Source organism: Agelaius phoeniceus, assembly GCF_051311805.1.
Source record: "Agelaius phoeniceus isolate bAgePho1 chromosome W unlocalized genomic scaffold, bAgePho1.hap1 SUPER_W_unloc_2, whole genome shotgun sequence".
NCBI classification, from domain to species: Eukaryota; Metazoa; Chordata; class Aves; order Passeriformes; family Icteridae; genus Agelaius; species Agelaius phoeniceus.
Window position 1 is genome coordinate 5137386 of NW_027509867.1, and position 1139360 is coordinate 6276745.

A 1139360-nucleotide genomic window follows, 5' to 3' on the forward strand; every position below is an offset into this window, starting at 1 on the left:
CAAAGCCAGCCACAGCTATTAAAATCTCACCATCAAGTCCCCTCCCCCCAACACAACTAAAACCAAAACCCCTACAATCTACAACCCACACAAAATAACCCTACAACTAAAACACAAAAAACCCTAAAACCAACCATAAAACCAATCCTAACACAACCCAACCACAACTTCCACCACACGTTGCCAGCAGGTCAGGTGTTTACTCTTTCAATACTTCAATCCTCCCATGAGTAAAAGAAAAAAAACAAAATACAAGCCTGTAAAAAACTAATATAAAACCATCAAAGTAAGTAAAGAAGAGATTAAATCCTAAAAAAATGAATAAAAAATACTTTACTCTTAAAACTAAAATCCTCTTGTAAACTATAAAGAAAAAACTCTTTTTCTTTATAACACAAAATAATATTTTTTAAAATTCAAATGATTATCAAAGAAAAACCTCCATACTAAAATAAACAAATGTTAAAAATACTTTAATTTCATAAAATGCTTAAATAGGGAAAAAAAAGTAATCCAGGATCTCCAAGACAAGATGTCTATTCCCAGAAAAAAAAATAATTTTAAAAGTAAATAATAAAAACTTATACCTTTAAATAAGTCATCTTTAAAACAATACCTCATAAGTCAACATGGCCCAACAGCAAGCTGTGAAAAAGCTTGTAGCAAAAAAAACAACTTCACAAAAACAAAGTTCCCAGACAGGTGTTATCCATGGCAAAATTAAGAGCCACAAAAAAGTATATTTTTTCCTTTTGTAAAATATCTCCAACACCTTAACAAGAAAAACTTCTCTCCCTAAGTAAACTAAAGAAAAACAATTCTATAAATAGTAAACTAACTAGAAATTTCAAGTTTACATTCTTTACATTGTCAGTAAAAAGAAAAAGTTGTAAAGAAAAAAAAGTGTTCTAAATAAATTATTTAATTCTTACTACATTTTTTCTTTATAAATTTATTTTAAATAAATTTTTCTATATACCCTTTTAAAATCTTAGGCCTACTTTACTATTCTCATATTACAATCTCAGAATAAAATAAATAGATAAATAATTACTGACACTAAAACCCCCCATACTCATCAATCCATTAATTAAGAAATCTCAATAATAGAAAAATCTTAAATTGACAAACCAAAACCACTACAATGTCATAATAAATCTTTTGCCAAAGTTTCTCTGATTTTCTGAACTTCCCAGGGAAGGCTGTTCGGTTGTTTTGAGCTCCTAGAATCTCTTGTACTGGTATTTACTCAGTGCACCTAACTCAGAGGACACAAACAATTGTAATTCCTTTTAAATGTCTCCTTGAGAGAATTATTTTAGGGATGTGAGTCAGGGCTTGTGTGTGCTGCTTGGCCCAGCCCAGGCAGGGCTTTCCCAGCCACATTCCACACTCCATTGCCCAGCTGGAGCCGCTGGTGCCTCTGAGTTGTGCTGCCCCAGCCCCAGGGACGCTCTCCTTGTCTGCCCATTCCCCCACGGTCTCTGGGCAGGGATGGCCTCACTGGGGGCTGCTGACATCCTCAGCAACTTGGAGGCTGCTGCTGAATTTCCCTGCTCCAGAGGCTTGTTCAGCCTTCAGCTCTTCAGTGCAGGAATTCAGTGTCCCAGGGCCCATGAACATTCAGAGCACCTGAACAAGCCAAGCCTCTGGGAATCATTTGATTTAATTTTCAAATCCTTTGTGGTTAAATAGATTTCAGTAGTGCATTGAAACTGAATACATGATATTTAAAAAGACAGCGAGACAAGATTTTTTAGTTCCTGTTTAGATTTGTTTTCTTGTTAATTCAATCATATGTGCAATCTCCAATTGACACTGAATCCAAGCACCTCCTCATGCAGTTTGAATGGATATAAAAATCAAGACCCCTCATGGCTGACAATCAATCAGACTCTGTCCCTACCCCCACCCCACCATCTCCCCCATCCAAGCCCTGGCACTCACAGCAGCCTTGTGCAAATCTGAGCTCCCTCCAGCCCAGGCTGCACCTGCAGCTTTCAGCTCCTTGGCTCCAACTCCCACCTGCTTTCCTTGCAGAAGGAGCTGCCCGAGACACAGAGGGATGTTCATTTCTTGTCAGCCAGCAAAGCCAAGGGAAGGCACAGCTCCATCAAATGCAAAAGTCATTCTTCTCCCTGGATCTGCCCCTGATCCCCCCCAGCCTGTCCTGTTTCCTTCATCCCTGCATTGCCAGGGACTCTCTGGGACAAGGCAGCTCGGCTCTGGGGATGGAGGGAGGTGCAAGTGCCACCACTGGAGTGGGAACCACAACTCATCAGGTTTGTGTCCTTTGGGGGTCAGGAACTGGTGAGACTCAGAGGCACAGAAAGTTTCTCTTCATGGCCAAAACACCATGGTTGAACAGGATACAATTTAATAAAAATCACACTCTTCCCTGAGCCATGTGCAATGTCCCAGCAGTGTTTGATGAGTCCACCATCCACAAGGGATTTCCATCCTAAAAGTAATTTCAAACAAAGGTGGGTCTGTGATTGATATAAACACAATTAAGTTCTTGTATCAGGATGCTCGTCCTGGAGTGTGAGCAAAACAGCTCCAACAATTCCTGATTTGCAAAGCTGTCAGTGGTGGATGGAGAAGGGAGGTCAGGCTGCTCTTGGTGCTGAGGAAATGCTGAAACCAGCCTGACTCATTTCATCTCCTCCTGTCCTGGCTGATCTCCCCTCTTTCCCCTTCCACCCATTGGCTTTTGTCTCCCACCAGGCCCCCGGTGAAGAGCCTGGCTCTGTGTTCTCCATCCCCTCCTCTCTGGCACTGCCAGGCTGGGATGAGGAGCCCCTCAGCCTTCCCTGCTCTGGGCTGGACAAGCCCAGCTCCCTCAGCCTCTGCTCACAGCCCAGGGGCTCCAGCCCCACCTTGGAGGCCCTTCCCAGACCCTGCTCCAGCTGCCAGACATCTTTCCTGCCCTGGGCAACCCAACCCAGGCCACCGTGACCTGGATAATCCCTGTCCTTGATTTCCTGGTCACACAGCCCTGGCCCTTTGTCCCCATGTCAGGCTCTGGGGTGGATCCTGTGGAACATCCTTTGGTGGAGGCTGTGGCTCCAGGTGGGCCGGGGGGATCCCGGGGGACAGGGACCCCGCTGGGCATGGACAGCATTGGACTTGTTGGGAGAAACTGTGAGGGGGAGCTGGGGCCGAGTGACCAACCCAGTGACCTGACACAGCCCTGCTGGGATGTCACACAGCCCCTCTGGGATGTCACACAGCCCCTCTGGGATGTCACAGCCTGCTCTGTGAGCTCACAGCCCCTTCTCTAATGTCACACAGCTGGTGTCTGATGTCACAGCCAACTCTGTGACGTCGTAGTCTTCACTGTGATGTCAGATGTCTGCCCTGTGATGTCACAGCCTACTCTGTGACCTCATGTTACCAGATGATCAATTGCCTACACCAGGTGAGCTGACACCTGGAGCTTGTTCTCCACAACCCCAGGCCTATGGAAACCACACAAGGCCCATTGTGTCAGAAGGGGAACTGGAAGTTCAGCAGCCTCAGGGTCCTGCCAGCTCAGCCAGCCCCACTGGAACATTGGGGTCCACGACCACCAGGGACCACCAGAGAGACCCCCAGGAAAGAAGAACGCATGGGTAAAGGGGAGAGGAAATATGTTAATGATTTTGGGGAAATAATTATCATATGTGTGTTTAGTCCAGGACAATCAATGAATATGTGTGCAAAATATAGAAAATAAACAGAAACTTTCCTGTGCTCAGCCTGCACAGCTTTGGGAGGAGCTCTCCCCCGTGCATCCAGCTGAATAAACAATGCTGCTTCTTAATGCTACACTGGGGTTTAAAGGAGTTTTCTGTTTCACTGAATGTTTGGTAACACTGCCGCTGCCAAGGAAAGCTCTGTCTGCTGCTGTTCACAGACAGAGAAGGGCTGGGGGCAGATGTGGGGCTCGGAGGCTGCCTGGGGCACAGTGACCATGAAATAATCAACTTTTCAATGTTCTGTGAAAGAAGGAGGGGCAGCAACAAAACTTCTGCACTGGAATTAGGAAGGGCAGACTTTGGCCTGTTTAGGACGCTGATTTGGGGAGTACTGAGTAAGATACTGATTATTTTAAGGGAAACAGCCTTTAAAAACAAATGGGGTCCAGGAAGGATGAACAAATTTCAAGAAAGTAATCTTAAGGGGGAAGGAGCTGCCTGTCCTAGTGTGGCAAAAGATGAGCCAGTGAGGAAAATGACTGGCCTGGCTGCCCATGGAGCTTTGGTGGGAAGTCAAGGGGAAAATGGACTGACAACTCAGGAAATGTTTAAGGATGTCATTAGGTTATGCAGAAAGAAAAGTTGATACTTGAAAACTCAATCAGAACTTAACCTCTCAGCTTCTTAAAAAAAAAAAGTTTTTATAAAAAAATTTACAGCAAAAGGAGGGATAAGGAGAACCTCTACTCTTCATTGGATGCCATGAATAATACAGTAACTAAAGATAAAGAAAAGGCTGAGCTACTTAACACCTTTTTTGTCTCCATTTTCAATATTAGGACAGGTTGTCCTCAGGACAAGTGTTCTCCTGAGCTGGTAGATGGGCACAGGGAGCAGAACAGCCCCCTGGAATCCAGGAGGAAGCAGCTGCTGACCTGCTGAGCCACTCAGATGCTCACAGGTGTCTCTGGGATCAGATGGGATCCATCCTAGGGGGATGAGGGAGCTGTGGATGAGCTCCCCAAGCTGCTCTCCATCATTTACCATCAGTCCTGGCTCAGCAGGGAGGGCCCAGAGCACTGGAGGTGCCAGTGTGAGCCCATCCCCAGGAAGGGCTGGAAGGAGGAGCTGGGGAACTCCAGGCCTGTCAGCCTGACCTGGGTGCCTGGCAAGGTTATGGAACAGATCACCTTGAGTGCCATCCCAGGGCATCCACAGGATGGCCCAGGGATCAGAGCCAGCCAGCGTGGATTTAGGGGTGGCAGGTCCTGCCTGACCAACCTGGTCTCCTTTTATGCCCAGGGGACCCACCTGTGGATGTGGGAAAGGCTGTGGATGTTGTGTGCCTGGACTCCAGCAGAGCCTTTGACTCTGTCTCTGACAGCATTCCCTGGAAAAGCTGCAGCCCACGGCTTGGGCAGGTTCCCTCCTGGCTGGGAGATTTAAGAGCTGCCTGGAGGCTGGGCCCAGAGAGTGGTGGGGATGGTGCTGCACCCAGCTGCTGTCCAGGCACTGGGGCTGTCCCCAGGGATCTGTGCTGGGCCCAGTCCTGTTTAATATCTTCACTGATGATCTGGGTGAGGGGATCGAGTGCAGCATTCACAAATTGCAGATGGCACCAAGCTGGGTGTGAGTGTGGATCTGCTGGAGGGCAGGACAAGAAGACCCAGCCTTAAGCTGCACCAGGGGAGGCTCAGGCTGGACAATAGGAAGGAGTTCTTCACAGAAAGGGTGAGGGGGAACTGGAATGGGCTGGCCAGGGGGCAGGTGGCAGAGTCACTGTCCCTCTGCAGTGGCACTCAGTGGCATGGTCTGGGTGACAAGGCAGTATTAGGGCATTGGTTGGACTTGATGATCCCAAAGGTCTTTTCCAGCCTATTTGATTCTGTCATTCTGTGATGATTGGGACACTCTGGGACCTTTGTGACACTGCAGGGCCTCCTGGAACTAAGAGGACCATGGTGACACCGTGCAGCCCCACAGATCCAGGGGTCCATGGTGGTGCTGTGGGGCCAAATGGACCCAGGGAGTGCCCCGTGACACTCTGGGCCCTCGTGGAACCACAGAGGCCATTGTGACACTGCAGGGCCTCGTGTAACCAAGGGGTTTCACCATTTTGACACTGCAAAACAGAGGAGACCATTGGGAGACTGCAGGGCCCAGTGGAACCAAGGGGCCGTTCTGACACTGCGGGGCCTCATGGCACCAAGGGGACATTGTGACACTGCAGGATCCTGTGTAACCAAGGGGCCACTGTGACACGATGGGGCCTCAAGGGATCTGGAATAATGCTGTGACACTGTGTGGCCTTGTGGAAACAAGGAGTCCATTGTGACACTGAGGGGACTTGTGGAACCAAGGGGACCATTGTCACATTTTGGGGCCCCATGGAAGCAAGGAGTCCATTCTTGATCTGCATGGTCTCATGAAACCAAGGAGACCAGTGTGACAGTGCAGGGCCTGGTGTAACCAAGAGGCCGTTGTGACACTGAGGGGCCCCTTGGAACCAAGGACTTCTATGCAGATGTCACCAAGCTGGATGTGAGTTTTGATCTGAGAGAACATACGAGTGGTCTGCACAGGGACCTTGATAGGCTGGACCCAGAGGATGAATCCAACAAGGTGAGGTTTAACAAATCCAAGTGCCAAGCCCTGCTATTTGGCCCCAGTGCTACAGTCTGGGGACAGAGTGGCTGGAGAGCAGCCAGGCAGAAAGGGACCTGCAGGCACTGATGGACAGCAGGCTGGACATGAGGCAGCAGTGTGCCCAGGTGGCCAAGAAGGCCAATGGCTCCTGGCCTGGATCAGGAATGGTGTGGCCAGCAGGAGCAGGGCTGCTGTGCCAGCACTGATCTGCCCCAGCTCTGCACACAGACATTGCTGCTGCAGCTCCAGAGAACGGAACACAAGGGCATCTCTGCAGAAAACTCTGCTAGGAGATCCTTTAGTTACTTTAAAGCCACCAAGAGTGCAGCCCCTCATTGACACAGTCTGTGGCCACAGGGAAGATGGAGAGAAACAAAATGAGAAATGGCACAAACAATGACATTTATTTGTAGATAATATGAAAAAAGTAAAAAAAAGAAAAAGAAATTCCAAAATGAAACCAACAAGAAGTATGAAAGATGAATTTTATTACAAGTGATATGCAGAAATTGGCTAGCAGTTTAATGTTTCCGAAACCATTCAGACATCAGTCTCCACACTGCAGCCTTGAGCTCCTGGTTCCTCAGGCTGTAGATGAGGGGGTTCAGGGCTGGAGGCACCACCGAGTACAGAACTGACAGGGCCAGATCCAGGGATGGAGAGGAGATGGAAGGGGGCTTCAGGTGAGCAAATATTGCAGTGCTGATGAACAGGGAGACCACAGCCAGGTGAGGGAGGCAGGTGGAAAAGGCTTTGTGCCGTCCCTGCTCAGAGGGGATCCTCAGCACAACCCTGAAGATCTGCACATAGGAGAAAACAATGAACACAAAACAGCCAAGTGCTAAATAGACACTAACAGAAAGAAGCCCCAGTTCCCTGAGGTAGGATTTGGAGCATGAGAGCTTGAGGATCTGTGGGATTTCACAGAAGAACTGGCCCAGGGCATTGCCATGGCAAAGGGGCAGGGAAAATGTATTGGCCGTGTGCATGAGAGCAGTGAGAAAGGCACTGGCCCAGGCAGCTGCTGCCATGTGGGCACAAGCTCTGCTGCCCAGGAGGGTCCCGTAGTGCAGGGGTTTGCAGATGGACACGTAGCGGTCGTAGCACATGATGGTCAGGAGGTAATACTCTGATCCAAGGAAGAACAGAAAGAAAAAGAGCTGAGCAGCACATCCAGTGTAGGAGATGTTGCTGGTGTCCCAGAGGGAATTGTGCATGGCTTTGGGGACAGTGGTGCAGATGGAGCCCAGGTCAGCGAGGGCCAGGTTGAGCAGGAAGAAGAACATGGGCGTGTGCAGGTGGTGGCCGCAGGCTACGGCGCTGATGATGAGGCCGTTGCCCAGGAGGGCAGCCAGGGAGATGCCCAGCAAGAGGCAGAAGTGCAGGAGCTGCAGCTGCCGCGTGTCTGCCAATGCCAGCAGGAGGAAGTGCCTGATGGAGCTGCTGTTGGACATTTGCTGCGGCTGCACATGGGCACCTGTTCATGGAGAAAGGACAGTGAAGAGTTAGAGGAGATTCCTGTAACCAAAATCAAAGCCTTTTCCCATACACCCTCCCCTGGAACACACAGACAGCCTTTGGTGTTTAAGAGTTCTAGGGTTTTCTTTTTAAGCTCCCCCTATGTCTTTCCTTCTATTCTTAGATATCAGGAGCTCTCAGGCTGAGGGCAGAGGCTTGGCTGGGGCACAGGAGGGAGGGGGCTTGTTCAGAGGGAGGGGCTGCACTGCAGGGGCTCCTGTGGGCATCTCTAAACTCTCCCTGCCACAGCATTGCTGGGCTTTGTTTTCTCTCATTGCCTGATCTTCTCTCTGCTTCCTGCAGATTTCCCTCCTGCAGGTGTTTCCCTGTGCCTGATCTCTCCCTGCCAGCACTCACAGACCCCAAATCTCTGTGCACTCTCCTTGGCCCTACAGAACCCTGCCTGTTTGCAGGGCACTGGCTGGGGGCAGGTTCTGTTTGCAGCTTGGAGAAAGGACAGCTCAGACTGATCCTGATGGCTCCAGCAAAGGTGATGCTGCTGCTGTCCATGGGCAGAGGGGCTGAAAGCACATTAGGGATCTCCTGTGAACCATTGATCACTAAAAGCAACAGTTCAGATGTGTCAAGCTCTTGTCAGCATACACAATAATAATTCCTAATCAACCTTTAATATTTATCCCCTCCTTGCTGCCATGGTCCAATAGTAGGAAAATGAATACAAAGTCTTAAGAATATCCTCTTTTCTTTTAAAATCCTTGTCTTGGAAATAGTCTATGACTGATCAGAACCCCTAAGCATGTCAGAACTTCATGAGTATTTCAGCTCCCCTGCACCAGAAATACCCAGAGTTGTACTCACAGAGTCTGTAGGTATTGGAATGTTCCAGCTTGAGGAGATGGCTCCAGGAGCTGCAGCTGCATTGTCCTGCAGCCAGAGGTTCCTGTGCCAAGGGCTGGCAGTGATTGTGCCCCAGGCACTTCTCAGCCCCTTCCCAGCCCTGACTGATTGAAGCTCTCTGTGCCTCTGGGCTGTGCCCGCGCTGGCTGCAGGCAGTGCCCCAGCCCTGCTGGGCTGGCACAAGAGCTGCTCATCCAGAGAAATGTGCTTTTGAAGCTCTTCTTGGTGAGCAGGAGCTGCCTCTGTGCCAGGAGCCCAGCCCAGCTCAGCAGCACAGACACAGCACAAGGATTTTAATCAGCCTCTGGGGCTTTGTGCTCAGGCCCTGAACATCAGTCCCTGAGAGGGAGATGAAGAAACCTCTGCAGAACTCCAAGGCAGAATCCAACTCCAAAGTTTCTTGGACTTTTAATGGGTCCCAGAGAGGGACCCGACTGAGCAAGTGTCCCCAGGCCCCAGGCAGAGCAGAGAACTGCAGGAAGTGATGACAGGTGGGGACAAAGAGAAGCCAAGTCTTGGTGCCCTGGGCCACAGCAGGGTCTGTGCCAGCAAGGGCTGGGAGGAGACACCTTGTCCTGAGGCCCTGGGGCCTCCTGGCACAGCCCCAGCCAGGCTGGGCACTGTCAGCCCCTTGTGCTGCCCTCAGCATCCCCCCCTAGCCCACATCCCAGTGGCCTCAAGGATCTGCTGCAAGGAGTCCCTGGGGAGCCTTGCTCAGCAATGGCCCTGGGGGCTCCTTCATGCTCCCTGCAGGGACTGCAGGTTTTTCAAAGGACTTTGGCTTTGGCTTTTGCCTTGGAGTCTCTGAGAGCTTTGTGCAATCCTGGCCTCCAATTATCTGCTGTAATTAGTCCCTGGAGAGGCTTTGTCAGTAACAACACTCAGTGGGGCTCATTAATACTTCAGGGTACTTCAGTTATTTTAAGGTACTTGGTGTTTCCCTTTTGATACAGACTCTGTGAGAGGTTTGTGCAATCATGGCCCCAATTATCTGCTTTAATGAGTCCCTTGAGAGCTTTGTACTGACACTCAGTGGGGCTTATTAATGCCTTGAGATACTCAAGGTTTTTCAGCTACTTTATGGATTTAAGAATACTTTTAGGTACTTTCAAGGATTTTCCTTCCCACACTGAGTCTCTGAGAGGTTTTTGTGCCATCCTGGCCTCCAATTCTCTCCTCCAAGGAGTCCATGAGGAGCCTGTGTTGGGTATCTTCCCCCTTTCTGTTTTACAACAAAGATGGAACTGAAAGAATTTTGTAAGACTTTCTAAAAGCATCCAAACAAACATGGGTCAATTAACAATACAACAACAACCACTAAGAGAATTAATAGTCCTCTTTTAGCTAGACATAATCCAGCCCTTTTAGTCCCTTGGATTGGAAGAGTTTATGGACCCAGTCTTTGTTTTCCACTTGAAGCTTCTTGAACCCTTCCTTCAGTACCTGAATGCTCTTGTGGATTGACTCGCTGTGGCTGGAGAGGTTCATGCAGCACATGCCCTCAGAGTCTACACAGCCATGCCCATGTGCCCAGAGTAAAAACTCTATCGCTGTTCTGCAAGGTGGCGTGTCTGATGGTCTCTGTGTCTGAGAGCAGCCACTCAATGTGAGGGAGGCAGCATTGGTTTGCTTACTTAACAGGCACCCAGGATGGTCTGATTGTCCTAAAGCTTTAGCTGCAGCCACCCAAGGTAGTCCAAATTGGGGGTGCTACCATCTGATACCTGGATTAAAGCTTTCAAAGCCATCTCTTTGATATCATCCAATACTTCTCTGGGGATACCTGCTGCTTCATCATCTGGTAGGCTGTGCTGTCCTTCTCCAGCTAGATGGTTGATTGTCAATTCTGCCCTTGCCTCATTATTAGCATAGTCTGCTATTAATGGATTTAGTAAACACTTCCATCCCCCTTCCCACAGGGTGTATTCTGTAGGTGACAACAACATGGTCATGATATATTTTAAATCATAGGGGGTTAAAGCAAGTGCTGTAAACATGGCCCTCATTAGGCCATTAAAACAAGCTAAGTCCTTCCTATGGTCTTTAGCTGCCCTACACAGATCCTTGATTTCCCCGCAAATCAGTGGCTGATGTCTGGGATTCTGCATCTTCTTTCATAACAAATGGGAGCAATGAGGAGTTTCGAGAAAATTTGCCAGTCTCCTTCCTTAACATCTTCTTTCCGAATCCTTTCCGAGGGATCTTCTGGGGTTGAGGGGCAAGGTGGCTCTGGGCAGTCCAAACTGTTTTCTGGGGAGGAAGAATAACTTGGGGGAGAAATATTTGGATTAGAAATAGTGTGACAGTTGGGCTTAGTATCTTTGACCATGGGGTTATATTGTTGCTGGAGGGTGAGGCAAAGGGCGCTGCCATTTTGTCAGGTGTTCCGGGCCTTCATTTAGGATGGCGGACTTCCAGGGTGGAGTTCTGGAGGCATGGCCCAGGGTGGAGAGGATGATTGACAGTGGGGGCGTGACCTGCAGTCGTGGGGGTGGAGTCTGGAGGTTCGTTCAGGGCGGAAGAGAAGGCTGTGGTAGCAGGAAGTGGAGGAGCCAAGATGGAGGGAGGATGCTCGGGCTCCTGAGTCACATTCAGGCTCCTTTCGTCCTGAGTCTCCAGGGCATGAAGCTCCTCGACAGCATGGACATCGCCATCTTGGACCATCATGGAAGGTCTGAGAAAGGCAGGTTTGAGGGGAGGTCCCGAGTTAGGAGTGACCAACGGATTGAGTTTTTGACATGCGGCTTGCTGGTGAATGGTGGTGTGGAAGATGGGGAGCATGTGGGATGCAATGGGATCCATTTTGATCAAAATGTTGTGCAATTTAACTCTCACCGAGTCCCAAAATTCAGTGGTATGGATTTCATCAGAAGAGGTGTCTGGAAAAGTTTCATGATCCACCTCATGACTGATTTTAATTCGTACTTTGAAAATATTTTGTCATGATCAGTGAGAATTAAAGCATCCATATACACTCCGTTCTACTTTGGACATCTGGCTGCCCATTTTTCTCTTACTCTGTCTTATAGGGAAGAGCCACCGGAACACCCCAAATCAATTATGAGACGTGGGTTCATATTGTAAAAACACAGTGGCAAAATGGGCAATAAATGTCTTGCATTTCCCCAAACCCACCTGCAATCCTATGCAGGTGAAACCATCTCTGTCCCTGCTGATCCTGGGCAAGGTCCCTTGAAGCAACGATGAATCTGCCAGGCCCAGCACAATCCAAAATCCCGGGGAGCACTGGCCTATCCATCAGCTAACCCCAGCTGACGTGACTGACACAGGGAGCCCTGAGTGTCATGGTCCCTTTTCAGGTGCCAAATGTCACAATGAGGGTGGCTGTGACAAACCTCTCTGGTTCCCTGACTTCAGGGCAAGGGTGGCAAAAATGAAAAGGAGCAGGATCAATGGAGTTGCTTAAAAGGAACTTTAATAACAGGGTGAAAAATAATAAACATGTAGAAGTCGAGATCAGTATGAGGGGCAGGATCCAAAGACCCGAGACAAAGGGGAGCAACAACATGTACACCTGGGGGTAGCACACTCTAGAACAATAACCCTATAGGGGAAACAAGTAACCATTAGGGGAGGAGAACTTGGACAAGTTAGCATAACAACACTAAAGGCTTTTTGGAGAACTTTCAAGCTCACCTTAATTTAAACAAATGATTCCCAGGGCTTGAAACTCATGCCCAGTACTTCTGGGGTAAAATCTGTCTGACTCTGAGTTACAGCTGGGCTAACTCCCACACCGCTGCTTTGCTCTGGCCCCTTGGGACCATGCGGCCCAGCAGAGCCACAATGATGTCCTTGGTTCCACGAGGCTCCACAGTGTCACAATGGTGCCTTGGATCCACGGTGCTCTGCAGTGTCACAATGGCCCCTTCATTTCACAAGGCTCCCAATGTCACATTGGTCTCCATAGGAAGGAAACCACGGAGCCCCCATGTTTTAGGACCTGATGAATGGCAGCCACCAGAGGTTTGCCCAGGACTATGAGACAGGTAAGAATTTACCGAAGTGTGAAATAGATTAGAGGGTAGTATAGCATTTCACTAGGGTGAGAAATTTAGGTTTTAGGATTTTTAGTATGGTGTAGATAGGAAGCAAGATGCAGGAATTGGGGTGTAGTCCCTGTCTTCTTCATCTACTCTATTTTCTGCAGTGTTGGTGGCACAGGGTCATTGGTCAAGGAAAGCACAGTGCAGAGGTTATGTGGACAGTCAAGGGATGAGTTATTGGTCGATAAGTAGAAATAACATATGTTTTAAGAGTTGATTGGATAAGACAACTTTAAAAGACCTTAAAACCATACATTTTGGGGCCATTTTGCAGTGCTTTTCCAGCGTGCTGAGCCTGGTGTGCACAGCAATGCAAAACTTTAGATCAGATAACAATAAACAAGAAGCTGAAGACTGAAAAAGTCACTTGCATCTCCTTTTACTTGGCACAGAACTGCTACTGGAGGGTTTCTCCCCCCCCAGAAAGGCCCAACAGAAAACAAACATCAATAACTGGTGCCCCAACAATGTTTGAAATAAGTTGGCTTTTTTCCATAAAGTTGTTTACTGAAGGGGGTTGTCTTAATTGGCCAGTCATGTGAAATGTGTTGATTAAATGACCAATGAGGTCCACCTGTAGCAAACCAAGATAAAAAGAAAGGGATTGAAAAAATGGGTGACTTTTAGCCCTTAGCCTTCTGATCTGAGTCTGTGTCATCTCTGATTCAACGGTGAAATTTGGGGATCTGTGGGGGCTGCTGGGAATCCTTTCTGAACCGCGTGACCCAACAGGAGCTGCTCTAATAAACTCTGCCTGAAGCTCCCACTGTGCCCATGAGAGGAACCCCTGTGAGTGTCTGGGACATCCCGGCTCTTTGGCAGCCTGGGGACTCCTGGGGTGTCACCGTGGAGCCCCCGTGAGTGCCTGTGACAGATGGGTGCCTTTGCAGCCCAAGGTGCCCTGGGATGTCACCATGGAATGGCTGTGACTGCCTCTGACCACAGGGCTCTTTACCATCCCCAGAAAGCCCTGGGAGGTCTCCCTGGAGCCCCTGGCTCTGCCTGTGACATTCCAGCTCTGGAACAGCCTGGAGACTCTTGGAACGTCCCCATGGAGCCCCTCTGAGGGCCTGTGACAAATCTGATCCTTAGCAGGCAACCATCACCAGCCCCCTGTTGCTATGGTCAGTTTCCATGGCAACCATCACTGGGACCCTGTTGCTATGGTCAGTTTCCATGGACAATAACCAGGATCATGTTGCTATGGTCAGTTTCCATGGCAACCATCAACAGCCCCCTGTTGCTATGCTCAGTCCCTTGGCAGCTCCATGGGGACCCCATGCCAGGGCTGGTTGCCATGGACACCAGCTCAGGCCTGCAGCCAGAGCCCGTTGCCATGGCAACCATTGGTAGCCCCATCCCCAGGCTGATGGGATCCCAGAAGCACAGAATTGGCTGAGCTGGGAGGGACCCATCAGGATCCTCCAGTCCAACTGCTGGCCCTGCACAGGACACCCCAACAATGCCAGCCTGGGCCTGGCAGCGCTGGCCAAACGCTGCTGCAGCTCAGAGAGCCCTGGAGCTGGGACCCTTCCCTGGGGAGCCTGGCCAGGGCCCCAGCAGCCTCTGGCCAAAAACCTTTTCCTGACATCCAACCTGAGCCTGCCCCGACTCAGCTGCAGCCGCTCCCTCCACTCCTGTCCCTGGGCACCAGAGGGAAGAGGTTCCCACAGCCCCAGCCAGGGACCCGCTCCCAAGGCTGCTGCCATGGCCACCAGGGCTGGCACCAGCTGGGATGCTCGGTTTCCACGGGCCGGGCTTCAGGAATGGGATTCCCCAATTTCCTGCTGCTGCTAAAACCGCGCTGCCCTCGCTGCCCTCCCGCCTCCCATGGAAAGCACAAAAGGCAAAGATCCCGATAAGAACAATTTATTGGGAACAGGAATGAGATAAAGAACAAACAGGAACAGAAACAATATTGATAACAGAAGGGAAAAATAAAACTGTTTACAGGGAAAACTACAAGACAACTCACAGGGTCTGCCTGGCTACAATATTTCTTGCCTGGAAAGGACACCCTCTCCTCTGGGGGAGAGAGAGAGTCCCTTTCCTGTCCCTGGCAATGATCTGAGGTGGGACTGAATGTAATGACAGGGCCATGGCCAGACCCTCATGTTTTTCAATGCCACATCAGGTCATTGGCAAAGGGCAGGAAAAGGTACAGGTGTCTTCCCAGCATGGATCACAGGGAAAATGGATCACCAGGGCTCTTTCCAATCTGGCTTCTCCCATGGGGGATGAAGCTGGAGTGGTGCATGAAGCTGTTCCTGCAATCGAGGCACTTGCAGGGCTTCATTTACTGGTGGCTCCGTTGGTGTCTTGTCAAATGAGAGCTTCTGGTGAAGCTCTTCCCACACTGGGGACACTCGTAGGGCCTCTGCCTCTCCCCAGTGTGGATGCGCTGGTGCCTGATGAGGGTGGAATTGTGCTTGAAGCTCTTCCCACAGTCAGGGCAGTAGAAGGGCCTCTCATCCGCGTGAATCCGCTCATGCAGGAGGAGATTTGAGCTGGTCCGAAACCTCTTCCCACACGTGCGGCACTCGTAGGGTCTCTCCCCAGTGTGGATGAGCTGGTGCCTGATGAGGTGGGACTTGCGCTTGAAGCCCTTCCCGCAATCAGGGCAGTGGAAGGGCCTTTCTTCTGTGTGAATCTGCCGGTGCCTGGCGAGATCAGGGCTGGTGTGAAACCTCTTCTGGCACTCAGGACACTCGTAGGGCCTCTCCCCAGTGTGGATGCACTGGTGGGTCAAAAGGGTAGAGCTGCAGCTGAAGCCCTTCCCACACTCCCCACACTCATAGGGCCATTCCCCGGTGTGGATCATCTGGTGGCTGATCAGGGTGCTGCTCTGCCTGAAGCTCTTCCCACACTCCAAGCACTTCTGGGGCTTTTTCCCATCATGAAACTGCTCATGGGCCACCAGCTCCGAGCTCTGGCTGAAGCTCTGTCCACCTTCCTGGCTCAGGGTGGGTCTTTCCTCCTCAGAGCACCCTGGGCTGGGTTTGGAGCCCCTTCTCCTGTGGGATCTCTGGGACTTGTCCTCCACGTTGGAATTCTGCACTGTGGAGCCACTGGAATTGGCCTCTTCCATGAGGTTCTGCCACAGGGATTTGCCCTCCCTGGTCTCCATCCTCAGCTTCTTCCCTGGGGGAGGAAGGACAAGGAGAGGATGGGATTTGCCTCCGTGCCAGAGGGAAGGGGAAGGAGATCCCCCCAGTGCATCCCCGGCAGGACGGGGTTGGCAGCAGGGTTGTCCTGCAGCCAGGGGCTGTGCTGGGCTGGGAGATGGAGCAGGAGAGAGGGGGAAAGGGGCACTGACTTCCTCCTCACCTGCCTGGGGCTCCTGGGGCACCGTCTTCTTCCTCGCAGCCTCCTCCTCCATCTGGCCAAGTTTCAGGGATGGAAAATCCTGTTTTGAGAAGAAAACAAGGGATAAGTACATTGAATTTTGTACTTGTTTGAAGGCAAACCTGGGGAGGGTCTAAACCAGGATTACAATTTAATAAGAAAATGAAGATCGAGGTAATGATGCAGAAACACTGCCTTAAACTGACAGAGTCTGGATATAACCTGACACCCTGCTGGTCAGGCTGGTGGCAGCAGTCCCATTAAATGGTGGCTGCAGTCCTGTGGGAGTGATGAACGTGATTCTGTCCAAGCAGTGATCCTGTAGAAGGGTCTGGTCTTCCTCTGAAGGTCCAGTGGTGGTTCTGGAGCTCTTGTCCTCTGGGAATCCAGTAGGCAAGCTGCTCCTGCTGTTGCAAGGCTCACCTTATATCCAGGTAGGAATGCTTGGATCCTCCCCCTGGGCGGAGCATCCCACAATGGGATGATGGAATTTGATCAGTCCTGCAGTGACACTCAATGGCCCATTCCCAGAAGATATCTCCCCTGGAGGGCGTTATCAGTGCTGAGTCATGGAAGAGATCAAGAACACGGCCCCACCTGTTTATAGCAGTTGATGAAGATGGGGATTGAAAACATGCATTTGGTTCCATCTTACATTGCAGCCTGAAACAGTGGGGGAATCCCTGCTCAGGGGGTGAACACCACCCCCCTTACCCAAACTGGCTCAGGTGTAAAACCCCCACCCTGGGAAGGCCACACACACAGGGGACAATGTCACACTTGCCCTGCCCCAGGGGAGGTCTCTGTCCCTGTCACTCTGTGACTGTCCCCCCCTTTTCTCTTTCACAGGCCGGGGGCTTTTCGAAATCTAAGAATAAGTTTTCTCTTTGTCCCTGTCACCTTTGTGACCTCTACACAGAGCTTTCCCTTCCTTTTAATAATCTTTTCATAAAAGATGTATCGCAATGTATTGGGCCGAATTTCCACTTTTCTTTTATTGGAACCTGCCAGCAGCTGAGCTGGAGCTGTGCAGGACCAATGGATTTTGGAATTGCCACAAATTGCTTCTATTGTCAGTTTATTAAATTTTGGGATTTGTTTGTGTGTTCACCACAACTGACTTGTGGGAAGAGCAAATTCAAGGCATTTTATGTAGGGTTAAGTTTGATTTTTGTCAAGAAACAACTTTACTTTGTCCAGTGCCCAGGGAGTGCTCAAGGGGTCTCTCTCCACTCGCCCTGGGGGATGCTTGGGAGGGGTTTGGGGGGTTTGTCCCTGTCCCTGTCACCCCAGGCCATTCCCCAGGGGTGTCCCTGTCCCTGTCACCCCAGGCCATTCCCCAGGGGTCTCCATCATTCTCACCCCAGGGAATGCCTGGGGGGTCTCCTTCCCTCTCTCCCCTGTGCCAGGGGGTGCTCGGGGCAGTCTCTGTCCCTCTCAGCCCAGGGGATGCTCGGGGCTCTCTGTCCCCTGGCCCTGGGGGATGCTCGGGGGGTCTCCATCCCTCTGGCCTCAGGCAATGCCTGTGCAGGGCTGGGCACCAGGGGCTCTGTGTCCCTCTCACCGCTGAGGCTGCTCGGGGCTGGGGGGGCTCTGCCACCTTCTCAGCCCTGGGGAGGCCGGGGGGGTCTCTGTCCCTCTCAGCCCTGCTGGGACCCCACCCAAACATCATCGGGGTCACAGGGACAGAGACACCCCCAAAGCCCCAGAAGGGCTGAGCCTGGGATTTGTTTGGGGCTGAGGATTTAGGAAGGGGCTGGAATTGGGGCTGGGCTTGGAGTTGGGGCTGAGATTTGGATTAGAGCTGGGATTGGGGTTAAGGCTAGACATGGGATTGGCTTTAGGGCTGGGGTTGGGATTGGGTCTGGGGTTAGATGAGTCTGGGACTGGAATGTAATTTAATACAGAACTGTGAGTGTGTCTGAACATGGAGTGAGATTGAGACCAGGATCAGGGTCAGGTTTGGGACTGAGCTCACCCAGAGCAGGACAGGAGGGGATGTCACTGTAAAAGGTTTGGGGAAAATCCTTTTTTTGGGGAGAAACAAGGTGTGAATGCCTTCGGTTGGGGATTCCTCTTGCCCAAGTCCATCTCTAGAAGTCACCTGATGTCCATAAAAACCTTCAAAAATCAAGAGTGTATAAAAAAAGCACCACCAGGAGTTTCCCATTTCCAGTCTCATCCCTCTGGGGTTCTGGTGGTCCCCTGTCTCTGGGCTCTTGGGGATCCCATGGGTCCTGGGGATCCCCCCTCTCCAGGGTCCTGGTAAGGGATGCAGGTGGATTTTGGGGTCCCAAGGTCCCTCTCTCCAGCCTCCCCTCAATCCAGCCACTTGGGCTTCCCCCCTCTTCCCACCACCCTGTCCTGCTTTAGGCCAAATTTGGTTGAAAACCTCCAAAAGGAATTTCCTCTGGAATGCAGATTCAGCAGCCCCACCCTCAGCCAGTTCGGGAAATGATTTCCTTGGAGAAAAGTGGAAAAAACCACTTTATTTAACAGGCAAGGCATTCACCAGCACAAAAATTGAACAATATTAAGAAATAAAACCTCCTGCTGCTGGAAAATAGGTGACAAAGTCCCTCCTTGGGCTGGGGCTTGGCTCACTCAGTGTCTTATCAGTCTCTTATCAGTCTCTTATCTGTCTCTTATCAGTCCCTCCTGTATTGGAAATGCCTCCACCCAGGCTCAGCCAGGTGGGCCACAGGTGGGAGCTGCCGGTGGTGTTCTGGGTGTTCAGTGCAGAGCAGGTTTAAACAGCTCCAAAGAAAAAGAAAAACCACAGTCCAGGGAACTTCTCTACCTCAGAGAGCTAAAAACTAACTAAAAGCAAAGGAGAGCTCTGTCCCGCCCTCTGTCCATCCAGGAGCCGGAATGTGGAGGAGTGAGTGCAGTGTCTGAAAACAAACTGCAGCTTCTTCCTCCTCCCCTTGGCTCTCAGAACCGGCCTTAAAGGTGCAGAACTAATTTCTGGGCTAAACGGACCGATGGGGCATGAGCATCATGAAGTCGCCCCAGGACGCGCCCCTGTCAGAGCCAGGGGGTCCCGTCCCCGCCTCATCTCCGGGCTGCCGGGGGTGCCCCAGCTCCGGTATCGCCCCTTCCCCTCTCCCCGCCCCGGGGGTCCCCCGTTTCCACAGCCCCGGCTCTCACGGGGATCCCCAAAACCAATGTCCCGCCCCGTCGGTACCGGGCCATCCCCACGTGGAGCCCCCGGGACCCTCCCGAGGGGCGATCGCGGCTCCTCTGCCCCCGAAAAAGCTCCTCTTAGGGAGCGCGGAGATACCCGGGGCTCGAGTCCGGGATCTGCCGGCTCCGAACACGCTCCAAAAAAATCCTCCCGGACACCCCTGGCTGGAGCCGGGGCGAGCTCGGCCTCGCCCTCACCTGCGGCTCGGGCTGGGGGCGATGCTCCCGGGGCAGGGGCTGCTGCAGGCTCAGCGTGCGGGCGCTGCGAGCGCCGGGATTCTCCCGCTCCCGCTCCTGCTCCTCCTCTCCCTCCTCTTCCTCCCGCATTTCCTCCGCTGCCAGCCCGGACCCCCCTTTCCCACCCCTCTGCCCCGCGGCCCCGCAGCCCCGGCTGCTGGGTGGGGGAGCCCCCGATCGGCCCCAGGGCTGGGCAGGGGGCTCGGGGACCCCCCCGGGGCGGATCCGTGCCCCCGGCCCGAGCCCCAAACTCCGCTCCGGGGCCGCTGGGCTCTGCGGGTCTGCCTGGCAACCGGTGAGTCACCGGCGAGAAAAGCTCTGGTTGGCTGGAAATTGTTCAGCGCGTTCTCTGATTGGCTGGAATTGTGAAAGGCGCTGCGCCCTGAGGGTGTCCCCGGGAGCTGCGGAGTCCGGGCCGGAGCCTTTTCCTATTTCTTTCTCCCCCTCTGAGAACTCTTTCCTATTTCTTTCTTTCTCTGAGATCTCTTCCAGATTTCTTTCTCTCCCTCTCTCTTCCCCATTTCTTGTTCAGTTCAATCCAAGTTCGAGCAGATCCACAGGTTGCGTTCCCATGGTCTCATTCGCACCTTCCCTGGGGCAGAGGCGTCTCTCCCTCGCGAAATCGTAACCCATGGCCAGGGTCCCTTCCCACCACAACCATTCTGGGATTCTATCAGTGACTCACTTCCCTTCTTCCCTCTGCTTCCAGCGGGGAAGGTGCTGGGAAATGTCCATCAAAGCCACCTTTGCTGTGTGCTCTGGGAGCCCACAGAGCTGCTGGACCTTGTCCCCTGGCCCTGCACAGCTCCTTGGGAGGCACGGCAGGAGCAGCACCCTGGGAACCTCGGGAATGCCCCTCTGGGATCCATGGCACACACTGCCAGGGGCTGGAATTCCAGTTCCCAGCCAGGAAAAGATGTTCCTGCCCTGGAAGGCAAAGCTCTTAAGAAGGAGCCAAAAGCCAAGTGGAGCAAGATCTTACAGTGACATTTCACTGCTGGCCTTCATAACTTCACCCATGGTTGTTGTAGCTCCTGGATTGGGAATTAAATCAGGGCAGGGTCTTTGGTGGGAGCTGCCCTGGGTCAAGGGAGACACTGAGAGAGAAACAGAGCAGGCAAAGAGAGGCAGGAGAGAAAGGGGGACACAAACACAATCAGCTGAGAAGGTGGCACTCTGAAAACACAACGGAACTGACTGAAAAGGAATATGAGAGAAAGAAATTATTTTGCACCTTTTATTTCCTATCAAAATACAATTTCTTCCCCTTCTCACAAACCTCCTCCCAGTGTCATTCAGTCAGAAAGTTTTTCATTCTGGGTGGATGTTCCAGGCTGCAGCCACAAGCAAACAGGGAATGGGGATTTTCCTGCTCCTGGGGAGTTTGACATCCTCAGCTGAGGAGAGGAGGAGGCACCAGAAGAAAAAGGGAAGCCGGGCTTCATCCTCCCACAGGAAAGAGAGGGGGGAAGTCTCTCATCCTGTCTGCAGCTGCTCCCACAGGGATGTGAGGGCTGATCCCAGAGCCCCAAGGGTCACAGTCAGGGCTGCCCTCAGGGAATGCTCATCTGGTATTGAGGAGCAGCGTGGGAGCACCTGGATCATGGGGCACCCAGCTGCCCCCCATGTTTGGAGGTGCCTGAGGAGGGCTGGGACAATGCCAGGGACATCCTGCAGTGACATCCCCCCTGTCCTGCTCTGGGTGAGCTCAGTCCCAAACCTGACCCTGATCCTGGTCTCAATCTCACTCCATGTTTAGACACACTCACAGTTCTGTATTAAATCTCATCCCAGTCCCAGACTTGTCTAGCCCCAGACCCAATCCCAAGCCCAGCCCTAAGGCCAATCCCATGTCTAGCCTTAACCCCAATCCCAGCTCTAATCCAAATCTCAGCCCCAACTCCAAGCCCAACCCCAATTCCAGGCCCTTCCTAAATCCTCAGCCCCAAACCAAATCCCAGGCTCAGCCCTTCTGGGGCTTTGGGGGTGTCTCTGTCCCTGTGCCCCCGATGATGTTTGGGTGGGGTCCCAGCAGGGCTGAGAGGGACAGAGACCCCCCCGGCCTCCCCAGGGGTGAGAAGGTGGCAGAGCCCCCCCAGCCCCGAGCAGCCTCAGCGGTGAGAGGGACACAGAGCCCCTGGTGCCCAGCCCTGCACAGGCATTGCCTGAGGCCAGAGGGATGGAGACCCCCCGAGCATCCCCCAGAGCCAGGGGACAGAGAGCCCCGAGCATCCCCTGGGCTGAGAGGGACAGAGACTGCCCCGAGCACCCCCTGGCACAGGGGAGAGAGGGAGGGAGACCCCCCAGGCATTCCCTGGGGTGAGAATGATGGAGACCCCTGGGGAATGGCCTGGGGTGACAGGGACACCCCTGGGGAATGGCCTGGGGTGAGAGGGACAGGGACACCCCTGGGGAATGGCCTGGGGTGAGAGGGACAGGGACACCCCTGGGGAATGGCCTGGGGTGACAAGGACAGGGACAAACTCTCCTAAGCCCCTCCCAAGCATCCCCAAGGGCAAGTGGCACAGAGACCCCTTGAGCATCCCCTGGGCAATGGACAAAGTAAAGTTGTTTCTTGACAAAAATCAATCTTGACCCTACAGAAAATGCCTTGAATTTGCTCTTCCCACAAGTCACTTGTGGTGAAAACGCAAACAAATCCCAAAACTTATTAAACTGACACTAGAAGCGATTCTGTGGCAATTCCAAAATCCATTGGTCCTGCACAGCTCCAGCTCAGCTGCTGGCACATTCTGATAAAAGAAAAGTGGAAATTCGGCCCAACACATTGTGATACCTCTGTTATGAAAAGATTATGAAAAGGAATGAAAAGCTCTGTGTAGATGTCACAAAGGTGACAGGGACAAAGAAAAAACTTATTCTTAGATTTGGCAAATCCGACGGCCTATGAAAGAGAAAAGGGGGGACAGCCATGGAGTGACAGGGACAGAGACCTCCCCTGGGGCAGCGCAAGTGTGACATTGTCCCCTGTGTGTGTGGCCTTCCCGGGGTGGGGGTTTCACACCTAAACCAGTTTGGGTAAGGGGGGTGGTGTTCACCCCCTGAGCAGGGATTCCCCCACTGTTTCAGGCTGCAATGTAAGATGGAACCAAATGCATGTTTTCAATGCCCATCTTCATCAACTGCTAGAAACAGGTGGGGCAGTGTTCTTGATCTCTTCCATGACTCAGCCCTGATAACGCCCTCCAGGGGAGATATCTTCTGGGAATGGGCCATTGAGTGTCACTGCAGGACCGATCAAATTCCATCCTCCCATTGTGGGATGCTCCGCCCAGGGGGAGGATCCAAGCATTCCTACCTGGATATAAGCTGAGCCTTGCAACACCAGGAGCAGCTTGCCTACAGGATTCCCAGAGGACAAGAGCTCCAGAACCACCACTGGACCTGCAGAGGAAGACCAGACCCTTCTACAGGATCACTGCTTGGACAGAATCACGTTCATCACTCCCACAGGACTGCAGCCACCATTTAATGGAACTGCTGCCACCACCCTGAGCAACAGGGTGTCAGGTTATATCCTGACTCTGTCAGTTTAGGGCAGTGTTTTTGTATCATTGCCTTGATCTTCATTTTCTTCTTAAATTGTAATCCTGGTTTAGACCCTCCCCAGGTTTGCCTTCAAACAAGTACAAAATTCAATGTACTCATCCCTTGTTTTCTTCCCAAAACAGGATTTTCCATCCTGTAAACTTGGCCAGATGGAGGAGGAGGCTGTGAGGAAGAAGAAGGTGCCCCAGGAGCCCCAGGCAGGTGAGGAGGAAGTCAGTGCCCCTTTCCCCCTCTCTCCTGCTCCATCTCCCAGCCCAGCACAGCCCCTGGCTGCAGGACAACCCTGCTGCCAACCCTGTCCTGCTGGGGATGCACTGGGGGGATCTCCTTCCCCTTCCCTCTGGCACGGAGGCAAATCCCATCCTCTCCTTGGCCTTCCTCCCCCACAAAAGGAGCTGAGGATGGAGACCAGGGAGGGCAAATCCCTGTGGCAGAACTTCATGGAAGAGGCCATTTTTAGTGGCTCCACGGTGCAGAATTCCAACGTGGAGGACAAGTCCCAGAGATCCCACAGGAGGAGGGGCTCCAAACCCAGCCCAGTGTGCTCTGAGGAGGAAAGACCCACCCTGGGCCAGGAAGGTGGACAGAGCTTCAGCCAGAGCTCGGAGCTGGTGGCCCAGGAGCAGCTTCATGATGGGGAGAAGCCCCACAAGTGCTTGGAGTGTGGGAAGAGCTTCAGGCAGAGCAGCACCCTGATCAGCCACCAGATGATCCACACTGGGAAATGGCCCTACGAGTGTGGGGAGTGTGGGAAGGGCTTCAGCTGCAGCTCTGCCCTCATCATCCACCAATGCATCCACACTGGGGAGAGGCCCTACGAGTGTCCTACTGTGGGAAGAGCTTCACCCAGGGCTCTGACCTGACCAAACACCAACGGAGGCACCAGTAAGGGAAGCCCTGCAAATGCCCCAAGTGCAGCAGGAGCTTCGCACACTGTTCCAAATTCATCCCCCATTGGAGACCCCACGTTGGCCAGAGCCCTGGTGATCCATCTTCCCTGTGATCCATGCTGGGAAGACACCTGTACATTTTGTTGCCCCTACCAATGACATGATGTGGGATGGGAGAACATGAGGGTCTGGCCATGGCCCTGTCATTACATTCACTCCCACCTCAGGTCATTGCCAGGGGCAGGAAAGGGACTCTCTCTTTCCCTCCCTGAGGACAAGTGTGTCCTTTCCAGACAGGAGGAAATACATTACCAGGAAGAGCCAGTTTTTGATGTTGATGTTTTCTCTGTAAATAGTTTTACTTATCCCTTCTGTTATCAATATTGTTTCTGTTCCTGTTTGTTCCTTATCTCGTTGCTGTTCCCAATAAATTGTTCTTCTCCCAGTCCGGGATCTTTGCCTTTTGTGCTTTCCATGGGAGGCGGGAGGGCAGCGAGGGCAGCGTGGTTTTAGCAGGAGCAGGAAATTGGGGAATCCCATTGCTGAAGCCCGGCCCGTGGAAACCAAGCATCCCAGCTGGTGCCAGCCCTGGTGGCCATGGCAGCAGCCTTGGGAGCGGGTCCCTGGCTGGGGCTCTGGGAACCTCTTCCCTCTGGTGCCCAGGGACAGGAGTGGAGGGAGCGGCTGCAGCTGAGTCGGGGCAGGCTCAGCTTGGATGTCAGGAAAAGGTTTTTGGCCAGAGGCTGCTGGGGCCCTGGCCAGGCTCCCCAGGGAAGGGTCCCAGCTCCAGGGCTCTCTGAGCTGCAGCAGCGTTTGGCCAGCGCTGCCAGGCCCAGGCTGGCATTGTTGGGGTGTCCTGTGCAGGGCCAGCAGTTGGACTGGAGGATCCTGATGGGTCCCTCCCAGCTCAGCCAATTCTGTGCTTCTGGGATCCCATCAGCCTGGGGATGGGGCTGCCAATGGTTGCCATGGCAACGGGCTCTGGCTGCAGGCCTGAGCTGGTGTCCATGGCAACCACCCCTGGCATGGGGTCTACATGGAGCTGCCAAGGGACTGAGCATAGCAACAGGGGGCTGGGGATGGTTGCCATGGAAACTGACCCTAGCAACAAGGGCCTGGGGATGGTTGCCATGGAAACTGACTGACCATAGCAACAGGGGGCTGGTGATGGTTGCCATGGAAACTGACCATAGCAACAAGGGCCTGGGGATGGTTGCCATGGAAACTGACCATAGCAACAGGGGGCTGGGGATGGTGTCCTGCTCAGGATCAGATTTGTCACAGGCCCTCAGAGGGGTTCCATGGGATCTTTCCAAGAGTCTCCAGGCTGTTCCAGAGCTGGAATGTCACAGGCAGAGACAGGGGCTCCATGGAGACCTCCCAGGGCTTTCTGGGAATGGTAAAGAGCCCTGTGGTCAGAGGCAGTCACAGCCATTCCATGGTGATATCCCAGGGCACCTTGGGCTGCAAAGGCACCAATCTGTCACAGGCACTCACGGGGGCTCCACGGTGACATCCCAGAAGTCCCCAGGCTGCCAAAGAGCCGGGATGTCCCAGACACTCACAGGGGTTCCTGTCATGACCACAGTGGGAGCTTCAGGCAGCGTTTATTAGAGAAGCTCCTGTTGGGTCACAAGGTGCAGAAAGGATCCCCAATAGCCCCCACAGATCCCCAAATGTCACCTTTGAGTCAGAGATGACACAGACTCAGATCAGAAGGCTAAGGGCTAAAAGTCACCTGTTGTTTCAATCCTCTTCTTTTATATCTTGGTTTGCTACAGGTGGACCTCACTGGTCATTTCATCAACACATTTCCCATGATTGGCCAATTAAGACAACACCTTTCAGTAAACAACTTTTGGAAAAAAGCCAACTTATAACAAACATTGTCAGAGCACCAGTTATTGATGTTTGTTTCATGATGGGCCTTTGTGGGGGCTCCCTGGATGGAGGAAACCCTCCTGTAGCAGTTCTGTGCCACGTAAAAGGAGCTGCACGGGACTTCTTCAGTCTTCAGCTTCTTGTTTATTCTTATTATATCTAAAGGTTTGCATTGCTGTCCACACCAGGCTCAGTGCACTGAAAAAGCACCACAAAATTGCTCTGAAATGTACAGTTTCAAGGTCCTTAAAGTTGTCTCATCCATTTAACTCTTAAAACATACATTATTTCTACTTATCTACCAGTAGCTCATCCCTTAACTGTCCAGATAACCTCTGCACTGTGCTTTCCTTGACAAATCACCCTCTGCCACCAACACTGCAGAAAATGGAGTAGAGGAAGAAGAAGACAGGGACTACACCCCAATTCCTCCATCTTGCTTCCTATCTACACCATACTAAAAATCCCAAAACCGAAATTTCTCACCCAAGTGACATGCTATACTAGCCTCCGATCTATTTTACACTTGGGTAAATTCTAATCTGTCTCAAAGTCCTGGAAGTCCTCTCCATGGGTGATGGTTAAAGGCAATGTTTCTCTGGGGGTCAGGACTCCTCAGAGAAGACAGAGAAATATTCCCAGTGCCCTGGATTCCCACACATTTAACGTAAAATCCTTTAACCCTTAACATGTGAAGTTACGCAAAAATGTTCCAGGGAAGTAGGATTCAAAGGAGAAGAAATAGAGAACAACAGAAAGACAGAAGATCCATAGAAAGACACACACATGGGTACCAACTGCTGGGGTTCCAGCATCACCAACAGAGGAACCCCAGCAGAAGGCAGGATCCAGACCCTGGGCTGGCCTCGTGCTCCAGCTTTTAATCCCCTGGGCCTTCATGGCCCTGCCCCTAGGGTGGGACTGCCAGTTGCTTGTCCAATCAGCGCCAGGGTAGCACCAGCTGCTGCTGTGTGATTGATTGATTGATTTATTGATTGACAGCTGGGCCAATCAGAGCTGGGTTAGCACCGCCCCTGCTGTCTGATTGGCAGCTCTGCCAGGCCAGGGCTGGGGGCGGGGCTCTGTCCCACCACAAACCAAGGCCTGACCCGGCCCTGGCCCCACACGGGCATTCCGAGCATCCCAAGGTGTCTCATGGGGACATGGATCTCATCCAGCCTCTGACAGCGACCACGGTGACACTACGGAACCTCATGGAACCATGGGTCAGTTGTGACAATGGAGATCCAAGGAAACAATGGTGAGACTGTGGAATCCAGGAATCATGGAATCAAGGAGACCATTGTGCAAATCATGGGCCCTGTGGAAGCAAGGATCAATGATCAAACTGTGGTTTGATTGGGATTGATTTAAAATAGAAACAAGGAGCCATTGTTTCACAGCGGGGCTGCGTGGGGCTGCATGGAGCCAAGTGACTCTGTTGGGGCTCATGAAACCAAGAAGCCATTGTGACATTGCCAGAGCTCATGGAATCAAGGAGACCATTGTGACAGTGTGGGCACCCATGAAGTCCATGGAACATGGAACAGGTCTCCCTGTTTTGGCCTCCTGGGGGCTGTCTGACAGGTCCCACTGAATTTGGCATGTCAAGGGCCACTTCCCATCTGACTGTGAAGCACTGGGGCTCTGTGCTTTTATTCCTATGGAAAAGAACTGTCTTCCTTGTCTAGGCGCCCATGGCTGAAATTAGGATTCCACCTCAAAAATTCCATATATTCAACGGTTACTCTCCAAAAAAATCGACCAATACAGTCATGTCTGGCCAGCCTTGGCCTCAGGTGGCTGCCTCTCATCTGCCCCTGCACCACTGGGGCTCACTTGTTTCCTTCCTATGGAGGCCATTGTGACACTGCAGGGCATTGTGGAGGCAAAGGGCATTGTTACACTGTGGGAACTTGTGGAACCAAGGGGATGGATCATTGTGACACTGTGGGTACCATGGATCCATGGGGCCATTGTGACACGGTGGAGTCTTGAGGAACCCTGAAGACCATTGGGACACTTTGGGGTCTTCTGAAATGCAGAGGACATTGTGACCCTGCAGGGTACCATGGATCCAAGGCACCATTGTGACACTGTGGAGCCTCATGGAACCAAGGACATCATTGTGGCTCTGCTGGGCCACATGATCCCAAAGGACCAGAGCAAAGCTGCGGTGTGGGAGTTAGCCCAGCTGTAACTCAGACAGATTTTACCCCAGAAGTACTGGGCGTGAGTTTCAAGCCCTGGGAATCATTTGTTTAAATTAAGGTGAGCTTGAAAATTCTCCAAAAAGCCTTTAGTGTTGTTATGCTAACTTGTCCAAGTTCTATTCCCCTATTGGTTACTTGTTTCCCCTATAGGGTTATTGTTCCAGAGTGTTCTACCCCCATGTGTACATGTTGTTGCTCCCTTTTTTCTTGGGTCTTTGGAACCTGCCCCTCATACTGTGCTCGACTTCTCCATGTTTATTGTTTCCCACCCTGTTATTAAAGTTCCTTTTAAACAACTCCATTGATCCTGCTCCTTTTCATTTTTGCAAACCTCGCCCTGAGGTCAGGGAACCAGAGAGGTTTGTCACAGCCACCCTCATTGTGACATTTGACACCCGAACAGGGACCATGACACTCAGGGCTCCCTGTGTCAGTCACGTCAGCTGGGGTTAGCTGATGGATAGGCCAGGGCTCCCGGAGATTTTGGATTGTGCCGGGCCCGGCGGATTCATCGTTGCTTCAAGGGACCTTGCCCAGGATCAGCAGGGACAAAAATGGTTTCACCCGCATAGGATTGCAGGTGGGTTTGGGGAAATGCAAAACATTTGTTGCCCTTTTTGCCACTGTGTTTTTACACTATGCACCCATGTCCCATAATTGATTTGGGGTGTTCTCGTGGCTCTTCCCCATAAGGTGGAGAAAGAGAAAAATGGGCAGCCAGATGTCCAAATTAGAAAGCAGCATATATGGATGCTTTAAGTTAATTCTCACTGATCATGACAAAATATTTTCAAAGAAGAAATTAAAATCAATCATGAGGTGGATCATTAAAAATATTCCAGACGCCTCTGCTCATGAAATCCATACCACTGAATTTTGGGACTCAGTGGGAGTTAAACTGTACAACGTTTCAATCAAAAGGGACCCCATTGCACCCCGCATGCTCCTCATCTTCCACACCATCCTTGAGACCCTTCACCAGCAAGCAGTGTCTCGAAAACTCGATCCGTTGGTCACTCCTAACTCAGAACCTTCCCTCAAACATGCCTTTCTCAGACCTTCCATGATGGTCCAAGATGGCAATGGCCACGCTGTCTTGGAGCATCATGCCCTGGAGACTCAAGACAGAAGGAGCCTGAATGTGGCTCGGGAGCCCAACCATCCTCCCTCCATCTTGGCTCCTCCACTTCCTGCTACCACAACTTTCTCTTCTGCCCTGAATGAACCTCCAGACTCCACCCCCACAACTGCAGGTCACGCCCCCACTGTCAATCATCCTCTCCACCCTGGGCCATGCCTCCAGTTAAGGAAGGAGACTGGCAAATAACCTTAAAAGTCCTCATTGCCCCTGTATGTTATGAAAGAAGGGGGCAGAATCCCAAGTGTCAGCCATTGGTTTACGGGGAAATCAAGGATCTGTGTAGGGCAGCTAAAGACCATAGGAAGGACTTAACTTGTTTTAATGGCCTAATGAGGGCCATGTTTACAGCAAATGTCTTAACCACCTATGATTTAAAATATATTATGACCAGGTTGTTGTCACCTACAGAGTACACCCTGTGGGAAGGGGGATGGAAGGAACTAAATCCATTAATAGCAGACTATGCTAATAATGAGGCAAGGGCAGAATTGACAATCAACCATCTCGTTGGAGAAGGACAACACAGCCTACCAGATGGTCAAGCAGCAGGTATCCCCAGAGAAGTATTGGATGATATCAAAGAGATGGCTTTGAAAGCTTTAATCTAGGTACTGGATGGTAGCACCCCCAATTCGGACTATGTAAACATAAGACAAGAACATGGAGAGCCCTACATGAAATTTTTTTATCACCTTAAACAGGCACTAGAGAAACAAGTCCAGGATAAAAAGCTCAAAATGAATTACCAAAATCATTGGGAGTTGCCAATGCCAACCTAGAATGTACGAAAGTGCTGTGTGCCCTTCCATTACAGCCAGAACCCACACTCCTGCAGATGACTGAGGCCTTTAATTGCCTCAGAACAACAGAACACAGAGCAGCTGTACAAGCCCAGGCATTGGGCAAGGAGTTGTAGAAGCCCTAGGGGCCATGTATTTCCCCTTTAAGGGGGCCCAGCAACATCTACAGGGCCCAAAAATATGTTTCCAGTGTGGTCAACAAGGACATTTTAGAAAAGATTGTCTCCAGAGGGGAAGGGACTATCCAGTCCCTAACAGAAATCAACATCAAATTAAGTGGAATTTCTCAAAAGGTAACTACATCAAGCAGCTGTCAAAAAAACTACCACTGGAGTGCAAGGCAGCCTCACACTCTGACACAAATGTTCAAACCAACGATGCCTACAACTGACGAAGGTCAAGTAGCACAAACACCTATTACAAACCATGGAGCACTGAACTCCAGCACCTCGTCTCCCAGTTGCCAAACACCACCAGGGGCAAAATTTGTCCCGGGTCTTGGTGAGTGTGAAGTCTGTTGTTTTAACAGACTATTTTGCCCATGCAATATTGACAGGACAGCTGGGGCCTGAAGATTGGCCCTGTGAACTATTAACCTTAGGAAACTGCCCATCGAGGACTGAAGGATTTTTTGTATTGCCATCCGTACTATCAGTGGCCTCACAAAAAGAAATTACAGTGCTGGCCCTGTCTCCCGACCCACCTTGTTTTATACCCTAAGAACTAACAATTGCACAAGCCATAATACTCCCCAAACAGGATGCCAATGACACTTCACTAGGGATGTGGACCCAGGTGATAAATCGCGATCAACCAAAAATCACCTGCACTCTGGAACTTAACAATGAAAAGATTGTTTTGACAGGGCTTGTGGACATGGGAGCAGACGTGACAGGTATCTCACAATCCAAGTGGGCTCCTAACTGGGTGTTCACAGCTACTGCAGGAATATTGTCCGAGATTGGAGGTGACAGTGACAGTCTCCAAAGTGCAGAACTTATTAACATCAAAGGACCTGAAGACTGAATTGCCACAACAAGACCATTTGTGGTAAAGGACCTCGGTGGATACCAGCTAAGAACATAAAGCCCTACCTGCAGCTGCTGACCAAGGATTCATCAAAGGAGCCCTCAAGTCTACCCCAAGTCAAAACCCACAGGACAGCGATCCTAACACCTGACAGACTAGACAATTTTCAGACCAGGCAATTCTTTCAAAGATGACACATGAAAAGTTTCTACTCACATTCCTCAGCCTGTTTGCAACAATGCTCTTCCTGAGTGGATAGGTAGTCCCACAGCCAAAGCACAGTGTATGGATAACTCTAGCAAAAACCATGAAACAAGACCCCCTGTGCCTGTCTGTTGCTAGCCCTGACGACCCCTTCTCCACCTGCCTAGTGGGGTTGCCTACAGATGTCTGGCCAATAACTGAGGGTGCCATTTGCAGTATGCCAGGTGACAATCCTGACGGCAAATAGAAGTGCAACCCTGTCAGTGCTTGGGACTACTGGACCCACAAGCTCCTGCATGCACCACTCGAACTCAGGGGGTAGAAATTCTCAGCTCTGTAAAAATGGACTTTTGTGTAAGGTTTTATTACTGTCTGAGATGGGGAGAGGGTGAAAGACACAAAATTACAAGAAAAAAAGAAACTATCAGGAGAGACATCTCCCCATACCATCCCACTTACAAAACCAAAGCCAATGGTGTAATTACACCTCTCCCATGATTTCTTAGTCCAGTAGCTACGCACTGCAGTTGCCAAAGGTTGTGCTTCTTATTTGCAGGGATAGAGCATGGCCTGCTGTCCCTTCACACATCGAAGGCGGACCTTGTAGCTTGGGGAGGCTTACCTTGCTGGCACCCAACACAAAAATGATTAATGGCCAGAGAAACAGAGCAAAAAGATGTACAAACAACATTGAATCTGATTGCAAAAATAACGTCATGTATTGGAGTAAAAACAAGAGAATAGCAGCCTCCATGTTACTACCTTGGGTGGCTGCAGCTAAAGCTTTAGGACAATCAGACCATCCTGGGTGTCTGTTGAGTAAGCAAACCAATGCTGCCTCCCTCACATTGAGTGGCTGCTCTCAGACACAGAGACCATCAGACACGCCACCTTGCAGAACAGCGATAGAGTTTTTACTCTGGGCCCATGGGCATGGCTGTGTAGACTCTGAGGGCATGTGCTGCATGAACCTCTCCAGCCACAGCCAGTCAATCCACAAGAGCATTCAGGTACTGAAGGAAGGGTTCAAGAAGCTTCAAGTGGAAAACAAAGACTGGGTCAAAAAACTCTTCTAATCCAAGGGACTAAAGGGTTTGATGATATCTAGCTAAAACAGGACTATGCATTCTCTTAGTGGTTGTTGTTTTGTAGTTAATGGTCCCACGTTTGTTTGAATGATTTTAGAAGGTCTTACAAAATTCTTTCAGTTCCATCTTTCTTGTAAAACAGAATGGGGTAAGATACCCAACACAAGCTCCTCAGGGACTACTTGGAGGAGAGAACTGGAGGCCAGGATGGCACAAAAACCTCTCAGAGACTCAGTGTGGGAAGAAAAATCCTTAAAAGTACCTAAAGTATTCTTAAATCCATAAAGTAACTTAAAAACCTTGAGTATCTCAAGGCATTAATGAGCCCTACTGAGTGTCAGTACAAAGCTCTCAAGGGACTCATTAAAGCAGATAATTGGGGCCATGATTGCACAAACCTCTCACAGAGTCTGTATCAAAAGGGAAACACCAAGTACCTTAAAATAACTGAAGTACCCTGAAGTATTAATGAGCCCCACTGAGTGTTGTTACTGACAAAGCCTCTCCAGGGACTAATTACAGCAGATAATTGGAGGCCATGATTGCACAAACCTCTCAGAGACTCCAAGGCAAAAGCCAAAGCCAAAGTCCTTTGAAAAACCTGCAGCCCCTGCAGGGAGCATGAAGGAGCCCCCAGGGCCATTGCTGAGCAAGGCTCCCCAGGGACTCCTTGCAGCAGATCCTTGAGGCCACTGGGATATGGGCTAGGGGGGGATGCTGAGGGCAGCACAAGGGGCTGACAGTGCCGAGCCTGGCTGGGGCTGTGCCAGGAGGCCCCAGGGCCTCAGGACAAGGTGTCTCCTCCCAGCCCTTGCTGGCACAGACCCTGCTGTGCCCCAGGGCACCAAGACTTGGCTTCTCTTTGTCCCCACCTGTCATCACTGCCTGCAGTTCTCTGCTCTGCCTGGGGCCTGGGGACACTTGCTCAGTCGTGTCCCTCACTGGGACCCATTAAAAGTCCAAGAAACTTTGGAGTTGGATTCTGCCTTGGAGTTCTGCAGAGGTTTCTTCATCTCCCTCTCAGGGACTGATGTTCAGGGCCTGAGCACAAAGCCCCAGAGGCTGATTAAAGTCCTTGTGCTGTGTCTGTGCTGCTGAGCTGGGCTGGGCTCCTGGCACAGAGGCAGCTCCTGCTCACCAAGAAGAGTTTCAAAAGCACATTTCTCTTGATGAGCAGCTCTTGTGCCAGCCCAGCAGGGCTGGGGCACTGCCTGCAGCCAGCCCAGGCACAGCACAGAGGCACAGAGAGCTTCAATCAGTCAGGGCTGGGAAGGGGCTGAGAAGTGCCTGGGGCACAATCACTGCCACCCCTTGGCACAGGAACCTCTGGCTGCAGGACAGTGCAGCTGCAGCTCCTGGAGCCATCTCCTCAAGCTGGAACATGCCAATGCCTGCAGAGCCTGTGAGTACATTCTCTGCTTGTCTCTTGTGCAGAGCAGCCAGGGGTGCCCAGGGCTGTCCTGCAGAGCAGGGTCCTGCAGCCCAGGGTGCTGTGCTGGGGCAGGGACTCTGCTGCCTGCCAGGGACAGCTCTCAGCCAGCCCTGGCAGCTGCTGCCAGCGCTGGGGGACAAGATCTGGGTGGCAGGAGACAGCTGGTGAGGCTTGGGAGTGTTCTCCTTGTGTGGGGAGGATGCTGCATTGTTCAGGACTGCTCCCAGCATGACATTTAACTGCAGAACATTTCCAAATAGATTATACAGTGAGTATAGCAAGGCAGAGGCTGCATAAAAGTGGATATCCTGCTTTTTAAATCTACTGCGCTGAGTTGGAAATTGCACATTGATATTCATCTCTCAGTTCAGGTTGAGAAAAAAAAAAATTCTCTGATCAGAATAAACCAGGAAGCAACAGCAATCACCACAGGACCCCTTGGAGCTTGCATCAGTGTCACTTTTCCAGCCTCCTCGGTGTTGCTCTGACGTTGCCATCAGAGCCTACAGAGCCAGAGCTGCCCCTGGGCAGTGCCTGAGCTGGGAGGGCTCTGCAGGGCAGAGCTGAGCCCCCAGGGCTGGGCTGGGCTCTGGCAGCACTGGCAGGGCCCAGCCCTGGCCACAGGGAAGCAGCTGCTGGCAGGGACAGCTCCAGGCAGCAGAGCCCTGGGCAGGCAGTGGGGGGAAAGTGCCCCCAGCCTGTGCTGGGATATTTCAAGTCCTCTCCAAACCCAACTATTCCATGATTACTTTTCTTACAGATCCCCATGCCAAGGCATCACAGCAAATGTCCAACAGCAGTTCCATCAGGCACTTCCTGCTGCTGGCATTGGCAGACACGCAGCAGCTGCAGCTCCTGCACTTCTGCCTCTTGCTGGGCATCTCCCTGGCTGCCCTCCTGGGCAACAGCCTCATCATCAGCGCCGTAGCCTGCGGCCACCACCTGCACACGCCCATGTTCTTCTTCCTGCTCAACCTGGCCCTCAGCGACCTGGGCTCCATCTGCACCACTGTCCCCAAAGCCATGCACAATTCCCTCTGGGACACCAGCAACATCTCCTACACTGGATGTGCTGCTCAGCTCTTTTTCTTTGTGTTCTTTACTGGAGCAGAACTTTGCCTCCTGACCATCATGTGCTACGACCGCTACGTGTCCATCTGCAAACCCCTGCACTACGGGACCCTCCTGGGCAGCAGAGCTTGTGCCCACATGGCAGCAGCTGCCTGGGCCAGTGCCTTTCTCAATGTATTTATGCTCACAGCCAGTACATTTTCCCTGTCCCTGTGCCATGGCAATGCCCTGGGCCAGTTCTTTTGTGAAATCCCTCAGATCCTCAAGCTCTCCTGCTCCAAATCCCACCTCAGGGAATTGGGGCTTCTTACTGTTAGTGCCTGTTTCGGTTTTGGCTGTTTTGTGTTCATTGTTTTCTCCTATGTGCAGATCTTCAGGGTCGTGCTGAGGATCCCCTCTGAGCAGGGACGGCACAAAGCCTTTTCCACCTGCCTCCCTCACCTGGCCGTGGTCTCCCTGTTCATCAGCACTGCAGTATTTGCTCACCTGAAGCCCCCGTCCCTGTCCTCCCCATCCCTGGATCTGGCCCTGTCAGTTCTGTACTCGGTGGTGCCTCCAGCCCTGAACCCCCTCATCTACAGCCTCAGGAACCAGGAGCTCAAGGCTGCAGTGAGGAGACTGATGACTGGATGGTTTCGGAAACATTAAACTGCTGGGAAAATTCTCCCAATCAGTTTTAATAAAAGTTATCTTTAAAACTTCTTGTTGATTTGGTTGTGGGGCTTTTTTTCCCTTTGTTTTAATTTTTTCATACTGTCTACAAAGAAATGTCATTCTTTGTGCCATTTCTCATTGTGTGTCTCTCCACCTTCCCTGTGTCAATGAGGGGCTGCTCTCTTGGTGACTTTAAAGGAACTATAGGATCTCCCAGCAGAGTTTTCTGCAGAGATGCCCTTTTGTTGCCTTCTCTGGAGCTGCAGCAGCAATGTCTGTGTGCAGAGCTGGGGCAGATCAGTGCTGGCCCAGCAGCTGTGCCCAGCAGCAGCAGCAGCAGCACTTGGTGTTGCCAGTGCTGCTGCCGTGGCCCTGCCCCGCTGCCCTGGTGGCCCTGGTGTTGCTGCAGGGCCTGAGTGCTCTCGGGGCCGGGCACAGCCCTGGGGGTGGCAGTGCCGGGGCTGCAGCAGGGACAGGCCATGGGCACTGCTGGGGCAGCGCTGGCGCCTCAGGCCAGGCCCTGGGGGCTCCAGGCTCCTTGCCCAGGCTCTCTCAAGAACACGGCCAGGCCAATGCTCAGCACAGAAACCCCCGTCAGCAGCCCTAGGCTGGCCGTGGGCAGGCTGGGGGCAAACAGCATGGCTGGGGCTCTGCAAGGGCCCTGGGGCAGACGGGAAGGAGCAGCAGAGCAGGGGCTGATCCATGCCCAGTGCGCTGCACAACCCAGGGCAGCGTCCCAGAGCGTCCTCATGCACCTGCCAACAACATCCCCCCTCTGCAGCCCTGGCCTCTCCCCCAGCTCACACAGGTGCCCCATCCTTGCAGGCACACACACGGCAGCACTGCCTCAGCAGCCCCTGTTTGCATTGCACACAGCAGGGCCAGCACCCCCATGCTGTTGCTGTGGGGACATGAACCTGAGGGAGCACAAATGCCATCAGCCCCTGGGGCCAGCAAGGCCTGCGGGACACCAGGGAAACCACTCAGCTTTGTCCTGGCCTCTGCACTCAGCCAGAAAGTTTGTTCCCATCAACTGGGAGTTTCCTGTGCCACTGCAGACGCTGTTACTCAGAGCCAGGGCTGCCTGGCAGCCACCCCCAAACTGCCCTGAGCATTTCCTTGGCTTCACCTTTGCTTTCTTTACTCTTCCTGGTACAAATTTCTTCCTCTTTCCCACCCCTGCTCCCTTCACTGCAAACAGCCCATCTCTTCCCTTCTTCTGCTGACCACACCATTCCTGAGCCAGGCCAGGAGCCATTGGCCTTCTTGCCCACCTGGGCACACTGCTGCCTCATGTCCAGCCTGCTGTCCATCAGTCCCTGCAGGTCCCTTTCTGCCTGGCTGCTCTCCAGCCACTCTGTCCCAGCCTGTAGTGCTGCAGGGGTTGTTGTGGCCAAAGTGCAGGACCTGGCACTGGGACTTGTTAAACCTCACCTTGTTGGATTTGGGCCCTGGATCCAGCCTGTCCAGGGCCCTGTGCAGAGCCCTCCTATGCTCCAGCAGATCCACACTCCCAGACAGCTTGGTGTCACCATGGTTCCATGAGGCCCCGGAGTGTCCCTATGGTCTCCATGATTCCATGAGGCCTCCCAGTGTCACAATGTCCCTTTGATTCCATGGGATCCCTTGGTGTCAGAAAGTCTCTTGGATCCTTGGGCCCTGCAGTGTCACAATGGATCCTTGGTTCCATGAGGTCTGGCAGGGCAGCAATGTTCTCCTTGGTTCCACAGGGTCACAATGGCCTCTTGGTCCCAAGGGCCACCACGGTGTCAAACATGTTTCCTTCATTCCAGGTGTCCCTGAGGAGCAGCCCTGGCCCCTTGGTTCCATGGGGCCCTGCAGTGTCACAATGGCCCCATCATGGCACCAGGTCCTGCTCTGTCACAATGCTCTGCATGGTTCCACAAGGCCCTGCAGGGTCACAGTGGCTTCTTGGTTCCAGGAGGCCTCAGAGTGCCACAATGAATCCTTGGTGGTGCTGCAGTGTCACAATGGAGCCCTGGTGACACAAGATCCTGCAGTGTCACCAGGGACCCTTGGTTCCATGGGGCACCACAGTGTCACAATTGTTCCCTCAGTTCCCAGAGTCCTTGCAATGGAGCAATGGCCCCTTGATTCCATTGTCCCCAGGCTCTCCCAAGGGTCTCCTTGGTTCCACAGTGGCACAATGGCCCCTTGGTTCCACAAGGCCCTGCAGTGTCACAGTGGCCTCTGTGGTGCCACCAGGACCCAGACTGTCATCATGGACTCCTTGCTTCCATTCAGCCCCACAGTGTCACCATGGCCCCTTGGCTCTGTGCTGCCATGTTGTACACAGTGTCACCATCGTCCTCTCAGTGCCACCAGGCCCCGCCGTGTCACAATGGCCCCTTGCTTCCCCGGGGCCCTGCAGTGTCACAATCATCAGAGAATCAACCAGGCTGGAAATGACCTTGGAGAGCATCAAGTCCAACCTGGCACCCAACACCACCTTGTCACCCAGACCATGGCACTGAGTGCCACATTCAGTCTTTCCTTAAACACCTCCAGGGATGGTGACTCACCCACCTCCCTGGGCAGCCCATTCCAATGCCCAATCACCCTCTGTGTGAAGAATATTTCCAATGTCCAGCCTAAATGTCCCCTGGTGCAGCTGAAGGCTGTGTCTTCTTGTCCTGTCACTGTTCCCTGGGAAAAGAGCCCAAACCCCACCTGGCTGCACCCTCCTGTCAGGGAGTTGTAGAGAGTGATGAGGTCTCGCCTGAGCCTCCTCTTCTCCAGGATAAACAACCCCAGCTCCCTCAGCCACTCCTCACAGGACTTGTGCTCCAGACCCCTCCCCAGCCTTGTTGCCCTTCTCTGGACACGCTCCAGCCCCTCCATGTCCTTCCTAAATTGGGAGGCCCAGAACAGGACACAGCATTTGAGGTGCTGCAGAACCAATGCCAAGCACAGTGGAAGTATCCCTGCCCTGCCCCTGCTGGCCACACCATTCCTGATCCATTGGAATTCCAGGGGTTGGATGAGGGAAATGGTGGGGAAGGAGTGGGGACAAAGCGTTATTGATTGTCAGCCATAAAGGGTTTTGATTTTTTTTGATATCTGTTCAGACTGGATTACGAGGTGCTAGAAGTCAAAATCAAATGAACATTCCTGATACCAATCTACAAATAGGAAAAGAAAACTTAACATGACAAAACACTTCTCTCTGCATTGTTTTCAATACAGTGTATTCACTTAGAATACATGTCTGAAATCTGTCTAATTATTCTCAGAATAAATAAAAACATAGAATATTCCCTGTGGCTTTTGTTGTTCTTGATTTTTTGCACAAATATTTATGAGCTTTCCTCACTGAATTCCTCAACTGAAGAGCTCAAGAAAGAAGAGGCCTCTGGAGTAGTAAAACTCATCAGCAACCTCCATGGATCCATGCCGATGAGAGCAGCAATGAGCAGAAATGGGTACAGCTTTGTGGCTGCCCCAGCTTTGGCATGGGCCCTGGGCCTGGAGCAGGAGCAGCTCTTGAGGGCCCCAAGGCCGGGGCTCTTGTGCTGCCCTGGGCAGATGGGATGGCAGCAGGGGCTGCAGAGCTCTCAGCACCTCAGGCCGAGGGGAGCAGGGCAGCCAGGGAGCCTCCTTTGGCCTTGGCCAAGCACCTTCCCCCATGGCTGGGGCTGAGTCCTGTGGCAGCTGCAGCTGCTGCTGTGCCCTTGGCAGGGGCTGAGGCCGTGGGGCCAGTGCCCAGAGCAGCCTGGCCTGAGCAGAGCTGTGGGGCCAGAGCCGGCTGGGCTGGGGTGGGCTCAGAGAGGCCCTTGGTGCTGCCCAGAGCTCAGGGCAGCTGGCAGAGCTTGCAGGGAGCTGGGCTGGGCTCCAAGAGCCTGGCCCAGAAACCATCAGTGTCCATCTCAGCCTGGCTGAGCGTGCAGGGGCAGGACTCAGGCCAGGCCTTGTGGGGCAGGGCCAGCGCCTGTGCAAGGCATTGCAAACAGGCAAGTGGCCCAGAGAGGAGGCTGCTCTGTGCCCTTGGTGGCATGGACAGAGCAGGGAGGGGGCCCAGGACATTTGTCAGCGCCAGCCTCTGTGCCCAGCCCTTGGCAGCCCTGGCTGCTGAGCCCAGCTTTGGCCTGGGCTGAGTTTGGCTGTGGCCCAGCTCCATCCTCCTGCAGGGCTCAGGGCCTGTTCCCAGCCATGGCCAGCCCTGGCTGCCTCTCTGCTGGCCCAGAGGCCGGCAGAGCCCGGGGCAGGGCTGTCTGTGCAGCCCCACAGGTGCCACGGGCTCTGCAGGAGCTGGCAGAGGCTGCCCAGCAGGGAGGCCATGGGGCACAGAGCCCCAAGGCTGCTGTGGGCACCACGGCACAGGGGCCGTTCCCAGCCGCAATGCTCCTGGCCTGGGCTGGGCCTGCACAGGGGCTGGGCCACCATGGCTGGGCCAGCACAGGGCCACAAAGGGGCCACGCAGCCGCTCACGGGGCTGACAGCAAGGCCAGGCACACACAAGCAATTGCTGAGCATGGCCTGTGCTGGCCAGGCCTGACTGTGCCAAAAGCAGAGCTCAGCTGCCCTTGGGGCTGCAGCAACACTCCAGAGCCCAAAGAGCCTCCATGGCTGGGCTGGAGACCAAGGCTGCAGCAGGGAAGTGCAGGGCTGCTGCGGGATGGGGAGGCCATTGAATTCCAGCACACACCTCAGCTCTCTGATGATCCCAGCACCATGCTGGGCCCTGTTTCAGACTGGAGCAGAGCAGATGTTGATGGGACATGAGCCCTGTGGGGCTGTCAGGGACCTGCAGCTTGCAAGGTGCTCTGCTCTCCCTCAGGTGCTCTGGGAGAGATCCAATCCCAGCTGGGCACCTCAGGGCACAAGTGTCACTGCCTGTTCATGGGCACACAGCTGATGTCTGCCTGGAAAGGGACACAGGTTTTATTACCTGTTAGTTTCATAATACTCAGGCAAATCTTTATTATCTGGGTCACTTGATTCCTTTTAAGAAATGGCAAAGTTTTCCCACCAGGAATGGGAATTTCCTGGAAGTTTGCTGATGGCAGGAGAAGAAATATTGATCTTCCCCTCTATTCCTGTCACCAATGATCAGTCTAATATTTCCTCTCCCTCTTCCATCAGGTTTTTCCATCTCTCCTGTTGAAATGGCCATGTCTGACTACATCTCTTCACTAGACCAGCTGGATCCATGTACTTCCTCCTTCTCTACCATTTCCCCCTCCAGATGCTCTGTGGTCATTCAAGTGCCTCTCAACTGACTGGTTTCATGCTTTGACCTTCAGGGAGTGGCCAAGTCTTTCAAGTTCAAATAAATATAAATTAAATATCTCACTATAGTTATATCTATCACTAAATTACCTTTTCTTTTATCTCTGTCTAAAACTGTTCAGAAATCCCTTGGGGATGGACGACATGTCAGATGCTGCTGGGACATCACAGAGAGCTGAGAGAAGAGCTGTGATGGTTATTAAACTGTTCAAATGTTCAGCCTGTGTTTGTTGGCAAGAAACCTTTCTGTGCCTCTGAGTGTCACCAGGCCCTGAGCCCAAAGGACACAAACCTGATGAGTTGTGGTTCCCACTGCAGGGGCTGCACTTGGACCTTGGCTCTGCACAGGAGAGCTCTTCATCCCCTTTCTCTCTTTTGCTCCCTCTGGGCATGGAGGGAGCTCCTGACTTCAGCCTGTGACTCGTGTGTGCAAAGAGCAAATCTGGGCAGAATCGGGGCAGGGAGGGTTTGGGGGGACCTTGGGATCTGTGCTGGGCACAGAAGGTGTTTTCCATTGCTCTGAGATTGTCTGCTGTGCAAAGTGGATTGAATATCCGGCAGAGGAATGACTTTGGCATTTGATAAAGCTGTGCCTTCCCTTGGCTTTGCTGCCTGAAAACAAATGAACATTCCTCTGTGTTTCGGGCAGCTCCTTCTGCAAGGAAAGCAGGTGCGAGTTGGAGCCAAGGAGCTGAAAGCTGCAGGTGCAGCCTGGGCTGGAGGGAGCTCAGATTTGCACAAGGCTGCTCTGAGTGCCAGGGCTTGGATGGGGGAAATGGTGGGCTGGGGGTAGGGACAGAGTCTGATTGATTGTCAGCCATGAAGGGTCCTGATTTGCATATCTATTCACACTGCTTGAGGAAGTACTTGGATTCAGTGTCAATTGGAGATTGTGCATATCAATGAATTAACAGGAAAAAAAAACTAAACAGGACCTAAAAAATCTTTTCTCGCTGTCTTTTTAAATATCATGTATTCAGTTTCAATGCACTACTGAGATCTACTTAACCACAAAGGATTTGAAAATTAAAATCAAATGATTCCCAGAGGCTTGGCTTGTTCAGGTGTTCTGAATGTTCATGAGCCCTGGGACACTGAATTCCTGCACTGAAGAGCTGAAGGCTGAACAAGCCTCTGGAGCAGGGAAATTCAGCAGCAGCCTCCAAGTTGCTGAGGATGTCAGCAGCCCCCAGTGAGGCCATCCCTGCCCAGAGACCGTGGGGGAATGGGCAGACAAGGAGAGCGTCCCTGGGGCTGGGGCAGCACAACTCAGAGGCACCAGCGGCTCCAGCTGGGCAATGGAGTGTGGAATGTGGCTGGGAAAGCCCTGCCTGGGCTGGGCCAAGCAGCACAGACAAACCCTGACTCCTATCCTGGAAACAACTCTCTCCATGAGACACTTAAAAGGAATTTACAGTTGTTTGTGTCCTCTGAGTTGGATGGGCTGGAGAAACACCAACAAGGGATTGTCAGGAGCTCCAAGCAACAAAACAGACTTTACCGGCAAATTTAGAAAATCAGAGAAACTTTGGCAAAAGGTTTAATACAACATTCAATCAACACAAAACACTTCTCAAAGCATTGACTTGGCCCATTCAACTCCACAAACTCATAGCTTGTTCAATTTTAAGTTAATCAAAATTTGCAAGGGGACAAAAATAGAAGACACGGGAAGAGAGAAAAATGTGATACAGAGAAGCACACACACAGCTACCAACTCCTGGATTCCAGCAATGTTCAGATGGAAATTCCAAGAGGAGGTAGGGGCAAGATGTGTGCTTGCCTTGTGGTCAGCCTTCAATACCCCTTGGTCTCCCTGGGCCCTTCCCCCAGGTGGGGCTTGGGCTCATTTGGTCCCTCAGGAGCTGGGCTGGGGCTGCAGAGGTGGCTGTGGAGCATTGCCTGTGCTGTGCCAGGGACTGGCAGCCACTGCTGGGCTGGGATAGAGGCTCTGGGGGGATTGGGGTTCCAGGGCAGGGCAGGGCTGGGGTTCCAGGGCAGGGCAGGGCTGGACCTGCCCCCACCTCTCCCCCACACATGAAGTATTTCCAGCCAACAATCTCCTCCAGGCTGTCACAACAGGGAATGCTGGCTGGGGAACGCCATTCCTGGCCATGGACACTTGGATGAGAAGGACAGTTCTTTTCCATAGGAAGGAAAGCACAGAGCTCCAGTGTTTGGAAGGCAGGTGAGAGCCTCACAAAGCCAAGGCCATCCAGACTTGTCAGGAATGGAAGATTTTGTCTGGGAGCTGTCTTTGGATATCGCGAATTTGGAGGTGGAAACCCAATCTCGGCCATGGGAACCTGGAGAAGCAGGACAGTTCTTTCCTACAGAGAGGAAAACACAGAGCCTTCCCCAGTGTTTTGGGGACAGATGGGAGCTGACCCTTATGAAACCACTTCCAGCCAGTCTTGTCCTGGCAATATTCCTATGGGAACAATCCTTGGATATAAGGAAATTTGGAGGTGAAACTCCAGTTGTGGCCGTGCATGCCTGGAGGAGAAGGACAATTCTTTTCCATATGAAGGAAAGCACAGAGCCTCAGTGTTTCAGTAGCAGATGAGAAGAGACCCTCAACATGCCAAGCTCAGCTGGACCAGTCAGGTGGCCCCTGGGAAGCCAAACCAGCCAGACCTGTTCTGTGTTCCCTTGCTTTTATGGGACCCAATATTTTCACAATGGCCCCAGCAATTTCATGGCACCCCTCAATGTTATCATGGTCCCAACAATTCCACTAGGCCTTGCAGTGTCACAATGGTCTCCGTTGTTCCCCAGGCCCCACAGTGTCACAGGACTCCTCTGTTCCATGAGCCTGCCATGTCACAATGGACCTTTGGACCCTGGCGGTTTGTGGTGATCCAATGGTCTCCTTTGGCTCCACAGTGTCACAATGGACCACTGATGACACAAGGCCCTGAAGTGTCACCCTGGACCTTTGGTTCCATGCAGCCCTGCAGTGTCACAAAGGCCTCTTGGTTTCATGAAGCCCCACAGTATCACAATGGTCCTCTTGGATCTATGGGCACCCTCAGGGTCACAATGGTCTCACTGGTTGCATGAGGCCTCACAGCGTCACAATGCTTTGCTTATTCCATGGATCCTCATAGTGTCACAATGGTGTCCATGATTCCATGAGTCCCTTCAGTGTCACAATGGTCTCCTTGGTTCCATGGTGCCCCACAGTGTCACAATGGCCCCTTGGTTCCATGAGGCTGCCAACTCTTAATGGTGCCTCCATTGTTACATGAGCCCCTGCAATATCAAAATGGAGCTTTGGCTCCACTGAGTCTCACAGTGTCACAATGGTCCCTTGGTTCCATGGCACCTCAAAGCGTCACAATGGTCTCCACAGTTCCATGAGGCCCTGCAGTGTCACAATGGACCCTTGGTTTGATGGGGCCTCTCAGTGACACTACAGTCCCTACATTTTCATGAAGTCACACAGTGTCAGTACGGTCCCCTTGGTTCCATGAGGCCCAGCAATGTCACAGTGCTCTCCATGATTCCATGAGGCCCCACAGTGTCACAGTGGTCCCTCAGTGTCACAGGGCCCCACAGTGTCACAATGCTCCCTTGCTTCCATGGGCCCTGTGCTGCTGCATTCCCCCCTCCCCTTCTCAGGCCGCCCTGCCAGCTGAGAAATGCTCCTTGGGGCTCGGCCTTGGCCAACAGCCCCTGGGCTCAGCTCCTCTGCAGCTCATCACAAACACTGTCTGCCCCAGGCACTGCTGCTGCCCAACCAGCTCCTGCTTTCTGGAGGAGCAGCCCTGGGAACTGGTTTTGTTCCCTCAGTGGCACAACATCCCTGTTCTCACACTGCCAAAGAAAGCTGTTGATGCCAAGTGTGGCCAGGATGACTTAACCTTACTTACATTGCCTGTAGGTAAGGGTAAGTCACAAGGTCTAAGTGAAGTTAAACACTGCTAAGAGTTATTGTTTTCCTAAGTTGTTATGTTTAATATAAGTTATAAGCTGAGTTAAATACAGTTAAGTGTTTCTCCGCTGTTAAATTGCAAAGTCATAGGTTACAAGTTAGATTAAATCCTGCTAAAAGCTCTTTTTTGCTAAAATGTGAAACTGAAGGTATCAGTTAAGGTTAAGGTATAAGTTAAATCCTGTTAAGATTGAGCTCTGATAAGCTTTTGGGCCATATTCCTTTAATCCTTGCTGTCACTGTCCTTGTGTCACACACACACAGGGACCGTTCTTGGTTTATTTCTGGTTTGATTGTCTGGATTTTGTTTGGTTGTTGTTGTTGCTTTGTTTCCTTGGTGTGCCTGAAGTGTCCAGTCAGGAGCAGAGTGACTCTTGCCAAGGAACTTTGTGCTGCTGTCCCTTAATATTCAATCTGGTTTTTGCTGCTCCCTTGCTGGGGATTTTTTCAGCGCTCTCAAGGCCTCATTCATACCAGGGTGAAGGAGTCCTGGCCCAGGCTCTGGCCCTGGGGGACACGGGGACGCTGCTGGGGGGTCCCTGTCCCCCTTTGCCACCCCCAGGGCCCCAGCCCCCGTCCCTGTGTCAGGCTCTGGGGTTGATCTCGTGGAACATCCTCTGGGGGAGGCTGCGGCGCCGGGGGCGGGGGGACCCGGGGGGACAGGGGACCCCGCTGTGTGCGAGCAGGGTTGGACTGCTCTGGGGGGAACTGTGAGGGGGGCCGGGGCAGAGTGACCTCCCCAGTGACCTCACACAGCCCCTGTGATGTCACAGAGCCCCAGTGATGTCACACAGCCCCCTGTGATGTCACACAGCCACATGTGATGTCACACAGTCCCTGGGATGTCACACAACCTAGTGTTATGTCACTGCCCACTCTGGGACATCATACAACACCCTTCTGATGTCACAGAGTTAATTCTGTGATGTCATCCTGTGGTGTCATACAGCTGCACTGTGATGTCCCAGAAGACTTTCTGATGTCAGAAAGCCACCATGTGATGTCAGAATCTTTTCTGTGATGTCACAGCCTGCTCTATGATGTTGCACATCCACCAGTGATGTCACAACCAACTCTCTGATGTCACAGAGCCACCCTCTATGATGGCAGGATCTGATCTATGGCCTCACACCCTACTCTATGATTACACAGACAGCTCTGTGATGTCACAACACCCTCAATGATGTCACAAAACCCTCTCTGTGATATCATGGTGCCACTCTGTAATGGCACAGCACACACTTTGACCTTACAGCCAGCTCTATGATGTCATACAGCCATGCCATGATCTCACAGCCTGCTCTGTGATGTCACACAGTTCCCTCTGTGATGTTATAGCTGCTCGATGACCTCACACAAAGAACTCTGTGATGTCATAGCCCAATCTGTGACCTCACACAGCCCACTCTGTGCTGTCACACAGCCCCTTGCTGACATCACAGCTGCTCTGTGCCTCCATGACACAGCCCCAGAGGAGCTGCTGTGACACAGCCGCCTCTGGGACATGCCACAGCCCCTGCCAGTGCTGAGCCCCTGGGAGCTCTGTCTGTGCCCTGCTGGTGTCCCTGAGGGGCCCTGGCAGTGCCCCAGCCCTGCTGGGCTGTGCACAGGAGCTGCTCCTGGCCAGAGCTGTCTCTCTGCAGCTCTGCTGCCCTTGCCAGGAGCTGCCTCTGGGCCAGGAGCCCGGCCCAGCTCAGCAGCACAGACACAGCACAAGGGCTTTAATGACCCTCTGGGGCTTTGGTGCTCTTTGTACATAAGACTCAGTCCCTCAGAGTGTGCTCAAAGAACTTCTCAGGGACTCAAAAAGAGGGTAAAACACTCAAGTTTCTCATACTTTAAATAGATCCTTCTGAGGGACAGGAATGAGAAAGTGTCCCCAGCTTCCAGGTAGAGCAGAACACTGGTGGCAGTGATGACAGGTGGGGACAAGCAAGGCAAAGGTGTCTCTGGTGCTGAGCAAACCTGCGCCTCTGTCCCTGCAGGCTGTGGGCATCCCCCGGCTGCCCCACCTGGCTGGCCCCTTCCTTTGCTGACAGCTCTGCCTCCTGCCTGTCCACACAAAGCCTTGGGCTGCTCCAGGCTCCTGCTGGGGGACGTGCTGCACCACAGCCCTGCCCTGGCAGGGAAATTCCTTTCTCCTTGTGTCCACTCTGGGAGTCCTCAGCTGCCCTTGTAATTAATTCTTAATTTCTCTGGCTGTTCTCTACTATGTCAAAAGCATCCACCATCTCTGAAACCACCCTTCAATCCCTCCCAGGGCTCTCCTCTGCTTTCCTGAGTCTCCACCCCACTGAGCACAGAGCTCCTGTGTCCCTATAGAGTGGTCAAGTGCTTGAGGCCATGAGCACCTGGACAAGAGGGACAGTTCTTTTCTATAGGAAGGAAACCACAGAACCCCAGGGTTTGAAGGCAGAGGAGAAGCAGTCACCAGAGGCCAAGGCAAGCCAGACTTGTCTGTTCTTGTTGCTTTTGACTGAAAGCAGCGTTTGGATTTGTATATGGGGAGTTTTGGGGGTGGAATTCCATTTCAGCCACGGGTTCCTGGATTGGAATGACAGTTCTCCATAGGAAGGAAAGGATGGAGTCCCAGTGTTTCAAAGGCTGATTAGAGGCTGCTCCAAGGAGGCCAAGGCCAGCCAGACTTTTTGTCAGGGAAGAATCCTTGGACAGACGGAATTAGGGAGGCCAAACCCCACTTTTGTCTATGGGGATCTGGATGAGAAGGAGAGTTCCTTTCCATAGGAAGGAAAGTGTGGAACCCCAGAGTTTCAAAGGTAGATGAGAGCTGGGCCTCTGGAAACCAAGGGAACCTAAACAGTCCTGGAAACTTTTGTCTGGGAGCTATCCTTGGATTTAAGGAATTTTGGAGGTGGATTCCCAGTTTTGGCCATGGATGCCTGGACATAAAAGATGGTTTTTTCCATGGAAAGAAAAGCACAGGCCCCCAGTGTTTTGAAGGCAGAAAAGAGGTGGCCCCCAAGAAGCCAAGGCCAGCCAGAGCTGTCTGTCCTGGCAGGTTTCATATGGGAATAATCGTTGGATATAATCAAATTTGGAGGAAGAATCCCAATTTCAGCCATGAACCCCTGGAGGAGAAGGACAGTTCTTTCTCACAGGAAGGAAAGCACACAACTCCAGGGTTTCAGGGGCAGATGAGAAGTGGCCCTCAACATGCCAAGGTCATCTGGACCAGTCAGGCAGCTCCCAGGAGGCCCAGCCAGCCAGACCTGTTCCATGTTCTTGGATCCTTGGGGCCCTGCAGCATCACAATGGCCCCTTGGTTCCATGAGGCCCTGTAGGATCACAACAGATCTTTGTTTCCATGAGGCCCAGTGATATAACAATGGTCTCCTTGGCTCCACAGTGGCACAATGGCTCCTTGCTTCCATGAGGCCTTGCAGTGTCACAGTGGTTTCTTTGTTTCCATGGGTCTGCGCAATGCCACAATGGCCCTTTGGTTCCATGAGGTCACAGAGTCTCAAAATGGCCCCTTGGTTCTATTGGGGTCCCCAGGATCACAATGGCCCCTTGGTTCCAGCAGACCTGGATGTGTTACACTGGTCCCTTGCTTCCATGGGGACCCACAGTGACACAATGGCCCCTTGCTTCCATGAGACCTTGCAGTGTCACAGTGGCTGCCTTGTTTCTATGAGGCCCTGTGGTGTCACAATGGCCCCTTGGTTCCATGGGGACTCAAAGTGTCAGAATGGTCTCATTGGTTCCATGAAGCCACTCAGTGTCACAATGGTCTCTTTTGGTTCCATAGTATCACAATGGCACCTTGGTTCCATGAAGCCCTGAAGTACGGAATGGATGCTTGGTTCCATTGGGCTCCTCACTGTCACAGGAATTCTCAGTTCCACAGAGCCCTGCAGTGTCACAGTGCTCTCCTTGGTTCCATGGTGCCACTCAGGGTCCCAAGGGCCCCTCAGCTCTACAAGGCCCCATAGCGTCACAGTGTCCCCTTGCTCCCATGAGGCCGTGCCATGTCACAATGGTCTCATTGGTTCCACAAGGCCCTGCAGCTCCACAATGGCCCTTGAAGTGTCACAATTGTCTCAGCAGGTTCCCCCGCTTATTCACAATGGCCTCCTTGGTTCCATGATGCCCCATAGTGTAACAATGGTATCCTTGGTTCCACAGTTAAAACAGCCCTATGGTCTCATAGAGCCCCACCGCCCCTTATAGAGCCCCACGGCCCCTTGTGGAGCCCCATAGGGTCACTGTGATCCTCTTGATTCCATGAGGCCCTGCCATGCTACAATGGCTCCTTGGTTCTGTGAGGCCCTGTGGTGTCACAATGGCCCCTTGGTTCCAGTGGGTCCCTAAGTGTCATATCAGTCTCATTGGTTCTATGAGGCCCCACAATGTCACAATGGACTTTTTGTTCCATGAGCTTTTGTACTGCCAAAACCAGACAACAACAGTGTCCTTGGTTCCATGGTGTCACACTAGACCTTGGTTCCATGGGTACTCACAGTGTCAGAAGGGGCTCCTTGGTTCCATGAGGCCCTGCAGAGCCCCTTGATTCAACGAGGCCTCAAAGTGTCATCATGGCCTCCAGGATTCCATGAGGCCCCGCAGTGTCACAATGGACCTTTGGTTCCATGTGTTCCAGCACTGTTCCATTAATCCTTAGCTCCATGGGGCCCTGTAGTGTCACAATGGACTCCTTGGTGCAACACAGTGTGACAACTGCCCCTTGGCCTGCCAACGCTCCATGGTACCACAATGATTCCTTGCTTCCAAGAGGCCTTGTAGTGCCACATGGGCCCCGTGTTTCAATGAGGCCTTTGGTGTCACCATGGTCTCCATGATTCCATAAGGCCTTGCAGTGTCACAACAGACCATTGCTTTCACTGAGCCCTGCAGTGTCACTGTGGTCCCCTTGGCTCCACAAGGCCCTGCTGTGTCACAATGGACCTTTGGTTCCATGATGCCCCAGAGTGTCACAATGGTATCCTTGGTTCCTTGGACCCTTTATACCATGGAGACCCACAGGGTTCACTGTAGTCCCCTTGATTCCATGAGGCCCTGCCATGCTATAATGGCCCCTTATTTCAGTGGGTTCCAGTGGGTCCCAAAGTGTCAGAATAGTCTCCATTGTTCCATGAGGCCCCACAAAGTCACTGCGGTCCCCTTGGTTCCACCGGCCCCACAGTGTAAAAATGAACTCTCGGTTCCATGAGGTTCCTCAGTCCCAATGGTCTCCTTGGATCTGCAGTGTCACAGTGGCCCCGTGGCTCCATGTGGCCACACTGTGTCACAATGGCTCATGATTCCATGAGGCCACAGAGTTTAACAAGGGACCCTTGGTTCCATAAGGCCTTGCTGTGTCACAATGGATTTCTGGTTCCATGAGCTTTCACACAGCCAACAGCATCTCCTTGGTTCTGCAGTGTCACAATGGACCCATGATTCCACAAGGCCTTGATGAGTCAGAATGGCCCCTTGGTTCCAAGAGGTTTCTCAGGGTCACAATGGTGTCCTTGGATCTGCAGTATCACAATGTGATGTATCACAATTGGTTCAATGTAGCCCCAATGTGCCAAAATGGATTTTGATTCCATGGGGTTCTGCAGAGTCACAATGGACCCTTTGTTCCATTGGTTTGCACAGTCCCACAGCTGACTCTTGTTCTGTGAGGCCTTGCTGTCACCAAGTCTCTGAAATATCAGAATAAGGCTCCGTAACCCTAATTTCCTATTTAAGAGCGTATCATTTATTCAGGCCTGAGGTCTAGTGAGGGATAGCCCCAATCTTATGTGGACATGTAATTCTATCAGCGTCGCTAAATGTGTATTACAATTTACTCATTACCATAAAACCCACTCCAAGTTCCCAGTTTCAGTCCTTTTTTCTGCCACTACACTCTTGAGCCAGATGTCTTCCTGTCTTCCAGACATCCTTGCTGGGAAAGCAGCCCCTGCATGCCTTGTTCCTGTGCTAAAAGTTCACAGGCACAGTAAAAATTGAATTAACCCTTTTGGTATCAAGCCCAAGGCTTTGTGTGGGCAGGCAGGGGCAGGCAGGAGGCAGAGCTGTCATCAAAGGAAGGGCCCAGCCAGGCGGGGCAGCCGGGGGATGCCCACAGCCTGCAGGGACAGAGGCGCAGGGCAGGAACACTGTAGGACAGCCTGGGCTGCACAGGGCACAGGGATGGGCAGCAGCTGCAAGACAGCCCTGCCAGAGCCAACTTGGGCAGCACTTTGGCCGTGGCAGACACAAAGAGCACCAAAGCCCCAGTGGGTCATTACAGTCCTTGTGCTGTGTCTGTGCTGCTGAGCTGGGCTGGGCTCCTGGCCCAGAGGCAGCTCCTGGCAAGGGCAGCAGAGCTGCAGAGAGACAGCTCTGGCCAGGAGCAGCTCCTGTGCACAGCCCAGCAGGGCTGGGGCACTGCCAGGGCCCCTCAGGGACACCAGCAGGGCACAGACAGAGCTCCCAGGGGCTCAGCACTGGCAGGGGCTGTGGCATGTCCCAGAGGCGGCTGTGTCACAGCAGCTCCTCTGGGGCTGTGTCATGGAGGCACAGAGCAGCTGTGATGTCAGCAAGGGGCTGTGTGACAGCACAGAGTGGGCTGTGTGAGGTCACAGATTGGGCTATGACATCACGGTGTTTGTTGTGTGAGGTCACTGAGCAGCTACAGCATCATAGAGAGGATTCTGTGACATCACAGAACAGGCTGTGACCTCATGGCATGGCTGTATGACATCATAGAGGGGGCTGTGAGGTCAAAGTTTGTGCTGTGACATTACAGAGTGGCAGTATGACATCACAGAGAGGGTTTTCTGACATCACTGAGGGGGTTGTGACATCACACATCTGTCTGTGACATCATAGAGAGGGGTGTGAGGCCATAGAGCAGATCCTGCATTCATAGAGGGTGGCTCTGTGACATCAGAGAGAGGGTTGTGACATCACTGGCTGGTTGTGTAACATCATAGAGCAGGCTATGACATCACAGTACAGATTGCGGAATCAGAGGGTGACTTTCTGACATCACAGAGTCTTCTGTGACATCACAGTGCAGCTGCATGACATTCCAGGGTGACATCCCAGAGTTGGCTGTGTGACATCACAGGTTGCTGAGTGACATCACAGTGGCTGTGTGACATCACAGGTGGATGTGTGACATCACAGGGGCTGTGTGACATCACAGGGGCTGTGTGAGGTCACTGGGGAGGTCACTCTTCCCCGGCCCCCCTCACAGCTCCCCCCAGAGCAGTCCAACCCTGCTCGTGCACAGCGGGGTCCCCTGTCCCCCCGGGTCCCCCCGCCCCCGACACCGCAGCCTCCCCCAGAGGATGTTCCACGAGATCGACCCCAGAGCCTGACATGGGGACGGGGGGCCGGGGCCCTGGGGGTGGCACAGGGGCACAGGGACCCCCCGGCAGCGTCCCCGTGTCCCCCAGGGCCAGAGCCTGGGCCAGGGCTCCTTCACCCTGCTACCAACGAGGCCTTGAGAGCGCTGAAAAAATCCCCAGCAAGGGAGCAGCAAAAACCAGATTGAATATTAAGGGACAGCAGCACAAAGTTCCTTGGCAAGAGTCACTCTGCTCCTGACTGGACACTTCAGGCACACCAAGGAAACAAAGCAACAACAAAACCCAACCAAATCCAGGCAATTAAACCAGAAATGAGCTGAGAACTGTCCCTGTGGGTGTTTGTGTGTGACACAACTACAGTGAGGGCAAGGATAAAAGGAATATGGTCTAAGAGCATAACAAAGCCCAAACCTAACAGGACTTAACTGCTACCTTCAACTTCACAATTTAACAAAAGAACAGAGCTTTACAGTATTTAACCTAGCTTATAACCTATGACTTTGCAATGTAAAAGAGGAATAACACTTAAAAATATTTAACTCAGCTTATAACTTATATTGAACATAAAACTTAGCAAAAGAAAGACTCATAGCAGCATTTAGCATCACTTAGACCTTATGATTTAACCTTACCTTCAGGCCTGACTGACTCAGCTATCCAAGGCACTCAAAACCCTCAGAGAGCAGCATTTCTGCCACATTTCCCCAGCACGGGCACTCCTGTATGCACACAGACACAAAGAGTCAGTGCAAGGCACCTGTGAGAAATTCCCCTGAGGGCAGGAAATGCTCCCTGTGGATCCTTTGGCATCTCCCCAGTGGGTGAAGGGTTGAGCCTGGAGGAGTGGGGGGATCGGCCCAGGCTCCGTCATTGTTGGGGATCCCCGAGTGCAGCAAACGGGAGAGTTCCCGGCTGGGAGAGGCCCCACTCAGAGGGAGTTGCTGGCCCAGGAGAGCTCCAAGGGCTCCTTTTGGAGCGCTGTTTGCAGGGCCCCAAGAGAGGGGCTTCAGTCCCAGCAATGGTTCATCCTGGCCACACTTGGCATCAACAGCTTTCTTTGGCAGGGTGAGAACAGGGATGTTGTGCCACTGAGGGAACAAAACCAGCTCCCAGGGCTGCTCCTCCAGAAAGCAGGAGCTGGTTGGGCAGCAGCAGTGCCTGGGGCAGACAGTGTTTGTGATGAGCTGCAGAGGAGCTGAGCCCAGGGGCTGTTGGCCAAGGCCGAGCCCCAAGGAGCATTTCTCAGCTGGCAGGGCGGCCTGAGAAGGGGAGGGGGGAATGCAGCAGCACAGGGCCCATGGAACCAAGGGAGCATTGTGACACTGTGGGGCCCTGTGAGACCAAGGGACCATTGTGACACTGTGGGCCTCCTGTGAGACCAAGGGACCATTGTGACACTGTGGGGCCTCATGGAACTGTGGAGATCATTGTGACAGTTTGGGGTGTCATGGAACCAAGGGGCCATTGTGACACTGCGAGACCCCATGGTCTCACAATGGTGCCAAGGGTCCACTGTGACGTTGCAAGGCATCATGGAAACATGGGGAGTCCATTAAGACACTACATAGCCTCATGGCACCAAGGAGACTATTGTGACACTGAGGGGACTCATGGAATAATGGAGACCATTGTGGTGCTATGTCGGCGAATGGAATAGGCAAAGCATTGTGACAGTGTGAGCCTTCATGGAACCAGTGAGACCATTGTGACCCTGGGGGTCCCCACACAACCAAGAGGACCATTGTGATTCTGCGGGGCCTGGTGAAACCAAGAGGCCTTTGTGACACTGCAGGGCTGCATGGAACCAAAGCTCCAGGGTGACATTGCCAGGCCTCCTGTCATCAGTGGTCCACTGTGGCACTGTGGAGCCAAAGGAGGCCATTGTGACACTGCAAACCCCCAGGGTCCAAAGGTCATTGTGACACTGCAGGGCTCATGGAATAGAGGAGTCCCGTGACATTGTGGGGCCTGTGGACCACGGAGACCATTGTGACACTGCAAGGCCTCATGGAATCCTTGGGACCGCTGTGACACTGCAGAGCCTTCTGGAACCAAGGGTCCATTGTTACACTGCTGGACCCCATGGAATCAAAGCACCACTGGGACAGTACGGGGCCCCATGGAACCAAGGGGACCATGGTGATACTGCAGGACCTCATAAAAGCAAGGGAACACGGAACAGGTCTGGCTGGTCTGGCCTCCCGTTGACTGCCTGACTGGTCCAAATGACCCTGGAATGTTGAGGCTCTCTTCTCATCTGCTATTGAAACACTGGGGCTCTGTGCTTTCCTTCCCAATGGAAAAGAACTCTGCTTCTCCACCAGGTACCCAGGGCCAGAATTGGGATTTCACCTCCAAATTTCCTTGTATCCAGAGATTGTTCCCAGAGGAATATTGCCAGGACAAGTCTGTCTTGCATTGGTTTTAAAAGGGTTACCTCCCATCTGTCCCCAAAACACTGGGAAAGGCTCTGAGCTTTGCTTCCCATGGGAAAGAACTGTCCTGCTTCTCCAGGTGCCCATGGCCAAGATTGGACTTCCACCTCCAAAATTACCTACATCCAAAGATAGGACCCAGACAAAATATGTCATTTCTGACAAGTCTGGATGGCCTTGGCCTAGTGAGGCTCTCACCTTCCTTCCAAGCACTGGAGCTCTGTGCTTTCCTTCCTATGAAAAAGAACTGCCCTTCTTGGCCAGGTGCCCATGGCCAGAATTGGGATTTCACCTCCAACACTGCCTGTTGTGACAGAATGGAGGAGATTGTTGGATCAAAGGATTTCATGTGTGGGGGAGGAAGGTCCAGCCCTGCGTTGCCCTGGAACCCCAGCCCTGCCCTGCCCTGGAACCCCAATCCCCCCAGAGCCTCTATCCCAGCCCAGCAGTGGCTGCCAGGCCCTGGCACAGCACAGGCAATGCTCCACAGCCACCTCTGCAGCCCCAGCCCAGCTCCTGAGGGACCAAATGAGCCCAAGTCCCACCTGGGGGAAGGGCCCAGGGAGACCAAGGGGTACTGAAGGCTGACCACAAGGCAAGCACACATCTTGACCCTACCTGCTCTTGGAATTTCCATTGGAACAGTGCTGGAATCCAGGAGTTGGTAGCTGTGTGTGTGATTCCCTGTACCTTTCCTATTCCCACTTGTTGTAAAATTTTGAGCAACTTAAAATTGAACAGGCTTAGAATTTGTGAAGTTGAATGGCACAAATTAATGCTTTGAAAAGAGTTTTCTGTTGATTGAATGTTGTAATAAACCTTTTGCCAAAGTTTCTCTGATTTTCTAAAGTTGCCCGCAAAGGCTGTTTGGTTGTTTTCAACTCCTGAGAATCTCTTGTTGGTATTTCTCCAGTACATACAACTCAGAGTGCACAATTGCAATTATTTTAAATGTCTCCTTGAGAGAATTGTGGGATGGGGGTCAGGGCTTGTGTGTCCTGCTTGGCCAGCCCAGGCAGGGCTTTCCCAGCCACATTCCACACTCCATTTCCCAGCTGGAGCCCCTGGTGCCTCTGAGTTGTGCTGCCCCAGCCCCAGGGACGCTCTCCTTGTCTGCCCATTCCCCCACGGTCTCTGGGCAGGGATGGCCTCACTGGGGGCTGCTGACATCCTCAGCAACTTGGAGGCTGCTGCTGAATTTCCATGCTCCAGAGGCTTGTTCAGCCTTCAGCTCTTCAGTGCAGGAATTCAGTGTCCCAGGGCTCATGAACATTCTGAACACCTGAACAAGCCAAGCCTCTGGGAATCATTTGATTTCAGTTTCCAAATCATTTGTTCAGCCTTCAGCTCCTCAGTTCAGGAATTCAGTGTCCCAGGGCTCATTAACATTCACAATATCTTAACAGGCCAAGCCTCTGGGAATAATTTGATTTTAATTTTCAAATCCTTTGTGGTTAAGTAGATCTCAGTAGTGTATTCAAACTGAATACACTATATTTAAAAAGACAGTGAGAAAGATTGTTTAGGTCCTATTTAGTTTTGTTTTCCTGTTAATTCATTGACATATGCAATCTCTGATTGACACTGAATCCAGGTACTTCCTCATGCAGTTTGAACAGATATGAAAATCAAGACCCTTCATGGCTGACAATCAATCAGACTCTGTCCCTACCCCCACCCCGCCATTTCCCCCATCCAAGCCCTGGCACTCAGAGCAGCCTTGTGCAAATCTGAGCTCCCTCCAGCCCAGGCTGCACCTGCAGCTTTCAGCTCCTTGGCTCCCACTCCCACCTGCTTTCCTTGCAGAAGGAGCTGCCCGAGACACAGAGGGATGTTCATTTCTTGTCAGCCAGCAAAGGCAAGGGAAGGCACAGCTCCATCAAATGCCAAAGTCATTCCTCTGCTGGATATTAAATCCACTTTGCACAGCAGACAGTCTCAGAGCAATGGAAAACACCTTCTGTGCCCAGCACAGATCCCAAGGTCCCCCCAAACCCTCCCTGCCCGATTCTGCCCAGATTTGCTCTTTGCACACACGAGTCACTGGCTGAAGTCAGGAGCTCCCTCCATGCCCAGAGGGATGAAAAGAGAGAAAGGGGATGAAGAGCTCTCCTGTGCAGAGCCAAGGCCCAAGTGCAGCCCCTGCACTTGTGGGAACCACAACTCATCAGGTTTGTGTCCTTTGGGCTCAGGGCCTGGTGACACTCAGAGGCACAGAAAGGTTTCTTGCCAGCAAACAGAACCTGATCATTTGAACAGTTTAATAACCATCACAGCTCTTCCCTCAGCTCTCTGGGATGTCCCAGGAGCTTCTGACATGTCCCCTATCACCCAGGTATTTCTGTACAGGAACAGTTTTAGATAAGGACAAAAGAAAAAGCAATTCAGTGATAAATATAAACACAATTGAGGTGATGATTATTTATATATTTATTTGAACTTCAGAAATATTGGTCAACTTCTTGAACCTTAAAGCATGAAACCAGTCAATTGAGAGGTACTTGACTGACCAGAAAGGACCTAGAGGAGCAAATCTGGGAGCAGCAGGAAGTACAAAGATCCACCAGCTCTAAATGAAGAGATGTTCTTAGACATGGCCATTTAAACAGAAGAGCAGGAAACATCTGAAGGAAGAGTGAGATTAAACATTAGACTAAATATTGGTGACACAAGTAGAAGAGAAGATGAATATTTCTTCTCCTTCTACCATCAGTACGCTTCCAGGAAATCAGCATTCCTGATGGGAAAATTTTGCCATTTCTTAACAGTACTCAAATGACCCAGATAATAAAGATTTGCCTGTGTATTACGAAACTAACAGGTAATAAAACCTGTGCCCCTTTCCAGGCAGAAATCAGCTGTGTGCCCATGAACAGACAGTGCCACTTGTGCCCTGAGGTGCCCAGCTGGGATTGGATCTCTCCCAGAGCACCTGAGGGAGAGCAGAGCACCTTGCAAGCTGCAGGTCCCTGACAGCCCCGCAGGGCTCATGTCCCATCAACATCTGCTCTGCTCCAATCTGAAACAGGGCCCAGCATGGTGCTGGGATCATCAGAGAGCTGAGGTGTGTGCTGGAATTCAATGGCCTCCCTATCCCGCAGCAGCCCTGCATTTCCCTCCTGCAGCCTTGGTCTCCAGCCCAGCCATGGAGGCTCTTTGGGCTCTGGAGTGTTGCTGCAGCCCCCAAGGGCAGCTGAGCTCTGCCTTTGGCACAGTCAGGCCTGGCCAGCGCAGGCCATGCTCAGCAATTGCTTGTGTGTGCCTGGCCTTGCTGTCAGCCCCGTGAGCGGCTGCGTGGCCCCTTTGTGGCCCTGTGCTGGCCCAGCCATGGTGGCCCAGCCCCTGTGCAGGCCCAGCCCAGGCCAGGAGCATTGCGGCTGGGAACGGCCCCTGTGCCGTGGTGCCCACAGCAGCCTTGGGGCTCTGTGCCCCATGGCCTCCCTGCTGGGCAGCCTCTGCCAGCTCCTGCAGAGCCCGTGGCACCTGTGGGGCTGCACAGCAGCCCTGCCCCGGGCTCTGCCGGCCTCTGGGCCAGCAGAGAGGCAGCCAGGGCTGGCCATGGCCGGGAACAGGCCCTGAGCCCCGCAGGAGTATGGAGCTGGGCCACAGCCAAACTCAGCCCAGGCCAAAGCTGGGCTCAGCAGCCAGGGCTGCCAACGCATGGGCACAGAGGCTGGTGCTGACAAATGTCCTGGGCCCCCTCCCTGCTCTGTCCATGCCACCACGGGCACAGAGCAGCCTCCTCTCTGGGCCACTTGCCTGTTTGCAATGCCTTGCACAGGCGCTGGCCCTGCCCCACAAGGCCTGGCCTGAGTCCTGCCCCTGCACGCTCAACCAGGCTGAGATGGACACTGATGGTTTCTGGGCCAGGCTCTCGGAGCCCAGCCCAGCTCCCTGCAAGCTCTGCCAGCTGCCCTGAGCTCTGGGCAGCACCAAGGGCCTCTCTGAGCCCAGCCCCTGCCAGCCGGCTCTGGCCTCACAGCTCTGCTCAGCCCAGGCTGCTCTGGCCACTGGCCCCACGGCCTCAGCCCCTGCCAAGGCCACAGCAGCAGCTGCGGCTGCCACAGGACTCAGCCCCAGCCATGGGGGAAGATGCTGGGCCAAGGCCAAAGGAGGCTCCCTGGCTGCCCTGCTCCCCTCAGCCTGAGGTGCTGAGAGCTCTGCAGCCCCTGCTGCCATCCCATCTGCCCAGGGCAGCACAAGAGCCCCGGCCTTGGGGCCCTCAAGAGCTGCTCCTGCTCCAGGCCCAGGGCCCATGACAAAGCTGGTGCAGCCACAAAGCTGTGCTCATTTCTGTTCATTGCTGCTCTGCATGGGATGGATCCTCAGCATCTTTGAGGTTGCTGATGAATTTTATTACTCCAATGACCTTTTATTTCTTGAGCTCTTCAGTTTAGGAATTCAGTGAGAAAAGCTCATAAACATTTGCTTAGAATAGCCAAACAGGGAAAGCCCCTGGGAATCATTCAAGCTTTTAATTCTTCTGTGGTTAATTAGAGAGATTTCAGAATATATTTAAAGTGAATATACTGTAATGAAAACAATGAAGAGAGAATTGTCCTGTTAAGTTCTTTTCCTGTTTATAGTTTGATGTCAGCAATCCCCAGTTGATATTGATCCCCAGCACCTCCTAATGCAGTCTGAAACGATATGAAAATTAAGACCCTTCATGGCTGACAATCAATCACCATTTGTCCCTTCCCCCTTCTATCATTTCTCTCATCTAGCCCCTGGCACTCAGAGTAGCTGAGGAATGGAGTCACATCCAGGGGTGTCCCCAGGGCTCAGGATTGGGGCTAGGTCAGTTCAATCTCTTTATTGCTGATCAGGGTGAGGCCATCGAGGGCACCCTCAGTCAGTTGCCAGGTGAGCCCAAGCTGGGTGGGAGTGTGGCTGTGCTGGAGGGCAGGAAGCTCTGCAGAGGGATCTGGACAGGCTGGAGCCATGGGCCCAGGACAATGGGATGAGGTTCACCAAGTCCAAGGGCCGGGTCCTGCCCTGGACTCACAACCACCCCAAATCCCTGGCCATGCCCTGCCCCTGATCCCCACAGCCTGTCCTGTTTCCTTCATCCCTGCATTGCCAGGGACTTTCTGGGACAAGGGAATTCGTCTCTGGGTATGGAGGGAGGTCCAAGTGCTACCACTGGAGTGGGTGCCAACACTCATCAGGTTTGTGTCCTTTGGGGGTCAGGAAATGGTGAGACTCAGAGGCACAGAAAGTTTCTATTCATGGCCAACAGAGCACATTTGAACAGGACACAATTTAATAACAATCTCACTCTTCCCTGAGCTATGTGCAATGCAGCATTGTATTTCACAGCTCTGGGGCCAAATGAAACCAGGGAGTGCACTGTGACACCCTAGGCCGTTCTGGAACCACAGAGGCCATTATGACACTGCAAGATCCTGTGTAACCAAGGGGTTTCACCATCTTGACACTGCAAAACCAAGAAGACCATTGGGAGACTGCAGGGCCCAGTGGAACCAAGGGGCCGTTCTGACACTGCGGGGCCTCATGGCACCAAGGGGACATTGTGACATTGCAGGATCCTGTATAACCAAGGGGCCACTGTGACACGATGGGGCCTCAAGGAATCTGGAAGGTCATTGTAACACTGTGTGGCCTCGTGGATAGGGAGTCCATCGTGACACTGAGGGGACTTGTGGAACCCCAGAGACCATGGTGACAGTGAGGGACCTCATGTGGCCATGGGGCCATTCTGACACCCTGGGGCCTCCAGGGAATCAAGGGGACCATTGCCACATTTTGGGGCCCCATGGAACCAAGGAGACCAGTGTGACAGTGCAGGGCCTGGTGTAACCAAGAGGCCATTGTGACACTGAGGGGCCCCATGGAACCAAGGACATCTTTGCAGATGACACCACACCGGGTATGAGTGTTGTTCTGAGGGAGCATAGGAGGGCTCTGCAGAGGGACCTGGACAGGCTGGATCCAGGGAACAAATCCAACAAGGTGAGGTTTAACAAGACCAAGTGCCAGGTCCTTAGCTTTGGCCACAACAACCCCTGCAGCACTACAGGCTGGGGACAGAGTGGCTGGAGAGCAGCCAGGCAGAAAGGGACCTGCAGGGACTGATGGACAGCAGGCTGGACATGAGGCAGCAGTGTGCCCAGGTGGGCAAGAAGGCCAATGGCTCCTGGCCTGGATCAGGAATGGTGTGGCCCACAGCACTAGACCTACTGTACCAGCACAGATCTGCCCCAGCTCTGCACACTGACATTGCTGCTGCAGCTCCACAGAAGGGAACACAAGGGGATCCCTGCAGAAAACTTTGCTGGGAGATCCTTTAGTTCTTTTAAAGCCACCAAGAGCACAGCCCCTCATTGACACAGTCTGTGGCCACAGGAAAGGTGGAGAGAAACAAAATAAGAAATGTCAAAACCAATGGCTTTACTTTGTGGACAATATTAAGAAACTGAAAGACGGGGGGGAAAAGGACAAACTCCCAAGCAAACCCAAAAGGACTAGAAATTATTTTTATTGCAAGTTATTTGCAGAAATTGGCAAGCATTTTAAACTTTCTGAAACCTTCCAGATAGCAGTTTCCACACTGCAGCCTTGAGCTCCTGGTTCCTCAGGCTGTAGATGAGGGGGTTCAGGGCTGGAGGCACCACTGAGTACAGAATTGACAGGGACAGATCCAGGGATGGGGAGGACATGGAGGGGGGCTTCAGGTAGGAAAACATTGCAGTGCTTACAAACAGGGAGAGCACGGCCAGGTGAGGGAGGCAGGTGGAAAAGGCTTTGTCCCGTCCCTGCTCAGAGGGGATCCTCAGCACAGCCCTGAAGATCTGCACATAGGAGAAAACAATGAACACAAAACAGCAACAACCTAAACAGACAGTAACAGCAAGTAACGCCAGTTCCCTGAGGTTTGAGTGTGAGCAGGAGAGCTTGAGGATGTGGGGGAATTCACAGAAGAACTGGCCCAGGGCATTGCCATGGCACACATGCAGGGAAAATGTATTGGCTGTGTGCATGAGAGCATTGAGAAAGGCACTGGCCCAGGCAGCTGCTGCCATGTGGGCACAAGCTCTGCTGCCCAGGAGGGTCCCGTAGTGCAGGGGTTTGCAGATGGACACGTAGCGGTCGTAGCACATGATGGTCAGGAGGAAAAGATCTGTTCCGAGGAAGAAGATAATCAGAAAAACCTGTGCAGCACATGCTGTGTAGGAGATGTTGATGGTGTCCCAGAGGGAATTGTGCATGGCTTTGGGGACAGTGGTGCAGATGGAGCCCAGGTCAGCAAGGGCCAGGTTGAGCAGGAAGAAGAACATGGGCGTGTGCAGGTGGTGGCCGCAGGCTACGGCGCTGATGATGAGGCCGTTGCCCAGGAGGGCAGCCAGGGAGATGCCCAGCAAGAGGCAGAAGTGCAGGAGCTGCAGCTGCCGCGTGTCTGCCAATGCCAGCAGGAGGAAGTGATTGATGGAGCTGCTGTTGGACATCTGCTGTGATGCCTTGGCATGGGAATCTGTAAGAAAAGTAATCATGGAATAGTTGGGTTTGGAGAGGACTTGAAATATCCCAGCACAGCCTGGGGGCACTTTCCCCCCACTGCCTGCCCAGGGCTCTGCTGCCTGGAGCTGTCCCTGCCAGCAGCTGCTTCCCTGTGCCCAGGGCTGGGCCCTGCCAGTGCTGCCAGAGCCCAGCCCAGCCGTGGGGGCTCAGCTCTGCCCTGCAGAGCCCTCCCAGCTCAGGCACTGCCCAGGGGCAGCTCTGGCTCTGCAGGCTCTGATTGCAATGTCAGAGCAACCCTGAGGAGGCTGGAAAAGCGACACTGATGCTGGCTGTGAGGGGCCCTGTGGTGATTTCTATAACTCTGTTGTTTTGTAAGATCTGAGAAATAAAATTTTTATTTTTATTAACCTGAACTGCGAGAAGAATATCTATGTGCAGTTTCCCATCCCAGCAACCCAGAGCAGTAGATTAAAAAAGCAGGATTTTCCGTTTTATGCAGCCTCTGCCTTGCTGTGGTCCCTGTATAATCTACTTGGAAATGTTCTGCAGTTCAATGCCATGCTGGGAGCAGCCCTGAACAATGCAGCATCCTCCCCACACAAGGAGAACACTTCCAAGCCTCACCAGCTGTCTCCTGCCACCCAGATCTTGTCCCCCAGGGCTGGGAGCAGCTGCCAGGGCTGATTGAGAGCTGTCCCTGGGCAGGCAGCAGAGTCCCTGCCCCAGCACAGCGCCCTGGGCTGCAGGACCCTGCTCTGCAGGACAGCCCTGGGCACCCCTGGCTGCTCTGCACAAGAGACAATCAGAGAATGTACTCACAGGCTCTGCAGGCATTGGGATGTTCCAGCTGCAGGAGATGGCTCCAGGAGCTGCAGCTGCACTGTCCTGCAGCCAGAGGTTCCTGTGCCAAGGGCTGGCAGTGATTGTGCCCCAGGCTCTTCTCAGCCCCTTGCCAGCCCTGACTGATTGAAGCTCTCTGTGCCTCTGGGCTGTGCCCGGGCTGGCTGCAGGCAGTGCCCCAGCCCTGCTGGGCTGGCACAAGAGCTGCTCATCTAGAGAAATGTGCTTTTGAAGCTCTTCCTGGTCACCAGGAGCTGCCTCTGTGCCAGGAGCCCAGCCCAGCTCAGCAGCACAGACACAGCACAAGGATTTTAATCAGCCTCTGGGGCTTTGTGCTCAGGCCCTGGACATCAGTCCCTGAGAGGGAGCTGAAGAAACCTCTCCAGAACTCCAAGGCAGAATCCAACTCCAAACTTTCTTGGACTTTTAATGGGTCCCACTGAGGGACACGACTGAGCAAGTGTCCCCAGGCCCCAGGCAGAGCAGAGAACTGCAGGCAGTGCTGACAGGTGGGGACAAAGAGAAGCCAAGTCTTGGTGCCCTGGGGCACAGCAGGGTCTGTGCCAGCAAGGGCTGGGAGGAGACACCTTGTGCTGAGGCCCTGGGGCCTCCTGGCACAGCCCCAGCCAGGCTGGGCACTGTCAGCCCCTTGTGCTGCCCTCAGCATCCCCCCCTAGCCCACATCCCAGTGGCCTCAGGGATCTGCTGCAAGGAGTCCCTGGGGAGCCTTGCTCAGCAATGGCCCTGGGGGCTCCTTCATGCTCCCTGCAGGGACTGCAGCTTTTTCAAAGGACTTGGGCTTTTGCCTTGGAGTCTCTGAGATGTTTGTGCAATCATGGCCTCCAATTATCTGCTGTAATTAGTCCCTGGAGAGGCTTTGTCAGTAACAACACTCAGTGGGACTCATTAATGCTTCAGGGTACTTCAGTTATTTAAAGGCAATTGGTGTTTCCCTTTTGATACAGACTCTGTGAGAGGTTTGTGCAATCATGGCCCCAATTATCTGCTTTAATGAGTCCCTAGAGAGCTTTGTACTGACACTCAGTGGGGCTCATTAATGCCTTTAGGTACTCAAGGTTTTTAAGGTACTTCATGGTTTTAAGAATACTTTTACGTACTTTCAAGGATTTTCCTTCCCACACTGAGTCTCTGAGAGGTTTTTGTTCCATCCAATTCTCTCCTCCAAGGAGTCCATGAGGAGCCTCTGTTGGGTATCTTCCCCCTTTCTGTTTTACAACAAAGATGGAACAGAATGAATTTTGTAAGACTTTCTAGAAGCATGCAAACAAACATGGGACAATTAACAATACATCAACAACCACTAAGAGACTAAATAGTCCTCTTTTAGCTAGACATCACCCAACCCTTTAGTCCCTTCGATTGGAAGAGTTTATGGACCCAGTCTTTGTTTTCCACTTGAAGCCTCTTGAACCCTTCCTTCAGTACCTGAATGCTCTTGTGGATTGACTGGCAGTGGCTGGAGAGCTTCATGCAGCACATGCCCTCAGAGTCTACACAGCCATGCCCATGTGCCCAGAGTCAAAACTCTATCACTGTTCTGCAAGGTGGCGTGTCTGATGGTCTCTGTGTCTGAGAGCAGCCACTCAGTGTGAGGGAGGCAGCATTGTTTTGCTTACTTAACAGGCACCCAGGATGGTCTGATTGCCCTAAAGCTTTAGCTGCAGCCACCCAAGGCAGTCCAAATTGGGGGTGCTACCATCCGATACCTGGATTAAAGCTTTCAAAGCCATCTCGTTGATATCATCCAATACTTCTCTGGGGATACCTGCTGCTTGATCATCTGGTAGGCTGTGTTGACCTTCTCCAGCTAGATGGCTGGTTGTCAATTCCGCCCTTGCCTCATTATTAGCATAGTCTGCTATTAATTGATTTAGTAAATACTTCTATCCCCCTTCCCACAGGGTGTATTCTGTAGGTGACAACAACATGGTCATAATATATTTTAAATCATAGGGGGTTAAGACATGTGCTGTAAACATGGCCCTCATTAGGCCATTAAAACAAGGTAAGTCCTTCCTATGGTCTTTAGCTGCCCTACACAGATCCTTGATTTCCCTGTATGTGGGATCTCAGCACATCGTTCCCGATGTCCAGAGATGCCAGGAGAACCCCTGGGGGTCTCGAAAATCCTGGAATGTTGCCAAGAGTGTTTGGTGGCTTTATTTTGATCCATCCACAGAAGTAACAAGAGTCTGAGGTCAAGAGAATCACTTTAGAGTAAAAGGTGTAAAAGAGACACATTTAGAGGGTGAGATATAAACTTTAAGGTTTTTGGTACAGGGGGGTTATGGAGACAAGATGGAGGGATCAGGGCGTGTCTCGTCCTTCTTCTTTCTTCTTCTTGTCCTCCATCTCCTGTGATGATGTTGGCACTTGGGGATTGGTTTATGGTGAAGGTGCACTTGCTAACATGGGTGAAAAGCATTGGGAAATAAAGGTAAATATTGTGTACGTAGATTTTAGTATAAAAAGACATGACCGCCCCGTGGGTGGTCAGAGAGTGCCTGTGACTGCTTGCAGATCAGACCTCTGTTGGGCAGACAGACAAATTTTGTAGATAAGAAATAATAAACAACCTGAAGATCGAAAAGCTGAAGAGTCCAGACTCGTCCTTTGAATCGCGTGCCACCCAAGAACCACGCTACCCGTGTCGGGGCAGAGACAGACAGCCGAACCCGACACCTGTAAACCAGTGGCTGATACCTGGGATTCTGCCCCTTTCTTTCATAACATACACGGGCAACGAGGAGTTTCAAGACTGTTTGCCAGTCTCCTTACTTAACTGCTTCTTTCCGAATCCTTTCCTAGGGATCTTCTGGGGTTCAGGGGCGAGGTGGCTCTGGGGAATCCAAACTGTCTTCTGGGGCGGAAGAATAACTTGGAGTAGAAACATTCAGATTAGAAATAGTGTGACAGTTGGGGTTAGTATCTTTGATCATGAGGTTATATTGTTGCCAGAGGGTGAGGCAAAGGGCGCTGCCATTTTGTCAGGTGTTGGGGAGGAAGGGCCTTGATTTAGGATGGCGGACTTCGGGGCTGGAGTTCTGGAGGCATGGCCCAGAGTGAAGGTGGAATGATTGACAGTGGGGGCGTGACCCACAGTTGTGGGGGTGGAGTCTGGAGGTTCATTCAGGGTGGAAGAGAAGGCTGTGGTAGCAGGAAGTGGAGGAGCCAAGATGGAGGGAGGATGGTCGGGCTCCTGAGCCACATTCAGGCTCCTTCCATCTTGAGTCTCCAGGGCATGATGCTCCAAGACAGCGTGGCCATTGCCATCTTGGACCATCATGGAAAGTCTGAGAAAGGCAGGTTTGAGGGGAGGTCCTGAGTTAGGAGTGACCAACGGATTGAGTTTTCAGCACACTGCTTGCTGGTGAAGGGTCTCATGGATGGTGTGGAAGATGAGGAGCATGTGGGATGCAATGGGGTCCTTTTTGATCAAAAGGTTGTTTATTTTAACTCTCACTGAGTCCCAAAATTCAATGGCATGGATTTTGTCCGCAGAGGCATCTGGAAAATTTTTAATAATCCACCTCATGATTGATTTTAATTCGTTCTTTGAAAATGTTATGTCATGATCAGTGAGAATTAAAGCATACATATACATTCCTTTCTACTTTGGACATCTGGCAGCCCATTTTTCTCTTTCTCCGCCTTATGGGGAAGAGCCACCGGAACACCCCAAATCAGTTATGGAATGTGGGTGCATATTGTAAAAACACAGTGGCAAAATGGGCAATAAATGTCTTGCATTTCCCCAAACCCACCTGCAATCCTATGCAGGTGAAACCGTTGTTGTCCCTGCTGATCCTGGGCAAGGTCCCTTGAAGCAACGATGAATCCGCCGGGCCCGGCACAATCCAAAATCCCGGGGAGCACTGGCCTATCCATCAGCCAACCCCAGCCGACGTGACTGACACAGGGAGCCCTGAGTGTCCTGGTCCCTGTTTGGGCGCCAAAGGTCACAGTGAGGGTGGCTGTGACAAACCTCTCTGGTTCCCTGACTTCAGGGTGAGGGTGGCGAAAATGAAAAGGAGCAGGATCAATGGAGTTGTTTAAAAGGAACTTTAATAACAGGGTGAAAAACAATAAACATGGAGAAGTCAAGAACAGTATGAGGGGCAGGATCCAAAGACCCGAGACAAAGGGGAAGCAAGAACATAGACACTTGGGGCTAGAACACTCTAGAACAATACCCATATAGGGGAAAAAAGTAACCAATAGAGGAGTAGAACTTGAACAACTTAGCATAGCAACACTAAAGGCTTATGGGGGAAGTCTCAAACTCACCCTAAGTTAAACAAATGATTCCCAGGGCTGGAAACTCGCGCCCAGTTCTTCCAGGGTAAAATCTGGCTGACACTGAGTTGCAGCCAGGTTAACTCCCACACTGCTGCTTTGCTCTGGTCCCTTGGGACCCTGCAGCCTAACAGAGCCACAATGATGTCCTTGGTTCCACGAGGCCCCACAGTGTCACAATGGTCCCTTGGATCCATGGTGCACTGCAGTGTCACAATGGCCCCTACATTTCACAAGGCTCCCAAGTGTCACATTGGTCTCCATAGGAAGGAAAGCACGGAGCCCCCATGTTACAGGAGCTGATGAACAGCAACCACCAGAGGCCAAGGCAAGCCTGACCTGTCTGTCCTGGCAGGTTTGCTTGGAGCAACCCATGGATATTTGAAATTATGAATGTGGAGTCCTAATTTTAACATTTGTGCCTGAAGAAGAGGGATGGTTTTCTTTTCATAAAAAGAAAAGCACAGAGCCCTTTCCAGTGTTTGGAAAATATGTGAGGACTGCCCCTCAGGAGTCAAAGACCAGCCAGACTTGTCTGTCCTGGCAACTTTTGTCTGGGAGCAATCCTTGGATACACAAATATTTGGAAGTGGAATCCTGATTTTTACCATGGATGCCTGGAAAAAATGGTCAGTTCTTTTCCATAAAAAGAAAAGCCCAGAGCTCCAGTGTTTCAGGGGCAGATGGGAGTGGCCTTCCACATTCCAAGGTCAGCCAGACCTGTCAGGTGACCCCTGCGAGGCCAAGGCAGCCACAGCTGTTTCATGTTCCCTTGGGTCCACAGGACCCTGCAGTGTCACAATGGCTCCTTGCTTCCATGATGCCCTCTGGTGTCATAATGGCCCCTTGGTTACACAAGTCCTTAAGGATCTTCATAGTCTCCATGGTTCCACAAGGCCTCACAGTGTCACAATGGTCTATTGGTTCCATGAAACCTCGCTGTGTCCAATGGCCATTTGATTCGATTGGGGCCAGTAGTGCAACAATGATTCCTTTGATTCCACAAGTTCCCATAGTGTCACAATGGCCCCTTCCTTCCATCCATGAGGCCCCACAGTGTCACAATGGTCCCCATGATTCCATGGGGCCTTGCAATGCCACAATGCTCTCCATGGATCCACAGTGCCCTGCAGAATCACAACGGCCCTTTGGCTCCACGAGGCCCTGAAATGCAGCAATGGCCTCTGGGTTCCACAAAGCCCTGCTGCTTCACACTGGCCCCTTGGGACCATGCGGCCCAGCAGAGCCACAAAGATGTCCTTGGTTCCACGAGGCCCCACAGTGTCACAGGGGCCCCTTGGATCCATGGTACCCTGCAGGGTCACAATGTTCCCCTTGGTTCCACAAGTTCCTACAGTGTCACAATGATCCCCTTGGTTCCACAAGTTCCTACAGTGTCACAGGTTCCACAAGGGCCTGCAGTGTCACCATGGCCCATTGGTTCCACAACGCTCTCCAGTGTCACAATGGTCTCCATAGGAAAGAAACAAGTGAGCCCCAGTGGGGCAGGGGCAGATGAGAGGCAGTCACCAGAGGCCAAGGCTGGCCAGACTTGACTGTATGGGCAGATTCTTTCTGGGAATAACCCTTGGATATAGGGAATTTTAGATGCAGAATCCCAATTTTGGCCATGGGTGCCTAGACAGGAAAGACAGTTCTTTCCCATAGGAATAAAAGCACAGAGCCCCAGTGCTTCATGGTCAGATGGGAAGTGGCCCTTGACATGCCAAATTCAGTGGGACCTGTCAGACAGCCCCCAGGAGGCCAAAACAGGGAGACCTGTTCCATGTTCCATGGACTTCATGGGTGCCCACACTGTCACAATGGTCTCCTTGATTCCATGAGCTCTGGCAATGTCACAATGGCTTCTTGGTTTCATGAGCCCCAACAGAGTCACTTGGCTCCATGCAGCCCCACGCAGCCCCGCTGTGAAACAATGGCTCCTTGTTTCTATTTTAAATCAATCACAACATAACCACAGTTTGATCATTGATCCTTGCTTCCATAGGGCCCATGATTTGCACAATGGTCTCCTTGATTCCATGATCCTGGATTCCACAGTCTCACCATCGTTTCCTTGGATCTCCATTGTTACAACTGGCCCATGGTTCCATGAGGTTCCGTAGTGTCACCGTGGTCGCTGTCAGAGGCTGGATGAGATCCATGTCCCCATGAGACACCTTGGGATGCTCGGAATGCCCGTGTGGGGCCAGGGCCGGGTCAGGCCTTGGTTTGTGGTGGGACAGAGCCCCACCCCCAGCCCTGGCCTGGCAGAGCTGCCAATCACACAGCAGGGGCGGTGCTAACCCAGCTCTGATTGGCCCAGCTGTCAATCAATCAATCAATCAATCACACACCAGCAGCTGGTGCTACCCTGTCTCTGATTGGACAAGCAAGTGGCAGTCCCACCCCAGGGGCGGGTCAATGAAGGCCCAGGGGGTTAAAAGCCGGAGCGCGAGGCCAGCCCAGGGTCCGGATCCTGCTTTCTCCTGGGGTTCCTGTGTTGGTGATGCTGGAACCCCAGCAGTTGGTACCCATGTGTGTGTCTTTCTATGGATCTTCTGTCTTTCTGTTGTTCTCTATTTCTTCTCCTTCTAATCCTAGTTACCTGGAACATTTTTGGGTAACTTCACATGTTAAGGGTTAAAGGATTTTACATTAAATGTGTGGGAATCCAGGGCACAGGAATATTTCTCTGTCTGCTCTCAGGCATCCTGACCCCCAGAGAAACACTGCCTTTAACCTTCACCCATGGAGAGGACTTTCAGGACTTTGAGACAGATAAGAATTTACCAAAGTGTAAAATAGGTAATACAGAGTACTATACTATGTCCCTTGGGTGAGAAACTTAGGTTTTAGGATTTTTAGTATGGTCTAGATAGGAAGCAAGATGGAGGAATTTGGGTGTAGTCCCTGTCTTCTTCACCTACTCCATTTTTTGCAGTGTTGGTGGCACAGGGTGATTGGTCAAGGAAAGCACAGTGCAGAGGTTATGTGGACAGTCAAGGGATGAGTTATTGGTCGATAAGTAGAAATAATGTAGGTTTTAAGAATTAATTGGATGAGAAAACTTTAAAAGATCTTGAAACTGTACATTTCAGAGCCATTTTGAGGTGTTTCCCCAGCGTGCTGAGCCTGGTGTGCACAGCAATGCAAAACTTTAGATAAGATAACCATAAACAAGAAGCTGAAGTCTGAAAAAGTCCTGTGCGTGTCCTTTTACCTGGCACAGAACTGCTACAGGAGGGTTTCCCTCATCCAGGGAGCCCCCAGAAAGGCCCAACATAAAACAAACCTCATGACTGGTGCCCCAACAATGTTTGTAATAAGTTGGCTTTTTTCCAGAAAGTTGTTTACTGAAGGGTGTTGTCTTACTTGGCCAATCATTTGAAATGTGTTGATTAAATGACCAATGATGTCCACCTGTAGAAAACCAAGATATAAAAGAAGAGGAATAAAAAAAATGGGTGACTTTTAGCCCTTAGCCTTCTGATCTGGGTCTGTGTCATCTCTGACTCAAAGGTGACATTTGGGGATCTGTGGGGGCTATTGGGGATCCTTTCTGCACCTCCTGACCCAACAGGGGCTTCTCTAATAAACTTTGCCGGAGCTCCCTCTGTGCCCATGACAGGAACCCCTGTGAGTGTCTGGGCCATCCCGGCTCTTTGGCAGCCTGGGCACTCCTGGGATGTCATCGTGGAGCCCCCATGAGTGCCTGTGACAGATGGGTGCCTTTGCAGCCCAAGGTGCCCTGGGATGTCACCATGGAATGGCTGTCACTGCCTCTGACCACAGGGCTCTTTACCATCCCCAGAAACCCCTGGGAGGTCTCCATGGAGCCCCCGTCTCTGCCTGTGACATTCCAGCTCTGGAACAGCCTGAAGACTCTTGGAAAGATCCCATGGAACCCCTCTGAGGGCCTGTGACAAATCTGATCCTTAGCAGGCAACCATCACCAGCCCCCTGTTGCTATGGTCAGTTTTCATGGTAAACATCACCTGGACCCTGTTGCTATGGTCAGTTTCCATGGCAACCATCACCAGACCCTGTTGCTATGGTCAGTTTCCATGGCAACCATCACCAGCCCCCTGTTGCTATGCTCAGTCCCTTGGCAGCTCCATGGAGACCCCATGCCAGGGCTGGTTGCCATGGACACCAGCTCAGGCCTGCAGCCAGAGCCCGTTGCCATGGCAACGATTGGCCGCCCCCATCCCCAGGCTGATGGGATCCCAGAAGCACAGAATTGGCTGAGCTGGGAGGGACCCATCAGGATCCTCCAGTCCAACTGCTGGCCCTGCACAGGACACCCCAACAATGCCAGCCTGGGCCTGGCAGCGCTGGCCAAACGCTGCTGCAGCTCAGAGAGCCCTGGAGCTGGGACCCTTCCCTGGGGAGCCTGGCCAGGGCCCCAGCAGCCTCTGGCCAAAAACCTTTTCCTGACATCCAACCTGAGCCTGCCCCGACTCAGCTGCAGCCGCTCCCTCCTCTCCTGTCCCTGGGCACCAGAGGGAAAAGGTTCCCACAGCCCCAGTCAGGGACCCGCTCCCAAGGCTGCTGCCATGGCCACCAGGGCTGGCACCAGCTGGGATGCTCGGTTACCACGGGCCGGGCTTCAGCAATGGGATTCCCCAATTTCCTGCTCCCGCTAAAACCATGCTGCCCTCGCTGCCCTCCCGCCTCACATGGAAAACACAAAAGGCAAAGATCCCAGGCTGGGATAAGAACAATTTATTGGGAACAACAACGAGATAAAGAACAAACTGGAACAGAAACAATATTGATAACAGAAGAGATAAATAAAACTATTTACAGGGAAAACTACAATACAACTCACTGGCTCTTCCCAGCAACATATTTCCTCTACCTGGAAAGGAAACCCTTCTCCTTGTGGAGAGAGAGAGAGAGAGAGAGAGAGAGAGAGTCCCTTTCTTGCCCCTGGCAATGACCTGGGAGTGAATGTAATGACAGGACCATGGCCAGACCCTCATGTTCTTCAGTTCCACACGATGTCATTGACAGGGGAAGGAAGAGGTACAGGTGTCTTCCCAGCATGGATCACAGGGAACATGGATCACCAGGGCTCTTCCCAATGTGGGGTCTCCCATGGGGGATGAAGCTGGAGTGGTGCATGAAGCTGACACTGAAATCGAGGAATTTGAAGGGCTTCCCTTACTGGCAGCTCCGTGGGTGTCTGGTCAAGTGAGAGCTGCTGGTGAAGCTCTTCCCACACTGGGGACACTCGTAGGGCCTCTCCCCAGTGTGCATGCACCGGTGGGTGATGAGGGTGGAGCTGTGCTTGAAGCCCTTCCCGCAGTCAGGGCAGAGGAAGGGCCTCTCCTCTGAGTGAATCCGCTGGTGTTGGAGGAGATGGAAGCTGGTGTGAAACTTCTTCTGACAATTGGGACACTCGTAGGGCCTCTCCCCTGTGTGGATGTGTTGGTGCCTGATGAGGTGGGATTTCTGCTTGAAGCCCTTCCCACAGTCAGGGCAGCGGAAGGGCCTCTCCTCTGAGTGAATTCGCTCATGCAGGTGGAGACTGGAGCTGGTCTGAAACCTCTTCTGACACTGAGGACACTCGTAGGGCCTCTCCCCAGTGTGGATGCGTTGGTGGATGATGAGGGCAGAGCTGCAGCTGAAGCCCTTCCCACACTCCCCACACTCGTAGGGCCATTCCCCAGTGTGGATCATCTGGTGGCTGATCAGGGTGCTGCTCTGCCTGAAGCTCTTCCCACACTCCAAGCACTTGTGGGGCTTCTCCCCATTGTGAAGCTGCCCATGGACCACCAGCTCTGAGCTCTGGCTGAAGCTCTGTCTACCTTCCTGGCTCAGGGTGGGTCTTTCCTCCTCAGAGCACACTGGGCTGGGTTTGCAGCCCCTCCTCCTGTGTAATCTCTGGGGCTTTTCCTCCACGTTGGAATTCTGCACCGTGGAGCCACTCAAAATGGCCTCTTCCAAGATGTTCTGCTGTGGGGATTTGTCCTCCCTGGTCCCCATCCTCAGCTTCTTCCCTGGGGGAGGAAGGACAAGGAGAGGATGGGATTTGCCTCCATGCCAGAGGGAAGGGGAAGGAGATCCCCCCAGTGAATCCCCAGCAGGACGGGGTTGGCAGCAGGGTTGTCCTGCAGCCGGGGGCTGTGCTGGGCTGGGAGATCGAGCAGGAGAGAGGGGGAAAGGGGCACTGACTTCCTCCTCACCTGCCTGGGTGTCCCAGGGCATTGTGTCAGTTTGAAAAGACAGGTGTCTGCTAAGGAAGGCCGGAGACTCCCTTGAAATGGAAAATGTTAATCCCTTCACTTGGAATTATAATTTTCAAAACAAGAGGCTGTCAAGCAAAGTCAATGGGAATAGGAATAACAGTTCTTCAGAAGGAAAATTAAAAATACAAATGCAGTTGTACTAAAAACTACTTACAGAGTAAGAATATGACCTGACACCCTGTGGGTCAGAGTGTTGGTAGCACTCCTGTTAAATGGTGGCTGCAGTGCTCCTGCAGGGACAGGTGTGGTTCTGTTGGAGCAGTGATCCTGTAGAAGGGTGGAGTTTTCCTCTGAAGGTCCAGTTGTGGCGTCGATCGGCCTGGTCTTCCTCTGGGATCCAGTGGAGCTGAAAGCTGCTCTTCTGGGAATCCTGTGGGAGAAGGCTGACTCTGTTGTTCACATTCTCAGATTATATCCAGGTAGGAATGCTTGGCTCCTCCCTCTGGGCAGAGCTTCTCACAATGGGATGATGGAATTTTTATCAGTGACACTCAATGGCCCATTAACAGAAGATATCTCCCTGGAGGGAGGATTCCTTGTGGAAGAGATAAAGTAAACTGCTCAATTAACAGATGATAATTGCCCCATCTTTAACAGAGGGTAATTGAATACACACCCAGCTAAACCTGAGACACTGTTCCAGCCTTGGAAAGCAGGATTTGGTACCAGGATTCTTTAGGGAATGCAACCCTGATTGAAGGCAGAGATAGAATCTCCAGAGCCTGCAGCCAGAAATGGACAGTTGTGTGATACTCATTTCAACATCTTCTCTTTTGGAATTATTGACTAATGATTATTTGCTTTTCCTATCTAATACTTTGGTAATTTTTTGCAAATTTGCATTATCTAAATTGCACTGTTCCTTAAGTTAAGTTGGTGTCTGTGTCTTTGGTGCGGGCCCTGCCCACTGGCGAAACAGGGCCCAATCCTGCCTAAGTGTTACCTGGGGAGACAAAACCCTCACTGCAACTGTGCCCCCTTCCTCCTTGTTCCCCACACTTCATGCACTGATCATGATGTCCTATGGTCTGGGGTATCCCTGGGGTCAGCTGGGATCTCCTGTCCTGGCTGTGTCCCCTCCCAAGCTCCCCCACACCCTCAGCCCCTCCCCAGCGTGGCCGAATGAGGGGCAGGACAGGCCTTGGCTCAGTGCGAGCTCAGCAAGAACAAAACCATCTCTGCGTGCTCAGCCCTGTGCTTAGCCCACAGGCCTGGCATTTCCTCCACTGTCACCCCGGAGCCCCCTTTCCCACCCCTCTGCCCCACGGCCACCGCAGCACCGGCTGACAATAGAAGCAATTCTGTGGCAATTCCAAGTTTCCTTGGTTCCTGCACAGCTCCAGCTCAGCTGCTGGCAGGCTTCAATTAAAGAAAAGTGCAAATTCGGCCCAATACAGATATTATTAAAAGGAAGTGGAAGCTCTGTGTAGCTGTCACAAAGGTGACAGGGATGAAGAGAAAAATGATTCTCACATTTGGAAAAAACCCAAGCCTGGGAATTCAGTAGTTATTTGGGAATTTAGCTACTTGAGCTGGGCTTCTTGTGGGACTTTTAGCAGCCTTGTGTTCCTAACCATGTGGTGAATGAACCTTGTCAGTCTTGATGCTATCATTTGCTCCATTTCCTCCAGTGATTTTAACAAACTTTTCAAGGAGGGACAACAAAGTATTTTCTTTACACTCCAGTCCCACAACAGCCATTTTCCTCATCAGTTCTCCCATAGGTCACTCAGATGAAGCTGCATCCAAGTTTCCAAGAGTTCCTCCAGAGAGACCCACAACCTCCTCAGAGGAAGGAACCATGCTGTTGTCAAAGGCAACTGGGGTCAAAGAACAGTGCCCTGAACTCACTGTGCCAAAATAATTTTGCAATCTGGTTAAGAAAATATTAGAGAGATGCCATTTGCCCTGGAGCAGGGCAAGTGTGACATTGTCCCCTGTGTGTGTGTGGCCTTCCCGGGGTGGGGGTTTTACACCTGAGCCAGTTTGGGTAAGGGGGGTGGTGTTCACCCCCTGACCAGGGATTCCCCCACTGTTTCAGGCTGCAATGTAAGATGGAACCAAATGCATGTTTTCAATGCCCATCTTCATCAACTGCTATAAACAGGTGGGGCAGTGTTCTTGATCTCCTCCATGACTCAGCCCTGATAACGCCCTCCAGGGGAGATATCTTCTGGGAATGGGCCATTGAATGTCACTGCAGGACTGATAAAATTCCATCATCCCATTGTGGGATGCTCCGCCCAGGGGGAGGATCCAAGCATTCCTACCTGGATATAAGCTGAGCCTTGCAGCACCAGGAGCAGCTTGCCTACTGGATTCCCAGAGGACAAGAGCTCCAGAACCACCACTGGACCTTCAGAGGAAGACCAGACCCTTCTACAGGATCACTGCTTGGACAGAATCACGTTCATCCCTCCAACAGGACTGCAGACACCATTTAATGGGACTGCTGCCACCACCCTGACCAGCAGGGTGTCAGGTTATATCCTGACTCTGTCAGTTTAAGGCAGTGTTTCTGTATCATTGCCTTGATCTTCATTTTCTTATTAAATTGTAATTCTGGCTTAGACTCTCCCCCAGGTTTGCCTTGTAACCAGAAAAAAAGACAATGTGTGCACCCTTTGTTTGGTTCCCAGAACAGGATTTCCCATTCCCAAACCTTGACTGGATGGAGGAGGAGGCTGCGAGAAACAGAAGGGAGCCATGGGATACCCAGGCAGGTGAGGAGGATGTCAGTGCCCCTTTCCCCCTCTCTCCTGCTCCATCTCCCAGCCCAGCAAAGCCCCCGGCTCCAGGACAACCCTGCTGCCAACCCCATCCTGCCGGGGATGCACTGGGGGGATCTCCTTCCCCTTCCCTGTGGCATGGAGACAAATCCCATCCTCTCCTTGTCCTTCCTCCCCCAGGGAAGGAGCTGAGGATGGAGACCATGGAGGAAAAATCTCCATGGCAGACCCTTGTGGAAGTGGCAGTTTTGAGTGACTCCACAGTGCAGAATTCCAATGGGGAGGAAAATCCCCACAAATCCCCCATGAGAATGGGCTCCGAACTCAGCCCAGTTTGCTCTGAGGAGGAAAGACCCACCCTGAGCCAGGAAGGTGGACAGAGCTTCAGCCAGAGCTCAGAGCTGATGGTCCTGGAGCAGCTTCATGATGGGGGAAGCCCCACAAGTGCTTGGAGTGTGGCAAGAGCTTCAGGCAGAGCAGCACCCTGATCCGCCACCAGATGATCCACACCGGGGAATGGCCCTACGAGTGTGGGGAGTGTGGGAAGGGCTTCAGCTGCAGCTCTGCCCTCATCACCCACCAACGCATCCACACTGGAGAGAGGCCCTACGAGTGTCCCCAGTGTCAGAAGAGGTTTAGGACCAGCTCCAATCTCTACAAGCACAAGCGAATTCACTCAGAGGAGAGGCCCTTCCTCTGCCCTGACTGTGGGAAGGGCTTCAAGCGCAACTCCCTCCTCATCAGGCACCAGCGCATCCACACTGGGGAGAGGCCCTACGCGTGCCCCACATGTGGGAAGAGATTCCAGACCAGCTCCAATCTCTACCTGCATGAGCGCATTCACATGGATGAGAGGCCCTTCCGCTGCTCTGATTGTGGGAAGGACTTCAAGAAAAAATTCACCCTCATCAGGCACCAGCGCATCCATATTGGGGAGAGGCCCGATGAGTTCTCCACATCATGGGAAGAGCTCGTGCATGAGCTTTCACTTGATCAGACACCAATGGAGTCGCCAGTAAGGGAAGTTCTGCGAGTGCCCCAGCTGCAGGAAGAGCTTCATGCACCACTCCAGCTTCTTTCCCCATTGGGGGTCCCATGTTGGGAAGAGCCCTGGGGATCCATTTTCCCTGTGATCCACGGTAGGAAGACACCAGTCCCTTTTCCTGCCCCTGCCAATGACCTGATGTGGGATGGAAGAACATGCGGGTCTGGCTATGGCTGTGACATTACATTCACTCCCACCTCAGGTCATTGCCAGGGGCAGGAAAGGGACTCTCTGTCTCTCTCCCTCCTGACAAAACGGGTGCCCTTTCCAGGCAGGGGAAAATTGTAGCCGGGAAGAGACAGTCAGTTGTGTTGTAGTTTTCCCTTTTTCTTATCACTTGTGTTATCAGTATTGTTTCTGCTCCTTTTTGTTCCGTATCCCGTTGCTGTTCCCAATAAATTGTTCTTATCCCAGCCCAGGATCTTTGCCTTTTGTGCTTTCCATGGGAGGCGGGAGGGCAGCGAGGGCAGTGCAGTTTTAGCGGGAGCAGGAAATTGGGGAATCCCATTGCTGAAGCCCGGCCCATGGAAACCGAGCATCCCAGCCGGTGCCAGCCCTGGTGGCCATGGCAGCAGCCTTGGGAGCGGGTCCCTGGCTGGGGCTGTGGGAACCTCTTCCCTCTGGTGCCCAGGGACAGGAGTGGAGGGAGCGGCTGCAGCTGAGTCGGGGCAGGCTCCGGTTGGATGTCAGGAAAAGGTTTTTGCCCAGAGGCTGCTGGGGCCCTGGCCAGGCTCCCCAGGGAAGGGTCCCAGCTCCAGGGCTCTCTGAGCTGCAGCAGCGTTTGGCCAGCGCTGCCAGGCCCAGGCTGGCATTGTTGGGGTGTCCTGTGCAGGGCCAGCAGTTGGACTGGAGTATCCTGATGGGTCCCTCCCAGCTCAGCCAATTCTGTGCTTCTGGGATCCCATGGGCCTGGGGATGGGGCTGCCAATGGTTGCCATGGCAACGGGCTCTGGCTGCAGGCCTGAGCTGGTGTCCATGGTAACCACCCCTGGCATGGGGTCTCCATGGAGCTGCCAAGGGACTGAGCATAGCAAGAGGGGGCTGGGGATGGTTGCCATGGAAACTGACCATAGCAACAGGGTGGCTGGTGATGGTTGCCTGCTAAGGATCAGATTTGTCACAGGCCCTCACAGGGGTTCCATGGGGATATTTCCAAGAGTCTCCAGGCTGTTCCAGAGCTGGAATGTCACAGGCAGAGACTGGGGCTCCATGGAGACCTCCCAGGGCTTTGTGGGGATGGTAAAGAGCCCTGTGGTTAGAGGCAGTCACAGCCATTCCATGGTGACATCCCAGGGCACCTTGGGCTGCAAAGGCACCCATCTGTCACAGGCACTCACGGGGGCTCCACGGTGACATCCCAGGAGTGCCCAGGCTGCCAAAGAGCCGGGATGGCCCAGACACTCACAGGGGTTCCTGTCATGGGCACAGTGGGAGCTTCAGGCGAAAGTTTTATTTCTTTATTGGAGAAACTCCTTCTGAGGCATGATGTGGAGAATGACACTCAACAGGCACCATGGATCCTCAGACCCTTGCAGGACCCTTAGACTTCTATAATTCCTTCTAAGAGAGGAGACTGGGAGCAGCTGGATTACATTCCTGCCCCAGACTTTGTCAATGGTGTAAAGGATTGGACAGGTGGAATTGAACTTTAATGTAGCTTGTCCCACAGGATTAATGATGGGATACCACATAGATTTATGTAAATATGACTCTGATTTTGACCATGATTAGAAGAAAGAACTTACCCACAATAATTTAGTCCAGAGTTCAGGAGCTATAACAATTAATTGAACAAAGTGCTCTAGGCAGCAATTTTGAAGTCAACAGGGCCTTGCTGGAGTTGTTGGAGCCCATTGCAGGCAGAGCCTCCTGCTCCAGCAGGAACTGCCTTTCCTGTGCCATCAGCAGGGCAGGTCCCGCTGCAGGAAAAGCCCCAGGCCAGCCCCAGCACAGGGAAGGCCTCGGGCACAAGGGCAGAGTGCCGTGCTGGGAGCTGTGCCAGGGAGAGCCTGAGGCACCAAAGGCACCTTGGCAGCAGCAGCTGCTTGCAGCCCATGGCCAGAAGCCTCCCTTGGCAGCCCGGCCTGGTGGCCACCACTGCAGAGCTGCTGCCTCAGGGCTCATTCCTGGCTGGCCTCTGAAAAGCCACTTCTGCTCCAGGAGCCTGACTGGGAAGCCATTGGCCCCAGCACCCTGGGGACAAGATATCAATGACAAAACTCTTCATGCCAGCAGAGGCAAGGCAGGGGCAGAGGAAAGGGCAGAGCCAGGCCCAGGGGACAGGGCTGCCATGGTGATGGCTGTGAGGGCACTGCCCCTGCAGCAGCCTGGCTGCCCTCAGCAGACATTCTGGCCAGAAGCGTTGTGAGGGCACCCAGAACATCAGAGAACCCACACTGCAGGAATTCTGTCACTGGGGAGGGCAGGGGGTTTCACTGTGTCAGGTTGCAGAAAGTTCCTGCTCTTGGACAATTCCTGTGATGGGGCATCCAATTCTCTGGAATAACTCTTGCAGTTTCATGTCACTTTGATAAGTGTAAAATATTTCCTCTTTTAACAAATGTAAATTTGCCCTCATTCAGTTTAGAGATATTGACCCTTGTTTTGTCACTGCAAGATTTGGGAGAAAATAACTTTGATCACTATTTTTCCATTTTCACAGACCTTGGAGAGGACCCAAAAATCTCCCAAGATTGGGTTTGGAGGCTTCATCACAAAACCATCAGGGACAGTCTGCAGGCTCTGGAGTCAGTGGTGTGGAGTCTGAGGACAGACAGGAATAGCCTGGGAGGGATGGAAGGGTGGTTTCAGAGAGGCTGGAGCTTTTCTTCATAGTGGGAATGAGCCTGAAGAAGACATAATAGCACCAAGGGCAGCTGGGGAGGCCCAGAGTGGACACCAGGAGAAAGGAATTTCCCTGCCAGGGCAGGGCTGTGGTGCAGCACGTCCCCCAGCAGGAGCCTGGAGCAGCCCAAGGCTTTGTGTGGGCAGGCAGAGGCAGGCAGGAGGCAGAGCTGTCAGCAAAGAAAGGGCCCAGCCAGGTGGGGCAGCCGGGGGATGCCCACAGCCTGCAGGGACAGAGGCGCAGGTTTGCTCAGCACCAGAGACACCTTTGCCTTGCTTGTCCCCACCTGTCATCACTGCCACCAGTGTTCTGCTCTTCCTGGAACCTGGGGACACTTTCTCAGCTGTGTCTCTCAGAAAGACCTCTTTAAAGTATGAGAAACTTCCCTGTTTCAATCTCACTTTGAGTCCTTGAGAAGTTCTTCGAGCACGCTCTGAGGGACTGAGTCTGATGCACAAAGAGCACCAAAGCCCCAGAGGGTCATTACAGTCCTTGCGCTGTGTCTGTGCTGCTGAGCTGGGCCGGGCTCCTGGCCCAGAGGCAGCTCCTGGCAAGGGCAGCAGAGCTGCAGAGAGACAGCTCTGGCCAGGAGCAGCTCCTGTGCACAGCCCAGCAGGCCTGGGGCACTGCCAGGGCCCCTCAGGGACACCAGCAGGGCATAGACAGAGCTCCCAGGGGCTCAGCACTGGCAGGGGCTGTGGCATGTCCCAGAGGGGGCTGTGTCACAGCAGCTCCTCTGTGGCTGTGTCATGGAGGCACAGAGCAGCTGTGATGTCAGCAAGGGGCTGTGTGACAGCACAGAGTGGGCTGTGTGAGGTCACAGATTGGGCTGTGACATCACAGAATTCATTGTGTGAGGTCATCGAGCAGCGGCAGCATCATAGAGGGGAATGTGTGACATCACAGAGAAGGCTGTGACATCATGGCATGGCTGTATGACACAATGGAGCGGGCGGTGAGGTCAAAGTGTGTGCTGTGACATTACAGAGTGTCAGTATGACATCACAGAGAGGGTTTTGTGACATCACTGAGGGGGTTGTGACATCACACAGCTGTCTGTGACATCACAGAGTAGGGTGTGAGGCCATAGAGTCGATCCTGCCATCATAGAGAGTGGCTCTGTGATATCAGAGAGTGCGTTGTGACATCACTGGCTGGCTGTGTAACATCATAGAGCTGGCTGTGACATCACAGAACAAACTGTGAAAATATAGGGTGACATTTTGACATCACAGAGGCTTCTGTGACATCACACAGCAGCTGAATCACATTATAGGGTGACATCTCAGAGTTGGCTTTGTGACATCACAGGAGGCTGTGTGACATCCCAGGGGCTGTGTGAGGTCACTGGGGAGGTCACTCTGCCCCGGCCCCCCTCACAGTTCCCCCCAGAGCAGTCCAACCCTGCTCGTGCACAGCGGGGTCCCCTGTCCCCCCGGGTCCCCCCGCCCCCGGCGCCGCAGCCTCCCCCAGAGGATGTTCCACGAGATCGACCCCAGAGCCTGACACGGGGACGGGGGGCCGGGGCCCTGGGGGTGGCACAGGGGGACAGGGACCCCCTGGCAGCGTCCCCGTGTCCCCCAGGGCCAGAGCCTGGGCCAGGGCTCCTTCACCCTGCTACCAACGAGGCCTTGAGAGCGCTGAAAAAATCCCCAGCGAGGGATCAGCAAAAACCAGATTGAATATTAAGGAACAGCAGCACAAAGTTCCTTGGCAAGAGTCACTCTGCTCCTGACTGGACACTTCAGGCACACCAAGGAAACAAAGCAAGAACAAAACCAAACCAAATCCAGGCAATCACACCAGAAATGAATCGAGTACTTTCCCTGTGTGTGTGTGACACAAGGAGAGTGAGGGCAAGGATAAAAGGAATATGGCCCAAAATCTTACTGAGCTCAACCTTACAGGACGTAACTTATAACTTAACCTCAACTGACACCTTCATCTTCAAAATTTAGCAGAAGAACAACACTAAACAGTATTTAACCTAACTTAAAACCTATGATGTAGCAATTTAACAGAGGAATAATATTTAACAATATTCAACTTAGCTTATAACTTAGATTAAACATAACAACTTAGCAAAAGAACAACTCTTAGCTGCAGTTAGCTTAGACCTTTTGATTTAATTTAAGGCCTGACTGACTCAGCTATCCAAGCCTCTCAAACCCCTCAGAGAGCAGCATATCTGCCACATTTCCCCAGCACAGGCACTCCTGTGTGCACACAGACCCAGAGTCAGTGCAAGGCACCTGGGAGAAATTCCCCTGAGGGCAGGAAATGCTCCCTGTGGATCCTTTGGCATCTCCCCAGCGGGTGAAGGGTTGAGCCTGGAGGAGTGGGGGGATCGGCCCAGGCTCCATCGTTGTTGGGGCTCCCCGAGTGCAGCAAACGGGAGAGTTCCCGGCTGGGAGAGGCCCCACTCAGAGGGAGTCGCTGGCCCAGGAGAGCTCCAAGGGCTCCTTTTGGAGCGCTGTTTGCAGGGCCCCAAGAGAGGGGCTTCAGTCCCAGCAATGGTTCATCCTGGCCGCACTTGGCACCAACAGCTTTCTTTGGCAGTGTGAGAACAGGGATGTTGTGCCACTGAGGGAACAAAACCAGTTCCCAGGGCTGCTCCTGCAGAAAGCAGGAGCTGGTTGGGCAGCAGTGCCTGGAGCAGACAGTGTTTGTGATGAGCTGCAGAGGAGCTGAGCCCAGGGGCTGTTGGCCAAGGCCGAGCCCCAAGGAGCATTTCTCAGCTGGCAGGGCAGCCTGAGAAGGGGAGGGGGGAATGCAGCAGCACAGGGCCCATGGAACCAAGGGACCATAGTGACACTGTGGGGCCCTGTGAGACCAAGGGACCATTGTGACACTGTGCGGCCCCATGGAATCATGGAGAGCACTGTGACATTGCTGGGCCTCATGGAACCCAGGGGACTGTACTGATGCTGTGTGACTCCATGAAATGTAGGGATCATTGTGACACTGTGAAGCCCCATCAAACCAAGGGTCCATTGTAACACCGCAGGGCCTAATGGAACCGTGGAGACCATTAAGACACTTCACAGCCTCATGGAACCAAGAGGCCTTTTTGTACTCTGGGGCACCATGGAATCATGGAGACCGTTGTGATACTGAGGGGACCCATTGGATCATGGAGACCATTGTGATGCTATGAGGGCCCATGGAATAAGCAAAGCATTGTGACACTGTGAGGCTTCATGGAACCAGTGAGACCATTGTGACCCTGGGGGTCCCCAAAGAACCAAGGGGACCATTGTGATGCTGCGGGGCCTCATGAAACCAAGAGGCCTTTGTGACACTGCAGGGCTGCATGGAACCAAAGCTCCAGGGTGACACAGAGGGGCCTCCTGTCATCAATGGTTCACTGTGACACTGTGGAGCCAAAGGAGACCATTGAGACACTGCAAACCCCCAGGGTCCGAAGGTCCATTGTGACACTGCAAGGGTTCATGGAGTCATTGGGACCACAGTGACACTTCAGGGCCTTGTGGAATTGTGGGGACCATTGTGATACTTTGGGGCCTTCTGAAACCTAGGGGCCACTGTGACGTTGTGGGACCCTTTCAAACCTAGGGACCAGTGTCACACTGCAGGTATTCTTGTAATCAACAGGCCATTGTGACATTGTGGGGCCCCACAAAACCAAGGGGACAGAGAGCATATCTGACAGGTTTGGTCTCCCATGGACTGCCTGACTGGTCCAGCTGACCATTGCATGTTGAGGGTCTCTTCTCATCTGCTGCTGAAACACTGGAGCTCCGTGCTTTCCTTCCCAATGGAAAAGAACTCTCCTTCTCCACCAGGCACCCATGGCCAGAATTGGGATTTCACCTCCAAATTTTCCTTATATCCAAGGATAGTTGCAATAGGAATATTGCCAGGACAAGTCTGCCTGGAAATGGTTTCACAAGGGTCAGGTCTCACCCGTCCCTAAAACCCTGGGGAAGGCTCCATGCTCACCTTCCGATGGAAAAGAACTGTCCTGCTTCTGCAGGTGCCCATGGCTGAGATTGGGGTTCCACCTCCGAAATTCCTCAAATCCAAAGACTGCTCCCAGACAAAATCTGCCATTCCTGACAAGTCTGGCTGGCCTTGGACTAGAGAGGCTCTCACCTGCCTTCCAAACACTGGGGCTCTCTGCATTCCTTCCTATGGAAAAAAGCTGCCCTTCTTGTCCTGGTGCCCATGGCCAGAATTGACATTTCATCTCCAACATTCCCTGTTGTGAGAGACTGGAGGAAATTCTTGGCTCAAAACATTTCATGTGTGGAGGAGGAAGGAGCAGGTCCAACCTTGCCCTGCCCTGGAAGCCCAGCCCTGCCCTGCCCTGGAACCCCAATCCCCCCAGAGCCTCTATCCCAGCCCAGCAGTGGCTGCCAGTCCCTGGCACAGCACAGGCAATGCTCCACAGCCACCTCTGCAGCCCCAGCCCAGCTCCTGAGGGACCAAATGAGCCCAAGTCCCACCTGGGGGAAGGGCCCAGGGAGACCAAGGGGTATTGAAGGCTGACCACAAGGCAAGCACACATCTTGACCCTGCATCCTCTTGGAATTTCCATCAGAACACTGCTGGAATCCAGGAGTAGGTAGCTGTGTGTGTGCCTCTCTGTCTCTTTTTTGTCTTTTATCTCTTTCTGTGTCTTCTTCTGTTTCTGTGCTCCTGCAAATTTTGATTAACATTCCATTGAACAGGCTTAGAGTTTGTGAAGTTGAATGGACCTAGTCAATGCTTTGAGAAGTGTTTTTTGTTGACTGAGTATCTGTCGTAGTTTGACATGAGAAGAATTTTAAAAAGTAATACAAAACTTTTTGTGTCACTGACAATCTGTTAAACCACTAAGATTCTGAACACGCCTCTGTGAAACACAAATGTTAAAGATGAAAAAACCCAGGAACATCCTCTTTCTTTCCAGTCAACAAAGAAGCAGCGTCCCTGGCCCCGGCCCCCATCTCAACCAAACCAAACCAAACCAAACCAAACCAAACCAAACCAAACCAAACCAAACCAAACCAAACCCCAACAACTCCCAACAGGAAAACAAAAGAGGCTACAAAACCCCAACCAGAACAAAGCCAGCCACAGCTATTAATATCTCACCATCAAGTCCCCTCCCCCCAACACAACTAAAACCAAAACCCCTACAATCTACAACCCACACAAAATAACCCTACAACTAAAACACAAAAAACCCTAAAACCAACCATAAAACCAATCCTAACACAACCCAACCACAACTTCCACCACACGTTGCCAGCAGGTCAGGTGTTTACTCTTTCAATACTTCAATCCTCCCATGAGTAAAAGAAAAAAAACAAAATACAAGCCTGTAAAAAACTAATATAAAACCATCAAAGTAAGTAAAGAAGAGATTAAATCCTAAAAAAATGAATAAAAAATACTTTACTCTTAAAACTAAAATCCTCTTGTAAACTATAAAGAAAAAAACTCTTTTTCTTTATAACACAAAATAATATTTTTAAAAATTCAAATGATTATCAAAGAAAAACCTCCATACTAAAATAAACAAATGTTAAAAATACTTTTATTTCATAAAATGCTTAAATAGGGGAAAAAAAGTAATCCAGGATCTCCAAGACAAGATCTCTATTCCCAGAAATAAAAATAATTTTAAAAGTAAATAATAAAAACTTATACCTTTAAATAAGTCATCTTTAAAACAATACCTCATAAGTCAACATGGCCCATCAGCAAGCTGTGAAAAAGCTTGTAGCAAAAAAAACAACTTCACAAAAACAAAGTTCCCAGACAGGTGTTATCCATGGCAAAATTAAGAGCCACAAAAAAGTATATTTTTTCCTTTTGTAAAATATCTCCAACACCTTAACAAGAAAAACTTCTCTCCCTAAGTAAACTAAAGAAAAACAATTCTATAAATAGTAAACTAACTAGAAATTTCAAGTTTACATTCTTTACATTGTCAGTAAAAAGAAAAAGTTGTAAAGAAAAAAAAGTGTTCTAAATAAATTATTTAATTCTTACTACATTTTTTCTTTATAAATTTATTTTAAATAAATTTTTCTATATACCCTTTTAAAATCTTAGGCCTACTTTACTATTCTCATATTACAATCTCAGAATAAAATAAATAGATAAATAATTACTGACACTAAAACCCCCCATACTCATCAATCCATTAATTAAGAAATCTCAATAATAGAAAAATCTTAAATTGACAAACCAAAACCACTACAATGTCATAATAAATCTTTTGCCAAAGTTTCTCTGATTTTCTGAACTTCCCAGGGAAGGCTGTTTGGTTGTTTTGAGCTCCTAGAATCTCTTGTACTGGTATTTACTCAGTGCACCTAACTCAGAGGACACAAACAATTGTAATTCCTTTTAAATGTCTCCTTGAGAGAATTATTTTAGGGATGTGAGTCAGGGCTTGTGTGTGCTGCTTGGCCCAGCCCAGGCAGGGCTTTCCCAGCCACATTCCACACTCCATTGCCCAGCTGGAGCCGCTGGTGCCTCTGAGTTGTGCTGCCCCAGCCCCAGGGACGCTCTCCTTGTCTGCCCATTCCCCCACGGTCTCTGGGCAGGGATGGCCTCACTGGGGGCTGCTGACATCCTCAGCAACTTGGAGGCTGCTGCTGAATTTCCCTGCTCCAGAGGCTTGTTCAGCTTTCAGCTCTTCAGTGCAGGAATTCAGTGTCCCAGGGCCCATGAACATTCAGAGCACCTGAACAAGCCAAGCCTCTGGGAATCATTTGATTTAATTTTCAAATCCTTTGTGGTTAATTAGATTTCAGTAGTGCATTGAAACTGAATACATGATATTTAAAAAGACAGCGAGACAAGATTTTTTAGTTCCTGTTTAGATTTGTTTTCTTGTTAATTCAATCATATGTGCAATCTCCAATTGACACTGAATCCAAGCACCTCCTCATGCAGTTTGAATGGATATGAAAATCAAGACCCTTCATGGCTGACAATCAATCAGACTCTGTCCCTACCCCCACCCCACCATTTCCCCCATCCAAGCCCTGGCACTCAGAGCAGCCTTGTGCAAATCTGAGCTCCCTCCAGCCCAGGCTGCACCTGCAGCTTTCAGCTCCTTGGCTCCAACTCCCACCTGCTTTCCTTGGAGAAGGAGCTACCCGAGACACAGAGGGATGTTCATTTCTTGTCAGCCAACAAAGCCAAGGGAAGGCACAGCTCCAGCAAATGCAAAAGTCATTCTTCTCCCTGGATCTGCCCCTGATCCCCCCAGCCTGTTCTGTTTCCTTCATCCCTGCATTGCCAGGGACTCTCTGGGACAAGGGAGCTCTGCTCTGGGGATGGAGGGAGGTGCAAGTGCCACCACTGGAGTGGGAAGCACAACTCATCAGGTTTGTGTCCTTTGGGGGTCAGGAACTGGTGAGACTCAGAGGCACAGAAAGTTTCTCCTCATGGCCTAGAGATCACAGTTGAACAGGACACAATTTAATAACAATCACGCCCTTCCCTGAGCTATGTGCAATGTCCCAGCAGCATCTGATGAGTCCTCCATCCACAAGGGATTTCCATACTAGAATTAATTTTAGACAAAACGTGGTTCTGTGAGAGATATAAACACAATTAAGTTTTTGTATCAGGATGCTCATCCTGGAGTGGGTACAAAACAGCTCCAACAATTCCTGATTTGCAAAGCTGTCAGTGGTGGATGGAGAAGGGAGGTCAGGCTGCTCTTGGTGCTGAGGAAATGCTGAAAGCAGCCTGACTCATTTCATCTCCTCCTCTCCTGGCTGATCTCCCCTCTTTCCCCTTCCACCCATTGGCTTTTGTCTCCCACCAGGCCCCCGGTGAAGAGCCTGGCTCTGTGTTCTCCATCCCCTCCTCGCTGGCACTGCCAGGCTGGGATGAGGAGCCCCTCAGCCTTCCCTGCTCTGGGCTGGACAAGCCCAGCTCCCTCAGCCTCTGCTCACAGCCCAGGGGCTCCAGTCCCACCTTGGAGGCCCTTCCCAGGCCCTGCTCCAGCTGCCAGACATCTTTCCTGCCCTGGGCAACCCAACCCAGGCCACACTGACCTGGAGAATCCCCGTCCTTGATGTCCTGGTCACACAGCCCTGGCCCCTTGTCCCCATGTCAGGCTCTGGGGTGGATCCTGTGGAACATCCTTTGGTGGAGGCTGTGGCTCCAGGTGGGCTGGGGGGATCCTGTGGGACAGGGACCCCGCTGGGCATGGACAGCATTGGACTTGTTGGGAGAAACTGTGAGGGGGAGCTGGGGCAGAGTGACCAACCCAGTGACCTGACACAGCCCTGCTGGGATGGCACACAGCCCCTCTGGGATGTCACACAGCCCCTCTGGGATGTCACAGCCTGCTCTGTGATGTCATAGTCTGTTCTAGGATGTCAAACATCTGCCTTGTGATGTCACAGCTGGCTCTGTGATGTCACAGAGGCAGTCTGTGATGTCATAGCTTCTCAATGACCTCACATCCCCCACTCTGTGATGTCATAGCCCACTCTGTGACCTCATGTTCCCAGATGATCAATTGCCTACACCAGGTGAGCTCACACCTGGAGCTTGTTCTCCACATCCCCAGGCCTATGGAAACCACGCAAGGCCCATTGTATGAGAAGGGAAACTGGAAGATCAGCAGCCTCAGGGTCCTGCCAGCTCAGCCAGGCCAACTGGAACATTGGGGTTCTCAAGTTTTCAATATTCTGGGTAAGAAAGAGAGGCAGTAACAAAACTTGTACACAGGAATTAGGAAGGGCAGACTTTGGCCTGTTCAGGATGCATATTTGGGGAGTATTGAATTAGGTACTGATTTTTTAAGGGAAACAGCCCTCAAAAACGAATGGGGTCCAGGATGGATGGACACATTTCAAGAAAGTAATCTTAAGGGGGAAGGAGCAGCCTGTCCCAGTGTGGCAAAAGATGAGCTGGTGATGAAAATGACTGGTCTAGCTGCCCATGGAGATTTTGTGGGAACTCAGGAAAGAAAAGGATACATGAACTTTTGAAAGAAGGTCAGGCAACTTAGGAAGTGTTTAAGGATGGTGTTAGGTTATGCAGAAAGAAAAGTTGAGATGCGAAAGCTCAATTAGAACTTAACCTGGCCACTTCTGTGTAAAACAATAGAAAATGTGTCTATAAATAAATTAATATCAAATGATAAGATAAGGAGAACCTCTACTCTTTTTTGAGTGCAGTGGGGAATACAGTAACTAAAGATAAGGAAAGGCTGAGCTACTTTACACTTGTTTCCCTCAATTTTCAATATTAGGGCAGGCTGTCCTCAGGACAAGTGTTCTCCTGAGCTGGTAGATGGGCACAAGGAGCAGAACAGCCCCCTGGAATCCAGGAGGAAGCAGCTGCTGACCTGCTGAGGCACTCAGATGCTCATAGGTGTATGGGATCAGATGGGATCCATCCCAGGAGGATGAGGGAGCTGTGGATGAGCTCCCCAAGCTGCTCTCCATCATTTACCATCAGTCCTGGCTCAGCAGGGAGGGCCCAGAGCACTGGAGGTGCCAGTGTGAGCCCATCCCCAGGAAGGGCTGGAAGGAGGAGCTGGGGAACTCCAGGCCTGTCAGCCTGACCTGGGTGCCTGGCAAGGTTATGGAACAGATCACCTTGAGTGCCATCACAGGGCACCCACAGGATGGCCCAGGGATCAGAGCCAGCCAGCTCAGTGGATTTAGGGCTGGCAGGTCCTGCCTGACCAACCTGGGCTCCTTTTATGCCCAGGTGACCCACCTGTGGATGTGGGAAAGGCTGTGGATGTTGTGTGCCTGGACTCCAGCAGAGCCTTTGACTCTGTCTCTGACAGCATTCCCTGGAAAAGCTGCAGCCCACGGCTTGGGCAGGTTCCCTCCTGGCTGGGAGATTTAAGAGCTGGCTGGAGGCTGGGCCCAGAGAGTGGTGGGGATGGTGCTGCACCCAGCTGGTGTCCAGGCACTGGTGCTGTCCCCAGGGATCTGTGTTGGGCCCAGTCCTGTTTAATATCTTCACTGATGGTCTGGGTGAGGGGATCGAGTCCAGCATTCACAAATTGCAGATGGCACCAAGCTGGGTGTGAGTGTGGATCTGCTGCAGGGCAGGACAAGAAGACCCAGCCTTAAGCTGCACCAGGGGAGGCTCAGGCTGGACAATAGGAAGGAGTTCTTCACAGAAAGGGTGAGGGGGAACTGGAATGGGCTGGCCAGGGGGGAGGTGGCAGAGTCACTGTCCCTCTGCAGTGGCACTCAGGGCATGGTCTGGGTGACAAGGCAGTATTAGGGCATTGCTTGGACTTGATGATCCCAAAGGTCATTTCCAGCCTATTTGATTCTGTCATTCTCTGATGATTGGGACACTCTGGGGCCATTGTGACACTGCAGGGCCTCGTGGAACTAAGAGGACCATGCTGACACCGTGCAGCCCCACAGAACCAGGGGTCCAATGGGGTGCTGTGGGGCCAAATGGAACCAGGGTGTGCACCATGACACTCTGGGTCCTCGTGGAACCACAGAGGCCATTGTGACACTGCAGGGCCTCGTGTAACCAAGGGGTTTCACCATTTTGACACTGCAAAAACAAGGAGACCATTGGGAGACTGCAGGGCCCAGTGGAACCAAGGGGCCGTTCTGACACTGCTGGGCCTCATGGCACCAAGGGGACATTGTGACACTGCAGGATCCTGTGTAACCAAGGGGCCACTGTGACATGACGGGGCCTCAAGGGATCTGGAATAATGCTGTGACACTGTGTGGCCTTGTGGAAACAAGGAGTCCATTGTGACACTGAGGGGACTTGTGGAAGCACAGAGACCATGGTGACAGGGTGGGACCTCCTGTGACCATGGAGCCATTGTGACACCCTGGTGCCCCATGGAACCAAGGGGACCATTGTCACATTTTGAGGCCCCATGGAACCAAGGAGACCAGTGTGACAGTGCAGGACCTGGTGTAACCAAGAAGGCATTGTGACACTGAAGGGCCCCATGGAACCAAGGACATCGTCGCAAATGTCACCAAGCTGGATGTGAGTGTTGATCTGCTGGAGGGTCGGAAGGCTCTGCACAGTGACTTGGACAGGCTGGATCCAGGGGATGAATCCAATAAGGTGAAGTTTGACAAATCCAAGGGCCAGGCCCTGATATTTGGCCCCAGTGCTACAGGCTGGGGACAGAGTGGCTGGAGAGCAGCCAGGCAGAAAGGGACCTGCAGGGACGGATGGACAGCAGGCTGGACATGAGGCAGCAGTGTGCCCAGGTGGCCAAGAAGGCCAATGGCTCCTGGCCTGGATCAGGAATGGTGTGGCCAGCAGGAGCAGAGCTGCTGTGCCAGCACTGATCTGCCCCAGCTCTGCACACAGACATTGCTGCTGCAGCTCCAGAGAAGGCAACACAAGGGGATCTCTGGAAAAAAAACTTTGCTGGGAGATCCTTTAGTTTCTTTAAAGCCACACGGACTGCAGCCCCTCACCAACACAATCTGTAGCCTCAGGGAAGATGGAGAGAAACAAAATGAGAAATGGCAAAACCAATGGCTTTTCTTTGTGGACAATATTAAAAAACTGAAAGCTGGGGAAAAAAAGAAAAAACCCATAACCAAACCCAAAAATTATCAAAGGTGATTTATATTACATGGCCTGTCCCTGCTGCAGCCCCGGCACTGCCACCCCCAGGGCTGTGCCCGGCCCCGAGAGCACTCAGGCCCTGCAGCAACACCAGGGCCACCAGGGCAGCGGGGCAGGGCCAAGGCAGCAGCACTGGCAACACCAAGTGCTGCTGCTGCTGCTGCTGGGCACAGCTGCTGGGCCAGCACTGATCTGCCCCAGCTCTGCACACAGACATTGCTGCTGCAGCTCCAGAGAAGGCAACAATGGGCATCTCTTCAGAAAACTCTGCTGGGAGGTCCTTTAGTTCCTTTAAAGCCACCGAGAGCGCAGCCCCTCATTGACACAGTCTGTGGCCACAGGGGAGGTGGAGAGAAACAAAATAAGAAATAGCACAAAAAGTGACATTTCTCTGTGGACAATATGAAAATACTAAAACAAAGAAAATGAACCTCCAAAATTAAATCAACAAGAAGGATCAAAGATAACTTATATTACGAGTGATTTGCAGAAATTGGCCAACAGTTTAATGTTTCTGAAACCATCCAGGTATCAGTCTCCACACTGCAGCCTTGAGCTCCTGGTTCCTCAGGCTGTAGATGAGGGGGTTCAGGGCTGGAGTCACCACTGAGTACAGAACTGACAGGGCCAGATCCAGGGAGGGGGAGGACAGGGAAGGGGGCTTCAGGTAGCTAAAAAATGAGGTACTGAGGAACAGGGTGACCACAACCAGGTGAGGGAGGCAGGTGGAAAAGGCTTTGTGCCGTCCCTGCTCAGAGGGGATCCTCAGCACGACCCTGAAGATCTGCACATAGGAGAAAACAATGAATACAAAACAGCCAAATGCTAAACACACACTAACAGCAATGAGCCCAAGTTCCCTGAGATAGGATTTGGAGCAGGAGAGCTTGAGGATCTGTGGGATTTCACAGAAGAACTGGCCCAGGGCATTGCCATGGCACAGGGGCAGGGAAAATGTATTGGCCGTGTGCATGAGAGCATTGAGAAAGGCACTGGCCCAGGCAGCTGCTGCCATGTGAGCACAAGCTCTGCTGCCCAGGAGGGTCCCGTAGTGCAGGGGTTTGCAGATGGACACGTAGCGGTCATAGCACATGATGGTCAGCAGATACAACTCTGTTCCAAGGAAGAAGAAAACCAGAAAGACCTGTGCAGCACATGCAGTGTAGGAGATGTTGCTGGTGTCCCAGAGGGAATTGTGCATGGCTTTGGGGACAGTGGTGCAGATGGAGCCCAGGTCGCTGAGGGCCAGGTTGAGCAGGAAGAAGAACATGGGCGTGTGCAGGTGGTGGCCGCAGGCTACGGCGCTGATGATGAGGCCGTTGCCCAGGAGGGCAGCCAGGGAGATGCCCAGCAAGAGGCAGAAGTGCAGGAGCTGCAGCTGCCGCGTGTCTGCCAATGCCAGCAGCAGGAAGTGCCTGATGGAGCTGCTGTTCGACATTTGCTGGGGCTGCACATGGGGATCTGTGAAAAAAGTAATCATGGAATAGTTGGGTTTGGAGAGGACTTGGAATATCCCAGCACAGCCTGGGGGCACTTTCCCCCCACTGCCTGCCCAGGGCTCTGCTGCCTGGAGCTGTCCCTGCCAGCAGCTGCTTCCCTGTGCCCAGGGCTGGGCCCTGCCAGTGCTGCCAGAGCCCAGCCCAGCCCTGGGGGCTCAGCTCTGCCCTGCAGAGCCCTCCCAGCTCAGGCACTGCCCAGGGGCAGCTCTGGCTCTGCAGGCTCTGATGGCAACGTCAGAGCAACCCTGAGGAGGCTGGAAAAGCGACACTGATGCTGCATGTGAGGGGCCCTGTGCTGATTTCTGTCACTGCCTTGTTTATTCAGATCTGAGAGAAAATTTTTCATTTTTCTCAACCTGAACTGAGAGATTAATATTTATGTGCCATTTCCGATCCAGGCAACCCAGAGCAGTACATTAAAAAAGCAGATTTTCCCTTTTATGCAGCCCCTGCGTTGCTGTGCTCCCTGTATAATCTACTTGGAAATGTTTTGCAGTTAAATGCCATGCTGGGAGGAGTCCTGAACAATGCAGCATCCTCCCCACACAAGGAGAACACTTCCAAGCCTCACCAGCTGTCTCCTGCCACCCAGATCTTGTCCCCCAGGGCTGGGAGCAGCTGCCAGGGCTGGCTGAGAGCTGTCCCTGGCAGGCAGCAGAGTCCCTGCCCCAGCACAGCGCCCTGGGCTGCAGGACCCTGCTCTGCAGGACAGCCCTGGGCACCCCTGGCTGCTCTGCACAAGAGACAAGCAGAGAATGTACTCACAGGCTCTGCAGGCATTGGCATGTTCCAGCTTGAGGAGATGGCTCCAGGAGCTGCAGCTGCATTGTCCTGCAGCCAGAGGTTCCTGTGCCAAGGGCTGGCAGTGATTGTGCCCCAGGCACTTCTCAGCCCCTTCCCAGCCCTGACTGATTGAAGCTTTCTGTGCCTCTGGGCTGTGCCCGGGCTGGCTGCAGGCAGTGCCCCAGCCCTGCTGGGCTGGCAGAAGAGCGTCTCATCCAGAGAAATGTGCTTTTGAAGCTCTTCTTGGTGAGCAGGAGCTGCCTCTGTGCCAGGAGCCCAGCCCAGCTCAGCAGCACAGACACAGCACAAGGACTTTAATCAGCCTCTGGGGCTTTGTGCTCAGGCCCTGGACATCAGTCCCTGAGAGGGAGATGAAGAAACCTCTGCAGAACTCCAAGGCCGAATCCAACTCCAAACTTTCTTGGACTTTTAATGGGTCCCAGAGAGGGACACAACTGAGCAAGTGTCCCCAGGCCCCAGGCAGAGCAGAGAACTGCAGGCAGTGCTGACAGGTGGGGACAAAGAGAAGCCAAGTCTTGGTGCCCTGGGGCACAGCAGGGTCTGTGCCAGCAAGGGCTGGGAGGAGACACCTTGTCCTGAGGCCCTGGGGCCTCCTGGCACAGCCCCAGCCAGGCTGGGCACTGTCAGCCCCTTGTGCTGCCCTCAGCATCCCCCCCTAGCCCACATCCCAGTGGCCTCCAGGATCTGCTGCAAGGAGTCCCTGGGGAGCCTTGCTCAGCAATGGCCCTGGGGGCTCCTTCATGCTCCCTGCTGGGACTGCAGCTTTTTCAAAGGACTTTGGCTTTGGCTTTTGCCTTGGAGTCTCTGAGAGGTTTGTGCAATCATGGCCTCCAATTATCTGCTGTAATTAGTCCCTGGAGAGGCTTTGTCAGTAACAACACTCAGTGGGGATCATTAATGCTTCAGGGTACTTCAGTTATTTGAAGGTACTTGGTGTTTCCCTTTTGATACAGACTCTGTGAGAGGTTTGTGCAATCATGGCCCCAATTATCTGCTTTAACGAGTCCCTGGAGAGCTTTGTACTGACACTCAGTGGGGCTCATTAATGCCTTCAGATACTCAAGGTTTTTAAGGTACTTTATGGATTTAAGAATACTTTTAGATACTTTTAAAGACTTTCCTTCCTACACTGAGTCTCTGAGAGCTTTTTGTGCCATCCTGGCCTCCAATTCTCTCCTCCAAGAGTCCATGAGGAGCCTGTGTTGGGTATCTTCCCCCTTTCTGTTTTACAACAAAGATGGAACTGAAAGAATTTTGTAAGACTTTCTTAAAGCATCCAAATAAACATGGGACAATTAACAATACAACAACAACCACTAAGAGAATTCATAGTCCTCTTTTAGCTCGACATCATCCAACCCTTTAGTCCCTTGGATTGGAAGAGTTTATTGAACCAGTCTTTGCTTTCCACTTGAAGCTTCTTGAACCCTTCCTTCAGTACCTGAATGCTCTTGTGGATTGACTTGCTGTGGCTGGAGAGGTTCATGCAGCACATGCCCTCAGAGTCTACACAGCCATGCCCATGTGCCCAGAGTAAAAACTCTATCGCTGTTCTGCAAGGTGGCGTGTCTGATGGTCTCTGTGTCTGAGAGCAGCCACTCAATGTGAGGGAGGCAGCATTGGTTTGCTTACTTAACAGGCACCCAGGGTGGTCTGATTGCCCTAAAGCTTTAGCTGCAGCCACCCAAGGTAGTCCAAATTGGGGATGCTACCATCCAATACCTGGATTAAAGCTTTCAAAGCCATCTCTTTGATATCATCCAATACTTCTCTGGGGATACCTGCTGCTTGATCACCTGGTAGGCTGTGTTGTCCTTCTCCAGCTCGATGGTTGATTGTCAATTCTGCCCTTGCCTCATTATAGCATAGTCTGCTATTAATTGATTTAGTAAACACTTCCATCCCCCTTCCCACAGGGTGTATTCTGTAGGTGACAACAACATGGTCATAATATACTTTAAATCATAGGGGGTTAAGACATATGCTGTAAACATGGCCCTCATTAGGCCATTAGAACAAGGTAAGTCCTTCCTATGGTCTTAAGCTGCCCTGCACAGATCCTTGATTTCCCCATAAACCATTGGCTGACACCTGGGATTCTGCCATCTTCTTTCATAACATACGGGGACAATGAGGATTTTTGAGGTTATTTGCCAGTCTCCTTCCTTACCTGGAGGCATGGCCCAGGGTGGAGAGGATGATTGACAGTGGGGGCGTGACCCACAGTTGTGGGGGTGGAGTCTGGAGGTTCGTTCAGGGCGGAAGAGAAGGCTGTGGTAGCAGGAAGTGGAGAGGCCAAGATGGAGGGAGGATGGTTGGGCTCCCAAGCCACATCCGGGCTCCTTCTGTCTTGAGTCTCCAGGGCATGATGCTCCAAGACAGCGTGGCCATTGCCATCTTGGACCATCATGGAAGGTCTGAGAAAGGCAGGTTTGAGGGGAGGTCCCGACTTAGGAGTGACCAACGGATCGAGTTTTCAACACACTCCTGCTGGTAAATGGTGGTGTGGAAGATGGGGAGCATGTGGGGTGCAATGGGGTCCCTTTTGATCGAAAGGTTGTACAATTTAACTCTCACTAAGTCCCAAAATTCTGTGGTATGGATTTCGTCAGCAGAGGCATCTGGAAAATTTTTAATGATCCACTTCATGATTGATTTTATTTGTTCTTTGAAAATATTATGTCATGATCTGTGAGAATTGAAGCATCCATATATGCTCCTTTCTACTTTGGACATCTGGCTGCCCATTTTTCTCTTTCTCTGCCTTATGGGGAACAGCCACCAGAACACCCCAAATCAAATATGGGACATGGGTGCATATTGTAAAAACACAGTGGCAAAATGGGCAATAAATGTCTTGCATTTCCCCAAACCCACCTGCAATCCTATGCAGGTGAAACCGTCCTTGTCCCTGCCGATCCTGGGCAAGGTCCCTCGAAGCAACGATGAATCCACTGGGCCCAGCACAATCCAAAATCCCAGGGAGCCCTGGCCTATCCATCGGCTAACCCCAGCTGACGTGACTGACACAGGGAGCCCTGAATGTCATGGTCCCTGTTTGGGTGCTCGAGGTCACAATGAGGGTGGCTGTGACAAACCTCTCTGGTTCCCTGACTTCAGGGCGAGGGTGGCGAAAATGAAAAGGAGAAGGATCAATGGAGCTGTTGAAAAGGAACTCTTTTGTGGTAGGCCAGGGACAGGCGCTCGGAAGATTTCGGGCTGTAACGGAAAGTTACAGGAATCCTTCTACCCCCCTCCCCATAGATAAGGATCACCCTTGGAATGTAGCCAGACGTGTAGCCCCCCTAACCTATGCATGCCAGTAACTTTCCACTCCATACTAACCCTAGAAAGTATAGCCAAACCCCTGTCTGACGTAGAGAGACCCCTTAGTCCATAAATACCCTTAAGACCCCTCAATAAATGCCTTTAACCGTCCACCACATTGGTGTCAGCGTCTGTTATTGGCCACAAGGGATCCCACAAAGGAGATCGAAGTGCTGGACCCTGAAACCAGGTCGCCGTGGCCTTCACAAGAAGGCAACACTTTATTAACAGGGTGAAAAACAATAAACATGGAGAAGTTGAGAACAGTATGAGGGGCAGGATCCAAAGATCTGAGACAAAGGAGAAGCAACAACATGTACACCTGGGGGTAGAACACTCTAGAACAATAACCATATAGGGGAAACAAGTAATAAATAGGGGAGGAGAACTTGGACAACTTAGCATAACAACACTAAAGGCTTATGGGGGAACTCTCAAACTCACCCTAAGTTAAACAAATGATTCCCAGGACTTGAAACTCATGCCCAATTCTTTCGGAGTAAAATCTGGCTGACTCTGAGTTACAGGTGGGCTAACTCCCACACTGCTGCTTTGCTCTGGCCCCTTGGGACCATGTGGCCCAACAGAGCCACAATGATGTCCTGGGTTCCACGAGGCTCCACAGTGTCACAATGGCCCCTTCATTTCACAAGGCTCCTAATGTCACATTGGTCTCCATAGGAAGGAAACCATGGAGCCCCCATGTTTCAGGAGCTGATGAACAGAAACCACCAGAGGCCAAGGCAAGCCTGACCTGTCTGTCCTGGCAGGTTTGCTTGGAGCAACCCATGGATATTTGAAATTATGAATGTGGAGTCCTAATTGCAGACATTTGTGCCTGGAGAAGGATGATTTTTTCCATACAAGAAAAGCAGAGAGCCCTTTCCAATGTTTGGAAAACAGGTGAGTTCTGGCACTCAGGAGTTAAAGACCAGCCAGACCTGTCTGTTCTGGCAGCTTTTGTCTGGGAGTAATCCTTGGATACACAGAAATTTGGAGGTGGAATCCAAATTTTGGCCATGGACGCCTTGAAAAGATGGACAGTTCTTTTCCATACAAAGGAAAGCCCAGAGCCCCAGTGTTTCAGGGACAGATGGGAGTGGCCTTCCACATTCCAAGGTCAGCCAGACCTGTCAGGTGACCCCTGGGAGGCCAAGGCAGCCACACCTGTTTCATGTTCCCTTGGTTCTACAGGACCCTGCAGTGTCACAATGGCTCCTTGATTCCATGAGGCCTTGCAGTGCCACAATGGTTCTCTGGCTTCCATGATGCCCTCTGGTGTCATAATGGCCCCTTGATTACACAAGTCCTTAAGGATCTTAATGGTCTCCATGGTTCCACAAGGCCCCACAGTCTTATAATGGTCAATTGGTTCCATGAAGCCTGGCTGTGTCCAATGGCGCCTTGGTTCCATTGGGGCCCAGCAGTGCAACAATGATTCCCTTGGTTCCACAAGTTCCCATAGTGTCACAATGGCCCCTTCCTTCCATGAGGCCCCACAGTGTCACAATGGTCTCCATGATTCCATGGTGGCCTGCATGATCACAACGGCCCTTTGGCTCCATGAGGCCCTGAAATGCAGCAATGGCCTCATGGTTCCACAAAGCCCTGCTGCTTCACACTGGCCCCTTGGGACCATGCAGCCCAACAGAGCCACAAAGATGTCCTTGGTTCCACGAGGCCCCACAGTGTCACAGTGGCCCCTTGGATCCATGGTACCCTGCAGGGTCACAATGATCCCCTTGGTTCCACAAGTTCCTACAGTGTCACAGGTTCCACAAGGGCCTGCAGTGTCACCATGGCCCTTCGGTTCCACAATGCTCCTCAGTGTCACAATGGTCTCCATATGAAGGAAACAAGTGAGCCCCAGTGGTGCAGGGGCAGATGAGAGGCAGTCACCAGAGGCCAAGGCTGGCCAGACTTCACTGTATGGGCAGATTTTGTCTGGGAGAAACCCTTGGATATAGGGAATTTTAGATGCAGAATCCCAATTTTGGCCATGGGTGCCTAAAGAAGAAAGAGAGTTCTTTTCCATAGGAATAAAAGCACAGAGCCCCAGTGCTTCATGGTCAGATGGGAAGTGGCCCTTGACATGTCAAATTCAGTGGGACCTGTCAGACAGCCCCCAGGAGGCCAAACCAGGCAGACCTGTTCCATGTTCCATTGACTTCATGGGTCCCCACACTGTCACAATGGTCTCCTTGATTCCATGAGGTCTGGCAATGTCACAATGGCTTCTTGGTTTCAGGAGCCCCAACAGAGTCACAAGGGTCCATTGGCCCCACACAGCCCCGCTGTGAAACAATGGCTCCTTGTTTCTATTTTAAATCAATCCCAATCAAACCACAGTTTATCATTGATCCTTGCTTCCATAGGGCCCATGATTTGCACAATGGTCTCCTTGATTCCATGATTCCTGGATTCCACAGTCTCACCATCGTTTCCTTGGATCTCCATTGTCACAACTGACCCATGGCTCCATGAGGTTCCGTAGTGTCACCATGGTCGCTGTCAGAGGCTGGATGAGATCCATGTCCCGAGACTCCTTGGGATGCTCGGAATGCCCGTGTGGGGCCAGGGCCGGGTCAGGCCTTGGTTTGTGGTGGGACAGAGCCTCGCCCCCAGCCCTGGCCTGGCAGAGCTGCCAATCACACAGCAGGGGCGGTGCTAACCCAGCTCTGATTGGCCCAGCTGTCAATCAATCAATCAATCAATCACACAGCAGCAGCTGGTGCTACCCTGGCTCTGATTGGACAAGCAACTGGCAGTCCCACCCCAGGGGCGGGGCCATGAAGGCCCAGGGGGTTAAAAGCTGGAGCACGAGGCCAGCCCAGGGTGTGGATCCTGCCTTCTGCTGGGGTTCCTCTGTTGGTGATGCTGGAACCCCAGCAGTTGGTAGCTATGCGTGTGTCTTTCTATGGATCCTCTGTCTTTCTGTTGTTCTCTATTTCTTCTCCTTCTAATCCTACTTACCTGGAATATTTTTGGGTTACTTTCCATGTTAAGGGTTAAAAGATTTTAGGTTAAATGCGTGGGAATCCAGGGCACAGGGAATATTTCTCTGTCTTCTCTGAGGGGTCCTGACCCCCAGAGAAATACTGTCTTTAACATTTGCCCATGGAGAGGACTTCCAGCCTTTGCGAGCGATTAGAATTTACCAATGTGTGACATAGGTAATAGAGAATACTATACTATGTCCCTTGGGTGAGAAAAATTAGGGTTTCGGGATTTTTAGTTTGGTGTAGATAGGAAGCAAGATGGAGGAATTGGGGTGTAGTCCCTGTCTTCTTCTTCTTCATCTACTGCATTTTCTGCAGTGCTGGTGGCACAGGGTGATTGGTCAGGGAAAGCACAGTGCAAAGGTCATGTGGACTGTCAAGGGATGAGTTATTTTTCAATAAGTAGAAATAATGTAGGTTTTAAGAATTAATTGGATGAGAAAACTTTTAAAGACCTTGTAACTGTACATTTTAGAGCCATTTTGAGGTGTTTTCCCAGCATGCTGAGCCTGGTGTGCACAGCATGCAAAAATTGAGATAACCACAAACAAGAAGCTGAAGACTGAAGAAGTCCTGTGTGTCTCCTTTTGCCTGTCACAGAACTGCTACTGGAGGGTTTCCTCCATCCAGGGAGCCCCCAGAAAGGCCCAACTTAAAACAAACCTCAATGACTGGTGCATTGACAATGTTTGAAATAAGTTGGCTTTTTTCCAGAAAGTTGTTTACTGAAGGGTGTTGGCTTAATTGGCCAATCATGTGAAATGTGTTGATTAAATGACCAGTGGGGTCTACCTGTAGCAAACCAAGATATAAAAGAAGAGGAATAAAAAAACAGGTGGCTTTTAGCCCTTAGCCTTCTGATCTGAGTCTGTGTCATCTCTGATTCAGTGGTGACATTTGGGGATCTGTGGGGGCTATTGGGGATCCTTTCTGCACCTCGTGACCCAACAGGAGCTTCTCTAATCAACTTTGCCTGAAGCTCCCACTGTGCCCATGAGAGGAACCCCTGTGAGTGTCTGGGACATCCCGGCTCTTTGGCAGCCTGGGCACTCCTGGGATGTCACCGTGGAGCCCCCATGAGTGCCTGTGACAGATGGGTGCCTTTGCAGCCCAAGGTGCTCTGGGATGTCACCATGGAATGGCTGTGACTGCCTCTGACCACAGGGCTCTTTACCATCCCAGAAAGCCCTGGGAGGTCTCCATGGAGCTCCTGTCTCTGTGTGTGACATTCCAGCTCTGGAACAGCCTGGAGACTCTTGGAAAGTCCCCATGGAACCCCTCTGAGGGCCTGTGACAAATCTGATCCTGAGCAGGCAACCATCACCAGCAACCCTGTTGCTATGTTTAGTTTCCATGGCAACCATCACCAGCCCCCTGTTGCTATGGTCAGTTTCCACAGCAACCATCCCCCGCCCCCTGTTGCTATGCTCAGTCCCTTGGCAGCTCCATGGAGACCCCATGCCAGGGGTGGTTGCCATGGACACCAGCTCAGGCCTGCAGCCAGAGCCCGTTGCCATGGCAACCATTGGCAGCCCCATCCCCAGGCTGATGGGATCCCAGAAGCACAGAATTGGCTGAGCTGGGAGGGACCCATCAGGATCCTCCAGTCCAACTGCTGGCCCTGCACAGGACACCCCAACAATGCCAGCCTGGGCCTGGCAGCGCTGGCCAAACGCTGCTGCAGCTCAGAGAGCCCTGGAGCTGGGACCCTGCCCTGGGGAGCCTGGCCAGGGCCCCAGCAGCCTCTGGGCAAAAACCTTTTCCTGACATCCAACCTGAGCTTGCCCCGACTCAGCTGCAGCCGCTCCCTCCACTCCTGTCCCTGGGCACCAGAGGGAAGAGGTTCCCACAGCCCCAGCCAGGGACCCGCTCCCAAGGCTGCTGCCATGGCCACCAGGGCTGGCACCAGCTGGGATGCTCGGTTTCCACGGGCCGGGCTTCAGCAATGGGATCCCCCAATTTCCTGCTGCCGCTAAAACCGCGCTGCCCTCGCTGCCCTCCTGCCTCCCATGGAAAGCACAAAAGGCAAAGATCCCAGGCTGGGATAAGAACAATTTATTGGGAACAGAAACAAGATAAGGAACAAACAGGAATAGAAACAATATTGATAACAGAAGGAAGAAGAAAATTATATACAGGGAAAAGTACAACACAACTGACTGGCTCTTTCCAGCATTTTATTTCCTCCTGCCTGGAAAGGACGCCCTTCTTCTCCGGGACAGAAAGAGAGAGTCCATTTCCTGCCCCTGGCAATGACCTGAGGTGGGACTGAATGTAATGACAGGGCCATGGCCAGACCCTCATGTGCGTCATTCCCACCTCATGCCATTGGTAGGAGCAGGAAAAGGGACAGGTGTCTTCCCAGCATGGATCAGAGGGAAAATGGATCACCAGGGCTCTTCCCAATATGGATCCTCCAATGGGGGATGAAGCTGGAACTAGGCATAAAGCTCCTCCTGAACTTGGAGCATTCGCAGGACTTCCCTTACTGGGGTCTCCATTGGTGTCTGGTCAAGTCATTGCTCTGGATGAAGTTCTTCCCACAGGTGGGACACCCATAGGGCCTCTCCCCAGTATGGATGCGCTGGTGGCAGATCAAGAGGGACTTCTGCCTGAAGCTCTTTCCACATTCCCCACATTCATAGGGCCGTTCACTGGTGTGGGTCCTCTGGTGGCAGATCAGGTTTGAGCTCTGGCTAAAACTCATCCCACATTCCCCACACTTGTAAGGCCACACCAGTCTCCCTGGTGTGGATGTGCTGGAGCCTGATGAGGTGGGAGTTGTGCTTGAAGCCCTTCCCACAGTCAGGGCAGGGGACAGGCCTCTCATCCATGGGAATCAGCTGGTGGGGGAGGAGATGGGAGCTGGTGTGAAACCTCTTCTGACACTGAGGACACTCGTAGGGCCTCTCCCCGGTGTAGATCATCTGGTGGTTGCTCAGGGTGCTGCTCTGCCTGAAGCTCTTCCCACACTCCAAGCACTTGTGGGGCTTCTCCCCATCGTGAAGCTGCTCAGGGACCACCACCTCTGAGCTCTGGCTGAAGCTCTGTCCACCTTCCTGGATCAGGGTGGGTCTTTCCTCCTTGGAGCACACTGGGCTGGGGGGAGTGTGGGAAGGGCTTCAGCTGCAGCTCCACCCTTTTGATCCTCCAATGCATCCACACTGGAGAGAGGCCCTACGAGTGTCCTGAGTGCCAGAAGAGGTTTCAGACCAGCCCTGATCTCGCCAGGCACCAGCAGATTCACACAGAGGAGAGGCCCTTCCGCTGCCCTGACTGCAGGAAGGGCTTCAAGCGCAAGTCCCACCTCATCAGGCACCAGCTCATCCACACTGGGGACAGGCCCTATGAGTGACCCACGTGTGGGAAGAGGTTTCAGACCAGCTCAAATCTCCTCCTGCATGCGCAGATTCACACGGATGAGAGGCCCTTCCGCTGCCCTGACTGCGGGAAGGGCTTCAAGCAAAACTCCCACCTTGTCACCCACCAGCGCATCCACACTGGGGAGAGGCCCTACGAGTGTCCCCAGTGTGGGAAGAGCTTCACCCAGAGCTCTAGCTTGACCAGACACCAACGGAGTCACCGGTAAGGAAAGGCCTGCAAATGCCCCAATTGCAGGAACAGCTTCATGCACCACTCCAATTTAAACCCCCATGGGAGAACCCACATTGGAAAGAGCCCTGGTGATCCATGTTCCCTGTGATCCATGCTGGGAAGACACCTGTACCTTGTCCTGACCTTGCCAATGACCTGATGTGGCATTGAAAAACATGAGGGACTGGCCATGGCCCTGTCATTACATTCACTCCCACCTCAGGTCATTGCCAGGGACAGGAAAGGGACTCTCTCTCTCTCTCTCTCTCCCTGAGGAGAAGGCTGTCCTTTCCAGGCAGGAAAAATTGTAGCCAGGCAGACCCTGTGAGTTGTGTTGTAGTTTTCCCTGTAAACAGTTTTATTTATCCCTTCTGTTATCAATATTGTTTCTGCTCCTGTTTGTTCCTTATCTCGTTGCTGTTCCCATTAAATTGTTCTTATCCCAGCCCGGGATCTTTGCCTTTTGTGCTTTCCATGGGAGGCGGGAGGGCAGCGAGGGCAGCGCGGTTTTAGCGGCAGCAGGAAATTGGGGAATCCCATTCCTGAAGCCCGGCCCGTGGAAACCGAGCATCCCAGCTGGTGCCAGCCCTGGTGGCCATGGCAGCAGCCTTGGGAGCGGGTCCCTGGCTGGGGCTGTGGGAACCTCTTCCCTCTGGTGCCCAGGGACAGGAGTGGAGGGAGCGGCTGCAGCTGAGTCAGGGCAGGCTCAGGTTGGATGTCAGGAAAAGGTTTTTGCCCAGAGGCTGCTGGGGCCCTGGCCAGGCTCCCCAGGGCAGGGTCCCAGCTCCAGGGCTCTCTGAGCTGCAGCAGCGTTTGGCCAGCGCTGCCAGGCCCAGGCTGGCATTGTTGGGGTGTCCTGTGCAGGGCCAGCAGTTGGACTGGAGGATCCTGATGGGTCCCTCCCAGCTCAGCCAATTCTGTGCTTCTGGGATCCCATCAGCCTGGGGATGGGGGCTGCCAATGGTTGCCATGGCAATGGGCTCTGGCTGCAGGTCTGACCTGGTGTCCATGGCAACCACCCCTGGCATGGGGTCTCCATGGAGCTGCCAAGGGACTGAGCATAGCAACAGGGGTCTGGTGATGGTTGCCATGGAAACTGACCATAGCAACAGGGGGCTGGTGATGGTTGCCATGGAAACTAAACATAGCAACAGGGTTGCTGGTGATGGTTGCCTGCTCAGGATCAGATTTGTCACAGGCCCTCAGAGGGGTTCCATGGGGACTTTCCAAGAGTCTCCAGGCTGTTCCAGAGCTGGAATGTCACACACAGAGACAGGAGCTCCATGGAGACCTCCCAGGGCTTTCTGGGATGGTAAAGAGCCCTGTGGTCAGAGGCAGTCACAGCCATTCCATGGTGACATCCCAGAGCACCTTGGGCTGCAAAGGCACCCATCTGTCACAGGCACTCATGGGGGCTCCACGGTGACATCCCAGGAGTGCCCAGGCTGCCAAAGAGCCAGGATGTCCCAGACACTCACAGGGGTTCCTCTCATGGGCACAGTGGGAGCTTCAGGCAAAGTTGATTAGAGAAGCTCCTGTTGGGTCACGAGGTGCAGAAAGGATCCCCAATAGCCCCCACAGATCCCCAAATGTCACCACTGAATCAGAGATGACACAGACTCAGATCAGAAGGCTAAGGGTTAAAACCACCTGTTTTTTTATTCCTCTTCTTTTATATCTTGGTTTGCTACAGGTGAACCTCACTGGTCATTTATCCAGCACATTTCACATGATTGGCCAATTAAGACAACACCCTTCAGTAAACAACTTTATGGAAAAGAGCCAACTTATTACAGACATTTTTGGGGCAGCAGTTATTCATGCTTGTTTAATGTTGGGCCTTTCTGGGGGCACCCTGGATGGGGTAACCCTCCTATAGCAGTTCTGTGCCAGGTGAATGGAGATGCATGGGACTTTTTCAGTCTTTAGCTTCTTGTTTATTGTTATGTTTTCTAAAGCTTTGCATGCTGTGCACACCAGGCTCAGCAAGCGGGGAAAACACCACAAAATGGCCCCACAATGTACAGTTTCAAGGTCTTTGAAAGTTGTCTCATCCAATTAAGTCTTAAAACGTACATTATTTCTACTTATTTACCAATAACTTGTCCCTTGACTGTCCACATAACCTTTGCACTGTGCTTTCCTTGACCAACCACGCTGTGCCACCAACAGTACAGGAAATGGAGCAGATAAAGAAGAAGACAGGGACTACACCCCAATTCCTCCATCTTGCTTCCTATCTACACCATACTAAAAATTCCAAAACCTAAATTTCTCACCCTAGTGAAATACAATACTACCCTCTGATCTATTTCACACTTTGGTAAATTCTAATCTGTCTCAAAGTCCTGGAAGTCCACTCCATGGGTGAAGGTTAAATGTAGTGTTTCTCTGGGGCTCAGGATCCCTCAGAGCAGACAGAGAAATATTCCCTGTGCCTTGGATTCCCACACATGTGGGAGTTCCCAGAAACATGTGAAGTTACCTAAAAATGTTCCAGGTAAGTAGAATTAGAAGGAGAAGAAATAGAGAACAACAGAAAGACAGAAGATCCATAGAAAGTCACTCACATGGGTACCAACTGCTCAGGTTCCAGCATCACCAACAGAGGAACCCCAGCAGAAGGCAGGATCCACACCCTGGGCTGCCCTCGTGCTCCGGCTTTTAACCCCCTGGGCCTTCATGGCCCCACCCCTGGGGTGGGACTGCCAGTTGCTCATCCAATCAGAGCCAGGGTAGCACAAGCTGCTGGTGTGTGATTGATTGATTGACAGCTCAGCCAATCAGAGCTGGGTTAACATCACCCCCTGCTGTGTGATTGACAGCTCTGCCAGGCCAGGGCTGGGGGCGGGGCTCTGTCCCACCACAAACCAAGGCCTGACCCGGCCCTGGCCCCACACGGGCATTCCGAGCATCCCAAGGTGTCTCGGGACATGGATCTCATCCAGCCTCTGACAGCGACCACGGTGACACTACGGAACCTCATGGAGCCTTGGGTCAGTTGTGACAATGGAGATCCAAGGAAACGATGGTGAGACTGTGGAATCCAGGAATCATGGAATCAAGGAGACCATTGTGCAAATCATGGCCCCTATGGAAGCAAGGATCAATGATAAACTGTGGTTTGATTGTGATTGATTTAAAATAGAAACAAGGAGCCATTGTGACACAGCGGGGCTGTGTGGGGCCAATGGACCCTTGTGACTCTGTTGGGGCTCATGAAACCACGAAGCCATTGTGACATTTCCAGAGCTCATCGAATCAAGGAGACCATTGTGACAGTGTGGGGACCCATGAAGTCAATGGAACATGGAACAGGTCTGCCTGGTTTCGCCTCCTGGGGGCTGTCTGACAGGTCCCACTGAATTTGGCATGTCAAGGGCCACTTCCCATCTGGCCATGAAGCACTGGGGCTCTGTGCTTTTATTCCTATGGAAAAGAACTCTCTTTCTTCTTTAGGCACCCATGGCCAAAATTGGGATTCTGCATCTAAAATTCCCTATATCCAAGGGTTACTCCCAGACAAAATCTGCCCATACAGTGAAGTCTGGCCAGCCTTGGCCTCTGGTGACTGCCTCTCATCTGCCCCTGCACCACTGGGGCTCACTTGTTTCCTTCCTATGGGGACCACTTTGACACTGCAGGGCGTTGTGGAGCCAAAGGGCATTGTTACACTGTAGGAACTTTTGGAACCAAGGGGATCCTTGTGACACTGTGGGTACCATGGATCAAAGGGGCCATTGTGGCACTCTTGGGCCTTGAGGAACCATGGAGACAATTGTGACACTTTGGGGCCAGTGAAATGCAGGGCATCATAGTGACCCTGCAGGGTACCATGGATCCAAGGGGCCATTGTGATGCTGTGGGGCCTCGTGGAACCAAGGACATCACTGTGGCTCTGTTGGGCCGCATGGTCCCAAGGGGCCAGTGTGAAGCAGCAGGGCTTTGTGGAACCAAGAGGCCATTGCTGCATTTCAGGGCCTCCTGGAGCCAAAGGGCCAGTGTGATCCTGCAGGGCACCGTGGATCCATGGAGAGCATTGTGGCATTGCAAGGCCCCATGGAATCATGGAGACCCTTGTGACACTGTGGGGCCTCATGGAAGGAAGGGGCCATTGTGACACTGTGGGAACTTGTGGAACCAAGGGAATCATGGTTGTACTACTGGGCCCCAATGGAACCAAGACGCCATTGGACACAGCCAGGATTCATGGAACCAATAGACCATTATGACACTGTGGGGCCTTGTGGAACTATGGAGACCAATAAGGTCCTTAAAGACTTGTGTAACCAAGGGGCCATTATGACACCTGAGGGCCTCATGGAAGCCAGAGAACCATTGTGGCACTGCCAGGCTTCATGGGAGCAAGGAGCCATTGTGACACTGCAGGGCACTGTGGAACCAAGGGAACATGAAACAGGTGTGGCTGCCTTGGCCTCCCAGGGGTCACCTGACAGGTCTGGCTGACCTTGGAATGTGGAAGGCCACTCCCATCTGTCCCTGAAACACTGGGGCTCTGGGCTTTCCTTTGTATGGAAAAGAACTGTCCATCTTTTCAAGGCGTCCATGGCCAAAATTAGGATTCCACCTCCAAATTTCTGTGCATCCAAGGATTGCTCCCAGACAAAAGCTGCCAGGACAGACAGGTCTGGCTGGTCTTTAACCAGAACTCACCTGTTTTCTAAACACTGGAAAGGGCTCCCTGCTTTTCTTCGTAAGGAAATAATTATCCTTTTCCAGGCCCAAATGTCTGAAATTAGGACTCCACATTCATAATTTCAAATATCCATGGGTTGCTCCAGGCAAACCTGCCAGGACAGACAGATCAGGCTTGCCTTGGCCTCTGGTGGTTGCTGTTCATCAGCTCCTGAAACATGGGGGCTCCGTGGTTTCCTTCCTATGGAGACCAAGGTGACACTTGGGAGCCTTGTGAACTGAAGGGGCCATTGTGACACTGTGGGGCCTCGTGGAACCAAGGACACCATTGTGGCTCTGTTGGGCCACATGGTCCCAAGGGTCCAGTGCAAAGCAGCGGTGTGGGAGTTAGCCCACCTGTAACTCAGAGTCAGCCAGATTTTACCCCAAAAGATTTGGGCATGAGTTTCAAGCCCTGGGTATCATTTGTTTAAATTAAAGTGAGCTTGAAAGTTCTCCAAAAAGCCTTCAGAGTTGTTATGATAAGTTGTCCAAGTTCTCCTCCCCTATTGGTTACTTGTTTCCCCTATAGGGTTATTGTTCTAGAGTGTTCCACCCCCAGGTGTACATGTTGTTGCTCCCCTTTGTCTTGGGTCTCTGGATCCTGCCCCTCATACTGTTCTCGACTTCTCCATGTTTATTATTTTTCACCCTGTTATTAAAGTTCCTTTTAAACAACTCCATTGATCCTTCTCCTTTTCATTTTTGCCACCCTCGCCCTGAAGTCAGGGAACCAGAGAGGTTTGTCACAGCCACCCTCATTGTGACCTTTGGCGCCCGAACAGGGACCATGACACTCAGGGCTCCCTGTGTCAGTCACGTCAGCTGGGGTTAGCTGATGGATAGGCCAGTGCTCCCCGGGATTTTGGATTGTGCCGGGCCCGGCGGATTCATTGTTGCTTACAGGGACCTTGCCCAGGATCGGCAGGGACAAGGACGGTTTCACCTGCATAGGATTGCAGGTGGGTTTGGGGAAATGCAAGACATTTATTGCCCATTTTGCCACTGTGTTTTTACAATATGCACCCAGGTCCCATAATTGATTTGGGGTGTTCTGGTGGCTCTTCCCCATAAGGCAGAGAAAGAGAAAAATGGGCAGCCAGATGTCCAAAGTAGAAAGGAGCATACATGGATGCTTTAATTCTCACTGATAATGACACAATATCTTCAAAGAACGAATTAAAATCAATCATGAGGTGGATCATTAAAAATTTTCCAGACACCTCTGCTCATGAAATCCATACCACTGAATTTTGGGACTCAGTGGGAGTTAAACTGTACAACCTTTTGATCAAAATGGACCCCATTGCATCCCACATGCTCCCCTTCTTCCACACCACCATTTACCAGCAAGCAGTGTGTTGAAAACTCAATCCGTTGGTCACTCCTAAGTCGGGACCTCCCCTCAAACCTGCCTTTCTCAGACCTTCCATGATGGTCCAAGATGGCAATGGCCACGCAGTCTTGGAGCATCATGCCCTGGAGACTCAAGATGGAAGGAGCCTGAATGTGGCTCAGGAGCCTGACCATCCTCTCTCCATCCTGGCTCCTCCACTTCCTGCTACCACAGCCTTCTCTTCCGCCCTGAATGAACCTCCAGACTCCACCCCCACAACTGTGGGTCACGCCCCCACTATCAATCATCCTCTCCACCCTGGGCCATGCCTCCAGGTAAGGAAGGAGACTGGCAAACAACCTCGAAACTCCTCAATGCCCTGGTATGGTATGGAAGAAGGAGGAAGAATCCCAGGTATCAGCCATTGGTTTATGGGGAAATCAAGGATCTGTGTAGGGCAGCTAAAGACCATAGGAAGGACTTACCTTGTTCTAATGGCCGAATGAGGGCCATGTTTACAGCATATGTCTTAACCCCCTATGATTTAAAATATATTATGACCATGTTGTTGTCACCTACAGAATACACCCTGTGGGAAGGGGGATGGAAGTGTTTACTAAATCAATGAATAGCAGACTATGCTAATAATGAGGCAAGGGCAGAATTGACAATCAACCATCTAGCTGGAGAAGGACAACACAGCCTACCAGGTGATCAAGCAGCAGGTATCCCCAGAGAAGTATTGGATGATATCAAAGAGATGGCTTTGAAAGCTTTAATCCAGGTATTGGATGGTAGCACCCCCAATTTGGACTACCTTGGGTGGCTGCAGCTAAAGCTTTAGGGCAATCAGACCATCCTGGGTGCCTGTTAAGTAAGCAAACCAATGCTGCCTCCCTCACATTGAGTGGCTGCTCTCAGACACAGAGACCATCAGACACGCCACCTTGCAGAACAGCGATAGAGTTTTTCCTCTGGGCACATGGGCATGGCTGTGTAGACTCTGAGGGCATGTGCTGCATGAACCTCTCCAGCCACAGCGAGTCAATCCACAAGAGCATTCAGGTACTGAAGGAAGGGTTCAAGAAGCTTCAAGTGGAAAGCAAAGACTGGGTCAATAAACTCTTCCAATCCAAGGGACTAAAGGGTTGGATGATATCTACTAAAACAGGGCTATTAATTCCCTTAGTTGTTGTATTGTATTGTTAATTGTCCTGTGTTTGTTTGGATGCTTTAAGAAAGACTTACAAAATTCTTTCAGTTCCATCTTTGTTGTAAAACAGAAAGGGGGAAGATACCAAAAACAGGCACCTCATGGGCTCCTTGGAGGAGAGAATTGGAGGCCAGGACAGCACAAAAACCTCCCAGAGACTCAGTGTGGGAAGGAAAATCCTTAAAAATAGCTAAAAGTATTCTTAGATCCAAAGTACCTTAAAAACCTTGAGTATCTGAAAGTATTAATGAGCCCCACTGAGTGTCAGTACAAAGCTCTCCAGGGACTCGTTAAAGCAGATAATTGGGGCCATGATTGCACAAACCTCCCACAGAGTCTGTATCAAAAGGGAAACACCAAGTACCTTAAAACAACTGAAGTACCCTGAAGCATTAATGAGCCCCAGTGAGTGTTGTTCCTGACAAAGCCTCTCCAGGGACTAATTACAGCAGATAATTGGAGACCATGATTGCACAAACCTCTCAGAGACTGCAAGGCAAAAGCCAAAGCCAAAGTCCTTTGAAAAACCTGCAGTCCCTGCAGGGAGCATGAAGGAGCCCCCAGGGCCATTGCTGAGCAAGGCTCCCCAGGGACTCCTTGCAGCAGATCCTTGAGGCCACTGGGATGTGGGCTAGGGGGGGATGCTGAGGGTAGCACAAGGGGCTGACAGTGCCCAGCCTGGCTGGGGCTGTGCCAGGAGGCCCCAGGGCCTCAGGACAAGGTGTCTCCTCCCAGCCCTTGCTGGCACAGACCCGGCTGAGCCCCAGGGCACCAAGACTTGGCTTCTCTTTGTCCCCACCTGTCAGCACTGCCTGCAGTTCTCTGCTCTGCCTGGGGCCTGGGGACACTTGCTCAGTCGTGTCCCTTTCTGGGACCCATTAAAAGTCCAAGAAACTTTGGGGTTGGATTCTGCCTTGGAGTTCCGGAGAGGTTTCTTCATCTCCCTCTCAGGGACTGATGTTCAGGGCCTGAGCACAAAGCCCCAGAGGCTGATTAAAGTCCTTGTGCTGTGTCTGTGCTGCTGAGCTGGGCTGGGCTCCTGGCACAGAGGCAGCTCCTGGTCACCAAGAAGAGCTTCAAAAGCACATTTCTCTGGATGAGCAGCTCTTGTGCCAGCCCAGCAGGGCTGGGGCACTGCCTGCAGCCAGCCCGGGCACAGCCCAGAGGCACAGAGAGCTTCAATCAGTCAGGGCTGGGAAGGGGCTGAGAAGTGCCTGGGGCACAATCACTGCCAGCCCTTGGCACAGGAACCTCTGGCTGCAGGACAATGCAGCTGCAGCTCCTGGAGCCATCTCCTCAAGCTGGAACATGCCAATGCCTGCAGAGCCTGTGAGTACATTCTCTGCTTGTCTCTTGTGCAGAGCAGCCAGGGGTGCCCAGGGCTGTCCTGCAGAGCAGGGTCCTGCAGCCCAGGGCGCTGTGCTGGGGCAGGGACTCTGCTGCCTGCCAGGGACAGCTCTCAGCCAGCCCTGGCAGCTGCTGCCAGCACTGGGGGACAAGATCTGGCTGGGAGGAGACAGCTGGTGAGGCTTGGAAGTGTTCTCCTTGTGTGGGAAGGATGCTGCATTGTTCAGGACTGCTCCCAGCATGGCATTAAACTCCAGAACATTTCCAGGCAGATTATACAGGGAGTAGAGCAAGGGAGGACCTGAATAAAAGGGAAGCTCCTGATTTATTAATCTACTTCTCTAGGTTGCAAGGATGGGAAATTGCACACAGGTATTCATCCCTCAGTTCAGGTAGAGAATTTTTTTTTCTGAGATCTTAGAAAACCAGGCAGTCACCAAAATCAGCCCTTAGGGGCAGCATCAGTGTAACTTTTCCAACAGCTCCTTAAGGTTTTTACCATGTTTCCATCAGAGCCTGCAGAGCCAGAGCTGCCCCTGGGCAGTGCCTGAGCTGGGAGGGCTCTGCAGGGCAGAGCTGAGCCCCCAGGGCTGGGCTGGGCTCTGGCAGCACTGGCAGGGCCCAGCCCTGGGCACAGGGAAGCAGCTGCTGGCAGGGACAGCTCCAGGCAGCAGAGCCCTGGGCAGGCAGTGGGGGGAAAGTGCCCCCAGGCTCTGCTGGGATATTTCAAGTCCTCTCCAAACCCAACTAATCCATGATTACTTTTCTTACAGATCCCCATGCCAAGGCACAGCAAATGTCCAACAGCCGCTCCATCAGGCACTTCCTCCTGCTGGCATTGGCAGACACGCGGCAGCTGCAGCTCCTGCACTTCTGCCTCTTGCTGGGCATCTCCCTGGCTGCCCTCCTGGGCAACGGCCTCATCATCAGCGCCGTAGCCTGCGGCCACCACCTGCACACGCCCATGTTCTTCTTCCTGCTCAACCTGGCCCTCGCTGACCTGGGCTCCATCTGCACCACTGTCCCCAAAGCCATGCACAATTCCCTCTGGGACACCAGCAACATCTCCTACACTGCATGTGATGCTCAGCTCTTTTTCTTTGTGTTCTTCATCTCAGCAGAATTTTCCCTCCTGACCGTGATGTGCTATGACCGCTACGTGTCCATCTGCAAACCCCTGCACTACGGGACCCTCCTGGGCAGCAGAGCTTGTGCCCACATGGCAGCAGCTGCCTGGGCCAGTGCCTTTCTCTATTCACTGCTGCACACGGCCAATACATTTTCCCTGCCCCTGTGCCATGGCAATGCCCTGGGCCAGTTCTTCTGTGAAATTCCCCCAGTCCTCAAGCTCTCCTGCTCCAAATCCTACCTCAGGGAAATCGGGCTTATGGCTGTTAGTGTGTGTTTAGCATTTGGTTGTTTTGTGTTCATTGTTTTCTCCTATGTGCAGATCTTCAGGGTTGTGCTGAGGATCCCCTCTGAGCAGGGACGGCACAAAGCCTTTTCCACCTGCCTCCCTCACCTGGCCGTAGTCTCTCTGTTCTTCTTTCCCGCCTCATTTGCCTACCTGAAGCCCCCCTCCATGTCCTCCCCATCCCTGGATCTGGCCCTGTCAGTTCTGTACTCGGTGGTGCCTCCAGCCCTGAACCCCCTCATCTACAGCCTGAGGAACCAGGAGCTCAAGGCTGCAGTGTGGAGACTGATGACTGGATGCTTTCAGAAACATTAAACTGCTGGAGAATTTCTGTAAATCACTTGTAATAATACTCATTTTTGATACTTCTTGTTGGTTTCATTTTGGAGATTTCTTTCCTTTGTTTTATTTTTTTCATATGGTCCACAACGAAAAGCCATTCCTTATGCCATTTCTCATTTTTTTTTCTCTCTATCTTCCCTGTGGCCACAGACGGTGCCAATGAGGGGCTGTGCTTTTGGTGGTTTTAAAGGAAGTAAAGGATCTCCCAGCAGAGTTTTCTGCAGAGATGCCCTTTTGTTGCCTTCTCTGGAGCTGCAGCAGCAATGTCTGTGTGCAGAGCTGGGGCAGATCAGTGCTGGCCCAGCAGCTGTGCCCAGCAGCAGCAGCAGCAGCAGCAGCACTTGGTGTTGCCAGTGCTGCTGCCGTGGCCCTGCCCCGCTGCCCTGGTGGCCCTGGTGTTGCTGCAGGGCCTGAGTGCTCTCGGGGCCGGGCACAGCCCTGGGGGTGGCAGTGCCGGGGCTGCAGCAGGGCCAGGCCATGGGCACTGCTGGGGCAGCGCTGACGCCTCAGGCCCGGCCCTGGGGGCTCCAGGCTCCTTGCCCAGGCTCTCTCAAGAACACGGCCAGGCCAATGCTCAGCACAGAAACCCCCGTCAGCAGCCCCAGGCTGGCCGTGGGCAGGCTGGGGGCAAACAGCATGGCTGGGGCTCTGCAAGGGCCCTGGGGCAGACGGGAAGGAGCAGCAGAGCAGGGGCTGATCCATGCCCAGTGCGCTGCACAGCCCAGGGCAGCGTCCCAGAGCGTCCTCATGCAGCTGCCAACAACATCCCCCCTCTGCAGCCCTGGCCTCTCCCCCAGCTCACACAGGTGCCCCATCCTTGCAGGCACAGACACGGCAGCACTGCCTCAGCAGCCCCTGTTTGCATTGCACACAGCAGGGCCAGCACCCCCATGCTGTTGCTGTGGGGACATGAACCTGAGGGAGCACAAATGCCATCAGCCCCTGGGGCCAGCAAGGCCTGCGGGACACCAGGGAAACCACTCAGCTTTGTCCTGGCCTCTGCACTCAGCCAGAAAGTTTGTTCCCATCAGCTGGGAGTTTCCTGTGCCACTGCAGACGCTGTTGCTCAGAGCCAGGGCTGCCTGGCAGCCACCCCCAAACTGCCCTCAGCATTTCCTTGGATGAACCTTTGCTTCCTTTCCTCTTTCCTAATCCAGATTTCTTCCTCTTGTCCAGCCCTGTTCTCTCCCCTGCAAACAGCCCATCCCTGTTTGCCCTTTCCTCTCTGGCCCCACTCCCCATTGCAGTTCCTGACTTGGCCCCATGGGAACGTCCCTTGGGCAGCAGGATCATCCTACAAGTGCTGCAGGAATTGTCTGCAGGCTCCTGCAGTGCCTGCTGCTGCTCCCTTGCCAGAGGCACCCCAGGCCAGGGGGGCACATCTGGGCTGCTGTGTCTGCCTCTGGGGCTCCCTGTTCTGGGCAATGAGGAGGAGCTGCAGAGGCTCTGCAGGACTGACAGGATGGGCTTTGGGGCTGGCAGGAGAAGCTGAGGGACCTGGGCTGCTGGAGCTCCTGAAGAGGAGGCCCAGGGCTCATCCTGCAACTGCTCCAGGGGTGGTTTCAGAGAATCCCAGAATCAGCAAGGTTGGAAAAGACCTTGGAGATCACCAAGTCCAACCTGTGCCCTGACACTGCCTTGTCTCCCCTGAGCCTCCTCTTCTCCAGGATAAACAACCCCAGCAGCTCTCTCAGCCGCTCCTCACAGGACTTTTGCTCCAGACCACTCCCCAGCCTTGTTGCCCTTCTCTGGACACACTCCAGCCCCTCCATGTCCTTCCTAAATTTGGGGGCCCAGAACTGGACACAGCACTCGAGGTGCTGCCCAAGCAGTGCTGAGCACAAGGGAAGAATCCCTGCCCTGCTCCTGCTGGCCACACGATTCCTGAGCCAGGCCAGGAGCCATTGGCCTTCTTGCCCACCTGGGCTCACTGCTGCCTCATGTCCAGCCTGCTGTCCATCAGTCCCTGCAGGTCCCTCTCTGCCTGGCTGCTCTCCAGCCACTCTGTCCCCAGCCTGTAGTGCTGCAGGGGTTGTTGTGGCCAAAGTGCAGGACCCGGCACTGGGACTTGTTAAACCTCACCTTGTTGGATTTGGGCCCTGGATCCAGCCTGTCCAGGGCCCTGTGCAGAGCCCTCCTACCCTCCAGCAGATCCACACTCACACCCAGCTTGGTGTCACCTGCAAATTTGCTGATGCTGAACTCAGTCCCCTCATCCAGACCATCAATGCAGATATTGAAATCCACACTGGCTGGCTCTGATCCCTGGGCCATCCTGTGGGTGCCCTGTGATGGCACTCAAGGTGATCTGTTCCATAACCTTGCCGGGCACCCAGGTCAGACTGACAGGCCTGGAGTTCCCCAGCTCCTCCTTCCAGCCCTTCCTGGGGATGGGCTCACACTGGCACCTCCAGTGCTCTGGGCCCTCCCTGCTGAGTCAGGACTGATGGTAAATGATGGAGAGCAGCTTGGGGAGCTCATCCACAGCTCCCTCATCCCCCTGGGAAGGATCGCATCTGCTCCCATAGACCTGTGAGCATCTGAGTGGCTCAGCAGGTCCCCAGCTGCTTCCTCCTGCATTCCAGGGGGCTGTTCTGCTCCCTGTGCCCATCCACCAGCTCAGGAGAACACTTGTCCTGAGGGACACCTGTCCTAATACTGAAAATTGACAACAAGATATTAAGCTTTGTCTTTTACTGATCTTCAGTTATTCTATTCTCAACTGCAATCAATAAAAAAGAGTAGAGGTTCTCCTTCTCCCTCTTTTTGCTATAAACACTTTTATAAAAACATGTTTTATTCTTTTTACGGAAACCACCAGGTTAAGTTCTAATTGCGCTTTCACCTCTCAACTTTTCATTCTGCATAACCTAACAACATCCTTAAACACTTCCTGAGTTGCTGGTCCTTTTTCCCCTGAGTTCCCACTAAAGCTCCATGGGCAGCCAGGCCAGTCATTTTCCTCACCAGGTCATCTTTTGCCACACTGGGACAGGCTGCCCCTTCCCCCTCTAGATTACTTTCTTGAAATGTGTCCATCCTTCCTGGACCCCATTTGTCTTTAAGGGCTGTTTCCCTTAAAAAATCAGTACCTGATTTGGTACTCCCCAAATCAGCATCCTGAACAGGCCAAAGTCTGCCCTTCCTAATTCTTGTGTAGAAATTTTGTTACTGCCTCTCTTTCTTACCCAGAATATTGAAAACTTGAAAACCCCAATGTTCCAGTGGGGCTGGCTGAGCTGGCAGGGCACTGAGGCTGCTGAACTTCCAGTTCCCCTTCTGACACAATGGGCCTTGTGTGGTTTCCATAGGCCTGGGGATGTGGAGAACAAGCTCCAGGTGTGAGCTCACCTGGTGTAGGCAATTGATCATCTGGTAACATGAGGTCACAGAGTGGGCTATGACATCACAGAGTGGGTTATGTGAGGTCATTGAGAAGTTATGACATCATAGACTGCCTTTGTGACATCACAGAGCCAGATGTGACATCACAGGGCAGATGTTTGACATCATAGAGCAGACTATGACATCACAGAGCAGGCTGTCACATCCCAGCAGGGCTGTGTCAGGTCACTGGGTTGGTCACTCGGCCCCAGCTCCCCCTCACAGTTTCTCCCAACAAGTCCAATGCTGTCCATGCCCAGCAGGGTCCCTGTCCCCCGGGATCCCCCTGGCCCACCTGGAGCCACAGCCTCCACCAAAGGATGTTCCACAGGATCCACCCCAGAGCCTGACATGGGCACAAGGGGCCAGGGCTGTGTGACCAGGACATCAAGGACGGGGATTATCCAGGTCACTGTGGCCTGGGTTGGGTTGCCCAGGGCAGGAAAGATGTCTGGCAGCTGGAGCAGGGTCTGGGAAGGGCCTCCAAGGTGGGGCTGGAGCCCTTGGGCTGTGAGCAGAGGCTGAGGGAGCTGGGCTTGTCCAGCCCAGAGCAGGGAAGGCTGAGGGGCTCCTCATCCCAGCCTGGCAGTGCCAGCGAGGAGGGGATGGAGAACACAGAGCCAGGCTCTTCACCGGGGGCCTGGTGGGAGACAAAAGCCAATGGGTGGAAGGGGAAAGAGGGCAGATCAGCCGGGACAGGAGGAAATGAAATGAGTCAGGCTGGTTTCAGCATTTCCTCAGCACCAAAAGCAGCCTGACCTCCCTTCTCCACCCACCACTGACAGCTTTGCAAATCAGGAATTGTTCTGAGCTGTTTTGCACCCACTCCAGGATGAGCATCCTGATACAAGAACTTAATTGTGTTTTTATCTGTCACAGAACCACATTTGTGTGAAATTAATGTTTGAATGGAAATGTGGATGGAGGACACATCAGACACCGTTCGGACTTTGCATGTAGCTCAGGGAAGAGTGAGATTGTTATTAAATTGTGTCCTGTTCAACCATGGTCTGTTGGCCATGAGGAGAAGCTTTCTATGCCTCTGAGTCTCACCAGTTCCTGACCCCCAAAGGACACAAACCTGATGAGTTGTGGTTCCTGCTCCAGTGGTGGCACTTGGACCTCCCTCCATCCCCAGAGCAGAGCTCCCTTGTCCCAGAGAGTCCCTGGCAATGCAGGGATGAAGGAAACAGGACAGGCTGTGGGGATCAGGGCCAGGGCATGGCCAGGGATTTGGGGTGGTTGTGAGCCCAGGGCAGGACCCAGCCCTTGGCCTTGGTGAACCTCATCCTATTGTCCTGGGCCCTTGGCTCCAGCCTGTCCAGATCCCTCTGCAGAGCTTCCTACCCTCCAGCACAGCCACACTCCCACCCAGCTTGGGCTCACCTGGGAACTGACTGAGGGTGCCCTCGATGGCCTTGTCCAGATCAGCAATTAAGAGATTGAACTGACCTAGCCCAAATCCTGAGGCCTGGGGACACCCCTGGATGCGACTCCATTCCTCAGCTTCTCTGAGTGCCAGGGGTTGATTGAGGGAAGTCCTGGGGTGTGGGTAGGGACAAAGTGTGATTGTCTGCCATGAGGGGTCTTGATTTTCAAATCTGTTGAAACTGCATTAGGAGGTGCTGGCGGTCACTATCAAGTGGACAATGCTGATATCTATCTATAAACAGGAAAAGAACACTTAAACGAGCAAAACAATTCTCTCTGCATTGTTTTCAATATAGTATATTCACTTTGAATACAATTCTGAAATATGTCTAATTAACTAGAGAAGAATTGAAAACTTCAATTATTCCCATGGGCTTTTCTTGTTTGGGGGTTTCGAACAAATGTTTATGAGTGTTTGTCACTGAATTCCTCAACTGAAGAGCTCAAGACAGAGTCCACTGGAGAAATAAAATTCATTAGCAAACTCCAAATGGCTGAGGATCCATGCCATTCAGAGCAGCAGTGAACATAAATGGGCACAGCTTTGTGGCTGCCCCAGCTTTGGCATGGGCCCTGGGCCTGGAGCAGGAGCAGCTCTTGAGGGCCCCAAGGCCGGGGCTCTTGTGCTGCCCTGGGCAGATGGGATGGCAGCAGGGGCTGCAGAGCTCTCAGCACCTCAGGCCGAGGGGAGCAGGGCAGCCAGGGAGCCTCCTTTGGCCTCCTTGGCCAAGCACCTTCCCCCATGGCTGGGGCTGAGTCCTGTGGCAGCTGCAGCTGCTGCTGTGCCCTTGGCAGGGGCTGAGGCCGTGGGGCCAGTGGCCAGAGCAGCCTGGCCTGAGCAGAGCTGTGGGGCCAGAGCCGGCTGGGCTGGGCTGGGCTCAGAGAGGCCCTTGGTGCTGCCCAGAGCTCAGGGCAGCTGGCAGAGCTTGCAGGGAGCTGGGCTGGGCTCCGAGAGCCTGGCCCAGAAACCATCAGTGTCCATCTCAGCCTGGCTGAGCGTGCAGGGGCAGGACTCAGGCCAGGCCTTGTGGGGCAGGGCCAGCGCCTGTGCAAGGCATTGCAAACAGGCAAGTGGCCCAGAGAGGAGGCTGCTCTGTGCCCTCTGTGGCATGGACAGAGCAGGGAGGGGGCCCAGGACATTTGTTAGCGCCAGCCTCTGTGCCCATGTGTTGGCAGCCCTGGCTGCTGAGCCCAGCTTTGGCCTGGGCTGAGTTTGGCTGTGGCCCAGCTCCATCCTCCTGCGGGGCTCAGGGCCTGTTCCCGGCCATGGCCAGCCCTGGCTGCCTCTCTGCTGGCCCAGAGGCCGGCAGAGCCCGGGGCAGGGCTGTCTGTGCAGCCCCACAGGTGCCAGGGGCTCTGCAGGAGCTGGCAGAGGCTGCCCAGCAGGGAGGCCATGGGGCACAGAGCCCCAAGGCTGCTGTGGGCACCACGGCACAGGGGCCGTTCCCAGCCGCAATGCTCCTGGCCTGGGCTGGGCCTGCACAGGGGCTGGGCCACCATGGCTGGGCCAGCACAGGGCCACAAAGGGGCCACACAGCCGCTGCCGGGGCTGACAGCAAGGCCAGGCACACACAAGCAATTGCTGAGCATGGCCTGCGCTGGCCAGGCCTGACTGTGCCAAAGGCAGAGCTCAGCTGCCCTTGCGGGCTGCAGCAACACTCCAGAGCCCAAAGAGCCTCCATGGCTGGGCTGGAGACCAAGGCTGCAGCAGGGAAATGCAGGGCTGCTGCGGGATGGGGAGAGCATTGAATTCCAGCACACACCTCAGCTCTCTGATGATCCCGGCACCATGCTGGGCCCTGTTTCAGACTGGAGCAGAGCAGATGTTGATGGGACAGGAGCCCTGTGGGGCTCTCATGGACCTGCAGCTTGCAAGGTGCTCTGCTCTCCCTCAGGTGCTCTGGGAGAGATCCAATCCCAGCTGGGCACCTCAGGGCACAAGTGGCACTGCCTGTTCATGGGCACACAGCTGATGTCAGCCTGGAAAGGGACACAAGTGTTAATACCAGTTAGTTTCATAATATACCAGCAAATCTTTATTTTTTGGGTACTTTAAAGAAATGGCAAAATTTTCCGACCAGGAAAACGAAGTTCCTGGAAGTGTATTGATGGCAGAAGGAGAAGAAATGCTGGTCTTCATGTGGACTTGTGTCACCAATATCCACTGTATTACTTCCTCTCCCTCTTCCTTCAGGTGTTTCCAGCTCTCCTGTTTAAATGCCCATGTCTAAGGACACCCCTTCACTAGACCAGCTGGATCTATGTCCACCTTGCTGCTTTCAAATTTCCTCCTCCAGATGCTCTCTGGGCATTCAAGTGCCTGTCAAATGACTGGTTTCATGCTTTGAGCTGCAGGGATTGCCCAATATTTATGAAGTTCAAACAAATACCACACTAGTCAACATCTTAATAGTGTCTCTATTTATCACTGAATTTTTCTTATGTCTTTGCCTAAAACTGTTCTGTACAGAAAGCCGTGGGGGATGGTGGACATGTCAGATGCGGCTGGGGCATCCCAGACAGCTGAGGGAAGAGCTGGGATGGTTATTAAACTCTTCAAATGTTCAACTTGTGTTTGTTGGCAAGAAACATTTCTGTGCCTCTGAGTGTCACCAGGCCCTGAGCCCAAAGGACACAAACCTGATGAGTTGTGGTTCCCACTGCAGGGGCTGCACTTGGACCTTGGCTCTGCACAGGAGAGCTCTTCATCCCCTTTCTCTCTTTTCCTCCCTCTGGGCATGGAGGGAGCTCCTGACTTCAGCCTGTGACTTGTGTGTGCAAAGAGCAAATCTGGGCGGAATCGGGGCAGGGAGGGTTTGGGGGGATCTTGGGATCTGTGCTGGGCACAGAAGGTGTTTTCCATTGCTCTGAGACTGTCTGCTGTGCAAAGTGGATTTAATATCCAGCAGAGGAATGACTTTTGCATTTGATGGAGCTGTGCCTTCCCTTGGCTTTGTTGGCTGACAAGAAATGAACATCCCTCTGTGTCTCAGGCAGCTCCTTCTCCAAGGAAAGCAGGTGGGAGTTGGAGCCAAGGAGCTGAAAGCTGCAGGTGCAGCCTGGGCTGGAGGGAGCTCAGATTTGCACAAGGCTGCTCTGAGTGCCAGGGCTTGGATGGGGGAAATGGTGGGCTGGGGGTAGGGACAGAGTCTGATTGATTGTCAGCCATGAAGGGTCTTGATTTTCATATCTATTCAAACTGCATGAGGAGGTACTTGGATTCAATGTCAGTTGGAGATTGCAGGTCTCAATGAATTCACAGGAAAAAAAAAACTAAACAGAACCTAAAAAATGTTTTCTCACTGTCTTTTTAAATATCATGTATTCACTTTGAATACACTACTGAGATTACTTAACCACAAAGGATTTGAAAATTAAAATCAAATGATTCCCAGAGGCTTGGCTTGTTCAGGTGTTCTGAATGTTCATGAGCCCCTGGGACACTGAATTCCTGCACTGAAGAGCTGAAGGCTGAACAAGCCTCTGGAGCAGTGAAATTCAGCAGAAGCCTCCAAGTTGCTGAGGATGTCAGCAGCCCCCACTGAGGCCATCCCTGCCCAGAGACCGTGGGGGAATGGGCAGACAAGGAGAGCGTCCCTGGGGCTGGGGCAGCACAACTCAGAGGCACCAGCGGCTCCAGCTGGGCAATGGAGTGTGGAATGTGGCTGGGAAAGCCCTGCCTGGGCTGGGCCAAGCAGCACACACAAGCCCTGACCCCCATCCCCCAAACAACTCTCTCAATGAGACATTTAAAAGGAATTTACAATTGTTTGTGTCCTCTGAGTTGGATGTGCTGGAGAAACACCAACAAGGGATTGTCAGGAGCTCAAAGCAACAAAATAGACTTTACTGGCAAATTTAGAAAATCAGAGAAACTTTGGCAAAATGTTAAATACAATATCGAATCAACAAAAAACACTTCTCAAACCATTAACTTGGCCCTTCAACTTCACAAAGTTTTCGCCTGTTCAATTTAAAGTTAATCAAAATTTGCAAGAAGTCAGAAGCAAAAGAAGAAGACACAGAGAGAAAGACAAAAAAAAAATAGAGAAGCACACACACACAATTACCAACTCCTGGATTCCAATGGGGTTCAAATGGAAATTCCAAGAGGAGGCAGGGTCAAGATGTGTGCTTGCCTTGTGGTCAGCCTTCAATACCCCTTGGTCTCCCTGGGCCCTTCCCCCAGGTGGGGCTTGGGCTCATTTGGTCCCTCAGGAGCTGGGCTGGGGCTGCAGAGGTGGCTGTGGAGCATTGCCTGTGCTGTGCCAGGGACTGGCAGCCACTGCTGGGCTGGGATAGAGGCTCTGGGGGGATTGGGGTTCCAGGGTAGGGCAGGGCTGGGCTTCCACGGCAGGGCAAGGCTGGACCTGCCCTTTCATACCCCATACATGAAATGTTTTGCGCCAAGAATCTCCTCAAGTCTGTCACAACAGGGAATGTTGGAGGTGGAACCCAAATTTGGCCATAGGCATCTGGCTGAAAAGGACACTTTTTTTCCATAGGAAGGAAAGCATTGAGCCCCATTGTTTCAGCAGCAGACGAGAAGAGACCCTCACTATGTCATGGATAGCTGGATCCATAAGGGAGCCCAGGAGGCCAAAGCAGCCAGACCTGTTCCATGTTCCCTTAATTTTATGGTTCCCTATAGTGTCAAAATGACACCTTGGTTTAATGAGACCTTGCAGTGTCACAATGGTCTCTGTGGTTCCACAGGCCCCACAATGTCACAGGACTCTTCTGTTCCATGAGCCCTGCAAGGTCACAATGGACCTTTGGACCCTGGGGGTTTGCTGTGTCACAATGGTCTCCTTTGGCTCCACAGTGTCACAATAGACCACTGATGACAAGGCCCTGCAATATAACCCTGGACCTTTGGTTCCATGCAGCCCTGCAGTGTCACAAAGGCCTCTTGGTTTCACCAGGCCCCACAGTATCACAATGGTCCTCTTGGTTCTGTGGGGACTCCCAGGGTCACTGTGGTCTCACTGGTTCCATGAAGCCTCAGAGTGTCACAATGCTTTCCCTATTCCATTAGCCCACATAGCATCACAATGGTCTCCTTGATTCCATGAGTCCCCTCAGTGTCACAATGGTCCCTTGGCTTCATGAGGCCATGAAGTGTCTTAATGGTGTCTCCATGGTTCCATGAGGCCTTGCAATGTCACAATGAACCTTTGGCTCCATGGGGTCTCGCAGTGTCACAATGGCCCCTTGGTCCCATGACACCCCAAAGTGTCAAAATGGTCTCCACGGTACCATGAGGCCCCGTGCTGTCACAATGGACCCTTGGTCTCATGGGTCCTCTCAGTGTCACAATGATCCCAACATTCCATGAAGCCACACAGCATCAGAACTGTCCCCTTGTTTCCATGAGGCCCAGCAATGTCACAGTGTTCTCCATGATTCCATGAGGCCCCACAGTGTCACAATGGTCCCTTGGTCTCACAGGGCCCCACAGTGTCACAATGGTCCCTTGGTTCCATGGGTCCTGTGCTGCTGCATTCCCCCCTGCCCTTCTCAGGCCACCCTGCCAGCTGAGAAATGCTCCTTGGGGCTTGGCCTTGGCCAACAGCCCCTGGGCTCAGCTCCTCTGCAGCTCATCACAAACACTGTCTGCTCCAGGCACTGCTGCTGCCCAACCAGCTCCTGCTTTCTGTAGCAGCAGCCCTGGGAACTGGTTTTGTTCCCTCAGTGGCACAACATCCCTGTTCTCACCCTGCCAAAGAAAGCTGTTGGTGCCAAGTGTGGCCAGGATGAACCATTGCTGGGACTGAAGCCCCTCTCTTGGGGCCCTGCAAACAGCGCTCCAAAAGGAGCCCTTGGAGCTCTCCTGGGCCAGCGACTCCCTCTGAGTGGGGCCTCTCCCAGCCGGGAACTCTCCCGTTTGCTGCACTCGGGGATCCCCAACAACGACGGAGCCTGGGCCGATTCCCCCACTCCTCCAGGCTCAACCCTTCACCCACTGGGGAGATGCCAAAGGATCCACAGGGAGCATTTCCTGCCCTCAGGGGAATTTCTCCCAGGTGCCTTGCACTGACTCTTTGTGTCTGTGTGCACACAGGAATGCCCATGCTGGGGCATTGTGGCAGAAATCTGCTCTCTGAGGGGCTTGAGAGCCTTGGATAGCTGTGTCAGTCAGATATCCAAACATCAGTAAGTAAGGTTAAATCAAAAGGTCTAAACTAAGTTAAATGCTCCTAAGAGTTGTTCTTTTTCTAAGTTGTTAAGTTTAATTTAAATTATTATTTAAGTTTAATTATTAGATTTGTTAAATTGCAATGTCATAGGTTATAAGTTAGGTTAAATACTCTTAAGTGCTGTTCTTTTGCTAAATTGTGAAATTGATGGTATCAGTTAAAGTTAAGGTGTAAGTTAAGTCCTGTTTAGTTTGAGCTCTTTGAACCTTTAGGCCATATTCCTTTTATCGTTGCTCTCACTGTCCTTGTGTCACGCACACACACAGGGACAGTTCTCAGTTCATTTCTGTTTTCCTTGCCTGGATTTTGTTTGGTTTTGTTGTTGCTTTGTTTCCCTGCTGTGCCTGAAGTCTCCAGTCAGGAGCAGAGTGACTCTTGCCAAGGAACTTTGTGCTGCTGTTGCTTAAAATTAAATCTGGTTTTTGCTGATCCCTTGCTGGGGATTTTTTCAGCGCTCTCAAGGCCTCGTTGGTACCAGGGTGAAGGAGCCCTGGCCCAGGCTCTGGCCCTGGGGGACACGGGGACGCTGCCAGGGGGTCCCTGTCCCCCTGTGCCACCCCCAGGGCCCCGGCCCCCCGTCCCCGTGTCAGGCTCTGGGGTCGATCTCGTGGAACATCCTCTGGGGGAGGCTGCGGGGCCGGGGGCGGGGGGACCCGGGGGGACAGGGGACCCCGCTGTGTACGAGCAGGGTTGGACTGCTCTGGGGGGAACTGTGAGGGGGCCGGGGCAGAGTGACCTCCCCAGTGACCTCACACAGCCCCTGTGATGTCACACAGCCCCTGTGATGTCACACAGCCATCTGTGATGCTGCACAGCCCCCTGTGATGTCACATTGCCTCCTATGATGTCACACAGCCCCTGTGATGTCACACAGCATCCTGTGATGTCATACAGTCCCCTGTGATGTTACACAGCTGTTCTGTGTTGTCACAGATGATTCTGATGCCAGAGTCACACTGTGATGTCACAGTTTTTTCTGTGATGTCACAGCCTGCTCTATGATGTTACACAGCCACCTGGTGATGTCACAACCCACTCCTTCATGTCACAGAGCCACCCTCTATGATGGCAAGATCTGCTCTATGGCCTCACACTATGATGTCACAGAAAGCTGTGTGATGTCACAACCCCCTCAGTGATATCTCAAAACCCTCTCTGTGATGTCATATTGCCACTTTGTATGGTCACAGTACACACTTTTGTTGCAGTGTGATTCCCCCAAGGTGTGCCAGCCTTTCCCCTCTCCCTTTTGCCCTCCTGCTAAGAGCTGCCCATCAATCTTAACATTCCAGCAAGGGCATCCTGTGGTTGGCAGAAGTTCAAAAGATGCCCCTTAGGTCCGGGTTCATTGGCCTGTCCAAGCATCTACATCCCTTGATCCTTCCCCTCCTCACACCTGGTTGGCCCTCACCTGTCCCTTCCCCTCCCCCTGTCCCCGGGGCTTAAAAGGACACGAGACCATGCGGCCGGTGTCTCTCTGGGAGCTGTTACCACATTCAGAGGTCTACCACCCTAAAATAAAACTCTGGATTAAGACTCTACAATAGAATCCATTCTTTTCTCTTCACTGTTGCCTGAACCTTTTCCACCAGAGGTAAACTGAGTTCCTACTTTGCCTGGATTTGTTCTGACTGCCCAGCTGCAGCATCCAGCTGGCCAAAGGTATCTCTGATGTGAAAACGCCACAGCTGCAGCCTTTGGTCCAGCAGCAAGGGCCAGACGAAGCCAGGCAGGACACACCCGGAAACATCGGGATTAATATTCTATAGCTCTCAAGGCTTTGGGCAGAGTTTGAGCTTCCCCCCCACATGCCCAGGTGCCCAAGGGCAGATGGTCAGAGCAGCACAGGTGAGTGCTCAGCCTGACAGAAGGAATTCCTGTGGCAAAGGGAAAGGGACAGAACACATGCTCAGGGCTTCATCTGTACATTGGTTTCACTTGGCTCTGCTGGCACAGCCAGGCAAGGCACAACTGAAGCATCCCACAGTGTTCCCTACTGCACCAGGACAGCCCCAGCAGCAGGAGCAGGCACAAAGGGCTGGGGAGGGGCTCTGCAGCTCCACAGCACTGCTGGACAACAGGGGCAGGGAGAGCAGGGACACCAGGGCACTGCCAGCCTGAACACAGCCCCAGGGGCTACTCACAGTATCAGGCTTCAGTCCTTCCCTGGACAAAAGACGAGGTGTTGGTGTCTTCTTTGGCAATCCTGATGCCATTTCCTAGGGAGGATGTCGCAGATGAGCGACAATGCCTCAACAAAACTGGAAGGAGCAACAATGGAACTCTGAAAATCCAGCACCCAATTCATGGCAGATTCTAGGGATATACTGGTGCTAAAAATGTTATATTATTTGAAAGTAGCTAAGAGCTTGTTTGGTCTAAGTAGCTAGTATAGTTAGGCCTCTAGTAGGACTTTATTTGAACTATATGGCTGCCTTGTGCAATTCAAAGATGGATCGTACTGAAACCTGGAGCTAAAAATCTGAACATTAATAATAGTTGGAACAGACAAAGCTGTAGCTTAAATATTACTTAAAGATAGCTAGAGTGGGCCTCCTCTTCTTTAGGCTAAAGCACCCCTGCTCTCTCAGCTGTTCCTCACAGCTGAGACACTCGTGAGAGACTGGAATGTTATGGCTAATGGCTTAAATATCATCATAAAGGACTTTCTGCCCATTGTGACAAAACTGTATAAAGAAGCTGCGACCACCGAAGTCCAACCCTCCCTGAAAATGTCTCCTGACTGGAACTTGGGACTGTGAGTTAAGCTGCCTAAGGGAACTTGAGACAAGATCAAGGTGACACTATTGTCCCATTAGCTCAGGTCTGGGGAGAAGTAAATAAGGCTGCAGAGAAAAACCTATCCACAACAAAGCCAAACCCAGCAGCTGTGCTGAAAATCAGCTCTGTCTGGCTTCAAGGTGGGCAAGTCATAGCCACAGACTCGTCTGCTGAGGCCAGGTTTGCACACAAACCTCCCATCAAAGACCTCCACAGTGCCCCCAGACCCATTCCTGAGGCCTTGCACCAGACGACTGCAGGGCACGCAAAGTAACACAACAGATCTAGAAATCCAGAAGCCAATTCATGGTAGACTCAAAGGACAGACAGATGCTAAAGATTTTATATTATTTGAAAGTAGCAATAGACAGAGTCCAACTTGCCCCACCCCAGGGAGGCACCTGGGAGGTCCCACCCTGCCCAAATCTGCATGAATCCATTGGAGTCTTACGTTTTGCCAGACCTCACCACAGAGAAGACCAGAAGAGGATTTAATGGTATGCCAATGGGATCCATGGAATGGTGATGTTTTTCACTTAATCTGTCTCTGTCACTCTCTTTCTTGCCTTCTTCCCAACCCCCCATTCCACCCCCCCCCCCCCCCCCCCCGCTTCTTTTTCTTTTCCTTTCTCTCTCTCTTCCTCCTATTTACTGTTACATAAAATCCAGACTATTGATTTTGGCATATGGTCTCATTTGCACCATAATTCACAGGCCTCTCCCTAATAATTTTAATGACCAGATGATAACAACCCACTGAAACTTGAACAGACTTCATTCACCTTTAAGCAGTTTAAGCAACCACTATACAGGAAAAAAAGTATAGACCAGTACATTTAGAAAATGTTTCATTCCTTCAGTGCAAAAAAAAAAAAAAGCACAATCAGTAGAGCATATATTGTTCATCCACTCAGCTGTGCATTGTGGTGGTGTTCACAGGGGTCTTAGGATGAGGGAAGAGATGAGGATCTGACTCTTGATTTATTATTTTATGATATATATTCTATTAAAATTATACTAAAAGAATAGAAGAAAGGATTTCATCAGAAGGCTAGCTAAGAATAGAAAAAGAAAGAATGAATAAGAAAAGCTTGTGTCTCAGACAGAGAGTCCAAGCCAGCTGACTGTGAGTGGCCATTAATTAGAAACAACTCTAGGAGACCAATCCCAGATGCACCTGTTGCATTCCACAGCAGCAGATAACCATTGTTTACATTTTGTTCCTGAGGCCTCTCAGCTTCTCAAAAAAAGAAAACCCAAAGGATTTTTCATAAAACATGTCTGTGACAGTGCAGGCCACTGAACTGCTGCACCAGAAGACGGGCATTATCCCATCCTGTATTTCCCTTTGGCATTCTCTCTCAGAGTGCAGATGAGACAAAACCAAAAAGTTCAACTTGAGTCAATCTTTACCTTCAAAGGAAATTCAGGAACTTTCTGCAGAGGCCAGTGCTCTGCACGTTGATGACCTCCTTGCAGAGGCCAGTGCTCTGCACGCTCAGGAACTTTGCACAGGCCAATGCTCCGCGAACAATTCCCCTGGCAAATGGCCCAGTGAAGCCGCCTGCAGGAGCCCAGGCTGCGCACAACCAGCCAGGGCCGCGTTCTCAGGCAACTGAGGCCGCGCCGCTGTCACAGACGCTGCCGCCGCCTTCGTGGTTTCCAGGCACTCGCGGAACCCGGCAGCCGCCGCCCTTTCCCGGATCCTGCCCCTCCCGGCCCCGCACGCCCCCCAAGATGCTGCCGGGGCTCGGGGGCTTCGTCTGCCTGGGCTGGGGCTCGGCCTCCCCTGCGGGACAAGGTGAGGGGGGGTCCCCGGGGGTCATGTCCCCCCGGGAGCGTGTGTGAGTCCCCCATGTCCCCCCAAGCCGGGGTCACCCCCTTTTCTCTGCCCAGAGCTCCTGAGCCAGCTCCTGCTGCCCCCTGGGAGGGGCTTTGGGGAGCCCCCCGGGGACCCCCTTGAATGCCCATTCCTGGGCACTGGGACGCTTCGCATCTCCTTCCCCAGCTGCAGGACCCCCTGCACCCCCTTATCCTGCCCCGTCACCCCCTGCACCCCCTTTCCCGGGTATCCTCCTCTCCCAGCCCCTGGATCCCCCGTTTCCATGAGCCCGGGGACCCCCAGACCCCATTCCCGGCCAGCCCGGGGCACCTCAGCCCCAGGCCTTCCTTTGACCGGCAACTGGTGACGTCACGTCAGACTCGGACCGCCATTGGCGAACATCAAAGAGCGGCGCCAATGGCGGGGCCGGAGGCGGCTCAGGGGCCGTGAAGAGCCTTGAGCTGTGAGGGGCCATGAAGGGCCGTGAGGTGTCACTCTTGCGCCGAGAATGACATAGGAACAGGCAGGAGGCAGTATTGCAGAAGGACTAAAAGAAGGTTTTATTCAAGAGAACCGTGCAGTTTTTACAGAGTGATATGATATATTCTGTTTGATTGGCTAGTTAACAAAAACCATTCTTTATACACTGTCCTCGAGAAGAAGAGAAAGACGAAGTAGAAGAACACCACCTGCAGATTGTTTATACTTAAGTTCTCACATTCTTACAACTTGCTAATAATTCTCACAAGCTGCTCTGAGAAACACTTGCTGTTTCTCTCTCTCTGTCCCATGGCATCCACAGTGAGGGACCGTGAGGGGTCTTGGGCAACTGTGAGGGGCCATGGGGAGCCTGTGAGGGACCATGGGTAACTGTGAGGGAGCCGTGAGGGGCCATGAGCTGTGAGAGGCTGTGAGGGGCCATGAAGGGCAATGGGGAACTGTGAGGGAGCCATGAGGGGCTGTGAGGGGCCATGAAGGGCCATAAGAGTCTGTGAGGGGCTGTGGGAGGCCAGGCACCCCATGGAACCAAGGGGCCATTGTCACACTGTGGAACCAAGGAGATCATTGTTGACAGTACAGAACCTCATGGAACCAAGGGGCCATTGTGGCCCAGCAGGGCCTTGTGGAACCAAAGGGACCATGGTGACACTATGGAATCTCATGGTACCACAGGTCCATTGTTACACGGCAGCCACAGCAGGGCTGCAGAACCAAGGAGATCATTGTGACACTACACAACCTCATGGAATCAGGGCGTCCATGTTACACCAATGAACCTCATGGAGCAAAGGGTCCGTTGTGACACTGTGGAACCAAGGAGACAGTTGTTGGCAGCCTTACAAATTTATTGGTATTAGTTAGGGTGAGTTTAGGGTTATCTAGTGCTAATTCGGAAATGGAGAATACTACAGCAAATAGCAGTGTTGACCTCCTTATCAAATGTACATGGCAAAGCATTAAGGGACACCTATTATCGTAGAAATTTGTACTAAGTAAAATAATTTACTTGTTTCTAGAAAAGGGAGGAATGAAACAGGGGATTGGAAATTTAACTCAGGGTAGAAACCAATTTTTTACTTTTTTGTTTAGTCTTTTAACTTGCATGCTCGCCAAAAGGCCTGCAGAGAGAGAACAAAGGAGACTCAAGGCAACTCAGAAAATATTGTATTTGATTTGCGGGGTGCCCAGATGAAGAAAAGAATGATGAATCTGCCTCCATGTCCTCAGAAGGCTAATTTATTATTTTAAGATACTATATTATATTCAAGAATAGTATAGGAAACTATACTAAAGAATACAGAAAGGATACTTATAGAAGGCTAAAAAGATAATAATGAAAACTCATGACTCTTTCCAGAGCTCCAACACAGCTTGACCCTGATTGGTCAATAAGTCAAAACAAATCACATGAAAGCAATGAAACAGTCACCTGTTGGATAAACAATCTCCAAACACATTCCAAAGCAGCAAAACACAGGAGAAGCAAATCAGATAATTATTGTTTTCCTTTTCCTCTGAGGCTTCTCAGCTTCCCCGGAGGAAAATCCTGGGCCAAGGGATTTTTCAGAAAATGTGAATGTGGCAAGAAAGTAATGCTGGAGATAAGAAGAGGCTCCCTGCTGATCTTGAGACTGAAGCAAACAGAAAAACTGAATCTGGGTTATAAACACCACATTACAACTACATGACTGAAGAACTGCACAGGCTCATAAAATTGATAAGTTGAATACATAGGCATATTTTTAATGCAAATGCACAGATTAGGGGATAAAGTAGACTCGGGAATTTTCAGGGGTGCTCATGTCCTTGGGGAGCATGTCCAGCAATGAAATAAATCATACCAGCTTTACATCTTTTACAAGTTGAGGAGTTTTTTCCCACAAATCACCCACCACTCCCCACTGGGTTGCTTTGAGCCAATCATCTGCTCCTCTGGTCAGCTACACCACTTAGACCAATTCAGGCAGTGAGAGAATTCAACCAGTTTAACTAGATAAACCAATTAAACTCGTTCAATTAGATGAACCAGTTAAACCGGTTGAACCAGTTATAAACTTATTGTGGAACCATTTACATAATTTAAAACATTTAAACCAGCTGAGTTAGATCTGGTAAAATAGATTAGATTAAATTACTTAAATTAGAGAAATCAATTAAACAAGTTACATTAGACAATTCAGCCAGTTAAACCAGTTACACCAGCTGAAGGTGCCAGGCCCTGGAGGACTTTGCCCCAGACTCACCACCAGGAAGTTGGTTCCATTTTATCACCAGGAAGTTGTAATTTAGGATTTTTCCAGCCAGGGGAGGGATTTCCCTGCCCCAGGACATTCCCAACACCAGCGGAGACCCAGAAGGTGCTCAGAGGGGGAGACCACAGGGAAGGTCAGGGGCTGGGGTGGAGATTCTGGATCCAGGATCTCCCTGAATCCAAGGAGTGCTGAGGAGAGCCCGGGACTGAGGAAACCCCGGAGCTGAGGAGAAGATTTCAGTGCTGAGGAGACCCTGGATCCAAAGAGACACTGAATCTGAGGAGATTCCAGATCTGAAGAGATTCCAGATTCAAGAATTTCCCAGAGACAGGAACAAGATTCCAGAGCTGAGAAGATTCTGAATCCAAGGAGACCCCAGAGCTGCGGAAAAGATCCTGGATTCAGGAAGAAGATTCTGGAACAGAGAGAATCTGGAGCTGAGGAGGAGACCTTGGAGTGAGAAGATTACGGATTCAAGGAGACCCCAGAACTGATAAAATTCTGTCTCCAAGGTCACGATCCCAGATCTGAGGAAACCCCAGACTGGAGGAGTAGATTCTGTCCCCCTGGAGCAGCCAATCGCGTGCCGAGATGTGGAATTTCCTGGAGAGGGCTGTGGAGATCCAGATATCCAACAGCACCCGGAATGTCACCCTGGAGAACCCCAGGTGAGGGGAAGGCATGGGAGGACCCCTGGGTATGTGGTGGTTTTAGTTTGAAATTGGGTGGAAAAGCTAATTGTGTGTTGTGGTTTAGGTTTGCTAATTAAGGATTTTTTTAATTGGAAGTTTTTTTGGCTGATGTACTAAAGAATGTGGTAGGTTTGGTGTTGGCCAATTACTGATACATTTAGTTTTTGTTGTGAGATAGGATTAGGAGAAAGATAAAGTAGGTTTAAAACTTTAAGAGGGTATAAAGCAAATTTTATTAGAAGTAATTAGAAGCAAAAAAGTAGTAAGAATTAAAACAAACCTTTTAGAGCACTTTGCTTCTCACAACTTTTCTTCCTCACTGATAATGTAAAGAAATTACACTTAAGATTTTTAGTTAGTTTACGACTTTTAAAATAGTTTTTCTTTAGTTTACTGAGGGAGAGAAGTCTTTTCTTTTAAGGTTATGGAGACTTTTTTATAAGAGGAAAGGAAACAGGGTTTTTTGTGGTTCTTAATTGGTTACGAACAACAGTTCTTTGTGGAATTTTGCTATGATGAAATTTTTCTTATTGTTATAAGCACTTTCATAGTTTATTGATGGGTTATATTGATTTATGATGATTGTTTTAAAGATGAGTTGTTTAAAAGCAAAAATTCTCTTTATTGTCTATTTTTAAAATTACCTTTATTTTTGAGAATAGAGATTTTTCTTTTTTTTTGGAAGCATATGACTACTCTTTTTTTCTGTTTAAACTTTTTATGGAATTACAGCTATTTTAACATTTGTTTATTTTAGTATGGAGGCTTTTGTTTGATATTAATTTGAACACATCTCTTTATAGTTTTATGGGCTATAAGGAAAAAGAGTCTTTTCTCTATAGCTTATAAGAGGATTTTAGCTCCATAAACATTTGTTTATTTTAGTATGGAGGCTTTTGCTTGATATCAATTTGATACACTTTTATCTCTTTATAGTTTTATGTGCTACAAGGAAAAAGAGCATTTTCTCTATTGCTTATTAGAGGATTTTAGCTCTAAAAAACAAGGCATTTCTTTTTCTTTCTTATTTGGGATTTCTTCTACACTGACTTTGATGACTTTATGCTGTTCTTTTACATGTTTGTATTTTGGGGTTTTTTCTCATTTGAGGGAGGATTGAGGCACTGAAAGGGTTAACATTACATTTGAATTTGACTCCATGTCCTCAGAAGGCTGATTTATTATTTTATGATATTATATTATCTCAGAATCTCTGCTGGTCACAGTGACCCTGAGATGTGTTAGAAAGTCTCTTTTCCCAGCCCTGTAGTTGAAGAAGGAGTCAGAACTCTTCTATTCTTGTTCTTAAGGTTGTTTATTGGTGTTTTTATCTATAAAATTCTTTTTTTGCCTTGCTGAGCTCTGTCTGGCAGGTTGGGCTGAGGCACCCTGCCCATCCTTGGGGTGGTGTTATCTTTTTATACTAAAAACTACGTGTACACTATTTACAATAACTTCTCAATACTTATCACCTATGTTAGACAGTGGGTTTTTACTCTAAACGAATCTAAAAATGCCAACATCACTTTAAAGATGGAGGAAGAAGGAAAGAAGGAATGAAGAAGGAAAAGGGACAAGGCACACTTAAATTCTTCTATTTTTGGACTTCAAGCCCCCATTCTAAAAATCTCAAAAATCTATTTTTCACCCCATGACAAACGAACTATTATTCTACTTAAACTTTCTTGACTTGTAATTCTTCCTATAAAGGTTGGAAATTGTTTTTTCCAAGGGCTAAATCAAAGGCACAGGTATCTTGGGCTCTGTGCCAAGGTCTCTGAGCCCCCCGGGCAGGGGCTGGAGCCCTCCAGGGCAGCCAGAGGAATTTCCTGTGTTCCCTCAATATTATATTAAAAGAAATGATATACTAAAACTACACTAAAGAAAGAGAAAGGATACATCAGAAGGCTGGAAAAGAATGAACAATAAGAACCTGTGACTGACCAGAGTCCTGACACAGTTGGACTGGGATGGGTGATTAAATTAAAACAATTCCCATGCTGGGTAAGCAATCCTCCAAATCACATTCCAAAGCAGCAAAACAGAGAGAAGCTGAAGCTTCCCAGCTTCCCAGGAGAAGAAATCCTGGTGAAGGGATTTTCCATAAAATATCACGGTGACACTGTTTGGCTTGGTTTGGTTGAGATGGGGGTTGAGGTTGGGGTTTGCTGCATTTTGTTGATTGGAAAGAGAGAGATTTTGGGGTTTTTGGTTTTTAATGTGTGTGTTTCACAGAGTTGTGCCCAGCTTCTCAGTGGTTCAGCAGCCCGTCAGTTACACAAAAAGCTTTGCATCACTTCCCTGAATTTTCCTCCCATTCCAAACCAGGACAGGGTGGTGTCGCAGACATATTTAATGAAAAATCTTTTCCTTAAGATTTTTTCTCTTGAGAAGTTGAGAGACTTCAAAAACAAAATGTAAACAATGATTATTTGCTGCTGTAGAATGCAACAAGTGCATCTTTGATTGGTCTCATGTAATTGTTTTTAATTAATAATTAATCACAGTCCAGCTGTCTCAGACTCTCTGGTCAGTCACCAGATTTTATTATCATTCTATTCTTTTCTATTCTTTGCTAGCTTTCTGATGAAATCTTTTCTTCTCTTCTTTTGGTAAGTTTTAATATATCATTTTCTTTAAATGTAATCTATATCATAAAATAATAAATCAGCCTTCTGAAACATAACATTCCCATTTTTTCCCTCATCCTGAGACGCCTGTGAACACCACCACAGGGTGGGGTCATCATCCCATGGTGGGAGCATCTCCTAGGGCTTGGTCAATCTCCTACTTGTCTCCCAGTGCTCCCAGCACCTCCCAGCAGTGCCCCCAGCACCTCCCAGTGCTCCCAGCACCTCCCAGTGGTGCTGAGACTGTCTCCTGCTGGTTCCACCACCTACCACTTGCTCCACCAGCATCTCCTGGTGTGTGACTGTGTTTAGAGGGGTCTTAGCATGAGGGAAGAGACGAGGATCTGACTCCATGGTTCAGAAGGCTTGATTTATTATTTTATGATATATATTATATTAAAACTATACTAAAAGAATAGAAGAAAAGATTTCATCAGAAGGCTAGCTACGAATAGAAAAATAAAGAATGAATAACAAAAGCTTGTGTCTCAGACAGAGAGTCTGAGCCAGCTGATTGTGATTGGCCATGAATAAGAAATAACACTATGAAACCAATCACAGATGCACCTGGTGCATACCACAGCAGCAGATAACCATTGTTTACATTTTGTTCCTGAGGCCTCTCAGCTTCTCAGGAGGAAAAATCCCAAGAAAAGGATTTTTCATAAAAGATGTCTGTGACACTGGTGGTCTCACCATCCTCCCCTGATGGCACACCCCCATTTCTCCTCCCCAGGACCTACTTCTACAGCGGGCACAGCTCCGTCCCCCCCAGCCCCTGCGTGCCCCCAGGCTCCTCTGACACCTGCCAGTTCTCCAGCCCCCTGTTCCGTGGCTGTTGTGGAGTCCTGGTCTATGAGGCCCCCACCTTCACTGTGGCCATCTTCTTCTCCAACCCCCTGGACTACAACCGCTTTGCCATGGAGCTGGGCCTGGAGCTGTCCCTGCTCAGAGCTCACCTGGGCAGGTTGGAGGACACCTACCACCGCATGTCCCAGATGAGGACGTCCTTCACCACCAACAGGACCACTGCGTGCTGCCACGTCACCCTGGACACCTGCCAGGAGCCCGTCCAGGTGAGTGTTGGCCACGTCAAGGTGACAGCCACCATGTCCAACACACGCAGATCCATTATCAGGGTGGTTCTGCAGGAGCAGGAGGGCTCAGGGAAGGAAGCTGGAGAGAGGCTTCCATGCTATGTGACAGCAACGGAATTAATTTAGTTTTTACTGGGCCTGTGAACTTCCAGCAGAGAAACAAGGCACACAAAAACTGCTTTTCCCAGCAAGAACAGGTGGAAGAGAAGAAGAAGACATCCGGCTCAAGAATGTAGGAATAGACAAAACAAGGACTGAATCTGGGCTTGATGGTAATGGGTAAATTGTAATATGTAAATTGCTTACTTGTAAAATCATGTGTGCACGAATGGTTAGGAGTATCCTTTGTGTGACCTCAGGCTTGAATAAATTATGCCTCTTTAAACCAAATTAGTGTTAAGGAGTCTTGTTCCAGTATTTTGGAGATTTTGTGGCAGTAAATTGGAGAGCCAGCCAGAAGATCAGCCTAGAGCTTCAATGAATCCACAGATCTCCAGCCAGCACTGAGGAATTTTCAGGGAGAGCCTCAACTTTAGACCTTCAGGGACTTGAGGCAAGATCCCTGGCCTAAGTGAAGGCATCATTTAAATTGTTTTCCTTTGGGTTATTGACAAGGGATGCAAATCCCCACACAGAGTTACTGGTAAGTGTCAGAACCCAGGAAATTCCTCTGGCTGCCCTGGAGGGCTCTAGCCCCTGCCCAGGGGGCTCAGAGACCCTGGCACAGAGCCCATGACCCCTGTAACTTGGATTTTGACCCATGGAAAAAAAAATTACCAACCTTTATATGAAGATCTGCAAGCCACGAAATTCTAAGTAGAATAATAGTTAGTCATGGGGTGAAAAATAGATTTTTGGGAGTTTTTAGAATGGGGGTTCAGGAGGCAAGATGGAGAAATCTGGGTGTTGTCCAGTCTTTCTCCTTCTCCTTCTTGGTCTCTGTCCTGGTTTAGGGCAAATTTGGAGGAGAATTTCCAAATTAGGGCTCCTCCAGTAAGCAAACCCACACAGCCCCTCCCCCCAACCGGTTCGGGAAGGATTCCTCGGAGAGGAGTGGAAAGAACCTGTTTATTTAACAGGCACAGCACCCCCCAGCACACAAAATGAACAATACCGGATGACACTGCTCTGAAAAAAAATGACAAATTCAGAAAGTCTCTCTTGGGGGGTGGTCACTCTGTTCTCAGTCCCTCCGGCGCTGGGGCTGCTGCTGCAGGCCACAAGGTGCAGGATCTTGGTTTTTCTCAGGTCCCAGTCTGGAGCAGGTTCAAAATGGTCAGAAAAAGGAAAGGAGAAACAGTCCAGGAAGAAATTGGACAGTTTGGCTAAACTAGCTAATGAGCAAAGCAAGCAGAAGCGAAGCAAGCAAGAGCGAGAGAGAGAACAAAGCGAAAAGCAAAAGCAGCAAAAGCAAAAGCTGCAGTCTCTGTGTCCCGCCAGGCTGATAAGAAAACCAAAACAAAACTTTCCCTCTTCAGAGCCAGTCTTAAAGGTACAGAACATAATATCCAGCATAAACAGAACACATGAATGGGGATACAAGCATCATAACGTCACCCTAGGACATTCCACCCCTTATCCCCATATCATCAACATACTACCACACATCATGCAGTTATTCACGCAAAATTTCCATCTGTTCCCCCAAAAATTACAAGCAATACCCATCATGCCCTCATCCCATTCCCACACTGGACCACTGAATCCATGCCCTATACTACAGAGCTGCAGGATTCCCCCCTTTCACTTTACTCACTCAAAGCTCCATCTATCACTTGCTCAGACCTTCGACACTTGCACATTTCCTTCTCCATCTTCCACTTGCCCAGACCTTCAACACTTACACATTTCCTTCTGTCTCATGTCTGTATGGTTTAATGTACAGACAATGGCAGTAACATCCAACAAACAGTGATATTTGCATATCATTCTCACCCCACAATCAGATCTCCATGAGGTACACATCGTGTTGTTCCATCTCTTTGCATTATCCACCATGTGCAACCTGGTCCCTGAGCAAAGACAACCCCACAAATGTGTTTGTCTGTACTTGAGGCAGAATTGACCCACACAGTCTTCCCTAACAAACCTCTGACATGCACCACTGGGACTTTATCTCCATCTATTACATTCAGGGACTCAGACTGGGCAAGACCTGCTTGGCTGGTGGAACCTCGGGTGTTAACTAACCAGGTGGCCTTTGCTAAATGCTGCTCCCAATTTTTGAAAGATCCCCCACCCAAAGCTTTCAGATGGGTTTTTAGTAGTCCATTGTACCTCTCCACTTTGCCTGCAGCTGGTGCATGGTAGGGGATATGGTACACCCACTCAATGCCATGTTCCTTAGCCTGGGGGTTGAGGAGGCTGTTCTTGAAATGAGTCCCATTGTCTGACTCAATCCTCTCAGGGGTGCCATGTCTCCACAGGACCTGCTTTTCAAGGCCCAGGATGGTGTTCTGGGCAATAGCATGAGACACAGGGTAGGTTTCCAACCATCCAGTGGTGGCTTCCACCATGGTCAGCACGTAGCGCTTGCCCTGGCGTGTCTGGGGCAGTGGGATGGAGTCAATCTGCCAGGCCTCCCCATACTTGTACTTGGACCCCTGCCCACCATACCATAGGGGCTTCACTCGCTTGGCCTGCTTGATGGCAGCACACGTCTCACAGTCATGGATAACCTGAGAAATACTGTCCATGGTTAGATCCACCCCTCGGTCTCGTGCCCACTTATAGGTGGCATCTCTGCCCTGATGGCCTGAGGCATCATGGGCCCATCAAGCTAGGAACAACTCCCCCTTCTGTTGGCAATCTATCTTCGACACCTCTATCTTTGCTACCTGATCTACCTGTTTGTTGTTTTGGTGTTCCTCATTAGCCGAGAGCCCCGGGAGTTGTGCCAAGGTTACATTTAAAGGGAGGTGGAAACCCAAAGTAGATAACATTTTACTAACCAAGAAGTGACCCTAAGGGATGGGTACTGGGGGATGGACATTTAGGACAGCATATGGGGCAGGGCTTGGGGGGCTGACCCCTGGCCTCTGGCTGATCACTCGACATCCTGGACTGAAGCTTCTGGATGGAGGGGATGGGATGCTGAGTGATTGGCAGAGAGCCAGGGTGGGGGTTTGGGGATGATCTCAGCAAGGGAAAGGGATTACAGAGGTAAAGGGAGGGGGGTACCATCTGGGACGAACCATTTGGGAAAAATACGGGGATTCAAAAACAAAACTACTACCAATTATTTCAAAGTATAAAAACACACTACAACACACCACCCAGATCTGGTGTTTGCTGCGCAAGTGCCCAGATCCGGAAATTTCCCAGGGCTGGCACAGCCCAAGTCCAGCAATTTGCTGGCACAGAAAGCCAAAATCCAGCAATTTCCTGATGCCAATACAGGTGCCCAGACCTGGTGTTTGCTGCCACTGCCAGTGCCCAGATCTGGATATTTCCCTGTTCTGGCAGAGCCAAGTCCAGCAATTTTCTGGCAAAGAAAGCCAAAATCTGGCAATTCCCTGCTACCGTCATTGGCAATGCCAAGATCCGGTGTTTGCTGGCACCACCAGTGCCCAGATGCGGGAATTTCCTGGTGCTGGCACAGCCCGAGTCGAGTAATTTTCTGGCAAAGAAAGTCAAAACCTTGCAAATACCTGGTGCTGGCCTCACCCAGATCTGGTGTTTGCTGGCACTGCCAGCGCTCAGATCCAGCAGTTTCCCAGTGGCAGCACAGCCAAAGTCCAGCAGTTTGCTGGACAAAACCCAGAATTTTGACAGAAAGACAAAACCCAGAAATTTTCTGGTGATAGCACCGGCACCACCCAGATCTGCAGTTAGCTGGCACTGCCAGTGCCCAGATCTGGCAATTTCCCTGTGCCACCACAACCCAAATGCAGCAATTGTCTGGCAAAGAAAGCCAAAACCCAGCACAGCCCAGATCTGGTGTGTTGGGATTGGTTTAAAAGAAGAGGCAGACCTCGGCTTAAGGCCCTGGGAAAACCCTCTTTAGTCAGGGTCAGCAGGAGCTCCCACCCATAATCCTCTTGTTCAGTTATGCAGATTGTTACTAGAAAGTTCTGAGTTCTCTTTGCTACCATTGGTTACTTTATACTGCAAAAATTGTAATATTCTTAATCCTTCCTTCCTCTTGCATCCTTCTCACAGATCCCACCTTAACCCCTCCCCATAAATAAATGGATAAATATCCCTGCTAGACCCTGGACCCAGGCTTTTTTCTGCTCCACTTTCTGTACTGTGCACGCCATCCTGTTTGTTGTGTTTGCCTTCATTAAAGTTCTGTTTCCAGAGCACCAGATGAAAGCAGTCTCTGTCTGTAAAGTGGCCAGAGCTGGTTCTCAGGGAAACCACTGGTCAATGGTCTGGACGAGGACCAGAAGGTTTCACTGGTGTTTGCTGGCACCGCCAGTGCCCACATCTGGAAATTTCCCTATTCTGACACAGCCCAAGGGCAGCAGCAATTTACTGGCACAGAAATCCAAAACCCGGCAACTTTCTGCTACTGGCCCTGGCACTGCCCACATCTTGTGTTTGCTGTGTCAGTGCCCAGATTTGGAAATTTCCCGGTGCCAGCGGAGCCCAAATCCGGCAGATTTCTGTCGCTGCCAACGACACCACCCAGATCTGGTGTTTGCTGGCTGTGCCAGTGCCCAGATCTGAAAACTTCCTGGTGCTGGCACAGCCCAAGTCCAGTGATTTGCTGGCACAGAAAGCCAAAATTTGGACATTTACCAGGTTCTGGCTCCAGCACCATCCAGATCTGGTGTTTGCTGGGACCACCAGTGCCCAAGTTTGGAAATTTCCTGATGCCTTCACAGCCCAGGTCCAGCAATTTGGTTTTAGCTAGCTTAGGCAGAGAAGTTCCTTGGACTGTGACTTTCCTTTTTCTTGGAACTGTTTAAACCTGCTCTGGACTGAAAACCCAGAAAAACACCGGCAGCTCACACCTGTGGCCCACCAAGCTCTGGGATGCTGCATTCCAGCGCCAGAGGGACTTAGAATAGACCGAGTGAGCCAACTACAACCCACAAAAAGGACTTTCTGAATTTGCCATCTCTTCAGCACTGTCAGAGGTTTTATTTAATATTATTCATTTTTCATGCTTCTGAATACTTAACTTGTTAAATAAACTGGGGTTTTTTCACTTTTCTCGAGGGAAGTCTTTTCCTGAACTAGTAGGGGGAGGGGCTGCTTGAACGTGCTTTCTAGAAGGATCACTTTTGGAGGTTTCCTCCCCAAATTTGCCCTAAGCCAGCACAAACAGTCATCATGAAAATTTCACCAGTGGCATAATTTCCTGCTGGCAAATCTTGTGACAGAAGCTTGACCTTGTTCTCCATGAGACATTCTTGGGAAGAGCAGACAGGAGAAGATTCCTGGAAAACTGAAACAGCTTTCCAGAAGGGAAATGAAAATGAAACAATCCAAGATCTTTTCCTCTATTTATTTCTATGCTCCCCTTTTCCATGTTGCACTACATCTCCATCCCAGGAATTCCAGATGCACCGTACCTCTAAGATCAGTGACTTAGTATTTTTAGACACTCAAAAGTACCATGAGCCTCACAGAGTTTTCCTTCCCCTGGTTTTACTGGAAGGCAACACTGGAGATGTAAGTGCAGTGCGGGGCTCAGGTAGGAATCCTACAGCAAGGGAAGGTGGCCCGCCAGTGTTTGACCCTCAGCCAGGCCAATGCAGAGCAGCAAGCGAGGGGATTGCTGTGCCAGTGTGCAGGAGTCAGGGCTCTGCATCTGGGCTCACCGCTGCAAAGTTCCCGTGTTTGGACAGACTCAGGGGCTGTGCCCGGGGCGCGCGGGGCTCGAACGTGGGGCTCGTGGGGCGAGCGGGGAACGGACACGGGGACGAACGGCCCCGGTGCTTCAGTTGCAGCGGCGGCAGCAGCAACAGCAGCAGCAGCGACAGCAGAAAAACAGATATTTTAGAGCATTCTTTCTTTCTTTCTCTTTCTCTTTTTCTTTCTCTTTCTGTTTTTCCTTCTGTTTTTCTTTCTCTCCCGTTCCCGCCGTCGGGCACCTTTCTCTCGGGGTCCCTTGCCCGGCGTCCCTCTCCTCTCCCCGCCTCCCTCTCCCCTGCCGGGCCGGGCCATGCCCCCGGCCCGCCCCCGGCCCCGGGCGGGGCTGCCCCGTGCCCGGCCCCGGCCGTCCCGCCGCGCTCTCGCCTCCGCCCGGCTCTGGCCGTACTGGCGGTGGCGCTGCTGGGCGGGCGTCAGTGCCTGGTGCGGGGGCGGCATCGCCGCCCTTCGGCTCCGCCTGGCCCGAGCCCGGCCCCGGCCCCGACGCAGGGTCCAGTCCCGGCCCCGACCCCGGCCCCGGCCCCGGCCCCGGCCCCGGCCCCGGCTCCCCCCGGGGCCTGCGGAGGACACAGGCGGCGCGGCCGCTCCCGCCGCCTCCGCTGCGGCTTCCCCGGCCCGAGCTCCGCCGCTCGGCAGCGCGGCCGCCGGCCCCGAGCCTCCCGTGCCGCGTTCCAAAGAGCGAACGCCTGGGCATGGCCGGCCCGGGGCGGCTGAGGGGCGCTCGGGGGCCGTTGCTGGCCCCGGGCCGAGCGCTGACAGCCGCGTCTCGCCCGCAGGGAAGGCACACGAGGCCCTGCAGGAGCGGTACCGCCTGGGTTCGCTGCTGGGGCGCGGAGGATTCGGCAGCGTCTTCGCGGCCACGCGGCTCTCGGACGGCGCCCCGGTGAGCGGCGGGGCCGGCGGCGGGCGCAGGAGGAGGGGGCGGAGGAGGAGGAGGAGGATGGGGCTGGGCAGGGCGGGCGGCGAGCTGAGCCCGCTGCTGTCCTTGGCTTGCAGGTGGCCATCAAAAGGGTGCCACGGAACCGCGTCCGGCACTGGGGCGAGCTGGTGAGTGAGCGGGGCCAGCGGCAGCAGCCGGGGCTGCCGGGCGGGGATGAGCCGAGGCCCGGCACGGTGGAAGCCGCCAGGACGCCTCGAGGGAGAGCGGGTGTGGGTCCAGCGCAGGGCGCAGAGCATCCCGGGCTGGCTGAGGGCTCCCCGAGCCCCGGCACGGCATCAGCCCCACTGAGGGCATCGTGCTCCTCCCGCAGCCCGACGGCAGCAGGGCCCCGCTGGAGGTGGTGCTGCAGGCCAAGGTGTCCACTGGCTTCCCTGGTGTGGTGCAGCTGCTGGAGTGGCTTGAGCTGCCCAACCACATCGTGATGGTGCTGGAGCGGCCAGAGCGGTGTCAGGACCTGCAGCGTTTCATTGGGGCACGGCGGTTCCTGCCCAAGGAGGAGGCGCGGGCGCTGTTCCGCCAGGTGCTGGAGGCCGTGCGGCACTGCACCAGCTGCGGGGTCCTGCACCGCGACATCAAGCCCGAGAACATCCTGCTCGACCTGCACACCGGGAAGGCCAAACTGATCGACTTTGGCTGTGGCACCTACCTGCAAGAGACAGCCTACACTCACTTTGCAGGTGAGCCCACGTAAGGGTGTACTCCTGGTCCCGGGATCTCATGGCCCAACATCTCCCAGCCCAAGCTGGCTGTGGCAGCGGGGATTCTCCCTTTTGCTGCCAGTCAGGGGACTGAGTCTTCAGCTGAGTTGCTTTAGAGTGGGGCTGGGTGGGGAGCCATCTTCCAGCCCTGCTGGCAGCCTTTGCCAGCCACTCTGCCCAGGACTGGGGCTGGGCTGGGGCAGCCAGCCCGACCAAAACCCCCGTGGGTGGGGGTAGCAGAGATGGGGGCGGAACCTGTGCCCCAGCCAGTTTGATGTGCAGGCAAGAGGAAGGGCTTGGACTGATCCACTCGCCCTGTTTGCCTTGGCTTCCTAATATTTTTGGGGCAATGCAGGCAGGGAGGATAAGGGCATGTTTTCCCCAGCACAGAGAGGGTTTCTCCTTTGTAGGTCATGGTCAGGCTTAGCCAGGACTTCCTCTGCCCTCTTCTGACACCAGTGGCTTCTTTTCCAAGCCTAAGTTTGTGCACAAGTCCCAGGTGCTGGCGAGAGGGCAGTGGTCACCCTGTGTGCCACTGATGCAGCCCCCGCAGGCCCAGGGATGCTGGGGCCAGGCTGTGGGAGCAGCAGCATCCCCCTGCTGAACTCCATCTGTATTCCATAGGAACACTGTCCTACAGCCCCCCAGAATGGAACGACTTTGGCTGGTACCACGGCGAGGCAGCAACGATCTGGTCCCTGGGCATCCTGCTGCACCAGATGGTCTGCGGGGAGCACCCGTTCAGGAGGGGCCGGAACCTCAGCTGGGGCCAGCTCCCGCTGCCACAAGGGCTCTCTCAAGGTGGATCCTCTTCTCTGGGCACGGGGGGAATCCCAGTGCTGGGAGCCAGCAGCGGGCTCGTGAGCATCCCGCTCTGGCAGCTGCTGAGGAGGTGGCACATGTCCTGCTCTCCTCCAAAACAGGGAATTGATGGGAAAGTTTAGGCCCAACCCTGAGCGCATCCAGAATGGCCTGGCCATGGGAATAGTGGGGCAAAGCAGACAGGAGCCTTCTCTGGCTGACCGGCAGTTTCTGCTTTCTCTTGCCAGAGTGCAAAGATCTGATCAGGTGGTGTTTATCCGTGAACTCCTTGGAGAGACCCACATTAGAAGACCTGGTCTGTGATCCTTGGGTGCAGGATATTCCTCTGCCATAGAAGAAGGGAGAGAGCCACAGGCACACTTTGATCCAGGGCCCTGGTAAGTTGCAGCTCCACACATGCCGTGGCAATCAGAAGCAAAGGAACCCAGACCTTTTTGTGCTGCCTGTGTCACTGCACCAGGGCCATGGGATGGGCACACGCAGCCCTTGTGCTGGAGCTGAGCTGCTCTGCCCAGCACTGGTGGCCGCCATCCAAGCTGGTTTTGCTTGTGCTGGTTCCCTGACAGCTGGGACCCTGGGCAGAGCCCTGAGAGCCTGGTCTCCCCCCAGGGAAGGAGCAGGAGCCCCTGGAGAAGCTGTACCGGGTGGGGATGCTGCTGCTGCTGCTGCTGCTGCTGCTGCTGCTGCTGGAGACAGCCAGGATGACATCAAGGATGAGAAGCTCTTCCTCAGCCTGGCCACTGGAGGCTGAAGGTGATGGACTTTGATTCTGGCACCTTCTTCAAAGCCAGACTCCACAGGGAATTTGCAGATGAGTCCCCAGCTGGGGAAATTCTGCCAGATTTGGGCATGGCCCAGCCTGGCTGGGAACCAAAGGCTCCCCCTTTGCTGGGGCAGATGCAACTCATCCTTCAGTCGCTGCCCAGCTGCTTTTTGGCAGGGCTGGGGGGATGGGCTGGGCTGGGTACGAAATGGGAGTGGGCTCCTGGCCCTGCCAACAGCCCCCAGCACCCACCGTGCCCCGGGCTGGGGCTGGGGCTGGGGCTGGGGCAGCCAGCCCGACACAAACAAAGCCCCATGGTGGGAGCAGAGGTGGGACTCCAGAACCTGTGCAGGGGCTGCTTTGCTCTGCAGGCAAGGAAGGGCTTGGGCTGCTCCACTGCCCTCGTGTGCTTTGGGATCACGGTGATTTTCGGGGGCAGTGCAGGGGGGAAGAGAGAAAGTGTGGGCTTCCCTCAGCCATGGCTGGGTTTTTCCCTACCATGTAGGAGTTGGGCCTCCCTCAAGGCCCTGACAGAGATAAGAGTTTTTACCGTTTTTCTTGTTTTCCCTTTTTGTATCTAATCTCTTTTCAATAATGTGTTGTTTGTTTTTCCAGAGGAAGCATTCTAGGTGGTCCAGTGTGGATGGGGAAGTGCTTGGGAGCAGCTGTGGCGTGGATGGGCGGTGCCCTTGGAGAAGGCTGAGGCCATGGTTGGGGAGCAGCTTTTCTTGCAGCCGTGGCTGGCGTGAGGTGGGTCCCTGTGTGCTTGACAGGGTGGGATCAGAGCTTTTGGGAGATGGCAGTGAGCACAGGAGCATCCTGCTCTGGGCAGCTGCTGAGGGCTGGATGTGCCGTGGCTGGCTGCAGGCTGGGCACATGTCCTGCCCTCCTGCTCTGCTGCCAAAGGCAGCAGGGATGGGCAGCTCTGGGCACAGCTCTGGGCACAGCCAGCACGGCCTGGGCCCCGCAGGCCTTGGCACAAGGGCACAGGAGCCCTCAGCTGACGGGCGGTTTCTGCTTTCTCTCCTTGCAGCCGGGCTCTGCGGCTGCTGAGGCTGCTCTGGGCTCTGCCAGGGCTCTGCTGGGCTCAGCCCTGGGCCCAGCTGGGCTGGCTCTGCCCTCACATTGCTCTGACAGCTCTGCATCAGACGAGCCCGTTGCGAGCACAGCGCCTGAGCTTTCTGCTTTGGCAGCTGAGTGAGACTCTGCTGCAGGCCCAGAGATTGCAGCTGGGGACACACATCCAATTGGCAAGGACCCAAACTCTCCACAGTCCCAGCTGAACGCCTGGATCTGCACAGGGTGTTTGTCTGTCCCACTCTTCCTTCTTGATTGGCTGGAATTGTGCAGTTGCACTTTCTTCCTCCTCTAGCAGTGCCACGAGTGGGCCAAAGCTGGCGAGTGGGCCGTGCTCCTGAGGCAGTGCAGTCTGGAGCTGGTGGATGGAGAATTGCCCTTCTGCCCTGCCAAACCAGAGCAAAAAGCTGCAAGTGGGACTTTTTGTCTTTAAGAAACCCCTGACATTTTCAACGGGAATGTGCAGCTCATTCACAGGCTGAGAAGGAAGGGCATCTTCTAAAGGATTTGGGGTTTGACAGAGTTTCCATTCCCAGTCCTGCTTGGAGCTGGCAGGGCACAAAGCAATTTCCCATTGCTTCACCCACAATTTAACAATATTGGAAACAACCTCAAAAACTTATAAAAAGGGGTGCTGAAGTCAGCAAGATGGATCCATGCCATCAGCACATTTACAATGTAAATAACTGAGTTCTCTTTTTCAAAAGATCATTTACCTCCTAATGCAAAGAATGTAACTTTGCATTTATGTTTTGTTTTTTTCACTAACATTATGTTCAGTTTTTTCTCTAACACTTGGATTTTATTCTTATCTTTTACAATTTACCTATTTTTTTCCCTTTTTCTTTTTTTTTCCTTTAAATAGAAAACATGTCCTATCGAAAGAATGTCCTCTGCTCCTGGTTCCCGTGTGGAGCAGCTCCCTTCCTGCTGGCTGAGCTGCTCAGGCAGAACCTGGCAGCTCCTGGCCCTGCAGGGCTGAGGCTTTTCCCCGTTGCTGGGCACAGACTGATGGAGCAGCACTGCTGAACACGGGCACACAGAGGGACCAGGAGCAGCTGCCTTTGCCCACCTGAGGCTCCAAGGCCCAAACTCTGAGCAGCCAGGGCTGGAAGAGACTGGCAGGATCTGATCCCTGACTCTGGGCCAGGGCTGCACAAATGACCCCACAGCAGCAGCAGCAGCAGATGGAGCTGACTTTCAGCACAGCCCTGCCCCTGTTCCCTCCCGTGTGCAGCGGTGTCACAGCAGCCTGAGGCACCTGGGAGCCCCCAGTGCCAGCAGGGACTTGAGATGGCAGCCCTGGGCTCCTGGAGGCTGTGCAAGGAACGGAGCTGGGCACTCCCTGTCCATGGGGAGCTTGCAGATGGAAAAGGCTGCTGTGCCCAGGCAGCTGCAAGGGCACAGAAAGGAGGCTCTGGAGCACTGGATCTGTGCCAGTGCCACAGTCCTGGGCAGCAGCCAGCCAGCCCTGGGGGAACAGAGGGCACAGCACGAGGGACAGAAGCAGGCAAGGGCAGAGACTGGAGAGAGCCAGAGCCAGGAGCAGGAGCAGCTGCTCCATTGCACTCTTGGAGAAAGCTCTTGGCTGGTTCCAAGCGCTGAAAGGCGTGAAGGGCAGAGAGGAGGCCACAGCAAACAATGCTCCTGTTTGCACAGCCTCCCCTCTCCGTGTCCCAGAAGGAATTGCATGGACTGTGCTCTTCTCTCCGAGTCGTCTCGTTCAGCATGAGCAGCTCAGCACCAGCAGTTGAAGGAGCTGAAGCCTCAGGCCACAGGAGCTGGGCAAGAGGAGACTTTCTGAGCAAATGAATGCTGCTAACATGGACCCAGCTGAACGCAGTGGATAGAATCATGGAATCACAGAATCCTTTCTGTTGGAAAAGCCCTCTGAGCTCACCCAGTGCAGCCGCTCACCCAGCAGTGCCAAGCCCAGCACTAAACCACATCTCTGAAGTGCCAAGGCCTGGACAGCAGCCCTGAGTGAGGCCTGAACAGCAGGCCCTGAGCCCAAGGTGGCCTCTGGATGAACCTTCCAACCAAAGGTTATCTTTGTATCTGCTCCCTGATGAGATATGCATGGTCATTAGCACTGTGATAGATGTAGCCACTCATTAGTGAAACATGTATTGACCTTTCTGTATTTAGAAGCCAGACCAGGCCATGAAATCTGACATCTGGCCTTGTTTGGGGCTGAAGGATCAAAGTCACCTCCCTTGGTTCCTCCTGGGGCCCTGGCCAGGCTTTGGGAGGGAGCCAAGAGGAGGATGAAACCAGATGTTGCCACACTAGCAGTGCTGTCAGTTTGTCCATTCAGCACTGTCAGAGCTGGGCCCTCTCCCAGCGGGGTTGGAGCCTCAGCTGTGGCTGGAGGCACCTGCAGGAATTGCCAGTGCCCAGGAGTGGCTCTGCAGCCCTTGGCTGTGACAGCTTCCCCAGCTGCTGTGTGGGTCTGGGCGATGGTAAAGGCTGAGGGTAAGTGGGGCTGGATCTTTCTCAATCACTGCAGGCAATCTTTGGTGGGGATGGTTGGGTGCATTGCTGAGCTGCTGCTGTTGTGATTCTTTGCTGCTTTGAGCTGCAGGAAATGACACTGATTCCTTCAGTTGGTGTCTGTGTCTTTGGTGCTGACCCTGCCCACTGGTAAAACAAAACTGGCACAGTCTGGCCAGATCCCAACAAAATGTCACTTGTTCAGTGTAAATGTGAGGAATCAGTGCCATCAGAAATTCCCAGATGGGAAGCCCTTCCCTGGAGTTCCCTGGCTCTGGAGTGGGCTGAGGTCGGAGCCCCATGGGAGCAGTGGGGCAGTCGGGTAAAAGAGGCTGCACCCCTGGATGGCTTCAAATGCATCCAAAAATTGCACATGGAAAAGGAAAAGAACTTGTGGGTTTGGGAAGACGGGGGTGAACTTTGTTAATGACACTTTGGAAACAGCAGCAACAGAAGGAAAAGCTGTTGTGGGAACACTCCCACATGGGGTGACAGAAGAAGGTTTTAATCTTGAGCTCAGGTTCATCTATACAAGTGAAGAAATAATAATAATAATAATAATTATAATTATAATTATAATTATAATTATAATATGTAATATTTTAATTAATATAACACAATAATTTATATTTTTATCTATGTAATTAAAAATTGATAATGTGAAATAATGCTGACAATACTAATATGTCAGCTTTGGCTGCTCACTGTGACACTAAATACCCTACAGAAAAGGACTGGCCAAGACCCAAATGTCTGTAGTAAACTTTGTGAATTGTATACAAGGAATAAAGGGAGGAAGGGAGGAAATTGGCTGTTTTTACAGGATTTGCTGATACTGTGATGTGGAATGCTTTCTCTGTTACTGTGAAAAATGCAGTGATTGAGCCTGCAGGGTTTTTCATATCCCAGACAATCCACAAGCTGCAGGATTGGTTGAATGGGTGAAGGGGTTGTTAAAAGAGCAGTTGAAAAAATGAGGAGATGGGAACCTGTCCCCATGGAGAACTCATCTCCCAGATGTGCTCCATGCCCTTAACAATGGCCCATGGGGAAATGGAAACTCCTGGCTGTGCATGGCTGCACCCAATTCACATTAATGAACTAAATCAATTATTAGAAGAAGTAAGAAGTGATGCTGTTAAAATATCCAACAGCACATCCTGCGAGCTCCAACAAACACAAATGGGGCTCTGCAGAACTGCACGGCCTTGGATTATCTGCTTGCTGGCCAGGGAGGATCCTGGGCTATACCAGGACAGGAATGTTGCAGGAATGTCTATCAGTGCTGGGTTTGAGGTCCAACAATCAGGAATCACCTCAATAGAAAGATCAGTAGAAGAGAGGCAGAAAGAAGAAAATTCCTCATGGTGGGATTGGCTCCCAAATTGGAGGCTGCTGTGAAGTGCATTCGTGGCAGTCACTGCAATCATTGCATTGTGAGCGCTTGGTGTGTTATGATTCCATGTTGGAGTTGTTGTGACACCTTGTGCTGGAAATGGAGTACTGAGACTTGTCTGAAAAGAGACACAGTCTCAAGGAAAAAAGGGGCATTTGATAAAAAACAGAGAATAGCAACTAATTAGGCATGTTTTAAAAGGAATTAAAATTATAGCTCTGAGTAATGAACTTGAGCAGCACTTAATTGAAGAACAAGAGGTGATGCCTTTGTGCCTAATACCTAAATTTAAACTGTGTTATTGCAATTGTTCTGAAGGTTGCAGTTCATCTGTAGGTCAAAGCACTGAGTGAAGCACTGAGGCCTCACCAGGCCCTGAGTGAGGCCTGAACAACAGGCCCTGAGGCAAAGCTGAGCTCCAGATGAACTTTCCAACCAAAGGTTATATTTGTATCCACTCATCAATGACTCATTATTAGCAATATGATCTCTGTATGTGTTCATTGGTGAAATATGGATTTACATTCCTGTATTTAGAAAGCAGGCCAGATCCCATCTGGCTTTGTTTGAGGCTGTGGGATCAAAGTCACCTCCCTTGGTTCCACCTTGAGCCCTGGCCAGGCTTTGGGAGAAGCCAATCAGGAGAATGAAACCAGATGTTCCCCCACCAGCAGCGGTGTCAGCTTGTTTGTTTAACAGTGTAAAAGCTGGGCCCTCTCACAGTGAGGTTGGAGCCTCATTGTCTGCAAAGGTGGGTGCACCTGCAGGAATTCCCAGTGTCCAGGAGTGGCTCTCCAGTCCTTGGCTGTGAAAGGGTTAAAAGCACTGTGCCCAGGCATACTTGGGCAAGAATAAGAGACACTGCACCCAATATGGAAGCTTGCAAATATTTAGCCACAAGCTCAAGACACAGGATGAAAGTTGGCAAGAAACAGGGAACAAAACTGGCAGAAATGAAGGGCAGAGCTTGCTAAAACCAGTGAGGAAATCACTGAAACAGCCAACAAGAGACTGTGCATGCCTAGAGGAGAAAGGTCAAAGGGCACGGCGATGAAGACGTCCAGCCTTCATCAGGAGACCCCCGAGGAAGACGCGGAGCCTTCCTCAGTGCCAGCACCAGTGCGCGCTGCGCCTGCGCCTGGCGCATGCTAATGATGGTAAGGAGTGCTGAGAGATCGTTTGCATAACCACACCTTTTCTAAGGAAAACCATGAATGTGCATAGAGTATAACCATCCATTGTAATCTCTGTGTGCTGTGTGCTGTCAGGAGGAGATATCCCCGCACACCCGGTGCTGAATAAAGCAAATCCCCCTCCCTGGGCTTTGTCTGGGAAGTGTCTCTGGGCCCCGTTTGGGGCCATCCACGTCCATGGGGTTCTGTCAAGTCCCAGAGGAACCTTGGTGCCACGTTGTTCCCCAGCCTCACAGTGCTCTCCTGCTGCCATGAGGTCCCTCCCTGTGTGACACCCTGCAGCCCTGGCTCCGTCAGGGTCTCTGGGGTTCCTTGGTGCACGCCTTTCTCCCATCTGAGCCTTGCTTCCATGGGTTCCATGGACTGACAGTGGCCCTCTGCATTCCATGGGCCCAGCTAGATCACAGCAGAGCCTGGCTTTCATCAGGTTCTGATACCTGTTCTGCCAGCTGACAGGGCTGATTTAAAGAACACAGAAACCAATGGGAAGAATGGTCTTATTTTACTGTGAGTGTTAAGGCAACACAGAAGTAAAATTATACATTCAATACAATGCATGCTTGGCTTTAGCAACAAGCAAAAAGAAGCAAGGTAATGCACCTAATCATTATTATAGGAGAGAAAGGATAGGGACTGAGAAAGACACATCCCCAATTGCCTAAACACTTTACCATCATCCAGAGTCTGCAGTCGCTGGGGAGCCCCATTTCACAGCGAGGACCTGGAGAACTCTTGCAAGCACTTGGGAAAATCCCACGTGGTGCATCCACCCATAGGTGAGGTCTCCAAATTTGCTCCAAAAGTGGGTCCAGGTTTTTAGGCCCAAATCAGCAAGTCAAAAGAACTGGATTATATTTTTAGCCCATGAACTCCTGGGTCTCCTGGCACTTTTGCTGACCAGGAAGACCCAGGGCTTGGCCAGAGCCCAGTCCCTGGCTTGGAGGGTTTCCCCTAAAATATCCTACAAGCCTCTATTCATGTCAGTTGGGAAAATTTCTCAGAGTGATACATTTCTTGCAGGTAACTACACAAGATTATGTGAAAGTCTCCAAAGCAGCTCGCTTGGTGTTAAACAGCTGCAGAAGCACCTTGGTCATCTATTTTTAGTTAACTAAAACTGATGGTGTTAGTCACATAATGCCCAGGGTTTGTCCTGTAAGCCAGCTCTGGCTGAGGGCTGCCACTCAGGCCTGAGCACATCAGCAGCTGAAGTGACCACGACTGGGAATGGCAAAAACACCCCCTGGGACTGGCCCAGAGGCCCTGGGACTCCCTGGCATGGATCACCTCAGGAGACAGGATTTCAGGGAGCCCAAAGGACTTTGGGGAGAGCTGCTGTGGACACAGAGGGAATGGCACAGCTGGATCCCTTGCCTGGGCTCCCAGAGGACCCTTCTGCTGTGGGGCTGCTGAGGGTGGAGGAGCAGCAGGTACCCATGGCCACCCCAAAGTGGGGCCCCGTTGGCAACACGGCCCCGACCGGGGCTGCGGGACCCCATCCCTGGGATGAGTCAGGAGCTGCAGAGCTGGGAGTGCTCAGCCAGAGCCACTGAGCCTTCAGCAGCCCCACACGGCCAGAGCGTGAGCCCAGTGGGGAGTGGGCACTGACAGGGACTGTGGGGCCTGAACCAAGGCCCAGCCCCACTGAGAGCGGCTGTGCCGGACACGCTGCAGCTCCAGGAGCAGCTGGAGCCCCAGGCAGCCAAGGGGTGCCACCATGGATGTTCCTTTCTTCCCCTCAGAAAGGACACTGGGAAGCTGGGGAAGTGTCAGTGAAAGGAGCAGGGATGGTGGGAGCTGTGGAACAGCACTGACACGAGAAACCCAAACTCTCCTGAGAAAGGAGGGCAGAAATCCCTGGTGTCCAGCATCCTGCCAGAGAAACCCATTCCCAGAATTACCAACATAAAGCCATCCTCCAATTCTCTGGATTGTGCTGCTCCTGACCCACCAACACCTTCCCCCCAGAGTGAAGCTCTGAAGTGGGATTGATGGAGGGAAGCTGAGCCCTGAGCCAGGCCAGGGTCAGTGCCAGGAGCATCCCCTGGCGCTGTTTGACAGCGGCTCTGCAGGAGCTGGGGATGCAAACAGGACAAACCTGAGCATCTCCCAGCATCAGATACCTCAGAGCTCACACAGCAACACGGCCGTGGCTCTCCCAAACTGGATTTAGGAATGGCACACCTACTGCAGCCATTGGATCCAGATCAGCCCAGATCCCTTTGGGACTGTTATAAATGAGAAACTTGACTGGGCCAATATTCAAGCACAAACCGGTGCCAGCAGTGAGCGGGGCCCGTTGTTTCAGGGCTGGTTCCTATGGGAAACATCCCGCTTCCCATGGCAGACATCCCGCTCCAGTCAGGCCAGCACCCCTGGGTTAGAATTTGAAGGGTCTCAGTCTCAGTCCTTGGGGAGGGCTTCAAGCTCGATCCTTGACAGCACTTGTGAGGCATGTTATGAATAAGAAGCTTGACTAGGCCAATATTCAAGCAGCAATCAATTTATTAATTAATATGGTAAAGTATGAGCAATACAGCGCTGGGTACAGTGGGGGAAGTTTTCCCTCCAACTGCACCCCGATAATTGAGGGTTACAGGTATTTATAGGGGTACTCATCAGCTTTTTTCAACAGTTACTATTTCCAATTTTTACACATCAGCAATTTTTATTTCAAATTATTACATCACAATTCTATACACTATTGTGATTTTAATTTCTCAGGATGTATTTTCAAAGGAGTATCCCCAGATGGTGATGGTCCGGTTTCCAAAAGAAGAAAGACGAATCCCATCTGGTGGAGTCCAGCTCCCCAGATGTGTCCACCTTTTAATTGCAGAGACTATAAATCTCATAACAGTGATGTCCAGCTTCCCTTTGGTCGAAACCATAAATCCTTGAGGTGATGTTCATCTTCCTTTCTCAAACTGTTTTTCTCTCTGCTTCAATAAGGCGTGAGATAAGCATATTTCCTATATATATGTTCCAAAGCTATAATTTCAAGGATACAAGTAATATTCCAAAATTATACTTCAAAAGGTTATTATTGCAGAGCTTTTTTATGGATTAAATAGAAGCAAAAAGCAACATCCTTAACACCTTAATTCCAATGCTCTTAAATCAACCAGGGTTAATTTCAAACAAAAGATAGGTTCAAAGGCCTTTTTCCATGCTTTGTTTTCCTCAGTTATTATTAGAATTTGCAACTATCCCATTGTCGATGTCCACACATTTCGCATTCGCAAGTACACACTTGGCCTGTTTGTACCTGACACGAAACACAGCTTTGCATCTCACAGGCACATGAGGGATCTTTGGACCGTCTCTTACAGACTGACATCCCAAAACATAAAAGTAATCATGCATTTCCTCTTAAAAATAAAATTTACTGAATTATTATAATTAAAATTATTTTTCTTATTTATAAAATTATGCCATATTTGTATTACCAAATTTGAATATTTATATTAAAAATTCCATACCTTTTTAGCAAGCAAACAATTTATTGGTCATTGGTTCTAAGGAACACAATTCCCTTCATTAATTCATTGACCAGTGTGGCTGTTGATTTCTCCTTCTTTATGCTAATTAGTCCCATTTTAAACCTTTTTGTCATCTTTTTTATCATTTTCACAGACAGGGTAAAAAGGGGCCACATTGTGGTCCAGGGAGAACTTTCTAGGGATATTTGGGGCAGTTCTGGGTCTGCAGAGGGAATTCAGAGAGAACTTGAGCGACTGGAGGACACTTGGGGGAGCTGGGTGGGCACTTGGAGGGGCACTCAGGGTTCCGAGGGACAGTTGGGGGTCCGGGGCAGCACTTGGGGGGCTCTGATGGGGCTCTCTGGGGCGCGGGGGGTGATGGGAGTTGTAGGCGCGGGTCTAATACAGTTTAACCGGGCCGGGGAGCATCACGGGAGATCGAGGCGCAGCTGCAGGGGCTCTCGGTGGAAGCGCGGGGCATGACGGGAGATGAAGTCCCGGCTGGAAAAACTCTGGACGTGCGCCGCGGAGCATGATGGGAGCCGTAGTCCCGGAAGTAGTTCGAACGCTTTGTTTAGGGGTCTGGGAAGGCACTTGGGGGACACTTTTGCGTCCGAGCCGCGACTTGAGATCCTCGTGGTAACGTAAACAGTTCAGGAGAACTTGCGGGGATCTCAGGGAGCTCTAACCGGGCTCTTTAGGGCGTGGGGCACAGCAGGAGTTTTCGGCGCTGGACTGTGTTATGACGGGTCTGGGGCCGCAGAGGATGAGAGGAGATGAATTCCCAGAAGTGGCTGTACCGGACATCTGTGGGCTTGGGAGCACTGAGGGGTCCGGGGACGCTTCTGGGGGGTGCCGAATGGGCGCTGAGGGGGGACTGAGGGATCCTGGGGCGTCTGGGGGACACTTAAGGGACAAAGACGGGGCGGATCCCGGGGTTCTGTGGGGCGCGGGGCATGACGGGCGTTGTAGTCCCGGCTCCAATGGGGCTCAATTGGCCCGCGGGGCATGACGGGAGTGTAGGCAAAAAAGAAAGATGGCGCCCAGCCGAGGACCGCCTTCGAGGCCCCTTTCCAGGCGCTGATTGGCTGTGGGTGCTGATGGGCGGAAGCCACGGCAAATGGGATGCGGTGGAGGCGGGAACAGCCCATTCAACCTCTCCAGTCCCTCCCAGTACAGCGCAGTTCATCCCCAGTACTACCCCAGTACAACCCCAGTGCCCCTCCAATCCCTCCCAGGACAGCCCAGTAAAACCCCAGTTCCTCCCCAGTCCCTCCCAGTACACCTGAGTGTACATTGCCTGTCCCTTCCAGTTCCCACCCAATGTCATCCACAGGATGCCCCAGTGTCTCCCAGTGTTCCCCCTAATGTTCCCAGTGTTCCCCAGTATGTCCCAGTCCTCCCCAGTGTCACTCCCAGTATATCCCAGTGTCTCCCACAGCGCTCCCAGTGTTCCCCAGTATGTCCCAGTCCCCCCCAGTGTTTCCAAGGACAGTTTAATTTCTCTCGGTGCCCGTGGCAGCCAAACCCAGCAGTGGGGTCAGTGCAGTGCCCATGGCCACAGCCCCTTGCAGTGGCCCAGTGCAGCTTGGGCTGATGATCCACCCTCACAGCCGGCCCAGGGCAGCTCTGCAGTGGCTTTGGTGGCACCTGGGGCTGGCACACACCTGAGCAGTGTGTCTGTTTGCAGTGGGGAAACTCAGGAGTTTGAGATTGCTGCAAAAAGCACAAAAAGGGAAAACCCCTCTTAGGCTGGGTGCAGCCAGCTCTCCAAGCACAGCAGCTCCCAGGGCAGTGAGGACAGACAGGATGGGGCTGGGCAATGTGGAGCAAGGTTGTCCACGCTGGGTCAGAGCTCCAGGCACAGCTTCTGTGAGCAGGCCAGGGCTGCTGAGGAGAGACCCTGGGTCAATATCAATCACAGAATGCTGCAATCACCTCTGCTCTAAAGAGAAATAAAAGACACCCTTTAAAATAGGAATGTGTATTTCTTACAAGTTCTTTGAAATCTTTTTCCATAACTGGACTAGGAAAACTTTAATGACCCTCTTGGGGCTTTGGTGTTGTTTACATCAGACTCAGTCCTTGAGAGTGTCTTGAAAAAACTTCTCAAGAACTCAAATTTAAATTTAGACTCCAAATTTTCTTGAAGTTTTAATGGGTCCCACAGAGGGACTCGACTGGGAAAGTGTCCCCAGGTTCCACTCTGAGCAGAACACGGGAAGCAGTGATGGCAGCTGGGCACAAGCAAGGCAAAGGTGTCTCTGGTGCTGAGCAAACCTGGATGTGTTTCAGGAATGCAAAGGGCCAAGGCCTGAGCCCCAGCCCCTGGCCAGGCAGATCCTGTCCCTCCCTCAGTGCTCAGGGTCGACAGCCTGCAGGGACAGAGGCGCAGGGCAGGGACACCGTGGGACAGCCTGGGCTGCACAGGGCACTGGGATGGGCAGCAGCTGCAAGACAGCCCTGACAGAGCCAACTTGGGCAGCACTTTGGCCATGGCTGCTGGCCCTGGGCCTGAGCCCACGAGGGGACAAGTGACCCTTGCAGGCCTGGGGCCTCATTGCCTCCTTGTCCCTGCTCAGCAGCCTGGCAGGGGCCGCCCCAGGCTCCTGCCCTTGGCATTGCCCATCCCCACATGCCAGTGCCCATCCCGGGAAGAGCCCTGAGCAAGGAGGGAGGGACAGGATCTGCCTGGCCAGGGGCTGGGGCTCAGGCCTTGGCCCTTTGCATTCCTGAAAAACATCCAGGCTTGCTCAGCAGCAGATGTTAGCATTCACAAACACATAATCACATCAGCAATTATATGCGGTGCTTTTTATTTAAGAGCTCTGGGAATCGGGGTAGTTTCCACCCAAATCTGATTCCGAGCATACATTCAGGGTGAACGTGTTTTATACTCTATCATTACATAACTTTCATGTTAATTATTAAACTTATATTGTTCTATTGTATACACAGATTTCAGCTAAACATAGCCCCCTTTAAATTTCCAACATAGTTTCTCACAATTCGTCTTATGGTTATATAATAATTATATTTAATTACTAAACAATCACCACATCTAACAATTATATCTTTTATCATACTGCCTACACAGGTGCAGTGATCTGAGAAAACACAAAGCCCAATATTTTCAAAGACTATTTTTAACATTTTCCAGGACTCCACTATCAGAGACACCTTTGCCTTGCTTGTCCTCAGCGGTCATCACTGCCTCCCGTGTTCTGCTCTACCTGGAACCTGGGGACATTTTCCCAGTTGTGTCCCTCAGTGGGATCCATTAAAACTTCAAGAAAAATGGAGTTTGAAACTGACTTGGAGTTTTTGAGAAGTTTTTTCAAGACACTCTCAGGCACTGAGTCTGATGTAAACAACACCAAAGCCCTGAGAGGGTCAATAAAGTTTTCCTAGTCCAGTTATGGAAAAAGATTTCAAAGAACTTGTAAGAAATACACATTCCTATTTTAAAGGGTGTCTTTTATTTCTCTTTAGAGCAGAGGTGATTGCAGCATTCTGTGATTGATATTGACCCAGGGTCTCTCCTCAGCAGCCCTGGCCTGCTCACAGAAGCTGTGCCTGGAGCTCTGACCCAGCATGGACAACCTTGCTCCACATTGCCCAGCCCCATCCTGTCTGTCCTCACTGCCCTGGGAGCTGCTGTGCTTGGAGAGCTGGCTGCACCCAGCCGAAGAGGGGTTTTCCCTTTTTGTGCTTTTTGCAGCAATCTCAAACTCCTGAGTTTCCCCACTGCAAACAGACACACTGCTCAGGTGTGTGCCAGCCCCAGGTGCCACCAGAGCCACTGCAGAGCTGCCCTGGGCCGGCTGTGAGGGTGGATCATCAGCCCAAGCTGCACTGGGCCACTGCAAGGGGCTGTGGCCATGGGCACTGCACTTACCCCACTGCTGGGTTTGGCTGCCACGGGCACCGAGAGAAATTAAACTGTCCTTGGAAACACTGGGGGGGACTGGGACATACTGGGGAACACTGGGAGCGCTGTGGGAGACACTGGAACATCCTGGGAGTGACACTGGGGAGGACTGGGACATACTGGGGAACACTGGGAACATTAGGGGGAACACTGGGAGACACTGGGGCATCCTGTGGATGACATTGGGTGGGAACTGGAAGGGACAGGCAATGTACACTCAGGTGTACTGGGAGGGACTGGGGAGGAACTGGGGTTTTACTGGGCTGTCCTGGGAGGGATTGGAGGGGCACTGGGGTTGTACTGGGGTAGTACTGGGGATGAACTGCGCTGTACTGGGAGGGACTGGAGAGGTTGAATGGGCTGTTCCCGCCTCCACCGCATCCCATTTGCCGTGGCTTCCGCCCATCACCACCCGCAGCCAATCAGCGCCTGGAAAGGGGCCTCGAAGGCGGTCCTCGGCTGGGCGCCATCTTTCTTTTTTGCCTACACTCCCGTCATGCCCCGCGGGCCAATTGAGCCCCATTGGAGCCGGGACTACAACGCCCGTCATGCCCCGCGCCCCACAGAACCCCGGGATCCGCCCCGTCTTTGTCCCTTAAGTGTCCCCCAGACCCTCCAGGATCCCTCAGTGCCCCCTCAGCGCCCATTCAGGACCCCCCAGAAGCGTCCCCGGACCCCCTGAGTGCTCCCAACCCCACAGATGTCCGGTACAGCCACTTCTGGGAATTCATCTCCTCTCCTCCCCCGCGGCCCCAGAGCCCCTCAGAATAGTCCCGCGCCTAAAACTCCTGATGTCCCCCGCGCCCTAAAGAGCCCGGTTAGAACTCCCCGAACTCCCCGAAATTTCTCTCGAACCGTTTACGTTACCACGAAGATCTGTAGTTGCAGCTCGGACGCAGAAGTGTCCCCGAAGAGCCTTCCCAGACCCCTAAACAATGCGTTGGAGCCACTTCCGGGACTACAGCTCCCATCAACCTCCGCGGCGCAGTTCCAGCGCTCTTCAAGCCGGGACTTCATCTCCCGTCATGCCCCGCGCTTCCACCGAGAGCCCCTGCAGCTGCGCCTCGATCTCCCGTGATGCTCCCCGGCCTTGTTAAACTGTATCAGACCCGCGCCTACAACTCCCATCACCCCCCGCGCCCCAGAGAGCCCCATCAGAGCCCCCCAAGTGCTGCCCCGGATCCCGAACTGTCCCTCGGAATCCCTGAGTGCCCCTCCAAGTGCCCACCCAGCTCCCCCAAGTGTCCTCCAGACCCTCAAGCTTTCTCTGAATTCCCTCTGCAGACCCAGAACTGCCCCAAATGTGCTTCAGAAATGTCTCCCTTGACCCCAAAGTGGCCCCTTTTATCCTGTCTGTGGAAATGATAAAAAAGATGACAAAAGGATTTAAAATGGGACTAATTAGCATAAAGAAGGAGAAATCAATAGCCACACTGGTCAATGAATCAATGAAGGGAATTGTGTTCCTTAGAACCAATGACCAATAAATTTTTTGCTTGCTAAAAAGGTATGGATTTTTAATGTAAACATTCAAATTTGTAATACAAATATAGAATAATTCTTTTATAAATAAGAAAAATAATTATAATAATTCAGTAAATTTTACTTTTAAAGGGAAATGCATAATTATGTTTTGGGACGTCAGTCTGTAAGAGATGGTCCAAAGATCCTTCATCTGCTTCACAACTGCTGTCAAGGACAGAGCTTGAAGCCCTCCCCGAGGACTGAGACTGAGACCCTTCAAATTCTAACCCAGGGGTGCTGGCCTGACTGGAGCGGGATGTCTGCCATGGGAAGCTGATGTTTCCCATAGGAACCAGTCCTGAAACAACGGGCCCAGCTCACTGCTGGCACCGGTTTGTGCTGTTCAGAACTGGGCTGTCTGTACCTGTTCTCAATGGGTTTATTCTCCACTCTTCCCTCCATGTGCCGTCCTGCTCCCCTCCCAGCGGTAGATTATAAAACACCCCTGAGTTAACCAAAGACTTTGAGACTCTCCCCAATGTGACAAGATCTATTGGCCGGACCACGAGGATTTCATCTCTCTCTTGGCAGCTATTCCCCCCCTCCTTTTCTCTGTCTCTCTATCCTTTATCTGCTTTCCAATCCTTGTGTTGCATCTGCTGTGGGCACTCAATGAAAGGTGCATTTGTTTTGGTTAATACTGAAGGTCCCCTGCTGTGTGTCTTTGCACTCTGAGATCAGTAAAATGAACCATCGTGACCCCCCTTGTGCCAGGGGATGGTGACACGGCCTGATGGGGCTGTGCCCACAGCATGTGAGCGTGATCTCCTTGGTGGTGACAACACTGGCTCATCTGCTCTTGCTTTCTGGTCTGCCTATCCCAGAATTACCTATGCCACCTGCTTTTCTTATATTGTGCTTCTCTGTGGTTCCTTCAATAGTCAGCCCTTCTTAGGTTCACTCTTGGAATAGGGGATCATCACCTCCCATCATATCGAGTGCATTGGAATGCACTTGAATGCATTTTGCCTGCATTGAAAATACGGTGCCTGTTTTTGATTTACTGTGGAATCTCTGTTTGTATTTTCTACCTCTGTTGAGGCTGGGACTGAAGATACTTGAGATGATATTTTGCATTCAGATTCAGGTGGTTTTTGTTTCTTATCAGTGACACAGCTTCACAACCATGAGTTCTGCAGCCTTTCATCTAAGGCACAAAATGGCTCAGTATCTCTTGTTACAAGGCCTGGATGGTACCAAGGAGACCATGGTGATACTGGGGATCCAAGGAGACCATGGTGACACCATGGAAACTCATGGAACCATGGCCATTGTGACACAGCAGGGCTTCATGGAACCAAGGAGTCAATTGGGACTCTACCAAACCTCATGGAACCAAGGGCCCATTGTGACACTGAGAACTTCAGGGACCCAAGAGTCTCTTGTGACACAGGGGGTACTCATGAAACCATGGAGATCATTGTGAACCTTCAAGGCCTGATGGAACCAAAGGGTCATTCTGGCACTTCTGAGCCCTGGAACCAAAGGGACCACAGTGACACAGTGGGGCCCTGTGGAACCAAGGGGCCGTGGTGACATTGTGGAGTGTCATTGAACCAACTGCCCATGGTGACACTGCAGGGCCTGATGGAATCATGGGCACCATTGTGACACTGCAGGGCGTCATGGAAGCAAGGGGCCATTGTCACACGATGGGGCCTCTTGGGATCCAAGGGCAGTTGTGATTCCATGGAAATTATGGCAGCTGCGGCACCATGAAACCAAAGAGACCATTGTGACCCTACAGGATCCATGGAACTAAGGATTCATGGAACAGTGCAGGACACATGGAACCGAGGGGCCATAGTGAAGCTGTGGAACCAAAAGAGCCCATTGTGACACTGTGGGCCCCCATGGATCCAAAGGTCCATTTTGACATTGCAGGGCCTCGTGGAATCCTGGAGACCACTGTGAAACGCTGAGGCCTTGTTGAATTAAGTGGCCCTGCAGGGCCTCATGGAACCAATGAGACCCCATAGAACCCAGGGTCCTTTGTGACCCTGTGGTACCAAGGTGTCGTGGGTTGACCCAGGCCAAATACCAGGCATCCATGAGGGCTGCTCACTCACTCCCCTCTGCAGCTGGACAAAGAAAATTTAATAAAGGGTTCATGGGTTGAGATAAGGACTGGGCCAGATCACTCATCAAATATGTCCTGGGAAAAACAGGCTTAGCTTAGAGATGTGAAATTAATTCATTTATTACTAACAAAGTCAGAGCAGGAAAAGGGGAAATAAAATAAGCCCCTCACCTCCCTCCTTCCAGCCCTACCTCCTACCCCAGCAGTGCAGGGAGACAGGGAATGGGGGTTATGGTCAGTTCATCACCCATGGCTTCTGCCCCTGCTCAGGGAGAGGAGTGGTTCCCCTGCTGCACCGTGGGTCCCTCCCAAGGGAGGCAGTTCAGCAGGAGCTTCTCCCATGTGAGTCCATTTCAGGGGCAACAGCCCTCTGCAAACTGCTGCTGTGTGAGTCCACGCCAGGGACAACAGTCCTTCCCAAACTGCTGCAGCATGGGTCACCCTTCCAGGGGTGCATTCCTCCAGGGACAGGCTGCTCCAGCCTGGGAGCAGGGCCCCTCTCTCCATGGCTCTCCTACAGGGTGCCTGGGTCTCCAGTGCCTGGAGCCTCTCCTGCCCCTCCTTCTGCACTGACCTTGATGTCTGCAGAGTTGTTCTTCTCACATGTTCTGCCTCTGATCGCCTCTGACTGGAGTTAAAACTGCCCCACAATCTCTATTTTGGTTTCTTTTTCAATCTGTTATCACAGAGGCATTACCACCATTTGTAACTGGCCCAGCCTTTGCCAGCAGCAGGTCCATCTTTGAAGCCACCAGGAATTGGCTGTGCCAGACACGGTGGAAGCTTCCAGCAGCTTCTCACAGGAGCCATCCCTGTGCCCCCCTGTGAAATACAAAGCTGTGTTTGTGTCAGGTACATACAGGCAACGCGTGTATTTGTGATTGTAATATGTGTGGAAACTGACCACGGGACAGTTATAAAGATGGATTCTAATAATTACTGAGGAAAGTAAAGCATGGAACAAGCCTTTGAACCTATCCTTTGTTCATAATTAACCTTTATAAGTCTTAAGTGGATTTAGGAGCATTTGAATTAAAGCTTTAAGGATGTTGCTTTTTGACAGGAACTTTCTGCTTGTAGCTAAGCCTTAAAAAGTTTTGCAATAATAACCTTTTGAAGTATAATTTTAGAATATTGCTTGTAGTAAGGATCTTTGAAACTATAGCTTTAGAATATATAAAGGAAACATGCTTATCTCACGCCTTAACAAAACAGTGAAAAGCAGCTTGAGAAAGGAAGATGAACATCACCTCAAGGATTTATGGTTTCGACCAAAGGGAAGCTGGACATCACTGTTATGAGATTTATAGTCCTTGAAATCAAAAGATGGACCCACATCTGGAGAGCTGGACCTCACCAGCTGGGAGACTTCTTCCTTCTTTCGGAAACCAAACCACCACTATCTGGGGATACTACTTTCTGGGATACATCCTGAGAAAAACTAAAAACTAAAACTAAATCACAATAGTGTATAGAATTGTGACATAAAAATTGGGAATAGAAACTGCTGATGAGTAAAAATTGGGAATAGAAACTGTTGAGAAAGCTGATGAGTACCCCTATAAATACCTGAAGGCTTCAACTATTGGTGTGCAGTTGGAGGGAAAACTTCCCCCACTGTACCCAGCGCTGTATTGCTCATGCTTTACCATATTAATTAATAAATTGATTGCTGCTTGAATATTGGCCTAGTCAAGTTTCTCATTTATAACAGTCCCAAAGGGATCTGGGCTGATCTGGATCCAATGGCTGCAGTAGGTGTGCCATTCCTAAATCCAGTTTGGGAGAGCCACGGCCGTGTTGCTGTGTGAGCTCTGAGGTATCTGATGGTGGGAGATGCTCAGGTTTGTCCTGTTTGCATCCCCAGCTCCTGCAGAGCCGCTGTCAAACAGCGCCAGGGGATGCTCCAGGCACTGACCCTGGCCTGGCTCAGAGCTCAGCTTCCCTCCATCAATCCCACTTCAGAGCTTCACTCTGGGGGGAAGGTGTTGGTGGGTCAGGAGCAGCACAATCCAGAGAATTGGAGGATGGCTTTATGTTGGTAATTCTGGGAATGGGTTTCTCTGGCAGGATGCTGGACACCAGGGATTTCTGCCCTCCTTTCTCAGGAGAGTTTGGGTTTCTCGTGTCAGTGCTGTTCCACAGCTCCCACCATCCCTGCTCCTTTCACTGACACTTCCCCAGCTTCCCAGTGTCCTTTCTGAGGGGAAGAAAGGAACATCCATGGTGGCACCCCTTGGCTGCCTGGGGCTCCAGCTGCTCCTGGAGCTGCAGCGTGTCCGGCACAGCCGCTCTCAGTGGGGCTGGGCCTTGGTTCAGGCCCCACAGTCCCTGTCAGTGCCCACTCCCCACTGGGCTCACGCTCTGGCCGTGTGGGGCTGCTGAAGGCTCAGCGGCTCTGGCTGAGCACTCCCAGCTCTGCAGCTCCTGACTCATCCCAGGGATGGGGTCCCGCAGCCCCGGTCGGGGCCGTGTTGCCAACGGGGCCCTGCTTTGGGGTGGCCATGGGTACCTGCTGCTCCTCCACCCTCAGCAGCCCCACAGCAGAAGGGTCCTCTGGGAGCCCAGGCAAGGGATCCAGCTGTGCCATTCCCTCTGTGTCCACAGCAGCTCTCCCCAAAGTCCTTTGGGCTCCCTGAAATCCTGTCTCCTGAGGTGATCCATGCCAGGGAGTCCCAGGGCCTCTGGGCCAGTCCCAGGGGGTGTTTTTGCCATTCCCAGTCGTGGTCACTTCAGCTGCTGATGTGCTCAGGCCTGAGTGGCAGCCCTCAGCCAGAGCTGGCTTACAGGACAAACCCTGGGCATTATGTGACTAACACCATCAGTTTTAGTTAGCTAAAAATAGATGACCAAGGTGCTTCTGCAGCTGTGTAACACCAAGCCAGCTGCTTTGGAGACTTTCACATAATCTTGTGTAGTTACCTGCAAGAAATGTATCACTCCAAGAAATTTTCCCAACTGACATGAATAGAGGCTTGTAGGATATTTTAGGGGAAACCCTCCAAGCCAAGGGACTGGGCTCTGGCCAAGCCCTGGGCCCTCCTGCTCAGCAAAAGTGCCAGGAGACCCAGGAGTTCATGGGCTAAAAATACAATCCAGTTCCTTTGACTTGCTCATTTGGGCCTATGAAAGCTGAACCCACTTTTGGAGCAAATTTGGAGACCTCACCTACGGGTGGGTGCACCACGTGGGATTTTCCCAAGTGCTTGCAAGAGTTCTCCAGGTCCTCGCTGTGAAATGGGGCTCCCCAGTGACTGCTGACTCTGGGTGATGGTAAAGTGTTTAGGCAATTGGGGATGTGTCTTTCTCAGTCCCTATCCTTTCTCTCCTGTAATAATGATTAGGTGCATTACCTTGCTTGTTTTCGCTTGTTGCTAAAGCCAAGCATGTAGTTGTATTGAATGTATAATTTTAATTTTGTGTTGCCTTAACACTCACAGTAAAATAAGACCATTCTTCCCATTGGTTTCTGTGTTCTTTAAATCAGCCCTGTCAGCTGGCAGAACAGGTATCTGAACCTGATGAAAGCCAGGCTCTGCTGTGATCTAGCTGGGCCCATGGAATGCAGAGGGCCACTGTCAGTCCATGGAACCCATGGGAGCAAGGCTCAGATGGGAGAAAGGCGTGCACCAAGGAACCCCAGAGACCCTGATGGAGCCAGGGCTGCAGGGTGTCACACAGGGAGGGACCTCATGGCAGCAGGAGAGCACTGTGAGGCTGTGGAACAACGTGGCACCAAGGTTCCACTGGGACTTGACAGAACCCCATGGACGTGGATGGCCCCAAACGGGGCCCAGAGACACTTCCCAGACAAAGCCCAGGGAGGGGGATTTGCTTTATTCAGCGCCGGGTGTGCGGGGATATCTCCTCCTGACAGCACACAGCACACAGAGATTACAATGGATGGTTATACTCTATGCACATTCATGGTTTTCCTTAGAAAAGGTGTGGTTATGCAAACGATCTCTCAGCACTCATTACCATCATTAGCATGCGCCAGGCGCAGGCGCAGCGCGCACTGGTGCTGGCACTGAGGAAGGCTCCGCGTCTTCCTCGGGGGTCTCCTGATGAAGGCTGGACGTCTTCATCGCCGTGCCCTTTGCACCTTTCTCCTCTAGGCATGCACAGTCTCTTGCTGGCAGTTTCAGCAATTTCCTCACTGGTTTTAGCAGGCTCTGCCCTTCATTTCTGCCAGTTTTGTTCCCTGTTTCTTGCCAAGTTTCATCCTGTGTCTTGAGCTTGTGGCTAAATATTTGCAATCTTCCATATTGGGTGCAGTGTCTCTTATTCTTGCCCAGGTATGCCTGGGCACAGTGCTTTTAACCCTTTCACAGCCAAGGACTGGAGAGCCACTCGTGGACACTGGGAATTCCTGCAGGTGCACCCACCTTTGCAGACAATGAGGCTCCAATCTCACTGTGAGAGGGCCCAGCTTTTACACTGTTAAACAAACAAGCTGACACCACTGCTGGTGTGGGAACATCTGGTTTCATTCTCCTGATTGGCTTCTCCCAAAGCCTGGCCAGGGCTCAAGGAGGAACCAAGGGCGGTGACTTTGATCCTACAGCCTCAAACAAAGCCAGATGGGATCTGGCCTGCTTTCTAAATACAGGAATGTAAATCCATATTTCACCAATGAACACATACAGAGATCATATTGCTAATAATGATTCATTGATGAGTGGATACAAATATTACCTTTGGTTGGAAGGTTCATCTGGAGCTCAGCTTTGCCTCAGGGCCTGTTGTTCAGGCCTCACTCAGGGCCTGGTGAGGCCTCAGTGCTTCACTCAGTGCTTTGACCTACAGATGAACTGCAACCTTCAGAACAATTGCAATAACACAGTTTAAATTTAGGTATTAGGCACAAAGGCATCACCTCTTGTTCTTCAATTAAGTGCTGCTCAAGTTCATTACTCAGAGCTATAATTTTAATTCCTTTTAAAACATGCCTAATTAGTTGCTATTCTCTGTTCTTTATCAAATTCCCCTTTTTTCCTTGAGACTGTGTCTCTTTTCAGACAAGTCTCAGTACTCCATTTCCAGCACAAGGTGTCACATGGAATCATAACACACCAAGTGCTCACACTGCAATGATTGCAGTGACTGCCACGAATGCATTTCACAGCAGCCTCCAATTTGGGAGCCAATCCCACCATGAGGAATTTTCTTCTTTCTGCCTCTCTTCTACTCATCTTTCTATTGAGGTGATTCCTGATTGTTGGACCTCAAACCCAGCACTGATAGACATTCCTGCAACATTCCTGTCCTGGAATAGCCCAGGATCCTCCCTGGCCAGCAAGCAGATAATCCAAGGCCGTGCAGTTCTGCAGAGCCCCATTTGTGTTTGTTGGAGCTCGGAGGATGTGCTGTTGGATATTTTAACAGCATCACTTCTTACTTCTTCTAATAATTGATTTAGTTCATTAATGTAAATTGGGTGCAGCCATGCACAGCCAGGGGTTTCCATTTCCCCATTGGGCCATTGTTAAGGGCATGGAGCACATCTGGGAGATGGGTTCTCCATGGGCAAAGGTTCCCATCTCCTCATTTTTTCAGCTGCTCTTTTAACAACCCCTTCACCCATTCAACCAATCCTGCAGCTTGTGGATTGTCTGGGATATGAAAAACCCAGCAGTCTTAATCACTGCATTTCTCACAGTAATAGAAAAAGCACTCTGCATCACAGTATCAGCAAATCCTATAGAAATAGCCAATTTCATCCCTTCCTCCTTTATGCCTTGTATAGAGTTCTCAAAGTTTACCACTGACATTTGCGTCTTGGCCAGTCCATTTCTGTAGAGTATTTAGTGTCACAGTGAGCAGCTAAAGCTGACATATTAGTACTGTCAGCCTTATTTAATGGTATCAATTTTTAATTACACAGATACAAATATAAATTATTGTGTTATATTATATATAACTATTACGATTAATTTATTATTCTTATTATTACTACTATCATTATAATTATATCACTAGCACAAATGAACCTGAGCTCAAGATTGAAACCTTCTGTCACTCCGTGTGGGAGTTCCAACAATAATTGTTCCTTCTGTTGCTGCTGTTTCCAAAGTGTCATTAACAAAGTTCACCCCCATCTTCCCAAGCCCACAAGTTCTTTTCCTTTTCCATGTGCAATTTTTGGATGCATTTGAAGCCACCCAGGGGTTCAGCGTCTTTTACCCGACTGCCCCACTGCTCCCACGGGGCTCCGACCTCAGCCCACTCCAGAGCCAGGGAACTCCAGGGAAGGGCTTCCCATCTGGGAATTTCTGATGGCACTGATTCCTCACATTTACACTGAACAAGTGACATTTTGTTGGGATCTGGCCAGACTGGGCCAGTTTTGTTTTACCAGTGGCCAAAGTCAGCACCAAAGACACAGACTCCAACTGAAGGAATCAGTGTCATTTCCTGCAGCTCAAAGCAGCAAAGAATCACAACAGGAGCAGCTCAGCAATGCACCCAACCATTCCCACCAAAGATTGCCTGCAGTGATTGAGAAAGATCCAACCCCAGTTACCCTCAGCCTTTACCATCCCCCAGACCCACACAGCAGCTGGGGAAGCTGTCACAGCCAAGGGCTGCAGAGCCACTCCTGGGCACTGGCAATTCCTGCAGGTGCCTCCAGCCACAGGTGAGGCTCCAACCCCGCTGGGAGAGGGCCCAGCTCTGACAGTGCTGAATGGACAAACTGACAGCACTGCTAGTGTGCCAACATCTGGTTTCATCCTCCTCTTGGCTCCCTCCCAAAGCCTGGCCAGGGCCCCAGGAGGATCCAAGGGAGGTGACTTTGACCATTCAGCCCCAAACAAGGCCAGATGTCAGATTTCATGGCCTTGTCTGGCTTCTAAATACACAAAAGGTCAATACATGTTTCACTGATGAGTGGCTACATCTATCACAGTGCTAATGACCATGCATATTTCATCAGGGAGCAGATACAAAGATAACCTTTGGTTGGAAGGTTCATCCAGAGGCCACCTTGGGCTCAGGGCCTGCTGTTCAGGCCTCACTCAGGGCTGCTGTCCAGGCCTTGGCACTTCAGGGACGTGCTTTAGTGCTGGGCTTGGCACTGCTGGGTGAGCGGCTGCACTGGGTGAGCTCAGAGGGCTTTTCCAACAGAAAGGATTCTGTGATTCCATGATTCTATGCACTGCATTCAGCTGGGTCCATGTTAGCAGCATTCATTTGCTCAGAAAGTCTCCTCTTGCCCAGCTCCTGTGGCCTGAGGCTTCAGCTCCTTCAGCTGCTGGTGCTGAGCTGCTCATGCTGAACGAGACGACTCGGAGAGAAGAGCACAGTCCATGCAATTCCTTCTGGGACACGGAGAGGGGAGGCTGTGCAAACAGGAGCATTGTTTGCTGTGGCCTCCTCTCTGCCCTTCACACCTTTCAGCGCTTGGAACCAGCCAAGAGCTTTCTCCAAGAGTGCAATGGAGCAGCTGCTCCTGCTCCTGGCTCTGGCTCTCTCCAGTCTCTGCCCTTGCCTGCTTCTGTCCCTCGTGCTGTGCCCTCTGTTCCCCCAGGGCTGGCTGGCTGCTGCCCAGGACTGTGGCACTGGCACAGATCCAGTGCTCCAGAGCCTCCTTTCTGTGCCCTTGCAGCTGCCTGGGCACAGCAGCCTTTTCCATCTGCAAGCTCCCCATGGACAGGGAGTGCCCAGCTCCGTTCCTTGCACAGCCTCCAGGAGCCCAGGGCTGCCATCTCAAGTCCCTGCTGGCACTGGGGGCTCCCAGGTGCCTCAGGCTGCTCTGACACCGCTGCACACAGGAGGGAACAGGGGCAGGGGCTGTGCTGAAAGTCAGCTCCATCTGCTGCTGCTGCTGCTGCTGCTGCTGCTGCTGCTGCTGCTGCTCTAGGATCATTTGTGCAGCCCTGGCCCAGAGTCAGGGATCAGATCCTGCCAGTCTCTTCCAGCCCTGGCTGCTCAGAGTTGGGCCTTGGAGCCTCAGGTGGGCAAAGGCAGCTGCTGCTGGTCCCTCTGTGTGCCCGTGTTCAGCAGTGCTGCTCCATCAGTCTGTGCCCAGCAACGGGGAAAAGCCTCAGCCCTGCAGGGCCAGGAGCTGCCGGGCTCTGCCTGAGCAGCTCAGCCAGCAGGAAGGGAGCTGCTCCACACAGGAACCAGGAGCAGAGGACATTCCTTTTATAGGACATGTTTTCTATTTAAAGGAAGAAAAAGGAAAAAGGGAAAAAATAGCTAAATTGTAAAAGATAAGAATAAAATCCAAGTGTTAGTGAGAAAACATAACATAATGTTAGTGAAAAAAACAAAACATAAATGCAAAGTTACATTCTTTGCATTAAGAGGTAAATGATCTTTTGAAAAAGAGAACTCAGTTATTTACACTGTAAATGTACTGATGGCATGGATCCATCTTACTGACCTCAGCAGCCTTTTAAAAGATTTTGGGGTTTGTTTCCATTATTGGTATTTGAAATTGTGGTCGAAGCAAGAAGAAATTGCTTTGTGCCCTTCCAGCTCCAAGCAGGACTGGGAATGGAAACTCTGTCAAACCCCAAATCCTTTAGAAGATGCCCTTCCTTCTCAGCCTGGAAATGAGCTGCACATTCCCGTTGAAACTGTCAGGGATTTCTTAAAGACACAAAGTCCCACTGACAGCTTTTTGCTCTGGTTTGGCAGTGCAGAAGGGCAATTCTCCATCCACCAGCTCCAGACTGCACTGCCTCAGGAGCACGGCCCACTCGCCAGCTTTGGCCCACTCGTGGCACTGCTAGAGGAGGAACAAAGTGCAACTGCACAATTCCAGCCAATCAAGAAGGAAGAATGGGACAGACAAAACACCCTGTGCAGATCCAGGTGTTCAGCTGGGCCTGTGGAGAGTTTGGGTCCTTGCCAATTGGATGTGTGTCCCCAGCTGCAATCTCTGGGCCTGCAGCAGAGTCTCACTCAGCTGCCAAAGCAGAAAGCTCAGGCGCTGTGCTCACAACGGGCTCGTCTGATGCAGAGCTGTCAGAGCAATGTGAGGGCAGAGCCAGCCCAGCTGGGCCCAGGGCTGAGCCCAGCAGAGCCCTGGCAGAGCCCAGAGCAGCCTCAGCAGCCGCAGAGCCCGGCTGCAAGGAGAGAAAGCAGAAACCGCCCGTCAGCTGAGGGCTCCTGGGCCCTTGTGCCAAGGCCTGCGGGGCCCAGGCCATGCTGGCTGTGCCCAGAGCTGTGCCCAGAGCTGCCCATCCCTGCTGCCTTTGGCAGCAGAGCAGGAGGGCAGGACATGTGCCCAGCCTGCAGCCAGCCACGGCACATCCAGCCCTCAGCAGCTGCCCAGAGCCAAAAAGCAGCTGGGCAGCGACTGAAGAATTCATTGCATCTGCCCCAGCAAAGGGGGAACCTTTGGTGCCCGGCCAGGCCCTGCCAGGCCCAGATCTGGGAGCATCCCCCTGCCTGTGGACTCACCTGCAAATTGAGCCTGGAGCCTGGCTTTGAAGAAGGTGCCAGAATCCAAGTCCATCATCTTCAGCTGGCCAGGCCGAGGAAGAGATTGTCACCCTTGAGCTTGTCCTTGGTGTCTCCAGCAGCAGCCCCACCTGGTACAGCTTCTGCAGGGGCTCCTTCTCCTTCCCTGGGGCCAGACCAGGCTGTCAGGGCTCTGCCCAGGGCCCCAGCCATCCATGAACCAGACAAACCAAACCAGGGGGGATGGTGGCCACCAGTGCTTGCCACACCAGGTCTCCAGCTCAGCTCCAGCCCAAGAGCTGCGTGTTCCCTTCTGCTGAGCCCTGCTCAGAGCTACAGGCAGCACAAAACCAGCCTGGTTTGCTTTGCCACTGAGTGCCAAGAGATGTGTGGAGCTGGTACCTGCCAGGCCCCTGGATCCAGCTCTGCACGTGGATCTCTCCCATCTTCTAGGGCAGAGGAACACCCTGCACCCAAGGATGGCAGAAAAGCTCTTCTAAGGACGGCCTGTCTGAGGGTTGCATGGACAAACACCTCTTAATGATATCCTGGCACTCTGAGGAGAGAAACCAGAAATCACCAGTCAGCTGGAGAAGTTGCCCACCTGTTCCCGTGCCCAGGCCATGCTGGGTGTGCCCAGAGCTGGGCCTAAACCTCCCCATGGATGCTCTGTTTGGAGGAGAGCAGGAGAGCAGGACCTGTGCCACCTCCTCAGCAGCTGCCAGAGCGGGATGCCCACGAGCCCGCTGCTGTCTCCCAGCACTGGGATTCCCCTCGTGCCCAGAGATGAGGATCCACCTTGAGAGAGCCATCGTGGGAACAAGATCCACCCCCGGATGATCTCCTGGCCCCTCCTGAACGGGTGCTTGCCCATGACCAGGTGGCACAGCAGGAGGCCCAGGGACCAGATCGTCGCTGCCTCGCCGTGGTAGCGTTGGTGCTGGATCCACTCTGGTGGGCTGTAGGACAGGGTTCCTGTGGAACACAGACACAGCTCAGCAGGGGGATGCTGCTGCTCCCAGAGCCCGGCCCCAGCATCCCTGGCCGTGTGGGGGCTGCCCCAGAGGCACACGGGGTGAGCGCTGCCCTCTCGCCAGCACCTGGGACTTGTGTACAAACTCGGGGCTGGAAAAGAAGCCACAGGTGCTGGAAGAGGGCAGCAGAAACCCTGGGAAGGCCCAACCATGACACACAAAGGAAAAACCCACCCATTGGTGGAGAAAACCCACTCTCCTCCCCACCTGCATGGCCCCCAAAAATGTTAATAAGCCAAGGCAAACAAGGGGAGTGGAGCAGTCCAAGCCCTTCCTCGCCTGCACACCAAACCATCCAGGGCACAGGGTCAGACCCCGCTCTCTGCTACCCCCATGGGGGTTTGTGTCGGGCTGGCTGCCCCCAGCTCCAGCCCCAGCCCAGGCCACAGTGGGTGCTGAAGGCTGTCGGCAGGGCTGGCAGCTGGCCCCCCTCACACCCCACCCAAATCAACTCGGCTCCAGCATCAATCTCATCCCGGCTGCAATAGGGGGAAGCCCCGGTGCTGCACCCAGGCTGGGCCATGAGATGCCCAGGAGCATCCCCTGCGAGGGCTCACCTGCAAACTGGGTGTAGGCTGTGTCTTGGAGGAAGGCGCCACAGCCAAAGTCGATCAGTTTCAGCTGCCCGCTGGCCAGGTCGAGCAGGATGTTCTCGGGCTTGATGTCCCTGTGCAGGACCCCGCAGGCGGTGCAGTGCCGCACGGCCTCCAGCACCTGGCGGAACAGCGCCCGCGCCTCCTCCTCCGGCAGGAACCCCCGCTCCGCCAGGAAACCCGAGAGCTCCTGGCACCGCTCCGGACGCTCCAGCACCAGCAGGAAGCTGTCGGGGAGCTCGAGCCACTCCAGGAGCTGAATGACAGCGGCACAGCCACGGGACACCTTGGCCAGCAGCACGATCTCCAGCGGCGCGCTGCTGCCGTCGGGCTGCGGGAGGAGCGCGGTGCCGTCAGTGGGGCTGAGGCCGTGCCGGGGCTGTGGGAGCCCTCAGCCAGCCCGGGATGCTCTGCACGCCCCGCTCAGCCCACGCCCGCTCTCCCCGCAGGGCTCCCGGCGGCTCCCACCCTGCCGGGCCCCGGCTCCTCGCCGCCCGGCCCGGCCCGGCTGCTGCCGCTGGCCCCGCTCACTCACCAGCTCGCCCCAGTGCCGGATGCGATCCCGCGGCACGCGTTTGATGGCCACCTGCGAGCGAGCGAGGGAGAGTAGCGGGGTGAGCTCGCCGCCCGCCCCGCCCAGCCCCGACCTTCTCCTCCTCCTCCTCCTCCTCCTCCTCCCCCTCCCCCTCCCCCTCCCCCTCCCCCTCCGCCCGCCGCCGGCCCCGCCGCTCACCGGGGCGCCGTCCGAGAGCCGCGTCCCCGAGCAGACGCTGCCGAAGCCGCCGCGCCCCAGCAGCGAACCCACTCGGTACCGCTCCTGCAGGGCCTCGTGCGCCTTCCCTGCGGGCGAGACGCGGCTGTCAGCGCTCGGGCCGGGGCCAGCAACGGCCCCCGAGCGCCCCCCGAGCGGCCCGGGCCGGGCATCCCCACCCGCCCCGGGCTCCGGCGGCTCGGGGCCGGCGGCCGCGCTGCCGAGCGGCGGAGCTCGGGCCGGGGAAGCCCCAGCGGAGGCGGCGGCAGCGGCCGCGCCGCCTGTGTCCTCCGCGGGCCCCGGCAGGAGCCGGGGCCGAGGCCGGGATCGGGACTGGACCCCACGTCGGGTCCGTGGCCGGGCTCGGGCCAGGCGGAGCCGAAGGGCGGCGATGCCGCCCCCGCACCAGGCACTGACGCCCGCCCAGCAGCGCCACCGCCAGTACGGCCAGAGCCGGGCGGAGGCGAGAGCGCGGCGGGACGGCCGGGGCCGTGCACGGGGCAGCCCCGCCCGGGGCCGGGGGCGGGCCGGGGGCATGGCCCGGCCCGGCAGGGGAGAGGGAGGCGGGGAGAGGAGAAGGACGCCGGGCAAGGGACCCCGAGAGAAGGGTGCCCGACCGCGGGAAAGGGAGAGAAAGAGAAAGAAAAAGAGAGTGTTGAAGCGTGTCTGCTTTTGCTGCTGCTGCTGCTGCCGCCGCTGCCGCCGCTGCAACTGAAGCACCGGGGCCGTTCGTCCCCGTGTCCGTTCCCCGCTCGCCCCACGAGCCCCACGTTCGAGCCCCGCGCGCCCCGGGCACAGCCCCTGAGTCTGTCCAAACACGGGAACTTTGCAGCGGTGAGCCCAGATGCAGAGCCCTGACTCCTGCACACTGGCACAGCAATCCCCTCGCTTGCTGCTCTGCATTGGCCTGGCTGAGGGTCAAACACTGTCGGGCCACCTTCCCTTGCTGTAGGATTCCTACCTGACCCCAGCACTGCACTTACATGTCCAGTGTTGCCTTCCAGTAAAACCAGGGGAAGGAAAACTCTGTGTGGCTCATGGTATTTTTGAGTGTCTAAAAATCACTAAGTCACCGATCTTAGAGAGGTGCGGTGCATCTGGAATTCCTGGGATGGAGAAGTAGTGCAACATGGAAAAGGGGAGCATAGAAATAAATAGAGGAAAACTTCTTGGATTGTTTCTTTCATTTCCTAAAAACTGTTTCAGTTCTTCCAGAATCTTGTCCACAGTCCTGTTTGCTCTTTCTATGAACCTTTCCTGGAGAACGAGGTGCAGCTTCTGTCACAAGATGTGCCACCAACTGCAGCTTCTCTTGGCTTTCCACACTGTGCATGCAGCACAACTCTTGCAGCAAAGCAGGACAAATGTTTGGAGAACTTTACAGCTTGTTCTTTCTTTTCCTTGTGAGCTGGGCACTGTGCCATTGGTGAGGTTTTCATTGTTACTGGTTTACACTAAGAAAACATTATGGGCTCCCAGGAATTGTTAGGGAATGCAAGCCTGACTGAATGCAGAGAAAGACTCTCCAGAGCCTGCAGCCAGAAATGGAGAGCTGTGTGATAATCATTCCAACACCCCCATGGACATCTTGAAAGTGATGTAGAAGATGAAAATGGGCTGACAGAGGGAGTTTGTTTCAGTGTTCAGTTCAGATACTTCTACATCTCTTGCACTGATATAAATCAAGAGCACAGTCAGTTCATGAAAGGCACCAGAACAAGCTGGACCCCTCAGTAGATGACGGAAAGAATCTGAAAAGGAGAAATGCAGGGAATGACTTGGTCAGCTTTACCTGTACAAAGGATAATTTTTCCTAATACTTTCCAATCCATTCCCTCCACTTTTGTCCTTCCTGACAAAGCCATTTTCATCCCAGATTCCCCATGAAATGGGAAGCCTGAGCTTGTGGAGTGCCTGAACGATGCCCTGTTCCTCTGCAGGGACACTCAGGCTGGAACAGGAGCAGGAGCCCTCTCTGGGGCAGCCTCCTCCAAGCTGGAATTTGTGCCGTGCTGGGAGAGGAGGAGGAGGGGGAGAAGGCAGGTGCTGTGTGGCAGGAGCAGGAGGGTTGGGCCACAGGACATTCTGTCTGCGCCGCTGCCCCACATTGGGCGGCCGTGCCTGGGGCTCTGGGCCTGGCCCTGCGTGCGCTGAGCTCCCTGGGCTGGGCTCAGGTTCCTGCTGGGACTGGGCAGAGCCTGGGCTCAAACTGGGGGCAGCAGCAGTGCAAAACACCTCTGGGCATCTGTGTTTGCTGCTGCTGGGAAGGAGCAATGAAGCGAGTAGAGAAGTTCTGGTTTCTGTTTCTCCTGGTGGATTTTTAGATTTAATTCCACACTATGGAGGCAATTTCTGTGCTGGCCTCTGTCAGTTTATTCTCTTTCAACACAACAAGGCTGTGTTTGAGCACTGCAAATGTGGCCTGTGTGGCTTTAATTCCTCTCGCCTTAGTGCTCAGGGGCTGGTGGGCATTCCAGTATCTGCTGATCTTTATGCCTGCAACAAAAGCACTGACTTCACTTTCATGAAAGAACCGTGGGCAGCACCAACTGAAAGAGGCACTTGCAGTTTTATGGGTAAAATTCAGGTGGCAAGCAGAAGAGGGCCAAGAGCAGCCGTGATCTCCAATTCCCATGGCAAAGGCACCAGCAGCCTCCTGCTGTCAGCTCAGGGTGAGTCAAACAGAGCTGAAAACAGCGCTGGAACCCGATCCTTTCTTCCTCTGAGGGCTGGCTCAGGGCAGCACAGGCGGGCCCTGAGCAGTCAGGGCTGTGTGTGGGTGCTGGCTGCTCTGCTCCAGAATTGAGCTGGAAAAAGCCCTTGGGAGCCGAGGCAGGAGCAGGCGGGAAGGGGCCGGCGCTGCTGCTGCTCCTGGCCGGGAGCCCCGGCTGGGCCGGGCCGGCGCCCCCTGCGCTGCGGCTGCTGCTGCTGCTGCCAGAGCCGGGCGGGACTCGGGGACAGGGAACGGACACGGGGGGGGGGACAGCAAAGGCCTGGTGGCTGCAGGGATGGTGACACTCGGGCCAGCGCCTGCACAGAGCTTCAGCCCGCAATTAACCCTGAGGGAAACGCTGGGGAAAGGCTCCATTTCAGCCTTTCTGCACTCGTGGCTGGGAAGAGACTGAAATGAAAGCAGAACAAGCAGGGCCCGATCCCTCCTCTTTTGGGAGGAGCCCTGGGCCTGGGCCTGTGAGGGGCCTGTGAGGGGCTGTGAGGGGTGGTGAGGGGCCATGAGGGGTGGTGAGGGGCCATGAGGGGCCATGAGGAGCTGTGAGGGGCTGTGAGGGGCCATGAAGGGCTGTGAGGGGCTGTGAGGGGCAGTGAGGAGCTGTGAGGGGCAGTGAGGGCATGTGAGGGGCTGTGAGGGCATGTGAGGGGCTGTGAGGGACCGTGAGGGGCTGTGAGGGGCTGAGGGAGCCCAGGCAACTCATGGAACCAAGGTTCCATTGTGACACTGCAGAATCAAGGAGATCATTGTTGACAGGATGGAAGCTCTTGGAACCAAGGGGCCATTGTGGCCCAGCAGGGCCTTGTGGAAGCAAAGGGACCATGGTGACACTATGGAACCTCATGGTACCACAGGTCCATTGTTACACAGCAGCCACAGCAGGGCTGCAGAACCAAGGAGATCATTGTGACACTACACAATCTCATGGAACCAAGGCATCCAAGTTACTGAACCTCACGGAACCAAGGGTCCATTGAGACACTGTAGATCCAAGGAGACTGTTGTTGACAGTACTAAAGCTCATGGAACCAAAAGTCCATTCTGACATTGTGAGGCCTCATGGAACCATGAAGACCATTATGACACTTCAGGTCCCACTGGAATCAAGGGACCATTGTGACACCACAGGGCCTCACAGAACCAAGGAGCCATTGTAGCACAGCAGGGCCTCATGGAATCAAGAGGATCATAGTGACCCTGTGGGGCTCCACAAGGGGCCATGGGGCTCTATAAGGGGCTGTGGGGCTCCATGAGACCATGGAGCCATTCTAACTGTGGAACCAAGGATACCACTGTTACACTATGGGGCATCATGGAACCAAGGAGAGCACTGTGACACTGCAGGGCTCCATTGAACTGAGAACTTGTGTGGCAGGGAGGAGCCCAATGGAACCAAGGTGCCATTGTGATACTGTGGAACCAAAAGAGACCATTGTGACACTGAGGGGCTTCATGGAACCAATGAGACCATTCTGACACTCTGAGTCCCCATGGAACCAAGGGGCCATTGTGACACCACAGGGCCTCACAGAACCAAGGCAGCCACTGTGACACTGCAAGGTTTCATGAAAGCAAGGGGCCATTGTGTCACTGTGGGTCCCCATGGAAGCAAGGGGACATTGTGACACATCCAGGCCTGGTGGAACCAACAGGGCCATTGTGACCCTGAGGAACCCAATAGAATCAAGGGGCCAGTTTGAGACTCTGCCACGTGATGGAACCAATGGGCCATTGTGGCATTGCACCATCCCATGGAAACAAGGAAACCATTTTGACATGGCAAAGTCCTCATGGAAGCAGGGGGCCATTATGCCACTGTGGAGCCAAGGAGACCATTGTTATATCACTGGGCCTCACGGAAACAAAGATCTGTTGTGATCCTACAGAGCCTCATGGAACCAAGGGGCCATTGTGATGCTGCAGGGCCCCAAGGATCCAAGAACATGGAACAGGTCTGGCTGGCTGGGCCTCCTGGGGGCTGCCTGACTGGTCCAGCTGACCTGGGCATGTTGAGGACCACTTCTCATCTCCATAACCTTAAAAACAAAAAGTACTCTCCCTAAATAAACTAAAAAAAAGGCTATTCTAGAAATAGTAAACGAACTAGGAATTTTTAGTTTACTTTCTTTCCATTGTCAGTAAAAAAAAAAGTTGTAAAGGAAATAAGTGTTCTAAAGAGTTTATTTTAATTCTTACTTCTTTTTTTCTTTTTTTAACTTTTAATTAAATTTTCTTTATATCCTTTTAAAATTTTAAGTCAACATTACCTTACTCCTAATCCTCTTACAACAAAATAAATACATAAATAATTAACCAACACTTAAACCCACCACACTCATCAATACATGAATTAAGAAATCTCAAAATTAGAAAAATCTTAAATTAACAAACCAAAACCACTACGAGGACATAATAAAACTTTTGCCAATGTTTCTCTGATTTTCTAAAGTTGCCAGTATAGGCTGTTTTGTTCTTTTGAGCTCCTGAGAAGCTCTTGTTGGTATTTCTCCAGGGAGTCCAATTCAGAGGACACCAACAATTGTAATTCCTTTTAAATGTCTCCTTGAGAGAGTTGTTTGGGGGATGGGGCTTGTCTGTGCTGCTTGGCCCAGCCCAGGCAGGGCTTTCCCAGCCACATTCCACACTCCATTGCCCAGCTGGAGCCGCTGGTGCCTCTGAGTTGTGCTGCCCCAGCCCCAGGGACGCTCTCCTTGTCTGCCCATTCCCCCACAGTCTCTGGGCAGGGATGGCCTCACTGGGGGCTGCTGACATCCTCAGCAACTTGGAGGCTGCTGCTGAATTTTCCTGCTCCAGAGGCTTGTTCAGCCTTCAGCTCTTCAGTGCAGGAATTCAGTGTCCCAGGGCTCATGAACATTCAGAACACCTGAACAAGCCAGGCCTCTGGGAATCATTTGATTTTAATTTTCAAATCACATGTGGTTAATTAGACAGATTTCAGTAGTGTATTCAAACTGAATAGATTCTTTTTAAACAGACAGTGAGAAAACATTTTTAGGTCCTATTTAGGTTTTTTTTTTTCCTGTTAATTCATTGATATGTGCAATCTCCAATTGACACTGAATCCAAGTACCTCCTCATGCAGTTTGAATGGATATTAAAATCAAGACCCTTCCTGGCTGACAATCAATCAGACTCTGTCCCTACCCCCACCCCACCATTTCCCCCATCCAAGCCCTGGCACTCAGAGCAGCCTTGTGCAAATCTGAGCTGACTATGATGTTGACTAGTGTGGTATTTATTTGAACTTCAGAAAAACTGGACAACTCCCTGATGCTCAAGCATGAAACCAATCAGTTGAGAGGCACTTGAATGACCAGAGAGCATCTGGTGGAGAAAATCTGGAAGGAATGGGAAGAATAAAGTTCCAGAGAGCCTAGAGAAGAGATGCCCTTAGACATGGCCATTTAAACAAGAGAGCTGCAAACACATGAAGGAAGAGCGGGAGGAAATATTAGACTGAATATTGGTGAATATCTACACAAGTAGAGGGGGGGATCAGTATTTCTTCTTTTGCCATTATTAGAAGAATCCAGGAGATCCAGGAAATTCCTGTTCCTGATGGGAAAACATTGCCATTTCTTAAAAGGACTCGAATGAGCCAGATAATAAAGATTTGCTTGTATATTATGAAACTAACAGGAATTAAAACTTGTGTCCCTTTCCAGGCAGACATCAGTTGTGTGTCTATGAACAGGCACTTGTGCCACTTGTGCCCTGAGGTGCCCAGCTGGGATTGGATCTCTCCCAGAGCACCTGAGGGACAGCAGAGCACCTTGCAAGCTGCAGGGCCCTGACAGCCCCACAGGGCTCCTGTGCCATCAACATCTGCTCTGCTCCAGTCTGAAACAGGGCCCAGCATGGTGCTGGGATCATCAGAGAGCTGAGGTGTGTGCTGAATTCAATGGCCTCCCAATCCCGCAGCAGCCCTGCATTTCCCTGCTGCAGCCTTGGTCTCCAGCCCAGCCATGGAGGCTCTTTGGGCTCTGGAGTGTTGCTGCAGCCCCCAAGGGCAGCTGAGCTCTGCCTTTGGCACAGTCAGGCCTGGCCAGCACAGGCCATGCTCAGCAATTGCTTGTGTGTGCCTGGCCTTGCTGTCAGCCCCGGCAGCGGCTGCGTGGCCCCTTTGTGGCCCTGTGCTGGCCCAGCCATGGTGGCCCAGCCCCTGTGCAGGCCCAGCCCAGGCCAGGAGCATTGCGGCTGGGAACGGCCCCTGTGCCGTGGTGCCCACAGCAGCCTTGGGGCTCTGTGCCCCATGGCCTCCCTGCTGGGCAGCCTCTGCCAGCTCCTGCAGAGCCCATGGCACCTGTGGGGCTGCACAGACAGCCCTGCCCCGGGCTCTGCCGGCCTCTGGGCCAGCAGAGAGGCAGCCAGGGCTGGCCATGGCCGGGAACAGGCCCTGAGCCCCGCAGGAGGATGGAGCTGGGCCACAGCCAAACTCAGCCCAGGCCAAAGCTGGGCTCAGCAGCCAGGGCTGCCAACGCATGGGCACAGAGGTTGGCGCTGACAAATGTCCTGGGCCCCCTCCCTGCTCTGTCCATGCCACCAAGGGCACAGAGCAGCCTCCTCTCTGGGCCACTTGCCTGTTTGCAATGCCTTGCACAGGCGCTGGCCCTGCCCCACAAGGCCTGGCCTGAGTCCTGCCCCTGCACGCTCAGCCAGGCTGAGATGGACACTGATGGTTTCTGGGCCAGGCTCTCGGAGCCCAGCCCAGCTCCCTGCAAGCTCTGCCAGCTGCCCTGAGCTCTGGGCAGCACCAAGGGCCTCTCTGAGCCCAGCCCAGCCCAGCCGGCTCTGGCCCCACAGCTCTGCTCAGGCCAGGCTGCTCTGGGCACTGGCCCCACGGCCTCAGCCCCTGCCAAGGGCACAGCAGCAGCTGCAGCTGCCACAGGACTCAGCCCCAGCCATGGGGGAAGGTGCTTGGCCAAGGCCAAAGGAGGCTCCCTGGCTGCCCTGCTCCCCTCGGCCTGAGGTGCTGAGAGCTCTGCAGCCCCTGCTGCCATCCCATCTGCCCAGGGCAGCACCAGAGCCCCGGCCTTGGGGCCCTCAAGAGCTGCTCCTGCTCCAGCCCAGGGCCCATCCCAAAGCTGGGGCAGCAGCCACAAAGCTCTGCCCATTTCTGTTCATAGCTGCTCTGAGGGGGGTGGATCCTCAGCCACTTGGAGGTTGCTGATGAATTTTACTGCTCCAGAGGCCTCTTCTATCTGGAGCTCTTCACTTCAGGAATTTGGTGACAAAGGCTCCCAAACATTTGTTCAAAATACTTGAGCAAGAAAAACCTCTGGGAATAATCTATGTTTTCATTTCTTCTGTGATTAATCAGACAGATTTCAGACGAGTATTTTAAGTGAATCTGCTATATTGAAAAAATGCCGGGAGAATTGTTATGTACTCTTTGGTTTTCTTTTCTTGTTAATAGATTGATATCAGCAATGTCCAACTGATATTGACCCTCAGCACCTTCTAATGTAGTCTGAATAGATATGAAAATCAAGACCCTTCATGGCTTACAATCAGTAGCACATTTTCCCCAACACCCCCCACCATGTCCCTCATCCAACCCCTGGAACTCCTATGGATCAGGAATGGTGTGGCCAGCAGGAGCAGGGCAGGGATTCTTCCCCTGTGCTCAGCACTGGTTGGGCAGCACCTCGAGTGCTGTGTCCAGTTCTGGGCCCCCAATTTAGGAATGACATGGAGGGGCTGGAGGGTGTCCAGAGAAGGGCAACAAGGCTGGGAAGGGGTCTGGAGCACAAGTCCTGTGAGGAGTGGCTGAGAGAGCTGGGGTTGTTTATCCTGGAGAAGAGGAGGCTCAGGGCAGACAAGGCAGTGTCAGGGCACAGGTTGGACTTGGTGATCTCCAAGGTCTTTTCCAACCTTGATGATTCTGGGATTCTCTGGAATCACCTTTGGAGCAGTTGCAGGATGAGCCCTGGGCCTCCTCTTCAGAAGCTCCAGCAGCCCAGGTCCCTCAGCTTCTCCTGGCAGCCCCAAAGCCCATCCTGTCAGTCCTGCAGAGCCTCTGCAGCTCCTCCTCATTGCCCAGAACAGGGAGCCCCAGAGGCAGAAACAGCAGCCCAGATGTGCCCCCCCTGGCCTGGGGTGCCTCTGGCAAGGGAGCAGCAGCAGGCACTGCAGGAGCCTGCAGACAATTCCTGCAGTACTTGTAGGATGATCCTGCTGCCCAAGGGACGTTCCCATGGGGCCAGGTCGGGAACTACAATGGGGAGTGGGGCCAGAGGGGAAAGGGCAAACAGGGATGGGCTGTTTGCAGGGCAGGAAACGGGAGTGGGCAGTTGGAAGAAATCTGAAGCAGGAAGAGTGGAGAAAGCAAAGGAGAAGGCAAGGAATTGCTCAGGGCAGTTTGGGGGTGGCTGCCAGGCAGCCCTGGCTCTGAGCAACAGCGTCTGCAATGACACAGGAAACTCCCAGCTGATGGGAACAAACTTTCTGGCTGAGTGCAGAGGCCAGGACAAAGCTGAGTGGTTTCCCTGGTGTCCCCCAGCCCTTGCTGGTCCCTGGGTGCTCCCCCTGCTGTGTGCAATGCAAACAGGGGCTGCTGAGGCAGTGCTGCCGTGTCTGTGCCTGCAAGGATGGGGCACCTGTGTGAGCTGGGGGAGAGGCCAGGGCTGCAGAGGGGGGATGTTGTTGGCAGCTGCATGAGGATGCTCTGGGACGCTGCCCTGGGCTGTGCAGCGCACTGGGCATGGATCAGCCCCTGCTCTGCTGCTCCTTCCCATCTGCCCCAGGGCCCTTGCAGAGCCCCAGCCATGCTGTTTGCCCCCAGCCTGCCCACGGCCAGCCTGGGGCTGCTGACGGGGGTTTCTGTGCTGAGCATTGGCCTGGCCGTGTTCTTGAGAGAGCCTGGGCAAGGAGCCTGCAGCCCCCAGGGCCTGGCCTGAGGCGTCAGCGCTGCCCCAGCAGTGCCCATGGCCTGTCCCTGCTGCAGCCCCGGCACTGCCACCCCCAGGGCTGTGCCCGGCCCCGAGAGCACTCAGGCCCTGCAGCAACACCAGGGCCACCAGGGCAGCGGGGCAGGGCCACGGCAGCAGCACTGGCAACACCAAGTGCTGCTGCTGCTGCTGCTGCTGCTGGGCACAGCTGCTGGGCCAGCACTGATCTGCCCCAGCTCTGCACACAGACATTGCTGCTGCAGCTCCAGAGATGGCAACAAAAGGGCATCTCTGTAGAAAACTCTGCTGGGAGATCCTTTAGTTCCTTTAAAGGCACCGAGAGCACAGCCCCTCCTCGACACAGTCTGTGGCCACAGGGAAGGTGGAGAGAAACAAAATGAGAAATGGCACACACAATGACATTTCTTTGTGGAAAATATGAAAAAAAGTAAAATAAAGAAAAAGAACCACCAAAATGAAGCCAAGAAGAAGTATCAAAGACTACTTTTATTACAAGTGATTTGCAGAAATTGGCCAGCAGTTTAATGTTCCTGAAAGCATCCAGTCATCAGTCTCCACACTGCAGCCTTGAGCTCCTGGTTCCTCAGGCTGTAGATGAGGGGGTTCAGGGCTGGAGGCACCACCGAGTACAGAACTGACAGGGCCAGATCCAGGGATGGGGAGGACATGGAGGGAGGCTTCAGGTAGGTTAATGTGCCAGTGCTGAGGAACAGGGAGAGCACAGCCAGGTGAGGGAGGCAGGTGGAAAAGGCTTTGTGCCGTCCCTGCTCAGCGGGGATCCTCAGCACAGCCCTGAAGATCTGCACATAGGAGAAAACAATGAACACAAAACAACCAAATGCCAAACATACACTAACAGCAATGAGCCCAAATTCCCTGAGGTAGGATTTAGAGCAGGAGAGCTTGAGGATCTGTGGGATTTCACAGAAGAACTGTCCCAGGGCATTGCCATGGCACAGGGACAGGGAAAATGTATTGGCCGTGTGCATGAGAGCATTGAGAAAGGCACTGGCCCAGGCAGCTGCTGCCATGTGGGCACAAGCTCTGCTGCCCAGGAGGGTCCCGTAGTGCAGGGGTTTGCAGATGGACACGTAGCGGTCGTAGCACATGATGGTCAGGAGGGAAAGCTCTGCTGAGATGAAGAAGAGAAAGAAAAAGAGCTGAGCAGCACATCCAGTGTAGGAGATGTTGATGGTGTCCCAGAGGGAATTGTGCATGGCTTTGGGGACAGTGGTGCAGATGGAGCCCAGGTCAGTGAGGGCCAGGTTGAGCAGGAAGAAGAACATGGGCGTGTGCAGGTGGTGGCCGCAGGCTACGGTGCTGATGATGAGGCCGTTGCCCAGGAGGGCAGCCAGGGAGATGCCCAGCAAGAGGCAGAAGTGCAGGAGCTGCAGCTGCCGCGTGTCTGCCAATGCCAGCAGCAGGAAGTGCCTGATGGAGCTGCTGTTGGACATTGGCTGGGGCTGCACATGGGGATCTGTAAGAAAAGTAATCATGGAATAGTTGGGATTGGGGAGGACTTGAAATATCCCAGCACAGCCTGGGGGCAATTTCCCCCCACTGCCTGCCCAGGGCTCTGCTGCCTGGAGCTGTCCCTGCCAGCAGCTGCTTCCCTGTGCCCAGGGCTGGGCCCTGCCAGTGCTGCCAGAGCCCAGCCCAGCCCTGGGGGCTCAGCTCTGCCCTGCAGAGCCCTCCCAGCTCAGGCACTGCCCAGGGGCAGCTCTGGCTCTGCAGGCTCTGATGGCAACGTCAGAGCAACCCTGAGGAGGCTGGAAAAGCAACACTGATGTTGCCTCTAAGGGGCCCTGTGCTGATTTCTGTCACTGCCCTGTTTAGTAAGATCTGAGAGAAATTTTTTTATTTTTCTCAACCTGAACTAAATGATGAATATCTATGGGCAATTTCCCATCCAGGCAACACAGAGGAGTAGAATAAAAAAACAGGATTTTCCCTTTTGTGCAGCCCCTGCCTTGCTGTGCTCCCTGTATAATCTACTTGAAAAGGTTCTGCAGTTAAATGCCATGCTGGGAGAAATCCTGAACAATGCAGCATCCTCCCCACACAAGGAGAACACTTCCAAGCCTCACCAGCTGTCTCCTGCCACCCAGATCTTGTCCCCCAGTGCTGGGAGCAGCTGCCAGGGCTGGCTGAGAGCTGTCCCTGGCAGGCAGCAGAGTCCCTGCCCCAGCACAGCGCCCTGGGCTGCAGGACCCTGCTCTGCAGGACAGCCCTGGGCACCCCTGGCTGCTCTGCACAAGAGACAAGCAGAGAATGTACTCACAGGCTCTGCAGGCATTGGCATGTTCCAGCTTGAGGAGATGGCTCCAGGAGCTGCAGCTGCATTGTCCTGCAGCCAGAGGTTCCTGTGCCAAGGGCTGGCAGTGATTGTGCCCCAGGCACTTCTCAGCCCCTTCCCAGCCCTGACTGATTGAAGCTCTCTGTGCCTCTGGGCTGTGCCCGCGCTGGCTGCAGGCAGTGCCCCAGCCCTGCTGGGCTGGCAGAAGAGCTGCTCATCCAGAGAAATGTGCTTTTGAAGCTCTTCTTGGTGACCAGGAGCTGCCTCTGTGCCAGGAGCCCAGCCCAGCTCAGCAGCACAGACACAGCACAAGGACTTTAATCAGCCTCTGGGGCTTTGTGCTCAGGCCCTGAGCATCAGTCCCTGAGAGGGAGCTGAAGAAACCTCTCCAGAACTCCAAGGCAGAATCCAACTCCAAACTTTCTTGGACTTGTAATGGGTCCCAGAGAGGGACACGACTGAGCAAGTGTCCCCAGGCCCCAGGCAGAGCAGAGAACTGCAGGCAGTGCTGACAGGTGGGGACAAAGAGAAGCCAAGTCTTGGTGCCCTGGGGCACAGCAGGGTCTGTGCCAGCAAGGGCTGGGAGGAGACACCTTGTCCTGAGGCCCTGGGGCCTCCTGGCACAGCCCCAGCCAGGCTGGGCACTGTCAGCCCCTTGTGCTGCCCTCAGCATCCCCCCCTAGCCCACATCCCAGTGGCCTCAAGGATCTGCTGCAAGGAGTCCCTGGGGAGCCTTGCTCAGCAATGGCCCTGGGGGCTCCTTCATGCTCCCTGCAGGGACTGCAGCTTTTTCAAAGGACTTTGGCTTTGGCTTTTGCCTTGGAGTCTCTGAGAGGTTTGTGCAATCATGGCCTCCAATTATCTGCTTTAACGAGTCCCTTGAGAGCTTTGCACTGACACTCAGTGTGGCTCAGTAATGCTTTGAGATACTCAAGGTTTTTTAAGGTACTTTGGATTCTCCTTTCCACACTGAGTCTCTGAGAAGTTTTTGTGCCATCCTGGCCACCAATTGTCTCCTCCAAGGAGTCCATGAGCAGCCTGTGTTGGGATGGACCTCAGTTGGACCCATTCATGCTTTGAGACACTTTGGAGTTTTCTTCTGACTTTGACTCCTGGAAAGGTTTGTACAATCTCCTCTCAGGCCCTGAGGTTCAAGGGCTGAGCTCCAAATGCACCACAGGGCTCATTAGGATGCAGCAAGTCCTGACGAACCATGGCTCTGCCTTGATTTCCATCGAGTCTTTTTCAGTTCAGCAGGAAGTTTTCCTTTTACAGTTATGGATTGTATAAATAAGAAACTTGACTAGCCCAATATTTAAGCAGCAATCAATTTATTAATTAATATGGTAAAGTATGAGCAATACAGCACTGGGTACAGTGGGGGAAGTTTTCCCTCCAACTGCACACATATAGTTGAGGCTTACAGGTGTGCAGGGGTACTCATCAGCTTTCTCAGCAGTTTCTATTCCAATTCTTACTCATCAGCAGTTTCTCTTCCCAATTTTTACATCACAATTCTACACACTATTGTGATTTAGCTTTTCTCAGGATGTATCCCAAAAGGAGTATCCCCAGATGGTGGTGGTCTGGTTAGCAAAAGAAGAAAGACAAATCCCATCTGGTGAGGTCCAGCTCTCCAGATGTGGGTCCTCCTTTTAATTGCAAAGAGTATAAATCTAACAACAGTGATGTCCAGCTTCCCTTGGTTGAAACTATAAATCCTTGAGGTGGTGTTCATCTTCCTTTCTCAAGCTGTTTTTCTCTGCTTTATTAAAGCATGAGATAAGCATGTTTCCATTATATATATTCCAAAGCTATAGTTTCAAGGATACAAGCAATGTTCTAAAATTCTACTTCAAAAGGTTATTATTGCAGAACTCTTAAGAATTAACTACAAGCAAGAAGCAACATTCTTAATGCTTTAATGCCAATGCTCCTAAATCAACCAAGGTTAATTGCAAACAAAAGATGGGTTCAAAGGACTTCTTCCATGCTTTACTTTCCTCAGTTATTATTAGAATTCACAGCTGTCCCATTGTCGGTCTCCACACATGTCGCAATCACAAATACACACGTTGCCTGTGTGTACCTGACACGACACACAGCTTTGTATTTCACATCCCCCCGTGTCCCCCTGTGTTCCCCCGGGCAGGGAGCTGCTCTGGCCCGGGATGGCCGGGCCCAGCCGCGGGGCCTCGCCGGCAGCGGGCAGGAGCCGGCCCGGGCTGCGGGACACGGCGGGGGTGCCCGGCTGCAAAGCAGCTCTGGCTCCCGCCAGGGAGCTGTGGGCAAGGGGCTGCAGCCGTGCGGGAGGAAAGCCGCTGGGCCAGCCCCTAACGCTGCCCCGCAGGAAGGAAGGGCAGGAGGAAGCTGACAAATGAGCTCGGAATGTGGCAGTGCAGAGATGAAGGGACAAGAGCCCTTGGGGGCCGGGGGTCGGGGCCAGCCCTCGGGCACGGCTCCGAGCGGCTCCTGAGCCGGCCTAAGGGCTGCCTGTAAGGATTGCAGGCGGCAGCCGAGAGCAGCAGCGCCGGCAGTGCCAGCCGGGCCCCACCTGCCCGTGCCTTCGCAGCCCGTGAGGGCCGCGGGCTCTGCAGCGCCGCTCCTGCTCCCACAGCCGGCCCGGAGCCTCAGGGCTGCCCCGCAGGCGCCGCGGCAGCAGCAGCGGCCTCAGGGCCCGGCCCGGGGCTCGATCTGCTCAGCCCGGGGGCAGAGCCACAGCAGGGGAGAAGGAGCTGAAGGAGCACCAGGGAGCCCGGGGAGAGACAGGCTGTGAGACAAGGCTCTGCCTATAATTTTAACAGTTTTTATTAGCCTAAAACTATATACAACTAACTTTATAACTATATACAAGTAAAAAGTCAAGTTTCTTATGACAATTGTCACAGGCGTTTCTCGCTTTGGACAAGATGTCCCAGGTCGAGCATTGGGCACTGAGTCCTTTCCAGCTGGCAGGGGGCTGTTGATGTCTGGCGGGGCTGCAGAGGCTGCTCGAGCCCTGGGGCCCATGAGACCTGTCGAGGAGCTGTGCCTGGCCATGCTCTCCTGAGGCGGCAGGGCCTGGGCGTGAAGGGCAAGGGTGAGCCGCCACAGGTGCTGGCCCCAGCGCACCAGGACTCAAGCTCTTGTCCCACACTGGGCATGGCCATTCTCCCATCTTACTCCAGCTCCAAGCTCAGTTGCCCCATGTGCCAGTCCTCCTGCTCCATTCTGCCCCTTCCTTCTCACCCCAGACACAAAATACCCACGCCACATTACCCAGCTCTGTACACAGAGCCCTACTCATCCCCCAGCTGGCACCCTGCAGATAATCAGCCCCTGTCGTCACTGACCCCCTTGCCCTGACAGGCCATACCTGACGCATCCTGTGTCCTGATCGCCGTACGATGCTGGTCATTACAGCCCCTCGAGATGTGTCCATCACCATGCAGCAGGGTCACACTGGGCTGAGGAGGAGAGGGCAGCTGGCTGCAATGCAGGGCCCAATCCAGCACACCCCAATAATCCAACTCAGGTCTCCCTGGAGACTGAAGGCACAGATTCCCCCTGGATAGTCAGCAATGCCATCAAGCCTCAGTCACCATTCTGTGTCCCCACCTTCATCACACCTACCTTGTTGTGTACCAGGAGACGCTGCAGCTGTGCACTTGTATGTGGGGAAGCCTTGATGTTCTGCATCGTGGAGCTGCTGCTCTGATGGTCCCCAGAGCTCTGCGGCACACGGGGACACTGGCACGGACCAGCGGCCTCCTGTGGGATGGGGCACAGGACACTCAGTGCCCAGGCCTGTGGCATGCAGGGCATCACCCTGCTGTGCCAGGGAGGGCACTGGCAGTGCTGCCTGCAGGGGCATGTCCCTGCCAGCTCCTGTCCACCTGCTGCAGGAGCCCCAAGCCCATCCCACCAGGCTGCATCTGCTGGCTCTGTCCCCACGGCCACGTGTGCTGGCCATGGCACCAGGCAGGTCCCTGTGCACAGGACACCAACTGGCAGGAGCTGGGCTGTCCCAGCTGCAGGGATTGGTTTTGGGAACTCCTTTCACAGGAGGCACCCAATCCCCGTCTGTAGGATTGACGGGGGTAGCACAGTCGGGACGAACGGAGACGAGAGATCTCTGAAGCCAGGTCGTGGACGGTTTATTGCAAAGGGCATGGGTGCAGGGCCCTGCTTGGAGCTGCCAGCTGCAGCTCAGAACAGGCCTGAGAGAAGAGAGGGGTAGAGAGGATGAGAGGGTAAGAGAGTAAAAATATAAGAGAGTAAAAGGGGTATGAGGATAAAAGGCAAGAGCTAAGAGACAAGAGGTAAGAGTAAGAGCTAAGAGCTAAGAGCATAGAAAAGTAAGAGCTAAGTTCACGTTACAATACAATAAATCATCTTCTGTGTTGAATATTCTGTTTCTCACTTAACCAATCTAGTACAAGATACAAATCCTATAGCATTTCCATACAGCCTATAACAATCACTATATTACCATACTGTGCTACATTTTAAACCCTAAAAGCTCCTCTTTGGACTCCTTCTGCCAAGCTGGCAGGGTGTGCTCAGACCCTTGGACCTGCCTGCAAGCAGAGGGCCTTGTTTCATCAAAAGGGGATTACCTTCAGCCGGCCACACCATTGTTTTCCCGTTGTTCAGTAACTAAGGGATCTCGAAGCTTGCTTTCATTTCAATCTCGCTTATAGTTTCCATATTCTCAAAATCTTTTGCCAGACAATCATAAGGTTTTCCTGTTTCATCTTCCCCAACAGCCCTCCAAGCCTGAGCTCAGACTGCAAACAGACGCAGCTCATCAGATGTGCTTTCAGCAGCCTTGGGACAGAGAGATGGGCCAGACAGGGCAGTGCAAGGCAAGGAATGCAGAAGCCCCCAGCCCTGGGGCAAGCACTGGCCCTCCACAGCTGCCCTCTGCTCCCCTGCCCTGCCCCGTCCCCCCAGGCTGCTCTGCCCCAGCCCAGGTGCAGAGCCCTCCTTGCTGTGTCAGGGCTGCTCTGCACCCCAGGTGCTGGGGATGTGTCCTCAGGGCCCTCACCTTTGGCTGGGCGGTGGCTCCTTGCTGGGGGGCATCGGCTGCAAATACGGGAGTGTCTCGGGGTACCTGGGGAGGGCAGGAGTCACAGGTGTGTGACAGGGGACAAAGAACCTGTTCCTGTTGGAGGCAGCCCCCCCAAAGCCATGGGATTGTAGCCCATGGCATCCCGCTGCCTGTAGCCCTTGGGATGAGCCCCCACAGCCCCTGCTGATGGGCAGGGCTGCAGAGGGGGCTCCCCACATCAGCCCCTCCCAAGCAGACACTGTCCCCCTGTGCCAGCACAGCGGGTCACTGCTGGCACCCATCTCCCCCCATGCCAGCCCCGCTGCCCCCGAGGCACTGGTGCTACTCACTGGCCAGGAACCTGCACGCTGAGCATGCGGTCACAGGACAGGCACGAGAAAGGGACTGGCAGCTGCCTAAGGAGGGGGAGGGAAGAGGGCTGGCTGAGCTCCTGGGGCCACAGCCCTGCAGCACACAGGCAGCAGCTCCCTGCAGCAGCCAGCTGCTGGGCAGCTCACTGCACAGGGTCATGGCCATTGCAGGGTGAACCGTGGGCTCTTGAGCCTGTTTCTCCCCATCCCCAAGGTGCTGGCTGATGCCAGGTGAAGGGCACAGGCACCCGTGCCACCATCCCAAGCAGCCCCTGCAGTGCTTTCAGCCCCTCTCTGGCACCAAAGCTCCCCCGTGTGCACGGCCAGGAGGGCAGGGCACAACCCAGCTCAGGGCATGGTGTGTGACAGCCCTGCCTGGCAGGAGCAGTTGCCATCGCTGTCCCCAAAGCCATCAGAATCTCCATTGCACTCACTTCTTAATCCCAGCAGCATTTTCACGCAACAGCCTATCCTCAAGTTCCTCCATGTTCCTGTTCCAGGAGTCCTCCCGGTGTTTACGGAAAGTCTTCAGGTCCAGGCGATCCAGCTGTGAACAGGTGCACAGCCTCAGCCAGCTGCTCCAGGATGTGATGTGGAGCTCTCCAGGGAAAAGCCTGGAGGGGGATCCTCAGAGGGATGCTGCCTCAGGCTGTCAAGTCCCAAAGGTGCCAGTTCCTCGTGGTGGGGACGAGGTACCCCTCACCTTGTCTTCAATTGCATCGCTGAACTGCTGCTGGGTACTGTTCCAGTGCTGCTCCTGGCCTGAAATCTGGCTCTGCAACTCCTGCATCCTCTCATCCAGCTCCTCCATGTTCTCTTCATACTGGCTGCAATCGACTTTGCTGTCCAAGGCAGCTTTGTTCGCCTTCTAGCAGAGGGGAAGGGCAGGAGAGCGGTGGGGAAAGGGATGAGGAATGCCAGGCAGGGCCAGCGTGTGAGGGGCAGAGGGAGGAGTGCTTCTGAGACAGAGGAGAAATTTTCCAGAGTAGAAATCCATTTTGATTTAGGTGAAATGTACATCTTTGAGTCTGTGGTTAGAAAACATAGCTATGTAGCCTGACTGCAAAGCCTAGGCTCAGGGAAACTGATTCAGTGAAGGACAGAGATAAGGGGGGGAGAGGACAGAGGGTGATAAAGAGAGACAGAGAGACTGCTGTGAAAGCAGGTCAACCTGACCTAAGAATTCTTTCTGATAAAGAAGAACTAGTGGCAAATGTCACGCAAAATTTGTAAAAAGGAATATGTATGAACCTATTGTGAAATTGTATGGATATGTACTTGAGAGGAGGATAAAAAGGGACCTGAAGTTCCCAGAGGTACGCATGTCTTTTAAGGAGAGTAATCTCTGCATGCATCCAGCGCTGTAATAATAAACATGCCAGGTTTACAACTTACACAAAGTTGTGGAGTTTTTTGCTATCTCTGCAAAACAGAGCCCTTTTGGAGGTTTCCTCCCAAAATTTGCCCTAAGCCAGCACAAACAGTAATCATGAAAATTTCACCAGTGGCATAATTTCCTGCTGGCAAATCTTGTGACAGAAGCTTGACCTTGTTCTCCAGGAGACATTCTTGGGAAGAGAGACAGGAGAAGATTCCTGGAAAACTGAAACAGCTTTCCAGAAGGGAAATGAAAATGAAAGAAACAATCCAAGATCTTTTCCTCTATTTATTTCTATGCTTCCCTTTTCCATGTTGCACTACTTCTCCATCCCAGGAATTCCAGATGCACTGCACCTCTAAGATTGGTGACTTAGTGATTTTTAGACACTCAAAAATACCATGAGCCACACAGAGTTTTCCTTCCCCTGGTTTTACTGGAAGGCAACACTGGACATGTAAGTGCAGTGCTGGGCTCAGGTAGGAATCCTACAGCAAGGAAAGGTGGCCCGACAGTGTTTGACCCTCAGGCAGGCCAATGCAGAGCAGCAAGCGAGGGGATTGCTGTGCCGGTGTGCAGGAGTCAGGGCTCTGCATCTGGGCTCACCGCTGCAAAGTTCCCGTGTTTGGACAGACTCAGGGGCTGTGCCCGGGGCGCGCGGGGCTCGAACGTGGGGCTCGTGGGGCGAGCGGGGAACGGACACGGGGACGAACGGCCCCGGTGCTTCAGTTGCAGCGGCGGCAGCGGCGGCAGCAGCAGCAGCAGCAGCAGCAGCGACAGCAGCAAAACAGATATTTTAGAGCACTCTTTCTTTTTTTCTCTTTATCTTTCTCTTTCTCTCCCTTTCCCTCGGTCGGGCACCCTTCTCTCGGGGTCCCTTGCCCGGCGTCCCTCTCCTCTCCCCGCCTCCCTCTCCCCTGCCGGGCCGGGCCATGCCCCCGGCCCGCCCCCGGCCTCGGGCGGGGCTGCCCCGTGCCCGGCCCCGGCCGTCCCGCCGCGCTCTCGCCTCCGCCCGGCTCTGGCTGTACTGGCGGTGGCGCTGCTGGGCGGGTGTCAGTGCCTCGTACGGGGGCGGCATCGCCGCCCTTCGGCTCCGCCTGGCCCGAGCCCGGCCCCGGACCCGATGCAGAGTCCAGTCCCGGCCCCGGCCCCGGCTCCTCCCGGGGCCCGCGGAGGACACAGGCGGCGCGGCCGCTCCCGCCGCCTCCGCTGGGGCTTCCCCGGCCCGAGCTCCGCCGCTCGACAGCGCGGCCGCCGGCCCCGAGCCTCCCGTGCCGCGTTCCAAAGAGCGAACGCCTGGGCATGGCCGGCCCGGGGCGGCTGAGGGGCGCTCGGGGGCCGTTGCTGGCCCCGGGCCGAGCTCTGACAGCCGCGTCCCGCCCACAGGGACGGCGCAGGAGGCCCTGCAGGAGCGGCACCGGCGGGGTTCGCTGCTGGGTCGCTCTCCAGACACAGACATGGAGCAGAGAGCCCCGAGAGTGCGCAAGGTGGTCTGGCTGGAGGAGGAGGAGGAGGAAGAAGGCCCTGGAGCCGGCCCAGCACAGGAGACCAATGCGGCGGTGCCGTTCCATCCACCGCAGGAGGGTGAGTGGCAGAGCTGGGCTGCAGGGCTGGAGCCTGCAGCCAACTTGGCCCCATCCCATCCCATCCCATCCCATCCCATCCCATCCCATCCCATCCCATCCCATCCCATCCCATCCCATCCCATCCCATCCCATCCCATCCCATCCCATCCCATCCCATCCCCTGGGGAAATGCCCAGGGACAGGACGGAAGAGGGGCCGGGCAGACACTCGGCAGTGGCCGTGCTCCATCTCCCTGGAGCATCCCGGGGCTTTCCCTGCCTGGGCAGCGCAGGGCTGGGCTGTGTTCTCCAGCCTCTCCCGCAGCCCCTCAGCTCTGGCTGCGCTCGCTCTTTGCCAGATGCAGCCGTGGAGCGCACACAAGGGCAGGAATCCAGCCGTGGCCGCTTCCGCAGCACAGCACAGGTACCTGCAGCCACCCCCACCTGGGCTGGGCCTGCTGTCCCTGCTCAGCCCAGCACCGTTTGTGCAGCACTCCATGCAACATCCCCGGCTTCCTGCCCTTCTCCTACAGCTCGTTTGCGACTTCATCCGGAGCATCCGGCGGGAAGAGACCAGCACCATGGGCACTGGGCTCAGAGCTCACTCCGAGCTCCTCAATCATGAGACCAGTGCCGCCCTGCTGGATTTGCTCCTGGAGAAGGGTGCTGCCAGGCCAGAACAAGTGAGCAGCCTGGGGCCAAGCTTCAATTCCCCCATGAGTCCCGTGGCTTCCCCAGCCAGGCCTGCTGGTCCCTGGGAGCCTTTGAGGCCATGGCAGTGCGCTGGCAAGGGAAGCATTCTCTGGGGACCCTGGGGACATTGCTCCCTCTGGCAGCTTTCCAAGTCTCCCCGTGCCTTCTCCAGGTGCCCGCCATGGTCAGGTACATTCACCGATGGCTCCTGGCCAATGATTCTGCCGAGCACAGGCTGGATGAGGCCCTGCTGACTCTCACCAAAGCACGCCCGGGTGATGCAGTCGTGATGCTGCTGCGTGTGGCCCCGTCCTGTGACAGGTATGGGGCCCACCTGCCCAGAGGGCTCAGGCCTCCCCAGCCCATCACCCTGTACCGCCTGGCCCAGGTGTCTGACCAACAGAGAGTTCCAGGGCCCTCTGGCTGCTGCCTTTTCCAGCCCTGGCACGTCAGCCCCCAAGCCTGCTGCCATGCTCCCTTGCTGCCCCTCAGGGCTCTGTCCCCACAGGGCTGGGCTGCCTGGCTGCTGCTGGCGAGGGCCAGTGGGCAGAGGCAGAGCCGGCCATCAGCCCGGGCCCCTAGGGATGCCCAGGCCATGGTGCCGTGTCTGAGACCCCCCTGAGACAGAGCTCTAACCCCACAGAGCTGCCATCACCATGTGGAAGACCATCATGTGCTCGCTCAGGACTGCGGAGCCAGTGCAGCTGATACTCCTGGATGTGCTGGAGAGCTGGCCCAAGCATAGCACTTGCACCTCTGATGGGGACAAAACGGGTGTCTTTGGCCTGGCTGTGAGTTTCTGCAAGTGGCCTTTGCTGGCCCCAAGGCTGCCTCTCCAGCAGCTCTCCATCCTCCTTCCCCCACTGCATCTCCCTGCCTCAGGCACTGGCCTGAAACCCGGCCCAGGGGCAGCTTCAGGCCCAGCAGGCCCCGTGCTCCCCCTGCCAAGGTCTCTCCAGGCCTCTCCCTGCCAAGCTCAGGCCCTGCCACATGGACACCTCGGCACTGAGTGCTGTCTCGGGGGGCTTTGTCCCTTGCAGGCAACCATGGTGATGTGGAAGATCCTCCAAGAGCCCCCTGTCCCACGTGTAGTGGCTCCGTATTTCCCCCGCCTATTTTTGCATCTGCTCTTCCAAGTGTTCTTCAGCACAGAAGAGATGCCAGAGGAGGTCGATGCCTTCTGGAAGGGATGCCAGGAAGAGCACGGCCTTGCCACCAGCCCCAACAGGTGCTCCATGCCAGTCCTCCTGTCCCTGCCACATGGCCTGCCAAGGAGCCAGTGCTGCCAGTGTGACCTTGCCTTTGCTGTGCACACAGGTTTGCAGTGCAGACCCTGAAGTCCCTGCTCTGCCTTGTCCAGTGTGAGCACGTGGTGGTGTCAATGGAAGGCAAGCGTGGCTGGGACACGCTGCTCTGCGTTGATACCACCACTATGCCGTGGCTCTGCTGGCCAGGTGAGACCCCCCTTGTCCCCATTGCTCCTGGCATTTCTGCCCTGTGCCCAGGCTGTCCCACATGTTCCCCATGGCTGTGGGCCAAAGGGACGAGGGACAGCCAAGCAGACTGGGAAAGGCTGGGAAAGGAGGGTGCCCAGGAGCAGCCACATCTCAAAGGGCCCAGGTCCCCTGGCAGGGCGGTGGCGAAAGACAAGAACCGTGTGAGTCAGTGCTGGGAGAGGCTTCCCTCCCTCCCCCGGCTCAGGGTCTTAGTGCCATTTTCCACCTTCCAGGGAGATTTGCCATGCATCCAGGCCCTTGTGTAAAAGGATCTTATGCTGCCTCCTTGAGATGCTCAGCAAAGAGATGCCATACTGGGATTTCCCTGCCCTGGCATTCCTTGTGGAGGTGAGCCCAAAGGCCAGCATGACCTGGCTGAGCTGCCTCCCAGCTCTCTGCCCTCTCGTCGCCGCAGCCGCCTGGGACGGTGCCCGTGCCCTGCGCTGCTGCCTGGGCCCAGCCCTGTGCGGCTCCAGGCTCCTGCCGGCCGGCTCCCCCGTCACTGGCCTGTGCCTTTCAGCTCCTCGAGTGCCTGGACTTGAGGGAATGCAGGGACAGCATCATGGATCTTGTCTTGTCATGGCACCTGCAGAGGGAGCGCGCAGACATTGGCAGCCAGCTTCTCAGGGCCCTCCTCCCGCTCAGGGACCATTCCCCGCTGGTGAGAAGGGGGCAGTGGCTGAAGCCCTGCAGGCAGCGTGGGGCTGGGCAACGCAGTCGCTTGGCCTTGCCTGGCCTTTGGGCGCTGGGGCAGCTGCTCCCAGCTCTCCTGCCTCCCGCTTCAGCTGCCCGAGTGCTTCAGGACAGGCCTTTGGCCTCTGGGCCCCGCGGCAGCAGGGTGGCCTTTCACAAACTTGCCTTCCGCACAGGCCGAAAGAATGTGGAGCCTGACGGAAAGGCTCGTGGAGCTCCTGCGGGTCAGGATGACCACCATGCTACTGGGCTATCTGTTCCTGGATAATGGTGCCCGCATACCCAGCCCCATCGCCCTGCATTTGGCTAACGTGTTCCTGCCACTCTTTGACTACGTAAGGCTCTGTGTCCCCAGCCACGGCCACTGGCTGCTGCCCGGACACTTGGTGCCCTGTGGAGATGCAGGCCTGCACCAGTGTGGGCCAGAATCAGCTGATGCTGAGCTCTTGCTGCCTTCCTGTTCTACAGGGTGATAGCCAGGTGCAGCAGCTCTCCATGATTGTCTTTCACACCTTGATGTCTGCTGTAGAAGAAGAAGGAAAGAAGCCCCTGATGACACAAGTGTGGCAGAGCCTGCTCCCACTGCTCTTCCACTGCCACGATGAGAATCTGCGGGTGGCACAGGTGAGGACTCGTGGGCTGCTGCTGTCCCCCTGGCAGGGGGCTCGGCTGCCTCCTGCCCTGCGCCTGCTGGACCGCAGCCTCCTCCAGGCTGCGGCTCCTGTGCCCTGGGCTCTGGGGCCATCTCCGCGTCTCTGTTGCTCTCCAGACTTCTCGGGAAACGCTGCTTTGTGCGGTCAAGTTCCTGAAAAAGAAAGATCTTGAGAAAAGTGTGCAGAAAGAGAAACTCTGGAAGTTCGCTGAGCTCCTGGTAAGGAGGGCCTGCAAGCCCCAGCCTCAGGCTGGAGAAGGCCCCTGAGGGCGGTGCTCAGTGTGCGGGGCTGGCAGCTGTGCCCCTGCCCGCTGCTGCAGCCAGAGGCCGCGCGGGCTCTTCTCCAGGCTCCTGTGGGCCTGAGCCGGGTGCCCATGGAGCCCCGGCCTGGCGGGGCTGTGGGCCGGCACCGCGGCTCCCCGGGCAGCAGCCGGCCCTCTGCCCCCTGCCCTCGGGGGCCCTTGGCCAGCGGCTGCTGGCCGCGCCTCAGGGCTGTGCGGGCAGGGGAGGCCAGGGCTGGGCGCAGGCAGCGCCCGGCCCCGGGGCTGAGCCCGCGCCAACCCTTCCCTCCTGCCGCTCTCTGCAGCTGGCAGAGGACAGGAGCCGAGCGGCCGAGCACCTGCGCTGGGCCCTGCGCTACCTGCAGAGCCCACAGGAGCCCCTGCGAGAGGCGGCCATCAGGTTCACGGGTGAGCCACGAGCCCGGGCTCCCTCCCCGGCCCGCCGCAGCTCGGCCCCGGCCCCGCCTGCTGCCCCGGCAGCGCCAGTCGGGCCCGGCGCCGTGGAGCCCCGCCTGGGCTGGGCATTGCTGCTGCCGCCCTCTGGCAGCCGTGCCCTGGGGCGGCAGCGTGCGCCAAGGGCCGGGCTGAGCCCTGCCGGGCCAGCAGCCCGTGTGGCCACAGCGCCGGCAGCGCCGCTGGCAGGGAGCTGTGCCGCTGGCGCCGTGACAGGCTCTGTGTTCACAGGCATGGCCGGGCGGCGCCTGAGGGGGCAGCAGCAAGAGCTGCAGCTGATCTGCACTGGTGAGTGAGGGCAGCGGGCTGGCAGCGGGGGCTGCCAGGGGGAGAGCTGCAAGCCCTGCCCCGGCTGCGGAGGGCTCTGCTCCCGTGGCCAGAGCACACGGAGCTTTCAGGGCCCCGTGGGCCATTGGTGGCCAGCAGCTTCGGGCTGATCCCCTTGCTCGCTGCTCCCTCCTGGCCATGGCAAGAGCCGGCTGGGATGGCCCTTGCCGGGGGCTCTCCTCGGCTCCCCACAGATCCAGCTCTGACCGTGGCTCTGTTCCTCTGTCTTGCAGCTCTGGAACGCCTGACGGAGGACGTGAGCAGTGCCGTGTCACAGCTGGCACTTGAAACACTGCATGTCCTCCGGGCAATAGAGTGTGGGCGATATTCCACCATCCAGAGGCTGCAAGATCAGCTGCGCAGGGCATGGAGGACTCGGCCTCGCCTGTCGGGGTTCGGCTGCCTGCACTGCCGGATGACTTAGGAGGAGAGCTGATCTGGGAGGCTGTCTTTGCTGGGGCAACCTGAGCCAGAGGTAATTTTCTTTAAGATTTTTCTTCTTTTCTTTTTTTTATCTATATTGTAAATAAATAAATTATAGAGTATATACAATTATATATATTATTATAGATTACTGTAAATAATTCTAGAATGTGTTATGATACACAGACTGCCAGGAGCTTTTCTTTGCTGCCCAGGGTCTGTGGGGCAAGAGGCAGGAAAGGGTGAAAAGGGAGCTTGTGCTCAGCGGCACAGCGGGCAAGGGGAAATGGCCAGAAGCCCCTTGGCCTGTGGTGGTTCTGCTGAAGCCTTTGTGCTGCCCACAGAGCGGCTGGGCAGGGGCCGGAGCTGCGGGGATCCCTGCCAGAGCGGTGCCTGGAGATGGCCACAAGCCCTGGGCCAGGCAGGAAGCGCCATCCGTGCCCTCCTGCCCGTGTGCTGCTGCCTGCCTTGCTGAGGGCTCCCAGGTGCCTCTGGCTGGGGCTCCTCTGGAGCTGCTGTGGGGCTGCGGCGCTGCTGCCGGGCAGCTTGGCCGGGCTGGGGCAGGGCCTGAGGGGCTGGGGCGCTGGCAAGCCCTGAGCAATGGGGCTGTCAGAGGCCACAAGCAGCCCCCGGCAGCCGCCTTGTTCCTGCCAGAGTTGACTTGCAAGAGGGATCCTGGGCACTGTGGAACGAACAGCATCAGTGTTGTTGGAAACCCAAATGCAGGGAAATCTCAGACCTTTGGTCTTGTCAGCAAAGCTTAGAATTGAACCCAGGATTTGATCTGAGACCTTGGAAAGGGCTTCCGAACTCAGGTGCTGGAAGCCAGAATGCAGATTTCTAGTTTCTAGCAGAGACACGGGGAGGAAAGTTGAAGTGGAGGAATGTTTAGAGTTTTATAGTTCAAGATGCAGAAAAAGTAAAAGTAGTTACAATGGTAAACAAGAAGTTTAGGATGCAGTGCTGTAGGTTTGTGTGTCATAAGATGATTGGCTAAGGAAGCTTGCACTGTAGCATGAGTCCATAAGATGAAAGATTGAAGGATTGGCTCCAAAACACAAATATCCTTGTTGGCAGTGTCTTCTTGGCCAAGAAATCCTTCAAAGCTCTTGTAACTACAAGTCTTGCGGCCCTGTGAGCCATGTGGTGGAGATGGGAGCCAAACTCACCCTTCCTGTCTATGTAGAAGAGAAGAAAAAGCAATGGCATCATCTAAAAAACTCTGAGGTCCGCTCTCTAGCTCATTCCAAACTCCTTCAACTCCCCCAAAGTGGGATTTAGCTCCAAACACATGACAAGGACTCTTAGTGCTGCCTCTTTGACTCCTTAGCTTTAGGATCTTTCCCATAACCCTGTGTAGTTATGTGCCAGAAATGTATCATTTGAAGAAACTTTCCCAACTGACTTGCATGGAGGTTTGTTTGAAGGGTGTTTGAGGAGAAAGGCTCCCAGCAGAGGTCAGGGCTTTGGCCGAGCTGTGTCCCCTGCTGATTGTGAAGTGTGCCATCAGCAGCAGGGCTTTCTGGGCTAAAAATATCATCAAGTCACTTGGACTTGCTCTTTTTGGCCTCTAAATGCTGGACCCAATTTTGGGGCAAATTTGGAGACCTCATCTATGGGTAGATGGAGCACCTAGGATTTTCCCAATTACCTGGAATGGTTCTCCAGGTCCCTGGAGTATCCAGGGCCCTGGTAAGTTCCAGCTCCACACATGCTGTGGCAATCAGAAGCAGAGGAAGCCAGACCTTTTTGTGCTGCCTGTGTCACTGCACCAGGGTCATGGGATGGGCACACGCAGCCCTTGTGCTGGAGCTGAGCTGCTCTGCCCAACACTGGTGGCCGCCATCCAAGCTGGTTTTGCTTGTCCTGGTTCCCTGACAGCTGGGGCCCTGGTCAGAGCCCTGAGAGCCTGGTCTCCCCCCAGGGAAGGAGCAGGAGCCCCTGGAGAAGCTGTACCGGGTGGGGCTGCTGCTGCTGCTGCTGCTGCTGCTGCTGCTGCTGCTGGAGACAGCCAGGATGACATCAAGGATGAGAAGCTCTTCCTCAGCCTGGCCACTGGAGGCTGAAGGTGATGGACTTTGATTCTGGCACCTTCTTCAAAGCCAAACTCCACAGGGAATTTGCAGATGAGTCCCCAGCCGGGGAAATTCTGCCAGATTTGGGCATGGCCCAGCCTGGCTGAGAAGCAAAGGTTCCCCCTTTGCTGGGGCAGATGCAACTCATCCTTCAGTCGCTGCCCAGCTGCTTTTTGGCAGGGCTGGGAGGATGGGCTGGGCTGGGTACGAAATGGGAGTGGGTGTGGAAGGGGCTAACAGCGGGCCTGTTAGCTAAAGGAGCGAGAAGAAGCTGAGAAGTAAGAAGAAACTGATAAGGAGCTCTCTCCAAGGCTGTAACCAAGGAGACCGAGAGAGGAGGGACAGAAGAACTTTGCAGCTGGATGAAACATTTTTAGAAAGTTAATTAAGTCACCATAACTTTTTCACCAATAGTATTATGTTGATCTATTGTGGCCAATAGTAAAGATAGAAGAAGGATAAACAACTGGAAAGTGTATAAAAATCAGCCATATTCAATAATAAAGTGTTGCCAACTGAGACTGCTTGTGGTCTCTGCTTTATGTCGTGACCGCCTCGACAGCGACATTTGGTGATCCCCGACGTGATAAGAAGTCGGTGGGGGCCCATACGAGGTCCTAGCAACTGGCAACCGTGACCCACTGGGACGTAGTGGGGGAGGCGGCGTTGGTGCAGCTGAGAGTGGCAGGTGGAAGCCACAGGGAGGTCCGGACCTGATTTTCTCCAATCAAGACACCTGGAAGAAGGTGAGCCACCAACTAGTAATAATGGGACATAACTTAACTAAAGAGGAAGAAAATGTTCTGGCTACATGGAAAGTTTTGTTAAGAAATAAGGGAATTAATACGTCAGACTATGCCCTTCGAAATATACTGCTGTGGGCTAAATCACAGAATTTTGGCACTGATCCCCACACAGCTTTTAGTGTTAAGGCATGGAAAAAAGTCGGGGACAGACTGTGGGAAGTCATCCGAAAGGGAAATAAAACGGTTGTCGATCTAGCAGTTACTTGGGAATTGCTCTTTGAGGCATTAAAGGAATGGAAAACAGAGCGAGAACAAGCAGAGCGGGATGCGGACGAAGAGTTGGGGCTGATAACAGAACCTGACGGGGGGGATGAGGCAGAGGGGGCCTCTGATGGGGAACTTGAAGAAAGTCCGGGTGCCATGCAAGTTACCTGGCAAGCTGCCAGAGTTTCCGGGAAGGCTGCCAAAGCTTCCGGGAAGGCTGCCAGAGCTTCTGGGCAAGCTGCCAAGGCTTCTGGGAAAGCTGCCAAAACTTCTGGGCAACCTGCCGTAGCATCCTCTTATCAGACCCCTAAACCTCCTTATCACACACCTGCACAGCAGCTCGCAATGGTGCCTGTATATACTACACCGCTACGCCAGTTAGCTGAAATGTCTTTAGCAGAGAGACAAACCCAGCCATCTGCCCCCCCGCTTCCCTCCGCTCTAGTCCAGCCGTCCGCCCCCCCGCTCCCGTCTGAGCGGCTTGAACAACCTGCAAGGCCGTATCCTCCGTTACCTGACAGTGACAGCAGCAGCGAAGCAAGTGATGAGTCGCCTGCAGTAACACCTGAGTTGGGGCAAGGAGCTCTGGTCTCTTTACCTCCAAAGAGCTCTAGCCTTGCTGCCCCATGGACTTTGCCTCCATGTCAAGTAACTGTGCTTCCTCGACACCCTAAGGAGTTTTGGGAATTTGTTAGGAAGAAAGCAGTTGAAGAAAAGAATTGGGACACCATAGAAAGGTTAGGTGCTCCAAGAGTACCTCAGGAGAACAGTGCCAATGCAAATGTTGCTTGTGATAACCCTATGGCTTTTCCAGTCTTTAAAGCAGCTCCTGGAACAGGGCAGGATGACAGTCATCACGTCTTTGCCTGGAGGGTTGTGCAAGACCTCCAATCGAAAGTGGCTCAGTACGGTATTAATTCCTCAGAGGTAATGCAATTAATACGTGTGATTAATGCAGATTTGCTTTCACCTTATGACATCGCGCATCTTGCTACAATTTTATTCCAGCCAGTACAATACGGTGTATTTCAAGAAACTTGGAGGCGAGCGGCTGAACGCACTGCTTTAACAAACATGCAGTTGCCTCAACACGACCCTCGTCATGCTGTGGGTGTTGATGCCCTACTGGGCACTGGGCCTTTTGCTAATCCAGATTTACAGGCAAGGTGGGATCCTTCGATTTTGGCACAAGCTCAACAAATTGGCATGAGTGCCTTAACTAAAACAATGGAAATGGCAGCTCCAAAACAGAAATATTTCACTATACAGCAAGGGACGAGAGAACCATTTTTGCAATTTGCAGAAAAACTTGCTGCAGCTATTGAGAAACAGGTAGAAGATGAAACCTTGCGAGACAAATTGTGTGTACAATTGGCTAAAGAAAATGCAAACCCAGATTGCAGAAAGATTATTGATACTTTACCTGGGGAACCCACCTTGTCTGAAATGGTTACTGCTTGCTCAAAAGTTGGTTCAGTCGAGCATAAAATGGCAGCTCTTGCTGCAGTGCTAAGACCTTCAGCAAAATGTTATAATTGTGGACAACAAGGGCATGTAAGATCACAGTGTACCACAGTGTCAAATGTTGTCCGGAAAACAACATTTAAGCCAAGTGCAAGCAGTGATGTTGTGTGTAATCGCTGTGCTAAACTTGGGCACTATGCTAAACAGTGCAGGAGTAAATATCACGCAAATGGTCAGCTATTGCAGGGAAACCCAAAGAGGAGCGCGAAGGGGCGCGTGGGGAAACAAATACCCCAACAACAACAACTACCACAACAGCAAATGCGGGCCTTCCCAGCACTGCAAAGCTACCCATTTGCGAGCAATACTCAGGGGCAACAAGCGGGTCCGCAGGGATTGATATACCCACCGCTGACACAGTAACCATTTTGACAAAAGAAATATGTAAAGTGCCCCTTGATGCCTATGGTCCAATAGGACGGGGATTGAGTGCATTTTTAATAGGGAGGTCAAGTACTACACTTAGAGGTATTCATGTGCATCTAGGGCTTATTGATGCCGATTATTTAGGACAGATTCATGCCATGGTATCCATCGATGACCCTCCTGTCACTATTCAGAAAGGAACCTGCATTGCTCAAATTGTACCTTTTGTAAGTTCTGTTCCAAATACAGTGGACCGAAGTCGCGGCGCAGGAAGTTTTGGATCAACAGGAGTACCTCAAGTGTTCTGGACTGAGAAAGTAACGGAGAGCCGTCCAGAAAAGACATGCACTCTCACTGCCAGTGGATGTCATCCAGGAACTATATCAGTAACAGGTTTGATTGACACTGGAGCAGATGTCACAATACTCTCGCGACTTTGCTGGCCTCAATCGTGGCCTCTCACTCATGCAAGTTTTGGACTCCTGGGGTTGGGTGGTGCTACAACAGGTGGCCTGTCAGCCATTGTAATTAATGTGAAACATCCTGATGGCCAACAAGCTAACATCAGACCCTATGTTGCCGATGCTCCTCAGAGTTTGTGGGGACGAGATTGCTTATCTCAATGGGGTGTCAAAATTACTACGGATTTTTAATGGGGGCCACTGTGATGCAGGGCAATGAACGTCCAGTTGTAGCCCTGACATGGTTGACAGATAAGCCTGTCTGGGTTCGCCAGTGGCCCCTTACTACTGAAAAGCTTACTGCCCTGCAAGAATAAGTCACAGAACAATTGCAAGCAGGACATATCGAGGAATCATTCAGTCCCTGGAATACCCCTGTTTTTGTAATAAAAAAGAAATCGGGAAAATGGAGACTTTTACATGATTTACGGCAGATAAATGCTGTAATGGCAACAATGGGAGCTTTACAACCAGGCCTTCCTACACCCACAATGATTCCACAGGAATGGCAAATAGTTGTCATTGATCTGAAAGATTGTTTCTTCACTATTCCATTGGCTGAGCAGGACAAAGAAAAATTCGCTTTCACTCATGTCACTCAGTATTATGGTACCAACCCTAGGGGCCTTTCGGCGTTAGAAGAATGGCAAACTGATGTTACTAAAATACCAGAATTTGGTCGCTTTAAGTATGTTCATGTTACAGTTGATACTTTTTCTCATGCAATGGTTGCTTCAGCATTCACAGGAGAAAAAACTCGTGATGCTATTCGTCATTTTTATCATGCCTTTTCTATTCTAGGTGTTCCGTGTCACATAAAAACAGATAACGGCCCAGCATATGCTTCGCAGAAAATGCAAGCATTCTTTCGTGCTTGGGGCATTGAGCATTCTACAGGCATTCCACATGTCCCCACGGGCCAAGCAATTATTGAAAGAGCTCACGGACTTCTTAAACGTCAGGTTCAAAAACAAAAAGGGGGAATGCAACAGGAGTCACCTCAAGTGAGATTAGATAAAGCTGTTTATGTGTTAAACTTTTTGCGTCCCCTACCTGATTCACAGTTATCTCCAATCTTTTACCATTTTTCTTCTTTGAATTCTAAGCAACCAGATTTCCGTAGAAATGTTAAGGTATGGGTTAAGGATTTGATTACTGGTATGTGGTCTGGCCCAGTGGAACTGATAACCTGGGGGAGGGGTTATGCTTGTGTTTTGACAGATAATGGTCCTCGATGGGTTCCTGCTCGCTGTGTTAAACCTTACCTAGAACGTGCAGGAAAGGACAGGATGGATGGTTCCGCAGTTGAAGCAGAACGTGCGGATGACACCAGCTAAGACCATATATCAGTACTCAAAGATGGATGAAGGACAGGAATGATTGTATTAAGAGTGGGAATTTTGTTGATGGTTGTGATTGTGGGTTTTGTATGTCCCCTCTCTGCTGGGATTTTTGCAAAGGGCCCTGCAAAAATCCATAGCAGCTGTATTTACAGTCCAAAAACAAAAAGGGGGAATTGTGGAAGGGGCTAACAGCGGGCCTGTTAGCTAAAGGAGCGAGAAGAAGCTGAGAAGTAAGAAGAAACTGATAAGGAGCTCTCTCCAAGGCTGTAACCAAGGAGACCGAGAGAGGAGGGACAGAAGAACTTTGCAGCTGGATGAAACATTTTTAGAAAGTTAATTAAGTCACCATAACTTTTTCACCAATAGTATTATGTTGATCTATTGTGGCCAATAGTAAAGATAGAAGAAGGATAAACAACTGGAAAGTGTATAAAAATCAGCCATATTCAATAATAAAGTGTTGCCAACTGAGACTGCTTGTGGTCTCTGCTTTATGTCGTGACCGCCTCGACAGCGACAAGTGGGCTCCTGGCCCTGCCAACAGCCCCCAGCACCCACCGTGCCCCGGGCTGGAGCTGGGGCTGGGGCTGGGGCAGCCAGCCCGACACAAACAAAGCCCCATGGTGGGAGCAGAGGTGGGACTCCAGAACCTGTGCAGGGGCTGCTTTGCTCTGCAGGCAAGGAAGGGCTTGGGCTGCCCCACTGCCCTTGTTTGCTTTGGGATCACCGTGATTTTGGGGGGCAGTGCAGGGGGGAAGAGAGAAAGTGTGGGCTTCCCTCAGCCATGTCTGGGTTTTTCCCTACCATGGAGGAGTTGGGCCTCCCTCAAGGCCCTGACAGAGATAAGAGTTTTTCCCGTTTTTCTTGTTTTCCCTTTCTGCATCTAATCTCTTTTCAAGAATGTGTTGTTTGTTTTTCCAGAGGAAGCATTGTAGGTGGTCCAGTGTGGATGGGGAAGTGCTTGGGAGCAGCTGTGGCGTGGATGGGCGGTGCCCTTGGAGAAGGCTGAGGCCATGGTTTGGGAGCAGCTTTTCTTGCAGCCGTGGCTGGCATGAGGTGGGTCCCTGTGTGCTTGGCAGGGTGGGATCAGAGCTTTTGGGAGATGGCAGCGAGCACAGGAGCATCCTGCTCTGGGCAGCTGCTGAGGGCTGGATGTGCCGTGGCTGGCTGCAGGCTGGGCACATGTCCTGCCCTCCTGCTCTGCTGCCAAAGGCAGCAGGGATGGGCAGCTCTGGGCACAGCTCTGGGCACAGCCAGCATGGCCTGGGCCCCGCAGGCCTTGGCACAAGGGCACAGGAGCCCTCAGCTGACGGGCGGTTTCTGCTTTCTCTCCTTGCAGCCGGGCTCTGCGGCTGCTGAGGCTGCTCTGGGCTCTGCCAGGGCTCTGCTGGGCTCAGCCCTGGGCCCAGCTGGGCTGGCTCTGCCCTCACATTGTTCTGACAGCTCTGCATCAGACGAGCCCATTGCGAGCACAGCGCCTGAGCTTTCTGCTTTGGCAGCTGAGTGAGACTCTGCTGCAGGCCCAGAGATTGCAGCTGGGGACACACATCCAATTGGCAAGGACCCAAACTCTCCACAGTCCCAGCTGAACGCCTGCATCTGTACAGGGTGTTTGTCTGTCCCATTCTTCCTTCTTGATTGGCTGGAATTGTGCAGTTGCACTTTGTTCCTCCTCTAGCAGTGCCACGAGTGGGCCAAAGCTGGCGAGTGGGCCGTGCTCCTGAGGCAGTGCAGTCTGGAGCTGGTGGATGGAGAATTGCCCTTCTGCACTGCCAAACCAGAGCAAAAAGTCCTAAGTGGGACTTTGTGTCTTTAAGAAATCCCTGACAGTTTCAAAGGGAATGTGCAGCTCATTCACAGGGTGAGAAGGAAGGGCATCCTCTAAAGGATTTGGGCTTTGACAGAGTTTCCATTCCCAGTCCTGCTTGGAGCTGGAAGAGCACAAAGCAATTTCCTCTTGCTTCAACCACAATTTCAAATAGCAATGTTGGAAACAAAGCCCAAAATCTTTTAAAAGGCTGCTGAGGTCAGTAAGATGGATCCATGCCATCAGCACATTTACAATGTAAATAACTGAGTTCTCTTTTTAAAATAATTTACTTCTTAATGCAAAAAATGTAACTTTGCATTTATGTTTTGTTTTTTTCACTAACATTATGTTATGTTTTTTCACTAACACATGGATTTTATTCTTATATTTTACAATTTACCTAATTTTTTCCCTTTTTCTTTTTTTTTCTTTTAAATAGAAAACATGTCCTATCAAAGGAATGTCCTCTGCTCCTGGTTCCCGTGTGGAGCAGCTCCCTTCCTGCTGGCTGAGCTGCTCAGGCAGAGCCCGGCAGCTCCTGGCCCTGCAGGGCTGAGGCTTTTCCCCGTTGCTGGGCACAGACTGATGGAGCAGCACTGCTGAACACGGGCACACAGAGGGACCAGGAGCAGCTGCCTTTGCCCACCTGAGGCTCCGGGGCCCAAACTCTGAGCAGCCAGGGCTGGAATAGACTGGCAGGATCTGATCCCTGACTCTGGGCCAGGGCTGCACAAATGACCCCACAGCAGCAGCAGCAGCAGCAGCAGCAGCAGCAGCAGCAGCAGATGGAGCTGACTTTCAGCACAGCCCCTGCCCCTGTTCTCTCCCGTGTGCAGCGGTGTCACAGCAGCCTGAGGCACCTGGGAGCCCCCAGTGCCAGCAGGGACTTGAGATGGCAGCCCTGGGCTCCTGGAGGCTGTGCAAGGAACGGAGCTGGGCACTCCCTGTCCATGGGGAGCTTGCAGATGGAAAAGGCTGCTGTGCCCAGGCAGCTCCAAGGGCACAGAAAGGAGGCTCTGGAGCACTGGATCTGTGCCAGTGCCACAGTCCTGGGCAGCAGCCAGCCAGCCCTGGGGGAACAGAGGGCACAGCACGAGGGACAGAAGCAGGCAAGGGCAGAGACTGGAGAGAGCCAGAGCCAGGAGCAGGAACAGCTGCTCCATTGCACTCTTGGAGAAAGCTCTTGGCTGGTTCCAAGCGCTGAAAGGCGTGAAGGGCAGAGAGGAGGCCACAGCAAACAATGCTCCTGTTTGCACAGCCTCCCCTCTCCGAGTCCCAGAAGGAATTGCATGGACTGTGCTCTTCTCTCCGAGTCATCTCGTTCAGCATGAGCAGCTCAGCGCCAGGAGCTGAAGGAGCTGAAGCCTCAGGCCACAGGAGCTGGGCAAGAGGAGACTTTCTGAGCAAATGAATGCTGCTAACATGGACCCAGCTGAATGCAGTGGATAGAATCATGGAATCACAGAATCCTTTCTGTTGGAAAAGCCCTCTGAGCTCACCCAGTGCAGCCGCTCAGCCAGCAGTGCCAAGCCCAGCACTAAACCACGTCCCTGAAGTGCCAAGGGCTGGACAGCAGCCCTGAGTGAGGCCTGAACAGCAGGCCCTGAGCCCAAGGTGGCCTCTGGATGAACCTTCCAACCAAAGGTTATCTTTGTATCTGCTCCCTGATGAAATATGCATGGTCATTAGCACTGTGATAGATGTAGCCACTCATTAGTGAAACATGTATTGACCTTTGTGTATTTAGAAGCCAGACAAGGCCATGAAATCTGACATCTGGCCTTGTTTGGGGCTGAATGGTCAAAGTCACCTCCCTTGGTTCCTCCTGGGGCCCTGGCCAGGCTTTGGGAGGGAGCCAAGAGGAGGATGAAACCAGATGTTGGCACACTAGCAGTGCTGTCAGTTTGTCCATTCAGCACTGTCAGAGCTGGGCCCTCTCCCAGCAGGGTTGGAGCCTCACCTGTGGCTGGAGGCACCTGCAGGAATTGCCAGTGCCCAGGAGTGGCTCTGCAGCCCTTGGCTGTGACAGCTTCCCCAGCTGCTGTGTGGGTCTGGGGGATGGTAAAGCCTGAGGGTAACTGGGGCTGGATCTTTCTCAATCACTGCAGGCAATCTTTGGTGGGGATGGTTGGCTGCATTGCTGAGCTGCTCCTGTTGTGATTCTTTGCTGCTTTGAGCTGCAGGAAATGACACTGATTCCTTCAGTTGGAGTCTGTGTCTTTGGTGCTGACCCTGCCCACTGGCAAAACAAAACTGGCCCAGTGTGGCCAGATCCCAACAAAATGTCATTTGTTCAGTGTAAATGTGAGGAATCAGTGCCATCAGAAATTCCCAGATGGGAAGCCCTTCCCTGGAGTTCCCTGGCTCTGGAGTGGGCTGAGGTCGGAGCCCCGTGGGAGCAGTGGGGCAGTCGGGTAAAAGAGGCTGAACCCCTGGATGGCTTCAAATGCATCCAAAAATTGCACATGGAAAAGGAAAAGAACTTGTGGGTTTGGGAAGACGAGGGTGAATTTTGTTAACAACACATTGAAAACAGCACCAACAGAAGGAAAAACTCTTGTTGGAACACTCCCACATGGAGTGACAGAAGGTTTTAATCTTGAGCTCAGGTTCATTTGTAAAAGTGAAATAATAATAATAATAATAATAATAATAATAATAATAATAATAATAATAGTAATAATAATAATAAATGTAATACTTATATGTAATATAACACAATAATTTATATTTTTATCTATGTAATTAAAAATTGATAATGTGAAATAATGCTGACAATACTAATTTGTCAGCTTTGGCTGCTCACTGTGACACTAAATACCCTACAGAAAAGGACTGGCCAAGACCCAATATGTCAGTGGTCAACTTTGTGAATTGTATACAAGGAATAAATGAGGAAGGGAGGAAATTGGCTGTTTTTACAGGATTTGCTGATACTGTGATGCAGAGTGCTTTGTCTGTTCCTGAAAAATTCAGTGATTTTGCCTGCAGGGTTTTTCATGTACCAGACTATGCACAAGCTGCAGGATTTGTTGAAAGGGTGAAGGGGTTGTTTAAAAAGCAGTTGAAAAAATGAGGAGATGGGAACCTTTGCCCATGGAGAACCCATCTCCCAGATGTGCTCTATGCCCTTAACAATGGCCCACAGGGGAAATGGAAACCCCCTGGCTGTGCACGGCTGCACCCAATTTGCAAATCCAACCATGGGCAGTGAGACTTGGGCTGCCTGGGAAATTGTTCTGGCTGTGATGGCCCCTGGCAGGGCCAGCCCAGAGGCTGCAGGGCTGGCCCTTCATGCACTGGAATTAGTTTGGATAAATTCAAAGCAAATGAGAGCTATCAATACTGAAACAGGGATTCAGATTCCTCCAGGACACTTTGCTTTGGTAATTGTTCCCTTGGAACTTGGTCTTACAAAGTGGTCATGTCATGAGAGGAGGAATTATTGTTGCAGATATCAAGGAGAAATTAAAGGAATTGTGTTAAACAATAGTGACCAGGATTGGATTAGTCAACCCCATGACAGGGTAGCACAATTATCAATATTGCAATGTTAAGAAGGATTGTGAAAAAAGGAGATCCAGCTCCAATCACCACCGTTTGTGGAGATAAAGGGTTTGGATCCAGCAGCCCTAATAATGGAGCCCGAGTGTGGGTCTGGAGGCCAAATGGCCCTCCCGAGGCAGCTGAAGGAGCAGCTCCTGGGAAAGACAACTCTGAGTCCTGAAACCTGGGCAGGAACAATGGGAATGTGTCCCTGCAGCCAAGTGTTCTGTGTGGGAACAAGTAGATCTGACAGGATATTGTTTTACACATCCTGCCAGACCAAATCTCCCTGTTTGCCCCAAGGGCCCCTTTGGGAAATGCTCTGATCCACGGGGCTCCATGTGAAGGCTGCTGTGACACTGAGGGACTTGCACAGGAATTGCATCCAGGAGCCCGGGTGCCCCTCAGGGACTGGGACCCGGCCCCTTCCAGCCAGAGGGGAAAGGGCCCCCCCAGGCCTTGTTAGCCACAGGCAGCATGGTAAAGCTGCACAGCAAAGGGCCTGGGGGCATTATTCTGGAATTAACATGGTGCCAGCTCCATGGACAACGGAATTCTTGTTCCTATCTCAAATGAGATTGAGAAAAATGGATGAAGAACGGTGTCACTAAAGTACTACTGGTGTCTGTAAGTTGTACCTTGATAGTCAGCCAGAATCTTTGTCTGCCACAAACACCTCTAGTGTTTGACCAAGGGGTTAGTCATCAAAATGTAATGATGAGTTCTGATGGATTGCTGAGCTTCTTTTGTAATTCTTTGCTAATGATGATGTGCTTTGCTGAGCTTATCCTTTTGTAATTCTTTGCAGCTGTGCATGATACAAATGACACAATTCCTTCAGTTGGTGTCTGTGTCTTTGGTAGTGACCCTGCCTACTGGTGAAACAGGGCCCCCTCTTGCCTGAGTGTTACCTGGGAAGGCAGAAACCCTCCCTCCAAAATTCCCCCCTTCCTCCTTGTTCCCCCCCTTCATACCCTGAGCATGATGTGCTCTGGTCTGGGCTGTGCCCGGGGTCAGTTGGGGTCACCTGTCCTGGCTGTGTCCCCTGCCCAGCTCCCCCGCAGCCCCAGCCCCTCCCCAGCGTGGCTGGACGAGGGGCAGGACAGGCCTTGGCTGTGCTGCAGCTCAGCAAGAACAAAACCATCTCTGCGTGCTCAGCGCTGTGCTCAGCACCCGGCCCAGCAGTGTCTCAGTGCCAGGGGCTGTGCCCTCAGTGCCTGCCAGGGGTTTCCATGGCAACTGCCAGGCCAGGTGACCCAGGTGTCCCCCCCAGTGCCGGTTGCCATGGAAACAGTGCCCAGCGCTGCCCCTTTCTGTCTGGCTGACCTGGCCTTTGGCCCTGGCAGTGCCCTTGGCTGCTGGTTCCCGGTGCCCGAGCGGCCAGCGCGGCACAGGGCAGGTGGCCATGGCACAGCCCCCAGCAAGGGATCCCCTCTGGCCCTGGGCACTGACACCAGCCCTGAGCAAGGGGCCCAGGGCAGCTTTCCATGGCCACCAACCACCACAACGGGTCTGGGCATTGGTTGCCATGGCACCAAACCAAGGAACGGGTCCCTGTGTCCGTTGCCATGGCACCTGGTGGCACCAACGAGTGTCACTGCAATTGTACCTGGAACAGCCCTGGCACCGCTTTGTCCTCAGGGTTGCCATGGCAGCCCAGGGCAGCAACAGCTCTGCAGGCAAGGGGCCATGGAACCTGGCTGCAGAAATGGCTCCTTGGGCTGGTTTCCAAGGAAACCTGAACTGATGGGGGTTGCCATGGCACCCAAAGCCAGCAGTGGGGTCCCTGCAGTGTCCATGGCAACAGTCCCTTGCAATGGCCCAGTGCAGGTTGGGATGATGATCCACCCTCACAGCTGGCCCAGGCAGGTCTGGAGTGCTCTTGGCAGCTTGGGCTTGGCACACACTTGAGGAGGATGTCTGTTTGCAATGGGGAAACTCAGGAGTTTTAGATTGCTTCAAAAAATTAAAAAGTCAAAATCCCTCTTCAGCTGAGTGAAGTCAGTTCACCAAGCAAAGCAGGTCCTAGGTGAGTGAGGAGAGACAGGATGGGGTTGGGGAATGTGGAGCAAGGTCATCCAAACTGATCAGACCTCAAGGCACAGCTTCTCTGACCAAGCCAGATTTCCTCAAGAGTGTCCCTGGGTCAGTATCAGTCACTGAATGCTGCAATCCCCTCTTGTATACTAAGAAAAGTAATAAAGGACACTATAAAATATGATATATATTTCCTAGAAGCTCTTTGAAATATTTTTCCATACCAGCAGCAGGAAAGTTCCTAACGAACTGGCCCAGATCAGAGGGAAATCAAGGCAGAGCCATGGTTTGTCAGGAATATCTTGGTCCTAATGAGCCCTGTGGTGCATTTGAAGCTGAGCCCTGGAACCTCGGGGCCTGAGAGGAGATTGCACAAAGTTTCCTTGAGTCAAAGTCAGAGGAGAAACCCCCAAGTGTCTCAAAGCATGAATGGGTCCCATTGAGGTCAACACAGGCTCCTCATGGACTCCTTGGAGGAGAGAATTGGAGGCCAGGATGGCACAAAAACCTCTCAAAGACTCAGAGTGAAAAGGAACATCCAGAGTACCTTAAAAACCTTGAGTAGCTCAAAGTATTAATGAGCCCCACTGAGTGTCAGTACAAAGCTCTCCAGGGACTCATTAAAGCAGATAATTGGGGCCATGATTGCACAAACCTCTCCCAGAGTCTGGATCAAAAGGGAAACACCAAGTACCTTAAAATATCTGAAGTACCCTGAAGCATTAATGAGCCCCACTGAGTGTCAGTACAAAGCTCTCCAGGGACTCATTAAAGCAGATAATTGGGGCCATGATTGCACAAACCTCTCCCAGAGTCTGGATCAAAAGGGAAACACCAAGTACCTTAAAATATCTGAAGTACCCTGAAGCATTAATGAGCCCCACTGAGTGTCAGTACAAAGCTCTCCAGGGACTCATTAAAGCAGATAATTGGGGCCATGATTGCACAAACCTCTCCCAGAGTCTGGATCAAAAGGGAAACACCAAGTACCTTAAAATATCTGAAGTACCCTGAAGTATTAATGAGCCCCACTGAGTGTTGTTACTGACAAAGCCTCTCCAGGGACTAATTACAGCAGATAATTGGAGGCCATGATTGCACAAACCTCTCAGAGACTCCAAGGCAAAAGCCAAACCCCAAGTCCTTTGAAAAAGCTGCAGTCCCTGCAGGGAGCATGAAGGAGCCCCCAGGGCCATTGCTGAGCAAGGCTCCCCAGGGACTCCTTGCAGCAGATCCTTGAGGCCACTGGGATGTGGGCTAGGGGGGGATGCTGAGGGCAGCACAAGGGGCTGACAGTGCCCAGCCTGGCTGGGGCTGTGCCAGGAGGCCCCAGGGCCTCAGCACAAGGTGTCTCCTCCCAGCCCTTGCTGGCACAGACCCTGCTGTGCCCCAGGGCACCAAGACTTGGCTTCTCTTTGTCCCCACCTGTCATCACTGCCTGCAGTTCTCTGCCCTGCCTGGGGCCTGGGGACACTTGCTCAGTCGTGTCCCTCTCTGGGACCCATTACAAGTCCAAGAAAGTTTGGGGTTGGATTCTGCCTTGGAGTTCTGCAGAGGTTTCTTCAGCTCCCTCTCAGGGACTGATGTTCAGGGCCTGAGCACAAAGGCCCAGAGGCTGATTAAAGTCCTTGTGCTGTGTCTGTGCTGCTGAGCTGGGCTGGGCTCCTGGCACAGAGGCAGCTCCTGGTCACCAAGAAGAGCTTCAAAAGCACATTTCTCTGGATGAGCAGCTCTTCTGCCAGCCCAGCAGGGCTGGGGCACTGCCTGCAGCCAGCCCGGGCACAGCCCAGAGGCACAGAGAGCTTCAATCAGTCAGGGCTGGGAAGGGGCTGAGAAGTGCCTGGGGCACAATCACTGCCAGCCCTTGGCACAGGAACCTCTGGCTGCAGGACAATGCAGCTGCAGCTCCTGGAGCCATCTCCTCAAGCTGGATCATGCCAATGCCTGCAGAGCCTGTGAGTACAACTCTGGGTATTTCTGGTGCAGAGGAGGTGAAATGCTCATGGAGCTCTGACATGCTGAGGGGTTCTGATCAGTCATAGAATATTTCCAAGACTAGGATTTTGATAAAATGTAAGAAACTTCTTAAGACTTTGTATTCAGTTTCCTACTACTGAAGAATGGTAGGGAGGTGGTGATAAATATTAAAGGATGATTATAAATTTTGACAATTGCCTGTAATATCTGACCTGGTAAATTTTGCTTATGAATTATTAATTATGAAATTTTAAAACTTCCCAAGACACCCAAACTGTTACTTTTAGCGATCAATAGGCTCACAGGAGATCCCTAATGTGCTTTCAGCCACTCTGGCCATGGACAGCAGCAGCATCACCTTTGCTGGAGCCATCAGGCTCAGTCTGAGCTGTCCTTTCTCCAAGCTGCAAACAGAACCTGACCCCAGCCAGTGCCCTGCAAACAGGCAGGGTTCTGTCAGGCTGTCAGGCCAAGAAGAGGGCACAGAGATTTGGGGTCTGTGGGTGCTGGCAGGGAGAGATCAGGCACAGGGAAACACCTGCAGGAGGAAAATCTCCAGGAGGCAGAGAGAAGATCAGGCAATGAGAGAAAACAAGGCCCAGCAATGCTGTGGCAGGGAGAGTTTAGAGATGCCCACAGGAGCCCCTGCAGTGCAGCCCCTCGCTCTGAACAAGCCCCCTCCCTCCTGTGCCCCAGCCAAGCCTCTGCCCTCAGGGCCGGGGCTCCAAGGCGTGCAGCCCCTCCTGTGCAGGCAGAGCTGCAGCAGAGCCGTGGGGCAGCTCTGCAGCCCCGGGCCCAGTTCCCTCTGCAGAGCACAGGGCTGGGAGCAGCTGCCCGGCCCTGGGGGCTCTGGCAGGGGGCACAGCTGGCTCAGGGTGACGCTGTCCCCAGGGCCCGGCTCTGGGCAATGCTGTCAGTGCAGCCAGGGAAGGAGCTGCATCTCCCACAATCCAATGCCATCAGAAGGACACTTGGGAGTATCCCTGAGATTTCAGTCCAAGCTGGGAGCTTCAATCCAGGGTGCAAACCTGTCCTAGAGCATCTCTGAGTTATAAGATTGATGGGAAAAAGCATTGGTGTTGTGACCCTGAAAATGCTGCTGGGTTGGTGAAATGAGCAATGTGAGTCCTTGGCTACAAATGTGGAGCTGGGCTGTGGTGGATCCATCTGCTCACAGCAGTGCTTGGGGGTTTTTAGGAGAAACATGTGAGTGTGCACATTCTCCATTTCAGAAAAGTGAAAGCCCACAGAAACTCCAAAGAGAATAAAGGGACAGACCATCTCCCCTCATTCTCCACTCATCATCTTATATCAGGGAACCCACTCCGTTCTACCAGAGGGAAGCAGAATTGCTGCGGGTTTCTACTATCCAAGAATAGCAGGAGAGTCATGGCGGGAGATTAAAAAGAAAACCTCAGAACTCTTAAACACAAAAGCATGTCCATGTATGTTATAGAGGATGGTATATGGGAAATGGCTTTGATTTTGGCTGCAGCTATCTCCTCTAACACTTCACTTTCCTTTTCTCCATGAACAGGTGCCCATGTGCAGCCCCAGCAAATGTCCAACAGCAGCTCCATCAGGCGCTTCCTCCTGCTGGCATTGGCAGACACGCGGCAGCTGCAGCTCCTGCACTTCTGCCTCTTGCTGGGCATCTCCCTGGCTGCCCTCCTGGGCAACGGCCTCATCATCAGCGCCGTAGCCTGCGGCCACCACCTGCACACGCCCATGTTCTTCTTCCTGCTCAACCTGGCCCTCGCTGACCTGGGCTCCATCTGCACCACTGTCCCCAAAGCCATGCACAATTCCCTCTGGGACACCAGCAACATCTCCTACACTGCATGTGCTGCACAGCTCTTTTCTTTTGTTTTCTGCGCAACTACAGAGTTTTGCCTCCTGACCATCATGTGTTACGACCGCTACGTGTCCATCTGCAAACCCCTGCACTACGGGACCCTCCTGGGCAGCAGAGCTTGTGCCCACATGGCAGCAGCTGCCTGGGCCAGTGCCTTTCTCAATGCTCTGCTGCAAACCGCCAATACATTTTCACTGCCCTTGTGCCATGGCAATGCACTTGGACAGTTCTTCTGTGAAATCCCACAGATCCTCAAGCTCTCCTGTTCAAAATTCTACCTCAGGGAATTTGGGCTCATTGCTGTAAGTGTGTGTTCAGCATTGTGTTATTTTGTGTTCATTGTTTTCTCCTATGTGCAGATCTTCAGGGCTGTGCTGAGGATCCCCTCTGAGCAGGGACGGCACAAAGCCTTTTCCACCTGCCTCCCTCACCTGGCTGTGGTCCCTCTGTTCATCAGCACCGGTACATTTTACTACCTGAAGCCTCCCTCCATGTCCTCCCCATCCCTGGATCTGGCCCTGTCAGTTCTGTACTCGGTGGTGCCTCCAGCCCTGAACCCTCTCATCTACAGCCTGAGGAACCAGGAGCTCAAGGCTGCAGTGTGGAGACTGATGACTGGATGCTTTCAGGGACATTAAACTGCTAGCCAAATTCTGCAAATCACTTGTAATAAAAGTTTTCTTTGATGTTTCTTGTTGGTTTGGTTATAGGGTATTTTTTCCTTTGTTTTAGTTATTCATATTGTCCAGAAAAAAAAGCAACTGTTTGTACCATTTTTCATTTGATTTCTCTCCACCTTCACTGTGGCCACAGACTGTGTCAATGCGGGGCTGCGCTCTTGGTGGCTTTAAAGGAACTGAAGGATCTCCCAGCAGAGTTTTCTGCAGAGATGCCCTTTTGTTGCCTTCTGTGGAGCTGCAGCAGCAATGTCTGTGTGCAGAGCTGGGGCAGATCAGTGCTGCCCCAGCAGCTGTGCCCAGCAGCAGCAGCAGCACTTGGTGTTGCCAGTGCTGCTGCCGTGGCCCTGCCCCGCTGCCCTGGTGGCCCTGGTGTTGCTGCAGGGCCTGAGTGCTCTCGGGGCCGGGCACAGCCCTGGGGGTGGCAGTGCCGGGGCTGCAGCAGGGACAGGCCATGGGCACTGCTGGGGCAGCGCTGACGCCTCAGGCCAGGCCCTGGGGGCTCCAGGCTCCTTGCCCAGGCTCTCTCAAGAACACGGCCAGGCCAATGCTCAGCACAGAAACCCCCGTCAGCAGCCCCAGGCTGGCCGTGGGCAGGCTGGGGGCAAACAGCATGGCTGGGGCTCTGCAAGGGCCCTGGGCCAGACGGGAAGGAGCAGCAGAGCAGGGGCTGATCCATGCCCAGTGCGCTGCACAGCCCAGGGCAGCGTCCCAGAGCGTCCTCATGCAGCTGCCAACAACATCCCCCCTCTGCAGCCCTGGCCTCTCCCCCAGCTCACACAGGTGCCCCATCCTTGCAGGCACAGACACGGCAGCACTGCCTCAGCAGCCCCTGTTTGCATTGCACACAGCAGGGCCAGCACCCCCATGCTGTTGCTGTGGGGACATGAACCTGAGGGAGCACAAATGCCTTCAGCCCCTGGGGCCAGCAAGGCCTGCGGGACACCAGGGAAACCACTCAGCTTTGTCCTGGCCTCTGTACTCAGCCAGAAAGTTTGTTCCCATCAGCTGGGAATTTCCTGTGCCACTGCAGACGCTGTTGCTCAGAGCCAGGGCTGCCTGGCAGCCACCCCCAAACTGCCCTCAGCATTTCCTTGGATGAACCTTTGCTTTCTTTACTCTTTCCTGATACAAATTTCTTCCTATAGCCCACCCCTGTTCCCTCCCCTGCAAAGAACCCATCTACCCCCTGCGCCTGCTGGCCACACCATTCCTGATCCAGGCCAGGAGCCATTGGCCTTCTTGCCCACCTGGGCACACTGCTGCCTCATGTCCAGCCTGCTGTCCATCAGTCCCTGCAGGTCCCTTTCTGCCTGGCTGCTCTCCAGCCACTCTGTCCCCAGCCTGTAGTGCTTCAGGGGTTGTTGTGGCCAAAGTGCAGGACCAGGCACTGGGACTTGTTAAACCTCACCTTGTTGGATTTGGGCCCTGGATCCAGCCTGTCCAGGGCACTGTGCAGAGCCCTCCTACTCTCCAGCAGATCCACACTCCCAGCCAAATTGGTGTCACCATGGTTCCATGAGGCCTCCCAGTGTCACAATGTTCCTTTGGTTCCATGGGACCCCTTGGTGTCACAAAGTCCCTTGGATCCTTGGGCCCCTCAGTGCCACAATGGCACCGTGGTGCCCCAAGGCCCTGCAGTGTCACAATGGATCCTTGTTTCCATGAGGTCTGGCAGTGCAGCAATGCTCTCCTTGGTTCCACAGTGTCACAATGGCCTCTTGGTCCCAAGGGCCACCACGGTGTCAAACATGTTTCCTTCATTCCATGAGTCCCTGAGGAGCAGCCCTGGCCCCTTGGTTCCATGGGGCCCTGCAGTGTCACAATGGCCCCATCGTGACACCAGGTCCTGCTCTGTCACAATGCTCTGCATGGTTCCACAAGGCCCTGCAGGGTCACAGTGGCCTCTGTGATGCCACCAGGACCCAGACTGTCACCATGGACTCCTTGCTTCCATTTAGCCCCACAGTGTCACAATGGCCCCTTGGCTCTGTGCTGCCATGTCGTACACAGTGTCACCACGTCCTCTTAGTGCCACCAGGCCCTGCAGTGTCACAATCATCAGAGAATCAACTGGGCTGGAAAAGACTTTGGAGAGCATCAAGGCCAGCCTGGCACCCAACACCACCTTGTCACCCAGACCATGGCACTGAGTGCCACATCCAGTCTTTCCTTAAACACTGCCAGGGATGGTGACTCACCCACCTCCCTGGGCAGCCCATTCTGATGCCCAATCACGCTTTGTGTGAAGAATATTTCCTCATGTCCAGCCTAAACATCCCCTGGTGCTGCTGAAGTCTGTGTCCTCTTGTCCTGTCACTGTTCCCTGGGAGAAGAGCCCGACCCCCACCTGGCTGCACCCTCCTGTCAGGGAGTTTAGAGAGTGATGAGGTCTCCCCTGAGCCTCCTCTTCTCCAGCATAAACAACCCCAGCTCCCTCAGCTGCTCCTCACAGGACTTGTGTTTCAGACCCCTCCCCAGCCTTGTTGCCCTTCTCTGGAAAGAATCCAGCCCCTCCACGTCCTTCCTAAATTGGGGGCCCAGAACTGGACACAGCACTTGTGGTGCTGCCCAACCAGTTCTGAGAACAGGGAAAGATTCACTGCCCTGCTCCTGCTGGCCACACCATTCCTGATCCATAGGAGTGCCAGGGGTTGGATGAGAGAAATGGTGGAGAGTGGGTGGGGACAAAGTGTTATTGATTGTCAGCCATGAGGGGTCTTGATTTTTATATCTCTTCACACAGCATTAGGAGGTGCTGAGGGTCAATAACAATTGGACATTGAATAGATCAAACTAGAAACAAGAAAAGGATACTGGATAAAACAGTTCTCTTCCTTTTTTTTTTTTCAATACAGCAGATTCACATTGAAAACACTTGTGAAATTTGTCTAATTAACCAGAGAAGAATTGAAAACTTCGATTGTTCCTCGGGGCTGTTCTTCTTCAGGTGTTTTAAACAAATGTTTATGAACCTTTTTCACTGAATTCCTCAACTGAAGAGCTCAAGACAGAGTCCACTGGAGAAATAAAATTCATTAGAAAACTCCAAATGGCTGAGGATCCATGCCCATGAGAGCAGCAATGAACAGAAATGGGCACAGCTTTGTGGCTGCCCCAGCTTTGGCATGGGCCCTGGGCCTGGAGCAGGAGCAGCTCTTGAGGGCCCCAAGGCCGGGGCTCTTGTGCTGCCCTGGGCAGATGGGATGGCAGCAGGGGCTGCAGAGCTCTCAGCACCTCAGCCCCAGGGGAGCAGGGCAGCCAGGGAGCCTCCTTTGGCCTTGGCCAAGCACCTTCCCCCATGGCTGGGGCTGAGTCCTGTGGCAGCTGCAGCTGCTGCTGTGCCCTTGGCAGGGGCTGAGGCCGTGGGGCCAGTGGCCAGAGCAGCCTGGCCTGAGCAGAGCTGTGGGGCCAGAGCCGGCTGGGCTGGGCTGGGCTCAGAGAGGCCCTTGGTGCTGCCCAGAGCTCAGGGCAGCTGGCAGAGCTTGCAGGGAGCTGGGCTGGGCTCCGAGAGCCTGGCCCAGAAACCATCAGTGTCCATCTCAGCCTGGCTGAGCATGCAGGGGCAGGACTCAGGCCAGGCCTTGTGGGGCAGGGCCAGCGCCTGTGCAAGGCATTGCAAACAGGCAAGTGGCCCAGAGAGGAGGCTGCTCTGTGCCCTTGGTGGCAGGGACAGAGCAGGGAGGGGGCCCAGGACATTTGTCAGTGCCAGCCTCTGTGCCCATGCGTCGGCAGCCCTGGCTGCTGAGCCCAGCTTTGGCCTGGGCTGAGTTTGGCTGTGGCCCAGCTCCATCCTCCTGCGGGGCTCAGGGCCTGTTCCCGGCCATGGCCTGCCCTGGCTGCCTCTCTGCTGGCCCAGAGGCCGGCAGAGCCTGGGGCAGGGCTGTCTGTGCAGCCCCACAGGTGCCACGGGCTCTGCAGGAGCTGGCAGAGGCTGCCCAGCAGGGAGGCCATGGGGCACAGAGCCCCAAGGCTGCTGTGGGCACCACGGCACAGGGGCCGTTCCCAGCCGCAATGCTCCTGGCCTGGGCTGGGCCTGCACAGGGGCTGGGCCACCATGGCTGGGCCAGCACAGGGCCACAAAGGGGCCACGCAGCCGCTCACGGGGCTGACAGCAAGGCCAGGCACACACAAGCAATTGCTGAGCATGGCCTGTGCTGGCCAGGCCTGACTGTGCCAAAGGCAGAGCTCAGCTGCCCTTGGGGGCTGCAGCAACACTCCAGAGCCCAAAGAGCCTCCATGGCTGGGCTGGAGACCAAGGCTGCAGCAGGGAAATGCAGGGCTGCTGCGGGATGGGGAGGCCATTGAATTCCAGCACACACCTCAGCTCTCTGATGATCCCAGCACCGTGCTGGGCCCTGTTTCAGACTGGAGCAGAGCAGATGTTGATGGGACAGGAGCCCTGTGGGGCTGTCAGGGCCCTGCAGCTTGCAAGGTGCTCTGCTCTCCCTCAGGTGCTCTGGGAGAGATCCAATCCCATCTGGGCACCTCAGGGCACAAGTGGCACTGCCTGTTCATGGGCACACAGCTGATGTCTTCCTGGAAAGGGGCACAGGTTTTAATACCTGTTAGTTTCATAATAGTCAGGCAAATCTTTATTATCTGGGTCACTTGAGTACTTTTAAGAAACAGCAAACTTTTCCCAGCAGGAACAGGAATTTCCTGGATTTACTGGATTCTCCTACTGATGGCAGGAGAAGAAATACTCGTCTTCCCCTCTACCTTTGCCACTGACATTCACTCTAATATTTAATGACCCCACCTACTTCATGTGTTTCTTGCTCTCCTTTTTAAATGTCCATGTCTAAGAATATCTCTTCATTTAGAGCAACTGGATCTATGTCCTTTCCATCACTCCCAGATTTTCTCATCCAGATGCTCTGTGGTCATTCAAGTTCCTCTGAAATGACTGGTTTCATGCTTTGAGCTTCAGCTAGTGGACAGTCTTTCTGAAGTTCAAATATATACCACATTAGTGGTATATATTTGAACTTCAGATATTACATATACAAGTCCACATTACATATAAACATCCTAATTGTGTTTATATGTATCACAGAATTACCTTTGCTTATGTCTCTGTCTAAAACTGTTCCTGTAAGAAATCCCTTGGGGATGGTGGACATGTCAGAAGCTGCTGGGACATCACAGAGAGCAGCTGAGAGAAGAGCTGTGATGGTTATTAAACTGTTCAAATGTTCATCTTCTATTTGCTGGCAAGAAACCTTTCTGTGCCTCTGAGTGTCACCAGGCCCTGAGCCCAAAGGACACAAACCTGATGAGTTGTGGTTCCCACTGCAGGGGCTGCACTTGGACCTTGGCTCTGCACAGGAGAGCTCTTCATCCCCTTTCTCTCTTTTGCTCCCTCTGGGCATGGAGGGAGCTCCTGACTTCAGCCTGTGACTCGTGTGTGCAAAGAGCAAATCTGGACAGAGTCGGGGCACGGAGGGTTTGGGGGGACCTTGGGATCTGTGCTGGGCACAGAAGGTGTTTTCCATTGCTCCGAGACTGTCTGCTGTGCAAAGTGGATTTAATATCCAGCAGAGGAATGACTTTTGCATTTGATGGAGCTGTGCCTTCCCTTGGCTTTGTTGGATGACAAGAAATGAACATCCCTCTGTGCCTCGGGCAGCTCCTTCTCCAAGGAAAGCAGGTGGGAGTTGCAGCCAAGGAGCTGAAAGCTGCAGGTGCAGCCGGGGCTGGAGGGAGCTCAGATTTGCACAAGGCTGCTCTGAGTGCCAGGGCTTGGATGGGGGAAATGGTGGGGTGGGGGTAGGGACAGAGTCTGATTGATTGTCAGCCATGAAGGGTCTTGATTTTCATATCTATTCCAACTGCATGAGGAGGTACTTGGATTCAGTGTCAATTGGAGATTGCACATATCGATTTATGAATAGGAAAAAATCCTTTACAGGACCTAAAAAATGTTTTCTCACTGTCTTTTTAAATATAATGCATTCACTTTGGAACACGCTACTGAATTCTGTCAAATTAACCACAAAAGATTTGAACACTTAATTTATTCCCAGAGGCTTGGCTTGTTCAGGTGTTCTGAATGTTAATGAGCCCAGGGACACTGAATTCCTGCACTGAAGAGCTGAAGGCTGAACAAGTGACTTGGAAAATTAAATCAAATTATTCCCAGAGGCTTGGCTTGTTCAAGTGTTCTGAATGTTAATGAGCCCTGGGACCCTGAATTCCTGCACTGAAGAGCTGAAGGCTGAACAAGCGTCTGGAGCAGTGAAATTCAGCAGCAGCCTCCAAGTTGCTGAGGATGTCAGCAGCCCCCAGTGAGGCCATCCCTGCCCAGAGACCGTGGGGGAATGGGCAGACAAGGAGAGCGTCCCTGGGGCTGGGGCAGCACAACTCAGAGGCACCAGCGGCTCCAGCTGGGCAATGGAGTGTGGAATGTGGCTGGGAAAGCCCTGCCTGGGCTGGGCCAAGCAGCACACACAAGCCCTGACCCTCAATCCGGAAACAATTCTCTCAAGGAGACATTTAAAAGGAATTACATTTGTTTGTGTCCTCTGAGTGGGACACACTCGAGAAATTCTGACAAGAGATCCTCAGTAGCTCAAAAGATCTAAACAGCCTTTACTAGTAATATGAGAAAATTATGGAAACTTGGCAAATGGTTTGATATGACATTCAATGAAAAACAAAAACCACTTATCAAAGCTTTAAATTGGGCCATTCACCTTCACAGACTCTAAGCCTGTTCCGTTTTAACTTACTCAAGATTTGCAATTTGCAAGAGAACAGAAATAGAAGAAATAGACACAGACAGAGAAAAACAAAAAATATACAGAGAAGCACACACACAGCTACCTACTCCTGGATTCCAGCAGTGTTCAGATGGAAATTCTAAGAGTAGGTAGGGTCAAGATGTGTGCTTGCCTTGTGGTCAGCCTTCAATACCCCTTGGTCTCCCTGGACCCTTCTCCCAGGTGGGGCTTGGGCTCATTTGGTCCCTCAGGAGCTGGGCTGGGGGCTGCAGAGGTGGCTGTGGAGCATTGCCTGTGCTGTGCCAGGGACTGGCAGCCACTGCTGGGCTGGGATAGAGGCTCTGGGGGATTGGGGTTCCAGGGGAGGGCAAGGCTGGGGTTCCAGGGCAGGGCAAGGCTGGACCTGACCCTTCCTCCCCCACACATGAAATGTTTTGACACAACAATCTTCTCCAGTCTTTCACAATAGGGAACGTTGGAGGTGGAATCCCAATTCTGACCATGGGCACCTGGATGAGAAGGACAGTCCTTTTCCATAGGAATGAAAGTATGGAGCTCCAGGGTTTCAGCAGCAGATGAGAAGAGCCCCTCAACATGCCAAGGCCAGCTAGACCAGTCAGGTGGTCCCTGGGAGGCCGAACCAGCCAGATCTGTTCCATGTTCCCTTGGCTTTATGGTGCCCCATAATGTCTTAACAGTGTCTTGATTCCATGGGGTCCAGCAGTGTCACAATGGACCCTTGGTTCAATTGGGTTCCACACCGTTGTAGTGGGTCCAAGGTTCCAGAAGGCCCTGCAGTGTCACAATGGACTTTTTAGCCGTGAGTGTTTGCAGTGTCACAATGGTCTCCTTTGGCTCCCCAGTGTCACAATGGACCATTGATGACAGGAGGCCCCTCTGTGTCACCCTGGAGCTTTGGTTCCACACAGCCCTGCAGTGTCACAGTGGTCTCCTTTGGTTCCCAGTGTCACAATGGACCCCTGATGACACCAGGCCCTGCAGAGTCACAATGGACTTCTGGTTCCATGCAGCCCTGCAGTGTCACAAAGGCCTCTTGGTTTCATGCGGCCCCACAGTATCACAATGGTCCTCTTGGTTTTGTGGGGACCCCCAGGGTCACAATGGTCTCACTGGTTCCATGAGGCCTCAGAGTGTCACAATGCTTTGCTTATTCTATGAGTCCTCATAGTGTCACAATGGTCTCCAGGATTCCATGAGCCCCCTCAGTGTCACAATGGTCTCCTTGGTTCCATGGTGCCCTACAGGGTCAAAATGGCCCCTTGGCTCATGAGGCCATCAAGTGCCTTAATGTTCTCTCCATGATTTCATGAGGCCTTGAAATGTCACAATGAACCTTTGGCTCCATGGGGTCTCGCAGTGTCACAATGGCCCCTTGGTCCCATGACACCTCAAAGTGTCACAATGGTCTCCACGGTTCCATGAGGCCCCACGGTGTCACAATGGACCCTTGGTCTGATGGGGCCTCTCAGTGGTCGCAATGATCCCAACATTCCATGGTGCCAAACAGTGTCAGTACAGTCCCCTTGGTTCCATGAGGCCCAGCAATGTCACAGTGCTCTCCATGATTCCATGAGGCCCCACAGTGTCACAATGCTCCCTTGGTTCCATGGGCCCTGTGCTGCTGCATTCCCCCCTCCCCTTCTCAGGCCGCCCTGCCAGCTGAGAAATGCTCCTTGGGGCTCGGCCTTGGCCAACAGCCCCTGGGCTCAGCTCCTCTGCAGCTCATCACAAACACTGTCTGCTCCAGGCACTGCTGCTGCCCAACCAGCTCCTGATTTCTGGAGGAGCAGCCCTGGGAACTGGTTTTGCTCCCTCAGTGGCACAACATCCCTGTTCTCACACTGCCAAAGAAAGCTGTTGGTGCCAAGTGTGGTCAGGATGACTTAACCTTACCTACATTGCCAGTAGGTAAGGTTAAGTCACAAGGTCTAAGTGAAGTTAAACACTGCTAAGAGTTGTTGTTTTCCTAAGTTATTATGTTTAATATAAGTTATAAGCTGAGTTAAATACTGTTAAATGTTACTCCTCTGTTAAATTTAAAAGTCATCGGTTATAAGTTAGATTAAATCCTGCTAAATGCTGCTTTTTCCTAAATTGTTTAATTGATGCTATCAGTAAAGGTTAAGGTATAAGTCCTGTTAACTTTGAGCTCTGTAAGCTTTTGGGCCATATTACTTTTATCCTTGCCCTCACTGTCCTTGCGTCACACACACACAGAGGGACAGTTCTCAGTTCATTTCTGGTTTGATTGCCTGGATTTGGTTTGGTTTTGTTGTTGCTTTGTTTCCTTGGTGTGCCTGAAGTGTCCAGTCAGGAGCAGAGTGACTCTTGCCAAGGAACTTTGTGCTGCTGTCCCATAATATTAAATCTGCTTTTTGCTGCTCCCTTGCTGGGGATTTTTTCAGCGCTCTCAAGGCCTCGTTGGTACCAGGGTGAAGGAGCCCTGGCCCAGGCTCTGGCCCTGGGGGACACGGGGACGCTGCCAGGGGGTCCCTGTCCCCCTGTGCCACCCCCAGGGTTCCGGCCCCCCGTCCCCGTGTCAGGCTCTGGGGTCGATCTCGTGGAACGTCCTCTGGGGGAGGCTGCGGCGCCGGGGTTGGGGGGACCCGGGGGGACAGGGGACCCCGCTGTGCACGAGCAGGGTTGGACTGCTCTGGGGGGAACTGTGAGGGGGCTGGGGCAGAGTGACCTCCCGAGTGACCTCATGCAGCCCCTGTGATGTCACACAGTCCCCTGTGATTTTGCACAGCTGCTCTGTGATGTCACAGAAGACTGATGTCAAAGAGTCACACTGCGATGTCACAGTTTTTTCTGTGATGCCACAGGCTGCTCTATGATGTTACACAGCCACCCACTGATGTCACAACCCCCTCCCTCATGTCACAGAGCCACCCTCTATGATGGCAATATCTGCTCTATGGCCTCACACTATGATGTCACAGAGAGCTGTGTGATGTCACAACCCCCTCAGTGATGCCACAAAACCCTCTCTGTGATGTCATACTGCCACTCTGTAATGTCACAGCACACACTTTGACCTAACAGCCACACCACTCTGTGATGTGATACATCTGCTTTGTGATGACATAGAAGACACTGTGACATCACAAAGTCATCATGTGATGTCACTGTCTGTTCTGTGATGTCATAGCCAACTCTATGATGGCAGGATCTGCCCAATGGCCTTACCCCTACTCTATGATGTCAAAGATAGCTGTGTGATGTCACAACCCCCTCAGTGATGTCACTAAGCCCTCTCTGTGATATCATGGTGCCACTCTGTAATGTCACAGCACACACTTTGACCTCACAGCCAGCCCTATGATCTAATACAGCCATGCCATGATGTCACAGCCTGCTCTGTGATGTCACACTGTTCCCTCTTTGATGCTGTAGCTGCTCAATGACCTCACACAACAAACTCTGTCATGTCATAGCCCAATGTGTGACCTCACATAGCCCACTCTGTGCTGTCACACAGCCCCTTGCTGACATCACAGCTGCTCTGTGCCTCCATGACACAGCCACAGAGGCGCTGCTGTGACACAGCCCCCTCTGGGACATGCCACAGCCCCTCAGCCAGTGCTGAGCCCCTGGGAGCTCTATCTGTGCCCTGCTGGTGTCCCTGAGGGGCCCTGGCAGTGCCCCAGCCCTGCTGGGCTGTGCACAGGAGCTGCTCCTGGCCAGAGCTGTCTCTCTGCAGCTCTGCTGCCCTTGCCAGGAGCGGCCTCTGGGCCAGGAGCCCGGCCCAGCTCAGCAGCACAGACACAGCACAAGGACTGTAATGACCCTCTGGGGCTTTGGTGCTCTTTGCATCAGACTCAGTCCCTCAGAGTGTGCTCAAAGAACTTCTCAGGGACTCAAAAAGAAGGTAAAACACTGAAGTTTCTCATACTTTAAATAGATCCTTCTGAGGAACAGGACTGAGAAAATGTCCCCAGGTTCCAGCTAGAGCAGAACACTGGTGGCAGTGATGACAGGTGGGGACAAGCAAGGCAAAGGTGTCTCTGGTGCTGAGCAAACCTGCGGCTCTGTCCCTGCAGGCTGTGGGCATCCCCCGGCTGCCCCACCTGGCTGGCCCCTTCCTTTGCTGACAGCTCTGCCTCCTGCCTGCCTCTGCCTGCCCACACAAAGCCTTGGGCAGCTCCAGGCTCCTGCTGGGGGACGTGCTGCACCACAGCCCTGCCCTGGCAGGGAAATTCCTTTCTCCTGGTCTTCACTCTGGGTCTCCCCAGCTGCCCTTGGTGCTATTATGTCTTCTTCAGGCTCATTCCCACTATGAAGAAAAGCTCCAGCCCCTCTGAAACCACCCTTCCATCCCTCCCAGGCTATTCCTGTTCTGTCCTCAGTCTCCACACCATGGAGCCCAGAGCCCTCAGCCTCTCCCTGCTGGTTTTGTGATGAGACATACAAACCTCATCTTGTGTGATTTCTGGGTCCTCTCCAAGGTCTGTAAAAATGGAAAAATAGACATCAAAGTTATTTTCTCCCAAATCTTGCAGTGATAAAAGGGTCAATACCTTTAAACTGAATGAGGGCAAATTAACATTTGTTAGAAGAGGAAATATTTTTCAAGGATGAGAGTGGCACAAAACTGCAACTGTATTTCCAGAGAATTGGATGACCCATCCCAGAAATTGTCCAAGAGCGGGAGCTTTGTGCAACCTGACCTGGTGAAACCCTCTCATTCCCAGTGACAGAATTCCTGCAGTGTGCGTTCTCAGATTTGCTGGGTGCCCTCACAACGCTTCTGGCCAGAATGTCTGCTGAGGGCAGCCAGGCTGCTGCAGGGGCAGTGACCTCACAGCCATCACCATGGCAGCCCTGTCCCCTGGGCCTGGCTCTGCCCTTTCCTCTGCCCCTGCCTTGGCTCTGCTGGCATGAAGAGTTTTGTCATTGATATCTTGTCCCCGAGGTGCTGGGGCCAATGGCTTCCCAGTCAGGCTCCTGGAGCAGAAGTGGCTTTTCAGAGGCCAGCCAGGAATGAGCCCTGAGGCAGCAGCTCTGCAGTGGTGGCCACCAGGCTGCGCTGCCAAGGGAGGCTTCTGGCCATGGGCTGCAAGCAGCTGCTGCTGCCAAGGTGCCTTTGGTGCCTCAGGCTCTCCCTGGCACAGCTCCCAGCACGGCACTCTGCCCTTGTGCCCGAGGCCTTCCCTGTGCTGGGGCTGGCCTGGGGCTTTTCCTGCAGCGGGACCTGCCCTGCTGATGGCACAAGAAAGGCAGTTCCTGCTGGAGCAGGAGGCTCTGCCTGCAATGGGCTCCAACAACTCCAGCAAGGGCCTGTTGACTTCAAAATTGCTTCCTACAGCATTATATTCTGATAATTGTTATAGCAATTGAACTGTGGGTTAAATAACTGTGCTAGTGATCTTTCCATCTGACCATGATCAGAATAAGCCAGAGACATAGTTAAATAAATCTATCTGGCATTCTATCATTAATCCTGCAGGACAAATTGTGTTAAAGTTCAATTCCACCTGTCAAATCTTTTACACCATGGACAAAGTCTGGGGCTGGAGTTGGATCCAGCGCTCCCAGTCTCCTCTCTTAGAAAGAATTTTAGAAGTCTCGGGGTCCTGCAGGGTTTTGAGGATCCATGGTGGCTGTTGGGTATCATTTCTCCACCTCCTGACTCCGCAGGAGTTTCTCCAAAAAAGAAATAAAGCTTTTGCCTGAAGCTCCCACTGTGCCCATGACAGGAACCCCTGCGAGTGTCTGGGCCATCCCGGCTCTTTGGCAGCCTGGGGACTCCTGGGATGTCACCGTGGAGCCCCCAAGAGTGCCTGTGACAGATGGGTGCCTTTGCAGCCCAAGGTGCCCTGGGATGTCACCATGGAATGGCTGTGACTGCCTCTGACCACAGGGCTCTTTACCATCCCAGAAAGCCCTGGGAGGTCCCTATGGAGCCCCTGTCTCAGCCTGTGACATTCCAGCTCTGGAACAGCCTGGAGATTCTTGGAAAGTCCCCATGGAACCCTTCTGAGGGCCTGTGACAAATCTGATCCTTAGCAGGTAACCATCACCAGCCCCCTGTTGCTATGGTCAGTTTCCATGGCAACCATCACCAGCCCCGTGTTGCTATGGTCAGTTTCCATGTCAACCATCACCAGCCCCCTGTTGCTATGCTCAGTCCCTTGGCAGCTCCATGGTGACCCCATGCCAGGGGTGGTTGCCATGGACACCAGCTCAGGCCTGCAGCCAGAGCCCGTTGCCATGGCAACCATTGGCAGCCCCCATCCCCAGGCTGATGGGATCCCAGAAGCACAGAATTGGCTGAGCTGGGAGGCACCCATCAGGATCCCCCAGTCCAACTGCTGGCCCTGCACAGGACACCCCAACAATGCCAGCCTGGGCCTGGCAGCGCTGGCCAAACGCTGCTGCAGCTCAGAGAGCCCTGGAGCTGGGAACCTTCCGTGGGCAGCCTGGCCATGGCCCCAGCAGCCTCTGGCCAAAAACCTTTTCCTGACGTCCAACCTGAGCCTGCTCCAACTCAGCTGCAGCCGCTGCCTCCACTCCTGTCCCTGGGCACCAGAGGGAAGAGGTTCCCACAGCCCCAGCCAGGGACCCACTCCCAAGGCTGCTGCCATGGCCACCAGGGCTGGCACCAGCTGGGATGCTCGGTTTCCACGGGCTGGGCTTCAGGAATGGGATTCCCCAATTTCCTGCTCCCGCTAAAACTGCGCTGCCCTCGCTGCCCTCCCGCCTCCCATGGAAAGCACAAAAGGCAAAGATCCTGGGCTGGGATAAGAACAATTTATTGGGAACACCAACGAGATAAGGAAACAAATGGAACAGAAACAATATTGATAACTGAAGGGATAAATAAAGCTGTTTACAGAGAAAACTAAAACACAACCCACTGGGTCTTCCCAGCCACAATTTCACCTGCCTGGAAAGGACACCCTTCTCCTCAGGGAGAGAGAGAGAGAGAGAGAGAGAGAGAGAGAGAGAGAATCCTTTTCCTGTCCCTGGCAATGACCTGTGGTGGGAGTGAATGTAATGACAGGGCCATGGCCAGACCCTACTGTTTTTCAATGCCACATCATGTCATTGGCAAGGGCAGGAAAAGGGACAGGTGTCTTTCCAGCATGGATCATGGGGAACATGGATCACCAGGGGTCTTCCCAACATGGATCATCCAATTATGGATGAAGCTGGGGCAGTGCACAAAAATCCTCCTGCACTTGGGGCATTGGCAGAGATTCCCTTACCAGTGCCTCTGTTGGTGTCTGGTCAAGATAGAGCTCTGGGTGAAGCTCTTCCCACATGGGGGACACTCTTTGGGCTTCTCTCCGGTATGGATGCGGTAGCGGGTGACGAGGGTAAAGTTGCACTTGAAGCCCTTTCCACAGTCGGGGCAGCAGAAGGGCTTTTCATCTGTGCGAATCTGCTGGTGCTGGAGGCGACTGGAGCTGGTCTGAAACCTCTTCTGACACTGGGGACACTCGTAGGGCCTCTCCCCAGTGTGGATGCGTTGGTGGGTGACGAGGGCAGAGCTGCAGCTGAAGCCCTTCCCACACTCCCCACACTTGTAGGGCCATTCCCCAGTGTGGATCATCTGGTGGCTGATCAGGGTGCTGCTCTGCCTGAAGCTCTTCCCACACTCCAAGCACTTGTGGGGCTTCTCACCATCATGAAGCTGCTCATGGACCACCAGCTCCGAGATCTGGCTGAAGCTCTGTCCACCTTCCTGGCTCAGGGTGGGTCTTTCCTCCTTGGAGTGCCCTGGGCTGGGTTTGCAGCCCCTCCTCCTGTGGCATCTCCAGGGCTTTTCCTCTAGGTTGGATTCCTGTTCCATGAGCTGTTCAAAATTGCCTCTTCCACGAGGTTCTGCTACAGAGATTTGTCCTCCCTGGTCTCCATCCTCAGCTTCTTCCCTGGGGGAGGAAGGACAAGGAGAGGATGGGATTGACAGGGACAAAAGAAAAATTATTCTTAGATTTGGCAAAGCCCCCGGCCTGTGAAAGAGAAAAGGGGGGACAGCCACGGAGTGACAGGGACAGAGACCTCCCCAGGGGCAGGGCAAGTGTGACATTGTCCCCTGTGTGTGTGGCCTTCCCAGGGTGGGGGTTTTACACCTGAGCCAGTTTGGGTAAGGGGGGTGGTGTTCACCCCCTGAGCAGGGATTCCCCCACTGTTTCAGGCTGCAGTGTAAGATGGAACCAAATGCATGTTTTCAATGCCCATCTTCATCAACTGCTATAAACAGGTGGGGCAGTGTTCTTGATCTCTTCCATGACTCAGCCCTGATAACGCCCTCCAGGGGAGATATCTTCTGGCAATGGGCCATTGAGTGTCACTGCGGGACTGATAAAATTCCATCATCCCATTGTGGGATGCTCCGCCCAGGGGGAGGATCCAAGCATTCCTACCTGGATATAAGCTGAGGCTTGCAACACCAGGAGCAGCTTGCCTACTGGATTCCCAGAGGACAAGAGCTCCAGAACCACCCCTGGACCTTCAGAGGAAGACCAGACCCTTCTACAGGATCACTGCTTGGACAGAATCACGTTCATCCCTGCAACAGGACTTCAGCCACCATTTAATGGGACTGCTGCCACCAGCCTGACCAGGAGGGTGTCAGGTTATATCCTGACTCTGTCAGTTTAAGGTAGTGTTTCTGTATCATTGCCTTGATCTTAATTTTCTTATAAAATTGTAATTCTGGCTTAGATTCTCCCCCAGGTTTGCCTTCAAACCAGAAAAGACGACAATGTCCGCACCCTTTGTTTTCTTCCCAGAACAGGATTTCCCATTCCCAAGTCTTGACTGGATGGAGGAGGAGGCTGCAAGGATGAGGAAGTGTAGAGAGCTTTTTGGATAATTGGTTAGCTGAGAAAGGACATTTCGATGTGATACCGATGGATAAGGATAGGGGAAACAAGCTGGGGATTATGTAACCGGTGTCCAATCACTGACAAAGGTCATGGTGACCTTCGCTGAAACGGGAAGACGGGGGAGAAAATCGCTTGCCAGAAAATGTAGATATCTTAGGTAGAGAAGCTAGAAGAATTCAAACATAGAAACAAAATAATCATTAGAGCATAGAAGTAGGTGTGGTTGATCTAAGTGTGCTTTAACCAATAATGAGCTCAGCTTTTGCAATATGTATAAGCTTCATTAACACCAATATAAATATGTGTGAGTTTTCAATAAACTTGGGGATTTGCCATCCACGCATATTGTGTGCTGCAATTCCTTCGCCGTTCATGACAAGGAAGGAGCCCTGGGACACCCAGGCAGGTGAGGAGGAAGTCAGTGCCCCTTTTCCCCTCTCTCCTGCTCCATCTCCCAGCCCAGCATGGCCCCCGGCTGCAGGACAACCCTGCTGCCAACCCCGTCCTGCCGGGGATGCACTGGGGGGATCTCCTTCCCCTTCCCTCTGGCATGGAGGCCAATCCCATCCTCTCCTTGTCCTTCCTCCCCCAGGGAAGAAGCTGAGGATGGAGACCAGGGAGGACAAATGTCTGTAGCAGAACCTCGTGGAAGAGGCAATTTTGAACAGCTCATGGAACAGGAATCCAACCTAGAGGAAAAGCCCTGGAGATGCCACAGGAGGAGGGGCTGCAAACCCAGCCCAGGGCACTCCAAGGAGGAAAGACCCACCCTGAGCCAGGAAGGTGGACAGAGCTTCAGCCAGATCTCGGAGCTGGTGGTCCATGAGCAGCTTCATGATGGTGAGAAGCCCCACAAGTGCTTGGAGTGTGGGAAGAGCTTCAGGCAGAGCAGCACCCTGATCAGCCACCAGATGATCCACACTGGGGAATGGCCCTACAAGTGTGGGGAGTGTGGGAAGGGCTTCAGCTGCAGCTCTGCCCTCGTCACCCACCAACGCATCCACACTGGGGAGAGGCCCTACGAGTGTCCCCAGTGTGGGAAGAGCTTCACCAGCAGCTCTCACTTGAGCAGACACCAACGGAGGCATCAGTAAAAGAAGCCCTGCACATGCCCCAACTGCAGGAACAGCTTCATGCACTGCTCCAGCTTCATCCCCCATTGGAGACCCCATGTTGGTCAGAGCCCTGATGATCCATGTTCCCTGTGATCCATGCTGGGAAGACACCTGTCCCTTTTCCTGCCCCTGCCAATGACATGATGTGGGATTGGAGAACATGAGGGTCTGGCCATGGCCCTGTCATTACATTCACTCCCACCTCAGGTCATTGCCAGGGGCAGGAAAGGGACTCTCTCTCTCTCTCCCTGAGGAGAAGGGTGTCCTTTCCAGACAGGAGGAAATACATTGCCAGGAAGAACTAGTTGTTGATGTTGTAGTTTTCTCTGTAAATAGTTTTACTTATCCCTTCTGTTATCAATATTGTTTCTGTTCCTGTTTGTTCCTTATCTCGTTCCTGTTCCCAATAAATTGTTCTTATCCCAGCCTGGGATCTTTGCCTTTTGTGCTTTCCATGGGAGGCGGGAGGGCAGCGAGGGCAGCATGGTTTTAGCAGGAGCAGGAAATTGGGGAATCCCATTCCTGAAGCCCGGCCCGTGGAAACCGAGCATCCCAGCTGGTGCCAGCCCTGGTGGCCATGGCAACCACCCCGGCATGGGGTCTCCATGGAGCTGCCAAGGGACTGACCATAGCAACAGGGGGCTGGTGATGGTTGACATGGAAACTGACCATAGCAACAGTGGACTGGTGATGGTTGCCTACTAAGGATCAGATTTGTCACAGGCCCTCAGAAGGGTTCCATGGGGACTTTCCAAGAATATCCAGGCTGTTCCAGAGCTGGAATGTCACAGGCAGAGACAGGGGCTCCATGGAGACCTCCGAGGGGTTTCTGGGATGGTAAAGAGCCCTGTGGTCAGAGGCAGTCACAGCCATTCCATGGTGACATCCCAGGAGCCCCCAGGCTGCCAAAGAGCTGGGATGTCTCAGACACTCACATGGGTTCCTGTCATGGGCACAGTGGGAGCTTCAGGCAACATTTATTACAAAAGCTCCTGTTGGGTCACGAGGTGCAGAAACAATCCCCAATGCTCCCCATAAATCCCCAAATGTCACTGTTGTATCAGTGTTCCATGGTTTCTTTCCAATGGAAAACAACCATCCTTATCCTCCAGGTGTCCATGTCTGAAATTGGGATTCCACCTCCAAAATTCTGGATATCCAAGGGTTGCTCCCAGGCACAATCTGCCAGTACCATCAAGCCTGGCTGGCCTTGACCTCTGGTGGCTGCCCCTGCAACCCTGGGGCTGGGTCCTTCCCTTCCCATGGAGATCACTGGGACACTGTGGGGACCCCATGGAACCGAGGGAACATGGAACAGGTCTGGCTGGCTTGGCCTCCCAGGGGCCCCTGACAGGTCTGGCTGATGTGGGGATGTCAAGGGCCGCCTCTCATCAGCTCCTGGAAAACTGGGGCTCCGTGCTTTTCTTGCTATAGAAAAGAACTGTCCCTCTTTTTCAATGTCCATTGCCAAAATTGTTATTCTCTCAAAAAATTTTCCTATATGCAAGGGTTTCTCTCAGAAAAAAACCTGCCACTTCTGCCTGGCCTTGTCCTCTGGTGGTCACCTCTCTTCTGCCTGGCAAACACTGGGGCTCTGTTCCTTCCTTCCTACGGAAAAGAACCAACCTTCATGTCCATGGTCAATGGCCAAAATTAGAATTTGACCTCCCAAATTCCATATATCCAAAGATTGCTCCCAGACAAAAGTAGCAAGGACAGACAGGTAAGGCTGGCCATGTCTTCTGGTGATTTTTCTTACACTCTGAGTTGAATGTTTTCATTTCAAAACACCTTAGAGAGGGCCCAGAGATCTCCCAAGGATGTATTTTGAGGCCTCAGGCACACGACCACTACATATGGACAAAGGAGCTCTGTGCTCTGTGCAGTTGTGGTGGTTTTGCATCACGAAAGTGGTGTTCTAAGAGAAGCTGCTAGCCGTTTCCTCCATGTCTGACAAAAACATCGATCAGTAATTATCTTTGAGAATTGACAATCTGTTAAACCATGAAGGAAACTGTACAGGCCTCTGTGAAGACACATGTTAAAGATGGGAAAGCCTGGGAGGGTCTCTTTCCCTTCTGGCTGGCACAGAGGTAACAAGGCTGACCCGGCCCCGTCTCAGCCAGGCCGGGCCGGGCGGCTCCTGCCGTGGGGCCGGGCCCCTTCCCAGGGACCCCGCCAGGCCCCATCGGCTGCCGGGCAGGGCAGGGGAGGCCGCGGGGCCGAGGCCGGGCCGGGCCATGGCTGCAGTTGGGAACATCTGGGCCCTGCTGAGCCCTGCCCCGCCGCCAGCCCGGGCCCAGCCAGGATCCGCCGGGCCCCAGGAGCAGCCCCGGGCCGGGCCGGCTCGGCCAAGATTCTGCCACCCTTGGGCTTCAGCCGCAAGCCCTGGGCAGGGGCAGGAGAAGCCATCGGCCCCGGCCGTGCTGCTGCTGTGCTCTGGCCTGGCTGCTGAGATCCTGGCCCTGCCCCAGCGCGGCCCATCCTGACACAGCCCCAGCGCAGCCGCTGCAGAAACCTCCATCGTAAAACAGCTCCGGCCGCAAGCACCGAGCCCGGCCGGGGGCACGGAACCATCTGCAGGCCCCGGGTGAGATATGAACTCTTTCAGTGCTTCCATCCTCCCTCCAGTGAGAGAAAAGGACAAAATGCAGGCACACAGAGGAGCAGCATGAAGACACCCAGGTCACTGAAGGGGAAGTTGAGTCCCAGATGGGAGGGATGAGGAGATGCCTTGATCTTGGGGCTGAAATCCTCTTGTAAACCTATGGGGAAAGATGTAATTAATATATCAGACTCTCTTTTTCCCTATAACTAATTGAAAATATGGGGAGATGACTTGTTCAGCAAAGGCCTCCATGGTAAAATAAGCAAATGTTGAAGTAGCAGTGATCCCTTAAGAAGTTTAAACAGAGAAAGAGAGAAGATCGGTGAGATCCTGTGGCCTCAGGGAGAGAAGAAGAGATTTCTGTTGTCAGAGATGAAGATGATTTGATAAATAGATGAAGAGAATCTTTGCTCTTGAACAGCTCATCTTTAAACTCATACCCCATTAGTTGACATGGCCCATAAACACAGCTGTGGGAAAAGCTGTGAAAAATGGAAGGGACTTCACATTTGAAGATTTTCTGGGCACCTACTATTCATGGGAATTGAGAGCCACAAGAGAACTTTTTTCTTATGGAGAAGTCTCCATAGCATGAAAGAGAGACTCCTCTCCCTAAGTGAACTGAAGAAAGGCTGTTCTAGATGGTGTAAACTGACTGAAACTTTCAGGTTTTGTCTCCTTGCATTGTCAGTAAGAAAGAAAAGGTTGTAGGGAGAGGAGAAGTGTTCAGGTTCTTATTACTCTTTCTTCTATTTACTGGTAATAAACTTTTCTATATACCCTTTTAAAATTTTGAGCCTACTTTGCCTTTCTCCTAATCCTATCTCACAGCAGGAAATGAGGAAATATATTCCAGTGAGTGTAATGGTAATTAGCCAACACTGATCCCACTACACTAATAGATGCATTGGCTGAGAAATCTCAAATTAGCAAACCAAACTCACTCCAGATACATTCCTGATAAACTGCATTAGAGCAGAGGGAAATCAAGGCAGAGCCATGGTTTGTCAGGACTTGCTGCATCCTGATGAGCCCTGTGGTGCATTTGGAGCTGAGCCCTTGAACCTCAGGGCCTGAGAGGAGATTGCACAAACCTTTCCAGGAGTCAAAGTTACAAGAAAACCCCAAAGTGTCTCAAAGCATGAATGGGTCTAAGTGAGGTCCATCCCCAACACAGGCTCCACATGGATCCCTTGGAGGAGAGAACTGGAGGCCAGGATTAACCAAAAACCTCTCAGAGTCTCAGTGTGGAAAGAAAATTCCAAACTACCTTAAAAAATGTGAGAAGCTCAAAGCATTACTGAGCACCACTGAGTGTCAGTATAAAGCTCTCCAGGGACTCATTAAAGCAGATAATTGGGGCTATGATTGCACAAAGCTCTCACAGAGTCTGTATCAAAAGGGAAACACCAAGTACCTTAAAAGAACAGAAGTACCCTGAAGTATTAATGAGCCCAACTGAGTGTTGTTACTGACAAAGCCTCTCCAGGGACTAATTACAGCAGATAATTGGAGGCCATGATTGCACAAACCTCTCAGAGACTCCATGGCAAAAGCCAAAGCCAAAGTCCTTTGAAAAGCCTGCAGTCCCTGCAGGGAGCATGAAGGAGCCCCCAGGGCCATTGCTGAGCAAGGCTCCCCAGGGACTCCTTGCAGCAGATCCTTGAGGCCACTGGGATGTGGGCTAGGGGGGGATGCTGAGGGCAGCACAAGGGGCTGACAGTGCCCAGCCTGGCTGGGGCTGTGCCAGGAGGCCCCAGGGCCTCAGCACAAGGTGTCTCCTCCCAGCCCTTGCTGGCACAGACCCTGCTGTGCCCCAGGGCACCAAGACTTGGCTTCTCTTTGTCCCCACCTGTCAGCACTGCCTGCAGTTCTCTGCTCTGCCTGGGGCCTGGGGACACTTTCTCAGTCATGTCCCTCAGTGGGACCCATTAAAAGTCCAAGAAAGTTTGGAGTTGGATTCTGCCTTGGAGTTCTGAGGAGGTTTCCTGAGCTCCCTCTCAGGGACTGATGTTCAGGGCCTGAGCACAAAGCCCCAGAGGCTGATTAAAGTCCTTGTGCTGTGTCTGTGCTGCTGAGCTGGGCTGGGCTCCTGGCCCTGAGGCAGCTCCTGCTCACCAAGAAGAGCTTCAAAAGCACATTTCTCTGGATGAGCAGCTCTTGTGCCAGCCCAGCAGGGCTGGGGCACTGCCTGCAGCCAGCCCAGGCACAGCCCAGAGGCACAGAGAGCTTCAATCAGTCAGGGCTGGGAAGGGGCTGAGAAGTGCCTGGGGCACAATCACTTCCAGCCCTTGGCACAGGAACCTCTGGCTGCAGGACAATGCAGCTGCAGCTCCTGGAGCCATCTCCTCAAGCTGGAACATCCCAATGCCTGCAGAGCCTGTGAGTACATTCTCTGCTTGTCTCTTGTGCAGAGCAGCCAGGGGTGCCCAGGGCTGTCCTGCAGAGCAGGGTCCTGCAGCCCAGGGCGCTGTGCTGGGGCAGGGACTCTGCTGCCTGCCAGGGACAGCTCTCAGCCAGCCCTGGCAGCTGCTCCCAGCACTGGGGGAGAAGATCTGGGTGGCAGGAGACAGCTGGTGAGGCTTGGGAGTGTTCTCCTTGTGTGGGGAGGATGCTGCATTGTTCAGGACTGCTCCCAGCATGGCATTGAACTGCAGAACATTTCCAAGCAGATTATACAGGGAGCACAGCAAGGGAGGGGCTGCATAAAAGGAAAATCCTGCTTTCTAAATCTACTGCTGTGGGTTGCTGGATGAGAATCTTCATGTATATTTTCATCTCTCAGTTCAGGGAGAAAAAAAATAAAGAAATTTTCTCTGACATCTGTAAAAACCAGGCAGCAACAGCAATCACCACAGGACCCCTTAGAGCCAGCATCAGTGTTGCTTTTCCAGCCTCCTCAGGGTTGCTCTGACGTTGCCATCAGAGCCTGCAGAGCCAGAGCTGCCCCTGGGCAGTGCCTGAGCTGGGAGGGCTCTGCAGGGCAGAGCTGAGCCCCCAGGGCTGGGCTGGGCTCTGGCAGCACTGGCAGGGCCCAGCCCTGGGCACAGGGAAGCAGCTGCTGGCAGGGACAGCTCCAGGCAGCAGAGCCCTGGGCAGGCAGTGGGGGGAAAGTGCCCCCAGGCTGTGCTGGGATATTTCAAGTCCTCTCCAAACCCAACTATTCCATGATTACTTTTCTTACAGATCCCCATGCCAAGACAGAACAAATGTCCAACAGCAGCTCCATCAGGCACTTCCTCCTGCTGGCATTGGCAGACACGCGGCAGCTGCAGCTCCTGCACTTCTGCCTCTTGCTGGGCATCTCCCTGGCTGCCCTCCTGGGCAACGGCCTCATCATCAGCGCCGTAGCCTGCGGCCACCACCTGCACACGCCCATGTTCTTCTTCCTGCTCAACCTGGCCCTCGCTGACCTGGGCTCCATCTGCACCACTGTCCCCAAAGCCATGCACAATTCCCTCTGGGACACCAGCAACATCTCCTACACTGGGTCTGCTGCACAGCTCTTTTTTTTTATTTTTTATTGCTGCAACAGAGTTTTATCTCCTGACTGTGATGTGCTATGACCGCTACGTGTCCATCTGCAAACCCCTGCACTACGGGACCCTCCTGGGCAGCAGAGCTTGTGCCCACATGGCAGCAGCTGCCTGGGCCAGTGCCTTTCTCAATGCTCTCATGCACACAGCCAATACATTTTCCCTGCCCCTGTGCCATGGCAATGCCCTGGGCCAGTTCTTCTGTGAAATCCCACAGATCCTCAAGCTCTCTTGCTCCAAATCCTATCTCAGGGAACTGGGGCTCATTGCTGTTACTATCTGTTTAGGACTTGGCTGTTTTGTGTTCATTGTTTTCTCCTATGTGCAGATCTTCAGGGCTGTGCTGAGGATCCCCTCTGAGCAGGGACGGCACAAAGCCTTTTCCACATGCCTCCCTCACCTGGCCGTGCTCTCTCTATTCCTCAGCACTGGTATATTTTCCGACTTTAAACCCCTCTCCATGTCCTCCCCATCCCTGGATCTGTCCCTGTCAGTTCTGTACTCGGTGGTGACTCCAGCCCTGAACCCCCTCATCTACAGCCTGAGGAACCAGGAGCTCAAGGCTGCAGTGTGGAGACTGATGACCAGATGCTTTCAGAAACATTAATCTGCTGGCCAATTTCTGCAAATTACTTTTAATAAAATACATCTTTGATACTTCTTGTTGATTTCATTTTGCAGGCTCTTTTTCTTTGTTTTACTTTTTTCATGTTGTCCAAAAATAAATGTCATTGTTTGTGCCATTTCTCATTTTGTTTCCCTCCACTTACCCTGTGGCCACAGACTGTGTCAATGAGGGGCTGTGCTCTCAGTGGCTTTAAGTGAACTAAAGGAGCTCCCAGAAAAGTTTGCCCTTTCCTCTGTGGCCCCACTCCCCATTGCAGTTCCTGACTTGGCCCCATGGGAACGTCCCTTGGGCAGCAGGATCATCCTACAAGTGCTGCAGGAATTGTCTGCAGGCTCCTGCAGTGCCTGCTGCTGCTCCCTTGCCACAGGCACCCCAGTCCAGGGGGGCACATCTGGGCTGCTGTGTCTGCCTCTGGAGCTCCCTGTTCTGGGCAATGAGGAGGAGCTGCAGAGGCTCTGCAGGACTGACAGGATGGGCTTTGGGGCTGCCAGGAGAAGCTGAGGGACCTGGGCTGCTGGAGCTTCTGAAGAGGAGGCCCAGGGCTCATCTTGCACCTGCTCCAGTGGTGGTTTCAGAGAATCCCAGAATCAGCAAGGTTGGAAAAGGCTTTGGAGATCATCAAGTCCAACCTGTGCCCTGACACTGCCATGTCTCCCCTGAGCCTCCTCTTCTCCAGGATAAACAACCCCAGCTCCCTCAGCCACTCCTCACAGGACTTGTGCTCCAGACCCCTCCCCAGCCTTGTTGCCCTTCTCTGGACACGCTCCAGCCCCTCCATGTCCTTCCTAAATTGGGGGGCCCAGAACTGGACATAGCACTCGAGGTGCTGCCCAAGCAGTGCTGAGTACAGGGGAAGAATCCCTGCCCTGCTCCTGCTGGCCACACCATTCCTGATCCAGGCCAGGAGCCATTGGCCTTCTTGGCCACCTGGGCACACTGCTGCCTCATGTCCAGCCTGCTGTCCATCAGTCCCTGCAGGTCCCTTTCTGCCTGGCTGCTCTCCAGCCACTCTGTCCCCAGCCTGTAGCACTGCAGGGGTTGTTGTGGCCAAAGTGCAGGACCTGGCACTGGGACTTGTTAAACCTCACCTTGTTGGATTTGGGCCCTGGATCCAGCCTGTCCAGGGCCCTGTGCAGAGCCCTCCTACCCTCCAGCAAATCCACACTCACACCCAGCTTGGTGTCATTTGCAAATTTGCTGATGCTGAACTCAAGCCCCTCATCATCATCATCATCATCAATGCAGATATTGAAATCCACGCTGGCTGGCTCTGATCCCTGGGCCATCCTGTGGGTGCCCTGGGATGGCACTCAAGGTGATCTGTTCCATAACCTTGCCGGGCACCCAGGTCAGGCTGACAGGCCTGGACTTCCCCAGCTCCTCCTTCCAGCCCTTCCTGGGGATGGGCTCACACTGGCACCTCCAGTGCTCTGGGCCCTCCCTGCTGAGCCAGGACTGATGGTAAATGATGGAGAGCAGCTTGGGGAGCTCATCCACAGCTCCCTCATCCCCCTGGGATGGATCCCATCTGATCCCATACACCTGTGAGCATCTGAGTGGCTCAGCAGGTCAGCAGCTGCTTCCTCCTGGATTCCAGGGGGCTGTTCTGCTCCCTGTGCCCATCCACCAGCTCAGGAGAACACTCGTCCTGAGGACAACTTGCCCTAATATTGAAAAGTGAGGCAAACAAGTGTAAAGTAGCTTTGCCTTTTCCTTATCTTTAGTTACTGTATTCTCCACTGCACTCAAAAAAGAGTAGAGGTTCTTCTTACCTTATCATTTGATATTAATTTATTTATAGAAATATTTTCTATTGCGTTTCACAGAAGTGGCCAGGTTAAGCTCTAATTGAGCTTTCACATCTCAACTTTTCTTTCTGCATAACCTAACAACATCCTTAAACACTTCCTAAGTTGCCTGACCTTCTGTCAAAGTTCATGCATCCTTTTCTTTCCCGAGTTCCCACAAAAGCTCCATGTGGAGCAAGGCCAGTCCTTTTCTTCACCAGCTCATCGTTTGCCACACTGGGACAGGCTGCTCTTCCCCCTTAAGATTACTTTGTTGAAATGTGTCCATCCTTCCTGGACCCCTTTGTTTTAAAGGGCTCTTTCTCTTTAAAAAAGTCAGTACCTGATTTGGTACTCCCCAAATCTGCATCCTAAACAGGCCAAAGTCTGCCCTTCCTAATTCCAGTGTAGAAGTTTTGTTGCTGCCCCTCCTTCTTTCACAGAACATGGAAAACTTGATTATTTCATGGTCACTGTGCCCCAGGCAGCCTCTGAGCCCCACATCTGCCCCCAGCCCTTCTCTGTCTGTGAACAGCAGCAGACAGAGCTTTCCTTGACAGTGGGAGTGTTACCAAAAATTCAGTGAAAGAGAAAACTCCTTAACCCCAGTGTAGCATTAAGAAGCAGCATTCTTTATGCTGCTGGATGCACAGGGGAGAGCTCCTCCCAAAGCCGTGCATGCTGAGTACAGGAAAGTTTCTGTTTATATTCTGTATTTTGCACACATATACATTGATTGTCCTGGACTTAAAATGCATATGATAATCATTTCCCCAAAATCATTAACATATTTCCCCTCCCCTTAACCCATGTGTTCTTCTGTCCTGGGGGTCTCTCTGGTGATCCCTGGTGGTCGTGGACCCCAATGTTCCAGTGGGCCTGGCTGAGCTGGCAGGACCCTGAGGCTGCTGAACTTCCAGTTCCCCTTCTCACACAATGGGCCTTGTGTGGTTTCCATAGGCCTGGGGATGTGGAGAACAAGCTCCAGGTGTCAGCTCACCTGGTGTAGGCAATTGATAATCTGGTAGCATGAGGTGACAGAGTGGGCTATGACATCAGAGAGTGGGGTATGTGAGGTCATTGATCAGTTATGGCATCACAGAGCCAACTGTGCCATCACAGAGCCAGCTGTGACATCACAGAGCAGACTATGACATCACAGACTTGGCTGTGACATCAGAGACCAGCTGTGTGACATTAGAGAAGGGGCTGTGAGCTCACAGACCAGGCTGTGCCATCCCAGAGGGGCTGTGTGACATCCCAGAGGGGCTGTGTGATATCCCAGAGGGGCTGTGTGACATCCCAGAGGGGCTGTGTCAGGTCACTGGGTTGGTCACTCGGCCCCAGCTCCCCCTCACAGTTTCTCCCAACAAGTCCAATGCTGTCCATGCCCAGCGGGGTCCCTGTCCCCCGGGATCCCCCCGGCCCACCTGGAGCCACAGCCTCCACCCAAGGATGTTCCACAGGATCCACCCCAGAGCCTGACATGGGCACAAGGGGCCAGGGCTGTGTGACCAGGACATCAAGGACGGGGATTCTCCAGGTCACTGTGGCCTGGGTTGGGTTGCCCAGGGCAGGAAAGATGTCTGGCAGCTGGAGCAGGGTCTGGGAAGGGCCTCCAAGGTGGGGCTGGAGCCCTTGGGCTGTGAGCAGAGGCTGAGGGAGCTGGGCTTGTCCAGCCCAGAGCAGGGAAGGCTGAGGGGCTCCTCATCCCAGCCTGGCAGTGCCAGCGAGGAGGGGATGGAGAACACAGAGCCAGGCTCTTCACCAGGGGCCTGGTGGGAGACAAAAGCCAATGGGTGGGAGGGGAAAGAGGGGAGATCAGCCAGGACAGAAGGAGATGAAATGAGTCAGGCTGGTTTCAGCATTTCCTCAGCACTAGAGCAGCCTGACCTCCCTTCTCCATCCACCACTGACAGCTTTGCAAATCAGGAATTGTTGGAGCTGTTTTGCCCCCACTCCAGGATGAGCATCCTGATACAAAAACTTAATTGTGTTTATGTCTATCACAGAACCATGTTTGTCCAGAATTACTTTTAGTATGGAAATCCCTTGTGGATGGTGGACTCATCAGACACTACTGGGACATTGCACTTAGCTCAGGGAAGAGTGTGATTGTTATTAAATGGTGTCCTGTTCAACCACGGTCTGTTGGCCATGAGGAGAAACTTTCTGTGCCTCTGAGTCTCATCAGTTCCTGACCCCCAAAGGACACAAACCTGATGAGTTGTGGTTCCCACTCCAGGGCTGCACTTGGACCTCCCTCCATAGCCAGAGAGTCCCTGGAAATGCAGGGACGAAGGAAACAGGACAGGCTGTGGGGATCAGGGGCAGGGCAGAGCCATGGAGAAGAATGACTTTTGCATTTGATGGAGCTGTGCCTTCCCTTGGCTTTGCTGGCTGACAAGAAATGAACATCCCTCTGTGTCTCGGGCAGCTCCTTCTGCAAGGAAAGCAGGTGGGAGTTGGAGCCAAGGAGCTGAAAGCTGCAGGTGCAGCCTGGGCTGGAGGGAGCTCAGATTTGCACAAGGCTGCTCTGAGTGCCAGGGCTTGGATGGGGGAAATGGTGGGGTGGGGGTAGGGACAGAGTCTGATTGATTGTAAGCCATGAAGGGTCTTGATTTTCATATCTATTCAAACTGCATGAGGAGGTACTGGGATTCAGTGTCAATTGGAGATTGCACATATCAATGAATTAACAGGGAAACAAAAATAAACAGGACCTACAAAATCTTTTCTTGCTCTCTTTTTAAATATCATGTATTCAGTTTGAATACACTACTGAGATCTACTTAACCACAAAGGATTTGAAAATTAAAATCAAATGATTCCCAGAGGCTTGGCTTGTTCAGGTGTTCTGAATGTTCATGAGCCCTGGGACACTGAATTCCTGCACTGAAGAGCTGAAGGCTGAACAAGCCTCTGGAGCAGGGAAATTCAGCAGCAGCCTCCAAGTTGCTGAGGATGTCAGCAGCCCCCAGTGAGGCCATCCCTGCCCAGAGACCGTGGGGGAATGGGCAGACAAGGAGAGCATCCCTGGGGCTGGGGCAGCACAACTCAGAGGCACCAGTGGCTCCAGCTGGGCAATGGAGTGTGGAATGTGGCTGGGAAAGCCCTGCCTGGGCTGGGCCAAGCAGCACACACAACCTCTGACTCCCATCCCCCAAACAATTCTCTCAATGAGACAATTAAAAGGAATTACAAATGTTTCTGTACTCTGAGTGTGACTCCCTGGAGAAATACCAACAAGAGATTCTCAGGAGCTCAAAACAACAAAACTGTCTTTACTGGTAACATTAGAAAATCAGAAAAACATTGGCAAAAGATTTATTATGACATTGTAGTGGTTTTGGTTGGTTAAGATTTTTCTAATTTTGAGATTTCTTAATTAATGTATTGATGAATGTTGTGGGTTTTAGAGTCACTTAATTATGTTTTTTTTATTGTGAGATTAGATTCAAGAAAGCTAAAGTATGCCAAAAATTTTAAAAGAGTATAAAGGAAAAGTTTAATAAAAATAAATTAAAAAGAGAAAGGTGGTAAGAATTAAAAAAAAAATCTTTAGAACATTTTTTTTCTCTACAACTTTTTCTTTTTACTGACAATCTAAATAAAGTAAACTTAAAATTTCTCGTTCATTTATTTCTTCTAGAATAGTCTTTTTTTAGTTTACTTTGGGAGAGAAGTTTTTTTTGTAAGGGTATGGAGATTTTTTTACAAGTGGAAAAAAATAGGAGTTTTGTGGTTCTTAATTCTGTCATGGATAACAGTTGTCTGGGGAACTCTGTTATTGTGAAGTTGTATTTATTGCCAGAAGCTTTTTCACAGCTTGTTGATGGGCCATGTCAACTTATGGGGTTTTGTTTTAAAGATGAGTTATTTAAAGGTATAAGTTTGTATTATTTACTTTCAAAATTATTTTTATTTCTGGGAAAAGAGATCTTCTCTTGGGGATACTGGATTACTTTTTCCCCCCTATTTAAACCTTTTATGAAATTACAGTTATTTTAACATTTATTTATTTTAGTATGCAGGTTTTTGTTTGAAAATAATTTGAATATGTTATAGTTTTATGTGTTATAAAGAAAAAGAGTTTTCTCTTTGTAGTTTATAAGAGGATTTTAGTTTTAAGATTAAGGTAATTTTTCTTCTTTTTTGGGGGGGATTTAATTTCTTCTTTACTGATTTTGATGGTTTTATGTTATTTTTTATATGCTTGTATTTTGGGTTTTTTATATGTTCGTATTTTGTTTTTTTCTTTTACCTGAGGGAGGATTGAAGTATTGAAAGGATTAACAACTGACCTGCTGGTAACTTGTTGTGGTAGGTTGGGTTAGGATTGGTTTTATGGTTTGTTTTTGGCTTTTTTATGTTTAAGTTTTTAGTTGTAGGGTTATTTTGTATGGGTTGTAGGGGGTTTTCGTGTTGGGAGAGGGGACTTGATGGTAAGATTTTAATAGCTGTGGCTGGCTTTGTTCTGGTTGGGGTTTTGTAGCCTCTTTTGTTTTCCTGTTTGGGAGTTGTTGGGGTTTGGTTTGGTCAGAATGGGGCCGATGGGGAGGGGGCGGCCTGGGGAGGGGGGAAGGGGCTCAGCCCATGGCAGGGTTGCTTGGTTTGGTTTGGTTTGGTTTGGTTGGGTTTGATTTGGTTTGGTTTGGTTTGGTTTGGTTTGGTTTGGTTTGGTTGAGATGGGGGCCAAGGCCAGGGCCCGCTTCTTCTTTGTTGACTGGAAAAGAAAGAGGAGGTTCCTGGTTTTTTCATCTTTAACATTTGTGTTTCACAGAGGTGTGTTCAGTATCTCAGTGGTTTAACAGATTGTCAGTACCACAAGAAGTTTTGTATGACTTTTTAAAATTCTTCCCATGTCAAACTACGACAGATACTCAGTCAACAAAAAACACTTTTCAAAACATTGACTTGGCCCATTCAACTTCACAAACTCTAAGCCTGTTCAATGGAATGTTAATCAAAATTTGCAGGAGCACAGACACAGAAGAAGACACAGAAAGAGATAAAAGACAAAAAAGATACAGAGAAGCACACGCACAGCTACCAACTCCTACATTCCAGCACTGTTCTGATGGAAATTCCAAGAGGATGCAGGGTCAAGATGTGTGCTTGCCTTGTGGTCAGCCTTCAATACCCCTTGGTCTCCCTGGGCCCTTCCCCCAGGTGGGGTTGGGCTCATTTGGTCCCTCAGGAGCTGGGCTGGGGCTGCAGAGGTGGCTGTGGAGCATTGCCTGTGCTGTGCCAGGGACTGGCAGCCACTGCTGGGCTGGGATAGAGGCTCTGGGGGGATTGGGGTTCCAGGGCAGGGCAGGGCTGGGCTTCCAGGGCAGGGCAAGGCTTGACCTGCCCCTTCCTCCCCCACACATGAAATGTTTTGAGCCAACAATCTCCTCCAGTCTGTCACAACAGGGAATGTTGGAGGTGAAATCCCAATTCTGGCCATGGGCACCTGGGCGAGAAAGATAATTCTTTTCCATAGCACAGAGCCCCAGTGTTTGGAAGGCAGGTGAGAGCCTCACTTGGCCAAGGCCAGCCAGACTTGTCAGGAATGGCAGATTTTGTCTGGGAGCAGTCCTTGCATTTAAGGAATTTTGGAGTTGGAAACCCAATTGTGGCCATGGGCACACACAGAAGCAGGACAGTTCTTTTCCATAGGAATGAAAGCACAGAGCCATCCCCAGTGTTTCAGGGACCAATGAGAGGTGACCCTTATGAAACCATTGCCAGCCAGACTTGTCCTGGCAATATTCCTATTGGAAAAATCCCCTATTCCTAAGGGAAAAATCTGGAAATAAGGAAATTTGGAGGTGAAATCCTAATTCTGGCCATGGGTGCCTGGAGGAGAAGGAGATTTCTTTTCCATGGCAACAAAAGCATGGAGCCCCAGTGTTCCAGCAGCAGATGAGAAGAAACCCTCAACATGCCAAGGTCAGCTGGACCAATCAAGTAGTCCATGGGAGGCCAAACCAGCCAGACCTTTTCTGTGTTCCCTTTTATGAGGCCCTGCAGTATCACCATGGTCCCCTTGGATCCATTGGGCCCTTCAGTGTCCTAATGGTGCTTTGATTCCATGGGGTCCAGCAGTGTCACAATGGACCCTTGGTTCAATGAGGTCCCAAAATGTCACAATGGTGCCAACGATTCCACAAGGCCCTGCAGTGTCACAATGGTGCCAATGATTCCATGAGGCCCTGCAGTGTCACGATGGTCTCCGTGGTTCCCCAGCCCCCACAATGTCACGGGACTCCTCTGTTCCATGAGCCCTGCAATGTCACAATGGACCTTTGGACCCTGGGGGTTTGCAGTGTCACAATGGTCTCCTTTGGCTCCACAGTGTCACAATGGACCACTGATGACTGGAGGCCCCTCTGTGTCACCCTGGAGCTTTGGTTCCATTCAGCCCTGCAGTGTCACAAAGGCCTCTGGGTTTCACCAGGCCCCACAGCATCACAATGATCCTATTGGTTCTGTGGGGACCCCCAGGGTCACAATGGTCTCACTGGTTCCATGAGGCCCCACAGTGTCACAATGCTTTGCCTGTTCCATGGGGCCTCACAGTGCCACAATGGTCTCCATGATCCCATGAGTCCCCTCAGTGTCACAATGGTCTCCATGGTTCCATGGTGCCCACACAGTGTCACAATGGCCCCTTGGTTGTTCTGTGAGGCTATGAAGTGTCTTAATGGTCTCTCTATGGTTCCATGAGGCCTTACAATGTCACAATGCACCTTTGGCTCCATGAGGCTCCGTTGTGTCACAATGGACCCATGGTTTGATGGGGTCTCTCAGTGTCACAATGATCCCTACATTCCATGGAGCCCCACAGCGTCAGTACTGTCCCCTTGGTTCCAGGAGGCCCAGCAATGTCACAGTGCTCTCCATGATTCCATGAGGCCCCACAGTGTCACAAGGGTCCCTTGGTGTCACAGGGCCCCACAGTGTCACAATGCTCCCTTGGTTCCATGGGCCCTGTGCTGCTGCATTCCCCCCTCCCCTTCTTAGGCCGCCCTGCCAGCTGAGAAATGCTCCTTGGGGCTCGGCCTTGGCCAACAGCCCCTGGGCTCAGCTCCTCTGCAGCTCATCACAAACACTGTCTGCTCCAGGCACTGCTGCTGCCCAACCAGCTCCTGCTTTCTGTAGCATCAGCCCTGGGAACTGGTTCTGTTCCCTCAGTGGCACAACATCCCTGTTCTCACACTGCCAAAGAAAGCTGTTGGTGCCAAGTGTGGCCAGGATGAACCATTGCTGGCACTGAAGCCCCTCTCTTGGGGCCCTGCAAACAGCGCTCCAAAAGGAGCCCTTGGAGCTCTCCTGGGCCAGCGACTCCCTCTGAGTGGGGCCTCTCCCAGCCGGGAACTCTCCCGTTTGCTGCACTCGGGGATCCCCAACAACGACGGAGCCTGGGCTGATCCCCCCACTCCTCCAGGCTCAACCCTTCACCCTCTGGGGAGATGCCAAAGGATCCACAGAGAGCATTTCCTGCCCTCAGGGGAATTTCTCCCAGGTGCCTTGCACTGACTCTGTGTCTGTGTGCACACAGGAATGCCTGTGCTGGGGAAATGTGGCAGAAATGCTGCTCTCTGAGGGGTTTGAGTGCCTTGGACAGCTGAGTCAATCAGGCCTGTAGGTAAGGTTAAATCAGCTGAGTCAATCAGGCCTGTAGGTAAGGTTTAAAGGTCTAAACTAAGTTAAATGCTCCTAAGAGTTGTTCTTTTGCTAAGGTATTAAGTTTAATTTACTTTATTAGCTAAGTTGAATATTAAATGTTATTCCTCTGTTAAATTGCTAAGTCATATGTTCTAAGTTAGGTTAAATAGTGTTAAGTGCTGTTCTTTTGTTAAATTGTGAAATTGAAGGTATCAGTTAAGGTTAAGGTGTAAGTTAAGTCCTGTAAAGTTTAAGCTGCATTAAGCTTTTGGGCCATATTCCTTTTATCCTTGCCTTAACTGTCCTTGTGTCACACACAAACACAGGGACAGTTCTAGGTTTGTTTCTGGTTTGATTGTCTGGATTTTGTTTGGTTTTGTTGTTGCTTTGTTTCCTTGGTGTGCCTGAAGTGTCCAGTCAGGAGCAGAGTGACTCTTGCCAAGGAACTTTGTGCTGCTGTTGCTTAATATTCAATCTGGTTTTTGCTGATCCCTTGCTGGGGATTTTTTCAGCGCTCTCAAGGCCTCGTTGGTACCAGGGTGAAGGAGCCCTGGCCCAGGCTCTGGCCCTGGGGGACACGGGGACGCTGCCGGGGGGTCCCTGTCCCCCTGTGCCACCCCCAGGGCCCCAGCCCCCCGTCCCCGTGTCAGGCTCTGGGGTCGATCTCGTGGAACATCCTCTGGGGGAGGCTGCGGCGCCGGGGGCGGGGGGACCCGGGGGGACAGGGGACCCCGCTGTGCACGAGCAGGGTTGGACTGCTCTGGGGGGAACTGTGAGGGGGGACGGGGCAGAGTGACCTCCCCAGGGACCTCACACAGCTACTGGGATGTCACACAGCCCCTCTGATGTCACATACCCCTGTGATGTCACACATCCACCCGTAAATGTCAGACACCCCCTTTGATGTCACACTGCCCCCTGTGATGTCACAGTGCACTCTGGCATGTCATACAGCACCCCTGTGATGTCACAGTAATGTGATGTCGCTCTGATGTCAGAAAGCCACCCTGTGATGTCACTGTCTGTTCTGTGACATCACAGCCTGCCCTATGATGTTACACAGCCACCCAGTGTTGTCACAACCCACTCTCTGATGTCACAGAGCCACCCTCTATGAACACCAGATCTACTCTATGGCCTCACACTATGATGTCTCAGACAGCTGTGTGATGTCACAACCCCCTCAGTGATGCCACAAAACCCTCTCTGTGATATCATACTGACACTCTGTAATGTCACAGCACACACTTTGACCTCACAGCCCCCTCAATGATGTCACACAGCCATGCCATGATGTCACAGCCTGCTCTGTGATGTCACAGAATCCCTGCTATGATGCTGTAGCTGCTTAATGACCTCTCCCCACAAACTCTGTGATGTCATAGCCCAATATGTGACCTCACACAGCGCACTCTGTGCTGTCACACAGCCCCTTGCTGACATCACAGCTGCTCTGTGCCTCCATGACACAGCCACAGAGGTGCTGCTGTGACACAGCCCCCTCTGGGACATGCCACAGCTCCTGCCAGTGCTGAGCCCCTGGGAGCTCTTTCTGTGCCCTGCTGGTGTCCCTGAGGGGCCCTGGCAGTGCCCCAGCCCTGCTGGGCTGTGCACAGGAGCTGCTCCTGGCCAGAGCTGTCTCTCTGCAGCTCTGCTGCCCTTGCCAGGAGCTGCCTCTGGGCCAGGAGCCCAGCCCAGCTCAGCAGCACAGACACAGCACAAGGACTGTAATGACCCTCTGGGGCTTTGGTGCTCTTTGCATCAGACTCAGTCCCTCAGAGTGTGCTCAAAGAACTTCTCAGGGATACAAAAAGAGGGTGAAACACTGAAGTTTCTCATACTTTAAATAGATCCTTCTGAGGGACAGGACTGAGAAAGCATCCCCAGGTTCCAGGTCGAGCAGAACACTGGAGGCAGTGAAGACAGGTGGGGACAAGCAAGGCAAAGGTGTCTCTGGTGCTGAGCAAACCTGCGCCTCTGTCCCTGCAGGCTGTGGGCATCCCCCGGCTGCCCCACCTGGCTGGCCCCTTCCTTTGCTGACAGCTCTGCCTCCTGCCTGCCTCTGCCTGCCCACACAAAGCCTTGGGCTGCTCCAGGCTCCTGCTGGGGGTTGTGCTGCACCACAGCCCTGCCCTGGCAGGGAAATTCCTTTCTCCTGGTGTCCACTCTGGGCCTCCCCAGCTGCCCTTGGTGCTATTATGTCTTCTTCAGGCTCATTCCCACTAGGAAGAAAAGCTCCAGCCCCTCTGAAACCACCCTTCCATCCCTCCCAGGCTATTCCTGTTCTGTCCTCAGGCTCCACCCCGCTGAGCACAGAGCCCTCAGCCTCTCCCTGCTGGTTTTGTGAGGAGGCCTCCAAACCCCATCTTGGGAGATTTTTGGGTCCTCTCCAAGGTCTGTGAAAATGGAAAAATAGACATCAAAGTTATTTTCTCCCAAATCTTGCAGTGACAAAACAAGCGTCAATATCTCTAAACTGAATGAGGGTGGATTTACATTTGTTAGAAGAGGAAATATTTTGCAATTATGAAAGTGACATGAAACTACAACTGTATTTCCAGAGAAGTGGATTCCCCATCATAGGAATTGTCCAAGAGCAGGAGCTTTCTGCAACCTGACCCAGTGAAACCCCCTGCCCTCCACAAGGACAGAATTCCTGCAGTGTGGGTTCTCTGATGTGCTGGGTGCCCTAACAATGCTTCTGGCCAGAATGTCTGCTGAGGGCAGCCAGGCTGCTGCAGGGGTAGTGCCCTCACAGCCATCACCATGGCAGCACTGTCCCCTGGGCCTGGCTCTTCCCTTTGCTCTGCCCCTGCCTTGGCTCTGCTGGCATGAAGAGTTTTGTCATTGATATCTTGTCCCGGAGGTGCTGGGCCAATGCCAATAGCTTCCCAGTCAGGTTCCTGGAGCAGAAGTGGCTTTTCAGAGCCCAGGCAGGAATGAGCCCTGAGGCAGCAGCTCTGCAGGGGTGGCCACCAGGCCGGGCTGCCAAGGGAGGCTTCTGGCCATGGCCTGCAAGCAGCTGCTGCTGCCAAGGTGCCTTTGGCGCCTCAGGCTCTCCCTGGCACAGCTCCCAGCACAGCACTCTGCCCTTGTGCCCGAGGCCTTCCCTGTGCTGGGGCTGGCCTGGGGCTTTTCCTGCAGCGGGACCTGCCCTGCTGATGGCACAGGAAAGGCAGTTCCTGCTGGAGCAGGAGGCTCTGCCTGCAATGGCCTCCAACAACTCCAGCAAGGGCCTGTTGACTTCAAAATTGCTTCCTACAGCATTATATTCTGATAATTGTTATAGCAATTGAACTGTGGGTTAAATAACTGTGCTAGTGATCTTTCCATCTGACCATGACCAGAATAAGCCAGAGACATAGTTAAATAAATCTATCTGGCATTCTATCATTAATCCTGCAGGACAAATTGTGTTAAAGTTCAATTCCACCTGTCAAATCTTTTAAACCATGGACAAAGTCTGGGGCTGGGATTGGATCCAGCCGCTCAGTCTGCCCTCGTAGAAGGAATTTTAGAAGTCTAGGGGTCCTGCACGGTTTTGAGGATCCATGGTGGCTGTTGGGTGTCATTTCTCCACCTCCTGACTCCGCAGGAGTTTCTCCAAAAAAGAAATAAAGCTTTTTCCTGAAGCTCCCACTGTGCCCATGACAGGAACCCCTATGAGTGTCTGGGACATCCTGGCTCTTTGGCAGCCTGGGGACTCCTGGGATGTCACCGTGGAGCCCGCGTGAGTGCCTGTGACAGATGGGTGCCTTTGCAGCCCAAGGTGCCCTGGGATGTCACCATGGAATGGCTGTGACTGCCTCTGACCACAGGGCTCTTTACCATCCCAGAAAACCCTGGGAGGTCCCTATGGAGCCCCTTCCTCAGCCTGTGACATTCCAGCTCTGGAACAGCCTGGAGACACTTGGAAAGTGCCCATGGGACCCCTCTGAGGGCCTGTGACAAATCTGATCCTTAGCAGGCAAGCATCACCAGCCCCCTGTTGCTATGGTCAGTTTCCATGGCAACCATCATCAGCCCCCTGTTGCTATGGTCAGTTTCCATGGCAACCATCACCAGGCCCCTGCTGCTATGCTCAGTCCCTTGGCAGCTCCATGGAGACCCCATGCCAGGGGTGGTTGCCATGGACACCAGCTCAGGCCTGCAGCCAGAGCCCGTTGCCATGGCAACCATTGGCAGCCCCCATCCCCAGGCTGATGGGATCCCAGAAGCACAGAATTGGCTGAGCTGGGAGGGACCCATCAGGATCCTCCAGTCCAACTGCTGGCCCTGCACAGGACACCCCAACAATGCCAGCCTGGGCCTGGCAGCGCTGGCCAAACGCTGCTGCAGCTCAGAGAGCCCTGGAGCTGGGACCCTTCCCTGGGGAGCCTGGCCAGGGCCCCAGCAGCCTCTGGCCAAAAACCTTTTCCTGACATCCAACCTGAGCCTGCCCCGACTCAGCTGCAGCCGCTCCCTCCACTCCTGTCCCTGGGCACCAGAGGGAAAAGGTTCCCACAGCCCCAGCCAGGGACCCAGTCCCAAGGCTGCTGCCATGGCCACCAGGGCTGGCACCAGCTGGGATGCTCGGTTTCCATGGGCTGGGCTTCAGGAATGGGATTCCCCAATTTCCTGCTCCCGCTAAAACCGTGCTGCCCTCGCTGCCCTCCCGCCTCCCATGGAAAGCACAAAAGGCAAAGATCCCGGGCTGGGAGAAGAACAATTTATTGGGAACAGCAACCAGATAAGGAACAAAATGGAATAAAAGCAATATTGTCAACAGAAGGGATAAGAAAAACTGTTTACAGGGAAAACTACAACATCAAAAACTGCCTGCCTGGCCACGTATTTCATCCTGCCTCGAAAGGACACCCTTCTCCTCAGGGGGAGAGAGAGAGAGAGAGTCCCTTTCCTGCCCCTGGCAATGACCTGAGGTAAGAGTGAATGTAATGACAGGGCCATGGCCAGACCATCATGTTCCTCCATCCCACATCATGTCATTAGCAGGGGCAGGAAAAGGTACAGGTGTCTTCCTAGCATGGATCACAGGGAACATGGATCACCAGGGCTCTGACCAACATGGGTTCTCCCATGGGGGATGAAGCTGGAGTGGTGCATGAAGCTGTTCCTGCAATCGAGGCACTTGCAGGGCTTCCCTTACTGGTGGCTCCGTTGGTGTTTTGTCAAGTGAGAACTGCTGGTGAAGCTCTTCCCACACTGGGAACACTCGTAGGGCCTCTCCCCAGTGTGGATGCGCTGGTGCCTGATGAGGTGGGATTTCTGCTTGAAGCCCTTCCCATAGTCAGGGCAGAAGAAGGGCCTCTCCTCTGAGTGAATTCGCTCATGCAGGTAGAGACTGGAGCTGGTTTGAAACCTCTTCTGACACTCAGGACACTCGTAGGGCCTCTCCCCAGTGTGGATGCGTTGGTGGATGATGAGGGCAGAGCTGCAGCTGAAGCCCTTCCCACACTCCCCACACTCGTAGGGCCATTCCCCAGTGTGGATCATCTGGTGGCTGATCAGGGTGCTGCTCTGCCTGAAGCTCTTCCCACACTCCAAGCACTTGTGGGGCTTCTCCCCATCATGAAGCTGCTCATGGGCCACCAGCTCTGAGCTCTGGATGAAGCTCTGTCCACCTTCTTGGCTCAGGGTGGGTCTTTCCTCCTCAGAGCACCCTGGGCTGGGTTTGGAGCCCCTTCTCCTGTGGGATCTCTGGGACTTGTCCTCCACGTTGGAATTCTGCACTGTGGAGCCACTCAAAATGGCCTCTTCCATGAGGTTCTGCCGTGGGGATTTGCCCTCCCTGGTCTCCATCCTCAGCTCCTTTTCTGGGGGAGGAAGGCCAAGGAGAGGATGGGATTTGCCTCCGTGCCAGAGGGAAGGGGAAGGAGATCCCCCCAGTGCATCTCCGGCAGGACGGGGTTGGCAGCAGGGTTGTCCTGGAGCCGGGGGCTGTGCTGGGCTGGGAGATGGAGCAGGAGAGAGGGGGAAAGGGGCATTGACTTCCTCCTCACCTGCCTGCATGTCCAAGGGCTCTTTCCTAGTTCTCGCAGCCTCCTCCTCCATCCAGACAAGGTTTGGGAATGGGAAATCCTGTTCTGGGAACCAAACAAAGGGTGCACACATTGTCTTTTTACAGGATTTAAGGGAAACCTGGGGGAGAGTCTAAATCAGAATTACAATTTCATAAGAAAATGAAGATCAAGGCAATGATACAGAATCACTGCCCTAAACTGACAGCGTCAGGATATAACCTGACACCCTGTTGCTGGTCAGGCTGGTGGCAGCAGTCCCATTAAATGGTGGCTGCAGTCCTGTTGGAGTGATGAACATGATTCTGTCAGAGCAGTGATCCTGTAGAAGGGTCTGGTCTTCCTTTGAAGGTCCAGGGGTGGTTCTGGAGCTCTTGTCCTCTGGGAATCCAGTAGGCAAGCTGCTCCTGGTGTTGCAAGGCTCAGCTTATATGCAGGTAGGAATGCTTGGATCCTGCCCCTGGGCGGAGCATCCCACAATGGGATGATGGAATTTGATCAGTCCTGCAGTGACACTCAATGGCCCATTCCCAGAAGATATCTCCCCTGGAGGGCGTTATCAGGGCTGAGTCATGGAAGAGATCAAGAACACTGCTCCACCTGTTTATAGCAGTTGATGAGGATGGGGATTGAAAACATGCATTTGGTTCCATCTTACACTGCAACCTGAAACAGTGGGGGAATCCCTGCTCAGGGGGTGAACACCACCCCCCTTACCCAAACTGGCTCAGGTGTAAAACCCCCACCCTGGGAAGGCCACACACACAGGGGACAATGTCACACTTGCCCTGCCCCAGGGGAGGTCTCTGTCCCTCTCAGTGTGTGGCTGTCCCCCCTTTTCTCTTTCACAGGCCGGGGGCTTTGCCAAATCTAAGAATAATTTTCCTTTTGTCCCTGTCACCTTTGTGACATCTACACAGAGCTTTCCCTTCCTTTTCATAATCTTTTCATAAAAGAGGTATCGCAATGTATTGGGCCGAATTTCCACTTTTCTTATATTGGAACCTGCCAGCAGCTGAGCTGGAGCTGTGCAGGACCAATGGATTTTGGAATTGCCACAAAATCGCTTCTACTGTGAGTTTACTGAATTTTGGGATTTGTTTGTGTTTTCATCACATGTGACTTGTGGGAAAATCAAATATTCATGAAAGTGATTTATGCAGAGTTAATTTTGATTTCTGCCAAGTTTATTTTGTCCAATGCTCTGGGGATCCTCGAGGGGTCTCTGTGCCTCTTGCCCTGGGGGATTCTTGGGAGGGGCTTGGGAGGGTTGTCCCTGTCACCCCAGGCCATTCCCCAGGGGTGTTCCTGTCCCTGTCACCCCAGGCCATTCCCCAGGGGTGTCCCTGTCCCTGTCACCCCAGGCCATTCCCCAGGGGTGTCCCTGTCCCTGTCACCCCAGGCCATTCCCCAGGGGTCTCCATCATTCTCACCCAGGGAATGCCTGGGGGGGTCTCCCTCCCTCTCTCCCCTGTGCCAGGGGGTGCTCGGGGCAGTCTCTGTCCCTCTCAGCCCAGGGCATGCTCGGGGCTCTCTGTCCCCTGGCCCTGGGGGATGCTCGGGGGGTCTCCATCCCTCTGGCCTCAGGCAATGCCTGTGCAGGGCTGGGCACCAGGGGCTCTGTGTCCCTCTCACTGCTGAGGCTGCTCGGGGCTGGGGGGGCTCTGCCACCTTCTCACCCCTGGGGAGGCCGGGGGTGTCTGTGTCCCTCTCAGCCCTGCTGGGACCCCACCCAAACATCATCGGGGTCACAGGGACAGAGACACCCCCAAAGCCCCAGAAGGGCTGAACCTGGGATTTGGTTTGGGGCTGAGGATTTAGGAAGGGGCTGGAATTGGGGCTGGGCTTGGAGATGGGGCTGAGATTTGGATTAGAGCTGGGATTGGGGCTAAGGCTAGACATGGGATTGGCTTTAGGGCTGGGGTTGGGATTGGGTCTGGGGCTAGACGAGTGTGGGACTAGGATGTGATTGAATACAGAACTGTGAGTGTGTCTAAACGTGGAGTGAGATTGAGAGCAGGATCAGGGTCAGGTTTGGGACTGAGCTCACCCAGAGCAGGACAGGGGGGATGTCACTGTGGGAAGGTTTGGGGAAAACCCTGGATTGGGGAAAAACAAGGTGTGAATGCCTTCGGTTGGGGATTCCTCCCACCCAAGTCCATTTCTAGAAGTCACCTGATGTCCAAAAATCAAGAGTGAATAAAAGAAGTTCAGCAGGAGTTTCCCATATCCAGTCTCATCCCTCTCGGGTTCTGGGGGTCCCCCATCTCAGGGCTGGAGGGGATCCCATATGTCCTGGGGATCCCCCCTCTCCAGGGTCCTGCTTTTGGATTCTGGGAGGTTTTGGAGTCCCAGGGTCCCCCTCTCCAGCCTCCCCTCAATCCAGCCACTTGGGGTTCCCCCTTCTTTCCACTGCCCTGTCCTGCTTTAGGGCAAATTTGGTTGAAAACCTCCAAAAGGAGTTTCCTCTAGAATGCAGATTCAGCAGCCCCACCCTCAGCCAGTTTGGGAAAATATTTCCTTGGAGAAAAGTGGAAAAAAATGCTTTATTAAACAGGCAAAGCATTCACCAGCACAAAAATTGAACAATATTAAGTAATAAACCTCCAGCTGCTCCAAAATAGATGGGAAACTCTGAAAGTCCTTCCTTGGGCTGTAGCTCGGCTCACTCAGTGTCTTATCAGTCTCTTATCAGTCCCTCCAGCGCTGGAAATGCCACTTCCAGCGGCCCAGGCTCAGCCTGGTGGGCCACAGGTGGGAGCTGCCGGTGGTGTTCTGGGTGTTCAGCGCAGAGCAGGTTTAAACAGCTCCAAAGAAAAAGAAAAACCACAGTCCAGGGAACTTCTCTGCCTCAGAGAGCTAAAAACTGACTAAAAGCAAAGGAAAGCTCTATCCTGCCCTCTGTCCATCCAGGAGCCGGAATGTGGAGGAGTGAGTGCAGTGTCTGAAAACAAACTGCAGCTTCTTCCTCCTCCCCTCGGCTCTCAGAACCAGCCTTAAAGGTGCAGAACTCATTTCTGGGCTAAACGGACCGATGGGGCACGAGCATCATGAAGTCACCCCAGGACGCGCCCCTGTCAGGGTCAGGGGGTCCCGTCCCCGCCTCATCTCCGGGCTGCCGGGGGTGCCCCAGCTCCGGTATCGCCCCTTCCCCTCTCCCCGCCCCGGGGGTCCCCCGTTCCACAGCCCCAGCTCTCACGGGGATCCCCAAAACCAATGTCCCGCCCCGTCGGTACCGGGCCATCCCCACGTGGAACCCCCGGGACCCTCCCGAGGGGCGATCGCGGCTCCTCTGCCCCCGAAAAAGCTCCTCTTAGGAAGCCCAGAGATATCCAAACTCCGCTCCGGGGCCGCTGGGCTCTGCGGGTCCGCCTGGCAACCGGTGAGTCATCGGCGAGAAAAGCTCTGGTGGGCTGGAAATTCCGTAGCGCGTTCTCTGATTGGCTGGAATTGTGAAAGGCGCTGCGCCCTGCGGGTGTCCCCGGGAGCTGCGGAGGCCGGGCCGGAGCCTTTTCCTATTTCTTTCCGTCTCTCTGAGACCATTTCTGATTTCTTTCTCTCCCTCTGAGACCTCTTTCCTATTTGTTTCTCGCCCCCGAGACCTCTTTCCTATTTCTTTCTGTCCCTTTGACACCTCTTTCCTATTTCTTTTTCTCTCGGAGACCTCTTCCCAATTTCTTTCTCTCCCTCTCTCCTCCCCATTTCTTGTTCAGTTCAATCCAAGTTCGAGCAGATCCACAGGTTGCGTTCCCATGGTCTCATTCGCACCTTCCCTGGGGCAGAGGCGTCTCTCCCTCGCGAAATCGTAACCCATGGCAGGGTCCCTTCCCACCACAACCATTCTGGGATTCTATCAGTGACTCACTTCCCTTCTTCCCTCTGCTTCCAGCGGGGAAGGTGCTGGGAAATGTCCATCAAAGCCACTTTTGCTGTGTGCTCTGGGAGCCCACAGAGCTGCTGGACCTTGTCCCCTGGCCCTGCACAGCTCCTTGGGAGGCACGGCAGGAGCAGCACCCTGGCAGCCTCGGGAATGCCCCTCTGGGATCCATGGCACACACTGCCAGGGGCTGGAATTCCAGTTCCCAGCCAGGAAAAGATGTTCCTGCCCTGGAAGGCAAAGCTCTTAAGAAGGAGCCAAAAGCCAAGTGGAGCAAGATCTTACAGTGACATTTCACTGCCAGCCTTCATAACTTCACCCATGGTTGTTGTAGCTCCTGGACTGGGATTTAAATCAGGGCAGGGTCTTTGGTGGGAGCTGCCCTGGGTCAAGGGAGACACTGAGAGAGAAACAGAGCAGGCAAAGAGAGGCAGGAGAGAAAGGGGGACACAAACACAATCAGCTGAGAAGGTGGCACTCTGAAAACACAATGGAACTGACTGAAAGGGAATATGACAGAAAAAAATAATTTTGCCCCTTTTATTTACTATCAAAATGCAATTTCTTCCCCTTCTCACAAACCTCCTCCCAGTGTCATTCAGCAGGGCTGTCAGAAAGTCCTTCATTCTGGGTGGATGTTCCAGGCTGCAGCCACAAGCAAACAGGGAATGGGGATTTTCCTGCTCCTGGGGAGTTTGACATCCTCAGCTGAGGAGATGAGGAGGCACCACAAGAAAAGGGCAGCTGGGCTTCACTGTTCTGCAGGAATTAGGGGCGATGGAAATCTCTCATCCTGTCTGCAGCTGCTCCCACAGGGATGTGAGGGCTGATCCCAGAGCCCCAAAGGTCACATTTAGGGCTGCCCTCAGGGAATGCTCACCTGGTATTGAGGGGCAGTGTGGGAGCACCTGGATCTTGGGGCACCCAGCTGCCCCCGATGTTTGGAGGTGCCTGAGGAGGGCTGGGACAATGCCAGGGACATCCTGCAGTGACATCCCCCCTGTCCTGCTCTGGGTGAGCTCAGTCCCAAACCTGACCCTGATCCTGCTCTCAATCTCACTCCATGTTTAGACACACTCACAGTTCTGAATTTAATCTCATCCTAGTCCCAGACTCGTCTAGCCCCAGACCCAATCCCAACCCCAGCCCTAAAACCAATCCCATGTCTCGCCTTAACCCCAATCCCAGCTCTAATCCAAATCTCAGCCCCAACTCCAAGCCCAGCCCCAATTCCAGGCCCTTCCTAAATCCTCAGCCCCAAACCAAATCCCAGGTTCAGCCCTTCTGGGGCTTTGGGGGTGTCTCTGTCCCTGTGACCCCGATGATGTTTGGGTGGGGTCCCAGCAGGGCTGAGAGGGACAGAGACCCCCCCGGCCTCGCCAGGGGTGAGAAGGTGGCAGAGCCCCCCCAGCCCCGAGCAGCCTCAGCGGTGAGAGGGACACAGAGCCCCTGGTGCCCAGCCCTGCACAGGCATTGCCTGAGGCCAGAGGGATGGAGACCCCCCGAGCATCCCCCAGGGCCAGGGGACAGAGAGCCCCGAGCATCCCCTGGGCTGAGAGGGACAGAGACTGCCCCGAGCACCCCCTGGCACAGGGGAGAGAGGGAGGGAGACCCCCCAGGCATTCCCTGGGGTGAGAATGATGGAGACCCCTGGGGAATGGCCTGGAGTGACAGGGACAGGGACACCCCTGGGGAATGGCCTGGGGTGACAGGGACAGGGAGACCCCTGGGGAATGGCCTGGGGTGACAGGGACAGGGACAAACCCTGGGGAATGGCCTGGGGTGACAGGGACAGGGACACCCCGGGGGAATGGCCTGGGGTGACAGGGACAGGGACAACCCTGGGGAATGGCCTGGGGTGACAGGGACAGGCACAACCCTCCCAAGCCCCTCCCAAGCATCCCCCAGTGTGAGAGGGTCAGTGACCCCATGAGCATCCCCAGGGCACTGGACAAAGTAAAGTTGTTTCTTGACAAAAATCAAACTTAACCCTACAGAAAATGCCTTGAATTTGCTCTTCCCACAAGTCACTTGTGGTGAGAACGCAAACAAATCCCAAAATTCAATAAACTCACAGTAGAAGCAATTTTGTGGCAATTCCAAAATCCATTGGTCCTGCACAGCTCCAGCTCAGCTGCTGGCACATTCTGATAAAAGAAACGTGGAAATTTGGCCCAATACATTGCGATACCTCTTTTATGAAAAGATTATGAAAAGGAAGGGAAAGCTCTGTGTAGATGTCACAAAGGTGACAGGGAAAGAGAAAAAAATTATTCTTAGATTTGGCAAAGCCCCCGGCCCGTGAAAGAGAAAAGGGGGGAAAGCCACGGAGTGACAGGGACAGAGACCTCCCCTGGGGCAGGGCAAGTGTGACATTGTCCCCTGTGTGCGTGGCCTTCCCGGGGTGGGGGTTTTACACCTGAGCCAGTTTGGGTAAGGGGGGTGGTGTTCACCCCCTGAGCAGGGATTCCCCCACTGTTTCAGGCTGCAGTGTAAGATGGAACCAAATGCATGTTTTCAATCCCCATCTTCATCAACTGCTCGAAACAGGTGGGGCAGTGTTCTTGATCTCTTCCATGACTCAGCCCTGATAACGCCCTCCAGGGGAGATATCTTCTGGCAATGGGCCATTGAGTGTCACTGCAGGACTGATAAAATTCCATCATCCCATTGTGGGATGTTCCGCCCAGGGGGAGGATCCAAGCATTCCTACCTGGATATAAGCTGAGCCTTGCAACACCAGGAGCAGCTTGCCTACTGGATTCCCAGAGGACAAGAGCTCCAGAACCACCACTGGACCTTCAGAGGAAGACCAGACCCTTCTACAGGATCACTGCTCTGACAGAATCATGTTCATCACTCCCACAGGACTGCAGCCACCATTTAATGGGACTGCTGCCACCAGCCTGACCAGCAACAGGGTGTCAGGTTATATCCTGACTCTGTCAGTTTAAGGCAGTGTTTCTGTAGCATTGCCTTGATCTTCTTTTCTTATGAAATTGTAATTATGGTTTAGACTCTCCCCCAGGTTTGCCTTGAAACCAGTACAAAATTCAATGCGCTCATCCCTTGCTTTTCTCCCAAAACAGGATTTCCCATTCCCAAACCTTTGCCAGACGGAGGAGGAGGCTGCAAGGAAGAGGAAGGAGCCCCGGGACATGCAGGCAGGTGAGGAGGAAGTCAGTGCCCCTTTCCCCCTCTCTCCTGCTCCATCTCCCAGCCCAGCACAGCCCCCGGCTGCAGGACAACCCTGCTGCCAACCCCGTCCTGCTGGGGATGCACTGGGGGGATCTCCTTCCCCTTCCCTCTGGCACGGAGGCAAATCCCATCCTCTCCTTGTCCTTCCTCCCCCCGGGAAGAAACTGAGGATGGAGACCTGAGAGGAGAAATCCCCATAGCAGAAACTCATGGAAGAGGCCATTTTGAGTGACTCCAGGGCACAGGAATCCAATGGGGAGGAAAATCCCCAGAGATTCTGCAAGAAGAGGGGCTCAAAACCCAGCCCAGGGTGCTCTGAGGAGTAAAGACCCACCTTGTGCCAGGAAGGTGGACAGAGCTTCAGCCAGAGCTCAGAGCTGGTGGTCCATGGGCAGCTTCACAATGGGGAGAAGCCCCACAAGTGCTTGGAGTGTGGGAAGAGCTTCAGGCAGAGCAGCACCCTGATCAGCCACCAGATGATCCACACTGGGGAATGGCCCTACGAGTGTGGGGAGTGTGGGAAAGGCTTCAGCTGCAGCTCTGCCCTCATCATCCACCAATGCATCCACACTGGGGAGAGGCCCTATGAGTGTCCTGAGTGCCAGAAGAGGTTTCAGACCAGCTCCAGTCTCCTCCAGCACCAGCAGATTCACACTGAGGAGAGGCCCTTCCGCTGCCCCAACTGTGGGAAGGGCTTCAAGCGCAACTCCACCCTCATAACCCACCAGCGCATCCACACTGGGGAGAGGGAGAGGCCCTACGAGTGTCCCCAGTGTCAGAAGAGGTTTTACACCAGCTCTGATCTCCTCCTGCATGAGCGGATTCACACGGATGAGAGGCCCTTCTGCTGCCCTGACTGTGGGATGGGCTTCAAGCGCAACTCCCACCTCATCAGGCACCAGTGGATCCACACCGGGGAGAAGCCCTATGAGTGTGGGGAATGTGGGATGAGCTTCAGCCAGAACTCTAACCTGATCTCCCACCAGAAGACCCACACCAGGGAACGACCCTATGAATGTGGGGAATGTGGGAAGAGCTTTAGGCAGAAGTCTCTCTTGATCTGCCACCAGAGGATCCACACTGGGGAAAGGCCATACAACTGCGAGGAATGTGGGATGACCTTTAGTCGGAAGACCAAAATGATCATCCACCAAATGATCCACACAGGGGAGAGGCCCTACCAGTGCCCCGAGTGTGGGAAGAGGTTTCACACCAGCTCTCAGCTCCTCCAGCACCAGCGGATTCACACGGATGAGAGGCCCTTCCTCTGCCCCGACTGCAGGAAGGGCTTCAAGCACAACTCCACCCTCGTCACCCACCGGCGCATCCACACTGGGGAGAGGCCCTACGAGTGTCCCCAGTGTGGGAAGAGCTTCACCAGCAGCTCTCACTTGAGCAGACACCAACGGAGGCACCAGTAAAAGAAGCCCTGCACATGCCCCAACTGCAGGAACAGCTTCATGCACTGCTCCAGCTTTATCCCCCATTGGAGACCCCATGTTGGTCAGAGTCCTGGTGATCCATGTTCCCTGTGATCCATGCTGGGAAGACACCTGTCCCTTTTCCTGCCCCTGGCAATGACATGATGTGGGATTGGAGAACATGAGGGTCTGGCCATGGCCCTGTCATTACATTCACTCCCACCTGAGGTCATTGCCAGGGGCAGGAAAGGGACTCTCTCTCTCTCTCTCCCTGAGGAAAAGGGTCACCTTTCCAGACAGGAGGAAATACATTGCCAGGAAGAACTAGTTTTTGATGTTGTAGTTTTCTCTGTAAATAGTTTTACTTATCCCTTCTGTTATCAATATTGATTCTGTTCCTTTTGCTCCTTATCTTGTTGCTGTTCCCAATAAATTGTTCTTATCCCAGCCCGGGATCTTTGCCTTTTGTGCTTTTCATGGGAGGCGGGAGGGCAGCGAGGGCAGCGCGGTTTTAGCGGGAGCAGGAAATTGGGGAATCCCATTGCTAAAGCCCGGCCCGTGGAAACCGAGCATCCCAGCTGGTGCCAGCCCTGGTGGCCATGGCAACCACCCTTGGCATGGGGTCTCCATGGAGCTGCCAAGGGACTGAGCATAGCAACAGGGGGCTGGTGATGGTTGCCTGCTAAGGATCAGATTTGTCACAGGCCCTCAGAGGGGTTCCATGGGGACTTTCCAAGAGTCTCCAGGCTGTTCCAGAGCTGGAATGTCACACACAGAGACAGGGGCTCCATGGAGACCTCCCAGGGCTTTCTGGGGATGGTAAAGAGCCCTGGGGTCAGAGGCAGTCACAGCCATCCCATGGTGACATCCCAGGAGTCCCCAGGCTGCCAAAGAGCCGGGATGTCCCAGACACTCACAGGGGTTCCTGTCATGGGCACAGTGGGAGCTTCAGGCAACATTTATTGGAAAAGCTCCTGTTGGGTCACGAGGTGCAGAAACAATCCCCAATGCTCCCCATAAATCCCCAAATGTCACTGTTGTATCAGTGTTCCATGGTTTCTTTCCAATGGAAAACAACCATCCTTATCCTCCAGGTGTCCATGTCTGAAATTGGGATTCCACCTCCAAAATTCTGTATATCCAAGGGTTACTTCCAGGCACAATCTGCCAGTACCATCAAGCCTGGCTGGCCTTGGCCTCTGGTGGCTGCCCCTGCAACACTGGGGCTGGGTCCTTCCCTTCCCATGGAGATCACTGGGACACTGTGGGAACCTCATGGAACCAAGGGGATCATTGTGGCACCACTGGAGCCCATGGAACCAAGGAGCCATGGTGATACAGTGGGGCTTCATGGAACCCAGAGACCATTATGGCTCTGTGGGGCCTGATGGAACCATGGAGACCATGGGGACCCTTCAGGGCCTTGTGTCACCAAGGGGGCATTATGGCACCTCAGGGCCTCAGGGAAGCAAGGGACCATTGGGACACTGTGGGGCCCCATGGAACCGAGGGAACATGGAGCAGGCCTGGCTGGTTTGGCCTCCTAGGGGCCACCTGAAAGCTCTGGCTGATGTTGTGATGTCAAGGAATGCCTCTCATCAGCTCCTGGAACACTGGGGCTCCGTGCTTTCCTTGCTATAGAAAAGAACCATCCCTCTTTTTAAATGTCCATTGCCAAAATTGGTATTCTCTCAAAAAAATTTTTCTATATGCAAGGGTTTCTCTCAGAAAAAAACCTGCCACTTCTGGCTGGCCTTGTCCTCTGGTGGTCACCTCTCTTCTGCCTGGCAAACACTGGGGCTCTGTTCCTTCCTTCCTATGGAAAAGAACCAACCTTCATGTCCAGGATCCATGGCCAAAATTAGAATTTGGCCTCCCAAATTCCATATTTCCAAAGATTGCTCCCAGAAAAAAGTAGCAAGGACAGACAGGTCAGGCTGGCCATGGCCTCTGGTGATTTTCTTAGACTCTGAGCTGAATGTTTTCAGTTGAAAAAACCTTGGAAAGGGCCCAGAGATCTCCCAAGAAATGTTTTTGAGGACTTGGGCACATGACCGATATATATGGACAAAGGAGCTCTGTGCTCTGTGCTGTTGTGAGGGTTTGGCATCATGGAAGTGATGTTCTAAGAGAAGCTGCTAGCAGTTTCCTCCGTGTCTGACTAAAAATCCAATCAATATTTAGCTTTGAGAATTGACAATCTGTTAAACCACTAGAGAAACTGTACATGCCTCTGTGAAGACACATGTTAAAGATGGGAAAGCCTGGGAGGGTCTCTTTCCCTTCTGGCTGGCACAGAGTTAACAAGGCTGACCCGGCCCCGTCTCAGCCAGGCCGGGCCGGGCGGCTCCTGCCGTGGGGCCGGGCCCCTTCCCAGGGACCCCGCCAGGCCCCATCGGCTGCCGGGCAGGGCAGGGGAGGCCGCGGGGCCGAGGCCGGGCCGGGCCATGGCTGCAGTTGGGAACATCTGGGCCCTGCTGAGCCCTGCCCCGCCGCCAGCCCGGGCCCAGCCAGGATCCGCCGGGCCCCAGGAGCAGCCCCGGGCCGGGCCGGCTCGGCCAAGATTCTGCCACCCTTGGGCTTCAGCCGCAAGCCCTGGGCAGGGGCAGGAGAAGCCATCGGCCCCGGCCGTGCTGCTGCTGTGCTCTGGCCTGGCTGCTGAGATCCTGGCCCTGCCCCAGCGCGGCCCATCCTGACACAGCCCCAGCGCAGCCGCTGCAGAAACCTCCATCGTAAAACAGCTCCGGCCGCAAGCACCGAGCCCGGCCGGGGGCACGGAACCATCTGCAGGCCCCGGGTGAGATATGAACTCTTTCAGTGCTTCCATCCTCCCTCCAGTGAGAGAAAAGGACAAAGTGCAGGCACAGAGAAGAGCAACATGAAGACACCAAGGTCACTGAAGGGGAAGTTGAGTCCCAGATGGGAGGGATGAGAAGATGCCTTGATCTTGGGGCTGAAATCCTCCTGTAAAGCAATGGAGAAGGATGTAATTAATATATCAGACTCTCTTTTTCCCTATAACTAATTGAAAATATGGGGAGATGACTTGTTCAGCAAAGGCCTCCATGCTAAAGTAAGCAAATGTTGATGTAGCTGTGATCCTATGAGAAGTTTAAACAGAGAAAGAGAGAAGAGTGGTGAGATCCTGTGCCCTCAGGGAGAGAAGAAGAAGATCTCTGTTCTCAGAGATGAAGATGATTTCAGAAATAGATGAAGAGAATCTTTGCTCTTGAACAGCTCATCTTTAAACTCATACCCCATAAGCTGACATGGCCCATAAACACAGCTGTGGGGAAAGCTGTGAAAAATGGGAGGGACTTCACAATTGCAGATTTTCTGGGCAGCTGCTATTCATGGGAATTGAGAGCCACGGGAGAACTTTTTTCTTATGGAGGAGTCTCCATAGCATGAAAGAGAGACTCCTCTCCCTAAGTGAACTGAAGAAAGACTGTTCTAGATGGTGTAAACTGACTGAAACTTTCAGGTTTTGTCTCCTTGCATTGTCAGTAAGAAAGAAAAGGTTGTAGGGAGAGGAGAAGTGTTCAGATTCTTATTACTCTTTCTTCTATTTACTGGTAATAAACTTTTCTATATACACTTCTAAAATTTTGAGCCTACTTTGCCTTTCTCCTAATCCCATCTCACAGCAGGAAATGAGTAAATATATTCCAGGGAGTGCAATGGTAATTAGCCAACACTGATCCCACTGCACTAAGAGATGCATTGGCTGAGAAATCTCATATTAGCAAACCAAAATCACTCCAGATACATTCCTGATAAACTGCATAAGAGCAGAGGGAAATCAAGGCAGAGCCATGGTTTGTCAGGACTTGCTGCATCCTGATGAGCCCTGTGGTGCATTTGGAGCTGAGCCCTTGAACCTCAGGGCCTGAGAGGAGATTGCACAAACCTTTCCAGGAGTCAAAGTCAGAGGAAAACCCCAAAGTGTCTCAAAGCATGAATGGGTCTCAGTGAGGTCCATCCCAACGGAGGCTCCTCATGGACTCCTTAGAGGAGAGTATTGGAGGCCAGGATTGACCAAAAACCTCTCAGAGTCTCAGTGTGGAAAGAAAATTCCAAACTATCTTAAAAAATGTGAGAAGCTCAAAGCATTACTGAGCACCACTGAGTGTCAGTACAAAGCTCTCAAGGGACTCATTAAAGCAGATAATTGGGGCCATGATTGCACAAACCTCTCACAGAGTCGGTATCAAAAGGGAAACACCAAGTACCTTAAAAGAATGGAAGTACCCTGAAGTATTAATGAGCCCCACTGAGTGTTGTTACTGACAAAGCCTCTCCAGGGACTAATTACAGCAGATAATTGGAGGCCATGATTGCACAAAGCTCTCAGAGACTCCAAGGCAAAAGCCAAACCCAAAGCCCTTTGAAAAACCTGCAGTCCTGCAGGGAGCATGAAGGAGCCCCCAGGGCCATTGCTGAGCAAGGCTCCCCAGGGACTCCTTGCAGCAGATCCTTGAGGCCACTGGGATGTGGGCTAGGGGGGGATGCTGAGGGCAGCACAAGGGGCTGACAGTGCCCAGCCTGGCTGGGGCTGTGCCAGGAGGCCCCAGGGCCTCAGGACAAGGTGTCTCCTCCCAGCCCTTGCTGGCACAGACCCTGCTGTGCCCCAGGGCACCAAGACTTGGCTTCTCTTTGTCCCCACCTGTCATCACTGCCTGCAGCTCTCTGCTCTGCCTGGGGCCTGGGGACACTTGCTCAGTCGTGTCCCTCACTGGGACCCATTAAAAGTCCAAGAAACTTTGGAGTTGGATTCTGCCTTGGAGTTCTGTGGAGGTTTCTTCATCTCCCTCTCAGGGACTGATGTTCAGGGCCTGAGCACAAAGCCCCAGAGGCTGATTAAAGTCCTTGTGCTGTGTCTGTGCTGCTGAGCTGGGCTGGGCTCCTGGCACAGAGGCAGCTCCTGCTCACCAAGAAGAGCTTCAAAAGCACATTTCTCTGGATGAGCAGCTCTTGTGCCAGCCCAGCAGGGCTGGGGCACTGCCTGCAGCCAGCCCGGGCACAGCCCAGAGGCACAGAGAGCTTCAATCAGTCAGGGCTGGGAAGGGGCTGAGAAGTGCCTGGGGCACAATCACTGCCAGCCCTTGGCACAGGAACCTCTGGCTGCAGGACAGTGCAGCTGCAGCTCCTGGAGCCATCTCCTCAAGCTGGAACATGCCAATGCCTGCAGAGCCTGTGAGTACAACTCTGGGTATTTCTGGTGCAGGGGAGGTGAAATGCTCATGAAGCTCTGACATGCTGAGGGGTTCTGGTCAGTCATAGACTATTTCCAAGAAAAGGATTTCAACAAAAATTAGAAAATTTTCAAAGACTTTTCCTTTAGTTTCCTGCTATTGGAGAATGGCTGGGAGGGGGGATAAATATTAAAGGATGATTATGAATTATTATTTATGAATTTTGACAAGTGCCTGAGGCAACCGAACTGTGCTTTTAGTGACCAATAGGTTCACAGGAGATCCCTAATGTGCTTTCAGCCACTCTGCCCATGGAAGGCAGCAGCATCACCTTTGCTGGAGCCATCAGGCTCAGTCTGAGCTGTCCTTTCTCCAAGCTGCAAACAGAACCTGCCCCCAGCCAGTGCCCTGCAAACAGGCAGGGTTCTTGAGGGCCAAGGAGAGTGCACAGAGATTTGGGGTCTGTGAGTGCTGGCAGGGAGAGATCAGGCACAGGGAAACACCTGCAGGAGGAAAATCTGCAGGAAGCAGAGAGAAGATCAGGCAATGAGAGAAAACAAAGCCCAGCAATGCTGTGGCAGGGAGAGTTTAGAGATGCCCACAGGAGCCCCTGCAGTGCAGCCCCTCCCTCTGAACAAGCCCCCTCCCTCCTGTGTCCCAGCCAAGCCTCTGCCCTCAGGGCCGGGGCTCCAAGGCGTGCAGCCCCTCCTGTGCAGGCAGAGCTGCAGCAGAGCCGTGGGGCAGCTCTGCAGCCCCGGGCCCAGTTCCCTCTGCAGAGCACAGGGCTGGGAGCAGCTGCCCGGCCCTGGGGGCTCTGGCAGGGGGCACAGCTGGCTCAGGGTGACGCTGTCCCCAGGGCCCGGCTCTGGGCAATGCTGTCAGTGCAGCCAGGGAAGGAGCTGCATCTCCCTTCATCCAATGCCATCAGAAGGACACTTGGAAGTCTCCCTGAAATTTCAGTCCAAGCTGGGAGCCTCAATCCAGGGTGAAAACTTGTCCTAGTGCCTCTCTGGTTTATAAGATTGATGGGGAAAGGCAGAGGTGTTGTGACACTGAAAATGCTGCTGGGTTGGTGAAATGAGCAACGTGAGTCCTTGGCTACAAATGTGGAGCTGGGCTGTGGTGGATCCATCTCCTCTAAGCAGTACCTGGGGAATTTTAAAGGGAAACATGGTGGGGGTGATCATGCAACTTAGAAAGTTTAAACCCAGAGAAATTCTGAACATGTCAGAATGACAGATTATCTTCCCTCACTCTCTGCTCATCACTTTGCCACTCAGAACGTGCTCTGTTTTCTCAGAGGGCAGTGGAAATCCTGAGGGTTTCTGATATCCAAGAATACCAGCAGAGGTATGGGGGAGCTTATAAAGAAAACACCAAAACTCTTGAACACAGAAGTGTGTCTATGTGTCTTCAAGGGGAGGGTGTATGGGAAATGGCTTTGATTTTGGTTACCAGTATCTCTTCCAACTGTTCACTGTCCTTTCTCCATGAACAGGTGCCCATTTGCAGCCCCAGCAAATGTCCAACAGCAGCTCCATCAGGCACTTCCTACTGCTGGCATTGGCAGACACGCGGCAGCTGCAGCTCCTGCACTTCTGCCTCTTGCTGGGCATCTCCCTGGCTGCCCTCCTGGGCAACGGCCTCATCATCAGCGCCGTAGCCTGCGGCCACCACCTGCACACGCCCATGTTCTTCTTCCTGCTCAACCTGGCCCTCGCTGACCTGGGCTCCATCTGCACCACTGTCCCCAAAGCCATGCACAATTCCCTCTGGGACACCAGCAATATCTCCTACACTGGATGTGCTGCCCAAGTATTTTTTTTTGTTTTTTATGCTACAGCAGAGCTTTGCCTCCTGACCATCATGTGCTACGACCGCTACGTGTCCATCTGCAAACCCCTGCACTACGGGACCCTCCTGGGCAGCAGAGCTTGTGCCCACCTGGCAGCAGCTGCCTGGGCCAGTGCCTTTCTCTATTCATTGCTGCACACAGCCAATACATTTTCCCTGCCCCTGTGCCATGGCAATGCCCTGGGCCAGTTCTTCTGTGAAATCCCACAGATCCTCAAGCTCTCCTGCTCCAAATCCTACTTCAGGGAACTTGGGCTTCTTGCTGTAAGTGCCTGTTTGGTACTTGTCTGTTTTGTGTTCATTGTTTTCTCCTATGTGCAGATCTTCAGGGCTGTGCTGAGGATCCCCTCTGAGCAGGGACAACACAAAGCCTTTTCCACCTGCCTCCCTCACCTAGCCGTGGTCACCCTGTTTGTAAGCACTGTAATGTTTGCCTACCTGAAGACCCCCTCCATGTCCTCCCCATCCCTGGATCTGGCCCTGTCAGTTCTGTACTCGGTGGTGCCTCCAGCCCTGAATCCCCTCATCTACAGCCTGAGGAACCAGGAGCTCAAGGCTGCAGTGTGGAGACTGATGACTGGATAGTTACAGAAACATTAAACTGCTGGCCATTTTCTTCTAATTATTTGTAATAAAAGTCACCTTTGATACTTCTTGTTCCTTGATTGTGGGTTCTTTCTTTTCTTTTACTGTTTTCATAATGTCCACAAAAAAAGCCATTTGTTGTGCCATTTCTCATTTTGTTTCTCTCCACCTTTCCTGTGGACACAGAGTGTGTCAATGAGGGATTGTGCTCTTTGTGGCGTTTAAGGAACTAAAGGATGTCCCAGCAGAGTTTTCTGCAGAGATGCCCTTTTGTTGCCTTCTCTGGAGCTGCAGCAGCAATGTCTGTGTGCAGAGCTGGGGCAGATCAGTGCTGGCCCAGCAGCTGTGCCCAGCAGCAGCAGCAGCAGCAGCACTTGGTGTTGCCAGTGCTGCTGCCGTGGCCCTGCCCCGCTGCCCTGGTGGCCCTGGTGTTGCTGCAGGGCCTGAGTGCTCTCGGGGCCGGGCACAGCCCTGGGGCTGGCAGTGCTGGGGCTGCAGCAGGGACAGGCCATGGGCACTGCTGGGGCAGCGCTGACGCCTCAGGCCAGGCCCTGGGGGCTCCAGGCTCCTTGCCCAGGCTCTCTCCAGAACACAGCCAGGCCAATGCTCAGCACAGAAACCCCCGTCAGCAGCCCCAGGCTGGCCGTGGGCAGGCTGGGGGCAAACAGCATGGCTGGGGCTCTGCAAGGGCCCTGGGGCAGACGGGAAGGAGCAGCAGAGCAGGGGCTGATCCATGCCCAGTGCGCTGCACAGCCCAGGGCAGCGTCCCAGAGCGTCCTCATGCAGCTGCCAACAACATCCCCCCTCTGCAGCCCTGGCCTCTCCCCCAGCTCACACAGGTGCCCCATCCTTGCAGGCACAGACACGGCAGCACTGCCTCAGCAGCCCCTGTTTGCATTGCACACAGCAGGGGCAGCACCTCCATGCTGTTGCTGTGGGGACATGAACCTGAGGGAGCACAAATGCCATCAGCCCCTGGGGCCAGCCAGGGCTGGGGGACACCAGGGAAACCACTCAGCTTTGTCCTGGCCTCTGCACTCAGCCAGAAAGTTTGTTCCCATCAGCTGGGAGTTTCCTGTGCCACTGCAGACGCTGTTGCTCAGAGCCAGGGCTGCCTGGCAGCCACCCCCAAACTGCCCTGAGCATTTCCTTGGCTTCTCCTTTGCTTTCTTTGCTCTTCCCTGCTACAAATCTCTTCCTCTTGCCCAGCTCTGTTCCCTCCCGTGCAAACAGCCCATCCCTGTTTACCCTTTCCTCTCTGGCCCCACTCCCCATTGCAGTTCCTGACTTGGCCCCTTGGGAACGTCCCTTGGGCAGCAGGATCATCCTACAAGTGCTGCAGGAATTGTCTGCAGGCTCCTGCAGTGCCTGCTGCTGCTCCCTTGCCAGAGGCACGCCAGGCCAGGGGGGCACATCTGGGCTGCTGTGTCTGCCTCTGGGGCTCCCTGTTCTAGGCAATGAGGAGGAGCTGCAGAGGCTCTGCAGGGCTGACAGGATGGGCTTTGGGGCTGGCAGGAGAAGCTGAGGGACCTGGGCTGCTGGAGCTGCTGCAGAGGAGGCCCAGGGCTCATCCTGCACCTGCTCCAAGGGTGGTTTCAGAGAATCCCAAAATCAGGAAGGCTGGAAAAGACCTTGGAGATCATCAAGTTCCACCTGTGCCCTGACACTGCCTTGTCTCCCCTGAGCCTCCTCTTCTCCAGGATAAACAACCCCAGCTCCCTCAGCCCCTCCTCACAGGACTTGTGTTCCAGACCCCTCCCCAGCCCCACGCTCCAGCCCCTCCATGTCCTTCCTAAATTGGGTGGCCCAGAACTGGACACAGCACTTCTGCCCAACCAGTGCTGAGCACAGGGGAAGAATCCCTGCACTGCTCCTGCTGACCACACCATTCCTTAGCCAGGCGAGGAGCCATTGGCCTTCTTGGCCACCTGGGCACACTGCTGCCTCATGTCCAGCCTGCTGTCCATCAGGCCCTGCAGGTCCCTTTCTGCCTGGCTGCTCTCCAGCCACTCTGTCCCCAGCCTGTAGAGCTGCAGGGGTTGTTGTGGCCAAAGTGCAGGACCCGGCACTGGGACTTGTTAAACCTCACCTTGTTGGATTTGGGCCCTGGATCCAGCCTGTCCTGTGGAGAGCCCTGCTACCCTCCAGCAGATCCACACTCCCAGACAACTTGGTGTCACCACAGTTCCATGAGGCCCCAGAGTGTCCCAATGGTCTCCATGATGCCATGAGGCCTCCAAGTGTCACAATGTCCCTTTGGTGCCATGGGACCCCTGGGTGTCACAAAGTCCCTTGGATCCTTTGGCCCTGCAGTGTCACAATGGATCCTTGGTTCCATGAGGTCTGGCAGTGCAGCAATGCTGTCCTTGGTTCCACAGTGGCATAATGGCCTCTTGGTCCCAAGAGCCACCACGGAGTCAAACATGTTTCCTTCATTCCATGAGTCCCTGAGGAGCAGCCCTGGCCCCTTGGTTCCATGGGGCCCTGCAGGGTCACAATGGCCCCATCGTGACACCAGGTCCTGCTCTGTCACAATGCTCTGCATGGTTCCACAAGGCCCTGCAGGGTCACAGTGGCCTCTGTGGTTCCAGCAGGACCCAGACTGTCACCATGGACTCCTTGCTTCCATTCAGCCCCACAGTGTCACCATGGCCCCTTGGCTCTGTGCTGCCATGCCGTACAAAGTGTCACCATGGTCCTCTTAGTGCCACCAGGCCCCGCAGTGTCACAATGGCCCCTTGCTTCCCCAGGGCCCTGCAGTGTCACAATCATCAGAGAATCAACCAGGCTGGAAAAGACCTTGGAGGGCATCAAGTCCAACCTGGGACCCAACACCACCTTGTCACCCAGACCATGGCACTGAGTGCCACATCCAGTCTTTCCTTAAACACCTCCAGGGATGGTGACTCACCCACCTCCCTGGGCAGCCCTTTCCAATGCCCAATCACCCTTTGTGTGGAGAATATTTCCTAATGTCCAGCCTAAACTTTACCTGGTGCAGCTGAAGGCTGTGTCCTCTTGTTCTGTCACTGTTCCCTGGGAAAAGAGCCTGACCCCACCTGGCTGCACCCTCCTGTCAGGGAGTTGTAGAGAGTGATGAAGTCTCCCCTGAGCCTCCTCTTCTCCAGGATAAACAACCCCAGCTCCCTCAGCCACTGCTCCTCACAAGACTTGTGCTCCAGACCCCTCCCCAGCCTTGTTGCCCTTCTCTGGACATGCTCCAGCCCCTCCATGTCCTTCCTAAATTGGGGAGCCCAGAACTGGACACAACACTCGAGGAGCTGCCCAGCCAGTGCCCAGCACATGGGAAGAATCCCTGCCCTGCTCCTGCTGGCCACACCATTCCTGAGCCATAGGAGTGCCAGGGGTTGGATGAGGGAAATGGTGGGGAGGGGGTGGGGAAAAATTCTGATTGATTGTCAGCCATGAAGGCTCTTGATTATCATATCTGTTCAAACTGCATTTAAAGCTGCTGGGGATCAGTATCAATTGGACATTGCTGAGATCAATCTATAAACAGGAAAATAAAACTTAACAGAACAAAACTGTACTCTCAGCATTGTTTTATATTATTGTATTTTCACTTTGAATATACTTCTGTCATCTGTCTAATTAACCACATTAAGAACTGAAAACTTGAAATATTCCCCAGGGCCTTTTCTTGTTCAGGTATTCTGAACAAATGTTTATGAGATCTTCTCACTGAATTCCTGAACTGAAGAGCTCAAGAAAGAAGAAGTCTCTGGAGCAGTAAAATTCATCAGCAACCTCCAAGTGACTGAGGATCCATCCCCATCAGAGCAGCAATGAACAGAAATGGGCACAGCTTTGTAGCTGCCCCAGCTTTGGCATGGGCCCTGGGCCTGGAGCAGGAGCAGCTCTTGAGGGCATAAGGCCAGGGCTCTGGTGCTGCCCTGGGCAGATGGGATGGCAGCAGGGGCTGCAGAGCTCTCAGCACCTCAGGCCGAGGGGAGCAGGGCAGCCAGGGAGCCTCCTTTGGCCTTGGCCAAGCACCTTCCCCCATGGCTGGGGCTGAGTCCTGTGGCAGCTGCAGCTGCTGCTGTGGCCTTGGCAGGGGCTGAGGCCGTGGGGCCAGTGCCCAGAGCAGCCTGGGCTGAGCAGAGCTGTGGGGCCAGAGCCGGCTGGGCTAGGCTGGGCTCAGAGAGGCCCTTGGTGCTGCCCAGAGCTCAGGGCAGCTGGCAGAGCTTGCAGAGAGCTGGGCTGGGCTGGGCTCTGAGAGCCTGGCCCAGAAACCATCAGTGTCCATCTCAGCCTGGCTGAGCGTGCAGGGGCAGGACTCAGGCCAGGCCTTGTGGGGCAGGGCCAGCGCCTGTGCAAGGCATTGCAAACAGGCAAGTGGCCCAGAGAGGAGGCTGCTCTGTGCCCTTGGTGGCAGGGACAGAGCAGGGAGGGGGCCCAGGACATTTGTCAGCACCAGCCTCTGTGCCCATGCGTTGGCAGCCCTGGCTGCTGAGCCCAGCTTTGGCCTGGGCTGAGTTTGGCTGTGGCCCAGCTCCATCCTCCTGCGGGGCTCAGGGCCTGTTCCCGGCCATGGCCAGCCCTGGCTGCCTCTCTGCTGGCCCAGAGGCCGGCAGAGCCCGGGGCAGGGCTGTCTGTGCAGCCCCGCAGGTGCTACGGGCTCTGCAGGAGCTGGCAGAGGCTGCCCAGCAGGGAGGCCATGGGGCACAGAGCCCCAAGGCTGCTGTGGGCACCACGGCACAGGGGCCGTTCCCAGCCGCAATGCTCCTGGCCTGGGCTGGGCCTGCACAGGGGCTGGGCCACCATGGCTGGGCCAGCACAGGGCCACAAAGGGGCCACGCGGCCGCTGCCAGGGCTGACAGCAAGGCCAGGCACACACAAGCAATTGCTGAGCATGGCCTGCGCTGGCCAGGCCTGACTGTGCCAAAGGCAGAGCTCAGCTGCCTTTGGGGGCTGCAGCAACACTCCAGAGCCCAAAGAGCCTCCATGGCTGGGCTGGAGACCAAGGCTGCAGCAGGGAAATGCAGGGCTGCAGCAGGGAAATGCAGGGCTGCTGCGGGATGGGGAGGCCATTGAATTCCAGCACACACCTCAGCTCTCTGATGATCCTGGCACCATGCTGGGCCCTGTTTCAGACTGGAGCAGAGCAGATGTTGATGGGACAGGAGCCCTGCGGGGCTGTCAGGGACCTGCAGCTTGCAAGGTGCTCTGCTCTCCCTCAGGTGCTCTCAGAGAGATCCAATCCCAGCTGGGCACCTCAGGGCACAAGTTGCACAGCCTGTCCATGGGCACACAACTGATTTCTACCTGGAAAGGGGCAGAGGTTTTAATGCTTGTAAATTTTATAATATGCAAGTACATTTTCATTATCTGGGTCATTTGAGTACTCTTAAGACATGGCAAAATTTTCTCACCAGGAACAGCAATTCCCTCGAAGTGTACTCATGGCAGGAGAAGAAATACTGATCTTCCCCTCTGCTTGAGTCTCCAATAATCTGTGTATTATATCATCTCTCTTTTCCTTTAGGTGTTACCAGCTCTCCTGTTTAAATTGCCGTCTCTGTGTATATCTCTTCACTAGACACACTGGATCTTTGTCCTTCCCATTGGTCCCAGATTTCTTCCTCCAGGTGCTCTCTGGTCATTCAAGTGCCTCTCAACTGATTGGGTTCCTGCTTTAAACTTCAGGGAATATTTTAATATTTCTGATATTCAAAAAAATATCATCTTAGTCAACATCCTAATTGTGTTTCTATCTATCACAGAAATACCTTTTCCTATGTCTTTATCTAAAACTGTTCCTGTACAGAAACCCTTGAGGATGAGAGACCATTCAGATGCTGCTGGAACATCCCAGAGAGCTGAGGGAAGAGCTGGGATGGTTATTAAACTGTTCAAATGTTCAATTTGTGTTTGTCAGCAAGAAACCTTTCTGTGCCTCTAAGTGTCACATGTCCCTGAGCCCAAAGGACACAAACCTGATGAATTGTGGTTCCCACTGCAGGGGCTGCACTTGGACCTTGGCTCTGCACAGGAGAGCTCTTCATGCCCTTTCTCTCTTTTCCTCCCTCTGGACATGGAGGGAGCTCCTGACTTCAGCCTGTGACTCGTGTGTGCAAAGAGCAAATCTGGGCAGAATCGGGGCAGGGAGGGTTTGGGGGAACCTTGGGATCTGTGCTGGGCACAGAAGGTGTTTTCCATTGCTCTGAGACTGTCTGCTCTGGAAAGTGGATTTAATATCCAGCAGAGGAATGACTTTTGCATTTGATGGAGCTGTGCCTTCCCTCGGCTTTGTTGGCTGACAAGAAATGAACATCCCTCTGTGTCTTGAGCAGCTCCTTCTCCAAGGAAAGCAGGTGGGAGTTGGAGCCAAGGAGCTGAAAGCTGCAGGTGCAGCCTGGGCTGGAGGGAGCTGAGATTTGCACAAGGCTGCTCTGAGTGCCAGGGCTTGGATGGGGGAAATGGTGGGCTGGGGGTAGGGACAGAGTCTGATTGATTGTCAGCCAGGAAGGGTCTTGATTTGCATATCTATTCAAAGGGCATGAGGAGGTACTTGGACTCAGTGTCAATTGCAGATTGCACATATCATTTAATTAACAGGGGAAAAAAACTTAACAGGTCCTGAAAAATCTTTTTCTCACTGTCTTTTTAATAGATTACATTCACTGTGGATATACTACTGAGATCTGTCTAATTAACCACAAAAGATTTGAAAATTAAAATCAAATTATTCCCAGAGGCTTGGCTTGTTCAGGTGTTCTGAATGTTCATGAGCCCTGGGACACTGAATTCCTGAACTGGGGAGCTGAAGGCTGAACAAGCCTCTGGAGCAGTGAAATTCAGCAGCAGCCTCCAAGTTGCTGAGGATGTCAGCAGCCCCCAGTGAGGCCATCCCTGCCCAGAGACCGTGGGGGAATGGGCAGACAAGGAGAGCGTCCCTGGGGCTGGGGCAGCACAACTCAGAGGCACCAGCGGCTCCAGCTGGGCAATGGAGTGTGGGATGTGGCTGGGAAAGCCCTGCCTGGGCTGGGCCAAGCAGCACACACAAGCCCTGACTCGATCCCTAAAACAATTATCTCAAGGAGACATTTAAAAGGAATTACTATTGTTTGTGCCCTCTGAGTTAGGTGCACTGGAGAAATACCAGTACAAGAGATTCTCAGGAGCTCAAAACAACCAAACAGCCTTCCCTGGGAAGTTCAGAAAATTGGAGAAACTTTGGCAAAAGGCTTAATATGACATTGTAGTGGTTTTGGTTTGTTAATTTAAGATTTTTCTATTTTTGAGATTTCCTAATTATTGGATTGATGAGTATGGGGGTTTTTAGTGTCATTTAATTATTTATCTATTTATTTTATAGTGAGATTGTATTATGAGAAGAGTAAAGTAGGCCTAAAATTTTAAAAGGGTATATAGAAAATTTTATTTTAAATAAATTTATAAAGAAAAAAGGTAGTAAGAATTAAAATAAATTATTTAGAACTCTTTCTTTTTCTTTACAACTTTTTCTTTTTACTGATAATGTAAAGAAAATAAAATAAATTCTTTAGTTAGTTTACTATTTATAGAATTGTCTTTATTTAGTTTACTTAGGGAGAGAAGTTTTTCTTGTTAAGGTTGTGAAGATTTTTTTACAAGAGGAAAAAATATATTTTTTTTGGCTCATATTTTTGTAATGGATAACACCTGTCTGGGGAACTCTGTTCTTGTGAAGTTGTTTTTATTGCTACAAGCTTTTTCACTGCTTGTTGATGTGCCATGTTGACTTATGAGGTATAGTTTTAAAGATGAGTTATTTAAAGCTATAAGTTTTTATTATTTACTTTTAAAATTATTTTTACTCTGGGAATAGAAATCTTCTCTTGGAGATACTGGATTACTTTTTTTCCCCCTGTTTAAGCATTTTATGAAATTAAAGTTATTTTAACATTTGCCTATTTTAGTATGGAGGTTTTTCTTTGATAATAACTTGAATTTTTGAATTTTTTTGTGTTATAAAGAAAAAGAGTTTTTTCTTTATAGTTTATAAGAGGATTTTAGTTTTAAGAGTAACATATTTTTATTTTTTTTTTATTTAGGATTTAATTTCTTCTTTACTTACTTTGATGGTTTTATATTGGTTTTTTATAGGCTTGTATTTTTTTTTTTCTTTTACTCATGGGAGGATTGAAGTATTGAAAGAGTTAACACCTGACCTGCTGGCATCGTGTGGTGGAAGTTGTGGTTGGGTTGTGTTAGGATTGGTTTTATGGTTGGTTTTAGGGTTTTTTGTGTTTTAGTTGTAGGGTTATTTTGTGTGGGTTGTAGATTGTAGGGGTTTTGGTTTTAGGTGTGTTGGGGGAATGGGAGTTAATGGTAATATTTTAATAGCTGTGGCTGGCTTTGTTCTGGTTGGGGTTTTGTAGCCTCTTTTGTTTTCCTGTTTGGGAGTTGTTGGGGTTTGGTTTGGTCAGAATGGGGCCGATGGGGGGGGCAGCCTGGGGAGGGGGGAAGGGGCTCAGCCCATGGCAGGGTTGCTTGGTTTGGTTTGGTTTGGTTTGGTTGAGATGGGGGCTGGGTCCCGCTGCTTCTTTGTTGACTGGAAAGAAAGAGGAGGCTCCTGGGTTTTTTAATCTTTAACATTTGTGTTTCACAGAGGCGTGTTCAGAATCTTAGTGGTTTAACAGATTGTCAGTTACACAAAAAGTTTTGTATTACTTTTTAAAATTCTTCTCATGTCAAACTACAACAGATACTCAGTGAACAAAAAACACTTCTCAAAGCATTGACTTGGCCCATTCAACTTCACAAACTCTAAGCCTGTTCAATGGAATGTTAATCAAAATTTGCAGGTGCACAGAAACAGAAGAAGACACAGAAAGACATAAAAGACAAAAAAGATAGAGAAGCACAGACACACAGCTACCAACTCCTGGATTCCAGCACTGTTCAGATGGAAATTCCAAGAGGAGGCTGGGTCAAGAACTCTGCTTGCCTTGTGGTCAGCCTTCAATACCCCTTGGTCTCCCTGGGCCCTTCCCCCAGGTGGGGCTTGGGCTCATTTGGTCCCTCAGGAGCTGGGCTGGGGGCTGCAGAGGTGGCTGTGGAGCATTGCCTGTGCTGTGCCAGGGACTGGCAGCCACTGCTGGGCTGGGATAGAGGCTCTGGGGGGATTGGGGTTCCAGGGCAGGGCAGGGCTGGGCTTCCAGGGCAGGGCAAGGCTGCACCTGCCCCTTCCTCCCCCACACATGAAATGTTTTGAGTCAACAATCTCCTCCAGTCTGTCACAACAGGGAATGCTGGAGGTGGAAATCCCAATTCTGGCCATGGGCATCTGGACAAGAAGGGCAGCTTTTTTCCATAGGAAGGAATGCAGAGAGCCACAGTGTTTGGAAGGCGGGTGAGAGCCTCACTAGTCCAAGGCCAGCCAGACTTGTCAGGAATGGCAGATTTTGTCTGGGAGCAGTCTTTGGATTTGAGGAATTTTGGAGGTGGAACCATAATCTCAACCATGGGCACCTGCAGAAGCAGGAAAGTTCTTTTCCATAGGAAGGAAAGCATGGAGCCTTCCCCAGGGTTTTAGGGATGGGTGAGACCTGACCCTTGTGAAACCATTTCCAGCCAGACTTGTCCTGGCAATATTCCTATTGCAACTATCCTTGGATATAAGGAAAATTTGGAGGTGAAATCCCAAATCTGGCCATGGGTGCCTGGCAGAGATGGAGAGTTCTTTTCCATTGGGAAGGAAAGCATGGAGCCCCAGTGTTTCAGCAGCAGATGAGAAGAGACCCTCAACATGCAATGGTCAGCTGGACCAATCAGGCAGTCCATGGGAGACCAAACCTGTCAGATATGCACTCTGTCCCCTTGGTTTTGTGGGGCCCCACAATGTCACAATGGCCTGTTGATTACAAGAATACCTGCAGTGTGACACTGGTCCCTAGGTTTGATAGGGTCCCACAACGTCACAGTGGCCCCTAGGTTTCAGAAGGCCCCAAAGTATCACAATGGTCCCCACAATTCCACAAGGCCCTGAAGTGTCACTATTGTCCCAATGATTCCATGGAGGCCTTGCAGTGTCACAATGGTCTCCTTGGTTCCACCGGCCCCACAATGTCACGGGACTCCTCTGTTCCATGAGCCCTGCAATATCACAATGGACCTTTGGACCCTGGGGGTTTGCAGTGTCACAATGGTCTCCTTTGGCTCCACAGTGTCACAATGGACCACTGATGACAGGAGGCCCCTCTGTGTCACCCTGGACCTTTGGTTCCATGCAGCCCTGCAGTGTTACAAAGGCCTCTTGGTTTCATGAGGCCCCACAGTATCACAATGGTCCTCTTGGTTCTTTGGGGACCCCCAGGGTCACCATGGTCTCACTGGTTCCATGAAGCCTCACAGTCTCACAATGCTTTGCTTATTCCATGGGCCCTCATAGCATCACAATGGTCTCCATGATCCCATGGGTCCCCTCAGTGTCACAACGATCTCCATGATTCCATGGTGCCCCATAGTACAAAAAGGCCTCTTGGTTCCATGAAGCTCTGAAGTGTCTTAATTGTCTCCAAGGTTCCATGAGGCCCTGCGGTGTTACAATGGACCCTTGGTTTGATGGGGCCTCACAGTGAAACAATGATCCATGCATTCCATGGAGCCACACAGTGTCAGTATGGTCCCCTTGGTTCCATGAGGCCCGGCAATGTCACAGTGCTCTCCACAATTCCATGGGGCCCTTCAGAGTCACAGTGGTCCCCGGGTCCCTGGGTCTCACAGGGCCCCACAGTGTCACAATGGTCCCTTGGTCTCACAGGGCCCCACAGTGTCACAATGCTCCCTTGGTTCCATGGGCCCTGTGCTGCTGCATTCCCCCCTCCCTTTCTCAGGCCGCCCTGCCAGCTGAGAAATGCTCCTTGGGGCTCGGCCTTGGTCAACAGCCCCTGGGCTCAGCTCCTCTGCAGCTCATCACAAACACTGTCTGCTCCAGGCACTGCTGCTGCCCAACCAGCTCCTGCTTTCTGGAGGAGCAGCCCTGGGAACTGCTTTTGTTCCCTCAGTGGCACAACATCCCTGTTCTCACACTGCCAAAGAAAGCTGTTGATGCCAAGTGTGGCCAGGATGAACCATTGCTGGGACTGAAGCCCCTCTCTTGGGGCCCTGCAAACAGCGCTCCAAAAGGAGCCCTTGGAGCTCTCCTGGGCCAGCGACTCCCTCTGAGTGGGGCCTCTCCCAGCCGGGAACTCTCCTGTTTGCTGCACTCGGGGATCCCCAACAACGACGGAGCCTGGGCTGATCCCCCCACTCCTCCAGGCTCAACCCTTCACCCACTGGGGAGATGCCAAAGGATCCACAGGGAGCATTTCCTGCCCTCAGGGGAATTTCTCCCAGGTGCCTTGCACTGACTCTTTGTGTCTGTGTGCACACAGGAGTGCCTGTGCTGGGGAAATGTGGCAGAAATGCTGCTCTCTGAGGGGTTTGAGTGCCTTGGATAGCTGAGTCAGTCAGATATCCAGATATCAGTAAGTAAGGTTAAGTCAGGAGATCTAAGCTAAGTTAAATGCTGCTAAGAGTTGTTCTTTTGCTAAGTTGTTAAGGTTTATTCAAGTTATTAGCTAAGTTTTGTTAAGTGTTATTCCTGTGTTAAATTATTGAGTCATTGTTTTTAAGTTAGGCTAAGTACTGTTAAGTGCTGTTCTTTTGCTAAATTGTGAAGTTGACAGGATCAGTTAAGGTTAAGTCCTTTTAAATTTCACCTCTGTTAAACCTTTCGGGCTGTATTCCTTTTATCCTTGCCCTTCTTGTCCTTATGTCACACACACACACGCAGGGACAGTTCTTGGCTTATTTAAGGTTTGATTGCCTGGATTTTATTTGGTTTTGTTGTTGCTTTGTTTCCCTGGTTTGCTTGAAGTGTCCAGTCAGGAGCAGAGTGACTCTTGCCAAGGAACTTTGTGCTGCTGTCCCTTAATATTCAATCTGGTTTTTGCTGATCCCTTGCTGGGGATTTTTTCAGCGCTCTCAAGGCCTTGTTGGTACCAGGGTGAAGGAGCCCTGGCCCAGGCTCTGGCCCTGGGGGACACGGGGACGCTGCCGGGGGGTCCCTGTCCCCCTGTGCCACCCCCAGGGCCCCGGCCCCCGTCCCCGTGTCAGGCTCTGGGGTCAATCTCGTGGAACATCCTCTGGGGGAGGCTGCAGCGCCGGGGGCGGGGGGACCCGGGGGGACAGGGGACCCCGCTGTGCACGAGCAGGGTTGGACTGCTCTGGGGGGAACTGTGAGGGGGGCCGGGGGAGAGTGACCTCCCCAGTGACCTCACACAGCCCCTGTGATGTCACACAGCCCCTGGGATGTCACACTGCCCCCGTGTGATGTCACACATCCAACTCTAAGATGTCACACAGCCTCTTGTGATGTCACAGAGCCAATTCTATGTCACCCTGTTATGTCATACAGCAGTGCTGTGATGTCACAAAGTCACCATGTGATGTCACTGTGTGTTCTGTGATGTCACAGCCTGCTCTATGATGTTACACAGCCACCCAGTGATGTCACAACCCACTCCCTCATGTCACAGAGCACCCCTCTATGATGGCAGGATCTGCTCTATGGCCTCCCACCCTACTCCATGATGTCACAGCCAGATCTTTGATGTCACAACCCACTCTCTGATGTCAAAAAACCCTCTCTGTGATGTCATACTGCCACTCTGTAATGTCACAGCACACACTTTGACCTCACAGACCCCTCCATGATGTCATACAACCATGCCATGATGTCACAGCCTACTACTCTGTGATATCATAGCTGTCTAGGTTTGGAAAGGCAGGTGTCTGATAAGGAAGGCAGGAGCCTCCTCTGAAATGGAAAATGTAAAACCCCCCTATCAATTTGCTCTAAATTTTAAATTCAGGGGCTCTCAGGCAAAAAATATGGGAGCAGGGAATAACAGTTCTTTAATAGGGAAGAAAATATAAGGATAAAATAAACTATGCAGTAAAGTAAATTGACACTGACAGAGTCAGAACACAACCTGACACCCTGTGGGTCAGGGTGTTGGTAGCAGTCTAATTGGAAACGTGGCTGCAGCCCTCCTGGAGCATCAGGTGTGTTTCTGCTGGAGCAGGGATCCGGTAGAAAAGGACGTGGTCTTCCTTTGAAGATCCAATGGAAGAAGAGAGCAGCTGTTCCTCTGGGAAATCCAGTGGAGAAGCCGTGCTGGTGTTCCAGAATTTCCAGATTATATATGGGTAGAATGCTTGGCTCTTCCCTCTGGGCGGAGCATCTCCCAATGGGATGCCGTAGTTCTTATCAATCATGCAGTGACATTCAATAGCCTGTTATCAGCAGATGTCTCCCAGGAGGGAGGAGTGGTTGTGGAAGAGGTAAGGAAAACTGCCCACTTAACAGAAGACAACTGCCATAGAGATGGCAAATAGAATACAATTTGCTTGACAATCCAGGACAGGAGGAAAGACCCACCCTGTGCCAGGAAGGTGGGCAGAGCTTCAGCCAGAACTCAGAGCTGTTCATCCATGAGCAGTTTCATGATGGGGAGAAGCCCCACAAGTGCTTGGAGAGTGGGAAGAGCTTCGGCTGCAGCAGTACCCTGATGTGCTACAGATGATCCACACCGGGAAATGGCCCTATGAGTGTGGGGAGTGCGGGAAGGGCTTCAGCTGCAGATCCACCCTCTTTACCCATCAACGCATCCACACTGGGGAGAGGCCCTACAAGTGTCCTGAGTGTCAGAGGAGGTTTCAGACCAGCTCCGATCTCCTCCAACATGGATGAGAGGCTCTTCCACTGCCCCGACTGCGAGAAGGGCTTCAAGCAAAACTTCAGTCTTGTCAGGCACAAGCACATCCACACTGGGGAGAGGCCCTGCAAGTGTCCCCAGTGTGGGAAGAGCTTCACCCAGAGCTCTCACTTGACCAGACACCAATGGAGGCACCGGTAAGGGAAGCCCTGTGAGTGCCCCAACTGTAGGAAGAGCTTAGTGCACTGCCCCAGCTCCATCCCTATGGGAGGACCCATGTTGGTCAGAGCCCTGGTGATCCATGTTCCCCGTGATCCCTGCTGAGGAGACACCTGGCTGCTTATCCATGTCCTCCTGGATCCCCTGGATGAACACAGCAGCAGGAACATCCATCAGGACTCTGATCTAAACTGGAAATTGATTGGGAAGAAGTGATTTGTTGAATTTACACCCCAAAAAATCTCACCTGCTCTGTTCAATTGTTTCTTCTGGTGGCATCAAGCAGTGCTGCATGATCTTGGAGGTCTTTTCCATCAAAATAATTTCCATTTTCACCCTCTCTAAACAACCAAATCTGGGGTGAAAATAAAGAAAATAAACAAGGAGATCTAAAGCTGCACCATTTACTGGGATTTGGGGGTGAATTTGGGCTTGGTTCAATGGAATATTTGAGAGGATTTGGGTGTTCTGAGGCTGTCAAAACCAGGGGACATAGCCACAACCTCATACATGTGTTGGTAGAATGTGTTCACCTGACTCCATCTGTTCTCCAGGAATTCTGGTTGTCTGTCCCAGTTCCTGGCCTGGGTCCCCCCATTTGGGGTGTTCCCTCAAAGTGCCCAAATCACTGCTGAAGTGCCAAGCTGCTCCTGGCTGGGGATGTTCCTGTCCACCAACCTCTCCTGCTCAGTGCCATGGGAGGTGGGAGGGGTTTTAGGGACTCCTGTGGGGACTGAGAGAGGCTCTTGTGGCTCTTGGGAGAATTTGTCTTGCTGGGAGAGGGTTTGGGGGCCTTCTGGGAGGGTTGTGAGGATTTGTGTGTGTTGGCAGGGCTGTGTGTTATGGAGAGAATTTGGGTGGGACTTAGGGGAGATGGGAAGGGGTTTTGTGGTTTTTGGGGACATTTGCATTGCAGGGAGTGGTTGGGGGTGTCCTGGCCAGGAGCTGTGGGGTGGTGCGAGGGGACTGGGAGTAGCTGTAGGGTTGGGAGGGGGTTTTTGGGTGGTCGTGACCTCCCAGACCCCCAAAGCAGCCACCAGACCCCACCCCACGAGATACTGCCAGGGGTCAGGGGCTCCATGTTGGGGTTCATCCTCCTGGTGCTGCAGGAGAAGGTGAGGGGGGGTCCTCAGGGACTGTGTGTGACCCCCCCTAGAGCATGTGTGACCGTCCCATCCTGGTGTCACCTCCTTGTCCCTCCCCACAGGTCTCCTGCCCCAGCTCCTGCTCCCCCAGAGGGAATTTGGGGAGGGGGCAGAGGGGGTGCACAGCCCCCACTGGGGGATGACCCCAGCCCAGCCCCTTTGTTCAGCATCAAGCTGGGCTCAGGGCTGCAGGAGGAAGAGCCGATGGGAAGCAGATCCTGCAGCTGGGACAGTGCTTGGGGTCAGGGCAAGGTCCTGCCCTGCACACCTGGCTCAGGTGTGACCCTGCCCCGGCAAGGGAGCGGGACATTCCCATGCCCACGGATCAGGGCTGGGAGCAGCACTTGGAGCACGGACATGGAAATACTGGGAGCGACTGGGAGCACACTGAGGGCTACTGGGAGCAACTGGGAATGATGGGTGAGTGCTGGGGGCAACTTGGATATACTGGGAATGAGTGAGATCGGCCTGTGGGCAACTGGAACCATGCTGGGCAACTGGGGTGGCTGGGAATGAGCATGCTGGGGGCAACTGGGATATACTGGGAGTGTCTGTAATGATACTGGAGGGGACAACACTGGGAACAGCTGGGACCATGTTGGGAGCAACTGGGGGCAACTGGGAGTGACTGTGTCTATACTGGGGGCCAGTGAGATCATACTGGCAGTGACTGGGACCGTACTGGGGCAAGTGGGGGCAAGTGGGATCATACTGGGTGGAATTCAGACGACATTGAGTGGGACTGGGATCATACTGGGAGTGACCAGGAGCATGCTGAGGGCAGTTTGGACAATGTTGGAGACAACTGGGATATACTGGGAGAAACTGGAACTGCACTGGAGGGTGATTTGCAGTAGCTGTGAGCAACTGGAATCATGCTGGAAGCAACTGGAAGTGGGAGTGACTGGGAGCATGCTGGGATCAACTGGGATATACTCAGTGAGACTGGGGTCACTGGGATCATACTGGGAGTGACTGGAACCAGGGCAATGGCCTGGGCTGGGTGATGTGGGGCCTCAGGGAGCACAGGGAGCACTGTGACACTGCAGGGCCTGATGGAACCAGGGGGACATTGTGACACTCTGGGCCCGCCCTGGCCATGGGGTGTTTCAGGAGCCCCGGGGTGCCCAGGGCAGCAGAGCAGAGCCCCTGCCTCAGGGGCAGCAGCTCCCTGGGACACCCTGGGCGGGCAGCAGGGGATGCCCAGGGAGAAGAGGAAGCCAAGGCCCAGCGCCCCAAGGGCAGCACTGGCTGAGGGACGGGGCAGGAGGGAGAGGCCAATGCTGGGACAGTGCCAGGGCTGCCCAGCACTGAGCCAAGGTTGTGTGACATCACAGGGGGCTGTGTGACATCATAGTGTTGGCTGTGTGAAATCGCAGGGGTTGTGTGACATGATAGAGTTGGCTGTGTGACAAGCCACAGCTGGCTGTGTGACATCACAGACTGGGCAGAGACATCAACTGGGCTGTGTGACATCATAGAGTTAGTTGTGTGACATCACAGGGAGCCTGTGTGACATCACAGGGGTGTGTGGCTGTTTTGAGAGGCTCCATGGCACAGGAATGCAAGGGAGAAGAAAAGCTACAGAGATCCCACAGGAGGAGGGGCTGCAAACCCAGCCCAGGGTGCTCTGAGGAGGAAAGACCCACCCTGAGGCAGGAAGGTGGACAGAGCTTCAGCCAGAGCTCAGAGCTGGTGGTCCATGAGCAGCTGCACAATGGGGAGAAGCCCCACAAGTGCTTGGAGTGTGGGAAGAGCTTCAAGCAGAGCAGCACCCTGATCAGCCACCAGATGATCCACACTGGGGAATGGCCCTACGAGTGTGGGGAGTGTGGGAAGGGCTTCAGCTGCAGCTCAGAGCTCATCAGGCACCAGCGCATCCACACTGGGGAGAGGCCCTATGAGTGTCCCCAGTGTCAGAAGAACTTCACCAGCAGCTCTCACTTGACAGGACACCAATGGAGGCACCGGTAAGAGAAGCCCTGCAAATGCCCCAAATGCATGGAAGAGCTTCATGCACCGCTCCATCTTCATTCCTCATTGGAGACCCCACGTTGGGAAGAGCCCTGGGGATCCATTTTCCCTGTGATCCTTGCTGGGAAGACACCTGTACCTTTTGTTGCCCCTGCCAATGACAAGATGTGCGAATGGAGAACATGATGGTCTGGCCAGGGCCCTGTCATTACATTCACTCCCACCTCAGGTCATTGCCAGGGGCAGGGAAGGGACTCTCTCTCTCTCTCTCTCACCCCAGGGAGAAGGGTGTCCTTTCCAGACAGGATGAAATACGTTGCCAGGAAGAGCCAGTTGTTGATGTTGTAGTTTTCTCTGTAAATAGTTTTATTTATCCCTCCCATTATCAATATTGTTTCTGTTCCTATTTGTTCCTTATCTGGTTGCTGTTCCCAATAAATTGTTCTTATCCCAGCCCAGGATCTTTGCCTTTTGTGCTTTCCATGGCAGGCGGGAGGGCAGCGAGGGCAGTGCAGTTGTAGCGGGAGCAGGAAATTGGGGAATCCCATTCCTGAAGCCCGGCCCATGGAAAGCGAGCATCCCAGCTGGTGCCAGCCCTGGTGGCCATGGCAGCAGCCTTGGGAGCGGGTCCCTGGCTGGGGCTGTGGGAACCTCTTCCCTCTGGTGCCCAGGGACAGGAGTGGAGGGAGCGGCTGCAGCTGAGTCGGGGCAGGCTCAGGTTGGATGTCAGGAAAAGGTTTTTGGCCAAAGGCTGCTGGGGCCCTGGCCAGGCTCCCCAGGGAAGGGTCCCAGCTCCAGGGCTCTCTGAGCTGCAGCAGCGTTTGGCCAGCGCTGCCAGGCCCAGGCTGGCATTGTTGGGGTGTCCTGTGCAGGGCCAGCAGTTGCACTGGAGGATCCTGATGGGTCCCTCCCAGCTCAGCCAATTCTGTACTTCTGGGATCCCATCAGCCTGGGGATGGGGCTGCCAATGGTTGCCATGGCAACGGGCTCTGGCTGCAGGCCTGAGCTGGTGTCCATGGCAACCACCCCTGGCATGGGGTCTCCATGGAGCTGCCAAGGAACTGAGCATAGCAACAGGGGACTGGTGATGGTTGCCATGGAAACTGACCATAGCAACAGGGGGCTGGTGATGGTTGCCATGGAAACTGACCATAGCAACAGGGGCTGGTGATGGTTGCCTAATAAGGATCAGATCTGTCACAGGCCCTCAGAGGGGCTCCATGGGGACATTCCAAGAGTCTCCAGGCTGTTCCAGAGCTGGAATGTCACAGGCAGAGACAGGGGCTCCATGGAGACCTCCCAGGGCTTTCTGGGATGGTAAAGAGCCCTGTGGTCAGAGGCAGTCACAGCCATCCCATGGTGACATCCCAGGGCACCTTGGGCTGCAAAGGCACCCATCTGTCCCACGCACTCATGGGGACTCCACGATGACATCCCAGGAGTCCCCAGGCTGCCAAAGAGCCGGGATGGCCCAGACACTCACAGGGGTTCCTGTCATGGGCACAGTGGGAGCTTCAGGCAAAGTTGATTAGAGAAGCTCCTGTTGGGTCACAAGGTGCAGAAAGGATCCCCAATAGCCCCCACAGATCCCCAAATGTCACAGTTTAGTCAGAGATGACACAGACTCAGATCAGAAGGCTAAGGGCTAAAAGCCACCTGTTTTCTCAATCCTCTTCTTTTATATCTTGGTTCTCTACAGGTGGACCTCATTGGTCATTTAATCAACACATTTCACATGATTGGCTGATTAAGAAAACACCCTTCAGTAAACAACTTAATGGAAAAAAGCCAACTTATTTCAAACAGCCTTGGGGCACCAGTTATTGACGTTTGTTTTAAGTTGGGCCTTCTTGGGGGCTCGCTGGGTGGGAGAAACCCTCCTGCAGCAGTTCTGTGCCAGGTAAAAGGAGATGCACAGGACTTTTTTGGTCTTCAGCTTCTTGTTTATTGATCTCTTATCTAAAGTTTTGCACGCTGTCCACACCAGGCTCAGCACACTGGAAAAGCACTGCAAAACGGCTCTGAAATGGACAGTTTCAAGGTCTTGTAAAGTTTTTCTCATCCAATTAACTCTTAAAACATACGTTATTTCTATTTATCTACCAATAACTCTGCACTGTGCTTGCCTTGACCAATCACCCTGTGCCACCAACACTGCAGAAAATGGAGTAGATGACGTAGACAGGGACTACACCCAAATTCCTGCAACTTGCTTCCTATCTACACCATACTAAAAGTCCCAAAACCTAGATTTCTCACCCTAGTGACATAGTATACTACCCTCTCATCTATTTCAAAGTTTGGTAAATTCTAATCTGTCTCAAAGTCCTGGAAGTCCTCTCCATGGGTGAAGGTTAAATGCAGTGTTTCTCTGGGGCTCAGGATGCCTCAGAGCAGACAGAGAAATATTCCCTGTGGCCTGGATTCCCACACATTTCACCTCAAATCCTTTAACCTTTAAGATTTTAAATTACCCAGAAATGATCCAGGTAAGTAGAATAAGAAGGAGAAGAAATAGAGAACAACAGGAAGACAGAAGATCCATAGAAACACACACACATGGGTACCAACTGCTGGGGTTCCAACATCACCAACAGAGGAACCCCAGGAGAAAGCAGGATCCACACCCTGGGTTGGCCTCGTGCTCCGGCTTTTAACCCCCTGGGCCTTCATGGCCCCGCCCCTGGGGTGGGACTGCCAGCTGCTTGTCCAATCAGAGACAGGGTAGCACCAGCTGCTGCTGTGTGATTGATTGATTGATTGATTAACAGCTGGGCCAATCAGAGCTGGGTTAACATCACCCCCTGCTGTGTGATTGACAGCTCTGCCAGGCAAGGGCTGGGGGCGGGGCTCTGTCCCTCCACAAACCAAGGCCTGACCCGGCCCTGGCCCCACACGGGCATTCCGAGCATCCCAAGGTGTCTCGGGACATGGATCTCATCCAGCCTCTGACAGCGACCACGGTGACACTACGGAACCTCATGGAGCCATGGGCCAGTTGTGACAATGGAGATCCAAGGAAACAATGGTGAGACTGTGGAATCCAGGAATCATGGAATCAAGGAGACCATTGTGCAAATCATGGGCCCTATGGAAGCAAGGATCAATGATCAAACTGTGGTTTGATTGTGATTGATTTAAAATAGAAACAAGGAGCCATTGTTTGACAGCGGGGCTGTGTGGGGCCAATGGGCCCTTGTGACTCTGTTGGGGCTCCTGAAACCAAGAAGCCATTGTGACATTGCCAGACCTCATGGAATCAAGGAGACCATTGTGACAGTGTGGGGACCCATGAAATCCATGGAACATGGGACAGGTCTGCCTGGCTTGGCCTCCTGGGGGCTGTCTGACAGGTCCCACTGAATTTGACATGTCAAGGGCCACTTCCCATCTGACTATGAAGCACTGGGGCTCTGTACTTTTATTCCTATGGGAAAGAACTGTCTTTCTTGTCTAGGCACCCATGGCCAAAATTGGGATTCTGTGTCTAAAATTCCCTATATCCAAGGGTTACTCCCAGAAAAAATCTGCCCATACAGTCAAGTCTGGCCAGCCTTGGCCTCTGGTGACTGCCTCTCATCTGCCCCTGCACCACTGGGGCTCACTTGTTTCCTTCCTATGGAGACCATTGTGACACTGCGGAGCATTGTGGAACCAATGGGCCATGGTGACACTGCAGGCCCTTGTGGAACCTGTGACACTGTAGGAACTTGTGGAACCAAGGGGATCATTGTGATCCTGCAGGGCACCGTGGATCCATGGAGAGCATTGTGGCACTGCAAGGCCCCATGGAATCATGGAGACCATTGTGACACTGTGGGGCCTCATGGAAGGAAGGGGCCATTGTGACACTGTGGGAACTTGTGGAACCAAGGGAATCATTGTTGCACTACTGGGCCCCAAAGGAACCAAGGGGCCATTGGACACAGCCAGGCTTCATGGAACCAAGAGAGCATTAGGACACTGTGGGGCCTTGTGGAACCATGGAGACCATTAGGATCCTTAAGGAATTGTGTAACCAAGGGGCCATTATGACACCTGAGGGCCTCATGGGAGCAAGGAGCCATTGTGACACTGCAGGGCCCTGTGGAACCAAGGGAACATGAAACAGGTGTGGCTGCCTTGGCCTCCCAGGGGCCACCTGACAGGTCTGGCTGACCTTGGAATGTGGAAGGCCACTCCCATCTGCCCCTGAAACACTGGGGCTCTGGGTTTTCCTTGGTATGGAAAAGAACTGTCCATTCTTTCCAGGTATCCATGGCCAAAATTAGGATTCCACCTCCAAATTTCTGTGTATCCAAGGATTGCTGCCAGACAAAAGCTGCCAGGACAGACAGGTCTGGCTGGTCTTTTACTCCTGAGTGCCAGAACTCACCTGTTTTCCAAACACTGGAACGGGCTCTCTGCTTTTCTTTTTATGGAAAAAATCATCCTTCTCCAGGCACAAATGTCTGAAATTAGGATTCCGCATTCATAATTTTGAATATCCAAGGGTTGCTCCAAGCAAACCTGCCAGGACAGGTCAGGCTTGCCTTGGCCTCTGGTGGCTGCCGTTCATCAGCTCCTGAAACATGGGGGCTCCATGCTTTCCTTCCTATGGAGACCAATGTGACATTGGGAGCCTTGTGAAATGAAGGGGCCATTGTGGCACTGCAGAGCACCACGGATCCAAGGGACCATTGTGACACTGTGGGGCCCCGTGGAACCAAGGACATCCCTGTGGCTCTGTTGGGCCACATGGTCCCAAGGGACCAGAGCAAAGCAGCAGTGTGGGAGTTAGCCCAGCTGTAACTCAGAGTCAGACAGATTTTACTCCAAAAATCTGGGCGTAAGTTTCAAGCCCTGGGAATCATTCGTTTAACTTAGGGTGAGTTTGAGAGTTCCCTTTAAGCCTTTAGTGTTGTTATGCTGAGTTGTCCAAGTTCTACTCCCCTATTGGTTATTTGTTTCCCTTATACAGAAACAAGTACTGTTCCAGAGTGTTCTAGCCCCAAGTGTACATGTTCTTGCTTCCCCTTTGTCTCGGGTCTTAGGATCCTGCCCCTTGTACTGTGCTCAACTTCTCCATGTTTATTGTTTTTCACCCTGTTATTAAAGTTCTTTTTGGGCAACTCCATCGAACCCACTCCTTTTCATTTCCACCACCCTCGCCCTGAAGTCAGGGAACCAGAGAGGTTTGTCACAGCCACCCTCATTGTGACCTTTGGCACCCAAAAAGGGACCATGACACTCAGGGCTCCCTGTGTCAGTCACGTCAGCTGGGGTTAGCTGATGGATAGGCCAGGGCTCCCTGGGATTTTGGATTGTGCCAGGCCCAGCAGATTCATTGTTGCTTTGAGGGACCTTGCCCAGGATCGGCAGGGACAGAGATGGTTTCACCTGCATAGGATTGCAGGTGGGTTTGGGGAAATGCAAGACATTTATTGCCCATTTTGCCACTGTGTTTGTACAATATGCACCCATGTCCCATAACTGATTTGGGGTGTTCTGGTGGCTCTTCCCCGTAAGGCAGAGAAAAAAAAAAAGGCAGTCAGATGTCCAAAGTAGAAAGGAGCATACATGGATGCTTCAATTCTAACTGATCATGACATAATATTTTCAAAGTATGAATCAAAATCAATCATGAGGTGGATCATTAAAAATTTTCCAGACGCCTCTGCTGATGAAATTCATACCACTGAATTTTGGGACTCCATGGGAGTTAAAAGGGACCCCATTGCACCCTGCATGCTCCCCATCTTCCACACCATCCTTGAGACCCTTCACCAGCAAGCAGTGTGCTGAAAACTCAATCCGTTGGTCACTCCTAACTCGGGACTTCCCCTCAAACCTGCCTTTCTCAGACCTTCCACGATGGTCCAAGATGGCAATGACCAGGCTGTCTTGGAGCATCATGCCCTGGAAACTCAAGACAGAAGGAGCCTGAATGTGGCTCAGGAGCCCGACCATCCTCCCTCCATCTTGGCTCCTCCACTTCCTGCTACCACAACCTTCTCTTCTGCCCTGAATGAACTTCCAGACTCCACCCCCACAACTGTGGGTCATGCCCCCACTGTCAATCATTCCACCTTCACCCTGGGCCATGCCTCCAGAACTCCACCCTGGAAGTCCACCATCCTAAATCAAGGCCCTTCCTCCCCAACACCTGATAAAATGGCAGCGCCCTCTGCCTCACCCTCCAGCAACAATATAACCCCATGACCAAAGATAAAAAGCCCAGCTGTCACACTATTTCTAATCTGAATGTTTTTGCTCCAAGTTATTCTTCCTCCCAGGAAGACAGTTTGGACTCCCCAGAGCCACCTCGCCCCTCAACCCCAGAAGATCCCTGGGAAAGGATCTGGAAGGAAGCAGTTAAGGAAGGAGACTGGCAAATAGTCTCAAAACTCATCGTTGCCCCCGTATGTTATGAAAGAAGGGGGCAGAATCCCAGGGATCAGCCATTGGTTTATGGGGAAATCAAGGATCTGTGTAGGGCAGCTAAAGACCATAGGAAGGACTTACCTTGTTTTAATGGCCTAATGAGGGCCATGTTTACAGCACATGTCTTAACCCCCTATGATTTAAAATATATTATGACCATGTTGTTGTCACCTATAGAATACATCCTGTGGGAAGGGGGATGGAAACGTTTGCTAAATTAATTAATAGAAGACTGTGCTAATAATGAGGCAAGGGCAGAATTGACAATCAACCATCTAGCTGGAAAAAGACAACACAGCCTACCAGATGATCAAGCAGCAGGTATCCCCAGAAGAGCACTGGATGATATAAAAAAAAAAAAAGTTTTGAAAGCTTGAATCCAGGTACCGGATGGTACCACCCCCAGTTTGGACTATGTAAACATAAGACAAGAACCTGGAGAGCCCTACATGAAATTTATTGATTACCTTAAACAGGCACTAGAGAAACAAGTCCGGAATGAAAAGACTCAAAATTAATTACTAAAATCGTTGGGGGTAGCCAATGCCAACCTGGAATGTAAGAAAGTGCTGTGTGCCCTTCCACTAGAGCTGGAACCCCCACTCCTGCAGATGACTGAGGCCTGTAACTGCCTCAGAACAACAGAACACAGAGCAGCTGTACAAGCCCAGGCCTTTGGGCAAGGAGTTGTAGAAGCCCTAGGGGCCATGAAATTCCCCTTTAAGGAGTCCCAGCAACATCTACAGGGCCCAAAAATATGTTTCCAGTGTGGTCAACAAGGACATTTTAGAAAAGATTGTCCCCAAGGAGGAGGGGCCTATCCGGTCACTAATGGATAATCAACATCAAATTAGGTGGAATTTCTCAAAAGGTAATTACACCAAGCAGCCAAAAACTGCCATTGGAGTGCAAGGTGGCCTCAGGCTATGGCACAAATGTTCAAGCCAATGATGCCTACAATCGCTGAATTGTACACCCATTACAGGTAATGTAGCCCTAAACTCCAGCACCTCATCTCCCATTTGCCAACCACCTTACCACCAGGGGCAAAATTGAAGTTGGTGAGTCTGGAATCTGTTGTTTTAACTGATTCTTTTGCCCATGAAATATCAACAGGAGAGCTGGGGCCCGAAGATCAGCCCTGTGAACTATTAATTTTAGTAAACTACCAATCAAGCGCTGAAGGATTTTTTGTATTGCCATCCATACGATCAATGTCCTCACAATGAGAAATTACAGTGCTGGCCCTGTCTCCCAACCCACCTTGTTTTATACCCCAAGGACTAACAATTGCCCCAGCAGGATGCTGATGACGCTTCAATAGCGATGTGATAAATCATGATTGACCAAAAATCACCTGCACTCTGGAACTGAACAATGAAAAGATTGTTTTGACAGGGCTTGTGGACATGGGAGCAGACGTGACAGGTATCTCACGTTCCAAGTGGGCTCCTAACTGGGTGTTTACAGCTACTGCAGGAATATTGTCTGAGATGGGAGGTGACCGTGATAGTGTCCGACGTGCAGAACTTATTAACAGAAAAGGACCTGAAGGCCAAATTGCCACAATGAGACCATTTGTGATAAAGGACCTTGGTGTATCCCAGATAAGAACATCAAGCCCTACTTGTAGCCACTGAGTGTGGATTCTGCAAAGGAACCCCCAAGTTCACCCAAAGACAAAACCCACCAGACAGTGACTCTAGCACCTGGACTAGACAATTCTTTTGAAGATGATACATAGGAAGCTTCTACCCACATTCCTCAGCCTGTTTGCAACCATGCTCCTCACAAGTGGATGGGTAGCCCTCAAAAACACAAAGCACAGTGTACGGATAACTCCAGCAAAAGCCATGAAACAAGACACCCTGTGCCTGTCTGTCACTAGCCCTGATGACCCCTTCTCCACCTGCCTACTGGGGTTGCCTACAGATGTCTGGCCAATACCTGAGGGTGCCATTTTCAGTATGCCAGGGGACAATCCTGATGGCAAATAGAAGTGCAACCCTGTTGGTGCTTGGGACTATTGGACCCAGAAACTCCTGCATGCACCACTCGAACTCAGGGGGTAGAAATTCTCAGCTCTGTAAAAATGGACTTTTGTGTAAGGTTTTATTACCATCTGAAATGGGAAGAGGGTGAAAGACACAAAATTACAAGAAAAAAAGAAACTATCAGGAGAGATATCTCCCCATACCATCCCACTTACAAAAACCACAGCTGATGGTGTAATTACACCTCTTCCATAATTTCTTGGTCCAGTAGCTACCCACTCAACTTGCTGCAGGGTGTGTTTCTTATTTGCAAGGATAGAGCATGGCCTGGTGTCACTTCAGACATCAAAGGCAGACCTTGTAGCTTGGGGAGGCTTACCTTGCTGGCACCCAACACAAAAATGATTAATGGCCAGAGAAACAGAGCAAAAAGATCTACACACTACTTTGAATCTGATTGCAAAAATAATGTCATCTATTGGAGTCAAAACAAGAGAATAGCAGCCTCCATGTTACTACCTTGGGTGGCTGCAGCTAAAGCTTTAGGGCAATCAGACCATCCTGGGTGCCTGTTAAGTAAGCAAACCAATGCTGCCTCCCTCACATTGAGTGGCTGCTCTCAGACACAGAGACCATCAGACACGCCACCTTGCAGAACAGCGATAGAGTTTTTACTCTGGGCACATGGGCATGGCTGTGTAGACTCTGAGGGCATGTGCTGCATGAACCTCTCCAGCCACAGCGAGTCAATCCACAAGAGCATTCAGGTACTGAAGGAAGGGTTCAAGAAGCTTCAAGTAGAAAACAAAGACTGGGTCAATAAACTCTTCCAATCCAAGGGACTAAAGGGTTGGATGATGTCTAGCTACAACAGGACTCTTCATTCTCTTAGTGCTTGTTGTTGTATTGTTAATTGTCCCATGTTTGCTTGGATGCTTTTAGAAAGTCTTACCAAATTCTTTCAATTCCATCTTTGTGTTAAAACAGAAAGGGCTAAGATACCCAACACAGGCTCCTCATGGACTCCTTGGAGGAGAGAATTGGAGGCCAGGATGGCACAAAAACCTCTCAGACACTCAGTGTGGGAAGGAAAATCCTTAAAAATAGCTAAAAGTATTCTTAGATCCAAAGTACCTTAAAAACCTTGAGTATCTCAAGGCATTACTGAGCACCACTGAGTGTCAGTACAAAGCTCTCCAGGGACTCATTAAAGCAGATAATTGGGGCCATGATTGCACAAACCTCTCACAGAGTCTGTATCAAAAGGGAAACACCAACTACCTTCAAATAACTGGAGTACCTTGAAGCATTAATGAGCCCCACTGAGTGTTGTTACTGACAAAGCCTCTCCAGGGACTAATTACAGCAGATAATTGGAGGCCATGATTGCACAAACCTCTCAGAGACTCCAAGGCAAAAGCCAAAGCCAAAGTCCTTTGAAAATCCTGCAGTCCCTGCAGGGAGCATGAAGGAGCCCCCAGGGCCATTGCTGAGCAAGGCTCCCCAGGGACTCCTTGCAGCAGATCCTTGAGGCCACTGGGATGTGGGCTAGGGGGGGATGCTGAGGGCAGCACAAGGGGCTGCCAGTGCCCAGCCTGGCTGGGGCTGTGCCAGGAGGCCCCAGGGCCTCAGCACAAGGTGTCTCCTCCCAGCCCTTGCTGGCACAGACCCTGCTGTGGCCCAGGGCACCAAGACTTGGCTTCTCTTTGTCCCCACCTGTCATCCCTGCCTGCAGTTCTCTGCTCTGCCTGGGGCCTGGGGACACTTGCTCAGTCGTGTCCCTCTCTGGGACCCATTAAAAGTCCAAGAAAGTTTGGAGTTGGATTCTGCCTTGGAGTTCTGGAGAGGTTTCTTCAGCTGCCTCTCAGGGACTGATGTTCAGGGCCTGAGCACAAAGGCCCAGAGGCTGATTAAAGTCCTTGTGCTGTGTCTGTGCTGCTGAGCTGGGCTGGGCTCCTGGCACAGAGGCAGCTCCTGCTCACCAAGAAGAGCTTCAAAAGCACATTTCTCTTGATGAGCAGCTCTTGTGCCAGCCCAGCAGGGCTGGGGCACTGCCTGCAGCCAGCCCGGGCACAGCCCAGAGGCACAGAGAGCTTCAATCAGTCAGGGCTGGGAAGGGGCTGAGAAGTGCCTGGGGCACAATCACTGCCAGCCCTTGGCACAGGAACCTCTGGCTGCAGGACAATGCAGCTGCAGCTCCTGGAGCCATCTCCTCAAGCTGGAACATGCCAATGCCTGCAGAGCCTGTGAGTACATTCTCTGCTTGTCTCTTGTGCAGAGCAGCCAGGGGTGCCCAGGGCTGTCCTGCAGAGCAGGGTCCTGCAGCCCAGGGCGCTGTGCTGGGGCAGGGACTCTGCTGCCTGCCAGGGACAGCTCTCAGCCAGCCCTGGCAGCTGCTCCCAGCACTGGGGGACAAGATCTGGGTGGCAGGAGACAGCTGGTGAGGCTTGGGAGTGTTCTCCTTGTGTGGGGAGGATGCTGCATTGTTCAGGACTGCTCCCAGCATGGCATTTAACTGCAGAACATTTCCAAGTAGATCATACAGGAAGCACAGCAAGGCAGGGGCTGCATAAGGGGGAAAATCCTGCTTTTTTAATTGACTGCTCTAGCTTGGAAATTCCACATAGATATTCATCTTTCAGTTCGGGCTGAGAAAAATAAAAACTTCTCTCTGATTTGAGTAAACCAGGCAGCAACAGCAAATCACCACAGGACCCCTTAGAGGCAGCATCAGTGTTGCTTTTCCATCCTCCTCAGGGTTGCTCTGACATTGCCATCAGAGCCTGCAGAGCCAGAGCTGCCCCTGGGCAGTGCCAGAGCTGGGAGGGCTCTGCAGGGCAGAGCTGAGCCCCCAGGGCTGGGCTGGGCTCTGGCAGCACTGGCAGGGCCCAGCCCTGGGCACAGGGAAGCAGCTGCTGGCAGGGACAGCTCCAGGCAGCAGAGCCCTGGGCAGGCAGTGGGGGGAAAGTGCCCCCAGGCTGTGCTGGGATATTTCAAGTCCTCTCCACACCCAACTATTTTATGATTACTTTTTTTACAGATCCCCATGCCAAGGCTCCTTAAATGTCCAACAGCAGCTCCATCAGGCACTTCCTGCTGCTGGCATTGGCAGACACGCGGCAGCTGCAGCTCCTGCACTTCTGCCTCTTGCTGGGCATCTCCCTGGCTGCCCTCCTGGGCAACGGCCTCATCATCAGCGCCGTAGCCTGCGGCCACCACCTGCACACGCCCATGTTCTTCTTCCTGCTCAACCTGGCCCTCACTGACCTGGGCTCCATCTGCACCACTGTCCCCAAAGCCATGCACAATTCCCTCTGGGACACCAGGGACATCTCCTACACAGCATGTGCTGCACAGCTATTTTTTTTTGTGTTCTTCATCTCAGCAGAGTATTTCCTCCTGACCGTGATGTGCTACGACCGCTACGTGTCCATCTGCAAACCCCTGCACTACGGGACCCTCCTGGGCAGCAGAGCTTGTGCCCACATGGCAGCAGCTGCCTGGACCAGTGGCTTTCTCAATGCTCTCGTGCACACGGCCAATACATTTTCCCTGCCCCTGTGCCATGGCAATGTTCTGGGCCAGTTCTTCTGTGAAATCCCACAGATCCTCAAGCTCTCCTGCTCCAAATCCTATCTAATGGAACTTGGACTTCTTGTGGTTACTAGCAGTTTATCATTGTGTTGTTTTGTGTTCATGGTTTTCTCCTATGTGCAGATCTTCAGGGCTGTGCTGAGGATCCCCTCTGAGCAGGGACGGCACAAAGCCTTTTCCACCTGCCTCCCTCACCTGGCTGTGGTCTCCCTGTTCATCAGCACTGCAGCATTTTCCTACCTGAAGCCCCCGTCCATGTCCTCCCCATCCATGGATCTTGCCCTGTCAGTTCTATACTCAGTGGTGCCTCCAACACTTAACCCCCTCATCTACAGCCTGAGGAACCAGGAGCTCAAGGCTGAAATGTGGAGACTGATGACTGGATGCTTTCAGAACCATTAAACAGCTGGCCAGTTTCTGCAAATCACTTGTAAAAAAAGTTATCTTTGATCCTTCTTGTTGATTTAATTATGGAGGTTCTTTTCCTTTGTTTTAGTATTTTCATATTGCCAACAAAGAAATGTCAATATTTCTGCCATTTCTCGTTTTGTTTCTCTCCACCTTCCCTGTAGCCACAGACTGTGTCAATGAGGGGTTGTGCTCTCAATTGCTTTAGAGGAACTAAAGGATCTCCCAGCAGAGTTTTCTGCAGAGATGCCCTTGTGTTGCCTTGTCTGGAGCTGCAGCAGCAATGTCTGTGTGCAGAGCTGGGGCAGATCAGTGCTGGCCCAGCAGCTGTGCCCAGCAGCAGCAGCAGCAGCAGCACTTGGTGTTGCCAGTGCTGCTGCCGTGGCCCTGCCCCGCTGCCCTGGTGGCCCTGGTGTTGCTGCAGGGCCTGAGTGCTCTCGGGGCCGGGCACAGCCCTGGGGGTGGCAGTGCTGGGGCTGCAGCAGGGACAGGCCATGGGCACTGCTGGGGCAGCGCTGACGCCTCAGGCCAGGCCCTGGGGGCTCCAGGCTCCTTGCCCAGGCTCTCTCAAGAACACGGCCAGGCCAATGCTCAGCACAGAAACCCCCGTCAGCAGCCCCAGGCTGGCCGTGGGCAGGCTGGGGGCAAACAGCATGGCTGGGGCTCTGCAAGGGCCCTGGGCCAGACGGGAAGAGCAGCAGAGCAGGGGCTGATCCATGCCCAGTGCGCTGCACAGCCCAGGGCAGCGTCCCAGAGCGTCCTCATGCAGCTGCCAACAACATCCCCCCTCTGCAGCCCTGGCCTCTCCCCCAGCTCACGCAGGTGCCCCATCCTTGCAGGCACAGACACGGCAGCACTGCCTCAGCAGCCCCTGTTTGCATTGCACACAGCAGGGCCAGCACCCCCATGCTGTTGCTGTGGGGACATGAACCTGAGGGAGCACAAATGCCATCAGCCCCTGGGGCCAGCAAGGCCTGCGGGACACCAGGGAAACCACTCAGCTTTGTCCTGGCCTCTGCACTCAGCCAGAAAGTTTGTTCCCATCAGCTGGGAGTTTCCTGTGCCACTGCAGACGCTGTTGCTCAGAGCCAGGGCTGCCTGGCAGCCACCCCCAAACTGCCCTCAGCATTTCCTTGGCTGCACCTTTGCCTTCTTTACTCTTCCCTTGTACAAATTACTTCCCATTGCCCAGCCCTGTTCCCTGCCCTGCAAACAGCCCATCCATGGTTGCCCTTTCCTCTCTGGCCCCACTCCCCATTGCAGTTCCTGCCTTGGCCCCATGGGAACGTCCCTTGGGCAGCAGGATCATCCTACAAGTGCTGCAGGAATTGTCTGCAGGCTCCTGCAGTGCCTGCTGCTGCTCCCTTGCCAGAGGCACCCCAGGCCAGGGGGGCACATCTGGGCTGCTGTGTCTGCCTCTGGGGCTCCCTGTTCTGGGCAATGAGGAGGAGCTGCAGAGGCTCTGCAGGACTGACAGGATGGGCTTTGGGGCTGGCAGGAGAAGCTTAGGGACCTGGGCTGCTGGAGCTGCTGAAGAGGAGGCCCAGGGCTCATCCTGCAGCTGCTCCAAGGGTGGTTTCAGAGAATCCCAGAATCAGCAAGGTTGGAAAAGTCCTTGGGGATCATCAAGTCCAACCTGTGCCCTGACACGGCCTGGTTTCTCCTGAGCCTCCTCTTCTCCAGGATAAACAACCCCAGCTCCCTCAGTCACTCCTCACAGGACTTGTGCTCCAGACCCCTCCCCAGCCTTGTTGCCCTTCTCTGGACACGCTCCAGCCCCTCCATGTCCTTCCTAAATTGAGGGGCCCAGAACTGGACACAGCACTCGAGGTGCTGCCCAACCAGTGCTGAGCACAGGGGCAGAATCTCTGCCCTGCTCTTTCTGGCCACACCATTCCAGATCCAGGCCAGGAGCCATTCTTCTGTCCTGGGGGGTCTCTCTGGTGGTCCCTGGTGGTTGTGGACCCCAATGTTCCAGTGGGTCTGGCTGAGCTGGCAGGACACTGAGGATGCTGAACTTCCAGTTCCCCTTCTCACACAATGGGCATTGTGTGGTTTCCATAGGACTGGGGATGTGGAGAACAAGCTCCAGGTGTCAGCTCACCTGGTGTAAGCAATTGATCATCTGGTAACATGAGGTCATAGAGTGGGCTATGACATCACAGAGTGGGTAATGTGAGGTCATCAAGCAGCTGTGACATCACAGACTGCTTCTGTGACATCACAGGTCAGATGTCTGACATCACAGGGCAGACTATGACATCACAGATTTGGCTGTGACATCAGAGACCAGCTGTGTGACATTAGAGAAGGGGCTGTGAGCTCACAGAGCAGGCTGTGACATCCCAGAGGGGCTGTGTGCCATCCCAGCAGGGCTGTGTCAGGTCACTGGGTTGCTCACTCGGCCCCAGCTCCCCCTCACAGTTTCTTCCAACAAGTCCAATGCTGTCCATGCCCAGTGGGGTCCCTGTCCCCCGGGATCCCCCCGGCCCACCTGGAGCCACAGCCTCCACCAAAGGATGTTCCACAGGATCCAGCCCAGAGCCTGACATGGGCACAAGGGGCCAGGGCTGTGTGACCAGGACATCAAGGACGGGGATTCTCCAGGTCACTGTGGCCTGGCGTGGGTTGCCCAGGGCAGGAAAGATGTCTGGCAGCTGGAGCAGGGTCTGGGAAGGGCCTCCAAGGTGGGGCTGGAGCCCTTGGGCTGTGAGCAGAGGCTGAGGGGGCTGGGCTTGTCCAACCCAGAGCAGGGAAGGCTGAGGGGCTCCTCATCCCAGCCTGGCAGTGCCAGCGAGGAGGGGATGGAGAACACAGAGCCAGGCTCTTCACCGGGGGCCTGGTGGGAGACAAAAGCCAATGGGTGGAAGGGGAAAGAGGGGAGATCAGCCAGGACAGGAGGAGATGAAATGAGTCAGGCTGGTTTCAGCATTTCCTCAACACCAAGAGCAGCCTGACCTCCCTTCTCCGTCCACCACTGACAGCTTTGCAAATCAGGAATTGTTGGAGCTGTTTTGCCCCCACTCCAGGATGAGCATCCTGATACAAGTATGTAATTGTGTTTATATCTATTACAGAACGATGTTTGTTAAAATTAATTTTAGTATGTAAATCACTTGTGGATGGTGGACTCCTCAGTTGCTGCTGGGACATTGTGCATAGCTCAGGGAAGAGTGAGATTTTTATTAAATTCTGTCCTGTTCAACCATGGTCTGTTTGCCATGAGGAGAAACTTTCTGTGCCTCTGAGTCTCACCAGTTCCTGACCCCCAAAGGACACAAACCTGATGAGTTGTGGTTCCCACTCCAGTGGTGGCACTTGCACCTCCCTCCATCCCCAGAGCAGAACTCCCTTGTCCCAGAGAGTCCCTGGCAATGTAGGGATGAAGGAAACAGGACAGGCTGTGGCGATCAGGGGCAGGGCAGAGCCAGGGAGAAGAATGACTTTGGCATTTGATGGAGCTGTGCCTTCCCTTGGCTTTGTTGGCTGACAAGAAATGAACATCCCTCTGTGTCTCGGGCAGCTCCTTCTGCAAGGAAAGCAGGTGGGAGTGGGAGCCAAGGAGCTGAAAGCTGCAGGTGCAGCCTGGGCTGGAGGGAGTTGAAATTTGCACAAGGCTGCTCTGAGTGCCAGGGCTTGGATGCGGGAAATGGTGGGGTGGGGGTAGGGACAGAGTCTGATTGATTGTCAGCCATGAAGGGTCTTGATTTTAATATCCATTCAAACTGCATGAGGAGGTACTTGGATTCAGTGTCAATTGGAGATTGCACATATCATTTAATTAACAGGGGAAAAATCCTAAACAGGATCTGAAAAATCTTTTCTCACTGTCTTTTTAAATATATTGCATTCACTCTGGATATACTATTGAGATCTGTCTAATTAACCACAAAGGATTTGAAAATTAAAATCAAATGATTCCCAGAGGCTTGGCTTGTGCAGGTGTTCTGAATGTTCATGAGCCCTGGGACACTGAATTCCTGCACTGAAGAGTTGAAGGCTGAACAAGCCTCTGGAGCAGTGAAATTCAGCAGCAGCCTCCAAGTTGCTGAGGATGTCAGCAGCCCCCAGTGAGGCCATCCCTGCCCAGAGACCGTGGGGGAATGGGCAGACAAGGAGAGCGTCCCTGGGGCTGGGGCAGCACAACTCAGAGGCACCAGCGGCTCCAGCTGGGCAATGGAGTGTGGAATGTGGCTGGGAAAGCCCTGCCTGGGCTGGGCCAAGCAGGACACACAAGCCCTGACTCCCATCCTGGAAACAACTCTCTCAAGGAGACATTTAAAAGGAATTATAATTGTTTGTGTCCTTTCAGTTGGGCTCCCTGGAGAAATACCAACAAGAGATTCTCAGGAGCTCTAAAGAACTAAACAGCCTTTACTGGTGACTTTAGAAAATCAGAGAAATTTTTGGAAAGGGTTTTTTATGACATTGTAGTTGTTTTGGTTTGTTAATTTAAATTTTTTCTAGTATTGAGATTTCTTAATTAATGTATTGATGAATGTGGTGTGTTTTAGTGTCAGTTAAGTATTTATGTATTTATTTTGTTGTGAGATAGGATTAGCAGAAAGGTAAAGTAGGCTTAAAATTCCAAAAGGGATAAGGAAAATTTTATTAAAAGTAACTAAAAGAAAAAAAAATAGTAAGAAATAAAATAAACTCTTTAGAACACTTTATTTTTCTTTACAATGTTTTCTTTTTATGATAATGTAAAGAAACTAAATCTAAAATTTCTAGTTAGTTTACTATTTCTAGAATAGTCTTTTTTTAGTTGACTTAGGGAGAGAAGTTTTTCTTGTTAAGGTTATGGAGATTTTTTTACAAGAGGAAAAAATAGGAATTTGTGGTTCTTAATTTTGTCATGGATCACAGTAGTCTGGGGAACTTTGTTATTCTGAAGTTGGTTTTTGTGCTACAAGCTGTTTAACAGCTTGTTGATGGGCCATGTTGACTCATGGGGTATTGTTTTAAAGATGAATTCTTTAAAGGTATAAGTTTTTATTATTTACTTTACAAACTGTTTTTATCTCTGGGACTAAAGTTCTTCTCTAGGGGGTAGTGGATTAAGTTTTTTTTTTCTGTTTAAACTTTTTATGAAATTACAGGTTTTTTTAAGTTGTTTATTTTAGTATGCAGGTTTTTGTTTGATATTATTTTGAATACTTTTATTTTTTTATAGTTTTATGTGTTATAAAGTAAAAGAGTTTTTTCATTATAGTTTAAAAGGGGAATTTTAATTTTAAAATTAAGATTTTTTCCTTCTTTTTAATAAGAATTTAGATTCTTATTTACTGACTTTGATGGTTTTATGGGTATTTATATGCTTATATTTTCTTTTTTTCTTTTACTCAATGGAGCAATGAAGTATTGAAAGGATTAACATGTGACCTGCCAGTAACTTGTGGTGGAAGTTGTGGTTGGGTTGTGTTAGGATTGGTTTTATGGTTGGTTTTGGGTTTTTCTTTGTGTTTAATTTTAGTTGTAGCGTTATTTTGTACGGGTGGTAGGTTGTAGGGGCTTTTGGTTTGAGTTGTGTTGGGGAGAGGGGACTTGATGGTGAGATTTTAATAGCTGTGGCTGGCTTTGTTCTGGTTGGGGTTTTGTAGCCTCTTTTGTTTTCCTGTTTGGGAGCTGTTGGGGTTTGGTTTGGTCAGAATGGGGCCAATGGGGAGGGGGCAGCCTGGGGAGGGGGGAAGGGGCTCAGCCCATGGCAGGGTTGCTTGGTTTGGTTTGGTTTGGATTGGTTTGGTTTGGTTGAGATGGGGCCGGGGCCAGGGCCTGCTACTTCTTTGTTGACTGGAAACGAAAGAGGAGGTTCCTGGGTTTTTTCATCTTTAACATTTGTGTTTAACAGAAGCGTGTTCAGTATCTCAGTAGTTTAACTTTTTGTGTAATTGACAGTCTGTTATGTATTACTTTTTAAAATTCTTCTCATGTCAATTTACAACAGATATTCAATCAACAAAAAACACTTCTCAAAGCATTGACTTGGGCCATTCAACTTCACAAACTCTAAGCCTGTTCAATTTAAAGTTAATCAACATTTGCAGGAGCACAGAAACAGAAGAAGAAGACACAGAAAGAGAAAAACACAAAAAAGATTTAGAGAAGCACACACAGCTACCTACTCCTGGATTCCAGCACTGTTCAGATGGAAAATCCAAGAGGATGCAGGGTCAAGATGTGTGCTTGCCTTGTGGTCAGCCTTCAATACCCCTTGGTCTCCCTGGGCCCTTCCCCCAGGTGGGGCTTGGGCTCATTTGGTCCCTCAGGAGCTGGGCTGGGGCTGCAGAGGTGGCTGTGGAGCATTGCCTGTGCTGTGCCAGGGACTGGCAGCCACTGCTGGGCTGGGATAGAGGCTCTGGGGGGATTGGGCTTCCAGGGCAGGGCAGGGCAAGACTGGACCTGCCCCTTCCTCCCCCACACACAAAATGTTTTGAGCCAACAATCTTCTCCAGTTTTTCACAACAGGGAATGTTGCAGGTGAAATCCCAATTCTGGCCGTGGGTGCCTAGAGGAGAAGGACAGTTCTTTTCCATAGGAAAGAAAGCAGAGAACCCAATGTTTGAAAGGCAGGTGAGAGCCTCAGTAGTCCAAGGCCAGCCAGACTTGTCAGGAATGGCAGATTTTGTCTGGGAGCAGTCTTTGGATATAGGGAATTTTGGAGGTGGAAGCCCAATCTTGGCCATAGGCTCCTGGAGAAGCAGCACAGTTCTTTTCCATAGGAAGGAAAGCATGGAGCCTTCCCCAGTGGTTTGGGGACATATGGGAAGTGACCCTTGTAAAATCACTGCAAGACAGACTTGTCCTGGCAATATTCCTATGGGAACAATCACTGGATATAAGGAAATTTGGAGGTGAAATCCCAGTTCTGGCCATGGGTACCTGGAAATGAAAATCTTTCCCATAGGAAGGAAAGTACAAAGCCCCATTGTTTTATTAGCAAAAGAGAAGAGACCCTCAACATGATAAGGTAAGCTGGACCAATCAGGTGGCCCCTGGGAGGCCAAGCCAGACCTATTCTGAGTTTTCTTGCTTTTATGGGGCTCTGCAGTGTCAGAATGGCCCCTAGGTTCAATAAGGCCCCACAGTGTCACAATGGTCCCAAGAATTCCATGTGGCCTTGCAGTGTCACAATGGTCTTGGACGTTCCCCAGGCACCACAATGTCATGTAACTTCTCTGTTCCATGAGCCCTGCAATGTCACAATGGACCTTTGGACCCTCGGGGTTTGCTGTGTCACAATGGTCTCCTTTGGCTCCACAGTGTCACAATGGACCATTGATGACAGGAGGCCCCTCTGTGTCACCCCGGAGCTTTGCTTCCATGCAACCCTGCAGTCTCAAAATGAACCCTTGGTTCTATGGGGTTCCACAATGTCACCATGGCCCCTAGGTTCCATGCAGCCCTGGAGTGTCACAATGGTCTCCTTTGGCTCCACAGTGTCAGAGTGGTCCACTGATGACATGAGACCCCACAATGTCACCTTCGACCTTTGGTTCCATGCAGCCCTGCAGTGTCACAAAGGCTTCTTGTTTTCATGAGGCCCCACAGTATCACAATGGTCCTCTTGGTTGTGTGGGGACCCCAGGGTCACAATGGTCTCACTGGTTCCATGAGGGCTCAGAGTGTTAAAATGCTTTGCTTATTCCATTGGGCCTCACAGTGTCACAATGGTCTCCTTGGTTCATGGTGCCCCACAGTGTCCCTATGGCCCCATGGTTGTTCCGTGAGGCTGTGAAGTATCTTAATGGTCTCTCTATGGTTCCATGAGGCCTTGCAATGTCACAATGGACCTTTGGCTCCATGAGGCCCCGTTGTGTAGCAATTGACTCTTGGTTTGATGCGGCCTCTAAGTATCTCAATGATCCTTGCATTCTATGGAGCCACACAGCGTCAGTAACGTCCCGTTGGTTCCATGAGGTCCAGACATGTCACAGTGCTCTCCATGATTCCATGAGGCCCCACAGCGTCACCATGGTCCCTTGGTCTCACAGGGCCCCACAGTGTCACAATGGCCCCTTGGTTCCATGGCCCTGTGCTGCTGCATTGCCCCCTCCCCTTCTCAGGCCGCCCTGCCAGATGAGAAATGCTCCTTGGGGCTCGGCCTTGGCCAACAGCCCCTGGGCTCAGCTCCTCTGCAGCTCATCACAAACACTGTCTGCTCCAGGCACTGCTGCTGCCCAACCAGCTCCTGCTTTCTGGAGGAGCAGCCCTGGGAACTGGTTTTGTTCCCTCAGTGGCACAACATCCCTGTTCTCACTCTGCCAAAGAAAGCTGTTGATGCCAAGTGTGGCCAGGATGAACCATTGCTGGGACTGAAGCCCCTCTCTTGGGGCCCTGCAAACAGCGCTCCAAAAGGAGCCCTTGGAGCTCTCCTGGGCCAGTGACTCCCTCTGAGTGGGGCCTCTCCCAGCCGGGAACTCTCCCGTTTGCTGCACTCAGGGATCCCCAACAACGACGGAGCCTGGGCCGATCCCCCCACTCCTCCAGGCTCAACCCTTCACCTGCTGGGGAGATGCCAAAGGATCCACGGGGAGCATTTCCTGCCCTCAGGGGAATTTCTCCCAGGTGCCTTGCACTGACTCTTTGTGTCTGTGTGCCCACAGGAGTGCCTGTGCTGGGGAAATGTGGCAGAAATGCTGCTCTCTGAGGGGTTTGAGTGCCTTGGATAGCTGAGTCAGTCAGGCCTGTAGGTCACATTAAATCAAAAGGTCTAAGCTAAGTTAAGTGCTGCTAAGCGTTGTTCTTTTGCTAAGTTGTTATGTTTAATCTAAATTATAAGCTAAGTTGAATATTGTTATATATTATTTCTCTATTAAATTGCTACATCATAGGTTTTAAGTTCGGTTCAATACTGTTTAGTGTTGTTCTTTTGCTAAATTTTGAAGATGAAGGTGTCACTTGAGGTTAAGTTATAAGTTACGTCCTGTTAAGTTTGAGCTCAGTAAGATTTTGGGCCATATTCCTTTTATCCTTGCCCTCACTCTCCTTGTGTCACACACACAGGGAATGTAGTCGGTTCATTTCTGGTTTGATTGCCTGGATTTTGTTTGGTTGTTTTGTCATTGCTTTGTTTCCTTGCTGTGCCTGAAGTGTCCAGTCAGGAGCAGAGTGACTCTTGACAAGGAACTTTGTGCTGCTGTCCCTTAATATTAAATCTGGTTTTTGCTGATCCCATGCTGGGGATTTTTTCAGCGCTCTCAAGGCCTTGTTGGTACCAGGGTGAAGGAGCCCTGGCCCAGGCTCTGGCCCTGGGGGACACGGGGACGCTGCCGGGGGGTCCCTGTCCCCCTGTGCCACCCCCAGGGCCCCAGCCCCCGTCCCCGTGTCAGGCTCTGGGGTCGATCTCGTGGAACATCCTCTGGGGGAGGCTGCGGCGCCGGGGGCGGGGGGACCTGGGGGGACAGGGGACCCCACTGTGCACGAGCAGGGTTGGACTGCTCTGGGGGGAACTGTGAGGGGGGCCAGGGCAGAGTGACCTCCCCAGTGACCTCACACAGCCCCTGTGATGTCACACAGCCCCCGTGATGTCACACATCCACCTGTGATGTCACACAGCCAACTCTGAGATGTAACCCTATGATGTCATTCAGCTGCACTGTGATGTCACAGAAGCCTCTGTGACGTCCAAATGTCACCCTATATTATCACAGTTTGTTCTGTGACGTCACAGCCTGCTCTATGGTGTTACACAGCCAACCAGTGATGTCACAACCCACTCTCTCATGTCACAGAGCCTTTCTCTATGAAGGCAAGATCTGCTCAATGGCCTTACACTATGATGTCACAGACAGCTGTGTGATGTTTCAACCCCCTCAGTGATGCCACAAAACCCTCTCTGTGATGTCATACTGCCACTCTGTGATGTCACAGCACACACTTTGACCTCACAGCCCCCTCTATGATGTCATACAGCCATGCCATGATATCACAGCCTGCTTTGTGATGTCACACAGTCCCCGCTATGATGCTGTAGCTGCTCAACCACCTCACACAAAGAACTCTGTGATGTCATAGCCCAATCTGTGACCTCACACAGCGCACTCTGTGCTGTCAGACAGCCCCTTGCTGACATCACAGCTGCTCTGTGCCTCCATGACACAGCCCCAGAGGAGCTGCTGTGACACAGCCCCCTCTGGGACATGCCACAGCCCCTGCCAGTGCTGAGCCCCTGGGAGCTCTGTCTGTGCCCTGCTGGTGTCCCTGAGGGGCCCTGGCAGTGCCCCAGCCCTGCTGGGCTGTGCACAGGAGCTGCTCCTGGCCAGAGCTGTCTCTCTGCAGCTCTGCTGCCCTTGCCAGGAGCTGCCTCTGGGCCAGGAGCCCGGCCCAGCTCAGCAGCACAGACACAGCACAAGGACTGTAATGACCCTCTGGGCCTTTGGTGCTCTTTGTGTCTGCCACGGCCAAAGTGCTGCCCAAGTTGGCTCTGTCAGGGCTGTCTTGCAGCTGCTGCCCATCCCTGTGCCCTGTGCAGCCCAGGCTGTCCTACGGTGTCCCTGCCCTGCGCCTCTGTCCCTGCAGGCTGTTGGCATCCCCCGGCTGCCCCACCTGGCTGGGCCCTTCCTTTGCTGACAGCTCTGCCTCCTGCCTGCCCCTGCCTGCCCACACAAAGCCTTGGGCTTGATACCAAAAGGGTTAATTCAATTTTTCCTGTGCCTGTGAACTTTTAGCACAGGAACAAGGCATGCAGGGGCTGCTTTCCCAGCAAGGATGTCTGGAAGACAGGAAGACATCTGGCTCAAGAGTGTAGTGGCAGAAAAAAGAAGGACTGAAACTGGGAACTTGGAGTGGGTTTTATGGTAATGAGTAAATTGTAATACACATTTAGCGACGCTGATAGAATTACATGTCCACATAAGATTGGGGCTATCCCTCACTAGACCTCAGGCCCGAATAAATGATACCCTCTTAAATAGGAAATTAGTGTTACGGAGCCTTATTCTGATATTTCAGAGACTTGGTGACAGCAAGGCCTCACAGAACAAGAGTCAGCTGTGGGACTGTGCAAACCAATGGAACAAAGGGTCCATTGTGACTCTGCAGAACCCCATTGAACCAAAATCCATTTTGGCACATTGGGGCTACATTGAACCAATTGTGATACATCACATTGTGATACTGAAGATCCAAGGACACCATTGTGACCCTGAGAAACCTCTTGGAACCAAGGGGCCATTCTGACTCATCAAGGCCTTGTGGAATCATGGGTCCATTGTGACACTGCAGAACCAAGGAGATGCTGTTGGCTGTGTGAAAGCTCATGGAACCAGAAATCCATTGTGACACAGCAAGGCCTTGTGGAACCAAGGGTCCCTTGTTAAACTCTGTGGCCTCATGGAATCATGAGCCATTGTGACACAGTGTGGCCACATGGAGCCACGGGGCCACTGTGACACTGCAGATCCAAGGAGACCATTGGGACTGAGGAACCTCATGGAACCGAGCGTCCATTGTTACACTGTGGGGCCAGTGGAACCAAGGGGAGCACAGTGACTTTGTGGGGCCTCATGGAACAATGGAGACTGTTCTGACACTTTGGGACCCACTGGAACCCACTGAAATAAGGGGCCATTATAGCATGGCAGGGCCTCATGGAATCAAGGGGACTACAGTGAACCCTGTGGGTCTCCATGGTATAAAGGGTCCAAGGAACCAAGGATAACATTGTGACACTCTGGGGCATCATGGAACCAAAGGTCCATTGTGACACAGCAGGGCCTTGTGGAGCCAAGGGGACCACAGTGATACTGTGGGGCTCAGTGAAACCAATGGTCTGTTGTGACACTGCAAGGCCTTATGGAATCATGGAGACCATGGTGACACCAAAGGCCTCATTGAAACACGGGGCCATTGTGACACTACAAGGCCTCTTGGAAGCAAGGAATCATTGTGGTACCATGGAGCATTGGCATGCCAAGGGGCAGTTGTCACACTGTGTTGCACAAAGGAGTCCATTGTGACACTACAGGGCCCCATGGAACTAAGGATTCGTGGAACAGTGCTGGAACACATGGAACCAAAGGTCCATTGTGACACTGCGGGGCCTCATGGAATCCTGGAGGCCATGATGACACTTTGAGGCCTCGTTGAATCACGGGGTTCTGCAGGGCCTCATGGAACCAAGGAGCCCCTTCTGACACTGTGAGTGCCCATGGAACCAAGGTCCAGTGTGACGCCATGGAACCAAGGAGACTGTTGTTGTCTGGTTTTGGCAGTACAAAAGCTCATGGAACAAAAAGTCCATTGTGACATTGTGGGGCCTCATAGAACCAAGGAGACTGATATGACACTTAGGGACCCACTGGAACCAAGGGGCCATTGTGACACCACAGGGCCTCACAGAACCAAGGAGCCATTGTAGCATGGCAGGGCCTCATGGAATCAAGAGGATCACAGTGACCCTGTGGGGCTCCACAAAGGGCTGTGGGGCTCTATAAGGGGCTGTGGGGCTCTATGAGACCATGGGGCTGTTTTAACTGTGGAACCAAGGATACCATTGTTACACTATGGGGCATCATGGAACCAAGGAGGCCATTGTGATCCAGTCGGGGAACCTGCTGAGACTATTGTGACACTTCAAGGGCCATTGTGGAGCTGCAGGGCCTTGTGGAACCAATGAGACCATTGTGACATGGCACGGCCTCATGGGAGCAAGGGGACACTGTGACACTATGGGGCCTTGTAGAACTGAGGGGCCCTTGGGACCCTGAGTGGCACCATGGAACCAAGCAGAGCACTGTGACACTGCAGGGCTCCGTGGAACTGAGAATTCCTGTGACAGTGAGGAGCCCAATGGAACCAAGCGTCCATTCCGTACTTCAGGGCTTCACGGAACCAAGGTGCCATTGTGATTCTGTGGAACCAAAAGAGACCATTGTGACACTGAGGGGCTTCATGGAACCAGTGAGACCATTCTGACACTTTGAGTCCCCATGGAACCAAGGGGCCATTGTGACACCAAAGGGCCTCATAGAACCAAGGCAGCCACTGTGACACTGCAAGGTCTCATGGAAGCAGGGGGCCGTTGTGTCACTGTGGGTCCCCATGGAAGCAAGGGACCAGTGTAACACATCCAGGTCTGCTGGAACCAAGGGGCCATTGTGATCCTGGGGAACCCAATAGAACCAAGGGGCCATTTTGAGACACTGTGACCTCATGGAACCAAAGGCATTGCGCAGACCCATGGAAACAAAGAAACCACTGTGACACTGCAAGGCCTCATGGAAGCAAGGGGCCATTGTGCCACTGTGGAGCCAAGGAGACCATTGTTATATCACTGGGCCTCATGGAAACAAAGATCTGTTGTGATCCTACAGAGCCTCATGGAACCAAGGGGCCATTGTCATGCTGCAGGGCCCCAAGGATCCAAGAACATGGAACAGGTCTGGCTGGCTGGGCCTCCTGGGGGCTGCCTGACTGGTCCAGATGACCTTGGCATGTTGAGGGTCACTTCTCATCTGCCCCTGAAACCCTGGAGTTGTGTGCTTCCATTTCTGTGAGAAAGAACTGTCCTTCTCCTCCAGGGGTTCATGCCTGAAATTGGGATTCTTCCTCCAAATTTGATTATATCCAAGGATTATTCCCATATGAAACCTGCCAGGACAGACAGCTCTGGCTGGCCTTGGCTTCTTGGCGGCCACCTCTTTTCTGCCTTCAAAACACTGGGGGTCTGTGCTTTTCTTTCCATGGAAAAAACCATCTTTTATGTCCAGGCATCCATGGCCAAAACTGGGAATCCACCTCCAAAATTCCTTAAATCCAAGGATAGCTCCCAGACAAAAGTTTCCAGGACTGTTTAGGTTCCCTTGGTTTCCAGAGGCCCAGCTCTCATCTACCTTTGAAACTCTGGGGTTCCACACTTTCCTTCCTATGGAAAGGAACTCTCCTTCTCATCCAGATCCCCACAGACAAAAGTGGGGTTTGGCCTCCCTAATTCCATCTGTCCAAGGATTATTCCCTGACAAAAAGTCTGGCTGGCCTTGGCCTCCTTGGGGCTGCCTCTAATCAGCCTTTGAAACACTGGGGCTCCATCCTTTCCTTCCTATGGAGAACTGTCATTCCAATCCAGGAACCCGTGGCTGAAATGGAATTCCACCCCCAAAACTCCCCATATATCCAAACGCTGCTTTCAGTCAAAAGCAACAAGAACAGACAAGTCTGGCTTGCCTTGGCCTCTGGTGACTGCTTCTCATCTGCCTTCAAACCCTGGGGTTCTGTGGTTTCTTTCCTATAGAAAAGAACTGTCCCTCTTGTCCAGGTGCTCATGGCCTCAAGCACTTGACCACTCTATAGGGACACAGGAGCTCTGTGCTCAGTGGGGTGGAGACTCAGGAAAGCAGAGGAGAGCCCTGGGAGGGATTGAAGGGTGGTTTCAGAGATGGTGGATGCTTTTGACATAGTAGAGAACAGCCAGAGAAATTAAGAATTAATTACAAGGGCAGCTGAGGACTCCCAGAGTGGACACCAGGAGAAAGGAATTTCCCTGCCAGGGCAGGGCTGTGGTGCAGCACGTCCCCCAGCAGGAGCCTGGAGCAGCCCAAGGCTTTGTGTGGACAGGCAGGAGGCAGAGCTGTCAGCAAAGGAAGGGGCCAGCCAGGTGGGGCAGCCAGGGGATGCCCACAGCCTGCAGGGACAGAGGCGCAGGTTTGCTCAGCACCAGAGACACCTTTGCCTTGCTTGTCCCCAGCTGTCATCACTGCCACCAGTGTTCTGCTCTACCTGGAACCTGGGGGCACTTTCTCAGTCCTGTCCCTCAGAAGGATCTATTTAAAATATGAGAAACTTGAGTGTTTTACCCTCTTTTTGAGTCCCTGAGAAGTTCTTTGAGCACACTCTGAGGGACTGAGTCTGATGTACAAAGAGCACCAAAGCCCCAGAGGGTCATTAAAGCCCTTGTGCTGTGTCTGTGCTGCTGAGCTGGGCCGGGCTCCTGGCCCAGAGGCAGCTCCTGGCAAGGGCAGCAGAGCTGCAGAGAGACAGCTCTGGCCAGGAGCAGCTCCTGTGCACAGCCCAGCAGGGCTGGGGCACTGCCAGGGCCCCTCAGGGACACCAGCAGGGCACAGACAGAGCTCCCAGGGGCTCAGCACTGGCAGGGGCTGTGGCATGTCCCAGAGGGGGCTGTGTCACAGCAGCTCCCCTGTGGCTGTGTCATGGAGGCACAGAGCAGCTGTGATGTCAGCAAGGGGCTGTGTGACAGCACAGAGTGGGCTGTGTGAGGTCACAGATTGGGCTATGACATCACAGAGTTCTTTGTGTGAGGTCATCGAGCAGCTATAACATCACAGAGGGAACTGTGTGACATCACAGGGCAGGCTGTGACATCATGGCATGGCTGTATGACATCATAGAGCTGGCTGTGAGGTTAAAGTCTGTGCTGTGACATTACAGAGTGGCACCATGATATCACAGAGAGGGTTTTGTGACATCATTGAGGGGGTTGTGACATCACAGAGCTGTCTGTGTAATCATAGAGTAGGGCGTGAGGCCATAGATCAGATCCTGACATCATAGAGGATGGCTCTGTGACATCAGAGAGTTGGTTGTGACATCACTGGTGGATGTGCAACATGATAGAGCAGGCTGTGACATCACAGAAAAGATTCTGACATCACATGGTGGCTTTCTGACATCAGAAAGTCTTCTGGGACATCACAGAGTAGCTGTATGACACCACAGGATGACATCACAGAATTAACTCTGTGACATCAGAAGGGTGTTGTATGATGTCCCAGAGTGGGCAGTGACATAACACTAGGTTGTGTGACATCACAGGGGCTGTGTGACATCCCAGGGACTGTGTGACATCACATGTGTGTCATGGTTTAACACTGGCACAATGCCAGTGCCCCCCATGAAGGTACCTTCTCCCTGGTTTCTGCTGTGAGATGTGACCAGGAATAAGCAAAGCAGGCTCCTACTTAGGGAAAAAAGAACCAGAACTTTATTAACTACTCTACAACTACAGATAAAGTGAAACACACACACAGGGAAAATTAAAACCTCACAAATGCATTTCCTCCTCCCCCCACCAAATTTCCACACAATACATTTGATCCTCAAATCACCAACTCTCGGTCCAGCACCACCTTTTAGACAATCAATCCTCAGTTCATCAAGAGGAGAGGAGTCCTTCTTGTGCCATGGGCTTCCCCTGGAAACACAATCGAAGCCTCATGTGTTCCTGTGTCACTCATGGCACCGCCCGGAGTACATCTGCCGTCATGACTTCTTCCTTTTCATGCCCAGTGCTCTCACCACTGAACACGGACCAGAACTGCTTCTAGGGTTGTCTTTTAAGGATGCTCTGTCCCGATCCAAAAAAGGCACAGTCTCTCCTTTGGGACACCTGTCCCCACAATCTCTCCTTTGGGACACTGTCCCCCCCATATTTTTTCACCCCCTGGGGCCGAGGGGCATCAACACTGAACCCTCTTGGTTCTGAGGCCATTGCCTCCCCCTAGAATGCAGTCTCTGTGTCACAAGGAACTTGGGTCTGTCCATCTCTCTTTTGGGACACCTGTCCCCACAATCCCTCCTTTGGGACACCTGTCCCCCCCATATTTTTCACCCCCTGGGGCCGAGGGGCATCAACACTGAACCCTCTTGGTTCTGTCCATGGCTATACAAAAAGAGTCCAGCAAAAGCTACTCCATCATCTCTTCCCACTAGGATTCTTCTCTATTCTTCTACTATCTCTCACTTGCCCAGACCTCTCTCACACTGGCCCATTTCCTTTTTCATCTTCCACTCTATCTTCTAGGAAAGGTCAATGTTCTGTGAAGTTCTCATTTTCCAAAAAGGGGTTAAAAGCTCCTACAAGCAGCCGGCTGAACCCCCCCCTCTTCTCCGTCCCAGCCGTGCTGCCGGCACAGGCCCATGTTTATCCAGTTTCAAGGTTACAGTCTCAGGCAGCGGCTCTTTCTCTCTCTCTCTCTGTCTCTCAGGGGGGGCTGCCCGATGGCTCCCGGTGTCTCTCTCTCTCTCTCTCTCTCTCTTCCACCCTTCCACCCCGGGGCTCAGGCCTACCTCTCTTGGCCACATGGCTTTTCCCCTCCCCCTGCCCAGCCAGCAGCTGGGCCGGGGCAGAGACCCGAACTCTTTCCCGCCGGAAACCCAAGAGGCCCTCCCAGGGGAGAGCTCTGCTTTTAACCCCGTGTTCTCAGAGGCGTGTCCATGTCCCAATGGCCAGGTTAAATGCCAATATTAAAGTCTGAATATCCATTGGCCAAAAACACAGCATCCCAAAAAACACATTTCCTGTCAAACCACCACAGGGAGCACAAATGCCATCAGCCCCTGGGGCCAGCCAGGGCTGCGGGACACCAGGGAAACCACTCAGCTTTGTCCTGGCCTCTGCACTCAGCCAGAAAGTTTGTTCCCATCAGCTGGGAGTTTCCTGTGCCACTGCAGACGCTGTTGCTCAGAGCCAGGGCTGCCTGGCAACCACCCTCAAACTGCCCCGAGCATTTCCTTGGCTTCTCCTTTGCTTTCTTTACTCTTCCTGGTACAAATTTCTCCCTAATGCCCACCCTAAGGGGTCTAGAACTGGACACAGCACTTGAGGTGCTGCCCACCCAGTGCCCCCAAGCACAAAGGAAGAATCCCTGCCCTGCTCCTGCTGGCCACACCATTCCTGATCCAGGCCAGGAGCCATTGGCCTTCTTGCCCACCTGGGCACACTGCTGCCTCATGTCCAGCCTGCTGTCCACCAGTCCCTGCAGGTCCCTTTCTGCCTGGCTGCTCTCCAGCCACTCTGTCCCCAGCATCAGTGCTGCAGGGGTTGTTGTGGCCAAAGTGCAGGACCTGGCACTGGGACTTATTAAAACTCACCTTGTTGGATTTGGGCCCTGGATCCAGCCTGTCCAGGTTCCTCTGCAGAACCCTCCTACCCTCCAGCAGATCCACACTCACACCCAGCTTGGTGTCACCAGGGTTCCATGAGGCCCCTGAGTGTCCCAATGGTGTCCATGATTCCATGAGGCCTGCCAGTGTCACAATGTCCCTTTGGTTCCATGGGACCCTTTGGTGTCACAAATTCCCTTGGATCCTTGGGCCCTGCAGTGTCACAATGCATCCTTGGTTCCATGAGGTCTGGCAGTGCAGCAAAGCTCTCCTTGGTTCCACAGTGGCACAATGGCCTCTTGGTCCCAAGGGCCACCACGGTGTCAAACATATTTCCTTCATTCCAGGAGTCCCTGAGGGGCAGCACTGGCCCCTTGGTTCCATGGGGCCCTGCAGTGTCACAATGGCCCCATGATGACACCAGGTCCTGCTCTGTCACAATGCTCTGCATGGTTACACAAGGCCCTGCAGGGTCACAGTGGCTTCTTGGTTCCAGGAGGCCTCAGAGTGCCACAATGAATTCCTTGGTACTGCAGTGTCACAATGGAGCCCTGGTGACACAAGATGCGTCAGTGTCACTGTCATTGTGACACTGTGGTTCATTGGGGCACCACAGTGTCACAATTGTTCCCTCAGTTCCCAGAGTCCTTGCAATGGAGCAATGGCCCCTTGATTCCATTGTCCCCAGGCTCTCCCAAGGCTCTCCTTGGTTCCACAGTGGCACAATGGCCCCTTGGTTCCACAAGGCCCTGCAGGGTCACAGTGGCCTCTGTGGTTCCACCAGGACCCAGACTGTCACCATGGACTCCTTGCTTCCATCCAGCCCCACAGTGTCACCCTGGCCCCTTGGCTCTGTGCTGCCATGTCATACACAGTGTCACCATGGTCCTCTTAGTGCCACCAGGCCCTGCAGTGTCACAATGGCCCCTTGCTTCCCCAGGGCTCTGCAGGGTCACAATCATCAGAGAATCAGCCAGGCTGGAAAAGACCTTGGAGAGCATCCAGCCTAACCTGGGACCCAACACCACCTTGTCACCCAGACCATGGCAATCAGTGCCACATCCAGTCTTTCCTTAAACACAATCACAGCTGGTGATTCACCCACCTTCCTGGGCAGCCCATTCCAATGCCCAATCACTCTTTGTGTGGAGAATATTTCCTAATGTCCAGCATAAACTTTAACTGGTGCAGCTGAAGGCTGTGTCCTCTTGTCCTGTCACTGTTCCCTGGGAAAAGAGCCTGACCCCCACATGGCTGCCCCCTCCTGTCAGGGAGTTGTAGAGAGTGATGAGGTCTCCCCTGAGCCTCCTCTTCTCCAGGATAAACAACCCCAGCTCCCTCAGCTGCTCCTCACAGCACTTGTGTTCCAGAGCCCTCACCAGCCTTGTTGCTTTTCTCTGGACACCCTCCAGCCCCTCCATGTCCTTCCTAAACTGGGGGGTCCAGAACTGGACACAGCACTTGAGGTGCTGCCCAACCAGTGCCCAGGTCAGGGGAAGAATCACTGCCCTGGTCATCTGTGGTGGTGTTTGCAGGGGTCCCTGGATGAGGGAAGAGATGAGAACTTAACTCCATGTTTCATAAGGCTGATTTATTATTTTATGATATATATTATAATAAAAGACAATGATATATTAAAACCATACTAAAAGAATAGAAGAAAGGATTTCATCCAAAGACTAGAAAGTAAAGGAATGGAATGATAATAAAGTCTTGTGCCTGACCAGAGTCCCAAATGGGCTGGATGTGTGATTGGTTATCAAATAGGAACAATTTCACCTGGGGGGTAAACAACTCTCTAAATCGCATTGCAAAGTAGCAAAACATGGAGAAGCTGAAGCTTCCCAGCTTCTCAGGAGAAAAGATCCCAGTGTGACGGTCCTGCTGTCCACACCATTCCTGATCCATAGGAGTGCCAGGGGTTGGATGAGGGAAATGGTGGGGAGAGGGTGGGGACAAAGTCTGATTGATTGTCAGACATGAAGAGTCTTGATCTTCTTATCTATTCAGACTGCATTAGACATTGCTGGTTGTCAATATCAATTTAAAATTGCTGATACCAAACTATAAACAGGGAAAAAAACAGGACAAAACAGTTCTCTCTGCTTTTTTTTTTCAATATAGCAGATTCACTTTGAATACACTTCTGAAATGTGTCTAATTAACCAGAGAAGAATTGAAAACTAAAATTATTCCCAGGAGATTTTCTTGTTCGGGTGTTTTCAACAAATGTTTATCAGCCTTTTTCAGTGAATTCCTGAACTGAAGAGCTCAAAAAGAAGAAGCCTCTGGAGTAGTGAAACTCATCAGCAACTTCCAAGTGGCTGAGGATCCATCTCATACAGAGCAGCAATGAAGAGAAATGGGCACAGCTTTGTGGATGCCCCAGCTTTGGCATGGGCCCTGGGCCTGGAGCAGGAGCAGCTTTTGAGGGCCCCAAGGCCAGGGCTCTTGTGCTGCCCTGGGCAGATGGGATGGCAGCAGGGGCTGCAGAGCTCTCAGCGCCTCAGGCCGAGGGGAGCAGGGCAGCCAGGGAGCCTCCTTTGGCCTTGGCCCAGCACCTTCCCCCATGGCTGGGGCTGAGTCCTGTGGCAGCTGCAGCTGCTGCTGTGCCCTTGGCAGGGGCTGAGGCCGTGGGGCCAGTGCCCAGAGCAGCCTGGCCTGAGCAGAGCTGTGGGGCCAGAGCCGGCTGGGCTGGGCTGGGCTCAGAGAGGCCCTTGGTGCTGCCCAGAGCTCAGGGCAGCTGGCAGAGCTTGCAGGGAGCTGGGCTGGGCTCCGAGAGCCTGGCCCAGAAACCATCAGTGTCCATCTCAGCCTGGCTGAGCGTGCAGGGGCCAAGAAGAGACACCTTTGCCTTGATTGTCCCCAGCTGTCATCACTGCCTCCAGTGTTCTGCTCTACCTGGAACCAGGGGACACTTTGTCACTCTTGTGCCTCACAGGAATCTATTTAAAGTACAAGAAACTTCAGTGTTTCAATCTAAGTTTGAGTTCCCGAGAAATTTTTGAGCCCTCTCTGGGGGACTGAGTCTGATGAAAAGAGCACCAAAGCCTGAGGGGGCACCTCTGTGCCTGTGTCATGGAGGCACAGAGCAGCTGTGATGTCAGCAAGGGGCTGTGTGACAGCACAGAGTGGGCTGTGTGAGGTCACAGATTGGGCTATGACATCACAGAGTTTGTTGTGAGAGGTCACTGAGCAGCTACAGCATCATAGAGGGGATTCTGTGACATCATAGAGCAGGCTCTGACATCATGGCATGGCTGTATGGCATCATAGAGCTGGCTGTGAGGTTAAAGTCTGTGCTGTGACATTACAGAGTGGCAGTATGACATCACAGAGAGGGTTTTTTGACATCACTGAGGGGATTGTGACATCACACAGCTTTCTGTGACAACATAGTGTGAGGCCATAGAGCAGATCTTGCCAGCATAGAGGGTGGCTCTGTGACATGAGGCAGTGGGTTGTGACATCACTGGGTGGCTGTGTAACATCATAGAGCAGGCTGTGACATCACAAAACAAACTGTGACATCGCAGTGTGACTCTTTGATATCAGAGTCTTCTGTGACATCACAGAGCAGCTGTGTAACATCACAGGGGCTGTGTGACATCACAGGATGCTGTGTGACATCACAGGGGCTGTGTGACATCAGAGGGGCTGTGTGACATCCCAGGGGCTGTGTGAGGTCACTGGGGAGGTCACTCTGCCCCGGCCCCCCTCACAGTTCCCCCCAGAGCAGTCCAACCCTGCTCGTGCACAGCGGGGTCCCCTGTCCCCCCGGGTCCCCCCGCCCCCGGCGCCGCAGCCTCCCCCAGAGGATGTTCCACGAGATCGACCCCAGAGCCTGACACGGGGATGGGGGGCCGGGGCCCTGGGCGTGGCACAGGGGGACAGGGACCCCCCGGCAGCAGCGTCCCCGTGTCCCCCAGGGCCAGAGCCTGGGCCAGGGCTCCTTCACCCTGGTACCAACGAGGCCTTGAGAGCGCTGAAAAAATCCCCAGCAAGGGATCAGAAAAACCAGATTTAATATTAAGGGACAGCAGCACAAAGTTCCTTGGCAAGAGTCACTCTGCTCCTGACTGGACACTTCAGGCACAGCAGGGAAACAAAGCAACAACAAAACCAAACCAAATCCAGGCAAACAAACCAGAAATGAACTGAGAACTGTCCCTGTGTGTTTTTGTGACACAAGGAGAGTGAGGGTAAGCATAAAAGGAATATGGCCGAAAGGTTTAACAGAGCTCAAACTTAACAGGACTTAACCATAACTGATAGCATAAATGTCACAATTTAGGAAAAAAGAGCATCTAACAGTATTTAACCTAACTTTTAACCTATGACTTTGCAATTTAACAGAGGAATAACACTTATCAATATTTAACTTAGCTAATAATTTAGATCAAAATAACAACTTAGGAAAAGAACAACTCTCAGGAGCATTTAACTTAGCTCATACCTCATGACTGAACATTTCATACAGGCCTGACTGGCTCAGCTATCCAAGGCTCTCAAACCCCTCAGAGAGCAGCATTTCTGCCACATTTCCCCAGCACAGGCACTCCTGTGTGCACACAGACACAAAGAGTCAGTGCAAGGCACCTGGGAGAAATTCCCCTGAGGGCAGGAAATGCTCCCTGTGGATCCTTTGGCATCTCCCCAGAGGGTGAAGGCCTGAGCTTGGAGGAGTGGGGGGATCGGCCCAGGGTCCGTCGTTGTTGGGGATCCCCGAGTGCAGCAAACGGGAGAGTTCCCGGCTGGGAGAGGCCCCACTCAGAGGGAGTCGCTGGCCCAGGAGAGCTCCAAGGGCTCCTTTTGGAGCGCTGTTTGCAGGGCCCCAAGAGAGGGGCTTCAGTCCCAGCAATGGTTCATCCTGGCCACACTTGGCACCAACAGCTTTCTTTGGCAGGGTGAGAACAGGGATGTTGTGCCACTGAGGGAACAAAAGCAGTTCCCAGGGCTACTCCTCCAGAAAACAGGAGCTGGTTGGGCAGCAGCAGTGCCTGGAGCAGACAGTGTTTGTGATGAGCTGCAGAGGAGCTGAGCCCAGGGGCTGTTGGCCAAGGCCGAGCCCCAAGGAGCATTTCTCAGCTGGCAGGGTGGCCTGAGAAGGGGAGGGGGGAATGCAGCAGCACAGGGCCCACGGAACCAAGGGACCATAGTGACACTGTGGGGCCCTGTGAGACCAAGGGACCATTGTGACACTGTGGGGCCCTGTGAGACCAAGGGACCATTGTGACACTGTGGTGCCTCATGGAATCATGGAGAGCACTGTGACATTGCTGGGCCTCATGGAACCAAGGGGTCTGTACTGACGCTCTGTGGCTCCATTGAATTTAGGGATCATTGTGACACTGAGAGGCCCCATCAAACCAAGGGTCCATTGTAACACCACGGGGTGTCATGGAACTGTGGGGAACATTGTGACACTTTGGGGTGTCATGGGACCAAGGAGCCATTGTGACACTGCGAGACCCCATGGAGCCAAAGGTCCATTGTGACATTGCAAGGCCTCATGGAATCATGGAGACACCATTAAGACACTTCATGGCCTCATGGAGCCACGGGGCCATTGTGACATTGTGGGGCACCATGGAACCAAGGAGACCATTGTGACACTATGAGGCCCCATGAAATAAGCAAAGCATTGTGACACTCTGAGGCCTCATGGAACCAAGAGGCCTTTTTGTACTATGGGGCACCATGGAATCATGGAGACCATTGTGATGCTATAAAGGCCCATGGAATAAGCAAAGCATTGTGACACTGTGAGGCTTCATGGAACCATTGAGACCATGGTGACCCCTGGGGGTCCCCAAGACGATCATTGTGATGCTGTGGGGCCTCATGAAACCAAGAGGCCTTTGTGACACTGCAGGGCTGCATGGAACCAAAGCTCCAGGGTGACACAGAGGGGCCTCCTGTTATCAATTGTGGCACTGTGGAGCCAAAGGAGACCATTGTGACACTGCAAACCCCCAGGGTCCAAAGGTCCATTGTGACATTGAGGGGCTTATGGAACAGAGTCCCGTGACATTGTGGGGTCTGTGGAACCATGGAGATCATTGTGACACTGCAAGGCCTCATGGAATAAGTGGGACCATGGTGACACTGCAGAGCCTTATGGAACGTAGGGGCCACTGTGACATTGTGGGACCCCATCAAACCATGGGTCCATTGTGATACTGCAGGACTTTGCCATTGTGACACTGCTGGACCCCATAGAAACCAGGAAACCAGTAACCATTATGGCACTGTGGGGCCTCACAGATCCAAGTCACCATTGTGACACTGTGGGGCCCCCAAAACCAAGGGAGCACAGAACAGGTGTGGCTGCTTTGGCCTCCCATGGGCTGCCTGACTGGTTCAGCTGACCTTGGCATGTTGAGGGGCACTTCTCTTCTGCTATTAATGCACTGGGGCTCCGTGCTTTCCTTCCTATGGAAAAGAACTGTCCTTCTTCTGCAGGCACTCTGGCCAGATTTGGGATTTCACTTCCAAATTTCCTTATATCCAGGGAATATTCCAATAGGAATATTGTCATGACAGGTCTGGCTGGCAACGGTTTCACAATGGTCACCTCTCATCTGTCCCCAAAACCCTGGGGAAGGCTCCGTGCTTTCCTTCCTATGGGAAAGAATTGTCCTGCTTCTCCTGGTGCCCATGGCTGAGACTGGGTTTCCACCTTCAAAATTCCCTTAATTGAAAGACTGCTCCCAGACAAAATCTGCAATTCTTGAGAAGTCTGTCTGGCCGTGGCCTACTTAGGCTCTCACCTGCCTTCCAAACACTGGGGCTCTGTGCTTTCCTTCCCATGGAAAAGAACTGTCCTTCTTGTGCTGGCGCCCATGGCCAGAATGGAATTCCACCTCCAACATTGCCTTACTGTGAGAGACTGGAGGAGATTGTTAGCTCAAAACATTTCATGTGTGGGGGGAGGAAGGGGCAGGTCTAGCCTTGCCCTGCCCTGGAACCCCAATCCCCCCAGAGCCTCTATCCCAGCCCAGCAGTGGCTGCCAGTCCCTGGCACAGCACAGGCAATGCTCCACAGCCACCTCTGCAGCCCCAGCCCAGCTCCTGAGGGACCAAATGAGCCCAACCCCACCTGGGGGAAGGGCCCAGGGAGACCAAGGGGTATTGAAGGCTGACCACAAGGCAAGCACACATCTTGACCCTGCATCCTCTTGGAATTTCCATCTGAACTCTGCTGGAATCCAGGAGTTGGTAGCTGTGTATGCTTCTCTATATCACATTTTTCTCTTTTCCTGTGTCTTCTTCTATTTTTGTCCCCTTGCAAATTTTGAGTAACTTAAAATTGAACAAGCTATGAATTTTTGAAGTTGAATGGGCCAAGTTAATGCTTTGAGAAGTTTTGTGTTGATTGAATGTTGTATTAAACCATTTGCCAAAGTTTCTCTGATTTTCTAAATTTGCCAGTAAAATCTGTTTTGTTGCTTTGAGCTCCTGACAATCCCTTGTTGGTATTTCTCCAGCACATCCAATTCAGAGGAAACAAACAACTGTAAATTCCTTTTAAATGTCTCCTTGAGAGAGTTGTTTGGGGAATGGGAGTCAGGGCTTGTGTGTGCTGCTTGGCCCAGCCCAGGCAGGGCTTTCCCAGCCACATTCCACACTCCATTGCCCAGCTGGAGCTGCTGGTGCCTCTGAGTTGTGCTGCCCCAGCCCCAGGGACGCTCTCCTTGTCTGCCCATTCCCCCACGGTCTCTGGGCAGGGATGGCCTCACTGGGGGCTGCTGACATCCTCAGCAACTTGGAGGCTGCTGCTGAATTTCACTGCTCCAGAGGCTTGTTCAGCCTTTAGCTCTTCAGTGCAGGAATTCAGTGTCCCAGGGCTCATGAACATTCAGAACAACTTAACAAGCCAAGCCTTGGGGAAAATTAGATTTAAGTGTTCAAATCTTTTGTGGTTAATTTGACAGATTTCAGTAGTCTGTTCAAAGTGAATGCATTATATGTAAAAAGACAGTGAGAAAATATTTTTAGGTCCTGTTTAGGATATTTTCCTGTTCATAAAACAATATGTGCAGTCTCCAATTGACACTGAATCCAAGTACCTCCTCATTCAGTTGGAATAGATATGAAAATCAAGACCCTTCATGGCTGACAATCAATCAGACTCTGTCCCTACCCGCACCCCACCATTTCCCCCATCCAAGCCCTGGCACTCAGAGCAGCCTTGTGCAAATCTGAGCTCCCTCCAGCCCAGGCTGCACCTGCAGCTTTCAGCTCCTTGGCTCCCACTCCCACCTGCTTTCCTTGCAGAAGGAGCTGCCCGAGACACAGAGGGATGTTCATTTCTTGTCAGCCAACAAAGCCAAGGGAAGGTACAGCTCCATCAAATGCAAAAGTCATTCCTCTGCTGGATATTAAATCCACTTTGCACAGCAGACAGTCTCAGAGCAATGGAAAACACCTTCTGTGCCCAGCACAGATCCCAAGGTCCCCCCAAACCCTCCCTGCCCTGATTCTGCCCAGATTTGCTCTTTGCACACACAAGTCACAGGCTGAAGTCAGGAGCTCCCTCCATGCCCAGAGGGAGGAAAAGAGAGAAAGGGGATGAAGAGCTCTCCTGTGCAGAGCCAAGGTCCAAGTGCAGCCCCTGCAGTGGGAACCACAACTCATCAGGTTTGTGTCCTTTGGGCTCAGGGACTGGTGACACTAAGGGGCACAGAAAGGTTTCTTGCCAACAAACACGAGTTGAACATTTGAACAGTTTAATAACCATCACAGCTCTTCCCTCAGCTCTCTGGGATGTCCCAGCAGCATCTGAAATGTCCCCCATCCCCCACGGCTTTCTGAACAGGAATAGTTCTTAAGCAAATACATAAGAAATGGAAATTCTGTGATAGGTATGACCACAGTGAGATACTCAATTCTGATTTTTTTTTAACTTGAAAGGTTTGGCCACTCCCTAAAGTTCAAAGCATGAAACCAGTCAGTTAAGAGGCACTCAAATGACCAGAGAGCATCTGGAGGAGGAAATTGGGAGCAGCAGGAAGGACATAGATCCAGCTGATCCAGTGAAGAGATGTCCTTAGACATGGCCATTTATACACGAGAGCTGGAAACACCTCAAGGAAGCGGACCATTAAATATTAGACTGATTGTCAGTGTCAAAGGTAGAGGGGATGATCTGTATTTCTTCCTTTGCCATCAGTAGAAGGATCCAGTAGATCCAGGAAATTCCTGTTCCTGATGGGAAATGTTTGCTGTTTCTTAAAAGTACTCAAGTGACCCAGATAATAAAGATTTGCTTGTATATTATGAAACTAACAGACATTAAAACCTGTGCCCCTTTCCAGGCAGAGAGCAGCTGTGTGCCCATGAACAGGCAGTGCCACTTGTGCCCTGAGGTGCCCAGCTGGGATTGGATCTCTCCCAGAGCACCTGAGGGAGAGCAGAGCACCTTGCAAGCTGCAGGTCCCTGACAGCCCCGCAGGGCTCCTGTCCCATCAACATCTGCTCTGCTCCAGTCTGAAACAGGGCCCAGCATGGTGCTGGGACCATCAGAGAGCTGAGGTGTGAGCTGGAATTCAATGGCCTCCCCATCCCACAGCAGCCCTGCATTTCCCTGCTGCAGCCTTGGTCTCCAGCCCAGCCATGGAGGCTCTTTGGGCTCTGGAGTGTTGCTGCAGCCCCCAAGGGCAGCTGAGCTCTGCCTTTGGCACAGTCAGGCCTGGCCAGCACAGGCCATGCTCAGCAATTGCTTGTGTGTGCCTGGCCTTGCTGTCAGCCCCGGCAGCGGCTGCGTGGCCCCTTTGTGGCCCTGTGCTGGCCCAGCCATGGTGGCCCAGCCCCTGTGCAGGCCCAGCCCAGGCCAGGAGCATTGCGGCTGGGAACGGCCCCTGTGCCGTGGTGCCCACAGCAGCCTTGGGGCTCTGTGCCCCATGGCCTCCCTGCTGGGCAGCCTCTGCCAGCTCCTGCAGAGCCTGTGGCACCTGTGGGGCTGCACAGACAGCCCTGCCCCGGGCTCTGCCGGCCTCTGGGCCAGCAGAGAGGCAGCCAGGGCTGGCCATGGCCGGGAACAGGCCCTGAGCCCCGCAGGAGGATGGAGCTGGGCCACAGCCAAACTCAGCCCAGGCCACAGCTGGGCTCAGCAGCCAGGGCTGCCAACACATGGGCACAGAGGCTGGCGCTGACAAATGTCCTGGGCCCCTCCCTGCTCTGTCCATGCCACCAAGGGCACAGAGCAGCCTCCTCTCTGGGCCACTTGCCTGTTTGCAATGCCTTGCACAGGCGCTGGCCCTGCCCCACAAGGCCTGGCCTGAGTCCTGCCCCTGCACGCTCAGCCAGGCTGAGATGGACACTGATGGTTTCTGGGCCAGGCTCTCGGAGCCCAGCCCAGCTCCCTGCAAGCTCTGCCAGCTGCCCTGAGCTCTGGGCAGCACCAAGGGCCTCTCTGAGCCCAGCCCAGCCCAGCCGGCTCTGGCCCCACAGCTCTGCTCAGCCCAGGCTGCTCTGGGCACTGGCCCCATGGCCTCAGCCCCTGCCAAGGGCACAGCAGCAGCTGCAGCTGCCACAGGACTCAGCCCCAGCCATGGGGGAAGGTGCTTGGCCAGGGCCAAAGGAGGCTCCCTGGCTGCCCTGCTCCCCTGGGGCTGAGGTGCTGAGAGCTCTGCAGCCCCTGCTGCCATCCCATCTGCCCAGGGCAGCACAAGAGCCCCGGCCTTGGGGCCCTCAAGAGCGGCTCCTGCTCCAGGCCCAGGGCCCATGCCAAAGCTGGGGCAGCCACAAAGCTCTGCCCATTTCTGTTCATTGCTGCTCTGATGGGGATGGATCCTCAGCCACTTGGAGGTTGCTGATGAATTTTAATACTCCAGAGGCCTCTTCTTTCTTGAGCTCTTTAGTTCAGGAATTCAGTGAGAAGAGATCATAAACATTTGTTCAGAATACCTGAACAAGAAAAGGCCCTGGGGAATATTTCAAATTTTCAATTCTTAATGTGTTTAGTTGTACAAATGACAGAAGTCTACTCAAAGTGAATATACAATAGTATAAAACAATGCAGACAGCACAGTTTTGTTCAGTTAAGTTTTATTTTCCTGTTTATAGCTTGATCTTAGCAATTTCCAATTGATATTGATCCCCAGCAGCTTTTAATGCAGTCGGAACAGATATGAAGATCAAGACCCTTCATGGCTGACAATCAATAACACTTTGTCCCCACTCCCTCCCCACCATTTCTCTCATCCAGCCCCTGGCACTCCTATGGATCAGGAATGGTGTGGCCAGCAGGAGGAGGGCAGTGAGTCTTCCCCTGTGCTGGGCACTGGTTGGGCAGCACCTCGAGTGCTGTGTCCCGTTCTGGGCCCCCCAATTTAGGAAGGACATGGAGAGGATGGAGCGTGTCCAGAGAAGGGCAATGAAGCTGATGAGGGGTCTGGAGCACAAGTCATGTGAGGAGAGGCTGAGGCAGCTGGGGCTGTTTATCTTGGAGAAGAGGAGGCTCAGGGGAGACGAGGCACTGCCAGGGCACAGGTTGGACTTGATGATCCCCAAGGACTTTTCCAACCTTGCTGATTCTGGGATTCTCTGAAACCACCCTTGGAGCAGTTGCAGGATGAGCCCTGGGCCTCCTCTTCAGCAGCTCCAGCAGCCCAGGTCCCTCAGCTTCTCCTGCCAGCCCCAAAGCCCATCCTGTCAGTCCTGCAGAGCCTCTGCAGCTCCTCCTCATTGCCCAGAACAGGGAGCCCCAGAGGCAGACACAGCAGCCCAGATGTGCCCCCCTGGCCTGGGGTGCCTCTGGCAAGGGAGCAGCAGCAGGCACTGCAGGAGCCTGCAGACAATTCCTGCAGCACTTGTAGGATGATCCTGCTGCCCAAGGGACGTTCCCATGGGGCCAAGTCAGGAACTACAATGGGGAGTGGGGCCAGAGAGGAAAGGGCAAACAGGGATGGGCTGTTTGCAGGGCAGGGAACAGGGCTGGGCAAGAGGAAGAAATTTGTAGGAGGGAACAGTAAAGAAAGCAAAGGTGCAGCCAAGGAAATGCCCAGGGCAGTTTGGGGGTGGCTGCCAGGCAGCCCTGGCTCTGAGCAACAGCGTCTGCAGTGGCACAGGAAACTCCCAGCTGATGGGAACAAACTTTCTGGCTGAGTGCAGAGGCCAGGACAAAGCTGAGTGGTTTCCCTGGTGTCCCCCAGGCCTTGCTGGCCCCAGGGGCTGATGGCATTTGTGCTCCCTCAGGTTCATGTCCCCACAGCAACAGCATGGGGGTGCTGGCCCTGCTGTGTGCAATGCAAACAGGGGCTGCTGAGGCAGTGCTGCCGTGTCTGTGCCTGCAAGGATGGGGCACCTGTGTGAGCTGGGGGAGAGGCCAGGGCTGCAGAGGGGGGATGTTGTTGGCAGCTGCATGAGGACGCTCTGGGACGCTGCCCTGGGCTGTGCAGTGCACTGGGCATGGATCAGCCCCTGCTCTGCTGCTCCTTCCCGTCTGCCCCAGGGCCCTTGCAGAGCCCCAGCCATGCTGTTTGCCCCCAGCCTGCCCACGGCCAGCCTGGGGCTGCTGACGGGGGTTTCTGTGCTGAGCATTGGCCTGGCCGTGTTCTTGAGAGAGCCTGGGCAAGGAGCCTGGAGCCCCCAGGGCCTGGCCTGAGGCGTCAGCGCTGCCCCAGCAGTGCCCATGGCCTGTCCCTGCTGCAGCCCCGGCACTGCCACCCCCAGGGCTGTGCCCGGCCCCGAGAGCACTCAGGCCCTGCAGCAACACCAGGGCCACCAGGGCAGCGGGGCAGGGCCACGGCAGCAGCACTGGCAACACCAAGTGCTGCTGCTGCTGCTGCTGGGCACAGCTGCTGGGCCAGCACTGATCTGCCCCAGCTCTGCACACAGACATTGCTGCTGCAGCTCCAGAGAAGGCAACAAAAGGGCATCTCTGCAGAAAACTCTGCTGGGACATCCTTTAGTTCATTTAAAGCCACCAAGAGCGCAGCCCCTCATTGACACAGTTTGTGGCTACAGGGAAGGTGGAGAGAAACAAAAAAAGAAATGGCACAAACAATGACATTTATTTGTTGGAAATATTTAAAAAGTAAAACAAAGGGAAAAAAAACCTGAAAAATAAAACCAACAAGAAGTATCAAAGATAACTTTTATTTCTAGTGATTGGCAGAAATTGGTCAGCACTTTAATGTTTCCGAAACCATCCAGTCATCTTTGTCCACACTGCAGCCTTGAGCTCCTGGTTCCTCAGGCTGTAGATGAGGGGGTTCAGGGCTGGGGGCACCACCGAGTACAGAACTGACAGGGCCAGATCCAGAGATGGGGAGGACATGGAGGGGGGCTTCAGGTAGGAAAATGTGCCAGTGCTGACAAACAGGGAGACCACAGCCAGGTGAGGGAGGCAGGTGGAAAAGGCTTTGTGCCGTCCCTGCTCAGAGGGGATCCTCAGCACAGCCCTGAAGATCTGCACATAGGAGAAAACAATGAACACAAAACAGCCAAATGATAAACAGGCACTAACAGCAAGAAGAAGTAGACTCCTGAGGTAGGATTTGGAGCAGGAGAGCTTGAGGATCTGTGGGATTTCACAGAAGAACTGGCCCAGGGCATTGCCATGGCACAGGGGCAGGGAAAATGTATTGGCCGTGTGCATGAGAGCATTGAGAAAGGCACTGGCCCAGGCAGCTGCTGCCATGTGGGCACAAGCTCTGCTGCCCAGGAGGGTCCCGTAGTGCAGGGGTTTGCAGATGGACACGTAGCGGTCGTAGCACATGATCGTCAGGAGGAAATACTCTGCTGAGAGGAAGACCAGAAAGAAAAAGAGCTGAGCAGCACATGCAGTGTAGGAGATGTTGCTGGTGTCCCAGAGGGAATTGTGCATGGCTTTGGGGACAGTGGTGCAGATGGAGCCCAGGTCAGCGAGGGCCAGGTTGAGCAGGAAGAAGAACATGGGCGTGTGCAGGTGGTGGCCGCAGGCTACGGCGCTGATGATGAGGCCGTTGCCCAGGAGGGCAGCCAGGGAGATGCCCAGCAAGAGGCAGAAGTGCAGGAGCTGCAGCTGCCGCGTGTCTGCCAATGCCAGCAGGAGGAAGTGCCTGATGGAGCTGCTATTGGACATTTGCTGGGGCTGCAAAGGGGGATCTGTAAGAAAAGTAATCATGGAACAGTTGGGTTTGGAGAGGACTTGAAATATCCCAGCACAGCCTGGGGGCACTTTCCCCCCACTGCCTGCCCAGGGCTCTGCTGCCTGGAGCTGTCCCTGCCAGCAGCTGCTTCCCTGTGCCCAGGGCAGGGCCGTGCCAGTGCTGCCAGAGCCCAGCCCAGCCCTGGGGGCTCAGCTCTGCCCTGCAGAGCCCTCCCAGCTCAGGCACTGCCCAGGGGCAGCTCTGGCTCTGCAGGCTCTGAGGGCAACGTCAGAGCAACCCTGAGGAGGCTGAAAAAACAACACTGATGCTGGCTCTAAGGGCTGATTTCTGTCACGGCCCAATTTATTCAGATGTAAGAGAATTTTTTAATTTATTTTTCTCAACGTGAACTGAGAGATGAATATCTATGAGCAGTTTCTTATCCAGACGACCCAGAGCAGTAGATTAAAAAAGCAGGATATCTCCCTTTTATGCAGCCCCTGCCTTGCTGTGCTCCCTGTATAATCTACTTGGAAATGTTCTGCAGTTCAATGCCATGCTGGGAGCAATCGTGAACAATGCAGCATCCTCCCCACACAAGGAGAACACTTCCAAGCCTCACCAGCTGTCTCCTGCCACCCAGATCTTTTCCCCCAGGGCTGGGAGCAGCTGCCAGGGCTGGCTGAGAGCTGTCCCTGGCAGGCAGCAGAGTCCCTGCCCCAGCACAGCGCCCTGGGCTGCAGGACCCTGCTCTGCAGGACAGCCCTGGGCACCCCTGGCTGCTCTGCACAAGAGACAAGCAGAGAATGTACTCACAGGCTCTGCAGGCATTGGCATGTTCCAGCTGCAGGAGATGGCTCCAGGAGCTGCAGCTGCACTGTCCTGCAGCCAGAGGTTCCTGTGCCAAGGGCTGGCAGTGATTGTGCCCCAGGCACTTCTCAGCCCCTTCCCAGCCCTGACTGATTGAAGCTCTCTGTGCCTCTGGGCTGTGCCCAGGCTGGCTGCAGGCAGTGCCCCAGCCCTGCTGGGCTGGCACAAGAGCTGCTCATCCAGAGAAATGTGCTTTTGAAGCTCTTCTTGGTGAGCAGGAGCTGCCTCTGGGCCAGGAGCCCAGCCCAGCTCAGCAGCACAGACACAGCACCAGGACTTTAATCAGCCTCTGGGGCTTTGTGCTCAGGCCCTGAACATCAGTCCCTGAGAGGGAGCTGAAGAAACATCTGCAGAACTCCAAGGCAGAATCCAACTCCAAAGTTTCTTGGACTTTTAATGGGTCCCAGAGAGGGACACGACTGAGCAAGTGTCCCCAGGCCCCAGGCAGAGCAGAGAACTGCAGGCAGTGATGACAGGTGGGGACAGAGAGAAGCCAAGTCTTGGTGCCCTGGGGCACAGCAGGGTCTGTGCCAGCAAGGGCTGGGAGGAGACACCTTGTCCTGAGGCCCTGGGGCCTCCTGGCACAGCCCCAGCCAGGCTGGGCACTGGCAGCCCCTTGTGCTGCCCTCAGCATCCCCCCCTAGCCCACATCCCAGTGGCCTCAAGGATCTGCTGCAAGGAGTCCCTGGGGAGCCTTGCTCAGCAATGGCCCTGGGGGCTCCTTCATGCTCCCTGCAGGGACTGCAGGTTTTTCAAAGGACTTTGGCTTTGGCTTTTGCCTTGCAGTCTCTGAGAGGTTTGTGCAATCATGGCCTCCAATTATCTGCTGTAATTAGTCCCTGGAGAGGCTTTGTCAGTAACAACACTCAGTGGGGCTCATTAATGCTTTAAGGTACTCCAGTTATTTGAAGGTACTTGGTGTTTCCCTTTTGATACAGATTCTGTGAGAGGTTTGTGCAATCATGGCTCCAATTATCTGCTTTAATGAGTCCCTGGAGAGCTTTGTACTGACACTCAGTGGTGCTCAGTAATGCTTTGATCTTCACAAATTTTTTAAGGTAGTTTGGAATTGTCTTTTCCACACTGAGACTCTGAGAGGTTTTTGGTCAATCCTGGCCTCCAGTTCTCTCTTCCATGGAGTCCATGAGCAGCCTGTGTTGGGGATGGTCTCACTGAGACCCATTCATGCTTTGAGACACTTTGGGGTTTTCTTCTGACTTTGACTCCTGGAAAGGTTTGTGCAATCTCCTCTCAGGCCCTGAGGTTCCAGGGCTCAGCTCCAAATGCACCACAGTGCTCATCAGGATGCAGCAAGTCCTGACAAACCATGGCTCTGCCTTGATTTCCCTCTGCTCTTATGCAGTTTATCAGGAACCTATCTGGAGTGATTTTGGTTTGCTAATTTGAGATTTCTCAGCCAATGCATCTATTAGTGCAGTGGGATCAATGTTGGCTAATTACCATTGCACTCACTGGAATATATTTACTCATTTCCTGCTGTGAGATAGGATTAGGAGAAAAGAAAAGTAGGCTCAAAATTTTAAAAGGGTATATAGAAAAGTTTATTACCAGTAAATAGGAGAAAGATTAATAAGAATCTGAACACTTCTCCTCTCCCGACAACCTTTTCTTTCTTACTGACAATGCAAGGAGACAAAACCTGAAAGTTTCAGTCACTTTACACCATCTAGAACAGTCTTTCTTCAGTTCACTTAGGGAGAGGAGTCTCTCTTTCATGCTATGGAGACTTCTCCATAAGGAAAAAGTTCTCTCATGGCTCTCAATTCCCACGAAGAGCAGCTGCCCAGAAAATCTGCAATTGTGAGGTCTCTCCCATTTTTCACAGCTTTTCCCACAGCTGTTTTTATGGGCCATGTCAGCTTATGGGGTATGAGTTTAAAGATGAGCTGTTCAGGAGCAAAGATTCTCTTCATCTATTTCTGAAATCATCTTCATCTCTGAGAACAGAGATCTTCTTCTTCTCTCCCTGAGGGCATAGGATCTCACCACTCTTCTCTCTTTCTCTGTTTAAACTTCTCATGGGATCACAGCTACTTCAACATTTGCCTACTTTAGCATGGAGGTTTTTGCTGAACAGGTCATCTACCCATATTTTCAATTAGTTATAGGGAAAAAGAGAGTCTGACATATTAATTACATCCTTCTCCATAGCTTTACAAGAGGATTTCAGGCTGCAAGATCAAGGCATCTCCTCATACCTCCCATCTGGGGCTCAACTTCCCCTTCAGTGACCTCGGTGTCTTCATGTTGTTCCTCTGTGTGCCTGCACTTTGTCCTTTTCTCTCACTGGAGGGAGGATGGAAGCACTGAAAGAGTTCATATCTCACCGGGGCCTGCAGATGGTTCCGTGCCCCCGGCCGGGCTCGGTGCTTGCGGCCGGAGCTGTTTTACGATGGAGGTTTCTGCAGCGGCTGCGCTGGGGCTGTGTCAGGATGGGCCGCGCTGGGGCAGGGCCAGGATCTCAGCAGCCAGGCCAGAGCACAGCAGCAGCACGGCCGGGGGCCGATGGCTTCTCCTGCCCCTGCCCGGGGCTTGCGGCTGAAGCCCAAGGGTGGCAGAAGCTTGGCCGAGCCGGCCCGGCCCGGGGCTGCTCCTGGGGCCCAGCGGATCCTGGCTGGGCCCGGGCTGGCGGCGGGGCAGGGCTCAGCAGGGCCCAGATGTTCCCAACTGCAGCCATGGCCCGGCCCGGCCTCGGCCCCGCGGCCTCCCCTGCCCTGCCCGGCAGCCGATGGGGCCTGGCGGGGTCCCTGGGAAGGGGCCCGGCCCCACGGCAGGAGCCGCCCGGCCCGGCCTGGCTGAGACGGGGCCGGGTCAGCCTTGTTACCTCTGGGCCAGCCAGAAGGGAAAGAGACCCTCCCAGGCTTTCCCATCTTTAACATGTGCCTTCACAGAGGCGTGTACAGTTTCCTTACTGGTTTAACAGATTGTCAGTTCTCAAAGCTAATTACTGATTGGTTTCTTTGTCAGACACAGATGAAACTGCTAGCAGCTTCTCTTAGGACATCACTTACATGATGCAAAACCACCACAACAGCACAGAGCACAGAGCTCATTTGTCCATATATAGTGCTCATGTGCCCAAGTCCTCAAAAACACTTCTTGGGAGATCTCTGGGCCCTTTCCAAGGTTTTTTCAACTGAAAGCATTCAACTCAGAGTCTAAGAAAATCACCAGAAGACATGGCCAGACTGACATGTCTGTCCTTGCTACTGTTGTCTGGAAGCAATCTTTGGATATATGGAATTTGGGAGGCCAAATTCTAATTTTGGCCATTGACCCTGGACATGAAGGTTGGTTCTTTTCCATAGGAAGGAAGGAACAGAGCCCCAGTGTTTGCCAGGCAGAAGAGAGGTGACCACCAGAGGACAAGGCCAGCCAGAGCAAGCAGGTTTTTTTCTGAGAGAAACTCTTGCATATAGGAAAATTTTTAGAGAGAATACCAATTTTGGCAATGGACATTTAAAAAGAGGGACGGTTCTTTTCTATAGCAAGAAAAGCATGGAGCCCCAGTGTTCCAGGAGCTGATGAGAGGCAGCCCTTGGCATCCCCACATCAGCCAGACCTTTCAGGTGGCCCCTGGGAGGCCAAGCCAGCCAGGCCTGTTCCATGTTCCCTCCGTTCCATCAGGCCCCACATTGTCCCAATGGTCCCTTGCTTCCCTGAGGCCCTGAGGTGCCATAATGCCCCCTTGGTGACACCAGGCCCTGAAGGATCCCAATGGTCTCCATGGTTCCATCAGGCCCCACAGAGCCATAATGGTCTCTGGGTTCCATGAAGCCCCGCTGGGTCACCATGGCTCCTTGGTTCCATGGGCTCCAGTGGTGCCACAAGGATCCCCTTGGTTCCATGAGGTTCCCACAGTGTCCCAGTGATCTCCATGGGAAGGGAAGAACCCAGCCCCAGTGTTGCAGGGGCAGCCACCAGAGGCCAAGGCCAGCCAGGCTTGATGGTACTGGCAGATTGTGCCTGGGAGTAACCTTTGGATATCCAGAATTTTGGAGGTGGAATCCCAATTTAAGACATGGACACCTGGAGGATAAGGATGGTTGTTTTCCATTGGAAAGAAACCACGGAACACTGATTCAACAGTGACATTTGGGGATCTATGGGGAGCATTGGGGATCGTTTCTGGACCTTGTGACCCAACAGGAGCTCCTCTAATAAATGTTGCCTGAAGCTCCCACTGTGCCCATCACAGGAACCCATGTGAGTGTCTGGGACATCCCAGCTCTCTGGCAGCCTGGGGACTCCTGGGATGTCACCATGGAGTGGCTGTGACTGCCTCTGACCACAGGGCTCTTTACCATCCCAGAAAACCCTGGGAGGTCTCCATGGAGCCCCTGTCTCTGCCTGTGACATTCCAGCTCTGGAACAGCCTGGAGATTCTTGGAATGTCCCCATGGAACCCCTCTGAGGGCCTGTGACAAATCTGATCCTTAGCAGGCAACCATCACCAGTCCACTGTTGCTATGGGCAGTTTCCATAGCAACCATCACCAGCCCCCTGTTGCTATGCTCAGTCCCTTGGCAGCTCCATGGAGACCCCATGCCAGGGGTGGTTGCCATGGCCACCAGGGCTGCCACCAGCTGGGATGCTCGGTTTCCACGGGCCGGGCTTCAGGAATGGGATTCCCCAATTTCCTGCTCCTGCTAAAACTGCGCTGCCCTCGCTGCCCTCCCGCCTCCCATGGAAAGCACAAAAGGCAAAGATCCCAGGCTGGGATAAGAACAATTTATTGGGAACTGCAATGAGATAAAGAACAAACAGGAACAAAAACAATATTGATAACAGAAGGGATAAGTAAAACTATTTACAGAGAAAACTACAACATCAACAACTAGTTCTTCCTGGCAATGTATTTTCTCCTGTCTGGAAAGGACACCCTTCTCCTCAGGGAGAGAGAGAGAGAGAGAGAGTCCTTGTCCTGCCCCTGGCAATGACCTGAGGTGGGAGTGAATGTAATGACAGGACCATGGCCAGACCCTCATGTTCTCCAATCCCACATCATGTCATTGGCAGGGGCAGGAAAAGGTACAGGTGTCTTCCCAGCATGGATCACAGGGAACATGGATCACCAGGGCTCTTCCCAACGTGGGGTCTCCAATGGGGGATAAAGCTGGAGCAGTGCAGGAAGCTCTTCCTGCAGTTGGGGCATGTGCAGGGCTTCTTTTACTGGTGCCTCCGTTGGTGTCTGCTCAAGTGAGAGCTGCTGGTGAAGCTCTTCCCACACTGGGGACACTCGTAGGGCCTCTCCCCAGTGTGGATGCGCCGGTGGGTGACGAGGGTGGAGTTGTGCTTGAAGCCCTTCCCGCAGTCGGGGCAGAGGAAGGGCCTCTCATCTGTGTGAATGCGCTGGTGCTGGAGGAGCTGAGAGCTGGTGTGAAACCTCTTCCCACACTCGGGGCACTGGTAGGGCCTCTCCCCTGTGTGGATCATTTGGTGGATGATCATTTGGGTCTTCCTACTAAAGGTCATCCCACATTCCCCGCAGTTGTATGGCCTTTCCCCAGTGTGGATCCTCTGGTGGCAGATCAAGAGAGACTTCTGCCTAAAGCTCTTCCCACATTCCCCACATTCATAGGGTCGTTCCCTGGTGTGGGTCTTCTGGTGGGAGATCAGGTTAGAGTTCTGGCTGAAGCTCATCCCACATTCCCCACACTCGTAGGGCTTCTCCCTGGTGTGGATCCGCTGGTGCCTGATGAGGTGGGAGTTGCGCTTGAAGCCCATCCCACAGTCAGGGCAGCAGAAGGGCCTCTCATCCGTGTGAATCCGCTCATGCAGGAGGAGATCAGAGCTGGTGTAAAACCTCTTCTGACACTGGGGACACTCGTAGGGCCTCTCCCTCTCCCCAGCGTGGATGCGCTGGTGGGTGATGAGGGCAGAGCTGCAGCTGAAGCCTTTCCCACACTCCCCACACTCGTAGGGCCATTCCCCAGTGTGGATCATCTGGTGGCTGATCAGGGTGCTGCTCTGCCTGAAGCTCTTCCCACACTCCAAGCACTTGTGGGGCTTCTCCCCATCGTGAAGCTGCTCATGGGCCACCAGCTCTGAGCTCTGGCTGAAGCTCTGTCCACCTTCCTGGCTCAGGGTGGGTCTTTCCTCCTCAGAGCACCCTGGGCTGGGTTTGCAGCCCCTCCTCCTGTGGGATCTCTGGGGATTTTCCTCCCCATTGGATTCCTGTGTCCTGGAGTCACTCAAAATGGCCTCATCCATGAGTTTCTGTTGTGGGGATTTCTCCTCTCTGGTCTCCATGCTCAGCTCCTTCCCGGGGAGAGGAAGGCCAAGGAGAGGATGGGATTTGCCTCCATGCCACAGGGAAGGGGAAGGAGATCCCCCCAGTGCATCCCCAGCAGGACAGGGTTGGCAGCAGGGTTGTCCTGCAGCCGGGGGCTGTGCTGGGCTGGGAGATGGAGCAGGAGAGAGGGGGAAAGGGGCACTGACTTCCTCCTCACCTTCCTGCATGTCCCGGGGCTCCTTCCTCTTCCTTGCAGCCTCCTCCTCCATCTGGCAAAGGTTTGGGGACGTGAAATCCTGTTCTGGGAGGAAAGCAAGGGATGAGAGCATTGAATTTTTTACTGGTTTCAAGGCAAACCTGGGGGAGAGTCTAAACCAGAATTACAATTTCATAAGAAAAGAAGATCAAGGCAATGCTGCAGAAACACTGCCTTAAACTGACAGAGTCAGGATATAACCTGACACCCTGTTGCTCAGGGTGGTGGCTGCAGTCCCATTAAATGGTGGCTGCAGTCCTGTTGGAGTGATGAACGTGATTCTGTCAGAGCAGTGATCCTGTAGAAGGGTCTGGTCTTCCTCTGAAGGTCCAGGGGTGGTTCTGGAGCTCTTGTCCTCTGGGAATCCAGTAGCCAAGCTGCTCCTGGTGTTGCAAGGCTCACCTTATATGCAGGTAGGAATGCTTGGATCCTCCCCCTGGGCGGAGCATCCCACAATGGGAGGATGGAATTTGATCAGTCCTGCAGTGACACTCAATGGCCCATTCCCAGAAGATATCTCCCCTGGAGGGCGTTATCAGGGCTGAGGCATGGAAGAGATCAAGAACACTGCCCCACCTGTTTATAGCAGTTGATGAAGATGGGCATTGAAAACATGCATTTGGTTCCATCTTACACTGCAGCCTGAAACAGTGGGGGAATCCCTGCTCAGGGGGTGAACACCACCCCCCTTACCCAAACTGGCTCAGGTGTAAAACCCCCACCCCGGGAAGGCCACACACACAGGGGACAATGTCACACTTGCCCTGCCCCAGGGGAGGTCTCTGTCCCTGTCACTCTGTGGCTCTCCCCCCTTTTCTCTTTCACAGGCCGGTGGCTTTGCCAAATCTAAGAATAAGTTTTTTCTCTTTCCCTGTCACCTTTGTGACAGCTACACAGAGCTTTCCCTTCATTTTCATAACAGAGGTATTGCAATGTGTTGGGCCGAATTTCCACTTTTCTTTTATCAGAATGTGCCAGCAGCTGAGCTGGAGCTGGGCAGGACCAATGGATTTTGGAATTGCCACAGAATTGCTTCTACTGTCAGTTTATTAAATTTTGGGATTTGTTTGGGTTTTCACCACAAGTGACTTGTGGGAAGAGCAAATTCAAGGCATTTTCTGTAGGGTTAAGTTTGATTTTTGTCAAGAAACAACTTTACTTTGTCCGGTGCCCAGGGGATGCTCAAGGGGTCACTGAGCCTCTCACACTGGGGGATGCTTGGGAGGGCCTTGGGGGGGTTGTCCCTGTCCCTGTCACCCCAGGCCATTCCCCAGGGGTCTCCATCATTCTCACCCAGGGAATGCCTGGGGGTCTCCCTCCCTCTCTCCCCTGTGCCAGGGGGTGCTCGGGGCAGTCTCTGTCCCTCTCAGCCCAGGGCATGCTCGGGGCTCTCTGTCCCCTGGCCCTGGGGGATGCTCGGGGGGTCTCCATCCCTCTGGCCTCAGGCAATGCCTGTGCAGGGCTGGGCACCAGGGGCTCTGTGTCCCTCTCACCGCTGAGGCTGCTCGGGGCTGGGGGGGCTCTGCCACCTTCTCACCCCTGGGGAGGCCGGGGCGGTCTCTGTCCCTCTCAGCCCTGCTGGGACCCCACCCAAACATCATCGGGGTCACAGGGACAGAGACACCCCCAAAGCCCCAGAAGGGCTGAACCTGGGGTTTGGTTTGGGGCTGAGGATTTAGGAAGGGGCTGGAATTGGGGCTGGGCTTGGAGGTTTGGAGTTGGGGCTGAGATTTGGATTAGAGCTGGGATTGGGGTTAAGGCTAGACATGGGATTGGCTTTAGGGCTGGGCTTGGGATTGGGTCTGGGGCTAGACGAGTCTGGCACTGGGATGAGATTAAATACAGAACTGTGAGTGTGTCTGAACATGGAGTGAGATTGAGACCAGGATCAGGGTCAGGTTTGGGACTGAGCTCACCCAGAGCAGGACAGGAGGGATGTCACTGCGGGATGTCCCTGGCATTGTCCCAGCCCTCTTCAGGCACCTCCAAACAGGGGGGGCAGCTGGGTGCCCCAAGATCCAGGTGCTCCCACGCTGCCCCTCAATACTAGATGAGCATTCCCTGAGGGCAGCCCTGACTGTGACCCTTGGGGCTCTGGGATCAGCCCTCACATCCCTGTGGGAGCAGCTGCAAGCAGCATGGGAGATTTTTATCCCCCACCTCTTCCATGTGGGAGGACGAAGCCCAGCTGTCCTTTTCTTCTGGTGCCTCCTCCTCTCCTCAGCTGAGGATGTCAAACTCACCAGGAGCAGGAAAATCCCCATTCCCTGTTTGCTTGTGGATACAGCCTGGAACATCCACCCAGAATGAAAAACTTTCTGACAGCCCTGCTGAATGACACTAAGAAGAGGTTTGTGACAAAGGGATGAAATTGTATTTTAATAGTAAATACAAGTTACAAAATTATTTCTTTCTGTCCCATTAATTTTCAGTCAGTTCCAGTTCTGTTTTTCAGAGTGCCACCTTCTCAGCTGATTGTGTTTGTGTCCCCATTTCTCTCCTGCCTCTCTTTGCCTGCTCTGTTTCTCTCTCAGTGTCTCCCTTGACCCAGGGCAGCTCCCACCAAAGACCCTGCCCTGATTTAATTCCCAATCCAGGAGCTACAACAACCATGGGTGAAGTTATGAAGGCCAGCAGTGAAATGTCACTGTAAGATCTTGCTCCACTTGGCTTTTGGCTCCTTCTTGAGAGCTTTTCCTTCCAGGGCAGGAACATCTTTTCCTGGCTGGGAACTGGAATTCCAGCCCCTGGCAGTGTGTGCCATGGATCCCAGAGGGGCATTCCCGAGGTTCCCAGGGTGCTGCTCCTGCCGTGCCTCCCAAGGAGCTGTGCAGGGCCAGGGGACAAGGTCCAGCAGCTCTGTGGGCTCCCAGAGCACACAGCAAAGGTGGCTTTGATGGACATTTCCCAGCACCTTCCCCGCTGGAAGCAGAGGGAGGGAGGAAATGGAAGCGAGTCCCCGACAAAATCTTGGAAGGATTGGGCTGGGAAAGGACCCTGCCCATGGGTTACGATTTCGCGAGGGAGAGACGCCTCTGCCCCAGGGAAGGTGCGAATGAGAGCGTGGGAACGCAACCTGTGGATCTGCTCGAACTTGGATTGAACTGAACAAGAAATGGGGAGGAGAGAGGGAGAGAAAGAAATCGGGAAGAGATCTCAGAGAGAGAAAGAAATAGGAAAGAGTTCTCAGAGGGGGAGAAAGAAAGAGGAAAAGGCTCCGGCCCGGACTCCGCAGCTGCCGGGGACACCCGCAGGGCGCAGCGCCTTTCACAATTCCAGCCAATCAGAGGAGGCGCTGAACAATTTCCAGCCAACCAGAGCTTTTCTCGCCGATGACTCACCGGTTGCCAGGCGGACCCGCAGAGCCCAGCGGCCCCGGAGCGGAGTTTGGGGCTCGGGCCGGGGGCACGGATCCGCCCCGGGGGGGTCCCCGAGCCCCCTGCCCAGCCCTGGGGCCGATCGGGGGCTCCCCCACCCAGCAGCCGGGGCTGCGGGGCCGCGGGGCAGAGGGGTGGGAAAAGGGGGTCCGGGCTGGCAGCGGAGGAAATGCGGGAGGAAGAGGAGGGAGAGGAGGAGCAGGAGCGGGAGCGGGAGAATCCCGGCGCTCGCAGCGCCCGCACGCTGAGCCTGCAGCAGCCCCTGCCCCGGCAGCATCGCCCCCAGCCCGAGCCGCAGGTGAGGGCGAGGCCGAGCTCGCCCCGGCTCCAGCCAGGGGTGTCCGGGAGGATTTTTTTGGAGCGTGTTCGGAGCCGGCAGATCCCGGACTCGAGCCCCGGGTATCTCCGGGCTCCCTAAGAGGAGCTTTGTCGGGGGCAGAGGAGCCGCGATCGCCCCTCGGGAGGGTCCCGGGGGGTCCACGTGGGGATGGCCTGGTACCGACGGGGCGGGACATTGGTTTTGGGGATCCCCGTGAGAGCCGGGGCTGTGGAACGGGGGACCCCCGGGGCGGGGAGAGGGGAAGGGGCGATACCGGAGCTGGGGCACCCCCGGCAGCCCGGAGATGAGGCGGGGACGGGACCCCCTGACCCTGACAGGGGCGCGTCCTGGGGCGACTTCATGATGCTCGTGCCCCATCGGTCCGTTTAGCCCAGAAATGAGTTCTGCACCTTTAAGGCTGGTTCTGAGAGCCAAGGGGAGGAGGAAGAAGCTGCAGTTTGTTTTCAGGCACTGCACTCACTCCTCCACATTCCAGCTCCTGGATGGACAGAGGGCGGGACAGAGCTCTCCTTTGCTTTTAGTTAGTTTTTAGCTCTCTGAGGCAGAGAAGTTCCCTGGACTGTGGTTTTTCTTTTTCTTTGGAGCTGTTTAAACCTGCTCTGGACTGAACACCCAGAACACCACCGGCAGCTCCCACCTGTGGCCCATCGGGCTGAGCCTGGACCGCGGCATTTCCAATACAGGAGGGACTGATAAGAGACTGATAAGAGACTGACAAGAGACAGATAAGAGACTGATAAGAGACTGATAAGACACTGAGTGAGCCAAGCCCCAGCCCAAGGAGGGACTTTTGGTGTGTGTCACCTATTTTCCAGCAGCAGGAGGTTTTATTGCTTAATATTGTTCAATTTTTGTGCTGGTGAATGCTATGCCTGTTTAATAAAGTGGTTTTTTTCACTTTTCTCCAAGGAAATCATTTCCCGAACTGGCTGAGGGTGAGGCTGCTGAATCTGCATTCTAGAGGAAACCCCTTTCGGGAGTTTTCTCCCAAAATTGCCCTAAAGCAGGACAGGGTGGTGGGAAGAGGGCGGAAGCCCAAGTGGCTGGATTGGGGGGAGGCTGGAGAGGGGGACCCTGGGACTCCAAAACCCCCCAGCATCCCTTAGCAGGACCCTGGAGAGGGGGGATCCCCAGGACCCATGGGATCCCAAACAGCCAAGAGACAGGGGACCACCAGAACCCCAGAGGGATGAGACTGGAAATGGGGCACTCCTGGTGACTTTTTTCTTATACACTCTTGATTTTTGGAGGTTTTTATGGACATCAGGTGACTTCCAGAGATGGACTTGTGTGGGAGGAATCCGCAACCCAAGGCATTCACACCTTGGTTTTCCCCAAATCAGTATTTCCCCCAAACCTTCCCACAGTGACATCCCCCCTGTCCTGCTCTGGGTGAGCTCAGTCCCAAACCTGACCCTGATCCTGGTCTCAATCTCATTCCACGTTTAGACACACTCACAGTTCTGTATTTTATCTCATCCCAGTCCCAGACTCGTCCAGCCCCAGACCCAATCCCAACCCCAGCCCTAAAGCCAATCCCATGTCTCGCCTTAACCCCAATCCCAGCTCTAATCCAAATCTCAGCCCCAACTCCAAACCCAGCCCCAATTCCAGGCCCTTCCTAAATCCTCAGCCCCAAACCAAATCCCAGGCTCAGCCCTTCTGGGGGTTTGGGGGTGTCTCTGTCCCTGTGGCCCGGATGATGTTTGGGTGGGGTCCCAGCAGGGCTGAGAGGGACAGAGACCCCCCTGGCCTCCCCAGGGGTGAGAAGGTGGCAGAGCCCCCCCAGCCCCGAGCAGCCTCAGCGGTGAGAGGGACACAGAGCCCCTGGTGCCCAGCCTTGCACAGGCATTGCCTGAGGCCAGAGGGATGGAGACCCCCCGAGCATCCCCCAGGGCCAGGGGACAGAGAGCCCCGAGCATGCCCTGGGCTGAGAGGGACAGAGACTGCCCCGAGCACCCCCTGGCACAGGGGAGAGAGGGAGGGAGACCCCTCAGGCATTCCCTGGGTGAGAATGATGGAGACCCCTGGGGAATGGCCTGGGGTGACAGGGACAGGGACACCCCTGGGGAATGGCCTGGGGTGACAGGGACAGGGACAACCCTCCCAAGCCCCTCCCAAGCATCCCCCAGTATGAGAGGGTCAGTGACCCCTTGAGCATCCCCAGGGCACTGGAAAAAGTAAAGTTGTTTCCTGACAAAAATCAAACTTAACCCTACAGAAAATGCCTTGAATTTGCTCTTCCCACAAGTCACTTGTGGTGAAAACTCAAACAAATGCCAAAGTTAATTAAATTCACAATAGAAGCAATTTTGTGGCAATTCCAAAATCCATTGGTCCTGCCCAGCTCCAGCTCAGCTGCTGGCAGGTTCCAATATAAGAAAAGTGGAAATTCAGCCCAATACATTGCGATTCGTCTTTTATGAAAAGATTATGAAAAGGAAGGGAAAGCTCTGTGTGGATGTCACAAAGGTGACAGGGACAAAGAAAAAACTTATTCTTAGATTTGGCAAAGCCCCCGGCCTGTGAAAGAGAAAAGGGGGGACAGCCACGGAGTGTCAGAGACAGAGACCTCCCCTGGGGCAGGGCAAGTGTGACATTGTCCCCTGTGTGCGTGGCCTTCCCAGGGTGGGGGTTTTACACCTGAGCCAGTTTGGGTAAGGGGGGTGGTGTTCACCCCCTGAGCAGGGATTCCCCCACTGTTCCAGGCTGCAATGTAAGATGGAACCAAATGCATGTTTTCAATGCCCATCTTCATCAACTGCTATAAACAGGTGGGGCAGTGTTCTTGATCTCTTCCATGACTCAGCCCTGATAACGCCCTCCAGGGGAGATATCTTCTGGGAATGGGCCATTGAGTGTCACTGCAGGACTGATAAAATTCCATCATCCCATTGTGGGATGCTCCGCCCAGGGGGAGGATCCAAGCATTCCTACCTGGATATAAGCTGAGCCTTGTAGCACCAGGAGCAGCTTGCCTACTGGATTCCCAGAGGACAAGAGCTCCAGAACCACCCCTGGACCTTCAGAGGAAGACCAGACCCTTCTACAGGATCACTGCTTGGACAGAATCACGTTCATCTCTCCAACAGGACTGCAGCCACATTTAATGGGACTGCTGCCACCACCCTGACCAGCAACAGGGTGTCAGGTTATATCCTGACTCTGTCAGTTTAAGGCAGTGTTTCTGTAGCATTGCCTTGATCTTCTTTTCTTATGAAATTGTAATTCTGGTTTAGACTCTCCCCCAGGTTTGCCTTGAAACCAGTACAAAATTCAATGCGCTCATCCCTTGCTTTCCTCCCAGAACAGGATTTCACATCCCCAAACCTTTGCCAGATGGAGGAGGAGGCTGCAAGGAAGAGGAAGGAGCCCCGGGACATTCAGGCAGGTGAGGAGGAAGTCAGTGCCCCTTTCCCCCTCTCTCCTGCTCCATCTCCCAGCCCAGCACAGCCCCCGGCTGCAGGACAACCCTGCTGCCAACCCCGTCCTGCTGGGGATGCACTGGGGGGATCTCCTTCCCCTTCCCTCTGGCACGGAGGCAAATCCCATCCTCTCCTTGTCCTTCCTCCCCCAGGGAAGAAACTGAGGATGGAGACCGGGGAGGATAAATCTCTGTGGCAGAACCTCATGCAAGAGGCCATTTTGAGTGGCTCTACAGTGCAGAATTCCAACAGGGAGGACAAGTCCCAGAGATCCACAGGGGAAGGGGCTCAAAACCCAGCCAAGGGTGCTCCGAGGAGGAAAGACCCACGCTGAGCCAGGAAGGTGGACAGAGCTTCAGCCAGAGCTCAGAGCTGGTGGTCCATGAGCAGCTTCATGATGCGGAGAAGCCCCACAAGTGCTTGGAGTGTGGGAAAAGCTTCAGGCAGAGCACAACCCTGATCAGCCACCAGATGATCCACACTGGGGAATGGCCCTATGAGTGTGGGGAGTGTGGGAAGGGCTTCAGCTGCAGCTCTGCCCTCATCATCCACCAACGCATCCACACTGGGGAGCGGCCCTATGAGTGTCCCAATTGTCAGAAGAGGTTTCACACCAACTTCCATCTCCTCCAACACCAGCGGATTCACACCAAGGAGAGGCCCTTCTTTTGCCCTGACTGCGGGAAGAGCTTCAAGCACAATTCCACCCTCATCAGGCACCAGCGCATCCACACTGGGGAGAGGCCCTACGAGTGTACCCAGTGTGGGAAGAGCTTCACCAGTAGCTCTCATTTGGCAAAACACCAATGGAGGCACCAGTAAGGAAAGGCCTGCAAATGCCTCGATTGCAGGAACAGCTTCATGCACCACTCCAGCTTCATTCCCCATGGGAGAACCCACATTGGGAAGAGCCCTGGTGATCCATGTTCCCTGTGATCCATGCTAGGAAGTCACCTGCACCTTTTCCTGCCCCTGCCAATGACATGATGTGGGATGGAGGAACGTGAGTGTCTGGCCATGGCCCTGTCATTACATTCACTCCCACCTCAGGTCATTGCCAGGACTGTTGCTGTTCCAATAAATGTTCTTCTCCCAGCCCAGGATCTTTGCCTTTTGTGCTTTCCATGGCAGGCGGGAGGGCAGCGAGGGCAGCGCGGTTTTAGCGGGAGCAGGAAATTGGGGAATCCCATTCCTGAAGCCTGGCCCGTGGAAACCGAGCATCCCAGCTGGTGCCAGCCCTGGTGGCCATGGCAGCAGCCTTGGGAGCGGGTCCCTGGCTGGGGCTGTGGGAACCTCTTCCCTCTGGTGCCCAGGGACAGGAGTGGAGGGAGCGGCTGCAGCTGAGTCGGGGCAGGCTCAGGTTGGATGTCAGGAAAAGGTTTTTGCCCAGAGGCTGCTGGGGCCCTGGCCAGGCTCCCCAGGGCAGGGTCCCAGCTCCAGGGCTCTCTGAGCTGCAGCAGCGTTTGGCCAGTGCTGCCAGGCCCAGGCTGGCATTGTTGGGGTGTCCTGTGCAGGGCCAGCAGTTGGACTGGAGGATCCTGATGGGTCCCTCCCAGCTCAGCCAATTCTGTGCTTCTGGGATCCCATCAGCCTGGGGATGGGGCTGCCAATGGTTGCCATGGCAACGGGCTCTGGCTGCAGGCCTGAGCTGGTGTCCATGGCAACCACCCCTGGCATGGGGTCTCCATGGAGCTGCCAAGGGACTGAGCATAGCAGCAGGGGGCTGGTGATGGTTGCCATGGAAACTGACCATACCAGCAGTGAGCTTGTGATGGTTTCCTGCTAAGGATCAGATTTGTCACAGGCCTAAGAGGGTACTTTCCCTCATGGGGATTTCCAAGAGTCTCCAGGCTGTTCCTGAGCTGGAATGTCACAGGCAGGGACAGGGGCTCCATGGAGACCTCCCAGGGCTTTCTGGGGATGGTAAAGAGCCCTGTGGTCAGAGGCAGTCACAGCCATGCCATGGTGACATCCCAGGGCACCTTGGGCTGCAAAGGCACCCATCTGTCCCAGGCACTCACGGGGGCTCCACGGTGACATCCCAGGAGTGCCCAGGCTGCCAAAGAGCCGGGATGTCCCAGACACTCACAGGGGTTCCTGTCATGGGCACAGTGGGAGCTTCAGGCAAAAGCTTTGTTTCTTTATTGGAGAAACTCATGCTGAGATGTGAGATGGAGGAATGACACCCAACAGCCACCATGGATCCTCAAACTCCTGCAGGGCCCCTCGATTTCTAAATTCCTCCTAAGAGCAGAGACTGGGAACGGCTATTCCAGTCCCAGCTCCGGAATTTGTCAAAGGTTTATGTGTAAACGATTGGACAGGTGTAATTGAACTTTAACCCAATTTTCCCACAGGACTAATGATCGATAAATTTATATAAATACAGCTCTGATTGATTCTGATCATGATCAGACAGAAAGATCTTAACCAGAGTCATTTACTCCACAGTACAGAAGCTATAACAATTATTAGAATATAGTACTGTAGGCAGCAATATTGAAGTCAACAGGGCCTTGCTGGAGTTGTTGGAGCCCATTGCAGGCAGAGCCTCCTGCTCCAGCAGGAACTGCCTTTCCTGTGCCATCAGCAGGGCAGGTCCCACTGCAGGAAAAGCCCCAGGCCAGCCCCAGCACAGGGAAGGCCTCGGGCACAAGGGCAGAGTGCCGTGCTGGGAGCTGTGGCAGGGAGAGCCTGAGGCACCAAAGGCACCTTGGCAGCAGCAGCTGCTTGCAGGCCATGGCCAGAAGCCTCCCTTGGCAGCGCGGCCTGGTGGCCACCACTGCAGAGCTGCTGCCTCAGGGCTGATTCCTGGCTGGCCTCTGAAAAGCCACTTCTGCTCCAGGAGCCTGACTGGGAAGCCATTGGCCCCAGCACCCTGGGGACAAGATATCAATGACAAAACTCTTCATGCCAGCAGAGCCAAGGCAGGGGCAGAGGAAAGGGCAGGGCCAGGCCCAGGGGACAGGGCTGCCATGGTGATGGCTGTGAGGACACTGCCCCTGCAGCAGCCTGGCTGCCCTCAGCAGACATTCTGGCCAGAAGCGTTGTGAGGGCACCCAGCAGAGCAGAGAACCCACACTGCAGGAATTCTGTCCTTGGGGATGAGAGGGTTTCACTGGGTCAGGCTGCACAAAGCTCCTGATCTTGGACAATTCCTGGGATGGGGAATCCACTTCTCTGATAAAAACAGCTGCAGTTTTGTGCCACTGTCATCATTCTAAAATATTTCCTCCTTCTAACTAATGTAAATCCACCCTCATTCAGTTTAGAGATATTGACTGTTTTTCTGTCATGGCAAGATTTGGGAGAAAATAACTTTGATCACTATTTTTCCATTTTCACAGACCTTGGAGAGGACACAAAAATCTCCCAAGATGGGATTTGGAGGCCTTATCTCAAAAGCAGGAGAGAGAGGCTGAGGGCTCTGGGGTCAGTGGTTTGGAGACTGAGGACAGAAGAGGAATAGCCTGGGAGGGATGGAAGGGTGGTTTCAGAGACGTTGGAGCTTTTCTTCCTAGTGGGAATGAGCCTGAAGAAAACATAATAGCACCAAGGGCAGCTGGGGAGGCCCAGAGTGAACACCAGGAGAAAGGAATTTCCCTGGCAGGGCAGGGCTGTGGTGCAGCACGTCCCCCAGCAGGAGCCTGGAGCAGCCCCAGGCTTTGTGTGGGCAGGCAGAGGCAGGCAGGAGGCAGAGCTGTCAGCAAAGGAAGGGCCCAGCCAGGTGGGGCAGCCGGGGGATGCCCACAGCCTGCAGGGACAGAGGCGCAGGTTTGCTCAGCACCAGAGACACTTTTGCCTTGCTTGTCCCCAGCTGTCATCACTGCCACCAGTGTTCTGCTCTACCTGGAACCTGGGGACACTTTCTCAGTCCTGTCCCTCAGAAGGATCTCTTTTTAAAGTTTGAGAAACTTCATTGTTTCACCCTCTTTTTGAATCCCTGAGAAGTTCTTTGAGCCCACAGTGAGGCTCTGAGTCTGATGCAAAGAGCACCAAAGCCCCAGAGGGTCATTAAAGCACTTGTGCTGTGTCTGTGCTGCTGAGCTGGGCCGGGCTCCTGGCCCAGAAGCAGCTCCTGGCAAGGGCAGCAGAGCTGCAGAGAGACAGCTCTGGCCAGGAGCAGCTCCTGTGCACAGCCCAGCAGGGCTGGGGCACTGCCAGGGCCCCTCAGGGACACCAGCAGGGCACAGACAGAGCTCCCAGGGGCTCAGCACTGGCAGGGGCTGTGGCATGTCCCAGAGGGGGCTGTGTCACAGCAGCTCCTCTGTGCCTGTGTCATGGAGGCACAGAGCAGCTGTGATGTCAGCAAGGGGCTGTGTGACAGCACAGAGTGGGCTGTGTGAGGTCACTGAGCAGCTACAGCATCATAGAGGGGATTCTGTGACATCACAGAGCAGGCTGAAAGATCATGGCATGGCTGTATGACATCATAGAGCCAGGTGTGAGGTCAAAGTGTGTGCTGTGACATTCCAGAGTGGCAGTATGACATTACAGAGGGTTTTGTGACATCACTGAGGGGGTTGTGATATCACCCAGCTGTTTGTGACATCATAGTGTGAGGCCATAGAGCAGATCCTGCCATCATAGAGGGTGTCTCTGTGACATCAGAAAGTGGGTTGTGACATCACCGGGTGGCTGTGTAACACCATTGAGCAGCTGTGAGATCAAAGAACAACGGCTGACATTGCAGTTTTCTGTGACATCACAGAGCAGCTGTGCAACAACACAGGGGACTGTGTGACATCACAGGGGCAGTGTGACATCACAGGGGCAGTGTGACATCACAGGGGCTGTGTGAGGTCACTGGGGAGGTCACTCTGCCCCGACCCCCCTCACAGTTCCCCCCAGAGCAGTCCAACCCTGCTCGTGCACAGCGGGGTCCCCTGTCCCCCCGGGTCCCCCTGCCCCCGGCGCCACAGCCTCCCCCAGAGGATGTTCCACGAGATCGACCCCAGAGCCTGACATGGGGATGGGGGGCCGGGGCCCTGGGGGTGGCACAGGGGGACAGGGACCCCCCGGCAGCGTCCCCGTGTCCCCCAGGGCCAGAGCCTGGGCCAGGGCTCCTTCACCCTGGTACCAACGAGGCCTTGAGAGCGCTGAAAAAATCCCCAGCAAGGGAGCAGCAAAAACCAGATTTAATATTAAGGGACAGCAGCACAAAGTTCCTTAGCAAGAATCACTCTGCTCTTGACTGGACACTTCAGGCACACCAAGGAAACAAAGCAACAACAAAACCAAACAAAATCCAGGCAATCAAACCAGAAATGAACTGAAAACTGTCCCTGTGTGTGTCTGTGACACAAGGACAGTGAGAGCAAGGATGAAAGGAATACGGCCCGAAAGCTTAACAGAGCTCAAACTTAACAGGACTTAACTTATACCTTAACCTAAACTGATACCTTCAATTTCAAATTTGAGCAAAAGAACAGCATTTAGCAGGATTTAATCTAATTTATAACCTATGACTTTGCAAGTTAACAGAGGATTAACATTTAACAGTATTTAACTCAGCTTATAACTTATATTAAACATAACAATTTAGGAAAAAAACAACTCTTTTCAGTGTTTAACTTCACTTAGACCTTGTGACTTAACCTTACCTACAGGCAATGGAGGTAAGGTTAAGTCATCCTGGATGCACTTGGCATCCACAGCTTTCTTTGGCAGGGTGAGAACAGGGATGTTGTGCCACTGAGGGAACAAAAGCAGTTCCCAGGGCTGCTCCTCCAGAAAGCAGGAGCTGGTTGGGCAGCAGCAGTGCCTGGAGCAGACAGTGTTTGTGATGAGCTGCAGAGGAGCTGAGCCCAGGGGCTGTTGGCCAAGGCCGAGCCCCAAGGAGCATTTCTCAGCTGGCAGGGCGGCCTGAGAAGGGGAGGGGGGAATGCAGCAGCACAGGGCCCATGGAACCAAGGGACCATTGTGACACTGTGGGGCCCTGTGAGACCAAGGGACGATTGTGACTCTGTGGGGCCCTGTGACACCAAGGGACCATTGTGACACTGTGGGGCCTCATGGAATCATGGAGAGCACTGTGACATTGCTGGGCCTCATGGAACCAAGGGGACCATACTGACGCTGTGTGACTCCATGGAGTGTAGGGATCATTGTGACACTGAGAGGCCCCATCAAACCAAGGGTCCATTGTGACACCGTGGGGCCTCATGGAACTGTGGAGACCATTGTGACACTTTGGGGTGCATGGAACCAAGGGGCCATTGTGACACTGTGAAAACCCCATGGAGCCAAAGGTTCATTGTGACGTTGCAAGGCCTCATGGAATAATGGAGACACCATTATGACACTTCACAGCCTCATGGAACCAAGGGGCCATTGTGACCCTGAGGGGACTCATGGGATCATGGAGACCATTGTGACACTATGAGCCCCTTGGAATAAGCAAAGCATTGTGACACTGTGAGGTCTCATGGAACCAGTGAGACCGCTGTGACCCTGGGGGTCCCCACAGAACCAAGAGGACCATTGTGATACTGTGGGGCTTCATGAAACCAAGAGAGGCCTTTGTGGCACTGCAGGGCTGCATGGAACCAAAGGTCCAGGGTGACATTTCAGGGCCTGATGTCATCAGTGGTCCATTGTGACACTGTGGAGCCAAAGGAGACCATTGTGACACCGCAGGGCTTCATGGAACCAAGGGGCCATGGTAACATTGTGGAACCCCATTGAACCAAGGGTTCATTGTGACACTGCAGGGCTGCATGGAACCAATGGGTGACACAGAGGGGCCTCCACTCACCAATGGTCCATTGTGATATTGTGGAGGCAAAGGAGACCATTGTGACACTGCAAACCCCCAGGGTCCAAAGGCCCATTGTGACATTGCAGGGCTCATGGAACAGAGGAGTCCTGTGACATTGTAGGTCCTGGGGAACCAGAGAGACCATTGTGATACTTGATGGCCTTCTGGAACCTAGGTGCCATTGTGACACTCTGGGACCCCATTGAACCAAGGGTCAATTGTGACACTGTGGGACCCCATGGAATCAAGGGGACCATGGTGATAATGCAGGGCGTCAAAAAACCAACAGAATATGGAACAGGTCTGGCTGGTTTGGCCTCCCATGGACTGCCTGACTGGTCCAACTCACCTTGGCATGTTGAGGGTCTCTTCTTATCAGCTGCTGAAACACTGGGGCTCTGTGCTTTCATTCCCAATGGAAAAAAACTGTCCTTCTCCTCCAGGCACCCATGGCCAGAATTGGGATTTCGCCTCCAAATTTCCTTATATGCAGGGATTGTTCCCATAGGAGTATTGCCAGGACAAGTCTGGCTGTTAATGGTTTCACAAGGGTCACTTCACATCTGTCTCCAAAACACTGGGAAGACTCCGTACATTCCTTTCTATAGAAAAGAACTGTCCTACTTCTCCAGGCATCCATGGCCACGATTGGGCTTCCACCTCCAAAATTCCCTAAATCCAAAGATAGCTCCCAGACAAAATATGTCATTTCTGACAAGTCTGGATGGCCTTGGCCTAGTGAGGCTCTCATCTGCCTTCCAAACACTGGGGCTCCATGGTTTACTTCCTGTGGAAACGAACTGTCCTGCTCAGCCAGGTGTCCATGGCCAGAATTGGGATTTCCACCTCCAACATTGCCTGTTGTGACAGCCTGGAGGAGATTGTTGGATCAAAACATTTCATGTGTGGAGGAGGAAGGGGCAGGTCCAGCCTTGCCCTGCCCTGGAAGCCCAGCCCTGCCCTGCCCTGGAACCCCAATCCCCCCAGAGCCTCTATCCCAGCCCAGCAGTGGCTGCCAGTCCCTGGCACAGCACAGGCAATGCTCCACAGCCACCTCTGCAGCCCCAGCCCAGCTCCTGAGGGACCAAATGAGCCCAAGCCCCACCTGGGGGAAGGGCCCAGGGAGACCAAGGGGTATTGAAGGCTGACCACAAGGCAAGCACACATCTTGACCCTGCATCCTCTTGGAATTTCCATCTGAACTCTGCTGGAATCCAGGAGTTGCAAGCTCTGTGTGTGCTTCTCTCAATCTTAATTTTTTTTCTCTCGCTCTGAGAAAGAGGAAGAAAAATGCTTCTTCTATTTTTGTCCTCTTGCAAATTTTGATTAACATGAAATTGAACAGGCTTAGAGTTTGTGAAGTTGAATGGGCCAAATTAATGTTTTGAGAAGTGTTTTTTGTTGACTGAATATCCCATTAAAACTTTTGTGAAAATTTCTTTGATTTTCTAAAGTTGCCAGTAAAGGCTGTTTGGTTGTTTTGAGCTCTTGAGGATTTCCTGTCAGTATTTCTCAAGTGTGTCCAACTTAGGGTACAGAAACAATTGTAATTCCTCTTAAATGTCTCCTTGAGAGAGTTGTTTGGGGGATGGGGGTCAGGGCTTGTGTGTGCTGCTTGGCCCAGCCCAGGCAGGGCTTTCCCAGCCACATTCCACACTCCATTGCCCAGCTGGAGCCGCTGGTGCCTCTGAGTTGTGCTGCCCCAGCCCCAGGGACGCTCTCCTTGTCTGCCCATTCCCCCACGGTCTCTGGGCAGGGATGGCCTCACTGGGGGCTGCTGACATCCTCAGCAACTTGGAGGCTGCTGCTGCATTTCCCTGCTCCAGAGGCTTGTTCAGCCTTCAGCTCTTCAGTGCAGGAATTCAGTGTCCCAGGGCTCATGAACATTCAGAACACCTGAACAAGCCAAGCCTCTGGGAATCATTTGATTTAAGTGTTCAAATCTTTTGTGGTTAATTTGATAGACTTCAGTAGTGTCTTCAAAGTGAAGGCATTATATTTAAAAAGACAGTGAGAAAACATTTTTTAGGTCCGGTTTAGGATTTTTTCCTGTTCATAAGTCACTCTGTGCAATCTCCAATTGACATTGAATCCAAGTGCCTCCTCATGCAGTTTGAATAGATATGAAAATCAAGACCCTTCATGGCTGACAATCAATCAGACTCTGTCCCTACCCCTACCCCACCATTTCCCCCATCCAAGCCCTGGCACTCAGAGCAGCCTTGTGCAAATCTGAGCTCCCTCCAGCCCAGGCTGCACCTGCAGCTTTCAGCTCCTTGGCTCCAACTCCACCCTGCTTTACCTGCTTTCCTTGGAGAAGGAGCTGCCCGAGACACAGAGGGATGTTCATTTCTTGTCAGCCAGCAAAGCCAAGGGAAGGCACAGCTCCATCAAATGCCAAAGTCATTCTTCTCCCTGGCTGTGCCCTGCCCCTGATCCCCCCAGCCTGTCCTGTTTCCTTCATCCCTGCATTGCCAGTGACTCCCTGGGACAAGGGAGCTCTGCTCTGGGGATGGAGGGAGGGCCAAGTGCAGCCACTGGAGTGGGAGCCACAAGTCATCAGGCTTGTGTCGTCTGGGAGCAAGGAACTGGTGAGACTCAGAGGCACAGAAAGTTTCTCTTCATGGCCAACAGACCATGGCTGAACAGGACACAATTTAATAACACTCATGCTCTTCCCTGAGCTGAGTGTAATGTCCCAGGAGTGCCTGATGAGTGCACCATTCAGAAGTGATTTCCATACTAAAATTAATTTTAGACAAACGTGATCCTGTATTAGATGTAAAAACAATTAAGTTCTTGTATCAGGATGCTTGTCCTGGAGTGGGAGCAAAACAGCTCCAACAATTCCTGATTTGCAAAGCTGTCAGTGGTGGGTGGAGAAGGGAGGTCAGGCTGCTCTTGGTGCTGAGGAAATGCTGAAACCAGCCTGACTCATTTCATCTCCTCCTGTCCTGCCTGATCTCCCCTCTTTCCCCTTCCACCCATTGGCTTTTGTCTCCCACCAGGCCCCCAGTGAAGAGCCTGGCTCTGTGTTCTCCATCCCCTCCTCACTGGCACTGCCAGGCTGGGATGAGGAGCCCCTCAGCCTTCCCTGCTCTGGGCTGGACAAGCCCAGCTCCCTCAGCCTCTGCTCACAGCCCAAGGGCTCCAGCCCCACCTTGGAGGCCCTTCCCAGACCCAGCAGGGCCCCAGCAGCCTCTGGCCAAAAACCTTTTCCTGACATCCAACCTGAGCCTGCCCCGACTCAGCTGCAGCCGCTCCCTCCACTCCTGTCCCTGGGCACCAGAGGGAAGAGGTTCCCACAGCCCCAGCCAGGGACCCGCTCCCAAGGCTGCTGCCATGGCCACCAGGGCTGGCACCAGCTGGGATGCTCGGTTTCCACGGGCCGGGCTTCAGCAATGGGATTCCCCAATTTCCTGCTCCTGCTAAAACCGCGCTGCCCTCGCTGCCCTCCCGCCTCCCATGGAAAGCACAAAAGGCAAAGATCCCAGGCTGGGATGAGAACAATTTATTGGGAACAGCAATGAGATAAGGAACAAATGGAACAGAAACGATATTGATAACAGAAGGGATAAGTAAAACTATTTACAGAGAAAACTACGACATCAACAACTGGCTCTTCCTGGTAATGTATTTCCTCCTGCCTGGAAAGGACACCCTTCTCCTCAGGGGAGAGAGACAGAGAGAGTCCCTTTCCTGCCCCTGGCAATGACCTGAGGTGGGAGTGAATGTAATGACAGGGCCATGGCCAGACCCTCATATTCTTCAATGCCAGCCAGATCCTCATATTTTTCAATACCACATCATGTCACTGCTAGGGCAGGAAAAGGGACAGGTGTCTTCCCAGCATGGATCACAGGGAACATGGATCACCAGGACTCTTCCCAATGTGGGTTCTCCCATGGGGAATGAAACTGGAGTGGGCATGAAGCTGTTCCTGCAATCAAGGCATTTGCAGGCCTTCCCTTACTGCTGGCTCCGTTGGTGACTGGTCAAGTGAGAACTCTGGGTGAAGCTCTTCCCACACTGGGGACACTCGTAGGGCCTCTCCCCAGTGTGGATGCATTGGTGGGTGATGAGGGCAGAGCTGCAGCTGAAGCCCTTCCCACACTCCCCACACTCATAGGGCCATTCCCCAGTGTGGATCATCTGGTGGCTGATCAGGGTGCTGCTCTGCCTGAAGCTCTTCCCACACTCCAAGCACTTGTGGGGCTTCTCCGCATCATGAAGCTGCTCATGGACCACCAGCTCCAAGCTCTGGCTGAAGCTCTCTCCACCTTCCTGGCTCAGGGTGGGTCTTTCCTCCTCAGAGCACACTGGGCTGGGTTTGCAGCCCCTCCTTCTGTGGGATCTCCATGAATTTTCCTCCCTGTTGGATTCCTGTGCCCAGGAGTCACTCAAAATGGCCTCTTGCATGAGGTTCTGCCACAGAGATTTATCCTCCCCGGTCTCCATCCTCAGTTTCTTCCCTGGGCGAGGAAGGACAAGGAGAGAATGGGATTTGCCTCCATGCCAGAGGGAAGGGGAAGGAGATCCCCCCAGTGCATCCCCAGCAGGACGGGGTTGGCAGCAGGGTTGTCCTGAAGCCGGGGGCTGTGCTGGGCTGGGAGATGGAGCAGGAGAGAGGGGGAAAGGGGCACTGACTTCCTCCTCACCTGCCTGGGTATCCCAGGGCTCCTTCCTCTTCCTCGCAACCTTTTCCTCCATCCAGTCAAGGTTTGGGTATAGGAAATCCTGTTCTGGGAACCAAACAAAGGGCGCAGACATCGTCTTTTTACAGGATTTAAGGGAAACCTGGGGGAGAGTCTAAATCAGAATTAGAGTTTAATAAGATAATGAAGATCAAGGCAATGCTACAGAAACACTGCCTTAAACTGACAGAGTCAGGATATAACCTGACACCCTGTTGCTGCTCAGGCTGGTGGCAGCAGTCCCATTAAATGGTGGCTGCAGTCCTGTTGGAGTGATGAACGTGATTCTGTCCAAGCAGTGATCCTGTAGAAGGGTCTGGTCTTCCTCTGAAGGTCCAGGGGTGGTTCTGGAGCTCTTGTCCTCTGGGAATCCAGTAGGCAAGCTGCTCCTGGTGCTACAAGGCTCAGCTTATATCCAGGTAGGAATGCTTGGATCCTCCCCCTGGGCGGAGCATCCCACAATGGGATGATGGAATTTTATCAGTCCTGCAGTGACACTCAATGGCCCATTCCCAGAAGATATCTCCCCTGGAGGGCGTTATCAGGGCTGAGGCATGGAAGAGATCAAGAACACTGCCCCACCTGTTTATAGCAGTTGATGAAGATGGGCATTGAAAACATGCATTTGGTTCCATCTTACATTGCAGCCTGAAACAGTGGGGAAATCCCTGCTCAGGGGGTGAACACCACCCCCCTTACCCAAACTGGCTCAGGTGTGAAACCCCCACCCTGGGAAGGCCACACACACAGGGGACAATGTCACACTTGCCCTGCCCCAGGGGTGGTCTGTGTCCCTCTCAGTCCGTGGCTGTCCCCCCTTTTCTTTTTCACAGGCCGGGGGCTTTGCCAAATCTAAGAATAAGTTTTTTCTTTGTCCCTGTCACCTTTGTGACATCTACACAGAGCTTTCCCTTCCTTTTAATAATCTTTTCATAAAAGAGGTATCCCAATGTATTGGGCTGAATTTCCACTTTTCTTATATTGGAACCTGCCAGCAGCTGAGCTGGAGCTGGGCAGGACCAATGGCTGTTGGAATTGCCACAAAATCGCTTCTATTGTCAGTTTATTAAATTTTGGGATTTGTTTGCGTGTTCACCACAAGTGACTTGTGGGAAGAGCAAATTCAAGGCATTTTCTGTAGGGTTAAGTTTGATTTCTGTCAAGAAACAACTTTACTTTGTCCAGTGCCCAGGGGATGCTCAAGGGGTCACTGACCCTCTTACACTGGGGGATGCTTGGGAGGGGCTTGGGGGGGTTTTCCCTGTCCCTATCACCCCAGGCCATTCCCCAGGGTGTCCCTGTCCCTGTCACCCCAGGCCATTCCCCAGGGGTCTCCATCATTCTCACCCAGGGAATGCCTGAGGGGTCTCCCTCCCTCTCTCCCCTGTGCCAGGGGGTGCTCGGGGCAGTCTCTGTCCCTCTCAGCCCAGGGCATGCTCGGGGCTCTCTGTCCCCTGGCCCTGGGGGATGCTCGGGGGGTCTCCATCCCTCTGGCCTCAGGCAATGCCTGTGCAAGGCTGGGCACCAGGGGCTCTGTGTCCCTCTCACCGCTGAGGCTGCTCGGGGCTGGGGGGGCTCTGCCACCTTCTCACCCCTGGCGAGGCCGGGGGGGTCTCTGTCCCTCTCAGCCCTGCTGGGACCCCACCCAAACATCATCGGGGTCACAGGGACAGAGACACCCCCAAAGCCCCAGAAGGGCTGAACCTGGGATTTGGTTTGGGGCTGAGGATTTAGGAAGGGGCTGGAATTGGGGCTGGGCTTGGAGATGGGGCTGAGATTTGGATTAGAGCTGGGATTGGGGCTAAGACTAGACATGGGATTGGCTTTAGGGCTGGGTTTGGGATTGGGTCTGGAGCTAGACGAGTCTGGGACTAGGATGTGATTGAATACAGAACTGTGAGTGTGTCTGAACATGGAGTGAGATTGAGACCAGGATCAGGGTCAGGTTTGGGACTGAGCTCACCCAGAGCAGGACAGGGGGGATGTCACTGTGGGAAGGTTTGGGGAAAACCCTGGATTGGGGAAAAACAAGGTGTGAATGCCTTCGGTTGGGGATTCCTCCCACCCAAGTCCATTTCTAGAAGTCACCTGATGTCCAAAAATCAAGAGTGAATAAAAGAAGTTCAGCAGGAGTTTCCCATATCCAGTCTCATCCCTCTGGGGTTCTGGGGGTCCCCCGTCTCAGGGCTGGAGGGGATCCCATATGTCCTGGGGATCCCCCCTCTCCAGGGTCCTGCTTTTGGATTCTGGGAGGTTTTGGAGTCCCTTGGTCCCCCTCTCCAGCCTCCCCTCAATCCAGCCACTTGGGGTTCCCCCTTCTTTCCACTGCCCTGTCCTGCTTTAGGGCAAATTTGGTTGAAAACCTCCAAAAGGAGTTTCCTCTGGAATGCAGATTCAGCAGCCCCACCCTCAGCCAGTTCGGGAAAATATTTCCTTGGAGAAAAGTGGAAAAAAATGCTTTATTAAACAGGCAAAGCATTCACCAGCACAAAAATTGAACAATATTAAGTAATAAACCTCCAGCTGCTCCAAAATAGATGAGAAACTCTGAAAGTCCTTCCTTGGGCTGTAGCTCGGCTCACTCAGTGTCTTATCAGTCTCTTATCAGTCTCTGATCAGTCCCTCCAGCGCTGGAAATGCCACTTCCAGCGGCCCAGGCTCAGCCTGGTGGGCCACAGGAGGGAGCTGCTGGTGGTGTTCTGGGTGTTCAGTGCAGAGCAGGTTTAAACAGCTCCAAAGAAAAAGAAAAACCACAGTCCAGGGAACTTCTCTGCCTCAGAGAGCTAAAAACTAACTAAAAGCAAAGGAGAGCTCTGTCCTGCCCTCTGTCCATCCAGGAGCCGGAATGTGGAGGAGTGAGTGCAGTGTATGAAAACAAACTGCAGCTTCTTCCTCCTCCCCTTGGCTCTCAGAACCAGCCTTAAAGGTGCAGAACTCATTTCTGGGCTAAACGGACCGATGGGGCACGAGCATCATGAAGTCGCCCCAGGACGCGCCCCTGTCAGGGTCAGGGGGTCCCGTCCCCGCCTCATCTCCGGGCTGCCGGGGGTGCCCCAGCTCCGGTATCGCCCCTTCCCCTCTCCCCGCCCCGGGGGTCCCCCGTTCCACAGCCCCGGCTCTCACGGGGATCCCCAAAACCAATGTCCCGCCCCGTCGGTACCGGGCCATCCCCACGTGGACCCCCCGGGACCCTCCCGAGGGGCGATGGCGGCTCCTCTGCCCCCGAAAAAGCTCCTCTTAGGGAGCCCGGAGATACCCGGGGCTCGAGTCCGGGATCTGCCGGCTCCCAACACTCTCCAAAAAAATCCTCCCGGACACCCCTGGCTGGAGCTGTTTGGGAATTTGGCTACTTGAGCTGAGCTTCTTGTGGGACTTTCAGCAGCATTGTGTTCCTCACTGTGGGGGGAATGAACCCTGTCAGTGTCGCTGGTAACATTTGCTCCCTTTCCTCCACTGATTTTACCAAACTTTTCAAGCAAGGACAACAAAATATTTTCTTTAAACTGGCCACCCACAACAGCCATTTTCCTCATCAGTTCTCCCATAAGATCCCCAGGAGGAAGGAGGGACTGTGTCCAAGTTTCCAAGAGTTCTTCCAGAAAGAGCCACAAAGTCCTCAGAGAAGGGAACCATGCTTTTGTCACAGGCACTTGGAGTCAGATAACAGTGCCCTGAACTCACTGTGCAAAAATAATGTCACAGTCTGGTGACCCGAATTGTTGGAGAGATTCCTCTGCCCTAATAAAGGTGCTAACGAGACCAAATCCAAAGTGGATTTTATGACCAGTAAATGTGAGGTAGAGAGAGAGATGGAAAAAAAGAGAAAAGGGGGAGGAGCAAGGGAGTGACAGGGACAGAGACCTCCCCTGGAGCAGGGCAAGTGTGACATTGTCCCCTGTGTGTGTGGCCTTCCCGGGGTGGGGGTTTTACACCTGAGCCAGTTTGGGTAAGGGGGGTGGTGTTCACCCCCTGAGCAGGGATTCCCCCACTGTTTCAGGCTGCAGTGTAAGATGGAACCAAATGCATGTTTTCAATCCCCATCTTCATCAACTGCTATAAACAGGTGGGGCAGTGTTCTTGATCTCCTCCATGACTCAGCCCTGATAACGCCCTCCAGGGGAGATATCTTCTGGGAATGGGCCATTGAGTGTCACTGCAGGACTGATCAAATTCCATCCTCCCATTGTGGGATGCTCCGCCCAGGGGGAGGATCCAAGCATTCCTACCTGCATATAAGGTGAGCCTTGCAAGAGCAGGAGCAGCTTGCCTACTGGATTCCCAGAGGACAAGAGCTCCAGAACCACCCCTGGACCTTCAGAGGAAGACCAGACCCTTCTACAGGATCACTGCTCTGACAGAATCACGTTCATCACTCCCACAGGACTGCAGCCACCATTTAATGGGACTGCTGCCACCACCCTGAGCAGCAACAGGGTGTCAGGTTATATCCTGACTCTGTCAGTTTAGGGCAGTGTTTTTGTATCATTGCCTTGATCTTCATTTTCTTCTTAAATTGTAATCCTGGTTTAGACCCTCCCCAGGTTTGCCTTCAAACAAGTACAAAATTCAATGTACTCATCCCTTGTTTTCTTCCCAAAACAGGATTTTCCATCCTGTAAACTTGGCCCGATGGAGGAGGAGGCTGGGAGGAAGAAGACGGTGCCCCAGGAGCCCCAGGCAGGTGAGGAGGAAGTCAGTGCCCCTTTCCCCCTCTCTCCTGCTCCATCTCCCAGCCCAGCACAGCCCCCGGCTGCAGGACAACCCTGCTGCCAACCCCGTCCTGCTGGGGATGCACTGGGGGGATCTCCTTCCCCTTCCCTCTGGCACGGAGGCAAATCCCATTCTCTCCTTGTCCTTCCTCCCCCAGAAAAGGAGCTGAGGATGGAGACCAGGGAGGGCAAATCCCTGTGGCAGAACTTCATGGAAGAGGCCATTTTTAGTGGCTCCACGGTGCAGAATTCCAACATGGAGGACAAGTCCCAGAGATCCTGCAGGAGGAGGGGCTCCAAACCCAGCCCAGTGTGCTCTGAGGAGGAAAGACCCACCCTGAGCCAGGAAGGTGGACAGAGCTTCAGCCAGAGCTCGGAGCTGGTGGCCCAGGAGTAGCTTCATGATGGGGAGAAGCCCCACAAGTGCTTGGAGTGTGGGAAGAGCTTCAGGCAGAGCAGCACCCTGATCAGCCACCAGATGATCCACACTGGGGAATGGCCCTACGAGTGTGGGGAGTGTGGGAAGGGCTTCAGCTGCAGCTCTGCCCTCATCACCCACCAACACATCCACACTGGGGAGAGGCAGAGGCCCTACGAGTGTCCCCAGTGTGGGAAGAGCTTCACCCAGAGCTCTGACCTGACCAAACACCAACGGAGGCACCAGTAAGGGAAGTCCTGCAAATGCCCCAAGTGCAGGAGGAGCTTCGTACACTGCTCAGAATTCATCCCCCATTGGAGACCCCACGTTGGCCAGAGCCCTGGTGATCCATCTTCCCTGTGATCCATGCTGGGAAGACACCTGTACATTTTGTTGCCCCTACCAATGACATGATGTGGGATGGGAGAACATGAGGGTCTGGCCATGGCCCTGTCATTACATTCAGTCCCACCTCAGGTCATTGCCAGGGGCAGGAAAGGGACTCTCTCTTTCCCTCCCTGAGGAGAAGGGTGTCCTTTCTAGACACGAGGAAATACATTACCAGGAAGAGCCAGTTGTTGATGTTGATGTTTTCTCTGTAAATAGTTTTACTTATCCCTTCTGTTATCAATATTGTTTCTGTTCCTGTTTGTTCTTTATCTGGTTGCTGTTCCCAATAAATTGTTCTTATCCCAGCCCGGGATCTTTGCCTTTTGTGCTTTCCATGGGAGGCGGGAGGGCAGCGAGGGCAGCGCGGTTTTAGCAGGAGCAGGAAATTGGGGAATCCCATTGCTGAAGCTCGGCCCGTGCAAACCAAGCATCCCAGCTGGTGCCAGCCCTGGTGGCCATGGCAGCAGCCTTGGGAGCGGGTCCCTGGCTGGGGCTGTGGGAACCTCTTCCCTCTGGTGCCCAGGGACAGGAGTGGAGGGAGCGGCTGCAGCTGAGTCGGGGCAGGCTCAGGTTGGATGTCAGGAAAAGGTTTTTGCCCAGAGGCTGCTGGGGCCCTGGCCAGGCTCCCCAGGGCAGGGTCCCAGCTCCAGGGCTCTCTGAGCTGCAGCAGCGTTTGGCCAGCGCTGCCAGGCCCAGGCTGGCATTGTTGGGGTGTCCTGTGCAGGGCCAGCAGTTGGACTGGAGGATCCTGATGGGTCCCTCCCAGCTCAGCCAATTCTGTGCTTCTGGGATCCCATCAGCCTGGGGATGGGGCTGCCAATGGTTGCCATGGCAACGGGCTCTGGCTGCAGGCCTGAGCTGGTGTCCATGGCAACCACCCCTGGCATGGGGTCTCCATGGAGCTGCCAAGGGACTGACCATAGCAACAGGGGGCTGGGGATGGTTGCCATGGAAACTGACCATAGCAACAGGGGCCTGGGGATGGTTGCCATGGAAACTGACCATAGCAACAGGGGGCTGGTGATGGTTGCCTGCTAAGGATCAGATTTGTCACAGGCCCTCACAGGGGTTCCATGGGATCTTTCCAAGAGTCTCCAGGCTGTTCCAGAGCTGCAATGTCACAGGCAGAGACAGGAGCTCCATGAAGACCTCCCAGGGCTTGCTGGGATGGTAAAGAGCCCTGTGGTCAGAGGCAGTCACAGCCATTCCATGGTGACACCCCGGGGGACCTTGGGCTGCAAAGGCATCCAAGTGTTTCAAAGGCAGATGAGAGGAGTCCCCTGGGTGGCCAAGGCAGCCAGAGCTGTCTCCCTTGGCAGATTTCATCTGGGAACAATCTCTGCACATATGGAAATTTGGAGGAGGAATTGCTATTTTGTACGGGAGCCTCTGGACGGGGGGACAGTTCTGTCGCAGGCACCCACGGGGCCTCCACAGTGACATCCCAGGAGTCCCCAGGCTGCCAAAGAGCCGGGATGGCCCAGACACTCACAGGGGTTCCTCTCATGGGCACAGTGGGAGCTTCAGGCAATGTTTAATATTAGAGAAGCTCCTGTTGGGTCTCAAAACACAGAAAGGATTCCCAACAGCCCCCACAGATCCCCAAATGTCACCATTGAGTCAGAGATGACACAGACTCAGATCAGAAGGCTAAGGGTAGAAAGCCACCTGTTTTTTTAATCCTCTTCTTTTAGGCCTTGGTTTGCTACAGGTGAACCTCACTGGTCATTTATCCAGCACATTTCACATGATTGGCCAATTAAGACAACACCCTTCAGTAAACAACTTTATGGAAAAGAGCCAACTTATTACAGACATTTTTGGGGCACCAGTTATTCATGCTTGTTTAATGTTGGGCCTTTTTGGGGGCACCCTGGATGGGGTAACCCTCCTATAGCAGTTCTGTGCCAGGTGAATGGAAATGCATGGGACTTTTTCAGTCTTCAGCTTCTTGTTTATTGTTATGTTTTCTAAAGTTTTGCATGCTGTGCCCACCAGGCTCAGCAAGCGGGGAAAACACCACAAAATGGCCCCACAGTGTACAGTTTCAAGGTCTTTGAAAGTTGTCTCATCCAATTAAGTCTTAAAACGTACATTATTTCTACTTATTTACCAATAACTTGTCCCTTAACTGTCCACATAACCTCTGCACTGTGCTTTCCTTGAGCAACCACGCTGTGCCACCAACAGTACAGGAAATGGAGCAGATAAAGAAGAAGACAGGGACTACACCCCAATTCCTCCATCTTGCTTCCTATCTACACCATACTAAAAATTCCAAAACCTAAATTTCTCACCCTAGTGAAATACAATACTACCCTCTGATCTATTTCACACTTTGGTAAATTCTAATCTGTCTCAAAGTCCTGGAAGTCCTCTCCATGGGTGAAGGTTAAAGGCAGTGTTTCTCTGGGGGTCAGGACTCCTCAGAGCAGACAGAGAAATATTCCCTGTGCCTGGGATTCCCACACATTTAACCTAAAAAACTTTAACCTTTAAGATTTTAAGTTACCCAAAAATGTTCCAGGTAAGTAGGATTAGAAGGAGAAGAAATAGAGACTAACAGAAAGACAGAAGATCCATAGAAAGACACACACATGGGCACCAACTGCTGGGGTTCCAGCATCACCAACAGAGGAACCCCAGCAGAAGGCAGGATCCAGACCCTGGGCTGGCCGCATGCTCCAGCTTTTAACCCCCTGGGCCTCCATGGCCCCGCCCCTGGGGTGGGACTGCCAGTTGCTTGTCCAATCAGAGCCAGGGTAGCACCAGCTGCTGGTGTGTCATTGATTGATTGATTGATTGACAGCTGGGCCAATCAGAGCTGGGTTAGCACTGCCCCTGCTGTGTGATTGACAGCTCTGCCAGGCCAGGCCTGGGGGCGGGGCTCTGTCCCACCACAAACCAAGGCCTGACCCGGCCCTGGCCCCACACGGGCATTCCGAGCATCCCAAGGTGTCTCGGGACATGGATCTCATCCAGCCTCTGACAGCCACCACGGTGACACTGCGGAACCTCATGGAGCCATGGCTCAGTTGTGACAATGGAGATCCAAGGAAACGATGGTGAGACTGTGGAATCCAGGAATCGTGGAATCAAGGAGACCATTGTGCAAATCATGGGCCCTATGGAAGCAAGGATCAATGATCAAACTGTGGTTTGATTGTGATTGATTTAAAATAGAAACAAGGAGCCATTGTGACACAGAGGGGCTGCGTGGAGCCATGGGAACCCTGTGATTCTGTTGGGACTCGTGAAACCAAGAAGCCATTGTGACATTGCCAGACCTCATGGAATCAAGGAGACCATTGTGACAGTGTTAGGACCGATGAAGTCAATGGAACATGGAACAGGTCTGCCTGGTTTGGCCTCCTGGGGGCTGTCTGACAGGGTCCCACTGAATTTGACATGTCAGGGGCCACTTCCCATCTGACCATGAAGCACTGGGGCTCTGTGCTTTTATTCCTATGGGAAGTGTCTTTCTTGTCTAGGCGCCCATGGCTGAAATTGGGATTCCACCTCTAAAATTCCGTGTATTCAAAGGGTTAATCGCCAAAATAATCTACCAATACAGTCAAGTCTGGCCAGCCTTGGCCTCTGGTGGCTGCCTCTCATCTGCCCCTGCACCACTGGGGCTCACTTCTTTCCTTCCTATGGAGAGCATTGTGACACTGTGGAGCATTGTGGAACCAATGGGCCATGGTGACACTGCAGGCCCTTGTGGAACCTGTTACACTGTAGGAACTTGTGGAACCAAGGGGATCATTGTGACCCTGCAGGGTACCATGGATCCAAGGGGCCACTGTGACACTGTGGGGCCTCATGGAACCAAGGACATCACTGTGGCTCTGCTGGGCCGCATGGTCCCAAGGGGCCAGTGTGAAGCAGCAGGGCTTTGTGGAACCAAGAGGCCATTGCTGCATTTCAGGGCCTCATGGAGCCAAAGGGCCCGTGTGATCCTGCAGGGCACCATGGATCCATGGAGAGCATTGTGGCATTGCAAGGCCCCATGGAATCATGGAGACCATTGTGACCCTGCAGGGCCTCATGGAAGGAAGGGGCCATTGTGACACTCTGGGAACTTGTGGAACCAAGGGAATCATTGTTGCACTACTGGACCGCAATGGAACCAAGGGGCCAGAGCAAAGCAGCAGTTTGGGAGTTAGCCTGGCTGTAACTCAGAGTCAGCCAGATTTTACCCCGGAAGAACTGGGCGTGAGTTTCAAGCCCTGGGAATCATTTGTTTAACTTAGGGTGAGCTTGAGAGTTCCCCAATAAGCCTTTGGTGTTTCTATGCTAACTTGTCCAAGTTCTATTCTCCTATTGGTTACTTGTTTCCCTTATATGGAAACAAGGATTGTTCCAGAGTGTTCTATCCCCAAGTGTACATGTTGTTGCTTCTCCTTTTTCTCAGGTCTTTGGATCCTGCCCCTTGTACTGTGCTCAATTTCTCCATGTTTATTGTTTTTCACCCTGTTATTAAAGTTCTTTTTGGGCAACTCCATCGAACCCACACCTTTTCATTTTCCCCACCCTTGCCCTGAAGTCAGGGAACCAGAGAGGTTTGTCACAGCCTCCCTCATTGTGACCTTTGGCGCCCGAACAGGGACCATGACACTCAGGGCTCCCTGTGTCAGTCACGTCAGCTGGGGTTGGCTGATGGATAGGCCAGTGCTCCCTGGGATTTTGGATTGTGCCCGGCCCAGTGGATTCATCGTTGCTTCAAGGGACCTTGCACAGGATCAGCAGGGACAGCGACAGTTTCACCTGCATAGGATTGCAGGTGGGTTTGGGGAAATGCAAGACATTTATTGCCCATTTTGCCACTGTGTTTTTACAACATGCACCCACGTCCCATAATTGACTTGGGGTCCTCCGGTGGCTCTTCCCCATAAGGCAGAGAAAGAGAAAAATGGGCAGCCAGATGTCCAAAGTAGAAAGGAGCATATATAGGTGCTTTAATTCTCACTGATCATGACAAAATATTTTCAAAGAACAAATTAAAATCAATCATGAGGAGGATCATTAAAAATTTTCCAGACACCTCTGCTCACGAAATCCATACCACTGAATTTTGGGACTCATTGGGAGTTAAATTGTACAACCTTTCAATCAAAAGGGACCCCATTGCACCCTGCATGCTCCCCATCTTCCACACTATCCTTGAGACCCTTCACCAGCAAGCAGTGTGTTGAAAACTCAATCCGTTGGTCACTCCTAACTCGGGACCTCCCCTCAAACCTGCCTTTCTCAGACCTTCTATGATGCTCCAAGATGGCAATGGCCACGCTGTCTTGGAGCATCATGCCCTGGAGACTCAAGATGGAAGGAGCCTGAATGTGGCTCGGGAGCCGGAGCATCCTCCCTCCATCTTGGCTCCTCCACTTCCTGCTACCACAGCCTTCTCTTCCGCCCTGAATGAACCTCCAGACTCCACCCCCACAACTGTGGGTCACACCCCCACTGTCAATCATTCCACCTCCACCCTGGGCCATGCCTCCAGAACTCCACCCTGGAAGTCCGCCATCCTAAATCAAGGCCCGGAACGCCTGAAAAAATGGCAGGGGCCTTTGCCTCACCCTCCAGCAACAATATAACCCCATAATCACAGATATTAAGCCCAACTGTCACACTATTTCTGATCCAAATGTTTCTGCTCCAAGTTATTCTTCCTCCCCAGAAGACAGTTTGGATTCCTCAGAGCCACCTCGCCCCTCAGCCCCAAAAGATCCCTAGGACAGGATCCAGAAAGAAGCAGTTAAGGAAGGAGACTGGCAAATAGTCTTGAAACTCCACATTGCCCTGGGATGTTATGAAAGTAGGGGGCAGAATCCCAGGTGTCAGCCATTGGTTTATGGGGAAATCAAGGATCTCTGTAGGGCAGCTAAAGACCATAGGAAGGACTTACCTTGTTTTAATGGCCTAATGAGGGCCATGTTTACAGCACATGCTTTAACCCCCTATAATTTAAATTATATCATGACCAGGTGGTTGTCACCTACAGAATACACCCTGTGGGAAGGGGCATGGAAGTGTTTACTAAATCAATTAATAGCAGACTATGCTAATAATGAGGCAAGGGTGGAATTGACAATCAACCATCTAGCTGGAGAAGGACAACACAGCCTACCAGATGATCAAGCAGCAGGTATCCCCAGAGAAGTATTGGATGATATCAAAGAGATGGCTTTGAAAGCTTTAATCCAGGTATTGGATGGTAGCACCCCCAATTTGGACTACCTTGGGTGGCTGCAGCTAAAGCTTTAGGACAATCAGACCATCCTGGGTGCCTGTTGAGTAAGCAAACCAATGCTGCCTCCCTCACATTGAGTGGCTGCTCTCAGACACAGAGACCATCAGACACGCCACCTTGCAGAACAGCGATAGAGTTTTTACTCTGGGCACATGGGCATGGCTGTGTAGACTCTGAGGGCATGTGCTGCATGAACCTCTCCAGCCACAGCGAGTCAATCCACAAGAGCATTCAGGTACTGAAGGAAGGGTTCAAGAAGCTTCAAGTGGAAAACAAAGACTGGTTCAATAAACTCTTCCAGTCCAAGGGACTAAAGGGTTGGATGATGCCGAGCTAAAACAGGACGATCAATTATCTTAGAGGTTGTTGTTGTATTGTTAATTGTCCCATGTTTGTTTGGATGCTTTTAGAAAGTCTTACAAAATTCTTTCAGTTCCATCTTTGTGTTAAAACAGAAAGGGGGAAGATACCCAACACAGGCTCCTCATGGACTCCTTGGAGGAGAGAACTGGAGGCCAGGATGGCCCAAAAACCTCTCAGAAACTCAGTGTGGGAAGGAAAATTCTTTAAAGTACCTAAAAGTATTCTTAAATCCATAAAATACCTAAAAATCCTTGAGTATCTCAAGGCATTAATGAGCCCCACTGAGTGTCAGTACAAAGCTCTCAAGGGACTCATTAAAGCAGATAATTGAGCAATGATTGCACAAACCTCTCACAGAGTCTGTATCAAAAGGGAAACACCAAGTACCTTCAAATAACTGAAGTACCCTGAAGCATTAATGAGCCCCACTGAGTGTTGTTACTGACAAAGCCTCTCCAGAGAATAATTAGAGCAGATAATTGGAGGCCATGATTGCAGAAACCTCTCAGAGACTCCAAGGCAAAAGCCAAACCCAAAGTCCTTTGAAAAAGCTGCAGTCCCTGCAGGGAGCATGAAGGAGCCCCCAGGGCCATTGCTGAGCAAGGCTCCCCAGGGACTCCTTGCAGCAGATCCTTGAGGCCACTGGGATGTGGGCTAGGGGGGGGATGCTGAGGGCAGCACAAGGGGCTGACAGTGCCCAGCCTGGCTGGGGCTGTGCCAGGAGGCCCCAGGGCCTCAGGACAAGGTGTCTCCTCCCAGCCCGTGCTGGCACAGACCCTGCTGTGCCCCAGGGCACCAAGACTTGGCTTCTCTTTGTCCCCACCTGTCATCACTGCCTGCAGTTCTCTGCTCTGCCTGGGGCCTGGGGACACTTGCTCAGTCGTGTCCCTCAGAGGGACCCATTAAAAGTCCAAGAAACTTTGGAGTTGGATTCTGCCTTGGAGTTCTGCAGAGGTTTCTTCAGCTCCCTCTCAGGGACTGATGTTCAGGGCCTGAGCACAAAGCCCCAGAGGCTGATTAAAGTCCTTGTGCTGTGTCTGTGCTGCTGAGCTGGGCTGGGCTCCTGGCACAGAGAGAGCTCCTGGTCACCAAGAAGAGCTTCAAAAGCACATTTCTCTGGATGAGGAGCTCTTGTTCCAGCCCAGCAGGGCTGGGGCACTGCCTGCAGCCAGCGCGGGCACAGCCCAGAGGCACAGAGAGCTTCAATCAGTCAGGGCTGGGAAGGGGCTGAGAAGTGCCTGGGGCACAATCACTGCCAGCCCTTGGCACAGGAACCTCTGGCTGCAGGACAATGCAGCTGCAGCTCCTGGAGCCATCTCCTCAAGCTGGAACATGCCAATGCCTGCAGAGCCTGTGAGTACATTCTCTGCTTGTCTCTTGTGCAGAGCAGCCAGGGGTGCCCAGGGCTGTCCTGCAGAGCAGGGTCCTGCAGCCCAGGGCGCTGTGCTGGGGCAGGGACTCTGCTGCCTGCCAGGGACAGCTCTCAGCCAGCCCTGGCAGCTGCTGCCAGCACTGGGGGACAAGATCTGGCTGGGAGGAGACAGCTGGTGAGGCTTGGAAGTGTTCTCCTTGTGTGGGGAGGATGCTGCATTGTTCAGGACTGCTCCCAGCATGGCATTGAACTGCAGAACATTTCCAAGTAGATTATACTTGGAGCATGGCAAGGCAGGGGCTGTATAAAAGGGAAAATCCTGCTTTTTTAAACTACTGCTCTGGGTTGCATGGATGGGAAATTGCACATTGATATTCAACTCTCAGTTCAGGTTGAGAAAACCAAAAATCCATCAGATGTAATAAACCAGGCAATGACAGTAATCAGCACAGGGCCCCTCACAGGCAGTATCAGTGTTGCTTTTCCAGCCTCCTCAGGGTTGCTCTGGTGTTGCCATCAGAGCCTGCAGAGCCAGAGCTGCCCCTGGGCAGTGCCTGAGCTGGGAGGGCTCTGCAGGGCAGAGCTGAGCCCCCAGGGCTGGGCTGGGCTCTGGCAGCACTGGCACGGCCCTGCCCTGGGCACAGGGAAGCAGCTGCTGGCAGGGACAGCTCCAGGCAGCAGAGCCCTGGGCAGGCAGTGGGGGGAAAGTGCCCCCAGGCTGTGCTGGGATATTTCGAGTCCTCTCCAAACCCAACTATTCCATGATTACTTTTTTTACAGATCCCTATGTGCAGCCCCAGAAAATGTCGAACAGCAGCTCCATCAGGCACTTCCTGCTCCTGGCATTGGCAGACACGCGGCAGCTGCAGCTCCTGCACTTCTGCCTCTTGCTGGGCATCTCCCTGGCTGCCCTCCTGGGCAACGGCCTCATCATCAGCGCCGTAGCCTGCGGCCACCACCTGCACACGCCCATGTTCTTCTTCCTGCTCAACCTGGCCCTCGCTGACCTGGGCTCCATCTGCACCACTGTCCCCAAAGCCATGCACAATTCCCTCTGGGACACCAGGGACATCTCCTACACTGGATGTGCTGCTCAGCTCTTTTTCTTTGTGTTCTTCATCTCAGCAGAGCTTTCCCTCCTGACCGTGATGTGCTACGACCGCTACGTGTCCATCTGCAAACCCCTGCACTACGGGACCCTCCTGGGCAGCAGAGCTTGTGCCCACATGGCAGCAGCTGCCTGGGCCAGTGGCTTTGTCTATTCACTGCTGCACACAGCCAATACATTTTCCCTGCCCCTGTGCCATGGCAATGCCCTGGGCCAGTTCTTCTGTGAAATTCCACAGATCCTCAAGCTCTCCTGCTCCAAATCCCAGCTCAGGGAAGTGGGGCTCATTGCTGTCAGTGTGTCTTTGGTATTTGGCTGTTTTGTGTTCATTGTTTTCTCCTATGTGCAGATCTTCAGGGCTGTGCTGAGGATCCCCTCTGAGCAGGGACGGCACAAAGCCTTTTCCACCTGCCTCCCTCACCTGGTCGTGGTCTCCTTGTTTGTCAGCACTGTCGTGTTTGCTCACCTGAAGCCCCCCTCCATCACCTCTCCATCCCTGGATCTGGTGGTGTCATTTCTGTACTCGGTGGTGCCCCCAGCCCTGAACCCCCTCATCTACAGCCTGAGGAACCAGGAGCTCAAGGATTCAGTGAGGAGACTGATCACTGGAAAATTTCAGAAGCATTAAACTGCTGGCCAGTGTTTGCAAATCACGTGTAATAAAAGTCATATTTGATACTTCTTCTTGATTTCATTTTAGAGTTTTTTTACCTTTGTTCTAATTTTTTCTATTGTCCACAAAGAAATGTCATTGTTTGTGCCATTTCTCATTTTGTTTCTCTCCACCTTCCCTGGGGCCACACACTGTGTCAATGAAGGGCTGCACTCTTGGTGGCATTAAAGGAACTAAAGGGTCTCCCAGCAGAGTTTTCTGCAGAGATGCCCTTGTGTTGCCTTCTCTGGAGCTGCAGCAGCAATGTCTGTGTGCAGAGCTGGGGCAGATCAGGGCTGGCCCAGCAGCTGTGCCCAGCAGCAGCAGCAGCAGCAGCACTTGGTGTTGCCAGTGCTGCTGCCGTGGCCCTGCCCCGCTGCCCTGGTGGCCCTGGTGTTGCTGCAGGGCCTGAGTGCTCTCGGGGCCGGGCACAGCCCTGGGGGTGGCAGTGCCGGGGCTGCAGCAGGGCCAGGCCATGGGCACTGCTGGGGCAGCGCTGACGCCTCAGGCCAGGCCCTGGGGGCTCCAGGCTCCTTGCCCAGGCTCTCTCAAGAACACGGCCAGGCCAATGCTCAGCACAGAAACCCCCGTCAGCAGCCCCAGGCTGGCCGTGGGCAGGCTGGGGGCAAACAGCATGGCTGGGGCTCTGCAAGGGCCCTGGGGCAGACGGGAAGGAGCAGCAGAGCAGGGGCTGATCCATGCCCAGTGCGCTGCACAGCCCAGGGCAGCATCCTGTTCTGAGGAATCAAGCAAACTCCACAGCTTTTGTGAAAGTTGTAAAGCCAGTATGTTTATTACAACGCTGGACGCATTTGGGAATCGTTCCCCTAAAATGACATGCGTACCTCTGGGTTCTCCAGATTCCCTTTTATCTCCCTCTCAAATACATAGGCATGCAATTTCACAATAGGTTTATATGTGTTCATTCCACTTATTTCTCGTGACAATTGCTGGTAATTCTTCCTTATCAGAATGAACTCCTGGGTCAGGTTGCCCTGCTCTATCTGCCCCCCCCCCCCCCCCCCCCCCCGCCTTATCTCTTGTCCTTCAGCTGAAGCATTCCCTCCAAGCACAGGCCCTTTGCAAGAACAGGCAGTCAGACTAAACAGCAAGCTACAGACCTAACTCAAAGATGTACATTTCCCCTAAATCAAAATGGATTTCTACTCTGGATATCTTCCACTCATCCTCATTTCCCCCTTTTCTAAAAGGAATAAGTAAATTATTTTACTTAATTCAAATTCCTATTACAATAAGTGTGCCTTAGTGCTTTACCATGTACGTTTGATAAGGAGGTTAACACAGCTACTCGCTGTAGTATTCTCCAATTCCAAATTAACAATAAAAAGGAGAACCCTAAACTTACTCCAACTAATATTAACAAAACTACAATAGGATGACACAAGCTCAATAAAGATTCCATTTGCAGTTGGTGACCACCCAAAGATTACATCCCACCAGTGATGATCTGCATTTTGTTTTATACTTTGCAGAATTCTGGTTATTTCTTTTGTATCATGTTGGACAGTAATTAGGGTTTTCTCTCCACTTTCTTGGGTTTTCTTCAAGATCTCCAGTAGCTCTATGGTGTTTAATTAATTGTTTTACCAATGTGAGGTCTATTCCAATAGGAGTAGGTAACAGTCTGTGATACATTTTGTAATTGGTTTTAATCAACTGGTGGGATGTCACTGGAGCCACCTACAAAAAGTCACACTCAATAATCTTAACAAAATTAAAAATACAGAAATTAGAATGATTTCTACTGGACAAAATAACATCATTGTTATCAATTTTTATAGTAGCACAGGCAGTTCTCAGGCACACACAACCTTTACCAGTATATACGAGGGCAGTTTTCTGATCAGTGACTGGATGAATCTCAAAGTGGCAAATACTCTGTTCAGTGTCTAGACACACATCCTGGGCATTAATAGTATTGCTTTCACAAATGAACCCTAGTTGTTCTCTAGTAATGCAGGATTCTAAGTTTACTGTTTGCCACTTTTCATTCACCTTTCATGCCCACACTCTATGTTCTGAAGGGTAGAGCACTGTTTTTTCATGATTTAATCCTAGTGCAATGACGGGATGGATAATGTAAACAGTGGCATTATGTATGGTAAGCACAAAGGCAGTGGCCACATTAGAAGCAGGATCATAGGTGAAATTTACCATAGTCCACCTGGATTGAAACTTTCTTTCAAAATCAATCGCATTATCCCAGACAATTTTCCGAATTTCAGCTGGAAAATTACCTTCACCCCCTTCCCGTATGATCAGAGCTGCTGCTGCCTGCATCCGTAGCTGTGCTTGTATACAGCTGAAAGCTAAAGACACATTATCTTGAACTGTACTAAGTGCTTCTACTGTTAACTTGTGGTCTTGGTCCCTGGCCTTTTCCCACTTTGGCAGTATTTTTGAAATCTGCCACTGGCTAGTTCCTAATGCCAATAGAGATGACTGTAATGGCTGTTTCAATTTTGTTAGGCCACCTGCTGCAGTGGCCAGCTTATTCATCATTATTTCTGAATCAATTCCATTTAAAACTCCTAATATCCCAGTTAGATCCTTTCTTATTCTGCTCCTGAGGTATACCTGTCTTTGTAACCACATTGTCCAGCCCTCAAAGGATGTTCTCAGGAAAGAGGAGCAGGCTGGTTGGATTTTTGAGATGTTAATTTGCATTAGCAACTCAACACGTTTGAGAGACCATTTTGAATTGAACAACAGTTGTTGTTCACCCACATTCCTCACTATGTAGGGGCTTATTTCATACTTCAGGTTCAAGTTTGGGTTGAGTCTGAAGTATTTGAGTCTCAGTCTGGGTTGTATAAGGTCCTGCTGTTGTAAAAAGTGCAGTGTCTATTTTAAATTTAAATGAGAGCCTGATCACAAGCCCAAAGGCAAGTCACTTCTACAGGCTGTATCAAGGTGAAATGACACCAACAATCTGATTCACTTAGGCTATCACAAACTTCCTGGTGCCTGTATACAGGAGAGGTTGAGACACTAATTGCATCTGGTCTCTCATGAACCGTCCCATTCACCACCCAGCACCCTACCTTGATTTCTTCTCTTCTGATCCCTTGAAGTGTCCACTGTTCCCATTCCTGCCACTCCTGCTCCTCATATACCTGATCCCCAAGGAGTACTACAGTGGATAGGTTTAAATCTTCTATCTCAGAAACTTCTCCCATGGATCCAGTATACTGATTAAAAGCCTGGGACCAAGGCCATTCAGCATTGCTTTGGATAGAGGTACTCTCTAGTTCTAAGACTCCAGTTATAATTATATATAAAACAATTCTGTAAATGAAATTACAAACTACTTCCGGCTGCAATGTGCTCGTTTTGTCTGAGTAAGCCTAATCTCAGTTCATTGTCTCCTGGTGTCACTCTCCAAGGGGCTCCTGGGGCCTTCTTCACTCGAGAGTGATGGAACCAGGCATTCTGCTCCTTGATCTTGATTGCAGTGAAGGTGGTGAGAAGCACTTGGAACGGTCCCTCCCACTGTGGTTCCAAAGTCTTTTCTGCAAGAGGCTTAATTTATACATAATCTCCAGACTGTATGTTATGTATTGGTCTATCTAGCTCCCTGCTCCGAGTTCCAGCCACGTGTTTCTCAATTTCTCTGAGCTGTTTGCTTAAAGCCACCGTGTAGGTGGCCAGTGTTACCTCCCCAGTGTGGGTGGACATTCCCTCTTGTATTCCATATGGTCTTCTATAAAGCATTTCAAAAGGACTCAGCTTTCCTTTAGCCCAAGGTTTAGTTCAAATTTGTAATAGTGTCAGTGGAAGAGCTTGGGGCCAGGGTAGATTAACTTCCTGCCCCAGTCTTACAATCTGCTGCTTAATCAAATGATTCATTTTCTCCACCTGGCTGCTTGACTGGGGGCGGTATGGAGTGTGAAGTTCCCAATCTATGCCCAGGTGGCTACTAATCTGTTGCACTACTTTGGAAATGAAATGTGATCCTCTATCTGAGGTTATTGTGGGTGGAACTCTGAAGCATGGTATTATTTCTTGTGATAATACTCTGGTCACCTCTCGAGCTTTGACAGTTCTGGTGGGGAATGCTTCTGGCCACTCTGAAAATGTATCTGTCAATACCAGTAAATACCGATATCCCCCTTTCCTTGGGAGTTCTGAAAAGTCAATTTGACTCTGCTGTCCAGGCCCATGGCCTCTCCCAATCTGACTGAGTTTCACCCTGGGGTTAGTCTGGAGGCAAGGATCACACTGTCGGTTTACCTGAGTAATAGAGGCATATAAATTTCTGACAACGATTCTTTCAATCAGATGTGTGTTCTAGAAAGCCTGTGCAAACTCCTACTTCAAAGTCAACACTTCATTTCCATGCACTCTGTATCACTGGAAGCCTTGGTCATTTTGGGAAAGGAGCCACACTTTATAAAGCTTTTAAGTAGTTAGGCCCCAGTGTGTTTTCTAGTGCTCCTCCTTCACTAGTGACCACAAAAATGGGAAGGGATTACCAGCTCTCTTTCAATGGTAGCCCACCCCTTGTGGCTGCATGTCTCTTTTGATTAGTATTATTATATTCTGGCTCACCTTCAAAGAAAACCTGCCCATAATTACCTCACCTTTTGCTGCTTTCTTTGCCTCTCCACCCACCAGCTCATTTCCTTCCTCCAAGTCTGAGCTCACTCTCTGGTGTGCCTTAATATGCCTTTTCAGGCAGCTGAAGTGCTTCCAGCAGCCAGATGGTCTCTTCTTTCCTTGTGAGGTTAGCAGTCCCCTCTCCTTCCAGATGGCTCCATGTGCATGCATGAGTCTGAATGCATACCTCGAGTCTGTATAGATATTTATTTTCTTTTCCTTTTGCCATTTCGAAGGCACGGGTCAGTGCATTTATCTCGGCCTTCTGTGCAGAGGTACCTGTTGGTAAGGGTCCAGACTGTATTACCTCTCTGCAGGTAGTCACTGTACCCAGCATGTCTCTTTCCACTGGCAATGCAGCTGCTCCTGTCAGTGAACCAGGTCTCTGCATTGTCCAGGAGTGTCTTTCAAGTCTGGGCATCTGGAGTAAGTAGCTTCAGTGGTCTCCAGGCAATCGTGGTGCACTGCTTCTCCTTGATTACACTGAGAAAAGAAGCTGGGTTGACAGTATCAGTCACCACTATCTCTACATCATTTTGCTCTACCATAATGGCCTAGTACATCAAAACCTCTGTGGTGAAAGCCAGTGGCTGCCCTTCACTGCCAGTACTGCAGACACTGTGTGGGACACCAGCACAGTCATTTTCTGTCCCAGGGTAAACTTGAGTGCCTCTTGAATATTCAGCACGACTGCTGCCACAGCTCTGAGGCAACCTGGCCATCCTTTGGCTGTTGCATCCAGTTGCTTAGAGAAGTAAGCAACTGCCCTCTGGTATGGACCCAAGTCCTGAGCCAGTATTCCCAGGGCAATTCCTTGTCTTTCATGGGAAAATAGAAAGAATGGTTTACTTACATCTGGAAGTTCCAAAGCTGGAGCTGACATGAGGGCACTCTTTAGCTGGTAAAAGACCCGTGTGTGTTCCTTTGTCCACTGGAGATCTCTGATTCCATTGGCAATAAGAGCATAGAGGGGTCTGACGAGCAGTCCATAATTATAAACCCACAGCCGGCACCACCCTGCCATGCCTAAGAAGGTTCAGAGTTCCTTTGTCGTTTGGGGTTTCAGGGTTTGGCATATGGCTTCCCTGCCCTAAAGTCCATTGCCCAGCTTCTGTTTCACTGCCTGTGCCTTTTTCTTTGATACTCTGTATCCTTGGAGTCCTAGAAAATTTGAAAGGCTTACTGTCCAGGCCACACATGCTTCCCTTGTCCCAGTGGCTACTAGATCATCCACATACTGCAACAGCCTCCCTTCTTCCTGTGGAGCTTCCCAGGACTCCAGATCTTTTGCAAGTTGCTCCCCAAACAGAGTGGGGGAATTTTTGAAGCCTTGGGGCAATCTTGACCATGTGAGCTGGGTTTTGTGCCCACTTTTAGGGCTTTCCCATTCGAATGCAAAAATTTTCTGGCTGGCTTCATGGATGGGGAGGCAAAAGAAGGCATCTCTCAGATTTAAAACAGTAAAACAATTTAGCTCAGGTGTTAAACAAGTTAGTAAATATATGGATTTGCTACTACAGGGTATAGATTCTTTGTTATCTTATTGACAGCCCTCAATCCAGTACTGTCAATTACTGGGCTGTTTTCTTTCCTATCTCCTTTTCAGGGGGTACTGCTTAATTCTCACTGGTTGTGTTCCTTCTTTAAGCTTGATTACTATGGGGGAGCATTCTTCACCCTCCCTGGTACATCAGAGGCCCATACCCCCAAAAATACTTGTTCTAATATCTCTTTACGAATTTCCTTCTTAATTTCAATGGCTGTTAGTGTTAAGCCTAACATCTTTATATCATTTACCTCCAGAGTAACCTCCCCATTTTAGAATGTTTAGCAAATTGGGCATATACAAAAGCTTCTAAATACACATGTTACTTTAAAGGTTTGCAAAAGTATGCCTCCTCAGACTGACTAGTTGTTCCCCACACTACAACATAATCATTCCCCACAGGTACTAAAGCTTTATTTAAAACTGAATATAAAATTGAACTAAAATTCCACCCTCTTCTTTTCTTCTGGTCTCACTGCCTCTCGGAGAGGGGTCTGTTGCCTCCTAGTTCTGGATGAAATTGGACTGCCAGGAGGGGGATGGGTGTGAATGGGTTGTTGCCTTCTTGTGAAGGCCGCGATGACCTGGTTTCAGAGTCCAGCACTTCGACTTCCTGTGTGGGATCCCTCGGGGCCAGTAACGGACGCTGACACCAATGTGGTGGACGGTTAAAGGGCGTTTATTGAGGGGTCTTAAGGGTATTTATGGACTAAGGGGTTTCTCTACGTCAGACAGGGGTTTGGCTATACTTTCTAGGGTTAGTGTGGAGTGGAAAGTTACTGGCATGCATAGGTTAGGGGGGCTACACGTCTGGCTACATTCCAAGGGTGATCCTTATCTCTGGGGAGGGGGGTAGAAGGATTCCTGTAACTTTCCGTTACAGCCCGAAATCTTCCGAACGCCTGTCCCTGGCCTACCACAGGAAGGGCAGGAGGAAGCTGACAAATGAGCTCGGAATGTGGCAGTGCAGAGATGAAGGGACAAGTGCCCTTGGGGGCCGGGGGTCGGGGCCAGCCCTCGGGCACGGCTCCGAGCGGCTCCTGAGCCGGCCTAAGGGCTGCCTGTAAGGATTGCAGGCGGCAGCCCAGAGCAGCAGCGCCGGCAGTGCCAGCCGGGCCCCACGGCCATCTGCCCGTGCCTTCGCAGCCCGTGAGGGCCGCGGGCTCTGCAGCGCCGCTCCTGCTCCCACAGCCGGCCCGGAGCCTCAGGGCTGCCCCGCAGGTGCCGCGGCAGCAGCAGCGGCCTCAGGGCCCGGCCCGGGGCTCCATCTGCTCAGCCCGGGGGCAGAGTCCCAGCACGGGGGAAGGAGCTGAAGGAGCACCAGGGAGCCCGGGGAGAGACAGGCTGTGAGACAAGGCTCTGTCTATAATTTTAACAGTTTTTATTAACCTAATAACTATATACAACTAACTTAATAACTATATACAAGTAAAAAGTCAAGTTCCTTATGACAATTGTCACAGGCATTTCTCACTTTGGACAAGATGTCCCAGGTCGAGCATTGGGCGCTGAGTCCTTTCCAGCTGGCCGGGGGCTGTTGATGTCTGGCGGGGCTGCAGAGGCTGCTCGAGCCCTGGGGCCCATGAGACCTGTCGAGGAGCTGTGCCTGGCCGTGCTCTCCTGAGGCGGCAGGGCCTGGGCGTGAAGGGCAAGGGTGAGCCGCCACAGGTGCTGGCCCCAGTGCACCAGGACTCAAGCTCTTGTCCCACACTGGGCATGGCCATTCTCCCACGTTACTCCAGCTCCAAGCTCAGTTGCCCCATGTGCCAGTCCTCCTGTTCCATTCTGCCCCTTCCTTCTTACCCCAGACGCAAAATACCCATGCCACATTACCCAGCTCTGTACACAGAGCCCTACTCATCCTCCAGCTGGCACCCTGCAGATAATCAGCCCCTGTCGTCACTGACCCCCTTGCCCAGACAGGGCCATACCTGACACATCCTGTGTCCTGATTGCCGTATGATGCTGGTCATTACGGCCCCTCGAGATGTGTCCATCACCATGCAGCAGGGTCACACTGGGCTGAGGAGGAGAGGGCAGCTGGCTGCAATGCAGGGCCCAATCCAGCACACCCCAATAATCCAACTCAGGTCTCCCTGGAGACTGAAGGCACAGATTCCCCCTGGATAGTCAGCAATGCCATCAAGCCTCAGTCACCATTCTGTGTCCCCACCTTCATCACACCTACCTTGTGTACCAGGAGACGCTGCAGCTGTGCACTTGTATGTGGGGAAGCCTTGATGTTCTGCATGGTGGAGCTGCTGCTCTGATGGTCCCCAGAGCTCTGCAGCACTCGGGGACACTGGCACAGACCAGCGGCCTCCTGTGGGATGGGGCAGAGGACACTCAGTGCCCAGCCCTGTGGCATGCAGGGCATCACCCTGCTGTGCCAGGGAGGGCACTGGCAGTGCTGCCTGCAGGGGCATGTCCCTGCCAGCTCCTGTCCACCTGCTGCAGGAGCCCCAAGCCCATCCCACCAGGCTGCATCTGCTGGCTCTGTCCCCACGGCCACGTGTGCTGGCCATGGCACCAGGCAGGTCCCTGTGCACAGGACACCAACTGGCAGGAGCTGGGCTGTCCCAGCTGCAGGGATTGGTTTTGGGAACTCCTTTCACAGGAGGCACCCAATCCCCGTCTGTAGGATTGACGGGGGTAGCACGATTGGGATGAACGGAGACGAGAGATCTCTGAAGCCAGGTCATGGACGGTTTATTGCAAAGGGCATGGGTGCAGGGCCCTGCTTGGAGCTGCCAGCCACAGCTCAGAGCAGGCCTGAGAGAAGAGAGGGGTAGAGAGGATGAGAGGGTAAGAGAGTAAAAGCATAAGAGAGTAAAAGGGGTATGAGGATAAAAGGCAAGAGCTAAGAGACAAGAGGTAAGAGTAAGAGCTAAGAGCTAAGAGCTAAGAGCATAGAAAAGTAAGAGCCAAGTTGCTGTTACAATACAATAAATCATCTTCTGTGTTGAATATTCTGATTCTCACTTAACCAATCTAGTACAACATACAAATCCTATAGCATTTCCATACAGCCTATAAGAATCACTACATTACCATACTCTGCTACATTTTAAACCCTAAAAACTCCTCTTTGGACCCCTTCTGCCAAGCTGACAGGGTCTGCTCGGACCCTTGGACCTGCCTGCAAGCAGAGGGTCTTGTTTCATCAAAAGGGGATTACATTCAGCCGGCCACACCATTGTTTTCCCATTGTTCAGTAACTAAGGGATCTCGAAGCTTGCTTTCATTTCAATCTCACTTATAGTTTCCATATTCTCAAAATCTTTTGCCAGGCAATCATATTTATAAGGCTTTCCTGTTTCATCTTCCCCAACAGCCCTCCAAGCCTGAGCTCAGACTGCAAACAGACGCAGCTCACCAGATGCGCTTTCAGCAGCCTTGGGACAGAGAGATGGGCCAGACAGGGCAGTGCAAGGCAAGGAATGCAAAAGCCCCCAGCCCTGGGGCAAGCACTGGCCCTCCACAGCTGCCCTCTGCTCCCCTGCCCTGCCCCTTCCCCCCAGGCTGCTCTGCCCCAGCCCAGGTGCAGAGCCCTCCTTGCTGTGTCAGGGCTGCTCTGCACCCCAGGCGCTGGGGATGTGTCCTCAGGGCCCTCACCTTTGGCTGGGCGGTGGCTCCTTGCTGGGGGGCATGGGCTGCAAATATGGGAGTGTCTCGGGGTACCTGGGGAGGGCAGGAGTCACAGGTGTGTGACAGGGGACAAAGAACCTGTTCCTGTTGGAGGCAGCCCCCCCAAAGCCATGGGATTGTAGCCCATGGCATCCCGCTGCCTGTAGCCCTTGGGATGAGCCCCCACAGCCCCTGCTGATGGGCAGGGCTGCAGAGGGGGCTCCCCACATCAGCCCCTCCCAAGCAGACACTGTCCCCCTGTGCCCAGCACAGCAGGTCACTGCTGGCACCCATCTCCCCCCATGCCAGCCCCGCTGCCCCCGAGGCACTGGTGCTACTCACTGGCCAGGAACCTGCACGCTGAGCATGCGGCCACAGGACAGGCACGAGAAAGGGACTGGCAGCTGCCTAAGGAGGGTGAGGGAAGAGGGCTGGCTGAGCTCCTGGGGCCACAGCCCTGCAGCACACAGGCAGCAGCTCCCTGCAGCAGCCAGCTGCTGGGCAGCTCACTGCACAGGGGCACAGCCATTGCAGGGTGAACCGTGGGCTCTTGAGCCTGTTTCTCCCCATCCCCAAGGTGCTGGCTGATGCCAGGTGAAGGGCACAGGCACCCATGCCACCATCCCAAGCAGCCCCTGCAGCGCTTTCAGCCCCTCTCTGGCACCAAAGCTCCCCCATGTGCATGGCCAGGAGGGCAGGGCACGACCCAGCTCAGGGCATGGAGTGTGACAGCCCTGCCTGGCAGGAGCAGTTGCCATCGCTGTCCCCAAAGCCATCAGAATCTCCATTGCACTCACTTCTTAATCCCAGCGGCATTTTCACGCAACAGCCTATCCTCAATTCCTCCATGTTCCTGTTCCAGGAATCCTCCCGGTGTTTACGGAAAGTCTTCAGCTCCAGGCGATCCAGCTGTGAACAGGGGCACAGCCTCAGCCAGCTGCTCCAGGATGTGACATGGAGCTCTCCAGGGAAAAGCCTGGAGGAGGATCCTCAGAGGGATGCTGCCTCAGGCTCTCAAGTCCCAAAGGTGCCAGTTCCTCGTGGTGGGGACGAGGTACCCCTCCCCTTGTCTTCAATTGCATCGCTGAACTGCTGCTGGGTACTGTTCCAGTGCTGCTCCTGGCCTGAAATCTGGCTCTGCAACTCCTGCATCCTCTCATCCAGCTCCTCCATGTTCTCTTCGCACTGGCTGCAATCCACTTTGCTGTCCAAGGCAGCTTTGTCCGTCTTCTAGCAGAGGGGAAGGGCAGGAGAGCGGTGGGGAAAGGGATGAGGAACGCCAGACAGGGCCAGGGTGTGAGGGGCAGAGGGAGGAGTGCTTCTGAGACAGAGTAGAAATTTTCCAGAGTAGAAATCCATTTTGATTTAGGTGAAATGTACATCTTGGAGTCTGTGGTTAGAAAACATAGCTATGTAGCCTGACTGTCGCTATAGGACACAAAGGAACACACGCTCACACCGTTCTCAAGGTGAAAGAGGAAAAAAGGGCCGTTTATTTTCTGACTCCAACATTTATAGTTTTCCAAAAGTGACAGTGGATTGGAGGGTGACAGTGGCACCTCTCCAATGCCACTGGTTAAACCAACAGTCCATCAACTCTCTCCTCCTCCATAAAGGAATGCAAAACAATAAGTTATTTACAGAAAGTGTGTGAGAAAATTCACTACAAGAATGTCAACATCAGAAGGCTTAGAAAATCTTAAAAACTCAGGGTGACACCTGACTGCAAAGCCTAGGCTCAGGGAATCTGATTCAGTGAAGGACAGAGCTAAGGGGGGGACGGGACAGAGGGTGATAAAGAGACACAGAGAGACTGCTGTGAAAGCAGGTCAACCTCACCTAAGAATTCTTTCTGATAAAGAAGAACTAGTGGCAAATGTCACGCAAAATTTCAAAAATGAATATGTATGAACCTATTGTGAAATTGTATGGATATGTATTTGAGAGGAGGATAAAAAGGGACCTGAAGTTCCCAGAGGTACGGATGCCTTTTAAGGAGAGTAATCTCTGCATGCCTCCGGCGCTGTAATAATAAATATGCCGGCTTTACAACTTACACAAAGTTGTAGAGTTTTTGGCTATCTCTGCAAAACAGACCCCTATTGGAGGTTTCCTCGCCAAATTTGCCCTAAGCCAGCACAAACGGTCATCATGAAAATTTCACCAGTGGCATAATTTCCTGCTGGCAAATCTTGTGACAGAAGCTTGACCTTGTTCTCCATGAGACATTCTTGGGAAGAGAGACAGGAGAGGATTCCTGGAAAACTGAAACAGCTTTCCAGAAGGGAAATGAAAATGAAAGAAACAATCCAAGATCTTTTCCTTTATTTCTATGCTCCCCTTTTCCATGTTGCACTACTTCTCCATCCCAGGAATCCCAGATGCACCGCACCTCTAAGATCGGTGTCTTAGTGATTTTTAGACACTCGAAAATACCATGAGCCACACACAGTTTTCCTTCCCCTGGTTTTACTGGAAGGCAACACTGGAGATGTAAGTGCAGTGCTGGGCTCAGGTAGGAATCCTACAGCAAGGGAAGGTGGCCCGACAGTGTTTGAGCCTCAGCCAGGCCAATGCAGAGCAGCAAGCGAGGGGATTGCTGTGCCAGTGTGCAGGAGTCAGGACTCTGCACCTGGGCTCACCGCTGCAAAGTTCCCGTGTTTGGACAGACTCAGGGGCTGTGCCCGGGGCGCGCGGGGCTCGAACGTGGGGCTCGTGGGGCGAGCGGGGAACGGACACGGGGACGAACGGCCCCGGTGCTTCAGTTGCAGCGGCGGCGGCAGCGGCAGCAGCAGTGGCGGCAGCAGCAGCAGCAAAAGCAGATATTCGAGAGAACCCTTTCTCTTTCTCTCTTTCTTTCTCTTTCTCTCCCTTTCCCGCTGTCGGGCACCCTTCTCTCGGGGTCCCTTGCCCGGCGTCCCTCTCCTCTCCCCGCCTCCCTCTCCCCTGCCGGGCCGGGCCATGCCCCCGGCCCGCCCCCGGCCCCGGGCGGGGCTGCCCCGTGCCCGGCCCCGGCCGTCCCGCCGCGCTCTCGCCTCCGCCCGGCTCTGGCCGTACTGGCGGTGGCGCTGCTGGGCGGGCATCAGTGCCTGGTGCGGGGGCGGCATCGCCGCCCTTCGGCTCCGCCTGGCCCGAGCCCGGCCCCGGCCCCGGCCCCGGACCCGACGCAGGGTCCAGTCCCGGCCCCGGCCCCGGCCCCGGCCCCGGCTCCGGCTCCTCCTGGGGCCCGTGGAGGACACAGGCGACGCTGCCGCTCCCGCCGCCTCCGCTGCGGCTTCCCCGGCCCGAGCTCCGCCGCTCGGCAGCGCGGCCGCCGGCCCCGAGCCGTCGGGGCCGTGGGCGGGTGGGGATGCCCGGCCTGGGCCGCTCGGGGCGCGCTCGGGGGCCGTTGCTGGCCCCGGGCCGAGCGCTGACAGCCGCGTCTCGCCCGCAGGGAAGGCGCACGAGGCCCTGCAGGAGCGGTACCGAGTGGGTTCGCTGCTGGGGCGCGGCGGTTTAGGCAGCGTCTGCTCGGGGACGCGGCTCTCGGACGGCGCCCCGGTGAGCGGCGGGGCCGGCGGCGGGCGGAGGGGGAGGAGGAGGAGGAGGAGGAGAAGGGCGGAGGATGGGGCTGGGCAGGACGGGCGGCGAGCTCAGGCCGCTGCTCTCCCTCGCTCGCAGGTGGCCATCAAACGCGTGCCGCGGGATCGCATCCGGCACTGGGGCGAGCTGGTGAGTGAGCGGGGCCAGCGGCGGCAGCCGGGCCGGGCCGGGCGGCGAGGAGCCGGAGCCCGGCAGGGTGGGAGCCGCCGGGAGCCCTGCGGGGAGAGCGGGCGTGGGCTGAGCGCTGCGTGCAGAGCATCCCGGGCTGGCTGAGGGCTCCCAGAGCCCCGGCACGGCCTCAGCCCCACTGACGGCACCGCGCTCCTCCCGCAGCCCGACGGCAGCAGCGCGCCGCTGGAGATCGTGCTGCTGGCCAAGGTGTCCCGTGGCTGTGCCGCTGTCATTCAGCTCCTGGAGTGGCTCGAGCTCCCCGACAGCTTCGTGCTGGTGCTGGAGCGTCCGGAGCGGTGCCAGGAGCTCTCGGGTTTCCTGGCGGAGCGGGGGTTCCTGCCCGAGGAGGAGGCGCGGGCGCTGTTCCGCCAGGTGCTGGAGGCCGTGCGGCACTGCACCGCCTGCGGGGTCCTGCACAGGGACATCAAGCCCGAGAACATCCTGCTCGACCTGGCCAGCGGGCAGCTGAAACTCATCGACTTTGGCTGTGGCGCCTTCCTCCAAGACACAGCCTATACCCAGTTTGCAGGTGAGCCCTCCAGGGGATGCTCCTGGGCATCTCATGGCCCAGCCTGGGTGCAGCACCAGGGCTTCCCCCTATTGCAGCCGGGATGGGATTGATGCTGGAGCCGAGTTGATTTGGGTGGGGTGTGAGGGGGGCCAGCTGCCAGCCCTGCCGACAGCCTTCAGCACCCACTGTGGCCTGGGCTGGGGCTGGAGCTGGGGCAGCCAGCCCGACACAAACCCCCATGGGGGTAGCAGAGAGGGGGGTCTGACCCCGTGCCCTGGATGGTTTGGTGTGCAGGCGAGGAAGGGCTTGGACTGCTCTGCTCCCCTTGTTTGCCTTGGCTTATTAACATTTTTGGGGGCCATGCAGATGGGGAGGAGAGTGGGTTTTCTCCACCACTGGGTGGGTTTCTCCTTTGTGTGTCATGGTTGGGCCTTCCCAGGGTTTCTGCTGCCCTCTTCCAGCACCAGTGGGTTCTTTTCCAGCCCCGAGTTTGTACACAAGTCCCAGGTGCTGGCGAGAGGGCAGCGCTCACCCCGTGTGCCTCTGGGGCAGCCCCCACACGGCCAGGGATGCTGGGGCCGGGCTCTGGGAGCAGCAGCATCCCCCTGCTGAGCTGTGTCTGTGTTCCACAGGAACCCTGTCCTACAGCCCACCAGAGTGGATCCAGCACCAACGCTACCACGGCAAGGCAGCGACGATCTGGTCCCTGGGCCTCCTGCTGTGCCACCTGGTCATGGGCAAGCACCCGTTCAGGAGGGGCCAGGAGATCATCCAGGGGCGGATCTTGTTCCCACGATGGCTCTCTCAAGGTGGATCCTCATCTCTGGGCACGGGGGGAATCCCAGTGCTGGGAGACAGCAGCGGGCTCGTGGGCATCCCGCTCTGGCAGCTGCTGAGGAGGTGGCACAGGTCCTGCTCTCCTGCTCCCCTCCAAACAGAGCATCCATGGGGAGGTTTAGGCCCAGCTCTGGGCACACCCAGCATGGCCTGGGCACGGGAACAGGGGGGCAACTTCTCCAACTGACTGGTGATTTCTGGTTTCTCTCCCCAGAGTGCCAGGATATCATTAAGAGGTGTTTGTCCATGCAACCCTCGGACAGGCCATCCTTAGAAGAGCTTTTCTGCCATCCTTGGGTGCAGGGTGTTCCTCTGCCCTAGAAGATGGGAGAGATCCACGTGCACAGTTGGATCCAGGGGCCTGGCAGGTACCAGCTCCACACATCTCTTGGCACTCAGTGGCAAAGCAAACCAGGCTGGTTTTGTGCTGCCTGTAGCTCTGAGCAGGGCTCAGCAGAAGGGAACACGCAGCTCTTGGGCTGGAGCTGAGTTGGAGACCTGGTGTGGCAAGCACTGGTGGCCACCATCCCTCCTGGTTTGGTTTGTCTGGTTCATGGATGGCTGGGGTCCTGGGCAGAGCCCTGACAGCCTGGTCTGGCCCCAGGGAAGGAGCAGGAGCCCCTGGAGAAGCTGTACCAGGTGGGGCTGCTGCTGGAGACACCAAGGACAACCTCAAGGGTGACAATCTCTTCCTCGGCCTGGCCAGCTGAAGATGATGGACTTGGATTCTGGCACCTTCTTCAAAGCCAGGCGCCAGGCCCAATTTGCAGGTGAGTCCACAGGCAGGGGGATGCTCCCAGATCTGGGCCTGGCACGGCCTGGCCGGGCACCATGGTTCCCCCTTAGCTGGGGCAGATGCAATGAATTCTTCAGTGGCTGCCCAGCTGCTTTTTGGCTCTGGGCAGCTGCTGAGGGCTGGATGTGCCGTGGCTGGCTGCAGGCTGGGCACATGTCCTGCCCTCCTGCTCTGCTGCCAAAGGCAGCAGGGATGGGCAGCTCTGGGCACAGCTCTGGGCACAGCCAGCACGGCCTGGGCCCCGCAGGCCTTGGCACAAGGGCACAGGAGCCCTCAGCTGACGGGCGGTTTCTGCTTTCTCTCCTTGCAGCCGGGCTCTGCGGCTGCTGAGGCTGCTCTGGGCTCTGCCAGGGCTCTGCTGGGCTCAGCCCTGGGCCCAGCTGGGCTGGCTCTGCCCTCACATTGCTCTGACAGCTCTGCATCAGACGAGCCCGTTGCCAGCACAGCGCCTGAGCTTTCTGCTTTGGCAGTGAGTGAGACTCTGCTGCAGGCCCAGAGATTGCAGCTGGGGACACACATCCAATTGGCAAGGACCCAAACTCTCCACAGTCCCAGCTGAACACCTGGATCTCCCCAGGATGTTCTGTCTGTCCCATTCTTCCTTCTTGATTGGCTGGAATTGTGCAGTTGCACTTTGTTCCTCCTCTAGCAGTGCCACGAGTGGGCCAAAGCTGGTGAGTGGGCCGTGCTCCTGAGGCAGTGCAGTCTGGAGCTGGTGGATGGAGAATTGCCCTTTTGCACTCAAACCAGAGCAAAAAGCTGTCAGTGGGACTTTGTGTCTTTAAGAAATCCCTGACAGTTTCAACTGGAATGTGCAGCTCATTCACAGGGTGAGAAGGAAGGGCATCTTCTAAAGGATTTGTGGCTTGACAGAGTTTCCATTCCCAGTCCTGCTGGAGCTGGCAGGGCACAAAGCAATTTCCTATTGCTTCAACCACACTTTAAAATAACAATGTTGGAAACAAACCCCAAAAATTTTTTTGTAAAATTACTAAGGCCAGTAAGATGCATCAATGCCATCATCACATTTATAAAGTAAATACCTGAGCTCTCTGTTTCAAAAGATCAGTTACCTCTTAATTTAGAGTTACAGAAGATTTTTCATTGCACACTTGGGTTTTGTTTTTATCTTTCAAATTTAATAAACGTATTCTTCTTTTCTTTTTCCTTTCTTTTATCTGTGAACCACAAAGCATGCTGTAAAAAAGGAGTGTCCTTTGCTCCTGGTTCCCGTGTGGAGCAACTCCCTTCCTGCTGGCTGAGCTGCTCAGGCAGAGCCCGGCAGCTCCTGGCCCTGCAGGGCTGAGGCTTTTCCCCGTTGCTGGGCACAGACTGATGGAGCAGCACTGCTGAACACGGGCACACAGAGGGACCAGGAGCAGCTGCCTTTGCCCACCTGAGGCTCCAAGGCCCAAACTCTGAGCAGCCAGGGCTGGAAGAGACTGGCAGGATCTGATCCCTGACTCGGGGCCAGGGCTGCACAAATGACCCCACAGCAGCAGCAGCAGCAGCAGCAGCAGCAGCAGCAGCAGCAGCAGCAGATGGAGCTGACTTTCAGCACAGCCCCTGCCCCTGTTCCCTCCTGTGTGCAGCGGTGTCACAGCAGCCTGAGGCACCTGGGAGCCCCCAGTGCCAGCAGGGACTTGAGATGGCAGCCCTGGGCTCCTGGAGGCTGTGCAAGGAACGGAGCTGGGCACTCCCTGTCCATGGGGAGCTTGCAGATGGAAAAGGCTGCTGTGCCCAGGCAGCTCCAAGGGCACAGAAAGGAGGCTCTGGAGCACTGGATCTGTGCCAGTGCCACAGTCCTGGGCAGCAGCCAGCCAGCCCTGGGGGAACAGAGGGCACAGCACGAGGGACAGAAGCAGGCAAGGGCAGAGACTGGAGAGAGCCAGAGCCAGGAGCAGGAACAGCTGCTCCATTGCACTCTTGGAGAAAGCTCTTGGCTGGTTCCAAGCACTGAAAGGCGTGAAGGGCAGAGAGGAGGCCACAGCAAACAATGCTCCTGTTTGCACAGCCTCCCCTCTCCGTGTCCCAGAAGGAATTGCATGGACTGTGCTCTTCTCTCCGAGTCGTCTCGTTCAGCATGAGCAGCTCAGCACCAGGAGCTGAAGGAGCTGAAGCCTCAGGCCACAGGAGCTGGGCAAGAGGAGACTTTCTGAGCAAATGAATGCTGCTAACATGGACCCAGCTGAATGCAGTGGATAGAATCATGGAATCACAGAATCCTTTCTCTTGGAAAAGCCCTCTGAGCTCACCCAGTGCAGCCGCTCACCCAGCAGTGCCAAGCCCAGCACTAAACCACGTCCCTGAAGTGCCAAGGCCTGGACACCAGCCCTGAGTGAGGCCTGAACAGCAGGCCCTGAGCCAAAGGTGTCCTCTGGATGAACCTTCCAACCAAAGGTTATCTTTGTATCTGCTCCCTAATCAAATATGCATGGTCATTAGCACTGGGATAGATGTAGCCACTCATTAGTGAAACATGTATGGACCTTTGTGTATTTAGAAGCCAGACCAGGCCATGAAATCTGACATCTGGCCTTGTTTGGGGCTGAATGGCCAAAGTCACCTCCCTTGGTTCCTCCTGGGGCCCTGGCCAGGCTTTGGGAGGGACCCAAGAGGAGGATGAAACCAGATGTTGCCACACTAGCAGTGCTGTCAGTTTGTCCATTCAGCACTGTCAGAGCTGGGCCCTCTCCCAGCGGGGTTGGAGCCTCAGCTGTGGCTGGAGGCACCTGCAGGAATTTCCAGTGCCCAGGAGTGGCTCTGCAGCCCTTGGCTGTGACAGCTTCCCCAGCTGCTGTGTGGGTCTGGGGGATGGTAAAGGCTGAGGGTAACTGGGGCTGGATCTTTCTCAATCACTGCAGGCAATCTTTGGTGGGAATGGTTGGGTGCATTGCTGAGCTGCTCCTGTTGTGATTCTTTGCTGCTTTGAGCTGCAGGAAATGACACTGATTCCTTCAGTTGGAGTCTGTGTCTTTGGTGCTGACTTTGCCCACTGGCAAAAAAAAACTGGCACAGTCTGGCCAGATCCCAACAAAATGTCACTTGTTCAGTGTAACTGTGAGGAATCAGTGCCATCAGAAATTCCCAGATGGGAAGCCCTTCCCTGGAGTTCCCTGGCTCTGGAGTGGGCTGAGGTGGGAGCCCCGTGGGAGCAGTGGGGCAGTCGGGTAAAAGAGGCTGCACCCCTGGATGGCTTCAAATGCATCCAAAAATTGCACATGGAAAAGGAAAAGAACTTGTGGGTTTGGGCAGACAAAGATGAATTTGTTAAGAGTACATTGGAAACAGCACCTTCAGAAGGAACAATTATTGTTGGAATGCTCCCACATGGAGCAAGAGAAGAAGGTTTTAATCTTGAGCTCAGCTGCATTGGTGCAAGTGAAATATCAATATAATAAATAACAATACATGTATTTATAATATAATAAGATCTTCATATATATATTTTTATATATTTTTATATGTATGTCTAGGTCTCTCTGTCTGTATCAATATGTATATCTACATATAAAATTATAATAATCTGAAGTAGTTCTGACAATACTAATTTGGTAGCTTTGGCTGCTCAGGGATGTAACACCAAACACCCTACAGAACAGGATTGGCCAGGACCCTAATGTCAGTGGTCAACTTTGTGAGATTGTATACAGTGAAAAAAGGAGGAAGGGATAAAATTGGCTGTTTTCCCAGGGTTTTCTGATACTGTGATGCAGAGTGCTTTGTCTGTTGCTGTGAAAAATTCAGTGATTAAGCCTGCAGGGTTTTTCATGTACCAGACTATGCACAAGCTGCAGGATTGGTTGAAAGGGTGAAGGGGTTGTTAAAAGAGCAGTTGAAAAAATAAGGAGATGGAACCTTTGCCCATGGAGAACCCATCTCCCAGATGTGCCCCATGCCCTTAACAATGGCCCACTGGGGAAATGGAAACCCCCTGGCTGTGCACAGCTGCCCCCAGTTTGCAAATCCAACCATGGGCAGTGAGACTTGGGCTGCCTGGGAAATTGTTCTGGCTGTGATGGCCCCTGGCAGGGCCAGCCCAGAGGCTGCAGGGCTGGGCCATCATGCACTGGAATTAATGAGGAGAAATTCAAAGCAAATGAGAGCTATCAATACTGAAACAGGAATTCAGATTCCTCCAGGACACTTTGCTTTGGTAACTGCTCCCTTGGAGCTTGGCCTTGCAAAGTGTTCATGTCATGGGAAGAGGAACTGATGCAGAATATCAAGGAGAAATTAAAGGAATTGTGTTAAACAACAGTGAACAAGATGGGATTATTCAACCCCATGACAGGGTAGCACAATTATCAATATTGCAATTTTAAGAACGGTTGTGAAAAAAGGAGATCCACCTGCAATCACCACCGTTTGTGGAGATAAAGGGTTTGGATGCAGCAGTCCTAATAATGGAGCCCGAGTGTGGGTCTGGAGGCCAAATGGCCCTCCCGAGGCAGCTGAAGGAGCAGCTCCTGGGAAAGACAACTCTGAGTCCTGAAACCTGGGCAGGAACAATGGGAATGTGTCCCTGCAGCCAAGTGTTGTGTGTGAGAACAAGTAGATCTGACAGGATATTGTTTTACACATGCTGCCAGACCAAATCTCCCTGTTTGCCCCAAGGGCCCCTTTGGGAAATGCTCTGATCCACGGGGCTCCATGGGAAGGCTGCTGTGACACTGAGGGACTTGCACAGGAATTGCATCCAGGAGCCCGGGTGCCCCTCAGGGACTGGGACCCGGCCCCTTCCAGCCAGAGGGGAAAGGGCCCCCCCAGGCCTTGTTAGCCACAGACAGCATGGTAAAGCTGAACAGCAAAGGGCTGGGGGCATTATTCTGGAATTAACATGGTGCCAGTTCCATGGACAACAGAATTCTTGTTCCTAACTCCAATGAGATTGAGAGAAATGAATGAAGAACGGTGTCACTAAAGTACTACTGGTGTCTGTAAGTTGTACTTTGACAGTCAGCCAGAATCTTTGTCTGCCACAAACACCTCTAGAGTTTGACCAAGGGGTTAGTCATCAAAATGTAATGAGTTCTGATGGATTGCTGAGCTACTTTTGTAATTCTTTGCTAATGATGATGTGCTTTGCTGAGCTTATCCTTTTGTAATTCTTTGCAGCTGTGCATGATATAAATGCCACAATTCCTTCAGTTGGTGTCTGTGTCTTTGGTAGTGACCCTGCCCACTGGTGAAACAGGGCCCCCTCTTGCCTGAGTGTTACCTGGGAAGGCAGAAACCCTCCCTCCAAAATTCCCCCTTCCTCCTTGTTCCCCCCTTCATACCCTGAGCATGGTGTGCTCTGGTCTGGGCTGTGCCCAGGGTCAGTTGGGGTCACCTGTCCTGGCTGTGTCCCCTGCCCAGCTCCCCCGCAGCCCCAGCCCCTCCCCAGCGTGGCTGGACGAGGGGCAGGACAGGCCTTGGCTGTGCTGCAGCTCAGCAAGAACAAAACCATCTCTGCGTGCTCAGCGCTGTGCTCAGCACCCGGCCCAGCAGTGTCTCAGTGCCAGGGGCTGTGCCCCCAGTGCCTGCCAGGGCTTTCCATGGCAACTGCCAGGCCAGGTGACCCAGGTGTCCCCCCAGTGCCGGTTGCCATGGAAACAGTGCCCAGCGCTGCCCCTTTCTGTCTGGCTGACCTGGCCTTTGGCCCTGGCAGTGCCCTTGGCTGCTGGTTCCTGGTGCCCGAGCGGCCAGCGCGGCACAGGGCAGGTGGCCATGGCACAGCCCCCAGCAAGGGATCCCCTCTGGCTCTGGGCACTGACACCAGCCCTGAGCAAGGGGCCCAGGGCAGCTTTCCATGGCCACCAACCACCACAACGGCTCCGGGCATTGGTTGCCTTGGCACCAAACCAAGGAACGGGTCCCTGTGTCCATTGCCATGGCACCTGGTGGCACCAACGAGTGTCACTGCAATTGTACCTGGAACAGCCCTGGCACTGCTTTGTCCTCAGGGTTGCCATGGCAGCCGAGGGCAGCAACAGCTCTGCAGGCAAGGGGCCATGGAACCTGGCTGCAGAAATGGCTCCTTGGGCTGGTTTCCAAGGAAACCTGAACTGATGGGGGTTTCCATGGCACCCAAAGCCAGCAGTGGGGTCCCTGCAGTGTCCATGGCAACAGCCCCTTGCAATGGCCCAGTGCAGGTTGGGATGATGATCCACCCTCACAGCTGGCCCAGAGCAGGTCTGCAAGTGCCCTTCCCACAGCCTGTTTGCACAGAAACACTTCCAGGGATCTCTGCATTTCCCTTCCCTCACTCTTGGGTCACTCACACACCTCCCAGCCACCTGCTTGGTGCTTTGAGCTGCAAGGAGTTAAAAGCTGGTCTGTCCTTCAGGAGCTGGTCTAATTCTGCTTTCAGCCAAGTTTGGATTAATGTTTATATTAGAACTTCCTTTGTGTCTGTGATAGATGAGTAATATGGTGATTGTCTCTCAAAATTAATGGACTAATATAATGTGTATATGTATATATAATATAATATAATATAATATAATATAATATAATATAATATAATATAATATAATATTATGTTCTGTTATATTATATTATATTATATTATATTATATTATATTATATTATATTATATTATATTATATATAATGTATATATAAGAAAAGTTTTATAGATTTATAGTTGTACCCCCTCACGTGGTTATCAAGGGACAATGGGAGTTGGGACATCTGGGAGGGCTGGCTTGTCACTATGGCAACATCTGACCTCTAATCAGGATTTGAGGAAGAGATCTCCACCACTGGGCAGCAAAGAAGAGGTTGATGGACACAACTTTGGGAGGGGTTAAAGGGTTAAAAAGGGTAAAACCTCCATTGTGAGGGGGCTGAGCACATGGCAGCGAAAATCTTTTGCTTCCAGTGCCATAACCTTTTTTCTTTATTCAGTCTTCTGTTGTATTTTTGATAAGGTTTAATCAACCTTCCTAAACTATGGAAAGTGAGTAGCTATTTCTTACAATTTTTGGGGGCTCTCCTGGGATAGACACCTCTCCCCGGTGGTGCTAGGAGTTTGCAAAAAGAAGTGCACCCACGCCACAAATTTGATGGAGTCTTCAGATACTCCTGGGGCCACCGGTGGTTGCAGGCTGAAGCTCAGAGACAGCAGGAGGCTGGATAAAGAAAAGAGAAAAGGGGTGAGCACTATTTTTTAGCCAGATAATTACTCTGTGTGGTGGTTTTACAGGAAATGTGTTTTTTGGGATGCTGTGTTTTGGGCCAATGGATATTCAGGCTTTAATATTGGCATTTAACCTAGCCATTGGGACATTGGACACGCCTCTGAGAACACAGAGTTAAAAGCAGAGCTCTCCCCTGGGAGGGTCCTTTTTTGGGTTTCCGGCGGGAAAGAGTTCGGGTCTCTGCCCCGGCCCAGCTGCTGGCTGGGCAGGGGGAGGGGAAAAGCCATGTGGCCAAGAGAGGTAGGCCTGAGCCCGGGGGTGGAAGGGTGGAAGAGAGAGAGAGAGACACTGGGAGCCATCGGGCAGCCCCCCCTGAGAGACACACAGAGAGAGAGAGAGAGACACAGAGAGAGAGAGAGCCGCTGCCTGAGACTGTGACCTTGAAGCTTGATAAACATGGGCCTGTGCCGGCAGCACGGCTGGGACGGAGAAGAAGGGGGGGTGCAGCCGGCCACTTGTAGGAGCTTTTAACCCCTTTTTGGAGAATGAGGACTTTACAGAACATTGACCTTTCCTAGAAGATAGAGTGGAAGATGAGGAAGGAAATGGGCCAGTGTGAGAGAGGTCTGGGCAAGTGAGAAATAGGGGAAGAGTAGAGAAGAATCCTAGTGGGAAGAGATGATGGAGTGGCTTTTGCTGGACTCTTTTTGTATAGCCATGGACAGAACCATGTTCCTTGTGACACAGAGACTGCATTCTAGGGGGAGGCAATGGCCTCAGAACCAAGAGGGTTCAGTGTTGGTGCCCCTCGGCCCCAGGGGATGAAAAAATATGGGGTGGACAGGTGTCCCAAAGGAGAGATTGTGGGGACAGGTGTCCCAAAGGAGAGACTGTGCCTTTTCTGGATCGGGACAGAGCATCCTTAAAAAGACAACCCTAGAAGCAGCTCTGGTCTGCGTTCAGTGGTGAGAGCACTGGACATGAAAGGAAGAGGTCACGACGGCAGATGTACTCTGGGCGGTGCCACGAGTGACACGGAAACACACGAGGCTTCAGCTGTGTTTCCAGGGGAAGCCCATGGTACAAGAAGGACTCCTCTCCTCTTGATGAACTGAGGATTGATTGTTTGAAGAGTGGTGCTGGATTAAGAGTTGGTGATTTGAGGAATAGATGTATTGTGTTGGAAATTTGGTGGGGGGAGGAGGAGGAAAAGTATTTGTAAGGTTTTCATTTTCCTTGTGTGTGTTCCTTTTTATTTGTAGTTGTAGTGTAGTTAATAAAGTTTTGTTTTCTTTCTTCCCTAAGTAGGAGCCTGCTTTGCTTATTCCTGGTCACATCTCACAGCAGCTACCAAGAGAGGGTATCCTCATGGGGGCACTGGCATTGTGCCAGTGTCAAACCATGACAAAAAGATTGGACAGGTTGGATTGAACTTTCACCCAATTTTTCCCACAGGATTATTGATGGAATACCAGATAAAATATATATATATGGCTCTGATTGATTCTGATCTATATCAGACAGAAACATCTTAACCAGAGTTATTTGCTCCAAGTTCAGGAGCTATAACAATTATTAGAATATAGTGCTCTAGGCAGCAATTTTGAAGTCAACAGGGCCTTGCTGGAGTTGTTGGAGCCCATTGCAGGCAGAGCCTCCTGCTCCAGCAGGAGCTGCCTTTCCTGTGCCATCAGCAGGGCAGGTCCCGCTGCAGGAAAAGCCCCAGGCCAGCCCCAGCCCAGGGAAGGCCTCGGGCACAAGGGCAGAGTGCCGTGCTGGGAGCTGTGCCAGGGAGAGCCTGAGGCACCAAAGGCACCTTGGCAGCAGCAGCTGCTTGCAGGCCATGGCCAGAAGCCTCCCTTAGCAGCCCGGCCTGGTGGCCACCACTGCAGAGCTGCTGCCTCAGGGCTCATTCCTGGCTGGCCTCTGAAAAGCCACTTCTGCTCCAGGAGCCTGACTGGGAAGCCATTGGCCCCAGCACCTTGGGGACAAGATATCAATGACAAAACTCTTCATGCCAGCAGAGCCAAGGCAGGGGCAGAGGAAAGGGCAGGGCCAGGCCCAGGGGACAGGGCTGCCATGGTGATGGCTGTGAGGGCACTGCCCCTGCAGCAGCCTGGCTGCCCTCAGCAGACATTCTGGCCAGAAGCGTTGTGAGGGCACCCAGCACATCAGAGAACCCACACTACAGGAATTCTGTCACTGGGGATGAGAGGGGATTTCACTGGGTCAGGTTGGACAAAGCTCACGCTCTTGGACCATTCCTGGGATGGGGCACCCACTTCTCCGGAAAAACAGTTGCACTTTCATGCCACTTTCATAATTGTAAAATATTTCCTCTTCTAACAAATGTAAATGCACCCTCATTCAGTTTAGAGATATTGACCGTTTTTCTGTCATGGGAAGATTTGGAAGAAAATAACTTTGGTCTCTATTTTTCCATTTTCACAGACCTTGGAGAGGACCCAGAAATCTCCCAAGATGGGGTTTGGAGGTGCCATCACAAAACCAGAAGGAAGAGGCTGACGGCTCTGGGGTCAGTAGTGTGGAGACTGAGGACAGAACAGGAATAGCCTGGGAGGGATTGGAGGGTGGTTTCAGAGACGCTGGAGCTTTTCTTCCTAGTGGGAATGAGCCTGAAGAAGACATAATAGCACCAAGGGCAGCTGGGGAGGCCCAGAGTGGACACCAGGAGAAAGGAATTTCCCTGCCAGGGCAGGGCTGTGGTGCAGCACGTCCCCCAGCAGGAGGCTGGAGCAGCCCAAGGCTTTGTGTGGGCAGGCAGAGGCAGGCAGGAGGCAGAGCTGTCAGCAAAGGAAGGGGCCAGCCAGGTGGAGCAGCCGGGGGATGCCCACAGCCTGCAGGGACAGAGGTGCAGGTTTGCTCAGCACCAGAGACACCTTTGCCTTGCTTGTCCCCAGCTGTCATCACTGCCACCAGTGTTCTGCTCCACTTGGAACTTGGGGATGCTTTTTCAGTCCTGTCCTTCAGATGGATCTTTTTTAAAGTATGAGAAACTTCAGTGTTTCACCCTCTTTTTGAATCCCTGAGAAGTTCTTTGAGCACACTCTGAGGGACTGAGTCTGATGCAAAGAGCACCAAAGCCCCAGAGGGTCATTACAGTCCTTGTGCTGTGTCTGTGCTGCTGAGCTGGGCCGGGCTCCTGGCCCAGAGGCAGCTCCTGGCAAGGGCAGCAGAGCTGCAGAGAGACAGCTCTGGCCAGGAGCAGCTCCTGTGCACAGCCCAGCAGGGCTGGGGCACTGCCAGGGCCCCTCAGGGACACCAGCAGGGCACAGACAGAGCTCCCAGGGGCTCAGCACTGGCAGGGGCTGTGGCATGTCCCAGAGGGGGCTGTGTCACAGCAGCTCCTCTGTGCCTGTGTCATGGAGGCACAGAGCAGCTGTGATGTCAGCAAGGGGCTGTGTGACAGCACACAATGGGCTGTGTGAGGCCACAGATTGGGCTATGACATCACAGAGTTTGTTGTGTGAGGTCACTGAGCAGCTACAGCATCATAGCGGGGACTGTGTGACATCACAGAGCAGGCTGTGACCTCATGGCATGGCTGTGTGACATCATTGAGGGGGCTGTGAGGTCAAAGTGTATGCTGTGACATTACAGAGTTGCAGTATGACATCACAGAGAGGGTTTTGTGACATCAGAGAGTGGGTTGTGACATCAAAGATCTGGCTGTGACATCATAGAGTAGGGTAGAAGGCCATAGAGCAGATCCTGCCATCATAGAGGGGTGCTCTGTGACATCAGAGTGGGTTGTGACATCACTGGGTGGCTGTGTAACATCATACAGCAGGCTGTGACATCACAGAACACACAGTGACATCACACGGTGACTTTGTGACATCACAGCACTGCTGTATGACATAACAGGGTGACATCATAGAATTGGCTCTGTGACATCACAAGAGACTGTGTGACATCACAGGAGGCTGTGTGACATCACAGGAGGCTGTGTGACATCACAGGGGCTGTGTGAGGTCACTGGGGAGGTCACTCTGCCCCGGCCCCCCTCACAGTTCCCCCCAGAGCAGTCCAACCCTGCTCGTGCACAGCGGGGTCCCCTGTCCCCCCGGGTCCCCCCGCCCCCGGCGCCGCAGCCTCCCCCAGAGGATGTTCCACGAGATCGACCCCAGAGCCTGACATGGGGACAGGGGGCCAGGGCCCTGGGGGTGGCACAGGGGGACAGGGACCTCCCGGCAGCGTCCCCGTGTCCCCCAGGGCCAGAGCCTGGGCCAGGGCTCCTTCACCCTGGTACCAACGAGGCCTTGAGAGCGCTGAAAAAATCCCCAGCAAGGGAGCAGCAAAAACCAGATTGAATATTAAGGGACAGCAGCACAAAGTTCCTTGGCAAGAGTCACTGTGCTCCTGACTGGACACTTCAGGCAAACCAGGGAAACAAAGCAACAACAAAACCAATCAAAATCCAGGCAATCAAACCAGAAATAAGCCAAGAACACTCCCTGCGTGTGTGTGTGACATAAGGACAAGGAGGGCAAGGATAAAAGGAATACAGGCCACAAGTTTAACAGAGGTGAAATTTAAAAGGACTTAACTTAACCTTAACTGATACTGTCAACTTCACAATTTAGCAAAAGAACAGCACTTAACAGTACTTAACCTAACTTAAAAACAATGACTCAATAATTTAACACAGGAATAACACTTAACAAAACTTAGCTAATAACTTGAATGAAACTTAACAACTTAGCAAAAGAACAACTCTTAGCAGCATTTAACTTAGCTTAGATCTCCTGACTTAACCTTACTTACTGATATCTGGATATCTGACTGACTCAGCTATCCAAGGCACGCAAACCCTCAGAGAGCAGCATTTCTGCCACATTTCCCCAGCACAGGCACTCCTGTGTGCACACAGACACAAAGAGTCAGTGCAAGGCACCTGGCAGAAATTCCCCTGAGGGCAGGAAATGCTCCCTGTGCATCCTTTGGCATCTCCCCAGCGGGTGAAGGGTTGAGCCTGGAGGAGTGGGGGGATCGGCCCAGGCTCCGTCGTTGTTGGGGATCCCCGAGTGCAGCAAACAGGAGAGTTCCTGGCTGGGAGAGGCCCCACTCAGAGGGAGTCACTGGCCCAGGAGAGCTCCAAGGGCTCCTTTTGGAGCACTGTTTGCAGGGCCCCAAGAGAGGGGCTTCAGTCCCAGCAATGGTTCATCCTGGCCGCACTTGGCACCAACAGCTTTCTTTGTCAGGGTGAGAACAGGGATGTTGTGCCACGGAGGGAACAAAAGCAGTTCCCAGGGCTGCTCCTCCAGAAAGCAGGAGCTGTTTGGGCAGCAGCAGTGCCTGGAGCAGACAGTGTTTGTGATGAGCTGCAGAGGAGCTGAGCCCAGGGGCTGTTGGCCAAGGCCAAGGCCCAAGGAGCATTTCTCAGCTGGCAGGGCGGCCTGAGAAGGGGAGGGGGGAATGCAGCAGCACAGGGCCCGTGGAACCAAGGGACCATTGTGACACTGTGGGGCCCTGTGAGACCAAGGGAGCATTGTGACACTGTGGGGCCCTGTGAGACCCGGGGACCCGGGGACCACTGTGACTCTGAAGGGCCCCATGGAATTGTGGAGAGCACTGTGACATTGCCGGGCCTCATGGAACCAAGGGGACCATACTGACACTGTGTGGCTCCATGGAATGCATGGATCATTGTTTCACTGTGAGGCCCCATCAAACCAAGGGTCCATTGTAACACCGCAGGGCCTCATGGAACCTTGGAGACAATTAAGACACTTCAGAGCTTCATGGAACCAAGAGGCCTTTTTGTACTATGGGGCACCATGGAATCATGGAGATCGTTGTGACACTGAGGGGACCCATGGGATCATGGAGACCATTGTGATGCTATGAGGGCCCATGGAATAAGCAAAGCATTGTGAGACTGTGAGGCTTCATGGAACCAGTGAGACCATGGTGACCCTGGGGGTCCCCAAAGAACCAAGAGGACCATTGTGATACTGTGGGGCCTCATGAAACCAAGAGGCCTTTGTAACACTGCAGGGCTGCATGGAACCAAAGGTCCAGGGTGACACAGAGGGGCCTCCTGTCATCAGTGGTCCATTGTGACACTGTGGAGCCAAAGGAGACCATTGTGACACTGCAAACCCCCAGGGTCCAAAGGTCCATTGTGATATTGCAGGGCTCATGGAACAGAGGAGTCCCGTGACATTGTGGGGCCGGTGGAACCAAGGAGACCATTGTGACACTGCAAGGCCTCCATGGAATCATTGGGACAATAGTGACACTTCAGGGCCTTGTGGAATTGTGGGGACCATTGTGATACTTTGGGGCCTTCTGAAACCTAGGGGCCACTGTGACGTTGTGGGACCCTATCAAACCTAGGGACCAGTGTCACACTGCAGGTATTCTTGTAATCAACAGGCCATTGTGACATTGTGGGGCCCCACAAAACCAAGGGGACAGAGTGCATATCTGACAGGTTTGGTCTCCCATGGACTGCCTGATTGGTCCAGCTGACCATTGCATGTTGAGGGTCTCTTCTCATCTGCTGCTGAAACACTGGGGCTCCATGCTTTCCTTCCCAATGGAAAAGAACTCTCCATCTCTGCCAGGCACCCATGGCCAGATTTGGGATTTCACCTCCAAATTTTCCTTATATCCAAGGATAGTTGCAATAGGAATATTGCCAGGACAAGTCTGGCTGGAAATGGTTTCACAAGGGTCAGGTCTCACCCATCCCTAAAACCCTGGGGAAGGCTCCATGCTTTCCTTCCTATGGAAAAGAACTTTCCTGCTTCTGCAGGTGCCCATGGTTGAGATTATGGTTCCACCTCCAAAATTCCTCAAATCCAAAGACTGCTCCCAGACAAAATCTGCCATTCCTGACAAGTCTGGCTGGCCTTGGACTAGTGAGGCTCTCACCCGCCTTCCAAACACTGTGGCTCTCTGCATTCCTTCCTATGGAAAAAAGCTGCCCTTCTTGTCCAGATGCCCATGGCCAGAATTGGGATTTCCACCTCCAGCATTCCCTGTTGTGACAGACTGGAGGAGATTGTTGACTCAAAACATTTCATGTGTGGGGGAGGAAGGGGCAGGTGCAGCCTTGCCCTGCCCTGGAAGCCCAGCCCTGCCCTGCCCTGGAACCCCAATCCCCCCAGAGCCTCTATCCCAGCCCAGCAGTGGCTGCCAGTCCCTGGCACAGCACAGGCAATGCTCCACAGCCACCTCTGCAGCCCCCAGCCCAGCTCCTGAGGGACCAAATGAGCCCAAGCCCCACCTGGGGGAAGGGCCCAGGGAGACCAAGGGGTATTGAAGGCTGACCACAAGGCAAGCAGAGTTCTTGACCCAGCCTCCTCTTGGAATTTCCATCTGAACAGTGCTGGAATCCAGGAGTTGGTAGCTGTGTGTCTGTGCTTCTCTATCTTTTTTGTCTTTTATGTCTTTCTGTGTCTTCTTCTGTTTCTGTGCACCTGCAAATTTTGATTAACATTCCATTGAACAGGCTTAGAGTTTGTGAAGTTGAATGGGCCAAGTCAATGCTTTGAGAAGTGTTTTTTGTTCACTGAGTATCTGTTGTAGTTTGACATGAGAAGAATTTTAAAAAGTAATACAAAACTTTTTGTGTAACTGACAATCTGTTAAACCACTAAGATTCTGAACACGCCTCTGTGAAACACAAATGTTAAAGATTAAAAAACCCAGGAGCCTCCTCTTTCTTTCCAGTCAACAAAGAAGCAGCGGGACCCAGCCCCCATCTCAACCAAACCAAACCAAACCAAACCAAACCAAACCAAACCAAACCAAACCAAACCAAACCAAGCAACCCTGCCATGGGCTGAGCCCCTTCCCCCCTCCCCAGGCTGCCCCCCCCATCGGCCCCATTCTGACCAAACCAAACCCCAACAACTCCCAAACAGGAAAACAAAAGAGGCTACAAAACCCCAACCAGAACAAAGCCAGCCACAGCTATTAAAATATTACCATTAACTCCCATTCCCCCAACACACCTAAAACCAAAACCCCTACAATCTACAACCCACACAAAATAACCCTACAACTAAAACACAAAAAACCCTAAAACCAACCATAAAACCAATCCTAACACAACCCAACCACAACTTCCACCACACGATGCCAGCAGGTCAGGTGTTAACTCTTTCAATACTTCAATCCTCCCATGAGTAAAAGAAAAAAAAAAATACAAGCCTATAAAAAACCAATATAAAACCATCAAAGTAAGTAAAGAAGAAATTAAATCCTAAATAAAAAAAAAATAAAAATATGTTACTCTTAAAACTAAAATCCTCTTATAAACTATAAAGAAAAAACTCTTTTTCTTTATAACACAAAAAAATTCAAAAATTCAAGTTATTATCAAAGAAAAACCTCCATACTAAAATAGGCAAATGTTAAAATAACTTTAATTTCATAAAATGCTTAAACAGGGGGAAAAAAAGTAATCCAGTATCTCCAAGAGAAGATTTCTATTCCCAGAGTAAAAATAATTTTAAAAGTAAATAATAAAAACTTATAGCTTTAAATAACTCATCTTTAAAACTATACCTCATAAGTCAACATGGCACATCAACAAGCAGTGAAAAAGCTTGTAGCAATAAAAACAACTTCACAAGAACAGAGTTCCCCAGACAGGTGTTATCCATTACAAAAATATGAGCCAAAAAAAATATATTTTTTCCTCTTGTAAAAAAATCTTCACAACCTTAACAAGAAAAACTTCTCTCCCTAAGTAAACTAAATAAAGACAATTCTATAAATAGTAAACTAACTAAAGAATTTATTTTATTTTCTTTACATTATCAGTAAAAAGAAAAAGTTGTAAAGAAAAAGAAAGAGTTCTAAATAATTTATTTTAATTCTTACTACCTTTTTTCTTTATAAATTTATTTAAAATAAAATTTTCTATATACCCTTTTAAAATTTTAGGCCTACTTTACTCTTCTCATAATACAATCTCACTATAAAATAAATAGATAAATAATTAAATGACACTAAAAACCCCCATACTCATCAATCCAATAATTAGGAAATCTCAAAAATAGAAAAATCTTAAATTAACAAACCAAAACCACTACAATGTCATATTAAGCCTTTTGCCAAAGTTTCTCCAATTTTCTGAACTTCCCAGGGAAGGCTGTTTGGTTGTTTTGAGCTCCTGAGAATCTCTTGTACTGGTATTTCTCCAGTGCACCTAACTCAGAGGGCACAAACAATAGTAATTCCTTTTAAATGTCTCCTTGAGATAATTGTTTTAGGGATCGAGTCAGGGCTTGTGTGTGCTGCTTGGCCCAGCCCAGGCAGGGCTTTCCCAGCCACATCCCACACTCCATTGCCCAGCTGGAGCCGCTGGTGCCTCTGAGTTGTGCTGCCCCAGCCCCAGGGACGCTCTCCTTGTCTGCCCATTCCCCCACGGTCTCTGGGCAGGGATGGCCTCACTGGGGGCTGCTGATATCGTCAGCAACTTGGAGGCTGCTGCTGAATTTCACTGCTCCAGAGGCTTGTTCAGCCTTCAGCTCTTCAGTGCAGGAATTCAGGGTCCCAGGGCTCAGGAACATTCAGAACACCTGAACAAGCCAAGCCTCTGGGAATCATTTGATTTAATTTTCAAATCTTGTGTGGTTAATAAGAGGGATTTCAGAAGTGGATTCAGCTGAATATGTTCTATTTAAAAAGACAGTGAGAAAACATTTTTAGGTTCTGTTTAGGTTTTTGTTTTTCCACTGTTAATAGCCATCTCCAATTGACACTGAATCCAAGTGCCTCCTCATGCAGTTGGAATAGATATGAAATTCAAGACCCTTCATGGCTGACAATCAATCAGACTCTGTCCCTACCCCCAGCCCACCATTTCCCCCATCCAAGCCCTGGCACTCAGAGCAGCCTTGTGCAAATCTCAGCTCCCTCCAGCCCAGGCTGCACCTGCAGCTTTCAGCCCCTTGGCTCCAATTCCCACCTGCTTTCCTTGCAGAAGGAGCTGCCCGAGACACAGAGGGATGTTCATTTCTTGGCAGCCAGCAAAGCCAAGGGAAGGCACAGCTCCATCAAATGCCAAAGTCATTCCTCTGCTGGATATTAAATCCACTTTCCACAGCAGACAGTCTCAGAGCAATGGAAAACACCTTCTGTGCCCAGCACAGATCCCAAGGTCCCCCCAAACCCTCCCTGCCCCGATTCTGCCCAGATTTGCTCTTTGCACAGACGAGTCACAGGCTGAAGTCAGGAGCTCCCTTCATGCCCAGAGGGAGGAAAAGAGAGAAAGGGCATGAAGAGCTCTCCTGTGCAGAGCCAGGGTCCAAGTGCAGCCCCTGCAGTGGGAACCACAACTCATCAGGTTTGTGTCCTTTGGGCTCAGGGCCTGGTGACACTCAGAGGCACAGAAAAGTTTCTCACCAACAAATAGAAGATGAACATTTGAACAGTTTAAGAACCATCACAGCTCTTCCCTCAGCTCTCTGGGATGTCCCAGCAGCTTCTGGCATGTCCCCCATCATCAAGGGATTTCTTACAGGAAGAGTTTTAGACAGAAACTTAAGCAAAGGTAATTCTGTGATACATATAAACACAATTAGGATGTTTATATGTATTGTGGAGTTGTATATATAATATGTGAAGTTCAAATATATACCACTAATGTGGTATATATAGAAAGACTGGCAACTAGCTGAAGTTCAAAGCATGAAACCAGTCATTTGAGAGGCACTTGAATGACCAGAGAGCATCTGGATGAGAAAATCTGGGAGCAAATGAAAGGACATAGATCCAGATGCTCTAAATTAAGAGATATTCTTAGACATGGACATTTAAACAGGAGAGCAAGAAACACATGAAGGAGGTGGGATCATTAAATATTAGAGTGAATGTCAGTGGCAATGGTAGAGGGGAAGATGAGTATTTCTTCTTCTGCCATCAGTAGATCCAGAAAATTCCTGTTCCTGATGGGAAAATATTGCAGTTTCTTAAAAGTACTCAAGTGACCCAGATAATAAAGATTTGCTTGTATATTATAAAACTAACAGGTATTAAAACCTGTGCCCCTTTCCAGGAAGACATCAGCTGTGTGCCCATGAACAGGCAGTGCCACTTGTGCCCTGAGGTGCCCAGCTGGGATTGGATCTCTCCCAGAGCACCTGAGGGAGAGCAGAGCACCTTGCAAGCTGCAGGTCCCTGACAGCACTGCAGAGCTCCTGTCCCATCAACATCTGCTCTGCTCCAGTCTGAAACAGGGCCCAGCATGGTGCCGGGATCATCAGAGAGCTGAGGTGTGTGCTGGAATTCAATGCCCTCCCCATCCCGCAGCAGCCCTGCATTTCCCTGCTGCAGCCTTGGTCTCCAGCCCAGCCATGGAGGCTCTTTGGGCTCTGGAGTGTTGCTGCAGCCCCCAAGGGCAGCTGAGCTCTGCCTTTGGCACAGTCAGGCCTGGCCAGCGCAGGCCATGCTCAGCAATTGCTTGTGTGTGCCTGGCCTTGCTGTCAGCCCCAGCAGCGGCTGCGTGGCCCCTTTGTGGCCCTGTGCCGGCCCAGCCATGGTGGCCCAGCCCCTGTGCAGGCCCAGCCCAGGCCAGGAGCATTGCGGCTGGGAACGGCCCCTGTGCCGTGGTGCCCACCGCAGCCTTGGGGCTCTGTGCCCCATGGCCTCCCTGCTGGGCAGCCTCTGCCAGCTCCTGCAGAGCCCGTGGCACCTGTGGGGCTGCACAGACAGCCCTGCCCCGGGCTCTGCCAGCCTCTGGGCCAGCAGAGAGGCAGCCAGGGCTGGCCATGGCCGGGAACAGGCCCTGAGCCCCACAGGAGGATGGAGCTGGGCCACAGCCAAACTCAGCCCAGGACAAAGCTGGGCTCAGCAGCCAGGGCTGACAAGGGCTGGGCACAGAGGCTGGCACTGACAAATGTCCTAGGCCCCCTCCCTGCTCTGTCCATGCCACCAAGGGCACAGAGCAGCCTCCTCTCTGGGCCACTTGCCTGTTTGCAATGCCTTGCACAGGCGCTGGCCCTGCCCCACAAGGCCTGGCCTGAGTCCTGCCCCTGCACGCTCAGCCAGTCTGAGATGGACACTGATGGTTTCTGGGCCAGGCTCTCGGAGCCCAGCCCAGCTCCCTGCAAGCTCTGCCAGCTGCCCTGAGCTCTGGGCAGCACCAAGGGCCTCTCTGAGCCCAGCCCAGCCCAGCCGGCTCTGGCCCCACAGCTCTGCTCAGCCCAGGCTGCTCTGGGCACTGGCCCCACGGCCTCAGCCCCTGCCAAGGCCACAGCAGCAGCTGCGGCTGCCACAGGACTCAGCCCCAGCCATGGGGGAAGGTGCTTGGCCAAGGCCAAAGGAGGCTCCCTGGCTGCCCTGCTTCCCTCGGCCTGAGGTGCTGAGAGCTCTGCAGCCCCTGCTGCCATCCCATCTGCCCAGGGCTGCACAAGAGCCCCGGCCTTGGGGCCCTCAAGAGCTGCTCTTGCTCCAGGCCCAGGGCCCATGCCAAAGCTGGGGCAGCAGCCACAAAGCTGTGCCCATTTCTGTTCATTGCTGCTCTCATGGGCATGGATCCTCAGCCACTTGGTGTTTGCTGATGAGTTTTACTACTCCAGAGGCCTCTTCTTTCTTGTGCCCTTCACTTCAAGAATTCAGTGAGAAAAGCTCATAAATATTTGTTCCAAACACCTGAACAAGAAAAGCCCCTGGGAATAATTTTAGTTTTCAAATATTCTCTGGTAAGTTAGACAAATTTCAGAATGGAATTCTAATGTCCAATTGATATTGACCCCAAGCACCTTCTAATGCAGTCTGAACAGATATGAAAATCAAGACCCTTCATGGCTGACAATCAATCACAATCAATAACGCTTTGTCCCCACCCTCTCCCCACCATTTCCCTCATCCAACCCCTGGCACTTGTATGGATCAGGAATGGTGTGGCCAGCAGGAGCAGGGCAGGGATTCTTCCCCTGTGCTGGGCACTGGTTGGGCAGCACCTCGAGTGCTGTGTCCAGTTCTGTGCCCCCCAATTCAGGAAGGACATGGAGGGGCTGGAGCGTGTCCAGAGAAGGGCAACAAGGATAGGGAGGGGTCTGGAGCACAATTCCTGTTAGCAGTGGCTGAGGGAGCTGGGGTTGTTTATCCTGGAGAAGAGGAGGTTCCTGGAAGATAAGGCAGCATCAAGGCAAAGGTTGGAGTTGATGATGTCCACGGCCTTTTCCAACCTTGCTGATTTTAGGATTCCCTGAAACCACCCTTGGAGCAGTTACAGGATGAGCCCTGGGCCTCAGAAGTTCCAGCAGCCCAGGTCCCTCAGCTTCTCCTGGCAGCCCCAAAGCCCATCCTGTCAGTCCTGCAGAGCCTCTGCAGCTCCTCCTCATTGCCCAGAACAGGGAGCCCCAGAGGCAGACACAGCAGCCCAGATGTGCCCCCCTGGCCTGGGGTGCCTCTGGCAAGGGAGCAGCAGCAGGCACTGCAGGAGCCTGCAGACAATTCCTGCAGCACTTGTAGGATGATCCTGCTGCCCAAGGGACGTTCCCATGGGGCCAAGTCAGGAACTGCAATGGGGAGTGGGGCCAGAGGGGAAAGGGCAAACAGCGATGGGCTGTTTGCAGGGAAGGGAGCAGGGGTGGGCAAGAGGAAGAAATTTGTAGCAGAAAGAGTAGAGAAAGCAAAGGTGAAGCCAAGGAAATGCTCAGGGCAGTATAGGGGTGGCTGCCAGGCAGCCCTGGCTCTGAGCAACAGCGTCTGCAGTGGCACAGGAAACTCCCAGCTGATGGGAACAAACTTTCTGGCTGAGTGCAGAGGCCAGGACAAAGCTGAGTGGTTTCCCTGGTGTCCCGCAGGCCTTGCTGGCCCCAGGGGCTGATGGCATTTGTGCTCCCTCAGGTTCATGTCCCCACAGCAACAGCATGGGGGTGCTGGCCCTGCTGTGTGCAATGCAAACAGGGGCTGCTGAGGCAGTGCTGCCGTGTCTGTGCCTGCAAGGATGGGGCACCTGTGTGAGCTGGGGGAGAGGCCAGGGCTGCAGAGGGGGGATGTTGTTGGCAGCTGCATGAGGACGCTCTGGGACGCTGCCCTGGGCTGTGCAGCGCACTGGGCATGGATCAGCCCCTGCTCTGCTGCTCCTTCCCGTCTGCCCCAGGGCCCTTGCAGAGCCCCAGCCATGCTGTTTGCCCCCAGCCTGCCCACGGCCAGCCTGGGGCTGCTGACGGGGGTTTCTGTGCTGAGCATTGGCCTGGCCGTGTTCTTGAGAGAGCCTGGGCAAGGAGCCTGGAGCCCCCAGGGCCTGGCCTGAGGCGTCAGCGCTGCCCCAGCAGTGCCCATGGCCTGTCCCTGCTGCAGCCCCGGCACTGCCACCCCCAGGGGTGTGCCCGGCCCCGAGAGCACTCAGGCCCTGCAGCAACACCAGGGCCACCAGGGCAGCGGGGCAGGGCCACGGCAGCAGCACTGGCAACACCAAGTGCTGCTGCTGCTGCTGCTGGGCACAGCTGCTGGGCCAGCACTGATCTGCCCCAGCTCTGCACACAGACATTGCTGCTGCAGCTCCAGAGAAGGCAACACAAGGGCATCTCTGCAGAAAACTCTGCCGGGAGATCCATTAGTTACTTTAAAGCCATTGAGAGCACAACCCCTCATTGACACAGTCTGTGGCTACAGGCAAGGTGGAGAGAAACAAAACGAGAAATGGCACAAAGATTGACATTTCTTTGTTGACAATATGAAAATACTAAAATAATGAAAAAGAACCTCCAAAATTAAATCAACAAGAAGGATCAAAGACAACTTATATTATGAGTGATTTGCAGAAATTGGCCAACAGTTTATTGGCCAAATTGTTAGAACAGTTAATTGGCCAAATGTTTCCGAAAGCATCCAGTCATCAGTCTCCACACTGCAGCCTTGAGCTCCTGGTTCCTCAGGCTGTAGATGAGGGGATTCAGGGCTGGAGGCACCACCGAGTACAGAACTGAAAGGGCCACATCCAGGGATGGCGAGGACATGGAGGGGGGCTTCAGGTAGGCAAACATGCCAGTGCTGATGAACAGGGTGACCACAGCAAGGTGAGGAAGGCAGGTGGAAAAGGCTTTGTGCCGTCCGTGCTCAGAGGGGATCCTCAGCACAGCCCCGAAGATCTGCACATAGGAGAAAACAATGAACACAAAACAACTGAAATTTAAACACACAGTTACAGCCAGAAGCCCAAATTCCCTGAGGTAGATTTTGGAGCAGGAGAGCTTGAGGATCTGTGGGATTTCACAGAAGAACTGGCCCAGGGCATTGCCATGGCACAGGGGCAAGGAAAATGTATTGGCTGTGTGCACGAGAGCAGTGAGAAAGGCACTGGCCCAGGCAGCTGCTGCCATGTGGGCACAAGCTCTGCTGCCCAGGAGGGTCCCGTAGTGCAGGGGTTTGCAGATGGACACGTAGCGGTCGTAGCACATCACGGTCAGGAGAAAATACTCTGTTATAGCACAGAAAACAAAAAAAAAACCTTGGGCAGCACATCCAGTGTAGGAGATGTTGCTGGTGTCCCAGAGGGAATTGTGCATGGCTTTGGGGACAGTGGTGCAGATGGAGCCCAGGTCAGCGAGGGCCAGGTTGAGCAGGAAGAAGAACATGGGCGTGTGCAGGTGGTGGCCGCAGGCTACGGCACTGATGATGAGGCCGTTGCCCAGGAGGGCAGCCAGGGAGATGCCCAGCAAGAGGCAGAAGTGCAGGAGCTGCAGCTGCCGCGTGTCTGCCAATGCCAGCAGCAGGAAGTGCCTGATGGAGCTGCTGTTTGACATTTGCTGCACCTTGGCATGGGGATCTGTTCATGGAGAAAGGACAGTGAAGAGTTAGATAGAGATACCTGTAACCAAAATCAAAGCCATTTCCCATACACCCTCTTCTGTAACACACATGGACATGGTTCTTTGTTTTAGAGTTCTAGAGTTTTCTTTTTAAGCTGTCCCCATGTCTCTCCTGGTATTCTAGGATATCAGAAACCCTCAGCTTTTCTGCTGCCCTCTGGTAGAACAGAGTGAGTTCACTGAGGAAAGATGGTAAGTGAAGACTGTGGGGAGATGGTCTCTCACTTGAGTCTCTCTGGAGTTTTTCTGGGCTTTCACTTTTCACAAATGGAGGATGTTCACACTCCCAAGTTTTCTGTAAAGATCAACAGGTACTGCTTAGAGCAGATGGATCCAGCTCAGCCCAGCTCCACTTTTGTTGCCAAGGACTCACATTGCTCATTTCACCAACCCAGCAACATTTTCAGTCTCACAATACCTCTGCCTTTCCCCATCAATCTTATAACTCAGAGATGCTCTAGGACAGGTTTGCACCCTGGATTGGAGCTCCCAGCTTGGACTGAAATCTCAGGGAGACTCCCAAGTGTCCTTCTGATGGCATTGGCTGAAGGGAGATGCAGCTCCTTCCCTGGCTGCACTGACAGCATTGCCCAGAGCCGGGCCCTGGGGACAGCGTCACCCTGAGCCAGCTGTGCCCCTGCCAGAGCCCCCAGGGCCAGGCAGCTGCTCCCAGCCCTGTGCTCTGCAGAGGGAACTGGGCCCAGGGCTGCAGAGCTGCCCCACGGCTCTGCTGCAGCTCTGCCTGCACAGGAGGGGCTGCACGCCTTGGAGCCCCGGCCCTGAGGGCAGAGGCTTGGCTGGGGCACAGGAGGGAGGGGGCTTGTTCAGAGGGAGGGGCTGCACTGTAGGGGCTCCTGTGGGCACCTCTAAACTCTCCCTGCCACAGCATTGCTGGGGTTTGTTTTCTCTCATTGCCTGATCTTCTCTCTGCTTCCTGCAGATTTTCCTCCTGCAGGTGTTTCCCTGTGCCTGATCTCTCCCTGCCAGCACTCACAGCCCCCAAATCTCTGTGCACTCTCCTTGGCCTGACAGAACCCTGCCTGTTTGCAGGGCACTGGCTGGGGGCAGGTTCTGTTTGCAGCTTGGAGAAAGGAGAGCTCAGGCTGAGCCTGATGGCTCCAGCAAAGGTGATGCTGCTGCTGTCCATGGGCAGAGTGGCTGAAAGCACATTAGGGATCTCCTACCGTTCACTAAAAGAAACAGTTTGGATGTCTCAGGCACTTGTCAAAATTAATAATTATAATTCATAATCAACCTTTATACTTATCCCCCCCTCTCTGCCATTGTCCAATAGTAGGAAACTGAATACAAAGTCTTTAAAAGTTACCTCATTTTTTACAAAGTCCTTGTCTTGGAAATATTCTGTGAATGATCAGAACCCCTCAGCATGTCAGAGCTTCATGAACATTTCATCTCCCCTGCACCAGAAATACCCCGAGTTGTACTCACAGGCTCTGCAGGCATTGGCATGTTCCAGCTGCAGGAGATGGCTCCAGGAGCTGCAGCTGCACTGTCCTGCAGCCAGAGGTTCCTGTGCCAAGGGCTGGCAGTGATTGTGCCCCAGGCACTTCTCAGCCCCTTCCCAGCCCTGACTGATTGAAGCTCTCTGTGCCTCTGGGCTGTGCCCGGGCTGGCTGCAGGCAGTGCCCCAGCCCTGCTGGGCTGGCACAAGAGCTGCTCATCAAGAGAAATGTGCTTTTGAAGCTCTTCCTGGTGACCAGGAGCTGCCTCTGTGCCAGGAGCCCAGCCCAGCTCAGCAGCACAGACACAGCACAAGGACTTTAATCAGCCTCTGGGGCTTTGTGCTCAGGCCCTGAACATCAGTCCCTGAGAGGGAGCTGAAGAAACCTCTGCAGAACTCCAAGGCAGAATCCAACTCCAAACTTTCTTGGACTTTTAATGGGTCCCATTGAGGGACACGAGTGAGAAAGTGTCCCCAGGCCCCAGGCAGAGCAGAGAACTGCAGGCAGTGATGACAGGTGGGGACAAAGAGAAGCCAAGTCTTGGTGCCCTGGGGCACAGCAGGGTCTGTGCCAGCAAGGGCTGGGAGGAGACACCTTGTCCTGAGGCCCTGGGGCCTCCTGGCACAGCCCCAGCCAGGCTGGGCACTGTCAGCCCCTTGTGCTGCCCTCAGCATCCCCCCCTAGCCCACATCCCAGTGGCCTCAAGGATCTGCTGCAAGGAGTCCCTGGGGAGCCTTGCTCAGCAATGGCCCTGGGGGCTCCTTCATGCTCCCTGCAGGGACTGCAGGTTTTTCAAAGGACTTTGTGTTTGGCTTTTGCCTTGGAGTCTCTGAGAGGTTTGTGCAATCATGGCCTCCAATTATCTGCTGTAATTAGTCCCTGGAGAGGCTTTGTCAGTAACAACACTCAGTGGGGCTCATTAATACTTCAGGGTACTTCAGATATTTGAAGGTACTTGGTGTTTCCCTTTTGATACAGACTCTGTGAGAGGTTTGTGCAATCATGGCCCCAATTATCTGCTTTAATGAGTCCCTGGAGAGCTTTGTACTGACACTCAGTGGGACTCATTAATGCCTTGAGATACTAATGGTTTTTAAGGTACTTTATGGATTTAAGAATACTTTTAGGTACTTTTAAAGATTTTCCTTCCCACACTGAGCCTCTGAGAGGTTTTTGTGCCATCCTGGCCTCCAATTCTCTCCTCCAAGGAGTCCATGAGGCACCTCTATTGGGTATCTTCTCCCTTTCTGTTTTAACACAAAGATGGAAATGAAAGAATTTGGTAAGACTTTCTAAAAGCATCCAAGCAAACATGGGACAATTATCAATACAACAACAACAACCACTAAGATAATTAATAGTCCTGTTTTAGTAGACCTCATCCAACCCTTTTGTCCTCAGTATTGGAAGAGTTTGTTAACCAGTCTTTGTTTCCCACTTGAAGCTTCTTGAACTCTTCCTTCAGTACCTGAATGCTCTTGTGCATTGACTCGCTGTGGTTGGAGAGGTTCATGCAGCACATGCCCTCAGAGTCTACACAGCCATGCCCATGTGCCCAGAGTAAAAACTCTATCGCTGTTCTGCAAGGTGGCGTGTCTGATGGTCTCTGTGTCTGAGAGCAGCCACTCAATGTGAGGGAGGCAGCATTGGTTTGCTTACTTAACAGGCACCCAGGATGGTCTGATTGCCCTAAAGCTTTAGCTGCAGCCAACCAAGGTAGTCCAAATTGGGGGTGCTACCATCCGATACCTGGATTAAAGCTTTCAAAGCCATCTCTTTGATATCATCCAATACTTCTCTGGGGATACCTGCTGCTTGATCATCTGGTAGGCTGTGTTGTCCTTCTCCAGCTCGATGGTTGATTGTCAATTCCACCCTTGCCTCATTATTAGCATAGTCTGCTATTAATGGATTTAGTAAACACTTCCATCCCCCTTCCCACAGGGTGTATTCTGTAGGTGACAACAACATGGTCATAATATATTTTAAATCATAGGGGGTTAAGACATGTGCTGTAAACATGGCCCTCATTAGGCCATTAAAACAAGGTAAGTCCTTCCTATGGTCTTTAGCTACCCTACACAGATCCTTGATTTCCCCATAAACCAATGGCTGATCCCTGGGATTCAGCCCCCTTCTTTCATAACATATGTGGGTGACAAGGAGTTTCGAGGTTATTTGCCAGTCTCCTTCCTTAACTGCTTTTTTCTGGATCCTTTCCTAGGGATCTTCTGGGGTCAAGGGGCAAGGTGGCTCTGGGGAATCCAAACTGTCTTCTGGGGAGGAAGAATAACTTGGAGCAGAAACATTCAGATTAGAAATAGTATGACAGTTGGGCTTAGTATCTTTGACCATGGGGTTATATTTTTGCTGGAGGGTGAGGCAAAGGGCGTCATTTTGTCAGGTGTTGGGGAGGAAGTTCCTTGATTTAGGATGGCGGACTTCTGGGGTGGAGCTCTGGAGGCATGGCCCAGGGTGGAGGTGGAATGATTGACAGTGGGGGCATGACCCACAGTTGTGGGGGTGGAGTCTGAAGGTTCGTTCAGGGCGGAAGAGAAGGCTGTGGTAGCAGGAAGTGGAGGAGCCAAGATGGAGGGAGGATGGTCGGGCTCCCGAGCCGCATTCAGGCTCCTTCCATCTTGAGTCTCCAGGGCATGATGCTCCAAGACAGCGTGGCCATTGCCATCTTGGACCATTGTGGAAGGTCTGAGAAAGGCAGGTTTGAGGGGAGGCCCCAAGTTAGGAGTGAGCAATGGATTGAGTTTTCAACACACTGCTTGCTGGTCAAGGATGGTGTGGAAGACGGGGAGAGTGTGGGGTGCAATTTGGTCTCTTTTGATCGAAAGGTTGTATAATTTAACTCCCAGTGTGTCCCAAAATGTCAGTGGTATGGATTTCGTCAGCAGAGGCATCTGGAAAATTTTTACTGATCCACCTCATGATTGATTTGAATTCATTCTTTGAAAATACTTTGTCATGATCTGTGAGAATTAAAGCATCCATATATGCTCCTTTCTACTTTGGACATCTGGCTGCCCATTTTTCTCTTTCTCTGCCTTATGGGGAAGAGCCATCAGAACACCCCAAATCAGTTATGGGACGTGGGTGCGTATTGTAAAAACACGGTGGCAAAATGGGCAATAAATGTCTTGCATTTCCCAAAACCCACCTGCAATCCTATGCAGGTGAAACCGTCGTTGTCCCTGCCGATCCTGGGCAAGGTCCCTTGAAGCAACGATGAATCCACTGGGCCCGGCACAATCCAAAATCCCGGGGAGCCCTGGCCTATCCATCAGCCAACCCCAGCTGACGTGACTGACACAGGGAGCCCTGCGTGTCATGGTCGCTGTTCGGGCGCCAAAGGTCACAATGAGGGTGGCTGTGACAAACCTCTCTGGTTCCCTGACTTCAGGGCGAGGTTGGCAAAAATGAAAAGGAGCAGGATCAATGGAGTTGTTTAAAAGGAACTTTAATAACAGGGTGAAAAACAATAAACATGGAGAAGTTGAGAACAGTATGAGGGGCAGGATCCTAAGATCTGAGACAAAGGGGAAGCAACAACATGTACACTTGGGGGTAGAACACTCTAGAACAATAACCATATAGGGGAAACAAGTAACCAGTATGGGTCTGGAACTTGGACAACTTAGCATAGTAACACTAAAGGCTTATGGGGGAACTCTCAAGCTCACCCTAAGTTAAACAAATGATTCCCAGGGCTTGAAACTCATGCCCAATTCTTTGGGGGTAAAATCTGTCTGACTCTGAGTTACAGCTGGGCTAACTCCCACACCGCTGCTTTGCTCTGGCCCCTTGGGACCATGCGGCCAACAGAGCCACAATGATGTCCTTGGTTCCACGAGGCCCCGCAGTGTCACAATGGTCCCTTGGATCCATGGTGCTCTGCAGTGCCACAATGGCCCCTTCATTTCACAAGGCTCCCAAGTGTCACATTGGTCTCCATAGGAAGGAAACCACTCATGTTTCAAGGAGCCCTCATGTTTCAGGAGCTGATGAACAGCAACCACCAGAGGCCAAGGCAAGCCTGACCTGTCTGTCCTGGCAGGTTTGCTCAGAACAACCCTTGGATATTCAAAATTATGAATGTGGAGTCCTAATTTCAGACATCTGTGCCTGGAGAAGGATGATTTTTTCCATACATAGAAAAGCAGAGAGCCCTTTCCAGTGTTTGGAAAACAGGTGAATGCTGGAACTCAGGAGTTAAAGACCAGCCAGACCTGTCTGTCCTGGCAGATGTTGTCTGGGAGCAATCCTTGGATACACAGAAATTTGGAGGTGGAATCCTAATTTTGGCCATGGATGCCTGGAAAAGATGGAAAGTTGTTTTCCATACAATCGAAAGCCCAGAGCCCCAATGTTTCAGGGGCAGATGGGAGTGGCCTTCCACATTCCAACGTCAGCCAGGCCTGTCAGGTGACCCCTGGGAGGCCAAGGCAGCCACACCTGTTTCATGTTCCCTTGGTTCCACAGGGCCCTGCAGTGTCACAATGGCTCCGTGCTCCCATGAGGCCCTCAGGTGTCATAATGGCCCCTTGATTACACAAGTCCTTAAGGATCTTAATGGTCTCCATGGTTCCACAAGGCCCCACAGTGTCATAATGGTCTATTGGTTCCATGAAGCCTGGCTGTGTCCAATGGCCCCTTGGTTCCATTGGGGCCCAGTAGTGCAGCAATGATTCCCTTGGTTCCACAAGTTCCCATAGTGTCACAATGGCCCCTTCCTTCCATGAGGCCCTGCAGGTTCACAATGGTCTCCATGATTCCATGGGGCCTTGCAGTGCCACAATGCTCTCCATGGATCCACAGTGCCCTGCAGGATCACAACGGCCCTTTGGCTCCACAAGGCCCTGAAATGCAGCAATGGCCTCTTGGTTCCACAAAGCCCTGCTGCTTCACACTGGCCCCTTGGGACCATGTGGCCCAGCAGAGTAACAGAGATGTCCTTGGTTCCTCAAGACCCCACAGTGTCACCATGGCCCCTTGGATCCATGGTACCCTGCAGGGTCACAATGATCCCCTTGGTTCCACAAGTTCCTACAGTGTCACAGGTTCCACAAGGGCCTGCAGTGTCACGCTGGCCCTTTGGCTCCACAACGCCCTGCAGTGTCAAAGTGGTCTCCATAGGAAGGAAACAAGTGAGCCCCAGTGGTACAGGGGCAGAAAAGAGGCAGTCACCAGAGGCCAAGGCTGCCCAGACTTGATTGTATGGGCAGATTTTGTTTGGGAGAAACCCGTGGATATAGGGAATTTTAGAGGTGGAATCCTAATTTCAGGCATGGGTGCCTAGACAAGAAAGACAGTTCTTTTCCATAGGAATAAAAGCAGGGAGCCCCAGTGCTTCACGGTCAGATGGGAAGTGGCCCCTGACATGTCAAATTCAGTGGGACCTGTCAGAAAGCCCCCAGGACGCCAAACCAGGCAGACCTGTCCCATGTTCCATTGACTTCATGGGTCCTAACACTGTCACAGTGTTCTCCTTGATTCCATGAGGTCTGGCAATGTCACAATGGCTTCTTGGTTTCATGAGCCCCAACAGAGTCACAAGGGTCCATTGGCCCCACGCAGCCCCGCTGTGAAACAATGGCTCCTTGTTTCTATTTTAAATCAATCACAATCAAATCACAGTTTGATCATTGATCCTTGCTTCCATAGGGCCCATGATTTGCACAATGGTCTCCTTGATTCCATGATTCCTGGATTGCACGGTCTCACCATTGTTTCCTTGGATCTCCATTGTCACAACTGACCCAAGGCTCCATGAGGTTCCGTAGTGTCACCGTGGTCGCTGTCAGAGGCTGGATGAGATCCATGTCCCGAGACACCTTGGGATGCTCGGAATGCCCGTGTGGGGCCAGGGCCGGGTCAGGCCTCGGTTTGTGGTGGGACAGAGCCCCGCCCCCAGCCCTGGCCTGGCAGAGCTGTCAATCACACAGCAGGGGGTGATGTTAACCCAGCTCTGATTGGCCCAGCTGTCAATCAATCAATCAATCAATCACACAGCAGCAGCTGGTGCTACCCTGGCTCTGATTGGACAAGCAACTGGCAGTCCCACCCCAGGGGCGAGCCCATGAAGGCTCAGGGGGTTAAAAGCTGGAGCATGAGGCCAGCCCAGGGTCTGGATCCTGCCTTCTGCTGGGGTTCCTCTGTTGGTGATGCTGGAACCTGAGCAGTTGGTACCCATGTGTGTGTCTTTCTACAGATCTTCTGTCTTTCTGTTGTTCTCTATTTCTTCTCCTTCTAATCCTACTTACCTGGAACATTTTTGGGTAATTTCACATATTAAGGGTTAAAGGATTTTAGGTGAAATGTTGGGGAATCCAGGGTACAGGGAATATTTCTCTGTCTGCTCTGAGGGGTCCTGACCCCCACAGAAACACTGCCTTTAACCTTTGCCAATGGAGTGGACTTCCAAGACTTTGAGATAGATTAGAATTTTCCAAGGTGTGAAATAGGTAATAGAGAGTAGTATGGTATGTCCCTTTGGTGAGAAATTTAGTTTTTGGGATTTTTAGTATGGTGTAGATAGGAAGCAAGATGGAGGAATTGGGGTGTAGTCCCTGTCTTCTTCATCTACTCCATTTTCTGCAGTGTTGGTGGCACAGGGTGATTGGTCAAGGAAAGCACAGTGCAGAGGTCATGTGGACAGTCAAGGGGAGAGGTTTTGGTAGATAAGTAGAAATAATGTATGTTTTAAGAGTTAATTGGATGAGACAACTATAGAAGACCTTGAAACCGTACATTTTGTGGCCATTTTGCAGTGCTTTTCCAGCATGCTGAGCCTGGTGTGGACAGAAATGCAAAACTTTAGATAAGATAACAATAAGCAAGAAGCTGAAGACTGAAAAAGTCCTGTGCATCTCCTTTTACCTGGCACAGAACTGCTACAGAGGGTTTCCCCCATCCAGGGAACCCCCAAAAAGGCCCAACATAGAACAAACCTCAATAACTGGTGCCCCTACAACGTTTGTAATAAGTTGACTTTTTTCCATAAAGTTGTTTACTGAAGGGTGTTGTCTTAATTGGCCAATCATGTCAAATGTGTTGAATAAATGACCAGTGAGGTCCACCTGTAGCAAAACAAGACATAGAAGAAGGGGATTGAAAAAACAGGTGGCTTTTAGTCCTTAGCCTTCTGATCTGAGTCTGTGTCATCTCTGAGTCAAAGGTGACATTTGGGGATCTGTGGGGGCTATTGGGGATCCTTTCTGCACCTCGTGACACAACAGGAGCTTCTGCAGGCCTGAGCTGGTGTCCATGGCAACCACCCCTGGCATGGGGTCTCCATGGAGCTGCCAAGGGACTGAGCATAGCAACAGGGGGCTGGGGATGGTTGCCATGGAAACTGACCATAGCAACAGGAGGCTGGTGATGGTTGCCATGGAAACTGACCATAGCAACAGGGTCCTGGTGATGGTTGCCTGCTAAGGATCAGATTTGTCACAGGCCCTCAGAGGGGTTCCATGGGGACTTTCCAAGAGTCTCCAGGCTGTTCCAGAGCTGGAATGTCACAGGCAGAGACAGCAGGTCCATGGAGACCTCCCAGGGCTTTCTGGGGATGGTAAAGAGCCCTGTGGTCAGAGGCAGTCACAGCCATTCCATGGTGACATCCCAGGGCACCTTGGGCTGCAAAGGCACCCATCTGTCACAGGCACTCACGGGGGCTCCACGGTGACATCCCAGGAGTCCCCAGGCTGCCAAAGAGCCGGGATGTCCCAGACACTCACAGGGGTTCCTGTCATGGGCACAGTGGGAGCTTCAGGCAAAGGTTATTAGAGAAGCTCCTGTTGGGTCACGAGGTGCAGAAAGGATCCCCAATAGCCCCCACAGATCCCCAGATTTCACCATTGAATCAGAGATGACACAGACTCAGATCAGAAGGCTAAGGGCTAAAAGCCACCCATTTTTTTTATTCCTCTTCTTTTATATCTTGGTTTTCTACAGGTGGACATCATTGGTCATTTAATCAACACATTTCAAATGATTGGCCAAGTAAGACAACTCCCTTCAGTAAACAACTTTATGGAAAAAAGCCAACTTATTACAAACATTGTTGGGGCACCAGTCATTGAGGTTTGTTTTATGTTGGGCCTTTCTGGGGGCTCCATGGATGAGGGAAACCCTCCAGTAGCAGTTCTGTGCCAGGTAAAAGGAGACGCACGGGACTTTTTCAGACTTCAGCTTCTTGTTTATGGTTATCTTATCTAAAGTTTTGCATTGCTGTGACACCAGGCTCAGCACGCTGGGGAAACACCTCAAAATGGCCCTAAAATGTACAGTTTCAAGATCTTTTAAAGTTTTCTCATCCAATTAATTCTTAAAACCTACATTATTTCTACTTATCGACCAATAACTCATCCCTTGACTGTCCACATAACCTCTGCACTGTGCTTTCCTTGGCCAATCACCCTGTGCCACCAACACTGCAAAAAATGGAGTAGGTGAAGAAGACAGGGACTACACCCCAATTCCTCCATCTTGCTTCCTATCTAGACCATACTAAAAATCCTAAAACCTAAATTTCTCACCCAAGGGACATAGTATAGTACTCTGTATTACCTATTTTACACTTTGGTCAATTCTAATCTGTCTCAAAGTCCTGAAAGTCCTCTCCATGGGTGAAGGTTAAAGGCAGTGTTTCTCTGGGGGACAGGATGCCTGAGAGCAGACAGAGAAATATTCCTGTGCCCTGGATTCCCACACATTTAATGTAAAATCCTTTAACCCTTAACATGTCAAGTTACCCAAAAATGTTCCAGGTAACTAGGATTAGAAGGAGAAGAAATAGGGAACAAGAGAAAGACAGAAGATCTGTAGAAAGGCATGCACATGGGTACCAACTGCTCAGGTTCCAGCATCACCAACAGAGGAACCCCAGCAGAAGGCAGGAGCCAGACCCTGGGCCGGCCTCGTGCTCCGGCTTTTAACCTCCTGGGGGCCTTCATGGCCCCGCCCCTGGGGTGGGACTGCCAGTTGCTTGTCCAATCAGAGCCAGGGTAGGCAGCAGCTGCCAGTGTGTGATTGATTGACAGCTGGGCCAATCAGAGCTGGGTTAGCACCGCCCCCTGCTGTGTGATTGACAGCTCTGCCAGGCCAGGGCTGGGGGTGGGGCTCTGTCCCACCACAAACCGAGGCCTGACCCGGCCCTGGCCCCACACGGGCATTCCGAGCATCCCAAGGTGTCTCGGGACATGGATCTCATCCAGCCTCTGACAGCGACCACGGTGACACTACGGAACCTCATGGAGCCATGGGTCACTTGTGACAATGGAGATCCAAGGAAACGATGGTGAGACTGTGGAATCCAGGAAACATGGAATCAAGGAGACCATTGTGCAAATCATGGCCCCTATGGAAGCAAGGATCAATGATAAACTGTGGTTTGATTGTGATTGATTTAAAATAGAAACAAGGAGCCATTGTTTCACAGCGGGGCTGCATGGGGCCAATGGACTCTTGTGACTCTGTTTGGGCTCATGAAACCAAGAAGCCATTGTGACATTGCCAGAGCTGATGGTATCAAGGAGACCATTGTGACAGTGTGGAGACCTATGAAATCAACGGAACATGGGACAGGTCTGCCTGGTTTGGCCTCCTGGGGGCTGTCTGACAGGTCCCACTGAATTTGGCATGTCAAGGGCCACTTCCCATCTGGCCGTGAAGCACTGGGGCTCCCTGCTTTTATTCCTATGGAAAAGAACTGTCTTTCTTGTCTCGGCTCATGTGGCCAAAATTGGGATTCTGTATCTAAAATTCCCTATATCCAGGGGTTATTCCCAGAAAGAATCTGCCAATACAGTCAAGTCTGGCCAGCCTTGGCCTCGGGTGACTGCCTCTCATCTGCCCCTGCACCACTGGGGCTCACTTGTTTCCTTCCTATGGAGACCATTGTGACACTGCAGGGCATTGTGGAACCAATGGGCCAGCGTGACACTGCAGGCCCTTGTGGAACCTGTGACACTGTAGGAACTTGTGGAACCAAGGGGAACATTGTGACCCTGCAGGGTACCATGGATCCAAGGGGCCACTGTGACACTGTGGGGCCTCGTGGAACCAAGGACATCTTTGTGGCTCTGTTGGGCCGCATGGTCCCAAGGGGCCAGTGTGAAGCAGCAGGGCTTTGTGGAACCAAGAGGCCATTCCTGCATTTCAGGGCCTCGTGGAGCCAAAGGGCCGTTGTGATCCTGCAGGGCACTGTGGATCCATGGAGAGCATTGTGGCATTGCAAGGCCCCATGGAATCATGGAGAGCATTGTGACACTGTGGGGCCTCATGGAAGGAAACGGCCATTGTGGCACTATGGGAACTTGTGGAACCAAGGGAATCATTGTTGCACTACTGGGCCCCAATCGAATCAAGTGGCCATTGGACACAGCAAGGCTTCATGGAACCAATAGACCATCATGACACTGTGGGGCCTTGTGGAACCATGGAGACCTTCAAGTTCCTTAAGGACTTGTGTAACCAAGGGGCCATTATGACACCTGAGGGCCTCATGGAAGAATGGAGCCATTGTGACACTGCAGGGCCCTGTGGAACCAAGGGACCATTGTGACACTGTGGAGCCTCATGGAACCAAGGACAACATTGTGGCTCTGCTGGGCCACATGGTCCCAAGGGGCCAGAGCAAAGCAGCAGTGTGGGAGTTAGCCCAGCTGTAACTCAGAGTCAGACAGATTTTACCCCAAAAGAATTGGGCATGAGTTTCAAGCCCTGGGAATCATTTGTTTAACTTAGGGTGAGCTTGAGAGTTCCCCCATAAGCCTTTAGTGTTGCTATGCTAACTTGTCCAAGTTCTACTCCCCTATTGGTTACTTGTATCCCCTCTATGGCTATTGTTCTAGAGTGTTCTACCCCCAAGTGTACATATTGTTGCTTCCCTTTTGTCTCGGTTCTTTGGATCCTGTCCCTCATACTGTTCTCAACTTCTACATGTTTATTGTTTTTCGCCCTGTGTTATTAAAGTTCCTTTTAAGCAACTCCATTGATCCTGCTGCTTTTCATTTTCCACCCTCGCCCTGAAGTCAGGGAACCAGAGAGGTTTGTCACAGCCACCCTCACTGTGACATTTGGCACCCAAACAGGGACCATGACACTCAGGGCTCCCTGTGTCAGTCACGTCAGCTGGGGTTAGCTGATGGATTGGCCAGTGCTCCTGGGATTTTGGATTGTGCCGGGCCCAGTGGATTCATCGTTGCTTTGAGGGACCTTGCCCAGGATCGGCAGGGACAGAGATGGTTTCACCTGCATAGGATTGCAGGTGGGTTTGGGGAAATGCAAGACATTTACTGCCCTTTTTGCCTCTGTGTTTTTGCACTATGCACCCGCATCCCATAACTGATTTGGGGTGTTCTGGTGGCTCTTCCCCCTATGGTGGAGAAAGAAAAAAATGGGAAGCCAGATGTCCAAATTAGAAAGCAGCATATATGGATGCTTTAAGTTAATTCTCACTGATCATGACATAATATTTTCAAAGAACGAATTAAAATCAATCATGAGGTGGATCATTAAAAATTTTCCAGACGCCTCTGCTCATGAAATCCATACCACTGAATTTTGGGACTCATTGGGAGTTAAATTGTACAACGTTTCAATCAAAAGGGACCCCATTGCACCCTGCATGCTCCCTATTTTCCACACCATCCTTGAGACCCTTCACCAGCAAGCAGCGTGCTGAAAACTCGATCCGTTGGTCACTCCTAACTCGGGACCTCCCCTCAAACCTGCCTTTCTCAGACCTTCCACAATGGTCCAAGATGGCAATGGCCACGCTGTCTTGGAGCATCATGCCCTGGAGACTCAAGATGGAAGGAGCCTGAATGTGGCACGGGAGCCCGACCATCCTCCCTCCATCTTGGCTCCTCCACTTCCTGCTACCACAGCCTTCTCTTTCGCCCTGAAAAAACCTCCAGACTCCACCCCCACAACTGCGGGACACGCCCCCACTGTCAATCATCCTCTCCACCCTGGGCCATGCCTCCAGTTAAGGAAGGAGACTGGCAAATAACCTCGAAACTCCTCATTGCCCTGGGACGTTATGAAAGAAGGGGGCAGAATCCCATCTATCAGCCATTGGTTTACAGGGAAATCAAGGATCTGTGTGGGGCAGCTAAAGACCATAGGAGGGACTTACCTTGTTTTAATGGCCTAATGAGGGCCATGTTTACAGCACATGTCTTAAATCCCTATGATTTAAAATATATTATGCCCAGGTGGTTGTCACCTACAGAATGCACCCTGTGGGAAGGGGGATGGAAGTGTTTACTAAATCAATTAATAGCAGACTATGCTAATAATGAGGCAAGGACAGAATTGACAATCAGCCATCTAGCTGGAGAAGGACAACACAGCCTACCAGATGATCAAGCAGCAGGTATCCCCAGAGAAGTATTGAATGATATCAAAGAGATGGCTTTGCAAGCTTTAATCCAGGTACTGGATGGTAGCACCCCCAATTTGGACTACCTTGGGTGGCTGCAGCTAAAGCTTTAGGGCAATCAGACCATCCTGGGTGCCTGTTAAGTAAGCAAACCAATGCTGCCTCCCTCACATTGAGTGGCTGCTCTCAGACACAGAGACCATCAGACACGCCACCTTGCAGAACAGCGATAGAGTTTTTACTCTGGGCACATGGGCATGGCTGTGTAGACTCTGAGGGCATGTGCTGCATGAACCTCTCCAGCCACAGCGAGTCAATCCACAAGAGCATTCAGGTACTGAAGGAAGGGTTCAAGAAGTTTCAAGTGGAAAACAAAGACTGGGTCAAAAAACTTTTCCAAACATGGGGACTAAAGAGCTTGGATGAGGTCTAGCTAAAAGAGGACTATAATTTCTCTAAGTGGTTGTTGTTGTATTGTTAATTGTCCCGTGTTTGTTTGGATGCTTTTAGAAAGTCTTAAAAAATTCTTTCAATTCCTTCTTTGTGTTAAAACAGAAAGGGCTAAGATACCCAACACAGGATTCTCATGGACTCCTTGGAGAGGAGAATTGGAGGCCAGGATGGCACAAAAACCTCTCAGAGACTCAGTATGGGAAGGAAAATCCTTAGAAGCATCTAAAAGTATTCTTAAATCCATAAAGTACCTTAAAAACCTTGAGTATCTCAAGGCATTAATGAGCCCCACTGAGTGTCAGTACAAAGCTCTCAAGGGACTCGTTAAAGCAGATAATTGGAGGCCATGATTGCACAAACCTCTCAGAGACTCCAAGGCAAAAGCCAAAGCCAAAGTCCTTTGAAAAACCTGCAGTCCCTGCAGGGAGCATGAAGGAGCCCCCAGGGCCATTGCTGAGCAAGGCTCCCCAGGGACTCCTTGCAGCAGATGCTTGAGGCCACTGGGATGTGGGCTAGGGGGGGATGCTGAGGGCAGCACAAGGGGCTGACAGTGCCCAGCCTGGCTGGGGCTGTGCCAGGAGGCCCCAGGGCCTCAGGACAAGGTGTCTCCTCCCAGCCCTTGCCGGCACAGACCCTGCTGTGCCCCAGGGCACCAAGACTTGGCTTCTCTTGGTCCCCACCTGTCAGCACTGCCTGCAGTTCTCTGCTCTGCCTGGGGCCTGGGGACACTTGCTCAGTCGTGTCCCTCTCTGGGACCCATTAAAAGTCCAAGAAACTTTGGAGTTGGATTCTGCCTTGGAGTTCTGGAGAGGTTTCTTCAGCTCCCTCTCAGGGACTGATGTTCAGGGCCTGAGCACAAAGCCCCAGAGGCTGATTAAAGTCCTTGTGCTGTGTCTGTGCTGCTGAGCTGGGCTGGGCTCCTGGCCCAGAGGCAGCTCCTGGTCACCAAGAAGAGCTTCAAAAGCACATTTCTCTGGATGAGCAGCTCTTGTGCCAGCCCAGCAGGGCTGGGGCACTGCCTGCAGCCAGCCTGGGCACAGCCCAGAGGCACAGAGAGCTTCAATCAGTCAGGGCTGGGAAGGGGCTGAGAAGTGCCTGGGGCACAATCACTGCCAGCCCTTGGCACAGGAACCTCTGGCTGCAGGACAATGCAGCTGCAGCTCCTGGAGCCATCTCCTCAAGCTGCAACATCCCAATGCCTGCAGAGCCTGTGAGTACATTCTCTGCTTGTCTCTTGTGCAGAGCAGACAGGGGTGCCCAGGGCTGTCCTGCAGAGCAGGGTCCTGCAGCCCAGGGCGCTGTGCTGGGGCAGGGACTCTGCTGCCTGCCAGGGACAGCTCTCAGCCAGCCCTGGCAGCTGCTCCCAGCACTGGGGGACAAGATCTGGGTGGCAGGAGACAGCTGGTGAGGCTTGGAAGTGTTCTCCTTGTGTGGGGAGGATGCTGCATTGTTCAGGACTGCTCCCAGCATGGCATTTAATTGCAGAACATTTCCAAGCAGATTCTACAGGGAGCACAGCAAGGGAGTGTCTGAATAAAAGGGAAAATCCTGCTTTTTAAATCTACTGTTCTAGGTTGCATGGATGGGAAATTGCAAACAGATATTCAACCCTCAGTTCAGGTAGAGAAATTTTTTTTCTCAGATCTTACAAAACGAGGCCGTGAAAAAATCAGCCCTTAAGGGCAGCATCAGTGTTGCTTTTCCAATCGCTCAAGGTTTTTATCATGTTTCTATCAGAGCCTGCAGAGCCAGAGCTGCCCCTGCACAGTGCCTGAGCTGGGAGGGGTCTGCAGGGCAGAGCTGAGCCCCCAGGGCTGGGCTGGGCTCTGGCAGCACTGGCAGGGCCCAGCCCTGGGCACAGGGAAGCAGCTGCTGGCAGGGACAGCTCCAGGCAGCAGAGCCCTGGGCAGGCAGTGGGGGGAAAGTGCCCCCAGGCTGTGCTGGGATATTTCAAGTCCTCTCCAAACCCAGCTATTCCATGATTACTTTTCTTACAGATCCCCATGCCAAGGCACAGCAAATGTCCAACAGCAGCTCCATCAGGCACTTCCTGCTGCTGGCATTGGCAGACACGCGGCAGCTGCAGCTCCTGCACTTCTGCCTCTTGCTGGGCATCTCCCTGGCTGCCCTCCTGGGCAACGGCCTCATCATCAGCGCCGTAGCCTGCGGCCACCACCTGCACACGCCCATGTTCTTCTTCCTGCTCAACCTGGCCCTCGCTGACCTGGGCTCCATCTGCACCACTGTCCCCAAAGCCATGCACAATTCCCTCTGGGACACCAGAAACATCTCCTACACAGGATGTGCTGCTCAGCTCTTTTTCTTTATGTTCTTCCTCTCAGCAGAGCTTTGCCTCCTGACCGTGATGTGCTACGACCGCTACGTGTCCATCTGCAAACCCCTGCACTACGGGACCCTCCTGGGCAGCAGAGCTTGTGCCCACATGGCAGCAGCTGCCTGGGCCAGTGCCTTTCTCAATGCTCTCATGCACACGGCCAATACATTTTCCCTGCCCCTGTGCCATGGCAATGCCCTGGGCCAGTTCTTCTGTGAAATCCCTCAGACCCTCAAGCTCTCCTGCTCACACTCAAACCTCAGGGAATTTGGGCTCATTGCTGTCAGTGCCTCTTTATGTTTTGGTTGTTTTGTGTTCATTGTTTTCTCCTATGTGCAGATCTTCAGAGCTGTGCTGAGGATCCCCTCTGAGCAGGGACAGCACAAAGCCTTTTCCACTTGCCTCCCTCACCTGGCCGTGATCTCTCTCTTTGTCAGTACTGGTATATTTACCTACCTGAAGCCCCCCTCCATGTCCTTCCCATCCCTGGATCTGGCCCTGTCAGTTCTGTACTCGGTGGTGCCTCCAGCCCTGCACCCCCTCATCTACAGCCTGAGGAACCAGGAGCTCAAGGCTGCAGTGTGGAGACTGATGACTGGATGCTTTCAGAAACATTAAACTCTTGGCCAATTTCTGCAAATCCCTTGTAATAAAAGTTATTTTTGATCCTTCCTGCTGATTTAATTTTTTAGGTTCTTTTCCTTTGTTTTAGTATTTTCATATTGTCAACAAAGAAATATCAGTCTTTGTGCCATTTCTCATTTTGTTTCTCTCTACCTTCCATGTAGCCACAGACTGTGTCAATGAAGGGTTGTGCTCTCAATGGCTTTAGAGGAACTAAAGGATCTCCCAGCAGAGTTTTCTGCAGAGATGCCCTTTTGTTGCCTTCTCTGGAGCTGCAGCAGCAATGTCTGTGTGCAGAGCTGGGGCAGATCAGTGCTGGCCCAGCAGCTGTGCCCAGCAGCAGCAGCAGCAGCACTTGGTGTTGCCAGTGCTGCTGCCGTGGCCCTGCCCCGCTGCCCTGGTGGCCCTGGTGTTGCTGCAGGGCCTGAGTGCTCTCGGGGCCGGGCACACCCCTGGGGGTGGCAGTGCCGGGGCTGCAGCAGGGCCAGGCCATGGGCACTGCTGGGGCAGCGCTGACGCCTCAGGCCAGGCCCTGGGGGCTCCAGGCTCCTTGCCCAGGCTCTCTCAAGAACACGGCCAGTCCAATGCTCAGCACAGAAACCCCCGTCAGCAGCCCCAGGCTGGCCGTGGGCAGGCTGGGGGCAAACAGCATGGCTGGGGCTCTGCAAGGGCCCTGGGCCAGACGGGAAGGAGCAGCAGAGCAGGGGCTGATCCATGCCCAGGGCGCTGCACAGCCCAGGGCAGCGTCCCAGAGCGTCCTCATGCAGCTGCCAACAACATCCCCCCTCTGCAGCCCTGGCCTCTCCCCCAGCTCACACAGGTGCCCCATCCTTGCAGGCACAGACACGGCAGCACTGCCTCAGCAGCCCCTGTTTGCATTGCACACAGCAGGGCCAGCACCCCCATGCTGTTGCTGTGGGGACATGAACCTGAGGGAGCACAAATGCCATCAGCCCCTGGGGCCAGCAAGGCCTGGGGGACACCAGGGAAACCACTCAGCTTTGTCCTGGCCTCTGCACTCAGCCAGAAAGTTTGTTCCCATCAGCTGGGAGTTTCCTGTGCCACTGCAGACGCTGTTGCTCAGAGCCAGGGCTGCCTGGCAGCCACCCCCAAACTGCCCTGACCATTTCCTTGGCTGCACCTTTGCTTTCTTCTCCTGCCACAAATTTCTTCCTCTTGCACATGTCAGGGGGCCCAGAGATGGACACAGTACTCGAGGTGCTGCCCAACCAGTGCCCAGCACAGGGGAAGAATCCCTGCCCTGCTCCTGCTGGCCACACCATTCCTGATCCAGGCCAGGAGCCATTGGCCTTCTTGCCCACCTGGGCACTGCTGCCTCATGTCCAGCCTGCTGTCCATCAGTCCCTGCAGGTCCCTTTCTGCCTGGCTGCTCTCCAACCACTCTGTCCCCAGCCTGTAGTGCTGCTGGGGTTGTTGTGGCCTGTCATGGTTTGACACTGGAACAATGCCAGTGCCCCCATGAGAATATCCTCTCCCATGTTTCTGCTGTGAGATGTGACCAGGAATAAGCAAAGCAGGCTCCCACTTAGAAAAAAAAAAAATATTAACTAAACTACATGGGAAAGGGAAAAAAAGAAACACACAAGGAAAATGAAAAGTTCACAAATAGATGTCCTCCTCCTCCCCACCAAATTTCCAATACATCCATCCCTCAGATCACCAACTCTCAGTCCATCACCACCCTTCAGATAATCAATTCTCAGTTCATCAAGAGGAGAGGAGTCCTTCTTGTACCATAGGCTTCCCCTGGAAACACAGTTGCGACCTCGTGTGTTTCCTGTGACTCGTGGCACCGCCCAGAGAACATTTGCCATCGTGACCTCTTCCTTCCATGCCCAGTGCTCTCACCACTGCACATGGACCAGAGTTGCTTCTAGCGTCGTCCTTTTAAGGATGCTTTGTCCTGTTCCAAAAAGAGCACAGTCTCACCTTTGGGACACCTGTCCCACCCAAATTCACCCCCTGGGGCTGAGGGGTACCAACACTGAACCCTCTTGGCTCCAAGCCATTGCCTCCCCCTGGATGCAGTCTCTGTATCACAAGGAACATGGTTCTGTCCCATGGCTATACATGAAAAGTCCAGCTAAAGCCACTCCATAATCTCTTCCAATCTAAGATTCTTCTCCACTTCTCTGGTGGCCCATTTCCTCTTATCTCATCTCTATCTGTCTTCTCATTCAACACCAGGAGGATCAGTGTTTGTAAAGTTTCCATCATTCAAGAAAAGGGTTAAAAATCTCAGGCTCTGCCTGTGCAGAACTCCCACACTGCCCTTCTCACTGCACTGCCCCCCGCCCCCATCCCCCGCCCCCATCCCCGCCTTCTTCTTCTCAGCTGGCTGCTATCAAATTTCAAGGTGGCACAGGCACAGGCACCAGCTCTCTCTCTCTCTCTCTCTCTCCTGGGGGCGGGGGGTGTCCCCAGCCTGTACTGCTGCAGGACCCGGCACTTGGACTTGTTAAACCTCACATTGCTGGATTTGGGCCCTGGATCCAGCCTGTCCAGGGCCCTGTGCAGAGCCCTCCCACCCTCCAGCAGATCCACACTCCCAGCCAACTTGGTATCACCAGGGTTCCATGAGGCCCCAGAGTGTCCCAATGGTCTCCATGATCCATGAGGCCTCCCAGTGTCACAATGTCCCTTTGGTTCCATGAGACCCCTTGGTGTCACAAAGTCCCTTGGTTCCTTGGGCCCTGCAGTGTCACAATGGATCCTTGGTTCCATGAGGTCTGGCAGTGCAGCAATGCTCTCCTTGGTTCCACAGTGTCACAATGGCCTCTTGGTCCCAAGGGCCTCCACTGGGTGTCAAACATGTTTCCTTCATTCCAGGAGTCCCTGAGGGGCAGCCCTGGCCCCTTGGTTCCATGGGGCTCTGCAGTGTCACAATGGCCCCATTGTGACACCAGGTCCTGCTCTGTCACAATGCTCTGCATTGTTCCACAGGGCCCTGCAGGGTCTCAGTGGCCTCTCGGTTCCAGGAGGCCTCAGAGTGCCACAATGAATTCCTTGGTGGTGCAGTGTCACAATGGAGCCCTGGTGACACAAGATCCTGCAGTGTCACCGGGGACTCTTGGTTCCATGGGGCACCACAGTGTCACAATTGTTCCCTCAGTTCCCAGAGTCCTTGCAATGCAGCAATGGCTCCTTGATTCCATTGTCCCCAGGCTCTCCCAAAGGTCTCCTTGGCTCTGCAGTGGCACAATGGCCCCTTGGTTCCACAAGGCCCTGCAGTGTCACAGTGGCCTCTGTGGTTCCAGCAGGACCCAGACTGTCACCATGGACTCCTTGCTTCCATTCAGCCCCACAGTGTCACCATGGCCCCTTGGCTCTGTGCTGCCATGTCGTACACAGTGTCACCATGGTCCTCTTGGTGCCACCAGGCCCCGCAGTGTCACAATGGCCCCTTGCTTCCCCAGGGCCCTGCAGGATCACAATCATCAGAGAATCAACCAGGCTGGAAATGACCTTGGAGAGCATCAAGTCCAACCTGGCACCCAAAACCACCTTGTCACCCAGACCATGGCACTGAGTGCCACATCCAGTCTTTCCTTAAGCACTTGCAGGGATGGTGGCTCACCCACCTCCCTGAGCAGCCCATTCCAATGCCCAATCACCCTTTGTGTGGAGAATATTTCCTAATATCCAGCCTAAACATCCCCTGGTGCAGGTGAAGGCTGTGTCCTCTTGTCCTGTCGCTGTTCCCTGGGAAAAGAGCCCGACCCCCACCTGGCTGCACCCTCCTGTCAGGGAGTTGTAGAGAGTGATGAGGTCTCCCCTGAGCCTCCTCTTCTCCAGGATAAACAACCCCAGCTCCCTCAGCTGCTCCTCACAGGACTTGTGCTCCAGACCCCTGACCAGCCTTGTTTCCCTTCTCTGGACACGCTCCAGCCCCTCCATGTCCTTCCTAAATTGGGGGCCCAGAATTGGACACAGCACTCGAGGAGCTGCCCAAGCAGTGCTGAGCACAGGGCAACAATCACTACCCTGTCCCTGCTGGCCAGACCATTCCTGATCCATAGGAGTCCCCGGGGCTGGATAGGGGAAATGGTGGGGAGAGTGGGGGGGACAAAGTGTGATTGATTGTCAGCCATAAAGGGTCTTGATTTTCATATCTCTCCACACTGCATTAGAAGTTGCTAGGGGTCAATATCAATTGGATGTTGATATATTGGATTGATGATATCAAGATATAAAAAGGAAAAGAAAACTGGACAAAACAGTCCTCTTTGAAATTTTTTCATCATATTATATTCACTTTCAACAAATTACTGAAATCTGTCTATTTAACCACAGAAGAATTGAAAACTTAAGTTAATCCCAAGGACTTTTTTTCTCAGGTGTTTTGAGCAAATGTTTATGAGCTTTTCTAACTGAATTCCTGAACTGAGGAGCTCAAGAAAGAAGAGGCCTCTGGAGTAATAAAATTCATCAGCAACCTCCCAGTGGCTGAGGATCCATCCCCATCAGAGCAGCAGTGAACAGAAATGGGCACAGCTTTGTGGCTGCCCCAGCTTTGGCATGGGCCCTGGGCCTGGAGCAGGAGCAGCTCTTGAGGGCCCCAAGGCCGGGGCTCTTGTGCTGCCCTGGGCAGATGGGATGGCAGCAGGGGCTGCAGAGCTCTCAGCACCTCAGCCCCAGGGGAGCAGGGCAGCCAGGGAGCCTCCTTTGGCCTTGGCCAAGCACCTTCCCCCATGGCTGGGGCTGAGTCCTGTGGCAGCTGCAGCTGCTGCTGTGGCCTTGGCAGGAGCTGAGGCCGTGGGGCCAGTGCCCAGAGCAGCCTGGCCTGAGCAGAGCTGTGGGGCCAGAGCCGGCTGGGCTGGGCTGGGCTCAGAGAGGCCCTTGGTGCTGCCCAGAGCTCAGAGCAGCTGGCAGAGGTTGCAGGGAGCTGGGCTGGGCTCCGAGAGCCTGGCCCAGAAACCATCAGTGTCCATCTCAGCCTGGCTGAGCGTGCAGGGGCAGGACTCAGGCCAGGCCTTGTGGGGCAGGGCCAGCGCCTGTGCAAGGCATTGCAAACAGGCAAGTGGCCCAGAGAGGAGGCTGCTCTGTGCCCTTGGTGGCATGGACAGAGCAGGGAGGGGGCCCAGGACATTTGTCAGCGCCAGCCTCTGTGCCCATGTGTTGGCAGCCCTGGCTGCTGAGCCCAGCTTTGGCCTGGGCTGAGTTTGGCTGTGGCCCAGCTCCATCCTCCTGCGGGGCTCAGGGCCTGTTCCCAGCCATGGCCAGCCCTGGCTGCCTCTCTGCTGGCCCAGAGGCCGGCAGAGCCCGGGGCAGGGCTGTCTGTGCAGCCCCACAGGTGCCAGGGGCTCTGCAGGAGCTGGCAGAGGCTGCCCAGCAGGGAGGCCATGGGGCACAGAGCCCCAAGGCTGCTGTGGGCACCACGGCACAGGGGCCATTCCCAGCCGCAATGCTCCTGGCCTGGGCTGGTCCTGCACAGGGGCTGGGCCACCATGGCTGGGCAAGCACAGGGCCACAAAGGGGCCACGCAGCCGCTGCCGGGGCTGACAGCAAGGCCAGGCACACACAAGCAATTGCTGAGCATGGCCTGCGCTGGCCAGGCCTGACTGTGCCAAAGGCAGAGCTCAGCTGCCCTTGGGGGCTGCAGCAACACTCCAGAGCCGAAAGAGCCTCCATGGCTGGGCTGGAGACCAAGGCTGCAGCAGGGAAATGCAGGGCTGCTGCGGGATGGGGAGGTCATTGAATTCCAGCACACACCTCAGCTCTCTGATGATCCCAGCACCATGCTGGGCCCTGTTTCAGACTGGAGCAGAGCAGATGTTGAAGGGACAGGAGCCCTGTGGGGCTGTCAGGGACCTGCAGCTTGCAAGGTGCTCTGCTCTCCCTCAGGTGCTCTTGGAGAGATCCAATCCCAGCTGGGCACCTCAGGGCACAAGTGGCATTGCCTGTTCATGGGCACACAGCTGATGTCAGCCTAGAAAGGGGCACAGGTTTTAATACCTGTTAGTTTTATAATATACAAGCAAATCTTTATTATCTGGGTCACTTGAGTACTTTTAAGAAACAGCAAACTTTTCCCAGCAGGAACAGGAATTTCCTTCTTCTACTGATGGCAGAAGAAGAAATACTCATCTTCCCTTCTACCTTTGCCACTGACATTGACTGTAATATTTAATGACCCCACCTCCTTCATGTGTTTCTTGCTCTCCTGTTTAAATGTCCATGTCTAATATCTCTTAATTTAGAGCAACTGGATCTATGTCCTTTCCATCGCTTCCAGATTTTCTCATCCAGGTGCTCTCTGGTCATTCAAGTGCCTCTGAAATGACTGGTTTCATGCTTTGAGCTTCAGCTAGTTTCCAATCTTTCTGAAGTTCAAATATATACCACATTAGTGGTATATATTTGAACTTGACATATTACATATACAACTCCACATTACATATAAACATCCTAACTCTGTTTATATGTATCACAGAATTACCTTTGCTTATGTCTCTGTCTAAAACTGTTCCTGTAAGAAATTCCTTGGGGATGGTGGACATGTCAGAAGCTGCTGGGACATCCCAGAGAGCTGAGGGAAGAGCTGTGATGGTTATTAAAGTGTTCAAATGTTCATCTTCTATTTGTGGGCAAGAAACCTTTCTGTGCCTCTGAGTGTCACCAGGCCCTGAGCCCAAAGGACACAAACCTGATGAGTTGTGGTCCCCACTGCAGGGGCTGCACTTGGACCTTGGCTCTGCACAGGAGACCTCTTCATCCCCTTTCTCTCTTTTCCTCCCTCTGGGCATGGAGGGAGCTCCTGACTTCAGCCAGTGACTCGTTTGTACAAAGAGCAAATCTGGGCAGAATTGGGGCAGGGAGACTTTGGGGGGCCTTGAGACCTGTGCTGGGCGCAGAAGGTGTTTTCCATTGCTCTGAGACTGTCTGCTGTGCAAAGTGGATTTAATAACCAGCAGAGGAATGACTTTTGCATTTGATGGAGCTGTACCTTCCCTTGGCTTTGTTGGCTGACAAGAAATGAACATCCCTCTGTGTCTCGGGCAGCTCCTTCTGCAAGGAAAGCAGGTGGGAGTTGGAGCCAAGGAGCTGAAAGCTGCAGGTGCAGCCTGGGCTGGAGGGAGCTGAGATTTGCACAAGGCTGCTCTGAGTGCCAGGGCTTGGATGGGGGAAATGGTGCGCTAGGGGTAGGGACAGAGTCTGATTGATTGTCAGCCATGAAGGGTCTTGATTTTCATATCTATTCCAACTGCATGAGGAGGTACTTGGATTCAGTGTCAATTGGAGATTGCACATATCAATGAATTAACAGGAAAACAAAACTAAACAGGACTTGAAAAATATTTTCTCGCTCTCTTTTTAAATATCATGTATTCAGTTTCAATACACTACTGAGATTACTTAACCACAAAGGATTTGAAAATTAAAATCAAATGATTCCCAGAGGCTTGGCTTGTGCAGGTGCTCTGAATGTTCATGAGCCCTGGGACACTGAATTCCTGCACTGAAGAGCTGAAGGCTGAACAAGCCTCTGGAGCAGTGAAATTCAGCAGCAGCCTCCAAGTTGCTGAGGATGTCAGCAGCCCCCAGTGAGGCCATCCCTGCCCAGAGACTGTGGGGGAATGGGCAGACAAGGAGAGCGTCCCTGGGGCTGGGGCAGCACAACTCAGAGGCACCAGCGGCTCCAGCTGGGCAATGGAGTGTGGAATGTGGCTGGGAAAGCCCTGCCTGGGCTGGGCCAAGCAGGACACACAAGCCCTGACCCCCATCCCCCAAACAACTCTCTCAAGGAGACATTTACAAGGAATTTACAGTTGTTTGTATCCTCTGAGTTGGATGTGCTGGAGAAATACCAAGAAGGGATTGTCAGGGGCTCAAAGCAACAAAATAGACTTTACTGGCAAATTTAGGAAATCAGAGAAACTTTGGCAAAATGTTAAATACAATATCCAATCAACAAAAAACACTTCTCAAACCATTAACTTGGCCCGTTCAACTTCACCAAGTTTTCGCCTGTTCTATTTAAAGTTAATCAAAATTTGCAAGAAGACAGAAGCAGAAGAAGAAGACACAGAGAGAAAGACAAAAAACCAAAAAATTAGAGAAGCACACACACAGCTACCAACTCCTGGATTCCAGCAGTGTTCCGATGGAAATTCCAACAGGAGGTAGAATCAAGATGTGTTCTTGCCTTGTGGTCAGCCTTCAATACCCCTTGGTCTCCCTGGGCCCTTCCCCCAGGTGGGGCTTGGGCTCATTTGGTCCCTCAGGAGCTGGGCTGGGGCTGCAGAGGTGGCTGTGGAGCATTGCCTGTGCTGGGCCAGGGACTGGCAGCCACTGCTGGGCTGGGATAGAGGCTCTGGGGGAATTGGGGTTCCAGGGCAGGGCAAGGCTGGACCTGCCCCTTCCTCCCCCAGACGTGAAATGATTGTTTTGAGCCAACAATCTCCTCCAGTCTGTCACAACAGGCAATTTTGGAGGTGGAACCCAAATTTGGCCATGGGCATCTGGCCAAGAAGGACAGTTCTTTTCCATATGAAGGAAAGCGCAGAGCCCCAGTGTTTAAGCAGCAGATGAGAAGAGAACCTCAACATGCCATGGTAAGCTGGACTAGTCACGTGGTCCCAGGGAGGCCAAACCAGCCAGACCATATTCATTTGGATTTATGGTGGCCCATAATATCACAATGGTACCTTAATTCCATGGGGTCCAGCAGTGTCAGAACAGACCTTTGGTTTGATTGAGTTCCACAGTGTTGCAAAGAGCCCCAAGTTCCAGAAGGCCTTGCAGCGCCACAATGGTCCCAGTGATTCCATGAGGCCTTGCAGTGTCACAATGATCTCCATGGTTCCCTAGCCCCCACAATGTCACAGGACTCCTCTGTTCCATTAGCCCTGCAATGTCACAATGAACCTTTGGACCCTGGGGGTTTGCAGTGTCACAATGGTCTCCTTTGGCTCCACAAGGTCACAATGGACCACCGATGACAGGAGGCTCCTCTGTGTCACCCTGGAGCTTTGGTTCCATGCAGCCCTGCAGTGTCACAATGAACCTTTGGTTCAATGGGGTTCCACAATGTCACCATGGCCCCAATGTTCCATGCAGCCCTGCAGTGTCACAAAGGCCTCTCTTGGTTTCATGAAGCCCCACAGTATCACAATGGTCCTCTTGGTTCTGTGGAGACCCCAGGGTCACAATGGTCTCACTGGTTCCCTAAGGCCTCAATGTGTCACAATGCTTTGCTTATTCCATGGGACCTCATAGTGTCACAATGGTCTCCATGATCTCATGAGTCCCCTCAGTGTCACAATGGTCCCTTGGTTCCATGAGGCTGTCAAGAGTCTTAATGGGGTCTCCATTGCTTCATGAGGCCTTGCAATGTCACAATGAACCTTTGGCTCCATGGCATCTCACAGTGTCACAATGGCCCCTTGGTTCCATGACACCCCAAAGTGTCACAATGGTCTCCACAGTTCCATGAGGCCCCTCAGTGTCACAATGGACCCTTGGTTTGATGCGGCCTCTCAGTGTCACAATGATCCCTACATTTCAAGAAGTCACACAGTGTCAGTACAGTCCCCTTGGTTCCATGAGGCCCAGCAATGCCACGTCACAATGGTCCCTTGGTCTCACAGGGCCCCACAGTGTCACAATGCTCCCTTGGTTCCATGGGCCCTGTGCTGCTGCATTCCCCCCTCCCCTTCTCAGGCTGCCCTGCCAGCTGAGAAATGCTCCTTGGGGCTCGGCCTTGGCCAACAGCCCCTGGGCTCAGCTCCTCTGCAGCTCATCACAAACACTGTCTGCTCCAGGCACTGCTGCTGTCCAACCAGCTCCTGCTTTCTGGAGGAGCAGCCCTGGGAACTGCTTTTGTTCCCTCAGTGGCACAACATCCCTGTTCTCACACTGCCAAAGAAAGCTGTTGGTGCCAAGTGCAGCCAGGATGAACCATTGCTGGGACTGAAGCCCCTCTCTTGGGGCCCTGCAAACAGCGCTCCAAAAGGAGCCCTTGGAGCTCTCCTGGGCCAGCGACTCCCTCTGAGTGGGGCCTCTCCCAGCTGGGAACTCTCCCGTTTGCTGCACTCGGGGATCCCCAACAACGACGGAGCCTGGGCCGATCCCCCCACTCCGCCAGGCTCAGCCCTTCACCTGCTGGGGAGATGCCAAAGGATCCACAGGGAGCATTTCCTGCCCTGAGGGGAATTTCTCCCAGGTGCCTTGCACTGACTCTTTGTGTCTGTGTGCACACAGGAGTGTCTGTGCTGGGGAAATGTGGCAGAAATGCTGCTCTCTGAAAGGTTTCAGAGCCTTGGATAGCTGAGTCAGTCAGATATCGAAAGATCAGTAAGTAAGGTTAAGTCACAAGGTCTAAGTAAAGTTAAATGCTCCTAAGAGTTGTTCTTTTTCTAAGTTGTTAAGTTTAATTTAAATTATTATCCATGTTAAGGATTGTTAATTCCTTATTCCTCTGTTAAATTGCAAAGTCATAGATAAGAAGTTAGGTTAAATACTATTAAGTGCTATTCTTCTGCTAAATTGTGAAGTTGATGGTATCAGTTAAAGTTAAGGTATAAGTTAAGTCCTGTAAGGTTTGAGCTCTTTGAACCTTTAGGCCATATTCCTTTTATCCTTGCCCTCACTGTCCTTGTGTCACAGACACACACAGGGACAGTTCTCAGCTCATTTCTGTTTTCCTTGCCTGGATTTGGTTTGGTTTTGTTGTTGCTCTGTTTCCTTGGTGTGCCTGAAGTGTCCAGTCAGGAGCAGAGTGACCCTTGCCAAGGAACTTTGTGCTGCTGTCCCTTAATATTAAATCTGGTTTTTGCTGATTCCTTGCTGGGGATTTTTTCAGCACTCTCAAGGCCTCGTTGGTAGCAGGGTGAAGGAGCCCTGGCCCAGGCTCTGGCCCTGGGGGACACGGGGACGCTGCCGGGGGGTCCCTGTCCCCCTGTGCCACCCCCAGGGCCCCAGTCCCCCGTCCCCGTGTCAGGCTCTGGGGTCGATCTCGTGGAACATCCTCTGGGGGAGGCTGCAGCGCCGGGGGCGGGGGGACTGGGGGGGATGGGGGACAGGGGACCCCGCTGTGCACGAGCAGGGTTGGACTGCTCTGGGGGGAACTGTGAGGGGGGCCGGGGCAGAGTGACCTCCCCAGGGACCTCACACAGCCCCTGTTGATGTCACACAGCCTCCTGTGATGTCACACAGCCCCCTGTGACATCACAGCGCACTCTGGGATGTCAGACACCACCCCTGTGACGTCACAGAGCCAAATCTGGGATGTCACCCTGGAATGTCATGCAGCTGCACTGTGATGTCACAGTGATGTGATGTCGCAGTGATGCCAGAAAAACACCCTGTGATGTCACTGTCTGTTCTGTGACGTCATAGCCAGGTCTATGGTGTTTGTCAAGGTTTAGGGCAAATTTGGAGGAGAATGTCCAAATTAGGGCTCCTCCAGTAAGCAAACCCACACAGCCCCTCCCCCCAACCGGTTCGGGAAGGATTTCTCGGAGAGGAGTGGAAAGAACCTCTTTATTTAACAAGCACAGCACCCCCCAGCACACAAAATGAACAATACCGCATGACATCACTCTGAAAAAGATGACAAATTCAAAAAGTCTCTCTGGGGGTGGTCACTCTGTTCTCAGTCCCTCCGGCGCTGGGGCTGCTGCTGCAGGCAAGAAGGTGCAGGATCTTGGTGTTTCTCAGGTCCCAGTCTGGAGCAGGTTCGAAATGATCAGAAAAAGGAAAGGAGAAACCGTCCAGGAAGAAATTGGACAGTTTACCTGAACTAGCTAAAGAGCAAAAGCAAGCAGAAGCGAAGCAAGCAAGAGCGAGAGAGCAAAAGCAAAAGCAGCAAAAGCAGCAAAAGCAAAAGCTGCAGTCTCTGTGTCCCGCCAGGCTGATAAGAAAATCAAAACAAAACTTTCCCTCTTCAGAGCCGGTCTTAAAGGTACAGAACATAATATCCAACATTAACAGAACACATGAATGGGGATACAAGCATCATAATGTCACCCTAGGACAGTGTTACACAGCCAGCCAGTGATGTCACAACCCACTCTCTGATGTCACAGAGCCACCCTCTATGAACGCAGGATCTGCTCTATGACCTCATACTAGGATGTCACAGACAGCTGTTTGATGTCACAACCCCCTCAGTGATGCCACAAAGCCCTCTCTGTGATGTCATACTGCCACTCTGTAAGGTCACAGCACACACTTTGACCTCACAGCCATCTCTATGATGTCACACAACCATGCCATGATGTCACAGCCTTCTCTGTGATGTCACAGAATCCCCACTATGTTGCTGTAGCTGCTCAATGACCTTACACAACAAACTCTGTGATGCCATAGTCCAATTTGTGACCTCACACAGCCCACTCTGTACTGTCACACAGCCCCATGCTGACATCACAGCTGCTCTGTGCCTCCATGACACAGCCACAGAGTTGCTGCTGTGACACAGCCCCCTCTGGGACATGCCACAGCCCCTGCCAGTGCTGAGCCCCTGGGAGCTCTGTCTGTGCCCTGCTGGTGTCCCTGAGGGGCCCTGGCAGTGCCCCAGCCCTGCTGGGCTGTGCACAGGAGCTGCTCCTGGCCAGAGCTGTCTCTCTGCAGCTCTGCTGCCCTTGCCAGGAGCTGCCTCTGGGCCAGGAGCCTGGCCCAGCTCAGCAGCACAGACACAGCACAAGGGCTTTAATGACCCTCTGGGGCTTTGGTGCTCTTTGCATCAGACTCAGTCCCTCAGAGTGTGCTCGAAGAAATTCTCAAGAACTCAAAGTTACATTGAAACTCTGAAGTTTCTGATACATAAAATAGATCCTTCTGAGGGACATGACTGAGAAAGTGTCCCCAGGTTCCAGGTAGAGCAGAACCCTGGAGGCAGTGATGACAGTTGGGGACAAGCAAGGCAAAGATGTCTCTGGTGCTGAGCAAACCTGGATGTGATTCAGGAATGCAAAGGGCCAAGGCCTGAGCCCCAGCCCCTGGCCAGGCAGATCCTGTCCCTCCCTCAGTGCTCAGGACTCTTCCTTGGATGGGCACGGGCATGTGGGGATGGGCAATGCCAAGGGCAGGAGCTTGGGGCAGCCCCTGCCAGGCTGCTGAGCAGGGACAAGGAGGCAATGAGGCCCCAGGCCTGCAAGGGTCACTTGTCCTCTCGTGGCCTCAGGCCCAGGGCCAGCAGCCATGGCCAAGGTGCTGCCCAAGTTGGCTCTGGCAGGGCTGTCTTGCAGCTGCTGCCCATCCCTGTGCCCTGTGCAGCCCAGGCTGTCCTACGGTGTCCCTGCCCTGCGCCTCTGTCGCTGCAGGCTGTCGGCATCCCCCGGCTGCCCCACCTGGCTGGGCCCTTCCTTTGCTGACAGCTCTGCCTCCTGCCTGCCTCTGCCTGCCCACACAAAGCCTTGGGCTGCTCCAGGCTCCTGCTTGGGGACGTGCTGCACCACAGCCCTGCCCTGGCAGGGAAATTCCTTTCTCCTGGTGTCCAATCTGGACCTCCCCAGGTGCCTTTGGCATTAATTCTTTCTTTCTCTGGCTGTTTTCTACTATGTCAAAAGGATCCACCCTCTCTGAAACCACCCTTCCATCCCTCCCAGGGCTCTCCTCTGCTGTCCTCAGTCTCCACCCCCCTGAGCACAGAGCTCCTGTGTCCCTATAGAGAGGTCCAGTGCTAGAGGCCAAGAGCACCTGGACAAGAGGGACAGTTCTTTTCTATAGGAAGGAAACCACAGAACCCCAGGGTTTTGAAGGCAGATGAGAAGCAGTCACCACAAGCCAGGGCCAGCCAGACCTGTCTATCCTTGTAGCTTTTGTCTGAAAGCAGCCTTTGGATATAAGGGGAGTTTTGGGTGTGGAATTCCATTTCAGCCATGGGTTCCTGGACTGGAATGACAGTTCTCCATAGGAAGGAAAGGGCAGAGCCCCAGTGTTTCAAAGGCTGATGAGAGGCAGCCCCAAGGAGGCCAAGGCCAGCCAGACTTGTGTCAGGGGAGAATCCTTGGAGAGACAGAATTTGGGAGGCCAAACCCCACTTTTGTCTAGGGGTATATGGACAAGAAGGACAGTTCTTTTCTATAGGAAAGAAGTACAGATCCCCAGTGTTTCAAAGGAAGATGAGAACTGGCCCTCAGGACACCAAGGGAACCTAGATAGTCCTGGCAGCTTTTGTCTGGGAGCTATCCTTGGATATAGGGAATTCTGGAGGCTGATTCTCAATTTTGGCCATGGATGCCTGGACTTGAAAGATGTTTTTTTTCCATGGAAAGAAAAGCACAGGCCCCCAGTGTTTTGAAGGCAGATGAGAGGTGGCCCCCAAGAGGCCAAGGCCAGCCTGAGCTGTCTGTCCTGGCAGGTTTCATATGGGAATAATCCTTGGATATAATCAAATTTGGAGGAGGAATCCAAATTTCAGCCATGAACCCCTGGAGGAGAAGGACAGTTCTTTCCCACAGGAAGGAAAGCACACAAATCCAGGGCTTCAGGGGCAGATGAGACATGACCTTCAACATGCCAAAGTCAGCTGGACCAGTCAGGCAGCCCCCAGGAGGCCCAGCCAGCCAGATCTGTTCCATGCTTTTGGATCCTTGTGTCCCTGCAGCATCACAATGGCCCCTTTGGTTTCACGAGACCCTGTAGGATCACAACAGATCTTTGTTTCCATGAGGCCCAGTGATATAACAATGGTTTCCTTGGCTCCACAGTGGCACAATGGCCCCTTGCTTCCATGAGGCCTTGCAGGGTCAAAATGGTTTCCTTATTTCCATGGGACTGTGCAATGCCACTGTGGCCCCTTGGTTCCATGAGGATGCAGAGTCTCAAAATGGCTCCTTGGTTCTATTGGGTTCCTCACGGACACAATGGCCCCTTGGTTCCACCAGGCTGGATGTGTTACACTGCCCCCTTGCTTCCATGGGGACCCACAGTGTCACAGTGGCCCCTTGTTTCTATGAGACCTTGCAGTGTCACAGTGATTGCCTTGGTTCTATGAGACCCTGAGATGACACCAATCGCCCCTTGGTTCTATTGGGTCCTGAAGTGTCATATCAGTCTCCTTGGATCTATGAGGCCCCACAATGTCACAATGGACTTTTGGCTCCATGAGCTTTTGTACTGCCAACAACAGCCAACAACAGTCTCCTTGGTTCCACGGTGTCACAATGGACCCCTGGTTCCATGGGGACTCACAATGTCAGAGGGGTCTCCTTGGTTCCATGAGGTCCTGCAGAGCCCCTGCAGGCCTCAAAGCGTCATCATGGCCTCCAGGATTCCATGAGGCCCTGCAATATCACAATGGACCTTTGGTTCCATGTGTTCCAGCACTGTTCCACAAATCCTTAGTTCCATGGGGCCCTGTAGTGTCACAATGGACTCCTTGGTGCCACACAGTGCCACCCAGTGCCACAACTGCCCCTTGGCCTGCCAACACTCCAGAGTGTCACAATGGTTCCTTGCTTCCAAGAGGCCTTGTAGTGTCACAATGGCCCCTTGGTTTAGTGAGGCCTTTGGTGTCACATGAATCTCCATGATCCCATAAGGCCTTGCAGTGTCACAACACACTATTGGTTTCACTGAGCCCCACAGTGTCACTGTGGTCCCCTTAGCTCCACAAGGCTCAAAGTGTAAAAATGGCCTGCAAGGTTCCATGAGGCCCTGCTGGGTAATAATGGACCTTTGGTTCCCTGATATCCCAGAGTGTCACAATGGTATCCTTGGCTCCATTGGACCTTCATCCCATAAAGACCGACAGTGTTCACAGTAGTCCCCTTGCTTCCATGAGGCCCTGCCATGCTGTAATGGCCCCATGGTCCCAGTGGGTACAAAGTGTCAGAACAGTCTCCATTGTTCCATGAGGGCCCACAAAGTCACTGTGCTCCCCTTGGTTCCACAGGGCCCCGCATTGTGACAATGGACTCTTGGTTCCATGAGGTTCCTCAGTTAGAATGGTCTCCTTGGATCCACAGTGTCACAGAGGCCCCTTGGCTCCATGTGGCCACGCTGTGTCACAATGGCTCATGGTTCCATGAGGCCACACAGTTTAACAACGGACCCTTGATTCTACGAGGCCTTGCTGTGTCACAATGGACTCCTGGTTCCATGAGCTTTCACACTGCCCACAGCAGTCTCCTTGGTTCTGCAGGATCACCATGGTCCCTTTGTTCCATGAGGTTCCATAGCAGAACATGGTCACCCTGATTCTGTGAGGTTTTGCAGTGCCACAATGGACTCATGGTTCCACCAGGCCTTGCTGTGTCACAATGGCCCCTTGGTTCCAAGAGGTTTCTCAGAGTCACAATAGTCTCCTTGGAGCTGCAGTATCACAATGGACCATTGGTTCAATGTGGCCCCGGTGTACCAAAACGGATTTTGGTTCCATAGGGTTCTGCAGACTCACAAAGGACCCTTTGTGCCCTGATTTTGCTCAGTGTCACAGATGGCTCCTTGTTCTGTGAGGCCCCGCCACCACCAAATATCCAAAATATCAGAATAAGACTCCTTAAAACTAATTTCTTGTTTAAGAGGATATCATTTATTCAGGTCTGAGGTCTAGTGAGGGATAACTTGTAACCTTATGTGGACATGTAATTCTACCAGCATCACTAACTGCATATTACAATTTACCCATTACCATAAACCCCACCTCAAATTCCCAGATTCAGTCCTTCGATTTTCTGTCACTGCATTCTTGAGCCAAATATATTCTTCTTGTCTTCCAACCATCCTTGGTGAGAAAGCAGCCCATGAATGCCTTGTTCCCATACTAAAAGTTCAAAGGCACAGTAAAAATGGAATTAACCCTTTTGGTATCAAGGCCAAGGCTTTGTGTGGGCAGGCAGAGGCAGAGCTGCCAGCAAAGGAAGGGGCCAACCAGGTGGGGCAGCCGGGGGATGCCGACAGCCTGCAGGGACAGAGGCGCAGGACAGGGACACCGTAGGACAGCCTGGGCTGCACAGGGCACAGGGATGGGCAGCAGCTGCAAGACAGCCCTGCCAGAGCCAACTTGGGCAGCACTTTGGCCATGGCTGCTGGCCCTGGGCCTGAGGCCACGAGAGGACAAGTGACCCTTGCAGGCCTGGGGCCTCATTGCCTCCTTGTCCCTGCTCAGCAGCCTGGCAGGGGCCGCCCCAGGCTCCTGCCCTTGGCATTGCCCATCCCCACATCCCAGAGCCCATCCCGGGAAGAGCCCTGAGCAATGAGGGAGGGACAGGATCTGCCTGGCCAGGGGCTGGGGCTCAGGCTTTGGCCCTTTGCATTCCTGAAACACATCCAGGTTTGCTCAGCACCAGAGACACCTTTCCCTTGTTTGTCCCCACCTGTCATCACTGCCTTCAGTGTTCTGCTCTACCTGGAACCTGGGGACACTTTCACGTGAGTTGTGTCCCTTAGTGGGACCCATTAAAAGTCAAAGACAGTTTGGATTTTAATCTCACTTTGAGTTTTTGAGTAGATCTTTGAGCACACTGTGAGGGACTGAGTCTGATGCAAAGAGCACCAAAGCCCCAGAGGGTCATTAGAGCCCTTGTGCTGTGTCTGTGCTGCTGAGCTGGGCCAGGCTCCTGGCCCAGAGGCAGCTCCTGGCAAGGGCAGCAGAGCTGCAGAGAGACAGCTCTGGCCAGGAGCAGCTCCTGTGCACAGCCCAGCAGGGCTGGGGCACTGCCAGGGCCCCTCAGGGACACCAGCAGGGCACAGACAGAGCTCCCAGGGGCTCAGCACTGGCAGGGGCTGTGGCATGTCCCAGAGGGGGCTGTGTCACAGCAGCTCCTCTGTGGCTGTGTCATGGAGGCACAGAGCAGCTGTGATGTCAGCAAGGGGCTGTGTGACAGCAGAGAGTGGGCTGTGTGAGGTCACAGATTGGGCTATGGCATGACAGAGTTCTTTGTGCAAGGTCATTAAACAGCTATTACATCATAGAGGGGACTGTGTGACATCATAGAGCAGGCTGTGAGGTCAAAGTGTGTGCTGTGACATTACAGAGTGGCAGTATGACATCACAGAGGGGGTTTTGTGACATCACTGAGGGGATTGTGACATCACACAGCTGTCTGTGACATCATAGTGTGAGGCCATAGAGCAGATCTTGCCATCATAGAGAGTGGCTCTGTGACATGAGGGACTGGGTTGTGACATCACTGGGTGGCTGTGTAACATCATAGAGCAGACTGTAACATCACAGAACAAACTGTGACATCGCAGAGTGACTCTTTGACATCAGAGTCTTCTGTGACATCACAGAGCAGCTGTGTAACATCACAGGGGACTGTGTGGCATCACAGGGGTCTGTGTGAAATCATAGGAGGCAATGTGACATCACAGGGGACTTTGTGACATCCCAGGGGCTGTGTGAGGTCAGTGGGGAGGTCACTCTGCCCCGGCCCCCCTCACAGTTCCCCCCAGAGCAGTCCAACCCTGCTCGTGCACAGCGGGGTCCCCTGTCCCCCCGGGTCCCCCCGCCCCCGGCCCCGCAGCCTCCCCCAGAGGATGTTCCACGAGATCGACCCCAGAGCCTGACACGGGGACGGGGGGCCGGGGCCCTGGGGGTGGCACAGGGGGACAGGGACCCCCTGGCAGCGTCCCCGTGTCCCCCAGGGCCAGAGCCTGGGCCAGGGCTCCTTCACCCTGCTACCAACGAGGCCTTGAAAGCGCTGAAAAAATCCCCAGCAAGGGAGCAGCAAAAACCAGATTTAATATTAAGCAACAGCAGCACAAAGTTCCTTGGCAAGAGTCACTCTGCTCCTGACTGGACACTTCAGGCACACCAAGAAAACAAAGAAACAGAAAACCAAACAAAATCCAGGCAATCAAACCAGAATTTAGCTAAGAGCTGTCCCTGTGTGTGTGTATGAGACACAAAGACAGTGAGGGTAAAAGAAATATGGCCCAAAAGCTTAACAGAGCTCAAACTTAATAGGACTTAACATAACTTTAACTGATACCTTCAATTACACAATTTAGCAAAAGAACAGCACTTAACACTATTTAACCTAACTTTTAGCCTATGACTTTGCAATTTAAAGGAGGAATAACATTTAACTGTATTTAACTCTGCTTATAACTTACATTAAACAACTTAGCAAAAGAACAACTCTTAGAACTATTTAACTTAGCTTAGACCTTGTGATTTAACCTTACCTACAGGCCTGACTGACTCAGCTATCCAGGGCACTCAAACCCCTCAGAGAGCAGCATTTCTGCCACATTTCCCCAGCACAGGCACTCCTGTGTGCACACAGACACAAAGAGTCAGTGCAAGGCACCTGGGAGAAATTCCCCTGAGGGCAGGAAATGCTCCCTGTGGATCCTTTGGCATCTCCCCAGAGGGTGAAGGGTTGAGCCTGGAGGAGTGGGGGGATCGGCCCAGGCTCCGTCGTTGTTGGGGATCCCCGAGTGCAGCAAACGGGAGAGTTCCCGGCTGGGAGAGGCCCCACTCAGAGGGAGTCGCTGGCCCAGGAGAGCTCCAAGGGCTCCTTTTGGAGCGCTGTTTGCAGGGCCCCAAGAGAGGGGCTTCAGTCCCAGCAATGGTTCATCCTGGCCACACTTGGCACCAACAGCTTTCTTTGGCAGTGTGAGAACAGGGATGTTGTGCCACGGAGGGAACAAAAGCAGTTCCCAGGGCTGCTCCTCCAGAAAGCAGGAGCTGGTTGGGCAGCAGCAGTGCCTGGGGCAGACAGTGTTTGTGATGAGCTGCAGAGGAGCTGAGCCCAGGGGCTGTTGGCCAAGGCCGAGCCCCAAGGAGCATTTCTCAGCTGGCAGGGCGGCCTGAGAAGGGGAGGGGGGAATGCAGCAGCACAGGGCCATGGAACCAAGGGACCATTGTGACACTGTGAGGCCCTGTGAGACCAAGGGACCATTGTGACGCTGTGGGGCCTCATGGAACCAGTGAGACCATTGTGACCCTGGGGGTCCCCGCAGAACCAAGACGACCATTGTGATACTGTGGGACCTCCTGAAACCAAGAGGCCTTTGTGACACTGCAGGGCTGAATGGAACCAAAGGTCCATTGTGACATTGCAGGGCCTGATGTCATCATTGGTCCATTGTGACACTGTGGAGCCAAAGGAGACCATTGTGACACTGCAAACACCCAGGGTCCAAAGGTCCATTGTGACATTGCAGGGCTCAGGGAATTGAGGAGTCATGTGACACTGTGGGGCCTGGGGAACTACTGAGACCATTGTGACACTGCAAGGCCCCATGGAATTGTTGGGACCATTGTGACACTGCAGGGCCTTCTGGAACCTAGGAGCCATTGTGACCCTGTGGCACCCCATGGAACCAAGTCACCATTAGGGCACTGTGGGGCCGCATGGATCCAAGGCATCATTGTGACACTATGGGGTCCCCGAAAACCAATGGAACAGGGTACAGGTCTGGCTGGTTTGGCCCCCCAGGGGCCACCTGACTGGTCCAGATGACCTTGGCATGTTGAGGGTCTCTTCTCATCAGCTGCTGAAACACTGGGGCTCTGTGCTTTCCTTCCTATGGAAAAGAGCTGTCCTTCTTGTCCTGGCACCCATGGCCAGAATTGGGATTTCACCTCCAAATTTCCTTATATCCAGGAATTGTTCCCATAGGAATATTGCCAGAACAAGTCTGGCTGGCAATGGTTTCACAAGGGTCACATCTCATCTGTCCCTAAAACACTGGGGAAGACTCCATGCTCTCCTTCCTATGGGAAAGAACTGTCCTCCTTCTCCAGAAACCCATGGATGAGATTGGGCTTCCACCTCCAAATTCCCTATATCCAAAGACTGCTCCCAGACAAAATGTGCCATTCCTGACAAGTCTGAATGGCCTTGCCCTACTGAGGCTCTCTCCTGCCTTCCAAACACTGGGGCTCTGTGCTTTCCTTCCTATGGAAAGGAACTGTCCTTCTCGGCCAGGTGACCATGGCCAGAATTGGGGTTCAACCTCCAACATTGCCTGTTGTGACAGACTGGAGGAGATTGTTGGCTGGAAACATTTCATGTGTGGGGGAGGAAGGGGCAGGTCCAGCCTTGCCCTGCCCTGGAAGCCCAGCCCTGCCCTGCCCTGGAATCCCAATTCCCCCAGAGCCTCTATCCCAGCCCAGCAGTGGCTGCCAGTCCCTGGCACAGCACAGGCAATGCTCCACAGCCACCTCTGCAGCCCCCAGCCCAGCTCCTGAGGGACCAAATGAGCCCAAGCCCCACCTGGGGGAAGGGCCCAGGGAGACCAAGGGCTATTGAAGGCTGAGCACAAGGCAAGCACACATCTTGACCCTGCATCCTCTTGGAATTTCCATCTGAACTCTGCTGGAATCCAGGAGTAGATAGCTGTGTGTGTGCTTCTCTGAACCTTATTTGTCTTTCTATCTCTTTGAGAGAGAGAAAGAAAAATACTTCTTCTATTTTTGTCCTCTTGCAAATTTTGATTAACATGAAATTGAACAGGCTTAGAGTTTGTGAAGTTGAATGGGCCAAATTAATGCTTTGAGAAGTGTTGTTTTGTTAATTGAATGTCCTATCAAACCTTTTGCGAAAATTTATTTGATTTTCTAAAGTTGCCAGTAAAGGCTGTTTTGTTGTTTTGAGCTCCTGAGAATTTCTTGTATTTCTCCAGTGTTTTCAACTCAAGGTACACAAACAATTTTAATTCCTCTTAAATGTCTCCTTGAGAGAGGTTTTAAGTGGATGGGGGTCAGGGCTTGTGTGTCCTGCTTGGCCCAGCCCAGGCAGGGCTTTCCCAGCCACATTCCACACTCCATTGCCCAGCTGGAGCCGCTGGTGCCTCTGAGTTGTGCTGCCCCAGCCCCAGGGACGCTCTCCTTGTCTGCCCATTCCCCCACGGTCTCTGGGCAGGGATGGCCTCACTGGGGGCTGCTGACATCCTCAGCAACTTGGAGGCTGCTGCTGAATTTCCCTGCTCCAGAAGCTTGTTCAGCCTTCAGCTCTTCAGTGCAGGAATTCAGTGTCCCAGGGCTCATGAACATTCAGAACACCTTAACAGGCCAAGCCTCTGGGAATAATTTGATTTTAATTTTCAGATTTTTGTGGTTAATTAGATCTCAGTAGTATATCCAAAGTGAATGCAATATATTTTAAAAGACAGTGAGAAAATATCATTCAGGTCCTTTTTAGGTTTTTTTCCCCTGTTAATTCATTGATATTTGCAATCTCCAATTGACACTGAATCCAAGTACCTCCTCATGCAGTTTGAATAGATATGAAAATCAAGACCCTTCATGGCTGACAATCAATCAGACTCTGTCCCTACCCCCGCCCCACCATTTCTCCCCCCAAACCCTTCCTACCCCAATTCTGCCCAGATTTGCTCTTGCACACACGAGTCACAGGCTGAAGTCAGGAGCTCCATCCATGCCCAGAGGGAGGAAAAGAGAGAAAGGGGATGAAGAGCTCTCCTGTGCAGAGCCAAGGTCCAAGTGCAGCCCCTGCAGTGGGAACCACAACTCATCAGGTTTGTGTCCTTTGGGCTCAGGGCCTGGTGACACTCAGAGGCACAGAAAGGTTTCTTTCCAGCAAACAGAACCTGATCATTTGAACAGTTTAATAACCATCACAGCTCTTCCCTCAGCTCTCTGGGATGTCCCAGCAGCATCTGACATGTCTCCCATCCTCAAGGGATGTCCATACAGGAACAACTTTAGACAAAGACATAGGAAAAGGTAATTCTGTAAAAGATGGAAATGCAAATATGATGTTGACTAATATATATTTTATTTTCAACATCAGAAAGACTGGGCAACTTCCTGTTGCTCAGAGCATGAAACCAGTTGGTTGTATATGAATTACCAGAGAGCACCTGGAGAAGGAAATCAGAGAGCAGTAGGAAGCACATAGATCCACCAACTCTAAATGAAGAGATGTCCTTTGACATTGCCATTTAAACAAGAGAGGTCCAAACACTTGAAGGAAGAGGGAGAGAAAAAATGATTAGAATATTGGTGACACCAGTAGAAGGCAAGAACACGGCTTCTTCTCGCCTACAATCAGTACACCTCCAGGAAATTGCTCGTTGCTGGTGGGAAAGCTTTGCTATTTCTTAAAAGTACCTAACTGACCCAGATAATAAAGAGTTGCTTGTATATTATCAAACTAACAGGTATTAACACCTGTGCCCCTTTCCAGGCAGACATTAGCTGTGTGCCCATGAACAGGCAGTGCCACTTGTGCCCTGAGGTGCCCAGCTGGGATTGGATGTCTCCCAGAGCACCTGAGGGAGAGCAGAGCACCTTGCAAGCTGCAGGTCCCTGACAGCCCCACAAGGCTCCTGTCCCATCAACATCTGCTCTGCTCCAGTCTGAAACAGGGCCCAGCATGGTGCTGGGACCATCAGAGAGCTGAGGTGTGTGCTGGAATTCAATGGCCTCCCCATCCTGCAGCAGCCCTGCATTTCCCTCCTGCAGCCTTGGTCTCCAGCCCAGCCATGGAGGCTCTTTGGGCTCTGGAGTATTGCTGCAGCCCCCAAGGGCAGCTGAGCTCTGCCTTTGGCACAGTCAGGCCTGGGCAGCGCAGGCCATGCTCAGCAATTGCTTGTGTGTGCCTGGCCTTGCTGTCAGCCCCGGCAGCGGCTGCGTGGCCCCTTTGTGGCCCTGTGCTGGCCCAGTGTGGTGGTTTGACAGGAAATGTGTTTTTTGGGATGCTCTGTTTTTGGCCAATGGATATTCAGACTTTAATATTGGCATTTAACCTGGCCATTGGGACATGGACACGCCTCTGAGAACACGGGGTTAAAAGCAGAGCTCTCCCCTGGGAGGGCCTCTTGGGTTTCCGGGGAGAAAGAGTTCGAGTCTCTCCCCCGGCCCAGCGGCTGGCTGGGCAGGGGGAGGGGAAAAGCCATGTGGCCGAGAGAGGTAGGCCTGAGCCCCGGGGTGGAAGGGTAGAAGAGAGAGAGAGAGACACCGGGAGCCATCGGGCAGCCCCCCGAGAGAGAAAAAAGAGAGAGAGAGAGAGAGCCGCTGCCTGAGACTGTAACCTTGAAGCTTGATAAACATGGCCCTGTGCCGGCAGCACGGCTGGGACGGAGAAGAGGGGGGGTTCAGCCGGCTGCTTGTAGGAGCTTTTAACCCCTTTTTGGAGAATGAGAACTTTACAGAACATTGACCTTTCCTAGAAGATAGAGTGGAAGATGAGGAAGAAAATGGGCCAGTGTGAGAGAGGTCTGGGCAAGCGAGAGATAGTAGAAGAGTAAAGAATCCTAGTGGGAAGAGATGATGGAGTAGCTTTTGCTGGATTCTTTTTGTATAGCCATGGACAGAACCAAGAGGGTTCAGTGTTGATGCCCCTCGGCCCCAGGGGGTGAAAAAATATGGGGGGGACAGGTGTCCCAAAGGAGAGATTGTGGGGACAGGTGTCCCAAAGGAGAGACTGTGCCTTTTTTGGATCGGGACAGAGCATCCTTAAAAGACAACCCTAGAAGCAGTTCTGGTCCGTGTTCAGTGGTGAGAGCACTGGACATGAAAGGAAGAGGTCACAATGGCAGATAGACTCCGGGCGGTGCCATGAGTGACACAGGAACACATGAGGCTTTGATTGTGTTTCCAGGGGAAGCCCATGGCACAAGAAGGACTCCTCTCCTCTTGATGAACTGAGGATTGATTGTCTAAAAGGTGCTGCTGGACCGAGAGTTGGTGATTTGAGGATCAAATGTATTGTGTGGAAATTTGGTGGGGGGAAGAGGAAATGCATTTGTGAGGTTTTAATTTTCCCTGTGTGTGTGTTTCACTTTATCTGTAGTTGTAGAGTAGTTAATAAAGTTCTAGTTCTTTTTTCCCTAAGTAGGAGCCTGCTTTGCTTATTCCTGGTCACATCTCACAGCAGAAACCAGGGAGAAGGTATCTTCATGGGGGGCACTGGCATTGTGCCAGTGTTAAACCATGACACACATGTGATGTCACACAGTCACTGGGATGTCACACAGCCCCTGTGATGTCACACAACCTAGTGTTATGTCACTGCCCACTCTGGGACATCATACAACACCCTTCTGATGTCACAGAGTTAATTCTGTGATGTCATCCTGTGGTGTCATACAGCTGCACTGTGATGTCCCAGAAGACTTTCTGATGTCAGAAAGCCACCATGTGATGTCAGAATCTTTTCTGTGATGTCACAGCCTGCTCTATGCTGTTGCACATCCACCAGTGATGTCACAACCAACTCTCTGATGTCACAGAGCCATCCTCTATGATGTCAGGATCTGATCTATGGCCTCACACCCTACTCTATGATTACACAGACAGCTCTGTGATGTCACAACCCCCTCAATGATGTCACAAAACCCTCTCTGTGATATCATGGTGCCACTCTGTAATGTCACAGCACATACTTTGACCTCACAGTCTGCTCTATGATGTCATACAGCCATGCCATGATGTCACAGCCTGCCCTGTGATGTCACACAGTTCCCTCTGTGATGTTATAGCTGCTCGATGACCTCACACAAAGAACTCTGTGATGTCATAGCCCAATCTGTGACCTCACACAGCCCTCTCTGTGCTGTCACACAGCCCCTTGCTGACATCACAGCTGCTCTGTGCCTCCATGACACAGCCACAGAGGAGCTGCTGTGACACAGCCCCCTCTGGGACATGCCACAGCCCCTGCCAGTGCTGCGCCCCTGGGAGCTCTGTCTGTGCCCTGCTGGTGTCCCTGAGGGGCCCTGGCAGTGCCCCAGCCCTGCTGGGCTGTGCACAGGAGCTGCTCCTGGCCAGAGCTGTCTCTCTGCAGCTCTGCTGCCCTTGCCAGGAGCTGCCTCTGGGCCAGGAGCCCAGCCCAGCTCAGCAGCACAGACACAGCACAAGGACTTTAATGACCCTCTGGGGCTTTGGTGCTCTTTGTGTCTGCCATGGCCAAAGTGCTGCCCAAGTTGGCTCTGTCAGGGCTGTCTTGCCGCTGCTGCCCATCCCTGTGCCCTGTGCAGCCCAGGCTCTCCTACGGTGTCCCTGCCCTGCGCCTCTGTCCCTGCAGGCTGTGGGCATCCCCCGGCTGCCCCACCTGGCTGGGCCCTTCCTTTGCTGACAGCTCTGCCTCCTACCTGCCTCTGCCTGCCCACACAAGGCCTTGGGCTGCTCCAGGCTCCTGCTGGGGGACATGCTGCACCACAGCCCTTCCCTGGCAGGGAAATTCCTTTCTCCTGGTTTCCAGTCTGGACCTCCCCAGGTGCCTTTGGCATTAATTCTTTCTTTCTCTGGCTGTTTTCTACTATGTCAAAAGGATCCACCATCTCTGAAGCCACTCTTCAGTCCCTCCCAGGGCTCTCCTCCGATGTCCTCAGTCTCCACCCCACTAAGCACAGAGCTCCTGTGTCCCTATAGAGTGCTCAAGTGCTTGAGGCCAAGAGCACCTGGACAAGAGGGACAGTTCTTTTCTATAGGAAGGAAACCACAGAACCCCAGGGTTTGATGGTAGATGAGAAGCAGTCACCAGAGGCCAAGGCCAGCAAGACCTGTCTGTCCTTGCAGCTTTTGTCTGAAAGCAGCCTTTGGATATAAGGGGAGTTTTGGATGTGGAATTCCATTTCAGCCACGGGTTCCTGGTCTGGAATGACAGTTCTCCATAAGAAGGAAAGGACAGAGCCCCAGTGTTCCAAAGGCTGATTAGAGGCAGCCCCAAGGAGGCCAAGGCAGCCAGATCTGTTGTCAGGGAAGAATCCTTGGAGAGACAGAATTTGGGAGGCCAAACCCCACTTTTGTCTATTGGGCTTTGGACAAGAAGGACAGTTCTTTTCCATAGGAAGGAAAGTGCAGAACCCCAGTGCTTCAAAGGGAGATGTGAGCTGGCCATTAGCAAGCCGAGGGAACCTAGATAGTCCTGAAAGCTTTTGTCTGGAGCTCTCCTTGGATTTAAGGAATTCTGGAGGTGAATTCTCAGTTTTGGCCATGGATGCCTGGTCTTGAAATATGTTTTTTCCTATGAGGAGAAAAGCACAGGCCCCCAGTGTTTTGAAGGCAGATGAGAGGTGGCCCCCAAGAGGCCAAGGCCAGCCTGAGCTGTCTGTCCCTCCAGGTGACCAATGGGAATAATCCTTGGATAGAATCAAATTTGGGGGAGGAATCCCAATTTCAACCATGAACCCCTGGAGGAGAAGGACAATTCTTTCCCACAGGAAGGAAAGCACAGAACTCCAAGGTTTCAGGGGCTGATGAGAAGCAACCCTCAATATGCCAAGGTCATCTGGACCAGTCAGGCAGCCCCCAGGAGGCCCAGCCAGCCAGACCTGTTCCATGTTCTTGGATTCTTGGGGCCCTGCAGCATCACAATGGCCCCTTGGTTCCATGAGGCTCTGTAGGATCACAACAGATGTTTGTTTCCATGAGGCCCAGCGATATAACAATGGTCTCCTTGGCTCCACAGTGGCACAATGGCCCCTTGCTTCCATGAGGCCTTGCAGTGTCCATGAGGCCTTGCTTGTTTCCATGGGACTGTGCAATGCCACATGGGCCCCTTGGTTCCATGAGGTCGCAGAGTCTCAAAATGGCCCCTTGGTTCTTTTGGGTTCCTGAGGATCACAATGGCCCCTTGGTTCCACCAGGCCTGGATGTGTTACACTGGCCCCTTGCTTCCATGGGGACCTGCAGTGTCACAATGGTCCCTTGCTTCCATGAAACCTTGCAGTTTCACAGTGGCTGCCTTGGTTCTATGAGGCCCTGTGGTGTCACAATGGCCCCTTGGTTCCATGGGGACTCAGAGTGCCAGAATGGTCTCATTGGTTCCATGAAGCCCCTCAGTGTCACAATGGTCTCTTTTGGTTCCACAGTATCACAATGGCACCTTGGTTGTGTAAAGCCCTGAAGTAAAGAATGGCCCCTTGGTTCCATTGGGCTCCTCACTGCCACACGAGTTCTCAGTTCCACGGAGCCCTGCAGTGGCACAGTGCTCTCCTTGGTTCCATGGTGCCACACAGGGTCACAAGGGCCCCTCAGCTCTACAAGACCCATAGTGTCACAATGGCCCCTTGCTCCCATGAGGCCGTGCCATGTCACAATGGTCTCATTTGTTCCACGAGGCCCTGCAGCTCCACAATGGCCCTTGAAGTGTCACAATAGTCTCAGCAGGTTCCCCGACTGGATCACAATGGCCTCCTTGGTTCCATGATGCCCCATAGTGTAACAATGGTATCCTTGGTTTCACAGTTAGAATGGTCCCATGGTCTCATGGAGCCCCACAGCCCCTTGTGGAGCCCCACAGGGTCACTGTGATCCCCTTGATTCCATGAGGCCCTGCTGTGCTACAATGGCTCCTTGGTTCTATGAGGCCCTGTGGTGTCACAATGGCCCCTTGGTTCCAGTGGGTCCCTAAGTGTCATATCAGTCTCCTTGGTTCTATGAGGCCCCACAGTGTCACAATGGACTTTTTGTTCCATGAGCTTTTGTACTGCCAAAACCAGAAAACAACAGTGTCCTTGGTTCCATGGTGTCACACTAGACCTTGGTTCCATGGGTACTCACAATGTCAGAAGGGGTCTCCTTGGTTCCATGAGGCCCTTCAGAGCCCCTTGATTCAACAAGGCCTCAAAGTGTCATCATGGCCTCCAGGATGTCATGAGGCCCTGCAGTGTCATAATGGAACTTTGGTTCCAGGTGTTCCAGCACTGTTCCACAAATCCTTAGTTCCATGGGGCCCTGTAGTGTCACAATGGACTCCTTGGTGCCACACAGTGTGACAACTGCCCCTTGGCCTGCCAACGCTCCATGGTACCACAATGATTCCTTGCTTCCAAGAGGCCTTGTAGTGTCACAATGGCCCCTTGTTTCAATGAGGCCTTTGGTGTCACTATGGTCTCCATGATTCCATAAGGCCTCATAGTGTCACAACAGACCATTGGTTTCACTGAGACCCGCAGTGTCACTGTGGTCCCCTTGGCTCCACAAGGTCCAGCTGTGTCACAATGGACCTTTGGTTCCATGATGCCCCAGAGTGTCACAATGGTATCCTTGGTTCCTTGGACCCTTCATCCCATGGAGACCCCCAAGGTTCACTGTAGTCCCCTTGATTCCTTGAGGCCATGCCATTCTATAATGGTCCTTTGATTCCAGTGGGTCCCAAAGTGTCAGAACAGTCTCCATTGTTCCATGAGGCCCCACAAAGTCACTGTGGTCCCCTTGGTTCCACCGGCCCCACAGTGTAAAAATGAACTCTCGGTTCCATGAGGTTTCTCAATCCCAATGGCCTCCTTGGATCTGCAGTGTCACAGTAGCCCCTTGGCTCCATGTGGCCACGCTGTGTCACATTGGCTCATGATTCCATGAGGCCACAGAGTTTAACAAGGGACCCTTGGTTCCATAAGGCCTTGCTGTGTCACAATGGATTTCTGGTTCCATGAGCTTTCACACAGCCAACAGCAGTCACCTTGGTTCTGCAGGGTCACCATGGACCATTTGTTCCATGAGGTTCCATAGCAGAACACGGTCACCTTGGTTCCGTGAGGTTCTGCAGTGTCACAATGGGCCCATGGTTCTACCAGGCCTTGCTGTGTCGGAATGGCCCCATGGTTCCCAGAGGTTTTTCAGTGTCACAATGGTCTCCTTGAATGTACAGTTTCACAATGGGCCATTTTTTCAATGTGGCCCCAATGTGCCAAAATGGATTTTGGTTCCATGGGGTTCCATGCTGTCACAATGGACCCTTTATTCCATGGGTTTGCTCAGTGTCACAGCTGAATCCTTGGTTCTGTGAGGCCTCACTCCTATCAAAGCCAAAATATCAGAATAGGACTCATTAACACTAAATTGCTCTTTAAGACGGTATCATTTATTCAGGCCTGAGATCTAGTTTGGGATAACTCCTAACCCTATGTGGATGTGTAATTCTACCAGCATCACTAAATGTGTATTACAATTTACCCATTACCATAAAATCCACCCCAAGTTCCCAGTTTCAGTCCTTCTTTTTTCTGCCATTACATTCTCGAGCTAGATGTCCTCTTGTCTTCCAACCATCCTTGCTGGAAAGGCAGCCCCTGCATGGCTTGTTCCTGTGCTGAAAGTTCACAGGCACAGTAAAAATGGAATGAACCCTTTTGGTATCAGCCCAAGGCTTTGTGTGGGCAGGCAGAGGCAGGCAAGAGGCAGAGCTGTCAGCAAAGGAAAGGCCCAGCCAGGTGGGGCAGCCGGGGGATGCCCACAGCCTGCAGGGACAGAGGCGCAGGGCAGGGACACCGTAGGAGAGCCTGGGCTGCACAGGGCACAGGGATGGGCAGCAGCTGCAAGACAGCCCTGCCAGAGCCAACTTGGGCAGCACTTTGGCCATGGCAGACACAAAGAGCACCAAAGCCCCAGAGGGTCATTAAAGTCCTTGTGCTGTGTCTGTGCTGCTGAGCTGGGCCAGGCTCCTGGCCCAGAGGCAGCTCCTGGCAAGGGCAGCAGAGCTGCAGAGAGACAGCTCTGGCCAGGAGCAGCTCCTGTGCACAGCCCAGCAGGGCTGGGGCACTGCCAGGGCCCCTCAGGGACACCAGCAGGGCACAGACAGAGCTCCCAGGGGCTCAGCACTGGCAGGGGCTGTGGCATGTCCCAGAGGGGGCTGTGTCACAGCAGCTCCTCTGTGGCTGTGTCATGGAGGCACAGAGCAGCTGTGATGTCAGCAAGGGGCTGTGTGACAGCACAGAGAGGGCTGTGTGAGGTCACAGACTGGGCTATGACAAGACAGAGTTCTTTGTGTGAGGTCACTGAGAAGCTAGAGCATCATAGAGGGAACTGTATGACATCATAGAGGGGTTCTGTGACATCACAGAGCAGGCTGTTACATCATGGCATGGCTGTATGGCATCATAGAGCTGGCTGTGAGGTCAGAGTGTATACTGTGACCTTACAAAGTGGCAATATGACATCACAGAGAGGGTTTTGTGATATCATTGAGGGGTTTGTGACATCACACATCTGTCTGTGACATCACAGAGTACGGTGTGAGGCCATAGAGCAGATCCTGAATTCATAGAGGGTGGCTCTGTGACATCAGAGAGAGCATTGTGACATCACTGGCCAGCTGTGTAACATCATAGAGCAGGCTATGACATCACAGTACAGATTGTGACATCACAGGGTGACTTTCTGACATCACAGAGTCTTCTGCGACATCACAGTGCAGCTGCATGACATTCCAGGGTGACATCCCAGATTTGGCTCTGTGACATCACAGGTTGCTGTGTGAGGTCACTGGGGGGTCACTCTTCCCCGGCCCCCTCACAGTTCCCCCCAGAGCAGTCCAACCCTGCTCGTGCACAGCGGGGTCCCCTGTCCCCCCGGGTCCCCCCGCCCCCGGTGCCGCAGCCTCCCCCAGACGATGTTCCACGAGATCGACCCCAGAGCCTGACACGGGGACGGGGGGCCGGGGCCCTGGGGGTGGCACAGGGGGACAGGGACCCCCTGGCAGCGTCCCCGTGTCCCCCAGGGCCAGAGCCTGGGCCAGGGCTCCTTCACCCTGGTACCAACAAGGCCTTGAGAGTGCTGAAAAAATCCCCAGCAAGGGATCAGCAAAAACCAGATTTAATATTAAGGGACAGCAGCACAAAGTTCCTTGGCAAGACTCACTCTGCTCCTGACTGGACACTTCAGGCACACCAAGGAAACAAAGCAACAACAAAACCAATTAAAGTCTGGACAATCAAACCAGAAATGAGCCGAGAACTGTCCCTGTGTCTGTGTGTGTGACACAAGGACAGCGAGGGCAAGGATAAAAGGAATACGGCCCAAAAGCTGAACAGAGCTCAAACTTAACAGGACTTAACTTACACTTTAACCTTAACTGATACCTTCAACTTGACAATTTAGCAAAAGAACAGTACTTAACTTTAACACCGGCCGGGGGTTTATTTACAGATGCGAACGAGATGGGGGTGCTATGGAAAGTGTCTCGAGCTGTTTCTTTTTTCAGCATCAGTCTCATTACATGATTATGATAATGGAAAGATGCTAGCAGCTCACAATCCAGGCAGCAGGCCAGAAAACTTCATGTTACAACATACTTTATAAGCTTCTTGACCAATCACACAAAGCAAAAGCATATTGAGAGTAGTTCTATCCAATCACCATAAGCACACATACCTTTGGTTAAAACAATGCTTGCTTATTTAGAATACAATACCCGTTTGTAAGAGACAACGCATAGAGCTCCATTACTAAGCTTTAACCTTCCTAATATCTTGCTAGATAAACTTTCTGCAACTTAGAGAGCTATTCAGACAAGCATTAATACATAGGCTATTGTTCTATTTGCCCTTGCCTTTTCTACAGTTTAAATAATTTTTCTGCTGACCTATCTCATGACTATTGCTTTAGCACTGTTCACAATTCTGCTGTATCTGAGGCCTGCCTTTTGCAGCTTTCCTAGAACCCTCTAATTTTATGGATTCCCACAAACAGTATTTAACCTAACTTACACACTACGACTTAATGATTTAATGGTAGAATAACGTTAAAAAATATTCAACTTAACTTATATCATATGAAATGTTACTTGGCAAAAAAAAGCTCTTAATAGCTTTTAACTTATTCCTCATGATGTAATCTTACTTACAGGCCTGAGCGACTCAGCTATGCAAGGCTCTCAAACCCCTCAGAGAGCAGCATTTCTGCCACATTTCCCCAGCACAGGCACTCCTGTGTGCACACAGACACAAAGAGTCACCTCCAAATATCCTATATCCAAAGACTGCTCCCAGACAAAATCTGCAAATCCTGGCAAGTCTGGCTGGCCTTGGACTAGAGAGGCTCTCACCTGGCTTCCAAACACTGGGGCTCTGTGCTTTCCTTCCTATGGAAAGGAACTGTCCTTCTGGGCCAGGCACACATGGCCAAATTTGGGATTTCACCTCCAACAATTCCTGTTGTGACAGCCTGGAGGAGATTGTTGGCTAAAAACATTTTGTGTGTGGGGGAGAGCAGGGGGTAGGTCCAGCCTTGCCCTGGCCTGGAACCCCAGCACTGCCCTGCCCTGGAACCCCAATCCCCCCAGAGCCTCTATCCCAGCCCAGCAGTGGCTGCCAGTCCCTGGCACAGCACAGGCAATGCTCCACAGCCACCTCTGCAGCCCCAGCCCAGCTCCTGAGGGACCAAATGAGCCCAAGCCCCACCTGGGAGAAGGGCCCAGGGAGACCAAGGGGTATTGAAGGCTGACCGCAAGGCAAGCACACATCTTGACCCTGCATCCTCTTGGAATTTCCATCTGAACAGTGCTGGAATCCAGGAGTTGGAAGCTCTGTGTGTGTGCTTCTCTGAATCTTATTTGTCTTTCTATCTCTTTGAGAGAGAGAAAGAAAAATACTTCTTCTATTTTTGTCCTCTTGCAAATTTTGATTAACATGAAATTGCACAGGCTTAGAGTTTGTGAAGTTGAACGGGCCAAATTAATGCTTTGAGAAGTGTTGTTTTGTTGATTGAATGTCCTATTAAACCTTTTGCGAAAATTTATTTGATTTTCTAAAGTTGCCAGTAAAGGCTGCTTGGTTGTTTTGAGCTCCTGAGAATTTCTTGTCAGTATTTCTCCAGTGTTTTCAACTCAGGGTACACAAACAATTTTAATTCCTTTTAAATGTCTCCTTGAGAGAGTTGTTTGGGAGATGGGAGTCAGGGCTTGTGTGTCCTGCTTGGCCCAGCCCAGGCAGGGCTTTCCCAGCCACATTCCACACTCCATTGCCCAGCTGGAGCCGCTGGTGCCTCTGAGTTGTGCTGCCCCAGCCCCAGGGACGCTCTCCTTGTCTGCCCATTCCCCCACGGTCTCTGGGTAGGGATGGCCTCACTGGGGGCTGCTGACATCCTCAGCAACTTGGAGGCTGCTGCTGAATTTCACTGCTCCAGAGGCTTGTTCAGCCTTCAGCTCTTCAGTGCAGGAATTCAGTGTCCCGGGGCTCATTAACATTCAGAACACCTGAACAAGCCAAGCCTCTGGGAATAATTTGATTTAATTTTCCAAATCATTTGTTCAGCCTTCAGCTCCCCAGTTCAGGAATTAGTGTCCCAGGGCTCATTAACATTCAGAACACCTGAACAAGCCAAGCCTCTGGGAATCATTTGATTTTAATTTTCAAATCCTTTGTGGTTAATTAGATCTCAGTAGTGCATTGAAACTGAATACATGATATTTAAAAAGACAGCGAGAAAAGATTTTTTAGGTCCTGTTTAGTTTTGTTTTCCTGTTAATTCACTGATATGTGCAATCTCCAACTGACACTGAATCCAAGTGCCTCCTCATGCAGTTTGAATAGATATGAAAATCAAGACCCTCCATGGCTGACAATCAATCAGACTCTGTCCCTACCCCCACCCCACCATTTCCCCCATCCAAGCCCTGGCACTCAGAGCAGCCTTGTGCAAATCTCAGCTCCCTCCAGCCCAGGCTGCACCTGCAGCTTTCAGCTCCTTGGCTCCAACTCCCACCTGCTTTCCTTGCAGAAGGAGCTGCCCGAGACACAGAGGGATGTTCATTTCTTGTCAGCCAGCAAAGCCAAGGGAAGGCACAGCTCCATCCAATGCCAAAGTCATTCTTCTCCCTGGCTCTGCCCTGCCCCTGATCCCCACAGCCTGTCCTGTTTCCTTCATCCCTCTTTCGCCAGGGACTCTCTGGGACAAGGGAGCTCTGCTTTGGGGATGGAGGGAGGTCCAAGTGCAGCCACTGGAGTGGGAACCACAACTCATCAGGTTTGTGTCCTTTGGGGGTCAGGAACTGCTGAGACTCAGAGGCACAGAAAGTTTCTCTTCATGGCCAACAGACCATGGTTGAAGAGGACACAATTTAATAACAATCACACTCTTCCCTGAGCTAAGTGCAATGTCCCAGCAGTGTCTGATGAGTCCACCATCCACAAGGGATTTCCATACTAAAAGTTATTCTGGACAAACATGGTTCTGTGATAGACATAAACACAATTAAGTTCTTGTATCAGGATGCTCATCCTGGAGTGGGGGCAAAACAGCTCCAACAATTCCTGATTTGCAAAGCTGTCAGTGGTGGATGGAGAAGGGAGGTCAGGCTGCTTTTGGTGTTGAGGAAATGCTGAAACCAGCCTGACTCATTTCATCTCCTCCTGTCCTGGCTGATCTCCCCTCTTTCCCCTTCCACCCATTGGCTTTTGTCTCCCACCAGGCTCCCGGTGAAGAGCCTGGCTCTGTGTTCTCCATCCCCTCCTCGCTGGCACTGCCAGGCTGGGATGAGGAGCCCCTCAGCCTTCCCTGCTCTGGGCTGGACAAGCCCAGCTCCCTCAGCCTCTGCTCACAGCCCAAGGGCTCCAGCCCCACCTTGGAGGCCCTTCCCAGACCCTGCTCCAGCTGCCAGACATCTTTCCTGCCCTGGGCAACCCAACCCTGGCCACAGTGACCTGGGTAATCCCCGTCCTTGATGTCCTGGTCACACAGCCCTGGCCCCTTGTCCCCATGTCAGGCTCTGGGGTGGATCCTGTGGAACATCCTTGGGTGGAGGCTGTGGCTCCAGGTGGGCCGGGGGGATCCCGGGGGACAGGGACCCCGCTGGGCATGAACAGCATTGGACTTAAGGATGTTGTTAGGTTATGCAGAAAGAAGAAGAAAGAGGTGAAAGCCCAGTTAGAGCTTAATCTGGCCACTTGTGTGAGAAATAATAGGAAATGTTTCTATAAATAAATTAGTAGCAAAACACCAGATAAAGAGAACGTCTACTCTTTATTGGATGCAGTGGAGAATACAGTAACTAAAGAAACGTCTGAACAGTTTAACACCATGTCGTTCTCAATTTTCAATATTAGGACAGGTTGTCCTCAGGACAAGTGTTCTCCTGAGCTGGTAGATGGGCACAGGGAGCAGAACAGCCCCTGGAATCCAGGAGGAAGCAGCTGCTGACCTGCTGAGCCACTCAGATACTCACAGGTGTATGGGATCAGATGGGATCCATCCCAGGGGGATGAGGGAGCTGTGGATGAGCTCCCCAGGCTGCTCTCCGTCATTTACCATCAGTCCTGGCTCAGCAGGGAGGGCCCAGAGCACTGGAGGTGCCAGTGTGAGCCCATCCCCAGGAAGGGCTGGAAGGAGGAGCTGGGGAACTCCAGGCCTGTCAGCCTGACCTGGGTGCCCGGCAAGGTTATGGAACAGATCACCTTGAGTGCCATCACAGGGCACCCACAGGATGGCCCAGGGATCAGAGCCAGCCAGCGTGGATTCAGGGCTGGCAGGTCCTGCCTGACCAACCTGGTCTCCTTTTATGCCCAGGTGACCCACCTGTGGATGGGGGAAAGGCTGTGGATGTTGTGTGCCTGGACTCCAGCAGAGCCTTTGACTCTGTCTCTGACAGCATTCCCTGGAAAAGCTGCAGCCCACGGCTTGGGCAGGTTCCCTCCTGGCTGGGAGATTTAAGAGCTGGCTGGAGGCTGGGCCCAGAGAGTGGTGGGGATGGTGCTGCACCCAGCTGGTGTCCAGGCACTGGTGCTGTCCCCAGGGATCTGTGCTGGGCCCAGTCCTGTTTAATATCTTCACTGATGGTCTGGCTGAGGGGATAGAGTCCAGCATTCACAAACTGCAGATGGCACCAAGCTGGGTGTGAGTGTGGATCTGCTGGAGGGCAGGACAAGAAGACCCAGCCTTAAGCTGCACCAGAGGAGACTGAGGCTGGACAATAGGAAGGAGTTCTTCACAGAAAGGGTGAGTGGGAACTGGAATGGGCTGGCCAGGGGGGAGGTGGCAGAGTCACTGTCCCTCTGCAGTGGCACTCAGTGGCATGGTCTGGGTGACAAGGCAGTATTAGGGCATTGGTTGGACTTGATGATCCCAAAGGTCATTTCCAGCCTATTTGATTCTGTCATTCTCTGATGATTGGGACACTCTGGGGCCATTGTGACACTGCAGGGCCTCCTGGAACTAAGAGGACCATGGTGACACCGTGCAGCCGCACAGAACCAGGGGTCCATGGTGGTGCTCTGGGGCCAAATGGAACCAGGGAGTGCCCTGTGACACTCTGGGTCCTTGTGGAACCACAGAGGCCATTGTGACACTGCAGGGCCTCGTGTAACCAAGGGGTTTCACCATTTTGACACTGCAAAACCAAGGGGACCATTGGGAGACTGCAGGGCCCAGTGGAACCAAGGGGCCATTCTGACACTGCGGGGCCTCATGGCACCAAGGGGACATTGTGACACTGCAGGATCCTGTGTAACCAAGGGGCCACTGTGACACGTTGGGGCCTCAAGGGATCTGGAATAATGCTGTGACACTGTGTGGCCTTGTGGAAACAAGGAGTCCATTGTGACACTGAGGGGACTTGTGGAACCACAGAGACCTTGGTGACAGTGTGGGACCTCATGTGCCCATGGGGCCATTGTGACACCCTGGGGCCCCATGGAACCAAGGGGACCATTGTCACATTTTGAGGCCCCATGGAACCAAGGAGACCAGTGTGACAGTGCAGGGCCTGGTGTAACCAAGAGGCCATTGTGAAATGAGGGGGCCCAAAGAACCAAGGAGATCTTTGCAGATGACACCAAGCTGGATATATCTGCTGGAGAGTTGGAGGGCTCTGCACAGTGACTTGGACAGGCTGGATCCAGGGGATGAATCCAACAAGGTGAGGTTTAACAAATCCAAGGGCCAGGCCCTCATATTTGGCCCCAGTGCTACAGGCTGGGGACAGAGTGGCTGGAGAGCAGCCAGGCAGAAAGGGACCTGCAGGGACTGATGGACAGCAGGCTGGACATGAGGCAGCAGTGTGCCCAGGTGGCCAAGAAGGCCAATGGCTCCTGGCCTGGCTCAGGAATGGTGTGGCCAGCAGGAGCAGAGCTGCTGTGCTCAGCACTGATCTGCCCCCAGCTCTGCACACAGACATTGCTGCTGCAGCTCCAGAGAAGGGAACGCAAGGGCATCTCTGGAAAAAAACTTTCCTGGGAGATGCTTTAGTTCCTTTAAAGCCACACGGAGTGCAGCCCCTCATTGACACAGTCTGTGGCCACAGGGAAGATGGAGAGAAAGAAAATGAGAAATGGCAAAGCCAATGGCTTTTCTTTGTGGACAATATTAAAAAACTGAAACATTTGGAAAAAAAGAACAAACCCACAACCAAACCCAAAGGAATCATCAAAGGTGCTTCATAATACCTGACCTGTCCCTGCTGCAGCCCTGGCACTGCCACCCCCAGGGCTGTGCCCGGCCCCGAGAGCACTCAGGCCCTGCAGCAACACCAGGGCCACCAGGGCAGCGGGGCAGGGCCATGGCAGCAGCACTGGTAACACCAAGTGCTGCTGCTGCTGCTGCTGCTGGGCACAGCTGCTGGGCCAGCACTGATCTGCCCCAGCTCTGCACACAGACATTGCTGCTGCAGCTCCAGAGAAGGAAACTAAAGGGCATCTCTACAGAAAACTCTGCTGGGAGTTCCTTTAGTTCTTTTAAAGCCACCAAGAGCACAGCCCCTCACTGACACAGTGTGTGGCCACAGGGAAGGTGGAGAGAAACAAAATGAGAAATAGCACAAAAAATGACATTTCTTTGTGGACAAGATTAAAAACCTAAAAAAAAAAGGGGAAAAAACCAACAACCAAACCAACAAGAAATATCAAAAATTACTTTTATTACAAGTGATTTGCAAACACTGGCCAGCAGTTTAATGTTTCTGAAAGCATCCAGTCATCAGTCTCCACACTTCAGCCTTGAGCTCCTGGTTCCTCAGGCTGTAGATGAGGGGGTTCAGGGCTGGAGGCACCACCGAGTACAGAACTGACAGCACCAGATCCAGGGATGGGGAGGACATGGAGGGGGGCTTGAAGTAGGCAAATGCAGCAGTGCAAAGGAACAGAGAGACCATGACCAGGTGAGGGAGGCAGGTGGAAAAGGCTTTGTGCTGCCCCTGCTCAGAGGGGATCCTCAGCACAGCCCTGAAGATCTGCACATAGGAGAAAACAATGAACACAAAACAACCAAGTGCTAAACAGGCACTGACAGCCATGAGCCCAAGTTCCCTAAGGAGGGATTTGGAGCAGGAGAGCTTGAGGATCTGTGGGATTTCACAGAAGAACTGGCCCAGGCGATTGCCATGGCACAGGGGCAGGGAAAATGTATTGGCTGTGTGCAGCAGTGAATAGAGAAAGGCACTGGCCCAGGCAGCTGCTGCCATGTGGGCACAAGCTCTGCTGCCCAGGAGGGTCCCGTAGTGCAGGGGTTTGCAGATGGACACGTAGCGGTCGTAGCACATGATGGTCAGGAGGGAAAACTCTGCTGACAGGAAGAACACAAAGAAAAAGAGCTGTGCAGCACATCCAGTGTAGGAGATGTTGCTGGTGTGCCAGAGGGAATTGTGCATGGCTTTGGGGACAGTGGTGCAGATGGAGCCCAGGTCAGCGAGGGCCAGGTTGAGCAGGAAGAAGAACATGGGCGTGTGCAGGTGGTGGCCGCAGGCTACGGCGCTGATGATGAGGCCGTTGCCCAGGAGGGCAGCCAGGGAGATGCCCAGCAAGAGGCAGAAGTGCAGGAGCTGCAGCTGCCGCGTGTCTGCCAATGCCAGCAGGAGGAAGTGCCTGATGCAGCTGCTGTTGGACATTTGCTGCGGCTGCACATGGGCACCTGTTCATGGAGAAAGGACAGTGAAGAGTTAGAGGAGATACCTGTAAACAAAATCAAAGCCTTTTCCCATACACCTACCCTGGAACACATAGAGATACACTTCTGTTTTTAAGAATTCTGGTGTTTACTTTAAAGCTTCCCCATACCTCTGCTGGTGTTCTTGAATATCAGAAACCCTCAGCATTTCTACTGCCCTTAGGGAATAGAGAGCATGTTCTGAGAGGCAAAGTGATAAGTGGAGAGCTAGTGGACATTGTCTGTCATTCTGACCTGTTCAGAATTTCGCTGGGCTTTAACCTTTGCCAGTTGGAGGGTGATCACCTCCCCATGTTTCCCTTTAAAATTCCCCAGGTACAGCTTAGAGCAGATGTTTCCACCACAGCCCAGCTCCACATTTGTAGCCAATGACTCACACTGCTCATTTCACCAACCCAGCAGCATTTTCAGTGTCACAACACCTCTGCCTTTGCCCATCAATCTCATAACTCAGAGATGCTCTAGGACAGGTTTGCACCCTGCATTGAAGCTCCCAGCTTGGACTGAAATCTCAGGGAGACTCCCAAGTGTCCTTCTGATGGCATTGGATTGAGGGAGATGCAGCTCCTTCCCTGGCTGCACTGACAGCATTGCCCAGAGCCGGGCCCTGGGGACAGCGTCACCCTGAGCCAGCTGTGCCCCCTGCCAGAGCCCCCAGGGCCGGGCAGCTGCTCCCAGCCCTGTGCTCTGCAGAGGGAACTGGGCCCGGGGCTGCAGAGCTGCCCCACGGCTCTGCTGCAGCTCTGCCTGCACAGGAGGGGCTGCACGCCTTGGAGCCCCGGCCCTGAGGGCAGAGGCTTGGCTGGGGCACAGGAGGGAGGGGGCTTGTTCAGAGGGAGGGGCTGCACTGTAGGGGCTCCTGTGGGCATCTCTAAACTCTCCCTGCCACAGCATTGCTGGGCTTTGTTTTCTCTCATTGCCTGATCTTCTCTCTGCTTCCTGCAGATTTTCCTCCTGCAGGTGTTTCCCTGTGCCTGATCTCTCCCTGCCAGCACCCACAGACCCCAAATCTCTGTGCACTCTCCTTGGCCCTACAGAACCCTGCCTGTTTGCAGGGCACTGGCTGGGGACAGGTTCTGTTTGCAGCTTGGAGAAAGGACAGCTCAGACTGAGCCTGATGGCTCCAGCAAAGGTGATGCCGCTGCTGTCCATGGGCAGAGGGGCTGAAAGCACATTAGGGATCTCCTACTGATCACTAAAAGGAAACAGTTCAGATGTCTCAGGCACTTGTCAAAATTCATAATTATAATTCATAATCAACCTTTATACTTATCCCCCCCTCCCTGCCATGCTCCAATAGTGAGAAACTGAATACAACGTCTTTGAAAGTTTCCTCATTTTTTACAAAGTCCTTTTCTTGGAAATATTCTGTGACTGACCAGAACCCCTCAGCATGTCAGAGCTTCATGAACATTTCACCTCCCCTGCACCAGAAATACCCAGAGTTGTACTCACAGAGTTTGTAGGCATTGGGATGTTCCAGCTTGAGGAGATGGCTCCAGGAGCTGCAGCTGCATTGTCCTGCAGCCAGAGGTTCCTGTGCCAAGGGCTGGCAGTGATTGTGCCCCAGGCACTTCTCAGCCCCTTCCCAGCCCTGACTGATTGAAGCTCTCTGTGCCTCTGGGCTGTGCCCGGGCTGGCTGCAGGCAGTGCCCCAGCCCTGCTGGGCTGGCACAAGAGCTGCTCCTCAAGAGAAATGTGCTTTTGAAGCTCTTCTTGGTGACCAGGAGCTGCCTCTGTGCCAGGAGCCCAGCCCAGCTCAGCAGCACAGACACAGCACAAGGACTTTAATCAGCCTCTGGGGCTTTGTGCTCAGGGCCTGGACATCAGTCCCTGAGAGGCAGCTGAAGAAACCTCTGCAGAACTCCAAGGCAGAATCCAACTCCAAAGTTTCTTGGACTTTTAATGGGTCCCAGAGAGGGACACGACTGAGCAAGTGTCCCCAGGCCCCAGGCAGAGCAGAGAACTGCAGGCAGTGATGACAGGTGGGGACAAAGAGAAGCCAAGTCTTGGTGCCCTGGGGCACAGCAGGGTCTGTGCCAGCAAGGGCTGGGAGGAGACACCTTGTCCTGAGGCCCTGGGGCCTCCTGGCACAGCCCCAGCCAGGCTGGGCACTGTCAGCCCCTTGTGCTGCCCTCAGCATCCCCCCCTAGCCCACATCCCAGTGGCCTCAAGGATCTGCTGCAAGGAGTCCCTGGGGAGCCTTGCTCAGCAATGGCCCTGGGGGCTCCTTCATGCTCCCTGCAGGGACTGCAGGTTTTTCAAAGGACTTGGGGTTTGGCTTTTGCCTTGGAGTCTCTGAGAGGTTTGTGCAATCATGGCCTCCAATTATCTGCTGTAATTAGTCCCTGGAGAGGCTTTGTCAGTAACAACACTCAGTGGGGCTCATTAATACTTCAGGGTACTTCAGATATTTGAAGGTACTTGGTGTTTCCCTTTTGATAGAGACTCTGTGAGAGGTTTGTGCAATCATGGCCCCAATTATCTGCTTTAATGAGTCCCTGGAGAGCTTTGTACTGACACTCAGTGGGGCTCATTAATGCCTTGAGATACTAATGGTTTTTAAGGTACTTTATGGATTTAAGAATACTTTTAGGTACTTTTAAGGATTTTCCTTCCCACACTGAGCCTCTGAGAGGTTTTTGTGCCATCCTGGCCTCCAATTCTCTCCTCCAAGGAGTCCATGAGGCACCTCTATTGGGTATCTTCTCCCTTTCTGTTTTACAACAAAGATGGAACTGAAAGAATTTTGTAAGACTTTCTAAAAGCATCCAAACAAACATGGGACAATTATCAATACAACAACAACAACCACTAAGATAATTAATAGTCCTGTTTTAGTAGACCTCATCCAACCCTTTTGTCCTCAGTATTGGAAGAGTTTGTTAACCAGTCTTTGTTTCCCACTTGAAGCTTCTTGAACTCTTCCTTCAGTACCTGAATGCTCTTGTGCATTGACTCTCTGTGGCTGGAGAGGTTCATGCAGCACATACCCTCAGAGTCTACACAGCCATGCCCATGTGCCCAGAGTAAAAACTCTATCGCTGTTCTGCAAGGTGGCGTGTCTGATGGTCTCTGTGTCTGAGAGCAGCCACTCAATGTGAGGGAGGCAGCATTGGTTTGCTTACTCAACAGGCACCCAGGATGGTCTGATTGTCCTAAAGCTTTAGCTGCAGCCACCCAAGGTAGTAAGGTGGAGGCTGCTATTCTTTTGTTTTGACTCCAATAGATGACATTATTTTTGCAATCAGATTCAAAGTAGTGTGTAGATCTTTTTGCTCTGTTTCTCTGGCCATTAATCATTTTTGTGTTGGGTGCCAGCAAGGTAAGCCTCCCCAAGCTACAAGGTCTGCCTTTGATGTGTGAAGTGACACCAGGCCATGCTCTATCCTTGCAAATAAGAAACACACCCTGCAGCAAGTTGAGTGGGTAGCTACTGGACCAAGAAATTATGGAAGAGGTGTAATTACACCATTGGCTCTTTTTTTTTTAAGTGGGATGTTATGTGGAGATGTCTCTCGTGATAGTTTCTTTTTTTCTTGTAATTTTGTGTCTTTCACCCTCTTCCCATCTCAGACAGTAATAAAACCTTACACAAAGGTCCTTTTTTACAGAGCTGAGAATTTCTACCCCCTGAGTTCGAGTGGTGCATGCAGGAGCTTCTGGGTCCAGTAGTCCCAAGCACCGACAGGGTTGCACTTCTATTTGCCGTCAGGATTGTCACCTGGCATACTGCAAATGGCACCCTCAGGTATTGGCCAGACATCTGTAGGCCACCCCAGTAGGCAGGTGGAGAAGGGGTCATCAGGGCTAGCGACAGACAGGCACAGGGTGTCTTGTTTCATGGCTTTGCTAGAGTTATCCGTACACTGTGCTTTGTGTTTTTGAGGGCTACCCATCCACTTGTGAGGAGCATGGTTGCAAACAGGCCGAGGAATGTGAGTAGAAGCTTCTTATGTGTCATCTTCAAGAGAATTGTCTAGTCCAGGTGCTAGAGTCACTGTCTGGTGGGTTTTGTCTTGGGGTGGACTTGGGGGTTCCTTTGCAGAATCCACACTCAGTGGCTACAGGTAGGGCTTGATGTTCTTATCTGGGATACACCAAGGTCCTTTATCACAAATGGTCTCATTGTGGCAATTCGGTCTTCAGGTCCTTTGATGCTAATAAGTTCTGCACTTTGGAGACTGTCACTGTCACCTCTGATCTCTGACAATATTCCTGCAGTAGATGTGAACACCCAGTTAGGAGCCCACTTGGATTGTGAGATACCTGTCACATCTGCTCCCATGTCCACAAGCCCTGTCAAAACAATCTTTTCATTCTTAAGTTCCAGAGTGCAGGTGATTTTTGGTTGATCGTGATTTATCACCTGGGTCCACATCCCTAGTGAAGTGTCATTGGCATCCTGTTTGGGCAATTGTTATTTCTTAGGGTATAAAACAAGGTGGGTTGGGAGACAGGGCCAGCACTGTCATTTCTTTTTGTGAGGCCACTGATAGTACGGATGGCAATACGAAAAATCCTTCAGTCCTCAATTGGCAGTTTCCTAAGATTAATAGTTCACAGGGCCAATCTTCAGGCCCCAGCTGTCCTGTCAATATTGCATGGGCAAAATAGTCAGTTAAAACAACAGACTTCACACTCACCAAGACGCGAGACAAATTTTGCCCCTGGTGGTGTTTGGCAACTGGGAGACGAGGTGCTGGAGTTCAGTGCTCCATGGTCTGTAATGGGTGTTTGTGCTACTTGACCTTCATCAGTTGTAGGCATCATTGATTTGAACATTTGTGTCAGAGTGTGAGGCTTCCTTGTGCTCTGGTGGTAGTTTTTTTAATGGCTGCTTGATGTAGTTACCTTTTGAGAAATTCCACCTAATTTGATGTTGATTTCTGTTAGGGACTGGATAGTCCCTTCCCCTCTGGAGACAATCTTTTCTAAAATGTCCTTGTTGACAACACTGGAAACAAATTTTTGGGCCCTGTAGATGTTGCTGGGGCCCCTTAAAGGGGAAATACATGGCCCCTAGGGCTTCTGCAACTCCTTGCCTGATGCCTGGGCTTGTACAGCTGCTCTGTGTTCTGTTGTTCTGAGGCGATTACAGGCCTCAGTCATCTGCAGGAGTGTGGGTTCCAGCTCTAGTGGAAGGGCAGACAGCACTTTCTTACATTCTAGGTTGGCATTGACAACTCCCAATGATTTTGGTAATTCATTTTGAGCTTTTTATCCTGGACTTGTTTCTCTAGTGCCTGTTTAAGGTGATAAATAAATTTCATGTAGGGCTCTCCAGGTTTTTGTCTTATGTTTACATAGTCCAAATTGGGGGTGCTACCATCCGATACCTGGATTAAAGCTTTCAAAGCCATCTCTTTGATATCATCCAATACTTCTCTGGGGATACCTGCTGCTTGATCATCTGGCAGGCTGTGTTGTCCTTCTCCAGCTAGATGGTTGATTGTCAATTCCGCCCTTGCCTCATTATTAGCATAGTCTGCTATTAATTGATTTAGTAAACACTTTCATCCCCCTTCCCACAGGGTGTATTCTGTAGGTGACAACAACAGGGTCATAATGTATTTTAAATCATAGGGGGTTAAGACATGTGCAGTGAACATGGCCCTCATTAGGCCATTTAAACAAGGTAAGTCCTTCCTATGGTCTTTAGCTGCCCTACACAGATCCTTGATTTTCCCATAAACCAATGGCTGATAGCAGGGATTCTGCCCCCTTCTTTCATAACATATGGGGGCAACGAGGAGTTTCGAGGTTATTTGCCAGTCTCCTTCCTTAACTGGAGGCATGGCCCAGGGTGAAGGTGGAATGATTGACAGTGGGGCTGTGACCCGCAGTCGCGGGGGTGGAGTCTGGAGGTTCGTTCAGGGCGGAAGAGAAGGCTGTGGTAGCAGGAAGTGGAGGAGCCAAGATGGAGGGAGGATGGTCGGGCTCCCGAGCTGCATTCAGGCTCCTTCCATCTTGAGTCTCCAGGGCATGATGCTCCAAGACAGCGTGGCCATTGCCATCTTGGACCATCGTGGAAGGTCTGAGAAAGGCAGGTTTGAGGGGTGGTCCCGAGTTAGGAGTGAGCAACAGATTGAGTTTTCAGCACACTGCTTGCTGGTGAAGGGTCTCAAGGATGGTGTGGAAGATGGGGAACATGCAGGGTGCAATGGGGTCCCTTTTAACTCCGACGGAGTCCCAAAATTCAGTGGTATGGATTTCATCAGCAGAGGCATCTGGAAAATTTTTAATGATCCACCTCATGATTGATTTTAATTCGTACTTTGAAAATATTAAGTCATGATCAGTGAGAATTAAAGCATCCATGTATGCTCCTTTCTACTTTGGACATCTGACTACCCTTTTTTTTTTCTCTGCCTTATGGGGAAGAGCCACCAGAACACTCCAAATCAGTTATGGGACATGGGTGCATATTGTAAAAACACAGTGGCAAAATGGGCAATAAATGTCTTGCATTTCCCCAAACCCACCTGCAATCCTATGCAGGTGAAACCATTGTTGTCCCTGCCGATCCTGGGCAAGGTCCCTTGAAGCAACGATGAATCTGCCGGGCCCAGCTCAATCCAAAATCCCGGGGAGCCCTGGCCTATCCATCAGCTAACCCCAGCTGACGTGACTGACACAGGGAGCCCTGAGTGTCATGGTCCCTGTTTGGGCGCTGTCATGGTTTGACACTGGCACAATGCCAGTGCCCCCATGAAGATACCTTCTCCCTGGTTTCTGCTGTGAGATGTGACCAGGAATAAGCAAAGCGGGCTCCTACTTAGGAAAGAAAACAAAACTTTATTAACTACACTACACTATATATAAAAAGGAACACACACAGGGAAAATGAAAACCTTACAAATACATTTCCTCCTCCCCCCACCAAATTTCCAATACAATACATCTATTCCCCAAAATCACCAACTCCTGGTCCAGCACCACCCTTCAGACAATCAATCCTCAGTTCCTTAAGAGGAGAGGAGTCCTTCTTGTACCATGGGCTTCCCCTGGAAACACAGCTGAAGCCTCGTGTGTTTCCATGTCACTCGTGGCACTGCCCGGAGTACATCTGCCGTAGTGACCTCTTCCTTTCATGTCCAGTGCTCCCACCACTGAACACGGACCAGAGCTGCTTCTAGGGTGGTCTTTTAAGGATGCTCTGTCCTGATCCAAAAAAGGCACAGTCTCTCCTTTGGGACACCTGTCCCCCCCATATTTTTCACCCTCTGGGGCCGAGGGGTATCAACACTGAACCCTCTTGGTTCTGTGGCCATTGCCTCCCCCTAGATGCAGTCTCTGTATCACAAGGAACATGGTTCTGTCCATGGCTGTACAAAAAGGGTCCAGCAAAATCCACTCCATCATCTCTTCCCACTAAGATTCTTCTCTATTCTTCCACTATCTCTCACTTACCCAGACCTCTCTCACACTTGCACATTCCTTCCTCATCTTCCACTCTATCTTCTAGGAGAGGTCAATGATCTGTAAAGTTCTCATTCTCCAAAAAGGGGTTAAAAGCTCCTACAAGCGGCCGGCTGCACCCCCCCTCTTCTCCGTCCCAGCCGTGCTGCCGGCACAGGCCCATGTTTATCCAGTTTCAAGGTTACAGTCTCAGGCAGCGGCTCTCTCTCTCTCTCTCTCTCTCTCTCTCTCTCTCTCTGTGTCTCTCAGGGGGGGCTGCCCGATGGCTCCCGGTGTCTCTCTCTGTCTCTTCCACCCTTCCACCCCCAGGCTCAGGCCTACCTCTCCCGACCACATGGCTTTCCCCTCTCCCTGCCCAGCCAGCAGCTGGGTGCCAGAACCCAAGAGAGCCTCCCAGGCGAGAGCTCTGCTTTTAACCCCGTGTTCTCAGAGGCGTGTCCAATGTCCCAATGGCAAGACTAGATACCAATATTAAAATCTGAACATCCAAAGGCCTGACCACAGCATCCCAGAAAACACATTTCCTGTCAAACCACCACAATAGCTAAGAAGGCAAAGTGTATGTTAGTTAGAAGGGGTTTTTATGACGTAGAGCAAAGGATAAGCCCACCTCAAACAAGATGTTTTTACCAAGCAGAAAGATAGCACAGGCAAACAAGTCAGCAAATGCTGCAGGTAGAAAAAAGGTCTCAGAATTTTCCACTGCAAGAAAACTGGAAAACATCTTCTAGCTTAAACTGTAATGTACTAACTTTTAGTGACTGGAGAATAGTAACATGAATATGGTAATTATAGTAGTTATGATTGGCTATAGATAAAAATATAGGTATAGATTGGTTCTACTGTATTAAGATGCTCAGCAAAGAAAAGTATATAATGCATTTGTAACCTAAACTAAGGGTCTCCAGGCCTGCAGCTGGAGCTGACAGCTGTGGGCACAGCTCTGTCACCCACGACCCTGGACTGCTGTAACACCTTGCAAACAATAAACTGCATTTTGAAGAGCCGCCTGGAGTGCCACATCCCTCATTTCGGCTCTCACAAACTGATGTTTCCCAGATCTACCAGTGCCCAGATCCAGAAATTTCCTGGTGCTGGTGCAGCCCAAGTGCAGCAATTTGCAGGCAAAAAAAGCCAAAATCTGGCAATTTTCCATTGCTGGCTCTGTCGCTGCCCAGACCTGGAGTTGCCCAGCACTGCCATTGCCCAGATGCAGAAATTTCCCAGTGCTGGCAAAGCCCAAGTGCAGCAATTTGCTGGCACAGAAATCCAAAACCCGGCAAATACCTGGGGCTGGCACCACCCAGATCTGGTGTTTTCCAGCACTGCCAGTGTCCAGACCTGGCAATTTCCTGGTGCTGGCACAGCCTAATTCCAGCAATTTGCTGGCAAAGAAAGCCAAAATCAAGCAAATACCTGGTTCCTAAAGCAACACAATCTCGTGTTTGCTGACACCGCCAGTGCCCATATCCGGAATTTTTCAGATGCCTGCACAGCATAATTCCAGCAATTTGCTGGCACAGAAGGTTAACATTTAGCAATTTCTCGGTGCTGGCACATTCCCCACCCAGATCTGGTGTGCGCTGGCACTGCCAGTGCCCACATCTGGCAATTTCCTGGTGCCAGCACCTCCCAAATGCAGCAATTTTCTGGCAAAGAAAGCCAAAGCCCAGCAGCTTCCTGGTGCTGACACTGGCATCACCCAGATCTGGTGTGTTGGGGGGCCTCAGCTTAAGACTGTGGGAAAACCCTCTTTAGTTGGGGTCAGCAGGAGCTCCCAGCCATAATCCTCTTGTTCAGTTATGCAGATTGTTACTAGAAAATTCTGGGTTCTCTTTGCTATCATTGGTTACTTTTTACTGCAAAAAGTGTAATATTCTTAATCGTTCCTTCCTCTTGGGTCCTTCTCTCAGATCCCACCTTTAACCCCTTGTCCTAGATTGCTAAGCAATGTGTATTCCATTTACCATCTGTTAGGGCTATGGCAGTTCTATTCTGGGAATTGGGCAGTTTTCTTATCTCTTCCCCCAACCAATCCTCCCTCCGGGGAGACACCTGATGTTAATGGCCATTGAATGTCACTGCATGACTGATAAAATTACAGCATCCCACTGCGAGATGCTCCGCCCAGAGGGAGGAGCCAAGCATTCCCAACTGGATATAATCTGAGATCTTGGGACACCAGAGCTTTCCACTGGATTCCCAGAGGAACAGCTGCTCTTCCACTGGATCTTCAAAGGAAGACTGACTACACCCTTTTCTACAGGATCACTGCTCCAACAGAACCACACCTGCTGCTCCAGGAGGGCTGCAGCCACAATTCCAACTGGACTGCTACCAACACCCTGACCAACAGGGTGTCATGTTGTATTCTGACTCTGTCAGTGTTGTTTTGATTTACTGCATTGTTTATTTTTTTTCTTCCCTAATAAAAGAACTGTTATTCCTGCTCCCATATCTTTGCCTGAGAGCCCCCCCTTCATTTCAAATTTATAACAATTTGGAGGGAGGGGGTCTACAGTTTCCAGTTCAGGGCAGGCTCCTGCCTTCCTTAGCAGACACCTGTCTTTCCAAACCAAGACACCCTCCCCATAAATAAATGGATAAATATCCCTGCTAGACCCTGGACCCAGGCTTTTTTCTGCTTTGCTCTCTCTACTGTGCACGCCGTCCTGTTTGTTGTGTTTGCCTTCATTAAAGTTCTGTTTCCAGAGCACCAGATGAAAGCAGTCTTTGTCTGTAAAGTGGCCAGAGCTGGTTCTCAGGGAAACCACTGGCCAATGGTCCGGACGAGGGCCAGAAAGTTTCACTGGTGTTTGCTGGCACCGCCAGTGCCCACATCTGGAAATTTCCCTATTCTGACACAGCCCAAGTGCAGCAGCAATTTACTGGCACAGAAATCCAAAACCCGGCAACTTTCTGCTGCTGGGTCTGGCACCACCCACATCTTGTGTTTGCTGCGCCAGTGCCCAGATTGGGAAATTTCCTGGTGCCAGCAGAGCCCAAATCCGGCAGATTTCTGTTGCTGGCAACGACACCACTCAGATCTGGTGTTTGCTGGCAGTGCCAGTGCCCAGATCTGAAAACTTCCTGGTGCTGGAACAGCCCAAGTCCAGTGATTTGCTGGCACAGAAAGCCAAAATTTGGCAATTTCCAGGTTCTGGCTCCAGCACCATCCAGATCTGGTGTTTGCTGGGACCACCAGTGCCCAGATTTGGAAATTTCCCAATGCCTTCACAGCCCAGGTCCAGCAATTTGGTTTTAGCTAGCTTAGGCAGAGAAGTTCCTGGGACTGTGACTTTCCTTTTTCTTGGAATTGTTTAAAACTGCTCTGGACTGAAAACCCAGAAAAACACCGGCAGCTCACACCTGTGGCCCACTGAGCTCTGGGACGCTGCATTCCAGCACCAGAGGGACTTAGAAGAGACCGAGTGAGCCAACTACAACCCACAAAAAGGACTTTCTGAATTTGCCATCTCTTCAGCACTGTCAGAGGTTTTATTTAATATTATTCAGTATTCATGCTTGTGAATACTTTACTTGTTAAATAAACTGGGGTTTTTTCACTTTTCTCGAGGGAAGTCTTTTCCTGAACTAGTAGGGGGAGGGGCTGCTTGAACTTGCTTTCTAGACTGATCCCTTTTGGAGGTTTCCTCCCCAAATTTGCCCTAAGCCAGCACAATCAGTCATCATGAAAATTTCACCAGTGGCATAATTTCCTGCTGGCAAATCTTGTGACAGAAGCTTGACCTTGTTCTCCATGAGACATTCTTGAGAAGAGAGCCAGGAGAAGATTCCTGGAAAACTGAAACAGCTTTCCAGAAGGGAAATGAAAATGAAAGAAACAATCCAAGATGTTTTCCCCTATTTATTTCTATGCTCCCCTTTTCCATGTTGCACTACTTCTCCATCCCAGGAATTCCAGATGCACCACACCTCTAAGATCGGTGACTCAGTGATTTTTAGACACTCAAAAATACCATGAGCCACACACAGTTTTCCTTCCCCTGGTTTTACTGGAAGGCAACACTGGAGATGTAAGTGCAGTGCTTGGGTCAGGTAGGAATCCTACAGCAAGGGAAGGTGGCCCGACAGTGTTTGACCCTCAGGCAGGACAATGCAGAGCAGCAAGCGAGGGGATTGCTGTGCCGGTGTGCAGGAGTCAGGGCTCTGCATCTGGGCTCACCGCTGCAAAGTTCCCGTGTTTGGACAGACTCAGGGGCCGTGCCCGGGGCGCGCGGGGCTCGAACGTGGGGCTCGTGGGGCGAGCGGGGAACGGACACGGGGACGAACGGCCCCGGTGCTTCAGTTGCAGCGGCGGCAGCGGCGGCAGCAGCAGCAGCGGCAGCAGCAGCGACAGCAGCAGCAGCGACAGCAGCAGAACAGATATTTTAGATCACTTTTTCTTTCTTTCTCTTTCTCTTTTTCCTTCTCTTTCTGTTTTTCCTTCTGTTTTTCTTTCTCTCCCGTTCCCGCTGTCGGGCACCCTTCTCTCGGGGTCCCTTGCCTTGCGTCCCTCTCCTCTCCCCGCCTCCCTCTCCCCTGCCGGGCCGGGCCATGCCCCCGGCCCGCCCCCGGCCCCGGGCGGGGCTGCCCCGTGCCCGGCCCCGGCCGTCCCGCCGCGCTCTCGCCTACGCCCGGCTCTGGCCGTACTGGCGGTGGCGCTGCTGGGCGGGCGTCAGTGCCTGGTGCGGGGGCGGCATCGCCGCCCTTCGGCTCCGCCTGGCCCGAGCCCGGCCCCGCACCCGACGCAGGGTCCAGTCCCGGCCCCGGCCCCAACCCCGACCCCGGCCCCGGCTCCGGCTCCTCCCGGGGCCCGCGGAGGACACAGGCGGCGCGGCCGCTCCCGCCGCCTCCGCTGCGGCTTCCCCGGCCCGAGCTCCGCCGCTCGGCAGCGCGGCCGCCGGCCCCGAGCCTCCCGTGCCGCGTTCCAAAGAGCGAACGCCTGGGCATGGCCGGCCCGGGGCGGCTGAGGGGCGCTCGGGGGCCGTTGCTGGCCCCGGGCCGAGCGCTGACAGCCGCGTCTCGCCCGCAGGGAAGGCGCAGGAGGCCCTGCAGGAGCGGTACCGGCTGGGTTCGCTGCTGGGGCGCGGAGGATTCGGCAGCGTCTTCGCGGCCACGCGGCTCTCGGACGGCGCCCCGGTGAGCGGCGGGGCCGGCGGCGGGCGCAGGAGGAGGGGGCGGAGGAGGAGGAGGATGGGGCTGGGCAGGGCGGGCGGCGAGCTGAGCCCGCTGCTGTCCTTGGCTTGCAGGTGGCCATCAAAAGGGTGCCACGGAACCGCGTCCGGCACTGGGGCGAGCTGGTGAGTGAGCGGGGCCAGCGGCAGCAGCCGGGGCTGCCGGGCGGGGATGAGCCGAAGCCCGGCACGGTGGAAGCCGCCAGGACGCCTCGAGGGAGAGCGGGCGTGGGTCCAGCGCAGGGCGCAGAGCATCCCGGGCTGGCTGAGGGCTCCCCGAGCCCCGGCACGGCATCAGCCCCACTGAGGGCATCGTGCTCCTCCCGCAGCCCGACGGCAGCAGGGCCCCTCTGGAGATCGTGCTGCAGGCCAAGGTGTCCACTGGCTTCCCTGGTGTGGTGCAGCTGCTGGAGTGGCTTGAGCTGCCCAACCACATCGTGATGGTGCTGGAGCGGCCAGAGCGGTGTCAGGACCTGCAGCGTTTCATTGGGGCACGGCGGTTCCTGCCCGAGGAGGAGGCGCGGGAGCTGTTCCGCCAGGTGCTGGAGGCCGTGCGGCACTGCACCAGCTGCGGGGTCCTGCACCGCGACATCAAGCCAGAGAACATCCTGCTTGACCTGCACACCGGGAAGGCCAAACTGATCGACTTTGGCTGTGGCACCTACCTGCAAGACACAGCCTACACCCACTTTGCAGGTGAGCCCACGTAAGGGTGTACTCCTGGTCCCGGGATCTCATGGCCCAACATCTCCCAGCCCAAGCTGGCTGTGGCAGCGGGGATTCTCCCTTTTGCTGCCAGTCAGGGGACTGAGTCTTAGCTGAGTTGCTTTAGAGCGGGGCTGGCTGTGGAGCCATCTTCCAGCCCTGCTGGCAGCCTTTGCCAGCCACTCTGCCGGACTGGGGCTGGGCTGGGGCAGCCAGCCCGACCAAAACCCCCGTGGGTGGGGGTAGCAGAGAGGGGGGCAGAACCTGTGCCCCAGCCAGTTTGGTGTGCAGGCGAGAGGAAGGGCTTGGACTGATCCACTCTCCCTGTTTGCCTTGGCTTCCTAATATTTTTGGGGCAATGCAGGCAGGGAGGATAAGGGCATGTTTTTTCCCCAGCATGGAGAGGGTTTTTCCTTTACAGGTCAGGGTCAGGCTTAGCCAGGGCTTCCTCTGCCCTCTTCTGACACCAGTGGCTTCTTTTCCAAGCCTAAGTTTGTGCACAAGTCCCAGGTGCTGGTGAGAGGGCAGTGGTCACCCTGTGTGCCACTGATGCAGCCCCCGCAGGCCCAGGGATGCTGGGGCCAGGCTGTGGGAGCAGCAGCATCCCCCTGCTGAACTCCATCTGTATTCCATAGGAACACTGTCCTACAGCCCCCCGGAATGGAACGACTTTGGCTGGTACCATGGCGAGGCAGCAACGATCTGGTCCCTGGGCATCCTGCTGCACCAGATGGTCTGCGGGGAGCACCCGTTCAGGAGGGGCCGGAACCTCAGCTGGGGCCAGCTCCCGCTGCCACAAGGGCTCTCTCAAGGTGGATCCTCTTCTCTGCGCACGGGGGGAATCCCAGTGCTGGGAGCCAGCAGCGGGCTCGTGAGCATCCCGCTCTGGCAGCTGCTGAGGAGGTGGCACATGTCCTGCTCTCCTCCAAAACAGGGAATTGATGGGAAAGTTTAGGCCCAACCCTGAGCGCATCCAGAATGGCCTGGCCATGGGAATAGTGGGGCAAAGCAGACAGGAGCCTTCTCTGGCTGACCGTCAGTTTCTGCTTTCTCTCCCCAGAGTGCAAAGATCTGATCAGGTGGTGTTTATCCGTGAACTCCTTGGAGAGACCCAGATTAGAAGACCTGTTCTGTGATCCTTGGGTGCAGGATATTCCTCTGCCATAGAAGAAGGGAGAGAGCCACAGGCACACTTTGATCCAGGGCCCTGGTAAGTTGCAGCTCCACACATGCCGTGGCAATGAGAAGCAGAGGAAGCCAGACCTTTTTGTGCTGCCTGTGTCACTGCACCGGGGCCATGGGATGGGCACACGCAGCCCTTGTGCTGGAGCTGAGCTGCTCTGCCCAGCACTGGTGGCCGCCATCCAAGCTGGTTTTGCTTGTGCTGGTTCCCTGACAGCTGGGGGCCTGGGCAGAGCCCTGAGAGCCTGGTCTCCCCCCAGGGAAGGAGCAGGAGCCCCTGGAGAAGCTGTACCGGGTGGGGATGCTGCTGCTGCTGCTGCTGCTGCTGCTGCTGCTGCTGCTGCTGCTGCTCCTGCTGGAGACAGTGAGGATGACATCAAGGATGAGAAGCTCTTCCTCAGCCTGGCCACTGGAGGCTGAAGGTGATGGACTTTGATTCTGGCACCTTCTTCAAAGCCAAACTCCACAGGGAATTTGCAGATGAGTCCCCACCTGGGGGAATTCTGCCAGATTTGGGCATGGCCCAGCCTGGCTGGGAGGCAAAGGTTCCCCCTTTGCTGGGGCAGATGCAACTCATCCTTCAGTCCCTGCCCAGCTGCTTTTTGGCAGGGCTGGGGGCATGGGCTGGGCTGGGTATGAAATGGGAGTGGGCTCCTGGCCCTGCCAACAGCCCCCAGCAGCCACCGTGCCCCGGGCTGGGGCTGGGGCTGGGGCTGGGGCAGCCAGCCCAACACAAGCAAAGCCCCATGGTGGGAGCAGAGCTGGGACTCCAGAACCTGTGCAGGGGCTGCTTTGCTCTGCAGGCAAGGAAGGGCTGGCCTGCTCCACTGCCCTCGTGTGCTTTGGGATCACGGTGATTTTGGGGGGCAGTGCAGGGGGGAAGAGAGAAAGTGTGGGCTTCCCTCAGCCATGGCTGGGTTTTTCCCTACCATGTAGGAGTTGGGCCTCCCTCAAGGCCCTGACAGAGATAAGAGTTTTTCCTGTTTTTCTTGTTTTCCCTTTTTGCATCTAATCTCTTTTCAATGATGTGTTGTTTGTTTTTCCAGAGGAAGCGTTCTAGGTGGTCCAGTCTGGATGGGGAAGTGCTTGGGAGCAGCTGTGGCATGGATGGGCCGTGCCCTTGGAGAAGGCTGAGGCCATGGTTTGGGAGCAGCTTTTCTTGCAGCCGTGGCTGGCGTGAGGTGGGTCCCTGTGTGCTTGGCAGGGTGGGATCAGAGCTTTTGGGAGATGGCAGCGAGCACAGGAGCATCCTGCTCTGGGCAGCTGCTGAGGGCTGGATGTGCCGGGGCTGGCTGCAGGCTGGGCACATGTCCTGCCCTCCTGCTCTGCTGCCAAAGGCAGCAGGGATGGGCAGCTCTGGGCACAGCTCTGGGCACAGCCAGCATGGCCTGGGCCCCGCAGGCCTTGGCACAAGGGCACAGGAGCCCTCAGCTGACGGGCGGTTTCTGCTTTCTCTCCTTGCAGCCGGGCTCTGCGGCTGCTGAGGCTGCTCTGGGCTCTGCCAGGGCTCTGCTGGGCTCAGCCCTGGGCCCAGCTGGGCTGGCTCTGCCCTCACATTGCTCTCACAGCTCTGCATCAGACGAGCCCCTTGCGAGCACAGCGCCTGAGCTTTCTGCTTTGGCAGCTGAGTGAGACTCTGCTGCAGGCCCAGAGATTGCAGCTGGGGACACACATCCAATTGGCAAGGACCCAAACTCTCCACAGTCCCAGCTGAACGCCTGGATCTGCACAGGCTGTTTTGTCTGTCCCATTCTTCCTTCTTGATTGGCTGGAATTGTGCAGTTGCACTTTCTTCCTCCTCTAGCAGTGCCACAAGTGGGCCAAAGCTGGCGAGTGGGCCGTGCTCCTGAGGCAGTGCAGTCTGGAGCTGGTGGATGGAGAATTGCCCTTCTGCACTGCCAAACCAGAGCAAAAAGCCCTAAGTGGGACTTTGTGTCTCTAAGAAATGCCTGACACTTTCAAAGGGAATGTGCAGCTAATTTCCAGGCTGAGAAGGAAGGGCATCTTCTAAAGGATTTGGGGTTTGACAGAGTTTCCATTCCCAGTCCTGCTTGGAGCTGGAAGGGCACAAAGCAATTTCTTCTTGCTTCGACCACAATTTCAAATACCAATAATGGAAACAAAGCCCAAAATCTTTTAAAAGGCTGCTGAGGTCAGTAAGATGGATCCATGCCATCAGCACATTTACAGTGTAAATAACTGAGTTCTCTTTTTCAAAAGATCATTTACCTCTTAATGCAAAGAATGTAACTTTGCATTTATGTTTTGTTTTTTTCACTAACATTATGTTATGTTTTCTCACTAACACTTGGATTTTATTCTTATCTTTTACAATTTAGCTATTTTTTTCCTTTTTCCTTTTTTTTCTTTTAAATAGAAAACATGTCCTATAAAAGGAATGTCCTCTGCTCCTGGTTCCTGTGTGGAGCAGCTCCCTTCCTGCTGGCTGAGCTGCTCAGGCAGAGCCCGGCAGCTCCTGGCCCTGCAGGGCTGAGGCTTTTCCCCGTTGCTGGGCACAGACTGATGGAGCAGCACTGCTGAACACGGGCACAGAGAGGGACCAGGAGCAGCTGCCTTTGCCCACCTGAGGCTTCAAGGCCCAAACTCTGAGCAGCCAGGGCTGGAAGAGACTGGCAGGATGTGATCCCTGACTCTGGGCCAGGGCTGCACAAATGACCCCACAGCAGCAGCAGCAGCAGCAGCAGCAGCAGCAGCAGCAGATGGAGCTGACTTTCAGCACAGCCCCTGCCCCTGTTCCCTCCCGTGTGCAGCGGTGTCACAGCAGCCTGAGGCACCTGGGAGCCCCCAGAGCCAGCAGGGACTTGAGATGGCAGCCCTGGGCTCCTGGAGGCTGTGCAAGGAACGGAACTGGGCACTCCCTGTCCATGGGGAGCTTGCAGATGGAAAAGGCTGCTGTGCCCAGGCAGCTCCAAGGGCACAGAAAGGAGGCTCTGGAGCACTGGATCTGTGCCAGTGCCACAGTCCTGGGCAGCAGCCAGCCAGCCCTGGGGGAACAGAGGGCACAGCACGAGGGACAGAAGCAGGCAAGGGCAGAGACTGGAGAGAGCCAGAGCCAGGAGCAGGAACAGCTGCTCCATTGCACTCTTGGAAAAAGCTCTTGGCTGGTTCCAAGCGCTGAAAGGCGTGAAGGGCAGAGAGGAGGCCACAGCAAACAATGCTCCTGTTTGCACAGCCTCCCCTCTCCGTGTCCCAGAAGGAATTGCATGGACTGTGCTCTTCTCTCCGAGTCGTCTCGTTCAGCATGAGCAGCTCAGCACCAGGAGCTGAAGGAGCTGAAGCCTCAGGCCACAGGAGCTGGGCAAGAGGAGACTTTCTGAGCAAATGAATGCTGCTAACATGGACCCAGCTGAATGCAGTGGATAGAATCATGGAATCACAGAATCCTTTCTGTTGGAAAAGCCCTCTGAGCTCACCCAGTGAAACCGCTCACCCAGCAGTGCCAAGCCCAGCACTAAACCACATCCCTGAAGTGCCAAGGCCTGGACAGCAGCCCTGAGTGAGGCCTGAACAGCAGGCCCTGAGCCAAAGGTGGCCTCTGGAGGAACCTTCCAACCAAAGGTTATCTTTGTATCTGCTCCCTGATGAAATGTGCATGGTCATTAGCACTGTGATAGATGTAGCCACTCATTAGTGAAACATGTATGGACCTTTGTGTATTTAGAAGCCAGACCAGGCCATGAAATCTGACATCTGGCCTTGTTTGGGGCTGAATGGTCAAAGTCAGCTCCCTTGGTTCCTCCTGGGGCCCTGGCCAGGCTTTGGGAGGGAGCCAAGAGGAGGATGAAACCAGATGTTGCCACACTAGCAGTGCTGTCAGTTTGTCCATTCAGCACTGTCAGAGCTGGGCCCTCTCCCAGCAGGGTTGGAGCCTCAGCTGTGGCTGGAGGCACCTGCAGGAATTGCCAGTGCCCAGGAGTGGCTCTGCAGCCCTTGGCTGTGACAGCTTCCCCAGCTGCTGTGTGGGTCTGGGGGATGGTAAAGCCTGAGGGTAACTGGGGCTGGATCTTTCTCAATCACTGCAGGCAATCTTTGGTGGGGATGGTTGGGTGCATTGCTGAGCTGCTCCTGTTGTGATTCTTTGCTGCTTTGAGCTGCAGGAAATGACACTGATTCCTTCAGTTGGTGTCTGTGTATTTGGTGCTGACCCTGCCCACTGGCAAAACAAAACTGGCCCAGTCTGGCCAGATCCCAACAAAATATCACTTGTTCAGTGTAAATGTGAGGAATCAGTGCCATCAGAAATTCCCAGATGGGAAGCCCTTCCCTGGAGTTCCCTGGCTCTGGAGTGGGCTGAGGTCGGAGCCCCATGGGAGCAGTGGGGCAGTCGGGTAAAAGAGGCTGAACCCCTGGATGGCTTCAAATGCATCCAAATTTACATAAGGGAAAAGGAAAAGAACTTGTGGGTTTGGGAAGACAGGGATGAACTTTGTTAATGACACTTTGGAAACAGCACCAACAGAAGGAAAAACTGTTGTTGTCACTCCCACACGGAGTGACAGAAGGTTTCAGTCTTGAGCTCAGGTTCATTTGTGCTAGTGATATAATTATAATGATAGTAGTAATAATAATAATAATAAATTAATCGTAATAATTCTATATAATATAACACAATAATTTATATTTGTATCTATGTAATTAGAAATTGATACTATTAAATAAGGCTGACAGTACTAATATGTCAGCTTTAGCTGCTCACTTTGACACTAAATACAGAAAAGGACTGACCAAGACCCAAATGTCAGTGGTAAACTTTGTGAACTCTATACAAGGCATAAAGGAGGAAGGGATGAAATTGGCTATTTCTATAGGATTTGCTGATACTGTGATGCAGAATGTTTTTTCTGTTACTGTAAGAAATGCAGTGATTAAGACTGCCGGGTTTTTCATATCCCAGACAATCCACAAGCTGCAGGATTGGTTGAATGGGTGAAGGGGTTGTTAAAAGAGCAGCTGAAAAAATGAGGAGATGGGAACCTTTGCCCATGGAGAACCCATCTCCCAGATGTGCTCCATGCCCTTAACAATGGCCCACTGGGGAAATGGAAACCCCTGGCTGTGCATGGCTGCACCCAATTTACATTAATGAACTAAATCAATTATTAGAAGAAGTAAGAAGTGATGCTGTTAAAATATCCAACAGCACATCCTGCGAGCTCCAACAAACACAAATGGGGCTCTGCAGAACTGCACGGCCTTGGATTATCTGCTTGCTGGCCTGGGAGGATCCTGGGCTATTCCAGGACAGGAATGTTGCAGGAGTGTCTATCAGTGCTGGGTTTGAGGTCCAACAATCAGGAATCACCTCAATAGAAAGATGAGTAGAAGACAGTCAGAAAGAAGAAAATTCCTCATGGTGGGATTGGCTCCCAAATTGGAGGCTGCTGTGAAGTGCATTCGTGGCAGTCATTGCAATCATTGCATTGTTAGCACTTGGTGTGTTATGATTCCATGTGACACCTTGTGCTGGAAATGGAGTATTTGGACTTCTCTAAAAAGAGACAGTCTCAAGGATAAATGGGGCATTTGATAAATAACAGAGAATAGCAGCTAATTAGGCATGTTTTAAAAGGAATGCAAATTGTAGCTCTGAGTAATGAACTTTAGCAGCACTTAATTGAAGAACAAGAGCTGATGCCTTTGTGCCTAATACCTAAATTTAAACTGTGTTATTGCAATTGTTCTGAAGGTTGCAGTTCATCTGTAGGTCAAAGCACTGATTGAAGCACTGAGGCCTCACCAGGCCCTGACTGAGGCCTGAACAACAGGCCCTGAGGCAAAGCTGAGCTCCAGATGAACCTTCCAACCAAAGGTTATATTTGTATCCACTCATCAATGAATCATTATTAGCAATATGATCTCTGTATGTGTTCATTGGTGAAATATGGATTTACATTCCTGTATTTAGAAAGCAGGCCAGGTCCCATCTGGCTTTGTTTGAGGCTGTGGGATCAAAGTCACCTCCCTTGGTTCCTCCTTGAGCCCTGGCCAGGCTTTGGGAGGAGCCAATCAGGAGAATGAAACCAGATGTTCCCACACTAGCAGTGGTGTCAGCTTGTTTGTTTAACAGTGTAAAAGCTGGGCCCTCTCACAGTGAGGTTGGAGCCTCATTGTCTGCAAAGGTGGGTGCACCTGCAGGAATTCCCAGTGTCCACGAGTGGCTCTCCAGTCCTTGGCTGTGAAAGGGTTAAAAGCACTGTGCCCAGGCATACCTGGGCAAGAATAAGAGACACTGCACCCAATATGGAAGCTTGCAAAAATTCAGCCACAAGCTCAAGAGACAGGATGAAACTTGGCAAGAAACCAGGAACAAAACTGGCAGAAATGAAGGGTAGAGCTTGCTAAAACCAGTGAGGAAATTGCTGAAACAGCCAACAAGAGACTGTGCATGCCTAGAGGAGAAAGGTGCAAAGGGCACGGCGATGAAGACGTCCAGCCTTCATCAGGAGCCCCCCGAGGAAGACGCGGAGCCTTCCTCAGTGCCAGCACCAGTGCGCACTGCGCCTGCGCCTGGCGCATGCTAATGATGGTAATGAGTGCTGAGAGATCGTTTGCATAACCACACCTTTTCTAAGGAAAACCATGGATGTGCATAGAGTATAACCATCCATTGTAATCTCTGTGTGCTGTGTGCTGTCAGGAGCAGATATCCCCGCACACCCGGCGCTGAATAAAGCAAATCCCCCTCCCTGGGCTTTGTCTGGGAAGTGTCTCTGGGCCCCGTTTGGGGCCATCCACGTCCATGGGGTTCTGTCAAGTCCCAGTGGAACCTTGGTGCCACGTTGTTCCACAGCCTCACAGTGCTCTCCTGCTGCCATGAGGTCCCTCCCTGTGTGACACCCTGCAGCCCTGGCTCCATCAGGGTCTCTGGGGTTCCTTGGTGCACGCCTTTCTCCCATCTGAGCCTTGCTCCCATGGGTTCCATGGACTGACAGTGGCCCTCTGCATTCCATGGGCCCAGCTAGATGACAGCAGAGCCTGGCTTTCATCAGGTTCTGATACCTGTTCTGCCAGCTGACAGGGCTGATTTAAAGAACACAGAAACCAATGGGAAGAATGGTCTTATTTTACTGTGAGTGTTAAGGCAACACAAAAGTAAAATTCTACATTCAATAAAACTACGTCCTTGGCTTTAGCAACAAGCAAAAAGAAGCAAGGTAATGCACCTAATCATTATTATAGGAGAGAAAGGATAGGGACTGAGAAAGACACATCCCCAATTGCCTAAACACTTTACCATCACCCAGAGTCTGCAGTCGCTGGGGAGCCCCATTTCACAGCGAGGACCTGGAGAACTCTTGCAAGCACTTGGGAAAATCCCACGTGGTGCATCCACCCGTAGGTGAGGTCTCCGAATTTGCTCCAAAAGTGGGTCCAGGTATTTAGGCCCAAATGAGCAAGTCAAAGGAACTGGATTATATTTTTAGTCCATGAACTCCTGGGTCTCCTGGCACTTTTGCTGACCAGGAGGACCCATGGCTTGGCCAGAGCCCAGTCCCTGGCTTGGAGAGTTTCCCCTAAAATATCCTACAAGCCTCTATTCATGTCAGTTGGGAAAATTTCTTAGAATGACACATTTCTTGCAGGTAACTACACAAGATTATGTGAAAGTCTCCAAAGCAGCTGGTTTGTGTTAAACAGCTGCAGAAGCACCTTGGTCATCTATTTTTAGCTAACTAAAACTGATGGTGTTAGTCACATAATGCCCAGGGTTTGTCCTGTAAGCCAGCTCTGGCTGAGGGCTGCCACTCAGGCCTGAGCACATCAGCAGCTGAAGTGACCACAACTGGGAATGGCAAAAACACCCCCTGGGACTGGCCCAGAGGCCCTGGGACTCCCTGGCATGGATCACCTCAGGAGACAGGATTTCAGGGAGCCCAAAGGACTTTTGGGAGAGCTGCTGTGGACACAGAGGGAATGGCACAGCTGGATCCCTTGCCTGGGCTCCCAGAGGACCCTTCTGCTGTGGGGCTGCTGAGGGTGGAGGAACAGCAGGTACCCATGGCCACCCCAAAGCAGGGCCCCGTTGGCAACACGGCCCCGACCGGGGCTGCGGGACCCCATCCCTGGGATGAGTCAGGAGCTGCAGAGCTGGGAGTGCTCAGCCAGAGCCGCTGAGCCTTCAGCAGCCCCACACGGCCAGAGCGTGAGCCCAGTGGGGAGTGGGCACTGACAGGGACTGTGGGGCCTGAACCAAGGCCCAGCCCCACTGAGAGCGGCTGTGCCGGACACGCTGCAGCTCCAGGAGCAGCTGGAGCCCCAGGCAGCCAAGGGGAGCCACCATGGATGTTCCTTTCTTCCCCTCAGAAAGGACACTGGGAAGCTGGGGAAGTGTCAGTGAAAGGAGTAGGGATGGTGGGAGCTGTGGAACAGCACTGACACGAGAAACCCAAACTCTCCTGAGAAAGGAGGGCAGAAATCCCTGGTGTCCAGCATCCTGCCAGAGAAACCCATTCCCAGAATTACCAACCTAAAGCCATCCTCCAATTCTCTGGATTGTGCTGCTCCTGACCCACCAACACCTTCCCCCCAGAGTGAAGCTCTGAAGTGGGATTGATGGAGGAAAGCTGAGCCCTGAGCCAGGCCAGGGGCAGTGCCAGGAGCATCCCCTGGCGCTGTTTGACAGCGGCTCTGCAGGAGCTGGGGATGCAAACAGGACAAACCTGAGCATCTCCCACCATCAGATACCTCAGAGCTCACACAGCAACACGGCCGTGGCTCTCCCAAACTGGATTTAGGAATGGCACACCTACTGCAGCCATTGGATCCAGATCAGCCCAGATCCCTTTGGGACTGTTATAAATGAGAAACTTGACTGGGCCAATATTCAAGCACAAACCGGTGCCAGCAGTGAGCGGGGCCCATTGTTTCAGGACTGGTTCCTATGGGAAACATCCCGCTTCCCATGGCAGACACCCTGCTCCAGTCAGGCCAGCACCCCTGGGTTAGAATTTGAAGGGTCTCAGCCTCAGTCCTTGGGGAGGGCTTCAAGCTCCGTCCTTGACAGCACTTGTGAGGCATGTTATGAATAAGAAGCTTGACTAGGCCAATATTCAAGCAGCAATCAATTTATTAATTAATATGGTAAAGTATGAGCAATACAGCGCTGGGTACAGTGGGGGAAGTTTTCCCTCCAACTGCACACCAATAATTGAGGGTTACAGGTATTTATAGGGATACTCATCAGTTTTTTTCAACAGTTTCTATTTCCAATTTTTACCCATCAGCAATTTTTATTCCAAATTATTACATCACAATTCTATACACTATTGTGATTTTAATTTCTCAGGATGTATTTTCAAAGGAGTATCCCCAGATGGTGATGGTCCGGTTTCCAAAAGAAGAAAGACGAATCCCATCTGGTGGAGTCCAGCTCCCCAGATGTGTCCACCTTTTAATTGCAGAGACTCTAAATCTCATAACAGTGATGTCCAGCTTCCCTTTGGTCAAAACCATAAATCCTTGAGGTGATGTTCATCTTCCTTTCTCAAACTGTTTTTCTCTGCTTCAATAAGGCGTGAGATAAGTATATTTCCTATATATATGTTCCAAAGCTATAGTTTCAAGGATACAAGTAATATTCCAAAATTATACTTCAAAAGGTTATTATTGCAGAGCTCTTTTATGGATTAAATAGAAGCAAAAAGCAACATCCTTAACACCTTAATTCCAATGCTCTTAAATCAACCAGGGTTAATTGCAAACAAAAGATAGGTTCAAAGGCCTTTTTCCATGCTTTATTTTCATCAGTTGTTATTAGAATTCGCAACTATCCCATTGTCGATGTCCACACATTTCGCATTAGCAAGTATACACTTGGCCTGTTTGTACCTGACACGAAACACAGCTTTGCATCTCACAGGCAGATGAGGGATCTTTGGACCGTCTCTTACAGACTGACATCCCAAAACATAAAAATAATCATGCATTTCCTCTTAAAAATAAAATTTACTGAATTAATAACATTAAAATTACTCTTCTTATTTATAAAAGTTATATTTGTATTACCAAATTTGAATATTTATATTAAAAATTCAGCCTTTTTAGCAAGCAAAAAATTTATTGGTCATTGGTTCTAAGGAACACAATTCCCTTCATTAATTCATTGACCAGTGTGGCTGTTGATTTCTCCTTCTTTATGCTAATTAGTCCAATTTTAAATATTTTTGTCATCTTTTTTATCATTTTCACAGACAGGGTAAAAGGGGCCACTTTGGGGTCCAGGGAGAACTTTCTGGGGCACATTTGGGGCAGTTCTGGGTCTGGGGAGGGAATTCAGAGAGAACTTGAGGGTCTGGAGGACACTTAGGGGAGCTGAGTGGGCACTTGGAGGGGCACTCAGGGATTCCGAGGGACAGTTCGGGGTCCGGGACAGCACTTGGGGGTCCAGGGGGGCCCTTGAAGGTCAGGGAGGGGAATTTGGGGCACTTCGGGGTCCGGGGAAGCACTTGGGGAGCTCTGACAGGGCTCCCGGGGGCGCGGGGGGTGATGGGAGTTGTAGGCGCGGGTCTAATACAGTTTAACGGGGCCGGGGAGCATCACGGGAGTTCAAAGCGCAGCTGCAATGGCTCTCGGTGGAAGCGCGGGGCATGACGGGAGATGAAGTCCCGGCTGGAAAAGTTCTGGACGTGCGCCGCGGAGCATGATGGGACCCTTAGTCCCGGAAGTGGTTCGAACGCTTTGTTTAGGGGTCTAGAAAGGCACTTGGGGGACACTTTTGCGTCCGAGCCGCGACTTGAGATCCTCCTGGTAACGTAAACAGTTCAGGAGAACTTGCGGGGATCTCAGGGAGCTCTACCCAGGCTCTTTAGGGCGTGGGGCACAGCAGGAGTTTTCGGCGCCGGACCGTGTTATGAGGGCTCTGGGCCGCGGGGGATGAGAGGAGATGAATTCCCAGAAGTGGCTGTACCGGGCATCTGTGGGGTTGGGAGCACTGGGGGGTCCGGGGACGCTTCTGGGGGGTGCCGAATGGGCGCTGAAGGGGGACTGAGGGATCCTGGAGGGTCTGAGGGACACTTAAGGGATAGAGGGGTTGCGGATACCGGGGGTTCTGTGGAGCGCGGGGCATGACGGGCGTTGTAGTCCCGGCTCCAATGGGGCTCAATCGGCCCGCGGGGCATGACGGGAGTTGTAAGCAAATGAAAATATGTTGCCCACCCTAGGCATCGCCCCCAAGTCCCCGATCCCGGCGCTGATTGGCTGCGCCTGGTGATGGGCGGAAGCCTCGGCAAATGGGATGCGGTGGAGGCGGGAACAGCCCATTCAACCTCTCCAGTCCCTTCCAGTACAGCCCAGTTCATCCTCAGTACAGACCAACTGATCCCAAGTAGAACCCAGTACAACCCCAGTGCCCCTCCAATCCCTCCCAGGACAGCCAAGTCCCTCCCAAGACACCTGAGTTTATTCCCAGTCCCTTCCAGTTCTGCCCAGTATCATCCACACGATGCCCCAGTGTCTCCCAGTCTGCTCCGCAATGGCCCCAGTGTCCCCAGTATGTCCCAGTATCTCCCAGTATCACTCCCAGTATGTCCTGGTATGTCCCAGTCTGTCTCAGTGCACCCCCACAGTCCATCCCAGTCTACATAGATTCCCCTTCAGCATTCCTCGTGTTCCCAGGTTGTCCCAGTCCTCCCCAGTGTCACTCCCAGTATGTCCCATTGTCTCCCACAGCGTTCCCAGTGTTCCCCAGTATGTCCCAGTCCTCCCAAGTGTTTCCAAGGACAGTTTAATTTCTCTCGGTGCCCGTGGCAGCCAAACCCAGCAGTGGGGTCAGTGCAGTGCCCATGGGCACAGCCCCTTGCAGTGGCCCAGTGCAGCTTGGGCTGATGATCCACCCTCACAGCCGGCCCAGGGCAGCTCTGCAGTGGCTCTGGTGGCACCTGGGGCTGGCACACACCTGAGCAGTGGGTCTGTTTGCAGTGGGGAAACTCAGGAGTTTGAGATTGCTGCAAAAAGCACAAAAAGGGAAAACCCCTCTTAGGCTGGGTGCAGCCAGCTCTCCAAGCACAGCAGCTCCCAGGGCAGTGAGGACAGACAGAATGGGGCTGGGCAATGTGGAGCAAGGTTGTCCACGCTGGGTCAGAGCTCCAGGCACAGCTTCTGTGAGCAGGCCAGAGCTGCTGAGGAGAGACCCTGGGTCAGTATCAATCACAGAATGCTGCAATCACCTCTGCTCTAAAGAGAAATTTAATAAAAGACACCCTTTAAAATAGGAATGTGTATTTCTTACAAGTTCTTTGAAATCTTTTTCCATAACTGGACTAGGAAAACTTTAATGACCCTCTCAGGGCTTTGGTGTTGTTTACAGACTCAGACTGAGAGTGTCTTGAAAAAACTTCTCAAGAACTTAAATTTAGACTCCAAATTTTCTTGAAGTTTTAATGGGTCCCACTGAGGGACACGACTGGGAAAGTGTCCCCAGGTTCCAGGTAGAGCAGAACACGGGAGGCAGTGATGGCAGCTGGGGACAAGCAAGGCAAAGGTGTCTTTGGTGCTGAGCAAACCTGGATGTGTTTCAGGAATGCAAAGGGCCAATGCCTGAGCCCCAGCCCCTGGCCAGGCAGATCCTGTCCCTCCCTCATTGCTCAGGGCCGACAGCCTGCAGGGACAGAGGCGCAGGGCAGGGACACCGTGGGACAGCCTGGGCTGCACAGGGCACAGGGATGGGCAGCAGCTGCAAGACAGCCCTGACAGAGCCAGCTTGGGCAGCACTTTGGCCATGGCTGCTGGCCCTGGACCTGAGGCCACGAGGGGACAAGTGACCCTTGCAGGCCTGGGGCCTCATTGCCTCCTTGTCCCTGCTCAGCAGCCTGGCAGGGGCTGCCCCAGGCTCCTGCCCTTGGCATTGCCCATCCCCACATGCCAGTGCCCATCCTGGGAAGAGCCCTGAGCAAGGAGGGAGGGACAGGATCTGCCTGGCCAGGGGCTGGGGCTCAGGCCTTGGCCCTTTGCATTCCTGAAACACATCCAGCTTTGCTCAGCACCAGATGTTAGTGTTCAAAAACACATAATCACATCAGCAATTATATGCGGTGCTTTTTATTCAAGAGCTCTGGGAATCAGGGAAGTTTCCACCCAAATCTGATTCCGACCATACATTCAAGGTGAACATGCTGTATACTCTATCATTACATAACTTTCATGTTAATTTTTAAACTTATATTGTGGTATTGTATACACAGATTTCAGCTAAACATAGCCCCCTTTAAATTTCCAACATAGTTTCTCATGATTCTTCTTATGGTTATATAATAATTATATTTAATTACTAAACAATCACCACATCTAACAATTATATCTTTTATCATACTGCTTACGCAGGTGCAGTGATCTGAGAAAACACAAAGCCCAATATTTTCAAAGACTATTTTTAACATTTTCCAGGGCTCCACCATCAGAGACACCTTTGCCTTGCTTGTCCCCACCGGTCATCACTGCCTCCCGTGTTCTGCTCGGAGTGGAACCTGGGGACACTTTCCCAGTCGTGTCCCACAGTGGGATCCATTAAAACTTCAAGAAGATTTGGAGTTTGAAACCGACTTGGAGTTTTTGACAATTTTTTTTAAGACACTCTCAGGGACTGAGTCTGATGTAAACAACACCAAAGCCCTGAGAGGGTCATTAAAGTTTTCCTAGTCCAGTTATGGAAAAAGATTTCAAAGAACTTGTAAGAAATACACATTCCTATTTTAAAGGGTGTCTTTTATTAAATTTCTCTTTAGAGCAGAGGTGATTGCAGCATTCTGTGATTGATACTGACCCAGGGTCTCTCCTCAGCAGCTCTGGCCTGCTCACAGAAGCTGTGCCTGGAGCTCTGACCCAGCGTGGACAACCTTGCTCCACATTGCCCAGCCCCATTCTGTCTGTCCTCACTGCCCTGGGAGCTGCTGTGCTTGGAGAGCTGGCTGCACCCAGCCTAAGAGGGGTTTTCCCTTTTTGTGCTTTTTGCGCTTTTTGCAGCAATCTCAAACTCCTGAGTTTCCCCACTGCAAACAGACCCACTGCTCAGGCGTGTGCCAGCCCCAGGTGCCACCAAAGCCACTGCAGAGCTGCCCTGGGCCGGCTGTGAGGGTGGATCATCAGCCCAAGCTGCACTGGGCCACTGCAAGGGGCTGTGGCCATGGGCACTGCACTGACCCCACTGCTGGGTTTGGCTGCCACGGCCACCGAGAGAAAATAAACTGTCCTTGGAAACACTGGGGGGGACTGGGACATACTGGGGAACACTGGGAGCGCTGTGGGAGACACTGGGACATACTGGGAGTGACACTGGGGAGGACTGGGACATACTAGGGACGCTGGGAACATTGGGGGAAGACTGGGAGACACTGGGGCATCCTGTGGATGACATTGGGTGGGAACTGGAAGGGACAGGGAATGTACACTCAGGTGTACTAGGAGGGACTGGGGAGGAACTGGGGTTTTACTGGGCTGTCCTGGGAGGGATTGGAGGGGCACTGGGGTTGTACTGGGGTAGTACTGGGGATAAACTGCGCTGTACTGGGAGGGACTGGAGAGGTTGAGTGGGCTGTTCCCGCCTCCACCGCATCCCATTTGCCGAGGCTTCCGCCCATCACCACCCGCAGCCAATCAGTGCCTGGAAAGGGGCCTCGAAGGCGGTCCTCAGCTCGGCGCCATCTTTCGTTTTTGCCTACACTCCCGTCATGCCCCGCGGGCCAATTGAGCCCCATTGGAGCGGGGCCTACAACGCCCGTCATGCCCCGCGCTCCACAGAACCCCCGGTATCCGCAACCCCTCTATCCCTTAAGTGTCCCTCAGACCCTCCAGGATCCCTCAGTCCCCCTTCAGCGCCCATTCGGCACCCCCCAGGAGCGTCCCCGGACCCCCCAGTGCTCCCAACCCCACAGATGCCCGGTACAGCCACTTCTGGGAATTCATCTCCTCTCATCCTCCGCGGCCCCAGACCCCTCATAACACCCCCCAGCGCCGAAAACTCCTGCTGTGCCCCACGCCCTAAAGAGCCTGGGTAGAGCTCCCTGAGATCCCCGCAAGTTCTCCTGAACCGTTTACGTTACCAGGAGGATCTCAAGTCGCGGCTCGGACGCAAAAGTGTCCCCCAAGTGCCTTTCTAGACCCCTAAACAAAGCGTTCGAACCACTTCCGGGACTAAGGGTCCCATCATGCTCCGCGGCGCACGTCCAGAACTTTTCCAGCCGGGACTTCATCTCCCGTCAGGCCCCGCGCCCCACCGAGAGCCATTGCAGCTGCGCCTCGATCTCCCGTGATGCTCCCCGGCCCCGTTAAACTGTATTAGACCCGCGCCTACAGCTCCCATCACCCCCCGCGCCCCAGAGAGCCCCATCAGAGCCCCCAAAGATCTGCCCCGGACCCCGAACTGTCCCTCGGAATCCCTGAGTGCCCCTCCAAGTGCCCACCCAGCTCCCCCAAGTGTCCTCCAGACCCTCAAGTTCTCTCTGAATTCCCTCCCCAGACCCAGAACTGCCCCAAATGTGCCCCAGAAAGTTCTCCCTGGACCCCAAAGTGGCCCCTTTTACCCTGTCTGTGAAAATGATAAAAAAGATGACAAAAATATTTAAAATTGGACTAATTAGCATAAAGAAGGAGAAATCAACAGCCACACTGGTCAATGAATTAATGAAGGGAATTGTGTTCCTTAGAACCAATGACCAATAAATTTTTTGCTTGCTAAAAAGGTATGGAATTTTTAATATAAATATTCAAATTTGGTAATACAAATATGGCATAATTTTATATATAAGGAAAATAATTTTAATGTTATTAATTCAGTCAATTTTATTTTTAAGAGGAAATGCATGATTACTTTTATGTTTTGGGATGTCAGTCTGTAAGAGACGGTCCAAAGATCCCTCATCTGCCTGTGAGATGCAAAGCTGTGTTTCGTGTCAGGTACAAACAGGCCAAGTGTATACTTGCGAATGCGAAATGTGTGGACATCGACAATGGGATAGTTGCGAATTCTAATAATAACTGAGGAAAACAAAGCATGGAAAAAGGCCTTTGAACCTATCTTTTGTTTGCAATTAACCCTGGTTGATTTAAGAGCATTGGAATTAAGGTGTTAAGGATGTTGCTTTTTGCTTCTATTTAATCCATAAAAAAGCTCTGCAATAATAACCTTTTGAAGTATAATTTTGGAATATTACTTGTATCCTTGAAACTATAGCTTTGGAACATATGTATAGGAAATATACTTATCTCACACCTTATTGAAGCAGAGAAAAACAGTTTGAGAAAGGAAGATGAACATCACCTCAAGGATTTATGGTTTTGACCAAAGGGAAGCTGGACATCACTGTTATGAGATTTAGAGTCTCTGCAAGTAAAAGGTGGACACATCTGGGGAGCTGGACTCCACCAGATGGGATTCATCTTTCTTCTTTCGGAAACTGGACCATCACAATCTGGGGATACTCCTTTGAAAATACATCCTGAGAAATTAAAATCACAATAGTGTATAGAATTGTGATGTAATAATTTGGAATAAAAATTGCTGATGGGTAAAAATTGGAAATAGAAACTGTTGAAAAAAACTGATGAGTACCCCTATAAATACCTGTAACCCTCAATTATCGGGGTGCAGTTGGAGGGAAAACTTCCCCCACTGTACCCAGCGCTGTATTGCTCATACTTTACCATATTAATTAATAAATTGATTGCTGCTTGAATATTGGCCTAGTCAAGCTTCTTATTCATAACATGCCTCACAAGTGCTGTCAAGGACGGAGCTTGAAGCCCTCCCCAAGGACTGAGGCTGAGACCCTTCAAATTCTAACCCAGGGGTGCTGGCCTGACTGGAGCGGGATGTCTGCCATGGGAAGCGGGATGTTTCCCATAGGAACCAGTCCTGAAACAATGGGCCCCGCTCACTGCTGGCACTGGTTTGTGCTTGAATATTGGCCTAGTCAAGTTTCGCATTTATAACAGTCCCAAAGGGATCTGGGCTGATCTGGATCCAATGGCTGCAGTAGGTGTGCCACTCCTAAATCCAGTTTGGGAGAGCCACGGCCGTGTTGCTGTGTGAGCTCTGAGGTATCTGATGGTGGGAGATGCTCAGGTTTGTCCTGTTTGCATCCCCAGCTCCTGCAGAGCCGCTGTCAAACAGCGCCAGGGGATGCTCCAGGCACTGACCCTGGCCTGGCTCAGAGCTCAGCTTTCCTCCATCAATCCCACTTCAGAGCTTCACTCTGGGGGGAAGGTGTTGGTGGGTCAGGAGCAGCACAATCCAGAGAATTGGAGGATGGCTTTAGGTTGGTAATTCTGGGAATGGGTTTCTCTGGCAGGATGCTGGACACCAGGGATTTCTGCCCTCCTTTCTCAGGAGAGTTTGGGTTTCTCGTGTCAGTGCTGTTCCACAGCTCCCACCATCCCTACTCCTTTCATTGACACTTCCCCAGCTTCCCAGTGTCCTTTCTGAGGGGAAGAAAGGAACATCCATGGTGGCTCCCCTTGGCTGCCTGGGGCTCCAGCTGCTCCTGGAGCTGCAGCGTGTCCGGCACAGCCGCTCTCAGTGGGGCTGGGCCTTGGTTCAGGCCCCACAGTCCCTGTCAGTGCCCACTCCCCACTGGGCTCACGCTCTGGCCGTGTGGGGCTGCTGAAGGCTCAGCGGCTCTGGCTGAGCACTCCCAGCTCTGCAGCTCCTGACTCATCCCAGGGATGGGGTCCCGCAGCCCCGGTCAGGGCCGTGTTGCCAACGGGGCCCTGCTTTGGGGTGGCCATGGGTACCTGCTGCTCCTCCACCCTCAGCAGCCCCACAGCAGAAGCGTCCTCTGGGAGCCCAGGCAAGGGATCCAGCTGTGCCATTCCCTCTGTGTCCACAGCAGCTCTCCCAAAAGTCCTTTGGGCTCCCTGAAATCCTGTCTTCTGAGGTGATCCATGCCAGGGAGTCCCAGGGCCTCTGGGCCAGTCCCAGGGGGTGTTTTTGCCATTCCCAGTTGTGGTCACTTCAGCTGCTGATGTGCTCAGGCCTGAGGGGCAGCCCTCAGCCAGAGCTGGCTTACAGGACAAACCCTGGGCATTATGTGACTAACACCATCAGTTTTAGTTAGCTAAAAATAGATGACCAAGGTGCTTCTGCAGCTGTTTAACACCAAGCGAGCTGCTTTGGAGACTTTCACATAATCTTGTGTAGTTACCTGCAAGAAATGTGTCACTCTAAGAAATTTTCCCAACTGACATGAATAGAGGCTTGTAGGATATTTTAGGGGAAACCCTCCAAGCCAGGGACTGGGCTCTGGCCAAGCCCTGGGTCCTCCTGGTCAGCAAAAGTGCCAGGAGACCCAAGAGTTCATGGGCTAAAAATACAATCCAGTTCCTTTGACTTGCTGATTTAGGTCTAAAAACCTGGACCCACTTTTGGAGCAAATTTGGAGACCTCACCTACGGGTGGATGCACCACGTGGGATTTTCCCAAGTGCTTGCAAGAGTTCTCCAGGTCCTCGCTGTGAAATGGGGCTCCCCAGTGACTGCAGACTCTGGGTGATGGTAAAGTGTTTAGGCAATTGGGGATGTGTCTTTCTCAGTCTCTATCCTTTCTCTCCTATAATAATGATTAGGTGCATTACCTTGCTTCTTTTTGCTTGTTGCTAAAGCCAAGAACGTAGCTTTATTGAATGTATAATTTTACTTCTGTGTTGCCTTAACACTCACAGTAAAATAAGACCATTCTTCCCATTGGTTTCTGTGTTCTTTAAATCAGCCCTGTCAGCTGGCAGAACAGGTATCAGAACCTGATGAAAGCCAGGCTCTGCTGTCATCTAGCTGGGCCCATGGAATGCAGAGGGCCACTGTCAGTCCATGGAACCCATGGGAGCAAGGCTCAGATGGGAGAAAGGCGTGCACCAAGGAACCCCAGAGACCCTGATGGAGCCAGGGCTGCAGGGTGTCACAGAGGGAGGGACCTCATGGCAGCAGGAGAGCACTGTGAGGCTGGGGAACAACGTGGCACCAAGGTTCCACTGGGACTTGACAGAACCCCATGGACGTGGATGGCCCCAAACGGGGCCCAGAGACACTTCCCAGACAAAGCCCAGGGAGGGGGATTTGCTTTATTCAGCACCAGGTGTGCAGGGATATCTCCTCCTGACAGCACACAGCACACAGAGATTACAATGGATGGTTATACTCTATGCACATCCATGGTTTTCCTTAGAAAAGGTGTGGTTATGCAAACGATCTCTCAGCACTCATTACCATCATTAGCATGCGCCAGGCGCAGGCGCAGCGCGCACTGGTGCTGGCACTGAGGAAGGCTCCGCGTCTTCCTCGGGGGTCTCCTGATGAAGGCTGGACGTCTTCATCGCCGTGCCCTTTGACCTTTCTCCTCTAGGCATGCACAGTCTCTTGTTGGCTGTTTCAGCGATTTCCTCACTGGTTTTAGCAAGCTCTGCCCTTCATTTATGCCAGTTTTGTTCCCTGTTTCTTGCCAAGTTTCATCCTGTGTCTTGAGCTTGTGGCTGAATTTTTGCAAGCTTCCATATTGGGTGCAGTGTCTCTTATTCTTGCCCAAGTATGCCCGGGCACAGTGCTTTTAACCCTTTCACAGCCAAGGACTGGAGAGCCACTCCTGGACACTGGGAATTCCTGCAGGTGCACCCACCTTTGCAGACAATGAGGCTCCAACCTCACTGTGAGAGGGCCCAACTTTTACACTGTTAAACAAACAAGCTGACATCACTGCTAGTGTGGGAACATCTGGTTTCATTCTCCTGATTGGCTTCTCCCAAAGCCTGGCCAGGGCTCAAGGAGGAACCAAGGGAGGTGACTTTGATCCCACAGCCTCAAACAAAGCCAGATGGGATCTGGCCTGCTTTCTAAATACAGGAACGTAAATCCATATTTCACCAATGAACACATACAGAGATCATATTGCTAATAATGATTCATTGATGAGTGGATACAAATATTACCTTTGGTTGGAAGGTTCATCTGGAGCTCAGCTTTGCCTCAGGGCCTGTTGTTCAGGCCTCACTCAGGGCCTGGTGAGGCCTCAGTGCTTCACTCAGTGCTTTGACCTACAGATGAACTGCAACCTTCAGAACAATTGCAATAACACAGTTTAAATTTAGGTATTAGGCACAAAGGCGTCAGCTCTTGTTCTTCAATTAAGTGCTGTTCAAGTTCATTACTCAGAGCTATAATTTTAATTCCTTTTAAAACATGCTTAATTAGTTGCTATTCTCTGTTATTTATCAAATGCCCGTTCTTTCCTTGAGACTGTGTCTCTTTTCAGACAAGTCTCAGTACTCCATTTCCAGCACAAGGTGTCACAACAACTCCAACATGGAATCATAACACACCAAGTGCTCAAAATGCAATGATTGCAGTGACTGCCGCAAATGCATTTCACAGCAGCCTCCAATTTGGGAGCCAATCCCACCATGAGGAATTTTCTACTTGCTGCCTCTCTTCTACTGATCTTTCTGTTGAGGTGATTCCTGATTGCTGGACCTCAAACCCATCACTGATAGACATTCCTACAACATTGCTGTCTTGGCATAGCCCAGGATCCTCCCTGGCCAGCAAGCAGATAATCCAAGGCTGTGCAGTTCTGCAGAGCCCCATTTGTGTTTGTTGGAGCTCGCAGGATGTGCTGTTGGATATTTTAACAGCATCACTTCTTTCTTCTTCTAATAATTGATTTAGCTCATTAATGTAAATTGGGTGCAGCCATGCACAGCCAGGGGTTTCCATTTCCCCATTGGGCCATTGTTAAGGGCATGGAGCACATCTGGGAGATGGGTTCTCCATGGGGACAGGGTCCCATCTCCTCATTTTTTCAACTGCTCTTTTAACAACCCCTTCACCCATTCAACCAATGCTGCAGCTTGTGGATTGTCTGGGATATGAAAAACCCAGCAGTCTTAATCACTGCATTTCTCACAGTAATAGAAAAAGCACTCTGCATCACAGTATCAGCAAATCCTATAGAAATACCAATTTCATCCCTTCCTCCTTTATGCCTTGTATAGAGTTCACAAAGTTTACCACTGACATTTGGGTCTTGGCCAGTCCTTTTCTGTAGAGTAGTGTCAAAGTGAGCAGCTAAAGCTGACATATTAGTACTGTCAGCCTTATTTATTAGTATCAATTTCTAATTACATAGATACAAATATAAATTATTGTGTAATATTATATATAACTATTACGATTAATTTATTATTATTATTATTACTACTACTATCATTATAATTATATCACTAGCACAAATGAACCTGAGCTCAAGATTGAAACCTTCTGTCACTCCGTGTGGGAGTGACAACAACAATTTTTCCTTCTGTTGGTGCTGTTTCCAAAGTGTCATTAACAAAGTTCACCCCCATCTTCCCAAGCCCACAAGTTCTTTTCCTTTTCCATGTGCAATTTTTGGATGTTTTGAAGCCATCCAGGGGTTCAGCCTCTTTTACCCGACTGCCCCACTGCTCCCATGGGGCTCCCACCTCAGCCCACTCCAGAGCCAGGGAACTCCAGGGAAGGGCTTCCCATCTGGGAATTTCTGATGGCACTGATTCCTCACATTGACACTGAACAAGTGACATTTTGTTGGGATCTGGCCAGACTGGGCCAGTTTTGTTTTGCCAGTGGGCAGGGTCAGCACCAAAGACACAGACACCAACTGAAGGAATCAGTGTCACTTCCTGCAGCTCAAAGCAGCAAAGAATCACAACAGGAGCAGCTCAGCAATGCACCCAACCATCCCCACCAAAGATTGCCTGCAGTGATTGAGAAAGATCCAGCCCCAGTTACCCTCAGCCTTTACCATCCCCCAGACCCACACAGCAGCTGGGGAAGCTGTCACAGCCAAGGGCTGCAGAGCCACTCCTGGGCACTGGCAATTCCTGCAGGTGCCACCAGCCACAGCTGAGGCTCCAACCCTGCTGGGAGAGGGCCCAGCTCTGACAGTGCTGAATGGACAAACTGACAGCACTGCTACTGTGGCAACATCTGGCTTCATCCTCCTCTTGGGTTCCTCCCAAAGCCTGGCCAGGGCCCCAGGAGGAACCAAGGGAGGTGACTTTGACCATTCAGCCCCAAACAAGGCCAGATGTCAGATTTCATGGCCTGGTCTGGCTTCTAAATACACATAGGTCAATACATGTTTCACTGATGAGTGGCTACATCTATCACAGTGCTAATGACCATGCACATTTCATCAGGGAGCAGATACAAAGATAACCTTTGGTTGGAAGGTTCATCCAGAGGCCACCTTGGGCTCAGGGCCTGCTGTTCAGGCCTCACTCAGGGCTGCTGTCCAGGCCTTGGCACTTCAGGGACGTGGTTTAGTGCTGGGCTTGGCACTGCTGGGTGAGCGGCTGCCCTGGGTGAGCTCAGAGGGCTTTTCCAACAGAAAGGATTCTGTGATTCCATGATTCTATCCACTGCATTCAGCTGGGTCCATGTTAGCAGCATTCATTTGCTCAGAAAGTCTCCTCTTGCCCAGCTCCTGTGGCCTGAGGCTTCAGCTCCTTCAGCTCCTGGTGCTGAGCTGCTCATGCTGAACGAGACGACTCGGAGAGAAGAGCACAGTCCATGCAATTCCTTCTGGGACACGGAGAGGGGAGGCTGTGCAAACAGGAGCATTGTTTGCTGTGGCCTCCTCTCTGCCCTTCACGCCTTTCAGCGCTTGGAACCAGCCCAGAGCTTTCTCCAAGAGTGCAATGGAGCAGCTGTTCCTGCTCCTGGCTCTGGCTCTCTCCAGTCTCTGCCCTTGCCTGCTTCTGTCCCTCGTGCTGTGCCCTCTGTTCCCCCAGGGCTGGCTGGCTGCTGCCCAGGACTGTGGCACTGGCACAGATCCAGTGCTCCAGAGCCTCCTTTCTGTGCCCTTGGAGCTGCCTGGGCACAGCAGCCTTTTCCATCTGCAAGCTCCCCATGGACAGGGAGTGCCCAGCTCCGTTCCTTGCACAGCCTCCAGGAGCCCAGGGCTGCCATCTCAAGTCCCTGCTGGCACTGGGGGCTCCCAGGTGCCTCAGGCTGCTGTGACACCGCTGCACACGGGAGGGAACAGGGGCAGGGCTGTGCTGAAAGTCAGCTCCATCTGCTGCTGCTGCTGCTGTGGGGTCATTTGTGCAGCCCTGGCCCAGAGTCAGGGATCAGATCCTGCCAGTCTCTTCCAGCCCTGGCTGCTCAGAGTTTGGGCCTTGAAGCCTCAGGTGGGCAAAGGCAGCTGCTCCTGGTCCCTCTGTGTGCCCGTGTTCAGTAGTGCTGCTCCATCAGTCTGTGCCCAGCAACGGGGAAAAGCCTCAGCCCTGCAGGGCCAGGAGCTGCCGGGCTCTGCCTGAGCAGCTCAGCCAGCAGGAAGGGAGCTGCTCCACACAGGAACCAGGAGTAAAGGACATTCCTTTGATAGGACATGTTTTCTATTTAAAAGAAAAAAAAACAAAAAGGGAAAAAAATAGGTAAATTGTAAAAGATAAGAATAAAATCCAAGTGTTAGAGAAAAAATATGTTAGTGAAAAAAACAAAATATAAATGCAAAGTAACATTCTTTGCATTAAGAAGGTAAATGATCTTTTTATAAAGAGAACTCAGTTATTTACATTGTAAATGTGCTGATGCCATGGATCCATCTTACTGACCTCAGCAGCCTTTTAAAAGATTTTGGGCTTTGTTTCCAACATTGCCATTTGAAACTGGGGTTGAAGCAAGAGGAAATTGCTTTGTGCCCTTCCAGCTCCAAGCAGGACTGGGAAGGGAAACTCTGTCAAAGCCCAAATCCTTTAGAAGATGCCCTTCCTTCTCAGCCTGGAAATGAGCTGCACATTTGCTTTGAAACTGTCAGGCATTTCTTAGAGACACAAAGTCCCACTTAGGGCTTTTTGCTCTGGTTTGGCAGTGCAGAAGGGCAATTCTCCATCCACCAGCTCCAGACTGCACTGCCTCAGGAGCACGGCCCACTCGCCAGCTTTGGCCCACTCGTGGCACTGCTAGAGGAGGAAGAAAGTGCAACTGCACAATTCCAGCCAATCAAGAAGGAAGAATGGGACAGACAGAACACCCTGTGCAGATCCAGGCGTTCAGCTGGGACTGTGGAGAGTTTGGGTCCTTGCCAATTGGATGTGTGTCCCCAGCTGCAATCTCTGGGCCTGCAGCAGAGTCTCACTCAGCTGCCAAAGCAGAAAGCTCAGGCGCTGTGCTGGCAACGGGCTCGTCTGATGCAGAGCTGTGAGAGCAATGTGAGGGCAGAGCCAGCCCAGCTGGGCCCAGGGCTGAGCCCAGCAGAGCCCTGGCAGAGCCCAGAGCAGCCTCAGCAGCCGCAGAGCCCGGCTGCAAGGAGAGAAAGCAGAAACCGCCCGTCAGCTGAGGGCTCCTGGGCCCTTGTGCCAAGGCCTGCGGTGCCCAGGCCATGCTGGCTGTGCCCAGAGCTGTGCCCAGAGCTGCCCATCCCTGCTGCCTTTGGCAGCAGAGCAGGAGGGCAGGACATGTGCCCAGCCTGCAGCCAGCCACGGCACATCCAGCCCTCAGCAGCTGCCCAGAGCCAAAAAGCAGCTGGGCAGCGACTGAAGAATTCATTGCATCTGCCCCAGCAAAGGGGGAACCTTTGGTGCCCGGCCAGGCCGTGCCAGGCCCAGATCTGGGAGCATCCCCCTGCCTGTGGACTCACCTGCAAATTGGGCCTGGAGCCTGGCTTTGAAGAAGGTGCCAGAATCCAAGTCCATCATCTTCAGCTGGCCAGGCCGAGGAAGAGACTGTCACCCTTGAGCTTGTCCTTGGTGTCTCCAGCAGCAGCCCCACCTGGTACAGCTTCCCCAGGGGCTCCTTCTCCTTCCCTGGGGCCAGACCAGGCTGTCAGGGCTCTGCCCAGGGCCCCAGCCATCCATGAACCAGACAAACCAAACCAGGGGGGATGGTGGCCACCAGTGCTTGCCACACCAGGTCTCCAGCTCAGCTCCAGCCCAAGAGCTGCGTGTTCCCTTCTGCTGACCCCTGCTCAGAGCTACAGGCAGCACAAAACCAGCCTGGTTTGCTTTGCCACTGAGTGCCAAGAGATGTGTGGAGCTGGTACCTGCCAGGCCCCTGGGTCCAACTGTGCACGTGGATCTCTCCCATCTTCTAGGGCAGAGGAACACCCTGCACCCAAGGATGGCAGAAAAGCTCTTCTAAGGACGGCCTGTCCGAGGGTTGCATGGACAAAGACCTCTTAATGATATCCTGGCACTCTGGGGAGAGAAACCAGAAATCACCAGTCAGCTGGAGAAGTTGCCCCCCTGTTCCTGTGCCCAGGCCATGCTGGGTGTGCCCAGAGCTGGGCCTAAACTTCCCCATGGATGCTCTGTTTGGAGGAGAGCAGGACCTGTGCCACCTCCTCAGCAGCTGCCAGAGCGGGATGCCCACGAGCCCGCTGCTGTCTCCCAGCACTGGGATTCCCCCCGTGCCCAGAGATGAGATCCACCTTGAGAGAGCCATCGTGGGAACAATATCCGCCCCCGGATGATCTCCTGGCCCCTCCTGAACGGGTGCTTGCCCATGACCAGGTGGCACAGCAGGAGGCCCAGGGACCAGATCGTTGCTGCCTTGCCGTGGTAGCGTTGGTGCTGGATCCACTCTGGTGGGCTGTAGGACAGGGTTCCTGTGGAACACAGACACAGCTCAGCAGGGGGATGCTGCGGCTCCCAGAGCCCGGCCCCAGCATCCCTGGCCATGTGGGGGCTGCCCCACAGGCACACGGGGTGAGCGCTGCCCTCTCGCCAGCACCTGGGACTTGTGTACAAACTCGGGGCTGGAAAAGAAGCCACTGGTGCTGGAAGAGGGCAGCAGAAACCTTGGGAAGGCCCAACCATGACACACAAAGGAGAAACCCACCCAGTGGTGGAGAAAACCCACTCTCCTCCCCATCTGCATGGCCCCCAGAAATGTTAATAAGCCAAGGAAAACCAGGGGAGTGGAGCAGTCCAAGCCCTTCCTCGCCTGCACACCAAACCATCCAGGGCACAGGGTCAGACCCCGCTCTCTGCTACCCCCATGGGGGTTTGTGTCGGGCTGGCTGCCCCAGCTCCAGCCCCAGCCCAGGCCACAGTGGGTGCTGAAGGCTGTCGGCAGGGCTGGCAGCTGGCCCCCCTCACACCCCACCCAAATCAACTCGGCTCCAGCATCAATCCCATCCCGGCTGCAATAGGGGGAAGCCCTGGTGCTGCACCCAGGCTGGGCCATGAGATGCCCAGGAGCATCCCCTGGAGGGCTCACCTGCAAACTGGGTGTAGGCTGTGTCTTGGAGGAAGGCGCCACAGCCAAAGTCGATGAGTTTCAGCTGCCCGCTGGCCAGGTCGAGCAGGATGTTCTCGGGCTTGATGTCCCTGTGCAGGACCCCGCAGGCGGTGCAGTGCCGCACGGCCTCCAGCACCTGGCGGAACAGCGCCTGCGCCTCCTCCTCGGGCAGGAACCCCCGCTCCGCTAGGAAAGCCGAGAGCTCCTGGCACCGCTCTGGACGCTCCAGCACCAGCAGGAAGCTGTCGGGGAGCTCGAGCCACTCCAGGAGCTGAATGACAGCGGCACAGCCACGGGACACCTTGGCCAGCAGCACGATCTCCAGCGGCGCGCTGCTGCCGTCGGGCTGCGGGAGGAGCGCGGTGCCGTCAGTGGGGCTGAGGCCGTGCCGGGGCTCTGGGAGCCCTCAGCCAGCCCGGGATGCTCTGCACGCCCCGCTCAGCCCACGCCCGCTCTCCCCGCAGGGCTCCGGCGGCTCCCACCCTGCCGGGCCCCGGCTCCTCGCCGCCCGGCCCGGCCCGGCTGCTGCCGCTGGCCCCGCTCACTCACCAGCTCGCCCCAGTGCCGGATGCGATCCCGCGGCACGCGTTTGATGGCCACCTGCGAGCGAGGGAGAGCAGCGGGTGAGCTCGGCGCCCGTCCTGCCCAGCCCCGACATTCTCCTCCTTGTTCGCCTTCCCCTCCTCCTCCTCCTCCTCCCCCTCCGCCCGCCGCCGGCCCCGCCGCTCACCGGGGCGCCGTCCGAGAGCCGCGTCCCCGAGCAGACGCTGCCGAAGCCGCCGCGCCCCAGCAGCGAACCCAGGCGGTACCGCTCCTGCAGGGCCTCCTGCGCCTTCCCTGCGGGCGGGACGCGGCTGTCAGCGCTCGGGCCGGGGCCAGCAACGGCCCCCGAGCGCCCCTCAGCCGCCCCGGGCCGGCCATGCCCAGGCGTTCGCTCTTTGGAACGCGGCACGGAAGGCTCGGGGCCGGCGGCCGCGCTGCCGACCGGCGGAGCTCGGGCCGGGGAAGCCCCAGCGGAGGCGGCGGCAGCGGCCGCGCCGCCTGTGTCCTCCGCGGGCCCCGGGAGGGGCCGGGGCCGGGGCCGGGGCCGGGGCCCGGGCCGGGCTCGGGGCTGGAGCCTACCTCGGGTCCGGCGCCGGGCTGGGGCCAGGCGGAGCCGAAGGGCGGCGATGCCGCCCCCGCACCAGGCCCGCCCAGCAGCGCCACCGCCAGTACGGCCAGAGCCGGGGGCGGGCCGGGGGCATGGCCCGGGCCGGCAGAGGAGAGGGAGGCGGGGAGAGGAGAGGGACGCCGGGCAAGGGACCCCGAGAGAAGGGTGCCCGACCGCGGGAAAGGGAGAGAAAGAGAAACAAAAAGAGAAGCAGTGTTGTAGATTATCTGCTTTTGCTGCTGCCGCCGCTGCTGCTGCCGCCGCTGCCGCCGCTGCAACTGAAGCACCGGGGCCGTTCGTCCCCGTGTCCGTTCCCCGCTCGCCCCACGAGCCCCACGTTCGAGCCCCGCGCGCCCCGGGCACAGCCCCTGAGTCTGTCCAAACACGGGAACTTTGCAGCGGTGAGCCCAGATGCAGAGCCCTGACTCCTGCACACTGGCACAGCAATCCCCTCGCTTGCTGCTCTGCATTGGCCTGGCTGAGGGTCAAACACTGTCGGGCCACCTTCCCTTGCTGTAGGATTCCTACCTGACCCCAGCACTGCACTTACATCTCCAGTCTTGCCTTCCAGTAAAACCAGGGGAAGGAAAACTCTGTGAGGCTCATGGTTATTTTTGAGTGTCTAAAAATCACTAAGTCACCGATCTTAGAGGTGAAGTGCATCTGGAATTCCTGGGATGGAGATGTAGTGCAACATGGAAAAGGGGAGCATAGAAATAAATAGAGGAAAACATCTTGGATTGTTTCTTTCTGTTTTCATTTCATTTCCTAAAAACTGTTTCAGTTCTTCCAGAATCTTGTCCACAGTCCTGTTTGCTCTTTCCAAGAACCTTTCCTGGAGAACGAGGTGCAGCTTCTGTCACAAGATGTGCCACCAACTGCAGCTTCTCTTGGCTTTCCACACTGTGCATGCAGCACAACTCTTGCAGCAAAGCAGGACAAACGTTTGAAGAACTTTACAGCTTGTTCTTTCTTTTCCTTGTGAGCTGGGCACTTGTGCCATTGGTGAGGTTTTCATTGTTACTGGTTTACAATAAGAAAAGATGATGGGCTACCAGGAATTGTTAGGGAATGCAAGCATGACTGAATGCAGAGAAAGACTCTCCAGATCTTGCAGCCAGAAATGGAGAGCTGTGTGATAATCATTCCAACGCCCCCATGGACATCTTGAAAGTGATGTAGAACATGAAAATGGGCTGACAGAGGGAGTTTGTGTCAGTGTTCAGTTCAGATGCTTCTACATCTCCTGCACTGATATAAATCAAGAGCACAATCAGTTCATGAAAGGCACCAGAACAAGCTGGACCCCTCCTCAGGAGATTACTGAAACAATCTGAAAAGGAGAAATGCAGGGAATGACTTGGTCAGCTTTGCCTGTACAAAGGATAATTTTTCCTAATACTTTCCAATCCGTTCCCTCCACTTTTGTCCTTCCTGACAAAGCCATTTTCATCCCAGACTCCCCATGAAATGGGAAGCCTGAGCTTGTGGAGTGCCTGAACGATGCCCTGTTCCTCTGCAGGGACACTCAGGCTGGAACAGGAGCAGGAGCCCTCTCTGGGGCAGCCTCCTCCAAGCTGGAATTTGTGCTGTTCTGGGAGAGGAGGAGGAGGGGGAGAAGGCAGGCGCTGTGTGGCAGGAGCAGGAGGGTTGGGCCACAGGACATTCTGTCTGCGCCGCTGCCCCACATTGGGCGGCCGTGCCTGGGGCTCTGGGCCTGGCCCCGCGTGCGCTGAGCTCCCTGGGCTGGGCTCAGCTTCCCGCTGGGACTGGGCAGAGCCTGGGCTCAAACTGGGGGCAGCAGCAGTGCAAAACACCTCTGGGCATCTGTGTTTGCTGCTGCTGGGAAGGAGCAATGAAGCGAGTTGAGAAGTTCTGGTTTCTGTTTCTCCTGGTGGATTTTTAAATTTAATTCCACACTATGGAGGCAATTTCTGTGCTGGCCTCTGTCAGTTTATTCTCTTTCAACACAACAAGGCTGTGTTTGAGCACTGCAAATGTGGCCTGTGTGGCTTTAATTCCTCTCGCCTTAGTGCTCAGGGGCTGGTGGGTATCTGCTGATCTTTATGCCTGCAACAAAAGCACTGACTTCATGAAAGCACTTTCATGAAAGAACTGTGGGCAGCACCAACTGAAAGAGGCACTTGCAGTTTTATGGGTAAAATTCAGGTGGCAAGCAGAAGAGGGCCAAGAGCAGCCGTGATCTCCAATTCCCATGGCAAAGGCACCAGCAGCCTCCTGCTGTCAGCTCAGGGTGAGTCAAACAGAGCTGAAAACAGCGCTGGAACCCGATCCTTTCTTCCTCTGAGGGCTGGCTCAGGGCAGCACAGGCGGGGCCTGAGCAGTCAGGGCTGTGTGTGGGTGCTGGCTGCTCTGCTCCAGAATTGAGCTGGAAAAAGCCCTTGGGAGCCGAGGCAGGAGCAGGCGGGAAGGGGCCGGCGCTGCTGCTGCTCCTGGCCGGGAGCCCCGGCTGGGCCGGGCCGGCGCCCCCTGCGCTGCAGCTGCTGCTGCTGCCAGAGCCGGGCGGGACTCGGGGACAGGGAACGGACACGGGGGGGGGGACAGCAAAGGCCTGGTGGCTGCAGGGATGGTGACGCTGGGGCCAGCGCCTGCACAGAGCTTCAGCCCGCAATTAACCCCGAGGGAAACGTTGGGGAAAGGCTCCATTTCAGCCTTTCTGCACTCGTGGCTGGGAAGAGACTGAAATGAAAGGAGAACAAGCAAGGCCCGATCCCTCCTCTTTTGGGAGGAGCCCCGGCCCTGGGCCTGTGAGGGGCCTGTGAGGGGCCGTGAGGGGTAGTGAGGGGCCATGGGGAACTGGGGAAGCCATAAAGGTCTGTGAGAGGCTGTGGGAGCCCAGGCCCCTCATGGAACCAAGGGTCCATTGTGACACTGCAGAACCAAGGAGATCATTGTTGACAGGATGGAAGCTCTTGGAACCAAGGGGCCACTGTGGCCCAGCAGGGCCTTATGGAACCAAAAGGACCATGGTGACACTATGGAGCCTCATGGTACCAAGGGGCCATTGTTACACAGCAGCCACAGCAGGGCCACAGAACATAGGAGATCATTGTGACACTGCACAACCTCATGGAATCAAGACATCCATGTTACTCTCCTGAACCTCATGGAACCAAGGGTCCCTTGTGACACTGTGGAACCAAGGAGATCATTGTTGGCAGTATGAAAGCTCATGGAACCAAAAGTCCATTGTGACATTGTGGGGCCTCATGGAACCATGGAGACCATCATGACACTTCAGGACCCAGTGGAACCAAGGGGCCATTGTGACACTGCAGGGCCTTGTATAACCAAGGAGCCATTGTAGCACATCAGGGCCTCATGGAATCAAGGGGGTCACAGTGACCCTGTGGGGCTCCGTAAGGGGCCATGGGGCTCTATAAGGGGCTGTGGGCCCCCATGAGACCACAGGGACATTCTGACTGTGGAACCAAGGATACCATTGTTACACTATGGGGCATCATGGAACCAAGGAGGCCATTGTGAACCAGCAGGGGAACCCGCTGAGACTATTGTGACACTTCAAGGGTCATTGTGGAGCTGCAGGGCCTCATGGAACCAATGACACCATTGTGACATGGCACAGCCTCATGAGACCAAGGGGACATTGTGACACTATAGGGCCTTGTAGAACTGAGGGGCCCTTGTGACCCTGTGTGGCACCATGGAACAAAGGAGAGCACTGTGACACTGCAGGGAACCAAGGGGCCATTCCGTACTTTAGGGCTTCATGGAACCAAGGTGCCATTGTGATACTGCGGAACCAAAAGAGACCATTGTGACACTGCGGGGCTTCATGGAACCAATGAGGCCATTCTGACATTCCGAGTCCCCATGGAACCAAGGGGCCATTGTGACACCATAGGGCCTCACAGAACCAAGGCAGCCACTGTGACACTGCAAGGTCTCATGGAAGCAAGGGACCAGTGTAACACACCCAGACCTGGTGGAAGCAAGGGGCCATTGTGATCCTGGGGAACCCAGTAGAACCTAGGGGCCATTTTGAGACTCTGCATCCTCATGGAACCAATGGGCCATTGTGGCACTGCACAGTCCCATGGGAACAAGGAAACCATTTTGACACTGCAAGGCCTCATGGAAGCAAGGGGCCATTGTGCCACTGTGGAGCCAAGGAGACCATTGTTATATCACTGGGCCTCATGGAAACAAACATCTGTTGTGATCCTACAGGGTCTTATGGAACCAAGGGGCCACTGTGATGCTGCAGGGCCCCAAGGATCCAAGAACATGGAACAGGTCTGGCTGGCTGGGCCTCCTGGGGGCTGCCTGACTGGTCTTGCTGACCTTAGCATGTTGAGGGTCACTTCTCATCAGCCCCTGAAGCCCTGGAGTTGTGTGCTTTCCTTCCTGTGGGAAAGAACTGTCTTTCTCCTCCAGGGGTTCATGGCTGAAATTGGGATTCCTCTTCCAAATTTGATTATATCCAAGGATTATTCCCATATGAAACCTGCCAGGACAGACAGCTCTGGCTGGCCTTGGCCTCTGGGGGGCCACCTCTCATCTGCCTTTAAAACTCTGGGGGCTGGTGCTTTTCTTCCCATGGAAAAAACCCATCTTTTATGTCCAGGAATCCATGGCCAAAATTGAGAATCTGCCTCCAAAATTCCTTATATCCAAGGATAGCTCCCAGACAAAAACTGCCAGGACTATCCAGGTTCCCTTGGCTTCTTGAGGGCCAGCTCTCATCTCCCTTTGAAACACTGGGGCTCCGTACTTTCCTACCTGTGGAGAAGAACTGTCCTTCTCGTCCAGATGCCCGTAGACAAAAGTGGGGTTTGGCCTCCCAAATTCTGTCTCTCCAAGGATTCTTCCCTGACAACAAGTCTGGCTGGCCTTGGCCCCCTTGGAGCTGCCTCTAATAAGCCTTTGGAACACTGGAACTCCACCCTTTCCTTTGTGTGGAGAACTGTCATTCCAGTCCAGGAACCCGTGGCTGAAATGGAATTCCACCCCCAAAACTCCCCATATATCCAAAGGCTGCTTTCAGACAAAAGCTGCAAGGACAGACAGGTCTGGTTTGCCTTGGCCTCTGGTGACTGCTTCTCATCTGCCTTCAAACCCTGGGGTTCTGTGGTTTCCTTCCTATAGAAAAGAACTGTCCCTCTTGTCCAGGCACTCTTGGCCTCAGGCACTTGACCACTATTCAGGGATGTTGGGAAGGATGAAAGTTTGACAAGAAAGTCTCACAGATATGTATGCTTGGCAGAAAGATTTTTGAATGTAGAATCTGAAGAAGGAATAGAAATGAAAGCAAGTTTTGATATAAAAGAAAAGAATTGCTGGAGTGGTCTTACTGGATAGCTAAGAAGGCAAAGTATATGTTAATTAGAAAGGGTTTTTATGACTTAGAGCAAAGGATAAACCCACCTCAAACAAGAAGATGTTTTTACCAAGCAGAAAGATAGCACAGGCAAACAAGTCAGCAAATGCTGCAGGTAGAAAAAAGGTCTCAGAATTTTCCACTGCAAGAAAACTGGAAAACATCTTCTAGCTTAAACTGTAATGTACTAACTTTTTGTGACTGGAGAATAGTAACATGAATATGGTAATTATAGTAGTTACAATTGGCTATAGATAAAAGTATAGGTATAGATTGGTTCTACTGTATCAAGATGCTCAGCAAAGAAAAGTATATAATGCATTTGTAACCTAAACTAAGGGTCTCCAGGCCTGCAGCTGGAGCTGACAGCTGTGGGCACAGCTCTGTCACCCACAACCCTGGACTGCTGTAACACCTTGCAAACAATAAACTGCATTTTGAAGAGCCACCTGGAGTGCCACATCCCTCATTTCGGCTCTCACAAACTGATGTTTCCCAGATCTACCAGTGCCCAGATCCAGAAATTTCCTGGTGCTGGTGCAGCCCAAGTGCAGCAATTTGCAGGCAAAAAAAGCCAAAATCTGGCAATTTTCCATTGCTGGCTCTGTCGCTGCCCAGACCTGGAGTTGCCCAGCACTGCCATTGCCCAGATGCAGAAATTTCCCAGTGCTGGCAAAGCCCAAGTGCAGCAATTTGCTGGCACAGAAATCCAAAACCCGGCAAATACCTGGGTCTGGCACCACCCAGATCTGGTGTTTTCCAGCACTGCCAGTGTCCAGACCTGGCAATTTCCTGGTGCTGGCACAGCCTAATTCCAGCAATTTGCTGGCAAAGAAAGCCAAAATCAAGCAAATACCTGGTACCTAAAGCAACACAATCTCGTGTTTGCTGACACCGCCAGTGCCCAGATCCAGAATTTTTCAGATGCCTGCACAGCATAATTCCAGCAATTTGCTGGCACAGAAGGTTAACATTTAGCAATTTCCCGGTGCTGGCACATTCCCCACCCAGATCTGGTTTGCGCTGGCACTGCCAGTGCCCATATCTGGCAATTTCCTGGTGCCAGCACCTCCCAAATGCAGCAATTTTCTGGCAAAGAAAGCCAAATCCCAGCAGCTTCCTGGTGCTGACACTGGCATCACCCAGATCTGGTGTGTTGGGGGGCCTCAGCTTAAGACTGTGGGAAAACCCTCTTTAGTTGGGGTCAGCAGGAGCTCCCAGCCATAATCCTCTTGTTCAGTTATGCAGATTGTTACTAGAAAATTCTGAGTTGTCTTTGCTATCATTGGTTCCTTTTTACTGCAAAAAGTGTAATATTCTTAATTGTTCCTTCCTCTTGGGTCCTTCTCTCAGATCCCACCTTTAACCCCTTGTCCTAGATTGCTAAGCAATGTGTATTCCATTTACCATCTGTTAGGGCTATGGCAGTTCTATTCTGGGAATTGGGCAGTTTTCTTATCTCTTCCCCCAACCAATCCTCCCTCCGGGGAGACACCTGATGTTAATGGCCTTTGAATGTCACTGCATGACTGATAAAATTACAGCATCCCACTGCGAGATGCTCCGCCCAGAGGGAGGAGCCAAGCATTCCCAACTGGATATAATCTGAGATCTTGGGACACTAGAGCATTTCCACTGGATTCCCAGAGGAACAGCTGCCTCTTAAACTGGATCTTCAAAGGAAGACTACACCCTTTTCTACAGGATCACTGCTCCAACAGAACCACACCTGCTGCCCCAGGAGGGCTGCAGCCACAATTCCAACTGGACTGCTACCAACACCCTGACCCACAGGGTGTCATGTTGTATTCTGACTCTGTCAGTGTTGTTTTGATTTACTGCATTGTTTATTTTTTTTCTTCCCTAATAAAAGAACTGTTATTCCTGCTCCCATATCTTTGCCTGAGAGCCCCCCCTTCATTTCAAATTTATAACAATTTGGAGGGAGGGGGTTTACAGTTTCCAGTTCAGGGCAGGCTCCTGCCTTCCTTAGCAGACACCTGTCTTTCCAAACCAAGACACCCTCCCCATAAATAAATGGATAAATATCCCTGCTAGACCCTGGACCCAGGCTTTTTTCTGCTTTGCTCTCTCTACTGTGCACGCCGTCCTGTTTGTTGTGTTTGCCTTCATTAAAGTTCTGTTTCCAGAGCACCAGATGAAAGCAGTCTCTGTCTGTAAAGTGGCCAGAGCTGGTTCTCAGGGAAACCACTGGTCAATGGTCCGGACGAGGGCCAGAAGGTTTCACTGGTGTTTGCTGGCACCGCCAGTGCCCACATCTGGAAATTTCCCTATTCTGACACAGCCCAAGTGCAGCAGCAATTTACTGGCACAGAAATCCAAAACCCTGCAACTTTCTGCTGCTGGGTCTGGCACAACCCACATCTTGTGTTTGCTGTGCCAGTGCCCAGATTTGGAAATTTCCCGGTGCCAGCAGAGCCCAAATCCAGCAGATTTCTGTCGCTGGCAATGACACCACGCAGATCTGGTGTTTGCTGGCAGTGCCAGTGCCCAGATCTGAAAACTTCCTGGTGCTGGCAGAGCCCAAGTCCAGTGATTTGCTGGCACAGAAAGCCAAAATTTGGACATTTACCAGGTTCTGGCTCCAGCACCATCCAGATCTGGTGTTTGCTGGGACCACCAGTGCCCAAGTTTGGAAATTTCCTGATGCCTTCACAGCCCAGGTCCAGCAATTTGGTTTTAGCTAGCTTAGGCAGAGAAGTTCCTTGGACTGTGACTTTCCTTTTTCTTGGAACTGTTTAAACCTGCTCTGGACTGAAAACCCAGAAAAATACCTGCAGCTCACACCTATGGCCCACCGAGCTCTGGGACGCTGCATTCCAGCACCAGAGGGACTTAGAAGAGACCGAGTGAGCCAACTACAACCCACAGAAAGGACTTTCTGAATTTGCCATCTCTTCAGCACTGTCAGAGGTTTTATTTAATATTATGCATTTTTCATGCTTGTGAATACTTTACTTGTTAAATAAACTGGGGTTTTTTCACTTTTCTCAAGGGAAGTCTTTTCCTGAACTAGTAGGGGGAGGGGCTGCTTGAACTTGCTTTCTAGACGGATCCCTTCTGGAGGTTTCCTCCCAAAATTTGCCCTAAGCCAGCACAAACAGTCATCATGAAAATTTCACCAGTGGCATAATTTCCTGCTGGCAAATCTTGGGACAGAAGCTTGACCTTGTTCTCCATGAGACATTCTTGAGAAGAGAGACAGGAGAAGATTCCTGGAAAACTGGAACAGCTTTCCAGAAGGGAAATGAAAATGAAAGAAACAATCCAAGATGTTTTCCTCTATTTATTTCTATGCTCCCCTTTTCCATGTTGCACTACATCTCCATCCCAGGAATTCCAGATGCACTTCACCTCTAAGATCGGTGACTTAGTGATTTTTAGACACTCAAAAATAACCATGAGCCTCACAGAGTTTTCCTTCCCCTGGTTTTACTGGAAGGCAACACTGGAGATGTAAGTGCAGTGCTGGGGTCAGGTAGGAATCCTACAGCAAGGGAAGGTGGCCCGACAGTGTTTGACCCTCAGCCAGGCCAATGCAGAGCAGCAAGCGAGGGGATTGCTGTGCCAGTGTGCAGGAGTCAGGGCTCTGCATCTGGGCTCACCACTGCAAAGTTCCCGTGTTTGGACAGACTCAGGGGCTGTGCCCGGGGCGCGTGGGGCTCGAACGTGGGGCTCATGGGGCGAGCGGGGAACGGACACGGGGACGAACGGCCCCGGTGCTTCAGTTGCAGCGGCGGCAGCGGCGGCAGCAGCAGCGGCGGCAGCAGCAGCGACAGCAGCAGCAGCGACAGCAGAAAAACAGATATTTTAGAGCATTCTTTCTTTCTTTCTCTTTATCTTTTTGTTTCTCTTTCTCTCCCGTTCCCGCGGTCGGTCACCCTTCTCTCGGGGTCCCTTGCCCGGCGTCCCTCTCCTCTCCCCGCCTCCCTCTCCTCTGCCGGGCCGGGCCATGCCCCCGGCCCGCCCCCGGCCCCGGGCGGGGCTGCCCCGTGCCCGGCCCCGGCCGTCCCGCCGCGCTCTCGCCTCCGCCCGGCTCTGGCCCTACTGGCGGTGGCGCTGCTGGGCGGGCGTCAGTGCCTGGTGCGGGGGCGGCATCGCCGCCCTTCGGCTCCGCCTGGCCCGAGCCCGGCCCCGGCCCCGGCCCCGACGTGAAGTCCCGTCCCGATCCGGGCCCCGGCCCCGGCCCCGGCTCCTCCCGGGGCCAGCGGAGGACACAGGCGGGGCGGCCGCTCCCGCCGCCTCCGCTGCGGCTTCACCAGCCCGAGCTCTGCCGCTCGACAGCGCGGCCGCCGGCCCCGAGCCTCCCGTGCCGCGTTCCAAAGAGCGAACGCCTGGGCATGGCCGGCCCGGGGCGGCTGAGGAGCGCTCGGGGCCCGTTGCTGGACCCGGGCCGAGCTCTGACAGCCGCGTCCCGCCCGCAGGGAAGGCGCAGGAGGCCCTGCAGGAGCGGTACCGAGTGGGTTCGCTGCTGGGGCGCGGAGGCTTCGGCAGCGTCTGCTCGGGGACGCGGCTCTCGGACGGCGCCCTGGTGAGCGGCGGGGCCGGCGGCGGGCGGAGGGGGAGGAGGAGGAGGAGGAGGAGGAGAAGGCGGACATGGAGGAGAAGGTCGGGGCTGGGCAGGACGGGCGCCGAGCTCACCCGCTGCTCTCCCTCGCTCGCAGGTGGCCATCAAACGTGTGCCGCGGGATCGCATCCGGCAGTGGGGCGAGCTGGTGAGTGAGCGGGGCCAGCGGCAGCGGCCGGGCCGGGCGGCGAGGAGCCGGGGCCCGGCAGGGTGGGAGCCGCCGGAGCCCTGCGGGGAGAGCGGGCGTGGGCTGAGCGGGGCGTGCAGAGCATCCCGGGCTGGCTGAGGGCTCCCAGAGCCCCGGCACGGCCTCAGCCCCACTGACGGCACCGCGCTCCTCCCGCAGCCCGACGGCAGCAGCGCGCCGCTGGAGATCGTGCTGCTGGCCAAGGTGTCCCGTGGCTGTGCCGCTGTCATTCAGCTCCTGGAGTGGCTCGAGCTCCCCGACAGCTTCCTGCTGGTGCTGGAGCGTCCGGAGCGGTGCCAGGAGCTCTCGGGTTTCCTGGCGGAGCGGGGGTTCCTGCCGGAGGAGGAGGCGCGGGCGCTGTTCCGCCAGGTGCTGGAGGCCGTGCGGCACTGCACCGCCTGCGGGGTCCTGCACAGGGACATCAAGCCCGAGAACATCCTGCTCGACCTGGCCAGCGGGCAGCTGAAACTCATTGACTTTGGCTGTGGCGCCTTCCTCCAAGACACAGCCTACACCCAGTTTGCAGGTGAGCCCTCCAGGGGATGCTCCTGGGCATCTCATGGCCCAGCCTGGGTGCAGCACCAGGGCTTCCCCCTATTGCAGCCGGGATGGGATTGATGCTGGAGCCGAGTTGATTTGGGTGGGGTGTGAGGGGGGCCAGCTGCCAGCCCTGCCGACAGCCTTCAGCACCCACTGTGGCCTGGGCTGGGGCTGGAGCTGGGGCAGCCAGCCCGACACAAACCCCCATGGGGGTAGCAGAGAGCGGGGTCTGACCCCGTGCCCCGGATGGTTTGGTGTGCAGGCGAGGAAGGACTTGGACTGCTCTGCTCCCCTTGTTTGCCTTGGCTTATTAACATTTTTGGGGGCCATGCAGGTGGGGAGGAGAGTGGGTTTTCTCCACCACTGGGTGGGTTTCTCCTTTGTGTGTCATGGTTGGGCCTTCCCAGGGTTTCTGCTGCCCTCTTCCAGCACCAGTGGCTTCTTTTCCAGCCCCGAGTTTGTACACAAGTCCCAGGTGCTGGTGAGAGGGCAGCGCTCACCCGTGTGGCTCTGGGGCAGCCCCCACATGGCCAGGGATGCTGGGGCCGGGCTCTGGGAGCAGCAGCATCCCCCTGCTGAGCTGTGTCTGTGTTCCACAGGAACCCTGTCCTACAGCCCACCAGAGTGGATCCAGCACCAACGCTACCACGGCGAGGCAGCGACGATCTGGTCCCTGGGCCTCCTGCTGTGCCACCTGGTCATGGGCAAGCACCCGTTCAGGAGGGGCCAGGAGATCATCCAGGGGCGGATCTTGTTCCCACGATGGCTCTCTCAAGGTGGATCCTCATCTCTGGGCACGGGGGGAATCCCAGTGCTGGGAGACAGCAGCGGGCTCGTGGGCATCCCGCTCTGGCAGCTGCTGAGGAGGTGGCACAGGTCCTGCTCTCCTGCTCTCCTCCAAACAGAGCATCCATGGGGAAGTTTAGGCCCAGCTCTGGGCACACCCAGCATGGCCTGGGCACAGGAACAGGGGGGCAACTTCTCCAGCTGACTGGTGATTTCTGGTTTCTCTCCCCAGAGTGCCAGGATATCATTAAGAGGTCTTTGTCCATGCAACCCTCGGACAGGCCATCCTTAGAAGAGCTTTTCTGCCATCCTTGGGTGCAGGGTGCTCCTCTGCCCTAGAAGATGGGAGAGATCCACGTGCACAGTTGGACCCAGGGGCCTGGCAGGTACCAGCTCCACACATCTCTTGGCACTCAGTGGCAAAGCAAACCAGGCTGGTTTTGTGCTGCCTGTAGCTCTGAGCAGGGCTCAGCAGAAGGGAACACGCAGCTCTTGGGCTGGAGCTGAGCTGGAGACCTGGTGTGGCAAGCACTGGTGGCCACCATCCCCCCTGGTTTGGTTTGTCTGGTTCATGGATGGCTGGGGCCCTGGGCAGAGCCCTGACAGCCTGGTCTGGCCCCAGGGAAGGAGAAGGAGCCCCTGGAGAAGCTGTACCAGGTGGGGCTGCTGCTGGAGACACCAAGGACAAGCTCAAGGGTGACAATCTCTTCCTCGGCCTGGCCAGCTGAGGATGATGGACTTGGATTCTGGCACCTTCTTCAAAGCCAGGCTCCAGGCCCAATTTGCAGGTGAGTCCACAGGCAGGGGGATGCTCCCAGATCTGGGCCTGGCACGGCCTGGCCGGGCACCAAGGGTTCCCCTTTAGCTGGGGCAGATGCAATGAATTCTTCAGTCGCTGCCCAGCTGCTTTTTGGCTCTGGGCAGCTGCTGAGGGCTGGATGTGCCGTGGCTGGCTGCAGGCTGGCCACATGTCCTGCCCTCCTGCTCTGCTGCCAAAGGCAGCAGGGATGGGCAGCTCTGGGCACAGCTCTGGGCACAGCCAGCATGGCCTGGGCACCGCAGGCCTTGGCACAAGGGCACAGGAGCCCTCAGCTGACGGGCGGTTTCTGCTTTCTCTCCTTGCAGCCGGGCTCTGCGGCTGCTGAGGCTGCTCTGGGCTCTGCCAGGGCTCTGCTGGGCTCAGCCCTGGGCCCAGCTGGGCTGGCTCTGCCCTAACATTGCTCTGACAGCTCTGCATCAGACGAGCCCGTTGCGAGCACAGCGCCTGAGCTTTCTGCTTGTGCAGCTGAGTGAGACTCTGCTGCAGGCCCAGAGATTGCAGCTGGGGACACACATCCAATTGGCAAGGACCCAAACTCTCCACAGTCCCAGCTGAACGCCTGGATCTGCACAGGGTGTTTGTCTGTCCCATTCTTCCTTCTTGATTGGCTGGAATTGTGCAGTTGCACTTTCTTCCTCCTCTAGCAGTGCCATGAGTGGGCCAAAGCTGGCGAGTGGGCCGTGCTCCTGAGGCAGTGCAGTCTGGAGCTGGTGGATGGAGACTTGCCCTTCTGCACTGCCAAACCAGAGCAAAAAGCCCTAAGTGGGACTTTGTGTCTTTAAGAAACCCCTGACAGTTTCAAAGGGAATGTGCAGCTCATTTCCAGGCTGAGAAGGAAGGGCATCTTCTAAAGGATTTGGGGTTTGACAGAGTTTCCATTCCCAGTCCTGCTTGGAGGTGGCAGGGCACAAAGCGATTTCCTCTTGCTTCAACCCCAATTTCAAATGGCAATGTTGGAAACAAAGCCCAAAATCTTTTAAAAGGCTGCTGAGGTCAGTAAGATGGATCCATGGCATCAGCACATTTACAATGTAAATAACTGAGTTCTCTTTATAAAAAGATCATTTACCTTCTTAATGCAAAGAATGTAACTTTGCATTTATGTTTTGTTTTTTTCACTAACATTATGTTATGTTTTTTCACTAACACTTGGATTTTATTCTTATCTTTTAACAATTTACCTATTTTTTTCCCTTTTTCTTTTTTTTTCCTTTAAATAGAAAACATGTCCTATCAAAGGAATGTCCTTTGCTCCGGGTTCCTGTGTGGAGCAGCTGCCTTCCTGCTGGCTGAGCTGCTCAGGCAGAGCCCGGCAGCTCCTGGCCCTGCAGGGCTGAGGCTTTTCCCCGTTGCTGGGCACAGACTGATGGAGCAGCACTGCTGAACACGGGCACACAGAGGGACCAGCAGCAGCTGCCTTTGCCCACCTGAGGCTCCAGGGCCCAACCTCTGAGCAGCCAGGGCTGGAAGAGACTGGCAGCATCTGATCCCTGACTCATGGCCAGGGCTGCACCAATGACCCCACAGCGGCAGCAGCAGCAGCAGATGGAGCTGACTTTCAGCACAGCCCCTGCCCCTGTTCCCTCCCGTGTGCAGCGGTGTCACAGCAGCCTGAGGCACCTGGGAGCCCCCAGTGCCAGCAGGGACTTGAGATGGCAGCCCTGGGCTCCTGGAGGCTGTGCAAGGAACGGAGCTGGGCACTCCCTGTCCATGGGGAGCTTGCAGCTGGAAAAGGCTGCTGTGCCCAGGCAGCTGCAAGGGCACAGAAAGGAGGCTCTGGAGCACTGGATCTGTGCCAGTGCCACAGTCCTGGGCAGCAGCCAGCCAGCCCTGGGGGAACAGAGGGCACAGCACGAGGGACAGAAGCAGGCAAGGGCAGAGACTGGAGAGAGCCAGAGCCAGGAGCAGGAACAGCTGCTCCATTGCACTCTTGGAGAAAGCTCTTGGCTGGTTCAGAGCGCTGAAAGGCGTGAAGGGCAGAGAGGAGGCCACAGCAAACAATGCTCCTGTTTGCACAGCCTCCCCTCTCCGTGTCCCAGAAGGAATTGCATGGACTGTGCTCTTCTCTCCGAGTCGTCTCGTTCAGCATGAGCAGCTCAGCACCAGGAGCTGAAGGAGCTGAAGCCTCAGGCCACAGGAGCTGGGCAAGAGGAGACTTTCTGAGCAAATGAATGCTGCTAACATGGACCCAGCTGAATGCAGTGGATAGAATCATGGAATCACAGAATCCTTTCTGTTGGAAAAGCCCTCTGAGCTCACCCAGTGCAGCCGCTCAGCCAGCAGTGCCAAGCCCAGCACTAAACCACGTCCCTGAAGTGCCAAGGCCTGGACACCAGCCCTGAGTGAGGCCTGAACAGCAGGCCCTGAGCCCAAGGTGGCCTCTGGATGAACCTTCCAACCAAAGGTTATCTTTGTATCTGCTCCCTGATGAAATGTGCATGGTCATTAGCACTGTGATAGATGTAGCCACTCCTTAGTGAAACATGTATTGACCTTTGTGTATTTAGAAGCCAGACCAGGCCATGAAATCTGACATCTGGCCTTGTTTGGGGCTGAATGGTCAAAGTCACCTCCCTTGGTTCCTCCTGGGGCCCTGGCCAGGCTTTGGGAGGAACCCAAGAGGAGGATGAAAGCAGATGTTGCCACACTAGCAGTGCTGTCAGTTTGTTCATTCAGCACTGTCAGAGCTGGGCCCTCTCCCAGCGGGGTTGGAGCCTCACCTGTGGCTGGAGGCACCTGCAGGAATTGCCAGTGCCCAGGAGTGGCTCTGCAGCCCTTGGCTGTGACAGCTTCCCCAGCTGCTGTGTGGGTCTGGGCGATGGTAAAGGCTGAGGGTAACTGGGGCTGGATCTTTCTCAATCACTGCAGGCAATCTTTGGTGGGGATGGTTGGGTGCATTGCTGAGCTGCTCCTGTTGTGATTCTTTGCTGCTTTGAGCTGCAGGAAATGACACTGATTCCTCCAGTTGGAGTCTGTGTCTTTGGTGCTGACCCTGCCCACTGGTAAAACAAAACAGGCACAGTCTGGCCAGATCCCAACAAAATGTCACTTGTTCAGTGTAACTGTGAGGAATCAGTGCCATCAGAAATTCCCAGATGGGAAGCCCTTCCCTGGAGTTCCCTGGCTCTGGAGTGGGCTGAGGTCAGAGCGCTGTGGGAGCAGTGGGGCAGTCGGGTAAAAGAGGCTGCACCCCTGGATGGCTTCAAATGCATCCAAAAATTGCACATGGAAAAGGAAAAGAACTTGTGGGTTTGGGAAGACGAGGGTGAACTTTGTTAATGACACTCTGGAAACAGCACCAACAGAAGGAAAAATCGTTGTTGTCACTCCCACATGGAGTGACAGAAGGTTTCAATCTTGAGCTCAGGTTCATTTGTGCTAGTGATATAATGATAGTAGTAATAAGAATAATAATAAATTAATTGTAATAGTTAAATATAACACAATAATTTATATTTGTATCTATGTAATTAAAAATTGATAATGTGAAATAATGCTGACAATACTAATATGTCAGCTTTAGCTGCTCACTGTGACACTAAATACTCTACAGAAAAGGACTGCCCAAGACCCAAATGTCAGTGGTAAACTTTGTGAATTCTATACAAGGCATAAAGGAGGAAGGGATGAAATTGGCTATTTCTATAGGATTTGCTGATACTGTGATGCAGAGTGCTTTTTCTATTACTGTGAGAAATGCAGTGATTAAGACTGCTGGGTTTTTCGTATCCCAGACAAACCACAAGCTGCAGGATTGGTTGAATGGGTGAAGGGGTTGTTAAAAGAGCAGCTGAAAAAATGAGGAGATGGGAACCTGTCCCCATGGAGAACCCATCTCCCAGATGTGCTCCATGCCCTTAACAATGGCCCATAGGGAAATGGAAACCCCTGGCTGTGCATGGCTGCACCCAATTTACATTAATGAACTAAATCAATTATTAGAAGAAGTAAGAAGTGATGCTGTTAAAATATCCAATAGCACATCCTGCGAGCTCCAACAAACACAAATGGGGCTCTGCAGAACTGCACGGCCTTGGATTATCTGCTTGCTGGCCAGGGAGGATCCTGGGCTATTCCAGGACAGGAATGTTGCAGGAATGTCTATCAGTGCTGGGTTTGAGGTCCAACAATCAGGAATCACCTCGATAGAAAGATCAGGAGAAGAGAGGCATAAAGAAGAAAATTCCTCATAGTGGGATTGGCTCCCAAATTGGAGGCTGCTGTGAAATGCATTCGTGGCAGTCACTGCAATCATTGTGAGCACTGCAGTGCATTGTGAGCACTTGGTGTGTTATGATTCCATGTTGGAGTTATTGTGACACCTTATGCTGGAAATGGAGTACTGAGACTTGTCTAAAAAGAGACACAGTCTCAAGAAAAATGGGGGCATTTGATAAATAACAGAGAATAGCAACTAATTAGGCAGGTTTTAAAAGGAATGCAAATTGTAGCTCTGAGTAATGAATTTGAACAGCACATAATTGAAGAACAAGAGATGATGACTTTGTGCCTAATACCTAAATCTAAACTGTGTTATCCAAAGAATTGTTCTGAAGGTTGCACTTCATCTGTAGGTCAAAGCACTGATTGAAGCACTGAGGCCTCACCAGGCCTGAACAACAGGCCCTGAGGAAAAGCTGAGCTCCGATGAACCTTCCAACCAAAGGTTTATTTGTATCTGCTCATTAATGAATCATTATTAGCAATATAAGCTCTGTACATGTTCATTGGTGAAATATGGATTTACTTTTTTTGTATTTGGAAACTAGAAAAGGCCTCATCTGACTTTGGGGCTGAATGGTCAAAGTCACTTCCCTTGGTTCCTCCTTGGGCCCTGGCCAGGCTTTGGGAGGGAGCCAAGAGGAGGATGAAACCAGATGTTGCCACACTAGCAGTGCTGTCAGTTTGTCCATTCAGCACTGTCAGAGCTGGGCCCTCTCCCAGCGGGGTTGGAGCCTCAGCTGTGGCTGGAGGCACCTGCAGGAATTGCCAGTGCCCAGGAGTGGCTCTGCAGCCCTTGGCTGTGACAGCTTCCCCAGCTGCTGTGTGGGTCTGGGCGATGGTAAAGGCTGAGGGTAACTGGGGCTGGATCTTTCTCAATCACTGCAGGCAATCTTTGGTGGGGATGGTTGGGTGCATTGCTGAGCTTCTGCTTTTGTAATTATTTTCTAATGATTTTGTGTTTTGCTGAGCTTCTCCTGTTGTAATGTTTTGCAGATTTACATTATATAAATTACACAATTCCTTCAGTTGGTGTCTGTGTCTTTGATGCTGACCCTGCCCACTGACAAAACTGACCCTGTGGGCTCCATAGAACCAAGGGGGCCCTTGTGACACTGCAGGGCCTCCTGTAACCAGGGTACTGTGGTGACCCTATGGGGCCCAATGGAACCATGGGGCCATTGTGACACTGTGGGGCTCATGAAACCACAGATACCATTCTGACTCTGTGGGGACTCATGGGGACAAGGCTCCACTGTTTTCCCCTCCCTGCCCCTGCCCCAGCCCAGCAGAGCAGCAGAGTCAGGTCAGGGCCTGCAGCAGGAACTGGAGGCCCTGGAGGTCAGGGACAGCCACTCTGTGTCTGGGATGCTCAGCAGATGCTCAGCTCGGGCAGCTCCTGCAGCCCCAGGGCCAGCCCCGCTGCCCAGCCCAGCAGCAGAGTTGGCCCCAGGGCTCCTCAGGCAGCTCCTGCTGGCCCAGGGACAGGGCAGCCTCTTGCCAGGGCTCCTCTGCACCCCCACGGGCTCCTGCCCTGCTCCTGGCCCATGCCAGCTGCCCCCAGAGCCTTTCCCAGGGGAACACGTCTGTGCTGGCCCGAGCAGCCATTGCTGCAGCCCTGCCCTGCTGCCCAGAGCCCCGAGCTGGGGCTGCTGCTCTGCAGAGCACGGGGGCTGTGCTGCCCGGGGCCCTGGGCTGCCTCTGCTGGGCTCTGCTGCTCAGCCTGGGACACAGAGGCAGCTGAGGGTGCTCCTGCCCTGACCCCCTCCCACACGGGCTCTGCGGGGCCATGGAGGGGCTCAGAAGTGCCTGCCTTGTTCCAGGGCTGCCAGAGGGGCTCGGGGCTGCCCTGGATCCTCCTGGGGGAGATCCCTGAGGGGCAGAGGAGTCAGTGCCCAGACTCCTTTCCCTGTGCCTGCTGTGTCCCTGGGCTGCAGAGCTCTCCTGGCTCACAGCAGACATTCAGGCCTTGATCTCAGGGTGACCCCACCCTGGCCAGGCCTGTGCCCAGTGAGCTCCACTCCCTGCTGGTCCCTGGCACACTCTGTCCCTGCAGGTCCCCTGTGCTCTCCTGCAGCTCCCAAGGCCCTCCAGACAAACATTCCCCTGCCATCAGCCCTGGCACAAGCTGCAGAGCCCCAGGAAAGTTCAGCACAGACCATTCAGCATCTGATGGACACTGGCCACCAACAAGCAAAACCTGACCCAGACCTGAGTCCCCTGAAGGCCCCAGTGAGACCCTGATCTCATCCCACTGAGCCCTGGGAGAGCAAGGAACACAAGGAGCCTCCTGAGAGTCCTGAGAGTGACTCTGGAGGGGAGCAAAGCCTCCCTGCCCTGCCCTCAGGAGATGCCCTTTGCTGATGGAGCTGCTGTGCTGGAGCCCAGCTGTGTCCCAGCAGTGCCCATGGCCTGTCCCTGCCTGAGGTCACAGCAGGGACATGCAGCAGAACAGGGACCAAGCTGCCAGAGCACTCTGGCCTTGCACCCACAGCAGGGCTGGGGAGGGGAGTGTGGAGCTGGGGGGAGCAGATGTGCAAAGAGGCAGGGCCATTGTCCCTGGCCGTGCTGCTGTGCTGGGAGCCCCTTCCCTCAGCCTCTGCTCACAGGCACAGCCCCTGCAGAGCCAGAGAAGGGCTCAAGAAGAGTCCTGGACACACAGGTCAGGGCAAGCACTGGTTTTTATTTAAATGCGCAGGGAACAGACCTCTTGTAAGTCTTTGTGGTTCAAAAGAAAGGTAGGTATTCATGTAGAAATGCTAAGAGTAATACTGCAGTATTTTGTAAAAAACACAACAACAGCAGAAAAAAGTTACCAAATAAAAATGGACAAATAGGGGGAAAAAATGCTGAGATTGTAAAGAGTTACATTCTGAAGGCTCTGCAGCAGAAAATGGTTCTGAAATGCTTCTGAAAATACAGTCCGATCAATTTTCTCAGGGCTTCCTTGAGCTCCTGGTTCCTCAGGCTGTAGATGAGGGGGTTCAGGGCTGGAGGCACCACTGAGTACAGAACTGACAGAGCCAGATCCAGGGATGGGGAGGACATGGAGGGGGGCTTCAGGTAGCCAAAGGCTGAAGTGCTGACGAACAGGGAGACCACAGCCAGGTGAGGGAGGCAGGTGGAAAAGGCTTTGTGCCGTCCCTGCTCAGAGGGGATCCTCAGCACAGCCCTAAAGATTTGCACATAGGAGAAAACAATGAACACAAAACAGCCAAAAGCTAAACCAACACTAGCAGCAAGAAGCCCAAGTTCCCTGAAGTAGGATTTGGCACAGGAGAGCTTGAGGATCTGTGGGATTTCACAGAAGAACTGGCCCAGGGCATTGCCATGGCACAGGGGCAGAGAAAATGTATTGGCTGTGTGCAGCAGTGAATAGAGAAAGGCACTGGCCCAGGCAGCTGCTGCCATGTGGGCACAAGCTCTGCTGCCCAGGAGGGTCCCGTAGTGCAGGGGTTTGCAGATGGACACGTAGCGGTCATAGCACATGATGGTCAGGAGGGCAAGCTCTGTTGAAAAGAAAAAGACAAATAGAAAGAGCTGTGCAGCACATCCAGAGTAGGAGATGTTCCTGGTGTCCCAGAGGGAATTGTGCATGGCTTTGGGGACAGTGGTGCAGATGGAGCCCAGGTCAGCGAGGGCCAGGTTGAGCAGGAAGAAGAACATGGGCGTGTGCAGGTGGTGGCCGCAGGCTACGGCGCTGATGATGAGGCCGTTGCCCAGGAGGGCAGCCAGGGAGATGCCCAGCAAGAGGCAGAAGTGCAGGAGCTGCAGCTGCCGCGTGTCTGCCAATGCCAGCAGGAGGAAGTGCCTGATGGAGCTGCTGTTGGACATTTTCTGTGACTGGGCATTTCAACCTGCAGAAGGTGGAAAGACAGGGCAATGGAAGGGAGATTTCTCTCAGAATTATCAAAGCCCTTTCTCATAGAGTCTTTCCTGTCACTGAACAGCTTCCCCTGTCCATGTCTCAGAAATCTTCCTTCAGCTCTGTTGCTGGAGCCCTGATTGCTGCTGGCCAGTGTTGTGTCAGGAGCTGGACCTTGATCTGCAGGACACCTGGGAGTCAGCCCTGACCCCCAGTCAGTGCAGGGGAACAGTGAGGGCAGGGGCCAGTACTGGTGTTGGGACTTGGATAAAAATGTTCAGCTAAGGCAGAGGAGCTGCATGGGGGAAGGGATGGGGATGACAGGAGGCAGAATGAGAGATTCTGCTGCACTGTGGAAGAACAGAGAGTCCAGTGAGGCAGGAGGGTTGCCTGAGGCTTAGTGCAGACTGAGGGGAGCTGCTCTGTCCCTCTCTCCTGTTCCAGCTGCCCTGGACTGGCACCTTTCTGAAATCCACTCCCGTGTTACCCTGGACAGCCAGGAGACACTGCAGAGAGCAGAGGGATCCCTGGCACACAAAGTGGCTCCTGCCTTTCCCAGAGTCAGGAGAGTGGGCTCATTGCCAGAGTCCCAGGCTGCCCTGCCCAGAGCTCCCCGGGCACAGGGAGCTGGGACACCCCATTGCTCTGCTCAGCCTGCACAGGAGGAGCCCAAGGCCTGGGCCTGGCCCTGCAGCTGGAACTGCCATTCCAGAGAGCCCCTCAGCAATGCCAGCAGCAACTGGGCCAGGCAAGGGGAGAGAGAGAGCCGGGCCTGAGGAAAAGCCTCTCCCTGCCCAGCCCTGCTCAGCCCCTGCCAGGCAGCAGCAGGGCAGGACAGTGGCCCCCAGGCCCTGGTCAGCAGGGAATGGGCACATGGCCGGAGAGTGTGGCCATGTGGCCAAGATGAAGTGGCCCCTTCATCTCTGGGGCTGCTCTGCCGGCCCAGGAGGGGCTGAGGGCCCCGAGCCCCCGGGCTGGGGGCTGTGCTGGCTGCGAGGGGACACAAGAACTGTGCTGCTCAGGGCAGTGTCTGCCCTGCAGGGCAGGCCCGGCAGGTGCCACATCTGCCCTGCAGCAGGGCTGCCCTCAGCACTGCCTCCCTGCCTCCCTGCCCACAGCTCTGCTGCTGGAGCTGTCCCAGCCCGAGCTGCCCCTGTGGCCCCAGGCTCCTTCCCTGCCAGAGCTGCCAGAGCCCAGCCCAGCCCCTGGGCCAGCCCTGCCCTGCAGCTGCTCGGCCCTGCAGGGATTAAAGAGCAGCTTCCCCCAGACTGGGCACCATGGAAAGGTGATGCTGCATGGATCTGGAGGCTGGGCAGGTGCAGGCACTTGCTGAGGTGCCCAGGAATCCTCAGTGTGATGGTTTAAGAGCCTCAGCCCCTGCTCTGCCCTGCACAGCTGAGTTTCCATTACCACCCAGCTGAGCCAGGGAAAAGTGGGGGCACAGATTCAGGAAAGCAGAGACCCAAGCAGGAAATTCCTGCCCTGAATGAGCTCATGAAAAATCCCCTAAGAAGGGGTGCCCTGCTCTGCAGCACATCCTCCTCCTCCTCCTCCTCTGCCACAGAGAAACTGGGAGAGTCCTCCTGACACATCCCCCAGGCTGTGGGGTGTGCTGGCTTCAGGAGATCCCTCCAGGAGCACAGGGGACATTGCCCTGCACCCACACACTCACCATGCAGAGGGCTGTGAAGACCTTTCCCCAAGTGGAGTCTCAGCTCAATGTCTTCCCCATTCTGATTGCCTTCAGCCTGTCTTTGCCTGGCTCCTGTGCCCTCAGTGCCTGCAGGCAGAGCCCTCAGCCCTGCTGGGCTGGGAGAGGAGCTGGCCCTGGGAAGAGCTGTTCCTTTAAAGCTCAGCAGCACAGACACAGCACAAGGACTTTAATGAGCCTCTCAAGGATTTGGTGTTGTTTACATCAGACTCAGTCCCTGAGAGAGTCTTCAAAAAACTTCTCAGGAACTCAAAATTAAATTGAAACTCTGAAGTTTCTTGAAGTTTTAATGGGTCCCACTGAGGAAGACGACTGGGAAAGTGTCCCCAAGTTCCAGGTAGAGCAGAACACTGGAGGCAGTGATGACAGCTGGGGACAAACAAGGAAAAGGTGTCTCTGGTGCTGAACAAACCTGGATGTGGTTCAGGAATGCAAATGGCCAAGGCCTGAGCCCCAGCCCCCGGCCAGGCAGATCCTGTCCCTCCCTCCTTGCTCAGGGCTCTTCCCGGGATGGGCACTGGCATGTGGGGATGGGCAATGCCAAGGGCAGGAGCATGGGGCGGCCCCTGCCAGGCTGCTGAGCAGGGACAAGGAGGCAATGAGGCCCCAGGCCTGCAAGGGTCACTTGTCCCCTCGTGGCCTCAGGCCCAGGGCCAGCAGCCATGGCCAAAGTGCTGCCCAAGTTGGCTCTGGCAGGGCTGTCTTGCAGCTGCTGCCCATCCCTGTGCCCTGTGCAGCCCAGGCTGTCCTACGGTGTCCCTGCCCTGCGCCTCTGTCCCTGCAGGCTGTGGGCATCCCCCGGCTGCCTCACCTGGCTGGCCCCTTCCTTTGCTGACAGCTCTGCCTCCTGCTTCCTCCTGCCTGCCCACACAAAGCCTTGGGCTGATACCAAAAGGTTTAATTCAATTTTCACTGTGCCTGTGAACTTTTAGTACAGGAACAAGGCATTCAGGGGCTGCTTTCTCACCAAGGATGCTTGGAAGTCAAGAAGAAGACATTTGGCTCAAGATTGCAGTGACAGAAAATCGTAGGACTGAATCTGGGAACTTGAGGTGGGTTTTATGGGTAAATTGTAATATGCATGTAGTGATGCTGGTAGAATTACATGTCCACATAAGGTTACGAGTTATCCCTCACTAGACCTCAGACCCGAATAAATGATATCCTCTTAAATAAGAAATTAGTGTTAAGGAGCCTTATTCTGATATTTTGGATATTTGGTGGTGGTGGGGCCTCACAGAACAAGGAGTCAGCTGTGACACTGAGCAAAGTCAGGGCACTAAGGGTCCTTTGTGAGTCTGCAGAACTCCGTGGAACCAAAATCCGTTTTGGTACATCGTGGCCACATTGAACCAATGGTCTATTGTGATATTGCAGCTCCAAGGAGACCATTGTGACCCTGAGAAACCTCTTGGAACCAAGGGGCCATTGTGACACAACAGGGCCTCTTGGAACCATGGAGGCCATTTTTACACTTTGAGGCCTTGTGGAACCAAAGGTCTTTTGTGGCACTTCAGAGCCTTGTGGAGCCAAGGGGACCACAGAGACACTGTGGGGCTCAGTGAAACCAATAGTGTGTTGTGACACTGCAAGGCCTTGTGGAATCATGGAGACCATTGTGACGCCAAAGGCCTCACTAAACCAAGGGGCCATTGTGACACTACAAAGTCTCATGGAAGCAAGGAACCATTGTGACACTATGGAGTGTTGGCAGGCCAAGGGGCAGTTGTGGCACTGTGTGGCACTCTGTGGCACCAAGGAGTCCATTGTGACACTACAGGGCCCCATAGAACTAAGGATGCATGGAACACATGGAAACAAAGTGCTGGAACACATGGAAACAAAGGTCCATTGTGACACTGTGGGGCCTCATGGAATCCTGGAGGCCATGATGACACTTTGAGGCCTTGTTGAATCAAGGGGCTCTGCAGGGCCTCATGGAACCAAGGAGACACTTCTGACACTGTGAGTCCTCATGGAACCAAGGGTCCATTGTGACACTGTGGTACCAAGGAGACTGTTGTTGGCTGTTGTTGGCAGTACAAAAGGTCATGGAACCAAAACTCCATTGTGACATTGTGGGGCCTCATTTAACCATGGAGACCATTATGACACTTCAGGACCCACTGGAACCAAGGGGCCACTGTGACACCACAGGGTCTCGTAGAACTGAAGCAGCCACTGTGACACTGCAAGGTCTCATGGAAGCAAGGGACCATTGTGACACATCCAGGCCTGGTGGAACCAAGGGGCCATTGTGACCCTGAGGAACCCAATAGAACCAAGGGGCCATTCTGAGACTCTGCATCCTCATGGAACCAATGGGCCATTGTGGCATTCTCAGTCCCATGGAAACAAGGAAACCATTTTGACACTGCAAGGCCTCATGGAAGCAAGGGGCCATTATGCCACTGTGGAGCCAAGGAGACCATTGTTATATCACTGGGCCTCATGGAAACAAAGATCTGTTGTGATCCTACAGAGCCTCATGGAACCAAGGGGCCATTGTGATGATGCTGCAGGGCCCCAAGGATCCAAGAACATGAAACAGGTCTGGCTGGCTGGGCCTCCTGGGGGCTGCCCGACTGGTCCAGATGACCTTGGCATATTGAGGGTTGCTTCTCATCAGCTCCTGAAACCCTGGAGTTGTGTGCTTTCCTTCCTGTGGGAAAGAACTGTCCTTCTCCTCCAGGGTTTCATGGCTGAAATTGGGATTCCTCCTCCAAATCTGATTATATCCAAGGATTATTCCCATATGTCACCTGGAGGGACAGACAGCTCTGGCTGGCCTTGGCCACTTGGGGGCCACCTCTCATCTGCCTTCAAAACACCAGGGGCCTGTGCTTTTCTTCTCATGGGAAAAAACATCTTTCAAGTCCAGGCATCCATGGCCAAAACTGAGAATTCACCTCCAGAATTCCTTAAATCCAAGGACAGCTCCAGACAAAAGTTTCCAGGACTGTCCAGGTTCCCTTGGCTTGCTAAGGGCCAGCTCACATCTCCCTTTGAAGCACTGGGGTTCTGCACTTTCCTTCCTATGGAAAAGAACTGTGCTTCTTGTCCAGAGCCCAATAGACAAAAGTGGGGTTTGGCCTCCCAAATTCTGTGTCTCCAAGGATTCTTCCCTAACAATAGATCTGGCTGCCTTGGCCTCCTTGGGGCTGCCTCTAATCAGCCTTTGGAACACTGGGGCTCTCTCCTTTCCTTCCTATGGAGAACTGTCATTCCAATCCAGGAACCCGTGGCTGAAGTGGAATTCCACCCCCGAAACTCCCCAAATATCCAAGGGCTGCTTTCAGACAAAAGCTGCAAGGACAGACGGGTCTGGCTGCCTTGGCCTCTGGTGACTGCTTCTCATCTGCCTTCAAACCCTGGGGTTCTTTTCCTTCTTATAGAAAAGAACTGTGCCTCTTGTCCAGGTGCTCTTGGCCTCAAGCGCTTGACCACTGTGTAGGGACACAGGAGCTCTGTGCTCAGTGGGGTGGAGACTGAGGACATGAGAGGAGAGCCCTGGGAGGGAAGGGTGGTTTCAGAGATGGTGGAGCCAGAGAAAGAAAGAATTAATTCCAAAGGCACCTGGGAAGGTCCAGACTGGACACCAGGAGAAAGGAATTTCCCTGCCAGGGCAGGGCTGTGGTGCAGCACGTCCCCCAGGAGGAGCCTGAAGCAGCCCAAGGCTTTGTGTGGGCAGGCAGGAGGAAGCAGGAGGCAGAGCTGTCAGCAAAGGAAGGGGCCAGCCAGGTGAGGCAGCCGGGGGATGCCCACAGCCTGCAGGGACAGAGGCGCAGGACAGGGACACCGTAGGACAGCCTGGGCTGCACAGGGCACAGGGATGGGCAGCAGCTGCAAGACAGCCCTGACAGAGCCAACTTGGGCAGCACTTTGGCCATGGCTGCTGGCCCTGGGCCTGAGGCCACGAGGGGACAAGTGACCCTTGCAGGCCTGGGGCCTCATTGCCTCCTTGTCCCTGCTCAGCAGCCTGGCAGGGGCCGCCCCATGCTCCTGCCCTTGGCATTGCCCATCCCCACATGCCAGTGCCCATCCTGGGAAGAGCCCTGAGCAAGGAGGGAGGGACAGGATCTGCCTGGCCAGGGGCTGGGGCTCAGGCCTTGGCCATTTGCATTCCTGAACCACATCCAGGTTTGTTCAGCACCAGAGACACCTTTTCCTTGTTTGTCCCCAGCTGTCATCACTGCCTCCAGAGTTCTGCTCTGACTGGAACCTGGGGACACTTTCTCAGTCCTGTCCCTCAGAAGGATCTATTTTATGTATGAGAAACTTCAGCATTTCAACCTTAATTTGAGTTCTTGAGAAGTTCTTTGAGCACACTCTGAGGGACTGAGTCTGATGTAAACAACACCAAATCCCTGAGAGGCTCATTAAAGTCCTTGTGCTGTGTCTGTGCTGCTGAGCTGGGCCGGGCTCCTGGCCCAGAGGCAGCTCCTGGCAAGGGCAGCAGAGCTGCAGAGAGACAGCTCTGGCCAGGAGCAGCTCCTGTGCACAGCCCAGCAGGGCTGGGGCACTGCCAGGGCCCCTCAGGGACACCAGCAGGGCACAGACAGAGCTCCCAGGGGCTCAGCACTGGCAGGGGCTGTGGCATGTCCCAGAGGGGGCTGTGTCACAGCAGCTCCTCTGGGGCTGTGTCATGGAGGCACAGAGCAGCTGTGATGTCAGCAAGGGGCTGTGTGACAGCACAGAGTGGGCTGTGTGAGGTCACAGATTGAGGTATGACATCACAGAGTTTTTTTTGCAAGGTCATTGAGCAGCTACAACATCATAGAGGGGATTCTGTGACATTACAGAGCAGGCTGTGACATCATGGCATGGCTGTATGACATCATAGAGGGGGCTGTGAGGTCAAAATGTGTGCTGTGACATTACAGAGTGTCAGTATAAAATCTCAGAGAGGGTTTTGTGGCATCACTGAGGGGGTTGTGACATCACACAGCTGTCTGTGACATCATAGTGTGAGGCCATAGAGCAGATCTTGCCATCATAGAGTGTGGCTCAGTGACATCAGAGAGTGGGTTGTGACATCACTGGGTGGCTGTGTAACATCATAGAGCAGGAAAAAACAGATTTAATTTTAAGGGACAGCAGCACAAAGTTCCTTGGCAAGAGTCACTCTGCTCCTGGCAGGACAATTCAGGCACACCAAGGAAACAAAGCAACAACAAAACCAAACAGAATCCAGGCAATCAAGCCAGAAATGAGCCGAGAACTGTCCCTGTGTGTGTGTGTGACACAAAGACAGTGAGGGCAAGGATGAAAGGAATACGGCCTGAAAGCTTAATGTAGCTCAAATTTAAGGGGACAATTTTGCCAAAAAAAGCTCAGTAGCTAACAGTATTTAACCTAGCCTACAACCTATGAGTTTTCATTTAACAGAGGATTAACATTTAACAGTGTTTAACTCAGTTTATACCTTAAATTAAACATAACAACTTCGCAAAAGAACAACTCTTAGCAGCATTTAACTTCACATAGTGAGACAGAGTAAAAATTCCCCAGAGTAGAAATCCATTTTGATTTAGGTGAAATAAACATCTCTAAGTATATGTGGCCTGACTGCAAGGCCTAGGCTCAAGGGAAACTGCATCAATGAAGGACAGAGATAAGGGGGGGGGGGGGAACGACATGACAGAAGGTGATAAAGAGAGACAGAAAAACTGCTGTAAAAGCAGGTCAGCCTGACCTAGGAATTCTTTCTGATAAAGAAGAACTGGTGGCAAATGTCATGCGAAATTTGTAAAAATGAATATGTATGAACCTGTTGTAAAACTGTATGCATATGTATTTGAGAGGGGGATAAAAAGCGACCTGAAGTTCCCAGAGGTACACATGCCTTTTACAGAGAGTAATCTCCGCATGTGTCCAGCGTCCAGCGCTGTAATAATAAACATACCAACTTTACAACTTTCACAAAGTTGTGGAGTTTTTTTGTCTCTCTCTCCGCAAAACAACAGACCTTGTGAATTAACCTTACCTACAGGCAATGGTTCATCCTGGCCGCACTTGGCACCAACAGCTTTCTTTGGCAGTGTGAGAACAGGGATGTTGTGCCACGGAGGGAACAAAACCAGTTCCCAGGGCTGCTCCTCCAGAAAGCAGGAGCTGGTTGGGCAGCAGCAGTGCCTGGAGCAGACAGTGTTTGTGATGAGCTGCAGAGGAGCTGAGCCCAGGGGCTGTTGGCCAAGGCCGAGCCCCAAGGAGCATTTCTCAGCTGGCAGGGCGGTCTGAGAAGGGGAGGGGGGAATGCAGCAGCACAGGACCCATGGGACCAAGGGACCATTGTAACACTGTGGGGCCCTGTGAGACCAAGGGACCATTGTGACACTGTGGGGCCTCATGGAATCTTGGAGAGCACTGTGACATTGCTGGGCCTCATAGAACCAAGGGGACCATACTGACGCTGTGTGGCTCCATGAAATGCAGGGATCATTGAGACACTGAGAGGCTCCATCAAACCAAGGGTCCATTGTGACACTGCGGGGACTCCTCGAACCATGGAGACCATTGTGACAATTTGTGGTATCATGGAACCAAGGGTCCATTGTGACACTGCGAGACCCCCATCGAGATAAGGTCATAAGTGTGATATTGCAAGGCCTCGTGGAACCATGGAGACACCATTAAGACACTTCACAAACCCATGGAACCAAGGAGACCATTGTGAAACTGAGGGGACTCATGGAATCATGGAGACCATTGTGACACTATGAGGCCCCATGGAACAGGCAAAGCATTGTGACACTGTGGGGCCTCATGGAACCAGTGAGACCATTGTGACCCTGGGGGTCCCCACAGATCCAAGAGGACCATTGTGATGCTGTGGGGCCTCGTGAAACCAAGAGGCCTTTGTGACATTGCAGGGCTGCATGGAACCAAAGGTCCATTGTGACATTGTGGGGTCTTGTGTCATCAGTGGTCCATTGTGACACTGTGGAGCCCAAGGAGACCATTGTGACACTGCAAACCTCCAGGGTCCAAAGGTCCATTGTGACATTGCAGGGTCATGGAAAAGAGGAGTCCCGTGACATTGTTGGGGCTGGGGAACACCGGAGACCATTGTGACACTGCAAGGCCTCATGGAATCATTGGGACCATTGTGACACTGCGGGGCCATCTGGAACCTAGGGGCCACTGTGAAACTGTGAGACCCCCATGGAACCAAAGGTCCATTGTGACACTGCTGGACCCCATGGAAGCAAAGAATCATTAGGATGCTGAGGGGCCCCATGGAACCAAAGGGACCATGGTGATATTGCAGGGCCTCATAAAACCAAGGGAACACGGAACAGGTCTGGCTGGTTTGGCCTCCCATGGACTGCCTGACTGGTCCAACTGACCTTGGCATGTTGAGGGTCTCTTCTCATCTGCTGCTGAAACACTGGGGCTCTGTGCTTTCCTTCCGATGGGAAAGAACTATCCTTTTCCTCCAAGAACCCATGGCCAGAATTGGGAGTTCCACCTCCAAATTTCCTTATATCCAGTGATTGTTCCCATAGGACTATTGCCAGGACAAGTCTGGCTGGCAGTTGTTTCACAAGGGTCACCTCCCATCTGTCCCTTAAACCCTGGGGAAGGCTGCGTCCTTTCCTTCCTATGGAAAAGAACTGTCCTGCTTCTCCAGAAACCCATGGCCAAGACTGGGTTCCACCTTCCCTAAATCCACCAACTGCTCCCAGACAAAATCTGCCATTCCGGACAAGTCTGGCTGGACTTGGCCTAGTGAGGCTCTCACCTGCCTTCCAAACACTGGAGCTCTGGGCTTTCCTTCCTATAGGAAAGAACTATTCTCCTCCAGGCACCAATAAGTAGAATTTGGATTGCACCTCCAACATTCCCTGTTGTGACAGACTGGAGGAGATTGTCGGCTCCAAATATTTCATGTGTGGGGGAGGAAGGGGCAGGTCCAGCCTTGCCCTGCCCTGGAAGCCCAGCCCTGCCCTGCCCTGGAACCCCAATCCCCCCAGAGCCTCTATCCCAGCCCAGCAGTGGCTGCCAGTCCCTGGCACAGCACAGGCAATGCTCCACAGCCACCTCTGCAGCCCCCAGCCCAGCTCCTGAGGGACCAAATGAGCCCAAGCCCCACCCGGGGGAAGGGCCCAGGGAGACCAAGGGGTATTGAAGGCTGACCACAAGGTGAGCACACATCTTGACCCTGCATCCTCTTGGAATTTCCATCTGAACAGTGCTGGAATCCAGGAGCTGGTAGCTGTGTGTGTGCTCCTCTAAATCTTTTTTGTCTTTCTCTCTTTCTGTGTATTCTTCTTCTGTTTCTGTGCTCCTGCAAATTTTGATTAACATTAAATTGAACAGGCTTGGAGTTTGTGAAGTTGAATGGGCCAAGTCAATGCTTTGAGAAATGTTTTTTGTTGGTTGAATGTTTGTCATAGTTTGATATGAGAAGAATTTTAAAACATAATATGAAACTTTTTGTGTCACTGACAATCTGTTAAACCACTGAGATACTGAACATGCCTTTGTGAAATACAAATGTTAAAGATGAAAAAACCCAGGAACCTCCTCTTTCTTTCCAGTCAACAAAGAAGCAGCGGCCCTGGCCCCGGCCCCATCTGAACCAAACCAAACCAAACCAAACCAAACCAAACCAAACCAAACCAAACCAAGCAACCCTGCCATGGGCTGAGCCCCTTCCCCCCTCCCCAGGCCACGACCCCCCACCCCCATCGTCCCCATTCTGACCAAACCAAACCCCAACAACTCCCAAACAGGAAAACAAAAGAGGCTACAAAACCCCAACCAGAACAAAGCCAGCCACAGCTATTAAAATCTCACTATCAAGTCCCCTTCCCCCCAACACAACTAAAACCAAAACCCCTACAACCTACAACCCATACAAAATAACCCTACAACTAAAATTAAACACAAAAAAACCCCCAAAATCAACCATAAAACCAATCCTAACACAACCCAACCACAACTTCCACCACAAGTTACTGGCAGGCCAGGTGTTAATCCTTTCAATACTTCAGTCCTGCCTGAAGTAAAAGAAAAACAAAATACAAGCATATAAAAAACCAACATAAAAGCATCAAAGCCAGTAAAGGAGAAATTAAATCCAAATACAAAAGAAAAAATACCTTAATCTTAAAACTAAAATCCTCTTATAAACTATAAAGAAAAAACTCTTTTTTGTTATAACACAATAAACAATTAAAAAAATTAATTAATATCAAATAAAAACCTGCATACTAAAATAAACAAATGGTAAAGTAACTGTAATTCCTCAAAATTTTAAACAGAAAAAAAAGGTAATTCAATACGCCCAAGAGGAGATCTCTATTCCCAAAGATAAAAATAAATTTAGACGTAAATAATAAAAACCTTTACCTTTAAAGAACTCATCTTTAAAACAATACCCCATAAGTCAACATGGCCCATCTACAAGCAGTAAAAAGCTTGTAGCAATAAAACAATTTCACAAGAACAAAGTTCCCCAGACAATTGTTATCCATGACAAAATTAAGAAACACAAAAAAAACCAAGTTTTTCCTCTTGTAAAAAAAATCTCCATAACCTTAAAAACAAAAACTACTCTCCCTAAATAAACTAAAAAAAAGCTATTCTAGAAATAGTAAACAAACTAGAAAATTTTAATTTACTTTCTTTCCATTGTCAGTAAAAAGAAAAAGTTGTAAAGAAAGTGTTCTAGAGTTTAATTTAATTCTTACTTTTTTCTTTTTTTTATTTTTAATTAAATTTTCTTTATATCCTTTTAAAATTTTAAGTCTACATTACCTTACTCCTAATCCTCTCACAACAAAATAAATACATAAATAATTAACCAACACTTAAACCCACCACACTCATTAATACATTAATTAGAAATCTCAAAATTAGAAAAATCTTAAATTAACAAACCAAAACCACTACAAGGACATAATAAAACTTTTGCCAAAGTTTCTCTGATTTTCTAAAGCTCCCAGTAAAGGCTGTTTTGTTCTTTTCAGCTCCTGAGAATCTCTTGCTGGTATTTCTCCAGTATGTCCATCTCAGAGTACGCAAACGATTGTAATTCCTTTTAAATGTCTCCTTGAGAGAATTGTTTCAGGGATGGGAGTCAGAGCTTGTGTGTCCTGCTTGGCCCAGCCCAGGCAGGGCTTTCCCAGCCACATTCCACACTCCATTGCCCAGCTGGAGCCCCTGGTGCCTCTGAGTTGTGCTGCCCCAGCCCCAGGGACGCTCTCCTTGTCTGCCCATTCCCCCACGGTCTCTGGGCAGGGATGGCCTCACTGGGGGCTGCTGACATCCTCAGCAACTTGGAGGCTGCTGCTGAATTTCACTGCTCCAGAGGCTTGTTCAGCCTTCAGCTCTTCAGTGCAGGAATTCAGTGTCCCAGGGCTCATGAACATTCAGAACACCTGAACAAGCCAAGCCTCTGGGAATCATTTGATTTTAATTTTCAAATAATTTGTGGTTAAGTAGATCTCAGTAGTGTATTCAAACGGAATACACTATGTTTAAAAAGACAGTGAGAAAAGATTGTTTAGGTCCTGTTTAGTTTTTTTTTCCCGTTAATTCATTGATATGTGCAATCTCTGATTGACACTGAATCCAGGTACTTCCTCATGCAGTTTGAATAGATTTGAGAATCAAGACCCTTCATGGCTGACAATCAATCAGACTCTGTCCCTACCCCCACCCCACCATTTCCCCCATCCAAGCCCTGGCACTCAGAGCAGCCTTGTGCAAATCTCAGCTCCCTCCAGCCCAGGCTGCACCTGCAGCTTTCAGCTCCTTGGCTCCAACTCCCACCTGCTTTCCTTGGAGAAGGAGCTGCCCGAGACACAGAGGGATGTTCATGTCTTGTCAGCCAACAAAGCCAAGGGAAGGCACAGCTCCATCCAATGCAAAAGTCATTCTTCTCCCTGGCTCTGCCCCTGATCCCCACAGCCTGTCCTGTTTCCTTCATCCCTACACTGCCAGGGACTCTCTGGGACAAGGGAGCTCTGCTCTGGCTATGGAGGGAGGTCCAAGTGCCACCACTGGAGCAGGAACCACAACTCATCCGGTTTGTGTCCTTTGGGGTTCAGGAACTGGTGAGACTCAGAGGCACAAGTTTCTCTTCATGGCCTAGAGATCACATTTGAACAGGACACAATTTAATAACAATCACGCTCTTCCCTGAGCTATGTGCAACGTCCCAGCAGCATCTGATGAGTTCCACCATCCACAAGGGATTTCCATACTAAAAGTCGTTTTTGACAAACATGACTCTGTGATAGATATAAACACAATTAGGTCCTTGTATCAGGATGCTCATCCTGGAGTGGGGGCAAAACAGCTCCAACAACTCCTGATTTGCAAAGCTGTCAGTGGTGGATGGAGAAGGGAGGTCAGGCTGCTTTTGGTGCTGAGGAAATGCTGAAACCAGCCTGACTCATTTCATCTCCTCCTGTCCTGGCTGATCTCCCCTCTTTCCCCTTCCACCCAGTGGCTTTTGTCTCCCACCAGGCCCCCGGTGAAGAGCCTGGCTCTGTGTTCTCCATCCCCTCCTCGCTGGCACTGCCAGGCTGGGATGAGGAGCCCCTCAGCCTTCCCTGCTCTGGGCTGGACAAGCCCAGCTCCCTCAGCCTCTGCTCACAGGCCAAGGGCTCCAGCCCCACCTTGGAGGCCCTTCCCAGACCCTGCTCCAGCTGCCAGACATCTTTCCTGCCCTGGGCAACCCAAGCCAGGCCACAGTGACCTGGAGAATCCCTGTCCTTGATGTCCTGGTCACACAGCCCTGGCCCCTTGTGCCCATGTCAGGCTCTGGGGTGGATCCTGTGGAACATCCTTTGGTGGAGGCTGTGGCTCCAGGTGGGCCGGGGGGATCTCGGGGGACAGGGACCCCGCTGGGCATGGACAGCATTGGACTTGTTGGGAGAAACTGTGAGGGGGAGCTGGGGCCGAGTGACCAACCCAGTGACCTGACACAGCCCTGCTGGGATGTCACACAGCCCCTCTGGGATGTCACACAGCCCCTCTGGGATGTCACAGCCCATTCTCTAATGTCACACAGCTGGTCTCTGATGTCACAGCCAAATCTCTGATGTCATAGTCTGCTCTGTGATGTCAGAACTCTGCCGTGTGGTGTCACAGATATGGCCTATGATGTCATAGCATCTCCATGACCTCATATACCCCACATGTCATATCCCACTCTGTGACCTCATGTTACCAGATGATCAATTGTTTCCACCAGCTGAGCTTATACCTTGAGCTTGTTCTCCAGGGACCACCAGAGAGACCCCCAGGACAGAAGAACACATGGGTAAAGGGGAGGGGAAATATGTCAATGATTTTGGGGAAATGATTATCATATGTGTGTTTAGTCCAGGACAATCAATGAATATGTGAGCAAAATACAGAAAATAAACAGAAACTTTCCTGTACTCAGCCCGCAGGGCTTTGGGAGGAGCTCTCCCCCCTGCATCCAGCTGAATAAAGAATGCTGCTTCTTAGTGGTGTTAAGGAGTTTTCTGTCTTACCGAATTTTTGGTAACACTCCCACTGCCAAGGAAAGCTCTGTCTGCTGCTTTTCACAAACAGAGAAGGGCTGGGGGCAGATGTGGGGCTCAGAGGCTGCCTGGGGCACAGTGACCATGAAATAATCAAGTTTTCAATGTTCTGTGAAAAAAGGAGGGGCAGCAACAAAACTTCTACACTGAAATTAGGAAGGGCAGACTTTGGCCTATTTAGGATGCTGATTTGGAGAGTACCAAATCAGGTACTGATTATTTTAAGGGAAACACCCTTAAAAACAAAGGGGTCCAGGAAGGATGGACACATTTCAAGAAAGTAATCTAGAGGGGAAAGGGGCTGCCTGTCCCAGTGTGGCAAAAGATGAGCTAGTGAGGCAAATTATTTTCCTGGCTGTCCATGGAGCTTTTCTGGGAACTCAGGGAAAAAAGGACCAGAAACTCAGGAAGTTTTTAAGGATGTCATTCGGTTAAGCGGAAACAAAAGGAAAGAGATGAAAGCTCAATTAGAACTTAACCTGGAGGCTTCTGTAAAGAAATAATAAATGTTTTAAAAAAAATTTATAAGAAAAGGAGGGAGAAGAAGAACCTCTACTCTTTTTTGGATACAGTGGAGAATATAGTAATTAAAGATAAGGAAAAGGATAAGGTAATTAACATCTTGTGTCAATTTTCAATATTAGTACAGGTTGTCCTCAGGACAAGTGTTCTCCTGAGCTGGTAGATGGGCACAGGGGGCAGAACAGCTCCCTGGAATCCAGGAGGAAGCAGCTGGGGACCTGCTGAGCCACTCAGATGCTCACAGGTGTATGGGATCAGATGGGATCCATCCTAGGGGGATGAGGGAGCTGTGGATGAGCTCCCCAAGCTGCTCTCCATCATTTACCATCAGTCCTGGCTCAGCAGGGAGGGCCCAGAGCACTGGAGGTGCCAGTGTGAGCCCATGCCCAGGAAGGGCTGGAAGGAGGAGCTGGGGAACTCCAGGCCTGTCAGCCTGACCTGGGTGCCCGGCAAGGTTATGGAACAGATCACCTTGAGTGCCATCCCAGGGCACGCACAGGATGGCCCAGGGATCAGAGCCAGCCAGCGTGGATTTAGGGCTGGCAGGTCCTGCCTGACCAACCTGGTCTCCTTTTATGCCCAGGTGACCCACCTGTGGATGGGGGAAAGGCTGTGGATGTTGTGTGTCTGGACTCCAGCAGAGCCTTTGACTCTGTGTCTGACAGCATTCCCTGGAAAAGCTGCAGCCCACGGCTTGGGCAGGTTCCCTCCTGGCTGGGAGATTTAAGAGCTGGCTGGAGGCTGGGCCCAGAGAGTGGTGGGGATGGTGCTGCACCCAGCTGGTGCCCAGGCACTGGTGCTGTCCCCAGGGATCTGTGCTGGGCCCAGTCCTGTTTAATATCTTCACTGATGGTCTGGGTGAGGGGATCGAGTCCAGCATTCACAAACTGCAGATGGCACCAAGCTGGGTGTGAGTGTGGATCTGCTGGAGGGCAGGACAAGAAGACCCAGCCTTAAGCTGCACCAGGGGAGGCTGAGGCTGGACAATAGGAAGGAGTTCTTCACAGAAAGGGTGAGTGGGAACTGGAATGGGCTGGCCAGGGGGGAGGTGGCAGAGTCACTGTCCCTCTCCAGTGGCACTCAGTGGCATGGTCTGGGTGACAAGGCAGTATTAGGGCATTGGTTGGACTTGATGATCCCAAAGGTCTTTTCCAGCCTATTTGATTCTGTCATTCTGTGATGATTGGGACACTCTGGGGCCATTGTGACACTGCAGGGCCTCCTGGAACTAAGAGGACCATGGTGACACCGTGCAGCCCCACAGAACCGGGGCTCCATTGTGGTGCTGTGGGGCCAAATGGACCCAGGGAGTGCCCCGTGACACTCTGGGCCCTCATGGAACCACAGAGGCCATTGTGACACTGCAGGGCCTTGTGTAACCAAGGGGTTTCACCATTTTGACACTGCAAAACCAAGGAGACCATTGGGAGACTGCAGGGCCCAGTGGAACCAAGGGGCCGTTCTGACACTGCGGGGCCTCATGGCACCAAGGGGACATTGTGACACTGCAGGATCCTGTGTAACCAAGGGGCCACTGTGACACGATGGGGCCTCAAGGAATCTGGAATAATGCTGTGACACTGTGTGGCCTTGTGGAAACAAGGAGTCCATTGTGACACTGAGGGGACTTGTGGAACCACAGAGACGATGGTGACAGTGTGGGACCTCATGTGGCCATGGGGCCATTGTGACACCCTGGGGCCCCATGGAACCAAGGAGTCCACTGTGAAACTGCAGGACCAACGAGAACATTGTGACACTGTGAAGCCCCATGGAACCAAGGAGACCAGTGTGACAGTGCAAGGCCTGGTGTATCCAAGAGGCCGTTGTGACACTGAGGGGCCCCTTGGAACCAAGGACTTCTTTGCAGATGTCAGCAAGCTGGATGTGAGTTTTGATCTGAGAGAATATAGGAGTGGTCTGCACAGGGACCTTGATAGGCTGGACCGAGAGGATGAATCCAACAAGGTGAGGTTTAACAAATCCAAGTGCCAGGCCCTGCTATTTGGCCCAAGTGCTGCAGGCTGGGGACAGAGTGGCTGGAGAGCAGCCAGGCAGAAAGGGACCTGCAGGGACTGATGGACAGCAGGCTGGACATGAGGCAGCAGTGTGCCCAGGTGGCCAAGAAGGCCAATGGCTCCTGGCCTGGCTCAGGAATGGTGTGGCCAGCAGGAGCAGGAATGGTGTGGCCACAGGAGCTGCTGTGCCAGAACTGATCTGCCCCAGCTCTGCACACAGACATTGCTGCTGCAGCTCCCGAGAAGGAAACTAAAGGGCATCTCTGCAGAAAACTCTGCTGGGAGTTCCTTTAGTTCATTTAAAGCCACCAAAAGCACAACCCCTCATTGACACAGTCTGTGGCTACAGGGAAGGTGGAGAGAAACAAAATGAGAAATGGCACAAACAATGACATTTATTTGTAGATAATATGAAAAAAGTAAAAAAAATAAAAAGAAATTCCAAAATGAAACCAACAAGAAGTATGAAAGATGAATTTTATTACAAGTGATATGCAGAAATTGGCCAGCAGTTTAATGTTTCTGAAACCATCCAGTCATCAGTGTCCACACTGCAGCCTTGAGCTCCTGGTTCCTCAGGCTGTAGATGAGGGGGTTCAGGGCTGGAGGCACCACCGAATACAGAACTGACAGGGCCAGATCCAGGGATGGGGAGGAGATGGAGGGGGGCTTCAGGTGAGCAAACATGGCAGTGCTGACAAAGAGGGAGACCACAGCCAGGTGAGGGAGGCAGGTGGAAAAGGCTTTGTGCCGTCCCTGCTCAGAGGGGATCCTCAGCACAGCCCTGAAGATCTGTACATAGGAGAAAGCAATGAACATGAAACAACCAAGTGCTAAATAGATACTAACAGAAAGAAGCCCGAGTTCCCTGAGGTAGGAGTGTGAGCAGGAGAGCTTGAGGATCTGTGGGATTTCACAGAAGAACTGGCCCAGGGCATTGCCATGGCACAGGGGCAGGGAAAATGTATTGGCTGTGTGCATGAGAGCATTGAGAAAGGCACTGGCCCAGGCAGCTGCTGCCATGTGGGCACAAGCTCTGCTGCCCAGGAGGGTCCCGTAGTGCAGGGGTTTGCAGATGGACACGTAGCGGTCGTAGCACATCACGGTCAGGAGATAATACTCTGATCCAAGGAAGAACAGAAAGAAAAAGAGCTGAGCAGCACATGCAGTGTAGGAGATGGTGCTGGTGTCCCAGAGGGAATTGTGCATGGCTTTGGGGACAGTGGTGCAGATGGAGCCCAGGTCAGCGAGGGCCAGGTTGAGCAGGAAGAAGAACATGGGCGTGTGCAGGTGGTGGCCACAGGCTACGGCGCTGATGATGAGGCCGTTGCCCAGGAGGGCAGCCAGGGAGATGCCCAGCAAGAGGCAGAAGTGCAGGAGCTGCAGCTGCCGCGTGTCTGCCAATGCCAGCAGGAGGAAGTGCCTGATGGAGCTGCTGTTGGACATTTGCTGGGGCTGCACATGGGCACCTTTCATGGAGAAAGGACAGTGAAGAGTTAGAGGAGATTCCTGTAACCAAAATCAAAGCCTTTTCCCATACACCCTCCCCTGGAAGACACAGACAGCCTTTGGTGTTTAAGAGTTCCAGGGTTTTCTTTTTAAGCTCCCCCTATGTCTCTCCTATTCTTAGATATCAGGAACTCCCAGGCTTAGGGCAGAGGCTTGGCTGGGGAACAGGAGGGAGGGGGCTTGTTCAGAGGGAGGGGCTGCACTGCAGGGGCTCCTGTGGGCATCTCTAAACTCTCCCTGCCACAGCATTGCTGCGGTTTGTTTTCTCTCATTGCCTGATCTTCTCTGCTTCCTGCAGATTTCCCTCCTGCAGGTGTTTCCCTGTGCCTGATCTCTCCCTGCCAGCACTCACAGACCCCAAATCTCTGTGCACTCTCCTTGGCCCTACAGAACCCTGCCTGTTTGCAGGGCACTGGCTGGGGGCAGGTTCTGTTTGCAGCCTGGAGAAAGGACAGCTCAGACTGAGCCTGATGGCTCCAGCAAAGGCGATGCTGCTGCTGTCCATGGGCAGAGTGGCTGAAAGCACATTAGGGATCTCCTGTGAACCTATTGGTCACTAAAAGTAACAGTTCAGATGTCTCAGGCACTTGTCAAAATTCATAATTCAGAATTAACCTTTAATATGTATCCACTCCTCCCTGCCATTCTCCAATAGTAGTAAACTGAATACCTAGTCTTAGGAAATTTCCTCATTTTGAACAAAACCCCTGCCCTGGAAATATTGTATGACTGATCAGAACCCCTCAGCATGTCAGAGCTCCATGAGCATTTCACCTCCTCTGCACCAGAAATACCCAGAGTTGTACTCACAGGCTCTGCAGGCATTGGCATGTTCCAGCTTGAGGAGATGGCTCCAGGAGCTGCAGCTGCACTGTCCTGCAGCCAGAGGTTCCTGTGCCAAGGGCTGGCAGTGATTGTGCCCCAGGCACTTCTCAGCCCCTTCCCAGCCCTGACTGATTGAAGCTCTCTGTGCCTCTGTGCTGTGCCCGGGCTGGCTGCAGGCAGTGCCCCAGCCCTGCTGGGCTGGCACAAGAGCTGCTCATCCAGAGAAATGTGCTTTTGAAGCTCTTCTTGGTCACCAGGAGCTGCCTCTGTGCCAGGAGCCCAGCACAGCTCAGCAGCACAGACACAGCACAAGGACTTTAATCAGCCCCTCTGGGCCTTTGTGCTCAGGCCCTGAACATCAGTCCCTGAGAGGGAGCTGAAGAAACCTCTGCAGAACTCCAAGGCAGAATCCAACTCCAAACTTTCCTGGACTTTTAATGGCTCCCACTGAGGGACACAACTGAGCAAGTGTCCCCAGGCCCCAGGCAGGGCAGAGAACTGCAGGCAGTGATGACAGGTGGGGACAGAGAGAAGCCAAGTCTGGGTGTCCTGGGGCACAGCAGGGTCTGTGCCAGCAAGGGCTGGGAGGAGACACCTTGTCCTGAGGCCCTGGGGCCTCCTGGCACAGCCCCAGCCAGGCTGGGCACTGTCAGCCCCTTGTGCTGCCCTCAGCATCCCCCCCTAGCCCACATCCCAGTGGCCTCAAGGATCTGCTGCAAGGAGTCCCTGGGGAGCCTTGCTCAGCAATGGCCCTGGGGGCTCCTTCATGCTCCCCGCAGGGACTGCAGGTTTTTCAAAGGACTTTGGGTTTGGCTTTTGCCTTGGAGTCTCTGAGAGGTTTGTGCAGTCACAGCCCCCAATTATCTGCTGTAATGAGTCCCTGGAGAGGCTTTGTCAGTAACAACACTCAGTGGGGCTCATTAATACTTCAGGGTACTTCAGTAATTTGAAGGTACTTGGTGTTTCCCTTTTGATCCAGACTCTGTGAAAGGTTTGTGCAATCATGGCCCCAATTATCTGCTTTAACGAGTCCCTGGAGAGCTTTGTACTGACACTCAGTGGGGCTCATTAATACTTTGAGCTACTCAAGGTTTTTAAGGTACTCTGGATGTTCCTTTTCACTCTGAGTCTTTGAGAGGTTTTTGTGCCATCCTGGCCTCCAATTCTCTCCTCCAAGGAGTCCATGAGGAGCCTGTGTTGACCTCAATGGGACCCATTCATGCTTTGAGACACTTGGGGGTTTCTCCTCTGACTTTGACTCCAGGAAAGTTTGTGCAATCTCCTCTCAGGCCCCGAGGTTCCAGGGCTCAGCTTCAAATGCAGCACAGGGCTCATTAGGACCAAGATATTCCTGACAAACCATGGCTCTGCCTTGATTTCCCTCTGATCTGGGCCAGTTCGTTAGGAACTTTCCTGCTGCTGGTATGGAAAAATATTTCAAAGAGCTTCTAGGAAATATATATCATATTTTATAGTGTCCTTTATTACTTTTCTTAGTATAGAAGAGGGGATTGCAGCATTCAGTGACTGATACTGACCCAGGGACACTCTTGAGGAAATCTGGCTTGGTCAGAGAAGCTGTGCCTTGAGGTCTGATCAGTGTGGATGATCTTGCTCCACATTCCCCAACCCCATCCTGTCTCTCCTCACTCACCTGGGACCTGCATTGCTTGGTGAACTGGCTTCGCTCCGCTGAAGAGGGATTTTGACTTTTTAATTTTTTGAAGCAATCTAAAACTCCTGAGTTTCCCCATTGCAAACAGACATCCTCCTCAAGTGTGTGCCAAGCCCAAGCTGCCAAGAGCACTCCAGACCTGCCTGGGCCAGCTGTGAGGGTGGATCATCATCCCAACCTGCACTGCGCCATTGCAAGGGACTGTTGCCATGGACACTGCAGGGACCCCACTGCTGGCTTTGGGTGCCATGGCAACCCCCATCAGTTCAGGTTTCCTTGGAAACCAGCCCAAGGAGCCATTTCTGCAGCCAGGTTCCATGGCCCCTTGCCTGCAGAGCTGTTGCTGCCCTGGGCTGCCATGGCAACCCTGAGGACAAAGCGGTGCCAGGGCTGTTCCAGGTACAATTGCAGTGACACTCGTTGGTGCCACCAGGTGCCATGGCAACGGACACAGGGACCCGTTCCTTGGTTTGGTGCCATGGCAACCAGTGCCCAGAGCTGTTGTGGTGGTTGGTGGCCATGGAAAGCTGCCCTGGGCCCCTTGCTCAGGGCTGGTGTCAGTGCCCAGAGCCAGAGGGGATCCCTTGCTGGGGGCTGTGCCATGGCCACCTGCCCTGTGCCACGCTGGCCGCTCCGGCACCAGGAACCAGCAGCCAAGGGCACTGCCAGGGCCAAAGGCCAGGTCAGCCAGACAGAAAGGGGCAGCGCTGGGCACTGTTTCCATGGCAACCGGCACTGGGGGGGACACCTGGGTCACCTGGCCTGGCAGTTGCCATGGAAAGCCCTGGCAGGCACTGGGGGCACAGCCCCTGGCACTGAGACACTGCTGGGCCGGGTGCTGAGCACAGCACTGAGCACGCAGAGATGGTTTTGTTCTTGCTGAGCTGCAGCACAGCCAAGGCCTGTCCTGCCCCTCGTCCAGCCACGCTGGGGAGGGGCTGGGGCTGCGGGGGAGCTGGGCAGGGGACACAGCCAGGACAGGTGGCCCCAACTGAGCCCGGGCACAGCCCAGACCAGAGCACATCATGCTCAGGGTATGAAGGGGGGGAACAAGGAGGAAGGGGGGAATTTTGGAGGGAGGGTTTCTGTCTTCCCAGGTAACACTCAAGCAAGAGGGGGCCCTGTTTCTCCAGTGGGCAGGGTCGCTATCAAAGACACAGACACCAACTTAAGGAATTGTGTCATTTATATCATGCACAGCTGCAAAGAATTACAAAAGGATAAGCTCAGCAAAGCACATCATCATTAGCAAAGAATTACAAAAGAAGCTCAGCAATCCATCAGAACTCATCATTACATTTTGGTGACTAACCCCTTGGTGAAACACTAGAGGTGTTTGTGGCAGACAAAGATTCTGGCTATCAAGGTACACCTTACAGACACCAGTAATTCTTTAGTGACACCATTCTTCATTCATTTTCCTCAATCTCATTTGGGATAAGAACAAGAATACTGTTGTCCATGGAGCTGGCACCATGTTAATTCCAGAATAATGCCCCCAGGCCCTTTGCTGTTCAGCTTTACCATGCTGTCTGTGGCTAACAAGGCCTGGGGGGGCCCTTTCCCCTCTGGCTGGAAGGGGCCGGGTCCCAGTCCCTGAGGGGCACCCGGGCTCCTGGATGCAATTCCTGTGCAAGTCCCTCAGTGTCACAGCAGCCTTCACATGGAGCCCCGTGGATCAGAGCATTTCCCAAAGGGGCCCTTGGGGCAAACAGGGAGATTTGGTCTGGCAGGATGTGTAAAACAATATCCTGTCAGATCTCCTTGTTCTCACACAGAACACTTGGCTGCAGGGACACATTGCCATTGTTCCTGCCCAGGTTTCAGGACTCAGAGTTGTCTTTCCCAGGAGCTGCTCCTTCAGCTGCCTCGGGAGGGCCATTTGGCCTCCGGACCCACACTCGGGCTCCATTATTAGGGCTGCTGGATCCAAACCCTTTATCTCCACAAACGGTGGTGATTGCAGGTGGATCTCCTTTTTTCACAATCCTTCTTAAAATTGCAATATTGATAATTGTGCTACCCTGTCATGGGGTTGACTAATCCAATCCTGGTCACTATTGTTTAACACAATTCCTTTAATTTCTCCTTGATATTCTGCATCAGTTCCTCTTCCCATGACATGACCACTTTGCAAGGCCAAGCTCCAAGTGAGCAGTTACTAAAGCAAAGTGTCCTGGAGGAATCTGAATTCCTGTTTCAGTATTGATAGCTCTCATTTGCTTTGAATTTATCCAAACTAATTCCAGTGCATGAAGGCCCAGCCCTGCAGCCTCTGGGCTGGCCCTGCCAGGGGCCATCACAGCCAGAACAATTTCCCAGGCAGCCCAAGTCTCACTGCCCATGGTTGGATTTGCAAACTGGGGGCAGCCGTGCACAGCCAGGGGGTTTCCATTTCCCCCGTGGGCCATTGTTAAGGGCATGGAGCACATCTGGGAGATGGGTTCTCCATGGGCAAAGGTTCCCATCTCCTCATTTTTTCAACTGCTTTTTAAACAACCCCTTCACCCGTGCAACAAAACCTGCAGCTTGTGCATAGTCTGGTACATGAAAAACCCTGCAGGCTTCATCACTGTATTTTTCACAGGAACAGACAAAGCACTCTGCATCACAGAATCAGCAAACCCTGTAAAAACAGCCAATTTCCTCCCTTCCTCCTTTTTTCATTGTATACAATCTCACATAGTTGACCACTGACAGTAGGGCCCTGGCCAGTCCTGTTCTGTAGGGTATTTAGAGTTACATCCCTGAGCAGCCAAAGCTACCAAATTAGTATTGTCAGCACTATTTCACATTATTATTATTTCATGTGTAGATATACATATTGATATACATATAGACAGATAGATACAGACATATATATAATATATATATATATATATATATAAATATACAAATATATATATATATTAAGGTCATATTATACAATAAATACATATAGTTATTTATTATATTGATATTTCACGGGTACAAATGCAGCTGAGCTCAAGATTAAAACCTTCTTCTCTTGCTCCATGTGGGAGCATTCCAACAATAATTGTTCCTTCTGAAGCTGCTGTTTCCAATGGACTCTTAACAAATTCATCTTTGTCTGCCCAAACCCACAAGTTCTTTTCCTTTTCCATGTGCAATTTTTGGATGCATTTGAAGCCATCCAGGGGTGCAGCCTCTTTTACCCGACTGCCCCACTGCTCCCACGGGGCTCCAACCTCAGCCCACTCCAGAGCCAGGGAACTCCAGGGAAGGGCTTCCCATCTGGGAATTTCTGATGGCACTGATTCCTCACATTTACACTGAACAAGTGACATTTTCTTGGGATCTGGCCAGACTGGGCCAGTTTTGTTTTGCCAGTGGGCAGGGTCAGCACTAAAGACACAGACTCCAACTGAAGGAATCAGTGTCATTTCCTGCAGCTCAAAGCAGCAAAGAATCACAACAGGAGCAGCTCAGCAATGCACCCAACCATCCCCACCAAAGATTGCCTGCAGTGATTGAGAAAGATCCAGCCCCAGTTACCCTCAGCCTTTCCCATCCCCCAGACCCACACAGCAGCTGGGGAAGCTGTCACAGCCAAGGGCTGCAGAGCCACTCCTGGGCACTGGCAATTCCTGCAGGTGCCTCCAGCCACAGCTGAGGCTCCAACCCCGCTGGGAGAGGGCCCAGCTCTGACAGTGCTGAATGGACAAACTGACAGCACTGCTAGTGTGGCAACATCTGCTTTCATCCTCCTCTTGGCTCCCTCCCAAAGCCTGGCCAGGGCCCCAGGAGGAACCAAGGGAGCTGACTTTGACCATTCAGCCCCAAACAAGGCCAGATGTCAGATTTCATGGCCTTGTCTGGCTTCTAAATACACAAAGGTCAATACATGTTTCACTAATGAGTGGCTACATCTATCACAGTGCTAATGACCATGCATATTTCATCAGGGAGCAGATACAAAGATAACCTTTGCTTGGAAGGTTCATCCAGAGGCCACCTTTGGCTCAGGGCCTGCTGTTCAGGCCTCACTCAGGGCTGCTGTCCAGGCCTTGGCACTTCAGGGACGTGGTTTAGTGCTGGGCTTGGCACTGCTGGCTGAGCGGCTGCACTGGGTGAGCTCAGAGGGCTTTTCCAACAGAAAGGATTCTGTGATTCCATGATTCTATCCACTGCATTCAGCTGGGTCCATGTTAGCAGCATTCATTTGCTCAGAAAGTCTCCTCTTGCCCAGCTCCTGCGGCCTGAGGCTTCAGCTCCTTCAGCTCCTGGCGCTGAGCTGCTCATGCTGAACGAGACGACTCGGAGAGAAGAGCACAGTCCATGCAATTCCTTCTGGGACACGGAGAGGGGAGGCTGTGCAAACAGGAGCATTGTTTGCTGTGGCTCCTCTCTGCCCTTCACGCCTTTCAGCGCTCTGAACCAGCCAAGAGCTTTCTCCAAGAGTGCAATGGAGCAGCTGTTCCTGCTCCTGGCTCTGGCTCTCTCCAGTCTCTGCCCTTGCCTGCTTCTGTCCCTCGTGCTGTGCCCTCTGTTCCCCAGGCCTCGCTGGCTGCTGCCCAGGACTGTGGCACTGGCACAGATCCAGTGCTCCAGAGCCTCCTTTCTGTGCCCTTGGAGCTGCCTGGGCACAGCAGCCTTTTCCATCTGCAAGCTCCCCATGGACAGGGAGTGCCCAGCTCCGTTCCTTGCACAGCCTCCAGGAGCCCAGGGCTGCCATCTCAAGTCCCTGCTGGCACTGGGGGCTCCCAGGTGCCTCAGGCTGCTGTGACACCGCTGCACACAGGAGGGAACAGGGGCAGGGGCTGTGCTGAAAGTCAGCTCCATCTGCTGCTGCTGCTGCTGCTGCTGCTGCTGCTGCTGCTGCTGTGGGGTCATTTGTGCAGCCCTGGCCCAGAGTCAGGGATCAGATCCTGCCAGTCTCTTCCAGCCCTGGCTGCTCAGAGGTTGGGCCCTGGAGCCTCAGGTGGGCAAAGGCAGCTGCTGCTGGTCCCTCTGTGTGCCCGTGTTCAGCAGTGCTGCTCCATCAGTTTGTGCCCAGCAACGGGGAAAAGCCTCAGCCCTGCAGGGCCAGGAGCTGCCGGGCTCTGCCTGAGCAGCTCAGCCAGCAGGAAGGGAGCTGCTCCACACAGGAACCAGGAGCAAAGGACATTCCTTTGATAGGACATGTTTTCTATTTAAAAGAAAAAAAAAAAAGAAAAAGGGAAAAAAATAGGTAAATTGTAAAAGATAAGAATAAAATGCAAGTGTTAGTGAAAAAACATAACATAATGTTAGTGAAAAAAACAAAACATAAATGCAAAGTTACATTCTTTGCATTAAGAGGTAAATGATCTTTTTAAAAAGAGAACTCAGTTATTTACATTGTAAATGTGCTGATGGCATGGATCCATCTTACTGACCTCAGCAGCCTTTTAAAAGATTTTGGGCTTGTTTCCAACATTGCTACTTGAAATTGTGGTCGAAGCAAGAGGAAATTGCTTTGTGCCCTTCCAGCTCCAAGCAGGACTGGGAATGGAAACTCTGTCAAGCCCCAAATCCTTTAGAAGATGCCCTTCCTTCTCAGCCTGTGAATGAGCTGCACATTCCTGTTGAAACTGTCAGGGATTTCTTAGAGACACAAAGTCCCACTGACAGCTTTTTGCTCGGGTTTGGCAGTGCAGAAGGGCAAGTCTCCATCCACCAGCTCCAGACTGCACTGCCTCAGGAGCACGGCCCACTCGCCAGCTTTGGCCCACTCGTGGCACTGCTAGAGGAGGAAGAAAGTGCAACTGCACAATTCCAGCCAATCAAGAAGGAAGAATGGGACAGACAAACACCCTGTGCAGATCCAGGCGTTCAGCTGGGACTGTGGAGAGTTTGGGTCCTTGCCAATTGGATGTGTGTCCCCAGCTGCAATCTCTGGGCCTGCAGCAGAGTCTCACTCACCTGCCAAAGCAGAAAGCTCAGGCGCTGTGCTCGCAACGGGCTCGTCTGATGCAGAGCTGTCAGAGCAATGTGAGGGCAGAGCCAGCCCAGCTGGGCCCAGGGCTGAGCCCAGCAGAGCCCTGGCAGAGCCCAGAGCAGCCTCAGCAGCCGCAGAGCCCAGCTACAAGGAGAGAAAGCAGAAACCGCCCGTCAGCTGAGGGCTCCTGTGCCCTTGTGCCAAGGCCTGCGGGGCCCAGGCCATGCTGGCTGTGCCCAGAGCTGTGCCCAGAGCTGCCCATCCCTGCTGCCTTTGGCAGCAGAGCAGGAGGGCAGGACATGTGGCCAGCCTGCAGCCAGCCACGGCACATCCAGCCCTCAGCAGCTGCCCAGAGCAGGATGCTCCTGTGCTCGCTGCCATCTCCCAAAAGCTCTGATCCCACCCTGCCAAGCACACAGGGACCCACCTCACGCCAGCCACGGCTGCAAGAAAAGCTGCTCCCAAACCATGGCCTCAGCCTTCTCCAAGGGCACGGCCCATCCACGCCACAGCTGCTCCCAAGCACTTCCCCATCCACGCTGGACCACCTAGAACACTTCCTCTGGAAAAACAAACAACACATTATTGAAAAGAGATTAGATGCAAAAAGGGAAAACAAGAAAAACGGGAAAAACTCTTATCTTTGTCAGGGCCTTGAGGGAGGCCCAACTCCTCCATGGTAGGGAAAAACCCAGCCATGGCTGAGGGAAGCCCACACTTTCTCTCTTCCCCCTGCACTACCCCCCAAAATCACCGTGATCCCAAAGCAAACAAGGGCAGCTGAGCAGCCCAAGCCCTTCCTTGCCTGCAGAGCAAAGCAGCCCGTGCACAGGTTCTGGAGTCCCACCTCTGCTTCCACCATGGGGCTTTGTTTGTGTCAGGCTGGCTGCCCCAGCCCCAGCCCCAGCCCCAGCCCGGGGCACGGTGGGTGCTGGCGGCTGTTGGCAGGGCCAGGAGCCCACTCCCATTTCGTACCCAGCCCAGCCCATGCCCCAGCCCTGCCAAAAAGCAGCTGGGCAGCGACTGAAGGATGAGTTGCATCTGCCCCAGCAAAGGGGGAACCTTCGCCTCCCAGCCAGGCTGGGCCGTGCCCAAATCTGGCAGCATTTCCCCGGGTGGGGACTCATCTGCAAATTCCCTGTGGAGTTTGGCTTTGAAGAAGGTGCCAGAATCAAAGTCCATTACCTTCAGCCTCCAGTGGCCAGGCTGAGGAAGAGCTTGTCATCCTTGATGTCATCCTGGCTGTCTCCAGCAGCAGCAGCAGCAGCAGCAGCAGCAGCAGCAGCAGCAGCAGCAGCATCCCCACCCGGTACAGCTTCTCCAGGGGCTCCTGCTCCTTCCCTGGGGGGAGACCAGGCTCTCAGGGATCTGCCCAGGGCCCCAGCTGTCAGGGAACCAGCACAAGCAAAACCAGCTTGGATGGCGGCCACCAGTGCTGGGCAGAGCAGCTCAGCTCCAGCACAAGGGCTGCGTGTGCCCATCCCATGGCCCCGGTGCAGTGACACAGGCAGCACAAAAAGGTCTGGGTTCCTTTGCTTCTCATTGCCAAGGCATGTGTGGAGCTGCAACTTACCAGGGCCCTGGATCAAAGTGTGCCTGTGGCTCTCTCCCTTCTTCTATGGCAGAGGAATATTCTGCACCCAAGGATCACAGAACAGGTCTTCTAATGTGGGTCTGTCCAAGGAGTTCACGGATAAACACCACCTGATCAGATCTTTGCACTCTGGCGAGAGAAAGCAGAACCTGCCGGTCAGCCAGAGAAGGCTCCTGTCTGCTTTGCCCCACTATTCCCATGGCCAGGCCATTCTGGATGCGCTCAGGCTTGGGCCTAAACTTTCCCATCAATTCCCTGTTTTGGAGGAGAGCAGGACATGTGCCACCTCCTCAGCAGCTGCCAGAGCGGGATGTTCACGAGCCCGCTGCTGGCTCCCAGCACTGGGATTCCCCCCGTGCCCAGAGAAGAGGATCCACCTTGAGAGAGCCCGTGTGGCAGCGGGAGCTGGCCCCAGCTGAGGTTCCGGCCCCTCCTGAACGGGTGCTCCCCGCAGACCATCTGGTGCAGCAGGATGCCCAGGGACCAGATCGTTGCTGCCTCGCCATGGTACCAGCCAAAGTCGTTCCATTCCGGGGGGCTGTAGGACAGTGTTCCTATGGAATACAGATGGAGTTCAGCAGGGGGATGCTGCTGCTCCCACAGCCTGGCCCCAGCATCCCTGGGCCTGCGGGGGCTGCATCAGTGGCACACAGGGTGACCACTGCCCTCTCGCCAGCACCTGGGACTTGTGCACAAACTTAGGCTTGGAAAAGAAGCCACTGGTGTCAGAAGAGGGCAGAGGAAGCCCTGGCTAAGCCTGACCATGACCTGCAAAGGAAAAACCCTCTCTGTGCTGGGGAAAACATGCCCTTATCCTCCCTGCCTGCATTGCCCCAAAAATATTAGGAAGCCAAGGCAAACAGGGAGAGTGGATCAGTCCAAGCCCTTCCTCTTGCCTGCACACCAAACTGGCTGGGGCACAGGTTCCGCCCCCATCTCTGCTACCCCCACCCACGGGGGTTTTGGTAGGGCTGGCTGCCCCAGCCCAGCCCCAGTCCTGGGCAGAGTGGCTGGCAAAGGCTGCCAGCAGGGCTGGAAGATGGCTCCCCACCCAGCCCTGCTCTAAAGCAACTCAGCTGAAGACTCAGTCCCCTGACTGGCAGCAAAAGGGAGAATCCCCTCTGCCACAGCCAGCTTGGGCTGGGAGATGTTGGGCCATGAGATCCCGGGACCAGGAGTACACCCTTACGTGGGCTCACCTGCAAAGTGGGTGTAGGCTGTGTCTTGCAGGTAGGTGCCACAGCCAAAGTCGATCAGTTTGGCCTTCCCGGTGTGCAGGTCGAGCAGGATGTTCTCGGGCTTGATGTCCCTGTGCAGGACCCCGCAGCTGGTGCAGTGCCGCACGGCCTCCAGCACCTGGCGGAACAGCGCCCGCGCCACCTCCTCGGGCAGGAACCGCCGTGCCCCAATGAAACGCTGCAGGTCCTGACACCGCTCTGGCCGCTCCAGCACCATCACGATGTGGTTGGGCAGCTCAAGCCACTCCAGCAGCTGCACCACACCAGGGAAGCCAGTGGACACCTTGGCTTGCAGCACCACCTCCAGCGGGGCCCTGCTGCCGTCGGGCTGCGGGAGGAGCACGATGCCCTCAGTGGGGCCGATGCCGTGCCGGGGCTTGGGGAGCCCTCAGCCAGCCCGGGATGCTCTGCGCCCTGCGCTGGACCCACGCCCGCTCTCCCTCGAGGCGTCCTGGCGGCTTCCACCGTGCCGGGCCTCGGCTCATCCCCGCCCGGCAGCCCCGGCTGCTGCCGCTGGCCCCGCTCACTCACCAGCTCGCCCCAGTGCCGGACGCGGTTCCGTGGCACCCTCTTGATGGCCACCTGCAAACCAAGGACAGCAGCGGGCTCAGCTCGCCGCCCGCTCTGCCCAGCCCCATCCTCCTCCTCCTCCTCCTCCGCCCCCTCCTCCTGCGCCCGCCGCCGGCCCCGCCGCTCACCGGGGCGCCGTCCGAGAGCCGCGTGGCCGCGAAGACGCTGCCGAATCCTCCGCGCCCCAGCAGCGAACCCAGGCGGTAGCGCTCCTGCAGGGCCTCGTGCGCCTTCCCTGCGGGCGGGACGCGGCTGTCAGAGCTCGGCCCGGGGCCAGCAACGGCCCCCGAGCGCCCCTCAGCCGCCCCGGGCCGGCCATGCCCAGGCGTTCGCTCTTTGGAACGCGGCACGGGAGGCTCGGGGCCGGCGGCCGCGCTGCCGAGCGGCGGAGCTCGGGCCGGGGAAGCCGCAGCGGAGGCGGCGGGAGCGGCCGCGCCGCCTGTGTCCTCCGCGGGCCCCGGGAGGAGCCGGGGCCGGGGCCGGGGCCGGGGCCGGGCTCGGGCCAGGTGGAGCCGAAGGGCGGCGATGCCGCCCCCGCACCAGGAACTGACGCCCGCCCAGCAGCGCCACCGCCAGTACGGCCAGAGCCGGGCGGAGGCGAGAGCGCGGCGGGACGGCGGGGCCGGGCACGGGGCAGCCCCGCCCGGGGCCGGGGGCGGGCCGGGGGCATGGCCCGGCCCGGCAGGGGAGAGGGAGGCGGGGAGAGGAGAGGGACGCCGGGCAAGGGACCCCGAGAGAAGGGTGCCCGACCGCGGGAAAGGGAGAGAAAGAGAAAGAAAAAGATAAAGAGTGAAAGAGTGTTATAAAATATCTGTTTTTCTGCTGTCGCTGCTGCTGCCGCTGCTGCTGCCGCCGCTGCCGCCGCTGCAACTGAAGCACCGGGGCCGTTCGTCCCCGTGTCCGTTCCCCGCTCGCCCCACGAGCCCCACGTTCGAGCCCCGCGCGCCCCGGGCACAGCCCCTGAGTCTGTCCAAACACGGGAACTTTGCAGCGGTGAGCCCAGATGCAGAGCCCTGACTCCTGCACACTGGCTCAGCAATCCCCTCGCTTGCTGCTCTGCATTGGCCTGGCTGAGGGTCAAACACTGTCGGGCCACCTTCCCTTGCTGTAGGATTCCTACCTGACCCCAGCACTGCACTTACATCTCCAGTCTTGCCTTCCAGTAAAACCAGGGGAAGGAAAACTCTGTGTGGTTCATGGTATTTTCAAGTGTCTAAAAATCACTAAGTCACCGATCTTAGAGGTGAAGTGCATCTGGAATTCCTGGGATGGAGAAGTAGTGCAACATGGAAAAGGGGAGCATAGAAATAAATAGAGGAAAAGATCTTGGATTGTTTCTTTCATTTTCATTTCCCTTCTGGAAAGCTGTTTCAGTTTTCCAGGAATCTTCTCCTGTCTCTCTTCCCAAGAATGTCTCATGGAGAACAAGGTCAAGCTTCTGTCCCAAGATTTGCCAGCAGGAAATTATGCCACTGGTGACATTTTCATGATGACTGTTTGTGCTGGCTTAGGGCAAATTTGGGGAGGAAACCTCCAAAAGGGATCCATCTAGAAAGCAAGTTCAAGCAGCCCCTCCCCCTACTAGTTCAGGAAAAGACTTCCCTCGAGAAAAGTGAAAAAAACCCCAGTTTATTTAACAAGTAAAATATTCAAAAGCATGAAAAATGAATAATATTAAATGAAACCTCTGACAGTGCTGAAGAGATGGCAAATTCAGAAAGTCCTTTTTGTGGGGTGTAGTTGGCTCACTCGGTCTCTTCTAAGTCCCTCTGGTGCTGGAATGCAGCGTCCCAGACCTCGGTGGGCCACAGGTGTGAGGTGCCGGTGTTTTTCTGGGTTTTCAGTCCAGAGCAGGTTTAAACAGTTCCAAGAAAAAGGAAAGTCACAGTTCCAGGAACTTCTCTGCCTAAGCTAGCTAAAACCAAATTGCTGGACCTGGGCTGTGAAGGCATCGGGAAATTTCCAAATCTGGGCACTGGCGGTCCCAGCAAACACCAGATCTGGATGGTGCTGGAGCCAGAACCTGCAGATTTCCAAATTTTGGCTTTCTGTGCCAGCAAATCACTGGACTTGGGCTGTGCCAGCACCAGGAAGTTTTCAGATCTGGGCACTGGCGCTGCCAGCAAACACCAGATCTGGGTGGTGTCATTGCCAGTGACAGAAATCTGCCAGATTAGGGCTCTGCTGGCACCGGGAAATTTCCCAATCTGGGCACTGGCGCAGCAAACACAAGATGTGGGCGGTGCCAGAGCCAGTAGCAGAAAGTTGCGGGGTTTTGGATTTCTGTGCCAGTAAATTGCTGCTGCACTTGGGCTGTGTCAGAATAGGGAAATTTCCAGATGTGGGCACTGGCAGTGCCAGCAAACACCAGTGAAACCTTCTGGCCCTCATCCGGACCGTTGACCAGTGGTTTCCCTGAGAACCAGCTCTGGCCACTTTACAGACAGAGACTGCTTCCATCTGGTGCTCTGGAAACAGAACTTTAATGAAGGCAAACACAACAAACAGGACGGCGTGCACAGTAGAGAGAGCAAAGCAGAAAAAAGCCTGGGTCCAGGGTCTAGCAGGGATATTTATCCATTTATTTATGGGGAGGGGTTAAGGTGGGATCTGAGGAAAGGATCCAAGAGAAAGGAAGGATTAAGAATATTACAATTTTTGCAGTAAAAAGTAACCAATGGTAGCAAAGAGAACTCAGAACTTTCTAGTAACAATCTGCAAACCTGAACAAGAGGATTATGGGCGGGAGCTCCTGCTGACCCTGACTAAAGAGGGTTTTCCCACTGCCTTAAGCCAAGGTCTCCCTCTTCTTTTAAACCAACCCCAGCACACCTGATCTGGGCAGTGCTTGGTTTTGGCTTTCTTTGCCAGACAATTGCTGCATTCGGGTTGTGCTGGCACAAGGAAATTGCCAGATCTGGGCACTGGCAGTGCCAGCTAACCGCAGATCTGGGTGGTGCCAGTGCTATCACCAGAAAATTGCCGGGTTTTGTCTTTCTGTGCAAGCAAATTGCTGGACTTGGTCTTTGCTGCCACTGGGAAACTGCTGGATCTGAGCACTGGCAGTGCCAGAAAACACCAGATCTGGGTGGGGCCAGCACCAGGTATTTGCAAGGTTTTGGCTTTCTTTGCCAGAAAATTACTTGACTGGGGCTGTGCCAGCACCGGGAAAATCCCGCATCTGGGCACTGGTGGTGCCAGCAAACACCGGATCCTGGCATTGCCAATGACGGTAGCAGGGAATTGCCAGATTTTGGCTTTCTTTGCCAGAAAATTGTTGGACTTGGCTCTGCCAGAACAGGGAAATATCCAGATCTGGGCACTGGCAGTGGCAGCAAACACCAGGTCTGGGCACCTGTATTGGCATCAGGAAATTGCCGGATTTTGGCTTTCTGTGCCAGCAAATTGCTGGACTTGGGCTGTGCCAGCCCTGGGAAATTTCCGGATCTGGGCACTTGCACAGCAAACACCAGATCTGGGTGGTGTGTTGTAGTGTGTTTTTATACTTTGTAATAGTTTTGTAATAGTTTTGGGTTTGAATCCTGGTATTTTTCCCAAGTGGTTCATCCCAGATGGTACCCCCCTCCCTTTACCTGTGTAATCCCTTTCCCTTGCTGAGATCATCCCCAAACCCCCACCCTGGCTCTCTGTCAATCACTCAGCATCCCATCCCCTCCATCCAGAAGCTTCATTCCAGGATGCCGAGTGATCAGCCAGAGGCCAGGGGTCAGCCCCCCAAGCCCTGCCCCATATGCTGTCCTAAATGTCCATCCCCCAGTACCCATCCCTTAGGGTCACTTCTTGGTTAGTAAAATGTTATCTACTTTGGGTTTCCACCTCCCTTTAAATGTAACCTTGGCACATCTCCCGGGGCTCTGGGCAGGAGTGCCCTGAGGTGTAGGGGCTCCTTTGGGACTCCTAGAATAAAACCTTGGATTAACCCCTGCTAAGAGTCGGCCCTTTCTCTTCTACCGATGTCTCTGGTGTCTCTTGTGCTGCACAGGCGACCAGCCCAGGTGCCCTCAGTACCCTCGGGGCACAGAGAGTGTCTCCCCGCTGTCGGCCGTGTCGGGGCTGCCCCCGGTGTCTGCCAACTCGGGACTGGCCCAGGGTTCCTGAGAGGCTCCCAGAGGGACAGAGACAGTGCCCGTATAGGTAAACTGAATCGCCCTGGGATTTTGGAGGAAATTACAAATGGGCCCGAAGGTGCGAATTTTGGTGTCACGTATGAAGAACAAGAACCAGTGACACGGGCTGAAGAGGCTCCTCCATATAACCAACTGCCCCCAGAGGAAACGCGCTCTGCTCTTTTCACTGACGGTTCCTGTCGCATCTTAGGGATGAACCAGAAGTGGAAAGCAGCCGTATGGAGCCCCACACGACAGGTCACAGAGGCCACTGAAGGTGAAGGTGGATCAAGCCAACTTGCTGAACTCAAAGCCATTCAGCTGGCCCTGGACATTGTAGAAAGAGAGAAGTGGCCAAAGCTCTACCTCTACACTGATTCATGGATGGTAGCCAATGCTCTGTGGGGATGGCTGGAGAGGTGGAATGAGTCCAACTGGCAGCATAGAGGAAAACCAATTTGGGCTGCTGAAGAGTGGAAAGACATTGCTACCAGGGTAGGGAGGCTACCTGTGAAGGTGCACCATGTAGATGCCCATGTCCCCAAGAGTTGGGCTAATGAGGAACACCAAAACAACAAACAGGTAGATCAGGTAGCAAAAATAGAGGTGTCGAAGATAGACTTAGATTGACAACAGAAGGGAGAGTTATTCCTAGCTCGATGGGCCCATGATGCCTCAGGCCATCAGGGCAGAGATGCCACCTATAAGTGGGCAAGAGACCGAGGGGTGGATTTAACCATGGACAGTATTTCTCAGGTTGTCCATGACTGTGAGACGTGTGCTGCCATCAAGCAAGCCAAGCGAGTGAAGCCCCTATGGTACGGTGGGCGGGGGTCCAAGTACAAGTATGGGGAGGCCTGGCAGATTGACTCCATCCCACTGCCCCAGACACGCCAGGGCAAGCGCCACGTGCTGACCATGGTGGAAGCCACCACTGGATGGTTGCAAACCTACCCTGTGCTTCATGCTACTGCTCAGAACACCATCCTGGGCCTGGAAAACCAAATCCTGTGGAGACATGGCACCCCTGAGAGAATTGAGTCAGACAATGGGACTCATTTCAAGAACAGCCTCATCAACACCTGGGCTAGGGAACATGGCATTGAGTGGGTGTACCATATCCCCTACCATGCACCACCTGCAGGCAAAGTGGAGAGGTACAATGGACTACTAAAACCCAGCTGAAAGCTTTGGGTGGGGGATCTTTCAAAAATTGGGAGCAGCATTTAGCAAAGGCCACCTGGTTAGTTAACACCTGAGGTTCCACCAACCGAGCAGGTCTTGCCCAGTCTGAGTCCCTGAATATAACAGATGGAGATAAAGTCCCAGTGGTGCATGTCAGAAGTTTGTTAGGGAAGACTGTGTGGGTCAATTCTGCCTCGAGTACAGACAAACCCATTCGTGGGGTTGTCTTTGCCCAGGGAGCAGGTTGCACATGGTGGATAATGCAAAGAGATGGAACAACACGATGTGTACCTCAGGGAGATCTGATTGTGGGGTGAGAATGATATGCAATATCACTGTTCGTTGGATGTTACTGCCATTGCCTGTACATTACACCATACAGACATGAGACAGAAGGAAATGTGTAAGTGCTGAAGGTCTGGGCAAGTGGGAGATGGAGAAGGAAATGTGCAAGTGTCGAAGGTCTGAGCAAGTGAAAGATGGAACTTTGAGTGAGTAAGGTGAAAGGGGTGAAATCCTGCAGCTCTGTAGTATAGGGCATGGATTCAGTGGTCCAGTGTGAGGATGTGATGAGGGCATGATGGGTATTGCTTGTAATTTTTGGGGGAACAGATGGAAATTTTGTGTGAATAAATGCATGATGTGTGGTAGTATGTTGATGATATGGGGATAAGGGGTGGAATGTCCTAGGGTGACGTTACGATGCTTGTATCCCCATTCATGTGTTCTGTTTATGCTGGATATTATGTTCTATGCCTCTAAGACTGGCTCTGAAGAGTGAAAGTTTTGTTTTGGTTTTCTTATCAGCCTGGTGGGACACAGAGACGCGCAGTACATAGTGCTGCTTTTGCTTTTTGCCTTCGCTTTTTGCGTTGCTCTCTCACTCTTGCTTCTGCTTCACTTCTGCTTTCTCTTGCTTCTGCTCATTAGCTAGTTTAGCTAAACTGTCCAAATTTCTTCCTGGACTGTTTCTCCTTTCCTTTTTGAACCATCTCGAACCTGCTCCAGACTGGGACCTGGGAACACCGAGCATTTGCACCCTGTGGCCTGCAGCAGCTGCCCCAGCGCCAGAGGGACTGAGTGACCACCCCCAAGAGAGACTTTCTGAATTTGCCATCTTTTTTCAGAGTGGTGAAAGAGCAGTGTCATCCGGTATTGTTCATTCTGTGTGCTGGGGGTGCTGTGCCTGTTAAATAAACAGGTTTTTCCACTTCTCTCGAAGGAATCCTTCCCAAACTGGCTGTGGGGAGGGGCCATGTGGGTTTGCTTTCTGGAGGGGCCCCCCTTTGGAGATTCTCTCCCAAATTTGCCCTAAACCAGGACACCCCAATATGGAATGGCAAACAGGATAGATTCAGACCAGGGAACTCATTTCATATCAAAGATATTGCAGAAAGTTGTTCAGGCCCTGGCAGTAAAATTGGAATTACACAGGCATAGAGTTCTGGTCAGGTTGAGAGAATGAATCAAACTCTTAAAAAAGCTCTAGTTAAGCTAATGATTGAAACCCAAATGTCATGGATAAAATGTCTCCCTTTGGCCTTATTAAGAATTAGAACCCAACCCCAGTCAGATCTGGGGGTGTCACCCTATGAAATGATGTTTGGGTTTCCCTTCCTGACCTCACCCCAGAAGGCTGCCACCTATGAGGAAGGGGAAGCCAATGCCAAGGAATAAGTGATGTCTATAGCACAAACCTTAGGAGGGCTAAGACATAAAGGGGCAATTCCTCAAACTACCACCCTGGATTTCAGAATCCATAATATTAATCCTGGGGAATTGGGTGATGATAAAGTCATGAAGAGATCAGCCTCTAACTCCTCAGTGGGAAGGTCCCTTTCAGGCACTGCTCACCACCGAATCGGCCGTGCGAGCTGCAGAGCGGGGATGGACTCATGGCAACAGAGTCAAAGGCCCAGGAGAAGAACCCAAAGAGTGACTGTAACATCCAGGCTGGGTGAAACAAGATTGACTCTCAAGCAGAGACTGAAAGACAACCAGAAAAACACCAAGATGCCCAAAAAGCAGAGTCAAACTTCCACCAACCAGCTTGAGAACTGTCTTGCTGTTTTCATGGGTGAGAATTACCAGCATCTGTTGAGGGGAAGTACACAAGGGACTGTAAAAGGTAATGGGACAGCTTCTTCAAAAAAATAAGACAAAAGAAGGAGGGCAAGACCAGGTTGGCCCCTTTGTTTGCTACCAAGAAGGCTCCATAGCCCTGCTGTGGGTAGCAACCCCGTGGGCATGGTAAGGTAGGGACAAAAGTCCATTCCAGACCTCTGTAATTCCTCAGTTGTCTTTTAATTCAACAGGGACTGGAGGGCAGGACCGAGTTGGCCTCTGGACTCACCCCTAAGATGCACCAACTATGGGTAGCAGCCACATAGGCACGGTAGATGGGAGTCAAAGCCACACTGGACCTCTGGGATGCCCTTTTGTCCATTCCTAATGAGTGTGTCTAAGGAAAACCTGAGATTTTTTCTCCTATTCCCACTGTCCTTGCCCACATCAACAGATACTGGTATGACTCATTCAAGAGAGAGAGAAATGTTTTTACTCAATTGTTCAAGCAAAATTACTTATAGATAAAGAAAAGAGGGGTTTGTTATAGATGAGTAATCCTATGGTTGGCTCTCACAATTAAGGGGTGAATATTAAATATATGCTAAGAGAAGTTTTGTAGATGTACAGTTATCCTTCCCCTCCCCCTTGCATTGCTATCACAGGATGGCCTCAGTAGTTGGGGCATTTGGGAGGGTTGGCTTGTTCCTATGGCAGCACCTGACCTCCAATCAAGGTGTGAGACAGTGATCTCCACCACTGGACAGAGAAGAAGGAGTCGATTGACAAGACTTTGGGAGGGGCCAGAGGTATAAAAGACAGAACATCCATTTTGTAGATGAGAACACAATGACTGAATCCTTTGCTCCTGGCGCAGTACTCTTTTCATTATTCAGTTTTCTGTTGTATTCTGTAAAGGTCTTAATAAAGCATCTAAATTTTTTAAAGTGAAAATCGTTTCTAACAGGGGACTGGGGAATGTGGGTCAAGGTTGTCCACACTGGGTCAGCTCCAAAGTACAACTTCACTGACCTGGCCAGATCTCCTCGGGAGAGACCCTGGATCAATATCAATAACAGAAAGCTGCAATCAGCTCTTCTCTAAAGAGAACAGTAATAAAATGCACTCTTTAAAATAGTATTAAATATTACTTAGAAGCTCTTTGAAATATTTCTCCGTAATTGTAAAAGGAAACCTTCCTGCTGAACTGCAAAAGACCAGAGGGAAATCAAGGCAGAGCCATGGTTTGTCAGAACTTGCTGCATCCTAATGAGCCCTGTGGTGCATTTGGAGCTGAGCCCTGGAACCTCAGGGCCTGAGAGGAGATTGCACAAACCTTTCCAGGAGTCAAAGTAAGAGGAAAAACTCAGAGTGCCTCAAAGCATGAATGGGCCCCACTGAGGTCCATCCCCAACACAGGCTCCTCATGGACTCCTTGGAGGAGAGAATTGGAGGCCAGGATGGCACAAAAAACCTCTCAGAGATTAAGTGTGGAAAGAAAAATCCAAAGTACCTTAAAAAATTTGAGTATCTCAAAGCATTACTGAGCAGCACTGAGTGTCAGTACAAAGCTCTCAAGGGACTCATTAAAGCAGATAATTGGGGCCATGATTGCACAAACCTCTCACAGAGTCTGTATCAAAAGGGAAACACCAAGTACCTGAAATAACTGAAGTACCCTGAAGCATTAATGAGCCCCACTGAGTGTTGTTACTGACAAAGCCTCTCCAGGGACTAATTACAGCAGATAATTGGAGGCCATGATTGCACGAACCTCTCAGAGACTCCAAGGCAAAAGCCAAAGTCCTTTGAAAAACCTGCAGTCCCTGCAGGGAGCATTCAGGAGCCCCCAGGGCCATTGCTGAGCAAGGCTCCCCAGGGACTCCTTGCAGCAGATCCTTGAGGCCACTGGGATGTGGGCTAGGGGGGGATGCTGAGGGCAGCACAAGGGGCTGACAGTGCCCAGCCTGGCTGGGGCTGTGCCAGGAGGCCCCAGGGCCTCAGGACAAGGTGTCTCCTCCCAGCCCTTGCTGGCACAGACCCTGCTGTGCCCCAGGGCACCAAGACTTGGCTTCTCTCTGTCCCCACCTGTCATCACTGCCTGCAGTTCTCTGCTCTACCTGGGGCCTGGGGACACTTGCTCAGTCGTGTCCCTCTCTGGGACCCATTAAAAGTCCAAGAAAGTTTGGAGTTGGATTCTGCCTTGGAGTTCTGGAGAGGTTTCTTCAGCTCCCTCTCAGGGACTGATGTCCAGGGCCTGAGCACAAAGGCCCAGAGGCTGATTAAAGTCCTTGTGCTGTGTCTGTGCTGCTGAGCTGGGCTGGGCTCCTGGCCCAGAGGCAGCTCCTGCTCCCCAAGAAGAGCTTCAAAAGCACATTTCTCTAGATGAGCAGCTCTTCTGCCAGCCCAGCAGGGCTGAGGCACTGCCTGCAGCCAGCCCGGGCACAGCCCAGAGGCACAGAGAGCTTCAATCAGTCAGGGCTGGGAAGGGGCTGAGAAGTGCCTGGGGCACAATCACTGCCAGCCCTTGGCACAGGAACCTCTGGCTGCAGGACAATGCAGCTGCAGCTCCTGGAGCCATCTCCTGCAGCTGGAACATGCCAATGCCTGCAGAGCCTGTGAGTGCATTCTCTGCTTGTCTCTTGTGCAGAGCAGCCAGGGGTGCCCAGGGCTGTCCTGCAGAGCAGGGTCCTGCAGCCCAGGGCGCTGTGCTGGGGCAGGGACTCTGCTGCCTGCCAGGGACAGCTCTCAGCCAGCCCTGGCAGCTGCTCCCAGCCCTGGGGGACAAGATCTGGCTGGGAGGAGACAGCTGGTGAGGCTTGGAAGTGTTCTCCTTGTGTGGGGAGGATGCTGCATTGTTCAGGACTGATCCGAGCATGGCATTGAACTGCAGAACATTTCCAAGTAGATTATACAGGGAGCACAGCAAGGCAGGGATTGCATGTAAGGGAAAATCCTGCTTTTTTAATCTACTGCTCTGGGTTGCCTGGATATGAAACTGCCCATAGATATTCATCTCTCAGTTAAGGCTGGGAAAAATAAATTTAAAAATTCTCTTAGATATGAATAAACTTTGCAGTTACAGAGATCAACAGAGGGCCCCTGAGCGAAAGCTTCAGTGTCGCTTTTCCAGCCTCCTCAGGGTTGCTCTGACGTTGCCATCAGAGCCTGCAGAGCCAGAGCTGCCTCTGGGCAGTGCCTGAGCTGGGAGGGCTCTGCAGGACAGAGCTGAGCCCCCAGGGCTGGGCTGGGCTCTGGCAGCACTGGCAGGGCCCAGCCCTGGGCACAGGGAAGCAGCTGCTGGCAGGGACAGCTCCAGGCAGCAGAGCCCTGGGCAGGCAGTGGGGGGAAAGTGCCCCCAGGCTGTGCTGGGATATTTCAAGTCCTCTCCAAACCCAACTATTCCATGATTACTTTTCTTACAGATCCCCATGCCAAGGCACCACAGCAAATGTCGAACAGCAGCTGCATCAGGCACTTCCTGCTGCTGGCATTGGCAGACACGCGGCAGCTGCAGCTCCTGCACTTCTGCCTCTTGCTGGGCATCTCCCTGGCTGCCCTCCTGGGCAACGGCCTCATCATCAGCGCCGTAGCCTGCGGCCACCACCTGCACACGCCCATGTTCTTCTTCCTGCTCAACCTGGCCCTCGCTGACCTGGGCTCCATCTGCACCACTGTCCCCAAAGCCATGCACAATTCCCTCTGGGACACCAGCAACATCTCCTACACTGGATGTGCTGCTCAGCTCTTTTTCTTTCTGTTCTTCATTGGAGCAGAATTTTATCTCCTGACCATCATGTGCTACGACCGCTACGTGTCCATCTGCAAACCCCTGCACTACGGGACCCTCGTGGGCAGCAGAGCTTGTGCCCACATGGCAGCAGCTGCCTGGGCCAGTGCCTTTCTCACTGCTCTACTGCTCACAGCCAATACATTTTCCCTGCCCCTATGCCATGGCAATGACCTGGGCCAGTTCTTCTGTGAAATCCCACAGATCCTCAAGCTCTCCTGCTCACACTCAAACCTCAGGAGACATGGGCTTCTTGCTGTTAGTGTGTGTTTAGCATTTGGTTGTTTTGTGTTCATTGTTTTCTCCTATGTGCAGATCTTCAGGGTTGTGCTGAGGATCCCCTCTGAGCAGAGACGGCACAAAGCCTTTTCCACCTGCCTCCCTCACCTGGCCGTGGTCTCCCTGTTCATCAGCAGTGGCACCTTTGCTCACCTGAAGCCCCCTTCCCTGTCTTCCCCATCCCTGGATCTGGCCCTTTCAGTTCTGTACTCGGTGGTGCCTCCAGCCCTGAACCCTCTCATCTACAGCCTGAGGAACCAGGAGCTCAAGGCTGCAGTGAGGAGACTGATGACTGGATGTTTACAGAAACATTAAACTGCTGGCCAATTTCAGCAAATCACTTGTAGTAAAAGTTATCTTTGATCCTTCTTGTTCATTTAATTTTGGAGGTTCTTTTCCTTTGTTCTTGTATTTTTATATTGTCAACAAATAAATGTCAATCTCTGTGCCATTTCTCATTTTGTTTCTCTCCACCTTCCCTGTGGCCACAGACTGTGTCGAGGAGGGGCTGTGCTCTCGGTGCCTTTAAAGGAACTAAAGGATCTCCCAGCAGAGTTTTCTGCAGAGATGCCCTTGTGTTGCCTTCTCTGGAGCTGCAGCAGCAATGTCTGTGTGCAGAGCTGGGGCAGATCAGTGCTGGCCCAGCAGCTGTGCCCAGCAGCAGCAGCAGCAGCAGCACTTGGTGTTGCCAGTGCTGCTGCCGTGGCCCTGCCCCGCTGCCCTGGTGGCCCTGGTGTTGCTGCAGGGCCTGAGTGCTCTCGGGGCCGGGCACAGCCCTGGGGGTGGCAGTGCCGGGGCTGCAGCAGGGACAGGCCATGGGCACTGCTGGGGCAGCGCTGACGCCTCAGGCCAGGCCCTGGGGGCTCCAGGCTCCTTGCCCAGGCTCTCTCAAGAACACGGCCAGGCCAATGCTCAGCACAGAAACCCCCGGGAGCAGCCCCAGGCTGGCCGTGGGCAGGCTGGGGGCAAACAGCATGGCTGGGGCTCTGCAAGGGCCCTGGGGCAGACGGGAAGGAGCAGCAGAGCAGGGGCTGATCCATGCCCAGTGCGCTGCACAGCCCAGGGCAGCGTCCCAGAGCGTCCTCATGCAGCTGCCAACAACATCCCCCCTCTGCAGCCCTGGCCTCTCCCCCAGCTCACACAGGTGCCCCATCCTTGCAGGCACAGACACGGCAGCACTGCCTCAGCAGCCCCTGTTTGCATTGCACACAGCAGGGCCAGCACCCCCATGCTGTTGCTGTGGGGACATGAACCTGAGGGAGCACAAATGCCATCAGCCCCTGGGGCCAGCAAGGGCTGGGGGACACCAGGGAAACCACCCAGCTTTGTCCTGGCCTCTGCACTCAGCCAGAAAGTTTGTTCCCATCAGCTGGGAGTTTCCTGTGTCACTGCAGACGCTGTTGCTCAGAGCCAGGGCTGCCTGGCAGCCACCCCCAAACTGCCCTGAGCAATTCCTTGCCTTCTCCTTTGCTTTCTTTACTCTTCCTGCTTCAGATTTCTTCCAACTGCCCACTCCCGTTTCCTGCCCAGCAAAGAGCCCATCCCTGTTTGCCCTTTCCTCTCTGGCCCCACTCCCCATTGCAGTTCCTGACTTGGCACCATGGGAATGTCCCTTGGGCAGCAGGATCATCCTACAAGTGCTGCAGGAATTGTCTGCAGGCTCCTGAAGTGCCTGCTGCTGCTCCCTTGCCAGAGGCACCCCAGGCCAGGGGGGGCACATCTGGGCTGCTGTTTCTGCCTCTGGGGCTCCCTGTTCTGGGCAATGAGGAGGAGCTGCAGAGGCTCTGCAGGACTGACAGGATGGGCTTTGGGGCTGGCAGGAGAAGCTGAGGGACCTGGGCTGCTGGAGCTTCTGCAGAGGAGGCCCAGGGCTCATCCTGCAACTGCTCCAAAGGTGATTCCAGAGAATCCCAGAATCATCAAGGTTGGAAAAGACCTTGGAGATCACCAAGTCCAACCTGTGCCCTGATACTGCCTTGTCTCCCCTGAGCCTCCTCTTCTCCAGGATAAACAACCCCAGCTCTCTCAGCCACTCCTCACAGGACTTGTGCTCCAGACCCCTCCCCAGCCTTGTTGCCCTTCTCTGGACACCCTCCAGCCCCTCCATGTCATTCCTAAATTGGGGGCCCAGAACTGGACACAGCACTCGAGGTGCTGCCCAACCAGTGCTGAGCACAGGGGAAGAATCCCTGCCCTGCTCCTGCTGGCCACACCATTCCTGATCCATAGGAGTTCCAGGGGTTGGATGAGGGACATGGTGGGGGGTGTTGGGGAAAATGTGCTACTGATTGTAAGCCATGAAGGGTCTTGATTTTCATATCTATTCAGACTACATTAGAAGGTGCTGAGGGTCAATATCAGTTGGACATTGCTGATATCAATCTATTAACAAGAAAAGAAAACCAAAGAGTACATAACAATTCTCCTGGCATTTTTTCAATATAGCAGATTCACTTAAAATACTCGTCTGAAATCTGTCTGATTAATCACAGAAGAAATGAAAATATAGATTATTCCCAGAGGTTTTTCTTGCTCAAGTATTTTGAACAAATGTTTGGGAGCCTTTGTCACCAAATTCCTGAAGTGAAGAGCTCCAGATAGAAGAGGCCTCTGGAGCAGTAAAATTCATCAGCAACCTCCAAGTGGCTGAGGATCCACCCCCCTCAGAGCAGCTATGAACAGAAATGGGCAGAGCTTTGTGGCTGCTGCCCCAGCTTTGGCATGGGCCCTGGGCTGGAGCAGGAGCAGCTCTTGAGGGCCCCAAGGCCGGGGCTCTTGTGCTGCCCTGGGCAGATGGGATGGCAGCAGGGGCTGCAGAGCTCTCAGCACCTCAGGCCGAGGGGAGCAGGGCAGCCAGGGAGCCTCCTTTGGCCTTGGCCAAGCACCTTCCCCCATGGCTGGGGCTGAGTCCTGTGGCAGCTGCAGCTGCTGCTGTGCCCTTGGCAGGGGCTGAGGCCGTGGGGCCAGTGCCCAGAGCAGCCTGGCCTGAGCAGAGCTGTGGGGCCAGAGCCGGCTGGGCTGGGCTGGGCTCAGAGAGGCCCTTGGTGCTGCCCAGAGCTCAGGGCAGCTGGCAGAGCTTGCAGGGAGCTGAGCTGGGCTCAGAGAGCCTGGCCCAGAAACCATCAGTATCCATCTCAGCCTGGCTGAGCGTGCAGGGGCAGGACTCAGGCCAGGCCTTGTGGGGCAGGGCCAGCGCCTGTGCAAGGCATTGCAAACAGGCAAGTGGCCAGAGAGGAGGCTGCTCTGTGCCCTTGGTGGCATGGACAGAGCAGGGAGGGGGCCCAGGACATTTGTCAGCTCCAGCCTCTGTGCCCATGCGTTGGCAGCCCTGGCTGCTGAGCCCAGCTTTGGCCTGGGCTGAGTTTGGCTGTGGCCCAGCTCCACCCTCCTGTGGGGCTCACGGCCTGTTCCCGGCCATGGCCAGCCCTGGCTGCCTCTCTGCTGGCCCAGAGGCCAGCAGAGCCCGGGGCAGGGCTGTCTGTGCAGCCCCACAGGTGCCATGGGCTCTGCAGGAGCTGGCAGAGGCTGCCCAGCAGGGAGGCCATGGGGCACAGAGCCCCAAGGCTGCTGTGGGCACCACGGCACAGGGGCCGTTCCCAGCCGCAATGCTCCTGGCCTGGGCTGGGCCTGCACAGGGGCTGGGCCACCATGGCTGGGCCAGCACAGGGCCACAAAGGGGCCACGCAGCCGCTGCCGGGGCTGACAGCAAGGCCAGGCACACACAAGCAATTGCTGAGCATGGCCTGCGCTGGCCAGGCCTGACTGTGCCAAAGGCAGAGCTCAGCTGCCCTTGGGGGCTGCAGCAACACTCCAGAGCCCAAAGAGCCTCCATGGCTGGGCTGGAGACCAAGGCTGCAGCAGGGAAATGCAGGGCTGCTGCGGGATTGGGAGGCCATTGAATTCAGCACACACCTCAGCTCTCTGATGATCCCGGCACCATGCTGGGCCCTGTTTCAGACTGGAGCAGAGCAGATGTTGATGGCACAGGAGCCCTGTGGGGCTGTCAGGGACCTGCAGCTTGCAAGGTGCTCTGCTCTTCCTCAGGTGCTCTGGGAGAGATCCAATCCCAGCTGGGCACCTCAGGGCACAAGTGGCACAAGTGCCTGTTCATAGACACACAACTGATGTCTGCCTGGAAAGGGACACAAGTTTTAATTCCTGTTAGTTTCATAATATACAAGCAAATCTTTATTATCTGGCTCATTCGAGTCCTTTTAAGAAATGGCAATGTTTTCCCATCAGGAACAGGAATTTCCTGGATCTCCTGGATTCTTCTAATAATGGCAAAAGAAGAAATACTGATCCCCCCCTCTACTTGTGTAGATATTCACCAATATTCAGTCTAATATTTCCTCCCGCTCTTCCTTCATGTGTTTGCAGCTCTCTTGTTTAAATGGCCATGTCTAAGGGCATCTCTTCTCTAGGCTCTCTGGAACTTTATTCTTCCCATTCCTTCCAGATTTTCTCCACCAGATGCTCTCTGGTCATTCAAGTGCCTCTCAACTGACTGGTTTCATGCTTGAGCATCAGGGAGTTGTCCAGTTTTTCTGAAGTTCAAATAAATACCACACTAGTCAACATCATAGTCAGCTCAGATTTGCACAAGGCTGCTCTGAGTGCCAGGGCTTGGATGGGGGAAATGGTGGGCTGGGGGTAGGGACAGAGTCTGATTGATTGTCAGCCAGGAAGGGTCTTGATTTTAATATCCATTCAAACTGCATGAGGAGGTACTTGGATTCAGTGTCAATTGGAGATTGCACATATCATTGTATTAACAGGAAAAAAAAAAACCTAAATAGGACCTAAAAAATGTTTTCTCACTGTCTGTTTAAAAAGAATCTATTCAGTTTGAATACACTACTGAAATCTGTCTAATTAACCACATGTGATTTGAAAATTAAAATCAAATGATTCCCAGAGGCTTGGCTTGTTCAGGTGTTCTGAATGTTCATGAGCCCTGGGACACTGAATTCCTGCACTGAAGAGCTAAAGGCTGAACAAGCCTCTGGAGCAGGGAAATTCAGCAGCAGCCTCCAAGTTGCTGAGGATGTCAGCAGCCCCCAGTGAGGCCATCCCTGCCCAGAGACCGTGGGGGAATGGGCAGACAAGGAGAGCGTCCCTGGGGCTGGGGCAGCACAACTCAGAGGCACCAGTGGCTCCAGCTGGGCAATGGAGTGTGGAATGTGGCTGGGAAAGCCCTGCCTGGGCTGGGCCAAGCAGCACAGACAAGCCCCATCCCCCAAACAACTCTCTCAAGGAGACATTTAAAAGGAATTACAATTGTTGGTGTCCTCTGAATTGGACTCCCTGGAGAAATACCAACAAGAGCTTCTCAGGAGCTCAAAAGAACAAAACAGCCTTTACTGGCAACTTTAGAAAATCAGAGAAACATTGGCAAAAGTTTTATTATGTCCTCGTAGTGGTTTTGGTTTGTTAATTTAAGATTTTTCTAATTTTGAGATTTCTTAATTCATGTATTGATGAGTGTGGTGGGTTTAAGTGTTGGTTAATTATTTATGTATTTATTTTGTTGTAAGAGGATTAGGAGTAAGGTAATGTTGACTTAAAATTTTAAAAGGATATAAAGAAAATTTAATTAAAAGTTAAAAAAAGAAAAAAGAAGTAAGAATTAAAATAAACTCTTTAGAACACTTATTTCCTTTACAACTTTTTTTTTTACTGACAATGGAAAGAAAGTAAACTAAAAATTCCTAGTTCGTTTACTATTTCTAGAATAGCCTTTTTTTTAGTTTATTTAGGGAGAGTACTTTTTGTTTTTAAGGTTATGGAGATTTTTTAACAAGAGGTAAAACTTGGTTTTTTGTGTTTCTTAGTTTTGTCATGGATAACAATTGTCTGGGGAACTTTGTTCTTGTGAAATTGTTTTATTGCTACAAGCTTTTTTACTGCTTGTTGATGGGCCATGTTGACTTATGAAGTATTGTTTTAAAGATGAGTTCTTTAAAGGTAAAGGTTTTTATTATTTACATCTAAATTTATTTTTATCTCTGGGAATAGAGATCTTCTCTTGGGGATACTGGATTACTTGGATTTTTTTCGCTTCTGTTTAAACTTTTGATGAAATTGCAGTTATTTTAACATTATTTTAACATTTGTTTATTATAGTATGGAGGGGTTTTTTGATATTAATTGTAATTTTTTTTAAAAAGTTTTTTGTGTTATTAAGAAAAAGAGTTTTTTAATTATAGTTTACAAGAGGATTTTAGCTTTAAGATTAAGGTATTTTTTCTTCTTTTTTATTTGGGATTTAATTTCTCCTTTACTGACTTTGATGATTTTATATATTTTTTTATATGCTGATATTTTGTTTTTTTTCTTTTACTCGATGGAGCAATGAAGTATTGAAAGGATTAACACCTAAACTGCCAGTAACTTGTGGTGAAAGTTGTGGTTGGGTCGTGTTAGGATTGGTTTTATGGTTGGTTTTGGGGCTTTTTTTGTGTTTAATTTTAGTTGTAGGGTTATTTTGTATGGGTGGTAGGTTGTAGGGGTTTTTGGTTTTAGTTGTGTTGGGTGGAGGGGACTTGATGGTGAGATTTTAATAGCTGTGGCTGGCTTTGTTCTGGTTGGGGTTTTGTAGCCTCTTTTGTTTTCCTGTTTGGGAGTTGTTGGGGTTTGGTTTGGTCAGAATGGGGCCGATGGGGAGGGGGCAGCCTGGGGAGGGGGGAAGGGGCTCAGCCCATGGCAGGGTTGCTTGGTTTGGTTGAGATGGGGGCTGGGGCCCACTACTTCTTTGTTGACTGGAAAAGAAAGAGGAGGTTCCTGGGTTTTTTCATCTTTAACATTTGTATTTCACAGAGGCGTGTTCAGTATCTCAGTGGTTTAACAGATTGTCAGTGACACAAAAAGTTTTGTATTACTTTTTAAAATTCTTCTAATGTGCAATTACAACAGATATTTAATCAACAAAACAACACTTCTCAAAGTATTAACTTGGCCTATTCAACTTCACAAACTCTAAGCCTGTTCAATTTAATGATAATAAGAATTTACAGGAGCACAGAGACAGAAGAAGACACAGAAAGTGAGAAAGACAAAAAAGATACAGAGAAGCACACACACAGCTACAAAGCCCTCGATTCCAGCACTGTTCAGATGGAAATTCCAAGAGGATGCAGGGTCAAGATGTGTGCTTGCCTTGTGCTCAGCCTTCAATACCCCTTGGTCTCCCTGGGCCCTTCCCCCAGGTGGGGCTTGGGCTCATTTGGTCCCTCAGGAGCTGGGCTGGGGCTGCAGAGGTGGCTGTGGAGCATTGCCTGTGCTGTGCCAGGGACTGGCAGCCACTGCTGGGCTGGGATAGAGGCTCTGGGGGGATTGGGGTTCCAGGGCAGGGCAGGGCTGGGCTTCCAGGGCAGGGCAAGGCTGGACCTGCCCCTTCCTCCCCCACACATGAAATGTTTCCAGCCAACAATCTCCTCCAATTTGTCACAACAGGCAATATTGGAGGTGGAACTCAAATTCTGGCCATGGGCACCTGGCCGAGAAGGACAGTTCTTTTCCATAGGAAGGAAAGCACAGAGCCCCAGCGTATGAAGAGCCTCAATAGGCCAAGGCCAGCCAGACTTATCAGGAATGGAAGATTTTGTCTGGGACCAGACTTTGGATATAGGGAATATTAGAGGTGGAACCCCAATCTCAGCCATGGGCACCTGGAGAAGCAGGACAGTTCTTCCCCATAGGAAGGAAATCACAGAGCCTTCCCCAGTGTTTTTTGAGACAGATGCAAAGTGACCCTTGTAAAACCACTGCAAGACAGACTTGTCTTGGGAATATTCCTATTGGAACAATCACTGGATATAAGGTGGTGTTGTTCTATTTCTGGAGTCCCATACTGTTGTTATCAAATTTCTAAAGTCCATACCTCCTTGGTGTGTTCTTATGGCTGCAGATCTTCACAGCACAGACACCTTCTGCATCTTGTTCTTTCTCAGTCCAGAGCAGCTCCAAGGCTCTCCCTGACCGGCTAACCCACCCCCTTTTATCCCAGATATCTTCATTGGTCACAGCTGCAGCCCAATTAAGAACATCACAGCTGCAGCCCATCAAGGACAACCGGGACCTCCCAGGGCAAAGCCTATATACAGATATTCAAATACAATACATTTCCTCTGTTATAATAAGGAAATTTGGAGGTGGAATCCCAGTTCTGGCCATGGGTGCCTGGAGGAGGAGGAGAGTTCTTTTCCATAGGAAGAAAAGCACAGCACCCCAGTGCTTCAGGAGCAAATGAGACGAGACCCTCAACATGCCAGGGTCAGCTGGACCAGTCATGTGGCCCCTGGGAGGCCAAACCAGCCAGACCTGTTCTGTGTTCCCTTGGTTTTGTGGGGCCCTACAGTGCCACAATGGTGCCTTGATCCAACGGGCCCTGCCATGCCATAATGGTGGCTTGTTTCCATGGGATCCAGCAGTGTCATGATGACCCCTTGTTTCCATGGGATCCAGCAGTTTCACGATGGCCCCTAGGTTCCAGAAGGCCCCGCAGTGTCACAATGGTCCCAATGATTCCATGAGGCCTTGCAGTGTCACAATGGACCTTTGGACCCTGGCGATTTGCAGTGTCACAATTGTCTCCTTTGGCTCCACAGTATCACAATGGACCACTGATGTCAGGAGGCCCCTCTGTGTCACCCTGGAGCTTTGGTTCCATGCAACCCTGCAGTGTCACAAAGGCCTCTTGGTTTCATGAGGCCCCACAGTATCACAATGATCCTCTTTGTTCTGTGGGGACCCCCAGCTATAGAATATTAATCCTGATGTTTCCGGGTCTGTCATGCCCGGCTTTGTCTAACTCTCGCTGCTAGACCAAAGCCTGAAGCTGTGGTGTTTTCACCCCAGAGATACCTCTGGCCGGCTGGGTGCTGCAGCTAGGCACTCGAAACAAATCCAGGCAAAGTAGGAACTCAGTTTACCTCTGGTGGAAAAGGTTCAGGCGACAGTGAAGAGAAAAAGGAGCAGGTTCTATCGTAGAGTCTTAATCCAGAGTTTTATTTCAGGATGGTAGACCTCTGAATCTGGTAACAGCTCACAATAGAACTCCAGGCCACATGGTCTCATCCCCTTTTAAGCCCCGGGGGACAGGGGGAGGGAAAGGGACAGGTGAGGGCCAACTAGGTGGGAGGAGGGGAAGGCTCAAAGGATATAGATGCTTGGACAGGCCAATGAGCCCAGACCTGAAGAGCATCTTTTGAACTTCTGCCAACCACATGACGCCCTTGCTGGAATGTTAAGATTGATGGACAGCTCTTAGGCAGGAGGGCAAAAGGGGGATGGGAAAGGTTGGCACACCTGAGGGTATTGGGATAGGTGAAACAGGAAATCACACTGCAACACCCAGGGTCACAATTGTTTCACCGGTTCCATGAGGCCTCACAGTGTCACAATGGTCTCCGTGATTCCATGAGTCCCGTTAGTGTCACATTGGTCTCCTTGGTTCCATGAGGCTGTGACGTGTCTTAATTGTGTCTCCATGATTCCATGAGGCCTTGCAAAGTCACAATGGATCTTTGGCTCCATGGGGTCTCGCAGTTTCACAATGGACCCTTGGTCCCATGACACCTCAAATTGCCTGTCCTTGCAGCTTTAGTCTGAAAACAACCCTTGGATATTTGGGGACTATTAGGGGTGGAATTCCATTTCAGCCATGGGTTCCTGGAAGGAAGGTTGGATCCCAGTGTTTCAAAGGCTGATTAGAGGCAGCCCCAAGGAGGCCAAGGGAAGCCAGACCTGTTGTCAGGGAAGAATCCTTGGATAGACAGAATTTGGGAGGCCAAACCGCGCTTTTGTCTATGGGCATCTGGACAAGAAAGACAGTTCTTTTCCATAGGAAGGAAAGTACAGAGCCCCAGTGTTTCAAAGGATGATGAGAGCTGGCCCTCAGGAAGCCAAGGGAACCTGGACAGTCCTGGCAGGTTTGTCTGGGAGCCATCCTTGGATATAAGGAATTTTAGAGGCAGATTCCCAATTTTGGCCATGGACACCTGGACTTGAAAGATGGGTTTTTTCTGTGGCAAGAAAAGCACAGGCACCCAGTGTTTTGAAGGCAGATGAGAGGTGGTCCCCAAGAGGCCAAGGCCAGCCAGAGCTGTCTGTCCTGGTAGGTTTCATATGGGAATAATCCTTGGATATAATCAGATTTGGAGGAGGGATCCCAATATCAGCCATGAACCCCTGGAGTAGGAGTTCTTCCCTACAGGAAGGAAAGCACACAACTCCAGGGCTTCAGTGTCTGATGAGAAGTGGTCCTCAACATGCCCAGGTCAGCTGGACCAGTCAGGCAGCCCCCAGGAGGCCCAGCCAGCCAGACCTGTTCCATGTTCTTGGATCCTTGGGGCCCTGCAGCATCACAATGGCCCCTTGGTTCCATGAGGTTCTGTAGGATCACAACAGATCTTTGTTTCCGTGAGGCCCAGTGATATAACAATGGTCTCCTTGGCTCCACAGTGGCATAATGGCCCCCTGCTTCCATGAGGACTTTGCCATGTCAAAATGGTTTCCTTGTTTCCATGGGATGGTGCAATGCCACAATGGCCCATTGGTTCCATCACGTGGCAGAGTCTCAAACTGGCCCCTTGATTCTATTGGGTTCCTCAGGGTCACAATGGCCCTGTTGGTTCCACCAGGCCTGGATGTGTCACAATGTCCCCTTGCTTCCATGGGGACCCACAGTGACACAATGGCCCCTTGCTTTCATGAAACCTTGCAGTGTCACAGTGGCTGCCTTGGTTCTGTGAGGCCCTGTGGTGTCACAATGGCCCCTTGGTTCCATGGGGACTCAGAGTGTCAGAATGGTCTCATTGGTTCCATGAAGCCCCTCAGTGTCACAATGGTCTCTTTTGGTTCCACAGTATCACAATGGCACCTTGGTTCCATTGGGCTCCTCCCTGCCACACAAGTTCTCAGTTCAATGGAGCCCTGCAGTGTCACAGTGCTCTCCTTGGTTCCATGATGCCCCATAGTGTAACAGTGGTATCCTTGGTTCCACAGTTAGAATGGCTCCATGGTCTCACGGAGCCCCACAGCCCCTTATAGAGCCCCATGGCCCCTTGTGGAGCCCCACAGGGTCACTGTGATCCTCTTGATTCCATGAGGCCCTGCTGTGCTACAATGGCTCCTTGGTTCTGTGAGGCCCTGTGGTGTCACAATGGCCCCTTGGTTCCAGTGGGTCCCTAAGTGTCATATCAGTCTCCTTGGTTCTATGAGGCCCCACAATGTCACAATGGACTTTTTGTTCCATGAGCTTTTGTACTGCCAAAACCAGACAACAACAGTGTCCTTGGTTCCATGGTGTCACACTGGACCCTCGGTTTTATTGGGACTCACAGTGTCAGAAGGGGTTCCTTGGTTCCATGAGGCCCTGCAGAGCCCCTTGATTCAATAGGGCCTCAAAGTGTCATAATGGCCTCCAGGATTCCATCAGGCCTTGCAGTGTCACAATGGAACTTTTGTTCCATGGGGTCCCACACTGTTACATGGATCCTTATTTCCACGGGGTCCTGTAGTGTCACAATGGACTCCTTGGTTCCATGGTCCCACAGAGTGTGACAACTGCCCCTTGGCCTGCCAATACTCCATAGTGTCACAATGGTTCCTTGCTTCCATGAGACTTTGTAGTGTCACACTGGCCCCCTGGTTCATTGAGGCCTTTGGTGTCACCATGGTCTATGTGATTGCATAAGGCCCTGCAGTGTCAGAACACACTATTGGTTTCACTGAGCCCCACAGTGTCTCTGTGGTCCCCTTGGCTCCACAAGGCTCTGAAGTGCCACAAAAGACCTTTGGTTCCACAAGGCCTCCAAGTGTAAAAATGGCCTCCATGGTTCCATGAGGCCCTGTTGTGTCACAATGGACCTTTGGTTCCATGAGGCCCCAGAGTGTCACAATGGTATCCTTGGTTCCACTGGACCCTTCATCCCACGGAGACCCACAGGGTTCACTGGAGACCCCTTGGTTCCATGAGACCCTGCCATGTGCTGTAATGGCCCTTTGGTTCCATTGGGTCCCAAAGTGTCAGAATAGTCTCCATTGTTCCATAAGGCCCCACAAAGTCACTGTCATGCCCTTGGTTCCACAGGGCCCCACAGTGGAACAATGGACTCCTGGTTCCATGAGGTTCCTAAGTCACAATGGTCTCCTTGGATCTGCAGTGTCACAGTAGCCCCTTGGCTCCATGTGGCCATGCTGTGTCACAATGGATTCATGGTTCCACCAGCCTTGCTGTGTCACAATGGTCCCTTGGTTCCAAGAGGTTTCTCAGGGTCACAATGGTCTCCTTGGAGCTGCAGTATCACAATGGACCATTGGTTCAATGTGACCCCAATGTAGCAAAACGGATTTTGGTTCCATGGGGTTCTGCAGACTCACAAAGGACCCTTTGTGCCCTGACTTTGCTCAGTGTCACAGCTGACTCCTTGTTCTAGGAGGCCCCACCACCACCAAATATCCAAAATATCAGATTAAGACTCCTTAACACTAATTTCTTATTTAAATTATATATAATTTATTCGGGTCTGAGGTCTACTGAGATATAACTCGTAACCTTATGTGGACATGTAATTCTACCAGCATCACTACATGCATATTACAATTTACCCATAAAACCCACCTCAAGTTCCCAGACTCAATCCTTCGATTTTCTGTCACTGCAATCTTGAGCCAAATGTCTTCTTCTTGTCTTCCAACCATCCTTGGTGAGAAAGCAGCCCCAGAATGCCTTATTCCTGTACTAAAAGTTCACGGGCACAGTGAAAATTGAATTAACCCTTTTGATATCAGGCCCACGGCTTTGTGTGGGCAGGCAGAGGCAGGCAGGAGGCAGAGCTGTCAGCAAAGGAAGGGGCCAGCCAGGTGGGGCAGCCGGGGGATGCCGACAGCCCGCAGGGACAGAGGCGCATGGCAGGGACACCGTGGGACAGCCTGGGCTGCACAGAGCACAGGGATGGGCAGCAGCTGCAAGACAGCCCTGCCAGAGCCAAGTTGGGCAGCACTTTGGCCATGGCTGCTGGTCCTGGGCCTGAGGCCACGAGGGGACAAGTGACCCTTGCAGGCCTGGGGCCTCATTGCCTCCTTGTCCCTGCTCAGCAGCCTGTCAGGGGCTGCCCCATGCTCCTGCCCTTGGCACTGCCCATCCCCACATCCCAGTGCCCATCCCGGGAAGAGCCCTGAGCAAGGAGGGAGGGACAGGATCTGCCTGGCCAGGGGCTGGGGCTCAGGCCTTGGCCCTTTGCATTCCTGAAACACATCCAGGTTTGCTCAGCACCAGAGACACCTTTGCCTTCCTAGTCCCCACTTGTCATCACTGCCTCCAGTGTTCTGCTCTACCTGGAACCTGGGGACACTTTCTCAGTTGTGTCCCTGACAGGGATCTCTTCAAAGTCCAAGAACCTTCAGTGTTTCAATATAACTGAGTTCTTGAGGGCTTTGTGACATCACTGAGGGAGTTGTGACATCACACAGCTGTCTGTGACATCACAGAGTAGGATATGAGGCCATAGAGCAGATTCTGTCATGATAGAGGGTGTCTCTGTGGCATCAGAGAGTGGGTTGTGAGATCACCAGGTGGCTGTGAAACATCACAGAGCAGGCTGTGACATCACAGAAGAGACTACGATATCACAGAGTGACGTTGTGACATCACAATCTTCTCTGACATCACAGCACTGCTGTATGACATTACAGGGTGACATAACAAAATTAGCTCTGTGATATCACAGGATCTGTGTGACATCACAGGTGGTTGTGTGACATCAAAGGGAATGTTTGAGGTCACTGAGGAGGTCAATCCACTCCAGCCTCCCCTCACAGTTTACCTCAGAAAAGTCCAAGGCTGCTTGTGCACAGTGGGGTCCCCTGTCCCCCTGGGTCCCCCCACCAGTGTCACAATGATCCCTACATTCCATGGAGCCACACAGTTCCATTCCATGTGTGGCTCCATGGAATGTAGGGATCATTGTGACACTGAGAGGCCCCATCAAACCAAGGGACCATTGTGACACTGTGGGGCCTCATGGAACTGTGGAGACCATTGTGACACTTTGGGGTGTCAAGGAACCAAGGGCCCATTGTGACACTGTGAGACCCCATGAAGCCAGAGGTCTATGTGACACTGAGGGGACTCCTGGAATCATGGAGACCATTTTTATGCTATGTGGGCTAATGGAATAGGCAAAGCATTGTGACACTGTGACGTCTCATGGAACTAGTGAGACCATAGTGACCCTGGGGGTGCCCACAGAACCAAGAGACCATTGTGATACTGTGGGGCCTCGTGAAACCAAGAGGCCTTTGTGACACTGCAGGGCTGTATGGAACCAAAACTCCATTGTGACATGGCAGGGCCTGATGTCATTAGTGGTCCATTGTGACACTATGGAGTCAGAGGAGTCCATTGTGACACTGCAAACCCCCAGGGTTCAAAGGTCCATTGAGACATTGCAGGGCTCATGTAACAGAGGAGTCCCGTGACATTGTGGGAAGCCTCTGTGCTTTCCTTCCTATGGGAAAGAACTGTCCTGCTTCTCCAGCCACCCATGGCTGAGATTGGGCTTCTACCTTCAAAATTCCCTTAATCCAAAAACTGCTCCCAGACAAAATCTACCATTTCTGACAAGTTTGGCTGGCATTTGCCTAGTGAGGCTCTCACCTGCCTTCCAAACACTGTGACTCTCTGCTTCCCTTCCTATGGAAAAGAGCTGCCCTTAGCGGCCAGGTGCCCCTGGCCAGAATTGGGATTTCACCTCCAAAATTTCCTGTTGTGACAGACTGGAGGGGATTGTTGTCTTGAAACATTTCATGTGTGGGGAAGGAAGGGGCAGGTCCAGCCTTGCCCTGCCCTGGAAGCCCAGCCCTGCCTTGCCCTGGAACCCCAATCCCCCCAGAGCCTCTATCCCAGCCCAGCAGTGGCTGCCAGTCCCTGGCACAGCACAGGCAATGCTCCACAGCCACCTCTGCAGCCCCAGCCCAGCTCCTGAGGGACCAAATGAGCCCAAGCCCCACCTGGGGGAAGGGCCCAGGGAGACCAAGGGGTATTGAAGGCTGAGCACAAGGCAAGCACACATCTTGACCCTGCATTCTCTTGGAATTTCCATCTGAACACTGCTGGAATGCAGGAGTTGGTAGCTGTGTGTTCTCCTCTGTATCTTTTTTGTCTTTCTCTCTTTCTATGTCTTCTTCTATTTCTGTGCTCCTGTAAATTTTAATTAACATCAAATTGAACACGCTTAGAGTTTGTGAAGTTGAATGGGCCAAGTCAATGCTTTGAAAAGTGTTTTATGTTGATTGAATGTCTGTCGAAGTTTGACATGAGAAGAATTTTAAAAAGTAATACAAAACTTTTTGTGTAACTGACAATCTGTTAAACCACTGAGATACTGAACACGCCTCTGTGAAATACAAATGCTAAAGATGAAAAACCCAGGAACCTCCTCTTTCTTTTCCAGTCAACAAAGAAGCAGTGGACCCTGGCCCTGGCCCCCATCTCAACCAAACCAAACCAAACCAAACCAAACCAAACCAAACCAAACCAAGCAACCCTGCCATGGGCTGAGCCCCTTCCTCCTTCCCCAGGCCACACCCTCCCCATTGACCTCATTCTAAGCAAACCAAACCCCAACAACTCCCAAACAGGAAAACAAAAGAGGCTACAAAACCCCAACCAGAACAAAGCCAGCCACAGCTATTAAAATCTCACCATCAAGTCCCCTCTCCCAACACAAGTAAAACGAAAAACCCCTACAACCCATACAAAAAAACCCTACAACTAAAAACTTAAACATAAAAAAACCCAAAAATCAGCCATAAAACCAATTCTAGCACAACCCAACCACAACTTCCACCACAAGTTACCGGCAGGTCAGTTGTTAATCCTTTCAATACTTCAATCCTCCCTCGGGTAAAAGAAAAAAACAAAATATGAACATATAAAAAACCAAAATACAAGCATATAAAAAAATAACATAAAACCATCAAAGTCAGTAAAGAAGAAATTAAATCCCAAATAAAAAAGAAGAAAAAATACCTTAATCTTAAAACTAAAATCCTCTTATAAACTACAAAGAGAAAACTCTTTTTCTTTATAACACATAAAACTATAAAAATTTCAAATTAATTTCAAACAAAAACCTGCATACTAAAATAAATAAATGTTAAAATAACTGGAATTTCATAAAAAGTTTAAATAGGGGGGGAAAAAGTAATCCAGTATCCCCAAGAGAAGATCTCTATTCCCAGAAATAAAAATAATTTTAAAAGTAAATAATAAAAACTTATACCTTTAAATAACTCATCTTTAAAACAAAACCCCATAAGTCAACATGGTCCATCAACAAGCAGTGAAAAAGCTTGTAGCAATAAAAACAATTTCACAAGAACAAAGTTCCCCAGAGGGGTGTTATCCATGACAAAATGAGGAGCCACAAAAAAAAATATTTTTTCCTCTTGTAAAAAAATCTCCACAACCTTAACAAGAAAAACTTCTCTCCCTAAGTAAACTAAAAAAAGACTATTCTCGAAACAGCAAACTAACTAGAAATTTTAAATTTACTTTCTTTACATTGTCACTAAAAAAGAAAAAATTTTAAACAAAAAAAAAAAGTGTTCTGAAGAGTTTATTTTATCTCTTACTACCCTTTTTCTTTTTTAATTTCTATTTAATAAAATTTTCTTTATACCCTTTTAAAATTTTAGGCCTACTTTAGCATTCTCGTATTCCTATCTCAAAACAAAATAAACACATAAATAATTAACCGACACTAAAATCCACCACACTCATCAATCCATTAATTAAGAAATCTCAATATTAGAAAAATCTTAAATTAATAAACTAAAACCACTAAAATGCCATATAAACATTTTGCCAAAGTTTCTCTGACTTTCTAAAGTTCCCAGTAAAGGCTGTTTTGTTGTTTTGAGCTCCTGAGAATCTCTTGTTGGCATTTCTCCAGCACATCCAACTCAGAGGACACAAACAACTGTAAATTCCTTTTAAATGTCTCCTTGAGAGAGTTGTTTGGGGGATGGGGGTCAGGGCTTGTGTGTCCTGCTTGGCCCAGCCCAGGCAGGGCTTTCCCAGCCACATTCCACACTCCATTGCCCAGCTGGAGCCGCTGGTGCCTCTGAGTTGTGCTGCCCCAGCCCCAGGGACGCTCTCCTTGGCTGCCCATTCCCCCACGGTCTCTGGGCAGGGATGGCCTCACTGGGGGCTGCTGACATCCTCAGCAACTTGGAGGCTGCTGCTGAATTTCCCTGCTCCAGAGGCTTGTTCAGCCTTCAGCTCTTCAGTGCAGGAATTCAGTGTCCCAGGGCTCATTAACATTCAGAACACCTGAACAAGCCAAGCCTCTGGGAATCATTTGATTTTAATTTTCAAATCCTTTGCGGTTAATTAGACAGATCTCAGTAGTGTATTGAAACTGAATACATGATATTTAAAAGGACAGTGAGAAAACATTTTTTAGGTCCTGTTTAGTTTTTTTTTTCCCCTGTTAATTCATTGATATGTGCAATCTCCAATTGACACTGAATCCAAGTACCTCCTCATGCAGTTTGAATAGATATGAAAATCCAGACCCTTCATGGCTGACAATCAATCAGACTCTGTCCCTACCCCCACCCCACCATTTCCCCCATCCAAGCCCTGGCACTCAGAGCAGCCTTGTGCAAATCTGAGCTCCCTCCAGCCCAGGCTGCCCCTGCAGCTTTCAGCTCCTTGGCTCCAACTCCCACCTGCTTTCCTTGGAGAAGGAGCTGCCCGAGACACAGAGGGATGTTCATTTCTTGTCAGCCAGCAAAGCCAAGGGAAGGCACAGCTCCATCCAATGCAAAAGTCATGCTTCTCCCTGGCTCTGCCCCTGATCCCCACAGCCTGTCCTGTTTCCTTCATCCCTGCATTGCACGGGACTTTCAGGGACAAGGGAGCTCTGCTCTGGGGATGGAGGAAGGTGCAAGTGCCACCACTGGTGTGGGAGCCAACACTCATCAGGTTTGTGTCCTTTGGGGGTCAGGAACTGGTGAGACTCAGAGGCACAGAAAGGTTCTCCTCATGGCCAGGAGACCACATTTGAGCAGGATACAATTTAATAACAATCTCACTCTTCCTTGAGCTATGTGCAATGTCCCAGCAGTGTCTGATGAGTCCTCCATCCACATTTCTATTCTAACATTAATTTCACACAAATGTGGTTCTGTGATAGACATAAACACAATTAAGTTCTTGTATCAGGATGCTCATCCTGGAGTGGGGGCAAAACAGCTCCAACAATTCCTGATTTGCAAAGCTGTCAGTGGTGGATGGAGAAGGGAGGTCAGGCTGCTTTTGGTGTTGAGGAAATGCTGAAACCAGCCTGACTCATTTCATCTCCTCCTGTCCTGGCTGATCTCCCCTCTTTCCCCTTCCACCCATTGGCTTTTGTCTCCCACCAGGCCCCCGGTGAAGAGCCTGGCTCTGTGTTCTCCATCCCCTCCTCGCTGGCACTGCCAGGCTGGGATGAGGAGCCCCTCAGCCTTCCCTGCTCTGGGCTGGACAAGCCCAGCTCCCTCAGCCTCTGCTCACAGGCCAAGGGCTCCAGCCCCACCTTGGAGGCCCTTCCCAGACCCTGCTCCAGCTGCCAGACATCTTTCCTGCCCTGGGCAACCCAACCCAGGCCACAGTGACCTGGATAATCCCCGTCCTTGATGTCCTGGTCACACAGCCCTGGCCCCTTGTCCCCATGTCAGGCTCTGGGGTGGATCCTGTGGAACATCCTTTGGTGGAGGCTGTGACTCCAGGTGGGCCGGGGGGATCCCGGGGGACAGGGACCCCGCTGGGCATGGACAGCATTGGACTTGTTGGGAGAAATTGTGAGGGGGAGCTGGGGCCGAGTGACCAACCCAGTGACCTGACACAGCCCCTCTGGGATGGCACACAGCCCCTCTGGGATGTCACACAGCCCCTCTGGGATGTCACAGCCTATTCTCTAATGTCCCACAGCTGGTGTCTGATGTCACAGCCAAATCTCTGATGTCATCATCTGCTCTATGATGTCAGAATTCTGCCGTGTGGTGTCACAGATATGGCCTATGATGTCATAGCTTCCCTATGACCTCACATCCCCCACTCTGTGATGTCACAGCCCACTCTGTGACCTCATGTTACCAGATAATCAATTGCCTACACCAGCTGAGCTCACACCTGGAGCTTGTTCTCCACATCCCCAGGCCTATGGAAACCACACAAGGCCCATTGTGTGAGAAGGGGAACTGGAAGTTCAGCAGCCTCAGGGTCCTGCCAGCTCAGCCAGGCCCACTGGAACATTGGGCTCCACGACCACCAGGGACCACCAGAGAGACCCCCAGGACAGAAGAACACATGGGTAAAGGGGAGGGGAAATATGTTAATGATTTTGGGGAAATGATTATCAGATGTATGTTTAGTCCAGGACAATCAATGGATGTGTGTGCAAAATACAGAAAATAAACAGAAACTTTCCTGTACTCAGCCTGCAGGGCTTTGGGAGGAGCTATCCCCCATGCATCCAGCTGAATAAAGAATGCTGCTTCTTAATGCTACACTGGGGTTAAAAAGAGTTTTCTGTTTCACTGAATTTTTGGTGACACTGCCACTGCCAAGGAAAGCTCTGTCTGCTGCTGTTCACAAACAGAGAAGGGCTGGGGGCAGATGTGGGGCTCAGAGGCTGCCTGGGGCACAGTGACCATGAAATAATCAAGTTTTCAATGTTCTGTGAAAGAAGGAGGGGCAGCAACAAAACTTCTGCACTGGAATTAGGAAGGGCAGACTTTGGCCTGTTCAGGATGCAGATCTGGGGAGTACCAAATCAGGTACTGATTTTTTTAAGGGAAACAGCCCTTAAAAACAAAGGGATCCAGGAAGGATGGACACATTTCAAGAAAGTAATCTTAAGGGGGAAGGAGCAGCCTGTCCCAGTGTGGCAAACGATGAGCTGGTGAGGAAAAGGACTGGCCTGGCTCCACATGGTGCTTTTGTGGGAGCTCGGGAAAGAAAAGGATGCATGAACTTTTGACAGAAGGTCAGGCAACTTAGGAAGTGTTTAAGAATGTTGTTAGGTTATGCAGAAAGAAAAGTTCAGATGTGAAAGCTCATTTAGAGCTTAACCTGGCCACTTCTGTGAAAAATAATAGAAAATGTTTCTATAAATAAATTATTATCTAACGATTAGATAAGGAGAACCTCTACTCTTTTTTGAGTGCAGTGGGGAATACAGTAACTAAAAATAAGGAAAAGGCTGAGATACTTTACACTTGTTTCTCTCAATTTTCAGTATTAGGACAGGCTGTCCTCAGAACAAGTGTTCTGAGCTGGTAGATGGACACAGGCAGCAAAACAGCCCCCTGGAATCCAGGAGGAAGCAGCTGCTGACCTGCTGAGCCACTCAGGTGCTCACAGGTGTATGGGATCAGATGGGATCCATCCCAGGGGGATGAGGGAGCTGGTGGATGAGCTCCCCAAGCTGCTCTCCATCATTTACCATCAGTCCTGGCTCAGCAGGGAGGGCCCAGAGCACTGGAGGTGCCAGTGTGAGCCCATCCCCAGGAAGGGCAGGAAGGAGGAGCTGGGGAACTCCAGGCCTGTCAGCCTGACCTGGGTGCCCGGCAAGGTTATGGAACAGATCACCTTGAGTGCCATCACAGGGCACCCACAGGATGGCCCAGGGATCAGAGCCAGCCAGCGTGGATTTCAAAATCTGCATTGATGGTCTGGATGAGGGGATTGAGTCCATCATCAGCAAATTTGCAGATGACACCAAGCTGGGTGTGAGTGTGGATCTGCTGGAGGGTAGGAGGGCTCTGCACAGGGCCCTGGACAGGCTGGATCCAGGCCCAAATCCAACAAGGTGAGGTTTAACAAGTCCCAGTGCCGGGTCCTGCTCTTTGGCCACAACAACCCCTGCAGCACTACAGGCTGGGGACAGAGTGGCTGGAGAGCAGCCAGGCAGAAAGGGACCTGAAGGGATTGATGGACAGCAGGCTGGACATGAGGCAGCAGTGTGCCCAGGTGGCCAAGAAGGCCAATGGCTGCTGGCCTGGATCAGGAATAGTGTGGCCAGCAGGATGAGGACAGAGATGGGCTGTTGGCAGGGGAGGAAACAGGGGTGGGAAATGGGAAGAAATTTGTAGCAGGAAGAGTAAAGGAAGCAAAGGTGAAGGAAAAAAAATGCTGAGGGCAGTTTGGGGGTGGCTGCCAGGCAGCCCTGGCTCTGAGCAACAGCGTCTGCAGTGGCACAGGAAACTCCCAGCTGATGGGAACAAACTTTCTGGCTGAGTGCAGAGGCCAGGACAAAGCTGAGTGGTTTCCCTGGTGTCCCCCAGGCCTTGCTGGCCCCAGGGGCTGATGGCATTTGTGCTCCCTCAGGTTCATGTCCCCACAGCAACAGCATGGGGGTGCTGGCCCTGCTGTGTGCAATGCAAACAGGGGCTGCTGAGGCAGTGCTGCCGTGTCTGTGCCTGCAAGGATGGGGCACCTGTGTGAGCTGGGGGAGAGGCCAGGGCTGCAGAGGGGGGATGTTGTTGGCAGCTGCATGAGGACGCTCTGGGATGCTGCCCTGGGCTGTGCAGTGCACTGGGCATGGATCAGCCCCTGCTCTGCTGCTCCTTCCCGTCTGGCCCAGGGCCCTTGCAGAGCCCCAGCCATGCTGTTTGCCCCCAGCCTGCCCATGGCCAGCCTGGGGCTGCTCCCGGGGGTTTCTGTGCTGAGCATTGGCCTGGCCGTGTTCTTGAGAGAGCCTGGGCAAGGAGCCTGGAGCCCCCAGGGCCTGGCCTGAGGCGTCAGCGCTGCCCCAGCAGTGCCCATGGCCTGTCCCTGCTGCAGCCCCGGCACTGCCACCCCCAGGGCTGTGCCCGGCCCCGAGAGCACTCAGGCCCTGCAGCAACACCAGGGCCACCAGGGCAGCGGGGCAGGGCCACGGCAGCAGCACTGGCAACACCAAGTGCTGCTGCTGCTGCTGCTGGGCACAGCTGCTGGGCCAGCACTGATCTGCCCCAGCTCTGCACACAGACATTGCTGCTGCAGCTCCAGAGAAGGCAACACAAGGGCATCTCTGCAGAAAACTCTGCTGGGAGATGAATTAGTTCCTCTAAAGCCACTGAGAGCACAACCCCTCACTGACACGGTCTGTGGTCACAGGGAAGGTGGAGAGAAACAAAATGAGAAATGGCACAGAGATTGACATTTATTTGTTGACAATATAAAAATACAAGAACAAAGGAAAAGAACCTCCAAAATTAAATGAACAAGAAGGATCAAAGATAACTTTTACTACAAGTGATTTGCTGAAATTGGCCAGCAGTTTAATGTTTCTGTAAACATCCAGTCATCAGTCTCCTCACTGCAGCCTTGAGCTCCTGGTTCCTCAGGCTGTAGATGAGAGGGTTCAGGGCTGGAGGCACCACCGAGTACAGAACTGAAAGGGCCAGATCCAGGGATGGGGAAGACAGGGAAGGGGGCTTCAGGTGAGCAAAGGTGCCACTGCTGATGAACAGGGAGACCACGGCCAGGTGAGGGAGGCAGGTGGAAAAGGCTTTGTGCCGTCTCTGCTCAGAGGGGATCCTCAGCACAACCCTGAAGATCTGCACATAGGAGAAAACAATGAACACAAAACAACCAAATGCTAAACACACACTAACAGCAAGAAGCCCATGTCTCCTGAGGTTTGAGTGTGAGCAGGAGAGCTTGAGGATCTGTGGGATTTCACAGAAGAACTGGCCCAGGGCATTGCCATGGCATAGGGGCAGGGAAAATGTATTGGCTGTGAGCAGCAGAGCATTGAGAAAGGCACTGGCCCAGGCAGCTGCTGCCATGTGGGCACAAGCTCTGCTGCCCACGAGGGTCCCGTAGTGCAGGGGTTTGCAGATGGACACGTAGCGGTCGTAGCACATGATGGTCAGGAGATAAAATTCTGCTCCAATGAAGAACAGAAAGAAAAAGAGCTGAGCAGCACATCCAGTGTAGGAGATGTTGCTGGTGTCCCAGAGGGAATTGTGCATGGCTTTGGGGACAGTGGTGCAGATGGAGCCCAGGTCAGCGAGGGCCAGATTGAGCAGGAAGAAGAACATGGGCGTGTGCAGGTGGTGGCCGCAGGCTACGGCGCTGATGATGAGGCCGTTGCCCAGGAGGGCAGCCAGGGAGATGCCCAGCAAGAGGCAGAAGTGCAGGAGCTGCAGCTGCCGCGTGTCTGCCAATGCCAGCAGCAGGAAGTGCCTGATGCAGCTGCTGTTGGACATTTGTGCTGTCTTGGCATGGGGATCTGTAAGAAAAGTAATCATGGAATAGTTGGGTTTGGAGAGGACTTGAAATATCCCAGCACAGCCTGGGGGCACTTTCCCCCCACTGCCTGCCCAGGGTTCTGCTGCCTGGAGCTGTCCCTGCCAGCAGCTGCTTCCCTGTGCCCAGGGCTGGGCCCTGCCAGTGCTGCCAGAGCCCAGCCCAGCCCTGGGGGCTCAGCTCTGCCCTGCAGAGCCCTCCCAGCTCAGGCACTGCCCAGGGGCAGCTCTGGCTCTGCAGGCTCTGATGGAAACATGGTAAAAACCCTAAGGAGCTGTTGGAAAAGGGACACTGATGCTGCCCCTAAGGGCTGATTTTGGTCACTGCCTGGTTTTCTAAGATCTCAGAAAAAAAAATTCTCTACCTGAACTGAGGGATGAATACCTGTGTGCAATTTCCCATCCTTGCAACCTAGAGAAGTAGATTAATAAATCAGGAGCTTCTCTTTTATTCAGGTCCTCCCTTGCTGTGCTCCCTGTATAATCTACTTGGAAATATTCTGGAGTTAAATGCCATGCTGGGAGCAGTCGTGAACAATGCAGCATCCTCCCCACACAAGGAGAACACTTCCAAGCATCACCAGCTGTCTCCTGCCACCCAGATCTTGTGCCCCAGTGCTGGGAGCAGCTGCCAGGGCTGGCTGAGAGCTGTCCCTGGCAGGCAGCAGAGTCCCTGCCCCAGCACAGCACCCTGGGCTGCAGGACCCTGCTCTGCAGGACAGCCCTGGGCACCCCTGGCTGCTCTGCACAAGAGACAAGCAGAGAATGTACTCACGGGCTCTGCAGGCATTGGCATGTTCCAGCTGCAGGAGATGGCTCCAGGAGCTGCAGCTGCATTGTCCTGCAGCCAGAGGTTCCTGTGCCAAGGGCTGGCAGTGATTGTGCCCCAGGCACTTCTCAGCCCCTTCCCAGCCCTGACTGATTGAAGCTCTCTGTGCCTCTGTGCTGTGCCCGGGCTGGCTGCAGGCAGTGCCCCAGCCCTGCTGGGCTGGCACAAGAGCTGCTCATCCAGAGAAATGTGCTTTTGAAGCTCTTCTTGGTGACCAGGAGCTGCCTCTGGGCCAGGAGCCCAGCCCAGCTCAGCAGCACAGACACAGCACAAGGACTTTAATCAGCCTCTGGGGCTTTGTGCTCAGGCCCTGGACATCAGTCCCTGAGAGGGAGCTGAAGAAACCTCTCCAGAACTCCAAGGCAGAATCCAACTCCAAACTTTCTTGGACTTTTAATGGGTCCCAGAGAGGGACACGACTGAGCAAGTGTCCCCAGGCCCCAGGTAGAGCAGAGAACTGCAGGCAGTGATGACAGGTGGGGACAGAGAGAAGCCAAGTCTTGGTGCCCTGGGGCACAGCAGGGTCTGTGCCAGCAAGGGCTGGGAGGAGACACCTTGTCCTGAGGCCCTGGGGCCTCCTGGCACAGCCCCAGCCAGGCTGGGCACTGTCAGCCCCTTGTGCTGCCCTCAGCATCCCCCCCTAGCCCACATCCCAGTGGCCTCAAGGATCTGCTGCAAGGAGTCCCTGGGGAGCCTTGCTCAGCAATGGCCCTGGGGGCTCCTGAATGCTCCCTGCAGGGACTGCAGCTTTTTCAAAGGACTTTGGCTTTGGCTTTTGCCTTGCAGTCTCTGAGAGGTTTGTGCAAACTTGGCCTCCAATTATCTGCTGTAATTAGTCCCTGGAGATTCTCTGCCGGTTTCAGCATTGATTGGGACTCATTAATACTTCAGGGTACTCCAGTTATTTGAAGGTACTTGGTGTTTCCCTTTTGATGCAGGCTCTGTGAGAGGTTTGTGCAATCATGGCCCCAATTATTTTTAATGAGTCCCTTGAGAGCTTTGTACTGACACTCAGAGGTGCTCAGTAAGGCTTTGAGCTTGTCAAATTTTTAAGGTAGTTTGGAATTTCCTTTCCACACTGAGACTCTGAGAGGTTTTTGGTCAATCCTGTTCTCCAATTGTCTCCTCCAAGGAGTCCATGAGGAGCCTGTGTTGGGGATGGACCTCAGTGGGACCTATTCATGCTTTGAGACACTTTGGGGTTTTCTTCTGACTTTGACTCCTGGAAAGGTTTGTGCAATCTCCTCTCAGGCCCTGAGGTTCAAGGGCTCAGCTCCAAATGCACCACAGGGCTCATCAGGCTGCAGCAAGTCCTGACAAACCATGGCTCTGCCTTGATTTTCCTCTGCTCTAATGCAGTTTATCAGGAATGTATCTGGAGTGATATTGGTTTGCTAATTTGAGATTTCTCTGCCAATGCATCTATTAGTGCAGTGGGATCCGTGTTGGCTAATTACCATTGCACTCACTGGAATATATTTACTCATTTCCTGCTGTGAGATAGGATTAGGAGAAAGGGAAAGTAGGCTCAAAAATTTAAAAGGGTATACAGAAAAGTTTATTACCAGTAAATAGAAGAAAGAGTAATAAGGATCCGAACACTTCTCCTTTCCCTATAACCTTTTCTTTCTTACTGACAATGTAAGGAGACAAAACCTGAAAGTTTCAGTCAGTTTACACCATCTAGAACAGTCTTTCTTCAGTTCACTTAGGCAGAGGAGTCTCTCTTTCATGCTATGGAGACTTCTCCATAAGAAAAAGTTCGCTCGTGGCTCTCAATTCCCATGAATAGCAGGTGCCCAGAAAATCTGCAATTGTGAAGTCCCTCCCATTTTTCACAGCTTTCCCCACAGCTGTGTTTATGGGCAATGTCAACTTATGGGGTATGAGTTTAAAGATGAGCTGTTCAAGAGCAAAGATTCTCTTCATCTATTTCTGAAATCATCTTCATCTCTGACAACAGAGATCTTCTTCTTCTCTCCCTGATAGCACAGGATCTCATTACTCTTCTCTCTTTCTCTGTTTAAACTTCTCATGGGATCACAGCTACTTCAACATTTGCTTACTTTAGCATGGAGGTTTTTGCTGAACAAGTCATCTACCCATATTTTCAATTACATATAGGGAAAAAGAGAGTCTGATGTATCAATTACATCCTTCCCCATAGGTTTACAAGACGATTTCAGCCCCAAGATCAAGGCATCTCCTCATCCCTTCCATCTGGGGCTAAACTTCCCCTTCAGTGACCTCGGAGTCTTCATGTTGCTCCTCTGTGTGCCTGCAGTTTGTCCTTTTCTCTCACTGGAGGGAGGATGGAAGCACTGAAAGAGTTTATATCTCACCCGGGGCCTGCAGATGGTTCCGTGCCCCCGGCCGGGCTCGGTGCTTGCGGCCGGAGCTGTTTTACAATGGAGGTTTCTGCAGCGGCTGCGCTGGGGCTGTGTCAGGATGGGCCGCGCTGGGGCAGGGCCAGGATCTCAGCAGCCAGGCCAGAGCACAGCAGCAGCACGGCCGGGGGCCGATGGCTTCTCCTGCCCCTGCCCGGGGCTTGCGGCTGAAGCCCAAGGGTGGCAGAATCTTGGCCGAGCCGGCCCGGCCCGGGGCTGCTCCTGGGGCCCGGCGGATCCTGGCTGGGCCCGGGCTGGCGGCGGGGCAGGGCTCAGCAGGGCCCAGATGTTCCCAACTGCAGCCATGGCCCGGCCCGGCCTCGGCCCCGCGGCCTCCCCGGCCCTGCCCGGCAGCCGATGGGGCCTGGCGGGGTCCCTGGGAAGGGGCCCGGCCCCACGGCAGGAGCCGCCCGGCCCGGCCTGGCTGAGACGGGGCCGGGTCAGCCTTGTTACCTCTGTGCCAGCCAGAAGGGAAAGAGACCCTCCCAGGCTTTCTCATCTTTAACATGTGTCTTCACAGAGGCGTGTACACTTTCCTTAGTGGTTTAACAGATGGTCAATTCTCAAAGATAATTACTGATTATTTTTTTTGTCAAACACAGATGAAACTGATAGCAGCTTCTCTTAGAACATCACTTCCGTGATGCAAAACCACCACAACAGCACAGAGCACAGAGCTCCTTTGTCCATATGTAGTGCTCATGTGCCCAAGGCCTCAAAACCCCTCCTTGGGAGATCTCTGGGCCCTCTCCAAGGTGTTTTCAAATGAAAACATTCAGCTCAGTGTCTAAGAAAATCACCAGAGGACAGGGCCAACCTGACCTGTCTGTCCTAGCTACTTTTGTCTGGGATCAGTCCTTGGATATACAGAATTGAGAGGCCAAATTCTAATTTTGGCCAGGGTCTCTGGACCTGAAAGCCGTTTCCTTTCCATAGGAAGGAAGGAACAGAGCCCCAGTGTTTCAGGGGCAGATGAGAAATGGCCACCAGAGGCCAAGGCCAGTCAGAGCAAGCAGGATTTTGTTCTGAGTGATATCCTTGCATATAGGAATTGCTTTAGGGAGAGTTTCAATTTTGGCAATGGGCATCTGAAAAGGGGGGCGGTTCTTTCCCATAGCAAGAAAAGCACGGAGCCCCAGTTTTCCAGGAGCTGATGAGAGGCGGCCCTTGACATTGCAACATCAGCCAGACCTGTCAGGGGACCCCTGGGAAGCCAAACCAGCCAGGCCTGTTCCATGTTCCCTGGGTTCCATGGGGCCCCACATTGTCCCAATGGTCCCTCGCTTCCCTGAGGTGCCATAATGCCCCCTTGGTGACACAAGGCCCTGGAGGGTCCCAATGGTCTCCATGGTTCCATCAGGCCCCACAGAGCCATAATGGTCTCTGGGTTCCATGAAGCCCCACTGTGTCACCATGGCTCCTTGGTTCCATGGGCTCCAGTGGTGCCACAAGCATCCCCTTCGTTCCATGAGGTTCCCACGGTGTCCCAGTGATCTCCATGGGAAGGGAAGGACCCAGCCCCAGTGTTGCAGGGGCAGTCACCAGAGGCCAAGGCCAGCCAGGCTTGATGTACTGGCAGATTGTGCCTGGGAGCAACCCTTGGATATACAGAATTTTGGAGGTGGAATCCCAATTTCAGACATGGACACCTGGAGGATAAGGATGCTTGTTTTCCATTGGAAAGAAACCACAGAACACTGATTCAACAGTGACATTTGGGGATCTATGGGGAGCATTGGGGATCGTTTCTGCACCTCGTGACCCAACAGGAGTTCCTCTAATAAATGTTGCCTGAAGCTCCCACTGTGCCCATGACAGGAACCCATGTGAGTGTCTGGGACATCCCAGCTCTCTGGCAGCCTGGGGACTCCTGGGATGTCACCGTGGAATGGCTGTGACTGCCTCTGACCACAGGGCTCTTTACCATCCCCAGAAAGCCCTGGGAGGTCTCCATGGAGCCCCTGTCTCTGCCTGTGACATTCCAGCTCTGGAACAGCCTGGAGATTCTTGGAAAGTCCCCATGGAACCCCTCTGAGGGCCTGTGACAAATCTGATCCTTAGCAGGCAACCATCACCAGTCCACTGTTGCTATGGCCAGTTTCCATGGCAACCATCACCAGCCCCCTGTTGCTATGCTCAGTCCCTTGGCAGCTCCATGGAGACCCCATGCCAGGGGTGGTTTCCATGGCCACCAGGGCTGCCACCAGCTGGGATGCTCGCTTTCCACGGGCCGGGCTTCAGGAATGGGATTCCCCAATTTCCTGCTCCCGCTAAAACCGCGCTGCCCTCGCTGCCCTCCCGCCTCCCATGGAAAGCACAAAAGGCAAAGATCCCAGGCTGGGATAAGAACAATTTATTGGGAACAGCAACCAGATAAGGAACAAATGGAACAGAAACAATACTGATAACACAAGGGATAAATAAAACTGTTTATAGGGAAAATTAAAACACAACTCACTGGGTCTGCCTGGCCACAATTTCCCCCTCCTGGAAAGGACACCCTTCTCCTCAGGGGTGAGAGAGAGAGAGAGAGAGTCCCTTTCCTGCTCCTGGCAATGACCTGAGGTGGGAGTGAATGTAATGACAGGGCCATGGCCAGACCCTCATGTTTTTCAATGCCACATCATGTCACTAGGAGGGGCAGGAAAAGGGACAGGTGTCTTCCTCACATGGATCACAGGGAACATGGATCACCGGGGCTCTTCCCAATGTGGGACCTCCACTGGAGGACTGAATTTGGAGCAGTGAACGAAGCTCCTCCTGAAACTGAGGCATTTGCAGGGCTTCTCTTAACGGTGAATCTCTTTGTGTCTGGTCAAGTTACAGCTGAAAGTGAAGCTCTTCCTACACTTGGGACACTCGTAGGGCCTCTCCCCAGTGTGGATGCGCCACTCATGCCTGATGAGGTGGTATTTCCACTTGAAGCCCTTACCACAGTCAGGGCAGTGGAAGGGCCTCTCCTCTGAGTGAATTCGCTGGTGCTTGAGGAGATGGGAGCTTCTCCGAAACCTCTTCTGCCACTCAGGACACTCGTAGGGCCTCTCCCTGTTGTGGATGTGTTGGTGGATGATGAGGTGGGAGCTGCAGCTGAAGCCCTTCCCACACTCCCCACACTCGTAGGGCCATTCCCCAGTGTGGATCATCTGGTGGCTGATCAGGGTGCTGCTCTGCCTGAAGCTCTTCCCACACTCCAAGCACTTGTGGGGCTTCTCCCCATTGTGAAGCTGCTCATGGGCCACCAGCTCCATGCTCTGGCTGAAGCTCTGTCCACCTTCCTGGCTCAGGGTGGATCTTTCCTCCTCAGAGCCCACTTGGCTGGGTTTTGAGCCCCTCCTTCTGTGGAAGCTCTGGGGCTTTTCCTCCACGTTCGAATTCTGCACCGTGGAGCCATTTATAATGGCCTCTTCCAGGAGGTTCTGCTTTGGGGATTTGTTCTCCTTGGTCTCCATCCTCATCTTCTTCCCTGGGGAAGGAAGGCCAAGGAGAGGATGGGATTTGCCTCCGTGCCAGAGGGAAGGGGAAGGAGATCCCCCCAGTGCATCCCCAGCAGGACGGGGTTGGCAGCAGGGTTGTCCTGCAGCCGGGGGCTGTGCTGGGCTGGGAGATGGAGCAGGAGAGAGGGGGAAAGGGGCACTGACTTCCTCCTCACCTGCCTGGCTGTCCCTGGGCATTGTGTCAGTTTGAAAAGACAGGTGTCTGCTAAGGAAGGCAGGAGACTCCCTTGAAATGGAAAATTTTAATCCCTTCACTTGGAATTATAATTTTCAAAACAAGGGGGTGTCAAGAAAAGTCTATGGGAATAGGAATAACAGTTCTTCAGAAGGAAAATTAAAAATACAAATGCAGTAGTACTAAAAACTACTTACAGAGTCAGAATACGACCTGACACCCTGTGGGTCAGAGTGTTGGTAGCACTCCTGTTAAATGGTGTCTGCAGTGCTCCTGCAGGGACAGGTGTGGTTCTGTTGGAGCAGTGATCCTGTAGAAGGGTGGAGTTTTCCTCTGAAGGTCCAGTTGTGGTGCCGATTGGCCTGGTCTTCCTCTGAGATCCAGTGGAGCTGAAAGCTGCTCTTCTGGGAATCTTGTGGGAGAAGGCTGACTCTGTTGTTCACATTCTCAGATTATATCCCGGTAGGAATGCTTGGCTCCTCCCTCTGGGCAGAGCTTCTCACAATGGGATGATGGAATTTTTATCAGTGACACTCAATGGCCCATTAACAGAAGATATCTCCCTGGAGGGAGGATTCCATGCGGAAGAGATAAAGTAAACTGCTCAATTAACAGATGATAATTGCCCCAGCTTTAACAGAGGGTAATTGAATACACACCCAGCTAAACCTGAGACACTGTTCCAGCCTTGGAAAGCAGGATTTGGTACCAGGATTCTTTAGGGAATGCAACCCTGATTGAAGGCAGAGATAGAATCTCCAGAGCCTGCAGCCAGAAATGGACAGTTGTGTGATACTCATTTCAACATCTTCTCTTTCAGAATTATTGACTAATGATTATTTGCTTTGCCTACCTAATATTTTTGTAATTTTTTGCAAATTTGCATTATCTAAATTACACTGTTCCTTAAGTTAAGTTGGTGTCTGTGTCTTTGGTGCGGGCCCTGCCCACTGGCGAAACAGGGCCCAATCCTGCCTAAGTGTTACCTGGGGAGACAAAACCCTCACTGAAAATGTGCCCCCTTCCTCCTTGTTCCCCACACTTCATGCACTGATCATGATGTCCTATGGTCTGGGCTATCCCTGGGGTCAGCTGGGATCTCCTGTCCTGGCTGTGTCCCCTCCCAACCTCCCCCACACCCTCAGCCCCTCCCCAGCGTGGCCGAATGAGGGGCAGGACAGGCCTTGGCTCAGTGCGAGCTCAGCAAGAACAAAACCATCTCTGCGTGCTCAGCCCTGTGCTCAGCCCCCGGGCCCGGCATTTCCTCCACTGCCACCCCGGAGCCCCCTTTCCCACCCCTCTGCCCCACGGCCGCCGCAGCACCGGCTGACAATAGAAGCAATTCTGGGGCAATTCCAAGTTTCCTTGGTTCCTGCACAGCTCCAGCTCAGCTGCTGGCAGGTTACAATTAAAGAAAAGTGCAAATTCGGCCCAATACAGATATTATTAAAAGGAAGTGGAAGCTCTGTGTAGCTGTCACAAAGGTGACAGGGATGAAGAGAATAATGATTCTCACATTTGGCAAAAAACCCAAGCCTAGGAATTCAGGAGTTATTTGGGAATTTAGCTACTTGAGCTGGGCTTCTTGTGGGACTTTTAGCAGCCTTGTGTTCCTCACCATGTGGTGAATGAACCTTGTCAGTCTTGCTGGTATCATTTGCTCCATTTCCTCCAGTGATTTTAACAAACTTTTCAAGGAGGGACAACAAAATCTTTTCTTTACACTCCAGTCCCACAACAGCCATTTTCCTCATCAGTTCTCCCATAGGTCGCTCAGATGAAGCTGCATCCAAGTTTCCAAGAGTTCCTCCAGAGAGACCCACAACCTCCTCAGAGGAAGGAACCATGCTGTTGTCAAAGGCAACTGGGGTCAAAGAACAGTGCCCTGAACTCACTGTGCCAAACTAATTTTACAATCTGGTTAAGAAAATATTAGAGAGATGCCATTTGCCCTGGAGCAGGGCAAGTGTGACATTGTCCCCTGTGTGTGTGGCCTTCCCAGGGTGGGGGTTTTACACCTGAGCCAGTTTGGGTAAGGGGGGTGGTGTTCACCCCCTGAGCAGGGATTACCCCACTGTTTCAGGTTGCAATGTAAGATGGAACCAAATGCATGTTTTCAATGCCCATCTTCATCAACTGCTAGAAACAGGTGGGGCAGTGTTCTTGATCTCTTCCATGACTCAGCCCTGATAACGCCCTCCAGGGGAGATATCTTCTGGGAATGGGCCATTGAGTGTCACTGCAGGACTGATCAAATTCCATCCTCCCATTGTGGGATGCTCCGCCCAGGGGGAGGATCCAAGCATTCCTACCTGCATATAAGCTGAGCCTTGCAACACCAGGAGCAGCTTGCCTACTGGATTGCCAGAGGACAAGAGCTCCAGAACCACCACTGGACCTTCAGAGGAAGACCAGACCCTTCTACAGGATCACTGCTTGGACAGAATCACGTTCATCACTCCAACAGGACTGCAGCCACCATTTAATGGGACTGCAGCCACCACCCTCACCAGCAACAGGGTGTCAGGTTATATCCTGACTCTGTCAGTTTAAGGCAGTGTTTCTGTATCATTGCCTTGATCTAAATTTTCTTATTAAATTGTAATCCTGGTTTAGACTCTCCCCAGGTTTGCCTTCAAACCAGTACAAAATTCAATATACTTATCCCTTGTTTTCTTCTCAAAACAGGATTTTCCATCCCTTAAACTTGGCCAGATGGAGGAGGAGGCTGTGAGGAAGAAGAAGGTGCTCCAGGAGCCCCAGGCAGGTGAGGAGGCAGTCAGTGCCCCTTTCCCCCTCTCTCCTGCTCCATCTCCCAGCCCAGCACGGCCCCCGGCTGCAGGACAACCCTGCTGCCAACCCCGTCCTGCTGGGGATGCACTGGGGGGATCTCCTTCCCCTTCCCGCTGGCATGGAGGCAAATCCCATCCTCTCCTTGTCCTGCCTCCCCCAGGGAAGAAGCTGAGGATGGAGACCAGGGAGGACAAATCCCCACAGCAGAATCTCGTGGAAGAGGCCATTTTAAATGGCTCCACACTGCAGAATTCCAACGTGGAGGAAAAGCCCCAGAGATCCCACAGAAGGAGGGGCTCAAAACCCAGCCCAGGGTGCTCTGAGGAGGAAAGACCCACCCTGAGCCAGGAAGGTGGACAGAGCTTCAGCCAGAGCTCAGAGGTGGTGGTCCATGAGCAGCTTCACAATGGGGAGAAGCCCCACAAGTGCTTGGAGTGTGGGAAGAGCTTCAGGCAGAGCAGCACCCTGATCAGCCACCAGATGATCCACACTGGGGAATGGCCCTACGAGTGTGGGGAGTGTGGGAAGGGCTTCAGCTGCAGCTCTGCCCTCATCAACCACCAACGCATCCACACTGGGGAGAGGCCCTATGAGTGTCCTGAGTGTCAGAAGAGGTTTCACACCGGCTCTGATCTCGCCAGGCACCAGCAGATTCACTCAGAGGAGAGGCCCTTCCTCTGCCCTGACTGTGGGAAGGGCTTCAAGCGCAACTCCCACCTCATCAGGCACCAGCGCATCCACACTGGGGAGAGGCCCTACGAGTGTCCCACCTGTGGGAAGAGGTTTCAGACCAGCTCAAATCTCCGCCTGCATGAGCGCATTCACACGGAGCAGAGGCCCTTCCGCTGTCCTGACTGTGGGAGGGGCTTCAAGCGCAACTCCACCCTCATCAGGCACCGGCGCATCCACACTGGGGAGAGGCCCTACGAGTGTCCCCAGTGTGGGAAGAGCTTCACCCAGAGCTCCGACCTGACCAAACACCAACAGAGACACCAGTAAGGGAAGTCCTACAAATGCCCCAAGTGCAGGAGGAGCTTCGTGCACTGCTCCAGCTTCATCCCCCATTGGAGGATCTATATTGGGAAAAGCCCTGGAGATCCATTTTCCCTCTGATCCATGCTGGGAAGACACCTGTACCTTTTCCTGGCCCTGCCAATTACATGATTTTGGATTGAAGAACATGAGGGTCTGGCAATGGCCCTGTCATTACATTCACTCCCACCTGAGAACATTGCCAGGGCCAGGAAAGGGACTCTCTCTCTCTCTCTCTTCCTGAGGAGAAGGGTGTCTTTTCCAGGGAGGGGAAATACTAAACTGGGGAGAGCCATTAGTTGATGTTGTAGTTTTCCCTGTAAACAGTTTTATTGATCCCTTCTGTTATCAATATTGTTTCTGTTCCCTTTTTTCCTTATCTCGTTGCTGTTCCCAATAAATTGTTCTTCTCCTAGCCTGGGATCTTTGCCTTTTGTGCTTTCCATGGGAGGCGGGAGGGCAGCGAGGGCAGCGCGGTTTTAGCGGGAGCAGGAAATTGGAGAATCCCATTCCTGAAGCCCGGCCCGTGGAAACCGAGCATCCCAGCTGGTGGCAGCCCTGGTGGCCATGGCAGCAGCCTTGGGAGCAGGTCCCTGGCTGGGGCTGTGGGAACCTCTTCCCTCTGGTGCCCAGGGACAGGAGTGGAGGGAGCGGCTGCAGCTGAGTCGGGGCAGGCTCAGGTTGGATCTCAGGAAAAGCTTTTTCCCTGTAGCCTGCTCTGCGGCCACAGGAGCTGGACAGATGCCAGCCAGCTGCTCCCGGTGCGTGGCCGGAGGAGAGCACAAGATCTGCCACCCCCAGGTTCTCCTCGAAAACCCTCGGGTAGTGGTGCTGTCTGCGGCCTGGGGGGCACAGGCGAGAGCGTGGCTACCAAGTCCCGAGATAAAGGAAGGAGAGAGTGCACACTCGTGTGGATGCCAAGGTGCTCTATTTCCCAGGCGGGACCAGTGATGGGTGTCAGAGGAGGACGGCTTAGGGAGGCACTGATAATGGGAATGAGCGTGACAGGAGGAGACTCAAGGTGACCAATTAACGAAGACCAGGGGAGGAGCGTGGGACACAGCAGGACCAATAAGGATTACATAAGGGAGGGAAGAGCCTCTGGAGGCAAATCATACATTGAGGAAGGGATGATTGACACGGAAGGTTCTCGAAATAAAGAGTGGTGGTTGCAATGATAGACAGGGGAAGTGGGCAGCACCAGGAGGGAGGAAATAAACTTATAAGGGCATAAAGGGAAGGATCAAGGGATCAGTCACCTTGAGGGACAAGCCATTGGCGGGAAAACAAGGGGTAACCAGCTTAGGGAGAAACCATTATGAGGGAAGTACACGGGGGGAACCGAGGGCCAAACCATATTTCTAACTTATAGAAGGGATAAACAACTTCACAACTGAACTCATATAAACATTTTAAAACACACGACGCCACAGAGCAGTTAGACCAGTTTCTGGGGCCCAATATTTATACATGGGAGGAAATGCAATCATTAATGATTATGTTGTTCACACCAGAAGAAAGACACATGATCCGAGCGGCTGGGATACAAATATGGGAAAGGGAGCATGTGCAAGGACCTTCTGGGGATCTGAAAATGCCCATAGTGCGCCCCGCCAGCGACCACAGCAGCACTGGGGGGAGGCAAGACATGGAGGAATATAGAACATTGATTATAAGAGGCATCAAAGAAGCAGCTCCACTTAACCAAAATGCCCATGAGGCTTTCAATGAGCAGCAAAAGAGCAAAGAAACCCCCACAGAGTGTTTAGAAAGGTTGAGGAAAAATATAAGGCAGTATTCAGGGGTTTACCCTGACACGGTGGCTGGACAGATCTTACTAAAGATAAATTTTGTCACTCACATCTGGCCAGCTATACAGAGAAAGTTAGAAAAGTTAGATGGTTGGCAAGAAAGGAGGTTAGAAGACCTTTTAAGGGAAGCACAGAAGGTGTATGTAAAAAGGGATGAAGTGAAGGCCAAGGCAAAATCAAAGGTAATGGTAACTGCCATTAGGGAAGGAAACCAGCATGCAAAGAACAACTCAGGTAAGGGAGGGAGATTCCAAGTGCGGGAAGATAGGTGGAGGGAGGATGCAGGCCCCTGGGCCTCCACACAAAAAGGAGAATTTAGGAAACAAGGGAACCCAGGACCAGTTTGCTTTTCCTGTAAAGAGAGTGGGCATATAAGTAAGAATTGCCCCCAGAAGGAAAAGGATCTGAGGGTCTATGAGACTGAGCAAAAAGGAGAAGTGGAAGACTTGGGGTGTCAGGGGCTCTACCTCCTGGGGACAGAATACCATCAGGAGCCCTTGATAACTTTAAAAATAGATCCCCAGGAGGAAGAATTTGAATTCTTAGTAGGCACAGGGGCTGAAAGAACTTGTGTTTGTAGAATCCCAAAGGGGTGCAGAAAGAGTCAAGATACTGTGCAAGTAGTAGGTGCTAAAGGGAAAGGGTTCAAAGCCTCATTTGTAAAGCAAATAAAGTTTGAGGGAACAAAGAAAATGGGAACCAGGGATGTTCTATTAGTTCCAGATGCAGGGTGAAATTTATTAGGACAGGATTTACAGGTGCAGTTTGACATTGGAGTGCTTCTAGAGTAAGGGTAAGTGATAGTTAAGCTTCTCCAATTAAGGGAAGAAGATGAGGAGAAAATTCATGAGATGGTGTGGGCAAAACCAAAAAACCAAGATAAATTGAACATGAAACCTATAGTAATAAAAATAGTTAATGAGAACCATCCAGTTTGGGTAGAACAATATCCACTTTCCCTGGAAGGGAGACAAGGACTGCAGCCACTGATCCAGGACCTGCTTGAGGAAGGGACCTTAGAACCATGTATGTCCCCCCATAATACACCCATATTACCAGTAAAGAAGTCAGATGGGACTTACAGGCTTGTCCAAGATTTGAGAGAAGTGAACAAAAGAACAGTGAATCCTTACCCAGTAGTGCCTTATCCCTATACACTACTGAATAATATCCCCCCAGAACACCAGTGGTTTAGCATGATAGACCTAAAAGATGCTTTTTGGGTGTGCCCACTGGCAGGATAAAGTGGGATATATTTACCTTTGAATGAGAAGACCTCGATTCTGGGAGGAAGCAACAGCTTCAATGGACTGGGTTACCCCAAGGGTTTTCCGAATCCCCAAACCTCTTCAGTCATGCCCTAGGAGAAGTACTACAACTCTTCTCCATCAAACCTGAGATAAAGCTCATCCAATATGTAAATTATTTGCTTCTCTCAGGACAGGAAGAAAAAGAAGTTTGGGAATCCACCATAGTGTTGTTAAATTTTCTGGGGGACCAAGGACTTTGGATATTAAAAGAGAAACTTGATTTTGTAGAGAGGGAAGTAAAATACCAAGGACATGTGATTTGTCAAGGGAGCTGGCGGCTGAACCCTGAGAGAATTACAGGGATAGTCTCACTCCCACTGCCAAAAACTAAGAGGGAAGTCAGAAGGTTTTTAGGCCTGTTGGGATATTGTAGGCTATGGACTGAAGGATACATGCAGTCCATCCAGTTCTTGTATGAAAAGTTAGTGGAAGAGATTAGGTGGGAAAAAGACAATGAACAAAAGTTTGAAGCTTTAAAGCAAAAATCAGTCAGTGCACTGGCACAGAATCTTCCTGCCTTAGACAAACCCTTCTGTCTGTTTGTGGATATAGAAAGAGGGGTAGCACATGGAGTGTTAGCCCAGGACTGGGGAGGATCCAGGAAACCAGTGGCCTGTTTATCAAAACTGCCAGACCCTGTCAGCTGGGGGTGGCCAACCTGCATTCAGGCTGTGGCAGTGACTGCCCTACTCATAGCAGAAAGCAAAAAATTACCCTTTGGGAGAAAACTGAAGATATATATCCCAAACTCAGTAAGCAGTATCCTGAGCCAAAATACTGAGAAATGGCTCACTGATTCCCGAGTGCTAAAGTATGAAGCCATCTTAATCGATAATGGTTTAGAGCTGATCATGAGTAACCAACTCAACCCTGCCCAGTTTTTGTATGGAGAACCAGATGAGGAACTAATACATAATTGCCTAGATGTTATAAACTATCAAACTAAAGTAAGAGAGGACCTAACAGCTCAACCACTCCAAGGTGGAAAATGACTGAACATCGATGGATCTTCATGGGTAATAAAGGGACACAGGGGGTACGCTATAGTGCGTGAAGGGATGGTGGCCATAGAAAAGGGAAAGTTACCTTCCAACTGGTCAGCCCAAGGTGTGAGTTGTATGCCCTAAAGCGAGCTCTGGAAATATTAGCGTGGAAAAGGGGAAAAAATATATACAGACCGAAAATACGCTTTTGGAGTGGTGCATACCTTTGGAAAAATTGGGAGGAGAGGGAACTATTCACTTCAAAGGGAAAGGGACTGATTCATGAAAAAAGAAGAGTTAGAAACCTTACAATTACCAGAGGAAGTAGTGGTGGTATATGTTGAAGGACATCAAAAAGGGGACCAAGGGAACAATTTAGACAGTTTAGAAGCTAAAAATGCAACTGAATCAGGGACAGAAAAACTAATAATAGTATTAACCCCCATGAGAAAAATGCAAAAAGTCCCTGTATTCAGTGGGACAGAAGAGGAAGAACTCCTTAAAATAGGAGCCGAGAAAGATAACAAAGGGAAATGAGCAGATGGAAGGAAATAATAATAAACCCTTTGCCAGGAAAATGCTAGAATGCATACATGGAACAACACATTGGGGTACACAAGCGCTAACTGATCAATTTCTAAGGAATTGGGGATGCACAGGAATTTTCAGAATTGCTAAGCAAGTAACTGAACAGTGTGTGGTATGTCAACAAGTGAATAAGAAAATCATGAGGAAAACACCCAGGGAAGGGCAAGAACTGGCCTTATGACCCTTCCAAAACATCCAAGTAGACTTTACTGAGCTTCCCCAGGTATAATGGTGGAAGTTTTTGCCAGTGATAGTAGATCACGTGACTCATTGGGTAGAGGTGGTACCCACTGTGAAAGTAAATGCCAATGTTGTGAGTAAAACACTTCTAGAATCAATTATTCCCCAGTATGGGATGGCAAACAGGATTGATTCAGACTGGGGAACTCATTTAACATTGAAGATATTACAGAAAGTTGTTCAGGCCCTGGGAGTAAAATAGGAATTAAACACCCAATGGCATCAACAGAGTTCTGGTCATGTAGAGAGGATGAATGAAACTCTTAAAAGAGCTCTAGTTAAGCTAATGATTGAAACCTGAATGTCATGGATAAAATGTCTCCTTTTGGCCTTATTAAGAATTAGAACCCAACCCCAGTCAGATCTGGGGGTGTCACCCTATGAAATGATGTTTGGGTTTCCCTTCCTGACCTCACCCCAGAAGGCTGCCACCTATGAGGAAGGGGAAGCCAATGCCAAGAAATAAGTGATGTCTATAGCACAAACCTTAGAAGGGGTAAGACATAAAGGGGCAATTCCTCAAACTACCACCCTGGATTTCAGAATCCATAATATTAATCCTGGGGATTGGGTGATGATTAAGCCATGGAGAGATCAGCCTCTAACTCCTCAGTGGGAAGGTCCCTTTCAGGCACTGCTCACCACCGAATCGGCCGTGCGAGCTGCAGAGCGGGGATGGACTCATGGCAACAGAGTCAAAGGCCCAGGAGAAGAACCCAAAGAGTGGACTGTAACATCCAGGCTGGGTGAAACAAGATTGACTCTCAAGCAGAGACTGAGAGACAACCAGAAAAACACCAAGACGCCCAAAAAGTAGAGTCAAGCTTCCACCAACCAGCTCGGGAACTGTCTTCCTGTTTTCATGGGTGAGAATTACCAGCATCTGTTGAGGAGAAGTACACAACAGACTGTAAAAGGTAATGGGACAGCTTCTTTAAGAAAATAAGACAAAGGAAGGAAGGCAAGACCGGGTTGGCCCCTTTGTTTGCTACCAAGAAGGCTCCATAGCCCTGCTGTGGGTCGCAACCCCATAGGCATGGTCAGGTAGGGACAAAAGGCCATTCCAGACCTCTGTCATTCCTCAGTTGTCTTTTAATTCAACAGGGACTGGAGGGCAGGACCGAGTTGGCCTCTGTGCTCACCCCTAAGATGCACCAACTATGGGTAGCAGCCACACAGGCACGGTAGATGGGAGTCAAAGCCACACTGGACCTCTGGGATGCCCTTTTGTCCATTCCAAATAAGTGTGTCTAAGGAAAACCTGAGATTTTTTTTTCTCCCGTTCCCACTGTTCTTGCCCAAATCAACAGATGCTCGTATGACTCATTCAAGAGAGAGAGAAAACTTTGTACTTAACTGTTTGAGCAAAATGACTTACAGAAAAAGAAAAAGGGGGCTTGTTATAGATGCGCAATCCTATGGTTGACTCTCACAACTAAAGGCTGGATATTAAATACATGTTAGGAGAAGTTTTTTAGATGTATAATTATCCTTCCCCTCCCCCTTGCATTGCTATCACAGGATGGCCTCAGTATTTGGGGCATTTGGGAGGGTTGGCTTGTTCCTATGGCAGCACCTGACTGTGGTGATGTTCACAAGGGTTCTTGGATGAGGGAAGAGATGAGAATGTTGACTCCATGTTTCAGAAGGTTTATTTATTATTTTATGATATATATTACATTAAAACTACACTAAAAGAATAGAAGAAAAGGTTTCATCAGAAGGCTAGCTAAGCTAAGAATAGAATGGAATGATAACAAAAGCTTCTGTCTCTTACAGAGAGTCCAAGCCAGCTGACTGTGATTGGCCATTAATTAGAAACAACTCTATGAGACCAATCACAGATCCACCTGTTGCATTCCACAGCAGCAGATAACCATTGTTTACATTTTGTTCCTGAAGCCTCTCAGCTTCTCAGGAGGAAAAATCCTAAAGAAAGGATTTTTCATGAAAAGATGTCTGTGACACCTGACCTCCAATCAAGGTGTGAGACAGTGATCTCCACCACTGGACAGTGAAGAAGGAGTCGATTGACAAGACTTTGGGAGGGGCCAGAGGTATAAAAGACAGAACAGCCATTTTGTAAATGAGCACACCATGAAAAATCCTTTGCTCCCGGCCCTGTGTTATTTTCTTTACTGAGTCTTCTGTTGTATTTTGATAAGATCTTGATATTTTAAATTTTTGAAAGTGAAAATTGGTTTTCACATGAGGTTGGGGAATGTGGGGCAAGGTTGTCCACACTGGGTCAACTCTCAAGGTAAAACTTCTCTGACCTGGTGAGACCTCCTTAGGAGTGGCCCTACATCAATATAAATCACAGAAAGCTGCAATCAGCTCTTCTCTAAAGAGAACAGTAATAAAATTCACTCTTTAAAATAGGATTACTTATCTCTTAGAAGCTCATTGAAATATTTCTTCACAACTGTAAAAGGAAATCTGCCTAATAAACGCTCCAGAGCCAAGGGAAATCAAGGCAGAGCCATGGTGTGTCAGGACTTGCTTGACCCTAATGAGCCCCGTGGTGCATTTGGAGCTGAGCCCTGGAACCTCAGGGCCTGAGATTGCACAAACCTTTCCAAGAGTCAAAGTCAGAGGAAAAACTCAGAGTGTCTCAAAGCATGAATGGGTCCCTCTGAGGTCCATCCCCAACACAGGCTCCTCATGGACTCCTTGGAGGGGAAAATTGGAGGCCAGAATTGGAAAAAACACCTCTCAGAGATTCAGAGTTGAAAGGAAAATCCAAAGTGCCTTAAAAACCTTGAGTATCTTAAAGCATTAGTGAGCACCACTGAGTGTAAGTACAAAGCTCTCAAGGGACTAATTAAAGGAGATAATTGGGACCATGATTGCACAAATCTATCACAGAGTCTGTATCAAAAGGGCAACACCAAATACCTTAAAATAACTGAAGTACCTTGAAGCATTAATGAGCCCACTGAGTGTCATTACTGATAAAGGCTCTCAAGGGACTAATTAAAGCAGATAATTGGAGGCCATGATTGCACAAACCTCTCAGAGACTGCAAGGCAAAAGCCAAAGCCAAAGTCCTTTGAAAAAGCTGCAGTCCCTGCAGGGAGCATGAAGGAGCCCCCAGGGCCATTGCTGAGCAAGGCTCCCCAGGGACTCCTTGCAGCAGATCCTTGAGGCCACTGGGATGTGGGCTAGGGGGGGATGCTGAGGGCAGCACAAGGGGCTGACAGTGCCCAGCCTGGCTGGGGCTGTGCCAGGAGGCCCCAGGGCCTCAGCACAAGGTGTCTCCTCCCAGCCCTTGCTGGCACAGACCCTGCTGTGCCCCAGGGCACCAAGACTTGGCTTCTCTTTGTCCCCACCTGTCATCACTGCCTGCAGTTCTCTGCTCTGCCTGGGGCCTGGGGACACTTGCTCAGTCCTGTCCCTCTCTGGGACCCATTAAAAGTCCAAGAAACTTTGGAGTTGGATTCTGCCTTGGAGTTCTGCGGAGGTTTCTTCATCTCCCTTTCAGGGACTGATGTTCAGGGCCTGAGTACAAAGCCCCAGAGGCTGATTAAAGTCCTTGTGCTGTGTCTGTGCTGCTGAGCTGGGCTGGGCTCCTGGCACAGAGGCAGCTCCTGGTCACCAAGAAGAGCTTCAAAAGCACATTTCTCTGGATGAGCAGCTCTTGTGCCAGCCCAGCAGGGCTGGGGCACTGCCTGCAGCCAGCCCGGGCACAGCACAGAGGCACAGAGAGCTTCAATCAGTCAGGGCTGGGAAGGGGCTGAGAAGTGCCTGGGGCACAATCACTGCCAGCCCTTGGCACAGGAACCTCTGGCTGCAGGACAATGCAGCTGCAGCTCCTGGAGCCATCTCCTCAAGCTGGAACATCCCAATGCCTGCAGAGCCTGTGAGTACAACTCTGAGTATTTCTGGTGCAAGGGAGGTGAAATGCTCATGAAACTCTGACATGCTGAGGGGTTCTGATCAGTCACAGAATATTTCCAAGACAAGGACTTTGTAAAAAATGAGGAAACCTTTAAAGACTTTGTATTCAGTTTCCTACTATTGGACAATGGCAGAGAGGGGGGGATAAGTATAAAGGTTGATTATGAATTATAATTATTAATTTTGACACGTGCCTGAGACATCCAAACTGTTTCTTTTAGTGATCAGTAGGAGATCCCTAATGTGCTTTCAGCCACTCTGCCCATGGACAGCAGCAGCATCACCTTTGCTGGAGCCATCAGGCTCAGTCTGAGCTGTCCTTTCTCCAAGCTGCAAACAGAACCTGCCCCCAGCCAGTGCCCTGCAAACAGGCAGGGTTCTGTCAGGCCAAGGAGAGTGCACAGAGATTTGGGGGCTGTGAGTGCTGGCAGGGAGAGATCAGGCACAGGGAAACACCTGCAGGAGGAAAATCTGCAAGAAGCAGAGAGAAGATGAGGCAATGAGAGAAAACAAAGCCCAGCAATGCTGTGGCAGGGAGAGTTTAGAGATGCCCACAGGAGCCCCTGCAGTGCAGCCCCTCCCTCTGAAGAAGCCCCCTCCCTCCTGTGCCCCAGCCAAGCCTCTGCCCTCAGGGCCGGGGCTCCAAGGCGTGCAGCCCCTCCTGTGCAGGCAGAGCTGCAGCAGAGCCGTGGGGCAGCTCTGCAGCCCCGGGCCCAGTTCCCTCTGCAGAGCACAGGGCTGGGAGCAGCTGCCTGGCCCTGGGGGCTCTGGCAGGGGCACAGCTGGCTCAGGGTGACGCTGTCCCCAGTGCCCAGCTCTGGGCAATGCTGTCAGTGCAGCCAGGGAAGGAGCTGCATCTCCCTCAATCCAATGCCATCAGAAGGACACTTGGGAGTCTCCCTGAAATTTCAGTCCGAGCTGGGAGCTCCAATCCAGGGTGCAAACCTGTCCTAGAGCATCTCTGAGTTATAAGATTGATGGGGAAAGGCAGAGGTGTTGTGACACTGAAAATGTTGCTGGGTTGGTGAAATGAGCAACGTGAGTCCTTGGCAACAAAAGTGGAGCTGGGCTGAGCTGGATCCATCTGCTCTAAGCAGTACCTGTTGATCTTTACAGAAAACTTGGGAGTGTGAACATCCTCCATTTGTGAAAAGTGAAAGCCCAGAAAAACTCCAGAGAGACTCAAGTGAGAGACCATCTCCCAACAGTCTTCACATACCATCTTTCCTCAGTGAACTCACTCTGTTCTACCAGAGGGCAGCAGAAATGCTGAGGGTTTCTGATATCCTAGAATACCAGGAGAGACATGGGGGCAGCTTAAAAAGAAAACTCTAGAACTCTAAAACAAAGAACCATGTCCATGTGAGTTACAGAAGAGGCTGTATGGGAAATGGCTTTGATTTTGGTTACAGGTATCTCCCCTAACTCTTCACTGTCCTTTCTCAATGAACAGGTCCCCATGCCAAGGCACAGCAAATGTCGAACAGCAGCTCCATCAGGCACTTCCTCCTGCTGGCATTGGCAGACACACGGCAGCTGCAGCTCCTGCACTTCTGCCTCTTGCTGGGCATCTCCCTGGCTGCCCTCCTGGGCAACGGCCTCATCATCAGCACCGTAGCCTGCGGCCACCACCTGCACACGCCCATGTTCTTCTTCCTGCTCAACCTGGCCCTCGCTGACCTGGGCTCCATCTGCACCACTGTCCCCAAAGCCATGCACAATTCCCTCTGGGACACCAGCAACATCTCCTACACTGGATGTGCTGCTCAGCTCTTTTTCTTTCTGGTCTTCCTCTCAGCAGAGTATTTCCTCCTGACCGTGATGTGCTACGACCGCTACGTGTCCATCTGCAAACCCCTGCACTACGGGACCCTCCTGGGCAGCAGAGCTTGTGCCCACATGGCAGCAGCTGCCTGGGCCAGTGCCTTTCTCACTGCTCTCGTGCACACGGCCAATACATTTTCCCTGCCCCTGTGCCATGGCAATGTCCTGGTCCAGTTCTTCTGTGAAATCCCACAGATCCTCAAGCTTTCCTGTTCAAAATCCTACCTCAGGGAATTTGGGCTTCTTGCTGTAAGTGCCTTTTTTGCACTTGGTTGTTTCATGTTCATTGTTTTCTCCTATGTGCAGATCTTCAGGGCTGTGCTGAGGATCCCCTCTGAGCAGGGACGGCACAAAGCCTTTTCCACCTGCCTCCCTCACCTGGCTGTGGTCTCCCTGTTCCTCAGCACTATTATCTTTGCTCACCTAAAGCCCCCCTCTATCTCCTCTCCATCCCTGGATCTGGCCCTGTCAGTTCTGTACTCAGTGGTGCCTCCAGCCCTGAACCCCCTCATCTACAGCCTGAGGAACCAGGAGCTCAAAGCTGCAGTGTGGAGAACGATCTCTGAATGGTTTCGGAAACATTAAACTGCTGGCCAATTTCTGCATATCACTTGTAATAAAATTAATCTTTCATACTTCTTGTTGGTTTCATTTTGGAAGTTCTTTTTCTTTTTTTTTAGTTTTTTCATATTATCTACAAATAAATGTAATTGTTTGTTCCATTTCTCATTTTGTTTCTCTCCACCTTCCCTGTGGCCACAGACTGTGTCAATGAGGGGTTATGCTCTTGGTGGCTTTAAATGAACTAAAGGATCTCTCCCAGCAGAGTTTTCTGCAGAGATGCCCTTGTGTTGCCTTCTCTGGAGCTGCAGCAGCAATGTCAGTGTGCAGAGCTGGGGCAGATCAGTGCTGGCCCAGCAGCTGTGCCCAGCAGCAGCAGCAGCAGCACTTGGTGTTGCCAGTGCTGCTGCCGTGGCCCTGCCCCACTGCCCTGGTGGCCCTGGTGTTGCTGCAGGGCCTGAGTGCTCTCGGGGCCGGGCACAGCCCTGGGGGTGGCAGTGCCGGGGCTGCAGCAGGGACAGGCCATGGGCACTGCTGGGGCAGCGCTGACGCCTCAGGCCAGGCCCTGGGGGCTCCAGGCTCCTTGCCCAGGCTCTCTCAAGAACACGGCCAGGCCAATGCTCAGCACAGAAACCCCCGTGAGCAGCCCCAGGCTGGCCGTGGGCAGGCTGGGGGCAAACAGCATGGCTGGGGCTCTGCAAGGGCCCTGGGGCAGACGGGAAGGAGCAGCAGAGCAGGGGCTGATCCATGCCCAGGGCGCTGCACAGCCCAGGGCAGCGTCCCAGAGCGTCCTCATGCAGCTGCCAACAACATCCCCCCTCTGCAGCCCTGGCCTCTCCCCCAGCTCACACAGGTGCCCCATCCTTGCAGGCACAGACACGGCAGCACTGCCTCAGCAGCCCCTGTTTGCATTGCACACAGCAGGGCCAGCACCCCCATGCTGTTGCTGTGGGGACATGAACCTGAGGGAGCACAAATGCAATCAGCCCCTGGGGCCAGCAAGGCCTGCGGGACACCAGGGAAATCACTCAGCTTTGTCCTGGCCTCTGCACTCAGCCAGAAAGTTTGTTCCCATCAGCTGGGAGTTTCCTGTGCCACTGCAGACGGTGTTGCTCAGAGCCAGGGCTGCCTGGCAGCCACCCCCAAACTGCCCTGAGCATTTCCTTGGCTTCTCCTTTGCTTTCTTTACTCTTCCTGCTACAAATTTCTCCCGAATGCCCACCCCAAAGGGTTTAGAACTGGACACAGCATTTGAGGTGCTGCCCAACCAGTGCCGAGCACAGGGGAAGAATCCCTGCCCTGCTCCTCCTGGCCACACCATTCCTGATCCAGGCCAGGAGCCATTGGCCTTCTTGGCCACCTGGGCACACTGCTGCCTCATGTCCAGCCTGCTGTCCATCAGTCCCTGCAGGTCCCTTTCTGCCTGGCTGCTCTCCAGCCACTCTGTCCCCAGCCTGTAGTGCTGCAGGGGTTGTTGTGGCCAAAGTGCAGGACCCGGCACTTGGACTTGTTAAACCTCACCTTGTTGGATTTGGGCCCTGGATCCAGCCTGTCCAGGGCCCTGTGCAGAGCCCTCCTACCCTCCAGCAGATCCACACTCCCAGCCAACTTAGTGTCACCATGGTTCCATGAGGCCCCAGAGTGTCCCAATGGTCTCCATGACTCCATGAGACCTCCCAGTGTCACAATGTCCCTTTGGTTCCATGGGAAACCTTGGTGTCAGAAAGTCCCTTGGATCCTTGTGCCCTGCAGTGTCACAATGGATCCTTGGTCTCCCAAGGCCCTGCTGTGTCACAATGGATCCTTGGTTCCATGAGGTCTGGCAGTGCAGCAATGCTCTCCTTGGTTCCACAATGTCACAATGGCCTCTTGGTCCCAAGGGCCACCACGGTGTCAAACATGTTTCCTTCATTCCAGGAGTCCCTGAGGAGCAGCCCTGGCCCCTTGGTTCCATGGGGCCCTGCAATGTCACAATGGCCCCATCGTGACACCAGGTCCTGCTCTGTCACAATGCTCTGCATGGTTCCACAAGGCCCTGCAGTGTCACAGTGGCCTCTGTGGTGCCACCAGGACCCAGACTGTCACCATGGACTCCTTGCTTCCATCCAGCCCCACAGTGTCACAATGGCCCCTTGGCTCTGTGCTGCCATGTCGTACACAGTGTCACCATGGTCCTCTTGGTGCCACCAGGCCCTGCAGTTTCACAATGGCCCCTTGCTTCCCCAGGGCCCTGCAGTGTCACAATCATCAGAGAATCAGCCAGGCTGGAAAAGACCTTGGAGAGCATCAAGTCCAGCCTGGGACCCAACACCACCTTGTCACCCAGACCATGGCACTCAGTGCCACATCCAGTCTTTCTTTAAACACTTCCAGGGACGGCGACACACCCACCTCCCTGGACAGCCCATGCCGTTGCCCGATCACCCTCTGTTTGAAGAATATTTCCAATGTCCAACCTAAATGTCCCCTGGTGCAGCTGAAGGCTGTGTCCTCTTGTCCTGTCACTGTTCCCTGGGAAAAGAGTCCAAACCCCACCTGGCTGCCCCCTCCTGTCAGGGAGTTGTAGAGAATGATGAGGTCTCCCCTGAGCCTCTTCTTCTCCAGGATAAACAACCCCAGCTCCCTCAGCTGCTACTCACAGGACTTGTGCTCCAGACCCCTCCCCAGCCTTGTTGCCCTTCTCTGGACACCCTCCAGCCCCTCCATGTCCTTCCTAAATTGGGGGGCCCAGAATTTGACACAGCACTTGAGGTGCTGTAGAACCAATGCCAAGCACAGGGGAAGAATCCCTGCCCTGCCCCTGCTGGCCACACCATTCCTGTTCCATTGGAATTCCAGGGGTTGGATGAGGGAAATTGTGCGGAGGGAGTGGGGACAAAGTGTTATTGATTGTCAGCCATGAAGGGTTTTGATTTTTTTTTATATCTGTTCAGAATGGATTATGAGGTGCTAGAGGTCAATATCAATTGGACATTGCTCATACCAATGTACCAATAGGAAAAGAAAACTTAACATGACAAAACACTTCTCTCTGCATTGTTTTCAAGGCAGTGTATTCACTTAGAATACATGTCTGAAATCTGTCTAATTATTCACAGAATAAATAAAAGCATAGAATATTCCCTGTGGCTTTTGTTGTTCTGGAGTTTTTGCATAAATGTTTATGAGCTTTCCTCACTGAATTCCTGAATTGAAGAGCTCAAGAAAGAAGAGGCCTCTGGAGTAGTAAAACCCATCAGCAAACTCCAAGTGGCTGAGGATCCATGCCCATGAGAGCAGCAATGAACAGAAATGGGCACAGCTTTGTGGCTGCTGTCCCAGCTTTGGCATGGGCCCTGGGCCTGGAGCAGGAGCAGCTCTTGAGGGCCCCAAGGCCGGGGCTCTGGTGCTGCCCTGGGCAGATGGGATGGCAGCAGGGGCTGCAGAGCTCTCAGCACCTCAGGCCGAGGGCAGCAGGGCAGCCAGGGAGCCTCCTTTGGCCTTGGCCAAGCACCTTCCCCCATGGCTGGGGCTGAGTCCTGTGGCAGCGGCAGCTGCTGCTGTGGCCTTGGCAGGGGCTGAGGCCGTGGGGCAGTGGCCAGAGCAGCCTGGGCTGAGCAGAGCTGTGGGGCCAGAGCTGACTGGGCTGGGCTGGGCTCAGAGAGGCCCTGTGTGCTGCCCAGAGCTCAGGGCAGTTTATCCAGCAGGGCAGCGCTGGTCTTGGTTTCGAAGATGGGAGGGTACACTCTGAGCACAGTGCCCGTGACACTGCTCTCTTCCTCCCACATCCTCTTCATGAATTTGCCAACCATCTGTAGCAGAAGGGCAAGATACCAGGGATGTTGCATGGAGTGCTGCACACACCGTGCTGGGCTGAGCAGGGACAGCAGGCCCAGCGCAGCTGGGGATGGCTGCAGGTACCTGCGCTGTCGCGCAGAAGAGGCCACGGGTGCGTTCCTGCCCTTGTGCGCGCTGCCAGAGCTGAGGGGCTGCGGGAGAGGCCGGAGAACACAAGGCCAGCCCTGTGCTCCCCAGGCAGGGACAGCCCTGCCACGCCCCAGGGCATTGGGGCTGCACGGCTGTGGGGTGTCTGCCCTGGCCCCTGCTCTGTCCTGACCATGGGCATGTCCCCAGGGGATGGGACAGGATGGGATGGGATGGGATGGGATGGGATGGAATGGGAGGGGATGGGGCCAAGCTGGCTTCAGGCACCACCCCTGTGGCCCACCTCTGCCACTCACCCTTCTGCAGTAGCTGGAACTGCTCTTCAGGCTGCTGTGCTGCAGCAGTTCCAGGGCCTTCTTTGTCCTCCTTCTCCCAGGCCAGCTGGGGCATGCTCGCAGGTCTGTGCTCTACGTCACTGCCTGGATTCATGGCTGCTTGTCGGAGAAGATGGCTGGGAAAAGGTCGGAGTCAGCAAGTGCTGCAGTTGTGCCTTGAAGGCACCTGCAAGAGTCAAGTCTTGGCAAGGCTACAGGACAGCAAGTCTTGCACTCTGGTCTTGAGGGCTGCAGCCACAAGGACAGGAGACTCCTCATCAAGGACCGTGCTCAGCCAACGCCATGGTCTGCCCTCAAGGGCACCTGCAGAAGAGAAGCCTTGGCAAGGCCAGAGGTCACCAAGTCCTGTGGTCTGGCCACGAGGTCACCTGCAGGAGTAACGCCTCAGGAAAGCTCCGGGTCAGCAAGGAACAAGGGCACTGTGCTCTGTCCTGTCCTGTCCCGTCACGTGCACCCAGCACTGTGGTGTGGCCACGTTGCTGCCAACACCTATGTCACCGCATGTCACAGAGGTCCCATTCCATGGCACGGTGACTTTGCAGCACTGTGTCACAAAGGGCCCTTGCACACCCTGCCACCTGCCATGGGGCTGCCCCCAGCCCCCCCAAAGTGGCCCAGGTTGGAAGGAATGCCTTGCCCCAAGTGTCTCAGACAGCCCGACAGGATCTTTAGGAACGGCTCAAACCATAAGCAAAGGCTGCCCTGCTCGGCAGGCTCAGGGCAGCAGGAGCCCCCGTGGCTGCTGACCCAGCCGTGGCGGGAAGGGCACGGGGCCTTCCACAGAAGCTGGCACGGCCTCCTCGGGACACGTCCTGCATGGTGGCCACGCTAAGCGCGGCTGTGTGACAGAGACAAGGAGCATGTGAGCCAGGGCACAAATGCTGCTCTGAGCCCTGGGGCCCAGGGAGCCCTGATATCACCAGGTGTGGCAGAGTTCCTGTGCTTGGCCGCTCGGCTCCTGTCCCCTGCCAGCTGCAGAGAGCGGCAGGAGGGTACACTTGGTGCAGGCTCAGCCCCTTGGCCGGGCGCTCCGTGCGGCCAGCACTGGCCGCCCCTGCCTGCAGAGCCCTGCCAGGTGGCCAGCAGCCACTGGCGCCTAGCTCAGACGGGGGCAGCGGGGTGGCTGCTGCCCCGGGGAGCTGTGGTGCCGCCCCGCAGTTCCAGGCTCCTTGGGGCCTTGGGGCCACAGGAGCCTGGAGCAGAGCCCACGTGGCCCAGGGAAGGCAGCGCCATGTGGAGCGCAGGCTGGCGGCCCTGGATGCAGCGCTGGGCAGGAGCGCAGCTGCCAGCCGCACTCACTGAGCAGCACAGCCAGGGGGCTTCTGCAGCCCGAGGCTGGGGCTGGCAGGCCGTCCTTACCAGGCCCTCGCCGAACCTCCAGGTCTGATCCAGCCGCAGCATGTGTTGGAAATCCTTCCCGTGCAGCTGGCAGAGCTTGCAGGGAGCTGAGCTGGGCTCAGAGAGCCTGGCCCAGAAACCATCAGTGTCCATCTCAGCCTGGCTGAGCATGCAGGGGCAGGACTCAGGCCAGGCCTTGTGGGGCAGGGCCAGCACCTGTGCAAGGCATTGCAAACAGGCAAGTGGCCAGAGAGGAGGCTGCTCTGTGCCCTTGGTGGCATGGACAGAGCAGGGAGGGGGCCCAGGACATTTGTCAGCTCCAGCCTCTGTGCCCATGCATTGGCAGCCCTGGCTGCTGAGCCCAGCTTTGGCCTGGGCTGAGTTTGGCTGTGGCCCAGCTCCATCCTCCTGCGGGGCTCAGGGCCTGTTCCTGGCCATGGCCAGCCCTGGCTGCCTCTCTGCTGGCCCAGACGCCGGCAGAGCCCGGGGCAGGGCTGTCTGTGCAGCCCCACAGGTGCCATGGGCTCTGCAGGAGCTGGCAGAGGCTGCCCAGCAGGGAGGCCATGGGGCACAGAGCCCCAAGGCTGCTGTGGGCACCACGGCACAGGGGCCGTTCCCAGCCGCAATGCTCCTGGCCTGGGCTGGGCCTGCACAGGGGCTGGGCCACCATGGCTGGGCCAGCACAGGGCCACAAAGGGGCCACGCAGCCGCTGCCGGGGCTGACAGCAAGGCCAGGCACACACAAGCAATTGCTGAGCATGGCCTGCGCTGGCCAGGCCTGACTGTGCCAAAGGCAGAGCTCAGCTGCCCTTGGGGGCTGCAGCAACACTCCAGAGCCCAAAGAGCCTCCATGGCTGGGCTGGAGACCAAGGCTGCAGCAGGGAAATGCAGGGCTGCTGCGGGATGGGGAGGCCATTGAATTCCAGCACACACCTCAGCTCTCTGATGATCCCAGCACCATGCTGGGCCCTGTTTCACACTGGAGCAGAGCAGATGTTGATGGCACAGGAGCCCTGTGGGGCTGTCAGGGCCCTGCAGCTTGCAAGGTGCTCTGCTCTCCCTCAGGTGCTCTGGGAGAGATCCAATCCCAGCTGGGCACCTCAGGGCACAAGTGGCACTGCCTGTTCATGGGCACACAGCTGATGTCTGCCTGGAAAGGGGCACAGGTGTTAATACCTGTTAGTTTCATAAGATACAAGCAAATCTTTATTATCTGGGTCATTTGAGTCCTTTTAAGAAATGGCAATGTTTTCCCATCAGGAACAGGAATTTCCTGGATCTACCGGATTCTTCTAATAATGGCAGGAGAAGAAATACTGACCTTCCCCCTCTACTTGTGTCACCAATATTCAGCCTAATATTTCCTGTTGCTCTTCCTTCATGTCTTTGCTGCTCTCTTGTTTAAATGGCCATGTGTAAGGGCATCTCTTCACTAGGCTCTCTGGAACTTTATTCTTCCCATTCCTTCCAGATTTTCTCCTCCAGATGCTCTCTGGTCATTCAAGTGCCTATCAACTGACTGGTTTCATGCTTTGAGCTTCAGCGAGTTGCCCAGTCTTTCTGAAGTTCAAATAAATACCACACTAGTCAACATCTTAATTGTGTTTCTATCTATCACGGAATTACCTTTTCTTATGTCTTTGTCTAAAACTCTTCCTGTACAGAAATCTCTGGGGGATGGGGGATATGTCAGATGCCGCTGGGACATATCAGAGAGCTGAGGGAAGAGCTGTGATGGTTATTAAACTGTTCAAATGTTCAACTTGTGTTTGTTGGCAAGAAACCATTCTGTGCCTCTGAGTGTCACCAGGCCCTGAGCCCAAAGGACACAAACCTGATGAGTTGTGGCTCCCACTGCAGGGGCTGCACATGGACCTTGGCTCTGCACAGGAGAGCTCTTCCTCCCCTTTCTCTCTTTTCCTCCCTCTGCGCATGGAGGCAGCTCCTGACTTCAGCCTGTGACTCATGTGTGCAAAGAGCAAACCTGGGCAGAATTGGGGCAGGGAGGGTTTGGGGGGACCTTGGGATCTGTGCTGGGCACAGAAGGTGTTTTCCATTGCTCTGAGACTGTCTGCTGTGCAAAGTGGATTTAATATCCAGCAGAGGAAGGACTTTTGCATTTGATGGAGCTGTGCCTTCCCTTGGCTTTGTTGGCTGACAAGAAATGAACATCCCTCTGTGTCTCGGGCAGCTCCTTCTGCAAGGAAAGCAGGTGGGAGTTGGAGCCAAGGAGCTGAAAGCTGCAGGGGCAGCCTGGGCTGGAGGGAGCTCAGATTTGCACAAGGCTGCTCTGAGTGCCAGGGCTTGGATGGGGGAAATGGTGGGGTGGGGGTAGGGACAGAGTCTGATTGATTGTCAGCCAGGAAGGGTCTTGATTTTCATATCCATTCAAACTACATGAGGAGGTACTTGGATTCAGTGTCAATTGGAGACTACTTATATCAATTTATGATCAGGAAAAAAACCCTAAACAGGACCTAAAAAACCTTGCTTACTGTCTTTTTAAAAGAAACATATTCACTTTGGATATACTATTGAAATCTGCCTAATTAACCACAAATGATTTGAAAATTAAAATCAAATTATTCCCAGAGGCTTGACTTGTTAAGGTGTTCTGAATGTTCATGAGCCCTGGGACACTGAATTCCTGCACTGAAGAGCTGAAGGCTGAACAAGCCTCTGGAGCAGTGAAATTCAGCAGCAGCCTCCAAGTTGCTGAGGATGTCAGCAGCCCCCACTGAGGCCATCCCTGCCCAGAGACCGTGGGGGAATGGGCAGACAAGGAGAGCGTCCCTGGGGCTGGGGCAGCACAACTCAGAGGCACCAGGGGCTCCAGCTGGGCAATGGAGTGTGGAATGTGGCTGGGAAAGCCCTGCCTGGGCTGGGCCAAGCAGGACACACAAGCCCTGACCCCCATCCCCCAAACAACTCTCTCAAGGAGACATTTAAAAGGAATTATAATTGTTTGTGTCCTCTGAGTTGGATGTGCTGGAGAAATAAGAACAAGGGATTGTCAGGAGCTCAAAGCAACAAAAAAGGAACTTTACTGGCAACTTTAGAAAATCAGAGAAACTTTGGCAAAAGGTTTATTACAACATTTAATCAACAAGAAACACTTCTGGTAACATTAACTTTGCTCATTCAACTTCACAAACTCTAAGCCTCGTCCATTTTAAGTTACTCAAATTTTGCAAGAAGAGGGAATAAGAAAAAGACAAATAAGATTTAGAGAAGCACACACAGAGCTTCCAACTCCTGGATTCCAGGACATTTCAGATGGAAATTCCAAGAGGATGCAGGGTCAAGATGTGTGCTTGCCTTGTGGTCAGCCTTCAATACCCCTTGGTCTCCCTGGGCCCTTCCCCCAGCTGGGGCTTGGGCTCATTTGGTCCCTCAGGAGCTGGGCTGGGGCTGCAGAGGTGGCTGTGGAGCATTGCCTGTGCTGTGCCAGGGACTGGCAGCCACTGCTGGGCTGGGATAGAGGCTCTGGGGGGATTGGGGTTCCAGGGCAGGGCAAGGCTGGACCTGCCCTTTCATACCCCATACATGAAATGTTTTGAGCCAACAATCTTCTCCAGTCTGTCACAACAGGGAATGTTGGAGGTGGAACCCAAATTTGGCCATGGGCATCTGGCCAAAAAGGACATTTCTTTTCCATAGGAAGGAAAGCATGGAGCCCCAGTGTTTCAGCAGCAGATGAGAAGACACCCTCATTATGCAATGGATAGGTGGATCCGTAAGGGAGCCCAGGAGGCCAAAGTAGCCCGACCTCTTCCATATTCCCTTAATTTTATGGTGGCCTATAGTGTCACAATGACACCTTGGTTTAATGAGGCCTTGCAGTGTCACAATGGTCTCCATGGTTCCCCAGGCCCCACAGTGTCATGGGACTCCACTGTTCCATGAGCCCTGCAATGTCACAATGGACCTTTGGACCCTGGGCGTTTGCAGTGTCACAATGGTGTCCTTTGGCTCCACAGTGTCACAATGGACCATTGATGACAGGAGGCCCCTCTGTGTCACCCTGGACCTTTGGTTCCATGCAGCCCTGCAGTGCCACAATGAACCCTTGGTTCTATGGGGTTCTCCTGTGTCACCATGGCCCCTTGGGTCTATGCAGCTCTGCAGTGTCACAATGGTCTCCTTTGGCTCCACAGTGTCACAATGGACCACTGATGACACAAGGCCCCGCAATATAACCCTGGCCTTCGGTTCCATGCTGCCCTCCAGTGTCACAATGGCCCCTTGGTTCCATGAGGCTGTCAAGTGTCTAAATGGTGTCTCCATTATTCCATGAGGCCTTGCAATGTCACCATGAACTTTTGGCTCCATGGGGTCTCGCAGTTTCACAACAGCCCCTTGGTTCCATGACACCCCAAAGTCTCATAATGGTCTCCACAGTTCCATGAGGCCCTGTGGTGTCACAATGGACCCTTGGTTTGATGGGGCCTCTCAGTGTCACAATGATCCCTACATTCCATGGAGCCACACAGCGTCAGTATGGTCCCCATGGTTCCATGAGGCCCAGCAATGTCACAGTGCTCTCCATGATTCCATGAGTCCCCACAGTGTCACAATGGTCCCTTGGTCTCACAGGGCCCCACAGTGTCACCATGCTCCCTTGGTTCCATGGGCCCTGTGCTGCTGCATTCCCCCCTCCCCTTCTCAGGCCGCCCTGCCAGCTGAGAAATGCTCCTTGGGGCTCCGCCTTGGCCAACAGCCCCTGGGCTCAGCTCCTCTGCAGCTCATCACAAACACTGTCTGCCCCAGGCACTGCTGCTGCCCAACCAGCTCCTGCTTTCTGGAGGAGCAGCCCTGGGAACTGCTTTTGTTCCCTCAGTGGCACAACATCCCTGTTCTCACACTGCCAAAGAAAGCTGTTGGTGCCCAGTGCGGCCAGGATGAACCATTGCTGGGACTGAAGCCCCTCTCTTGGGGCCCTGCAAACAGCGCTCCAAAAGGAGCCCTTGGAGCTCTCCTGGGCCAGCGACTCCCTCTGAGTGGGGCCTCTCCCAGCTGGGAACTCTCCCGTTTGCTGCACTCGGGGATCCCCAAAAACGATGGAGCCTGGGCCGATCCCCCCACTCCTCCAGGCTCAGCCCTTCACCCGCTGGGGAGATGCCAAAGGATCCACAGGGAGCATTTCCTGCCCTGAGGGGAATTTTTCCCAGGTGCCTTGCACTGACTCTTTGTGTCTGTGTGCACACAGGAGTGCCTGTGCTGGGGAAATGTGGCAGAAATGCTGCTCTCTGAGGGGTTTGAGAGCCTTGGATAGCTAAATCAGACAAACCTGTAGGTAAGGTTAAATTACAAGGTCTAAGTGATGTTAAATGCTGGTAAGAGTTGCTCTTTTGCTAAGTTGTTATGTTTAATATAAGTTATAAGCTGATTTAAATTCTGTTAAATGCTAATCCTCTGTTAAATTGAAAAGTCATAGGTTATAATTAGGTTAAATACTGTTAGCCTCTGGTTTTGGTTAATTGTGACATTTAAGGTATCAGTTAAGGTGGAAGTTAAGTCCAGTTAAGTTTGAGCTCTGGTAAGCTTTTGGGCCATATTCCTTTTATCCTTGCCCTCACTGTCCTTGTGTCACACAAACGCACAGGGACAGTTCTCTGTTCATTTCTGGTTTGATTGCCTGGATTTTGATTGGTTTTGTTGTTGCTTTGTTTCCTTGGTGTGCCTGAAGTGTCCAGTCAGGAGCAGAGTGACTCCTGCCAAGGAACTTTGTGCTGCTGTCCCTTAATATTAAATCTGGTTTTTGCTGCTGCCTTGCTGGGGATTTTTTCAGCGCTCTCAAGGCCTCGTTGGTACCAGGGTGAAGGAGCCCTGGCCCAGGCTCTGGCCCTGGGGGACACGGGGACGCTGCCGGGGTGTCCCTGTCCCCCTGTGCCACCCCCAGGGCCCCGGCCCCCCGTCCCCGTGTCAGGCTCTGGGGTCGATCTCGTGGAACATCCTCTGGGGGAGGCTGCGGCGCCGGGGGCGGGGGGACCCGGGGGGACAGGGGACCCCGCTGTGCACGAACAGGGTTGGACTGCTCTGGGGGGAACTGTGAGGGGGGCCAGGGCAGAGTGACCTCCCCAGTGACCTCACACAGCCCCGGGGATGTCACACACCCCTGTGATGTCACACAGCCAACTATGAGATGCCACCCTGTAATGTGATACAGCTGCTCTGTGATGTCACAGAAGTGTCTGTGATGTCACAAAGTCACCCTATGATTTAACAGTCTGTACTGTGATGTCACAGCCAGCTCTATGATGTTACTCAGTCACCCAGTGATGTCACAACCCACTCACTGATGCCCCAGATACACACTCTATGATGGCAGAATGTTCTCTATGACCTCATACCTTACTCTATGACATCACAGCCAGCTCTGTGCTGTCACAACCTCCTCAGTGATACTTGTTCTCAATGGGTTTATTCTCCACTGTTCCCTCCATGTGCCGTCCTGCTCCCCTCCCGACGGTAGATTATAAAAGAGCCCTGAGTTAACCAAAGACTTTGAGACTCTCCCCGATGTGACAAGACAGATCTATTGGCCGGACCACGAGGATTTCATCTCTCTGTTGGCAGCTATTCCCCCCCCCCCTTTTCTCTGTCTCTCTATCCTTTATCTGCTTTCTAATCCTTGTGTTGCATCTGCTGTGGGCACTCAATAAAAGGTGCATTTGTTTTGGTTAATACTGAAGGTCCCCTGCTGTGTGTCTTTGCACTCTGAGATCAGTAAAATGAACTATCGTGACCCCCCTTGTGCCAGGGGATGGTGACATGGCCTGATGGGGTTGCTGCCCACAGCATGTGAATGTGATCTCCTTGGTGGCGACTACACTGGCTCATCTGCTCTTGCTTTCTGGTCTGCCTATCCCAGAATTACCTATGCCACCTGCTTTTCTTATATTGTGCTTCTCTGTGGTTCCTTCAATAGTCAGCCCTTCTTAAGTTCACTCTTGGAATAGGGGATCATCACCTCCCCATCATATCGAGTGCATTGGAATGCACTTGAATGCATTTTGCCTGCATTGAAAATATGGTCCCTATTTTTGATTTACTGTGGAATCTCTGTTTGTATTTTCTACCTCTGTCGAGGCTGGGACTGAAGATACTTGAGATGATATTTTGCGTTCAGATTCAGGTGGTTTTTGTTTCTTATCAGTGACACAGCCTGACAACCATGAGTTCTGCAGCCTTTCATCTAAGGCACAAAATGGCTCAGTACCTCTTGTTACAAGGCCTGGATGGTACCAAGGAGACCATGGTGATACTGGGGATCCAAGGAGACCGTGGTGACACCATGGAAACTCATGGAACCATGGGCATTGTGACACAGCAGGGCTTCATGGAACCAAGGAGTCAATTGGGACTCTACCAAACCTCATGGAACCAAGGGCCCATTGTGACACTGAAGAACTTCAGGGACCCAAGAGTCTCTTGTGACACACAGGGTACTCATGAAACCATGGAGACCATTTTGAACCTTCAAGGCCTGATGGAACCAAAGGGTCATTCTGGCACTTCTGAGCCCTGGAACCAAAGGGACCACAGTGACACAGTGGGGCTCTGTGGAACCAAGGGGCCGTGGTGACATTGTGGAGTGTCATTGAACCAACTGTCCATGGTGACACTGCAGGGCCTGATGGAATCATGGGCACCATTGTGACACTGCAGGGCGTCATGGAAGCAAGGGGCCATTGTCACACGATGGGGCCTCTTGGGATCCAAGGGCAGTTGTGATACCATGGAAATTATGGCAGCTGTGGCACCATGAAACCAAGGAGACCATTGTGACCCTACAGACCCCATGGAACTAAGGATTCATGGAACAGTGCAGGACACATGGAACCGAGGGGCCATAGGGAAGCTGTGGAACCAAAAGAGCCCATTGTGACACTGTGGGCCCCCATGGATCCAAAGGTCCATTTTGACATTGCAGGGGCTCATGGAATTAGATGAGATTTATAGTCCTTGCAATTAAAATGTGGACCCACATCTGCAGAGCCGGACCCCACCATGTGGGAGACTTCTTCCTTCTTTCAGAAACCGAACCACCACCATCTGGGGATACTCCTTTCTGGGAAACATCCTGAGAAAGACTAAATCACAATAGTGTATAGAATTGTGAGGTAAAAATTGGGAATAGAAACTGCTGAGAAAGCTGATGAGTACCCCTATAAATACCCGTAAGCCTCAACTATGGGTGTGCAGTTGGAGGGAAAACCTCCCCCACGGTACCCAATGCTGTATTGCTCATGCTTTTCCATATTAATTAATAAATTGATTGTTGCTTGAATATTGGGCTAGTCAAGCTTCTCATTTATAACACAGTGCTCAGTGGATGCTCGAGGGGTCTCTGTACCTCATGCCCTGGGAATGCTTGGGAGGGGCTGGGGGGGTTGTCCCTGTCCCTGTCACCCCAGGCCATTCCCCAGGGGTGTCCCTGTCCCTGTCACCCCAGGCCATTCCCCAGGAGTGTCCCTGTCCCTGTCACCCCAGGCCATTCCCCAGGGGTGTCCCTGTCCCTGTCACCCCAGGCCATTCCCCAGGGGTGTCCCTGTCCCTGTCACCTCAGGCCATTCCCCAGGGGTGTCCCTGTCCCTGTCACCCCAGGCCATTCCCCAGGGGTCTCCATCATTCTCACCCAGGGAATGCCTGGGGGGTCTCCCTCCCTCTCTCCCCTGTGCCAGGGGGTGCTCGGGGCAGTCTCTGTCCCTCTCAGCCCAGGGGATGCTCGGGGCTCTCTGTCCCCTGGCCCTGGGGGATGCTCGGGGGGTCTCCATCCCTCTGGCCTCAGGCAATGCCTGTGCAGGGCTGGGCACCAGGGGCTCTGTGTCCCTCTCACCGCTGAGGCTGCTCGGGGCTGGGGGGGCTCTGCCACCTTCTCACCCCTGGGGAGGCCGGGGGGGTCTCTGTCCCTCTCAGCCCTGCTGGGACCCCACCCAAACATCATCGGGGGCACAGGGACAGAGACACCCCCAAAGCCCCAGAAGGGCTGAGCCTGGGATTTGGTTTGGGGCTGAGGATTTAGGAAGGGGCTGGAATTGGGGCTGGGCTTGGAGTTGGGGCTGAGATTTGGATTAGAGCTGGGATTGGGGTTAAGGCTAGACATGGGATTGGCTTTAGGGCTGGGGTTGAGATTGGGTCTGGGGCTAGATGAGTCTGGGACTAGGATGTGATTTAATACAGAACTGTGAGTGTGTCTGAACATGGAGTGAGATTGAGACCAGGATCAGGGTCAGGTTTGGGACTGAGCTCACCCAGAGCAGGACAGGGGGGATGTCACTGCAGGATGTCCCTGGCATTGTCCCAGCCCTCCCCAGGCACCTCCAAACATGGGGGGCAGCTGGGTGCCCCAAGATCCAGGTGCTCCCACGCTGCCCCTCAATACCAGGTGAGCATTCCCTGAGGGCAGCGCTGACTGTGACCCTTGGGGCTCTGGGATCAGCCCTCACATCCCTGTGGGAGCAGCTGCAGACAGGATGAGAGATTTCCCCCCTCTCTTTCCTGTGGGAGGATGAAGCCCGGCTGCCATTTTCTTCTGGTGTCTCCTCCTTTCCTCAGCTGAGGATGTCACTCCCCAGGAGCAGGAAAATCCCCATTCCCTGTTTGCCTGTGGCTGCAGTCTGGAACATCCACCCAGAATTAAGGACTTTCTGACAGCCCTGCTGAATGACAACGGCAAAAGGTTTGTGAGAAGGGGAAAAAATTGTATTTTGATAGGAAATAAAAGGGGCAAAATTATTTCTTTCTCTCATATTCCTTTTCAGTCAGTTCTGGTCTGTTTTCAGAGTGCCACCTTCTCAGCTGGTTGTGCTTGTGTCCTCCTTGTTATAAAATTGACTCAAAACGAGTAATTTCCAATCAAAGAATTTATTAATTATTGAAGCAGTTATACTACGTAAGCAAAGGCTCAGCGCTGGGCGACAGGGGAGTCTCCGCTCCACCTACTGCCGCCCCAACTAGTTTCTGATTCAGTCCTTTTATCCTCTCTATCCTTCAGGAGTCCATGTCATCTCGGAGTTCTCTGCGCCTGCGCTGGTTGTTGCTAGGGGGTCATCCTTCTGTCTCCTGGTAGTTGGTGATAAAGGCTGCGGAGTCTTCCTCAGCTGCGTCTTCTTCACCCTATGTCCTTATTTGGTGACTTCTCCGTGGAAAATTACCAAAATCTTATGATTAACGCAATATGTGCCCTATCAAGCTTAAGCAAGCAAATATCCTGCCTTGCAGACTGTTTATCTGTCCCTGCCCCTTCCCCAGCTTTTCCCTGGTCGTTATTTCTGTGAGTTATCTGCTTGTACCATTTGTCAGCGGGAAAGGTTTCCCTGCTGGGTGTTACTCTGCCCCTGCCCTTTCCCCAGCCTTTCCCTGGTCGTTATTTCTGTGAGTTATCTGTTTGTACCATTTGCTGGGTGGGACTATGTGTGGGCTCCTGCAACCCCTTCCCTGGTATCCTTGTGGCTCATATCTCATGAAGTAGTACAGAAATAGTCAGCAGACAACTCTTGTAACACACTGGTCTCTTTTTCGTGACGAACAAAATGTAGTCCCTCATCTCACTCCTTTCTCTCCTGCCTTTCTCTGCCTGCTCTGTTTCTCTCTCAGTGTCTCCCTTGACCCAGGGCATCTCCCACCACAGACCCTGCCCTGATTTAATTCCCAGTCCATGAGCTACAACAACCATGGGTGAAGTTATGAAGGCTGGCAGTGAAATGTCACTGTAGGATCTTGCTCCACTTGGCTTTTGGCTCCTTCTTAAGAGCTTTACCTTCCAGGGCAGGAACATCTTTTGCTGGCTGGGAACTGGAATTCCAGCCCCTGGCAGTGTGTGCCATGGATCCCAGAGGGGCATTCCCGAGGCTGCCAGGGTGCTGCCCCTGCCGTGCCTCCCAAGGAGCTGTGCAGGGCCAGGGCACAAGGTCCAGCAGCTCTGTGGGCTCCCAGAGCACACAGGAAAAGTGGCTTTGATGGACATTTCCCAGCACCTTCCCCGCTGGAAGCAGAGGGAGGGAGGAAATGGAAGCGAGTCCCCGACAAAATCTTGGAAGGATTGGGCTGGGAAGGGACCCTGCCATGGGTTACGATTTCGCGAGGGAGAGACGCCTCTGCCCCAGGGGAGTGCGAATGAGACCATGGGAACGCAACCTGTGGATCTGCTCGAACTTGGATTGAACTGAACAAGAAATGGGGAAGAGTGAGGGAGAGAAAGAAATCGGGAAGAGATCTCAGAGAGAGAAAGAAATAGGAAAGAGTTCTCAGAGGGGGAGAAAGAAAGAGGAAAAGGCTCCGGCCCAGACTCCGCAGCTCCCGGGGCCACCCGCGGGGCGCAGCGCCTTTCACAATTCCAGCCAATCAGAGGAGGCGCTGAACAATTTCCAGCCAACCAGAGCTTTTCTCGCCGATGACTCACCGGTTGCCAGGCGGACCCGCAGAGCCCAGCGGCCCCGGAGCGGAGTTTGGGGCTCGGGCCGGGGGCACGGATCCGCCCCGGGGGGGTCCCCGAGCCCCCTGCCCAGCCCTGGGGCCGATCGGGGGCTCCCCCACCCAGCAGCCGGGGCTGCGGGGCCGCGGGGCAGAGGGGTGGGAAAGGGGGGTCCGGGCTGGCAGCGGAGGAAATGCGGGAGGAAGAGGAGGGAGAGGAGGAGCAGGAGCGGGAGCGGGAGAATCCCGGCGCTCGCAGCGCCCGCACGCTGAGCCTGCAGCAGCCCCTGCCCCGGGAGCATCGCCCCCAGCCCCGAGCCGCAGGTGAGGGCGAGGCCGAGCTCGCCCCGGCTCCAGCCAGGGGTCTCCGGGAGGATTTTTTTGGAGAGTGCTCGGAGCCGGCAGATCCCGGACTCGAGCCCCCGATATCTCCGGGCTCCCTAAGGGGAGCTTTCTCGGGGGCAGAGGAGCCGCGATCGCCCCTTGGGAGGGTCCCGGGGGGTCCACGTGGGGATGGCCCGGTACCGACGGGGCGGGACATTGGTTTTGGGGATCCCCGTGAGAGCCGGGGCTGTGGAACGGGGGACCCCCGGGGCGGGGAGAGGGGAAGGGGCGATACCGGAGCTGGGGCACCCCCGGCAGCCCGGAGATGAGGCGGGGACGGGACCCCCTGACCCTGACAGGGGCGCGTCCTGGGGTGACTTCATGATGCTCGTGCCCCATCGGTCCCTTTAGCCCAGAAATGAGTTCTGCACCTTTAAGGCTGGTTCTGAGAGCCAAGGGGAGGAGGAAGAAGCTGCAGTTTGTTTTCAGACACTGCACTCCTCCACATTCCGGCTCCTGGATGGACAGAGGGCGGGACAGAGCTCTCCTTTGCTTTTAGTTAGTTTTTAGCTCTCTGAGGCAGAGATGTTCCCTGGACTGTTCTTTTTCTGTTTCTTTGGAGCGGTTTAAACCTGAACCAGCTCTGCACTGAACACCCAGAACACCACTGGCAGCTCCCACCTGTGGACCACCTGGCCAAGCCTGACCGGTGGCATTTCCAGTGCTGGAGAGGCTGATAAGAGACTGATAAGAGACTGATAAGAGACTGTTAAGAGACTGATAAGAGACTGATTATAGACTGTTAAGAGACTGATAAGAGACTGATAAGAGACTGATAAGAGACTGAATGAGCCGAGCTACAGCCCACAGAGGGACTTTCTGAGTTGGTCATCTCTTTTGGAGTGGCAAGAGGTTTATTGTTTAATATTGTTCATTTTTTATGCTGGTGAATGCTTTGCCTGTTAAATCAACAGATTTTTCCCCTTTCCTCCGTGGAAATCTTTTCCCAATCTGGTGTGGGGTGGGGCTCCTTAAATCAGCTTTCTGGAGGAAACTCTTTTGGAGATTTTCTCCCAAATTTGTGCTAAACCAGGACAGGGTCCTGGGAAGAATGGAGAGCCCCAAGTGGCTGGTCTGGGGTGAGGCTGGAGAAGGGGAGCCCAAAACCCCCCAGCATCCCTAAGCAGGATCCTGGAGAGGGGGGATCCCCAGGACCCATGGGATCCCCAGCAGCCCTGAGATGGGGGACCACCAGAACCCCAGAGGGATGAGACTGGAAATGGGACACTCCTGGTAGATTTTTTTTATTCACTCTTGATTTTTGGAGGTTTTTATTGACATCAGGTGACTTCTAGAGATGGACTTGTGTGAGAGGAATCCCCAACCCAAGGCATTCACACCTTGTTTTTCCCCAATCCAGGATTTTCCCCAAACCTTCCCACAGTGACATCCCCTCCTGTCCTGCTCTGGGTGAGCTCAGTCCCAAACCTGACCCTGATCCTGGTCTCAATCTCACTCCACGTTTAGACACACTCACAGTTCTGTATTAAATCACATCCAAGCCCCAGACTCATCTAGCCCCAGACCCAATCCCAACCCCAGCCCTAAAGCCAATCCCATGTCTAGCCTTAACCCCAATCCCAGCTCTAATCCAAATCTCAGCCCCAACTCTAATCCCAGCCCCAATTCCAGCCCCTTCCTAAATCCTCAGCCCCAAACCAAATCCCAGGTTCAGCCCTTCTGGGGCTTTGGGGGTGTCTCTGTCCCTGTGACTCCGATGATGTTTGGGTGGGGTCCCAGCAGGGCTGAGAGGGACAGAGACCCCCCCGGCCTCGCCAGGGGTGAGAAGGTGGCAGAGCCCCCCCAGCCCCGAGCAGCCTCAGCGGTGAGAGGGACACAGAGCCCCTGGTGCCCAGCCCTGCACAGGCATTGCCTGAGGCCAGAGGGATGGAGACCCCCCGAGCATCCCCCAGGGCCAGGGGACAGAGAGCCCCGAGCATGCCCTGGGCACTGGACAAAATAAACTTGGCAGAAATCAAACTTAAGTCTGCATAAATCACTTTGAAGAATATTTGCTCTTCCCACAAGTAACTTGTGATGAAAGCACAAACAACTCCCAAACATGAATAAACTGACAATCCAAGCACAGATGTGGAAATTCCAAGTTTCATCGGTTCCTGCAGAGCTCCAGCTCAGCTGCTGGCAGGTTCCAATAAAAGAAAAGTGAAAATTTGGCCCCATACGGATATTGTTAAAAGGAAGGGAAAGCTCTGTGTAGCTGTCACAAAAGTGACTGGGATGAAGAGAAAAATGATTCTCACATTTGGCAAAGAACGCAAGCTTGGGAATTTGGGAGTTGTTCGGGAATTTAGCTACTGGAGTTGGGCTTCTCGTAGGACTTTTAGCAGCCTTGTGTTCCTCAACTTGGAGTGAATGAACCTTGTCAGTCTCGCTGGTAGCATTTGCCCCCTTTCCTCCAATGATATTTTCAGACTTTTCAAGGAGGGATAACAAAATATTTTCTTTACACTGGCCACCCACAACAGCCATTTTCCTCATCAGTTCTCACATAAATCGCTCAGAGGAAGCTGCGTCCAAGTTTACAAGAGTTCCTCCAGAGGGAACCACAACCTCCTCAGAGGAGGGAACCATGCTGTTGTCAAAGGCACTTGGGGTCAGAGAACAGTTCCTAAACTCACTGTGCCAGAATAATGTTGCAATCTGGTTAAGAAAATCATAAGAGAGATTCCTTTGCCCAAATTAAGGTGCTAATGAGACCAAATCCAAGGTCGGATTTAAGCAGTAATTAAGCAGTAAATGTGAGGTAGAGAGAGAGTTGGAAAGAAAGAGAAAAGGGAGGGACAGCAAGGGAGTGACAGGGACAGAGACCTCCCCTGGGGCAGGGCAAATGTGACATTGTCCCCTGTGTGTGTGGCCTTCCCAGGGTGGGGGTTTTACACCTGAGCCAGTTTGGGTAAGGGGGGTGGTGTTCACCCCCTGAGCAGGGATTACCCCACTGTTTCAGGTTGCAATGTAAGATGGAACCAAATGCATGTTTTCAATCCCCATCTTCATCAACTGCTCGAAACAGGTGGGGCAGTGTTCTTGATCTCTTCCATGACTCAGCCCTGATAATGCCCTCCAGGGGAGATATCTTCTGGGAATGGGCCATTGAGTGTCACTGCAGGACTGATCAAAATCCATCATCCCATTGTGGGATGCTCCGCTCAGGAGGAGGATCCAAGCATTCCTACCTGGATATAAACTGAGCCTTGCAGCACCAGGAGCAGCTTGCCTACTGGATTCCCAGAGGACAAGAGCTCCAGAACCACCACTGGACCTTCAGAGGAAGACCAGACCCTTCTACAGGACCACTGCTTGGACAGAATCACGTTCATCACTCCAACAGGACTGCAGCCACCATTTAATGGGACTGCTGCCACCAGCCTGACCAGCAGGGTGTCAGGTTATATCCTGACTCTATCAGTTTAAGGCAGTGTTTCTGTATCATTGCCTTGATCTTCATTTTCTTATGAAATTGTAATTCTGGTTTAGACTCTCCCCCAGGTTTCCTTCAAACCAGAAAAGACGACAATGTGTGCACCCTTTGTTTGGTCCCCGAAACAGAATTTCCCATTCCCAAATCTCGATTGGATGGAGGAGGAGGCTGCACAAAAAAGGAAGATGACCCAGGAGCCCCAGGCAGGTGAGGAGGAAGTCAGTGCCCCTTTCCCCCTCTCTCCTGCTCCATCTCCCAGCCCAGCACAGCCCCTGGCTGCAGGACAACCCTGCTGCCAACCCCATCCTGCCGGGGATGCACTGGGGGGATCTCCTTCCCCTTCCCTCTGGCACGGAGGCAAATCCCATCCTCTCCTTTTCCTTCCTCCCCCAAACAAGGAGCTGAGGATGGAGACCAGGGAAGACAAAACCCCACAGCAGAACCTCATGGAAGAGGCCATTTTGAGTGGCTCCACGCTGCAGAATTCAAACAGGGAGGAAAATCCCCAGAGATCCCACAGGAGAAGTGGTTTCAAACCCAGCCCAGTGTGCTCTGAGGAGGAAAGACCCACCCTGAGCCAGGAAGGTGGACAGAGCTTCAGCCAGAGCTCAGAGCTGGTGGTCCATGGGCAGTTTCATGATGGGGAGAAGCCCCACAAGTGCTTGGAGTGTGGGAAGAGCTTCAGTCAGAGCAGCACCCTGATCAGCCACCAGATGATCCACACTGGGGAATGGCCCTACGAGTGTGGGGAGTGTGGGAAGGGCTTCAGCTGCAGCTCTGCCCTCGTCACCCACCAACGCATCCACACTGGGGAGAGGCCCTACAAGTGTCCTGAGTGCCAGAAGAGGTTTCAGACCAGCTCTGATCTCGCCAGGCACCAGGAGATTCACTCAGAGGACAGGCCCTTCCGCTGCCCTGATTGCGGGAAGGGCTTCAAGCGCAAGTCCCACCTCATCAGGCACCAGCGCATCCACACTGGGGACAGACCCTAATAGTGTCCCCAGTGTGGGAAGAGGTTTCAGACCAGCTCAAATCTCCACCTGCATGAGCGCATTTACACGGATGAGAGGCCCTTCCTCTGCCCTCACTGTGGGAAGGGCTTCAACAGCAACTTCACCCTTATCAGGCACCGGCGCATCCACACTGGGGAGAGGCCCTACGAGTGTCCCAGTGTGGGAAGAGCTTCACCCAGAGCTCTGACCTGACCAAACACCAACAGAGACACCAGTAAGGAAAGTCCTACAAATGCCCCAAGTGCAGGAGGAGCTTCATGTACTGCTCCAGCTTCATCCCCCATTGGAGGATCTATATTGGGAAAAGCCCTGGAGATCCATTTTCCCTGTGATCCATGCTGGGAAGACACTTGTACCTTTTCCTGCCTCTTCCAATGACATGATGTGGGATTGAAGAAAATGAGGGTGTGGCCATGGCCCTGTCATTACATTCACTCCCACCTCAGGTCATTGCCAGGGGTAGGAAAGGGACTCTCTCTCTGCCTGAGAAGTGTGTCCTTTCCAGACAGAGGAAATTGTGGCCAGGAAGAGTCTGTTGTGTTTTAGTTTTCCCTGTAAACAGTTTTATTTTTCCCTTCTGTTATCAATATCGTTTCTGTTCCTGTTTGTTCCTATCTCGTTGCTGTTCCCAGTAAATTGTTCTTCTCCCAGCCCGGGATCTTTGTCTTTTGTGCTTTCCATGGGAGGCGGGAGGGCAGCGAGGGCAGCGCGGTTTTAGCGGGAGCAGGAAATTGGGGAATCCCATTCCTGAAGCCCGGCCCATGGAAACCGAGCATCCCAGCTGGTGGCAGCCCTGGTGGCCATGGCAGCAGCCTTGGGAGCGGGTCCCTGGCTGGGGCTGTGGGAACCTCTTCCCTCTGGTGCCCAGGGACAGGAGTGGAGGGAGCGGCTGCAGCTGAGTCGGGGCAGGCTCAGCTTGGATCTCAGGAAAAGCTTTTTCCCTGTAGCCTGCTCTGTGGCCACGGGAGCTGGACAAATGCTGGCCAGCTGCTCCCGGTGTGTGGCCGGAGGAGAGCACAAGATCTGCCACTCCTGGGTTCTCCTCCAAAACCCTCGGGTAGTGGCGCTGTCTGTGGCATGGGGGGCGCAGGCGAGAGCGTGGCTACCAAGTCCCGAGATAAAGGAAGGAGAGAGTGCACACTCGTGTGGATGCCAAGGTGCTCTATTTCCCAGGCAGGACCAGTGATGGGTGTCAGAGGAGGACGGCTTAGGGAGGCACTGATAAAGGGAATGAGCGTGACCGGAGGAGACTCAAGGTGACCAATTAACGAAGACCAGGGGAGGAGCGTGGGACACAGCGGGACCAATAAGGATTACATAAGGGAGGGAAGAGCCTCTGGAGGCAAATCATACATTGAGTAAGGATGATTGACACAGAAGGTTCTCAAAATAAAGAGTGGTGGTTACAATGATAGGCAGGGGAAGTGGGCAGCACCAGGAGGGAGGAAATAAACTTATAAGGGAATAAAGGGAAGGATCAAGGGATCAGTCACCTTGAGGGACAAAGCCATTGGAAGAAAACAAGGGGTAACCAACTTAGGGAGAACCCATTATGAGGGAAGTACATGGGGGGAACCGAGGGCCAAACCATATTTCTAACTTATAGAAGGGATAAACAACTTTACAACTGAACTCATATAAACATTTTAAAACACACGACAGCCACAGAGCAGTTAGACCAGTTTCTGGGGCACAATATTTATACATGGGAGGAAATGCAATCATTAATGATTATGTTGTTCACACCAGAAGAAGGACACATGATCCGAGCGGCTGGGATACAAATATGGGAAAGGGAGCATGTGCAAGGACCTCCTGGGGATCTGAAAATGCCCATAGTGCGCCCCGCCAGCGACCACAGCAGCACTGGGGGGAGGCAAGACATGGAGGAATATAGAACATTGATTATAAGAGGCATCAAAGAAGCAGCTCCACTTTACCAAAATGCCCATGAGGCCTTCAATGAGCAGCAAAAGAGCAAAGAAACCCCCACAGAGTGTTTAGAAAGGTTGAGGAAATATATAAGGCAGTATTCAGGGGTTGACCATGACATGGTGGCTGGACAGATCTTACTAAAGATAAATTTTGTCACTCACATCTGGCCAGATATACAGAGAAAGTTAGAAAAGTTAGATGGTTGGCAAGAAAGGAGGTTAGAAGACCTTTTAAGGGAAGCACAGAAGGTGTATGTAAAAAGGGATGAAGTGAAGGCCAAGGCAAAATCAAATGGTAGCTGCCATTAGGGAAGGAAACCAGCATGCAAAGAACAACTCAGGTAAGGGAGGGAGATTCCAAGTACGGGAAGATAGGTGGAGGGAGGATGCAGGCCCCTGGGCCTCCACACAAAAAGGAGAATTTAGGAAACAAGGGAACCCAGGACCAGTTTGCTTTTCCTGTAAAGAGAGTGGGCATATAAGAAAGAATTGCCCCCAGAAGGAAAAGGATCTGAGGGTCTATGAGACTGAGCAAAAAGGAGAAGTGGAAGACTAGGGGTGTCAGGGGCTCTACCTCCTGGGGACAGAATACCATCAGGAGCCCTTGATAACTTTAAAAATAGATCCCCAGGAGGAAGAATTTGAATTCTTAGTAGGCACAGGGACTGAAAGAACTTGTGTTTGTAGAATCCCAAAGGGGTGCAGAAAGAGTCAAGATACTGAGCAAGTAGTAGGTGCTAAAGGGAAAGGGTTCAAAGCCTCAGTTGTAAAGCAAATAAAGTTTGAAGGAACAAAGAAAATAGGAACCAGGGATGTTCTATTAGTTCCAGATGCAGGGTGAAATTTATTAGGACAGGATTTACAGGTGCAGTTTGACATTGGAGTGCTTCTAGAGTAAGGGAAAATGATAGTTAAGCTTCTCCAATTAAGGGAAGAAGATGAGGAGAAAATTCATGAGATGGTGTGGGCAAAACCAAAAAACCAAGGTAAATTGAACATGAAACCTATAGTAATAAAAATAGTTAATGAAAACCATCCAGTTCGGGTACGGCAATATCCACGCTCCCGGGAAGGGAGACGAGGACTGCAGCCACTGATCCAGAACCTATTGAGAACAGGACCTTAGAACCATGTATGTCCCCCCATAATACACCCATATTACCAGTAAAGAAGTCAGATGGGACTTACAGGCTTGTCCAGGATTTGAGAGAACTGAACAAAAGAACAGTGAATCCTTACCCAGTAGTGCCTTATCCCTATACACTACTGAGTAATATCCCCCCAGAACACCAGTGGTTTAGCGTGATAGACCTAAAAGATGCTTTTTGGGTGTGCCCACTGGCAGAGCAAAGTGGAGACAATTGGAGGCCAGGATGGCACAAAAAAACTCTCAGAGATTCAGAGTGGAAAGGAAAATCCAAAGTACCTTAAAACCTTTGAGTATCTCAGAGCATTACTGAGCAGCACTGAGTGTCAGTACAAAGCTCTCCAGGGACTCATTAAAGCAGATAATTGGGGCCATGATTGCACAAACCTCTCACAGAGTCTGTATCAAAAGGGAAACACCAAGTACCTTCAAATAACTGAAGTACCTTGAAGTATTAATGAGCCCCACTGAGTGTTGTTACTGACAAAGCCTCTCCAGGGACTAATTACAGCAGATAATTGGAGGCCATGATTGCAGAGACCTCTCAGAGAGTACAAGGCAAAAGCCAAAGCCAAAGTCCTTTGAAAAACCTGCAGTCCCTGCAGGGAGCATGAAGGAGCCCCCAGGGCCATTGCTGAGCAAGGCTCCCCAGGGACTCCTTGCAGCAGATCCTTGAGGCCACTGGGATGTGGGCTAGGGGGGGATGCTGAGGGCAGCACAAGGGGCTGCCAGTGCCCAGCCTGGCTGGGGCTGTGCCAGGAGGCCCCAGGGCCTCAGCACAAGGTGTCTCCTCCCAGCCCTTGCTGGCACAGACCCTGCTGTGCCCCAGGGCACCAAGACTTGGCTTCTCTTTGTCCCCACCTGTCATCACTGCCTGCAGTTCTCTGCTCTGCCTGGGGCCTGGGGACACTTGCTCAGTCGTGTCCCTCTCTGGGACCCATTAAAAGTCCAAGAAAGTTTGGAGTTGGATTCTGCCTTGGAGTTCTGCAGAGGTTTCTTCAGCTCCCTCTTAGGGACTGATGTTCAGGGCCTGAGCACAAAGCCCCAGAGGCTGATTAAAGTCCTTGTGCTGTGTCTGTGCTGCTGAGCTGGGCTGGGCTCCTGGCCCAGAGGCAGCTCCTGGTCACCAAGAAGAGCTTCAAAAGCACATTTCTCTGGATGAGCAGCTCTTGTGCCAGCCCAGCAGGGCTGGGGCACTGCCTGCAGCCAGCCCGGGCACAGCCCAGAGGCACAGAGAGCTTCACTCAGTCAGGGCTGGGAAGGGGCTGAGAAGTGCCTGGGGCACAATCACTGCCAGCCCTTGGCACAGGAACCTCTGGCTGCAGGACAGTGCAGCTGCAGCTCCTGGAGCCATCTCCTCAAGCTGGAACATCCCAATGCCTGCAGAGCCTGTGAGTACAACTCTGAGTATTTCTGGTGCAGGGGAGGTGAAATGCTCATGAGGCTCTGACATGCTGAGGGGTTCTGGTCAGTCATAGAATATTTCCAAGACAAGGACTTTGTAAAAAATGAGGAAACTTTCAAAGACTTTGTATTCAGTTTCCCACTATTGGAGCATGGCAGGGAGGGGGGGATAAGTATAAAGGTTGATTATGAATTATAATTATGAATTTTGACAAGTGCCTGAGACATCTGAACTGTTTCTTTTTAGTGATCAGTAGGAGATCCCTAATGTGCTTTCAGCCACTCTGCCCATGGACAGCAGCAGCATCTCCTTTGCTGGAGCCATCAGGCTCAGTCTGAGCTGTCCTTTCTCCAAGCTGCAAACAGAACCTGCCCCCAGCCAGTGCCCTGCAAACAGGCAGGGTTCTGTCAGGCCAAGGAGAGTGCACAGAGATTTGGGGTCTGTGAGTGGTGGCAGGGAGAGATCAGGCACAGGGAAACCCCTGCAGCAGGGAAATCTCCAGGAAGCAGAGAGAAGATGAGGCAATGAGAGAAAACAAAGCCCAGCAATGCTGTGGCAGGGAGAGTTGAGAGATGCCCACAGGAGCCCCTGCAGTGCAGCCCCTCCCTCTGAACAAGCCCCCTCCCTCCTGTGCCCCAGCCAAGCCTCTGCCCTCAGGCCCGGGGCTCCAAGGCGTGCAGCCCCTCCTGTGCAGGCAGAGCTGCAGCAGAGCCGTGGGGCAGCTCTGCAGCCCCGGGCCCAGTTCCCTCTGCAGAGCACAGGCCTGGGAGCAGCTGCCCGGCCCTGGGGGCTCTGGCAGGGGGCACAGTTGGCTCAGGGTGACGCTGTCCCCAGTGCCCGGCTCTGGGCAATGCTGTCAGTGCAGCCAGGGAAGGAGCTGCATCTCCCACAATCCAATGCCATCAGAAGGACACTTGGAAGTCTCCCTGAGATTTCAGTCCAAGCTGGGAGCTTCAATCCAGGGTGCAAACCTGTCCTAGAGCAGCTCTGAGTTATGAGATTGATGGGGAAAGACAGAGGTGCTGTGACCCTGAAAATGCTGTTTGTTTGGTGAAATGAGCTATGTGAGTCCTTGGCTACAAATGTGGATCTGGGCTGTGGTGGAAACATCTGCTCTCAGCAGTACCTGGGGGAATTTTAAAGGGAAACATGGGGAGGTGATCACCCTCCAACTGACAAAGGTTAAAGCCCAGAGATATTCTGAGCAGGTCAGAATGACAGACAATGTCCACTAGCTCTCCACTTATCACTTTGCCTCTCAGAACATGCTCTCTATTCCCTAAGGGCAGCAGAAATGCTGAGGGTTTCTGATATTCAAGTACACCAGCAGAGGTATGGGGAAGCTTTTAAAGAAAACACAAGAACTCTTAAAAATAGAAGTGTGTTTGTGTGTGTTCCAGGGTAGGTGTATGGGAAAAGGCTTTGGTTTTGGTTACAGGTATCTCCTCTAACTCTTCACTGTCCTTTCTCCATGAACAGGTGCCCATGTGCAGCCCCAGCAAATGTCCAACAGCAGCTCCATCAGGCACTTCCTCCTGCTGGCTTTGGCAGACACGCGGCAGCTGCAGCTCCTGCACTTCTGCCTCTTGCTGGGCATCTCCCTGGCTGCCCTCCTGGGCAACGGCCTCATCATCAGCGCCGTAGCCTGCGGCCACCACCTGCACACGCCCATGTTCTTCTTCCTGCTCAACCTGGCCCTCGCTGACCTGGGCTCCATCTGCACCACTGTCCCCAAAGCCATGCACAATTCCCTCTGGGACACCAGAAACATCTCCTACTCAGGATGTGCTGCTCAGCTCTTTTTCTTTCTCTTCTTCATCTCAGCAGAGTATTCCCTCCTGACGATCATATGCTACGACCGCTACGTGTCCATCTGCAAACCCCTGCACTACGGGACCCTCCTGGGCAGCAGAGCTTGTGCCCACATGGCAGCAGCTGCCTGGGCCAGTGCCTTTCTCAATGCTCTCATGCACATGGCCAATACATTTTCCCTGCCCCTGTGCCATGGCAATGCCCTGGGTCAGTTCTTCTGTGAAATCCCCCCAGTCCTCAAGCTCTCCTGCTCACACTCCAACTTCAGAGAACTGGGGCTCATTGTTGTTAGTTGCTGTTTAGGTTTTGGTTGTTTTGTGTTCATTGTTTTCTCCTATGTGCAGATCTTCAAGGCTGTGCTGAGGATCCCCTCTGAGCAGGGACGGCACAAAGTCTTTTCCACCTGCCTCCCTCACCTGGCCGTGCTCTCTCTGTTCCTCAGCACTATTATCTTTGCTCACCTGAAGCCCCCCTCCATCTCCTCCCCATCCCTGGATCTGGCCCTGTCAGTTCTGTACTCGGTGGTGCCCCCAGCCCTGAATCCCCTCATCTACAGCCTGAGGAACCAGGAGCTCAAGGCTGCAGGGTGGAGACTGATGACTGGATGCTTTCAGAAACATTAAACTGCTGGCCAATTTCTGCAAATCACTTGTAATAAAAGTAATATTTGATACTTCTTGTTCATTTAATTTTGGAGGTTATTTTCCTTTCTTTTAGTATTTTCATATAGTCAACAAAGAAATGTCAATCTTTGTGCCATTTCTCATTTTTTTTTCCTCCACCTTCCCTGTGGCCAAAAACTGTGTCAGTGAGGGGCTGTGCTCTCAATGGCTTTAAAGGAACTAAAGGATCTCCCAGCAAAGTTTTCTGAAGTGATTCCCCTTGTCTTGCCTTCTCTGGAGCTGCAGCAGCAATGTCTGTGTGCAGAGCTGGGGCAGATCAGTGCTGGCCCAGCAGCTGTGCCCAGCAGCAGCAGCAGCAGCAGCACTTGGTGTTGCCAGTGCTGCTGCCGTGGCCCTGCCCCGCTGCCCTGGTGGCCCTGGTGTTGCTGCAGGGCCTGAGTGCTCTCGGGGCCGGGCACAGCCCTGGGGGTGGCAGTGCCGGGGCTGCAGCAGGGACAGGCCATGGGCACTGCTGGGGCAGCGCTGACGCCTCAGGCCAGGCCCTGGGGGCTCCAGGCTCCTTGCCCAGGCTCTCTCAAGAACACGGCCAGGCCAATGCTCAGCACTGAAACCCCCGTCAGCAGCCCCAGGCTGGCCGTGGGCAGGCTGGGGGCAAACAGCATGGCTGGGGCTCTGCAAGGGCCCTGGGCCAGACGGGAAGGAGCAGCAGAGCAGGGGCTGATCCATGCCCAGTGCGCTGCACAGCCCAGGGCAGTGTCCCAGAGCGTCCTCATGCAGCTGCCAACAACATCCCCCCTCTGCAGCCCTGGCCTCTCCCCCAGCTCACACAGGTGCCCCATCCTTGCAGGCACAGACACGGCAGCACTGCCTCAGCAGCCCCTGTTTGCATTGCACACAGCAGGGCCAGCACCCCCATGCTGTTGCTGTGGGGACATGAACCTGAGGGAGCACAAATGCCATCAGCCCCTGGGGCCAGCAAGGCCTGGGGGACACCAGGGAAACCACTCAGCTTTGTCCTGCCCTCTGCACTCAGCCAGAAAGTTTGTTCCCATCAGCTGGGAGTTTCCTGTGCCACTGCAGACGCTGTTGCTCAGAGCCAGGGCTGCCTGGCAGCCACCCCCAAACTGCCCTCAGCATTTCCTTGGCTTCACCTTTGCATTCTTTCCTTTTCCTGGTACAAATTTCTCCGTAATGCCCACCCCACGGGGTCTAGAACTGGACACAGCACTTGAGGTGCTGCCCACCCAGTGCCCCCAAGCACAAAGGAAGAATCCCTGCCCTTCTCCTGCTGGCCACACCATTCCTGATCCAGGCCAGGAGCCATTGGCCTTCTTGGCCACCTGGGCACACTGCTGCCTCATGTCCAGCCTGCTGTCCATCAGTCCCTGCAGGTCCCTTTCTGCCTGGCTGCTCTCCAGCCACTCTGTCCCCAGCCTGTAGTGCTGCAGGGGTTGTTGTGGCCAAAGTGCAGGACCCAGCACTGGGACGTGTTAAACCTCACCTTGTTGGATTTGGGCCCTGGATCCACCCTGGCCAGAGACCTGTGCAGAACCCTCCTACCCTCCAGCAGATCCACACTCACACCCAGCTTGGTGTCACCAGGGTTCCATGAGGCCCCTGAGTGTCCCAATGGTCTTCATGGTTCCATGAGGCCTCCCAGTGTCACAATGTCCCTTTGGTTCCATGGGACCCCTTGGTGTCACAATGTCCCTTGGATCCTTGGGCCCTGCAGTGTCACAATGGCACCGTGGTCCCCCCAAGGCCCTGCAGTGTCACAGTGGATCCTTGGTTCCATCAGGTCTGGCAGTGCAGCAATGCTCTCCTTGGTTCCACAGGGTCACAATGGCCTCTTGGTCCCAAGGGCCACCACGGTGTCAAACATGTTTCCTTCATTCCAGGAGTCCCTGAGGAGCAGCCCTGGCCCCTTGGTTCCATGGGGCCCTACAGTGTCACAATGGCCCCATGATGACACCAGGTCCTGCTCTGTCACAATGCTCTGCATGGTTCCACAAGGCCCTGCAAGGTCACAGTGGCTTCTTGGTTCCAGGAGGCCTCAGAGTGCCACAATGAATCCCTTGGTGCTGCAGTGTCACAATGGAGCCCTGGTGACACAAGATCCTGCAGTGTCACCAGGGACCCTTGGTTCCATGGGGCACCACAGGGTCACAATTGTTCCCTCAGTTCCCAGAGTCCTTGCAATGGAGCAATGGCCCCTTGATTCCATTGTCCCCAGGCTCTCCCAAGGCTCTCCTTGGTTCTGCAGTGTCACAATGGCCTTTTGGTTCCACAAGGCCCTGCAGTGTCACAGTGGCCTCTGTGGTTCCACCAGGACCCAGACTGTCACCATGGACTCCTTGCTTCCATCCAGCCCCACAGTGTCACCATGGCCCCTTGGCTCTGTGCTGCCATGTCGTACACAGTGTCACCATGGTCCTCTTAGTGCCACCAGGCCCCGCAGTGTCACAATGGCCCCTTGCTTCCCCAGGGCCCTGCAGTGTCACAGTCATCAGAGAATCAACCAGGCTGGGAAAGACCTTGGAGAGCATCAAGTCCAACCTGGGACCCAACACCACCTTGTCACCCAGGCTATGGCACTGAGTGCCACATCCCATCTTTGCTTAAACACTTCCAGGGATGGTGACTCACCCACCTCCCTGGGCAGCCCATTCCAATGCCCAATCACCCTTTGTATGAAGAATATTTCCAATGTCCAGCCTAAATGTCCCCTGGTGCAGCTGAAGGCTGTGTCCTCTTGTTCTGTCGCTGCTCCCTGGGAAAAGAGTCCAAACCCCACCTGGCTGCTCCCTCCTGTCAGGGAGTTGTAGAGAGTGATGAGGTCTCCCCTGAGCCTCTTCTTCTCCAGGATAAACAACCCCAGCTCCCTCAGCTGCTACTCACAGGACTTGTGTTCCAGACCCCTCCCCAGCCTTGTTTTCCTTCTCTGGACATGCTCCAGCCCCTCCATGTCCTTCCTAAATTGGGGGGCCCAGAACTGGACACAGCACTTGAGGTGCTGTAGAACCAATGCCAAGCACAGGGGAAGAATCCCTGCCCTGCCCCTGCTGGCCACACCATTCCTGATCCATTGGAATTCCAGGGGTTGGATGAGGGAAATTGTGGGGAGGGAGTGGGGACAAAGTGTTATTGATTGTCAGCCATGAAGGGTTTTGATTTTTTTTTATATCTGTTCAGACTGGATTATGAGGTGCTAGAGGTCAATATCAATTGGACATTGCTCATACCAATGTACCAATAGGAAAAGAAAACTTAACATGACAAAACACTTCTCTCTGCATTGTTTTCAAGGCAGTGCATTCACTTAGAATACATGTCTGAAATCTGTCTAATTATTCACAGAATAAATAAAAGCATAGAATATTCCCTGTGGCTTTTGTTGTTCTGGAGTTTTTGCACAAATGTTTATGAGCTTTCCTCACTGAATTCCTGAATTGAAGAGCTCAAGAAAGAAGAGGCCTCTGGAGTAATACAATTCATCAGCAAACTCCAAGTGGCTGAGGATCCATGCCCATGAGAGCAGCAATGAACAGAAATGGGCACAGCTTTGTGGCTGCTGCCCCAGCTTTGGCATGGGCCCTGGGCCTGGAGCAGGAGCAGCTCTTGAGGGCCCCAAGGCCGGGGCTCTGGTGCTGCCCTGGGCAGATGGGATGGCAGCAGGGGCTGCAGAGCTCTCAGCACCTCAGCCCAAGGGGAGCAGGGCAGCCAGGGAGCCTCCTTTGGCCTTGGCCAAGCACCTTCCCCCATGGCTGGGGCTGAGTCCTGTGGCAGCTGCAGCTGCTGCTGTGGCCTTGGCAGGGGCTGAGGCCGTGGGGCCAGTGCCCAGAGCAGCCTTGGCTGAGCAGAGCTGTGGGGCCAGAGCTGACTGGGCTGGGCTGGGCTCAGAGAGGCCCTTGGTGCTGCCCAGAGCTCAGGGCAGTTTATCCAGCAGGGCAGCGCTGGTCTTGGTTTTGAAGATGGGAGGGTACACTCTGAGCACAGTGCCCGTGCCACTGCTCTCTTCCTCCCGCATCCTCTTCATGAATTTGCCAACCATCTGTAGCAGAAGGGCAAGATACCAGGGATGTTGCATGGAGTGCTCGGAGCACGGTGCTGGGCTGAGCAGGGACAGCAGGCCCAGCGCAGCTGGGGATGGCTGCAGGTACCTGCGCTGTCGCGCAGAAGAGGCCACGGGTGCGTTCCTACCCTTGTGCGCGCTGCACGGCTGCACCTGGCAAAGAGCAAGCGCAGCCAGAGCTGAGGGGCTGCGGGAGAGGCCAGAGAACACAAGGCCAGCCCTGTGCTCCCCAGGTGGGGACAGCCCTGCCACGCCCCAGGGCATTGGGACTGCACGGCTGTGGGGTGTCTGCCCCGGCCCCTGCTCTGTCCTGTCCATGGGCATGTCCCCAGGGGATGGGACAGGACGGGATGGGATGGGATGGGATGGGATGGGATGGGATGGGATGGGATGGGATGGGATGGGATGGGATGGAATGGGAGGGGATGGGGCCAAGCTGGCTTCAGGCACCACCCCTGTGGCCCACCTCTGCCACTCACCCTTCTGCAGTAGCTGGAACTGCTCTTCAGGCTGCTGTGCTGGAGCAGTTCCAGGGCCTTCTTTGTCCTCCTTCTCCCAGGCCAGCTGGGGCATGCTCGCAGGTCTGTGCTCTACATCACTGCCTGGATTCATGGCTGCTTGTAGGAGAAGATGGCTGGGAAAAGGTCGGAGTCAGCAAGTGCTGCAGTTGTGCCTTGAAGGCACCTGCAAGAGTGAAGTCTTGGCAAGGCTACAGGACAGCAAGTCTTGCACTCTGGTCTTGAGGGCTGCAGCCACAAGGACAGGAGACTCCTCGTCAAGGACCGTGCTCAGCCAACGCCATGGTCTGCCCTCAAGGGCACCTGCAGAAGAGAAGCCTTGGCAAGGCCAGAGGTCACCAAGTCCTGTGGTCTGGCCACGAGGTCACCTGCAGGAGTAACGCCTCAGGAAAGCTCCGGGTCAGCAAGGAACGAGGGCACTGTGCTCTGTCCTGTCCTGTCCCGTCACGTGCACCCAGCACTGTGGTGTGGCCACGTCGCTGCCAACACCTATGTCACCGCATGTCACAGAGGTCCTGTTCCATGGAACGGTGACTTTGCGGCACCGTGTCACAAAGGGCCCTTGCACACCCTGCCACCTGCCATGGGGCCGCCCCCAGCCCCCCCAAAGTGGCCCAGGTTGGAAGGAATGCCTTGCCCCAAGTGTCTCAGACAGCCCGACAGGATCTTTAGGAACGGCTCAAACCATAAGCAAAGGCTGCCCTGCTCGGCAGGCTCAGGGCAGCAGGAGCCCCCGTGGCTGCTGACCCAGCCGTGGCGGGAAGGGCACGGGGCCTTCCACAGAAGCTGGCACGGCCTCCTCGGGACACGTCCTGCATGGTGGCCACGCTAAGCGCGGCTGTGTGACAGAGACAAGGAGCGTGTGAGCCAGGGCACAAATGCTGCTCTGAGCCCTGGGGCCCAGGGAGCCCTGATATCACCAGGTGTGGCAGAGTTCCTGTGCTTGGCCGCTCGGCTCCTGTCCCCTGCCAGCTGCAGAGAGCGGCAGGAGGGTACACTTGGTGCAGGCTCAGCCCCTTGGCCGGGCGCTCCGTGCGGACAGCACTGGCCGCTCCTGCCTGCAGAGCCCTGCCCAGTGGCCAGCAGCCACTGGCGCCTGGCTCAGACGGGGGCAGCGGGGTGGCTGCTGCCCCGGGGATCTGCGGTGCCGCCCCGCAGCTCCAGGCTCCTTGGGGCCTTGGGGCCACAGGAGCCTGGAGCAGAGCCCACGTGGCCCAGGGAAGGCAGCGCCATGTGGAGCGCAGGCTGGCGGCCCTGGATGCAGCGCTGGGCAGGAGCGCAGCTGCCAGCTGCACTCACTGAGCAGCACAGCCAGGGGGCTTCTGCAGCCCGAGGCTAGGGCTGGCAGGCCGTCCTTACCAGGCCCTCGCCGAACCTCCAGGTCTGATCCAGCCGCAGCATGTGTTGGAAATCCTTCCCGTGCAGCTGGCAGAGCTTTCAGGGAGCTGAGCTGGGCTCAGAGAGCCTGGCCCAGAAACCATCAGTGTCCATCTCAGCCTGGCTGAGCATGCAGGGGCAGGACTCAGGCCAGGCCTTGTGGGGCAGGGCCAGCACCTGTGCAAGGCATTGCAAACAGGCAAGTGGCCCAGAGAGGAGGCTGCTCTGTGCCCTTGGTGGCATGGACAGAGCAGGGAGGGGGCCCAGGACATTTGTCAGCGCCAGCCTCTGTGCCCAGCCCTTGGCAGCCATGGCTGCTGTGCCCAGCTTTGGCCTGGGCTGAGTTTGGCTGTGGCCCAGCTCCATCCTCCTGCGGGGCTCAGGGCCTGTTCCCGGCCATGGCCAGCCCTGGCTGCCTCTCTGCTGGCCCAGAGGCCGGCAGAGCCCGGGGCAGGGCTGTCTGTGCAGCCCCACACGTGCCACGGGCTCTGCAGGAGCTGGCAGAGGCTGCCCAACAGGGAGGCCATGGGGCACAGAGCCCCAAGGCTGCTGTGGGCACCACGGCACAGGGGCCGTTCCCAGCCGCAATGCTCCTGGCCTGGGCTGGGCCTGCACAGGGGCTGGGCCACCATGGCTGGGCCAGCACAGGGCCACAAAGGGGCCACGCAGCCGCTGCCGGGGCTGACAGCAAGGCCAGGCACACACAAGCAATTGCTGAGCATGGCCTGCGCTGGCCAGGCCTGACTGTGCCAAAGGCAGAGCTCAGCTGCCCTCGGGGGCTGCAGCAACACTCCAGAGCCCAAAGAGCCTCCATGGCTGGGCTGGAGACCAAGGCTGCAGCAGGGAAATGCAGGGCTGCTGCGGGATGGGGAGGCCATTCAATTCCAGCACACACCTCAGCTCTCTGATGATCCTGGCACCATGCTGGGCCCTGTTTCAGACTGGAGCAGAGCAGATGTTGATGGCACAGGAGCCCTGCGGGGCTGTCAGGGCCCTGCAGCTTGCAAGGTGCTCTGCTCTCCCTCAGGTGCTCTGGGAGAGATCCAATCCCAGCTGGGCACCTCAGGGCACAAGTGGCACTGCCTGTTCATGGGCACACAGCTGATGTCTGCCTGGAAAGGGGCACAGGTGTTAATACCTGTTAGTTTCATAAGATACAAGCAAATCTTTTTTATCTGGGTCATTTGAGTCCTTTTAAGAAATGGCAATCTTTTCCCATCATGAACAGGAATTTCCTGGATCTACCGGATTCTTCTAATAATGGCAGGAGAAGAAATACTGACCTTCCCCCTCTACTTGTGTCACCAATATTCAGCCTAATATTTCCTGTTGCTCTTCCTTTATGTCTTTGCTGCTCTCTTGTTTAAATGGCCATGTGTAAGGGCATCTCTTCACTAGGCTCTCTTGAACTTTATTCTTCCCATTCCTTCCAGATTTTCTCCTCCAGATGCTCTCTGGTCATTCAAGTGCCTATCAACTGACTGGTTTCATGCTTTGAGCTTCAGCGAGTTGCCCAGTCTTTCTGAAGTTCAAATAAATACCACACTAGTCAACATCTTAATTGTGTTTCTATCTATCACGGAATTACCTTTTCTTATGTCTTTGTCTAAAACTCTTCCTGTACAGAAATCCCTGGGGGATGGGGGATATGTCAGATGCCTCTGGGACATATCAGAGAGCTGAGGGAAGAGCTGTGATGGTTATTAAACTGTTCAAATGTTCAACTTGTGTTTGTTGGCAAGAAACCATTCTGTGCCTCTGAGTGTCACCAGGCCCTGAGCCCAAAGGACACAAACCTGATGAGTTGTGGTTCCCACTGCAGGGGCTGCACTTGGACCTTGGCTCTGCACAGGAGAGCTCTTCATCCTCTTTCTCTCTTTTCCTCCCTCTGGGCATGGAGGGAGCTCCTGACTTCAGCCTGTGACTCGTGTGTGCAAAGAGCAAATCTGGGCAGAATCGGGGCAGGGAGGGCTTGGGGGGACCTTGAGATCTGTGCTGGGCACAGAAGGTGTTTTCCATTGCTCTGAGAGTGTCTGCTGTGCAAAGTGGATTTAACACCCAGCAGAGGAATGACTTTTGCATTATGGAGCTGTGCCTTCCCTTGGCTTTGTTGGCTGACAAGAAATGAACATCCCTCTGTGTCTCGGGCAGCTCCTTCTCCAAGGAAAGCAGGTGGGAGTTGGAGCCAAGGAGCTGAAAGCTGCAGGTGCAGCCTGGGCTGGAGGGAGCTCAGATTTGCACAAGGCTGCTCTGAGTGCCAGGGCTTGGATGGGGGAAATGGTGGGCTGGGGGTAGGGACAGAGTCTGATTGATTGTCAGCCATGAAGGGTCTTGATGTTCATATCCATTCAAACTACATGAGGAGGTACTTGGATTCAGTGTCAATTGGAGACTACTTATATCAATTTATGATCAGGAAAAAAACCCTAAACAGGACCTAAAAAACCTTGCTTACTGTCTTTTTAAAAGAAACATATTCACTTTGGATATACTACTGAAATCTGCCTAATTAACCACAAATGATTTGAAAATTAAAATCAAATTATTCCCAGAGGCTTGACTTGTTCAGGTGTTCTGAATGTTCATGAGCCCTGGGACACTGAATTCCTGCACTGAAGAGCTGAAGGCTGAACAAGCCTCTGGAGCAGTGAAATTCAGCAGCAGCCTCCAAGTTGCTGAGGATGTCAGCAGCCCCCAGTGAGGCCATCCCTGCCCAGAGACCGTGGGGGAATGGGCAGACAAGGAGAGCGTCCCTGGGGCTGGGGCAGCACAACTCAGAGGCACCAGCGGCTCCAGCTGGGCAATGGAGTGTGGAATGTGGCTGGGAAAGCCCTGCCTGGGCTGGGCCAAGCAGGACACACAAGCCCTGACCCCCATCCCCCAAACAATTCTCTCAAGGAGACATTTAAAAGGAATTACAATTGTTTGTGTCCTCTGAGTTGTACGTACTGGAGAAATACCAACAGGAGATTCTCAGAAACTGAAAACAACTAAACCGCCTTTACTGGCAACTTTAGAAAATCAGAGAAACTTTGACAAAAGGTTTAATATGATATTCAATCAAAAGAAAACACTTCTCAAAGCATTAATTTGTGTCATTCAACTTCACAAACTCTAAGTCTGTTCAATTTTAAGTTGCTCAAAATTTTACAAGAAGTGGGAATAGGAAAGATATAGGGAATCACACACAGAGCTACCATCTCCTGGATTCCAGCACTGTTCAGATTGAAATTCCAAGAGGAGGCAGGGTCAAGATGTGTGCTTGCCTTTTGGTCAGCCTTCAATACCCCTTGGTCTCCCTGGGCCCTTCCCCCAGGTGGGGCTTGGGCTCATTTGGTCCCTCAGGAGCTGGGCTGGGGCTGCAGAGGTGGCTGTGGAGCATTGCCTGTGCTGTGCCAGGGACTGGCAGCCACTGCTGGGCTGGGATAGAGGCTCTGGGGGGATTGGGGTTCCAGGGCAGGACAGGGCTGGGGTTCCAGGGCAGGGCAAGGCTGGACCTGCCCTTTCATACCCCACACATGAAATGTTTTGAGCCAAGAATCTCCTCAAGTCTGTCACAACAGGGAATGTTGGAGGTGGAACCCAAATTTGGCCATGGGCATCTGGCCGAAAAGGACACTTTTTTTTCCATAGGAAGGAAAGCATTGAGCCCCAGTGTATCAGCAGCAGATGAGAAGAGACCCTCACTATGTCATGGATAGCTGGATCCGTAAGGGAGCCCAGGAGGCCAAAGCAGCCAGACCTGTTCCATGTTCCCTTAATTTTATGGTTCCCTATAGTGTCAAAATGACACCTTGGTTTAATGAGACCTTGCAGTGTCACAATGGTCTCTGTGGTTCCACAGGCCCCACAATGTCACAGGACTCTTCTGTTCCATGAGCCCTGCAATGTCACAATGGACCTTTGGACCCTGGGGGTTTGCTGTGTCACAATGGTCTCCTTTGGCTCCACAGTGTCACAGTAGACCACTGATGACAAGGCCCTGCAATATAACCCTGGACCTTTGGTTCCATGCAGCCCTGCAGTGTCACAAAGGCCTCTTGGTTTCACCAGGCCCCACAGTATCACAATGGTCCTCTTGGTTGTGTGGGGACTCCCAGGGTCACTGTGGTCTCACTGGTTCCATGAAGCCTCAGAGTGTCACAATGCTTTCCCTATTCCATTAGCCCACATAGCATCACAATGGTCTCCTTGATTCCATGAGTCCCCTCAGTGTCACAATGGTCTCCTTGGTTCCATGGTGCCCCACAGTGTCACAATGGCCCCTTGGCTTCATGAGGCCATGAAGTGTCTTAATGGTGTCCCCATGGTTCCATGAGGCCTTGCAATGTCACAATGAACCTTTGGCTCCATGGGGTCTCGCAGTGTCACAATGGCCCCTTGGTCCCATGACACCCCAAAGTGTCACAATGGTCTCCACGGTACCATGAGGCCCCATGGTGTCACAATGGACCCTTGGTCTCATGGGTCCTCTCAGTGTCACAATGATCCCAACATTCCATGAAGACACACAGCATCAGAACTGTCCCCTTGTTTCCATGAGGCCCAGCAATGTCACAGTGTTCTCCATGATTCCATAAGGCCCCACTGTGTCACAATGGTCCCTTGGTCTCACAGGGCCCCACAGTGTCACAATGCTCCCTTGGTTCCATGGGCCCTGTGCTGCTGCATTCCCCCCTCCCCTTCTCAGGCCGCCCTGCCAGCTGAGAAATGCTCCTTGGGGCTCGGCCTTGGCCAACAGCCCCTGGGCTCAGCTCCTCTGCAGCTCATCACAAACACTGTCTGCTCCAGGCACTGCTGCTGCCCAACCAGCTCCTGCTTTCTGGAGGAGTAGCCCTGGGAACTGCTTTTGTTCCCTCAGTGGCACAACATCCCTGTTCTCACCCTGCCAAAGAAAGCTGTTGGTGCCAAGTGTGGCCAGGATGAAGCATTGCTGGGACTGAAGCCCCTCTCTTGGGGCCCTGCAAACAGCGCTCCAAAAGGAGCCCTTGGAGCTCTCCTGGGCCAGCGACTCCCTCTGAGTGGGGCCTCTCCCAGCCGGGAACTCTCCCGTTTGCTGCACTCGGGGATCCCCAACAACGACGGAGCCTGGGCTGATCCCCCCACTCCTCCAGGCTCAACCCTTCACCCGCTGGGGAGATGCCAAAGGATCCACAGGGAGCATTTCCCGCCCTGAGGGGAATTTCTCCCAGGTGCCTTGCACTGACTCTTTGTGTCTGTGTGCACACAGGAGTGCCCATGCTGGGGCATTGTGGCAGAAATGCTGCTCTCTGAGGGGTTTGAGAGCCTTGGATAGCTGAGTCAGTCAGATATCCAAACATCAGTAAGTAAGGTTAAATCAAAAGGTCTAAACTAAGTTAAATGCTCCTAAGAGTTGTTCTTTTTCTAAGTTGTTAAGTTTAATTTAAATTATTGTTAAGTTTAATTATTAGATTTGTTAAATTGCAATGTCATAGGTCATAAGTTAGGTTAAATACTCTTAAGTGCTGTTCTTTTGCTAAATTGTGAAATTGATGGTATCAGTTAAAATTAAGGTGTAAGTTAAGTCCTGTTTAGTTTGAGCTCTTTGAACCTTTAGGCCATATTCCTTTTATCGTTGCTCTCACTGTCCTTGTGTCACACACACACACAGGGACAGTTCTCAGTTCATTTCTGTTTTCCTTGCCTGGATTTGGTTTGGTTTTGTTGTTGGTTTGTTTCCCTGCTGTGCCTGAAGTCTCCAGTCAGGAGCAGAGTGACTCTTGCCAAGGAACTTTGTGTTGCTGTCCCTTAATATTAAATCTGGTTTTTGCTGCTCCCTTGCTGGGGATTTTTTCAGCGCTCTCAAGGCCTCGTTGGTACCAGGATGAAGGAGCCCTGGCCCAGGCTCTGGCCCTGGGGGACATGGGGACGCTGCCGGGGGGTCCCTGTCCCCCTGTGCCACCCCCAGGGCCCCGGCCCCCCGTCCCCGTGTCAGGCTCTGGGGTCGATCTCGTGGAACATCCTCTGGGGGAGGCTGCGGTGCCGGGGGCGGGGGGACCCGGGGGGACAGGGGACCCTGCTGTGCACGAGCAGGGTTGGGCTGCTCTGGGGGGAACTGTGCGGGGGGCCGGGGCAGAGTGACCTTCCCAGTGACCTCACACAGCCCCTGTGATGTCACACAGCCCCTGTGATGTCACACAGCCATCTGTGATGCTGCACAGCCCCCTGTGATGTCACATTGCCTCCTATGATGTCACACAGCCCCTGTGATGTCACACAGCATCCTGTGATGTCATACAGTCCCCTGTGATGTTACACAGCTGTTCTGTGTTGTCACAGATGATTCTGATGCCAGAGTCACACTGTGATGTCACAGTTTTTTCTGTGATGTCACAGCCTGCTCTATGATGTTACACAGCCACCTGGTGATGTCACAACCCACTCCTTCATGTCACAGAGCCACCCTCTATGATGGCAAGATCTGCTCTATGGCCTCACACTATGATGTCACAGAAAGCTGTGTGATGTCACAACCCCCTCAGTGATATCTCAAAACCCTCTCTGTGATGTCATATTGCCACTTTGTATGGTCACAGTACACACTTTTGTTGCAGTGTGATTCCCCCAAGGTGTGCCAGCCTTTCCCCTCTCCCTTTTGCCCTCCTGCTAAGAGCTGTCCATCAATCTTAACATTCCAGCAAGGGCATCCTGTGGTTGGCAGAAGTTCAAAAGATGCCCCTTAGGTCCGGGTTCATTGGCCTGTCCAAGCATCTACATCCCTTGATCCTTCCCCTCCTCACACCTGGTTGGCCCTCACCTTTCCCTTCCCCTCCCCCTGTCCCCGGGGCTTAAAAGGACACGAGATCATGCGGCCGGTGTCTCTCTGGGAGCTGTTACCACATTCAGAGGTCTACCACCCTAAAATAAAACTCTGGATTAAGACTCTACAATAGAATCCATTCTTTTCTCTTCACTGTTGCCTGAACCTTTTCCACCAGAGGTAAACTGAGTTCCTACTTTGCCTGGATTTGTTCCGACTGCCCAGCTGCAGCATCCAGCCGGCCAAAGGTATCTCTGATGTGAAAACGCCACAGCTGCAGCCTTTGGTCCAGCAGCAAGGGCCAGACGAAGCCAGGCAGGACACACCCGGAAACATCGGGATTAATATTCTATAGCTCTCAAGGCTTTGGGCAGAGTTTGAGCTTCCCCCCCACATGCCCAGGTGCCCAAGGGCAGATGGTCAGAGCAGCACAGGTGAGTGCTCAGCCTGACAGAAGGAATTCCTGTGGCAAAGGGAAAGGGACAGAACACATGCTCAGGGCTTCATCTGTACATTGGTTTCACTTGGCTCTGCTGGCACAGCCAGGCAAGGCACAACTGAAGCATCCCACAGTGTTCCCTACTGCACCAGGACAGCCCCAGCAGCAGGAGCAGGCACAAAGGGCTGGGGAGGGGCTCTGCAGCTCCACAGCACTGCTGGACAACAGGGGCAGGGAGAGCAGGGACACCAGGGCACTGCCAGCCTGAACACAGCCCCAGGGGCTACTCACAGTATCAGGCTTCAGTCCTTCCCTGGACAAAAGACGAGGTGTTGGTGTCTTCTTTGGCAATCCTGATGCCATTTCCTAGGGAGGATGTCGCAGATGAGCGACAATGCCTCAACAAAACTGGAAGGAGCAACAATGGAACTCTGAAAATCCAGCACCCAATTCATGGCAGATTCTAGGGATATACTGGTGCTAAAAATGTTATATTATTTGAAAGTAGCTAAGAGCTTGTTTGGTCTAAGTAGCTAGTATAGTTAGGCCTCTAGTAGGACTTTATTTGAACTATATGGCTGCCTTGTGCAATTCAAAGATGGATCGTACTGAAACCTGGAGCTAAAAATCTGAACATTAATAATAGTTGGAACAGACAAAGCTGTAGCTTAAATATTACTTAAAGATAGCTAGAGTGGGCCTCCTCTTCTTTAGGCTAAAGCACCCCTGCTCTCTCAGCTGTTCCTCACAGCTGAGAGACTCGTGAGAGACTGGAATGTTATGGCTAATGGCTTAAATATCATCATAAAGGACTTTCTGCCCATTGTGACAAAACTGTATAAAGAAGCTGCGACCACCGAAGTCCACCCCTCCCTGAAAATGTCTCCTGACTGGAACTTGGGACTGTGAGTTAAGCTGCCTAAGGGAACTTGAGACAAGATCAAGGTGACACTATTGTCCCATTAGCTCAGGTCTGGGGAGAAGTAAATAAGGCTGCAGAGAAAAACCTATCCACAACAAAGCCAAACCCAGCAGCTGTCCTGAAAATCAGCTCTGTCTGGCTTCAAGGTGGGCAAGTTATAGCCACAGACTCGTCTGCTGAGGCCAGGTTTGCACACAAACCTTCCATCAAAGACCTCCACAGTGCCCCCAGACCCATTCCTGAGGCCTTGCACCAGACGACTGCAGGGCACGCAAAGTAACACAACAGATCTGAAAATCCAGAAGCCAATTGATGGCAGACTCAAAGGACAGACAGATGCTAAAGATTTTATATTATTTGAAAGTAGCAATAGACAGAGTCCAACTTGCCCCACCCCAGGGAGGCACCTGGGAGGTCCCACCCTGCCCAAATCTGCAGGAATCCATTGGAGTCTTACCTTTTGCCAGACCTCACCACAGAGAAGACCAGAAGAGGATTTAATGGTATGCCAATGGGATCCATGGAATGGTGATGTTTTTCACTTAATCTGTCTCTGTCACTCTCTTTCTTGCCTTCTTCCCAACCCCCCATTCCACCCCCCCCCGCTTCTTTTTCTTTTCCTTTCTCTCTCTCTTCCTCCTATTTACTGTTACATAAAATCCAGACTATTGATTTTGGCATATGGTCTCATTTGCACCATAATTCACAGGCCTCTCCCTAATAATTTTAATAACCAGATGATAACAACCCACTGAAACTTGAACAGACTTCATTCACCTTTAAGCAGTTTAAGCAACCACTATACAGGAAAAAAAGTATAGACCAGTACATTTAGAAAATGTTTCATTCCTTCAGTGCAAAAAAAAAAAAGCACAATCAGTAGAGCATATATTGTTCATCCACTCAGCTGTGCATTGTGGTGGTGTTCACAGGGGTCTTAGGATGAGGGAAGAGATGAGGATCTGACTCTTGATTTATTATTTTATGATATATATTCTATTAAAATTATACTAAAAGAATAGAAGAAAGGATTTCATCAGAAGGCTAGCTAGGAATAGAAAAAGAAAGAATGAATAACAAAAGCTTGTGTCTCAGACAGAGAGTCTGAGCCAGCTGACTGTGAGTGGCCATTAATTAGAAACAACTCTAGGAGACCAATCACAGATGCACCTGTTGCATTCCACAGCAGCAGATAACCATTGTTTACATTTTGTTCCTGAGGTCTCTCAGCTTCTCAAGAGAAAAAACCCAAAGGAAAGGATTTTTCATAAAACATGTCTGTGACAGTGCAGGCCACTGAACTGCTGCACCAGAAGACGGGCATTATCCCATCCTGTATTTCCCTTTGGCATTCTCTCTCAGAGTGCAGATGAGACAAAACCAAAAAGTTCAACTTGAGTCAATCTTTACCTTCAAAGGAAATTCAGGAACTTTCTGCAGAGGCCAATGCTCTGCACGCTGATGACCTCCTTGCAGAGGCCAGTGCTCTGCACGCTCAGGAACTTTGCACAGGCCAATGCTCCGCGAACAATTCCCCTGGCGAATCGCCCAGCGAAGCCGCCTGCAGGAGCCCAGGCTGCGCACAAGCAGCCAGGGCCGCGTTCTCAGGCAACTGAGGCCTCGCCGCTGTCACAGACGCTGCCGCCGCCTTCGTGGTTTCCAGGCACCCGCGGAACCCGGCAGCCGCCGCCCTTTCCCGGATCCTGCCCCTCCCGGCCCCGCACGCCCCCCAAGATGCTGCCGGGGCTCGGGGGCTTCGTCTGCCTGGGCTGGGGCTCGGCCTCCCCTGCGGGACAAGGTGAGGGGGGGGTCCCCGGGGGTCGTGTCCCCCCGGGAGCGTGTGTGAGTCCCCCATGTCCCCCCCAAGCTGGGGTCATCCCCTTTTCTCTGCCCAGAGCTCCTGAGCCAGCTCCTGCTGCCCCCTGGGAGGGGCTTTGGGGAGCCCCCCGGGGACCCCCTTGAATGCCCATTCCTGGGCACTGGGACCCTTCGCATCTCCTTCCCCAGCTGCAGGACCCCCTGCACCCCCTTATCCTGCCCCGTCACCCCCTGCACCCCCTTTCCCGGGTATCCTCCTCTCCCAGCCCCTGGATCCCCCGTTTCCATGAGCCCGGGGACCCTCGGACCCCATTCCCGGCCAGCCCGGGGCACCTCAGCCCCAGGCCGTCCTTTGCCCGGCGAGCGGTGACGTCACTGCAGACTCGGACCGCCATTGGCGAGCAGCAAAGAGCGCTGCCAATGGCGAGGCCGGAGGCGGCTCAAGGGCCGTGAAGAGCCTTGAGCTGTGAGGGTCCATGAAGGGCCGTGAGGTGTCACTCTTGCGCCGAGAATGCCATAGGAACAGACAGGAGGCAGTATTGCAGAAAGACTAAAAGAAGGTTTTATTCAAGAGAACCGTGCGGTTTTTATAGAGTGATACGATATATTCTATTTGATTGGCTAGTTAACAAAAAACATTCTTTATACACTGTCCTTGAGAAGAAGAGAAAGACGAAGTAGAAGAACACCACCTGCAGATTGTTTATACTTAAGTTCTCACATTCTTACAACTTGCTAATAATTCTCACAAGCTGCTGTGAGAAACACTTGCTGTTTCTCTCTCTCTCTGTCCCATGGCATCCACAGTGAGGGGCTGTGAGGGGTCTTGGGCAACTGTGAGGGAGCCATGAGGGGTCATGAGGGGCTGTGAGGGGCCATAAGGGTCTGTGAGGATCCATGAAGTGCTGTGAGGGGCTGTGAGGGGTCTTGGGGAACTGTGAGGGGCCATGGGGAGCCTGTGAGGGACCATGGGGAACTGTGAGGGAGCCGTGAGGGGCTGTGAGGGGCCATGAGCTGTGAGAGGATGTGAGGGGTCTTGGGGAACTGTGAGGGGCCATGGGGAGCCTGTGAGGGACCATGGGGAACTGTGAGGGAGCCGTGAGGGGCTGTGAGGGGCCATGAGCTGTGAGAGGCTGTGAGGGGCCATGAAGGGCAATGGGGAACTGTGAGGGAGCCATGAGAGGCTGTGAGGGGTCATGAGGGGCCATGAGCTATGAGGGGCCATGGAGAACTGTGAGGGAGCCATGAGGGGCTGTGAGGGGCCATGAAGGGCCATAAGAGTCTGTGAGGGGCTGTGGGAGGCCAGGCACCCCATGGAACCAAGGGTCCATTGTGACTCTGTGGAACCAAGGAGATCATTGTTGACAGGATGGAAGCTCTTGGAACCAAGGGGCCATTGTGGCCCAGCAAGGCCTTGTGGAACCAAAGGGACCATGGTGACACTATGGAACCTCATGGTAGCACAGGTCCATTGTTACACGGCAGCCACAGCAGGGCTGCAGAACCAAGGAGATCATTGTGACACTACACAACCTCATGGAATCAGGGCGTCCATGTTACACCGATGAACCTCATGGAGCAAAGGGTTTGTTGTGACACTGTGGAACCAAGGAGACTGTTGTTGGCAGCCTTACAAATTTATTGGTATTAGTTAGGGCGAGTTTAGGGTTATCTAGTGCTAATTTGGAATTGGAGAATACTACAGCAAATAGCAGTGTTGACCTCCTTATCAAATGTACATGGCAAAGCATTAAGGGACACCTATTATCGTAGAAATTTGTACTAAGTAAAATAATTTACTTGTTTCTAGAAAAGGGAGGAATGAAGCAGGGGATTGGAAATTTAACTCAGGGTAGAAACCAATTTTTTACTTTTTTGTTTAGTCTTTTAACTTGCATGCTCGCCAAAAGGCCTGCAGAGAGAGAACAAAGGAGACTCAAGGCAACTCAGAAAATATTGTATTTGATTTGCAGGGTGCCCAGATGAAGAAAGGAATGATGAATCTGCCTCCATGTCCTCAGAAGGCTAATTTATTATTTTAAGATACTATATTATATTCAAGAATAGTATAGGAAACTATACTAAAGAATACAGAAAGGATACTTACAGAAGGCTAAAAAGATAATAATGAAAACTCATGACTCTTTCCAGAGCTCCAACACAGCTTGACCCTGATTGGTCAATAAGTCAAAACAAATCACATGAAACCAATGAAACAGTCACCTGTTGGATAAACAATCTCCAAACACATTCCAAAGCAGCAAAATACAGGAGAAGCAAATCAGATAATTATTGTTTTCCTTTTCCTCAGAGGCTTCTCAGCTTCCCGGGAGAAAAATCCTGGGCCAAGGGATTTTTCAGAAAATGTGAATGTGGCAAGAAAGTAATGCTGGAGATAAGAAGAGGCTCCCTGCTGATCTTGAGACTGAAGCAAACAGAAAAACTGAATCTGGGTTATAAACACCACATTACAACTACATGACTGAAGAACTGCACAGGCTCATAAAATTGATAAGTTGAATACATAGGCATATTTTTAATGCAAATGCACAGATTAGGGGATAAAGTAGACTTGGGAATTTTCAGGGGTGCACATGTCCTTGGGGAGCATGGCCAGCAATGAAATAAATCATACCAGCTTTACATCTTTTACAAGTTGAGGAGTTTTTTTCCACAAATCACCCACCACTCCCCACTGGGTTGCTTTGAGCCAATCATCTGCTCCTCTGGTCAGCTACACCACTTAGACCAATTCAGGCAGTGAGAGAATTCAACCAGTTTAACTAGATGAACCAATTAAACTCGTTCAATTAGATGAACCAGTTAAACCAGTTGAACCAGTTATAAACTTATTGTGGAACCATTTACATAATTTAAAACATTTAAACCAGCTGAGTTAGATCTGGTAAAATAGATTAGATTAAATTACTTAAATTAGAGAAATCAATTAAACAAGTTACATTAGACAATTCAGCCAGTTAAACCAGTTACACCAGCTGAAGGTGCCAGGCCCTGGAGGACTTTGCCCCGGACTCACCACCAGGAAGTTGGTTCCATTTTATCACCAGGAAGTTGTAATTTAGGATTTTTCCAGCCAGGGGAGGGATTTCCCTGCCCCAGGACATTCCCAACACCAGCGGAGACCCAGAAGGTGCTCAGAGGGGGAGACCACAGGGAAGGTCAGGGGCTGGGGTGGAGATTCTGGATCCAGGATCTCCCTGAATCCAAGGAGTGCTGACGAGAGCCCGGGACTGAGGAAACCCCGGAGCTGAGGAGAAGATTTCAGTGCTGAGGAGACCCTGGATCCGAAGAGACACTGAATCTGAGGAGATTCCAGATCTGAAGAGATTCCAGATTCAAGAATTTCCCAGAGACAGGAACAAGATTCCAGAGCTGAGAAGATTCTGAATCCAAGGAGACCCCAGAGCTGCGGAAAAGATCCTGGATTCAGGAAGAAGATTCTGGAACAGAGAGAATCTGGAGCTGAGGAGGAGACCTTGGAGTGAGAAGATTACGGATTCAAGGAGACCCCAGAACTGATAAAATTCTGTCTCCAAGGTCACGATCCCAGATCTGAGGAAACCCCAGACTGGAGGAGTAGATTCTGTCCCCCTGGAGCAGCCAATCGCGTGGCAAGATGTGGAATTTCCTGGAGAGGGCTGTGGAGATCCAGATATCCAACAGCACCCGGAATGTCACCCTGGAGAACCCCAGGTGAGGGGAAGGCGCGGGGGGACCCCTGGGTATGTGGTGGTTTTAGTTTGAAATTGGGTGGAAAAGCTAATTGTGTGTTGTGGTTTAGGTTTGCTAATTAAGGATTTTTTTAATTGGAAGTTTTTTTGGCTGATGTACTAAAGAATGTGGTAGGTTTGGTGTTGGCTAATTACTGATACATTTAGTTTTTGTTGTGAGATAGGATTAGGAGAAAGATAAAGTAGGTTTAAAACTTTAAGAGGGTATAAAGCAAGTTTTATTAGAAGTAATTAGAAGCAAAAAAGTAGTAAGAATTAAAACAAACCTTTTAGAGCACTTTGCTTCTCACAACTTTTCTTCCTCACTGATAATGTAAAGAAATTACACTTAAGATTTTTAGTTAGTTTACGACTTTTAAAATAGTTTTTCTTTAGTTTACTGAGGGAGAGAAGTCTTTTCTTTTAAGGTTATGGAGACTTTTTTATAAGAGGAAAGGAAACAGGGTTTTTTGTGGTTCTTAATTGGTTACGAACAACAGTTCTTTGTGGAATTTTGCTATGATGAAATTTTTCTTATTGTTATAAGCACTTTCATAGTTTATTGATGGGTTATATTGATTTATGATGATTGTTTTAAAGATGAGTTGTTTAAAAGCAAAAATTCACTTTATTGTCTATTTTTAAAATTACCTTTATTTTTGAGAATAGAGATTTTTCTTTTTTTTGGAAGCATATGACTACTCTTTTTTTCTGTTTAAACTTTTTATGGAATTACAGCTATTTTAACATTTGTTTATTTTAGTATGGAGGCTTTTGTTTGATATTAATTTGAACACATCTCTTTATAGTTTTATGGGCTATAAGGAAAAAGAGTCTTTTCTCTATAGCTTATAAGAGGATTTTAGCTCCATAAACATTTGTTTATTTTAGTATGGAGGCTTTTGCTTGATATCAATTTGATACACTTTTATCTCTTTATAGTTTTATGTGCTACAAGGAAAAAGAGCATTTTCTCTATTGCTTATTAGAGGATTTTAGCTCTAAAAAACAAGGCATTTCTTTTTCTTTCTTATTTGGGATTTCTTCTACACTGACTTTGATGACTTTATGCTGTTCTTTTACATGTTTGTATTTTGGGGTTTTTTCTCATTTGAGGGAGGATTTAGGCACTGAAAGGGTTAACATTACACTTGAATTTGACTCCATGTCCTCAGAAGGCTGATTTATTATTTTATGATATTATATTATCTCAGAATCTCTGCTGGTCACAGTGACCCTGAGATGTGTTAGAAAGTCTCTTTTCCCAGCCCTGTAGTTGAAGAAGGAGTCAGAACTCTTCTATTCCTGTTCTTAAGGTTGTTTATTGGTGTTTTTATCTATAAAATTCTTTTTTTGCCTCGCTGAGCTCTGTCTGGCAGGTCAGGCTGAGGCACCCTGCCCATCCTTGGGGTGGTGTTATCTTTTTATACTAAAAACTACGTGTACACTATTTACAATAACTTCTCAATACTTATCACCTATGTTAGACAGTGGGTTTTTACTCTAAACTAATCTAAAAATGCCAACATCACTTAAAAGATGGAGGAAGAAGGAAAGGAAGGAAGGAAGAAGAAGGAAAAGGGACAAGGCACACTTATATTCTTCTATCTTTGGACTTCAAGCCCCCATTCTAAAAATCTCAAAAATCTATTTTTCACCCCGTGATAAACTAACTATTATTCTACTTAAACTTTCTTGACTTGTAATTCTTCATATAAAAGTTGGAAATTGTTTTTTCCAAGGGCTAAATCAAAGGCACGGGGGTCTTGGGCTCTGTGCCAAGGTCTCTGAGCCCCCTGGGCAGGGGCTGGAGCCCTCCAGGGCAGCCAGAGGAATGTCGTGGGTTCCCTCAATATTGTATTAAAACAAATGATATACTAAAACTACACTAAAGAAAGAGAAAGGATACATCAGAAGGCTGGAAAAGAATGAATAATAAGAACCTGTGACTGACCAGAGTCCTGACACAGCTGGACTGGGATTGGTGATTAAATTAAAACAATTCCCATGCTGGGTAAGCAATCCTCCAAATCACATTCCAAAGCAGCAAAACAGGGAGAAGCTGAAGCTTCCCAGCTTCCCAGGAGAAGAAATCCTGGTGAAGGGATTTTCCATAAAATATCACGGTGACACTGTTTGGCTTGGTTTGGTTGAGATGGGGGTTGAGGTTGGGGTTTGCTGCGTTTTGTTGATTGGAAAGGAAAGAGAGAGTTTTTGGGGTTTTTGGTTTTTAACGTGTGTGTTTCACAGAGTTGTGCCCAGCTTCTCAGTGGTTCAGCAGCCCGTCAGTTACACAAAAAGCTTTGCATCACTTCCCTGAATTTTCCTCCCATTCCAAACCAGGACAGGGTGGTGTCGCAGACATATTTAATGAAAAATCTTTTCCTTAAGATTTTTTCTCTTGAGAAGTTGAGAGACTTCAAAAACAAAATGTAAACAATGATTATTTGCTGCTGTAGAATGCAACAAGTGCATCTTTGATTGGTCCCATGTAATTGTTTTTAATTAATAATTAATCACAGTCCAGCTGTCTCAGACTCTCTGGTCAGTCACCAGATTTTATTATCATTCTATGCTTTCTTTATTATAATTTCTATTCTTTGCTAGCTTTCTGATGAAATCTTCTCTTCGTTTAGTAAGTTTTAATATATCATTTTCTTTAAATGTAATCTATATCATAAAATAATAAATCAGCCTTCTAAAACATAAAGTCAACATTCTCATTTCTTCCCTCATCCTGAGACCCCTGTGAACACCACCACAGGGTGGGGTCATCATCCCATGGTGGGAGCATCTCCTAGGGCTTGGTCAATCTCCTACTTGTCTCCCAGTGCTCCCAGCACCTCCCAGCAGTGCCCCCAGCACCTCCCAGTGCTCCCAGCACCTCCCAGTGGTGCTGAGACTGTCTCCTGCTGGTTCCACCACCTACCACTTGCTCCACCAGCATCTCCTGGTGTGTGACCATGTTTAGAGGGGTCTTAGCATGAGGGAAGAGACGAGGATCTGACTCCATGGTTCAGAAGGCTTGATTTATTATTTTATGATATATATTATATTAAAACTATACTAAAAGAATAGAAGAAAATATTTCATCAGAAGGCTAGCTAAGAATAGAAAAAGAAAGAATGAATAACAAAAGCTTGTGTCTCAGACAGAGAGTCTGAGCCAGCTGACTGTGATTGGCCATGAATAAGAAATAACACTATGAGACCAATCACAGATGCACCTGTTGCATTCCACAGCAGCAGATAATCAATGTTTACATTTTGTTCCTGAGGCCTCTCAGCTTCTCAGGAGGAAAAATCCCAAGAAAAGGATTTTTCATAAAAGATGTCTGTGACACTGGTGGTCTCACCATCCTCCCCTGATGGCACACCCCCATTTCTCCTCCCCAGGACCTACTTCTACAGCGGGCACAGCTCCGTCCCCCCCAGCCCCTCCGTGCCCCCAGGCTCCTCTGACACCTGCCAGTTCTCCAGCCCCCTGTTCCGTGGCTGTTGTGGAGTCCTGGTCTATGAGGCCACCACCTTCACTGTGGCCATCTTCTTCTCCAACCCCCTGGACTACAACCGCTTTGCCATGGAGCTGGGCCTGGAGCTGTCCCTGCTCAAAGCTCACCTGGGCAGGTTGGAGGACACCTACCACCGCATGTCCCAGATGAGGATATCCTTCACCACCAACGGGACCACTGCGTGCTGCCACGTCACCCTGGACACCTGCCAGGAGCCTGTCCAGGTGAGTGTTGGCCACGTCAAGGTGACAGCCACCATGTCCAACACACGGAGATCCATTATCAGGGTGGTTCTGCAGGAGCAGGAGGGCTCAGGGAAGGAAGCTGGAGAGAGGCTTCCGTGCTATGTGACAGCAAAGGAATTAATTTAGTTTTTACTGGGCCTGTGAACTTCCAGCAGAGAAACAAGGCACACAAAAACTGCTTTTCCCAGCAAGAACAGTTGGAAGAGAAGAAGAAGGACATCCGGCTCAAGAATGTAGGAATAGACAAAACAAGGACTGAATCTGAGCTTGATGGTAATGGGTAAATTGTAATATGTAAATTGCTTACTTGTAAAATCATGTGTGCACGAATGGTTAGGAGTATCCTTTGTGTGACCTCAGGCCTGAATAAATTATGCCTCTTTAAACCAAATTAGTGTTAAGGAGTCTTGTTCCAGTATTTTGGAGATTTTGTGGCAGTAAATTGGAGAGCCAGCCAGAAGATCAGCCTAGAGCTTCAATGAATCCACAGATCTCCAGCCAGCACTGAGGAATTTTCAGGGAGAACCTCAACTTTAGACCTTCAGGGACTTGAGGCAAGATCCCTGGCCTAAGTGAAGGCATCATTTAAATTGTTTTCCTTTGGGTTATTGACAAGGGATGCAAATCCCCACACAGAGTTACTGGTAAGTGTCAGAACCCAGGAAATTCCTCTGGCTGCCCTGGAGGGCTCTAGCCCCTGCCCAGGGGGCTCAGAGACGCTGGCACAGAGCCCATGACCCCTGTAACTTGGATTTTGACCCATGGAAAAAAAAATTACCAACCTTTATATGAAGATCTGCAAGCCACGAAATTCTAAGTAGAATAATAGTTAGTCATGGGGTGAAAAATAGATTTTTGGGAGTTTTTAGAATGGGGGTTCAGGAGGCAAGATGGAGAAATCTGGGTGTTGTCCAGTCTTTCTCCTTCTTCTTCTTGGTCTCTGTCCTGGTTTAGGGCAAATTTGGAGGAGAATTTCCAAATTAGGGCTCCTCCAGTAAGCAAACCCACACAGCCCCTCCCCCCAACTGGTTCGGGAAGGATTCCTCGGAGAGGAGTGGAAAGAACCTGTTTATTTAACAGGCACAGCACCCCCCAGCACACAAAATGAACAATACCGGATGACACCGCTCTGAAAAAAATGACAAATTCAGAAACTCTCTCTTGGGGGTGGTTGCTCTGTTCTCAGTCCCTCCAGCGCTGGGGCAGCTGCTGCAGGCCACAAGGTGCAGATTCTTGGTGTTTCCCAGGTCCCAGTCCGTAGCAGGTTCAAAATGGTCAGAAAAAGGAAAGGAGAAACAGTCCAGGAAGCAAGTAGGACAGTTTGGCTAAACTAGCTAATGAGCAAAAGCAAGCAGAAGCGAAGCAAGCAAGAGCGAGAGAGCAAAGCGAAAAGCAAAAGCAGAAAAAGCAAAAGCTGCAGTCTCTGTGTCCCGCCAGGCTGATAAGAAAACCAAAACAAAACTTTCCCGCTTCAGAGCCGGTCTTAAAGGTACAGAACATAATAGCCAACATTAACAGAACACATGAATGGGGATACAAGCATCATAACGTCACCCTGGTACATTCCACCCCTTATCCCCATATCATCAACATACTACCACACATCATGCATTTATTCACACAAAATTTCCATCTGCTCCCCCAAAATTTACAAGCAATACCCATCATGCCCTCATCACATCCCCACACTGGACGAGTGAATCCATGCCCTATACTACAGAGCTGCAGGATTCCCCCCTTTCACTTTACTCACTCAAAGCTCCATCTTTCACTTGCTCAGACCTTCGACACTTGCACGTTTCCTTCTCCATCTTCCACTTGCCCAGACCTTCAGCACTTACACATTTCCTTCTGTCTCATGTCTGTATGGTGTAATGTACAGACAATGGCAGTAACATCCAACAAATAGTGATATTTGCATATCATTCTCACCCTACAATCAGATCTCCCTGAGGTACACATGGTGTTGTTCCATCTCTTTGCATTATCCACCATGTGCAACCTGGTCCCTGAGCAAAGACAACCCCACAAATGGGTTTGTCTGTACTCGAGGCAGAATTGATCCACACAGTCTTCCCTAACAAACCTCCGACATGCACCACTGGGACTTTATCTCCATCTGTTATATTCAGGGACTCAGACTGGGCAAGACCTGCTCAGTTGGTGGAACCCCAGGTGTTAACTAACCAGGTGGCCTTTGCTAAATGCTGCTCCCAATTTTTGAAAGATCCCCCACCCAAAGATTTCAGCTGTGTTTTTAGTAGTCCATTGTACCTCTCCACTTTGCCTGCAGCTGGTGCATGGTAGGGCATATGGTACACCCACTCAATGCCATGTTCCCTAGCCCAGGTGTTGATAAGACTGTTCTTGAAATGAGTCCCATTGTCTGACTCAATCCTCTCAGAAGTGCCATGTCTCCACAGTATTTGCTTTTCAAGGCCCAGGATGGTGTTCCAGGCAGTAGCATGAGGCACAGGGTAGGTTTGCAACCATCCAGTGGTGGCTTCCACCATGGTCAGCACGTGGCGCTTGCCCTGGCGTGTCTGGGGCAGTGGGATGGAGTCAATCTGCCAGGCCTCCCCATACTTGTACTTGGACCCCCGCCCACCATACCATAGGGGCTTCTCTCGCTTGGCCTGCTTGATGACAGCACACGTCTCACAGTCATGGATAACCTGAGAAATACTGTCCATGGTTAAATCCACCCCTCGGTCTCATGCCCACTTATAGGTGGCATCTCTGCCCTGATGGCCTGAGGCATCATGGGCCCATCAAGCTAGGAACAACTCCCCCTTCTGTTGCCAATCTAAGTCTATCTTCGACACCTCTACTTTTGCTACCTGATCTACCTGTTTGTTGTTTTGGTGTTCCTCATTAGCCCAACTCTTGGGGACATGAGCATCTACATGGTGGACCTTCACAGGTAGCCTCCCTACCCTGGTAGCAATGTCTTCAGCAGCCCAAATTGGTTTTCCTCTACGCTGCCAGTTGGACTCATTCCACCTCTCTAGCCATCCCCACAGAGCATTGGCTACCATCCATGAATCAGTGTAGAGGTAGAGCTTTGGCCACTTCTCTCTTTCTACAATGTCCAGGGCCAGCTGAATGGCTTTGAGTTCAGCAAGTTGGCTTGATCCACCTTCTCCTTCAGTGGCCTCAGCGACCTGTCGTGTGGGGCTCCATACGGCTGCTTTCCACTTCCTGTTCATCCCTATGATGCGACAGGAACTGTCAGTGAAAAGAGCATAGCGTGTTTCCTCTGGGGGCAGTTGGTTATATGGAGGAGCCTCTTCAGCCCGTGTCACTGGTTCTTGTTCTTCATCTGTGACACCAAAATTCTCACCTTCAGGCCCATTTGTAATTACCTCCAAAATCCCAGGGCGATTCAGTTTACCTATACGGGTGCTGTCTCTGTCCATCTGGGAGCCTCTCAGGAACCCTGAGCCAGTCCCGAGTCGGCAGACACCGGGGGCAGCCCCGACACAGCCGACAGTGGGGAGACACTCTCTGTGCCCCGAGGGTACTGAGGGCACCTGGGCTGGGCGCCTGTGCAGCACAAGAGACACCAGAGACATCGCTAGAAGATAAAGGGCCGACTCTTAGCAGGGGTTAATCCAAGGTTTTATTCTAGGAGTCCCAAAGGAGCCCCTACACCTCAGGGCACTCCTGCCCACAGCCCCGGGAGATGTGCCAAGGTTACATTTAAAGGGAGGTGGAAACCCAAAGTAGATAACATTTTACTAACCAAGAAGTGACCCTAAGGGATGGGTACTGGGGGATGGACATTTAGGACAGCGTATGGGGCAGGGCTTGGGGGGCTGACCCCTGGCCTCTGGCTGATCACTTGACATCCTGGAACGAAGCTTCTGGATGGAGGGATGGGATGCTGAGTGATTGACAGAGAGCCAGGGTGGGGATTTGGGGATGATCTCAGCAAGGGAAAGGGATTACACAGGTAAAGGGAGGGGGGTACCATCTGGGATGAACCATTTGGGAAAAATACGGGGATTCAAAAACAAAACTATTACAAAATATTACAAAGTATAAAAACACACTACAACACACCACCCAGATCTGGTGTTTGCTGCGCAACTGCCCAGATCTGGAAATTTCCCAGGGCTGACACAGCCCAAGTTCAGCAATTTGCTGGCACAGAAAGCCAAAATCCGGCAATTTCCTGATGCCAATACAGGTGCCCAGACCTGGTCTTTGCTGTCACTGCCAGTGCTCAGATCTGGGTATTTCCCTGTTCTGGCAGAGCCAAGTCCAGCAATTTTCTGGCAAAGAAAGCCAAAATCTGGCAATTCCCTGCTACCATCATTGGCAATGCCAAGATCCGGTGTTTGCTGGCACCACCAGTGCCCGGATGCAGGAATTTCCCAGTGCCGCCACAGCCCCAGTCGAGTAATTTTCTGGCAAAGAAAGCCAAAACCTTGCAAATACCTGGTGCTGGCCCCACCCAGACCTGGTGTTTGCCGGCACTGCCAGTGCTCAGATCCAGCAGTTTCCCAGTGGCAGCACAGCCCAAGTCCAGCAGTTTGCTGGCACAGAAAGACAAAACCCGGCAATTTTCTGGTGATAGCACCGGCACCACCCAGATCTGCGGTTAGCTGGCACTGCCAGTGCCCAGATCTGGCAATTTCCCTGTGCCACCACAACCCAAATGCAGCAATTGTCTGGCAAGGAAAGCCAAAACCCAGCACTGCCCAGATCTGGTGTGTTGGGGTTGGTTTAAAAGAAGAGGGAGACCTTGGCTTAAGGCCGTGGGAAAACCCTCTTTAGTCAGGGTCAGCAGGAGCTCCCGCCCATAATCCTCTTGTTCAGTTATGCAGATTGTTACTAGAAAGTTCTGAGTTCTCTTTGCTACCATTGGTTACTTTATACTGCAAAAATTGTAATATTCTTAATCCCTCCTTCCTCTTGGATCCTTCCCTCAGATCCCACCTTAACCCCTCCCCATAAATAAATGGATAAATATCCCTGCTAGACCCTGGACCCAGGCTTTTTTCTGCTTTGCTCTCTCTACCGTGCACGCCATCCTGTTTGTTGTGTTTGCCTTCATTAAAGTTCTGTTTCCAGAGCACCAGATGAAAGCAGTCTCTGTCTGTAAAGTGGCCAGAGCTGGTTCTCAGGGAAACCACTGGTTAATGGTCCGGACGAGGGCCAGAAGGTTTCACTGGTGTTTGCTGGCACCGCCAGTGCCCAGATCTGGAAATTTCCCTATTCTGACACAGCCCACGTGCAGCAGCAATTTACTGGCACAGAAATCCAAAACCCAGCAACTTTCTGCTACTGGCTCTGGCACTGCCCACATTTTGTGTTTGCTGCGCCAGTGCCCAGATTTGGAAATTTCCTGGTGCCAGCAGAGCCCAAATCCGGCAGATTTCTGTCGCTGGCAACGACACCACCCAGATCTGGTGTTTGCTGACAGTGCCAGCACCCAGATCTGAAAACTTCCTGGTGCTGGCACAGACCAAGTCCAGTGATTTGCTGGCACAGAAAACCAAAATTTGGAAATTTCCAGGTTCTGGCTCCAGCACCATCCAGATCTGGTGTTTGCTGGGACTGCCAGTGCCCAGATTTGGAAATTTCCCGGTGCCAGCAGAGCCCAGGTCCAGCAATTTGGTTTTACCTAGCTTAGGCAGAGAAGTTCCTTGGACTGTGACTTTCCTTTCTCTTGGAACTGTTTAAACCTGCTCTGGACTGAAAACCCAGAAAAACACCGGCAGCTCACACCTATGGCCCACCGAGCTCTGGGACGCTGCATTCCAGCGCCAGAGGGACTTAGAAGAGACCAAGTGAGCCAACTACAACCCACAAAAAGGACTTTCTGAATTTGCCATCTCTTCAGCACTGTCAGAGGTTTTATTTAATATTATGCATTTTTCATGCTTGTGAATACTTTACTTGTTAAATAAACTGGGTTTTTTTCACTTTTCTCGAGGGAAGTCTTTTCCTGAACTAGTAGGGGGAGGGGCTGCTTGAACTTGCTTTCTAGACTGATCCCTTTTGGAGGTTTCCTCCCAAAATTTGCCCTAAGCCAGCACAAACAGTCATCATGAAAATTTCACCAGTGGCATAATTTCCTGCTGGCAAATCTTGTGACAGAAGCTTGACCTTGTTCTCCATGAGACATTCTTGGGAAGAGAGACAGGAGAAGATTCCTGGAAAACTGAAACAGCTTTCCAGAAGGGAAATGAAAATGAAAGAAACAATCCAAGATCTTTTCCTCTATTTATTTCTATGCTCCCCTTTTCCATGTTGCACTACTTCTCCATCCCAGGAATTCCAGATGCACTTCACCTCTAAGATCGGTGACTTAGTGATTTTTAGACACTCAAAAAAACCATGAACCACACAGAGTTTTCCTTCCCCTGGTTTTACTGGAAAGCAACACTGGAGATGTAAGTGCAGTGCTGGGCTCAGGTAGGAATCCTACAGCAAGGGAAGGTGTCCCGACAGTGTTTGACCCTCAGCCAGGCCAATGCAGAGCAGCAAGCGAGGGGATTGCTGTGCCAGTGTGCAGGAGTCAGGGCTCTGCATCTGGGCTCACCGCTGCAAAGTTCCCGTGTTTGGACAGACTCAGGGGCTGTGCCCGGGGCGCGCGGGGCTCGAACGTGGGGCTCGTGGGGCGAGCGGGGAACGGACACGGGGACGAACGGCCCCGGTGCTTCAGTTGCAGCGGCGGCAGCAGCAGCGACAGCAGCAGCAGCAGAAAAACAGATATTTTAGAGCACTCTTTCTCTCTTTATCTTTCTCTTTCTCTGTCTCTCCCTTTCCCACTGTCGGGCACTCTTCTCCCGGGGTCCCTTGCCCGGCGTCCCTCTCCTCTCCCCGCCTCCCTCTCCCCTGCCGGGCCGGGCCATGCCCCCGGCCCGCCCCCGGCCCCGGGCGGGGCTGCCCCGTGCCCGGCCCCGCCCGTCCCGCCGCGCTCTCGCCTCCGCCCGGCTCTGGCCCTACTGGCGGTGGCGCTGCTGGGCGGGCGTCAGTGCCTGGTGCGGGGGCGGCATCGCCGCCCTTCGGCTCCGCCTGGCCCGAGCCCGGCCCCGGACCCGACGCAGGGTCCAGTCCCGGCCCCAGCCCCGCCCCCGGCCCCGGCCCGTCCCCGGCTCCTCCCGAGGCCCGCGGAGGACACAGGCGGCGCGGCCGCTGCCGCCGCCTCCGCTGCGGCTTCCCCGGCCCGAGCTCCGCCGCTCGGCAGCGCGGCCGCCGGCCCCGAGCCTCCCGTGCCGCGTTCCAAAGAGCGAACGCCTGGGCATGGCCGGCCCGGGGCGGCTGAGGGGCGCTCGGGGGCCGTTGCTGGCCCCGGGCCGAGCGCTGACAGCCGCGTCTCGCCCGCAGGGAAGGCGCACGAGGCCCTGCAGGAGCGCTACCGAGTGGGTTCGCTGCTGGGGCGCGGAGGATTCGGCAGCGTCTTCGCGGCCACGCGGCTCTCGGACGGCGCCCCGGTGAGCGGCGGGGCCGGCGGCGGGCGCAGGAGGAGGAGGAGGAGGAGGAGGAGGAGGAGGATGGGGCTGGGCAGGGCGGGCGGCGAGCTGAGCCCGCTGCTGTCCTTGGCTTGCAGGTGGCCATCAAGAGGGTGCCACGGCACCGCGTCCGGCACTGGGGCGAGCTGGTGAGTGAGCGGGGCCAGCGGCAGCAGCCGGGGCTGCCGGGCGGGGATGAGCCGAGGCCCGGCACGGTGGAAGCCGCCAGGACGCCTCGAGGGAGAGCGGGCGTGGGTCCAGCGCAGGGCGCAGAGCATCCCGGGCTGGCTGAGGGCTCCCCGAGCCCCGGCACGGCATCGGCCCCACTGAGGGCATCGTGCTCCTCCCGCAGGCCGACGGCAGCAGGGCCCCGCTGGAGGTGGTGCTGCAGGCCAAGGTGTCCACTGGCTTCCCTGGTGTGGTGCAGCTGCTGGAGTGGCTTGAGCTGCCCAACCACATCGTGATGGTGCTGGAGCGGCCAGAGCGGTGTCAGGACCTGCAGCGTTTCATTGGGGCACGGCGGTTCCTGCCCGAGGAGGTGGCGCGGGCGCTGTTCCGCCAGGTGCTGGAGGCCGTGCGGCACTGCACCAGCTGCGGGGTCCTGCACCGCGACATCAAGCCCGAGAACATCCTGCTCGACCTGCACACCGGGAAGGCCAAACTGATCGACTTTGGCTGTGGCACCTACCTGCAAGAGACAGCCTACACCCACTTTGCAGGTGAGCCCACGTAAGGGTGTACTCCTGGTCCCGGCATCTCATGGCCCAACATCTCCCAGCCCAAGCTGGCTGTGGCAGCGGGGATTCTCCCTTTTGCTGCCAGTCAGGGGACTGAGTCTTCAGCTGAGTTGCTTTAGAGTGGGGCTGGGTGGGGAGCCATCTTCCAGCCCTGCTGGCAGCCTTTGCCAGCCACTCTGCCCAGGACTGGGGCTGGGCTGGGGCAGCCAGCCCTACCAAAACCCCCGTGGGTGGGGGTAGCAGAGAGGGGGGCGGGACCTGTGCCCGAGCCAGTTTGGTGTGCAGGCGAGAGGAAGGGCTTGGACTGATCCACTCTCCCTGTTTGCCTTGGCTTCCTAATATTTTTGGGGCAATGCAGGCAGGGAGGATAAGGGCATGTTTTCCCCAGCACGGAGAGGGTTTTTCCTTTGCAGGTCATGGTCAGGCTTAGCCAGGGCTTCCTCTGCCCTCTTCTGACACCAGTGGCTTCTTTTCCAAGCCTAAGTTTGTGCACAAGTCCCAGGTGCTGGCGAGAGGGCAGTGGTCACCCTGTGTGCCACTGATGCAGCCCCCGCAGGCCCAGGGATGCTGGGGCCAGGCTGTGGGAGCAGCAGCATCCCCCTGCTGAACTCCATCTGTATTCCACAGGAACACTGTCCTACAGCCCCCCGGAATGGAACGACTTTGGCTGGTACCATGGCGAGGCAGCAACGATCTGGTCCCTGGGCATCCTGCTGCACCAGATGGTCTGCGGGGAGCACCCGTTCAGGAGGGGCCGGAACCTCAGCTGGGGCCAGCTCCCGCTGCCACAAGGGCTCTCTCAAGGTGGATCCTCTTCTCTGGGCACGGGGGGAATCCCAGTGCTGGGAGCCAGCAGCGGGCTCGTGAGCATCCCGCTCTGGCAGCTGCTGAGGAGGTGGCACATGTCCTGCTCTCCTCCAAAACAGGGAATTGATGGGAAAGTTTAGGCCCAACCCTGAGCGCATCCAGAATGGCCTGGGCATGGGAATAGTGGGGCAAAGCAGACAGGAGCCTTCTCTGGCTGACCGGCAGTTTCTGCTTTCTCTGCCCAGAGTGCAAAGATCTGATCAGGTGGTGTTTATCCGTGAACTCCTTGGACAGACCCACATTAGAAGACCTGGTCTGTGATCCTTGGGTGCAGGATATTCCTCTGCCATAGAAGAAGGGAGAGAGCCACAGGCACACTTTGATCCAGGGCCCTGGTAAGTTGCAGCTCCACACATGCCTTGGCAATGAGAAGCAGAGGAACCCAGACCTTTTTGTGCTGCCTGTGTCACTGCACCGGGGCCATGGGATGGGCGCACGCAGCCCTTGTGCTGGAGCTGAGCTGCTCTGCCCAGCACTGGTGGCCGCCATCCAAGCTGGTTTTGCTTGTGCTGGTTCCCTGACAGCTGGGGCCCTGGGCAGAGCCCTGAGAGCCTGGTCTCCCCCCAGGGAAGGAGCAGGAGCCCCTGGAGAAGCTGTACCGGGTGGGGATGCTGCTGCTGCTGCTGCTGCTGCTGCTGCTGCTGCTGCTGCTGCTGCTGCTGCTGCTGCTGCTGGAGACAGCCAGGATGACATCAAGGATGACAAGCTCTTCCTCAGCCTGGCCACTGGAGGCTGAAGGTGATGGACTTTGATTCTGGCACCTTCTTCAAAGGCAAACTCCACAGGGAATTTGCGGATGAGTCCACACCGGGGAAATGCTGTCAGATTTGGGCATGGCCCAGCCTGGCTGGGAAGCAAAGGTTCCCCCTTTGCTGGGGCAGATGCAACTCATCCTTCAGTCGCTGCCCAGCTGCTTTTGGCAGGGCTGGGGGATGGGCTGGGCTGGGTATGAAATGGGAGTGGGCTCCTGGCCCTGCCAACAGCCCCCAGCAGCCACCGTGCCCCGGGCTGGGGCTGGGGCTGGGGCTGGGGCAGCCAGCCCGACACAAACAAAGCCCCATGGTGGGAGCAGAGGTGGGACTCCAGAACCTGTGCAGGGGCTGCTTTGCTCTGCAGGCAAGGAAGGGCTTGGGCTGCTCCACTGCCCTCGTGTGCTTTGGGATCACCATGATTTTGGGGGGCAGTGCAGGGGGGAAGAGAGAAAGTGTGGGCTTCCCTCAGCCATGGCTGGGTTTTTCCCTATGTCATGGTTTGACACTGGCACAATGCCAGTGCCCCCATGAAAATACCTTCTCCCTGGTTTCTGCTGTGAGATGTGACCAGGAATAAGCAAAGCAGGCTCCTACTTAGGGAAAAAAGAAAACAAAACTTTATTAACTACACTACAACTACAAAGAAAAAGGAACACACATACACAGGGAAAATGAAAACTTCACAAATGCATTTCCTCCTCCCCCCACCAAATTTCCAACTCAATACATTTGTTCCTCAAATCACCAACTCTCAGTCCTACACCACCTTTTAGACAATCAATCCTCAATTCATCAAGAGGAGAGGAGTCCTTCTTGTACCATGGGCTTCCCCTGGAAACACAGCTGAAGCCTCGTGTGTTCCTGTGTCACTTGTGGCACCGCCCGGAGTACATCTGCCGTCGTGACTTCTTCCTTTTCATGTCCAGTGCTCTCACCACTGAACACGGACCAGAACTGCTTCTAGGGTTGTCTTTTAAGGATGCTCTGTCCCGATCCAAAAAGGCACAGTCTCTCCTTTGGGACACCTGTCCCCACAATCTCTCCTTTGGGACACCTGTCCCCCCCATATTTTTTCACCCCCTGGGGCCGAGGGGCATCAATACTGAACCCTCTTGGCTCTGAGGCCATTGCCTCCCCCTAGAATGCAGTCTCTGTGTCACAAGGAACATGGTTCTGTCCATGGCTATACAAAAAGAGTCCAGCAAAAGCTACTCCATCATCTCTTCCCACTAGGATTCTTCTCTACTCTTCTACTATCTCTCACTCGCCCAGACCTCTCTCACACTGGCCCATTTCCTTTTTCATCTTCCACTCTATCTTCTAGGAAAGGTCAATGTTCTGTAAAGTTCTCATTTTCCAAAAAGGGGTTAAAAGCTCCTACAAGTGGCCGGCTGAACCCCCCCCTCTTCTCCGTCCCAGCCGTGCTGCCGGCACAGGCCCATGTTTATCAAGCTTCAAGGTCACAGTCTCAGGCAGCGGCTCTTTCTCTCTCTCTCTCTCTGTGTCTCTCAGGGGGGCTGCCCGATGGCTCCCGGTGTCTCTCTCTCTCTTTCTCTCTTCCACCCTTCCACCCCCGGGCTCAGGCCTACCTCTCCCGGCCACATGGCTTTTCCCCTCCCCCTGCCCAGCCAGCAGCTGGGCCGGGGCAGAGACCCGAACTCTTTCCCGCCGGAAACCCAAGAGGCCCTCCCAGGGGAGAGCTCTGCTTTTAACCCCGTGTTCTCAGAGGCGTGTCCATGTCCCAATGGCCAGGTTAAATGCCAATATTAAAGTCTGAATATCCATTGGCCAAAAACACAGCATCCCAAAAAACACATTTCCTGTCAAACCACCACACCCTACCATGTAGGAGTTGGGCCTCCCTCAAGGCCCTGACAGAGATAAGAGTTTTTACCGTTTTTCTTGTTTTCCCTTTTTGTATCTAATCTCTTTTCAAGAATGTGTTGTTTGTTTTTCCAGAGGAAGCGTTCTAGGTGGTCCAGTGTGGATGGGGAAGTGCTTGGGAGCAGCTGTGGCGTGGATGGGCCGTGCCCTTGGAGAAGGCTGAGGCCATGGTTTGGGAGCAGCTTTTCTTGCAGCCATGGATGGCATGAGGTGGGTCCCTGTGTGCTTGGCAGGGTGGGATCAGAGCTTTTGGGAGATGGCAGCGAGCACAGGAGCATCCTGCTCTGGGCAGCTGCTGAGGGCTGGATGTGCCGTGGCTGGCTGCAGGCTGGGCACATGTCCTGCCCTCCTGCTCTGCTGCCAAAGGCAGCAGGGATGGGCAGCTCTGGGCACAGCTCTGGTCACAGCCAGCATGGCCTGGGCACCGCAGGCCTTGGCACAAGGGCACAGGAGCCCTCAGCTGACGGGCGGTTTCTGCTTTCTCTCCTTGCAGCCGGGCTCTGCGGCTGCTGAGGCTGCTCTGGGCTCTGCCAGGGCTCTGCTGGGCTCAGCCCTGGGCTCAGCTGGGCTGGCTCTGCCCTCACATTGCTCTGACAGCTCTGCATCAGACAAGCCCGTTGCGAGCACAGCGCCTGAGCTTTCTGCTTTGGCAGGTGAGTGAGACTCTGCTGCAGGCCCAGAGATTGCAGCTGGGGACACACATCCAATTGGCAAGGACCCAAACTCTCCACAGTCCCAGCTGAATGCCTGGATCTGCACAGGGTGTTTGTCTGTCCCATTCTTCCTTCTTGATTGGCTGGAATTATGCAGTTGCACTTTCTTCCTCCTCTAGCAGTGCCACGAGTGGGCCAAAGCTGGCGAGTGGGCCGTGCTCCTGAGGCAGTGCAGTCTGGAGCTGGTGGATGGAGAATTGCCCTTCTGCACTGCCAAACCAGAGCAAAAAGCCCTAAGTGGGACTTTGTGTCTCTAAGAAATGCCTGACAGTTTCAAAGGGAATGTGCAGCTCATTCACAGGGTGAGAAGGAAGGGCATCTTCTAAAGGATTTGGGCTTTGACAGAGTTTCCATTCCCAGTCCTGCTTGGAGCTGAAAGGGCACAAAGCAATTTCCCATTGCTTCACCCACAATTCAACAATGTTGGAAACAACCTCAAAAACTTTTCAAAAAAGGGTGCTGAAGTCAGCAAGATGGATCCATGGCATCAGCACATTTACAATGTAAATAACTCAGTTCTCTTTTTAAAAAGATTATTTAGCTCTTAATGCAAAGAATGTAACTTTGCATTTATGTTTTGTTTTTTTCACTAACATTATGTTATATTTTTTCTCTAACACTTTGATTTTATTCTTATCTTTTACAATTTACCTATTTCTTCCCTTTTTCTTTTTTTTCCTTTAAATAGAAAACCTGTCCTATGAAAGGAATGTCCTTTGCTCCTGGTTCCCGTGTGGAGCAGCTCCCTTCCTGCTGGCTGAGCTGCTCAGGCAGAGCCCGGCAGCTCCTGGCCCTGCAGGGCTGAGGCTTTTCCCCGTTGCTGGGCACAGACTGATGGAGCAGCACTGCTGAACACGGGCACACAGAGGGACCAGGAGCAGCTGCCTTTGGCCACCTGAGGCTCCAAGGCCCAACCTCTGAGCAGCCAGGGCTGGAAGAGACTGGCAGGATCTGATCCCTGACTCTGGGCCAGGGCTGTACAAATGACCCCATAGCAGCAGCAGCAGCAGCAGCAGCAGATGGAGCTGACTTTCAGCACAGCCCTGCCCCTGTTCCCTCCCGTGTGCAGCGGTGTCACAGCAGCCTGAGGCACCTGGGAGCCCCCAGTGCCAGCAGGGACTTGAGATGGCAGCCCTGGGCTCCTGGAGGCTGTGCATGGAACGGAGCTGGGCACTCCCTGTCCATGGGGAGCTTGCAGATGGAAAAGGCTGCTGTGCCCAGGCAGCTCCAAGGGCACAGAAAGGAGGCTCTGGAGCACTGGATCTGTGCCAGTGCCACAGTCCTGGGCAGCAGCCAGCCAGCCCTGGGGGAACAGAGGGCACAGCACGAGGGACAGAAGCAGGCAAGGGCAGAGACTGGAGAGAGCCAGAGCCAGGAGCAGGAACAGCTGCTCCATTGCACTCTTGGAGAAAGCTCTTGGCTGGTTCAGAGCGCTGAAAGGCGTGAAGGGCAGAGAGGAGCCACAGCAAACAATGCTCCTGTTTGCACAGCCTCCCCTCTCCGTGTCCCAGAAGGAATTGCATGGACTGTGCTCTTCTCTCCGAGTGGTCTCGTTCAGCATGAGCAGCTCAGCACCAGCAGCTGAAGGAGCTGAAGCCTCAGGCCACAGGAGCTGGGCAAGAGGAGACTTTCTGAGCAAATGAATGCTGCTAACATGGACCCAGCTGAATGCAGTGGATAGAATCATGGAATCAAAGAATCCTTTCTGTTGGAAAAGCCCTCTGAGCTCACCCAGTGCAGCCGCTCAGCCAGCAGTGCCAAGCCCAGCACTAAAGCATGTCCCTGAAGTGCCAAGGCCTGGACAGCAGCCCTGAGTGAGGCCTGAACAGCAGGCCCTGAGCCCAAGGTGGCCTCTGGATGAACCTTCCAACCAAAGGTTATCTTTGTATCTGCTCCCTGATGAAATATGCATGGTCATTAGCACTGTGATAGATGTAGCCACTCCTTAGTGAAACATGTGTTGACCTTTGTGTATTTAGAAGCCAGACCAGGCCATGAAATCTGACATCTGGCCTTGTTTGGGGCTGAATGGTCAAAGTCACCTCCCTTGGTCCCTCCTGGGGCCCTGGCCAGGCTTTGGGAGGGAGCCAAGAGGAGGATGAAACCAGATGTTGCCACACTAGCAGTGCTGTCAGTTTGTCCATTCAGCACTGTCAGAGCTGGGCCCTCTCCCAGCGGGGTTGGAGCCTCACCTGGGGCTGGAGACACCTGCAGGAATTGCCAGTGCCCAGGAGTGGCTCTGCAGCCCTTGGCTGTGACAGCTTCCCCAGCTGCTGTGTGGGTCTGGGGGATGGTAAAGGCTGAGGGTAACTGGGGCTGGATCTTTCTCAATCACTGCAGGCAATCTTTGGTGGGGATGGTTGGGTGCATTGCTGAGCTGCTCCTGTTGTGATTCTTTGCTGCTTTGAGCTGCAGGAAATGACACTGATTCCTTCAGTTGGAGTCTGTGTCTTTGGTGCTGACCCTGCCCACTGGTAAAACAAAACTGGCACAGTCTGGCCAGATCCCAACAAAATGTCACTTGTTCAGTGTAAATGTGAGGAATCAGTGCCATCAGAAATTCCCAGATGGGAAGCCCTTCCCTGGAGTTCCCTGGCTCTGGAGTGGGCTGAGGTCGGAGCCCCGTGGGAGCAGTGGGGCAGTCAGGTAAAAGAGGCTGAACCCCTGGATGGCTTCAAATGCATCCAAAAATTGCACATGGAAAATGAAAAGAACTTGTGGGTTTGGGAAGATGGAGGTGAACTTTGTTAATGACACTTTGGAAACAGCACCAACAGAAGGAAAAATTGTTGTTGTCACTCCCACACGGAGTGACAGAAGGTTTCAATCTTGAGCTCAGGTTCATTTGTACAAGTGAAATATTATTATTATTATTATTATTATTATTATTATTATTATTATTATTATTATTATTATTATTATTATTGTAATACTTATATGTAATATAACACAATAATTTATATTTTTATCTAGGTATTTAAAAATTGATAATGTGAAATAATCCTGACAATACTAATTTGTCAGCTTTGTCTGCTCACTCTGACACTAAATACTCTATAGAAAAGGACTGGCCAGGACCCAAATGTCAGTGGTAAACTTTGTGAATTGTATACAAGGAATAAATGATCAAGGGATGAAATTGGCTGTTTTTTCAGGATTTGCTGATACTGTGATGCAGAATGCTTTTTCTATTACTGTGAGAAATGCAGTGATTAAGACTGCTGGGTTTTTCATATCCCAGACAATCCACAAGCTGCAGGATTGGTTGAATGGGTGAAGGGGTTGTTAAAAGAGCAGTTGAAAAAATGAGGAGATGGGAACCTGTCCCCATGGAGAACCCATCTCCCAGATGTGCTCCATGCCCTTAACAATGGCCCACTGGGGAAATGGAAACCCCTGGCTGTGCATGGCTGCACCCTATTTACATTAATGAACTAAATCAATTATTAGAAGAAGAAAGAAGTGATGCTGTTAAAATATCCAACAGCACATCCTGCGAGCTCCAACAAACACAAATGGGGCTCTGCAGAACTGCACGGCCTTGGATTATCTGCTTGCTGGCCAGGGAGGATCCTGGGCTATTCCAGGACAGGAATGTTGCAGGAATGTCTATCAGTGCTGGGTTTGAGGTCCAGCAATCAGGAATCACCTCAATAGAAAGATCAGTAGAAGAGAGGCAGAAAGAAGAAAATTCCTCATGGTGGGATTGGCTCCCAAATTGGAGGCTGCTGTGAAATGCATTTGTGGCAGTCACTGCAATCGTTGCAGTGTGAGCGCTTGGTGTGTTATGATTCCATGTTAGAGTTGCTGTGACACCTTGTGCTGGAAATGGAGTACTGGGACTTGTCTGAAAAGAGACACAGTCTCAAGGAAAAAAGGGGAATTTGATAAAGAACAGAGAATAGCAACTAATTAGGGCTGTTTTAAAAGGAATGCAAATTGTAGCTCTGAGTAATGAACTTGAACAGCACTTAATTGAAGAACAAGAGGTGATGCCTTTATGCCTAATACCTAAATCTAAACTCTGTTATCCAAAGAATTGTTTTGAAGGTTGCAGTTCATCTGTAGGTCAAGGCATTGATTGAAGCACTGAGGCCTCACCAGGCCTGAACAACAGGCCCTGAGGCAAAGCTGAGCTCCAGATGAACCTTACAACCAAAGGTTATATTTGTATCTGCTCATTAATGAATCATTATTAGCAATATAAGCTCTGTACATGTTCATTGGTGAAATATGGATTTACTTTTTTGTATTTGGAAACCAGAAAAGGCCCCATCTGACTTTGTTTGGGGCTGAATGGTCAAAGTCACCTCCCTTGGTTCCTCCTGGGGCCCTGGCCAGGCTTTGGGAGGGAGCCAAGAGGAGAATGAAACCAGATGTTGCCACACTAGCAGTGCTGTCAGTTTGTCCATTCAGCACTGTCAGAGCTGGGCCCTCTCCCAGCAGGGTTGGAGCCTCACCTGTGGCTGGAGGCACCTGCAGGAGTTGCCAGTGCCCAGGAGTGGCTCTGCAGCCCTTGGCTGTGACAGCTTCCCCAGCTGCTGTGTGGGTCTGGGCGATGGTAAAGGCTGAGGGTAACTGGGGCTGGATCTTTCTCCATCACTGCAGGCAATCTTTGGTGGGGATGGTTGGGTGCATTGCTGAGCTTCTGCTTTTGTAATTATTTTCTAACGATTATGTGCTTTGCTGAGCCTCTCCTATTGTAATTTTTTGCAGACATACATTATATAAATTACACAATTCATTCAGTTGGTGTCTGTGTGTTTGGTGCTGACCCTGCCCACTGGCAAAACTGACCCTGTGGGCTCCATAGAACCAAGGGGACATTGTGACATTGAAGGGCCTCCTGTAACCAGGGTACCGTGGTGACCCTATGGGGCCTAATGGAACCAAGGGGCCATTGTGACACCGTGGGGCTCATGGAACCATAGATACCATTCTGACACTGTGGGGACAAGGGTCCATTGTTTTCCCCTCCGTGCCCCTGCCCCAGCCCAGCAGAGCAGCAGAGTCAGGTCAGGGCCTGCAGCAGGAACTGGAGGCCCTGGAGGTCAGGGACAGCCACTCTGTGTCTGGGATGTTCAGCAGATGCTCAGCTCGGGCAGCTCCTGCAGCCCCAGGGCCAGCCCCGCTGCCCAGCCCAGCAGCAGAGTTGGCCCCGGGGCTCCTCACGCAGCTCCTGCTGGCCCAGGGACAGGGCAGCCTCTTGCCAGGGCTCCTCTGCACCCCCACGGGCTCCTGCCCTGCTCCTGGCCCATGCCAGCTGCCCCCAGAGCCTTTCCCAGGGGAACACGTCTGTGCTAGCCCGAGCAGCCATTGCTGCAGCCCTGCCCTGCTGCCCAGAGCCCCGAGCTGGGGCTGCTGCTCTGCAGAGCACGGGGGCTGTGCTGCCCGGGGCCCTGGGCTGCCTCTGCTGGGCTCTGCTGCTCAGCCTGGGACACAGAGGCAGCTGAGGGTGCTCCTGCCCTGACCCCCTCCCACACGGGCTCTGCGGGGCCATGGAGGGGCTCAGAGGTGCCTGCCTTGTTCCAGGGCTGCCAGAGGGGCTCGGGGCTGCCCTGGATCCTCCTGGGGGAGATCCCTGAGGGGCAGAGGAGTCAGTGCCCAGACTCCTTTCCCTGTGCCTGCTGTGTCCCTGGGCTGCAGAGCTCTCCTGGCTCACAGCAGACATTCAGGCCTTGATCTCAGGGTGACCCCACCCTGGCCAGTGCCCAGTGAGCTCCACTCCCTGCTGGTCCCTGGCACACTCTGTCCCTGCAGGTCCCCTGTGCTCTCCTGCAGCTCCCAAGGCCCTCCAGACAAACATTCCCCTGTCATCATCCCTGGCACAAGCTGCAGAGCCCCAGGAAGGTTCAGCACAGACCATTCAGCATCTGATGGGCACTGGCCAGCAACCAGCAAAACCTGACCCAGACCTGAGTCCCCTGAAGGCCCCAGTGAGACCCTGATCTCATCCCACTGAGCCCTGGGAGAGCAAGGAACACAAGGAGCCTCTTGAGAGTCCTGAGAGTGACTCTGGAGGGGAGCAAAGCCTCCCTGCCCTGCCCTCAGGAGATGCCCTTTGCTGATGGAGCTGCTGTGCTGGAGCCCAGCTGTGTCCCAGCAGTGCCCATGGCCTGTCCCTGCCTGAGGTCACAGCAGGGACACGCAGCAGGACAGGGACCAAGCTGCCAGAGCACTCTGGCCTTGCACCCACAGCAGGGCTGGGGAGGGGAGTGTGGAGCTGGGGGGAGCAGATGTGCAAAGAGGCAGGGCCATTGTCCCTGGCCGTGCTGCTGTGCTGGGAGCCCCTTCCCTCAGCCTCTGCTCACAGGCACAGCCCCTGCAGAGCCAGAGAAGGGCTGAGGAAATGCCTTGGACACACAAGGCAGGGCAGACACTGGATTTTATTCAAATTCACAGGGATCAAGCCTCCTGAAAGTCTTGGTGTTTCAAAAAAAAGTAGATGTTCATGTAGAAATGCTCAGTGGAGTATTACAGCATTTTATAAAAAACATTATAACACTGGAAAAATAATAAGAAAAAGTCCCAATGAAAAAATAGACAAATAGGAAAAAATGGCCGAGAGATTGTAAAGAGTTACATTCTGAAGGTTCTGAAGCAGAAAAGAGAGAGTTTATTGTTTCTGAAAGATAAAGTCATCATTTTCCTCAGGGCATCCTTGAGCTCCTGGTTCCTCAGGCTGTAGATGAGGGGGTTCAGGGCTGGAGGCACCACCGAGTACAGAACTGACAGGGCCAGATCCAGGGATGGGGAGGACATGGAGGGGGGCTTCAGGTAGGCAAACATGCCAGTGCTGAGGAACAGGGAGACCACAGCCAGGTGAGGGAGGCAGGTGGAAAAGGCTTTGTGCCGTCCCTGCTCAGAGGGGACCCTCAGCACAGCTCTGAAGATCTGCACATAGGAGAAAACAATGAACACAAAGCAACCCAAAAAAAGAAAAGCACTAAAAGCAAGAAGCCCAAATTCACTCAGGTATGTGTCTGAGCAGGAGAGCTTGAGGATCTGTGGGATTTCACAGAAGAACTGGCCCAGGGAATTTCCATGGCACAGGGGCAGGGAAAATGTATTGGCCGTGTGCATGAGAGCAGTGAGAAAGGCACTGGCCCAGGCAGCTGCTGCCATGTGGGCACAAGCTCTGCTGCCCAGGAGGGTCCCGTAGTGCAGGGGTTTGCAGATGGACACGTAGCGGTCGTAGCACATGATGGTCAGGAGGCAAAGCTCTGCTCCCATGAAGAACACAAAGAAAAAGAGCTGAGCAGCACATCCAGTGTAGGAGATGTCCCTGGTGTCCCAGATGGAATTGTGCATGACTTTGGGGACAGTGGTGCAGATGGAGCCCAGGTCAGTGAGGGCCAGGCTGAGCAGGAAGAAGAACATGGGTGTGTGCAGGTGGTGGCCGCAGGCTACGGCGCTGATGATGAGGCCGTTGCCCAGGAGGGCAGCCAGGGAGATGCCCAGCAAGAGGCAGAAGTGCAGGAGCTGCAGCTGCCGCGTGTCTGCCAATGCCAGCAGGAGGAAGTGCCTGATGGAGCTGCTGTTGGACATTTCCTATGGTGCCTTGGCATGGGGATCTGTAAAAAATGTAATCATGGAATAGTTGGGTGTGGAGAGGACTTGAAATATCCCAGCACAGCCTGGGGGCACTTTCCCCTCACTGCCTGCCCAGGGCTCTGCTGCCTGGAGCTGTCCCTGCCAGCAGCTGCTTCCCTGTGCCCAGGGCTGGGCCCTGCCAGTGCTGCCAGAGCCCAGCCCAGCCCTGGGGGCTCAGCTCTGCCCTGCAGAGCCCTCCCAGCTCAGGCCCAGCCCAGGGGCAGCTCTGGCTCTTCAGGCTCTGATGGCAACTTCAGAGCAACCCTGAGGAGGCTGGAAAAGCAACACTGATGCTGCCTCTAAGGGGCCCTTTGCTGATTTCTGTCACTGCTGGGTTTTGTAAGATCTGAGAGAAATTTGGTTTTTTTTTACCTGAACTGAGAGATCAATATCTATGTGGAGTTTCCCATCCAGGAAACACAGAGCAGTATATTAAAAAGGCAAGATTTTCCCTTTTATGCAGCCCCTTCTTCACTGTGCTCCCTGTATAATCTAGTTGGAAATGTTCTGCAGTTAAATGCCATGCTGGGAGCAGTCCTGAACAATGCAGCATCCTCCCCACACAAGGAGAACACTCCCAAGCCTCACCAGCTCTCTCCTGCCACCCAGATCTTGTCCCCCAGTGCTGGCAGCAGCTGCCAGGGCTGGCTGAGAGCTGTCCCTGGCAGGCAGCAGAGTCCCTGCCCCAGCACAGCGCCCTGGGCTGCAGGACCCTGCTCTGCAGGACAGCCCTGGGCACCACTGGCTGCTCTGCACAAGAGACAAGCAGAGAATGTACTCACAGGCTCTGCAGGCATTGGCATGTTCCAGCTTGAGGAGATGGCTCCAGGAGCTGCAGCTGCATTGTCCTGCAGCCAGAGGTTCCTGTGCCAAGGGCTGGCAGTGATTGTGCCCCAGGCACTTCTCAGCCCCTTCCCAGCCCTGACTGATTGAAGCTCTCTGTGCCTCTGGGCTGTGCCCGCGCTGGCTGCAGGCAGTGCCCCAGCCCTGCTGGGCTGGCACAAGAGCTGCTCATCCAGAGAAATGTGCTTTTGAAGCTCTTCTTGGTGACCAGGAGCTGCCTCTGTGCCAGGAGCCCAGCCCAGCTCAGCAGCACAGACACAGCACAAGGACTTTAATCAGCCTCTGGGGCTTTGTGCTCAGGCCCTGAACGTCAGTCCCTGAGAGGGAGCTGAAGAAACCTCTGCAGAACTCCAAGGCAGAATCCAACTCCAAACTTTCTTGGACTTTTAATGGGTCCCAGAGAGGGACACGACTGAGCAAGTGTCCCCAGGCCCCAGGCAGGGCAGAGAACTGCAGGCAGTGATGACAGGTGGGGACAAGGAGAAGCCAAGTCTTGGTGCCCTGGGGCACAGCAGGGTCTGTGCCAGCAAGGGCTGGGAGGAGACACCTTGTCCTGAGGCCCTGGGGCCTCCTGGCACAGCCCCAGCCAGGCTGGGCACTGTCAGCCCCTTGTGCTGCCCTCAGCATCCCCCCCTAGCCCACATCCCAGTGGCCTCAAGGATCTGCTGCAAGGAGTCCCTGGGGAGCCTTGCTCAGCAATGGCCCTGGGGGCTCCTTCATGCTCCCTGCAGGGACTGCAGGTTTTTCAAAGGACTTTGGCTTTGGCTTTTGCCTTGGAGTCTCTGAGAGGTTTGTGCAATCATGGCACCAATTATCTGCTGTAATTAGTCCCTAGAGATTCTCTGCCGGTTGCAGCTTTGATTGTGACTCATTAATACTTCAGGGTACTTAAGTTTTTTAAGCTACTTCCTCTTTCCCTTTTGATACAGACTCTATGAGAAAGATTGTGCATTTACAGGTTCCAATTATCTGCTTAATGAGTCCCTGGAGAGCCGTTATCAATAACAACATTCAGTGGGCTCATTAATGCTTCAAGGTACTTCAGTTATTTTAAGGTACTTGGTGTTTCCCTTTTGATACAGACTCTGTGAGAGGTTTGTGCAATCATGGCCCCAATTATCTGCTTTAATGAGTCCCTTGAGAGCTTTGTACTGACACTCAGTGGGGCTCAGTAATGCTTTGAGGTTCTCAAAAATTTTAAGGTAGTTTGGAATTTCCTTTCTACATTGAGACTCTGAGAGGTTTTTGGTCAATCCTGGCCTCCAATTCTCTCCTCCAAGGAGTCCATGAGGAGCCTGTGTTGGGGATGGACCTCACAGAGACCCATTCATGCTTTGAGACACTTTGGGGTTTTCTTCTGCCTTTGACTCCTGGAAAGCTTTGTGCAATCTCCTCTCAGGCCCTGAGGTTCCAGGGCTCAGCTCCAAATGCACCACAGGGCTCATCAGGATGCAGCAAGTCCTGACAAACCATGGCTGTGCCTTGATTTCCCTCTGCTCTAATGCAGTTTATCAGGAACGTATCTGGAGTGATTTTGGTTTGCTAATTTGAGATTTCTCAGCCAATGCATCTATTAGTGCAGTGGGATCAGTGTTGGCTAATTACCATTGCACTCACTGGAATATATTTACTCATGTCCTGCAGTGAGACAGCATTAGGAGAAAGGCAACGTAGGCTTAAATTTTAAAGGGGTATATAGAAAAGTTTATTACCAGTAAATAGAAGAAAGAATAATAAGAATCTGAACACTTCGCCTCTCCCTACAACCTTTTCTTTCTTACTGACAATGCAAGGAGACAAAACCTGAAAGTTTCAGCCAGTTTACACCATCTAGAACAGTCTTTCTTCAGTTCACTTAGGGAGAGGAGTCTCTCTTTCATGCTATGGAGACTTCTCCATAAGAAAAAAGTTCTCTCGTGGCTCTCAATTCCCACAAAGAGCAGGTGCCCAGAAAATCTGCAATTGTGAAGTCCCTTCCATTTTTCACAGCTTTTCCCACAGCTGTGTTTATGGGCCATGTCAACTTATGGGGTATGAGTTTAAAGATGAGCTGTTGAAGAGCAAAGATTCTCTTCATCTATTTCTGAAATCATCTTCATCTCTGAGAACAGAGATCTTCTTCTTCACTCCCTGAGGACACAGGGTCTCACCACTCTTCTCTCTTTCTCTGTTGAAACTTCTGATGGGATCACAGCTACTTCAACATTTGCTTACTTTAGCATGGAGGTTTTTGCTGAACAGGTCATCTACCCATATTTTCAATTAGTTATAGGGAAAAAGAGAGTCTGACATATTAATTACATCCTTCTCCATAGCTTTACAAGAGGATTTCAGTCCCAAGATCAAGGCATCTCCTCATCCCTTCCATCTGGGACTCAACTTCCCCTTCACTGACCTGGGTGTCTTCATGTTGCTCCTCTCTGTGCCTGCACTTTGTCCTTTTCTCTCACTGGAGGGAGGATGGAAGCACTGAAAGAGTTTATATCTCACCCGGGGCCTGCAGATGGTTCCGTGCCCCCGGCCGGGCTCGGTGCTTGCGGCCGGAGCTGTTTTACGATGGAGGTTTCTGCAGCGGCTGCGCTGGGGCTGTGTCAGGATGGGCCGCGCTGGGGCAGGGCCAGGATCTCAGCAGCCAGGCCAGAGCACAGCAGCAGCACGGCCGGGGCCGATGGCTTCTCCTGCCCCTGCCCGGGGCTTGCGGCTGAAGCCCAAGGGTGGCAGAATCTTGGCCGAGCCGGCCCGGCCCGGGGCTGCTCCTGGGGCCCGGCGGATCCTGGCTGGGCCCGGGCTGGCGGCGGGGCAGGGCTCAGCAGGGCCCAGATGTTCCCAACTGCAGCCATGGCCCGGCCCGGCCCGGCCCCGCGGCCTCCCCTGCCCTGCCCGGCAGCCGATGGGGCCTGGCGGGGTCCCTGGGAAGGGGCCCGGCCCCACGGCAGGAGCCGCCCGGCCTTGCTGGAACCCTGGATGCTGAGAAATTTAAACTTTCTCTGCTGAACGGCACAGACCTGCAAGAGAACACTGCATTTGACCTGAGGCTGTGGAGAAGGCTTCCAAAATTGATCAATAGCATTGGGATTATGGGTGTGTAGTTGGTTAGAAGTGTATAATATCACAGAAAAATCTTAAGACTTCAGGGTTTTAGAAGATAATAATAAATATGAAGCCAGATGGAGGTTTTAGGGTGAAGACAGCTTGTTCTTCTTTACCTTCTTCTTTCTTCTTCACCTTCTTCTTCCTTCTTCTTCATGGGTTTGGGTGGTATTTTGTAATTGAACATAAAAGTCTGCATTGCAGGCTTCAAATGATCAATTATTGGGTTAAAAGGGAAAATAATTTAGGTACCTTTTCTTAATTGGATAGTTTAGCCTTAAAAGACCTTGTAACAAGAGATAGTTAGCCATTTTGTACCCTGATAATGAAAGAGTGTAGAACTCACGGCCTTAAGAATGTAACATGGGTAAGAAACAATAAACACCTGAGTCTGAACACGTACTGTCATCTCAAGTGCCTTCAATCCCGAGCCCAAGAGAGGTAGAAAAAGCAAGCAGGGAACCCACATGGCCCACCCTGGCTGAGATGGGGAGCTGGGCTGGCCTTGTTACCTCTGTGCCAGCCAGAAGGGAAAGAGACCCTCCCAGGCTTTCCCATCTTTAACATGTGTCTTCACAGAGGCGTGTATAGTTTCCTTACTGGTTTAACAGATTGTCAATTCTCAAAGATAATTACTCATTGGTTTTTTGTCAGACGTGGAGGAAACTGCTAGCAGCTTCTCTTAGAACATCACTTCCATGATGCCAAACCCTCACAACAGCACAGAGCCAAGAGCTCCTTTGTCCATATATAGTGCATATGGGCCCAAGTCCTCAAAAACGCTTCTTGGGAGATGTCTGGGCCCTTTCCAAGTTTTTTTCAGCTGAAAGCATTCAGCTCAGAGTCTAAGAAAATCACCAGAGGACACGGCCAGCCTGACCTGTCTGTCCTTGCTACTCTTGTCTGGGACCAATCTTTGGAAATATGGAATTTGGGAGGCCAAATTCTAATTTTGGCCATGGACCCTGGACATGAAGGTTGGTTCTTTTCCATAGGAAGGAAGGAACAGAGCCCCAGTGTTTGCCAGGCAGAAGAGAGTGACCACCAGAGGACAAGGCCAGCCAGAAGTGGCAGGTTTTTTTCTGAGAGAAACCCTTGCATATAGGAAAATTTTTAGAGAGAATAACAATTTTGGCAATGGACATTTAAAAAGAGGGACAGTTCTTTCCATAGCACGGAAAGCACGGAGCCCCAGTGCTCCAGGAGCTGATGAGAGGCGGCCCTTGACATTGCAACATCAGCCAGACCTTTCAGGTGGCCCCTGGGAGGCCAAGCCAGCCAGGCCTGTTCCATGTTCCCTCAGTTCCATCAGGCCCCACAGTGTCCCAATGGTCCCTTGCTTCCCTGAGGCCCTGAGGTGTCATAATGCCCCCTTGGTGACACCAGGCCCTGAAGGGTCCCAATGGTCTCCATGGTTCCATCAGGCCCCACAGAGCCATAATGGTCTCTGGGTTCCATGAAGCCCCGCTGGGTCACCATGGCTCCTTGGTTCCATGGGCTCCAGTGGTGCCACAATGATCCCCTTGGTTCCATGGGGTCCCCACAGTGTCCCAGTGATCTCCATGGGAAGGGAAGGACCCAGCCCCAGTGTTGCAGGGGAAGCCACCAGAGGCCAAGGCCAGCCAGGCTTGATGGTACTGGCAGATTGTGCCTGGGAGTAACCTTTGGATATCCAGAATTTTGGAGGTGGAATCCCAATTTCAGACATGGACACCTGGAGGATAAGGATGGTTGTTTTCCATTGGAAAGAAACCATGGAACACTGATTCAACAGTGACATTTGGGAATCTATGGGGAGCATTGGGGATCGTTTCTGGACCTTGTGACCCAACAGGAGCTTCTCTAATAAATGTTGTGTGAAGCTCCCACTGTGCCCACCACAGGAGCCCCTGTGAGTGTCTGGGACATCCCAGCTCTCTGGCAGCCTGGGGACTCCTGGGATGTCACCATAGAATGGCTGTGACTGCCCCTGACCACAGGGCTCTTTACCATCCTAGAAACCCCTCGGAGGTCTCCATGGATCCCCTGCCCCTGCCTGTGACATTCCAGCTCTGGAACAGCCTGGAGATTCTTGGAATGTCCCCATGGAACCCTTCTGAGGGCCTGTGACAAATCTGATCCTTAGCAGGCAACCATCACCAGTCCACTGTTGCTATGGGCAGTTTCCATAGCAACCATCACCAGCACCCTGTTCCTATGCTCAGTCCCTTGGCAGCTCCATGGAGACACCATGCCAGGGGTGGTTGCCATGGCCACCAGGGCTGGCACCAGCTGGGATGCTTGGTTTCCATGGGCCGGGCTTCAGCAATGGGGTTCCCCAATTTCCTGCTCCCGCTAAAACCGCGCTGCCCTCGCTGCCCTCCCACCTCCCATGGAAAGCACAAAAGGCAAAGATCCCGGGCTGGGATAAGAACAATTTATTGGGAACTGCAATGAGATAAAGAAGAAACAGGAATAAAAACAATATTGATAACAGAAGGGATAAGTAAAACTATTTACAGAGAAAACTACAACATCAACAACTAGTTCTTCCTGGCAATGTATTTCCTCCTCTCTGGAAAGGACACCCTTCTCCTCAGGGAGAGAGAGAGAGAGAGTCCCTTTCCTGCCCCTGGCAATGAACTGAGGTGGGAGTGAATGTAATGACAGGGCCATGGCCAGACCCTCATGTTCTCCAATCCCACATCATGTCATTGGCAGGGGCAGGAAAAGGGACAGGTGTCTTCCCAGCATGGATCACAGGGAACATGGATCACCAGGGCTCTTCCCAGTGTGGGGTCTCCAATGGGGGATTAAGCTGGAGCAGTGCATTAAACTCTTCCTGCATTTGGGGCATGTGCAGGGCTTCTTTTACTGGTGCCTCTGTTGGTGTCTGCTCAAGTGAGAGCTATGGGTGAAGCTCTTCCCACACTGGGGACACTCGTAGGGCCTCTCCCCAGTGTGGATGCGCCGGTGGGTGACGAAGGTGGAGTTGTGCTTGAAGCCCTTCCCGCAGTCGGGGCAGAGGAGGGGCCTCTCATCCGTGTGAATGCGCTGGTGCTGGCGGAGCTGAGAGCTGGTGTGAAACCTCTTCCCACACTCGGGGCACTGGTAGGGCCTCTCCCCTGTGTGGATCATTTGGTGGATGATCATTTGGGTCTTCCTACTAAAGGTCATCCCACATTCCCCACAGTTGTATGGCCTTTCCCCAGTGTGGATCCTCTGGTGGCAGATCAACAGAGACTTCTGCCTAAAGCTCTTCCCACATTCCCCACATTCATAGGGTCGTTCCCTGGTGTGGGTCTTCTGGTGGGAGATCAGGTTAGAGTTCTGGCGGAAGCTCATCCCACATTTCCCACACTTGTAGGGCTTCTCCCCGGTGTGGATCCGCTGGTGCCTGATGAGGTGGGAGTTGCACTTGAAGCCCATCCCACAGTCAGGGCAGCGGAAGGGCCTCTCATCCGTGTGAATCCGCTCATGCAGGAGGAGATCAGAGCTGGTGTAAAACCTCTTCTGACACTGGGGACACTCGTAGGGCCTCTCCCTCTCCCCAGCGTGAATGCGCTGGTGGGTGATGAGGGTGGAGTTGCGCTTGAAGCCCCTCCCACAGTCAGGGCAGAGGAAGGGCCTCTCCTCAGTGTGAATCTGCTGGTGCTGGAGGAGACTGGAGCTGGTCTGAAACCTCTTCTGACACTCAGGACACTCGTAGGGCCTCTCCCCAGTGTGGATGCGTTGGTGGATGATGAGGGCAGAGCTGCAGCTGAAGCCCTTCCCACACTCCCCACACTCGTAGGGCCGTTCCCCGGTGTGGATCATCTGGTGGCTGATCAGGGTGCTGCTCTGCCTGAAGCTCTTCCCACACTCCAAGCACTTGTGGGGCTTCTCCCCATCATGAAGCTGCTCATGGACCACCAGCTCTGAGCTCTGGCTGAAGCTCTGTCCACCTTCCTGGCTCAGGGTGGGTCTTTCCTCCTCAGAGCACCCTGGGCTAGGTTTGGAGCCCCTCCTCTTGTGGAATCTCTGGAGATTTTCCTCCCCATTGGATTCCTGTGCCCTGGAGTCACTCAAAATGGCCTCTTCCATGAGGCTCTGCCATGGAGATTTTTCCTCCTTGGTCTCCATCCTCAGCTCCTTCTCTGGGGGAGGAAGGCCAAGGAGAGGATGGGATTTGCCTCCGTGCCAGAGGGAAGGGGAAGGAGATCCCCCCAGTGCATCCCCAGCAGGACGGGGTTGGCAGCAGGGTTGTCCTGCAGCCGGGGGCTGTGCTGGGCTGGGAGATGGAGCAGGAGAGAGGGGGAAAGGGGCACTGACTTCCTCCTCACCTGCCTGCGTGTCCCAGGGCATTGTGTCAGTTTGAAAAGACAGGTGTCTGCTAAGGAAGGCAGGAGACTCCCTTGAAATGGAAAATATTAATCACTTCCCTTGGAATTATAATTTTCAAAACAAGGGAATGTCAAGCAAAGTCTATGGGAATAGGAATAACAGTTCTTCAGAAGGAAAATTAAAAATACAAATGCAGTAGTACTAAAAACTACTTACGGAGTAAGAATACGACCTGACACCCTGTGGGTCAGAGTGTTGGTAGCACTCCTGTTAAATGGTGGCTGCAGTGCTCCTGCAGGGACAGGTGTTGTTCTGTTGGAGCAGTGATCCTGTGGAAGGGTGGAGTTTTCCTCTGAAGGTCCAGTTGTGGTGCCGATTGGCCTGGTCTTCCTCTGAGATCCAGTGGAGCTGAAAGCTGCTCTTCTGGGAATCTTGCAGGAGAAGGCTGACTCTGTTGTTCACATTCTCAGATTATATCCAGGTAGGAATGCTTGGCTCCTCCCTCTGGGCAGAGCTTCTCACAATGGGATGATGGAATTTTTATCGGTGACACTCAATGGCCCATTAACAGAAGATATCTCCCTGGAGGGAGGATTCATGTGGAAGAGATAAAGTAAACTGCTCAATTAACAGATGATAATTGTCCCAACTTTAACAGAGGGTAATTGAATACACACCCAGCTAAACCTGAGAGACTGTTCCAGCCTTGGAAAGCAGGATTTGGTACCAGGATTCTTTAGGGAATGCAACCCTGATTGAAGGCAGAGATAGAATCTCCAGAGCCTGCAGCCAGAAATGGACAGCTGTGTCATACTCATTTCAACATCTTCTCTTTTGGAATTATTGACTAATGATTATTTGCTTTGCCTACCTAATATTTTTGTAATTTTTTGCAAATTTGCATTATCTAAATTACACTGTTCCTTAAGTTAAGTTGGTGTCTGTGTCTTTGGTGCGGGCCCTGCCCACTGGCGAAACAGGGCCCAATCCTGCCTAAGTGTTACCTGGGGAGACAAAACCCTCACTGCAACTGTGCCCCCTTCCTCCTTGTTCCCCACACTTCATGCACTGATCATGATGTCCTATGGTCTGGGCTATCCCTGGGGTCAGCTGGGATCTCCTGTCCTGGCTGTGTCCCCTCCCAAGCTCCCCCACACCCTCAGCCCCTCCCCAGCGTGGCCGAATGAGGGGCAGGACAGGCCTTGGCTCAGTGCGAGCTCAGCAAGAACAAAACCATCTCTGCGTGCTCAGCCCTGTGCTCAGCCCCCGGGCCCGGCATTTCCTCCACTGCCACCCCGGAGCCCCCTTTCCCACCCCTCTGCCCCACGGCCGCCGCAGCACCGGCTGACAATAGAAGCAATTCTGGGGCAATTCCAAGTTTCCTTGGTTCCTGCACAGCTCCAGCTCAGCTGCTGGCAGGTTACAATTAAAGAAAAGTGCAAATTCGGCCCAATACAGATATTATTAAAAGGAAGGGAAAGCTCTGTGTAGCTGTCACAAAGGTGACAGGGATGAAGAGAATAATGATTCTCACATTTGGCAAAAAACCCAAGCCTGGGAATTCAGTAGTTATTTGGGAATTTAGCTACTTGAGCTGGGCTTCTTGTGGGACTTTTAGCAGCCTTGTGTTCCTCACCATGTGGTGAATGAACCTTGTCAGTCTTGCTGGTATTATTTGCTCCATTTCCTCCAGTTATTTTAACAAACTTTTCAAGGAGGGACAACAAAGTCTTTTCTTTACACTCCAGTCCCACAACAGCCATTTTCCTCATCAGTTCTCCCATAGGTCGCTCAGACGAAGCTGCATCCAAGTTTCCAAGAGTTCCTCCAGAGAGACCCACAACCTCCTCAGAGGAAGGAACCATGCTGTTGTCAAAGGCAACTGGGGTCAAAGAACAGTGCCCTGAACTCACTGTGCCAAAATAATTTTGCAATCTGGTTAAGAAAATATTAGAGAGATGCCATTTGCCCTGGAGCAGGGCAAGTGTGACATTGTCCCCTATGTGTGTGGCCTTCCCGGGGTGGGGGTTTTACACCTGAGCCAGTTTGGGTAAGGGGGGTGGTGTTCACCCCCTGAGCAGGGATTCCCCCACTGTTTCAGGCTGCAATGGAAGATGGAACCAAATGCATGTTTTCAATGCCCATCTTCATCAACTGCTAGAAACAGGTGGGGCAGTGTTCTTGATCTCTTCCATGACTCAGCCCTGATAACGCCCTCCAGGGGAGATATCTTCTGGGAATGGGCCATTGAGTGTCACTGCAGGACTGATCAAATTCCATCCTCCCATTGTGGGATGCTCCGCCCAGGGGGAGGATCCAAGCATTCCTACCTGCATATAAGGTGAGCCTTGCAACACCAGGAGCAGCTTGCCTACTGGATTCCCAGAGGACAACAGCTCCAGAACCACCACTGGACCTTCAGAGGAAGACCAGACCCTTCTACAGGATCACTGCTTGGACAGAATCACGTTCATCACTCCCACAGGACTGCAGCCACCATTTAATGGGACTGCAGCCACCAGCCTGACCAGCAGGGTGTCAGGTTATATCCTGACTCTGTCAGTTTAAGGCAGTGATTCTGCATCATTGCCTTGATCTTCATTTTCTTATTAAATTGTAATCCTGGTTTAGACCCTCCCCAGGTTTGCCTTCAAACAAGTACAAAATTCAATGTACTTATCCCTTGTTTTCTTCTCAAAACAGGATTTTCCATCCCATAAACTTGGCCAGATGGAGGAGGAGGCTGTGAGGAAGAAGAAGGTGCCCCAGGAGCCCCAGGCAGGTGAGGAGGAAGTCAGTGCCCCTTTCCCCCTCTCTCCTGCTCCATCTCCCAGCCCAGCACAGCCCTCGGCTGTAGGACAACCCTGCTGCCAACCCCGTCCTGCTGGGGATGCACTGGGGGGATCTCCTTCCCCTTCCCTCTGGCACGGAGGCAAATCCCATCCTCTCCTTGTCCTTCCTCCCCCAGGGAAGAAGCTGAGGATGGAGACCACGGAGGACAAATCCCCAAGGCAGAACATCGTGGAAGAGGCCATTTTGAGTGGCTCCACAGTGCAGAATTCCAACGTGGAGGACAAGTCCCAGAGATCCCACAGGAGAAGGGGCTCCAAACCCAGCCCAGGGTGCTCTGAGGAGGAAAGACCCACCCTGAGCCAGGAAGGTGGACAGAGCTTCAGCCAGAGCTCGGAGCTGGTGGCCCATGAGCAGCTTCATGATGGGAAAAAGCCCCACAAGTGCTTGGAGTGTGGGAAGAGCTTCAGGCAGAGCAGCACCCTGATCAGCCACCAGATGATCCACACTGGGGAATGGCCCTATGAGTGTGGGGAGTGTGGGAAGGGCTTCAGCTGCAGCTCCACCCTTTTGACCCACCAGTGCATCCACACTGGGGAGAGGCCCTACGAGTGTCCTGAGTGCCAGAAGAGGTTTCACACCAGCCCTGATCTCGCCAGGCACCGGCAGATTCACACAGAGGAAAGGCCCTTCCACTGCCCTGATTGCGGGATGGGCTTCAAGCGCAAGTACCACCTCATCAGGCACCAGCTCATCCACACTGGGGAGAGACCCTACGAGTGCCGCACATGTGGGAAGAGGTTTCGGACCAGCTCAAATCTCCTCCTGCATGAGCGGATTCACGCGGATGAGAGGCCCTTCTACTGCCCTGACTGCGGGAAGAGCTTCAAGCACAATTCCACCCTCATCAGGCACCAGCGCATCCACACTGGGGAGAGGCAGAGGCCCTACGAGTGTCCCCAGTGTGGGAAGAGCTTCACCAGAAGCTCTCATTTGACAAGACACCAACGGAGCCACCCGTAAATGAAGCCCTGCAAGTGCCTCGATTGCAGGAACAGCTTCATGCACCACTCCAGCTTCATCCCCCATGGGAGAAGCCAGATTGCAAAGAGCCCTGGTGATCCATGTTCCCTGTGATCCATGCTGGGAAGACACCTGTACCTTTTCCTGCCCTTTGCCAATGACCTGATGTGGGATTGGAGAACATGAGGGTCTGGCCATGGTCCTGTCATTACATTCAGTCCCACCTCAGATCATTGCCAGGGACAGGAAAGGGACTCTCTCTCTCTCCCTGAGGAGAAGGGTGTCCTTTCCAGGCAAGAAATATTGTAGCCAGGCAGACCCTGTGAGTTGTGTTGTAGTTTTCCCTGTAAACAGTTTTATTTATCCCTTCTGTTATCAATATTGTTTCTGTTCCTGTTTGTTCTTTATCTCGTTGCTGTTCCCAATGAATTGTTCTTATCCCAGCCCGGGATCTTTGCCTTTTGTGCTTTCCATGGGAGGCGGGAGGGCAGCGAGGGCAGCGCGGTTTTAGCGGGAGCAGGAAATTGGGGAATCCCATTCCTGAAGCCCGGCCCGTGGAAAGCGAGCATCCCAGCTGGTGCCAGCCCTGGTGGCCATGGCAGCAGCCTTGGGAGCGGGTCCCTGGCTGGGGCTGTGGGAACCTCTTCCCTCTGGTGCCCAGGGACAGGAGCGGAGGGAGCGGCTGCAGCTGAGTCGGGGCAGGCTCAGCTTGGATGTCAGGAAAAGGTTTTTGGCCAGAGGCTGCTGGGGCCCTGGCCAGGCTCCCCAGGGCAGGGTCCCAGCTCCAGGGCTCTCTGAGCTGCAGCAGCGTTTGGCCAGCGCTGCCAGGCCCAGGCTGGCATTGTTGGGGTGTCCTGTGCAGGGCCAGCAGTTGGAGTGGAGGATCCTGATGGGTCCCTCCCAGCTCAGCCAATTCTGTGCTTCTGGGATCCCATCAGCCTGGGGATGGGGGCTGCCAATGGTTGCCATGGCAACGGGCTCTGGCTGCAGGCCTGAGCTGGTGTCCATGGCAACCACCCCTGGCATGGGGTCTCCATGGAGCTGCCAAGGGACTGAGCATAGCAGCAGGGGGCTGGTGATGGTTGCCATGGAAACTGACCATAGCAACAGGGGACTGGTGATGGTTGCCTGCTAAGGATCAGATTTGTCACAGGCCCTCAGAAGGGTTCCATGGGGACTTTCCAAGAGTCTCCAGGCTGTTCCAGAGCTGGAATGTCACACACAGAGACAGGGGCTCCATGGAGACTTCCCAGGGCTTTCTGGGATGGTAAAGAGCCCTGGGGTCAGAGACAGTCACAGCCATCCCATGGTGACATCCCAGGAGTCCCCAGGCTGCCAAAGAGCCGGGATGTCCCAGACACTCACATGGGTTCCTGTCATGACCACAGTGGGAGCTTCAGGCAACATTTATTAGAGAAGCTCCTGTTGGGTCACGAGGTGCAGGAACAATCCCCAATACTCCCCATAGATTCCCAAATGTCACTGTGTAATCAGTGTTCCGTTCTTTCTTTCCAATGGAAAACAAGCATCCTTATCCTCCAGGTGTCCATGTCTGAAATTGGATTCCACCTCCAAAATTCTGGATATCCAAGGGTTGCTCCCAGGCACAATCTGCCAGTACCATCAAGCCTGGGTGGCCTGGACCTCTGGGGACTGCCCCTGCAACACTGGGGCTGGGTTCTTCCCTCCCCATGGAGATCACTGGGACACTGTGGAGACCTCATGGAACCAAGGGAATCATTGTGGCACTACTGGAGCCCATGGAACCAAGGGGCCATGGTGACACAGTGGGGCTTCATGGAACCCAGAGACCATTATGGCTCCGTGGGGCCTGATGGAACCATGGAGACCATTGGGACCCTTCAGGGCCTGGTGTCACCAAGGGGGCATTATGACTCCTCAGGGCCTCAGGGAAGCAAGGGACCATTGGGACACTGTGGGGCCCCATGGAACTGAGGGAACATGGAACAGGCCTGGCTGGTTTGGCTTCCCAGGGGTCCCCTGACAGGTCTGGCTGATGTTGCAATGTCAAGGGCCGCCTCTCATCAGCTCCTGGAAAACTGGGGCTCCGTGCTTTTCTTGCTATGGGAAAGAACCGCCCCCCTTTTCAGATGCCCATTGCCAAAATTGAAACTCTCCCTAAAGCAATTCCTATATGCAAGGATATCACTCAGAACAAAATCCTGCTTGCTCTGGCTGGCCTTGGCCTCTGGTGGCCATTTCTCATCTGCCCCTGAAACACTGGGGCTCTGTTCCTTCCTTCCTATGGAAAGGAACCGGCTTTCAGGTCCAGGGACCATGGCCAAAATTAGAATTTGGCCTCTCAATTCTGTTTATCCAAGGACTGATCTCAGACAAAAGTAGCCAGGACAGACAGGTCAGGCTGGCCCTGTCCTCTGGTGATTTTCTTAGACTCTGAGCTGAATGTTTTCATTTGAAAACATCTTGGAGAGGGCCCGGAGATCTCCCAGGGAGGTATTTTGAAACCTCGGGCACATGAGCACTATATATGGACAAAGGAGGTCTGTGCTCTGCGCTGTTGTGTTGGTTTTGCATCACGGAAGTGATGTTCTAAGAGAAGCTGCTAGCAGTTTCCTCCATGTCTGACAAAAAAAACAATCAGTAATTATCTTTGAGAATTGACAATCTGTTAAACTATGAAGGAAACTGTACACGCCTCTGTGAAGGCACATGTTAAAGATGGGAAAGCCTGGGAGGGTCTCTTTCCCTTCTGGCTGGCACAGAGGTAACAAGGCTGACCCGGCCCCGTCTCAGCCAGGCCGGGCCGGGCGGCTCCTGCCGTGGGGCCGGGCCCCTTCCCAGGGACCCCGCCAGGCCCCATCGGCTGCCGGGCAGGGCAGGGGAGGCCGCGGGGCCGAGGCCGGGCCGGGCCATGGCTGCAGTTGGGAACATCTGGGCCCTGCTGAGCCCTGCCCCGCCGCCAGCCCGGGCCCAGCCAGGATCTGCCGGGCCCCAGGAGCAGCCCCGGGCCGGGCCGGCTCAGCCAAGATTCTGCCACCCTTGGGCTTCAGCCGCAAGCCCCGGGCAGGGGCAGGAGAAGCCATCGGCCCCCGGCCGTGCTGCTGCTGTGCTCTGGCCTGGCTGCTGAGATCCTGGCCCTGCCCCAGCGCGGCCCATCCTGACACAGCCCCAGCGCAGCCGCTGCAGAAACCTCCATCGTAAAACAGCTCCGGCCGCAAGCACCGAGCCCGGCCGGGGGCACGGAACCATCTGCAGGCCCCGGTGAGATATGAACTCTTTCAGTGCTTCCATCCTCCCTCCAGTGAGAGAAAAGGACAAAGTGCAGGCACACAGAGGAGCAACATGAAGACACCGAGGTCAGTGAAGGGAAAGTTGAGTCCCAGATGGAAGGGATGAGGAGATGCCTTGATCTTGGGGCTGAAATCCTCTTGTAAAGCTATGGAGGAGGATGTAATTAATATATCAGACTCTCTTTTCCCTATAACTATTTGAAAATATGGGGAGATGACTTGTTCGGCAAAAAACTCCATGCTAAAGTAGGCAAATGTTGAAGTAGCTGTGATCCTATGAGAAGTTTAAACAGAGAAAGAGAGAAGAGTGGTGAGATCTTGTGCCCTCAGGGAGTGAAGAAGAAGATCTCTGTTGTCAGAGATGAAGATGATTTCAGAAATGGATGAAGAGAATCTTTGCTCTTGAACAGCTCATCTTTAAACTCATACCCCATAAGTTGACATGGCCCATAAAAACATCTGTGGGAAAAGCTGTGAAAAATGGGAGGGACTTGACAATTGCAGATTTTCTGGGCAGCTGCTCTTCGTGGGAATTGAGAGCCACGAGCAAATGTTTTTCTTATGGAGAAGTCTCCATAGCATGAAAGCGAGACTCCTCTCCCTAAGTGAACTGAAGAAAGAATGTTCTAGATGGTGTAAACTGACTGAAACTTTCAGGTTTTGTCTCCTTGCATTGTCAGTAAGAAAGAAAAGGTTGTAGGGAGAGGAGAAGTGTTCAGATTCTTATTACTCTTTCTTCTTTTTACTGGTAATAAACTTTTCTGTATACCCTTTTAAAATTTTGAGCCTACTTGGCCTTTCTCCTAATCCTATCTCACAGCAGGAAATGAGTAAATATATTCCAGTGAGTGCAATGGTAATTAGCCAACACTGATCCCACTGCACTAATAGATGCATTGGCTGAGAAATCTCAAATTAGCTAACCAAAAATCACTCCAGATACATCCTTGATAAACTGCATTAGAGCAGAGGGAAATCAATGCAGAGCCACGGTTTGTCAGGATTTGCTGCATCCTGATGAGCCCTGTGGTGCATTTGGAGCTGAGCCCTTGAACCTCAGGGCCTGAGAGGAGATTGCACAAACCTTTCCAGGAGTCAAAGCCAGAAGAAAACCCCAAAGTGTCTCAAAGCATGAATGGGTCCCACTGAGGTCCATCCCCAACAGAGGCTCCGCATGGACTCCTTGGAGGAGAGAATTGGAGGCCAGGATTGACCAAAAACCTCTCAGAGTCTCAGTATGGAAAGGAAATTCCAAACTACCTTAAAATTTTTGAGAACCTCAAAGCATTACTGAGCCCCACTGAGTGTCAGTACAAAGCTCTCCAGGGACTCATTAAAGCAGATAATTGGGGCCATGATTGCACAAACCTCTCACAGAGTCTGTATCAAAAGGGCAACACCAAATACCTTAAAATAACTGAAGTACCTTGAAGCATTAATGAGCCCACTGAATGTTGTTACTGATAACGGCTCTCCAGGGACTCATTAAGCAGATAATTGGAACCTGTAAATGCACAATCTTTCTCATAGAGTCTGTATCAAAAGGGAAAGAGGAAGTAGCTTAAGAAACTTAAGTACCCTGAAGTATTAATGAGTCCCAATCAATGCTGCAACCGGCAGAGAATCTCCAGGGACTAATTACAGCAGATAATTGGAGGCCATGATTGCACAAACCTCTCAGAGACTCCAAGGCAAAAGCCAAAGCCAAAGTCCTTTGAAAAACCTGCAGTCCCTGCAGGGAGCATGAAGGAGCCCCCAGGGCCATTGCTGAGCAAGGCTCCCCAGGGACTCCTTGCAGCAGATCCTTGAGGCCACTGGGATGTGGGCTAGGGGGGGATGCTGAGGGCAGCACAAGGGGCTGACAGTGCCCAGCCTGGCTGGGGCTGTGCCAGGAGGCCCCAGGGCCTCAGCACAAGGTGTCTCCTCCCAGCCCTTGCTGGCACAGACCCTGCTGTGTCCCAGGGCACCAAGACTTGGCTTCTCTTTGTCCCCACCTGTCAGCACTGCCTGCAGTTCTCTGCTCTGCCTGGGGACACTTGCTCAGTTGTGTCCCTCTCTGGGACCCATTAAAAGTCCAAGAAAGTTTGGAGTTGGATTCTGCCTTGGAGTTCTGGAGAGGTTTCTTCAGCTGCCTCTCAGGGACTGATGTTCAGGGCCTGAGCACAAAGGCCCAGAGGCTGATTAAAGTCCTTGTGCTGTGTCTGTGCTGCTGAGCTGGGCTGGGCTCCTGGCACAGAGGCAGCTCCTGGCCACCAAGAAGAGCTTCAAAAGCACATTTCTCTGGATGAGCAGCTCTTGTGCCAGCCCAGCAGGGCTGGGGCACTGCCTGCAGCCAGCCCGGGCACAGCCCAGAGGCACAGAGAGCTTCAATCAGTCAGGGCTGGGAAGGGGCTGAGAAGTGCCTGGGGCACAATCACTGCCAGCCCTTGGCACAGGAACCTCTGGCTGCAGGACAGTGCAGCTGCAGCTCCTGGAGCCATCTCCTCAAGCTGGAACATCCCAATGCCTGCAGAGCCTGTGAGTACATTCTCTGCTTGTCTCCTGTGCAGAGCAGCCAGGGATGCCCAGGGCTGTCCTGCAGAGCAGGGTCCTGCAGCCCAGGGCGCTGTGCTGGGGCAGGGACTCTGCTGCCTGCCAGGGACAGCTCTCAGCCAGCCCTGGCAGCTGCTCCCAGCGCTGGGGGACAAGATCTGGGTGGGAGGAGACAGCTGGTGAGGCTTGGAAGTGTTCTCCTTGTGTGGGGAGGATGCTGCATTGTTCAGGACTGCTCCCAGCATGGCATTGAACTGCAGAACATTTCCAAGTAGATTAAACAGGGAGCACAGCAAGGCAGGGGCTGCATAAAACGGAAAATCCTGCTCTTTATTCTACTGCTCTGGGTTGCCTGGATGGGATTTGTACACAGATCTTCATCTCTCAGTTCAGGTCGAGGAAAAAAACCAAATTTCTTTCCGGTAAGAATAAAGCCGGCAGTGACTGAAATCACCACAGGACCCCTTAGAGGCAACATCAGGGTCACTTTTCCAGCCTCCTCAGGGTTGCTCTGTCGCTGCCATCAGAGCCTGCAGAGCCAGAGCTGCCCCTGGGCAGTGCCCGAGCTGGGAGGGCTCTGCAGGGCAGAGCTGAGCCCCCAGGGCTGGGCTGGGCTCTGGCAGCACTGGCAGGGCCCAGCCCTGGGCACAGGGAAGCAGCTGCTGGCAGGGACAGCTCCAGGCAGCAGAGCCCTGGGCAGGCAGCGGGGGGAAAGTGCCCCCAGCCTGTGCTGGGATATTTCAAGTCCTTTCCAAACCCAACTAATCCATGATTACTTTTTTTACAGATCCCCATGCCAGGGCACCACAGAAAATGTCCAACAGCAGCTCCATCAGGCACTTCCTCCTGCTGGCATTGGCAGACACGCGGCAGCTGCAGCTCCTGCACTTCTGCCTCTTGCTGGGCATCTCCCTGGCTGCCCTCCTGGGCAACGGCCTCATCATCAGCGCCGTAGCCTGCGGCCACCACCTGCGCACGCCCATGTTCTTCTTCCTGCTCAACCTGGCCCTCGCTGACCTGGGCTCCATCTGCACCACTGTCCCTAAAGCCATGCACAATTCCCTCTGGGACACCAGGGACATCTCCTACACTGGATGTGCTGCACAGCTCTTTTTCTTCCTGTTCTTCATCTCAGCAGAGTTTTATTTGCTGACCATCATGTCCTATGACCGCTACATGTCCATCTGCAAACCCCTGCACTACGGGACCCTCCTGGGCAGCAGAGCTTGTGCCCACATGGCAGCAGCTGCCTGGGCCAGTGCCTTTCTCCATGCTCTCATGCACACAGCCAATACATTTTCCCTGCCCCTGTGCCATGGCAATGCCCTGGGACAGTTCTTCTGTGAAATCCCACAGATCCTCAAGCTCTCCTCCTCACACTCAAACCTCAGGGAAGTAGGGCTCATTGCTGTTAGCTCCTGTTTATCATTTGGCTGTTTTGTGTTCATTGTTTTCTCTTATGTGCAGATTTTCAGGGCTGTGCTGAGGATCCCCTCTGAGCAGGGACGGCACAAAGCCTTTTCCACCTGCCTCCCTCACATGGCTGTCATCTCCCTGTTCCTCAGCAGTGTTATCTTTGCTCACCTGAAGCCCCCCTCCATGTCCTCCCCATCCCTGAATCTGGCCCTGTCAGTTCTGTACTCGGTGGTGCCTCCAGCCCTGAACCCCCTCATCTACAGCCTGAGGAACCAGGAGCTCAAGGCTGCAGTGTGGACACTGATGACTGGATGGTTACAGAAACATTAAACTGCTGGCCAATTTCTGAAAACTACTTGTAATAAAAGTCATCTTTGATACTTCTTGTTGGTTTCATCTTGGAGATTTTTTTTCTTTTTTTTACATTTTTCAGATTGTCCAAAATGAAATGTTAATGTTTCTGCCATTTCTCATTTTTATTCTCTCCACATTCCTTGTGGCCACAGACTGTGTCAATGAGGGGCTGCGCTCTTGGTGGCTTTAAAGGAAGTAAAGGATCTCCCAGCAGAGTTTTCTGCAGAGATGCCCTTTTGTTGCCTTCTCTGGAGCTGCAGCAGCAATGTCTGTGTGCAGAGCTGGGGCAGATCAGTGCTGGCCCAGCAGCTGTGCCCAGCAGCAGCAGCAGCAGCAGCACTTGGTGTTGCCAGTGCTGCTGCCGTGGCCCTGCCCCGCTGCCCTGGTGGCCCTGGTGTTGCTGCAGGGCCTGAGTGCTCTCGGGGCCGGGCACAGCCCTGGGGGTGGCAGTGCCGGGGCTGCAGCAGGGACAGGCCATGGGCACTGCTGGGGCAGCGCTGACGCCTCAGGCCAGGCCCTGGGGGCTCCAGGCTCCTTGCCCAGGCTCTCTCAAGAACACGGCCAGGCCAATGCTCAGCACAGAAACCCCCGTCAGCAGCCCCAGGCTGGCCGTGGGCAGGCTGGGGGCAAACAGCATGGCTGGGGCTCTGCAAGGGCCCTGGGGCAGACGGGAAGGAGCAGCAGAGCAGGGGCTGATCCATGCCCAGTGCGCTGCACAGCCCAGGGCAGCGTCCCAGAGCGTCCTCATGCAGCTGCCAACAACATCCCCCCTCTGCAGCCCTGGCCTCTCCCCCAGCTCACACAGGTGCCCCATCCTTGCAGGCACAGACACGGCAGCACTGCCTCAGCAGCCCCTGTTTGCATTGCACACAGCAGGGCCAGCACCCCCATGCTGTTGCTGTGGGGACATGAACCTGAGGGAGCACAAATGCCATCAGCCCCTGGGGCCAGCAAGGCCTGCGGGACACCAGGGAAACCACTCAGCTTTGTCCTGGCCTCTGCACTCAGCCAGAAAGTTTGTTCCCATCAGCTGGGAGTTTCCTGTGCCACTGCAGACGCTGTTGCTCAGAGCCAGGGCTGCCTGGCAGCCACCCCCAAACTGCCCTGAGCATTTCCTTGGCTTCTCCTTTGCTTTCTTTACTCTTTCCTTGTACAAGTTTCTTCCTCTTGCCCACCCCAGGGGACCCAGAACTGGACACAGCACTCGAGGTGCTGCCCAACCAGGGCTGAGCACAGGGGAAGAATCCCTGCCCTACTCCTGCTGGCCACACCATTCCTGAGCCAGGACAGGAGCCATTGGCCTTCTTGGCCACCTGGGCACACTGCTGCCTCATGTCCAGCCTGCTGTCCATCAGTCCCTGCAGGTCCCTTTCTGCCTGGCTGCTCTCCAGCCACTCTGTCCCCAGCCTGTAGCGCTGCAGGGGTTGTTGTGGCCAAAGTGCAGGATCTGGCACTGGGACTTGTTAAACCTCACCTTGTTGGATTTGGGCCTTGGATCCAGCCTGGCCAGAGCCCTGTGCAGAGCCCCCCTACCCTCCACCAGATCCACACTCACACCCAGCTTGGTGTCATCTGCAAATTTGCTGCTGATGATGGACTCAATCCCCTCATCCAGACCATGAATGCAGATATTGAAATCCGCGCTGGCTGGCTCTGATCCCTGGCCCATCCTGTGGGTGCCCTGTGATGGCACTCAAGGTGATCTGTTCCATAACCTTGCCGGGCACCCAGGTCAGGCTGACAGGCCTGGAGTTCCCCAGCTCCTCCTTCCAGCCCTTCCTGGGGATGGGCTCACACTGGCACCTCCACTGCTCTGGGCCCTCCCTGCTGAGCCAGGACTGATGGTAAATGATGGAGAGCAGCTTGGGGAGCTCATCCACAGCTCCCTCACACCCCTGGGATGGATCCCATCTGATCCCATACACCTGTGAGCATCTGAGTGGCTCAGCAGGTCAGCAGCTGCTTCCTCCTGCATTCCAGGGGGCCGTTCTGCTCCCTGTGCCCATCTACCAGCTCAGGAGATCACTTGTCCTGAGGGAAACCTGTCCTAATATTGAAAATTGAGACAAACAAGATATTAAGTAGCTTTGTCTTTTACTTATCTTCAGTTGCTCTATTCTCAACTGCATCCAATAAGGAGTAGATGTTCTCCTTCTCCCTCCTTTTGCTATAATTTTTTTATATAAATATTTTTTATTCTTTTTACAAACTGCCAGTTTAAATTCTAATTGAGCTTTCATTTCTTCACATCACTTTCTTCATAACCTAACAACATCCTTAAACACTTTCTGCATTGCTGGTCCTTTTTTCCCCTGAGTTCCCAGAAAAGCTGCATGGGCCGCCAGGCCAGTCATTTTCCTCTCTAGATAGTGTTTTGGCACACTGGGACAGGTTGCTCCTTCCCCCTTAAGATTACTTTCTTGAAATTTGTCCATCCTTCCTGGATCCCTTGTTTTTAAAGGGCTCTTTCCTTTCAAAAAATCAGTACCTGATTTGGTACTCCCCCAAAGTCTGGGGAGGGCCAAAGTCTGCCCATCCTAATGCCAGTGTAGGAGTTCTGTCGCTGCCCCTCCTTCTTTCATAGAACATTGAAAACTTGATTATTTCATGGTCACTGGGCCCCAGGCAGCCTCCGTGTGAACAGCAGCAGACAGAGCTTTCCTTGGGAGTGTCACCAAAAATTCGGCAAAACAGAAAACTCCTTAACCCCAGAGTAGCATTAAGAAGCAGCATTCTTTATTCAGCTGGATGCACGGGGGATAGCTCCTCCCAAAGCCCTGCAGGCTGAGTACAGGAAAGTTTCTGTTTATTTTCTGTATTTTGCTTACATATTCAGTGATTGTCCTCGACTAAACATACATTTGATAATAATTTCCCCAAAATCATTGACATATTTCCCCTCCCCTTTACCCATGCATTCTTCTGTCCTGGGGGTCTCTCTGGTGGTCCCTGGAGAACAAGCTCCAGGTGTGAGCTCAGCTGGTGGAGACAATTCATCATCTGGTAACATGAGGTCACAGAGTGGGATGTGACATCACAGAGTGGGGTATGTGAGGTCATGGAGAAGCTATGACATCATAGGCCATATCTGTGACACCACATGGCAGAATTCTGACTTCATAGAGCGGATGATGACCTCAGAGATTTGGCTGTGACATCAGAGACCAGCTGTGTGACATTAGAGAATGGGCTGTGATGTCACAGAGCAGGCTGTGAGCTCACAGAGCAGGCTGTGACATCCCAGAAGGGCTGTGTGACATCCCAGAGGGGCTGTGTGACATCCCAGCAGGGCTGTCTCAGGTCACTGGGTTGCTCACTCGGCCCCAGCTCCCCCTCACAGTTTCTCCCAACAAGTCCAATGCTGTCCATGCCCAGCGGGGTCCCTGTCCCCCGGGATCCCCCCGGCCCACCTGGAGCCACAGCCTCCACCAAAGGATGTTCCACAGGATCCACCCCAGAGCCTGACACGGGGACAAGGGGCCAGGACTGTGTGACCAGGACATCAAGGACGGGGATTATCCAGGTCACTGTGGCCTGGCGTGGGTTGCCCAGGGCAGGAAAGATGTCTGGCAGCTGGAGCAGGGTCTGGGAAGGGCCTCCAAGGTGGGGCTGGAGCCCCTGGGCTGTGAGCAGAGGCTGAGGGAGCTGGGCTTGTCCAGCCCAGAGCAGGGAAGGCTGAGGGGCTCCTCATCCCAGCCTGGCAGTGCCAGCGAGGAGGGGATGGAGAACACAGAGCCAGGCTCTTCACCGGGGGCCTGGTGGGAGACAAAAGCCAATGGGTGGAAGGGGAAAGAGGGGAGATCAGCCAGGACAGGAGGAGATGAAATGAGTCAGGCTGGTTTCAGCATTTCCTCAGCACCAAAAGCAGCCTGACCTCCCTTCTCCATCCACCACTGACAGCTTTGCAAATCAGGAATTGTTGGAGCTGTTTTGCCACCACTCCAGGAGGAGCATTCTAATACAAGAACTTAGTTGTGCTTATATCTGTCACAGAACCACATTTGTCTGAAATTAATTTTAGTATGGAAATCACTTGTGGATGGTGGACTCCTCAGACACTGCTGGAACTTTGAACATAGCTCAGAGAAGAGCGTGATTGTTATTAAATGGTGTCCTGTTCAACAGGGGTCTCCAGGCCATGAGGAGAAGCTTTCTGTGCCTCTGAGTCTCAGCAGTTCCTGACCCCCAAAGGACACAAACCTGATGAGTTGTGGTTCCCAATCCAGAGGCTGCACTTGCACCTCCCTCCATCCCCAGAGCAGAGCTCCCTTGTCCAAGAAAGTCCCTGGCAAAGGAGGGATGAAGGAAACAGGACAGGCTGTGGGGATCAGGGACAGAGCACAGTCAGGGATTTGGAGTGGTTGTGAGCCCAGGGCAGGACCCGGCCCTTGGCCTTGGTGAATCTCATCCAATTGTCCTGGGGCCCATGGCTCCAGCCTGTCCAGATCCCTCTGCAGAGCTTCCTGCCCTCCAGCACAGCCACACTCCCACCCAGCCTGGGCTCACCTGGGAACTGACTGAGGGTGCCCTCAATGGCCTCGTCCAGATCAGCAATAAAGTGATTTCACTGACCTGACCCCAGTCCTGAGCCCTGGGGACATCCCTGGATGTGACTCCATTCCTCAGCTGCTCTGAGTGCCAGGGGTTGGATGAGGGAAATGGTAGAAGGGGGAAGGGACAAATAGTGATTGACTGTCAGCCATGAAGGGTCTTAATTTTCATATCTGTTCAGGCTGCATTAGAAGGTGCTAGAGGTCAATATCAACTGGGGATTGCTGACACCAATCTATGAACAGGAAAAGAAAACTTAACAGGACAGTTCTCTCTTCATTGTTTTCAATATAGTATATTCACTTTAAATACATTCTGAAATTTGTTGAATTAACCACAGAAGAATTAAAAGCTTGAATGATTCCCAGGGGCTTTTCCTGTTTGGGTATTTTGAGCAAATGTTTATGAGCTTTTCACACTGAATTCCTAAACTGAAGAACTCAAGAAAGAAGAGGCCTCTGGAGTAATAAAATTCATCAGCAACCTCCCAGTGGCTGAGGATCCATCCCCATGGGAGCAGCAATGAACAGAAATGGGCACAGCTTTGTGGCTGCCCCAGCTCTGGCATGGGCCCTGGGCCTGGAGCAGGAGCAGCTCTTGAGGGCCCCAAGGCCGGGGCTCTTGTGCTGCCCTGGGCAGATGGGATGGCAGCAGGGGCTGCAGAGCTCTCAGCACCTCAGGCCGAGGGGAGCAGGGCAGCCAGGGAGCCTCCTTTGGCCTTGGCCAAGCACCTTCCCCCATGGTGGGGCTGAGTCCTGTGGCAGCTGCAGCTGCTGCTGTGCCCTTGGCAGGGGCTGAGGCCGTGGGGCCAGTGCCCAGAGCAGCCTGGCCTGAGCAGAGCTGTGGGGCCAGAGCCGGCTGGGCTGGGCTGGGCTCAGAGAGGCCCTTGGTGCTGCCCAGAGCTCAGGGCAGCTGGCAGAGCTTGCAGGGAGCTGGGCTGGGCTCCGAGAGCCTGGCCCAGAAACCATCAGTGTCCATCTCAGCCTGGCTGAGCGTGCAGGGGCAGGACTCAGGCCAGGCCTTGTGGGGCAGGGCCAGCGCCTGTGCAAGGCATTGCAAACAGGCAAGTGGCCCAGAGAGGAGGCTGCTCTGTGCCCTTGGTGGCAGGGACAGAGCAGGGAGGGGGCCCAGAACATTTGTCAGCGCCAGCCTCTGTGCCCATGCGTTGGCAGCCCTGGCTGCTGAGCCTACCTTTGGCCTGGGCTGAGTTTGGCTGTGGCCCAGCTCCATCCTCCTGCGGGGCTCAGGGCCTGTTCCCGGCCATGGCCAGCCCTGGCTGCCTCTCTGCTGGCCCAGAGGCCGGCAGAGCCCGGGGCAGGGCTGTCTGTGCAGCCCCACAGGTGCCACGGGCTCTGCAGGAGCTGACAGAGGCTGCCCAGCAGGGAGGCCATGGGGCACAGAGGCGCAGGGCAGGGACACTGTAGGACAGCCTGGGCTGCACAGGGCACAGGGATGGGCAGCAGCTGCAAGGCCCTGACAGAGCCAACTTGGGCAGCACTTTGGCCATGGCAGACACAAAGAGCACCAAAGCTGTCCGGTTCAGCTGTCTCTGCCCGGACACGGGTAGGGTGGTTCGTGGGTGGCACGCATTTCAAAGGACGAGTCTGGACTCTTCAGCTTTTCGATCTTCAGATTGTTTATTGTTTCTTATCTACAAAATTTTCTGTCTGCTCAACAGAGGTCTGATCTGCAAGGCAGCCAAGGGCACTCTGACCGCCCACGAGGCGGTCATGTCTTTTTATACTAAAATCTACGTACATGATATTTACCTTTATTTTCCAATACTTTTCACCCATGTTAGCAAGTGCACCTTCACCAGAAACCAATCCCCAAGTGCCAACATCACCATAGGAGATGGAAGACAAGAAGAAGAAAGAAGAAGGACGAGACACGCCCTGATCCCTCCATCTTGTCTCCATAACCCCCCTGTACCAAAAACCTTATAGTTTATATTTCACCCTATAAATGTGTCCCTTTTACACCCTTCACTCTAAAGTGATTCTCATGTCCTCAAACTGCTGTCACTTCTGTGGATGGATCAAAATCAAGCCACCAAGCACTCTTGGCAGCATTCCAGGATTTCCGAGACCCCCAAAGGTTCTCCTGGCATCTCTGGACATCGGGAATGATGTGCTGAGTTCCCACACAAAGCCCCAGAGGGTCATTACAGCCCTTGTGCTGTGTCTGTGCTGCTGAGCTGGGCCGGGCTCCTGGCCCAGAGGCAGCTCCTGGCAAGGGCAGCAGAGCTGCAGAGAGACAGCTCTGGCCAGGAGCAGCTCCTGTGCACAGCCCAGCAGGGCTGGGGCACTGCCAGGGCCCCCAGGGACACCAGCAGGGCACAGACAGAGCTCCCAGGGGCTCAGCACTGGCAGGGGCTGTGGCATGTCCCAGAGGGGGCTGTGTCACAGCAGCACCTCTGTGGCTGTGTCATGGAGGCACAGAGCAGCTGTGATGTCAGCAAGGGGCTGTGTGACAGCACAGAGTGGGCTGTGTGAGGTCACAGATTGGGCTGTGACATCACAGAGTTTGTTTTGTGAGGTCATTGTGGTGACTGAGCATCATAGAGGGGACTGTGTGACATCACAGAGCAGATTGTTACATCAAGGCATGGCTGTATGACATCATAGAGCTGGCTGTGAGGTCAAAGTGTGTGCTGTGACATTACAGAGTGTCAGTATGACATCATAGAGAGGGATTTGTGGCATCACTGAGGGGGCTGTGACATCACACAGCTGTCTGTGACATCATAGAGTAGGGTGTGTGGCCATAGAGCAGATCTTGCCATCATAGAGGGTGGCTCTGTGACATGAACGAGTGGGTTGTGACATCACTAGGTGGCTGTGTAACATCACAGAAGAGGCTGTGACATCACAGAACAAACTGTGACATTGCAGTGTCACTCTTTGACATGAGAGTCTTCTGTGACATCACATAGCAGCTGTGTAACATCACAGGGGTGTGTGACATCACAGGGGCTGTGTGAGGTCACTGGGGAGGTCACTCTGCCCCGGCCCCCCTCACAGTTCCCCCCAGAGCAGTCCAACCCTGCTCGTGCACAGCCGGGTCCCCTGTCCCCCCGGGTCCCCCCGCCCCCGGCGCCGCAGCCTCCCCCAGAGGATGTTCCACGAGATCGACCCCAGAGCCTGACACGGGGACGGGGGCCGGGGCCCTGGGGGTGGCACAGGGGGACAGAGACCCCCCAGCAGCATCCCCATGTCCCCCAGGGCCAGAGCCTGGGCCAGGGCTCCTTCACCCTGCCTGGTACCAACGAGGCCTTGAGAGCGCTGAAAACATCCCCAGCAAGGGAGCAGCAAAAACCAGATTGAATATTAAGGGACAGCAGCACAAAGTTCCTTGGCAAGAGTCACTCTGCTCCTGACTGGACACTTCAGGCACACCAAGGAAACAAAGCAACGACAAAACCAAACCAAATCCAGGCAATCAAACCAGAAATGAGCCCAGAACTGTCCCTGTGTGTGTGTGTGACACAAGGACAGTTAGGGCAAGGATAAAAGGAATATGGCTTGAAAGCTTAAAAGAGCTCAAACTCAACAGGACTTAACTGAAACTTTAACCTTAACTGATACCTTCAACTTCACAATTTAGCAAATGTACAGCACTTAACAGTACTTAACCTAAGTCACAACCTATGACTTAATGATTTAATGGTGGAATAAAAATGAAACAATGTTCAACTTAGATTATAACATATTAAACTTCGCAAAAAAAAACTCTTAACACCATTTAACTTACTCCTCGTGATGTAACCTCACTTAGAGGCCTGACTGACTCAGCTGTCCAAGGAACTCAAACCCCTCAGAGAGCAGCATTTCTGCCACATTTCCCCAGCACGGGCACTCCTGTGTGCACACAGACACAAAGAGTCAGTGCAAGGCACCTAGGAGAAATTCCCCTGAGGGCAGGAAATGCTCCCTGTGCATCCTTTGGCATCTCCCCAGTGGGTGAAGGGTTGAGCCTGGAGGAGTGGGGGGATCGGCCCAGGCTCCGTCGTTGTTGGGGATCCCCGAGTGCAGCAAACGGGAGAGTTCCCGGCTGGGAGAGGCCCCACTCAGAGGGAGTCGCTGGCCCAGGAGAGCTCCAAGGGCTCCTTTTGGAGCGCTGTTTGTAGGGCCCCAAGAGAGGGGCTTCAGTCCCAGCAATGGTTCATCCTGGCCGCACTTGGCACCAACAGCTTTCTTTGGCAGTGTGAGAATAGGGATGTTGTGCCACTGAGGGAACAAAAGCAGTTCCCAGGGCTGCTCCTCCAGAAAGCAGGAGCTGGTTGGGCAGCAGCAGTGCCTGGAGCAGACAGTGTTTGTGAGGAGCTGCAGAGGAGCTGAGCCCAGGGGCTGTTGGCCAAGGCCGAGCCCCAAGGAGCATTTCTCAGCTGGCAGGGCAGGCTGAGAAGGGCAGGGGGGAATGCAGCAGCACAGGGCCCATGGAACCAAGGGAGCATTGTGAAACTGTGGGGCCCTGTGAGACCAAGGGACCATGGTGACACTGAGGGGACTCATGGAATCATGGAGAGCATTGTGACACTATGAGTGCCCATGGAATAAGCAAAGCATTGTGACCCTGTGAAGCCTCATGGAACCAGTGAGACCACTGTGACCGTGGCGTCCCCACAGATCCAAGAGGACCATTATGATTATGTGGGGCCTCCTGAAACCAAGAGGCCTTTGTGACATTGCAGGGCTGCATGGAACCAAAGCTCCAGGGAGACACAGAGCGGCCTCCTGTCATCAATGGTCCATTGTGACACTGTGGAGCCAAAGGAGACCATTGTGACACTGCAAACCCCCAGGGTCCAAAGGTCCATTGTGACATTGCAGGGCTCATGGAACAGAGGAGTCCTGTGACACTGTGGGGCCTGTGGAACCACAGAGACCATTGTGACACTGCTGGACCGCATGGAATCAAGGCACCATTATGAAACTGCAGGGCCCCATAAGACCAAGAGAACATGGAAATGGTCTGTCTTGGCCTCCCAGAGGCCACCTGACTGGTCCAGCCGAACTTGGCATGTTGAAGGTCTCTTCTGCTAATGAAACCCTGGGGCTCTGTACTTGCCTTCCTATGGAAAAGAACTCTCCTTCTCCTCCAGGCACCCAGGACCAGAATTAGGATTTCTCCTCCAAATTTCCTTATATCCAGGGATTGTTCCTACAGGAATATTTCCAGGACAAGTCAGGCTGGCAATGGTTTTACAAGGGTCACCTCTCAGCTATCCCCAAAACACTGGGAAAGGCTCTGTGCTTTCCTTCCTACAGGAAAGAATTGTCCGGCTTCTCCAGGTGCCCATGGCTGAGATTGGGCTTCCACCTAAAAAATTCCCTAAATCCAAAGACTCCTTCCAGACAAAATCTGCCATTCCTGACAAGTCTGGCTGGCCTTGGCCTCGTGAGGCTCTCCAAACACTGGGGGTCCATACTTTGCTTCCTCTGGAAAAGAACTGTCCTTCTCAGCCAGGTGCCCATGGCCAGAAATGGGAGTTCAACCTCCAACATTCCCTGTTGTGACAGACTGGAGGAGATTGTTGGCTGGAAACATTTAATGTGCGGGCGGGAGGAAGCGGCAGGTCCAGCCTTGCCCTGCCCTGGAAGCCCAGCCCTGCCCTGCCCTGGAACCCCAATCCCCCCAGAGCCTCTATCCCAGCCCAGCAGTGGCTGCCAGTCCCTGGCACAGCACAGGCAATGCTCCACAGCCACCTCTGCAGCCCCAGCCCAGCTCCTGAGGGACCAAATGAGCCCAAGCCCCACCTGGGGGAAGGGCCCAGGGAGACCAAGGGGTATTGAAGGCTGAGCACAAGGCAAGCACACATCTTGATCCTACCTCCTCTTGGAATTTCCATCAGAGAACAGTGCTGGAATCCAGGAGTTGGTAGCTCTGTGTGTGCTCCTCTGTATCTTTTTTGTCTTTCTCACTTTCTGTGTCTTTTTCTTCTGTTTCTCTGCACCTGCAAATTTTGAGTAACTTAAAATTGAACAGGCTTAGAGTTTGTGAAGTTGAATGGGCCAAGTCAATGCTTTGAGAAGTGTTTTTTGTTGACTGAGTATCTGTTGTAATTTGACATGAGAAGAATTTTAAAAAGTAATACAAAACTTTTTGTGTCACTGACAATCTGTTAAACCACTGAGATACTGAACACGCCTCTGTTAAATACATATGTAAAAGACAAAAAAACCCAGGAACCTCCTCTTTCTTTTCCAGTCAACAAAGAAGCAGCAGGCCATGGCCCTGGCCCGCATCTCAACCAAACCAAACCAAACCAAACCAAACCAAACCAAACCAAACCAAACCAAACCAAACCAAACAACCCTGCCATGGGCTGAGCGCCTTTCCCCCTCCTCAGGCCGTGCCCCCCCATCCCCATCAGCCCCATTCTGACCAAACCAAACCCCAACAACTCCCAAACAGGAAAACAAAAGAGGCTACAAAACCCCAACCAGAACAAAGCCAGCCACAGCTGTTAAAATCTCACCATCAAGTCCCCTCTCCCCAACACAACTCAAACAAAAAACTCCTACAACCTAAACCTGTACAAAATAACCCTACAACTAAAAGTAAACACAAAAAAAACCCCAAAATAACCATAAATCCAATCCTAACACAACCCAACCACAACTTCCACCACAAGTTACTGGCAGGTCAGGTGTTAATCCTTTCAATACTTCATTGCTCCATCAAGTAAAAGAAAAAAACAAAATACCAGCATATAAAAAAATATATAAAACCATCAAAGTCAGTAAAGGAGAAATTAAATCCCAAATAAACAAAAGAAAAAATACCTTAATCTTAAAACTAAAATCCTCTTGTAAACTATAATGAAAAAACTCTTTTTCTTTATAACACAAAAAACTTTTTTAAAAAATTACAATTAATATTCAAAAAAACCCTCCATACTAAAATAAACAAATGTTAAAATAACTGTAATTTTATCAAAAGTTTAAACAGCTGGGAAAAAAATCCAAGTAATCCAGTATCCCCAAGAGAAGATCTCTAGTCGCAGAGATAAAAATAATTTTAAAAGTAAAAAATAAAAACTTTGACCCTTAAAGAACTCATCTTTAAAACAATACCCCATAAGTTGACATGGCCCATCTACAAGCTGTGAAAAAGCTTGTAGCAATAAAAACAACTTCACAAGAACAAAGTTCCCCAGACAACTGTTATCCATGACAAAATTAGGAACCAAAAAAAAAAAAAAAATTTCTTCTTGTAAAAAAATCTCCATAACCTTAACAAGAAAAACTTCTCTCCAAAGTAAACTAAAAAAAGACTACTCTTGAAATAGTAAACCAACTAGAAATTTTAAGTTTACTTTACATTGTCAGTAAAAGGAAAAAGTTATAAAGAAAAAAAGTGTTCTAAAGGGTTTATTTGGTTTATTTTAATTCTTACTAGATTTTTTCTTTTTCAATTTACTTTTAATAAAAATTTCTTTATACCCTTTTAAAATGTTAGGCCTAGTTTACCTTTCCTGTAATCCTATCTCACAATAAAATAAATACATAAATGATTAACCGACACTAAATCTCACTACACTCATCAATACATTAATTAAGAAATCTCAATATTGGAAAAATCTTAAATTAACAAACTAAAACCACTACAATGTCATAATAAACCTTTTGCCAAAGTTTCTCTGATTTTCTAAAGCTCCCAATAGTGACTGTTTTGTTCTTTTCAGCTCCTGAGAATCTTTGTTGGTATTTCTCCAGAGAGTCCAACTCAGAGGACACAAACAACTGTAAATTCCTTTTAAATGTCTCATTGAGAGAATTGTTTCAGGGATGGGAGTCAGGGCTTGTGTGTCCTGCTTGGCCCAGCCCAGGCAGGGCTTTCCCAGCCACATTCCACACTCCATTGCCCAGCTGGAGCCCCTGGTGCCTCTGAGTTGTGCTGCCCCAGCCCCAGGGACGCTCTCCTTGTCTGCCCATTCCCCCACGGTCTCTGGGCAGGGATGGCCTCACTGGGGGCTGCTGACATCCTCAGCAACTTGGAGGCTGCTGCTGAATTTTCCTGCTCCAGAGGCTTGTTCAGCCTTCAGCTCTTCAGTGCAGGAATTCAGTGTCCCAGGGCTCATGAACATTCAGAACACCCGAACAAGCCAAGCCTCTGGGAATAATTGGATTTTAATTTTCAGATTTTTGTGGTTAATTAGATCTCAGTAGTATATCCGAAGTGAATGCAATATATTTTAAAGACAGTGAGAAAATATCATTCAGGTCCTTTTTAGGTTTTTTTCCCCTGTTAATTCATTGATATTTGCAATCTCCAATTGACACTGAATCCAAATACCTCCTCATGCAGTTTGAATAGATATGAAAATCAAGACCCTTCATGGCTGACAATCAATCAGACTCTGTCCCTACCCCCACCCCACCATTTCTCCCCCCAAACCCTTCCTACCCCAATTCTGCCCAGATTTGCTCTTGCACACACAAGTCATAGGCTGAAGTCAGGAGATCCATCCATGCCCAGAGGGAGGAAAAGAGAAAAAGGGGATGAAGAGCTCTCCTGTGCAGAGCCAAGGTCCAAGTGCAGCCCCTGCAGTGGGAACCACAACTCATCAGGTTTGTGTCCTTTGGGCTCAGGGCCTGGTGACACTCAGAGGCACAGAAAGGTTTCTTTCCAGCAAACAGAACCTGATCATTTGAACAGTTTAATAACCATCACAGCTCTTCCCTCAGCTCTCTGGGATGTCCAAGCAGCATCTGACATGTTTCCCATCCTCAAGGGATGTCCATACAGGAACAACTTTAGACAAAGACATAGGAAAAGGTAATTCTGTATAAGATGGAAATGCAAATATGATGTTGACTAATATATATTTTATTTTCAACATCAGAAAGACTGGGAAACTTCCTGTTGCTCAGAGCATGAAACCAGTTGGTTGTATATGAATTACCAGAGAGCACCTGGAGAAGGAAATCAGAGAGCAGTAGGAAGCACATAGATCCACCAACTCTAAATGAAGAGATGTCCTTTGACATTGCCATTTAAACAAGAGAGGTCCAAACACTTGAAGGAAGAGGGAGAGAAAAAATGATTAGAATATTGGTGACACCAGTAGAAGGCAAGAACACGGCTTCTTCTCGCCTACAATCAGTACACCTCCAGGAAATTGCTCGTTGCTGGTGGGAAAGCTTTGCTATTTCTTAAAAGTACCTAACTGACCCAGATAATAAAGAGTTGGTTGTATATTATGAAACTAACAGGTATTAACACCTGTGCCCCTTTCCAGGCAGACATCAGCTGTGTGCCCATGAACAGGCAGTGCCACTTGTGCCCTGAGGTGCCCAGCTGGGATTGGATCTCTCCCAGAGCACCTGAGGGAGAGCAGAGCACCTTGCAAGCTGCAGGTCCCTGACAGCCCCGCAGGGCTCCTGTCCCATCAACATCTGCTCTGCTCCAGTCTGAAACAGGGCCCAGCATGGTGCCGGGATCATCAGAGAGCTGAGGTGTGTGCTGGAATTCAATGGCCTCCCCATCCCGCAGCAGCCCTGCATTTCCCTGCTGCAGCCTTGGTCTCCAGCCCAGCCATGGAGGCTCTTTGGGCTCTGGAGTGTTGCTGCAGCCCCCAAGGGCAGCTGAGCTCTGCCTTTGGCCCAGTCAGGCCTGGCCAGCGCAGGCCATGCTCAGCAATTGCTTGTGTGTGCCTGGCCTTGCTGTCAGCCCCGTGAGCGGCTGCGTGGCCCCTTTGTGGCCCTGTGCTGGCCCAGTGTGGTGGTTTGACAGGAAATGTGTTTTTTGGGATGCTGTGTTTTTGGCCAATGGATATTCAGACTTTAATATTGGCATTTAACCTGGCCATTGGGACATGGACACGCCTCTGAGAACACGGGGTTAAAAGCAGAGCTCTCCCCTGGGAGGGTCCTTTTGGGTTTCCAGTGGGAAAGAGTTCGGGTCTCTGCCCCGGCCCAGCTGCTGGCTGGGCAGGGGGAGGGGAAAAGCCATGTGGCCGAGAGAGGTAGGCCTGAGCCCCGGGGGTGGAAGGGTGGAAGAGAGAGAGAGAGACACCGGGAGCCATCGGGCAGCCCCCCGAGAGAGAAAAAAGAGAGAGAGAGAGAGAGAGCCGCTGCCTGAGACTGTAACCTTGAAGCTTGATAAACATGGGCCTGTGCCGGCAGCACGGCTGGGACGGAGAAGAAGGGGGGGTTCAGCCGGCCGCTTGTAGGAGCTTTTAACCCCTTTTTGGAGAATGAGAACTTTACAGAACATTGACCTTTCCTAGAAGATAGAGTGGAAGATGAGGAAAGAAATGGGCCAGTGTGAGAGAGGTCTGGGCAAGCGAGAGATAGTAGAAGAATAGAGAAGAATCCTAGTAGGAAGAGATGATGGAGTGGCTTTTGCTGGACTCTTTTTGTATAGCCATGGACAGAACCAAGAGGGTTCAGTGTTGATGCCCCTCGGCCCCAGGGGGTGAAAAATATGGGAGGGACAGGTGTCCCAAAGGAGAGATTGTGGGGACAGGTGTCCCAAAAGAGAGATGGACAGACCCAAGTTCCTTGTGATGCAGAGACTGCATTCTAGGGGGAGGCAATGGCCTCAGAGCCAAGAGGGTTCAGTGTTGATGCCCCTCGGCCCCAGGGGGTGAAAAAATATGGGGGGGACAGGTGTCCCAAAGGAGAGATTGTGGGGACAGGTGTCCCAAAGGAGAGACTGTGCCTTTTTTTTGGATCAGGACAGAGCATCCTTAAAAGACAACCCTAGAAGCAGCTCTGGTCCGTGTTCAGTGGTGAGAGCACTGGACATGAAAGGAAGAAGTCACGACGGCAGATGGAGTCCGGGCGGTGCCACGAGTGACACAGAAACACACGAGGCTTCGACTGTGTTTCCAGGGGAAGCCCATGGTACAAGAAGGACTCCTCTCCTCTTGATGAACTGAGGATTGATTGTCTAAAAGGTGGTGCTGGACCGAGAGTTGGTGATTTGAGGAACAAATGTATTGTGTTGGAAATTTGGTGGGGGGAGGAGGAAATGCATTTGTGAGGTTTTCATTTTCCCTGTGTGTGTGTTCCTTTTTATCTGTAGTTGTAGAGTAGTTAATAAAGTTCTGGTTCTTTTTTCCCTAAGTAGGAGCCTGCTTTGCTTATTCCTGGTCACATCTCACAGCAGAAACCAGGGAGAAGGTATCTCCATGGGGGCACTGGCATTGTGCCAGTGTTAAACCATGACACAGCAGCAGGAGGTTTTATTGCTTAATATGGTTCAATTTTTGTGCTGGTGAATGCTTTGCCTGTTAAATAAAGTGTTTTTTTCCAGTTTTCTCCAAGGAAATATTTTCCCAAACTGGCTGAGGGTGGGGCTGCTGAATCTGCATTCTAGAGGAAACGCCTTTCGGGAGTTTTCTCCCAAATTTGCCCTAAAGCAGGACAGGGTGGTGGGAAGAGGGGGGAAGCCCAAGTGGCTGGATTGAGGGGAGGCTGGAGAGAGGGACCTTGGGACCCCAAAATCCGCCTGCATCCCTTAGCAGGACCCTGGAGAGGGGGGATCCCCAGGACCCATGGGATCCCCAACAGCCCAGAGACAGGGGACCACCAAAACCCCAGAGGGATGAGACTGGAAATGGGACATTCCAGGTGGCTTTTTTTTTATTCACTCTTGATTTTTGGAGGTTATTATGGACATCAGGTGACTTCTAGAGATGGACTTGGTAAAGAGGAATCCCCAACCCAAGGCATTCACACCTTGTTTCTCCCCAAATCAGTATTTTCCCCAAACCTTCCCACAGTGACATCCCCCCTGTCCTGCTCTGGATGAGCTCACTCCCAAACCTGACCCTGATCCTGGTCTCAATCTCACTCCATGTTCAGACACACTCACAGTTCTGTATTAAATCTCATCCCAGCCCCAGACTCGTCTAGCCCCAGACCCAATCCCAACACCAGCCCTAAAGCCAATCCCATGTCTAGCCTTAACCCCAATCCCAGCTCTAATCCAAATCTCAGCCCCAACTCCAAGCCCAGCCCCAATTCCAGCCCCTTCCTAAATCCTCAGCCCCAAACCAAATCCCAGGTTCAGCCCTTCTGGGGCTTTGGGGGTGTCTCTGTCCCTGTGAGCCCGATGATGTTTGGGTGGGGTCCCAGCAGGGCTGAGAGGGACAGAGACCCCCCCGGCCTCCCCAGGGGTGAGAAGGTGGCAGAGCCCCCCCAGCCCCGAGCAGCCTCAGCGGTGAGAGGGACACAGAGCCCCTGGTGCCCAGCCCTGCACAGGCATTGCCTGAGGCCAGAGGGATGGAGACCCCCTGAGCATCCCCCAGGGCCAGGGGACAGAGAGCCCCGAGCATCCCCTGGGCTGAGAGGGACAGAGACTGCCCCGAGCACCCCCTGGCACAGGGGAGAGAGGGAGGGAGACCCCCCAGGCATTCCCTGGGGTGAGAATGATGGAGGCCCCTGGGGAATGGCCTGGAGTGACAGGGACAGGGACACCCCTGGGGAATGGCCTGGGGTGACAGGGACAGGGACACCCCTGGGGAATGGCCTGGGGTGACAGGGACAGGGACACCCCTGGGGAATGGCCTGGGGTGACAGGGACAGGGACACCCCTGGGGAATGGCCTGGGGTGACAGGGACAGGGACACTCCTGGGGAATGGCCTGGGGTGACAGGGACAGGGACAACCCTCCCAAGCCCCTCCCAAGCATCCCCCAGGGCGAGTGGAACAGACACCCCTTGAGCATCCCCAGGGCACTGGACAAAGTAAAGTTGTTTCTTGACAAAAATCAAACTTAACCCTACAGAAGATGCCTTGAATTTGCTCTTCCCACAAGTCACTTGTGGTGAAAACGCAAACAAATCCCAAAATTCAATAAACTCACAGTAGAAGCGATTCTGTGGCAATTCCAAAATCCATTGGTCCTGCACAGCTCCAGCTCACCTGCTGGCACATTCTGATAAAAGAAAAGTGGAAATTCGGCCGAATACATTGTGATACCTCTTTTCTGAAAAGAGTATGAAAAGGAAGGGAAAGCTCCGTGTAGATGTCACAAAGGTGACAGGGACAAAAGAAAAATTATACTTAGATTTGGCAAAGCCCCCGGCCTGTGAAAGAGAAAAGAGGGGACAGCCACAGACTGAGAGGAACAGAGACCTCCCCTGGGGCAGGGCAAGTGTGACATTGTCCCCTGTGTGTGTGTGGCCTTCCCAGGGTGGGGGTTTTACACCTGAGCCAGTTTGGGTAAGGGGGGTGGTGTTCACCCCCTGAGCAGGGATTCCCCCACTGTTTCAGGCTGCAGTGTAAGATGGAACCAAATGCATGTTTTCAATGCCCATCTTCATCAACTGCTATAAACAGGTGGGGCAGTGTTCTTGATCTCTTCCATGACTCAGCCCTGATAACGCCCTCCAGGGGAGATATCTTCTGGGAATGGGCCATTGAGTGTCACTGCAGGACTGATCAAATTCCATCCTCCCATTGTGGGATACTCCGCCCAGGGGGAGGATCCAAGCATTCCTACCTGCATATAAGGTGAGCCTTGCAACACCAGGAGCAGCTTGCCTACTGGATTCCCAGAGGACAAGAGCTCCAGAACCACCACTGGATCTCCAGAGGAAGACCAGACCCTTCTACAGGATCACTGCTCGGACAGAATCACGTTCATCCCTCCAACAGGACTGCAGCCACCATTTAATGGGACTGGTGCCACCAGCCTGACCAGCAACAGGGTGTCAGGTTATATCCTGACTCTGTCAGTTTAGGGCAGTGTTTCTGTATCATTACCTTGATCTTCTTTTCTTATGAAATTGTAATTCTGGTTTAGACTCTCCCCCAGGTTTGCCTTGAAACCAGTAAAAAATTCAATGCGCTCATCCCTTGCTTTCCTCCCAGAACAGGATTTCACATCCCCAAACCTTTGCCAGATGGAGGAGGAGGCTGCAAGGAAGAGGAAGGAGCCCTGGGATACCCAGGCAGGTGAGGAGGAAGTCAGTTCCCCTTTCCCCCTCTCTCCTGCTCCATCTCCCAGCCCAGCACAGCCCCCGGCTGCAGGACAACCCTGCTGCCAACCCCGTCCTGCTGGGGATGCACTGGGGGGATCTCCTTCCCCTTCCCTGTGGCACGGAGGCAAATCCCATCTTCTCCTTGTCCTTCCGCCCCCTGGGAAGGAGCTGAGGATGGAGACCAGAGAGGAGAAATCCCCACAGCAGAAACTCATGGATGAGGACATTTTGAGGGACTCCAGGGCACAGGAATCCAACAGGGAGGAAAATCCCCAGAGGTTCCGCAGGAAGAGGGGCTCCAAACCCAGCCCAGGGTGCTCTGAGGAGGAAAGACCCACCCTGAGGCAGGAAGGTGGACAGAGCTTCAGCCAGAGCTCAGAGCTGGTGGTCCATGAGCAGCTTCACAATGGGGAGAAGCCCCACAAGTGCTTGGAGTGTGGGAAGAGCTTCAGGCAGAGCAGCACCCTGATCAGCCACCAGATGATCCACACCGGGGAATGGCCCTACGAGTGTGGGGAGTGTGGGAAGGGCTTCAGCTGCAGCTCTGCCCTCATCACCCACCAATGCATCCACACTGGGGAGAGGCCCTACGAGTGTCCCCAGTGTCAGAAGAGGTTTTACACCAGCTCTGATCTCCTCCTGCATGAGCGGATTCACACGGATGAGAGGCCCTTCCGCTGCCCTGACTGTGGGATGGGCTTCAAGCGCAACTCCCACCTCATCAGGCACCAGCGGATCCACACCAGGGAGAAGCCCTACGAGTGTGGGGAATGTGGGATGAGCTTCAGCCAGAACTCTAACCTGATCTCCCACCAGAAGACCCACACCAGGGAACGACCCTATGAATGTGGGGAATGTGGGAAGAGATTTAGGCAGAAGTCTCTCTTGATCTGCCACCAGAGGATCCACACTGGGGAAAGGCCATACAAGTGTGGGGAATGTGGGATGACCTTTAGTAGGAAGACCCAAATGATCATCCACCAAATGATCCACACAGGGGAGCGGCCCTACCAGTGCCCCGAGTGTGGGAAGAGGTTTCACACCAGCTCTCAGCTCCTCCAGCACCAGCGCATTCACACGGATGAGAGGCCCTTCCTCTGCCCCGACTGCGGGAAGGGCTTCAAGCACAACTCCACCCTCGTCACCCACCGGCGCATCCACACTGGGGAGAGGCCCTACGAGTGTCCCCAGTGTGGGAAGAGCTTCACCAGCAGCTCTCACTTGACCAGACACCAACGGAGCCACCAGTAAAAGAAGCCCTGCACATGCCCCAACTGCAGGAACAGCTTCATGCACTGCTCCAGCTTTATCCCCCATTGGAGACCCCACGTTGGTCAGAGCCCTGGTGATCCATGTTCCCTGTGATCCATGCTGGGAAGACACCTGTACCTTTTGTTGCCCTTTGCCAATGACATGATGTGGGATTGGAGAACATGAGGGTCTGGCCATGGCCCTGTCATTACATTCACTCCCACCTCAGGTCATTGCCAGGGGCAGGAAAGGGACTCTCTCTCTCTCTCTCTCCCTGAGGAGAAGGGTGTCCTTTCCAGACAGGAGGAAATACATTGCCAGGAAGAACTAGTTGTTGATGTTGTAGTTTTCTCTGTAAATAGTTTTTCTTATCCCTTCTGTTATCAATATTGTTTCTGTTCCTGTTTGTTTCTTATCTGGTTGCTGTTCCCAATAAATTGTTCTTATCCCAGCCCGGGATCTTTGCCTTTTTTGCTTTCCATGGGAGGCGGGAGGGCAGCGAGGGCAGCGCGGTTTTAGCGGGAGCAGGAAATTGGGGAATCCCATTGCTGAAGCCCGGCCCGTGGAAAGCGAGCATCCCAGCTGGTGCCAGCCCTGGTGGCCATGGCAACCACCCCTGGCATGGGGTCTCCATGGAGCTGCCAAGGGACTGACCATAGCAACAGGGGGCTGGGGATGGTTGCTATGGAAACTGCCCATAGCAACAGGGGGCTGGTGATGGTTGCCTGATAAGGATCAGATTTGTCACAGGCCCTCAGAAGGGTTCCATGGGGACATTCCAAGAATCTCTAGGCTGTTCCAGAGCTGCAATGACACAGGCAGAGACAGGGGCTCCATGGAGACCTCCGAGGGGTTTCTGGGATGGTAAAGAGCCCTGTGGTCAGAGGCAGTCACAGCCATTCCATGGTGACATCCCAGGAGTCCCCAGGCTGCCAAAGAGCCGGGATGTCCCAGACACTCACAGGGGCTCCTGTCATGACCACAGTGGGAGCTTCAGGCAACACATTTATTAGAGAAGCTCCTGTTGGGTCACGAGGTGCAGAAACAATCCCCAATGCTCCCCATAGATCCCCAAATGTCACTGTGTAATCAGTGTTCCGTGCTTTCTTTCCAATGGAAAACAAGCATCCTTATCCTCCAGGTGTCCATGTCTGAAATTGGGATTCCACCTCCAAAATTCTGGATATCCAAGGGTTGCTCCCAGGCACAATCTGGCAGTACCATCAAGCCTGGCTGGCCTTGACCTCTGGTGGCTGCCCCTGCAACACTGGGGCTGGGTCCTTCCCTTCCTATGGAGATCACTGGGACACTGTGGGACCTCATGGAACCAAGGGGATCATTGTGGCACCACTGGAGCCCATGGAACCAAGGAGCCATGGTGACACAGTGGGGCTTCATGGAACCCCGAGACCATTCTGGCTCTGTGGGGCCTGATGGAACCATGGAGACCATTGGGACCCTTCAGGGCCTTGTGTCACCAAGGGGGCATTATGACACCTCAGGGATACATGGAAGCAAGGGACCATTGGGACACTGTGGGGCCCCATGGAACTGAGGGTACATGGAACAGGCCTGGCTGGTTTGGCTTCCCAGGGGCCCCCTGACAGGTCTGGCTGATGTTGGGATGTCAAGGTCTGCCTCTCATCAGCTCCTGGAGCACTGGGGCTCCGTGCTTTCCTTGCTATAGAAAAGAACCGTCCCTCTTTTTAAATGTCCATTGTCCAAAATTGGTATTCTCTCTAAAAATTTTCCTATATGCAAGGGTTTCTCTCAGAAAAAAACCTGCCACTTCTGGCTGGCCTTGTCCTCTGGTGGTCACTCTCTTCTGCCTGGCAAACACTGGGGCTCTGTTCCTTCCTTCCTATGGAAAAGAACCAACCTTCATGTCCAGGGTCCATGGCCAAAATTAGAATTTGGCCTCCCAAATTCCATATATCCAAGGATTGCTCCCAGACAAAAGAAGCCAGGACAGAAACGTCAGGCGGGCCCTGTCCTCTGGTGATTTTCTTAGACTCTGAGCTGAATGTTTTCATTTGAAAACACCTTGGAGAGGGCCCAGAGATCTCCCAAGGTGGGGTTTTGAAGCCTCGGGCACATGAGCACTACCTATGGACAAAGGAGCTCTGTGCTCTGTGCAGTTGTGGTGGTTTTGCATCACAGAAGTGATGTCCTAAGAGAAGCTGCTGGCAGTTTCCTCCGTGTCTCACTAAAAAAACAATCAGTAATTATCTTTGAGAACTGACAATCTGTTAAACCACTAAGGAAACTGTACACGCCTCTGTGAAGACACATGTTAAAGATGGGAGAGCCTGGGAGGGTCTCTATCCCTTCTGGCTGGCACAGAGGTAACAAGGCTGACCCGGCCCCGTCTCAGCCAGGCCGGGCCGGGCGGCTCCTGCCGTGGGGCCGGGCCCCTTCCCAGGGACCCCGCCAGGCCCCATCGGCTGCCGGGCAGGGCAGGGGAGGCCGTGGGGCCGAGGCCGGGCCGGGCCATGGCTGCAGTTGGGAACATCTGGGCCCTGCTGAGCCCTGCCCCGCCGCCAGCCCGGGCCCAGCCAGGATCCGCCGGGCCCCAGGAGCAGCCCCGGGCCGGGCCGGCTCGGCCAAGATTCTGCCACCCTTGGGCTTCAGCCGCAAGCCCCGGGCAGGGGCAGGAGAAGCCATCGGCCCCCGGCCGTGCTGCTGCTGTGCTCTGGCCTGGCTGCTGAGATCCTGGCCCTGTCCAAGCGCGGCCCATCCTGACACAGCCCCAGCACAGCCGCTGCAGAAACCTCCATCGTAAAACAGCTCCGGCCGCAAGCACCGAGCCCGGCCGGGGGCACGGAACCATCTGCAGGCCCCTGGTGAGATATGAACTCTTTCAGTGCTTCCATCCTCCCTCCAGTGAGAGAAAAGGACAAAGTGCAGGCACACAGGGGAGCAACATGAAGACACCGAGGTCACTGAAGGGGAAGTTGAGTCCCAGATGGGAGGGATGAGGAGATGCCTTGATCTTGGGGCTTAAATCTTCTTGTAAAGCTATGGAGAAGGATGTAATTAATATATCAGACTCTCTTTTTCCCTATAACTAATTGAAAATATGGGGAGATGACCTGTTCAGCAAAAACCTCCATGCTAAAGTAGGCAATTGTTGAAGTAGCTGTGATCCCATCAGAAGTTTAAACAGAGAAAGAGAGAAGAGTGGTGAGATCCTGTGCCCTCAGGGAGAGAAGAAGAAGATCTCTGTTCTCAGAGATGAAGATGATTTCAGAAATAGATGAAGAGAATCTTTGCTCTTGAACAGCTCATCTTTAAACTCATACCCCCTTAGTTGACATGGCCCATAAACACAGCTGTGGGAAAAGCTATGAAAAATGGAAGGGACTTCACACTTGCAGATTTTCTGGGCAGCTGCTCTTTGTGGGAATTGAGAGCCACGAGAGAACTTTTTTCTTATGGAGAAGTCTCCATAGCATGAAAGAGAGACTCCTCTCCCTAAGTGAACTGAAGAAAGACTGTTCTATATGGTGTAAACTGACTGAAACTTTCAGGTTTTGTCTCCTTGCATTGTCAGTAAGAAAGAAAAGGTTGTAGGGAGAGGAGAAGTGTTCAGATTCTTATTACTCTTTCTTCTATTTACTGGTAATAAACTTTTCTATATACCCCTTTAAAATTTAAGCCTACGTTGCCTTTCTCCTAATGCTGTCTCACAGCAGGACATGAGTAAATATATTCCAGTGAGTGCAATGGTAATTAGCCAACACTGATCCCACTGCACGAAGACATGCATTGGCTGAGAAATCTCAAATTAGCAAACCAAAATCACTCCAGATACATTCCTGATAAACTGCACTCAAGCAGAGGGAAATCAAGGCAGAGCCATGGTTTGTTAGGACTTGCTGCAGCCTGATGAGCCCTGTGGTGCATTTGGAGCTGAGCCTTTGAACCTCAGGGCCTGAGAGGAGATTGCACAAACCTTTCCAGGAGTCAAAGTCAGAAGAAAACCCCAAAGTGTCTCAAAGCATGAATGGGTCCCAGTGAGGTCCATCCCCAACACAGGCTCCTCATGGACTCCTTGGAGGAGACAATTGGAGGCGAGGATGGACCAAAAACCTCTCAGAGTCTCAATGTGGAAAGGAAATTCCAAACTACCTTAAAAAATTTGAGTATCTCAAAGCATTTCTGAGCACCAGAGTGTCAGTACAAAGCTCTCAAGGGACTCATTAAAGCAGATAATTGGAGCCATGATTGCAGAAACCTCTCACAGAGGCTCTATCAAAAGGGAAACACCAAGTACCTTAAAATAACTGGAGTACCTTGAAGTATTAATGAGCCCCACTGAGTGTTGTTACTGACAAAGCCTCTCCAGGGACTAATTACAGCAGATAATTGGAGGCCATGATTGCACAAACCTCTCAGAGACTCCAAGGCAAAGCCAAAGCCAAAGTCCTTTGAAAAACCTGCAGTCCCTGCAGCGAGCATTCAGGAGCCCCCAGGGCCATTGCTGAGCAAGGCTCCCCAGGGACTCCTTGCAGCAGATCCTTGAGGCCACTGGGATGTGGGCTAGGGGGGGATGCTGAGGGCAGCACAAGGGGCTGACAGTGCCCAGCCTGGCTGGGGCTGTGCCAGGAGGCCCCAGGGCCTCAGGACAAGGTGTCTCCTCCCAGCCCTTGCTGGCACAGACCCTGCTGTGCCCCAGGGCACCAAGACTTGGCTTCTCTTTGTCCCCACCTGTCATCACTGCCTGCAGTTCTCTGCCTTGCCTGGGGCCTGGGAACACTTGCTCAGTCCTGTTCCTCTCTGGGACCCATTAAAAGTCCAAGAAAGTTTGGAGTTGGATTCTGCCTTGGAGTTCTGGAGAGGTTTCTTCAGCTCCCTCTCAGAGACTGATGTCCAGGGCCTGAGCACAAAGCCCCAGAGGCTGATTAAAGTCCTTGTGCTGTGTCTGTGCTGCTGGGCTGGGCTGGGCCCCTGGCACAGAGGCAGCTCCTGCTCACCAAGAAGAGCTTCAAAAGCACATTTCTCTGGATGAGCAGCTCTTCTGCCAGCCCAGCAGGGCTGGGGCACTGCCTGCAGCCAGCCCGGGCACAGCCCAGAGGCACAGAGAGCTTCAATCAGTCAGGGCTGGGAAGGGGCTGAGAAGTGCCTGGGGCACAATCACTGCCAGCCCTTGGCACAGGAACTTCTGGCTGCAGGACAGTGCAGCTGCAGCTCCTGGAGCCATCTCCTCAAGCTGGAACATCCCAATGCCTACAGACTCTGTGAGTACAACTCTGGGTATTTCTGGTGCAGGGGAGGTGAAATGTTCATGAAGCTCTGACATTCTCAAGGGTTCTGGTCAGTCATAGAATATTTCCAAGTCTAGGATTTTGATAAAATACAAGAAATTTCTTAAGACTTTATATTCAGTTTCCTACTATTGAAGAATGGTAGAGAGGTGGTGATAAATATTAAAGGATGATTATAAATTTTGACAATTGCCTGTAATATCTGACCTGGTAAATTTTGCTTATGAATTATTATTTATGAAATTTTAAAAGTTCACAAGACATCCAAACTCTTGCTTTTAGTGATCAGTAGGTTTACAGGAGATCCCTAATGTGCTTTCAGCCACTCTGCCCATGGACAGCAGCAGCATCACCTTTGCTGGAGCCATCAGGCTCAGTCTGAGCTGTCCTTTCTCCAAGCTGCAAACAGAACCTGCCCCCAGGCAGTGCCCTGCAAACAGGCAGGGTTCTGTAGGGCCAAGGAGAGTGCACAGAGATTTGGGGGCTGTGAGTGCTGGCAGGGAGAGATCAGGCACAGGGAAACACCTGCAGGAGGGAAACCTGCAGGAAGCAAAGAGAAGATCAGGCAATGGTAGAAAACAAACCCCAGCAATGCTGTGGCAGGGAGAGTTTAGAGATGCCCACAGGAGCCCCTGCAGTGCAGCCCCTCCCTCTGAACAAGCCCCCTCCCTCCTGTGCCCCAGCCAAGCCTCTGCCCTCAGCCTGTGAGTTCCTGATATCTAAGAATAGAAGGAGAGATATAGGGGGAGCTTAAAAAGAAAACCCTGGAACTCTTAAACACCAAAGGCTGTCTGTGTGTTCCAGAGGAGGGTGTACGGAAAATGGCTTTGATTTTGGTTACAGGAATCTCCTCTAACTCTTCACTGTCCTATTCTCCATGAACAGGTGCCCATGTGGAGTCCCAGCAAATGTCCAACAGCAGCTCCATCAGGCACTTCCTCCTGCTGGCATTGGCAGACACGCGGCAGCTGCAGCTCCTGCACTTCTGCCTCTTGCTGGGCATCTCCCTGGCTGCCCTCCTGGGCAACGGCCTCATCATCAGCGCCGTAGCCTGCGGCCACCACCTGCACACGCCCATGTTCTTCTTCCTGCTCAACCTGGCCCTCACTGACCTGGGCTCCATCTGCACCACTGTCCCCAAAGCCATGCACAATTCCCTCTGGGACACCAGCAACATCTCCTACACTGCATGTGCTGCACAGCTATTTTTCTTTCTCTTCTTCATCTCAGCAGAGTTCTATCTTCTGACCGTGATGTGCTATGACCGCTACGTGTCCATCTGCAAACCCCTGCACTACGGGACCCTCCTGTGCAGCAGAGCTTGTGCCCACATGGCAGCAGCTGCCTGGGCCAGTGCCTTTCTCAATGCTCTCGTGCACACGGCCAATACATTTTCCCTGCATGTGTGCCATGGCAATGCCCTGGGCCAGTTCTTCTGTGAAATCCCACAGATCCTCAAGCTCTCCTGCTCAGACACAAACCTGAGGGAATTTGGGCTTGTTGCTTTTAGTGCTTTTCTTTTTTTGGGTTATTTTGTGTTCATAGTTTTCTCCTATGTGCAGATCTTCAGGGCTGTGCTGAGGATCCCCTCTGAGCAGGGACGGCACAAAGCCTTTTCCACCTGCCTCCCTCACCTGGCTGTGCTATCCCTGTTCATCATCACTGCCACATTTGCTCACTTGAAGCCCCCCTCCATGTCCTCCCCATCCCTGGATCTGGCCCTGTCAGTTCTGTACTCGGTGGTGACTCCAGCCCTGAACCCCCTCATCTACAGCCTGAGGAACCAGGAGCTCAAGGATACCCTGAGAAAAATGATGACTGTATCTTTTCAGAAACAATAAACTCTCTCTTTTCTGCTTCAGAACCTTCAGAATGTAATTCTTTACAATCTCTCGGCCATTTATTCCTATTTGTCCATTTTTTCATTGGGACTTTTTCTTATTATTTTTCCGTGTTATAATGTGTTTTATAAAATGCTGTAATACTCCACTGAGCATTTCTACATCTACTTTTTTTTTGAAACACCAAGACTTTAAGGAGGCTTGATCCCTGTGAATTTGAATAAAATCCACTGTCTGCCCTGCCTTGTGTGTCCAAGGCATTTCCTCAGCCCTTCTCTGGCTCTGCAGGGGCAGTGCCTGTGAGCTTAGGCTGAGGGAAGGGGCTCCCAGCACAGCAGCACGGCCAGGGACAATGGCCCTGCCTCTTTGCACATCTGCTCCCCCCAGCTCCACACTCCCCTCCCCAGCCCTGCTGTGGGTGCAAGGCCAGAGTGCTCTGGCAGCTTGGTCCCTGTTCTGCTGCATGTCCCTGCTGTGACCTCAGGCAGGGACAGGCCATGGGCACTGCTGGGACACAGCTGGGCTCCAGCACAGCAGCTCCATCAGCAAAGGGCATCTCCTGAGGGCAGGGCAGGGAGGCTTTGCTCCCCTCCAGAGTCACTCTCAGGACTCTCAGGAGGCTCCTTGTGTTCCTTGCTCTCCCAGGGCTCAGTGGGATGAGATCAGGGTCTCACTGGGGCCTTCAGGGGACTCAGGTCTGGGTCAGGTTTTGCTTGTTGGTGGCCAGTGTCCATCAGATGCTGAATGGTCTGTGCTGAACTTTCCTGGGGCTCTGCAGCTTGTGCCAGGGCTGATGGCAGGGGAATGTTTGTCTGGAGGGCCTTGGGAGCTGCAGGAGAGCACAGGGGACCTGCAGGGACAGAGTGTGCCAGGGACCAGCAGGGAGTGGAGCTCACTGGGCACAGGCCTGGCCAGGGTGGGGTCACCCTGAGATCAAGGCCTGAATGTCTGCTGTGAGCCAGGAGAGCTCTGCAGCCCAGGGACACAGCAGGCACAGGGAAAGGAGTCTGGGCACTGACTCCTCTGCCCCTCAGGGATCTCCCCCAGGAGGATCCAGGGCAGCCCCGAGCCCCTCTGGCAGCCCTGGAACAAGGCAGGCACCTCTGAGCCCCTCCATGGCCCCGCAGAGCCCGTGTGGGAGGGGGTCAGGGCAGGAGCACCCTCAGCTGCCTCTGTGTCCCAGGCTGAGCAGCAGAGCCCAGCAGAGGCAGCCCAGGCCCCCGGGCAGCACAGCCCCCGTGCTCTGCAGAGCAGCAGCCCCAGCTCGGGGCTCTGGGCAGCAGGGCAGGGCTGCAGCAATGGCTACTGGGGCCAGCACAGACGTGTTCCCCTGGGAAAGGCTCTGGGGGCAGCTGGCATGGGCCAGGAGCAGGGCAGGAGCCCGGGGGGGTGCAGAGGAGCCCTGGCAAGAGGCTGCCCTGTCCCTGGGCCAGCAGGAGCTGCCTGAGGAGCCCCGGGGCCAACTCTGCTGCTGGGCTGGGCAGCGGGGCTGGCCCTGGGGCTGCAGGAGCTGCCCGAGCTGAGCATCTGCTGAGCATCCCAGACACAGAGTGGCTGTCCCTGACCTCCAGGGCCTCCAGTTCCTGCTGCAGGGCCTGACCTGACTCTGCTGCTCTGCTGGGCTGGGGCAGGGGCAGGGAGGGGAAAACAATGGACCCTTGACCCCACGAGTCTCCACAGAGTCAGAATAGTCTCAGTGGTTCCATGGAGCCCCATAGTGTCACCATGGCCCCTTGGTTCCATGGAGCCCCATAGGGTCACCACGGTCCCCTGGTACAGGAGGCCCTGCAGTGTCACAAGGGCCCCCTTGGTTCTATGGAGCCCACAGGGTCAGTTTTGCCAGTGGGCAGGGTCAGCACCAAACACACAGACACCAACTGAAGGAATTGTGTAATTTATCTAATGTATGTCTGCAAAAAATTACAATAGGAGAGGCTCAGCAAAGCACATAATCGTTAGAAAATAATTACAAAAGCAGAAGCTCAGCAATGCACCCAACCATCCCCACCAAAGATTGCCTGCAGTGATTGAGAAAGATCCAGCCCCAGTCACCCTCAGCCTTTACCATCCCCCAGACCCACACAGCAGCTGGGGAAGCTGTCACAGCCAAGGGCTGCAGAGCCACTCCTGGGCACTGGCAATTGCTGCAGGTGCCTCCAGCCCCAGGTGAGGCTCCAACCCCGCTGGGAGAGGGCCCAGCTCTGACAGTGCTGAATGAACAAACTGACAGCACTGCTAGTGTGGCAACATCTGGTTTCATCCTCCTCTTGGCTCCCTCCCAAAGCCTGGCCAGGGCCCCAGGAGGAACCAAGGGAGGTGACTTTGACCATTCAGCCCCAAACAAGGCCAGATGAGGCCATTTCTGGTTTCCAAATACAAAAAAAAGTAAATCCATATTTCACCAATGAACATTTATAGAGATTATATTGCTAATAATGATTCATTGATGAGTGGATACAAATATTACCTTTGGTTGAAAGGTTCATCTGGAGCTCAGCTTTGCCTCAGGGCCTGTTGTTCAGGCCTCACTCAGGGCCTGGTGAGGCCTCAGTGCTTCACTCAGTGCTTTAACCTACAGATGAACTGCAACCTTCAGAACAATTGCAATAACACAGTTTAAATTTAGGTATTAGGCACAAAGGCATCACCTCTTGTTCTTCAATTAAGTGCTGCTCAAGTTCATTACTCAGAGCTATAATTTTAATTCCTTTTAAAACATGCTTAATTAGTTGCTATTCTCTGTTCTTTTCAAATTCCCCTTTTTTCCTTGAGACTGTGTCTCTTTTCAGACAAGTCCCAGTACTCCATTTCCAGCACAAGGCGTCACAACAACTCCAACATGGAATCATAACACACCAAGTGCTCACAATGCAATGATTGCAGTGACTGCCATGAATGCATTTCACAGCAGCCTCCAATTTGGGAGCCAATCCCACCATGAGGAATTTTCTTCTTTCTGCCTCTCTTCTACTGATCTTTCTATTGAGGTGATTCCTGATTGCTGGACCTCAAACCCAGCTGATAGACATTTCTGCAACATTCCTGTCCTGGAATAGCCCAGGATCCTCCCTGGCCAGCAAGCAGATAATCCAAGGCCGTGCAGTTCTGCAGAGCCCCATTTGTGTTTGTTGGAGCTCGCAGGATGTGCTGTTGGATATTTTAACAGCATCACTTCTTACTTCTTCTAATAATTGATTTAGTTCATTAATGTAAATAGGGTGCAGCCGTGCACAGCCAGGGGTTTCCATTTCCCCAGTGGGCCATTGTTAAGGGCATGGAGCACATCTGGGAGATGGGTTCTCCATGGGCAAAGGTTCCCATCTCCTCATTTTTTCAACTGCTCTTTTAACAACCCCTTCACCCATTCAACCAATCCTGCAGCTTGTGGTTTGTCTGGGATATGAAAAACCCAGCAGTCTTAATCACTGCATTTCTCACAGTAATAGAAAAAGCACTCTGCATCACAGTATCAGCAAATCCTATAGAAATAGCCAATTTCATCCCTTCCTCCTTTATGCCTTGTATAGAGTTCACAAAGTTTACCACTGACATTTGGGTCTTGGGCAGTCCTTTTCTGTAGAGTATTTAGTGTCACAGTGAGCAGCTAAAGCTGACATATTAGTACTGTCCGCCTTATTTAATAGTATCAATTTTTAATTACATAGATAAAAATATAAATTATTGTGTTATTATATATAACTATTACGATTAATTTATTATTATTATTATTACTACTATCATTATAATTATATCACTAGCGCAAATGAACCTGAGCTCAAGAATGAAACCTTCTGTCACTCCGTGTGGGAGTGACAACAACAATTTTTCCTTCTGTTGGTGCTGTTTCCAAAGTGTCATTAACAAAGTTCACCCACGTCTTCCCAAACCCACAAGTTCTTTTCCTTTTCCATGTGCAATTTTTGGATGCATTTGAAGCCATCCAGGGGTTCAGCCTCTTTTACCCGACTGCCCCACTGCTCCCATGGGGCTCTGACCTCAGCCCACTCCAGAGCCAGGGAACTCCAGGGAAGGGCTTCCCCTCTGGGAATTTCTGATGGCACTGATTACTCACATTTACACTGAACAAGTGACATTTTGTTGGGATCTGGCCAGACTGTGCCAGTTTTGTTTTACCAGTGGGCAGGGTCAGCACCAAAGACACAGACTCCAACTGAAGGAATCAGTGTCATCTCGTGCAGCTCAAAGCAGCAAAGAATCACAACAGGAGCAGCTCAGCAATGCACCCAACCATCCCCACCAAAGATTGCCTGCAGTGATTGAGAAAGATCCAGCCCCAGTCACCCTCAGCCTTTACCATCCCCCAGACCCACACAGCAGCTGGGGAAGCTGTCACAGCCAAGGGCTGCAGAGCCACTCCTGGGCACTGGCAATTCCTGCAGGTGCCTCCAGCCCCAGGTGAGGCTCCAACCCCGCTGGGAGAGGGCCCAGCTCTGACAGTGCTGAATGAACAAACTGACAGCACTGCTAGTGTGGCAACATCTGGTTTCATCCTCCTCTTGGCTCCCTCCCAAAGCCTGGCCAGGGCCCCAGGAGGAACCAAGGGAGGTGACTTTGACCATTCAGCCCCAAACAAGGCCAGATGTCAGATTTCATGGCCTCGTCTGGCTTCTAAATACACAAAGGTCAATACATGTTTCACTAATGAGTGGCTACATCTATCACAGTGCTAATGACCATGCATATTTCATCAGGGAGCAGATACAAAGATAACCTTTGGTTGGAAGGTTCATCCATAGGCCACCTTTGGCTCAGGGCCTGCTGTTCAGGCCTCACTCAGGGCTGCTGTCCAGGCCTTGGCACTTCAGGGACGTGCTTTAGTGCTGGGCTTGGCACTGCTGGGTGAGCGGCTGCACTGGGTGAGCTCAGAGGGCTTTTCCAACAGAAAGGATTCTGTGATTCCATGATTCTATCCACTGCATTCAGCTGGGTCCATGTTAGCAGCATTACTTTGCTCAGAAAGTCTCCTCTTGCCCAGCTCCTGTGGCCTGAGGCTTCAGCTCCTTCAGCTCCTGGTGCTGAGCTGCTCATGCTGAACAAGACAACTCGGAGAGAAGAACACAGTCCATGCAATTCCTTCTGGGACACGGAGAGGGGAGGCTGTGCAAACAGGAGCATTGTTTGCTGTGGCCTCCTGTCTGTCCTTCACACCTTTCAGCGCTTGGAACCAGCCCAGAGCTTTCTCCAAGAGTGCAATGGAGCAGCTGTTCCTGCTCCTGGCTCTGGCTCTCTCCAGTCTCTGCCCTTGCCTGCTTCTGTCCCTCGTGCTGTGCCCTCTGTTCCCCCAGGGCTGGCTGGCTGCTGCCCAGGACTGTGGCACTGGCACAGATCCAGTGCTCCAGAGCCTCCTTTCTGTGCCCTTGGAGCTGCCTGGGCACAGCAGCCTTTTCCATCTGCAAGCTCCCCATGGACAGGGAGTGCCCAGCTCCGTTCCTTGCACAGCCTCCAGGAGCCCAGGGCTGCCATCTCAAGTCCCTGCTGGCACTGGGGGCTCCCAGGTGCCTGAAGCTGCTGTGACACCGCTGCACATGGGAGGGAACAGGGGCAGGGGCTGTGCTGAAAGTCAGCTCCATCTGCTGCTGCTGCTGCTGCTGCTGCTGCTGCTGTGGGGTCATTTGTGCAGCCCTGGCCCAGAGTCAGGGATCAGATCCTGCCAGTCTCTTCCAGCCCTGGCTGCTCAGAGGTTGGGCCTTGGAGCCTCAGGTGGGCAAAGGCAGCTGCTGCTGGTCCCTCTGTGTGCCCGTGTTCAGCAGTGCTGCTCCATCAGTCTGTGCCCAGCAACGGGGAAAAGCCTCAGCCCTGCAGGGCCAGGAGCTGCCGGGCTCTGCCTGAGCAGCTCAGCCAGCAGGAAGGGAGCTGCTCCACACGGGAACCAGGAGCAAAGGACATTCCTTCGATAGGACATGTTTTCTATTTAAAAGAAAAAAAAGGAAAAAGGGAAAAAAATAGGTAAATTGTAAAAGATAAGAATAAAATCCAAGTGTTAGTGAAAAAACATAACATAATGTTAGTGAAAAAAACAAAACATAAATGCAAAGTTACATTCTTTGCATTAAGAAGTAAATGATCTTTTTAAAAAGAGAACTCAGTTATTTACATTGTAAATGTGCTGATGCCATGGATCCATCTTACTGACCTCAGCAGCCTTTTAAAAGATTTTGGGCTTTGTTTCCAACATTGCCATTTGAAATAGTGGTTGAAGCAAGAGGAAATTGCTTTGTGCCCTTCCAGCTCTAAGCATGACTGGGAATGGAAACTCTGTCAAAGCCCAAATCCTTTAGAAGATGCCCTTCCTTCTCAGCCTGGAAATGAGCTGCACATTCCCTTTGAAACTGTCAGGGATTTCTTAGAGACACAAAGTCCCACTTAGGGCTTTTTGCTCTGGTTTGGCAGTGCAATTCTCCATCCACCAGCTCCAGACTGCACTGCCTCAGGAGCACGGCCCACTCGCCAGCTTTGGCCCACTCGTGGCACTGCTAGAGGAGAAAGAAAGTGCAACTGCACAATTCCAGCCAATCAAGAAGGAAGAATGGGACAGACAAAACAGCCTGTGCAGATCCAGGCGTTCAGCTGGGACTGTGGAGAGTTTGGGTCCTTGCCAATTGGATGTGTGTCCCCAGCTGCAATCTCTGGGCCTGCAGCAGAGTCTCACTCAGCTGCCAAAGCAGAAAGCTCAGGCGCTGTGCTCGCAATGGGCTCGTCTGATGCAGAGCTGTGAGAGCAATGTGAGGGCAGAGCCAGCCCAGCTGGGCCCAGGGCTGAGCCCAGCAGAGCCCTGGCAGAGCCCAGAGCAGCCTCAGCAGCCGCAGAGCCCGGCTGCAAGGAGAGAAAGCAGAAACCGCCCGTCAGCTGAGGGCTCCTGTGCCCTTGTGCCAAGGCCTGCGGTGCCCAGGCCGTGCTGGCTGTGCCCAGAGCTGTGCCCTGAGCTGCCCATCCCTGCTGCCTTTGGCAGCAGAGCAGGAGGGCAGGACATGTGCCCAGCCTGCAGCCAGCCACGGCACATCCAGCCCTCAGCGGCTGCCCAGAGCAGGATGCTCCTGTGCTCGCTGCCATCTCCCAAAAGCTCTGATCCCACCCTGCCAAGCACACAGGGACCCACCTCACGCCAGCCACGGCTGCAAGAAAAGCTGCTCCCAAACCATGGCCTCAGCCTTCTCCAAGGGCACGGCCCATCCATGCCACAGCTGCTCCCAAGCACTTCCCCATCCACACTGGACCACCTAGAACGCTTCCTCTGGAAAAACAAACAACACATTCTTGAAAAGAGATTAGATGCAAAAAAACCAAGAAAAACGGGAAAAACTCTTATCTCTGTCAGGGCCTTGAGGGAGGCCCAACTCCTCCATGGTAGGGAAAAACCCAGCCATGGCTGAGGGAAGCCCACACTTTCTCTCTTCCCCCCTGCACTGCCCCCCAAAATCATGGTGTTCCCAAAGCAAACAAGGGCAGTGGAGCAGCCCAAGCCCTTCCTTACCTGCAAAGCAAAGCAGCCCCTGCACAGGTTCTGGAGTCCCACCTCTGCTCCCACCATGGGGCTTTGTTTGTGTCGGGCTGGCTGCCCCAGCCCCAGCCCCAGCCCCAGCCCGGGGCACGGTGGCTGCTGGGGGCTGTTGGCAGGGCCAGGAGCCCACTCCCATTTCATACCCAGCCCAGCCCATGCCCCCAGCCCTGCCAAAAAGCAGCTGGGCAGCGACTGAAGGATGAGTTGCATCTGCCCCAGCAAAGGGGGAACCTTTGCTTCCCAGCCAGGCTGGGCCATGCCCAAATCTGGCAGAATTTCCCCGGCTGGGGACTCATCTGCAAATTCCCTGTGGAGTTTGCCTTTGAAGAAGGTGCCAGAATTAAAGTCCATCACCTTCAGCCTCCAGTGGCCAGGCTGAGGAAGAGCTTGTCATCCTTGATGTCATCCTGGCTGTCTCCAGCAGCAGCAGCAGCAGCAGCAGCAGCAGCAGCAGCATCCCCACCCGGTACAGCTTCTCCAGGGGCTCCTGCTCCTTCCCTGGGGGGAGACCAGGCTCTCAGGGCTCTGCCCAGGGCCCCAGCTGTCAGGGAACCAGCACAAGCAAAACCAGCTTGGATGGCGGCCACCAGTGCTGGGCAGAGCAGCTCAGCTCCAGCACAAGGGCTGCGTGTGCCCATCCCATGGCCCCGGTGCAGTGACACAGGCAGCACAAAAAGGTCTGGCTTCCTCTGCTTCTCATTGCCAAGGCATGTGTGGAGCTGCAACTTACCAGGGCCCTGGATCAAAGTGTGCCTGTGGCTCTCTCCCTTCTTCTATGGCAGAGGAATATCCTGCACCCAAGGATCACAGAACAGGTCTTCTAATGTGGGTCTGTCCAAGGAGTTCACGGATAAACACCACCTGATCAGATCTTTGCACTCTGGACAGAGAAAGCAGAAACTGACGGTCAGCCAGAGAAGGCTCCTGTCTGCTTTGCCCCACTATTCCCATGGCCAGGCCATTCTGGATGCGCTCAGGCTTGGGCCTAAACTTTCCCATCAATTCCCTGTTTTGGAGGAGAGCAGGACCTGTGCCACCTCCTCAGCAGCTGCCAGAGCGGGATGCTCACGAGCCCGCTGCTGGCTCCCAGCACTGGGATTCCCCCTGTGCCCAGAGAAGAGGATCCACCTTGAGAGAGCCCTTGTGGCAGCGGGAGCTGGCCCCAGCTGAGGCTCCGGCCCCTCCTGAACGGGTGCTCCCCACAGACCATCTGGTGCAGCAGGATGCCCAGGGACCAGATCGTTGCTGCCTCGCCATGGTACCAGCCAAAGTCGTTCCATTCCGGGGGGCTGTAGGACAGTGTTCCTATGGAATACAGATGGAGTTCAGCAGGGGGATGCTGCTGCTCCCACAGCCTGGCCCCAGCATCCCTGGGCCTGCAGGGGCTGCATCAGTGGCACACAGGGTGACCACTGCCCTCTTGCCAGCACCTGGGACTTGTGCACAAACTTAGGCTTGGAAAAAAAGCCACTGGTGTCAGAAGAGGGCAGAGGAAGCCCTGGCTAAGCCTGACCCTGACCTGTAAAGGAAAAACCCTCTCCATGCTGGGGAAAACATGCCCTTATCCTCCCTGCCTGCATTGCCCCAAAAATATTAGGAAGCCAAGGCAAACAGGGCGAGTGGATCAGTCCAAGCCCTTCCTCTTGCCTGCACATCAAATTGGCTGGGGCACAGGTTCCGCCCCCATCTCTGCTACCCCCACCCACTGGGGTTTTGGTCGGGCTGGCTGCCCCAGCTCAGCCCCAGTCCTGGGCAGAGTGGCTGGCAAAGGCTGCCAGCAGGGCTGGAAGATGGCTCCCCACCCAGCCCCGCTCTAAAGCAACTCAGCTGAAGACTCAGTCCCCTGACTGGCAGCAAAAGGGAGAATCCCCTCTGCCACAGCCAGCTTGGGCTGGGAGATGTTGGGCCATGAGATCCTGGGACCAGGAGTACACCCTTACGTGGGCTCACCTGCAAAGTGAGTGTAGGCTGTCTCTTGCAGGTAGGTGCCACAGCCAAAGTCGATCAGTTTGGCCTTCCCGGTGTGCAGGTCGAGCAGGATGTTCTCGGGCTTGATGTCGCGGTGCAGGACCCCGCAGCTGGTGCAGTGCCGCACGGCCTCCAGCACCTGGCGGAAGAGCGTCCGCGCCACCTCCTCGGGCAGGAACCGCCGTGCCCCAATGAAACGCTGCAGGTCCTGACACCGCTCTGGCCGCTCCAGCACCATCACGATGTGGTTGGGCAGCTCAAGCCACTCCAGCAGCTGCACCACACCAGGGAAGCCAGTGGACACCTTGGCCTGCAGCACCACCTCCAGCGGGGCCCTGCTGCCGTCGGGCTGCGGGAGGAGCACGATGCCCTCAGTGGGGCCGATGCCGTGCCGGGGCTCGGGGAGCCCTCAGCCAGCCCGGGATGCTCTGCGCCCTGCGCTGGACCCACGCCCGCTCTCCCTCGAGGCGTCCTGGCGGCTTCCACCGTGCCGGGCCTCGGCTCATCCCCGCCCGGCAGCCCCGGCTGCTGCCGCTGGCCCCGCTCACTCACCAGCTCGCCCCAGTGCCGGACGCGGTTCCGTGGCACCCTTTTGATGGCCACCTGCAAGCCAAGGACAGCAGCGGGCTCAGCTCGCCGCCCGCCCTGCCCAGCCCCATCCTCCTCCTCCTCCTCCTCCGCCCCCTCCTCCTGCGCCCGCCGCCGGCCCCGCCGCTCACCGGGGCGCCGTCCGAGAGCCGCGTGGCCGCGAAGACGCTGCCGAATCCTCCGCGCCCCAGCAGCGAACCCACTCGGTACCGCTCCTGCAGGGCCTCGTGCGCCTTCCCTGCGGGCGGGACGCGGCTGTCAGCGCTCGGCCCGGGGCCAGCAACGGCCCCCGAGCGCCCCTCAGCCGCCCCGGGCCGGCCATGCCCAGGCGTTCGCTCTTTGGAACGTGGCACGGGAGGCTCGGGGCCGGCGGCCGCGCTGCCGAGCGGCGGAGCTCGGGCCGGGGAAGCCGCAGCGGAGGCGGCGGCAGCGGCCGCCCCGCCTGTGTCCTCCGCGGGCCCCGGGAGGAGCCGGGGCCGGGACCGGGGCCGGGGCCGGGAGTGGACCCTGCGTCGGGTCCGGGGCCGGGCTCGGGCCAGGCGGAGCCGAAGGGCGGCGATGCCGCCCCCGCACCAGGCACTGACGCCCGCCCAGCAGCGCCACCGCCAGTACGGCCAGAGCCGGGCGGAGGCGAGAGCGCGGCGGGACGGGCGGGGCCGGGCACGGGGCAGCCCCGCCCGGGGCCGGGGGCGGGCCGGGGGCACGGCCCGGCCCGGCAGGGGAGAGGGAGGCGGGGAGAGGAGAGGGACGCCGGGCAAGGGACCCCGGGAGAAGGGTGCCCGACAGCGGGAAGGGGAGAGAAAGAGAGAGAAAGAGAGAAAGAGAAAGAGTGCTCTCGAATATCTGCTTTTGCTGCTGCTGCTGCTGCTGCTGCCGCCGCTGCCGCCGCTGCAACTGAAGCACCGGGGCCGTTCGTCCCCGTGTCCGTTCCCCGCTCGCCCCACGAGCCCCACGTTCGAGCCCCGCGCGCCCCGGGCACAGCCCCTGAGTCTGTCCAAACACGGGAACTTTGCAGCGGTGAGCCCAGATGCAGAGCCCTGACTCCTGCACACTGGCACAGCAATCCCCTCGCTTGCTGCTCTGCATTGGCCTGGCTGAGGGTCAAACACTGTCGGGCCACCTTCCCTTGCTGTAGGATTCCTACCGGACCCCAGCACTGCACTTACATCTCCAGTGTTGCCTTCCAGTAAAACCAGGGGAAGGAAAACTCTGTGTGGCTCATGGTATTTTCGAGTGTCTAAAAATCACTAAGTCACCGATCTTAGAGGTGCGGTGCATCTGGAATTCCTGGGATGGAGAAGTAGTGCCACATGGAAAAGGGAGCATAGAAATAAATAGAGGAAAAGATCTTGGATTGTTTCTTTCATTTTCATTTCCCTTCTGCAAAGCTGTTTCAGTTTTCCAGGAATCTTCTCCTGTCTCTCTTCCCAAGAATGTCTCATGGAGAACAAGGTCAAGCTTCTGTCCCAAGATTTGCCAGCAGGAAATTATGCCACTGGTGAAATTTTCATGATGACTGTTTGTGCTGGCTTAGGGCAAATTTTGGGAGGAAACCTCCAAAAGGAGTCTGTTTTGCAGAGATAGACAAAAACTCCACAACTTTGTGTAAGTTGTAAAGCCGGTATGTTTATTATTACAGCGCCGGATGCATGCAGAGATTACTCTCCTTAAAAGACATGCGTGCCTCTGGGAACTTCAGGTCCCTTTTTATCCTCCTCTCAAATACATATCCATACATTTTCACAATAGGTTCATACATATTCATTTTTACAAATTTTGCGTGACATTTGCCACTAGTTCTTCTTTATCAGAAAGAATTCTTAGGTCAGGTTGACCTGCTTTCACAGCAGTCTCTCTGTCTCTCTTTATCACCCTCTGTCCCGTCCCCCCCTTATCTCTGTCCTTCACTGAATCAGTTTCCCTGAGCCTAGGCTTTGCAGTCAGGCTACATAGCTATGTTTTCTAACCACAGACTCAAAGATGTACATTTCACCTAAATCAAAATGGATTTCTACTCTGGAGAATTTCTACTCTGTCTCAGAAGCGCTTCTCCCTCTGCTCCTCACACGCTGGCCCTGCCTGGCATTCCTCATCCCTTTCCCCTTTGGCGTTTCTCCTGCCCTTCCCCTCTGCTAGAAGACGGACAAAGCTGCCTTGGACAGCAAAGTCAATGGCAGCCAGTGCGAAGAGAACATGGAGGAGCTGGATGAGAGGATGCAGGAGTTGCAGAGCCAGATTTAAGGCCAGGAGCAGCACTGGAACAATACCCAGCAGCAGTTCAGCGATGCAATTGAAGACAAGGTGAGGGGTACCTCGTCCCCACCATGAGGAACTGGCACCTTTGGGACTTGACAGCCTGAGGCAGCATCCCTCTGAGGATCCCCCTCCAGGCTTTTCCCTGGAGAGCTCCACATCACATCCTGGAGCAGCTGGCTGAGGCTGTGCACCTGTTCACAGCTGGATCGCCTGGAGCTGAAGACTTTCTGTAAACACCTGGAGGACTCCTGGAACAGGAACATGGAGGAACTTGAGGATAGGCTGTTGCGTGAAAACGCTGCTGGGATTAAGAAGTGAGTGCAATGGAGATTCTGATGGTTTTGGGGACAGTGATGGCAACTGCTCCTGCCAGGCAGGGCTGTCACACACCATGCCCTGAGCTGGGTTGTGCCCTGCCCTCCTGGCCGTGCACACGGGGGAGCTTTGGTGCCAGAGAGGGGCTGAAAGCGCAGCAGGGGCTGCTTGGGATGGTGGCAAGGGTGCCTGTGCCCTTCACCTGGCATCAGCCAGCACCTTGGGGATGGGGAGAAACAGGCTCAAGAGCCCACGGTTCACCCTGCAATGGCCGTGCCCCTGTGCAGTGAGCTGCCCAGCAGCTGGCTGCTGCAGGGAGCTGCTGCCTGTGTGCTGCAGGGCTGTGGCCCCAGGAGCTCAGCCAGGCCTCTTCCCTCCCCCTCCTTAGGCAGCTGCCAGTCCCTTTCTCGTGCCTGTCCTGTGAGCGCATGCTCAGCGTGCAGGTTCCTGGCCAGTGAGTAGCACCAGTGCCTCGGGGGCAGCGGGGCTGGCATGGGGGGAGATGGGTGCCAGCAGTGACCCGCTGTGCTGGCACAGGGGGACAGTGTCTGCTTGGGAGGAGCTGATGTGGGGAGCCCCCTCTGCAGCCCTGCCCATCAGCAGGGGCTGTGGGGGCTCATCCCAAGGGCTACAGGCTACAGGATGCCATGGACTACAATCCCATGGCTTTGGGGGGGCTGCCTCCAACAGGAACAGGTTCTTTGTCCCCTGTCACACCCCTGTGACTCCTGCCCTCCCCAGGTACCCCGAGACACTCCCGTATTTGCAGCCCATGCCCCCCAGCAAGGATCCACCGCCCAGCCAAAGGTGAGGGCCCTGAGGACACATCCCCAGCGCCTGGGCTGCAGAGCAGCCCTGACACAGCAAGGAGGGCTCTGCACCTGGGCTGGGGCAGAGCAGCCAGGGGGGACGGGGCAGGGCAGGGGAGCAGAGGGCAGCTGTGGGGGCCAGTGCTTGCCCCAGGGCTGGGGGCTTCTGCATTCCTTGCCTTGCACTGCCCTGTCTGGCCCATCTCTCTGTCCCAAGGCTGCTGAAAGCACATCTGATGAGCTGCGTCTGTTTGCAGTCTGAGCTCAGGCTTGGAGGGCTGTTGGGGAATATGAAACAGGAAAGCCTTATAAATATGATTGCCTGGCAAAAGATTTTGAGAATATGGAAACTATAAGCGAGATTGAAATGAAAGCAAGCTTTGAGATCCCTTAGTTACTGAACAACGGGAAAACAATGGTGTGGCCGGCTGAAGGTGAAACAAGACCCTCTGCTTGCAGGCAGGTCCAAGGGTCCGAGCAGACCCTGTCAGCTTGGCAGAAGGGGTCCAAAGAGGAGTTTTTAGGGTTTAAAATGTAGCACAGTATGGTAATGTAGTGATTCTTATAGGCTGTATGGAAATGCTATAGGATTTGTATGTTGTACAAGATTGCTTAAGTGAGAATCAGAATATTCAACACAGAAGATGATTTATTGTATTGTAACGGGAACTTAGCTCTTACTTTTCTATGCTCTTAGCTCTTACCTCTTAGCTCTTACCTCTTGTCTCTTAGCTCTTGCCTTTTATCCTCATACCCCTTTTACTCTCTTATGCTTTTACTCTCTTACGCTCTCATCCTCTCTACCCCTCTCTTCTCTCAGGCCTGTTCTGAGCTGCAGCTGGCAGCTGCAAGCAGGGCCCTGCACCCACGCCCTTTGCAATAAACCGTCCACAACCTGGCTTCAGAGATCTCTCATCTCTGTTCATCCCAACCGTGCTACCCCCGTCAATCCTACAGACGGGGATTGGGTGCCTCCTGTGAAAGGAATTCCCAAAACCAATCCCTGCAGCTGGGACAGCCCAGCTCCTGCCAGTTGGTGTCCTGTGCACAGGGACCTGCCTGGTGCCATGGCCAGCACACGTGGCCATGGGGACAGAGCCAGCAGATGCAGCCTGGTGGGATGGGCTTGGGGCTCCTGCAGCAGGTGGACAGGAGCTGGCAGGGACATGCCCCTGCAGGCAGCACTGCCAGTGCCCTCCCTGGCACAGCAGGGTGATGCCCTGCATGCCACAGGGCTGGGCACTGAGTGTCCTCTGCCCCATCCCACAGGAGGCCGCTGGTCCGTGCCAGTGTCCCCGTGTGCTGCAGAGCTCTGGGGACCATCAGAGCAGCAGCTCCACGATGCAGAACATCAAGGCTTCCCCACATACAAGTGCAAGGCTGCAGTGTCTCCTGGTAGACAACAAGGTAGGTGTGATGTAGGTGGGGACACAGAATGGTGACTGAGGCTTGATGGCATTGCTGACTATCCAGGGGGAATCTGTGCCTTCAGTCCCCAGGGAGACCTGAGTTGGATTATTGGGGTGTGCTGGATTGGGCCCTGCATTGCAGCCAGCTGCCTTCTCCTCCTCAGCCCAGTATGACCCTGCTGCACGGTGATGGACACATCTCGAGGGGCCGTAATGACCAGCATCGTACGGCGATCAGGACACAGGATGCGTCAGGTATGGCCTGTCAGGGCAAGGGGGTCAATGACGACAGGGGCTGATTATCTGCAGGGTGCCATCTGGGGGATGAGTAGGGCTCTGTGTACAGAGCTGGGTAATGTGGCGTGGGTATTTTGCATCTGGGGTAAGAAGGAAGGGGCAGAATGGAGCAGGAGGACTGGCACATGGGGCAACTGAGCTGGAGTAATGTGGGAGAATGGCCATGCCCACTGTGGGACAAGAGCTTGAGTCCTGGTGCGCTGGGGCCAGCACCTGTGGCGGCTCACCCTTGCCCTTCACGCCCAGGCCCTGCCGCCTCAGGAGAGCACGGCCAGGCACAGCTCCTCGACAGGTCTCATGGGCCCCAGGGCTCGAGCAGCCTCTGCAGCCCCGCCAGACATCAACAGCCCCTGGCCAGCTGGAAAGGACTCGGTGCCAATGCTTGACCTGGGACATCTTGTCCAAAGTGAGAAACGCCTGTGACAATTGTCATAAAAAGCTTGACTTTTTACTTGTATATAGTTATTAAGTTAGTTGTAGATAGTTATTAGGTTAATAAAAACTGTTAAAATTATAGGCAGAGCCTTGTCTCCCAGCCTGTCTCTCCCCGGGCTCCCTGGTGCTCCTTCAGCTCCTTCCCCCCTGCTGTGGCTCTGCCCCCGGGCTGAGCAGATGGAGCCCCGGGCCGGGCCCTGAGGCCGCTGCTGCTGCCGCGGCGCCTGCGGGGCAGCCCTGAGGCTCCGGGCCGGCTGTGGGAGCAGGAGCGGCGCTGCAGAGCCCGCGGCCCTCACGGGCTGCGAAGGCACGGGCAGATGGCCGTGGGGCCCGGCTGGCACTGCTGGCGCTGCTGCTCTGGGCTGCCGCCTGCAATCCTTACAGGCAGCCCTTAGGCCGGCTCAGGAGCCGCTCGGAGCCGTGCCCGAGGGCTGGCCCCGACCCCCGGCCCCCAAGGGCACTTGTCCCTTCATCTCTGCACTGCCACATTCCAAGCTCATTTGTCAGCTTCCTCCTGCCCTTCCTTCCTGCGGGGCAGCGTTAGGGGCTGGCCCAGCGGCTTTCCTCCCGCACGGCTGCAGCCCCTTGCCCACAGCTCCCTGGCGTGAGCCAGAGCTGCTTTGCAGCCGGGCACCCCCGCCGTGTCCCGCAGCCCGGGCCGGCTCCTGCCCGCTGCCGGCGAGGCCCCGCGGCTGGGCCCGGCCATCCCGGGCCAGAGCAGCTCCCTGCCCGGGGGAACACAGGGGGACACGGCGGGATGTGAAATACAAAGCTGTGTGTCGTGTCAGGTACACACAGGCAATGTGTGTATTTGTGATTGCGACATGTGTGGAGACCGGCAATGGGACAGTTGTGAATTCTAATAATAACTGAGGAAAGTAAAGCATGGAAGAAGTCCTTTGAACCCATCTTTTGTTTGCAATTACCTTGGTTGATTTAGGAGCATTGGCATTAAAGCATTAAGGATGTTGCTTTTTGATTGTAGTTAATTCTTAAAGAGTTCTGCAATAATAACCTTTTGAAGTATAATTTTAGAACATTGCTTGTATCCTTGAAACTATAGCTTTGGAATATATATAAAGGAAACAAGCTTATCTCACACCTTATTGAAGCAGAGAAAATCAGCTTGAGAAAGGAAGATGAACACCACCTCAAGGATTTATAGTTTCAACCAAGCGAAGCTGGACATCACTGTTGTTAGATTTATAGTCTTTGCAATTAAAAGGAGGACCCACATCTGGAGAGCTGGAGCTCACCAGATGGGATTCGTCTATCTTCTTTTGGAAACCGGACCACCACCATCTGGGGATACTCCTTTTGGGATACATCCTGAGAAAAGTTAAATCACAATACTACATAGAATTGTGATGTAAAAATTGGGAATAGAAACTGCTGATGAGTAAGAATTGGAATAGAAACTGCTGAGAAAGCTGATGAGTACCCCTATAAGTACCCGTAAGCCTCAACTATGGGTGTGCAGTTGGTGGGAAAACTTCCCCCACTGTACCCAGCGCTGTATTGCTCATACTTTACCATATTAATTAATAAATTGATTGCTGCTTGAATATTGGCCTAGTCAAGCCTCTTATTTATACCATCCATAACTGTAAAAGGAAAACTTCCTGCTAAACTGAACAAGACTAGAGGAAAATCAAGGCAGGGCTATGGTATGTCAGGACTTGCTGCATCCTAATGAGCCTGTGGTGCATTTGGAGCTGAGCCCTTGAACCTCAGGGCCTGAGAGGAGATTGCACAAACCTTTCCAAGAGTCAAAGTCAGAAGAAAACCCCAAAGTGTCTCAAAGCATGAATGGGTCCAAGTGAGGTCCATCCCAAACACAGGATCATCATGGACTCCTTGGAGAACAGATTGGAGGCCAGGATGGCACAAAAAACCTCTCAGAGATTCAGAGTGGAAAAGAAAATCCAAACTACCTTAAAAAATTTGAGTATCTCAAAGCATTTCTGAGCATGACTGTCAGTACAAAGCTCTCCAGGGACTCATTAAAGCAGATAATTGGGGCCATGATTGCACAAACCTCTCACAGAGTCTGTATCAAAAGGGAAACATCAAGTACCTTAAAATAACTGAAGTACCCTGAAGCATTAATGAGCCCCACTGAGTGTTGTTACTGACAAAGCCTCTCCAGGGACTAATTACAGCAGATAATTGGAGGCCATGATTGCACAAAGCTCTCAGAGACTGCAAGGCAAAAGCCAAACCCCAAGTCCTTTGAAAAACCTGCAGTCCCTGCAGGGAGCATGAAGGAGCCCCCAGGGCCATTGCTGAGCAAGGCTCCCCAGGGACTCCTTGCAGCAGATCCTTGAGGCCACTGGGATGTGGGCTAGGGGGGGATGCTGAGGGCAGCACAAGGGGCTGACAGTGCCCAGCCTGGCTGGGGCTGTGCCAGGAGGCCCCAGGGCCTCAGGACAAGGTGTCTCCTCCCAGCCCTTGCTGGCACAGACCCTGCTGTGCCCCAGGGCACCAAGACTTGGCTTCTCTTTGTCCCCACCTGTCATCACTGCCTGCAGCTCTCTGCTCTGCCTGGGGCCTGGGGACACTTGCTCAGTCGTGTCCCTCTCTGGGACCCATTACAAGTCCAAGAAACTTTGGAGCTGGATTCTGCCTTGGAGTTCTGCAGAGGTTTCTTCATCTCCCTCTCAGGGACTGATGTTCAGGGCCTGAGCACAAAGCCCCAGAGGCTGATTAAAGTCCCTGTGCTGTGTCTGTGCTGCTGAGCTGGGCTGGGCTCCTGGCCCAGAGGCAGCTCCTGCTCACCAAGAAGAGCTTCAAAAGCACATTTCTCTGGATGAGCAGCTCTTGTGCCAGCCCAGCAGGGCTGGGGCACTGCCTGCAGCCAGCGCGGGCACAGCCCAGAGGCACAGAGAGCTTCAATCAGTCAGGGCTGGGAAGGGGCTGAGAAGTGCCTGGGGCACAATCACTGCCAGCCCTTGGCACAGGAACCTCTGGCTGCAGGACAATGCAGCTGCAGCTCCTGGAGCCATCTCCTCAAGCTGGAACATGCCAATGCCTCCAGAGCCTGTGAGTACATTCTCTGCTTGTCTCTTGTGCAGAGCAGCCAGGGGTGCCCAGGGCTGTCCTGCAGAGCAGGGTCCTGCAGCCCAGGGTGCTGTGCTGGGGCAGGGACTCTGCTGCCTGCCAGGGACAGCTCTCAGCCAGCCCTGGCAGCTGCTTCCAGCACTGGGGGACAAGATCTGGGTGGCAGGAGACAGCTGGTGAGGCTTGGAAGTGTTCTCCTTGTGTGGGGAGGATGCTGCATTGTTCAGGAGTGCTCCCAGCATGGCATTGAACTGCAGAACATTTCCAAGTAGATTATACAGGGAGCACAGCAAGGCAGGGGCTGCATAAAAAGGAGATATCCTGCTTTTTTAATCTACTGCTCTGGGTCGCCTGGATAAGAAACTTCTCATAGATATCCATCTCTCAGTTCACGTTGAGAAAAATAAATTAAAAAATTCTCTTAGATCTGAATAAATTGGGCCGTGACAGAAATCAGCCCTTAGAGCCAGCATCAGTGTTGCTTTTTCAGCCTCCTCAGGGTTGCTCTGACGTTGCCCTCAGAGCCTGCAGAGCCAGAGCTGCCCCTGGGCTGGGCCTGAGCTGGGAGGGCTCTGCAGGGCAGAGCTGAGCCCCCAGGGCTGGGCTGGGCTCTGGCAGCACTGGCAGGGCCCAGCCCTGGGCACAGGGAAGCAGCTGCTGGCAGGGACAGCTCCAGGCAGCAGAGCCCTGGGCAGGCAGTGGGGGGAAAGTGCCCCCAGGCTGTGCTGGGATATTTCAAGTCCTCTCCAAACCCAACTATTCCATGATTACTTTTCTTCCAGATCCCCATGCCAAAGCACAGCAAATGTCCAACAGCAGCTCCATCAGGCACTTCCTCCTGCTGGCATTGGCAGACACGCGGCAGCTGCAGCTCCTGCACTTCTGCCTCTTGCTGGGCATCTCCCTGGCTGCCCTCCTGGGCAACGGCCTCATCATCAGCGCCGTAGCCTGCGGCCACCACCTGCACACGCCCATGTTCTTCTTCCTGCTCAACCTGGCCCTCGCTGACCTGGGCTCCATCTGCACCACTGTCCCCAAAGCCATGCACAATTCCCTCTGGGACACCAGGGACATCTCCTACACTGCATGTGCTGCTCAGCTCTTTTACTTTCTTTTCTTTATCTCAGCAGAGCTTTTCCTCCTGACCATCATGTGCTACGACCGCTATGTGTCCATTTGCAAACCCCTGCACTACGGGACCCTCCTGGGCAGCAGAGCTTGTGCCCACATGGCAGCAGCTGCCTGGGCCAGTGCCTTTCTCTATTCACTGCTGCACACAGCCAATACATTTTCCCTGCCGCTGTGCCATGGCAATGCCCTGGGCCAGTTCTTCTGTGAAATCCCACAGATCCTCAAGCTCTCCTGTGCCAAATCCTATCTCAGGGAACTTCGGCTTCTTGCTGTTAGTGCCTGTTTAGGACTTGGCTGTTTTGTGTTCATTGTTTTCTCCTATGTGCAGATCTTCAGGGCTGTGCTGAGGATCCCCTCTGAGCAGGGGCGGCACAAAGCCTTTTCCACCTGCCTCCCTCACCTGGCCGTGCTATCCCTGTTCATCATCACTGTCGTGTTTGCCTACCTGAAGCCCCCCTCCATGTCCTCCCCATCCCTGGATCTGGCCCTGTCAGTTCTGTACTCGGTGGTGCCTCCAGCCCTGAACCCCCTCATCTACAGCCTGAGGAACCAGGAGCTCAAGGCTGCAGTGTGGAGACTGATGACTGGATGGTTTTGGAAACATTAAACTGCTGGCCAATTTCTGCAAATCACTTGTAATAAAAGTCATCTTTGATCCCTCTTGTTGATGTAATTTTGGAGGTATTTTTTCCTTTGTTTTATTATTTTCATATTGTCAAAGAAATGTCAATTTTTGTGCCATTTCTCATTTCATTTCTCTCCACCTTCCCTGTGCCCACAGACTGTGTCAATGTGGGGCTGCACTCTTGGTGGCTTTAAAGGAACTAAAGGATGACCCAGCAGAGTTTCCTGCAGAGATGCCCTTTTGTTGCCTTCTCTGGAGCTGCAGCAGCAATGTCTGTGTGCAGAGCTGGGGCAGATCAGTGCTGGCCCAGCAGCTGTGCCCAGCAGCAGCAGCAGCAGCAGCACTTGGTGTTGCCAGTGCTGCTGCCGTGGCCCTGCCCCGCTGCCCTGGTGGCCCTGGTGTTGCTGCAGGGCCTGAGTGCTCTCGGGGCCGGGCACAGCCCTGGGGGTGGCAGTGCCGGGGCTGCAGCAGGGACAGGCCATGGGCACTGCTGGGGCAGCGCTGACGCCTCAGGCCAGGCCCTGGGGGCTCCAGGCTCCTTGCCCAGGCTCTCTCAAGAACACGGCCAGGCCAATGCTCAGCACAGAAACCCCCGTCAGCAGCCCCAGGCTGGCTGTGGGCAGGCTGGGAGCAAACAGCATGGCTGGGGCTCTGCAAGGGCCATGGGGCAGACAGGAAGGAGCAGCAGAGCAGGGGCTGATCCATGCCCAGTGCGCTGCACAGCCCAGGGCAGCATCCTGTTCTGAGGAATCAAGCAAACTCCACAGCTTTTGTGAAAGTTGTAAAGCCAGTATATTTATTACAGCGCTGGACGCATTTGGGAATCATTCCCCTAAAATGACATGCGTACCTCTGGGTTCTCCAGATTCCCTTTTATCTCCCTCTCAAATACATAGGCATGCAATTTCACAATAGGTTTATATGTGTTCATTCCACTTATTTCTCGTGACAATTGCTGGTTATTCTTCTTTATCAGGATGAACTCCTGGGTCAGGTTGCCCTGCTCTGTCTGCCTGCCCCCCCCACCCTTCCTTATCTCTTGTCCTTCAGCTGAAGCATTCCCTCCAAGCACAGGCCCTTTGCAAGAACAGGCAGTCAGACTAAACAGCAAGCTACAGACCTAATTCAAAGATGTACATTTCCCCTAAATCAAAATGGATTTCTACTCTGGATATCTTCCACTCATCCTCATTTCCCCCTTTCCTAATGGGGAATAAGTAAATTATTTTACTTAATTCAAATTCCTATGACAATAAGTGTGCCTTAGTGCTTTACCATGTACGTTTGATAAGGAGGTTAACACAGCTACTCGCTGTAGTATTCTCCAATTCCAAATTAACAATAAAAAGGAGAACCCTAAACTTACTCCAACTAATATTAACAAAACTACAATAGGATGACACAAGCTCAATAAAGATTCCATTTGCAGTTGGTGACCACCCAAAGATTACATCCCACCAGTGATGATCTGCATTTTGTTTTATACTTTGCAGAATTCTGGTTATTTCTTTTGTATCATGTTGGACAGTAATTAGGGTTTTCTCTCCACTTTCTTGGGTTTTCTTCAAGATCTCCAGTAGCTCTATGGTGTTTAATTAATTGTTTTACCAATGTGAGGTCTATTCCAATAGGAGTAGGTGACAGTCTGTGATATATTTTGTAATTGGTTTTAATCAACTGGTGGGATGTCACTGGGGCCACCTACAAAAAGTCACACTCAATAATCTTAACAAAATTAAAAATACAGAAATTAGAATGATTTCTACTGGACAAAATAACATCATTGTTATCAATTTTTATAGTAGCACAGGCAGTTCTCAGGCACACACAACCTTTACCAGTATATACGAGGGCAGTTTTCTGATCAGTGACTGGTTGAATTTCGAAGTGGCAAATACTCTGTTCAGTGTCTAGACACACATCCTGGGCATTAATAGTATTGCTTTCACAAATGAACCCTAGTTGTTCTCTAGTAATGCAGGATTCTAAGTTTACTGTTTGCCACTTTTCATTCACCTTTCATGCCCACACTCTATGTTCTGAAGGGTAGAGCACAGTTTTTTCATGATTTAATCCTAGTGCAATGACGGGATGGATAACGTGAACAGTGGCATTATGTATGGTAAGCACAAAGGCAGTGGCCACATTAGAAGCAGGATCATAGGTGAAATTTACCATAGTCCACCTGGATTGAAACTTTCTTTCAAAATCAATCGCATTATCCCAGACAATTTTCCGAATTTCAGCTGGAAAATTACCTTCACCCCCTTCCCATATGATCAGAGCTGCTGCTGCCTGCATCCGTAGCTGTGCTTGTATACAGCTGAAAGCTAAAGACACATTATCTTGAACTGTACTAAGTGCTTCTACTGTTAACTTGTGGTCTTGGTCCCTGGCCTTTTCCCACTTTGGCAGTATTTTTGAAATCTGCCACTGGCTAGTTCCTAATGCCAATAGAGATGACTGTAATGGCTGTTTCAATTTTGTTAGGCCACCTGCTGCAGTGGCCAGCTTATTCATCATTATTTCTGAATCAATTCCATTTAAAACTCCTAATATCCCAGTTAGATCCTTTCTTATTCTGCTCCTGAGGTATACCTGTCTTTGTAACCACATTGTCCAGCCCTCAAAGGATGTTCTCAGGAAAGAGGAGCAGGCTGGTTGGATTTTTGAGATGTTAATTTGCATTAGCAACTCAACACGTTTGAGAGACCATTTTGAATTGAACAACAGTTGTTGTTCACCCACATTCCTCACTATGTAGGGGCTTATTTCATACTTCAGGTTCAAGTTTGGGTTGAGTCTGAAGTATTTGAGTCTCAGTCTGGGTTGTATAAGGTCCTGCTGTTGTAAAAAGTGCAGTGTCTATTTTAAATTTAAATGAGAGCCTGATCACAAGCCCAAAGGCAAGTCACTTCTACAGGCTGTATCAAGGTGAAATGACACCAACAATCTGATTCACTTAGGCTATCACAAACTTCCTGGTGCCTGTATACAGGAGAGGTTGAGACACTAATTGCATCTGGTCTCTCATGAACCGTCCCATTCACCACCCAGCACCCTACCTTGATTTCTTCTCTTCTGATCCCTTGAAGTGTCCACTGTTCCCATTCCTGCCACTCCTGCTCCTCATATACCTGATCCCCAAGGAGTACTACAGTGGATAGGTTTAAATCTTCTATCTCAGAAACTTCTCCCATGGATCCAGTATACTGATTAAAAGCCTGGGACCAAGGCCATTCAGCATTGCTTTGGATAGAGGTACTCTCTAGTTCTAAGACTCCAGTTATAATTATATATAAAACAATTCTGTAAATGAAATTACAAACTACTTCCGGCTGCAATGTGCTCGTTTTGTCTGAGTAAGCCTAATCTCAGTTCATTGTCTCCTGGTGTCACTCTCCAAGGGGCTCCTGGGGCCTTCTTCACTCGAGAGTGATGGAACCAGGCATTCTGCTCCTTGATCTTGATTGCAGTGAAGGTGGTGAGAAGCACTTGGAACGGTCCCTCCCACTGTGGTTCCAAAGTCTTTTCTGCAAGAGGCTTAATTTATACATAATCTCCAGACTGTATGTTAGGTATTGGTCTATCTAGCTCCCTGCTCCGAGTTCCAGCCACGTGTTTCTCAATTTCTCTGAGCTGTTTGCTTAAAGCCACCGTGTAGGTGGCCAGTGTTACCTCCCCAGTGTGGGTGGACATTCCCTCTTGTATTCCATATGGTCTTCTATAAAGCATTTCAAAAGGACTCAGCTTTCCTTTAGCCCAAGGTTTAGTTCAAATTTGTAATAGTGTCAGTGGAAGAGCTTGGGGCCAGGGTAGATTAACTTCCTGCCCCAGTCTTACAATCTGCTGCTTAATCAAATGATTCATTTTCTCCACCTGGCTGCTTGACTGGGGGCGGTATGGAGTGTGAAGTTCCCAATCTATGCCCAGGTGGCTACTAATCTGTTGCACTACTTTGGAAATGAAATGTGATCCTCTATCTGAGGTTATTGTGGCTGGAACTCTGAAGCATGGTATTATTTCTTGTGATAATACTCTGGTCACCTCTCGAGCTTTGACAGTTCTGGTGGGGAATGCTTCTGGCCACCCTGAAAATGTATCTGTCAATACCAGTAAATACCAATATCCCCCTTTCCTTGGGAGTTCTGAAAAGTCAATTTGACTCTGCTGTCCAGGCCCATGGCCTCTCCCAATCTGACCGAGTTTCGCCCTGGGGTTAGTCTGGAGGTAAGGATCACACTGTCGGTTTACCTGAGTAATAGAGGCATATAAATTTCTGACAACGATTCTTTCAATCAGATGTGTGTTCTAGAAAGCCTGTGCAAACTCCTACTTCAAAGTCAACACTTCATTTCCATGCACTCTGTATCACTGGCAGCCTTGGTCATTTTGGGAAAGGAGCCACACTTTATAAAGCTTTTAAGTAGTTAGGCCCCAGTGTGTTTTCTAGTGCTCCTCCTACACTAGTGACCACAAAAATGGGAAGGGATTACCAGCTCTCTTTCAATGGTAGCCCACCCCTTGTGGTTGCATGTCTCTTTTGATTAGTATTATTATATTCTGGCTCACCTTCAAAGAAAACCTGCCCATAATTTCCTCACCTTTTGCTGCTTTCTTTGCCTCTCCACCCACCAGCTCATTTCCTTCCTCCAAGTCTGAGCTCACTCTCTGGTGTGCCTTAATATGCCTTTTGAGGCAGCTGAAGTGCTTCCAACAGCCGGATGGTCTCTTCTTTCCTTGTGAGGTTAGCAGTCCCCTCTCCTTCCAGATGGCTCCATGTGCATGCATGAGTCTGAATGCATACCTCGAGTCTGTATAGATATTTATTTTCTTTTCCTTTTGCCATTTCGAAGGCACGGGTCAGTGCATTTATCTCGGCCTTCTGTGCAGAGGTACCTGTTGGTAAGGGTCCAGACTGTATTACCTCTCTGCAGGTAGTCACTGTACCCAGCATGTCTCTTTCCACTGGCAATGCAGCTGCTCCTGTCAGTGAACCAGGTCTCTGCATTGTCCAGAGGAGTGTCTTTCAAGTCTGGGCATCTGGAGTAAGTAGCTTCAGTGGTCTCCAGGCAATCGTGGTGCACTGCTTCTCCTTGATTACACTGAGAAAAGAAGCTGGGTTGACAGTATCAGTCACCACTATCTCTACATCATTTTGCCCTACTATAATGGCCTAGTACATCAAAACCTCTGTGGTGAAAGCCAGTGGCTGCCCTTCACTGCCAGTACTGCGGACACTGTGTGGGACACCAGCACAGTCATCTTCTGTCCCAGGGTAAACTTGAGTACCTCTTGAATATTCAGCACGACTGCTGCCACAGCTCTGAGGCAACCTGGCCATCCTTTGGCTGTTGCATCCAGTTGCTTAGAGAAGTAAGCAACTGCCCTCTGGTATGGATCCAAGTCCTGAGCCAGTATTCCCAGGGCAATTCCTTGTCTTTCATGGGAAAATAGAAAGAATGGTTTACTTACATCTGGAAGTCCCAAAGCTGGAGCTGACATGAGGGCACTCTTTAGCTGGTAAAAGGCCCGTGTGCGTTCCTTTGTCCACTGGAGATCTCTGATTCCATTGGCAATAAGAGCATAGAGGGGTCTGACGAGCAGTCCATAATTATAAACCCACAGCCGGCACCACCCTGCCATGCCTAAGAAGGTTCAGAGTTCCTTTGTCGTTTGGGGTTTCAGGGTTTGGCATATGGCTTCCCTGCCCTAAAGTCCATTGCCCAGCTTCTGTTTCACTGCCTGTGCCTCTTTCTTTGATACTCTGTATCCTTGGAGTCTTAGGAAATTCAAAAGGCTTACTGTCCAGGCCACACATGCTTCCCTTGTCCCAGTGGCTACTAGATCATCCACATACTGCAACAGCCTCCCTTCTTCCTGTGGAGCTTCCCAGGACTCCAGATCTTTTGCAAGTTGCTCCCCAAACAGAGTGGGGGAATTTTTGAAGCCTTGGGGCAATCTTGACCATGTGAGCTGGGTTTTGTGCCCACTTTTAGGGCTTTCCCATTCGAATGCAAAAATTTTCTGGCTGGCTTCAGGGATGGGGAGGCAAAAGAAGGCATCTCTCAGATTTAAAACAGTAAAACAATTTAGCTCAGGTGTTAAACAAGTTAGTAAATATATGGATTTGCTACTACAGGGTATAGATTCTTTGTTATCTTATTGACAGCCCTCAATCCAGTACTGTCAATTACTGGGCTGTTTTCTTTCCTATCTCCTTTTCAGGGGGTACTGCTTAATTCTCACTGGTTGTGTTCCTTCTTTAAGCTTGATTACTATGGGGGAGCATTCTTCACCCTCCCTGGTACATCAGAGGCCCATACCTCCAAAAATACTTGTTCTAATATCTCTTTACGAATTTCCTTCTTAATTTCAATGGCTGTTAGTGTTAAGCCTAACATCTTTATATCATTTACCTCCAGAGTAACCTCCCCATTTTAGAATGTTTAGCAAATTGGGCATATACAAAAGCTTCTAAATACACATGTTACTTTAAAGGTTTGCAAAAGTATGCCTCCTCAGACTGACTAGTTGTTCCCCACACTACAACATAATCATTCCCCACAGGTACTAAAGCTTTATTTAAAACTGAATATAAAATTGAACTAAAATTCCACCCTCTTCTTTTCTTCTGGTCTCACTGCCTCTCGGAGAGGGGTCTGTTGCCTCCTAGTTCTGGATGAAATTGGACTGCCAGGAGGGGGATGGGTGTGAATGGGTTGTTGCCTTCTTGTGAAGGCCGCGATGACCTGGTTTCAGAGTCCAGCACTTCGACCTCCTGTGTGGGATCCCTCGGGGCCAGTAACGGACGCTGACACCAATGTGGTGGACGGTTAAAGGCGTTTATTGAGGGGTCTTAAGGGTATTTATGGACTAAGGGGTCTCTCTACGTCAGACAGGGGTTTGGCTATACTTTCTAGGGTTAGTGTGGAGTGGAAAGTTACTGGCATGCATAGGTTAGGGGGGCTACACGTCTGGCTACATTCCAAGGGTGATCCTTATCTCTGGGGAGGGGGGTAGAAGGATTCCTGTAACTTTCCGTTACAGCCCGAAATCTTCCGAACGCCTGTCCCTGGCCTACCACAGGAAGGGCAGGAGGAAGCTGACAAATGAGCTCGGAATGTGGCAGTGCAGAGATGAAGGGACAAGTGCCCTTGGGGGCCGGGGGTCGGGGCCAGCCCTCGGGCACGGCTCCGAGCGGCTCCTGAGCCGGCCTAAGGGCTGCCTGTAAGGATTGCAGGCGGCAGCCGAGAGCAGCAGCGCCGGCAGTGCCAGCCGGGCCCCACGGCCATCCGCCCGTGCCTTCGCAGCCCGTGAGGGCCGCGGGCTCTGCAGCGCCGCTCCTGCTCCCACAGCCGGCCCGGAGCCTCAGGGCTGCCCCGCAGGCGCCGCGGCAGCAGCAGCGGCCTCAGGGCCCGGCCCGGGGCTCCATCTGCTCAGCCCGGGGGCAGAGTCCCAGCACGGGGGAAGGAGCTGAAGGAGCACCAGGGAGCCCGGGGAGAGACAGGCTGTGAGACAAGGCTCTGCCTATAATTTTAACAGTTTTTATTAACCTAATAACTATCTACAACTAACTTAATAACTATATACAAGTAAAAAGTCAAGTTTCTTATGACAATTGTCACAGGCGTTTCTCGCTTTGGACAAGATGTCCCAGGTCGAGCACTGGGCGCTGAGTCCTTTCCAGCTGGCCGGGGGCTGTTGATGTCTGGCGGGGCTGCAGAGGCTGCTCGAGCCCTGGGGCCCATGAGACCTGTCGAGGAGCTGTGCCTGGCCGTGCTCTCCTGAGGCGGCAGGGCCTGGGCGAGAAGGGCAAGGGTGAGCCGCCACAGGTGCTGGCCCCAGCACACCAGGACTCAAGCTCTTGTCCCACACTGGGCATGGCCATTCTCCCACGTTACTCCAGCTCCAAGCTCAGTTGCCCCCATGTGCCAGTCCTCCTGCTCCATTCTGCCCCTTCCTTCTTACCCCAGATGCAAAATACCAATGCCACATTACCCAGCTCTGTACACAGAGCCCTGCTCATCCCCCAGCCGGCACCCTGCAGATAATCAGCCCCTGTCATCACTGACCCCCTTGCCCTGACAGGGCCATACCTGACGCATCCTGTGTCCTGATCGCCGTACGATGCTGGTCATTACGGCCCCTCGAGATGTGTCCATCACCGTGCAGCAGGGTCACACTGGGCTGAAGAGGAGAGGGCAGCTGGCTGCAATGCAGGGCCCAATCCAGCACACCCCAATAATCCAACTCAGGTCTCCCTGGAGACTGAAGGCACAGATTCCCCCTGGATAGTCAGCAATGCCATCAAGCCTCAGTCACCATTCTGTGTCCCCACCTTCATCACACCTACCTTGTTGTGTACCAGGAGACGCTGCAGCTGTGCACTTGTATGTGGGGAAGCCTTGATGTTCTGCATCGTGGAGCTGCTGCTCTGATGGTCCCCAGAGGTCTGCGGCACACGGGGACACTGGCACGGACCAGCGGCCTCCTGTGGGATGGGGCAGAGGACACTCAGTGCCCAGCCCTGTGGCATGCAGGGCATCACCCTGCTGTGCCAGGGAGGGCACTGGCAGTGCTGCCTGCAGGGGCATGTCCCTGCCAGCTCCTGTCCACCTGCTGCAGGAGCCCCAAGCCCATCCCACCAGGCTGCATCTGCTGGCTCTGTCCCCATGGCCACGTGTGCTGGCCATGGCACCAGGCAGGTCCCTATGCACAGGACACCAGCAGGCAGGAGCTGGGCTGTCCCAGCTGCAGGGATTGGTTTTGGGAACTCCTTTCACAGGAGGCACCCAATCCCCGTCTGTAGGATTGACGGGGGTAGCACGGTTGGGACGAACGGAGACGAGAGATCTCTGAAGCCAGGTCGTGGACGGTTTATTGCAAAGGGTGTGGGTGCAGGGCCCTGCTTGGAACTGCCAGCCACAGCTCAGAGCAGGCCTGAGAGAAGAGAGGGGTAGAGAGGATGAGAGGGTAAGAGAGTAAAAGCATAAGAGAGTAAAAGGGGTATGAGGATAAAAGGCAAGAGCTAAGAGACAAGAGGTAAGAGCTAAGAGGTAAGAGGCAAGAGCATAGAAAAGTAAGAGCTAAGTTCCCATTACAATACAATAAATCATCTGCGTTGAATATTCTGATTCTCACTTAACCAATCTAGTACAACATACAAATCCTATAGCATTTCCATACAGCCTATAAGAATCACTACATTACCATACTGTGCTACATTTTAAACCCTAAAAACTCCTCTTTGGTCCCCTTCTGCCAAGCTGGCAGGGTCTGCTCTGACCCTTGGACCTGCCTGTAAGCAGAGGGTCTTGTTTCATCAAAAGGGGATTACCTTCAGCTGGCCACACCATTGTTTTCCCATTGTTCAGTAACTAAGGGATCTCGAAGCTTGCTTTCATTTCAATCTCACTTATAGTTTCCATATTCTCAAAATCTTTTGCCAGGCAATCATATTTATAAGGCTTTCCTGTTTCATCTTCCCCAACAGCCCTCCAAGCCTGAGCTCAGACTGCAAACAGACACAGCGCATCAGATGTGCTTTCATCAGCCTTGGGACAGAGAGATGGGCCAGACAGGGCAGTGCAAGGCAAGGAATGCAAAAGCCCCCAGCCCTGGGGCAAGCACTGGCCCTCCACAGCTGCCCTCTGCTCCCCTGCCCTGCCCCTTCCCCCCCAGGCTGCTCTGCCCCAGCCCAGGTGCAGAGCCCTCCTTGCTGTGTCAGGGCTGCTCTGCACCCCAGGCGCTGGGGATGTGTCCTCAGGGCCCTCACCTTTTGCTGGGCGGTGGCTCCTTGCTGGGGGGCATGGGCTGTAAATACGGGAGTGTCTCAGGGTTACCTGGGGAGGGCAGGAGTCACAGGTGTGTGACAGGGGACAAAGAACCTGTTCCTGTTGGAGGCAGCACCCCCAAAGCCATGGGATTGTAGCCCATGGCATCCCGCTGCCTGTAGCCCTTGGGATGAGCCCCCACAGCCCCTGCTGATGGGCAGGGCTGCAGAGGGGGCTCCCCACATCAGCCCCTCCCAAGCAGACACTGTCCCCCTGTGCCAGCACAGCGGGTCACTGCTGGCACCCATCTCCCCCCATGCCAGCCCCGCTGCCCCCGAGGCACTGGTGCTACTCACTGGCCAGGAACCTGCACGCTGAGCATGCGGTCACAGGACAGGCACGAGAAAGGGACCGGCGGCTGCCTAAGGAGGGGGAGGAAAGAGGGCTGGCTGAGCTCCTGGGGCCACAGCCCTGCAGCACACAGGCAGCAGCTCCCTGCAGCAGCCAGCTGCTGGGCAGCTCACTGCACAGGGTCACGGCCATTGCAGGGTGAACCGTGGGCTCTTGAGCCTGTTTCTCCCCATCCCCAAGGTGCTGGCTGATGCCAGGTGAAGGGCACAGGCACCCATGCCACCATCCCAAGCAGCCCCTGCAGCGCTTTCAGCCCCTCTCTGGCACCAAAGCTCCCCCGTGTGCACGGCCAGGAGGGCAGGGCACAACCCAGCTCAGGGCATGGTGTGTGACAGCCCTGCCTGGCAGGAGCAGTTGCCATCGCTGTCCCCAAAGCCATCAGAATCTCCATTGCACTCACTTCTTAATCCCAGCGGCGTTTTCATGCAACAGCCTATCCTCGAGTTCCTCCATGTTCCTGTTCCAGGAGTCCTCCCGGTGTTTACGGAAAGTCTTCAGCTCCAGGCGATCCAGCTGTGAACAGGTGCACAGCCTCAGCCAGCTGCTCCAGGATGTGATGTGGAGCTCTCCAGGGAAAAGCCTGGAGGGGGATCCTCAGAGGGATGCTGCCTCAGGCTGTCAAGTCCCAAAGGTGCCAGTTCCTCGTGGTGGGGACGAGGTACCCCTCACCTTGTCTTCAATTGCATCGCTGAACTGCTGCTGGGTATTGTTCCAGTGCTGCTCCTGGCCTGAAATCTGGCTCTGCAACTCCTGCATCCTCTCATCCAGCTCCTCCATGTTCTCTTCACACTGGCTGCAATCCACTTTGCTGTCCAAGGCAGCTTTGTCCATCTTCTAAGAGAGGGGAAGGGCAGGAGAGCGGTGGGGAAAGGGATGAGGAACGCCAGGCAGGGCCAGCGTGTGAGGAGCAGAGGGAGAAGCGCTTCTGAGACAGAGGAGAAATTTTCCAGAGTAGAAATCCATTTTGATTTAGGTGAAATGTACATCTTTGAGTCTGTGGTTAGAAAACATAGCTATGTAGCCTGACTGCAAAGCCTAGGCTCAGGGAAACTGATTCAGTGAAGGACAGAGATAAGGGGGGGACGGGACAGAGGGTGATAAAGAGACACAGAGAGACTGCTGTGAAAGCACGTCAACCTGACCTAAGAATTCTTTCTGATAAAGAAGAACTAGTGGCAAATGTCACGCAAAATTTGTAAAAATGAATATGTATGAACCTATTGTGAAATTGTATGGATATGTATTTGAGAGGAGGATAAAAAGGGACCTGAAGTTCCCAGAGGTACGCATGTCTTTTAAGGAGAGTAATCTCTGCATGCATCCAGCGCTGTAATAATAAACATACCAGCTTTACAACTTACACAACGTTGTGGAGGTTTTGGCTATCTCTGCAAAACAGACCCCTTTTGGAGGTTTCCTCCTAAAATTTGCCCTAAGCCAGCACAGTCATCATGAAAATTTCACCAGTGGCATAATTTCCTCCTGGCAAATCTTGTGACAGATGCTTGACCTTGTTCTCCATGAGACATTCTTGGGAAGAGCAGACAGGAGAAGATTCCTGGAAAACTGAAACAGCTTTCCAGAAGGGAAATGAAAATGAAAGAAACAATCCAAGATCTTTTCCTCTATTTATTTCTATGCTCCTCTTTTCCATGTTGCACTACTTCTCCATCCCAGGAATTCCAGATGCACCGCACCTCTAAGATCGGTGACTTAGTGATTTTTAGACACTTGAAAATACCATGAGCCACACAGAGTTTTCCTTCCCCTGGTTTTACTGGAAGGCAAGACTGGAGATGTAAGTGCAGTGCTGGGGTCAGGTAGGAATCCTACAGCAAGGGAAGGTGGCCCGACAGTGTTTGACCCTCAGCCAGGCCAATGCAGAGCAGCAAGCGAGGGGATTGCTGTGCCAGTGTGCAGGAGTCAGGGCTCTGCATCTGGGCTCACTGCTGCAAAGTTCCCGTGTTTGGACAGACTCAGGGGCTGTGCCCGGCGCAGGGGGCTCGAACGTGGGGCTCGTGGGGCGAGCGGGGAACGGACACGGGGACGAACGGCCCCGGTGCTTCAGTTGCAGCGGCGGCAGCGGCGGCAGCGGCAGCAGCAGCAGCAGCAGCAGCGGCAGCAGCAGCAGCGACAGCAGAAAAACAGATATTTTAGATCACTTTTTTTCTTTCTTTCTCTTTCTCTTTTTCTTTCTCTCCCTTTGTTTCTTTTTCTCCCTTTCCCTCGGTCGGGCACCCTTCTCTCGGGGTCCCTTGCCCGACGTCCCTCTCCTCTCCCCGCCTCCCTCTCCCCTGCCGGGCCGGGCCATGCCCCCGGCCCGCCCCCGGCCCCGGGCGGGGCTGCCCCGTGCCCGGCCCCGCCCGTCCCGCCGCGCTCTCGCCTCCGCCCGGCTCTGGCCGTACTGGCGGTGGCGCTGCTGGGCGGGTGTCAGTGCCTTGTACGGGGGCGGCATCGCCGCCCTTCGGCTCCGCCTGGCCCGAGCCCGGCCCCGGACCCGACGCAGAGTCCAGTCCCGGCCCCGGCCCCGGCTCCTCCCGGGGCCCGCGGAGGACACAGGCGGCGCGGCCGCTCCCGCCGCCTCCGCTGCGGCTTCCCCGGCACGAGCTCCGCCGCTCAGCAGCGCGGCCGCCGGCCCCGAGCCTCCCGTGCCGCGTTCCAAAGAGCGAACGCCTGGGCATGGCCGGCCCGGGGCGGCTGAGGGGCGCTCGGGGGCCGTTGCTGGCCCCGGGCCGAGCTCTGACAGCCGCGTCCCGCCCGCAGGGAAGGCGCAGGAGGCCCTGCAGGAGCGGCACCGGCGGGGTTCGCTGCTGGGCCGCGCTCCAGTCACAAACATGGAGCACAGAGCCCCGAGAGTGCGCAAGGTGGTCTGGCTGGATCAGGAGGAGGAGGAGGAAGAAGGCCCTGGAGCTGGCCCAGCACAGGAGACCAATGCGGCGGTGCCGTTCCATCCACCGCAGGAGGGTGAGTGGCAGAGCTGGGCTGCAGGGCTGGAGCCTGCAGCCAACTTGGCCCCGTCCCATCCCATCCCATCCCATCCCATCCCATCCCATCCCATCCCATCCCATCCCATCCCATCCCATCCCATCCCATCCCATCCCATCCCATCCCATCCCATCCCCTGGGGAAATGCCCAGGGACAGGACGGAAGAGGGACCAGGCAGACAGCCCGCAGGGGCTGTGCTCCATCCCCCTGGAGCATCCCGAGGCTCTCCCTGCCTGGGCAGCGCAGGGCTGGGCTGTGTTCTCCGGCCTCTCCCGCAGCCCCTCAGCTCTGGCTGTGCTCGCTCTTTGCCAGATGCAGCCCTGGAGCGCACACAAGGGCAGGAATCCAGCCGTGGCCGCTTCCGCAGCACAGCACAGGTACCTGCAGCCACCCCCACCTGGGCTGGGCCTGCTGTCCCTGCTCAGCCCAGCACCGTGTGTGCAGCACTCCATGCAACATCCCTGGCTTCCTGCCCTTCTCCTACAGCTCGTCTGCGACTTCATCCGGAGCATCCGGCGGGAAGAGACCAGCACCATGGGCACTGGGCTCAGAGCTCACTCCGAGCTCCTCAGTCATGAGACCAGTACCGCCCTGCTGGATTTGCTCCTGGAGAAGGGGGCTGCCAGGCCAGAACAAGTGAGCAGCCTGGGGCCAGGCATCAATTCCCCCATGAGTCCCGTGGCTTCCCCAGCCAGGCCTGTTGGTCCCTGGGAGCCTTTGAGGCCATGGCAGTGCGCTGGCAAGGGAAGCATTCTCTGGGGACCCTGGGGACATTGCTCCCTCTGGCAGCTTTCCAAGTCTCCCCGTGCCTTCTCCAGGTGCCCGCCATGGTGAGGTACATTCACCGATGGCTCCTGGCCAATAATTCTGCCGAGCACAGGCTGGACGAGGCCCTGCTGACTCTCACCAAAGCACACCCGGGTGATGCAGTCGTGACGCTGCTGCGTGTGGCCCCATCCTGTGACAGGTATGGGGCCCACCTGCCCAGAGGGCTCAGGCCTCCCCAGCCAATCACCCTGTACAGCCTGGCCCAGGTGTCTGACCAACAGAGAGTTCCAGGGCCCTCTGGCTGCTGCCTTTCCCAGCCCTGGCACGTCAGCCCCCGAGCCTGCTGCCATGCTCCCTTGCCACCCCTCAGGGCTCTGTCCCCACAGGGCTGGGCTGCCTGGCTGCTGCTGGCGAGGGCCAGTGGGCAGAGGCAGAGCCGGCCATCAGCCCGGGCCCCTAGGGATGCCCAGGCCATGGTGCCGTGTCTGAGACCCCCCTGAGACAGAGCTCTAACCCCACAGAGCTGCCATCACCATGTGGAAGACCATCATGTGCTCGCTCAGGACTGCGGAGCCAGTGCAGCTGATACTCCTGGATGTGCTGGGGAGCTGGCCCAAGCATAGCACTTGCACCTCTGATGGGGACAAAACGGGTGTCTTTGGCCTGGCTGTGAGTTTCTGCAAGTGGCCTTTGCTGGCCCCAAGGCCGCCTCTCCAGCAGCTCTCCATCCTCCTTCCCCCACTGCATCTCCCTGCCTCAGGCACTGGCCTGAAACCCGGCCCAGGGGCAGCTTTAGGCCCACCAGGCCCCGTGCTCCCCCTGCGTCTCTCTGGGCCTCTCCCTGCCAAGCTCAGGCCCTGCCACACGGACACCTCGGCACTGAGCACTGTCTCAGGGAGCTTTGTCCTTTGCAGGCAACCGTGGTGATGTGGAAGATCGTCCAGGTGCCCCGTGTCCCACATATGGTGACGGCCTATTTCCCCCGCCTATTTGTGCATCTGCTCTCCCAAGTCTTCTTTAGCACTCTGGATATGCCAGAGGAGGTCGATACCTTCTGGAAGGGATGCCAGGAAGAGCATGGCCTTGCCACCAGCCCCAACAGGTGCTCCATCCCACTCCTCTTGTCCCTGCCATGTCCCTGGGCAGGAGCCAGTGCTGCCAGTGTGACCTGGCCTTTGCTGTGCACGCAGGTTTGCAGTGCGGACCCTGAAGTCCCTGCTCTGCCGCATGCAGCGCGAGGATGTGGTGGTGGCAATGGAACGCAATTGTGGCTGGGACACGCTGCTGTGTGCTGACACCCACCACTATGCTGTGGGTCTGCTGGCCAGGTGAGAGCCCCTTCTCCCCACTGCCTCTGACATTTGTGCTCTGTGCCCAGGGAGCTCCACACAGTCCCCAAGGTCGTGGGCCAGAGGGCCTTGTCACCGAGGGATGGCCAAGCAGACTGGAAAAGGCTGGCAGAGGAGCGTGCCCACCAGGAGCTGCCTCCCAAACGGGGCCCCTTGCAGGATGCTGGGGAAAGAGCAGAGCTCTGTGAGTCAGTCCTGGCAGAGGTTTGTCCCCCTGGCCCACAGTCTTGTCTCCTTTTTCTCCTGCCAGGGAGATGTGCTGTGTCTCCATCCCCTTGCGGTCCCGCATCGCTCGCTACCTGCTCCGGCTGCTCAGCACACAGGAGCCATGCTGGGAGCTGCCCGCCCTGGCGTTCCTTGTGGAGGTGAGCCTGAAGGCCAGCGCTGCCTGGCTGAGCTGCCTGCCAGCTCTCTGCCCTCTCACAGCCACAGCTGCCTGGGACGGTGCACGCGCCCTGTGCTGCTGCCTGGGCCCAAGCCTGTGGGGCTCCAGGCTCCTGCCGGCCGTCTCCCCTGTCACTGCCCTGTGCCATCCAGGTCCTCGAGTGCCTGGACTTGAGTCAACGTGGTGCTAACAGAGTCCTGGAAATCTTGTCGAGGCAGCTGCGGAGCGAGAGCAGGGAGAAGCGTCGCCTGGCCCTCAGGGCCCTTCTCAAGCTCATGGAGGAGCCCTCAATGGTGAGAAGGGGGCAGCAGCTGAGGCTGAGCTGGGGAATGCAGTCGTTTGGGCTTGGCAGGGCTTTGGGTGTTGGAGCAGCTGCTCCCAGCTCTCCTGCCTCCCAGTTCAGCTGCCCAAGTGCTTCAGGACAGGCCTTTGGCCTCTGGGCCCTGCAGCAGCAGGATGGCGTTTCTCAAACTTGTATTCTGCACAGACCGAAAAAATGTGGAGCCTGACTGAAAGTCTTGTGGAGCCTCTGTGGGATGTGGATGGAGAGATAGTTAGCATGACAGTCGTGCTACTCAGCTTTATCATCTTGGACAATGACATGCTGATGCCCAGCCCCGTCACACTGCAGCTGCTTGAGGCGCTCCTGCCACTCTTTGAGCACGTAAGGCTCACTGCTCCCAGCCACAGCCACTGGCTGCTGCCCGGACACTTTGTGCCCTGTGGATTTGCAGGCCTGTGCTAAGCTGAGCCCCGTGCAGCCAATGCTGAGGTCTTTTTCTCTTCCTTTCATACAGGACAATAGCCAGGTGCAGCTGCTCTCCATACTGCTTTTCCGAACATTGGTGACTCTTCCACAGGAAAAGGAAAAAAAGGCCCTGAACACACCCCTGTGCCAGAGCCTGCTGCCACTCTTCTTCCACTGCCATGATGAGAATCAGTGTGTGGCACAGGTGAAGACTTGTGGGCTGCTGCTGTCCCCCTGGCAGGGGGCTCGGCTGCCTCCTGCCCTGGCACCTGCCGGGCTGCAGCCTCCTCCAGGCCTTGGCCCAGGGATGCAGGTCCTGCGCCCTGGGCTATGAGGCCATCTCCGTGTCTCTACTGCTCTCCAGGCTTCTCAGAAAACGCTGATTTGTGTGGCCAAGTTCCTGAAAAGGATGGATCTTGAAAAACTGGTGAAGAGCCAGAAGCTGTGGAAGTTCAGCGAGTGCCTGGTAAGGAGGGCCTGCAAGCCCCAGCCTCAGGCTGGAGAAGGCCCCTGAGGGTGGTGCTCAGTGTGCGGGGCTGGCAGCTGTGCCCCTGCCCGCTGCTGCAGCCAGAGGCCGCACGGGCTCTTCTCCAGGCTCCCGTGGGCCTGAGCCAGGTGCCCATGGAGCCCAGCCCGACGGGGCTGCGGGCCGGCACCGCGGCTCCCCGGGCAGCAGCCGGCCCTCTGCCCCCTGCCCTCGGGGGCCCTTGGCCAGCGGCTGCTGGCCGCGCCTCAGGGCTGTGCGGGCAGGGGAGGCCGGGGCTGGGTGCAGGCAGCGCCCGGCCCAGGGGCTGAGCCCGCGCCAACCCTTCCCTCCTGCCGCTCTCTGCAGCTGGCAGAGGACAGGAGCCGAGCGGCCGAGCACCTGCGCCGGGCCCTGCGCTACCTGCAGAGCCCACAGGAGCCCCTGCGAGAGGCGGCCATCAGGTTCACGGGTGAGCCACGAGCCCGGGCTCCCTCCCCGGCCCGCCGCAGCTCGGCCCCGGCCCCGCCTGCTGCCCTGGCAGAGCCAGCCGGGCCCGGCGCCGTGGAGCCCCGCCTGGGCTGGGCATTGCTGCTGCCGCCCTCTGGCAGCCGTGCCCTGGGGCGGCAGCGTGCGCCAAGGGCCGGGCTGAGCCCTGCCGGGCCAGCAGCCCGTGTGGCCACAGCGCCGGCAGCGCCGCTGGCAGGGAGCTGTGCCGCTGGGGCCGTGACAGGCTCTGTGTTCACAGGCATGGCCGGGCGGCACCTGAGGGGGCAGCAGCGAGAGCTGCAGCTGATCTGCACTGGTGAGTGAGGGCAGCGGGCTGGCAGCGGGGGCTGCCGGGGGGAGAGCTGCAAGCCCTGCCCCGGCTGCGGAGGGCTCTGCTCCCGTGGCCAGAGCACACGGAGCTTTCAGGGCCACGTGGGCCATTGGTGGCCAGCAGCTTCAGGCTGATCCCCTTGCTCGCTGCTCCCTCCTGGCCATGGCAAGAGCCGGCTGGGATGGCCCTAGCAGGGGGCTCTCCTTGGCTCCCGGCAGAGCCGGCATCTGACCATGGCTCTGTTCCTCTCTCTTGCAGCCCTGGAACGCCTGACGGAGGACGTGAGCAGTGCCGTGTCACAGCTGGCACTTGAAACACTGCATGTCCTCCGGGCAACAGCCAGTGGGCGATATTCCATCTTCCAGAGGCTGCACGACCAGCTGCACAGGGCATGGATCACTCGGCCTCGTCTGTCACGGCTTGGCTGCCTGCACTGCTGGAGCTCTGAGGACAGTTGATCCGGGAGGCTCTCTTTGCTGGGGCAGCCTGAGCCAGTGGGGATTTTTACTTTTCTTTAAGATTTTTCTTTTCTTCCATTCTATTTTTTACCCTATGTAAATATATACCATGTTATAATATACACACTCTCAGGAGATTTTCTTTGCTGCCCAGGGTCCGTAGGGCATAGGGAAAGTGGAGAAAAGCGTGCTTCTACTTAGCATGCTGCCCATGCATGCAGTGCTGCAGGGAAAATGGCCAGAAGCCCCTTGGCCTGTGGTGGTTCTGCTGAAGCCTTTGTGCTGCCCACAGAGCGGCTGGGCAGGGGCCGGAGCTGCGGGGATCCCTGCCAGAGCGGTGCCTGGAGATGGCCACAAGCCCTGTGCCAGGCAGGAAGCGCCATCCGTGCCCTCCTGCCCGTGTGCTGCTGCCTGCCTTGCTGAGGGCTCCCAGGTGCCTCTGGCTGGGGCTGCTCTGGAGCTGCTGTGGGGCTGCGGCGCTGCTGCCGGGCAGCTTGGCCGGGCTGGGGCAGGGCCTGAGGGGCTGGGGCGCTGGCAAGCCCTGAGCAATGGGGCTGTCAGAGGCCACAAGCAGCCCCCGGCAGCCGCCTTGTTCCTGCCAGAGTTGACTTGCAAGAGGGATCCTGGGCACTGTGGAACCAACAGCATCAGTGTTGTTGGAAACCCAAATGCAGGGAAATCCCAGACCTTTGGTCTTGTCAGCAAAGCTTAGAATTAAACCCAGGATTTGATCTGAGACCTTGGAAAGGGCTTCCAAACTTAGGTGCTAGAAGTGAGAATGTGGATTTGTAGTTTCTAGCAGAGACACGGGGAGGAAAATTGAAGTGGAGGAAAGTTTAGAGTTTTAGAGTTCAAGATGTAGAAAAAGTGAAAGTAGTTACAATGGTAAACCAGAAGTTTAGGATGCAGTGCTGTAGGTTTGTGTTTCATAACATGATTGGCTAAGGAAGCTTCCACTGTAGCATGAGTCCATAAGACGAAAGATTGAATGATTGGCTCCAAAACACAAATATCCTTGTTGGCAGTGTCTTCTTGGCCAAGAAATCCTTCAAACCTTTTGTAACTACAAGTCTTGCAGCCTTGTGAGCCATGTGGTGGAGATGGGAGCCAAACTCACCCTTCCTGTCTATGTAGAAGAGAAGAAAAAGCAATGTCATCATCTAAAAAACTCAGAGGTCTGCTCTCTAGCTCATTCCAAACTCCTTCAACTCCCCCAAAGTGGGATTTAGCTACAAACACATGACAAGGACTCTTAGTGCTGTATCTTTGACTCCAGAGCAGCTGCTTTAGGATCTTCCTCATAACCCTGTGTAGTTATGTGCCAGAAATGTATCATTTGAAGAAACTTTCCCAACTGACTTGCCTGGAGGTTTGTTTGAAGGGTGTTTGAGGAGAAAGGCTCCCAGCAGAGGTCTGGGCTTTGGCCGAGCTGTGTCCCCTGCTGATTGTGAAGTGTGCCATCAGCTGCAGGGCTTTCTGGGCTAAAAATATCATCAAGTCACTTGGACTTGCTCTTTTTGGCCTGTAAAAGCTGGATCCACTTTCGGGGCAAATTTGGAGACCTCATCTATGGGTGGATGGAGCACCTAGGATTCTCCCAGTTGCTGGGAATGGTTCTCCAGGTCCCTGAAGTATCCAGGGCCCTGGTAAGTTGCAGCTTCACACATGCCTTGGCAATGAGAAGCAGAGGAAGCCAGACCTTTTTGTGCTGCCTGTGTCACTGCACCGGGGCCATGGGATGGGCACACGCAGCCCTTGTGCTGGAGCTGAGCTGCTCTGCCCAGCACTGGTGGCCGCCATCCAAGCTGGTTTTGCTTGTGCTGGTTCCCTGACAGCTGGGGCCCTGGGCAGAGCCCTGAGAGCCTGGTCTCCCCCCAGGGAAGGAGCAGGAGCCCCTGGAGAAGCTGTACCGGGTGGGGATGCTGCTGCTGCTGCTGCTGCTGCTGCTGCTGCTGCTGCTGGAGACAGCCAGGATGACATCAAGGATGACAAGCTCTTCCTCAGCCTGGCCACTGGAGGCTGAAGGTGATGGACTTTGATTCTGGCACCTTCTTCAAAGGCAAACTCCACAGGGAATTTGCAGATGAGTCCCCAGCCGGGGAAATGCTGCCAGATTTGGGCATGGCCCAGCCTGGCTGGGAAGCAAAGGTTCCCCCTTTGCTGGGGCAGATGCAACTCATCCTTCAGTCGCTGCCCAGCTGCTTTTTGGCAGGGCTGGGGGCATGGGCTGGGCTGGGTATGAAATGGGAGTGGGCTCCTGGCCCTGCCAACAGCCCCCAGCAGCCACCGTGCCCCGGGCTGGGGCTGGGGCTGGGGCTGGGGCAGCCAGCCCGACACAAACAAAGCCCCATGGTGGGAGCAGAGCTGGGACTCCAGAACCTGTGCAGGGGCTGCTTTGCTCTGCAGGCAAGGAAGGGCTGGGCTACTGCACTGCCGTCGTTTGCTTTGGGATCACGGTGATTTTGGGGGGCAGTGCAGGGGGGAAGAGAGAAAGTGTGGGCTTCCCTCAGCCATGGCTGGGTTTTTCCCTACCATGTAGGAGTTGGGCCTTCCTCAAGGCCCTGACAGAGAGAAGAGTTTTTACCGTTTTTCTTGCTTTCCCTTTTTGCATCTAATCTCTTTTCAAGAATGTGGTGTTTGTTTTTCCAGAGGAAGCGTTCTAGGTGGTCCAGTGCAGATGGGGAAGTGCTTGGGAGCAGCTGTGGCATGGATGGGCTGTGCCCTTGGAGAAGGCTGAGGCCATGGTTTGGGAGCAGCTTTTCTTGCAGCCATGGATAGCGTGAGGTGGGTCCCTGTGTGCTTGGCAGGGTGGGATCAGAGCTTTTGGGAGATGGCAGCGAGCACAGGAGCATCCTGCTCTGGGCAGCTGCTGAGGGCTGGATGTGCCGTGGCTGGCTGCAGGCTGGGCACATGTCCTGCCCTCCTGCTCTGCTGCCAAAGGCAGCAGGGATGGGCAGCTCTGGGCACAGCTCTGGGCACAGCCAGCATGGCCTGGGCACCGCAGGCCTTGGCACAAGGGCACAGGAGCCCTCAGCTGACGGGCGGTTTCTGCTTTCTCTCCTTGCAGCCGGGCTCTGCGGCTGCTGAGGCTGCTCTGGGCTCTGCCAGGGCTCTGCTGGGCTCAGCCCTGGGCCCAGCTGGGCTGGCTCTGCCCTCACATTGCTCTGACAGCTCTGCATCAGACGAGCCCATTGCGAGCACAGCGCCTGAGCTTTCTGCTTTGGCAGCTGAGTGAGACTCTGCTGCAGGCCCAGAGATTGCAGCTGGGGACACACATCCAATTGGCAAGGACCCAAACTCTCCACAGTCCCAGCTGAACGCCTGCATCTGTACAGGGTGTTTGTCTGTCCCATTCTTCCTTCTTGATTGGCTGGAATTGTGCAGTTGCACTTTCTTCCTCCTCTAGCAGTGCTTGAGTGGGCCAAAGCTGGCGAGTGGGCCGTGCTCCTGAGGCAGTGCAGTCTGGAGCTGGTGGATGGAGAATTGCCCTTCTGCACTGCCAAACCAGAGCAAAAAGCTGTCAGTGGGACTTTGTGTCTTTAAGAAATCCCTGACAGTTTCAAAGGGAATGTGCAGCTCATTTCCAGGCTGAGAAGGAAGGGCATCTTCTAAAGGATTTGGGCTTTGACAGAGTTTCCATTCTCAGTCCTGCTTGGAGCTGGAAGGGCACAAAGCAATTTTCTCTTGCTTCAACCACAATTTCAAATACCAATGTTGGAAACAAAGCCCAAAATCGTTTAAAAGGCTGCTGAGATCAGTAAGATGGATTCATGCCATCAGCACATTTACAATGTAAATAACTGAGTTCTCTTTTTCAAAAGATCATTTACCTCTTAATGCAAAGAATGTTACTTTGCATTTATGTTTTGGTTTTTTCACTAACATTATGTTATGTTTTTTCACTAACACTTGGATTTTATTCTTATCTTTTACAATTTACCTATTTTTTTCCCTTTTTCCTTTTTTTCCTTTTAAATAGAAAACATGTCCTATCAAAGGAATGTCCTTTGCTCCTGGTTCCCGTGTGGAGCAGCTCCCTTCCTGCTGGCTGAGCTGCTCAGGCAGAGCCCGGCAGCTCCTGGCCCTGCAGGGCTGAGGCTTTTCCCCATTGCTGGGCACAGACTGATGGAGCAGCACTGCTGAACACGGGCACACAGAGGGACCAGGAGCAGCTGCCTTTGGCCACCTGAGGCTCCAAGGCCCAAACTCTGAGCAGCCAGGGCTGGAAGAGACTGGCAGGATGTGATCCCTGACTCTGGGCCAGGGCTGCACAAATGACCCCACAGCAGCAGCAGCAGCAGCAGCAGCAGCAGCAGCAGCAGATGGAGCTGACTTTCAGCACAGCCCTGCCCCTGTTCCCTCCCGTGTGCAGCGGTGTCACAGTAGCCTGAGGCACCTGGGAGCCCCCAGTGCCAGCAGGGACTTGAGATGGCAGCCCTGGGCTCCTGGAGGCTGTGCAAGGAACGGAGCTGGGCACTCCCTGTCCATGGGGAGCTTGCAGATGGAAAAGGCTGCTGTGCCCAGGCAGCTCCAAGGGCACAGAAAGGAGGATCTGGAGCACTGGATCTGTGCCAGTGCCACAGTCCTGGGCAGCAGCCAGTCAGCCCTGGGGGAACAGAGGGCACAGCACGAGGGACAGAAGCAGGCAAGGGCAGAGACTGGAGAGAGCCAGAGCCAGGAGCAGGAATAGCTGCTCCATTGCACTCTTGGAGAAAGCTCTTGGCTGGTTCCAAGCGCTGAAAGGCGTGAAGGGCAGAGAGGAGGCCACAGCAAACAATGCTCCTGTTTGCACAGCCTCCCCTCTCCGTGTCCCAGAAGGAATTGCATGGACTGTGCTCTTCTCTCCGAGTCGTCTCGTTCAGCATGAGCAGCTCAGCACCAGGAGCTGAAGGAGCTGAAGCCTCAGGCCACAGGAGCTGGGCAAGAGGAGACTTTCTGAGCAAATGAATGCTGCTAACATGGACCCAGCTGAATGCAGTGGATAGAATCATGGAATCACAGAATCCTTTCTCTTGGAAAAGCCCTCTGAGCTCACCCAGCGCAGCCGCTCAGCCAGCAGTGCCAAGCCCAGCACTAAAGCATGTCCCTGAAGTGCCAAGGCCTGGACAGCAGCCCTGAGTGAGACCTGAACAGCAGGCCCTGAGCCAAAGGTGGCCTCTGGATGAACCTTCCAAGCAAAGGTTATCTTTGTATCTGCTCCCTGATGAAATGTGCATGGTCATTAGCACTGTGATAGATGTAGCCACTCATTAGTGAAACATGTGTTGACCTTTGTGTATTTAGAAGCCCGACAAGGCCATGAAATCTGACATCTGGCCTTGTTTGGGGCTGAAGGATCAAAGTCACCTCCCTTGGTTCCTCCTGGGACCCTGGCCAGGCTTTGGGAGGAACCCAAGAGGAGGATGAAACCAGATGTTGCCACACTAGCAGTGCTGTCAGTTTGTCCATTCAGCACTGTCAGAGCTGGGCCCTCTCCCAGCGGGGTTGGAGCCTCAGCTGTGGCTGGAGGCACCTGCAGGAATTGCCAGTGCCCAGGAGTGGCTCTGCAGCCCTTGGCTGTGACAGCTTCCCCAGCTGCTGTGTGGGTCTGGGGCATGGTAAAGGCTGAGGGTAACTGGGGCTGGATCTTTCTCAATCACTGCAGGCAATCTTTGGTGGGGATGGTTGGGTGCATTGCTGAGCTGCTCCTGTTGTGATTCTTTGCTGCTTTGAGCTGCAGGAAATGACACTGATTCCTTCAGTTGGAGTCTGTGTCTTTGGTGCTGACCCTGCCCACTGGCAAAACAAAACTGGCCCAGTCTGGCCAGATCCCAAGAAAATGTCACTTGTTCAGTGTAAATGTGAGGAATCAGTGCCATCAGAAATTCCCAGATGGGAAGCCCTTCCCTGGAGTTCCCTGGCTCTGGAGTGGGCTGAGGTCAGAGCCCTGTGGGAGCAGTGGGGCAGTCGGGTAAAAGAGGCTGAACCCCTGGATGGCTTCAAATGCATCCAAAAATTGCACATGGAAAAGGAAAAGAACTTGTGGGTTTGGGAAAACGGGGGTGAACTTTGTTAATGACACTTTGGAAACAGCACCAACAGAAGGAAAAATTGTTGTTGTCACTCCCACACAGAGTGACAGAAGGTTTCAATCTTGAGCTCAGGTTCATTTGTGCTAGTGATATAATTATAATGATAGTAGTAATAATAATAATAATAATAAATTAATCATAATAGTTATATATAATATAACACAATAATTTATATTTGTATCTATGTAATTAAAGATTGATACTATTAAATAAGGCTGACAGTACTAATATGTCAGCTTTAGCTTTGACACTAAATACTCTACAGAAAAAGACTGGCCAAGACCCAAATGTCAGTGGTAAACTTTGTGAACTCTATACAAGGCATAAAGGAAGAAGGGATGAAATTGGCTATTTCTATAGGATTTGCTGATACTGTGATGCAGAGTGCTTTTTCTGTTACTGTAAGAAATGCAGTGATTAAGACTGCTGGGTTTTTCGTATCCCAGACAATCCACAAGCTGCAGGATTGGTTGAATGGGTGAAGGGATTGTTAAAAGAGCAGTTGACAAAATGAGGAGATGGGAACCTTTGCCCATGGAGAACCCATCTCCCAGATGTGCTCCATGCCCTTAACAATGGCCCAGTGGGGAAATGGAAACCCCCTGGCTGTGCATGGCTGCACCCAATTTACATTAATGAACTAAATCAATTATTAGAAGAAGTAAGAAGTGATGCTGTTAAAATATCCAACAGCACATCCTGTGAGCTCCAACAAACACAAATGGGGCTCTGCAGAACTGCACGGCCTTGGATTATCTGCTTACTGGCCAGGGAGGATCCTGGGCTATTCCAGGACAGGAATGTTGCAGGAATGTCTATCAGTGCTGGGTTTGAGGTCCATCAATCAGGAATCACCTCAATAGAAAGATCAGTAGAAGACAGTCAGAAAGAAGAAAATTCCTCATGGTGGGATTGGCTCCCAAATTGGAGGCTGCTGTGAAGTGCATTCGTGGCAGTCACTGCAATCATTGCATTGTGAGCACTTGGTGTGTTATGAGTCCATGTTGGAGTTGTTGTGACACCTTGTGCTGGAAATGGAGTACTGAGACTTGTCTGAAAAGAGACACAGTCTCAAGGATAAAAGGGGCATTTGATAAATAACGGAGAATAGCAGCTAATTAGGCATGTTTTAAAAGGAATGCAAATTGTAGCTCTGAGTAATGAACTTTAGCAGCACTTAATTGAAGAACAAGAGCTGATGCCTTTGTGCCTAATACCTAAATCTAAACTGTGTTATTGCAATTGTTCTGAAGGTTGCAGTTCATCTGTAGGTCAAAGCACTGATTGAAGCACTGAGGCCTCACCAGGTCCTGAGTGAGGCCTGAATAACAGGCCCTGAGGCAAAGCTGAGCTCCAGATGAACCTTCCAACCAAAGGTTATATTTGTATCCACTCATCAATGAATCATTATTTGCAATATGATCTCTGTATGTGTTCATTGGTGAAATATGGATTTACATTCCTGTATTTAGAAAGCAGGCCAGATCCCATCTGGCTTTGTTTGAGGCTGTGGGATCAAAGTCACCTCCCTTGGTTCCTCCTTGAGCCCTGGCCAGGCTTTGGGAGAAGCCAATCAGGAGAATGAAACCAGATGTTCCCACACCAGCAGTGGTGTCAGCTTGTTTGTTTAACAGTGTAAAAGCTGGGCCCTCTCACAGTGAGGTTGGAGCCTCATTGTCTGCAAAGGTGGGAGAACCTGCAGGAATTCCCAGTGGCTCTCCAGTCCTTGGCTGTGAAAGGGTTAAAAGCACTGTGCCCGGGCATACTTGGGCAAGAATAAGAGACATTGCACCCAATATGGAAGCTTGCAAATATTCAGCCACAAGCTCAAGACACAGGATGAAAGTTGGCAAGAAACAGGGAACAAAACTGGCAGAAATGAAGGGCAGAGCTTGCTAAAACCAGTGAGGAAATTGCTGAAACAGCCAACAAGAGACTGTGCATGCCTAGAGGAGAAAGGTGCAAAGGGCACGGCGATGAAGACGTCCAGCCTTCATCAGGAGACCCCCGAGGAAGACGCGGAGCCTTCCTCAGCGCCAGCACCAGTGCGCGCTGCGCCTTCGCCTGGCACATGCTAATGATGGTAATGAGTGCTGAGAGATCGTTTGCATAACCACACCTTTTCTAAGGAAAACCATGGATGTGCATAGAGTATAACCATCCATTGTAATCTCTGTGTGCTGTGTGCTGTCAGGAGGAGATATCCCCGCACACCTGGTGCTGAATAAAGCAAATCCCCCTCCCTGGGCTTTGTCTGGGAAGTGTCTCTGGGCCCCGTTTGGGGCCATCCACGTCCATGGGGTTCTGTCAAGTCCCAGTGGAACCTTGGTGCCACGTTGTTCCCCAGCCTCACAGTGCTCTCCTGCTGCCATGAGGTCCCTCCCTGTGTGACACCCTGCAGCCCTGGCTCCATCAGGGTCTCTGGGGTTCCTTGGTGCACGTCTTTCTCCCATCTGAGCCTTGCTCCCATGGGTTCCATGGACTGACAGTGGCCCTCTGCATTCCATGGGCCCAGCTAGATCACAGCAGAGCCTGGCTTTCATCAGGTTCTGATACCTGTTCTGCCAGCTGACAGGGCTGATTTAAAGAACACAGAAACCAATGGGAAGAATGGTCTTATTTTACTGTGAGGGTTAAGGCAACATAAAAGTAAAATTCTACATTCAATAAAACTACATGCTTGGCTTTAGCAACAAGCAAAAAGAAGCAAGGTAATGCACCTAATCATTATTACAGGAGAGAAAGGATAGGGACTGAGAAAGACACATCCCCAATTGCCTAAACACTTTACCATCTGTGGTGGTTTGACAGGAAATGTGTTTTTTGGGATGCTGTGTTTTTGGCCAATGGATATTCAGACTTTAATATTGGCATTTAACCTGGCCATTGGGACATGGACACGCCTCTGAGAACACGGGGTTAAAAGCAGAGCTCTCCCCTGGGAGGGCCTCTTGGGTTTCCGGCGGGAAAGAGTTCGGGTCTCTGCCCCGGCCCAGCTGCTGGCTGGGCAGGGGGAGGGGAAAAGCCATGTGGCCGGGAGAGGTAGGCCTGAGCCCCGGGGTGGAAGGGTGGAAGAGAAAAAGAGAGAGACCGGGAGCCATCGGGCAGCCCCCCCGAGAGACACAGAGAGAGAGAGAGAGACACACAGAGAGAGAGAGAGAGCCGCTGCCTGAGACTGTAACGTTGAAACTGGATAAACATGGGCCTGTGCCGGCAGCACGGCTGGGACGGAGAAGAAGGGGGGGTTCAGCCGGCCGCTTGTAGGAGCTTTTAACCCTTTTTTGGAAAATGAGAACTTTACAGAACATTGACCTTTCCTAGAAGATAGAGTGGAAGATGAAAAAGGAAATGGGCCAGTGTGAGAGAGGTCTGGGCGAGTGAGAGATAGTAGAAGAGTAGAGAAGAATCCTAGTGGGAAGAGATGATGGAGTGGCTTTTGCTGGACTCTTTTTGTATAGCCATGGACAGAACCATGTTCCTTGTGACACAGAGACTGCATTCTAGGGGGAGGCAATGGCCTCAGAGCCAAGAGGGTTCAGTGTTGATGCCCCTCGGCCCCAGGGGGTGAAAAAATATGGGGGGGACAGGTGTCCCAAAGGAGAGATTGTGGGGACAGGTGTCCCAAAGGAGAGACTGTGCCTTTTTTGGATCGGGACAGAGCATCCTTAAAAGACCACCCTAGAAGCAGCTCTGGTCTGCGTTCAGTGGTGAGAGCACTGGACATGAAAAGGAAGAAGTCACGACGGCAGATGTACTCCGGGCGGTGCCACGAGTGACACAGAAACACACGAGGCTTCAGCTGTGTTTCCAGGGGAAGCCCATGGCACAAGAAGGACTCCTCTCCTCTTGATGAACTGAGGATTGATTGTTTGAAGGGTGGTGCAGGACTGAGAGTTGGTGATTTGAGGATCAAATGTATTGTGTTGAAATTTGGTGGGGGGAGGAGGAAATGCATTTGTGAGGTTTTCATTTTCCCTGTGTGTGTGTTCCTTTTTCTTTGTAGTTGTAGAGTAGTTAATAAATTTCTAGTTCTTTTTTCCCTAAGTAGGAGCCTGCTTTGCTTATTCCTGGTCACATCTCACAGCAGAAACCAGGGAGAAGGTATTTTCATGGGGGCACTGGCATTGTGCCAGTGTCAAACCATGACAAACACAAAAACCCCACAAACAAACCAACCACAAAAAGAAAAAGCCACAGAAGAAAAGCAAATCCACAGAAAATCTCCTATCAGCAGAAAATGTTTCACTACCCTGTGGCAGGAGAGGATTCTGTATGTGTAGGTGCTGTTTTGAAAGAAAAATATCTTTAAAAAGAAATTAATCCCCTACCCTCTTTGCCCCCCACTTGTCTCAGTTGATTGCTGATCATGGTGTGACATGGAATGGAACATCCCTTGGGTCAGTCCAGCCCAGCTGTCCCATCCCTGTTCCCCAGGAACACTTGCCCACCCCAGGCCCATAGGTTGGGGGGTTGCAGACGCCTCATGTGGGGCGTGCACTGAGACAAGGACAGGAGAACAGAACAACATTTACTCTTGTCAAGGACAGTAGAACAGTACAGCAAAACCTTGGAGAAACTGATTGAGGATGTGCCTCTGGCAATCAGAAGTCACACAAAATGCAAGCAGGATGCCAGCTCAGCTCTGCAAGGCTGACAAAACAGAAGTTATGCAAAACAATAATACTGCCCATACTCAAAAGGGGAGTTGAAGAACAGCCACCTAAAAAGGACACTGGATGTTGAAGACAAAACCCAAAAGAACCATAAAAGGATTTGTGATAAGGGGTGCAACCATGTCGAATAACCTCCAAGGAAGTGAGGATAGCTAATGGATACATAATCAGTGTGTGTGATAAAAACTGTTCATTTGATGCTCAGTGCACTCAAATGGAGGAAGGATGGCCCAAGTGGCCAGCATACTGTAATAAAGAATACCTGCTTTTAAATACTCAAAACTGTGTCAGAAGGTTTCTATCCAGTGGATTTCAGTATCAGTGGTGTCCTTGGCTCCATTATGCCCCACAGTTTCACAATGCCCCTTGGTTCCATGAGACCCTGCTGCAGAACAATGGACCTTTGGTTCCATTGGGTTCCGTACTGTCAAAATGGCCTCCTTGGTTCTGCACTGCCACAATGCTCTCTTGGTTCCACGAGGCCTTGGTGTGTCACAACAGCCCCTTGGTTCCATGAACTGCCATAGTGTCACCCTGGTCTCTTGGATCTGCAGTGTCACAATGGACAATTGGTCACAAGCAGCCCTGCTGTGTCACCATGAATATTTGGTTCTACGGGGCCCCACAGTGTCACAATGGACCCTTGGTTCCACAAGGTTCCACAGCATCCCCATGGTCTCCTTGGGTCCACAGTATCTCCATGGAGCATTGGTTCCATGTCGCCCTTCTGTGTCACAATGGGTCCTTGGTTCCATGAAGCCCCACTGTATAACAATGGAATCTTGGTCCTGTGAGGTTCTTTACTGTCACAATGGTCTCATTGGTTCTGGACTGTAGCAATGGACCCTTGGTTCCACGAGGTTCCATGATGTCACAATGGTCTCCTTGGTTCCACAAGGCCTTACTTTGTCACAATAGACCCATGGCTCCATGAGCTTCCCTGGTGTCACCATGGTCTCCTTGGATCCTCATTGTCACAATGGACAATTGGCTCCATGGGCCCTATTGTGTCACAACAAACCCTCGGTGCCATGAGGTTCTGTGGTGTCACAATGGTCTGCCTGGTTCAACAAGGCCCTGGAGTGTCACAATGGCTGCTTGGTTCTGTGAGCGTCCATAGCATCAACAATGGTCTCCTTGTTTCTGCAGTGTCATAATGGACCCTGGTTCCATGAGGTCCCTAAATGTCACTGGTCTCCAGGGTTCCATGTGGCCCTGATGTGTCACCATGGCCCCTTGGTTCCATGAGTTTCTGTACTGTTAGCAGGGAGTCCAGGGGGGAGTCCAGGTTTCTGTATCTCCAGAGGAAGGGGCTGATGGGGGCCATGGTGGCAGTACAAAGATGGGGGCCAGTGGGGGAATGGGGAGGGAGTGGCTGAGGGACACAGAACAAGGAGAAGGAGCCATGGGGTCGAACAGTTTTTGAGGGAAGCTTCTTGTGTCTCCCTAACCCAGGGAAGCCTCTCAGGGTCTCCACAGCTGCAGAGTGTCACAATGGCCCCTTGGTTCTTTTGGGCTCCTCAGGATCACAGTGGCCCTTGGCTGCATGAGGCCCAGCTGTGTCACGCTGGCCCCTTGCTTCCACTGGACCCTACAGCATCACAATTGTCCCCCTTTAGTTCCATGAGGCCCCTCAATGTCACAATGGACCTTTGGTTCCATCAGTCCCACACTGTTCCATGAATCCTTGGTTCCATGGGGCCCTGTAGTGTCACAACGGTCCCTTGGTTCCGTGGCACCACACAGTGCCACAATTGCCTTTGGCCCAACATGGCATCATAGTGTCACAATGGACTCCTTGGTTCCATGGGGACACAAAGTGCCACAATGGCCCTTTGGTTTCACAAGGCCTCAGAGTGTGAAAATGGCCTCCATGGTTTCATGCAGCCATGCTGTGTCACAATGGACCCTTGACGCCATGATGCCCCATAGTGTCACAGTGGTCTCCTTGATTCTACATTTTAAGAATGCCCCCTTAGTCCCATGGAGCCCCACAGTGTCACTACTCTGCCCTTAGTTCCATGAGGCTTTGTTGTACCACAATGCTCCTTTGGTTCCATGAGGCCCCATATATCATAATGGTCTCCATGGTTCCATGAGGCCTTGCTGTGTCACAATGGCCCCTTGGTTCCATGACGTCCTGTAGCAGAGCAATGGTCTCCTTGATTCCACGGTGTCAGAATGGTCCCTTTGTCCCATGGAGCCTCACAGTGTCACTGTGGTCCCCTTGATTCCACGAGGCCCTGCAGTGTCACAATGGCTCCTTGGTTCCAATGAGTTCCAAAGGGCCATAATGTTCTCCGTGGTTCCATGAGGCCCTGCAATATCCATATAGACCCTTGGTTCCAAGGGCCCGCAGTGTCACAAGGCTGCCTTAGTTCCATGAGGCCCTACAGTGTCATGGTGGCCCCTTTGCTCCATGAGGCAAAGCAGAATCAGAATGGCCCCTTGGTTCCATGGAGCACCACGGTGTCACCGTGATCCCACTGGTTCCACAGGGCCCCGCAGTGTAACAATGGACCTTTGGTTCCATGAGGTTTCTCAGTGTCTCAATGGCCCCTTGGCTCCATGTGGCCCCGCTTGTCACAGTGGCAGGTGGTTCCATGAGGTCTCACAGTGTCAAAATGGTCTCCTTGGTTCTGTGAAACCTTACAGAACCACAGTGAACCCTTGGTTCCAAGCAGCCCTGCTGTGCCACAATGGAGTTTGATTCCATGAGCTTTCACACTGTCAACAATGGTCTGAGTTCCACAATGTCACCATGGATCCTTTGTTCCATGAGGTTCCAAGTGTCACAGCTGGATCCTTGGTTCTGTCAGCCTCTGCTGTCACCAGATGGCCAAAATATCAGAATAAGACTCCTTAACACTAACTTGGTATTTGAAAGAGCATCATTTATTCAGGCCTGAGGTCCATTGAGTGGACACATGATTCTACCAGTGTATAGCTTATATACAGTCACTATGTGTATATTGAAATTTACCCATTTCCATAAAACCCACCCCAAGTTCCCAGATTCCGCTCTTGCTTTTTCTATCATTGCATTCTTGAGTCAGATGTCTTCATCTTCTCTTCCAACCATTCCTGCTGGGAAAGCAGCCCCTGAATGCCTTGTTTCTCTGTGAAAGTTCACAGGCACAGGAAAAATTGAATTAACCATTTTGGTATCAGCCCAAGGCTTTGTGTGGGCAGGCAGAGGCAGGCAGGAGGCAGAGCTGTCAGCAAAGGAAGGGGCCAGCCAGGTGGGGCAGCCGGGGGATTCCGACGGCCTGCAGGGACAGAGGCGCAGGTTTGCTCAGCACCAGAGACACCTTTGCCTTGCTTGTCCCCAGCTGCCATCACTGCCTCCAGGGTTCTGCTCTGCTTGCAACTGGGGACACTTTGTCACTCTTGTGCCTCACAGGAATCTATCTAAAGTACAAGAAACTTCAGTGTTTCAATTTAATTTTGAGTTCCTGACAAATTTTTGAGTCCTCTCTGGGGACTGACTCTGATGAAAAGAGCACCAAAGCCTGAGGGGGCACCTCTGTGGCTGTGTCATGGAGGCACAGAGCAGCTGTGATGTCAGCAAGGGGCTGTGTGACAGCACAGAGTGGGCTGTGTGAGGTCACAGATTGGGCTATGGCATCACAGAGTTTGTTGTGTGAGGTCACTGAGCAGCTACAGCATCTTAGAGGGGCTTCTGTGACATCATGGCATGGCTGTATGACACCATGGAGCGGGCGGTGAGGTCAAAGTGTGTGCTGTGACATTAAAGAGTGTCAGTCTGACATCACAGAGAGGGTTTTGTGACATCACTGAGGGGGTTGTGACATCACACAGCTGTCTGTGACATCACAGAGTAGGGTGTGAGGCCATAGAGTCGATCCTGCCATCATAGAGGGTGGCTCTGTGATATCAGCGAGTGCGTTGTGACATCAGTGGCTGGCTGTGTAACATCATAGAGCTGGCTGTGACATCACAGAACAAACTGTGAAAATATAGGGTGACATTTTGACATCACAGAGGCTTCTGTGACATCACACAGCAGCTGAATCACATCATAGGGTGACATCTCAGAGTTGGCTTTGTGACATCACAGGAGGCTGTGTGACATCACAGGGGCTGTGTGAGGTCACTGGGGAGGTCACTCTGCCCCGGCCCCCCTCACAGTTCCCCCCAGAGCAGTCCAACCCTGCTCGTGCACAGCGGGGTCCCCTGTCCCCCCGGGTCCCCCCGCCCCCGGCGCCACAGCCTCCCCCAGAGGATGTTCCACGAGATCGACCCCAGAGCCTGACACGGGGACGGGGGCCGGGGCCCTGGGGGTGGCACAAGGGGACAGGGACCCCCCGGCAGCATCCCCGTGTCCCCCAGGGCCAGAGCCTGGGCCAGGGCTCCTTCACCCTGGTATGAATGAGGCCTTGAGAGCGCTGAAAAAATCCCCAGCAAGGGAGCAGCAAAAACCAGATTGAATATTAAGCAACAGCAGCACAGAGTTCCTTGGCAAGAGTCACTCTGCTCCTGACTGGACACTTCAGGCACACCAAGGAAACAAAGCAACAACAAAACCAAATAGAATCCAGGCAATCAAACCAGATATGAAGTGATAACTGTCCCTGTGTGTGTGTGTGTGTGACACAAGGACAGTGAGAGCAAGGATGAAAGGAATACGGCCTGAAAGCTTAATGTAGCTCAAATTTAAGGGGACAATTTTGCCAAAAAAAGCTCAGTAGCTAACAGTATTTAACCTAACCTACAACCTATGAGTTTTCATTTAACAGAGGATTAAGATTTAACAGTGTTTAATTCAGCTTATACCTTAAATTAAACATAACAACTTTGCAAAAGAACAACTCTTAGCAGCATTTAACTTCACATAGTGAGACAGAGTAAAAATTCCCCAGAGTAGAAATCCATTTTGATTTAGGTGAAATATACATCTCTAAGTCTATGTGGCCTGACTGCAAGGTCTAGGCTCAAGGGAAACTGCATCAATGAAGGACAGAGATAAGAGGGGGCAGGGGGATGACACGACAGAGGGTGATAAAGAGAGACAGAAAGACTGCTGTAAAAGCAGGTCAGCCTGACCTAGGAATTCATTCTGATAAAGAAGAACTGGCGGCAAATGTCACACGAAATTTGTAAAAATGAATATGTTGAACCTGTTGTGAAACTGTATGCATATGTATTTGAGAAGGGGGAAAAAAGGACCTGAAGTTCCCGGAGGTACCCATGCCTTTTACAGAGAGTAATCTCCGTATGCGTCCAGCGTCCAGCACTGTAATAATAAACATACCGACTTTACAACTTTCACAAAGTTGTGGAGTTTTTTTGTCTCTCTCTCCGCAAAACAACAGACCTTGTGAATTAACCTTACCTACAGGCAATGGTTCATCCTGGCCGCACTTGGCACCAACAGCTTTCTTTGGCAGTGTGAGAACAGGGATGTTGTGCCACTGAGGGAACAAAACCAGTTCCCAGGGCTGCTCCTCCAGAAAGCAGGAGCTGGTTGGGCAGCAGCAGTGCCTGGGGCAGACAGTGTTTGTGATGAGCTGCAGAGGAGCTGAGCCCAGGGGCTGTTGGCCAAGACGGAGCCCCAAGGAGCATTTCTCAGCTGGCAGGGCAGGCTGAGAAGGGCAGGGGGGAATGCAGCAGCACAGGGCCCATGGAACCAAGGGAGCATGGTGACACTGTGGGGCCCTGTGAGACCAAGGGACCATTGTGACACTGTGGGGCCCTGTGAGACCAAGGGACCATTGTGACACTGTGGGGCCTCATGGAATCTTGGAGAGCACTGTGACATTGCTGGGCCTCATGGAATCAAGGGGACTGTACTGACGCTGTGTGGCTCCATGAAATGCAGGGATCATTGAGACACTGAGAGGCCCCATCAAACCAAGCATCCATTGTGACACTGCGGGTACTCCTCGAACCATGGAGACCATTGTGACAATTTGTGGTATCATGGAACCAAGGGTCCATTGTGACACTGCTGGACCCCATGGAAGCAAAGAATCATTAGGATGCTGAGGGGCCCCATGGAACCAAAGGGACCATGGTGATATTGCAGTGCCTCATAAAAGAAAGGGAACACAGAACAAGTCTGGCTGGTTTGGCCTCCCATGGACTGCCTGACTGGTACAGCTGACCTTGGCATGTTGAGGGTCTCTTCTCATCTGCTGCTGAAACACTGGGGCTCTGTGCTTTCCTTCCGATGGAAAAGAACTGTCCTTCTCCACCAGGCACCCATGGCCAGAATTGGGAGTTCCACCTCCAAATTTCCATATATCCAGTGATTGTTCCCATAGGAATATTGCCAGGACAAGTCTGGCTGGCAGTTGTTTCACAAGGGTCACCTCCCATCTGTCCCTTAAACCCTGGGGAAGGCTTTTCCTTCCTATGGAAAAGAACTGTCCTTCTTTTCCTTCCTATGGAAAAGAACTGTCCTGCTTCTCCAGGAACCCATGACCAAGACTGGGTTCCACCTTCCCTAAATCCAACAACTGCTCCCAGACAAAATCTGCCATTCCTGACAAGTCTGGCTGGCCTTGGCCTAGTGAGGCTCTCACCTGCCTTCCAAACACTGGAGCTCTGGGCTTTCCTTCCTATAGGAAAGAACTATTCTCCTCCAGGCACCAATAAGTAGAATTTGGATTGCACCTCCAACATTCCCTGTTGTGACAGACTGGAGGAGATTGTCGGCTCCAAATATTTCGTGTGTGGGGGAGGAAGGGGCAGGTCCAGCCTTGCCCTGCCCTGGAAGCCCAGCCCTGCCCTGCCCTGGAACCCCAATCCCCCCAGAGCCTCTATCCCAGCCCAGCAGTGGCTGCCAGTCCCTGGCACAGCACAGGCAATGCTCCACAGCCACCTCTGCAGCCCCCAGCCCAGCTCCTGAGGGACCAAATGAGCCCAAGCCCCACCTGGGGGAAGGGCCCAGGGAGACCAAGGGGTATTTCAGGGGCTGAACACAAGGCAAGCACACATCTTGGCCCTGCATCCTCTTGGAATTTCCTTCTGAACGGTGCTGGAATCCAGGAGTTTGTAGCTGTGTGTGTGCTTCTCTGTATCTTTTTTGTCTTTCTCTCTTTCTGTGTCTTCTTCTTCTGTTTCTGTGCTCCTGCAAATTTTGATTAATATTAAATTGAACAAGCTTAGAGTTTGTGAAGTTGAATGGGCCAAGTCAATGCTTTGAAAAGTGTTTTTTGTTGATTGAATGTCTGTCGTAGTTTGACATGAGAAGAATTTTTGTAAAGTAATACAAAACTTTTTGTGTAACTGACAATCTGTTAAACCACTGAGATAGTGAACACGCCTCTGTGAAACACAAATGTTAAAGATGAAAAAATCCAGGAACCACCTCTTTCTTTTCCAGTCAACAAAGAAGCAGCGGCCCTGGCCCCGGCCCCCATCTCAACCAAACCAAACCAAACCAAACCAAACCAAACCAAACCAAACCAAACCAAACCAAGCAACCCTGCCGTGGGCTGAGCCCCTTCCCCCCTCCCCAGGCCACCCCCTCCCCATCGGCCCCATTCTGACCAAACCAAACCCCAACAACTCCCAAACAGGAAAACAAAAGAGGCTACAAAACCCCAACCAGAACAAAGCCAGCCACAGCTATTAAAATCTCACCATCAAGTCCCCTCCCTCTACACAACTAAAACCAGAAACCCCTACAACCTACAACCCACAACCCATACAAAATAACCCTACAACTAAAATTAAACAAAAAGCCCCACAAAAATGAACCATAAAACCAATCCTAACACAACCCAACCATAACTTCCACCACAAGTTACTGGCAGGTCAGGTGCCAACCCTTTCAATACTTCAATCCTCCCTCAAGTAAAAGGGAAAAACAAAATACAAACATAAAAAAATTATAAAACCATCAAAGTCAGTAAAGCAGACATGAAATCTCAAATTAAAAAAAAAAGAAAAAGTACCTAAATCTTAAAAATAAAATCCTCTTATAAACTATAAAGAAAAAACTCTTTTTATAGCACATAAAATTATAAAAAAATTAAAATATTCAAAATATTATCAAACAAAAAAACCTGCATACTAAAACAAACCAAATGTTAAAATAACTGTCATTTCATAAAAAGTTAAAACAGGAAAAGATAAAAACATAATCCAGTATCCTCAAGAGAAGATCTCTATTCCCAGAGATAAAAATAATTTTAGAAGTAAATAATAAAAGATTTTACCTTTAAATGACTCATCTTTAAAACAATACCCCATAAGTTGACATGGCCCATCAACAAGCTGTAGAAAAGCTTCTGGCAATAAAAACAACTTAACAATACCAAAGTTCCACAGAACTGATATCCATGACAAAATTAGGAACCACACAAAACCAATTTTTTCCTTTTGAAAAAAAATCTCCATAACCTTAACAAGAAAAACTTCTCTCCCTAAGTAAAATAAAAAAAGACTATTCTAGAAATAGTAACCTAACTAGAAATTGAATTTTTACTTTCCTTATATTGTCAGTAAAAAGAAAAAGTTATAAAGAAAAATAAAGTGTTCCAGGAATTTAATTCTTATTCCTTTTTTCTTTCTTAATTTACTGTTAATAAAAATTTCTTTATACACTTTTAAAATTTTGAACCCACTTTACCTTTCTTGTAATCCAATCTCACAACAAAATAAATACATAAATAATTAACCAACACTAAAACCCACCATACTCATCAAATGATTGGTTAAGAAATCTCAAGATAAGAAAAATCTTAAATTAACAAACCAAAACCACTACAATGTCCTAATAAACCATTTGCCAAAGTTTCCCTTATTTTCTAAAGTTACCAGTAAAGGCTGTTTTATAGTTTGGAGCTCCCAAGAATCTCTTGTTGGCATTTCTCCAGGGTACACAAACAATTGTAATTCCTTTAAATGTCTCCTTGAGAGAGTTGTTTGGGGATGGGGGTCAGGGCTTGTGTGTCCTGCTTGGCCCAGCCCAGGAAGGGCTTTCCCAGCCACATTCCACACTCCATTGCCCAGCTGGAGCCGCTGGTGCCTCTGAGTTGTGCTGCCCCAGCCCCAGGGACGCTCTCCTTGTCTGCCCATTCCCCCACGGTCTCTGGGCAGGGATGGCCTCACTGGGGGCTGCTGACATCCTCAGCAACTTGGAGGCTGCTGCTGAATTTCACTGCTCCAGAGGCTTGTTCAGCCTTCAGCTCTTCAGTGCAGGAATTCAGTGTTCCAGGGCTCATTAACATTCAGAACACCTTAACAAATCAAGCCTCCGGGAAAAAATTTATTTAGGTGTTCAAATCTTTTGTGGTTAATTTGACAAATTTCAGTAGTGTCTTCAAAGTGAATGCAATATATTGAAAAAGACAGTGAGAAAACATTTTTTAGGTCCTGTTTAGGATTTTTTCCTGTTTATAAATAGATATGTGCAATCTCCAACTGACACGTAATCCAAGTACCTCCTCATGCAGTTTGAATAGATATGAAAATCAAGACCCTTCATGGCTCACAATCAATCAGACTCTGTCCCTACCCCCAGCCCACCATTTCCCCCATCCAAGCCCTGGCACTCAGAGCAGCCTTGTGCAAATCTGAGCTCCCTCCAGCCCAGGCTGCACCTGCAGCTTTCAGCTCCTTGGCTCCCACTCCCACCTGCTTTCCTTGCAGAAGGAGCTGCCCGAGACACAGAGGGATGTTCATTTCCTGTCAGCCAACAAAGCCAAGGGAAGGCACAGCTGCATCAAATGCAAAAGTCATTCCTCTGCTGGATATTAAATCCACTTTGCACAGCAGACAGTCTCAGAGCAATGGAAAACACCTTCTGTGCCCAGCACAGATCCCAAGGTCCCCCCAAACCCTCCCTGCCCCGATTCTGCCCAGATTTGCTCTTTGCACACACGAGTCACAGGCTGAAGTCAGGAGCTCCCTCCATGCCCAGAGGGAGGAAAAGAGAGAAAGGGGATGAAGAGCTCTCCTGTGCAGAGCCAAGGTCCAAGTGCAGCCCCTGCAGTGGGAACCACAACTCATCAGGTTTGTGTCCTTTGGGCTCAGGGCCTGGTGACACTCAGAGGCACAGAAAGGTTTCTTGCCAACAAACACAAGTTGAACATTTGAACAGTTTAATAACCATCACAGCTCTTCCCTCAGCTCTCTGTGATGTCCCAGAAGCATCTGACATATCCATCATCCCCAACAGCTTTCTGAACAGGAATAATTTTTAAGCAAAAACATAAGAAATGGAAATTCTGTGATAGGTATAACCACAGTGAGATACTCAATTCATATTTTTTTTAACTTGAAAGGTTTGGCCACTCCCTGAAGTTCAAAGCATGAAACCAGTCAGCTCAGAGGCGCTCAAATGACCAGAGAGCACCCGGAGGAGGAAATCTGAAAGCAGCAGGAAGGACATAGATCCAGATGATCCAGTGAAAATGTGTCCTTAAACACGGCCATTTAAACAGGAGAGCTGGAAACACCTCAAGGAAGTGGGGTCATTAAATATTAGACTGAATGTCAGTGGCAAAGGTAGAGGGGTAGATCTGTATTTCTGCCCTTGCCATCAGTAGAAGGATCCAGTAGATCCAGGAAATTCCTGTTCCTGGTGGGAAAACTTTGCCATTTCTTAAAATACTCAAGTGACCCAGATAATAAAGATTTGCTTGTATATTATGAAACTAACAGACATTAAAACCTGTGCCCCTTTCCAGGTAGACATCAGCTGTGTGCCCATGAACAGGCAGTGCCACTTGTGCCCTGAGGTGCCCAGCTGGGATTGGATCTCTCCAAGAGCACCTGAGGGAGAGCAGAGCACCTTGCAGGCTGCAGGTCCCTGAGAGCCCCGCAGGGCTCCTGTCCCATCAACATCTGCTCTGCTCCAGTCTGAAACAGGGCCCAGCATGGTGCTGGGACCATCAGAGAGCTGAGGTGTGTGCTGGAATTCAATGGCCTCCCCATCCCGCAGCAGCCCTGCATTTCCCTGCTGCAGCCTTGGTCTCCAGCACAGCCATGGAGGCTCTTTGGGCTCTGGAGTGTTGCTGCAGCCCCCAAGGGCAGCTGAGCTCTGCCTTTGGCACAGTCAGGCCTGGCCAGCGCAGGCCATGCTCAGCAATTGCTTGTGTGTGCCTGGCCTTGCTGTCAGCCCCGGCAGCGGCTGCGTGGCCCCTTTGTGGCCCTGTGCCGGCCCAGCCATGGGGGCCCAGCCCCTGTGCAGGCCCAGCCCAGGCCAGGAGCATTGCAGCTGGGAACGGCCCCTGTGCCGTGGTGCCCACAGCAGCCTTGGGGCTCTGTGCCCCATGGCCTCCCTGCTGGGCAGCCTCTGCCAGCTCCTGCAGAGCCCGTGGCACCTGTGGGGCTGCACAGACAGCCCTGCCCCGGGCTCTGCTGGCCTCTGGGCCAGCAGAGAGGCAGCAAGGGTGGCCATGGCCGGGAACAGGCCCTGAGCCCCGCAGGAGGATGGAGCTGGGCCACAGCCAAACTCAGCCCAGGCCAAAGCTGGACTCAGCAGCCAGGGCTGCCAACGCATGGGCACAGAGGCTGGCGCTGACAAATGTCCTGGGCCCCCTCCCTGCTCTGTCCGTGCCACCAAGGGCACAGAGCAGCCTCCTCTCTGGGCCACTTGCCTGTTTGCAATGCCTTGCACAGGCGCTGGCCCTGCCCCACAAGGCCTGGCCTGAGTCCTGCCCCTGCACGCTCAGCCAGGCTGAGATGGACACTGATGGTTTCTGGGCCAGGCTCTTGGAGCCCAGCCCAGCTCCCTGCAAGCTCTGCCAGCTGCCCTGAGCTCTGGGCAGCACCAAGGGCCTCTCTGAGCCCAGCCCAGCCCAGCCGGCTCTGGCCCCACAGCTCTGCTCAGGCCAGGCTGCTCTGGGCACTGGCCCCACGGCCTCAGCCCCTGCCAAGGCCACAGCAGCAGCTGCAGCTGCCTCAGGACTCAGCCCCAGCCATGGGGGAAGGTGCTTGGCCAAGGCCAAAGGAGGCTCCCTGGCTGCCCTGCTCCCCTCGGCCTGAGGTGCTGAGAGCTCTGCAGCCCCTGCTGCCATCCCATCTGCCCAGGGCAGCACAAGAGCCCCGGCCTTGGGGCCCTCAAGAGCTGCTCCTGCTCCAGGCCCAGGGCCCATGCCAAAGCTGGGGCAGCCACAAAGCTGTGCCCATTTCTGTTCATTGATGCTCTGATGGGGATGGATCCTCAGCCACTTGGAAGGTGATAATGTATTTTACTATCCCAAAGTCATCTTCGTTCTTGAGCTCTTCAGTTCAGGAATTCAGTGAAAAAGGCTCAGGAACATTTGTTCAAAACAATCAAAAAAGAACAGCCCCAGGGAATAATCTAAGTTTTCAATTCTACTGTGGTTAATTAGACATATTTCGGAAGTGTATTTAAAGTGATTCTGCTATATTGAAAAAAAAAAAAAAAACAGAGAGAACTGAGTTGTCCTGGTTTTTTTTCCTGTTCATAGTTTGGTATCACGAATTGATACTGACCAATTGATATTGGTCCCATTGATATTGACCCCCTGTACCTTCTAATGCAGTCTGAATAGATATGAACATCAAGACCCTTCATTGCTTGACAATCAACAACTTTTTCTCCCCACTCCCTCCCCACCATTTCCCTCATGCAACCCGTGGGACTCAAAAGTATCAGGAACAATGTGCCCAGCAGGAGCACTTCCTCAGTGCTCAGTACTGTTTGGGCAGCACAGTGTTAGGTCACAGGAACTGGCTGCCCAGAGAGGTAAGTGTGTCACTGTCCCTGGAAGTGTTTCAGGAAAGACTGGATGTGGCACTCAGTGCCATGGTCTGGGTGACAAGGTGGTGTTGGGTGCCAGGTTGGACTTGATGCTCTCCAAGGTCTTCTCCAGCCTGGTTGATTCTCTGATGATTGTGACACTGCAGGGCCCTGGGGAAGCAAGGGGCCATTGTGACACTGCGGGGCCTGGTGGCAGCAAGAGGACCATGGTGACACTGTGTATGACATGGCAGCACAGAGCCAAGGGGCCATGGTGACACTGTGGGGCTGGATGGAAGCAAGGAGTCCATGGTGACAGTCTGGGTCCTGGTGGAACCACAGAGGCCACTGTGACCCTGCAGGGCCTTGTGGAACCATGCAGAGCATTGTGACAGAGCAGGACCTGGTGTCATGATGGGGCCATTGTGACACTGCAGGGCCCCATGGAACCAAGGGGCCAGGGCTGCTCCTCAGGGACTCCTGGAATGAAGGAAACATGTTTGACATCGTGGTGGCCCTTGGGACCAAGAGGCCATTGTGACACTGTGGAACCAAGGAGAGCATTGCTGCACTGCCAGACCTGATGGAACCAAGGATCCATTGTGACACTGCAGGGCCTTGGGGGACCACAGTGCCATTGTGACACTGCAGGGCCCAAGGATCCAAGGGACTTTGTGACACCAAGGGGTCCCATGGAACCAAAGGGACATTGTGACACTGGGAGCCCTCATGGAATCATGGACACCATTGGGACACTCTGGGGCTTCATGGAACCCTGGTGACACCAAGGTGTCTGGGAGTGTGGATCTGCTGGAGGGCAGGAGGGCTCTGCACAGGGCCCTGGAAAGGCTGGATCCAGGGCCCAAATCCAACAAGGTGAGGTTGAACAAGTCCAAGTGCCAGGTCCTGCACTTTGGCCACAACAAGCCCTGCAGCACTACAGGCTGGGGACAGAGTGGCTGGAGAGCAGCCAGGCAGAAAGGGACCTGCAGGGCCTGATGGACAGCAGGCTGGACATGAGGCAGCAGTGTGCCCAGGTGGGCAAGAAGGCCAATGGCTCCTGGCCTGGATCAGGAATGGTGTGGCCAGCAGGAGCAGGGCAGGGATCCTTCCCCTGTGCTCAGCACTGCTTGGGCAGCACCTCGAGTGCTGTGTCCAGTTCTGGGCCCCCCAATTTAGGAAGGACCTGGAGGGGCTGGAGCATGTCCAGAGAAGGGCAACAAGGCTGGGGAGGGGTCTGGAGCACAAGTCCTGTGAGGAGAGGTTGAGGGAGCTGGGGTTGTTTATCCTGGAGAAGAGGAGGCTCAGGGCAGACAAGGCAGTGTCAGGGCACAGGCTGGACTTGATGATCTCCAAGGTCTTTTCCAGCCTTGCTGATTCTGGATTCTCTGAAACCACCCCTGGAGCAGTTGCAGGATGAGCCCTGGGCCTCCTCGTCAGCAGCTCCAGCAGCCCAGGTCCCTCAGCTTCTCCTGGTAGCCCCAAAGCCCATCCTGTCAGTCCTGCAGAGCCTCTGCAGCTCCTCCTCATTGCCCAGAACAGGGAGCCCCAGAGCCAGACACAGCAGCCCAGATGTGCCCCCCTGACCTGGGGTGCCTCTGGCAAGGGAGCAGCAGCAGGCACTGCAGGAGCCTGCAGACAATTCCTGCAGCACTTGTAGAATGATCCTGCTGCCCAAGGGACGTTCCCATGGGGCCAAGTCAGGAACTGCAATGGGAAGTGGGACCAGAGAGGAAAGGGCAAACAGGGATGGCTGTTTGCAGGGCAGGGAACAGGGCTGGGCAAGAGGAAGAAATCTGGATTAGGAAAGAGGAAAGGAAGCAAAGGAGAAGTAAAGGAAATGCTGAGGGCAGTTTGGGGGTGGCTGCCAGGCAGCCCTGGCTCTGAGCAACAGCGTCTGCAGTTGCACAGGAAACTCCCAGCTGATGGGAACAAACTTTCTGGCTGAGTGCAGAGGCCAGGACAAAGCTGAGTGGTTTCCCTGGTGTCCCGCAGGCCTTGCTGGCCCCAGGGGCTGATGGCATTTGTGCTCCCTCAGGTTCATGTCCCCACAGCAACAGCATGGGGGTGCTGGCCCTGCTGTGTGCAATGCAAACAGGGGCTGCTGAGGCAGTGCTGCCGTGTGTGTGCCTGCAAGGATGGGGCACCTGTGTGAGCTGGGGGAGAGGCCAGGGCTGCAGAGGGGGGATGTTGTTGGCAGCTGCATGAGGACACGCTGGGACGCTGCCCTGGGCTGTGCAGCGCACTGGGCATGGATCAGCCCCTGCTCTGCTGCTCCTTCCCGTCTGCCCCAGGGCCCTTGCAGAGCCCCAGCCATGCTGTTTGCCCCCAGCCTGCCCACGGCCAGCCTGGGGCTGCTGACGGGGGTTTCTGTGCTGAGCATTGGCCTGGCCGTGTTCTTGAGAGAGCCTGGGCAAGGAGTCTGCAGCCCCCAGGGCCTGGCCTGAGGCGTCAGCGCTGCCCCAGCAGTGCCCATGGCCTGTCCCTGCTGCAGCCCCAGCACTGCCACCCCCAGGGCTGTGCCCGGCCCCGAGAGCACTCAGGCCCTGCAGCAACACCAGGGCCACCAGGGCAGCGGGGCAGGGCCACGGCAGCAGCACTGGCAACACCAAGTGCTGCTGCTGCTGCTGCTGCTGCTGGGCACAGCTGCTGGGCCAGCACTGATCTGCCCCAGCTCTGCACACAGACATTGCTGCTGCAGCTCCAGAGAAGGCAACAAAAGGGCATCTCTGCAGAAAACTCTGCTGGGAAAGATCCTTTAGCTCATTTAAAGCCACCAAGAGCACAACCCCTTATTGACACAGTCTATGGTCACAGGGAAGGTGGAGTGAAACAAAAGGAGAAATGGCACAAAGATTGACATTTCTTTGTTGACAATATGAGAATACTAAAACAAAGGAAAAGAACCTCCAAAATTAAATGAACAAGAAGGATCTAAGATTACTTTCATTACAAGTGATTTGCAGAAGCTGGCTAACAGTTTAATGTTTCTGAAAGCATCCAGTCATCAGTCTCCACACTGCAGCCTTGAGCTCCTGGTTCCTCAGGCTGTAGATGAGGGGGTTCAGGGCTGGGGGCACCACCGAGTACAGAACTGACAGGGCCAGATCCAGGGATGGGGAGGACATGGAGGGAGGCTTCACGTAGGAAAACATTGCAGTGCTGAGGAACAGGGAGACCACAGCCAGGTGAGGGAGGCAGGTGGAAAAGGCTTTGTGCCGTCCCTGCTCAGAGGGGATCCTCAGCACAGCCCTGAAGATCTGCACATAGGAGAAAACAATGAACACAAAACAACCAAGTACCAAACAGACACTAACAGCAATGAGCCCCACTTCCCTGAGGTGGGATTTGGAGCAGGAGAGCTTAAGGATCTGTGGGATTTCACAGAAGAACTGGCCCAGGCCATTGCCATGGCACAGGGGCAGGGAAAATGTATTGGCTGTGTGAAGCAGTGAATAAAGAAAGGCACTGGCCCAGGCAGCTGCTGCCATATGGGCACAAGCTCTGCTGCCCAGGAGGGTCCCGTAGTGCAGGGGTTTGCAGATGGACACGTAGCGGTCATAGCACATCACGGTCAGGAGGAAATACTCTGCTGTAGCACAGAAAACAAAGAAAAAGAGCTGAGCAGCACATCCAGTGTAGGAGATGTTGCTGGTGTCCCAGAGGGAATTGTGCATGGCTTTGGGGACAGTGGTGCAGATGGAGCCCAGGTCAGCGAGGGCCAGGTTGAGCAGGAAGAAGAACATGGGCGTGTGCAGGTGGTGGCCGCAGGCTACGGCGCTGATGATGAGGCCGTTGCCCAGGAGGGCAGCCAGGGAGATGCCCAGCAAGAGGCAGAAGTGCAGGAGCTGCAGCTGCCGCGTGTCTGCCAATGCCAGCAGCAGGAAGTGCCTGATGCAGCTGCTGTTCGACATTTGTGGTGCCTTGGCAAAACGATCTGTAAACAAATAATCATGGAATAGTTGGGTTTGGAGAGGACTTGAGATATCCCAGCACAGGCTGGGGACACTTTCCCCCACTGCCTGCCCAGGGCTCTGCTGCCTGGAGCTGTCCCTGCCAGCAGCTGCTTCCCTGTGCCCAGGGCTGGGCCCTGCCAGTGCTGCCAGAGCCCAGCCCAGCCCTGGGGGCTCAGCTCTGCCCTGCAGAGCCCTCCCAGCTCAGGCACTGCCCAGGGGCAGCTCTGGCTCTGCAGGCTCTGATGGCAACGTCAGAGCAACCCTGAGGAGGCTGGAAAAGCAACACTGATGTTGCCTCTAAGGGGTCCTGTGGTGATTGCTGTTGCTGCCTGGTTTTTACAGATGTCAGAGAAAATTTCTTTATTTTTTTTCTCCCTGAACTGAGAGATGAAAATATACATGAAGATTCTCATCCAGCAACCCACAACAGTAGATTTTGAAAGCAGGAATTTCCTTTTATGCAGCCCCTCCCTTGCTATGCTCCCTGTATAATCTACTTGGAAATGTTCTTCAGTTAAATGCCATGCTGGGAGCAGTCGTGAACAATGCAGCATCCTCCCCACACAAGGAGAACACTTCCAAGCCTCACCAGCTGTCTCCTCCCAGCCAGATCTTGTCCCCCAGTGCTGGGAGCAGCTGCCAGGGCTGGCTGAGAGCTGTCCCTGGCAGGCAGCAGAGTCCCTGCCCCAGCACAGCGCCCTGGGCTGCAGGACCCTGCTCTGCAGGACAGCCCTGGGCACCCCTGGCTGCTCTGCACAAGAGACAAGCAGAGAATGTACTCACAGGCTCTGCAGGCATTGAGATGTTCCAGCTGCAGGAGATGGCTCCAGGAGCTGCAGCTGCATTGTCCTGCAGCCAGAGGTTCCTGTGCCAAGGGCTGGCAGTGATTGTGCCCCAGGCACTTCTCAGCCCCTTCCCAGCCCTGACTGATTGAAGCTCTCTGTGCCTCTGGGCTGTGCCCGGGCTGGCTGCAGGCAGTGCCCCAGCCCTGCTGGGCTGGCACAAGAGCTGCTCATCCAGAGAAATGTGCTTTTGAAGCTCTTCTTGGTGAGCAGGAGCTGCCTCTGTGCCAGGAGCCCAGCCCAGCTCAGCAGCACAGACACAGCACAAGGACTTTAATCAGCCTCTGGGGCTTTGTGCTCAGGCTCTGAACATCAGTCCCTGAGAGGCAGCTGAAGAAACCTCTCCAGAACTCCAAGGCAGAATCCAACTCCAAACTTTCTTGGACTTTTAATGGGTCCCAGTGAGGGACACGACTGAGCAAGTGTCCCCAGGCCCCAGGCAGAGCAGAGAACTGCAGGCAGTGATGACAGGTGGGGACAAAGAGAAGCCAAGTCTTGGTGCCCTGGGGCACAGCAGGGTCTGTGCCAGCAAGGGCTGGGAGGAGACACCTTGTGCTGAGGCCCTGGGGCCTCCTGGCCCAGCCCCAGCCAGGCTGGGCACTGTCAGCCCCTTGTGCTGCCCTCAGCATCCCCCCCTAGCCCACATCCCAGTGGCCTCAAGGATCTGCTGCAAGGAGTCCCTGGGGAGCCTTGCTCAGCAATGGCCCTGGGGGCTCCTTCAAGCTCCCTGCAGGGACTGCAGGTTTTTCAAAGGACTTTGGGTTTGGCTTTTGCCTTGGAGTCTCTGAGAGGTTTGTGCCATCATGGCCTCCAATTATCTGCTGTAATTAGTCCCTGGGGATTCTCTGCCTGTTGCAGCATTGATTGGGACTCATTAATACTTCAGGGTACTTAAGTTTTTTAAGCTACTTCCCCTTTCCCTTTTGATACAGACTCTATGAGAAAGATTGTGCATTTACAGGCTCCAATTATCTGCTGTAATTAGTCCCTGGAGAGGCTTTGTCAGTAACAACACTCAGTGGGGCTCATTAATACTTCAGGGTACTCCAGTTATTTTAAGGTACTTGGTGTTTCCCTTTTGATGCAGACTCTGTGAGAGGTTTGTGCAATCATGGCCCCAATTATCTGCTTTAATGAGTCCCTTGAGAGCTTTGTACTGACACTCAGAGGTGCTCAGTAAGGCTTTGAGCTTCTCAAATTTTTAAGGTAGTTTGGAATTTCCTTTCCATACTGAGACTCTGAGAGGTTTTTGGTCAATCTTGGCCTCCAGTTGTCACCTCCAAGGAGTCCATGAGGAGCCTGTGTTGGGGATGGACCACAGTGGGACCCATTCAAGCTTTGAGACACTTTGGGGTTTTCTTCTGACTTTGACTCCTGGAAAGGTTTGTGCAATCTCCTCTCAGGCCCTGAGGTTCAAGGGCTCAGCTCCAAATGCACCACAGGGCTCATTAGGATGCAGCAAGTCCTGACAAACCATGGCTCTGCCTTGATTTCCCTCTGCTCTAATGCAGTTTATCAGGAATGTATCTGGAGTAATTTTTGGTTTGCTAATTTGAGATTTCTCAGCCAATGCATCTATTAGTGCAGTGGGATCAGTGTTGGCTAATTACCATTGCACTCCCTGGAATATATTTACTCATTTCCTGCTGTGAGATAGGATTAGGAGAAAGGCAAAGTAGTCTCAAAATTTTAAAAGAGTATATGGAAAAGTTTATTACCAGTAAATAGAAGAAAGGGTAATAAGGATCTGAACACTTCTCCTCTCCCTACAGCCTTTTCTTTCTTACTGACAATGCAAGGAGACAAAACCTGAAAGTTTCAGTCAGTTTACACCATCTAGAACAGTCTTTCTTCAGTTCACTTAGGGAGAGGAGTCTCTCTTTCATGCTATGGAGACTTCTCCATAAGAAAACAGTTCACTCGTGGCTCTCAATTCCCACAAATAGCAGCTGCCCAGGAAATCTGCAATTGTGAAGTCCCTTCCATTTTTCATAGCTTTTCCCACAGCTGTTTTTATGGGCCATGTCAACTAATGGGGTATGAGTTTAAAGATGAGCTGTTCAAGAGCAAAGATTCTCTTCATCTATTTCTGAAATCATCTTCATCTCTGACAACAGAGATCTTCTTCTTCACTCCCTGAGGGCACAGGATCTCACCGATCTTCTCTCTTTCTCTGTTTGAACTTCTCATAGGATCACAGCTACTTCAACATTTGCCGACTTTAGCATGGAGGTTTTTGCTGAACAAGTCATCTCCCCATATTTTCAAATAGTTATAGGAGAAAAGAGAGTCTGATATATTAATTCCATCCTTCTCCATAGCTTTACAAGAGGATTTCAGCCCCAAGATCAAGGCATCTCCTCATCCCTCCCATCTGGGACTCAGCTTCCTATTCAGTGACCTCGGAGTCTTCATGTTGCTCCTCTGTGTGCCTGCACTTTGTCCTTTTCTCTCACTGGAGGGAGGATGGAAGCACTGAAAGAGTTCATATCTCACCCGGGGCCTGCAGATGGTTCCGTGCCCCCGGCCGGGCTCAGTGCTTGCGGCCAGAGCTGTTTTACGATGGAGGTTTCTGCAGCGGCTGCGCTGGGGCTGTGTCAGGATGGGCCGCGCTGGGGCAGGGCCAGGATCTCAGCAGCCAGGCCAGAGCACAGCAGCAGCACGGCCGGGGGCCGATGGCTTCTCCTGCCCCTGCCCGGGGCTTGCGGCTGAAGCCCAAGGGTGGCAGAATCTTGGCCGAGCCGGCCCGGCCCGGGGCTGCTCCTGGGGCCCGGCGGATCCTGGCTGGGCCCGGGCTGGCGGCGGGGCAGGGCTCAGCAGGGCCCAGATGTTCCCAACTGCAGCCATGGCCCGGCCCGGCCTCGGCCCTGCGGCCTCCCCTGCCCTGCCCGGCAGCCGATGGGGCCTGGCGGGGTCCCTGGGAAGGGGCCCGGCCCCACGGCAGGAGCCGCCCGGCCCGGCCTGGCTGAGACGGGGCCGGGTCAGCCTTGTTACCTCTGTGCCAGCCAGAAGGGAAAGAGACCCTCCCAGGCTTTCCCATCTTTAACATGTGTCTTCACAGAGCCGTGTACAGTTTCCTTAGTGGTTTAACAGATTGTCAGCTCTCAAAGTTAATTACTGATTGTTTTTTTAGTCAGACATGGAGGAAACTGCTAGCAACTTCTCTTAGAACATCACTTCCATGATGCCAAACCCTCAAAAAAGCACAGAGCCAAGAGCTCCTTTGTCCATATGTAGTAGTCATGTGCCCAAGTCCTCAAAAACCCTTCTTGGGAGATCTCTGGCCCCTTTCCAAGGTTTTTTCAACTGAAAGCATTCAACTCAGAGTCTAAGAAAATCACAAGCAGACATGGCCAGCCTGACCTGTCTGTCCTTACTACTTTTGTCTGGGAGCAATCTTTGGATATATGGAATTTGGGAAGCCAAATTCTAATTTTGGCCATGGACCATGGACATGAAGGTTGGTTCTTTTCCGTAGGAAGGAAGGAACAGAGCCCCAGTGTTTGCCAGGCAGAAGAGAGTGACCACCAGAGGACAAGGCCAGCCAGAAGTGGCAGGTTTTTTTCTGAGAGAAACCCTTGCATATAGGAAAATTTTTAGAGAGAATACCAATTTTGGCAATGGACATTTAAAAAGAGGGACAGTTCTTTTCTATAGCAAGGAAAGCACAGAGCCCCAGTGTTCCAGGAGCTGATGAGAGGCATTCCTTGACATTGCAACATCAGCCAGACCTTTCAGGTGGCCCCTGGGAGGCCAAGCCAGCCAGGCCTGTTCCATGTTCCCTCGGTTCCATGGGGCCCCACAGTGTCCCAATGGTCCTTTGCTTCCCTGAGGCCCTGAGGTGTCATAATGCCCCCTTGGTGACACCAGGCCCTGAAGGGTCCCAATGGTCTCCATGGTTCCATCAGGCCCCACAGAGCCATAATGGTCTCTGGGTTCCATGAAGCCCCGTGGTGTCACCACGGCCCCTTGGTTCCATGGGCTCCAGTGGTGCCACAATGATCCCCATGGTTCCATGAGGTCCCCACAGTGTCCCAGTGATCTCCATGGGAAGGAAAGAACCCAGCCCCAGTGTTGCAGGGGCAGCCACCAGAGGCCAAGGCCAGCCAGGCTTGATGGTACTGGCAGATTGTGCCTGGGAGCAACCCTTGGATATCCAGAATTTTGGAGGTGGAATCCCAATTTCAGACATGGACACCTGGAGGATAAGGATGCTTGTTTTCCATTGGAAAGAAACCACGGAACACTGATACAACAGTGACATTTGGGGATCTATGGGGAGCATTGGGGATCGTTTCTGCACCTCGTGACCCAACAGGAGCTTCTCTAATAAATGTTGCCTGAAGCTCCCACTGTGCCCATGACAGGAACCCATGTGAGTGTCTGGGACATCCCAGCTCTTTGGCAGCCTGGGGACTCCTGGGATGTCACCATGGAATGGCTGTGACTGCCTCTGACCACAGGGCTCTTTACCATCCTAGAAACCCCTCGGAGGTCTCCATGGAGCCCCTGTCTCTGCCTGTGACATTCCAGCTTTGGAACAGCCTGGAGATTCTTGGAAAGTCCCCATGGAACCCTTCTGAGGGCCTGTGACAAATCTGATCCTTAGCAGGTAACCATCACCAGCCCCCTGTTGCTATGCTCAGTCCCTTGGCAGCTCCATGGAGACCCCATGCCAGGCGTGGTTGCCATGGACACCAGGGCTGGCACCAGCTGGGATGCTCGGTTTCCAGGGGCCGGGCTTCAGCAATGGGATTCCCCAATTTCCTGCTCCTGCTAAAACCGCGCTGCCCTCGCTGCCCTCCTGCCTCCCATGGAAAGCAAAAAAGGCAAAGATCCCAGGCTGGGATAAGAACAATTTATTGGGAACAGCAACGAGATAAAGAACAAACAGAAACAGAAACAATATTGATAACAGAAGGGATAAGTAAAACTATTTACAGAGAAAACTACAACATCAACAACTAGGTCTTCCTGGCAATGTATTTCCTCCTGTCTGGAAAGGACACCCTTCTCCTCAGGGAGAGAGAGAGAGAGAGTCCCTTTCCTGCCCCTGGCAATGAACTGAGGTGGGAGTGAATGTAATGACAGGGCCATGGCCAGACCCTCATGTTCTCCAACCCCACATCATGTCATTGGCAGGGGCAGGAAAAGGGACAGGCGTCTTCCCAGCATGGATCACAGGGAACATGGATCGCCAGGACTCTGACCAACGTGGGGTCTCCAATGGGGGATAAAGCTGGAGCAGTGCATTAAACTCTTCCTGCAGTTGGGGCATGTGCAGGGCTTCTTTTACTGGTGCCTCCGTTGGTGTCTGCTCAAGTGAGAGCTGCTGGTGAAGCTCTTCCCACACTGGGGACACTCGTAGGGCCTCTCCCCAGTGTGGATGCGCCGGTGGGTGACGAGGGTGGAGTTGTGCTTGAAGCCCTTCCCGCAGTCAGGGCAGAGGAAGGGCCTCTCATCCGTGTGAATGCGCTGGTGCTGGAGGAGCTGAGAGCTGGTTTGAAACCTCTTCCCACACTCGGGGCACTGGTAGGGCCTCTCCCCTGTGTGGATCATTTGGTGGATGTTCATTTGGGTCTTCCTACTAAAGGTCATCCCACATTCCCCGCAGTTGTATGGCCTTTCCCCAGTGTGGATCCTCTGGTGGCAGATCAAGAGAGACTTCTGCCTAAAGCTCTTCCCACATTCCCCACACTCATAGGGCCGTTCCCTGGTGTGGGTCTTGTGGTGGGAGATCAGGTTAGAGTTCTGGCTGAAGCTCATCCCACATTCCCCACACTCATAGGGCTTCTCCCCGGTGTGGATCCGCTGGTGCCTGATGAGGTGGGAGTTGCGCTTGAAGCCCATCCCACAGTCAGGGCAGCGGAAGGGCCTCTCATCTGTGTGAATCCGCTCATGCAGGAGGAGATCAGAGCTGGTGTAAAACCTCTTCTGACACTGGGGACACTCGTAGGGCCTCTCCCTCTCCCCAGCGTGGATGCGCTGGTGGGTGATGAGGGTGGAGTTGCGCTTGAAGCCCTTCCCACAGTCAGGGCAGTGGAAGGGCCTCTCCTCAGTGTGAATCTGCTGGTGCTGGAGGAGACTGGAGCTGGTGTGAAACCTCTTCTGACACTGGGGACACTCGTAGGGCCTCTCCCCAGTGTGGATGCGTTGGTGGATGATGAGGGCAGAGCTGCAGCTGAAGCCCTTCCCACACTCCCCACACTCGTAGGGCCATTCCCCAGTGTGGATCATCTGGTGGCTGATCAGGGTGCTGCTCTTCCTGAAGCTCTTCCCACACTCCAAGCACTTGTGGGGCTTCTCCCCATCATGAAGCTGCCCATGGACCACCAGCTCTGAGCTCTGGCTGAAGCTCTGTCCACCTTCCTGGCTCAGGGTGGGTCTTTCCTCCTCAGAGCACACTGGGCTGGGTTTGGAGCCCCTCCTCCTGTGGGATCTCTGGGGATTTTCCTCCCCATTGGATTCCTGTGTCCTGGAGTCACTCAAAATGGCCTCATCCATGAGGTCCTGCCCTGGGGATTTCTCCTCTCTGGTCTCCATGCTCAGCTCCTTCCTGGGGAGAGGAAGGCCAAGGAGAGGATGGGATTTGCCTCCGTGCCAGAGGGAAGGGGAAGGAGATCCCCCCAGTGCATCCCCAGCAGGACGGGGTTGGCAGCAGGGTTGTCCTGCAGCCGGGGGCTGTGCTGGGCTGGGAGATGGAGCAGGAGAGAGGGGGAAAGGGGCACTGACTTCCTCCTCACCTGCCTGAATGTCCCGGGGCTCCTTCCTCTTCCTTGCAGCCTCCTCCTCCATCTGGCAAAGGTTTGGGGATGTGAAATCCTGTTCTGGGAGGAAAGCAAGGGATGAGCGCATTGAATTTTTTACTGGTTTCAAGGCAAACCTGGGGGAGAGTCTAAACCAGAATTACAATTTCATAAGAAAAGAAGATCAAGGCAATGCTACAGAAACACTGCCTTAAACTGACAGAGTCAGGATATAACCTGACACCCTGTTGCTGCTCAGGGTGGTGGCTGCAGTCCCATTAAATGGTGGCTGCAGTCCTGTTGGAGAGATGAACGTGATTCTGTCCAAGCAGTGATCCTGTAGAAGGGTCTGGTCTTCCTCTGAAGGTCCAGTGGTGGTTCTGGAGCTCTTGTCCTCTGGGAATCCAGTAGGCAAGCTGCTCCTGGTGTTGCAAGGCTCACCTTATATGCAGGTAGGAATGCTTGGATCCTCCCCCTGGGCGGAGCATCCCACAATGGGAGGATGGAATTTGATCAGTCCTGCAGTGACACTCAATGGCCCACTCCCAGAAGATATCTCCCCTGGAGGGCGTTATCAGGGCTGAGTCATGGAAGAGATCAAGAACACTGCCCCACCTGTTTCTAGCAGTTGATGAAGATGGGCATTGAAAACATGCATTTGGTTCCATCTTACATTGCAGCCTGAAACAGTGGGGGAATCCCTGCTCAGGGGGTGAACACCACCCCCCTTACCCAAACTGGCTCAGGTGTAAAACCCCCACCCTGGGAAGGCCACACACACACAGGGGACAATGTCACACTTGCCCTGCCCCAGGGGAGGTCTCTGTCCCTGTCACTCTGTGGCTGTCACCCCTTTTCTCTTTCACAGGCCGGGGGCTTTGCCAAATCTAAGAATAATTTTTTTCTCTTTCCCTGTCACCTTTGTGACATCTACACAGAGATTTCCCTTCCTTTTCCTAATCTTTTCATAAAAGAGGTATCTCAATGTATTGGGCCGAATTTCCACTTTTCTTTTATCAGAATGTGGCAGCAGCAGAGCTGGAGCTGTGCAGGACCAATGGATTTTGGAATTGCCACAAAATTGCTTCTACTGTGAGTTTACTGAATTTTGGGATTTGTTTGTGTTTTCACCACAAGTGACTTGTGGGAAGAGCAAATTCAAGGCATTTTCTGTAGGCTTAAGTTTGATTTTTGTCAAGAAACAACTTTACTTTGTCCAGTGCCCTGGGGATGGTCAAGGGGTCACTGACCCTCTCACACTGGGGGATGCTTGGGAGGGGCTTAGGAGGGCTGTCCCTGTCCCTGTCACCCCAGGCCATTCCCCAGGGGTGTCCCTGTCCCTGTCACCCCAGGCCATTCCCCAGGGGTCTCCATCATTCTCACCCCAGGGAATGCCTGGAGGGTCTCCCTCCCTCTCTCCCCTGTGCCAGGGGGTGCTCGGGGCAGTCTCTGTCCCTCTCAGCCCAGGGGATGCTCGGGGCTCTCTGTCCCCTGGCCCTGGGGGATGCTCGGGGGGTCTCCATCCCTCTGGCCTCAGGCAATGCCTGTGCAGGGCTGGGCACCAGGGGCTCTGTGTCCCTCTCACCGCTGAGGCTGCTCGGGGCTGGGGGGGCTCTGCCACCTTCTCACCCCTGGCGAGGCCGGGGGGGTCTCTGTCCCTCTCAGCCCTGCTGGGACCCCACCCAAACATCATCGGGGCCACAGGGACAGAGACACCCCCAAAGCCCCAGAAGGGCTGAACCTGGGATTTGGTTTGGGGCTGAGGATTTAGGAAGGGGCTGGAATTGGGGCTGGGATTAGAGTTGGGGCTGAGATTTGGATTAGAGCTGGGATTGGGGTTAAGGCTAGACATGGGATTGGCTTTAGGGCTGGGGTTGGGATTGGGTCTGGGGCTAGATGAGTCTGGCACTGGGAAGAGATTAAATACAGAACTGTGAGTGTGTCTGAACATGGAGTGAGATTGAGACCAGGATCAGGGTCAGGTTTGGGACTGAGCTCACCCAGAGCAGGACAGAGGGGATGTCACTGTGGGATGGTTTGGGGAAAATCCTGGTTTGGGGAAAAACAAGGTGTGAATGCCTTTGGTTGGGGATTCCGCCCACACAAGTCCATCTCTAGGAGTCATCTGGTATCCATAAAATCCTCCAAAAATCAAGACTGAATAAAAAAAAAGCCACGAGGAGTATCCCATGTCCAGTCTCATCCCTCTGGGGTTCTGGTGGTCCCCCATCTCAGGGCTGCTGGGGATCCTCAGGGGTCATTGGGATCCCCCCTCTCCAGGGTCCTACTTAGGGATGTTGGGGGGTTTGGGGTCCCCTTCTCCAACCTCACCCCAGACCAGCCACTTGGGGCTCCCCCCTCTTCCCAACACCCCGTCCTGGTTTATGGCAAATTTGGGAGAAAATTTCCAAAAGATTTTCCTCTACAAAGCAAATACAAGCAGCCCCTACCGCAGCCGGATCGAGAAAAGATTTCCTCGGAGAAAAGCAAAAAAAAATCTGTTTATTTAGCAGGCAAAGCATTCACCAGCACAACAAATGAACAATATTAAACAATAAGACTTCTTGCTTCTCCAAAAGAGATGATGAACTCGGAATGTTCCTCCTTGGGCTGTAGCTCAGCTCACTCAGTCTCTTATCAGTCTCTTATCAGTCTCTTATCAGTCTCTGCAGTGCTGGAAATGCCAGGGCCCAGGCTCAGCCCGGTGGGCCACAGGCAGGAGCTGCCGGTGGTGTTCTGGTTGTTCAGTCCAGAGCAGGTTTAAACCGCTCCAAAGAAAAAGAAAAACCACAGTCCAGGGAACTTCTCTGCCTCAGAGAGCTAAAAACTAACTAAAAGCAAAGGAGAGCTCTGTCCCGCCCTCTGTCCATCCAGGAGCTGGAATGTGGAGGAGTGAGTGCAGTGTCTGAAAACAAACTGCAGCTTCTTCCTCCTCCCCTTGGCTCTCAGAACAAGCCTTAAAGGTGCAGAACTCATTTCTGGGCTAAACGGACCGATGGGGCACGAGCATCATGAAGTCGCCCCAGGACGCGCCCCTGTCAGGGTCAGGGGGTCCCGTCCCCGCCTCATCTCCGGGCTGCCGGGGGTGCCCCCGCTCCGGTATCGCCCCTTCCCCTCTCCCCGCCCCGGGGGTCCCCCGTTCCACAGCCCCGGCTCTCACGGGGATCCCCAAAACCAATGTCCCGCCCCGTCGGTACCGGGCCATCCCCACGTGGACCCCCCGGGACCCTCCCAAGGGGCGATCGCGGCTCCTCTGCCCCCGAAAAAGCTCCTCTTAGGGAGCCCGGAGATACCCGGGGCTCGAGTCCGGGATCTGCCGGCTCCGAACACGCTCCAAAAAAATCCTCCCGGACACCCCTGGCTGGAGCCGGGGCGAGCTCGGCCTCGCCCTCACCTGCGGCTCGGGGCTGGGGGCGATGCTCCCGGGGCAGGGGCTGCTGCAGGCTCAGCGTGCGGGCGCTGCGAGCGCCGGGATTCTCCCGCTCCCGCTCCTGCTCCTCCTCTCCCTCCTCTTCCTCCCGCATTTCCTCCGCTGCCAGCCCGGACCCCCCTTTCCCACCCCTCTGCCCCGCGGCCCCGCAGCCCCGGCTGCTGGGTGGGGGAGCCCCCGATCGGCCCCAGGGGTGGGCAGGGGGCTCGGGGACCCCCCCGGGGCGGATCCGTGCCCCCGGCCCGAGCCCCAAACTCCGCTCCGGGGCCGCTGGGCTCTGCGGGTCCGCCTGGCAACCGGTGAGTCATCGGCGAGAAAAGCACTGGTTGGCTGGAAATTGTTCAGCGCCTCCTCTGATTGGCTGGAATTGTGAAAGGCGCTGCGCCCTGCGGTGTCCCCGGCAGCTGCGGAGTCCGGGCCGGAGCCTTTTCCTCTTTCTTTCTCCCCCTCTGAGAACTCTTTCCTATTTCTTTCTCTCTCTGAGATCTCTTCCCGATTTCTTTCTCTCCCTCTCTCCTCCCCATTTCTTGTTCAGTTCAATCCAAGTTCGAGCAGATCCACAGGTTGCGTTCCCACGCTCTCATTCGCACCTTCCCTGGGGCAGAGGCGTCTCTCCCTCGCGAAATCGTAACCCATGGGCAGGGTCCCTTCCCAGCCCAATCCTTCCAAGATTTTGTCGGGGACTCGCTTCCATTTCCTCCCTCCCTCTGCTTCCAGCGGGGAAGGTGCTGGGAAATGTCCATCAAAGCCACCTTTGCTGTGTGCTCTGGGAGCCCACAGAGCTGCTGGACCTTGTCCCCTGGCCCTGCACAGCTCCTTGGGAGGCACGGCAGGAGCAGCACCCTGGCAGCCTCGGGAATGCCCCTCTGGGATCCATGGCACACACTGCCAGGGGCTGGAATTCCAGTTCCCAGCCAGCAAAAGATGTTCCTGCCCTGGAAGGAAAAGCTCTTAAGAAGGAGCCAAAAGCCAAGTGGAGCAAGATCCTACAGTGACATTTCACTGCCAGCCTTCATAACTTCACCCATGGTTGTTGTAGCTCCTGGACTGGGATTTAAATCAGGGCAGGGTCTTTGGTGGGAGCTGCCCTGGGTCAAGGGAGACACTGAGAGAGAAACAGAGCAGGCAAAGAGAGGCAGGAGAGAAAGGGGGACACAAACACAATCAGATGAGAAGGTGGCACTCTGAAAACAGACCAGAACTGACTGAAAGGAATATGAGAGAAAGAAATAATTTTGCACCTTTTATTTCCTATCAAAATACAATTTCTTCCCCTTCTCAGAAACCTCCTCCCAGTGTCATTCAGCAGGGCTGTCAGAAAGTTTTTCATTCTGGGTGGATGTTCCAGGCTGCAGCCACAAGCAAACAGGGAATGGGGATTTTCCTGCTCCTGGGGAGTTTGACATCCTCAGCTGAGGAGAGGAGGAGGCACAAGAAGAAAAAGGGCAGCCAGGCTTCATCCTCCCACAGGAAAGAGAGGGGGGAATCTCTCATCCTGTCTGCAGCTGCTCCCACAGGGATGTGAGGGCTGATCCCAGAGCCCCAAGGGTCACAGTCAGGGCTGCCCTCAGGGAATGCTCATCTGGTATTGAGGGGCAGCGTGGGAGCACCTGGATCTTGGGGCACCCAGCTGCCCCCCATGTTTGGAGGTGCCTGAGGAGGGCTGGGACAAAGCCAGGGACATCCTGCAGTGACATCCCCCCTGTCCTGCTCTGGGTGAGCTCAGTCCCAAACCTGACCCTGATCCTGGTCTCAATCTCACTCCATGTTCAGACACACTCACAGTTCTGTATTAAATCCCATCCCAGTCCCAGACTTGTCTAGCCCCAGACCCAATCCCAACCCCAGCCCTAAAGCCAATCCCATGTCTAGCCTTAACCCCAATCCCAGCTCTAATCCAAATCTCAGCCCCAACTCCAAGCCCAGCCCCAATTCCAGCCCCTTCCTAAATCCTCAGCCCCAAACCAAATCCCAGGCTCAGCCCTTCTGGGGCTTTGGGGGTGTCTCTGTCCCTGTGACCCCGATGATGTTTGGGTGGGGTCCCAGCAGGGCTGAGAGGGACAGAGACCCCCCCGGCCTCCCCAGGGGTGAGAAGGTGGCAGAGCCCCCCCAGCCCCGAGCAGCCTCAGCGGTGAGAGGGACACAGAGCCCCTGGTGCCCAGCCCTGCACAGGCATTGCCTGAGGCCAGAGGGATGGAGACCCCCCGAGCATCCCCCAGGGCCAGGGGACAGAGAGCCCCGAGCATCCCCTGGGCTGAGAGGGACAGAGACTGCCCCGAGCACCCCCTGGCACAGGGGAGAGAGGGAGGGAGACCCCCCAGGCATTCCCTGGGGTGAGAATGATGGAGACCCCTGGGGAATGGCCTGGGGTGACAGGGACAGGGACACCCCTGGGGAATGGCCTGGGGTGACAGGGACAGGGACACCCCTGGGGAATGGCCTGGAGTGACAGGGACAGGGACAACCCCCCCCAGCCCCTCCCAAGCATTCCCAGGGCATGAGGTACAGAGACCCCTCGAGCATCCACTGAGCACTGTGTTATAAATGAGAAACTTGAATAGCCCAATATTCAAGCAGCAATCAATTTATTAATTAATATGGTAAAGCATGAGCAATACAGCGCTGGGTACAGTGGGGGAAGTTTTCCCTCCAAATGCACACCCATAGTTGAGGCTTACAGGTATTTATAGGGGTACTCATCAGCTTTCTCAGCAGTTTCTAGTCCCAATTTTTACTCAGCAGCAGTTTCTATTCCCAATTTTTACCTCACAACTCTATACACTATTGTGATTTAGTTTTTCTCAGGATGTTTCCCAGAAAGGAGTATCCCCAGATGGTGGTGGTTCGGTTTCCAAAAGAAGGAAGAAGTTTCCCAGATGGTAAGGTCCTGCTCTCCAGATGTGGGTCCACCTTTTGATTGCAAGGACTATAAATCTCATCTAATTCAATGAGCCCCTGCAATGTCAAAATGGACCTTTGGATCCATGGGGGCCCACAGTGTCACAATGGGCTCTTTTGGTTCCACAGCTTCCCTATGGCCCCTCGGTTCCATGTGTCCTGCACTGTTCCATGAATCCTTAGTTCCATGGGGTCCTGTAGGATCACAATGGTCTCCTTGGTTTCATGGTGCCACAGCTGCCATAATTTCCATGGTATCACAACTGCCCTTGGATCCCAAGAGGCCCCATCGTGTGACAATGGCCCCTTGCTTCCATGACGCCCTGCAGTGTCACAATGGTGCCCATGATTCCATCAGGCCCTGCAGTATCACCATGGACAGTTGGTTCAATGACACTCCACAATGTCACCACGGCCCCTTGGTTCCACAGAGCCCCACTGTGTCACTGTGGTACCTTTGGTTCCAGGGCTCAGAAGTGCCAGAATGACCCTTTGGTTCCATCAGGCCTTGAAGGTTCAAAATGGTCTCCATGGTTTCACGAGTACCCCCTGTGTCACAAGAGACTCTTGGGTCCCTGAAGTTCTTCAGTGTCACAATGGGACCTTGATTCCATGAGGTTTTGTAGAGTCCCAATTGACTCCTTGGTTCCATGAAGCCCTGCTGTGTCACAATGCCCACGGTTCCATGAGTTTCCATGGTGTCACCACGGTCTCCTTGGTACCATCCAGGCCTTGTAACAAGAGATACTGAGCCATTTTGTGCCTTAGATGAAAGGCTGCAAACTCATGGTTGTGAGGCTGTGTCACTGATAAGAAACAAAAACAACCTGAATCTGAACGCAAAATATCATCTCAAGCACCTTCAATCCCAGCCTCGACAGAGGTAGAAAATACAAACTGAGATTCCACAGTAAATCAAAAACAGGGACCGTACTTTGAATGCATGCAAAATGCATTCAAGTGCATTCCACTGCACTTGATATGATGGGGAGGTGATGATCCCCTATTCCAAGAGTGAACCTAAGAAGGGCTGACTATTGAAGGAACCACAGAGAACCACAATATAAGAAAAGCAGGTGGCATAGGTAATTCTGGGATAGGCAGACCAGAAAGCAAGAGCAGATGAGCCAGTGTAGTCACCACCAAGATCACGTTCACATGCTGTGGGCAGCAACCCCATCAGGCCGTGTCACCATCCCCTGGCACAAGGGGGGTCACGATGGTTCGTTTTACTGATCTCAGAGCGCAAAGACACACAGCAGGGGACCTTCAGTATTAACCAAAACAAATGCACCTTTCATTGAGTGCCCACAGCAGATGCAACACAAGGATTGGAAAGCAGATAAAGGAGAGAGAGACAGAGAAAAGGAGGGGGGGAATAGCTGCCAAGAGAGAGATGAAATCCTCGTGGTCCAGCCAATAGATCTGTCTTGTCACGTCAGGGAGAATCTCAAAGTCTTTGGTTAACTCAGGGCTCTTTTATAATCTACCACCGGGAGGGGAGCAGGATGGCACATGGAGGGAACAGTGGAGAATAAACCCATTGAGAACAGGTACAGACAGCCCAGTTCTGAACAGCACAAACTGGTGCCAGCAGTGAGCGGGGCCCGTTGTTTCAGGACTGGTTCCTATGGGAAACATCAGCTTCCCATGGCAGACATCCCGCTCCAGTCAGGCCAGCACCCCTGGGTTAGAATTTGAAGGGTCTCAGTCTCAGTCCTCGGGGAGGGCTTCAAGCTCCGTCCTTGACAGCAGTTGTGAAGCAGATGAAGGATCTTTGGACCATCTCTTACAGACTGACGTCCCAAAACATAATTATGCATTTCCCTTTAAAAGTAAAATTTACTGAATTATTAAAATTATAATTATTTTTCTTATTTATAAAAGAATTATTTATATTTGTATTACCAAATTTGAATGTTTACATTAAAAATCCATACCTTTTTAGCAAGCAAAAAATTTATTGGTCATTGGTTCTAAGGAACACAATTCCCTTCATTGATTCATTGACCAGTGTGGCTATTGATTTCTCCTTCTTTATGCTAATTAGTCCCATTTTAAATCTTTTTGTCATCTTTTTTATCATTTCCACAGACAGGATAAAAGGGGCCACTTTGGGGTCAAGGGAGACATTTCTGAAGAACATTTGGGGCAGTTCTGGTCTGGGGAGGGAATTCAGAGAAAGCTTGAGGGTCTGGAGGACCCTTGGGGGAGCCGGGTGGGCACTTGGAGGGGCACTCAGGGATTCCGAGGGACAGTTCGGGATCCGGGGCAGCACTTTGGGGGCTCTGATGGGGCTCTCTGGGGCGCGGGGGGTGATGGGAGTTGTAGGCGCGGGTCTGATACGGTTTAACAAGGCCGGGGAGCATCACGGGAGTTCGAGGCGCAGCTGCAATGGCTCTCGGTGGAAGCGCGGGGCGTGACGGGAGATGAAGTCCCGGCTTGAAGAGCGCTGGAACTGCGCCGCGGAGGTTGATGGGAGCTGTAGTCCCGGAAGTGGCTCCAACGCATTGTTTAGAGGTCTGGGAAGGCTCTTCGGGGACACTTCTGCGTCCGAGCTGCAACTACAGATCTTCGTGGTAACGTAAACGGTTCGAGAGAAATTTCGGGGAGTTCGGGGAGTTCTAACCGAACTCTTTAGGGCGCGGGGGACATCAGGAGTTTTAGGCGCGGGACTATTCTGAGGGGCTCTGGGGCCGCGGGGGAGGAGAGGAGATGAATTCCCAGAAGTGGCTGTACCGGACATCTGTGGGCTTGGGAGCACTCAGGGGGTCCGGGGACGCTTCTGGGGGGTCCTGAATGGGCGCTGAGGGGGCACTGAGGGATCCTGGAGGGTCTGGGGGACACTTAAGGGACAAAGACGGGGCGGATCCCGGGGTTCTGTGGGGCGCGGGGCATGACGGGCGTTGTAGTCCCGGCTCCAATGGGGCTCAATCGGCCCGCGGGGCATGACGGGAGTGTAGGCAAAAAAGAAAGATGGCGCCCAGCTGAGGACCGCCTTCGAGGCCCCTTTCCAGGCGCTGATTGGCTGTGGGTGCTGATGGGCGGAAGCCTCGGCAAATGGGATGCGGTGGAGGCGGGAGCAGCCCATTCAACCTCTCCAGTCCCTCCCAGTACAGCGCAGTTCATCCCAAGTACAGCTCAGTTCATCCCCAGTACTACCCCAGTACAACCCCAGTGCCCCTGCAATCCCGCCCAGGACAGCCCAGTTCATCCCCAGTTCCTCCCCAGTCCCTCCCAGTACAGCCCAGTCCCTCCCAATACACCTGAGTTTACATTCCCAGACCCTTGCAGTTCCCACCCAATGTCATCCACAGGATGCCCCAGTGTCTCCCAGTCTTCCCCCCAATGTTCCCAGTGTCCCCAGTATATCCCAGTGTGTCCCACAGCGCTCCCAGTGTTCCCCAGTATGTCCCAGTCCTCCCCAGTGTCACTCCCAGGATGTTCCAGTGTCTCCCACAGCGCTCCCAGTGTTCCCCAGTATGTCCCAGTCCCCCCCAGTGTTTCCAAGGACAGTTTAATTTCTCTCGGTGCCCGTGGCAGCCAAACCCAGTAGTGGGGTCAGTGCAGTGCCCATGGCCACAGCCCCTTGCAGTGGCCCAGTGCAGCTTGGGCTGATGATCCACCCTCACAGCCGGCCCAGGGCAGCTCTGCAGTGGCTCTGGTGGCACCTGGGGCTGGCACACACCTGAGCAGTGTGTCTGTTTGCAGTGGGGAAACTCAGGAGTTTGAGATTGCTGCAAAAAGCACAAAAAGGGAAAACCCCTCTTCGGCTGGGTGCAGCCAGCTCTCCAAGCACAGCAGCTCCCAGGGCAGTGAGGACAGACAGGATGGGGCTGGGCAATGTGGAGCAAGGTGACCCACGCTGGGTCAGAGCTCCAGGCACAGCTTCTGTGAGCAGGCCAGGGCTGCTGAGGAGAGACCCTGGGTCAATATCAATCACAGAATGCTGCAATCACCTCTGCTCTAAAGAGAAATTTAATAAAAGACACCCTTTAAAATAGGAATGTGTATTTCTTACAAGTTCTTTGAAATCTTTTTCCATAACTGGACTAGGAAAACTTTAATGACCCTCTCAGGGCTTTGGTGTTGTTTACATCAGACTCAGTGCCTGAGAGTGTCTTGAGAAAACTTGTCGAAAACTCCAAGTCAGTTTCAAACTCCAAATTTTCTTGAAGTTTTAATGGATCCCACTGAGGGACACAACTGGGAAAATGTCCCCAGGTTCCAGGTAGAGCAGAACACGGGAGGCAGTGATGACCGCTGAGGACAAGCAAGGCAAAGGTGTCTCTGATAGTGGAGTCCTGGAAAATGTTAAAAATAGTCTTTGAAAATATTGGGCTTTGTGTTTTCTCAGATCACTGCACCTGTGTAGGCAGTATGATAAAAGATATAATTGTTAGATGTGGTGATTGTTTAGTAATTAAATATAATTATTATATAACCATAAGACGAATTGTGAGAAACTATGTTGGAAATTTAAAGGGGGCTATGTTTAGCTGAAATCTGTGTATACAATAGAACAATATAAGTTTAATAATTAACATGAAAGTTATGTAATGATAGAGTATAAAACACGTTCACCCTGAATGTATGCTCGGAATCAGATTTGGGTGGAAACTACCCCGATTCCCAGAGCTCTTAAATAAAAAGCACCGCATATAATTGCTGATGTGATTATGTGTTTGTGAATGCTAACATCTCTGGTGCTGAGCAAACCTGGATGTATTTCAGGAATGCAAAGGGCCAAGGCCTGAGCCCCAGCCCCTGGCCAGACAGATCCTGTCCCTCCCTCATTGCTCAGGGCTCTTCCCGGGATGGGCACTGGCATGTGGGGATGGGCAATGCCAAGGGCAGGAGCATGGGGCAGCCCCTGCCAGGCTGCTGAGCAGGGACAAGGAGGCAATGAGGCCCCAGGCCTGCAAGGGTCACTTGTCCCCTCGTGGGCTCAGGCCCAGGGCCAGCAGCCGTGGCCAAAGTGCTGCCCAAGTTGGCTCTGTCAGGGCTGTCTTGCAGCTGCTGCCCATCCCTGTGCCCTGTGCAGCCCAGGCTGTGCTACGGTGTCCCTGCCCTGTGCCTCTGTCCCTGCAGGCTGTCGGCCCTGAGCAATGAGGGAGGGACAGGATCTGCCTGGCCAGGGGCTGGGGCTCAGGCCTTGGCCCTTTGCATTCCTGAAACACATCCAGGTTTGCTCAGCACCAGAGACACCTTTGCCTTGCTTGTGCCCAGCTGCCATCACTGCCTCCTGTGTTCTGCTCAGAGTGGAACCTGGGGACACTTTCCCAGTCGAGTCCCTCTGTGGGACCCATTAAAACTTCAAGAAAATTTGGAGTCTAAATTTAAATTTGAGTTCTTGAGAAGTTTTTTCAAGACACTCTCAGGCACTGAGTCTGATGTAAACAACACCAAAGCCCTGAGAGGGTCATTAAAGTTTTCCTAGTCCAGTTACGGAAAAAGATTTCAAAGAACTTGTAAGAAATACACATTCCTATTTTAAAGGGTGTCCTTTATTTCTCTTTAGAGCAGAGGTGATTGCAGCATTCTGTGATTGATATTGACCCAGGGTCTCTCCTCAGCAGCCCTGGCCTGCTCACAGAAGCTGTGCCTGGAGCTCTGACCCAGCGTGGACAACTTTGCTCCACATTGCCCAGCCCCATCCTGTCTGTCCTCACTGCCCTGGGAGCTGCTGTGCTTGGAGAGCTGGCTGCACCCAGCCTAAGAGGGGTTTTCCCTTTTTGTGCTTTTTGCAGCAATCTCAAACTCCTGAGTTTCCCCACTGCAAACAGACACACTGCTCAGGTGTGTGCCAGCCCCAGGTGCCACCAGAGCCACTGCAGAGCTGCCCTGGGCCGGCTGTGAGGGTGAATCGTCAGCCCAAGCTGCACTGGGCCACTGCAAGGGGCTGTGGCCATGGGCACTGCACTGACCCCACTGCTGGGTTTGGCTGCCACGGGCACCGAGAGAAATTAAACTTTCCTTGGAAACACTGGGGGGGACTGGGACATACTGGGGAACACTGGGAGCGCTGTGGGAGACACTGGAACATCCTGGGAGTGACACTGGGGAGGACTGGGACATACTGGGGAACACTGGGAGCGCTGTGGGAGACACTGGAACATCCTGGGAGTGACACTGGGGAGGACTGGGACATACTGGGGAACACTGGGAACATTAGGGGGAACACTGGGAGACACTGGGGCATCCTGTGGATGACATTGGGTGGGAACTGGAAGGGACAGGCAATGTACACTCAGGTGTATTGGGAGGGACTGGGGAGGAACTGGGGTTTTACTGGGCTGTCCTGGGAGGGATTGGAGGGGCACTGGGGTTGTACTGGGGTAGTACTGGGGATGAACTGCGCTGTACTGGGAGGGACTGGAGAGGTTGAATGGGCTGTTCCCGCCTCCACCGCATCCCATTTGCCGAGGCTTCCGCCCATCAGCACCCACAGACAATCAGCGCCTGGAAAGGGACCTCGAAGGCGGTCCTCGGCTGGGCGCCATCTTTCCTTTTTGCCTACACTCCCGTCATGCCCCGCGGGCCAATTGAGCCCCATTGGAGCCGGGCCTACAACGCCCGTCATGCCCCGCGCCCCACAGAACCCCCGGTATCCGCAACCCCTCTATCCCTTAAGTGTCCCTCAGACGCCCCAGGATCCCTCAGTCCCCCTTCAGCGCCCATTCGGCACCCCCCAGAAGCGTCCCCGGACCCCTCAGTGCTCCCAAGCCCACAGATGTCCGGTACAGCCACTTCTGGGAATTCATCTCCTCTCATCCTCTGCGGCCCCAGACCCGTCATAACACAGTCCAGCGCCGAAAACTCCTGCTGTGCCCCACGCCCTAAAGAGCCCGGTTAGAGCTCCCTGAGATCCCCGCAAGTTCTCCTGAACTGTTTACGTTACCACGAGGATCTCAAGTCGCGGCTCGGACGCAAAAGTGTCCCCCAAGTGCCTTCCCGGACCCCTAAACAAAGTGTTCGAGCCACTTCCGGGACTACGGCTCCCATCATGCTCCGCGGCGCACGTCCAGAGCTGTTCCAGCCGGGACTTCATCTCTCGTCATGCCCCGCGCTTCCATCGAGAGCCCCTGCAGCTGCGCCTCGATCTCCCGTGATGCTCCCCGGTCCCGTTAAACTGTATTAGACCCGTGCCTACAACTCCCATCACCCCCCGCGCCCCAGAGAGCCCCATCAGAGCCCCCAAAGTGCTGCCCCGGACCCCGAACTGTCCCTCGGAATCCCTGAGTGCCCCTCCAAGTGCCCACCCAGCTCCCTCAAGGGTCCTCCAGACCCTCAAGTTCTCTCTGAATTCCCTCTGCAGACCCAGAACTGCCCCAAATATCCCTAGAAAGTTCTCCCTGGACCACAATGTGGCCCCTTTTTACCCTGTCTGTGAAAATTATAAAAAAGATGACAAAAAGATTTAAAATGGGACTAATTAGCATAAAGAAGGAGAAATCAACAGCCACACTGGTCAATGAATTAATGAAGGGAATTGTGTTCCTTAGAACCAATGACCAATAAATTGTTTGCTTGCTAAAAAGGTATGGAATTTTTAATATAAATATTGAAATTTGGTAATACAAATATGGCATAATTTTATAAATAAGAAAAATAATTTTAATGTTATTAATTCAGTAAATTTTATTTTTAAGAGGAAATGCATGATTACTTTTATGTTTTGGGATGTCAGTCTGTATGAGACGGTCTAAAGATCCCTCATGTGCCTGTGAGATGCAAAGCTGTGTTTCGTGTCAGGTACAAACAGGCCAAGTGTGTACTTGCGAATGTGAAATGTGTGGACATCGACAATCGGAAAGTTGTGAATTCTAATAATAACTGAGGAAAACAAAGCATGGAAAAAGGCCTTTGAACCTATCTTTTGTTTGCAATTAACCCTGGTTGATTTAAGAGCATTGGAATTAAGGTGTTAAGGATGTTGCTTTTTGCTTCTATTTAATCCATAAAAGAGCTCTGCAATAATAACCTTTTGAAGTATAATTTTAGAATATTACTTGTATCCTTGAAACTATAGCTTTGGAACATATATATAGGAAATATACTTATCTCACGCCTTATTGAAGCAGAGAAAAACAGTTTGAGAAAGGAAGATGAACATCACCTCAAGGATTTATGGTTTTGACCAAAGGGAAGCTGGACATCACTGTTATGAGATTTATAGTCTCTGCAATTAAAAGGTGGACACATCTGGGGAGCTGGACTCCACCAGATGGGATTCGTCTCTCTTCTTTTGGAAACCGGACCATCACCATCTGGGGATACTCCTTTGAAAATACATCCTGAGAAATTAAAATCACAATAGTGTATAGAATTGTGATGTAATAATTTGGAATAAAAATTGCTGATGAGTAAAAATTGGAAATATAAACTGTTGAAAAAAACTGATGAGTACCCCTATAAATACCTGTAACCCTCAATTATTGGGGTGCAGTGTGAGGGAAAACTTCCCCCACTGTACCCAGCGCTGTATTGCTCATACTTTACCATATTAGTTAATAAATTGATTGCTGCTTGAATATTGGCCTAGTCAAGCTTCTTATTCATAACATGCCTCACAACCGCTGTCAAGGACGGAACTTGAAGCCCTCCCCAAGGACTGAGGCTGAGACCCTTCAAATTCTAACCCAGGGGTGCTGGCCTGACTGGAGCGGGATGTCTGCCATGGGAAGCTGATGTTTCCCATAGGAACCAGTCCTGAAACAACGGGCCCCGCTCACTGCTGGCACTGGTTTGTGCTTGAATAATGGCCCAGTCAAGTTTCTCATTTATAACAGTCCCAAAGGGATCTGGGCTGATCTGGATCCAATGGCTGCAGTAGGTGTGCCATTCCTAAATCCAGTTTGGGAGAGCCACGGCCGTGTTGCTGTGTGAGCTCTGAGGTATCTGATGGTGGGAGATGCTCAGGTTTGTCCTGTTTGCATCCCCAGCTCCTGCAGAGCCGCTGTCAAACAGCGCCAGGGGATGCTCCTGGCACTGCCCCTGGCCTGGCTCAGGGCTCAGCTTTCCTCCATCAATCCCACTTCAGAGCTTCACTCTGGGGGGAAGGTGTTGGTGGGTCGGGAGCATCACAATCCAGAGAATTGGAGGATGGCTTTATGTTGGTAATTCTGGGAATGGGTTTCTCTGGCAGGATGCTGGACACCAGGGATTTCTGCCCTCCTTTCTCAGGAGAGTTTGGGTTTCTCGTGTCAGTGCTGTTCCACAGCTCCCACCATCCCTGCTCCTTTCACTGACACTTCCCCAGCTTCCCAGTGTCCTTTCTGAGGGGAAGAAAGGAACATCCATGGTGGCTCCCCTTGGCTGCCTGGGGCTCCAGCTGCTCCTGGAGCTGCAGCGTGTCCGGCACAGCCGCTGTCAGTGGGGCTGGGCCTTGGTTCAGGCCCCACAGTCCCCGTCAGTGCCCACTCCCCACTGGGCTCACGCTCTGGCCGTGTGGGGCTGCTGAAGGCTCAGCGGCTCTGGCTGAGCACTCCCAGCTCTGCAGCTCCTGACTCATCCCAGGGATGGGGTCCCGCAGCCCCGGTCGGGGCCGTGTTGCCAACGGGGCCCTGCTTTGGGGTGGCCATGGGTACCTGCTGCTCCTCCACCCTCAGCAGCCCCACAGCAGAAGGGTCCTCTGGGAGCCCAGGCAAGGGATCCAGCTGTGCAATTCCCTCTGTGTCCACAGCAGCTCTCCCCAAAGTCCTTTGGGCTCCCTGAAATCCTGTCTCCTGAGGTGATCCATGCCAGGGAGTCCCAGGGCCTCTGGGCCAGTCCCAGGGGGTGTTTTTGCCATTCCCAGACCTGGTCACTTCAGCTGCTGATGTGCTCAGGCCTGAGGGGCAGCCCTCAGCCAGAGCTGGCTTACAGGACAAACCCTGGGCATTATGTGACTAACACCATCAGTTTTAGTTAACTAAAAATAGATGACCAAGGTGCTTCTGCAGCTGTTTAAGACCAAGCCAGCTGCTTTGGAGACTTTCACATAATCTTGTGTAGTTACCTGCAAGAAATGTGTCACTCTAAGAAATTTTCCCAACTGACATGAATAGAGGCTTGTAGGATATTTTAGGGGAAACCCTCCAAGCCAGGGACTGGGCTCTGGCCATGCCCTGGGTCCTCCTGGTCAGCAAAAGTGCCAGGAGACCCAAGAGTTCATGGGCTAAAAATACAATCCAGTTCCTTTGACTTGCTGATTTGGGCCTAAAAACCTGGACCCACTTTTGGAGCAAATTCGGAGACCTCACCTACGGGTGGATGCACCACGTGGGATTTTCCCAAGTGCTTGCAAGAGTTCTCCAGGTCCTCGCTGTGAAATGGGGCTCCCCAGCGACTGCAGACTCTGGGTGATGGTAAAGTGTTTAGGCAATTGGGGATGTGTCTTTCTCAGTCCCTATCCTTTCTCTCCTGTAATAATGATTAGGTGCATTACCTTGCTTCTTTTTGCTTGTTGCTAAAGCCAAGCATGTAGTTGTACTGAATGTAGAATTTTAATTTTGTGTTGCCTTAACCCTCACAGTAAAATAAGACCATTCTTCCCATTGGTTTCTGTGCTCTTTAAATCAGCCCTGTCAGCTGGCAGAACAGGTATCAGAACCTGATGAAAGCCAGGCTCTGCTGTGATCTAGCTGGGCCCATGGAATGCAGAGGGCCACTGTCAGTCCATGGAACCCATGGGAGCAAGGCTCAGATGGGAGAAAGGCGTGCACCAAGGAACCCCAGAGACCCTGATGGAGCCAGGGCTGCAGGGTGTCACACAGGGAGGGACCTCATGGCAGCAGGAGAGCACTGTGAGGCTGGGGAACAACGTGGCACCAAGGTTCCTCTGGGACTTGACAGAACCCCATGGACGTGGATGGCCCCAAGCGGGGCCCAGAGACACTTCCCAGACAAAGCCCAGGGAGGGGAATTTGCTTTATTCAGCACCGGGTGTGCGGGGATATCTCCTCCTGACAGCACACAGCACACAGAGATTACAATGGATGGTTATACTCTATGCACATTCATGGTTTTCCTTAGAAAAGGTGTGGTTATGCAAACGATCTCTCAGCACTCATTACCATCATTAGCATGCGCCAGGCGCAGGCGCAGCGCGCACTGGTGCTGGCACTGAGGAAGGCTCCGCGTCTTCCTCGGGGGTCTCCTGATGAAGGCTGGACGTCTTCATCGCCGTGCCCTTTGCACCTTTCTCCTCTAGGCATGCACAGTCTCTTGTTGGCTGTTTCAGCAATTTCCTCACTGGTTTTAGCAAGCTCTGCCCTTCATTTCTGCCAATTTTGTTCCCTGTTTCTTGCCAACATTCATCCTGTGTCTTGAGCCTGTGGCTGAATTTTTGCAAGCTTCCATATTGGGTGCAATGTCTCTTATTCTTGCCCAGGTATGCCTGGGCACAGTGCTTTTAACCCTTTCACAGCCAAGGACTGGAGAGCCACTCGTGGACACTGGGAATTCCTGCAGGTGCACCCACCTTTGCAGACAATGAGGCTCCAACCTCACTGTGAGAGGGCCCAGCTTTTACACTGTTAAACAAACAAGCTGACACCACTGCTGGTGTGGGAACATCTGGTTTCATTCTCCTGAGTGGCTTCTCCCAAAGCCTGGCCAGGGCTCAAGGAGGAACCAAGGGAGGTGACTTTGATCCCACAGCCTCAAACAAAGCCAGATGGGACCTGGCCTGCTTTCTAAATATAGGAATGTAAATCCATATTTCACCAATGAACACATACAGAGATCATATTGCTAATAATGAGTCATTGATGAGTGGATACAAATATAACCTTTGGTTGAAAGGTTCATCTGGAGCTCAGCTTTGCCTCAGGGCCTGTTGTTCAGGCCTCACTCAGGGCCTGGTGAGGCCTCAGTGCTTCAATCAGTGCTTTGACCTACAGATGAACTGCAACCTTCAGAACAATTGCAATAACACAGTTTAAATTTAGGTATTAGGCACAAAGGCATCAGCTCTTGTTCTTCAATTAAGTGCTGCTCAAGTTCATTACTCAGAGCTATAATTTTAATTCCTTTTAAAACATGCCTAATTAGCTGCTATTCTCTGTTATTTATCAAATGCCCCTTTTATCCTTGAGACTGTGTCTCTTTATGGACAAGTCCCAGTACTCCATTTCCAGCACAAGGTGTAACAACAACTCCAACATGGAATCATAACACACCACGTGCTCACAATGCAATGATTGCAGTGACTGCCACGAATGCACTTCACAGCAGCCTCCAATTTGGGAGCCAATCCCACCATGAGGAATTTTCTTCTTTCTGACTGTCTTCTACTGATCTTTCTATTGAGGTGATTCCTGATTGTTGGACCTCAAACCCAGCACTGATAGACATTCCTGCAACATTCCTGTCCTGGAATAGCCCAGGATCCTCCCTGGCCAGCAAGCAGATAATCCAAGGCCGTGCAGTTCTGCAGAGCCCCATTTGTGTTTGTTGGAGCTCGCAGGATGTGCTGCTGGATATTTTAACAGCATCACTTCTTTCTTCTTCTAATAATTGATTTAGTTCATTAATGTAAATTGGGTGCAGCCATGCACAGCCAGGGGTTTCCATTTCCCCATTGGGCCATTGTTAAGGGCATGGAGCACATTTGGGAGATGGGTTCTCCATGGGGACTGGTTCCCATCTCCTCATTTTTTCAACTGCTCTTTTAACAACCCCTTCACCCGTGCAACCAATCCTGCAGCTTGTGGATTGTCTGGGATATGAAAAACCTGGCAGTCTTAATCACTGCATTTCTTACAGTAACAGAAAAAGCATTCTGCATCACAGTATCAGCAAATCCTATAGAAATAGCCAATTTCATCCCTTCCTCCTTTATGCCTTGTATAGAGTTCACAAAGTTTACCACTGACATTTGGGTCTTGGCCAGTCCTTTTCTGTAGAGCATTTAGTGTCAAAGTGAGCAGCTAAAGCTGACATATTAGTACTGTCAGCCTTATTTAATAGTATCAATTTCTAATTACATAGATACAAATATAAATTATTGTGTTATATTATATATAACTATTACGATTAATTTATTATTATTATTATTACTACTATCATTATAATTATATCACTAGCAAAAATGAACCTGAGCTCAAGATTGAAACCTTCTGTCACTCCGTGTGGGAGTGACAACAACAATTGTTCCTTCTGTTGGTGCTGTTTCCAAAGTGTCATTTACAAAATTCACCCTCGTCTTCCCAAACCCACAAGTTCTTTTCCTTTTCCATGTGCAATTTTTGGATGCATTTGAAGCCATCCAGGGCTGCAGCCTCTTTTACCCGACTGCCCCACTGCTCCCATGGGGCTCTGACCTCAGCCCACTCCAGAGCCAGGGAACTCCAGGGAAGGGCTTCCCATCTGGGAATTTCTGATGGCACTGATTCCTCACAGTTACGTTGAACAAGTGACATTTTGTTGGGATCTGGCCAGACTGTGCCAGTTTTGTTTTGCCAGTGGGCAGGGTCAGCAGCAAAGACACAGACTCCAACTGAAGGAATCAGTGTCATTTCCTGCAGCTCAAAGCAGCAAAGAATCACAACAGGAGCAGCTCAGCAATGCACCCAACCATCCCCACCAAAGATTGCCTGCAGTGATTGAGAAAGATCCAGCCCCAGTTACCCTCAGGCTTTACTATCGCCCAGGTCCACACAGCAGCTGGGGAAGCTGTCACAGCCAAGGGCTGCAGAGCCACTCCTGGGCACTGGCAATTCCTGCAGGTGCCTCCAGCCACAGGTGAGGCTCCAACCCCGCTGGGAGAGGGCCCAGCTCTGACAGTGCTGAATGGACAAACTGACAGCACTGCTAGTGTGCCAACATCTGGTTTCATCCTCCTCTTGGCTCCCTCCCAAAGCCTGGCCAGGGCCCCAAGAGGAACCAAGGGAGGTGACTTTGATCCTTCAGCCCCAAACAAGGCCAGATGTCAGATTTCATGGCCTTGTCTGGCTTCTAAATACACAAAGGTCAACACATGTTTCACTAAGGAGTGGCTACATCTATCACAGTGCTAATGACCATGCACATTTCATCAGGGAGCAGATACAAAGATAACCTTTGGTTGCAAGGTTCATCCAGAGGCCACCTTGGGCTCCAGGGCTGCTGTTCAGGCCTCACTCAGGGCTGCTGTCCAGGCCTTGGCAGTTCAGGGACGTGGTTTAGTGCTGGGCTTGGCACTGCTGGGTGAGCAGCTGCACTGGGGGAGCTCAGAGGGCTTTTCCAACAGAAAGGATTCTGTGATTCCATGATTCTATCCACTGCATTCAGCTGGGTCCATGTTAGCAGCATTCATTTGCTCAGAAAGTCTCCTCTTGCCCAGCTCCTGTGGCCTGAGGCTTCAGCTCCTTCAGCTCCTGGTGCTGAGCTGCTCATGCTGAACGAGACGACTCGGAGAGAAGAACACAGTCCATGCAATTCCTTCTGGGACACGGAGAGGGGAGGCTGTGCAAACAGGAGCATTGTTTGCTGTGGCCTCCTCTCTGCCCTTCAGGCCTTTCAGCGCTTGGAACCAGCCAAGAGCTTTCTCCAAGAGTGCAATGGAGCAGCTGTTCCTGCTCCTGGCTCTGGCTCTCTCCAGTCTCTGCCCTTGCCTGCTTCTGTCCCTCGTGCTGTGCCCTCTGTTCCCCCAGGGCTGGCTGGCTGCTGCCCAGGACTGTGGCACTGGCACAGATCCAGTGCTCCAGAGCCTCCTTTCTGTGCCCTTGGAGCTGCCTGGGCACAGCAGCCTTTTCCATCTGCAAGCTCCCCATGGTCAGGGAGTGCCCAGCTCCGTTCCTTGCACAGCCTCCAGGAGCCCAGGGCTGCCATCTCAAGTCCCTGCTGGCACTGGGGGCTCCCAGGTGCCTCAGGCTGCTGTGACACCGCTGCACACGGGAGGGAACAGGGGCAGGGCTGTGCTGAAAGTCAGCTCCATCTGCTGCTGCTGCTGCTGCTGCTGCTGCTGCTGTGGGGTCATTTGTGCAGCCCTGGCCCAGAGTCAGGGATCAGATGCTGCCAGTCTCTTCCAGCCCTGGCTGCTCAGAGGTTGGGCCTTGGAGCCTCAGGTGGCCAAAGGCAGCTGCTCCTGGTCCCTCTGTGTGCCCGTGTTCAGCAGTGCTGCTCCATCAGTCTGTGCCCAGCAACGAGGAAAAGCCTCAGCCCTGCAGGGCCAGGAGCTGCCGGGCTCTGCCTGAGCAGCTCAGCCAGCAGGAAGGGAGCTGCTCCACACGGGAACCAGGAGCAAAGGACATTCCTTTGATAGGACATGTTTTCTATTTAAAGGAAAAAAAAAGGAAAAAGGAAAAAAATAGGTAAATTGTAAAATATAAGAATAAAATCCAAGTGATAAAGAAAAAACATAACATAATGTTAGTGAAAATAACAAAACATAAATGCAAAGTTACATTCTTTGCATTAAGAGGTAAATGATCTTTTGAAAAAGAGAACTCAGTTATTTACATTGTAAATGTGCTGATGGCATGGATCCATCTTACTGACCTCAGCAGCCTTTTAAAAGATTTTGGGCTTTGTTTCCAACACTGGTATTTGAAATTGTGTTTGAAGCAAGAGGAAATTGCTTTGTGCCCTTCCAGCTCCAAGCAGGACTGGGAATGGAAACTCTGTCAAACCCCAAATCCTTTAGAAGATGCCCTTCCTTCTCAGCCTGGAAATGAGCTGCACATTCCCTTTGAAACTGTCAGGGATTTCTTAGAGACACAAAGTCCCACAGACAGCTTTTTGCTCTGGTTTGGCAGTGCAGAAGGGCAATTCTCCATCCACCAGCTCCAGACTGCACTGCCTCAGGAGCACGGCCCACTCGCCAGCTTTGGCCCACTCAGGCACTGCTAGAGGAGGAAGAAAGTGCAACTGCACAATTCCAGCCAATCAAGAAGGAAGAATGGGACAGACAAAACAGCCTGTGCAGATCCAGGCGTTCAGCTTGGACTGTGGAGAGTTTGGGTCCTTGCCAATTAGATGTGTGTCCCCAGCTGCAATCTCTGGGCCTGCAGCAGAGTCTCACTCAGCTGCCAAAGCAGAAAGCTCAGGCGCTGTGCTCGCAATGGGCTCGTCTGATGCAGAGCTGTCAGAGCAATGTGAGGGCAGAGCCAGCCCAGCTGGGCCCAGGGCTGAGCCCAGCAGAGCCCTGGCAGAGCCCAGAGCAGCCTCAGCAGCCGCAGAGCCCGGCTGCAAGGAGAGAAAGCAGAAACCGCCCCTCAGCTGAGGGCTCCTGTGCCCTTGTGCCAAGGCCTGCGGTGCCCAGGCCATGCTGGCTGTGCCCAGAGCTGTGCCCAGAGCTGCCCATCCCTGCTGCCTTTGGCAGCAGAGCAGGAGGGCAGGACATGTGCCCAGCCTGCAGCCAGCCACGGCACATCCAGCCCTCAGCAGCTGCCCAGAGCAGGATGCTCCTGTGCTCGCTGCCATCTCCCAAAAGCTCTGATCCCACCCTGCCAAGCACACAGGGACCGACCTCACGCCAGCCACGGCTGCAAGAAAAGCTGCTCCCCAACCATGGCCTCAGCCTTCTCCAAGGCCACTGCCCATCCACGCCACAGCTGCTCCCAAGCACTTCCCCATCCACACTGGACCACCTAGAACACTTCCTCTGGAAAAACAAACAACACATTCTTGAAAAGAGATTAGATGCAAAAAGGGAAAACAAGAAAAACAGTAAAAACTCCTGTCTCTGTCAGGGCCTTGAGGAAGGCCCAACTCCTCCATGGTAGGAAAAAACTCAGCCATGGCTGAGGGAAGCCCACACTTTCTCTCTTCCCCCCTGCACTGCCCCCCAAAATCACGGTGATCCCAAAGCAAACAAGGGCAGTGGGGCAGCCCAAGCCCTTCCTTGCCTGCAGAGCAAAGCAGCCCCTGCACAGGTTCTGGAGTCCCACCTCTGCTCCCACCATGGGGCTTTGTTTGTGTCGGGCTGGCTGCCCCAGCCCCAGCCCCAGCCCCAGCCCGGGGCACGGTGGCTGCTGGGGGCTGTTGGCAGGGCCAGGAGCCCACTCCCATTTCGTACCCAGCCCAGCCCATCCCCCCAGCCCTGCCAAAAAGCAGCTGGGCAGCGACTGAAGGATGAGTTGCATCTGCCCCAGCAAAGGGGGAACCTTTGCTTCCCAGCCAGACTGGGCCATGCCCAAATCTGGCAGAATTTCCCCAGCTGGGGACTCATCTGAAAATTCCCTGTGGAGTTTGGCTTTGAAGAAGGTGCCAGAATCAAAGTCCATTACCTTTAGCCTCCAGTGGCCAGGCTGAGGAAGAGCTTCTCATCCTTGATGTCATCCTGGCTGTCTCCAGCAGCAGCAGCAGCAGCAGCAGCAGCAGCAGCAGCAGCAGCAGCAGCAGCATCCCCACCCGGTACAGCTTCTCCAGGGGCTCCTGCTCCTTCCCTGGGGGGAGACCAGGCTCTCAGGGCTCTGCCCAGGGCCCCAGCTGTCAGGGAACCAGCACAAGCAAAACCAGCTTGGATGGCGGCCACCAGTGCTGGGCAGAGCAGCTCAGCTCCAGCACAAGGGCTGCGTGTGCCCATCCCATGACCCCGGTGCAGTGACACAGGCAGCACAAAAAGGTCTGGGTTCCTTTGCTTCTCATTTCCACGGCATGTGTGGAGCTGCAACTTACCAGGGCCCTGGATACTCCAGGGACCTGGAGAACCATTCCCAGCAATTGGGAAAATCCTAGGTTCTCCATCCACCCACAGATGAGGTCTTCAAATTTACCCCAAAATTGGGTCCAGCTTTTAGAGGCCAAAAAGAGCAAGTCCAAGTGACTTGATGATATTTTTAGCCCAGAAAGCCCCGCAGCTGATGGCACACTTCAGCAGGGGACAGAGCTCGGCCAAAGGCCCTGACCTCTGCTGGGAGCCTTTCTCCTCAAACACCCTTCAAACAAACCTCCATGCAAGTCAGTTGGGAAAGTTTCTTCAAATGATACATTTCTGGCACATAACTACACAGGCTTATGGGAAAGATCCTAAAGCAGCTGCTCTGGAGTCAAAGAGGCAGCACTAAGAGCCCTTGTCATCTATTTGTAGCTAAATCCCACTTTGGGGGAGTTGAAGGAGTTTGGAATGAGCTAGAGAGCAGACCTCTGCGTTTTTTAGATGATGCCATTGCTTTTTCTTCTCTTCTACATAGACAGGAAGGGTGAGTTTGGCTCCCATCTCCACCGCATGGCTCACAAGGCTGCAAGACTTGTAGTTACAAAGGCTTTGAAGGATTTCTTGGCCAAGAAGACACCTCCAACAAGGATATTTGTGTTTTGGAGCCAATCCTTCAATCTTTCGTCTTATGGACTCATGCTACAGTGGAAGCTTCCTTAGCCAATCATGTTATGACACACAAACCTACAGCACTGCATCCTAAACTTCTTGTTTACCATTGTAACTACTTTTACTTTTTCTAGATCTTGAACTATAAAACTCTAAACTTTCCTCCATTTCAATTTTCCTCCCCGTGTCTTTGCTAGAAACTAGAAATCTGCATTCTTGCTTCTAGCACCTAAGTTTGGAAGCCCTTTCCAAGGTCTCAGATCAAATCCTGGGTTTAATTCTAAGCTTTGCTGACAAGACCAAAGGTCTGAGATTTCCCTGCATTTGGGTTTCCAACAACACCGATGCTGTTAGTTCCACAGTGCCCGGGATCCCTCTTGCAAGTCAACTCTGGCAGGAACAAGGCGGCTGCCAGGGGGCTGCTTGTGGCCTCTGACAGCCCCATTGCTCAGGGCTTGCCAGCGCCCCAGCCCCTCAGGCCCTGCCCCAGCCCGGCCAAGCTGCCCGGCAGCAGCGCCGCAGCCCCACAGCAGCTCCAGAGGAGCCCCAGCCAGAGGCACCTGGGAGCCCTCAGCAAGGCAGCCAGCAGCACACGGGCAGGAGGGCACGGATGGCGCTTCCTGCCTGGCACAGGGCTTGTGGCCATCTCCAGGCACCGCTCTGGCAGGGATCCCCGCAGCTCCGGGCCCTGCCCAGCCGCTCTGTGGGCAGCACAAAGGCTTCAGCAGAACCACCACAGGCCAAGGGGCTTCTGGCCATTTCCCCTTGCCCGCTGCACGCCCGGGCAGCTGGCTGAGCACAAGCACCCTTTACCCCCTTCAGGGCCTCAGGACCCCCCAGCCTGCTGTGCTGCTGAGCACAAGCTCCCTTTTCACCCTTTCCTGCCTCTTGCCCTGCAGACCCTGGGCAGCAAAGAAAAGCTCCTGGCAGTCTGTGTATCATAACACATTCTAGAATTATTTACAGTAATTTATAATAATATATATAATTGTATATACTCTATAATTTATTTCTTTACAATATAGATAAAAAATAGAAAAGAAGAAAAATCTTAAAGAAAATTACCTCTGGCTCAGGTTGCCCCAGCAAAGACAGCCTCCCAGATCAGCTCTCCTCCTCAGTCATCCGGCAGTGCAAGCAGCCGAACCCCGACAGGCGAGGCCGAGTCCTCCATGCCCTGCGCAGCTGATCTTGCAGCCTCTGGATGGTGGAATATCGCCCACGCTCTATTGCCCGGAGGACATGCAGTGTTTCAAGTGCCAGCTGTGACACGGCACTGCTCACGTCCTCCGTCAGGCGTTCCAGAGCTGCAAGAGAGAGGAACAGAGCCACGGTCAGAGCCGGATCTGCGGGGAGCCCAGGAGAGCCCCCTGCAAGGGCCATCCCAGCCGGCTTTGGCCATGGCCAGGAGGGAGCAGAGACCAAGGGGATCAGCCCGAAGCTGCTGGCCACCAATGGCCCACGTGGCCCTGAAAGCTCCGTGTGCTCTGGCCACGGGAGCAGAGCCCTCCGCAGCCGGGGCAGGGCTTGCAGCTCTCCCCCCGGCAGCCCCCGCTGCCAGCCCGCTGCCCTCACTCACCAGTGCAGATCAGCTGCAGCTCTCGCTGCTGCCCCCTCAGGCGCCGCCCGGCCATGCCTGTGAACACAGAGCCTGTCACGGCGCCAGCGGCACAGCTCCCTGCCAGCGGCGCTGCCGGCGCTGTGGCCACACGGGCTGCTGGCCCGGCAGGGCTCAGCCCGGCCCTTGGCGCACGCTGCCGCCCCAGGGCACGGCTGCCAGAGGGCGGCAGCAGCAATGCCCAGCCCAGGCGCGGCTCCACGGCGCCGGGCCCGGCTGGCGCTGCCGGGGCCGCAGGCGGGGCCGGGGCCGAGCTGCGGCGGACCGGGGAGGGAGCCCGGGCTCGTGGCTCACCCGTGAACCTGATGGCCGCCTCTCGCAGGGGCTCCTGTGGGCTCTGCAGGTAGCGCAGGGCCCGGCGCAGGTGCTCGGCCGCTCGGCTCCTGTCCTCTGCCAGCTGCAGAGAGCGGCAGGAGGGAAGGGTTGGCGCGGGCTCAGCCCCTGGGCCGGGCGCTGCCTGCACCCAGCCCCGGCCTCCCCCGCCCACACAGCCCTGAGGCGCGGCCAGCAGCCGCTGGCCAAGGGCTCCCGAGGGCAGGGGGCAGAGGGCCGGCTGCTGCCCGGGGAGCCGTGGTGCCGGCCCGCAGCCCCGCCGGGCCGGGACTCCATGGGCACCCGGCTCGGGCCCACGGGAGCCTGGAGAAGAGCCCGCGTGGCCTCTGGCTGCAGCAGCGGGCAGGGGCACAGCTGCCAGCCCCGCACACTGAGCACCGCCCTCAGGGGCCTTCTCCAGCCTGAGGCTGGGGCTTGCAGGCCCTCCTTACCAGGCACTCGCTGAACTTCCACAGCTTCTGGCTCTTCACCAGTTTTTCAAGATCCATCCTTTTCAGGAACTTGGCCACACAAATCAGCGTTTTCTGAGAAGCCTGGAGAGCAGTAGAGACACGGAGATGGCCTCATAGCCCAGGGCGCAGGCCCCGCGTCCCTGGGCCAAGGCCTGGAGGAGGCTGCAGTCCAGCAGGCGCAGAGCAGGAGGCAGCTGAGCCCCCTGCCAGGGGGATAGCAGCAGCCCACAAGTCTTCACCTGTGCCACACGCTGATTCTCATCATGGCAGTGGAAGAAGAGTGGCAGCAGGCTCTGGCACAGGGGTGTGTTCAGGGCCTTTTTTTCCTTTTCCTGTGGAAGAGTCACCAATGTTCGGAAAAGCAGTATGGAGAGCAGCTGCACCTGGCTATTGTCCTGTATGAAAGGAAGAGAAAAAGACCTCAGCATTGGCTGCACAGGGCTCAGCTTAGCACAGGCCTGCAAATCCACAGGGCACAAAGTGTCCAGGCAGCATCCAGTGGCTGTGGCTGGGAGCAGTGAGCCTTACATGCTCAAAGAGTGGCAGGAGCGCCTCAAGCAGCTGCAGTGTGACGGGGCTGGGCATCAGCATGTCATTGTCCAAGATGATAAAGCTGAGTAGCACGACTGTCATGCTAACTATCTCTCCATCCACATCCCACAGAGGCTCCACAAGACTTTCAGTCAGGCTCCACATTTTTTCGGTCTGTGCAGAATACAAGTTTGAGAAACCCCATCCTGCTGCTGCAGGGCCCAGAGGCCAAAGGCCTGTTCTGAAGCACTTGGGCAGCTGAACTGGGAGGCAGGAGAGCTGGGAGCAGCTGCTCCAACACCCAAAGCCCAGCCAAGCCCAAACGACTGCATTCCCCAGCTCAGCCTCAGCCGCTGCCCCCTTCTCACCATTGAGGGCTCCTCCATGAGCTTGAGAAGGGCCCTGAGGGCCAGGCGACGCTTCTCCCTGCTCTCGCTCCGCAGCTGCCTCAACAAGATTTCCAGGACTCTGTTAGCACCACGTTGACTCAAGTCCAGGCACTCGAGGACCTGGATGGCACAGGGCAGTGACAGGGGAGTCGGCCGGCAGCAGCCCGGAGCCCCACAGGCTTGGGCCCAGGCAGCAGCACAGGGCGCGGGCACCGTCCCAGGCAGCTGTGGCTGTGAGAGGGCAGAGAGCTGGAAGGCAGCTCAGCCAGGCAGCGCTGGCCTTCAGGCTCACCTCCACAAGGAACGCCAGGGCGGGCAGCTCCCAGTGTGGCTCCTGTGTGCTGAGCAGCCGCAGCAGGTAGCGAGCGATGCGGGACCGCAAGGGGATGGAGACACAGCACATCTCCCTGGCAGGAGAAAAAGGAGTCAAGACTGTGGGCCAGGGGGACAAACCTCTGCCAGGACTGACTCACAGAGCTCTGCTCTTTCCCCAGCATCCTGCAAGGGGCCCTGTTTGGGAGGCAGCTCCTGGTGGGCACGCTCCTCTGCCAGCCTTTTCCAGTCTGCTTGGCCATCCCTCGGTGACAAGGCCCTCTGGCCCACGACCACAGGGACTGTGTGGAGCTCCCTGGGCACAGAGCACAAATGTCAGAGGCAGTGGGGAGAAGGGGCTCTCACCTGGCCAGCAGACCCACAGCATAGTGGTGGGTGTCAGCACACAGCAGCGTGTCCCAGCCACAATTGCATTCCATTGCCACCACCACATCCTCATGCTGCATGCGGCAGAGCAGGGACTTCAGGGTCCGCACTGCAAACCTGCGTGCACAGCAAAGGCCAGGTCACACTGGCAGCACTGGCTCCTGCCCAGGGACATGGCAGGGACAAGAGGAGTGGGATGGAGCACCTGTTGGGGCTGGTGGCAAGGCCGTGCTCTTCCTGGCATCCCTTCCAGAAGGTATCGACCTCCTCTGGCATATCCAGAGTGCTAAAGAAGACTTGGGAGAGCAGATGCACAAAGAGGCGGGGGAAATAGACCGTCACCATATGTGGGACACGGGGCACCTGGAGGATCTTCCACATCACCATGGTTGCCTGCAAGGGACAAAGCCCCCCGAGACAGCGCTCAGTGCCGAGGTGTCCGTGTGGCAGGGCCTGAGCTTGGCAGGGAGAGGCCCAGAGAGACGCAGGGGGAGCACGGGGTCTGGTGGGCCCGGAGCTGCCCCTGGGCCGGGTTTCAGGCCAGCGCCTGAGGCAGGGAGATGCAGTGGGCGAAGGGGAATGGAGAGCTGCTGGAGAGGCGGCCTTGGGGCCAGCAAAGGCCACTTGCAGAAACTCACAGCCAGGCCAAAGACACCCGTTTTGTCCCCATCGGAGGTGCACGTGCTGTGCTCTGGCCAGCTCCCCAGCACATCCAGGAGTATCAGCAGCACTGGCTCTGCAGTCCTGAGCGAGCCCATGATGGTCTTCCACATGGTGATGGCAGCTCTGCGGGGTTAGAGCTCTGTCTCAGACACAGCACTGTGGGGAGCTGAGCTGGCTGCCAGCTCTGCCTCTGCCCACTGGCCCTCGCCAGCAGCAGCCAGGCAGCCCAGCCCTGTAGGGACAGAGCCCTGAGGGGCGGCAAGGGAGCATGGCAGCAGGCTTGGGGGCTGACGTGCCAGGGCTGGAAAAGGCAGCAGCCAGAGGGCCCTGGAACTCTCTGTTGGTCAGACACCTTGGCCAGGCGGTACAGGGTGATGGGCTGGGGAGGCCTGAGCCCTCTGGGCAGGTGGGCCCCATACCTGTCACAGGACGGGGCCACACGCAGCAGCGTCACGACTGCATCACCCGGGTGTGCTTTGGTGAGAGTCAGCAGGGCCTCATCCAGCCTGTGCTGGGCAGAATCATTGGCCAGGAGCCATCGGTGAATGTACCTGACCATGGCGGGCACCTGGAGAAGGCACGGGGAGACTTGGAAAGCTGCCAGAGGGAGCAATGTCCTCAGGGTCCCCAGAGAATGCTTCCCTTGCCAGCGCACTGCCATGGCCTCAAAGGCTCCCAGGGACCAGCAGGCCTGGCAGGAGAAGCCACGGGACTCATGGGGGAATTGAAGCCTGGCCCCAGGCTGCTCACTTGTTCTGGCCTGGCAGCACTCTTCTCCAGGAGCAAATCCAGCAGGGCGGTACTGGTCTCATGATTGAGGAGCTCGGAGTGAGCTCTGAGCCCAGTGCCCATGGTGCTGATCTCTTCCTGCCGAATGCTCCGGATGAAGTTGCAAACGAGCTGTAGGAGAAGGGCAGGAAGCCGGGGATGTTGCATGGAGTGCTGCACAAACGGTGCTGGGCTGAGCAGGGACAGCAGGCCCAGCCCAGGTGGGGGTGGCTGCAGGTACCTGTGCTGTGCTGCGGAAGCGGCCACGGCTGGATTCCTGCTCTTGTGTGCGCTCCAGGGCTGCATCTGGCAAAGAGCGAGCGCAGCCAGAGCTGAGGGGCTGCGGGAGAGGCCGGAGAACACAGCCCAGCCCTGCGCTGCCCAGGCAGGGAGAGACCCGGGATGCTCCAGGGAGATGGAGCACGGCCACTGCCGAGTGTCTGCCCGGCCCCTCTTCCGTCCTGTCCCTGGGCATTTCCCCAGGGGATGGGATGGGATGGGATGGGATGGGATGGGATGGGATGGGACGGGGCCAAGTTGGCTGCAGGCTCCAGCCCTGCAGCCCAGCTCTGCCACTCACCCTCCTGAGGTGGATGGAACGGCACCGCCGCATTGGTCTCCTGTGCTGGGCCAGCTCCAGGGCCTTCTTCCTCCTCCTCCTCCTGATCCAGCCAGACCACCTTGCGCACTCTCGGCGCTCTCTGCTCCATGTTTGTGACTGGAGAGCGACCCAGCAGCGAACCCAGCCGGTGCCGCTCCTGCAGGGCCTCCTGCGCCTTCCCTGCGGGCGGGACGCGGCTGTCAGAGCTCGGCCCGGGGCCAGCAACGGCCCCCGAGCGCCCCTCAGCCGCCCCGGGCCGGCCATGCCCAGGCGTTCGCTCTTTGGAACGCGGCACGGGAGGCTCGGGGCCGGCGGCCGCGCTGCCGAGCGGCGGAGATCGTGCCGGGGAAGCCGCAGCGGAGGCGGCGGGAGCGGCAGCGCCGCCTGTGTCCTCCGCGGGCCCCGGGAGGAGCCGGGGCCGGGGCCGGGACTGGACTCTGCGTCGGGTCCGGGGCCGGGCTCGGGCCAGGCGGATCCGAAGGGCGGCGATGCCGCCCCCGTACAAGGCACTGACACCCGCCCAGCAGCGCCACCGCCAGTACGGCCAGAGCCGGGCGGAGGCGAGAGCGCGGCGGGACGGCCGGGGCCGGGCACGGGGCAGCCCCGCCCGGGGCCGGGGGCGGGCCGGGGGCATGGCCCGGCCCGGCAGGGGAGAGGGAGGCGGGGAGAGGAGAGGGCCGTCGGGCAAGGGACCCCGAGAGAAGGGTGCCCGACCGAGGGAAAGGGAGAAAAAGAAACAAAGGGAGAGAAAGAAAAAGAGAAAGAGAAAGAAAGAAAAAAAGTGATCTAAAATATCTGTTTTTCTGCTGTCGCTGCTGCTGCTGCCGCTGCTGCTGCTGCTGCTGCTGCTGCTGCCGCCGCTGCCGCCGCTGCAACTGAAGCACCGGGGCCGTTCGTCCCCGTGTCCGTTCCCCGCTCGCCCCACGAGCCCCACGTTCGAGTCCCGCGCGCCCGGGGCACAGCCCCTGAGTCTGTCCAAACACGGGAACTTTGCAGCGGTGAGCCCAGATGCAGAGCCCTGACTCCTGCACACTGGCACAGCAATCCCCTCGCTTGCTGCTCTGCATTGGCCTGGCTGAGGGTCAAACACTGTCGGGCCACCTTCCCTTGCTGTAGGATTCCTACCTGACCCCAGCACTGCACTTACATCTCCAGTCTTGCCTTCCAGTAAAACCAGGGGAAGGAAAACTCTGTGTGGCTCATGGTATTTTCAAGTGTCTAAAAATCACTAAGTCACCGATCTTAGAGGTGCAGTGCATCTGGAATTCCTGGGATGGAGAAGTAGTGCAATATGGAAAAGAGGAGCATAGTAATAAATAGAGGAAAAGATCTTGGATTGTTTCTTTCATTTTCATTTCCCTTCTGGAAAGCTGTTTCAGTTTTCCAGGAATCTTCTCCTGTCTCTCTTCCCAAGAATGTCTCATGGAGAACAAGGTCAAGCTTCTGTCACAAGATTTGCCAGCAGGAAATTATGCCACTGGTGAAATTTTCATGATGACTGTTTGTGCTGGCTTAGGGCAAATTTGGTGGGGAAACCTCCAAAAGGGATCCGTCTAGAAAGCAAGTTCAAGCGGCCCCTCCCCCTACTAGTTCAGGAAAAGACTTCCCTCGAGAAAAGTGAAAAAACCCCAGTTTATTTAACAAGTAAAGTATTCCCAAGCATGAAAAATGAATAATATTAAATGAAACCTCTGACAGTGCTGAAGAGATGGCAAATTCAGAAAGTCCTTTTTGTGGGTTGTAGTTGGCTCACTCGGTCTCTTCTAAGTCCCTCTGGTGCTGGAATGCAGCATCCCAGAGCTCAGTGGGCCACAGGTGTGAGCTGCTGGTATTTTTCTGGGTTTTCAGTCCAGAGCAGGTTTAAACAGTTCCAAGAAAAAGGAAAGTCACAGTCCCAGGAACTTCTCTGCCTAAGCTAGCTAAAACCAAATTGCTGGACCTGGGCTGTGAAGGCATCGGGAAATTTCCAAATCTGGGCACTGGCGGTCCCAGCAAACACCAGATCTGGATGGTGCTGGAGCCAGAACCTGCAGATTTCCAAATTTTGGCTTTCTGTGCCAGCAAATCACTGGACTTGGGCTGTGCCAGCACCAGGAAGTTTTCAGATCTGGGCACTGGCGCTGCCAGCAAACACCAGATCTGGGTGGTGTCATTGCCAGTGACAGAAATCTGCCGGATTTGGGCTCTGCTGGCACCGGGAAATTTCCAAATCTGGGCACTGGCACAGCAAACACAAGATGTGGGCGGTGCCAGAGCCAGTAGCAGAAAGTTGCCGGGTTTTGGATTTCTGTGCCAGTAAATTGCTGCTGCACTTGGGCTGGGTCAGAATAGGGAAATTTCCAGATGTGGGCACTGGCGGTGCCAGCAAACACCAGTGAAACCTTCTGGCCCTTGTCCAGACCATTGACCAGTGGTTTCCCTGAGAACCAGCTCTGGCCACTTTACAGACAGAGACTGCTTCCATCTGGTGCTCTGGAAACAGAACTTTAATGAAGGCAAACACAACAAACAGGACGGCGTGCACAGTAGAGAGAGCAAAGCAGAAAAAAGCCTGGGTCCAGGGTCTAGCAGGGATATTTATCCATTTATTTATGGGGAGGGGTTAAGGTGGGATCTGAGGAAAGGATCCAAGAGAAAGGAAGGATTAAGAATATTACAATTTTTGCAGTATAAAGTAACCAATGGTAGCAAAGAGAACTCAGAACTTTCTAGTAACAATCTGCATAACTGAACAAGAGGATTATGGGCGGGAGCTCCTGCTGACCCTGACTAAAGAGGGTTTTCCCATGGCCTTAAGCCAAGGTCTCCCTCTTCTTTTAAACCAACCCCAACACACCAGATCTGGGCTGTGCTGGGTTTTGGCTTTCCTTGCCAGACAATTGCTGAATTTGGGTTGTGGTGGCACAGGGAAATTGCCAGATCTGGGCACTGGCGGTGCCAGCAAACCGCAGATCTGGGTGGTGCTGGTGCTATCACCAGAAAATTGCCGGGTTTTGTCTTTCTGTGCCAGGAAACTGCTGGACTTGGGCTGTGCTGCCACTGGGAAACTGCTGGATCTGGGCACTGGCAGTGCCAGCAAACACCAGATCTGGGTGGGGCCAGCACCAGGTATTTGCAAGGTTTTGGCTTTCTTTGCCAGAAATTACTCGACTGGGGCTGTGCCGGCATCAGGAAATTCCTGCATCTGGGCACTGGTGTTGCCAGCAAACACCGGATCTTGGCATTGCCAATGATGGTAGCAGGGAATTGCCAGATTTTGGCTTTCTTTGCCAGAAAATTGCTGGACTTGGCTCTGCCAGAACAGGGAAATACCCAGATCTGGGCACTGGCAGTGGCAGCAAAGACCAGGTCTGGGCGCCTGTATTGGCATCAGGAAATTGCCAGATTTTGGCTTTCTGTGCCAGCAAATTGCTGAACTTGGGCTGTGTCAGCCCTGGGAAATTTCCGGATCTGGGCACTTGCTCAGCAAACACCAGATCTGGGTGGTGTGTTGTAGTGTGTTTTTATACTTTGTAATATTTTGTAATAGTTTTGTTTTTGAATCCCCGTATTTTTCCCAAATGGTTCATCCCAGATGGTACCCCCCTCCCTTTACCTGTGTAATCCCTTTCCCTTGCTGAGATCATCCCCAAACCCCCACCCTGGCTCTCTGTCAATCACTCAGCATCCCATCCCCTCCATCCAGAAGCTTCATTCCAGGATGTTGAGTGATCAGCCAGAGGCCAGGGGTCAGCCCCCCAAGCCCTGCCCCATACGCTGTCCTAAATGTCCATCCCCCAGTACCCATCCCTTAGGGTCACTTCTTGGTTAGTAAAATGTTATCTACTTTGGGTTTCCACCTCCCTTTAAATGTAACCTTGGCACATCTCCCGGGGCTGTGGGCAGGAGGCCCCTGAGGTGTAGGGGCTCCTAGAATAAAAACTTGGATTAAGCCCTGCTAAGAGTCAGCCCTTTATCTTCTACCGATGTCTCTGGTGTCTCTTGTGCTGCACAGGCGCCCAGCCCAGGTGCCCTCAGTACCCTCGGGGCACAGAGAGTGTCTCCCCGCTGTCGGCCGTGTCGGGGCTGCCCCCGGTGTCTGCCGACTCGGGACTGGCCCAGGGTTCCTGAGAGGCTCCAGAGGGACAGAGACAGTGCCCGTATAGGTAAACTGAATCACCCTGGGATTTTGGAGGTAATTACAAATTGGCCCGAAGGTGCGAATTTTGGTGTAACAGATGAAGAACAAGAAGCAGTGACACGGGCTGAAGAGGCTCCTCCATATAACCAACTGCCCCCAGAGGAAACGCGCTACGCTCTTTTCACTGACGGTTCCTGTCGCATCGTAGGGATGAACCGGAAGTGGAAAGCAGCCATATGGAGCCCCACACGACAGGTCACAGAGGCCACTAAAGGTGAAGGTGGATCAAGCCAACTTGCTGAACTCAAAGCCGTTCAGCTGGCCCTGGACATTGTAGAAAGAGAGAAGTGGCCAAAGCTCTACCTCTACACTGATTCATGGATGGTAGCCAATGCTCTGTGGGGATGGCTGGAGAGGTGGAATGAGTCCAACTGGCTGCGTAGAGGAAAACCAATTTGGGCTGCTGAAGAGTGGAAAGACATTGCTACCAGGATAGGGAGGCTACCTGTGAAGGTCCACCATGTAGATGCTCATGTCCCCAAGAGTTGGGCTAATGAGGAACACCAAAACCACAAACAGGTAGATCAGGTAGCAAAAATAGAGGTGTCAAAGACAGACTTAGATTGACAGCAGAAGGGAGAGTTATTCCTAGCTCGATGGGCCCATGATGCCTCAGGCCATCAGGGCAGAGATGCCACCTATAAGTGGGCACGAGACCGAGGGGTGGATTTAACCATGGACAGTATTTCTCAGGTTATCCATGACTGTGAGACGTGTGCTGCCATCAAGCAGGCCAAGCGAGTGAAGCCCCTATGGTACGGTGGGCAGGGGTCCAAGTACAAGTATGGGGAGGCCTGGCAGATTGACTCCATCACACTGCCCCAGACATGCCAGGGCAAGTGCCACGTGCTGACCATGGTGGAAGCCACCACTGGATGGTTGGAAACCTACCCTGTGCCTCATGCTACTGCCCAGAACATCATCCTGGGCCTTGAAAAGCAGGTCCGGTGGAGACATGGCACCCCTGAGAGGATTGAGTCAGACAATGGGACTCATTTCAAGAACAGCCTTATCAACACCTGGGCTAGGGAACATGGCATTGAGTGGGTGTACCACATCCCCTACCATGCACCAGCTGCAGGCAAAGTGGAGAGGTACAATGGACTACTAAAAATCCAGCTGAAAGCTTTGGGTGGGGGATCTTTCAAAAATTGGGAGCAGCATTTAGCAAAGGCCACCTGGTTAGTTAATACCTGAGGTTCCACCAACCGAGCAGGCCTTGCCCAGTCTGAGTCCCTGAATATAACAGATGGAGATAAAGTCCCAGTGGTGCATGTCAGAGGTTTGTTGGGGAAGACTGTGTGGATCAATTCTGCCTCGAGTACAGACAAACCCATTCGTGGGGTTGTCTTTGCTCAGGGACCAGGTTGCACATGGTGGATAATGCAAAGAGATGGAACAACACGATGTGTACCTCAGGGAGATCTGATTGTGGGGTGAGAATGATATGCAATATCACTGTTTGTTGGATGTTACTGCCATTGTCTGTACATTAAACCATACAGACATGAGACAGAAGGAAATGTGTAAGTGTTGAAGGTCTGGGCAAGTGGAAGATGGAGAAGGAAACATGCAAGTGTCGAAGGTCTGAGCAAGTGATAGATGGAGCTTTGAGTGAGTAAAGTGAAAGGGGTGAAATCCTGCAGCTCTGTAGTATAGGGCCTGGATTCAGTGGTCCAGTGTGGGGATGGGATGAGGGCATGATGGGTATTGCTTGTAATTTTTGGGAGAGCAGATGAAAATTTTGTGTGAATAAATGCATGATGTGTGGTAATATGTTGATGATATGGGGATAAGGGGTGGAATGTCCTAGGGTGACATTATGATGCTTGTATCCCCATTCATGTGTTCTGTTAATGTTGGATATTATGTTCTATGCCTTTAAGACTGGCTCTGAAGAGGGAAAGTTTTGTTTTGGTTTTCTTATCAGCCTGGCGGGACACAGGGACTGCAGCTTTTTCTGCTTTTGCTTTTGCTTTGCTCTCTCTCGCTCTTGCTTGCTTTGCTTCTGCTTGCTTTTGCTCATTAGCTAGTTTAGCTAAACTGTCCAATTTCTTCCTGGACTGTTTCTCCTTTCCTTTTTCTGATAATTTCGAACCTGCTCCGGACTGGGACCTGGGAAACACCAAGATCCTGCACCTTGTGGCCTGCAGCAGCTGCCCCAGGGCCGGAGGGACTGAGAACAGAGTGACCACCCCCCAAGAGAGACTTTCTGAATTTGTCATCTTTTTTCAGAGCGGTGTCATCCGGTATTGTTCATTCTGTGTGCTGGGGGTGCTGTGCTTGTTAAATAAACAGGTTCTTTCCACTGCTCTCCGAGGAATCCTTCCCAAACCGGTTGGGGGGAGGGGCTGTGTGGGTTTGCTTACTGGAGGAGCCCTAATTTGGAAATTCTCCTCCAAATTTGCCCTAAACCACAACAGGGAACCTCTTCCCTCTGGGGCCCAGGGACAGGAGTGGAGGGAGCGGCTGCAGCTGAGTTGGGACAGGCTCAGGTTGGATGTCAGGAAAAGGTTTTTGGCCAGAGGCTGCTGGGGCCCTGGCCAGGCTCCCCAGGGAAGGGTCCCAGCTCCAGAGCTCTCTGAGCTGCAGCAGCGTTTGGCCAGCGCTGCCAGGCCCAGGCTGGCATTGTTGGGGTGTCCTGTGCAGGGCCAGCAGTTGGACTGGAGGATCCTGATGGGTCCCTCCCAGCTCAGCCAATTCTGTGCCTCTGGGATCCCATGAGCCTGGGGATGGGGCTGCCAATGGTTGCCATGGCAACGGGCTCTGGCTGCAGGCCTGAGCTGGTGTCCATGGCAACCACCCCTGGCATGGGGTCTCCATGGAGCTGCCAAGGGACTGAGCATAGCAACAGGGGGCTGGTGATGGTTGCCATGGAAACTGACCATAGCAACAGGGGGCTGGTGATGGTTGCCTGCTAAGGATCAGATTTGTCACAGGCCCTCAGAGGGGTTCCATGGGGACTTTCCAAGAGTCTCCAGGCTGTTCCAGAGCTGGAATGTCACACACAGAGACAGGGGCTCCATGGAGACCTCCCAGGGCTTTCTGGGATGGTAAAGAGCCCTGTGGTCAGAGGCAGTCACAACCATTCCATGGTGACATCCCAGGAGTGCCCCGGCTGCCAAAGAGCCGGGATGGCCCAGACACTCACAGGGGTTCCTGTCATGGGCACAGTGGGAGCTTCAGGCCAACTTTATTAGAGAAGCTCTTGTTGGGTCACGAGGTGCAGAAAGGATCCCCAATAGCCCCCACAGATCCGCAAATGTCACCGTTGAATCAGAGATGACACAGACCAAGATCAGAAGGCTAAGGGCTAAAAGTCACCCATTTTTTTTATTCCTCTTCTTTTATATCTTGGTTTTCTACAGGTGGACATCATTGGTCATTTAATCAACACATTTCAAATGATTGGCCAAGTAAGACAACACCCTTCAGTAAACAACATTCTGGAAAAAAGTCAACCTATTACAAACATTTTTGGGGCACCAGTTATTGATGTTTGTTTTATGTTGGGCCTTTTTGGGGGCCCCCTGGATGGGGGAAACCCTCCAGTAGCAGTTCTGTGCCAGGTAAAAGGAGATACACGGGACTTTTTTGGTCTTCAGCTTCTTGCTTATCGTTATCTTATCTAAAGTTTTGCATTTCTCTCCACACCAGGCTCAGCACGCTGGAAAAGCACCACAAAATGGCCCCAAAAATGTACGGTTTCAAGGTCTTTTAAAGTTGTCTCATTTTAATTAACTCTTAAAACGTACATTATTTCTACTTATCTACCAATAACTCATCCCTTGACTGTCCACATAACCTCTGCACTGTGCTTTCCTTGACCAATGACCCCGTCCCACCAACACTGTAAAAAATTGAGTAGATGAAGAAGAAGACAGGGACTACACCCCACTTCCTCCATCTTGCTTCCTATCTGCACCATCCTAAAAATCCCAAAACCTAAATTTCTCACCCAAGTGACATGCTGTACTACCCTCTCATCTATTTCTCAGTTCGGTAAATTCTAATCTGTCTCAAAGTCCTGGAAGTCCTCTCCATGGGCAAAGGTTAAAGGCAGTGTTTCTCTGGAGGTCAGGACCCCCCAGAGCAGACAGAGAAATATTCCCTGTGCCCTGGATTCCCATACATTTAACCTAAAATCCTTTAACACTTAACATGTGAAGTTACCCAAAAATGTTCCAGGTAAGTAGGACTAGAAGGAGAAGAAATAGAGAACAACAGAAAGACAGAAGATCCATAGAAAGACACACACATGGGTACCAACTGTGGGGTTCCAGCATCACCAACAGAGGAACCCCAGCAGAAGGCAGGATCCACTCAGGGCTCCCTGTGTCAGTCACGTCAGCTGGGGTTAGCTGATGGATAGGCCAGTGCTCCCTGGGATTTTGGATTGTGCCGGGCCCAGCGGATTCATCGTTCCTTTGAGGGACCTTGCCCAGGATCAGCAGGGACAATGATGGTTTCACCTGCATAGGATTGCAGGATCCTGCATAGGATTGCAGGTGGGTTTGGGGAAATGCAAGACATTTATTGCCCATTTTGCCACTGTGTTTTTACAATATGCACCCACATCCCATAATTGATTTGGGGTGTTCTGGTGGCTCTTCCCCATAAGGCAGAGAAAAAAAAAAGGGCAGTCAGATGTCCAAAGTAGAAAGGAGCATATATGGATGCTTTAATTCTCACTGATCATGACACAATATTTTCAAAGTACAAATTAAAATCAATAAATCAATCATGAGGTGGATCATTAAAAATTTTCCAGATGCCTCTGCAGATGAAATCCATATCACTGAATTTTGGGACTCCGTGGGAGTTAAAAGTGACCCCGTTGCACCCTGCATGCTCCCCACCTTCCACACCATCCTTGAGACCCTTCACCAGCAAGCAGTGTGTTGAAAACTCAATCCATTGGTCACTCCTAACTCGGGACCTCCCCTCAAACCTGCCTTTCTCAGACCTTCCACAATGGTCCAAGATGGCAATGGCCACAAAATCTTGGAGCATCATGCCCTGGAGACTCAAGATGGAAGGACCCCGAATGTGGCTCGGGAGCCGGAGCATCCTCCCTCCATCTTGGCTCCTCCACTTCCTGCTACCACAGCCTTCTCTTCCGCCCTGAATGAACCTCCAGACTCCACCCCCACAACTGCGGGTCACGCCCCCACTGTCAATCATTCCACCTCCACCCTGGGCCATGCCTCCAGTTAAGGAAGGAGACTGGCAAATAACCTCAAAATTCCTCATTGCCCCTGTATGTTATGAAAGAAGGGGGCAGAATCCCAGGTGTCAGCCATTGGTTTACGGGGAAATCAAGGATCTGTGTAGGGCAGCTAAAGACCATAGGAAGGACTTACCTTGTTTTAATGGCCTAATGAGGGCCATGTTTACAGCACATCTTAATCCCCTACAATTTAAAATATATTATGACCATGTTGTTGTCACCTACAGAATACACCCTGTGGGAAGGGGCATGGAAGTGTTTACTAAATCAATTAATAGCAGACTATGCTAATAATGAGGCAAGGGCAGAATTGACAATCAACCATCGAGCTGGAGAAGGACAACACAGCCTACCAGATGATCAAGCAGCAGGTATCCCCAGAGAAGGATTGGATGATATCAAAGAGATGGCTTTGAAAGCTTTAATCCAGGTTTAGGATGGTAGCACCCCCAATTTGGACTACCTTGGGTGGCTGCAGCTAAAGCTTTAGGGCAATCAGACCATCCTGGGTGCCTGTTAAGTAAGCAAACCAATGCTGCCTCCCTCACATTGAGTGGCTGCCACGCCACCTTGCAGAACAGCAATAGAGTTTTTACTCTGGGCACATGGGCATGGCTGTGTAGACTCTGAGGGCATGTGCTGCATGAACCTCTCCAGCCACAGCGAGTCAATGCACAAGAGCATTCAGGGACTGAAGGAAGGGTTCAAGAAGCTTCAAGTGGAAAACAAAGACTGGGTCAATAAACTCTTCCATTCCAAGGGACTAAAGGGTTGGATGATGCCGAGCTAAAACAGGACTATTAATTCTCTTAGTGGTTGTTGTTGCATTGTTGATTGTCCCATGTTTGTTTGGATGCTTTTAGAAAGTCTTACAAAATTCTTTCAGTTCCATCTTTGTTGTAAAACAGAAAGGGGGAAGATACCCAACACAGGCTACTCATGGACTCCTTGAAGGAGAGAACTGGAGGCAAGGATGGCACAAAAACCTCCCAGAGACTCAGAGTGGGAAGGAAAATCCTTAAAAGTACCTAAAAGTATTCTTAAATCCATAAAATACCTTAAAAACCTTGAGTATATCAAGGTATTAATGAGCCCCACTGAGTGTCAGTACAAAGCTCTCCAGGGACTCGTTAAAGCAGATAATTGGGGCCATGATTGCACAAACCTCTCACAGAGTCTATCAAAAGGCAAACACCAAGTACCTTAAAATAACTGAAGTACCCTGAAGCATTAATGAGCCCCACTGAGTGTTGTTACTGACAAAGCCTCTCCAGGGACTAATTACAGCAGATAATTGGAGGCCAGGATTGCACAAAGCTCTCAGAGACTCCATGGCAAAAGCCAAAGCCCAAGTCCTTTGAAAAACCTGCAGTCCCTGCAGGGAGCATGAAGGAGCCCCCAGGGCCATTGCTGAGCAAGGCTCCCCAGGGACTCCTTGCAGCAGATCCTTGAGGCCACTGGGATGTGGGCTAGGGGGGGATGCTGAGGGCAGCACAAGGGGCTGCCAGTGCCCAGCCTGGCTGGGGCTGTGCCAGGAGGCCCCAGGGCCTCAGCACAAGGTGTCTCCTCCCAGCCCTTGCTGGCACAGACCCTGCTGTGCCCCAGGGCACCAAGACTTGGCTTCTCTTTGTCCCCACCTGTCAGCACTGCCTGCAGTTCTCTGCTCTGCCTGGGGCCTGGGGACACTTGCTCAGTCGTGTCCCTCTCTGGGACCCATTAAAAGTCCAAGAACCTTTGGAATTGGATTCTGCCTTGGAGTTCTGCAGAGGTTTCTTCAGCTCCCTCTCAGGGACTGATGTTCAGGGCCTGAGCACAAAGGCCCAGAGGCTGATTAAAGTCCTTGTGCTGTGTCTGTGCTGCTGAGCTGGGCTGGGCTCCTGGCACAGAGGCAGCTCCTGCTCACCAAGAAGAGCTTCAAAAGCACATTTCTCTTGATGAGCAGCTCTTGTGCCAGCCCAGCAGGGCTGGGGCACTGCCTGCAGCCAGCCCGGGCACAGCACAGAGGAACAGAGAGCTTCAATCAGTCAAGGCCGGGAAGGGGCTGAGAAGTGCCTGGGGCACAATCACTGCCAGCCCTTGGCACAGGAACCTCTGGCTGCAGGACAATGCAGCTGCAGCTCCTGGAGCCATCTCCTCAAGCTGGAACATGCCAATGCCTGCAGAGCCTGTGAGTGCATTCTCTGCTTGTCTCTTGTGCAGAGCAGCCAGGGGTGCCCAGGGCTGTCCTGCAGAGCAGGGTCCTGCAGCCCAGGGCGCTGTGCTGGGGCAGGGACTCTGCTGCCTGCCAGGGACAGCTCTCAGCCAGCCCTGGCAGCTGCTCCCAGCATTGGGGGACAAGATCTGGGTGGCAGGAGACAGCTGGTGAGGCTTGGGAGTGTTCTCCTTGTGTGGGGAGGATGCTGCATTGTTCAGGACTGCTCCCAGCATGGCATTTACCTGCAGAACATTTTCAAGTAGATTAAACAGGGAGCATAGCAAGGCAGGGGCTGCATGAAAGGGGAAATCCTGTTTTCTTAATCTACTGCTCTGGGTTGCCTGGATGGGATATTGCACATAGATATTCATCTCTCAGATCATGTTGAGAAAAATAAAAATATTTTCTCTCAGATGTTAGTAAACCAGGCACTTAAGGAAATCACCACAGGACCCCTTAGAGCCAGCATCAGTGTCACTTTTCCAGCCTCCTCAGTGTTGCCCTGACGTTGCCATCAGAGCCTGCAGAGCCAGAGCTGCCCCTGGGCAGTGCCTGAGCTGGGAGGGCTCTGCAGGGCAGAGCTGAGCCCCCAGGGCTGGGCTGGGCTCTGGCAGCACTGGCAGGGCCCAGCCCTGGGCACAGGGAAGCAGCTGCTGGCAGGGACAGCTCCAGGCAGCAGAGCCCTGGGCAGGCAGTGGGGGGAAAGTGCCCCCAGGCTGTGCTGGGATATTTCAAGTCCTCTCCAAACCCAACTATTCCATGATTGCTTTTCTTACAGATCCCTATTCCAAGGCACAGCAAATGTCCAACAGCAGCTCCATCAGGCACTTCCTGCTGCTGGCATTGGCAGACACGCGGCAGCTGCAGCTCCTGCACTTCTGCCTCTTGCTGGGCATCTCCCTGGCTGCCCTCCTGGGCAACGGCCTCATCATCAGCGCCGTAGCCTGCGGCCACCACCTGCACACGCCCATGTTCTTCTTCCTGCTCAACCTGGCCCTCGCTGACCTGGGCTCCATCTGCACCACTGTCCCCAAAGCCATGCACAATTCCCTCTGGGACACCAGGGACATCTCCTACACTGGATGTGCTGCACAGCTATTTTTCTTTGTTTTCTGTGCTCTAACAGAGTTTTATCTCCTGACCATCATGTGCTACGACCGCTACGTGTCCATCTGCAAACCCCTGCACTACGGGACCCTCCTGGGCAGCAGAGCTTGTGCCCACATGGCAGCAGCTGCCTGGGCCAGTGGCTTCCTAAATGCTCTCATGCTCACAGCCAATACATTTTCCCTGCCCCTTTGCAAGGGCAATGCCCTGGGCCAGTTCTTCTGTGAAATCCCACCGATCCTCAAGCTCTCCTGCTCACACTCAAACCTCAGGGAACTGGGGCTCACTGTGGTTACTAGCAGTTTTTCATTGTGTTGTTTTGTGTTCATTGTTTTCTCCTATGTGCAGATCTTCAGGGCTGTGCTGAGGATCCCCTCTGAGCAGGGACGGCACAAAGCCTTTTCCACCTGCCTCCCTCACCTGGCTGTGGTCACCCTGTTTATTAGCACTGGGACATTTGCCTACTTGAAGCCCCCCTCCATGTCCTCCCCATCCCTGGATCTGGCCCTGTCAGTTCTGTAGTCAGTGGTGCCTCCAGCCCTGAACCCCCTCATCTACAGCCTGAGGAACCAGGAGCTCAAGGCTGCAGTGTGGAGACCGATGACTTGATGGTTTCAGGAACATTAAACTGCTGGCCAATTTCTGCAAATCACTTGTAATAAAACTCATCTTTTATAGTACACGTTGGCTGCAGTTTGGAGGTTCTGTATCTTTTATTTTATGTTTTTAATCTTGTCCACAAAGAAATGTCAATCTTTGTGCCATTTCTCATTTTGTTTCCCTCCACCTACCTGTGGCCACAGACTGTGTCAATGAGGGGCTGCGCTCTCGGTGGCTTTAAAGGAGCTAAAGGATCTCCCCTAGCAAAGTTTTCTGCAGAGATGCCCTTTTGTTGCCTTCTCTGGAGCTGCAGCAGCAATGTCTGTGTGCAGAGCTGGGGCAGATCAGTGCTGGCCCAGCAGCTGTGCCCAGCAGCAGCAGCAGCAGCACTTGGTGTTGCCAGTGCTGCTGCCATGGCCCTGCCCCGCTGCCCTGGTGGCCCTGGTGTTGCTGCAGGGCCTGAGTGCTCTCGGGGCCGGGCACAGCCCTGGGGGTGGCAGTGCCGGGGCTGCAGCAGGGACAGGCCATGGGCACTGCTGGGGCAGCGCTGACGCCTCAGGCCAGGCCCTGGGGGTTGCAGGCTCCTTGCCCAGGCTCTCTCAAGAACACGGCCAGGCCAATGCTCAGCACAGAAACCCCCGTGAGCAGCCCCAGGCTGGCCGTGGGCAAGCTGGGGGCAAACAGCATGGCTGGGGCTCTGCAAGGGCCCTGGGGGAGACGGGAAGGAGCAGCAGTGCAGGGGCTGATCCATGCCCAGGGCGCTGCACAGCCCAGGGCAGCGTCCCAGAGCGTCCTCATGCAGCTGCCAACAACATCCCCCCTCTGCAGCCCTGGCCTCTCCCACCAGCTCACACAGGTGCCCCATCCTTGCAGGCACAGACACGGCAGCACTGCCTCAGCAGCCCTTGTTTGCATTGCACACAGCAGGGCCAGCACCCCCATGCTGTTGCTGTGGGGACATGAACCTGAGGGAGCACAAATGCCATCAGCCCCTGGGGCCAGCAAGGCCTGCGGGACACCAGGGAAACCACTCAGCTTTGTCCTGGCCTCTGCACTCAGCCAGAAAGTTTGTTCCCATCAGCTGGGAGTTTCCTGTGTCACTGCAGACGCTGTTGCTCAGAGCCAGGGCTGCCTGGCAGCCAACCCCAAACTGCCCTCAGCATTTCCTTGGCTTCACCTTTGCTTTCTTTTCTCTTCCCTGGTACAAATTTCTCCTTCTTCCCACCCCTGTTCCCTCCCCTGCAAACAGCCCATCCCTGTTTGGCCTTTCCTCTATGGCCCCACTCCCCATTGCAGTTCCTGCCTTGGCCCCATGGGAACGTCCCTTGGGCAGCAGGATCATCCTACAAGTGCTGCAGGAATTGTCTGCAGGCTCCTGCAGTGCCTCCTGCTGCTGCTCCCTTGCCAGAGGCACCCCAGGCCAGGGGGGCACATCTGGGCTGCTGGGTCTTCCTCTGGGGCTCCCTGTTCTGGGCAATGAGGAGGAGCTGCAGAGGCTCTGCAGGACTGACAGGATGGGCTTTGGGGCTGCCAGGAGAAGCTGAGGGACCTGGGCTGCTGGAGCTCCTGAAGAGGAGGCCCACGGCTCATCCTGCAACTGCTCCAAGGGTGGTTTCAGAGAATCACAGAATCAGCAAGGGTGCAACAGGCCATAGAGATCATCAAGTCCAACCTGTGCCCTGACACTGCCTTGTCTGCCCTGAGCCTCCTCTTCTCCAGGATAAACCACCCCAGCAGTTCTCTCAGCCACTCCTCACAGGACTTGTGTTCCAGACCCCTCCCCATCCTTGTTGCCCTTCTCTGGACACGCTCCAGCCCCTCCATGTCCTTCCTAAATTGGGGGGCCCAGAACTGGACACACAATTTGAGGTGTTGCCCAACCAGTGCTCAGCACAGGAGAAGAATCCCTGCCCTGCTCCTGCTGGCCACACCATTCCTGATCCAGGCCAGGAGCCATTGGCCTTCTTGGCCACCTGGGCACACTGCTGCCTCATGTCCAGCCTGCTGTCCATCAGTCCCTGCTGGTCCCTTTCTGCCTGGCTGCTCTCCAGCCACTCTGTCCCCAGCCTGTAGTGCTGCAGGGGTTGTTGTGGCCAAAGTGCAGGACCCAGCACTGGGACTTGTTAAACCTCACCTTGTTGGATTTGGGCCCTGGATCCAGCCTTTCCAGGGCCCTGTGCAGAGCCCTCCTACCCTCCAGCAGATCAACACTCCCAGACAACTTGGTGTCACCGTGGTTTCATGAGGCCCCAGAGTGTCCCAAAGGTCCCCGTGATTCCATGAGGCCTCCCAGTGTCACAATGTCCCTTTGTTTCCATGGGACCCCTTGGTGTCACAAAGTCCCTTGGATCCTTTGGCCCTGCAGTGTCACAATGAATCCTTGGTTCCCTGAGGTCTGGCAGTGCAGCAATTCTTTCCTTGGTTCCACAGTGTCACCATGGCCTCTTGGTCCCAAGGGCCACCACGGTGTCAAACGTGTTTCCTTCATTCCAGGAGTCCCTGAGGAGCAGCCCTGGCCCCTTGGTTCCATGGGGTCTTGCAGTGTCACAATGGCCCCATCATGACACCAGGTCCTGCTCTGTCACAATGCTCTGCATGGTTCCACAGGGCCCTGCAGGGTCACAGTTGCACTCTGTGGTTCCATGGGGCCTTAGAGTGCCAGAATGAATTCCTTGGTGCTGCTGTGTCACAATGGAGCCCTGGTGACACAAGATCCTGCAGTGTCACCAGGGACCCTTGGTTCCATGGGGCACCACAGTGTCACAATTGTTCCCTGAGTTCCCAGAGTCCTTGCAATGGAGCAATGGCCCCTTGATTCCATTGTCCCCAGGCTCTCCCAAGGCTCTCCTTGGTTCCACAGTGGCACAATGGCCCCTTGGTTCCACAAGGCCCTGCAGGGTCACAGTGGCCTCTGTGGTTCCACCAGGACCCAGACTGTCACCATGGACTCCTTGCTTCCATCCAGCCCCACAGTGTCACCATGGCCCCTTGGCTCTGTGCTGCCATGTCGTACACAGTGTCACCATGGTCCTCTTGGTGCCACCAGGCCCCTTGCAGTGTCACAATGGCCCCTTGCTTCCCCAGGGCCCTGCAGGGTCACAATCATCAGAGAATCAACCAGGCTGGAAATGACCTTGGAGAGCATCAAGTCCAACCTGGGACCCAACACCACCTTGTCACCCACACCATGGCAATCAGTCTTTTCTTAAAAACCTCCAGGGACGGTGACTCACCTATCTACCCTCGCAGCACATTCCAACGCCCTACCACCCTTTGTGGGGAGAATATTTTCTAATGTCCAGTCTAAAAATCCCCTGGTGCAGCTGAAGGCTGTGTCCTCTTGTCCTGTCACTGTTCCCTGGGAAAAGAGCCCGACCCCCACCAGGCTGCACCCTCCTGTCAGGGAGTTGTAGAGAGTGATGAGGCCTCCCCTGAGCCTCCTCTTCTCCAGGATAAAAAACCCCAGCTCCCTCAGACACTGCTCCTCACAAGACTTTCTTCCAGACCCCTGACCAGCCTTGTTTCCCTTCTCTGGACACACTCCAGCCCCTCCATGTCCTTCCTAAATTGGGGGCCCAGAACTAGATACAGCACTCGAGGTGCTGCCCAACCAGTGCCCAGCACAGGGGAAGAATCACTGCCCTGCTCCTGCTGGCCACACCATTCCTGATCCATAGGAGTGCCAGGGGTTGGATGAGGGAAATGGTGGGGAGGGGGTGGGGAAAAATTCTGATTAATTGTCTGCCATGAAGGGTCTTGATTTTCATATCTGTTCAAACTGCATTAAAAGCTGCTGGGGATCAATATCAATTGGAAATTGCTGAAATCAATCTATAAACAGGAAAATAAAACCTAACAGAACAAAACTGTACTCTCAGCATTGTTTTGTACAATTGTATATTCACTTTGAGTAGACTTCTGTCATCTGTCTAATTAACCACATTAAGAACTGAAAACTTGAAATATTCCCCAGGGCCTTTTCTTGATCAGGTATTCTGAACAAATATTTATGACCTCTTCTCACTGAATTCCGGAACTGAACAGCTGAAGAAAGAAGAAGTCTCCGGAGCAGTAAAATTGATCAGCAACCTCCAAGTGGCTGAGGATCCATCCCCACCAGAGCAGCAATGAACAGAAATGGGCACAGCTTTGTGGCTGTCCCAGCTCTGGGATGGGCCCTGGGTCTGGAGCAGGAGCAGCTCTTGAGGGCCCCAAGGCCGGGGCTCTGGTGCTGCCCTGGGCAGATGGGATGGCAGCAGGGGCTGCAGAGCTCTCAGCACCTCAGGCCGTGGGCAGCAGGGCAGCCAGGGAGCCTCCTTTGGCCTTGGCCAAGCACCTTCCCCCATGGCTGGGGCTGAGTCCTGTGGCAGCTGCAGCTGCTGCTGTGGCCTTGGCAGGGGCTGAGGCCGTGGGGCCAGTGCCCAGAGCAGCCTGGGCTGAGCAGAGCTGTGGGGCCAGAGCCGGCTGGGCTGGGCTGGGCTCAGAGAGGCCCTTGGTGCTGCCCAGAGCTCAGGGCAGCTGGCAGAGCTTGCAGGGAGCTGGGCTGGGCTCCGAGAGCCTGGCCCAGAAACCATCAGTGTCCATCTCAGCCTGGCTGAGCGTGCAGGGGCAGGACTCAGGCCAGGCCTTGTGGGGCAGAGGCAGCACCTGTGCAAGGCATTGCAAACAGGCAAGTGGCCCAGGGAGGAGGCTGCTCTGTGCCCTTGGTGGCACGGACAGAGCAGGGAGGGGCCCAGGACATTTGTCAGCGCCCGCCTCTGTGCCCATGCGTTGGCAGCCCTGGCTGCTGAGCCCAGCTTTGGCCTGGGCTGAGTTTGGCTGTGGCCCAGCTCCATCCTCCTGCGGGGCTCAGGGCCTGTTCCCGGCCATGGCCAGCCCTGGCTGCCTCTCTGCTGGCCCAGAGGCCAGCAGAGCCCGGGGCAGGGCTGTCTGTGCAGCCCCACAGGTGCCACGGGCTCTGCAGGAGCTGGCAGAGGCTGCCCAGCAGGGAGGCCATGGGGCACAGAGCCCCAAGGCTGCTGTGGGCACCACGGCACAGGGGCCGTTCCCAGCCGCAATGCTCCTGGCCTGGGCTGGGCCTGCACAGGGGCTGGGCCACCATGGCTGGGCCAGCACAGGGCCACAAAGGGGCCACGCAGCCGCTGCCGGGGCTGACAGCAAGGCCAGGCACACACAAGCAATTGCTGAGCATGGCCTGTGCTGGCCAGGCCTGACTGGGCCAAAGGCAGAGCTCAGCTGCCCTTGGGGGCTGCAGCAACACTCCAGAGCCCAAAGAGCCTCCATGGCTGGGCTGGAGACCAAGGCTGCAGCAGGGAAATGCAGGGCTGCTGTGGGATGGGGAGGGCATTGAATTCCAGCACACACCTCAGCTCTCTGATGATCTCGGCACCCAGCTGGGCCCTGTTTCAGACTGGAGCAGAGCAGATGTTGATGGCACAGGAGCCCTGCGGGGCTAACAGGGCCCTGCAGCTTGCAAGGTGCTCTGCTCTCCCTCAGGTGCTCTCGGAGAGATCCAATCCCAGCTCAGCCCCTCAGGGCACAAGTGGGACTGCCTGTTCATGGGCACACAACTGATGTCAGCCTGGAAAGGGGCACAGGTGTCAATGCCTGTTTGTTTCCTAATATACAAGAAAATCGTTATTATGTAGGTAATCTGAGTTCTTTTGAGAAATGCAAAGTTTTCCCATCAGGAACAGGAATTTTCTGGATCTACTGGATTGTTCTACTAATGGCAGGAGAAGAAATGCTGATGATTCCATCTACTTGTGTCACCAATATTCAGTCTATTATTTAATCTCCTTTTTTCATCAGGTGCTTTTAGCTCTCCTGATGAAGTGGCCATGTCTAAGTGGCCATCTCTTCACTAGACCGGCTGGATCTCTGTCCTTTCCATTGCTCCCAGATTTCGTCCTCCAGATGCTATCTGTCATTCAAGTGCCTCTCAACTGACTGGTTTCATGCTTTAAGCTCTAGGAAGTTGCCCAGTCTTTCTGATGTTAAAATAAATACCATATTAGTCAACATCTTAATTGTGTTTATATCTATCACAGAATTTTGTTTTCTTATGTCCTTGTCTAGAACTTTTCCTTTTCGGAAATGCCTTGGGGACCTGGACATGTCAGATGCTGCTGGGACATCCCAGAGAGCTGAGGGAAGAGCTGTGATGGTTATTAAACTGTTCAAATGTTCAGCTTGTGTTTGCTGGCAAGAAACCTTTCTGTGCCTCTGAGTGTCACCAGTCCCTGAGCCCAAAGGACACAAAACTGATGAGTTGTGGTTCCCACTGCAGGGGCTGCACTTGGACCTTGGCTCTGCACAGGAGAGCTCTTCATCCCCTTTCTCTCTTTTCCTCCCTCTGGGCATGGAGGGAGCTCCTGACTTCAGCCTGTGACTCATGTGTGCAAAGAGCAAATCTGGGCAGAATTGGGGCAGGGAGGGCTTGGGGCGACCTTGGGATCTGTGCTGGGCACAGAAGGTGTTTTCCATTGCTCTGAGACTGTGTGCTGTGCAAAGTGGATTTAATATCCAGCAGAGGAATGACTTTGGCATTTGATGGAGCTGTGCCTTCCCTTGGCTTTGCTGGCTGACAAGAAATGAACATCCCTCTGTGTCTCGAGCAGCTCCTTCTCCAAGGAAAGCAGGTGGGAGTTGGAGCCAAGGAGCTGAAAGCTGCGGGTGCAGCCTGGGCTGGAGGGAGCTCAGATTTGCACAAGGCTGCTCTGAATGCCAGGGCTTGGATGGGGGAAATGGTGGGGTGGGGGTAGGGACAGGGTCTGATTGATTGTCAGCCATGAAGGGTCTTGATTTTCATATCTATTCAAACTGCATGAGGAGATGCTTGGATTCAATGTCAATTGGAGATTGCACACATCAATGAATTACCAGGAAAAAACCATTAAATTACAGGATCTAAAAATATTTACTTGCTGTCTTTTTAAATATAGTGTATTCACTTTGAATAGTCTTCTTAAATGTGTTGAATTAACCACAAAAGATTTGAACACTTAAATCAAATGATTCCCAGAGGCTTGGCTTGTTCAGGTGTTCTGAATGTTCATGAGCCCTGGGACACTGAATTCCTGCACTGAAGAGCTGAAGGCTGAACAAGCCTCTGGAGCAGGGAAATTCAGCAGCAGCCTCCAAGTTGCTGAGGATGTCAGCAGCCCCCAGTGAGGCCATCCCTGCCCAGAGACCGTGGGGGAATGGGCAGACAAGGAGAGCGTCCCTGGGGCTGGGGCAGCACAACTCAGAGGCACCAGCGGCTCCAGCTGGGCAATGGAGTGTGGAATGTGGCTGGGAAAGCCCTGCCTGGGCTGGGCCAAGCAGCACACACAAGCCCTGACCCCCATCCACTAAACAACTCTCTCAACAAGACATTTAAAAGGAATTACAATTATTTGTGTCCTCTGAGTTGTATGTACTGGAGAAATACCAACAGGAGATTCTCAGAAGCTGAAAACAACCAAACAGCCTTTACTGGCAACTTTAGAAAATCAGAGAAATTTTGACAAAAGGTTTAATATGATATTCAATCAACAGAAAACACTTCTCAAAGCATTAATTTGTTTCATTCAACTTCACAAACTCTAAGTCTGTTCAATTTTAAGTTGCTCAAAATTTTACAAGAAGTGGGAATAGGAAAGATATAGGGAATCACACACAGAGCTACCATCTCCTGGATTCCAGCAGAGTTCAGATGGAAATTCCAAAAGGAGGTAGGGTCAAGATGTGTGCTTGCCTTGTGCTCAGCCTTCAATACCCATTGGTCTCCCTGGGCCCTTCCCCCAGGTGGGGCTTGGGCTCATTTGGTCCCTCAGGAGCTGGGCTGGGGCTGCAGAGGTGGCTGTGGAGCATTGCCTGTGCTGTGCCAGGGACTGGCAGCCACTGCTGGGCTGGGATAGAGGCTCTGGGGGGCTTGGGGTTCCAGGGCAGGGCAGGGCTGGGCTTCCACGGCAGGGCAAGGCTGGACCTTCCTCCCCCAAACACAAACTACTTTGAGCCACAATCTCCATCAATCTGTCACAACAGGCAGTGTTGGAGGTGAAATCCCAATTCTGGGCATGGGCACCTGGCCAAGAAGGACAGTTCTTTTCCATAGGAAGGAAAGCACTGAGCTCCAGGGTTTGGAAGGCAGGTGAGAGCCTCAGTAGGCCAAGGCCATCCAGACTTGTCAGGAATGACAAATTTTGTCTGGGAGCAGTCTTTGGATGTAGGGAATTATGGAGGTGGAAGTCCAGTCTCAGCCATGGGCACCTGGAGAAGCAGGACAGTTCTTTCCCATGGGAAGGAAAGCTCAGAGCCTTCCCCAATGTTTTGGGGACAGATGGGAGGTGACCCTTGTAATACCACTGCCAGCCAGACTTGTCCTGGCAATAATCCTTTGGGAACAATCCCTGGATATACGAAAATTTGGAGGTGATATCCCAATTCTGGCCATGGGTACCTGGCAGAGAAGGAGAGTTCTTTTCCATTGGGAAGGAAAGCACAGAGCCCCAGTGTTTCAGCAGCTGATAAGAAGAGACCCCCAACGTGCCAAGGTCAGTTGGACCAGTCAGGCAGTCCATGGGAGGCCAAAAAAGCCAGACCTGTTCCATGTTCCATTGGTTTTATGATGCCCTGCATTATCACCGTGGTCCCCTTGGTTCAATGGGGTCCCAGAGTGTCACAATATCTCCTAGGTTCCAGAAGGCCACCAAGTATCACAAGTGGTTCCCCAGGAACCTACAATGTCACAGGACTCCTCTGTTCCATGAGCCCTGCAATGTCACAACGGACCTTTGGACCCTGGGTGTTTGCAGTGTCACAATGGTCCCCTTTAGCTCCACAGTGTCACAATGGACCATTGGTGAGTGGAGGCTCCTCTGTGTCACCCTGGAGCTTTGGTTCCATGAAGCCCTGCAGTGTCACAATGGTCTCCTTTGGCTCCACAGTGTCACAATGGACCATTGATGACAGGAGGCTCTTCTGTGTCACCCTGGAGCTATAGTTCCATGCAGCCCTGCAGTGTCACAAAGGCCTCTTGCTTTCATGAGGCCCCGCAGAATCACAATGATCCTCTTGGTTCTGTGGGGACCCCCAGGGTCACAATGGTCTCATTGGTTCCATGAGACCTCACAGTGTCACAGTGCTTTGCTTATTCCATGGGACCTCATAGTGTTACAATGGTCTCCATGATCTCACGAGTCCCCTCAGTGTCACAATGGCCCCTTGGTTCCATGAGGCTGTGAAGTGTCTTAATGGTGTCTCCATTGTTCCATGAGGCCTTGCAATGTCACAATGAACCTTTGGCTCCATGGGGTCTCCCAGTGTCACAATGGCCCCTTGGTTCCATGACACCTCAAAGCGTCACAATGGTCTCGACAGTTCAATGAGGCCCTGTGGTGTCACAATGGACCCTTGGTTTGATGGGGCCTCCCAGTGTCACAATGATCCCTGCATTCCATGGTGCCAAACAGTGTCAGTACTGTCCCCTTGGTTCCATGAGGCCCAGCAATTTCACAGTGCTCTCCATGATTCCACGAGGCCCCACAGTGTCACAATGGTCCCCGGGTCTCACAGGGCCCCACAGTGTCACAATGGTCCCTTGGTCTCATAGGGCCCCACAGTGTCACAATGCTCCCTTGGTTCCATAGGCCCTGTGCTGCTGCATTCCCCCCTCCCCTTCTCAGGCCGCCCTGCCAGCTGAGAAATGCTCCTTGGGCCTCGGCCTTGGCCAACAGCCCCTGGGCTCAGCTCCTCTGCAGCTCATCACAAACACTGTCTGCTCCAGGCACTGCTGCTGCCCAACCAGCTCCTGCTTTCTGGAGGAGCAGCCCTGGGAACTGGTTTTGTTCCCTCAGTGGCACAACATCCCTGTTCTCACCCTGCCAAAGAAAGCTGTTGGTGCCAAGTGCGGCCAGGATGAACCATTGCTGGGACTGAAGCCCCTCTCTTGGGGCCCTGCAAACAGCGCTCCAAAAGGAGCCCTTGGAGCTCTCCTGGGCCAGCGACTCCCTCTGAGTGGGGCCTCTCCCAGCCGGGAACTCTCCCGTTTGCTGCACTCGGGGATCCCCAACAACGACGGAGCCTGGGCCGATCCCCCCACTCCTCCAGGCTCAACCCTTCACCCGCTGGGGAGATGCCAAAGGATCCCCAGGGAGCATTTCCTGCCCTCAGGGGAATTTCTCCCAGGTGCCTTGCACTGACTCTTTGTGTCTGTGTGCACACAGGAATGCCTGTGCTGGGGAAATGTGGCAGAAATGCTGCTCTCTGAGGGGTTTGAGAGCCTTGGACAGCTGAGACACTCAGGCCTGGAAGTGAGGTTAGGTCATGTGGTCTAAGCAAAGTTCAATGCTCCTAAGTGTTGTTCTTTTGCTAAGTTCTTAATATTAATATAAGTTATTAGCTAAGTTGAATATTGGTATGTGTTATTCCACTATTGAATCATTAAGTTATAGGTTAAAAGTTAGGTTAAATAGTGTTAAGTGCTGTTCTTTTGCATAATTGTGAAGTTGAAGGTATCAGTTAAGGTTAAGGTGTAAGTTAAGTCCTGTTAAGTCTGAGCTCTTCTAAGCTTTTATCTCTTTATTCCTTTTATCCTTGTCCTCACTGTTCTTTGTCACACACACAGGGAGAGTTATCAGTTCATTTCTGGTTTGATTGCCTGGATTTTGTTTCGTTTCGTTGTTGCTTTGTTTCCCTGCTGTGCCTGAAGTGTCCAGTCAGGAGCAGAGTGACTCTTGCCAAGGAACTTTGTGCTGCTGTCCCTTAATATTAAATCTGGTTTTTGCTGATCCCTTGCTGGGGATTTTTTCAGTGCTCTCAAGGTCTCGTTGGTACCAGGGTGAAGGAGCCCTGGCCCAGGCTCTGGCCCTGGGGGACATTTGGAAGCTGCCGGGGGGTCCCTGTCCCCCTGTGCCACTCCCAGGGCCCCGGCCCCCGTCCCCATGTCAGGCTCTGGGGTCGATCTCGTGGAACATCCTCTGGGGGAGGCTGCGGCGCCAGGGGCGGGGGGACCCGGGGGGACAGGGGACCCCACTGTGCACGAGCAGGGTTGGACTGCTCTGGGGGGAACTGTGAGGGGGCCGGGGCAGAGTGACCTCCCCAGGGACCTCACACAGCCCCTGGGATGTCACACAGCCCCTGTGATGTCACATACCCCTGTGATGTCACACATCCACCCATAAATGTCAGACACCCCCTTTGATGTCACACAGCCCCCTGTGATGTCACAGTGCACTCTGGCATGTCATACAGCACCCCTGTGATGTCACAGTAATGTGATGTCACTGTGATGTCAGAAAGCCACCCTGTGATGTCACTGTCTGTTCTGTGACATCACAGCCTGCCCTATGATGTTACACAGCCACCCAGTGTTGTCACAACCCACTCTCTGATGTCACAGAGCCACCCTCTATGAACGCCAGATCTACTCTATGGCCTCACACTATGATGTCTCAGACAGCTGTGTGATGTCACAACCCCCTCAGTGATGCCACAAAACCCTCTCTGTGATATCATACTGACACTGTAATGTCACAGCACACACTTTGACCTCACAGCCTGCGCTATGATGTCACACAGCCATGCCATGATGTCACAGCCTGCTCTGTGATGTCACAGAATCCCTGCTATGATGCTGTAGCTGCTTAATGACCTCTCCCCACAAACTCTGTGATGTCATCGCCCAATCTGTGACCTCACACAGCCCACTCTGTGCTGTCACACAGCCCCTTGCTGACATCACAGCTGCTCTGTGCCTCCATGACACAGCCCCAGAGGAGCTGCTGTGACACAGCCCCCTCTGGGACATGCCACAGCCCCTGCCAGTGCTGAGCCCCTGGGAGCTCTGTCTGTGCCCTGCTGGTGTCCCTGAGGGGCCCTGGCAGTGCCCCAGCCCTGCTGGGCTGTGCACAGGAGCTGCTCCTGGCCAGAGCTGTCTCTCTGCAGCTCTGCTGCCCTTGCCAGGAGCTGCCTCTGGGCCAGGAGCCCGGCCCAGCTCAGCAGCACAGACACAGCACAAGGGCTTTAATGACCCTCTGGGGCTTTGGTGCTCTTTGTGCATCAGACTCAGTCCCTCAGAGTGTGCTCAAAGAACTTCTCAAGAACTCAAAGTGAGATTGAAACACTGAAGTTTCTCATACAAAAAATAGATCCATCTGAAGGACAGGACTGAGAAAGTGTCCCCAGGTTCCAAGCTGAACAGAACACTGGAGGCAGTGATGACAGCTGGGGACAAGCAAGGCAAAGGTGTCTCTGGTGCTGAGCAAACCTGGGTGTGTTTCAGGATTGCAAAGGGCCAAGGCCTGAGCCCCAGCCCCTGGCAAGGCAGATCCTGTCCCTCCCTCCTTGCTCAGGGCTCTTCCCGGGATGGGCACTGGCATGTGGGGATGTGCAATGCCAAGGGCAGGAGCATGGGGTGGCCCCTGCCAGGCTGCTGAGCAGGGACAAGGAGGCAATGAGGCCCCAGGCCTGCAAGGGTCACTTGTCCCCTCACGGCCTCAGGCCCAGGGCCAGCAGCCATGGCCAAAGTGCTGCCCAAGTTGGCTCTGTCAGGGCCTTGCAGCTGCTGCCCATCTCTGTGCCATGTGCAGCCCAGGCTGTCCTACAGTGTCCCTGCCCTGCGCCTCTGTCCCTGCAGGCTGTGGGCATCCCCCGGCTGCCCACCTGGCTGGGCCCTTCCTTTGCTGCCTCCTGCCTGCCTCTGCCTGCCCACACAAAGCCTTGGGCTGCTCCAGGCTCCTGCTGGGGGACGTGCTGCACCACAGCCCTGCCCTGGCAGGGAAATTCCTTTCTCCTGGTGTCCAGCCTGGACCTCCGCAGGTGCCTTTGGAATTAATTCTTTCTTTCTCTGGCTGTTTTCTACTATGTCAAAAGGATACACCATCTCTGAAACCACTCTTCAATCCCTCCCAGGGCTCTCCTCTACTGTCCTCAGTGTCCACCCCACTGAGCACAGAGCTCCTGTGTCCCTATAGAGTGGTCAAGTGCTTGAGGCCAACAGCACCTGGACAAGAGGGACAGTTCTTTTCTATAGGAAGGAAACCACAGAACCCCAGGGTTTGAAGGCAGATGAGAAGCAGTCACCAGAGGCCAAGGCCAGCGAGACCTATCTGTCCTTGCGGCTTTTGTCTGAAAGCAGCCTTTGGATATATGGGGAGTTTTGGGTGTGGAATTCCATTTCAGCCACGGGTTCCTGGACTGGAATGACAGTTCTCCATAGGAAGGAAAGGAGAGAGCCCCAGTGTTCCAAAGGCTGATTAGAGGCAGCCCCAAGGAGGCCAAGGCAGCCAGATCTGTTGTCAGGGAAGAATCCTTGGAGAGACAGAATTTGGGAGGCCAAACCCCACTTTTGTCTATTGGGCTTTGGACAAGGACAGTTCTTTTCCATAGGAAGGAAAGTGCAGAACCCCAGTGCTTCAAAGGGAGATGAGAGCTGGCCCTTAGGAAGCCGAGGGACCCTAGATAGTCCTGGAAGCTTTTGTTTGGAGCTGTCCTTGGATTTAAGGAGTTCTGGAGGTGAATTTTCGGTTTTGGCCATGGATGCCTGGACTTGAAAGATGTTTTTTTCCATGAGAAGAAAAGCACACGCCCCTGGTGTTTTGAAGGCAGATGAGAGGTGTCCCCCAAGAGGCCAAGGCCAGCCAGAGCTGTCTGTCCCTCCAGGTGACATATGGGAATAATCCTTGGATATAATCAAATTTGGAGGAGGAATCCCAATTTCGGCCATGAACCCCTAGAGGAGAAGGAAAGTTCTTTCCCACAGGAAGGAAAGCACAGAACTCCAGGGTTTCAGGGGCTGATGAGAAGCAATCCTCAACATGCCAAGGTCAGCTGGACCAGTCAGGCAGCCCCCAGGAGGCCCAGCCAGCCAGACCTGTTCTATGTTCTTGGATCCTTGGGGTCCTGCAGCATCACAATTGCCTCTTGGTTCCATGAGGCCCTGTAGGATCACAACAGATCTTTGTTTCCATGAGGCTCAGTGATATAACAATGGTCTCCTTGGCTCCACAGTGGCACAATGGCCCCTTGCTTCAATGAGGCCTTGCAGTGTCAAAATGGTTTCCTTGTTTCCATGGGACTGAGAATGCCACAATGGCCCCTTGGTTCCATGAGGATACAGAGTCTCAAAATGGCCCCTTGGTTCTATTGGGTTCCTCAGGGTCACAATGGCCCCTTGTTTCCACCAGGCCTGGATGTGTCAAAATGGTCCCTTGCGTCCATGAGGCTTTGCAGTGTCACAGTGGCTGCTTCAGTTATACGAGACCCTGTGGTGTCACAGTGGCCCCTTGGTTCCAGTGGGTCCTAAAGTGTCATAATGGTCTCCATGGTTCAATGAGGCCCCACAATGTCACAATGGACTTTTGGTTCCATGAGCTTTTTTACTGCCAACAACAGTCTCCTTGGTACCACAGTGTCACATTGGACCCTTGGTTCCATGAGGCCCCCGAGTGTCACAATGGTAACCTTGGTTCTATTGGACCCTTCATCCACTGAAGACCCACAGGGATCACTGGAGTCCCCTTGGTTCCATGAGGCCCTGCCATGCTGTAATGGCCCTTTGGTTCCAGTGGGTCCCAAAGTGTCAGAACAGTCTCCATTGTTCCATGAGGCCCCACAAAGTCACTGTCATCCCTGTGGTTCCCCTAGACCCCACAGTGTGACAATGGACTCTCGGTTCCATGAGGTTCCTCAGTCATAATGGTCTCCTTGGATCCACAGTTTCACAGTGACCCCTTGGCTCCATGTGGCCACACTGTGTCACAATGGCTCGTGGTTCCATGAGGCCACACAGATTAACAACAGACCCTTGGTTCCACGAGGCCTTGCTGTGTCACAATGCACTTCTGGTTCCATGAGCTTTCACACTGCCCACAGCAGTCTCCTTGGTTCTGCAGGGTCACCATGGACCATTTGTTCCATGAGGTTCCATAGTAGAACACGGTCACCTTGGTTCTGTGAGGTTCTGCAGTGTCACAATGGGCCCATGGTTCCACCAGGCCTTGCTGTGACAGAATGGCCCCGTGTTTTCCAGAGGTTTTTCAGTGTCACAATGGTTTCCTTGGATCTGCAGTTTCACAATGGACCATTCGATCAATGTGGCCCCAATGTGCCAAAATGGATTTTGGTTCCATGGGGTTCCATGGTGCCACAATGGACCATTTGTTCCATGAGTTTGCTCAGTGTCAGCTGACTCCTTGGTTCTGTGAGGCCTTGCCACAATCAAATAGCTGAAATATCAGAACAAGACTCATTAAGACTAAATTGCTGCTTAAGAGGGTATCATTTATTCAGGTCTGAGATCTAGTTGGGGATAACTCCTAACCCTGTGTGGACGTGTAATTCTACCAGCGTCACTAAATGTGTATTACAATTTCCCCATTACCATAAAATCCACCCTAAGTCCCCTGTTTCAGTCCTTCTTTTTTCTGCGACTACATTCCTGAGCCAGATGTCTTCTTGTTTTCCAACCATCCTTGCTCGGAAAGCAGCCCCTGCATGGCTTGTTCCTGTGCTGAAAGTTCACAGGCACAGTAAAAATTGAATGAACCCTTTTGGTCTGTCCTGCTTTGTGTGGGCAGGCAGAGGCAGGCAGGAGGCAGAGCTGTCAGCAAAGGAAGGGCCCAGCCAGGTGGGGCAGCCAGGGGATGCCGACAGCCGGCAGGGACAGAGGCGCAGGGCAGGGACACCGTAGGACAGCCTGGGCTGCACAGGGCACAGGGATGGGCAGCAGCTGCAAGACAGCCCTGACAGAGCCAACTTGGGCAGCACTTTGGCCATGGCAGACACAAAGAGCACCAAAGCCCCAGAGGGTCATTAAAGTCCTTGTGCTGTGTCTGTGCTGCTGAGCTGGGCTGGGCTCCTGGCCCAGAGGCAGGTCCTGGCAAGGGCAGCAGAGCTGCAGAGAGACAGCTCTGGCCAGAAGCAGCTCCTGTGCACAGCCCAGCAGGGCTGGGGCACTGCCAGGGCCCCTCAGGGACACCAGCAGGGCACAGACAGAGCTCCCAGGGGCTCAGCACTGGCAGGGGCTGTGGCATGTCCCAGAGGGGGCTGTGTCACAGCAGCTCCTCTGTGGCTGTGTCATGGAGGCACAGAGCAGCTGTGATGTCAGCAAGGGGCTGTGTGACAGCACAGAGTGGGCTGTGTGAGGTCACAGACAGGGCTATGACAAGACAGAGTTTGTTGTGTGAGGTCACTGAGCAGCTACAGCATCATAGAGGGAACTGTATGACATCATAGAGGGGTTCTGTGACATCACAGAGCAGGCTGTGACATCATGGCATGGCTGTATGGCATCATAGAGCTGGCTGTGAGGTCAGAGTGTATACTGTGACCTTACAAAGTGGCAATATGACATCACAGAGAGGGTTTTGTGATATCATTGAGGGGTTTGTGACATCACACATCTGTCTGTGACATCACAGAGAACGGTGTGAGGCCATAGAGCAGATCCTGAATTCATAGAGGGTGGCTCTGTGACATCAGAGAGAGCATTGTGACATCACTGGCCAGCTGTGTAACATCATAGAGCAGGCTATGACATCACAGTACAGATTGTGACATCACAGGGTGACTTTCTGACATCACAGAGTCTTCTGCGACATCACAGTGCAGCTGCATGACATTCCAGGGTGACATCCCAGATTTGGCTCTGTGACATCACAGGGGCTGTGTGAGGTCACTGGGGAGGTCACTCTGCCCCGGCCCCCTCACAGTTCCCCCCAGAGCAGTCCAACCCTGCTCGTGCACAGTGGGGTCCCCTGTCCCCCCGGGTCCCCCCGCCCCCGGCCCCGCAGCCTCCCCCAGAGGATGTTCCACGAGATCGACCCCAGAGCCTGACACGGGGACGGGGGGCCGGGGCCCTGGGGGTGGCACAGGGGGACAGGGACCCCCCGGCAGCGTCCCCGTGTCCCCCAGGGCCAGAGCCTGGGCCAGGGCTCCTTCACCCTGGTACCAACGAGGCCTTGAGAGCGCTGAAAAAATCCCCAGCAAGGGAGCAGCAAAAGCCAGATTTAATATTAAGGGACAGCAGCACAAAGTTCCTTGGCAGGAGTCACTCTGCTCCTGACTGGACACTTCAGGTACACCAAGGAAACAAAGCAACAACAAAACCAAATAAAGTCTGGACAATCAAACCAGAAATGAGCCGAGAACTGTCCCTGTGTGTGTGTGTGTGTGACACAAAGACAGTGAGGGCAAGGATAAAAGGAATACGGCCCAAAAGCTGAACAGAGCTCAAACTTAACAGGACTTAACTTACACTTTAACCTTAACTGATACCTTCAACTTGACAATTTAGCAAAAGAACAGCACTTAACTTTAACACCGGCTGGGGGTTTATTTACAGATGCGAACGAGATGGGGGTGCTATGGAAAGTGTCTCGAGCTGTTTCTTTTTTCAGCATCAGTCTCATTACATGATTATGATAATGGGAAGATGCTAGCAGCTCACAATCCAGGCAGCAGGCCAGAAAACTTCATGTTACAACATACTTTATAAGCTTCTTGACCAATCACACAAAGCAAAAGCATATTGAGAGTAGTTCTATCCAATCACCATAAGCACACGTACCTTTGGTTAAAACAATGCTTGCTCTTTTAGAATACAGTACCTGTTTGTAAGAGACAACGCACAGAGCTCCATTACTAAGCTTTAACCTTCCTAATATCTTGCTAGATAAACTTGCTGCAACTTAGAGAGCTATTCAGACAAGCATTAATACATAGGCTATTGTTCTATTTGCCCTTGCCTTTTCTACAGTTTAAATAATTTTTCTGCTGACCTATCTCATGACTGTTGCTTTAGCACTGTTCACAATTCTGCTGTATCTGAGGCCTGTCTTTTGCAGCTTTCCTAGAACCCTCTAATTTTATGGATTCCCACAAACAGTATTTAACTTAACTTACACACTACGACTTAATGATTTAATGGTAGAATAACAGTAAAAAATATTCAACTTAACTTATATCATATGAAACGTTACTTGGCAAAAAAAAGCTCTTAATAGCTTTTAACTTATTCCTCATGATGTAATCTTACTTACAGGCCTGACTGACTCAGCTATCCAAGGCTCTCAAACCCCTCAGAGAGCAGCATTTCTGCCACATTTCCCCAGCACAGGCACTCCTGTGTGCACACAGACACAAAGAGTCACCTCCAAATTCCCTCTATCCAAAGACTGCTCCCGGACAAAATCCGCCATTCCTGACAAGTCTTGCTGGCCTTGGATGAGAGAAGCTCTCACTTGCCTTCCAAACACTGGGGCTCTGTGCTTTCCTTCCTATGGAAAGGAACTGTCCTTCTGGGCCAGGCACACATGGCCAAATTTGGGATTTCACCTCCAACATTGCCTGTTGTGACAGCCTGGAGGAGATTGTTGGCTTGAAACATTTTGTGTGTGGGGGAGAGCAGGGGGTAGGTCCAGCCTTGCCCTGCCCTGGAAACCCAGCCCTGCCCTGCCCTGGAACCCCAATCCCCCCAGAGCCTCTATCCCAGCCCAACAGTGGCTGCCAGTCCCTGGCACAGCACAGGCAATGCTCCACAGCCACCTCTGCAGCCCCAGCCCAGCTCCTGAGGCACCAAATGAGCCCAAGCCCCACCTGGGGGAAGGGCCCAGGGAGACCAAGGGGTATTGAAGGCTGACCACAAGGCAAGCACACATCTTGACCCTACCTCCTCTTGGAATTTCCATCTGAACAGTGCTGGAATCCAGGAGTTGGTAGCTGTGTGTGTGCTTCTCTGAAGCTTATTTGTCTTTCTATCTCTTTGAGAGAGAGAAAGAAAAATACTTCTTCTATTTTTGTCCTCTTGCAAATTTTGATTAACATGAAATTGAACAGGCTTAGAGTTTGTGAAGTTGAATAGGCCAAATTAATGCTTTGAGAAGTGTTGTTTTGTTGATTGAATGTCCTATTAAACCTTTTGCGAAAATTTATTTGATTTTCTAAAGTTGCCAGTAAAGGCTGCTTGGTTGTTTTGAGCTCCTGAGAATTTCTTGTCAGTATTTCTCCAGTGTTTTCAACTCAGGGTACACAAACAATTTTAATTCCTCTTAAATGTCTCCTTGAGAGAATTGTTTGGGAGATGGGAGTCAGGGCTTGTGTGTCCTCCTTGGCCCAGCCCAGGCAGGGCTTTCCCAGCCACATCCCACACTCCATTGCCCAGCTGGAGCCGCTGGTGCCTCTGAGTTGTGCTGCCCCAGCCCCAGGGACGCTCTCCTTGTCTGCCCATTCCCCCACGGTCTCTGGGCAGGGATGGCCTCACTGGGGGCTGCTGACATCCTCAGCAACTTGGAGGCTGCTGCTGAATTTCCCTGCTCCAGAGGCTTGTTCAGCCTTCAGCTCTTCAGTGCAGGAATTCAGTGTCCCAGGGCTCATGAACATTCAGAACACCTTAACAGGCCAAGCCTCTGGGAATAATTAGATTTAATTTCCAAATCACTTGTTCAGTTCAGCTCTTCAGTGCAGGAATTCAGTGTCCCAGGGCTCATTAACATTTATAACACCTGAACAAGCCAAGCCTCTGGGAATGATTTGATTTTAATTTTCAAATCCTTTGTGGTTAAGTAGATCTCAGTAGTGTATTGAAACTGAATACATGATATTTAAAAAGACAGCAAGAAAACATTTTGTAGGTCCTGTTTAGGTTTTTTTTTCCCTGTTAATACAATGATATGCACAATCTCCAATTGACATTGAATCCAGGTACCTCCTCATGCAGTTTGAATAGATATGAAAATCAAGACCCTTCATGGCTGACAATCAATCAGACTCTGTCCCTACCCCCATCCCACCATTTCCCCCATCCAAGCCCTGGCACTCAGAGCAGCCTTGTGCAAATCTGAGCTCCCTCCAGCCCAGGCTGCACCTGCAGCTTTCAGCTCCTTGGCTCCAACTCCCACCTGCTTTCCTTGGAGAAGGAGCTGCCCGAGACACAGAGGGATTTTCATTTCTTGTCAGCCAACAAAGCCAAGGGAAGGCACAGCTCCATCAAATGCCAAAGTCATTCCTCTGCTGGATATTAAATCCACTTTGCACAGCAGACAGTCTCAGAGCAATGGAAAACACCTTCTGTGCCCAGCACAGATCCCAAGGTCCCCCCAAACCCTCCCTGCCCCGATTCTGCCCAGATTTGCTCTTTGCACACACGAGTCACAGGCTGAAGCCAGGAGCTCCCTCCATGCCCAGAGGGAGGAAAAGAGAGAAAGGGGATGAAGAGCTCTCCTGTGCAGAGCCAAGGTCCAAGCGCAGCCCCTGCAGTGGGAACCACAACTCATCAGGTTTGTGTCCTTTGGGCTCAGGGACTGGTGACACTCAGAGGCACAGAAAGGTTTCTTGCCAACAAATAGAAGATGAACATTTGAACAGTTTAATAACCATCACAGCTCTTCCCTCAGCTCTCTGGGATGTCCCAGCAGCATCTGACATGTCCACCATCCCCCACGGCTTTCTGAACAGGAATAGTTTTTAAGCAAATACATAAGAAATGGAAATTCAGTGATAGGTATAACCACAGTGAGATACTCAATTCATATTTTTTTTAACATGAAATATTTGGCCACTCCCTGAAGTTCAAAGCATGAAACCAGTCAGCTGAGAGGCGTTCAAATGACCAGACAGCATCTGGAGGAGGAAATCTGAGAGCAGCAGGAAGGACATAGATCCAGCTGATCCAGTGAAGAGATGTCCTTAGACACAGCCATTTAAACAGGAGAGCTGGAAACCTGTAGCCAATAAACCTGAAGGAAGGGGGTCATTAAATATTAGACTGAATGTCAGTGGCAGAGGGCAAGATCTGTATTTCTTCCCGTGACATCAGTAGAAGGATCCAGTAGATCCAGGAAGTTCCTCTTCCTGGTGGGAAAACGTTGCCATTACTTAAAATCCTCAAGTGACCCAGATAACAAAGATTTGCTTGTATATTATAAAACTAACAGGAATTAAAACCTGTGCCCCTTTCCAGGCAGACATTAGCTGTGTGCCCATCAACAGGCAGCGCCACTTGTGCCCTGAGGTGCCCAGCTGGGATTGGATCTCTCCCAGAGCACCTGAGGGAGAGCAGAGCACCTTGCAAGCTGCAGGTCCCTGACAGCCCCACAGGGCTCCTGTCCCATCAACATCTGCTCTGCTCCAGTCTGAAACAGGGCCCAGCATGGTGCCGGGATCATCAGAGAGCTGAGGTGTGTGCTGGAATTCCATGGCCTCCCCATCCCGCAGCAGCCCTGCATTTCCCTGCTGCAGCCTTGGTCTCCAGCCCAGCCATGGAGGCTCTTTGGGCTCTGGAGTGTTGCTGCAGCCCCCAAGGGCAGCTGAGCTCTGCCTTTGGCACAGTCAGGCCTGGCCAGCGCAGGCCATGCTCAGCAGTTGCTTGTGTGTGCCTGGCCTTGCTGTCAGCCCTGGCAGCGGCTGTGTGGCCCCTTTGTGGCCCTGTTCTGGCCCAGCCATGGTGGCCCAGCCCCTGTGCAGGCCCAGCCCAGGCCAGGAGCATTGCGGCTGGGAACGGCCCCTGTGCCATGGTGCCCACAGCAGCCTTGGGGCTCTGTGCCCCATGGCCTCCCTGCTGGGCTGCCTCTGCCAGCTCCTGCAGAGCCCGTGGCACCTGTGGGGCTGCACAGACAGCCCTGCCCCGGGCTCTGCCGGCCTCTGGGCCAGCAGAGAGGCAGCCAGGGCTGGCCATGGCCGGGAACAGGCCCTGAGCCCCGCAGGAGGATGGAGCTGGGCCACAGCCAAACTCAGCCCAGGCCAAAGCTGGGCTCAGCAGCCAGGGCTGCCAACGCATGGGCACAGAGGCTGGCGCTGACAAATGTCCTGGGCCCCCTCCCTGCTCTGTCCCTGCCACCAAGGGCACAGAGCAGCCTCCTCTCTGGCCACTTGCCTGTTTGCAATGCCTTGCACAGGCGCTGGCCCTGCCCCACAAGGCCTGGCCTGAGTCCTGCCCCTGCACGCTCAGCCAGGCTGAGATGGACACTGATGGTTTCTGGGCCAGGCTCTCAGAGCCCTGCCCAGCTCCCTGCAAGCTCTGCCAGCTGCCCTGAGCTCTGGGCAGCACCAAGGGCCTCTCTGAGCCCAGCCTAGCCCAGCCGGCTCTGGCCCCACAGCTCTGCTCAGCCCAGGCTGCTCTGGGCACTGGCCCCACGGCCTCAGCCCCTGCCAAGGCCACAGCAGCAGCTGCAGCTGCCACAGGACTCAGCCCCAGCTATGGGGGAAGGTGCTGGGCCAAGGCCAAAGGAGGCTCCCTGGCTGCCCTGCTCCCCTCGGCCTGAGGTGCTGAGAGCTCTGCAGCCCCTGCTGCCATCCCATCTGCCCAGGGCAGCACAAGAGCCCCGGCCTTGGGGCCCTCAAGAGCTGCTCCTTCTCTAGGCCCAGGGCCCATGCCAAAGCTGGGGCAGCCACAAAGCTGTGCCCATTTCTGTTCATTGCTGTTCTCATGGGGATGGATCCTCAGCCACTTGGAGGTTGCTAATGAATTTTATTACTCCAGAGGCCTCTTCTTTCTTCAGCTCTACAGTTCAGGAATTCAGTGGGAAAAGCTCATAAATATTTGTTCAAAACCCCCAAACAAGAAAATCCCATGGGAATAATTGAAGTTTTCAATTCTTCCTTGGTTAATTAGACATATTTCAGAAGTGTATTCGAAGTGAATATACTATATTGAAAACAATGCGGAGAGAATTGTTTTGCCCGTTTAAGTTTTCTTTTCCTGTTTATAGCAATGGACATCAGCAATGTCCACTTGATAGTGACCACCAGCACCTCCTCATGCACTCTGAACAGATTTGAAAATCAAGACCCTTCATGGCTGACAATCAATCACACTTTGTCCCTACCCACACCCCACCATTTCCCTCATCCAGCCCCTGGCACTCAGAGCAGCTGAGGAATGGAGTCACATCCAGGGGTGTCCCCAGGGCTCAGGACTGGGGACAGATCAATTCAATCTCTTTATTGCTGATCTGGATGAGGCCTTCAAGGGCACCCTCAGTCAGTTTCCAGGTGAGTCCAGGCTGAGTGGGAGTGTGGCTGTGCTGGAGGGCAGGAAGCTCTGCAGATCTGGACAGGCTGGAGCCATGGGCCCAGGACAATTGGATGATATTCACCAAGGCCAAGGGCCAGGTCCTGCCCTGGGCTCACAACAACCCCAAATCCCTGACTATGCTCTGCCCCTGATCCCCTTAGCCTGTCCTGTTTCCTTCATCTCTACATTGCCAGGGACTCTCTGGGACAAGGGAGCTCAGCTCTGGGGATGGAGGGAGGTCCAAGTGCAGCCACTGGAGTGGGAACCACAACTCATCAGGTTTGTGTCCTTTGGGGGCCAGGAACTGGTGAGACTCAGAGGCACAGAAAGTTTCTCTTCATGGCCAACAGACCATGGTTGAACAGGACACAATTCAATAACACTCATGCTCTTCCCTGAGCTAAGTGCAATGTCCCAGCAGCATCTGATGAGTCCACCACCCACAAGGGATTTCCATCCTAAAAGTAGTTTTAGACAAACGTCATTCTGTGATAGATATAAACACAATGAAGTTCTTGTATCAGGATGCTCATCCTGGAGTGGGTGCAAAACAGCTCCAACAATTCCTGATTTGCAAAGCTGTCAGTGGTGGATGGAGAAGGGAGGTCAGGCTGCTCTTGGTGCTGAGGAAATGCTGAAACCAGCCTGACTCATTTCATCTCCTCCTGTCCTGGCTGATCTCCCCTCTTTCCCCTTCCACCCATTGGCTTTTGTCTCCCACCAGGCCCCCAGGGAAGAGCCTGGCTCTGTGTTCTCCATCCCCTCCTCGCTGGCACTGCCAGGCTGGGATGAGGAGCCCCTCAGCCTTCCCTGCTCTGGGCTGGACAAGCCCAGCTCCCTCAGCCTCTGCTCACAGCCCAAGGGCTCCAGCCCCACCTTGGAGGCCCTTCCCAGACCCTGCTCCAGCTGCCAGACATCTTTCCTGCCCTGGGCAACCCAACCCAGGCCACACTGACCTGGATAATCCCCGTCCTTGATGTCCTGGTCACACAGCCCTGGCCCCTTGTCCCCATGTCAGGCTCTGGGGTGGATCCTGTGGAACATCCTTTGGTGGAGGCTGTGGCTCCAGGTGGGCCGGGGGGATCCCGGGGGACAGGGACCCCGCTGGGCATGGACAGCATTGGACTTGTTGGGAGAAACTGTGAGGGGAAGCTGGGGCCGAGTGACCAACCCAGTGACCTGACACAGCCCCTCTGGGATGGCACACAGCCCCTCTGGGATGGCACAGCCTGCTCTGTGAGCTCACAGCCCATTCTCTGATGTCACAGAGATGGTCTCTGATGTCACAGCCAAATCTCTGATGTCATCATCTGCTCTATGATGTCAGAATTCTGCCGTGTGGCATCACAGATATGGCCTATGATGTCATAGCTTCTCTATGATCTCACATTACCCACTTTGTGATGTCATACCCCACTCTGTCACCTCATATTACCAGATGATCAATTGTCTACACCAGGTGAGCTGACACCTGGAGCTTGTTCTCCACAACCCCAGGCCTATGGAAACCACACAAGGCCCATTGTGTGAGAAGGGGAACTGGAAGTTCAGCAGCCTCAGGGTCCTGCCAGCTCAGCCAGGCCCACTGGAACATTGGGGTCCACGACCACCAGGGACCACCAGAGACCCCCAGGACAGAAGAACACATGGGTAAAGGGGAAGGGAAATATGTCAATGATTTTGGGGAAATGATTATCATATGCATGTTAAGTCCAGGACAATCAATGAATATGTGTGCAAAATGCACAATATAAACAGAAACTTTCCTGTACTCAGCATGCACAGCTTTGGGAGGAGCTCTCCCCCGTGCATCCAGCTGAATAAAGAATGCTGCTTCTTAATGCTACACTGGGGTTAAAAAGATTTTTCTGTTTCACTGAATTTTTGGTGACACTCCCACTGCCATGGAAAGCTCTGTCTGCTGCTGTTCACAAACAGAGAAGGGCTGGGGGCAGATGTGGGGCTCAGAGGCTGCCTGGGGCAGAGTGACCATGAAATAATCAAGTTTTCAATGTTCTGTGAAAGAAAGAGGGGCAGCAACAAAACTTCTACATTGCAATTAGGAAGGGCAGACTTTGGCCATTTTAGGATGCAGACTTGGGGAGTAGCAAATCAGGTACTGATTTTTTGAAGGGAAACAGCCCTTAGGAAAAAAGGGGTCCAGGAAGAATGAACACACTTAAAGATAGTAATCTTAAGGAGGAAGGAGCAGCCTGTCCCAGGATGGCAAAAGATGAGCTAGAGAGGAAAATGACTGTCCTGGCTCCACATGGAGATTTTGTGAGAACTTGGAGGGAAAAAGGACCAGAAATTCAGGAAGTGTTTAAGGACATCCTTAGGTTATACAGAAGGAAAATTATAGAAGTCAAAGCTCAATTAGAACTTAATCTGGTGGTTCCTGTAAGGAAAAAAAAAAAGAGTTTTTATAAAAATTCATAGCAAAAGTTAGGAGAAGAACATCTACTCGTTGTTGGATGCAGTGGAGAATATAGTAAGAAAAGAAAAAGAAAAGTCTGAGCTACTTAACACCTTGTTTGTCTCAATTTTCAGTATTAGGGCAGGTTGTCCTCAGGACAAGTGTTCTCCTGAGCTGGTAGATGGGCACAGGGAGCAGAACAGCCCCCTGGAACCCAGGAGGAAGCAGCTGCTGACCTGCTGAGCCACTCAGATGCTCACAGGTGTATGGGATCAGATGGGATCCATCCTAGGGGGATGAGGGAGCTGGTGGATGAGCTCCCCAAGCTGCTTCCATCATTTACCATCAGTCCTGGCTCAGCAGGGAGGGCCCAGAGCACTGGAGGTGCCAGGGTGAGCCCATCCCCAGGAAGGGCTGGAAGGAGGAGCTGGGGAACTCCAGGCCTGTCAGCCTGACCTGGGTGCCCGGCAAGGTTATGGAACAGATCACCTTGAGTGCCATCACAGGGCACCCACAGGATGGCCCAGGGATCAGAGCCAGCCCGCATGGATTTCAATATCTGCACTGATGATCTGGATGAGGGGATTGAGTCCATCATCAGCAAATTTGCAGATGACACCAAGATGGGTGTGAGTGTGGATCTGCTAGAGGGTAGGAGGGCTCTGGACAGGGCCCTGGACAGGCTGGATCCAGGGCCCAAATCCAACAAGGTGAGGTTTAACAAGTCCCAGTGCCGGGTCCTGCACTTTGGCCACAACAACCCCTGCAGCACTACAGGCTGGGGACAGAATGGCTGGAGAGCAGCCAGGCAGAAAGGGACCTGCAGGGACTGATGGACAGCAGGCTGGACATGAGGCAGCAGTGTGCCCAGGTGGCCAACAAGGCCAATGGCTCCTGGCCTGGATCAGAAACGGTGTAGCCAGCAGGAGCAGGGCAGGGATTCTTGCCCTGTGCTGGGCACTGGTTGGGCAGCACCTCAAGTGCTGCGTCCAGATCTGGGCCCCCTGGGGTGGGCAAGAGGAAGAAATTTGTGCAAGGAAAGAGTAAAGAAAGCAAAGGAGCAAAGGTTCATCCAAGGAAATGCTGAGGGCAGTTTGGGGGTGGCTGCCAGGCAGCCCTGGCTCTGAGCAACAGCGTCTGCAGTGGCACAGGAAACTCCCAGCTGATGGGAACAAACTTTCTGGCTGAGTGCAGAGGCCAGGACAAAGCTGAGTGGTTTCCCTGGTGTCCTGCAGGCCTTGCTGGCCCCAGGGGCTGATGGCATTTGTGCTCCCTCAGGTTCATGTCCCCACAGCAACAGCATGGGGGTGCTGGCCCTGCTGTGTGCAATGCAAACAGGGGCTGCTGAGGCAGTGCTGCCGTGTCTGTGCCTGCAAGGGCACCTGTGTGAGCTGGGGGAGAGGCCAGGGCTGCAGAGGGGGGATGTTGTTGGCAGCTGCATGAGGACGCTCTGGGACGCTGCCCTGGGCTGTGCAGCGCACTGGGCATGGATCAGCCCCTGCTCTGCTGCTCCTTCCCGTCTGCCCCAGGGCCCTTGCAGAGCCCCAGCCATGCTGTTTGCCCCCAGCCTGCCCACGGCCAGCCTGGGGCTGCTGACGGGGGTTTCTGTGCTGAGCATTGGCCTGGCCGTGTTCTTGAGAGAGCCTGGGCAAGGAGCCTGGAGCCCCCAGGGCCTGGCCTGAGGCGTCAGGGCTGCCCCAGCAGTGCCCATGGCCTGTCCCTGCTGCAGCCCCGGCACTGCCACCCCCAGGGCTGTGCCCGGCCCCGAGAGCACTCAGGCCCTGCAGCAACACCAGGGCCACCAGGGCAGCGGGGCAGGGCCACGGCAGCAGCACTGGCAACACCAAGTGCTGCTGCTGCTGCTGCTACTGCGCACAGCTGCTGGACCAGCACTGATCTGCCCCAGCTCTGCACACAGACATTGCTGCCGCAGCTCCAGAGAAGGCAACAAAAGGGCATCTCTGCAGAAAACTCTGCTGGGAGAGATCCTTTAGCTCCTTTAAAGCCACAGAGAGTGTTAGGAACATTAATCCACAAACACCAGAGTTTTATGTCCAAAATGGAGACAGGGGAGTCGTTTCTAGCTTTATTCAAATAAAGGGAGAAGACATGGGGAATTCCCCTGGGATCTCTCGAATTTTTACACGATGCAGCCATCTTTTTATGCTAATTTCCTGGCTGCATTTCCCTTCTCTCTTTCCATATTGGCTGAGGTACTTGATGGGTACAGACTCCCCGATAGGCCTGATACCAAAGATTTTCCAAAGATTTCCCTCTAATGTATAACCCTCCCTTTTACTTTTTAATTCTTATGGAATTTAGGGATTTTTCTTCCCCATTGTTTTTTATATCTCTCAATCTCTAATTGCATTTATCAGCAAACTAAAGTTTATTTGTAAAAGCAAATATCTTTTTCCATTCATCAATCAGTGGAATCCTTCACGTTGTTTCTTTTATCTTCCAGAGCTAGTTTTATCTACCAGCAGACCCACAGATATTTTGTAAAGACAAATCCTCTATTCCTCTCAATAGCACAGCCCCTCATTGAGACAGTCTATGGCCACAGGGAAGGTGGAGAGAAACAAAATGAGAAATGGCCTAGATGAATGACATGTCTTTGTTCAAAATCAGAAAAAAGTAAAACAAAAGAAAAAACCCCACAGCCAAAGCAATGAGAAGTATCCAATACTACTTCTATTGCAAGTGATTTCCAGAAATTGCCCAGCAGTTTAATGTTTCTGAAAGCATCCAGTCATCAGTCTCCACACTGCAGCCTTGAGCTCCTGGTTCCTCAGGCTGTAGATGAGGGGGTTCAGGGCTGGAGGCACCACCGAGTACAGAACTGACAGGGCCAGATCCAGGGATGGGGAGGACATGGAGGGGGGCTTCAGATAGGCGAGCAATGCAGTGCTGACAAACAGGGAGAGCACAGCCAGGTGAGGGAGGCAGGTGGAAAAGGCTTTGTGCCGTCCCTGCTCAGAGGGGATCCTCAGCACAGCCCCGAAGATCTGAACATAGGAGAAAACAATGAACACAAAACAACCAAATGCCAAAAAGGCACCCACACCAAGAAGCCCCAGTTCCCTGAGGTAGGATTTGGCACAGGAGAGCTTGAGGATCTGTGGGATTTCACAGAAGAACTGGCCCAGGGCATTGCCATGGCACAGGGGCAGGGAAAATGTATTGGCAGTATGCAGCAGTGAATAGAGAAAGGCACTGGCCCAGGCAGCTGCTGCCATGTGGGCACAAGCTCTGCTGCCCAGGAGGGTCCCGTAGTGCAGGGGTTTGCAGATGGACACGTAGCGGTCGTAGCACATGATGGTCAGGAGGGAAAACTCTGCTACAATAAAGAAGAGAAAGAAAAAGAGCTGAGCAGCACATCCAGTGTAGGAGATGTTGCTGGTGTCCCAGAGGGAATTGTGCATGGCTTTGGGGACAGTGGTGCAGATGGAGCCCAGGTCAGTGAGGGCCAGGTTGAGCAGGAAGAAGAACATGGGCGTGTGCAGGTGGTGGCCGCAGGCTACGGCGCTGATGATGAGGCCGTTGCCCAGGAGGGCAGCCAGGGAGATGCCCAGCAAGAGGCAGAAGTGCAGGAGCTGCAGCTGCCGCGTGTCTGCCAATGCCAGCAGGAGGAACTGCCTGATGGAGCTGCTGTTGGACATTTGCTGGGGCTGCACATGGGCATCTGTAAGAAAAGTAATCATGGTATAGTTGGGTTTGGAGAGGACTTGAAATATCCCAGCACAGTCTGGGGGCACTTTCCCCCCACTGCCTGCCCAGGGCTCTGCTGCCTGGAGCTGTCCCTGCCAGCAGCTGCTTCCCTGTGCCCAGGGCTGGGCCCTGCCAGTGCTGCCAGAGCCCAGCCCAGCCCTGGGGGCTCAGCTCTGCCCTGCAGAGCCCTCCCAGCTCAGGCACTGCCCAGGGGCAGCTCTGGCTCTGCAGGCTCTGATGGCAACGTCAGAGCAACCCTGAGGAGGCTGGAAAAGCAACACTGATGCTGCCTGTGAGGGGCCCTGTGCTGATTTCTTTTACTGCCTGGTTTATAAACATCTGAGAGGATTGTTTTTTAAAACCTGAACTGAGAGATAAATATCTATGTGCATTTTCCTATCAAGGCAACCCAGAAAAATACATTTAAAAAGCATGATTTGCCCTTTGATCCAGTCCCTGCCTTTCTGTGCTCCCTGTATAATCCAGTTGGAAATGTTCTGCAGTTCAATGCCATGCTGGAAGCAGCCCTGAACAATGCAGCATCCTCCCCACACAAGGACAACACTTCCAAGCCTCACCAGCTGTCTCCTCCCAGCCAGATCTTGTCCCCCAGTGCTGGGAGCAGCTGCCAGGGCTGGCTGAGAGCTGTCCCTGGCAGGCAGCAGAGTCCCTGGCCCAGCACAGCGCCCTGGGCTGCAGGACCCTGCTCTGCAGGACAGCCCTGGGCACCCCTGGCTGCTCTGCACAAGAGACAAGCAGAGAATGTACTCACAGGCTCTGCAGGCATTGGCATGTTCCAGCTTGAGGAGATGGCTCCAGGAGCTGCAGCTGCACTGTCCTGCAGCCAGAGGTTCCTGTGCCAAGGGCTGGCAGTGATTGTGCCCCAGGCACTTCTCAGCCCCTTCCCAGCCCTGACTGATTGAAGCTCTCTGTGCCTCTGGGCTGTGCCCGGGCTGGCTGCAGGCAGTGCCCCAGCCCTGCTGGGCTGGCACAAGAGCTGCTCATCCAGAGAAATGTACTTTTGAAGCTCTTCTTGGTGAGCAGGAGCTGCCTCTGTGCCAGGAGCCCAGCCCAGCTCAGCAGCACAGACACAGCACAAGGACTTTAATCAGCCTCTGGGCCTTTGTGCTCAGGCCCTGAACATCAGTCCCTGAGAGGGAGCTGAAGAAACCTCTGCAGAACTCCAAGGCAGAATCCAACTCCAAAGTTTCTTGGACTTTTAATGGGTCCCAGAGAGGGACACGACTGAGCAAGTGTCCCCAGGCCCCAGGCAAGGCAGAGAACTGCAGGCAGTGATGACAGGTGGGGACAAAGAGAAGCCAAGTCTTGGTGCCCTGGGCCACGGCAGGGTCTGTGCCACCAAGGGCTGGGAGGAGACACCTTGTCCTGAGGCCCTGGGGCCTCCTGGCACAGCCCCAGCCAGGCTGGGCACTGTCAGCCCCTTGTGCTGCCCTCAGCATCCCCCCCTAGCCCACATCCCAGTGGCCTCAAGGATCTGCTGCAAGGAGTCCCTGGGGAGCCTTGCTCAGCAATGGCCCTGGGGGCTCCTTCATGCTCCCTGCAGGGACTGCAGCTTTTTCAAAGGACTTTGGCTTTGGCTTTTGCCTTGGACTCTCTGAGAGCTTTGTGCAATCATGGCCTCCAATTATCTGCTGTAATTAGTCCCTGGAGAGGCTTTGTCAGTAACAACACTCCGTGGGGATCATTAATACTTCAAGGTACTTCAGTTATTTGAAGGTACTTGGTGTTTCCCTTTTGATACAGACTCTGTGAGAGGTTTGTGCAATCATGGCCCCAATTATCTGCTTTAACGAGTCCCTGGAGAGCTTTGTACTCACACTCAGTGGGGCTCATTAATGCCTTGAGATACTCAACGTTTTTAAGGTACTTTATGGATTTAAGAATACTTTTAGGTACTTTTAAGGATTTTCCTTCCCACACTGAGTCTCTGGGAGGTTTTTGGGCCATCCTGGCCTTCAATTCTCTCCTCCAAAGAGTCCATGAGGATCCTGTGTTGGGTATCTTCCCCCTCTCTGTTTTACAACAAAGAAGGAACTGAATAATTTTGTAAGACTTTCTAAAAGCATGCAAACAAACATGAGACAATTAACAATACAACAACAACCAATAAGAGAATTATAAGTTCTGTTTCAGCTCGACATCATCCAACCCTTTAGTCCCTTGGACTGGAAGAGTTTATTGAACCAGTCTTTGTTTTCCACTTGAAGCTTCTTGAACCCTGCCTTCAGTACCTGAATGCTCTTGTGGATTGACTCGCTGTGGCTGGAGAAGTTCATGCAGCACATGCCCTCAGAGTCTACACTGCCATGCCCATGTGCCCAGAGTAAAATCTCTATCGCTGTTCTGCAAGGTGGCGTGTCTGATGGTCTCTGTGTCTGAGAGCAGCCACTCAATGTGAGGGAGGCAGCATTGGTTTGCTTACTCAACAGGCACCCAGGATGGTCTGATTGTCCTAAAGCTTTAGCTGCAGCCACCCAAGGTAGTCCAAATTGGGGGTGCTACCATCCAATACCTGGATTCAAGCTTGCAAAGCCATCTCTTTGATATCATCCAATACTTCTCTGGGGATACCTGCTGCTTGATCATCTGGTAGGCTGTGTTGTCCTTCTCCAGCTAGATGGTTGATTGTCAGTTCCACCCTTGCCTCATTATTAGCATAGTCTGCCATTAATTGATTTAATAAACACTTCCATTCTCCTTCCCACAGGGTGTATTCTGTAGGTGACAACAACATGGTCATAATATATTTTAAATCATAGTGTTTTAAGACATGTGCTGTAAACATGGCCCTCATTAGGCCATTAAAACAACGTAAGTCCTTCCTATGGTCTTTAGCTGCCCTACACAGATCCTTGATTTCCCCATAAACCAATGGCTGATACCTGGGATTCTGCCCCCTTCTTTCATAACAAATGGGGGCAATGAGGAGTTTCGAGGTTATTTGCCAGTCTCCTTCCTTAACTGGAGGTATGGCCCAGGGTGGAGAGGACGATTGACAGTGGGGGCGTCACCTGCAGCTGTTGTGGTGGAGTCTGGAGGTTCGTTCAGGGAAGAAGAGAAGGCTGTGGTAGCAAGAAGTGGAGGAGCCAAGATGGAGGGAGGATGGTCGGGCTCCCAAGCCACATTCGGGCTCCTTCTGTCTTGAGTCTCCAGGGCATGATGCTCCAAGACAGCCGGGCCATTGCCATCTTGGACCATCGTGGAAGGTCTGAGAAAGGCAGGTTTGAGGGGAGGTCCCAAGTTAGGAGTGACCAACGGATTGAGTTTTCGAGACACTGCTTGCTGGTGAAGGGTCTCAAGGATGGTGTGGAAGATGGGGAGCATGCACAAATGCAATGGGGTCGCTTTTGATCGAAAGGTTGTACAATTTAACTTCCACTGAGTCCCAAGCTTCGGTGATATGGATTTCATCAGCAGAGGCGTCTGGAAAATTTTTAATTATCCATGTCAGGATTGATTTTAATTCATTCTTTGAAAATATTATGTCATGATCAGTGAGAATTAAAGCATCCATATATGCTCCTTTCTACTTTGGACATCTGGCTGCCCATTTTTCTCTTTCTCTTTCTCTCCGGGGAAGAGCCACTGGAACACCGCAAATCAATTATGGGACATGGGTGCATATTGTAAAACACAGTGGCAAAATGGGCAATAAATGTCTTGCATTTCCCCAAACCCACCTGCAATCCTATGCTGGTGAAACCGTCATTGTCCCTGCTGATCCTGGGCAAGGTCCCTCAAAGCAACGATGAATCCACTGGGCCCAGCACAATCCAAAATCCCGGGGAGCCCTGGCCTATCCATCAGCTAACCCCAGCTGACGTGACTGACACAGGGAGCCCTGAGTGTCATGGTCCCTGTTTGGGCGCCAAAGGTCACAATGAGGGTGGCTGTGACAAACCTCTCTGGTTCCCTGACTTCAGGGCAAGGGTGGCAAAAATGAAAAGGAGAAGGATCAATGGAGTTGCTTAAAAGGAACTTTAATAACAGGGTGAAAAATAATAAACATGGAGAAGTCGAGAACAGTATGAGGGGCAGGATCCAAAGACCCAAGACAAAGGGGAGCAACAACATGTACACCTGGGGGTGGAACACTCTAGAACAATAACCCAATAGGGGAAACAAGTAACCAATAGGGGAGGAGAACTTGGACAACTTTGCATAACAACTCTGAAGGCTTTTTGGAGAACTTTCAAGCTCACCTTAATTTAAACAAATGATTCCCAGGGCTTGAAACTCACGCCCAGTTCTTCCAGGGTAAAATCTGGCTGACTCTGAGTTACAGCTGGGCTAACTCCCACACCGCTGCTTTGCTCTGGCCCCTTGGGACCATGCAGCCCAATAGAGCCACAATGATGTCCTTGGTTCCACGAGGCCCCACAGTGTCACAATGGTCCCTTGGATCCATGGTGCTCTGCAGTGCCACAATGGCCCCTTCATTTCACAAGGCTCCCAAATGTCACATTGGTCTCCAAATGAAGGAAACCACAGAGCCCCCATGTTTCAGGAGCTGATGAACAGCAACCACCAGAGGCCAAGGCAAGCCTGATCTGTCTGTCCTGGCAGGTTTGCCTGGAGCAACCCATGGATATTTGAAATTATGAATATGGAGTCCTAATTTCAGACATTTGGGCCTGGAGAAGGATTATTATTTCCATACAAAGAAAAGCACAAGAGCCCTTTCCAGTGTTTGGAAAACAGGTGAGTTCTGGCACTCAGGGGTCAAAGACCAGCCAGACCTGTCTGTCCTGGCAGCTTTTGTCTGGCAGCAATCCTTCCATACACAGAAATTTGGAGGTGGAATCCTAATTTTGGCCATGGATGCCTCGAAAAGATGGACAGTTCTCTTCCATAAAAAGAAAAGCCCAGAGCCCCAGTGTTTCAGGGGCAGTTGGGAGTGGCCTTCCACATTCCAAGGTCAGCCAGACCTGTCAGGTGACCCCTGGGAGGCCAAGGCAGCCAGACCTGTTTCATGTTCCCTTGGTTCCACAGGGCCCTGCAGTGCCACAATGGCTCCTTGCTTCCATGAGGCCTTGCAGTGTCACAATGGTTCTCTGGCTTCCATGATGCCCTCAGGTGTCATAATGGCCCCTTGGTTACACAAGTCCTTAAGGATCCTAATGGTCTCCATGGTTCCACAAGGCCCCACAGTGTCATAATGGTCAATTGGTTCCATGAAGCCTGGCTGTGTCCAATGGCCCCTTGGTTCCATTGGGGCCCAGTAGTGCAACAATGATTCCCTTGGTTCCACAAGTTCCCAGAGTGTCACAGTGGCCCCTTCCTTCCATGGTGCCCTGCAGGGTCACAATGTTCCCCTTGGTTCCACAAGTTCCTGCAGTGTAACAGGTTCCACAAGGGCCTGCAGTGTCACCATGGCCCATTGGTTCCACAATGCTCCACAGTGTCACAATGGTCTCCATCGGAAGGAAACAAGTGAGCCCCAGTGGTGCAGGGGCAGATGAGAGGCAGCCACCAGAGGCCAGGTCTAGCCAGACTTGACTGTACGGGCAGATTTTGTCTGGGAGTAACCCTTGGATAAAGAGAATTTTAGATGCAGAATCCCAATTTCTGCCATGGTCACCTAGACAAGAAAGACAGTTCTTTCCCATAGGAATAAAAGCAGGGAGCCCCAGTGCTTCACGGTGAGATGGGAAGTGGCCCTTGACATGCCAAATTCAGTGGGACCTGTCAGACAGCCCCCAGGAGGCCAAACCAGGCAGACCTGTTCCATGTTCCATTGACTTCATGGGTCCTAACACTGTATCAATGGTCTCCTTGATTCCATGAGGTCTGGCAATGTCACAATGGCTTCTTGGTTTCATGAGCCACAACAGAGTCACAAGGGTCCATTGGCCCCACGCAGCCCCGCTGTGAAACAATGGCTCCTTGTTTCTATTTTAAATCAATCACAATCAAAGCACAGTTTGATCATTGATCCTTGCTTCCATAGGGCCCATGATTTGCACAATGGTCTCCTTGATTCCATGATTCCTGGATTCCACAGTCTCACCATCATTTCCTTGGATCTCAATTGTCACAACTGAGCCATGGCTCCATGAGGTTCTGTAGTGTCACCGTGGTCGCTGTCAGAGGCTGGATGAGATCCATGTCCCGAGACCTTGGGATGCTCGGAATGCCCGTGTGGGGCCAGGGCTGGGTCAGGCCTTGCTTTGTGGTGGGACAGAGCCCCGCCCCCAGCCCTGGCCTGGCAGAGCTGTCAATCACACAGCAGGGGCGGTGCTAACCAAGCTCTGATTGGCCCAGATGTTAATCAATCAATCACACACAAAGGTGAAAGGGATGAAGAGAAAAATTATTCTCACATTTGGCAAAGAACCCAAGCCTGGGAATTCAGGAGTTATTCCGGAATTTAGCTACTTGAGCTGGGCTTCTTGTGGGGCTTTTAGCAGCCTTGTGTTCCTCACCTTGGAGTGAATGAACCTTGTTAGTCTCGCTGGTAACATTTGCTCCCTTTCCTCTAGTGATTTTAATAAACTTTTCAAAGAAGGACAACAAAATATTTTCTTTTTCACTGGCCAACAACAACAGCCATTTTCCTCATCAGTTCTCCTGTAAGGTACTCAGAGGAAGCTGCATCCAAGTTTCCAAGAGTTCTTCCAGGAAGAACCACAACCCCCTCAGAGGATGGAACCATGCTGTTGTCAAAGGCACCTGGGGTCAGGCAACAGTGCCTAAACTCACTGTGCCAAAATAATGTCACATTCTGGTTAAGAAAATTGTTAGAGAGATGCCTCTGCCCCAATTAAGGTGCTAACAAGAACAAATCCAAAGTAGATTTTATTGAACAGTATATGTGAGGTAGAGAGGGAGATGGAAAGAAAGAGAAAAGGGGAGACAGCAAGGGAGTGACAGGGACAGAGACCTCCCCTGGGGCAGGGCAAGTGTGACATTGTCCCCTGTGTGTGTGTGGCCTTCCCAGGGTAGGGGTTTTACACCTGAGCCAGTTTGGGTAAGGGGGGTGGTGTTCACCCCCTGAGCAGGGATTCCCCCACTGTTTCAGGCTGCAATGTAAGATGGAACCAAATGCATGTTTTCAATGCCCATCTTCATCAACTGCTATAAACAGGTGGGGCGGTGTTCTTGATCTCTTCCATGACTCAGCCCTGATAACTCCCTCCAGGGGAGATATCTGCTGTGAATGGGCCATTGTGTGTCACTGCAGGACTGATCAAATTCCATCCTCCCATTGTGGGATGCTCCGCCCAGGGGGAGGATCCAAGCATTCCTACCTGGATATAAGCTGAGCCTTGCAACACCAGGAGCAGCTTGCCTACTGGATTCCCAGAGGACAAGAGCTCCAGAACCACCACTGGACCTTCAGAGGAAGACCAGACCCTTCTACAGGATCACTGCTTGGACAGAATCACGTTCATCACTCCCACAGGACTGCAGCCACCATTTAATGGGACTGCTGCCACCAGCCTGACCAGCAACAGGGTGTCAGGTTATATCCTGACTCTGTCAGTTTCAGGCAGTGTTTCTGCATCATTGCCTTGATCTTCATTTTCTTATTAAATTGTAATTCCGGCTTAGACTCTCCCCCAGGTTTGCCTTCAATCCAGTATAAAATTTAGTGTGCTCATCCCTTGTTTTCTCCCATAGTAGGATTTCCCATCCTGAAACCTTTTCCAGATGAAGGAGGAGGCTGTGAGGAAGAGGAAGATGCCCCAGGAGCCCCAGGCAGGTGAGGAGGAAGTCAGTGCCCCTTTCCCCCTCTCTCCTGCTCCATCTTCCAGCCCAGCACAGCCCCCGGCTGCAGGACAACCCTGCTGCCAACCCCGTCCTGCTGGGGATGCCCTGGGGGGATCTCCTTCCCCTTCCCTGTGGCACGGAGGCAAATCCCATCCTCTCCCTGGCCTTCTTCCCCCAGGGAAGAAGCTGAGGATGGAGACCAGGAAGGAAAAATCTCCTTGGCAGAATCTTGTGGAAGATGGTGTTTTGAGCGACTCTAGTTCACAGGAATACAACAGGGAAGAAAAGCCCCAGAGATCCCACAGGAGGAGGAGCTGCAAACCCAGCCCAGGGGGCTCTGAGAAGGAAAGACCCACCCTGAGACAGGAAGGTGGACAGAGCTTCAGCCAGAGCTCAGAGCTGGTGGCCCATGGGCAGCTTCACAATGGGGAGAAGCCCCACAAGTGCTTGGAGTGTGGGAAGAGCTTCAGGCAGAGCAGCACCCTGATCAGCCACCAGATGATCCACACTGGGGAATGGCCCTAGGAGTGTGGGGAGTGTGGGAAGAGCTTCACCAGCAGCTCTCACTTGAGAAGACACAAACGGAGCCACCAGTAAGAGAAGACCTGCGAATTCCCCAAATGCAGGAACAGCTTCATGCACCACTCCATCTTCAGTCCCCATTGGAGACCCCACATTGGGAAGAGCCCTTGTGATCCATGTTCCCTGTGATCCTGGCTGGGAAGACACTCTTACCTTTTGTTGCCCCTGCCAATGACCTGATGTGGGACTGAAGAACATGATGGTCTGGCCATGGCCCTGTCATTACATTCACTCCCACCTCAGGTCATTGCCAGGGGCAGAAAAGGGACTCTCTCTCTCTCTCTCTCTCTCCCAAGGGAGAAGGGTGTCCTTTCCAGACAGGATGAAATACGTTGCCAGGAAGAGCAAGTTTTTGATGTTGTAGTTTTCCCTGTAAATAGTTTTATTTATCCCTTCTGTTATCAATATTATTTCTGTTCCTGTTTGTTTCCTTATCTGGTTGCTGTTCCCAATAAATTGTTCTTATCCCAGCCCGGGATCTTTGCCTTTTGTGCTTTCCATGGGAGGCGGGAGGGCAGCGAGGGCAGCGCGGTTTTAGCGGGAGCAGGAAATTGGGGAATCCCATTCCTGAAGCCCGGCCCGTGGAAACCGAGCATCCCAGCTGGTGCCAGCCCTGGTGGCCATGGCAGCAGCCTTGGGAGCGGGTCCCTGGCTGGGGCTGTGGGAACCTCTTCCCTCTGGTGCCCAGGGACAGGAGTGGAGGGAGCGGCTGCAGCTGAGTCAGGGCAGGCTCAGGTTGGATGTCAGGAAAAGATTTTTGCCCAGAGGCTGCTGGGGCCCTGGCCAGGCTCCCCAGGGAAGGCTCCCAGCTCCAGGGCTCTCTGAGCTGCAGCAGCGTTTGGCCAGCGCTGCCAGGCCCAGGCTGGCATTGTTGGGGTGTCCTGTGCAGGGCCAGCAGTTGGACTGGAGGATCCTGATGGGTCCCTCCCAGCTCAGCCAATTCTGTGCTTCTGGGATCCCATCAGCCTGGGGATGGGGCTGCCAATGGTTGCCATGGCAACAGGCTCTGGCTGCAGGCCTGAGCTGGTGTCCATGGCAACCACCCCTGAGCATAGCAACAGGGGGCTGGTGATGGTTGCCATGGAAACTGACCATAGCAACAGGGGCCTGGTGATGGTTGCTATGGAAACTGACCATAGCAACAGGGAGTTGGTGATGGTTGCCTGCTAAGGATCAGATTTATCACAGGCCTAAGAGGGGACTTTCCCTCATGGGGACTTTCCAAGAGTCTCCAGGCTGTTCCAGAGCTGGAATGTCACAGGCAGGGACAGGGGCTCCATGGAGACCTCCCAGGGCTTTCTGGGGATGGTAAAGAGCCCTGTGGTCAGAGGAAGTCACAGCCATTCCATGGTCACATCCCAGGGCACCTTGGGCTGAAAAGGCACCCATCTGTCACAGGCACGCACAGGGGCTCCACGGTGACATCCCAGGAGTGCCCAGGCTGCCAAAGAGCCGGGATGTCCCAGACACTCACAGGGGTTCCTGTCATGGCCACAGTGGGAGCTTCATGCAAAAGCTTTATTTCTTTATTTGAGAAACTCCTGCTGAGTCATGAGGTAGAGAAATGTCACCCAACAGCCATCATGGATCCTCAAACCCCTGCAGGCACCCCAGATTCTTAAAATTCATTCTAAGTGAGGAGTCTGGAGCAGCTGGATCCAATCCCATCCCCAGAATTTGTCAAAGGTGTAAAAGATTGGCCTAGTGGAATTCAACTTTAACACAATTTGTCCCACAGGATTAATGATGGAATACCAGATAAATTATTATAAATAGAGCTCTGATTGATTCTGATCAGAATCGGACAGAAAGATCTTAACCAGAGTTATTTACTCCACAGTTCAGGAGCTATAACAAATATTAGAGAATAGTGCTCTAGGCAGAAATTTTGAAGTCAACAAGCCTTGCTGGAGTTGCTGGAGCCCATTGCAGGCAGAGCCTTCTGCTCCAGCAGGAACTGCCTTTCCTGTGCCATCAGCAGGGCAGGTCCCGCTGCAGGAAAAGCCCCAAGCCAGCCCCAGCACAGGGAAGGCCTCGGGCACAAGGGCAGAGTGCCGTGCTGGGAGCTGGGCCAGGGAGAGCCTGAGGCACCAAAGGCTCCTTGGCAGCAGCAGCTGCTTGCAGGCCATGGCCAGAAGCCTCCCTTGGCAGCCCGGCCTGGTGGCCACCACTGCAGAGCTGCTGCCTCAGGGCTCATTCCTGGCTGGCCTCTGAAAAGCCACTTCTGCCCCAGGAGCCTGACTGGGAAGCCATTGGCCCCAGCACCTTGGGGACAAGATATCAATGACAAAACTCTTCATGCCAGCAGAGCCAAGACAGGGGCAGAGGAAAGGGCAGAGCCAGGCCCAGGGGACAGGACTGCCATGGTGATGGCTGTGAGGGCACTGCCCCTGCAGCAGCCTGGCTGCCCTCAGCAGACATTCTGGCCAGAAGCATTGTGAGGGCACCCAGAATATCAGAGAACCCACACTTCAGGAATTCTGTCACTGGGGAGGGCAGGGGGTTTCACTAGGCCAGGTTGCACAAAGCTCCTGCTCTTGGACAATTCCTGGGATGGGGCATCCAGTTCTCTGGAAAAACAATTGTAGTTTCGTGCCACTTTCATAATTGCAAAATATTTCCTCTTCTAACAAATGTAAATGCGCTCTCATTCAGTTTAGAGATATTAACCGTTTTTCTGTCATGGGAAGATTTGGAAGAAAATAACTTTGATCACTATTTTTCCATTTTCACAGACCTTGGAGAGGACCCAAAAATCTCCCACAATGGGGTTTGGAGGCCTCATCATAAAACCGGCAGGGAGAGGCTGAGGTCTCTGGGGTCAGTGGTGTGGAGACTGAGGACAGAACAGGAATAGCCTGGGAGGGATGGAAGGGTGGTTTCGGAGAGGCTAGAGCTTTTCTTCCTATTTGGAATGAGCCTGAAGAAGACATAATAGCACCAAGGGCAGCTGGGGAGGCCCAGAGTGGACACCAGGAGAAAGGAATTTCCCTGCCAGGGCAGGGCTGTGGTGCAGCATGTCCCCCAGCAGGAGCCTGGAGCAACCCCAGGCTTTGTGTGGGCAGGCAGAGGCAGGCAGGAGGCAGAGCTGTCAGCAAAGGAAGGGCCCAGCAGGGTGGGGCAGCCGGGGGATGCCCACAGCCTGCAGGGACAGAGGCGCAGGTTTGCTCAGCACCAGAGACACCTTTGCCTTGTTTGTCCCCAGCCGTCATCACTGCCACCAGTGTTCTGCTCTACCTGGAACCTGGGGATACTTTCTCAGTCCTGTCCCTCAGAAGGATCTATTTAAAGTATGAGAAACATCAGTGTTTCAGCCTCTTTTTGAGTCCCTGAGAAGTTTTTTGAGCACATTCTGAGGGACTGAGTCTGATGCAAAGAGCACCAAAGCCCCAGAGGGTCATTAAAGTCCTTGTGCTGTGTCTGTGCTGCTGAGCTGGGCCGGGCTCCTGGCCCAGAGGCAGCTCCTGGCAAGGGCAGCAGAGCTGCAGAGAGACAGCTCTGGCCAGGAGCAGCTCCTGTGCACAGCCCAGCAGGGCTGGGGCACTGCCAGGGTCCCTCAAGGACACCAGCAGGGCACAGACAGAGCTCCCAGGGGCTCAGCACTGGCAGGGGCTGTGGCATGTCCCAGAGGGGGCTGTGTCACAGCAGCTCCTCTGTGGCTGTGTCATGGAGGCACAGAGCAGCTGTGATGTCAGCAAGCGGCTGTGTGACAGCACAGAGTGGGCTGTGTGAGGTCACAGATTGGGCTATGACATCACAGAGTTTGTTTTGTGAGGTCATTGAGCAGCTACAGCATCATAGAGGGAACTGTGTGACATCACAGAGCAGGTTGTGACATCATGGCATAGCTTTATGACATCATGGAGTGGGCTGTGAGGTCAAAGTGTGTGCTGTGACATCACAGAGAGGCAGTATGACATCACAGAGAAGCTCGTGTGACATCACTGAGGGGGCTGTGAAATCACAGAGGTTGCTGTGGCATCATAGAGTAGGGTATAAGGCCATAGAGTAAACTCTGCCATCATGGACGGTGGCTCTGTGGCATCAGAGAGGGGGTTGTGACATCACTGGCTGTGTGACTAACATCACAGAACAGGCTGTGACATCACAGAAGAGACAGAGACAGCACAGGGTGACTTTGTGATGTCACAGATTGTTCTGTCTCAATCACATCACAGCTGTATGACATCAGTGAGTGATATCCCAGCGTTGGCTCTGTGACATCACAAGGGGGATTTGTGAAATCCCAGCATGGGCTGTGACATCACAGGAGGCTGTGTGACATTGAAGGTGGCTATGTGACATCACAGGGAGCTTTGAGACATCATAAGGGGACTTCGTGACATCCCCGTGTGGGCTGTGACATCACAGGGGCTGTGTCACATCATAGGGGGCTGTGTGACATCACAGGGGTTTGTGTGACATCACAGGAGGCTCTGTGACATCACAGGGGCTGTGTGAGGGCACTGGGGAGGTCACTCTGCCCCGGCCCCCCTCACAGTTCCCCCCAGAGCAGTCCAACCCTGCTCGTGCACAGTGGGGTCCCCTGTCCCCCCGGGTCCCCCTGCCCCCGGTGCCGCAGCCTCCCCCAGAGGATGTTCCACGAGATCGACCCCAGAGCCTGACACGGGGACGGGGGGCCGGGGCCCTGGGGGTGGCACAGGGGGACAGGGACCCTCCGGCAGCGTCCCCGTGTCCCCCAGGGCCAGAGCCTGGGCCAGGGCTCCTTCACCCTGTTACAAACAAGGGGCTGAGAGCGCTTAAAATATCCCCAGCCAGGGATCAGCCAAAACCAGATTTAACATTAAGGGACAGCACCACAGAGTTCCCTGGCAAGAATCACTCTGTTCCTGACTGGACACTTCAGGCACACCAAGGAAACAAAGCAACAACAAAACAAAACAAAATCCAGGCAATCGAACCGAAAATGAACCAAGAACTGCGTGTGCTTGTGCGCCTGTGTTCTAAAAAGACAGTGAGGGCAAGGATAAAAGGAATGCAGCCTAAAAGCTAAACTGAGCTCAAAATTAACAGGCCTTGACTGATTACTTAGACTTCAGCATTTAGCAAAAGAAAAGTATTTCACCTTACTTATAACCTAGGACTTAATGATTTCACTCTGCAATAACACTTAACAATATTCAACTTAGCTTATAACTTACATTAAACTTCATTACTTAGCAAAAGATCATCTTAGCAGCATTTAACTCAGCTTACAGCTTGTGACTCACTCTTACTTACAGGCCTGACTGGCTCAGCTATCCAAGGCACTCAAACCCCTCAGAGAGCAGCATTTCTGCCACATTTCCCCAGCACAGGCACTCCTGTGTGCACACAGACACAAAGAGTCAGTGCAAGGCACCTGGGAGAAATTCCCCTGAGGGCAGGAAATGCTCCCTGTGGATCCTTTGGCATCTCCCCAGCGGGTGAAGGGTTGAGCCTGGAGGAGTGGGGGGACTGGCCCAGGCTCCGTCGTTGTTGGGGATCCCCGAGTGCAGCAAACGGGAGAGTTCCCGGCTGGGAGAGGCCCCACTCAGAGGGAGTCGCTGGCCCAGGAGAGCTCCAAGGGCTCCTTTTGGAGCGCTGTTTGTAGGGCCCAAGAGAGGGGCTTCAGTCCCAGCAATGGTTCATCCTGGCCGCACTTGGCATCCACAGCTTTCTTTGGCAGTGTGAGAACAGGGATGTTGTGCCACTGAGGGAACAAAACCAGTTCCCAGGGCTGCTCCTCCAGAAAGCAGGAGCTGGTTGGGCAGCAGCAGTGCCTGGAGCAGACAGTGTTTGTGATGAGCTGCAGAGGAGCTGAGCCCAGGGGCTGTTGGCCAAGGCCGAGCCCCAAGGAGCATTTCTCATCTGGCAGGGCGGCCTGAGAAGGGGAGGGGGGAATGCAGCAGCACAGGGCCCATGGAACCAAGGGACCATTGTGACACTGTGGGGCCTCATAGAATCATGGAGACCACTGTGACATTGATGGGCCTCATGGAACCAAGGGGACTGTACTGACACTGTGTGGCTCCATGGAATTTTGGGATCATTGTGACCACTGAGAGGCCCCATCAGACCAAGGGTCCATTGTGACACCGTAGGGCCTCATGGAACCGTGGAGACCATTGTGACACTTTGAGGTGTCATGGGACCAAGGGGCCATTGTGACACTGCGAGACCCCATGGAGCCAAAGGTTCATTGTGACATTTCAAGGCCTCATGAAATCATGGAGAGAACATTAAGGCACTTGATGGCCTCATGAGCCAAGGGGCCATTTTGACCCTGTGGGGCACCATGGAACCAAGGAGACCATTGTGACACTGAGGGGGCTCATGGAATCCTGGAGACCATTGTGACACTATGAGGACTCATAGAATAAGCAAAGCATTGTGACACTCTGAGGCCTCATGGAACCAGTGAGCCCATTGTGACCCTGGGGGACCCCACAGAACCAAGAGGATCATTGTGATACTGTTGGGCCTGGTGAAACCAAGAGGCCTTTGTGACACTGCAGGGCTGCATGGAACCAGAAGTCCATTGTGACTCTGCAGGGCCTGGTGTCATCAGGGGTCCATTGTGACACTGGGAACCAAAGGAGACCATTGTGACACTGCAGGGCTGCATGGAACCAAAGTTCCACAGTGACACAGAGGGGCCCCTTGTCATCAATGTCCATTGTGACACTGGGAACCAAAGAAGACCACTGTGACACTGCAGGGCTGTGTGGAACCAAAGCTCCAGGGTGACACAGAGGGGCCTCCTGTCATCAATGGTCCATTGTGACACTGTGGAGCCAAAGGAGACCATTGTGACACTGCAAACACTCACGGCTCAAAAGTCCATTGTGACACTGCAGGGCCTTCTGGAACCTCGGACCCACTGCAACGCTGTGGAACCCAATTGAACCAAGGGTCCATTGTGACACTGCTGGACCCCATGGAATCAAGGCACTGTTAAGACACTATGGGGCACCATAAAGCCAAGGGAACATGGAAAAGATCTGGCTGGTTCGGCCTCCCAGGGACCACCTGACTGGTCTAGCTGGCCTTGGCATGTTGAGGGGCTCTTCTCATCTGCTGCTGAAACCCTGGAGCTCCATACTTTCATTCCTGTGGAAAAGGACTGTCCTTCTCATCCAGGTGCCCATGGTCAGAATTGGGATTTCACCTCCAACGTTCCCTATTGTGAAAGACTGGAGAAGATTGTTGTGTCAAAACATTTCATGTGTGGGGGAGGAAGGGGGAGGTTCAGCCTTGCCCTGCCCTGGAAGCCCAGCCCTGCCCTGCCCTGGAACCCCAATCCCCCCAGAGCCTCTATCCCAGCCCAGCAGTGGCTGCCAGTCCCTGGCACAGCACAGGCAATGCTCCACAGTCACCTCTGCAGCCCTAGCCCAGCTCCTGAGGGACCAAATGAGCCCAAGCCCCACCTGGGGGAACGGGCACGGGAGATCAAGGGGTATTGAAGGCTGACCACAAGGCAAGCACACATCTTGACCCTACCTACTCTTGGAATTTCCATCGGAACAGTGCTGGAATTCAGGAGTTGGAAGCTGTGTGTGTGCTTCTCAATATATTTTTTGTTTTTCTCTATCTGTGTCTATTTCTTCTATTTCTGTTCTCTTGCAAATCATGAGTAAGTTAAAACTGCACAGGCTTAGAGTTTGTGAAGGTGAATGGTCCAATTTAATGCTTTGACAAGTGGTTTTTGTTTTTCATTGAATGTCATATCAAACCATTTGCCAAGTTTCCATAATTTTCTAACATTACTAGTAAAGGCTGTTTAGTTCTTTTGAGCTCCTGAGGATCTCTTGTCAGAATTTCTCCAGTGTGTCCCATTTAAAGGACACAAACAAATGTAAATTCCTTTTAAATGTCTCCGTGAGAGAGTTGTTTCCGGGATGTGGGTCAGGGCTTGTCTGTGCTGCTTGGCCCAGCCCAGGCAGGGCTTTCCCAGCCACATTCCACACTCCATTGCCCAGCTGGAGCCGCTGGTGCCTCTGAGTTGTGCTGCCCCAGCCCCAGGGACGCTCTCCTTGTCTGCCCATTCCCCCACGGTCTCTGGGCAGGGATGGCCTCACTGGGGGCTGCTGACATCCTCAGCAACTTGGAGGCTGCTGCTGAATTTCACTGCTCCAGAGGCTTGTTCAGCCTTCAGCTCTTCAGTGCAGGAATTCAGTGTCCCAGGGCTCATGAACATTCAGAACACCTGCACAAGCCAAGCCTCTGGGAATAATTTGATTTTAATTTTCAAATCCTTTGTGGTTAAGTAGATCTCAGTAGTGTATTGAAACTGAATACGTGATATTTAAAAAGACAGTGAGAAAAGATTTTTTAGGTCCTGTTTAGTTTTGTTTTCCTGTTACTTCATTGACATGTGCAATCTCCAATTGACACTGAATCCAAGTACCTCCTCATGCATTTTGAATAGATATGAAAATCAAGACCCTTCATGGCTGACAATCAATCAGACTCTGTCCCTACCCCCACCCCACCATTTCCCCCATCCAAGCCCTGGCACTCAGAGCAGCCTTGTGCAAATCTGAGCTCCCTCCAGCCCAGGCTGCACCTGCAGCTTTCAGCTCCTTGGCTCCAACTCCCACCTGCTTTCCTTGGAGAAGGAGCTGCCTGAGACACAGAGGGATGTTCATTTCTTGTCAGCCAACAAAGCCAAGGGAAGGCACAGCTCCATCCAATGCCAAAGTCATTCCTCTGCTGGATATTAAATCCACTTTGCACAGCAGACAGCCTCAGAGCAATGGAAAACACCTTCTGTGCCCAGCACAGATCCCAAGGTCCCCCCAAACCCTCCCTGCCCCGATTCTGCCCAGATTTGCTCTTTGCACACACGAGTCACAGGCTGAAGTCAGGAGCTCCCTCCATGCCCAGAGGGAGGAAAAGAGAGAAAGGGGATGAAGAGCTCTCCTGTGCAGAGCCAAGGTCCAAGTGCAGCTCCTGCAGTGGGAACCACAACTCATCAGGTTTGTGTCCTTTGGGCTCAGGGACTGGTGACACTCAGAGGCACAGAAAGGTTTCTTGCCAACAAACACAGGCTGAACATTTGAACAGTTTAATAACCATCACAGCTCTTCCCTCAGCTCTCTGGGTTGTCTCAGCAGCATCTGACATGTCCCACATCCCCAAGGGATTTCCGAAAAGGAACAGTTCTAGACAAGGACATAAGAAAATGCAATTTTGTGATAGATATAAACACAACTAAGATGTTGACTAATATGGTATTTATTTTAACATCAGAAAGATTGGGCAACTTCCTGGAGCTTAAAGCATGAAACCAGTCATTTGAGAGGCACTTGAATGACCAGAGAGCATCTGGAGAAGGAAATCTGAGAGCAATGGAAAGGACAGAGATCCAACTGGTCTAGTGAAGAGATGGCCACTTAGACATGGCCATTTCAACAGGAGAGCTAAAAACGCCTGATGAAAAAAGGAGATTAAATAATAGACTGAATATTGGTGACACAAGTAGATGGAAAGATCAGCACTTCTTCTCCTGCAATTAGTAGAACAATCCAGTAGATCCAGAAAATTCCTGTTCCTGATGGGAAAACTTTGCCATTTCTAAGAAGAACTCAGATGACCCAGATAATAAAGATTTTCTTGTATATTAGGAAACTAACAGGCATTAACACCTGTCCCCCTTTCCAGGCAGACAGCAGTTGTGTGCCCATGAACAGGCAGTGCCACTTGTGCCCTGACATGCCCAGCCGGAATTGGATCTCTCCATGAGCACCTGAGGGAGAGCAGAGCACCTTGCAAGCTGCAGGTCCCTGACAGCCCCACAGGGCTCCTGTGCCATCAACATCTGCTCTGCTCCAGTCTGAAACAGGGCCCAGCATGGTGCTGGGATCATCAGAGAGCTGAGGTGTGTGCTGGAATTCAATGGCCTCCCCATCCTGCAGCAGCCCTGCATTTCCCTCCTGCAGCCTTGGTCTCCAGCCCAGCCATGGAGGCTCTTTGGGCTCTGGAGTGTTGCTGCAGCCCCCAAGGGCAGCTGAGCTCTGCCTTTGGCACAGTCAGGCCTGGCCAGCTGCCAGGACTGTCTAGGTTCCCTTGGCTTCCTGAGGGCCAGCTCTCATCTGCCTGTGAAACACTGGGGCTCTGTACTCTCCTTCCTATGGAAAAGAATCATCCTTCTCATCCAGGTGGCCATGGACAAAACTGGGATTTGGCCTCCCAAATTTCTTCTACCCAAGGATTGCTCCCAGACAAAAGCTGCCAAGACAAACAGGTCTGGCTGTCCTTGGCCTCCTTGGGGCTGCCTCTAATCACCCTATGAAACACTGGGGCTCTGCCCTTTCCTTCCTGTGGACTAGAACTGTCATTCTGGTCCAGGAACTCATGGCTGAAATGGAATTCCACCTCTGAAACTCCACAAATATCCAAGGGTTGCTTTCAGACAAAAGCTGCAAGGACAGACAGGTCTGGCTGCCTTGGCCTCTGGTGACTGCCTCTCATCTGCCTTCAAATCCCTGGGGCTCTGTGGTTTCCTTCCTGTAGAAAAGAACTGTCCCTCTTGTCCAGGCACCCATGGCCTCAAGCACATGAGCACTGTACAGGGACAATGGAGCTCTGTCTCAGTGGGGTGGAGACTGAGGACAGCAGAGGAGACCTGGGAGGGATTGAAGGGAGGTTTCAGAGATGGTGGATCCTTTTGACATAATAGTAAACAGGGAGAAGAAAAAAGAAAAAAATTAACGTAAATTGCTGCTGGGGAGATGCGGACTGGACACAAGGAGAAAGGCATTTCCCTGCCAGGGCAGGGCTGTGGTGCAACACATCCCCCAGGAGGAGCCTGGAGCAGCCCCAGGCTTTGTGTGGGCAGGCAGAGGCAGGCAGGAGGCAGAGCTGTCAGCAAAGGAAGGGGCCAGCCAGGTGAGGCAGCCGGGGGATGCCCACAGCCTGCAGGGACAGAGGCGCAGGGCAGGGACACCATAGGACAGCCTGGGCTGCACAGGGCACAGGGATGGGCAGCAGCTTCAAGACAGCCCTGCCAGAGCCAACTTGGGCAGCACTTTGGCCATGGCTGCTGGCCCTGGGCCTGAGGCCACAAGGGGACAAGTGACCCCTGCAGGCCTGGGGCCTCATTGCCTCCTTGTCCCTGCTCAGCAGCCTGGCAGGGGCCGCCCCATGCTCCTGCCCTTGGCATTGCCCATCCCCATATGCCAGTGCCCATCCCGGGAAGAGCCCTGAGCAGTGAGGGAGGGACAGGATCTGCCTGGCCAGGGGCTGGGGCTCAGGCCTTGGCCCTTTGCATTCCTGAAACACATCCAGCTTTGCTCAGCACCAGAGACACCTTTGCCTTGTTTGTCCCCAGCTGTCATCACTGCCTCCAGTGTTCTGCTCTACCTGGAACTTGGGGACACTTTCCCAGTTGTCTCCCTCAGTGGGACCCATTAAAACTTCAAGAAACTTCAGAGTTTCAATTTAATTTTGAGTTTCTGAGAAGTTTTTTGAAGACTCTCTCAGGGACTGAGTCTGATGTAAACACCAAATCCCTGAGAGGCTCATTCAAGTCCTTGTGCTGTGTCTGTGCTGCTGAGCTTTAAAGGAACAGCTCTTCCCAGGGCCAGCTCCTCTCCCAGCCCAGCAGGGCTGAGGGCTCTGCCTGCAGGCACTGAGGGCACAGGAGCCAGGCAGAGACAGGCTGAAGGCAATCAGGATTGGGAAGACATTGAGCTGAGACTTCACTTGGGGAAAGATCTTCACAGCCCTCTGCATGGTGAGTGTGTGGGTGCAGGGCAATGTCCCCTGTGCTCCTGGAGGGATCTCCTGAAGCCAGCACACCCCACAGCCTGGGGGATGTGTCAGGAGGACTCTCCCAGTTTCTCTGTGGCAGAGGAGGAGGAGGAGGAGGATGTGCTGCAGAGCAGAGCACCCCTTCTTAGGGGATTTTTCATGAGCTCATTCAGGGCAGGAATTTCCTGCTTGGGTTTCTGCTTTCCTGATTTCCTGCTTGGGTTTCTGCTTTCCTGAATCTGTGCCCCCACTTTTCCCTGGCTCAGCTGGGTGGTAATGGAAACTCAGCTGTGCAGGGCAGAGCAGGGGCTGAGGCTCTTAAACCATCACACTGAGGATTCCTGGGCACCTCAGCAAGTGCCTGCACCTGCCCAGCCTCCAGATCCATGCAGCATCACCTTTCCATGTGCCCAGTCTGGGGGAAGCTGCTCTTTAATCCCTGCAGGGCCAAGCAGCTGCAGGGCAGGGCTGGCCCAGGGGCTGGGCTGGGCTCTGGCAGCTCTGGCAGGGAAGGAGCCCGGGGCCACAGGGGCAGCTCGGGCTGGGACAGCTCCAGCAGCAGAGCTGTGGGCAGGGAGGCAGGGAGGCAGTGCTGAGGGCAGCCCTGCTGCAGGGCAGATGTGGCACCTGCTGGGCCTGCCCTGCAGGGCAGACACTGCCCTGAGCAGCACAGCTCTTGTGTCCCCTCGCAGCCAGCACAGCCCTCAGCCCGGGGGCTTGGGGCTCTCAGTCCCTCCTGGGCCGGCAGAGCAGCCCCAGAGATGAAGGGGCCACTTCATCTTGGCCACATGGCCACACTCTCCGGCCATGTGCCCATTCCCTGCTGACCAGGGCCTGGGGGCCACTGTCCTGCCCTGCTGCTGCCTGGCAGGGGCTGAGCAGGGCTGGGCAGGGAGAGGCTTTTCCTCAGGCCCGGCTCTCTCTCTCCCCTTGCCTGGCCCAGTTGCTGCTGGCATTGCTGAGGGGCTCTCTGGAATGGCAGTTCCAGCTGCAGGGCCAGGCCCAGCCCTTGGGCTCCTCCTGTGCAGGCTGAGCAGAGCAATGGGGTGTCCCAGCTCCCTGTGCCCGGGGAGCTCTGGGCAGGGCAGCCTGGGAGGCTGGCAATGAGCCCACTCTCCTGACTCTGGGAAAGGCAGGAGCCACTTTGTGTGCCAGGGATCCCTCTGCTCTCTGCAGTGTCTCCTGGCTGTCCAGGGTAACATGGGAGTGGATTTCAGAAAGGTGCCAGTCCAAGGCAGCTGGAACAGGAGAGAGGGACAGAGCAGCTCCCCTCAGTCTGCACTAAGCCTCAGACAACCCTCCTACCTACCTGGACTCTCTGTTCTTCCACAGTGCAGCAGAATCTCTCATTCTGCCTCCTGTCATCCCCATCCGTTCCCCCATGCAGCTCCTCTGCCTTAGCTGAACATTTTTATCCAAGTCCCAACACCAGTACTGGCCCCTGCCCTCACTGTTCCCCTGCACTGACTGGGGGTCAGGGCTGACTCCCAGGTGTCCTGCAGATCAAGGTCCAGCTCCTGACACAACATTGGCCAGCAGCAATCAGGGCTCCAGCAACAGAGCTGAAGGAAGATCTCTGAGACATGGACAGGGGAAGCTGTTCAGTGGCAGGAACGACTCTATGAGAAAGGGCTTTGATAATTCTGAGAGAAATCTCCCTTCCATTGCCCTGTCTTTCCACCTTCTGCAGGTTGAAATGCCCAGACACAGCAAATGTCCAACAGCGGCTCCATCAGGCACTTCCTGCTGCTGGCATTGGCAGACACGCGGCAGCTGCAGCTCCTGCACTTCTGCCTCTTGCTGGGCATCTCCCTGGCTGCCCTCCTGGGCAACGGCCTCATCATCAGCGCCGTAGCCTGCGGCCACCACCTGCACACGCCCATGTTCTTCTTCCTGCTCAACCTGGCCCTCGCTGACCTGGGCTCCATCTGCACCACTGTCCCCAAAGCCATGCACAATTCCCTCTGGGACACCAGCAACATCTCCTACACTGCATGTGCTGCTCAGCTCTTTCTGTTTGTCTTTTTCTTTTCAACAGAGCTTTCCCTCCTGACCATCATGTGCTACGACCGCTACGTGTCCATCTGCAAACCCCTGCACTACGGGACCCTCCTGGGCAGCAGAGCTTGTGCCCACATGGCAGCAGCTGCCTGGGCCAGTGCCTTTCTCAATGCTCTCATGCACACGGCCAATACATTTTCCCTGCCCCTGTGCCATGGCAATGCCCTGGACCAGTTCTTCTGTGAAATCCCACAGATCCTCAAGCTCTCCTGTGCCAAATCCTACTTCAGGGAACTGGGGCTTCTTGCTGCTAGTGTTGCTTTAGCTTTTGCCTGTTTTGTGTTCATTGTTTTCTCCTATGTGCAAATCATCAGGGCTGTGCTGAGGATCCCCTCTGAGCAGGGACGGCACAAAGCCTTTTCCACCTGCCTCCCTCACCTGGCTGTGGTCACCCTGTTTGTCAGCACTGTCATGTTTGCCTACCTGAAGCCCCCCTCCATCTCCTCCCCATCGCTGGATCTGGCCCTGTCAGTTCTGTACTCGGTGGTGCCTCCAGCCCTGAACCCCCTCATCTACAGCCTGAGGAACCAGGAGCTCAAGGCTGCACTGTGGAGACTGATGACTGGATGCTTTCAGAAACATTAAACTGCTGGCCAATTTACACCAATTACTTGTAATAAAGGGAATCTTTGATACTTCTTGGTTTGTTTGTGGGGTTTTTTCTTTTCTTTTACTTTTTTCATATTGTCCACAAAGAAATGTCAATTTTTGGGCCATTTCTAATTTTATTTCTCTCCATCTTCCCCGTGGCCACAGACTGTGTCAATGAGGGGCTGCGCTCTTGATGCCTTTAAAGGAACTAAAGGATGTCCCAGCAGAGTTTTCTGCAGAGATGCCCTTTTGTTGCCTTCTCTGGAGCTGCAGCAGCAATGTCTGTGTGCAGAGCTGGGGCAGATCAGTGCTGGCCCAGCAGCTGTGCCCAGCAGCAGCAGCAGCAGCAGCACTTGGTGTTGCCAGTGCTGCTGCCGTGGCCCTGCCCCGCTGCCCTGGTGGCCCTGGTGTTGCTGCAGGGCCTGAGTGCTCTCGGGGCCGGGCACAGCCCTGGGGGTGGCAGTGCCGGGGCTGCAGCAGGGACAGGCCATGGGCACTGCTGGGGCAGCGCTGACGCCTCAGGCCAGGCCCTGGGGGCTCCAGGCTCCTTGCCCAGGCTCTCTCAAGAACACGGCCAGGCCAATGCTCAGCACAGAAACCCCCGTCAGCAGCCCCAGGCTGGCCGTGGGCAGGCTGGGGGCAAACAGCATGGCTGGGGCTCTGCAAGGGCCCTGGGGCAGACGGGAAGGAGCAGCAGAGCAGGGGCTGATCCATGCCCAGGGCGCTGCACAGCCCAGGGCAGCGTCCCAGAGCGTCCTCATGCAGCTGCCAACAACATCCCCCCTCTGCAGCCCTGGCCTCTCCCCCAGCTCACACAGGTGCCCCATCCTTGCAGGCACAGACACGGCAGCACTGCCTCAGCAGCCCCTGTTTGCATTGCACACAGCAGGGCCAGCACCCCCATGCTGTTGCTGTGGGGACATGAACCTGAGGGAGCACAAATGCCATCAGCCCCTGGGGCCAGCAAGGCCTGCGGGACACCAGGGAAACCACTCAGCTTTGTCCTGGCCTCTGCACTCAGCCAGAAAGTTTGTTCCCATCAGCTGGGAGTTTCTTGTGCCACTGCAGACACTGTTGCTCAGAGCCAGGGCAGCCAGGCAGCCACCCCCAAACTGCCCTGAGCATTTCCTTGGCTTCTCCTTTGCTTTCTCCACTCTTCCTGCTTCAAATTTCTACCCACTGCCCAGCCCGGTTCCCTCCCCTGCAAACAGCCCATCCCTGTTTGCCCTTTCCTCTCTGGCCCCACTCCCCATTGCAGTTCCTGACTTGGCCCCATGGGAACGTCCCTTGGGCAGCAGGATCATCCTACAAGTGCTGCAGGAATTGTCTGCAGGCTCCTGCAGTGCCTGGGGCTGCTCCCTTGCCAGAGGCACCCCAGGCCAGGGGGGCACATCTGGGCTGCTGGGTCTGGCTCTGGGGCTCCCTGTTCTGGGCAATGAGGAGGAGCTGCAGAGGCTCTGCAGGACTGACAGGATGGGCTTTGGGGCTGCCAGGAGAAGCTGAGGGACCTGGGCTGCTGGAGCTGCTGAAGAGGAGGCCCAGGGCTCATCCTGCAACTGCTCCAAGGGTGGTTTCAGAGAATCCCAGAATCAGCAAGGGTGCAACAGGCCATAGAGATCATCAAGTCCAACCTGTGCCCTGACACTGCCCCGTCTCCCCTGAGCCTCCTCTTCTCCAGGATAAACAACCCCAACAGCTCTCCCAGCTGCTCCTGAAAAGACTTGTGCTCCAGACACCTCCCTAGACTTGTTGCCCTTCTCTGGACACACTCCAACTCCTCCATGTCCTTCCTAAATTGGGGTTCCAGAACTGGACACAGCACTCAAGGTGCTGCCCAAGCAGGGCTGAGCACAGGGAAAAAATCCCTGCTCTGCTCCTGCTGGCCACACCATTCCTGATCCAGGCCAGGAGCCATTGGCCTTCTTGGCCACCTGGGCACACTGCTGCCTCATGTCCAGCCTGCTGTCCATCAGTCCCTGCAGGTCCCTTTCTGCCTGGCTGCTCTCCAGCCACTCTGTCCCATGCCTGTAGTGCTGCAGGGGTTGTTGTGGCCAAAGTGCAGGACCCGGCACTGGGACTTGTTAAACCTCAACTTGTTGGATTTGGACCCTGGATCCAGCCTGTCCAGGGCCCTGTGCAGAGCCCTCCTACCCTCCAGCAGATCAACACTCCCAGACAACTTGGTGTCACCATGGTTTCATGAGGCCCCAGAGTGTCCCAAAGGTCCCCGTGATTCCATGAGGCCTCCATGTGTCACAATGTCCCTTTGTTTCCATGGGACCCCTTGGTGTCACAAAGTCCCTTGGATCCTTTGGCCCTGCAGTGTCACAATGGATCCTTGGTTCCATGAGGTCTGGCAGTGCAGCAATGCTCTCCTTGGTTCCACTGTGTCACAATGGCCTCTTGGTCCCAAGGGCCACCACGGTGTCAATCATGTTTCCTTCATTCCAGGAGTCCCTGAGGAGCAGCCCTGGCCCCTTGGTTCCATGGGGCCCTGCAGTGTCACAATGGCCCCATCATGACACCAGGTCCTGCTCGGTCCCAATGCTCTGCATGGTTCCACAGGGCCCTGCAGGGTCACAGTGGCCTCTGTGGTGCCAGCAGGACCCAGACTGTCACCATGGACTCCTTGGCTCTGTGCTGCCATGTCGTACACAGTGTCACCATGGTCCTCTTAGTGCCACCAGGCCCTGCAGTGTCACAATGGCCCCTTGCTTCTCCAGGCCCTGCAGTGTCACAATCATCAGAGAATCAACCAGGCTAGAAAAGACCTTGGAGAGCATCAAGTCCAACCTGGGACCCAACACCACCTTGTCACCCAGATCATGGCACTGAGTGCCACATCCAGTCTTTCTTTAAACACCTCCAGGGATGGTGACTCACCCACCTCCCTGGGCAGCCCATTCCACTTCCCAATCACCCTTTGTGTGGAGAATATTTCCTAATGTCCAGCCTAAACTTTACCTGGTGCAGCTGAAGGCTGTGTCCTCTTGTCCTGTCACTGTTCCCTGGGAGAAGAGCCTGACCCCACCTGGCTGCACCCTCCTGTCAGGGAATTGTAGAGAGTGATGAGGTCTCCCCTGAGCCTCCTCTTCTCCAGGATAAACAACCCCAGCTCCCTCAGCTGCTACTCACAGGACTTGTGCTTCAGACCCCTGACCAGCCTTGTTGCCCTTCTCTGGACACGCTCCAGCCCCTCCATGTTGTTCCTAAATTGGGGGGCCCAAAACTGGAAACAGCACATGAGGTGCTGCAGAACCAATGCCAAGCACAGAGGAAGAATCACAGCCCTGCCCCTGCTGGCCACACCATTCCTGATCCATTGGAATTCCAGGGGCTGGATGAGGGAAATGGTGGAGAGGGAGTGGGGACAAAGTCTGATTGATTATCAGCCAGGAGGGGTCTTGATTATCATATCTCTTCACACTGGATTAGAAGGTGCTGGGGGTCAATATCAATTGGACATTGATTATACCAAACCATAAACAAGAAAAAAAACCTTAACATGACAAAACACTTCTTTCTGCATTGTTTTCAATACAGTGTATTCACTTAGAATACACTTCTGAAATCTGTCTAATTATTCACAGAATAAATAAATACGTAGAATATTCCCTGTGGCTTTTGTTGTTCTGGAGTTTTTGCACAAATGTTTATGAGCTTTCCTCACTGAATTCCTGAACTGAAGAATTCAAGAAAGAAGAGGCATCTGGTGTAGTAAAACTCATCAGACACCTCCAAGTGGCTGAGGATCCATCTCCATCAGAGCAGCAATGAACAGAAATGGGCACAGCTTTGTGGCTGCCCCAGCTTTGGCATGGGCCCTGGGCCTGGAGCAGAAGCAGCTCTTGAGGGCCCCAAGGCCGGGGCTCTTGTGCTGCCCTGGGCAGATGGGATGGCAGCAGGGGCTGCAGAGCTCTCAGCACCTCAGGCCGAGGGCAGCAGGGCAGCCAGGGAGCCTCCTTTGGCCTTGGCCAAGCACCTTCCCCCATGGCTGGGGCTGAGTCCTGTGGCAGCTGCAGCTGCTGCTGTGGCCTTGGCAGGGGCTGAGGCCATGGGGCCAGTGGCCAGAGCAGCCTGGCCTGAGCAGAGCTGTGGGGCCAGAGCCGGCTGGGCTGGGCTGGGCTCAGAGAGGCCCTTGGTGCTGCCCAGAGCTCAGGGCAGCTGGCAGAGCTTGCAGGAAGCTGGGCTGGGCTCCGAGAGCCTGGCCCAGAAACCATCAGTGTCCATCTCAGCCTGGCTGAGCGTGCAGGGGCAGGACTCAGGCCAGGCCTTGTGGGGCAGGGCCAGCGCCTGTGCAAGGCATTGCAAACAGGCAAGTGGCCCAGAGAGGAGGCTGCTCTGTGCCCTTGGTGGCATGGACAGAGCAGGGAGGGGGCCCAGGACATTTGTCAGCGCCAGGTTCTGTGCACAGTCCTTGGCAGCCCTGGCTGCTGAGCCCAGCATTGGCCTGGGCTGAGTTTGGCTGTGGCCCAGCTCCATCCTCCTGCGGGGCTCAGGGCCTGTTCCCGGCCATGGCCAGCCCTGGCTGCCTCTCTGCTGGCCCAGAGGCCGGCAGAGCCCGGGGCAGGGCTGTCTGTGCAGCCCCACAGGTGCCACGGGCTCTGCAGGAGCTGGCAGAGGCTGCCCAGCAGGGAGGCCATGGGGCACAGAGCCCCAAGGCTGCTGTGGGCACCACGGCACAGGGGCCGTTCCCAGCCGCAATGCTCCTGGCCTGGGCTGGGCCTGCACAGGGGCTGGGCCACCATGGCTGGGCCAGCACAGGGCCACAAAGGGGCCACGCAGCCGCTGCCGGGGCTGACAGCAAGGCCAGGCACACACAAGCAATTGCTGAGCATGGCCTGCGCTGGCCAGGCCTGACTGTGCCAAAGGCAGAGCTCAGCTGCCCTTGGGGGCTGCAGCAACACTCCAGAGCCCAAAGAGCCTCCATGGCTGGGCTGGAGACCAAGGCTGCAGCAAGGAAATGCAGGACTGCTGCGGGATGGGGAGGCCATTGAATTCCAGCACACACCTCAGCTCTCTGATGATCCCGGCACCATGCTGGGCCCTGTTTCAGACTGGAGCAGAGCAGATGTTGATGGGACAGGAGCCCTGTGGGGCTGTCAGGGACCTGCAGCTTGCAAGGTGCTCTGCTCTCCCTCAGGTGCTCTCAGAGAGATCCAATTCCAGCTGGGCACCTCAGGGCAAAAGTGGCACTGCCTGTTCATGGGCACACAGCTGATATCTGCCTGGAAAGGGGCACAGGTGTTAATGCCTTTTTTTTTTCATAATATACAAACAAATCTTTTTTATCTTTGTCAATTGAGCATTCTTAAGAAATGGCAAAGTTTTCCAACCAGGAACAGGAATCTTCTGGATCTACTGGATTCTTCTACTGATGGCAGAAGAAGAAATACTGATTTTCCCCTCTCCCTTTGCCACCAACATTCAGTCTAATATTTCATGACCCCCTTCCTTTAGGGGTTTCCGTCCCTCCTGGTTAAATGGCCATGTCTTAGGACACCTCTTCATTTAGAGCAGCTGGACCTATGTCTTTCGTATTGCTCCAAGACTGCCTCCTGTAGATGTTGTCTGGTCATTCCAATGCATCTCCCTTGACGGCCATCATGCTTTGAGCTTCAGGGAATTGCCCAATCTTTCAGAAGTTTAAATATTTCCTTAGTTGTAGTTTTTTCATTTACATCAACTCTTCTTATATCTTTGTCTAAAATCCTTAGTGTATGGAAATCCCTTGTGGATGGCAGACATGTCAGATGTTGCTGCAATGTCAGAAGGAGCCGGGGGAAGTGTTTTGATGTTTATTACATTTTATCATTTCACATTTTTTATGCTGGCCATGAAGAGAAACCTTTCTGTGCCTCTGAGTCTCACCAGTTCCTGACGCCCAAAGGACACAAACCTGATGAGTTTTGGTTCCCATGCCAGTGGCTGCACTTGGACCTCCCTCCATAGCCAGAGCAGAGCTCCCTTGTCCCAGAAAGTGCCTGGCAAAGGAGGAATGAATGAAACCGGACAGGCTGTGGGAATCAGGGGCAGGGCAGAGCCACGGAGAAGAATGACTTTTGCATTTGATCGAGCTGTGCCTTCCCTTGGCTTTGCTGGCTGACAAGAAATGAACATCCCTGTGTGTCTCGGGCAGCTCCTTCTGCAAGGAAAGCAGGTGGGAGTTGGAGCCAAGGAGCTGAAAGCTGCAGGTGCAGCCTGGGCTGGAGGGAGCTCAGATTTGCACAAGGCTGCTCTGAGTGCCAGGGCTTGGATGGGGGAAATGGTGGGCTGGGGGTAGGGACAGAGTCTGAAGCCATGAAGGGTCTTGATTTTCATATCCATTCAAACTGCATGAGGAGGTACTTGGATTCAGTGTCAATTGGAGATTGCACATATCAATGAATTAACAGGAAAACAAAACTAAACAGGACCTAAAAAATGTTTTCTCGCTGTCTTTTTAAATATCCTGTATTCAGTTTGAATACACTACTGAGATGTACTTAACCACAAAGGATTTGAAAATTAAAATCAAATGATTCCCAGAGGCTTGGCTTGTTCAGGTGTTCTGAATGTTCCTGAGCCCTGGGACACTGAATTCCTGCACTGAAGAGCTGAAGGCTGAACAAGCCTCTGGAGCAGTGAAATTCAGCAGCAGCCTCCAAGTTGCTGAGGATGTCAGCAGCCCCCAGTGAGGCCATCCCTGCCCAGAGACCGTGGGGGAATGGGCAGACAAGGAGAGCGTCCCTGGGGCTGGGGCAGCACAACTCAGAGGCACCAGCGGCTCCAGCTGGGCAATGGAGTGTGGAATGTGGCTGGGAAAGCCCTGCCTGGGCTGGGCCAAGCAGGACACACAAGCCCTGACCCCCATTCCCCAAACAATTCTCTCAAGGAGACATTTAAAATAATTGCAATTGTCTACTCTGAGTTGTATGTACTGGAGAAATACCAACAAGAGATTCTCAGGAGCTGAAAACAACCAAACAGCCTTTACTGGCAACTTTAGAAAATCAGAGAAACTTTGGCAAAAGGTTTATTACAACATTCAATCAACAGAAAACACTTCTCAAAGCATTAATTTGTGCCATTCAACTTCACAAGTTCTAGGCCTGTTCAATTTTAAGTTGCTCAAAATTTTACAAGTGGGAATAGGAAAGATACAGGGAATCACACACACAGCTACCAACTCCTGGATTCCAGCAGTGTTCAGATGGAAATTCCAAGTGGATGCAGGGTCAAGATGTGTGCTTGCCTTGTGGTCAGCCTTCAATACCCCTTGGTCTCCCTGGGCCCTTCCCCCAGGTGGGGCTTGGGCTCATTTGGTCCCTCAGGAGCTGGGCTGGGGGCTGCAGAGGTGGCTGTGGAGCATTGCCTGTGCTGTGCCAGGGACTGGCAGCCACTGCTGGGCTGGGATAGAGGCTCTGGGTGGATTGGGTTTTCCAGGGCAGGGCAGGGCTGGGCTTCCAGGGCAACGCAGGGCTGGACCTGCCCCTTCCTCCCCCACACATGAAATCCTTTGAGCCACAACCTCCTCCAGGCTGTCACAACAGGCAATGTTGGAGGTGAAATCCCAATTCTGGCCATGGGCACCTGGCCAAGAAGGGCAGTTCTTTTTCATAGGAAGGAAAGCACAGAGCTCCAGTGCTTGGAAGGAAGGTGAGAGCCTCACTAGGCCAAGGCCATCCAGACTTGTCAGAAATGACATATTTTGTCTGGGTCCTATCTTTGGATGTAGGTAATTTTGGAGGTGGAAGTCCAATCTTGGCCATGGGCACCTGGAGAAGCAGGACAGTTCTTTCCCATGGGAAGCAAAGCTCAGAGCCTTTCCCAGTGTTTTGGGGACAGATGGGAGGTAACCCTTTTAAAACCAATGCAAGACAGGCTTGTCCTGGCAATATTCCTCTGGGAACAATCCCTGGATACAAGGAAATTTGGAGGTGAAATCCCAATTCTGGCCCTGGGTACCTGGTGGAGAAGCAGAGTTCTTTTCCATTGGGAAGGAAAGCACAGAGCCCCAGTGTTTAAATAGCAGATGAGAAGAGACCCTCAGCATTCCAGGGTCATTTGGACTAGTCAGGCAGTCAACGGGAGGCCAGACCAGCCAGACCTGTTCCGTGTTCCCTTGCTTTTATGAGGCCCTGCAGTATCACCATGGTCCCCTTGGTTCCATGGGGCCCCGTACTGTCCCAGTGGTGCTTTGATTCCATGGGGTCCAGCAGTGTCACAATGGACCCTTGGTTCCAGAAGGCTCTGCAGTGTCACAATGGTCTCCGTGGTCCACAGGCCCCACAATGTCACGGGACTCCTCTGTTCCATGAGCCCTGCAGTGTCACAATGACCTTTGGACCCTGGGGTTCTGCAGTGTCACAATGGTCTCCTTTGGCTCCACAGTGTCACAATGGACCATTGATGACGGGAGGCCCCTCTGTGTCACCCTGGAGCTTTGGTTCCATGCAGCCCTGCAGTGTCACAAAGGCCTCTTGGTTTCACCAGGCCCCAAAGTATCACAATGGTCCTCTTGGTTGTGTGGGGACCCCCAGGGTCACAATGGTCTCACTGGTTCCATGAAGGCTCACACCGTCACAATGCTTTGCCTATTCCATTCGCCGACATAGCACCACAATGGTCTCCATGATTCCATGAGTCCCCTCAGTGTCACAATGGTCTCCTTGGTGCCATGAGGCTATGTAGTGTCTTAATGGACTCCCCATGTTTCCATGATGCCTTGCAATGTCACAGTGGACCCTTGGCACCATTGTGAGACCATGGGGTCTCGCAGTGTCACAATGGCCCCTTGGTTCCATGACACCCCAGTGTCACAATGGTCTCCACAGTTCCATGAGGCCCCACAGTGTCACAATGGTCCCTTGGTCTCACAGGGCCCCACAGTGTCACAATGGTCCCTTGGTGTCACAGGGCCCCACAGTGACACAATGGTCCCTTGGTCTCACAGGGCCCCACAGTGTCACAATGGTCCCTTGGTTCCATGGGCCCTGTGCTGCTGCATTCCCCCCTCCCCTTCTCAGGCCGCCCTGCCAGATGAGAAATGCTCCTTGGGGCTCGGCCTTGGCCAACAGCCCCTGGGCTCAGCTCCTCTGCAGCTCATCACAAACACTGTCTGCTCCAGGCACTGCTGCTGCCCAACCAGCTCCTGCTTTCTGGAGGAGCAGCCCTGGGAGCTGGTTTTGTTCCCTCAGTGGCACAACATCCCTGTTCTCACCCTGCCAAAGAAAGCTGTTGGTGCCAAGTGCGGCCAGGATGAACCATTGCTGGGACTGAAGCCCCTCTCTTGGGGCCCTGCAAACAGCACTCCAAAAGGAGCCCTTGGAGCTTTTCTGGGCCAGCGACTCCCTCTGAGTGGGGCCTCTCCCAGCCGGGAACTCTCCCGTTTGCTGCACTCGGGGATCCCCAACAACGACTGAGCCTGGGCTGATCCCCCCACTCCTCCAGGCTCAACCCTTCACCCGCTGGGGAGATGCCAAAGGATCCAAAGGGAGCATTTCCTGCCCTCAGGGGAATTTCTCCCAGGTGCCTAGCACTGACTCTTGGTGTCTGTGTGCACACAGGAGTGCCCGTGCTGGGGAAATGTGGCAGAAATGCTGCTCTCTGAGGGGTTTGAGAGCCTTGGATAGCTGAGTCAGTCAGATATCCAGATATCAGTAAGGTAAAGTCACAAGGTCTAAACTAAGTTAAATGCTCCTAAGAGTTGTTCTTTTACTAAGTTTTTAAGTTATTAGCTAAGTTAAATATTGTTAAGTGTTATTCGTCTGTTAAATTGCAAAGTCATAGGTTATAAGTTAGGTTAAATACTGTTAAGTGCTCTCCTTTGGCTAAATTGTGAAGTTGAAGGTATCAGTTAAAGTTAAGGTATAAGTTTAGTCCTGTTAAGTTTGAGATCTGTTAACCTATTGGGCTGTATTCCTTTTATCCTTGCCCTCACTGTCCTTTTGTCACACACACACAGGGACAGTTCTCGGCACATTTCTGGTTTGATTGCCTGGATTTTGATTGGTTTTGTTGTTGCTTTGTTTCTTTTGTGTGCCTAAAGTGTCCAGTCAGGAGTAGAGTGACTCTTGCCAAGGAACTTTTGTTGCTTTCCCTTAATATTCAATCTGGTTTTTACTGCTCCCTTGCTGGGGATTTTTTCAGGGCTCTCAAGGCCTCGTTGGTACCAGGGTGAAGGAGCCCTGGCCCAGGCTCTAGCCCTGGGGGACATGGGGATGCTGCCGGGGGGTCCCTGTCCCCCTGTGCCACCCCCAGGGCCCCGGCCCCCCGTCCCCGTGTCAGGCTCTGGGGTCGATCTCGTGGAACATCCTCTGGAGGAGGCTGCGGCGCCGGGGGCGGGGGGACCCGGGGGGACAGGGGACCCTGCTGTGCACGAGCAGGGTTGGACTCCTCTGGGGGGAACTGTGAGGGGGGCCGGGGCAGAGTGACCTCCCCAGTGACCTCACACAGCGGCTGTGATGTCACACAGCAACCTGTGATGTCACAGAGCCAAATCTGGGATGTCACCCTGGAATGTCATGCAGCTGCACTGTGATGTCACAGAAGACTCTGTGATGTCAGAAAGTCACCCTGTGATTCCACAATCTGTACTGTGATGTCATAGCCTGCTCTATGATGTTACATAGCCAGGCAGTGATGTCACAACCCTCTCTCTTATGTCACAGAGCCACCCTCTATGATGGCAGGATCTCCTCTATGACCTCACACCCTACTCTATGATGTTACAGACAGCTGTGTGATGTCACAACCCCCTCAGTGGTATCACAAAACCCTTCTCTGTGATGTCATATTGCCACTTTGTAAGGTCACAGCACACACTTTGACCTCACAGCCTGCTCAATGATGTCACACAGCCATGCCATGATGTCACAGCCTGCTCTGTGATGTCACACAGTTCCCTCTATGATGTCGTAGCTGCTAAATGATTACACACAACAAACTCTGTGATGTCATAGCCCAATCTGTGACCTCCCACAACCCACTCTGTGCTCTCACACAGCCCCTTGCTGACATCACAGCTCCTCTGTGCCTCCATGACACAGACACAGAGGAGCTGCTGTGACACAGCCCCTTCTGGGACATGCCACAGCCCCTGCCAGTGCTGAGCCCCTGGGAGCTCTGTCTGTGCCCTGCTGGTGTCCCTGAGGGGCCCTGGCAGTGCCCCAGCCCTGCTGGGCTGTGCACAGGAGCTGCTCCTGGCCAGAGCTGTCTCTCTGCAGCTCTGCTGCCCTTGCCAGGAGCTGCCTCTGGGCCAGGAGCCCGGCCCAGCTCAGCAGCACAGACACAGCACAAGGACTGTAATGACCCACTGGGGCTTTGGTGCTCTTTGTGTCTGCCACGGCCAAAGTGCTGCCAAAGTGCTGCCCAAGTTGGCTCTGTCAGGGCTGTCTTGCAGCTGCTGCCCATCCCTGTGCCCTGTGCAGCCCAGGCTGTCCTACGGTGTCCCTGCCCTGCGCCTCTGTCCCTGCAGGCTGTGGGCATTCCCCGGCTGCCCCACCTGGCTGGCCCCTTCCTTTGCTGACAGCTCTGCCTCCTGCCTGCCTCTGCCTGCCCACACAAAGCTTTGGGCTTCATATCAAAAGGGCTAATTCCATTTTTACTGTGCCTGTGAACTTTCAGCACAGGAACAAGGCATGCAGGGGCTGCTTTCCCAGCAAGGATTGCTGGAAGACAGGAAGACATCTGGCTCAAGAATGTAGTGGCAGAAAAAAGAAGGGCTGAAGCTGGGAACTTGGAGTTGGTTTCATGGTAATGGGTAAATTTTGATACACATTTAGCAACGCTGGTAGAATTACATGTCCACATAAGATTCGGTCTATCCCTCACTAAACCTCAGGCCTGAATAAATGATACCCTCTTAAATAGGAAATTAGTGTTAAGGAGCCTTATTCTGATATTTCAGAGACTTGGTGACAGCAAGGCCTCACAGAACAAGGAGTCAGCTGTGAGACTGTGCAAACTCATGGAACAAAGGGTCCATTGTGACTCTGCAGAAACCCATGGAATCAAAATCCATTTTGGCACATTGGGGCTACATTGAACCAATTGTGATACCACATTGTGATACTGCAGATCCAAGGACACCATTGTGACCCTGAGAAACCTCTTGGAACCAAGAGGCCATTCTGACTCATCAAGGCCTTGTGGAATCATGGGTCCGTTGTGACACTGCAGAACCAAGGAGATGCTGTTGGCTGTGTGAAAGCTCATGGAACCAGAAATCCATTGTGACACAGCAAGGCCTTATGGAACCAAGGGTCCCTTGTTTAACTCTGTGGCCTCATGGAACCATGAGTCATTGTGACACAGCGTGGCCACATGGAGCCAAGGGGCCACTGTGACACTGTAGATCCAAGGAGACCATTGTGACTGAGGAACCTCATGGAACCAAGAGTTCATTGTTACACTGTGGGGCCAGTGGAACCAAGGGGACCACAGTGACTTTGTGGGGTCTCATGGAACAATGGAGACTGTTCTGATACTTTGCGACCCACTGGAACGAAAGGACCATTATAGAATGGCACGGCCTCAAGGAATCAAGGGGACTACAGTGAACCCTGGGGGTCTCCATGGGATGAAGGGTCCAAGGAACCAAGGATACCATTGTGACACTCTGGGGCATCATGGAACCAAAGGTCCATTGTGACACAGCAGGGCCTTGTGGAGCCAAGGGGACCACAGTGACACTGTGGGGCTCCATGAAACCAATGGTCTGTTATTACACTGCGAGGCCTTATGGAATCATGGAGACCATGGTGACACCAAAGGCCTCATTGAAACAAGGGGCCATTGTGACACTACAAGGCCTCTTGGAAGCAAGGAGTCATTGTGGTACCATGGAGCGTTGGCATGCCAAGGGGCAGTTGTCACACTGTGTGGCACCAAGGAGTCCATTGTGACACTACAGGGCCCCATGGAACTAAGGATTAATGGAACAGTGCTGGAACACATGGAACCAAAGGTCCATTGTGACACTGTGGGGCCTCATGGAATCCTGGAGGCCATTATGACACTTTGAGGCCTCGTTGAATCAAGGGGCTCTGCAGGGCCTCATGGAACCAAGGAGCCCCTTCTGACATTGTGAGTCGCCATGGAACCAAGGAGACTGTTGTTGGCTGGTTTTGGCAGTACAAAAGCTCATGGAACAAAAAGTCCATTGTGACATTGTGGGGCCTCATAGAACCAATGAGACTGATATGACACTTTGGGACCCACTGGAACCAAGGGGCCATTGTGACACCACAGGGCCTCACAGAACCAAGGAGCTATTGTAGCATGGCAGGGCCTCATGGAATCAAGAGGATCACAGTGACCCTGTGTGGCTCCACAAGGGGCCGTGGGGCTCTGTAAGGGGCTGTGGGGCTCTATGAGACCATAGGGCTGTTTTAACTGTGGAACCATTGGATAACAAGGATACCATTGTTACACTATGGGGCATCATGGAACCAAGGAGGCCATTGTGAATAAGCGGGGGAACCTGCTGAGACCATTGTGACCCTTCAAGGGCCATTGTGGAGCTGCAGGACCTTGTGGAACCAATGAGACCATTGTGACATGGCACGGCCTCATGGGAGCAAGGGGACACTGTGACACTATGGGGCCTTGTAGAGCTGAGGGGCCCTTGGGACCCTGAGTGGCACCATGGAACCAAGGAGAGCACTGTGACACTGCAGGGCTCCGTGGAACTGAGAATTCCTGTGACAGTGAGGAGCCCAATGGAACCAAGCATCCATTCCGTACTTCAGGGCTTCATGGAACCAAGGTGCCATTGTGATACTGTGGAACCAAAAGAGACCATTGTGACACTGAGGGGCTTCATGGAGCCAATGAGACCATTCTGGCAGTCTGAGTCCCCATGGAACCAAGGGGCCATTGTGACACCACAGGGCCTCATAGAAACAAGGCAGCCACTGTGACACTGCAAGGTCTCATGGAAACAAAAGGCCACTGTGACACTGCGGGTCCCCATGGAAGCAAGGGGCCAGTGTGACACATCCAGGCCTGGTGGAACCAAGGGAGCATTGTGATCCTCAGGAACCCAATAGAACCAAGGAGCCATTTTAAGACTACGACCTCATGGAACCAATGGGCCCATTGTGGCATTTCCCATGGAAACAAGGAAACCATTTTGACACTGCAAGGCCTCATGGAAGCAAGGGGCCATTGTGCCACTGTGGAGCCAAGGAGACCATTGTTATATCACTGGGCCTCATGGAAACAAAGATCTGTTGTGATCCTACAGGACCTCATCATGGAACCAAGGGTCCATTGTGATGCTGCAGGGCCCCAAGGATCCAAGAACATGGAACAGGTCTGGCTGGATGGGCCTCCTGGGGGCTGCCTGACTGGTCCAGCTGACCTGGGCATGTTGAGGGTCACTTCTCATCTGCCCCTGAAACCCTGGAGTTCCATGCTTTCCTCCTGTGGGAAAGAATTGTCCTTCTCCTCCAGGGGGTCATGGCTGAAATTGGGATTCCTCCTCCAAATTTGATTATATCCAAGGATTATTCCCATATGTCACCTGTCAGGACAGACAGCTCTGGCTGCCCTTGGCTTCTTGGGGACCACCTCTCATCTGCCTTCAAAACACCAGGGGCCTGTGCTTTTCTTCTTATGGAAAAAACCCATCTTTCAAGTCCAGGTGTCCATGGCCAAAATTGGGAATCCACCTCCAAAATTCCTTATATCAAGGATAGCTCCCAGACAAAAGCTGCCAGGACTGTTTAGGTACCCTTGGTTTCCTGAGGGCCAGCTCTCATCTGCATTTGAAAATCTGGGGTTCCACACTTTCCTTCCTATGGAAAGGAACTGTCCTTCTCATCCAGATCCCTGTTGACAAAACTGGGGTTTGGCCTCCCTAATTCCGTCTGTCCAAAGATTACTCCCTGACAACAAGTCTGGCTGGCCTTGGCCTCCTTGGGGCAGCCTCTAATCAGCCTTTGAAACACTGGGACTCCATCCTTTCCTTCCTATGGAGAACTGTCATTCCAGTCCAGGAACCCATGGCTGAAAGGGAATTCCACATCCAAAATTCCCCATTTATCCAATAGCTGCTTTCAGACAAAAGCTGCAAGGCCAGACAGGTCTGGTTTGCCTTGGCCTCTGGTGACTGCTTCTCATCTGCCTTCAAACCCTGGGGTTCTGTGGTTTCTTTCCTATAGAAAAGAACTGTCCCTCTTGTCCGGGTGCTCTTGGCCTCAAGCACTTGACCACTCTATAGGGACACAGGAGCTCTGTGCTCAGTGGGGTGGAGACTGAGGACAGCAGAGGAGAGCCCTGGGAGGGATTGAAGGGCGGTTTCAGAGATGGTGGATCCTTTTGACATAGTAGAGAACTGCCAGAGAAAGAAAGAATTAATTCCAAGGGCAGCTGGGGAGGTCCAGACTGGACACCAGGAGAAAGGAATTTCCCTGGCAGGGCAGGGCTGTGGTGCAGCACGTCCCCCAGCAGGAGCCTGGAGCAGCCCAAGGCTTTGTGTGGGCAGGCAGAGGCAGGCAGGAGGCAGAGCTGTCAGCAAAGGAAGGGGCCAGCCAGGTGGGGCAGCCAGGGGATGCCCACAGCCTGCAGGGACAGAGGCGCAGGTTTGCTCAGCACCAGAGATACCTTTGTCTTGCTTGTCCCCACCTGTCATCATTGCCACCAGTGTTCTGCTCTACCTGGAACCTGGGGACATTTTCTCAGTCCTGTCCCTCAGAAGGATCTATTTAAAATATGAGAAACTTGAGTGTTTCAATCCCTTTTTGAGTTCTTGAGAAGTTCTTTGAGCATACGCTGAGGGACTGAGTCTGATGTACAAAGAGCACCAAAGCCCCAGAGGGTCATTAAAGCCCTTGTGCTGTGTCTGTGCTGCTGAGCTGGGCCGGGCTCCTGGCCCAGAGGCAGCTCCTGGCAAGGGCAGCAGAGCTGCAGAGAGACAGCTCTGGCCAGGAGCAGCTCCTGTGCACAGCCCAGCAGGGCTGGGGCACTGCCAGGGCCCCTCAGGGACACCAGCAGGGCACAGACAGAGCTCCCAGGGGCTCAGCACTGGCAGGGGCTGTGGCATGTCCCAGAAGGGGCTGTGTCACAGCAGCTCCTCTGTGTCTGTGTCATGGAGGCACAGAGGAGCTGTGATGTCAGCAAGGGGCTGTGTGAGAGCACAGAGTGGGCTGTGTGAGGTCACAGATTGGGCTATGACATCACAGAGTTTGTTGTGTGAAGTCACTGAGCAGCTACAGCATCATAGAGGGAACTGTGTGACATCACAGAGCAGGCTGTGACCTCATGGCATGGCTGTGTGACATCATTGAGCAGGCTGTGAGGTCAAAGTGTGTGCTGTGACATTACCGAGTGGCAGTATGACATCACAGAGTGGGTTTTGTGGCACCACTGAGGGGATTGTGACATCACACAGCTGTCTGTGACATCATAGTGTGAGGCCATAGAGCAGATCTTGCCATCATAGACGGTGGCTCTGTGACATGAGGGAGTGGGTTGTGACATCACCGGGTGGCTGTGTAAGATCATAGAGCAGGCTGTGACATGAGAGAACAAACTGTGACATCGCAGTGTGACTCTTTGACATCAGAGTCTTCTGTGACATCACAGAGCAGCTGTGTAACATCACAGGGGACTATATGACATCACAGAGGCAGTGTGACATGACAGAGATGTCTGTGTGACATCACAGGGGCTGTGTAACATCACAGGGGCCGTGTGACATCACAGGAGGCTGTGTGACATCACAGGGGCCGTGTGAGGTCCCTGGGGAGGTCACTCTGCCCCGGCCCCCCTCACAGTTCCCCCCAGAGCAGTCCAACCCTGCTCGTGCACAGCGGGGTCCCCTGTCCCCCCGGGTCCCCCCGCCCCCGGCGCCGCAGCCTCCTCCAGAGGATGTTCCACGAGATCAACCCCAGAGCCTGACATGGGGACGGGGGGCCGGGGCCCTGGGGGTGGCACAGGGGGACAGGGACCCCCCGGCAGCAGTGTCCCCGTGTCCCCCAGGGCCAGAGCCTGGGCCAGGGCTCCTTCACCCTGGTACCAACGAGGCCTTGAGAGTGCTGAAAAAATCTCCAGCAAGGGATCAGCAAAAAACAGATTGAATATTAAGGGACAGCAGCACAAAGTTCCATGGCAAGAGTCACTCTGCTCCTGACTGGACACTTCAGGCACAGCAGGGAAACAAAGCAACAACAATACCAAACCAAATCCAGGCAAGGAAAACAGAAATGAACTGAGAACTGTCCCTGTTTGTGTGTGTGTGACATAAGGACAGGGAGGGCAAGGATAAAAGGAATATGGCCCAAAAGCTTAAACAGAGCTCAATCTTAACAGGACTTAAGTTAAACCTTATCTTTAACTGATACCATCTACTTCACAATTTAGCAAAAGAACAGCACTTAACAGTACTTACCCTAACTTATAACCTATCACATTGCAATTTAAAAAATCTAATAATTAAACTTAAATAATAATTTAAATTAAACTTAACAACTTAGAAAAAGAACAACTCTTAGCAGCATTTAACTTAGTTTAGACCTTGTGTTTTAACCTTACTTACTGATGTTTGGATATCTGACTGACTCAGCTATCCAAGGCACTCAAACCCCTCAGAGAGCAACATTTCTGCCACATTTCCCCAGCACGGGCACTCCTGTGTGCACACAGACACAGAGTCAGTGCAAGGCACCTGGGAGAAATTCCCCTGAGGGCAGGAAATGCTCCCTGTGGATCCTTTGGCATCTCCCCAGCGGGTGAAGGGTTGAGCCTGGAGGAGTGGGGGCATCGGCCCAGGCTCCGTCGTTGTTGGGGATCCCCGAGTGCAGCAAATGGGAGAGTTCCCGGCTGGGAGAGGCCCCACTCAGAGGGAGTCGCTGGCCCAGGAGAGCTCCAAGGGCTCCTTTTGGAGCGCTGTTTGCAGGGCCCCAAGAGAGGGGCTTCAGTCCCAGCAATGGTTCATCCTGGCCACCCCTGGCACCAACAGCTTTCTTTGGCAGTGTGAGAACAGGGATGTTGTGCCACTGAGGGAACAAAACCAGTTCCCAGGGCTGCTCCTCCAGAAAGCAGGAGCTGGTTGGGCAGCAGCAGTGCCTGGAGCAGACAGTGTTTGTGATGAGCTGCAGAGGAGCTGAGCCCAGGGGCTGTTGGCCAAGGCCGAGCCCCAAGGAGCATTTCTCATCTGGCAGGGCGGGCTGAGAAGGGGAGGGGGGAATGCAGCAGCACAGGGCCCATGGAACCAAGGGACCATTGTGACACTGTGGGGCCCTGTGACACCAAGGGACCATTGTGACACTGTGGGGCCTCATGGAATCATTGGGACCATTGCGACACTGCGGGGCCTCATGGAACCTAGGGGCCACTGTGAAACTGTTAGACCCCCATTGAACCAAAGGTCCATTGTGACACTGCTGGACCCCATGGAAGCAAAGCATCATTAGGATGCTGAGGGGCCCCATGGAACCAAAGGGACCATGGTGATATTGCAGGGCCTCATAAAAGCAAGGGAACATGGAACAGGTCTGGCTGGTTTGGCCTCCCATGGACTGCCTGACTGGTCCAGCTGACCTTGGCATGTTGAGGGTCTCTTCTCATCTGCTATTGAAACACTGGGGCTCTGTGCTTTCCTTCCTGTGGAAAAGAACTGTCCTTTTCCTCCAAGCACCCATGGCCAGAATTGGGATTTCATCCCCAAATTTCCTTCTATCCAAGGATTGTCCCCATAGGAATATTGCCAGGACAAGTCTGTGTTGCAGGGGTTTTACAACGGTCACTTCCCATCTGTCCCCAAAAGTGTGGGGAAGGCTCCATGCTTTCCTTCCTATGGGAAAGAATTGTCCTGATTCTCCAGGAACCCATGGCCGAGATTGGGGTTCCACCTCCAAATTCCCTATATCCAAAGACTGCTCCCAAAGAACATCTGCCATCCTGAAAAGTCTGGCTGGCCTTGGCCTTGTGAGACTCTCACCTGCCTTCTAAAAACTGAGACTCCCTGCTTTCCTTTCTATGGAAAAGAACTGCCCTTCGCAGCCAGGTGCCCATGGCCTGGTATGGGATTTCACCTCCAACATTTCTTATTGCAATAGACTGGAGGAGATTGTTGGCTGGAAACATTTCATGTGTGGGGGAGGAAGGGGCAGGTCCAGCCTTGCCCTGCCCTGGAAGCCCAGCCCTGCCCTGCCCTGGAACCCCAATCCCCCCAGAGCCTCTATCCCAGCCCAGCAGTGGCTGCCAGTCCCTGGCACAGCACAGGCAATGCTCCACAGCCACCTCTGCAGCCCCAGCCCAGCTCCTGAGGGACCAAATGAGCCCAAGCCCCACCTGGGGGAAGGGCCCAGGGAGACCAAGGGGTATTGAAGGCTGACCACAAGGCAAGCACACATCTTATCCTGTATTCTCTTGGAATTCCCATCTGAACTCTGCTGGAAACCAGGAGTTTGTAGCTGTGTGTGTGCTTCTCTATCTCACATTTTTCTCTCTTCCTGTGTCTTCTATTTTTGTCCCCTTGCAAATTTTGACTAACTTAAAATTGAACAAGCTACGAGTTTGTGAAGTTGAATGGGCCAAGTTAATGCTTTGAGAAGTGTTTTGTGTTGATTGAATGTTGTATTAAACCTTTTGCCAATGTTTCTCTGATTTTCTAAATTTGCCAGTAAAGTCTGTTTAGTTGCTTTGAGCTCCTGACAATCCCTTGTTGGTATTTCTCCAGCACATCCAACTCAGAGGACAGAAACAATTGTAAATTCCTTTTAAATGTCTCATTGAGAGAGTTGTTTGGGGAATGGGAGTCAGGGCTTGTGTGTGCTGCTTGGCCCAGCCCAGGCAGGGCTTTCCCAGCCACATCCCACACTCCATTGCCCAGCTGGAGCCGCTGGTGCCTCTGAGTTGTGCTGCCCCAGCCCCAGGGACGCTCTCCTTGTCTGCCCATTCCCCCACGGTCTCTGGGCAGGGATGGCCTCACTGGGGGCTGCTGACATCCTCAGCAACTTGGAGGCTGCTGCTGAATTTCACTGCTCCAGAGGCTTGTTCAGCCTTCAGCTCTTCAGTGCAGGAATTCAGTGTCCCAGGGCTCAGGAACATTCAGAACACCTGAACAAGCCAAGCCTCTGGGAATCATTTGATTTTAATTTTCAAATCATTAGTGGTTACATCAATTTCAGTAGTGTATTCAAAGTGAATACATGATATTTAAAAAGACAGTGAGAAAAGATTTCTCAGGTCCTGTTAAGGATTTTTTCCTGTTTATAAATCGATATGTGCAATCTCCAATTGACACTGAATCCAAGTACCTCCTCATGCAGTTTGAATAGATATGAAAATCAAGACCCTTCATGGCTGACAATCAATCAGACTCTGTCCCTACCCCCACCCCACCATTTCCCCCATCCAAGCCCTGGCACTCAGAGCAGCCTTGTGCAAATCTGAGCTCCCTCCAGCCCAGGCTGCACCTGCAGCTTTCAGCTCCTTGGCTCCAACTCCCACCTGCTTTCCTTGCAGAAGGAGCTGCCTGAGACACAGAGGGATGTTCATTTCTTGTCAGCCAACAAAGCCAAGGGAAGGCACAGCTCCATCCAATGCCAAAGTCATTCCTCTGCTGGATATTAAATCCACTTTGCACAGCAGACAGTCTCAGAGCAATGGAAAACACCTTCTGTGCCCAGCACAGATCCCAAGGTCCCCCCAAACCCTCCCTGCCCCGATTCTGCCCAGAATTGCTCTTTGCACACACGAGTCACAGGCTGAAGTCAGGGGCTCCCTCCATGCCCAGAGGGAGGAAAAGAGAGAAAGGGAATGAAGAGCTCTCCTGTGCAGAGCCAAGGTCCAAGTGCAGCCCCTGCAGTGGGAGCCACAACTCATCAGGTTTGGGTCCTTTGGGCTCCGGGCCTGGTGACACTCAGAGGCACAGAAAGGTTTCTTGCCAACAATTACAAGATGAATATTTGAACCGTTTAATAACCATCACAGCTCTTCTCTCAGCTGCTCTCTGTGATGTCCCAGCAGCTTCTGACATGTCCACCATCCCCAAGGGATTTCTTACAGGAACAGTTTTAGACAGAGACATAGGCAAAGGTAATTTAGTGATACATATAAACACAATTAGGATGTTGACATGTAACGTGGACTTGTATATGTAATATCTGAAGTTCAAATATATACCACTAATGTGGTATATATTTGAACTTCAGAAAGATTGGCAACTAGCTGAAGTTCAAAGCAAGAAACCAGTCATTTGATCGGCACTTGAATGACCAGAGAGCATCTGGATGAGAAAATCTGGGAGTGATGGAAGGGACATAGATACAGTTGCTCTAAATAAAGAGATGTTCTTAGACATGCACATTTGAACAGGGGAGCTGGAAACACCTGAAGGAAGTGGGGTCATTAAATATTAGAGTGAATGTCAGTGGCAAAGGTAGAGGGGAAGATGAGTATTTCTTCTCCTGCCATCAGTAGAAGAATCCAGTAGATCCAGGAAATTCCTGTTCCTGCTGGGAAAAGTTTGTCATTTCTTAAAAGTACTCAAGTGACCCAGATAATAAAGATTTGCTTGTATTATAAAACCAACAAGTATTAAAACCTGTGCCCCTTTCCAGGCAGACATCAGTTGTGTCCCCATGAACAGGCAGTGCCACTTGTGCCCTGAGGTGCCCAGCTGGGATTGGATCTCTCCCAGAGCACCTGAGGGAGAGCAGAGCACCTTGCAAGATGCAGGTCCCTGACAGCCCCGCAGGGCTCCTGTGCCATCAACATCTGCTCTGCTCCAGTCTGAAAAAGGGCCCAGCACGGTGCCGGGATCATCAGAGAGCTGAGGTGTGTGCTGGAATTCAATGGCCTCCCCATCCTGCAGCAGCCCTGCATTTCCCTGCTGCAGCCTTGGTCTCCAGCCCAGCCATGGAGGCTCTTTGGGCTCTGGAGTGTTGCTGCAGCCCCCAAGGGCAGCTGAGCTCTGCCATTGGCACAGTCAGGCCTGGCCAGCGCAGGCCATGCTCAGCAATTGCTTGTGTGTGCCTGGCCTTGCTGTCAGCCCCGGCAGCGGCTGCGTGGCCCCTTTGTGGCCCTGTGCTGGCCCAGCCATGGTGGCCCAGCCCCTGTGCAGGCCCAGCCCAGGCCAGGAGCATTGCGGCTGGGAACGGCCCCTGTGCCGTGGTGCCCACAGCAGCCTTGGGGCTCTGTGCTCCATGGCCTCCCTGCTGGACAGCCTCTGCCAGCTCCTGCAGAGCCCCTGGCACCTGTGGGGCTGCACAGACAGCCCTGCCCCAGGCTCTGCCGGCCTCTGGGCCAGCAGAGAGGCAGCCAGGGCTGGCCATGGCCGGGAATAGGCCCTGAGCCCTGCAGGAGGATGGAGCTGGGCCACAGCCAAACTCAGCCCAGGCCAAAGCTGGGCTCAGCAGCCAGGGCTGCCAACGCATGGGCACAGAGGCTGGGGCTGACAAATGTCCTAGGGCCCCCTCCCTGCTCTGTCCCTGCCACAAAGGGCACAGAGCAGCCTCCTCTCTGGGCCACTTGCCTGTTTGCAATGCCTTGCACAGGCGCTGGCCCTGCCCCACAAGGCCTGGCCTGAGTCCTGCCCCTGCACGCTCAGCCAGGCTGAGATGGACACTGATGGTTTCTGGGCCAGGCTCTCGGAGCCCAGCCCAGCTCCCTGCAAGCTCTGCCAGCTGCCCTGAGCTCTGGGCAGCACCAAGGGCCTCTCTGAGCCCAGCCCAGCCCAGCCGGCTCTGGCCCCACAGCTCTGCTCACGCCAGGCTGCTCTGGGCACTGGCCCCACGGCCTCAGCCCCTGCCAAGGGCACAGCAGCAGCTGCAGCTGCCACAGGACTCAGCCCCAGCCATGGGGGAAGGTGCTGGGCCAAGGCCAAAGGAGGCTCCCTGGCTGCCCTGCTCCCCTCGGGCTGAGGTGCTGAGAGCTCTGCAGCCCCTGCTGCCATCCCATCTGCCCAGGGCAGTGCAAGAGCCCCAGCCTTGAGGCCCTCAAGAGCTGCTCCTGCTCCAGGCCCAGGGCCCATGCCAAGGCTCGGGCAGCCACAAAGCTGTGCCCATTTCTGTTCGTTGCTACTCTGATGGGGATGGATCCTCAGCCACTTGGAGGATGATGATGGATTTTACTACTTCTCTTAAAAAGATGCATCTTCTTTTCTGAGCTCCTTGCTTCAGGTATTCATTGAAAAAGGCTCATAAGTCTTTGTTCAAAACAGTTAAACAAGAAAAGAACCTGGACATAATTTAAGATTTCAATTCTTCTGTGGTTAGTTTGACAGATTTCTGAAGTGTATTCAAATTGAATCAGGTGTATTGAAAATAATGCAGAGAGACTTGTTTTTTCCTGTGTTATTCTCCTGTTTATAGATTGATTTTCCACAATGTTCTATTGACATTGATCCCAGAAACTTCTAGTGCAGTCTGAACAGATATGAAATCAAGACCCTTCATGGCTGACAATCAATAACACTTTGTCCCCACCCCCTCCCCACCATTTCTCATATCCAACCCCTGTCACTCCTATGGATCAGGAATGGTGTGGCCAGCAGGAGCAGGGCAGGGATTCTTCCCCTGTGCTGGGCACTGGTTGGGCAGCACCTCAAGTGCTGTGTCCAGTTCTGGGCCCCCCAATTTAGGAAGGACATGGAGGGACTGGAGCATGTCCAGAGAAGGGCAACAAGGCTGGGGAGGGGTCTGGAACACAAGACCTGAGAGGAGCGGCTGAGGGAGCTGCTAGGTTGTTTATCCTGGAGAAGAGAAGGCTCAGGGGAGACAAGGCAGTGTCAGGGCACAGGTTGGACTTGATGATCTCCAAGGTCTTTTCCAGCCTTGCTGATTCTGGGATTCTCTGGAACCACCCTTGGAGCAGTTGCAGGATGAGCCCTGGGCCTCCTCTTCAGCAGCTCCAGCAGCCCAGGTCCCTCAGCTTCTCCTGGCAGCCCCAAAGCCCATCCTGTCAGTCCTGCAGAGCCTCTGCAGCTCCTCCTCACTGCCCAGAACAGGGAGCCCCAGAGGCAGACACAGCAGCCCAGATGTGCCCCCCTGGCCTGGAGTGCCTCTGGCAAGGGAGCAGCAGCAGGCATTGCAGGAGCCTGCAGACAATTCCTGCAGCACTTGTAGGATGATCCTGCTGCCCAAGGGACGTTCCCATGGGGCCAAGTCAGGAACTGCAATGGGGAGTGGGGCCAGAGAGGAAAGGGAAAACAGGGATGGGCTGTTTGCAGGGGAGGGAACACAGGAGGGCAATTGGAAGAAATTTGTACCAGGGAAGAGTAAAGAAAGCAAAGGTGCAGCCAAGGAAATGCTGAGGGCAGTTTGGGGGTGGCTGCCAGGCAGCCCTGGCTCTGAGCAACAGCGTCTGCAGTGGCACAGGAAACTCCCAGCTGATGGGAACAAACTTTCTGGCTGAGTGCAGAGGCCAGGACAAAGCTGAGTGGTTTCCCTGGTGTCCCCCAGCCCTGGCTGGCCCCAGGGGCTGATGGCATTTGTGCTCCCTCAGGTTCATGTCCCCACAGCAACAGCATGGGGGTGCTGGCCCTGCTGTGTGCAATGCAAACAGGGGCTGCTGAGGCAGTGCTGCCGTGTCTGTGCCTGCAAGGATGGGGCACCTGTGTGAGCTGGGGGAGAGGCCAGGGCTGCAGAGGGGGGATGTTGTTGGCAGCTGCATGAGGACGCTCTGGGACGCTGCCCTGGGCTGTGCAGCGCACTGGGCATGGATCAGCCCCTGCTCTGCTGCTCCTTCCCGTCTGCCCCAGGGCCCTTGCAGAGCCCCAGCCATGCTGTTTGCCCCCAGCCTGCCCACGGCCAGCCTGGGGCTGCTGACGGGGGTTTCTGTGCTGAGCATTGGCCTGGCTGTGTTCTTGAGAGAGCCTGGGCAAGGAGCCTGGAGCCCCCAGGGCCTGGCCTGAGGCGTCAGCGCTGCCCCAGCAGTGCCCATGGCCTGTCCCTGCTGCAGCCCCGGCACTGCCACCCCCAGGGCTGTGCCCGGCCCCGAGAGCACTCAGGCCCTGCAGCAACACCAGGGCCACCAGGGCAGTGGGGCAGGGCCACGGCAGCAGCACTGGCAACACCAAGTGCTGCTGCTGCTGCTGCTGCTGGGCACAGCTGCTGGGCCAGCACTGATCTGCCCCAGCTCTGCACACAGACATTGCTGCTGCAGCTCCAGAGAAGGCAACAAAAGGGCATCTCTGCAGAAAACTCTGCTGGGAGATCCTTTAGTTCATTTAAAGCCACCAAGAGCGCAGCCCCTCATTGACACAGTCTGTGGCCACAGGGAAGGGGGAGAGAAACGAAATGAGAAATGTCGGAAGCAATGACATTTATTTGTGCATACGGAAAAAGTAAAACAAAGAAAAAGAACCTCCGAAATGAAACCAAGCAGAAGTATCAAAGATTACTTTTATTTCAAGTGATTTTCAGAAATTGGCCATCAGTTTAATGTTTTTGAAAGCATCCAGTCATCAGTCTCCACACTGCAGCCTTGAGCTCCTGGTTCCTCAGGCTGTAGATGAGGGGGTTCAGGGCTGGAGGCACCACCGAGTACAGAACTGACAGGGCCAGATCCAGGGATGGGGAGGACATGGAGGGGGGCTTCAAGTAGGCAAAGACTGCAGTGCTGATGAACAGAGAGACCACAGCCAGGTGAGGGAGGCAGGTGGAAAAGGCTTTGTGCCGTCCCTGCTCAGAGGGGATCCTCAGCACAGCCCTGAAGATCTGCACATAGGAGAAAACAATGAACACAAAACAACCAAGTGCTAAACAGGCACTTACAGCAATGAGCCCAAATTCCCTGAGGTTTGAGTGTGGGCAGGAGAGCTTGAGGATCTGAGGGATTTCACAGAAGAACTGGCCCAGGGCATTGCCATGGCACAGGGGCAGGGAAAATGTATTGGCCGTGTGCATGAGAGCATTGAGAAAGGCACTGGCCCAGGCAGCTGCTGCCATGTGGGCACAAGCTCTGCTGCCCAGGAGGGTCCCGTAGTGCAGGGGTTTGCAGATGGACACGTAGCGGTCGTAGCACATGATGGTCAGGAGGGAAAACTCTGCTACAATAAAGAAGAGAAAGAAAAAGAGCTGAGCAGCACATCCAGTGTAGGAGATGTTGCTGGTGTCCCAGAGGGAATTGTGCATGGCTTTGGGGACAGTGGTGCAGATGGAGCCCAGGTCAGCGAGGGCCAGGTTGAGCAGGAAGAAGAACATGGGCGTGTGCAGGTGGTGGCCGCAGGCTACGGCGCTGATGATGAGGCCATTGCCCAGGAGGGCAGCCAGGGAGATGCCCAGCAAGAGGCAGAAGTGCAGGAGCTGCAGCTGCCGCGTGTCTGCCAATGCCAGCAGCAGGAAGTGCCTGATGGAGCTGCTGTTGGACATTTGCTGGGGCTGCACATGGGCACCTTTTCATGGAGAAAGGACAGTGACAAGTCAGCAGAGGCTGCTTGGATCCAAACCTGGGCCATTCCCTGCAGACTGCCCCGCTGGGACTCACCCAGCCTTGTTCCTGCTCTGGGAAAACCTTCACCCAGGTCCCTGCCTGAGCTCCAGTTGTGCTGGCTGAGTGTGCCAGGAGCAGCCAGGCCTGTGCATGAGGACACCCAGGAGGGCAGCTCAGAGCCTGGCAGGGCACAGCAAGGAGATCCCTGGCTGTGCCCATGATGGGATCTCAGGGAGGGGGCTCAGCTCATTCCCCTTTCCCATGGACTGCTTTGCCCTCAGCCCCACAGGTGCCAGGGAAGCTTGGACACCCCATTCCCATGGACAGCCCTGCCTGGCAGGAATGCCAAGGGCAGTGCCTGACTCAGCTGCTGCAGATGCCAGAGCCTCCCTGAGAGCAGCAGATAACAGTGCCAATGTCAGGGCAGGGCAGAACCAAGAGCAGATGTTGTGGTGCTGTGCCTGAGAGGGCAGGGCAGAGACAGCTGGGCACTCAGGACAGTGTTCCCGTGCCCAGCTGTGCCCGGCACCTCCCACACACCAACAGTGCCCTCCTGCCCCAGCCCTGCTCTCTTCAGCCCCCTCTGCTTCCCTGAGCATCTCCCTGGGCCTGGACATTCCCTGCTGAGAGGAGCCTTGTCCCTGCCAGCGCTCACAGAGCCCATCCCAGCCTGTGTGCCCTGGCTGGGGCCCTACAGAAACCTGCCTGTGTGCAGGGCCCTGGCTGGGGCAGGCTCTGTGTGCAGCTGGGCAAGGGCAGCTCAGGAGAGCCCTGCTGGGCCCTGCAAAGGTGATGCTGGGATTAAAATTTCTGTTCTGCTTCTCTCATCCCCTTGTTTTTTATAATCAAAAGAGAAAAAAATTCCCTTGCAACAGTGTTAGAACAGTAAAGTAAAAACCAGACATTAATTGGAAGCTGTCAGGTGTCCCAGTGGGGATGGAGCACACCCAGGGCCTGATTTCAACAATTTATTAAGGTTGATTAATTAGGATATTTAACAGGAACATCCAATAGGAGATTCACTTACCCCAGTTACACATCCCTGGCTCAATCCATTGGAGTAGGTCCAAGGGCTTCTCTGCCTTCACTTTTTGTTATGACTGCTCACATTCTGGTCAAAAAACAAAATGTTCTTCTTGTAGGTCCTCTTCCTGATAATAAGACTATACAGGATACTATACGTATTGTATACTATATGTATTTCAGGAATGCATTTAGAGAATCTGCTTATTTTTCTAAAATCAAAGAAAAGGTTAGGGAAAATAATAAAGTTAATAAAGGATTATAGTTATAGATGTATATAATAGTAATGGAGTTCATTAAGAGTTTAATAGAATTAAAAAAGGAAGATAGATTTATAACTATGTAATAGTAATTTACAGAGTTACAAATATATGAAAATTGTATAAAATAAAAAAATCTTTTTGTCATCACCTCAATGTTCCCATTCTTCTTCAAGCAGGAAATTGAAAACACTCTCAGGAAAGCTCCTGATCTTTACAGCAATCCCAGACTTACCTTCTTTGGGAAATGCCCTCTGGAGCTGTGCCCAGGCTGGTCTGGAGCTGGGAGCAGCCCTGCCCCACCCAGGCTCTCTCAGCAGCAGCCCCTGCCCTGCTCAGGGCGGCTCCTTCCCCGCAGAGCTTCTCCCCAGTGCTGGGAGCAGCTGCCGGGGCTGGCTGAGAGCTGTCCCTGGCAGGCAGCAGAGTCCCTGCCCCAGCACAGCGCCCTGGGCTGCAGGACCCTGCTCTGCAGGACAGCCCTGGGCACCCCTGGCTGCTCTGCACAAGAGACAAGCAGAGAATGTACTCACAGGCTCTGCAGGCATTGGGATGTTCCAGCTGCAGGAGATGGCTCCAGGAGCTGCAGCTGCACTGTCCTGCAGCCAGAGGTTCCTGTGCCAAGGGCTGGCAGTGATTGTGCCCCAGGCACTTCTCAGCCCCTTCCCAGCCCTGACTGATTGAAGCTCTCTGTGCCTCTGGGCTGTGCCCGGGCTGGCTGCAGGCAGTGCCCCAGCCCTGCTGGGCTGGCACAAGAGCTGCTCATCCAGAGAAATGTGCTTTTGAAGCTCTTCTTGGTGACCAGGAGCTGCCTCTGTGCCAGGAGCCCAGCCCAGCTCAGCAGCACAGACACAGCACAAGGACTTTAATCAGCCTCTGGGGCTTTGTGCTCAGGCCCTGAACATCAGTCCCTGAGAGGGAGCTGAAGAAACCTCTCCAGAACTCCAAGGCAGAATCCAACTCCAAACTTTCTTGGACTTTTAATGGGTCCCACTGAGAGACACGACTGAGCAAGTGTCCCCAGGCCCCAGGCAGAGCAGAGAACTGCAGGCAGTGATGACAGGTGGGGACAAAGAGAAGCCAAGTCTTGGTGCCCTGGGCCACTGCAGGGTCTGTGCCAGCAAGGGCTGGGAGGAGACACCTTGTCCTGAGGCCCTGGGGCCTCCTGGCACAGCCCCAGCCAGGCTGGGCACTGTCAGCCCCTTGTGCTGCCCTCAGCATCCCCCCCTAGCCCACATCCCAGTGGCCTCAAGGATCTGCTGCAAGGAGTCCCTGGGGAGCCTTGCTCAGCAATGGCCCTGGGGACTCCTTCATGCTCCCTGCAGGGACTGCAGCTTTTTCAAAGGGCTTTGGCTTTGGCTTTTGCCTTGGAGTCTCTGAGAGGTTTGTGCAATCCTGGCCTCCAATTATCTGCTGTAATTAGTCCCTGGAGAGGCTTTGTCAGTAACAACACTCAGTGGGGCTCATTAATGCTTCAGGGTACTTCAGTTATTTGAAGGTTCTTGGTGTTTCCCTTTTGATACAGACTTTGTGAGAGGTTTGTGCAATCATGGCTCCAATTATCAGCTTTAATGAGTCCCTTGAGAGCTTTGCACTGACACTCAGTGGTGCTCAGTAATGCTTTGAGCTTTTCAAATTTTTTAAGGTAGTTTTGAATTTCCTTTCCACACTGAGACTCTTAGAGGTTTTTGTGCCATCCTGGCCTCCACTTGTCTCCTCCAAGGAGTCCATGAGGAGCCTGTGTTTGGGATGGACCTCAGTGGGACCCATTCATGCTTTGAGACACTTTGGGGTTTTCTTCTGCCTTTGATTCCTGGAAAGGTTTGTGCAATCTCCTCTCAGGCCCTGAGGTTCAAGGCCTCAGCTCCAAATGCACCACAGTGCTCATCAGGATACAGCAAATCCTGACAAACCATGGCTCTGCCTTGATTTCCCTCTGCTCTAATGCAGTTTATCAGGAATGTATCTGGAGTGATTTTGGTTTGCTAATTTGAGATTTCTCAGCCAGTGCATCTCTTAGTGCAGTGGGATCAGTGTTGGTTAATTACCATTGCACTCACTGGAATATATTTACTCATTTCCTGCTGTGAGATAGGATTAGGAGAAAGGCAAAGTAGGCTCAAAATTTTAAGGGGTATTACCAGTATTAAGTGTATTAAGTGTATTACCAGTAAATAGAAGAAAGAGTAATAAGAATCTGAACACTTCTCCTCTCCCTACAACCTTTTCTTTCTTACTGACAATGCAAGGAGACAAAACCTGAAATTTTCTGTCAGTTTACACCATCTAGAACAGTCTTTCTTCAGTTCACTTAGGGAGAGGAGTCTCTCTTTCATGCTATGGAGACTTCTCCATAAGAGAACAGTTCTCTCATGCCTCTCATTTTCCACTATTAGCAGCTGCCCAGAAAATCTGCAATTGTGAAGTCCCTCCCATTTTTCACAGCTTTTCCCACAGCTGTTTTTATGGGCCATGTCAACTTATGGGGTATGAGTTTAAAGATGAGCTGTTGAAGAGCAAAGATTCTCTTCATCTATTTCTGAAATCATCTTCATCTCTGACAACAGAGATCTTCTTCTTCTCTCCCTGAGGCCACAGGATGTCACCACTCTTCTCTCTTTCTCTGTTTAAACTTCTCATGGGATCACAGCTACTTCAACATTTGCTTACTTTAGCATGGAGGTTTTTGCTGAACAGGTCATCTACCCATATTTTCAATTAGTTATAGGGAAAAAGAGAGTCTGATATATTAATTACATCCTTCTCCATAGCTCTACAAGAGGATTTCAGCCCCAAGATCAAGGCATCTCCTCATCCCTCCCATCTGGGACTCAACTTCCCCTTCACTGACCTCAGAGTCTTCATGTTGCTCCTCTCTGTGCCTGCAGTTTGTCCTTTTCTCTCACTGGAGGGAGGATGGAAGCACTGAAATAGTTCATATCTCACCCGGGGCCTGCAGATGGTTCCGTGCCCCCGGCCGGGCTCGGTGCTTGCGGCCGGAGCTGTTTTACGATGGAGGTTTCTGCAGCGGCTGCGCTGGGGCTGTGTCAGGATGGGCCGCGCTGGGGCAGGGCCAGGATCTCAGCAGCCAGGCCAGAGCACAGCAGCAGCACGGCCGGGGCCGATGGCTTCTCCTGCCCCTGCCCGGGGCTTGCGGCTGAAGCCCAAGGGTGGCAGAATCTTGGCCGAGCCGGCCCGGCCCGGGGCTGCTCCTGGGGCCCGGCGGATCCTGGCTGGGCCCGGGCTGGCGGCGGGGCAGGGCTCAGCAGGGCCCAGATGTTCCCAACTGCAGCCATGGCCCGGCCCGGCCTCGGCCCCGCGGCCTCCCCTGCCCTGCCCGGCAGCCGATGGGGCCTGGCGGGGTCCCTGGGAAGGGGCCCGGCCCCACGGCAGGAGCTGCCCGGCCCGGCCTGGCTGAGACGGGGCCGGGTCAGCCTTGTTACCTCTGTGCCAGCCAGAAGGGAAAGAGACCCTCCCAGGCTTTCCCATCTTTAACATGTGTCTTCACAGAGGCGTGTACAGTTTCTTTCGTGGTTTAACAGATTGTCAATTCTCAAAGCTGATTACTGATTGGTTTTTTTGTCAGACATGGAGGAAACTGCTAGCAGCTTCTCTTAGAACATCACTTCTGTGATGCAAAACCCTCACAACATCACAGAGCACAGAGTTCCTTTGTCCATATGTAGTGTTCATGTGCCCAAGACCTCAAAAACACTTCTTGGGAGATCTCTGGGCCCTCCCCAAGGTGTTTTCAACTGAAAGCATTCAGCTCAGAATATAAGAAAATCACCAGAGGATAGGGCCAGCCTGACCTGTCTGTCCTGGCTACTTTTGTCTGGGAGCAATCTTTGGACATGTGGAATTTGGGAAGCCAAATTCTCATTTTGGCCATGGACCCTGGACATGAATGTTCATTCTTTTCCATAGGAAGGAAGGAACAGAGCCCCAGTGTTTGCCAGGCAGAAGAGAGTGACCACCAGAGGACAAGGCAGCCAGAAGTGGCAGGTTTTTTTCTGAGAGAAACCCTTGCATATAGGAAAATTTTTTGAGAGAATACCAATTTTGGCAATGGACATTTACAAAGAGGGATGGTTCTTTTCTATAGCAAGAAAAGCACAGAGCCCCAGTGTTCCAGGAGCTGATGAGAGGCAGCCCTTGACATCCCAACATCAGCCAGACCTGTCAGGTGGCCCCTGGGAGGCCAAACCAGCCAGGCCTGTTCCATGTTCCCTCAGTTCCATGGGGCCCCACAGTGTCCCAATGGTCACTTGCTTCCATGAGGCCCTTCCATGAGGTGCCATAATGCCCCCTGGTGACACCAGGCCCTGAAGGGTCCCAATGGTCTCCATTGTTCCATCAGGCCCCACAGAGCCATAATGGTCTCTGGGTTCCATGAAACCCCACTGTGTCACCATGGCCCCTTGGTTCCATGGGCTCCAGTGGTGCCACAATGATCCCCTTGGTTCCATGAGGTCCCCACAGTGTCCCAGTGATCTCCATGGGAAGGGAAGGACCCAGCCCCAGTGTTGCAGGGGCAGCCACCAGAGGCCAAGGCCACCCAGGCTTGATGGTACTGGCAGATTGTGCCTGGGAGCAACCCTTGGATATACAGAATTTTGGAGGTGGAATCCCAATTTCAGACATGGACACCTGGAGGATAAGGATGGTTGTTTTCCATTGGAAAGAAAGCACGGAACACTGATTCAAGAGTGACATATGGGGATCTATGGGAAGCATTGGGGATCGTTTCTGCACCTCGTGACCCAACAGAAGCTTCTCTAATAAACTTTGCCTGAAGCTCCCACTGTGCCCATGACAGGAACCCATGTGAGTGTCTGGGACATCCCGGCTCTTTGGCATCCTGGGAACTCCTGGGATGTCACCATGGAATGGCTGTGACTGCCTCTGACCACAGGGCTCTTTACCATCCCAGAAAGCCCTGGGAGGTCTCCATGGAGCCCCTGTCTCTGCCTGTGACATTCCAGCTCTGGAACAGCCTGGAGATTCTTGGAAAGTCCCCATGGAACCCTTCTGAGGGCCTGTGACAAATCTGATCCTTAGTAGGCAACCATCACCAGTCCACTGTTGCTATGGGCAGTTTCCATAGCAACCATCACCAGCCCCCTGTTGCTATGCTCAGTCCCTTGGCAGCTCCATGGAGACCCCATGCCAGAGGTGGTTTCCATGGCCACCAAGGCTGGCACCAGCTGGGATGCTCGGTTTCCACGGGCCGGGCTTCAGGAATGGGATTCCCCAATTTCCTGCTCCCGCTAAAACCGCGCTGCCCTCGCTGCCCTCCCGCCTCCCATGGAAAGCACAAAAGGCAAAGATCCCAGGCTGGGAAAAGAACAATTTATTGGGAACAGCAACGAGATAAAGAACAAAGAGGAACAGAAACAATATTGATAACAGAAGGGATAAATAAAACTGTTTACAGAAAAAACTACAACATCAACAACTAGTTCTTCCTGGCAATGTATTTCCTCCTGTCTGGAAAGGACACCCTTCTCCTCAGGGGGAGAGAGAGAGAGTCCCTTTCCTGCCCCTGGCAATGACCTGAGGTGGGAGTGAATGTAATGACAGGGCCATGGCCAGACCATCATGTTCTCCAACCCCACATCATGTCATTGGCAGGGGCAGGAAAAGAAACAGGTGTCTTCCCAGCATGGATCACAGGGAACATGGATCACCAGGGCTCTGACCAACGTGGTGTCTCCAATGGGGGATGAAGCTGGAGTGGTGCATGAAGATGTTCCTGCAGTTGAGGCATGTGCAGGGCTTCTTTTACTGGTGCCTCCGTTGGTGTCTGGTCAAGTGAGAGCTGCTGGTGAAGCTCTTCCCACACTGGGGACACTCGTAGGGCCTCTCCCCAGTGTGGATGCGCCGGTGGGTGACGAGGGTGGAGTTGTGCTTGAAGCCCTTCCCACAGTCGGGGCAGAGGAAGGGCCTCTCATCCGTGTGAATGCGCTGGTGCTGGAGGAGCTGAGAGCTGGTGTGAAACCTCTTCCCACACTCGGGGCACTGGTAGGGCCGCTCCCCAGTGTGGATCATTTGGTGGATGTTCATTTGTGTCTTCCTACTAAAGGTCATCCCACATTCCCTGCAGTTGTATGGCCTTTCCCCAGTGTGGATCCTCTGGTGGCAGATCAAGAGAGATTTCTGCCTAAATCTCTTCCCACTTTCCCCACACTCATAGGGTCGTTCCCTGGTGTGGGTCTTCTGGTGGGAGATCAGGTTAGAGTTCTGGCTGAAGCTCATCCCACATCCCCCACACTTGTAGGGCTTCTCCCCGGTGTGGATCCGCTGGTGCCTGATGAGGTGGGAGTTGCGCTTGAAGCCCATCCCACAGTCAGGGCAGCGGAAGGGCCTCTCATCCGTGTGAATCTGCGGATGCTGGAGGAGATCAGAGCTGGTGTAAAACCTCTTCTGACACTGGGGACACTCGTAGGGCCTCTCCCTCTCCCCGGCGTGGATGCGCTGGTGGGTGATGAGGGTGGAGTTGCGCTTGAAGCTCTTCCCACAGTCAGGGCAGCGGAAGGGCCTCTCCTCAGTGTGAATCTGCTGGTGCTGGAGGAGACTGGAGCTGGTCTGAAACCTCTTCTGACACTCAGGACACTCGTAGGGCCTCTCCCCAGTGTGGATGCGTTGGTGGGTGATGAGGGCAGAGCTGCAGCTGAAGCCCTTCCCACACTCCCCACACTCGTAGGGCCATTCCCCCGTGTGGATCATCTGGTGGCTGATCAGGGTGTTGCTCTGCCTGAAGCTCTTCCCACACTCCAAGCACTTGTGGGGCTTCTCCCCATCATGAAGCTGCTCATGGGCCACCAGCTCTGAGCTCTGGCTGAAGCTCTGTCCACCTTCCTGGCTCAGGGTGGGTCTTTCCTCCTCAGAGCACCCTGGACTGGGTTTGCAGCCCCTCCTCTTATGGGATCTCTGGGGCTTTTCCTCCCCATTGGATTCCTGTGCCCTGGAGTCACTCAAAATGGCCTCATCCATGAGTTTCTGCTGTGGGGATTTCTCCTCTCTGGTCTCCATCCTCAGCTTCTTCCTTGGGGGAGGAAGGACAAGGAGAGGATGGGATTTGCCTCCGTGCCAGAGGGAAGGGGAAGGAGATCCCCCCAGTGCATCCACGGCAGGACAGGGCCGGCAGCAGGGTTGTCCTGCAGCCGGGGGCTGTGCTGGGCTGGGAGATGGAGCAGGAGAGAGGGGGAAAGGGGCACTGACTTCCTCCTCACCTTCCTGAATGTCCCGGGGCTCCTTCCTCTTCCTTGCAGACTCCTCCTCCATCTGGCAAAAGTTTGGGGATGTGAAATCCTGTTTTGGGAGGAAAGCAAGGGATGAGCGCATTGAATTTTGTACTTGTTTGAAGGCAAACCTGGGGAGGGTCTAAACCAGGATTACAATTTATAAGAAAATGAAGATCAAGGCAATGATACAGAAACACTGCCTTAAACTGACAGAGTCAGGATATAACCTGACACCCTGTTGCTGGTCAGGCTGGTGGCAGCAGTCCCATTAAATGGTGGCTGCAGTCCTGTGGGAGTGATGAACGTGATTCTGTCAAAGCAGTGATCCTGTAGAATGCCCTGGTCTTCCTCTGAAGGTCCAGGGGTGGTTCTGGAGCTCTTGTCCTCTGGGAATCCAGTAGGCAAGCTGCTCCTGGTGTTGCAAGGCTCAGCTTATATGCAGGCAGGAATGCTTGGATCCTCACCCTGGGCGGAGCATCCCACAATGGGATGATGGAATTTTATCAGTCCTGCAGTGACACTCAATGGCCCATTCCCAGAAGATATCTCCCCTGGAGGGCGTTATCAGGGCTGAGTCATGGAAGAGATCAAGAACACTGCCCCACCTGTTTCTAGCAGTTGATGAAGATGGGGATTGCAAACATGCATTTGGTTCCATCTTACACTGCAGCCTGAAACAGTGGGGGAATCCCTGCTCAGGGGGTGAACACCACCCCCCTTACCCAAACTGGCTCAGGTGTAAAACCCCCACCCCGGGAAGGCCACACACACAGGGGACAATGTCACACTTGCCCTGCCCCAGGGGAGGTCTCTGTCCCTCTCACTCCCTTGCTATCCCTCCCTTTTCTCTTTCTTTCCATCTCTCTCTACCTCACATTTACTGTTCAATAAAATGCACGTAGGATTTGGTCTTGTTAGCACCTTAATTGGGGCAGAGGCATCTCTCTAACAATTTTCTTAACCAGAATGTGACATTATTCTGGCACTGTGAGTTTAGGCACTGTTGTCTGACCCCAGGTGCCTTTGACAACAGCATGGTACCCTCCTCTGAGGAGGTTGTGGTTCTTCCTGGAAGAATTCTTGGAAACTTGGACACAGTCCCTCCTTCCTCCTGGGGAACTTACAGGAGGATTGATGAGGAAAATGGCTGTCGTGGGTGGCCAGTGAAAAAGAAAATATTTTGTTGTCCTTCTTTGAAAAGTTTGTTAAAAACACTGGAGGAAAGGGAGCAAATGATATCAGAGTGACTGATAGAGTTCATTTACTCCAGGGTGAGAAACACAAGGCTGCTGAAAGTCCCACAAGAAGCCCAGCTCTAGTAGCTCAATTCCCAAATAACTCCAGCCAGGGGTCTCCGGGAGGATTTTTTTGGAGAGTGTTCGGAGCCGGCAGATCCTGGACTCGAGCCCCGGGTATCTCCGGGCTCCCTAAGAGGAGCTTTTTCGGGGGCAGAGGAGCCGCCATCGCCCCTCGGGAGGGTCCCGGGGGGTCCACGTGGGGATGGCCCGGTACCGACGGGGCGGGACATTGGTTTTGGGGATCCCCGTGAGAGCCGGGGCTGTGGAATGGGGGACCCCCGGGGCGGGGAGAGGGGAAGGGGCGATACCGGAGCTGGGACACCCCCGGCAGCCCGGAGATGAGGCGGGGACGGGACCCCCTGACCCTGACAGGGGCGCGTCCTGGGGTGACTTCATGATGCTCGTGCCCCATCGGTCCCTTTAGCCCAGAAATGAGTTCTGCACCTTTAAGGCTGGTTCTGAGAGCCAAGGGGAGGAGGAAGAAGCTGCAGTTTGTTTTCATACACTGCACTCACTCCTCCACATTCCGGCTCCTGGATGGACAGAGGGCGGGACAGAGCTCTCCTTTGCTTTTAGTTAGTGTTTAGCTCTCTGAGGCAGAGAAGTTCCCTGGACTATTGTTTTTCTTTTTCTTTGGAGCTGTTTAAACCTGCTCTGGACTGAACACGCAGAACACCACCGGCATCTCCCACCTATGGCCCACTGGGCTGAGCCTGGGTCGCGGCATTTCCAATACAGGAGGGACTGATAAGAGACTGATAAGAGACTGATAAGAGAGTGATAAGAGACTGATAAGACACTAAGTGAGCCAAGCCCCAGCCCAAGGAGGGACTTTCGGAGTTTGTCACCTATTTTCCAGCAGCAGGAGGTTTTATTGCTTAATATTGTTCAATTTTTGTGCTGGTGAATGCTTTGCCTGTTAAATAAAGTGTTTTTTTCCACTTTTATCCAAGGAAATATTTTCCCGAACTGGCTGAGGGTGGGGCTGCTGAATCTGCATTCCAGAGGAAACTCCTTTTGGAGGTTTTCTCCCAAATTTGCCCTAAAGCAGGACAGGGTGGTTGGAAGAGGGGGGAAGCCCAAGAGGCTGGATTGAGGGGAGGCTGGAGAGAGGGACCTTGGGACCCCAAAATCCACCTGCATCCCTTAGCAGGACCCTGGAGAGGGGGGGATCCCCAGGACCCATGGGATCCCCAACAGCCCAGAGACAGGGGACCACCAGAACCCCAGAGGGATGAGACTGGAAATGGGACACTCCTGGTGGCGCTTTTTTTATTCACTCTTGATTTTTGGAGGTTTTTATGGACATCATGTGACTTCTAGAGATGGACTTGTGGGGGAGGAATCCCCAACCCAAGGCATTCATACCTTGTTTCTCCCCAAATCAGTATTTTCCCCAAACCTTCCCACACTGACATCCCCTCCTGTCCTGCTCTGGGTGAGCTCAGTCCCAAACCTGACCCTGATCCTGGTCTCAATCTCACTCCATGTTCAGACACACTCACAGTTCTGTATTTAATCCCATCCCAGCCCCAAACTCATCTAGCCCCAGACCCAATCCCAACCCCAGCCCTAAAGCCAATCCCATGTCTAGCCTTAACCCCAATCCCAGCTCTAATCCAAATCTCAGCCCCAACTCCAAGCCCAGCCCCAATTCCAGCCCCTTCCTAAATCCTCAGCCCCAACCCAAATCCCAGGTTCAGCCCTTCTGGGGCTTTGGGGGTGTCTCTGTCCCTGTGACCCCGATGATGTTTGGGTGGGGGTCCCAGCAGGGCTGAGAGGGACAGAGACCCCCCCGGGCTCCCCAGGGGTGAGAAGGTGGCAGAGTCCCCCCAGCCCCGAGCAGCCTCAGCGGTGAGAGGGACACAGAGCCCCTGGTGCCCAGCCCTGCACAGGCATTGCCTGAGGCCAGAGGGATGGAGACCCCCCGAGCATCCCCCAGGGCCAGGGGACAGAGAGCCCCGAGCATGCCCTGGGCTGAGAGGGACAGAGACTGCCCCGAGCACCCCCTGGCACAGGGGAGAGAGGGAGGGAGACCCCCCAGGCATTCCCTGGGGTGAGAATGATGGAGACCCCTGGGGAATGGCCTGGGGTGACAGGGACACCCCCTGGGGAATGGCCTGGGGTGACAGGGACAGGGAAAACCCCCCCAAGACCCTCCCAAGCATCCCCCAGTGTAAGAGGGTCAGTGACCCCTGGAGAATCCCCTGGCCACTGGACAAAGTAAAGTTGTTTCTTGACAAAAATCAAATTTAACCCTACAGAAAATGCCTTGAATTTGCTCTTCCCAAAAGTCACTTGTGGTGAACACGCAAACAAATCCCAAAATTTAATAAACTGACAATAGAAGTGATTTTGTGGCAATTCCAACAGCCATTGGTGCTGCCCAGCTCCAGCTCAGCTGCTGGCAGGTTCCAATATAAGAAAAGTGGAAATTCAGCCCAATACATTGCGATACCTCTTTTATGAAAAGATTATTAAAAGGAAGGGAAAGCTCTGTGTAGATGTCACAAAGGTGACAGGGACAAAGAAAAAACTTATTCTTAGATTTGGAAAAGCCCCCGAGCTGTGAAAAAGAAAAGGGGGGACAGCCACAGAGTGAGAGGGACAGAGATCTCCCCTGGGGCAGGGCCAGTGTGACATTGTCCCCTGTGTGTGTGGCCTTCCCGGGGTGGGGGTTTTACACCTGAGCCAGTTTGGGTAAGGGGGGTGGTGTTCACCCCCTGAGCAGGGATTCCCCCACTGTTTCAGGCTGCAGTGTAAGATGGAACCAAATGCATGTTTTCAATGCCCATCTTCATCAACTGCTAGAAACAGGTGGGGCAGTGTTCTTGATCTCTTCCATGACTCAGCCCTGATAACGCCCTCCAGGGGAGATATCTTCTGGGAATGGGCCATTGAGTGTCACTGCAGGACTGATAAAATTCCATCCTCCCATTGTGGGATGCTCCGCCCAGGGGGAGGATCCAAGCATTCCTGCCTGGATATAACCTGAGGCTCTCAACACCAGGAGCAGCTTGCCTACTGGATTCCCAGAGGACAAGAGCTCCAGAACCACCCCTGGACCTTCAAAGGAAGACCAGACCCTTCTACAGGATCACTGCTTTGACAGAATCACGTTCATCACTCCCACAGGACTGCAGCCACCATTTAATGGGACTGCTGCCACCACCCGGAGCAGCAACAGGGTGTCAGGTTATATTCTGACACTGTCAGTTTAGGGCAGTGATTCTGTATCATTGCCTTGATCTTCATTTTCTTATTAAATTGTAATTCTGGTTTAGACTCTCCCCCAGGTTTCCCTTAAATCCTGTAAAAAGACAATGTGTGCACCCTTTTTTTGGTTCCCAGAACAGGATTTCCCATTCCCAAACCTTGTCTGGATGGAGGAGGAGGCTGCGAGAAACAGGAAAGAGCCCTTGGACATGCAGGCAGGTGAGGAGGAAGTCAGTGCCCCTTTCCCCCTCTCTCCTGCTCCATCTCCCAGCCCAGCACAGCCCCCGGCTGCAGGACAACCCTGCTGCCAACCCCGTCCTGCTGGGGATGCACTGGAGGAATCTCCTTCCCCTTCCCTCTGGCACGGAGGCAAATCCCATCCTCTCCTTGTCTTTCCTCCCCCAGAGAAGAAGCTGAGAATGAAGACCAGGGAGGACAAATCCCCAAGGCAGAACATCGTGGAAGAGGCCATTTTAAGTGGCTCCACGGTGCAGAATTCCAACGTGGAGGAAATGCCCCAGAGATTCCACAGGAGGAGGGGCTGCAAACCCAGCCCAGGGTGCTCTGAGGAGGAAAGACCCACCCTGAGACAGGAAGGTGGACAGAGCTCAGAGCTGGTTGTCCTTGGGCAGCTTCACAATGGGGAGAAGCCCCACAAGTGCTTGGAGTGTGGGAAGAGCTTCAGGCAGAGCAGCACCCAGATCAGCCACCAGATGATCCACACGGGGGAATGGCCCTATGAGTGTGAGGAGTGTGGGAAGGGCTTCAGCTGCAGCTCTGCCCTCATCATCCACCAACGCATCCACACTGGGGAGAGGCCCTACGAGTGTCCCCAGTGTCAGAAGAGGTTTCAGACCAGCTCCAGTCTCCTCTGCCACCAGCAGATTCACACTGGGGAGAGGCCCTTCTGCTGCCCTGACTGTGGGAAGGGCTTCAAGCACAACTCCACCGTCGTCACCCACTGGTGCAGCCACACTGGGGAGAGCCCCTACGAGTGTCCCCAGTGTGGGAAGAGCTTCACCAGCAGCTCTCCCTTGACCAGACACCAACGGAGCTGCCAGTAAGGAAAGCCCTGCAAATGCCCCAGCTGCAAGAACAGCTTCATGCACCGCTCCAGCTTCATCCCCCTTTAGAGGACCCGCATTGGGAAGAGTCCTGGGGATCCGTGTTGCCCATGATCCATGCTGGGAAGACACCTCTCCCTTTTCCTGCCCGTGACATGATGTGGGATTGAAGAACATGATGGTCTGGCCATGGCCCTTTCATTACATTCACTCCCACCTCAGGCTATTGCCAGGGGCAGGAAAGGGACCTTCTCTCTCTCTCCCAGAGGAGAAGGGTGTCCTTTCCAGACAGGGGAAATTGTGGCTGGAAAGAGACAGTCAGTTGTGTTGTAGTTTTCCCTGTCAAAGTTTTATTTATCCCTTTTGTTATCAATATTGTTTCTGTTCAAATTTTTCCTTATCTCGTTGCTGTTCCCAATAAATTGTTCTTATCCCAGCCTGGGATCTTTGCCTTTTGTGCTTTCCATGGAAGGCGGGAGGGCAGCGAGGGCAGCGCGGTTTTAGCAGGAGCAGGAAATTGGGGAATCCCATTCCTGAAGCCCGGCCCGTGGAAACCGAGCATCCCAGCTGGTGCCAGCCCTGGTGTTCATGGCAACCACCCCTGGCATGGGGTCTCCATGGAGTTGCCAAGGGACTGAACACAGCAACAGGGGGCTGGTAATGGTTTCCATGGAAACTGACTATAGAACAGGGGGCTGGTGATGGTTGCCTGCTAAGGATCAGATTTGTCACAGGTCCCCAGAGGGGTTCCATGGGGACTTTCCAAGAGTCTCCAGGCTGTTCCAGAGCTGGAATGTCACAGGCACAGACAGGGGCTCCATGGAGACCTCCCAGGGCTTTCTGGGGATGGTAAAGAGCCCTGTGGTCAGAGGCAGTCACAGCCATTCCATGGTGACATCCCAGGGCACCTTGGGCTGCAAAGGCACCCATCTGTCACAGGCACTCACGGGGGCTCCATGGTGACATCCCAGGAGTCCCCAGGCTGCCAAAGAGCCGGGATGGCCCAGACCCTCACAGGGGTTCCTGTCATGGGCACAGTGGGAGCTTCAGGCAGCGTTTATTAGAGAAGCTCCTGTTGGGTCACGAGGTGCAGAAAGGATAGAAAGGATTCCCAATAGTCCCCACAGATCCCCAAATGTCACCGTTGAGTCAGAGATGACACAGACTCAGATCAGAAGGCTAAGGGCTAAAAGCCACCCATTTTTTCAATCCTCTTCCTTTTGACCTTGGTTTTCTACAGGTGGATCTCATTGGTCATTTAATCAACACATTTCACATGATTGGCTGATAAAGACAACCCCCTTCAGTAAACAACTTTATGGAAAAAACAACCTATTACAGACACCACCTGTTGATAATTTACAATTCTTTCTCTCCAGCTTCCTAATGGTTCCCAATCTAATTAATGGGAAAACTCTCTTGCTTTCTCTGTCTCTGACCAGACTCTCATATCCACAGAAAAATACCCCCAGGGACCTCCAGGCTTTGTAATCTCCTTCTGTGAGAGGAGCCTTGGAGCAGCTGGCTCTAATCCCAGCCTCAGACTTTTACAGAGTTCATGGGTAAAGAATTATCAAGGTGAAATTTAACCTTTAGCATTTGTCCCACAGGATTAAGGATGACAAAGCATATATATTTAAAAAAAATTATATTATCTATTTTGGTAACGATTAGAAAAAATTATCTTCTCTTAATCAGAATTGTTTACTCCAAGGTATAAGAGCTGTACCATATTATATTATATTATATTATACTAATTTATAGAAAGCACTCAGAAGGGATTTCAAAGCAATTTTATTAAAGGAAAAGAAGCTGTTTTTAAGGAGAGATTGATGTCACTCCCACAGACCAATGACCATGGATAAATCCCTTTGGCTCAGCCTGAAGCAGTGACCTTGAGGGGTGTCCCTACTGCAGGGAGGAATCTCCACACCCCCCAGGAAGGGAAATGTCAGGGGATGCTGCCTTTAAAATTTGGGATGGGGCTTTTCTAGTCTGAGGTTCTGTTCTGTCAGTCAGGTGTGCCCAGGCTGGGCTGGCTCAGCAGCTCTGCAGAAGCTCTCAGTGTTGTCACTTGGTTGTTCTTTCTCTGGCGATTTTCCAGCACTGTCACAGCTTCAGCTCCCTCTGAGGATGTTGAGCTTTGGGATGGAGGAGTCAGACTTGTTTCTGCAATATTCACCCCAAAATCAGCGTGACCCCTCCCCTCCTTCATTTCCCACTGGGGGCTTTGCAAACAGGGCCTTGCTGGAGTTGTTGGACCCCATTGCAGGCAGAGCCTCCTGCTCCAGCAGGAACTGCCTTTCGTGTGCCATCAGCAGGGCAGGTCCCGCTGCAGGAAAAGCCCCAGGCCAGCCCCAGCACAGGGAAGGCCTCGGGCCCAAGGGCAGAGTGTCGTGCTGGGAGCTGTGCCAGGGAGAGCCTGAGGCACCAAAGGCACCTTGGCAGCAGCAGCTGCTTGCAGGCCATGGCCAGAAGCCTCCCTTGGCAGCCCGGCCTGGTGGCCACCACTGCAGAGCTGCTGCCTCAGGGCTCATTCCTGGCTGGCCTCTGAAAAGCCACTGCTGCTCCAGGAGCCTGACTGGGAAGCCATTGGCCCCAGCACCTTGGGGACAAGATATTAATGACAAAACTCTTCATGCCAGCAGAGCCAAGGCAGGGGCAGAGGAAAGGGCAGAGCCAGGCCCAGGGGACAGGGCTGCCATGGTGATGGCTGTGAGGTCACTGCCCCTGCAGCAGCCTGGCTGCCCTCAGCAGACATTCTGGCCAGAAGTGTTGTGAGGGCACCCAGCACATCAGAGAACCCACACTACAGGAATTCTGTCCTTGGGGAGGGCAGGGGGTTTCACTGGATCAGGTTGCACAAAGCTCCTACTCTTGGACAATTCCTGGAATGGGGAATCCACTTCTCTGGAAAAACAGCTGCAGTTTTGTGCCACTCTCATTATTGTATAATATTTCCTCCTTCTAACAAATGTAAATGCACCCTCATTCAGTTTACAGATATTGACCCTTGTTTTGTCACTACAAGATTTGGGAGAAAATAGCTTTGATCTCTATTTTTCCATTTTCACAGACCATGAAGAGGACCCAAAAATCTCCCAAGATGGGGTTTGGAGGCCTCAGCACAAAACCAGCAGGGACAGTCTGCAGGCTCTGGGGTCAGTGGTGTGGAGACCGAGGACAGAACAGGAATAGCCTGGGAGGGATGGAAGGGTGGTTTCAGAGAGGCTGGAGCTTTTCTCCATAGTGGGAATGAGCCTGAAGAAGACATAATAGCACCAAGGGCAGCTGAGGAGGCCCAGAGTGGACACCAGGAGAAAGGAATTTCCCTACCAGGGCAGGGCTGTGGTGCAGCACGTCCCCCAGCAGGAGCCTGGAGCAGCCCAAGGCTTTGTGTGGGCAGGCAGAGGCAGGCAGGAGGCAGAGCTGTCAGCAAAGGAAGGGGCCAGCAGGGTGGGGCAGCCAGGGGATGCCCACAGCCTGCAGGGACAGAGGCGCAGGTTTGCTCAGCACCAGAGACACCTTTGTCTTGCTTGTCCCCACCTGTCATCATTGCCACCAGTGTTCTGCTCTACCTGGAACCTGGGGACACTTTCTCAGTCCTGTCCCTCAGATGGATCTTTTTAAAATATGAGAAACTTCAGTGTTTCAATCCTAATTTGAGTTCTTGAGAAGTGATTTGAGCCCTCTCTGAGGGGCAGAGTCCGATGCCAAGGGCAACAAAGTCCCAGAGGGTCATTACAGTCCTTGTGCTGTGTCTGTGCTGCTGAGCTGGGCCAGGCTCCTGGCCCAGAGGCAGCTCCTGGCAAGGGCAGCAGAGCTGCAGAGAGACAGCTCTGGCCAGGAGCAGCTCCTGTGCACAGCCCAGCAGGGCTGGGGCACTGCCAGGGCCCCTCAGGGACACCAGCAGGGCACAGACAGAGCTCCCAGGGGCTCAGCACTGGCAGGGGCTGTGGCATGTCCCAGAGGGGGCTGTGTCACAGCAGCTCCTCTGTGGCTGTGTCATGGAGGCACAGAGCAGCTGTGATGTCAGCAAGGGGCTGTGTGACAGCACAGAATGGGCTGTGGGAGGCCACAGATTGGGCAGTGATATAACAGAGTTTGTTGTGTGAAGTCACTGAGCAGCTACAGCATCATAGAGGGAACTGTGTGACATCACAGAGAAGGCTGTGACATCATGGCATGGCTGTATGACATCACAGAGCAGGCTTTGTGGCATCACTGAGGGGATTTTTACATCACACAGCTTTCTGTGACATCATAGTGTGAGGCCATAGAGCAGATCTTGCCATCATAGAGGGTGGCTCTTTGATATGAGGGAGGGGGTTGTGATATTATGGGGTAGCTGTGTAACATCATATAGCAGCCTGTGACATCACAGAACAAACAGTGACATCGCAGTGTGACTCTTTGACATCAGAGTCTTCTGTGACATCACAGAGCAGCTGTGTAACATCAGAGTTGGCTGTGTGACATCACAGGGGACTGTGTGACATCACAAGGGCTGTGTGACATCACAGGGGCTGTGTGACATCCCAGGGGCAGTGTGAGGTCACTGGGGAGGTCACTCTGCCCCGGCCCCCCTCACAGTTCCCCCCAGAGCAGTCCAACCCTGCTCGTGCACAGCGGGGTCCCCTGTCCCCCCGGGTCCCCCCGCCCCCGGCGCCGCAGCCTCCCCCAGAGGATGTTCCACGAGATCGACCCCAGAGCCTGACACGGGGACGGGGGGCCGGGGCCCTGGGGGTGGCACAGGGGGACAGGGACCCCCCGGCAGCAGTGTCCCCGTGTCCCCCAGGGCCAGAGCCTGGGCCAGGGCTCCTTCACCCTGGTACCAACGAGGCCTTGAGAGTGCTGAAAAAATCCCCAGCAAGGGAGCAGAAAAAACCAGATTGAATATTAAGCAACATCAGCACAAAGTTCCTTGGCAAGAGTCACTCTGCTCCTGACTGGAAACTTCAGGCACACCAAGGAAACAAAGCAACGACAAAACCAAACAAAATCCAGGCAATCAAACCAGAAATGAACTGAGAACTGTCTTGTCGGGTTCGGCTGTCTGTCTCTACTCCGACACGGGTAGAGTGGTTCTTGGGTGGCACGCGATTCAAAGGACGAGTCTGGACTCTTCAGCTTTTCAATCTTCAGGTTGTTTATTATTTCTTATCTACAAAATTTTCTGTCTGCCCAACAGAGGTCTGATCTGCAAGCAGTCACAGGCACTCTCTGACCACCCACGGGGCGGTCGTGTCTTTTTATACTAAAATCTACGTACACAATATTTACCTTTATTTCCCAATGCTTTTCACCCATGTTAGCAAGTGCACCTTCACCAGAAACCAATCCCCAAGTGCCAACATCATCACACGAGATGGAGGACAAGAAGAAGAAAGAAGAAGGACGAGACACGCCCTGATCCCTCCATCTTGTCTCCACAACTCCCCTGTACCAAAAACCTTAAAGTTTATATTTCACCCTCTAAATGTGTCTCTTTTACACCTTTTACTCTAAAGTGATTCTCTTGTCCTCAAACTCTTGTTACTTCTGTGGATGGATCAAAATCAAGCCACCAAACACTCTTGGCAACATTCCAGGATTTTCGAGACCCCCCCAAGGGTTCTCCTGGCATCTCTGGACATCGGGAACGATGTGCTGAGATCCCACATCTCCCCCTTCTGTTTGCACCAAGAAGACTTCTTTGGCAACTTGACTCATGACACGTCTCACACACAAAAAGATGCATGGGACGATGAGCATGAGGACTAAGAGTATTATTAAAATATAAAATCCCATTTTTAAAAACCCTCTCCATAAGGGAGAAAGATCAAAAAATCCCGCCACATCATCAATCCATGACCCAGTGATTTCGCCTAGTTTCTTTATACTGTCTTTTATATTTTGAATACTTTCATGAATTGATTTCGAATGATCTGAGAGATTCATGCAGCACATTCCTTCAAACTCTTCACATCCATGTCCATGAGCAAGCAATAGATAATCGATTGCTGCCCTATTTTGAAGAGTTGCCTCTCTCACACTGCTTATATCTTTCAACATGTCACTCAAAGCGAGAGAGACTGATTGAGCATGCTTGCTCAACCAACAACCCATGTGGTCCAGTTGAGTCAAGGCCACCCCCGACGCTGTCTGAGGTGAGAAAATTGCTGCTGCAATTCTCCTTGCCTTGTCCCAGGTGTATACTTCATCATCACAGTCTGCACTGTAATGTTGCAAGAACCTTTTTTCTTTGTGTTTTTGCTCTCTTAATACTTTCAAATCTGGTGACAACATTGAAATCCTCCCAATGCTGCATGGACCTCCCTTGGCATTTGCAGGAATGCCGTGCCAAATTCTGTCCCCACAAATTAAAAACAACCCACGTGGCAATTGCACTGGGACCTGGATTGATCCTTTGGCTGTTGTCACAGTGTGATTGCACCAAGCTGATGTGTTTCTATAATATTCGTGATTTGGTGTGACATCAATGCTATTGTTTGTCCTTGACACATTCGAATTTTCAAATTTCATGCATAGCTCCATTGTTGTGGACCCAAAAATTTCCAGTTCCTGCGGTTCGGTAGAAGCCACAGGTAAAAGATGTGTCCAAGCACACCATTCATTCACAGGATCTTTGATGACCTGTGAAATCTCCATTGGAGAGTGCCCTGGAATTGGCCATTCGCCCACTGGCAACCCAACCATGCATGCTGTGAATGGTTTCCCTGGTTTCGAATGTGTCAGGCAGATACTTTCTAAATTTGCTGCCTGGGCTAACGTTTCCCAAACATTTTGTTTTGGCTGACTGACAGGTAGATTTGCTCCATTGCTTAAAGCAACAGATGCAAGCATGAGCATCATGAAACTCATGACTTCACTCTTATAAAAAACCATTTTCATGCTCCCACTCAAAGCCACAAAGGAAAAAACCCCCCAAAGTTTTTATTCTTTTTGTTCTCCTTCTGAGTTGTTGTTCACAACTTGAGTTTCTTCCTCCGTCTGTGTGCTTGTTTCTCTGCTTCCAGGATCTGCGTTCTCCTGCTCTCTTGTTCGAAATGGCTTCACGTGCCGCGCTGACACCCACTTCAGCCCTCGCCCTGTGGAAACACAAGCGAAACCCTTGCCCCAAGTGATTAGTTTGAAAGGACCCTCTATTTGTCCTGTCTCTGGGTTTCTGATCAAAACCAAAGGATTCTCCCTTAGTTTTGCCTGAGAGCTGTTTGAAAAATGCCTCACGATTGGTGGATTGGGTTCAAAAGATGAACTGTTAAGAAAATTCAACACATACAATGCTTTGTTTAACTTCATGTGTGGTGTCGCCTCTGGCTCCCCCCTTTTCTGCCTGTCCAAAAGGGATTTCAGGGTGTGATGTGTTCTTTCAATGATTGCCTGACCTGTGGGTGAATGTGGAATGCCAAATGTGTGTCTGACACCCCATCTTTTCAGGAATCTGTCAAGCACTCTGCCTGTATATGTTGGACCATTATCTGTTTTTAGTTCTTGAGGCACACCTAACGATGCAAACGCTTGTAAAAAATGTCGACAAGCATGTTCTGCTGTTTCCCCTGCATGTGCTAAAGCAAAGACTGCCCCTGAGAATGTATCTACGGATACATGAACATTTTTGAGTCTCCCAAATGATGGATATTTTGTGACATCTGTTTGCCACAGCTGAAGACTTTGCAGTCCTTGTGGATTGACTGCTCCTGTGGAAGCAGGTGGTTGCACGAGTTGACAATCTGGACAAGCACTAATGATTTCCCTCGCCTGAGTTTTCGTGAGACGGAAGGATTCCATCAGCGCCTGCGCATTCTGATGAAAAAATGCATGACTCAGTCGTGCTTTGTCTCAGTCTCTCTGCAAGTCCTCTCAATGTCCCTGGGCCTTACCCGGGTCGGCAGAGAGTGGGGGGTGCAGCCCCACCACGGCCAACTGCGGGGAGACACTCTCTGTGCCCCGAGGGTGCTGAGGGCACTCAGGCTGGTTGCCTTCACTGCAGCAGAGACGACCGAGACGTCGGTGGAAGAGGAAAGGGGCCGTCTCCCAGCAGGGGATATTCCAAGGTTTTATTAAGGAGTCCCGAGGGAGCTCCTATACCTCAGGGGTCTCCTGCCGAGAGCGCTGGGGGATGTCTGGAGTTCACATTTAAAGGGGGGAGGAAACTAACATAGATAAAATCCTACTAACCAATAGGTATCTCTGGGGGATGGGTGCTGGGGGGACAGACATACAAAACAGCGTATGGGGCAGGACTTGGGGGGTTGACCCTTGGCCCCTGGCTAATCACTCGACAACTTGGACCGAAACTTCTAGGTAAGGGGCTGGGATGTCGAGGTGACTGACAGAGAGCCAGGGTGGGGGTTTTGGAGATCTTATCCCAGGAAAGGGATAACACAGGTAGAGGGAAAAGGAGGGGGGGGGTACAGTCTGGGATAAACCATTTGGGAAAAACATGGGAATACAAAACAAACTACTTCAAAGTATTACAAAATATAAGAACGCACTACAACATCTCCCTCTTTTCGTTTAAATAAAAAAGGAAGAGGCACCTAAACATTAAATTTCAGCTCGGAGTGATATCAATCATCAGCAAACCAAGGTTGTTTTGTAAATTCTGCAGAGGTTTCTGTCTCTTCCTCAGAAGAGGTGGGAACAGTCACCTGATTGACCTCTAAAGGGGAAATAGCTTTCGAGATCAGTTTGGTCACAATGCTCTTGATGATCCCAAAACTGATCAAAATAACAAGAAGAACAAGCAAAACTAAAAATACAGATTTCAAAATGGATTTGACCCAGCCCGAGAGTCCCCATCCCTGAAAGAGTCCATCCATCCAGTCCGCTGTTTCTTGCTTGATGTCTTGGACCATTTGTTGCATCTTCCCGATGATTTTGTGGACATTTTCAGCTTTGGATGACAGATTCAGGCAACAGAGACCTTCAAACTCCTCACAACGATGATTATGTAGCAAGAGGAGAAAATCAATTGCAGCCCGATTTTGTAGGGTGGCTTGCCTTGTTGTTTCATCATCTGCCAGGAGGTCTGAAAGTGCAGCTGATGTAATATTGGCCTGTTTAGCAACCCAACACTCTAGCTGTGATAATTCACCTAGAGCTTTCGCTGCAGACACCCATGGCAAAAACACGGTGATCGCAACTCCTTTTGGTTTGGACCAATGTACAATTTCAGAATCGCAATTTGGGTCCAGATTCCTTAAATCTCTCTTTTTGCGGGCCGAATTGCGGGTGTTGGTTTTGGTTCGCCAATCCATGATTTGGGTTTTGTTGGGTGTAAACAGGCTCAGCTTTCCAATGGTGCATGGACCTCCGATTAGACGAGAGGGGATGCCTGCCCATGCCCTGTCCCCGCAAATGAGGAAAAACCCCTTAGGAAGGGCACGGGGCTTATTATCAGGGGTAGAAGGTATTCCTACTTGGGAAATTTTCTTACACCAAATTTTTGCTGTATAATTCACTTTAAACTGTTTGACTTCATGGTACAAATCTACTTGATCTTTTGGTGTAAACGTAAACTGAACACAATAGAATGCCTTGGCAGAACCAAGGAGTTCAAATTCTTGGGGTTCTTTTTCTGCTACTGCTTGTCTATCAATTAATTTTGACCAAGGGGATAGTGGATTATATACTGGGGGAAGGGGAGCAGCTAATGTTGGCGGAAATTCATCATATTTAGATGGGATCCCCACAAGGCAAGTGGACATCGGGTCAGACACAGAAGAGGCTGACAGGCAAATGTGGTCTTGGTTGAGGACTCTGGCGAGGGTGGTCCACACATTTGCTTGGGGCTGTGGAACGATCCACATCTGACCTGGATGGACGGCTGTCAACAGAAGCAACGGAAGGATGGGGCTCATTCTGATGACACCAGGGCTGAGTTCAGATCAAAGGAAAACACTAAAACTGAAAATAAAAAATGTTAGGGATGAGGTCCAGGTAACAACAATTTAACTTTAAAGAGTCTGACGGCGCTTCCTCCTCCAGCAGGCACTGGCTACCTGTGTTGCAGCTTTGTCCTTAGACACCTTAGGAATGTATGGTCTCACCCACCTGGAGGGGATCCATCTCAAGCCTGAGGGAGTGGATACGCACGCATATCCCCTACCCCAGACTACGAGCTCATGGGGCCCCTCTATTTTCCAAGTTTCAGGGTCCTTTATGAGGACTGGCGGACGGACTTTTAATTTGTGCTGACTGTTCTCGTTAAAATGTCTTACAATAGGTGGGTTAAGGTTTTCAAAGGTACAGTTCAAAAAGTTCAGTGTGAACAGCGCTTTGGACAGCTGGATTTGAGGGGTCTCTGTTTTCGTCACTTCACGTTGTCGGTGAAGAACCTTTTTTAGGTTCTGATGAGCTCTCTCCACCACAGCTTGGCCTGTCGGGGAATAGGGGATGCCTGTTTTGTGTTCTATTCCCCATTGCTGCAGGAAGCTCTGAAGGTCTTTGGACTTGTACGCTGGGCCATTGTCTGTTTTGATGACCTTAGGGATTCCTAATGTGGAAAAGGCTTGCATGAAATGCTTCTTTACCTCACTGGCTTTCTCCCCTGTGTGGGCAGAAGCATAGATGGCACCAGAAAAGGTATCCACGGAGACGTGGACATATTTAAATCTGCCAAATGATGGGATGTGGGTTACATCTGTCTGCCACACTTCGCAGCTCTGCAAGCCCCTAGGGTTTGCACCTGCACTTAAGGTAGGTAGTGACTGATTTTGACAAGAAGGGCACGTGGCTACGATGGCCTGGGCTTGTTTGTGCTTCAGATGGAATTGCCGAACCAAGGCAGGTGCATTCTGATGAAAAAATTGATGACTGATCTTTGCTTGTTGGAATACCTCTGGGAGCGGGGCCATCTTGGCTGTAGCCGCAAGGGCATCAGCTTTCCGGTTTCCTTCTGCAATGAACCCCGGCAGGTCTGTGTGTGACCTAACATGCATCACATAAAATGGGTGTTCTCGGCCAGAAATAATTCTTACTAACTTAGAAAGTAATTCATATAAAGGAATGTTGGAAACTTCTTGCAACACAGCATTCTCTGCCCTAGACACTACACCTGCAACATAAGCTGAATCAGTAACTACATTTAAAGGCTCAGGAAACTTCTCAAAAGCTCTGACTACAGCGGCCAACTCAGCAATTTGGGGTGATCCTTCCACCTTGGCAATATCTGCCTCCCACTGTTGAGTTTGGGGATCTTTCCAAGTTACCACTGACTTGTGAGAAGCACCAGACGCATCAGTAAAAACTGTCAGTGCTTTTAGAGGTGTCCTGCTCTGAATACTTGTCAGTGATAATGAAAACTGAACATCTGAGTTGAAAATTTTGTGGGCCGGTCTGTGAATTGAAATTTGGCCTTTGTAGCTATCTAGGGCTAATTGCAAGGCTTCATTCTCTTGATAAAATTGCTCTAGCATTGCTTGAGACAAATGGCCTGATTTCAGGTTTAAGGAAATGTAAATGCAGTCAAAGTCACACCCTGGCAATTCTCTGATCCGTATCCTTGCTTTCCGGATCAATTCTGCCATCAGCTCTTGTGGCATTGTCATCCTTTTTGACCTGTTGTGACTGAGAAAGACCCACTCTATAATTAAGAGGGGATCTTTCTTGACCTGGTCCTTTTTCTTTGCCTGGACAGTTTCCCACTGAAAAATCATACCATGGAGATGTGGCAATTTGCCTAAGATGATAAATTTGAAGGGGAGACCCTGCTGGCACCTGTGGGCCTGTCTAGTAGACATGATTTCCTGAACTTTCTCCAGTGCAGTTTTCGCTTCCTGGGTGAGGGTCCTAGGAGCACTAAGGTCATCTCCCCCTTTTAACAAATTGAAAAGGGGGGCTAGGTCTTCGGTGGAAATGCCTAGCCAAGGTCTCACCCAATTTAAGGATCCACAAAGTTGATGGAGATCCGCTAAGGTTTTGATATCATGTTTGATAGTCAATTTTTGCGGCACAATGGTCCGCTTTCCAATCTCAAGGCCCAGGTACTTCCAAGGTGGCATCTTTTGAATCTTTTCTTCTTGGAGCTCGAACCCTGCAGCAACCAATGCATTGATTGTCAGGTCAAGTGTGTGAGTAAGCATGTCATCACTTGGGGCACACACCAGGATGTCATCCATGTAGTGCAGGATGATGGAATCTCCTGCAGCTTCACGGACTGGAGACAACAGGGAGGAAACATACCTCTGGCAAATCATAGGGCTCACTTTCAATCCCTGAGGGAGGACCGTCCAATGGTATCTTTTCATTGGGGCCTCCAGGTTAATGGTGGGAACCGAAAAGGCAAAACGCGGAGCATCGTCAGGATGTAGGGGAATGTGAAAAAAACAATCTTTGATGTCAATTACAGCTAAAGACCAATTTTGTGGAAGCATGCTTGGTGAGGGCATCCCTGGTTGTAGAGAGCCCATGTCCTCAATAACGTTGTTGATTTGACAGAGGTCATGGAGTAGTCTCCACTTGTCTTTGTTTGGTTTTTTAATGACAAAGGCGAATTCCACGGCGACGTGGTCTCCACAATGTGACCTTTTTCTAACTGCTCTTGTACAAGTTCTTCAAGCGCCTTTAATTTGGTTTTATTGAGCGGCCACTGAACTACCCTTATTGGAGTATCAGTTTTCCAAATCAATTTTTGGGCATGGCGCACCTCAGCGACCGCTCCCCGAAAAACCTGCGGGTTTTCTGGGATGTCAATTGTGGTTCCCCATTGAACCATTAAATCTCTGCCCCAGAGGGGCTCTGTGTAGTCTAAAACAAACGGGTGAATAGAAGCTATTTTGCCATTGGGTCCCTCAATTTGGACAACGTTTTTTGACTGTCTTGCCAATTGAATTCCCCCTACACCTTGCACGTGTCCTGCTACGTTTTGCAATTCCCAGTGTGATGGCCACTCTTTGGATGGGATGATCGTGACATCTGCTCCAGTATCTAAAAGTCCTTGTATGGACTTGTACTCGCCACCACGGTGTAACCCACATGATAGCTTGGGTTTTTCTTTTCCCAATACCTGAGTCCAGCAGACATTGGGATGGAGTTTACCTCTGAGGGTGTCTGCTTGCTCCTGGTCCCATGGAGGCTCAGGTACTGGGATTGCTTGGGCTATGATTTGGCCTTTGGGCAAGTACACGGGTGGATGAGTACAGTGAAGCCATATGACAAATTGTTTCGGGTCTGATGATATGAGACCCGGAGGAATAATAATTTCTTGGGGTGTGTGTTTTGTGTCCCCAAGGACGACATACTTACTGTGACGTTTCTGGCAAAGCTGTGTCCAAGTACCTGGTTGTTCAGGGTTAACAGATATGAAATGCCAGTTAGTGTCTCTGAGATGGAGAGGTTCTGTCAACGCCAGCCTGTAAGGGTTATGTGAAGAGTCAGTGGTTAAGATTGGTCTGGGATTATTCCAATGAAATGAATGTTCTGTTTTGTTCAAAGCCAGTGCCTCGCTTGGCACCGATACATCTTTTACACTAGATTTCTTTTCCCTCCCCCGTACTTGAATTGAGCCCACCCTATTTTTGTCATAGCGCTGGGGAAAGGAGCGCTCTTTACTCAGTTTTTTGAGAGGTGGTCCTTTGGGCAATTCTGGTTTTTAAGCGTATTGTATTTAAAATCTAAAAACTGCTTTTTCAGAGGGCAGTCAGGCATCCAATGCCCTAACTTCCCACAAAGATGGCAAGGTCTATTAGAGCTGGAGATTCTCTCTTGTGGTCTCATGACATGCTGGAGCTGGCTGGTAAATGGTGGCTCAGGGGCTTCCACTGCAGCAATCCTTCTCTGTGGTTTTGGTCTCTCATCGTGGTCAGTGAGGGTAATGGTAACTTTCTTCTCACACACTTCAAGCATGGCCTGCAGCGTAGGCGTTGGGTCAAGAGGCAGGCTGAGAATAGCAGCTTTGCACTTCTCATTGGCATTTTCTTTAGCAATCTCGGTGAGGATTTCCATCCTGGCTCCTTCATTCTGAACTTGCAATTCAACAGCTTTTCTCAACCTTTCCACAAAACTCAAGAAGGACTCAGATGGAGATTGTGTTATTTTCAAATAATTCTCAATTGGAATACCAGGACGGAGCCCAAAGAAAGCTTTCTCAGCTGCTCTAGCACATTCTCTGAAAGCCCTTGTGGGAATGCTTTCTGCCTGGGTCAAGCCATCCTCCCAACCTGCCTGTCCACAGAGATGGTCGAGAGATAACATGTTACCATAAACATCACGAGCAGTAGCTTCATCAGCCCACAGAGCTGGTAAAATTGCTCTCAATCCTTTTTGCCATGCAACATCCCACAAGAGATATTCAGAAGAGGATAACAGGCAGGAAAAAAGGTGTTTTATATCAGCAGGGGTTAGAATGTGAGCAAATAATGTAGCTTTAAGGAGCCCTCTAAAATATTCACTTGATCTCCCAAAATCTTTTTGGGCTTTGGCCAGTTCTTTGACAGAATCAACAGAAAGGGGGCTATAATTTGGCTGGAACCCCCCGTTTAAATCAGAGATATATGACATCGGGGCTGCAGAAAGGAGCTGTGCTGTTTCCAGCTTCTGTCTGCCGACCTCAGCATCTCTGGTTACACTGCCGTGGGAGGGGCGGAGGGAAGCCGCGGCGGGAGCAGGAGGGGGAGCCGGGGCCGGGGCGGGAGGGGCCAGAGGAGGGGCCGGGGCCAGGGCGGGAGGGACCAGAGGAGGGGCCGGGGGAAGGACGCAGGGAGGGCGGGTTTCGGGGGCGGGGTGCTCCGAGCAGAATGGGTTGTTGGGAGAGCGAAAAGGATTATGGGAAGAAGAAAGAGCCGACATGGCCACGTGGTGTCCACCATTATGGTCCGGGGAAGTTACCTGACGCGGATCGGGGATACAAAGGCGGGCACTAAGGTTGTGGGACACGGTATTACAACTTGGGGAAGCAGGGGAAGGGGTAGGGTCCCAGGAAGTCAGGCCAGAAGTGTCCGGGTTGGAGACAGGGAGCTTCTGAGGGAAACTAGGGAGTGTAGCTTTCTTCAGAATGTCTTGTGCCGGAGCTGGGGGTGGGGAAAAGGGGTTCGGAGAGGGAGAACATAACTTGGAGGGGGATAGATCGGGTTTTTGGGAACAGAGGTGTTGAAACTGTTCCCGGATGGGTTTTCCTGCATCTTTAAATTAAATTTTACAACATTTCTTATCTGCAGGGCTAAAAAAGCAAATTTTGTCGGAGAGGTGTCTCCTGATTTCCCTGCTTTCAATAACTCATTACCAATTTTTCCCAAAAAGCCAAATCACTAATATTTTCAGTTGATACATCGGGAAAATGAAGAAAAAGCCATCTGACAAATTGTTTAACATCTGTTTTTGAAAATCGGATTTTTTCACTCTTAAGAATGTTCAAAAGATAATAATAGACACCCTTGTGAGATACAGAAAGCCTAGCACCCATTTTGTCTATGATTTTAAATTTTGTATCTCAAATTTCACCAACCCAGGTGGGGGGGGGGGGGGGGGGGGAGGAAAAAAAACCTGCGGCTGGCAGCCTGCCAAAAATAGAGAGAAAAAAAAAACCTCGGCCCTCCGCGGCGGGCCTGAGAACAAAAGGCAGGGAAACACCCCCCTCCCAAAGAGGGGAGAAACAAGAGAAAGGTAAAACTTACCAATCCAGCTGCAGGACAGGGAAACGGAAAATCCTGGGATGGTGTGTTCCACCTGAAACTGACTTTTGAGGGTACGTCAAAAGCTCCCAGCTTCGTCCACAGGAGAGCAACTCACTAAAACGGAGTGTGTTCTTCTGAGGTAGCTTGCCGGCCGAAGGCTTAACGAACAGACTGGAAGAATGTCCGAGCCCCTTTCCGTGGGCTCCGGGGATGGTCTCAGAGCCGCACGCCTGGGCGCCAAGCTGTCTCAGTCTCTCTGCAAGCCTCTCAAAGTCCCTGGGCCTTACCCGGGTCGGCAGAGAATGGGGGGAGCAGCCCCAACACGGCCGACTGCGGGGAGACACTCTCTGTGCCCCGAGGGTGCTGAGGGCACTCAGGCTGGTTGCCTTCGCTGCAGCAGAGACGGCAGAGACATCGGTGGAAGAGAAAGGGGCCGACTCCCAGCAGGGGATATTCCAAGGTTTTATTAAGGAGTCCCGAAGGAGCTCCTGCACCTCAGGGGGCCTCCTGCCGAGAGCGCTGGGGGATGTCCGGAGGTCACATTTAAAGGGGGGAGGAAACCAAAGTAGATAACATCCTACTGACCAATAGGTATCTCTGGGGGATGGGTGCTGGGGGGATAGACATACAAAACAGCGTATGGGGCAGGACTTGGGGGGCTGACCCCTAGCCTCTGGCTAATCACTCGATAACTTGGACCGAAACTTCTGGATAGGGGGCTGGGATGCTAAGTGACTGACAGAGAGCCAGGGTGGGGGTTTTGGAGATCTCATCCCGGGAAAGGGATAACACAAGTAGAAGGAAAGGGGGGGGGGTACAGTCTGGGATAAATCATTTGGGAAAAATATGGGAATACAAAACAAACTACTTCAAAGTATTACAAAATATAAGAACGCACTACAACAGAAGATGGTGAAACACACAAAATTACAAGAAAAAAGAAACTATCAGGAGAGACATCTCCCCATACCATCCCACTTACAAAACCACACCTGATGGTGTAATTACACCTCTTCCATAATTTCTTGGTCCAGTAGCTACCCACTGCAGTTGCTGCAGGGTGTGTTTCGTATTTGCAAGGATAGAGCATGGCCTGGTGTCCCTTCAGACATGAAAGGCGCATCTTGTAGCTTGGGGAGGCTTACCTTGCTGGCACCCAAGACAAAAATGACTAATGGCCAGAGAAACAGAGCAAAAAGATCTACACACTACTGTGTATCTGATTGCAAAAATAATGTCATCTATTGGAGTCAAAACAAAAGAATGGCAGCCTCCATGTTACTACCTTGGGTGGCTGCAGCTAAAGCTTTAGGGCAGTCGGACCATCCTGGGTGCCTGTTAAGTAAGCAAACCAATGCTGCCTCCCTCACATTGAGTGGCTGCTCTCAGACACAGAGACCATCAGACACGCCACCTTGCAGAACAGCGATAGAGTTTTTACTCTGGGCACATGGGCATGGCTGTGTAGACTCTGAGGGCATGTGCTGCATGAACCTCTCCAGCCACAGCGAGTCAATCCACAAGAGCATTCAGGTACTGAAGGAAGGGGTCAAGAAGCTTCAAGTGGAAAACAAAGACTGGGTCAAAAAACTTTTCCAAACATGGGGACTAAAGAGCTTGGATGAGGTCTAGCTAAAAGAGGACTATAATTTCTCTAAGTGGTTGTTGTTGTATTGTTAATTGTCCCATGTTTGTTTGGATGCTTTTAGAAAGTCTCACAAAATTCTTTCAGTTCCATCTTTCTTGTAAAAGAGAAAGGGGGAAGATACCCAACACAGGATCCTCATAGACTCCTTGGAGGAGAGAATTGGAGGCCAGGATGGCACAAAAACCTCTCAGAGACTCTGTGTGGGAAGGAAAATCCTTGAAAGTACCTAAAAGTATTCTTAAATCCATAAAGTACCTTAAAAATTTTGAGTATCTCAAGGCATTAATGAGCCTCTTTGAGTATCAGTACAAAGCTCTCAAGGGACTAATTAAAGCAGATAATTGGGGCCATGATTGCACAAACCTCTCACAGAGTCTGTATCAAAAGGGAAACACCAAGTACCTTCAAATAACTGAAGTACCTTGAAGCGTTAATGAGCCCCACTGAGTGTTGTTACTGACAAAGCCTCTCCAGGGACTAATTGCAGCAGATAATTGGAGGCCATGATTGCACAAACCTCTCAGAGACTCCAAGGCAAAAGCCAAAGCCAAAGTCCTTTGAAAAACCTGCAGCCCCTGCAGGGAGCATGAAGGAGCCCCCAGGGCCATTGCTGAGCAAGGCTCCCCAGGGACTCCTTGCAGCAGATCCTTGAGGCCACTGGGATGTGGGCTAGGGGGGGATGCTGAGGGCAGCACAAGGGGCTGACAGTGCCCAGCCTGGCTGGGGCTGTGCCAGGAGGCCCCAGGGCCTCAGGACAAGGTGTCTCCTCCCAGCCCTTGCTGGCACAGACCCTGCTGTGCCCCAGGGCACCAAGACTTGGCTTCTCTTTGTCCCCACCTGTCAGCACTGCCTGCAGTTCTCTGCTCTGCCTGGGGCCTGGGGACACTTGCTCAGTCGTGTCCCTCGGTGGGACCCATTAAAAGTCCAAGAAACTTTGGAGTTGGATTCTGCCTTGGAGTTCTGGAGAGGTTTCTTCAGCTGCCTCTCAGGGACTGATGTTCAGGGCCTGAGCACAAAGCCCCAGAGGCTGATTAAAGTCCTTGTGCCATGTCTGTGCTGCTGAGCTGGGCTGGGCTCCTGGCACAGAGGCAGCTCCTGCTCACCAAGAAGAGCTTCAAAAGCACATTTCTCTGGATGAGCAGCTCTTGTGCCAGCCCAGCAGGGCTGGGGGCACTGCCTGCAGCCAGCCCGGGCACAGCACAGAGGCACAGAGAGCTTCAATCAGTCAGGGCTGGGAAGGGGCTGAGAAGTGCCTGGGGCACAATCACTGCCCGCCCTTGGCACAGGAACCTCTGGCTGCAGGACAATGCAGCTGCAGCTCCTGGAGCCATCTCCTCAAGCTGCAACATGCCAATGCCTGCAAAGCCTGTGAGTACATTCTCTGCTTGTCTCTTGTGCAGAGCAGCCAGGGGTGCCCAGGGCTGTCCTGCAGAGCAGGGTCCTGCAGCCCAGGGCGCTGTGCTGGGGCAGGGACTCTGCTGCCTGCCAGGGACAGCTCTCAGCCAGCCCTGGCAGCTGCTCCCAGCACTGGGGGACAAGATCTGGGTGGCAGGAGACAGCTGGTGAGGCTTGGAAGTGTTCTCCTTGTGTGGGGAGGATGCTGCATTGTTCAGGAGTGCTCCCAGCATGGCATTTAACTGCAGAACATTTCCAAGTAGAATGTACAGGGAGCACAGCAAGGCAGGGCCTGAATAAAAGGTAAGCCCCTTCTTTATTAATCTACTTCTCTAGGTTGCATGGATGGGAAATTGCACACAGATATTCATCCCTCAGTTCAGGTGGAGAATTTTTTTTTTTCCTCAGATCTTACAAAACCAGGCAGTGAAAGAAATCAGCCCTTAGGGGCAGCATCAGTTTTGCTTTTCCAAGAGCTCCTTAAGGTTTTTACCATGTTTCCATCAGAGCCTGCAGAGCCAGAGCTGCCCCTGGGCAGTGCCTGAGCTGGGAGGGCTCTGCAGGGCAGAGCTGAGCCCCCAGGGCTGGGCTGGGCTCTGGCAGCACTGGCAGGGCCCAGCCCTGGGCACAGGGAAGCAGCTGCTGGCAGGGACAGCTCCAGGCAGCAGCGCCCTGGGCAGGCAGTGGGGGGAAAGTGCCCCCAGGCTGTGCTGGGATATTTCAAGTCCTCTCCAAACCCAACTATTCCATGATTACTTTTTTTACAGATCCCCATGCCAAGGCATATCAAATGTCGAACAGCAGCTCCATCAGGCACTTCCTCCTGCTGGCATTGGCAGACACGTGGCAGCTGCAGCTCCTGCACTTCTGCCTCTTGCTGGGCATCTCCCTGGCTGCCCTCCTGGGCAACGGCCTCATCATCAGCGCCGTAGCCTGCGGCCACCACCTGCACACGCCCATGTTCTTCTTCCTGCTCAACCTGGCCCTCGCTGACCTGGGCTCCATCTGCACCACTGTCCCCAAAGCCATGCACAATTCCCTCTGGGACACCAGCAACATCTCCTACACTGGATGTGCTGCTCAGCTCTTTTTCTTTCTCTTCTTTATTGTAGCAGAGTTTGCCCTCCTGACCATCATGTGCCACGACCGCTATGTGTCCATCTGCAAACCCCTGCACTACGGGACCCTCCTGGGCAGCAGAGCTTGTGCCCACATGGCAGCAGCTGCCTGGGCCAGTGCCTTTCTCTATTCACTGCTGCATACAGCCAATACATTTTCCCTGCCCCTGTGCCATGGCAATGCCCTGGGCCAGTTCTTCTGTGAAATCCCACACATCCTCAAGCTCTCCTGTGCCAAATCCTACCTCAGGGAACTGGGGCTTCTTGGTGTGGGTGCCTTTTTGGCATTTGGTTGCTTTGTGTTCATTGTTTTCTCCTATGTGCAGATCTTCGGGGCTGTGCTGAGGATCCCCTCTGAGCAGGGACGGCACAAAGCCTTTTCCACCTGCCTCCCTCACCTGGTCGTGGTCTCCCTGTTCCTCAGCACTGCAGCGTTTGCTCACCTGAAGCCCCCCTCCATGTCCTCCCCATCCCTGGATCTGGCCCTGTCAGTTCTGTACTCAGTGGTGCCTCCAGCCCTGAACCCCCTCATCTACAGCCTGAGGAACCAGGAGCTCAAGGCTGCAGTGTGGAGACTGATGACTGGATGCTTTCAGAAACATTAAACTGCTGGGCAATTTCTGGAAATCACTTGCAATAGAAGTAGTATTGGATACTTCTCATTGCTTTGGCTGTGGGGTTTTTTCTTTTGTTTTACTTTTTTCTGATTTTGAACAAAGACATATCATTCCTCTAGGCCATTTCTCATTTTGTTTCTCTCCACCTTCCCTGTGGCCATAGACTGTCTCAATGAGGGGCTGTGCTATTGAGAGGAATAGAGGATTTGTCTTTACAAAATATCTGTGGGTCTGCTGGTAGATAAAACTAGCTCTGGAAGATAAAAGAAACAACGTGAAGGATTCCACTGATTGATGAATGGAAAAAGAGATTTGCTTTTACAAATAAACTTTACGTTTGCTGATAAATGAAATTAGAGATTGAGAGATATAAAAAACAATGGGAAGAAAAATCCCTAAATTCCATAAGAATTAAAAAGTAAAAGGGAGGGTTATACATTAGAGGGAAATCTTTGGAAAATCTTTGGTATCAGGCCTATCGGGGAGTCTGTACCCATCAAGTACCTCAGCCAATATGGAAAGAGAGAAGGGAAATGCAGCCAGGAAATTAGCAAAAAAAGATGGCTGCATCCTGTAAAAATTCAAGAGATCCCAAGGGAATTCCCCATGTCTTCTCCCTTTATTCGAATAATGCTAGAAATGACTCCCCTGTCTCCATTTTGGACATAAAACTCTGGTGTTTGTGGATTAATGTTCCTAACACTCTCTGTGGCTTTAAATGAACTAAAGGATGTCCCAGCAGAGTTTTCTGCAGAGATGCCCTTTTGTTTCCTTCTCTGGAGCTGCAGCAGCAATGTCTGTGTGCAGAGCTGGGGCAGATCAGTGCTGGCCCAGCAGCTGTGCCCAGCAGCAGCAGCAGCAGCAGCACTTGGTGTTGCCAGTGCTGCTGCCGTGGCCCTGCCCCGCTGCCCTGGTGGCCCTGGTGTTGCTGCAGGGCCTGAGTGCTCTCGGGGCCGGGCACAGCCCTGGGGGTGGCAGTGCCGGGGCTGCAGCAGGGCCAGGCCATGGGCACTGCTGGGGCAGCGCTGACGCCTCAGGCCAGGCCCTGGGGGCTCCAGGCTCCTTGCCCAGGCTCTCTCAAGAACACGGCCAGGCCAATGCTCAGCACAGAAACCCCCGTCAGCAGCCCCAGGCTGGCCGTGGGCAGGCTGGGGGCAAACAGCATGGCTGGGGCTCTGCAAGGGCCCTGGGGCAGACGGGAAGGAGCAGCAGAGCAGGGGCTGATCCATGCCCAGTGTGCTGCACAGCCCAGGGCAGCGTCCCAGAGCGTCCTCATGCAGCTGCCAACAACATCCCCCCTCTGCAGCCCTGGCCTCTCCCCCAGCTCACACAGGTGCCCCATCCTTGCAGGCACAGACACGGCAGCACTGCCTCAGCAGCCCCTGTTTGCATTGCACACAGCAGGGCCAGCACCCCCATGCTGTTGCTGTGGGGACATGAACCTGAGGGAGCACAAATGCCATCAGCCCCTGGGGCCAGCCAGGGCTGGGGTACACCCGGGAAACCACTCAGCTTTGTCCTGGCCTCTGCACTCAGCCAGAAAGTTTGTTCCCATCAGCTGGGAGTTTCCTGTGCCACTGCAGACGCTGTTGCTCAGAGCCAGGGCTGCCTGGCAGCCACCCCCAAACTGCCCTGAGCATTTCCTTGGCTTCTCCTTTGCTTTCTTTACTCTTCCTGCTACAAATTTCTCCCGAATGCCCACCCCAAAGGGTTTAGAACTGGACACAGCATTTGAGGTGCTGCCCAAGCAGTGCCCAGCACAGGGGAAGAATCCCTGCCCTGCTCCTCCTGGCCACACCATTCCTGATCCATGCCAGGAGCCATTGGCCTTCTTGCCCACCTGGGCACACTGCTGGCTCATGTCCAGCCTGCTGTCCATCAGTGCCTGCAGGTCCCTTTCTGCCTGGCTGCTCTCCAGCCACTCTGTCCCCAGCCTGTAGTGCTGCAGAGGTTGTTGTGGCCAAAGTGCAGGACCTGGCACTGGGACTTGTTAAACCTCACCTTGTTGGATTTGGGCCCTGGATCCAGCCTGTCCAGGGCCCTGTGCAGAGCCCTCCTACCCTCCAGCAGATCCACACTCCCAGCCAACTTAAGTGTCACCATGGTTCCATGAGGCCCCAGAGTGTCCCAATGGTCTCCATGACTCCATGAGACCTCCCAGTGTCACAATGTCCCTTTGGTTCCATGGGAAACCTTGGTGTCAGAAAGTCCTTTGGATCCTTGTGCCCTGCAGTGTCACAATGGATCCTTGGTCTCCCAAGGCCCTGCAGTGTCACAATGGATCCTTGGTTCCATGAGGTCTGGCAGTGCAGCAATGCTCTCCTTGGTTCCACTGTGTCACAATGGCCTCTTGGTCCCAAGGGCCACCACGGTGTCAAACATGTTTCCTTCATTCCAGGAGTCCCTGAGGAGCAGCACTGGCCCCTTGGTTCCATGGGGCCCTGCAGTGTCACAATGGCCCCATCGTGACACCAGGTCCTGCTCTGTCACAATGCTCTGCATGGTTCCACAAGGCCCTGCAGGGTCACAGTGGCCTCTGTGGTGCCACCAGGACCAGGACCCAGACTGTCACCATGGACTCCTTGCTTCCATCCAGCCCCACATTGTCACCATGGCCCCTTGGCTCTGGGCTGCCATGTCGTACACAGTGTCACCATGGTCCTCTTAGTGCCACCAGGCCCCGCAGTGTCACAATGGCCCCTTGTTTCCCCAGGGCCCTGCAGGGTCACAATCATCAGAGAATCAGCCAGGCTGGAAAAGACCTTGGAGAGCATCAAGTCCAACCTGGCACCCAACACCACCTTGTCACCCAGACCATGGCACTGAGTGCCACATCCAGTCTTTCTTTAAACACTTCCAGGGATGGTGACTCACCCACCTTCCTGGGCAGCCCATTCCAATGCCCAATCACCCTTTGTTTTAAGAATATTCCCTATTGTCCAGCCTAAACTTTACCTGGTGCAGCTGAAGGCTGTAACTTCTTGTCCTGTCACTGTTCCCTGGGAAAAGAGCCTGACCCCCACCTGGCTGCACCCTCCTGTCAGGGAATTGTAGAGAGTGATGAGTTCTCCCCTGAGCCTCCTCTTCTCCAGGATAAACAACCCCAGCTCTCTCAGCCACTCCTCACAGGACTTGTGTTCCACACCCCTCACCAGCCTTGTTACCCTTCTTTGGACATGCTCCAGCCCTTCCAGGTCCTTCCTAAATTGGGGGGCCCAGAACTGGACACAGACCTCGAGGTGCTGCCCAACCAGTGCCCAGCACAGGGGAAGAATCCCTGCCCTGCTCCTGCTGGCCACACCATTCCTGATCCATCGGAGTGCCAGGGGTTGGATGAGGGAAATGGTGGGGAGGGCGTAGAGACAGAGTCTGATTGATTGTCAGCCATGAAGGGTCTTGATTTTCCTATCTATTCAAACTGCACAAGGAGGTACCTGGATTCAATGCCAACTGGAGATTGCACATAATAATATATCAACAGGAAAAGAAAACCTAAATAGGACCTAAAAATTCTTTTCTCGGTGTCTTTTAAAATAGAATTTATTCAGTTTGAATACACTACTGAAATCTGTCAAATTAACTACAAAGGATTTGAAAATTAAAATCAAATTACTCCCAGAGTCTTGGCTTGTTAAGGGCCTGGGACACTGAATTCCTGCACTGAAGAGCTGAAGGCTGAACAAGCCTCTGGAGCAGGAAAATTCAGCAACGGCCTCCAAGTTGCTGAGGATGTCAGCAGCCCCCATTGAGGCCATCTCTGCCCAGAGACTTTGGGGGAATGGGCAGATGTCATGGTTTAGGGCAAATTTGGAGGAGAATTTCCAAATTAGGGCCCCTCCAGTAAGCAAACCCACACGGCCCCTCCCCCCAACCGGTTTGGGAAGGATTCCTCGGAGAGGAGTGGAAAGAACCTGTTTATTTAACAGGCACAGCACCCCCAGCACACAAAATGAACAATACCGGATGACACCGCTCTGAAAAAAGATGACAAATTCAGAAAGTCTCTCTGGGGGTGGTCGCTCTGTTATCAGGCCCTCTGGTGCTGGGGCAGCTGCTGCAGGCCACAAGGTGCAGATTCTTGGTGTTTCCCAGGTCCCAGTCCGCAGCAGGTTCAAAATGGTCAGAAAAAGGAAAGGAGAAACAGTCCAGGAAGAAATTGGACAGTTTAGCTAAACTAGCTCATGAGCAAAAGCAAGCAGAAGCGAAGCAAGCAAGAGCGAGAGAGCAAAGCAAAGCAAAAGCAGAAAAAGCAAAAGCTGCAGTCTCTGTGTCCCGCCAGGCTGATAAGAAAACCAAAACAAAACTTTCCCTCTTCAGAGCCGGTCTTAAAGGTACAGAACATAATATCCAACATTAACAGAACACATGAATGGGGATACAAGCATCATAACGTCACGCTGGGACATTCCACCCCTTTTCCCCATATCATCAACATACTACCACACATCATGCATTTATTCACACAAAATTTTCATCTGCTCTCCCAAAAATTACAAGCAATACCCATCATGCCCTCATCACATCCCCACACTGGACGAGTGAATCCATGCCCTATGCTACAGAGCTGCAGGATTTCCCCTTTTCACTTTACTCACTCAAAGCTCCATCTTTCACTTGCTCAGACCTTCGACACTTGCATATTTCCTTCTCCATCTTCCACTTGCCCAGACCTTCAACACTTACACATTTCCTTCTGTCTCATGTTTGTATGGTTTAATGTACAGACAATGGCAGTAACATCCAATGAACAGTGATATTGCATATCATTCTCACCCCACAATCAGATCTCCCTATGGTACACATCGTGTTATTCCATCTCTTTGCATTATCCACCATGTGCAACCTGGTCCCTGAGAAAAGACAACCCCACAAATGGGTTTGTCTGTACTCCAGGCAGAATTGATCCACACAGTCTTCCCTAACAAACCTCTGACACGCACCACTGGGACTTTATCTCCATCTGTTATATTCAGGGACTCAGACTGGGCAGGACCTGCTGGGTTGGTGGAACTTCAGGTGCTAACTAACCAGGTGGCCTTTGCTAAATGCTGCTCCCAATTTTTGAAAGATCCCCCACCCAAAGCTTTCAGCTGTGTTTTTAGTAGTCCATTGTACCTCTCCACTTTGCCTGCAGCTGGTGCATGGTAGGGGATATGGTACACCCACTCAATGCCATGTTCCCTAGGCCAGGTGTTGATAAGGCTGTCCTTGAAATGAGTCCCATTGTCTGACTCAATCCTCTCAGGGGTGCCATGTCTCCACAGGATTTGCTTTTCAAGGCCCAGGATGGTGTTCCGGGCAATAGCATGAGACACAGGGTGGGTTTCCAACCATCCAGTGGTGGCTTCCACAATGGTCAGCAGGTAGCGCTTGCCCTGGCGTGTCTGAGGCAGTGTGATGGAGTCAATCTGCCAGGCCTCCCCATACTTGTACTTGGACCATCGCCCACCATACCATAGGGGCTTCACTCGCTTGGCCTGCTTGATGGCAGCACACGTCTCACAGTCATGGATAACCTGAGAAATGCTGTCCATGCTTAAATCCACCCCTCGGTCTCTTGCCCACTTAGAGGTGGCATCTCTGCCCTGATGGCCTGAGGCATCATGGGCCCATCGAGCTAGGAATAACTCTCCCTTGTGTTCCCAATCTACGTCTATCTTTGACACCCCTATCTTTGCTGCCTGGTCTACCTGCTCATTGTTTTGGTGTTCCTCATTGGCTCTACTCTTGGAGACATGGGCATCTACATGGTGGACCTTCACAGGTAGCCTCCCTACCCTGGTAGCAATGTCTTTCCACTCTTCAGCAGCCCAAATTGGCTTTCCTCTACGCTGCCAGTTGGGCTCATTCCACCTCTCTAGCCATCCCCACAGAGCATTGGCTACCATCCATGAATCAGTGTAGAGGTAGAGCTTCGGCCACTTCTCTCTTTCTACAATGTCCAGGGCCAGCTGAACAGCTTTGAGTTCTGCAAGTTGACTTGATCCACCTTCTCCTTCAGTGGCCTCTGTGACCTGTCGTGTGGGGCTCCATACGGCTGCTTTCCACTTCCGGTTCATCCCTAAGATGCGACAGGAACCGTCAGTGAAAAGAGCGTAGCGCGTTTCCTCTGGGGGCAGTTGGTTACATGGAGGAGCCTCTTCAGCCCGTGTCACTGCTTCTTGTTCCTCTTCATCAGTCAGACCAAAGTTCTCACCTTCTGGCCAGTTTGTAATTATCTCCATGTGGTGGTTTGACAGGAAATGTGTTTTTTTGGGATGCTATGTTTTGGGCCAATGGATATTCAGGCTTTAATATTGGCATTTAACCTGGCCATTAGGACATTGGATCCGCCTCTGAGAACACGGGGTTAAAAGCAGAGCTCTCCCCTGGGAGGCTCTCTTGGGTTTCCAGTGGGAAAGAGTTCGGGTCTCTGCCCCGGCCCAGCTGCTGGCTGGGCAGGGGGAGGGGAAAGCCATGTGGCCAGGAGAGGTAGGCCTGAGCCCGGGGGTGGAAGGGTGGAAGAGAGAGAGAGAGAGAGACACCGGGAGTTATCGGGCAGCCCCCCCTGAGAGACATAGAGAGAGAGAGAAAGAGCTGCTGCCTGGGACTGTAACCTTGAAACTGGATAAACATGGGCCTGTGCCGGCAGCACGGCTGGGACGGAGAAGAAGGGGGGGTGCAGCCGGCCGCTTGTAGGAGCTTTTAACCCCTTTTTGGAGAATGAGAACTTTACAGAACATTGGCCTCTCCTAGAAGAGAGATAGAATGGGAAATGGAAGAAAGAAATGTGCAAGTGTGAGAGAGGTCTGGGCGAGCAAGAGATAGTAGAAGAGTAGAGAAGAATCCTAGTGGGAAGAGATGATGGAGTGGCTTTTGCTGGACTCTTTTTATACAGCCATGGACAGAACCATGTTCCTTGTGATACAGAGACTGCATCTAGGGGGAGGCAATGCCTCAGAACCAAGAGGGTTCAGTGTTGGTGCCCCTCGGCCCCAGGGGGTGAAAAAATATGGGAGGGACAGGTGTCCCAAAGGAGAGATTGTGGGGACAGGTGTCCCAAAGGAGAGACTGTGCCTTTTTTGGATCGGGACAGAGCATCCTTAAAAAAAGACAACCCTAGAAGCAGCTCTGGTCCGTGTTCAGTGGTGAGAGCACTGGACATGAAAGGAAGAGGTCACAACGGCAGATGTACTCCGGGCGGTGCCACGAGTGACACGGAAACACACGAGGCTTCAGCTGTGTTTCCAGGGGAAGCCCATGGTAAAAGAAGGACTCCTCTCCTCTGGATGAACTGAGGATTGATTGTCTGAAGGGTGGTGCTGGACCGAGAGTTGGTGATTTGGGGAATAGATGTATTGTGTTGGAAATTTGGTGGGGGGAGGAGGAAATGTATTTGTAAGGTTTTCATTTTCCCTGTGTGTGTTCCTTTTTATCTATACTTGTAGTGTGGTTAATAAGGTTTTGTTTTCTTTCTTCCCTAAGTAGGAGCCTGCTTTGCTTATTCCTGGTCACATCTCACAGCAGAAACCAAGGAGAGGGTATCTTCATGGGGGCACTGGCATTGTGCCAGTGTCAAACCATGACACTCACCTATTTTCCAAACACTGGAATGGGCTCTCTGCTTTTGTTTTTATGAAAAAAAAAAAAAAACCCATCCCTCTTCTCTAGGCACAAATATTTTAAATTAGGACTCCGCATTCATAATTTCAAATATCCAAGGGTTGCTCCAAGCAAACCTGCCAGGAAAGACAGGTCAGGCTTGCCTTGGCCTCTGGTGGTTGCCATTCATCAGCTCCTGAAACATGGGGGCTCCGTGGTTTCCTTCCTATGGAGACCAATGTGACACTTGGGAGCCTTGTGAAATGAAGGGGCCATTGTGACACTGCAGAGCACCATGGATCCATGGGACCATTGTGATACTGCGGAGCCTCATGGAACCAAGGACATCCCTGTGGCTCTGCTGGGCCGCATGGTCCCAAGGGGCCAGAGCAAATCAGCAATGTGGGAGTTAGCCCAGCTGTAACTCAGAGTGAGACAGATTTAACTCTGAAAGAATTGGGGATGAGTTTCAAGCCCTGGGAATCATTTGTTTAACTTAGGGTGAGCTTGAGAGTTCCCCCATAAGCCTTTAGTGTTGCTATGCTAACTTGTCCACGTTCTACTCCCCTATTGGTTACTTGTTTCCCCTATTGGGTTATTGTTCCAGAGTGTTCTACCCTCAAGTGTACATGTTGTTTCTTCCCCTTTGTCTCGGGTCTTTGGATCCTGCCCCTCATACTGTTCTCGACTTCTCCATGTTTATTATTTTTCACCCTGTCATTAAAGTTCCTTTTAAACAACTCCATTGATCCTGCCCCTTTTCATTTTTGCCACCCTCGCCGTGAAGTCAGGGAACCAGAGAGGTTTGTCACAGCCACCTTCACTGTGATCTTTGGCGCCCAAACAGGGACCATGACACTCAGGGCTCCTTGTGTCAGTCACGTCAGCTGGGGTTGGCTGATGGATAGGCCAGCGCTCCCCGGGATTTTGGATTGTGCCCGGCCCAGCGGATTCATCGTTGCTTTGAGGGACCTTGCCCAGGATCGGCAGGGACAACGAAGGTTTCACCTGCATAGGATTGCCGGTGGGTTTGGGGAAATGCAAGACATTTATTGCCCATTTTGCCACTGTGTTTGTACAATAAGCACCCATGTCCCATAATTGATTTGGGGTCCTCCGGTGGCTCTTCCCCATAAGGCAGAGAAAGAGAAAAATGGGAAGCCAGATGTCCAAAGTAGAAAGAAGCATATATGGATGCTTTAAGTAATTCTCACTGATCATGACCAAATATTTTCAAAGAAGAAATTAAAATCAATTATGAGGTGGATCATTAAAAATTTTCCAGAGGCCTTTCCTGATGAAATCCATACCACTGAATTTTGGGACTCATGAGAGTTAACTGTACAACTTTCAATCAAAAGGGACCCCATTTCAGCCCCCATGCTCCCCATCTACCACACCACCCTTCACCAGAAAGCAGTGGGTTGAAAACTCAATCCGTTGGTCACTCCTAACCCGGGACCTCCCCTCAAACCTGCCTTTCTCAGACCTTCCACGATGGTCCAAGATGGCAACGGCCATGCTGTCTTGGAGCATCATGCCCTGGAGACTCAAGATGGAAGGAGCCTGAATGTGGCTCGGGAGCCCAACCATCCTCCCTCCATCTTGGCTCCTCCACTTCCTGCTATCACAGCCTTCTCTTCCACCCTGAACGAACCTCCAGACTCCACCCCCACAACTGCGGGTCACGCCCCCACTGTCAATCATTCCACCTCCACCCTGGGCCATGCTCCAGAAGACCAGCCTGGAAGTCCGCCATCCTAAATCAAGGCCCTTTCTCCCCAACACCTGACAAAATGGCAGCGCCCTTTGCCTCACCCTCTGGCAACAATATAACCCCATGGTCAACGATACTAAGCCCAACTGTCACACTATTTCTAATCTGAATGTTTTTGCTCCAAGTTATTCTTCCTCCCCAGAAGACAGTTTGGATTCCCCAGAGCCACCTCGCCCCTCAATCCCAGAATATCCCTGTGAAAGGAAGAAGACCTGCAAATAGTCTCGAAATTACTTATTGCCCCCGTATGTTATGAAAGAAGGAGGCAGAATCCCAGGTATCAACCATTGGTTTACGGGGAAATCAAGGATCTGTGTAGGGCAGCTAAAGATCATAGGAAGGACTTACCTTGTTTTAATGGCCTAATGAGGGCCATGTTTACAGCACATGTCTTAACCCCCTATGATTTAAAATATATTATGACCATGTTGTTGTCACCTACAGAATACACCCTGTGGGAAGGGGGATGGAAGTGTTTACTAAATCAATTAATAGCAGACTATGCTAATAATGAGGCAAGGGTGGAATTGACAATCAACCATCTAGCTGGAGAAGGACAACACAGCCTACCAGATGATCAAGCAGCAGGTATCCCCAGAGAAGTATTGGATGATATCAAAGAGATGGCATTGAAAACTTTAATCCAGGTGTCAGATGGTAGCACCCCCAATTTGGACTACCTTGGGTGGCTGCAGCTAAAGCTTTAGGACAATCAGACCATCCTGGGTGCCTGTTAAGTAAGCAAACCAATGCTGCCTCCCTCACATTGAGTGGCTGCTCTCAGACACAGAGACCATCAGACACGCCACCTTGCAGAACAGCGATAGAGTTTTTACTCTGGGCACATGGGCATGGCTGTGTAGACTCTGAGGGCATGTGCTGCATGAACCTCTCCAGCCACAGCGAGTCAATCCACAAGAGCATTCAGGTACTGAAGGAAGGGTTCAAGAAGCTTCAAGTGGAAAACAAAGACTGGTTCAATAAACTCTTCCAATCCAAGGGACTAAAGGGTTGGATGATGTCGAGCTGAAACAGAACTTATAATTCTCTTATTGGTTGTTGTTGTATTGTTAATTGTCCCATATTTATTTGGATGCTTTTAGAAAGTCTTACAAAATACTTTCAGTTCCATCTTTGTGTTAAAACAGAAAGGGGGAAGATACCCAACAAAGGCTACTCATGGACTCCTTGGAGGAGAGAATTGGAGGCCAGGATGGCCCAAAAACCTCCCAGAGACTCAGTGTGGGAAGGAAAATCCTTAAAAGTACCTAAAAGTATTCTTAAATCCATAAAGTACCTGAAAAACCTTGAGTATCTCAAGGCATTAATGAGCCCCACTGAGTGTGAGTACAAAGCTCTCCAGGGACTCGTTAAAGCAGATAATTGGGGCCATGATTGCACAAACCTCTCACAGAGTCTGTATCAAAAGGGAAACACCAAGGACCTTAAAATAACTCAAGTACCCTGAAACATTAATGATCCCCACTGAGTGTTGTTACTGACAAGGGCTCTCCAGGGACTAATTACAGCAGATAATTGGAGGCCACGATTGCACAAAGCTCTCAGAGAGTCCAAGGCAAAAGCCAAAGCCAAAGTCCTTTGAAAAACCTGCAGTCCCTGCAGGGAGCATGAAGGAGTCCCCAGGGCCATTGCTGAGCAAGGCTCCCCAGGGACTCCTTGCAGCAGATCCTTGAGGCCACTGGGATGTGGGCTAGGGGGGGATGCTGAGGGCAGCACAAGGGGCTGACAGTGCCCAGCCTGGCTGGGGCTGTGCCAGGAGGCCCCAGGGCCTCAGGACAAGGTGTCTCCTCCCAGCCCTTGCTGGCACAGACCCTGCTGTGCCCCAGGGCACCAAGACTTGGCTTCTCTTTGTCCCCACCTGTCATCACTGCCTGCAGTTCTCTGCTCTGCCTGGGGCCTGGGGACACTTGCTCAGTCCTGTCCCTCGGTGGGACCAATTAAAAGTCCAAGAAAGTTTGGAGTTGGATTCTGCCTTGGAGTTCTGGAGAGGTTTCTTCAGCTCCCTCTCAGGGACTGATGTTCAGGGCCTGAGCACAAAGCCCCAGAGGCTGATTAAAGTCCTTGTGCTGTGTCTGTGCTGCTGAGCTGGGCTGGGCTCCTGGCACAGAGGCAGCTCCTGCTGACCAAGAAGAGCTTCAAAAGCACATTTCTCTGGATGAGCAGCTCTTCTGCCAGCCCAGCAGGGCTGGGGCACTGCCTGCAGCCAGCCCGGGCACAGCCCAGAGGCACAGAGAGCTTCAGTCAGTCAGGGCTGGGAAGGGGCTGAGAAGTGCCTGGGGCACAATCACTGCCAGCCCTTGGCACAGGAACCTCTGGCTGCAGGACAGTGCAGCTGCAGCTCCTGGAGCCATCTCCTGCAGCTGGAACATGCCAATGCCTGCAGAGCCTGTGAGTACATTCTCTGCTTGTCTCTTGTGCAGAGCAGCCAGGGGTGCCCAGGGCTGTCCTGCAGAGCAGGGTCCTGCAGCCCAGGGCGCTGTGCTGGGGCAGGGACTCTGCTGCCTGCCAGGGACAGCTCTCAGCCAGCCCTGGCAGCTGCTCCCAGCACTGGGGGACAAGATCTGGGTGGCAGGAGACAGCTGGTGAGGCTTGGGAGTGTTCTCCTTGTGTGGGGAGGATGCTGCATTGTTCAGGAGTGCTTCCAGCATGGCATTTAACTGCAGAACATTTTCAGGTAGATTATACAGGGAGCACAGTAAGGCAGGGGCTGCATAAAAGGGAAAATCCTGCTTTTTATTTTACTGCTCTGGGTTGCCTGGATGTGAAATAGCACATAGATATTCATCTCTGATTTCAGGCAGTAAAAAATAAAAACCATTTCTCTTATATCTGAATAAACTGGGCAGTTACTGAGATGAGCACAGGGTCCCTTAAGGCAACATCTGTTTTGCTTTTCCAGCCTCCTCAGGGTTGCTCTGACGTTGCCATTAGAGCCTGCAGAGCCAGAGCTGCCCCTGGGCAGTGCCTGAGCTGGGAGGGCTCTGCAGGGCAGAGCTGAGCCCCCAGGGCTGGGCTGGGCTCTGGCAGCACTGGCAGGGCCCAGCCCTGGGCACAGGGAAGCAGCTGCTGGCAGGGACAGCTCCAGGCAGCAGTGCCCTGGGCAGGCAGTGGGGGGAAAGTGCCCCCAGCCTGTGCTGGGATATTTCAAGTCCTCTCCAAACCCAACTATTCCATGATTACTTTTTTTACAGATCCCCATGCCAAGACAGAACAAATGTCCAACAGCAGCTGCATCAGGCACTTCCTGCTGCTGGCATTGGCAGACACGTGGCAGCTGCAGCTCCTGCACTTCTGCCTCTTGCTGGGCATCTCCCTGGCTGCCCTCCTGGGCAACGGCCTCATCATCAGCGCCGTAGCCTGCGGCCACCACCTGCACACGCCCATGTTCTTCTTCCTGCTCAACCTGGCCCTCGCTGACCTGGGCTCCATCTGCACCACTGTCCCCAAAGCCATGCACAATTCCCTCTGGGACACCAGCAACATCTCCTACACTGCATGTGCTGCACAGCTCTTTTTCTTTATGTTCTTCATCTCAGCAGAGTTTTGCCTCCTGACCATCATGTGCTACGACCGCTACGTGTCCATCTGCAAACCCCTGCACTACGGGACCCTCCTGGGCAGCAGAGCTTGTGCCCACATGGCAGCAGCTGCCTGGGCCAGTGCCTTTCTCTATTCACTGCTGCACACGGCCAATACATTTTCCCTGCCCCTGTGCCATGGCAATGCCCTGGGCCAGTTCTTCTGTGAAATCCCACAGATCCTCAAACTCTCCTGCTCTAAATCCTATCTCAGGGAACTTGGGCTTCTTGGTGTTAGTACCTGTTTAGGACTCGGATGTTTTGTGTTCATTGTTTTCTCCTATGTGCAGATCTTCAGGGCCGTGCTGAGGATCCCCTCTGAGCAGGGACGGCACAAAGCCTTTTCCACCTGCCTCCCTCACCTGGCTGTGCTCTCCCTGTTTGTAAGCACTGCATTGTTTGCCTACCTGAAGCCCCCCTCCATCTTCTCCCCATCCCTGGATCTGGCCCTGTCAGTTCTGTACTCGGTGGTGCCTCCAGCCCTGAACCCCCTCATCTACAGCCTGAGGAACCAGGAGCTCAAGGCTGCAGTGTGGAGACTGATGACTGGATGGTTTCACAAATATTAAACTGCTGGACAGTTTCTCTAAATCAATTGAAATAAAAGTCATCTTCTATACTTCCTTTTAGTTTGATTCTGGGGTTTTTTTCCTTTGGTTTAGGTTTTCCATATTGTCCACAGAGAAATGTCACTTTTTGTGCTATTTCTCATTCTCTTTCTCTCCACCTTCCCTGTGGCCACAGACTGTGTCAATGAGGGGCTGCACTCTTGGTGGCTTTAAAGTAACTAAAGGATGTCCCAGCAGAGTTTTCTGCAGAGATGCCCTTGTGTTGCCTTCTCTGGAGCTGCAGCAGCAATGTCTGTGTGCAGAGCTGGGGCAGATCAGTGCTGGCCCAGCAGCTGTGCCCAGCAGCAGCAGCAGCAGCAGCACTTGGTGTTGCCAGTGCTGCTGCCGTGGCCCTGCCCCGCTGCCCTGGTGGCCCTGGTGTTGCTGCAGGGCCTGAGTGCTCTCGGGGCCGGGCACAGCCCTGGGGGTGGCAGTGCCGGGGCTGCAGCAGGGACAGGCCATGGGCACTGCTGGGGCAGCGCTGACGCCTCAGGCCAGGCCCTGGGGGCTCCAGGCTCCTTGCCCAGGCTCTCTCAAGAACACGGCCAGGCCAATGCTCAGCACAGAAACCCCCGTCAGCAGCCCCAGGCTGGCTGTGGGCAGGCTGGGGGCAAACAGCATGGCTGGGGCTCTGCAAGGGCCCTGGGCCAGACGGGAAGGAGCAGCAGAGCAGGGGCTGATCCATGCCCAGTGCGCTGCACAGCCCAGGGCAGCGTCCCAGAGCGTCCTCATGCAGCTGCCAACAACATCCCCCCTCTGCAGCCCTGGCCTCTCCCCCAGCTCACACAGGTGCCCCATCCTTGCAGGCACAGACACGGCAGCACTGCCTCAGCAGCCCCTGTTTGCATTGCACACAGCAGGGCCAGCACCCCCATGCTGTTGCTGTGGGGACATGAACCTGAGGGAGCACAAATGCCATCAGCCCCTGGGGCCAGCAAGGCCTGCGGGACACCAGGGAAACCACTCAGCTTTGTCCTGGCCTCTGCACTCAGCCAGAAAGTTTGTTCCCATCAGCTGGGAGTTTCCTGTGCCACTGCAGACGCTGTTGCTCAGAGCCAGGGCTGCCTGGCAGCCACCCCCAAACTGCCCTGAGCATTTCCTTTGTGCCACCTTTGCTTTCTTTACTCTTCCTGGTATATATTTCTTTCTAATGCCCACCCCAAGGGGTCTAGAACTGGACACAGCACTCGAGGTGCTGCCCAAGCAGTGCCCAGCACAGGGGAAGAATCCCTGCCCTGCTCCTGCTGGCCACACCATTCCTGATCCAGGCCAGGAGCCATTGGCCTTCTTGCCCACCTGGGCACACTGCTGCCTCATGTCCAGCCTGCTGTCCACCAGTCCCTGCAGCTCCCTTTCTGCCTGGCTGCTCTCCAACCACTCTGTCCCCAGCCTGTAGTGCTGCTGGGGTTGTTGTGGCCTGTCATGGTTTGACACTGGAACAATGCCAGTGCCCCCATGAGAATATCCTCTCCCATGTTTCTGCTGTGAGATGTGACCAGGAATAAGCAAAGCAGGCTCCCACTTAGAAAAAAAAAATTATTAACTAAACTACATGGGAAAGGGAAAAAAAGAAACACACAAGGAAAATGAAAAGTTCACAAATAGATGTCCTCCTCCTCCCCACCAAATTTCCAATACATCCATCCCTCAGATCACCAACTCTCAGTCCATCACCACCCTTCAGATAATCAATTCTCAGTTCATCAAGAGGAGAGGAGTCCTTCTTGTACCATAGGCTTCCCCTGGAAACACAGTTGCGACCTCGTGTGTTTCCTGTGACTCGTGGCACCGCCCAGAGAACATTTGCCATCGTGACCTCTTCCTTCCATGCCCAGTGCTCTCACCACTGCACATGGACCAGAGTTGCTTCTAGCGTCGTCCTTTTAAGGATGCTTTGTCCTGTTCCAAAAAGAGCACAGTCTCACCTTTGGGACACCTGTCCCACCCAAATTCACCCCCTGGGGCTGAGGGGTACCAACACTGAACCCTCTTGGCTCCAAGCCATTGCCTCCCCCTGGATGCAGTCTCTGTATCACAAGGAACATGGTTCTGTCCCATGGCTATACATGAAAAGTCCAGCTAAAGCCACTCCATAATCTCTTCCAATCTAAGATTCTTCTCCACTTCTCTGGTGGCCCATTTCCTCTTATCTCATCTCTATCTGTCTTCTCATTCAACACCAGGAGGATCAGTGTTTGTAAAGTTTCCATCATTCAAGAAAAGGGTTAAAAATCTCAGGCTCTGCCTGTCCAGAACTCCCACACTGCCCTTCTCACTGCACTGCCCCCCGCCCCCATCCCCCGCCCCCATCCCCGCCTTCTTCTTCTCAGCTGGCTGCTATCAAATTTCAAGGTGGCACAGGCACAGGCACCAGCTCTCTCTCTCTCTCTCTCTCCTGGGGGCGGGGGGTGTCCCCAGCCTGTACTGCTGCAGGACCCGGCACTTGGACTTGTTAAACCTCACATTGCTGGATTTGGGCCCTGGATCCAGCCTGTCCAGGGCCCTGTGCAGAGCCCTCCCACCCTCCAGCAGATCCACACTCCCAGCCAACTTAAGTGTCACCATGGTTCCATGAGGCCCCAGAGTGTTCCAATGGTCTCCATGATCCATGAGGCCTCCCAGTGTCACAATGTCCCTTTGGTTCCATGGGACCCCTTGGTGTCACAAAGTCCCTTGGTTCCTTGGGCCCTGCAGTGTCACAATGGATCCTTGGTTCCATGAGGTCTGGCAGTGCAGCAATGCTCTCCTTGGTTCCACAGTGTCACAATGGCCTCTTGGTCCCAAGGGCCCCCACGGTGTCAAACATGTTTCCTTCATTCCAGGAGTCCCTGAGGGGCAGCCCTGGCCCCTTGGTTCCATGGGGCTCTGCAGTGTCACAATGGCCCCATCATGACACCAGGTCCTGCTGTGTCACCATGCTCTGCATGGTTCCACAGGGCCCTGCAGGGTCTCAGTGGCCTCTCGGTTCCACGAGGCCTCAGAGTGCCACAATGAATTCCTTGGTGCTGCTGTGTCACAATGGAGCCCTGGTGACACAAGATCCTGCAGTGTCACCGGGGACTCTTGGTTCCATGGGGCACCACAGTGTCACAATTGTTCCCTCAGTTCCCAGAGTCCTTGCAATGCAGCAATGGCTCCTTGATTTCATTGTCCCTAGGCTCCCCCAAGGGTCTCCTTGGCTCTGCAGTGGCACAATGGCCCCTTGGTTCCACAAGGCCCTGCAGTGTCACAGTGGCCTCTGTGGTTCCAGCAGGACCCAGACTGTCACCATGGACTCCTTGCTTCCATCCAGCCCCACAGTGTCACCATGGCCCCTTGGCTCTGGGCTGCCATGTCGCACACAGTGTCACCATGGTCCTCTTGGTGCCACCAGGCCCCGCAGTGTCACAATGGCCCCTTGCTTCCCCAGGGCCCTGCAGTGTAACAATCATCAGAGAATCAACCAGGCTGGAAATGACCTTGGAGAGCATCAAGTCCAACCTGGCACCCAAAACCACCTTGTCACCCAGGCTATGGCACTGAGTGCCACATCCAGTCTTTCCTTAAGCACTTCCAGGGATGGTGACTCACCCACCTCCCTGAGCAGCCCATTCCAATGCCCAATCACCCTTTGTGTGGAGAATATTTCCTAATATCCAGCCTAAACATCCCCTGGTGCAGGTGAAGGCTGTGTCCTCTTGTCCTGTCGCTGTTCCCTGGGAAAAGAGCCCGACCCCCACCTGGCTGCACCCTCCTTTCAGGGAGTTGTAGAGAGTGATGAGGTCTCCCCTGAGCCTCCTCTTCTCCAGGATAAACAACCCCAGCTCCCTCAGCTGCTACTCACAGGACTTGTGCTCCAGACCCCTGACCAGCCTTGTTTACCTTCTCTGGACACGCTCCAGCCCCTCCATGTCCTTCCTAAATTGGGGGCCCAGAATTGGACACAGCACTCGAGGAGCTGCCCAAGCAGTGCTGAGCACAGGGCAACAATCACTACCCTGTCCCTGCTGGCCACACCATTCCTGATCCATAGGAGTGCCAGGGGCTGGATAGGGGAAATGGTGGGGAGAGTGGGGGGGACAAAGTGTGATTGATTGTCAGCCATAAAGGGTCTTGATTTTCATATCTCTCCACACTGCATTAGCAGTTGCTAGGGGTCAATATCAATTGGATGTTGATATATTGGATTGATGATATCAAGATATAAAAAGGAAAAGAAAACTGGACAAAACAGTCCTCTTTGAAATTTTTTCATCATATTATATTCACTTTCAACAAATTACTGAAATCTGTCTATTTAACCAGAGAAGAATTGAAAACTTAAGTTAATCCCAAGGACTTTTTTTCTCAGGTGTTTTGAGCAAATGTTTATGAGCTTTTCTAACTGAATTCCTGAACTGAGGAGCTCAAGAAAGAAGAGGCCTCTGGAGTAATAAAATTCATCAGCAACCTCCCAGTGGCTGAGGATCCATCCCCATCAGAGCAGCAGTGAACAGAAATGGGCACAGCTTTGTGGCTGCTGTCCCAGCTTTGGCATGGGCCCTGGGCCTGGAGCAGGAGCAGCTCTTGAGGGCCCCAAGGCTGGGGCTCTTGTGCTGCCCTGGGCAGATGGGATGGCAGCAGGGGCTGCAGAGCTCTCAGCACCTCAGCCCCAGGGGAGCAGGGCAGCCAGGGAGCCTCCTTTGGCCTTGGCCAAGCACCTTCCCCCATGGCTGGGGCTGAGTCCTGTGGCAGCTGCAGCTGCTGCTGTGCCCTTGGCAGGGGCTGAGGCCGTGGGGCCAGTGCCCAGAGCAGCCTGGCCTGAGCAGAGCTGTGGGGCCAGAGCCGGCTGGGCTGGGCTGGGCTCAGAGAGGCCCTTGGTGCTGCCCAGAGCTCAGAGCAGCTGGCAGAGCTTGCAGAGAGCAGGGCTGGGCTCAGAGAGCCTGGCCCAGAAACCATCAGTGTCCATCTCAGCCTGGCTGAGCGTGCAGGGGCAGGACTCAGGCCAGGCCTTGTGGGGCAGGGCCAGCGCCTGTGCAAGGCATTGCAAACAGGCAAGTGGCCCAGAGAGGAGGCTGCTCTGTGCCCTTGGTGGCATGGACAGAGCAGGGAGGGGGCCCAGGACATTTGTCAGTGCCAGCGTCTGTGCCCATGCGTTGGCAGCCCTGGCTGCTGAGCCCAGCTTTGGCCTGGGCTGAGTTTGGCTGTGGCCCAGCTCCATCCTCCTGCGGGGCTCAGGGCCTGTTCCCGGCCATGGCCAGCCCTGGCTGCCTCTCTGCTGGCCCAGAGGCCGGCAGAGCCCGGGGCAGGGCTGTCTGTGCAGCCCCACAGGTGCCACGGGCTCTGCAGGAGCTGGCAGAGGCTGCCCAGCAGGGAGGCCATGGGGCACAGAGCCCCAAGGCTGCTGTGGGCACCACGGCACAGGGGCCGTTCCCAGCCGCAATGCTCCTGGCCTGGGCTGGGCCTGCACAGGGGCTGGGCCACCATGGCTGGGCCAGCACAGGGCCACAAAGGGGCCACGCAGCCGCTCACGGGGCTGACAGCAAGGCCAGGCACACACAAGCAATTGCTGAGCATGGCCTGCGCTGGCCAGGCCTGACTGTGCCAAAGGCAGAGCTCAGCTGCCCTTGGGGGCTGCAGCAACACTCCAGAGCCCAAAGAGCCTCCATGGCTGGGCTGGAGACCAAGGCTGCAGCAGGGAAATGCAGGGCTGCTGCGGGATGGGGAGGCCATTGAATTCCAGCACACACCTCAGCTCTCTGATGATCCCAGCACCATGCTGGGCCCTGTTTCAGACTGGAGCAGAGCAGATGTTGAAGGGACAGGAGCCCTGCGGGGCTGTCAGGGACCTGCAGCTTGCAAGGTGCTCTGCTCTCCCTCAGGTGCTCTGGGAGAGATCCAATCCCAGCTGGGCACCTCAGGGCACAAGTGGCACTGCCTGTTCATGGGCACACAGCTGATGTCAGCCTGGAAAGGGGCACAGGTTTTAATACCTGCTAGTTTTATAATATACAAGCAAATCTTTATTATCTGGGTCACTTGAGTACTTTTAAGAAACAGCAAACTTTTCCCAGCAGGAACAGGAATTTCCTTCTTCTACTGATGGCAGAAGAAGAAATACTCATCTTCCCTTCTACCTTTGCCACTGACATTGACTGTAATATTTAATGACCCCACCTCCTTCATGTGTTTCTTGCTCTCCTGTTTAAATGTCCATGTCTAATATCTCTTAATTTAGAGCAACTGGATCTATGTCCTTTCCATCGCTTCCAGATTTTCTCATCCAGGTGCTCTCTGGTCATTCAAGTGCCTCTGAAATGACTGGTTTCATGCTTTGAGCTTCAGCTAGTTTCCAATCTTTCTGAAGTTCAAATATATACCACATTAGTGGTATATATTTGAACTTGACATATTACATATACAACTCCACATAACATATAAACATCCTAACTCTGTTTATATGTATCAGAGAATTACCTTTGCTTATGTCTCTGTCTAAAACTGTTCCTGTAAGAAATTCCTTGGGGATGGTGAACATGTCAGAAGCTGCTGGGACATCCCAGAGAGCTGAGGGAAGAGCTGTGATGGTTATTAAACTGTTCAAATGTTCATCTTCTATTTGTGGGCAAGAAACCTTTCTGTGCCTCTGAGTGTCACCAGGCCCTGAGCCCAAAGGACACAAACCTGATGAGTTGTGGTCCCCACTGCAGGGGCTGCACTTGGACCTTGGCTCTGCACAGGAGAGCTCTTCATCCCCTTTCTCTCTTTTCCTCCCTCTGGGCATGGAGGGAGCTCCTGACTTCAGCCTGCGACTCGTGTGTGCAAAGAGCAAATCTGGGCAGAATCGGGGCAGGGAGACTTTGGGGGGCCTTGAGACCTGTGCTTGGCACAGAAGGTGTTTTCCATTGCTCTGAGACTGTCTGCTGTGCAAAGTGGATTTAATATCCAGCAGAGGAATGACTTTTGCATTTGATGGAGCTGTACCTTCCCTTGGCTTTGTTGGCTGACAAGAAATGAACATCCCTCTGTGTCTCGGGCAGCTCCATCTGCAAAGAAAGCAGGTGGGAGTTGGAGCCAAGGAGCTGAAAGCTGCAGGTGCAGCCTGGGCTGGAGGGAGCTCAGATTTGCACAAGGCTGCTCTGAGTGCCAGGGCTTGGATGGGGGAAATGGTGCGATAGGGGTAGGGACAGAGTCTGATTGATTGTCAGCCATGAAGGGTCTTGATTTTCATATCTATTCAAACTGCACGAGGAGGTACTTGGATTCAGTGTCAATTGGAGATTGCACATATCAATGAATTAACAGGAAAACAAAACTAAACAGGACCTAAAAAATATTTTCTCGCTCTCTTTTTAAATATCATGTATTCAGTTTCAATACACTACTGAGATTACTTAACCACAAAGGATTTGAAAATTAAAATCAAATGATTCCCAGAGGCTTGGCTTGTGCAGGTGCTCTGAATGTTCATGAGCCCTGGGACACTGAATTCCTGCACTGAAGATCTGAAGGCTGAACAAGCCTCTGGAGCAGTGAAATTCAGCAGCAGCCTCCAAGTTGCTGAGGATGTCAGCAGCCCCCAGTGAGGCCATCCCTGCCCAGAGACCGTGGGGGAATGGGCAGACAAGGAGAGCGTCCCTGGGGCTGGGGCAGCACAACTCAGAGGCACCAGCGGCTCCAGCTGGGCAATGGAGTGTGGGATGTGGCTGGGAAAGCCCTGCCTGGGCTGGGCCAAGCAGCACAGACAAGCCCTGACCCCCATCCCCCAAACAACTCTCTCAAGGAGACATTTACAAGGAATTTACAGTTGTTTGTATCCTCTGAGTTGGATGTGCTGGAGAAATACCAAGAAGGGATTGTCAGGGGCTCAAAGCAACAAAATAAACTTTACTGGCAAATTTAGGAAATCAGAGAAACTTTGGCAAAATGTTAAATACAATATCCAATCAACAAAAAACACTTCTCAAACCATTAACTTGGCCCTTCAACTTCACCAAGTTTTCGCCTGTTCTATTTAAAGTTAATCAAAATTTGCAAGAAGACAGAAGCAGAAGAAGAAGACACAGAGAGAAAGACAAAAAACCAAAAAATTAGAGAAGCACACACACAGCTACCAACTCCTGGATTCCAGCAGTGTTCCGCTGGAAATTCCAACAGGAGGTAGAATCAAGATGTGTTCTTGCCTTGTGCTCAGCCTTCAATACCCCTTGGTCTCCCTGGGCCCTTCCCCCAGGTGGGGCTTGGGCTCATTTGGTCTCTCAGGAGCTGGGCTGGGGCTGCAGAGGTGGCTGTGGAGCATTGCCTGTGCTGTGCCAGGGCCTGGCAGCCACTGCTGGGCTGGGATAGAGGCTCTGGGGGGATTGGGGTTCCAGGGCAGGGCAAGGCTGGACCTGCCCCTTCCTCCCCCAGACGTGAAATGATTGTTTTGAGCCAACAATCTCCTCCAGTCTGTCACAACAGGCAATTTTGGAGGTGGAACCCAAATTTGGCCATGGGCATCTGGCCAAGAAGGACAGTTCTTTTCCATATGAAGGAAAGCGCAGAGCCCCAGTGTTTAAGCAGCAGATGAGAAGAGAACCTCAACATGCCATGGTAAGCTGGACTAGTCACGTGGTCCCAGGGAGGCCAAACCAGCCAGACCATATTCATTTGGATTTATGGTGGCCCATAATGTCACAATGGTACCTTAATTCCATGGGGTCCAGCAGTGTCAGAACAGACCTTTGGTTTGATTGAGTTCCACAGTGTTGCAAAGAGCCCCAAGTTCCAGAAGGCCTTGCAGCGCCACAATGGTCCCAGTGATTCCATGAGGCCTTGCAGTGTCACAATGATCTCCATGGTTCCCCAGCCCCCACAATGTCACAGGACTCTTCTGTTCCATGAGCCCTGCAATGTCACAATGAACCTTTGGACCCTGGGGGTTTGCAATGTCACAATGGTCTCCTTTGGCTCCACAAGATCACAATGGACCACCGATGACAGGAGGCTCCTCTGTGTCACCCTGGAGCTTTGGTTCCATGCAGCCCTGCAGTGTCACAATGAACCTTTGGTTCAATGGGGTTCCACAATGTCACCATGGCCCCAATGTTCCATGCAGCCCTGCAGTGTCACAAAGGCCTCTTGGTTTCACAAGGCCCCACAGTATCACAATGGTCCTCTTGGTTCTGTGGAGACCCCAGGGTCACAATGGTCTCACTGGTTCCCTAAGGCCTCAATGTGTCACAATGCTTTGCTTATTCCATGGGACCTCATAGTGTCACAATGGTCTCCATGATCTCATGAGTCCCCTCAGTGTCACAATGGTCCCTTGGTTCCATGAGGCTGTCAAGAGTCTTAATGGGGTCTCCATTGCTTCATGAGGCCTTGCAATGTCACAATGAACCTTTGGCTCCATGGCATCTCACAGTGTCACAATGGCCCCTTGGTTCCATGACACCCCAAAGTGTCACAATGGTCTCCACAGTTCCATGAGGCCCCTCAGTGTCACAATGGACCCTTGGTTTGATGCGGCCTCTCAGTGTCACAATGATCCCTACATTTCAAGAAGTCACACAGTGTCAGTACGGTCCCCTTGGTTCCATGAGGCCCAGCAATGCCACGTCACAATGGTCCCTTGGTCTCACAGGGCCCCACAGTGTCACTATGGTCCCTTGGTTCCATGGGCCCTGTGCTGCTGCATTCCCCCCTCCCCTTCTCAGGCTGCCCTGCCAGCTGAGAAATGCTCCTTGGGGCTCGGCCTTGGCCAACAGCCCCTGGGCTCAGCTCCTCTGCAGCTCATCACAAACACTGTCTGCTCCAGGCACTGCTGCTGCCCAACCAGCTCCTGCTTTCTGGAGGAGCAGCCCTGGGAACTGGTTTTGTTCCCTCAGTGGCACAACATCCCTGTTCTCACACTGCCAAAGAAAGCTGTTGGTGCCAGGGGTGGCCAGGATGAACCATTGCTGGGACTGAAGCCCCTCTCTTGGGGCCCTGCAAACAGCACTCCAAAAGGAGCCCTTGGAGCTCTCCTGGGCCAGTGACTCCCTCTGAGTGGGGCCTCTCCCAGCTGGGAACTCTCCCGTTTGCTGCACTCGGGGATCCCCAACAACGACGGAGCCTGGGCCAATCCCCCCACTCCTCCAGGCTCAGCCCTTCACCTGCTGGGGAGATGCCAAAGGATCCACAGGGAGCATTTCCTGCCCTCAGGGGAATTTCTCCCAGGTGCCTTGCACTGACTCTTTGTGTCTGTGTGCACACAGGAGTGCCCGTGCTGGGGAAATGTGGCAGAAATGCTGCTCTCTGAAAGGTTTCAGAGCCTTGGATAGCTGAGTCAGTCAGATATTGAAAGATCAGTAAGGTTAAGTCACAAGGTCTAAGTAAAGTTAAATGCTCCTAAGAGTTGTTCTTTTTCTAAGTTGTTAAGTTTAATTTAAATTATTATCTAAGTTAAGGATTGTTAATTCCTTATTCCTCTGTTAAATTGCAAAGTCATAGATAAGAAGTTAGGTTAAATACTATTAAGTGCTATTCTTCTGCTAAATTGTGAAGTTGATGGTATCAGTTAAAGTTAAGGTATAAGTTAAGTCCTGTAAGGTTTGAGCTCTTTGAACCTTTAGGCCATATTCCTTTTATCCTTGCCCTCACTGTCCTTGTGTCACAGACACACACAGGGACAGTTCTCAGCTCATTTCTGTTTTCCTTGCCTGGATTTGGTTTGGTTTTGTTGTTGCTCTGTTTCCTTGGTGTGCCTGAAGTGTCCAGTCAGGAGCAGAGTGACCCTTGCCAAGGAACTTTGTGCTGCTGTCCCTTAATATTAAATCTGGTTTTTTGCTGATTCCTTGCTGGGGATTTTTTCAGCACTCTCAAGGCCTCGTTGGTACCAGGGTGAAGGAGCCCTGGCCCAGGCTCTGGCCCTGGGGGACATGGGGACGCTGCCGGAGGGTCCCTGTCCCCCTGTGCCACCCCCAGGGCCCCGGCCCCCTGTCCCCGTGTCAGGCTCTGGGGTCGATCTCGTGGAACATCCTCTAGGGGAGGCTGCAGCGCCGGGGGCGGGGGGACTGGGGGGGACGGGGGACAGGGGACCCCGCTGTGCACGAGCAGGGTTGGACTGCTCTGGGGGGAACTGTGAGGGGACACAGTTTAGCTGAACTAGCTAAAGAGCAAAAGCAAGCAGAAGCGAAGCAAGCAAGAGCGAGAGAGCAAAAGCAAAAAGCAAAAGCAGCAAAAGCAAAAGCTGCAGTCTCTGTGTCCCGCCAGGCTGATAAGAAAACTAAAAGAAAACTTTCCCTCTTCAGAGCCGGTCTTAAAGGTACAGAACATAATATCCACCATTAACAGAACACATGAATGGGGATACAAGCATCATAATGTCACCCTAGGACAGTGTTACACAGCCAGCCAGTGATGTCACAACCCACTCTCTTATGTCACAGAGCCACCCTCTATGAACGCAGGATCTGCTCTATGACCTCATACTAGGATGTCACAGACAGCTGTTTGATGTCACAACCCCCTCAGTGATGCCACAAAGCCCTCTCTGTGATGTCATACTGACACTCTGTAAGGTCACAGCACACACTTTGACCTCACAGCCATCTCTATGATGTCACACAACCATGCCATGATGTCACAGCCTTCTCTGTGATGTCACAGAATCCCCACTATGTTGCTGTAGCTGCTCAATGACCTTACACAACAAACTCTGTGATGCCATAGCCCAATTTGTGACCTCACACAGCCCACTCTGTACTGTCACACAGCCCCATGCTGACATCACAGCTGCTCTGTGCCTCCATGACACAGCCACAGAGGTGCTGCTGTGACACAGCCCCCTCTGGGACATGCCACAGCCCCTGCCAGTGCTGAGCCCCTGGGATCTCTGTCTGTGCCCTGCTGGTGTCCCTGAGGGGCCCTGGCAGTGCCCCAGCCCTGCTGGGCTGTGCACAGGAGCTGCTCCTGGCCAGAGCTGTCTCTCTGCAGCTCTGCTGCCCTTGCCAGGAGCTGCCTCTGGGCCAGGAGCCCAGCCCAGCTCAGCAGCACAGACACAGCACAAGGACTTTAATGACCCTCTGGGGCTTTGGTGCTCTTTGTGTCTGCCATGGCCAAAGTGCTGCCCAAGCTGGCTCTGTCAGGGCTGTCTTGCAGCTGCTGCCCATCCCTGTGCCCTGTGCAGCCCAGGCTGTCCTACGGTATCCCTGCCCTGCGCCTCTGTCCCTGCAGGCTGTCGGCATCCCCCGGCTGCCCCACCTGGCTGGGCCCTTCCTTTGCTGACAGCTCTGCCTCCTACCTGCCTCTGCCTGCCCACACAAGGCCTTGGGCTGCTCCAGGCTCCTGCTGGGGGACATGCTGCACCACAGCCCTGCCCTGGCAGGGAAATTCCTTTCTCCTGGTTTCCAGTCTGGACCTCCCCAGGTGCCTTTGGAATTAATTCTTTCTTTCTCTGGCTGTTTTCTACTATGTCAAAAGGATCCACCATCTCTGAAACCACTCTTCAGTCCCTCCCAGGGCTCTCCTCCGATGTCCTCAGTCTCCACCCCACTAAGCACAGAGCTCCTGTGTCCCTATAGAGTGCTCAAGTGCTTGAGGCCAAGAGCACCTGGACAAGAGGGACAGTTCTTTTCTATAGAAAGGAAACCACAGAACCCCAGGGTTTGATGGTAGATGAGAAGCAGTCACCAGAGGCCAAGGCCAGCAAGACCTGTCTGTCCTTGCAGCTTTTGTCTGAAAGCAGTGTTTGGATATATGGGGAGTTTTGGGTGTGGAATTCCATTTCAGCTACGGGTTCCTGGTCTGGAATGACAGTTCTCCATAAGAAGGAAAGGACAGAGCCCCAGTGTTCCAAAGGCTGATTAGAGGCAACCCCAAGGAGGCCAAGGCAGCAAGATCTGTTGTCAGGGAAGAATCCTTGGAGAGACAGAATTTGGGAGGCCAAACCCCACTTTTGTCTATTGGGCTTTGGACAAGAAGGACAGTTCTTTTCCATAGGAAGGAAAGTGCAGAACCCCAGTGCTTCAAAGGGAGATGTGAGCTGGCCATTAGCAAGCCGAGGGAACCTAGATAGTCCTGAAAGCTTTTGTCTGGAGCTCTCCTTGGATTTAAGGAATTCTGGAGGTGAATTCTCAGTTTTGGCCATGGATGCCTGGTCTTGAAAGATGTTTTTTCCTATGAGGAGAAAAGCACAGGCCCCCAGTGTTTTGAAGGCAGATGAGAGGTGGCCCCCAAGAGGCCAAGGGCAGCCAGAGCTGTCTGTCCCTCCAGGTGACCAATGGGAATAATCCTTGGATATAATCAAATTTGGGGGAGGAATCCCAATTTCAGCCATGAACCCCTGGAGGAGAAGGACAATTCTTTCCCACAGGAAGGAAAGCACAGAACTCCAAGGTTTCAGGGGCTGATGAGAAGCAACCCTCAATATGCCAAGGTCAGCTGGACCAGTCAGGCAGCCCCCAGGAGGCCCAGCCAGCCAGACCTGTTCCATGTTCTTGGATTCTTGGGGCCCTCCAGCATCACAATGGCCCCTTGGTTCCACGAGGCTCTGTAGGATCACAACAGATGTTTGTTTCCATGAGGCCCAGCGATATAACAATGGTCTCCTTGGCTCCACAGTGGCACAATGGCCCCTTGCTTCCATGAGGCCTTGCAGTGTCCATGAGGCCTTGCTTGTTTCCATGGGACTGTGCAATGCCACATGGGCCCCTTGGTTCCATGAGGTCGCAGAGTCTCAAAATGGCCCCTTGGTTCTTTTGGGTTCCTGAGGATCACAATGGCCCCTTGGTTCCACCAGGCCTGGATGTGTTACACTGGCCCCTTGCTTCCATGGGGACCTGCAGTGTCACAATGGTCCCTTGCTTCCATGAAACCTTGCAGTTTCACAGTGGCTGCCTTGTTTCTATGACGCCCTGTGGTGTCACAATGGCCCCTTGGTTCCATGGGGACTCAGAGTGCCAGAATGGTCTCATTGGTTCCATGAAGCCCCTCAGTGTCACAATGGTCTCTTTTGGTTCCACAGTATCACAATGGCACCTTGGTTCCGTGAAGCCCTGAAGTAAAGAATGGCCCCTTGGTTCCATTGGGCTCCTCACTGCCACACGAGTTCTCAGTTCCACGGAGCCCTGCAGTGTCACAGTGCTCTCCTTGGTTCCATGGTGCCACACAGGGTCACAAGGGCCCCTCAGCTCTACAAGACCCATAGTGTCACAATGGCCCCTTGCTCCCATGAGGCCGTGCCATGTCACAATGGTCTCATTTGTTCCACGAGGCCCTGCAGCTCCACAATGGCCCTTGAAGTGTCACAATAGTCTCAGCAGGTTCCCCGACTGGATCACAATGGCCTCCTTGGTTCCATGATGCCCCATAGTGTAACAATGGTATCCTTGGTTTCACAGTTAGAATGGTCCCATGGTCTCATGGAGCCCCACAGCCCCTTGTGGAGCCCCACAGGGTCACTGTGATCCCCTTGATTCCATGAGGCCCTGCTGTGCTACAATGGCTCCTTGGTTCTATGAGGCCCTGTGGTGTCACAATGGCCCCTTGGTTCCAGTGGGTCCCTAAGTGTCATATCAGTCTCCTTGGTTCTATGAGGCCCCACAGTGTCACAATGGACTTTTTGTACTGCCAAAACCAGACAACAACAGTGTCCTTGGTTCCATGGTGTCACACTAGACCTTGGTTCCATGGGTACTCACAATGTCAGAAGGGGCTCCTTGGTTCCATGAGGCCCTTCAGAGCCCCTTGATTCAACGAGGCCTCAAAGTGTCATCATGGCCTCCAGGATTCCATGAGGCCTTACAGTGTCATAATGGAACTTTGGTTCCAGGTGTTCCAGCACTGTTCCACGAATCCTTACTTCCATGGGGCCCTGTAGTGTCACAATGGACTCCTTGGTGCCACACAATGTGACAACTGCCCCTTGGCCTGCCAACGCTCCATGGTACCACAATGATTCCTTGCTTCCAAGAGGCCTTGTAGTGTCACAATGGGCCCTTGTTTCAATGAGGCCTTTGGTGTCACTATGGTCTCCATGATTCCATAAGGCCTCATAGTGTCACAACAGACCATTGGTTTCACTGAGACCCGCAGTGTCACTGTGGTCCCCTTGGCTCCACAAGGTCCTGCTGTGTCACAATGGACCTTTGGTTCCATGATGCCCCAGAGTGTCACAATGGTATCCTTGGTTCCTTGGACCCTTCATCCCATGGAGACCCCCAAGGTTCACTGTAGTCCCCTTGATTCCTTGAGGCCGTGCCATTCTATAATGGTCCTTTGATTCCAGTGGGTCCCAAAGTGTCAGAACAGTCTCCATTGTTCCATGAGGCCCCACAAAGTCACTGTGGTCCCCTTGGTTCCACCAGCCCCACAGTGTAAAAATGAACTCTCGGTTCCATGAGGTTTCTCAATCCCAATGGCCTCCTTGGATCTGCAGTGTCACAGTAGCCCCTTGGCTCCATGTGGCCACGCTGTGTCACAATGGCTCATGATTCCATGAGGCCACAGAGTTTAACAACGGACCCTTGGTTCCATAAGGCCTTGCTGTGTCACAATGGATTTCTGGTTCCATGAGCTTTCACACAGCCAACAGCAGTCTCCTTGGTTCTGCAGGGTCACCATGGACCATTTGTTCCATGAGGTTCCATAGCAGAACACGGTCACCTTGGTTCCGTGAGGTTCTGCAGTGTCACAATGGGCCCATGGTTCTACCAGGCCTTGCTGTGTCGGAATGGCCCCATGGTTCCCAGAGGTTTTTCAGTGTCACAATGGTCTCCTTGAATGTACAGTTTCACAATGGGCCATTTTTTCAATGTGGCCCCAATGTGCCAAAATGGATTTTGGTTCCAGGGGGTTCCATGCTGTCACAATGGACCCTTTATTCCATGGGTTTGCTCAGTGTCACAGCTGAATCCTTGGTTCTGTGAGGCCTCACTACTATCAAAGCCAAAATATCAGAATAGGACTCATTAACACTAAATTGCTGTTTAAGAGGGTATCATATATTCAGGCCTGAGATCTAGTTTGGGATAACTCCTAACCCTATGTGGATGTGTAATTCTACCAGCATCACTAAATGTGTATTACAATTTACCCATTACCATAAAATCCACCCCAAGTTCCCAGTTTCAGTCCTTCTTTTTTCTGCCATTACATTCTCGAGCTAGATGTCTTCCTGTCTTCCAACCATCCTTGCTGGGAAAGCAGCCCCTGCATGGCTTGTTCCTGTGCTGAAAGTTCACAGGCACAGTAAAAATTGAATGAACCCTTTTGGTATCAGCCCAAGGCTTTGTGTGGGCAGACAGGGGCAGGCAGGAGGCAGAGCTGTCAGCAAAGGAAGGGCCCAGCCAGGTGGGGCAGCCGGGGGATGCCGACAGCCTGCAGGGACAGAGGCTAAGGGCAGGGACACCGTAGGACAGCCTGGGCTGCACAGGGCACAGGGATGGGCAGCAGCTGCAAGACAGCCCTGACAGAGCCAGCTTGGGCAGCACTTTGGCCATGGCAGACACAAAGAGCACCAAAGCCCCAGAGGGTCATTAAAGTCCTTGTGCTGTGTCTGTGCTGCTGAGCTGGGCTGGGCTCCTGGCCCAGAGGCAGCTCCTGGCAAGGGCAGCAGAGCTGCAGAGAGACAGCTCTGGCCAGGAGCAGCTCCTGTGCACAGCCCAGCAGGGCTGGGGCACTGCCAGGGCCCCTCAGGGACACCAGCAGGGCACAGACAGAGCTCCCAGGGGCTCAGCACTGGCAGGGGCTGTGGCATGTCCCAGAGGGGGCTGTGTCACAGCAGCTCCTCTGTGCCTGTGTCATGGATGCACAGAGCAGCTGTGATGTCAGCAAGGGGCCGTGTGACAGCACAGAGTGGGCTGTGTGAGGTCACAGATTGGGCTATGACATCACAGAGTTCTTTGTGTGAGGTCACTGAGAAGCTAGAGCATCATAGAGGAAACTGTATGACATCATAGAGGGGTTCTGTGACATCACAGAGCAGGCTGTTACATCATGGCATGGCTGTATGGCATCATAGAGCTGGCTGTGAGGTCAGAGTGTATACTGTGACCTTACAAAGTGGCAATATGACATCACAGAGAGGGTTTTGTGATATCATTGAGGGGTTTGTGACATCACACAGCTGTCTGTGACATCACAGAGTACGGTGTGAGGCCATAGAGCAGATCCTGAATTCATAGAGGGTGGCTCTGTGACATCAGAGAGAGCATTGTGACATCACTGGCCAGCTGTGTAACATCATAGAGCAGGCTATGACATCACAGTACAGATTGTGACATCACAGGGTGACTTTCTGACATCACAGAGTCTTCTGTGACATCACAGTGCAGCTGCATGACATTCCAGGGTGACATCCCAGATTTGGCTCTGTGACATCACAGGGGCTGTGTGACATCCCAGGGGCTGTGTGAGGTCACTGGGGAGGTCACTCTGCCCCAGCCCCCCTCACAGTTCCCCCCAGAGCAGTCCAACCCTGCTCGTGCACAGCGGGGTCCCCTGTCCCCCCGGGTCCCCCCGCCCCTGGCGCCTCAGCCTCCCCCAGAGGATGTTCCACGAGATCGACCCCAGAGCCTGAAACGGGGACGGGGGGCCGGGGCCCTGGGGGTGGCACAGGGGGACAGGGACCCCCCAGCAGCATCCCCGTGTCCCCCAGGGCCAGAGCCTGGGCCAGGGCTCCTTCACCCTGGTACCAACGAGGCCTTGAGAGCGCTGAAAAAATCCCCAGCAAAGGAACAGCAAAAACCAGATTTAATATTAAGGGACATCAGCACAAAGTTCCTTGGCAAGAGTCACTCTGCTCCTGACTGGACAATTCAGGCACACCAAGGTAACAAAGCAACAACAAAACCAAACAAAATCCAGGCAATCAAACCAGAAATGAACTGAGAACTGTCCCTGTGTGTGTGTGACACAAGGACAGTGAGGGCAAGGATAAAAGGAATATGGCCCAAAAGCTGTACAGAGTTCAAACTTAACAGGACTTAAGTTACACCTTAACCTTAACTGATACCATCAATTTCACAATTTAGCAAAAGAACAGCACTTAACGCTATTTAACCAAACTTAAAACATATGACTTACCAATTTAACATAAGAATAACATTTACTATTCAACTTAGCTAATAAATTAAATTGAACTTAATACCTTAGGAAAAGAACAACTCTTAGCAGCATTTAACTTTACTTAGACCTTGTGATTTAACCTTACCTCAAGGCCTGACTGACTCAGCTATCCAGGGCACTCAAACCCCTCAGAGAGCAGCATTTCTGCCACATTTCCCCAGCACGGGCACTCCTGTGTGCACACAGACACAAAGAGTCAGTGCAAGGCACCTGGGAGAAATTCCCCTGAGGGCAGGAAATGCTCCCTGTGGATCCTTTGGCATCTCCCCAGCAGGTGAAGGGTTGAGCCTGGAGGAGTGGGGGGATCAGCCCAGGCTCCGTCATTGTTGGGGATCCCCGAGTGCAGCAAACGGGAGAGTTCCCGGCTGGGAGAGGCCCCACTCAGAGGGAGTCGCTGGCCCAGGAGAGCTCCAAGGGCTCCTTTTGGAGCGCTGTTTGCAGGGCCCCAAGAGAGGGGCTTCAGTCCCAGCAATGGTTCATCCTGGCCACACTTGGCACCAACAGCTTTCTTTGGCAGGGTGAGAACAGGGATGTTGTGCCACGGAGGGAACAAAAGCAGTTCCCAGGGCTGCTCCTCCAGAAAGCAGGAGCTGGTTGGGCAGCAGCAGTGCCTGGAGCAGACAGTGTTTGTGATGAGCTGCAGAGGAGCCGAGCCCAGGGGCTGTTGGCCAAGGCCAAGCCCTAAGGAGCATTTCTCAGCTGGCAGGGTGGCCTGAGAAGGGGAGGGGGGAATGCAGCAGCACAGGGCCCATGGAATCAAGGGACCGTTGTGACACTGTGGGGCCCTGTGAGACCAAGGGACCATTGTGACACTGTGGGGTCTCATGGAATCATGGAGAGCACTGTGACATTGCTGGGCCTCATGGAACCAAAGGGGCTGTACTGACGCTGTGTGGCTCCAAGGAATGGAGGGATCATTGTGACACTGAGAGGCCCCATCTGACCAAGGGTCCACTGTGACACCACAGGGCCTCATGGAACCGTGGAGACACCATTAAGACACTTCATCGCCTCATGGAACCAAGGGGCCATTGTGACACTCTGGGGCACCATGGAACCAAGGAGTCCATTGTAACACTGAGGGGGCTCATGGAATCCTGGAGACCATTGTGACACTATGAGGCCCCATGAAATAAGCAAAGCATTGTGACACTCTGAGGCCTCATGGAACCAGTGAGACCATAGTGACCCTGGGAGTCCCCACACACCCCAGAGGGCCATTGTGATACTGTGGGGCCTCATGAAACCAATAGGCCTTTGTGACACTGCTGGGCTACATGGAACCAAAGTTCCACGGTGACACAGAGGGGCCCCTTGTCATCAATGTCCATTGTGACACTGTAGAGCCAAAGGAGACTACTGTGACACCAAAAACCCTCACAGTTCAAAAGTCCATTGTGACACTGCAGGGCCTTCTGGAAACTTGGACCCACTGCAACGCTGTGGAACCCAATTGAACCAAGGGTCCATTGTGACACTGCTGGATCCCATGGAATCAAGGCACCATTAAGACATTATGGGGCACCATAAAGCCAAGGCAACATCGAACAGGTCTGGCTGCTTTGGCCTTCCAGGGACTACCTGACTGGTCTAGCTGGCCTTGGCATGTTGAAGGGCTCTACTCATCTGCTGCTGAAACCCTGGAGCTCCATGCTTTCCTTCCTATGGAAACGAACTGTCCTTCTCAGCCAGGTGCCCATGGCCAGAATTGGGATTTCACCTACAATATTCCCTATTGTGACAGACTGGAGGAGATTGTTGGCTGGAAACATTTCATGTGTGGGGGAGGAAGGGGCAGGTGCAGCCTTGCCCTGCCCTGGAACCCCAGCCCTGCCCTGCCCTGGAACCCCAATCCCCCCAGAGCCTCTATCCCAGCCCAGCAGTGGCTGCCAGTCCCTGGCACAGCACAGGCAATGCTCCACAGCCACCTCTGCAGCCCCAGCCCAGCTCCTGAGGGACCAAATGAGCCCAGGCCCCACCTGGGGGAAGGGCCCAGGGAGACCAAGGGGTATTGAAGGCTGACCACAAGGCAAGCACGCATCTTGACCCTGCATCCTCTTGGAATTTCCATCTGAACACTGCTGGAATCCAGGAGTTGGTAGCTGTGTGTGTGCTTCTCTATATCACATTTTTCTCTCATCCTGTGTCTTCTATTTTTGTCCCCTTGCAAATTGTGAGTAACTTAAAATTGAAAACGCTACGAGTTTGTGAAGTTGAATGGGCCAAGTTAATGCTTTGAGAAAAGTTTTGTGTTGATTGAATGTTGTATTAAACCATTTGCCAAAGGTTCTCTGATTTTCTACATTTGCCAGTAAAGTCTGTTTTGTTGCTTTGAGCTGCTGACAATCCCTTGTTACTATTTCTCCAACTCAGAGAACACAAACAAATGTAAATTCCTTTTAAATGTCTCCTTGAGAGAATTGTTTGGGGGATGGGAGTCAGGGCTTGTCTGTGCTGCTTGGCCCAGCCCAGGCAGGGCTTTCCCAGCCACATTCCACACTCCATTGCCCAGCTGGAGCCGCTGGTGCCTCTGAGTTGTGCTGCCCCAGCCCCAGGGACGCTCTCCTTGTCTGCCCATTCCCCCACGGTCTCTGGGCAGGGATGGCCTCACTGGGGGCTGCTGACATCCTCAGCAACTTGGAGGCTGCTGCTGAATTTCACTGCTCCAGAGGCTTGTTCAGCCTTCAGCTCTTCAGTGCAGGAATTCAGTGTCCCAGGGCTCAGGAACATTCAGAACACCTGAAGAAGCCAAGCCTCTGGGAATCATTTGATTTTAATTTTCAAATCCTTTGTGGTTAAGTAGATCTCAGTAGTGTATTGAAACTGAATACATGATATTTAAAAAGACAGCAAGAAAACATTTTGTAGGTCCTGTTTAGGTTTTTTTTTCCCTGTTAATACAATGATATGTGCAATCTCCAATTGACACTGAATCCAAGTGCCTCCTCATGCAGTTTGAATAGATATGAAAATCAAGACCCTTCCTGGCTGACAATCAATCAGACTCTGTCCCTACCCCCACCCCACCATTTCCCCCATCCAAGCCCTGGCACTCAGAGCAGCCTTGTGCAAATCTCAGCTCCCTCCAGCCCAGGCTGCACCTGCAGCTTTCAGCTCCTTGGCTCCAACTCCCACCTGCTTTCCTTGCAGATGGAGCTGCCTGAGACACAGAGGGATGTTCATTTCTTGTCAGCCAACAAAGACAAGGGAAGGCACAGCTCCATCCAATGCCAAAGTCATTCCTCTGCTGGATATTAAATCCACTTTGCACAGCAGACAGTCTCAGAGCAATGGAAAACACCTTCTGTGCCCTGCACAGATCCCAAGGGCCCCCCAAAGTCTCCCTGCCCCGATTCTGCCCAGATTTGCTCTTTGCACACACGAGTCACAGGCTGAAGTCAGGAGCTCCCTCCATGCCCAGAGGGAGGAAAAGAGAGAAAGGGGATGAAGAGCTCTCCTGTGCAGAGCCAAGGTCCATGGGCAGCCCCTGCAGTGGGAACCACAACTCATCAGGTTTGTGTCCTTTGGGCTCAGGGCCTGGTGACACTCAGAGGCACAGAAAGGTTTCTTGCCAACAAACACAAGATGAACATTTGAACAATTTAATAACCATCACAGCTCTTCCTTCAGCTCTCTGGGATGTCCCAGCAGCATCTGACATGTCCACCATCACCCACGGCTTTCTGAACAGGAATAGTTTTTAAGCAAATACATAAGAAATGGAAATTCAGTGATAGATATAACCACAGTGAGATACTCAATTCATACTTTTTTTTTAACATGAAATATTTGGCCACTCCCTGAAGTTCAAAGCATGAAACCAGTCAGTTGAGAGGCGTTCAAATGACCAGACAGCATCTGGAGGAGGAAATCTGAGAGCAGCAGGAAGGACATAGATCCAGCTGATCCAGTGAAGAGATGTCCTTAAACACGGCCATTTAAACAGGAGAGCTGGAAACCTGTAGCCAGTAAACCTGAAGGAAGGGGGTCATTAAATATAAGACTGAATGTCAGTGGCAGAGGGGAAGATCTGTATTTCTTCCCGTGACATCAGTAGAAGGATCCAGTAGATCCAGGAAATTCCTCTTCCTGGTGGGAAAACGTTGCCATTACTTAAAATACTCAAGTGACCCAGATAACAAAGATTTGCTTGTATATTATAAAACTAACAGGAATTAAAACCTGTGCCCCTTTCCAGGCAGACATCAATTGTGTGCCCATGAACAGGCAGTGCCACTTGTGCCCTGAGGTGCCCAGCTGGGATTGGATCTCTCCCAGAGCACCTGAGGGAGAGCAGAGCACCTTGCAAGCTGCAGGACCCTGACAGCCCCGCAGGGCTCCTGCCCCATCAACATCTGCTCTGCTCCAGTCTGAAACAGGGCCCAGCATGGTGCCGGGATCATCAGAGATCTGAGGTGTGTGCTGGAATTCAATGGCCTCCCCATCCCGCAGCAGCCCTGCATTTCCCTGCTGCGGCCTTGGTCTCCAGCCCAGCCATGGAGGCTCTTTGGGCTCTGGAGTGTTGCCGCAGCCGCCAAGGGCAGCTGAGCTCTGCCTTTGGCACAGTCAGGCCTGGCCAGCGCAGGCCATGCTCAGCAATTGCTTGTGTGTGCCTGGCCTTGCTGTCAGCCCCGGCAGCGGCTGCGTGGCCCCTTTGTGGCCCTGTGCTGGCCCAGCCATGGTGGCCCAGCCCCTGTGCAGGCCCAGCCCAGGCCAGGAGCATTGCGGCTGGGAACGGCCCCTGTGCCGTGGTGCCCACAGCAGCCTTGGGGCTCTGTGCCCCATGGCCTCCCTGCTGGACAGCCTCTGCCAGCTCCTGCAGAGCCCCTGGCACCTGTGGGGCTGCACAGACAGCCCTGCCCCGGGCTCTGCTGGCCTCTGGGCCAGCAGAGAGGCAGCCAGGGCTGGCCATGGCCGGGAACAGGCCCTGAGCCCCGCAGGAGGATGGAGCTGGGCCACAGCCAAACTCAGCCCAGGCCAAAGCTGGGCTCAGCAGCCAGGGCTGCCAACACATGGGCACAGAGGCTGGCACTGACAAATGTCCTGGGCCCCCTCCCTGCTCTGTCCATGCCACCAAGGGCACAGAGCAGCCTCCTCTCTGGGCCACTTGCCTGTTTGCAATGCCTTGCACAGGCGCTGGCCCTGCCCCACAAGGCCTGGCCTGAGTCCTGCCCCTGCACGCTCGGCCAGGCTGAGATGGACACTGATGGTTTCTGGGCCAGGCTCTTGGACCCCAGCCCAGCTCCCTGCAAGCTCTGCCAGCTGCCCTGAGCTCTGGGCAGCACCAAGGGCCTCTCTGAGCCCAGCCCAGCCCAGCCGGCTCTGGCCCCACAGCTCTGCTCAGGCCAGGCTGCTCTGGGCACTGGCCCCACGGCCTCAGCCCCTGCCAAGGCCACAGCAGCAGCTGCAGCTGCCACAGGACTCAGCCCCAGCCATGGGGGAAGGTGCTTGGCCACGGCCAAAGGAGGCTCCCTGGCTGCCCTGCTCCCCTCGGCCTGAGGTGCTGAGAGCTCTGCAGCCCCTGCTGCCATCCCATCTGCCCAGGGCAGCACCAGAGCCCCGGCCTGGGGGCCCTCAAGAGCTGCTCTTGCTCCAGGACCAGGGCCCATGCCAGAGCTGGGTCAGCCACAAAGCTGTGCCCATTTCTGTTCATTGCTGCTCTGATGGAGATGGATCCTCAGCCACTTGGAGGTTGCTGATGAATTTTGCAACTCCAGAGGCTTCTTGTTTATTGAGCTCTTCAGTTCAGGAATTCAGTGAGAAGAGATCATAAACATTTGTTCAGAATACCTGAACAAAAAAAGGCCCCATGGGGAATATTTCAAGTTTTCAGTTCTTAATGTGGTTAATTAGACAGATGACGGAAGTGTACTCAAAGTGAATATACAATAGTATAAAACAATGCCGAGAGTACAGTTTTGTTCAGTTAAGTTTTATTTTCCTGTTTATAGCTTGATCTTAGCAATTTCCAATTGATATTGATCCCCAGCAGCTTTTAATGCGGTTTGAACAGATATAGAAATCAAGACCCTTGATGGCCGACAATCAATCAGAATTTTTCCCCACTCCCTCCCCACCATTTCCCTCATCCAGCCCCTGGCACTCCTATGGATCAGGAGTGGTGTGGCCAGCAGGAGCAGGGCAGGGATTCTTCCCCTGTGCTGGGCATTGGTTGGGCAGCACCTCGAGTGCTGTGTCAAATTCTGGCCCCCCAATTTAGGAAGGACATGGAGGGGCTGGAGCGTGTCCAGAGAAGGGCAACAAGGCTGGTGAGGGGTCTGGAACACAAGTGCTGTGAGGAGAGGCTGAGGGAGCTGGGGTTGTTTATCCTGGAGAAGAGGAGGCTCAGAGCAGACAAGGCAGTGTCAGGGCACAGGTTGGACTTAATGATCTCCAAGGACTTTTCCAACCCTGTTGATTCTGGGATTCCCTGAAACCACCCTTGGAGCAGTTGAAGGATGAGCCCTGGGCCTCCTCTTCAGCAGCTCCAGCAGCCCAGGTCCCTCAGCTTCCCTGCCAGCCCCAAAGCCCATCCTGTCAGTCCTGCAGAGCCTCTGCAGCTCCTCCTCATTGCCCAGAACAGGGAGCCCCAGAGGCAGACACAGCAGCCCAGATGTGCCCCCCTGGCCTGGGGTGCCTCTGGCAAGGGAGCAGCAGCAGGCACTGCAGGAGCCTGCAGACAATTCCTGCAGCTCTTGTAGGATGATCCTGCTGCCCAAGGGACGTTGCCATGGGGCCAAGTCAGGAACTGCAATGGGGAGTGGGTCCAGAGAGGAAAGGGCAAACAGGGATGGGCTGTTTGCAGGGGAAGGAACAGGGCTGGGCAAGAGGAAGAGATTTGTACAAGGGAAGAGTAAAGAAAACAAAGGTGAAGCCAAGGAAATGCCCAGGGCAGTTTGGGGGTGGCTGCCAGGCAGCCCTGGCTCTGAGCAACAGCGTCTGCAGTGGCACAGGAAAGTCCCAGCTGATGGGAACAAACTTTCTGGCTGAGTGCAGAGGCCAGGACAAAGCTGAGTGGTTTCCCTGGTGTCCCCCAGCCCTGGCTGGCCCCAGGGGCTGATGGCATTTGTGCTCCCTCAGGTTCATGTCCCCACAGCAACAGCATGGGGGTGCTGCCCCTGCTGTGTGCAATGCAAACAGGGGCTGCTGAGGCAGTGCTGCCGTGTCTGTGCCTGCAAGGATGGGGCACCTGTGTGAGCTGGGGGAGAGGCCAGGGCTGCAGAGGGGGGATGTTGTTGGCAGCTGCATGAGGACGCTCTGGGACGCTGCCCTGGGCTGTGCAGCGCACTGGGCATGGATCAGCCCCTGCTCTGCTACTCCTTCCCGTCTCCCCAGGGCCCTTGCAGAGCCCCAGCCATGCTGTTTGCCCCCAGCCTGCCCACGGCCAGCCTGGGGCTGCTGACGGGGGTTTCTGTGCTGAGCATTGGCCTGGCCGTGTTCTTGAGAGAGCCTGGGCAAGGAGCCTGGAGCCCCCAGGGCCTGGCCTGAGGCCTCAGCGCTGCCCCAGCAGTGCCCATGGCCTGGCCCTGCTGCAGCCCCGGCACTGCCACCCCCAGGGCTGTGCCCGGCCCCGAGAGCACTCAGGCCCTGCAGCAACACCAGGGCCACCAGGGCAGCGGGGCAGGGCCACGGCAGCAGCACTGGCAACACCAAGTGCTGCTGCTGCTGCTGCTGCTGCTGGGCACAGCTGCTGGGCCAGCACTGATCTGCCCCAGCTCTGCACACAGACATTGCTGCTGCAGCTCCAGAGAAGGCAACAAAAGGGCATCTCTGCAGAAAACTCTGCTGGGGGATCCTTTAGTTCCTTTAAAGCCACCAAGAGTGCAGCCCCACATTGACACAGTCTGTGGGCACAGGGAAGGTGGAGAGAAACAAAATGGGAAATGGCACAAACAATGACATTTATTTGTAGATAACATGAAAAAAGTAAAAAAAAGAAAAAGAAATTCCAAAATGAAAACTACAAGAAGTATCAAAGATGAATTTTATGACAAGCGATTTGCAGAAATTGGCCAGCAGTTTAATGTTTCTGAAAGCATCCAGTGATCAGTCTCCACACTGCAGCCTTGAGCTCCTGGTTCCTCAGGCTGTAGATGAGGGGGTTCAGGGCTGGAGGCACCACCGAGTACAGAACTGACAGGGCCAGATCCAGGGATGGGGAGGACATGGATGGAGGCTTCAGGTAGGAAAATGTGGCAGTGCTGATGAACAGGGAGACCACAGCCAGGTGAGGGAGGCAGGTGGAAAAGGCTTTGTGCCGTCCCTGCTCAGAGGGGATCCTCAGCACAGCCCTGAAGATCTGCACATAGGAGAAAACAATGAACACAAAACATCCAGAAGATAAACACACACTAACAGCAAGAAGCCCCAGTTCCCTGAGATAGGATTTGGCACAGGAGAGCTTGAGCATCTGGGGCACTTCACAGAAGAACTGGCCCAGGGCATTGCCATGGCACAGGGGCAGGGAAAATGTATTGGCTGTGAGCAGTAGAGCAGTGAGAAAGGCACTGGCCCAGGCAGCTGCTGCCATGTGGGCACAAGCTCTGCTGCCCAGGAGGGTCCCGTAGTGCAGGGGTTTGCAGATGGACACGTAGCGGTCGTAGCACATGATGGTCAGCAGATAAAACTCTGTTGCTGTGCAGAAATCAAATAAAAATACTTGGGCAGCACATGCAGTGTAGGAGATGTTGCTGGTGTCCCAGAGGGAATTGTGCATGGCTTTGGGGACAGTGGTGCAGATGGAGCCCAGGTCAGCGAGGGCCAGGTTGAGCAGGAAGAAGAACATGGGCGTGTGCAGGTGGTGGCCGCAGGCTACGGCGCTGATGATGAGGCCGTTGCCCAGGAGGGCAGCCAGGGAGATGCCCAGCAAGAGGCAGAAGTGCAGGAGCTGCAGCTGCCGCGTGTCTGCCAATGCCAGCAGCAGGAAGTGCCTGATGGAGCTGCTGTTGGACATTTGTTCTGTCTTGGCAAGGGGACCTGTAGAAAAAGTAATCATGGAATAGTTGGGTTTGGAGAGGACTTGAAATATCCCAGCAGAGCCTGGGGGCACTTTCCCCCCACTGCCTGCCCAGGGCTCTGCTGCCTGGAGCTGTCCCTGCCAGCAGCTGCTTCCCTGTGCCCAGGGCTGGGCCCTGCCAGTGCTGCCAGAGCCCAGCCCAGCCCTGGAGGCTCAGCTCTGCCCTGCAGAGCCCTCCCAGCTCAGGCACTGCCCAGGGGCAGCTCTGGCTCTGCAGGCTCTGATGGCAACGTCAGAGCAACCCTGAGGAGGCTGGAAAAGCAACACTGATGCTGCCTGTTAGGGGCCCTGTACTGATTTCTGTCACTGCCTCATTTAGTAAGATCTGAGAAAAAAATGTTTTCATTTTTCCATTCTGAACTGAGAGATTAATATCAATGTGCAGTTTTCCATCCTTGCAAACCAGAGCAGTAGATTAATAAAGCAGGTTTTCCCCTTTGATGCAGCCCCTGCCTTGCTGTGCTCCCTGTATAATCCACTTGGAAATGTTCTGCAGTTAAATGCCATGCTGGGAGCAGTCCTGAACAATGCAGCATCCTCCTCACACAAGGAGAACACTTCCAAGCCTCACCAGCTGTCTCCTGCCACCCAGATCTTGTCCCCCAGTGCTGGGAGCAGCTGCCAGGGCTGGCTGAGAGCTGTCCCTGGCAGGCAGCAGAGTCCCTGCCCCAGCACAGCGCCCTGGGCTGCAGGACCCTGCTCTGCAGGACAGCCCTGGGCACCCCTGGCTGCTCTGCACAAGAGACAAGCAGAGAATGTACTCACAGGCTCTGCAGGCATTGGCATGTTCCAGCTTGAGGAGATGGCTCCAGGAGCTGCAGCTGCATTGTCCTGCAGCCAGAGGTTCCTGTGCCAAGGGCTGGCAGTGATTGTGCCCCAGGCACTTCTCAGCCCCTTCCCAGCCCTGACTGATTGAAGCTCTCTGTGCCTCTGGGCTGTGCCCAGGCTGGCTGCAGGCAGTGCCCCAGCCCTGCTGGGCTGGCACAAGAGCTGCTCATCCAGAGAAATGTGCTTTTGAAGCTCTTCTTGGTCAGCAGGAGCTGCCTCTGGGCCAGGAGCCCAGCCCAGCTCAGCAGCACAGACACAGCACAAGGACTTTAATCAGCCTCTGGGGCTTTGTGCTCAGGCCCTGAACATCAGTCCCTGAGAGGGAGCTGAAGAAACCTCTCCAGAACTCCAAGGCAGAATCCAACTCCAAAGTTTCTTGGACTTTTAATGGGTCCCAGTGAGGGACACGACTGAGCAAGTGTCCCCAGGCCCCAGGCAGAGCAGAGAACTGCAGGCAGTGATGACAGGTGGGGACAAAGAGAAGCCAAGTCTTGGTGCCCTGGGGCACAGCAGGGTCTGTGCCAGCAAGGGCTGGGAGGAGACACCTTGTCCTGAGGCCCTGGGGCCTCCTGGCACAGCCCCAGCCAGGCTGGGCACTGTCAGCCCCTTGTGCTGCCCTCAGCATCCCCCCCTAGCCCACATCCCAGTGGCCCCAAGGATCTGCTGCAAGGAGTCCCTGGGGAGCCTTGCTCAGCAATGGCCCTGGGGGCTCCTTCATGCTCCCTGCAGGGACTGCAGATTTTTCAAAGGACTTGGGGTTTGGCTTTTGCCTTGGAGTCTCTGAGAAGTTTGTGCAATCATGGCCTCCAATTATCTGCTTTAACGAGTCCCTTGAGAGCTTTGCACTGACACTCAGTGTGGCTCATTAATTCTTTGAGATACTCAAGGTTTTTTAAGGTGTTTTGGATTCTCCTTTCCACACTGAGTGTCTGAGAAGTTTTTGTGCCATCCTGGCCTCCAATTGTCTCCTCCATGGAGTCCATGAGCAGCCTGGTTGGGATGGTCCTCAGTGGGACCCATTCATGCTTTGAGACACTTTGGGGTTTTCTTCTGACTTTGACTCCTGGAAAGGTTTGTGCAATGTCCTCTCAGGCCCTGAGGTTCAAGGGCTCAGCTCCAAATGCACCACAGGGCTCATTCGTATACAGCAAGTCCTGACAAACCATGGCTCTGCCTTGATTTCCATCGAGTCTTTTTCAGTTCAGCAGGAAGTTTTCCTTTTACAGTTATGGATTGTATAAATAAGAAACTTGACTAGCCCAATATTTAAGCAGCAATCAATTTATTAATTAATATGGTAAAGTATGAGCAATACAGCACTGGGTATAGTGGGGGAAGTTTTCCCTCCAACTGCACACCTATAGTTGAGGCTTACAGGTATTTATAGGGGTACTCATCAGCTTTCTCAGCAGTTTCTATTCCAATTCTTACTCATCAGCAGTTTCTATTCCCAATTTTTACGTCACAATTCTACACACTATTGTGATTTAGTTTTTCTCAGGATGTATCCCAAAAGGAGTATCCCCAGATGGTGGTGGTCTGGTTAGCAAAAGAAGAAAGACGAATCCCATCTGGTGAGGTCCAGCTCTCCAGATGTGGGTCCTCCTTTTAATTGCAGAGACTATAACAAAAGTGATATGAAGCTTCCCTTGGTTGAAACTATTAATCCTTGAGGTGGTGTTCATCTTCCTTTCTCAAGCTGTTTTTCTCTGCTTTATTAAAGCATGAGATAAGCATGTTTCCATTATATATATTCCAAAGCTATAGTTTCAAGGATACAAGCAATGTTCTAAAATTATACTTCAAAAGGTTATTATTGCAGAACTCTTAAGAATTAACTACAAGCAGAAAGCAACATCCTTAATGCTTTAATGCCAATGCTCCTAAATCAGCCAAGGTTAATTGCAAACAAAAGATGGGTTCAAAGGACTTCTTCCATGCTTTACTTTCCTCAGTTATTATCGAATTCACAACTGTCCCATTGTCGGTCTCCACACATATCGCAATCACAAATACACACATTGCCTGTGTGTACCTGACACGACACACAGCTTTGTATTTCACATCCCCCGTGTCCCCCTGTGTTCCCCCGGGCAGGGAGCTGCTCTGGCCCGGGATGGCCGGGCCCAGCCGCGGGGCCTCGCCGGCAGCGGGCAGGAGCCGGCCCGGGCTGCGGGACACGGCGGGGGTGCCCGGCTGCAAAGCAGCTCTGGCTCCCGCCAGGGAGCTGTGGGCAAGGGGCTGCAGCCGTGCGGGAGGAAAGCCGCTGGGCCAGCCCCTAACGCTGCCCCGCAGAAAGGAAGGGCAGGAGGAAGCTGACAAATGAGCTCGGAATGTGGCAGTGCAGAGATGAAGGGACAAGTGCCCTTGGGGGCCGGGGGTCGGGGCCAGCCCTCGGGCACGGCTCCGAGCGGCTCCTGAGCCGGCCTAAGGGCTGCCTGTAAGGATTGCAGGCGGCAGCCCAGAGCAGCAGCGCCGGCAGTGCCGGCCGGGCCCCACGGCCATCTGCCCGTGCCTTCGCAGCCCGTGAGGGCCGCGGGCTCTGCAGCGCCGCTCCTGCTCCCACAGCCGGCCCGGAGCCTCAGGGCTGCCCCGCAGGCGCCGCGGCAGCAGCAGCGGCCTCAGGGCCCGGCCCGGGGCTCGATCTGCTCAGCCCGGGGGCAGAGCCACAGCAGGGGGGAAGGAGCTGAAGGAGCACCAGGGAGCCCGGGGAGAGACAGGCTGTGAGACAAGGCTCTGCCTATAATTTTAACAGTTTTTATTAGCCTAAAACTATATACAACTAACTTAATTACTATATACAAGTAAAAAGTCAAGTTCCTTATGACAATTGTCACAGGCATTTCTCGCTTTGGACAAGATGTCCCAGGTCGAGCACTGGGCGCTGAGTCCTTTCCAGCTGGCCGGGGGCTGTTGATGTCTGGCGGGGCTGCAGAGGCTGCTCGAGCCCTGGGGCCCATGAGACCTGTCGAGGAGCTGTGCCTGGCCGTGCTCTCCTGAGGTGGCAGGGCCTGGGCATGAAGGGCAAGGGTGAGCTGCCACAGGTGCTGGCCCCAGCGCACCAGGACTCAAGCTCTTGTCCCACACTGGGCATGGCCATTCTCCCACGTTACTCCAGCTCCAAGCTCAAGCTCAGCTGCCCCATGTGCCAGTCCTCCTGCTCCATTCTGCCCTTTTCTTCTTACCCCAGACGCAAAATACCCACGCCACATTACCCAGCTCTGTACACAGAGCCCTACTCATCCCCCAGATGGCACCCTGCAGATAATCAGCCCCTGTCGTCACTGACCCCCTTGCCCTGACAGGGCCATACCTGACGCATCCTGTGTCCTGATCGCCGTACGATGCTGGTCATTACGGCCCCTCGAGATGTGTCCATCACCGTGCAGCAGGATCACACTGGGCTGAGGAGGAGAGGGCAGCTGGCTGCAATGCAGGGCCCAATCCAGCACACCCCAATAATCCAACTCAGGTCTCTCTGGAGACTGAAGGCACAGATTCCCCCTGGATAGTCAGCAATGCCATCAAGCCTCAGTCACCATTCTGTGTCCCCACCTTCATCACACCTACCTTGTTGTGTACCAGGAGACACTGCAGCTGTGCACTTGTATGTGGGGAAGCCTTGATGTTCTGCATCGTGGAGCTGCTGCTCTGATGGTCCCCAGAGCTCTGCGGCACACGGGGACACAGGCACGGACCAGCGGCCTCCTGTGGGATGGGACAGAGGACACTCAGTGCCCAGGCCTGTGGCATGCAGGGCACCACCCTGCTGTGCCAGGGAGGGCACTGGCAGTGCTGCCTGCAGGGGCATGTCCCTGCCAGCTCCTGTCCACCTGCTGCAGGAGCCCCAAGCCCATCCCACCAGGCTGGATCTGCTGGCTCTGTCCCCATGGCCACGTGTGCTGGCCATGGCACCAGGTAGGTCCCTGTGCACAGGACACCAGCTGGCAGGAGCTGGGCTGTCCCAGCTGCAGGGATTGGTTTTGGGAATTCCTTTCACAGGAGGCACCCAATCCCCGTCTGTAGGATTGACGGGGGTAGCACGGTTGGGACGAACGGAGACGAGAGATCTCTGAAGCCAGGTCGTGGACGGTTTATTGCAAAGGGTGTGGGTGCAGGGCCCTGCTTGGAGCTGCCAGCCACAGCTCAGAGCAGGCCTGAGAGAAGAGAGGGGTAGGGAGGATGAGAGGGTAAGAGAGTAAAAGCATAAGAGAGTAAAAGGGGTATGAGGATAAAAGGCAAGAGCTAAGAGACAAGAGACAAGAGGTAAGAGCTAAGAGGTAAGAGCTAAGAGCATAGAAAAGTAAGAGCTAAGTTCCTGTTACAGTAAAATAAATCATCTTCTGTGTTGAATATTCTGATTCTCACTTAACCAATCTAGTACAACATACAAATCCTATAGCATTTCCATACAGCCTATAAGAATCACTACATTACCATACTGTGCTACATTTTAAACCCTAAAAACTCCTCTTTGGACCCCTTCTGCCAAGCTGGCAGGGTCTGCTCTGACCCTTGGACCCGCCTGCAAGCAGAGGGTGTTGTTTCATCAAAAGGGGATTACCTTCAGCTGGCCACACCATTGTTTTCCCGTTGTTCAGTAACTAAGGGATCTCGAAGCTTGCTTTCATTTCAATCTCGCTTATAGTTTCCATATTCTCAAAATCTTTTGCCAGGCAATCATATTTATAAGGCTTTCCTGTTTCATCTTCCCCAACAGCCCTCCAAGCCTGAGCTCAGACTGCAAACAGACGCAGCTCATCAGATGTGCTTTCAGCAGCCTTGGGACAGAGAGATCGGCCAGACAGGGCAGTGCAAGGCAAGGAATGCAAAAGCCCCCAGCCCTGGGGCAAGCACTGGCCCCCACAGCTGCCCTCTGCTCCCCTGCCCTGCCCCGTCCCCCCAGGCTGCTCTGCCCCAGCCCAGGTGCAGAGCCCTCCTTGCTGTGTAAGGGCTGCTCTGCACCCCAGGCGCTGGGGATGTGTCCTCAGGGCCCTCACCTTTGGCTGGGCGGTGGCTCCTTGCTGGGGGGCATCGGCTGCAAATACGGGAGTGTCTCAGGGTACCTGGGGAGGGCAGGAGTCACAGGTGTGTGACAGGGGACAAAGAACCTGTTCCTGTTGGAGGCAGCCCCCCCAAGCCATGGGATTGTAGTCCATGGCATCCTGTAGCCTGTAGCCCTTGGGATGAGCCCCCACAGCCCCTGCTGATGGGCAGGGCTGCAGAGGGGGCTCCCCACATCAGCCCCTCCCAAGCAGACACTGTCCCCCTGTGCCAGCACAGCGGGTCACTGCTGGCACCCATCTCCCCCCATGCCAGCCCCGCTGCCCCCGAGGCACTGGTGCTACTCACTGGCCAGGAACCTGCACGCTGAGCATGCGGTCACAGGACAGGCACGAGAAAGGGACTGGCAGCTGCCTAAGGAGGGTGAGGGAAGAGGGCTGGCTGAGCTCCTGGGGCCACAGCCCTGCAGCACACAGGCAGCAGCTCCCTGCAGCAGCCAGCTGCTGGGCAGCTCACTGCACAGGGTCACGGCCATTGCAGGGTGAACCGTGGGCTCTTGAGCCTGTTTCTCCCCATCCCCAAGGTGCTGGCTGATGCCAGGTGAAGGGCACAGGCACCCATGCCACCATCCCAAGCAGCCCCTGCAGCGCTTTCAGCCCCTCCCTGGCACCAAAGTTCTCCCGTGTGCACGGCCAGGAGGGCAGGGCACGACCCAGCTCAGGGGCATGGTGTGTGACAGCCCTGCCTGGCAGGAGCAGTTGCCATAGCTGTCCCCAAAGCCATCAGAATCTCCATTGCACTCACTTCTTAATCCCAGCGGCGTTTTCACGCAACAGCCTATCCTCGAGTTCCTCCATGTTCCTGTTCCAGGAGTCCTCCCGGTGTTTACAGAAAGTCTTCAGCTCCAGGTGATCCAGCTGTGAACAGGTGCACAGCCTCAGCCAGCTGCTCCAGGATGTGACATGGAGCTCTCCAGGGAAAAGCCTGGAGGGGCATCCTCAGAGGGATGCTGCCTCAGGCTGTCAAGTCCTAAAGGTGCCAGTTCCTTGTGGTGGGGACGAGGTACCCCTCACCTTGTCTTCAATTGCATCACTGAACTGCTGCTGGGTATTGTTCCAATGCTGCTCCTGGCCTGAAATCTGGCTCTGCAACTCCTGCATCCTCTCATCCAGCTCCTCCATGTTCTCTTCACACTGGCTGCAATCCACTTTGCTGTCCAAGGCAGCTTTGTGCGCCTTCTAGCAGAGGGGAAGGGCAGGAGAGCGGTGGGGAAAGGGATGAGGAACGCCAGACAGGGCCAGCGTGTGAGGGACAGAGGGAGGAGTGCTTCAGAGACAGAGGAGAAATTCTCCAGAGTAGAAATCCATTTTTGTCGTTACGGCGGGAGAGATGCGACACACCATATGCGATGAATAGCAAATCTCGAAGTTTATTGAAAGCTTACACATTTTTATATTAGTGCTAATGAAGCTTATGCATATTGCAAAATCTGAGCTCATTATTGGTTAAAGCACACTATGATCAAACACACCTACTTCTATCTCTTAACAATTATTTTGCTTCTATGTGTACATTCTTCTAATTTCTCTACCTTGGGATAACTACATTTTCTGGCAAGCAATTTTCTCCCCCGTCTTCCCGTTTTAGAGAAGGTCACTGTGACCTTCGTCAGTAATTGGGCACCGGTTGCTCAGTTCCCAGCTTGTTTCTCTTACCCTTATCCATCGGTATCACATCGGAATGTCCTCTCTCAGCTAACCAATTATCCAAAAAGCTCTCTACATCTCCCCTGTTTTTCTGTTGAACAAGCATAGTTTGATTAAATGCAGTAGTTATCATCTTTCTCACCATATTCTGTAAGCATATACAAAAACAAGGCAAGACTAATACTAACAGCAAAACTACAATAGCTACTACAATGCTAACCTTAATAAGTGAACGTAACCATGATCCTAAGTTTAAAGATTTGAGCCATCCATCAATACCAAGGCCTGATTCCACCTGTAAGTTCCCAGTTAACCTCTGTAACTCAGAGAGCCGTGAGTGTACAGACTGTGCATGATCAGAGAGATTCATGCAACACATGCCCTAAAATTCATCACAGCCATGGCCTTGTGCAAGTAAGAGAAAATCAATCGCAGCTCTATTTTGAAGCGTTGCGAATAGAATCTACATCAAGCAAAAGACTGGAAATTGCTAAAGAAGCTGCATTTGTTTGTTTAGCAAGCCAACATCCTAACTTATTTAAAATAGCATGAGCACCTGCTGCTGATACCCCTGGAGTTAAGAAAGATGCTGCAACTATGGCTGCTGGGGACCAAAACTTTACATCGTCCTGGCAGTCAGCTGCAAATGCATACCACACAAGTGGAAAAAATATACTGTAGCCAAAATACCACTTTTGAAATGAACAAATAGTTTAGATGCCTGATCTGTGTGAAGCCTTTGTTTCAGTGAAGTCTGACGTATCAACAAAGTCTTTCAGCATCTTGGTTAAACACAGGAAACAGAGAAAAATAACTTAGAACTAACTCACCTATAAAATATTAAGAAATACAAATCAGATGATGTGTTTTAGATCGGATATTTGAGACAAATAAGCAGTGTAGAATAACTCATGTGCTTGTGAATCTCCTTATGCAAAGCCAGTGAAGAACTTAACACATGTGAGACAAGCTACAGCTCACACTGGTTATTTTCAGAGGGAAAAAAATATAAGAAGTGATGGAGAAGTTACAAGTTGAGTCAGGTGCTTAGAGTATTGCAGGTTTGCTTTAAATTGAACAGGTACAAGAAATATGTTTCTAAGTACAAAGGGACGTTAATGCTGTGGTATGATTTTTTAAACTCATATTCTCTTTCAGATTAAAATGTAAATTAAATGAGAGAATATTTTAAATGACATATTGTGTTCTCACTTGGACAAAGAAAAAGGATAACAACTAAGTACAAAATACTCTTTGTTCGATGTTACAGGAAAAGCTAAGCAACAGTTTTCCTGTAGACTGAAATCATTATTCAAACAATAGAATGAATGTTTTCTAGGCCTCAAACATCAGTGTTTATGCTTTATGTTTTAAAAGTCAATTGATGCTTAAACAGTAGGGATGAATATATTCTTTTTGGTAATTATTTATCAAAATTGTCCACAATAATAATAATAATAATATTAATATTATGGTTGGAAGTCTATTATATATTTTAGTATCTGTTTTGAGTGGAAGTTTTGTTGTTTTTGTTGTTTGGAGGGAGCCCTTTTTTTTTTTTTTTTTTTTTTTTGTGCAAACTAACATTCAGGTTAAATTATAATTCTAAATGTTACATGACATCCAGTCCAGTTTTCTAAACATATAAATGTATACAATGAGTAACAGTTGTTTGGATTTTCTTCTTGCATCTGTGTAAGCAGTTATAGCATCCGATAAGGACTTTAGTGATCTTTTTGGGCATTGAATCCAACCCCACTGTCCTATCACGACCTTTTTTGAACAAATCAGCTAAAATTTCAATTTTCTGAAAAAGAGTTTTATGTTGTTGAAGTGGAGGAGATATCCATTCCAAGGCCCATATCTCCCCCGTTTTTCTGTTATGCTAAGTAAGTGCACCCAGTAAAAAATTTTTGTCTACACCAAACTGTCAGCTGTACAGGGAGATCAAAATCACGTCTCTGAACACTGCCTTGTGTAACACGGTCTAATATCTGCTGCAGTGTTTCAGCCCGTTCAGGGGTTATACGAACAGGCTGTGCTGGATTAGTTCCCTTTAACAAAGGTCAAAGTGCATCTAACAGTTCATCGTTCGATTCGCATAGGTGGAAAAAGAATATACAGCATAATAGAACTCTCCCCTACATAGCCAGCGTCCCTTATTCTAGATAAAACAAACAATCTTAACACTGTAGCCGAGAAATGTCTTAAAAGTAAAACTCTCACAGATAATCTATCAATAATGAGTGGTCTCTTTACTCTCGTTGGGACTTTTGTGGGTGAACAGTCACCAAATTCACTGTCTGCTGCTGTTGCTAGGTCTACTCTGAGGCTCCCGGCGGTTGCGGGCTGAAGGCAGGTTTAGCCGAAGTGGTGATAGCTGCGGGCAGCCGCGGGGCGGGCGGACTCACCGGAGCCCGCTGCTCCACGGGGGGTGGAAGGACCGTCCTGCCGCCCCCCCCTCGGCTCGGGGGCGGGGCGGCTGCGGAGCGGTGCTGGCGGCTGCGGAGCGGGAGGCGGCCGCGCTGCAGCTGCTGAGTCGCCCAGGGCCGGGGCCGGCACGAGCCTCTCCGGCGGGGCGGCTGCGGGCTGTGCGCTGCGGCAGAGCGGCAGAGGGTGCGGGTCCGGAGCGGGAGGAGGCGGAGGCGGTGCAGGGTTTAACACCGGGGCAGGCGGAGCGGACGGCACGGCTGGAATACGCGCGGGGGGGCTACTGCCCGCGGCAGAAGCCGATAGCTGCAGGGAGCTGCTGTTTAGAGCAGGAGTTTGTATCGGCGGGGACCCAAACCAGTCTCCGCAACTCCTGTTGCTTTCACGGGCTGCACTAGTCTGCTGGGCAGCTCTTTCCTCCGCCTGGTATTTCAAGAATTCAGCATGCACGACTTGCCATAAATTTCCCAACTCTCTCGCGGTCTTATCCTCATCTATGATTGCACGCCACTCTGACAATTCATGCACTGTATGCGGATTACGAAAAAACTCCTGTGCACACCCATAAGCTAACAACCCAGGAAGTTCTTTCTGTAAATCTATCCCTCTAATCTGACGCCCTCGTAAAAAGTCAGTAAATAAATCATATGCTGCTTGCCTGTCTTTATCCATTTCAACGACGATTGCGCGCTTCTTGCGGCTCTATTCAGGTCCGGCAGCACGTAGCAGCCGGGCACTCCTCTGAGCTCACCCGGGGCCGAACACCTTCCTTTTTCAGCGGTGTTTTTTGCCGTCCCCAGCCGCGAAAGGACCTGCACTTGACTTTTACGCCTCCGACCGTGGCTAGTCCCGAAGGTACACGTCCGGGGTCACCATTTGTCGTAACGGCGGGAGAGATGCGACACACCATATGCGATGAATAGCAAATCTCGAAGTTTATTGAAAGCTTACACATTTTTATATTAGTGTTAATGAAGCTTATGCATATTGCAAAATCTGAGCTCATTATTGGTTAAAGCACACTATAATCAAACACACCTACTTCTATCTCTTAACAATTATTTTGCTTCTATGGGTACATTCTTCTAATTTCTCTACCTTGGGATAACTACATTTTCTGGCAAGCAATTTTCTCCCCCGTCTTCCCGTTTTAGAGAAGGTCACTGTGACCTTCATCAGTAATTGGGCATCGGTTGCTCAGTTCCCAGCTTGTTTCTCTTACCCTTATCCATTGGTATCACATCGGAATGTCCTTTCTCAGCTAACCAATTCTCCAAAAAGCTCTCTACAGCCGTGGGCAGGCTGGGGGCAAACAGCATGGCTTGGGCTCTGCAAGGGCCCTGGGGCAGACGGGAAGGAGCAGCAGAGCAGGGGCTGATCCATGCCCAGTGCGCTGCACAGCCCAGGGCAGCGTCCCAGAGCGTCCTCATGCAGCTGCCAACAACATCCCCCCTCTGCAGCCCTGGCCTCTCCCCCAGCTCACACAGGTGCCCCATCCTTGCAGGCACAGACACAGCAGCACTGCCTCAGCAGCCCCTGTTTGCATTGCACACAGCAGGGCCAGCACCCCCATGCTGTTGCTGTGGGGACATGAACCTGAGGGAGCACAAATGCCAGCAGCCCCTGGGGCCAGCAAGGCCTGCGGGACACCAGGGAAACCACTCAGCTTTGTCCTGGCCTCTGCACTCAGCCAGAAAGTTTGTTCCCATCAGCTGGGAGTTTCCCGTGCCACTGCAGACGCTGTTGCTCAGAGCCAGGGCTGCCTGGCAGCCACCCCCAAACTGCCCTCAGCATTTCCTTGGCTTCACTTTTGCTTTCTTTACTCTTCCCTGGTACAAATTTCTTCCCATTGCCCACCCCTGTTCCCTTCACTGCAAACAGCCCATCTCTTCCCTGCTCCTGCTGGCCACACCATTCCTGATCCAGGCCAGGAGCCATTGGCCTTCTTGGTCACCTGGGCACACTGCTGCCTCATGTCCAGCCTGCTGTCCATCAGTCCCTGCAGGTCCCTTTCTGCCAGGCTGCTCTCCAGCCATTCTGTCCCCAGCCTGTAGGGCTTCAGGGGTTGTTGTGGCCAAAATGCAGGACCCGGTACTTGGACTTGTTAAACCTCACCTTGTTGGATTTGGGCCCTGGATCCAGCCTGTCCATGGCCCTGTTCAGAGCCCTCCTACCCTCCAGAAGAACCACACTCCCAGACAACTTGGTGTCACCATGGTTCCATGAGGCCCCTGAGTGTTTCAATGGTCTCCATGACTCCATGGGGCCTCCATGTGTCACAATGTCCCTTTGCTTCCATGGGAAACCTTGGTGTCACAAAGTCCCTTGGATCCTTGGGCCCCGCAGTGTCACAATGGATCCTTGGTTCCATGAAGTCTGGCAGTGCAGCAATGTTCTCCTTGGTTCCACAGTGTCACAATGGCCTCTTGGTCCCAAGGGCCACCACGGTGTCAAACATGTTTCCTTCATTCCAGGAGTCCCTGAGGAGCAGCCCTGGCCCCTTGGTTCCATGGGGCCCTGCAGTGTCTCAATGGCCCCATCGTGACACCAGGTCCTGCTCTGTCACAATGCTCTGCATGGTTCCACAAGGCCCTGCAGGGTCACAGTGGCCTCTGTGGTTCCAGCAGGACCCAGACTGTCACCATGGACTCCTTGCTTCCATCCAGCCCCACAGTGTCACCATGGCCCCTTGGCTCTGTGCTGCCATGTCGTACACAGTTTGTTGTGGTGTGTTTTAGGTTTGTTCAGATTTCCCCCCATTGTTCTCTCAGAAGGTCCTGCCCTGTTACCAGTTTGTGTCAATCCCCAAACCCCTCCCCAGTTGTCTTGGTTATCTTTCTTGTTCCCCACCCCTGGCAGCCTGCCTGTCACTCGACACCCCTGCCTCTTTTTCTAGAGAGTTCGGGCCAGAGTGTCGAGTGATTGGGTTAGGGGCCAGGGTCCCTCCCACAACTGTGTTTGATGGGTTCTCCGATTATGCCAATCCTTAATGTATCCCTCTCTGATTTGCAATCTTTCACCCCTCCCACCCTCTGTAAAACCGAGGCTTTCCTTGCCTTGGGGCTCTCAGCTTCTTCCACCGAAAAACTCCACGTTTCCCTACCAATAAAACCACCCCCCCCCGAAGAAACTGAGAGTCGCCTCTTCATTTAATCCTGCGACTTCGGAGCTCTCTACTGCGGCCACACGTCCGCAAGGCGTGACATCGTCTTAGGCACAAGGCCCTGACCCCGGGTTGGGGAAGTGCCTTACTGGCCGGAGGTTGGCTGGACACTTATCTAGCCTGGGCGTTTTACTTTTCACCGGCCACTACGCCAGTTTTGGCACCCGGCATGGGGCCCCCCCTTTTCGGATTCGTGGACCCCACGGACAGGATTTCGAGAATCCCAGCAGTCACGGAACTACCCTGTGGTCGAGCAGACCTTGTTCGCGAGGTAGCGCTCCCCGGGGACCTTGGACGGCAGCTCCTTGCACCCTGGAGTCGTCCTTGTCGCAGGACCCTCCTCGTTCCAGCTTTTCGTTTGTCGCCTCCGGACTTTGTGAGTATTCTGCTACTCTCCCTGTCGCCTTCCCCTCTATTGGTGTTTCGTCACCACCCTTCTTTTTCTCTAGACAGGGGCCGGGGGTGGGCACCCTTATTTCTTTCTTTCTTTTGCGTTTACTGGAACGGGGGGGCTTAACCGCAGCTGCCACTTATAACATCGAGCGATGGGTGCGAACTTTTTGCTCTCGGCAGCTCAGAAGGGGCTGTTTTACCAAGTTGTGGGTATCCTAGTTGGGGGGGGTTGTTCAGTTGATAAAAAGGAAGTTAAAAAATTAATCCGATGGCTTTTTTCTGAGTTTCCCGAAGTCTCCCCCGATCTAATTAAGGATCCTGCCTTTTGGCAGAGGGCAAATGCCAAGTTATCAAACTTGATTAGATCAGGAGACACCTCGCTTTCTCCGTTAGCTTTTTGGATTTCACAAATTCGATCTATCTTGAAAGCAGGAGGAAACTCAGAAAAACCTTCGGTCAGTTTTAGTTCACACCCCAGTTCTTCCGCCTCTCCCTCTACCCCTAACCCCCTTCCCGTCCCCATAAACGTAAAACCGGGATTCTGAAGGGTGCAGCACGCTCCAGCCCCGCGCAGGGTGACCATTCGTCCCCTGGCCCCCTTCGGAATCCTCGGCCCCCCCGCCCTAAGAGTCCTGGCCAGTCTCTTAGGGGCTCCTCGTCTTCCCCTACCTCCCCTGTTCCCGTCCCCAGGTCCTCAGTTTCTAAAACCCCAAAATCCAAAACCCTAATTTCTAAGTCCCCAGTTTGCTCCCAGTCGCCTCCAATTCCCCAAAATGGCTCCTATGGGGCCCAAGATGGAGGCAGCCACATGGCCGAAATGGCGGGAAAGCCCTCTTCTTCTCCCCAGAATCCCTTCTTCCCAAGCTCCAACCCCTTCCTGCCATTCGGCCACTCCCAATGTTCTACCCCCTCGTCCTTCCCCCCTCCTAGTCCCTCCTCCTTTCCAGAAACCTCCCCTTCAGTAGTCCCTCCCCTTTCTCCTCCCACATGCCCGCCCATGGCTCCTCCCTTGGTCCCTCCCATATCACCTCCCATCTCTCCACCCCCTGCCAGTCAAAAAGTTCCACCCCTTGTCTCCGCCTCCTGGGAGGGTCCCTCGATATCGGACCACCCTGCTCAAGTTCCCAGCCATGCCCCTACCTCCTCCTCTCCCGGTTCCCACGCTCTCCCTGCCGGCTCCCGCGCTTTGGGTTCCGGGGGGGGGGGGGGGAGTTGGGAACCGGGAACCGGGGTCTGCTGCGATACCATCTGCAGCCCTGGTTGTTTACCATCCAGAGGGAGATGGTGGGATGCGTCGCCAATGGGTCCCCTTACACCATTCTCAGATCAAGGAGCTGTGCAAGGCACAGAAAGATTACGGCTGGGACAGCGAATACTTTCGGGGAGTGTTGCAGGCAACACTTACCGAAGCCGATGTCACCCCCTCTGACATCCGGCGCCTCTTCACGTGCCTGCTCAATCCCACCGAGCGGGCTATGTGGGAGGCAGCCTGGAAGAGGGGAGTGACGGAAGCCCTCCCGAGCCTGGGGGAACAGCCCCACACGGGGCTGGACCTAACGGGCAATGTCCTGGCCGTCGATCAACTCCTCGGGACCGGGAGCTGGGCAGATGGGCACTCGCAGGCGAGTGCCATCCCCCAGGAAGCGCTCCGGGAGTCAGCACGGGCAGCCGAGAAGGCGTTCCTGGCGCTGCCGGGGGCGGCTCCTCTCCTTTCTTTTTCCAAGATCTTTCAGGGCGCCGAGGAATCTTTCCTCGATTTTGTCAAGCGTCTTCGAAAAGCTGTTGAGCAGCAAGTGGCGGACGAGGTTGCCCGGGAACATATCCTGAAGGAAGTGGCGTCCACGAATGCAAACTCTGCATGTAGGGACGCCATCCTCAGCCTCCCGGTGCACCCGCCCCCCTCGCTGCACGATATGCTCGAGGTCTGCACCCAGAAGGTCCTAATCATGCCATCTAGGGAGGGAGAGAAGAAAAAACAGCTGCCGCCCCGAGTCAGCGCCGCAGAAGAAGCGCCTGAAAACACCTTCTCTGAAGCCACCTGCCGCTCACCTGCTCCCGGTCCTTCCGCTGCCAAATCACCCTGTCATCTGTGCGGAAAGCTCGGGCATTGGATGCCCGACTGCCCGCTGCGGCGGGAATTTTATGAATTCAAAAAGGGGCAGGGACTCCTGGGGAAGACCCAGACAAAAAACTAACATCTGAGCGCAGTTCCCCCCTGCGCCATGATAAAAATAGGGCGGGACAACCAACACCACGCAGGGAGGGGAGATCTCAGGGACCGCCGCCTGCCAAACAAGACATATTCTCACCGGACTTGTCATATGTTGCATGTCTCCAACCTAGACCCGTGCTAACTACCTTTTCTGCTTTCAGACCCTTCCGGCTGCAGCTGACGGAACCGCTACATCTTAAGAACTCCAATTTTCAACTCGTGTCAGTCAGCCCGGAATGCCCAGGAAACTGGGGGCGGATAAGGTGTAAGTACGTCGTTGTCGGAGACACTAAACACACACCTTTAGAGGTGAACATAATCCCGGGTCTTCTGCCATCTGGCCTGGGACTGTTCGCTGTGGGGCTGCACTGTGTCCAACCCCCCACTTTCCTGCCCAAGGGACAGGTGATTGCACAAGCGATCCCTGTTCCCGAAATGACTTGGGCCCTGGGGTTTCCTCCGGCTGAACTCCAAAATCCAACAGTAGCTTGGGCCCAGGTCCTGGGGCGGGAAAGGCCTCATATCACCTGCCATATCTCGAAAGGGGGAGAGGGCAAGCCTCTTAAAGGCTTGTTGGACACTGAAGCAGATGTGACGATCATTCCTTCCCGGGAATGGCCGTCACAGTGGGAATTGCAAAACGCGCCTGGCCACGTCCGAGGTGTCAGGGGTTTACAATTGGCACACCAATCTAAGAGCGTCGTACAAATTACGGGGCCGGATGGGCAATTGGCTTCAGTGCGCCCATTCGTATTAGATTACACGGAACCCCTGTGGGGGAGAGACCTCTTGGCCCAGTGGGGAGCCCAAACTGACCTCCCAGTAGCTCCCCAGGTTTTTCGGGCAGCGGTCACTGATGAGCGCCCTACCTGGAAACTGAATTGGAAATCAGATAAACCAGTGCAGGTAGTGCAGTGGCCGCTCAACAAGCAAAAATTAGCGGCGCTCAATGAGCTTGTCAAGGAGCAGCTACTGAAGGGCAACCTGGTGGAGACCATGTCCGAATGGAACTCCCCAGTGTTCGTTATCAAAAAGCCCAACAAAGATAAGTGGCGGCTCCTTCACGACCTCCGCCAAATTAACAACATCATTGAAGATATGGGGCCTCTCCAACCAGGGATGCCATCCCCAACGATGCTCCCCCAAAATTGGAATTTGGTCGTAATTGACATAAAAGATTGCTTTTTCCAAATTCCCTTACACCCGGACGATGCTCCGCGTTTCGCCTTCACGGTTCCTGCCATCAACCGTGAAGCCCCAAGCAAGCGCTATCATTGGCGGGTCCTTCCACAAGGCCTAAAGGCCAGCCCAGTGATCTGCCAATGGTACGTCGCCTCCTTGCTGTCCCCAGTACGTGCAGCCACCAAAGACACCATTATTTACCATTATATGGATGACATCCTAGTGTGTGCTCCGACCAACGACCTACTTACCCACGCGCTTGACCTGACAATCGATGCATTAGTTGTTGCAGGGTTCGAGCTCCAGCAAGATAAGATTCAACAGATGCCACCCTGGAAGTACCTGGGCCTGGAAATAACGAAGCGGACCATTGTTCCGCAAAAATTGGCTATTAAAACTAACATCAAAAACCTGGCGGATGTCCACCAGCTGTGTGGGTCCTTGAATTGGGTAAGGCCTTGGCTAGGCATTCCAACAGAAGACCTAGCCCCCCTTTTCAATTTATTGAAAGGGGGAGAAGAGCTTAGTTCTCCAAGGTCCTTACCCCAGAGGTCCAGACAGCGCTGGAGAAGATCCAAAACTCCATCTTGGCCAGGCAGGCCCACAGATATCACCCGGGCCTGCCATTTAAATTTATTGTTCTAGGTAAGCTGCCACACCTCCATGGGGTGATTTTCCAGTGGGACGATTCCATCAAGGGCAAGGACCGGGGCTCGGGGGATCCCCTCTTAATCATAGAGTGGGTGTTCCTCAGCCATCACAGGTCCAAAAGGATGACGCAGCCAGCTGAGCTGGTGGCAGAATTGATCAGAAAGGCTAGATCACGGATCAGAGAGTTGGCAGGTTGTGACTTTGACTGCATCCACATTCCTTTAAAATTCAATTCAGGCCATCTAAAAAGAAAGATGATTGATAACCTTCTGGAAACAAATGAGACGCTTCAACTGGCTTTGGACAGCTACACCGGCCAAATTGCAGTAGATCGGCCGGCCCACAAATTATTCAATCAGGAATTCACATTGTCTATAAAATCAGTTCAGAGTAGAACCCCTCTGAAGGCTTTGACAGTTTTTACAGACGCGTCTGGAGCATCCCACAAGTCAGTGATGACTTGGAAGGATCCTCAGACTCAGCGGTGGGAGGCAGATGTCACCGAGGTGGAAGGCTCACCTCAAGTTGCTGAGTTGGACGCAGTCGTCAGAGCCTTTGAGAGGTTCTCTGAACCATTCAATTTGGTCACTGATTCAGCCTATGTCGCGGGTGTAGTTTCCAGAGCCGAAAATGCAATTTTACAGGAGGTATCAAACATCCCTTTGTTTAACTTGCTCTCTAAGCTTGTGAACTTAGTCTCCCACCGAGAGCAACCCTTTTATGTGATGCATGTCAGGTCACATACCGATTTGCCTGGGTTTATTGCGGAAGGCAATAGGCGTGCTGACGCCCTTGCCGCTCCTGTTCAAGCTGCCCCACTCCCTGATCTGTTCAGTCAGGCCAAGATCAGCCACCAGCAATTTCATCAGAACGCCCCTGGCCTTGTTCGACAATTCCATCTTACACGCGAACAGGCCAAAGCGATCGTGGCTACATGTCCTCAATGCCAGTCCCACCAGCTCCCAACAATACCCTTGGGAGCTAACCCCAGAGGTCTATCTAGTTGCGAGGTGTGGCAGATGGATGTTACCCACATTCCTTCCTTTGGCCGTCTGCAATTCGTACATGTCTCAGTGGATACCTTCTCCAGCGCAGTCTATGCCTCTGCCCACACAGGGGAAAAGGCAGCAGATTGTGAAAAACATCTAGTTCAAGCGTTCGCTGTCCTGGGCATCCCCAAGGTCCTGAAAACAGACAATGGCCCAGCGTATAAATCCAGGGAGCTGCGAAGCTTCCTGCAACAATGGGGAATAGAGCATAAGACCGGCATCCCCTATTCCCCGACAGGTCAAGCCGTGGTAGAAAGGACCCACCAGAGCTTAAAAAGAGTTCTGGAACAACAACGAGTGGCCGTGAAGGTGGAGTCCCCCCATATCCATCTCGCGAAGGCTCTTTTTACCATTAATTTCCTAAACTGTTTGTTTGAAAATCTCAATCCGCCTATCGTGCGACATTTCGGGAGACATGAGCAGCTGCAGGCCAGGGCCAGGCCTCCTGTCCTGATTAAGGATCCGGAGACCTGGAAAACGGAAGGGCCTTTCGATCTCGTGACCTGGGGAAGGGGATACGCTTGCGTGTCCACCCCCTCAGGTCCGAGATGGATCCCCGCTAAGTGGGTCAAGCCCTTCCGCCCTGGGAAGACTCTGAGAGCAGGAAACGTAGAACAGGTCACGGAGGCATGTTGGCGGCGGCGGCGGAAGCTCCCAGGGATGGAGCCACTCCCAGTTTAACCCTCTCCCTGCCCCGGGCAGGACCTGATTCAGAGTCATTCCTTATGTCTGTCTCTTGTTTGATTTTAGTTTTCCCCCGATGGAACGTGTCTACGTCTTAGCCCGCTTGACAGCCGTCCTCATCTGGACCCTGATGCCATCAGTGGGCCCATGGATCGTCCCTCAGCCCAAGGCCAACGTTTGGCGCACCCTCGCGAGTGCCCTCGGCCAAGAACACATATGTTTAGATATGGGCTCAGCAGAGGACCCTATGTCGTCATGCCTTGTGGGGATCTCTCTCTCCCTTAATGAATTTCCCTCCCCTTTCAATACTTCCCTTACCTCCCTCTTATCCAAGACCCCTCCTCTAAAAATCAATGCACAAAATGCCTGGGGAGAAGGAGTCAAGGGGCTGGCCCCTTTGAGCTCTGAACCTCCAGAGCTTAATTTGCTCGGCTCAGCCAATGATTCCCTCTGTATTTGGTTTCAGTTCGCCCCTAACCCTTGGGACAGCAGGTACTCGTGGATCAAACCATCAAGGCCCAAGTACAAAGCTGCCCAGTGGTGTCGAATGACCATCGAGATGCCACTTGCTTCCACCCTGGGTAGCCAACCGCTGTCCCTGCCCCGAGGTATCTTTTTCATTTGCGGAGACCGAGCTTGGGCTGGCATCCCCGCTCGTCTAGCCGGAGGAATCTGCACTTTTGGGCGGCTGTCGCTGCTTACACCCAACATTACCCAAATTCGCGATTGGAAAATGAAAAGAGCACAACCGAATTCGGCCCGCTCCAAAAGAGATCTCAAAGATCTCGACCCAGATTGTAACTCCCAAATTGAACATTGATCGAAACCAAAAACTGTAGCCCTCACCCTGTTTTTGCCCTGGGTGTCTGTGGCCAAGTCTCTAGGTGAATTGGCCCACCTGGAGTGTTGGGTAGCTAAGCAAGCCAATTTAACATCAGCGACGCTATCAGACCTCCTCACAGACGAGGAAATTACAAGGAAGGCGACCCTCCAAAATCGCGCGGCAATTGACTTCCTGCTTTTACTGCATCACCACCGCTGCGAGGAGTTTGAGGGCCTCTGCTGCCTTAATTTGTCATCTCGGGCCGAGGACGCGAGGGTGGCCATAGATAAAATGCAAGGCCTTGTCCACCAAATAAAACAACAGACATCAGACTGGCTGGGGGACCTCTTTCAAGGATGGGGCCTGTCAAGCTGGGCTGAGTCCATCCTGAAGACTATACTTTCCACCCTTTTAGGTTTACTTGAACGGTGTTTGCCCTTACAGTTCTTTCGTTTTTAAACGAAAAAGGGGGAGATGTTGTGGTGTGTTTTATGTTTGTTCAATTTTCCCCCCCATTGTTCTCTCAGAAGGTCCTGCCCTGTTACCAGTTTGTGTCAATCCCCAAACCCCTCCCCAGTTGTCTTGGTTATCTTTCTTGTTCCCCACCCCTGGCAACCTGCCTGTCACTCGACACCCCTGCCTCTTTTTCTAGAGAGTTCGGGCCAGGGTGTCGAGTGATTGGGTTAGGGGCCAGGGTCCCTCCCGCAACTGTGTTTGATGGGTTCTCCGATCATGCCAATCCTTAATGTATCCCTCTCTGATTTGCAATCTTTCACCCCTCCCACCCTCTGTAAAACCCGAGGCTTTCCCTGCCTCGGGGCTCTCAGCTTCTTCCACCGAAAAACTCCACGTTTCCCTACCAATAAAACCACCCTCCCTGAAGAAACTGAGGGTCGCCTCTTCATTTAATCCTGCGACTTCGGAGCTCTCTACTGCGGCCACACATCCGCAAGGCTTGACATCGCCTTGGGCACAAAGCCCTGACTTCGGGTTGGGGAAGTGCCTTACTGGCCGGAAGTTGGCTGGACACTTATCTAGCCTGGGCGTTTCACTTTCCACCGGCCACCGCTCCATTGAGGGTCACTTCTCATCAGCCACTGAAACCCTGGAGTTGTGTGCTTTCCTTCCTGTGGGAACTGTCCTTCTCCTCCAGGGGTTCATGGCTGAAATTGGGATTCCTCCTCCAAATTTGATTATATCCAAGGATTATTCCCATATGTCACCTGGAGGGACAGACAGCTCTGGCTGGCCTTGGCCTTTTGGGGGCCACCTCTCATCTGCTTTCAAAACACCAGGGGCCTGTGCTTTTCTTCCCATGGGAAAAAACCCATCTTTCAAGTCCAGGCATCCATGGCCAAAACTGAAAATTCGCCTCCAGAATTCCTTAAATCCAAGGACAGCTCCAGACAAAAGCTTCCAGGACTATCTAGGTTCCCTTGGCTTCCTAAGGGCCAGCTCTCATCTCCCTTTGAAGCACTGGGGTTCTGCACTTTCCTTCCTATGGAAAAGAACTGTCCTTCTCGTCCAGAGCCCAATAGACAAAAGTGGGGTTTGACCTCCCAAATTCTGTCTCTCCAAGGATTCTTCCCTGACAACAAGTCTGGCTGGCCTTGGCCCCCTTGGAGCTGCCTCTAATCAGCCTTTGGAACACTGGAACTCCACCCTTTCCTTTGTGTGGAGAACTGTCATTCCAGTCCAGGAACCCATGGCTGAAATGGAATTCCACCCCCAAAACTCCCCATATAACCAAAGACTGCTTTCAGTCAAAAGCAACAAGAACAGACAAGTCTGGCTTGCCTTGGCCTCTGGTGACTGCTTCTCATCTGCCTTCAAAACCCTGGGGTTCTGTGGTTTCCTTCCTATAGAAAAGAACTGTGCCTCTTGTCCAGGTGCTCTTGGCCTCAAGCACTTGACCACTGTATAGGGACACAGGAGCTCTGTGCTCAGTGGGGTGGAGACTGAGGATGTCGGAGGAGAGCCCTGGGAGGGATTGAAGGGTGGTTTCAGAGATGGTGGATCCTTTTGACATAGTAGAGAACAGCAGGAGAAAGGAAGAATTAATTCCAAAGGGCTCAGGCCTTGGCCCTTTGCATTCCTGTACCACATCCAGGTTTGCTCAGCATCAGAGACACCTTTACCTTGCTTGTTCCCAGCTGTCATCACTGCCTCCAGTGTCCTGCTCTGCTTGGAACCTGGGGACACTTTCTCAGTACTGTCCTTCAGAAGGATCTGTTTTAAGTCTGAAAAACTTCAGTGTTTCAATCTCTTTTTGAGTCCCTGAGAAGTTCTTTGAGCACACTCTGAGGGACTGAGTCTGATGCAAAGGGCACCAAAGCCCCAGAGGGTCATTAAAGCCCTTGTGCTGTGTCTGTGCTGCTGAGCTGGGCCGCAGCTCCTGGCAAGGGCAGCAGAGCTGCAGAGAGTCAGCTCTGGCCAGGAGCAGCTCCTGTGCACAGCCCAGCAGGGCTGGGGCACTGCCAGGGCCCTTCAGGGACACCAGCAGGGCACAGACAGAGCTCCCAGGGGCTCAGCACTGGCAGGGGCTCTGGCATGTCCCAGAGGGGGCTGTGTCACAGCAGCTCCTCTGTGGCTGTGTCATGGAGGCACAGAGCAGCTGTGATGTCAGCAAGGGGCTGTGTGACAGCACAGAGTGGGCTGTGTGAGGTCACAGTTTGGGCTATGACATGAGTTTGTTGTGTGAGGTCATTTAGCAGCTATGGCATCATAGAGGGGATTCTGTGACATCACAGAGCAGGCTGTGACATCATGGCATGGCTGTATGACATCATAGAGGGGGCTGTGAGGTCCAAGTGTGTGCTGTGACATTAAAGAGTGTCAGTATAACATCTCAGAGAGGGTTTTTTGACATCACTGAGGGGGTTGTGAAATCATAGAGATGGCTGTGACATCATAGAGTAGGATGATGGGCCATAGATAAGACTCTGCCATAATAGAATGTGGCTCTGTGACATCAGAGAGTGGGTTGTGACATCACAGGGAGGCTGTGTGACATCACAGGGGCTGTGTGAAAACAGAGGAAGCTGGGTGACATCACTGGGACTGTATGACATCACAGAGTAGCTGTGTGACATCAAAGGGGTGTGTGACATCACAGGGGCTGTGTGAGGTCACTGGGGAGGTCACTCTGCCCCGGCCCCCCCTCACAGTTCCCCCCAGAGCAGTCCAACCCTGCTTGTGCACAGTGGGGTCCCCTGTACCCCCGGGTCCCCCCGCCCCCGGCGCCGCAGCCTCCCCCAGAGGATGTTCCACGAGATCGACCCCAGAGCCTGACACGGGGACGGGGGGCCGGGGCCCTGGGGGTGGCACAGGGGGACAGGGACCCCCCGGCAGCGTCCCCGTGTCCCCCAGGGCCAGAGCCTGGGCCAGGGCTCCTTCACCCTGGTACCAACAAGGCCTTGAGAGTGCTGAAAAAATCCCCAGCAAGGGATCAGCAAAAACCAGATTGAATATTAAGGGACAGCAGCACAAAGTTCCTTGGCAAGAGTCACTCTGCTCCTGACTGGACACTTCAGGCACACCAAGGAAACAAAGCAACAACAAAACCAAACAGAATCCAGGCAATCAAACCAGAAATGAGCCGAGAACTGTCCCTGTGTGTGTGTGTGTGAGACACAAGGACAGTGAGGACAAGGATGAAAGGAATACGGCCTGAAAGCTTAATGTAGCTCAAATTTAAGGGGACAATTTTGCCAAAAAAAGCTCAGTAGCTAACAGTATTTAACCTAACCTACAACCTATGAGTTTTCATTTAACAGAGGATTAACATTTAACAGTGTTTAACTCAGCTTATACCTTAAATAAAACATAACTTCGCAAAAGAACTCTTAGCAGCATTTAACTTCACATAGTGAGACAGAGTAAAAATTCCCCAGAGTAGAAATCCATTTTGATTTAGGTGAAATATACATCTCTAAGTATATGTGGCCTGACTTCAAGGCCTAGGCTCAAGGGAAACTGCATGAATGAAGGACAGAGATAAGAGGGGGGGGGGGGAACGACACGACAGAGGGTGATAAAGAGAGACAGAAAGACTGCTGTAAAAGCAGGTCAGCCTGACCTAGGAATTCTTTCTGATAAAGAAGAACTGGCGGCAAATGTCATGCGAAATTTGTAAAAATGAATATTTTGAACCTGTTGGGAAACTGTATGCATATGTATTTGAGAAGGGGGATAAAAAGGGACCTGAAGTTCCCAGAGGTACACATGCCTTTTACAGAGAGTAATCTCCGCATGTGTCCAGCATCCAGCGCTGTAATAATAAACATACCGACTTTACAACTTTCACAATGTTGTGGAGTTTTTTTCTCTCTCTCTCCGCAAAACAACAGACCTTGTGAATTAACCTTACCTACAGGCAATGTTTCATTCTGGACGCACTTGGCATCAACAGCTTTCTTTGGCAGTGTGAGAACAGGGATGTTGTGCCACTGAGGGAACAAAACCAGTTCCCAGGGCTGCTCCTCCAGAAAGCAGGAGCTGGTTGGGCAGCAGCAGTGCCTGGAGCAGACAGTGTTTGTGATGAGCTGCAGAGGAGCTGAGCCCAGGGGCTGTTGGCCAAGGCCCAGGCCCAAGGAGCATTTCTCATCTGGCAGGGCGGCCTGAGAAGGGGAGGGGGGAATGCAGCAGCACAGGGCCCATGGAACCAAGGGACCATTGTGGCACTGTGGGGCCCCTGTGAGACCAAGGGACCATTCTGACACTGTGGGGCCCTGTGAGACCAAGGGACCATTGTGACACCGTGGGGCCCTGTGAGACCAAGGGACCATTGTGACACTGTGGGGCCTTGTGGGACCGAGGGACCATTGTGACACTGAGGGGACTCATGGAATCACGGAGATCATTGTGGTGCTATGTCGGCGAATGGAATAAGCAAAGCATTGTGACACTATGAGGCCTCATGGAACCAGTGAGACCATTGTGACCCTGGGAGTCCCCACACAACCAAGAGGAACATTGTGATACTGTGGGGACTCGTGAAACCAAGAGGCCTTTGTGACACTGCAGGGGTGTGTGGAACCAAAGCTCCAGGGTGACACAGAGGGGCCTCCTGTCATCATTGGTCCATTGTGACACTGTGGAGCCAAAGGAGACCATTGTGACACTGCAAACCCCCAGGGTCTAAAGGTCCATTGTGACATTTCAGGGCTCATGAAACAGAGGAGTCCCGTGACACTGTGGGGCGTCTCCTGTGGACCACGGAGACCATTGTGACACTGCAGAGCCTTCTGGAACCAAGGGTCCATTGTTACACTGCTGGACCCCATGGAATCAAAGCACCACTGGGACAGTACGGGGCCCCATGGAACCAAGGGGACCATGGTGATACTGCAGGACCTCATAAAAGCAAGGGAACACGGAACAGGTCTGGCTGGTCTGGCCTCCCATTGACTGCCTGACTGGTCCAAATGACCCTAGAATGTTGAGGGTCTCTTCTCATCTGCTATTGAAACACTGGGGCTCTGTGCTTTCCTTCACAATGGAAAAGAACTCTGCTTCTCCACCAGGTACCCAGAGCCAGACTTGGGATTTCACCTCCAAATTTCCTTGTATCCAGAGACTGTTCCCAGAGGAATATTGCCAGGACAAGTCTGTCTTGCATTGGTTTTAAAAGGGTTACCTCCCATCTGTCCCCAAAACACTGGGAAAGGCTCTGAGCTTTGCTTCCCATGGGAAAGAACTGTCCTGCTTCTCCAGGTGCCCATGGCCAAGATTGGACTTCCACCTCCAAAATTACCTACATCCAAACATAGGACCCAGACAAAATATGTCATTTCTGACAAGTCTGGATGGCCTTGGCCTACTGAGGCTCTCACCTGCCTTCCAAGCACTGGAGCTCTGTGCTTTCCTTTCTATGAAAAAGAACTGCCCTTCTTGGCCAGGTGCCCATGGCCAGAATTGGGATTTTACCTCCAACACTGCCTGTTGTGACAGAATGGAGGAGATTGTGGTTCAAAGGATTTCATGTGTGGGGGAGGAAGGCCCAGCCCTGCGTTGCCCTGGAACCCCAGCCCTGCCCTGCCCTGGAACCCCAATCCCCCCAGAGCCTCTATCCCAGCCCAGCAGTGGCTGCCAGTCCCTGGCACAGCACAGGCAATGCTCCACAGCCACCTCTGCAGCCCCCAGCCCAGCTCCTGAGGGACCAAATGAGCCCAAGCCCCACCTGGGGGAAGGGCCCAGGGAGACCAAGGGGTATTGAAGGCTGACCACAAGGCAAGCACACATCTTGACCCTACCTCCTCTTGGAATTTCCATTGGAACAGTGCTGGAATCCAGGAGTTGGTAGCTGTGTGTGTGATTCCCTGTATCTTTCCTATTCCCACTTGTTGTAAAATTTTGAGCAACTTAAAATTGAACAGGCCTAGAATTTGTGAAGTTGAATGGCACAAATTAATGCTTTGAGAAGTGTTTTGTTGATTGAATGTTGTAATAAACCTTTTGCCAAAGTTTCTCTGATTTTCTAAAGTTTCCAGTAAAGGCTGTTTGGTTGTTTTCAACTCCTGAGAATCCCTTGTTGGTATTTCTCCAGTACATACAACTCAGAGTACACAATTGCAATTATTTTAAATGTCTCCTTGAGAGAATTGTTTGGGGAATGGGGGTCAGGGCTTGTCTGTGCTGCTTGGCCCAGCCCAGGCAGGGCTTTCCCAGCCACATTCCACACTCCATTGCCCAGCTGGAGCCCCTGGTGCCTCTGAGTTGTGCTGCCCCAGCCCCAGGGACGCTCTCCTTGTCTGCCCATTCCCCCATGGTCTCTGGGCAGGGATGGCCTCACTGGGGGCTGCTGACATCCTCAGCAACTTGGAGGCTGCTGCTGAATTTTCCTGCTCCAGAGGCTTGTTCAGCCTTCAGCTCTTCAGTGCAGGAATTCAGTGTCCCAGGGCTCATTAACATTCGGAACACCTGAACAAGCCAAGCCTCTGGGAATCATTTGATTTAAGTTTCCAAATCTTCTGTGGTTAATTTGACAGATTTCAGTAGTGTATTCAAAGTGAATGTATTTTATTTACAACAACAGTAAGCAAAGATTTTTTTAGGTGCTGTTTAGGGATTTTTTTTCCTGTTAATACATTGAAATGTGCAATCTCCAATTGACACTGAATCCAAGTAACTCCTCAAGCAGTTAAATAGATATGAAAATCGATCAGACTCTGTCCCTACCCCCAGCCCACCATTTCCCCCATCCAAGCCCTGGCACTCAGAGCAGCCTTGTGCAAATCTGAGCTCCCTCCAGCCCCGGCTGCACCTGCAGCTTTCAGCTCCTTGGCTCCAACTCCCACCTGCTTTCCTTGGAGAAGGAGCTGCCCGAGACACAGAGGGATGTTCATTTATTGTCAACCAACAAAGCCAAGGGAAGGCACAGCTCCATCAAATGCAAAAGTCATTCCTCTGCTGGATATTAAATCCACTTTGCACAGCAGACAGTCTCAGAGCAATGGAAAACACCTTCTGCGCCCAGCACAGATGCCAAGGTCCCCCCAAACCCTCCCTGCCCCGATTCTGCCCAGATTTGCTCTTTGCACACACGAGTCACAGGCTGAAGTCTGGAGCTCCCTTCATGCTCAGAGGGAGGAAAAGAGAGAAAGGGGATGAAGAGCTCTCCTGTTCAGAGCCAAGGTCCATGTGCAGCCCCTGCAGTGGGAACCACAACTCATCAGGTTTGTGTCCTTTGGGCTCAGGGCCTGGTGACACTCAGAGGCACAGAAAGGTTTCTTGCCAACAAACACAAGATGAACATTTGGACAGTGTAATAACCATCAAGCTCTTCCTTCAGCTCTCTGCGATGTCCCAGCCGCATCTGACATGTCCCCCATCCTCAAGGGATTTCTGTACTGGAACAGTTTTAGATAAAGACATAAGAAAAGGTAATTCTGTGATAGATATAAACACAATTAGGATGTTGACTAAGGTGATATTTATTGAATATCAGAAAGATTGGGAAACTCCCTGAAGTTCAAAGCAGGAATCCAGTCAGTTGAGAGGCACTTGAATGACCGGGGAGCATCTGGAGGAAGAAATCTGGAAGCAGTGGGAATGACAAAGATCCAGTGTGTCTAGTGAAGAGACATACACAGAGACGGCCATTTAAACAGCACAGGTAACACCGGTGAGGAAAAGGGAGATGATATAATACACAGATTATTGGAGACTCAAGCAGAGAGGAAGATCAGTATTTCTTCTCCTGCCATCAGTATACTTCCAGGAAATTGCTGTTCCTGGTGAGAAAATTTTGCCATGTCTAAAGAGTACTCAAATGACCCAGATAATGAAAATGTGCTTGCATATTATAAAATTTACAAGTATTAAAACCTGTGCCCCTTTCCAGGTAGAAATCAGTTGTGTGCCCATGGACAGGCAGTGCCACTTCTGCCCTGAGGTGCCCAGCTGGGATTGGATCTCTCCGAGAGCACCTGAGGGAGAGCAGAGCACCTTGCAAGCTGCAGGTCCCTGCCACACCTGCAGGACTCCTGTCCCATCAACATCTGCTCTGCTCCAGTCTGAAACAGGGCCCAGCATGGTGCTGGGATCATCAGAGAGCTGAGGTGTGTGCTGGAATTCAATGGCCTCCCCATCCCGCAGCAGCCCTGCATTTCCCTGCTGCAGCCTTGGTCTCCAGCCCAGCCATGGAGGCTCTTTGGGCTCTGGAGTGTTGCTGCAGCCCCCAAGGGCAGCTGAGCTCTGCCTTTGGCACAGTCAGGCCTGGCCAGCGCAGGCCATGCTCAGCAATTGCTTGTGTGTGCCTGGCCTTGCTGTCAGCCCCGGCAGCGGCTGCGTGGCCCCTTTGTGGCCCTGTGCAGGCCCAGCCCAGGCCAGGAGCATTGCGGCTGGGAACGGCCCCTGTGCCGTGGTGCCCACAGCAGCCTTGGGGCTCTGTGCCCCATGGCCTCCCTGCTGGGCAGCCTCTGCCAGCTCCTGCAGAGCCCGTGGCACCTGTGGGGCTGCTCAGACAGCCCTGCCCCGGGCTCTGCTGGCCTCTGGTCCAGCAGAGAGGCAGCCAGGGCTGGCCATGGCCGGGAACAGGCCCTGAGCCCCGCAGGAGGATGGAGCTGGGCCACAGCCAAACTCAGCCCAGGCCAAAGCTGGGCTCAGCAGCCAGGGCTGCCAACGCATGGGCACAGAGGCTGGTGCTGACAAATGTCCCAGGCCCCCTGCCTGCTCTGTCCATGCCACCAAGGGCACAGAGCAGCCTCCTCTCTGGGCCACTTGCCTCTTTGCAATGCCTTGCACAGGCACTGGCCCTGCCCCACAAGGCCTGGCCTGAGTCCTGCCCCTGCACGCTCAGCCAGGCTGAGATGGACACTGATGGTTTCTGGGCCAGGCTCTCGGAGCCCAGCCCAGCTCCCTGCAAGCTCTGCCAGCTGCCCTGAGCTCTGGGCAGCACCAAGGGCCTCTCTGAGCCCAGCCCAGCCCAGCCGGCTCTGGCCCCACAGCTCTGCTCAGGCCAGGCTGCTCTGGGCACTGGCCCCACGGCCTCAGCCCTTGCCAAGGGCACAGCAGCAGCTGCAGCTGCCACAGGACTCAGCCCTAGCCATGGAGGAAGGTGCTGGGCCAAGGCCAAAGGAGGCTCCCTGGCTGCCCTGCTCCCCTCGGCCTGAGGTGCTGAGAGCTCTGCAGCCCCTGCTGCCATCCCATCTGCCCCGGGCAGCACAAGAGCCCCGGCCTTGGGGCCCTCAAGAGTTGCTCCTGCTCCAGGCCCAGGGCCCATGCCAAAGCTGGGGCAGCAGCCACAAAGCTGTGCCCATTTCTGTTCATTGCTGCTCTCATGGGCATGGATCCTCAGCCACTTGGAGGTTGCTGATGAATTTCACTGCTCCAGAGGCCTCTTCTTTTTGGAGCTCTTTAGTTCAGGCACTAAGGTAAAAAGGCTCATAAACATTTGTTCAAAACACTTAAAAAAGAAAAGCCCATAGGAATAATCTAAATTTTCAATTCTACTGCGGTGAATTAGACACATTTCGGAAGTATATATAAAGTGATTCTGTTATACTGAAAAAATAGCAGAGAGAACTGAGTTGTCCTGTTTTCTTTTCCTGTCCATAGTTTGGTGTCACGAATTGATACTGACCAATTGATATTGGTCCAATTGATATTAAGACCCAGTACCTTCTAATGCAGTCTGAATAGATATGAACATCAAGACCCTTCATTGGTTGACAATTGATATTTTTTTCTCCCCACTCCCTCTACACCATTTCCCTCATCCAACCCGTGGGATTCAAAAGGATAAGGAACAGTGTGCCCAGCAGGAGTGATTCTTCCGCTGTGCACAGTAATGTTTGGGCAGCACAGTGTTAGGTCACAGAAACTGTCTGCCCAGAGAGGTAAGTGTGTCACTGTCCCTGGAAGTGTTTAAGGAAAGATTGGATGTGGCACTCAGTGCCATGGTCTGGGTGACAACGTGGTGTTGGGTGCCAGGTTGGACTTGATGCTCTCCAAGGTCTTTTCCAGCCTGGTTGATTCTCTGATGATTGTGACACTGCAGGGCCTGGGGAAGCAAGGGGCCATTGTGACACTAAGCCATGGGCCTGGTGCACTAAGAGGACCATGGTGACACTGTGTACAACATGGAAGCACAGAGCCAAGGGGCCACTGTGACACTGTGGGGCTGAATGGAAGCAAGGAGTCCATGGTGACAGTCTGGGTCCTGCTGGAACCAAGAGGCCACTGTGACACTGCAGGGCCTTGTGGAACCATGCAGAGCATTGTGACAGAGTAGGACCTGGTGTCATGATGGGGCCATAGTGACACTGCAGGGCCCCATGGAACCAAGGGGCCAGGGCTGCTCCTCAGGGACTCATGGAATGAAGGAAACATGTTTGACACCGTGGTGGCCCTTGGGACCAAGAGGCCATTGTGACACTGTGGAACCAAGGAGAGCATTGCTGCACTGCCAGACCTCATGGAACCAAGGATCCATTGTGACACTGCAGGGCCTGAGGGGACCAAGGATCCATTGTGACACTGTGGGGCCTTTGCGACCACGGTGGCATTGTGACACTGCAGGGCCCAAGGATCCAAGGGACTTTGTGACACTGGGAGGGCTCATGGAATCATAGAGACCATTGTGACACTCTGGGGCCTCATGAACCCATGGTGACTCTAATTTGGCTGGGAGTATTGATCTGCTGGAGGGTAGGAGGGCTCTGCACAGGGGCCTGCACAGGCTGGGTCCAGGGCCCAAATCCAACAAGGTGAGGTTGAACAAGTCCCAGTGCCAGGTCCTGCACTTTGGCCACAACAACCCCTGCAGCTCTACAGGCTGGGGACAGAGTGGCTGGAGAGCAGCCAGGCAGAAAGGGACCTGCAGGGACTGATGGACAGCAGGCTGGAAATGGGGCAGCAGTGTGCCCAGGTGGCCAAGAAGGACAATGGCTCCTGGCCTGGATCAGGAATGGTGTGGCCAGCAGGAGCAGGGCAGTGATTCTTCCCCTGTGCTCACACTGGTTGGGCAGCACCTCGAGTGCTGCATCCAGATCTGGGCCCACCAATTTAGGAAGGACATGGAGGGGCTGGAGTGTGTCCAGAGAAGGGCAACAAGGCTGGGGAGGGGTCTGGAGCACAAGTCCCGTGAGGAGAGGCTGAGGGAGCTGGGGTTGTTTATCCTGGAGAAGTGGAGGTTCAGGGGACACAAGGCAGTGTCAGGGCACAGGTTGGACTTGATGATCTCCAAGGTCTTTTCCAATCTTGCTGATTCTGGGATTCTCTGAAACCACGCTTGGAGCCGGTGCAAGATGAGCCCTGGGCCTCCTCCTCAGCAGCTCCAGCAGCCCAGGTCCCTCAGCTTCTCCTGCCAGCCCCAAAGCCCATCCTGTCAGTCCTGCAGAGCCTCTGCAGCTCCTCCTCATTGCCCACAACAGGGAGCCCCAGAGCCAGACACAGCAGCCCAGATGTGCCCCCCTGGCCTGGGGTACCTCTGGCAAGGGAGCAGCACCAGGCACTGCAGGAGCCTGCAGACAATTCCTGCAGCACTTGTAGGATGATCCTGCTGCCCAAGGGACGTTCCCATGGGGCCAAGTCAGGAACTGCAATGGGGAGTCGGGCCAGAAAGGAAAGGACAAACAGGGATGGGCTGTTGCAGGGGAGGGAACACAGGAGGGCAATTGGAAGAAATTTGTTCAAGAGAAGAGTAAAGAAAGCAAAGGTGAAGCCAAGGAAATGCTCAGGGCAGTTTGGGGGTGGCTGCCAGGCAGCCCTGGCTCTGAGCAACAGCGTCTGCAGTGGCACAGGAAACTCCCAGCTGATGGGAACAAACTTTCTGGCTGAGTGCAGAGGCCAGGACAAAGCTGAGGGATTTCCCTGGTGTCCCCCAGGCCTTGCTGGCCCCAGGGGCTGATGGCATTTGTGCTCCCTCAGGTTCATGTCCCCACAGCAACAGCATGGGGGTGCTGCCCCTGCTGTGTGCAATGCAAACAGGGGCTGCTGAGGCAGTGCTGCCGTGTCTGTGCCTGCAAGGATGGGGCACCTGTGTGAGCTGGGGAGAGGCCAGGGCTGCAGAGGGGGGATGTTGTTGGCAGCTGCATGAGGACGCTCTGGGACGCTGCCCTGGGCTGTGCAGTGCACTGAGCATGGATCAGCCCCTGCTCTGCTGCTCCTTCCCGTCTGGCCCAGGGCCCTTGCAGAGCCCCGGCCATGCTGTTTGCCCCCAGCCTGCCCACGGCCAGCCTGGGGCTGCTGACGGGGGTTTCTGTGCTGAGCATTGGCCTGGCCGTGTTCTTGAGAGAGCCTGGGCAAGGAGCCCGGAGCCCCCAGGGCCTGGCCTGAGGCGTCAGCGCTGCCCCAGCAGTGCCCATGGCCTGTCCCTGCTGCAGCCCTGGCACTGCCACCCCCAGGGCTGTGCCCGGCCCCGAGAGCACTCAGGCCCTGCAGCAACACCAGGGCCACCAGGGCAGCGGGGCAGGGCCACGGCAGCAGCACTGGCAACACCAAGTGCTGCTGCTGCTGCTGCTGCTGGGCACAGCTGCTGGGCCAGCACTGATCTGCCCCAGCTCTGCACACAGACATTGCTGCTGCAGCTCCAGAGAAGGCAACAAAAGGGCATCTCTGCAGAAAACTCTGCAGGGAGATCCTTTAGTTCCTTTAAAGCCACCAAGAGCGTAGCCCCGCATTGACACAATCTGTGGCCACAGGGAACGTGGAGAGAATCAAAAAGAGAAATGTCACAAGGAATGACATTTCTTTTTGCACTATATTGTAAAAGTATTACAAATTAAAAAGAATCAAAAGAACAAGAAGTATCAAAGATGATTTTTATTACCAGTGATTTGCAGAAATTGGCCAGCAGTTTAATGTTTCTGAAACCATCCATTCATCAGTCTCCACACTGCAGCCTTGAGCTCCTGGTTCCTCAGGCTGTAGATGAGGGGGTTCAGGGCTGGAGGCACCACCGAGTACAGAACTGACAGGGCCAGATCGAGGGATGGGGAGGACATGGAGGGAGGCTTCAGGTAGGCAAACACTGCAGTGCTGATGAACAGACAGACCACAGCCAGGTGAGGGAGGCAGGTGGAAAAGGCTTTGTGCCGTCCCTGCTCAGAGGGAATCCTCAGCACGGCTCTGAAGATCTGCACATAGGAGAAAACAATGAACAAAAAACAAACAAAATCTAAACACACACAAGCAGCAATGAGCCCGAATTCCCTGAGGTAAGACTGGGAGCAGGAGAGCTTGAGGATCTGTGGGATTTCACAGAAGAACTGGCCCAGGGCATTGCCATGGCACAGGGGCAGGGAAAATGTATTGGCTGTGAGCAGTAGAGCAGTGAGAAAGGCACTGGCCCAGGCAGCTGCTGCCATGTGGGCACAAGCTCTGCTGCCCAGGAGGGTCCCGTAGTGCAGGGGTTTGCAGATGGACACGTAGCGGTCGTAGCACATGATGGTCAGCAGATAAAACTCTGTTGCTGTGCAGAAATCAAATAAAAATACTTGGGCAGCACATCCTGTGTAGGAGATGTTGCTGGTGTCCCAGAGGGAATTGTGCATGGCTTTGGGGACAGTGGTGCAGATGGAGCCCAGGTCAGCGAGGGCCAGGTTGAGCAGGAAGAAGAACATGGGCGTGTGCAGGTGGTGGCCGCAGGCTACGGCGCTGATGATGAGGCCGTTGCCCAGGAGGGCAGCCAGGGAGATGCCCAGCAAGAGGCAGAAGTGCAGGAGCTGCAGCTGCCGCGTGTCTGCCAATGCCAGCAGCAGGAAGTGCCTGATGGAGCTGCTGTTGGACATTTGTTCTGTCTTGGCAAGGGGACCTGTAGAAAAATTAATCATGGAATAGTTGGGTTTGGAGAGGACTTGAAATATCCCAGCACAGCCTGGGGGCACTTTCCCCCCACTGCCTGCCCAGGGCTCTGCTGCCTGGAGCTGTCCCTGCCAGCAGCTGCTTCCCTGTGCCCAGGGCTGGGCCCTGCCAGTGCTGCCAGAGCCCAGCCCAGCCCTGGGGGCTCAGCTCTGCCCTGCAGAGCCCTCCCAGCTCAGGCACTGCCCAGTGGCTCTGCAGGCTCTGATGGCAACATGAGAACAACCCTGAGGATGCTGGAAAAGCGACACTGATGCTGCATGTGAGGGGCCCTGTTCTGATTTCTTTCACTACCTTGTTTAATCAGATCAAAGAGAAACTTTTTTTTTTTTATTTTTCACAGGCTGAACTGAGAGATGAAGATCTATGTGCAATTTCCAACCCAGAGCAGTTGATTAAAAAAGCAGGATATCCACTTTTATACATCCCCTGCCTTGCTGTGCTTCCTGTATCATCTAAATTCTGCAGTTAAATGACATGCTGAGAGCAGTCCTGAACAATGCAGCATCCTCCCCACACAAGGAGAACACTCCCAAGCCTCACCAGCTGTCTCCTGCCACCCAGATCTTGTCCCCCAGTGCTGGGAGCAGCTGCCAGGGCTGGCTGAGAGCTGTCCCTGGCAGGCAGCAGAGTCCCTGCCCCAGCACAGCGCCCTGGGCTGCAGGACCCTGCTCTGCAGGACAGCCCTGGGCACCCCTGGCTGCTCTGCACAAGAGACAAGCAGAGAATGTACTCACAGGCTCTGCAGGCATTGGCATGTTCCAGCTGCAGGAGACGGCTCCAGGAGCTGCAGCTGCACTGTCCTGCAGCCAGAGGTTCCTGTGCCAAGGGCTGGCAGTGATTGTGCCCCAGGCACTTCTCAGCCCCTTCCCAGCCCTGACTGATTGAAGCTCTCTGTGCCTCTGGGCTGTGCCCGGGCTGGCTGCAGGCAGTGCCCCAGCCCTGCTGGGCTGGCAGAAGAGCTGCTCATCCAGAGAAATGTGCTTTTGAAGCTCTTCTTGGTGAGCAGGAGCTGCCTCTGTGCCAGGAGCCCAGCCCAGCTCAGCAGCACAGACACAGCACAAGGACTTTAATCAGCCTCTGGGGCTTTGTGCTCAGGCCCTGAACATCAGTCCCTGAGAGGGAGCTGAAGAAACCTCTGCAGAACTCCAAGGCAGAATCCAACTCCAAAGTTTCTTGGACTTTTAATGGGTCCCAGAGAGGGACAGGACTGAGCAAGTGTCCCCAGGCCCCAGGCAGAGCAGAGAACTGCAGGCAGTGATGACAGGTGGGGACAAAGAGAAGCCAAGTCTTGGTGCCCTGGGGCACAGCAGGGTCTGTGCCAGCAAGGGCTGGGAGGAGACACCTTGTGCTGAGGCCCTGGGGCCTCCTGGCACAGCCCCAGCCCGGCTGGGCACTGTCAGCCCCTTGTGCTGCCCTCAGCATCCCCCCCTAGCCCACATCCCAGTGGCCTCAAGGATCTGCTGCAAGGAGTCCCTGGGGAGCCTTGCTCAGCAATGGCCCTGGGGGCTCCTTCATGCTCCCTGCAGGGACTGCAGCTTTTTCAAAGGACTTTGGCTTTGGCTTTTGCCTTGGAGTCTCTGAGAGCTTTGTGCAATCATGGCCTCCAATTATCTGCTGTAATTAGTCCCTGGAGAGGCTTTGTCAGTAACAACACTTAGTGGGGCTCATTAATGCTTCAAGGTACTTCAGTTATTTTAAGGTACTTGGTGTTTCCCTTTTGATACAGACTCTGTGAGAGATTTGTGCAATCATGGCCCCAATTATCTGCTTTAATGAGTCCCTGGAGAGCTTTGTACTGACACTCAGTGGGGCTCATTAATGCCTTGAGATACTCAAGGTTTTTAAGGTATTTTATGGATTTAAGAATACTTTTAGATACTTTTAAGGATTTTCCTTCCTACACTGAGTCTTTGAGAGGTTTTTGTGCCATCCTGGCCTCCAATTCTCTCCTCCAAGAGTCCATGAGGAGCCTGTGTTGGGTATCTTCCCCCTTTCTTTTTTACAGCAAAGATGGAACTGAAAGAATTTTGTAAGACTTTCTTAAAGCATCCAAATAAACATGGGACAATTAACAATACAACAACAACCACTAAGAGAATTACGAGTCTTCTTTTAGCTTGACATCATCAAACCCTTTAGTCCCTTGGATTGGAAGAGTTTATTGACCCAGTCTTTGTTTTCCACTTGAAGCTTCTTGAACCCTTTCTTCAGTACCTGAATGCTCTTGTGGATTGACTCGCTGTGGCTGGAGAGGTTCATGCAGCACATGCCCTCAGAGTCTACACAGCCATGCCCATGTGCCCAGAGGAAAAACTCTATCGCTGTTCTGCAAGGTGGCGTGTCTGATGGTCTCTGTGTCTGAGAGCAGCCACTCAATGTGAGGGAGGCAGCATTGGTTTGCTTACTCAACAGGCACCCAGGATGGTGTGATTGTCCTAAAGCTTTAGCTGCAGCCACCCAAGGTAGTAACATGGAGGCTGCTATTCTTTTGTTTTGACTCCAATAGATGACATTATTTTTGCAATCAGATTCAAAGTAGTGTGTAGATCTTTTTGCTCTGTTTCTCTGGCCAGTAATCATTTTTGTTTTGGGTGCCAGAAAGGTAAGCGTCCCCAAGCTACAAGGGTCCGCCTTTGATGTGTGAAGGGACACCTTCACGGGCCATGCTCTATCCTTGCAAATAAGAAACACACCCTGCAGCAAGTTGAGTGGGTAGCTACTGGACCAAGAAATCATGGGAGAAGTGTAATTACACCATTGGCTCTGGTTTTTGTAAGTGGGATGGTATGGGGAGATGTCTCTCCTGATAGTTTCTTTTTTCTTGTAATTTTGTGTCTTTCACCCTCTTCCCATCTCAGACAGTAATAAAACCTTACACAAAAGTTCATTTTTACAGAGCTGAGAATTTCTACCCCCTGAGTTCGAGTGGTGCATGCAGGAGCTTCTGGGTCCAGTAGTCCCAAGCACCGACAGGGTTGCACTTCTATTTGCCATCAGGATTGTCACCTGGCATACTGCAAATGGCACCCTCAGGTATTGGCCAGACATCTGTAGGCCACCCCAGTAGGCAGGTGGAGAAGGGGTCGTCAGGGCTAGTGACAGACAGGCACAGGGTGTCTTGTTTCATGGCTTTGCTAGAGTTATCCATACACTGTGCTTTGTGTTTTTGAGGGCTGCCCATCCACTTGTGAGGAGCATGGTTGCAAACAGGCTGAGGAATGTGAGTAGAAGCTTCCTATGTGTCATCTTCAAAAGAATTGTCTAGTCCAGGTGCTAGAGTCACTGTCTGGTGGGTTTTGTCTTGGGGTGGACTTGGGGGTTCCTTTGCAGAATCCACACTCAGTAGCTACAGGTAGGGCTTGATGTTCTTATCTGGGATACACCAAGGTCCTTTATCACAAATGGTCTCATTGTGGCAATTTGGCCTTCAGGTCCTTTGATGTTAATAAGTTCTGCACTTCGGATACTGTCACTGTCACCTCCAATCTCGGACAATATTCCTGCAGTAGCTGTAAACGCCCAGTTAGGAGCCCACTTGGAACGTGAGATACCTGTCACATCTGCTCCCATGTCCACAAGCCCTGTCAAAACAATCTTTTCACTGTTAAGTTCCAGAGTGCAGGTGATTTTTGGTCAATCCTGATTTATCACATCCCTAGTGAAGTATCATCAGCATCCTGCCTGGGCAATTGTTAGTCCTTGGGGTATAAAACAAGGTGGGTTGGGAGACAGGGCCAGCACTGTAATTTCTCATTGTGAGGACATTGATAGTATGGATGGCAATACAAAAAATCCTTCAGTGCTTGATTGGTAGTTTACTAAAATTAATAGTTCACAGGGCTGATCTTCGGGCCCCAGCTGTCCTGTCAATATTTCATGGGCAAAATAATCAATTAAACCAACAGATTCCAGACTCAGCAACTTCAATTTTGCCCCTGGTGGTAAGGTGGTTGGCAAATGGGAGATGAGGTGCTGGAGTTTAGGGCTACATTATCTGTAATGGGTGTACAATTCAGCAATTGTAGGCATCATTGGCTTGAACATTTGTGTCATAGCCCGAGGCCACCTTGCACTCCAATGGCAGTTTTTGACTGCTTGGTGTAGTTACCTTTTGAGAAATTCCACCTAATTTAATGTTGATTATCCATTAGGGACCGGATAGGCTCCTCCTCCTTGGGGACAATCTTCTCTAAAATGTCCTTGTTGACCACACTGGAAACATATTTTTGGGCCCTGTAGATGTTGCTGGGGCCCCTTAAAGGGGAATTGCATGGCCCCTAGGGCTTCTCTAGTGCCTGTTTAAGGTGATCAATAAATTTCATGTAGGGATCTCCAGGTTCTTGTCTTATGTTTACATAGTCCAAACTGGGGGTGCTACCATCCAATACCTGGATTAAAGCTTTCAAAGCCATCTCTTTGATATCATCCAATGCTCTTCTGGGGATACCTGCTGCTTGATCATCTGGCAGGCTGTGTTGTCCTTCTCCAGCTAGGTGGTTGATTGTCAGTTCTGCCCTTGCCTCATTATTAGCATAGTCTGCTATTAATTCATTTAGTAAACACTTCCATTCCCCTTCCCACAGGGTGTATTCTGTAGGTGACAACAACATGGTCATGATATATTTTAAATCATAGGGGGTTAAGACGTGCTGTAAACATGGCCCTCATTAGGCCATTAAAACAAGGTAAGTCCTTCCTGTGGTCTTTAGCAGCCCTACACAGTTCCTTGATTTCCCCATAAACCAATGGCTGATACCTGGGATTCTGACCCCTTCTTTCATAACATATGGGGGCAATGAGGAGTTTCGAGGTTATTTGCCAGTCTCCTTCCTTAATTGAAGGCATGGTCAAGGGTGGAGAGGATGATTGACAGTGGGGGCGTGACCTGTAGTTGTGGGGGTGGAGTCTGGAGGTTCGTTCAGGGTGGAAGAGAAGGTTGTGGTAGCAGGAAGTGGAGGAGCCAAGATGGAGGGAGGATGGTTGGGATCCATAGCCACATTCGGGCTCCTTCTGTCTTGAGTCTCCAGGGCATGATCCTCCAAGACAGCGTGGCCATTGCCATCTTGGACCATCCTGGAAGGTCTGAGAAAGGCAGGTTTGAGGGAAGGTCCCGAGTTAGGAGTGACCAACGGATTGAGTTTTCAACCCACTGCTTGCTGGTGAAGGGTCTCAAGGGTGGTGTGGAAGATGGGGAGCATGCAGGATGCAATGGGGTCCCTTTTGATCGAAAGGTTGTACAATTTAACTCCCAATGAGTCCCAAAATTCAGTGGTATGGATTTCGTCAGCAGAGGTGTCTGGAAAATTTTTAATGATCCACTTCATGATTCATTTTAATTCATTCTTTCAAAATATTATGTTATGATCAGTGAGAATTAAAGCATCCATATATGCTCCTTTCTACTTTGGACATCTGGCTGCCCATTTTTCTCTTTCTCTGCCTTATGGGGAAGAGCCACCAGAACACCCCAAATCAGTTATGGGACATGGGTGCATATTGTAAAAACACAGTGGCAAAATGGGCAATAAATGTCTTGCATTTCCCCAAACCCACCTGCAATCCTATGCAGGTGAAACTGTCGTTGTCCCTGCTGATCCTGGGCAAGGTCCCTTGAAGCAACGATGAATCCACTGGGCCTGGCACAATCCAAAATCCCGGGGAGCGCTGGCCTATCCATCAGCCAACCCCAGCTGACGTGACTGACACAGGGAGCCCTGAGTGTCATGGTCCCTGTTCGGGCGCCAAAGGTCACAATGAGGGTGGCTGTGACAAACCTCTCTGGTTCCCTGACTTCAGGACGAGGGTGATGAAAATGAAAAGGTGCGGGTTTGATGGAGGTGCCCAAAAAGAACTTTAATAATAGGGTGAAAAACAATAAACATGGAGAAGTCGAGCACAGTATGAGGGGCAGGATCCAAAGACCTGAGAAAAAGGGGAAGCAACAACATAGACACTTGGGGCTAGAAAACTAGAACAATAACCATATAGAAGAAACAAGTAACCAATAGGGGAGTAGAACTTGGACAACTTAGCATAACAACACTAAAGGCTTATTGGAGAACTTTCAAGCTCACCCTAAGTTAAACAAATGATTCCTAGGACTTGAAACTCATGCCTTCCAGGGTAAAATCTGGCTGACTCTGAGTTACAGCTGGGCTAACTCCCACACCGCTGCTTTGCTCTGGCCCCTTGGGACCATGTGGCCCAGCAGAGCCACAATGATGTCCTTGGTTCCACGAGGCCCCACAGTGTCACAATGGTCCCTTGGATCCATGGTGCTCTGCAGTGCCACAATGGCCCCTTCATTTCACAAGGCTCCCAAGTGTCACCTTGGTCTGCATAGGAAGGAAACCATGGAACCTCCATGTTTCAGGAGCTGATGAACAGCAGCGACCAGAGGCCAAGGCAAGCCTGATCTGTCTGTTCTGGCAGGTTTGCTTGGAGCAGTCCTTGGATATTTGAAATTATGAATGTGGAGTCCTAATTTAAAACATTTGTGCCTGGAGAAGAGGGATGGGGTTTTTTTTCATAAAAAGAAAAGCACAGAGCCCTTTCCAGTGTTTAGAAAACAGGTGAGTTCTGGCACTCAGGAGTCAAAGACCAGCCAGACCTGTCTGTCCTGGCAGCTTTTGTCTGGCAGCAATCCTTGGATACATAGAAATTTGGAGGTGAAATCCTAATTTTAGCCATGGATGCCTGGAAAAAATGGAAAGTTCTTTTCCATAAAAAGAAGAGCCCAGAGCCCCACTGTTTCAGGAGTAGATTGGAGTGGCCTTCCACATTCCAAGGTCAGCCAGACCTGTCAGGTGACCCCTGGGAGGCCAAGGCAGCCACACCTGTTTCATGTTCCCTTGGTTCCACAGGGCCCTGCAGTGCCACAATGGTTCTCTTGCTTCCATGGTGCCCTCAGGTGTCATAATGGCCCCTTGATTACACGTCCTTAAGGATCTTTATGGTCTCCATGGTTCCACAAGGCCCCACAGTGTCCTAATGGTCTATTGGTTCCATGAAGCCTGGCTGTGTCCAATGGCCCCTTGGGTCCATTAGGGCTACGTAGGGCAACAATGATTCCTTTGGTTCCACAAGTTCCCAGAGTGTCACAATGATCCCTTCCTTCCACGGGGCCCTGCAGGGTCACAATGATTCCTTTGGTTCCACAAGTTCCTACAGTGTCACAGGTTCCACAAGGGCCTGCAGTGTCACCATGGCCCATTGGTTCCACAATGCTCCACAGTGTCACAATGGTCTCCATAGGAAGGAAACAAGTGAGCTCCAGTGGTGCAGGGGCAGATGAGAGGCAGACACCAGAGGCCAAGGCCAGCCAGACTTGACTGTATGGGCAGATTTTGTCTGGGAGTAACCCTTGGATATAGGGAATTTTAGATGCAGAATCCCAATTTTGGCCATGGGTGCCTAGACAAGAAAGACAGTTCTTTTCCATGGGAATGAAAGCATGGAGCCCCAGTGCTTCACGGTCAGATGGGAAGTGGCCCTTGACATGTCAAATTCAGTGGGACCTGTCAGACAGCCCCCAGGTGGCCAAACCAGGCAGACCTGTTTCATGTTCCATTGACTTCATGGGTCCCCACACTGTCACAATGGTCTCCTTGATTCCATGAGCTCTGGCAATGTCACAATGGCTTCTTGGTTTCATGAGCCCCAACAGAGTCACAAGGGTCCATTGGCCCCACGCAGCCCCGCTGTGAAACAATGGCTCCTTGTTTCTATTTTAAATCAATCCCAATCAAACCACAGTTTGATCATTGATCCTTGCTTCCATAGGGGCCATGATTTGCACAATGATCTCCTTGATTCCATGATTCCTGGATTCCACAGTCTCACCACCATTTCCTTGGATCTCCATTGTCACAACTGAGCCATGGCTCCATGAGGTTCCGTAGTGTCACCGTGGTCGCTGTCAGAGGCTGGATGAGATCCATGTCCCGAGACACCTTGGGATGCTCGGAATGCCCGTGTGGGGCCAGGGCCAGGTCAGGCCTTGGTTTGTGGTGGGACAGAGCCCCGCCCCCAGCCCTGGCCTGGCAGAGCTGCCAATCGCACAGCAGGGGCGGGGCTAACCCAGCTCTGATTGGCCCAGCTGTCAATCAATCAATCACACACCAGCAGCTGGTGCTACCCTGGCTCCGATTGGACAAGCAACTGGCAGTCCCACCCCAGGGGTGGGGCCATGAAGGCCCAGGGGGTTAAAAGCCGGAGCACGAGGATCCGCCCTTCTCCTGGGGTTCCTCTGTTGGTGATGTTGGAACCCCAGCAGTTGGTACCCATCTGTGTGTCTTTCTATGGATCTTCTGTCTTTCTGTTGTTCTCTATTTCTTCTCCTTTGAATCCTACTTCCCTGGAACATTTTTGCGTTCATTTAACTTCACATGTTAAGGGTTAAAGGATTTTACGTTAAATGTGTGGGAATCCAAGGCACAGGGAATATTTCTCTGTCTGCTCTGAGGAGTCCTGACCCCCAGAGAAACACTGCCTTTAACCATCACCCATGGAGAGCACTTCCAGGACTTTGAGACAGATTAGAATTTACCCAAGTGTAAAATAGATTGGAGGGTAGTATAGCATGTCACTTGGGTGAGAAATTTAGGTTTTGGGATTTTTAGTATGGTGTAGATAGGAAGCAAGATGGAGGAATTGGGGTGTAGTCCCTGTCTTCTTCTTCTTCTTCCTCTACTCCATTTTCTGCAGTGTTGGTGGCAGAGGGTGATTTGTCAAGGAAAGCACAGTGAAAAGGTTATCTGGACAGTTAAGGGATGAGCTACTGGTAGATAAGTAGAAATAATGTATGTTTTAAGAGTTAAATGGATGAGACAACTTTAAGGACCTTGAAACTGTACATTTCAGAGCAATTTTGCGGTGCTTTTTCAGTGCACTGAGCCTGGTGTGGACAGCAATGCAAACCTTTAGATAGAATAAGAATAAACAAGAAGCTGAAGACTGAAGAAGTCCCATGCAGCTCCTTTTACGTGGCACAGAACTGCTACAGGAGGGTTTCCTCCATCCAGGGAGCCCCCACAAAGGCCCATCATGAAACAAACATCAATAACTGGTGCTCTGACAATGTTTGTTATAAGTTGGCTTTTTTCCAAAAGTTGTTTACTGAAGGGTGTTGTCTTAATTGGCCAATCATGGGAAATGTGTTGATTAAATGACCAGTGAGGTCCACCTGTAGCAAACCAAGATATAAAAGAAGAGGATTGAAACAACAGGTGACTTTTAGCCCTTAGCCTTCTGATCTGAGTCTGTGTCATCTCTGATTCAGTGGTGACATCTGGGAATCTGTGGGGGCTATTGGGGATCCTTTCTGCACCTTGTGACCCAACAGGAGCTTCTCTAATAAACGTTGCCTGAAGCTCCCACTGTGCCCATGACAGGAACCCCTGTGAGTGTCTGGGCCATCCCGGCTCTTTGGCAGCCTGGGGACTCCTGGGATGTCACCGTGGAGCCCCCGTGAGTGCCTGTGACAGATGGGTGCCTTTGCAGCCCAAGGTGCCCTGGGATGTCACCATGGAATGGCTGTGACTGCCTCTGACCACAGGGCTCTTTACCATCCCAGAAAGCCCTGGGAGGTCTCCATGGAGCCCCTGTCTCTGCCTGTGACATTCCAGCTCTGGAACAGCCTGGAGACTCTTGGAAAGATCCCCATTGAACCCCTCTGAGGGCCTGTGACAAATCTGATCCTTAGCAGGCAACCATCACCAGGACCCTGTGTCTGTGGTCCGTTTCCATGGCAACCATCACCAGCCCCCTGTTGCTATGCTCAGTACCTTGGCAGCTCCATGGAGAACCCATGCCAGGGGTGGTTGCCATGGACACCAGCTCAGGCCTGCAGCCAGAGCCCGTTGCCATGGCAACCATTGGCAGCCCCATCCCCAGGCTGATGGGATCCCAGAAGCACAGAATTGGCTGAGCTGGGAGGGACCCATCAGGATCCTCCAGTCCAACTGCTGGCCCTGCACAGGACACCCCAACAATGCCAGCCTGGGCCTGGCAGCGCTGGCCAAACGCTGCTGCAGCTCAGAGAGCCCTGGAGCTGGGACCCTGCCCTGGGGAGCCTGGCCAGGGCCTCAGCAGCCTATGGGCAAAAACCTTTTCCTGACATCCGACCTGAGCCTGCCCCGACTCAGCTGCAGCCACTCCCTCCTCTCCTGTCCCTGGGCACCAGAGGGAAGAGGTTCCCACAGCCCCAGCCAGGGACCCGCTCCCAAGGCTGCTGCCATGGCCACCAGGGCTGCCACCAGCTGGGATGCTCGCTTTCCACGGGCCGGGCTTCAGGAATGGGATATCCCCAATTTCCTGCTGCTGCTAAAACCGCGCTGCCCTCGCTGCCCTCCCGCCTCCCATGGAAAGCACAAAAGGCAAAGATCCTGGGCTGGGATAAGAACAATTTATTGGGAACAGCAACGAGATAAGGAACAAACAGTAACAGAAACAATATTGGTAACAGAAGGGATAAATAAAACTGTTTACAGGGAAAATACAACTCACTGGGTCTTCCTGGCCACAATTTCCCCTGTCTGGAAAGGACACTCTTTTCCTCAGGGAGAGAGAGAGAGAGAGAGTCCCTTCCCTGCCCCTGGCAATGACCTGAGGGGGGAGTGAATGTAATGAAAGGGCCATGGCCAGACCCTCATGTTCTTCCATTCCCACATCATGTCACGGGCAGGAAAAGGGAGAGGTGTCTTCCCAGCATGGATCATGGGCAACACGGATCCCCAGGACTCTTCCCAATGCGGGTCCTCCCATGGGGGATGAAGCTGGATTGGTGCATGAAGCTGTTCCTGCAGCTGGGGCATTTGCAGGCCTTTCCTTACTGGTGGCTCCATTGGTGTCTGGTCAAGTGAGAGCTCTGGGTGAAGCTCTTCCCACACTCTGGACACTTGTAGGGCCTCTCCCCAGTATGGATGCGCCGGTGGGTGATGAGGGTGGAGTTGTGCTTGAAGCCCTTTCCGCAGTCTGGGCAGAGGAAGGGCCTCTCATCTGTGTGAATCCGCTGGTGTTGGAGGAGCTGCAAGCTGGTGGGAAACTTCTTCTGACATATGGGACACTCGTAGGGCCTCTCCCCAGTGTGGATGAGGTGGGATTTCTGCTTGAAGCCCTTCCAACAGTCAGGGCAGTGGAAGGGCCTCTCCTCTGAGTGAATTCGCTGATGGCAGAGGAGATGGGAGCTGGTGTGAAGCCTCTTCTGAAACTGGGGACACTCGTAGGGCCTCTCTGCAGTGTGGATGCGTTGGTGGATGATGAGGGCAGAGCTGCAGCTGAAGCCCTTCCCACACTCCCCACACTCGTAGGGCCATTCCCCAGTGTGGATCATCTGGTGGCTGATCAGGGTGCTGCTCTGCCTGAAGCTCTTCCCACACTCCAAGCACTTGTGGGGCTTCTCCCCATTGTGAAGCTGCTAATGGACCACCAGCTCTGAGCTCTGGCTGAAGCTCTGCCCACCTTCCTGGCTCAGGGTGGGTCTTTCCTCCTCAGAACACCCTGGGCTGGGTTTGCAGCCCCTCCTCCTGTGGGATCTCTGGGGCTTTTCCTCCACGTTGGAATTCTGCACCATGGAGCCACTAAAAATGGCCTCTTCCATGATGTTCTGCTGTGGGGATTTGTCCTCCCTGGTCTCCATCCTCAGCTCCTTCCCTGGGGGAGGAAGGCCAAGGAGAGGATGGGATTTGCCTCCGTGCCAGAGGGAAGGGGAAGGAGATCCCCCCAGTGCATCCCCGGCAGGACGGGGTTGGCAGCAGGGTTGTCCTGCAGCCAGGGGCTGTGCTGGGCTGGGAGATGGAGCAGGAGAGAGGGGGAAAGGGGCATTGACTTCCTCCTCACCTGCCTGGCTGTCCCAGGGCATTGTGTCAGTTTGAAAAGACAGGTGTCTGCTAAGGAAGGCAGGAGACTCCCTTGAAATGGAAAATGTTAATCCCTTCACTTGGAATTATAATTTCCAAAACAAGGGGCTGTCAAGCAAAGTCTATGGGAATAGGAATAACAGTTCTTCAGAAGGAAAATTAAAAATACAAATGCAGTAGTACTAAAAACTACTTACGGAGTAAGAATACGACCTGACACCCTGTGGGTCAGAGTGTTGGTAGCACTCCTGTTAAATGGTGGCTGCAGTGCTCCTGCAGGGACAGGTGTGGTTCTGTTGGAGCAGTGATCCTTAGAAGATTGGAGTTTTCCTCGGAAGGTCCAGTTGTGGCGTCGATTGGCCTGGTCTTCTTCTGGGATCCAGTGGAGCTGAAAGCTGCTCTTCTGGGAATCTTGTGGGAGAAGGCTGACTCTGTTGTTCACATTCTCAGATTATATCCCGGTAGGAATGCTTGGCTCCTCCCTCTGGGCAGAGTTTCTCACAATGGGATGATGGAATTTTTATCAGTGACACTCAATGGCCCATTAACAGAAGATATCTCCCTGGAGGGAGGATTCCTTGCAGAAGAGATAAAGTAAACTGCTCAATTAACAGATGATAATTGCCCCAGCTTTAACAGAGGGTAATTGAATACACACCCAGCTAAACCTGAGACACTGTTCCAGCCTTGGAAAGTAGGATTTGGTACCAGGATTCTTTAGGGAATGCAACCCTGATTGAAGGCAGAGATAGAATCTCCAGAGCCTGCAGCCAGAAATGGACAGTTGTGTGATACTCATTTCAACATCTTCTCTTTTGGAATTATTGACTAATGATTATTTGCTTTGCCTACCTAATATTTTTGTAATTTTTTGCAAATTTGCATTATCTAAATTGCACTGTTCCTTAAGTTAAGTTGGTATCTGTGTCTTTGGTGCGGGCCCTGCCCACTGGCGAAACAGGGCCCAATCCTGCCTAAGTGTTACCTGGGGAGACAAAACCCTCACTGCAACTGTGCCCCCTTCCTCCTTGATCCCCACACTTCATGCACTGATCATGATGTCCTATGGTCTGGGCTATCCCTGGGGTCAGCTGGGATCTCCTGTCCTGGCTGTGTCCCCTCCCAAGCTCCCCCACACCCTCAGCCCCTCCCCAGCGTGGCCGAATGAGGAGCAGGACAGGCCTTGGCTCAGTGCGAGCTCAGCAAGAACAAAACCATCTCTGCGTGCTCAGCCCTGTGCTCAGCCCCCGGGCCCGGCATTTCCTCCACTTCCACCCCGGACCCCCCTTTCCCACCCCTCTGCCCCACGGCCGCCGCAGCACCGGCTGACAATAGAAGCAATTCTGTGGCAATTCCAAGTTTCCTTGGTTCCTGCACAGCTCCAGCTCAGCTGCTGGCAGGTTACAATTAAAGAAAAGTGTAAATTTGGCCCATTACAGATATTAAAAGGAAGTGGAAGCTCTGTGTAGCTGTCACAAAGGTGACAGGGATGAAGAGAATAATGATTCTCACATTTGGCAAAAAACCCAAGCCTAGGAATTCAGTAGTTATTTGGGAATATAGCTACTTGAGCTGGGCTTCTTGTGGGACTTTTAGCAGCCTTGTGTTCCTCACCATGTGGTGAATGAACCTTGGCAGTGTTGCTGGTATCATTTGCTTCATTTCCTCCAGTGATTTTAACAAACTTTTCAAGGAGGAACAACAAAATATTTTCTTTACACTCCAGTCCCACAACAGCCATTTTCCTCATCAGTTCTCCCATAGGTTGCTCAGACGAAGCTGCGTCAGTTTCCAAGAGTTCCTCCAGAGAGACCCACAACCTCCTCAGAGGAAGGAACCATGCTGTTGTCAAAGGCAACTGGGGTCAAAGAACAGTGCCCTGAACTCAATGTGCCAAAATAATTTTGCAATCTAGTTAAGAAAATATTAGAGAGATGCCATTTGCCCTGGAGCAGGGCAAGTGTGACATTGTCCCCTGTGTGTGTGGCCTTCCCGGGGTGGGGGTTTTACACCTGAGCCAGTTTGGGTAAGGAGGGTGGTGTTCACCCCCTGAGCAGGGATTCCCCCACTGTTTCAGGCTGCAGTGTAAGATGGAACCAAATGCATGTTTTCAATCCCCATCTTCATCAACTGCTATAAACAGGTGGGGCAGTGTTCTTGATCTCTTCCATGACTCAGCCCTGATCACGCCCTCCAGGGGAGATATCTTCTGGGAATGGGCCATTGAGTGTCACTGCAGGACTGATAAAATTCCATCATCCCATTGTGGGATGCTCCGCCCAGGGGCAGGATCCAAGCATTCCTACCTGCATATAAGGTGAGCCTTGCAACACCAGGAGCAGCTTGCCTACTGGATTCCCAGAGGACAAGAGCTCCAGAACCACCCCTGGACCTTCAGAGGAAGACCAGACCCTTCTACAGGATCACTGCTTGGACAGAATCACGTTCATCACTCCAACAGGACTGCAGCCACCATTTAATGGGACTGCAGCCACCACCCGGAGCAGCAACAGGGTGTCAGGTTATATCCTGACTCTGTCAGTTTAAGGCAGTGTTTCTGTATCATTGCCTTGATCTTCTTTTCTTATTAAATTGTAATTCTGGTTTAGACTCTCCCCCAGGTTTGCCTTGAAACCAGGAAAAATTCAATGCGCTCATCCCTTGCTTTCCTCCCAAAACAGGATTTCACATCCCCAAACCTTTGCCAGATGGAGGAGGAGGCTGCAAGGAAGAGGAAGGAGCCCCGGGACATGCAGGAAGGTGAGGAGGAAGTCAGTGCCCCTTTCCCCCTCTCTCCTGCTCCATCTCCCAGCCCAGCACAGCCCCCGGCTCCAGGACAACCCTGCTGCCAACCCCGTCCTGCTGGGGATGCACTGTGGGGATCTCCTTCCCCTTCCCTGTGGCATGGAGGCAAATCCCATCCTCTCCTTGTCCTTCCTCCCCCAGGGAAGGATCTGAGGATGGAGACCAGGGAGGAGAAATCCCCACAGCAGAACCTCATGGATGAGGCCATTTTGAGTGACTCCAGGGCACAGGAATCCAATGGGGAGGAAAATCCCCAGAGATCCCACAGGAGGAGGGGCTCCAAACCCAGCCCAGGGTGCTCTGAGGAGGAAAGACCCACCCTGAGCCAGGAAGGTGGACAGAGCTTCAGCCAGAGCTCAGAGCTGGTGGGCCATGGGCAGCTTCATGATGGGGAGAAGCCCCACAAGTGCTTGGAGTGTGGGAAGAGCTTCAGGCAGAGCAGCACCCTGATCAGCCACCAGATGATCCACACTGGGGAATGGCCCTACGAGTGTGGGGAGTGTGGGAAGGGCTTCAGCTGCAGCTCTGCCCTCATCACCCACCAACGCATCCACACTGGGGGGAGGCCCTATGAGTGTCCCCAGTGTCAGAAGAGGTTTCACACCAGCTCCAGTCTCCTCCAGCACCAGCAGATTCACACTGAGGAGAGGCCCTTCCGCTGCCCCAGCTGTGGGAAGGGCTTCAAGCGCAACTCCACCCTCATCACCCACCAGCGCATCCACGCTGGGGAGAGGGAGAGGCCCTACGAGTGTCCCCAGTGTCAGAAGAGGTTTTACACCAGCTCTGATCTCCTCCTGCATGAGCGGATTCACACAGATGAGAGGCCCTTCCGCTGCCCTGACTGTGGGATGGGCTTCAAGCGCAACTCCCACCTCATCAGGCACCGGCGGATCCACACCGGGGAGAAGCCCTACAAGTGTGGGGAATGTGGGATGAGCTTCTGCCAGAACTTTAACCTGATCTCCCACCACAAGACCCACACCAGGGAACGGCCCTATGAGTGTGGGGAATGTGGGAAGAGCTTTAGGCAGAAGTCTCTCTTGATCTGCCACCAGAGGATCCACACTGGGGAAAGGCCATACAACTGTGGGGAATGTGGGATGACCTTTAGTAGGAAGACCCAAATGATCATCCACCAAATGATCCACACAGGGGAGAGGCCCTACCAGTGCCCCGAGTGTGGGAAGAGGTTTCACACCAGCTCTCAGCTCCTCCAGCACCAGCGCATTCACACGGATGAGAGGCCCTTCCTCTGCCCTGACTGCGGGAAGGGCTTCAAGCACAACTCCACCCTCGTCACCCACCGGCGCATCCACACTGGGGAGAGGCCCTACGAGTGTCCCCAGTGTGGGAAGAGCTTCACCAGCAGCTCTCACTTGAGCAGACACCAACGGAGGCACCAGTAAAAGAAGCCCTGCACATGCCCCAACTGCAGGAAGAGTTTAATGCACTGCTCCAGCTTTATCCCCCATTGGAGACCCCACGTTGGTCAGAGTCCTGGTGATCCATGTTCCCTGTGATCCATGCTGGGAAGACACCTGTCCCTTTTCCTGCCCCTGCCAATGACATGATGTGGGGTTGGAGAACATGATGGTCTGGCCATGGCCCTGTCATTACATTCACTCCCACCTCAGTTCATTGCCAGGGGCAGGAAAGGGACTCTCTCTCTCCCTGAGGAGAAGGGTGTCCTTTCCAGACAGGAGGAAATACATTGCCAGGAAGAACTAGTTGTTGATGTTGTAGTTTTCTCTGTAAATAGTTTTACTTATCCCTTCTGTTATCAATATTGTTTCTGTTTCTGTTTGTTCTTTATCTCGTTGCTGTTCCCAATAAATTGTTCTTATCCCAGCCTGGGATCTTTGCCTTTTTTGCTTTCCACGGGAGGCGGGAGGGCAGCGAGGGCAGCGCGGTTTTAGCGGGAGCAGGAAATTGGGGAATCCCATTCCTGAAGCCCAGCCCCTGGAAACCGAGCATCCCAGCTGGTGCCAGCCCTGGTGTCCATGGCAACCACCCCTGGCATGGGGTCTCCATGGAGCTGCCAAGGGACTGAGCATAGCAACAGGGGGCTGGGGATGGTTTCCATGGAAACTGACCATAGAACAGGGGGCTGGTGATGGTTGCCATGGAAACTGACTACAGCAACAGGGTCCTGGTGATGGTTGCCTGCTAAGGATCAGATTTGTCACAGGCCCTCAGAGGGGTTCCATGGGATCTTTCCAAGAGTCTCCAGGCTGTTCCAGAGCTGGAATGTCACAGGCACAGACAGGGGCTCCATGGAGACCTCCCAGGGCTTTCTGGGATGGTAAAGAGCCCTGTGGTCAGAGGCAGTCACAGCCATTCCATGGTGACATCCCAGGGCACCTTGGGCTGCAAAGGCACCCATCTGTCACAGGCACTCATGGGGGCTCCACGGTGACATCCCAGGAGTCCCCAGGCTGCCAAAGAGCCGGGATGTCCCAGACACTCACAGGGGTTCCTGTCATGGGCACAGTGGGAGCTTCAGGCAACGTTTATTAGAGAAGCTCCTGTTGGGTCACAAGGTGCAGAAAGGATCCCCAATAGCCCCCACAGATTCCCAGATGTCACCACTGAATCAGAGATGACACAGACTCAGATCAGAAGGCTAAGGGCTAAAAGTCACCTGTTGTTTCAATCCTCTTCTTTTATATCTTGGTTTGCTACAGGTGGACCTCACTGGTCATTTAATCAACACATTTCCCATGATTGGCCAATTAAGACAACACCTTTCAGTAAACAACTTTTGGAAAAAAGCCAACTTATAACAAACATTGTCAGAGCACCAGTTATTGATGTTTGTTTCATGATGGGCCTTTGTGGGGGCTCCCTGGATGGAGGAAACCCTCCTGTAGCAGTTCTGTGCCACGTAAAAGGAGCTGCACGGGACTTCTTGGTCTTCAGCTTCTTGTTTATTCTTATTATATCTAAAGGTTTGCATTGCTGTCCACACCAGGCTCAGTGCACTGAAAAAGCACCGCAAAATTGCTCTGAAATGTACAGTTTCAAGGTCCTTAAAGTTGTCTCATCCATTTAACTCTTAAAACATACATTATTTCTACTTATCTACCAGTAGCTCATCCCTTAACTGTCCAGATAACCTCTGCACTGTGCTTTCCTTGACAAATCACCCTCTGCCACCAACACTGCAGAAAATGGAGTAGAGGAAGAAGAAGACAGGGACTACACCCCAATTCCTCCATCTTGCTTCCTATCTACACCATACTAAAAATCCCAAAACCGAAATTTCTCACCCAAGTGACATGCTATACTAGCCTCCAATCTATTTTACACTTGGGTAAATTCTAATCTGTCTCAAAGTCCTGGAAGTGCTCTCCATGGGTGATGGTTAAAGGCAGTGTTTCTCTGGGGGTCAGGACTCCTCAGAGAAGACAGAGAAATATTCCCTGTGCCCTGGATTCCCACACATTTAACGTAAAATCCTTTAACCCTTAACATGTGAAGTTACGCAAAAATGTTCCAGGGAAGTAGGATTCAAAGGAGAAGAAATAGAGAACAACAGAAAGACAGAAGATCCATAGAAAGACACGCACATGGGCACCAACTGCTGGGGTTCCAGCATCACCAACAGAGGAGGCTCAAAAGAAGGCAGGATCCAGACCCTGGGCTGGCCTCGTGCTCCAGCTTTTAACCCCCTGGGCCTTCATGGCCCCGCCCCTAGGGTGGGACTGCCAGTTGCTTGTACAATCAGAGCCAGGGTAGCACCAGCTGCTGCTGTGTGATTGATTGATTGACAGCTGGGCCAATCAGAGCTGGGTTAGCACCGCCCCTGCTGTCTGATTGGCAGCTCTGCCAGGCCAGGGCTGGGGGCGGGGCTCTGTCCCACCACAAACCAAGGCCTGACCCGGCCCTGGCCCCACACGGGCATTCCGAGCATCCCAAGGTGTCTCGGGACATGGATCTCATCCAGCCTCTGACAGCGACCACGGTGACACTACGGAACCTCATGGAACCATGGGTCAGTTGTGACAATGGAGATCCAAGGAAACGATGGTGAGACTGTGGAATCCAGGAATCATGGAATCAAGGAGACCATTGTGCAAATCATGGGCCCTATGGAAGCAAGGATCAATGATCAAACTGTGGTTTGATTGGGATTGATTTAAAATAGAAACAAGGAGCCATTGTTTCACAGCGGGGCTGCGTGGGGCCAATGGACCCTTGTAACTCTGTTGGGGCTCATGAAACCAAGAAGCCATTGTGACATTGCCAGACCTCATGGAATCAAGGAGACCATTGTGACAATGTGGGGACCCATGAAGTCCATGGAACATGGAACAGGTCTCCCTGTTTTGGCCTCCTGGGGGCTGTCTGACAGGTCCCACTGAATTTGGCATGTCAAGGGCCACTTCCCATCTGACTGTGAAGCACTGGGGCTCTGTGCTTTTATTCCTATGGAAAAGAACTGTCTTTCTTGTCTAGGCACCCATGGCCAAAATTGGGATTCTGCATCTAAAATTCTCTATATCCAAGGGTTACTCCCAGACAAAATCTGCCCACACAGTCAAGTCTGGCCGGCCTTGGCCTCTGGTGACTGCCTCTCATCTGCCCCTGCACCACTGGGGCTCACTTGTTTCCTTCCTATGGAGACCATTGTGACACTGCGGAGCATTGTGGAACCAAAGGGCCATGGTGACACTGCAGGCCCTTGTGGAACCTGTGACACTGTAGGAACTTGTGGAACCAAAGGAATCATTGTTGCCCTACGTGGCCCTAATGGACCCAAGGGGCCATTGGACATAGCCAGGCTTCATGGAACCAATAGACCATTATGACACTGTGGGGCCTTGTGGAACCATGGAGACCATAAAGATCCTTAAGGACTTGTGTAATCAAGGGGCCATTATGAAACCTGAGGGCATCATGGAAGCCAGAGAACCATTGTGACACTGCAAGGCCTCATGGAATCAAGGAGCCATTGTGGCACTGCAGGGCCCTGTGGAACCAAGGGAACATGAAACAGGTGTGGCTGCTTTGGTCTCCCAGGGCTCACCTGACAGGTCTGGCTGACCTTGGAATGTGGAAGGCCACTCCAATCTGCTCCTGAAACAGTGGGGCTCTGGGCTCTTCTTTTTATGGAAAAGAACTTTCCATTTTTTCCAGGCATCCATGGCTAAAATTAGGATTTCACCTCCAAATTTCGGTGCATCCGAGGATTGCTCCCAGACAAAAGTTGCCAGGACAGACAGGTCTGGCTGGTCTTTGACTCCTGAGTGCCAGAACTCACCTGTTTTGCAAACACTGGAAAGGGCTCTGTGCTTTTCTTTTTATGAAAAAAACCCCATCCCTCTTCTCCAGGCACAAATGTTTTAAATTAGGACTCCACATTCATAATTTGAAATATCCAAGGGCTGCTCCAAGCAAACCTGCCAGAACAGACAGGTCAGGCTTGCCTTGGCCTCTGGTGGCTGCTGTTCATCAGCTCCTGAAACATGGGGGCTCCGTGGTTTCCTTCCTATGGAGACCAACGTGACACTTGGGAGCCTTGTGAAATGAAGGGGCCACTGTGACACTGCAGAGCTCCATGGATCCAAGGGACCATTGTGACACTGTGGGGCCTCGTGGAACCAAGGACATCCCTGTGGCTCTGCTGGGCCACATGGTCCCAAGGGGCCAGAGCAAAGCAGCGGTGTGGGAGTTAGCCCAGCTGTAACTCAGAGTCAGCCAGATTTTACCCCGGAAGGCATGAGTTTCAAGTCCTAGGAATCATTTGTTTAAATTAAAATGAGCTTGAAAGTTCTCCAAAAAGCCTTTAGTGTTGCTATGCTAAGTTGTCCAAGTTCTATTCCCCTATTGGTTACTTGTTTCCCCTATATGGTTATTGTTCTAGAGTGTTCTACACCCAAGTGTACATGTTGTTGCTCCCCTTTGTCTTGGGTCTTTGGAACCTGCCCCTCATACTGTGCTCGACTTGTCCATGTTTATTGTTTTTCGCTCTGTTATTAAAGTTCCTTTTAAACAACTGCATTGATCCTGCTCCTTTTCATTTTTGCCACCCTTGCCCTGAAGTCAGGGAACCAGAGAGGTTTGTCACAGCCACCCTCATTGTGACCTTTGGCGCCCGAACAGGGACCATGACACTCAGGGCTCCCTGTGTCAGTCACGTCAGCTGGGGTTGGCTGATGGATAGGCCAGGGCTCCCCGGGATTTTGGATTGTGCCAGGTCCAGTGGATTCATCGTTGCTTCAAGGGACCTTGACCAGGATTGGCAGGGACCAGAACGGTTTCACCTGTGTAGGATTACAGATGGGTTTGGGGAAATGCAAGACATTTATTGCCCATTTTGCCACAGTGTTTTTACAATATGCACCCATGTCCCATAATTGATTTGGGGTGTTCTGATGGCTCTTCCCCATGAGGCAGAGAAAGAGAAAAATGGGCAGCCAGATGTCCAAAGTAGAAAGAAGCATATATGGATGCTTTAAGTAATTCTCACTGATCATGACCAAATATTTTCAAAGAAGAAATTAAAATCAATCATGAGGTGGATCATTAAAAATTTTCCAGAGGCCTTTCCTGATGAAATCCATACCACTGAATTTTGGGACTCATGAGAGTTAAACTGTACAACTTTCAATCAAAAGGGACCCCATTTCAGCCCCCATGCTCCCCATCTACCACACCACCCTTCACCAGAAAGCAGTGTGTTGAAAACTCAATCCGTTGGTCACTCCTAACCCGGGGCCTCCCCTCAAACCTGCCTTTCTCAGACCTTCCATGATGGTCCAAGATGGCAATGGCCACGCTGTCTTGGAGCATCATGCCCTGGAGACTCAGGACGAAAGGAGCCTGAATGTGGCTCAGGAGCCCAACCATCCTCCCTCCATCTTGGCTCCTCCACTTCCTGCTACCACAACCTTCTCTTCCGCCCTGAATGAACCTCCAGACTCCACCCCCACAACTGCGGGTCACGCCCCCACTGTCAATCATTCCACCTCCACCCTGGGCCATGCCTCCAGAACTCCACCCTGGAAGTCCGCCATCCTAAATCAAGGCCCGGAACGCCTGAAAAAATGGCAGTGGCCTTTGCCTCACCCTCTGGCAACAATATAACCCCATAATCACAGATACTAAGCCCAACTGTCACACTATTTCTGATCCAAATGATTCTGCTCCAAGTTATTCTTCCTCCCCAGAAGACAGTTTGGATTCCTCAGAGCCACCTCGCCCCTCAGCCCCAAAAGACCCCTAGGAAAGGATCCAGAAAGAAGCAGTTAAGGAAGGAGACTGGCAAATAGTCTTGAAACTCCACATTGCCCTGGTATGTTATGAAAGAAGGGGGCAGAATCCCAGGTATCAGCCATTGGCTTAGGGGAAATCAGGGATCTGTGTAGGGCAGCTAAAGACCATAGGAAGGACTTAGCTTGTTTTAATGGCCTAATGAGGGCCATGTTTACAACACATCTTAACCCCTTATGATTTAAAATATATTATGACCATGTTGTTGTCACCTACAGAATACACCCTGTGGGAAGGGGGATGGAAGTGTTTGCTAAATCAATTAATAGCAGACTATGCTAATAATGAGGCAAGGGCGGAATTGACAATCAGCCATCTAGCTGGAGAAGGACAACACAGCCTACCAGGTGATCAAGCAGCAGGTATCCCCAGAGAAGTATTGGATGATATCAAAGAGATGGCTTTGCAAGCTTTAGTCCAGGTATCGGATGGTAGCACCCCCAATTTGGACTACCTTGGGTGGCTGCAGCTAAAGCTTTAGGGCAATCAGACCATCCTGGGTGCCTGTTGAGTAAGCAAACCAATGCTGCCTCCCTCACACTGAGTGGCTGCTCTCAGACACAGAGACCATCAGACACGCCACCTTGCAGAACAGCGATAGAGTTTTTACTCTGGGCACATGGGCATGGCTGTGTAGACTCTGAGGGCATGTGCTGCATGAACCTCTCCAGCCACAGCGAGTAAATCCACAAGAGCATTCAGGTACTGAAGGAAGGGTTCAAGAAGCTTCAAGTGGAAAACAAAGACTGGGTCAATAAACTCTTCCAATCGATGGGACTAAAGGGTTGGATGATGTCTAGCTAAAAGAGGACATTTAATTCTCTTAATGGTTGTTGTTGTATTGTTAATTGTCCCATGTTTGTTTGGATGCTTTTAGAAAGTCTTACAAAATTCTTTAATTTCCATCTTTGTTGTAAAACAGAAAGGGGGAAGATACCCAATACAGGCTCCTCATGGACAACTTGGGGGAGAGAATTGGAGGCCAGGATGGCACAAAACCCTCTCAGAGACTCAGGGTGGGAAGGAAAATCTTTAAAAGTCGCTAAAAGTATTCTTAAATCCATAAAATACCTTAAAAACCTTGAGTATTTCAAGGCATTACTGAGCCCCACTGAGTTTTAGTACAAAGCTCTCAAGGGACTCATTAAAGCAGATAATTGGGGCCATGATTGCACAAACCTCTCACAGAGTCTGTATCAAAAGGAAACACCAAGTACCTTCAAATAACTGAAGTACCTTGAAGTATTAATGAGCCCACTGAGTGTTGTTACTGACAAAGCCTCTCCAGGGACTAATTACAGCAGATAATTGGAGGCCATGATTGCACAAACCTCTCAGAGACTGCAAGGCAAAAGCCAAAGCCAAAGTCCTTTGAAAAAGCTGCAGTCCCTGCAGGGAGCATGAAGGAGCCCCCAGGGCCATTGCTGAGCAAGGCTCCCCAGGGACTCCTTGCAGCAGATCCTTGAGGCCACTGGGATGTGGGCTAGGGGGGGATGCTGAGGGCAGCACAAGGGGCTGACAGTGCCCAGCCGGGCTGGGGCTGTGCCAGGAGGCCCCAGGGCCTCAGGACAAGGTGTCTCCTCCCAGCCCTTGCTGGCACAGACCCTGCTGAGCCCCAGGGCACCCAGACTTGGCTTCTCTTTGTCCCCACCTGTCAGCACTGCCTGCAGTTCTCTGCTCTGCTTGGGGCCTGGGGACACTTGCTCAGTCGTGTCCCTCTCTGGGACCCATTAAAAGTCCAAGAAACTTTGGAGTTGGATTCTGCCTTGGAGCTCTGGAGAGGTTTCTTCAGCTCCCTCTCAGGGACTGATGTTCAGGGCCTGAGCACAAAGCCGCAGAGGCTGATTAAAATCCTTGTGCTGTGTCTGTGCTGCTGATCTGGGCTGGACTCCTGGCCCAGAGGCAGCTCCTGCTCACCAAGAAGAGCTTCAAAAGCACATTTCTCTGGATGAGCAGCTCTTCTGCCAGCCCAGCAGGGCTGGGGCACTGCCTGCAGCCAGCCCGGGCACAGCCCAGAGGCACAGAGAGCTTCAATCAGTCAGGGCTGGGAAGGGGCTGAGAAGTGCCTGGGGCACAATCACTGCCAGCCCTTGGCACAGGAACCTCTGGCTGCAGGACAATGCAGCTGCAGCTCCTGGAGCCATCTCCTCAAGCTGGAACATGCCAATGCCTGCAGAGCCTGTGAGTACATTCTCTGCTTGTCTCTTGTGCAGAGCAGCCAGGGGTGCCCAGGGCTGTCCTGCAGAGCAGGGTCCTGCAGCCCAGGGCGCTGTGCTGGGGCAGGGGCTCTGCTGCCTGCCAGGGACAGCTCTCAGCCAGCCCTGGCAGCTGCTGCCAGCACTGGGGGACAAGATCTGGCTGGGAGGAGACAGCTGGTGAGGCTTGGAAGTGTTCTCCTTGTGTGGGGAGGATGCTGCATTGTTCAGGACTGCTTCCAGCATGGCATTTAACTGCAGAACATTTCCAAGTAGATCATTCAGGGAGCACAGCAAGGCAGGGTTTGCATATAAGGGAAAATCCTGCTTTTTTAATCTACTGCTCTGGGTTGCCTGGATAAGAAACTGCCCATAGATATTCATCTCTCAGTTAAGGCTGAGAAAAATAAATTTAAAAATTCTCTTAGATCTGAATAAACTTTGCAGTTACAGAGATCAACAGAGGGCCCCTGAGGGAAAGCATCAGTGTTGCTTTTTCAGCCTCCTCAGGGTTGCTCTGATGTTGCCATCAGAGCCTGCAGAGCCAGAGCTGCCCCTGGGCAGTGCCTGAGCTGGGAGGGCTCTGCAGGGCAGAGCTGAGCCCCCAGGGCTGGGCTGGGCTTTGGCAGCACTGGCAGGGCCCAGCCCTGGGCACAGGGAAGCAGCTGCTGGCAGGGACAGCTCCAGGCAGCAGAGCCCTGGGCAGGCAGTGGGGGGAAAGTGCCCCCAGGCTGTGCTGGGATATTTCAAGTCCTCTCCAAACCCAACTATTCCATGATTACTTTTCTTACAGATCCCCATGCCAAGGCACCACAGCAAATGTCCAACAGCAGCTCCATCGGGCACTTCCTCCTGCTGGCATTGGCAGACACGCGGCAGCTGCAGCTCCTGCACTTCTGCCTCTTGCTGGGCATCTCCCTGGCTGCCCTCCTGGGCAACGGCCTCATCATCAGCGCTGTAGCCTGCGGCCACCACCTGCACACGCCCATGTTCTTCTTCCTGCTCAACCTGGCCCTCGCTGACCTGGGCTCCATCTGCACCACTGTCCCCAAAGCCATGCACAATTCCCTCTGGGACACCAGCAACATCTCCTACACTGGATGTGCTGCTCAGCTCTTTTTCTTTGTGTTCTTCATCTCAGCAGAGCTTTCCCTCCTGACCATCATGTGCTACGACCGCTACGTGTCCATCTGCAAACCCCTGCACTACGGGACCCTCCTGGGCAGCAGAGCTTGTGCCCACATGGCAGCAGCTGCCTGGGCCAGTGCCTTTCTCTATTCACTGCTGCACACAGCCAATACATTTTCCCTGCCCCTGTGCCATGGCAATGTCCTGGGCCAGTTCTTCTGTGAAATCCCACAGATCCTCAAGCTCTCCTGCTCCAAATCCTATCTCAGGGAAATCAGGCTTATGGCTGTAAGTGTGTGTTTAGCACTCGGATGTTTTGTGTTCATTGTTTTCTCCTATGTGCAGATCTTCAGGGCTGTGCTGAAGATCCCCTCTGAGCAGGGACGGCACAAAGCCTTTTCCACCTGCCTTCCTCACCTGGCTGTCATCTCCCTGTTCCTCACCACTGGCACATTTGCTCATCTGAAGCCCCCTTCCCTGTCCTCCCCATCCCTGGATCTGACCCTGTCAGTTCTGTACTCGGTGGTGCCTCCAACCCTGAACCCCCTCATCTACAGCCTGAGGAACCAGGAGCTCAAGGCTGCTGTGAAGAGACTGATGACTGGATGCTTTCGGAAACAGTAAACTGCTGGCCAGTTTCTGCAAATTACTTTAAATAAAAGTCATCTTTGACACTTCTTGTTGGTTTCATTTTCATGGTCCTTTGTCTTTCTTTTACTTTTTTCATATTGTCCACAAAGAAATGTCATTGTTTGTGCCATTTCTCATTTTGTTTCTCTCCACTTTCCCTGTGGCCCCACACTGTTTCAATGAGGGGCTGCGCTCTTGATGGGTTTAAATGAGCTAAAGGATCTCCCAGCAGAGTTTTCTGCAGAGATGCGCTTTAGTTGCCTTCTGTGGAGCTGCAGCAGCAATGTCTGTGTGCAGAGCTGGGGCAGATCAGTGCTGGCCCAGCAGCTGTGCCCAGCAGCAGCAGCAGCAGCAGCACTTGGTGTTGCCAGTGCTGCTGCCGTGGCCCTGCCCCGCTGCCCTGGTGGCCCTGGTGTTGCTGCAGGGCCTGAGTGCTCTCGGGGCCGGGCACAGCCCTGGGGGTGGCAGTGCCGGGGCTGCAGCAGGGACAGGCCATGGGCACTGCTGGGGCAGCGCTGACGCCTCAGGCCAGGCCCTGGGGGCTCCAGGCTCCTTGCCCAGGCTCTCTCAAGAACACGGCCAGGCCAATGCTCAGCACAGAAACCCCCGTCAGCAGCCCCAGGCTGGCCGTGGGCAGGCTGGGGGCAAACAGCATGGCTGGGGCTCTGCAAGGGCCCTGGGGCAGACGGGAAGGAGCAGCAGAGCAGGGGCTGATCCATGCCCAGGGTGCTGCACAGCCCAGGGCAGTGTCCCAGAGCGTCCTCATGCAGCTGCCAACAACATCCCCCCTCTGCAGCCCTGGCCTCTCCCCCAGCTCACACAGGTGCCCCATCCTTGCAGGCACAGACACGGCAGCACTGCCTCAGCAGCCCCTGTTTGCATTGCACACAGCAGGGCCAGCACCCCCATGCTGTTGCTGTGGGGACATGAACCTGAGGGAGCACAAATGCCATCAGCCCCTGGGGCCAGCAAGGGCTGGGGGACACCAGGGAAACCACTCAGCTTTGTCCTGGCCTCTGCACTCAGCCAGAAAGTTTGTTCCCATCAGCTGGGAGTTTCCTGTGCCACTGCAGACGCTGTTGCTCAGAGCCAGGGCTGCCTGGCAGCCACCCCCAAACTGCCCTGAGAATTTCTTTGGCTTCACCTTTGCTTTCTTTACTCCTCCTGCTACAAATTTCTTCCTCTTGCCCACCCCAGGGGGCCCAGATATGGACACAGCACTCGAGGTGCTGCCCAAGCAGTGCCCCCGAGCAGTGTAGAAGAATCCCTGCCCTGTTCCTGCTGGCCACACCGTTCCTGATCCAGGCCAGGAGCCATTGGCCTTCTTGGCCACCTGGGCACACTGCTGCCTCATGTCCAGCCTGCTGTCCATCAGGCCCTGCAGGTCCCTTTCTGCCTGGCTGCTCTCCAGCCACTCTGTCCCCAGCCTGCAGCGCTGGGGCCAAATATCAGGGCCTGGCACTTGGATTTGTTAAACCTCACCTTGTTGGATTCACCCCCTGGATCCAGCCTGTCCAGGGCCCTGTGTAGAGCCCTCCTACTGTCCAGCAGGTCAACACTCACATCCAGCATGGTGTCATCTGCAAAGATGTCCTTGATTCCAAGGGGCCCCTCAGTGTCACAATGCCCTCTTGGTTACACCAGGCCCTGCACTGTCACACTGGTCTCCTTGGTTCCATGCGGCCTCAAAATGTGACAATGGACTCCTTGGTTCCATGGGGCACCAGGGTGTCACAATGGCCCCATGGCCACATGAGGTCCCACACTGTCACCATGGTCTCTGTGGTTCCACAAGTCCCCTCAGTGTCACTATGGACTCCTTGTTTCCACAAGGCCACACAGTGTCACAGCATTATTCCAGATCCCTTGAGGCCCCATCGTGTCACAGTGGCCCCTTGGTTACACAGGATCCTGCAGTGTCACAATGTCCCCTTGGTGCCATGAGGCCCCGCAGTGTCAGAACGGCCCCTTGGTTCCACTGGGCCCTGCAGTCTCCCAATGGTCCCCTTGGTTTTGCAGTGTCAAAATGGTGAAACCCCTTGGTTACACGAGGCCCTGCAGTGTCACAATGGCCTCTGTGGTTCCACGAGGGCCCAGAGTGTCACGGGGCACTCCCTGGGTCCATTTGGCCCCACAGCACCACCATGGAACCCCTGGTTCTGTGGGGCTGCACAGTGTCACCATGGTCCTCTTAGTTCCACGAGGCCCTGCAGTGTCACAATGGCCCCAGAGTGTCCCAATCATCAGAGAATGACAGAATCAAATAGGCTGGAAAAGACCTTTGGGATCATCAAGTCCATGCAATGCCCTAATACTGCCTTGTCCCCCAGACCATGCCACTGAGTGCCACTGGAGAGGGACAGTGACTCTGCCACCTCCCCCCTGGCCAGCCCATTCCAGTTCCCACTCACCCTTTCTGTGAAGAACTCCTTCCTATTGTCCAGCCTGAGCCTCCCCTGGTGCAGCTTAAGGCTGGGTCTTCTTGTCCTGCCCTCCAGCAGATCCACACTCACACCCAGCTTGGTGCCATCTGCAATTTGTGAATGCTGGACTCGATCCCCTCACCCAGACCATCAGTGAAGATAATAAACAGGACTGGGCCCAGCACAGATCCCTGGGGACAGCCCCAGTGCCTGGACACCAGCTGGATGCAGCACCATCCCCACCACTCTCTGGGCCCAGCCTGCAGCCAGCTCTTAAATCTCCCAGCCAGGAGGGAACCTGCCCAAGCCGTGGGCTGCAGCTTTTCCAGGGAATGCTGTCAGAGACAGAGTCAAAGGCTCTGCTGGAGTCCAGGCACACAACATCCACAGCCTTTCCCACATCCACAGGTGGGTCACCTGGGCATAAAAGGAGACCAGGTTGGTCAGGCAGGACCTGCCAGCCCTTAATCCACGCTGGCTGGCTCTGATCCCTGGGCCATCCTGTGGGTGCCCTGTGATGGCACTCAAGGTGATCTGTTCCATAACCTTGCCGGGCACCCAGGTCAGGCTGACAGGCCTGGAGTTCCCCAGCTCCTCCTTCCAGCCCTTCCTGGGGATGGGCTCACACTGGCACCTCCAGTGCTCTGGGCCCTCCCTGCTGAGCCAGCACTGATGGTAAATGATGGAGAGCAGCTTGGGCAGCTCATCCACAGCTCCCACATCACCCTAGGATGGATCCCATCTGATCCCATAGACCTGTGAGCATCTGAGTGGCTCGGCAGGTCAGCAACTGCTTCCTCCTGGATTCCAGGGGGCTGTTCTGCTCCCTGTGCCCATCTACCAGCTCAGGAGAACACTTGTTCTGAGGACAGCCTGTCCTAATATTGAAAATTGAGAGAAACAAGGTGTTAAATAGCTCAGCCTTTTCCTTATCTTTAGTTACTATATTCCCCATTCCATCCAATGAAGAGTGGAGGTTCTCCTTCTCCCTCCTTTTGCTATAAATTTTTTTATAAAAACATTTTTATTTTTTTACAGAAGCTGATAGGTTAAGTTCTGATTGAGTTTTCAACTCTCAACTTTTCTTTCTGCATAACCTAATGACATCCTTAAACACTTCCTGAGTTGTCAGTCCGTTTTCCCCTTGACTTCCCACAAAATCTCCATGTGGAGCCAGGACTGTCATTTTCCTCACTGGCTCATCTTTTGCCACACTGGGACAGGCTGCTCCTTCCCCCTTAAGATTACTTTCTTGAAATGTGTCCATCCTTCCCAGCCCTCTTTGTTTTTAAGGGCTGTTTCTCTTTAAAAAAATCAGTACCTGATTCAGTACTCCCCAAATCAGCATCCTAAACAGGCCAAAGTCTGCCCTTCCTAATTCCAGTGTAGAAGATTTGTTGCTGCCCCTCCCTCTTTCACAGAACATTGAAAACTTGATTATTTCATGGTCACTGTGCCCCAGGCAGCCTCTGAGCCCCACATCTGCACCCAGCCCTTCTCTGTTTGTGAACAGCAGCAGACAGAGCTTTCCTTGGCGGTGGGAGTGTTGCCAAAAATTCAGTAAAACAGAAAACTCCTTAACCCCAGTGTCGCATTAAGAAGCAGCATTCTTTATTCAGCTGGATGCACGGGGGAGAGCTCCTCCCAAAGCCCTGCAGGCTGAGTACAGGAAAGTTTCTGTTTATTTTCTGTATTTTGCACACATATTCATTGATTGTCTTGGACTAAACACACATATGATAATCATTTCCCCAAAATCATTAACATATTCCCCCTCCCCTTTACCCATGTGTTCTTCTGTCCTGGGGGTCTCTCTGCTGGTCCCTGGTGGTTGTGGACCCCAATGTTCCAGTGGGCCTGGCTGAGCTGGCAGGACCCTGAGGCTGCTGAGCTTCCAGTTCCCCTTCTCACACAATGAGCCTTGTGTAGTTTCCATAGGCCTGGGGATGTGGAGAACAAGCTCCAGGTGTGAGCTCACCTGGTGTAGGCAATTGATCATCTGGTAACATGAGGTCACAGAGTGGGCTATGACATCACAGAGTGGGGGATGTGAGGTCATGGAGATGCTATGACATCATAGGCCATATCTGTGACACCACACGGCAGAGTTTTGACATCACAGAGCAGATGATGACATCAGAGATTTGGCTGTGACATCAGAGACCAGCTGTGTGACATTGGAGAATGGGCTGTGAGCTCACAGAGCAGGCTGTGCCATCCCAGAGCAGGCTGTGACATCCCAGAGGGGCTGTGTGACATCCCAGCAGGGCTGTGTCAGGTCACTGGGTTGGTCACTCGGCCCCAGCTCCCCCTCACAGTTTCTCCCAACAAGTTCAATGCTGTCCATGCCCAGCGGGGTCCCTGTCCCCCAGGATCCCCCCAGCCCACCTGGAGCCACAGCCTCCACCAAAGGATGTTCCACAGGATCCACCCCAGAGCCTGACATGGGGACAAGGGGCCAGGGCTGTGTGACCAGGACATCAAGGACGGGGATTATCCAGATCACTGTGGCCTGGCTTGGGTTGCCCAGGGCAGGAAAGATGTCTGGCAGCTGGAGCAGGGTCTGGGAAGGGCCTCCAAGGTGGGGCTGGAGCCCTTGGCCTGTGAGCAGAGGCTGAGGGAGCTGGGCTTGTCCAGCCCAGAGCAGGGAAGGCTGAGGGGCTCCTCATCCCAGCCTGGCAGTGCCAGCGAGGAGGGGATGGAGAACACAGAGCCAGGCTCTTCACCGGGGGCCTGGTGGGAGACAAAAGCCAATGGGTGGAAGGGGAAAGAGGGGAGATCAGCCAGGACAGGAGGAGATGAAATGACTCAGGCTGCTTTCAGCATTTCCTCAACACCAAGAGCAGCCTGACCTCCCTTCTCCACCCACCACTGACAGCTTTGCAAGTCAGGAATTGTTGGAGCTGTTTTGCCCCCACTCCAAGACAAGCATCCTGATACAAAAACTTAATTGTGTTTATGTCTATCACAGAACCACATTTGTGTGAAATTAATGTTAGAATAGAAATGTGGATGGAGGACTCATCAGACACTGCTGAGACATTGCACATAGCTCAAGGAAGAGTGAGATTGTTATTAAATTGTATCCTTCTCAAATGTGGTCTCCTGGCCATGAGGAGAAACTTTCTGTGCCTCTGAGTCTCACCAGTTCCTGGTCCTCCAAAGGACACAAACCTGATGAGTTGTGCTTCCCACTCCAGTGGTGGCACTTGGACCTCCCTCCATCCCCAGAGCAGAGCTCCCTTGTCCCAGAGAGTCCCTGGCAATGCAGGGATGAAGGAAACAGGACAGGCTGTGGGGATCAGGGGCAGAGCCAGGGAGAAGAATGACTTTTGCATTGGATGGAGCTGTGCCTTCCCTTGGCTTTGTTGGCTGACAAGAAATGAACATCCCTCTGTGTCTCGGGCAGCTCCTTCTCCAAGGAAAGCAGGTGGGAGTTGGAGCCAAGGAGCTGAAAGCTGCAGGTGCAGCCTGGGCTGGAGGGAGCTCAGATTTGCACAAGGCTGCTCTGAGTGCCAGGGCTTGGATGGGGGAAATGGTGGGGTGGGGGTAGGGACAGAGTCTGATTGATTGTCAGCCATGAAGGGTCTTGATTTTCATATCCATTCAAACTGCACGAGGAGGTACTTGGATTCAGTGTCAATTGGAGATTGCACATATCGATTTATAAACAGGAAAAAATCCTTAACAGGACCTAAAAAATGTTTTCTCACTGGCTTTTTAAATATAATGCATTCACTTTGAACACACTATTGAAGTCTGTCAAATTAACCACAAAAGATTTGAACACTTAAATTATTCCCAGAGGCTTGGCTTGTTCAGGTGTTCTGAATGTTAATGAGCCATGGGACACTGAATTCCTGCACTGAGGAGCTGAAGGCTGAACAAGTGATTTGGAAAATTAAATCAAATGATTCCCAGACGTTTGGCTTGTTAAGGTATTCTGAATGTTAATGAGCCCTGGGACACTGAATTCCTGCACTGAAGAGCTGAAGGCTGAACAAGCCTCTGGAGCAGTGAAATTCAGCAGCAGCCTCCAAGTTGCTGAGGATGTCAGCAGCCCCCAGTGAGGCCATCCCTGCCCAGAGACCGTGGGGGAATGGGCAGACAAGGAGAGCGTCCCTGGGGCTGGGGCAGCACAACTCAGAGGCACCAGCAGCTCCAGCTGGGCAATGGAGTGTGGAATGTGGCTGGGAAAGCCCTGCCTGGGCTGGGCCAAGCAGCACAGACAAGGCCTGACCCCCATCCCTAAAATAACTCTCTCAAGCAGACATTTAAAGTAATTACAATTGTTTGTGTACTCTGAGTTGGAGCATTGGAGAAATACCAACAAGAGGTTCTCAGGAGCTCAAAACAACCAAACAGCCTTTACTTTAGAAAATCACAGAAACTTTGGCAAAAGGTTTAATGTCACATTCAATCAGCAGAAAACACTTCTCAAGGCATTTCCTTGGCCCATTCAACTACATAAACTCTAAGCCTGTTCAATTTTAAGTTAATCAAAATTTGCAAATGGACAGAAATAGAAGAAGAAGACACAGAAAGAGAGAAAGAGAGAAAAAAAAGAGAAGCACACACAGAGCTTCCAACTCCTGGATTCTAGCACTGTTCAGATGGAAATTCCAAGAAGATGCAGGGTCAAGATGTGTGCTTGCCTTGTGGTCAGCCTTCAATACCCCTTGGTCTCCCTGGGCCCTTCCCCCAGGTGGGGCTTGGGCTCATTTGGTCCCTCAGGAGCTGGGCTGGGGCTGCAGAGGTGGCTGTGGAGCATTGCCTGTGCTGTGCCAGGGACTGGCAGCCACTGCTGGGCTGGGATAGAGGCTCTGGGGGGATTGGGGTTCCAGGGCAGGGCAAGGCTGGACCTGCCCCTTCCTCCCCCACACATGAAATGTTTCCAGCCAACAATCTCCTCCATTCTGTCACAACTGGCAATTTTGGAGGTGAAATCCCAATTCTGGCCATGGGCACCTGGCCGCTAAGGGCAGCTCTTTTCCATAGGAAGGGAAGCAGAGAGTCACAGTGTTTGGAAGGCAGGTGAGAGCCTCACTAGGCAAAGGCCAGCCAAACTTGTTAGAACTGGCAGATTTTGTCTGGGAGCAGTTTTTGGATATAGGGAATTTTGAAGGTAGAAGCCCAATCTCAGCCATGGGTGGCTGGAGAAGCAGGACAATTCTTTCCCACGGGAAGGAAAGCACAGAGGCTTCCCACAATGTCACGGGACTCCTCTGTTCCATGAGCCCTGCAATGTCACAATGGACCTTTGGACCCTGGGGGTTTGCAGTGTCACAATGGTCTCCTTTGGCTCCACAGTGTCACAATGGATCATTGATGACAGGAGGCCCCTCTGTGTCTCCCTGGAGATTTGGTTCCATGCAGCCCTGCAGTGTCACAATGGACTCCTCTGGCTCCACAGTGTCACAATGGACCACTAATGACATCAGGCCCTGCAGTGTCACAATGGACCTCTGGTTCCATGCAGCCCTGCAGTGTCACAAAGGCCTCTTGGGTTCCCCAGGCCCCACAGTATCACCATGGTCCTCTTGGTCCTGTGGGCACCCCCAGGGTCACCATGGTTTCACTGGTTCCATGAGACCTCACAGTGTCACAATGCTTTGCCTTTTCCATTAGCCCACATAGCATAAAAATGGTCTCCATCATTCCATGAGTCCCCTCAGTGTCACAGTAGATCTTTGGCTTCATGGGTTCTCGTAGTGTCCCAATAGCCCCTTGGTTCCTTGACACCCCAAATTGTCATAATGGTCTCCACAGTTCCATGAGGCCCCACAGTGTCACAATGGACCCTTGGTTTGATGGAGCCTCTCAGTGTCACAATGATCCCTACATTCCACGGACCCACACATGGAATGGAACTGTGTGGCTCCATGGAATGTAGGGATCATTGTGACACTAGCTTGGGGACCCAGGGGGACAGGGGACCCCACTGTGCACAAGCAGCGTTGGACTTTTCTGAGGTAAACTGTGAGGGGAGGCTGGGGTGGATTGACCTCCTCAGTGACCTCAAACATTGCCCTTGATGTCACACAGCCCCTGTGATGTCATACAGCCCCCTGGGATATCACACAGCCTTCTCTATGATGTCACACTGTCCTTGTGATGTCACACAACCACCTGTGATGTCACACAGATCCTGTGATATCACAGAGCTAACTTTGTTATGTCACCCTGTAATGTCATACAGCAGTGCTGTGATGTCAGAGAAGATTGTGATGTCACAAAGTCACTCTGTGATATCATAGTCTCTTCTGTGATGTCACAGCCCACTCTATGATGTTTCACAGCCACCAGATGGTGTCACAACCCACTCTCTGATGCCACAGAGCCACCCTCTATCATGGCAGAGTCTGCTCTATGGCCTCATATCCTACTCTGTCATGTTACAGACAGCTGTGTAATGTCACAACTCCCTCAGTTATGTCACAAAGCCCTCAAGAACTCAGTTATGTTGAAACCTGAAGTTTCTTGGACTTTGAAGAGATCCTTGTCAGGGACACAACTGAGAAAGTGTCCCCAGCTTCCAGGTAGAGCAGAACCCTGGAGGCAGTGATGGCAGCTGGGGACAAACAAGGCAAAGGTGTCTCTGGTGCTGAGCAAACCTGGATGTGTTCCAGGAATGCAAAGAGCCAACGCCTGAGCCCCAGCCCCTGGACAGGCAGATCCTGTCCCTCCCTCATTGCTCAGGGCTCTTCCCAGGATGGGCACTGGGATTGGAGATGGGCAATGCCAAGGGCAGGAGCATGGGGTGGCCCCTTCCAGGCTGCTGAGCAGGGACAAGGAGGCAATGAGGCCCCAGGCCTGCAAGGGTCACTTGTCCCCTCGTGGCCTCAGGCCCAGGGCCAGCAGCCATGGCCAAAGTGCTGCCCAAGTTGGCTCTGTCAGGGCTGTCTTGGAGCTGCTGCCCATCCCTGTGCCCTGCGCAGCCCAGGCTGTCCTACGGTGTCCCTGCCCTGCGCCTCTGTCCCTGCAGGCTGTGGGCATCCCCCGGCTGCCCCACCTGGCTGGGCCCTTCCTTTGCTGACAGCTCTGCCTCCTGCCTGCCTCTGCCTGCCCACACAAAGCCTTGGCCTTGATACCAAAAGGGTTAATTTAATTTTTACTGTGCCTGTGAGCTTTCAGCAGAGACACAAGGCATACACGGGCTGCTTTCCCAGCAGGAATGGTTGGAAGAGAAGAAGATATCTGGCACAAGGGTGCAGAGATTGAGAAAACAAGGACTGAATCTGGGAACCTGGGGTGGGTTTTATGGAAATGGATAAATTATAATTCACATTCAGCCACTGTATATAAGTAACACGCTTCTAGAATTACATGTCAATGTAAGATTAGGAGTTATCCCATGTTGGACCTCCGGCCTGAATAAATGATACCCTCTGAAATAGCAAATTAGTGTTAAGGAGTCTTATTCTGATATTTCAGAGATTTGGTGACAGTGGGGTCTCACAGAACCAAGGAGTCAGCTGTGACACTGTGCAAACTCATGGAACAAAGGGTCCATTGTGACACAGCAGAACCCCATGGAACCAAAATCCATTTTGGCACATTGGGGCCACATTGAACCAATGGTCCATTGTGGTACTGCAGATCCAAGGAGACCATTGTGACCCTGAGAAACCTCTGGGAACAACGGGGCCATTCTGACACAGCAAGGCCTGGTGGAACCATGGGTCCATTGTGACACTGCAGATCCAAGGAGACCATTTTAACTGAGGAACCTCATGGAACCAAGAGTCCATTGTCACACTGTGGGGCCTAGGGGAACAATGGAGACTGTTCTGACACTTTGGAATGCCTAAGGGATGACAGTGACTTTGTGGGGCCTCATGGAACAATGGAGACTATTCTGACACTTTGGGACCCACTGGAACCAAGGGGCCATAACAGCATGGCAGGGCCTCATAGAATCAAGGGGACTACAGTGAACCCTGGGGGGCTCCATGGGATGAAGGGTCCAAGGAACCAAGGATACCATTGTGACACTCTGGGGCATCATGGAACCAAAGGTCCATTGTGACACAGCTGGGCCTTGTGGAGCCAAGGGGACCATAGTGACACTGCGGGGCTCCATGAAACCAATGGTCTGTTGTGACACTGCAAGGCCTTAGTGAATCATGGAGACCATGGTGACACCAAAGGCCTCATTGAAACAAGAGGCCATTGTGACACTACAAGGCCTCTTGGAAGCAAGGAATCATTGTGGTACCATGGAGCGTTGGCAGGCCAAGGGGCAGTTGTCACACTGTATGGCACCAAGGAGTCCATTGTGACACTACAGGGCCCCATGGAACTAAGGATTCGTGGAACAGTGCTGGAACACATGGAACCAAAGGTCCATTATGACACTGCAGGGCCTCATGGAATCCTGGAGGCCATGATGACACTTTGAGGCCTCGTTGAATCAAGGGGCTCTGCAGGGCCTCAGGGAACCAAGGAGCCCATTCTGACATTGTGAGTCCCCATGGAACCAAGGTCCAGTGTGACACCATGGCTGTTGTTGGCAGTACAAAAGCTCATGGAACCAAAAGTCCATTGTGACACTGTGGGGCCTCATAGAACCAAGGAGACTGATATGACACTTCAGGCCCCACTGGAACCAAGGGGCCATTGTGTCATCTCAGGGTCTCGTAGAACCAAGGCAACCACTGTGACACTGCAAGGTCTCATGGAAGCAAGGGGCCATTGTGACACTGTGGGTCCCCATGGAAGCAAGGGGCCAGTGTAACACATCCAGGCTTGGTGGAACCAAGGGGCCATTGTGATCCTGGGGAACCCAATAGAACCAAGGGGCCAGTTTGAGACTCTGCCATGTGATGGAACCAAGGGGCCATTGTGGCATTGTGCAGTCCCATGGAAACAAGGAAACCAATGTGACACTGCAAGGTCTCATGGAAGCAAGGGGCCATTGTGCCACTGTGGAGCCAAGGAGACCATTGTTATATCATTGGGCCTCATGGAAACAAAGATCTGTTGTGATCCTACAGGGCCTCATGGGCCCAAGGGCTCATTGTGATGCTGCAGGGCCCCAAGGATCCAAGAACATGGAACAGGTCTGGCTGGCTGGGCCTCCTGGGGGCTGCCTGACCGGTCTAGCTGACCTTGGCATGTTGAAGGTCACTTCTCATCTGCCCCTGAAACCCTGGAGTTCCATGCTTCCCTTCCTGTGGGAAAGAACTGTCCTTCTCCTCCAGGGGTTCATGGCTGAAATTGGGATCCCTCCTCCAAATTTGATTATATCCAAGGATTATTGCCATATGAAACCTGCCAGGACAGACAGCTGTGGCTGGCCTTGGCCTCTTGGGGGCCACCTCTCATCTGCCTTCAAAACACTGTGGGCCTGTGCTTTTCTTCCCATGGAAAAAAAACATCTTTCAAGTCCAGGCATCCATGGCCAAAATTGGTAATCCACCTCCAAAATTCCTTAAATCCAAGGATAGCTTCCAGACAAAAGCTGCCAGGAGTGTTTAGGTTCCTTTGGTTTCCTGAGGGCCAGCTCTCATCTACCTTTGAAACTCAGGGGTTCCACACTTGCCTTGCTATGGAAAGGAACTGTCCTTCTCATCCAGATCCCTGTAGACAAAAGTGGGGTTTGGCCTCCCAAATTCTGTCTGTCCAAGGATTCTTCCCTGACAACAAGTCTGGCTGCCTTGGCCTCCTTGGGGCCACCTCTAATCAGCCCTTAAAACACTGGGGCTCTGCACTTTCCTTCCTATGGAGAACTGTCATTCCAGTCCAGGAACCCAGGGCTGAAATGGAATTCCACCTCCCAACTTCCCCATATATCCAAAGGCTGCTTTCAGTCAAAAGCTGCAAGGACAGACAGGTCTGGCTTGCCTTGGCCTCTGGTGACTGCTTCTCATCTGCCTTCAAACCCTGGGGTTCTGTGGTTTCCTTCCTATAGAAAAGAACTGTCCCTCTTGTCCAGGCACTCTTGGCCTCAGGCACTTGACCACTCTATAGGGACACAGGAGCTCTGTGCTCAGTGAGGTGGAGACTGAGGACAGAAGAGGAGAGCCCTGGGAGGGATTGAAGGGTAGTTTCAGAGATGGTGGATCTTTTTGACATAGTAGAAAACAGCCAGAGAAAGAAAGAATTAATGCCAAGGCCAGCTGGGGAGGCCCAGACTGGACATGAAGAGAAAGGAATTTCACTACCAGGGCAGGGCTGTGGTGCAGCATGTCCCCCAGCAGGAGCCTGGAGCAGCCCAAGGCTTTGTGTGGGCAGGCAGAGGCAGGCAGGAGGCAGAGCTGTCAGCAAAGGAAGGGCCCAGCCAGGTGGGGCAGCCGGGGGATGCCCACAGCCTGCAGGGACAGAGGCGCAGGGCAGGGACACCATAGGACAGCCTGGGCTGCGCAGGGCACAGGGATGGGCAGCAGCTCCAAGACAGCCCTGACAGAGCCAACTTGGGCAGCACTTTGGCCATGGCTGCTGGCCCTGGGCCTGAGGCCACGAGGGGACAAGTGACCCTTGCAGGCCTGGGGCCTCATTGCCTCCTTGTCCCTGCTCAGCAGCCTGGAAGGGGCCACCCCATGCTCCTGCCCTTGGCATTGCCCATCTCCAATCCCAGTGCCCATCCTGGGAAGAGCCCTGAGCAATGAGGGAGGGACAGGATCTGCCTGTCCAGGGGCTGGGGCTCAGGCGTTGGCTCTTTGCATTCCTGGAACACATCCAGGTTTGCTCAGCACCAGAGACACCTTTGCCTTGTTTGTCCCCAGCTGCCATCACTGCCTCCAGGGTTCTGCTCTACCTGGAAGCTGGGGACACTTTCTCAGTTGTGTCCCTGACAAGGATCTCTTCAAAGTCCAAGAAACTTCAGGTTTCAACATAACTGAGTTCTTGAGGGCTTTGTGACATAACTGAGGGAGTTGTGACATTACACAGCTGTCTGTAACATGACAGAGTAGGATATGAGGCCATAGAGCAGACTCTGCCATGATAGAGGGTGGCTCTGTGGCATCAGAGAGTGGGTTGTGACACCATCTGGTGGCTGTGAAACATCATAGAGTGGGCTGTGACATCACAGAAGAGACTATGATATCACAGAGTGACTTTGTGACATCACAATCTTCTCTGACATCACAGCACTGCTGTATGACATTACAGGGTGACATAACAAAGTTAGCTCTGTGATATCACAGGATCTGTGTGACATCACAGGTGGTTGTGTGACATCACAAGGACAGTGTGACATCATAGAGAAGGCTGTGTGATATCCCAGGGGGCTGTATGACATCACAGGGGCTGTGTGACATCAAAGGCAATGTTTGAGGTCACTGAGGAGGTCAATCCACCCCAGCCTCCCCTCACAGTTTACCTCAGAAAAGTCCAACGCTGCTTGTGCACAGTGGGGTCCCCTGTCCCCCTGGGTCCCCAAGCTAGTGTCACAATGATCCCTACATTCCATGGAGCCACACAGTTCCATTCCATGTGTGGGTCCGTGGAATGTAGGGATCATTGTGACACTGAGAGGCTCCATCAAACCAAGGGTCCATTGTGACACTGTGGGGCCTCATGGAACTGTGGAGACCATTATGACAATTTGGGGTGTCAAGGAACCAAGGGGCTATTGGGACACTACGAGAACCCATGAAGCCAAAGATCTACTGTGACACTGAGGGGACTCATGGAATGATGGAGACCATTTTTATGCTATGTGGGCTAATGGAAAAGGCAAAGCATTGTGACACTGTGAGGTCTCATGGAACCAGTGAAACCATGGTGACCCTGGGGGTGCCCACAGGACCAAGAGGACCATGGTGATACTGTGGGGCCTGGGGAACCCAAGAGGCCTTTGTGACACTGCAGGGCTGCATGGAACCAGAGGTCCATTGTGACACTGCAGGGCCTGATGTCATTAGTGGTCCATTGTGACACTGTGGAGCCAGAGGAGTCCATTGTGACACTGCAGGGCTGCATGGAACCAAATCTCCAGGGAGACACAGAGGGGCCTCCTGTCATCAATGATCCATTGTGACACTGTGGAGCCAAAGGAGACCATTGTGACACTGCAAACCCCCAGGGTCCAAAGGTCCATTGTGACATTGCAGGGCTCATGGAACAGAGGAGTCCCGTGACATTGTGGGAAGCCTCTGTGCTTTCCTTCCCGTGGGAAAGAATTGTCCTGCTTCTCCAGCCACCCATGGCTGAGATTGGGCTTCTACCTTCAAAATTCCCTATATCCAAAAACTGCTCCCAGACAAAATCTGCCAGTTCTAACAAGTTTGGCTGGCCTTTGCCTAGTGAGGCTCTCACCTGCCTTCCAAACACTGTGACTCTCTGCTTCCCTTCCTATGGAAAAGAGCTGCCCTTAGCGGCCAGGTGCCCATGGCCAGAATTGGGATTTCACCTCCAAAATTGCCAGTTGTGACAGAATGGAGGAGATTGTTGGCTGGAAACATTTCATGTGTGGGGGAGGAAGGGGCAGGTCCAGCCTTGCCCTGCCCTGGAACCCCAATCCCCCCAGAGCCTCTATCCCAGCCCAGCAGTGGCTGCCAGTCCCTGGCACAGCACAGGCAATGCTCCACAGCCACCTCTGCAGCCCCAGCCCAGCTCCTGAGGGACCAAATGAGCCCAAGCCCCACCTGGGGGAAGGGCCCAGGGAGACCAAGGGGTATTGAAGGCTGACCACAAGGCAAGCACACATCTTGACCCTGCATCCTCTTGGAATTTCCATCTGAACAGTGCTGGAATCCAGGAGTTGGAAGCTCTGTGTTTATGCCTCTCTGTATCTTTTTTGTCTTTTATCTCTTTCTGTGTCTTCTTCTGTTTCTGTGCTCCTGCAAATTTTGCTTAACATTAAATTGAACAGGCCTAGAGTTTGTGAAGTTGAATGGGCCAAGTCAATACTTTAAGAAGTGTTTTTTGTTGACTGAGTATCTGTCGTAGTTTAACATAAGAAGAATTTTAAAAAGTAATACAAAACTTCTTGTGTTACTGACAATCTGTTAAACCACTGAGATACTGAACATGCCTCTGCTAAACACAAATGTTAAAGATGAAAAACCCAGGAACCTCCTCTTTCTTTTCCAGTCAACAAAGAAGCAGCGGGCACTGGCCCCAGCCCCCATCTCAACCAAACCAAACCAAACCAAACCAAACCAAACCAAGCAACCCTGCCATGGGCTGAGCCCCTTTCCCCCTCCCCAGGCTGCCCCCCCACCCCCATCGGCCCCATTCTGACCAAACCAAACCCCAACAACTCCCAAACAGGAAAACAAAAGAGGCTACAAAACCCCAACCAGAACAAAGCCAGCCACAGCTATTAAAATCTTACCATCAAGTCCCCTCTCCCAACACGAAAAACCCCTACAACCCATACAAAATAACCCTACAACTAAAAACTTAAACATAAAAAAGCCAAAAACAAACCATAAAACCAATCCTAACCCAACCCTACCACAACTTCCACCACAAGTTACCAGCAGGTCAGTTGTTAACCCTTTCAATACTTCAATCCTCCCTCGGGTAAAAGAAAAAAACAAAATATGAACATACAAAAAACCCAAAATACAAGCATATAAAAAAATAACATTAAACCATCAAAGTCAGTAAAGAGGAAAATAAATCCCCCCCAAAAAAGAAGAAAAAATACCTTAATCTTAAAACTAAAATCCTCTTATAAACTACAAAGAGAAAACTCTTTTTCTTTATAACACATAAAACTATAAAATATTCAAATTATTTTCAAACAAAAACCTGCATACTAAAATAAATAAATGTTAAAATAGCTGTAATTTCATATAAAGTTTAAATAGGGGTGGGAGGGAAAGTAATCCAGTACCCCCAAGAGAAGATCTCTATTCCCAGAAATAAAAATAATTTTAAAAATAAATAATAAAAACTTATACCTTTAAATAACTCATCTTTAAAACAAAACCCCATAAGTTGACATGGCCCATCAACAAGCTGTGAAAAAGCTTCTGGCAATAAAAACAACTTCACAATAACAGAGTTCCCCAGACAACTGTTATCCATGACAGAATTAAGAACCACAAAACTCCTATTTTTTCCTCTTGTAAAAAAGTCTCCATACCCTTACAAGAAAAACTTCTCTCCCAAAGTAAACCAAAAAAAGACTATTCTAGAAGAAGTAAATGAACGAGAAATTTAAAGTTGACTTTATTTAGATTGTCAGTAAAAAGAAAAAGTTGTAGAGAAAAAAAATGTTCTAAAGATTTTTTTTTCTAATTCTTACCACCTTTCTCTTTTTAATTTATTTTTATTAATCTTTTCCTTTATACCCTTTTAAAATTTTTGGCATACTTTAGCTTTCTCGAATCTAATCTCACAATAAAAAAAACATAATTAAGTGACACTAAAACCCACAACATTCATCAATACATTAATTAAGAAATCTCAAAATTAGAAAAATCTTAAATTAACCAACAAAAACCACTACAATGTCATAATAAATCTTTTGCCAATGTTTTTCTGATTTTCTAATCTTGCCAGTAAAGACAGTTTTGTTGTTTTGAGCTCCTGAGAATCTCTTGTTGGTATTTCTCCAGGGAGTCACACTCAGAGGACACAAACAATTGTAATTCCTTTCAAATGTCTCCTTGAGAGAATTGTTTGGGGGATGGGGGTCAGGGCTTGTCTGTGCTGCTTGGCCCAGCCCAGGCAGGGCTTTCCCAGCCACATTCCACACTCCATTGCCCAGCTGGAGCCGCTGCTGCCTCTGAGTTGTGCTGCCCCAGCCCCAGGGACGCTCTCCTTGTCTGCCCATTCCCCCACGGTCTCTGGGCAGGGATGGCCTCAGTGGGGGCTGCTGACATCCTCAGCAACTTGGAGGCTGCTGCTGAATTTCCCTGCTCCAGAGGCTTGTTCAGCCTTCAGCTCTTCAGTGCAGGAATTCAGTGTCCCAGGGCTCATTAACACTCAGAACACCTTAACAGGCCAAGCTTCTGGGAATAATTCCATTTAATTCTCCAAATCACTTGTTCAGACTTCAGATCTTCAGTGCAGGAATTCAGTGTCCCATGGCTCATTAACATTCAGAACACCTTAACATGCCAAGCCTCTGGGAATAATTTGATTTCAGTTTTCAAATCATCAGTGGTTAATTACACAGATCTCAGTAGTGTGTTCAAACAGAATATATTCTATTTACAAAGACAGTGAGAAAACATTTTTTAGGTCCTATTTAGATTTTTTCCTGTTCATAATTCAATATGTGTAGTCTCCAACTGACACTGAATCCAAGTACCTCCTCGTGCAGTTTGAATGGATATGAAAATCAAGACCCTTTATGGCTGACAATCAATCAGACTCGGTCCCTACCCCCAGCCCACCATTTCCCCCATCCAAGCCCTGGCACTCAGAGCAGCCTTGTGCAAATCTCAGCTCCCTCCAGCCCAGGCTGCACCTGCAGCTTTCAGCTCCTTGGCTCCAATTCCCACCTGCTTTCCTTGGAGAAGGAGCTGCCCGAGACACAGAGGGATGTTCATTTCTTGTCAGCCAACAAAGCCAAGGGAAGGCACAGATCCATCAAATGCCAAAGTCATCTCCCTGGCTCTGCCCTGCACCTGATCCCCACAGCCTGTCCTGTTTCCTTCATCCCTGCATTTCCAGGGACTTTCTGGCTATGGAGGGAGGTCCAAGTGCATCCACTGGAATGGGAACCACAACTTATCAGGTTTGTGTCCTTTGAAGGAGCAGGAACTGGTGAGACTCAGAGGCACAGAAAGTTTTCTCTTCATGGCCAACATAAAAAATGTGAACGTGATAACATTTAAGAAACCTCAAAACCCTTCCCTTAGCTCCTTGTGATCTTACAGCAACATCTGACATGTTCACCACCTTTAAGGGATTGCCATACAGGAAAGATTTTTGACAGAGACATAAGAAGAGGTGATATAAAAGATAAAAATACAACTAAGATGCTGACCAAGATGTTATTTTAAATTCTGAAAGATTGGGCCACTCCCTGAAGCACAAAGCATGAAGCCAGTCAAGGGAGATGCATTGGAATGACCTGAGAAAAGCTGCAGGAGGCAGTCTGGGAGTTATGGAAAGGACAAAGATCCAGCGGCTCTAAATGAAGAGATGTCCTTAGACATGGCCGTTTAAACAGGACAGCTGAAAACACATGAAGGAAGAGGGTCATGAAATATTAGACTAAATGTTGGTAGCAAAGGTAGAGGAGAAGATCAGTTTTTCTTGTCCTGCCATCAATAGAAGAATCCAGTAGATCCAGGAAATTCGTGTTCCTGGTGGGAAAATATTGCCATATCACAAAGGTACTCAAGTGACCCACATAAAAAAGATTTGCTTGTATAATTATGAAACTAACAGGTATTAAAACCTGTGCCCCTTTCCAGGCAGACATCAGTTGTGTCCCCATGAACAGGCAGTGCCACTTGTGCCCTGAGGTGCCCAGCTGGGATTGGATCTCTCCCAGAGCACTTGAGGGAGAGCAGAGCACCTTGCAAGCTGCAGGGCCCTGACAGCCCCACAGGGCTCCTGTCCCATCAACATCTGCTCTGCTCCAGTCTGAAACAGGGCCCAGCATGGTGCCGGGATCATCAGAGAGCTGAGGTGTGTGCTGGAATTCAATGGCCTCCCCATCCTGCAGCAGCCCTGCATTTCCCTGCTGCAGCCTTGGTCTCCAGCCCAGCCATGGAGGCTCTTTGGGCTCTGGAGTGTTGCTGCAGCCCCCAAGGGCAGCTGAGCTGTGCCTTTGGCACAGTCAGGCCTGGCCAGCACAGGCCATGCTCAGCAATTGCTTGTGTGTGCCTGGCCTTGCTGTCAGCCCCGGCACCGGCTGCGTGGCCCCTTTGTGGCCCTGTGCTGGCCCAGCCATGGTGGCCCAGCCCCTGTGCAGGCCCAGCCCAGGCCAGGAGCATTGCGGCTGGGAACGGCCCCTGTGCCGTGGTGCCCACAGCAGCCTTGGGGCTCTGTGCCCCATGGCCTCCCTGCTGGGCAGCCTCTGCCAGCTCCTGCAGAGCCCGTGGCACCTGAGGGGCTGCACAGACAGCCCTGCCCCGGGCTCTGCTGGCCTCTGGGCCAGCAGAGAGGCAGCCAGGGCTGGCCATGGCCGGGAACAGGCCCTGAGCCCCGCAGGAGGATGGAGCTGGGCCACAGCCAAACTCAGCCCAGGCCAAAGCTGGGCTCAGCAGCCAGGGCTGCCAACGCATGGGCACAGAGGCTGCCGCTGACAAATGTCCTGGGCCCCCTCCCTGCTCTGTCCCTGCCACCAAGGGCACAGAGCAGCCTCCTCTCTGGGGCCACTTGCCTGTTTGCAATGCCTTGCACAGGCGCTGGCCCTGCCCCACAAGGCCTGGCCTGAGTCCTGCCCCTGCACGCTCAGCCAGGCTGAGATGGACACTGATGGTTTCTGGGCCAGCCTCTCGGAGCCCAGCCCAGCTCCCTGCAAGCTCTGCCAGCTGCCCTGAGCTCTGGGCAGCACCAAGGGCCTCTCTGAGCCCAGCCCAGCCCAGCCGGCTCTGGCCCCACAGCTCTGCTCAGGCCAGGCTGCTCTGGCCACTGGCCCCACGGCCTCAGCCCCTGCCAAGGGCACAGCAGCAGCTGCAGCTGCCACAGGACTCAGCCCCAGCCATGGGGGAAGGTGCTTGGCCAAGGCCAAAGGAGGCTCCCTGGCTGCCCTGCTCCCCTCGGCCTGAGGTGCTGAGAGCTCTGCAGCCCCTGCTGCCATCTCATCTGCCCAGGGCAGCACCAGAGCCCCGACCTTGGGGCCCTCAAGAGCTGCTCCTGCTCCAGGCCCAGGGCCCATGCCAAAGCTGGGGCAGCCACAAAGCTGTGCCCATTTCTGTTCATTGCTGCTCTCATGGGGATGGATCCTCAGCCACTTGGAGGTTGATGATGAATTTTATTACTCCAGAGGCCTCTTCTTTCTTGAGCTCTTCACTTCAGGAATTCAGTGAGAAAAGCTTATAAATATTTGTTCGAAACCCCCAAACAAGAAAAGCCCCTGGGAAAAATTGAAGTTTTCAATTATTCTCTGGTTAGTTAGACAAATTTCAGAAGTGCATTCTAATGTCCGAATGATATTGACCCCCAGCACCTTCTAATGCAGTCTGAAAAGATATTAAAATCAAGACCCTTCATGGCTGACATTTAATCAGACTTTGTCCCCCCCCCCCCCCCCTCCACCATTTGCCTCATTCAACCCCTGGCACTCCTATGGATCAGGAATGGTGTGGCCAGCAGGAGCAGGGCAGGGATTCTTGTCCTGTGCTCAGCACTGGTTGGGCAGCACCTCAGGGGCTGTGTCCAGTTCTGGGCCCCCCAATTTAGGAAGGACATGGGGGGGCTGTAGCATGTCCAGAGAAGGGCAACAAGGCTGGGGAGGGGTCTGGAGCACAAGTCCTGTGAGGAGCAACTGAGGGAGCTGGGGTTGTTTATCCTGGAGAAGAGGAGGCTCAGGGGAGACCTCATCACTCTCTACAACTCCCTGACAGGAGGGTGCACCCAGGTGGGGGTCAGGCTCTTTTCCCAGGGAACAGGGACAGGACAAGAGGACACATCCTTCAGCTGCACCAGGGGAATTTTAGACCGGACATTAGAAAATATTCTCCACACAAAGGGTGGTTGGGCGTTGGAATGGGTTGTAAGGTAGATAGGTGAGTCACCGTCCCTGGAGGTTTTTAAGGAAAGACTGAGTGCCATGGTCTGGGTGAGAAGGTGGTGTTAGGTCCCAGGTTGGACTTGATGCTCTCCAAGGTCATTTCCAGCCTGGTTGATTCTCTGATGATTGTGACACTGCAGGGCCCTGGGGAAGCAAGGGGCCATTGTGACACTGCAAGGGGCCTGGTGGCACTAAGAGGACCATGGTGACACTGTGTATGACATGGCAGCACAGAGCCAAGGGACCATGGTGACACTGTGGGGCTGGATGGAAGCAAGGAGGCCATTGTGACAGTCTGGGTCCTGGTGGCACCACAGAAGCCACTGTGACCCTGCAGGGCCTTGTGGAACCAAGGATCCATTGTGACACTGCATGGCCAAGTGCCACTGTGGAACCAAGGAGACCCTTGGGAGAGCCTGGGGACCATGGAATCAAGGGGCCATTGCTCCATTGCAAGGACTCTGGGAACTGCGGGAACAATTGTGAAACTGTGGTGCCCCATGGAACCAAGGGTCCCTGGGGACACTGCAGGATCTTGTGTCACCAGGGCTCCATTGTGAAACTGCAGCACCAAGGAATTCGTTGCGGCACTCTGAGGTCTCCTGGAATCACAGAGGCCACTGTGACCCTGCAGGGCCTTGTGGAACCATGCAGAGCATTGTGACAGAACAGGACCTGGTGTCATGATGGGGCCATTGTGACACTGCAGGGCCCAATGGAACCAAGGGGCAAGGGCTGCTCCTCAGGGACTCCTGGAATGAAGGAAACATGTTTGACACTGTGGTGGCCCTTGGGACCAAGAGGCCATTGTGACACAGTGGAACCAAGGAGAGCATTGCTGCACTGCCAGACCTGATGGAACCAAGGATCCATTGTGACACTGCAGGGCGTTGGAGGACCAAGGATCCATTGTGACACTGCAGGGCCCAAGGATCCAAGGGACTTTGTGACTCCAAGGGGTCCCATGGAACCAAAGGGACATTGTGACACTGGGAGGCCACATGGAATCATGGAGACCATTGGGACACTCTGGGGCCTCATGGAACCGTGGTGACACCAAGTTGTCTGGAGTGTGGATCTGCAGGAGGGTGGGAGGGCTCTGCACAGGGCCCAGGACAGGCTGGATCCAGGGCCCAAATCCAACAAGGTGAGGTTTAACAAGTCCCAGTGCCAGGTCCTGCACTTTGGCCACAACAACCCTGCAGCACTACAGGCTGGGGACAGAGTGGCTGGAGAGCAGCCAGGCAGAAAGGGACCTGCAGGGACTGATGGACAGCAGGCTGGACATGAGGCAGCAGTGTGCCCAGGTGGGCAAGAAGGCCAATGGCTCCTGGCCTGGCTCAGGAATGGTGTGGCCAGCAGGAGCAGAGCTTCTAGTGTGCCAGCACTGATCTGCCCCCCAGCTCTGCACACAGACATTGCTGCTGCAGCTCCAGAGAAGGGAACACATGGGATCTCTGGAAAAAATTTTGCTGGGAGATCCTTTAGTTCCTTTAAAGTCGCCAAGAGCGCAGCCCCTCACCAACGCATTCTGTGGCCACAGGGAAGATGGAAAGAAACAAAATGAGAAAAGGCAAAACTAATCGCTTTTTTTTGTGGACAACATTGAAAAACTTAAACATGGGGGAAAAAGGAACAAACCCACAACCAAACCCAAAAGAATTATCAGAGTTGATTTATATTACATGGCCTGTCCCTGCTGCAGCCCCGGCACTGCCACCCCCAGGGCTGTGCCCGGCCCCGAGAGCACTCAGGCCCTGCAGCAACACCAGGGCCACCAGGGCAGCGGGGCAGGCCCACGGCAGCAGCACTGGCAACACCAAGTGCTGCTGCTGCTGCTGCTGCTGGGCACAGCTGCTGGGCCAGCACTGATCTGCCCCAGCTCTGCACACAGACATTGCTGCTGCAGCTCCACAGAAGGCAACAAAAGGGCATCTCTGCAGAAAACTCTGCTGGGAGATGCTTTAGTTCCTTTAAAGCCACCAATAGTGCAGCCCCTCCTTGACTCCGTCTGTGACAACAGGGAATGTGAAGAGAAACAAAATGAGAAATGGCACAAACATTGACATTTCTTTTTGGACAATATGAAAAACTAAAACAAAGATAAAAAGACCCCACAACCACACTAACAGAAAGTATCAAATATGACTTTTATTACAGGTGTTTTACAGAAATTGGTCAGCAGTTTAATGTTTCTGAAAGCATCCAGTCATCAGTCTCCACACTGCAGCCTTGAGCTCCTGGTTCCTCAGGCTGTAGATGAGGGGGTTCAGGGCTGGAGGCACCACCGAGTACAGAACTGACAGGGTCAGATCCAGGGATGGGGAGGACATGGAGGGGGGCTTTAAGTAGGTAAAAAAAGAGGTGCTGATGAACAGAGTGACCACAGCCAGGTGAGGGAGGCAGGTGGAAAAGGCTTTGTGCCGTCCCTGCTCAGAGGGGATCCTCAGCACAGCCCTGAAGATCTGCACATAGGAGAAAACCATGAACACAAAACAGCCAAAAACCAAACAGCCACTAACAGCAATGAGCCCAAGTTCCCTGAGGTAAGAGTAAGAGCAGGAGAGCTTGAGGACTGGGGGGATTTCACAGAAGAACTGGTCCAGGGCATTGCCATGGCACAGGGGCAGGGAAAATGTATTGGCCGTGTGCATGAGAGCATTGAGAAAAGCACTGGCCCAGGCAGCTGCTGCCATGTGGGCACAAGCTCTGCTGCCCAGGAGGGTCCCGTAGTGCAGGGGTTTGCAGATGGACACGTAGCGGTCGTAGCACATGATGGTCAGGAGGAAAATCTCTGCTGAGATGAAGAAGAAAATCAGAAAAACCTGTGCAGCACATCCAGTGTAGGAGATGTTGCTGGTGTCCCAGAGGGAATTGTGCATGGCTTTGGGGACAGTGGTGCAGATGGAGCCCAGGTCAGCGAGGGCCAGGTTGAGCAGGAAGAAGAACATGGGCGTGTGCAGGTGGTGGCCGCAGGCTACAGCGCTGATGATGAGGCCGTTGCCCAGGAGGGCAGCCAGGGAGATGCCCAGCAAGAGGCAGAAGTGCAGGAGCTGCAGCTGCCGCGTGTCTGCCAATGCCAGCAGCAGGAAGTGCCTGATGGAGCTGCTGTTGGACATTTGCTGGGGCTGCACATGGGCACCTGTTCATGGAGAAAGGACGGTGAAGAGTTGGAGCAGATACCTATAACCAAAATCAAAGCCATTTCCCATATACCCTCCTCTGTAACACACAGACAAGGTGTTTAGTATTTTCAAGATCTGGGGTTTTCTTTTTAAGCTCCCCCATGTCTTTCCTGGTATTCTTGGATATCAGAAACCCTCAGCAATTCTGCTGCATTTATGGAGAACAGAGCAAGTTCTGTGAGGCAAAGTGATGAGTGGAGAGTGAGGGACAATGGTCTGTCATTCTGACTGGTTCAGAGTTTCTCTGGGTTTTAACCTTGCTCAGGTGGAGGGTGATCACCTTCCCATGCTCTACCTTAAAATGTCACCAGGTACTCCTGGGAGCAGATGGATCCACCTCAGCCCAGATCCACACTTGCAGCCAAGGACTCACACTGCTCATTTCACCAACCCAGCAGCATTTCCAGTGTCAGAACACGTCTGTCTTTCCCCATCAATATTCTACCTCAGAGATGCTCTAGGACAGGTTTGCACCCTGGATTGGAGCTCCCAGCTTGGACTGAAATCTCAGGGAGACTTCCAAGTGTCCTTCTGATGGCATTGGATTGAGGGAGATGCAGCTCCTTCCCTGGCTGCACTGACAGCATTGCCCAGAGCCGGGCCCTGGGGACAGCGTCACCCTGAGCCAGCTGTGCCCCTGCCAGAGCCCCCAGGGCCGGGCAGCTGCTCCCAGCCCTGTGCTCTGCAGAGGGAACTGGGCCCGGGGCTGCAGAGCTGCCCCACGGCTCTGCTGCAGCTCTGCCTGCACAGGAGGGGCTGCACGCCTTGGAGCCCCGGCCCTGAGGGCAGAGGCTTGGCTGGGGCACAGGAGGGAGGGGGCTTGTTCAGAGGGAGGGGCTGCACTGTAGGGGCTCCTGTGGGCATCTCTAAACTCTCCCTGCCACAGCATTGCTGGGCTTTGTTTTCTCTCATTGCCTGATCTTCTCTCTGCTTCCTGGAGATTTTCCTCCTGCAGGTGTTTCCCTCTGCCTGATCTCTCCCTGCCAGCACTCACAGACCCCAAATCTCTGTGCACTCTCCTTGGCCCTACAGAACCCTGCCTGTTAGCAGGGCACTGGCTGGGGGCAGGTTCTGTTTGCAGCTTGGAGAAAGGAGAGGTCAGACTGAGCCTGATGGCTCCAGCAAAGGTGATGCTGGTGCTGTCCATGGGCAGAGTGGCTGAAAGCACATTAGGGATCTCCTGTGAACCAATAAATTACAGTTTAGGTATCTCAGGCACTTGACAAAATTCATAACTAATAATTCATACTATCATTAATATTTAACCATCCCTTCCTGCCATTCTCCAATAGTTGGAAACTGAATACAAAGTCTTAGGACGTTTCCACATTTTTATCAAAAACCCTTTCTTGGAAATATTTTATGAATGTTAAGAACCGCTCAGCATGTCAGAACTCCATGAGCATTTCACCTCCCCTGCCCCAGAAATCCTCAGAGTTGTACTCACAGAGTCTGCAGGCATTGGCATGTTCCAGCTTGAGGAGATGGCTCCAGGAGCTGCAGCTGCACTGTCCTGCAGCCAGAGGTTCCTGTGCCAAGGGCTGGCAGTGATTGTGCCCCAGGCACTTCTCAGCCCCTTCCCAGCCCTGACTGATTGAAGCTCTCTGTGCCTCTGGGCTGTGCCCGGGCTGGCTGCAGGCAGTGCCCCAGCCCTGCTGGGCTGGCACAAGAGCTGCTCATCCAGAGAAATGTGCTTTTGAAGCTCTTCTTGGTGAGCAGGAGCTGCCTCTGTGCCAGGAGCCCAGCCCAGCTCAGCAGCACAGACACAGCACAAGGACTTTAATGAGCCTCTGGGGCTTTGTGCTCAGGCCCTGAACATCAGTCCCTGAGAGGGAGCTGAAGAAACCTCTCCAGAACTCCATGTCAGAATCCAACTCCAAAGTTTCTTGGACTTTTAATGGGTCCCAGAGAGGGACACGACTGAGCAAGTGTCCCCAGGCCCCAGGCAGAGCAGAGAACTGCAGGCAGTGATGACAGGTGGGGACAAAGAGAAGCCAAGTCTTGGTGCCCTGGGGCACAGCAGGGTCTGTGCCAGCAAGGGCTGGGAGGAGACACCTTGTGCTGAGGCCCTGGGGCCTCCTGGCACAGCCCCAGCCAGGCTGGGCACTGTCAGCCCCTTGTGCTGCCCTCAGCATCCCCCCCTAGCCCACATCCCAGTGGCCTCAAGGATCTGCTGCAAGGAGTCCCTGGGGAGCCTTGCTCAGCAATGGCCCTGGGGGCTCCTTCATGCTCCCTGCAGGGACTGCAGCTTTTTCAAAGGACTTGGGCTTTGGCTTTTGCCTTGCAGTCTCTGAGAGGTTTGTGCAATCATGGCCTCCAATTATCTGCTGTAATTAGTCCCTGGAGAGGCTTTGTCAGGAACAAAACTCAGTGGGCTCATTAATGCTTCGGGGTACTTCAATTTTTCAAGCTGCTTGGTGCTTGCCTTTTGCCACAGACTCTATGAGAAAGATTGTGCAGTCACAGCATCCAATTATCTGCTTTAATTAGTCTCTTGAGAGCCTTAATCAGTAATGACAATCATTGAGGTCATTAATGCTTCAAGATACTTCAGTTATTTTAAGGTATTTTGTTTTTTCCTTTTGATACAAACTCTGTGAGAGGTTTGTGCAATCATGGCCCCAATTATCTGCTTTAATGAGTCCCTTGAGAGCTTTCTACTGACACTCCCTGGGGCTCATTAATACTTTGAGATACTCAAGGTTTTTAAGGTACTCTGGATGTTCCTTTTCACTCTGAGTCTTTGTGAGGTTTTTGTTGCCATCCTGGCCTCCAATTCTCTCCTCCAAGGAGTCCATGAGGAGCTTGCGTTGACCTCAATGGGACCCATTCATGCTTTGAGACACTTTGGGGTTTTTCCTCTGACTTTGACTCCTGGAAAGGTTTGTGCAATCTCCTCTCAGGCCCTGAGGTTCCAGGGCTCAGCTTCAAATGCACCACAGGGCTCATTAGGATCAAGGTATTCCTGACAAACCATGGCTCTGCCTTGATTTCCCTCTGATCTGGGCCTGTTCTTTAGGAAGCTTTCATGCTGCAGGTATGGAAAAATATTTCAAAGAGCTTCTAGGAAATATGTATCATATTTTATAGTGTCCTTTATTACTTTTCTTAGTATACAAGAGGGGATTGCTGCATTCAGTGACTGATACTGACCCAGGGACACTCTTGAGGAAGTCTGGCTTGGTCAGAGAAGCTGTGCCTTGAGGTCTGATCAGTGTGGATGACCTTGCTCCACATTCCCCAAGCCCATCCTGTCTCTCCTCACTCACCTAGGACCTGCTTTGCTTGGAGAACTGGCTGCAAACAGCCAAAGAGGGATTTTGAGTTTTTAATTTTTTGAAGCAATCTAAAACTCCTGAGTTTCCCCATTGCAAACAGAAATCCTCCTCAAGTGTGTGCCATGCCCAAGCTGCCACCAAGAGCACTCCAGGCCTGCCTGGGCCAGCTGTGAGGGTGGATCATCACCCCAACCTGCACTGGGCCATTGCAGGGGCTGTTGCCATGGACACTGCAGGGACCCCACTGCTGGCTTTGGGTGCCATGGCAACCCCCATCAGTTCAGGTTTCCTTGGAAACCAGCCCAAGGAGCCATTTCTGCAGCCAGGTTCCATGGCCCCTTGCCTGCAGAGCTGCTGCTGCCCTGGGCTGCCATGGCAACCCTGAGGACAAAGCGGTGCCAGGGCTGTTCCAGGTACAATTGCAGTGACACTCGTTGGTGCCACCAGGTGCCATGGCAACGGCCACAGGGACCCGTTCCTTAGATTGGTGCCATGGTAACCACTGCCCAGACCCGTTGTGATGGTTGGTGGCCATGGAAAGCTGCCCTGGGCCCCTTGCTCAGGGCTGGTGTCAGTGCCCAGAGCCAGAGGGGATCCCTTGCTGGGGGCTGTGCCATGGCCACCTGCCCTGTGCCGCGCTGGCCGCTCGGGCACCAGGAACCAGCAGCCAAGGGCACTGCCAGGGCCAAAGGCCAGGTCAGCCAGACAGAAAGGGGCAGCGCTGGGCACTGTTTCCATGGCAACCGGCACTGGGGGGGACACCTGGGTCACCTGGCCTGGCAGTTGCCATGGAAAGCCCTGGCAGGCACTGGGGGCACAGCCCCTGGCACTGAGACACTGCTGGGCCGGGTGCTGAGCACAGCACTGAGCACGCAGAGATGGTTTTGTTCTTGCTGAGCTGCAGCACAGCCAAGGCCTGTCCTGCCCCTCGTCCAGCCACGCTGGGGAGGGGCTGGGGCTGCGGGGGAGCTGGGCAGGGGACACAGCCAGGACAGGGGACCCCAACTGAGCCCGGGCACACCCCAGACCAGAGCACATCATGCTCAGGGTATGAAGGGGGGAACAAGGAGGAAGGGGGAATTTTGGAGGGAGGGTTTCTGCCTTCCCAGGTAACACTCAGGCAAGAGGGGGCCCTGTTTCACCAGTAGGCAGGGTCACTACCAAAGACACAGACACCAACTGAAGGAATTGTGTCATTTATATCATGCACAGCTGCAAAGAATTACAAAAGGATAAGCTCAGCAAAGCACATCATCATTAGCAAAGAATTACAAAAGAAGCTCAGCAATCCATCAGAACTCATCATTACATTTTGATGACTAACCCCTTGGTCAAACACTAGAGGTGTTTGTGGCAGACAAAGATTCTGGCTGACTATCAAGGTACAACTTACAGACACCAGTAGTACTTTAGTGACACCGTTCTTCATCCATTTTTCTCAATCTCATTTGAGTTAGGAACAAGAATTCCGTTGTCCATGGAGCTGGCACCATGTTAATTCCAGAATAATGCCCCCAGGCCCTTTGCTGTGCAGCTTTACCATGCTGTCTGTGGCTAACAAGGCCTGGGGGGGCCCTTTCCCCTCGGGCTGGAAGGGGCCGGGTCCCAGTCCCTGAGGGGCACCCGGGCTCCTGGATGCAATTCCTGTGCAAGTCCCTCAGTGTCACAGCAGCCTTCCCATGGAGCCCCGTGGATCAGAGCATTTCCCAAAGGGGCCCTTGGGGCAAACAGGGAGATTTGGTCTGGCAGGATGTGTAAAACAATATCCTGTCAGATCTACTTGTTCCCACACAGAACACTTGGCTGCAGGGACACATTCCCATTGTTCCTGCCCAGGTTTCAGGACTCAGAGTTGTCTTTCCCAGGAGCTGCTCCTTCAGCTGCCTCGGGAGGGCCATTTGGCCTCCGGACCCACACTCGGGCTCCATTATTAGGGCTGCTGCATCCAAACCCTTTATCTCCACAAACGGTGGTGATTGGAGCTGGATCTCCTTTTTTCACAATCCTTCTTAACATTGCAATATTGATAATTGTGCTACCCTGTCATGGGGTTGACTAATCCAATCCTGGTCACTATTGTTTAACACAATTCCTTTAATTTCTCCTTTATATCTGCAACAATAATTCCTCCTCTCATGACATGACCACTTTGTAAGACCAAGTTCCAAGGGAACAATTACCAAAGCAAAGTGTCCTGGAGGAATCTGAATTCCTGTTTCAGTACTGATAGCTCTCATTTGCTTTGAATTTATCCAAACTAATTCCAGTGCATGAAGGCCCAGCCCTGCAGCCTCTGGGCTGGCCCTGCCAGGGGCCATCACAGCCAGAACAATTTCCCAGGGAGCCCAAGTCTCACTGCCCATGGTTGGATTTGCAAATTGGGGGCAGCCGTGCACAGCCAGGGGGTTTCCATTTCCCCTGTGGGCCATTGTTAAGGGCATGGAGCACATCTGGGAGATGGGTTCTCCATGGGCAAAGGTTCCCATCTCCTCATTTTTTCAACTGCTTTTTAAACAACCCCTTCACCCTTTCAACAAATCCTGCAGCTTGTGCATAGTCTGGTACATGAAAAACCCTGCAGGCAAAATCACTGAATTTTTCAGGAACAGACAAAGCACTCTGCATCACAGTATCAGCAAATCCTGTAAAAACAGCCAATTTCCTCCCTTCCTCATTTATTCCTTGTATACAATTCACAAAGTTGACCACTGACATATTGGGTCTTGGCCAGTCCTTTTCTGTAGGGTATTTAGTGTCACAGTGAGCAGCCAAAGCTGACAAATTAGTATTGTCAGCATTATTTCACATTATCAATTTTTAATTACATAGATAAAAATATAAATTATTGTGTTATATTACATATAAGTATTACATTTATTATTATTATTATTATTATTATTATTATTATTATTATTATTATTATTATTTCACTTTTACAAATGAACCTGAGCTCAAGATTAAAACCTTCTGTCACTCCATGTGGGAGTGTTCCAACAAGAGTTTTTCCTTCTGTTGGTGCTGTTTTCAATGTGTTGTTAACAAAATTCACCCTCGTCTTCCCAAACCCACAAGTTCTTTTCCTTTTCCATGTGCAATTTTTGGATGCATTTGAAGCCACCCAGGGGTGCAGCCTCTTTTACCCGACTGCCCCACTGCTCCCACAGGGCTCCCACCTCAGCCCACTCCAGAGCCAGGGAACTCCAGGGAAGGGCTTCCCCTCTGGGAATTTCTGATGGCACTGATTCCTCACATTTACACTGAACAAGTGACATTTTGTTGGGATCTGGCCAGACTGTGCCAGTTTTGTTTTACCAGTGGGCAGGGTCAGCACCAAAGACACAGACTCCAACTGAAGGAATCAGTGTCATTTCCTGCAGCTCAAAGCAGCAAAGAATCACAACAGGAGCAGCTCAGCAATGCACCCAACCATCCCCACCAAAGATTGCCTGCAGTGATTGAGAAAGATCCAGCCCCACTTACCCTCAGCCTTTACCATGCCCCAGACACACAGCAGCTGGGGAAGCTGTCACAGCCAAGGGCTGCAGAGCCACTCCTGGGCACTGGCAATTCCTGCAGGTGCCACCAGCCACAGGTGAGGCTCCAACCCCGCTGGGAGAGGGCCCAGCTCTGACAGTGCTGAATGGACAAACTGACAGCACTGCTAGTGTGGCAACATCTGGCTTCATCCTCCTCTTGGCTCCCTCCCAAAGCCTGGCCAGGGCCCCAGGAGGAACCAAGGGAGCTGACTTTGACCATTCAGCCCCAAACAAGGCCAGATGTCAGATTTCATGGCCTGGTCTGGCTTCTAAATACACAAAGGTCAATACATGTTTCACTAATGAGTGACTACATCTATCACAGTGCTAATGACCATGCACATTTCATCAGGGAGCAGATACAAAGATAACCTTTGGTTGGAAGGTTCATCCAGAGGCCACCTTTGGCTCAGGGCCTGCTGTCCAGGCCTCACTCAGGGCTGGTGTCCAGGCCTTGGCACTTCAGGGACGTGGTTTAGTGCTGGGCTTGGCACTGCTGGCTGAGCGGCTGCACTGGGTGAGCTCAGAGGGCTTTTCCAACAGAAAGGATTCTGTGATTCCATGATTCTATCCACTGCATTCAGCTGGGTCCATGTTAGCAGCATTCATTTGCTCAGAAAGTCTCCTCTTGCCCAGCTCCTGTGGCCTGAGGCTTCAGCTCCTTCAGCTCCTGGTGCTGAGCTGCTCATGCTGAACGAGACGACTCGGGGAGAAGAGCACAGTCCATGCAATTCCTTCTGGGACACGGAGAGGGGAGGCTGTGCAAACAGGAGCATTGTTTGCTGTGGCCTCCTCTCTGCCCTTCACGCCTTTCAGCGCTTGGAACCAGCCCAGAGCTTTCTCCAAGAGTGCAATGGAGCAGCTGTTCCTGCTCCTGGCTCTGGCTCTCTCCAGTCTCTGCCCTTGCCTGCTTCTGTCCCTCGTGCTGTGCCCTCTGTTCCCCCAGGGCTGGCTGGCTGATGCCCAGGACTGTGGCACTGGCACAGATCCAGTGCTCCAGAGCCTCCTTTCTGTGCCCTTGCAGCTGCCTGGCCACAGCAGCCTTTTCCATCTGCAAGCTCCCCATGGACAGGGAGTGCCCAGCTCCGTTCCTTGCACAGCCTCCAGGAGCCCAGGGCTGCCATCTCAAGTCCCTGCTGGCACTGGGGGCTCCCAGGTGCCTCAGGCTGCTGTGACACCGCTGCACACGGGAGGGAACAGGGGCAGGGGCTGTGCTGAAAGTCAGCTCCATCTGCTGCTGCTGCTGCTGCTGCTGCTGCTGCTATGGGGTCATTTGTGCAGCCCTGGCCCAGAGTCAGGGATCAGATCCTGCCAGTCTCTTCCAGCCCTGGCTGCTCAGAGTTTGGGCCTTGGAGCCTCAGGTGGGCAAAGGCAGCTGCTCCTGGTCCCTCTGTGTGCCCGTGTTCAGCAGTGCTGCTCCATCAGTCTGTGCCCAGCAACGGGGAAAAGCCTCAGCCCTGCAGGGCCAGGAGCTGCCAGGTTCTGCCTGAGCAGCTCAGCCAGCAGGAAGGGAGCTGCTCCACACGGGAACCAGGAGCAGAGGACATTCTTTTGATAGGACATGTTTTCTATTTAATGGAAAAAAAAAGGTAAAGGGAAAAAAATAGGTAAATTGTAAAAGATAAGAATAAAATCCAAGTGTTAGAGAAAAAACTGAACATAATGTTAGTGAAAAAAACAAAACATAAATGCAAAGTTACATTCTTTGCATTAGGAGGTAAATGATCTTTTGAAAAAGAGAACTCAGTTATTTACATTGTAAATGTGCTGATGGCATGGATCCATCTTGCTGACTTCAGCACCCCTTTTTATAAGTTTTTGAGGTTGTTTCCAATATTGTTAAATTGTGGGTGAAGCAATGGGAAATTGCTTTGTGCCCTGCCAGCTCCAAGCAGGACTGGGAATGGAAACGCTGTCAAACCCCAAATCCTTTAGAAGATGCCCTTCCTTCTCAGCCTGTGAATGAGCTGCACATTCCCGTTGAAAATGTCAGGGGTTTCTTAAAGACAAAAAGTCCCACTTGCAGCTTTTTGCTCTGGTTTGGCAGTGCAGAAGGGCAATTCTCCATCCACCAGCTCCAGACTGCACTGCCTCAGGAGCACGGCCCACTCGCCAGCTTTGGCCCACTCGTGGCACTGCTAGAGGAGGAAGAAAGTGCAACTGCACAATTCCAGCCAATCAAGAAGGAAGAATGGGACAGACAAAACAGCCTGTACAGATGCAGGCGTTCAGCTGGGACTGTGGAGAGTTTGGGTCCTTGCTAATTGGATGTGTGTCCCCAGCTGCAATCTCTGGGCCTGCAGCAGAGTCTCACTCACCTGCCAAAGCAGAAAGCTCAGGCGCTGTGCTCGCAACGGGCTCGTCTGATGCAGAGCTGTCAGAGCAATGTGAGGGCAGAGCCAGCCCAGCTGGGCCCAGGGCTGAGCCCAGCAGAGCCCTGGCAGAGCCCAGAGCAGCCTCAGCAGCCGCAGAGCCCGGCTGCAAGGAGAGAAAGCAGAAACCGCCCGTCAGCTGAGGGCTCCTGTGCCCTTGTGCCAAGGCCTGCGGGGCCCAGGCCATGCTGGCTGTGCCCAGAGCTGTGCCCAGAGCTGCCCATCCCTGCTGCCTTTGGCAGCAGAGCAGGAGGGCAGGACATGTGCCCAGCCTGCAGCCAGCCACGGCACATCCAGCCCTCAGCAGCTGCCCAGAGCAGGATGCTCCTGTGCTCGCTGCCATCTCCCAAAAGCTCTGATCCCACCCTGCCAAGCACACAGGGACCCACCTCACGCCAGCCACGGCTGCAAGAAAAGCTGCTCCCAAACCATGGCCTCAGCCTTCTCCAAGGGCACGGCCCATCCACGCCACAGCTGCTCCCAAGCACTTCCCCATCCACACTGGACCACCTAGAACGCTTCCTCTGGAAAAACAAACAACACATTATTGAAAAGAGATTAGATACAAAAAGGGAAAACAAGAAAAACGGGAAAAACTCTTATCTCTGTCAGGGCCTTGAGGGAGGCCCAACTTCTACATGGTAGGGAAAAACCCAGCCATGGCTGAGGGAAGCCCACACTTTCTCTCTTCCCCCCTGCACTGCCCCCCAAAATCACCGTGATCCAAAAGCAAACAAGGGCAGTGGAGCAGCCCAAGCCCTTCCTTGCCTGCACAGCAAAGCAGCCCCTGCACAGGTTCTGGAGTCCCACCTCTGCTCCCACCATGGGGCTTTGTTTGTGTCGGGCTGGCTGCCCCAGCCCCAGCCCCAGCCCGGGGCACGGTGGCTGCTGGGGGCTGTTGGCAGGGCCAGGAGCCCACTCCCATTTCGTACCCACCCCAGCCCATCCTCCCAGCCCTGCCAAAAAGCAGCTGGGCAGCGACTGAAGGATGAGTTGCATCTGCCCCAGCAAAGGGGGAACCTTTGGTTCCCAGCCAGGCTGGGCCATGCCCAAATCTGGCAGAATTTCCCCAGCTGGGGACTCATCTGCAAATTCCCTGTGGAGTCTGGCTTTGAAGAAGGTGCCAGAATCAAAGTCCATCACCTTCAGCCTCCAGTGGCCAGGCTGAGGAAGAGCTTCTCATCCTTGATGTCATCCTGGCTGTCTCCAGCAGCAGCAGCAGCAGCAGCAGCAGCAGCAGCAGCAGCAGCAGCAGCAGCAGCATCCCCACCCGGTACAGCTTCTCCAGGGGCTCCTGCTCCTTCCCTGGGGGGAGACCAGGCTCTCAGGGCTCTGCCCAGGGCCCCAGCTGTCAGGGAACCAGCACAAGCAAAACCAGCTTGGATGGCGGCCACCAGTGCTGGGCAGAGCAGCTCAGCTCCAGCACAAGGGCTGCGTGTGCCCATCCCATGGCCCCGGTGCAGTGACACAGGCAGCACAAAAAGGTCTGGGTTCCTTTGCTTCTCATTGCCATGGCATGTGTGGAGCTGCAACTTACCAGGGCCCTGGATCAAAGTGTGCCTGTGGCTCTCTCCCTTCTTCTATGGCAGAGGAATATCCTGCACCCAAGGATCACAGACCAGGTCTTCTAATGTGGGTCTCTCCAAGGAGTTCACCGATAAACACCACCTGATCAGATCTTTGCACTCTGGGGAGACAAAGCAGAAACTGCCGGTCAGCCAGAGAAGGCTCCTGTCTGCTTTGCCCCACTATTCCCATGGCCAGGCCATTCTGGATGCGCTCAGGGTTGGGCCTAAACTTTCCCATCAATTCCCTGTTTTGGAGGAGAGCAGGACATGTGCCACCTCCTCAGCAGCTGCCAGAGCGGGATGCTCACGAGCCCGCTGCTGGCTCCCAGCACTGGGATTCCCCCCGTGCCCAGAGAAGAGGATCCACCTTGAGAGAGCCCTTGTGGCAGCGGGAGCTGGCCCCAGCTGAGGTTCCGGCCCCTCCTGAACGGGTGCTCCCCGCAGACCATCTGGTGCAGCAGGATGCCCAGGGACCAGATCGTTGCTGCCTCGCCATGGTACCAGCCAAAGTCGTTCCATTCCGGGGGGCTGTAGGACAGTGTTCCTATGGAATACAGATGGAGTTCAGCAGGGGGATGCTGCTGCTCCCACAGCCTGGCCCCAGCATCCCTGGGCCTGCGGGGGCTGCATCAGTGGCACACAGGGTGACCACTGCCCTCTCACCAGCACCTGGGACTTGTGCACAAACTAAGGCTTGGAAAAGAAGCCACTGGTGTCAGAAGAGGGCAGAGGAAGCCCTGGCTAAGCCTGACCCTGACCTGTAAAGGAAAAACCCTCTCCGTGCTGGGGAAAAAACATGCCCTTATCCTCCCTGCCTGCATTGCCCCAAAAATATTAGGAAGCCAAGGCAAACAGGGAGAGTGGATCAGTCCAAGCCCTTCCTCTCGCCTGCACACCAAACTGGCTGGGGCACAGGTTCCGCTCCCATCTCTGCTACCCCCACCCACGGCGGTTTTGGTCGGGCTGGCTGCCCCAGCCCAGCCCCAGTCCTGGGCAGAGTGGCTGGCAAAGGCTGCCAGCAGGGCTGGAAGATGGCTCCCCACCCAGCCCCGCTCTAAAGCAACTCAGCTGAAGACTCAGTCCCCTGACTGGCAGCAAAAGGGAGAATCCCCTCTGCCACAGCCAGCTTGGGCTGGGAGATGTTGGGCCATGAGATCCCGGGACCAGGAGTACACCCTTACGTGGGCTCACCTGCAAAGTGGGTGTAGGCTGTGTCTTGCAGGTAGGTGCCACAGCCAAAGTCGATCAGTTTGGCCTTCCCGGTGTGCAGGTCGAGCAGGATGTTCTCGGGCTTGATGTCCCTGTGCAGGACCCCGCAGCTGGTGCAGTGCCGCACGGCCTCCAGCACCTGGCGGAACAGCTCCCGCGCCTCCTCCTCGGGCAGGAACCGCCGTGCCCCAATGAAACGCTGCAGGTCCTGACAGCGCTCTGGCCGCTCCAGCACCATCACGATGTGGTTGGGCAGCTCAAGCCACTCCAGCAGCTGCACCACACCAGGGAAGCCAGTGGACACCTTGGCCTGCAGCACGATCTCCAACGGGGCCCTGCTGCCGTCGGGCTGCGGGAGGAGCACGATGCCCTCAGTGGGGCCGATGCCGTGCCGGGGCTCGGGGAGCCCTCAGCCAGCCCGGGATGCTCTGCGCCCTGCGCTGGACCCACGCCCGCTCTCCCTCGAGGCGTCCTGGCGGCTTCCACCGTGCCGGGCCTCGGCTCATCCCCGCCCGGCAGCCCCGGCTGCTGCCGCTGGCCCCGCTCACTCACCAGCTCGCCCCAGTGCCGGACGCGGTTCCGTGGCACCCTCTTGATGGCCACCTGCAAGCCAAGGACAGCAGCGGGCTCAGCTCGCCGCCCGCCCTGCCCAGCCCCATCCTCCTCCTCCTCCTCCGCCCCCTCCTCCTGCGCCCGCCGCCGGCCCCGCCGCTCACCGGGGCGCCGTCCGAGAGCCGCGTGGCCGCGAAGACGCTGCCGAATCCTCCGCGCCCCAGCAGCGAACCCACTCGGTACCGCTCCTGCAGGGCCTCGTGCGCCTTCCCTGCGGGCAAGACGCGGCTGTCAGAGCTCGGCCCGGGGCCAGCAACGGCCCCCGAGCGCCCCTCAGCCGCCCCGGGCCGGCCATGCCCAGGCGTTCGCTCTTTGGAACGCGGCACGGGAGGCTCGGGGCCGGCGGCCGCGCTGCCGAGCGGCGGAGCTCGGGCCGGGGAAGCCGCAGCGGAGGCGGCGGGAGCGGCCGCGCCGCCTGTGTCCTCCGCGGGCCCCGGGAGGAGCCGGGGCCGGGGCCGGGGCCGGGGCCGGGGCCGGGGGCGGGGTCGGGGCCGGGGCCGGGACTGGACCCTGCCTCGGGTCCGGGGCCGGGCTCGGGCCAGGCGGAGCCGAAGGGCGGCGATGCCGCCCCCGCACCAGGCACTGACGCCCGCCCAGCAGCGCCACCGCCAGTACGGCCAGAGCCGGGCGGAGGCGAGAGCGCGGCGGGACGGCTGGGGCCGGGCACGGGGCAGCCCCGCCCTGGGCCGGGGGCGGGCCGGGGGCATGGCCCGGCCCGGCAGGGGAGAGGGAGGCGGGGAGAGGAGAGGGACGCCGGGCAAGGGACCCCGAGAGAAGGGTGCCCGACCGCGGGAAAGGGAGAGATAGAGAAAGAAAAAGATAAAGAGAAAGTAAGAAAGAGTGATCTAAAATATCTGTTTTTCTGGTGTCGCTGCTGCTGTCGCTGCTGCTGCCGCCGCTGCTGCTGCCGCCGCTGCCGCCGCTGCAACTGAAGCACCAGGGCCGTTCGTCCCCGTGTCCGTTCCCCGCTCGCCCCACGAGCCCCACGTTCGAGCCCCGCGCGCCCCGGGCACAGCCCCTGAGTCTGTCCAAACACGGGAACTTTGCAGCGGTGAGCCCAGATGCAGAGCCCTGACTCCTGCACACTGGCACAGCAATCCCCTCGCTTGCTGCTCTGCATTGGCCTGGCTGAGGCTCAAACACTGTCGGGCCACCTTCCCTTGCTGTAGGATTCCTACCTGAGCCCAGCACTGCACTTACATCTCCAGTGTCACCTTCCAGTAAAACCAGGGGAAGGAAAATGTGTGTGGCTTATGGTATTTTTGAGTGTCTAAAAATCACTAAGTCACCGATCTTAGAGGTGTGGTGCATCTGGAATTCCTGGGATGGAGAAGTAGTGCAATATGGAAAAGAGGAGCATAGAAATAAATAGAGGAAAACATCTTGGATTGTTTCTTTCATTTTCATTTCCCTTCTGGAAAGCTGTTTCAGTTTTCCAGGAATCTTCTCCTGTCTGCTCTTCCCAAGAATGTCTCATGGAGAACAAGGTCAAGCTTCTGTCACGAGATTTGCCAGCAGGAAATTATGCCACTGGTGAAATTTTCATGATGACTGTTTGTGCTGGCTTAGGGCAAATTTTGGGAGGAAACCTCCAAAAGGGGTCTGTTTTGCAGAGATAGCCAAAACCTCCACAACGTTGTGTAAGTTGTAAAGCCGGTATGTTTATTATTACAGTGCCGGATGCATGCAGAGATTACTCTCCTTAAAAGGCATGCGTACCTCTGGGAACTTCAGGTCCCTTTTTATCCTCCTCTCAAATACATATCCATACAATTTCACAATAGGTTCATACATATTCATTTTTGAAATTTTGCGTGACATTTGCCACTAGTTCTTCTTTATCAGAAAGAATTCTTAGGTGAGGTTGACCTGCTTTCACAGCAGTCTCTCTGTCTCTCTTTATCACCCTCTGTCCCGTCCCCCCCTTATCTCTGTCCTTCACTGAATCAGGTTCCCTGAGCCTAGGCTTTGCAGTCAGGCTACATAGCTATGTTTTCTAACCAGAGACTCAAAGATGTACGTTTCACCTAAATCAAAATGGATTTCTACTCTGGAAAATTTCTACTCTGTCTCAGAAGCACTCCTCCCTCTGTCCCTCACACGCTGGCCCTGTCTGGCGTTCCTCATCCCTTTCCCCACCGCTCTCCTGCCCTTCCCCTCTGCTAGAAGATGGACAAAGCTGCCTTGGACAGCAAAGTCAATTGCAGCCAGTGTGAAGAGAACGTGGAGGAGCTGGATGAGAGGATGCAGGAGTTGCAGAGCCAGATTTCAGGCCAGGAGCAGCACTGGAACAATACCCAGCAGCAGTTCAGCGATGCAATTGAAGACAAGGTGAGGGGTACCTCGTCCCCACCACGAGGAACTGGAACCTTTGGGACTTGACAGCCTGAGGCAGCACCCCTCTGAGGATCCCCCTCCAGGCTTTTCCCTGGAGAGCTCCACATCACATCCTGGAGCAGCTGGCTGAGACTGTGCACCTGTTCACAGCTGGATCGCCTGGAGCTGAAAACTTTCTGTAAACACCAGGAGGACTCCTGGAACAGGAACATGGAGGAACTCGAGGATAGGCTGTTGCGTGAAAATGCTGCTGGGATTAAGAAGTGAGTGCAATGGAGATTCTGATGGCTTTGGGGACAGTGATGGCAACTGCTCCTGCCAGGCAGGGCTGTCACACACCATGCCCCTGAGCCGGGTCGTGCCCTGCCCTCCTGGCCATGCACACGGGGGAGCTTTGGTGCCAGAGAGGGGCTGAAAGCGCAGCAGGGGCTGCTTGGGATGGTGGCATGGGTGCCTGTGCCCTTCACCTGGCATCAGCCAGCACCTTGGGGATGGGGAGAAACAGGCTCAAGAGCCCACGGTTCACCCTGCAATGGCCGTGACCCTGTGCAGTGAGCTGCCCAGCAGCTGGCTGCTGCAGGGAGCTGCTGCCTGTGTGCTGCAGGGCTGTGGCCCCAGGAGCTCAGCCAGCCCTCTTCCCTCCCCCTCCTTAGGCAGCTGCCAGTCCCTTTCTCGTGCCTGTCCTGTGACCGCATGCTCAGCGTGCAGGTTCCTGGCCAGTGAGTAGCACCAGTGCCTCGGGGGCAGCAGGGCTGGCATGGGGGGAGATGGGTGCCAGCAGTGACCCGCTGTGCTGGCACAGGGGGACAGTGTCTGCTTGGGAGGGGCTGATGTGGGGAGCCCCCTCTGCAGCCCTGCCCATCAGCAGGGGCTGTGGGGGCTCATCCCAAGGGCTACAGGCAGCAGGATGCCATGGGCTACAATCCCATGGCGTTGGGGGGGCTGCCTCCAACAGGAACAGGTTCTTTGTCCCCTGTCACACACCTGTGACTCCTGCCCTCCCCAGGTACCCCGAGACACTCCCGTATTTGCAGCCCATGGCCCCCAGCAAGGAGCCACCGCCCAGCCAAAGGTGAGGGCCCTGAGGACACATCCCCAGCGCCTGGGGTGCAGAGCAGCCCTGACACAGCAAGGAGGGCTCTGCACCTGGGCTGGGGCAGAGCAGCCTGGGGGGACGGGGCAGGGCAGGGGAGCAGAGGGCAGCTGTGGAGGGCCAGTGCTTGCCCCAGGGCTGGGGGCTTTTGCATTCCTTGCCTTGCACTGCCCTGTCTGGCCCATCTCTCTGTCCCAAGGTTGCTGAAAGCACATCTGATGAGCTGCGTCTGTTTGCAGTCTGAGCTCAGGCTTGGAGGGCTGTTGGGGAAGATGAAACAGGAAAGCCTTATAAATATGATTGCCTGGCAAAAGATTTTGAGAATATGGAAACTATAAGCGAGATTGAAATAAAAGCAAGCTTCGAGATCCCTTAGTTACTGAACAACGGGAAAACAATGGTGTGGCCGGCTGAAGGTAATCCCCTTTTGATGAAACAGCACCCTCTGCTTGCAGGCAGGTCCAAGGGTCCCAGCAGACCCTGCCAGCTTGGCAGAAGGGGTCCAAAGAGGAGTTTTTAGGGTTTAAAATGTAGCACAGTATGGTAATGTAGTGATTCTTATAGGCTGTATGGAAATGCTATAGGATTTGTATGTTGGATTAGATTGGTTAAGTGAGAATCAGAATATTCAACACAGAAGATGATTTATTGTATTGTAACGTGAACTTAGCTCTTACTTTTCTATGCTCTTAGCTCTTAGCTCTTACTCTTACCTCTTGTCTCTTAGCTCTTGCCTTTTATCCTCATACCCCTTTTACTCTCTTATGCTTTTGCTCTCTTACCCTCTCATCCTCTCTACCCCTCTCTTCTCTCAGACCTGCTCTGAGCTGTGGCTGGCAGCTCCAAGCAGGGCCCTGCACCCACGCCCTTTGCAATAAACCGTCCACGACCTGGCTTCAGAGATCTCTCGTCTCCGTTCGTCCCGACCGTGCTACCCCCGTCAATCCTACAGATGGGGATTGGGTGCCTCCTGTGAAAGGAGTTCCCAAAACCAATCCCTGCAGCTGGGAGAGCCCAGCTCCTGCCAGTTGGTGTCCTGTGCACAGGGACCTGCCTGGTGCCATGGCCAGCACATGTGGCCATGGGGACAGAGCCAGCAGATCCAGCCTGGTGGGATGGGCTTGGGGCTCCTGCAGCAGGTGGACAGGAGCTGGCAGGGACATGCCCCTGCAGGCAGCACTGCCAGTGCCCTCCCTGGCACAGCAGGGTGATGCCCTGCATGCCACAGGGCTGGGCACTGAGTGTCCTCTGCCCCATCCCACAGGAGGCCGCTGGTCCGTGCCAGTGTCCCCGAGTGCTGCAGAGCTCTGGGGACCATCAGAGCAGCAGCTCCACCATGCAGAACATCAAGGCTTCCCCACATACAAGTGCACAGCTGCAGCGTCTCCTGGTACACAACAAGGTAGGTGTGATGAAGGTGGGGACACAGAATGGTGACTGAGGCTTGATGGCATTGCTGACTATCCAGGGGGAATCTGTGCCTTCAGTCTCCAGAGAGACCTGAGTTGGATTATTGGGGTGTGCTGGATTGGGCCCTGCATTGCAGCCAGCTGCCCTCTCCTCCTCAGCCCAGTGTGACTGTGCTGCACGGTGATGGACACATCTCGAGGGGCCGTAATGACCAGCATCGTACGGCGATCAGGACACAGGATGCCTCAGGTATGGCCCTGTCAGGGCAAGGGGGTCAATGATGACAGGGGCTGATTATCTGCAGGGTGCCAGCTGGGGGATGAGTAGGGCTCTGTGTACAGAGCTGGGTGATGTGGCGTGGGTATTTTGCGTCTGGGGTAAGAAGGAAGGGGCAGAATGGAGCAGGAAGACTGGCACATGGGGCAACTGAGCTTGGAGCTGGAGTAACGTGGGAGAATGGCCATGCCCAGTGTGGGACAAGAGCTTGAGTCCTGGTGCGCTGGGGCCAGCACCTGTGGTGACTCACCCTTGCCCTTCACGCCCAGGCCCTGCCGCCTCAGGAGAGCACGGCCAGGCACAGCTCCTTGACAGGTCTCATGGGCCCCAGGGCTCGAGCAGCCTCTGCAGCCTCGCCAGACATCAACAGCCCCCGGCCAGCTGGAAAGGACTCAGCACCCAATGCTCGACCTGGGACATCTTGTCCAAAGCGAGAAACGCCTGTGACAATTGTCATAAGAAACTTGACTTTTTACTTGTATATGGTTTTTAAGTTAGTTATATATAGTTATTAGGTTAATAAAAACTGTTAAAATTATAGGCAGAGCCTTGTCTCACAGCCTGTCTCTCCCCGGGCTCCCTGGTGCTCCTTCAGCTCCTTCCCCCCTGCTGTGGCTCTGGCCCCGGGCTGAGCAGATGGAGCCCCGGGCCGGGCCCTGAGGCCGCTGCTGCTGCCACGGCGCCTGCGGGGCAGCCCTGAGGCTCTGGGCCGGCTGTGGGAGCAGGAGCGGCGCTGCAGAGCCCGCGGCCCTCACGGGCTGCGAGGGCACGGGCAGATGGCCGTGGGGCCCGGCTGGCACTGCCGGCGCTGCTGCTCTCGGCTGCCGCCTGCAATCCTTACAGGCAGCCCTTAGGCTGGCTCAGGAGCCGCTCGGAGCCGTGCCCGAGGGCTGGCCCCGACCCCCGGCCCCCAAGGGCACTTGTCCCTTCATCTCTGCACTGCCACATTCCGAGCTCATTTATCAGCTTCCTCCTGCCCTTCCTTCCTGCGGGGCAGCGTTAGGGGCTGGCCCAGCGGCTTTCCTCCCGCACGGCTGCAGCCCCTTGCCCACAGCTCCCTGGCGGGAGCCAGAGCTGCTTTGCAGCCGGGCACCCCCGCCGTGTCCCGCAGCCCGGGCCGGCTCCTGCCCGCTGCCGGCGAGGCCCCGCGGCTGGGCCCGGCCATCCCGGGCCAGAGCAGCTCCCTGCCCGGGGGAACACAGGGGGACACGGGGGGATGTGAAATACAAAGCTGTGTGTCGTGTCAGGTACACACAGGCAACGTGTGTATTTGTGATTGCGATATGTGTGCAGACCGACAATGGGACAGTTGTGAATTCTAATAATAACTGAGGAAAGTAAAGCATGGAAGAAGTCCTTTGAACCCATCTTTTGTTTGCAATTACCTTGGTTGATTTAGGAGCATTGGCATTAAAGCATTAAGGATGTTGCTTTTTGATTGTAGTTAATTCTTAAAGAGTTCTGCAATAATAACCTTTTGAAGTATAATTTTAGAACACTGCTTGTATCCTTGAAACTATAGCTTTGGAATATATATAAAGGAAACAAGCTTATCTCACACCTTATTGAAGCAGAGAAAATCAGCTTGAGAAAGGAAGATGAACACCACCTCAAGGATTTATAGTTTCAACCAAGGGAAGCTGGACATCACTGTTGTTAGATTTATAGTCTTTGCAATTAAAAGGAGGACCCACATCTGGAGAGCTGGATCTCACCAGATGGGATTCGTCTATCTTCTTTTGGAAACCGGACCACCACCATCTGGGATACTCCTTTTGGGATACATCCTGAGAAAAGCTAAATCACAATAGTACATAGAATTGTGACGTAAAAATTGGGAATAGAAACTGCTGATGAGTAAGAATTGGAATAGAAACTGCTGAGAAAGCTGATGAGTACCCCTATAAGTACCCGTAAGCCTCAACTATGGGTGTGCAGTTGGTGGGAAAACTTCCCCCACTGTACCCAGCGCTGTATTGCTCATACTTTACCATATTAATTAATAAATTGATTGCTGCTTGAATATTGGCCTAGTCAAGCCTCTTATTTATACCATCCATAACTGTAAAAGGAAAACTTCCTGCTAAACTGAACAAGACTAGAGGAAAATCAAGGCAGGGCTATGGTATGTCAGGACTTGCTGCATCCTAATGAGCCTGTGGTGCTTTTGGAGCTGAGCCCTTGAACCTCAGGGCCTGAGAGGAGATTGCACAAACCTTTCCAAGAGTCAAAGTCAGAAGAAAACCCCAAAGTGTCTCAAAGCATGAATGGGTCCAAGTGAGGTCCATCCCAAACACAGGATCATCATGGACTCCTTGGAGAACAGATTGGAGGCCAGGATGGCACAAAAAACCTCTCAGAGATTCAGAGTGGAAAAGAAAATCCAAACTACCTTAAAAAATTTGAGTATCTCAAAGCATTTCTGAGCATGACTGTCAGTACAAAGCTCTCCAGGGACTCATTAAAGCAGATAATTGGGGCCATGATTGCACAAACCTCTCACAGAGTCTGTATCAAAAGGGAAACATCAAGTACCTTAAAATAACTGAAGTACCCTGAAGCATTAATGAGCCCCACTGAGTGTTGTTACTGACAAAGCCTCTCCAGGGACTAATTACAGCAGATAATTGGAGGCCAGGATTGCACAAACCTCTCACAGACTCCAGGGCAAAAGCCAAACCCCAAGTCCTTTGAAAAACCTGCAGTCCCTGCAGGGAGCATGAAGGAGCCCCCAGGGCCATTGCTGAGCAAGGCTCCCCAGGGACTCCTTGCAGCAGATCCTTGAGGCCACTGGGATGTGGGCTAGGGGGGGATGCTGAGGGCAGCACAAGGGGCTGACAGTGCCCAGCCTGGCTGGGGCTGTGCCAGGAGGCCCCAGGGCCTCAGCACAAGGTGTCTCCTCCCAGCCCTTGCTGGCACAGACCCTGCTGTGCCCCAGGGCACCAAGACTTGGCTTCTCTTTGTCCCCACCTGTCATCACTGCCTGCAGCTCTCTGCTCTGCCTGGGGCCTGGGGACACTTGCTCAGTCGTGTCCCTCTCTGGGACCCATTACAAGTCCAAGAAACTTTGGAGCTGGATTCTGCCTTGGAGTTCTGCAGAGGTTTCTTCATCTCCCTCTCAGGGACTGATGTTCAGGGCCTGAGCACAAAGCCCCAGAGGCTGATTAAAGTCCTTGTGCTGTGTCTGTGCTGCTGAGCTGGGCTGGGCTCCTGGCCCAGAGGCAGCTCCTGCTCACCAAGAAGAGCTTCAAAAGCACATTTCTCTGGATGAGCAGCTCTTCTGCCAGCCCAGCAGGGCTGGGGCACTGCCTGCAGCCAGCCCGGGCACAGCCCAGAGGCACAGAGAGCTTCAATCAGTCAGGGCTGGGAAGGGGCTGAGAAGTGCCTGGGGCACAATCACTGCCAGCCCTTGGCACAGGAACCTCTGGCTGCAGGACAATGCAGCTGCAGCTCCTGGAGCCATCTCCTCAAGCTGGAACATGCCAATGCCTGCAGAGCCTGTGAGTACATTCTCTGCTTGTCTCTTGTGCAGAGCAGCCAGGGGTGCCCAGGGCTGTCCTGCAGAGCAGGGTCCTGCAGCCCAGGGCGCTGTGCTGGGGCAGGGACTCTGCTGCCTGCCAGGGACAGCTCTCAGCCAGCCCTGGCAGCTGCTTCCAGCACTGGGGGACAAGATCTGTGTGGCAGGAGACAGCTGGTGAGGCTTGGGAGTGTTCTCCTTGTGTGGGGAGGATGCTGCATTGTTCAGGAGTGCTCCCAGCATGGCATTGAACTGCAGAACATTTCCAAGTAGATTATACAGGGAGCACAGCAAGGCAGGGGCTGCATAAAAAGGAGATATCCTGCTTTTTTAATCTACTGCTCTGGGTCGCCTGGATAAGAAACTTCTCATAGATATCCATCTCTCAGTTCACGTTGAGAAAAATAAATTAAAAAATTCTCTTAGATCTGAATAAATTGGGCCGTGACAGAAATCAGCCCTTAGAGCCAGCATCAGTGTTGCTTTTTCAGCCTCCTCAGGGTTGCTCTGACGTTGCCCTCAGAGCCTGCAGAGCCAGAGCTGCCCCTGGGCTGGGCCTGAGCTGGGAGGGCTCTGCAGGGCAGAGCTGAGCCCCCAGGGCTGGGCTGGGCTCTGGCAGCACTGGCAGGGCCCAGCCCTGGGCACAGGGAAGCAGCTGCTGGCAGGGACAGCTCCAGGCAGCAGAGCCCTGGGCAGGCAGTGGGGGGAAAGTGCCCCCAGCCTGTGCTGGGATATTTCAAGTCCTCTCCAAACCCAACTAATCCATGATTACTTTTCTTCCAGATCCCCATGCCAAAGCACAGCAAATGTCCAACAGCAGCTCCATCAGGCACTTCCTGCTGCTGGCATTGGCAGACATGCGGCAGCTGCAGCTCCTGCACTTCTGCCTCTTGCTGGGCATCTCCCTGGCTGCCCTCCTGGGCAACGGCCTCATCATCAGCGCCGTAGCCTGCGGCCACCACCTGCACACGCCCATGTTCTTCTTCCTGCTCAACCTGGCCCTCGCTGACCTGGGCTCCATCTGCACCACTGTCCCCAAAGCCATGCACAATTCCCTCTGGGACACCAGCAACATCTCCTACACTGCATGTGCTGCACAGCTCTTTTACTTTCTTTTCTTTATCTCAGCAGAGCTTTCCCTCCTGACCATCATGTGCTATGACCGCTACGTGTCCATTTGCAAACCCCTGCACTACGGGACCCTCCTGGGCAGCAGAGCTTGTGCCCACATGGCAGCAGCTGCCTGGGCCAGTGCCTTTCTCTTTTCACTTCTGCACACAGCCAATACATTTTCCCTGCCCCTGTGCCATGGCAATGCCCTGGGCCAGTTCTTCTGTGAAATCCCACAGATCCTCAAGCTCTCCTGTGCCAAATCCTATCTCAGGGAACTTCGGCTTCTTGCTGTTAGTGCCTGTTTAGGACTTGGCTGTTTTGTGTTCATTGTTTTCTCCTATGTGCAGATCTTCAGGGCTGTGCTGAGGATTCCCTCTGAGCAGGGACGGCACAAAGCCTTTTCCACCTGCCTCCCTCACCTGGCCGTGCTCTCTCTGTTCCTCAGCACTGTCGTGTTTGCCTACCTGAAGCCCCCCTCCATGTCCTCCCCATCCCTGGATCTGGCCCTGTCAGTTCTGTACTCGGTGGTGCCTCCAGCCCTGAACCCCCTCATCTACAGCCTGAGGAACCAGGAGCTCAAGGCTGCAGTGTGGAGACTGATGACTGGATGGTTTTGGAAACATTAAACTGCTGGCCAATTTCTGCAAATCACTTGTAATAAAAGTCATCTTTGATCCCTCTTGTTGATGTAATTTTGGAGGTATTTTTTCCTTTGTTTTATTATTTTCATATTGTCAAAGAAATGTCAATTTTTGTGCCATTTCTCATTTCATTTCTCTCCACCTTCCCTGTGCCCACAGACTGTGTCAATGTGGGGCTGCACTCTCAATGGCTTTAAAGGAACTAAAGGATGACCCAGCAGAGTTTCCTGCAGAGATGCCCTTTTGTTGCCTTCTCTGGAGCTGCAGCAGCAATGTCTGTGTGCAGAGCTGGGGCAGATCAGTGCTGGCCCAGCAGCTGTGCCCAGCAGCAGCAGCAGCAGCACTTGGTGTTGCCAGTGCTGCTGCCGTGGCCCTGCCCCGCTGCCCTGGTGGCCCTGGTGTTGCTGCAGGGCCTGAGTGCTCTCGGGGCCGGGCACAGCCCTGGGGGTGGCAGTGCCGGGGCTGCAGCAGGGACAGGCCATGGGCACTGCTGGGGCAGCGCTGACGCCTCAGGCCAGGCCCTGGGGGCTCCAGGCTCCTTGCCCAGGCTCTCTCAAGAACACGGCCAGGCCAATGCTCAGCAGCACAGAAACCCCCGTCAGCAGCCCCAGGCTGGCCGTGGGCAGGCTGGGGGCAAACAGCATGGCTGGGGCTCTGCAAGGGCCATGGGGCAGACAGGAAGGAGCAGCAGAGCAGGGGCTGATCCATGCCCAGTGCACTGCACAGCCCAGGGCAGCATCCTGTTCTGAGGAATCAAGCAAACTCCACAGATTTTGTGAAAGTTGTAAAGCCAGTATGTTTATTACAGCGCTGGACGCATTTGGGAATCATTCCCCTAAAATGACATGCGTACCTCTGGGTTCTCCAGATTCCCTTTTATCTCCCTCTCAAATACATAGGCATGCAATTTCACAATAGGTTTATATGTGTTCATTCCACTTATTTCTCGTGACAATTGCTGGTTATTCTTCTTTATCAGAATGAACTCCTGGGTCAGGTTGCCCGCTCTATCTGCCCCCCCCCCCCACCCCCCCACCCCTCCTTATCTCTTGTCCTTCAGCTGAAGCATTCCCTCCAAGCACAGGCCCTTTGCAAGAACAGGCAGTCAGACTAAACAGCAAGCTACAGACCTAATTCAAAGATGTACATTTCCCCTAAATCAAAATGGATTTCTACTCTGGATATCTTCCACTCATCCTCATTTCCCCCTTTCCTAATGGGGAATAAGTAAATTATTTTACTTAATTCAAATTCCTATGACAATAAGTGTGCCTTAGTGCTTTACCATGTACGTTTGATAAGGAGGTTAACACAGCTACTCGCTGTAGTATTCTCCACTTCCAAATTAACAATAAAAAGGAGAACCCTAAACTTACTCCAACTAATATTAACAAAACTACAATAGGATGACACAAGCTCAATAAAGATTCCATTTGCAGTTGGTGACCACCCAAAGATTACATCCCACCAGTGATGATCTGCATTTTGTTTTATACTTTGCAGAATTCTGGTTATTTCTTTTGTATCATGTTGGACAGTAATTAGGGTTTTCTCTCCACTTTCTTGGGTTTTCTTCAAGATCTCCAGTAGCTCTATGGTGTTTAATTAATTGTTTTACCAATATGAGGTCTATTCCAATAGGAGTAGGTGACAGTCTGTGATACATTTTGTAATTGGTTTTAATCAACTGGTGGGATGTCACTGGGGCCACCTACAAAAAGTCACACTCAATAATCTTAACAAAATTAAAAATACAGAAATTAGAATGATTTCTACTGGACAAAATAACATCATTGTTATCAATTTTTATAGTAGCACAGGCAGTTCTCAGGCACACACAACCTTTACCAGTATATACGAGGGCAGTTTTCTGATCAGTGACTGGATGAATTTCGAAGTGGCAAATACTCTGTTCAGTGTCTAGACACACATCCTGGGCATTAATAGTATTGCTTTCACAAATGAACCCTAGTTGTTCTCTAGTAATGCAGGATTCTAAGTTTACTGTTTGCCACTTTTCATTCACCTTTCATGCCCACACTCTATGTTCTGAAGGGTAGAGCACTGTTTTTTCATGATTTAATCCTAGTGCAATGATGGGATGGATAACGTGAACAGTGGCATTATGTATGGTAAGCACAAAGGCAGTGGCCACATTAGAAGCAGGATCATAGGTGAAATTTACCATAGTCCACCTGGATTGAAACTTTCTTTCAAAATCAATCGCATTATCCCAGACAATTTTCCGAATTTCAGCTGGAAAATTACCTTCACCCCCTTCCCGTATGATCAGAGCTGCTGCTGCCTGCATCCGTAGCTGTGCTTGTATACAGCTGAAAGCTAAAGACACATTATCTTGAACTGTACTAAGTGCTTCTACTGTTAACTTGTGGTCTTGGTCCCTGGCCTTTTCCCACTTTGGCAGTATTTTTGAAATCTGCCACTGGCTAGTTCCTAATGCCAATAGAGATGACTGTAATGGCTGTTTCAATTTTGTTAGGCCACCTGCTGCAGTGGCCAGCTTATTCATCATTATTTCTGAATCAATTCCATTTAAAACTCCTAATATCCCAGTTAGATCCTTTCTTATTCTGCTCCTGAGGTATACCTGTCTTTGTAACCACATTGTCCAGCCCTCAAAGGATGTTCTTAGGAAAGAGGAGCAGGCTGGTTGGATTTTTGAGATGTTAATTTGCATTAGCAACTCAACATGTTTGAGAGACCATTTTGAATTGAACAACAGTTGTTGTTCACCCACATTCCTCACTATATAGGGGCTTATTTCATACTTCAGGTTCAAGTTTGGGTTGAGTCTGAAGTATTTGAGTCTCAGTCTGGGTTGTATAAGGTCCTGCTGTTGTAAAAAGTGCAGTGTCTATTTTAAATTTAAATGAGAGCCTGATCACAAGCCCAAAGGCAAGTCACTTCTACAGGCTGTATCAAGGTGAAATGACACCAACAGTCTGATTCACTTAGGCTATCACAAACTTCCTGGTGCCTGTATACAGGAGAGGTTGAGACACTAATTGCATCTGGTCTCTCATGAACTGTCCCATTCACCACCCAGCACCCTACCTTGATTTCTTCTCTTCTGATCCCTTGAAGTGTCCACTGTTCCCATTCCTGCCACTCCTGCTCCTCATATACCTGATCCCCGAGGAGTACTACAGTGGATAGGTTTAAATCTTTTATCTCAGAAACTTCTACTACAGTGGATAGGTTTAAATCTTCTATCTCAGAAACTTCTCCCATGGATCCAGTATACTGATTAAAAGCCTGGGACCAAGGCCATTCAGCATCACTTTGGATAGAGGTACTCTCTAGTTCTAAGACTCCAGTTATAATTATATATAAAACAATTCTGTAAATGAAATTACAAACTACTTCCGGCTGCAATATGCTCGTTTTGTCTGAGTAAGCCTAATCTCAGTTCATTGTCTCCTGGTGTCACTCTCCAAGGGGCTCCTGGGGCCTTCTTCACTCGAGAGTGATGGAACCAGGCATTCTGCTCCTTGATCTTGATTGCAGTGAAGGTGGTGAGAAGCACTTGGAATGGTCCCTCCCACTGTGGTTCCAAAGTCTTTTCTGCAAGAGGCTTAATTTATACATAATCTCCAGACTGTATGTTATGTATTGGTCTATCTAGCTCCCTGCTCCGAGTTCCAGCCACGTGTTTCTCAATTTCTCTGAGCTGTTTGCTTAAAGCCACTGTGTAGGTGGCCAGTGTTACCTCCCCAGTGTGGGTGGACATTCCCTCTTGTATTCCATATGGTCTTCTATAAAGCATTTCAAAAGGACTCAGCTTTCCTTTAGCCCAAGGTTTAGTTCAAATTTGTAATAGTGTCAGTGGAAGAGCTTGGGGCCAGGGTAGATTAACTTCCTGCCCCAGTCTTACAATCTGCTGCTTAATCAAATGATTCATTTTCTCCACCTGGCTGCTTGACTGGGGATGGTATGGAGTGTGAAGTTCCCAATCTATGCCCAGGTGGCTACTAATCTGTTGCACTACTTTGGAAATGAAATGTGATCCTCTATCTGAGGTTATTGTGGCTGGAACTCTGAAGCATGGTATTATTTCTTGTGATAATACTCTGGTCACCTCTCGAGCTTTGACAGTTCTGGTGGGGAATGCTTCTGGCCACCCTGAAAATGTATCTGTCAATACCAGTAAATACTGATATCCCCCTTTCCTTGGGAGTTCTGAAAAGTCAATTTGACACTGCTGTCCAGGCCCATGGCCTCTCCCAATCTGACCGAGTTTCGCCCTGGGGTTAGTCTGGAGGCAAGGATCACACTGTTGGTTTACCTGAGTAATAGAGGCATATAAATTCCTGACAACAATTCTTTCAATCAGATGTGTGTTCTAGAAAGCCTGTGGAAACTCCTACTTCAAAGTCAACACTTCATTTCCATGCACTCTGTATCACTGGCAGCCTTGGTCATTTTGGGAAAGGAGCCACACTTTATAAAGCTTTTAAGTAGTTAGGCCCCAGTGTGTTTTCTAGTGCTCCTCCTTCACTAGTGCCCACAAAAATGGGAAGGGATTACCAGCTCTCTTTCAATGGTAGCCCACCCCTTGTGGTTGCATGTCTCTTTTGATTAGTATTATTATATTCTGGCTTACCTTCAAGGAAACCTGTCCATAATTACCTCACCTTTTGCTGCTTTCTTTGCCTCTCCATCCACCAGCTCATTTCCTTCCTCCAAGTCTGAGCTCACTCTCTGGTGTGCCTTAATATGCCTTTTCAGGCAGCTGAAGTGCTTCCAGCAGCTGGATGGTCTCTTCTTTCCTTGTGAGGTTAGCAGTCCCCTCTCCTTCCAGATGGCTCCATGTGCATGCATGAGTCTGAATGCATACCTCGAGTCTGTATAGATATTTATTTTCTTTTCCTTTTGCCATTTCGAAGGCACGGGTCAGTGCATTTATCTCGGCCTTCTGTGCAGAGGTACCTGTTGGTAAGGGTCCAGACTGTATTACCTCTCTGCAGGTAGTCACTGTACCCAGCATGTCTCTTTCCACTGGCAATGCAGCTGCTCCTGTCAGTGAACCAGGTCTCTGCATTGTCCAGAGGAGTGTCTTTCAAGTCTGGGCATCTGGAGTAAGTAGCTTCAGTGGTCTCCAGGCAATCGTGGTGCACTGCTTCTCCTTGATTCCGCTGAGAAAAGAAGCTGGGTTGACAGTATCAGTCACCACTATCTCTACATCATTTTGCTCTACCATAATGGCCTAGTACATCAAAAACCTCTGTGGTGAAAGCCAGTGGCTGCCCTTCACTGCCAGTACTGCGGACACTGTGTGGGACACCAGCACAGTCATCTTCTGTCCCAGGGTAAACTTGAGTGCCTCTTGAATATTCAGCACGACTGCTGCCACAGCTCTGAGGCAACCTGGCCATCCTTTGGCTGTTGCATCCAGTTGCTTAGAGAAGTAAGCAACTGCCCTCTGGTATGGATCCAAGTCCTGAGCCAGTATTCCCAGGGCAATTCCTTGTCTTTCATGGGAAAATAGAAAGAATGGTTTACTTACATCTGGAAGTCCCAAAGCTGGAGCTGACATGAGGGCACTCTTTAGCTGGTAAAAGGCCCGTGTGCGTTCCTTTGTCCACTGGAGATCTCTGATTCCATTGGCAATAAGAGCATAGAGGGGTCTGACGAGCAGTCCATAATTATAAACCCACAGCCGGCACCACCCTGCCATGCCTAAGAAGGTTCAGAGTTCCTTTGTCGTTTGGGGTTTCAGGGTTTGGCATATGGCTTCCCTGCCCTAAAGTCCATTGCCCAGCTTCTGTTTCACTGCCTGTGCCTTTTTCTTTGATACTCTGTATCCTTGGAGTCTTAGGAAATTCGAAAGGCTTACTGTCCAGGCCACACATGCTTCCCTTGTCCCAGTGGCTACTAGATCATCCACATACTGCAACAGCCTCCCTTCTTCCTGTGGAGCTTCCCAGGACTCCAGATCTTTTGCAAGTTGCTCCCCAAACAGAGTGGGGGAATTTTTGAAGCCTTGGGGCAATCTTGACCATGTGAGCTGGGTTTTGTGCCCACTTTTAGGGCTTTCACATTTGAATGCAAAAATTTTCTGGCTGGCTTCATGGATGGGGAGGCAAAAGAAGGCATCTCTCAGGTTTAAAACAGTAAAACAATTTAGCTCAGGTGTTAAACAAGTTAGTAAATATATGGATTTGCTACTACAGGGTATAAATTCTTTGTTATTTTATTGACAGCCCTCAATCCAGTACTGTCAATTACTGGGCTGATTTCTTTCCTATCTCCTTTTCAGGGGGTACTGCTTAATTCTCACTGGTTGTGTTCCTTCTTTAAGCTTGATTACTATGGGGGAGCATTCTTCACCCTCCCTGGTACATCAGAGGCCCATACCCCCAAAAATACTTGTTCTAATATCTCTTTACTAATTTCCTTCTTAATTTCAATGGCTGTTAGTGTTAAGCCTAACATCTTTATATCATTTACCTCCAGAGTAACCTCCCCATTTTAGAATGTTTAGCAAATTGGGCATATACAAAAGCTTCTAAATACACATGTTACTTTAAAGGTTTGCAAAAGTATGCCTCCTCAGACTGACTAGTTGTTCCCCACACTACAACATAATCATTCCCCACAGGTACTAAAGCTTTATTTAAAACTGAATATAAAATTGAACTAAAATTCCACCCTCTTCTTTTCTTCTGGTCTCACTGCCTCTCGCAGAGGGGTCTGTTGCCTCCTAGTTCTGGATGAAATTGGACTGCCAGGAGGGGGATGGGTGTGAATGGGTGTATCTTTGGAGCCTGAATCCTCTTCCCTTTTGGGGAGGTCATCTTTATTCTTCCTCCCTTACCTTAGGAGGAGCCTTTAACAAATCATACATACTCATTTTGCAAACTGTAATCGCTTTGCATTTCAGCATGATAATCTTTGTCTGACTTCACACATTGCTATCTTATGCTGCATGCTGAGCAACATGTTTGATTTGCCTTTTCTTTGCCTTGTTTTCCTTTTCAAGGGCCAAGACCAGTGGATCCGAGGGCAGTCTGATCCCACAGTCCCTTTGCCATTCTTGGTGATTTCTTAAAACACAAAACATATATGAAACCTCATCCCATTTACCTTCCTGTCTTAAAAACAGCATTAACTGCAATGAGGTATTATAAATCTTTTTATTTTCTGAGCCGCCCCTACTGGCAGCCTTGTCCCAGTGAGCCCCTCCCAAAAGGAGCTACTTCAGGAACCTCTTTGCTCTGGTCAGTTCTCATTATCTCCTTCTCCTTATACTATCTTGTTTCCACCCAAGCCTCACAGTGTCTTTTCTCAGGTTTTCCTCATACACAGACCTCCAGGTGGCAGGTATCAGATGTGATTGTCCACACATGAGCTTTAAGATCTCAGGTTCTGAATTGGCTTGATCAGGAATCTTTAAGTTACACTTAAAACACAGAACAGCAATACCAGCGCCTCTCACAAACTCTGCATTGCACATAAGGTGCCAGCCTCTCAATGCACCAAAAACTCACAGGAATTGCCGGCAGACTATCCCGTTCATCACTTCAGCGTTTATGACTTAACCTCTATGGCAGGTTGTTCTCAGTCTAAGCTTACTATAATACCCACTGAAGTCCCATAAACTCATTCATCTCTTCTATCTAAACTCTGTTTTACAAATTTCAGTCTTTTCTAGTTCTCTTCTTGCACAATCTAATTAAAGCATTGTATCTACTGACACTCACTTTACTGCCTTGCAAAAGGCTGTGCTTGTTACAGCAAAAACTCTGATATGCCCACAAACACTGACACACACACACACCCACACCCCTTATCTCAAATTCACTAGAGCCAGGGCTTGAATTGCTTGGAGGGCGGGGGAATTCTTGGAATTCCTTAAATTCGCTTTACCACTGTTAAACATAAATCACCATACCATAGTTCTTCTGTGTAAAATGCTACACTTGTTGCAAACAAAATCCTAAAATCTCCACAAACACCACTATACAATCCAAGAATCAAATTATCACAATGCGGAGGAAGAACCACACAAAATCACTGGGAGAGGACATATGTCTCAAAGTGTCCACTTTTCTCAACACAACACAGCATACAATAATTCAGCCATGGGTGAACTCACTTGTTCGCTCTCTCTTTCATACACTACACTCTTGCATGATTACAAACACATTAACATTAACCACACAATGCATTCACCATACAATGATACAGTGTCCGGACACCCCACACACACACACATGTTCACTCGACCCACTCCCAGGGTCGCTAGCGGTCTGCTCTATCAGGCAGTGAACCCTCGTCTCCCAGTCGCTCCATCCACTGGTCTGCCTGCAGGTACAGGAACGTCTCACTCAGACGTCTCTGAGTGACTTACTCAGACTTACTCAGAATCCTATCACTCTCTCCCGGGGCCTTTGACATACATACCGTATGCTCTGCAGGCCAGCAGGTCCTTGTCTGTCTCTGCAGGAAGCAAGCCGAGATGAGCGGAGCTCCTCCAGGAAAATCCCAGGGCGCGCCTCGCAGGTCCATCTATCCCTTCTGCCCCTGTGGGGACAGAGACTGTCCCACCTGGGTTGCTGAAATGTTTTGTGGAGATATAGCCAAAAACTCCACAACTTTTGTGAAAGTTGTAAAGCCAGTATGTTTATTATTACAGCGCTGGACGCATGTGGGAATCGTTCCCGTAAAATGACATGCGTACCTCTGGGAACTTCAGGTCCCTTTTTATCCCCCTCTCAGATACATATGCATACAATTTCACAATAGGTTCATACATATTCATTTTTACGAATTTCGCATGACATTTGCTGCTAGTTCTTCTTTATCAGAAAGAATTCCTAGGTCAGGTTGACCTGCTTTCACAGCAGTTTCTGTCTCTCTTTATCACCCTCTGTCTCCCCCCCTTACCTCTGTCCTTCATTGAAGCAGTTTCTCTTGAGCCTAGGCCTTGCATTCAGGCTACACAGACTCAAAGATGTACATTCCACCTAAATCAAAATGGATTTCTACTCTGGGGAATTTTTACTCGGTCTCAAAATGAAACAAAAAGGAAGAGTTGTAGAGTTGTAGGCCGGTGAGCCTACAGGGGTGAGGGCAACAGCAATGCCCTGGAGAGATGCACCTTAGGCTCCTGGCATTCCTCACAGCTCAGGGTAAGGAAAGAAGTTTCCTCCATGGTGCTCTGAAGCACTATGTTAATTTGTCCCAGTTCTATCCTCCCCATTGGCCCATTGGCCTTCGCTACCCTTTTACCCTCATATGTTCATGTACTGGTGAGTTCTCCCTTCCCTGTCTTCCCGTTAGTTTATGTCCCTGGCAATCCACCCCCCAGCATTTCCTATCAGTGTCTTTCCCTGTATACCACCGCTAAACCCTTAGATCCCTGATGCTCTCCTCCATGCCATCTTTTCCTGTATGTATACCCTAAACCCTCCTTTGTCTTTGTCTTTAAGCCCTAGACCCCAGGAGCATTAGATCTTAATAAAGCCTTGTTAGAACTCCATGCCTGGACCCTCCTGCGTCTCCACTGCCGAGCTGCTGTGTACGTGTGTGTATCTGTGTGTCTGTGTGTCTGTGTGTGTGTCTGTCTGTGTCTGTGTCTGTGTGTCTGTGTCTGTGTGTGTGTGTGTGTGCTGGTACTCTCGTGGCTCCTACCCATTAGCACAAAACACTCTCGAGGAAAGTTGTGCCCACCACCACCACAGACCACAACAGTGCCCCTTGGGACCAAGAGGACATTGTGACACTGTGGAACCAAGGAGAGCATTGCTGCACTGCCAGACCTCATGGAACCAAGGATCCATTGTGACACTGCAGGGCCCAAGGATCTGAGGGACTTTGTGACACCAAGAGGGTCCCATGGAACCAAAGGGCCATTGTGACACTGGGAGGCCTCATGGAATCATGGACACCATTGGGACACTCTGGGAAAACCTGGTGACACCAAGCTGGGTGTGAGTGTGGATCTGCTGGAGCACAGGGCCCTGGACAGGCTGGATCCAGGGCCCAAATCCAACAAGGTGAGGTTTAACAAGTCCCAGTGCCGGGTCCTGCACTTTGGCCACAACAACCCCTGCAGCACTACAGGCAGGGGACAGAGTGGCTGGAGAGCAGCCAGGCAGAAAGGGACCTGCAGGGACTGATGGACAGCAGGCTGGACATGAGGCAGCAGTGTGCCCAGGTGGCCAAGAAGGCCAATGGCTCCTGGCCTGGATCAGGAATGGTGTGGCCAGCAGGAGCAGGGCAGGGATTCTTCCCCTGTGCTCAGCACTGCTTGGGCAACACCTCAAATTCTGTGCCCAGTTCTGGGCCCCCCAATTTAGGAAGGACCTGGAGGGGCTGGAGCATGTCCAGAGAAGGGCAACAAGGCTGGGGAGGGATCTGGAACACAAGTCCTGTCAGGAGTGGCTGAGGGAACTGCTGGGGTTGTTTATCCTGGAGAAGAGGAGGCTCAGGGCAGACAAGGCAGTGTCAGGGCACAGGTTTGACTTGATGATCTCCAAGGTCTTTTCCAACCTTGCTGATTCTGGATTCTCTGAAATCACCCTTGGAGCAGTTGCAGGATGAGCCCTGGGCCTCCTCTTCAGCAGCTCCAGCAGCCCAGGTCCCTCAGCTTCTCCTGGCAGCCCCAAAGCCCATCCTGTCAGTCCTGCAGAGCCTCTGCAGCTCCTCCTCATTGCCCAGAACAGGGAGCCCCAGAGCCAGACACAGCAGCCCAGATGTGCCCCCCTGGCCTGGGGTGCCTCTGGCAAGGGAGCAGCAGCAGGCACTGCAGGAGCCTGCAGACAATTCCTGCAGCACTTGTAGGATGATCCTGCTGCCCAAGGGACGTTCCCATGGGGCCAAGTCAGGAACTGCAATGGGGAGTGGGGCCAGAGAGGAAAGGGCAAACAGGGATGGGCTCTTTGCAGGGGAGGGAAGACAGGAGGGCAATTGGAAGAAATTTGTACCAGGGAAGAGTAAAGAAAGCAAAGGTGAAGGAAGGCAAATGGTCAGGGCAGTTTGGGGGTGGCTGCCAAGCAGCCCTGGCTCTGAGCAACAGCGTCTGCAGTGGCACAGGAAACTCCCAGCTGATGGGAACAAACTTTCTGGCTGAGTGCAGAGGCCGGGACAAAGCTGAGTGGTTTCCCTGGTGTCCCGCAGGCCTTGCTGGCCCCAGGGGCTGATGGCATTTGTGCTCCCTCAGGTTCATGTCCCCACAGCAACAGCATGGGGGTGCTGGCCCTGCTGTGTGCAATGCAAACAGGGGCTGCTGAGGCAGTGCTGCCGTGTCTGTGCCTGCAAGGATGGGGCACCTGTGTGAGCTGGGGGAGAGGCCAGGGCTGCAGAGGGGGGATGTTGTTGGCAGCTGCATGAGGACGCTCTGGGATGCTGCCCTGGGCTGTGCAGCGCCCTGGGCATGGATCAGCCCCTGCTCTGCTGCTCCTTCCCGTCTGCCCCAGGGCCCTTGCAGAGCCCCAGCCATGCTGTTTGCCCCCAGCCTGCCCACGGCCAGCCTGGGGCTGCTGACGGGGGTTTCTGTGCTGAGCATTGGCCTGGCCGTGTTCTTGAGAGAGCCTGGGCAAGGAGCCTGGAGCCCCCAGGGCCTGGCCTGAGGCGTCAGCGCTGCCCCAGCAGTGCCCATGGCCTGTCCCTGCTGCAGCCCCGGCACTGCCACCCCCAGGGCTGTGCCCGGCCCCGAGAGCACTCAGGCCCTGCAGCAACACCAGGGCCACCAGGGCAGCGGGGCAGGGCCATGGCAGCAGCACTGGCAACACCAAGTGCTGCTGCTGCTGCTGCTGCTGGGCCCAACTGCTGGGCCAGCACTGATCTGCCCCAGCTCTGCACACAGACATTGCTGCTGCAGCTCCAGAGAAGGCAACACAAGGGCATCTCTGCAGAAAACTTTGCTGGGAGACCCTTTAGTTCCTTTTGTGCCCCCAAGAGCACAGCCCCTCATTGACACAGTCTGTGTCCACAGGGAAGGAGGAGAGAAACAAAATGAGAAATTGCACAAGGAATGGCTTTTCTTCTTTGACAATATGAAAAAAGAAAAACAAAGGAAAAGTGAAAGAAAAAACAAAGGAAATGAAACCACGGAGAAAAATAAAAGATGAGTTTTATTACAAGTGATTTGCAAACACTGGCCAGCAGTTTAATGTTTCTGAAAGCATCCAGTCATCAGCCTCCACACTGCAGCCTTGAGCTCCTGGTTCCTCAGGCTGTAGATGAGGGGGTTCAGGGCTGGAGGCACCACTGAGTACAGAACTGACAGGGCCAGATCCAGGGATGGGGAGGACATGGAGGGGGGCTTCAGGTGGGTAAATATGCTAGTACTGACTAAGAGAGAGACCACAGCCAGGTGAGGGAGGCAGGTGGAAAAGGCTTTGTGCCGTCCCTGCTCAGAGGGGATCCTCAGCACAGCCCTGAAGATCTGCACATAGGAGAAAACAATGAACACAAAACAGCCAAAACCTAAAGAGGCACTGACAGCAATGACCCCAAGTTCTCTGAGGTGTGACTGTGAGCAGGAGAGCTTGAGGATCTGTGGGATTTCACAGAAGAACTGGCCCAGGGCATTGCCATGGCACAGGGGCAGGGAAAATGTATTGGCCGTGTGCATGAGAGCAGTGAGAAAGGCACTGGCCCAGGCAGCTGCTGCCATGTGGGCACAAGCTCTGCTGCCCAGGAGGGTCCCGTAGTGCAGGGGTTTGCAGATGGACACGTAGCGGTCGTAGCACATGATGGTCAGGAGGAAAAACTCTGTTGAAATGAAAAACAGAAAGAAAAAGAGCTGTGCAGCACATGCAGTGTAGGAGATGTTGCTGGTGTCCCAGAGGGAATTGTGCATGGCTTTGGGGACAGTGGTGCAGATGGAGCCCAGGTCAGCGAGGGCCAGGTTGAGCAGGAAGAAGAACATGGGCGTGTGCAGGTGGTGGCCGCAGGCTACGGCGCTGATGATGAGGCCGTTGCCCAGGAGGGCAGCCAGGGAGATGCCCAGCAAGAGGCAGAAGTGCAGGAGCTGCAGCTGCCGCGTGTCTGCCAATGCCAGCAGGAGGAAGTGCCTGATGGAGCTGCTGTTGGACATTTGCTGGGGCTGCACATGGGCACCTGTTCATGGAGAAAAGGACAGTGAAGTTTTGGAGGACATACCTGTAACCAAAATCAAAGCCATTTCCAATACACCCTCCCTCGGAAAATACACAGATACTCTTTTGTTTTTAGGAGTTCTGGGTTTTTTTAAAAACCTCCCCCATGTTTTTCCTGGTGTTCTATGATATCAGAAAGCCTCAGAATTTCTGCTGCCCCCAGGGAAAACAGAGTGCATTCTGCGAGGCAAAGTGATGAGTGGAGAGTGAGGGGATATGGTCTGGTTCATTCTGACCTATTCAGAGCTCCTCAGGGTTTTACCTTGCTCAGGTGGAGGGTGATCACCTTCCCATGCTTCCCCAAAAATGTCACCAGGTACTGCTGAGAGCAGATGTTTCCACCACAGCACAGCTCCACATTTGTAGCCAAGGACTCACGTTGCTCATTTCACCAACCCAGAAGCATTTTCAGTGTCACAACACCTCTGCATTTCCCCATCAATCTCATAACTCAGAGGTGCTCTAGGACAGGTTTGCGCCCTGGATTGGAGATCCCAGCTGGGACTGAAATCTCAGGGAGACTTCCAAGTGTCCTTCTGATGGCATTGGATTGAGGGAGATGCAGCCTCTTCCCTGGCTGCCCTGACAGCATTGCCCAGAGCCGGGCCCTGGGGACAGCATCACCCTGAGCCAGCTGTGCTCCTGCCAGAGCCCCCAGGGCCAGGCAGCTGCTCCCAGCCCTGTGCTCTGCAGAGGGAACTGGGCCTGGGGCTGCAGAGCTGCCCCACGGCTCTGCTGCAGCTCTGCCTGCACAGGAGGGGCTGCACGCCTTGAAGCCCCGGCCCTGAGGGCAGAGGCTTGGCTGGGGCACAGGAGGGAGGGGGCTTGTTCAGAGGGAGGGGCTGCACTGCAGGGGCTCCTGTGGGCATCTCTAAACTCTCCCTGCCACAGCATTGCTGGGCTTTGTTTTCTCTCATTGCCTGATCTTCTCTCTGCTTTCTGCAGATTTTCCTCCTGCAGGGGTTTCCCTTTGCCTGATCCCTCCCTGCCAGCACTCACAGACCCCAAATCTCTGTGCACTCTCCTTGGCCCTACAGAACCCTGCCTGTTTGCAGGGCACTGGCTGGGGGCAGGTTCTGTTTGCAGCTTGGAGAAAGGACAGCTCAGACTGAGCCTGATGGCTCCAGCAGAGGTGATGCTGCTGCTGTTCATGGGCAGAGTGGCTGAAAGCACATTAGGGATCTCCTGTGAGCCAATAAATTACAGTTTAGGTACCTCAGGCACTTGACAAAATTCATAACTAATAATTCATACTATCTTTAATATTTAACCCTCCCTTCCTGCCATTCTACAATAGTTGGAAACTGAATACAAACTCTTAGGACGTTTCCATATTTTTGTCAAAAACCCTCTCTTGGAAATATTTTATGACTGTTCAGAACCCCTCAGCATGTCAGAGCTCCATGAGCATTTCACCTCCCCTGCACCGGAAATACCCAGAGTTGTACTCACAGGCTCTGCAGGCATTGGGATGTTCCAGCTTGAGGAGATGGCTCCAGGAGCTGCAGCTGCACTTTCCTGCAGCCAGAGGTTCCTGTGCCAAGGGCTGGCAGTGATTGTGCCCCAGGCACTTCTCAGCCCCTTCCCAGCCCTGACTGATTGAAGCTCTCTGTGCCTCTGGGCTGTGCCCGGGCTGGCTGCAGGCAGTGCCCCAGCCCTGCTGGGCTGGCACAAGAGCTGCTCATCCAGAGAAATGTGCTTTTGAAGCTCTTCTTGGTGACCAGGAGCTGCCTCTGTGCCAGGAGCCCAGCCCAGCTCAGCAGCACAGACACAGCACAAGGACTTTAATCAGCCTCTGGGGCTTTGTGCTCAGGCCCTGAACATCAGTCCCTGAGAGGCAGCTGAAGAAACCTCTGCAGAACTCCAAGGCAGAATCCAACTCCAAACTTTCTTGGACTTTTAATGGGTCCCAGAGAGGGACATGACTGAGCAAGTGTCCCCAGGCCCCAGGCAGAGCAGAGAACTGCAGGCAGTGATGACAGGTGGGGACAAAGAGAAGCCAAGTCTGGGTGGCCTGGGGCACAGCAGGGTCTGTGCCAGCAAGGGCTGGGAGGAGACACCTTGTCCTGAGGCCCTGGGGCCTCCTGGCACAGCCCCAGCCAGGCTGGGCACTGCCAGCCCCTTGTGCTGCCCTCAGCATCCCCCCCTAGCCCACATCCCAGTGGCCTCAAGGATCTGCTGCAAGGAGTCCCTGGGGAGCCTTGCTCAGCAATGGCCCTGGGGGCTCCTTCATGCTCCCTGCAGGGACTGCAGCTTTTTCAAAGGACTTTGGCTTTGGCTTTTGCCCTGGAGTCTGTGAGAGGTTTGTGCAATCATGGCCTCCAATTATCTGCTCTAATTAGTCCCTGGAGAGGCTTTGTCAGTAACAACACTCAGTGGGGCTCATTAATACTTCAGGGTACTTCAGTTATTTGAAGGTACTTGGTGTTTCCCTTTTGATACAGACTCTGTGAGAGGTTTGTGCAATCATGGCCCCAGTTATCTGCTTTAATGAGTCCCTGGAGAGCTTTGTACTCACACTCAGTGTGGCTCATTAATGCCTTGAGATACTCAAGGTTTTTAAGGTACTTTATGGATTTAAGAATACTTTTAGGTACTTTTAACGATTTTCCTTCCCACACTGAGTCTCTGAGAGGTTCTTGTGCCATCCTGGCCTCCAATTCTCTCCTCCAAGGAGTCCATGAGGAGCCTGTGTTGGGTATCTTCCCCCTTTCTCTTTTACAACAAAGATGGAACTGAAAGAATTTTGTAAGACTTTCTAAAAGCATCCAAACAAACATGGGACAATTAACAATACAACAACAACCACTAAGAGATTTAATAGTCCTGTTTTAGGTAGACATCATCAAACCCTTTAGTCCCTTGGATTGGAAGAGTTTATTGACCCAGTCTTTGTTTTCCACTTGAAGCTTCTTGCACCCTTCCTTCAGTACCTGAATGCTCTTGTGGATTGACTCGCTGTGGCTGGAGAGGTTCATGCAGCACATGCCCTCAGAGTCTACACAGCCATGCCCATGTGCCCAGAGTCAAAACTCTATCGCTGTTCTGCAAGGTGGCGTGTCTGATGGTCTCTGTGTCTGAGAGCAGCCACTCAATGTGAGGGAGGCAGCATTGGTTTGCTTACTCAACAGGCACCCAGGATGGTCTGATTGTCCTAAAGCTTTAGCTACAGCCACCCAAGGTAGTTCAAATTGCGGGTGCCACCATCCAATACCTGGATTCAAGCTTTCAAAGCCATCTCTTTGATATCATCCGATACTTCTCTGGGGATACCTGCTGCTTGATCATCTGGCAGGCTGTGTTGTCCTTCTCCAGCTCGATGGTTGATTGTCAATTCTGTCCTTGCCTCATTATTAGCATAGTCTGCTATTAATTGATTTAGTAAACACTTCCATCCCCCTTCCCACAGGGTGTATTCTGTAGGTGACAACAACATGGGCATAATATATTTTAAATCATAGGGAGTTAAGACATGTGCTGTAAACATGGCCCTCATTAGGCCATTAAAACAAGGTAAGTCCTTCCTATGGTCTTTAGCTGCCCTACAGATCCTTGATTTCCCCATAAACCAATGGCTGATACCTGGAATTCTGCCCCCTTCTTTCCTAACATACCAGGGCAATGAGGAGTTTCGAGGCTATTTGCCAGTCTCCTTCCTTAACTAGAGGCATGGCCCAGGGTGGAGGTGGAATGATTGACAGTGGGGGCGTGACCCACAGGTTTGGGGGTGGAGTCTGGAGGTTCATTCAGGGCGGAAGAGAAGGCTGTGGTAGCAGGAAGTGGAGGAGCCAAGATGGAGGGAGGATGCTCCAGGTCCCGAGCCACATTCGGGGTCCTTTCATCTTGAGTCTCCAGGGCATAATACTCCAAGATTTTGTGGCCATTTCCATCTTGGACCATTGTGGAAGGTCTGAGAAAGGCAGGTTTGAGGGGAGGTCCCGAGTTAGGAGTGAGCAATGGATTGAGTTTTCAACACACTGCTTGCTGGTCAAGGGTCTCAAGGATGGTGTGGAAGATGGGGAGCATGCAGGGTGCAACGGGGTCACTTTTAACTCCCACGGAGTCCCAAAATTCAGTGATATGGATTTCATCATTAGAGTCGTCTGGAAAATTTTTAATGATCCACCTCATGATTGATTTATTGATTTTAATTCGTACTTTGAAAATATTGTGTCATGATCAGTGAGAATTAAAGCATCCATATATGCTCCTTTCTACTTTGGACATCTGACTGCCCTTTTTTTTTTTCTCTGCCTTATGGGGAAGAGCCACCAGAACACCCCAAATCAATTATGGGACATGGGTGCATATTGTAAAAACACAGTGGCAAAATGGGCAATAAATGTCTTGCATTTCCGCAAACCCACCTGCAATCCTATGCAGGTGAAACTGTCGTTGTCCCTGCTGATCCTGGGCAAGGTCCCTTGAAGCAACGATGAATCCACTGGGCCCAGCACAATCCAAAATCCCGGGGAGCCCTGGCCTATCCATCAGCCAACCCCAGCTGACGTGACTGACACAGGGAGCCCTGAGTGTCATGGTCCCTGTTCGGGCGCCAAAGGTCACAATGAGGGTGGCTGTGACAAACCTCTCTGGTTCCCTGACTTCAGGACGAGGGTGGTGAAAATGAAAAGGTGCGGGTTTGATGGAGGTGCCCAAAAAGAACTTTAATAATAGGGTGAAAAACAATAAACATGGAGAAGTCGAGCACAGTATGAGGGGCAGGATCCTAAGACCTGAGAAAAAGGGGAAGCAACAACATAGACACTTGGGGCTAGAAAACTAGAACAATAACCATATAGAAGAAACAAGTAACCAATAGGGGAGTAGAACTTGGACAACTTAGCATAACAACACTAAAGGCTTATTGGAGAACTTTCAAGCTCACCCTAAGTTAAACAAATGATTCCTAGGACTTGAAACTCATGCCTTCCGGGGTAAAATCTGTCTGACTCTGAGTTACAGCTGGACTAACTCCCACACTGGTGCTTTGCTCTGCCCCCTTGGGACCATGTGGCCCAGCAGAGCCACAGGGATGTCCTGGGTTCCACGAGGCCCCACAGTGTCACAATGGTCCCTTGGATCCATGGTGCTCTGCAGTGCCACAATGGCCCCTTCATTTCACAAGGCTCCCAAGTGTCACCTTGGTCTGCATAGGAAGGAAACCATGGAACCTCCATGTTTCAGGAGCTGATGAACAGCAGCGACCAGAGGCCAAGGCAAGCCTGATCTGTCTGTTCTGGCAGGTTTGCTTGGAGCAACCCTTGGATATTTGAAATTATGAATGTGGAGTCCTAATTTAAAACATTTGTGCCTGGAGAAGAGGGATGGGGTTTTTTTTCATAAAAAGAAAAGCACAGAGCCCTTTCCAGTGTTTGCAAAACAGGTGAGTTCTGGCACTCAGGAGTCAAAGACCAGCCAGACCTGTCTGTCCTGGCAACTTTTGTCTGGGAGCAATCCTTGGATACATAGAAATTTGGAGGTGAAATCCTAATTTTAGCCATGGATGCCTGGAAAAAATGGAAAGTTCTTTTCCATAAAAAGAAGAGCCCAGAGCCCCACTGTTTCAGGAGCAGATTGGAGTGGCCTTCCACATTCCAAGGTCAGCCAGACCTGTCAGGTGAGCCCTGGGAGACCAAGGCAGCCACACCTGTTTCATGTTCCCTTGGTTCTACAGGACCCTGCAGTGTCACAATGGCTCCTTGATTCCATGAGGCCTTGCAGTGTCACAATGGTTCTCTTGCTTCCATGGTGCCCTCGGGTGTCATAATGGCCCCTTGGTTACACAAGTCCTTAAGGATCTTTATGGTCTCCATGGTTCCACTAGGCCCCACAGTGTCCTGATGCTCTATTGGTTCCATGAAGCCTGGCTGTGTCCAATGGCCCCTTGGTTCCATTAGGGCCACGTAGGGCAACAATGATTCCTTTGGTTCCACAAGTTCCCAGAGTGTCACAATGATCCCTTCCTTCCACAGGGCCCTGCAGGGTCACAATGATCCCCTTGGTTCCACAAGTTCCTACAGTGTCACAGGTTCCACAAGGGCCTGCAGTGTCACCATGGCCCATTGGTTCCACAATGCCCCGCAGTGTCACAATGGTCTCCATAGGAAGGAAACAAGTGAGCCCCAGTGGTTCAAGGTCAGATGAGAGGCAGCCACCAGAGGCCAAGGCTGGCCAGACTTGACTGTACGGGCAGATTCTTTCTGGGAATAACCCTTGGATATAGGGAATTTTACACAGAATCCCAATTTTGGCCATGGGTGCCTAGACAAGAAAGACAGTTCTTTCCCATAGGAATAAAAGCACAGAGCCCCAGTGCTTCACGGTCAGATGGGAAGTGGCCCTTGACATGCCAAATTCAGTGGGACCTGTCAGACAGCCCCCAGGAGGCCAAACCAGGCAGACCTGTTCCATGTTCCATTGACTTCATGGGTGCCCACACTGTCACAGTGTTCTCCTTGATTCCATGAGCTCTGGCAATGTCACAATGGCTTCTTGGTTTCATGAGCCCCAACAGAGTCACAAGGGTCCATTGGCCCCACGCAGCCCCGCTGTAAAGCAATGGCTCCTTGTTTCTATTTTAAATCAATCACAATCAAACAGCAGTTTGATCGTTGATCCTTGCTTCCATAGGGCCCATGATTTGCACAATGGTCTCCTTGATTCCATGATTCCTGGATTCCACAGTCTCACCATCGTTTCCTTGGATCTCCATTGTCACAACTGAGCCATGGCTCCATGAGGTTCCGTAGTGTCACCGTGGTTGCTGTCAGAGGCTGGATGAGATCCATGTCCCGAGACACCTTGGGATGCTCGGAATGCCCGTGTGGGGCCAGGGCCGGGTCAGGCCTTGGTTTGTGGTGGGACAGAGCCCCACCCCCAGCCCTGGCCTGGCAGAGCTGCCAATCAGACAGCAGGGGCGGTGCTAACCCAGCTCTGATTGGCCCAGCTGTCAATCAATCAATCAATCAATCAATCACACACCAGCAGCTGGTGCTACCCTGTCTCTGATTGGACAAGCAACTGGCAGTCCCACCCCAGGGGCGGGGCCATGAAGGCCCAGGGGTTTAAAAGCTGGAGCACGAGGCCAGCCCAAGGTCTGGATCCTGCCTTCTGCTGGGGTTCCTCTGTTGGTGATGCTGGAACCCAAGCAGTTGGGACCCATGTGTGTGTCTTTCTCTGGATCTTCTGTCTTTCTGTTGTTTTCTATTTCTTCTCCTTCTAATCATACTTGCCTGGATCATTTTTGGATAACTTAAAATCTTTAAAGTATTTTACGTTAAAAGTGTGGGAATCCAGGGTACAGGGAATATTTCTCTGTCTGCTCTGAGGAATCCTGACCCCCAGAGAAACACTGCCTTTAACCTTCGCCAATGGAGAGGACTTCCAGGACTTTGAGATAGATTGGAATTTACCAAAGTGTAAAATAGATTAGAGGCTAGTTTAGCATGTCACTTGGGTGAGAAATTTAGGTTTTGGGATTTTTATTATGGTGTAGATAGGAAGCAAGATGGAGGAATTTGGGTGCAGTCCCTGTCTTCTTCTTCATCTACTCCATTTTCTGCAGTGTTGGTGGCACAGGGTGATTGGTCAAGAAAAGCAAAGTGCAGAGGTTATGTGGACAGTTAAGGGATGAGTTATTGGTAGATAAATAGAAATAATGAAGCTTTTAAAAGTTAATTGCATGAGACAACTTTAAAGGACCTTGAAACCGTACATTTCAGAGCCATTTTGCGGTCTTTCTCCAGCACGCGGAGCCTGCTGTGCACAGCACGCAAAACTTTAGATAAGATAACAATAAACAAGAAGCTGAAGACTGAAAAAGTCCCATGCATCTCCTTTTACCTGGCACAGAACTGCTATAGGAGGTGTCTCCCATCCAGGGAGCCCCCAGAAGGGCCCAACATAAAAGAAACATAAATAACGGGTTCCCTGAAAATGTTTGTAATAAGTTGGCTCTTTTCCATAAAGTTGTTTACTGAAGGGTTTTTTATTAACTGGCCAATCATGTGAAATGCGTTGATTAAAGGACCAGTGAGGACCACCTGTACCAAACCAAGGCACAAAAGAAAAGGATAAAAAAAAATAGGTGGCTTTTAGCCCTTACCGTTCTGATCTGGGTCTGTGTCATCTCTGACTCCACACCGACATTTGGGGATCTGTGGGGGCTATTGGGGATCCTTTCTGTATTTTGTGACCCAACAGGAGCTCCTCTTATAAAATGTTGCCTGAAGCTCCCACTGTGGTAATGACAGGAGCCCCTGTGAGTGTCTGGGA

At 52.8% G+C, this 1139360-nt stretch overlaps 15 protein-coding genes and 1 pseudogene across 15 annotated transcripts; 11 read left to right on the top strand and 5 right to left on the bottom strand.

The window, feature by feature from the left end:
• The first annotated feature begins 22090 nt into the window (after positions 1-22090).
• On the top strand, positions 22091-103767 carry LOC143692677 (uncharacterized; annotated as a pseudogene).
• Positions 92055-92987, bottom strand: LOC143692583 (olfactory receptor 14A16-like). Its single transcript, XM_077172833.1, has one exon. It carries the CDS (start codon positions 92985-92987, stop codon positions 92055-92057), a length of 933 nt encoding a protein of 310 aa, XP_077028948.1.
• Positions 103768-172997: 69230 nt separating the features above from the next.
• LOC143692678 (serine/threonine-protein kinase pim-1-like) lies at positions 172998-194741 on the bottom strand. The gene is made up of 8 exons (XM_077172923.1): positions 194692-194741; positions 192265-192330; positions 191912-191977; positions 174909-175143; positions 174711-174761; positions 174140-174506; positions 173347-173523; positions 172998-173104 (listed from the first exon to the last, which is right to left on the bottom strand). The coding sequence occupies exons 1-8, from the start codon at positions 194739-194741 to the stop codon at positions 172998-173000; spliced, it is 1119 nt and encodes a 372-aa protein (XP_077029038.1).
• A 70150-nt stretch (positions 194742-264891) lies between these two features.
• LOC143692679 (uncharacterized) lies at positions 264892-733349 on the top strand. Its single transcript, XM_077172924.1, has 10 exons — positions 264892-264901; positions 265457-265705; positions 290723-290974; positions 350239-350643; positions 366478-366576; positions 609097-609684; positions 642417-642678; positions 704597-704922; positions 731659-732446; positions 733341-733349. Exons 1-10 carry the CDS (start codon positions 264892-264894, stop codon positions 733347-733349), a joined length of 2988 nt encoding a protein of 995 aa, XP_077029039.1.
• Positions 375658-376590, top strand: LOC143692584 (olfactory receptor 14J1-like). The gene has a single exon (XM_077172834.1). It carries the CDS (start codon positions 375658-375660, stop codon positions 376588-376590), a length of 933 nt encoding a protein of 310 aa, XP_077028949.1.
• Positions 387406-391829, top strand: LOC143692585 (serine/threonine-protein kinase pim-1-like). Its single transcript, XM_077172835.1, has 6 exons — positions 387406-387461; positions 389713-389947; positions 390068-390118; positions 390323-390689; positions 391304-391480; positions 391723-391829. The coding sequence occupies exons 1-6, from the start codon at positions 387406-387408 to the stop codon at positions 391827-391829; spliced, it is 993 nt and encodes a 330-aa protein (XP_077028950.1).
• LOC143692586 (olfactory receptor 14J1-like) lies at positions 551512-552444 on the bottom strand. The gene has a single exon (XM_077172836.1). It carries the CDS (start codon positions 552442-552444, stop codon positions 551512-551514), a length of 933 nt encoding a protein of 310 aa, XP_077028951.1.
• On the top strand, positions 620085-621017 carry LOC143692587 (olfactory receptor 14J1-like). The gene has a single exon (XM_077172837.1). It carries the CDS (start codon positions 620085-620087, stop codon positions 621015-621017), a length of 933 nt encoding a protein of 310 aa, XP_077028952.1.
• Positions 648833-649765, top strand: LOC143692769 (olfactory receptor 14J1-like). The gene has a single exon (XM_077173010.1). It carries the CDS (start codon positions 648833-648835, stop codon positions 649763-649765), a length of 933 nt encoding a protein of 310 aa, XP_077029125.1.
• Positions 711857-714655, top strand: LOC143692588 (olfactory receptor 14A16-like). Its single transcript, XM_077172838.1, has 2 exons — positions 711857-712773; positions 714550-714655. Exons 1-2 carry the CDS (start codon positions 711857-711859, stop codon positions 714653-714655), a joined length of 1023 nt encoding a protein of 340 aa, XP_077028953.1.
• A 5383-nt stretch (positions 733350-738732) lies between the features above and the next one.
• Positions 738733-739665, top strand: LOC143692772 (olfactory receptor 14J1-like). Its single transcript, XM_077173013.1, has one exon. It carries the CDS (start codon positions 738733-738735, stop codon positions 739663-739665), a length of 933 nt encoding a protein of 310 aa, XP_077029128.1.
• A 64986-nt stretch (positions 739666-804651) lies between these two features.
• Positions 804652-805584, bottom strand: LOC129123748 (olfactory receptor 14A16-like). Its single transcript, XM_054638349.2, has one exon. The coding sequence runs from the start codon at positions 805582-805584 to the stop codon at positions 804652-804654; it is 933 nt and encodes a 310-aa protein (XP_054494324.2).
• Positions 805585-908027: 102443 nt separating this feature from the next.
• On the top strand, positions 908028-908960 carry LOC143692680 (olfactory receptor 14J1-like). The gene has a single exon (XM_077172925.1). The coding sequence runs from the start codon at positions 908028-908030 to the stop codon at positions 908958-908960; it is 933 nt and encodes a 310-aa protein (XP_077029040.1).
• A 73466-nt stretch (positions 908961-982426) lies between these two features.
• On the top strand, positions 982427-983359 carry LOC143692681 (olfactory receptor 14I1-like). The gene has a single exon (XM_077172926.1). It carries the CDS (start codon positions 982427-982429, stop codon positions 983357-983359), a length of 933 nt encoding a protein of 310 aa, XP_077029041.1.
• A 26107-nt stretch (positions 983360-1009466) lies between these two features.
• On the bottom strand, positions 1009467-1016668 carry LOC143692682 (olfactory receptor 14J1-like). Its single transcript, XM_077172927.1, has 4 exons — positions 1016643-1016668; positions 1016291-1016356; positions 1014604-1014716; positions 1009467-1010422 (listed from the first exon to the last, which is right to left on the bottom strand). The coding sequence occupies exons 1-4, from the start codon at positions 1016666-1016668 to the stop codon at positions 1009467-1009469; spliced, it is 1161 nt and encodes a 386-aa protein (XP_077029042.1).
• Positions 1016669-1069846: 53178 nt separating this feature from the next.
• Positions 1069847-1070779, top strand: LOC143692766 (olfactory receptor 14J1-like). Its single transcript, XM_077173007.1, has one exon. The coding sequence runs from the start codon at positions 1069847-1069849 to the stop codon at positions 1070777-1070779; it is 933 nt and encodes a 310-aa protein (XP_077029122.1).
• The last annotated feature ends 68581 nt before the right edge of the window (positions 1070780-1139360 follow it).

Bases quoted from the DNA above. Each gene is read 5' to 3' on its own strand.
- LOC143692766 (XM_077173007.1), top strand. From the start codon at position 1,069,847: ATGTCCAACAGCAGCTCCATCGGGCACTTCCTCCTGCTGGCATTGGCA.
- LOC143692681 (XM_077172926.1), top strand. From the start codon at position 982,427: ATGTCCAACAGCAGCTGCATCAGGCACTTCCTGCTGCTGGCATTGGCA.
- LOC143692769 (XM_077173010.1), top strand. From the start codon at position 648,833: ATGTCCAACAGCAGCTCCATCAGGCACTTCCTCCTGCTGGCTTTGGCA.
- LOC143692680 (XM_077172925.1), top strand. From the start codon at position 908,028: ATGTCCAACAGCGGCTCCATCAGGCACTTCCTGCTGCTGGCATTGGCA.
- LOC143692583 (XM_077172833.1), bottom strand. From the start codon at position 92,987: ATGTCGAACAGCAGCTCCATCAGGCACTTCCTGCTGCTGGCATTGGCA.
- LOC143692678 (XM_077172923.1), bottom strand. From the start codon at position 194,741: ATGCCGCCCCCGTACGAGGCACTGACACCCGCCCAGCAGCGCCACCGC. The intron at 191,978-192,264 runs GTGAGTAGCACC...TGCCCTCCCCAG, and splicing joins AGCGTGCAGGTTCCTGGCCA to GTACCCCGAGACACTCCCGT. The intron at 173,524-174,139 runs GTGAGCCCTCGC...TGTGTTCCACAG, and splicing joins AGCCTACACCCAGTTTGCAG to GAACCCTGTCCTACAGCCCA.
- LOC143692585 (XM_077172835.1), top strand. From the start codon at position 387,406: ATGCTGCCTCAGGCTCTCAAGTCCCAAAGGTGCCAGTTCCTCGTGGTG. The intron at 390,690-391,303 runs GTGAGCCCTCCA...TGTGTTCCACAG, and splicing joins AGCCTATACCCAGTTTGCAG to GAACCCTGTCCTACAGCCCA. The intron at 391,481-391,722 runs GTGGATCCTCAT...TTCTCTCCCCAG, and splicing joins CCCACGATGGCTCTCTCAAG to AGTGCCAGGATATCATTAAG.
- LOC143692682 (XM_077172927.1), bottom strand. From the start codon at position 1,016,668: ATGCTCAGCGTGCAGGTTCCTGGCCA. The intron at 1,016,357-1,016,642 runs GTGAGTAGCACC...TGCCCTCCCCAG, and splicing joins AGCGTGCAGGTTCCTGGCCA to GTACCCTGAGACACTCCCGT. The intron at 1,010,423-1,014,603 runs GTATGGCCCTGT...CTTTTTCTACAG, and splicing joins CAGGACACAGGATGCGTCAG to GTCCCCTTGCCAAGACAGAA.
- LOC143692584 (XM_077172834.1), top strand. From the start codon at position 375,658: ATGTCGAACAGCAGCTCCATCAGGCACTTCCTGCTCCTGGCATTGGCA.
- LOC143692586 (XM_077172836.1), bottom strand. From the start codon at position 552,444: ATGTCCAACAGCAGCTCCATCAGGCACTTCCTCCTGCTGGCATTGGCA.
- LOC143692679 (XM_077172924.1), top strand. The intron at 350,644-366,477 runs ACGAGTGTACCC...GGGAGAAGCCCC, and splicing joins CCACACTGGGGAGAGGCCCT to ACAAGTGCTTGGAGTGTGGG. The intron at 366,577-609,096 runs GTGGGAAGGGCT...TGAGCCAGGAAG, and splicing joins GCCCTACGAGTGTGGGGAGT to GTGGACAGAGCTTCAGCCAG.
- LOC143692772 (XM_077173013.1), top strand. From the start codon at position 738,733: ATGTCCAACAGCAGCTCCATCAGGCACTTCCTCCTGCTGGCATTGGCA.
- LOC143692588 (XM_077172838.1), top strand. From the start codon at position 711,857: ATGTCCAACAGCAGCTCCATCAGGCACTTCCTCCTGCTGGCATTGGCA. The intron at 712,774-714,549 runs GTTACAGAAACA...CACCCAGGTCAG, and splicing joins TGGACACTGATGACTGGATG to GCTGACAGGCCTGGAGTTCC.
- LOC129123748 (XM_054638349.2), bottom strand. From the start codon at position 805,584: ATGTCGAACAGCAGCTGCATCAGGCACTTCCTGCTGCTGGCATTGGCA.
- LOC143692587 (XM_077172837.1), top strand. From the start codon at position 620,085: ATGTCGAACAGCAGCTCCATCAGGCACTTCCTCCTGCTGGCATTGGCA.